General features: G+C 38.2%; 27 protein-coding genes, 15 long non-coding RNA genes and 3 other non-coding genes across 70 annotated transcripts; 26 read left to right on the plus strand and 19 right to left on the minus strand.

Moving 5' to 3' along the window:
• Positions 1 to 16,142: 16,142 nt before the first annotated feature.
• LOC101740211 (peptide transporter family 1) lies at positions 16,143 to 40,760 on the minus strand. The gene is made up of 14 exons (XM_012696102.4): positions 40,362 to 40,760; positions 40,199 to 40,280; positions 39,933 to 40,074; positions 39,283 to 39,369; positions 37,084 to 37,358; positions 34,349 to 34,431; positions 29,461 to 29,634; positions 28,423 to 28,548; positions 25,889 to 26,011; positions 24,234 to 24,544; positions 23,082 to 23,298; positions 22,730 to 22,816; positions 20,786 to 20,935; positions 16,143 to 16,359 (listed from the first exon to the last, which is right to left on the minus strand). The coding sequence occupies exons 1-14, from the start codon at positions 40,404 to 40,406 to the stop codon at positions 16,180 to 16,182; spliced, it is 2,082 nt and encodes a 693-aa protein (XP_012551556.1). The 5' UTR covers positions 40,407 to 40,760; the 3' UTR covers positions 16,143 to 16,179.
• Positions 39,825 to 53,549, plus strand: LOC101743566 (homeobox-like protein HDP1). Of its 2 annotated transcripts, XM_062671240.1 has the most exons (8): positions 39,825 to 39,946; positions 40,021 to 40,282; positions 45,176 to 45,422; positions 47,406 to 47,526; positions 48,237 to 50,364; positions 50,470 to 50,750; positions 53,085 to 53,289; positions 53,376 to 53,549. In XM_062671240.1, the coding sequence occupies exons 3-8, from the start codon at positions 45,194 to 45,196 to the stop codon at positions 53,460 to 53,462; spliced, it is 3,051 nt and encodes a 1,016-aa protein (XP_062527224.1). In that variant the 5' UTR covers positions 39,825 to 39,946; positions 40,021 to 40,282; positions 45,176 to 45,193; the 3' UTR covers positions 53,463 to 53,549. The 2 variants fall into 2 exon arrangements, with proteins under 2 accessions (XP_062527224.1, XP_021208081.1); XM_021352406.3 differs by lacking the exons at positions 39,825 to 39,946; positions 40,021 to 40,282 and adding an exon at positions 44,726 to 44,886.
• A 1,858-nt stretch (positions 53,550 to 55,407) lies between these two features.
• LOC101740075 (drebrin-like protein B) lies at positions 55,408 to 67,030 on the minus strand. 2 transcript variants are annotated; one of them, XM_038013810.2, is made up of 10 exons: positions 66,811 to 67,030; positions 66,339 to 66,510; positions 65,020 to 65,257; positions 64,634 to 64,731; positions 64,030 to 64,109; positions 62,399 to 62,557; positions 60,765 to 61,348; positions 59,891 to 59,989; positions 59,293 to 59,477; positions 55,408 to 59,120 (listed from the first exon to the last, which is right to left on the minus strand). In XM_038013810.2, the coding sequence occupies exons 1-9, from the start codon at positions 66,891 to 66,893 to the stop codon at positions 59,326 to 59,328; spliced, it is 1,665 nt and encodes a 554-aa protein (XP_037869738.1). In that variant the 5' UTR covers positions 66,894 to 67,030; the 3' UTR covers positions 55,408 to 59,120; positions 59,293 to 59,325. The 2 variants fall into 2 exon arrangements, with proteins under 2 accessions (XP_037869738.1, XP_004932992.1); XM_004932935.5 differs by having other exon boundaries at positions 55,408 to 59,477.
• A 294-nt stretch (positions 67,031 to 67,324) lies between these two features.
• LOC101743426 (ciliary microtubule inner protein 2B) lies at positions 67,325 to 87,513 on the plus strand. 3 transcript variants are annotated; one of them, XM_062671242.1, is made up of 6 exons: positions 67,325 to 67,610; positions 68,361 to 68,521; positions 81,187 to 81,288; positions 82,704 to 82,856; positions 83,447 to 83,643; positions 86,154 to 87,513. In XM_062671242.1, exons 2-6 carry the CDS (start codon positions 68,451 to 68,453, stop codon positions 86,387 to 86,389), a joined length of 759 nt encoding a protein of 252 aa, XP_062527226.1. In that variant the 5' UTR covers positions 67,325 to 67,610; positions 68,361 to 68,450; the 3' UTR covers positions 86,390 to 87,513. The 3 variants fall into 3 exon arrangements, with proteins under 3 accessions (XP_062527226.1, XP_004932934.1, XP_021208083.1); XM_004932877.4 differs by having other exon boundaries at positions 67,325 to 67,559; XM_021352408.3 differs by lacking the exon at positions 67,325 to 67,610 and adding an exon at positions 68,127 to 68,231.
• LOC110386383 (uncharacterized) lies at positions 69,862 to 76,205 on the plus strand. Of its 3 annotated transcripts, none has more exons than XM_038013812.2 (3): positions 69,862 to 70,393; positions 75,337 to 75,438; positions 75,918 to 76,205. In XM_038013812.2, the coding sequence occupies exons 1-3, from the start codon at positions 70,288 to 70,290 to the stop codon at positions 76,112 to 76,114; spliced, it is 405 nt and encodes a 134-aa protein (XP_037869740.1). In that variant the 5' UTR covers positions 69,862 to 70,287; the 3' UTR covers positions 76,115 to 76,205. The 3 variants fall into 3 exon arrangements, with proteins under 3 accessions (XP_037869740.1, XP_021208084.1, XP_037869741.1); XM_021352409.3 differs by lacking the exon at positions 69,862 to 70,393 and adding an exon at positions 74,435 to 75,187; XM_038013813.2 differs by lacking the exon at positions 69,862 to 70,393 and adding an exon at positions 74,435 to 74,740.
• LOC134199733 (uncharacterized) lies at positions 71,357 to 72,640 on the minus strand. The gene is made up of 2 exons (XR_009974348.1): positions 72,402 to 72,640; positions 71,357 to 72,287 (listed from the first exon to the last, which is right to left on the minus strand). It is a non-coding gene; the product is annotated as an uncharacterized LOC134199733 (long non-coding RNA).
• LOC101743285 (uncharacterized) lies at positions 79,553 to 80,404 on the plus strand. Its single transcript, XR_210064.4, has 2 exons — positions 79,553 to 79,702; positions 80,093 to 80,404. It is a non-coding gene; the product is annotated as an uncharacterized LOC101743285 (long non-coding RNA).
• Positions 87,502 to 91,401, minus strand: LOC101739937 (RAB6-interacting golgin). Its single transcript, XM_038013811.2, has 4 exons — positions 91,120 to 91,401; positions 90,154 to 90,607; positions 88,883 to 89,023; positions 87,502 to 88,768 (listed from the first exon to the last, which is right to left on the minus strand). The coding sequence occupies exons 1-4, from the start codon at positions 91,196 to 91,198 to the stop codon at positions 88,486 to 88,488; spliced, it is 957 nt and encodes a 318-aa protein (XP_037869739.1). The 5' UTR covers positions 91,199 to 91,401; the 3' UTR covers positions 87,502 to 88,485.
• Positions 91,402 to 92,583: 1,182 nt separating this feature from the next.
• On the plus strand, positions 92,584 to 93,976 carry LOC100101178 (small nuclear ribonucleoprotein protein F; the record flags this gene model as incomplete). Its single annotated transcript, NM_001099806.1, is given in 3 exon segments — positions 92,584 to 92,661; positions 92,744 to 92,929; positions 93,588 to 93,976. Coding segments are annotated over 2 exon segments (267 nt in total). The 3' UTR covers positions 93,680 to 93,976.
• Positions 93,977 to 95,878: 1,902 nt separating this feature from the next.
• Positions 95,879 to 107,096, minus strand: LOC101739800 (trimethylguanosine synthase). Its single transcript, XM_038013861.2, has 10 exons — positions 106,791 to 107,096; positions 105,854 to 105,989; positions 104,173 to 105,524; positions 103,088 to 103,298; positions 101,707 to 101,953; positions 100,726 to 100,870; positions 99,579 to 99,739; positions 98,115 to 98,290; positions 97,743 to 97,865; positions 95,879 to 96,277 (listed from the first exon to the last, which is right to left on the minus strand). Exons 1-10 carry the CDS (start codon positions 106,919 to 106,921, stop codon positions 96,182 to 96,184), a joined length of 2,778 nt encoding a protein of 925 aa, XP_037869789.1. The 5' UTR covers positions 106,922 to 107,096; the 3' UTR covers positions 95,879 to 96,181.
• A 403-nt stretch (positions 107,097 to 107,499) lies between these two features.
• LOC101742911 (large subunit GTPase 1 homolog) lies at positions 107,500 to 124,683 on the plus strand. Its single transcript, XM_004932874.5, has 10 exons — positions 107,500 to 107,747; positions 108,964 to 109,187; positions 109,976 to 110,197; positions 115,328 to 115,448; positions 115,979 to 116,509; positions 117,185 to 117,337; positions 117,833 to 117,974; positions 118,386 to 118,585; positions 119,140 to 119,228; positions 124,413 to 124,683. The coding sequence occupies exons 1-10, from the start codon at positions 107,652 to 107,654 to the stop codon at positions 124,534 to 124,536; spliced, it is 1,902 nt and encodes a 633-aa protein (XP_004932931.1). The 5' UTR covers positions 107,500 to 107,651; the 3' UTR covers positions 124,537 to 124,683.
• Positions 124,684 to 129,874: 5,191 nt separating this feature from the next.
• On the plus strand, positions 129,875 to 148,142 carry LOC119629077 (uncharacterized). Its single transcript, XM_038013679.1, has 3 exons — positions 129,875 to 131,531; positions 131,759 to 133,254; positions 148,008 to 148,142. Exons 1-3 carry the CDS (start codon positions 129,875 to 129,877, stop codon positions 148,140 to 148,142), a joined length of 3,288 nt encoding a protein of 1,095 aa, XP_037869607.1.
• Positions 138,575 to 138,656, minus strand: Mir316 (microRNA mir-316). Its single transcript, NR_107307.1, has one exon. It is a non-coding gene; the product is annotated as a microRNA mir-316 (primary transcript).
• A 267-nt stretch (positions 148,143 to 148,409) lies between the features above and the next one.
• LOC119629144 (uncharacterized) lies at positions 148,410 to 150,549 on the plus strand. The gene is made up of 2 exons (XR_005245228.2): positions 148,410 to 149,037; positions 149,243 to 150,549. It is a non-coding gene; the product is annotated as an uncharacterized LOC119629144 (long non-coding RNA).
• On the minus strand, positions 150,533 to 152,095 carry LOC119629143 (uncharacterized). 2 transcript variants are annotated; one of them, XR_005245227.2, is made up of 5 exons: positions 151,937 to 152,095; positions 151,680 to 151,856; positions 151,195 to 151,302; positions 150,977 to 151,111; positions 150,533 to 150,813 (listed from the first exon to the last, which is right to left on the minus strand). It is a non-coding gene; the product is annotated as an uncharacterized LOC119629143 (long non-coding RNA). The 2 variants fall into 2 exon arrangements; XR_005245226.2 differs by lacking the exon at positions 150,977 to 151,111.
• A 1,552-nt stretch (positions 152,096 to 153,647) lies between these two features.
• On the plus strand, positions 153,648 to 164,600 carry LOC110386379 (uncharacterized). The gene is made up of 3 exons (XR_009974349.1): positions 153,648 to 154,432; positions 156,558 to 162,151; positions 162,383 to 164,600. It is a non-coding gene; the product is annotated as an uncharacterized LOC110386379 (long non-coding RNA).
• LOC101742757 (THO complex subunit 1) lies at positions 163,508 to 183,917 on the minus strand. The gene is made up of 10 exons (XM_021352392.3): positions 179,767 to 183,917; positions 179,010 to 179,687; positions 178,242 to 178,501; positions 177,252 to 177,424; positions 176,203 to 176,332; positions 167,634 to 167,719; positions 166,889 to 167,049; positions 166,177 to 166,266; positions 164,963 to 165,043; positions 163,508 to 163,873 (listed from the first exon to the last, which is right to left on the minus strand). Exons 1-10 carry the CDS (start codon positions 179,809 to 179,811, stop codon positions 163,556 to 163,558), a joined length of 2,022 nt encoding a protein of 673 aa, XP_021208067.1. The 5' UTR covers positions 179,812 to 183,917; the 3' UTR covers positions 163,508 to 163,555.
• Positions 183,918 to 186,455: 2,538 nt separating this feature from the next.
• On the plus strand, positions 186,456 to 190,842 carry LOC101742421 (probable serine/threonine-protein kinase fhkB). Of its 2 annotated transcripts, none has more exons than XM_004932871.5 (3): positions 186,456 to 186,808; positions 188,426 to 188,684; positions 189,465 to 190,842. In XM_004932871.5, exons 1-3 carry the CDS (start codon positions 186,789 to 186,791, stop codon positions 189,609 to 189,611), a joined length of 426 nt encoding a protein of 141 aa, XP_004932928.1. In that variant the 5' UTR covers positions 186,456 to 186,788; the 3' UTR covers positions 189,612 to 190,842. The 2 variants fall into 2 exon arrangements, with proteins under 2 accessions (XP_004932928.1, XP_004932927.1); XM_004932870.5 differs by having other exon boundaries at positions 186,468 to 186,808; positions 188,405 to 188,684.
• LOC101742279 (tyrosine-protein phosphatase Lar) lies at positions 190,831 to 197,722 on the minus strand. The gene is made up of 6 exons (XM_004932869.5): positions 197,408 to 197,722; positions 195,088 to 195,173; positions 194,187 to 194,303; positions 193,100 to 193,243; positions 191,844 to 191,995; positions 190,831 to 191,245 (listed from the first exon to the last, which is right to left on the minus strand). Exons 2-6 carry the CDS (start codon positions 195,164 to 195,166, stop codon positions 191,105 to 191,107), a joined length of 633 nt encoding a protein of 210 aa, XP_004932926.1. The 5' UTR covers positions 195,167 to 195,173; positions 197,408 to 197,722; the 3' UTR covers positions 190,831 to 191,104.
• Positions 197,723 to 200,818: 3,096 nt separating this feature from the next.
• On the minus strand, positions 200,819 to 223,158 carry LOC101742129 (opsin-3). The gene is made up of 8 exons (XM_004932868.5): positions 222,946 to 223,158; positions 222,565 to 222,756; positions 217,708 to 217,923; positions 216,959 to 217,089; positions 214,986 to 215,125; positions 204,943 to 205,136; positions 203,051 to 203,152; positions 200,819 to 202,238 (listed from the first exon to the last, which is right to left on the minus strand). Exons 1-8 carry the CDS (start codon positions 223,005 to 223,007, stop codon positions 202,124 to 202,126), a joined length of 1,152 nt encoding a protein of 383 aa, XP_004932925.1. The 5' UTR covers positions 223,008 to 223,158; the 3' UTR covers positions 200,819 to 202,123.
• Positions 223,159 to 243,950: 20,792 nt separating this feature from the next.
• On the plus strand, positions 243,951 to 692,007 carry LOC101742035 (tyrosine-protein phosphatase Lar). 5 transcript variants are annotated; one of them, XR_009974350.1, is made up of 25 exons: positions 243,951 to 244,170; positions 265,091 to 265,131; positions 474,791 to 474,899; positions 579,620 to 579,751; positions 588,616 to 588,795; positions 627,542 to 627,736; positions 651,259 to 651,369; positions 661,076 to 661,201; positions 661,942 to 662,091; positions 663,665 to 663,798; positions 665,773 to 665,923; positions 669,015 to 669,038; positions 672,863 to 672,963; positions 673,912 to 673,974; positions 674,353 to 674,482; positions 675,058 to 675,208; positions 675,783 to 675,919; positions 677,036 to 677,338; positions 680,712 to 680,851; positions 680,932 to 681,134; positions 681,247 to 684,376; positions 684,743 to 684,853; positions 685,179 to 685,348; positions 686,490 to 686,625; positions 688,163 to 692,007. It is a non-coding gene; the product is annotated as a tyrosine-protein phosphatase Lar (long non-coding RNA). The 5 variants fall into 5 exon arrangements; XR_009974352.1 differs by lacking the exon at positions 677,036 to 677,338; XR_009974351.1 differs by lacking the exon at positions 669,015 to 669,038.
• LOC134199738 (uncharacterized) lies at positions 303,812 to 307,129 on the plus strand. The gene is made up of 2 exons (XR_009974356.1): positions 303,812 to 304,148; positions 306,857 to 307,129. It is a non-coding gene; the product is annotated as an uncharacterized LOC134199738 (long non-coding RNA).
• Positions 414,649 to 416,976, minus strand: LOC134199614 (uncharacterized). Its single transcript, XR_009974174.1, has 2 exons — positions 415,963 to 416,976; positions 414,649 to 414,975 (listed from the first exon to the last, which is right to left on the minus strand). It is a non-coding gene; the product is annotated as an uncharacterized LOC134199614 (long non-coding RNA).
• A 1,698-nt stretch (positions 692,008 to 693,705) lies between the features above and the next one.
• LOC134199739 (uncharacterized) lies at positions 693,706 to 695,768 on the plus strand. The gene is made up of 2 exons (XR_009974357.1): positions 693,706 to 693,891; positions 695,260 to 695,768. It is a non-coding gene; the product is annotated as an uncharacterized LOC134199739 (long non-coding RNA).
• Positions 695,769 to 697,928: 2,160 nt separating this feature from the next.
• On the minus strand, positions 697,929 to 708,822 carry LOC101741887 (exonuclease 1). The gene is made up of 11 exons (XM_004932867.5): positions 708,467 to 708,822; positions 707,721 to 707,840; positions 706,844 to 706,895; positions 706,318 to 706,527; positions 705,559 to 705,774; positions 703,913 to 704,072; positions 703,090 to 703,223; positions 700,969 to 701,177; positions 699,845 to 700,382; positions 699,099 to 699,283; positions 697,929 to 698,533 (listed from the first exon to the last, which is right to left on the minus strand). The coding sequence occupies exons 1-11, from the start codon at positions 708,625 to 708,627 to the stop codon at positions 698,515 to 698,517; spliced, it is 2,004 nt and encodes a 667-aa protein (XP_004932924.1). The 5' UTR covers positions 708,628 to 708,822; the 3' UTR covers positions 697,929 to 698,514.
• On the plus strand, positions 707,015 to 708,157 carry LOC105842532 (uncharacterized). The gene is made up of 2 exons (XR_001140136.4): positions 707,015 to 707,076; positions 707,384 to 708,157. It is a non-coding gene; the product is annotated as an uncharacterized LOC105842532 (long non-coding RNA).
• A 563-nt stretch (positions 708,823 to 709,385) lies between the features above and the next one.
• On the plus strand, positions 709,386 to 711,075 carry LOC101741648 (mitochondrial cardiolipin hydrolase). Of its 2 annotated transcripts, none has more exons than XM_004932866.2 (2): positions 709,386 to 709,886; positions 710,173 to 711,075. In XM_004932866.2, exons 1-2 carry the CDS (start codon positions 709,541 to 709,543, stop codon positions 710,520 to 710,522), a joined length of 696 nt encoding a protein of 231 aa, XP_004932923.1. In that variant the 5' UTR covers positions 709,386 to 709,540; the 3' UTR covers positions 710,523 to 711,075. The 2 variants fall into 2 exon arrangements, with proteins under 2 accessions (XP_004932923.1, XP_012551614.1); XM_012696160.4 differs by having other exon boundaries at positions 710,257 to 711,075.
• Positions 711,076 to 711,301: 226 nt separating this feature from the next.
• Positions 711,302 to 715,342, plus strand: LOC134199740 (uncharacterized). Its single transcript, XR_009974358.1, has 2 exons — positions 711,302 to 712,061; positions 713,585 to 715,342. It is a non-coding gene; the product is annotated as an uncharacterized LOC134199740 (long non-coding RNA).
• Positions 713,972 to 716,605, minus strand: LOC101741409 (mediator of RNA polymerase II transcription subunit 10). Its single transcript, XM_004932864.5, has 3 exons — positions 716,137 to 716,605; positions 715,362 to 715,445; positions 713,972 to 715,136 (listed from the first exon to the last, which is right to left on the minus strand). The coding sequence occupies exons 1-3, from the start codon at positions 716,256 to 716,258 to the stop codon at positions 714,947 to 714,949; spliced, it is 396 nt and encodes a 131-aa protein (XP_004932921.2). The 5' UTR covers positions 716,259 to 716,605; the 3' UTR covers positions 713,972 to 714,946.
• Positions 716,606 to 717,086: 481 nt separating this feature from the next.
• Positions 717,087 to 719,601, plus strand: LOC101741269 (mitochondrial thiamine pyrophosphate carrier). The gene is made up of 2 exons (XM_004932863.5): positions 717,087 to 717,168; positions 717,590 to 719,601. The coding sequence occupies exon 2, from the start codon at positions 717,880 to 717,882 to the stop codon at positions 718,849 to 718,851; it is 972 nt and encodes a 323-aa protein (XP_004932920.1). The 5' UTR covers positions 717,087 to 717,168; positions 717,590 to 717,879; the 3' UTR covers positions 718,852 to 719,601.
• Positions 719,602 to 720,430: 829 nt separating this feature from the next.
• On the minus strand, positions 720,431 to 725,708 carry LOC101739514 (uncharacterized). Its single transcript, XM_012696125.4, has 3 exons — positions 725,447 to 725,708; positions 721,715 to 721,902; positions 720,431 to 721,297 (listed from the first exon to the last, which is right to left on the minus strand). Exons 1-3 carry the CDS (start codon positions 725,532 to 725,534, stop codon positions 720,458 to 720,460), a joined length of 1,116 nt encoding a protein of 371 aa, XP_012551579.1. The 5' UTR covers positions 725,535 to 725,708; the 3' UTR covers positions 720,431 to 720,457.
• On the plus strand, positions 724,955 to 725,582 carry LOC101741182 (uncharacterized). Its single transcript, XR_210062.5, has 2 exons — positions 724,955 to 725,181; positions 725,456 to 725,582. It is a non-coding gene; the product is annotated as an uncharacterized LOC101741182 (long non-coding RNA).
• An 857-nt stretch (positions 725,709 to 726,565) lies between the features above and the next one.
• On the plus strand, positions 726,566 to 729,154 carry LOC134199741 (uncharacterized). The gene is made up of 2 exons (XR_009974359.1): positions 726,566 to 726,892; positions 729,026 to 729,154. It is a non-coding gene; the product is annotated as an uncharacterized LOC134199741 (long non-coding RNA).
• Positions 729,155 to 734,324: 5,170 nt separating this feature from the next.
• On the plus strand, positions 734,325 to 744,123 carry LOC101739371 (zinc finger protein 883). 5 transcript variants are annotated; one of them, XM_038013999.2, is made up of 4 exons: positions 734,677 to 735,021; positions 735,245 to 736,936; positions 737,387 to 737,443; positions 737,674 to 744,123. In XM_038013999.2, exons 2-4 carry the CDS (start codon positions 735,409 to 735,411, stop codon positions 737,901 to 737,903), a joined length of 1,815 nt encoding a protein of 604 aa, XP_037869927.1. In that variant the 5' UTR covers positions 734,677 to 735,021; positions 735,245 to 735,408; the 3' UTR covers positions 737,904 to 744,123. The 5 variants fall into 5 exon arrangements, with proteins under 5 accessions (XP_062527230.1, XP_021208090.1, XP_012551576.1 ...); XM_062671246.1 differs by lacking the exons at positions 734,677 to 735,021; positions 737,387 to 737,443 and adding an exon at positions 734,325 to 734,494; XM_021352415.3 differs by having other exon boundaries at positions 734,666 to 736,936.
• Positions 744,124 to 745,142: 1,019 nt separating this feature from the next.
• LOC101739236 (putative sodium-coupled neutral amino acid transporter 10) lies at positions 745,143 to 756,854 on the plus strand. Its single transcript, XM_038013998.2, has 10 exons — positions 745,143 to 745,387; positions 747,245 to 747,362; positions 747,903 to 748,059; positions 749,063 to 749,186; positions 750,140 to 750,261; positions 751,124 to 751,272; positions 752,202 to 752,338; positions 752,784 to 753,020; positions 753,713 to 753,872; positions 754,020 to 756,854. Exons 1-10 carry the CDS (start codon positions 745,304 to 745,306, stop codon positions 755,432 to 755,434), a joined length of 2,703 nt encoding a protein of 900 aa, XP_037869926.1. The 5' UTR covers positions 745,143 to 745,303; the 3' UTR covers positions 755,435 to 756,854.
• Positions 756,855 to 759,422: 2,568 nt separating this feature from the next.
• Positions 759,423 to 792,170, minus strand: LOC101741033 (protein ELYS). Of its 2 annotated transcripts, XM_004932862.5 has the most exons (39): positions 791,815 to 792,170; positions 791,349 to 791,478; positions 790,104 to 790,396; positions 789,632 to 790,029; positions 788,664 to 788,816; positions 788,338 to 788,470; positions 788,091 to 788,207; positions 787,318 to 787,485; positions 786,527 to 786,714; positions 785,603 to 785,728; positions 784,911 to 785,002; positions 784,160 to 784,263; positions 783,514 to 783,676; positions 782,834 to 782,956; positions 781,863 to 782,024; positions 780,712 to 780,823; positions 779,772 to 780,093; positions 779,201 to 779,345; positions 778,369 to 778,577; positions 777,882 to 777,964; positions 777,432 to 777,556; positions 775,999 to 776,209; positions 774,964 to 775,085; positions 774,266 to 774,425; positions 774,080 to 774,174; positions 773,229 to 773,567; positions 772,725 to 772,793; positions 770,932 to 771,060; positions 770,406 to 770,540; positions 769,463 to 769,540; positions 768,513 to 769,374; positions 767,905 to 768,205; positions 766,738 to 767,527; positions 765,490 to 765,662; positions 763,967 to 764,044; positions 762,828 to 762,908; positions 761,695 to 761,828; positions 760,731 to 760,858; positions 759,423 to 759,565 (listed from the first exon to the last, which is right to left on the minus strand). In XM_004932862.5, the coding sequence occupies exons 1-39, from the start codon at positions 791,909 to 791,911 to the stop codon at positions 759,544 to 759,546; spliced, it is 7,350 nt and encodes a 2,449-aa protein (XP_004932919.1). In that variant the 5' UTR covers positions 791,912 to 792,170; the 3' UTR covers positions 759,423 to 759,543. The 2 variants fall into 2 exon arrangements, with proteins under 2 accessions (XP_004932919.1, XP_012551580.1); XM_012696126.4 differs by lacking the exon at positions 763,967 to 764,044.
• Positions 792,171 to 793,644: 1,474 nt separating this feature from the next.
• On the minus strand, positions 793,645 to 807,188 carry LOC101740891 (sperm motility kinase). 4 transcript variants are annotated; one of them, XM_012696169.4, is made up of 9 exons: positions 805,887 to 807,188; positions 802,567 to 802,668; positions 802,100 to 802,361; positions 800,142 to 800,424; positions 798,927 to 799,034; positions 798,657 to 798,850; positions 797,978 to 798,162; positions 796,913 to 797,905; positions 793,645 to 794,514 (listed from the first exon to the last, which is right to left on the minus strand). In XM_012696169.4, exons 2-8 carry the CDS (start codon positions 802,633 to 802,635, stop codon positions 796,946 to 796,948), a joined length of 2,061 nt encoding a protein of 686 aa, XP_012551623.1. In that variant the 5' UTR covers positions 802,636 to 802,668; positions 805,887 to 807,188; the 3' UTR covers positions 793,645 to 794,514; positions 796,913 to 796,945. The 4 variants fall into 4 exon arrangements, with proteins under 4 accessions (XP_012551623.1, XP_012551624.1, XP_062527228.1 ...); XM_012696170.4 differs by having other exon boundaries at positions 797,087 to 797,905; positions 805,887 to 807,187; XM_062671244.1 differs by having other exon boundaries at positions 797,087 to 797,905; positions 805,852 to 807,187.
• Positions 807,189 to 813,132: 5,944 nt separating this feature from the next.
• Positions 813,133 to 936,591, plus strand: LOC101740662 (protein N-terminal asparagine amidohydrolase). Of its 4 annotated transcripts, XM_004932860.5 has the most exons (10): positions 813,133 to 813,332; positions 837,384 to 837,418; positions 882,899 to 882,950; positions 906,815 to 906,865; positions 926,625 to 926,818; positions 927,544 to 927,609; positions 928,225 to 928,407; positions 930,819 to 931,030; positions 932,133 to 932,294; positions 933,532 to 936,591. In XM_004932860.5, exons 5-10 carry the CDS (start codon positions 926,632 to 926,634, stop codon positions 933,655 to 933,657), a joined length of 936 nt encoding a protein of 311 aa, XP_004932917.2. In that variant the 5' UTR covers positions 813,133 to 813,332; positions 837,384 to 837,418; positions 882,899 to 882,950; positions 906,815 to 906,865; positions 926,625 to 926,631; the 3' UTR covers positions 933,658 to 936,591. The 4 variants fall into 4 exon arrangements, with proteins under 4 accessions (XP_004932917.2, XP_012551601.2, XP_012551602.2 ...); XM_012696147.4 differs by lacking the exons at positions 813,133 to 813,332; positions 837,384 to 837,418 and adding an exon at positions 866,349 to 866,561; XM_012696148.4 differs by lacking the exons at positions 813,133 to 813,332; positions 837,384 to 837,418 and adding an exon at positions 866,349 to 866,549.
• Positions 936,592 to 936,821: 230 nt separating this feature from the next.
• On the plus strand, positions 936,822 to 938,528 carry LOC134199737 (uncharacterized). Its single transcript, XR_009974355.1, has 2 exons — positions 936,822 to 937,956; positions 938,195 to 938,528. It is a non-coding gene; the product is annotated as an uncharacterized LOC134199737 (long non-coding RNA).
• A 2,266-nt stretch (positions 938,529 to 940,794) lies between these two features.
• On the plus strand, positions 940,795 to 945,350 carry LOC101740341 (membrane protein BRI3). 2 transcript variants are annotated; one of them, XM_004932858.4, is made up of 3 exons: positions 940,795 to 941,066; positions 942,033 to 942,196; positions 943,324 to 945,350. In XM_004932858.4, the coding sequence occupies exons 1-3, from the start codon at positions 941,009 to 941,011 to the stop codon at positions 943,462 to 943,464; spliced, it is 363 nt and encodes a 120-aa protein (XP_004932915.1). In that variant the 5' UTR covers positions 940,795 to 941,008; the 3' UTR covers positions 943,465 to 945,350. The 2 variants fall into 2 exon arrangements, with proteins under 2 accessions (XP_004932915.1, XP_004932914.1); XM_004932857.5 differs by lacking the exon at positions 942,033 to 942,196 and having other exon boundaries at positions 940,809 to 941,066.
• Positions 945,351 to 999,886: 54,536 nt separating this feature from the next.
• On the minus strand, positions 999,887 to 999,975 carry Mir3265 (microRNA mir-3265). Its single transcript, NR_107550.1, has one exon. It is a non-coding gene; the product is annotated as a microRNA mir-3265 (primary transcript).
• A 20,095-nt stretch (positions 999,976 to 1,020,070) lies between these two features.
• Positions 1,020,071 to 1,084,816, minus strand: LOC105842521 (GTP-binding protein Rhes). Its single transcript, XM_021352390.3, has 4 exons — positions 1,084,381 to 1,084,816; positions 1,043,095 to 1,043,288; positions 1,025,926 to 1,026,103; positions 1,020,071 to 1,025,282 (listed from the first exon to the last, which is right to left on the minus strand). The coding sequence occupies exons 1-4, from the start codon at positions 1,084,716 to 1,084,718 to the stop codon at positions 1,024,832 to 1,024,834; spliced, it is 1,161 nt and encodes a 386-aa protein (XP_021208065.1). The 5' UTR covers positions 1,084,719 to 1,084,816; the 3' UTR covers positions 1,020,071 to 1,024,831.
• Positions 1,050,177 to 1,050,250, plus strand: Mir3383 (microRNA mir-3383). The gene is given in 1 exon segment (NR_107659.1): positions 1,050,177 to 1,050,250. It is a non-coding gene; the product is annotated as a microRNA mir-3383 (primary transcript).
• Positions 1,084,817 to 1,100,681: 15,865 nt separating the features above from the next.
• LOC134199595 (uncharacterized) lies at positions 1,100,682 to 1,102,031 on the plus strand. Its single transcript, XR_009974153.1, has 2 exons — positions 1,100,682 to 1,100,718; positions 1,100,796 to 1,102,031. It is a non-coding gene; the product is annotated as an uncharacterized LOC134199595 (long non-coding RNA).
• A 13,945-nt stretch (positions 1,102,032 to 1,115,976) lies between these two features.
• LOC119629079 (uncharacterized) lies at positions 1,115,977 to 1,118,524 on the minus strand. Its single transcript, XM_038013681.1, has 3 exons — positions 1,118,397 to 1,118,524; positions 1,116,396 to 1,118,116; positions 1,115,977 to 1,116,353 (listed from the first exon to the last, which is right to left on the minus strand). The coding sequence occupies exons 1-3, from the start codon at positions 1,118,522 to 1,118,524 to the stop codon at positions 1,115,977 to 1,115,979; spliced, it is 2,226 nt and encodes a 741-aa protein (XP_037869609.1).
• Between the last annotated feature and the right edge of the window lie 14,455 nt (positions 1,118,525 to 1,132,979).

Below are 1,132,979 nucleotides of genomic sequence, written 5' to 3' on the forward strand. Positions count from 1 at the left end.
AAAGTGTGTGTGTCCGCTCCGACGCACGACTGGAGTTTACTGGATATAAAAAATTAAACGAAACAATACGAGAAATAGTTCTATATTACGACAACACGATACACTACAGATTATTAACAAATTAACGAGACACAAAACAAACGACTAACAAATATATGAAAATACAATAATGAGAGAAACGCGCGATCAGTACGAGGCTTTGTGGCGGACTGCCGGCGCAGCAGCCCGGCGTCACCTGCAATAACGCGGCCGCGCGTTGGCTCCTGATTGGCGCGCGCACGCATCACGCAATCAGGAGCCAATCAGGCGCATAACGCATTTCGTGTGACATGCTAGTACGATTTTGATTGGCGCGCGCACGCATCACGCAATCAGGAGCCAATCAGGCGCATAACGCATTTCGTGTGACATGCTAGTACGATTTTGATTGGCGCGCGCACGCATCACGCAATCAGGAGCCAATCAGGCGCATAACGCATTTCGTGTGACATGCTAGTACGATTTTGGTCCCCATAATTTTCATACCCCGGGCCTATATATGTAAATCGATTCTAAAGGAGTAAACTCCAAAAAATATAGTATCTTTACATTCATAAAAATAATAATTATATTTTCTGATTTTCCAACGGCATTTTATTTAAGGTATTAAGTTTAACGTGCATTTAAAATGAAAACAAAATGTAAAAGCATTCGAACATTATTAAAACTTACGTACACACTGACATAAAAAAAAAAGTGTGTGTGTCCGCTCCGACGCACGACTGGAGTTTACTGGATATAAAAAATTAAACGAAACAATACGAGAAATAGTTCTATATTACGACAACACGATACACTACAGATTATTAACAAATTAACGAGACACAAAACAAACGACTAACAAATATATGAAAATACAATAATGAGAGAAACGCGCGATCAGTACGAGGCTTTGTGGCGGACTGCCGGCGCAGCAGCCCGGCGTCACCTGCGATAACGCGGCCGCGCGTTGGCTCCTGATTGGCGCGCGCACGCATCACGCCATCAGGAGCCAATCAGGCGCATAACGCATTTCGTGTGACATGCTAGTACGATTTTGGTCCCCATAATTTTCATACCCCGGGCCTATATATGTAAATCGATTCTAAAGGAGTAAACTCCAAAAACTTAATATATAATATAAAAATAATTCTGGCTAAAGTAATCAAACTGCTGAGTTTTGAAACAACATAATTTCTTCTGGTAGTCGTTTCATAAAGGATAAGTCACAAGTATTCTCGTATCGAACGACAAGACCATACCAGGGTTAAAATCCATAACATCAAATTTATAACAGCCCCCTTTTTTGAAGACAGTTAACACAGTTACAGTTAGTACAGTTTCTTTAAGTTTTTTTTTTTTTTTATATTTAATAATTGAAATCTCTTTTAACCATAAAAATTAAGGCAAAGTGAGTATTTCAGTTTTGAACCGATCGAAGAAACGGGCTTTTTTGTTGCACCGTTAACTTGTACAATTCGTGAACAAAGGATGGACCGGACGTTCCCATTTCAATTTCCTGGTTCAGCTAGCTTTCACGTTGATCAAAGGAAACTTTGAAAGAACTTTGCTGAAAACTTTGTTTTGCGTGTTTTCCCTTTTATTTCGCTTTTTTTTTTGAAACTATTTCGCTGTTACTCGTTATCGTGATTGGGTTTCGAATCGAAAAGTGGGAAAAGTTACCAACGATTTCTACTAAGCGGTATTCCGGAGTAAAGTTAAGAAGTTAACAAAGTAAGAAAATTAATTCTGTGTGAAACGAAACATAAAACCCTAGATATATTTTTATAGAATGAAAAATAAATAATAGTTTAAAAAAACTAACAAAATACGCTTTTATAGAAAATCCAACTAAAAAATATAAAAATAAATTTTAATAAATTTGAATTAAAAATAGTGTAAGAAAAAAATGATTTTATTGTAAAAAAAAAAGCGTGGGGTGCATGGTATCATCATCATAATCGGTTGCTCTTGGCAGAGCTCGTGGTCATGTGGAATTCTTGCTCATTAAAGCCTTGACAGATGTTTTCCACGGTTTGCGAACCGAGGCCCGGCGCACACACTCGTTAAGTGGGGTTTCAGTAAGGTCTTTCAAAATAAATAGTTATAAATATTTTATGAACAGATATGAGTGGAAGGGTTATTTTGATAATATCCTGAAAAGCACCCCACGTTTTTTTACAATAAAATCATTTTTTCTTACACTATTTTTAATTCAAATTGATTAAAATTTATTTCCAATTTTTTAGTTGGATTTTCTTTAAAAGCGTATTTTGTTAGTTTCTTTAAACTATTATTTATTTTGCATTTTTTAGTTGAATTTCAATTGTTTCAATATTATTTTTTCAATTTTTTTTTAATATTGATTTGTCATCGTTCCATAATAAGTATACCAAATTTCGAGTTAATCCGACGTTTTGAAGGGGGTCAAAATCATGTTCAAAGATTCCGTTACAAACATACATACATACGTCTGTAGCTAATAAAAGCGTATTAAAAATAGACGGTGGTTCGGTAGGTACAATACTCAAATGCCGATGACTCACAATAACACCTTCGTCATTCTTGACTACGAAAACCGTGAAGTATAACAATGGTCCGATATAATGTAATGACAATTAAAACTCGGATGAAATCGTAAAAGTAGTTTTAATTAATGACTTAGATGGGAGCTCGCAGCCCACCTGGTGTTAAGTGGTTACTGGAGCCCATAGACATCTACAACGTAAATGCGCCACCCACCTTGAGATATAAGTTCTAAGGTCTCAAGTAATTACAACGGCTGCCCTACCCTACAAACCCAAACGCATTACTGCCTCACGGCAGAAATGGCAGGGTGGTGGTACCTACCCGCGCGGACTCGCAAGAGGTCCTACCACCAGTAAATGTTCGTCGTTGTAAACTTCGACGACAGTAAAACATTTAACGCTTATATTTGGCTGTTACAAGCAAACGTACCTTCCTATAAGAGCACAATAAATTATTAGTTATCCATTTTCTTTAATTCGGTCGTGGCGGAACAATATCACGTTCGCTTCGTAAACATGGTACACAAGAATTGGCTACGTGCCTTTGTATTCCGAATTATTTATTTTATTTAATTTGCTTGAAAACATCTTCACGTTTACACACACGAAGAAAGCAGGTACGTGGTGTGTGCGTAATCACGTAGACAGGTGTTCACAACTGTTTTTGTGCTATTATTATAGTATCGCATCCATTGCTGGTTTTTTTATCGCTTAGATAAGTGGACGAGCTCACAGCCCACCTGGTGTTAAGTGGTTACTGGAGCCCATAGACATCTATAACGTAAATGCGCCACCCACCTTGAGATAAGTTATAAGGTCTCAGTATAGCTACAACGGCTAATCCACCATTCAAACCGAAACGCATTACTGCTTTATGGCAGAAATAGGCGGGGTGGTGATACCTACCCGTGCGGACTCACAAGAGGTCCAACCACCAGTAATTACGCAAATTATAATTTTGCGGGTTTGATTTTTATTACACAATGTTAATCCTTCACCGTGGAAGTCAATCGTGATCATTAATTGTTGAGTACGTATTTCATTAGGAAAATTGGTACACGCCTGCGTCCAAAGAATTTTACTTTTAATTCTCCTATACTAACACAGCGAAATAGATGATAAATAATAATTAAATGATACGACAACAGGTGAATTACATACTTAACTAATGTTCACGACTGACTTCCCCAGTAAAGGAATAACGTCGTATATTAAAAATTCAAACCCACAAAATTATAATTTATGTAATTACTGGTGGTAGGACGTCTTGTGAATCTATACGAGTAGGTACTACTACCACCTTGTCTATTTCTGCCGTGAGCTGTAATGGGTTTCGGTCTGAAGGTTGGGACAGCCGACGCCGAAGTGCCACCACTGCAGTGGTTGCAACGAGGACACGGCGGAGCACACGCTCGCATACTGCCCCGCTTTCGCGGAGCAGCACTGCGTCGTCGTTGCAAAAATAGGACCGGACTTGTCGCTTCCGACCGTCGTGGCTACGATGCTCGGCAGCGACGAGTCCTGGCAGGCGATGCTCGACTTCTGCGAGTCCACCATCTCGCAGAAGGAGGCAGCGGAACGGGAGAGGGAGAGCTCTTTTTCCCTCTCGGCGCCGTGCCGCCGCCGTCGAGCCGAGGGTCGGAGGAGGGCGTTTGTCCAGCTCCGGCCCCTATTAGGAGGCAGTCTCCTCCCGGTGATGGTCACGGGGCGACCTAAGGGGGTTGAGGCTGCGCTGCACGCTACCGTCACTCTAGCGCGCTGGCACCAGGAGGACGGGACGGCGCGTCGGCGGCTGCGGACTGCGATGCGGTCCGCATTTTCGTCGTCGCTGTCGTCGCCGAACATACTGTTGAAGAGCAACCCGGTCGGCGGTGTATCGCGTTCCGACCCGGCAGGCTGGTTCTGGCCCATCGGGGTATCCCGGAACACCAGCGGCACCGCCCGGGCGGCCTGGTAGGGCCGCCGTACCGCGGAGACCGACGTCGTTGGTCGTCGACTATCGCCTCGATGACCCGTCGGTCGGGCGTCCTCGGGGTGGCGCCGCGTGTCTGGTTGTAGTGTTGACCGCGGGAACCCCCCTACTCTGACCGGGTTCTGACCCCGGACGGAGATCGGACGTCGGGTGTAAGAGTGCAGGGGAGTCGTTTAGTGGGTGGGCCCTAAAATCCTTGGGCCCGCGATCTGCTCTCAACACCTGCAGATCGTTGAGTCTCACATACCCCGCGCGCCCCCTAGGCGCGGGGACCTCGTAGGAGGTTCGGCCCCCGGCCCGAAAAAAAAAAAAAGCCATTGTACTGTAAAGACCTTAGAATTCATGTCCAAGATTAGTGACGGCATTTACGTTGTAGATGTCTATGTGTTCCGGTAAACACTTAACGATGGCTGTGTGCTCAGCCAACCATCTAAACAATTAAACATATGTAGGTATATATATAATAAACATCAAAAATGTTTATTCCACACATAAATTGACAGCGGCGGTGAGTGAATCCCGTAATCTACTCATTAAGATTAATGGTACAGTCCGAAAACATAATCAATCACCGGATTTGAGTGTACTCCATCAACGGAACCGAGACCGGGTAGTTGAACCCTTACTACGTGACATACATACTCGTTTGAACGGCACACTTCTAATTAGAGAAAAGGTTTAAGTCGCGAAGATTAGCTTTAAGGCAAACTTTAGCCACAGTATTATAATTGAGACTTTAACCTGATATACAAAAGTGAGTAGTGGTTTTGGTTGACCGGCTTCACACTGAACATCAGATGTACCATGTTGACGTAAGCACGCTTGAACCCCGCGGAGACCGGCGTCGTTGGTCGTCGGACTATCGCCTCGATGACCCGTCGGTCGGGCGTCATCGGGGTGGCGTCACTTGTCTAGTTGTAGTGTTGACCGCGGGAACCTCCCTACTCTGACCGGGTTCTGACCCCAGACGGAGATCGGACGTCGGGTGTAGGGGAGTCTTAAACATCCTTGGGCCCGTGGTCTACCACCAAAATCTACAGGCCGTCAAGTCCCTCATTCATACCCCCTCACAAACCTCGTATGAGCCTTACTCGAAAAAAGAAAAAAAAATGTAACTATAAAAGCACGCCACTCTTTTCTTATTTATCTAGACTAGAGGTCCCGCAGTAGTCGAAATTCGACTATAATTAATTGGAATTGTAAGTTTGTACACTATTATGACTGTATTTTATACTTCTGTAATAACAAATGTCGCCAAGGCTACACTATAAAAAAAAATTAATAAAGACAAACAATATTTAATCTATTCTCAATTTGACCACAAACGTCAAGAACAAAAGTTTGACAATAAATAGTATGCATGCGTGTGTGCGTCAAATACATGGTATGTAGTGTGTGTAATGTTTTCTTTATTGATTTAATGTATCTTTTATGCATTATTTTAAAAAATATTAGCATTGTGCACTTCTTCTCTATATTCTGTATAAGTGTAGAAAATTTCATACTCCTCCGTCCGCGCAATTTTCGTAAAAAGGGATACAAAGTTTTTGCTTCACGTATTAATATATAGATTTTAAGTCAAAATAATCAGTTCTCAGTGGTTGATAAATGTGCAAATTTTTATTTTAACTTTATCGTATATGTTAAAGTTGATTTAAATACGTTAAGAGATCACGTTACGTAGATACAATTTAATTGTAATTTTCAAGAACATTCATACATATTTATAATTCGTACTTCACTTAGATATAAGTTTAATAAAGTCACCTTTTGAAATTGCTTTCGCTTGAACGGAAACACGTAAGTAGATCCTAGAGAGCATCTGTATTTATAGATGCGGATCGCAATTTTCAGTATCGCCTTTTGTAAAGAAAGAAATCCGCTGATATTAACGTGTTAGCACTGTTCCGAGCAAGCACAACGTAATTGAATTATTATTAAATAATAAGTTATATGGCAAATAGTTTATATAGATTCCTTCATATTTCATTAATAGTACTACCTGGAGCCACTGCGGTCATCCACAGTGCGTTTCCAGAGATCTTTTTTGCCACGTACCATCCGGCTATGGAATGAGCTCCCCTCCACGGTGTTTCCCGAGCGCTATGACATGTCCTTCTTCAAACGAGGCTTATGGAGAGTATTAAGCGGTAGGCAGCGGCTTGGCTCTGCCCCTGGCATTGCTGAAGTCCATGGGCGACGGTAACCACTCACCATCAGGTGGGCCGTATGCCCGTCTGCCTACAAAGGCAATAAAAAAAAAAACTGTAGGCTTATATAAAAAAAATACACCTATATAATAATATACAATAAAACGAATATATACTTACAAATAAAGATAAAAAGTAATGGCTGAACCGAAAATGCATAAAATCCAACTTGTACAACGAAACCTTAAAAGCATTCCGTAAATACTAAAATGTTAAAAATACACTGAACGCCACAGCAGCTAGTTCCAGATTTTATCGTCCTAAATTTATTGTGAAAACATCGCTAAGAATCGGCTTAAACTCGATTCGAAGTTAAGCGTTGAGCTCGCTGCGAGAATGCAAATTTAAATGCATTATGCAAACTTAAATAGGGAAATCCGAACTGGCGATGTTTTGCAACAGCTGAACATTCATTCTCATGATTATAAAGAACTGGGAGATGCAAAATACGAAACAAATATCGTAAACTAGTAAACTTGTAAATATTCGAATGCCATTAAACTAATAGACGTTCAATTCAATAGATCTTGGCGCTGTAGTATCTAGGATACCAACAGCTCATCTCTTCATTAAGTGACGCACCAGTGATTAAGTAGCGGAGTTAAATTAGCACACCAGATTTATTGGCGGTATTGTACCGTAATGCTACTTATTTCTACCATTGATTGGTCATGGATTGGACATCTTATACTGGTGGTAGGACCTCTTGTGAGTCCGCACGGATAGATACCACCGCCCTGCCTATTTCGGCCGTGAAGCAGTAATGCGTTTCGGTTTGAAGGGCGGGGCAGCCGTTGTAACTATACTGAGATCTTAGAACTTATATCTCAAGGTGGGTGGCGCATTTACGTTGTAGATGTCCATGGGCTCCAGTAACCACTTAACACCAGGTGGGCTGTGAGCTCGACCACCCATCTAAGCAATAAATAAAAAAAACATGTCTAGCAATCATGCGCTCCTGCTTGAAGAGCTTGATAGCAATTCGACCTAAGGCGGATGGCTGATACACGTCTTGAGCGTCGGTGACCATTTATGAAGGGCCTCAAGCTTGACTGCTCAGCTAAACCAAACATCAACTAATTTTCATAACACACAAATTGATTTTAATAACAAGGAACATTTATGATTTATCAAGAAATCGGTTATACAAGCACGCATAATTTAAGACTGCTAGCTAGTCACAGGTTAAATAAACAAACAGAATTGAATGGTGATCATTAAACAGAAAACGATGTTTAGACATCACGAGACTCGAGTTTACTTTTAGAACTTCATAATACGCCAAAGTTTTGAAAGTCAATTCGCTCTCGGAACGGCAAAGTGCTCAAGTCTGAAATTGTCTTCATGTGTGGCTGAAATTGAAACGGCGAGAATACCCTACGGCAGTGTGTACTTTTCCTATTTTGGTCCGTATTACAAGAAAGCAAAAGACAATAAGGAGGTCGCAACCGTAACCATACTTTGTGCGTTTTAATGTACCTACATCCGGTCTTTGTGGTTTCCCCGTTGGTACAGCACTTGCGAAATGTGTTTTAAAAGCTATTTTAAAAGCAACACTTATGCAGTTTTGTGTTCAATTTAAATTCCTGTGTGCTGTTCATTTTAAAAATAAGCATCACATCGACCCTGTTCTTCTATAGGAGAATACTCAGAGATAAATATTGGCTTAGCTGTACCCCAGTCGTTGCTAATGTCATAAGCGACGGTGATAACTTACCATTAGCATACGGCCCACTATACTCATGTGTCTAGGTAATTCAAATAATATACATTATTCTTTATGTTCTCGTATCCAAGGACTGTTTTATTACCGACTGCTTAGCGTAATCCCCGCTAGGAATGCGAGGTCAGCGAATAGCCAAATTAGGCATTAATGGAATGCAAGTCTAAGTTAAGGATACTGCTATTACGAATAGATGATTTATTGGTAGATGAATTATGGAATTAGTTTTACTAGTTAGCAAGGGTCGTTTTTTTCATTGCTTAGATGGGTGTATAAGCTCACAGCCCACAGGTGTTAAGTGGTTACTGGAGCCCATAGACATCTACAACGTAAAGGCGCCACCCACCTTGAGATATAAGTTCTAAGTTCTCAGTATAGTTACAACGGCTGCCCCGCCCTTCAAACCGAGTTAGGCAAATTAGCTTAAGTTAAAACTACAGAATAATTATGAAATATAAGTTGCACAGGTAGCTCGAAGAGACAGATGATGAGACACTTAGATCGTATCGTTAAGATCCGCCGAGTGAATTATCTGATGAACATTTAAACCTTTACGTAATTCGATAATGTATTCGATGGGTGTATTTTGGCCGGAGCATTAAGTAAGACCAGGCAAAATAAGAAAATTAATTATTAATAATTAAAAATATTCAATATTATTTGAATCTATCGTGATTCAACTGGCGTAAAATCTGCACCTTTCAAACCGTAAGGCATTACTGCTTCACGGCAGAAATAGACAGGGCGGTAGTACATACTCGTGCGGACTCACAAGACGTCCTACCACCAGTAAAAGTGTAAGATGTTCCTTAGATAGTAACGTCATTCAACATGTACGAGTAATAAATATCCGTAACTTAAAATAGACATAGTAGAGACTTAGCTTTACGCCAAAACACAAGGTACATTGAAAAGTAATCCAAAGCCAAGCATAATTTAAGACAATAAGCAGATTTGTCGCGAAACGCGTTTTCTTCTAGACGACTGCTTTTACATTTGAAAATCCATTCTACTAGTGATAAATTAAACGCTCAGCGCAGAACAGATATTTGGTTAGTATTCACAAATATTTGTGTAATATTAATTATATTTAATATTTTATTGGAACGAAGTTCCTTATCGCGCGTTGTGAAAGGGGGCTAGACGGAAAAAATTCTTACGAAAAGTTGTCACGACACTTTTTAGATCCGTCATTCTGACCAATCAACGTGTAGGCGCTTATCGCGTGACATTGCTCGTATCCGATTGGTCCGCGTAATGAGTACAGTTTCTCGAGATAGCGTTTCAAAAATAGTAATTTAGTTCATAGTATTGTTTTTTTCTTCTTCATAATGCCGTAATTTATTATTATAACTTTTAAAAAAATTACAATTCCTTCACTAATTAATCGAAAGGAACTTCGTTCCATCCGGGTGTCCCTTGACACCTCTGAAGTTTTTTATTTTCTTCATGTGTAGCGGTGTACATTCCAATATTTTGCCCTAGACACGTCCTTACGGATCCATCAGATCCAATAACCTTTGCACTAGACGCCTTCAGCTCTAGGAGCAGGCTTAGGGACCTCGGTAACCGTACTCGTCGAACTCGACAAAGATTTCGCCGTGTAACCTAACCCAAGAATCAGCTCGCTGAGTTTCTCGCCGGATCTTCTCAGCGGGTCGCGATTCCGATCCGGTAGTAGATTCATTCGCGAAGTAGCTACTCTTGAGTTGTTAGGTCTCCTTCGGAGACGCTCGGGTAGCTGTTAGCAAATCCCACCCCTCCTGGCTGAGCCTTTGCTCGCCCACCTGTCCTCGTGAAACTGGAAAGGCCTCCGGGCCACCAGTAATCCTTCAATCATAAAAAAAATATATATATCCAATATTTAGATTTGAAGTCGTCGTGGCCAAAAGGATAAGACGTCCGGTGCATTCGTGTTAAGCGATGCACCGGTGTTTTCACTCTCGCAGGCGGGTACCAATTTTTCTAATGAAATATGTACGAGGGCGGGATGATAAGTAACTAGCCTCTACTATTTAAAAAGTTAAACTTTAAAAAACATATATGTCATTTTTAAATTCGTATCTCTGGCTACCTGTGTTCTAAATTTTAATTTGGTGGCGCGAAAATTTTATTGATTTTTCGTCATTTGAAAATATATTTCGTCAAGTGTTTTCAAAATGGATAAAATTGAACAAAGAGCGGTGATAAAGTTTCTTCATATGAAGGGCATGAAGGGGAAATATATCTATGACGAGTTAAATAATGCTTAGGGTGAATGTGCTCCTTCTTATGCCACAGTAAAAAACTGGGTGGCTGAGTTTAAACGTGGTCATACATGTGTCCAAGATGAAGCCCGCCCCGGACGTCCAAAAAGCGTCACGACTCCGGAAATAGTCGTGAAAGTACATGATATGGTTTTAACAGATCGACGATTGAAGTTATCTGAAACAGCTGATACTACAGGTATCTCAAAAGACCGGGTACATCATATCCTAAGTGAGGAATTAAATATGAAAAAGTCATCGGCCCGTTGGGTGCCGCGATTGCTTACGCACGATCAAAACAGGATTCGGGTGCAAAAGTCAAAAGAATGTCTAGACCGTTTCAGAGTAATAATGCCGATTTTTTACGTCGATTTGTAACAACTGATGAAACATAGGGTTCGTTATTATACGCCAGAATCAAAAATTCAATCAAAACAGTGGACGCAATCGCGATGCCCGGCTCTAAAAAAGCCATGGCTGTAAAGTCGGCCGGAAAAGTGATGGCTTCCGTCTTTTGGGATGCAGATGGGATCTTAATGATAGATTACCTTCCTAAAGGTCAAACGATTAATGGAGAATACTACGCTAATCTTCTAGATAATTTTCATCAGTGTATTCAGCAAAAATGACCAGATTTAGCGAAAAAAATCATCTTCCGCCAAGACAACGCTAGGGTTCCACACATGTGTTAAAGCTATGGAAAAAAACAACGAATTGAAGTATGATTTGCTGTCCCACCCACCTTATTCGCCTGATATAGCGCCATCAGACCTCCACTTATTCCCTAAGCTCAAAACTTTTTTGGGCGGACACAAATTTGCCACAAATGATGAAGTCATAGCCGCTGTAGAGGAGTATTTTGCAGGCCTCGAAAGAAATCATTTTATGGAAGGCATTACTGCTTTATAACGAAGATGGAATAAGTGCGTAGAGGTTCACGGAGACTATGTCGAAAAATAAAATTAATTTTATCACGAAAAGTTAAATGTTTTATTGTTAGGCTAGTTACTTATCATCCCGCCCTTGTACTTAACAAATGTCCACGATTGATTTCCACGGTGAAGGAATAACATCGTGTAATAAAAATCAAACCCGCAAAATTATAATTTGCGTAATTACTGGTGGTAGGACCTCTTGTTAGTCCGTACGGGTAGGTACCACCGCCCTGCTTATTTCTGCCATGAAGCAGTAATGCGTTTCGGTTTGAAGGGTGGGGCAGCCGTTGTAACTATGCTTGAGACCTTAGAACTTATATCTCAAGGTGGTTGGCGCATTTACGTTGTAGATGTCTATGGGCTCCAGCAACCACTTAACACCAGGTGGGCTGTGAGCTCGACCACCCATCTAAGCAATAAATAAAAAAAATCTTACAGATTCTTCTAAGCGATGAAACGGCAATCAGAAGAGGTGGTAAATCATGATGGTTTCAAAGTGCCTGTGACGGGCTGTACGTGTGCGTGGGTACTAAAACATTCTGATTTTATAAAAATTATTTAATAAAGTTGAATACATTCGACCATATCAAATGAAAGCGACGCTTAAAAAAACGGATAACATTTTCAGACAGATAGTACAATACGTCAAATTAATCTATGGTTATTCTAAAAAAAATCTCTCGATAAAACAGTTCTTTTGTAAATTAATATTGTACTAAAATAATAGCAGTGACTGAGAACAATCCATTACTCTTTTATGTTCAGCTTAAGCTGTGTAAATATGATGGATCATTTAGGTTTTTCAAATTTCCTAAGAAATTTAATTTAGAAGAGATTTGCTAGCCAAACACAGACCGCTAAAAAACATGTCTAATCTGTTTTCTTGGATAATTAATGAGTGTTTTGCAGTAGACGTTAGCTACTAAGATACGAGTAAGTACATTGTTTGCGGTGTTGCGATCTTTGACAGTTTTAAAATTTCTTTACTTTATCTATATAGGTATAAGAATACGTGAAGCAAAAACTTTGTATCCCTTTTTACGAAAATTGCGCGGACGGAGAAGTATGAAATTTTCCACACTTATAGAGAATATGGAGAAGAAGTGCACAACGCTAATATTTTATTAAAATAATGCATAAAAGATACATTAAATCAATAAAGAAAATATTACACACACTACATACCATGTATTTGACGCACACACGCATGCATACTATTTATTGTCCATTTTTTGTTCTTGACGTCTGTTGTCAAATTGAGATTAAATATTGTTTGTCTTTGTAATATTTTTTATACTGTAGTCTTGGCGAAATTTGTGATTATAGAAGTATAAAATACAATCATAATAGTGTACAAACTTACAATTCCAATTAATTATAGTCGAATTTCGACTACTGCGGGACCTCTAGTTACTATTATTTAGTGCAGACAAGGTCGTTGTCTCTTGGTTCTATTATTGAAGTGGAAACGCGTGTTTTGCAGCAGAAACAGGCCTGATAGTAGTACTTCTAGTATAGATTCCCAAAGAGTACTAATGTTTGTTGCTTATTAAAAAGACTACCAAAGTATGATCCAATAAATAAAACTTATTGAATATAAGCAGCGCGCCGTAATTAAATCAGCCAACGTGAAAAGGAATGCAGGATGTATACAAACGAATAGAGTATGTAGATGTTTATCAGGGCACGTAATTAGTTTGAGATTCCTAACATTCGGCTTACCTGTCCCGTATTAATTGACTAGTACAAGGAACTAAAGCGACTGCTAGAAACTCCTGAAAAACTTATTGCTTTCATTCTACTAGCTGTTCTTTAACTTCTAGATTTATTTTAGATTCGTAGTGAAAAGGCAAAGAACGGAATGGTCTTCTTTATTTCTAAGGATGGACAAGCTCACGGCCCACTTGGTGCTAAGTGTTCACTGAAGCACATATATTAGTATCAACAACTGGTCCAAAAATCAATCAGCCGAGATTGATATTTAAATAGATTCTCAAATTACTAAAAAATTTGGTATTTTCTGTCTTTGAACCGTAGGTTCTGTAGAATATTCTCTCAAAAAAATTTGAGTTGATTGGCCATTAATATTTCTAAATCGTGTCACCGACCGACCACTTGAACAATGTCCATCCTTACCCTCAGCGATATGGGGTGTCTTGGTTGTGCCCTGTCATTGATGATGATCATGAGCAACGATGACAGTCGTCAGGTAGACCGAATACTTGTCTACCTTTAATGCAATAAAAACATCACTAAAATCTTAAAACACTATTAAACCCTTATTAAATGTGTGTAAGTTTTTGAGTGTTTGTTACTCAATCACACAATAATTAATGGCTGAACATATCTTTATTTTTCACACCAAGATTTTTTTGCTTATCGTAAACGATACTTTTGATCACCCTAAATGACATGACCCATACAATTTCAGGTACTTGTATATTATATCTGCTATAATAGAAAAAACGTCAGTACATTTTTTCAGGTTTTCACGTATAAACGGAAATACAGATCGGCTTGTAGTTTGTAGAGTAGAAAGTGCCACAAGAAACTCATTATCCCGAGAAAAAAACATAGAGCAATGCATGGAAAGTATTAAACGGTAGGGAGCGGCTTGGTTCTGCCCCTGGTATTGCTGTTGTCCATGAGATACGGTAACAACTCACTATCAGGTAGCCCGTGTGATTATCCCTGGAGTGTTTAATTCGAAAATCATCATCAGTTTGATATTTGGAATTATTAATTGATTTTTCGTAATTTTCTATAGGTCCTGTTGCATAAACATATCCAAATTGTTGTTAAACTTAGAAACGCAATTTGATTTACCCACACCTCACGTCTGCGAACGAATAGTGAAGCCACAGGCGGAGTTCAATCTAGATTCAAGTTCAGTGGCCGCTATGTATTGGGATGCACAAAATTTACAAACTTTAATGAAATTTCTTCAGGCGATATAGCTGTATCTATCTATCTGGAAAGATTACTTTTAGATACTTTTGACTTGGAGTCGGTAAACTTAGTTTTTTAATGTTGTTGTATTTTCTGTTATACAACATTCTTTTTATACAACATTCCTTTTCTATTGTGGTATAAGTAATAAAGATACGTAAGTAGATTTACTAGTAGAGTTTTATGTTTTATGACTCGTAGCGTACCTTTTTTTTTTAATGCTCTTGTAGGCAGACGAGCATACGCCCCACCTGATGGTGAGTGGTTACCGTCACCGTTCAGCAATGCCAGGGGCAGAGCCAAGCCGCTGCCTACCGCCTACCTGATGATCAGTGTTACGGAAGCCAAAGGGTAGGTTTCCCTGATGCTTTTCGAATTTATTTTAAAATGTAATTTATTAAATATTACGCATTACATTAATAATATTATAACATACTATATTGAATTATATATATATTTTTTCTTTTTTTTATTGCTTTCGATAGGCAGACGAGCTTACGGCTCATCTGATGGGAAATGATAACCGTCGCCCATAGACATCCAAACTACATCAGTGACTTAGATGCGCTGCCTATCCTGGGCTGGATGGGCAGCCTTATGTATGTTACACCGACTATCCTGTCCTTCAGACCGGAACACAGTATTACTGTTTTGCGGCAGAAATAGACAGGACGGTGGTACCAACCCGGGCGGGCTTCTACACAGAACCCTACCACCAGTATAAAATATTGAAAGTTTTAGTCTATTTTAATAGATCTCCCAGGCTATTTTTAATAAAAGTTACCTCAACATGCCTGCCACATATTTTTCAGCATTTTCCCAGAAAATAACGGTTATCTGGAAGAAACCGTTTTTTGATTAAAATACCGCCTATAATACCGGACTTATATTTTCAATATTAATTATATTTGGAGTGCAAATAGAACGCATGACTGCTACGTGGCAGAGAAATATACAGGGCGGTGGTATACCTACCCGTGTGGACTCACAAGACGCGCTACCACTTACAATGATTAACGAGTTCCTTGTCAATTTTGAACTAGCAATATCACTCAGTGGTATGACTGGCTCGTTTATACGCCTGTACGAATATCCAGTTTTATTTATTTATTGCTTAGATGGGTGGACGAGCTCACAGCCCACCTGGTGTTAAGTGATTACTGGAGTCCGACAGACATCCACAACGCAAATGCGCCACCCACCTTGAGATATAAGTTCTAAGGTCTCAAGTATAGTTACAACGGCTGCCCCACCTTTCAAACCAAAACGCATTACTGCTTCACGGTAGATATAGGCTGGGCAAAGTATGCTAGTGATATAAGTACGTGTTTTACAATAATTATAAAATTAACAGGAAATCCCGGTTTGGGTAAAACCCTCCTCCAAAGATATGTATATATTTCAAGTATATAATTAAGCTTATCAATCTCTGGTACATATAACACAGGGTATTCTAAATTGAGGCTGAATTTTTTCCCGTTTCTTATATTTTTTTATTACACTCTTGCAAATATTTACAGGTTACCCATGCACGGGTGCAAAGGGACAATGAAATTCGAAATAAAAAAAAGAAACTAATTAATATTTTATTGCGATTATCAATGTTCTAAGCTATCTTCAACTTGTTTCACTTGCATATACAAAACTTCGCTGTTACTCCTGCACTTTCTAGGTTCGAATTCATCATCTTCGTAACCAAACTTGTATCCTTTGGATAGATAATGGAACACCGCTATAGACGTAAACATTAGTCCTGTGTATATTAAAAACTGAGTTTCCTGAAAGAAAATAAATTGAAAAGATAAAAAACAAAGTCTAATACTTATAATAGACCATTTAGTTTAGACCGCCTGTATTATGACGAAACCAAAAAGGACTACAAAGTAAATATCTCTTTTTTTAAATTATGTTTGAGAGATTACTGGTGGCCCGGAGGCCTTTCCAGTTTTATCAGGGCAGGTGGGCGAGCAAAGGCTTGGCCAGGAGGGGTGGGATTTGCTAACAGCTACCCAAACGCCTCCAAAGGAGTCCTAACAACTCAGGAGTAGATGCTTTGCGAATGAGTAAATATCGTCACCCATCTTGGCACATGCTTAGTGCGGAAATAGGCAGGCATTCTTCTATAAAACCCTTACAACCCACCACAGAACCTTTAAGCCCACCGCCATAGAGCAATGTTGTTCTAGACCAGAGGCTCCCAAACTTATTTTGTCTACTGCCCACCTTGAGAATATACTTTGGGGGTTGGTGCTTCCCGCTTCCGTAGGTTTAACCCGCGATTCCCTACAAGTGACCCCTGGGTGGTGCTAAACGGGAGCCGAAAACATAACCGGTGGTAGGACTTAGTCCGACTGGCTGGCGACCACCCTCCAACTAGAATCCGCCGCCAAATAGCCTAGCTGTGTTCCGGCGTGTGGGTTGGAGAGCCAGTTCTATCCCTTCCCTTTCCCCTTCCTTGTTGGGGGTGAGTCTTGGTTACGCCTGGAACTTGCGGAGCAGACGTGCGTGCGAACTCGCGGGGCGTGATTGTTTGACGGGGGTATAGGGAGACCCAGTGAAACGGTATCCGCTGCCGCCCGCCGGTCAGTAGGGGACCTGAACCCGGGTGTCTCTACTAAACTCCGCCCCGGGAAGCTGTCCCGCCAACCGGTGTAAAATTCTGCCGTGCGGTCGTCGTGCCGGAGTCGGAGACCGGAGTGGATCCCGGCGATCGCACGCAGAGTGGACTGGGGGCCCTTCCATGCCCTGCGTCAGTCTCTCACGCAACCCGTGGTCGAGCACGTACTATGTTCCGCGCTTCATTCAGGTGTTGCCTCGATCTCACCTCTAACATCCTACCTCTCCTAATCCTACTCTCCCGAAATATAACAACTTAATGAAGTCGAAAAAAAAGAAAAGGGTTTTACAGGCGGCTCCCCATTCCACATTTAATGTGGATTTCAGCAATGTCAGGGGCCTACATAGCAACCTTGACGCCGTACACCACCACCTTGAGACGGCGCAGCCTGCCCTGCTTTTTTTAACGGAGACGCAGATATCTGCTCCGGATGATACCTCATACCTTGAATACCCCGGCTACGTATTGGAGCACAACTTCCTGCGTAAAGCCGGGGTGTGCGTATTCGTCCGGGCTGATGTCTGTTGTCGCCGTCTTCGGGGCCTCGAACAACGGGACCTGTCCCTCTTGTGGCTGCGCGTAGATCACGGGGGCCGTAGCCGAATCTACGCGTGCCTGTACAGGTCCCACAGCAGTGATGCAGGTTCAGCTCTGTTTGAGCATGTGCAAGAGGGGACTAACCGCGTGCTTGAGCAGTACCCATCTGCGGAGGTGGTGGTTCTTGGAGACTTTAACGCTCACCACCAAGAGTGGTTGGGGTCCAGAACCACTGACCTCCCGGGTCGGACTGCCTACGATTTCGCCTTGGCCTACGGCTTCTCCCAGCTGGTGACACAGCCCACCCGTGTCCCAGATATCGAGGGGCACGAGCCTTCTTTGTTGGACCTTCTGCTGACCACAGATCCGGCCGGATACAGTGTGGTGGTCGACGCTCCGCTTGGATCGTCTGATCACTGCCTTATTCGTGCTGCCGTTCCACTCTCTCGTCCTGATCGTCGAACGACGACCGGGTATCGAAGAGTTTGGCGGTATATGTCAGCAGATTGGGATGGATTGCGTGAATTTTACGCATCCTACCCATGGGGGCGGTTCTGCTTTTCCTCTGCTGATCCTGACGTCTGTGCGGACCGTCTTAAAGACGTGGTGCTCCAGGGGATGGAATTGTTTATTCCCTCCTCTGAAGTGCCCGTTGGGGGTCGCAGCAGACCCTGGTATAACAATGCCAGCAGGGATGCTGCACACCTCAAGCGGTCCGCATACGTGGCATGGGATAATGCCAGGAGACGTCAGGACCCTAACATCTCAGAGGAAAGGCGGAAATATAACGCCGCTTCCAGGTCCTACAAGAAGGTTATTGCCAAGGCGAAGTCGGAGCACGTTGCTAGAATTGGCGAGCGACTGAAGAGCTATCCCTCTGGGAGCCGTGCTTTCTGGTCGCTCGCCAAAGCTGCAGAAGGAAACTTTTGCAGGTCTAGTCTCCCACCACTACGCAAGTCCGATGACAGTCTGGCCCATAGTGCGAAAGAGAAGGCTGACCTTCTGGTCAAACTCTTCGCCTCGAACTCGACTGTGGACGACGGGGGTGCCACACCACCGAACATCCTCCGGTGTGATAGTTCCCTGCCCGAGATCTGCTTTACACAGTGTGCAGTCAGGCGGGAACTCCGACTCCTGGACGTCCATAAGTCGAGCGGGCCAGACGGCATCCCTGCAGTGGTTCTGAAAACGTGCGCCCCTGAGCTGACGCCTGCGCCAACGCGTTTGTATCGCCTCTCTTATTGCACTAACAGGGTTCCGTCTTCATGGAAGACTGCCCACGTCCACCCTATCCCCAAGAAGGGTGACCGGTCGGACCCATCGAGCTATAGGCCTATCGCGATAACTTCCTTGCTTTCCAAGGTGATGGAGCGAATAATTAATATACAACTCCTGAAGTATCTGGAGGATCGCCAGCTGATCAGTGACCGACAGTACGGTTTCCGTCACGGTCGCTCAGCTGGCGATCTTCTTGTATACCTTACTCACAGGTGGGCTGAAGCCTTGGAAAGCAAGGGCGAGGCTCTTGCTGTGAGCCTTGATATCGCGAAGGCCTTCGACAGGGTCTGGCATAGGGCACTTCTATCGAAGTTACCATCTTACGGAATCCCCGAGGGTCTCTGCAAGTGGATCGCTAGCTTTTTGGATGGGCGGAGCATCACGGTCGTTGTAGACGGTGACTGTTCTGATACCATGACCATTAACGCTGGCGTTCCACAAGGTTCGGTGCTCTCCCCCACGCTTTTCATCCTGTATATCAATGACATGCTGTCTATTGATGGCATGCATTGCTATGCAGATGACAGCACGGGGGATGCGCGATATATCGGCCATCAGAGTCTCTCTCGGAGCGTGGTGCAAGAGAGACGATCAAAACTTGTGTCTGAAGTGGAGAACTCTCTGGGGCGAGTCTCCGAATGGGGTGAATTGAACTTGGTTCAATTCAACCCGATAAAGACACAAGTTTGCGCGTTCACTGCGAAGAAGGACCCCTTTGTCATGGCGCCGCAATTCCAAGGAGTATCCCTGCAACCTTCCGAGAGTATCGGGATACTTGGGGTCGACATTTCGAGCGATGTCCAGTTTCGGAGTCATTTGGAAGGCAAAGCCAAGTTGGCGTCCAAAATGCTGGGAGTCCTCAACAGAGCGAAGCGGTACTTCACGCCTGGACAAAGACTTTTGCTTTATAAAGCACAAGTCCGGCCTCGCATGGAGTACTGCTCCCATCTCTGGGCTGGGGCTCCCAAATACCAGCTTCTTCCATTTGACTCCATACAGAGGAGGGCCGTTCGGATTGTCGATAATCCCATTCTCTCGGATCGTTTGGAGCCTCTGGGTCTGCGGAGGGACTTCGGTTCCCTCTGTATTTTGTACCGTATGTTCCATGGGGAGTGCTCTGAGGAATTGTTCGAGATGATACCAGCATCTCGTTTTTACCATCGCACCGCCCGCCACCGGAGTAGAGTTCATCCATACTACCTGGAGCCACTGCGGTCATCCACAGTGCGTTTCCAGAGATCTTTTTTGCCACGTACCATCCGGCTATGGAATGAGCTCCCCTCCACGGTGTTTCCCGAGCGCTATGACATGTCCTTCTTCAAACGAGGCTTGTGGAGAGTATTAAGCGGTAGGCAGCGGCTTGGCTCTGCCCCTGGCATTGCTGAAGTCCATGGGCGACGGTAACCACTCACCATCAGGTGGGCCGTATGCCCGTCTGCCTACAAAGGCAATAAAAAAAAAAAAAAAAAAAAAAAAAAATATACTTTTTTAGCGCCCCCATTTTTTCACCTACTTACAAACCACTATAGTGAGAGCTCAGACGGTGTCTAAGAGTCCTCCTAGATGAAGTTACAACCCGCCTCCCAAGCCTCTACACAACGCCCCCCTTTTATTTCCTGGGTCTCTTACCGCCCTTCTTTAGACCTGCAACGACCACAAGGGGGTGTTATCGCCCACTTTGGGAAAAGCTGTTCTAGACCAACACCACATAGCCAGTTTATGAAACACTACTAGTTAAAGCACTTTATAATCTCTTAACAGCGATCGCCTACCTGATTGTAATCAGCAAAGAGTCTCGTGATGACGATAATGATAATATTCCCTATCGCCTCCGTAAGCAACCACACTGACGTCATAACGGCCTTCATGCTCTCCGGGGCCTCTTTGAAGGCGAACTCGCTGCCCGTTACAGCAAACAGTACCTGTATTTGAGTTACAACTTAATTTCATCCAATACATACATTAATTAAATTTGCGGTCTGCCCCTGGCATTACTGAAGTCCATGGGCGACAGTAACCACTCACCATTAGGTAGGCCGTAAGCTCGTCTGCCTACAAGGGCAATAAAAATAATAATAATAATATATGATCCCACAGAAATTCGACTATAATTATTAACTTAAATTATAATATTTGAACATTATTATGATTCTATTGTCAAACACTACTTGTTTAATCACATATTTCGCCAAGGCTACACCATAGGCAAATAATATTAAAGACCAACAGTATTAATCTATTCTCGATTCGACCACAGACTTTAAAAATAAACAAAAGAGTATTTATGAAGCATATATGCATGTGTGGGTCAAATACATGGTAGTTTGTGTAATATTTTCTTTATTGATTTAATGATTTTTTTTATATAATTAAAAAAAAATTAACATTCTGCACTCCTTCTCTATATTCTCTATAAGTGTAGGAAATTTCATACTCCTCCGTCCGCGCAATTTTTGTAAAAAGGGGTTCAAAGTTTTTGCTTGGCGTTTAAAGATGTAGGTACATACATACTAGTAATAAAAAATTAGGACGTCTACATCTGTAGCCGCCCGTAGCAATCACGTGTAGCTGCGTAGCTACGTGTGCTACACAACCTCTACGATAACTGACTATCCAACATTACTACATATTTGAGGTAAGTTTTATTATTCCTAAAACAATTCAAATCGCAATCGAATATGATCTCGCTTCGGGCATAGATAATCGGGTTGACTTTTTTTCTAAATTCTCCAATACTTACGGAATATATTGGCTTATTGCGCTGTTAATTTTATCTGTTTTTTTTTTTTTATTATTATTTTTCCGTAGCTCGATCGATCATTTTGAGTATTAAAATACAAACTTGACTCTCATACATCTGGTATTCCCGAATTCCAAAAGGTTATTTAAAAAAAAAAAAACTCTTCCCAAAGCAATACACGAAATCATTGTTACAGCGCTGAATTTGTAAGATAAGAAAAAAGAGTGAAAGCAAATCGCCACACGTGAACGCACAGTTAAAGACCCGACAGCCCATTAAAAACGATAGTGCACGAGTGTGAGCCAGACAAAAATATAGTACGTCTTAAGGTGCGAGTGAGATATAAATAGACCACCATCGTGATTCGCTCCAAACATGATTGAGAACTACAAAACCGTTGAGGGCTTGGAAAATATTTTTGGTAATAAATCAATTCGATTTATTTTAATGATGTAATGCCTAATTAATAACAGAAATGCCAATGCCGCATGATAAGAGGACTTGGTGCACCGACCCCACATCATGTGGGATAATAACTAGAGGAAAAAGAAGATGATCATATAATAACTGTTGATTTTTAGGCAAAATTTATTTGAACTGTAATTAGAAAATAGCTGTTTTATTTCGTTAATCTTACAATTCTAATTTCAGTCATCTCGATCACCTGTATTAAAATTATCAGCTAAAATACTCAAACCTTCGGAAATTCTACAATTCATATAAAAAAAAACGAATCATAAGTTCAATAATGACTGGATAATTATTGAAACATACATTTCAATACTGATCATTAGCGTTAGAGCCTCTACAAGAAACTCTATATACAAATCTTCGACTAATCACAATGTTATCATTTTCAAATTCACAACGGAAATAAGCTAAAGTTTTACATTTTATTGCCATCAAAGTTAGACGAGCTTAAAGCTCAGCTGTTTTTAATTGGGTACAGCCAAACCGCAATCCAATCAGAGCTTACCTCTGCAACTGCCATTATAAAGAACTGCGGTATCAACAGTGCCATAGTTATTGAATTCGGCTGTGTTATTGTGACCACTTGTAATTCCTGAAATAAACAAAACATATTCGTATTTCAAATTACATGTATTTTTAACAGCTGGTAGCAACGAATTGAACTTGTTAGTGAAGAATAATTAAGGCATTAAATCTGTAAATGTGTTCAAATATATATAAAGTGCAATAAATATACGTAGGTACGCTACCTAGCATTCATGATATTTTTGTTTTAAATCGAAAAAAATAAGTTTGAAACATTGCTTGTCTTTATCGATATCTCTCAATTTCGAATAAAGAACAAGAAGCATACTTACAAAACCAGTTTTAGTGTATCCAATGATCACAGTGTAAACTCCACCGCTACCAAAATCGATATTACTGCCGATCACTTGATTATCGACTATCACCGAGTAAGTCGATGTGAATACTTCGATTTGTTCCGATACTCCCGGACGTATGGACGCCTCAATGTCATTTTGCCTTTCGTTATATAATGTTAGGTTCGTGTCAATAAAATTAGGTGTAAGAAACCTGTAATTGTTAATGAAATTTGAGACACAGTTTCCTTGTGTCAATCACACATTTTACTGGTGCCAGGGCGTCTTGTGAACCCTGCGAGTGAGTACTACCACCCTGCTTAATTCTACTGTGATGCAGTAATGCGTTTCGGTTTGAAGGATGGGACAGCCGTTGTACTGTAAAAACTGAGTCTTAGAACTAATTTTCGAAGATGGGCGGCGGCATTGACGTGCTTGATGTCTATGGGCTCCAGTAACCACTTAACTCCAGGTGGGTTATCAGGTCGTCCACCCATCTAAACAATAAAAAAATAAAAAATCCGAATTAGTTGCCATTTTAAGAAAAACACGTACACCAAAGCAATACCCAGAGACATATCAAAGTAATTCCAATACCAAACTAAGTATTATGATCGAAGTCCTAATGGATTTGGGCGATTACTATCTCACTCTTCAACTTCAACCCCAGAAAGCATTAAGATAATGTCAAAAGAAAATGAAGAGATTAGATGATTTCACAAGAAATTAGTCCGTACGACTTGATGAGAAGAGACCGGAATAATTATTCAATTGACACTTTGAACTAATAAGTCTTAACACTATTTCTGCCAAAAATGGAAAAACTTATTAAAAATGTATCTTGAAATTTCTATATTTTTTTTTTAATTTATTTATTTATTTATGTACACACAGAAAACAAGACACAGTACAGAGTAATAGGAAAATTATGTACAAACTTCTATCTAAGTTTAATCAATTTTTCTCTATACATAATTCTCCTTCAACTCGTTCTAGATTTAAATATACGTACCTTATTTGAATTTAAATACAAATACGTCATAATATATGATTTCGTTGAAATAGTGATAGAAACATTATCAACAAAAAGAAAGCTACCAGATGAACTCTTCTGTCTACCTGTTCAAGTAACAAACAAAAACAACTTACCTCACAAATGGAAAACCAGATTTACTCTTCTCCAACTTATCTTCGTAGCTTAAGACTTCATCATTAGCCAAAAACAACGATACGGCAGCGCCATCTTTCAATTGGATCACTTCATCTCTCGGTTCTATGCAACTACCGCCCAATTTCAAATCGAACCGTCCGTTGAACCGTACGGTTCTCGTAACGCTGGCCAGAGCCGGGATCGTGTAGGTGATATTCTGTTCGTCGCTTTGTAATGATACAGAGCACGGGTTACTGTTGAATACCCGCAGCTGCGAATGGCCCGGTTGCGGAAGGACCGGGTACGTCGTCTGAAAATCACTTGCAGTACAATCTAACATTTCGAGTGAACCATTTGTTGTATTCGTTCGAGTTTACTTATGTACTGTGATTGTAAATCGCGTCATCGAAATCCAGTGGTTAACACCAAAAAGAGGGTAGACAGATTTATCTGCTCCTACAGCCTTAACTGTTTAGTCTAGCCGTTACTTTTGTACCGTGAGTGCAATTCGTGTCATTGAAATCCAGTGGTTAACACCAAAAAGAGGGTAGACAAATTTATCTGCTCGTATAGCCTTAACTGTTCAGTCTAGCCGTTACTTTTGTACCGTGAGTGTAATTGGTGGTATCGAAATCCAGTGGTTAACACCAAAAAGAGGGTAGACAGATTTATCTGCTCCTATATCCTTAACTGTTAAGTCTAGCCGTTATTTATGTACCGTAAGTGTAAATCGCGTCATCGAAATCAAGTGGTTAACACTAAAAAGAGGGTAGACAGATTTATCTGCTCCTATAGCCTTAACTGTTCAGTCTAGCCGTTACTTATGTACCGTAAGTGTAAATCGCGTCATCGAAATCAAGTGGTTAACACTAAAAAGAGGGAAGATAAATTTATCTGCTCCTATAGCCTTAACTGTTCAGTCTAGCCGTTACTTATGTACCGTAAGTGTAAATCGCGTCATCGAAATCAAGTGGTTAACACTAAAAAGAGGGAAGATAAATTTATCTGCTCCTATAGCCTTAACTGTTCAGTCTAGCCGTTACTTATGTACCGTAAGTGTAAATCGCGTCATCGAAATCAAGTGGTTAACACTAAAAAGAGGGAAGATAAATTTATCTGCTCCTATAGCCTTAACTGTTCAGTTTAGCCGTGATCAAGGCGCTTGCAACACCAACATCGATAACTCATTAAATGATTCATTCTAATATGAAAATCGTGGTTTAAACCCGTTAAATAATTCTTCGAATCTCCCTCCTTATCAAATTTTACGACATTAACTAAACTTAATTATTTTAGCAAACTCTAGTTGGACCATTCGTGAAAGATATTAATTATGACATTTGCCTTTAAAAGATCTGTAAATTTAAGGAAAATGTTTTTTTTTATATTTAATTTATTTATTTATTACACTTCATGTAAAATTTCCATCGGCGGATTTAATGCCTAAGGCATTCTTTACCAGTCAACCAAAGGTAGTGCAGAGTAAATAGTGATAGGTGTAATGAAATTTACATTAAATTACAAATACATACACACAAAATATATATATACGTACATAATATATACACAATCACATACATATACATATTTTATACATACATACATACAATAGTTTATACAGTATTAAAAGGAATATATTAATAAATTATTTTACCTTCAGATATATTTCAAGGAGAGCTGAAGCTATAAAAGCCACTCCGGCCAAGACTCCGCCGAGCGTTAACTTGTTCAGTGGATTTTTTAGTATATTGCGTTTCTCCAAATACGGATACACAAACTGCCAAATCAAAAAAATATTATTACACTTTTCATTTTGATTTCTGAAAATGATAAATCTTCGTATTGTAATAACTGTCACTGAGTTCACACTAAGAGGTGATATAAAATGATCATTTTCTGGTAGATTGAGAAATTCTTTCCGCGAAATCACACGAAGGATTCGACAAATATTCGGAATAGCAATCTTTGTCTAACTATACTTGAGACCTTAGAACTTATAACTCAAGGTGGGTGGCGCATCTTATACCTTTAAACGAGCAATTCTTGTATATGAGTCGACTATTACCAAAGCCGTCAATGTGACTTTTGGACAATTATTGGTAAATCAGAAAAACGAATTATTGACTTTGTATTCCATTGGCAGTCACAAAACTCTTCTGAACGACATCTTACATAAATAACAGGTTAAGTATTAACCTTTATTTAATGCAGGTTTTGAAACGTATTCTTTGAAGGAGACGATTATATTCAAATCAATCTGTATTGACATATCAATAACATTTTTTTGTCCAAATGCACAGATTGCCACCTTTGATAATAGACGACTCATATATAACTAGTCAGGTCATAAGTATTGTCACACAGTAAAAACTTTTTTTTTAGAATGCTGGCCACAATAAAGTTTATTGAATTCGAATTTCGAATTGTTCATGAAAATAAAAATGTATACTTTTAGAATTTTACTCATTTTTAAATATGGAGTGGACGCTTAAAGAAGACCGTGTTGCAGTTATTGCGTTGCATCGTTGCGGTTACGCGCCAATTCAAATTTTTAACATACTGAAAAATTTGAATATAACCAAAATATTCGTTTATCGTACCATCAAACGATACAATGAAGACTCTAGTGTAGATGACCGGTCAAGAAGTGGTCGCCCTCGGTCTGTTAGGACTCCGCGATGACAAAAGCTGTGAAGGCGCGAATTCAAAGAAATCCCAAACGTAAGCAGAAACTGTCGGCCCTTCAGATGGGGTTAAGCAGAACCACGGTGAAAAGGGTGTTAAATGAAGACTTAGGGCTTTAGGCATATCGAAGAAAAACAGGACATCGTTTGAATGCTCGTCTAATGGACTTGAGACTGAAGAGATGCCGCGCTTTGTTGAAGCGGTACGCGGGAAAAAATATCGGGAAATTCTTTTTTCGGATGAAAAATGTTTTACCGTAGAAGAGAGCTACAACAAACAAATTGATAAGGTGTACGCACACAGTAGTGAAGAAGCGAGCAACCGTATTCCGCGTGTCCAACGAGGTCATTATCCATCCTCTCATGGTATGGTTGGGAGTTTCTTATTGGGCCTTAACAGAGGTACATTTTTGTGAGAAAGGTGTAAAAACGAATGCAGTTGTGTATCAAAATACAGTCCTGACGAACCTTGTGGAACCTGTTTCTCATACCATGTTCAATAACAGGCACTGGGTATTCCAACAAGATTCGGCGCCAGCTCATAGAGCGAAGAGCACACAAGACTGGCTGGCGGCGCGTGAAATCGACTTCATCCGGCACGAAGACTGGCCCTCCTCCAGTCCAGATTTGAATCCGTTAGATTACAAGATATGGCAACACTTGGAGGAAAAGGCGTGCTCAAAGCCTCATCCCAATTTGGAGTCACTCAAGACATCCTTGATTAAGGCAGCCGCCGATATTGACATGGACCTCGTTCGTGCTGCGATAGACGACTGGCCGCGCAGATTGAAGGCCTGTATTCAAAATCACGGAGGTCATTTTGAATAAACTTTAGTGTCATAAGAATCTATGTTTTGTTAAGTTCATTTTGGTATATGAATGGTTACATAATGAATAAACTTGTTTCAATTATTTTACATTAAACATGTGACAGAATTTATGACCTGACTAAGTATAATCTGAATCTCGGAAACGGCTCCAACGATTTTCATAAAATTTAGTATACAGGGATTTCGGGGGCGATAAATCGATCTAGCTACAATTTATTTTCAGAAAATGTTGTTTTGTTCGTGTTTTCAATAATCAACTTTATCGATAACGAACTTTATGACTCTTCCCGACATCTATTGGCGAATAATAATACTATTTTTCTTAATTGAGAGCAACTAACTGCTTTAAAGACACAACAAGATGGCGTTATCAAAAAAAAAAGTCATCGTCTAGTTTACATTATAGATGTCTATGGGCTCCACTAACCACTTAACACCATGTGGGCTGTGAGCTCGTCCGCCTTTCTAAGCAATAACAAAAATTCTACTTTAATAAAAACATATCTGAAATGTATGCTACTACATGTATGTCGTTAATTGTGGAAGTCGTATGTAGTGGGCGTTAATTAATTTTAGCAGAATTCTAATTACACTTCACAAGTTGTCGTGTTGCAAATACAATTGATTCTAAGAATCGTTAATTAAAAACAAACGTTTGAACCAAAAGAACCTGCCTTCTGCGATACGGGTATTAATATCAATATCCAAACCGGAACGAGGACCTGCATTTGGTCCGGCTTGATTGTAACGAAACCGAACCTTCCGTCCATTTTCGTTGCTTGTAATGTCCATCGTGAGCCCTGAAATGCAATTTTAACTGTGAAATATATGTTAAAGCAATTAACATGTACTAATGGGCTGTTTGGACAGTTTGGCTCTGTGCTGTTGGGCCAAACTATCGTCCAATCTCTTTCCGCGTGTGTCACAAATACAATTAAGGATTTACCGGATAACGGACAACAACATACTACTATTACTACTACTGCTACTATTACTACTACTGCGATCACTAACCGCCATTTAGTGTAAGCCCACACTGGTAGGTACCATTATCCTGCCTATTTCTAGCGTGAATACCATTATCCTGCCTATTTCTAGCGTGAATACCATTATCCTGCCTATTTCTAGCGTGAATACCATTATCCTGCCTATTTCTAGCGTGAACCAGCCATCCATTCCGCCTTGTAAGATAAACTTCCGATTCGTGTCTCAAGGTGGACGACCGTATTCACATCGTGTGGTGACACTAAATATTTAAGAGTAGATGAACGCATAAGCATGCAATAAAATAAGTACGAGTACATGATCTTGACCTCCTTTGGTTTCTTTAAGCCACTGAGTTTCTCGCCGGATCTTCTCAGTGGTAGATTCAGCGAAGCAGTGCTCTTGCTAGGGTCAGTAGTGTCCGTAAATAGCTGGAATAGCCCCTTAGGCTACGAGCGAATGAATGAATGAGCGAATTTTTCACTACTTACTTGCCACGTACCATCCCGCTATGGAATGAGCTCCCCTCCACGGTGTTTCCCGAGCGCTATGACGTCCTTCTTTAAAAGAGGCTTGTGGAGAGTATTAACCAGTAGGCAGCGGCTTGGCTATGCCCCTGGTATCGCTGAAGTCCACGGGCGACGGTAACCACTCACCATCAGATGGGCCATATGCTCGTCTGCCTACAAAGAACAATGGAATACAATAGTAAATATTTTGATACTCACCAGTTGATCCAATAAAGACCAGAAAACTGGTAGTACCGTGAACAGCATTACTATTGATAGTGTCTTCTTGATGTCCCTGATGAAGCGCTTGTCGTAACGATTCTGCGTCGTGTCCAGCCAATGCGTATGCTTATTGCTTCTGTTACGTTTTAATACTGCGTTTTTGACACCTAGCTATAAATTAATAAGGTCTAATTTAAAAGTAATTAAAAAGGGTAATATTAATATAGGATTGGTAAGAACGGAACGTATGAAAAGAGTGTGGAACGGAGCGTTAAGATGTGAGTGAGAGAAAACGGAAAGAAAGAGAGAAGAGAATGACAGAGAATTGGAAGATGGCGAAGACGGTTGAAAAATGAGTAAGACGTAATAAAATTAGTGTTAATTATTAATTACTATTATAATAGAAGATTTTGGAATAGTGTAACTTTTATTTTATGCGCTGCGATCCCTATTCTACATTAATAAGAATTAGTTTAATTTTTCATACGATTAATTTAATGTGTTCTCTTAAGATTCTTAACAGAAATGGTGCAGATAATACTAGAAGTAAAAAAACATTTATTTCAACTTTATGTCACGTAACGTAGTTATTGAAAGACATTATTATGATAACCGGGAATGTTGAATTCTCTGTACAAAATTTAATCGTAGTTTGTAAGATTAAATTGCTTTATAATTTTATCAATCCAACATTTGGCTCTAATGGCTTTTAAGTCGATTGCAGTCATAACTCAGCGTTTTTATTAGAATTTCTCGAACACTACGGTCATGCCTACAAAAAAACAAATTCCATGCGTGGGAAAAGAAACATAGGCCTCATTATAAAATAAATATTGTCTCCTTAAGGTTATCAGTTATTGACGACTCTCTCGAGCGCAAGAACGTTTCTCTAAACGTAATTCTTTTCAATAAAGAATGCATATCCTATATGCTTGATTAAAAGTAAACTGATCGTATTTTTCATTATTCACAATTAACCTATCCATAACTTCCAACAGGGAATAAGTCATTCACGGACGTCTAGCTCCAAAATAGGATTCTGTGTAATTATGGGAATTAGAAACACACTTATATTCTTTTAAATATACACATAAATATAGACATTAAGCACCCAAACAATGAGCAAACAAAAATGTTCATAGCACGAATGTTCCCACAATGCGAAAATAGAATCTAATACTCTCGACGAAGCAGTTAGGTGCGTTACTACTGCACCAGCAAATCAGTCAAAGTAAACACTCACTGGTGGTAGGACCTCTTATGAGTCCGCACGGGTAGGTACCACCACCCCGCCTATTTCTACCGTGAAACAGCAATGCGTTTCGGTTTGAAGGGTGGGGTAGCCGTTGTAGCTATACTGAGACCTTAGAACTATATCTCAAGGTGTGTTTTTACGTTGTAGATGTCTATGGGCTCCAGTGACCATTTAACACCAGGTGGTCTGTGAATTCGTCCAACCATCTACGCAATAAAAAAAAAAGATTTTTGAAAAAATCTAAATAGATTCAATTGGATATCCTTTAAATACATACATACGTGATCGTGGCGCTGTTAACATCTCCGAAATATCGTGAACTCATTAAATATGAAAACCGTGGTAAAAACCCATTAAATAATAGTGTGTGTAGTGTAAATAACAGCGAGCGATTAAAGCAATTCGTATCATTAAATACTAGAGCAAGCCTTCAAGCGAGTGAATACAATTCTAGAATACGTATAAACAATAGCATTCCAAACGTGCAGTTACATTTAATCTGGAATTCCCCTCACTACGTGACACAAGCGAGACACAAATAATTCGGCGGTCGCGAAACCGGCTGTCACAGTTTTGTGTCAGTAACTCGCTTATATTAAACATACAGTATTAACATTCCTGATCCTGCGGACAGAATGGAAAGCAGTCGACGTCGCCCAAAACACGTCATCTCGGATCCTCCCGATCCACTAACGGTGCTTTTAGGTACTTCAAGCACCGGTCACCGTTCTCGTCGAACCCGTCGCTTGCGACGAAGGGCTCGACGAGTAAATTAACTCTCAGATACAGCCCACTGAGTTTCTCGCCGGATCTTCTCAGTGGGTCGCGTTTCCGATCCGGTGGTAGATTCTGCGAAGCACGGCTCTTGCTAGGGTTCGTGTTAGCAACGTCATCAGGTTTGAGCCCCGTGAGCTCACCTACAAACGTTAGGGTTACGCTGGAATAGCCTCTCAAGGCTACCAGCTTAGGTAGGTTAAAAAAAAAAAAAAAACAGTATTAACTTTAACTAGAGGTCCCGCAGTAGTCGAAATTCGACTATAATTAATTGGAATTGTAAGTTTGTACACTATTATGTTTGTATTTTCAACGCCAAGACTATACTATAGAAAAATATTAGTAAAGACAAACAATATTTAATCTATTTTCAATTTGACCACAGACGTCAAGAACAAAAGTTTGACAATAAATAAATAGTACCTATGCATGCGTGTGTGTGTCAAATACATGGTAGTGCGTGTAATGATTTCTTTACTGATTTAATGTAACTTTTATGCATTATTTTAAAAAAATATTAGCATTGTGCACTTCTTCTCTATATCCTCTATATGTGTGGAAAATTTCATACTTCTCCGTCCGCGCAATTTTCGTAAAAAGGGATACAAAGTTTTTGCTTCACGTATTAATATATAGATAGATGTATACAGGGTGTATTGCAGTCGTTACCGCAGTCGAAAAGAGAGTAATGTACCACCCTATGTAAATAAGATATTTAAGCAGAAAACAATATTCGTTTGCAAATTGATGTGCCATTTTAAACGAATCCAGAAATTCACTGATCAATTATCACAGAACAACTTTACTTATTAGTTGGTACGTTATTAGATTGTTTATGGCTTTCGAAGATGGTTGAGATAAACAATTCTATAACACACCTCGCTAATGTTAATTGCCAACAAGCTAGGAATAGACCATAGCTGTGAATCAAGTAATAAAAAAGAAAATGGTTTTCGAAAAAAAAAATACCGTGGTAGTTCATTCTACACCGTATATTACAAAAATATTATTTTTCATTACACAGCGCTCAGAATAAAAATTGGAGTATATATTTTTTTAAGGACCCAAGTCTCTGCAACAGTCCAGATACGACTTACTTTATTCGTACGAACATTTTATGCTCTTTTTCGGGGATCAATGTCGGATACTATCGTTACGTACTGCGCGTCTACTTAAGACCGCTTTAGGAGTCTCTTAGGAGGCGTCGACAACATCGTTATGAATTTTATTACGATTTTCTTAATACATAGACTAAATATTTTGACTGTATTGTTATTATAAAAATATTAATTTTAAGTTCTATTCGAGGTATAAAGAAAATAAAACTGGAGTTTTCGCAACAACCCACGGCCATTCGGTAACGTGCGAACTTATTGTGCTACACTTCATTCACGGTTGTTTGCATAAGAGTTAGTGTATTGCGCAAACGAACGCTCTGAGATCGTGGTCAATGTATGATAAAAAAATATGTTATTTTTTGTACGTTATTACAAAGTTAAGTCGTATACTGTGTGCATTACTAATAAAAATCTTACGTTACGGACGTTTTTTCCAGGTTGGGGTACCCTCCGCATCGTCCCATAAGGAGCTTCGTCCCAAAAATAATAATATGGATAAACGATTGTCTTGCATCAGAATACAAAGGCAAAGTGAATATTATACATATTTTTAAATCTATTACCATCCACTTACACACACTTACTGGCGGTAGGACATCTTATAACAGCGAAATACCTGCGTTAAATGTTTTATTGTCGTTTAAGTTTACAACAACGAACATTTACTGGTGATGGGACCTCTTGTAAGTCCGCACGGGTAGGTACCACCACCATGCCTATTTCTGCCGTGAAGCAGTAATGCGTTTCGGTTTGAAGCGTGGATTAGCCGTTGTAAGTATACTGAGACCTTAGAACTTATATCTCAAGGTGGGTGGCGCATTTACGTTGTAGATGTCTATGGGCTCCAGTAACCACTTAACACCAGGTGGGCTGTGAGCTCGTCTACCCATCTAAGCAATAAATAAATAAAAACAATCAATACGACCAGTAAAATGTTGATGTTAATTTTCGCTTTCGCGCATTTTCGTTAAGGACGGGTATCGACCGTGTACCCACTTATGCAAATGCTTCTAGTTATATTCGAATCAGGGATCGTTTAAATTAAAACAAGTTCGCAGTACACATCTGCTTTGACTATTCATTCGCAAATTGATACCGGTCTGTCATCAAAGTTTGCGTAACTAAGCAGTCACCGTATATTAACATACTTTCGTCTAATGCTAATATTAAACTTAACTATAACATTGCCGTGCATATGTTATGATGTTTATTCAATTCTATATCTAGCCAGTCAAAAACAAGCCAGTTTATTTTGGGGTGAAGCTATGATGAATTGGTTCGAAATGTTATCTATAGGTATATATTAATACGTGAAGCAAAAACTTTGTATCCCTTTTTACGAAAATTGCGCGAACGGAGAAGTATGAAATTTTCCACACTTATAGAGAATATAGAGAAGAAGTGCACAATGCTAATATTTTTTTTAAATAATGTATAAAAGATACATTAAATCAATAAAGAAAACATTACACACACTACATACCATGTATTTGACGCACACACGCATGCATATTACTATTTATTTTGTACTTGACGTCTGTTGTCAAATTGAGAATAGATTAAATATTGTTTGTCTTTGTTAATATTTTTTATAGTGTAGTCTTGGCGTAATTTGTGATTATAGATGTATAAAATACAATCATAATAGGGTACAAACTTACAATTCCAATTAATTATAGTCGAATTTCGACTACTGCGGGACCTCTAGTTTGTAAATTAAATCGTAACTAATACTCACAGATACACATTTGACGAAATCGATAACAACATTGCCTTCGGGTTTCTTTATGATGTATTTATTTTTTGCACTGACGAATATAACTGAAAAATAATAATAATAATGAGAATCCAGTTTAATATTTCCGATTTATTCGGTGACAAATCCTTAAATAAAATTAACGCAATCCTTAAATTACAGATAAATTGAAGCGGGAAAATTTATATTTCCAACGGTTCGGGAGTAGATAATGAATTTAATATTAAAATAATACATTATTATAGTGCATTTATTTCTTTTAGGAAGAAGAAACGCGAACAACTTACACACAAAAGTATCTGGGCTATTTATTATAAATACATTTTTTGTAGCGAATAAACTCGAACAAGTTTCTATCAATAATCACAATGCAATTACATTAATCCTGATCTCGGTATTAAAAAAAAATCTATACCTCTCTGGAAAACCAGCTTTCAATTAATATATTTACACTAATATGAATTTCCTGAACGTTGATAGACAAAGGTGGTTGAATCAGAATTCGAAAAGGGATTCGCGTCTACGTGTGAGTTTCACGAACATTATACGTTCCCAACGACTTTGTGTATTCAAAGCGGAATGCTTGACGTTCAAGATGAAAATCTAAATTGTAGAGTTATATTATTAAATGCGCTTTGAATATTTATGCTATGCCTCTGAAATTTGCTGAGACGGAACTATTGAATTACCGCCGTCTATACCGGTATTTCGCCCGGGCAAGGATATTACAAAAAAGGTTGGTTCATTCAAGATGTAGATTCTATTCGGGTTTTTTTTCCTACCTAATTTTTGATTAATGGGGCTTTTCCAACTTCGTACGGACCGGTGGATAAGCTCACGAGCTCAACCTGACCTGAGTAATACGTTTAGGTTTGAAGGGTGGGGTCGCCGTTGTAACTATACTGAGACCTCAGAACTCATATCTCAAGGTGAATTACGGCATTTACGTTGTAGATGTCTATGGGCTCCAGTATCCAGTTAACACCAGGTGGGCTGTAAGCTCGTCCACTCGTCTAAGCAATAAAAAAAAAATAAAGGTCTCAATATTATAAAAATCTCATTATTATCTATATTACAATACTAGCGGCCCGTTCCGGCTCCGCTCGAGTCTTTAACAAAAATTACAACGATATTTAATGTTGTTTTATTTTTTTTAATAAAAGAACACCTATTGCGGCATAATTATATATAATAATAATAAAATATTCTGTTGCGACACTTTTTGTAAATAATAATGTGTTCTACAAAGTCGTAGTACATTATTTTATTCTATAATGAATAGTTTTTGCAGAGCACGTGATGTAAAGAATATTTTAGGTAATTTTTTTACACCTTGGGTTACATTATTAGAGTTTTAGTAAGGATCCCTAATTTTTTTTTTTTTCAAAAAAGATTATAGCCTATGTCGCTCGGGAATAGTGTAGCTTCCAAACAGTGAAAGAATTTTTTAAATCCGTTCAGTAGTTTCGAAGCCTATTCAATACAAACAAATCTTTCCTCTTTATAATATTAGTATAGAAGTATAGATATGTATTACGTTTGGAAATGAAAATTGGTATCCGCCTACGACCTTTGATTTTTTAATAATCTTCATTTGGACATTCTGATTTGAAGTTAGTTTCGAGGTCTATGTTAGCTCGCTTCAGAACATATTTACATACGTTTACGTAGTCTATAAAATTAACGTATGCGAACCCAATATACATCCAAACAAGAACAACATTTGTTTTGTTCGTATTACTCATTAAACTACTTTATTTGCAACCGAGATATATTAAGACTTTATTTATACATTAAACAATGAATTATGCATCAAACACGTATTTGATCGTTGTTCAAATAAACGTAATTAGATTCGTTTCACCTCTAAAAGATAATTATTGTATTGATAACAACGATATTGTTACGGAAAACGTAAAGGGAACATAATTTTTCCATAATGACATTAGTTTATGAAGCGGTAGTAGCACTTTAAATAGTTTATTATCACTTATCGGTACCTGTTTCTACCGTAGCGGTTAGATAACGGTATATAACAAGTATTACAAAATAAACAACACAAAACAAAATAATAATAAAAAGCTTAATAACTGTAGATAAATTGGTTAGAAAAAGTCATGAAGTCAAATATGCAAAAGCAATAAGATAATAAAAACATGCATTTTCAATGCAAAAGTTCAAAATGGGTCATTTGACCCGTTATGGTATGTTTAGTGTCAGGAAATAAATACATGCAGACATGGGCCTGCACCGCTATCTTGCCGAAATCTGCCGCAAAGCAATCATGCGTTCCGATGTAAAGAACAGTCGAAGCAATACAATTGAGACTTCACTCATGTGGCTTACAGTGGATAATGGTGTTCACATTGCGAAGTCTATATGACTCCAGTGCGCCTTTAATACGAGGGAGGGGAGGGTTTAAATTTCAATAAATGTACATATTATTTCATTAGTAGTAGTTGTAGCATGATAATAAATCTTTGTTACCCTAATGCTAGAGACATCATCATCATGATCACATGGCTAATTGCGCCACCCACCTCGAGACGTGAAGTTAAAATCTGAATTGGGTTCTTCGCTGTAGCAATAAAGAGAGCAGTGGCATCTAATTTTGCTTACAAGTCGATTTGAAGCTCGGCAGCATCGACGCGAGTGTTACTCATGACACGACCATATTCTCATTCAACAACAGCGTTAATACGATATCTTTCACTTACCTATAGACATAAGCACAACTAGTCCGGGAGCACCAAAAGCCAACGAATAACAATCTTTCTCTCCGAAACAATGTACCTCGGATCTCATGATGGGCGACACGGTCTTCGCAATGAGACTCCCCACACAGAGATTAAAATACATTATACTGAAATACGCAGCGAGATGGCTCTCCTGTTCAGGTATTTTGAACTGATCTCCTCCAAAAGCGGTCACGCAGGGCTTTATGCCTCCCGTGCCTACTGTTATCATGAACAGACCGATCAGAGTGCATAATCTGCGAAAGGAGAAGTCTATAGACGAATCGTCACACCAAAATATTAGCGTAAACACGAATAGGAATATCGCTCACATACATCAAGTGTATCTGTGTTATTGCTTAGATCAGAAAGAGAAACTAAATCTTTTGAGTAATAATCGTAAAGTTATCATCGTGGTAACTAACCATTTTCCAAACGAAATAAAGATTGAAGTTGCCTTGGTAGCTGTATTTAGCCAAAGGTCACAACGGTCAGCGGATGTGGAACATCCAGTTTTTTGAGTTTAAATCATAAATGAAAAACACTGCTGAGTATCGTAGCAATTCTATTTGAGGATTTTAATATTTCATCCATTCAAATTTGTTGGATATGGTACGGCTTTTAAGAATATATTTTTTTATAATTAAAGCTCAAAATCATTTTGAATGTAAATCCATTCTTTTGTATTCTGGGTAAATAACATAATACGAAATTTGAACAAAAAGAAAAACCGACTTCAAGAGAATAAAACGACAAGATCATTAATATAGTTGAAACCAATTAAATTTGTCTTATTAAGGAACTACTCAGATCTTGATTAAATGGGGCCACATGAGAAGCACCAACTTTTAAATAGAAAGAGGAATCATCAAAAGTGGTTCATGTAGAAAAAACTTCTGAACTAACACACTAAAAACAGTCGTTTCTTCTTTTTTGAAGTCGGCTTAAATTAAGTTGCCCAAATAAAGAACAGAGAATTTCGGACCTACGAAGGCCTTTATCTCACTAAAAGTTAATTAAACCCTGTAAAATGTATGCCCCACTTCCCAATTTAAAGCCGGGCCGCTAACATTTTCCGCATTGGGTTGTGAAACTTACAAGTACATTCTGGGCCTCGTGAAAAAAAAAGGATACCGAAAAAAGGTCCAACATTTTGACCGATAAAACATGATTTACGTATTAATTCAGCTTAATTTCACACGGATGACGCCATCGGGGAATGCTCATCAGATGGTTTTCGTCAGATCCTTCGATCAACAATGTTGATGTCAGATCACAAATTCAGCTCACCCAAAATAAATTAGTGATATTTTTATAGTGCGATGCTATTGCAAGCGTCTACCCCTTGAAAAAAGTATCTGTAATTACGGATAACTACATTTTCATAAATCATGCCTAATTTAGTGCTCGAGCAAAATCTAGGTTGCTCACATACTTACTCGTAGTCTTTGGGTCATCATGGCCCATGCGACTGATAAAAATATTAAGACTATAAGCATTTATTTCGGTTTTCACAAGTCGCTAACATAATTTAAGCTACTCTAACGTTTTAATCTCTTCTTTTTTTCCGATATCTCAAATGCTTTACAGTTTTCTTTATCATCACGGATCACTAAAGTATTAATAGTCGATATTTCACAATCTATATAGGTACTATCTACTGATATTCTATAACAACTATATATCTAGACAATCACGTTTCTTTAATTAACAATATGGTTATCTTTTAGACAGCTAAAAAAGAGACGGGTGAACGAACTCACGGTCCAACTAGTGTTAATCGATTACTCAGTGTGCTTAGTGCGAGTTTTTTACGTTCTCGATAGCGTAAAACTTAACTCAAATTTGTATGCAGCTGGAACAGCGCCCCTAGCGGCAAACGTAGGCAAACGTTCCAACTCCATACAAATTTGAGTTAACTTTTACGCGATCGAGAACGTTAAAAAATTCGCAATGAGCGCACAGGTCGGTAAATGTCATCACCCACTCTGAGTCATGAGATTTAAGTCTCTATTGTGTGGTATAACGGCTGCCCTACCCTTCAAACCGTAACGTATTACTACTTCGCGTCAGAAACAACGTAATAAATGTATTAAATCCTAAAACCTATCGTATTTAATAAAGATGGTACCTATTATTACGTTTATATAAAACATAAAAATATACTAGCTGTGTCCTTACCTTCCAGGTAGAGCGAAATGCGGTATTGCAGTTATTGCAACCAAAATGTTACCTGCCGCATACACGAACATCATATACAAAATTGTCCTAGAAATCGCAAAACTTGTTTTAAAAACACAACAATAATTTATCCTACAATACAGTAACAAGAAATTTTATTTATTTGTATTCATCAGGGTTGCTCACAGAATTTACAGTAAAACAAAAATATGTTTTTTTTTAACGAAGTTCCTTATGGGACGATGCGGAGGGGTACCCTAACCGGGAAAAAACGTCCGTAACATAAGATTTTTATTATTTATGTATAGTCTACGTGATGACGGTTATTATTATTATTCATTTAAACAGCTGTTTCTTTGTATATTATTATTATAGATTTTTTATAAACCATTGTGAATAAAATAAAGTTGATAGCTTTGTAAAGTAGTTTATTTATTTATTTTATCAATAAAAAATCATAGTAAAAAATGTATACCCGAATAATTATTTTCTTTATACCTCGAATAGAACTTAAAATTAATATTTTTATAATAAGGAACTTTGTTCATATCCGGTGTCCCACGACACCACACATCTTTTTTAATATTAAAATACTTCACAGCTGTAAGTCTTATAAGAAGGAATCCCAGTAACCATAACAGTGAACTCACCTGAATTTTCCAAGGTAATTATCAGCTAATATGCCTCCAATAATCGGAAAAACATATACTAATGTACTAAAAACGTGATATGTTTCAGTCGCACCATCGTCTGTATATCCTAGCTTACTTCTTAAGTATAATGTTAAAAACGCTGTAATAAATAATAAACAGCTTGAAATTTACTTCAGAAAGACAAAATGCAAAAATCGGAGGTGGTAAAATATATTCTTATTTCATTTAATCCATAAAAAACTAAGCACCTAAAATCTAATTACCTCTCATTCCCGAATAAGAGAATCGTTCACAAAATTCGGCCAGAATGATAATAATAACAATTCCGGGAAAACGACCCGAACTCTGTAAGTAAATTCGTTAAAGTATTACTGTCACAAAATGCTGTATACAAATATTCACATTCTTTTAAACTTAACAAAAAACCTTATTCACTCCATTACTGGTGCCAAACGATTTTTCCTCAGTCATTTTTTCTAAATAACAACTCGATCCATTAAGGGCTACACGACACACGTCTTACATGTACCTTCACGATTTATTTATAATTTCAACGTTCTGATGTAAATTTGTTAAGCACATCCTATCATTAGAACAACACGCACGTGCATTTGGCAGTTCAAACAATTTATTGAGACAGTAATGCTTTAATAAACACAAACAATAATATTAAACTATTTTAAGTGCATGAATGTTTACAAAGAAATATCATTGAAATAATGTCATGCTTCTTTGTTGTTCAAGTAACGATTTAATATTCCGAGGACGATGTAAGTATTTGAATTAAAACGACAATGAACATCCTCCAAGATAATGTACATACTTAATTTTCCGCGAAATATTCGAGTGTTCTAGTCTGAAGGTATTAGAAGAAAGTATTAATACGTGACAAGCATCTCCTTCAAACTATATTTAGATACCTAAGAGCAATGCAAGCAAGACAAGTCACAAAAAACTAAGCAGTGACTCAATGCTACCTATTATCAACCGACTGTATTTATTTATAATACAATACAAACTTTAACAAAAAGGAAAACCGGCTTCAACAAAATAAAATGAGAATATCATTAATATAGTCGAAATCAATTAGAAATACAATTATTATGGATAACTCAATAACTACTAGTCAGGTCTTGATAATAAACCAAATGAAAAGTACCAGATTTCGATTTAAAAAAATCATCAAAATCGGTTCACCTAGGAAAAGGTACTCAGATAAGAGACAAAAACAAATAAGTCGAATTGATAAACCCTTCCTTTTTTGAACTCTGCTAAAAAAAGTAGAGGAAGGACCTAATAAATTATAATATTATGGTCTGCAGAATTAACTTCGCTAATTATTAACAATTTATTTGATAGCAGTTCTGATTTAGTATTATGTTCTTCAGAGTTATTTGGAAACATCTTCAACTTCCGATATCTTGCTAACTGAAAAGCGAGTAACGATTGTTCTTATTGAGTTTCTCAATTAAAATCATCTGCCCCCATGACTATCTAACATTATCACTACATACAAACAGAGTCGCTTTCTCTGTCCCTATATCTGTCTGTCCCTATGTATGCTTAATTTTTTTAAACTACGCAACGGATTTTAATGCAGTTTTTTTTAATAGATAGAGTGATCAAGAGAAAGGTTTATATGTATAATAACATCCATTAAATAGTGGAGAAATACTGTTAACAATAATAAGTTACAGTTCCCTAAGCGAAGCGAGGGCGGGTCGCTAGTAATATATATATAATACATAACTACAAAATAAAACAGTATTTTTTTTAAATTTGGCTCGAAACGTTTCAACTAAAAATATTGTAAGAATGTAGAGAGGCAGATAATGTCAAATCCATGTTGCGACATAACCTGAGAGTTTATACAGTACTGATCTCATTGTTAATAGAAGATGCCAATAGTCTAAAAGGAGTTAGTTACCTTTTGTTTCGCTTTCAACACAGTATTATCATTATATTCTTTATTATAATCTAAGACGGAAGCAGAATGAAAATCTTGTAAATAGCTTCCAACACATCACATGATTATGTATACAATTAAAAACTCGTGGTCAAATAAAACATGTCTCCCCGTGCCCCATTTGACGGCGAACCGAAGTCGTCGTGGCCTAGAGAATAAGACGTCCGGTGCATTCGTGTCTAACGTTGCACCGGTGTTCGAATCCCGCAGAACTGTAAGTTTCGTGTAGTCGGTGTGGTCGGTGGAGATCGATGGGGTTTAGTCGGTAGTCGGTTCTGTGGAGCAAGTGCCTCGCGCACCTTTTTCAAGGCGTAGTCTTCTGTGAGAAATTGGAGGAGGTGGAGGAGCTCGGTCCTTCTCTTCTCCCCTTTTTCCTCTCAGGAGGCGCCGGAGTCCGACATAACCCGGTCCGTTACATCCTCGACCGGGTATCCGATAATGGATTCACCAGCGTTAAAAAAAGGCGGGTACCAAATTTTCTGATGAAATACGTACTTAACAAATCTTCACGATTGACTTCCACTAGGAATTCCACGAAGGAATAACACCGTGTAATAAAAATGAAACCCGCAAAATTATAATTTACCTTAGCAAACTTTTTTTAAAAAGAACTAGAGAAGCCACTGCTTCCGAATTAATTTGTTTCATTTTACCACACTTACCGTCAGTAAGTCACAATTATTACACATTTCCCTTAAGAGAAATACTAAATTAACGATATAAAACTATGCAAATTTTTAGTCCTGGCGTTCCCGCCATAAAGTCTTAAAAACGATATATTCCTTCTCTAGCAACTTCGGTGAGTTCCTGCACCGGATCGGAGCCGAGCCGACGGCAGAGTGCCACCATTGTGGTTGCGACTTGGACACGGCAGAGCATCCGCTCGTCGCCTGCCTCGCATGGGAGGGGTGGCGCAGTGTCCTCGTCGCAAAAATAGGAACCGACTTGTCGTTGCCGAGTGTTGTGGCATCGATGCTCGGCGACGACGAGTCGTGGAAGGCGATGCTCGACTTCTGCGAGTGCACCATCTCGCAGAAGGAGGCGGCGGGGCGGGTGAGAGACGCACAATCCCGCCCCCGTCGAGCGGGGGCCAGGGAGGCGGATCTCGCCCAAGCCCTGGCCCTCTAAGTGTTTCGGGTCCCCTTCATATGTCGGTCTGGGGACCGGCGAAGGGGACCTAAGAAGACGACGTGCAAGCTGCTCTGTACGCGTTTTACGCAAGAGCATCCGGGTGATGGAAGAACGGCTACCCTCGACCCACGCTGGTTCTGACCCAGCGGGGTATTCCGTAGGATAACCCATTCTAACCGGCGCCATCTAGGCGGGCTCCGGATAGCCTGCCGACCGAAAGGGCTGGTGGTCGTGGCGCCGACGACCGCTGGTCCGACGTCCCGAGGGGGAGGGTGATGGGAGAGATGTGCTCTGCACTAAACGCTTCACTTTCCCCCCTTTGCCTTTTCATGAGTTCTGTCTCATGCGAGGTTCGGACGCGGTTTGTTGAGCGACAGGAGGTTTTAGTCAGTTCGACTCCGACATGCCCCGCCCTCCATCCCCAGGGGAGGGCGGAAGTCCGGCGATTTCCTCCTGACCAAAAAAAAAAAAAAAGCAGATCTTTACGTTTCAGGCAAACCCTATAAACTGTTCACCCTAAAATTTTGTTAGAATTTAAATAAATAAACTTCTTTGTTTGGACCTAACGTGTGCATGTCGATGCTTAAATAGGCAACACAACAATTATGCAAGTCGTGTTTAACGTGAATAATTAGTATACAATATTATACAATTAAAATATTATGAGCATAGTTTTAGATGTTTCAATTTTGGCGGGCTTCTTAATGTTACTAATAATATAATTATGTGCGTTGAGAACGTTCCCAGAATTACAGCTTCAGGACAGTACAGTACAATACATGGTATGGGCTATAATCCCATTGCTAGATAGTGAACAAAAAGCTTGTAATTTTTTATCTATATCTATATCTATACTAATAAAAAGATTTGTTTATTTGTTTGTTTCGAATAGGCTCCGAAACTACTGGACCGATTTGAAAAATTCTTTTTTCATTAGAAACCGACATTGTCCCTGATGAACATAGGCAACTTTTTTTAAAAAAAATTTTATTTTATTTTTTTGGTTTCATGTGTGTTTTAATGTTTCCGAAGCGAAGCGAGGGCGGGTCGCTAGTCTTTAATAAAACTGTACGATATATTCTACCCTTAACAACCAAGTTTTTAAACCCAAAGGTATGTTTGTCAAGCGATTTTTTTTTATTGCTTAAAAAATGGCTTGTTATACGCTTAATCTATAGTAGCATTATGTAAATTAAACAATTCGCTTAACTTTACATCTCGCGTTCCTGACAAAGAATCTTAATACTAGACTATACAACGAAATAAATACTCATTTTCGTATACCCACCCCAAAATGCCATTGTACCAGTAGCTACCTCTTCATGGCATCACTGCGACGCAATAAACCCCATTGTGGCCGCGCCTGACCATAACCCAAATCCTAGTAGACGACCTACACCATTCATTCACCATGGCGGTTACCATATTCATCAATATCCACTCTCGTGCAACCGCTAATGCTAACGCTAGCAGTAGCTAAAATAGAAATCACCGTCCTCGTCAAAGTAGCCCACGAGTTGTTAAGCCTAGAAAGTGTAAATTCATAATTCTGTAACTATTTTTATTTCACTCCATTCAATATATTTACACGTTATTTTCATTCTACTTTTCCTATGAAAGACATTCTTCCAATATATTTTTTCCAATTCCAAGATATTATGGGCTAGGTTCCCTTTGCCTGACTAATCAGACAATTCAACATCAAATTCAAATTTTCTTTAAAACGGTTACAGTAGTGATAATAATTCATGAAAAGTTGGTTGTTAACGTAAATAACTGTAGAACGTGTGTTAATTAATATAGTTTAGAGCAGTTTAAGTCGATTAATGATTCAAAAGAGTACCACGATTTATAGTTAGTGTTTATTATATTTGTGTTTGTTGTGTCGTGAAATGATAGATTTCAATGAAGCGTTATCTTAAAGTTGTCAAAAAAAAAAAAATTGTTTACATCAACCAAATATAAATATGTAGTATATCCCTAAAAACATATTGCATTCTCCGAAATGTTGTGTGTAATCCGATACGGACTTTGAGGGTGTCACTGAATTTATAATGTTCAAACTCTTCGGAATTCAGCAAGCAAGCAAACCGAATACTGATAATTTACAGTTACTACGGAACAGTTACATTTTCTTTTGTAGAGTTTAATAAAAGCAACAATGCCAAGTTCAAAGATACCATCGCCCGCGCGCTCCCAAGGTTCTCTGCTAACGCCGCGCCGCCACAGGACACGCAGTACCCGTAGCGTAGGCTCCCCAGCTCGTTCCAATACACCAAGCCGGCTGACTGCTATCATCATGCAAAACAAAGAGCCATCTTTCGTCTTATCACCACTTCCAACCCGAAGATCTGTATTAAATGATGACACTGAAGTGGAAGAACCACAACGTAAGTGAAATATTTAAATTAAGTATTAAAGCTATTTAAATCAAGAAAGTAAGCACAATGACTATTCATAAATTCAAACATTCTTTTGTTCTCTGGCCCTGCTACCAATACCGTCTTTACCATAAGGGCACACGGAGCCTGTGCCCAGGGCCCCCATTCTCAGGGGGGCCCAAAGGACCGACAATTTCTCTCACACATTTATTCTCAAAACATTTTTGTCGGGCACATTACACTTTTTTCACAAATCACTAATCTTATCAGATGGATAGCAGCATTCTAATATCATTAATGACATATTATATCATACTGTATTTGATTACCTATAACAAATGGTCACACTCACTAAATTTTTTTTATTATAATTCGCTTTTTTTTGCTTTCCAAAAGGGCCCCAAATTCTTGTGTGCCCAAGGGCCCTAATTTAAGGCGTCCCTGCCTGCTACTCTCAGATAAATTATCTGGTAAAGAGATAATTAACAAGCCCAGTTTGTACTCTTTTTCAAGCCTCTTGATCTCTTTTGGTGATATTCCTCTTGTGTTACAAAATGGTTAGAGATAGTTTTATTGTAACACAGCTATACAAGCTCGAAGGCAGCTCATACATTTGTGACTTGCTAAAAATTTAACACAGTCTAAGATGATTAGGTACTTTTGACTCCAAAATGGAAAAGATAAAAGGTATACAATATTTGTTTAATAAGCTAAACATAAATAGCATACAGTGAAAGCACTTTTCTTTTTGTTTTTTCTTGAGTTCACTTCTAAACTTATGTGGTTATATAAATAGTGTTATTTAATGCGCTTATAGCTAGAACCTTTTGCTCCAGCTGATTTGTGGTGTATTTACATTTGTTAGTGTATAAAAAGAGGAAAATCTCTAGCATTGCTTGTCTTAATTTTTAGAAATGATTTCAATAGATGCAGTATAACACAAATCACACTTTGTTTGGCTATACTTCAGCATATTACTTAAATTTAATTTTTTTATACTGTAGTCTACATGATATACTACACAGTTACTTATTTTACCTCTCAATTTAAAAACTTAAGCTCGTAGCTAAAGTGCTTCACAATAGCGTATATCAGTATGGAATAACAAATCTTATGATAGATGGTCTATTGAAATATGCCATATCAATAGAAAAAGTTAAAGAATAAGCTTAAAAATTTAAATTAAAACATCTTCATCTGTGCTGTGATGTCAACCAAGCCTTACATTAACAATACAAAAATTAACATAAAGAAAAACCAATACAAAAATAAAACTGCCTATAAAAATTCTCTAATGAAACCAGAGGATCTTAAAAGTGAGAGTAATGAGTCAGCTTAGTTATTTATCAGTAAATACTGGTATGTATACTGATCACCTTACTCTGCAATTACTTCCCCATCATCTGTTATTAGTATATCTACCTTATATTTCTACCTCCTTCATTGTACTAGTTTACCTTATCTCCCACAACAGGTGACATTTTTTACAGTGTGGTGAAAGTTATGAAGTATCTGATATATGCTTAACAACAAAATAATCAAGTTCTTCTCCACTATGTGTTGTAGTAACTATTTTACCAAGTACACCACGAACTATCCAACTCGAGAAATAAAATATAATAAATATTTAGTGGAAAAAACTTATGGAAAATAATAATAAATCAAAAGCCAAGGAGTCATTTTCACAAATGAATAAATAGTATTTTTGCATTTTTTAGGATTCATATCATACACATAGCTTAAACTAGTTTTAGAGTTTAATTCCATGTTTTATTGTCATCAAATTGATTTCTGTTTTTATAAATATTTTAGTTTTCATGATCACAAATGACTAAGAATGTAAAAGAAGTAAACCTTGAAAAGAGTTTTCATGAAAATTAAGTAGAATAAAATATCAAAATTGTACTTATAATTCATAACCATTGAGATTATGATGAATATGTCTTTTATTTAATCATTTGTTGCTAACTTTGGAAATTGAATTATTTATAGGTAAGAGCTGGTGGAGAAAATTGGATGAAAACTCCAGAGACATTCTCGAAGTATTGGAAGGAAATAAAGTTGGAGAAACATATGAAGCAGTTGAAGAAATACTTAATGTGGAAATACTGAGGTGAATATTTAATATAAGTGCTATTAAGTATCACAATTTAGACATTATGTTTATCTGATGACCTGAAAATATGTATTATGAACTGTTTTTTTTTAAATATAAATTGTGAGAGTTGAACCAACTACAAACAACTCTGCACTTCACTTCTAAGAAAGACCTCGGTCACAAGAAGAAGATGGATAGAGCTGAATCATGCAAAATACCACTATCACCTTATAACATAGTGGACTAGTGATGGTTGGCTATACTTACTATGGCCTATCACAGAGGGCGCCACCTGCATCTGCGGCCTGTATACCAGATTGAGTCAGAACAATTATAAGTGAGAGAAGACTTTAATATAATGATAAAATGCAAAGAGAGAATGAGTTGTCATTTTCGTTCTTTTACCAATCCAAAACTCAAATAACGAAAAAAACCGCACAAAGGGTGCTTATCCTAATCCCACTAGTGTAGAGAGAAGAGTTATGCCATACCCTAAATATTCTTCTAAGACCTGTCAACAAACATCTCAAACATGTCAGTGTGTTCTGTGTCATGCTTACATCACAATGTGAATCAGTCAGTAAGTTCAACAATGGCACCAGCACTTCGCTATAAGCTCTATTTTAATGTGACACAGACACTCAACACAAATCAAACTGTTGTAAGAGCCTTATGCTTTAATATAATCTTTCATTTATCCGTAAATCTTTCATTGTTTTTTTCAGCCAAGAGAAAAAGAACTACACCTCAGATTTACCAGACAGTAGTGACAGTGAATCAATTAATAGTATAGTTATGCCACAAAGAAAGCTATTCATACAAAAAGAAAATGTACCTAAAAAAAAATTTGGGCAACTCATTGACAATAGAGAATCATTAGCTAATGTTGATAAAACAACAGCTCATGAGAAATCAGTCACTGTAACTACGAAAAGCCTCTTTCAAAACAATAAACGAAAGCGTGTATTTCCAGCAGCTGCATTAAACTTATCACCAAATAAAACTGCAGTAGACAAAACAAAGCAGTGTATTGTAGATCCTCCACAAAACCAACCTCGAAACATATTCGGATATCGTCCAGCGGCTAAAAGAAAGAACATGTTTGCAGAGTTCATTGTTTCTGAGAGTGAAGACGAAATTTCCGAAATTCAACCAAAAGTCTTTGAATATCAAAAGCAATTCGAACATCGACGCTCTAGGGCTTCTAATTCGAGACCTATTAGAGAGACTTCACCTGCATCAAGTATAACAACTGATATGGAATTGGATGATTGGAAATATCTGCCATCTTCTACAATAGTTGAAAGTCATGACCAAAATCTCACAGAAAACCACGCCAATACTATAGTTTTAAAAGAACACGATCCAAAGAAACAAGTATCAACTCAACATGCTCAACAACCAAATGATGAGGATCACGAAATGGTATGCGAGAATAATGTTGACCAAAAAATGTTTCAAGATAAAGAAACAGATAACAGACAACAAGGTATAACGCCTTACAACAATGACAGAGGAAATAATACTAGTAACAAGGATCAAACTCAAAAAGAAGCAGTTGAAGTAGAACATAGTCACAACGAGTTTCAAGAAAATCAACAAAACATTACTAACAAACAGAAAAACGCAGAAAATATAAGTAATGTCGACAATTCTGGCGAACAGGCCGATATTTTTACTCCACAGAATGAAGAAATTGTCGAGCAGGAAAATGAAAATAATGACTTCAGAAAACCAGAGAATATTGGTAGTCAGAATAATATTGATATTGAAAAACACGCAGATAATGAAAAAAACAATCATGTTGAAGAAGTTGATCAAAATGCAGAAACTGAAGAAAAAATACATCATTCTAATAATACTGATATATCATCTGAACAAAATGCTGAAGTAATAGCTTCAAATGAGGAGGAACAAATGAACAGCCATGGAAATGAGACTGGTATAGAAGAATCGGATCAAAACGCAGAATCAGAAGCGTCGTGTGCTGAAGAAGAACAAGAAGAAACGGTTAATGAAGAATGTGAAAGTGAAGAAAATAATTCTGAACGAGCACTAGAAGATTCGACTGTCGAAAATAACGATGAAACGGAAATTCATGAGAGAAGTGGAGACCAAATTCGAGAATCAGATGAAGATTTAGAAATTGATGAAAATATGGAAAGAAGTGAATTAGGAAACGAATCCAACGCAAGTAATGACGATGAGCATTTGTATTTAAGTGATGATAATGATGATGAACCAGAAAACAGTGCTGGAGCTGATATAAATGTAAATGATAATAGCCCGAACACTGATAATCTTGACAATAACGAAATCACAGATCGAAGTGAAACTGTTGAAAAAGTAAATTTACCCGAAGCTATTTTACACGATAAGAAAAATGAGTCTGACTTATTTACCATGCAGGGTAACAATACTGACCTTAGAAAAACTAAAAGCATTATGCTCATGAGTATCAGGCCAAGTTTGTTACCGCCCGTAGAAAGTACAAGTATGACAGATGGGACAAGAAATTCTAGTGCTGAGGGGTCTGGATGGGATTCTCACAGAACTACAAGGAAGACACTACGGCAAACATTTGGTAAAGATTTCACACCTCGAAAATCTTTACGAGCGTTAGTAATGGAAAAGTCCGCTAAGAGACAGACTGCACTTGTTGATGCCAAAGAAATTTCTAAAATGCCACAAGCAAATTCTACAGAGATCCCGGAATTTAATGATGACTACCATGAAGCAGAGGAATCAATCGAACCAACAAATCATGAAATATCTAAAAATACTCGTCAAGCAACCTTAGAAATATATTTGCAGAAAATAAAGAAAAGCAACATGGAGAAAAACATGAGAATAGTAAGTTATGTGCTAACTTATTTTAAGTTGCATATTTTCACAACATAAATCAATAATTTAAACAAGTCTAGTATTACTTAATTAATTTACCTTATTCGTTACCAGGAACAAGAAGTTAGAAACTCCCTTAAAGCCATGAAACAATGCAAACAAAATGTAAATATTTTCAAAGTCCCTGCCAAGCCATTATTTGCAAGACATTCCACAAAACCAGTTCAAAACAAAAATAAAGTGAGAGAAATGAAATCATCTATGCCACTGGGTGATCTACCCCCCGAACTGCTGGAGGATATGAAATATAAACCACCAAAAAGATATCAACCAAAGAACGCTTCGTGGACTACTAAGAGATTGTACAAGTACTTGGAAGACAAATTAGAACCGAAGTAAGTTTTCGCCGTTTTCCAAAATTGTTAAAACTACGATAAGTTGACTATAAAACAACTCCGCTATAGCTAAATATTTTATAGTAACGATCAGAAATAAATCAGTCATAAGAGATATTTTACTGTAGAAATAGGTATAATAACCGGCAAACTTCTTGAGCATTTGTTGACGTAGTGGGGGTAAGTTTGCGCATGGTACACTCACGTGCAAAAACATTACTTACTCTGCGTCATAATGCTATTAAATTATTAAAATCAACATATGTATTTATTTATATATTTATTAGAACATCAACAAAACATATAGGTTAATAATTGTAATAATTTAATCTTGGGGTAAAATAGATATTCCTTCTATTAAGTCAAAACTAGAGCTGTTGCCAGGTCTTGGTTCAGTTGAAGCGAAGCTGGTATTTGTAATTTTTTTTTCGTTATCATAATCTTGACCATCATCATCATCACTGTTTTCATCACCCGAGTCGCTATCATCGTGATGAGTCGACATAGGGCTCATCGGCGTAGTTTACAACTCGGTCGATTCGGTCTTCTTTTTTGTCTATAATTAATTATTTTTTGAAGATATTCGATTCGTAGTAATCGAATGTTACTTTTTTCATTTACCAGCTTCCGATTATTTTCTGTTCTTTTTTTCCATCTGAAGCCTAGCTCTTTCATAATTCGTCGTAAGCTTCATTCCGAGCCATTAAAATTTATATCTTCTTTAAATTTTTCGAAGCCTTTCTACGGTACGGAGTTTCGCTGCTTGTTATGTAGTTATTATGATTACATCTTTTTATTACAGATTGAACGAAACTATCCATTCCGCTCACTTTCTTCTTCCCTGATCTTTTCTTACCCGGAGTCCGAAACACGGCGAGCAAGCCAGAGCCTTTAGCTTCGTTAATAATGCACCTAACAGTACTCACTGATGTTTTTGTTGCTTCCGAAGTCTGTTTTAATTTTTCCATATCATTCTTCCCCTGTTTTATGATGAAGTAATATACGTCGTACACAAATTTTCTACCCTTTCTTTTAAGTACTACACCAGTTTGTCACGGCATAGTGTGTGTTTTATAAAAAATCAACAAACACTCAACAAATAGCAATGGCAACAAAGTCCACAAGCAATTATAACAAATAACTTAACGATTAATAACGATAGACTTTCCACTGTACGCAAGCGTACTTTTGGGAGCAAGCGGAATGAGGGCGCGGTGCGGGACGCAAGGTTCGACTGATCTACCAATAACGCGCTCGATACGATTTCCCCTGCCGTCGCGCCTCACCCTCACCACCAAAGTGATCTAAAATTCGGTTCTGCGCAGTCAAGGTCATTTGCTCAAGAAGTTTGCCGATTACTATACCAGTGATTCCTGGACAAGACAATAAAAAAAATCGTGATGGAAATAATAGATCTTGTTAAATAACAGACGTAGTGGACCAAAGTCTGCAAGCTGCCTTTATTGTAAATTATACGATAACAGTTCATGATCTTGCTAAAACAAACTGAGAAGTTGTTAACTTAGCAATATAAATATAGAATATTTTCTGCTTCTGTTAAGGCTTATGCTAATATTTGGCATGGTCCGTGGGTAGGTACCACTGTCCTACCTATTTCTGTCGTGAGGCAGTAATACGTTTCGGTTTGAAGGGTAGGACAGCCATTATAATTTAAAAACTAAGACCTTAGAACATGTCTCGAGATGGGTGGCGGCATTTACGTTGTAGATGACAGGTTTATGGGATTGTGTGTATGTGGGATTGGTCAGCAACTGCGAACCGCGGGCCCAAAGATGTTTTTAGTCTTACTGCATTAAACGACTCCCCTGCACTCTTACATCCGACGTCCGATCTCCGTCCGGGGTCAGAGTAGGGAGGTTTCCGCGGTCAACACTACAACCAGACACGCGGCGCCACCCCTAAGACGCTCGACCGACGGGTCGTCGAGGCTATAGTTGACGATGACTATGGGCTCCATAAACCACTTAACACCTTGTGAGCCGTGAGCTCGTCCATCCATCTAAGCAATAACAAAAAGGACAATTGTTAATGCACTATTATTAACAGTCGATAAGCTGCTTCCTCAACGTTTTTTTTTTATTGCTTAGATAGGTGAGCGAGCTCACAGCCCACTTGGTATTACATATTTGGTTACTGGAACCCATAGACATCTACGACGTAAATGCGCCACCCACCTTGAGATATGAGTTCTAAGGTCTCAAGTATAGTTACAACGGCTGCCCCACCCAACGCATACCACTTCACGGCAGAAACAGGCAGGATGGTGGGTACCTACAGGGTGATGGTTACATTTTTTATATTTTTATTTTCTAGATACGACTACAAGGCCAGAGTTCGAGCCGAGAAGCTTGTTGAAACGATCTACCATTTCACTAAAGAGGTAAAAAAGCACGAGGTTGCGCCCAACGACGCAGTAGACGTGCTCAAACACGAGATGGCGCGCTTAGATATCGTCAAAACACACTTTGACTTCTATCAGTTCTTCCACGACTTTATGCCCCGAGAAATAAGGGTTAAAGTAAGTTGTTTTTTTCTTTTTTCAAATTTTCAATTAACTAGCTTCAAAACGTGTAGTCTAATAAAGCAATGTAACATAAATTACAGGTCGTACCCGACATAGTGAACAAGATCACGATACCAAGAAACGGAGTTTTTTCTGAGATTCTAAGTGGGCATGCGGTACATGCGTAATTTTAGTTGAACTATATTGTTGACCTCTTTTTATTTAAAATGAAGTGATTCTAATTGATAATTAAATACGTTAGAAAAAAATGTAGATTTTTCTTTGACAACTTGAAGTAGTGAACACACCATGAATTATTTTTAAATCTCATTAATTTCACATTAATTTCGTAACACATAAGCGGACTGGATGTGTACGTGCTCATATAAACAACCAGAACTGGAGCGGTTGATTTAGATATCGTAAGTTTTTAAACAATATGACGTTGTTTTAAAAAAAAAACATAACGCATGAATGGAAACAAAAAAATTGGAATATACCAAACCAATAAAAAAGGTAGCTTTAATAGGAATGAGATTTTCTATTGGGAAAGTAAAATTAAAATTTTAGAATGCTAACCTGAATGTTAATAACAGGATCCTGTAAAGCACCTATGAAGCTAATAGTAAATTATATGCGGGAATTTAAGTGAAAATCGAAATCTAAAGCAACGAAATGAGCCTGTTGTATAAATACTGTGGCTAGGGTAGTGTAGAGGGGGAGGGTGATGGGAGAGATGTGCTCCGCGCTAAACGCTTCACTTTCCCCCCTTTGCCTTTTCATGAGGTCTGTCTCATGCGAGGTTTGGATGCTGGTTGTTGAGCGACAGGAGGTTTTAGTCGGTTCGACTCCGACATGCCCCGCCGTCCATCCCCAGTCAAGGGTGGAAGTCCGGCGATTTCACCCTGACAAAAAAAACGGGTAGTGTATAATGAAAAAAAAAAGAAACAAACTAGCGGCGCTGATAAGAACTACGCCCGCGCGTTACAGCGAGTAAATCCGCTCCTTACACAGTAATGCTCCCTTGTAGGTTAACTTTTGTATTTATCCATTTTCTATATGAGGCCGTCAGCGCAAAAGTGTCTTAAGCTTACCATAGTTCGCTTGGAGATAATGAGATTTGAATTTACTTTTACACAGCTTTGTAGGCAAAAACAATAACGCGCAAAAATAATATTTACAAAACCATCGGTTATCTACGTGTGAAACTATAGGTAGGCCGGTTTTGCATCAAAATTTATTCATGTTTTAAATAAATTGCAGTATAATATAAGCACGAATATGAAAATTGCGTACTAGGCCACTTCTGCACTGACGGCCTCATTTATATAAAAGAAAAATACTATTCCTAGACTACTTTATTAATTTATGTATAGCTACTTTAGTGTAGTTTAGTTGCCCATGCGATGGACCGACCAAGTTAAGTCGGCAGTTGAGTGTTGAGAAGTTAAGTGTATCAGGCTCATCACAAACCGCGAGAAGTGGCGATTACTCATGAGGCCCATAGCTGCCCACAGTAATGATACCGAAAGACGATCACGACCGATCTGACAAGAGTGATACGACAAATAATACTTTTAGTCTGTGACGAATTTTACCTGAATCCAATCTGAAGTCGTCGTGGCCTAAAAGACAAGATGTCCGGTGCATTCGTATCTAGCGATGCAACGGTGTTCGAATCCCAGGCTGGTGTACCAATTTTTCTAATGAAATACGTACTCAAAAAATGTTCACGATTGACTTCCACGTTGAAGGAATAACATCGTGTAATAAAAATCAAACCCGCAAAATTATAATTTTCGTAATTACTGGTGGCAGGACCTCTTGTGAGTCCGCACGGGTTGGTACCACCACCCTGTCTATTTCCGCCGTGAAGCAGTAACGCGTTTCGGTTTGGAGAGTGGGGCAGCAGATGTAGCTATACTTGAGACCTTAGAACTTATATCTCAAAGTGGGTGGCGCATTTACGTCGTAGATATCTATGGGCTTAAGTAAGGTAGGCCGTGAGCTCGTCCACCCATCTAAGCAATCAATAAATAAAAACTAGAATGTATTTTTCCCATTATTTCTAAAAATAAGATGTAAGGCGCGTGAAAGAGCACTTAAGAGTGCTCTGGACCAATAAAACAACTATTACGGACTATAGGACTTGTTTATTTTCATAATCGGATACAATATGTAAACCCATAATACAATGGAGCACCATACAAAAGTTCTACTGCAATTGTAGAGGTACACATTCCTGGTCACACTAAACTTCTGTAACTTTATGAGCTATCGGCAACAGATTGTTTATACCTAGTTTCGAGTACAAAAGTATACAAATAACATCATTCTTGCTCGTTTATATTTGTTTGAACGTATATTCAAGTGATTATTCTTAAACATCTAAATTGGGGCAAATTCAGACATCGCCTTGAGTACATATTGTAAGTGCTAAAATATCTCCATAGTGGAGAATTGAGACTGTGTAATACTTACTAAAATTATAGCATACTTTAAGAAAGGTTCAATTTGTGACCATTTTTACATTACTTAAAATGAATAAAAATTCACAGTTTATTGTTTATTAGTGTAAATAGTAAAATTGATTAATGAATTGGCACTATTAAGACACTATTTTGTAGAGTTACAATCACCCACCAATATTCACATTCTTCTCTTATGTACTAATCTAATTTCTAATCGATCAATTTTTATTTAGGTGTACATACTGTTAGGTTTTTATGAATGAGGCATTTAGGGTCATACATAGCACACGATATTTTTAGCATCATCGATTGACTATTCTATAAGAAACAGACACAGTGTAAAATGCAAGGTGCCGAATGAATAGGATACGTCTATATCACTCGGTTGGTTTTTTTTGGGAATTTACAAAATTTTGTGAAATTCCTTGATAATCATCATGGATTTAAAGTTCATTCAAATATCACTATGAATTCTGATGATGTCAAATTTTCCGTCGGTGTCACAAAACTATTTCGTCAAATCCATTTGCCATTCGTATCTCATCTTTCTTTCGTCTTTATTTGATAGTACCTATTACAAGCCCCCTATACTGATAAGAACAGATAAACTTTTTATAAAGTGTTCGGACCATCAAAGTAATGAACTTTTGTTCGTTTGTTTAAGTATGTTTGTCATCTATGCATTCTAAAACCATTCATATGATTCTGATGAAACTTGATACAGGTATTGTTGGCACTGCAGAGAAAGTTTCTGTCATACAACGCGAGTAGTTTCCAGAAACCTATGTTTTTCGCACAGTTAGAGAATTCTGTCTTTAAGGGAGCACAAATGGGCTTCACTAATCCTTAATAAAAATTTACAAAAAGTCCACATTATTATTTTCGAACTTTTTTAAATAGAATCGACATCTCTAATGGCAAAATTATCGTATGCTCTAAATACGTCAAATTATTGTAAAAATACAATCATTTTGGTCGTGCCGTAAGTACGTTATTTGAAATATGAAACTTGATTTGTTCCCTTAATTTATTAAAAGGGCTTTTCTAGACATCGATTCTTGTTAGACTATCGTCCGAAATTTTGCCGTAGGCGCTAATTAGGTTAATAGAGATAATATCAGGTAGCAAATTACGTATTCTTATCGTTATTTGCAAACTTACAAAAACAGACTATTACCACAATACCGGAAACTACAGTTTTGTTAAATGTTATATTGACAATTTAGTTATTAATATTTTAAAATAGCGTTACAAGAAAAACTAGAAAACATCATTATAAGGCGTATCTGTCTGGCGTATTTCTGTAATATTACATTGAATATTTCCCAGCATTCTCTAATACTGTTACGACAATATCACCAAGTCCGAAATTATTATTCTTTAATAATTATTTAATATATGGCGCTACGTACATACACAAGTAAAATCGACATAAAAACAATCAGAACAAATGTATAAACGTAAACTAATATAATTAGCTACATATTGCTTCATATTTCATAATAATTCTAAGTACCTAAATCTAAAAAAGCGAATAATAAAGCCGATGATTACAAAAATAAAGCATAATAAATGTAGATTCGGAATTAAAATGGAAAATTAGTATTGTTTTAACTTAATACATGACACTTCATAATATATATTGAGAGAGACGTTAATATGCAGATAACGGTAGGAAATACTCCTGTAAATAATGCGATTTTCAAAAGTGTTCATAAATTCACTTAAATTTATTTACCATCGCTTAAATAAATTAATAAATGTATTTATGCATATTCAAATTCCGACCGACATATGAAACATAAAAAAACATGCATCATACTCTTTAGTATGCTAATTAGTCACTATTCATAATTCTTCCGATACATATTCCAAGCTTATAAATAAGTTCACATTATACTGAAGCATGGAAGCATTACTGTATCACCTAACTATAAACAATGAATAAAATATCGCTTAAACATTGGTAAGGTCCATTCCTATAAATCTTATCATATAGGACAGACATAAAATGACAATATTATATGTGAGCTTAGTTACAATTTCACTTAAAGAAAAATAACACATTATTAAATGTATTCATATAGAAATGATCAAACTCACAAAACTGATTGAAATATTTTTGCATAAATATTACATTTTCAATTTTAAGTTCAAGTGTGCAAAAAATATGTGCATTTACATAAATCAAAATCGACAATAATCTAATTTTCACATTGCACTACTAGTGAGATCTACTAGAGTTAAAACTAAAGAAATGCACAATAATTCAGTCCAATGCATTCCAATGTTACATATTTCGGCCATTTTTTATTTTAGTTTTTTCAATTTTGTTATATTTAGTTATGAAAATATTCATACATTTAATTCTTAATTACTTTTATGCTGGTCAAATTAAATCAAAATTTCGAATATTTTGTTGACAAAAATAAATCTAGAATTGAAAGTTCCAAAATGTTAATTAATTAAATAATTAACGCAATATTCTGTGGTAAGATAACTCAAATAAAAATTATTGACATAGCATTTGTCATTATTAATTTTTACCACTCAAATATTGTTATTTAATTAATTTTCAAGTGCCCATCCCTTATCTGAACTATTTAGTTAATTCCACACAAAAGAGGAGGGCAACTTACATCTCGTATCATAATTGTTTAATTATTTCCATAATGTGCTTTCCATTTCATACCAATTAAAGCAGTCTTTATTTAAGAATCATATAAGCCGTTTACAATGTTTTACAAATATCAGTTTTTTTTTTTAATATTGAAGGGAAAATCATCGCAATCATTGTGATAAGGCACATTCAATCTAATTTAGTAGTTAGAATGTACTGACGGAGATTAAAAATAATATCAACTAAACTGATAACTTTTAATCCTAGGGTTCCATCGGTCGTCCCATTGTGGAGCAATAAAAATTTAAAAATCGTTCGAAGCATTTTAATCAATCAAATCTTGTTCAACCGCAAGTTGACAAGGTCACAAATTTATCGATATTTTTCCCTTGAAATATAACCGACGTTATGATCGTAGAAACATTTGTCTCGTTATTGTATTCGGCATTGAACTTTAAACTGTTTTACTATGTTACGACATCGATAATAAACTGTATTGTTTATATAATGCCTAACAAATGCCTTTAAAACATTTCCGTACATATTGTAGAAAAATGTAAGCGAATAAAATACTGTCTGAATACTAGCATTGAGTCGTGTGTTGAATTTTAACAGGAACGATACCGCAAAGTAACCACAGTTGATCGTTGATTTTAACCTCACGAGACCGCGTGATGCACAGCGTGTTTGATCTCAGCCCACAGTTTCTCGGCGGATCTTCTCAGTGGATCACGTTTCCGATCCGGTGGTAGATTCTGTGAAGCATTGCTCTTGCTAGGGCCAGTGTTGGCAACACTCCCGGTTCGATGAATCCAGAATAATCCCTCGAGGTAACAAGAATAGGTAGGGAAAAAAAAACGTGACTAATCCGCTTTGTTTTTTCATATGTATGGGAGCGTTTAATACATTCTGTCTGAGGTGACTTACCACCGGTAGGCGGGGGGTTGGGGGGTGGGGGGTCTAGCGGGGGTGCGCCGGCAGCAGCTCCACGTAGTTGGCGGGGAACAGGCCGAACTCCCCCCGCGGCCCGAGCCCCTGCCACCAGCCCGCGTCTATCTGCTCGATGTGCGAGATGATGTCCCCCGGGTCGAACGTTATCTCAGACTCGTCCGCTGTTATGTGTATAAAAGTTTTTTTTTACTATTATTTATTTATTTTAATTCAGCTGCTAGGAGGTACTGTTAGAGAGCATCTCCATAAATGCCGCAAATATGACGTTTATATCTTAGGTAAAACTATGATAAAACAATTCAATTATAATATCGGCTTTCTTCGTTGTAATTTAATGTAAGTAAATGATAAAAAACAAGTCAGTTATAATTTCATTATATTATACTTTTTTGTTTACATATTTAGAGAGATAGATCTAATAAATTTCATAGAACGCAGACTGTGTTTTTTTTTTAGTTATTGCGTTTGTAGGCAGACGAGCGCACGGCTCATCTGATGGTGAGTGGTTACCATCGCCCATGGACTTCAACAATGCTAGGGGCAGGGCCAAACCGCTGCTTACAAGTAAACTCACCAGCTTGATAATCGTACAGCGCCCTAGCGGTCAGTCCAGGATCTTCATTGAGATCTTCGTATATTGTACCCTCTTCTTCTAAACCCTCAGGAGATGCATCTGCAGATAATTCAAGAATCTCTTTACCTAACAATCTGAATTACTAATCACTTGCATACCACAAAACAATAAGACAATTTAATACATAAAACGAATCTAAATCTTTAGGCATCACTGAATAAGGTCGAATTTCGATAATCTAGCGAACATTGACTATTAGAAAAGCTAACAATCTGAATTACTAACCACTTGCATACCACAAAACAAAGACAATTTAATACAAAAAACGAATCTAAATCTTTAAGCATCAGTGAATAAGGTCGAATTTCTAAACTGGTGGTAGAACTTCTTGTGAGTCCGCGCGGGTAGGTACCACCACTCTCCCTATTTCTGCCGTGAAGCAGTAATGCGTTTCGGTTTGAAGGGTGGGGCAACTGTTGTAACTATACTTGAGACTTTAGAACTTATATCTCAAGGTGGGTGGCGCATTTACGTTGTAGATGTCTATGGGCTCCAGTAACCACTTAATATCAGGTGGGCTGTGAGCTCGTCCACCCATCCAAGCAATAAAAAAAAAACATTTGGGAGTTTTATAAAATACTAGCGACCCGCCCTCGCTTCGCTTCGGAAACATTAAAACACACATGAAACCAAAAAAAAAATTAAAAAAAATTAAAAAAAAATTAAAAAAAGTAGCCTATGTTCATCAGGGACAATGTCGGCTTCTAATGGAAAAAGAATTTTTCAAATCGGTCCAGTAGTTTCGGAGCCTATTCGAAACAAACAAACAAACAAATCTTTCCTCTTTATAATATTAGTATAGACCAGTCCTTACCTTCGTTTAAGGTACCGTTGGCTTCTTTTTTGTAATTAACATTCTCTATGACTGTGTTCTGTCGGCTGAGCTCCTTGCCGGTGTCTTCGGCCGCACTACTCTTACTGTAGGGCGACCGTTTGATCGTGCTGAACTTATTGTCGCTGTCGTCATCGTCGTTTTCGTTCGAACTGGAGTACGCTGCGTCGAACATGTCGTTTTCCAGAATGTTCTGCTTTATCATCGGCTCGCTTTGCTTCGACGAGTCCGTTCCGATGTCCCGGTAGCTGTCGTCACGTTTGCATTCCGCGTACGTGACGTCACCGAACGAGGCCGGCTCGACGTCAGTGCTGGGACTCAAGTCCGACGGGTCGATGATCGGCTCGTACTGAATCTGGGAAGGACTCTCTAGGCTCATCTTGATCTTGTCGATGTTCTTCAGGGGACTCGTTTCGGGCTGCACCCCTACTTCCGGAATGTTCGTGTCCAATTTCGTAGGGGCTTTGACCGGCGAAACCGGTTGGGGTGATTGACCTCGCGTGAACGTGTTGATGCGTTGCGCGATCACTGAACTACGTACGGGCTTTTCTGGGATCGAATTCGATCTGAAATGTTTTTTTTTTTCAATTAATTTTGTATTATGCACCAAAGCTTTTGTCAAATCGTTTATAGTGTCCACCAATAGTTAATCACTTAGTTGTTGTCTAGATAGATAATGAGATTAATGATTGCATCTTCTCTGCATTTATCTCTATGACGAGATTAGTTTATAGTTTATTACAATTTAACAAAAACATCCAACACTTTTCGCTTGATTCATGATCATAAAAATTATTCGTCTATGATTGAAAAATTATATTATTTTCACTCGGTCACGTTTTAATTCTGGAAATTTCAATTTTAAACGGTGCAAGCGAAAATAACCTCTAATGTTGACATTGCCTTAATCTATACCTCTATATCTATACTAATATATAAATCTACAGTGGTTTTTACGGATGTTCCATTAAAACTACCGAACCATGAAGCCGATTTGACTTGAAACTTGGTATCCATGTAGAAAATACATGTACTTAATGGATAGGCTAATATTTATATGAGTGTTGGACTCCCTAATAATAATGACAATAAATAATAATGTTAATTTTAAATGCCCAGTGAAGCGGGCGAGTACCTACGGCTAGTATACGTATATTATCTAACGAGCAGCCCGCTCCGGCACCGCTCGGGTCTTTAACAAAAATTTCAACGATATTTGACGTTGTTTTATTTTTAAAAATAAAAGAACACTTATTGCGGCATAACTATAATAGTTAAAACATATGCTGTCGGGACACTTTTTGTAATTAATAATGTGTTCTACAAAGTCGTAGTACATTATTTTATTCTATTATCAATAGTTTTCGCAGGGCACGCGATGTAAAGAATATTTTAGGTAATTTTTTTACACCTTGGGTTACATTATTTGAGTTTTAGTAAGGATCTCTAATTTTTTTCAAAAAAGATTATAGCCTATGTCACTCGGGAATAGTGTAGCTTCCAAACAGTGAAAGAATTTTTCAAATCGGTTCAGTAGTTTCGGAGGCTATTCAATACAAAAAAACAAATCTTTCCTCTTTATAATATTAGTATAGATGTTACTGTATAGTAGTGACCTTGAGGTGTTGATCTGTCCTTGAGCCAAGTTCTGTTGGAAGAGTGCTCGTGCAGCAGCGGTGGAGGAGCCGATCAGCTGTCTCGCTTCCGCAGACCGTTGCCGCCGGAGCGCCTCGCTCGCACTCACCCCGGTAGGACTCACAGTTTCCACTGGACTTCTGCTTAACAACAAGCCAGAACGCGCATGAGTGACTAGGCCACTACCAGAGACTGCGTGATGTCTGTTTTCTCAGCTACCACTATTAACTTTTTTTAAGGGATTTTATGACCTGGTAACTAAGACCTTTAAGTTATGTCTTATTTTAATTTATATTCTTATTTTTATGAAAAATGATAATGTGGAGCGAAATGAAATAAGATGATATGGGATGAAATATAATATAATCTCAGTAAAATGGTGGTCATTTACTGAGATTTTTTCAGTGGATTTTTGGAGGATCCCGAGAAGTTACGTCCAGCGGCTTTGTTTCATTTTCCCACACTTGTGCACTTTCACAGATATTAAACAGTTAATAAGCCACCGTTATTACACATTTAAACTAAAAGAAACGTTATAGACAAAATAAAACAAATTACACAACTTCACTCCTCGCATTCCCGCCAAAAGGTCTCACTATTTACTATGCAGGTTCAACCATACGTAATATGAAGTCTGTTCACAAATGTTTCTTAGAACTAGTTAGTGACCGATAAACTCAGTTAAATAAGGCGGGTAAGAATTGCATTTATAATCTCTCGCTCTTCAGCAAGCCTAATAAAAAAAAAACTACGATTTAAATACCTTTCAAAAATAACCAATGGCCTCTTAATTTTTCAGCCCCTCACTTATAGTAGCAGTACGCTATCGTATTTAACTATCAAAGTTAATGACGTCGAACTGTCTGTGGTAATCTCTACAGTACTCGCCGATAAGCTTTACTATCTTTGAAAAAAGACAATCGGTTAATTTCGGTTTTGTAGAGCGTTATCTCTGTCGCACCAATCACTACTATCCGGTTTCTATTAGCACCGTAAACTAACGCTCTTGAACAACGACTGACAGACGTCATATAGGTAGTGTGCGACAGAGATGACGATCTATGAATACGAAGTCGAAGTGCAATATTTATCGACGGGTACTGTACATCAGATGTACAGAAACGTTTGTCCATTGACATTGATAAACAAAAAATACATTAAGGTCATATCATTCTTCTGCCCTTCTCCAGTCACCTGTCGTCGGCGCAACATGTTTTCTCCTTCCATAATCATCTATCATATACCATTTCTTCACTCACTCCCCACTTACACATATCGTCTTCCACGCAATCCATCAATTTCTTCTTAGGTCTACCTCTTCCTCTATATCCTTCCACATTCATAGTTAACACGCTCTTACCAACCTCATTTTCATTTCATCTCATCACATGTCCATACCATCCCAAACGCGCACTTCTCAGCTTATCTGTCACAGGTGCCACTTTCAGACTTCCTCTAACATATTCATTCCGTGTTCTATCCATTCTCGTTACTCCACACATCCATCGCAACATTCGCATCTGCTGAATGCAATCGCCTTTCATCCGCCATTTTAGTGGTCCAACAAGCTGATCCATACTTTAAGGTCTGCGTGCAATTTTTCGAAACTTACTTGTCGTGTTCGGCTTTCGCTCTTTTCTGTGCTTCTAACTCGTCTCTTCTTCTGACCATTTCCTCGGCTTTTCTTTTATCCTGTTAAATTAATAAATATAATATTCAAGGCCAAAATCATGTGATAATTGAAGGTAAGGAACCGCTTTCGAAAACAAAAAAAGGTATTCGTTCTAGTTTCCAGGTGAGCCCTTAAATACAACTGAGAGTACGAACCCAACGTGGGTGGCGAAATTCGCATTGTGTTGTCAATGAGCTCCAATAACCTCTAACACTAAGTGGGCCCTGAGCTCCTCCGCGAAATAAATAATTCTCTCTCTCTCTCTCTCTCTCTCCCACTCGATCAGCCTACTGACGTCCAAGGGAAGTCTTCCATCCAAAGAAATAATAAAAATGGAAAAGATAAAGCCATGTCTCGGATACATTATTTGATCTCCCTCACACCCCATTGTACAAACTGAATCTTTAAAAAGGTATTTTTTGGAACGCGTCGTAGTTCACTTGGACATTCAGCAAGGGTTCAATTCAGTATATTGTTACACATATCAATTAAGACTTTTCTTTTTTTATAAAATGACAAGAAAGTACTTAAATAGTGAACAAACCTCCTCTTTCCTTTTCTTTTCTGCTTCTATTCTTTTCTTCTCTTCAATTTCTTCTTTCTGCCAAAACTGGTCTCTCTCTTTTGAATTGATTTCTTTTACTAGAAAAAACAAAATTTGATTAAAATAAATGTAGTTTACCATATTTTTTTAAATCAATTGTAATCCAGTATCAGTACGAGCTGTAAACAATATAACCAACTTTGGTCAAGATTTTTGATTAAATCCTGTCTTATCACTAAACAGTAATTTATTACAGCATCAAGAAATCTTATGAAAGCTAAACAAAGCCATTGCCATAAACAGGTGGTATAAATTACTGTTGATAAACTTTATACGTGAAAATATGGAATTATCTTATTGATATTTCTGGTCTTTTATACCCTTACCCGGATTAACTTTCTGATATGCAGTCCCAACTGGTCCACTTGGCGGTAATTCCTCGGGTCTACTCGACTTGAAATTAAATGCTGAACCAGCTTTGGCCAGTTTGTCTAGGATTATCTTTTCGTCTAAGTCATCTTCGGTTCTTGCGTGCATGGTCAAGTGGAAACCGGTGAAGAAATTAGCCACATGTTTAATGTGGTTTGCACAGGTTCCTTTCCTAACAGTTGGTGCACCTTCACCCTTGAACATGAACATGCAAAACTATTAGATAACTAACAAGATTTACACAATTAAATGATTTTCATAGAGTTTTTGAAGTTGTCGTGGCCTAAAGTATAAGTCTTCCGGTGCATTCGTGTTAAGCGATGCACCGGTGTTCGAATCCCAGGCGGGTACCAATTTTTTTAATGAAACACATACTTAACAAATGTTCAAAATTGACTTCCACAGTGAAGGAATAACATCGTGTAATAGAAATAAAACCTGCAAAATTATAATTTGCTTAATTACTGGTGGTAGGCAGCCATTTTAACTATACTGAGACCTTAAAACTCATATCTCAAGGTGGGTGGCCGCATGTACGTTGTAGATGTCTACGAGATTCAGTAACCACTTAACACCAGATGGGCTGTGAGCTTGATCACCAATCTATGCAATAAAAATAAAATAAAAACAATTTATCAAGATCGACCATTCACCTTTTTAGGTATAAGGTAGGTTGGTATAAGATTAGGTAGATAAAAAAGGAAAAAATATGTTAATATAAAGTTATATTAACATGTTTTTTCCCTGTATATCACACTATTACATTATATTTACGTAATATATACATTTAATTTTATTTTTCAAATATCCTGCAGTTTGAATGCAAGCAACAACCCCACTCTTACTGAATTTATAAAAAAGAGGATTCTAGCAATTGTTTTAATTGTATCTCTTTGCTGGAAAATATTAAATTCCAGTATCCTTATTTTCATGCCTTTTTCCCAATTTTGGCCATTTTTAAAGCCTACTTTTCCTAAGTTTTCCTTCTGACTATCTCTAAATGTATTTTGTAAATAATTGAGGCCTTCCAAATTCAATGCATAACCTTAAAATATATTTTGGTGAAAGCTCAAATATCATTGAAGTCATAATAAAATTCTAGAACTATCTTTCTTCTAACTTCTAGGAATTCTATAACAGATTTTGAAACTGAACCTCGTTTATTCTAAATAATATTTAAGATAATATATATGTATACAGAATATTTTAAATAATATGAGAATAAACATATTGACAAAGTACTTTATCTAATGTCTTATCTATGGGAAAGTTATACCTGCCAGTTGATAAGCACATATTTAGATATGCTTCCATTTGGTACATCCACTTTTAAGAATGCATATTGTATTTTCCCACTATTCAAGTCATCAATCAACTCAGTCAAGCCTCCATCTCCTTTGCTGACGAACTTGAGATCATTTGTGAGCCCTTCATAACCATACAAGGCCCTGGAATTAAATATAAAAATGAGGTTTCTTATGTTAAAGTTTTGATTCTTGAAACCTCCATATACAATACAAAAAACCTAAACTATACAAGTTTATTAGACTGCAAATGATTATTTTAAAATAATTTACTCCAGTGACTAGTAGTACAGTTAGTTACACAGTCAGAAGACAATCTACACTGTGAGTTCATAAATGGTCATGGTAATTAATGTTCGAAATTCGCTCCTTAAATCGTATGAGCGTATGTTTTAACTTCCTCACCAATTAGGACGAGACCACATTCATTTTATGTACACTTACCAGTTCGTTTCGGTTTTTTCGTCTAATACATCTCTCCACGCACTGATTAAAGCTTCTTTATGTTTATCTAGGTTTATAGCCATTTTACATTATTTCCAAAAGCATCGAAATATATTTTACTTCAAAAATGCCTATTTCAACAATTATAAATTCCGTGCCTTTCGTATCTGGCCTGACTCACAAAACTGCTGAAATGTCATTGACATTTAAATTTTGACATAATTTGACAATACACTGACATTATTTTTATTGACCAGACGATTGACACTAAGGAATTGGTGGGTCAGCAGTTTAAAAAAAACACCGAACTAAATTAACTTGAATTGTAGACCTTCGACTAAATGCTATGTGTATGTGTAGATAGAATAAAGAGACGAGATAAGAGTTAGCGACCTATCTAATGTTAAGTGATTACTGAAATCCATAGACAACGTAACTGTCGCTTGAGGCGTACAGTCGATATTGATCAATATTGATATTCTACCCTTCAAACCTAAATGATGAGTGGGTACCATTTGCCATTTTACCATGCAGAGAGTAAATTACAGTGTCACAATACCTAAAAAGAAATCAGACTAATCTTATTGATGTATCCAACGGTATTCACGTTGTAGTGTCTATGAGCTCCAATATCTGTATAGCATCAGGTGGAATGTGAAGTCATTTTCCCACCATAACAATTAAAATTTATGGTGAATGAATATTGAAGTCAGAACTGTGGGTCTCATTAAGTGAAACTCCGGATCGATGTGCGTGAGCGAAATAATATAATATTACACGCCCATCGTCATTTTACGGGTGTAAGCTTTAAATTAATAACAATAAGGATTATCTGTACATTAGCAACACATCAAATAACCAAATAAAAAAAATTACCACTATTTTAATAGAAACGATGTTCTGTTATCTTATCAAATATCCAAAAATATAATTTTAGATTATGAAGATGATAAATATTCAAGCAAAAATATTTAAATACCATTTTTGGTTATATTTGTCAACCAATTTTCTTTGTTTATGTTTATTGAATATTGCCGATTTTAGTGATATTAATTAAAACAAATTTCATGCAAGTAATTAGGTTTTACTTCAAAATTTGAAGAATAAAACTAAATATTAAACCTTGATGCTCAGGGATATGTAAAGATCTTAAAATCGATCATCGAGCACACAGTATTAATTTGATATGGCTTAAGCGTGAAAAAAAAAAGTAAACTTTTTTAGTATAGCTTAGAGAATATAAATATTTCGCGTGATACTAAAATAAAAAAAATATATATTAATTATCTACATAATTATTTTGGTGTTCCTTAACCAATTTAAAATTTTACATACTATGTACAATCTGAAATTACCTACTGCTATATTTCATACATAATTTATTTCCAGTAAGCTTTTAAAATTGACCACAGATTAATAGGGTAGGTGTTCATAAAAGATTCCAATTAGAATGATTTATTTTTCCTACTGTTTTCATTAAAATGTTGCGCGCGCAATCTATCGTTCTAATTTTCTCTCATGTACAATAGTAAAAGAACTTTCATTCATAGCACTCAGTCAGTCTCGTAGTGAACCGACTGGCGCGACGCAGTGAAAAATGAGCCTCTACCATTAATGTTTCAAAACAAGTTTATACTAACATGTGGGTAGATGTGAGTGGGCGCGAAAAGCACAACTACATGACGCAGACAAATGGATGTTTTATACCGGGGTGAGTGGAAAAAAAACTTCATTAGAAAGTTATATATACTTTTGTTTGGAAAAGATTAATACGACACAAAATAATTAAATAAACATTTAACATTAACAAATATTAAGAATTTTATTATTGTTCCTTTAGTGCATAGTGTGAACACTAAAAATAAATAAATAATACGGTACCTAAATAGTTAAAAATAAATCTCTATCTAGACACCAGTATTTTTAAAACTTTTCAACGTCTCACTTAACTTTCTATTTTACGCATTGTAAGAGTATTGTATCGGTTAATTCTCGAATTGTTGAAAGTTGTTTTGTGTTTGATTGCGGGCAAAGCTTTTTTTTAGATTTGGATTCATAGAGTTTTAAATTTGAGTTTACATTATAATTATTACATATATTATTACTAGCGTAGTTTCGTGAGTGTGAAAGGTTTTTGCAGAAGAAATTTAGTAAATGTGCTATGTAGGTCGTGTAAAATACTTCCTGAGGACAAATACTTTTTATTTGTATAGATGGGTGGGTAGACGCGTTTCCAGCGCACTTGATGTTGACTTGTTACCAGAGCTTATAGAGTATAGGTATTATATTATTTTACAATATATTATTATCTGTCCAAGCCCAACACACATACAAAAAAAACAATTCCTTTAGGATAGCGGCCACCTTATTGTTTTTATATTATTTGAAATAGCCATAATAAATATTTTTTTTATTTTGATAGATCAATACACGTCGATTAGTACAATAGTCAAGTGTCGATGAATATAACAACATCTTTTTCGTTTATTTCCACGAAATGTGTGAAGTATGTCAGAAATATTATAATGATAGTAAAATAAAATAAAATAAAAATGAAATGGGTAGTAAAAATTCGAAATCAAAACCGTAAAAGTTGTTGATATGTGTATACTAAAACAAGCAAGAGAACAATCAAATTATCATGTTTTCCTTTTATTATTCTTTGTGTTTTCCTTCAGCTATCGCTGTTTGCAAAGTACATTGGATATTTTCACAATATATCGACTACAAAAAAGTTTATGTTATATATAAAACAAAAACAACGAAAGTTTATAATTAACTTAAAACAGGGTATGTAGCAATTATGATTGAAACAATACAATTTCAAAGAAACACCGTTGAGGCTTCACAGAATTTTCAATGCCGAATTTGTTGTTTTGAGAAAATGTTTACCATTAAACTTTGTAGTAAAACACAGGCCGTGTTTCAATGTAAACATCCTTGGACTACCTATTGAAATTTTACAAAGCCTTAGGTAGTGATTAAGCGCCGCCCTTCGCTGTACGTTGCTATGGTTACGTAAATGGATGCTAAATTAATATAAAATGTATTAAGTCGTGTAAACTTATGTTATTATTTTGATTAAATATTCTACATAGTATTACAATAAAATTAAAAATATATTCCAAAAAGCTTTTGTAACGTTTAACGACTTATTTGGTACCTAAGCAGTTTTTCAATCGCTAAGAACCGACAAAAACTCAGAGATTATTCTTTTGCGAATATTATATTATGTCCATCACACTGGTTTCAACACGGATGCCAAAAAATCATGGTCACGAATAAGAAAGTATTACGACGTTTAATATATGAATTACTCTGCATAAGCGTCGAAAATTGTAGTAATTAGGGCACAATGAAAAATCCTAAATAAAAGCTGATATAGTTGGTAATCCAAGACCTTGCTATAAAAATTTGGACCATAGGGAGAAGGAGAATATTGTGGCCGACAAACCTGCATCAATATTTTGGAAAAATATGTTTAAAGCATTTATTATCCAAATAGCATCAATGTCCGCCGACCTTCATTATCAGATGGCACTTGAAGAAGATCATGATAACATCATAAAATTGTACAATAATAGTAAGTAATTTACTATAAAATAACGAAAGGAGTATTGTTATATAAAGTATTTATAAAAAGAAGTCACCTGAAATTAATTTAACTTCGATAATTTTTAAGGAAATTAATCCTTGAATGGTCATCTACTCTAATCGTCTTAATTTTTGGGAATTATTGGGGTAAAACCTCTCTGTCTACGTGTTCAAATCCCGTGATTGTCAAATTATAGTTACTTTTACGTATTGTTGCATAAGGTAATCAAGTAGGTAGGTTATGACATGACCTACTATTGGTCTACTAGGCTTAACTATGTCATTCCCGAAGTTGAAACGGGAATAAACTACAAGCCTAAAGTACACAGTATTCCGTTACTAAGCTAAGTGTTGATATTAAATAACACTATCTGTATAAAGATCCGTTAGTTTACCCATACTAATTTTATAGATACCAAACTAACTTTGTTACGTTTTCACGCGCACTGACCAAATCAACACTGAAAAACCACTAAGCCGATTTTGATGATATATTGTATGGAAATAGATTCAAGCTTTGAAAAGAATATGGGCTATATTTCGTACTGCTGCCGGTAACCGTCTACGCGTAATAAAGTGTAGTTCACGCAAGCAGAAAGCTAATTATAAATGAGATAACGATTTTCATGAATTAATATCGGGTCTATTTTTTATGTTATTATTTCCAACGTTTCAAAAACCTGAGCGAGTTTTCGTGGTAGCGAACAACTAAGTGAAAGTACTTTTAATTACGTCTATTATTCGCGAAAACTATGGCGATCAAAGAAAATGAACTGTGGGTAAGACCGTTACAGTTCTCATGAATTACTTATTTGATGGACCCGAAATTTAACACGAAGAGAGCAGCCAGACGCTGCATGAAATTCCTAGGTATAGATTATTACTAACTTAATCTAAGTGAGATTTTTTCAGGGATTTTCTGAGATGGCAACTAAGAGCTTTAAGTCATGTCTTATTTTAATCTACTTAAATTTTTATTTGTATGAAAAACGATATTGTGGAGTGATATGAAATGTAGATGATTAATTTGAGACATTAATCAACTGGGATGAAATTAAATGAAATGAGATGAGATTATAAGGAATGAAATATAATCTCAGTAAAATGGTGGTCAGTTACTGAGATTTTTCCAGTGGACTTTTTGGAGGATCCCGACAATTTACGTCCAGCGGCTTTGTTTCATTTTCCCTCATTTTTGCACTTTAAGCAGTTAATAAACTACCGTTGGAACACATTTAAACCTGAAGAAACACTAAATAGACAAAATAAAACAAATCACACACACAACTTCACTCCTCGTGTTCCCGCGAAAAAGTCCAATATATGTGAGAGATTCTGCGGTGCACATATGTAGATAGGTAATACACCTGACACTGACGTATAGTAACAGTTGATAAAAAACAAATGTCGGTAGGAAATTCAAATGTAAATTTCTTTTGTACTGTTTGAGTAATGCCAGTTGTAATGTCTTTGTTTTGTGGAACACAATAAATACACAAGTTGTTACCTAACACTAATACCGAGCTATCTTAGCAATTTAACCTGGTATGATATCGTGACCAAGGCCGACCTTATGAATATTGTTGACATAATAAATTACGAAATTCAGGACGCACCGTCAGAGGGGGTGATTTTATATTTGGCGTGTAATGCGCCATGATTGTCAGAGTTCCGTTTTAGGGCTTTCACAAAAACACTGTTGTATTAAATGTATTTAGACTACATTAGTTTTTCACCGACACATGTTTAACGAAAAATATTATTATTTAATGTGTTCTTACAACGATTTTTTGTTTTAATGAGTTCCATATATTTCAACGCCGTTCCAAGTTAGTATTACTTGGCTATTAGTGCAGTGCTTTCCGGTCACTTGTCTTTGACATCTGTTAAGAGAGACAACAGGGAATTAAAACAAAATGGGTAGATCTAGACCATATAATATATAGAAAAAATCTGGACAGTTGAATTGTTTTACATTTACGTACATAGGTACATACTTGCCAATCGCCCGTCAATATCGGTTCGAGCTTGTCGCAGGACGCCGTTGCACAGAATCCTTATATATTTTTTTTAAAATACGTAGGTATTCTATTTTTAACTAATGAAAAATTAAAAAAATAGAAGTAGGTAGTCAATAAAATTTTATTTTATTCAACTTATTGAACTGACGTCACATAATATTCATGTCGCCTCGTTAATATACAAATCACTTTGTATTTTATCGCCGACGCGACGGTTGATGAGGATCGTAGATTTCATTACAGAAATCGCTCATGCTTATTCTAGCTTGAAATCAAAAACGGTTTTTATATTTCGTGGAAAAATTTAATTCTTTCATGTCAATAAGTTATTTGGCTTCGATATTGTTCATGCGATATGTTAATTTAATCTTAGTAGATAAAAATACCTAATACCTAAGTGCCTACTAACTCACGCCTTTTGTTCCTGCGTTATATGTATATTAGGTTTTTTTTCCTAAACAATAATGTACAAAACTGAAAACTTGGAACAATAGTGAATTCTTTTAGTAACTTCATTTCTTCTATTTATATTTATTCTGTTTCATGAGTTTAAACTATTTTTTGTATTGGTGTTTGTATTTCTTAGGCGGCCAATCATTGAAAATCACAAAATTTAATCTGAATAATAAATAATCACTGAAGCTGAAATCTGAAGTCGGGGCACGGGGCTCAACCGGAGAGTTGCTAACACTGACCCTAGCAAGAGCAGTGTTTCGCAGAATCTACCACCGGATCGGAAACGCGACCCACTGAGAAGATCCGGCGAGTAACTCAGTGGGCTGTGTCTATGGGGTAATTCGCTCGTCGAGCCCTTAGTCGCAAGCGACTGGTTCGACGAGGACGGTGACCGGTTTTTAAGGGAATACATACTTAATCGTGAAATAATAACATCGTGTTTTGAAAATTCAACTTTCTGTAATTCCGTGGAAACCACAACCCTGCTTGTGTTCACCGCTAAGCCGTCTGGCTTCCATTGGCATTTTTTTTATTGCTTAGATGGGTGGACGAGCTCACAGCCCACCTGATGTTACTGGTTACTGGAGCCCATAGACATCTACAACGTAAATGCACCACCCATCTTGAGATATAAGTTCTAAGGTCTCAGTATAGATACAACGGCTGCCCCACCCTTCAAACCGAAACACATTACTGCTTCACGACAGAAATAGGTAGAGTAGTGGTACCTACCCGTGCGGACTCATAAGAGGTCCTACCATCAGTAAAAGAGGTCCTACCATCAGGCATTATGGACTACGGCAATCACTTTGCCCCATCGATGAAATAAAAAAATGCTGAGCGTACCCTAGCGCAACATAAAAATCACCCATTTAAAAGAGGTCAAGGTCAGAAATGGTACTGTTTGTTTTTTAGTAGGTTCCTAACTCAAATCTGTCACGATAGTAAACGGTATCTTAATAATCATGTCCTGACACTATAACCTTTAGATATTTAAAATATCATTAACCTTGTTAGAATGTTTGATTTTTATTGTTTTTTTTTTTTGAAGTTACCGGAGTTGAACAAATTATCCTAAAAAGGTTTTTATCAATAAACCTAATGTGTTTTTTAATCCTATACCTCATCGCTTTCTAACAAATGAGACTCATAAGTAAGTAAAGACCCAAAAACAATCCTCCGCAATAGCTTACGGTGCCTGCTTTGTAAGTAAGTAGAACTAGGTCAATAGTGGTGAATCCATTTAGATTGTATTTCCGTGAGTTTAGTAATCTACGCAATTCGTCCAATCAGTTTTTTTTTATTTAATTTTATGGCTTAGATGGGTGGACGAGCTCACGGCACACCCAGTGTTAAGCGGCTATATAATAAGTTTGTTTATTTTTACAAACAAAAATTTCATAAATTTACAGTAAGCGTTTTTAGAAAATGAACGTTATGAAAATTATTTGACGATATTAAATTTGCAGTATTTAAATAGGTAAATAGGTAGGTACCCAAAATAAAAATAGAAATGAAACTATAAGGTTTTGGGGCCTTTGACTTAAACGGTTTTGTAATATGCAATAGGAACATCTGACAGCAGTAATCATGGTGGTAATGAATAGAACCTTATCTTTCGAAGCGGTTTAGGCCGCACGCAGAGGAATTCCGTGCCAGGCACATTTCCCTATCGCGAACGATTCTGAACTTCGTAGTACCCGACGTAACCGCCTGCTATATTTCAAAGGTTAAGTAGGTCGTAATTCCGTGATTACAGCTCGTTTTTGCATTGACTTTAGGCTATGATAAAAGTTTATGTCATAACCTTAAAAGTTTGAAACTAGACATGATAACCGAGTCGTTTACTATAACCGTAGGTATTTATAATTACATCACAATAAAGAATTCGTATAATTAAATTTTATTGTCATTAACTATTTTATAAACTCATTCTTTTATCACATCTAATTTTGATGGAAATTGTCTTAAAATCGTCTTAAATCACACACTAATTTTGATCGCAATAAATTAAAAAAGCAACTTAATATTACAACAACGTTTTCGGAATAATGATATTAATCAAGGCAGTTTTACTCGTGAATAAGGACTCAACGTCTACAATTACGACAATGTTTTGAAAACGTTAATCGCAACCGTGGTAAATTTGATTCGGAGTCGACTGTGGGAATAATTTGTATTGTTTTCACCTTCGTGTTACGCGGACGACATCACAATGGATTTGCAGGTCGTTGGTCTCATCTCTTTGCTATCTCTTGTGAATGGGTTTAACTATCAGCAGCGATGTTTATTGTATAACAAGCGTTGTAAGTAGCTAGCTATTGTAAATTAAAAGTTGCGTTAAAAAATCTTTAAGCGTTTAACACAAAACGGTCAATTACAAAATGCTAAAAAACATTTTTTTTTTTATTGTTTATGTGGGTGGAATAAATATTTTTATTATTTACATTTTCAGGCGTATCGTACTGTCCACGTTTGATGCATCCGTATCACACAAGATGTGATGCGAACACAATTTCTCAAAGGACTTGCGACAATCCACAAATTTACGAAATGGGTAGTGTATGGTAACGATATAAATCGGAAAAAACTTCAAATTAATAGTTGTAAACACTTCGTTTTCAAACATTAAGCGTTGTATTCAAAGCTATTAGCAAAATTACGTATGATCTATTGCATTTCCAGATTAGGGCACTAAGTACATTCACGGGTGCTTACATAATTCCTCTTGGTTTTCCGCTTTTTAGCATAGCATACCTGTCGTTTCAATGACATCCCCATACACACTGCCCACTGAGTTTCTCGTCAGATCTTCACAGTCTGTCGCGACTCCGGTGGTAGATTCTGCGAAGCACTGATCTGCTAGGGCTAGTATTAGTAAATTTTCTCAGGTTGAGCCCGTGAGCTCACCTACTCGTCCGCGTGTAGGTAGCCCCTTAGGTTACCAACGTGGGAAAAAAGTGACATGATATTAGTTATAATATATAGTTTATATTATTTACATAATCTTCGCTAACTAGTGGTTAATTTTTTTAGGTTATACATGTGGATGGTCTAGATGTGATTGCAATGGTGATTTGGTACTAGACGAAGAAACAGGACTTTGTGTTGACTTGGACGCTTGCCAACTTAAAAATGTCAAATCTAAAAAATCTAAATCAAGAAAGTCTTACGGGTTACGAAAGAATCTAAGAGTTGACAATGATGACGACAATCCTATCCGACAAATGTGAATAGTTTAGTTTTAGTTTTATGATATTTGGATAACAAAATAAGGAAAAAGATGTGTTTTTGGGAAATGTAATAAAAATAATTTATAAGAGTTATGGGGATTTTCTTTGTTTCGAAATAAAATCTGATTACTGAATCTGTAAATCTGCCATATGCGTGCGTCTGTCTCAAAGAGTACATAGTGACGTAGGTAATAATATAATAATATTAGTAGTAGGTAGTAATGATAAATTGGAAAACTCCGATAACAATAGCCACCGGCAGCTTTATCATACCTAGGATATCTCGGCAAATCATTGTCCAAATACAAATATACACATAACTGAAATTGCCTATTAACCCAACTAGAACCCAATTAGAGAATCTCGACTACGAATGCAATCGTTAGAGCTTCTTCGTGAAATGCAAACTCTGATTCTAATGATGTTTATATATTGTCGATATTAAGTATATCAAATAAATAGCGGCCCGCTTCGGCTCCGCTCGGGTCTTTAAACAAAAATTTCAACGATATTTGACGTTGTTTTTTTTTTATATAAGATCACTTATTGCGGCAGAACTACAATAGCTAGACCAGTGATTCTCAACCACTGTTCCGCGGCACTTTTGTGAGCCGCCAAATTTCAAGTGTGCCGCCAAATTTTGCGAATATATAAAAATGTTAATATTATTAAATTATATCATTTTAAAAGAAAAATATTTTAAACATCAATATATATATTTAAGTCCACAAAAAAAAAAATAGTATATTTTAGTTTATTTCGTATATTAAAATTTTTTGATAAACTATTTATGCAGTGTGTTGTAGTAAGTAAATAATTTTTATCTTTTTTTTGTGTGCCGCCAAATTTTGAAATCGTTAAATATGTGCCGCAACAAAAAAAAGGTTGAGAATCACTGAGCTAGACATATGCTGTCGCGACACTTTTTGTAAATAATAATATGTTCTACAAAGTCGTAGTACATTATTTTATGCTATCATCAATAGTTTTCGCAGGGCACGCGATGTAAACAATATGTTAGGTGTTTTTTTTACACCTTGAGTTACATTATTGGAGTTTTAGTAAGGATCCCTAATTTTTTCAAAAAAAATTATAGCCTATGTCACTTGGGAATAGTGTAGCTTCCAAACAGTGAAAGAATTTTTCAAATCGGTTCAGTAGTTTCGGAGCCTATTCAATACAAACAAACAAACAAATCTTTCCTCTTTATAATATTAGTATAGAAGTATAGATAAACGTTTTGCTAATAGCATAAAAAAATTCATTGTTTTGTTAATGTTAATATCATTTACCCATGTAGAGATTCACATTCGACACGTTGGTACTGACGATGTTACCTACTCTGCATTAAGTGTATTATCTATGACTCTGAATTACTTATCTAAATAAATCTAAACTTATCTAATAAAACAAAACCAGAGATAATCATCATGGCCTACTTTGTTGTTTACTTCAAGAAAGGGAAGTAAGCTAAATGGAACATCAAACATGGCTGCTTGCCTTTAGTAATTTATGTTCCTCTTATCGCCTTTTAAATTTCACCGAAATCATATAGAAGACAAACAAAATTCACCAACATAACTAACTAGCTGGGTGTGGTAACAGTGTTTGCCGAGTAAACGCCGATTTCAGCAAAAGGGAGACAGCAAAACGGCTAACGTAGCATCAAGCATGACGTCCTGGCCTAAAAGATAAGGCGTCCGGTGCATTCGTGTTGAGCGATGCACCGGTGTTCGAATCCCAAGCGGGTACCAATTTTTCTAATGAAATACGTACTCAACAAATGTTCACGATTGATTTCCGCGGTGAAGGAATAACATCGTGTAATCAAAATCAAACCCGCAAAATTATAATTTGCGTAATTACTGGTGGTCTCTTACCTCTTGTGAGTCCGCAGGTGTAGGTGCCACCGCCCTGCCAATTTCTGCCGTGAAGTAGTAATGCGTTTCGCTTTCAAGGGTGGAGCAGCCGTTGTAACTATACTTGAGACCTTAGAACTTATATCTCAAGGTGGGTGGCGCATTTACGTTGTAGATGTCTATGGGCTCCAGTAACCACTTATCACCGAGTGGGCTGTGAGCTCGTCCATCCACCTAAGTAATAAAAAATTAAAAAAAAGACTTCCCCGCGGAAAGTGGATGAGAATAGTTGTAGACCGAGTTCGTATTACATAAGAGACAATGGGCGAATGTGGGCTCGTTTTCTGTTTTTTACTATGGATGGGTAGATATACTTAATCACCGCCCAGCTTACGTTTTATGGTCAGCAGAAAAAACCCATAAACCTGAAAAAGCGAACTGTTTATTCTAACATATTGTTTATTAATTAATAGAATGAATATAAGGATGAACATAACTTTTTGAAGTGAAAACTTCTTTAGAATCGTTGTGATTTCAAACCGGATGCAACGGAAAAAACGACAGGTAAGAGACACAAATACAAAAATGTGTAGGATGAAGCCAGCAAAGAATGAGACAGAAATATACATACTATTTAACACAGCGCCATCTGTGAGATTTTTTAATACTAACGTGTGTATGAAAGCTCTTGTAGTGAATTTTAATTTAGGATTATACGTGAAATTAGAATATCAATTCACAGAGGGCGCTACCTTACAATTATTTACTAATGACAAAATTTTACATATACTTAAGATGTTTAGGATAATTGTATTTTAATTTTGGAAGGTTTCACTTCTACCACGTGTGAATTGCACACATGTATATTTTTTTTGTGAAGGATTACTGGTGGCCCAGATACCTTTCCAATTAAACCAGGATAGGTGGGCGAGCACGGACTCAGCTAGGAGGGGTGGAATTTGCTAACAACTGCCCCAGCGCCAGAGAAGACCTAACAACTCAAGAACAGCTGCTTCGCGAATGAATCTACTACCGGATCGGAATCGCGACCCGCTGAGAAGATCCGGCGAGAAACTCAGCTGGCTGACGTATGAGTTAGGTTGTACGTCGAACTCTTCCAGTTCGACCAGTACGGTTACCAGAGTCCCTAAACCTGATCCTAATGTTAGAAGTGAATTCGTCTAATGCAAAACTTATTGGATTTGCGCTGGCAGAAACCTCTCGATACGATGGGTTGTTACCTTAAATTGTTTTCAATATAAAATACTTTTTCTTTCTGAATATAGCATTCAGCATTTTAAAGTAAATAAGTAGGGATTTAATATTCTGGAACAATAAGTCAAATAAAAATAGACTTTTAGAAATAGAATTAGAAAATAAAAATGGTTTAACATTTCATCCAACTCTGCAATAACGTGATACGTACACTGTATATAAAATTGAAAATGATTACCCTCATACTGAAGGAAATGATTTATAGCAAACATAGGAAACGTAATGTTTAACAAACAAACAGAACATGTACAAAAGATTGAACGGCAACATTAAGTATTGATAAACTCTACATCGTCACATCAATAGCTCTCATTTTCAATTCATTTTAACAATATTGAATACCGGCAAGACGTTATGAACTTTTTAATGTTGATCATATTGATGATGCATGGCATTAGTGCCCTTTACTATGGAAATGTTGGTAAACGTGGTTGTCTAAGTTACAATGGAACATGTGAGTTAAATTTATAAATTTAACATTCAACGCCAGAAATAATTATGTCTATTTAGACCACGGCAAAGGGTAAAGTTAAATTAAAAGGGCTCTTTTTACTCTGGCTCCTATTTTTATTTACGTAACAAAAAATATATTATTTATTATAGCAAGCATCTAGACGTAAGCAATATTTCGATTCTAAATGCACATTCATAATTAGCACAAGTTCTTTGTCAGTTGACAATTTAGCGTGATTTACTGCACTTACGAGGCTGAAAACATCTAAATCATGACACTCAAAGTAATACTCGTAGTAAATTCACTTAAAAAATACTAGAACACAGCAATTCAATAAATTTTAAGTTATAATTTTTTTTAGGTAAACTTTAAAATTCGAATAAATTCCAGGTGTAGAACAATGTCCCGATAACATGCACCGCGTCAACAGCGAATGTCGCGCGACTCCATCACAAAGGACTTGTGATGAACCAGTCTCTATTTCTTTAGGAATAATTTGCGGCTGGTCGCGATGTGACTGCGATTTCCCCCTCGTCCTTCATCCAAGCTCTGGATTTTGCTTCCTACTTGAAGATTGTCCCTAATTTAATATTGAACAATTCCATCGCTATTCCGGATAAATGACAATGGAATTTACCTCGAGTATCAGAGGTTTTTGGATTATACCATTTTCCTTGTGTAAAATAAATGTATTTTTCTTTACTTGAGCATTTTATTACCTATTTTTCTCATTTATTTAAATATATAACTTCTTATTTGCGATTCTCAAATTATTTACAAGTATTACAAGTATTTCTACATTTCATTTGACCATTGATTTTTTACGAAGAAAGTCCGAGAAGGATGCAACAGATGGGGCCATACTGACTTAATTGATAGCGAAGAGCCATCTTAAATAAATCCTTGACGGTACGCACCGCCGGCAACATGTAGCTCAATAAACCACTTTACTGACACTGAGTCCTGAGAAAGTCACCCTGAGTCCAGATAAACAAGAGACGACACAGCAGTCTACGCAGCAACATACGTTAGCTCATAAGACCACTTTTTGCTGGTGGTAGGACCTCTTGTGAGTCCGCACGGGTAGATACCACTACTCTGCCTATTTCAGCCGTGAAGCAGTAATGCGGTTCGGTTTGAAGGATGGGGCGTTGTAACTATATTGAGACCTTAGAACTCTTATGTCAAGGTGGGTGGCGGCATTTACGTTATAAATGTCTAGGAGCTCCGGTAACCACTTAACACTAGGTGTACTGTGAGCTCGTCCAACCATCTATGCAATAAATAAATAAAGACCAGACACTACTACCAGGGTGATGGTAGACATACTTAATCATTTCACCATAACTGCCATCGTCAATATGCAGATAGCCGATAAACACAACTCTTTACCATTTTTAAGGACCCGATTTGGTCTGATAGAACCGACATCACAGTTTTGTTTTGTAGTTTTTAAATTCTAACTCATATATTCTTGATTACAGATACACTGGTCACTGCCCCATGTTGAAGTTTCGTTACGGAAAATGCTACGGTGATAATACGCGACAAATTCTACGTGAAATTCGAACCAAAGGACTTTTCAAGTGAGATTTTGTAATCTACGCATTTTGTATGAACTGCTCAATTTTAATATCTTAGAAAGGTGGACACGTCTAGTCATCCGAGGTGAAACTAAACAGACGAGCTTACGGCCCATCTGATGGTGAGTGGTTACCGTCGCATAGAGACTTCAGCAATGCCAGGCCAAAGCCAAGCCGCTGCCTACCGATTAATACTGTCTACAAGCCTCGGTTGCAGAAGGAAATGTCATAGCGCTCGGGAAACACCGTGGAGAGGAGCTCATTCGAAAGTCGGATGGTACGTGGCAAATAAGATCTCTGGAACTGTGGATAACCGCAATGGCATTAGAAATAACCAGAGTAACAGGAAAGTAATAAAAACTTCATTCAATTGAAAACAGGCGCGAAAAAATCTTAATAGCCATGATTAGTCCGTTAGTGACCGCTCTCGTGGAAACAAAGAGTTCGACGTGCAACCTAGCCTATAGACACAGCCCGCTATGTTTCTCGCCGGATCTTCTCAGTGGTTCGCGATCCGATGGTCGATTGTGCCAAGCACTTGCTAGGGCTAGTATTAGCAAATTCGTGAGCTCACCTACCCGTCCGCGCGTAGTTGGAATAGTCTCGTATGCTCTTAGGACCCGTGGTCTGTTCCCAAAATCTGCAGTGGTGGATATACACTAGGGGCATTCAGGGAAAGTGCCCAGGACGGCAAATTTTCCCGCTCTAAAAATTTTGAGTGACAAAATTTTTTTAACCTTATCAAGATTGCTCAATATAATTATGTAATGAATTCTCTTAATTCATAAATTTCTGTTTAATTGATAATTCAAGAAATTCGATTCATCCATTATTTGTGAGTTATAAAATTGGCACTTTTGGTAAAAATTAATAATCAAAATGATTTAATCAATTTATTTCCTTGGAGATTTAAAATAATAATAGACATAGATAACAATGATCGTAGAGACATTTTTTATGTCGGTGCCGAACTTTAGAATACGATGATACGCTTGTACGTCAAAGTTAGGATGTATTTAAAAGTTAGGGGTGTCTCGGAAACTAGCTGAGCTGGAAAAACCGGACATTGTGCAACCGTACCTAATAGTATATTTAATTTCCATCTTAACTAATAATAATAATAAGCCTTTCCTATTTCTGGTTTTACAATCTTAGGTGAATTATAATATTACAGTAAACAACAAATATGTATATACAAATATATATAACAATAAACTATGTTAGTAATATAAATATGTCTATTAAAATAATTATAAATTAACAAGAAATCCCGATTTGTGTAAAGGCCTCCTCCAAATATTTTTTTTGGCCAGTTTATGCCAGGTGATCTTCTCAGATCATCTTCCCAGCGGGCTAAGGAGGGGAGACGCCCTTCTCTCACCATCTTAAATAAACTACCTTAATTATTATTTTTCTAGTAAACCATTCCAATACCGCACCGGCGACCATTACGAGTTGAACCAATTACCGCGACACGACGCTCCGCAACGAGATACCTACGACGGAATAGGAAACCGTCAAACCTCACACGTGACTGGATACACTGGATACGTACCCGGAATGAATTTTACGTAAGAAATTTATGTGAACTATTTTCACTGACGCAGTTTCGCAGTTGTTAAATTTGATTGTTGTTTGAATTGTAGTGTAGGTATATTGTTAGTTTAATCTTGAATCACGACATATACACTATAAAACGTGTTATAATTTAGTGCATAGATGTACATAATTTAATTGCTAACTTAGTAGTACAGATGAGCTTCAGTGTACCGTCCACCTGATTAAGCGACTACTGGCGCTCATTTTTTGTTTTTCTTTTTTTCCCCTTCCTATGCTGATAGCCTTGAGAGGCTATTTCAGCTTCTACTTGACGTGTAAGTAAGCTCACAGGGCTCAAACCGGGTGTGTTGATAATACCCTTAATTAACCCATAAACACAGCCCACTGAGTTTCTCGCCGGATCTTCTGTGGGTCGCGTTTCCGATTCGGTGGTAGATTCTGCGAAGCACTGCTCTTGCTAGGGCCAGTGTTAGCAAAACCTCCTGGTTTGAGCCCCGAGAGCTCACCTACACGCTAGGGTAACGCTGATATAGCCTCTCAAGCCTATAAGCATAGAAAAAAAAACAATTCAATGTATGTACCTTATAACTTCCTTCACCAGTTACGGCAAGTCATATGGACGAACAGCGGACGATTGCATGGAAAACTTCGTGGACAACCAACGTGAATTACGTCGTAAAACTGATTTAAACAGAAGCTATATTAGATCGAGAAGTGCACCGAAAATGGAAACTGTACATTCTAGGGACGAAATACGGAGGGATCTCAGTAGATTCCGGGAGATTAATAAATATAAAGGTGAGATTGTGAGCAGCCGAAGCAAGAATATACATTTAAATTATAAATAATATAAATAACTGGGAACAAATCACACACGATCATCTAACTCCAATTTAGGATTCCCGGTGTTATGGATACTAGACTGACAAAGATACTTATATACGTTTCCCACCGTGCGTCGTGTTCCTCAGTGCTGAGGATCGTGACCTTTACGGAATACATACGTGAAGGCTTTCTTGGGAAAATTGCTAGAGGTGGGTTCCCGCGTCCTTCCACAGCAGAGTTTCAGAGGCGATTTAGTTCCTCTGGGCTACTGAAGCCCTAGTTCGAATTAGTTGACCGCCGCCCGTTGCTTGGAGTTATATTTTTACGGCCGGGTAGGTGGCATACCGACGCCAACCGTCCTCTTTTCTCATCCTGGCTTGGGACCGGCAATGGCAGAATTATATACGTTTAAATATATACATATAAAAATAATAAGCACCCAAACAAAGAGCAACCAAACCTGTTCATCACATAATATTTGCCCGATGTGGGATACGAACCCACGACCCTCGGCGCAACAATCAACGCCGCTAACTACTGCGCCGCCGAGTCAGTCAAAATGTACATATTTAATATTAGAAGTTTGTCACATTGTCATGATCTGACCAACGAGGTTTTAAATCAGCTTTTACATTATGACCTACAAATAGAATGGGTACGTTATTTATTTTCTAACTCAACACTCTCGTTAATTTGTACATAATTCTGATTGCATTACGTCGGTTGTTACTCCACTACCGTTGTGTGTGGTCATACTTAATTTTTTTTATTTTATTTTTTTATTGCCCTTGTAGGCAGACGAGCATACAGGCCACCTGATGGTGAGTGGTTACCGTCGCCCATGGACTTCAGCAATGCCAGGGGCAGAGCCAAGCCGCTGCCTACCGTTTAATACTCTCCACAAGCCTCGTTTGAAGAAGGACATGTCATAGCGCTCGGGAAACACCGTGGAGGGGATCTCATTCCATAGCCGGATGGTACGTGGCAAAAAAGACCTCTGGAAACGCACTATGGATGACCGCAGTGGCTCCAGGTAGTATGGATGAACTCTACTCCGGTGGCGGGCGGTGCGATGGTAAAACCGAGAAGCCGGTATCATCTCGAACAATTCCTCAGAGCACTCCCCATGGAACATACGGTACAAAATACAGAGGGAACCGAAGTCCCTCCGCAGACCCAGAGGTTCCAAACGATCCGTGAGAATGGGATTATCGACAATCCGAACGGCCCTCCTCTGTATGGAGTCAAATCTTTTTATAAGTTAATCGCTTCGCATCTCCCCGTTCGAGCGTAACTGGAATAGTCCTTTAGGCCACCAACTAAAAGGGATAGGGTAAATAGGAAAAAAATAATCGCATCTATGTAAATGACAAGGATAAGAAGACAAGCAAATTACAATTAAGTACTAAGTATTCAAAATCTTTTCTTTTCTTTTTATTGCTTAGATGGGTGGACAAACTCACGGCCCACCTGGTCACAAGTGGTTACCGGAACCCATAAACATCTACGACGGAGATGCCGCGACCTACCTTGAGATATAAGTTCTAAGGTCTCAGTTTAGTTACAACGGTTGCCCCACCCTTCAAACTGAAACGGATTGCTGCTTCATGGCAGAAACAGGCACCTACCCGTGCGGACTCACAAGTAATCCTACCACCAATAATTACGCAAATAATAATTTTGGGGGTTTGATTTTTATTACACGATGTTCACGAATACCAGCTTCTTCCATTTGACTCCATACAGAGGAGGGCCGTTCGGATTGTCGATAATCCCATTCTCTCGGATCGTTTGGAACCTCTGGGTTTGCGGAGGGACTTCGGTTCCCTCTGTATTTTATACCGTATGTTCCATGGGGAGTGCTCTGAGGAATTGTTCGAGATGATACCAGCATCTCGTTTTTACCATCGCACCGCCCGCCACCGGAGTAGAGTTCATCCATACTACCTGGAGCCACTGCGGTCATCCACAGTGCGTTTCCAGAGATCTTTTTTGCCACGTACCATCCGGCTATGGAATGAGCTCCCCTCCGCGGTGTTTCCCGAGCGCTATGACATGTCCTTCTTCAAACGAGGCTTGTGGAGAGTATTAAGCGGTAGGCAGCGGCTTGGCTCTGCCCCTGGCATTGCTGAAGTCCATGGGCGACGGTAACCACTCACCATCAGGTGGGCCGTATGCCCGTCTGCCTACAAAGGCAATAAAAAAAAAAAAAAAAAAAAAAAAAAAAAGAATAAGGAATACCTTCACCGTGGAAATCAATCGAGAACATTTGTCAAATATGTTTTCCATTAGAAAAATTGGTACCCGCCTGCGAGATTCAAACACCGTTGTATCACTCGATACCATTGCACCGTGCGTCTTATCCTTTAGGATAAAGTTGTCTAGAACTTCTAGTTCGAAATAAAATCGAACAAGATCTATAGAAATTCTACTGCTCAATTATCAAAGCTGTAAACTTTTTTTTAAATTACATTTGATTTCAGAAAACACAATATCGCCTGAGTTTCCACCAATAGCTGGCTACACGGGCCATATACCACGCATCAAGGGATCGGAAGCATCGTTGAGCCAAAGATACCATTGCGCTGCCAAACGGGGCCTTGAACTTATTAGACAGGAACGAGACACAAGAAAGGAACTCATAAACGCCGACACGAAAATTAGAACTATACTCAAAGATCATGATGATAAAAAATATTCATACTGGAACTGGGGATAGCATACGGGAAGAAGAATGTTCTTTACGAAACGTAGGTGAACGTTCTTCTGTGACCAAACTTTTAAAACATCCCGACTTCGAACCATTCCTCGTAATTAAAATCAATTATTTAATGTAGCCCGAAGTTTGAATTTAAAACACATGGAAAATTAAACCTTACAACAATCACGATACGGTCTATTACAAAATTTTAATGAGCAAAATATAGATTATCATTGCCACGGCATTTCGTTGTTCCTGCGATTGTATTAGTGTGGAATGCTTAACGACGACAAGATCTTCCACCAAGCGGGTGATAATTTTTTTTTCCTACCTAAGCTGATAGCCTTGAGAGGCTACTTCAGCGGAACCTTAACTAGTAGGTGAGCTAGGGCTCAAACCTGAGAACATTGCTAACACGAACCCTAGCAAGAGCCGTGCTTCGCAGAATCTACCACCGGATCGGAAAAGCGACCCACTGAGAAGATCAGGCGAGAAACTCAGTGGGCTGTGTCTGAGGGTTAATTTACTCGCGGAGCCCTTCGTCGCAAGCGACGGGTTACCTAAAAGCACCGTTAGTGGATCGGGAGGATCCGAAATGACGTGTTTGGGGCGACGTCGACTACTTTCCATTCTTTCCGCAGGATCGGGAATGTAGTTACCGGCAGCCACGATGAGAGGGTTCTCATATCGTGCCGCTTTATCGAAGTGGCGGGTGATATTGCTCAGTAGAACTTATATGCAAGATTATCTTGAAAATGTCGTCAACGAGATTCACGCATCTGTCAAATATCTTGTGTTCTACGTTGGCTACAGCCACAATAGGAATTTTTTAACAAAGTACTGTATTGATAGTTGAAATCTCATCAATATTGAAGAAAATGGTCACACACGTCACAAGCACAATAAAAAAACAAATGGATGAAGCGGGTTTGTGAATTTCACATTCAGTATTTTCAAGATCACGAAAATATTTGTAATATTGAGTACAAAGTGATGGCAAATGCAAAGGTACTTTAAGGGGATATAGGTTAAGAAAATTAAGAGTATGCGAGGCATTCAAAAAGTATTTTAAAGATACTTCCAATTTGTAAATGCCTTCAAGTTACGAATGTTCTAGAAATAAATATACATTGTTTTATAAACTTTCGTTTTACTAGGTAAGTACTTTAAGTATTTTTATAAAATCGTTTTAAAACCTTGGCAGTTCTAATGTGAACTAACACACCATTTAATATTAGAAAAGTACTGGACAATCATAATAATATACAAAAAAATAGGAAACATTATTTAATTAAGATTATTGTCATGTTCAACACGACTTATCTATAATGGATCTATAATATAATAATTACTACTTATCTTTAATGGATTTAAATTATCAACAAGGCACATACATAAGGCACATATAACAAACTTAAACTTAATTTTGTAAAAATAGAAAAATAGTTAGTTTACTTGCGTTTAATCATTTGTTAATCTCTAACATTTTAAATTATTAAATAGTTTCTAGCGTATACTTAATACATAATTTTATTCTATGCGATTAATTAAATTATATTTGAATTTTTTAACCAATTGTTATAATTTATGTTTCTAGTGTAGTAATCGATTAAAAATGTTAAGGAATCATGGCTTGATACAAAATAACTTTACTAGATTATGTAAGTCTATGGTTACATTAGATAGTACACTAGGTCCACTTTGCGTAGTTGGCAGTTGAACGAAAGTGACAATGATCAAAGATTAGATATACCTCAACCTCCTATGATTTCATAGCCAAATATCGAGTTTCATGCATGCAGTTCACAAATCTTAGGAAGACCTACTTTATAAAAAAGATTAACTTAAAAGAGAGAACCAAAAACGTCATACTATTGACACAAGTGTCCTTAACAATTAAATTTATGGTAATATGATAAGTGTAAAACAAGAACAATTACCAGAATACTACAATCGGGAGCCTCTATTGAAACTGACTGGCTCTAAATTCATTTTTATTTTCAATGAGTTTTAAATTAATTGACATCTCAGTAAATCTTTATTTTTGAATTTTTAATTTCTCTGTTACCCAAACTAATTATGTTTGGTAATGAATTATTGATTTCATAATTATGCTATGATTTATTGGTATTAATTTCGACCATCTTACCTGTCCTCTCATCAACACCATCGATTATAACTGGATTATCGTCATTGAGGGTTAATGCTTCATTAATTTCATTTTTCTTTTCATTAGCAAGTTCGAGCATGAGCGTTTCAAGTTTCTGAGCCTTCCTCATTTCGTTGTGTGTTATTAAGGCGCATAAATGTTCTGTGAGCAGCTCTTTTTTTTCCTTTTCTTTTTGCAGCAGAATCTTCGCATTAAGAAATTCTTTTTCAACTCGTAAGTATTGTTTCCTGAAATATATTTAAACAGAATTAATTGATTATTGCATGTAGGTCGTAAAAATATAATATTAAAGAAGATTTTTATTAATTGACCCTTCTGGAAATAAAAAAATCAATACTAACTCAGCATCAGCATAACTTAAGCAGGCTTGATCTATTTTCTTCCTCAATACTGACACATCCTGTGAAAATTGACTGTCCAATACTTGTAGTTCTTTCTTGATTTTCTCAAGTTTCATTACTTCTTCTTCTGTCTGTTTCGTCCTAAAATTTTAATTTGATACCTGTGTAAATTGTTTTGTCTTTCTTTTCAATACACCTACTGGAATAATTTTTTGTGTTACTCTTGTGAAAGATATACTCTGCAGTAGTTTGTAATTAAGCAGACTACTCTGTGCTAGTAAAACAATACACCTTGATTTACTTGTAGAATGTTCTTTAGGTCAAGATAAAAACTAGCTTTCTGCCTCCATATAGAGGTGGTAGGCAGGGCATGTCAGAGTGGAACTGACTAAAACCGTTTATTACTGAACAGCCCACATCTGAATAAGAATGCATACCTAAATCATAGAAAATGGCATAAGTATTATATACAGCAAAAAAAGTGTCTATGTAAGAAAATAATAACAATAAAATGATAAACATTAAAATATGTAAACATTAGTATCATTAATAAATAAATATTAAAATATATTAACTTATATGATTCATAGTTTAAATGATTAACATTGATGTGTACTTTTTTTTAAATGACATTATTCAACAAATATATTATTATATTACATTTTTAAAACACTAATATTTCATTGCAAAAAGCAAACATTTATAAAAACATTTATGTTTCATCATTTCAACATTTATGTAAACTTTATCAACTTCAACGTAATTTTTCCCTTATCACTGCATGTGTTTGTAACATAATTCTAAATTGAAATCACAACTTCACATTATAACACTGTTGGCAATGTACATGACACATACCATATTGTTTTAGTGATGAGCTGGAAAAACTTTTTGTTCACCATTTTTTTAAGACATTTCGAAAATAATGTTTTTTTTAAATTAAATAAATTTAGCAGTTTAAAATGTATATGCACTGTACACATCTGTTTAGCAATTATCTTGTTTTGTATCTCAACACTGATAATGGATCTCTCAGTTCTGATAACTGATAACTAGGTGACATTCAGACAGATTTCTGATTGCATTGAATTGACACAACCATAAGTATTATAGTGCTCAATTTTAAAAAAGAATTTCTCAGTAAATTTTTATTAGTTTTAAAAATGCAAGTGTGCCCAAAAATTAAGTTAAATTAAAATTAAAAAAGTATTTGTTAACCATAATTATTCATAAATAATACTAATTTAAATTAATTAATTCATCAATCGAACCTGTCAGCTAAAGCTTTTGCAATCATTTCCTTTCTTTTCTTATTCTGTTCTTCCATAATCTTCTGTTTGAGTTGCAATTCTCCTAACTTCACTTTGTGAGAGGCCAGTTCATGTTCTGTATATTGAAAATCAACACCTCTCACTATGTCCGGAGCAGTACTACTCCTTCTACTACTTGTCATATCACTCTTGTCTGCTTCGATAGTATCTACTTGTACTTCATCATTTCCCTCTACATTATTTTGCAAAATAACTTGATTTTGTTTGTCCTCCTCCATTTTAGCATTTTTGGAGGGTGACGTTGGTGTTTTTAAACTAAGCTTACATTTATCAAAATCTATGCTGTCTATTCCATCGTCTGAATCCTGTTTTTGATTAATGGCTGTCTTATATTCATATGGCTTGGTTTTCATTGATAATTTAACTCGTTTTATATTAGAATTTTTTATGTACTCTGTAATTAAAATGGTAGTTGTTATTAAATGTAGACTGTCTCATAGGCAGTAAAAATTGTTGCATTACACACACCATTAATAATAAGGTTGTGCAAGGCACTGATATAGGCCAATCCAATTGGTGGATTATATGTTACTGAAGTAGAAATTATAGATATCTAGTAGATACGACTATGCTTCACTGACATTTGTAATAAAGAAGCAAATTTGTGATCAATTTTACTTTTTTTTTACTTTAATTTTGCTTGCACAATTTGGCTTCAGTGACTTTTATCATTTATATTTTTTCTTGAAACTCTTAGAATCATTTGGCAATCATTATTATTTAGAATATAGCTAATTTTCTTGAAGAAGCTTTGATTTATACCCAAAAATCGTTCTTAGATCTACTTATATATGTTGAGATATTAATATTTCAAATTCTAATCGCATGCGCTACTATTTAAAACTCTGAATAAGCGTTCAGTTATTGATATGCTTAAAAAAAGTATATTTCAAGCTCCATACGTACTGTTTTTACTCTCATCGGCAGTTTCGCCAGATTTAATTCTTTCCAAGTCATCTTCACTAAAACCTGTAAATTGTGACATGTTTTATTTGTTTTTACATAGATATGTCAGGGTTATGTTTTTCATATAAGGTGCATTAATGTAAAAAATTGCAAAACTCATAGATAGATCGTAAACGTAAAAATCTATATTTTCATTGATTCAACACTGATTCACATCAAATTTTTACTATTCTGCAACACTACTTTGACATTGACTATTTGACGTTATTGGAACTTTTTTAATCACGTTAGATTGAATTCTGGTCTTTTAAGCCAAAAACCCATTGAAATAGTGTTTCGCCCATTTAATTATTCGAATCCATTTAACATTTATTTTAACAATATGTACATTTTGTCTTTAAAATGGTTTGGTGTTATAGCTCTACTCTCAGCATAAGCACTTCAACACACAATGTTGAAGTTCTCGTTTTCTATTCCCAAAATAGTTTTATAAAAAAACCGACTCTACTTTCAATTATTTGATGGTTTTTAGTTAGGCCAAAGATCGTTCATACCATCTTTAATTAAACAAACTTATCTAAATGTTTTTATTGCTAATATATAGTTTTATGGAAGCTTTTCACATATTTTTTCTTCTCTTCACATTTTATCAATAGCGAATTCCTCCAAATACGTTGAGAACTTTCAGCTTAGGTGTGTCGTTTTAGTCGCTACAAGCCCTTCTCTATTAGTTAAACATATTTGAAAGTGTAAAAGATTGTGGAAATATAACAAAATCACTGGACCTGACTTCTCAGGACTTTATGTTTATATAAATTAAAGAAAATAATTACCATTTTCTGTAGTTTTTTTTTCAACTGGGCTTCAATAATAATAAGATGAAATACATACTATTATTAATTTTTTACTACATTTTTTTAAAGGGATTTTATGACCTGGACTAACTAAAACTTTTAGGTCAAGTCTTATTTTAATTTTATGTTACGTAACTTTTTTATATGAAAATTATAGAAATGAAATGAAGTTGAATAATATGAAACATGGCATGAAGTGAAATGAAAACGAAATGAAATGAAATGAGATGAGATGATATGGGATGAAGTATAATCTCAGTAAAATGGTGATCATTTACTGAGACTTTTTCAGTGGACTTTTTGGAAGATCTCGAGAACTTACGTTCAGTGGCTTTGTTTCGTTTTCCCACATTTGTGCACTTTCACAGTTACAGTTAAGCAGTTAATAAGCCACCGTTATTACACATTTAAACCTGAAGAAAGACTAATTAGACAAAATAAAACAAACCACTCCTCGCGTTCCCGCCGAAAAGTCCTAGAAAGAACTAATTATAATAAATTTTAAACTACCTGTGTTTTATCTATGGTGGTGTATTATCTATGAGTAGCTGATGGCCGTGTTGCAAATTCAATGCTTTCATAAATAAAAAATAAAAAAATATCTATGAGTAGAAATTAGCGTCGAACTCGAAGCGAAGCCGATACATTTTGAGGTTATATTTTGTATTTCTTGTTAGCCGATATTAAAGTAAGTACTGATGTTTCTTAAATAAGCAATGAAAACAATAAAGGTGGTTTGAAAATGAATTAACATCCAATTTACTTTTTAGAACCTGCAAAAATGGCGGCTGCTATGCCAATAAATCCCAAACCATTTCTTAATAGTCTAACGGGTAAATCCGTGCTAGTTAAATTAAAATGGGGTCATGAATACAAAGGTTTGTTAGTATCAACAGATGGCTACATGAATTTGCAACTTGCTAATACTGAAGAACTTGTCGATGGAACTTGTACAGGTTAGTATTTAAGTGAACAACTTTAAGTAATCACGAAAACATATTAAAGCAAGAGATTAAGATCTACTGGTAGTGGACCTGGACCAAAATTGAATTAAAAATGAGACGTTCATTGTTTGTTTGGTCTATTATGAGTACACTATTCTGCACCCATTTCGACTTCAAAGCTTTCAAGCATTCTGCTTTGAAGAGTAGATTTAATATTCATATTGTAATAAACTTATAAATTCTAGAAGCCACTTAACACTAAATGTCATGGGGTTCATTTGCCCTTTTAAAGAAAAAAAAAGTACTTGCTACAAAGAATGCACAAAATCAATAAATTTCATAACAAGAGACAACTTGACACTTACAAGATTCCAAACCAAACTTTTTGGTTGTGAATAGTTTTGTGAATTTAATTAATTTAAATTAGTAAATAAAATTTAGAAATCAAATCTTAACATTTAAATATTTTTTTTTATATTTTTTTTTAAGAATCTTTTTTATTGTAATTCAGTCCATGCTACATCAAACTTAATGAAGTCATATCAGCAGAGTTCTGTAAAGCTTTAACGGCGTTTGTTTTGAATACTAGTTCAGTTAGTTCTGTTAGTCCATACATACAAAACACTAAATTAAGAACCCTATTAATTTAAGTATTGGGTTTTATTTCCAGGTAATTTAGGTGAAGTTTTAATAAGATGCAATAATGTCTTGTATGTAAGAGGAGCTGATGAAGAAGATGAAGAAGGAGAAATGAAAGAATAATTAGTAATTATTACATAAGTTAGAATAAGGAATTATCTTAAGAATAACAGGCAAAAGGGAAATTTTAAGCAAAAAAATAGAAATTTCATATTACTCTGTTAGCAGTAAAATTACCTTAGGTATATATCCCGAAATACTAATGATTGAGGAGAAAAATGTTAATTGGAACTATTGTTGTATACAATGTTTAAATGAAACAACTTTAATACTTTTTTTTTTTTAATAACTATGTCTGAAACAACCTCTTCAGCATGAATTCCATAACTTGTATAATTAATTATAAGTAAATTTTCACCATAACCTTGTTTTATTTTCTCAACACTAACTTTACAAGAAAAGGTTTGCGATTTATATTGTCCTTGCAAAAAATGAGCATGTGAAAACAGGGAAATATATTGAAATCTAATGATCTTCAATGTATTTTACCCCATTCCTTCTTGCTCTTTTTTGGCCTTTGGGTATTAGATTCCAAATTCGTTTAAAAACACAACCTCATTCGCAAAAACAATTTTCATTTAAAAAAACTTTGGTTCTCATTCTGGTTATGATTTGAAACTAAAAAGTAAATAATACAACCTTATTTTAATATAGTTAAAGCTCTAGAAGTGACTAAAAAGAGATGCATATTATTTTATAGTATCTAGTCTGTGAGAGAACGAGATAGAAAACTCCTACAGGTTACACTTCTACATTTTGCGAATTGCTGCACACTTTGTATTGCTCTGGATGAAGAAAAAAGCTGACTGCCTACTTGGTATTAAGTAGTTGCCATAGCCCACTACATAAATCATCACTCATCTTAAGCCTTGATGCATGAGGTACAGAATGCAGGATAGTGATATTATCTCATTTATGCTTATCCTGCATTCCACTTAGAATTACGAACTTATAAACATTGCCCATTCGAATTTGAACGCCTACAGGATAAGCTATTGATTGTGGAAGTCGGTGAACAAGCATTAGAACATATTTAGAGCAGACCTAAAGACAGGTCACAAACTAATGTCCTACATTAGTCTATCGTGCACGGATGACTGAAATTCTTATAGTCCATTTCGCGAGACAATAGTACTCTTAATGTCAGGGCAATACCAAAAAAAAAATTTTGGTTAACTGTAAAGTCGGTTTACGGACGATAGTTTTACACGTTAAAGTCAGTAGGAGAACTATTCGAACTGCTAGTTCTGACGTCACGCGACATAAATGTGTCACAAGCCAACACTTGGGTCGACTCTGGTCACCGTCCTCGTCGAACCCGTCGCTTGCGACGAAGGGCTCGACGAGCGAATTAACCCATAGACACAGCCCACTGAGTTTCTCGCCGGATCTTCTCAGTGGGTCGCGTTTCCGATCCGGTGGTAGATTCTGCGAAGCACTGCTCTTGCTAGGGTCAGTGTTAGCAACTCTCCGGTTGAGCCCCGTGAGCTCACCTACAAACCTTAGGGTGAAGCTGAAATAGCCTCTCATGGCTATCAGCATAGGTAGGGAAAAAAAAGGGCCGATCGTGCCTCTATCGCATGTTCCGTGCTCTCGCTTGCACGCTCAGGCGGAACGTGACATTTTTTCGTGCGTGTAGCCAATACTTATCGATTAATCACGTCAAAATGCTATCCCTCTGTCTTGTATAAGTATTTGTTAAAATGTGAGTGGGTAACATAATAAAACCACTGTAATGAATAAAATGGTTTTATCAGATTTTTCAAAAAATCCGCCTAAGACTCGGCACAAGATGATACGATTTCGCTGAAGACAGATACGATTTGAAATCTTCACGACTTTTGAGAGGATAAAAACAGCGTCGAAGACACCTTCTTCGACAGTAAAGCGAGAATGCATCAGCCCACTGAGTTTCTCGCCGACACTTCTCAGCGGATCGCTATCACAATGTCGTTATCGATTCATTAGCGAAACAGCTGCTCTTGATGTGTTAGGTTTGCTATGAAGAAGTTCAGGCAGTTGTTAATACATTCTAGATTTATGAGAAACACCCATTTATTAAAAGAAATCGAGCGCCACCTCTCGTTATTTTGTGGTACTATGAACCTTCCCTGAAATACCAACAACCACTGTTTACATCTTTCAACTGTTGTGTATAACTTTTATATAGTATCTTGTAATGTGAAAATACTACTTACTGAACATTCAATCAATTTACATTTCCGGAAAGGGATTAGGTAAATCCAAAATAATAATCACAAATCGAAGGTTTGAAATAAGTAAATTTATTGTACATAAAGGACATAAAAAAAAACATAATCATTTAAAATCTGTAGCAAACACGATCAAATTATGATTTCAATATTTATCAAAATATTCTTTATAAACGGATAAATTCACCTCAACTTAAAACTAACAAAAAAACGCCGTCCACGTGAACATTATTTTTAAAACTGACGTTTTGTGTCAGAACAATCGGTAATACACAGAGTAACATAACATTCTCACTTTGAGCATCGACTAATCTAAATATTGCTTACAATTTCGTAATGTAATTATTGAATTTCAATAGTAATACGCTGTTATCGCAACAAATCTTCTGTCGAGGTAATTCTGTTCCACTTCCAATGAGCCGCTCATGTTTCTTGCTAACGAGATTATCTGAGAACAAAATAAAAACCTTAAATGTTTTAGGTATATTCAGTAACGCGCGAACAGTTTATTTACGACTTAATCATTTTGATAACGACATTAATGCGTTTAAGTTTATTGTACGCAAATAATGATAATTTTAAACAATGACGAACTAACGTAGGAGAAAAAATATCCGAATTTGATTTTTAGTTTATTTTTTTACTGCTTAGATGGGTGGACGAGCTCACAGCCCACCTGGTGTTAAGTGGTTACTGGAGCCCATAGACATCTACAACGTAAATGCGCCACCCACCTTGAGATATAAGTTCTAAGGGCTCAGTATAGTTACAACGGCTGCCCCACCCTTCAAACCGAAACGCATTACTGCTTCACGACAGAAATAGGCAGAGTGGTGATACCTACTCGTGCGGACTCACAAGACGTCCTATCACCAGTAATTATGCAAATTATAATTTTGCGGGTTTGATTTTTATTACACGATGTCATTCCTTCACCGTGGAAGTTAATCGTGAACATTTGTTAAGTACGTATTTCATTAGAAAAATTGGTACCCGCCTGCGGGATTCGAACACCGGTGCTTCGCTCAACAGGAATGCACCGGACGTCTTATCCTTTAGGCCACGACTACTTCTAAACTGCTAAACTATTCGCGCAATTAGCTGCGATTCCGATCCGCTGGTAGATTCTGCGAAGCACTGCTCTTGCTAGGGCTAGTGTTAGCAAATTCTCTCAGGTTGAGCCCGTGAGCTCACCTACCCGTCCCGACGTAGCTGAAATAGCCTCGGGCTACCAGCAACTAGGTAGGGACAATGTAACTATAATGAGACCTTAGAACTTATATCTCAAGGTGGGTGGCGCATTTACGTTGTAAATGTCTATGGGCTCCAGTAATCACTCAACAACCAGGTTTGCTGTGAGCTCGTCCACCCATCTAAGCAATAAAAAAAGCTAATAGCCGTAGTGCGTAGTAAAGAGGGTCACATTTTAAAACAGCTGATGGTGACAGGAAAGGTAGATGGCAAACGTCCCAGAGGACGCAGTCCCACGGGATGGTCGGACCAAATACGATCTTCTCTGAACATCAACTTCCACGACGCCCTTCATGAAGCTAAGGATCTTAGCAGATGGAGGAAATCGCACGGGAGAAACTGATGCAGTGGGAGTCACGACCGTCAGTTATGAAGATAACGTCGCAAGGAGGAGTAGTGCGCTCATTGTATGTATATTTACGGATATATGTACATATGTATGTGTACATATATGTCACTGGTGTATTTCACTGGATTGGGACACCGCGCGTAGCTCGTTTTCAAATGATTTTTGTCCACCTGACAGGTTGTCTGGAAGAGATCGCTTTTAGCGATAAGACCGCCAATTGTACTTTTTGTATTTAATGTATCGCACTGTTTATTTGTTTTTTGGTGTAGAATAAAGAATACTTTCTCTCTCTCTCTCTCTCTCTCTCTCTCACCTGGTCGGGCCGGGAGTTCCGCGGCAAGTACAACACCACGCACGTAGAGACGCTGCGGGCGACGCGCATCAGCTCGGACGCGGGCTTCGGCTCCAGCATCATCTCCAGATCGTACTCGCGGCTCTGTCAAACACAACAAGCCATTTCTACATCGAATCAATCCTGCCTTGCAATGCCTTGAGAGATGAGTTCTAAAGTCTCACTTTTAACAGTACAACCGCTGCCCCACCCTTCAAACTGAAACGCCTTACTGCTTCAGCTACCCGTGTGGATTCACTAGAGGTCCTACCAACAGTAATTATTATCTAGTAGACACGCAGACTATTGTTTCGCTGCAATTCGGCACGACGTCTCAAAGAAACGACAACTCACGCTCGAGTAACTGGGTCCTCCCCACGGAGGGCTCAGGAACACCATGTCGGCCGCGAGTTGGGGCGCCAGCTCGAAGAAGTCGCCAACGATGAACTGTATCCGATCCGACACGCCGTACACCTGAGCGTTGTGCTTCGCCATCTCTATCTTCAACGGATCGATATCTATCGCTATGACTGGAAACGAAAATATAACCTTCGATTAGATGGGACTTTATATACTTGTTTCACTTTCACTTTCACGTACTGGTGGAGGTAGGACCTCTTGTGAGTCCGCGCCACCACCACCATCACCCTGCCTATATCTGCCGTGAAGCAGTAATGCGTTTCGGTTTGAAGGGTGGGGTAGCCGTTGTAACTGTACTTGAGACCTTAGAACTTATATTTCAAGGTGGGTGGCGCATTAACATTGTAGATGTCTATGGACTCTAGTAACCACTTAACACCAGGTCGCGAACTTTGAGCTCGTCCATCCATCTAAGCAATAAAAAAACATTTAGATATGAATTAGAAGATTAGTATAGACAGTCATCGTGGCGTTGTCACGCCACCTGTAACAGCAGTTTATAATATAAGACGCGCGGTGTTCGACTCCTATGAGCGGGTACCAAATTTTGACGAGCGACTTTAACGATTAAGTATCGACTTAACCCATAGATCCGGTGGTAGATTCTGCGAGGCACTGCTCTTTTGCTAGGGCCAGTGTTAGCATCACTTCCGGTTTGAGTCCCGTGAGCTCACCTAATAGCTCGGTGAATCTAGAATAACCCCGTCGAGGTTACTAGAATAAGTAAGAAAAAAAAACCCATGAAAATTATGAGTCCGCTATATTAGGTACCACCACCTTGCTTTTTTGTACCGCGAAGCAGTCATACTATCCATTTTGAAGAGTTGGGCAGCCGTTATAGCAAATGGATACTTCGAAAAAATCTCCAAGATGACTGCATTCACGTTATGATATCTATGATATTCCATAACCACCTAACACCTAGTGGACTGTAAGGTCGTTGACCCGTCAGTGCAATAAATAAAACGTTTTTTTTTATTGATTAGATGGGTGGACGAGCTTACAGCCCACCTATTGTTAAGTGGTTACTGGAGCCCATAGACATCTACAACGTAAATGTGCCACCCATCTTGGGGTATAAGTTTTAAGGTCTCAAGTATAGTTACAACGGCTGCCCCACCCTTCCAACCGAAACGCATTACTGCTTCACGGTAGAAATAGGCAGGGTAGTGATACCTACCCGCGCGGACTCACAAGAGGTCCTACCACCAGTAAAACGTGCATTATAGATAAAATTCTGTCATCATCAGCTTTCAGAAAAAATTTTTTTTTTTTGTGATATGAATAGTACTGTTGCCGAGGGAGAAGTTGTTTGAAGGGGTTCTCAGGTCGGTTCCAGTACCAAGTAACACGTAAGGTCGTTTCATCAGCTAATACAAGAGTCGATGACGTCAGTACCTTTCTTGCTAGTCTTGGCGAACTGTATAGTGTTTCCGCCGGCGCCGCAGAAGGCGTCCACCACGGTGTCGTACGGGCACTTGGCGGCGATGTGACGGGCCACGTTCTCAGGGGTCACGCTGAACCAGCTCTCCCGGTCCAACTTTATACCCTCGTCGAATCTGTGGAAGTAAATCGATCTCGATTTTGTATTTAAGCACTGTTATTAACTACCGACATTAAGGCGCGTTATGAGCTCGCACAGGTAGACGCCGTCGTCTTGCTTATTGTTGACTAGCTGACCAGGCAGACTTCGTAGTGCCTCAATCGATAAAGAAAAGACCTGAACTTTTGTATAAAATAAACTTAAAACAAACAAAAGGAATCCGTCCGACGGGGGACACTTCAAAGGAAAAACAAAATTGTTATTCTTATTTAATTCCGAGCATTTTCATATTTATCTACCTTTTAAACCTTCTCTGGACTTCCACAAGTAATTCAAGACCAAAATTAGCCAAATCGGTCCAGCCGTTCTCGAGTTTTAGACAGACTAACGATCAGCAATTCATTTTTATATATATAGATAGGGATAGATAGATAGATAAAGATATAAAGATAGAGAAACAATAGTAGTCGTCGCGGCCTAAAGGATAAGACGTCCGGTGCATTCGTGTCTAGCAATGCACCGGTGTTCGAATCCCTCCGGCAAGTACCAATTTTTCTATTGAAATACGTACTTAACAAATGTTCACGATTGGCTTCCACGGTGAAGGAATAACATCGTGTAATAGAAATGAAACCCGCAAAATTATAATTTGCGTAATTATTGGTGATAGGACCTCTTGTGAGTCCGCGCGCGTAGGTACCACCAACCTGCCTATTTCTACCGTGAAGCAGTAATGCGTTTCGGTTTGAAACTTATATTTCAAGGTGGGTGGCGCATTTACGTTGTAATTGTCTATGGGCTCCAGTAACTACTTAACACCGGGTGGACTATGAGTTCGTCCACTCATCTAAGTAATAAAAAAAAGTAGCGCTAAAGAGACTCCGAAGTCATGATTGTGATATGTGTCACTTGTGATGACCATGCGCTCCTGGTTACCAACTTAACACCAAGTGGGCTGTGAGCTCGACTACCGTGAATCTAATATGATGAAACAAAAGATACCTGTGAAACAGAGAGTGCCTTTTCTTCCAATACTTAAACATTTTAGGGTCGTCCTGTAATTCTTGGGGCATCTCGGATGCATCCTCCTCCACCCTCGAATACCTTTTCTGGCGTCGTTTACGTTTCGATGTTTCTTGTTGTGTTACTGTTGATAAAAGAGACATTCGAATTAATGGAAAAATTATAGAGGATTAGGGATATTTAATAATAATTTTTTCTTGTATGTTTCCCCAGCTTTGAGTAAATATAATAGTTTGAAAAACTAACAAAATACGCTTTTATAGAAAATCCAACTAAAAACTAGAAAATAAATTTTAATAAATTTGAATTAAAAATAGTGGAAGAAAAAATGATTTTATTGTAAGAAAGCATGGGGTGCATGGTATCAGTAGTTATAAATATGTTATGAACAGATATGAGTAGAAGGGTTATTTTGATAATATCCTGAAAATCTTCCTACGCTTTTTTACAATAAAATCATTTTTTCCTACACTATTTTTAATTCAAATTTATTAAAATTCATTTTCTAGTTTTTAGTTGGATTTTCTATAAAAGCGTATTTTGTTCGTTTTTTTAAACTATTATTTATTTTTCATTTTTTAGTTGATTTCAATTTTTTCAATTGTTTTTAAATATTGAGTTGTCATCGGTCCCTCATAAGTATACCAAATTTCGAGTTAATCCGACGTTTTGAAGGGGGTCAAAATCATGTTCAAAGATTCCGTTACAAACATACATACGCCTGAAGCTAATAAAAGCGTTTTAAAAACTGCTGCTCCCACCTCTGTACCATTAAATCATGTTAATATCTTCACGTTATTTTATAGTAACATTCCAACTGGTGATATGATGCAGTGAAGCGCGTATTCGCCTCAACGCTCTGAGGCTCACGGGCCCCGATGCCAACTTATTACCAGGTCATGGGCTAATTTACTCATAAACGTTCGAAGCAATTTATCAGTGTCAGTAGATAAACTATACCTGAACTATCGTCTACTTGTTCTTCTGAATCCTGTGGGATCTCAGTAGCATCACACGAATCTTGCACTTTCATAATCCGTTCGAAAACTCTGCTTTCCAAGTGGCTCCCAAGTTCCGAACCTTCAATATATCCTTTGTCTTTTTCGTCCTTACGTTCAATAACTTCTGAAGGATCGTGTTCGCTCTTTCTCTCTGTGTCCGATATCGTTTGAGTGCATTCTTCGACATGCTGCATTTGTTTTTCATACTAAAAAATAAATAAATCTTATTACTAGCTTCTGCGAGTGGCTTTAATCCGCGTTTGAAAAAATATATATCCCTCAGATATAGTACTTTTTATGTGAATGTTAGGTACTGTATGTAACTCTGTGCACTGACAATGTAGATATATTCTAAATATAATGGTGATCGATTGAATAGCTATGAGGTGAAAACATAATAAAAAAACTCACTTTTGCATTTATTATATTACCAAGAATAAGAATGGATTTATTATTTTTAGGCTTTTGGTATGTAAAAGATGGTATTAAAACAACTTTACTTTCGGAATTTGATGCATACTGTTAGTGAAATATCACTATAAAATATTTGAAACGTCAAAAATAATCACTACATAGTATAAAACAGTCGCTTTCTCTGTCCCTATGTATGCTTAAATCTTTAAAACTACGCAACGGGTTTTGATGCGGTTTTTTTTATTAGATAGAGTGATTGAAGAGGAAGGTTTATATGTATAACAACATCCATTAAATAGTGGAGAAATCAATAATAAATTACAGTTTCTGAAGCGAAGCGAGGGCGGGTCGCTAGTAATTAATAAAGTAAAAATAACCTTTCAAACTTTCCATGTTTTCAGAATTATTTTCTTTTTTTTAGATGGTTGGACGAGTTCACGGCTCGCATGGTTTTAAGGGGTTATCGGAGCCCATAGACATCTACAACGTAAATACCGCCACCCATCTCGAAACATGAAGTCTCGAGTTTTTACAGTAGGTACCACGGCTGCCCCACCCTTCAAACTGAAACGCATAGCTGCTTCACGGCAGAAATAAGCAGAATCGTGGTACCTACCCGTGCGACGTCTCAGAAGACGTCCTACCACCAGTAAAAAATCCAATTTTTTTTTATTTATTTTTTTATTGCCTTTGTAGGCATACGAGCATACGGCCCACCTGATGGTAAGTGGTCACCGTCGCTCATGGACATCAGCAATGCCAGGGGCAGAGCCAAGCCGCTGCCTAATTATACCAATTAACTTTAATATTTAATATTTAATTATACTAATTATCTTTAATATTTAATAATAATTATCTTACTATATCGTTATAAAGACGTTCAAAACTTATGTAAATTACAGGTTTGTGTTAACTTAATAGCTCACCTCATCCAAATTGAGTGCATTACCGTCATCGTCAAAGTATGTTTTCTTTCCAGTTCCATATTTCTTATTTCTGGGGGGACGTAAGCGGGCCAACCGTTTTCTATAAACCATGTGGCCTGTCAGTAGTTTTTCGGCATTTAAACAGAAACCCATTATCTCAAATGTAGATTTAATCGTCTCTGAAGCTGTCTCTTCGTCGTCGTATTCATGGCTAGCAAAAAAAAACATAATCTGTTTACTTACAATATGGTACATTCATTTTACTATCTATATTTACAAGCTTTTGCCCGCGACTTCGTTCACGTGGAATAGTTCACAAATAATGCTTTATTTTAGAACAAATTTGGTTAACATAAAAAACGTTATAATGTGCCAACCTTAACATATAGACATATGCCGTCGCGGACTTTTTTTTAGATCTTTTAAAGGGGAACAATTCTGTCATGCATTATTTTAGCGAAACTTTGACCGTTTCTGCAGCGCACGCAGCGGAAGCTCTCAAACGGAAAAAAAACCCGATTTTGAAATATTCTTTATTGGTGCTCCACTTGCATTGGTCTTAGCGTGATGTTATATAGCCTATAGCCTTCCTCAATAAATGGGCTATCTAACACGGAAAGAATTTTTTCAAATCGGACCGGTAGTTCCTGAGATTAGCAAACTATTCAGCTTTATAATATTAGTACAGACTACATGTATGTAATAATACATTTTGCTATTTACTGTACTGTATGTATTATGTAGTATTATTGTAGTAAGTATTAGAAATGTTTTAATTACTCACTCACAATCATTTCAAGTTTGCAAGATTTTATTTTTTGGTTTACGACTTTACTTGTCTGGAAGTACCACCATACTTCTGACACAAAAGGTCCTTACTGTCGAAATGTTTACATTAGAAATTAACCTTACATTTGCTTAAATCTATTATTAGGAAAAAAACAATTTCCAGTGAGTGTTTCAGGTATTTTGCTAATCTAACACTACTTTACTCAAGTTATAAAATAACAGATTCTAATATGGATTTATGGATATGGATTGATGTTGGAGTGAATTGAATAAAATTTGTAAATGTAAAAATGTACCTTCGTTTTAATTTTATTGGATTTTCTTCAGGCGGATCGTCATCACCATCGTCGTAGCTGTAAGATTTAAAACTAGTATTGCTGTCGGACTGCTGATAACTGTTTATATGAATTCCTTCTCCAGAATCGGACTGTGCAGGTACTGATTTTTTTTCATTTTCATCACCTGCCTCTATTACTTCCACCGTTGTTTCATTTTCCAATTTTATTTCTTCATCTTTGATTAGATTTTGTAGTAAAACACCTACAGAATCTAAATAACGGAAACTCTTTTTCTTATTGCGCTTCTTAATTTTTGGTTTATCATCTAATTTCATCTGTTCGACTTTTGTTTGCACTTCAATAACTGTTGGCATTTCTTGTGAATTACCTTCACTATTCTCACACTCTATGTCTAATGATTTCTCAACTTTTCCTTTATCCATGGATGTTAAGTTTATGGGAGGGTCATCATTGTTTTGTTCACCGTGTTTGTTAATATAATTAGCATAATGTGCAGCAAACTGCTCCCCGAAATGTTGTTTCCACAAAAACTGCCAATACTGCTCTGTGTCCATTTCAGTGATTGGCACATTATCCAAACTGTCATAAACAGTGGCAATTCTTGTTTGATCATTGGATTGATCTTCTGAAGATGATGACATACTGTAGTCATCGGTGGGGGTTGATTCTGAAGTCACATGACTGGAGCCTATATCATAACTCGATAAGGTAATTTTTGTTACATTAGTCATTGAATCTGTACCTGTCACTGTTCTCGGACTCAATATTCTATCATGCTCAGAACAGGACCGACGTCTGGCTATTGGTAGCCATTGGTCGTCTTTAACTGAAGGAGTCTTTTCTGTTACTTTTTCAATAGCACTGTTTTTTTTGTATGGATTTACTTTTGAATCATATGAAAATTTTCTCTCACGTATGTCATCAGCTCCAGGGGTGTTCTCTATATTTTCTTTGTATATATCCTCTGAGTGTTGTGTTGGTACACCATTCTCATCCATAGTCAAATCATTGTTTTCGTTTAAGAAAGCAGGATTTATGTAATTACTGTACTTCTTTATCCAAGATGCCCAGATAAGTCTTTCACCATGGATAGCCCAAAACTTTTCCCAAGTGTCTTCTGATAGATAATTTTCATTTTCAATTAGGGCTTCTGTATCATGGTCCAACTGTTCGAGTTTATCATGAGAAATGTAATCAGAATGATAATCTTGGTATGTGAGATCAGCACCACTGTCGCTAGGTTGTAAAGCATTTGAAATACCATGAATTTGAGTTGGATCATGCTCATCAGTTGAACAGTAGTTTTCAGTGTGAGAAGCGCTACAATAACAGCTGGCGCCTTCGTCTTTCTGTGGAATTTGAGATACAAATTAATAAAAATTCTAAATTGGATATTTTTAATGCTCTATTTGCCAAATGGCAAAAATAAATGACCCTTGTAATTTCGTTGTATAAGTTAGATGACAGTGTTCATTTATAAGAACTAAAAATCAATGAATTTAGAACAAAAATCCAAAAAGAAACCAAGGTAGGTAGAATATATATATCGTAAAACTGATGCTTATCTGTGCCCCTGGCATCTCTGATGTTCATGTGAACCAACCTCTAGAAGCTTACATTTACATTTCCATGTCAATATTTTACTTTTGTGTTGCAGCAAATAGTATAGATTTCTTACCTCACACTTTACTTTATAAGATGTATCTACAGAGAAATGTACATGGGAATGATCTTCTCCATCCTGGGAGTCTAGGATTTCTGTTTCACTCTCACTTGCATCTTCTTTTTCAATGTAGTATGTTTTAACAGAATCCCTAGTTATGGTGATGAAAATTATAATTTATTTTAATAGTTCTTATCTTATAATATAAATATTTTTGTATTTATTTTGTAAATTTTCACACACACCTCAGAAAATAAGTTTGGAAACTTATCCATCTTAGGGGTGAAACTGGCTTCCAGATCAACATTTAAGTAAGATCAACAATCATAACTATTTTGAAAGTGTCTTTTGAAGCATAGCTAAATGAAACACTGTATTGTTGTTTATTTTGTGTGGTATTTTTACTGTGTGTATTTAAAGCTTTTCTTGATGCCATCAGTCAGGATAACTCATAGAAACTCATTTTTATAAGCAAAATGATTTATTTGTTACCTATTTTTCATTTTGAAAAACGAATATGGGTAACAGGTGCCTTTTAAAAACATATGTTGTTGTTGTTGTATGATATCAGAAATATGTGTTATTTTTTCTGTTGTGATATTTCAGTATTAAATATAGTATTGTTCATAGTGCATGAGTGTTTATTACGTTTAATGTATAATATGTGTATCAAATAATGTATTTACGTAAATTTTAGTTGTTCATTTAAAGAATTCACGAAACAAAAAACAAGAGTAAGATGAACAAAATACTCTGTTCATTAATATAAAAATATATCGTAATATTTTACCTAATAATTATTAAACCACACAATTGTAAACTGCGTTTATGTTCTCAGACGTGTTAACTCCACGAGTGTTGATTAAAACTGATGATTGACCACTAGCATCCTTCCATACACCACTTTAAAGAAAAGAAACACAATAAAAAATAACTATTGTTGAAAGCTTACCTGATAAAAGCTCTACTACAGAGACAATACAGATAATTGTCTTCATCATATTCGTCGTCGCTGTTAATGCTAAAATGAAATTCTGCAAGTGGCTCCCAACGATGATAGTGATCATAATATTCCGACATCATAACAGAAATTAAATTCGGCTTACGATAAGTTCGTCAGTAATTGGCTAAACATAAGTAAGCACAATATTAAATAAGTTTTTATTGAATATTTTGGAAATTTTGAGTTCAACAAAAATCGAATATTTTGCTCATCCTTGTTGAGTTGTACGTTCCGTTTGACATAACTTTTATAAAATACTGTCAAAACAATATTGATTCCCTAAGACAACGGCTTATAGTCAGTCAGTAACGATTACTAACAGTAGCATTTTAATTCCTTTTACTATACATTATTTCAGTACCTTCATTTAGTATATTAGGGGCTTAAATTGTTTATTAAACAATCATTTCATGATAAAGGTACCTATGCAAAAGAGTTCTGGAATCCATAAAGTATTCACTTTGCAAAAAAAATGTTTTTTTATTGCTTTTAGCTTGTGTAAAAACCGACACTATCTCGGAAGTAAGCTTACACAAAGCAAACAAGCAGCTTACTCACACGCTTATAGTTTTCGGGGTATGTCGTTGCTTTGCACACCAATAAGTCCGAAATGGCATGACATTTCCTTGTTCACTCAGTTAAAAAAAAAAAAACTTGTTTGAAGCTGTCACAGAAAAGGTTGTTGTCATGTGTCTTTGCTGTTAATGTCAAAGAAATCCATTCCATGTGTTCTATTCGAACTGTTTATACTTTATTAGAAAAGTTAAAGGAAGTTGTATCTCTCCCTGTTTTGTAGTGTAAGTTAAGATAATGGGCAAGAAGAATAAAGAGTCTCTTGGGAGAGCCCTCATCAAAGATAGATTCTCTAAAAATCGCAACAAAAAACATGTCGAAGACAATACCATGGTTTGTTTTATATTTTTTTTATTTTAGCAGCTTCCTTTCATGGACTAACATGCCAAAAAAAATTGAAGTTAAGGTATCGGTGGAATGAATTCGTGAAATTTGATTTCAAATTATTTTTATTTCGAAATAGGTTATGATCTAAAGATACCACTTGCCCAATGTTTACATTACAATAGGGCTGTCGAAATATATTTAAATAAAAATAAAAATGTTCTCCAAGGAATTTGTATTTCTGTTTTTTTTTTATTGCTTAGATGTGTGGACGAGCTCACAGCCCACCTGGAGTTAAGTGGTTACTGGAGCCCATAGACATCTACAACGTAAATGCGCCACACACCTTGAGATATAGTTCTAAAGTCTCAGTGTAGTCACAATGGCTGCCACACCCTTCAAATCGAAACGCGTTACTGCTTCACAGCAGAAATAGGCGGGGCGGTGGTACCTACCCGTGCGGACTCACAAGAGGTCCTGCCACCAGTAATTACGCAAATTATAATTTTGTGGGTTTGGTTTTTATTCCTTTTTATTCCTTCACCGTGGAAGTCAATCGTGAACATTTGTTAAGTACGTATTTCATTAGAAATATTTGGTACCCGCCTGCAGGATTCCAACACCGGTGCATGGTTCGATACGAATGCACCGGTCGTCTTATCCTTTAGGCCACGACGACGACAAAAGCAGCTTCCCATGAAATTTGGTAGAGGAAATAGGGTGCGGTTTTTTTTTAAATAATTGTAGTACTTACTTACAAAGATGCACTCAAAATGTTGATACACACTACCGTACAACTAGTATGATCAAAGTAGTAATCAAAATCTTCTGAACACAGATAATTTTAAATCACAACCATCATATTATGCCAATGTTCCAAGTGTGTGACTAAATAGAGCCCAAAAAAGTTAAAACTAGCACAAATATTCAATAATACTAGACACTTGCATAAAGGAAAGCAGCACATGGAATAAGACACATGCTTCGAAAACTAAAGGAATTCCTTAACCCTTGAACATGTGAAATGATAGTCCTATTGTTTTTGTGTGAGAAAACTTAAAACATCTCAATAAATATTTTGATGACACAGTGTTGGTGATGTCCTTTTTCATATTAAAACATGAGTTATTCCAAACTTCTAAACAGTAGTGTATGTTAATAAATATTCATATCTATGTATTTAACAGTATGTCAGTGTCAAATAGATCTATTAAAATACTTACAGCTCCACACTACAGAGGTGAATGATGGATATGATTGGGGACGTTTGAATCTCCAGTCAGTGACTGCGGAGTCTTCACTCCAAGAATTTCTCTCCACAGCTGAACTGGCACAGAGAGAGTTCACTGCTGAGAAACTTAATCTAAAATATGTAAAATCTGTTCCTAGTGAAGTAGCCATTGTAACATCACAGCCTGATTTTGATGAGCCTCTCACTGTTCCACGAAGGTAAATCTTAGTTTCATTCATGGTTTATTATCCAAGATATGGCAGTGTATTCATTAAAATATTCTCACTTGGTCTATTTCTGGTAATCACCTTATTTTTAACACCAATATTTATCATGTACTCTATTATACGGGTTATTAATTTGTGCCGTCAGTCTCACAGCCTTTTCTCGACGTCTGTGGTTACGAGTTAATGGCCTATTGTACCTTCACAGATACACCCTAATACCGTATCCACACACTGATTTTTAAAACTATTTCGGGGTAGAACAGTTGTAATACAAATACAGTTGAGATTTCAATATTAAAGCGTTTTTTTTTTGTTCTACCTATGCTGATAGCCTTGAGATGCTATTTCAGCTTTTCCTTAACGTGTATGCGAGCTCACGAGGCTCAAACCGGGTGTGTTGCTAACACTGGCCCTAGCAAGAGTAGGCATTCGCCGAATCTACCACCGCATCGGAAACGCGATCCACTGAAAAGATCCGGTGAGAAAGTCAGTGGGCTGTGTCTATGGGTTAATTTACTCGTCGAGTCCTTCGTCGTAAGCGACGGGCTCGGCGAGGACGGTGACCGGTGCTTGAGGTACCTAAAAGCACCGTTAATAGATCGGAAGGATCCGTAATGACGTGATCAGGCCAAGTGGGCATTCAAGTACCTATGGGCTCTGGTCTGGGCTAAAATCTGGTAGGCTCATTTTAATTTCTTCTAGCTATTTTAGTCTTATTAAAATAAAATAAAACTTCAAAATTCGTCATTAACATTTAAAGGTAAACTTTTACTGTTCAGACCCCAGTGGAACCCTGGAGTAACAGCTGAAGAACAGCTCAACCGTGAGAGAGAAACATTCTTAGATTGGCGTCGGCATTTGAATGAACTTCAAGCTAAGCTTGGTGCAGCAGTGACACCTTATGAGAGGAACTTGGAACTTTGGAAGCAGTTATGGAGGACTTTAGAAAAATCTGATATTGTATTGATATTGTTAGATGCAAGGAATCCCTTATTATTTAGGTAAATTGCTAAACATTATTTCATCATCCATTCATGTTACACTTTATTTTTGTGGATACAAACACAGCCTTTTTTAATCTTGACATTACATTATATCTAGATGTTCAGTGACCCTTTTTTTATTTTGTAAGTGAATTAATTTGCGAATAATGTGAATGTAAAGCTCCGTTTTATATTATTTCATTGTATCTCATTCGGTATAATAGAAATTCGGTATTATGTAGAATATTGTGCCTCTATAGTTTGGTACTTAATGTCGTTTATTTTAGATTTGATACACTGGAATGACCGCTTTCAATTTACAGCTACTTAAAACTTATTTTCCAATTTCATTAACAAAGCATACCATTTTTAAGCTTGCACTTGTTTTAATTTTTTTTTTTTTTTTTTTTTTTTCTCTTATGTTTCAATGTCTCGTAGCGATCTGTTTTTCAGTTAACAATGAGCTATTCCTCTGGCTGAATTTATTCTTAATAGATTTATAAACAGAATCAGATGTCCAGTGACACCTTCATCTTTTATTGTTAGATTTAATTTCTGTTGTGTAAGGTAGGTATACTGTGCCTCCTTAATCTAGTAAACTGCACAGCTCCTGTGCCTCCTAGGTCCGACGCCAATTTATTGACGTGTGTCGATAACCTGGCTTGATATTTTTTGCTGTAAGCTACTATTTCCTCTTTCACTGTGGGAATATTTAGGTCCATTTGTATGATCTTGTTGCTTATGTAATGCGGTATTCTTAGCATTGTTCTGAAAGTTTTATTTTGAAACCTTTCCAGGATCTCGACGTTGCTATTGCTGGCAGTTCCCCAAAGCTGTATGCCATATGTCCATATTGGCTTTAAGATGGTTTTGTAAATTAAAATTTTACTTGTTGGCGAAAGCTGGGATTTCCCTCCAGTCAACCAGTACATATTTCTTAGCCTTATGTCTAATTGTTTTCGCTTAGACCAGATGTGCTTTTGCCATGTCAGTCTTCGATCCAGATGTATGCCAAGATATTTTGCATCTTCCGCTTGCGGTATGTTTTCGTTATATAAGCTTACAGGTGGACAGGTTTGTTTCCTGAGGCTGAATGTAACGTGGGATGATTTGCTTTGGTTTACTTTAACGCGCCACATATTAAACCATTTCTGAAGGTCATCTAGATGTGATTGTAAGTTTTCAGAAGCTGTTGTAGGGTCGTCATGAACAGACATTATAGCTGTATCATCTGCGTATGTTGCAATGATAGTGTTTCTGTTAGTGGGTAAATCTGCTGTATAGATGAGGTACAGGACACGGCCGAGTATGCTGCCTTGCGGCACACCAGAAGTAATCTCATGCATCTGTGATGATTCTCGGTTATGTTTAATCTCAAAGCATCGTCCACTAAGATATGACTTAATAATAGCGTAATAGCTGTGTGGTAACATTTTTTTCAATTTGAATAACAGTCCATCGTGCCACACCTTATCAAATGCCTGCCCGATATCGAGAAAGGCAGCTGAGCAGTACTGTTTATTTTCAAGTGTTCCACTTATGACATCCACAAGGCGATGAATCTGTTCAATTGTTCCGTGCTTTTCACGAAAGCCAAATTGATGTGTGGGAAGGACACTCGGCAGATGTTTCTTCATCCTGTTAAGAATGACCTTTTCCAAAATTTTACCAATGACTGGAAGGAGGCTTATTGGCCTATAAGAACCTGCATCGTGAGGTGGTTTTCCAGGCTTTGGCACCATCACCACTTGGGCTATTTTCCATTGACTAGGAAAGCACTCCAGTCTAATGCATGCATTAAAGATGATAGTCATGAGTGTTATGCCTTTTTTAGGAAGATGTTTAAGCATAGTTGCATCGATTTCATCATAACCTGGCGATTTGCCTTCTTTCAGGTTCTTAATTTCATTAGCTACTTCCGTCGGACTTGTGTACATTAGCGGTAGGCACATCTGCAGTGGAGAATTCAGAGAGTTCAAAACTTCCTCGTTGTGCGTTAAGTTTAATCCCGGGAAAGGCTTAAACACTAGTTTGAGGTGCTCTGCGAAAGTTGAGGCCTTCTCAGAATCAGATCTGGCCCAGCTTCCAGTAGGTGCTCTAATAGGTGGTACATGCATTTTCGGTCTTTTCATTTTCCTAGTAGCCTTCCATAGAGAATAGTTGGTGTCTGGACTAGGCTTTAAATTTCTTAAGAACGATTGTAGCTCGTCTTCTTTCATTGCCTTAGTTAGGTGTTTTAATTCCTCAGAAGCTTTATTAAAAGCTCTCTTATCAGCAGGATAGCCAGTGTTATGCCATATTCTGCGCAGATTCCGCCTCCTAGACACCATATCCTTGATATGTTTGGGGTAATGGTGCAAAACCACAGATGGGAATTTTCTTAGCGGCGTAGATCTGCCTAGTGCCTCGTGAATAAGTTGATTTAGATTTTCTACAGCATTCTCAACATCTCCAGTGGATTTCAAAGAGATGTTTAAATTCAGATTATTGCTGATGTACTCTTGGTAGGTTTCCCAATTGGTATTCTTGTTATATGGTTTAGGTGGATATTCATTTAACAAGATAGTAGAGTTTATATTAAGAATCACTGGAGTGTGATCGGAGGATAGATCAGTACAAGATTTGACGCTCAGCTGTGTTTGGGGCACATTCTTGGTGATAAAGAAGTCAAGTAAATCCGGCGTTTTCTTTCGATCAGTCGGCCAGTAGGTTGGCTCACCTTGAGACAAGCAATATAAAGAAAGTTCTATAGTCGTCTAGAATAGTTGCCTGCCTCGTGGTAGAGTCAACCTTGAGCCCCAGTAGGTGTGTTTAGCGTTCCAATCGCCGCCACAGACAAATCTACTCCCCAAACTTAAGAAGTAATCCTTGAAGTCATCAGCATTAATATTGTGTCTTGGAGGACAGTATATAGCAGATAGAGTTGTTTCAGTGTTCTTGTCTTGTATTCTGATAGATGTAGCCTGTATTTTTTCAGTACTGTATTCTTCCAGCGGGTGGTGTTTAATGTTTTTTTTTATTATAACTGCTGTTCCACCGTGGGAGTTGCCAGAGGGGTGATTTGTAGAATGAACAACATAATATTTATTCTAATGTGAGTTCTATGAGTAAATCTCGTTTCAGAAATAAGTGCTACATCTATTTTTTCTGTCCTTAGGAAGATTTCTAATTCTATGCATCTGTCTGTCAACCCATTGGCATTCCAAGTAACTACACGTAAATTATTGATCATTTGGGCACTAGGCGGGATATTAATTGAATCATCCGATTCATCATGCTGTCTATCATGTTAGTCATGATGGTTTGAAATTTATTAAACATGCTGTCTATGAGCTTATTTAGTTCGCTGCTGTCAATCAAGTGGGATTCAGTCTGTTGTTTATTATTATTGGAGTTCACTGCATCTGCATAAGTTTTAAATATGTTTTTGGTATATTCTGCTTTCCTGGGCTTTTCCTTATTTGGTTGTGAGGCTGGGGTATCTTTGATTACATTTCTGGGATTAATTTTTAAAATTTGTTGTTTATATTGTTTGTATTTGATACAGCCTTTGTAACTTGCAGGATGTTTCTCTTGGCAGTTAACGCATGTTGCTTCAGTATCTGGTGTCTTTTTACAGCTTACAGTGGGATGATCTCCTCCACACTTTACACATCTATGTGGTCTATAACATTGATTTTTGCTATGACCAAACCTCTGACATCTCTTACACTGTAGAATCTCTGTTGTTTTATAAGGGGCTTCAAAAGATACTTTCATATTGTTTAATCTGTTTACCTTGAATACCTCTTTGTTATTATATTTAGGTTCAAGGTCAATATAGAACAACGGCAAGTCTTGTTTAGTTGTTTTATGTCGTACATTAACAATATTTCTGACTTCATGGCCTAAATCTCTTAATTCAGATTTGATAACTTCCGTGTCCTCAGTTGAGTGAAGCCCACGGAGAACGACTCTGTAAGCCCTTTCGCTTTTGAGCTTATATGTATAATGACTGATGTTGTTTGTAATAAAATTGTCTCTGATCTTCTTATACATTTCTATATCTCTTGGTAAGATTTTTACTACATGTCCTGACCTCAAAGTGGTCATAGTATATGTCATTGGGTCATCATTGGTAATTTTGTTCAGTATGTCCTTGAGGGTTTTTATGTATGCCACACCCGTAACAAATATAGGTTCGGGCTTAGGTATTTTTGGTTTAGGATCGCTTCCGTCTTCATCGAGTATCTCTAATGTTTCAAATTGATTATGGGTAGGTATCGGGTATGTGGTTTTCTGTAACTTATTAATGTTTCCTTTTAAATCTGAGTGCGATTCAGTTCTCTTCCTTTTTATTAGAGGAACCTGGTCACTCTGCCATGTACTATGTTCAAGGTCTTTAGTTGTGGTTAGGAATAGCGTAGGTTCTTGTTCTTTATTTATGGCACTTAATGAGTTACTTCGTGTTCTTTCAAACATACTGCGGTGAAAAGTTTGTTGTACCATATTAGGTAATTTTGGTTTATTCATAGGGTTGATTCCATATCCATCAGATCGCAAAGTTGTGCCCCCCCCAGAATACGAGGGGCTGCCTGAGTTAGACTCAGGGAGGGATTCTCCGGTATTACCGGTACCCTCCTGGGGTAGTTTGTTTTTCAAATTTGCATTCATTTGGGTTCCTTTTTCTTCCTACTACTCTAGACGTTTTAGAGACTATTTAGATCCCCAGGCTTGCTATAGCCTCTTCCAACCAATTGCTTGGCAGGTTGTATGGTTATACCGCCATTGCTCGGTCGCCATTGCCTCGTTTGTTATCTAGCAGGGAGTACCACGGAAACCAATTGGTTTCCGCCGCCATCCGGCGCGCGCAGGTGAGGTTGACTGTAGGGTCGGTGGAGGTGTTGTTACCGTTCTCCCCTAACTCCCCTTACTTGTTTTAATGCAAATATTTCTTGGCTAGTGAATACTCATCACAACAACAGCAACACATCACATTACAGACATAATATTATATATATCTGACAAACTCTTAGGTTGCAAGTTACATTGTGATTAGTGATTAATATATATATCTGAAAACATGTTACAATGCGAGTAGATAAATAATCTATATATTAATACGTGAAGCAAAAATAATAATAATTATATAACAAAAATTATCATCAGGTGTGTGGATCTAGAAAAGTATGCAAAAGAACAAAAATGCAAAAGTATATTATTGCTGAACAAAGCTGATCTTACAAGTGAATATGAAAGAAAGTGTTGGGCTGAATATTTCAATAAGGAGGTAATATTTTTTTAAACTTTTTTATATGTTTAAGATTATGCGAAAAAGTTCTTGCAACCACCTAATTAAGTAGTTACAGTGGCGGATTAAAGGTCCAGAGCGCCCTAGGCAATCACTTTATCGGCGCCCCTGTACCGGCCATAAATGGCCATCATAATACTATAAATGTTAACTAGTTGTTTTTGCAATTACGATGACGTTGTATCATCAAACCCTAGACTTTAGTAGACCAGGACCCTTGTACTTACGCTAATGCGCGAATGAAATACAAACAAACCACAATATTGCATAATACGAGTAGGTATATCGATGCTTGTGCAATATAATCTATTATAGATTTAGATTATAGATCAGCATTTAGTTCTTAATCGTCGATATGTAATATTTTTTTTTTTTTAATTCTGAGTTCGCGCGCCCCTAGGCACGTGCCTAGTTTGCCTTACGGATAATCCGCCTCTGAGTAGTTAACAGAGTCCATAGATATCACAAGGTAAATGTAGCTACCCAACTAAAAAATTACTTGCTTTCAGAACATTCGAATAGTCTTTTTTTCGGCCGCCAAAACTACGAATGAGCGCAAAATATCTGAATCCGAGAATGAAACAGTAAAAAATGAAAATAATTCCGACACAGATACGGCCAGTTCTGAAGATGAAGGTATTGAAGAAATTGATTTACTCCAAACTACGGAGGATGATATTGAATTGTTCAAGAAACAACTCAGTGAAATAGATAAGGCAGTATCAAATACAGCTGTAAAGTTAAATAGGATACAAGAAACATTAGATAAAGTACTTGAGAATTTAAAGCTTGGTAAATCTATAGAACTAACGACAAATGAAAATGACTCTAAAATTGATTTAGAAACAGTTGAAAATGATTCATTTGGAACTGAAATGCGAAATACACATGAAATATACGACAGAACTAAATTGTTGGAATTATTGAAGAGCATTGAGGTTGATAAGTTAAAAGATCCTCCTAGATTGAATGTCGGTATGATTGGTTACCCAAATGTGGGGAAATCTAGTACAGTTAATATACTTATGCAAACTAAGAAGGTAAGGTGATAATGAATTTAGAAGTTAAAACATATTTATTTCTCTGTCAATCAGTTCCCTAAATTAGCAATTTGTCTCCATTTGAACTACGAGCAAGGTAGAAGAAGTAAACTATGGCTTAAAAAGTAAAAAATCAAAGTTCTCTAACTTTTTTTATAACATGACATATTTTTATGTCATGCTTTCTATAACATATATAACATAAAGTTAATAATAGAAATAAGTTGTTCATACTTTTCTAAAATAGATGTGAGTTGCATCACAGAAGCATCATTGATATTGTTAGGTATGAGCTGATTGGAACGCTTTACCCAGATTATTATTAAAACTCAATTCAATTATTACAACAATTATGGTAGATTTTCGTCACTTGGCTTCGAATACAATTCTCTTGATGTCGCTTATGTAACGCTGTAATAGTCATTTTTTCCTGAATATTCGCGATAGAACTAGAATATTCGGGAATGTTCTATACTCGTCTTTCGTATGACGAGAACATTCTCGGGGCCATTAGAACACTCGGAAGCAACTTGATAAAACTGTTTTATGTTCTAGAACTTTCGATTTTTTTTCCATAATATTCGAGATATACTTCAGGTGTTTCGGTATCCGTTTTGGCTGATTAACATTAGATAACGTTATCTGTACTGGCATAACAATATTTTCGAATTTCAGGTAAGCGTGAGCTCAATGCCTGGTCACACACGGCACATACAATCGTTGATTCTTGACAATGACATTGAACTGTTAGACTGTCCCGGATTGGTGTTGCCCGCGTACGCCGTTGCACCAGATTTACTACTAACGGCCGTGTTGCCGATTGACCAGGTAATAATTCATGATTTGTTTGAACACGGTAATACAAAGGTTTACTTAACAAGAATCATATGTTGACACTGAAGACTCCTTTTAAGAAAAATTAGTCTTCAGTCGACAGTCATAGTCCAAAATGTCGCCAGGCTTATTAACTGTTTAATATCTGTGAAAATGCGCAAATGTGGGAAAATGAAACAAAGCCGCTGGACGTAATTTCTCGAGATCCTCCAAAAGGTGCACTGAAAAAATCTCAGTAAACGACCAACATTTTACTAAAATTATATTTCATCCCATATCATATCATCTCATCTCAGTTCATTTAATTTCATTTCATTTCACTCCATATCGTCATTTTTCATAAAAATAAGAATATTAATTAAAATAAGACTGACCTAAAGGTCTTAGTTACCAGGTCATAAAATCCCCTAAAAAATGTGTTTTGGTGTGCAACAAAATGTATTCTCTCTTTTCTTTCTCTCTCTCTAAATGAATGAAAATGTAAAACAGATGCGTTCCCACGACGCGGCGATGGCGAGACTGTGCCAGCTGGTGAGCAAGTTCACGTTCGAACAGAAGTACGGGCTGCTGTTGCCGCGGACCGACGACGCGGACGAACTCGACTACAAACAGATACTGACCGCGCACGCTTGTGAGTTTACCTAACCGCTTCTAACCTTTTTTTTATTTTTCCTACCTAAGCTGAGAGCCTTGAGAGGCTATATTAGCGTAACCTTAACTAGTAGGTGAGCTTACGGGGTTCAAACCTGACGACGTTACTAACACGAACCCTAGCACAAGAGCCGTGCTTCGCAGAATCTACCACCGGATCGGAAACGCGACCCGCTGAGAAGATCCGGCGAGAAACTCAGTGGGCTGTGTCTGAGGGTTAATTTTAAAATTTAAAATTTCTTTATTTTAAAATTTATTTTCTGTTTTTTTGTTAAATTTTCTATAAAAGCGTATTTTGTTAGTTTTTTTTTTAAACTATTATTTATTGTTTGTATGTTTCGTACAGGTAGTTTTCGAAAACAAATGTCGCCTAAAACTAATTAATTTCCAGACAATCGCGGCTTTATGACGGCGGCGGGTCAGCCGGACCGGTCCAGGTCGGCGCGGCTGCTGCTCAAGGACGCCGCCAGCGGACGCCTCAGGTGGGAGCAGCTGCCGCCGGGATACCAGCCGGCTCCCCTCGAACAGCTCATAGAAGACAGGAGGAACGAGAAGAGGAAGCCCACGCCCATGGAAGCCAGGATGGTCGAGGTGCGGTGTACTTGTAGCACGTTTCACGCAGACTGAAGTCGTCGTGGATTAAAGGATAAAACGTCCGGTGCATTCTTGTCGAGCGATGCACCGATCTTCGAATCCCGCAGGCGGGTACTAATTTTTCTAATGAAATACGTACTTAACAAATGTTTACGATTGACTTCCACGGTGCAGGAATAACATCGTGTAATAAAAACCACACCCGCAAAATTTTAATTTGCCTAATTACTGGTGGTAGGACCTTTTGTGAGTCCGCACGCGTAGGTACTATTTCTGCCGTGAAGCAGTAATGCGTTTCGGTCTGAAGGGCGGGGCAGCCGTTGTAACTATACTGAGACCTTAGAACTTATATATCAAGATGGTTGGCGGCATTTTCGTTGTAGATGTCTATGGGTTACGGTAACCACTTAACATCAAATGAGCTGTGAGCTCGTCCACCCATCAGCGCAATAAAAAAAACCTTTTTGTAATTATTTTCAAAATCCTTGTCGGGATGATTGTTGAAATTTATTTTAAAATTAGACAATAATTATAAATAAATTAATAAACAGGGTTGGCGAAACAAGTCTGAAGAGATAGACAGCGCTTTCTTCGCTATGAAGAAAAGTACAGCGCACGTTAAAGGAAAACCTATTATCGGGTGAGTCTTGTACCAGTGCACGTGGTACTAACACAGTTTGATACTCGCTATATCAAATAAACTAATTTAAATTTAATGCAAAATTCGAAATTCTTTGCCATTTTTATATTCGAATTATTAACCGATGCCTCATTAAAAAACTATACGAAAAAATATTTACTATTATATGTAAAATTGAATCATATAAAATAAAAATATATGCTTTTTGTCAGTTTTTATGTGCTTCTTATCGATTCAATTAACAGCTGAACAAATTTAGCTGTGTATTTCAGTGAATGTATAATTCGACGCTTGAAAGGCAAAAGTGACTAAGCGACAATAACTGATTTGTACCTAAATGTTAGGCAATAACCATATACGATGCGCAAAAAATATATATTTCTAGGTCTATTAAAATCATTTCAATCCTACAGCTACTAGCTAGATTCTACTACAGCTGGATTCGTTAAAATAAATTTTGTTTTCAGGTATTTCAACTTTAAATTAGTCTACTGTAAAGTTCACGCATTGTCGCTTAGTCACGTTTGCCTTTCAAGCGTCAATATGAGATATGTTTGAAATAAAATTCAATGTTTAAATGATTAATTTGAATTTGACAAAAATGTTGTTTTAAACTTTCGCGTTTACCAGCATTAAACACATTATATATTTAACGGCTACGTAATCGGCTCTTACCACGATTTTCACATTTCATGAGTTCATAGGTACACAATCACAATCATAAAATCGTGTACAGTACCCGGCAATAAATGTCACACATCGATCTATGGAAAGAGACAATCGTCTAATTTCTGTTTCGTAGAGCGTTATCTCTGTCGCACGTATCACTTAGGGGTTAGGGCTGCACACTGCTGCACTTGAACAACGACTGACAGACGTGACGTGTAGTGTGCGACAGAGATGACGTTATACAAAACCTATATTAAATCAGTCAGTAATGATCAATCAGTAATTATGAAAAGATGTGTCAAAGCACATATGAAATAGCCCGTATGAATTTATTAATATACTAGCGGCCCGCCCCGGCTTCGCTTGGGTAGTAGCACACGCGATGTAAAGAATTTTAGGTAATTTTTTTTACACATTGGGTTACATCATTGGAGTTTCAGTAAGGATCCCTAATTGTTTTGAAAATATGATAAATATAGCCTATGTCACCCGGGGATAGCGTAGCTTTCCAACAGAGAAAGAATTTTTCGAATCGGTTCAGTAGTTTCGGAGCCTATTTAATACAAACAAACAAACAAATCTTTCCTCTTTATAATATTAGTATAGATAAATAAAATTGAATGATATAAAATAAAAATAAGTATGTATATGTATCTGTGATTGTGTATATAAGTATATATTTTTTTGTGTTTGTATTTCTAATTTAACATAAATTTCATTGCAACTACCACTATTTACTCTGCACTACCCTTGGTTGACTGGTAGAGAATGCCTTAGGCATTAAGTCTGTGTAAGTTTTACACGAAGTGTAATAAATAAATAAATAGCCAACATATGTTCGTACCGTGATATATGCGGCGATGAACAATATTACCATTAGTTTAACGACTCCCGGCAGCTATAAAGTTCGATACCGAACGACCTAACGAATGTGTTTCTAATTTTCAAACTACTTAACTACATTTGTTACAGCTATTAATGTTTATTCACGAAACTCGTCCAGGCAAAGGTTTCCGGTCCGTTTATTTTTTTTGTTTTATTATTGCTTAGATGGGCGAACGAGCTCACAGCCCACCTGGTGTTAAGTGGTTACTGAAGCTCATAGATATCTACAACGTAAATGCGACACCCACCTTGAGATACAAGTTCTAAGGTCTCAGTATAGTTACAACAGCTGCCCCGCCCTTCAAACCGAAACGCATTACTGCTTCACGGCTGAAATAGGCAGAGCGGTGGTACCTACGCGTGCGGACTCACAAGAGGTCCTACCATCAGTAATTACGCAAATTATAATTTAGCGGGTTTGATTTTTATTACGCGATGCTATTCCTTCACCGTGGAAGTCAATCGTGAACATTTGTTGAGTACGTATTTCATTAGAAAAATTGGTACCCGCCTGAGATTCGAACACCAGTGTATCGCTCAACACGAATGCGTGTTTCCGCTATTTGACAATAGATGGCGTTGTACTTCTCGAGCGTTCTAGACGTTACTAGATCCTTCGACATTCGTTCGACTATTCGGCGATAGATGGCGTTACACTTACCAGCGGTACTATGGCGGCAGTACATTCTCACGGGGATGCACAGCGGGATGTCGTTTATAACCTTCATTCGGGACTGTTCTCGAACGACTTTTGAAGAAGGACATGTCATATCGTTCATGACACACCGTGGAAGGAATTGCCGGTCGGATAATGCGTGGTTAAAATAGCCTTTGAAAACGCACTGCCGATGAGCGCAATGGTTCCCGGTTTTTTTTCTTCTTTTTTTATTGCCTTTGTAGGCAGACCGAAGCCGTATGCTCGTAAGACAGACTATGCGAGCATACGGCCCACCTGATTGAGCTGAACTGAATTCAGTTCACCACACTTGGAGACCCGCCCCAGAGAGTTCTCTACTTCAGACACAAGTTTTAATCGCCTCTCGTCTACAACGCTTCGAGAGAGACTCTGATGGCCGATATATCGCGCATCCCCCGTGCTATCTATCATCCGCATAGCAATGCATGCCATCAATAGATAGTGTGTGTCGATGAATTATGTCTAATTATCTTTAAATTAAACAAAGAAATGAAATCACGGCTAATCTCGATGCTAATGTAAGCTAATTTAGGCGACAACTGGCAGCATAAATACCTCCATCCATCTTGAGACATGAGTGGGAATCATATTGTTTTCACTGACATCCTACCCTCATAGTTGAATATATTAATCTTTTGCAGCTAGCTAAGTAGTAAAATGCTATATTTCATGCGGACGACCACGAAGCTATAGCGGGTATTTATTAATTTTTTGAATTTTTTTTACTTAACGACACTCAGTCGTTTTTACCACACCTTCGAGCATATCACATTATCAAATCAAATCAAAATCAAATCAACTGCAAATAGAAACCATTCGTGAACATCCGTATTCGCCAGAACTTGCTCCAACGGACTACCATTTTTTTTGTGATTTGGAAAATTTTGTACGTGACAATAAGTTTTCTTCCCAGGAGGCAGTACAAAATACTTTCGCACAGTTTGTAGAATCTAAATCACCAGAGTTCTATAGCAAAGGCATAAATGACCTTCCTATTAGATGACAGCACTGTATAGAGATAATAATGGTAGTTTTTTTTTTTAATTAATATGTTAATATAAAAGAAAAAACGAATTTCAATTTTTCAGTACAAGTCAGCAATTTCGTACTTTAACCCCTAATACTGACAAATTTAAAAACGCAAGATTAATTTGCTAAAGTTTTATGTATGATAACATTTCTCTATAATAAGTTTCAAATTTAGCCTATCTCTAATATTTAATGTTTCAATGAATGACGTCTTTTACACAGCGTTATAACATATTTTTTTTTTTGTTTTATTTTTTTGTTTTATTATCAGTCAGTTGTTATACGTTAGAAATAGAATAGAAGAATCGATACAGCGGCCTCATATTAATGTACATGTGTGACGTAAATTTTCCGACCTTCAAATGTGCATTACGAAAATAAAACGTTCTATAAACGTCCGAGATGAAAGATATCGTTATTATCAATTAGAAGGGAAGCCTAAATAAACTTAGTAACGAAACGACTGGATGTAAGCCAAGTGTTACCTAATTCATAAAGTTTCTCTCTTGACTTGCCCGCACGACACGGTTGCGTCAACGGTCGCTAAGATTGCCCTGATAACGAACACGGATGTGTTGGAACAGCTCTGCTCCTATATATAGTACATTACTTATGCACTGAAGAAAGTTTCAAGAAAATCAGAAACCTCTTTACATAAACCGCTGAGATCACATCGTTTTCTCGTAGTTAGGTAAAACAGAACAGTCGACCGTCTTTAGATATATAGCTGATTAAAAAATAAATAATATTTAAGAACAAATGACGCACGGTCATCTGGTCATCCTTACTGGTGGTAGGACCCCTTGTGAGTCCGCACGGGTAGGTACCACCGCCCCGCCTATTTCTGCAGTGAAGCAGTAATGCGTTTCGGTCTGAAGGGTGGGGCAGTCGTTGTAACTATACTGAGACCTTAGAACTTATATCTCAAGGTGTGTGGCGCATTTACGTTGTAGATGCCTATGGGCTCCAGTAACCACTTAACACCAGGTGGGCTGTGAGCTCGTCCACCCATCTAAGCAATACAAAAAAAACGTTAAGAAGTATTTCTTGATAATATTCATACGTATCAAAAACCGACGACAATTAAACTATTTCGAGGAGTGAAATGCTATTAGACTTAAGCGACATTTCGCTTAATACGCGATATTTATTGTGTAATTAATGATTCATTTTATTTGGTACTAGCGACCCGCCCTCGCTTCGCTTCGGAAACTGTAATTTATTATTGATTTCTCCACTATTTAATGGATGTTATTATACATATAAACCTTCCTCTTCAATCACTCTATCTATTTAAAACAACCGCATCAAAATCCGTTGCGTAGTTTCAAAGATTTAAGCATACATAGGGACAGACAGATATAGGGACAGAGAAAGCGACTGTTTTATACTATGTAGTGATTAGTATCAATAGTTCGATGTTTTTAATTAAACTTCAATTAAGTTTACTCCATTAAAATAGCTGAAGAAGTTTTTTTTTTGTTATGATATTTTTACCAAACTTTAAATGGCTCTCGTGTAAAGTTGCAAAAATGATGCTTAAACCAACCAGCTTTTCACCCATCGATTTCATTATAATACTATAATATTATGACCAAGCTATTAGAATAAATAAGTCAGTTCAGATTTTAAATAATAGTAACATGTTTTTTTTTATTGCCTAGATCGATGAACTTGCTCACAGCCCACCTGATTGTTAAGTGATTATTGTAGCCCATAGACATTTACAACGTAAATGCGCCGCCCACCTTGAGATATAAGTTCTAAGGTCTCCGTATAGTTACAACGGGGCTGCCCAAACCGGCTTCAAACCGAAACGCATTACTGCTTCACGGCTGAAATAGTTTGTGTTGAAGTTGTTCTAGACATAATGTTAACGATTAGATTTTTTTTTTTGTTTTTAGAGTTACCGGTGCTCAATCAGCAGAGAGACAGGTAACCAAACCGTGGAAGCAAGAGAAGAAACACGCCAACAAAAACAAACGAGAGAAGCTAAGAAGAGTATACGCCCATCTGGACGAACATTGAATAGCTAGTGTGATACATGTGTTTATCCTTGTTTCTCCTATGTATTTTTTTATTAGTGCAACTAAGAGGAATATATGAAATAAACGATTTAGGTTATGTACGTATTAAGATTATTTCCTAAATAAAATTTGGATATTTATTTATAAATCGTTTCTTTAAGCATAACAATTGCAATAGGAAAATGTAACCCATGTTTGAATAAATTATATTAAGGAATGCTTTATTATATTTCAATTTGAAAGCTAATGAATTAGGGATAATTTTATCCAATCTACGTAGCTATGGAATGAGGTAGGTGTTTCCGGAACGCTATGCATAATTATGTGTCTTACTTTAGACGAATTTTAGGAAGTCTAAAGTCGTATTTTTATTTTTTATTTTTTTATTGCCTTTGTAGGCAGACTGGCATACGGCCCACCTGATGGTGAGTGGTTACCGTCGCCCATGGACTTCAGCAATGCCAGGGGCAAAGCCAAGCCGCTGTCTACCGCTTAATACACTCCATAAGCCTCGTTTGAAGAAGGACATGTCATAGCGCTCGGGAAACACCGTGGAGGGGAGCTCATTCCATAGCCGGATGGGACGTGGTAAAAAAGATCTCTGGAAACGTACTGTCTTAATCAAGTATGTGGTAAAAAAAAGTTCTAGAACAGTCTGACTGCCCTACTATCGTACAGTAAGTAGGTACATTCGTTTGTATACTTATAACGTATAAGATTAATTTAAATAAACATAAATCAGCTTAAAGTCTTGTGGACTAGATTACGTAACTGTTTATAGTGAACAAAAATATTTATCAAACAATTTGGGAAGATACAAATTAATAAACACGTAGTTACAGAATTATTTGTGGAATTCTTATGGCGTAATGTTGGCCTGGATCCCTTGATTTACGACGCGCTCGCTAATTTAAGACAAGTGCTCGGTTTTACTTTACCGATAAATAGCTGTAAGTACACCGCGCTAATTACATAGCTATGAATGTATTATAAATCTATAACTTTACTTTAAAATAACAAATTCAAGAAGGTTCTTATTAAGTTAAGAGCCCTGTATATTTATAGACTAAAATAGAGAAATTGATTTATATTAGGTTCCCCGTAAAATAGTTGATTATTTTAAGTTATTTAAGCGACAATGCAGTGGGAGGTCCCCTAAATGGATGCAGTAGAATGGCCTCGAGCCAGGGAGTTTTTGTTTTTTTAACCTACCTAAGCTGATAGCCTTGAGAAGCTATATCAGCGTAACCTTAACTAGTAGGTGAGCTCACGGGGCTCAAACCTGACGACGTTGCTAACACGAACCCTAGCAAGAGCCGTGCTTCGCAGAATCTACCACCGGATCGGAAACGCGACCCACTGAGAAGATCCGGCGAGGAACTCAGTGGGATGTGTCTATGGGTTAATTTACTCGTCGAGCCCTTCGCCGGGTGACGGGTTCGACGAGAACGATGACCGGACAGGGAGAAATGGCGGGACATCGGAGAGGCACCACCCCTACTCCTTTTAACACTACATGACGATCACGATCGCTCTCTTAAGAGTGACACGTTTTTATTTATTTATTGCTTAGATGGGTGGACGGGCTTACAGTCCACTTGGCGTACTGGAGCCCATAGACATCTACAACGTAAATGCACAACCCACCTTGAGATATAAGCTTAGCTCTAAGGTCTCAGTTATAAGCTCTATGGTTTCAGTTAGTTACAACGGCTGCCCCCTCCCACCCTTCAAACCGAAATTTTACTTAAACTAAAACTATTAAAAATTACTGCTTCACGGCAGAAATAAGTTAGAAATATTGAGAAAAAGAAAGAAATTGGATGAGATTTTTCCCTACCTAATCTCTGGTAGCCTAAAGAGCTATTGCAGCTTTTTTTCGTACCTAAGCAGGTAACCTAGGGGGTTATACCAGCATAACCTAGCGAGTAGGTAAGCTCACGGGGCTCTAACCAAATGACCAACCCTATTCCAGCCACACACGGACCGGTATAAAATAAATACTGATTTATTCAGAAAAAAAAAATACTCAAAATTGAGAGCTAGTATAAGTCGAAAACATTATGAGGAGGAGAGATAGGAGAGTATTAAGCGGTAGGCAGCGGCTTGGCTCTGCCCCTGGCATTGCTGAAGTCCATGGGCGACGGTAACCGCTCACCATCAGGTGGGCTGTATGCTCGTCTGCCTACAAGGGCAATAAAAAAAAAACATCGTAAGACGTGTGCTAAAAAATTTGTTTCTCCTTATCAGTAGCGAATTTGCGATTGCCAGCCCGCAAGGTCTGGCTCTATGGTGACAACGTTGAATTTTTCCGACTTCCTGAAAGTCGAATCTCGAATAGCTTATGAACTAGTTTAATGAAATTCCGTAATATTAACACTATATGCTTTTTGTTAGAAACCATAAAATGATTTGTAAAACGCTTTTATTATCTTTCTACTGAGTAATCTTGGAACATCGTTTTCACTGACTTCAAAATAGTTCTTAATAAAATGTGTACCCTTAAGACAGATGACAATACTAGGTATAACTTTTTAAATTCCCTCTTATATCCTGACCGGCATTAACTTAATCAAGATTAACTGTTATTTGGGTTTGCTATTTAAGCGCATTTTTTTTTGTTTTAAACTATTACACATATTTATAATATGCTAAACAATAGTTATGTGAAAAGCGGTACATCAGCTCGGACCCAGAGTTCAATTATTATCATATCCGACAGAACTCCGTACCGCGGTCGTTTGGAGAGGTCGAATGATTATTTGCGTTTTTCGTACAATATGTATACCTACAAAACATATTTTAAAGGAACTATTTAAATAAACAAAGTGCAGAGCCAAGTTCACGTATAAAATAGTTCGCAAGTAATACCTAATAAATAGTATACAATATTAAACATAAAACGAGATTACCGGGAACATTCCAGTTTCATCCTTTCATAATAGTAAACATCCGTTACCGTGAACTAATTGCATTCCAAATTTAAAGACGCTTCTCTACAACAAACGCGCATTGAAATATTTACCACCGTTAAGCTGACTAATAATGCCATTCGTAATGTCTAGGTATAATATCGGCTAGGTATAACGTGACCACACGTCCCTCTTTGGGCGGGATTGTCCCGCTTTTAGGCTGTCCGTCCCGCTGTCCCCAACGAGAACAAAAATGTCCCGCTTTCATTTAGGTATCTGCAATACCGTCTTTACCATAAGGGCACACGGGGCCCGTGCCCAGGGCCCCCATTCTCAGGGGGCCCCGAAGGACCGACAATTTCTCTTACACATTTATTCTCAAAACATTTTTGTCGGGCATAGCCGTCTTCGCAGAAAAAAGTGTTTTTTTCTGCGAAGACGGCTCTTGCTAGTGTTCGTGTTAGCAACGTCGTCAAGTTTGAGCCCCGTGAGCTCACCTACTAGTTAAGGTTACGCTGATATAGCCTCTCAAGGCTCTCAGCTTAGGTAGGAAAAAAAAACCAGTAGAAATTGCTGCAAGAATATTCCTTTGCCTAATGGTTACGAATTGTAGTGGAGAGCGGTCATTTTCGCAGCTTAAGAGAATAAAAAATGAATTGCAAATAACAATGTTACAAGAACGGCTGAGTAATTTGTCAATTATGTGCATAGAAAGTAATATCCTTAAAAAAATTGACTTTAGAGATATAATAGAAGATTTTGCTCAACAGAAATCTCGAAAAAAACCGTTATCGTAATCGTAACCAAAAAACCAGCAGCATTCTAATATCATTAATGACATATTATATCATACTGTATTTGATTACCTATAATAAATGGTCATACTCAGTAAAAAAATGTTATTATAATTCGCTTTTTTACTTTCCAAAAGGGCCTCAAATTCTTGTGTGCCCAAGGGCCCCAGCCTAGTTTAAGACGTCCCTGGGTATCTGTTGTACATGTTTGTTAGAACGTTTAAATGTTTTATTAGAAACTTACCGAATACTTACTTATCCCGAATCCTTATTGTATTACAAAATACACACTAAAGTAACTCTAATTTTGCTGTAGAAAAGTAGTTTTTTGTTGCGAAATAATTTATAAATATTATTTGAAGGCAAGTTGGTGTAAGAATTATTAAGGTGCCAGTGAGGGTAAGATACCATAATAAATTATTTTAAGTCATTTTTTAGACCATTTTTTTTTGCACTTAAAATTTTTAAATTTAAATTTTTCATTAAATTTACCCCGACGTACCGTACGTACGACGTATTTGTATTTATTTATATAAGAGATTCCGTACGCGTCCCGCTTTGAGACGAAAAAAAATTACCACGTTAGCTAGGTATAATATCGACTCCCGGTCGTGGACGAGCTTGCAGCGCGCACTCTGCGTGCTGTGGGTCTCGTCTGCGGGGGAGTTGCTGGACTTCGACCGGGCGCGTCCGTAGGTGGCGGATCACGGGCCTCTGGGCAATAGTCACAGGGGCATCGCTCCTTCTCTCTCGTTGTGTTACGGCGGGAGAGATTGAGCGACGCGGACCAAAACCAGCATCGGGGGTTACACGCTCTCCTCCCCCTTCACTTGCTGAAGGGTGGTTCTCCTGGAGATGCGAGGGCCTCCACTTTTTCCCTCTTTTCCTTGTTGTTTTATTGTTTTGTTCACACTGTCCTTTGGTTATTTTTATTTATTTATTAATTTAATTTAAGTTTCAATCTGTCTCTTTCTCTTCTTTTGTTTCCGTTCATTGTTTTATTTTACACGCTTTTCTATTCTTCTTCTCCTGTGGTTTTATTTTGATTTTATTTGGTTTTATTTTTATCTTCTTTCCTTTTATACCCAATTCTAAGCTCTGACACCCGGCGAGAGAATGAATGGCTGGTGGGCGACCAGTCGCTAGGGTGTCCCAGGGAACCGAACCCTGGGTTAAAAAATATATAAAAAAAGAAATAAATGTAATGGCTAGTTTTAAAAAGATACTACCCCAGGAGGGTACCTCCCGCTCCGCGGGGGGAGAATCCCTCCGTGCGGCCGACTCGTCGGACGCACGCTGCCCCACGTACTCTGGGGGGGGCAAAAACTGCCTAGACGTCAGGTCCGGGAAGGATGGAGTTCAGAGGAAGATGTCCGAGAAGGACCTTGAAGTAAGCTCCTTAAGAGCCAATGTCGTGTCAGACGATGACATGGCCACAGTCGGTTCGGCCCAATCGTCGACCCGCTCGTCGCCGACACGACGACAGCGGAAAAGGGTCCTTAATATTAGCTCAGACGGGTTGAGCAGCAGCTCCGGTTCGGAGGCCCAGGGCCCGTCAGTTGCGAAGCCCAGAGCCGTGACGCCATCAAAGCGTGGAAGGGGACGCCCTCCGACCACGAGGCAGTGCGTTGGCATGGCTGCTGCCAGGAAGGCGTGCCTTAGGGCCCAAAGAGAGGAGAGGGAGTTCACAGAGAGCGCGCGCACCACGCGCCAGAAGAAGAGAGCGGCTGAGGGATCTGTCCCTAAGCCTGATGCCGAGCGTAGGCTCCATCAGAGTGCTGAGGTGGCTCTGACGGTGGCCGCCAAATCTAGTAGCCCGAAGGGCACGTATGTGCGTGCATTGAAGGAGTTGGCGGCCACCGTCAAGGAGGCCACGGAGGACCTTGTGGGCCGCACCGCAACTGAAGAGGCTGAAAGACTGCGTGCGATCAACGCCAAGCAGGAGCAGGAGATCCTACAGCTTCGCAAGGAGCTTGATGAAATTAGGAGGGAGCTGGCTACGGTCTCGCAGGTGCTAGGAAATGCACCAGCCGCAGCCCCGGCCCCAAACACCGAAGAAGAAGAGGAGGAGTTGCGCCTCCAGCGCATTATGCGAGCTGTCGGCACGATGCTCGACGCTCGCTTTGCGGGGCTAGAGGGACGGCTTCTACCGGAGCCGCGAATGCGACCACCGCTAGCGGCGGACAGGCGGAAGAGCCGCGAAAAATCACGGGACCCTCCTATGGTCGTAGACGCTACACTGAATTCGGCACCATTATTGAAACCAGTGCCATCTACAACATCGGCGAAAAAGAGGATACGAGGCCCCAGAAGAAAAGCCACTGCGCAAGTGGCTCCACCTGGAACGCCCACCCTCCTCCCGGCTCCAGCTTCCTTGATCGAGAGCTGGTCAACGGTCACCCGTAGGGGCACTCGGCCGAGGGAGGGAGCAGTGAGGACGGTTCCAGTGGTAGCACCCGCTGAAGCGGGAAAGAAAAACCCGTCCTCTGCAAAGAGGAAAGAGAAGATGCTGCGTCCTCCGCGCTCTCAAGCTGTTGTGCTCAAGCTGCAGCCGGAGGCTGTAGAAAGAGGACTCACATACCGCAGCGTACTCGCCGAAGCGAGAGCCAAGGTGGACCCCGGGGCACTCGGAATCCCCATCCAGCGCATCCGGTCTGCAGTGACTGGGGCCAAGGTGTTGGTAGTGGAAGGTGCTGATCAGAGCGCCAAGGCTGATCTCCTGGCCCAAAAGCTTCGTGAGGTTCTGTCCGCGGAGGGGGTCATCGTGACCCGGCCAGTGACGACTGCAGCCATCCGCATCAGCGGGCTGGATGACTCCTTGACGCCGGAGGAAGTAGCCGCTGAGCTCGCCCGGATTGGCGAATGCACTCTTGAAGCGGTGAAGATCGGAGAGATCAAGTCTGGCCCAAGTGGGATGGGTCAGGTGTTGGTTCGGTTGCCCGTCGCTGCCGCGACGAAGGTCCTCGCCGTACCGAAATTGAGGGTCGGTTGGAGCGTGCTCCGCGCTCATCTGCTAGAGGCTAAGAAGCTACAGTGCTTCCGATGCCATGAGCTAGGGCACGTGAGCGCTAGATGTCCGTCGTCGGTCGACCGCAGCCGTGATTGTTACCGGTGCGGCCAGACCGGCCACGTAGCGTCCGGCTGCTCTCTGGCGCCACACTGTGCTGTATGTGCCTCTGCCGGCAGACCGGCGGATCACGTCTCCGGGAGCAAGGCTTGTGCCAAGTCCCCGAGACCGAGACGTAGAAGAGGAGCTTCCGCTGCGCTTGAGAATGCGCGGAGGCAGCCCGGTACGGCTATGGAGACATCGAATGACGCCCTGTTATGACAGGTGTCCTTCGATTCCTGCAGGGGAATCTCAATCACTCTGCCAGAGCTCAGGACCTTTTGTTCCAGAGCATGGCAGAGGGGTTGACCCATCTTGCGGTGGTCGCCGAGCCGTATCGGGTTCCTTCGAGCCCCGATTGGGCAGCCGATTTGGAGGGCCGAGTGGCTATCATCCGACGTTGTTGTGTAGGTGCTCCGCCCAGGTTCGACGTTGTCGAGAGAGGTTGCGGCTTTGTTGCTGTCCTCTGGGCTGAGGTATTCATATTGGGAGTGTACTTCTCCCCAAACAGGACGCTCGCCGAGTTTGAGGTTTTTCTCAGCGAGCTCAGCCGCGTCGTTGGGAGGTCGCACTCCCAACGGATACTCGTTCTCGGGGACCTCAACGCCAAGTCATTGGCTTGGGGATCCTCGAGGACGTGCCCCAGAGGTAGGGCGGTGGAGGAGTGGCTGGTCGGAAGCGGTCTTCTCGTCCTCAATCGTGGCGCAGAACTCACGTGCGTGCGACGTTTGGGCGGGTCCGTGGTTGACGTTACATTTGCCACGCCCGACGTGGCGAATCGCGTACGCGGTTGGGCCGTGATGGTCGGCGAGGAGACGCTCTCCGACCACCGCTACATTCGTTTCGGTGTCGCAGTGCCTCCGGCGGAGTCTATCCAGGGCTCTTCCTTGCTCTGCGGTGGCGGCGCGGGGGGTCCTCGTTGGGCCCAGAAGCGCCTCAACGTCGAGAGGTTGTGTGAGGCGGCTGTAGTCCAGGCATGGCGTCTTGACTCGCTTGGTGAGCCAGCAGACGTGTGCGAGGGGGTGGAGCATCTGCGCGAGGCGATGTCGCGGGTGTGCGACGCCGCTATGCCTCGCATTAGAGCTCTCGCTCCTAAACGCAGAGTCCACTGGTGGACTGAGGAGATCGCTAGCCAGCGCCGGTTGTGCGACGTCAGTCGTCGCGCATACCAACGGTATCGACGTCGAAGAACGCACCGGGACGCCGATGAGGAGGACCGACTGTACGAGGTGTACAGGATGGCCATAAGGGCCCTGCGCGTGGCTATCGGGGAGGCGAAGGAGGCTGCTTGGAACGACCTACTAGCTTCGCTCGACTGTGATCCGTGGGGGCGGCCCTACAGGCTGGCGCGCAATGTGCTCCGCCCTTGGGCCCCCCCTGCAACCAGGACCCTGCCGCCGGAGACATTGCAGCGGGTAGTCGGGGGTCTGTTTCCGGATTTTACCGGGACGGCCTTCGTCCCCCCTGTGATGACGACGATGCGGGTTGCTGATGGCGGGGAGCCTGCGGACGTTTCGCAGGCGGAGTTTGAATCGGCTGTGCAGAGGATGCGGGCGAAGCGCACGGCTCCCGGTCCCGATGGGATCTCGTCCCGAGCGTGGGCGCTCGCCTTGACGGGCGATGGTTTGGGGCCTGCCCTCCGAAGGCTGTTCAGCCGGTGCCTCCGTGAGGGCAGGTTCCCAGAGCCATGGAGGACTGGTCGGCTCGTCCTTATTCCTAAGGAGGGTCGGCCACGTGACGAACCGAACGGGTACCGCCCAATCGTCGTGCTGGACGAGGCCGGTAAGCTCTTCGAGCGCGTCATCGCTAATCGCCTTGTCCAGCACCTGGAAAACGTTGGGCCTGATTTGGCTCCTAACCAATACGGTTTCCGGAGGGGTCGCTCGACCGTGGACGCGGTCTTGCGTGTCCGCCATCTCTCCGATTGTGCGTGCTCCGAGGGGGGCGTGTTGTTGGCTGTGTCGATTGACATCGCCAACGCCTTCAACACGATCCCCTGGAGCACAATCGTGGAATCACTTCGGTTTCACCGCATCCCCAATAGTCTCCGCACCCTGATAGAGGACTACCTCTCAGGGCGGAGCGTGATTTTCCCCGAGAGAAGAGGATGGGGACGAAAAACGGTGTCGTGCGGGGTCCCACAGGGGTCGGTATTGGGACCACTCCTGTGGGACATCGGTTTCGACTGGGTCCTCCGCGGTGCTGGCCTGCGTGGCGTCGACGTGGTGTGCTATGCCGACGACACGTTGGTGACGGCTCGCGGAGCTGACTACAGGACCGCAGCGATCCTTGCAACGGCGGCGGTCTCCACCGTCGTTAGCCGCATTCGGAGACTAGGTCTTGAGGTGGCCCTCCACAAGTCTGAGGCCGTATGCTTTCACCCGGTTCGGAGAGGACCCCCTCCGGGCGCGACGCTCATAGTCGGTGGAGTATCGATCGCTGTCCAGCCGAAGCTCAAATATTTGGGCATCGTGCTGGACAGTCGATGGCGCTTCGACCACCATTTTGGTGAGTTGATTCCGAGGCTACTGGGCATGGCAGGTGCGTTAGTCCGTCTTCTGCCCAACGTTGGTGGTTGCAGCGTCGGTGTCCGACGCCTGTACCTGGGGGTCGTGCGCAGTATGGCCTTGTATGGCGCTCCCGTGTGGTCGCCCACACTCTCCGCACGCAATGCGGCGCTGCTGCTCCGAGCTCAGCGGGCGCTCGCGGTGAGGGTCATCAGGGGGTACCGTACGATCTCCCGAGAGGTCGCCTGCGCCCTCGCTGGTTCCCTTCCTTGGGATCTCGAGGCCGAGGTATTGGCTACGGTATACCGGCGCAGGACACAGTCCCTGGGTCGGGGACGGACACCCGGCCTGTCGGCTGTCAGTCGGTGGAGGCGTGCTGCGCGTCATCTGGCGTACGCTAAATGGAGGGAGCGGTTGCTGGAGGAACTTCATCAAACCTCAGCCACCCGCCGGCGCACTCTCGAGGCCCTGGTGCCCGTGCTGGAGACATGGTCAGATCGGCGACACGGCGTGCTCTCCTTCCGACTTACGCAGGTCCTCTCGGGGCATGGCTGCTTCGGGAGGTACCTGTGGAGGGTTTGCAGGAGAGAGCCACATCCGGGTTGTCACCAGTGCGGGCATCCGGATGATGACGCTCAGCACGCACTCGAAGCGTGCCCGCGTTGGGAGCACCCGCGGCGAGATCTCATCGCGGTGCTGGGGAGGGACCTCTCCTTGCGGGCTGTCATTGCCCGCATGCTAGAGGACGAGAGTTCGTGGGGGGCCATGGCCAGATTTTGCGACCTGGTCATGGCGTTCCGCGAGGCTGAGGAGCGCGAAAGGGAGTGGAATCCCTCTTCGGCTCCTCAGCGAAGAAGGCGGGGTGGGCGACGCGGGCACGATGCTCCCGTTAATCTCCCGTAGGGACTGTTGGGTACTGGGTGCGGGGGCGCCCGGTGCTCTGCTGTCGGTTCCGTGATGAGGCGGCGCAAGGTGGCTCCTATGCGCCACTCACGGTGTCTCCTGAGACGACGTCCTGCGGGATCTTCCCGGGGATTGGATCCCATCCTATTGTCAGGATGGGTACCGGCGACGGCGAGCCTGCGGCGCGCATTGTGCGGTACCGTAGGTTTCGTGGAGTCGGAGTGGTGGAGCTCGATGGGGTTTAGTCGGTAGTCGGTTTTGCGGGGCGGGTCCTGCGTGGTAGACGCCGCGCAGCGCCTCGCGCGCCTTTCTCAAGGCGTAGTCTCCCGGTAGGAATTGGAAGAAGAGGAGGACTTTGGTCTTCCTCTTCTCCCTCTTCTTCTCTGGAGGCGCCGGAGTCCGACATAACCCGGTCTATTACCCCTCTCGACCGGGTATCCATAAATGGATTCCCCAGCGTTAAAAAAAAAAAAAAAAAAGGTATAATATCGACTAGGTATAATGGAAATAACGATAATATTGAAATATGATTAAATATCGCCATAAAGTTGTAAACTTAATACTGAAGATTTAGTTTTTGAAAAATTGTGTTTTTTTTAATTAGCGTTCTGTTCTTTATCTTCATAGCCTTTGACCAGATGTTGAGCGGTTACAGTTAGCCAGAGGCAGACAAATCGAAATCTGCGTTCCATCGAACATGCAAAAATACCGAGCGCAATGTTACTTGCTCGAAATTGCTCTACAAAACTTTAAAATAATATGTAATTATTTTTTATTTATTCACTCATTTTTTTTATTGCTTAGATGGATGGACGAGCTCACAGCCCACCTGGTGTTAAGTGGTTACTGGAGCCCATAGACATCTACAACGTAAATGCGCCACCCACCTTGAGATATAAGTTCTAAGATCTCAGTATAGTTACAACGGCTGCCCTACCCTTCAGACCGAAACGCATTACTGGTTCACGGCAGAAATAAGCAGGGCGGTGGTACCTACCCGTGCGGACTCCCAAGAGGTCCTACCACCAGTTAATTTTTTATTTACTCCCTCATTATCTGATGACGTTTCTTGAAAACCTTGTAGCATAAATTATTCGGTTTTTAATATGTTTTTTTTTGTCAACGGATGCTCACAAAATATGTACCTAACACTAGTTTCACGAAAATCAGCGTGATAGTTATGAGTGCCGAGTAGATCACGCAGACAGCCTTGATATAGTTTTCTATATCGGTAAAATCCGAAAATATAATAATATATAACTCTAAACAGATCATGTATCATAAATCATAATCTCCCGTTATTTATAACCAAAGAGCTGCGATACCGACAAATCATATAAGATAATTTCGACGAACGAAAACAAAAATACTTTGAGGCCTTTATGTGTGTTTTTAAAACATGTATTCGAAGATATTTGGTACGAAGTATTATAAAAATACCGACGATATTTGTACTACATAGTATGCGCTGTCTGGATTAAGATTGTTCAATAATTGATAATATTCATTTCAAAAGCTAAATGCCGAACATATCTTGAGCAGTGTTAATTTAATTAGTTAATTGTTGTTAAAGATAGAAAAAGATACGCTTACGGAGATCTACACTCAACATTTCGATCATTGTAACATTTATTTTATGCTGTCCTCAATGATGAACGATTTTAAAACTTAAAGTAACTAAACTAGATAAGAAATTAATGTGTCTCAAAGTACATATTCCATCTGAAGTAAGTATTTATTGTGTTTATGTAGCATAATTAGATTGCTGTCAGTGATAATTGCTTACATGGCTATCCTGAAAATACCATATTAAATATAGACCATACCATAAATACGAAGCTGAAAATTGAACTTCTTAACTTTGCATAAAGTGAAAGCTATTGCCATAAAGAAAAAGAAAAAAAAACTTCTTAACTTTGGTTAGGTTAGGTAACACGATAATCAAAGCTTCTTAAATTCTAAAACTGAACATCTTCAATGTCATTTCGGATCCTCCCGATCCACTATCCCATCTGCTTATCTAATCAAAAATATATTTCAATCTTGGGAGGAATCGCATGATTGTCTTGGAATTTTCTGTGACTTATCCAAAGCATTTGACTGTGTTGAACATGAAACATTGGTGAGGAAACTACATCACTATGGTATTAGGGATGGTGCATTGGAACTTATTACTTCCTATTTATCAGGAAGGATACAAACAGTAGATGTGAAAGGAAATAGATCTTCAGGCACCACGTTGAAAATGGGTGTACCTCAGGGTTCCATTTTGGGTCCTTTTTTATTTCTAATATATATAAACGATTTGCCTAGTTTTATTGAGTCCCGACACGAGGTCGTATTATTCGCAGATGATACATCTTTATTATTTAAAATTAAACGACAATTACAAGTCTATGACGAAGTGAATGATGCGATTTCGTGTGTGGTTCATTGGTTCCGTATCAATAACCTATTATTGAATAGTACGAAAACGAAATGTATTAAATTTACTTTAAAATGTATTAAATCATCTTTAAATGTGAGACAAGTAGATAGTAATGTAATTGTTTCTGAGGAATCATTGGAGCTTGTTGAGTCAACCGTATTTCTTGGTATAACAGTGGACTCCAAACTGCAGTGGGGACCTCATATTCATAAATTGGCGAGTAAGCTCAGCTCTGCAGCATACGCAGTAAAAAAAATTAGAATGTTAACAAATGCGGACACGGCTCGTTTAGTTTACTTTAGTTACTTCCACAGTGTCATGTCCTATGGCATTTTGCTATGGGGCAATGCGGCCGATGTAGAAATGATATTTATTCTGCAGAAAAGAGCTATACGTGCTATTTATAACATGCACTCAAGGGAATCCCTGAGGGAAAAATTTAAAGAAATTAAAGTTCTCACTATGCCATCCCAGTACATCTTTGAAAATTTGATGTATGTTCGTAAACATATTGAGGAGTTTCCTAAGATGTCGGACATACATAATAGAAATACTAGGAACAAACACAAGCTTGTTGTGCCGACGAGTAGGTTACATAAGATACGAAATTCATTCGGGTGTTTGTCTGTGCGCCTGTACAACAAAATCCCACAAGATGTTCAGAACCTACATATACATAGGTTTAAGAAAACTATTAAAGAACATCTGTGCAATAAAGCTTACTATAAAGTCAATGATTATCTAGAAGATTGCACAAAGTGGGAATGAGTTGCTCGCTCCGGGAATTTCAATATTGTAAAATTGTTATGTTATAATTACTTATTGTAATACGAATATTTAAAAAAAAATTATTTAAAATAAAAATAAAAATCTAATATTTAAAAAAAAAAAAAAAAAAAACATGCCCGCTGAGTTTCTTGCCAATTCTTCTCAGGACGGAGGCTAATTCTTGTGAATTGGCGGTAATTCTTTTGACGTTCAACAAGTATGTACTTTCATTTATGTTGAATAAAACTTTTTTGATTTGATTTGATTTGATTTGACTATCTTTTCTTCTTTTTAGGTACCTCAAGCATGGGTCACCGTTCCCGTTGAACTCGTTGCTTGCGACAAAGGGCTCGGCAAGCAAATTAACCCTCAGACACAGCCCTACTGAGTTTCTCGCCAGATTTTCTCAATGAGTCGTGTTTCCGATCCGGTGGTCGATTCTGCGAAGCACTGCTCTTGCTAGGGCTAGTATTAGCAAACTCCCTGGTTAGAGTCCCGTGAGCTCACCTACCGTTCGGCGAATCTAGCATAACCTCTCGAGGTCACCAGAATAGGACTTTAAAAACATTTTTTGTCTTCAAACCCCTTCTACAGAATGGTGCAGCTGGATATCGGTGCCAGTTCTCATAAAGGAGACCTTTTCACTTTGCCGTTGACGTACGAAAAAAATCAGCAGCAAAGCGGAAAAAGACAAATTTATGCAGAACTTTTATATTCTCTCTTCAACGCCATTGTTAATTCCTTAACAGATTGTATTCACGTTATGTCTTCACTTGTAGGGTATTCTGTAATAGAAATGTTTTAATTATTTTTTTATCTAAATCAGTAGGTAGTATTGTATATATTGTAGGTATATTGGGATTGGTTTTGGAATTATTGCTTTCTGTAACTAAAAATTTCAAACGAAACCAATTCCTATATTTAATGGTACAGAGCATAACCATTCGCCGATATAATGTAAACAGGTTTCACTTAAATTTCGAAACTAAAAGTAAAACGTTACTAAACTCTATATGATTCTTGGCATCGACAAACTCATGCCGTATTAATAGTGTTTTGTATATCATTTCACAGAAAATGTAAACGGAATACGTGTTTGTGTAATTATATATGTTTGAGAAGTGAGAACGTGAATGTTTTCGTCTATGGAGTGGTCGGTCTTAGCCCCTTAGGCGAATAGTTAGGTACGTACTATTTATACCGTTTGAACTTTAAAGCGTGTAGTTTCCTTGGAATAATCTCAAAAAGAGAATAAGGATGGTACAATTATTTAGGAATATATAATCGGTCAATACCTCCATGGTCTTAATACTTTTTAAATTAAACTATGCATTGCTGAAAAAAAAAAACGATTTACGGAAATTATCAAGACCTAAGAAAGAGCAAATTAAAAAAAAAAGAAAAAAGAATTCATTTGAAAATCGTTACAAAGATCGCCTAACACAATAACGTCTCTGAATAACCCATCATAGTTAATATATCTCGCGTGATGATCAGATTTATTTTGTGACTGTCGAAAGTAGCGCTTAAAGAATAATAAAACGGTTTTTCCATTGTTTATTCTCACAACAAAATTAAATGTTGGCGCTGAATAAATCCAAAGAATTCACGGCACAAAAGTTGGCAGCTCTCACGAGGATTTCAAGCGATGCAGACATAATGCATTTTTCACTGTTGAACATCCAATAGCAGTTTTATGAAACTATACAGAATTGAAATCCAAAAATTCATAGTAATACCTAGTATTACTGTGAGAAAGTACATATATTTATAAGAAATCGCCAATACATTATTAAAACACTAAGAAGATAATAGTAGTGACAGGTTCGGAAAATCTTCACATACACACCTAACAAAATATAGGAGATTCTTTGTAACTGGTGCAGTGAGCAGGTATCGAGCTATGGATCTTTCGAACTGGCTAACATCCAAAACCGCCTCGATTCCAGGTGGGCTTTATTTGACTGTTTTATTCGAACATTTTGAAATTTCATACGTATTTTTACCACGGCTTGATCAAGGATTGAAATAGTACAAGGCTGATCTCTAAATAATCAACCGATATGTATTAAAGCGTAGGTTTCAAACGTCCAGACGAATTTGTTCTGTTTGTCTGGTCGTTATGGACTACAGATTTCTCGCAAATCCATGTAAACCGTGCAACGAACGTAAATTAAATTGACTTGATAAACGGACGGAAATTTTTCGATGCTCTTCCATTATAATGATTCATCTTGCTCGAAGAAGTTACATTTAGCTTGTGAAAAAAATTCGAATGGTTTTGTAGCTGAATTAATTTTATTATATTTTTATAGCACATCATCGTTATGATATATAGAAATACATTAGACGTTGTCTGCATTTTCATTCGCAATGAATTTGGAATTAAACCTTTTCTTTTCTTTTATAAGTTTAACTATGTTACTTCTTAGAAATCTCACAACCTCATTGATAGGTAACCAGTAAAGCCGACCCGCTTCGCTGACCGATCTTTGATTTGCCAGTGGTATCATACCACACCACTACCACCGCTACCAAGCTTCACCCGCTAAACCAATCCGAAGATTTCCTGAAAATATCAACGAAATCGGTCAAGTCGTTTCGGAGCCTTATAGGCAACATCGATTTTATAAATATATTTTATTTTATAGACAATTAACAAATCAAAAACATTGTTTTCTTGAGTACTGTAAATATACAATGCAATGGCTCATGAACAGAGTTGCCTTTTCGCCATAATTTGGGCATGTCAATCGCCACATTAGCTCTGACCAGATTCTGACAAACATAAGCTGTCATATTAATCTTGGTGCTTTGACAAGTCAAAAAGGTTACATGTTGGTCTCGAGTAGCTTGACTTTAAGTCAATCAAAAGTCGCAAGGTAAATGCTGCTGCTGTCTAACGGTGTGTTCTGGCAAAACAATTGAACATTACAGTGGTGGTAAGACGTCTTGTGAGCCCGCAGAGGTAAGTACTATCACTTATTTCTGACACGCAGCAGTAATGCGTGGTAGTTTGAAGATTGTGCAACCGTTGTACTAAGCATAAGCGACGTAGGGCCAGTCAGTTGTAAAACATCATACAAATTGTATAAATTCACCTAATGGTATAGAGGTCAAAGAAGAAAACTTTAAATATTGTAGGTATAATATTCACCGCATAAGCACGTACGGATAGGTGGATACCATTAAATCTATGATTTATTTATTGCCCAGATGAGTAACACACGACCCGCCTGGTGTTCACTGGTAACCGGAGCCCATAGACATCTACAATGTAAATGCCGCCACCCACCTATGAGGCATGAGTTCTAAGGTCTCAGCTTAAATCGAAAAGCTCATGATGTCAATCTTAACAAGCGTAATGAGTTTCTGAACTGGTGTAAAACCATTTCAAACAATATGAATAATAAAAAAGAAACAAAATTCAAACGATACAGTGTGCGATTCATCTAATTCATTTGATCATCGATCGTCCGTTTGGCAACTCGCTGAAAGATCTTAACATTATAGTCCGCCCACGTACATACATTGCAACAAAGAGTAACAAATTATGACGTAAATGTATTAAATCCTGGATCGCGTTTGTTTACAAAACTAGTTTCTCAATACCGGGGCACATTGGGAAAGTTAAATTGTTCACTAAAAATAACGATTTCATGTATCGCACTGCTATCTAGTTTTGTTTTTTATATACCATCAATAATTTAGAGGCTACTCACTGGTGGTAGGAAGTCTTGTGAGCCTATTTTCGATTACCACCTCGCTTATTTCTGCCGTGAATCAGTAATGCGTTTTGTTTGAATGGTGGGGTAGCCGTTGTACTATAAAATTGATACTTAGAATTCATGTCATAAGGTGGGTGGCGGCATTTACGTTGTTAATGTTAATGGGCTTCAGTAAACACTTAACACCGGGTGGACCATGAGCTCGTACACCTATCTAAACCATATAAAAGCAGGGCTTAGGCAATAAGTCTGTTTTTGTCGATTTTCGGTGCCATGCTTTTGGCAGTGTGGTGGCCTCATTTCTTCGTTTAGATCTCGTAAAGGCGACTATGGGAAAGAAAATCAACATTCTCTGAATACTATGATAACTATAATACAGCGATCGCTTATTGCAACTTACGGTTTGTAGAGCGTATTGTGTGGGCTCACACGGGTCGGGTACCCTGTCTATTTCTGTCTCGAAGTGTTCCGATTTGAAGGGTGGGGCAGTAGTTATTCTTTTATAAATCCATTTCTACAGGCTAACTAATACTGTACTGTAACAATATACACAGATTGTATGATGTTTTACAACTTACTGGCCCCACGTCGCTTATACATAGAACAACGGTTGCACAGCCTTCAAACCAGAATGTATTACTGCTTTTCGACAGAAACAGGTGGTGGTATTTACCCCTACGGGCTCAGAAGACGTCTTACCACCACTGTAATGTTCAATCGTTCTGCCAGAACACGCCGCTAAGACAGCAGCAGCATTTACTATACTCGCAAACAAACTGCACGCAGTGTGCGAGTATGTGACTGCTAAATTCTGAAAAAAGTGCTACAGCTGAAAAGTCTGGAATTTGCGGCCTGTTGCATCGACAGATCCATATAATTAGTACAAAATTCCAATTGACTCTGAAATTCTGAATATTCATTCACAATTGAGTATGAAAATATTATCATAATTGCTCTCTTCCGTTTTGGCGAATTATAGACATTAAAATACTTTTACATAATATATAGGTACTCGCGTTTCTTATTTTTTATATAATATAATTTTCAAATGAATGACTGACGACGAACGGAAAATGTGTACTAATTATGTCTTTTTCTTACTTAATTTATGTATTATTAGATAAAGAGAAAACAGCTCTCAGCCTTTTATTGTTGGTCAAACGATTGTCTTTTTAAATGACAATGGCTGCTGAAGAGATAGAGATAGGATTATCAATAAAGCAATACTTGGAATCAGTCATTTTTTTCTTGAAAATGTTAATAGCAAAACAAAAGAAAAAAACGTAAAGTAATAAATGAATCTCAATTTTGAGCTTAAGTGATTATGGTCGAATTTCGATCAGTGGACGAATATTAGTCACACTCCCACACTAATTGTTTTTTGATAGTCAGTTTCCAGTAAACGTCATACTTCATTTACTAATACTCGTACAAGTCGATTTTACTAAGCAACTACATCTGTTGGAGGAACTATAAAACGGACAGACAGTAATAGTTTTACTATCTGCAATTAGCTAGCTATGATATCTGTAATTAATTGATACAAATCGTCTGGTTATTGGCTGCTTCCGTTACATTACACGTTTCGTGGCTTTTGGCATCTTTTTGCAACGGAAACTGTTATGACGTAAGCTTGTGCTATGCACAATTATATTATTAGAATGTATATTTTCGTCACCTTTCTGTATGTCCTCGCGTCAGCGTTATACTGTTTGATATGATCTCAAATCTCCTTTAAACGACTTGACACGGAGTAATATTCATCCCTACTGTCTAAAACCGTTGCGCTATTGTGATGACATATGATATGAATTATGTTAGGAGCCTTAAATACGAAGTGTATTATCTATGGTAGGAGCGGTTTGGCTGTCACGGATGTTGCCAATGTCCACGAGGGGCGGTAGCTATAACAATGCACGTAATTGTAAAGACTCCCGATATTTACTCTACCACGAGTTTATATTAGGTATTTTTTTTATTGCTTAGATGGGTTGACGAGCTCACAGCCCACCTGGTGTTAAGTAGTTACTGGAGCCCATAGACATTTACAACGTAAGTGCGCCATCCACCTTGAGATATCAGTTCTAAGGTCTCAGTATAGTTACAACGGCTGCCCCATCCTTCAAGCCAAACGCATTACTACTTCACGGCAGAAATAGGCAGGGTGGTGGTACCTACCGTTGACGTGGATTTGACTGTCCTAATAAAAACGGGATTAAGTATTTATTTTATAGAACCGATATATTTTATAGAAAAAGATTCTAGCACCCTTAACACGGGAAATAACCTTAACTTGAAAAGATGAAAAACTTGAAATGTGAAAATTTCTAACTTGTGAATTATTATTTAACAAAACATTATGTGCTTAGCACAGTCTAAAGGTTTTCACAAATCATAAATAATTTAAACATGTAGTAATAACAATTGCAATAATACTATTCTTTTGATTTCGTAATTTAAGGAGACTAGTTTTTTTTTAAAATATGTCGTGATTAATTTTATAAATTGCGTAACATGATTGGCGGTGGCACACCGAGTATTTGATTCATTTTTATAACCCGAACTCATGACAACGTGCTACTTTGTTAAATTTATAATTCTTGTACTGAATATTTATCGTTTTCCTGGCTAATTCTGATTGAAAGTTTTTCAGTGTTGTGTGACCATGAAAACTATAAAATATGTGAAACGTCGAATTACAAAAATGAATATTACAAACATGTGATTAAAACACAAAATTGTTTTTATCATGTTTTCGATTTTTTTTTTGTATCGCGGAAGAGACTTTGGCATTAGTCCGTGCCGACCTTTCCTCGACCCTATAAATTACGCGGCTAATAATAGCTCTTGTGGCGAAGATAACAAGAACGACTGAATATGAAAGTTCCTATATTCTTCTTCTTTTACTAATAAGAATCGTGAACATATAAGATTTGCTTCCATTTGCTTCAGTCAAGTAGCCCCGGTAATCAACAAATTAAAGAGCGGACGGTTAGCATGGTATGGACATGTGATGCGTAGAGAGAAGATGCATGGGACTAGGAGATGTATGGGAATGGTAGTGCAAGGTAGAGGGGGAAGAGGTCGACCAAATAAGACATGGATTGAGTGTGTGAATGACGATATGAGAGAGAGAGAAGTGAGTGTTGAGATGACGGCTGATAGAAGAGAATGGAAAAGAAAAATTAGCTGGGCCGACCCCACCTAGTGGGATAAGGTGGAGAAAAAAAAGAAAGAAGAAGAGAACAATACAAGTACATATTTCACGTAAATGGTAAATGGAAAAATGGTAAATGAAAATCGCCCAAAGAAACGATTGACTTATTTAATAACAGTTATTAACGTTCAGACATTACAAGACATCTATTTCACATCACAGCTATGATGGAAAAAACATAAAAGTGAAGTTACAATGTTATTTCGTAAATTTTACATGTTGTGGCTTCCACCTAACAGTTTTATGTTTCCGTTTGATAGGTAACTGAGGATTTTGGCACTGGTCATTGAAATATGTACCTTGTTTTTAAATTAGGACGTTGATCGGAGAATTGCGTCAGAGAGATTTTAGATTTTAATAGCCGCAACGAGGAGAGTTGTCCACTCATTCAAAACAAATGAAAAAATCAAAAATCAAATCGTCAAATCTTGTAACGCATGTTTTTGAGTGTAATAATTATATTAATAATAGTGATGTCGTTTTGAGGTCGATTATATACATAGTAAGTCGTATTTTGGTCCTTACGATACAGGCTATGCCTAGTGTGAGGATAATTGGATAATATTATGATTATATTGTTGGTGCCATCTGCGTAATCTCTCAATTTGTTAAATATGTAAATAGTACTAGTAGTATAGTAAATAGTAGTAGTAGTCATGATTTAAGAGTTTATGTAGTAAATAAATAAATTATTATAATTATTATAATTATAACAGCCTTAAACTGTTATTTCATTACAATGTGGGTCTCTTAGTCATCTAAGAATAAAAAATTCAAAATTAGCACGCAAAGTTTTGTATTTTGTGAATGAATTTGTGAAAATTTTATTAATTATTAAAAGATTTTTTAATAATTCTTCGTCATTTATGTATGGTCTATCTACCTATCTACTATTGTACATAAACTCTCGAAGATACAATCAGAGCCGCTCGAAAACTATAATGAAATTAATACAACACTAACAGCCGATTTCGTTTTATGAAATTGACGGTTTTATAGTAACTAGAGGTCCCGCAGTAGTCGAAATTCGACTATAATTAATTGGAATTGTATAATAGATTTGTACACTATAATGATTGTATTTTATACTTCTATAATCACAAATTTCGCCAAGGCTACAAACAATATTTAATCTATTCTCAATTTGACCACAGACGTCAAGAACAAAAGTTTGACAATGCATGCGTGTGTGCGTCAAATACATGGTATGTAGTGTGTGTAATGTTTTCTTTATTGATGTATCTTTTATGTATTATTTTAAAAAAATATAAGCTTTGTGCACTTTTTTTTTATATTTCTTATAAGTGTGGAAAATTTCATAGTCCTCCGTCCGCGCCATTTTCGTAAAAAGGGATACAAAGTTTTTGCTTCACGTATTAATATATAGATAGGTAGTAGGAGCCCTTGTTCCGAAGACTTCATGAAACGACTCCAGGCGGATTATCGAAATTTGGCAACGTGGAACAGGTTCTTTTTGTCTGGTGATTGTCTAACGTTTTTATTTTATTTATTAAGTGGACTATGGGCTCACTGGAGGCCATAGACGCCACACACCTTGAGATATAAGCTCTAAGGTCTCAGTATAGTTACAACGGTTACCCCACTCTTCAAACAGAAACGCATTGCTGCTTCACGACAGAAATAGGCGGGGTGGTGGTACCTATCCGTGCGGACTCACAATAGGTCCTACCACCAGTAATTACGCAAATTATAATTTTGCGGGTTTAATTTTTACTACACGATGTTATTCCTTCACCGTGGAAGTCAATCGTGAACATTTGGTAAGTAAGTATTTCATTAGAAAAATTAGTACCCGTCTGCGGGATTCGAACACCTTTGAATCACTTCATACGAATGCACCAGACGTCTTATCCTTTAGGCCACGACGACTTCAAATGAGAGAATACCATAACACTAGCACTAGCGAGAACAATGTTTCGTAGTAGCTACTACCGGGTCAAAATCGCGACCCACCGAAAAGAGCCGTTGTAGCTATACTGAGACCCTAGAACTTATATCTCAAGGTGGGTAGCGCCTTTACGTTGTAAATGTCTATGGGCTTCAGTCAACATTTAACAACAGGTGGGCTGTGAGGTCGTCCACCCATCTAAGCAATAAAAAAAATCTCGTGTATATTTACACATTCACTTCAAAAATTCATAAACTAAATCGAAATCAAAGATCTTAGTGACTATAACAACATATGGAGTCGTAAACAGTGAATTTAGAGCCCTCGGGAACTTAATATATTATAATGAACTTCCTCAAAGCGATGCGTAATTAGAAATATTAAAGTCCACAGTTGCTTGATGTTATGAATGAACGCATGTGCACACCTAAAATATCCATCTAATGAGAACGACACGGTTTTATCGATGCCAAAAGTGAAGTCCATTCACGAATACTCTGCTGCATCAGAGAATCAATTGAGTCGTCTATTATCAAAGGTGGCAATCTGTGCATTTGGACAAAAAAAAATTATTGATATGTCAATACAGATTGATTTGAATATAATCGTCTCCTTCAAAGAATACGGTTCAAAACCTGCATTAAATAAAGGTTAATAGTTAACCTGTTATTTATCTAAGATGTCGTTCCGAAGAGTTTTGTGACTGCCAATGGAATACAAAGTCAATAATTCGTTTTTCTGATTTACCAATCATTGTCCAAAAGTCAGATTGCCGGCTTTGATAATAGTCGACTCAATTACAACACGTTTTATGTATTAACCAGTAGATCTATGAGAAATATTAATGTTTATTATGAAGACAGAATTAAAAAAAAGTGTGCTGTAGAGAAATCCCGTCAACAACGAAAATCGTTAATATTAAAAAGTATCATATAGAAAAAATATATTAATTGATCCAAAATTAGATATAAATGAGGCGATTTCAATAAATCAATTCGTTTTTTTAAGTCTGGAGCTGAAATTCCTGCGATCTTCCTGGGTCAAAGGGACGAGTTTCGCCCGGGACAGCAACCGGTAGAGTTTGGGGGGTAACAGCACTAAGCATCGCAATCAAACGCGCCGCCAGCCGCCACCATAGGGGCGTCTAACTGACGGGGTAGTAGGCGATATCGATTCTACATCGGCCATCGCGGTCTGCAGCAAATCAGACAGATGATACTGGTGTTCCATCCCGTTCACTTCAGGTCACAGAGATGCGTGCCGGCCAGCGTATGTGGCGCTTTCAAGGAGGCGAAGCGATATCCTCAGATCGTCATGATCGCAACGGCATATTGAGTGCGGTACAGGTATGTCGTATAGTGTCACAGCCCGTCCCGACCCTTAGTAAAGGCAGAGCGCTAAGAAGTTTAGCGCCTGAAGCTTGGAAGTGATTAATTAAAGTCTGGGTATATTATGTTTATCTTGATTTCCTACATTCAAATCTATATATTAATATGTGAAGGAAAAACTTTGTATCCCTTTTTACGAAAATTGCGCGGACGGAGGAGTATGAAACTTCCCACACTTATAGAGAATATAGAGAAGGAGTGAAGGAGTGCAGCCGTGCGATTCTGTAAGCGTTGTTTAACAAACTCGCACGTGAATTTGGTGTGAGTTTTCAAATTGGCATTCTGTAAATTTCATTGTAGTGCCGAATCTACACTAGCGCCCCTCGCGGGTGAATTGAACTAGCAAGCGTGAGTTTTTTTTACTAAAATGTATGAGTTGACGTTTGAAACGGCATTCTGTAGTGTAAATCACGTCGAATTTCGGCAAGAACTTCGCATCGCAAAATCATTTTATTTGTCAAATCAAAAGTTAGTGTTTTAAGTGTTTGTTGTGAGTGAGAATATACGAAAACGTTATAAACCGCTTTTAATTATTAAAAAAATACTATTAATTAACAAAATTGCACTTTAAAATAACTTTATTCTTCATCGATATTTTATGGAGCGTATGTTTTTATTGAAAACATTGTTGAAAAGGCTGACGCTACGGATCAGCGTGAAATGCGTCGACAAGCCTACGAAATTCACAATTTATCACTTTTAACTTGAGATGACGACTATGTAAAAGTATAAAGAAAGTGTATAGATTGTCGAAGGATCATATGAACCAGTTAGGGTGTGAATTACACCCTTTGACGAAGACCACTAAAAGCCATTGAAAAGGACTTTCAACTCTTCTAAAGGTAGGTATTCCATGTGGTAAGATTGTGTCTTTATGTACAAAATAGGTACTTTAAAAAATATTATTAAAGTTTGCTCATTTGTTTATATCCAACTCTCCCATTATTGTAAAACAATACCACTAAACTAATCTACCAAAAATATCTTGAAAGAATACAAATTAGATTCTCTAATAACTATGTGTATTGTATAATGATTATTTCTTAGTTTCAGTTATTGTGCACCTTGTTTATTTGGGCAAATGAAGTTACCAAAAAAATCATAAAAGAAAATATAAGAACATATTTGTCCCAGATATCCCAGTGTATATCTGAGGTTGTGGAGGCTCTGAACAACCCAGCAACTATATATAAATATTTAAGATTCCCGCAGAATGCTCAAGAATGGCAAAAGTTGAAGGAAAACTGAAGAAAAAAGAAGAAGGTGGTTTAAACTAAATAAATATTTTTTTTCTTCATAAAAAAGTACCAATATTAATCTAATGCTAAATATTGCAGTTTTTGTAAAAAAATTAAAATCACTTTGGTTGTTGGGTGTATTGATGGGACGTTGGTGGCCTTAAAAAGACCTGCTACCAATAAAAAATGGTTTTACTGTCACAAAGGCTATCATGCCAGAAAATGTACAATTTGTAAAGCCATTAATATTTTTCGAAATTCTGATGATATGTAATCCATAAACGAAATGTGTATTATGAACTATGTATTCAGATTGTAATCATTTCAGTTCAATTGAATTGTGTATATTGCTTTAAAGTTATTGTGAAATTTAGTATTTATATTAAATAAACTTTATTCAGTTATAAAAAAAACAAAATAAAATCTACTAAAGATTAGTCAATGACAGCAAGTAATGACCATTATAATTATTTAACATCTTTTTGGTCTTTCTGTATATGCTCAACGTTCCAACCTTATGACACCTTTTGCTAATTTTTTTTTCATTTCACCATCTAAATGGTTAGATGAGCTCACAGCCCACCTGGTGTTAAGTGGTTACTGGAGCCCATAGACATCTACAACGTAAATGCGCCACCAACCTTGAGATATAAATTCGAAGGTCTCAGTATAGTTACAACGGCTGCGCCACCCTTCAAACCGAAACGCATTACTGCTTCAGAAATAGGCGATAATGCTATGCTAGCTAATACCTGCTAATAATGGCTAGCTAATGCTAATACGGAGAGAGATACTCCTGAAGCTTTGTAGCACCACCTTCATTCCACTGCCCGTAACTCAGTGAAAAGAACGATAGTTCTGTTAAAGAGTAGATTCAGGTGTTTGCTGATCCATAGGGTGCCAATTTATCACCCTGATAAGGTAGCAAAAATAGCTGCTGCGTGTTGTGTTTTGCACAACATTTGCGATTGTGCAGAGCTGCCAGTTCCCATAATCTCAGATTATGAGATTACATTTACATTATGATGGTCATGTTGAATTACTTTGTTAAATTCTACTAATTAGCTTACTTATAGTGTGAAGTAACTTCAAATATAAATTAATGATTTATAAAAATAGTTTTATTATAGTTTTATTCAATAGTTATATACAATAATTTTGAAATTTGTTTGCATCAGTAATATGTGGAAATACAGGTTTAAAATTCCTAGCTGCATATGCTAATTCCACCAACAGTTCATCCTTCTTGCAGACTGTCGACTATTTATTCCCCCATGGTTGTTTATGTTATATATCCTGGTACTGTGTAATTTGTTGTAATTTGAGTACACTCTGCTTTTCATTGAAAAGTGGTGAAATAGCAGGTCAGGTGTTGAGGTGCTGAAAAAAATAAATTTATTTAAAAACAAGGTTAGTTAAAATATAATGTTTAGAATACATACAAGAAAAGGTTTTTATTAACAAGTAACAGCATTATGCACAAATCAATGTCCCTAATATGGTTGTTCAATGAATAGGTACTTTGACCTGAATAAACACTTACCTAACAACCAAATCTCTTGACTAACATGAGACCTACTGTGGCTGGAGCTACTAGTAGTAGCATCACAATAAGTAGAAGTCACTTGCATTTAGTTAGGGGAGGATGACTGCAAAATAGGAGATTCTTGATGCAATGCTAAAAAGCCAATAAATATTAATTTTTAAAATGCAAGTTTTGTTTAGGTATTTATTTAAGATAATTAGGTATAACATACATACCTGTATGTTTGGGATTGTTCCAATACTGATACATTTTCCGAGTTGGCAATAAATTCTCCTTACAATATTCTGATGATGTGGATTAGTATTTTCAATCTGTTGTAGTTCCTTAAATATAATAAAATAGGTTATGCCTAAATTTTGTTCATTTATTTTAAACGGAGTATGCAGCCTTTAGCCTACATAATGTCAGTTTAGTCAATACTCTGGAACTGCCTGCCACCCCTGTACCAATATGCACACCCTTTACCATAAATACAGTCACCTCTGCATCAATAAAAACATTCCAACAACATCAATCCAACTTGCAATACCTAAATTGTTAATGATTTGATTTATTTAATTCAATATAATTTTTTTGTTATTGGTGAATTTGAGATACAAATAAATTACCGATATTCCCTGTTAAAATAGAATATCAATAAAAACGTAGTAGACAGATTTATCATACATAAATAGATGTTAACATGTCCTAAATATCTCACCGGGAATGGATCATATCTGACAAGAGAATTTAGTTCCTATATTTTTTTAATATCCTTGTTCTCTTATTGAACATGTTGAGATACGATTAAACCTTTTGTTTCGCTAGCTTTTAATCCAAAACGTCTATCAATGCCTCTATTTGCACCAATGTCGGATGAGAAGAACGCTCGTTAAATCTGTTGGTAATATAATGAAATTTTAGATTATAAAACAAATGGATGAACAATTGATAGCCTGAAAACTAACTTTTACTTACCTCATAATTTTTATTTAACGTTAAATTCACTCACAAAGTAACAAAAAATCTAGAAAAAGTAAAATAAAAACTTCCGACCGCTCGAGATTGTTTTGAAAACAATTAAAATTTTGTTTTTTAATTCTGGTATTCGCTAGTGCACGCAAAGGAACTTAGCGTGCAGCCAGAAATTACAATTAATATCATAAATATATGAGTTTTAATTTTCTTTTTAGTTATATTAGATGTGGCTTTAACACCAAAGCTTAAATTCATAGTATTTTCTTACAGAATGCTTATAAATACAACGAAAAACTGAAACCGGTAAGCTTCGATTTACATTTGCGTGTTAACGGCTATCCCTAGTAGTAGTATAAACAAACTTCGTTGTCACTTCACTTCGCTCGAGGCAGGGTAATTAAGATTAGTGTTTACAGAATGCCAATTCAAGGTCATTCTATTGCGAATGCGAAGTGATGGAGAATTTCGTAGTGAGATGCGAGTTCTTGTTTGACTTTTAGAGAATCGCAAGGCTGAATGTTAATATTTTCTTAAATTATGCCTAAAAATACATTATATCAATAAAAAAAATTTACAGACACTACCATGTATTTGATGCACACACGCATGCATACTTTTTTTTTTTTTTTTTTATGATTGAAGGATTACTGGTGGCCCGGAGGCCTTTCCAGTTTCACCAGGACAGGTGGGCGAGCAAAGGCTCAGCCAGGAGGGGTGGGATTTACTAACAGCTGCCCGAGCGCCTCCGAAGGAGACCTAACAACTCAAGAGTAGCTGCTTCGCGAATGAATCTACTACCGGATCGGAATCGCGACCCGCTGAGAAGATCCGGCGAGAAACTCAGCGAGCTGATTCATGGGTTAGGTTGCACGGCGAACTCTTTGTCGAGTTCGACGAGTACGGTTACCGAGGTCCCTAAGCCTGCTCCTAGAGCTGAAGGCGTCTAGTGCAAAGGTTATTGGATCTGATGGATCCGTAAGGACGTGTCTAGGGCGTCGACGGTGACTGGCTCCTGCATGATCAGGATTCGGGGAGTAGTCAGCGGCGGCTACGATAAGGCGATTATCATGACGCATAGCCTTATCGAAGTACCGTTCCGACGCTGACTTCATGTATTTCTGTATAGATTCGAGGCCCAGGTCGTCGTGTAGGTCAACGTTCCTCACGAACCACGGAGCTCCGACGGCTAACCTGCAAAAGCGGGATTGTAGAGATTGAAGGGTGTCTATGTGTGTGCGGGCCGCGTGAGCGAACACCACACTCGCGTAAGTCATGACGGGCCTTATGCAAGTTTTGTAAAGTGTCACCTTGTTCCGAAGGGACATTTTACTCCGCTTACAGATCATGGGGTAGAGTCTACCGAGAATAAACGCGGCACGGTCACGGACTGATTTTATATGCGGGCGGAATGTCATCGATGCATCCAGGGTAACGCCCAGGTACTTGACCTTCCTGGCCCAGGGTATGGATTGACTAAAGAGAGTAATCGGGGGTGTGAGATTCCTCCTCCTAATACGGGAGGAAATCCGTGTGGAGCATGCATACTATTTATTTCTTGTCAAACTTTTATTCTTGACGTCTGTGGTCAAATTGAGAATAGATTAAATATTGTTTGTCTTTATTAATATTTTTCTATAGGTAGTCTTGGCGAAATTTGTGATTATAGACGTATAATAGTCCTTGAAAATAGAATCATAATTAGACAAAATAAAATAAATCGCACAACTTCACTCGTCGCGTTCCCGCCAAAAAGTCCTTGAGTCCGTTTCGATTAAACTTATAATTTCGTTACACTCTTTGTTAATTTATCTGTTGTTATATAATTAATCATCGGAAGAATAAAATAATTACGGATTAATGTAATTAAATTGTCGAGTTAGCGACCAAAATAAGTCGTATTTCTAAGATATATTAACATATCAACAAACATCTTTGTCTTAATACTTTGCAGTGAAAGAAAACATGCCGCTATAATGGACATATTCCAAGAAGCTGGATGTTTTAAAATTAGGGCGTTCGCCTCCATGGCTCAAACGAGTCCGTTCAAGCCAACGCTTCGGTGTGCTTAGTGCGAGTTTTTTAACGTTCTCGTTAGCGCAAAAGTTAACTCAAATTTGAATAGGAGGTGGAAGGTTTGCCTGCGTTTGCCGTTAGGGGCGCTGTTTCAACTGCATACAAGTTTGAGTTAACTTTTGCGCTAACGAGAACGCTAATTACAGTTATTAAGAAATACATATTTTAATCATGTGTGTTATTGGTAGGCATAGTTATTTACAGAAAGAATAAATCTAGTTCTCATTTACAGAGTGTAGTTTTCATGTTTGCAAGAAGATCACATTTTAACAATCAAATAAATAAACAGGGTTTAAAGTACGTATTTGCGGCTTGACATAAGTCGTTCACTCATATGCTCGTTTATCTGCAGTGGTAATAAAATTAAACTAGGGAGCACTGCTGTGTCCCGGCAGAAATAGGCAGGATGGTAACATCTGTCTGGTAAGTAGTAAAATACATAAGTAGTTAAAAGTCCTACAGTTCCAAAATCTATTGAGTTCAAATGGACATATATATTAATATCAAATACTTTAGACAATGAAAGACTTAACTGTGTTTTCTTTTATTTATGTAAATACGAATATATTGACAATATGAAATTAAAACCAACTATTCCATATATGTAATTATACTATATAAATTAATGTAACAATTTTTTTTTTACCTTTATATAAATACGAAAACAACATTTAAAGCCCTTAATGTCTGTTTTTATTGATATTTTAAACAATATTATTTTATTATGTAAGATTGAATTAATCTCTTCATTGAATGACAGGTGAGCGAACGTGTCTAAGAAAAATATTTTTAGAGGTTTTTCAAATATATATCACTTTTTTTTTATGTTGTTGAAATATGCGTCATGGATGTCTCCTACAATTATACGAAATAAACTTCAGAAAAAAAAACTAGTCTAGATTACTTTTCTAATCTAACAAATACTTTCAGTTACAGACTGTGTGTATAAAGTTAAGCAATAAATAATTTGATGGTTTTTTTTTACTTTGAACGCATTTGATTCGCTTCGCATTTCGAATTCAAAGAATGATGGCCACATATAATAATTTATACGTATAGGCGGTCATTATGATTCATATCCGCATAACGATAACTTCGAATCAACCGCGAATATCGTAAAATCTCAATTTCAAAAGCTCTCCCGTGTTCCGTTCCCATTTTCATCAAGATAGTGGGACATTTTTGTGGAGTAGTTTATGTTTTCACTAGTATTTCACTCAGTTGGTGACATTTATTGACTATCAAATCGTCGGTGTCACGTCATATGTTTCAGTGAGGACAGTAGTCTGCGATGTCTGGACAAGTTTCAATAGAAATATATATATATGTTCGAGTAAATTCATACAGATTGAGTATTTTTTTTATTAGCATATAAACAAGATAATTTAAAGATTAGTTACAAATTGTGTTATATTTCGTTAAACTACTACTATGTGTATATTGCTAGTGTAAATAAATTCGAAGCTTTAACATCTACTCTTAATTTTGGATGTATCATATAATAGACATTTTTATTTATTTAAGGTAAATTTCTGCACCTTTTGAGTTCAAACGAGGCTTGTGGAAAGTATTAAGTGGTGGGCAGCGGCTTGGCTCTGCCCCTGGCATTGCTGAAGTCCATGGGCGACGGTAACCACTCACCATCAGGTGGGCCGTGCGCTCGTCTGTCTACAAGGGCAATAAAATAAAAACATAGACAATTCTAGTAGTCGTTAACAGATTTTGTCGTTTTTTATTGTATTTCAACCAAAAAAATATTATGTCGATTTTAAAATCCGTCTAAGCCTTCCTATGTAGCTGACACATAATATATGTGAATACAGTAATACTAGCCCTAAAAAAACATTGTCTTATTTTATTGCAATAGTTACATATGACTGCTACGAATAAATAATAAGTATTTAGTCGTAGTATGACTGCACACAATACGCCAAGTAAATACCGATCAACAATCATGATTGTGGGTCGACCGTAAAAGTACTAGTGAAATTCTCAGAGATAAGTTATGAAGCACATACATTTTCTTTTGTTTAAAAATAGATTTGCCCGGATTTTGTAGTCGTCGTGGCCTAACGGATAAGACGTCCGGTGCATTCGTGTTGAGCGATGCACCGGTGTTCGAATCCCGCTGGCGGGTACCAATTTTTCAAATGAAATACGTACTCAACAAATGTTCACGATTGACTTCCACGGTGAAGGAATAACATCGTGTAATAAAAATGAAACCCGCAAAATTATAATTTGCGTAATTACTGGTGGTAGGACCTCTTGTGAGTCCGCGCGGGTGGGTACCACCACCCTGCCTATTTCTGCCGTGAAGCAGTAATGCGTTTCGGTTTGAAGGGTGGGGCAGCCGTCGTTACTATACTTGAGACCTTAGAACTTGTATCTCAAGGTGGGTGGCGCATTTACGTTGTGGATGTCTATGGGATCCAGTAACCACTTAACATCAGGTGGGCTGTGAGCTCGTCCACCCATCTAAGCAATAAAAAAAAAAAAAAAAAACAATTAATTAGTAAAGTACTCATGGTCTATTGTTATTGTTTAGGTACCGTCGAGACTACGTTAGTGTACCCACGTATTGGCAGTATCATTAAGAATAGAAAAAGTATTTTGGTAAATAAAAGTCCTCCTGCCAAAACACCTACTCCTGAGAAATATGTTCTTCAAGAACAGGGTATAAAAAATGCAAATTACAAAAATTTAAAATCATTTAGAAGTCTTCTGACGATAATTTTTTTTTAGAAAACAATTTGTATGCATTTAACTGAAATTATATTTTGTGTGTGTGTGTTTTTTTTATTGCTTAGACTTTATTGCTTATTTTAAAGTACTACCTTAGATACTTAGGTTAGCAAGTTGAGTTTCACGTACACAAAATATATTATAATTTGCGTAATTACTGGTGGTAGGACCTCTTGTGAGTCCGCACGGGTAGGTAAACCCCCCCCCCCCACCCCGCCTATTTCTGCCGTGAAGCAGTAATGCGTTTCGGTTTGAAGGGTGGGGCAGCCGTTGTAACTATACTGAGACCTTAGAACTTATATCTCAAGGTGGGTGACGCATTTACGTTGTTTTTTTTAGTAGGTGAGCTCACGGGGCTAAAACCTGACGACGACGTTGCTAACACGAACCCTAGCAAGAGCCGTGCTTCGCAAAATCTAACACCGGATCGGAAACGCGACCCACTGAGAAAATCCGGCGAGAAACTCAGTGGGATGTGTCTGTGGGTTAATTCACTCGTCGAGCCCTTCGTCCAGTCGGGCTCCAGTAACCACTTAACGCCAGGTGGGCCGTGAGCTCGTCCACCCATCTTAGGAAAAAAACCCCCAATTGAATTGCAGTTAAGACTAGTCTGTTATGTTGACAGGAACGCATGATTGCTCCAGTAGAGAAGATGTAGGTAAGCTGTTATAGATCGCATACAATTTGTTTATAATGTACAAATAATATATTATTTTTGTTATTGTTCTTCTACTTGGTACTGGTACTTGGTATTATATCGTTATTACATAACAGTTCTGACATTACATCCGCTACAAGCGGCTCATGCTGTAGGTAGTATCATACCTTTATGATTATTAATTTGAGACACTGAATATTTTTATACAAGAACTGACCTTAGGCAAAAATGTTTGAAATAATTAGAAATAAAAGTATACCTCAGGTAAGTCGTATTAAAGTTGGTATAAAAATTAAAATATTATACCTATTCGAAGGGACCTGTGTAAATTTTATTGTTGAATTTTCGTTTCCAGTAGATGTAGCTAAAATAAAAAAATAAAATAACCATATATTTGTTGTTTGAAATAAATTAGGTAGTAGTTTCAAAAAAATACTACATTCGGGTTGAATTTTTTGTGGTAAGCTCAAACATAAAAAAAAAACAAAAAAAATTTCAACCGCCTCTTTATCTAGTCTCTTGTAGGAGATTGGCCCAGAATCCTTACAAGTTGTCGACACCAAACTTTAAAACATTAGGTTTTGGTGGCTAAAAATGGCAAGTTAGCTGGAGGATTGATAGAACCGATGAAAGATTAAAAGTAGCAATAATTCGAAAAGGGTGGATACTTCCGGATTCCTATCGTCTTTTATTTGAAAAAGGTCGTTCGTTCTAGAAACATTCATGCTAGAAAAGAACCCGAAACCCGAAAACCAAAGACAATAATAATTGGAAGTGAACTCTGTGGTATTGTGGTACTATACCAACATACAAATAATTATTACATTGGTTTAATTTAAACGCAGTTTGGATACAGTCTTAAAGTGTTGATGGTTAAGAATATTTTATGCTCCTGGTTAAGATATTTTTAAGTAAAAATAAGTCTGAGTTGTAAAGTATGTTAGAGAGTAACCGACATGAGCACCGTCCACGGTAATAATAATTGAGTTGTTTTGAGAGACCATTTCAACGTAACCTTAACTAGTAGGTGAGCTCACGGAAATCAAACCTGACTGTGTTGCTAACACGAACCCTAGCAAGAGCCGTGCTTCGCAGAATCTGCCACCGGATCGGAAACGCGACCCACTGAGATGATCCGGCGAGAAACTCAGTGGGCTGTGTCTGTGGGTTAATTTATTCTTTTTTTTTATTGCTTAGGTGGGTGGACGAGCTCACAGTCCACCTGGTGTTTAAGTGGTTGCTGGAGCCCACAGACATCTACAACGTAAATGCGCCACCCACCTTGAGACATAAGTTCTAAGGTCTCAGGTATAGTTACAACGCCTACCCCAGCCTTCAAACCGAAACGCATTACTGCTTCACGGCAGAAATAAGCAGGGTGGTGGTACCTACCCGCGCGGACTCTCAAGAGGTCCTACCACCAGTAACAAACTCGCCGAGCCCTTCGTCGCAAGCTTTGATCAACAATAGTAACTTACTATTGTTGATCAAAGTTCGCAAGCGACGGGTTCGACGAGAACGATGACCGGTGCGATTGCTATGCCCCAAATGCTTGGCTTAATATTGTGATAAAGTTTCACGGATGGAGAACAAATCGTAAACGGGAGCTATTACAATTCACATAATGATTTGAGTCGGTGAGTCGGTGACTGCCCGTTTGGGATGCTATTTATAAATAGATGTTTAATAAAACACCGAAGCACAGATTTATGCACAAATGTAGCATATTTCGGGCGTGTTTACAACCACACAGCTCGGCGTTCTACATTACAAAAATATACGTCTTCAAACACCAACTAAAAAAAATTGGCTGATGAAATTCAGTCTACACGCCGCTCCTCTGACGGATGTTTGTATATGGATTAAAAGAAATATGTACCTACATCGTGTTACATTAATTCTACGTGTGAACTGTATCGCTAAAATGCTCCAGATTCTCAAAATTTTATTCCGTTTCTAGAAGCTTTATAGTGCGCGTTGAAACGTGCTAGTTGTGTTTATTTTTCTTTTTATTTCGCCTCTGGAAACGCGAATTTCGTTTACGGTTTTTTATCTTTCATCATACGCACACATTTATGTCGATTAAGTGTTTGTACAACATAGTATCTATGTGTTATTAACGTTTAATCGTGATGTATGTGGGTTTTCATAGGTTTTTTTTTTTAATTTTAAATATCGGACATATTATGTTAGCATGTTTTAAAGATTCTAAAAGATATCTCATCAATAGTTACTTATTTAAATTAGACTGAAAATCGTCAATAAACACTGGATATGACTAATCTGACGGAACACTGAAGCTTTTATCGCCGCATCACGGAATGGTTCCGAATAATTTTAAAATGTCTTTGAAGTTTTGATATGCGTAGATTATCGCCATAGGTACGTACAAAAGCAGGTTTACTACCGCCTGTCTACAATTTAATGCGAGCATGATATATTTTTGTAATGTAGTCCATGTGTTAAAATCATCCACCGAAACGGCTGGCCGAACTTTAAGCGTTAGGAATTTGAAGTGACGTGGAAATAACCTAGTGTTCTAGGAATAATTACGTCTGAGACTCGTAAATTAGACCGTTAAGATGACATAATTATGATAAGCTACTTGTGGTCGAAATTCGAAAACAAGCATTTTTTTTAATTTATAATTATTATAGTTATATAATCAATAGTTAATTAAAACGTGTTTTTAGTTTAATGCACGCGTATGTCTAAACGGCTTTTTAAAATATACCGGATATGGGTGAATCACTAAAACAGACAAACCCGTGGCTCTTTTTGGAAAAAAAAGATGGAGCAATCGATCGAATCTGTTTTAACACAAGTGCAGATAAAAACTTTGATGCGGGGGGAATTGGTCAAACTATTTGCCGAACATTACCGAAACAAATTTTCATCTGTTTTCTTTTCACCAACAATGTATAATATTATATTATACCTACATTTTATTAGACCAATAAGTATTATAAATCAAAGACAAAAATTTGTTTACTTTTTAATTTTAGTAATTTCCAAGCTGTTTAGTTTGTTCACATGATCCTACAGCTACGGTATTACAGAGTCAATAATTTAATAATTTTTTTTTGTAGAAAGTGATGCTTCCAGTTTGCTTTCGGTTGGTCCGAATGACTCTTTAATCGTTGATTTGACGTTTGTGCAAGACTTCTGTTCGCGCTCGTTGTTTGGAATTATGTTAGGAGCCTTAAATATTAAGTGTATTGTCTATGGTAGGAGCGGTTTGGCTGTCACGGATGTTGCCAAAATCCATGAGGGGCGGTAGCTACTCAGAAGATCAAGTGGGCGTTGGATAGTCTTGCTTCGATGGCAATAGCAGTGCACATAATTTTAAAGACTCCCGATATTTACTCAACCACGAGTTTATATTAATTGTCATAGAAATCGTGTACGGGTAGGTTATATACTGGTTTTGTGTGTCTTTACGGTTTGATTATACCGTTTTGTCGATCTGCGCTGCTAAGAAGTAATGCGTTTCGCTTTGTAGGGTAGGGGATCCGTTATTTTAGCGCATTCGGCTTTTCCACCTATCTCTCAATGTTGGGATTGGTATGCGTGGTTCTCTTAGGTAGAGCCCCGTAGGTGAGCACCTACCAGTCCGAGCGTACTTGGAATGGCTCCTTAAGCTATCAACGATTAGGCACGAGGGAAAAAACGTGTTAGTATGGACTCGGTGAACCAAAAATGCCGGCTTGACGTGGATTTGACTGTACTAATAAAAACGGGATTAAGTATTTATTTTATAGAACTGTATGTAGTCCTAATATTTATTGGTAGTACTATTAAGTAAAATACTAATCGGGACGCAAAAATTTTAATTAATAAAGGCACCTTTTTAAATGCTCGTTTTCCCAATGAATGACCCAAGCAACAAAATAATCGTGAGCTATAAACATTTTTACACTCAGCGGAATCATGCGGTGGTAAAATTTTACGGCTCGGATATTCATCAAGACTGCTGTAACGAATAAAAATAACCTGTCACTAGTTTCAGCTCGACATTAATGAAATTTATGAGAAAATTATACATATTTCTCATCCGATAAATCAAGCAGCAGATTCATTTAAAAATCAAATCGAAAATAACCTTCGTGTATGGCCAATAAATCAGTACTCCGTTACGTAAATAAGATGAATTGTGGCTCTTCTATTTGTCAAGATATACAAAACGTTTTTGTAATTACGTGCAAACTATAGGCTTAAAGCAGCCACTGGTATCGGGAATAGAAAAGAAGTTGAAGTGATTATTAGTTAGAACACTGAATAACATGCATAAGTACTTACAAAGTTTTTAGAACAATTCACAAATTATCCTCTTGGCCGCAAAACGCTACCCCTGCGTATACGCACGTCACAGCGCCGCCCAACTCCACCCTGTTATATTTTTAATTTAAATTCTCGACTCGCGTATCGAATCATAAAAATATAAATATTTTAGGATCAACCGAGCGAACAGCACGGAGCGCGCCCCGCCTGCCCATTGACGCATTCGTTTCGAACTAATTTCGGTGCAGCGACTATTCCGCGATTCTGTAAACACAGGCGGCGGTGGTAAAACACGACCAGGGAACAGCGACCCCTCTGGATCTTATGAAAAATGAAGCCCTCGTCGCGGATTCCTCTTCACAACGGGAGGCGTGATGGGTCAGCGTAGATCGGAATCTCCACCAGCACCACAAAAATGAAAATGCAACGATAACTACTGCTGCGACCAATGTCTTAAGGTTCAAATTTGCTTGATATGTTTGCGGTAACATTATTGTTTGGAATAAGTTCTGTTTTGGGCACGCCGTGAGTCAGCCGGGATGAGGAAATGCGTGCAAGTTTTACTTTCAGAGATTGTTGGATAGCTTTTTACAAAATGATAATTTATAAGGTGTCAGTGGCACGAAAAGTAATCTATGAGTTTCTTTGATATAAAATAAATAATAATTAATATGAGTTAAATTTTCCAGGAAATGTTGATACGGCAGTCGACGAATTTAGGCCGAACCGACGCAGGAGACACGAAAACTTACCAAATTAAAATTCATAACAAAAGGTTTTGTTTTTAAACTGAACACGTGCAGAATGGCACACATCCTAAAACGGGACTCAACGTTGCAGCCACGTGCCAGATTATTACCGATTTAGATAATAGGTGTTTAGTTTGATTTGCTAAGCGAGAAAAGCTTTAAACAGGCGAGAACATTCTTCCGTAGGGTAAACAAACGTTTAGTAACTCTAAAAAAGCGTTGCCTCTTAATGCCATTTTGAATATCACTACATTGATGCATATTTTACCATCGCGTGACGATCCTATGAATAATACCGAATAAGATGTCCGCTCACGGTGTATCTTTTTTTTTTCTGATACATAGTGTTATGATTACAGAAGCCTGCAGATATCATAACGTGAAATCGTCACAGCGCATCTATAAAGGTCTCAAATTAGAACCTGGGACCTGGGACGAAATCAAAGCAAAAATAGGCAAATGGTGCCTATCAGTGCAGGCCTATAATACTTTCCCACTTTTTTTTTCCATTTATCAATCTTTTTTGAGTTTGTTTTTATTGACGCACGTAAAAATAAGCGCCCAATGAAGTGACGTCATCACATATCTTCGCACTTAGTCCACTAAAAGCAACGGTTGGGTGTCGGTTCTTACCACAGATTATACACAATGTAACAAGTTACATCTAAAATTATCGGCTTAAGCTTGGATATAAATAATTACCATATTTCTAAATTATTATAAATTGGATTTTGATGTATTTTAGGGTAAGAGACGAAACTTAAGTTATAGAATGAATAATCGATAATATCAAGAATTGCAGACAAAAAAAACGATGTACATATCACAACCTACACATAAGCCAAATTTTAAGAAAAATGTTATCCGAATGACGTCACACGAGAAAATGACACGCGAGCGAGAAATGAATTACTGTAGGTACAGTATCGTAACTATTCCGGGCATTTCAATGATAAAAAGGTGCTCCTTGATATCACGACTTCATCGTTACAACTTTGTAAATGATTTTGCGAACCCACTATTATTCCCATACGATATTTTCCTTGGTCGAAATAAAACAGCAGATTTACGAATTTAAAACTTTATTCTTCTATGTCTACGTTTCATTGTATGTCAAATAACTCGTCTGAGCGCCTCGCAGGCCTCGGTCATCTTCAGACCCTCCATAGTGTAGAGGAGGTTCTCGACCGACGCGTCTTCGTCGTCGTCGAACCAGAGCTGAAGCATGTTCTTGGCTCGCGTGACGTCCGTTGCGTTTTCCGTCTCGAAGTACTGGATCTCGTCCGGCTTGTAGCCGAGCTTCACGGCCAGCGTCTTCCAGTCCGAGAGCTGGGCCGATACCGCGTCCAGCTGGGCGGGCGTGATCATCGTGACGCGGGACCTGGACGACTTCTCGTAGTCGTCGTCGCCGACGTGAGTAGAGTCGGGCACCTGGAGAACACATACGTCGGTAAGAGTAAAGCCATCTATCGCCGAATAGTCGAACGAATATCAAAGGATCTAGTAGCACCTAGAACGATCGAGGAGTACGACGCCATCAATTTTTTTTTATTTTTTTTATTAAGAAGACAAACAGTGAACTTAAACTATATAAACTCTAACCTTACAACTAAACACCATTTAAATGTCTCCGCATTTAAATAACTACAAACGATTGGGGCGTCGCATCGCCTAGAACTAAATAATTAAAGTAAAACGTAAAACAAAAACAAAAATAAAACAGTTTGAGAAAAAAAAAACAGAAAAACGTAGTAAATAGAAAATAATTAATTAAATATTTGCATTCAACCATCGACTGACTAATGTTCTCCTAATACTCTTAGTAGAAGTGTTGAAAATGTCCAGTTCAGGGAAGTCAGCTAGAGCATTGAAACTGTTAGCAGCTCTTATAAAGAATGCATTACGTCTGTAATTGTTGTAAATCTATTGTCAGATAACGGAAACACAATACTAGAGATGTGTGGAATATTCTCGATAATTCTAGGGATGAGGTATCGACTATAAAAACGTCGCAGGGAAGGCAGGCAGTCAGTCTGTAATCGGAACTACTCAAGCGAAACAGCGGACGCATCACCTGAAGCGAAGCGGAAGAAGAGAATTGAGAATTTTAAAAGTGTAGTGAATTGTTCTAAGTGTTGAATAAAGTGTTAACTTGTAATTCGGTAGAATTTTATTTATCCCGAACCCCAGCGCGTAACAGTACATTACAAGCCTTCTTCGGAACATGATCCGTACCAATATGTCCGTACATAGGATGGACTCGTGATAATTAGGAGCTAGAAAAGGTTAGTCACGTGGCCATACAGACGGATATTATCATTGATACTTTAAGATATTCGTGATACTGCGAAGCACTGCTCTTGCTAGGGTCAGTGTTAGCAACACTCCCGGTTTGAGCCCCGTGAGCTCACCTATACGTCAAGGCGAAGCTGAAATAGCCTCTCAAAGCTATCGGTTTAGATAAGAAAAAAAAGCTTATAAATTAGCGGTTCGTCCAAATATCCGACGGTGTATACGTACCTGTTCAATATCATTCGCGTCGCCTTCTTTTATGAGATCAGCCTCCATTTGTTCTTCACTAATTTCCTCCTCGGTCACATCCTGTAAGAGACAAGCAAATGTGAGCCCTTTGCGATACAGCTTAGAACTGTTTTTGCGTTAGCATCTTTTAAAAATCCTTTCGGTGGTTGCACGAGCTCACGGACCACCTGGTGTTTACAAAGCGAATAAACAACGCAAATAAATGTAAATATCTATGTAAAATATAATTCTTCGGGATTTCAAAACAATTCCCTTCTCTACATATACATATTATATCGTCTACACAACGTATATACGTCGCGACACTACGAAGAGAACTGTCTATAGATTCCATATTATTATACAGGGTGTAGTAGAAACTTTTCTGACAACGAAAGCAGTCAGCCGAGCTCCTAATTGGTAACAATATGATACTAAAAAGGTACATTCGGAATTATATATTGTAGTCCCACTACTGCTACACTAGGGGACGATTGATTACGATTAATTAGACATACGTGTTTTTTTTAATACGCTTTTATTAGCTTCAGACGTATGTATGTTAGTATGTAACGGAATCTTTGAACATGGTTTTGACCCCCTTCAAAACGTCGGATTAACTCAAAATTTGGTATACTTATTAGGGACCGATTACAAATCAAAATAAAAAAAAATAAAAAATTTGAAATTCAACTAAAAAATTAAAAATAAATAATACTTTAAAAAAACTAACAAAATACGCTTTTATAGAAAATCCAACTAAAAAATAGAAAATAGTTTTTTTAAACTATTATTTATTTTAAAAACGTAAACCCTTTGGTTGGCAGTAAATATTTTTTTACTACTCAATACTATGAAGGATGAAAAGAAGGAGGAAAGGAGGAAACAAAAGGAAGGAGGAAGAGAGTCGGTCCCACAACAACTTGGCGTCGCTCGCTGGAGCAGGAGCTAAGCGTCTTGGGCATGACGTGGGAGAATCTTGAACAGACTGCCCAAGCCCGATGTAAATGGAAGGATTTCATTCGACGCTACACCCCAGCAAAGGGTAATAGGAAAGAAAGGAGGAGAGACTCAATACTATTGGGCAGTAAGTATTCCCACTTCGTTCGCCGAAGTCCCTTCATACGCACGCACGCACGCACGCACGCAGGGACGCACGCAGGGACGGACGCACGGACGGACGGACGGACAGTCGAAGAGTATTTGTTTTGTACCGGCTTGTTGGCCTTGTCGTCGGATTTCGGCGACTGCTCGGTGGTGGCGGCCGCAGCGTTGGCGGCCATCTCGTTCGTGATGCGATGGACCTACGAAGAAAAAGAAACTAGTTAAATTTTTAGCTCTAACCAGTTTTTGTTTAGAGGATTTTATTTTTATTGCATAGACGAATGGACGAGCTCACAGCCCACCTGTGTTATGTGGTGGTTACCGGAGCCTGTCATGTGACATCTACTAACGTAAATGCCGCCACCCACCTTGAGATATGAGTTCTAAGGTCTCAGTATAGTTACACCGTCTGTCCCACTCTTCAAGCCGAAACGCATTACTGCTTCACGCCAGAAATACTCAGGGTGGTGGTACCTACCCATGCGGACTCACAAGAGGTGCTTACCACCAGTAATAGTGATAGCGGATTATTCGGATATACCATACGCAAGCCCTGCCAATTCGAGCTACGAATACTACCCGCGTCCTTATAGGAGGCAGTAGCCACAAACATACACATCCTTATTTAACTTTTTAATTTGTAGTAGTACTGATTTCGTAGCACGTATTTCAAGGCCGTGCAGAGTCGAGTAGTAAATTTTCGTATATATGTTGACAGCATTACAAGCTCTGCCTACCGCCCCGTCAGACTTGTATGGTTTGACAAAGAAGTATGATTAAAAAGGCAAAGACAACTGCAAGGATTCGTATAGGAGTAGTTACCATAGCATCGAGGTAGTCCGGGAGACGTCCTATAGGGTTGTTGGTTTGCACGAAGAAGTGCGGCGAGCGTCGCGCCAGGAGCCGCAGCGCGCGCCACCCCCAACCCCCCTCCGCCGTGCGCCGCCGCCCCGACTCGTCACAAGCGCTCGATATGTACGACTCTGTAACAACGACGACATATTGAAGTGAAACTTCTAATGTGACTTCCCACAAGGTTGCGTTAAATGTTTAACGCTACTATACTAGAAAGAGACAGAGCGAGAGTAAAAGTGAACTCGAACGCATGCGCGTAGTATACCTGCTACAGGCTAGCGCGAGCGTTAGCAACGAGTAACATCCAATATTTTAATGAAGTATCTAAATATTAATAATAATATTACATGTTTAAAATGTTACATTATATTTTTATTGCCTTTGTAAGCTGACGAGCAAAAGGCTGATGATGAGTGGTTACTATCGCTAATGGACGTCAGCAATGCCAGGGGCACAGCCAAACCGCTGCCTATCGAACACGGGGTTATTAAAATAAAAAGCATCGATCAAGCAAAAATACATGTTTAGAAATTACAATGTTTCAACCCAGAGCGGTTTCGATAGTCGTCAAAATCATTTCTTGAACATCTCCATTTTATAACCAGTCGTGTCTGTTGCATATACACTTTGCAAATAATAATCTACATTACAAGATTTACAATTTTTTATTCAACATATAGTAATCAGATTAGGATAACGCTTATAAACTTACCCAACGAAGGCATGAAATCGCGTTCCTTCGTGCGACAGGCCGCTAAATTATCCGGACACAGATTCCAGAGTTTCGTCAACTCATTGCTGAAAGTATATTGCTCATGGAATAATTTTATTAAAAAAAAACTTAATATCGATTCCTTAAATAGCACACACACTAATCTGTGGATACAACGCAAACGCCAACGGTCGTACGTTGGTGGTACTATACCAGAAAATTGATTTTTTGTGCCCCAGCAGTTTTATTGAAGAAATTTTCGACTTAGTCGTATAAACGATTTACTGGTGGTAGGACCTTTTGTGAGTCCGCGCGGGTGGGTACCACCACCAAATCAAATCAAATCAAATCAAATCAAAAAATTTTTATTCAACATAAATGAAAGTACATACTTGTTGAACGTCAAAAGAACTACCGCCAATTCACAAGAACTAGCCTCCGTCCTGAGAAGAATTGGCAAGAAACTCAGCGGGCATGTTTTTTTTTTTTTTTTTAATAAGCAATTATTATTTATTAATTTTTTAATATTACATTTTTTTTTAAATATGAGTTTTTTACAATGAGTATTATAACGTAACAATTACTACAATATTGAAATGCCCGGAGCGAGCAACTCATTCCCACTTTGTGCAATCTTCTAGATAATCATTGACTTTATAGTAAGCTTTATTGCACAGATGTTCTTTAACAGTTTTCTTAAACCTATGTATATGTAGGTTCTGAACATCTTGTGGGATTTTGTTGTACAGGCGCACAGACAAACACCCGAATGAATTTCTTATCTTATGTAACCTACTCATCGGCACAACAAGCTTGTGTTTGTTCCTAGTATTTCTATTATGTATGTCCGACTTTTTAGGAAACTCCTCAATATGTTTACGAACATACATCAAATTTTCAAAAATGTACTGGGATGGCATAGTGAGAACTTTAATTTCTTTAAATTTCTCCCTCAGGGATTCCCTTGAGTGCATGTTATAAATAGCGCGTATAGCTCTTTTCTGCAGAATAAATATCGTTTCTACATCGGCCGCATTGCCCCATAGCAAAATGCCATAGGACATGACACTGTGGAAGTAACTAAAGTAAACTAAACGAGCCGTGTCCGCGTTTGTTAACATTCTAATTTTTTTTACTGCGTATGCTGCAGAGCTGAGCTTACTCGCCAATTTATGAATATGAGGTCCCCATTGCAGTTTGGAGTCCACTGTTATACCAAGAAATACGGTTGACTCAACAAGCTCCAATGATTCCTCAGAAACAATTACATCACTATCCACTTGTCTCACATTTAAAGATGGTTTAATACATTTTAAAGTAAATTTAATACATTTAGTTTTCTTACTATTCAATAATAGGTTATTGATACGGAACCAATGAACCACACACGAAATCGCATCATTCACTTCGTCATAGACTTGTAATTGTCGTTTAATTTTAAATAATAAAGATGTATCATCTGCGAATAATACGACCTCGTGTCGGGACTCAATAAAACTAGGTAAATCGTTTATATATATTAGAAATAAAAAAGGACCCAAAATGGAACCCTGAGGTACACCCATTTTCAACAAGGTACCTGAAGATCTATTACCTTTCACATCTACTGTTTGTATCCGTCCTGATAAATAGGAAGTAATAAGTTCCAATGCACCATCCCTAATACCATAGTGATGTAGTTTCCTCACCAATGTTTCATGTTCAACACAGTCAAATGCTTTGGATAAGTCACAGAAAATTCCAAGACAATCATGTGATTCCTCCCAAGATTTAAAAATATTTTTGACTAGATAAGCACCTGCATCAGTTGTAGAGCGACCCCTGGTAAACCCGAATTGTTTATTATGAAGCAGGTTATTTGAATTAAAATGTTCTAAAAGTTGTGTCAAAATTATTTTTTCAAAGATTTTACTCAACGTAGGGAGTACTGAAATAGGTCTATAGTTAGAGGGGTCATCAGTACTACCAGATTTAAAAAGAGGAATCACTTTACTATGTTTCATTAAGTCAGGAAATACACCACACCTAATACAATCATTAAAAATACTAGCAAGATGAGGAGCAATAATGTCTATTACAGACTTCAAAACCTTTACTGATATTCCCCACAAGTCAGCTGTATTTTTTACATTAAGGCTATTAAAACTTTTTATAATATTGTTTGAATTAATTTTCCTAAATTTAAAAATTTCATTACATTTGTTGACATGTTTATGCAATAATATTTCAGCTGCTGTGGGGGATGAATTTAGAGAAGTGGTAGTTGAAACTGGAATGTCAGAGAAAAACTTTTCAAAAGCATTAGCCACATCTTCATGACTAGTTAGCAATTTATCATCTATTTTTAATGAGAATTCTTGGTGGCTATTTCTGACTTTTCCACTTTCTCTACCAATGATGTTCCAAGTCATCTTTATCTTGTCAGGGGCATTTTTTATTAAATCACTTAAATGTAAAGATTTTGCCGCTAAACAAACTTTTCTAAATAGTTTTGAATAGTTCCTGACATATTGATGAAATGTTTCATCATTATTATAGGCTTTTTCAGAGTACAGATCATATAACTTTTTTCTACTTTTGTACACTCCGGTGGTGGCCCACTCGCTGAACACTGTTTTGTTTTTTAATGTTACAGTTTTAGGAATAAATACATCAGCAAAGACCAAATTAATTTTCTCAAACATATTCTGGTATGACAAATTTGGGTTATGGTTATAAATAATTTCTGAATGTTCTTGCTTAATATTATTTCTAAACTTCTCAATTCGTTTTTTATTAATAGGAACAATCACAAGAGTATTTTTATCTATAGAATTGATATTAGATTCAAAAGACACAAATTGTCCACTATGATCTGATGTTAACTGATTAATAATTTTGTTGTTAATCGGTGTTACATTTGTAAATATGTTATCTAAACATGTTGCCGATGTGGTCGTTGTCCTAGTAGGCTCTAAAAATAAGTTTGGGAGGTTATATGACTTTAACAGTGTTCTGAATCTAATAGTGGTATTTGTGTTTTCTAAAAGATTAATATTAAAATCACCACATACAAAAATTTGTTTATTAGAAACAGAAAGCTTCAGCAATACATTTTCCAAAATATTTTCAAAAGAATCATATAACGCATCAGGAGGTCTGTAGACGCAGACAACAATGAGGTGCTCAAGCTCAACACAGGAAATTTCAATAATTCTCTCAACAGAGAGGGCCACTACATCCTTTCGTTCCTTACATTTCAAACATTTACTAACGAAAATCAGTGAGCCACCGCGAATAGCGTTCTCTCTGCAGAAGGAACTTGACAACTGGTGATCATCAAAATTAAACAATAATTCATAATTTCTAAACCAGTGCTCAGTAACACAGAATACATTAATATTATGCATATTTAAAAACATTTCAATTTCTAGCTCTTTACCCATCATTCCTTGTAAATTTTGATGCACCAAATTGAATATGTTAATAATTGAAACGTTAACGTCTTTTGATGGGTATAATCTAGTTGTATTAATTGATTTGTAATTGCAAGAGTGTGACTCCTTTGTCTTATTAATTAATTTAAATTGGAAGCAGATTCCAAAGTCTTAAAACATGTCATATTTTTTTCCTGCTCAATAGAAGCAGGTATTTTTTTAGCTAAATTTATAGCTAGGAAATTGTGTATAAAATACTGTAGCGATGTTGCTACTTGTCTAAAATTTTTATTACTTAATTTAAATAAGTCATTTTTTGATGTCCTTAAATTTCTAAAATTTATTATATTATTTATGTCTATTAATTTAAATGCATATTTTTTGGATGTCAAGGTGCAGTTATTATTATCAAAAGCATTATAAATTGCATTATTAATATTAAATCTAATTTTGTTTTCTGTCGGTAAGTCTTGCAAGTAAGGAAAAGTGAACATAATATTTTTTTTAATATTTAACATATTAACTTGTTCAACATAATGCAAAATTTGTTTTTGGTTAACATTTTCTCTCCTCCCTAACATAATTATTATGACAGTGTTTAGACAATGTGTGGTATTTAAAATCTTATCAAATATTTGTGCTGGATTAGCACCTGGCATACAGTAATTAATCACATGTTGTCCAAAACAAAGGTCATGTAATGCCACACCCATCTGTTTCCCCAGCTCATCACTAAAAATTTTAATTTTAATTTTGTCTTCTCTAGAATCTTGTGAAGATGCAGTAGTAGGTATACAGATAGGTGCTGCCTTCATAATATCATTGCTTTGAGACTCTAGCACTGAAAGAGTAGACACATTATGTTTTTGAATTTCAACATGTGGTAGCTCCTGACAACCCGATGCAGAGCATTTACATTCAGCGTACTGCATTGTCAAAGAGTCAAAACGCTGTTGATTATAATTACAAGTATCAATTAAATTGTCCATTGCCAACACATGCTCACTAATGTCCCTCTGTGCTAGTTCATAGTTTAATGTAATGTTCTCTAAACTTGACTTTAAATTGTTTATTTGTGTAGATAAACATTCTATTTCTTCCAAGTGTTTGTGATGAATTTGTTGACTCTGTTCAGTCAATACAGCAACCTGGTGTGAAAGTGAAGTTCTTTGCTTGCAAATGAGCTTGATGTAATCCTGAGACTTGTAATTTCTCAATTTACGTTGAGTCTTATATATTAATTTATTAATTTTAACATATTTCCTTACTTTATTTTTACTTAAAACTAACTGGGAGCGCTCTGAGGTCTCTGCATCACTACCAGTCAGATCAATAGTAGTTATGTCAAAATTCAAGGCAGTATCTACAGCAACCAAAGAGGGTTCGCTCTTAACCAGTTCCGAATATAAGCTCTGAGGCTGCTGTTCCTTAAGTTTACATAGCTCTGACCGCAAGTCAGAAATACAATCATCAGCCTCAGCCAATTTATGTCTCAACTCAGCGGTGATTTTCAATGAATCACAAAATTCATCACTGCATTGAGAAAAGGTGTTAATCGTATCCTGCAACTTCTGGTTGGTCTCAAGAGCTTCACTGTGTTCAATGAAGAGGTGAGACAATTGTTTTTTAAGGTCAGTATTCTTAGAGATGACTGACAGCATCTCCTCTTCATTTTGTTCACTTTCTTGTAAAAGTATATCATATTTTTCGCGAGTATTTTTTAATTGTTCTAAAGCAATACGAAGCTGTTCATCAACCTGACGAGATTTGATGCTGCGAGTCATCATTTTAAAATAAATTACAATAAAATATGTAAAGAAAATTTACGAAGTTGCCGGTCAGATTACCCTCAAATTACAAAATATTACACACTCACCAAGCAATATTATAACGTTAACAATCAATTAAATAACGTTTTAAAGCACTATTTATAATATAGTTTACTTATTTATACACCTTTAACACTACTTTGATATGTTTTAATGATATTATGAAGTGTTAGTTTATTTTTAATTAATTTATTTACGGGAGCAGAGAAATCGAACCGAACACAACCGAACCGACCGCCCAAAAAAAAACCCTGCCTATTTTCTGCCGTGAAGCAGTAATGCGTTTCGGTTTGAAGGGTGGGGCAGCCGTCGTTACTATACTTGAGACCTTAGAACTTGTATCTCAAAGGTGGGTGGCGCATTTACGTTGTGGATGTCTATGGGCTCCAGTAGCCACTTAACATCAGGTGGGCTGTGAGCTCGTCCACCCATCTAAGCAATAAAAAAAAATAAAAAAAAAACGACGGATACGTCAGTCAAACAAACAAAGCCGTATATAGTACTATCTTCTTTATTAAGACATATTCTAAAAGCTTTTTTTTAATTTCGAATGCTTTATTAACATTCAGAAAATAGTGCGGATCTTGTGAGTTAATCGTATTGTCGACTTACAATACGAATTATTCACAAGACCATCATCGTTAAAAAGCCGAATTATATAAATATAATCTCTTACTTTCTTTGGCATTTGCGATTCGTAATTAAAACCACTTTTACATTTTTTTTATGTCATACTATTATCTGCGTGCTTAGTGCGAGTTTTTTAACGTTCTCGATAGCGTAAAAGTTAACTCAAAATTGTATGCAGTTGGAACAGCGCCCCTAGCGGTGTTTCAGTGTTAGATAAATCATATAATGAGAAAGTTTATAGGCTATATAACATCACGGTAAGACCAATACAAGTGGAGCACCAATAAAGAATGTTTCAATATAGGGGTTTAAATAGCTCCTTAACATTCTATAATTCAAAAATATTTTCACTTTCTTTGTAAATGAAGTGGGGGTAAAATTTAGTGTTATACCAAAGTAACTATTACACGCGGACGGGGTCGCGGGCAAAAGCGTAGTATATGTATATATTTTTTCCGTTTACGATTTGAAAATTCGGGTTTTCTATAATTAGTTTACGTCCGGATATCACGTCCACAAGCCCGTGGAGAATTCTTGTAAATTTCAAATATGGGTCAATCGAAAACAACATCTCTCGAAGCGGACGCGATATTAACGACGTGTTGATAGAACTTGCTGCACTTCGGACTGTAGCCGTATTGAGGAAACAACGCTTTTGTTGCAAATATTTCCGCGCAATCACGTACGCTTTTAAACGAATCTCGATCGAATGTTACTAAGAACACCACAAGATTCCTTCTTTCTGATAGATTAACATTTTTAATACGCTTTTATTAGCTTCAGACGTATGTAGGTATGTATGTTTGTAACGGAATTTTTGAACATGATTTTCAGAATATTATCAAAATAACCATTCTGCTCATACCTGTTCATAAAATATTTATAACTACTGATACCATGCAGCCCACGCTTTTTTTACGATAAAATATTTTTTTCTTACACTATTTTTAATTCAAATTCATTAAAAAAAAATTTCTATTTTTAGTTGGTTTTTCTATAAAAGCGTATTTTGTTAGATTTTTTTAAACTATTATTTATTTATTTTATTCTAGAGAATTCTGCGGGCACAGCTCGTCGAGATGCGATCTCAGAAGAGGTCAATATAAAAAGGTTACAATTAAAACTATTTAAGTTTTACGATCGCCATTTTAAAGATTAAAATTTGGAAAAAATATATCATAACAAAAAAACTTCTTCAGCAATTGGAATGGGGTAAATTTAATTGAAGTTCAATTACACAATTCACAGTAGGCAGCGGCTTGGCTCTGCCCCTGGCATTGCTGAAGTCCATGGGCGACGGTAACCACTCACCATCAGGTGGGCCGTATGCTCGTCTGCCTACAAGGGCAATAAAAAAAATAAAAAAAAAATAATTAAAAAACATCGAATTGTTGATAGTAGTAATACCAAATAAAACGCACCTTTAATTACAAAGATAAATGTCGCGTATTAAGCGAAATGTCGCTTAAACTAAATAGCTTTCACCCCTCGATATAATTACAGTAAAAACACTCGTTGTTAAACCGGAAAATTAGATTCAGTTATGTCTACGAATCACGATTACCCAAGAAAATCTATAATCTATACATCTACAGTGGTTTTTACGGATACTCCGTTATAACTACTGAACCATGCATCCGATTGAATTGAAACTTGGTATCCATGTAGAAAATACATGTACTTAATGGACAGGCTAATATTTATATGAGTGTTGAACTCCCTACACCAGTTTCGGGGGCGTTAATAATGAGAATCTTTGTGGGGGTGAGAAATAATAATGTTAATTTGAAATGCCCAGCGAAGCGGACGGGTACAACTAGTACTATATATACATACATACTTTATAGTACTGTTTGTGATTTAATATATTTTTTGTCTTTCAATAGAGGGACAATAATGTGCACACAGCTATTACTTTAGCCAATAAACATTTTAACTTGAATGTCGCTTTAGACCTCGAGACACCAGATCGAAGTCTCAAATTTACAATACGACTGTTCCACTTTACGAATCGAAGCATCACAAAGTTTTGGGGCAGAAATGGATAGCAAACCTAACCTTACGGGCTGACAAGCTCTCTCTCTCTCTGCCACCGCGAATTACGAACGAATTCATAAAATCCACGCCGTTATTGTTACATCATTGAAATACGCCCAAAACACGTCATTACGGATCTTCCCGATCCATTAACGGTGCTTTTAGGTACCACAAGCACTGGTCACCGTCCTCGCCGAACCCGTCGCTTGCGACGAAGGTCTCGACGAGCGAATTAACCCATAGACACAGCCCAGAGTTTCCCGCCGGATCTTCTCAGTGAGCCGCGTTTCCGATTCGGTGGTAGATTCTGCGAAGCACTGCTCTTGCTAGGGCCAGTATTAGCATCACTCCGGTTTGAGCCCCGTAAGCTCACTTACACGTTATAGAAGGTGAAATAGCCTCTCAAGGCTATCAGTATAGGTAGGGAAAAAAATATATTGAAATAGTTCGTGATGTTAAGTATTTACTTAAAGAAAATACTGGCACCGGCATGTTTAAAAATTTGAAAAGTAACATAATCTCATCACTGTATACAAGTGCGCGAGGCGTCTTACCAATCGGGCCATGTACGCTTATAGGTTTTCGTATTTGAAAATAATTCTGGTTCGTGAAATCAATAAAATGACTATAATAAATAAATGATATTATAATACTCACTTTCCCATATAGGATTTCTTCTGTCCTTCGTATTCCTTAACAATATCGCCGACCGGACGACGCCTTTTGCGTGATTTCTTAACATCTTCAGGGGTGTCCAATTGTGTCGGTGGCTTGGGTTTTTGAAATTCTACAAGTATTTATTTTTATTAATCTATTTCATTCTTCATAGAACCTTCTTTCTGTTACATAATAAAATAAAATCCTATCTTGTTTGTTTAAATGTATATTCTTAAAAATAAATTAAAAATAAATAAGAAATTAAAGCTTATTAGTAAACCTTTTACAGCGCGTTACATCAAGCACAGAGCATTCATTGATCATGTTCTGGCAATAACCCTTTCAGAACCGAGACAAGCCCCAAGAATAAACATTTCCAAAAAAAATGGAATCACCTTTTCGTATAATCTAAAAAAACAGTCCACAACCACGTGAATGGTGGAAATACATAAAGGACAAACACATAAACAGTGATTTTTAATTATATAGATCACTGGCTGTTACAGGCTTTACAGACTTTGCCTGTGTGGTGGAGGTAAAGGTGTCAGTGTAGTTTCGCACGAGAATGAGATGTTCTTTCGGGATAAAAATGGTAGCCTATAGTAGCCTAGCACTCTTGACCAAACACTATCACTTTTGAAAAAATCATGTCAATCCGTTACTTTAGTTTTATGTGAAGGACGGACAAATGAACACAGTATAAATGTGAATTATAATATTATTATATTATTTCCGGTTCGAAGGACCAATGTGTAGAGCGTGGACTGTATTTTGTGCTGGTCGCTTCAATAATTAATATGTATTCAGAGAGAAGGTTATTTTTATTTTATTTTAATTAGTTACAATACGTGCACATACGACCTGAATTGTTGATTGATTTACAATGACTGTGTTGTCAAAATTATTATTCTATTTCAGAATTCAAAAAATAGTAATAAAAACTTCATGTTTAGAATTGCTCTAAACATAGATACACATAATTTTTTCGAATTAGTATCGAGATTAGATTACTGACGACACAAGCACCACAAGTGTCTAATGTTTCTCACCTGGACACCCATCATTTTTCCAGTTGTTCCAATGTTCTTCTCGCTTTAGTATGCTTTTAACGCATTCCGCAAATTTCTTCCCATTCGGTGGAGTCTCACCGAGCAAACGATAAATCTGAGAGGTTGTATCTTTAATCCAATCAGACTGGTCAGATTTTAGTTCCTGCGCTTCTCTAGAAAATCAATAGTGGTTCATTTACATTCCCACATATATGACTCGAGAAGATGTCTATAATTTTTGAAGATTGAGGTAAGTCTTTAGTGTGTGTCTAATCAAACTGATGTCTATGAACGAAGGTGACTTCTTACTACCAGGTGGACCAAGTCCTGGATAAGTCTCAAATTCCAAAAGAAAATTACAGAATATTTCATTCAACAAGCTGCATCTGCATTTACTCTGAATTGTATTGTAATGAAAACATATTGATACTAATATTATCAGTCTAAATTTCGTAATCAGTGGAACTAAAACTAATGGAACAATTATGTAGCGTGATAGTTACACATTGGTAGTCAAAGAGAGAGCGGGAAATATTACCTTAAATAAGCATGTCTATATCTAGAGGCAGCGGTTTGGCTCTGCCCCTGGCATTGCCGAAGTTCATGGGCGACGGTAACCACTCACCATCAGGTGGGCCGTATGCTCGTCTGCCTACAAGGGCAATAAAATATATATATATATATTATAGGCTCTAGAGTAAAACAGATAAGTTGCTTACAAAATGGCAAAGATTTTTGTTTTCTACCTAAGCTGATAGCCTTGAAAGGCTATATCAGCATTAGTTTTTTGAAAACTAGTTACAATTGGAACCAACACACAGTAAATTAGTGTTCAATTTGGTATCCTTAGTTTTTGAAACCTGAATATATTGGATTTTTCATTCAACAAACGGAGATTCATTTCATTATTTGAGAAAAATAATTCATATTACTTCTTTTATAATTACAAAGACTCTAAATAATAATTTGCGATACGCTTACAGTACATACGTTTTGAACTTAACAGTTGACATCAGATACTGAAACAGTATTAGAAACTGTATGAGGACGCATCTTCTGAAGTTCGAATCTGATAATTGCAACTCTAACAATTTCTGATTGGTTAGAAATTTTGCAAAGTAATGCTGCTCTTTGCCTTGACCCTGCATTTCCACGTCAGTCAATGGCTTCAATCGATTCATTTTAGATTTCTGCAGCTCAACTGTCTCTAGCTTGTAGGATGAGAATGCGGACAATACACTACCAGAGTGCTGAAAACATCAAGAAATCATATTTTAATTTGATTGATGATAGCAAAATGACCCAAGTCTGTCTGTATATGTAGAAGGCTAGCGTTGACTGAGACATATATGAAAGATCATAACCAATGTCTCTAAAGTCTTTATGGTTTAAGCTTGAGTGACTTAAAAGAGAAAATCACATGGTGAGCAATAATTACAGAAGTGAATCAGCTGCTGGCTGGCTACTGCTCTTAGAGTAACATGAAAATTTGGGCATTGAGAATAATAGATCAAAACAGAAGTAGTGAGAAGTTCTAAATATTTTTGTTAAGTCTGTTTTCTGTAGCTTGGTTGTGTCAGATTTTTTACAGTTATGGGATTTTTGTCTTATCTGTTTCCAGCATGGGAGTAAAATCATAGATTAAAAATAATGAATAGTTACTGTTTTGTTTTACAATTTAGAACATTAGTGGAGGATTACAGTACAGTCCACAAATAAAAATGCAGATAAGAATTCAATAAATAAAAATAAACTTACTGCAACAAAGGTCTTCCACTGGAGTTTATTGTAACAAGTATTAGGATTTCTGAAGAATTCTTGCAAACTCCAGAATCTACAGTATAAATTGTAATCTATAGTCAGTTTATGTTTTTCATTATCAATAACCATTTCTTCTTCCAAAGCATCTTTCAGTGTACTTGAATTATCAACACCAAATTCCGTTATATTTTCTAAATTGAATTCAGAGACTATATTAAGACCGGAGCGTTCAGAGAATGGAAAGAATTTTGCCAAAAAAAGTAGAATACGTCCACAGAAAACTGTATTTTGAGATCGAGAAAGTCTTCTTAATAAATCATTACACATTCTCAATAAATTATTTTTGCATGCCACGAAAAATAGTTCTTCCTTCCATATACTGACACCTTTTTCAATGTATGAGAATAATTGTTCACATTTATTTAGTGTGAGGGCGTCAAAGATATCGCCAAGTAATACAACAGGCATTGTTGGCGTAACCATAAGTCGCCTGCATGATTCTATGCAGAACGATACAAAATTTTCAAGAGTGTTATGATCCTCAGTAAGTAATTCAAGTAGCTTATCCCTAAATGCTTGGTCCATAGCTGCTTTTCTGTCAGTTTCGTCAGTGTTTTTGGAAAAAGAATCGATGAGGTCAATGTTGTTCGTTGCAAAGGCTTTAGAAAGTACATCCTGAAATCAATGAGTGTTTTTCAAAAATTTTGTCGATTTCAATTTCAAATATTTTTGTAGGTTAATAACCGTATCTTACTTTGTATTTCGTGCGGAGTTCTTCGAATCCTGGTTTGCTCGACATATTGGTCGTATTCGATGTTGTTATTACACTTTTAATTAATTGGCAATCACTATTAAATATTTATGAGATTTTTTTTTTTTTTTTCTTCAATATGGCGATCAAACTTCATTCGGAAGCTTATTTTAGCCAGAGTCGAGTCAGCCAAAGGCGACATAGTAACTTCATCTTGAGGTGTCGAGTTGCCATGATATTCCAGTGTAGAGGGATAGGAGCAGGGACTTTAGAAATAGGCGGTATAGGAGGAACTAGGGCAATATATACATATAGTAAAATATAGTAATGTAAAGAAGAAAAGATATTATAATAAAATATTATGGAAGGTTAGAAAAGAAATAAGAGCTTTAGTATATTTGAAATCAACAAAGGAAAGTATAGTGTAGGAGTCACAAGGGAGAGGAGCACGAAATTTTATAAGGAATTCATAAAGTGGTTTGGATTTGTATTTGACACATTCAAATAATGTATGTTCGATGTTTCCATTGGTATTGCAATGTTCACAAGCATCTGAGTCAACGACACCAATTCTCGATAAATGACTGGGTAAACTACAATGGCCAAATCTTAATCTCGATATGGTAGATGTTACTTTTTTTGGGAAATGAAACTTAGAAAACCAAGGTTTTAAATTAATTTTGATATGAAGACGACGATATCGTCCACCTTTTGATAAACAAGACTTTTCCCACTGGGAGTTCCAATCTTTTAAAAGATACTCCCGAGGCTTTTCTAGTAGGTCTTGAGTATACACTTTGTCAATATATGTATTACCCTGCCTTGCGGCCATAGCAGCTAAATCATCTACCAATTCATTTCCTTGGATGCCCGAATGGCCAGGAATCCATGCTAATGTGACTCGTAAATTTGAATCATGACATTCTTTTAATTTAAGTTTAACCTCAAGAGAAAGCGGACAAGGAGGTTTCTTTTTAAATGGATTTGATAAAAGAGACTGAAGAAAGCTCAATGAATCAGAAAATATATATGAATTCTCTATTTTATTGCAAATTATATATTTGACACATTCAAGGACAGCCATGCCTTCTCCAACAAAGTTTGAAGAAAGATGTGGATATTTATAAAGACGAAAATGACCTGACGAGAGTCTTAAGAAAGCAGCTCCTACGCTTTTTTCATCCGAGGAAACGGATTTAGACGCGTCAGTATAGAAATCTTCCGATTTAGGTTCTAAGTTTTTAATAAAGGAGGCTAATTTTGAGTTTGCCGAGCTTGATCCTTTTTGGATATCATCTATTGATAACTTGATATCGGGTACAAACATTAAAGTCTCGTAATCATATGAAAAAGTTGAGTGGCATTGAAATTTATGAATTGAACAACGTAGTTCTAAAAATCTTCTATAGCTAGAAACTAAGTAAGGGATTTTCCTGTTACGCCAGAAAGCATTTCGTCCATTAATAACTTCACAAAGATTTTGTAGTTTTAAAATTAAAGGGTGTCCATGATATTGTTGAATTTTAAATATAAATCTATCAGAAAGGTATTGTCTACGCAAAGATAGCGGCGGTTCAGAGCATTCTATTTGTAAAGCATTTATTGGAGTACTATTCATGGCTCCAATAACGATCCTGAGACTTTTATGTTGTAATAAATCTAATTTATGTAGAGGTTCTTTGTTTTCAAGACAAAAAGTTATGGAGCCAAAGTCTAATATACTACGTACCAAAGCATTATACATTAACCTAAGTACACCAGGATGAGACCCCCACCAAACGCCACTTACAGCTCTCATAATATTTATGTTTTTCTCACATTTTCTTACAATGTCGTTGATATGAGCGTTACCGTTCATACTAGAATCAAAAATGCGACCAAGAAATTTCGCCTCTTTAACCACTGGTATTCGTTCTCCATCAACAGAAATATTTACGGTGGGAACTTTTCTTTTCCGCGTAAAAACAACTATGAGACTTTTAGATTTAGATAACGAAAGATTTTGGGCAGAGAGCCAGGATGATAACTTGTTTAATGAATCGTTAAGAGTTTCCGCTGCTATTTTAATATCACGGTTAGCAGAGTAAACTAAGACATCATCTGCATATTGTAAGATGGAACAGGAAGGATCAACATTTAAATGGAGATCGAAAGTATAAATGTCATATAATAGAGGACTTAGAACAGAACCCTGAGGGATACCTTTCCAAACTTTTCTTATTTTGTCCTCAAAACCAGGTATATGTAAAGAAATAGTCCTTCCAGTATATAAATTAAAAATGAAATCAATAAATTTTAATGGTAATTTTAAATCCGACATTTTTTCTTTTAATTTAATTAAGTTTACATTATCATACGCGCTTTGAATATCTAAAAAGGCTCCCACAACCGATTCAGATTTCGAAAAAGACAAAAAAATGTCTGTTGCAAAAATGGCATGGCTATCGGACACACCTTTACCTCTTCTGAACCCATATTGAGAGCAAGGCAAAAGATTGTTATGTTCTACGTACCACTCAAATCTTTGTTTAATTAAATGTTCTGCTAATTTTACCAAAACAGATGATAACGCTACAGGTCTATAAGATAAAGGATTATTTGAATCTTTGTTAGGCTTTAATATAGGTATTATAATTTGATGTTTCCAGGAAGAAGGTATTATACCAGTGTCTATTATAGAATTAATTAAATTCAGTAAATATGATAGGGTTATAGGTTTTGAATTAATTAAGAAAGAGTAAGGAATACCATCACATCCTGGAGTGGAGTCTGATAACCGGTTCAATACTAATTGAAGTTCCGGCAAAGAAAATGAACACGCTAAGTTATTATTAATATTAGAGTTATCTGATATATAAGAGTATGTATAAGGCAATTGGTCAAACTTAGGAACCATAGTGGGTGCGATATTGTCCAAAAAAGGATTAATCCATTCTTGCGATGTATAATTTCTAGATGGGGCTATAAAAGAAGATCTAAACATTCTTATATTTTTCCAGATTAGGGAGGATGGCGAATCAGGCGAAAGCTTGGAACAAAATCTTTTCCATCCCTCTTTTTTCTTTTTCCGAAGAAGCCTTTTAGTGGCCGCTTCAACATTTTTATAAAATAAATAACTATGCATGGTCAAACATTGCTTATTAAGTTTTTCTGCATCATTTCTTTTATTGACAGCTTCTGTACATTCTTTGTCCCACCATGGGGGAGAAGATATTTTCTTATGGGCAACATTCTTTTTGGGGATATGTTTATCTGCAGCTGCTAAGTATGCCGTAATAAGGTTATCATACGCCTTGTTTATGTTGTTATAATCATCAAGAGTAGATAAACTTGGAAGGGACATAATTTTCGATTCGACTTCTTGACTAAACAGTTCCCAATCATAGTTATTTAATCTGAACTTAAATAACGGCGGTAGTGGATTAAAAGTGCCTGTTTTACCAGAGGGCAAGGAAATTAATAAGGGATAATGATCACTGCCACAGGACAGCGTTAAACATTCCCAGTTTAACAGTGAAGACAAACTGGCTGAACTAAGTGTAATATCAACATAACTTGGGGCTTGACCCGGAACTGGGCGACGAGTGGGGGACCCATCATTCAGAACACAAAGATTATGATCATTTATTATCTCCATTAAGCCATTTCCCATGCCATCATCGTTGGGTGCTCCCCATAAGAAGTGGTGAGCGTTGAAATCCCCTAGAACTACTATTGGTTTGGGTAATGATTGAATGATTTTGTCTAGTATAGGCAGAACAGATAAATCCTTTTCTGAAATGTACACAGATAGATATGTTACCTCACCTACTCGGGCAGCCACTGCTTGTAAAATATCCGAGTTAAAAGCTGGGATTGGCAAAGAAGAAAATCTGTGATTATTACGAATTAAAAGGGCTGTGCCACCATACCCATCATGTCTATCATGTCTGAGAATATTAAAACCGGCCATACGGAAATTGGAACCTGGAACTAACCAAGTTTCTGATATGGCTAGTAAAAAAATATTATGTGAATTAATTAAAGATATAATTTCATGTTTTTTAGGAACTATACTTTTACAGTTCCACTGGAGGACTCTGTCCATATTTAAAAATATTGAAAATTGATAGTGAAATATTATTTATAAGTGAAAGAGCAACATGTTCTGGTAGTTCTGAATTAGCAATAATATTTATAAGTGTGGATAACAATTTATTTAGTGTGTCAGAAGATGGCAACTGTGTATCCTTTTCTTTGTTGGATTGCAAAGCGGAACCTAGTTTACCTTGAGACTCATCAAATGAAATGCTGCGGATCAATGATTTATATTCTGATTTGTCATAACCCTTATTTAAAATAGATGCCTGTTTAGGCTTCTTTATAACAGTTTTTTTGTAAGAGACAGAATTTGAACTATCTACATCATTTAAACTTTGGGCAGATAGTGGAATAGATGATGTTATTTGTGAATATGATTTCTTTACAATAGGAAACAATTTAGAGGCTTCTTGGTATGATATGAGGTTTTGAGACATATGTTTTTTAATATTTGTTTGTCTACTAAACTCAGGGCAAGATTTGTTTGTAGCCATATGTTCACCTCTACAGTTAACACAAGAAAAAGTCTCAGTATTACAAGCCAGTCCGCTGTGCTCTCCACCACATTTATTACATCTAGGTTTGCTCCTGCATTGAACACGAGTGTGTCCAAAGCGACAACAATTGAAACATTGTACCGTTGGATAAATATACTGTTCAACTGGAATACTTGAAAAAAAGGAATACACTCTAGAGGGAAGAGACTGTCCGTCAAAAGTCAAGACCACAGTTTGAGTAGGAATCCATGAAGTTCCATCTGAGTTGACAGACTTCCTGTTTAATCTACGGGATTTGATAATTTGTCCATAGCCTTCTGGGATTTGCAGATTATCTACAATGTCCTCATGAGTCCACTCCTGAGGGATACCCTTTATCAAACCCATTTTACATATATTATATGTAGGAATCACTACATTATACAATGGATTCATAGACATGTTGGATATGAAAATATTGGCATCACTATGTGTTTTAAAAGTTATTGCCAGGCGATTACGACCTACTCGTTTAATTCCATCCTGTAATATATTACCAAGATTGCTTTTCTTTAGAAAATTTCCAAATTTAAGTGGGTGCAGTGATGTAGTACTATTAGAATCTGAGATTAAAGTAACATGGACCATATATGGGCCAGGATCCTGTTCAGTGTATTTTTTTCTGTAAACAGAGTCGGCCATTGGGGTCTCAGATGGTGTCATAGAAGGACTCGCTGAAGTAGGCTCTGGTGAGGTCTGTACAATTTGGCGAGGAGGCACTATAAGCTTATTTACGTTATTTGCAAGATTTCCCGCCAAAGCCTGCTGCAGCGGGCGCAACGAAAGTTGTTTGTCCGAGATCTTTGGTTTAAAAGAATTAACAAGTTGTTTCTTTTTTTGGGATTTCTTCGATTTAACGTTGACAAATTCAGATACATTGGAAAGGTCGAACTCATCACAGAAAAATATTGGTTGGCTAAACCTTGAGTTAGTCGTATCAGTTGTCTCCTCAGTAATATTCGGATCCGGGGGATCCGTTCCCGCCTCCAACTCCATACTATCTACGCTAAAGTACTAAAATATACAATTATAAACTAAACATATATACAGTTATAAACTAAAATATGCTACAATATCTACAGAATATCAAATTAAATTAATTAAAAAGGATATGAATTTTTTTATTGGCCCTCTTCTCAAGTTCCGTCCCAAATTTTTTGAAGGTTCCCGCCTCTCTCCTTATGAGATTTTATTGCGATATTTGTTTACACTTTAGATCTAACTTTTTTTATTGTGGAAAAGCAAAGGGAGTGAGCCATATTAAATCTAACGACATTCCTTCATTGAGAATTTTGGTCTCTGTGGCTGGGCTTAATGAGCGAAGTTGTGTTTTTTCTTAATTATTTAATGTTTCTTTAAATGAAAACATGTAGTAGTGTTAGTTTAATAATTGTTTATCACCTGTGAAAGTGCACAAAAAATATGTGATAATGAAATAAAGCCGAAAGTGGCTTCTCGGGTTCTACCAATGTTTTTTTTTTGTTTTCCTACCTAAGCTAGCCTTAAGAGGCTATTTCAGCGTAACCTTAAATAGTAGGAGAGCTCACGGGGCTTAAACCTGACGACGTTGCGAACACGAACCTTAGCAAGAGTCGTGCTTCGCAGAATCTACCACCGGATCGGAAACGCGGCGAGAAACTTAGTCGGCTGTGTCTGTGGGTGGCGCTCCCATGTTAAACAGCTTGTTTAACAGACCGTTGTGCCAGACTTTGTCGAACGCCTTCGCTATATCGAAGAAGAGGGCTCCTTTCGCTATGGGTTTCCGCCTATTCGCCCTATTAAGATGTGCTCTGTAAGGCGGTGCACTTGTTGGTCGCACGAGTGTTTGGCGCGGAACTCAAACTGCTCGTCGATCAGTATTTTATTAGACGCGACGAAGTTCCAGAGGCGTTTCCAAACGAGACACCCGATAAATGATTTAGAAATGAAACAAGCAACTTATATTTATAATATTATTTAACTGTATTTAAATGAACCTCTATAGACCTCTATTTATACGCTTTCAGCATTTTACGAAGTACTAAAGTACTCTGTAGGCCAGTTTCAAATTTTTAACTGGCGGACATATTTCAGCACATCTTAACCATTGGTTGATCTTATGCTGATCAAGCGTTGGCCAATCACAACCTGAGTTCAATGTACTGAATTGCAGCTGATGGCGATTAGTTTTGACAGCTGTGTACATTGAAATTAATTGTGTACTGTTATAGACACAAAGGTAATCTATAAGTTGCGTATCGCGATTCGTGATGTGTGGCGTCCTGTGTATTTATCATTAAATTTTTATTACATATCTTTTACACTTTATTTAATAAGTGATGAACCAATAGTTAAGTTATATCTAGTTAAGTCGTATCTTTAGTATAAATTGTATATAGTTTTCTTTGACGACCTCAAACTAAACGAAACATGGATCGCAACAATATGAGGTGAGAATATTTTGCTTTATCTTATTTAAGCGTTCCATCTACGATACGTATACATAGAAAACATTGAATTTAAGCTTCGTAACAAAGAACATTATAAAGTAACGTGAGTTCAAGTCAATAATTTACTAGTTAGAACTATGTAACGCCATTGTTCAAATTACAACCACAACAGTCTTATTGTTTATACCAATTAATACGATCGTGAAATAGGTACTAGTGATATTATACCATAACAAACATATTTGGTACCATCAAATGTAAATAGCACTGCATAATTATTTACAACATTTTAGTTAAGTAATTTTTGTTTTAATGGCGCCACGCGTAATAATAGTGAACATAAGTATTAAGTTATGCTCGTACTTTATCATGTGTTTACTTAAATTTACATAATAATATACGTTACAGAATAATAAAACTTCATTTGATTTGATTACAAATCAGTTGTTGGAAAGTATAAACAATATGTCCTTTAGTTTACACAAACAATAACCTCGGTTGTTATTGATAACAACAAGGAAGTAGATAAAATGTATCGATAGCCTGAGCGAAATTCATAAATTTTGCAGTAGGTTTGTAAATAATGAGTGGCAAACTGCTTTGAATATATTTTCAAAGAGTATAAATTTCTATTAATAAGGGATCCGCTTGTAATAATAATAATTTATTTACTACATTAACTCTTAAATCATGACCTAGAATACTATTTACATATTTAACAAATTGAGAGATTACGCAGATGGCATCAACAATATAATATTAACCAATGATCCTCACACTAGGTATAGCCTGTATAGTGAGGACCAAAAACTTGTGTATCAATGTACTCGTTTTTCTTTGAGTTAATGTTTATTACTGTAGTATAATTATCAAATTTCATATCAAAGTAAAAATGTTTTTAATTGTTTCTAAGGACAGCAGGTATACCTGTACATTACTGATCCAATATGATTGAAAATAACAAAATCAAAATTTGTTTCAAATCTAAATTACACTAAAGACACAAGAAGTGTTTATATATAAACAATTTCCAAACATTCCAATGAAATGAAAACCAGATAATTTTCCACTAAATATATTTTGTGAACCCTTTTTGTTTTCCGGGGTCAATTGTCTTGTGTGCGTAAAAAAAGAAAAAAAACTTCAATTTACGTTGCAATACATCTTCCATTAGCTTATAGTCTTAATTCAATTAAATTTATTGTAATAGGTCTGGCTGGTCTTTTACTAATGGCTTCTTACTAATAGTGTTTAATCTTTACAATGTGCTAGAGATGGATGTCTATAATAACATGTATTGACATTATTTTTACAAGCAGCTGCCCATCACAAGTCAAAACACTTGCAACCAGTTGCCTACTAGGCATCAACCTTTTTTGAGTATAGTTCATAGATAGATAATAGGCAAACATAGATTAAAAAGTTCGTAAACTCTACAATGCTGTTGAAAGTCTGTAAGCTACTTTATGCTGTTTTTATAAGGTTCCAGTAACTGCCAAATTCTAGGTAAGCTGTAAGTTCTCAGCTCATCCATATCACTACTAAATGTGTACGTTCAAAATAATTAATAATTTTTCTTTTTTTTTTTTCATGCAGCACTGGAATTATTTTTCACAGATCAAGTTATGTAAACAGCGGAACCCGTTCGTTGCCACACATGGGCAAACGTCACAACAGCAGTCACAGCCATAGTCATAGCCATAGCGGTCCTGCACACAGCCACAGTAATCATAACAGCAACTACAATGGCAATGGACACAGGCTTAGCCCTCCAAGTCAGCTGCACATCAGTCATTTCCACAATAATAATAATAATAATAATCAAAATACTCAGCATGATGATCTCATCAATTACATTTATGATTCGTGGAATAAGGTGATCTTAGTTATATGTTTATTTCCATAGCCTATTAAGGTAGACGAAAATTAAACAAAATTGTAGTTACAGTCATTTCCATACAAAGTAGTTGCTTCATCTCAAACATCCTTTGTTATTTAAAAGGGTAGAGACTATACAATATTTAATGCTTAACAACAAAATGAATTAAAAATATGAAATTGATAACATATGAATAAAATATATTTAATTAGCTACATCTTAAAGTCAAGTTCACTAAATTGTTCAAATAATATGCTCGAAATTATGCATAGCCTGCAAGACAGTCAGTATAAAATGGCCCACGGAGCTTAACATTATAGTCATCTTAACAGCTACTGTTGTATATAAATTGTAAAAAAATAAACAAGAAGAATTAAGAGGGAGAATGGTGGTTGAAAACATTAAATTCTTCTATGTGCCCTTTTCAACTCAGCAGTGTATTCTGAGCGACGTACGTCACCGCTACCACAATGGATCGTGGTTGGAGTGAAGCACGAACTCACGTCCTTCACTAGGAAAATCCAATTCAATATAACTACATATTTCAACCTTTAATATATTTTTAAAGAATCATCTGAGTACTTAAAGAATCACATCAGTGATATATTGCCAAACATAAAATGTTTATTCAATCAAGGACAGTCATTATATCAAGTGCTTAAACAAACCAAAAAAAGTTATTATACAATAATTATAAGTCGAAATGCAACTCGAAGAAATTGTTTTGTTTTATCGTTTATTGTCATTTGTTTTATGTCATTTAATTTCGCATTTCAGGTGACCCGTGATCTAGAACGTGGCGATGATGAGGCGAAGTACTACCATGACGTGATGACACCTCGTCACCTTGCCAACTTCAGGCCATTCAATCTTGATGAGTGGTGGGCGCGTCAGACCCACAATCGCAACAAGCATCGGTCTTAGTTCAATATACCACTGAGGCGTTTTCATACTCAGTACTTTTGAGATTTTATTGATGTGGCAACACAAAATCCATTGTGGCGTGTCTATGTTAGCATGTTTTTTACATTGATTTTAGGTATTCTGATTTATCGTTTTTGCTGAATTTAACAATTTTACACAACCTATATTTTTCGTTAAATTGCTACAAATTTTTTGGTAGCTAAAAACTACAAAGTTTAATTAAAATTTTATTTAAAGATATTTTGTGCTTGTTCAGTCTTAAAAATTATCAATGACGAGACAATAAAGGTCTACAGTCGAAAATAACATTTGATGATCAACCATGATGTTGAGAAGATAAATTGTTAATGACATGCCATGGTGTTGCCATATCTAAAAGTGTCTTCTTAGTACTGAGTCTGGGTCTCAGTTCAGCTCAAGTTCTCATGTGATGAGTGATATTGTTGAAGATTTTGACAGTATTTAGTGTAAGAATAAAAGCATTAATTCGTATCTCATATACATTTTCCAATGAGACATGACTATATTATAGTTGTCTTATCGATAGTATGAACGTGTTTTAAGTGTTTCCCTTCATCATAATGAACACGTTTCATTTAAAAGTAGTTTTTGAGCCACACAAGTGCAGAAATTAATAACTGTTAAGTAGATGTAATACGACCTAATAACTATTAAATATATATATTGTTATCGGGTCATATAAAATTACTATATTTAGTAATAAAGATAATTAGATTACTTAATAATGTTTGTATATTTGAAACAGTAGAAATTTTAATGTACTTAATAACTAATATAACAAAAGCAACAATGTTTAGTTGATGATGGGAAACTATGGTTTTAAAATAAATACATTTTCAAAGATTTAGGAAGTACATTAGGTGATGTAAATAATTTAGCGTGAGTTTGAATTTTTATTTATAATTAATATAAATATGATTAGTGTCATCGACGGTAGTTTCAGCTAGATTGCGTTTTAATTTTGACTTGTTGGGAGTTTCTGGTCACTTAATATGTGATCGAACTCGTCTTGTAGAGTAGAACATAACGTTGCGAATTTTTTAATGGAATGTTATCGAAAAAAGTTAACTGTAAACAATCTTAAGCTGTACTAAATTACATTCCAATGTTTTTCTTTATCTGTACTTTGAGCATTTGAAACTTGTAAATACGTTTTAAATGACAACGCCGCCAGATTATGGATTTGAAATAAAAAACCTTTTTACGATAATATATTTATTTATTTCCTTGAGTACCTACATAATAAATTCATGTATAATTTCTAAAATTTTGTTTCGTTTCAGTTTTTTTACTTACTTCGTAATGATAATACGTTCGCTGTTCGTACATGAGATTATAAGTGATATCAAGTCAGTATCCCTCTATATATTTCAACAAATGAATGGAAAGAAAAGACTATAGATATATGCGCAATTACATCAATTTCCAAAATAAATAAATAAATCTTTATGAAAAAAATACGTTAACAAATTTTAAAATTTGGTAGTAAAGAAAACTGGTTCTGTGGCGGGTCCTTTACCGACAGTACCAGCTGCAATGACCTGAACTTGATATTCGGTTGCCGGAGTCAAGTTTGTCAGTTCGAAACTTGTTCTCGTCCCTGTTGTTATATCCTGGAAATGCCAGATGCTCTGAATATTCTATTCTTAATCAGAACAGACGCGTATGCGGTCCGGCCTGACACAGAGAGTCTCAAATATATTAAGTGTATCATCACTGGTGGTAGGACCTCTTGTGAGAACGCACGGGTAAGTACCACCACCCCGCGTATTTCTGTCGTGAATCAGTAATGCGTTTCGGTTTGAAGGGCGGGGCAGCCGTTGTAACTGTACTGAGACCTTAGAACTTATATCTCAAGGTGGGTGGCGCATTTACCTTGTAGATGTCTATGGGCTCCAGTAACCCCAACACCAGGTGGGCTGTGACCTTGTCCACCCATCTAAGCAATAAAAAAAACAATAGCGGATAATTGTTTGCAAAAATATAAGACTACAAAAAATTGACGAGAGAATAAAGAGTACGTTATCACACAAATCCGTATTACAGAGTTTTTTGTATAAATTCGATCCTCAGAAAATTTTTCAGCAAAAAGCACAGCATCTGTTATACATAATTAATAAATACTCTATGTAATACTCTAATAGTTTTCGTATTAATGCGATTATTCATCAAGATGTCTTTTCAGCTAGATGTACATATTTATGTACCTACCTGAGGTTCAATGTTTTGTTGCTTAGGTTTCAAAAGCAAGTGGTAATGAGTTGGATCGTCTGTCCCTGGGATGTAGGAATACGACCATTCCAACTGAGCGCTGGTGTCCGTGACGTCTGACATATGGACGCTGTGCGGTGTGCGTGGTAATGCTAAAACGAAGATGATAGTTTTATATAATCCTTTTTCTAGAATGACCGATGATCGATCTGGTTTGGAGAGATTGGCGATGGGCAGCTTTTCTTGCTTTACCAGAACTGCTGGCTGCCGTCGAGGGTGCAGTCCGTATGAGAAGGTTTGCTAACAACTCCCGGAGCACCCGAGAAGGTGGTATTACAGCTCAAAAGCAGTTGCTTCGCGAATGCATCTAGCACAGTATCATAATCGACTGAGGGCCGACCGCGACCCTCTGAAGAAATTCATCGAGGTTTTTTTTTTTATCCTTACTTATCCTTACTTACCTTATTCGCTGGTAGCCTAAAGGGGTATTCGAGCTACGCCCGGACTGGTAGGTGAGCTCACGGGCTCTATCTGAGAGAATTTGCTAACATTAGCCCTAGTAAGAGCAGTGCTTCGGAGGATCTATCACTGGAAGAAACTAAAAGGCCAAATGTCACCTTAAACTTTTCGGCGGAATGGTGACCTGTGCTGTTAGTAGAGTTAGTATTAGTAGCTTCTAACATAATCGAGAGTTGATCAGGTGGATTGATAAGGATGTGCCTAGGTCGTCTACGATCATAGACTTCAGCGTAAGTAAGATCTAGGTTGATAGTTAACGGCAGCTACAATGTTTTCGATAGGATTGATATCATAAGCGTTTCGGCTTCTTTTTTCCTACCTATGCTGATATCCTTGAGAGGCTATTTCAGCTTCACCCTAACGTGTAGGTGAGCTCGCGGGGCTCAAACCCGAAGTGTTGCTTGCTAACACTGGTCCTAGCAAGAGCAGTGCTTCGTAGAATCTACCACCGGATCGGAAACGCGACCCACTGAGATCCGGCGAGAAACTCAGTGGGCTCTGTTTCGACACTGTCTCGATAACATTACCGAATGACATTTACGATGAACCAACACTCTGTATCTAATAAAATAAAATTCGGTATATAAAACGGTCTATCCATATTTTAGTCTATCCGTATTTATTAGAGATAATATACATATTATATCAAAACCTATCGAAATCTACCGTCAAACAAGGTGAAAGTTCCTTGCCTAAATGGTTTAATTATTTATTAAACAGTTATATAAAATACTTACGTCTGATTTTAACAGCGGTCGTCACTGAAGAAACAAGCTCTCCCGTTTTAAAGACACATGTGTATTTACCTTCTTCTGTAACGTTTGTTAGTGTCAGAACATGCTTTGACACTGTATTGTCTTCGGGAGTCAGCCATTCTGATCCTGTAGACGGTGAAAAATTACAATACTCATTGAGAAACTTTCTGGTTTAAGTAATTATTATTAACTAACAAGGACCAACTAAACTGTGACCATTTAATAAATAAATTTATAAATTAGTAGCTGTCCCGGCAGACTTCGTAGTGCCTCAGTCGATAAATAAAAGACCTAAACTTTTGTATAAAATAAACTTAATATAAAACAAACAAAAGGAATCCGTCCGACGGGGGACACATCAAAGGAAAAAGAAACTTAACGGCAAGCAGCGGTTTGGCTCTGCCCATGGCATTGCTGAAGTTCACGGGCGAGGGTAACCACTCACCATCAGGTGGGCCGTATGCTTGTCTCCCTACAACGGCAATAAAAGGAAAAAAAACTTGACTACGGTGCTAGCTTTCAAATAAAATCAGCCAATTTGTAAATTTTTATTTTTATTAAAATTAAATCTATTTACATTAGTCAACGCTACAACAGCCAAACAAAGCTTAAGTTTATAAGCAACCATCGAGCTTATCATTAAAGTATTTAGCCTTTCAACCTCAGCGTTACATACTAACCTGACTACTCAAAGATCACAAATCATCACAAATCTTTGAAGCGTCCGTGGAGTTAATAGTAGGTATATTATTATTATCTTTCTATGTATCTTACCAGTGTATTCGTAAATAGATGCGACTGTGTTGGGCTTCAAACCGTCAATAACATCACATAATAATAATATAATCTGTAAAATTATTAACAATAAAAGACAGAAATGTCTTTGAACTAGTCATGCACTCAGCTTTAAATATCATTCAAACTTGAATTTCATGTCTTAAAGTCGATAGCGGCATAGACGTTCTGATATCTATGGGATTTGTTAATAAGGTATTAGGTGAATCATGAGATCGTTGCGCGTAAAGAGTTCAAAAAGCCTTTGCCTTTTCCAGATTTTTAAAAGAATCACCTTTCTTCCATCTAATCGTAGGGGTCGGGGAGCCGGTTGCGGAGCATTTTAATGTTACGGTGCCTCCCCGAGCGACATATGCAATTGGAGGAGGTGGAAAGAGATGAGCGTCAGATGCTGCAGGACAAAAACAAGTTTTAAACAATGAGAAAAACTTCGTGAATTAAGTTGTTAATTTTTTTTGTCTTCTAAGGAAAAATAAATGTGTCGGTATCAAGTAATGGTTACAGTTGCTAATGAAAATCGGCAATGTCAGGGACGCATCCATACTATTGTCCTGCCTATTTCTGCCGTGAAGCAGTAATGCGTTTCGGTTTGAAGGGTGGGGCAGCCGTTGTAACTATACTGAGACCTTAAAACTTATATCTCAAGGTGGGTGGCGCATTTACGTTGTAGATGTCTATGGGCTCCAGTAACTACTTAACACCAGGTGGGCTGTGAGCTCGTCCACCCATCTAAGCAATAAAAAAATATAAAAAATATCGCCAAAGACTTATCCAAGCACTTCTAAAGATATGGCAAATAATAAAGCGCTTGAGAAACATTGTGGAGAAGCGTTTATTACAGCCAGATAACAAGTGGCAAAAATGATGTCGTTTAAGGTATACTGGAAATATATGAATTTACTGTATTATCGAAACTCACTCGACGTACTAGGTATAACTGATCATATATTTAAATTAAACGAGCATAAGTCTACAAGTAAAATTGACTTTAACAAATTTAAAGTCGCTAAGCTAACCTCTGCTGTGGTAAGAAATGAAAAAAGTATATGTCGTTTTTGGGCAAATTAAGTTGTTCTATGTATTATGATGCTATAGGTACTGAATCAATAAAGCTTAACTACTAATAGCTTTAAGTAAAACCCCAGAATTATCGGTAGCTTTAGACTAACACTTACATGGCGCACTTTCGACTAGCCCTTGCAGTAGCAGAATGCAAACCACCAATGAGGAAATTAATCCAGCTGGTTTATCCATATTTGTTCTGAAATATAATTTGAAGGGATTTCCATTAGCGCAACTATATTGTTCTGTATTAATCTGTTCGTTATGTATCGTGTAACGTTCCTAAATAAATGCATATAACGAAATTCTTAGACAACGGACGTTTTGGCTAGACTGCATTAGAATCTCTCTCTCTCTCCCCTTCTCTCTCTCTTTCTCTCTCCCTCTCTCTCTCTGTCTTCCCTCTCTCTCTCTCTTTCATCTTTTATAGGATCAGAGAAATATTGCCGGATCCATCAGTCCACATGTGGGGACTGTTTCGTAACAATAAGTATTTAGCGGACTCATAACTTCTATGGTACATATCCTTATTTGATTTAAAAATTTAACACTGGCCATCAATGTTTGAATTGATATTAAATATTCGCGCTATTTTAATACCCGTGCCGACTTACAATACGCCTTATCACCAGTCGATTATTAAAGCAGTGGCAGATGCCGAAGTGAAAATTGTGTGTTCTGCGATTATTAACTTTATGAAAATAGAAATATTAGCGACGGCATAAAAATAAAATTTAGAAAGAAAAAAAAATTGAGTTTGTCTCCATTTATGTTTTACAAAAACAACAAAATCCGCAGAGCGAAGTGTTTTTAATCGACCTGATGACCCCACTAATTACAACATGCAACTGTAGGTACGTTATAACATTGTTTAAAATTCTCGTTAGATAAATAGGTTAGGTATTAGGTTATCAATGTTGTTATTCGTTTAGGTAATAACACGTTTTAATTACGTTTGATGATGAATTTCTTATATAAACCATAGCAATGTTTTTACATATCGATAGGTTGGTTTTCAATAATTTAGACGAAACTATAATAACTAGAGGTCCCGCATAGTCGAAATTCGACTATAATCAATTGGAATTGTAAGTTTGTATACTATTATGTTTGTATTTTATACTTCTATAATCACAAATTTCGCCAAGAATATAAAAAAATATTAACATAGACAAACAATATTTAATCTATTCTTAATTTGACAATAAATAGTATGCATGCGTGTGTGCGTCAAATACATGGTATGTAGTGTGTGTAATATTTTCTTTATCGATTTAATGTATCTTTTATGCATTATTTTAAAAAAATATTAGCATTGTGCACTTCTTCTCTATATTCTCTATAAGTGCGGAAAATTTCATACTCCTCCATCCGCGCAATTTTCGTGAAAAGGGATACAAAGTTTTTGCTTCACGTATTAATATGTAGATAATTCAGTAGACGATGTTACAGTTTTAATACATGTATCTGCAAATTTCTTACAAATTGATTTCCATGTAGAATTAAGCAAATATGACAGCACACTATCGTATTTACGTATCTGGCAGAGGTAGGAGAACTAAGTCGTTCGGGCATTACTTAATTTACAACGTGATTCGAGTAATTGCGAAAGAAAACTAAAAAGGAAGAGTCTTATTGAAGTCGTGCGAAGATGGGAATCTTTTAATTAACACTCAAGCCACTTAGCTACTGACAAACAAGAGTGTACAGACTGTTTGATCATACGAAATCACCGTCACTCATGAAATTTAGTTATGCCAGAGGCTTTGGTTGGAGAGGTTGAAGAATCTGAAATAGCCTCTCAAGGCTATCAGCATAGGTAGGAAAAAAAAGAAACGCTGTGTTCATGCACAGTTTCTTGAAGTCTTTTTTGCCCCGTATCATCCGGATTTTCAATGAACTCCACTCCTCAGTGTTTCCTGAGCGCTATGACATGTCTTTTTTTGCGGAGAATACTCTGCGGTCGGTAGCGACTTGGCTGTGCCATTTAGTGGGGCATTACTAGCTCCACCCTAATTCGAACTTTACGACTGAATTCGTGAAATACTGACCAATACGATGTAAAAATAAATAGGATTTGATTATTTTAAGTAACTTGACAAAATTCGACCTGGTATAGTTGTTTGCCTCTTTACAATAACTGTTACATACGTTTAAGTACTTAGTACTGTTTTAGTTGGATTCAACAATTGGACTGTTCTGTATTAGTCTAACATTTAAATTATAAACAATAGTTTTTTGTTTATCTACGTAAACAATAAAAAAAAAGTACCTAATCCGTTTTGACACAATAAAACGAGAATTCATAAAAAAAATAACCACCTCTAACCTCTAAATGTGTTTGCTATACTTTTTAATGATATTTAATGTATAATAATTTAATTATATTCTGTTATTTTTAAAAACGTTATAATTGTTGTAAGTAGCGCTCACCTCTTATCTTCTGAGATTCAAGCACAAATGAAGCGTGACAATATTATATACTTATATGTATATTTAACAGACTACTTAAGTACGTTCTAGAAAATAATCTTTACTAGAGGTCCCGTAGTAGTCGAAATTCGACTATAATTAATTGGAATTGTAAGTTTGTACACTATTATGATTGTATTTTATACTTCTAGAATCACAAATTTCGCCAAGACTACACTATAAATAATATTAACAAAGACGAACAATATTTAATCTCAATTTGACAACAGACGTCAAGAACAAAAGTTTGACAATAAATAGTATGCATGCGTGTGTGCGTCAAATACATGATATGTAGTGTGCGTAATGTTTTCTTTATTGATTTAATGTATCTTTTATGCATTATTTTAAAAAGATATTAGCATTGTACACTTCTTCTCTATATTCTCTACAAGTGTGGAAAAATTCATACTCCGTCCGCGCAATTTTCGTAAAAAGGGATACAAAGTTTTTGCTTCACGTATTAATATATAGATAATTTACTTTGAACAGACTTTTTGTATGCGTTACATTTATTTTGTGATGAAATTTAATAACGTTAATAAATATTCGAGTATGTACGCTTTTTGTTTACGTTTAACAACTTTTAATTATGTTTTAATGAAATAAACACTCGTTTGTTTTGGGACTGATAGGTATTGCGTATATCGGAAAATATGTCAAGGTTTATAAATAACAGCGTGCTAAGAGAAAACAAATACTTATGAAACGCTTATTAAAAAGCCCGTAAATAAGTTTGATTGTTATTGTTAGGTAATCATGAAAAAGACATGACGCTCAATTAATGATTCCTCAATTGATAACCTTTCTAATATATTTTAAAACTTGTATTACTGGTGGTAGGACCTCTTGTGAGTCCGCATGGGTAGGTACCACCACCCTACCTATTATCTCAAGGTGGGTGGCGCATTTACGTTGTAGATGTCTATGGGCTCCAGTAACCCCTTAACACCAGGTGGGCTGTGAGCTCGTCCAACCATCAAAGCAATAAAATAAAAAAGTGAGAACGTGTTATGAGCTTCTTCGGACACATGCGGTCTCCCAGACATGAATTAGCCTTAAACTTAAATTCATTTTGGATTTTGTTAAAAACAAGAAGGCATATAATGTGGTGGTTTGAAGCGGTATAAACCACACGTTTGTAATAAGCGACATTTCATAATACATTATGGAGCAGCACTCAACTCAACTGTGTTTGAGGAATTCATATCGCGTACTATGGTCGTATGTCAAACAAAGTGTCTTGATACAAAGCGCTCGTGTTTATGAACTGGGGGTTGTCACAAATGCGTACAGTCAGAAAATTAAATTCATTATACCATTTTTTTTGTACAATCCCTTTATATAAATACCTTATACGTGCTCATGAACTACCTTCACGCTTTCCAACCCTCAAAATTTATTCATTTATATGGCGTTTATTAAACTACCATCTCGTCCGTTTCTATCTCTAAGCGATTATAGATCAGATATTAAGCTGACCTTGTAATCTACAATCTAAAAAATATATTTTATTGTAGTCGATTTGGACAACCCTATATAGTGCAGACCGCGCTTGGAGGCTTATACACAAGTTACTGTCCCTAATGAGTTTAGAGTTCGCGTTTTTAACAACAAGATTACGAGATGATTTTTTTGTTCTCTGGCTATACTGATGACAAATGGCAACATGCAATTTTTTTTAAATTGTCTTTACCTTTTTCTAGCCTGATGGGAAATCGTCTAAACAGGAGTTCTTCCTTAAAATTTAAGGATCATGATTATTGTAAATATTACTTTATCAGTTTTCTTTACGTTTTGAAGTTGAGGTGACCAATGGGTGTGACGTCATTTTAACTGTATCGAGTGATGAGATTGTCGGGGCATTCGAATATTGCAGGCGGATAATAGTTTTTCTAATTAAATACCCACGTACCTATAAGACTTCCACGGCAAAGCATCATGTAATAAACATGATGCTTTGCCGTGTAATTTTTATTACATTTAACATCATGTAATAAAAATTAATCCCCAAAACAGCTTGAGCTCATGTCTCAAGGTGGGCGACAGCATTAATGTTATGTTGTCTACTAGTTCCGGTAAGCACTTAGCATCAGTTGGGTCTTCAGGTCTGTCCTTCAAGAGCCATATAAACATTTTATTAGAATCGAACTATACGTTTTTTTTAATGCGACATCGTTTCAGTACACGATACTAAATACTAAACAGAAATTTGAAATTAATTGTACTATTTGGTCGTGCGCGATGGTAACAAAAGATGACTGGATTATCTCATACAACTCAATATAACTATATTTATGGAATGTATGGTACAAAATATTGAGCGAAACCTCCAGATAGACACAGAGCTTTCAGACTTCGTAAAGATTATCCGAAAAGTTACTTAATACTCTAAACTATAAGTTTCTGCTTCGTAATATTTCTTCTAATGTGATGTAACAATAGAGTCACCTTTCTGTGGATAGTATATTAAACATTTAAAAACAGTCGTTTTTTTCTCTAAAAATGGTCACCATTAAAAGTCCCGTAAGATAAAATGAAGTCATGAAAATATCTGTCGTATATTTTGCTCTTCATTAGTGCCCGACCGCGTAGAGCCCTCCGTTTAAAAAAGCTTCAAAGAATAAGCTTGTTCATTGCCAGCCTCATTAGGTAGTTATTTTCAGTTCCCGGATAAAATGTCTTTTCGATTTGTTTCCATATTGTAATAGCACATTAATATGAAGTAATAATAAATTATGCAATCAATTCTAACAATGAACGTAAAACTAAAAAACTTAATAAACAATAATAATAATAATAATAATATTTTTTTTTTGCTTAGATGGGTGGACGAGCTCACACACTACCTGGTGTTAAGTGGTTACTGGAGCCCATAGACATTTACAACGTAAATGCGTCATCCACCTTGAGATATAAGTTCTAAGATCTCAGTATAGTTACAACGGCTGCCCTACCCTTCAAACCGAAACGCATTACTGCTTCACGGCAGAAATAGGCAGGGCGGTGGTACCTACCCGTGCGGACTCACAAGAGGTCCTACCACCAGTAAAGATAAAATAATAATAATTTAATAACTAAAATATATTATTATTAAAATGAGTCCCTTTAGGCAAGGTTCCGAAGATACTGGCAGCGTTCCCCCTTTGAATAGCTAAGACTAATTCTCTATCTATCTTTTTTTTTCTTTTTTTTCTTCGGTCTCCTGTGATGTCGACTAACCTTTTTGCTATTTCCTTAAAAAGCCTTATAGCGCTAGGACCCCACGGAAAAATAAAATAATTATCTAATGTGGGTTAATATAGTGAATAGATAGATTAATTTGGCTTTTTACGTACAGGTTGTTAAAGTTGGGAAAAGAAAACATTTAAATCTTTGCAAGAATATTTTTATTTGCTTTATAACTTTAAACAAAAGAGGCCATTGTCGTCGGGTTCTTCCATTTTATATTTTTTTGTTTTATTATGCTCCATTAAAAAAATACACTACATTTAGTTAGGTAAGTATATCGGAATCCATTTGACAAGGCATTGTCATTTTACAATACATTTATTTATTAGGTATTGAACTAATGTCAAGAATTACATTAGTCTTGATTTTACAGTCGTATGTACTTTAAAGTTTCACAGATCCATACAGAATTCAAATTTAATTTTTTTTCGTTCTAAACCAGCTATAGTTAATTATGGTACAATGTGTTTTGTTGGTACCTACGAAAATCTATGTATTCTAATAAATAGTAATAGTAAAGAAGCATTAACATAAACTGTGTTGAAAACAATCCTAATTCGTAAAGTAGAAAGAGGTAAACAACCTTACCGAAATAATTTAAAAATATATATAATAGTTAAAATCTGTTTGTAAATTACGCACGGCTAGCACAAATGTATGAAAACAGTTAATTAAACAAACGAAATTATAATTCACAACAGAACACTGCTTCAGCTGAACGTCCTTAACCTCACTTAAAATTGGCAATGAAACGACATCATTAAATTTTTCCTTTCAAGGATCCGGCTAGGTCTAATTATGTAGGTGTTTGTCGAGATATTTAAGCGCGTCCAACTTTGTATGAAGTTTACTTGGAGCCTCGAACAACGTAAACAATCCCTTTGCGAGCCCTCGGACAAACATCAAAGGACTCCTTCGGACGATGCTCCGCAAAGTTATTCTTTGCTTTCATCTTGAATCGCACCAGAGAAACACTCCATGCTATTGTGACGCATTAAATATATAATAATCTAGAATTCGCAACGAATCATATATTACGTGGTGAGTATAATTTCAATTTAGTTTAACAGATTTACCTTCAAGAATTAATCGAACTGAAATTATTTTGTTATTGAGTGTAAAATTTAAAGGGTGCGCATCACTCTTTTTATGTAACCTTGTATCGAAATCTTTAGATTGAACATCTTAGTCTAGAAAATCTAGAAAATAGTAAATTTTTAACATCAGTTCAATATTACATAATATTAAAAATACTTTTACGGTTTTCATTGTATTCCATTAGGTTTTGGCATTACATTCAAATGATGACGAATGAATAACAGCTTACCGACAAATCAAGCGTAGGTAACGGTAAAATCAAAACATTTGACCGTAAAAGTAGCTTTAATTAGATCTTAGACTCGTGAAAGTCGAAGAAAATCGTATAGTACGTAATAAAATACGGGCTTAAGCTTCGGCCGTGGCTTGCGATTGAGCAGTACCGACGCTGGTTGTTGTGGAGACAGCGTCGGGATCCGATTCGCGAACGCCCAACCATGGGAGACGTTTTGTGAGCTCGGCCCTGTCAGAAGAAAGCAATAGGTATATAGGTAGATACTAGTAATAGGACGTCTTGTGATTCCGCACGGATAGGTATCACCACCCTGACTATTTCTGCTGTGAAGCAGTAATGCGTTTCGGTTTGAAGCGTGGTGCAGCCGTTGTACTGTTAATACTTAGAATTCATGTCTCAAGGTTGGTGGCGGCATTTACGTTGTAGATGTCTATGGGCTCCGGTAACCATTTAACACCAGGTGTGCTGTGAGCTCGTCCGCCAATCGAAGTAATAAAAAAAGAAGGTATTACTAGCTCAAAAATTAGAACGATTAGAATTCGAGGGTATTTGTTTTCTTCCATTCATTAACAGATGATAATACCACATGGTAGTTAGTGGTTATCGTTGCTTAAGGATGTCAGCTATGCCTGGTTGATGAATCTCCTCAAAACTCGTTTCAGGACGGAAGTATGTAGTCCATTGAAAGTGAATTTTTTGTGGCTTCAGTTTTTCTACAAACTGCTGCTCCTACCCTCCAACAGTACCTACTTTATCTTCCTACTTAGCCTCCTTTCTAATTACTATTATGAAGTGTTCTGTAGGTTGGGTGTGTTGTGAATCCATATGGTTCATAGCGCCTGTACTATTTCTGCCGCAAACTAATAAGCTAACTTGATTGATAGGCTAGCCGTAATCCTAACTAGGACTTCGCCACTCAAGCCATTTACCGTGATCAGCTCGTCTTCTCATCTAATTAAGGTGTTTAATAGTATACTGAAGAAGCATTGCTTAATATAAAATACCAAAATAAATAGTTGACGCATAATGAATTTACAAACCTGTATCTTGGATGGTTAATGGCGTAAACCCATGGATCTATGCAAGACACCACCTTACAGCATACCGCTGGTACCATTGTGGCTATGGGCGTCAGTAAATTCCTGAAAATAATTCATATATTTAGATTTCATGCAATATAATGTAACAGTTAGATTTTTTAAATTTTTGATTAACACTCTCATATCTTATTAGCCGAATCGGATGTACATATACTCGTAGAATGTTAATGGTGGCGGGGCGTACTCTGAGCCCGCTCGTATAGGATCCAACGTTCAGTACATTTGTTTTTTTTTTCCTACCTATGCTGATAGCCTTGAGAGGCTATTTCAGCTTCGCCCTAACGTTTGTAGGTGATCTAGCGGGGCTTAAACCAGAGGGTTGCTAACGCTGACCCCAGCAAGATAGCAAGAGCAGTGCTTCGCAGAATCTACCACCGGATCGGAAACGCGACCCCCTGAGAAGATCCGGCGAGAAACTCAGTGGGCTGTGTCTGTGGGTTATATCGCTCGTCGAGCCCTTCGTCGCAGGCGACGGGTTCGACGAGGACGGTGACCGGTGCTTGTGGTGCCTAAAAGCACCGTTAATGGATCAGGAGGATCCGTAATGACGTGCTTTGGGCGACGTCGACGGTTTACCATTCGGTCTACTGGGTCGGGTATGTAGTTTCCAGCGGCTACGATGAGAGGGTTCTCATGTCGTGCCGCCTTCTCAAAATGGCGCGTACATTTGTGACGAAGCAATAATGCGTTTCAGTTGGAAGCGTGCGACAGGCGACAACCGTATTTTTTTATTGCTTAGATGACTTACTGCCCACCTTGAATAATGAGTCTTAATTCTATAGTACAACGGTTGAAACCGGAATGCATTACTGCATCGCGACACAAAAAGGCTGGATGTTTATACATTTCCTTGGGGTACAATCACGAGTAGCTACGTAAAATATACTTTTAGCGGGATTGATTTGTATTAGACGATGTTATTCCGTCATTGTGGAAGTCATTCGACAATATGTGTTAAGTACGTGTATTTCATTAGAAAAAGTAGTGCCTGATTTTTAGGGTTGCAACAAAGGCACAATCGTACGATACGAGAACACCGGGCGTCTTATCCTTAAGGACCTGTGCACACCACGATTTATAATCGCGCCGTCGACGCTCGTTTCTAAAACGCTTTTCGGCGATTTCGACGACGACGCTTTTAAAACATTTCAAACGCGTATTTGAATTTATATAGGCGTGCAAATGTCTACAGGCTGCTTCTGACTTGCGTGCTTATCGCGTTTGTGTCGCTACAAACGCGCGTCGACGGCGCGTTTAAAAAACGTGGTGTGCACAGGCCCTTAACTACGGAAACGCTATATCAAGTAATTGAGACTTCGATCTGACGCAGCTACTTAAAGGTGCACGAATTAATACACTCTACTCTCGACTTACCGCAATGGAAATTTCATTCATTCCAATGCAGATTTTAAAACAAACAGCTTGTTTAAAATGCAATTTCAGACATTCAGTGTAATGAAAATAAAAAAAATGTCTGCAATTCACACGCGGTAGAAGTGAAACCTTCCAAAATTAAAATACAATTATCCTAAACGTCTTAAGTATATGTAAAATTTTGTCATTAGTAAGTAATTGTAAGGTAGCGCCCTCTGTGAATTGATATTTTAATTTCACGTATAATCCTAAATTAAAATTCACTACAAGAGCTTTCATACACACGTTAGTATTAAAAAATCTCACAGATGGCGCTGTATTAAATAGTATGTATATTTCTGTCTCATTCTTTGCTGGCTTCATCCTACACATTTTCCGTTGCATTCGGTTTGAAATCACAACGATTCTAAAGAAATTTTCACTTCAATAAATATAAGACCATATATATATATACGGACCTGTCTCCAAATGCCCCGGTCATAGTGACGAATGCATAAGGTGTCCACGCACAAACAAATAGGAAGAATATGGTGAAGGCGACCTTAGCTATTCTGATCTCCACACTCCTGCTGGCGTCTTCTTTATTTGCCGCCAATGACTTCACATTCATCTTCTTGGCCTGCTCTTGTAGCATGCGTTCATGTAGACGAACCTAACGAAACAATTACACGCATTCATTATTATTCTTATTGTGTAAATGTAACAAAATCAAAATGTTTCAACTCGCTCGTACTGAAAATAAAATTACAGATTGGTTCTGTTGCGCAACAGTGACGCGTCGCGGTTTTTTCGATTATATCTTCTCGTGAAGTTAGAGTTACGCTACTCGTGATGTTTTGTCTAAAACTTCCGATTGTCGGTACCACTAAATTTTCAAACTGCTCATTTGCTTAAAGACAGCTGCATTGATCACACAATCGAAGCATTAGCTAAAATATGGGCTTTAAATTTAATAGTAAAAATAAATATATCATATCGTATTTTTTTTATTGCGCATATGGGTGGACGAGCTTACAGCCCACCTGGTGTTAAGTGGTTACCGGAACCCATAGACATCTACAACGTAAATACGCCACCCACCTTGAGATTTAAGTTCTAAGGTCTTAAGTATAGTTACAGTCGCTGCCCCAGCCTTCAAACCGAAACGCATTACTGCTTCACGGCAGAAATAGGCAGGGTGGTGGTAACTACATGCGCGGACTCGCAAGAGGTCCTACCACCAGTAATTGCGTTCGATTAAACCAATCACCGATTGCCTTGATTATTGAGGCCGTAACTCGCTCGTGTTTACAATTTAAAAACACCACTTTATATCGCAGAAAAACAAACAAACAACAACATCAGCTCAAATTCTCTTTGATGTATACGAAACAAATTAATTGCGTTCGAAAGGTTTTATTCAAAGAGGTGGAATGATATTAAACAACCGATTGTTTATGAAATTTGTTAAAATTTTACCCGAATGCTGATATTGTGGTCTTTATCGCAGAGGCTCGCTTTTAATTTTTATGAATTTTGAATTTAACGTCATAAATATTGAATTTGAGACGTAAGTTTTGTTATAAATTACAGAAGACGCACTGCGTAACTCAAATATGATTTTTTTGAACAGCCAAACATAAAACTGATTGTCTTCTAAGGATTTTGTCAGACGTGCATATGTGATTTTTCTATAAATTGGAGGGAATGCTTAAAAATAGCTCTATAAATATATTTTTAAAGTCAGAACTGTATTGTATAAAGGGTGTCCCGTCCTTCAAACCGGTATGCATGTCTGTAGCAACGCAGACAGGCAGAAATTTGGTACCTACATTTGTGGGCTTACAATACGCCTTATCACCAATATAAGTCAGTTGGCGACTGCAGTACGCTGCCATAATACTCACAAAACGCTAATGCCTATTCTCCGGTGAACCCTTTAGTAGCTTTTACGACACTCACGAGAAAAACATTTGGTGGTTAAATTCAAAGCTGAACGGTTGATAGAAATGTATTGTCCATTACAATAGTATCAATCAATTTTTTTTCTATACTACGTAAATTCATTGGGGCGTAGTTTGTGACTTATTACCAGATTCCAAGGCCTCATCACAGCCATCGACAAAATATCGGGATTTTGTGCATTCAAACGCAAATGAGTAGATTCTTACAACGCCCGCTTGGTAAAGTTCGGATTTTCCACGCTTAAATGGACCGGAGAGAATTATATTAAGAGAAAATTCTAGAAGGTTTTATTATTTCGAATGTTTTCTTTCTATTCAGAAACTTGTGCGAGTCTTGTGAATTTCTCGTATTGATGTTGAATTGTGAAAAAGCTGAGCTGTATAAATAAAATCTAGTACATATTCCCTTTGATTTTTGAGAAGCATAGACATAGTTAAGACTACTATTACCTTTTAATCTCATGTTTATAATTTTAGTTTTATAAGACGGACGGTGATCAGGAAAACTGTAAATTATTCGAAACAGTGGAAATACAAATCAATGTATATTTGTTTGTCCTTTATGCGTTCCTGAACCATTCATCCGATTGAGTTGAAACTTTGTACAGCTCCTATTGACATTTTGCGGAAGCTGTCTGTAATTGAAGTTCGATATGTGGCGCGTTCGTTTCTATTGTCGGGTATACAGCATATAAGTTTATATCAGGATTAATTAGTTTACTATCAAACTCTTTTTTTATAATTTTGTTGAATTTGTTTGATGCAATTTGAAGATCAATACAATTTGTTTTTGTGTCTATTGGTTCCAGCATTACGTGAATATTACTCCACTGATCTTGATGATTTAGTTGTGTTCGAAAATTTACGAAAATTGTATTTCAATATTAGAATGTATGTTAATTAAATTGTAAAGAAAAAAAGTCTACGACTCACGAAGACCGAAGAAAATACGGTCATTATACGGTAAATTTGTTCGCATGGTTTTGGAAGAATTATTCGGAAACAAAAGTAATTATTGTCCATTAATTATAGAAAATATATCTGATAAATAAATTATTTCAAAGCTATTTTTTCTAATGCACTCATACTTGGAGACATGACACAATTTTGCCGTGATTGTCTTATCATTTACATTTCCGATCATGTTATGAAATATTTAATTATCACCGGCATACAGACGTCAAATATTGCAGACAGATCGCCAGTAAAGCATTTAAATAAATATTAAAATGTTATTTCAACGCGAGTAATGAATAATTCGTAAAAACCATAGTGCTAATCTATAATTGATAATAGATGAAACATTCCGATAGAGGCACCCGTCACGTGCGGACGTGCTCATCGTCCACTCGATCGCCCGGTCTTTGTTCGCCCGGCTTTTGTTAGCCCGGCCATTGTTCGCGCGGCCTGTGTTTGTGGTACATCTGCCGACTAAGTGCTCTTTCTGGAAGTTTTTATTTGTTTTGTTTCCTTTTGTTGTTTCTGTGTTCGTGGTACATCTGCCGACAAAGTGGTTTCCTGCAAGTATTTATTTGTTTTGTTTCTTTTCGTAATTTCTGTTTTGTTGTGCTTTTTCTTTGTCCTGTAGTAATCGCGCCGCATTGCCACCTGTGTTCAATAGAACCGCTCAGGTCCGAGAAGTTGGGGCCTCGCCGCAAGGCGAGTGTTTTCAAGACCCGGGGCCGCCCCACCTGGGTACTCAGCGATCATGGACGCTGTATTCGCGGAATTCCTCCGACTTCGCCACCCACAGCTCGCCTCGGAGTTTTTGGCCTTCAAGGCCAATCACACTGCGAGCCCTCTCGAGGACTCCGCCGCGCTCGCTGCTCCTGCGTCGCCTGTACCTGCGTGCAGAGCTTCTGCATTGAGCACCGCAGCCTCTGTCGTGCCTGCCGCTCCCGTGTCGCCTATACTGGCGAGAAAAGCTGCTGCGTCGTCCGCCGTGACCATCGTTTCAGCTGAGCGATCATCCGCGGCCTCCGTCGCGCCCTCTAAAACACCTACACTTGCTCGTAGGTCGCCTGCACCCGCCTCCTCGTGCTCCGACTCTGACTCGGACATGGAGGTCGACCTCGCCCCCGCCTCATCGACGGATGGATTCACCCTGGTACAGAAGGGTAAGAAGCGTGCCGCGGAGTCTCGAGCTCCCGCGGCCGCTAAAATTAGCAAAGCCGTGAACGCGTCGCGCCCCCGCCCTCAGACTCCCGTTGCGCCCCCAGCCCGTGCCACTCCGTCGCCGCGTCCGGTGGCACAAAATAAAACCCAGACCCCTCCCCCGGTTATCCTTCAGGAGAAGGCAGCTTGGGATCGAGTTTGCCTGGCCCTTAAGGCCAAAAATATAAATTTCACGAATGCCCGTAACCTCGCGAACGGCATTCAAATTAAGGTTCAAACACCCGACGACCATAGGGCCCTCTCTTCTTACCTCCGTAAGGAGCGTATAAGTTTCCATACGTATACGCTCCAGGAGGAGCGCGAACACCGCGTTGTAATACGCGGAATCCCTAAAGAGTTAGATGTAGAGCTCGTAAAAGCCGACCTGTTAGAACAAGGCCTACCAGTGAATTCTGTGCACCGTATGCACACCGGTCGCGGTAGGGAGCCATATAATATGGTTCTAGTCGCTCTCCAGCCTACCCCCGAGGGTAAGAAAATCTTTAACACACAGACCGTCTGTAGGCTCTCTGGTATCGCTGTCGAAGCCCCCCATAAAAAAGGCACTCCTAGCCAGTGCCATAACTGTCAATTGTACGGGCACTCTTCCCGTAACTGTCACGCGCGCCCCCGATGTGTTAAGTGTTTGGGCGATCACGCCACGGCCCTCTGCGCTCGCGACCAAAAAACCGCGACGGAACCGCCTAGCTGCGTCCTGTGTCGAACACAGGGTCACCCCGCGAATTACCGTGGTTGCCCCCGAGCCCCTAAAATAAATCGCCGCGTCGCCCGCCAAAACCGCCTCCGAGCTTCCGGCCCAGACATCAAAGCCTCGGCACCCTCTGCGTCGCAGGCTAAGCCAGCGTTCGTTCCGGCGGCGGTGCCCAGTGTCTCGGCCTGGGCAAAACCGCTGCCGTACACGAACACGGCTACAACTCCCTCCTCCGCGATTCGTCCCGCCCCCGCGACTCGTCCCTCTCCCGCGACTTGCCCTCCGACCGCGTCCGACAATCTCGCTTTAGCGATCGACTTCTTTCAGTCGATCAACTTTGAGCGCGTTAACGCTTTGGGCGACGCCATTCGCGCTGCCTCCACTGCACAACACTTTATCGCCGTTGTGCAGGAATACGCCGACGTATACGCGTCATTAAATACGTACGTCCTCCCCTCACTCCGCCGGTAATCAATGGCGTATATAAGTAGAATAAAGCCCCTATCCGTAACGATAGGATTTTTTAACGCTTACGGTCTCGCAAATCAACGTGATCAGGTTTCTGACTTTCTGCGTGACCACCAAATTGATATCTTTTTAGTGCAGGAGACCCTACTTAAGCCCGCGCGCCGTGACCCTAAAATCGCGAACTATAACATGGTCAGGAACGACAGGCTCTCTGCCCGTGGTGGTGGTACCGTCATTTACTATAGAAGAGCCCTGCATTGCGTCCCGCTCGATCCTCCCGCGCTCGCTAATATCGAAGCATCAGTGTGCCGAATCTCACTGACGGGACACGCGCCGATCGTTATCGCGTCCGTTTATCTTCCACCGGATAAGATCGTTCTAAGCAGTGATATCGAGGCGCTGCTCGGTATGGGGAGCTCTGTCATTCTGGCGGGTGACCTAAATTGTAAACACATCAGGTGGAACTCACACACCACAACCCCGAATGGCAGGCGGCTTGACGCGTTAGTCGATGATCTCGCCTTCGATATCGTCGCTCCGCTAACCCCGACTCACTACCCGCTAAATATCGCGCATCGCCCGGATATACTCGACATAGCGTTATTAAAAAACGTAACTCTGCGCTTACACTCGATCGAAGTAGTTTCAGAGTTAGATTCAGACCACCGTCCCGTCGTTATGAAGCTCGGTCGCGCTCCCGATTCCGTTCCCGTCACGAGGACTGTGGTGGATTGGCACACGCTGGGCATCAGCCTGGCTGAATCTGATCCACCATCGCTTCCGTTTAGTCCGGACTCTATCCCGTCTCCTCAGGATACCGCTGAAGCCATAGACATCGTAACGTCACACATCACCTCGACATTAGATAGGTCATCGAAGCAAGTTGTAGCGGAGGACTTCCTTCACCGCTTCAAATTGCCCGACGATATTAGGGAACTCCTTAGAGCTAAGAACGCCTCGATCCGTGCGTACGATAGGTATCCTACCGCGGAAAATCGTATTCGAATGCGTGCCCTACAACGCGACGTAAAGTCTCGCATCACCGAAGTCCGAGATGCCAGATGGTCTGATTTCTTAGAAGGACTCGCGCCCTCTCAAAGGTCTTACTACCGCTTAGCTCGTACTCTCAAATCGGATACGGTAGTAACTATGCCCCCCCTCGTAGGCCCCTCAGGCCGACTCGCGGCGTTCGATGATGACGAAAAAGCAGAGCTGCTGGCCGATACATTGCAAACCCAGTGCACGCCCAGCACTCAATCCGTGGACCCTGTTCATGTAGAATTAGTAGACAGTGAGGTAGAACGCAGAGCCTCCTTGCCACCCTCTGATGCGTTACCACCCGTCACCCCGATGGAAGTTAAAGACTTGATCAAAGACCTACGTCCTCGCAAGGCTCCCGGTTCCGACGGTATATCCAACCGCGTTATTAAACTTCTACCCGTCCAACTCATCGTGATGTTGGCATCTATTTTCAATGCCGCTATGGCGAACTGTATCTTTCCCGCGGTGTGGAAAGAAGCGGACGTTATCGGCATACATAAACCCGGTAAACCAAAAAATCATCCGACGAGCTACCGCCCGATTAGCCTCCTCATGTCTCTAGGCAAACTGTATGAGCGTCTGCTCTACAAACGCCTCAGAGACTTCGTCTCATCCAAGGGCATTCTTATCGATGAACAATTCGGATTCCGTACAAATCACTCATGCGTTCAACAGGTGCACCGCCTCACGGAGCACATTCTTGTGGGGCTTAATCGACCAAAACCGTTATACACGGGAGCTCTCTTCTTCGACGTCGCAAAAGCGTTCGACAAAGTCTGGCACAATGGTTTGATTTTCAAACTATTCAACATGGGCGTGCCGGATAGTCTCGTGCTCATCATACGGGACTTCTTGTCGAACCGCTCTTTTCGATATCGAGTCGAGGGAACCCGCTCCTCCCCACGACCTCTCACAGCTGGAGTCCCGCAAGGCTCTGTCCTCTCACCCCTCCTATTTAGCTTATTCGTCAACGATATTCCCCGGTCGCCGCCGACCCATTTAGCTTTATTCGCCGACGACACGACTGTTTACTATTCTAGTAGAAATAAGTCCCTAATCGCGAAGAAGCTTCAGAGCGCAGCCCTAGCCCTAGGACAGTGGTTCCGAAAATGGCGCATAGACATCAACCCAGCGAAAAGTACTGCGGTGCTATTTCAGAGGGGAAGCTCCACACGGATTTCCTCCCGGATTAGGAGGAGGAATCTCACACCCCCGATTACTCTCTTTAGACAACCCATACCCTGGGCCAGGAAGGTCAAGTACCTGGGCGTTACCCTGGATGCATCGATGACATTCCGCCCGCATATAAAATCAGTCCGTGACCGTGCCGCGTTTATTCTCGGTAGACTCTACCCCATGATCTGTAAGCGGAGTAAAATGTCCCTTCGGAACAAGGTGACACTTTACAAAACTTGCATAAGGCCCGTCATGACTTACGCGAGTGTGGTGTTCGCTCACGCGGCCCGCACACACATAGACACCCTCCAATCCCTACAATCCCGCTTTTGCAGGTTAGCTGTCGGGGCTCCGTGGTTCGTGAGGAACGTTGACCTACACGACGACCTGGGCCTCGAATCAATTCGGAAATACATGAAGTCAGCGTCGGAACGATACTTCTATAAGGCTATGCGTCATGATAATCGCCTTATCGTTGTCGCCGCTGACTACTCCCCGAATCCTGATCATGCAGGAGCCAGTCACCGTCGACGCCCTAGACACGTCCTTACGGATCCATCAGATCCAATAACCTTTGCATTAGATGCCTTCAGCTCTAATACTAGGGGCAGGCTTAGGGACCCCGGTAACCGTACTCGTCGAACTCGACAAAGAGGTCGACGTGCAACCTAACCCATGCATCAGCCCGCTGAGTTTCTCGCCGGATCTTCTCAGCGGGTCGCGATTCCGATCCGGTAGTAGATTCATTCGCGAAACAATTGCTCTTGAGTTGTTAGGTCTCCTTCGGAGGCGCTCGGGCAGTTGTTAGCAAATCCCACCCCTCTTGGCTGAGCCTTTGCTCGCCCACCTGTCCTGGTGAAACTGGAAAGGCCTTCGGACCACCAGTAAACTTTCAATCATAAAAAGATGAAACAGCAGCCGTAAGTTAGTTTACCAACGCCACGAAGCCAAACTTTGCTTAATGAATTAACTAATCCGCTTTAAAAGGTGGAAAGACGTGCTGTTTTACAAGAAGATTATCTGAAGAATCTTTAGCGTTGGTTAATTTTATAGGGCTAAAAAGTTCTTAACATAATTCTATTAATGAAATACTAGGTAAGTTTGCGACAAGTAAACTTCCTACTTGCATTACGAATTTATCACGAAACAATTTGCTTGGAGCGTAGCTTTTAGAACGATTTTTTTCGTCACTTAAATTCCGTGATTTCTAGGTTGAAATTTTAATGATTAAGTCTCATTTTTGTGGTGATTTTCTGGTTATGAACCAAATTTTAATTTACAAAAAGTGTTAAAGCTAAAATGTTAGATACATTCTAAAACTATTTGTGAGTTTAGCTAAGTATATTTTATTGATTTCCTATCACAGGATCGAGTGTGACTATAATATTTAATCTTTATTCATAATCTATCGCTATCTCGTCCTTCAAACCGAATTATTGCTTCACGGTAGAAATAGGCAGGGCGGTGGTACCTACCCGTGCGGGCTATCATAAAAGAGGAAATAATTAATTTTAGATCTGTAACACTGATTCGCTACACTAAGTATAATCTATTCGTAAATGAGTCCGTTGCGCGTGTATTAATTTATAAAAACCAGACACATGTTAAAAAATGATTCCACAGTAAATTTGCATTTTTGGTATTGCAGGTCCGGTACGGAGGACAAAAAGTCATGTCAAAGAAAGAGGAATCCAAAAACACACTTATTTATAAATTGTATCAAAAAAAAACCGGAAGCTATTAATAATATAATGCGACAGTTAAAACCTCTGAGTGTACAGCGTGAGGTGGGAGCTCCTAACGAATTAAATAGGTCGGAACTGGCCCTTTCGCTTCTACGAGCATTGTCGAATGAAACCTTTACCTATAGTTGGCACACGGAAGGGAATTGGAACTTATTCAATAGCAAAACTAATGGAATGGGTAAAATTCCAACATTAACTTTATGTTTGCGGGAAATGTGAATTGTGTGAAGAAAACGTATATTCTGTGTATTTCGAATATCGAGTCTGCTTGATTTTGAATATATGTATGTCTTTTATTGCATAGATGGGTGAATTAGCTTACGCCCCACCTGGTCTTAAGTGGTTAATAGGAATAAAGGGTTCACCGGAGAATAACCAGAAGCGGTCTCGGATACCAAATTACTACGATTGTCCACTAGTATTAAATGGCACTGGCAATGGCAGTGGCACTGGCAATGGTAATGGCGTATTCTAAGCTCGCACGATTAGGTATCGACATTCTATTTCTACCACGAAGCAGTCTTGCGTTGCTGCTCGAAGACGAGTGTACTATTTATTTTTATTTTTATTGCCCTTGTAGGCAGACGAGCATACGGCCCACATGAGGGTGAGTGGTTACCGTCGCCCATGGACTTCAGCAATGCCAGGAGCAGAGCCAAGCCGCTGCCTACCGGCTACTGTTATAGATTATAACAGAGATTTCTCAAAATTGATGTCAGTATTCACGTTGTGACGTCCATGGGCTTTAATAACCACTTATTTTTCCCCTTACCTAATCGTTAGTAGCTTATGGGGCTATTGCAACTTCACGCCGACCGGTAACCACTTAATGTCAGATCTTTCATTAATCTGTGCACTAAAAAAATTAATGTTCCATGTTATACTTTTTAAGTTTCACCTATGCGCTTACTATGAAATATATTACGTATCACAGTTCAAAATATTGTATATCATAATTAACATTATATATAACTAGCCGTATTGGCCCGCTTCGCTGCGCATTTAAAATTAACATTATTATTTATTCTCATTATTATTAGGGAGTCCAACACTCATATAAATATTAGCCTATCCATTAAGTATTTATGTATTTTCTACATGGATACCAAGTTTCAAGTCAATCGGATGCATGGTTCAGTAAAAACCACTGTAGATTTATATATTAATATAGTATATAGTATAGATGATGAACGAAGTTGTATATAAATACGATGAACATTAATTTGAATTTAGATTTCTCGTGGGTAGACTGTTTTACTTACAGCGCCGAAGAGCTGTGAATAGAAATAACATATGAGCGTCATCGGGATACAGTAGCTCCACACGAAGATGCAGGCAACGAACACTTTCGTGTCCTGGTCATCAGTGAAGTAATCGAACGAGCATGTAGTCAAGAATCCCTCTGCAACGAATGTACATTAAAGTTACTTTTACCTAATTTGAATCATAGTTAATATTAGCGAACCGCCCTCGCTTCGCTTCGGAAGCAAATAAATTTTATTATTGATAGCCGAGTCCCGCAACGTTACCTGCGGTTATTGTCGTACCGCGGGTGACGCCGCGGGGCCAAGCTAGTCTAAAAAAGGAATTGTTGGACTCGCTTTTTTTTTATATATATTTTTTTTTTTTGCTTAGATGGGTGGATGAGCTCAGAGCCCACCCGGTTTTAAGTAGTTACTTGAGCTCATAGGCAATTTCAACGTTAATGCTGCCACCTGCCTTGAGATATGAGTTCTAAAGTCTCAGTATAATTAGAACGGCTGCCCCACCCTTCAAATCGAAACCCATTACTACTTTACTGCAGAAATAGGCAGGGTGGTGGTACGTACCCGTGCAGACTCACAAGAGGTCCTACCACCAGTGATTCGAAGTAAATAAAGAGACTTATGTACATAGTATATAATGATTATATAGTATATTAAGCGGTAGGCAGCGGCTTGGCTCTGCCCCTGGCATTGCTGAAGTCCATGGCCGATGGTAACCACTCACCATCAGGTGGGCCGTATGCACGTCTACGTACAAGGGCAATAAAAAACAAAAAACACCACTACAATTACCACAACTAAGGCCCCTAGGTGCCCGCTAGCCGCCAACTTTAAAAGATTACTTCAAACTCTAGAACTGTAAGAGCTTTTAAGTTTTTATGTATACCTTATATTTAAGTATATAAGAAAATTATAATTAGCATGCCACTGAGAAAATGATAAAGTTCAGTTAAGAGCATTATAAAGTCGCGTTGGACGGTATTCTCCCTTGGGGCTTAAGGCGGGCTGGACATTTAAGCCAATTCCTTGTAAGATAATCTAACCGTCAGATCTCATTAAATTTTAAACCTAAGACCTAATGATGTCTAAATTTATTTAAAGTTTCGTAAGACATAAATAGAATTTAAGATTTTTTGCTCAACGTCTTGCTTGATTTTCAGTATTAATGACAGCAACAACTATCACTAATGATTTTTTTTTTGTTTTTCACTGGCGAAAATCGCCCACGCTCCATCTCTATCTCATCTCTTTATTCATTGATTCTCTAGATGTGGGAGATGGCGATGAGTACAATCAAGTGCAAATATACCACCCAAAAATTACGTTAATTTTGGTATTTTCTTTTTGTCTTCAATAATATCCACGTGATACACACAAAAATGCTAATGTTAATGCTAATTCAAACAAATTTTGTCCTTTTTTCATTTTCATTTCCTGCTATCATGTTATTGAAACCTTGATCAGACGATTTGCACCCGCTGTCGCCGCCATAATTCCTGGTAACTGCATTATTAAGCCGATACAATTCATAAATAAATTGTTCGTATCCGTTGCGAGAGGGTTATTGTGTTATGAATTAAGGTCATAATTTGATTGGTTAAAGCATGTTCAGTATGTTTTACCGGTGGTGAGAAATGTTTTCAGTTACTTCGTATAATAATATATATAGGTTCGTTTAATGTATATATATATATATTTTTCTACAAAATTTACTTCTAACTGTTCTTCGTCATTAATCACGAAGAAGCATTCTTTTCTGTGCAATAAGGCGACTTAATGTATTAAAATACTTAATTTAAAACCAACGTTTAATCTGGAAATTTTTAATTTTTAATTTAATTTTAATATTTATAATCGTCCGTCGTGATCACGGAAATTGTAAAACATTCGACGCGTCGGAAATGATACAGTGAAACTACGCGGTATTGAACAGTAAAGACGGAAAATAAAAAACAAATTATATTACTTACCCGGAACATATCGTCCCCATATCCTGAAAGCTGGTAGAATGGTGAATGGTAATGCCCAGAACCACGTGAAGGCTATAAGAAGAGATGCTTGCACCTTATTGATTCTACCGTCCAATGGACAGGAGATAGTCCTGATAGCAAATTAAGCATATAAATTATTTGCATTTACGTAGTTTCTAAATAATGCGAAAAAAATGTTTTCATTCTGCAAGCTAAGAGAAAAATTAGTCATGGATTTTGTAAGGATTGTCCAATGAGGTTTAATATTCATTTGACAATGACTTTTTCGATTATAGCATTATTATAACACATCCAAAATGTATGTACAAAAAATGTTATTTTGATGCGCAAAAACTATGTAGGTATGTGAAATATGGCATTAATACCTACATAAAAAATACACAATAAAGAATGTTAGAATCTGAGAGTAATTTCATAACAAATAATTTCAAAATAGATACAAATAATTGTAAATATAGAAAAAAAAATTTAATATACACTCATCACTCCCAATCACACATCAGAACTGGACTAAATTGAAATGGGACTACACGGGAAGCGTCAGCTTTCTAATAAAAAAAGAATCATCAAAATCGATTCACCCAGTCAAAAGTTATGAGGTAACAAACAAAAAAAAAAAAAACAGTCGAATTGAAAATCGCCTCCTCTTTTGAAGTCGTTTAAAAAGTAGGTATTAAGGAAGTATGTTTATCACTAAGAGATCTAATAAACCTTTGAACGATACTAACTTGTATCTATCGAATGCGATAACCGCATTTGTGATGGCCCCTCCGATTCCAGACAGGGAACCTAAAACGGCGTATATGTCACAGCCCAACTGGTATCCCACGAGACGCTGGTAGAATGAATTGATGATCAGCAGAGGCATCTCCAGCATCATCATCAGATCGAATATAGCCAAGTTAATCACAAACATGTTGCTCGCGCTGCGTAGAGATTTTGAACTGAAAAAAATAATTTTTAAGAATTTCGCATTAGCGCAGATGGAAGCGATCCACGGTATGACAATTAATGAACCCACAGACATATAACGTTAATGCAACTATCTATCCTTAATATGGGGCTGAAACATCGATATTGGGCTGAAATCTCAAAATACATTGAAATAACGATATAACTCCAAAACGGGTTTCATTTTCGGCAAACGGATATGTATTCGCCATATTTTTTGTTTTTTATTGCTTAGATGGTTGGACGAGCTCACAGCCCACCCGGTGTTAAGTGGTTACTGGAGCCCATAGACATTCACAACGTAAATGCGCCATCCACCTTGAAATGTAAGTTCTAAGGTCTCAAGTATAGTTACAACGGCTGCCCCACCCTTCAAACCAAAACGCATTACTGCTTCACGGCAGAAATAGGCAGGGTGGTGATACCTACCCGTGCGGATTCACAAGAGGTCCTACCACCAGTAAAGTATCTTTTCGGATACCACGACGATAGTTATCTTCACGAGACTACTGATCTCGTTAAAACTCGAGAACGGCTGCACCGATTTGGCTAATTTTGGTCTTGAATTATTTGTGGAAGTCCAGAGAAGGTTTAAAAAGGTAGATAAATATGAAAATGCTCGGAATTAAATAAAAATAACAATTTTGTTTTCCCTTTGATGTGTCCTCCGTCGGACGGATTCCTTTTGTTTGTCGTGTATTTATCGATTGAGGCACTACGAAGTCTGCCGGGTCAGCTAGTAATGACAATAAAAAACGTGCGAGATTAAACTGTAAATGTAATTTTAATTATAATTATTGTTGGTTAAGTGTGTTTTCCGTCCACACGGAAGGTTTTCAGTATCCTATTTGTATCGCTAAGGAGCACCCCTGATTAGTTACACAATGTATTCAACAATAAATAATGCTGTAAAAATATTTCACAAATCAGATTTATCAGTTTAGCTCTCTCAAAAGCGATATCGAAGAAAACCTGAATGAGTTCGATGCTTTAACGAGCTTCACGTCACAAATTTAAACTAAATAATAAAAAATATGCAAATAAAGAATTAAATTGACAAGCATTTGGTTAGTAAAAAAGTTTTGTTCGCGAAATTTCTTCGAGCCTTCGGAGTTTTATTCACTCGAACATACAGTTCCAAACTGAAGCGTCACCGAAATTGTGAAGTTTTATATTGTAACTCGCAGAAATACGTTTCCGTTTTACATGTTAAGGGAATGACGAGGGAGGGACATGGGAATTCACTCCATACTTCGACTTATTTAATACTAGTATGCATGCGTGTGTGCGTCAAATACATGGTATATAGTGTGTGTAATGTTTTCTTTATTGATTTAATGTATCTTTTATGCATTATTTAAAAAAATATTAGCATTATGCACTTCTTCTCTATATTCTCTATAAGTGTGGAAAATTTCATACTCCTCCGTCCGCGCAATTTTCGTAAAAAGGGATACATACAAAGTTTTTGCTTCACGTATTAATATATAGATAACAGTTTCGTGAGTTTTTCAATTAATGTACTACTTAGTTCGACGATACTCGCTTTTATTATATACAGTCTGCGTCAGATTAGTTGTAGTTTGCAAATTAAGTTGGTAAAGAAATACCTACTAACTAACGAGTCTAAAAATGTGTGTGGTTTTAAGTGTGTGCAATGGTTTGGTATTTGAAATTAAAATTAATTCATTTCTATGCAATGAGGACTTTTTACCCCATTTTATCTTATAATATATACTAACTTTCTGATGAACGAGGGACTTCAATCACAGAAAATAGATGATAAGCAGATGACAATGCAAAGAAAAATGAATTTTAAACATGTTGGTTCTATTTAAATCAGGGTATTCTATTCTACTTATTCCAATTATTATTATCTTGTTCATATTTGTTTATGTATGTGTGTATATCTATATCCCAATCGATAGGTACACTGCGTGTAGTTTTGTTTCCTAATGATTCTTGTCCATCTGATGGTTGTCTGGACGAGATCGTATTTAGCCATAAGACCGCCAATTGTATTTTTTTGTATTCAATATTTTGTATTTTTTATTTATTTTGTGTACAATAAAACATACTCTCTCTCTGTCTCGCCCTCTCTTACCTTTATAGATATAATCAACGAAAATATATATTATTTTATTTAGCTCTGCGTTGCATTGAGATTTTATCATCATTAAGCTTTGCGTCATACCAGATTCTGTGAGCAAACACAAAGGCCCCACGGTCTCCTTTAAAATGAATTTATTTATATAAGCGTTACAACTTGAAAAGGCTCGCTCGCTCAGAACTAATACTAACCCGCTCGTGGCACAGATATCGCGAACAAAACGTCCGAGATAAATAAAATCCCAACAGAAATGTAGAAATGGTGAACATCGGAAAGTTTTTCCGAAGTGTCGGGCGACGCCGCGGGCCGCCGGGTGGTTTTAGAACTTTGCTCGCGCCTCTCTCGCATACCCGACAACGATCTTAAGCGACAAGAATTCTCATTGTGATTTCTTAAAATCGGTAAGTATTTTTAATAAGTGTTCGCAAAGTTCAACTGAAATGAATACTTCGCGTAATAATGAATTTTCGGACTACGGTAAGATCAGTGTGCTTAGTGTGACTTTTTTAACGTTCTCGATAGCGTAAAAGTTAGCTCATATTTGTATGGAATGGAATCGTTTGCCTACGTTTTCTGCCCTGACTATTTCTGCCGTGAAGCAATAATGCGTTTCGGTTTGAAGGGTGGAGCAGCCGTTGTAACTATAATGAGATCTTAAAACTTATATCTCAAGGTGGGTGGCACACTTACGTTGTAGGTGTCTATGGGCTCCAGTAACCACTTAACACCAGGTGGTCTTTGAGCTCGTCCACCCAATTAGCAACAAATAAAAAAATAAAAAAACCTTTGCCGCTAGGGGCGCTGTTCCAACTGCATACAAAATTGTAACGGAATCTTTGAACATGATTTTGACCACCTTCAAAACGTCGGATTAACTCGAAATTTTGTATACTTATTAAGGACCGATGACAATTCAATATATAAAAAAAAATTGAAAAAATTGAAATTCAACTAAAAAAATAAAAATAAAAAATAATTTAAAGACTAACAAAATACGCCTTTATAGAAATACCAACTAAAAAATTGAAAATAAATTTTAATAAATTTGAATTAAAAACAGTGTAAGAAAAAATGATTTTATTGTTAAAAAAGCATGGGGTGCTTTTCAGGATATTAGCAAAATAACCCTTCTACTAATATCTGTTCATAAAATATTTATAACTACTGATACCATGCACCCCACGCTTTTTTTACAATAAAATCATTTTTTCTTACACTGTTTATAATTAAAATTTATTTTCTATTTTTTAGTTGGTATTTCTATAAAAGCGTATTTTGTTAGTTTTTTTAAAACTATTATTTTTTTTGATCATTATTAATCAGGCTTGCAGTCTATTACATTTTATACGTACTGTAATTTATTATTTTAACGTTATACGAATATAACGATATTTATCTTGGTGCCCTATTCTCTATTTACCGAAGCGAAACAAAATGGGTTACGCCTCAAATAGCGAGTTTTAAGTTAATTGTGAACTTGTTTGTCACGTCGAGGGCTTCCGCCACCCGGGCCTGGCATCTCGGTACGTTTAGAAACTTAATTAAATCACCGACGACGACTGACGGCAGTCAAGAGCACTCGATCCGATCGTCAAATTGTTCCACGTTATTAACTCAGACGTGGTTTGAACGTTTCATTTAGGAAGCTAGTAATGGATGAAGAAGTGTATTCAGCAATGTTTCATTTTCTAACTACCTTAGCTTGGCAAATATTTTTGATGTGCTTCTGTTTGGGGTGGCTTTACTGTTTCTGCTTTGTTTCGTGCAATTATTGCGCTTTAATCGTTGACGTAATATAGAAAACTAGCGACCCGCCCTCGCTTCGCTTCGGAAACTGTAATTTATTATTGATTTCTCCACTACATAATGGATGTTATTATACATATAAACCTTCCTCTTCAATCACTATCTATTAAAAAAATCGCATCAAAATCCGTTGCGAAGTTTTAAAGATTTAATCATACATAGGGATACAGGGACAAAGACTTTGTTTTATACTATGTAGTGATATATACCTATAAAACGAAATTCTGGATGTTTCATTAAATAATGATTATTGTTTATAAAAAAAACCGACTGTGAAATAAATCGATTGACGATGGATAGTTCCACTGTCAAATATATCTTTCGAACAAAAATATTTTGCTATGAATTATGATGAAGATTTCGATGAATATAGTTAAAAAAAATATATATATATATATAGGTATAGTCGAACTTGGATAATAATAATGGATTATTTTTGTTATTTGATTTTCGAAAAACTATCAATTTTTTTAAGTAGGTAATGGTAAGAAACTATCTGAATGTTCTCGGATTCTTAACGCCTTTCTGGTTCTTTTTTTAAAATAATCACGTTTCAGGTTTGAAGATTAGGTCTGTATCATCTGTACCTATGCAATGGAAATTTTATTCTTATATTTCACACTGACAATCTCATCTATTGACTCCGGTAGCTGGCTAACAACAGACGGACTGCCAGTTTGTCGGTTCGTTTATATTTTGAAACTTCAAAAACACTCACGTGCCAAATATCCAGATAACAATTCCGTTTCCGACGAGTGATGTAACCATCAGCATTGCGTATATTAAAGCTAAGCAATAGTGCCAATATTTGCTGACGGATGGAAAGTTCCTCCAGTGCTCGTGAACCAGGTCTTGATGTTCTTCTGGAATGTTCCAGCCAAGCATATGTTCTACCATCTCTCTAGAAACCCTAAAAGTGGAAAAACGAACTATTTTGCTGCATTTTGAAGCTATTGTCGTACCTAGAGTCTCACAAGTTTGTTGTAGAGGTAAATATGGCTTTCCGAGTAGGTATAGTTTCTATATATGTATTTAATAAAATTAATTAAGAAATGGTCACTAGATAAAAAAGTAATATAGGACGTAAGTATATACTTACATTTTCAAAGGGTAGGCCATTGGTCCGATGTCGCTTATTTCTTGCGTGAAATTTAACGCCATTTTGTGTGTTTGATGGTTAACAAAATGGCGAACGAATGTAGGAGTTTATTCAAATTACTATTAACATAGGATAAAATTGTTATTTGTTGGAAATAAACTGTATTTATGACGAAGTGAGTAGTCCGACTACAAGTCGCTTCTCACTTGTGTCTGATGAGCCGTGGGGAAACACTTTTATATCATTTCATGCCGTGCGTGTCTGTTAATTCCTTAATTCAATAAATAGTAAAGCTTCTAATTCATTTGGTCAAGCGTGAATCAAATCGCGGCCTGGAGTTCTCAATCTGTTGCAATTTATTTGTTATAGTTACTAAGATTTATTATATCTTTATATATATATATATATTTCTCCTGTGTGTGTGTGTTTGTCACCGAACTCCTCCTAAGCGGCTGAATCAATTTGAATGTTTTTTTTATATGCGTTTGGGGGGCATCCTGGATGGTTTAGATTTACAAATCAGCCCGACAGATGGCACTGCAGTCAGTATCTAGGTTATTTATCTATACTAAAACAAAGCGGCTGGATCGACTTGAATGAATTTTTGCAGAGAACGTCTGTTGGGTCCGCTAGTTAATTTATATTAATTAAACTTGACACATCTGTCACTTATTTTAAAAATAATAATTCGGCTTAGTGTCGCTTATTTTATTCGCTGTAAAGCAAAAGCCATATGGAACGGGACAACATAGAGCTTAATGATGGTTATACGCAATTAGAAGGGATTTAGCCAACTTTACACTTAGTTTTATTTGGTTATGTTTTTTTTTAAAATTCGTAGCCTAACTAGAGAACTACGTAGCTTAAGACTCTCAACAACTTGCAATAAGTGACCCAAGATTCCAAGGAGAGGCTCTGACGTGCCTGGAATGCGTCTTTACTGAGTAACCTCTAGTTCAACGACTCGAAGAATGGCCGAGATGAAAATATGAGAACGGGAGCTATGATTTATGTTAGCGTGGTCAGTGGGTCAACGAATATCGGTCATTTAAGGCCTGTATTTCAAGAGCTGATAAAAATTGCGTTGACATTTTCCTTTCCTCAGCACCCAGCATTTTAAGTGATCAATCGCTGTTTCAGGGTTGCTCGTATTTTTATGAAATTGCAAACGTGGAACATTGTAAATTAATTTCTTGATTTTTCTTCGAACACTAAGAAAGAAGTTTTGATATTGTCTTTGTCTAAGCCTCATTAAATTTTTAACACAATTAATTTAGTTTTAGAAGAGTGTTATGAAGGTATATTTTAAGCAATTTTCTGTCAAGTATAGTGGGTTTGGTAGAGCCGGACGTTATGTCGCATGTTGAGGGAGGCCTATGTCCAGTAGTGGACATCTGTGGGCTGATAATGATGAAATCAAGTATTTTATATACGGACTTCAAGAATTTGTTTGATGTATGATAGGAAGCGATGAAATGCTTGTAAGCAATCACAGGGCGCTCTGTGAGCTGTTGTGTCATAGAGAGAATATATTGCGACCTACTGGCGCCAGGGTATTGTCTACGAAGGCCAACACTCTATGCTCAGACAGAAATTGTATTTTTCTATAAAATATACCGCTTTTTCTACAAGGTTAATACCATGGATTCACTTGTGGCTACTTAGTATAGAGGTTACTAAATTTTACTAAGGTTTAGTAAAGATTACTAAAGTTATTAAAACACATAATAAAAATTTATTTCTTAAAGCGAGGTCACAGCGTACATTGGATAGGTGCTTATTTAATATTACAATCTTATGATAAACTAGCTGTACCCGTTCGCTTCACTGGCCATTTAATATTAACATTATTATTTCTCACTCCCACAAAGATTCTCATCATTAACGCCTCCGCAACTGGTGTAGGGAGTCCAACACTCATAAACACTAAAAAAATTAATGTTCCATGTTATACTTTTTAAGTTTCGCTTACTATGAAATATATTACGTATCACAGTTCAAAATATTGTATATCATAATTAACATTATATATAACTAGCCGTATTGGCCCGCTTCGCTGCGCATTTAAAATTAACATTATTATTTATTCTCATTATTATTAGGGAGTCCAACACTCATAGCCTATCCATTTAGTAGATGTATTTTCTACATGGATACCAAGTTTCAAGTCAATCGGATGCATGGTTCAGTAGTTATAACGGAACATCCGTAAAAACCACTGTAGATTTATATATTAGTATAGATAAGATTTTGTAAATTAGAAGAAGAACAGAAGTGATATGATATATAAAGTTTCACATTAAGTTCGGTCAAATGTAATTCCAAGATCTTTCAAAGGAAAAGTAATTGAGAAAGAATTTGAAAAAATATACAAAGGACACGACCCGACCACACATAGATATCAATGTGGTGTTTTGCCAGCTGTAATATTATTATTTACTTATGTATACATACTTTTAAAACTTTGGTTTTGATGAATAATATATATATCCAAACTTGAAAACCTCTCAAACAAACAACATCCAACTTTGTTGAAACACCTGCCTGGGTTCGAATTAATCTGACTTTGATTCGATCTTCACTTTTCCAGTTATTACGTTCTGTTTGCGCAAGGTTGATTTGCGTTTTAAATTATCTAGTAGATTGGATGAATTTCGAAATTGAGTTTAATTAAGTTTGGATTTATATTATTTACTAAAAATTAAGCCGGAACGAATTATTGCTTAGCGGCAGAAAATAACCAGGTGTACCAGCTCGTGTGGGTTTGTAATACGCCTTCGCCAATAATAAATTTCTGAGAACGAATACTTAGCACGGTTTTCTGAAATACATAATAATGTAGGGAGTAAACCGAGGTGTGCTCATGAGTGTATTCATTCTTTAAAAAGTATAGCTAACAAATTTGGAAAGCGGACGGCTCCAATTACACTTATTATGCTGAAGAGAAGTGTGTCATTGTGATGAACCTTGAGGGAGCTAATGTCCAGCAGAAGGAAGGTGATGATAATGTAAAGAACGCTCTGTCTGAATATATCAAATATTATGTGAGTAAATATTTAATTTTAGGCATTCACGAGAGGTGGACTCACAATGAAATAAAATAGAAATCAATCATTCACAAACTAATCTTGTGGCTATTTACTAAGCCCAACTTTCGCAATTATTCTTAAGTTTTGTTTGCTACTGGTAGTATTGGGAACCCGAACCTTTAGGTCGATTTCTCACAGAGCCGTCATGCGTTTTAATTAGAAGATCGGGACAGTAGTAGTAGGTATGCCATACAATTGACTTCCGCCTCTGATTCTATGGGCGCAATAAATAAAAAAACAAAATTAAGATACGAAGCGAATGTGTCCAATTTATTGTAAAAATATTTTAGAGCCAAAAGAGTGCTACGGTGTCTATTTTTTTCTATCTGGCAATCGGTAGCTTATGATAGCATTTTTGTCAGGATCGAGTTTAATAACATTACAGCATCAATATAATGACCGACATGTCCGATGTTGCCAACCCATAGAGACCAATACCAATTACGTACACAGCTTGGCACACAATATATGAGGAACATGAATTTATGTATCTATTCTCGCATGCTGGGATATATTTACGAGCATCTTGTGTGATCCGGGGCTAATCTATTTAATCACAAGCATGGGCCATAAATAATGTGGAAAAATGCTGGGAAAATTATTAAAACTTATTTCATATATAAAAAAGAAGGGTCGAATTTATGGACTCAATGGTCAATGGATAGATGATTGTAGATGAATTTCAAACAATGGTCGAGCATACAACAGGCCTGATAGTTCTCAACGAACTTCTGTGTGCTTATTGCGAGCTTTTTAACGTTCTCGATAGCGTAAAAGTTAACTCAAATTTGTATGGAGTTTTAACGTTTGCCTAAGTTTGCCGCTAGGGGCGCTGTTCCAACTGCATACAAATTTGAGTTATCTTTTACGCTATCGAGAACGTTAAAAAACTCGCAATAAGTACACTGCTGTCGTTAAACCCTTCACAGATATAATGTGTGTGTGTGTCATATGTATCTCGTAATTTGAAATGCTTGTACCACGAGTTTTAAACCATATTTGCTAAGATTAGAAAAGATACGGAATTGTAACAAAATATGTTCATATCAAATTTTGAATTGATTTAATACTTATTAAATATTCAACGGAAAGATTTAAATCATAGTTAAAGTTAAGTATTTGTAATTAAACGTTAAAATAATGATATTTTCTATCTAGAAATAAATGATTGAATGAATCTTCATATGCAAAATACAGTAGCTGTCGAATCCCAGGGCTAGTGTCGATTTTTACTTCGTTTAAACATTCGTGTCGCCAATCGATTTTCTTGCTTCTTCTTCTGTTTTCTGTCTGGATATTTAGCATAATATGTATATATTGAAATGTATATACTGTATCTGGTTCCGATAGTATACATGGATTCATAGTTTAAGGCCAGATAAGCATGAGTGGTTTTTGCCCGATCATTTATTTATTTATCCTCTTTAAAAACTATTCAACGTACTAAAATTGGTGTGTGTGTGTCTGTAGAATTTGAACACCGGAATAGTTACGTCGCTCTATACGAGTGCACATGGATATATTAAGATATATTTGAACTCAATTAACTAAAAGTCATTTAGCAGCTTATAATTTTCAAATATTTAGTTGACTGTTACATTTGATGTGCAGAAGTTTGCGAGTATTCGTTTTCAGATAATACCTACGAAGAATAAAATGTAGGTACACAAAAGGATATTTTTTGTTTCTCAAACTCTTTTGTCTTGCAATCAGCTGAATACGAATGCTCCCCTTATTTCAAAGTTACCCAAACAACGGGTGCGCGTGTATATCATGAAGGCGCCGGTACGTCATTCTCTCGTGGAGCAACGATCCATTTACAAATTGCTCTGAGAACGTTCATTCAGCGACCACCAGAAATCGTGGAGCTGTATAAATTTGAATAAATGCTTCGACCGCCTCGGCTCTCCGCGATGGCTGCGTTTTTCTCAGAGCTGAAAGTCGAGCACAAATAATTCCAAACGAACAAAGGTGAACTATAAAGAAATGAGGGATTTTTTTTATATATCGACGCTTGAAAGGCAAACGTGACTAAGCGACAATGCGTGACCTTTACAGTAGACTAATTTAAAGTTGAAATACCTGAAAAAAATCTATTTTAACGAATCTAGCTGTAGGATTGAAATGATTTTAATAGACCTAGAAATATTTTTTTTTTTACAGATTGAATATTGTTTATTGCCTACCATTTATGTACAAAGCAGGTATTGTCGCTTAGTCACGTTTGCCTTTCAAGCGTCGTTATGTATAAGTACTTTATTCGGAATTTAAATTTTACTCGGATTTGTTATAATTATATTATCTTCTAGTAATAACTCGATAGGAAAACTTAATGTGTTTTTATAGTATAGTTGTGAACTAAATTTCGGTTAAACTTCAATTACTTACTTCATCATCACCAACCGATACTTGAGTCGTCTATTATAAGGTGGCAATCTGTGCATTTGGACAAAAAAATGTTAGTGATATGTCAATACAGATTGATTTGAATATAATCGTCTCCTTCAAAGAATACGGTTCAAAACCTGCATTAAATAAAGGTTAATAGTTAACCTGTTATTTATCTAAGATGTCGTTCCGAAGAGTTTTGTGACTGCCAATGGAATACAAAGTCAATAATTCGTTTTTCTGATTTACCAATAATTATCCAAAAGTCAGATTGCCGGCTTTGATAATAGTCGACTCACTTATCAACTACTGGACTTAAGCTTCTCTGTCTTTTAATTAAAGTCACAAAATCACACTGCATCTGGTTAATATCGAACATTAAATCGTCTGTACCGATAAGTAATATTTTAAGCATTATTAAAATAAAAAAAACAAAGCAAATAACACGTGATTCCGAAATAATAACGTTTATTGTGAAAGAAAACAGTATAGCTGGAATGTAAACGACCCAGCGAATCATCAGTACGATTATGTTTATTTTTATTTCCCTTAAAATAAGCATATCTTCAGGCCAAGTACCAAATGGTACTCTTAGGCCACTCGATGTGTTTGTTTGGAAAGCTGCTTGATTGTTGTTTCAATTTCGAAGATAATCCCTTTCGAATGAACGTTAAAAGTGAATGCTGGTTAAAAGATTTATTTGTAAGCACACCAGAACGCGCTATCATCGAACATTTAATATCTCAATTATTTCGCAAGAATGTAGTACCGCAAAAATTTTAAAGGCATTAGTTTGGAATTATTTATTATTTCAGACAGCAAAATAAATAAATTTGTTTATCGAGCTCTGTGATGAAACGGTTGAGGAGCGAGAAGAAACCATAATCTGTTTGAATGAATAATTCTGAAAAAAAAAACGATTTGCAGATATTCCACAAAATCAGACTTGCACGCATCAATCACATGCTTAGAAATAACTTCCGTTTTGTAAGTAATTACATCGTGTAATAAAAAGAATAGCTTAATCTTCGTAAGTAATAATGGTTTGTTCATACTGTGTTATTTTAGGTTAACCCTAATTAAACGTAAAAGTTAAACCCATATTGTGTTCGCACAAATAGCGCGTATGACAGTTTTGCCCATTTGAAATCATCGGCTTATGAGCAATTAAAAATATATGTAGGTAGTTTGAAATTATAATAAAACAACACGCTAAATTGCAAACCGAACTAACAATTAATATATTTTTTTATTCTGCTGATACTGGCCAGAATATTAAGGGGAAGTTATAAAAATATGGTATGGGTACGCGCCTTCCTTTCGTATAAGTACATATTTTCAAGTTAATCAGAAGTCATTGAAAAGTACGTACAAAGATACATTTCAACCAATATACTTTATGTATGCTACTATAAAAGCCAACGTACCAAGCCAATAAATGCTTAAAAAGGTGAAATTTCTCCAATTTAAACATTTCGTTATTGCCGATAGGATTTTACTTGATTGGTTTTTCGTACAAGAAGCAAGAACGCAGAAATGAGAAAAAATATGATTTTTAAATAAAATCTAATATTTTTATGGTAATTTAATAAATCAAAACTGAAATTGTCGGAAAACACAAACTGAAGAGAAGCTAAACTATTATGAATTTTATTTGACTAATGGCGTTAACAAGAAAACTGTTGGAAACGGCCGACAGCTCGGAATTCCGAAGTCTCAAACTTATAATGACATTTAGATATCCTTGTCATCGGGATGGAGGGAGAAAGAGAGGGTCTGGGGTGGATTGGTTTGTTGTTGCCGCAAAAAAGCTGTAGCACAGAAGTCGTGCATTAATGGGCTTTATTATTTTATCTCGCTACGACAGAAACCAGACATCTAGAAATAAAACCATATTTAGCATTGTTTTAGAAAAGCGGACATTCATACATATTTAGAATGGAATCATAGGATGCGACTAGTTAATGAAGTCAACGTTTGTTATGGGTTCTTTGATAAAAGACCAGTCACCGTTCTCGTCGAACCCGTCGCTTGCGACGAAGGGCTCGACGAGTGAATTAACTCATAGACACAGCCCACTGAGTTTCTAGCCGGATCTTCTCAGTGGGTCGAATTTCTGATCCGATGGTAGATTCTGTGAAGCACTGCTCTCGTTAGGGCCAGTCCTAGCAACACACCCGGCTTGAGACCCGTGAACTCACCTACACGTCAAGGAGTAACTGATATGGCCTCTTTAGACTATCAGCATAGGTAGGAAAAAAAAAAGATAAAAATCAGAAAGGTGTACCGTCATGTCTATTAGACCGTATGTATCATTTGTCCTTGTGAAGAAAAACAGTATGCACATATAAATGTGTCATTGAAAATTTTCATAGCAATTAAATCGAACTACAGGTTTCTGCGCATTTCTTTTGAAGTAGATAGCTGGGGAAGCGTGCGATTTCTCAAAAATAATGTGTGTATAAGTATTTTTATGACTTAACAAAACAGTATAAAATCGGACAAGGCGCAAGAACTGGCTAAAGCATGCTTCAATAATTCATACCATAAAATAATAAGCATTTAGTTTTATGTACTACAAAAAAATGCCGAACAAAGCAACGTTAAGTTTGTATTTTGTAATTATAGCTAACATTAGACCATCTTAGCGAAAACACCGAGATGTGCGTTTAAATAATACATCTGGCTTTCCGACAATTTGACATGTAATTTACTCAGCTTCGGCATCACGAATGATTCGAGGGTGTTATTGTCTGTCGATTTGATGTTATTAAGACTTCCTTCGTCGCTTTCCTCTCAGATTGAAAGCTCGTTAGGGGGGATATTTAATTTGAATGTTTCACCGATAAGAGGATTTCTTTTCTCGTTTATATTTCTTCTTCATCGTCTAAATCGTTTTGAATCCTGACAAATGTAAGGGCTGATAACTGAATTTATTTTCAATGTTTTGGTGCACAGCGCTTTTGTTTTCGTAACAAATTATCTGAAAATACCGGTGGTAGGGCATGTTTTAAGACGGCACCAGCGGGAATCACGGGCATTTTTGTTCCGATCAGTCACGATTTCTGGGTTGGATAGCCGTTATTTCTATGCAAATGAGTCAGAAACCTCACACCGAAGCGCAAAGTGGGGACAGCATTTTTGTTGTCTTTGAGCTGCTGTAGCCAACTAACAAATGTATATCTTGCATATCCATTTAGGGCAAGAAAAAAAACCATGTCAGCTTAAATTTGTGTTTAATCTAAAAATTATAAGTTTCAATAGCGTCATTAATTATGATTATTAATGAAGTGAAAAGTTCTTTAGTACCATTGTGATTTCAAATTCGATGACAGGCAAAAGTAAGACTAAAAGGAGATAGAGACAGATACGATAAAGTGTCAAACATTCTAGGGCTTACCCTGCGAAAGAATGAGACATAAGATACTACCGAAGGGTTGGGATCTTCCACGTGTGAACTATACAAATGTTTTAATTTTATATATTGTGTTATAGATTGTGAAGTTTATGGATATTATCTAGGTATTTCATGGTAATACTTACAGTAACGCTTAAACCTTTTGGGGTACAAAAACTTTCTTTAGTAAAAAGGGTATTGTTTGCCAATTATAAATCCGTCTAGGGGATTTTCTTCTAACTCTATCAATGCACGTTCTCTAGTATTATTAAAATGGTTTATATTTTCTGAATAAATAATTCGCTTGTAAAATATTGATATGACCATCAACAATAGGCCGTCTATTATTCAATCGAAACTTATTAAAGCAAAGTTATCTTTCGCCGATCCCTGTTGAGTTGACATGAGGGCGTTCCTTAAAAGCCACCCTTCCACTTAGTACGTTCCGTCACAACTTTATGATGTGACATGCCACTAAATGGTCTTGAAATGGGAGCTTGTATCGTTTCAGTTATGAATCTTAGAACGAAAACTAAACTAAACTAAATTATATAAGATAATGTTTTGAAGACTTATTTTAAAACAAACTATGCGTTAATTTATAGAAACACTAGATGATGACCGAGCTTTGCTCGGTTTTTTTTGATAACGCCATCTCGTTGTGTCTTTAAAGCGGTTAGTTGCCCTCAATTAAGAAAAATAGTATTATTATTCGCCAATAGATGTCAGGAAGAGTTGATTATTGAAAACACGAATAAAGCAACATTTTCTGAAAATAAATCGTAGCTAGATCGATTTATCGCCCTCTGTATACTAAATTTTATGAAAATCGTTGGAGCCGTTTCCGAGATTCAGATTATATACATATTTATTAATATACAAGAATTACTCGTTTAAAGGTATAAGATAACGGTCTAAAACCTGTGTTAGAGATATACCTACATCATTTTTACCGTATTCATTTGTCTAACCAAAGATAATTCTAAGTAGCTCTGATTTCTGGTTACCAAAAGACCGACGCGACGGTCGCACCATGGAGTTTTATGTCATTGGACTTGTATGGCGCCCACGACTGTTACTTGGTCTTAGATTGATCTGTGTCGGTCTCCTAAGGCGTATCAACTCATTTTAGACAAAATGACTTGATGCGGTTCACCAAAAATTCAGTCCTGCTATCTTTGTAACTAAAAAATCATATTAAACAAAAAAAAGGCAGATGAAACGAAGGTAAACAGAAGAGTAGATACTTCGGTAAACGCATCCATGCATTTCCATCATACTTTTAGCGTGAATCAATTCCGGAACGCGACGTTGTTCCGATGGGAAAATGACAAGTCGGATTGACTTGAAACAACACGACAATGTGATTTTCTGATTTTCCTTTAAATTTGAAGGTAAAAGAAAAAACTCATAAACGTGTATATTTTGAAATGAAATAAGATTAGCTATTTTTGTGTTTTGTGTCTACTTTGATAATTTTTCACAAAAAAAGATTAAGAGATTTTGTCTTTAGTTCACAAAATTATCGATTTTAATTATTTTTGTCTATCAGTACATACGTCACTTTTATTTATTAAATCAAATAATATAAAAGCAAATAACCTGTTTCACGTACAAATACAAAAAAATCTGTAAAAATTTTTAATCAAAGTTTGATTCGTGCTAGTCAGTCGATTGTGCATAAATAGGGTCGCTACACATTGTGTTCACATTTGGCGGGAAATGTGAAAGGCGAGGAATAATGTCACACCAACGCCATTTTGATTTCTATTCCGTTTTGCGAAGGCAAATAATATTGTACAATTTTTATAGAGTTATTCTATGTAAATAAACGTTATTTTTATTGAAATATCGTTACAAATATTCCCGTTAAGTGTGGAGTAATTATTCTCAAAATGTTTCGTTAAGCTGTTACACAAATACAGAAATCAAACGATTTGTTAGTAATAATAAAACTATTAAGTGACTGTTTTTTTTGGCTGGAGTAGTTGACTTTGATTTGATTGCCGCGTTTCTTTGGTTTTTGAGACACCGTGTATAATGATGAAAGAAATCCTGACATATATAAGCCATTCCTAACCTATTTGAATCTATTTGTACATTTTAAAAAGATGAATATTCATTTGTCGAAAACATTCAATTTGCTATTAAATTTTATCTGCTGTTATCTTACTAGCATTGAGGGAACTCTTGAGACATTAAGTTAAGGCCTTCAGGTGTATCCTATCGAATTGTGAAATAAGATAATCCTAATTTAATATGTGCAAAAACTTTGAAAGCCATCGTACCACCCTAAAATTACAATGGTAACAGCAACTAATTGTTTAAATCGTATTTGTCTTAAGTGGTTTATTTCGCTAATTGTATTGGATTAGAGTAAGCGCTCGTTAAGTGACGGCTAAATGTCCAGCATTTGTTTTCTGATTGTCAGAGCGACCGCTTTAATCCTGCGAGCAGCTAACTGTTTTTTTTTTCGTGTTCTAAACTATTTTGTTTTTCGGTTTTATTTGTAAAGTGAATTTGATTTTAAGTAATAGCATACGTTGCTTATCGACAATTAAAAAACTATAAAAAACACGCTTTATCGTTCCACCATTTTTATTGAGTCCATGTGATTTAAGACCCGTTGTAGAGCTACATTAACAAGCAGGTTCATTATCAAGTAAGTCCTTATTATCATCAGCCCACAGTTGTCCCTGCTGGACATAGACCTGTCCTAATTCTTACCATTGAACCTAGGTGCTCCTCAAGTAATTTGGTAGAATAACCATTGGTATTAGTATTACCATTAGTACAGGCAGCTGGCTTTTATGGTAGGCAACGACTTGGCGGTGCCCCTGGCATTGCTGACATCTATGAGCGACGGTAACCACGTCTACCTACAAAGGCAATAAAAAAGGATTCCAAGTTCGAAATAGCAGATGGAGTAAGGTAGTGACGAAATAGTGGCCAAGATTAGATCGTAGAGGTGCCGAAAGGTTTATGACGTGGTGGAGTTATGATATACTCAGGATCGCGGGCCGGACTTTGATGGGAATGGCGGGCGATCGAACATTATGGCATAAAAAATGGAAAGCCTGTGCCCAACAGTGGGTATCAAAGGGCAGAAGATCAATAAATAAATAGAAGTAAGTGAAGAAGTCAAGTTAATACAAATCCTGATAATGAATATCATTAACTGATCTTGGAAAAAAACACACTAAAATAGTTGTGATGTAACTAGAAAATGAAGACAGGTAATGTTGCTGATTTATGGCACGATAAAATAATTATAGTCGTGAAAAAAGTACTAATGTTTAACAATACTAAAATACACAAAATTCTGTTTTAGCATAGCACGCAATGTAACACAAACTAAAATCAGCTCGTGCTCACGGGACAGACGCAAATATTTCAATAAAAAAATTATATATAAATAGTAGTTAATTAAGTTATCCTCTTCAAAATTTTAAGTTTCTAAGAAACACATTTGTCAAAAATGGAGACAAAATTGAGTAATTTATTTTATGGATATAAATAATTATTATAGCACCTAATATTTGTTTATATTCAACTAACATACGGTGTAGCAATTGTGGTAAGTAATCAAACTGGGATGCGAGTTCTTGTTTTAATAAAAATATGTGACATTGTACTGAATTCGGCAAGAAATAGTTCATTTACACCATATTATTATGTATGCGCTAATTCTTACCAAACAAAGTTCATTAACGTGGGTATTCTCGTCATTCGTGACCCTGAGAATAAGGAGACGCGGTAAAAGTACCTGGCCCGTGTCAATGTCATTGGAATCTTACTTACCTGAGGGTGCTACGACAGTAATCATCTCTGGAGCGCCAACAAAAACTGTACCAATTTATATTACAATTTATAAACGCTGAGAAGGCTAGCATATAAACAATAATTTTTATTAACACGTATAGAAGAGAGATAATGAATTATCAAATTGACAGCGTTTATTGGGAAGCGTTTTGATTAAATTCCTTAACAACTACTAATAGTGTTCATGATGAATATAAGGTGAATATTTTTTTAAAATTGTAACTATACTGAGATCTTAGAACTTATATCTCAAGGTGGGTGGCGCATTTACGTTGTAGATGTCCAGAAAAAAAAGTACGTAATTACTGGTAGTAGGACGTCTTGTGAGGCCATACGGGTAAGTACCACCACCCTGCCTATTTCAGCCGTGAAGCAGTAATGCACTTCGCTTTGAAAGGTAGGACAGTCCTTGTAATTATACTGAGACCTTAGAACTCATATCTCAACGTGGGGCCGTATTTACGTAATAGATTTCTATGGACTCCGGTAACCACTTAACACCAGGTGGGCTGTGAGTTCGTCTACCCATCTATGGAATAAAAAATATAATAAAAGCCTGCAACATTTCTTGAATATTTTAGTAAAGATCTTTCCGGGGATGTCAAAAAACAACTGTATCGAGTTACGTTACATTTAATAGAATGGTTGTATACAAATACAGACGATATAAAAACATGCAATTAGATTTATATAGATGTTTATTATAAAGTATGACAATTGAAAATGATCAAGACAGGAATGAAGAGTCCGAATGAACTTAAGTAATATGAAGTCGAGGTTCAATAAAACTGTTTGATGTTTCTCGATTTGGTTTAACATTTTTTCGAAATATTTTTCTCCCGGACGACCTGTAAATAATGAGAGTTGTCGAGACGAGAATCGATCTGCGACGTCACGCCAGAGGCCGGATGCTGACGACGTATCTTAATAAGGATTCATTCAAGTTTTTCAGCAGCGGCCTTATCGGCTACGGCTAACGTAATTACTTATTTTTCTCTCTTGGATTTATTGGGTATTTTCATTTGCAGCTTACCGAAAAAAACGATGAACTTAGAAACTTGACGAGGTTACTGAATTCATATCATTGTAGAATATCATTATAGGTAGACCATACAATTTTATCGAATTGTGAAAATAACAGATTAATAAATAACAGATAATATCATGCAATCTATATATATAGAAGTTGATGTATATATCTATGTTCCCTAAAGACTCCGAAACGAATTGACTGAAGCGACATCGATGAAATTTTCAGACTGGCCTAGTGGGTCTCTCTCTTTGGTAGCGATCGGATTAAAGTCAAAATCAAAGTCAGTGGGAAAGCGGGCCAGTTTGCCAGCAAAAATAAAAGCAATATTTCTAGTACACACGCTATAAAAGTGAAAATTTGAGAAGCTTTCTATCTTATTCTCCCGCAGAATGAATCCTATAGAATACTATAGATATACATATTTGTTTTTTAGTATCGCTTTTACGTTTCATCAAGTTTCAAATTACAACGTCACACCGAAATGTTTCCTTTAAAAATAGAAATTTACATCATAATTGTGGTCCAAATGTAACATAGGTAACACAGTCGTCTCTATAATTATTATTTTTTAATTATTATAAAAAAAGCACATAATATTCCTAACCTAAAAGTACATGTTATTAAATAGAGTTATCAGCAACATGCTTCGTCAAAAAGTACAATACTTACTTTCAGCTGCAAGCGTAGTCATATTATCGTCACCTCTATTATCTCGTACTCTTATGGGCTTTTCAACGATATTTGGTATTTAGGGTTTGGGCGTAATTGTTCTTGTCTTTAATGTTTGTTCCCTGTACACATATAACGGCTATTCTGAAGCGGGACTACTGAATATAGAACGTTAACTAGTGCCATGTTCTTCTTTTCCTTCATCGCTACACTCTTGGCAGAGTGTTCGTGGCCTTCATGCTTTCAATAAAGAGTTTAACAACTCGACGCCACTCCTCCCTTACGGCTGTGCTGGCGTATAATTCGTTGCAGCCTTGTTCCTAATCAGTCCACCTTCGGGAGATTTGCTGTGCTGCCTGACACCCTTGTCCTGCACCACAAGGCGCTCGATAAAAACATTCCCACCTCGCGTCAGATGTCCTACAAATGTTTGGGATAGGAGACCGTACCGTGCAGGAGAGATGATTAACTATTTTTAATTCTTTAAGAATGAGCTCGTTGGTGCGAAATTCAGTCCACGTTATCCCTAGCATTTGTCTCCAGTAGAACATTTCAAGCGCATCCATTCTGTGTTTCTCACCATCTCGAAAGGTCCAAGTATCTGCGGCGTATAAAAATATTGGGAATATCAAAGTCCTGACTAATCTAGTAAATTTGGTTACATTACGATTCAGACATATTTTTGCAAGTGCTATTTTACAGTAAATGCACAGTATTGGTTTAATTAACACGTTAATTGCGGGACCATTTTTGAGGAACTTTTAGAAAGTGCGTATGAGGTATTTTCGAAGTAAGGTTGTCTTTCTTTACAGTGCATATGACACCAAATAAGCCTTTTTTACTGGTAGTAGGACCTCTTGTGAGTCTGCACGAGTAGGTACCACCACCCTGCTTATTTCTACCGTGAAGCAGTAATGCGTTTCGGTTTGAAGGGTAGGGCAGCCGTTGTAACTATACTTGAGACCTTAGAACTTATATCTCAAGGTGTGTGGTGCGTTTGCGCTGTCGATGTCTATGGGTTCCAGTAGCCACTTAACACAAGGTGGGCTGTGAGCTCGTCCAATCATCTAAGCAATAAAAAAGTGTGTTTTTTTAATATCTTCTCTAAACATAGAAATGTGAATATAGTCGCTTCTCACACCGAGCGAATTAACGCTGTTTTGACTGTGCGGCAGTCAAAAGTCGCGTATGGGGCTTTAACGTAATCAACGTGTTAAGCGTAGTAATGCAGTTCTGTCACTGAATCCAGATAAACTATAATTGAAATACTGATAATAATATTGACATTAAGTTTTCGGATAAAAAAAACTCTACCGGAATTTCTCTTTTTGTCGATGAAGTTCTTGAACTTTTTGAGTCTAATCTTAAAATCTAGTTCGGTTCTGTTAGGTAGCGATCGCTTAATGAATGATTAATACGGATTTTTTTTCGTAAAAAGCTCTAGGAAAACTCGGAAAAACATTTATAGAGATTAACATCTTTCATTTATTTGATTTAGGCAGTTCTTTGACGTTCTAATGTAATTCATGTATATTCGTACTTAGAATTAAGTAATCTGAGTGTAACACGACTTTTTGTTTGTTTTTGTTTACCTATAATACTTTTATACAGTTCAGAAAGAAGACGGTTCTTGGCACGCCTGGAAAAACAAGGATGTGGAAAGGCTTTTTGGTGAGCCAAATATTCTGGGGGAGATGAAGGCACGGAGGCTCGGATGGCTCGGGCATGTAGTGCGTATAGAGCAGGATCGGGCTGTGAAACGGGTGTACGCGGGTGTACCGGAGGGACGCCGCCCCGCATGGAGGCCCAAGTACCGCTGGTCTGACGCTGTGGAAGGAAATTTACGTGAGCTCCAAACGTCGGACTGGCAAGGTGTTGCGCAGCGCCGGGATGAATGGCAATGTTTATTGTCGGAGGCCAAGACCCACTTCGGGGTCATGGCGCCAGCTCAGTAGCAGTAGCAGTAATACTTTTAATGGGTCATTATACTACATTGCTGCATTTTACGGACACAAAAAGCTTTATTAGGTAATTTTCTGTGATATTAACTTTGACTGATGTGAACTTTTACTAAGTAATTTAATCTTTATCACATAATTCGTTTTAACTATTATATCATTGTAAATTCCATAGCTGATTAGTGGCAGGGATGTATTTATGTTTAGATGTAGTTTGTTTCTTAATAAATAAATAAATCTAAAAAGTCCACACTCTTATTTCATTTTTATCATCACTGTCATATTTTTAAAATGGCGTTGACTACGATTTGCTCGAAATAAATTCTCATCCCGTTCCCGTTTTCCCTCACTAGACCCGCTTACCCACTTCGCCAGTTGAACGTGAAGCTAAGAGCGGCCATCTTTGATCAGTGAATTGTGTTCTGCTATTTTAGAATCCGTCGAAGCCGCTGATATATTATTATTCGTTTGTTTTTGTCTTGTGGCCATTTAATTTGTGGCGGTAGGGCGTATTGTGCGCACGGGTACCTTCTACCAGCCATTCTAGTTCCAGGAGGATGGCATCTATTATGCGTTGTCTTTGGACTTTAGTCTTAAATACTAGATGGACTCTCAGATCGTTTGCTTTTCAATGGCAATTAAAAAGAATCGGCTGCTTATCATAGAATGTTGTAATCAGTCTGTTTTTACCTTAAATCATCAAATATAGTGATTAATCGTCAATAAAAAAAAATATTTCTAATTTTTCAATGAAACAATTGCACGGTTTCATGACCGCAATCATAGGTCCGGGAGAAGCATCGTCTCTGCGGGAATTCACGACAATATTACAATACTCTTAATTTCTATTAAATAAATAGTGCATCGTAAGCTAGTTAGAACAGTCTACAAGCCGATAAAGCATTTATGTAATTTTATTTCCAACATCTCGGTATAATAGCATCTTAATTAGATTTATTAACGATGTAGCGGGTTGCGCTAAAGAATATATGAAACAAACTAGTTTAGTTATAAAAGTAATTCCATCGTATATAGTTGTTGGAACAACACGTATTACTACATATCTGTACTATTAACAAACTCGAATTTTAGTGGTCGTTGTTATCTAAAGGATAAGGTGCCCGGTGGGCCTACATGTATTAAGCGATGAAACTATGCTTATGTTCAAATCCCTATTTTTAGTAAGGAAATAATTATTGACGCGTATTTAGGAACGAATTCAACGAATAAGAAGTACCGTACCTAGAGCATCGTTTATTAAAAATTAATCCCGAAAAATTTTATACTGGTGGTAGGACCTCTTGTGAGTCCGCGCGGGTGGGTACCACCACCCTGCCTATTTCTGCCGTGAAGCAGTAATGCGTTTCGGTTTGAAGGGTGGAGCAGCCGTTGTAACTATACTTGAGACTTGTATCTCAAGGTGGGTGGCGCATTTACGTTGTGGATGTCTATGAGCTCCAGTAACCACTTAACACCATTTCTAAGCAATAAAAAAAAAACTAATAACGTTTAATTGCCAGTGGCAAATTTTAGTAGGTATCATTACCACAGATTATCCGAAATACCGTACCTTTATACAAAAATAAATACCCTAATATAAATCTAAGCTTAGGATTTAGGAACTGGTTATTCGTCGATGTATCAGCATAACAATGATTTCTATTGCCATAATATGAAAAAAAACAAAAATGAAACAATGAAAACCAAAGAAAACTTCTTAATAACGTTGTCTGTTTATTGGTTTTAAATGTATAATAGCAACGTCATACGTTTCATTTATAATATTTTAATTATATAGCACACGAACGGGTGGAAAGGGTGCGTCCCTACTGTCCCAGGGGCATGTCGGCGCGACGAGCTTCGTAATTGCGTCTGAAAACCACTTCCTCGCAATATTGGTTGCACTCTATGAACTTACTACACGCTGTCCCATTTGTGTAAACAAAGTTTGTATGCGTTTCTTTAGAGTAAGAGGCGTGGGGTTCCTGTATACTGGGGGTTCTATTACGTTAGGGGTGTGAGTAATTTGTTTTTGCTGAGTAACTGCTTCATTTGATATTCGATTTCTCGTATTTCGAATATAAGATGTAAGTATAGCCACCTATTTCTTGGTAAGTATATAAAAAAGTATCAAAATTTCTATTTTCAAAGAAAATAATTGTTAATGTTATAAATATTATAAGATTTCAACGCTAAGTACGCTTAAACAAAGCCTTTGGTTCTTAGTATAAAGTATATTTTTCTCTGGTTCTCTTTAGGTGATTTCTGTATAACTGAATCCGGTAACAACAAGATTTATTTGAGTTTATCTGACTGACATGTTACGGTGTACGACCAATCATGTTCTACGCTAATACAAGAGCCGCGTTACTACATAATTATGAACATCTTATATTACAGGTCAATAATTTACATGATACATCTTCCCTTTGAGCCCATTGCTTTACAGAGTTTAATGTTGGTTGCAGACACGACTGCCCCGACACGGATTTCCCCCGGGGGCTATGTACTCAAATTCGATAGGAACGGAATCACCCTCTAAGATTTTTCTTTGGAAATTTAAAGCCCCCTCTTTCTATGATTAAAGTTTATTTCTAGGAGGGTCTAAGTTATGTTCTTATCTTAGGTGCGATAGTTCCGTTGTTGGTTACTAATATACTTTACTAATATGTAACTAAGTTTACTAATATGGTTACTAATATAGTTAAAATATTTGTGTGTGCGCATTTAGACATATAAAAATGATTAATGAGTAATTGAATATATTTTTCACATAGAGCAATAGGGCTGGTTGTGATTTAGAAATTAAATAATCGAAATAAGACTAGCTCTTAACATTTCGACTTTAACTAGCCTAATGTAATAAATCTTATGTAAAAGGTATCTGAAACACTGCCATGAGAACTAAGTAGTACATTAATGTAGAGCTGAACATCCAAAAAAGGAAGCTTCTTCGGACACATCATGCGGTTTCTCAGACATGAATTAGGAACGCTCATAATTTTAGGTCGCATAGAAGGCAGGCGCACCGTGGGCAGAACACCAGCCAGATGGTAAGATCTGGTTAAGAAAGCGGTTGGTGGCAGTCTATACCATGTGGTCCATGCCACCCAGGACCGAATACTATGGAGGAATGTCACATGTGGTCGCGATCCTCAGCAGTGAGGGAACTATGAAGAAGAGAAAAGCTATCTAAATCTTCTAAGCTACTGCATGACTTTTATGCATTTTACACAATTAACAGGCAGTTCTTCTATTTAAAAATGACCACGTAAATTTTACAAAACTCTAGTGAATGCAACTGTATTAGGGGTGACGTCATTTGGAGTTAAAGTATATGACGAAAAAACCATAGATTGTTCACGTAAACACCGCGTTAAGATACATGTGACGTCATCATAGTTAATGTTACTCCTTAGCAGTTTTTGTGGCTACGAACGACTGATTGAATTGACTTTTTTTAACGTAAAACTGTTTTAGATTTTTTCTCGATCGTTGGTTGGGTAAAGAAATTCGAGGCGGGAAGTAGAGTAATGCAAAAACACACCACAAAAACATTAATGCCGTCCACTTGGAGACATGAAGTCAGGGTTCAGTTGAATTAAATCACTTTTACCCTTGAAACCAGAAATTTTTGCTGCGCGGCTAAAACTTACACAACTGTAGTAACAATTAAAAGAGAAAGTTAAAAAATTACGTTATGACTACGGAGTGATGGAAATAATTTTCAGTTTCATACATGTATACATCATAGGTAGTCGAATTTACTATTAACATGGTAGATTCTTTGACCATCAATTTAGGTAGGTAAATGTTAAGTAGGAAGATCATTCAGTTTGAAAATACTGTTACAGTTGTAGCTAATAAAAACACGGACATAGACACATTCATTTTTATCCATATTAACTTTTAAATGGATCGCCCACTTTTACATTGCTTTCATTTAAATATCACAATGAGTGTTTATATTGTTATAAGTCTAGTGCAGATGCATTGCACTCAGGTATTGCGTAAATTAATGTACATGTATGTACAGGAGCTGCAAAATATGTAGAATTTGCTAAATTAATTTATATCGGAACGACCAATAGTTGCAGTTCAGTTCAGTTGTCCTATGTATCTGAATGTAGCGCACGATGAATTAAGTTTTTATAATATAATTACGAATGAAACTTCATTTTTCACTACAACTTCCTATAATGCTACGAGTGAGACCACGGTCTTGTGAAAAGCTCGTTTCGCGAAAGTGTCCTCACATTGCTTCACAGTTCACAGAGGCCGTTGACTACAATGTTGTCTGTCCTTGTTACCCTTGCAACTACACTCTTCCTTAAATCGAAATCAAAGCTCGTCGGGATTGGAGCGTTGTGAAGCTCGTACGCTTCACACATTAACATGAAGTGTGACGTAAGTAGAGTTGCGTTCTGAGAATAACGTTAGGCGAAATATTTCTCCGCAGCGAAAAGTTGAAGAGTACTAAATAAAACAATTTAATGTAGAACCTTAATTTTTTTTGTGTCCGTCGTTATATAAAGTTAAATACCAATAAAAAATTAAGATAAAACCTCATAATCGATGTTTTATGTGGGTGAATAAGTGAAAAATTGGGAACACAAAGTCTTTAAATTCAAACATCTAGAATAATAATTACAGAATAGCTTATGTACGAAACGTACCTGCATATGGCGGATGATCAGTTTGTGTTTATGTCAATAAGCAACTAAAATTTTGGATTTGCGCGGGTGTGGATAAAACATTTTAAAATAAATTATGTGTTTGTGAAGCCTGTGAATTGTGTGTTATTTTTGTGATAATGTTTTTCTTTGGAAGACTTTTGGGAACACTGAAATCATCGGTGTACTATTAAGGGTATGTATTTGTTTTATGTATACTTCGATATAAATTAATTTATAAAAAAAACAAATGCCGTTAAAGTCAATACATTCACATTATGATTTAATCACGCGTTTACAAAACAATAAATAGTGCATATGTTGGGAGGAGCGTACGATTTCTGTTGAAGATTCGAGTGTAATTGATTTGTCTCTTAGGTTATCGTAAAATGTTACTGTAACTACTGACTATTCAAAGTTTGACAAAACAATTTGTATTGTTTTTTAACTTACAGAACTTTAGCTATAAAGAATCAGTAAAGTTTATGAGTCCAGTACAGTAAGTTCAGTATTACAGTAGAATTCGTAATTAAAATTTTCATGTTTCGCTGTGTTCAGTAAAAGTCTCAGTCAACATTAAGAGTTTTTTCAATTAAGGAGAGCATCGTGTTATCGAATCACAAAATCTGAAATCTATAGATCTTCAAACAGTGAAAAAGATTAAGATTTGTTAATTTATTGATAAATAAGATGCAAAGAGGTGAACATTAAGATGACAGATTCCAAATTCAAATACTTAAAAGTTAATCTCTAAATCCCTGCAGTTTGTACTTGAATCGTTAAATTCATAGGTACTTTAAATTAAAAAAATATGAGTTGGCCTTTCTGTGAACATCATGTTTTTGTCATTGATATAATGAATTATAGTTTATATATATATATATATTTATACAATAATAATTAAAATTTTCAAGGTGCAAAGAAACTATTCCCAAAAATGAAGACAGGCCAAGCTGCCGATTTCTAACAAAATAGCATAAAAAGTAAACCAACAATTATTAAATTTGAGATGATAACTTACTTATAGACTAATGTCCCATGCACAATTAACTGAATATAATTACTTTTAAAAAAAAGATGATTTAATAGTGAGCCAAACAAAAAAATTCAAGTAATATTTTTATGAGGTTGAACCTTGCTAGAATCTTTGGCCAAAGTAGTAAAATTCTTGTATTATCGTTGGTTCTTGAGATGTGTGAATTTTTTGAAGTAAATGAGACATTTTTAAGTTAGTAAAAATTATGTTGAAACATTCTATTATGTGCGTAAATACAGGTCACCCTAATAAAAGTCAAGTTAAAAACATTCTTCCAGGTGTTTTTAAAATTACAGATTCATGATATATTTACTTGCATAATATTTTTAATCATGCCTAAGCTAAGTCTGTATAGTCTTAAAAGAAAATTTAAATGCCACTGTTAAATGGAACAATAAAAATCAGGAAACTATTTGCAATAATGCTTCAACGCAGTTTACAACCCATTAATCAACATATCATAATAAATGTTCCATCATATAACATCATTATTTATAGAACATCTTGTTAGTGTTTAAACATAAGCCATGCTGTGTTTATAAATGAGACGCATGTGTTTAACTTATATCAGAATATCTTCATAAAACCATTAATTTATGTACATCTGTTGATGAATTATAAAGACTGACCCTTATAAAAATTAGGTGACTCTATTAAGTTTTTGTTAAATGTGAGAACATTATTAATTGGCATTTCAAAAGAAGTGTGTTTTAAGAGGTTTTTGTTTGTGTAATGTAATAAATTATAGTTATTTTTTATTAGTCTTATTGAAATCTAATCTCTGCTTAAAAATCTAATGTATTCTTTTATATGTAAACCATGTTAAACTTGTGTTTCTATTCATAATCAACAATAAATTGAAGTGTGCTCTGACAAGTTTTTCAATACAAATTTTTTACTAACTTTAAGCAGCCGTGTATGTCTACAATTCCTATTTTTTGGTCAGTAGTCAACCTTTGCTTATAGACATTAGTAATTTCAGATGCATAACTGCCAGCTGCTTACTTAATATTAACATAAATCATAACAAGAAAGTATTTTTATGATTTGGAACATCATTTAAACTATCATCCAAAACAATACTGGTATTCTAAAGTTTACTTTTATCCATACAATTATTTGTAGTTCTTTGTACTGGGCTTAAGTCGATTTTTAAGGAATTTGGACATGTTATTTCTATAATAAACCTATTGGTAATTGTATTGCTATTGGTATTTTAAGTTAAAATTGTAGATTATTTACTTATCTTAGTTATTTTTTTTGGGATAATGATATTAACATACAAGTGTGACTCAACAGAAATTACATACAAATAATTCAATAGATACAATAAGGATTCACAAATAATGCTAAGGAGTAGCAATTGTAGGTGTGATTGATCAAGTTAGTGCGAAACATAATATCAGACTGGCTTGCTATATTTATTTTGTATGTACCAACCCTGCCATGTTTACACTTAAAATTTAAAAAAAATTCAAAGAAAACAAACTTTAATCTCGCTAGTTAATAACCTATTAATAGACATTCTATTTCTTACATTTAAAGAAGATACTAGCTATAGGAAATTTATATTGGCCCGGATTGAGTTTTTGTACTAATTTTAGAAAATTCCAATCAAAAGCTATTAGAATACATTTTATTTGATCTTTCTGTTCAAATCATCAACTACCGATTTATATCTTTCAAGTGGGTTATTTATTTCTTGTAATTTCCTTGATGTAACATAAACAGAATTCTGCTTATGAATGTTATTTTCAGAGAATTTTCATGAATTCGATTTTCAGACCTAATAATAACCCGCACTTGAGCTTTTTAGGATACTTTACCAGTTACGAGCTACGAAGTTCAGCCATGATGTTAATCGAAAGTATCAAATTATTTAGCAAATACACCAGATCCACTAATGACCGAGGCAGATAGGAGGAACCTTTGACACGTATATTATCTGTGAACAGTACAATTATGTGATGAACTCAGCTGAACTATCAAAAGTGTATCACACAAGGAAGAAATGCTTGCTGATAGGTTAATAAACAGCAACCGTCTTTAATAATTCATAACTACAGAATAACGTACTCAGTATAGTAGAGCAGTGAGTTTTATAGCGTTCAAACGGCGGGAATTCATAACGAACATAAAACATCACAAGATTAGTTGGGGTGGAAATGTAGTGTAGTAAGGATGTTACTGTTTTGAAGAAAAAAACAAAGGACCGTGAAACAGTCATCGTTATAGTCTGATATTAAAACGGAAAATGGATGAAGCGAGGTTTTAATACTGATATTATAGGTTTAGATCCGATTACTTTGTTTTAAAATTCACTTTTGTTTAAATGGGTTCGTGTGTAAATTTTTTTTGTTGTTATTAGGGCTCACTAATGACTTGCTGCTAAATATGAAAATAAGAGTTTTTTTTAGTCCTGATTCCTTCATATGTGTGCAATTGCAAAGATAATCGGACGTCCGTCAGAAAGTTGGTGAAATTATGTACTTTAAAGTCTTACTTAAATCTGTTTCTAACAATAGTCTCTTCGAAAATACAGTAGGACAAGCTGAAATTGAAAAAAAATATATAATGAATATCTCAACGAATGGCAAGAAATGTTCTCGTCAAATAATCTCTCCATTCGTAATATCCCGCAAGAAATAAACGAGCAATGATTACATCGATATAATTAAATTGCGCCGGGCATTATAGTATTGGATGCCTAAATAATTGTCCCCGTGTTCTCATCCGTTTGTAAAGTACTCAGTGCGCACCGATTCGGGTAACCTATTAGATGAAATCGTTATCTTATCTCACGGCGTGTAATCAAATCACCGGTCGTGTCATTGTCCTCTCCCCGTGGTATCGTTGCGTTTTAAGGCAGACTAAATCGTAAGATCACAAACGAACTTCTTAACCTTGAAGCGGTTTTGATAATTTGTCAAAAAATACCGGCGAGCTCAAGGATTATTAATCTTTGTAATCACAAGCTATTACGCTAGTATTTTCCGTTGCAAACTTTTGTACAATAGCTGGGCTTTTTTGTTCGAAACTTTCTGTTTTTGGACTCACTAACAATGTTACTAAATAAAATTAAATTAATTAGTTATGCTTTCATTTTTATTTGATTTGATTTTAGAAACCACTGGATCCACTGTCATCAAAAATCGGTTCATATCCACACTCATTCTCAGTTACACGGGAAACATAATTGTTTCGCGGCTTAAATCGGTAGTAAATTCAGATTTAATTATATTCGTCGGAATAATTTCCTTCCATTCTGTTCATAATCAATATAAAGTTCATGATTATAACAGCGTACAGACATTTTGATGTTGAATTTTTTTTAAAAACATGACATAAAATTGCTGGAGGATTTTAAAATGTTTAAATACAGTTCTAGTTTGATAATTATCAGTATTGTGTGATTGTATTATTCGTCAATACATGTATATCTAGGATGTAATGAATATTGTCTGAGACAATTCCTTACTTACTATTCTTTACGAACTATTCCTTACGTACAAGTTGGACATTATTTTGTGCGGCGAGCCATCATCCACTAAACTACCGGCATTAAAATCATTAATAATCCGATTATTTAGTTGGAGATAAATGTACCTACGACTTGCATAGAAATAGAAAATGTTATCAGTGCATTTTTACATCGCGTGACTGCTGAACTTTTTGTCTCCAAAATTAACAGTAACTAAATCAAAATCTGTTAAGAAATAAAAGAGCTGTAAGCGCTTTAATTTCATGCTGAACAGAGAATCGATTAATCGTACGTTAAATAATGATCTCAAATGTTCACGAACGGATTTTATAATTTAAATAAACACTTGCAAAGCTGGATGGGGATTTAGCTTCCCATATCAACTTTCACCTTTAAGTTAACTATACTTGAGACCTTAGAACTTATATCTCAAGGTGGGTGGCGCATTTACGTTTTAGATGTCTATGGGCTCCAGTAACCACTTAACACCAGGTGGGCTGTGAAATAAAAAGAAGGAATAAAAAGAAAAGTTTAATTACGTAAAATAATACATAAGGTTTTCCGTTAATTTTAGTCTAATAGTAGTCTGTAATCATTTTAATTTCAAGAATGATCGATCTCTTTCTCAAGTTTAATGATAGTATCTCTAAGTCATTCGGTTTTTAACAAAAAGTACCCAATTAAGATACCCAAGAAACTACATGACCAAATCTACAATCTAATTTTGTGTTATCTTTATTTATTTATTTTAAAAGTAATTATAAGTTTTAATGAATTTCGACTTTATGGTTTCTCTAAAAATAACCATTTACTGGTTGATTTTTCTTGCAGAGAAAAATAATGAAATCATTTATCATTTTTCGGCTGATACCGCGTGCCAAACCCGTCGGGGTCGAGACACGTCGATACCTAAATGCATAGAATACGTAAAGTTTATCTACAATTCTACATGAATAATATTTGTCTGTGTTTTTGAAATAACAAGCTGTATGTAATTCAAAACAAAACTTTATATCTATACCATCTTTCAATATTTACCTTTTGAAGTATGAACTTTCGCATGGTATCAAATTTTTAATGTAACTTTATGAATTAAGAAACAGAAAAAAAAGGAAGAGCTCTGAAGATATGTACTTGGAGCTAAGCCTTTTTGTATAAACTATGAAGAACCTACACCACAGAAAATAAACCTTATTTATTATGAATTATGTATTAAAATTATTCATCATATTATGGTACGCATGTAACTACCATATGTTTACACATTCACACAGTCAAAGTATCAGTGATGTGTGATCGGGATGAGTTAAAAAATATAAAACGTCTACTTAAAAAAATAACTCTATTTATCATTCCTTAATGGCTTAAAATGAATAGGGAGGATCCTTTTGATTTTTTTTTCTTCTTCTTTAGAATAAATCGTTTAAGGAATTAATTAAATCGAAGACTTGAGGGAAGATTGATTCGTTTTTAATCGAAACGTTTTTACTTTTTTTGTTCGAGTTCGGAAGCCATCGAGTTTATTGACATTTGTATTGCGATGTTATTCGTAATCTCGGATACATCAACTCGAGTTCGCTTCTGAAGCGCTTATATCGTTTTATTTTTTATTTTTTATTGCTTAGATGAGTGGACGAGCTCACAGCCCACCTGGTGTTAAGTGGTTACTGGAGCCCATAGACATCTACAACGTAAATGCGCCACCCACCTTGAGAATAAGTTCTAAGGTCTCAAGTATAGTTACAACGGCTGCCCCGCCCTTCAAACCGAAACGCATTACTGCTTCACGGCAGAAATAGGCAGGGTGGTGGTACCTATCCGCGCGGACTCACAAGAGGTCTTACCACCAGTAAGCTTATATCATTTGAAAATGTAAAATCATGAAGTAACCCTAACTTATAAATTGGAGAATCCGCTTACGGACGCCTGGTCGAAAGGGGTAACGGAGCGGGTTTGCTTAGTCCTGGCCCACTGAGTTTCTCGCCGGATCTTCTCCGTGGGTCGCGATTTCGATGCGGTGATAGATTCTGCGAAGCACTGCTCTTGCTAGGGCTAGTGTTAGCAAATTCTCTCAGGTTGAGCCCGTGAGCTCACCTACCTGTCTGGGCGTAGCTGAAATAGCTACCAGCGAATAGTTTGGTAGGAAAAAAAACCGGGTTACTTGGATCACGTCGGTCTCCGGGGCCAAAAAATGACTACACTAATGATATGCAATTTCAAAACATACAACATACAATTAGCTGAAATGTAAACAACACTTTGCTTCTTAGCGTTTTTTCTTAAGTTTAAATTGTATGTAGTACAATAATTACATAGCTTTTATTTCGCATCCGATTTAGGTGTGACGTCATTTGTGGTCGAAATTATCGACGAGCATAGATCATATAGCTATTAGCCACAAGTGATCATGTCGTGTTATCATTGATATTTAGATTAACATGAAAAACGAATAAAATTTTGCAAATATCTGATTCTAGTTAGTGATTTGAATTAAAAATCATTAATATTATTTTACAAAAACAATAATTGAATAATGGTTAATTTATTGACGCCTCATAAACTGCACTTCTAAATTGTTTTTCTTTCATGTCGCTGATGATGTGAGATATCCGTTTGTATGAAAATAATATTAGTAGTATTGATTGAAGATTAATTGGATTAATTTTTAATGGGTTTTAACGCATGTCGTCTATTCCGTGGAATGTTGCTTTGCATTGCATTACAAGAAAATCTTTAGTGTTATTATTAACGTTAGAAGGACCCACATGTATTAGCTTGGTTAATGTAAACAGTAGTAGGTATACATCCGCAATAATTGAACCTATTCAATGTCAATGCTGTATGCCATATTTAAAGAACTATCATGGCGTGATGTATAACATAATATGTAATTTATATTAGTGTACAAGTTTAGGATTTACAAGCAATTAATTATTTACAATTATCTCGCTGTAATTCCGTCCAACTGTGATTATATGTGAAATAATGGGCGTATTTTATATGTATATAAAGTATTATGAAGTTGCAGTTTAGTAGAAAGTAATTTTTGTATATATTTTTTTCTATCAATTAAAATATGCACCAATGGTATCGGTGCATCTCTGCGAGCTCAGTGGTGTTTTTTCAAAGCTCTTTTTGAAGAGGTCAGGTGCACGGGAGCTAACAAAATCCTCAAAGGCATTTTGTTTTAATTCATTTGAATTTACAATTCATTACCAGCCATACATAAATTACCTTTTAAATGCCCAGTATTGGAAAACGGCAATTGCTTAGTGAGGATGATAGCGGAAAATGATCGGCTCCGACGTTCCTAACAAGCCAATTAATCTTTTATGATTTACAATAGTTTGTCAAGCAGTTAAGTAGAAGGTGTCGGTGTGCATAAGTAGGATGCGCGAGTCTGCATATGTAGATGCTGTCGCGAAGCTGAACTTCCAGTTTGATTGTTGAAAGTCATTAATAAAATATAATTGAGATCTTCTATCTCAAAATGAGTGGTGGTAATGTTTTTTTAGTGTGGGTTCCGGTAACCAATTACACCGCTTCTAAAAGTCTATAAATATACTAACTATCTATGTAGTCCAGATTTAAAAAAAAATCTAAATCATTTTAAATGTAATTAGTGTGTTATAAATATGTGCCAGTACCAAAACCTTTTTTATTCGATCCTCGTATACGTTGATGATGTTAAATAGATCCGAGTAAAAAATAATTAAAAAAAAACCCAAAAATTAATAGTATTTTTTATTAAATAAAAAGGGTACGTCGTGCAAACGTTTTTATGTAGTCGTATTTAATATTTCGTAATGAAAATTCTTTTACTTTACCGAATCTCTCAAAACACTCGTATATTGATTGGTACGCTGTATATGTATATCTTCGAAACTGGGTCGTATCTTTGCGAGATGACTGGTGCTTTGTGACTAATGACGTCGTAATCGTCAAATCGTTTTTCTCTGAATTCATTGCTATGATTTTTCGAAGTTTATCTCAAAAGAGCAACATCATAAAAGCGCTCTAAAATGATGAACGAATCGTAAATCGTTCGAGATAGTTATTAAACAAATTTGCCTGTCCGGGTTCGATTCGGGTGTATTTTGCGAAAGATATAAATATTGTATAATGTATATAATTGTATAATCTCACACGGACGTGGTATGGAAATGGTAGTGCAAGGTAAAGGGGGAAGAGGTCGACCGAAGAAGACATGGATGGAGTGTGTGAATAATGATATGAGAGAGAGAGAGGAGTGAGTGTAGAGATGACGGCTGATAGAAGAGAATGGAAGAGAAAAATTCTCTGTGCCGACCCCACCTAGTGGGATAAGGTAGAGAAAAAGAAGAAGAATTGTATAATCTCATAATTCTTGACTTGACTCGTATATATTTCTCGTATCCATAACATAGAAGAAAAACAATACTCTGGGCTTTTATTTATTTAAAACTAGCTGACCCGGCAGACTTCGTAGTGCCTCAATCGATAAATTAATAAAAGACACATCAAGGGGACACATCAAAGGAAAAACAAAATTGTTTGTTTTTATATAATTCCGAGCTTTTTTATATTTTTTCACCTTTTAAACCTTCCTTGGACTTCCACGAATAATTCAAGACCAAAATTAGCCGAATCGGTCCAGCCGTTCTCGAGTTTTAGCGTGACTAACGAACAGCAATTCATTTTTATATATAGAGAAGATAAAGCAGTCCTCCCACCCTTCAGACCAATGCATGACAGCTTCGTAGTACAAACAGGCAGGATATGTCCTACCACCAGACTGGTAAGAAACAATACGAGCTCCAACCACTACGTACGTATAGTGAATGCTCATTATGCTTCCTTCATTTGCGTTTTCACTATTCGCGGATTAAAAAATACGACCCAATGTCTATGTTCGCGGCTAAAGATTTATTTATTCGTGGATCTAATTGGCACATCGATACATACACATTGATAAAAAGGATTCCAATAATAAAGGTGTCCAACCGAATATCCTTTGTAAATGCGCTTTTCCATTTTCACAGTTTCGGTATTCGCGGCATATTTACGGACGAACATACTGGGTGTTAGGAGACCGCTTCTGAAAACGAAAACAGACGATAGTACTAATGAAACCTTTGATGTTGGGACGGAATAAAAATTCATTGCTGGGTTTTTTTAGTAAAGTAATGTATTTTTTATGAAACTATAGTTTCATTTAGCTGTAGGTACTAACATGATGGAGCGTAAATAATACTAAACGTTTTAAAAATATGTTTTTTTTTAAATCAGGATCGATATTATTTCCGTCCCATCATCGCCGAAAAAAACCGTTTAATTCGATGTAAGGTTGGGAGATAGCTGGAGTACGCAAGCCTTCAATAAAAATCGTACTGCGATATAAAAACAATCGTACACTTACTATGTTTGTTTAGCTAAACCAATTAACATCAGGTTTGTTTTTATTGCCGTATAGGCAAATTCAAATTCAAATTCAAAATCATTTATTTCAACTTGGATGTCATCAAAAACACACTTGTTGAATGTCAAAATGTAAAAGAAAATGTTAACTCTACCACCGGTTCCAAAAAAAGCCACAGTCCTGAGAAGAACCGGCGAAACAAACTCAGCGGGCAGACGAGCATACGGCCCACCTGATGGTGAGTGGTTACCGTCGTTCATGGACGTCAGCAATGCCAGGGACAGAGCCAAAGCGCTGCCTACCGTTTAATACTCTCCACCCATAAGAAAGAAGTAAATAAGAAACATTTTATATTACGATTATTTTCTCATCTAGGGCACAATGATCCGGGCAATATATAAAAAATGTTAAAACATCAGATATTGTGTTCATTTGTAATTAGATAGCGTCCTAAATTGTTAATATATTCAATTACTACGAATATACTTTGTTGATGTTGATGTTTATTATTCCCAAAGACAATCAAACGGACGGCAGACAGTCTAAATTGCAAATGCTAATTTAAAGTTGTGTTGTACTTTTAATGAGTTCAAAACTGTGTTCTATTTCGATTCAATGATTGTTATTGTTACTATGCTGTTAGTTTCAATGATATTATTGTATACAATTCGAGGTCGTTCAATTGTTTGTTAATTGTTTGCTGTTTATCTTTTTTCAATAATTCAGAAGGTTAGGATAGCCGTTGTTCTCTTGTAGAAGAGAATTGAAAAGAAAATTGATTTTTATGGAATGCTATGTAGTTACAGACCCGAGGTTACAGATCTCCCATCTGTATCATAGTGTATCGTGAGCACGCTGTCTATGTCTGATTGTGCTCCGTTTTGAGGGGTAAAACCATCTTTTACAATCCAATTGAGATTTTATCAATCCAATCTCTACAATCACGCTTTAGCAGGTTAGCCATCGGAACTCCAACGTTCGTGAGAAACGTTGACCTACACCACGACGTAGGCCTCGAATCAACCCTGAAATACATAAAGTCAGCGTCGGAACGGTACTTCGATAAGGCTAAGTTTAAGTCTCCTCTGGAGGCGCTCGGGTAAATTAGCCCTTGCTCGCCCACCTATCCTGGTAAAACTGGAAAGGCCTCCGGGCCACCAGTAATCTATCAAATATAAAAAAAATTATCGTCACTTGCGTGACATTAACATTCTCGATGGGCCGTACGATCGCATACCCATCTACAGTACTAAAACAGAGGAAAGCAGATAATAATAGATGGAAGAGCTGTCTGTGTAAAAACAAAAGAAACGTAAATTATCTCATCGTAAAATACAATAAAATACATAACAATTACACAAAACTTTGACAGTTGAGTTGATTTGAGAACGTGTTTTGAAATGGATTTATATTAGCCCTTAAAAAAATCTAATGTGCGTGGGAAGTTTGTAAATGGTCCTTTTTATCATCGGATCGGATGGATAACTTTAATCTAACTGCTAATGTCGAAACAGTTACTCAGATAATTAATCCAACATGATAATTTATGTTCCGCTTGTGTTCCGAAGTATATGAATGCTTGAATAAAAAAAGAACATAAATTTTACATTTAAAAACAAATTTGATTAGTATTAAAGTTTAAGCTTTATAAATTCAGTCTTCGGAAACTTGTAGTACACCCGTGAAGCGGAGTTTAACTTGAAGTAGATTTCCGAGATAAGTTCGCAAACAAGATTTGTCGTCTGTAGAAAATGGACTGAACGAATTTTGAAATTAGAAAATACGTCCATTTAAGTAGGAAGTCACAATCCAGAACTTTCTATTAAGCGGAGACATAAGCTGTCTCATTTTATAGTACTGAGTACCCTAGCTGTCCAACTTGATACATTTCTTGCATTGTCTTAAAGATTTTATTGTTCTTCACGTGAAAAGAACAGCTTCACCGTAGGACAATGGAGTACTAACTCATGCCGACCGTATGGCCGTATTGGCGGCATACATCGCTGGTTGTATGCCGCCATAGCATTCCATCCTCACATTCCCATAAATAATGGGAATTAGTTGAGTTTAGGCAGGAGTGTAGGTGAGGATATCAATGATGTGAGGGAGTAATAGTGATCTAATTAATAAACGAACAGAAGTCCTCGTGGCTTAAATATGTCAAGCAAGACGTATTCGTAAGAAATTAGGCCATACAAATAATATATAATATTTGTATATATTTGATTCTGGCACCTCGAATTTTTCAGATGAATATCCTATGTTCTAATATACACATCCTATAGCTTACAACTATGAGCATAAGTTATTCTTATTTAACTGTAATAATTAGATTTTTATTCTCGTATTGACGAGAATAAAAGTCTCTCATTTCTACATATTTTCGCAAACATCTAAAATAAACTCTTCATTATTTTAATAGGTCCGACGTTTTTTTTTTCTTCTACACGAGGCTTGGTCTAGTTTGTGATACGGCTCCGGCGGGGTCAACAACCTGTGTGTGTTAGATGTGCTCCTGGTCTTTAATAATGTGTTTTTTTTGTACGAGCTTCCGAACGGCCAGCTGTTAGTGGTTACCGGAGTCCATAGATATTTTAACGCTGAACTGAGATGTGAGGTTGAAGCTTTGCCTTATACTGTCCAACAACTGTTCCATTCTTCTAACCGGACCGAATGGTTGCGTTGTAGAAACAGGTAGAGCGGTTGTACCTATATCCATTTCTTTTTCTCAGTCGTATGCACTCTTGATGGAGTGGTCGTGGTCATTATTTCGGGTGGTCGTGCGCTACACCAGACTCCCTCACCAGGCTCTTCATATGCACTCATTGACGGGACCGCTTAGAGCTTTAATGCCTGCAATACGGCCTGCTAACTTCGACTACAATCAAGTTGGCTGTAGGGTCATTAATCGTTGTAGGTAGGGGAAATAAGCGCTCGTAAGTGAACTCGTAATTAACAATTATGATTCTCGTATTACAACGCATAGCCATATCAAAAACTCACAAGAACATCAAAGTTTTAAAGGACATTTTTGCAACTTTGTTGGAGAGCCATTTAAAGTTAAATTTTTGAAAAAAATATGACAATAAAAGACTTCTCCAGCTATTTGAATGAAGTAAACTTAATTGAAGTTCAATTTAAAACATCGAACTGTTGATGCTAATGTCAAATAAAACGCACCAGTAATTATAAAGATAAATGGCACGTACTAAGCGAAATATCGCTTAAACCAAATAGCCCTTCTATATATACTTTAATGGTCACTAAAAGTGTATTGTTGTTAAATATACTTTTTGTACTGCTTCCTTTTGTAGGTACTTAGGGCGAGTTTCACCCATTCATGAGTTTTCTTTTAACAAACAGAAATAGAATTCATCAGGGGAAAGTTTCCAACATCAAATTAAGATTAAAACTACGTTTATGGTTTAATTCTTGCATTTTTTATTCTCATTTTATTATTCTCAATGTTTCGACTGCTTTACAGTTATCGTGGTCACGTCCGTAAAAGTAGCTTTAATTATGTCTCCCGAAAACTGAAGAAATGTCTATAGAAAAAATAGTTTAGACGTTCATTACTATAGCTTCTAATCCTAGATTTTTACTGGTGGTAGGACCTATTGTGAGTCCGCGCGGGTAGGTACCACCACCCTGCCTATTTCTGCCGTGAAGCAGTAATGCGTTTCGGTTTGAAGGGTGGGGCAGCCGTTATAACTATTCTTGAGACCATGGAATTTATATCTCAAGGTGGGTGGCGCATTTACGTTGTAGATGTCTATGGGCTATAGTAACCCCTTAACACCAGGTGGGCTGTGAGCTCGTCCACCAATCTAAGCAATAAAAAAAATATAGATACACAACTAAAATAACGACTGGATGCCTAGTGGGCTACCGTCGTTTGATTTTACCTAAATCAAGACGGACTCCAATAAAACGCAGCTTTATTAGTTTACGTTACTCGCAAAATTGGCGTAGTTATTCAAGTATTCACGGTTCTAATTAGGGTCCAAAGAATTTATTGAGGGTGTAACTCGGTCAATATTTGATCAGGTCGGTCATGGTTCTCGCCCATTTCCGGGCCCCGGTTCAAGATTTTTGTTTTGTTCGTTTTGTTAATGTGATTGGAATTTTAAAATATTTTCTTTGTTTGTGTGTATACTTACGTTCTGATTTTAAGAAAAGCAATTTTACTAACATCATGTTTTTTTTAGGCACATGTTTGTACGAAGTAAAGCTCCACCTGCTACTAAAGATGTCTGTAAAGTTATTAAAACTGTTTTTACGATTTTATCTCGATGGTAATTCTGTCGTTTGTGACCACGGAAATTGTAAAGTACACAAAACGTTGGAAATAACATAATAATGACAATAAAAAACGCGAAACCATAAAAATAGTTTGAATTATGTCTACGACACGTGAAAACCGGGAGAAGTACAATATTAACCGTCTCAATAAATTTATTATAAAAAAAAGAACACAATATTCCTAACCTAAAAGTACATGTTATTATTCGCAACATGCTTCTTCAAAAAGTACAATAAGTACTTACTTACTTTCAGCTGCAAGCGTCGTCATAAGTAACATATAGATACGTCTCAATTATGTCCAACACTTCAAACCGGTATGACAGAGCGTTAGTAAATTTAAAAGAAATATTAATTTAATATTCATTAAATCTAATTGAAATTAAATGTATATTTTATAACGATGGTAACAAAACTGTAGTACATCTTGGAGTTCGTCTTAAAAAAAGACGGCTTTGATTACAAACGAATAAACTAAAAGCTGAAGAAGACGCATAAAATAAATATCTCAAAGATATGCTTAGGAAAAACTGTCTAGGAGTTACTTTTTTGTAGCAAAAGTGTAAAAAATAACATGATAGGGCATCTGCCATTGTGCACGCGTCACGCAAACTACAATATATAATAGATTTCCTTAAAAAGAAACTGTGTTTGTCTTCATGGGCGGACGAGCTCACAGCTCATCTGTTGTTAAGTGGTTACCGCAGCCCATAGACATCTACAACGTAAATGCCGCCATCCACCTTGAGATATGAGTTCTAAGGTCTCAGTATAGTTACAACGGTTGCCCCACCCTTCAAACCGAAACGCATTACTGCTTCACGCCAGAAATAGGCAGGATGATGATACCTACCCGTGCGGACTCACAAGAGGTCCTACCACCAGCAAGTAGTACATCTTTATTTAACATAAAGCTAGTAAAGTTTTAAGAAACCACGCGCTTTGACCGAAGTACTTGATAAGATGGCTTTATTAGTTCTCTGAATCGTGTAATGGTTCTGTTGCATTCTTTAAAATTAAAATGCATTCCCAACTGACCACCTCACCCCATGAGGACAGAGTCGCGAGCGCAGCTTATCGTGTCATAAAGCTAATGGTCACCAAACACATGACGTGGCGACTAGTGATGTCGATAAGCAAATTGGTCACCGGTAATTTTAGATGTTCTTCTGTAATGACAGATATTTCTTCGGTATGGGTCTACATCGCCTAATAAATTTTAGACAGGCTTAAGTATGTACTTAGTGTAAAACGGAAATAATTAGCTCGGATGATTTTTTGGTGAACTTACTGGTGGTAGGACCTCTTGTGAGTCCGCGCGGGTCGGTACCACGACTCTGCTTATCTCTGCCGTGACGCATTAATGCGTTTCGGTTTGAAGGGTAGGGCAGCCGTTGTAACTATAGTTGAGACCTTAGAACTTATTCGTCATCTCGGATCCTCCCGATCCACTAACGGTGCTTTTAGGTACTTCAAGCACCGGTCACCGTTCTCGTCGAATCCGTCGCTTGCGACGAAGGGCTCGACGAGTAAATTAACTCTCAGACACAGCCCACTGAGTTTCTCGCCGGATCTTCTCAGTGGGTCGCGTTTCCGATCCGGTGGTAGATTCTGCGAAGCACGGCTCTTGCTAGGGTACGTGTTAGCAACGTCATCAGGTTTGAGCCCCGTGAGCTCACCTACTAAAGTTAGGGTTACGCTGACATAGCCCCTAGGGCTATCAGCTTAGGTAGGAAAAAAAAAAAAAGAACTTATATCTCAAGGTGGATGGCGCATTTACGTTGTAGATGTCTATGGGCTCCAGTAACCACTTAACACCAGGTGGGCTGTGAGTTCGTCCACCCATATAAGCAAAAAAAAAAAAAAACTGTTTTAAAATCAAATTATCAATCATAACAAATCAGCTTCTGATTAAAGTTGGTCCGCCCCGGTCGTTTATAAGCTATTCGACGAAAGAAAACATTCTCTCTAAAGGTACAGAGGTTGCCATGACGGAAAAATAATTTTGGGCTAATTTATTTTGGAGGCTTCAAATGTTGATTTAAATTCCAAAAATTGTCAGCAAATTTCGTAAATTTAGCTTCAAAAATATCGTTAAAGCTTCGCGTTTCTATTTACATTCTAAGTATTCAAAGTATTAACTGCTGAAGCCGTGGAGTTAACGCAACATTCTTCCTTCCTTTGCTTAAGAAAGCAGAGAATGTTTGGTGCTTCAGAAAGGAAGGATACCTTCTGTCGACTGCGTTTAATTGATTTGGTTGGATTAGGAACCATGATATTATTTCCAATCAGTTCTCTTTTAAGCTTTTTCGCAGACAAAAAAAATCTCGTTCAAGAAAACCATTTCTAAACATTAGAAGTTAATAAGTATTGGCTAAGTATAGGCTGCTATACTATATGGCACTATAGTATAGCGTAGTCTGAAAGCAGCTTTAGTCGTTGCAACCGTCCACTAAGTACCTACGCAGCACCCTGTTTTGTGTCCTCCTCACCCCACATTGACTTCGTACATTGCATTTTAACCTAATTACATCGAGAGCTTATTAAGTCGGCATCCGGTATCGAACATTGTCGGTGCCAACGCTATGGAAATTCTGTTTCGGCGCACAATGTTATGTTAGTTAGTTGTTACGTTGTTAGTTGCTTGCTTGTTTGTTATGTTGGAACAATGTCGACATAATTATGAAAACGCTACAAGCGTAACTAGGTAAATTAATTGAAATTTAAATGTAATAGGAGAGAAGAATAAATAGATTTTTTTTTTATTCCTGCCTATGCTGATAGCCTTGAGAGGCTATTTCAGCTTCGCCCTAACGTTTGTAGGTGAGCTCACGGGTCTCAACCGGAGAGTTGCTAACACTGACCCTAGCAAGAGCAGTGCTTCGCAGAATCTACCACCGGATCGGAAACGCGACCCACTGAGAAGATCCGGCGAGAAACTCAGTGGGCTGTGTCTGTGGGTTAATTCACTCGTCGAGCCCTTCGTCGCAAGCGATGGGTTCGACGAGGACGGTGACCGGTGCTTGTGATGCCTAAAAGCACCGTTAATGGATCAGGAGGATCCGTAATGACGTGCTTTGGGCGACGTCGACGGTTTACCATTCGGTCTACTGGGTCGGGTATGTAGTTTTCAGCGGCTACGATGAGGGGGTTGTCATGTCGTGCCGCCTTCTCAAAATGGCGCAATGAATAGATACATCAAGACCCCGAATACTGATAGCCCGATCGAGAATTGAACCCTGGTTCCACGGTAAAGTATCTAGTCCACGTTTTTATATAAGCAAAGTATTTTTTTAATTAATTAATTTTTTTATTAGACTTCATGTAAAATTTACATTGGCGGACTTAATGCCTAAGGCATTCTCTAACAGTTAACCAAAGGTAGTGCAGAATAAATAGTCGTAGGTGCAATGACACACATACACAAACCCATATACATACTTAAATACTCATACATACATACATACATATTATTATAATAGTTTATACAGTATTAAAATTTAGTTTTTTTTAGTTAGTTTTTGCAACACGATTAATTTCAATGCTAATTCCGGTATCCTGTTAATCCTTGTATGTAAATAATAGTGTTTTATGTTATCAGCATGGAGGGGACTCTGGGCTCTGTCGAGGCTAGTTATTAAATCCACGTTAGCAAGTTACATATCACGTATACTGGATTTATGTCAAGCTTGAGCACTTTAGATAATGCTAGGAGATTTAAAGCTAGCTTTCTTGCAGAAAGAAAGGTACCAAGTTTACAAAAATGAAGGGATTTCCTTTGTTTTATTGCATATATATGTGGACGAACTCACAGGCCACCTGGAGTTAAGTGGTTACCGGAGCCCATAGATATCTACAACGTAAATGCCGCCACACGCCTTGAGATGTGAGTCCTAAGGTCTCAGTATAGTTACAACGGTCGCCCCACCCTTCAAACCGAACCCTTGTGGACTCACAAGAGGTCCTACCACCAGTAAGTTTGGGGGAAAAAATCGAATAGAACAGCTACTTCGGAAATTATCCTAAAGCGTTAGAGTGTAATAAATAGATGACCTGAATAAGATGATGATGATAGAATAAATAGATGTAATAAACAGAAAACCTAAATATGGACAAGACCAAGCATTTTTAGAAGAAACGGACATGGATAATCTACTGCTTTTGCACTGCTTTTATAATAACTTCTTAATTAATTTCTAGGGATTATAATAGTGCTCTCCGAACGATGACATATTTGTTTGACATTTATTGAGTCTGGTAACCCAAATACTATCCGGCTTTGGAATGAGCTCCCCTCCACGGTGTTTCACGAGCGCTGTGGCATAACCTTCTTCAAAGAGGCTTGCGGAAAGTACTTAATGGTAGGTAGCGACTTGGCTGTGCCCTTGGCATTGCTGACGTCTGTGAGCGACGGTAACCATTTACCATCAGGTGGGCCGTATGCACGTCTGCCTATAAAGGCAATAAAAAAGAAATATATGTATACAACGGAAAATTATTACGAGACCGGTTAAACTAAAAGGAACTAGAGTTTCCCAGATTTTCTTCAAAAGTTCGATCAATTTAACCTGTTTTCGTAAAATTATTTATACAGTTTACAATTCTAATTATGTACTTTAAATTTATTTCGTCGACATTTCAACATGTTCTGCCGTCCATTGACTTAAAAAAATATTAATTGATTATTACGTTTATTATCACAGAGAAACAACTTACAGTATCTTGAGGTCTAACAGTTTCTCTATTGCAGCTTCATCATCACGATGAAAGGATCCCAGGTGATAAGATTCAACGAACCATCTTCGCTGCTAGAGTTAGGGTATTTTTATTCTAATAGACTCGCATACCGTACGCCAAACTAAGTTGATTTCTTTAGCGAATACGTGTATTTGGATTTTGTCGAAATGCATATTTGTGTGACCAATTTTTTTTCCTACCTATTCGCTGTTAGCCTAATGGGCTATTGCAGCTACGCCCGGACGGGTAGGTGAGCTCACGGGCTCAACCTGAGTGAATTTGCTAACACTAGCCCTAGCAAGAGCAGTGCTTCGCAGAATCTACCACCGAATCTGAATGACGACCCACTATCCGGCGAGAAACTCAGTGGGCAATATTTATTCTTGGCTATACATGTGATAGCCAAATAGCAGAGGAACTGGGGATACCTATCAGCGACGCACTCCACCGGGCTGCAGGGCGGGATCGATGGAGACAGTTGGTTGACGAAATCGAACGGAGTCACGATCCTCAGCAGTGAGGAACCGATCGAAGAGAGAGAGAGATACATTTGATCCTTAACTTCAACAGAAACGTGTCTCTTAGTCTGTCTCGTAATTAAACTTGTCAAAATTAGTCAAAATTATTGCTTCTCTGATTATTTAGTAAATCATTATAGAACCATTGAACCAGTTCAAATGTTCTGTTCCATAAATAACATGATAGGAAAGGTTGTGACCTCACCGAAATCAGTTCGTAATTTTCTATTTTTTATTGTTGTTTAATCATGTTCTGTAACCGACCAATTATTCTGTGCTAAGATTTAAGGTTGCATAAATACTCAAACACATGTGCGATATAAATGTATTAAATAAAATTCTTAAAATTATACTATGTTACGTGTGAATCTCCGACAATAACAGGGTAGGCTTAGTACAGGAGTCTAAGATTTTAATATTAATTTTATTCGTTTTCGTCTCTGAGTCCGATATTAGTATATAATTTCTGGTGATTATAAATAAATAAATAAAATAAATATTTACTAACAATCACGCCACGTTAACTGGTCCCGTGATAAGTTCTTAAAGAACTTGTGTTACAGGTACCAGATAACGGATATAAATGTAAGATTTTTATTATACACATTCATATATTTTATATACATCCATAACCCTGGAAAAGACATTTACAATACAAATATCTTCCCTTGGCGGGATTCGAACCCGCGACCCTCTTGTGTAGTGACCATGCCACTTACTACTACACCAGACGGCCGATTGATATGAACACGGCGTCTTATTGCGAGAGACAGTTTTTATAGTCGTTGTGGTTTGTAAAAAATGTCCAGCGTATCCTTATCGACCATTTTGTATAATTCTGCGGACGTGCTATAAATTTGTGTAATTACCGGTGTATTGTGAACCTATTAGTGGTAGTTGTCACTGCATATGTGTGCCGGGAATGCGTTCCGATGTTATAGGATAGGACAGCAGTTCCAATTGAATTTGAAGTCATCGTGGCCTAAATGATAAGACGTCCGGTGCATTGATTATTGAGCGATGCACCGGTGTTCGAATCCCAGACGAGTACTAATTTTTCTAATGAAATACGTATTCAACAAATGTTCACAATTGACTTCCGTGGTGAAAGAATAACATCATGTAATAAAAATCAAACCCGAAATATTATAATTTGCGTAATTACTGGTGATAGGACCTCTTGTGAGTCCGCGCGAGTAGGTACCATCACCCTACCTATTTCTGCCGTGAAGCAGTAATACGTTACGGTTTGAAGGGCGGGGGAGTCGTTGCAACTATACTGAGACCTTAGAACTTATATCTCAAGGTGGGTGGCGCATTTACGTTGTAGATGTCTATGGGCTTCAGTAACCACTTAATACCAGGTGGGCTGTGAGCTCGTCCACCCATTTAAGCAATAAAATAAAATAAAATTGTGATACTTGAATTAATGTGAAATATAAAAATCCACTAATATAACTAGTTCAAGGAGAAATTTGATTTATAACTAAATGTAAGCTATTTTTACGAAATAAAATCCTATGTCTAATCATAAGTCTTCAATAGTCTCACAAATTTATTGGACTGGACGGGTCATTGACTTCAATATCGATCACGAAATCTAAACTCACTGATTTGTACTGATTGGGATTTTTTTGGTTCCAGACATTATTTTGCGCCCTAAGATGGAGGCCGACATCACACCCGTAAGTACCTTATACCCTCAATTATTGCAAATAATAATAGCTTTTTATAATATTCAAAATAAAACGGTAAATAATAATAAGCTGCACACTCAACAGAGTTTTGTTACAAATGTAATTCAGCGCCATCTATTGACTGTTGCCTGACTTTATTGTGAGAAGCGTTCTACTCGTGAAGACTGTATCAGTTTTGTGTCTTAAAACACAGGTGGCGCTGTAACGATTGAGTTGGATAACAGATGGCGTTAACGTTCTCCTTTGGTCAGTCTCATTGTTCTCCAAAGGATTCTTCTTTTAAGGTTTTCTGTCGTAGTTTCGTTACTTTCCGGTAGGTGTCAGAAGGCTTAAAAAATCTTTATTCAGATTCTGAGCTACGCGCTTGAAACAGTTTTTTAGTTCGTTAATATTAATATCTCAAGAATTTAGGTGAGAACTAAGGAAAGTAGGTGAACTTTTTTCATCTTTTTGAAATGGTTTAAAAAAAGTTTTGTTTCTCTTAATGAATTTTAGTTTCGAAATCAAATAGTTAGCCATATTATTGAACATCATGTTCTAAATATTGTATTTCAGAACGAAAATGTATTTGCGAAAGGGTTCTTATGTTGGCGATTTAAAATTTCGATCACCGTAGCTAACCGTCGTGACGGAAGATAAATTTAATCCTGGTTTCGGTCGGTTCGCATTACATTTTTCGCACAATTTCCTTTCGAGTTCGAATACATTATAAAAAAGCGTCCTGTAAATTATATTTGAGATGGTTAAAGGCAATTTAAAATACTTTTGCCTCAGCCCACCATAATTTTTGGTTGAAATTCATAAATACATTATCATGTTGCCGTGAAGCAGTAATGCGTTTCGGTTTGAAGGGTGGGACAGCCGTTGTAACTATACTGAGATTTTAGAACTTATATCTCAAGGTGGGTGGCGCATTTACGGTGTAGATGTCCATGGGTTCCAGTAACCACTTAACACCAGGTGGGCTGTGAGCTCGTCCATCCATCTAAGCAATAAAAAAAAAGGGTTTTTACAAAAGGCTTGGGTATGAGTTAGGTGTCGAGAAATTACGTAATCGTTACCAATTTGTAAGTATGTTTTGGTTAAATTTGTAGGGACGATATTACTACTCTTACTTTTCTGTTACGACTTATTAAGAGTTACATTGAAGAGGGAGTGAGGTTGCATTTCCTCCGTACACACTCTGAGCCGGCCTTCTGATCGGTAAGGTTTTATATAAGAGTTTGCAATAGGCTGACTGTATTTCATAAATTACCCCGTAAATTATGTTAGATATAACACTACTATCTTGAAAACTAATGGTAGAGCATGGTGAGCACCCTCGCATTCGTTACATCACCCTCCCGACTATTTCAACGATGACGCAATGCAACTGGTAGTTTATAATTAGTTTAGAACTTTTACTAATAGCTTAGAATTAGTTTGGAGGTATATTTTTTCCCTATCCATTCGTTAGTTGCTTAAGGGTCTATTTACTAAGCTACACACGGGTGGGTAGGTGAGCTTACGAGCTTAACCTGAGAGAATTTGCTAAAACTAACCCCTGGTAAAAGAACAGTGCTTCGCAGTATCTAGCGCCGGATCGAAATCGCGACCCACTGAGAAGATCCGACGATAAGCTCAGTGTGCTCATGTGCTCCGATAACCCTTTTAAATAGTGTGGCTTTTATCTGTCCGACTAATCTAATAGAATTTACCTAAATAGGTACGAAAATACTGATCGCATCCCAATGATGTTTCACATCGGTTCATTAATAAACTATGACCTGTCGTTGACCGCAGCAGCCGCAGAAGCTTTTTCGAAATGCTCGCGCCTGAAATTTAAAGTGGTTAGAAATTTGAATGCTCAGTTCCGGACGGTGTTCGAATTTAACATTTAAACTGATCTTAATTGTTTGAGCTTCCTTAAACCCATGCTAATATAAGAAATTTTATAGTACTTTTGTATGTTTGTTTCGAACCTTGAAACGATGCAACGTATTGCCAGTTTTGTTTTATGGTCAGGTATTAGGTCAGGGAAGTGGCATTAGCTATCATTTATCCCGAAAAAAAACATCTTACACTCAGGCTGTTTCTTGACCACTCGGGCGAAGGTGCGGTGATTATGCAAGCAGCCGGTATGATTATCGTTCAGATCAAAATACCCTTGACTTTGGTTGTCTTTGCTAATTGTTGACTGAAATACACCGATTAAAAAGTCGATATACGCTTTAACGAATCTTAATAAATTTTTTTCGTTTAATTAATATTACATAACTTAAATCTCTGTTAGTTGTTATCCTTAACTTATCTTGCATAGCTGTTTGCGCGAATTTCTGAGAAAAATTATAGTATATATCTTAAGTCGAGCTACGAGATAACTTGCTGGAAATGGGCTGCGTCTTGCAACCACAAATTACTATGATTTAATATTGCTTAGTTATCTGCGGGTTGGTAATTTGTTAGCGCGCCTCTCGGCCCCACGTTGGGCGCCATTGTTGCTTCACAGCCTTTTGTTCATCGTCTTCCAGCCGCGATAAGATCTTGAGTTATTATGATTAGGATTCTTTGCGAAGTGACGCGAGCGCGCTAATTCCTCCTTTATCGTTTTAGTTTTACTTGACTGCGGGACAATTTGCCACTAATTGTCCTTCTTATTCTCAATTTAATACATTTTTTTTGGGAATTGTTTGTTTAATTTTAGCGCTACTTGAAAAGTTAATTAAGTTGACCTACTTTTCGATGATACGATAAACTAAAAGTTTGTGACAAAATCATTGTATTCATGTTCTACTATATAACTATAGAAAATACAGAGCGTCATAACCCGTCAAGCCTATCAACGCTCGAATTCGAAAGTGGTTCACTAGATTAATAAACGTCACCAACACTCGTAAACTCAATGAAGTTAATACATCAACCGTCACGTCAGCTCATATTATTCGGACTTTCATTTCATATAGTGGCCATTAAGTGAATCGATCCATACGTGGTTTTTCAATTAGTGAAAACATTCGATTGTCGTTCCGTTTATATTGTAATTGGTGGTTCGTTATCCATTCATCTTGACCGGTGTAATGGGTGGCCATCAGGGAAATGAATCGTCTACTGTCTGGTCTGTCGAGCACGGTACCAACCAGTGTTCTCCTCGCGAAATTGCTTTCCGTTTTAATGTCCGCGGTATTGTTGAGAGTCGAGCCATTATGACCGTTTAAAGGTTTATTAATAATTAAAAACAATTTGTATACGTAATCGAACGTAATTTTTTTGGTTTTTTTCGCAGGTTCCATTCCAGTCCATTCCAGAAGTCGGCTCCTCGCTCCTCTCCATTTTCCTAGAAGATCCTAGAATTAATGAATGAACTCCCGGCTCCGCCATCTCTTCATTAATGTCCTGTTGTTTTCCATAAACATTTTCGAACAGTAAAAAAGAAGTGCCCGGACGTGTGAAAGAGCTCCCAACCCATCTATAGTGTAAAGTGGTCTGGTAATAACTAGTTATTACTAAGTGAATGTCGCCACTCTATCTTGGGACGTTAGGTATAAGTATCTCGGTTGAAATAAACACGGCGGGGCACCTACCTACCCGTGTAGGCTCACAAGACGCTTGGAGACGTCGGATTTCGACATAACCCGGTCTGATAACCCCTGGACCTTGTATCCGTAAATGGATTCCCCAGGCTAACAAGACGCCCCACAATAAATAAATACGCAAAAAACTTTTTTATTTCCTACCTATCAAACCTAAAAAAACGTTTTAAATTCAAACAGAACTAAAGAGAAGAATCATCATTTTTTTTAATCAAAAGTAATAATATTGTTGTGTCGTATCAAGAAACGATGAATTGTGATTGTATGGAACTTGTGGAGCTTATCAAAATGTTTTGCAGTTTGTAAATATATGTACCTATAAATTCCGTCATATACATAAAGCTAATAGGATACATACAGGTCAAGCTAATAAAAACATGTTAAATTTAGTAGCAATTTTTGATGGATCGAGAAAAACTCCTATCTAATTAATTAACTGTCCCCGTTGTTTGTGCTAATCCAGAATCTTTAAATTTTAAAATAATGCCCTTCTTGAATGAAGTGTGTTCTTTAAATGAGAGATTTGTGTATTTTTTATTACTTAATTGGGTGGACGAGCTCACAGCCCACCTGGTGTTAAGTGGTTACTGGAGCCCTACGCGACATAAATGCGCCACCCACTTTGAGATATAACTTCTAAGGTCTCAAGTATAGTTACAACGGCTGCCCCACCCTTCGAACCGAAACGCATTACTGCTTCACGGCAGAAATAGGCAGGGCGGTGGTACCTACCCGCGCGGACTCACAAGAGATTCTACCACCCGTAAAATATGTGGAATAGTGAAGTTTTATAGAAAGCTGGTTCGGTAGCTTCAACGTTGGACAGTGCAACGGCATGCGGTGTGCGTGCTACACCCTATTCATTAGCCGCCGAGTGTTTCTGTTCATTTATCAATCCGCAAACCGGGTACGCCTCGACAGAGAACGAACGAATTTGATTCGCGTATTTCCTATTTCTAATCCTACATAAACCATCATTTAATTCCGTATCTAAAATTGATTAATAAACCCGCGAAATTACTGTTTTGATACGAACATCTGTGCCGGACCGGTCGGTCTCAGGGGGCGAAATGCCATTCTTGATAAAGCGTTGATCATTTACCAGACTTACATTACAAACTGTAAAGCCGCATCGTATTAATTAAACCCGCCGTTTAATTAGGTAACTTCGATAACTTTGACCATTCATTTAGTTCGATGTTCTTAACTTAAAGTGATTTGTTGTGTGATTTCGATGTCCGGCCATTTACGAACTTCACTACTGAAGGTTTGAAATAACCTTTGCACCGGTAATTATTAATTTAGCTTATTATTTATCTTATTTGTTATTATACCTTTAAACGAGCAATTCTTGTATATATATAATCTGAATCTCGGAAACGGCTCCAACAATTTTCATAAAATTTAGTATACAGGGGATTTCGGGGGCGATAAATCGATCTAGCTACGATTTATTTTCAGAAAATGTTGTTTTATTCGTGTTTTCAATAATCAACTCTTCCCGACATCTATTGGCGAATAATAATACTATTTTTCTTAATTGAGGGCAACTAACCAAGATGGCGTTATAAAAAAAAACTCGGTCATAATCTAGTAGTTCATTAATCCTTTAAGATTACTTAATTTTAAATAATCGTTTAGATTGTTTTTTGGAGCGGACATTAACAACCTTTTTGCTAAAGTCGTAAAGATTCGGCCGTTTCTAATTAAAACGACGATGAAATTAATTAATGAAGGTGCCGCGATAATGAAATAATCATCGTTCTGTCAACATCGATTTAAGCTTTTACTATTCTATTAAAATATTCGTATCTAATCTATGCTTTAATAGCGGCGAGACACGAATAAAAACAATACAGTATAGCACTGTTGTTAATTGTAATAATACAATTCGAACATTACTGGGGGTAGGACCTCTTGTGAGTCCGCGCGGGTGGGTACCACCACCCTGCCTATTTCTGCCGTGAAGCAGTAATGCGTTTCGGTTTGAAGGGTGGGGCAGCCGTTGTAACTATACTTGAGACCTTAGAACTTATATCTCAAGGTGGGTGGCGCATTTACGTTGTGGATGTCTATGGGCTCCAGTAACCACTTAACACCAGGTGGGCTGTGAGCTCGTCCACCCATCTAAGCAATAAAAAAAAATAACGCGTCCGATGATCGTATCATCTCCGTCCAATACATATATTGTGCAAGCGAAAAACGAATTTATAAGAAGCAATATTCTTTTGGCAATTGACTGGCAGATATGTCGCGTGCCGTACACGGTATGGAAAGTTGTAGTGGGCAGATTTGAAAGAATACCTTTAATACGAAATTACAGAATACACAGAGCAACGGTACTGCGGTCAGATTTGTTCCGGACTCAACGAGACTTGTTTGCGGTTACTGCGTATTGTATTGGTCGGATACGGTGAAGTTTTAAAAGGAGATGCATTTATGTGATCCGCTTGAGGCAGGAAAGGGACGAGAGATTCGAAAACAACTTGCGCCTTTGATCCTTGACGCGCACTGGAGTTATGCGGTTTTGAATATCGTTTCCAAATAGGGGTCCGTTCAAAGCATTCGGCGGTCTTGGGTTAACCGTCGATGTATCGTTTTATTTAGAAGTTATTCCAAGATTATTGAATTGTATTCGAATGGAATTTATTTAAAAATGACGATCGAGGTAGGGCTAGCTTCAAGAAAAAACTATGTACAAATACATATTGTTATAGCACATCGACGCTTAAAAGGCAAACGTGACTAAGCGACAATGCGTGAACTTTACAGTAGACTAATATAAAGTTGAAATACCCTAAAAAAAGTATTTTTTTAACGAGTATGATTGAATTGATTTTAATAGACCTAGAAATATATTTCTTTTGCGCATCGAATATGGTTATTGCGTATCATTTACGTACAAAGCACTTATTGTCGCTTAAGCCTTGTTAGGACTAGGCGAGTATTTTAGTTGAGTACCGAGTAATTTAGTGGCTAAACTACTCGCTACTCGCTCGAAAAAATAGAACAAAATGGATTGACTTGACTAAATTATTTACTAACCTACTCGACTAAATTTTTGGTGCTCAGACACATTTAGCTACTAAATTACTCGTTACTCGACTAAAATACTCGCCTAGTCCGAACAAGGCTTTAGTCACGTTACATTTAGCTACTAAATTACTCGGTACTCGCCTAGTCCGAACAAGGCTTTAGTCACGTTTGCCTTTCAAGCGTCGATATGTATGTTCAGTTGAAATGCACTGAGAAAAAATGTTAACTATGTGTTGCCAAATTCAAAAACACAATTGAGAGTCTATTATTTATTCGGGATCAGTATAAATGTACTTCTGTTTAAGCTCTGAGTTGTGGGGTACCACCGTGCGGTGGCCGCGCTGTGTCGTCGGCTCCGGATATATCCCCTGAATTGGCTCCATTCATTTTGAGCTCGCTCGCACGCCGGAACGCTACTTGCACCGCTAATGGCACTCCAGATTTAATTGCCGTTCGCTTAGTTTTATTACGAAATTCAAACACAAGAATAATACTGTTATTACTACTGCTTTTTTTAAATCCTAAAACATTTCATTCCCCCTAAAAAATTTACATACATAATGATAGTTTTCGTATAACATTGAGAAAGAACAATGTAATAGTATCCTAGACAATTAATTTTACGCAAAAAAAAAAAAAAAACGTTCAATGAAAAATAAATAAAACGAAATATCTGCTTTTTCTGTAATCAAATGTAATTTTATGAAAACAGAAAGTAAATTGAAGTACTCGTCCAATTATCCGGCTCTCCTGACCCTCCGTCCGCCGAATCGCGAGATATAAGCGGTCAACTCTCATTTGATATTCCGCGCTCACTCCCCGTAATGGAATAACGTTGTGCGACTCCGCGTATCTATCTACACGTTGATATATACGTATACGATCCAGTATATGTGTGTATTTTATTTCGTGTAAATCGCCGATGATTTTCCGTGACCCTTGTCAAGTGGAACCCATTAGCGGGACTTTATTAAAACAACGGAAAGTTTTCTGTTCGAATTTATGCATTAGTGATGTTTGGATGCAGGTAACCGATTTTAAGGATAAATTAAGCTACATATCTATTGTCCAGCATAGGTCGTTAATGCATTTAGTATTATAATAAATCACAATAATCGTCGGTGATTTCAAATAAAACGGGACAGCATTTGCTTGACTTAAGCATACACAACCAGTTTTTTATTACAAAATTGTTTATGAGTGGTTATTGTTTTTAAAATTGCTCGAGCTATCTTAATAAAATTTAATACAGTCCTAGTTTGAATTTTGACCAGAGGATTTTGCAGTTTATTGTAATCTGTTTGCTCTCTCACCCCTCCGTAAGTCGTAGAATATTTTCCTAGTGTTACATAATAGTCTCCCTAATTCCTATCCGAAGTGCTTTTGCAACTTTTACCTTAATGGTATTTGTAAATTTATTGCAAAGTGAACTGCAAGAGCATCTGCCTATCTACAAAAAATAATTTAGTTACATAATTGCAAAAATATTCATTTCAAAATCCACAAATGGATAGGAATCCCATAATGTGCCTGTAAAACTTTAATATGAAATTAATTAAAAACGCTTGTGATGCGTACTGGTTTGTACGTCATGTAGAAGTTTCATTATTGATGTTCGTCGCGACACATCCCCGGTACAGCAGTTAGTTAACCGCTACAGCCTGTTAAAGTTACATAATAACAACCGGTTAAATATTACTATTTAACGTGCTGTTATAGTTGCTACGAATAACACGAATAACTATGAAACTTAAGCGTTTTTTTTTTTCTAAAACTGGAGAAAAACTCAGTGGGCTGTGTCTGTGGGTTAATTTACTCGCTGAGTTCTTCGTCGCCAGCGACGGGTTAGCCGAGAACGATGACCAGTGCTTGGGGTATCTTAAAGCACCGTTAGTGGATCGGAAGGATCCGAAATGACGTGTTTTGGGCGACGTCGACTGTATACCATCTTGAGCGTAATATGCCTTACCACTGAAATCAGTAGCAGATCGATTTCAAGACGATAGTCTTAACCAAATACATTGTTTCGCTTTCCTTTTGTTTACTTATTGCCGAAAGCCTCGAAGGAGGCCTAGTAAGCCTAGCTTAACAAGAGAACTGCTTCGCTGAATCTACCATCGGGATCTACTGAGTTTTTTTTTTCTTTCTACCTATGCTGATGTTCTTGAGAGGCTATTTCAGCTTCACCCTAACGTGTAGGTGAGCTCAGGGGGCTCAAACCGGAGTGTTGCTAACACTGGCCCTAGCAAGAGCAGTGCTTAGCAGAATCTACCACCGGATCGGAAACGCGACCCACTGAGAAGATCCGGCGAGAAACTCAGTGGGCTGGATCTACTGAGAAGATCCGGCGAGAAATTTATAGGGTTGTGTCTGTGGGTTAAGTAGCACGTCTAAACCTTTCGCGTTTGACGGTTTCGACGAAAATGAGGATTGGTGCTTGGCTTGCCTAAAATGACCGATAATGAATCGGAAGGATCCGAAATGACCACGTAAAACAAACATGTCCTAACTATGATAAACAAAATTTTATAGTTCCTCGTATAAAATACTCGGAGCAGAATTTCGAATGAATCACGAAAAATAAAATTACAATAGAGTACCATTATAACGTAACGTAAATCATTTTAACAGCTCTAATAAGTTGGTGTTAGCCTAATAAAAAATGCTTGAAGAATTCGTTTCATAATACCTGTAGCCCGGATACATTTTTTTATTAAATAATTTATCGACCTTGTTTTATGTTTTGTTCCTACACATAGCGTTGTTTTGTTATGTCAATAAATGATAGTTTCGTGTAGCAAAATGTAAGTTGTAAAATAGCGCTTTGATTGCAGACTTTTTTGGAGTCATGTAGATGATGGTAAAGAAAATGTAAAACGTATTGAACAGCCCTAAACAAAAGTGTTATTTCTTTATAGTTTATAGGAGTGTGGTATAAACTTATGTACGAGACAAGAACGAGACTTCGACCTCATGCCTCAAAGCGGCGTCCATGTTGTGAGGTATATGGATTCCGGTCACGATCTTACATCAGATGGGCCTTGTAGTTCTGGAATAAAAAGTTCTGGTTGACCTTAAATACCTAATATATCTGGTAAAGGCGGCGACTTCGAGCGGAAATCGAAACTGGACCCTGTAGTAATGTAGTCATCACTAGATGGACGAGGCGATGTTACATTGTTAAATTATCTATATAATAATACGTGAAGCAAAAACTTTGTATCCCTTTTTACGAAAATTTCGCGGACGGAGGAGTATGAAATTTTCCACACTTATAGAGAATATAGAGAAGAAGTGGACAATGCTAATATATTTTTTAAATAATGCATAAACTATACTTTAAATCAATAAAGAAAACATTACACACACTACACATCATGTATTTGACGCACACACGCATCATCCTATTTATTGTCAAACTTTTGTTCTTGACGTCTGTGGTCAAATTGAGAATAGATTAAAATTAAATATTGTTTGTCATTATTAATATTTTTTTATAGAGTAGCCTTGGCGAAATTTGTGATTATAGAAGTATAAAATACAATCTTAATAGTGTACAAACTTACAATTCCAATTAATTATAGTCGAATTTCGAGCACTGCGGGACCTCTAGTCTATATAGTGTTCCTTTAACTCAGATGAATTGATGATGTGATAACGTCCTTATCTACGCAGACGTTAAGTTTATTTTGGCTTTGAGTAAGTAGTAGTACGTAGTAAGTACGTGCTTGACTTTTAGGTTCAATTTTTGTTAAATCGAGTGTAGTTTTATTAACGAAATTAGATTACGGCTTAATAAAATAAAGGTATAGAGTTATTAGGAGAAAAAATACATTATCAATAAGAGGTTTTCAAAAATTCTAGTATAAATTATTTGAAGTATGGTTGTTTAAATTAACAATTTTTGTTAATCACTTTTAATGTTTATTCTCGTGCTTATTATATTCATTTTATTTTTTCTGACGTTTCGAATATTCTTAGAACTTATATTTCAAGGTGGGCGGCGCATTTACGTTGTAGATGTCTATGGGCTCCAGTAACCACTGAACATCAGGTGGGGTGTGATCTCGTCCAACCATCAACACAATAAAAAAATTCTATAGTTTTTGCGGTCCCGGACAATTCAAACCCTAAAAATAGTTTGAATTACGTCTATGATTCGCAAAAACTAAAGAAAACTATAAAATACACTTTAATCACTTGCTATATTTAGATCGCAATGATCTTCGGCTTAAACTTTTTCAATTATCATCCACTTTGATTAGATTTTTGAAACATAAAATAAAACGTGTGTAATATAGAATTGTTAATATACTTTAATAAAAAGTTAGTAGTATTATTTTGAAACATTTTAGTTATTTTAGTTACAGCAGTGTAATATCCATTAAAATAGACAGGACCGCAAGAATTATGGCTTTAGTACGTCGAGTCTAGGCATTAATAATGACTAGCGTTTTATACGTTAAGAGCCAAGGGGATATAACAATTTGAAACTACCTTCGTTTTCAAGTTTTTTTTAAAGGTTGATCTGGTAACAAAATATCAATTATACACAAATGTATAAAAGCAAATAACTGTAGAGCTTGGAATGGGCTGACTTTTCGTTTATATCTTATAGCAAATTCTTCCAGGTAATTAATGTCTTAATAGAAAATATACATGGTAAGAAGCAGCTAGTATTGCTGATGTTTGTGAGTACATGAGCGACGGATATCACTAATATTTGAAAACTTAGAAATGTCGCACCCATAGTGAAAATGCGATCTATTGTTAACTGCTGCAGTGTGTTTAAAATGACTTCCATTGGTAACCTTGAAAAGTCGTTGGTTGTGCAGCGCGTTGTAAGCTTGCAAGATTGGGTATCACATGCCTAAGCCTTTTCACAGGTCCCGAAACAGCCGGTCCCGAAACATACTGGCTCCCAGGTCAACGACAGTGGGTTTGTGCGTAGAAGATCTCTTAGGCCACGCCATCTGCTCCCGCAAAATGGCATAGTCGCAGAAGTCGATCGTCGCTCTGACGCGGCAGCAAGTCATTACTACCATGAAAGGTAGACTGCTAATTTTTTTTTTATTGCCCTTGAAGGCAGACGAGCATACGACCTAGCTTTTTTATTTTTATTGCTTAGATGGGTGGACGACCTCACATCCCACCTGTTGTTAAGTGCTTACTGGAGTCCATAGACATCTACAACGTAAATGCCCCACCCACCTTGAGATATAAGTTCTAAGATCTCAAGTATAGTTACGACGGCTGCCCCACCCTTAAAACCGAAACGCATTACTGCTTCACGGCAGAAATAGGCAGGGCGGTGGTACCCATCCGCGCGGACTCACAAGAGGTCCTACCTCCAGTAAATGGTTAGCCACCTGATAGTGACTGGTTACCGTCGCCCATGTACTTCAACAATGCCAGGGGCAGAGCCAAGTCACTGCCTATCGTTAAGACTTACCGTGTGTTCCACAGTGTGTAACCTAACAACACGTCCAACGAACTAGCCATGTTAAAGATTTCATAACAGCACAGACATTGTTATTATACTGGGCACGCTATCTTCGTGATTCATAAAGCACAGTTCACTCAATTAGGCTAGCTTTATTCATTTAAGTAAAACAGCGCTTCGCCGTTACTGAATTTATGGAATACCCACTTTTTTTTGTGAAACAAGTAACTTAATAACTTTGTTTACGATTTAATGGTAGTGCAACATTTAGGGGTATAAGATCTGAAATTCATTTCTGCTTTTCAAACTAAACATTCTAAATTGCCATTTTTGTTCTTAAATGCACCGTGTACAAATTTTAAATAAATGATTGCGAATCTAGTTGATTCTTCACTAAAATACTAATGACACACGGCTCCTCATAAAATGGATTCTTGCATAAAGCAGATGTTTGCTGCTAATTTCGGGTACAGGCACTATAGTTTGTATGTGTTTATGTTTGTATAGTTTGTTCTGAATGTATGTTAATACACATCACACACGACAGGGTGATATTTTTAGGGTTAATATCTGTTCGAAAAAAATCGACTATCATATTTAAAAAAAGAATTTTTTTGAAACTATTTATTTGTTATATGTATATTTTGTAACTATACTGAGACCTTAGAACTTATACCTCAAGATGGGTGGCGCATTTACGTTGTAGATGACTCAGTATAGTTACAAATGTAGAGGGTTCCAGTAACCACTTAACACCAGGTGCGCTGTATGCTCGTCCACAAATCTAAGCAAAAAAAAAAAATTATAACTGTCTTACGTATCAAGTTACATTTACAACGTAGTGTCACCGCCAATAAAAAAAAGCACAGAGACAACTACTTCGCAATTAAACACTCCAAACGAATGTCTTAATACCCGTCCGCAACAATTTCTACGGTAGTTAAGTTTGAAAATGGTTTTTTTCTTTCGTTAATGGTTAGACTGTGCTCGACGCCCCGTTCCGAGCTTGTTTGGTATTAATTGCGCCTTTTGTCGCTTGCATCTGCCGTCTCGCTTGCAGGATACGTTTGCGGTTGCCCGGGAATCCTACTGGAACATTCTGGAATGTTTACTGTGCGAGGCCAATGAGCAGACGTAGACGGTTCGTGACCGAGCGGTTATTGCGTTTGGTGAAAGAAATACCGATTGGTTTTGAAAAATAGTTCGAGACATAAGAGATTACGGCATTCAACTATTGCGTCTAAATACATAAACACTACCACGATACGTAAAGTATTAAAATTGTTTGATAAAGATTTTTCGAGCTTAATGCTATTTTTCAGTAATACATAATACAATTTTAACGTTTTGATAACTATAAAAGTATTTTAGTTTCTAAAAGACAGTTTTCTATACTAATATTATAAAGAGGAAAGATTTGTTTGTTTCGAATAGGCTCCGAAACTACTGGACCGATTTGAAAAATTCTTTTTCCATTAGAAGCCGACATTGTCTCTGATGAACATAGGCTACTTTTTTTTATTATATATTTTGTTTGTTTCATGTGTGTTTTAATGTTTCCGAAGCGAAGCGAGGGCGGGTCGCTAGTGTTTAAATAAAACTCGTGTTGACGTCTGATTTCGTATCTGCAGACCGCCAAACTAGAACTACCAGAGTTCCCATTATACACAGTAGCAGCGAACAACATGCGAGGATTTTCCCTTTATTTTTATTCGTTTGTTTCAGTACTGAGTAATTTTATTTATGACCATCGCGGACCGTTAGTGCAACAGCCATTGTAAACTTTTAAATTAAATTTTACACACACAATTGTTTTTTAAAAACTGCGAATGACTTATTAGCTATTGAACGCATGTAATGTACAGTATTAATTCAAAAGGTCTTATTCAAGTAATCCCAACTGTCTGTAATCGACCAGAGATAATCAAGAAAAAAATTGAATCCAACTCTGACCATAGTTGCGAAGGTTTTTTTTATTGCTTAGATGTGTGGATGAGCTCACAGCCCACCTGGTGTTAAGTGGTTACTGGAGCCCATAGGCATCTACGACGTAAATGCGCCACCCACCTTGAGATATTAGCTCTAAGGTCTCAAGTATAGTTAGTTAAAACGGCTGCCCCGCCCTTCAAACCGAAACACATTACTGCTTTACGGCAGAAATAGGCAGGGTGGTAGTACCTACCCGTGCGCACTCACAAGAGGTCCTACCACCAGTAAAAAAAGTACTTAAGACTTAAAGTACTTATAGACTTATAATATTATTTATAAATCGAAAGAAACTGTTTTGGTAGTAAAATCGTAAAGATGTCTTATGGCAAAAGAATATTGTTCGTACAATCTTGTTTTTAATATTTACAGATCTGCTAAAGTACCTATGAACAATTAACTAATAAAGGTTCGACAATTAATTTTCTTAATAATTCACTGTAGAAAAAATATTATCTTTGGTTCTTCGTGTGCCTTACAAACTCTTATGAGGACATTCAATAAGCTTGCAATTCGTTCAACCTAATATAAAAAATTGGCCAAGTGCCATCGATTAAAATTACAAACTCGAAGAAATTCGAGAGGGTTTAATAATAAGTTTAGCATAAAATAATGTGGCAGGCCCCGTTCCATGGCTGAGGTGCGCAAATATTGTTTCTGTAGTATAACGTTTCAATGGGGAATTGTTTTTGAAATTCACTCCCTCGAGACCTTTATTTCTGTTCATGAATAAGTCGCTACAAACGTCGGCGTCGCCTAAATTACCTACGTGTGTTTAATTTACGGCCGAAACTGGGTCATTACTCCGGCTCGATTTTGTTGTGTTAAAATACGATCCAAGTTTCGAACTTTACTCGAACAATTTTATGATTTCAACTTGAAAACAAATCGTATGAAATGCGTTTGTTTATTTGTTTTCTCGTTGTAATTGTACGGTCGGCTGGAGGAGCCTTGTGCTTTTTATTCGTTTTGATTTGCCAAACCAATCTTTTCGGGTAAGCGATCGATTGAATGTCCCAATTGTTTAACAAATTATGTTTTGTTGTTCTTAAAAACCATCGGGTAAGCGATCGATTGAATGTTCTTATTGGTTAATTGTGTTTTGTTGTTCTTAAATACCTTAAAACTAATTCTTACTTCGTTTTCGATATATGTTTATAAATATAACGACAGAAAAGTGAAGATCAAGTGTGAGGAAGAAATAACCTGCGATAGAAGTAGGTAAATTGGTTTATGAAATATCGTTGTGGTAGGTAGCTGCTTACATTTATTAATCTCGCACATTCAAAACCTATCGAAACTTCAACCTTATGTACTAAGGTTAATGTTGGTTTCTAAACCGAAAATGCTACTTTTACTACTAAGTGTAGGTATAATGATGATATACTAAAAAAAAATGCAGTAAAATTTTACTGAAAGTATATTCTAAGCTACACACAGAAGCATACCATAACACGGGCGCCCCACCGGCACTTAAGTTCCCCCCGTTGCAGATTGGATGACGCCTTATGATTTACATCCTAAGCAAGCCAACGCCTTTATCTACCCCACTCACCGTGACTGTATGTATAACTTACCGTCTTTAGAGTGAAAAGAAATACAATGCAGACGACTGTCCATGTATTACACATTGTTAGGGATGATTGTGAAGCTTTTCCAGATTTCATTCAATCATGAGGATAAGAAACGACATAAACCTTAAACCTACCTAAAATATTGGTATAAACACGATTGCTTGCTTTTTTTTGGAAACATGTAAAATTATTTGGGCATTTATTTGGTTTGTTTCAAAAAATCTATTTTGTCGAATGTGAAAAACGTTTTTCTTATATACAAAGAAAGAGGATGAAGTTTTAGTATGCTTTCAAGATAAGCAGCGGCTTGGCTCTGCCCTTGGCATTGCTGATGTCCGTGAGCAACGCCAACAGTCGCCTTTAGGTGGGTCGTATGCTCGTCTGCCTACAAGGCCAATAAAAAAAAATAACTTCTTCTGTGTAGCCCGAACGAAATGTTTCAATGGCGATGTAGTATAAAGAAGCCGCTAGATAATGCAGGCCGCCACTTTACGCTTTATATAGGCTTAAATTAAAATGTAATCAACACGTAGAGCTTCAATGCTATTAACGGAAAGCCGTATGTGAAAGGAAAAGTTCCAATTAATTAACTCCGTGTAGGCAGTGTGGACATCAAGTATCGTACGGCACGCAACCGTCCCGGACACCTATGTCGATTTGATGATTCAACGTAACAATTCCGACTAATCTACCCAAAAAATTTACTGGTCACGAAGCACTTTTTATAGTGGCCCTAACGAACACATCGCAATGTGAGCTTTAATTAAATACGAATACACTTAAATAATTGATTAGAATTCAAAACTTTAGGGATAGCCAAACTTTGTTTATGGCTAAATTCATCTAAGAATGCTTATGAGTGCTTAATACCCTCTGCTGGAAAAGCAAAATACTTCTACATACAAAGAATTTTATCGTTAAACATCGAAGTGAGTACTTAGATATAAAACAAAATAAAAGCGACTTCAAAGTTGAAATTTACAACTAGGGCATCGGAATCTGTCCCCATAATCATTTTGATTGGTCTTCGTAGCGATTGGAGTCTGAAGGGTCACACTTGACTTGAAATTGGATCGGTATAATCTCAATCGTGATTCAGTTACCCCATTAATCTCGATAACGAACGTTTCAAGTACTACCGTTGCCTTATTAACTAATACTCTAATCTGTATAAAGAAAATAATAGAAGTAAGCTCTTGTGCGCACATTACGCAAAAACTAATGTTGCGATCAAATTCCAGTTTACCATTCAGATACTCGGATCATATCTAAACAAAAATTATGATATCCTCATTACATATAACATTATTTAATTTTTTAAAATTTAAGCCCGTTTACAGAAACACTAGATGTATGGCTTATGCGGACAAAGTGGCCGACGCCTAGTATTCAATACCATTTCACTTTGTTTTGTAAGCTAGACGACATTGTATATCAACTGAAGTTCTATAGATATTATCGTAAGCTTCCCTAAATAGAGCACAAAAGGGAGAAGTGATAAATTTCACTATTATCTGAATCAATTATATATGTATAGAATAGCAAATCGTGCCTACAATAAAGGGTCTATCATAGATGTGAATACATAGTAACCAATTAAAATGCTGCTGACAGTAATGCATTTAGGTAATTAATCTAGGATCTTGAAACTGGAGCTGCGACTGAAAATAACTCGGAAAAGTCGAGATCGATATTTCACAATCGCCTGGCTCCTCTCTGACGAACGAATATAGTATTTTCGTACTATTACGACTTATAGTATAGGTATATATAGGTGATTTCCAAATATTTTAATATATATTCGCAATATCGATTCGAACTATCAAGCTTTTACAATAGGAATTTCTCAGTCTTCATCGTACAAACAAACATACTCGAATATTTTATGAGTGAAACAAATGAATAGGAGAGCATACAGATATATCGCAAATTTTTGTGAAGGATAATGGAAGAGGGCTCATCTCTATCAATTAAGTTTTTATTTCATCATCAGCCTGTATCTATCCACTGCTGGATGTAGGCCTCTCCCATAGTCCGCCACAATGAACGATCCTCCGCCTTCCGCATCCAATCTCTCCCAGCATATCGCCGCAAGTCATCGGTCCAACGGGCAGGGGGACGCCCAACGCTGCGCTTACCGGTACGCGGTCTCCAGTCCAGAACACGTCTGCTCCATCGCCCATCGGTTCTGCGACACGTATGTCCAGCCCATTGCCATTTCAGCTTGCTAATCTTTAGGGCTATGTCGGTTACTTTGGTTCTTTGACGGATTTCCTCATTTCTAAGTCGATCCATCAAAGAAACTCCGAGCATACACCTTTCCATAGCACGCTGAGCGACTTTGAACTTACGGACTAGACCTACGGTCAATGTCCACGTTTCGGCGCCATATGTCATGACCGGCAGCACGCAAGCGTTGAAGACTTTTGTTTTTAGGCATTGCGGGATTCCTGAGTTCAAGATATGACGGAGTTTTCCATACGCAGCCCAACCCAACTGTATGCGCCTATCAGCTTCCTTCTCAAAGTTGGCCCTGCCTAGCTGAATAATTTGGCCTAGATAAGTGTATTCAGACACAACTTCGAGTACCGCGGATTCGACTATTACCGGTCCAGGAATGATATGGTCGTTGAACATGACCTTAGTTTTGTCCAGATTCATTCCTAGACCAACACGTCGTGACGCGGCATTCAGCTCACCCAGCATACAGCTGAGATCCTCCAGCGACTCTGCCATCATAACGATATCGTCTGCAAATCGGAGGTGTGAGAGATACTCGCCATTGACATTGATGCCGAGCTTACTCCAGTCCAGAGTCTTGAAGACATCCTCGAGAGCAGCAGTGAACAGTTTCGGCGATATAACGTCACCCTGTCGCACCCCTCTGTGAAGCTCAATCGGGTTTGTCTGCTGGTTTTGGATCTGGACTGTCATTTTGGCGGCTTTGTATAAACTCTTCAACACCTCAACGTACCGATAATCGACTAGGCATCGCTGTAAGGATTCCAGAACAGCCCAAGTTTCGACGGAGTCGAAGGCTTTTTCGTAGTCCACAAATGCGAGACACAGAGGACGATTGTATTCTTCAGTCTTCTGAATAACCTGTCTCAGCGTGTGGATGTGGTCTACCGTACTATAGCCTTTGCGAAACCCAGCCTGCTCCGGAGGTTGGAACTCGTCAAGTCTAGAGGCCAAGCGATTTGTAAGGACTCTCGAGAACAGCTTATAAATATGGCTAAGAAGTGAAATAGGCCTGTAGTTCTTGAGCAGAGCACGGTCTCCCTTCTTAAAGAAAAGAATGACAGTACCCTTGCTCCAGGCTTCCGGTGTAGTAGTTTTTTGAATGACAGTGTCGAACGTTGTGCATAATTGGTTGAGAACTGATGTACCACTTGCCTTCAACAATTCTGCACTGATTCCGTCATCCCCTGTAGCTCTGTTATTTGTAAGCTGTTCCAAAGCAGCCCTTATCTCCTCTATACTGACGTCGGGTATGTCTTCCGTATAGTGGCGGACTAAGGGGGCTCGGTGATCAATCTCTGGGTGGGCAAAGGGCTTGGGAGCCTGTGAGGCATAGAGACTACGATAGTAGCTCTCCACTTCAGTGAGGACTTCTGATCTTGATTCAACAATTCTTCCATCGGCAGTTTTGAGCTTCGTCAGATGGCTTCGGCCTAGTTGTTGTTGCCGTATAAACACTTTGGTGCCTTTGTTTTGTTGTATTGCCTCTTTAATCTTTATTGTGTTGAATTGGCGAAGGTCACGCCTAATCAGCTTTCTGATTTTAGTGTTTATAGTTTTTCCATCTGACGGAGTAGCATCTGCAGTTTCCCTTCGCTGTTTCATCAATAGCAGGGTCTCGTTGGAGAGTTTAGTCTCTTGGCCTTTTCTTCTATGCTGAAAGTATTTATTGCCCACTTCTCTTAGAATTTTCACCATTTCGTTGGTGCGCTTATCCACGTCGCAGTCAGTTTCCAACACGTCAAACCTGTTTTTGACTTCCAATTGGAAGTTATCTGGGGGCTCCAAGATTTGTTGCCTAGTTGGTCGCAAGCTAGACTTTACCATACGCGATCTCTCCAGCTTAATGTCGATATTTAGGGTGCCGCGTACCAGCCGGTGATCGCTGCCGGTCTTAACCCTATTGATCACGGTGACATCCCTAAATATGTGCCGCTTATTCGCTAAGATGAAGTCTATTTCATTTCTAGTCTTCCCGTCTGGGCTTTGCCAGGTCCATTTTCTGTGGAGTCCTTTCTTGAAGAACGAATTCATCAAGAAAAGCCCATCAAGTTTTTATTTAATTTTGTTTAATTGCATGGATGAGTGGACGAGCTCACAGGCTACTTGGTGTTAAGTGTCTATCTATAACGTAAATGCCGCCACCCACCTTGATATATCAGTTCTAAGGTCTCAGTATAGTTACAACGGCTGCCCCACCTTTCAAACCGAAACGCATCACTGCTTCACTGCTGAAATAGGTAGGTTGGTGGCACCTACCCTTGCGGACTCACAAGAGATCCTACCACTAGTAAGTGCGGCCAGCGTACCCTCTTAAACTAGTCTTATAATTAAATAATCTTAGCAGTATTAAACCTAGATACTAGAAAACTAGGTACTACTGAGGTCAACGAAGATGTGTAATTAAGTGTCATTGTTAATAGATATAAAATGAAGGGTAGCGTTTTTTGGTTTTATCAAATCGTTGAATTAACTGCACGACGAAACAAATTACTTCATGTCACGCAATATGTTTTACATTTAATGTGGACTTGTAACAGAAATTGAATTTATTCATAAAATTCTTTTATTAATTAAAACGGGAAACCTTAGTATAATTCTTACCATTAAAAAGATGGATACGAAAGTAATTCCTTTTAATTATCTTAAATTGAATAAATAAGGCGCTATTATGGAAAAAAAAAAATGTTACGAAATATTTTAAGTGAAGCGGTTACTCTAATTTTGTTCTTAAAATATTTCAGTTTTAATTAGAATTTTAAGTAGAGAGAGCTCTCTTCATTAAAAACGTCAAGGTAAATTGAAAGTGTTATTTAACGTTGGCTCATTTTAGTTAGTTAAACATAAATTAGCCTTTTTTTGGCAAAAGACAAAAACGAATAAACTTAATGCAAGACATTATTGCAACGGCAGACAAATAGAGTGCAAGTTTCATCCAATTTCCACGTCGTGTGAGAGTGCGCGTGTGTAGGTGTCATCATCAGCGAATTTTCTGCCGCGTAGCTGCCATTCACTCCTTCCTGTTTGAGGGGTGTGACAACCGTAATACAGTCTAGACTTACACATGTCTCGGGATGAGCTACCGTAGCAAGGAGAACCGTAAGCTCGTTCATCAGTCTAAGCAATATAATAAAAAACCGGGGAAGATTTTTAATTTGAGTAAAATAGCCGGATTTCAGTCACATTGTTGGCCCGTAAATATTGTCACACGCTCCAGTAGCATAGAGACAGCGGTTATTATTTCCCGTCGAGTATAAGGTGACTGGTTTTATCGTGTTGTCCTACCTATAGGTAACCACCAACCAGGTGAACCTCTAACTCTTATACGCAGCTTCAAATCTTTTGAATGAGAAACACGCTTGAAATCATTGACCGGTCTGCGGCTGTCGCATATCATTAAATGATTGAACAACTTTTATATTTATTCGAAATCCAGTATCACGAAGCACATGGCTTGGCGTAGTGCACATTCGACATTATATGTACTTCAATAATGCGAGTGGGGAGCAGTGACGCGCTCGGAAACGACTGCAATGTTTGCATTGAAGTGTCCATTATCGTGATGAGGCGCGTCACTATATAAAAATGTTCGCATCTGCGCTATCTACGCCACTGTGAATGTGTACGTTTATCATCTTAATCTTTTAGAATCACGTGGCACATTCCTTTTCACGTGCTACGAAGGTTTTTGTGATGGTGAGATAATAAATAGGAAGTGTAGTGGGTTTTTTGTTTTTTACTGTATGCACTTGGCTCACCTGCCTACCGAATCATGTAGACATTTCAACATAGACGCGATCCTGAAGATACTAGGTCGGAGTCTCAAGAGTAATAGCAAGTAGGCAGCGGCTTGGCTCTGCCCCTGGCATTGCTGAAGTCCATGGGCGACGGTAACCACTCACCATCAGGTGGGCCGTATGCTCGTCTGCCTACAAGGGCAATAAAATAAAAAAAAATTATAATATTTTCAATGTTATGATAAAAAAAATTTCAACGGAGATTTACAAAACTCCTGTTTGGTGGAGGTCTAGTTTTACGCTTGGCTCTGTCTGCTAATGTGTAATTTTAATTATTCGGATAAAATAAGAAACTCAAAACAAATTTTTAAAATTAAAATATGTAGTTCTAATTTTTACAATGACAAAGAAAACGAATGACAAATGCTTCATAAACAATGTATGTAAGCTTTTCAAGTAGTTAGTTTTGCGCCTCTTCGACCCGTCCGCTGTGGCTTTTGTCTTCATGACATGTTTTGTTCGGATAATTGACTTAAGCCCATGTGTTTTATGTGCCGAGGGGTTAACTTGCAAGACGTGGGAACGAACGGTGATTCTTCAAAATAAACGATCATTAGGTTGATATATTTGAATTATTTTTATTCTGTCAAGAAATTCAAAGTTGGAAATCAAAACACAAATGCTGTGTACGCGTAGCTAAAGGCAAAAAATCGTTTTAATAATAAATTAACATTTGTTCTGATTGCTTTAGATGGTTAGACGAACCATCTATGTAGTTTTAAGTGAATACTCCTAACTCTTGACATTGCTACTCACTCTGAGATTGTGGTGTTGTCTGGTTATGATGGCTTAGCAGAGAGTAAATAATACGTCCATTCAGTTTGAAGGTTCGGTTTATTGTGTAAAATATGTATTTAGTTACAAGACAGTAAGACAGTAGTGCTGAAGAAGCACTTTAAATAAGGCTGTATACATACTTGAATGTTTACACACTACAAGGTAAATCTAATTTACAATTTCTAGGCTAATAAATAATTTAAGTAACGCAATAAATATAATATTGTGATTTAAGCGAAGAATGATAGGGGATATGATTGATCGATTTGAGTTGGTATCACTATCTTAAAAATGGCCAGTACCTATGATGTTCTTGTGAAATGTGCGCTGTTAATTATCTAAAATTAAAAATGAATTGTATTAAGTACTACGTTAATTCCATTCCAAAAAAATAATATATAACGACGATTTTAAAAACTGTCCTATAAACCTGAATACATGATTGCCCGGATCCTTTAGGCGAGCTGTAAACTTTCAAACGAAAAAAAAAACATATCCATATTTTTGCATAATATTTTAATTAAGATATTTTTCTAAAGGATTCCTGCAGATCTTCGAAATGAGAACAACACCAATGAAGATTTAAGGCTACCTACTGTTTGCAACATATTGAGTAATGACAATATTTTTATGGCCTGTTATTAATTAACAAGGAACTCTTTCTGTGACGCCTTGATCAGCAACATCATTATGGGGCGCGCGTGATCACGACAACCACTCCTGCGGTCAATTGTACTTCAACGAACTTCAGATTGACTGATTGCGCAAAAACACTCGCGCGCCTATTCACGTTTCCCTGATATGTTTTTGGTAAGGACACGTCACAAACTATTCGAATACAAAAGAGTAGTCTCCTTTTGTATTTGTCTGCACGTGACTGATATTGAAGTTGTGGAAACAGGTTGAGTTATCAATTGTGGTCTAGCCCTTTGAATTTTAAGCATGAATGGACGAAAACATAGGCAGGATGGTGGTTCTCCTATTTTGTAATTATCTCTATTCGTTTTGTGGTTATTTAAAAGGCTTGCGGTTTTAAGGGTGGGGCGGCCGTTGTACTATAGAACTCGAATTTAGAACTCATATCTCAAGATGGGTGGAGGCATTTAAGTTGTTGTCTTAGGTGAGATCTTCCACTCGTCTATGCAATAAACAAAAATCTACACTTCTACACGTTACCTACATTGAACAGCTTGAAATGGAAATTCAATGGGCTTAAGTAGACCACGATTGTTGGAATTTATTTGTTCGTCATCTTCAGATTTGATACAAGTAATGATTTATTAATATTTGAACTAGCGGCCCGCCCTCGCTTCACTTCGGAAATTGGGATTTATTATTGATTTCTCCACTATTTATTGGATGTTATTATACATATAAACCTTCCTCTATCTATTAAAAACTATCTATTAAAACCGCATCAAAATCCGTTGCGTGGTTTTAAAGATTTAAGCGTACATAGGGACAGACAGATATAGGAACAGAGAAAGCGACTTTGTTTACCATGTAGTGAAACAGTACATAACATTTCGTTGCTTGAAGTTCAACAATTACTAAAAATAAAAATCCGGACAGCTACTTTTTGCTTTTAGCAATCAGCATCAACGAAAACGTCTCTTAATTGTCGGTTTACACGCGAGCTTTATACAGCTAATTGCGTTAGTTATATTCGTTGGTGGTGTCGGCTACACGGTAGCATGGCCCCATAAACCGATTTGTTGCAAGTAGGAAAGGAATTTTGCATTTTTATGACGCCCAATGTAAAATAAAGCTTGGACCTCCTCGGACATTTCGTATGGTATTGTTAAGCTCATTTCGCAGTCGGATTAAAATGTACATACCCGAAAATGTTGCTGAAAACGTGAATTGAAATTTTATGAAATCAAAATTAGATTCTTCGAAGGATATTATGGCAAAGGGTAATTATATTATCAGCATATTTGATAGAGGACCAAACAGAGTAACGATGTTAAGTTAACTGAGCCTAGACACTACAGTCTGTTTCACTAGCAAACATATGTGAAGAGGTCGAAGTTTCAATTGAATGGGGATAACAGCTTTGGCTTCGGTATCTATGCAGAAATAGGTGAAATGGTAACCGTGCGTGCATATAACATGCCCTACCATCAGTAATATACAAAAGAACTTTTTTTTTTCGAACAGAGTTCACCGAGGTAGGTTACTGTTACACCGATAAGAGCAACGCCATCGATCGTCGAATAGTAGAAACAAACACCAAAAGAAGTATTAAAGTCAAGAACGCTCGAGCCGTACAACGCCATCTATTGTCAAAAGGCGAAAACGCATGTTGAAAATACTCGACTTGTGAGGAATTTCTCGATAATTCTAGGGATGTTGTATCGACTATAAAAGCGTTGCAGGGATGTCACGCAGTCAGTAACCGGAACTACTCGAAGCGAAATACCGAACGGATCACCTGAAGTGAAGCGGAAGAAGTGAATTGAGAATTTTAAAGTGATCGTTAAGTGTTTTAATACAGTGTTAATTTGTTCTTCGGTAGAATTTTTATTTATCCCGTACCCCAGCGCGTAACATACAACGTAGCAATGTTTATGTCGTTAAAATATACTGAAAGTGCTTTGAGTCAGCACATCTGTATCACACACAACATTAGTTTGTAGTTTCAGTTATGAACGCTATGACATGTGGCCAGTGGCTATGACGTCATGACGTCACGAACGAATGTGTTAAGAGCTTTAGTCGTGCTTTAGGGAATGTGGCAAATAAATTATTAATAATTTAAAATTTTGTCTGTCAGCCCGCCGTTTTTATTTACTATACTAGCGGACCCGACAGACGTTGTCCTGCAAAAATTCATTCAAGTCGATCCAGCCGTTTAGTTGTAGTATAGATAAATAACCTAGATACCGACCGAAGCGCCATCTGCCGGGCTGATTTTCCGGGCATCCAGGTTGCCACCCAAACGCATACAAAAAAAAAACATTCAAATCGATCTACTGAATGATGAAACTGATGATATGATATAATATTGCAGAGTTGGACCTTATTTACTGGTGGTAGGAGCTCTTGTGAGTCCGCACGGGTAGGTACTACCACCGTACCTATTTCTACCGTGAAGCAGTATTGCGTTTCGGTTTGCAGGGTGGGGCAGCCGTTTTAACTATACTGAGTCCTTAGAACTTATATCACAAGGTGGGTGGCGCATTTACGCTGTAGATGTCTATGGGCTCCAGTAACCACTTAACAACCAGGTGGGTTGTGGGCTCGTCCACCCATATAAGCAATAAAAAAATTTTGATATTTACATAAACTCGCATCACAAAATACTCACACTCTTAAAAATAAACAACGGAAATAATATGATATCTATCTAGAATCTAAGCATTTCTATCCGAGAGCGAGGAAGGCGTTAAGTGACGTTATCATATATTTTTTTCGATAAAAGCGGAGAACATTTTTCCATTGAAATACGACGATGAATCACGATGACACTAAAATATTCAAATAATACGGAGCTCCTTGAACTGGATGATCCACCTGGGGTTATTCACCTCTAGCAACGAACTATGGAACCGTCTTTAAAAATTTATTACGGTATAACTTTTCTACATAGGTACATTTCATATACTGTATGACACAAAAATATTTTATTACCTTAAACGAGCTGGGTACTATATGTAATACTGTATATAAATCGTGTTTTATACTTATATCATGGAATGGTGGAATTGTCACCGAAGTAAATTTTTAATCAGAGTCCGACAATATTGTAATCATTAAACCTTAAGAATTGCAAAAAGATGAAATAAGTTCATCTGCTGATTCTATAGAGTCTATTTTTTTTGTCTATAGCGCAGACAATAAACAATACCATAGAGAAAAATTAAGTAAATTAATATAACTTAGATCGCTTACATTGAAAACATGGATTAAGCAATAAATACCAAGTCCACACTAACGAATTCAGCTCTCAAACGAACACAAAGCTAACTAACTGTTTGAGGGAGATGGTTTGAGAATAACACATGAGGCGTTTCATCAGAGACCCCTGAGATGTGTGTGGGTATACAGTATAACGTGTAGCGTTCCTTTTGTTAGTTAGGCCTAGTTGAAATGCATAGTAAATTATTGTTCTATTTTATTTTGCTACGTTGTGTGTGATGAACAAACAAGCTCCAAGAACCGTGTGTGGACGAACAATTACATGAATATCGTCGCCCGACCATAAAATTGCACGAATCTTATGCCAGTTGACGAGAAAAACCTGATATTCGTATGGAGTGATAAAACTATGCCGATATTCAAATCCTTTAACAGGTATAATCTCAAAAAGTTAATTCGTAATCAAAAGCTTTTTCAGTAATGTAACGATAGAACCAATAACTAAAGGCTCTCAGGATTTTTTTTATAGCCCTAGTAGGTAGACGAGCATACTATCCACCTTGTAGTGAATGGTTACCGTCGCCCATGAACTTCAGCAGCAATGCCAGGGGCAGAGTCAAGCTGCTGCCTACCGCTAAGTACTCTCCACAAGCTCGTTTGAAGCCTCCTCATAGCACTCAGGAAACACCGTGGAGGGGAGCTAATTCCAAATCCGGATGGTACGTGGCAAAAAAGATCTCTGGATACACACTGTGAATGAACGCAGTGGCTCCAGGTAGTGTGGATGAACTTTACTCCGGTGGAGGGCGGTGCGATGGTAAAAACGAGATGATGGGATCATCTCTAACAATTTCTCAGAGAAAGAGAATGTGCGTTGTGAGCTTACAAAGCTGCCGACTAAATACCATCATGGTAATTCGTCCGCGAATCGATGGCTTAATTAAGTAGCAATTTTTTTGCAGTAAATAATACAGCGCATACTTCATAAAAACTTTACTTTGCAACTTTAATTAATTGGAGAGTAATTAAAAATCGAACGATAAGAATTTCCCCTCAGTATGCTTCTACCACTTTGAAATAAACGATTCAATCAGTGAAACGATTTAAAAGCGTTTATAGTTTAAAACTGGTACGTCGCTTCGTGCCTGCAACGCGGCCCGGTAAGGGGGGAGGTGTCATGAATCTTGCTCCCGTAAACCAAAGGAAATTGCTTGCTAAAAGTTAGCGGATTTATTGCGTATTTGTACGTCCGGCCGAGTGTTGTTAGGGATCGGGCACATTCGCTCGGAATCGCAACGCATCCGACGATTACTTGCGGGAGTTGGCTCTATCGTTACGTTCGAGTCTTTAGGCGCCCTCCATTCTTTTTGTAGATAAGAGCTACGTGTTAACACACTTAATCTTTGACGCGCTTTGACGAACTTAATCTATCTACTTATTTCACAATTAAATCTATGGGAACAACAAATTAAACACGTGGTTCATGATTGAGACCAGAGTTCCCCAAACTTTTTTGTGTCGTAGACTCCTTGCCATGTTTTTCCGTGTTGGGTAGACCCCCTACTTATCTGATATTGATTTCCTGTAAATTTGTAACTGTAGTAAAGTTTATTGTTAAAAACTTAAAGTAAAAACACATGTTAATTTATACATTTATTAATTGAATTTAAATTAAAAGTACTCAAAATAAAATTTTGTACCTGCTATGTAAAATATACGTAACATAAAATAAACTATAAATAAAATAACATAAGCAATAAGTCAATATATTTAGTGAGAAGGATGAATCTGATTCTTTAATAATAAATTATCAACATTTGGCGTCAATTTTGTAAGGGTTAATCTTAAATCTCCTCGGCTAATGATGTCTTGATATTATAAGATAGTATGATGTAAGTAAATTGGTACTATCAGTGTATGTGTTGAGATCCACCATCGTGGAACCCCAAATTTTTTTTCGCTGACGTAGACCCCTTGCAGGTTGTCATAGACCCCTAGGGGTCGATATAGACCACTTTGGGAATCACTGATTTAGACAATTCAGCTATGTCTTTGATAAATTTTTATTTAGATTAATAAGTCAAAGCAGTATTTCAAGAGTTAATCAGATAGAAGAGCGAGTCCATCATCAAAAGAGTCCTAATTGAAAAGGCTTTAGTCTCAACAAATGCGTTTTAGAACAACCGGTCTAATTTGAATATGATTCGTGAACGCGCAAGTATGTCGAGCGAGCCATAAGTCAGTCCGGGACGGGTTTCATCCGGAGTACGACTGGCTGAGTGAATCCAGACCATATTTCAGAGTACAGGCCGCAATTTACATAATTAACTAACTTCCTTGCGACTTTGAATAAGAAGTGATAGAATGTACAAAAAATAAGTTAAATTTTCGCATGCCTAAACAGGCGAAATATATGAAACTATATCCTATATCCATAATATCTTGTAAACTATATTTCTGTGCGAATGAAGATTTTCTTCTTCTTCTTGCATCAAACTTAAAAACAGGCCACTACCCCGTTTTCCCGGCGATAGTAGAACAGTCGCTTGAAAAATATTGTTATTATGATCTAAAATTTGCCTTCTTATTTTTTATGTAAAGAAATTATAGGAATTAAATTCAATAAGTTCCCAAAGTCAATTGTGTATTTCATTGTCAATGTTTCAAATGTTAACCTAAAATAAAATAAAATGTCTCAAAGTCAAAACTGTACCAAACTGTTAGAAGTTCGATTAGTTCTATTCAAAGTTTTCTAGTTGAAATACAATGAAAATATAATACTGATGCCCATGGAAAATTTGATCGCGAGAAACAACAATGTTCTAAATTTATTTTTTTCATGTGAATCAAAAATACTTAGTTGGTTAAGTTAGAAATGCTTAAGATCTAAAGGTTTTCTAAAGGCTTTTGTGACGGATCTTGAGGGAATGTACATGCTAATGATTAATACGAGATTTTCTTCCATATGACCGTGTATTTAGTACATTTACAATATTAAAATTAAGTAAAGTATTATATTTTAAAGACCGTGTTGCCAGACTAAAATCTCAAAAGCTTCTTCTTCAAATCTGATAGTTTTTGTTTTTGAAGTCGGGTCCTACACATTATATTAAATACTGTAACCCCCTGATATATAATACATATTATTTATATATTATGTAATCCGGCTCCCCCAGCTGATAATGTGTTAACGGCCGAAAGGCAGTTCCACCTACGTTCGCCCGTGATGGACTTAATTAATTTTTGACGCGATGTGAAGGGGCCTCCCTCAAACTCTCTAATCTGTTTTACGATCGATTTGCGTTGGACCTGATCGAGTGTAACGTAAAAACAAATGTAATTAGGCACGTAATGAACTGAGCGCCCCTCACATAATTTTGCTCTCGTAATATTGAAGTTTAGTTTTAAATGTAACCCGTTTTCGCTACTTAATGATAGAAGTAATGAATGTATGATTCAGACAATTCAAGAAGCAAAATAAATTTGTTTTAGTATAGGAATTTCTATAACCTTGTCTTGGATTAGAAACGGGATAAAAAGTTAGGTAGCCTTTTTTGAAAGTTTAGTGATCTTTGCACTTCATACTGTGTTATTTCTGTGCTCCAGACTATGCTTTGTAATCAATGAAAACTTATAATATCTAATACTTTTAGACTTAATTTCTTAATAATAAAAAAAATGCTCAGGTGGCTGGACGAGCTCACGGTTCATCTGGTGTTAAATGGGTCACCGGAGCCAAAGACATCAACAACTTAAATGCCGCCACATTGAGACATAGTTCTAAGTCTCAACTTTTTATCATACAACGGCTGCTCCATTCTTCAAAACGCATTACTGCTTCACAGCAGAAAGAGGCGGGGTGGTACCTACCCGTGCAGACTCACATGACTCCCTACCACCAGTAGATATTGAATTGCTTATCATAATATATTAAGGTAAGAATAAAGTCTTTACCAAACAGACAAACAAAATACAGCTCAATTGCGGTCAGTCACCATAAAACTGATTCAACAATTCGACTATCATCCCTAATCACTCGAATTTACATATTATTTTTCGTTTCACTGTACATTACGTGGTATAAAGGCACGCGCAAACAAACACGCATATGCTCAGTAATTTGACAGCGTCACGTCAAGAACAAACGAACGAATAAGTCAAGCTCTAAGGTGACCCAACCTCAAATATCTATGCTTAGGTCACTCTAAAAGGTCCAAAGGCCGTTCTTTTTTTATTTATTGCTTAGATGAATGGAAGAGCTCACAGCCCACCTGGTGTTAATTGGTTACTGGAGCCCATAGACATCTACAACGTAAATGCCGCAACCCACCTTGAGATATGAGTTCTAAGATCTCAGTATAGTTACAACGGCTGCCCCACACTTCAAGCCGAAACGTATTACTGCTTCACTGGAAAAACAGGCGGGGTGATGGGTACCTACCCGTGCGCACTCACAAGAGATTCTACCACCAGTAAAAGCATCTCAGTTGAGTTTCATTATCAGTAAAAACAGCTTTATAAAACATTTAACGGTAAATTAGCTTAGATGCACAATTGAAATTCACATAATCCAGCTTATCTCGGCTGCAACCTAAACACAGTAAATGGCAGCATTCAACAGACAGACGGCAAAAACTTTATTAGGAATGGGCGGGCCGGATCCGAGCCGGGCCTCCGTTGCGGTCGACGCAGCCGCAAAACATCAAGTCGGTCGCATGTGCTGCCCGCTTTATACGCCGGAATGAAACAGTTTCGACATGTAAACTAATGCTATATTAAATCTATTTTCGACCATTCTCAACTCTTGTTAAAGTTAATTGTTTTTAGAATCTCAAAACAATGAAACGGTAGGTTTTCAAAGGTAGGCAGCGGCTTGGCTCTGTCCCTGGCATTGCTGCCGTCTATGAGCAGTAACCACTCATCAGGTGGGACGTATACTCGTCTGCCTATACGGCAATTTAAAAAAAAAGAATCATTTTCCATCATTAATCACATTTTACTATTGTGATGGTTGGACTGATGTTTAGATGGCGTAGAGCACGACCTCAAAGTTATCGGTGTCAGGAACTGGAAGGAAAAAGCCCTGAACAGAGCAGTCTGGAGGAACATACTGCACCAGGCTAAAGCCCACTCTGGCCTGTAAGGCCTAAGATAAATATAAATGGTTGGAGCCAACTTGGTGTTAAGTGACCTATTGAAATATGAGGTCGTAGTCTCAATTATAGTACAACGTATCCCATTCGACAAAAACAGAAAATATTGACTGCTTAGGGAAGTAAATTAGCAGGGAGGTGGTATTCGCAGATGAGGGCATACAATTTGCTTTAAAACGAGAAATCATACAAACCTGTTCTCACGCAATATTGTCCATCCGGACGTAGTTGAAATAGCCCCTTAGCCTATCGGCGAATAGGCAGCGATAAAAAACAATATTGTGGTACTCTTGATATTACTAATTCAAATGACTTGACTAATACTCTAATTAGCTGTTGTCGATAAATCAGGACAACACTAATAATAGTGTAAAAATTCTGGAACATCTCTGGCGATGAGAATCATAAAATGTGTGCGAGTTGAGTTCGGAACGCGCCTTTGGTTTTTTTTGCGACAAGACAATAGTAACACGCCCCGTCGTAATAAATCACGTTATGATTAATTAACAAAAGACAGCGGCCGGTTAATCTGGCGATCGCGATGTCCGGTGCAGGCGACCTTTCGTTGGGCCTCGTTTCTCAAAATCTCGGACATTTTACTATTATATTTAAGGATGTCGTGATATGATACTCGTTTCGATAAATGATCAAAGTTTTGGGAAATCCAACAAAGACATATTTAACTAAAACCATAGCGCTGTGAAACATTATTTTTTTTTAAGTTTTACTAGACAATTTCATTATTTTGCCATTGAATTGAAAGATTCGATTTTAGAAAAAAAAAATAGGTTGAATTTTTTTTTATTTGTTGGTTCTTCGTAGATAAAACAAGAGGCAGAATTGTTTTCGAAAATATGTACACCGAACCTCAGTGTGCGATTATATAACAACAAGCTGAAGCTATTTCATTATTTTTGCTAACCTAAAAAATAGATGGTCGGGCCAATTGGCAATTGGCAATTCTAAATGAAAAACTTAAAAGAACCTACTTATACACTATATAAATATACAATACAAACCTTGGCAGCGAACCTTTTTAATTTACAAATTCACAATATTTGCTTTCATCCAAAATCAGATTAATATTGAGAATTAATGTCGTTAGAGTCCGACGGTACGGGAATAATTCCGTCAGGGGACGCTGTTGACAAATACTCCTGTAGAGGTGTCCCGACCATCCGGATATTCCCAATTTCCGATGCCGGCATCACCTCACGGATTTATGCCGCAGTCGCGCCACGAGATGGATGATAGAACCGTTGGCTTTTGAATCTTGTGTGCATTGTGTTCTGTTGTGCAAGCAAATGAAGTTTTCGGTATTGTCGTTTCGTATCAGATTGACGGAAAATATTGGATTTCTAGATATCCGTCCGCTTCGATGTTATTGTTGAGCAGCTACGATTTATAGTGTATGCAAATAAAATACACTTTGAAACAATGGTAAAGCAGATACTTGAGTTAGAAAAGTTATGTTAATAGATTGTGTGCATCCCTGTATTGGCTTAATCTGAGAAATTATGATGGAATTAGGTACCCACTGAAATTTTTTATTTTTTTATTTTTATTGCTTAGATGTGTGGACGAGCTCACAGCCCACCTGGTGTTAAGTGGTTACTGGAGCCCATAGACATCTACAACGTAAATGCGCCATACACCTTGAGATATAGTTCTAAGGTCTCAGTATTAGTCACAACGGCTGCCTGACCCTTCAAACCGAAACGCATTACTGCTTCACGGCAGAAATAGGCGAGGCGGTGGTACCTACCCGTGCGGACTCACAAGAGGTCCTACCACCAGTAATTACGCCAATTATAATTTTGCGGGTTTTTGTTTTTTATTGCACGATGTTATTCCTTCACCGTGGAAGTCAATCGTGAACATTTGTTGATTACGTATTTCATTAGAAAAATTGGTACCCGCCAGCGAGATTCGAACACCAGTGCATCGCTCGATACGAATGCACCGGACGTCTAATCCACGACGACTTGCTTGTGTAGGATCCGATGGTGTCGGGGTGATCACGTTTTCTCATAAATTGCCTTTTCGTAGGGTTTATCAATATTCAACACGACATTTTTACGGACCGAAATCGATTTTTGATATTTAAATAATCATTGTATTTTAAGAAAAAAAAATATATATATTGTATTTGTCAAAAAAAGAGTAAAAAGATGGCTCGTTCTATATCGACCTGACCAATAAAGTTAATGCACATTTGTAATTAATTTTTTTACGCGTCGTCCGTGATTTACGAGAGTATAACTCATCTAAAAATCCCTCATTTTATTTTAGCAGCAGTTGTTTTGGGTTAATTCTGCGTGCTCCGCTTTGGTTAATACGATTTGAAAGATAGATAGCTTCGTCGACGAACCTGTGAACCGATGACATTAATTGTTACGTTCGTCGAAAACGCGTCCAAAGCTTGAAAAGCCAATACAGTACCGTACTGCTCCGAAAATTAATTTGACATTTGAAATCGAATTTAGGACCCCTTTAGTGTTAATAATCTGTTATTAAATAACAAAAAAACAAAATGTATAAAATTTACCACACCCAATGTTAGACAAGTTGACACTAATATTACTGTAAGTGGAGAGACACTGGAGCTTGTGGATTCGACAGTTTTTCTTGGTATAACAGTTGATTCCAAGCTGCAGTGGGGTCCTCACATATGCAAGTTAGCGAGTAGGCTTAGTTCTGCAGCGTTTGCGGTAAAAAAAATACGAATGTATATTAATGAAGATACGGCACGCTTGGTTTATTTTAGTTATTTTCATAGTGTTATGTCCTATGGCATTTTGCTATGGGGCAATGCTGCCGATGTCGAAACGATTTTCATCCTGCAGAAGAGGGCTATTCGTGCTATTTATAATATGCACCCGAGGGAATCCTTGAGGGACAAGTTTAAGGAAATCAAAATTCTAACTTTAGCGTCCCAATACATTTTTGAAAATTTATTGTACGTGCGTAAAAACATTGAAGAATTCCCCAGAGTCTGCGATTTGCACAATGTGAACACTAGGAACAAACATAGGCTTGCGTTGCCGGCGGCTCGAATTAAGAAAATAAGCAACTCTTTTAGGGGGCTGGGTGTACAGCTTTTCAACAAGATCCCACTAAACGTTCAACTACTACCTGTTCATAGATTTAAGAAAACTGTTAAGGAACGTTTGTGCAACAAGGCATATTATAAAGTTAAGGATTATTTACTAGATGGCACTACGTGGGAATGAGGCGCTCGCTCCTGGCCTTTTCATTTTTCATTTTTCATTATTATTATTATTATTTTTAATTGTATTTTTTTGACTTGTTTTTTCTTTTATTGTGAATATTTCTATTTATTTAAAAAAAAGAAAATATTTGAGAAAAAACAAAAAAAAAAGCCCGCTGAGTTTGTTTCGCCGGTTCTTCTCAGGACTGTGGCTTTTTTTGGAACCGGTGGTAGAGTTAACATTGTTATTTGTATTTTGACATTCAACAAGTGTGTCATACTGACATCTAAGTTGAAATAAATGATTTTGAATTTGAATTTGAACTCTGCCGTTACGGGTTTGTACCTCTGCGATGTTGTTTTTTTGTTTGAGAATTCGAAATAGTTATAGAACGTTAATTTATAATAATAATATGTTGATAAATCAAGTTGTTAGAATAATATTATTTCTTTCAAATCAATATATTTCTTTCAGTGATCGATTTTTTCAAACTTAAACTAACCTTCGGAATGTCACGCTGCTACAGAGTATTGACACTTTGGTATTAGACCGCTTATATTATCTATGAAATCTAAATCATAGACAAAACGTAAGATAAGATAAAGTTATGTGGTTCAATTCGATATTATAATTCTAGTTCATAGTGTATTTTCAACGTTTTTAATTATACTTTCGTTACGTTGTTATTTCACCGTATTCATTCAAAAATATCTTGCTGCGACTTGCGATTCGTAACGGTATGGTACGAGATTGTGACATGTATCATATAGAAACCTCACGTCTTTCGAATTTGACCCGGATATGAAAATTACTTTTAGTTACAAGTCGATTGTTGCGAGTGAAAACCTTGAATGAAACGATTATTCGTTAATTATCATAAGACAGTTAGATACTGGTGCGCTGGAGCTCTGCATAGAACTCCCACTACGATATTCCGATGTCATGTAGACCTACGACGTGTATGTCTTCCTTCGAATATAAAATTATTTTACGATATGTGTCATATGCAGAGGTGGCTACTTTCTATCGGAGGTATCTCATCAGCCAATTAAAGCAAAAAAGTAGGTGTATACAGGTCAGGTGGTATAACAATTATACATAAAAGTATATAACGATTCGTGTCATTTGCATTCACGAAGTCATATATCTGTTCATGATAACTAGATTGACAAAAAAGTCCTTTGCTTAAATGCAGGAGTACATTTAAATTTTCTAAAATTATTAAGTAACATAGATATCAAAGTGTTTTTCGCTGTTAAAGACAGTAACGGGGCATCAATTTAGAGAAGTCAACGGGCTGTCCCTCGGCTCGTTTTTCTGCTGAAAACGCAAATCTCCGCAGTCTTTAATTGGAAAGGCGAAACTGCTCTAAAATGTTTTTTTTGCTGAAACTCGGTTTCCTTGACAAACGAAAATAATATCCGATTAATTGATTTCCGCGCTTCAATTGTATTGTTAGCTTTAATTAAGGCCTCTTTTTTATTCAAATAAAATGATGGTTGCTTAAAAGAAAATGAATGAGGTTGAGAATTTGCTCAACTCCAGTCGACGTCTTTGTGCTATTAAAAAAAAAACAAAGAAACATTTCATAAATATCAAAATACTGCTGCTTTGGTTATTAGATAAATAATTATATACACTTAATCCACAATTTACTAGCACGGTCTCGCTCTTAGGGGACGTGTAGGCGTCGTTGTGTGACATTCATATACGTAATTGACATTAAGTGGATAACTCAAGAGGTATGTATGTACGTTACGAACGAATTATATGTCAATTTATACACATATCATGAATGCATTAACTATAAATAATCCTGTGCTAGTACAAGAATAGTAAGTAATGATGTAATAAACATCAGTTCCACTATTAATCTCTATTAATATTCGTTTCGATTTATCGATTTTGATGTTACATGCGAATTATGAAATATCGATTATTCGTTGGATATCAGAAATTAAGTATTTTGAGATAGAATGCGTTAAGTATAAATAATTCTGTGCTAGTACAAGAATAGTAAGTAATGTTGTAATAAACATCAGTTCCACTATTAATCTCTATTAATATTCGTTTCGATTAATTGATTTTGATATTACATGCGAATTATGAAAAATCGATTATTCGTTGAATATCAAAAATTCAGTATTTTGAGATAGAATGCATTAAGTATAAATAATTCTGTGCTATTACAAGAATAGTAAGTAATGTTGTAATAAACATCAGTTCCACTATTAATCTCCATTAATATTCGTTTCGGTTAATCGATTTTGATATTAAATGCGAATTATGAAAAATCGATTATTCGTTGAATATCAGAAATTAAGTATTTTGAGATAGAATGCGTTAAGTATAAATAATTCTGTGCTAGTACAAGAATAGTAAGTAATGTTGTAATAAACATCAGTTCCAATATTAATCTCTATTAATATTCGTTTCGATTAATCGATTTTGATACAACATGCGAATGATAAAAAATCGATTATTCATTGAATATCAGAAATTAAGTATTTTGAGATTGACTCAAAATACTGAAGGTTCGGTATGCCATTCTCATCGTTATAAATTATTAGTTTGAGACGAATCCCAAACCTGTGTTTTAGTACTCAAGTACTCCATTTGAGAAACGAAATCCTTTCAGAAGAAAGAGAAAGAGTGATTTATGTTTCTCAATGCCGTAAGCAGTTCCTGGGTTGCTTTTTTAAGTACCACTATATCTATTATACGCATAGTAATGCCAACAATCAAATGTTAAAAAATAAACAACTCTATCATTAAAATGATAGATATGATAGAAATACTATTTAATATCAGCAGCACACGTAATCAATTGAAAATTGTTTGCAGTGTCAATGTAACACTTTTACTATGATGAACATCGTTTAAACAAACAAAAACAAAAAAAAAACAATAAAATTATAAGAAGCAATCAGTCTAAGTAATATCAAGAAGTCAATACACCGACTTAATTTTATAAAAAGGACAAAAAAAAGAACGCTTGTATATCCCAGCAACTGATAAAAACTGCTTGTTAAAACCCAATATATTAATGTCAGTCGATTTGACAAGTGCCCGACTCGGTCACTCTGCGTCGACCAAATTAATTAGTGTAATGGTTATGTACTTATCCTTCGATTAATTGTTCGCTGCTATTAATAATTGACGACGTTGTGTCCTTTCAAAGAAGCAGATAATATGGTGATCAGAGTTTTTTATGATATTGAGTTTTAATATTATATAATATACTATGTACTATTAATAATGGTACATAGCGTACATTTTTGAACATAAATGTTGTTACATTACTTATAATCTATGAAATTTACATTTTTTTTAAGGGATTTTATGACCTGGTAACTGAGACCTTAAAGTCATGTCTTATTTTAATTTATATTCATATTTTTTATGAAATATGATATTATGGAGTGAAATGAAATGAAGATGATTAATTTGAAAAATTAATCAACTGGGTGAAATTAAATGAAATGAAATGGGATGAAATATAATCTCAGTAAAATGGTGGTCACTTACTAAGATTTTTTCAGTGGACTTTTTGGAGGATCCCGAGAAGTTACGTCCAGCGGCTTGGTTTCATTTTCCCACATTTGTGCATTTTCACAGATATTAAACAGTTAATAAACCTCGATTATTACACATTTAAACCCGAAGAAACACTAAATAGATAAAATAAAACAAATCACACAACTTCACTCCTCGCGTTCCCGCCAAAAAGTCATGAAATTTACATTGTCTAAGTATAGACTATATGCACTCTATAAATTACCATTATTAATATTTCCTTAATTATAATAGCTGAACCAATGTTTATAATCTGCGGTGGCAGAACCGTTTTCTCGAACTTTTCGACATATAAAGTACAATAAACTAAAAAAGCATATAAATGGCTGATTATTTCTGTAAATGATTCCATTCCAAAAAATCTTTAAAAAACAATTTCTAATGACGGATTTGAGTTCATCTTCTAGTATTTAATAAAATAGTAATGGAGTATTTTATAATAGAATTTTCGTTTCAATTTAATTTATTACAGCTGCTTCAATTTCATAAGTCATGTGGCGGAATCTAGGTGCAGACTACAGTCACACACACAGTAGCGTTCACTACACACAGCATTATAGTCTGTGGTAGACACAGAAAGCGCGCCAAAACATAAACATCAAATTTTACTCTGAATATTTTAACTATAGGTAAATCTTGTGAATAATATTGTTATTTCACCTCAAATACAACTTTAAAAAATGTTGCCCTTTAGCTATGTATCGATAATTTTATTGCAGCAAGTGAATTATGACTTTATCGCGATTCTAACAAGAAAAATATTAGTGAAATTAAAAACACGTAGGTATATTGATTTAAATGTTATTTAAATATCAAAATGTGTCTCTGTCATCTGAACTAGTCTTTTTTTAAATTTAGTCTGGGACTAATTCTATTTTAATTACTTTTAAAAGTACTTTTATAATATGTTAGGAAATACAAAGAAAATAATAAAATCGAATCGTCTTAATTCCACTGTGATTTTTAATCGATTTGGTACTTCTTTAACGGTACCACCACCGGAACAAGGGTTCGACGAGTAAATTAACCCACAGACATAGCCCACTGAGTTTCTCGCCGGATCTTCTCAATGAGTCGCTTTTCCAATCCGGTGGTAGATTCTGCGAAGCACGGCTCTTGCTAGGGTTCGTGTTAGCAACGTCGTCAGGTTTGAGCCCCGTGAGCTCGCCTACTGGTTAAGGTTACGCTGAAATAGCCTCTCAAAGCTATCAGCTTAGGTAGGATAAAAAAAGGTACCACCAACTGTGTTGCCATTTTTTCCTACAAAATAATATATCCGTTACGATTAAAGACGTCAAACTTCTTAATACATTTGAAATTTCGAACTCATGTCTCAAGCGAACGGCAACATTCACAATGTATGTAGCTCCGGTAACCGCCGCTTCGGCCATTTAGACCTTTATTTAAAAAATAAAAAAATATGAAATTTATTTCCTATCTTTTTATATTGCTCTTGGAAGTAGGCGAGCACGGATCTACATGTTAATAATAGGTACCAAATATAGGTATAGGCTATCAAATTACCAGTAAATTTTAAAGCCTGTAATAAAGTTCTATTTAGAAATTGGTGAACACATTTCAGGTCACGTACGTAATTCTCAAACCTCAAGCTTGGAATGTTTAAAAGCATAAATTGTGATGAATGACCTTTTAGCACATAAAGTGTAATTAATCAAATGTTGTGACATACGGGGACGCGAGATTTTTAAACAATCAACATTTTCACGAATAAAATTAGGGGTTTTGCTTACGGAATTTGACTGTAAAAGTGACAGAATTGGTTTTACCGTTAGAGACCATCGAAGCGTGATAACGTATGAAATACTCTATGTTCATAATTAATATAAGAAGCGCTTATTTCAAAATGTCTCTAATCATTGTTTTTGTTAACCATGTAACTTAAGTTAGATATTAGTTAATTTTATTACTAATTCTTTATAGTAAATGAATTAGTTATTGGGTAATCTAGGTATTGGGGCGTAAACTTGCTCTGCCCTTAATAGGACTAATAATAACTACGACTGGAGTCTAAAACTTCTACTTACTACTTGTACTAGTAGATATCTTTGATGCTGCAATTTTTCGTTTATTTTTGTGACTTTTTTCCTACCTATGCTGATAGCCTTGAGAGGCTATTTCAGCTTCGCCCTAACATGTAGGTTAGCTCACGGGGCTCAAACCTGACGACGTTGCTAACATGAACCCTAGCAAGAGCCGTGCTTCACAGAATCTACCACCAGATCGGAAACGCGACCCGTGTGTCTGTGGGTGTTTGTGACATTTAAATACAATCTCATGCTTGTGTGCAGAACTGTGACGTCATTGTTCTGTGGAATAGGAGTCGACATGAGTGTTATTGATATTTCACAGTTTCACCGTAGAATGAACTTCACGCAACTTTTAGTTTCTAAATCTAAGCAATAATAAAAAAAAATGCTTAATTGAGTACGTGACACTGAAGCCACGTTTGATGTTGATCAGTCATTAAACTTAGAGCGTTATTTGAATATTTTTGAGCGAATCAACGGCCCTCCCAACAACTCGCATCTGAATGCGGAAACTCATAGCGTGCGGAGATACTCATATTAAATGCATAAACGATGCGAACCGACTCCCTAAGCAGTTGATTTAAAATTATAATTCAAGCCGAGTCGGGCTTCGGTGTTATTTCAGGAAATGCCTACTAGTATTTTAAAATATATTAATGGGACCTTAATATCGTGCGGCAACGAAAGAAATGGTGCATTATTGGATATAAAAATTTATTAGACTACCGTTTACGGAATCATATTTGCGTTCTGCCCCCGTAACTAAAATGATTACGTTAAATACATAATAAAATTATGTAAAATTGTAGTATAAACGTTTTTATTATTACAATAGCCCCATCACAATATAAGCTGTACTTCTGATGCTTGTATATCGTTTGATGGTTATTGTAAATGATTATACTGATCCATATCGGTTATACTTTAAGATATCGTTTTTAGTAGGATTTTTTTATTTTTTATAGTTTAGATCGGTGGACGATCTCACAGCCCACCTGGTGTTAAGTGGTTACTGCAGCCCTTAGACACCTACAACGTAAATACGCCACCCACCTTGAGATAACGGTAGGCAGCGGCTTGGCTCTGCCCCTGGCATTGCTGAAGTCCATGGGCGACGGTAACCACTCACCATCAGGTGGGCCGTATGCTCGTCTGCCTACAAGGGCAATAAAAAAAAAAGATAAGTTCTAAGGTCTCAGTATAGTTACAAAGGCTGCCCACCCTTCAAACCGAAACGCATTACTGCTTCACGGCAGAAATAGGCAGGGCGGTGGTACCTACTCGTGCGGACTCACAAAAGGTCCTACCACCAGTGAAAAAGGATACATACATATATCACTTTTTGGCTATAGTAGACCGGCTTATCGCATTGATGTGTTCCTACGATACAGATAGCAATGCAATGCAGTGTTTTCTAATATTTATAACGTTCTATTAAAGGAATTCCAGACAGTCCGGTCATCGCAATGAGAGTAGTATTCTGTACAATATCACCAGAAAATGTATATCTCGGCAGCTGGATAGAGGCACGCTGTCACTGATAACAATAGTGGTTGAAACTGCTACTGCTTTAGCGACATTTATTACTTTAAAACTATGAAACTATAACAATAGTGACAATAAATAACTTTCAAAATATAAGCCATCATATGTCCTGTACATCTGTGATCATATAAAGTTAGTTAGGTAATAAAAAAATTTTTAAAGTAAAAATATCTTGATTTCTACAAAACAAAGTGCGAAAGATTCGGATATCATTGAAACTCAAGGAAAGTTAACTTTGATTGCATTTCATAGACAGACCCTCGAACCCAATACTGTATGATGAATCTAGTATGACCCCTCGATATCCCTAGAATAGGTAGGAAAAGAAAAAGGGCCCACCTATTGTGAAGTAGGCACCAGAACCCATAAACATTATATTTGATATCGTAATGATATAACCCAGAGTTGGTATTAAGTTAGGCTCTAGTAAGTATACTGCATTATTAATGCTGATAAATTTATTGCACATTAATCTTAATTAATATTAGTATTAAAGTCTTTAAGTATTTTAATACAACTAACAGGTTCTCCATAGTTCAGCGCTGCCTGGAAATTAAAACGGAAAAGCTCCGCTTCTACATATAAATACAAATTATTTTCACTAAAGAAAAGAGAATAGATCTTGAAACTGATCAGAGTCAAACTTTCGGGCTCCGTCGACAAATTAGACGGCTTTCGTCTAATTTATAAAGGTTCTCTTGGCCCGGTTCTCGGAACAAATTCTAGGCGTGTTAGCAGAACGGTATTGTTTGTAAAACATTGACTGTCTTAAAAGTTTTGGTAATACGGTTGAATTAAAATAACAATTTGATCTTATTGAAATCATAAGAAAAGTCTTGACTTGTTGAAAACTGGATCTTGGCGTGGAAATAAAAAAAAAAAACTATAGGCATAATAAGGATTAATAATAAATACGTACGAAATTTTTTTTTGCTCAAAGATCAAATTCCATACCTAGTTTAAACATATTCACTTATATTTACTATTTATAATTTATTCTGTTAATTTATAAATGATGAAAGGCGATTGCATTCAGCAGAGATATGAATGTTGCGATGGATGTGTGGAGTAACGAGAATGGATAGAATAAGGCATGAATATGTTAGAGGAAGTCTGAATGTGGCACCTGTGACAGAGAAGCTGAGAAGTGCGCGTTTGGGATGGTATGGTCAAGTGATGAGATGAAATGAAAATGAGTTTGGTAAGAGAGTGCTAACTATGAACGTGGAAGGATATAGAGGGAGAGGTAGACCTAAGAAGAAATGGATGGATTGCGTTAAAGATGATATGTCTAAGAGGGGAGTGAGCGAAGATCATTATTTTTGTGGTTTTTTTTTTTTTTTTTTTATTGCTTAGATGGGTGGACGAGCTCACAGCCCACCTGGTGTTAAGTGGTTACTGGAGCCCATAGACATCTACAACGTAAATGCGCCACCCACCTTGAGATACAAGTTCTAAGGTCTCAGTATAGTGACAACGGCTACCCCACCCTTCGAACCGAAACGCATTACTGCTTCACGGCGGAAATAAGCGGGGTGGTGGTACCTACCCGTGCGGACTCCCAAGAGGTCCTACCACCAGTGATTACGCAAATTATAATTTTGCGGGTTTGATTTTTATTACACGATGTTATTCCTTCACCGTGGAAGTCAATCGTGAACATTTGTTGAGTACGTATTTCATTAGAAAAATTGGTACCCGCCTGCGGGATTCGAACACCGGTGCATCGCTACACACGAATGCACCGGACGTCTTATCCTTTAGGCCACGACGACTTTTACACAGTCGACCGGTTACCGTCCTCGCCGAACCCGTTGTTTCCGACAAAGGGTTCGACGAGTAAATTAATTTAACCCATAGACACAGCCCGCTGAATTTTTCGCCGGATCTTCTCAGTGGGTCGCGTTTCCGATCCGGTGGTAGATTCTGCGAAGCACTGCTCTTGCTAGGGCCAGTGTTAGCAACACTCCCTGTTTGAGCTCCGTGAGCTCACCTACACGTCTAGGAGAAGCTGAAATAGCCTCTCAAGGCTATCAGCATAGGTAGGAAAAAGAAAAAAAAAGCAGTCAACAGAGTCAAGGCACGAGCTCAGATGTTGTAATGACACTGGTGCGTAATTTCAAGGAGGAAAAGTGTAAACAAAATAAAGATTTTAAATCGGTGTATCTACTAGAGAGCTATAAAAATACTTACAGCAAAGTTCTGTTCCGAAACGTACAGAAGAAAATCTAATTATTTCGAAGAAATTGAGTGACGTGATGTTATTCAAACTTCTCAACGTACCCGCGATCAGTAGTAAAATAGAATGAGATAATGAAAATAAAATTAATTTAGCCCCGAGAGTCTGTCTATTCAGACTTCACCGGTGATGCAGGCAAGTTCATTGTGCTCAGACAGATATTTTTCTAAGATCAATCAATCAAGCAAGCAAGATGCAAGAGCAGTGCTTCGCTGGATGTATCACCAACATTGAAATCGCGACATACTGAGCAGAAAAACTCAGAGTCGTATCTGTTAGTATGGGTATTGTGGACACTTGTACCGTTTTTTTTTAAATTACTGGTCGCACCGGGCTATATTATTATTACTTTAAATAACATGGCCGCGGTAAATCAGATATACATCATTCATATCAACTTGCGATGTATCAGAAATAACATTTACTAACATGAAAGCGAGTCAGACTTCACACAAGCGTAAGTGAAAGGGCTTTTATCCCGACCGTGGCCGGCGGCTATTTGTCCCGTCCGAGATAAGCTTTGATACTGCGGCTATTGTCAATGGATTTCACGAGAAATATTCATTTCACTAAAACGTACCGCCGAATTTAGAATGTTGTATTCCATGTGCGTACCTACTTACAAGGTTAGGGTCAGATATAGAGAGAGAGTGAACAGGAGTCATTTATTTTATATCTAGAAAATAAGTAATGCAGTTGTTGATCGAAATGTTTATATCCAAGATTGTTTTGTAAAGGTCAAACATTGGCTTTCTATTCTTTTTTTAGGCATTATTTGAATACCACCGAAAGACGTCTCATTTTCATTTCTTATTAAATGTCAAAAGTTATTCGCACTTTAGATAGTTTGTTCATTTCTTTTCATAATATATGTTGGAATATCAGTCATAAATGTTTATAAAATGTTTCTTTGATTAGGTTCTTGCATCAAAAACATTATTTTATTTTTGTAAAAAAATAATACAATGTTAAGCCAGATGCTCTAAAATGTCATGTGTTTTATATATAGTTTAATGAGAAAAAAACGCATTAGTAGCAAGTGGAAGTAAAAATTAAATTTTTTTTTTCCCTTACTGATCCTGGTTAGGATATTAGGCCAAAGTAGTAAAATTATTATTTCATATCGAGTCCCCATGACCACGGACCCTCATTATCGTTCCTTGATACGTGTGCAAATGTTCAACCTTTTGAACTTGCTAAAATTACGATTAAATTAAATCAAATTTTAAGTTATGTTTACGTTTTCATTATTTAGAGCATAACCAATGAAATTGTGTTAAAAAATAAGCCATTTTTTTGGAACGTAACTTAATTTCTTGAGTTCCTTCTGAAATATTTATTGTGTTTAATCTAATGTCATTTGACACGACCGCAAAATATAATAATATTAATGACCGTCATTCTCCTGACTTCACACAGCCGTAAAGTATTTAAAATCATAAATATAATGGAGTGTTTTCATAACTGCGTATTTTACGAGCGGTGAAAAGTAAACAGCATTGTATAGAGTCAACAAGGAGATATATTTATCTGATTTATTGTTAGTATTGCGGACCAACTGTGGGTCGTACGATTTACGATGGCGAACACCGTTCACAGAAGGTTCGTTTTGATTTAAATATTTTTTTAAACGTGGCGTAATTGAATCTTTGATGTATCTTTGATGTTGTCGTTTCATTGTTGTAGATGGCTACAGCTGGCTTTACTGAAATATATAGTCATCATAAAGAGAAAAAAGGGGTTAAACTCAATAATAGTATTGTAAATCAAGTTATTACAGATAATATGAATGCTTCAAGGGAGATATAGTTGTTACGTTAGAGCACAACCACCAGTATTTTATTAAATATCTCATAATCTGTGTACTGTGGTGAACTGTGTTTTAACAAAAACACGAACAGAATCTAATAGTACAAAAACTGAATTTGATCTTTCTGACACATTTTCGACAAAACCCAACTTGTAATTGAAACATAAATCCTTCTGTATTTTATGTGCTGTGTCCCATTTTACGATACAGGTGCTAAACACGCTTTTTGCTCTCTCGGTTGAAATTGATAACGCACGACCGGCCACGAGGCGGGAAATTGAGGAGAAGCCATTATATTTTTTCTTTTTTTTTTTCCTTTAATGCTCTATTGGGAAAGCTTTGGATCTTTTAAACAGATTGCAACTTAAAAGTGAATAATGCCCAGTAATTTTCCGTGACTTTCGTATGATTTTGTTTTGTGAAATAATAATATGTACATATGTACGAATATATGTAGTTTACTTTATTGCGGTGTGGTTTTTTGTACTAATAATGGTTTGTAAACAAAGGTCGTGCAACGTCCATGTTTTTTGGCACCGACCTCTGGATCGTCTTCCATCCACTTTACCCGTCACTATGAGTCTCTCCAGGTTGTCAGAGGGTTTTCTTGCTATATGACCAAAATACTGGAGCATTCTATATAAACCTCAGCCACCCGCCGGCGCACTCTCGAGGCCCTGGTGCTCGTGCTGGAGACATGGTCAGATTGGCGACACGGCGTGCTCTTCTTCCGCCTTACGCAGGTCCTCTCGGGGCATGGCTGCTTCGGGAGGTACCTGTGGAGGGTTTGCAGGAGAGAGCCACATCCGGGTTGTCACCAGTGCGGGCATCCGGATGATGACGCTCAGCACGCACTCGAAGCGTGCCCGCGTTGGGAGCACCCGCGGCGAGATCTCATCGCGGTGCTGGGGAGGGACCTCTCCTTGCAGGCTGTCATTGCCCGCATGCTAGAGGACGAGAGTTCGTGGGAGGCCATGGCCAGATTTTGCGACCTGGTCATGGCATTCCGCGAGGCTGAGGAGCGCGAAAGGGAGTGGAATCCCTCTTCGGCTCTTCAGCGAAGAAGGCGGGGTGGGCGACGCGGGCACGATGTTCCCGTTAATCTCCCGTAGGGACTGTTGGGTACTAGGTGCGGGGGCGCCCGGTGCTCTGCTGTCGGTTCCGTGGTGAGGCGGCGCAAGGTGGTTCCTATGTGCCACTCACGGTATCTCCCGAGACGACGTCCTGCGGGATCTTCCCGGGGATTGGATCCCGTCCTATTGTCAGGACGGGTACCGGCGACGGCGAGCCTGCGGCGCGCATTGTGCGGTACCGTAGGTTTCGTGGAGTCGGAGTGGTGGAGCTCGATGGGGTTTAGTCGGTAGTCGGTTTTGCGAGGTGGGTCCTGCGTGGTAGACGCCGCGCAGCGCCTCGCGCGCCTTTCTCAAGGCGTAGTCTCCTGGTAGGAATTGGACGAAGAGGAGGACTTTGGTCTTCCTCTTCTACCTCTTCTTCTCTGGAGGCGCCGGAGTCCGACATAACCCGGTCTATTATCCCTCTCGACCGGGTATGCGTAAATGGATTCCCCAGCGATAAAAAAAAAAAGAGGCATATGATGGATAGGCTCTGGTCGACTTTTAGTTCGTTGAGGATGGAAACGTTCGTCCAGAAAGCCGTCCAAGGGATGCGCAACATGCGCCGCCAGCGCCACATCTCAAACGTGTCTATGCGTCGTCTGTCAGACTCTTTGAAGGTCCAGGTCTCAGCGCCATAGGAAAAGATTAGGAAAACGAGCACCTCAATAATTTGCACTTTCGTCTTCTTGAGTATGTTCCGATCTCTCCATATTTTGTTTAGCTGGCTCATAGCGGACGTAGCTCCGATACGTCGCAATAAAAATAGATAACCATTGAAAAATATTTAACTGTTTATGGGATTTTATAAAAACATAATATCCGAGCCCTACACTCCTGTGCCCGTTTAGAACTATTAAAATTATTCGTGTATAGTGGGAAATTATAATACAAAACACTGATCACTAAAAAAATTAATTGTAAAATTAGTCAAACGCAGTTTTTATTAGCAAAAAGCAAACACAGAAACAGAGTGTAAAGGCCGTATCGCATTGAATAAATAATTTGATTTGATTAAGGCCGAAGCAGTGAATGTCCTTCCGAAACATCAAAGATGTCAAGGAAATTCGGCCACGCCATTTATCTGAAGACGCGTCGGAAAGAGGGTGGGCTGCCAATTATGCTACCTAAAATTCTTTGATTTATTTTTTCATATTATATTAAATGTGTAGGAATTTAATTTGTTTAAATGTTTGTTGCCGCTGCCGGACTTCGCTGTAATTATAGATAAATACATTGTAAGCGATAACTTTCTAACCGGCGCCATCTAGGCGGGCTCCGGATAGCCTGCCGACAGAGAGGGCTGGTGGTCGTGGCGCCGACGACCGCTGGTCCGGCGTCCCGAGGGGGAGGGTGATGGGAGAGATGTGCTCCGCACTAAACGCTTCGCTTTCCCCCCTTTGCCTTTTCATGGGTTCTGTCTCATGCGAGGTTCGGACGCGGGTTGTTGAGCGACAGGAGGTTTTAGTCAGTTCGATTCCGACATGCCCCGCCCTTCATCCCCAGGGGAGGGTGGAAGTCCGGCGATTTCCACCTGAAAAAAAGAAAAAAAAAGCGATAACTTTTCGGAATTAGTCTAGAAACTCTTAAATGACAAACTCTGACAGGCCATTAATCAAAAGATACAAATGTATACGATGACTCTGGGCTTGTGGAGCCTACTTCCTAATCTTCCTTCATTTCTCTACTAGTTTTCTTGTCTAACCTTTCCTGTATTTAGTATTGTTGGTGAGACACTAGTTCTTCGAGGTTGTATCGGGGTTCTACTGCGAAAAATTCTTGTTGAAGTAAATAGTTAGGACATTTTAAATAAAATAAAAATATTTATTTCTATAATTTTTACGAAGCCAACAGGTTTAAAACATAATTACTTACATTGTCAAACAGATTTAAAAGAAAAGAACTAATATTAAATTACAGACACTAAGGGAGTATGCAACCAAGATTTTACTAAACTACACATATATTATAAACTATAGTTTTCACTCATAAATATATTATATAATTTAATTTACATATGAGTCAGGTATTGGCTGCAGTTGAATGTTGCTCTGAGGTTCAGTTGTGCAATCCTTAGTGACCATGCTATCTTTCCCTTTTGCCCTCTCCGACTTTTACATTGGGGTATCTAATACTTGGTTTTCTAGGTGCTCTAATAGTGGCCTTAGACCCATTGACGTCCTTCTTTCTTATGAAAAATTACCAATACCCACAATTTCTTGGTAATGTCCAGTCGAACGGAAAGTTTGACTTGATAATAATGAATAGTAACAGTTCGCAAAAATTATGTTGTGCTCTATTTTGTTAAAATTCTAATGATTTTTTATTCATAACTAGCTGACCCGGCAGACTTTGCAGAGCCTCAATCAATAAATAAAAGACCTAAACTTTGGTATAAAATAAACTTAAAACAAACAAAAGGAATCCGTCCGACGGGGGATACATCAGAGGAGAAGCAAAGTTGTTATTTTTATTTAATTCCGAGCATTTTCATATTTGCCTTTTAAACCCTCTCTGGACTTCCACAAATAATTAAGACCAAAATTAGCCAAATCGGTCCAGCCGTTCTCGAGTTTTAGCGAGACTAACGAACAGCAATTCATTTTTATACTCGTATATATATAGATAATCCTTTGAAGTATTTATATGACTCTGCTTCGACTGGAAAGTAGAAATATATGCCTATAGTAATATTAGCCCCTCGTATCCATAAACAACCGACAAATTCCCAAAAATAGCGAGTCATAACTTTTAAAAACTTCAAGTTAATAAGTTTAAATTGGACCGTTCAATTTGCAATAAATTTCGTGTGCTATAGATGTAAGATGGCTATTTCGCCATGGTGGCGAACAATGTCCCATGCTTACATTTAATTTACTTTCAGAGTTTGCTCAGGGCTTGAATGGTGCTAAATTTTTTAAAGAAGCGCGATAATGTTAATACATAATTTATTTTTAATATCCATTTTAATGAGACAATAACACATTTTTTGTGCAAAAAATTAATGGGATTTTATATTGCGCTGGAAAATGTTTGCCGAGGTGCCAAGTACATTTTATGTTCGAGCTTCGTTTTTATTTTCAGACTCTCTGTAATTTAATATCTATCCATTTCTGAATCATACAATTTAAAAAAAACTTTAAACATGGAAATTAATGTATATGCTACAATTAGATATTAAATTTCTTTTAAATAGTACGAATGCTTGCGTTTTAGCGCGCTTTAGCGGTAGGCAGCGGCTTGGCTCTGTCCCTGGCATTGCTGAAGTCCATGAGCGACGGTAACCACTCACCATCAGGTGGGCCGTATGCTCGTCTGCCTACAAGGACAATAAAAAAAAAAGAATGCATGACGCTATCTTTTGGTTTAAGTGTTTTGTATGCGGTGTTTCTAAAAAGAGCAGCGTGTGATTGTGTGAACAAGTTTCTTCCCAGATCGCCTTTTTAACTATTCGACAATTCTCCGCTTACAGAGACTATCACAATAGGCAATGTGGTTGGCGATTAGGTATACAGTTTGCTTTTGAATTAAAGAATTAATATTTTTTTTATTTCACACCGCTGTTATATACGCAGTAATTTTTATAATGTCACAGTTTTTAACATAGCGGTCTTAAATAGCCGTGTAACCTTTTGTAAGATTTATGACTGGGCGTCGTTACACTCAGAAAATATCACAGACGCCTTAAGTATATTCGTTTTTTTTTCTTCTGTTTTTGCTTCACTTAGAGTAAATAACAATTTCTATGAATACTTGCTTACTTTACATCTTATTTGCTAGTATTTCTATAAAGAAGTAATGTGTATGTTACATTTGGATATTTAAAATATTACCTTTTTTATTTGGCGGTTAGTGCTATCGTAATATACTACGGAGTTTGACAATAATTACCGACCAGGCTCTGTGTGAAGGATGCTTCGTGTTGTGAGTCTGGTTGTACTTCGTTCTTGTCTCTTATGTAAGGTAATGTAAGGCTTTAACTGGTGATAGGACCTCATATGAGTCCGCACGGGTAGGTACCACCACCCCGCCTATTTCTGCCGTGAAGCAGTAATGCGTTTCGGCTTGAAGGGTGGAGCAGCCGCTGTAACTATACCGCGACCTTAGAACTTATATCTCAAGGCGGGTGGCGCATTTACGTTGTAGATGTCTATGGGCTCCAGGGCTGTGAGCTCGTCCACCCATCTAAGCAATAAAAAAAAAGTGTAATTTTCCGGCACTGATAACACTCGAGAAAAAGAATTCTCTTTAGTTTGGGTTTAAATTGATACTCTGAATTTTTTTATTAGAATACATTGCGACCTTGGCTTAATTTCAATTTCGAATTGAGAAAATCTTACAACTGTTCGATTTGAATATAGACATAATGTGGATAGAAGAATACAATATGAGACAATTATATTTTAGCAGCACATACACTAAGAATTTTAAATAAAATACACTTCAATAGAGAATCACTACTACAATAGATGAATCATAATTTATTTGGTTTCCATAGTTCACGTTACGTGGAAAGCTAACATTGTTTCCGAAGAACAATGGGCTGGTGTTCTGTAATAGACTTGAATTGGATGTTTGTGCTCCTTAGAACTTTGTTAAGTGAAATTTAATATCGCCATTTTGTTTGGATGTCGATCGAATTTCAGTCCAAGCCGTTTCTGTGTATCAAATCGAAATCTTAAAAATAGTTTTAGGAATACTTAATACGACGTTCTTTATTGTTTAGTGATCTAGTTCGTTTTTGAAACCGTCTTATAAATTAGTCGACTATTATCAAAGCCGGCAATCTGACTTTTGGACAATTATTGGTAAATCAGAAAAACGAATTATTGACTTAGTATTCCATTGGCAGTCACAAAACTCTTCGGAACGACATCTTACCCCTTGGCCACAGCCGAGAGCGGTGCGAATTGCGGTGCGTCGTGAGGCGCGGCAAGCGGGAGCGGCGAAAACAAATTATGGTAGACAACCTATGAAGTATGCCACAGCTACTGGCGGTGCGTTTTGCGGTGCGTTGCGAGGCGCGGTGAGAGGCGCGTGACATCTGGCGGCGACGAGCTGCACGATCTGCGAGTGAAACAAATGTACTAGACAATATGGAGGCGGCCACAGTTCAGAGCGGCGCGCGCGGCGGTGTCGGTGGACGCATTGAGGCATCGCGCGACCGAAACAAATCATTTTGTTTTTACCGCGCGTTGAGCTAATAAAATATAATGGATGTGGAACAATTCATTAGTGAAATACTGAGTAGACCAGAAATATGGATGTCAAAACATCCAGATCTAAAATATAGGCATGTTATAAAAAAATGTGGGACGAAAGAAAACAACAATTTTCTGGTACTAATGGTTTCCTAGATACTCTTGGATAGGATTATTGAAATAAAATTTGAAATTTGAATTCATTTCGTATTCTAGATGCTTGAACCGTTGCTCGATTATTCCGTCTTGATCTGCGTACGCTATTGTGAATATTGGAGTCTCCAAACTGGGAAACAAACTGTTGAAAATCTGCATCTCTGTCTCCATCACTTTCTTTTAAGGCACGAAACCTTTATAATCAATGTCGCGTGCTTTTCGTAAAAATACGAAAGTTATTAGTTAGAATACCAAATGCGTACTGAATTGTGACACTTGCCCGGGATAATGTTTTGTCGAAAATTATTTGTTCCGCATTTAAACCACCCGGTGGATATGGGCGCATCAAATAATTTTTAAGAGGATAGGCTTTATCAGCAATTAACACGTATGGTAAATTGAGATTTGAACCTGGTAATCTCTGTGAAGGTTGAATCTATTAATAATCTATTTATCGGGATAGTTCTTATATTCCTAATATACCTAATATAATACCTAATAAATAGGGTGAAATTCGCCAAGTTCTCTCTTTTTCTAACTAGGGGCGCTCCTATTCTTGATTGAATAATATCTTCAGCTAAGAACGCACTTATTTCAAGGTAATATCGTGCCACTTTTGAAAGGGAAATTTGATAGGGCTTTCTAAATACGTGCACCTCTGACGCCGCCGCCGTCGCAACTAGTCTAGCTGTGGCATACCCCCGCAAAACACGCCGCCCGCCGCGCCTCGCAACGCACCGCAAAACGCACCGCCAGTAGCTGTGGCCAGGCCCTTAGATAAATAACAGGTTAACTATTAACCTTCATTTAATGCAGGTTTTGAACCGTATTCTTTGAAGGAGAAGATTATATTCAAATCAATCTGTATTGACATATCAATAACATTTTTTTGTCCAAATGCACAGATTGCCACCTTTGATAATAGACGACTCAAATGTATGTTTTGTTAGAAATGTATTCTCAACCTTTTTTTGCGTAACGAATTGGTTATAATACCTCTAATACCTCTAATACCTCTAATTGGTTATAATACGTCTATTGGTTTCGCCAAAAACACATTTGATCGTATTTAGGGGTAGGTATTTGTTTTTTTTCATTTTCAGAAATCGAACACGCTGTGTCTGGTACATAAAGAGAAGACACGAAGGGGTACTTTATTGGAAATACCAAAAAAAAAAACCAAACAAGTGATAGTGAGCGTATTATCCAGCAAAGCACATATTTCATAGCAACTTACACATACATGAGTGGCACTAGCATAGCAATTTACGTTTTTATTTATTTACTAGCTGACCCGGCAGACTTCGTAGTGCCTCAATCGATAAATAAAAGACCTATATTTTGTATAAAATAAACTTAAAACAAACAAAAGGAATCCGTCCGACGGGGGACACATCAAAGGAAAAACAAAATTGTTATTTTTATTTAATTCCGAGCATTTTCATATTTATCTACCTTTTAAACCTTCTCTGGACTTCCACAAATAATTCAAGACCAAAATTAGCCAAATCGGTCCAGCCGTTCTCGAGTTTTAGCGAGACTAACGAACAGCAATTCATTTTTATATATATAAATTATTATTTAGATACGTTCAGAAAATATACGGCGGAGATTGTTGCGAAAAAGTTTCATAATTTGATTTTGAAAAAGACTTATTAAATGTGTTATTATTAGTTTTTGTTTGTTTATCAAAATGCGGCATTAAGAATTGAAATTGTTTGTTGATGGAATGTCTGGGCATATCTAGGTTAGGTCACGTTTCACATTACATGTACTCCGCAGTTTTAAGTTTTTTTTTCTGAACAAGAATCGTTAAAATAACATTTATTCGGATCCAGGTAATCTACAAGACCTATCTATTTAATTTGTAACTCTATGACACGGTACACATAATAGCAGCCCCCGTTACGGTTACAGTAAATGGTGAAATTTCAAAACAGGATTGGATGATTCCTAGTTTGAATTCGTTTCACTTACAATGGGTACACCAACAATAGGTTTGATAATAAAAAAATTATCACACACTCATGGCCATGATTACTATCTTAAAAACATTCAAATTATATTGTAAAGAGTAAAAAAAAATCAGTTTCAACCATAATTTAATTAACAACCAAAATGTACATAGACAATGAACGATAATTTTGCTTAAAAATAGCTTAATCGTTTTGATGTGAAACATCTATTGGCGCGCCTTGATAGTAAAATCGAATCGTGATGCCAAACGACACGACTTTTTTTCTACCTATTGCGTAGTAGCCTAAGATGCTATTTCAGCAGCACGCGGCTAGGTGAGCTTAAGAGCTCAACCTGAGAGAATTTGCTAACACTAACAGGAGCAATGCTTCGCAGAATTTATCACCGGATCGGAATCTCGACCTACTAAGAAGATCCGGTGAGAAACTTAGTGGATTGTATCCATGGGCTAGTTCGGACGATGACCATTGCTTGAAAGGCATAAAAGCGCCGAGATTGGATCCGGGTGATCCGACAAGGCATTTTTTGGGTGACGGCAGCTTTGCGTTGCCCCATTGCTTGGGTCGGAAATGGAATCAGCGGCAGTCACGATAAGAAGGTTGGCATGATTAATACCGCCAGCGCCGGATCTCATAAAACTTTTTCGTGTGTGCATGCGCATACTAGACGCTTCGTTGATTCTCTGTGTGAGGCATGTACATATGTATGTCCAGTGTATGCCTTTTTATTTATTTACTAGACGCGTTCACCGTTTGTGTGTGTATATCATCACGCTTTGTATTTCTTTTTAATATTATTTTCTAATTTGTTTTACTCCACATTTCTTGAATGGCTATCATCAATTATAAATTCTACCATCAACTTTGATGTTTCACATCTGCGGGGCCTGCTATCTTTATTTTCAAAGGAAAATTGTAATGTCGCCGAAATTGTAGAGTTTCATTTGAAATAAATTGTCGAGAACCTTTCTAAACAGTATTATTAATCTTGAAACTTTTGAAACAACCAAACGTTTCATCGCCGAGTCGCTTCGTAACATTGTTGTTATTGCTTTGTTAAGGGCGTGCCGCACTTGTGCATGATCCATTGCCCAGCGACGTTACCTACTATGTCATCGTCCATCGATGACAAAAGACTCACACACACACTCACTAATAGTATAGATTATTTTGCTAGGTGTTCTTCAATAATATGGTTTTATTGGTTTTTTGTCACTCATGCTGATGACAACCTTACTTACGAGGCGTATAGAAAGCGCGTCATACGGACTTTTTAGACCACATTCTAATCTCAGAGCCAAAAGTTGGATATTAGAACAGAATAAAGATTATTGATTGATGAATAAAGATTAAAGATTATTGATGGATTTTAGAAAAAGAAAACGGGAAGATTTAGCCGTTGTAACTATACTGAGACCTTAGAACTTATATCTCAAGGTGGGTGGCGGCATTTACGTTGTAGATGTCTATGGGCTCCAGTAACCACTTAACACCAGGTGGGCTGTGAGCTCGTCCACACATATAAGCAATAAAACTAAAAAATTGCTTTAAGATAATTTAAAGGTACCGCGGATTTTTTAATTATATTGCTTCGATCATAAAAGTTCACGATCTACCTTCACTCGAAACCCATAGATGTCACAGTGTGAATACCGTCACTCACGTTGACAAATGAATCGCAATCGCATGGTTGAATAATTAATTGCATTAGAAAACGGCTATTTCACAGCTCAAGGAACGTATAATTGCTAGAAGATAGAGAAGTAGAAATAGGCATGACGGTAGTACTTATGGTGCCCAAGTGAGCTCCACAATACATAATGTTAATAACGCAAATTTAATCGAACAACAAGAATTGCTTGAGATGAAACTTTTAAAACGGAATATCTACCGAAATTGCTTAAAGAAAACGAGAAAGCACAATAACGATTCAACTAAACAACCCGCCTCCTCGAAAGCCAATGGCAACTCGCACTCCCGTGAAAACGAATGTGTACCGTCCTTAAAGTTTAGCTTTGCTCATTGCGAATGTTAGACGTTTGTTTCTTTGCCCTTTGCGAGACGGCACGATGTAAATTGTTCCCGGAAAGTTTCTGAAGGTTGTTTATTAAATTACCGCGCCGTCCGAGTACGATTTCAGTGTCACGCTCAATGTTCGTGGTCCAAGCGACGCAGCGTAAACGTAAAATTATGACGTCTATTTCTACCGTGAAGCAGTAATGCGTTTCGGTTTGAAGGCTGGGGCAGCCGTTGTGACAATACTGAGACCTTATTAGAACTATATCTCAAGGTGTGTGGCGCATTTACGTTATAAATGTATATGGGCTCCAGTAACCACTTAACACCAGGTGGGCTGTGAGCTCGTCCACACATCTAAGCAATAAGAAAAAAAAACGTTAACATTTTTTTAACTAAGTGAAGGGTGAAGCGCTATGACATAGTATCCTTCTTCAAACGAGGCTTGTGGAGAGTACTTATCGGTAGGCAGCGGCTTGGCTCTGCCCCTAACATTGCTGAAGTCCATGGGCGACGGTAACCAATCACTATCAGGTGGGCCGTATGCTCATCTGCTTACACGAGCAATACAAAATTAAAAAGGTGTTGACGGAATTGGCAGCCTTAGTTGCAATGTTACTTTAGTTGAGTCTGTGAAAAATATATAAAAGGGCTCTTTTTGGTTGTGAGAAGATAAATATGTTAGAGTTAAGGAAATTACCTTGAGAGTAAAGATGAAAATCGTCTCTCTCAGCCACTATTTAACATTGGTTTGGTATAAATGTTGGTTTGTATGTTTGTATGTAACGGAACCCTAGAAAGCTATTTTCACATTCGATTTACTTCAAATTCATTCATTTTCATTCTCTTCATTCATTTTATAATTTCGCACTAATATTCTGATCAATATGAACATGATAAAAAAAAATTAGTAATCGTTAGTTCTATTTGCGTTTTATTTTTCAGATTTTATTTAACCTTTATATGTTATTGTTGATTTCTAACAAAATTAACACCTAATTGTAAATGCCAGATTAGATTTAATTAAAAAAAAAAAACATGGAACGCTACCGCACTTAACATGGAGACACAAAAAACGAATTTATTCTGTGACTTGCGTATTTTTCTCAACTTACAACTGAAGCTGTTTGAAGAAGCTATTTTTCGGATATGCGATTACTTAACGATATCATTTTATTCTTTTAAGCTTTGCTAGCTAGATAATTTACGTCTACTAAATTTGTTTTTATTGCTTAGATGGGTGGACGAGCTCATAGCCCACCTGGTGTTAAGTGGTTACTGGAGCCCATAGATATCTACAACGTAAATGCGCCACCCACCTTGAGATATAAGTTCTAAGGTCTCAGTATAGTTACAACGGCTGCCCCATCCTTCAAGCCGAAACGCATTACTGTTTCACGGCAGAAATAGGCAAGGCGGCGGTACCTACCCGTGCGGACTCACAAGAAGTCCTACCACCAGTAATAATGTTTTGAATGAATTGTTTCATTTATATTCCATGAATTTCCAAAGCACACAACTCTTGAAGAAAGCAATGTTAGGGGCACAGTCAAGTAGCTGCCTACCGTTCACTACTCTCCTCAGACCCTATTGAAGAAGGAAGTATCAGAATGAACGGTATACAGATTGAAAACAGCATTCTATCCGCACATCATATCAGTCCGCGATTCCGATTTAGTCGTAGGTACACTCGGAAATCTGCTACCATTCAGCTGTTCACATCCTTCAGAAGTGTTCGGAAAGCTGTTAGCAAACCCTACCTTTCCAGGCTAAGGAGTCCTCGTGAAGGCATCCGGGTCTTAGGCAATTAAAAAAATAATTAAAACAGGTACGTTCTTATGTAGTTACAATTTGTTGTATTGAAGACGTAATTCATTAATAAAGTTCTGAGTTATAAATGGACTTAGGATCACCACCGTCTTGCCTATTACTGCCGCAAAGCAATCGCGCGTTCGGGTTTGAAGAGTGAGACTTGTACAACACTACTGTAACTTTGACGTCATATTTCGTCGGGGCTTATAAGTTGTGATGTCTAAGAGGCCCGTTAACTATTCAAAACCAGATGGAGTGTGTGCTCGTCTAACCATAAAAATAAGTTTAATTTGGTGGCTTATGTTATAGAATTTGGATACGGCATTGTTCAACATAACGCGCTCTTTGTCTAGAATTATATTTAAACGAGCAAGCTTATTTCTGCATAGATCTTAAGTTGGAAACGAGAAAGATCTGAGCTTCTTGCCAATTCTTCTCAGTGTAGAAACTATTTAATGGTATTAGTATTCCAAGTCGATGGTAAAGTTGTGACTATTTTTAAAATGCCTCTGAAGGAAAATGGATATTGTCTGAATTTTGTTACGATGATACAGGATACAAACTTGGCTGCCTTTTGGATGAGTATAATCAAAAATAAACTAACTAACTATAAACATCTCTACATGTAGATAGCCGTCTTTTCAGGAATATATTAATCGAAAGACGTGGGTACGGACCCACAAGTGGCAGCGGCTTGGCTATGCCCCTGGCATTGCTGACATCCATGAGCGACGGTGACCACTTACCATCAGGTGGGCCGTATGCTCGGCTGCCTACAAAGGCAATTAAAAAAAAAAGTGGACTTTAAGTTGCGCAGAAAATTAATTGTTTAACCAATGTTGTCATTCTGTTGTGTTTTTTACCGAGTTTTTGTGGCTCGGATGTCTGCAACAGAGAAAAGTTTTCACCAAACGCAATAACGCTTAGACGCCGGTCCGCTTTTGTTCTTAAAAGGTCAGATTTTTGTTATAATGTCGGCCCTTTGTTCCTATTTGTTTTCTGTAACGCTACTTTTTACTGACCTGAGATTATCAGCTTATTGGTTGGTTAACTAATGTTCTTTTGGAAATTTTAAAGGAAGGAAGATAGCAATGTTCAAGTCCACAGGATTTTTGTGATGCGTTTGTTTTCTTGTTACTAAATCATAATGAATTTTATTTTGTATCTGTTCGTTTTATAAATGATGCGATTATTGAAATTCGTCTTGTTTATCTTGCCTAATTAATTAGTTTAATTAGTTAATCACATACTTAACTAATTAATTTATTAGTTAAGTATCACATACTTAATCACATACTTAACTAATTAATTTATTAGTTAAGTATGTGAATAATTGAAAAGTTATTTTTTTAGTAAATTTAAATAATGTCAGATTAAAGAAAAAACCTTCACCGAAATTCAATTATGTCAAAGACATACTTATGCCTGTTTAAAATGATTTTTTTTTGAAAGTAGAAGTGATAAATAAAAATACTGGTATGTATATTATTGTTAAAACATACGATATTATTGTTTTCCCGCTTTCAGATAACGTGAAAACAAAAAACAAATGTAAAAAAAAATATATACATATAGTAAGAGCTGCTCATGTGTCACTTAAGTTACTAATGCATAAAAAATAAGCAGGTAACAATCACAGAAGGGTTTTTTAAAATTCCTGACGTCATCCGCGAAAGGGTTTCACACGTCACCGAGCCCCCGGGAACATGTAAAGGTAGGTGTCCGCATGTAATCACGGGACACGACATCTGGTACGCCATCGATCATCTCTGTGCGCAATTTTCCGGGCGCTCGCCCAAATCCGGCCGGTGTTGGATCATCCTCGTCCACTAATGCGTCATTGTAGGGCTGTCATTTCAAATATTTTTCTTCTTTAGTTTATCTTCTTTCTTTTGAATAAAAAAAAAAATCAGTCATAATATCTGAGACGAAACATTAGGGACTTTGAAACGTAAGGGATTCATTCAAAAACACTTTTTATTGACTGAATATTTTCTAGGTTAGTTTAGTGATAATTTCACGGATGCTTCGCTATGTTAATCTCCACTACGGGAACATAATCCGGGACACCGGATAGGAACGAAGTTCCTTATTATAAAAATATTAATTTTAATTTCTATTCGAGGTATAAAAAAAATTATTATTCGGGTATACATTTTATATTATGATTTTTTTACTGATAAATATAAAAAAAACTAATTTACAAAGTTATCAACTTCACTTTATTCACAATGATTTATAAAAACTATATAATAAAAAAATATGTTGTTTTTTGTACGTTATTACAAAGTTAAGTCGTACACTGTGTGTTACTAGTAAAAATCTTACGTTACGGACGTTTTTTCCCGGTTAGGGGACCCCTCCGCATCGTCCCATAAGGAACTTGTTCCAAATATTATATTACGGACGATGTGATTGTGTATTAATATTATATATCTGCAAATTTTAAGCAAGCCACTTCAGATATCTTCCGATACTTTTACCTGAAGACCCTGGGGATGACTCTTCGAAATTTTCAATTTTTATCTCTCACTCCGAACGGACAGCGGCCGAAACGGCCACGGTCGGATTATAAATCCTAATTTCACCTCACCATTATCACTCACCGGGAGTGCCGGAGCTGTAAATCTAAAACACCTGTTATTTTCACGAATGTGCGTGCCTAGTACATACATGTAATGCGTTTGAATAGAAACTAGTGGAACCGCAGTAGTCGAAATTCGACTATAATTAATTTAAATTATAAATTTGAACATTATTATTTCGCCATGATTACATATAGACAAATAATATTAAAGACAAACAAAACATATTAATCTATTTTCAATTTGACCACAGACTTTAAACAATAAAAGTTTGACAATAAACAAAATATACATGTATATATGCGTGTGTGTCAAATACATGGTAGTGTGTGTAATGTTTTCTTTATTGATTTAATGTATCTTTTATGCAATATTTAAAAAAAAAATTGCATTGTGCACTTCTTCTCTATATTCTCTATAAGTGTGGAAAATTTCATACTCCTCCGTCCGCACAATTTTTGTAAAAAGGGATACAAAGTTTTTGCTTCACGTATTAATATATAGATTCTAGATAGGTACGACAATTACATAAATAAATAAAACCTTAATTGGACTTCATACCTACACAGGAGTAAACGCGTAAGGCGAAGATGTTGATTTTATTATTTCTTTTAAATATAAGACGTTCACTATCAAAAGTAAACCTTCCATCCAAAGCGGTAATGCAACGTGAAACAGAAATAACGCTTGTATCTACTCTGGTGGTAAATACGCCCTTTTTGTTTCCTATATGCTGATAGCCTTAAGAGATTATTTCAGATTCTCCTTGACGTGTAGGTGAGCTCACGGGGCTCAAACCGGGAGGGTTGCTAACACTGGCCCTAGCAAGAGCAGTGCTTCGCGGAATCTACCACCGGATCGGAAACGCGACCTACTGAGAGGATCCGATGAGAAACTCAGTGGGCTGTGTCTATGGGTCAATTCACTCGTCGTTCGACGAGGACGGTGACCGGTGCTTGTTGTACCTAAAAGCACCGTTAATGGATCGGGAGAATCCGTAACGACGTGCTTAGGGCGACGTTGACAATGCGCCCTATGTATTTTAAAAGACACCAGGAATTTGTTATTATCACAAGGAGACCAAGCTTATGTCTTTCTGATATTTGACATTTACAATAACGATGTCACTTTTCAAAGCCCATTTAAAGAAGGCTATGTATGTCGGCGACATTGGAGCAAGGATATTAAAATAGGAGGCTACGCAAGCGCATTACGCCTTACTACCCAGTCCCCTGTGTATCCCTGACTACTGGGCCGATCGTCGGTTCGATACCCAAATTGGGAAAGCATTCCTGTACCGAACAGGTTTTGTTAGTTCTTTGTCTTAATGCTTGAAATGTATATATGTATGTATTTAAATGTAAACGTTTGTATCAGTCTCTAGTTTCCTATAAATCCTAGTTACAAGCTAGATGACCGTGTGTGACCCGCCCCTGGTTATTATTATTACTATTGCAATCAATATTGAAGGCTATTTATGATTCTATTCTATTCTATCAGCCCATCAACTTCCACTGCGGGGCATAGGCATCCCCAAAGCCTCGTAACAAAGATCGATCCTGCGCTGCTGCATTCAGCGGATCCCGAAGGCTACGTAAAATCTCATCACAAATACCACAGTGTCTCAAGACGAGAGTCGTTGACCAGTGTGTGTTGCCAGTGATTACATCTGGAATGGCACATTATGATTATAAAGTTATTATTTTTAAGATCTTGAATGTCACAGTAGATTATTAAAAACATAATGTACTTAATACATTATGTTTTTAATAATACGGACACAAGCCCTAGTTTTACGCTAGTTCTATAGATAAATACGAATACAATGAAACCTAAGCGGCCCATCGTAAATTCTTTACGTTTGAGCAAATCACGCATACGTCAGTAAATCGCGTCCATAATTAATTAAAAATCATTTTTAACAATAAAATTTCCCAAATACGTTCAATTAATAGTGTACGCATAATAACCCAATCGATAAGCAGCTCTCGACGACAATATCAATTACAATTATGCATTTATTGACCAATTAGAGCACGTTGGATGCATACAATGCGGCCAATGGCGCGGCTTAGACCGCATTAGCATAATGCGCCGAGCACCATTGCACGATGTTTATCGCATGATCTGTCGACTTTCTATGTAAATATTGGCCGAAATATATGTGTTTTGTTTCAATGATATTTGCATTTGTTAAGGTAAGTCGGTATTTGGTAATGCCATCTTTAAACATGATGTGCCTTTTCACTGGTAGTTGTGGGTGCATCTTGTGAACTGGCACAGGTAGGTACCACCCTGCCTATTCATGCCGTGATGCAGTAATGCGTTTGGGTTTGAAGAGTTGGCGTTGCACTGGAAAACTGATACTGATAGATGGGACTCATGTCTCAAGGTGGGTGACGGTATTAACGTCGTTGATAGGTTGGTAGTCGTCGATGAATGGGGTGCATTCGAGGAGACCTACACTCAGCATTGAGAGGACACAGGTTGAAGAAGAAAGGAAGGAAGGATCCTCCGAAGTCCTCGAGGAACCTGGGTCATTAACCCTTAAGTATATATAATAAGAAAGACAAGATTAAATTGATTTTAAAATTACGATGACTTTAATCTTGTAGACGTGTTTGCCAATCTAATCGTTTCGTATATTTAGATATCAAAATAAAAATAAAATAAATGTCATTAGGTAGGTAAGGTTCAAACATTTTCAAATAATTTTCAATGAAAACATACACGTGCAAATATAAATATACTAAATAATAACCTTGAAATAAAAATTGCCATTGGTTAGATGAGAGGGGGGTCAGAGGTACCCTAATAATTTGGCCCACACCTACCCAGAAGGGTTGACGTTTAAACTTTACCCGTGATGTTTACTACGTCCCTCCAGAAGCCACTTACGGAGAGACACATAAAATTTACGACATAAAGACGCTGGATGTGGCATAAACACACTTGTGGTTTATGACGATAGATAAATCAACATTTATTACGCTCGAAGCTGCTAACGTCCATTAGTGCTTGGTCGAGTAACTAGTGGTTATGGTTATTAAGACATCTTGAGAATTCGGCAGTGGTACAGTAAATAAACGATATACATTTGAAAATTTCCAGGAAATTAGGCTCTGCTTCTTTGAAATCAGAAAGTTAGCAGTCATATTTTTGTGTCTTGATTAGTTATTATTCCCAACAATTATTTCTGAAATATACTGTTAGTCCAGTTTCCTGTATAATAACAAATTATAATCTTTTTTTTTTCTATTCTACACAGGAATTACATAATGCTTTGAAGATTTAATTCTATAAAAAATGAATTACCTTAAAGGAAAATGCCGCATCTAGCAATTACTACATCGGCCATATAGACCCTAAGCAGATAATTCAAGCTAGTTGCGTTTGAGTCACCACCTGGGAACTCCTAATTGCCGCAACACACCCTGTCGGGACCTAAGGCTCTTACTACACGCGGACCTTTATACTGACATAAAATTAAGAAGAGCGATCTCTGTGGATTTCCTTGCTAAGCACTTCGTTTAACGCACTACATTATATTCAAAGAGATGTGGGTAATTTGAAATTATCTTAAATACTATTGCCACTAAGAATTACTTGTGTTTTTAGTTGATCAGGACCTAATAACCAAGATGATTCTATAGGAGTCATTACTTTTCGTTGTGATTGTAGGTTTTCTCACGCTCATAGATATACCAATGGTGCCAAAAGTTATGAAAAGTCTGTTAATAGCCTTCAACAATTACTATAACTTAACACCGCGCTTGAAGACATCCCCGAAACCATTTATAAAGGAATAAATGTGTTATTTGACACTTACAAAAGAGCCATCAAACGGCAAATTCAATTGAAATTGTATAGAAGGCTTTGACTGCAAATGTTCAGGTTTAATTTAAACAAAAGCCGTAAACTCAGCGACTTAACGAGCATAGAGCAACGCAAGGGCTTTCGGAGACTTGTCCCGTCTTTATGTATCTAATCTATTCATGTTAATTAGTTTGTGAATAATGCCGAAGGCATTTGAGCACGGCCTTGTTGTTCCGCGAATTCAGTGATACCGAATACGATTATTGGAATGAATATGACGTACGTGTTCGTGTAAGAGACTTTCGGATTATCCTGTTTAGATCTTAAGAAAAATGTCATAAAAGACTTCAAACTTAATATTTAATTAATCAAATGCGAAAATGGCTTCTGATTTGAATTACCTATAAACTGTTGGAGAGCCCTCAAATAAGGAAACTGGTTGTGGCTAGTGTGGTTCAGTTGTTCGCCACATCTGAAGTTTTCTTTGATGATCCGATTGTGGTTAATAAAGGCCACGCGTGGGTAGCGTTTGGTCGTGTTTAGTGTGTGAATGTTATCTGAAAAATATTACAGAGAACTTTGTCATGTTCATGTGGCGGTGAGTTTAAATCTTAAACAATGAGGAATGGAAAAATGCAGAAATGATTTACAACACCAGTTTTGATAACAACTGAAACTAATCAAAAAGGTTTTTTAATCCTCTATATATGTAAAGTAATTCAAACTACGTCAGGCTATAATATAATTAAATCATTAATTACTTTTGAAATAACAATATCAAACTTTGATATACCATCAATTGTTGCTAATAAGGATATACTTTCGATAAACGAAAAAAAGGCGTTCATGTCCAATAACTTCATCACTCATACATTACTGGTATTGTAACTATATCGCATATTATTCTGAAAGGTATAATCCTGAAAAAGCCACAATATTTTGCGTATATTTTAACACTGGCTTAAGTAAAACCAACGGTGAAGTCGTAACACTGTAGGTAAAGTATTCCAAAATGAATAGCGCCAAAACAACGTGATCTTAAGCTATTCGTGAACCTGCTTAATCCCACAAATATCCAGCAGAGCATTTTCTAAGTCACACTGTCCGTGTCCTGCAGGAAACAAGACGTGACCAACACGGAATTAACTGGGACTACTCCATGCAGCCCAGTCATTGCCTCAACCTTAGGCAACACTGAACTTTATTTCCATCAAGATATGGTCGATGGTACTGATATGAAATTTCTTGTATGTGGCTCTGTAACCGACTTATCTATTCTGTAAACCGACACAATGTTAATAAACTCTATTGTAAAAGGAATAAGGATTTAAAGACAGAAGTACAAATGAGTGTAAACGAAGCTCTGTCGAGAGGCACGAAAGCGTACCGCGTCTTCGGCCTGTACGGACACCAATTTGTCTCTTAGATTTATGTTTTCCATTATTGCTGTCACGAATACGAAGCTGCCTTATGTTTATATAACTGCGTTTAAGGAAAAAAAATGGCGTGTCGAAATAGGGATCGAGGCAACAGAAAATAATTCGTATCATAATTTTGGAATTGCGTAAGACAAAACCATTGGCTTATTAACCAAACACTCACTTATCAATCTGAAAACCAGTCTCTTTGAGTAATCTATTTTTATGATATCTATTTTTATATTTAGGATGATCTTATCACTGCCGCGCTTTTGTAGTGCATCCACAATGTTTGCGACATCTCACACCGATTATTTCTTTGCAATAATGCCGAAGAGAAGTGCATCGTTATTGCGACGAGTCCGTGACAGTGGCAACAGTCTTTTGAAAATCATATCGAGCAAGATCGAGGGACTGCTGATTAATAGCCTTTGCAGCAGGCACTTGGGAGGAGAAAAAAAAGTAATGATATAAAATGTATATAATGATAGTTATGTGTTAAAATTTTTAAGTTACTAACATAGATTTTAAGTAATTCTTACTAAAAAAATGTTATGGTTTAAAAAAAAAAGAAAACTGAAATAAAGTATAAATAAATAAATAAATTAACATTGTTGCTTTTAGGTACCTCAAGCAGCGGGCATCGTTCCCGTCGAACCCGTCGCTTGCGACGAAGGGCTCGACGAGTAAATTAATCCTCAGACACAGCCCACTGAGTTTCTCGCCGGATCTTCTCAGTGGGTCGCGTTTCCGATTCGGTGGTAGATTCTGCGAAGCACGGCTCTTGCTAGGGTTCGTGTTAGCAACGTCACCAGGTTTGAGCCCCGTGAGCTCACCTACTAGTTAAAGCGACGCTGATATAGCCTCTCAAGCTTAGGTAGGAAAAAATATATTAATAGCTTAACTTTTCACGGGATAGTTTCATTCATAATACATCAAAATAGTGTACTAATTTTTGCATAAAATGGAAGGCACGAATTAACCGAAATGCAGTTACCACAAAGCGACGCTGTAAACTAAATTCGGTCACGCTGCAGAGAGAGACGCGAAAGTTTGTCAAGAAGCAAATTAATGGTCTCCGAAGAAACGGGATGTTCTGCATTTTGACTGCGCCGGACGTAGTTGCGACCGCGCGCCGCAATTTGACGTCGCCACGACGCCGGTGTCGAATTTAATTCCATTCTCTCAAGTGCGGCAGTTTCGAAGTTGAAGATTGTTTGCGCAATTTCGAAACTAAAAATTTATTAGGGGATTAATTTTCTAAGAGTATTTATTATTGAGTTAAAAAAAATCGGTTGTCTGTAAAGTCGGTTTACTGACGATAGTTGAATGTGACAACCTCATAAGAAAATACTGATGGAATGGTTTCATTTTTCAATTATCGCAATTATCGTTGCTATAAATAATTGACCCCACATTCACTTTTCACTGAACTTCATACTTGACGAAAACATGTAAATGTATTATTGTATAGCAGCTGTCCACGCGGATGCATCGCTCACTCAAGTAGGAGAGAGACAGATGTCGAACGCTGCCGAACGCGGAGGCCGATTGTGCCTCTTTGTCGCTCGTTGCGCGCTCTCGCTTGCACTTCAAGCTTTAAATGGAACGCCTCATTGAGTCATGTTTTTTCGTGCGTGCAGCCGGCTCCATCGAATTATAAGACGTTGTCACGTCAAAATGTACAAACAAATTATTAACTGTTCCGCAATTTTCTTTGATGATGAGCGAATTGGAAGTTCGTTTATTTTCTTATAGAAATTAATCGAAAATTATTAGCTGAAGTTTTGGGCATGCACACTTAGACGATGACTGAACATATTGGATGACATTTATCCATTCCATTATAAAATGTGACTACATCTTAACGTGAGTGGCAGCATACACGCTGTGTTCACCACTCAACTAAGGTAGGCAGTGAGCGCGTCTACCCACACCCCTAAATCATTTTTTATTATGTACGAAAGCGTTTCTTCATTCGAGCCATCGTGTGATGAAAGAGCTGAATTGTATTTCTTAATTTCGTCGTCTATTTGCTTGGCACTTACGCGAATTGTTGTATTAAGTTAAGGAATACGTTTTCCTTCTCATCCCGGAGTAGGTGACGGAGCTAATGTTTTTCCTGTTTTCACACACACGGAATGCTTGTTTTACCTGTTACGAGAAATTGTCGCTTGTACTCTGCAAACACTGAGAAGAGGTTATTGGATGTTTCGTTAAAGGGAAAATTTTCGTGGATTGTTCTATAATGGATCTGAACGCAAATCATTTAAATTTTCGCGAATTGTTATACAGTTAGAAGATTGATTGATTATAAATATATCATAAGGTTCTTTTCCTAACGAAATTTTAAAAGCGAGACCCTATGTAGCGGTTTAATTGCGTCCATAATACGGCAACTGATCATCAGTTGCTCTCAGAGGTCAATATTATAAACGAAATAGCAAAATAAAATTAAGACTTTTAAAAACTATAATAATCTTAGACACATTAAATGACAGAGATGACGTTAGGAATATTTGTGTCCTAATTCTGATTCCAATAAAATGTTGAGATAGACAATGAATTATTTTCAACTTTGCAACTAATAACAGAGCGAGTATTTATGGGTAGGTGCGCGCCACCATAATTGCTACTTATCGTGATATGTAGCCGTCCTGTCTTAAAGTTTCATAACTCTCACACCTACACGTAGTTACGAGAAGACTTATACATGGACAAGTCATACCACGACTAATAGCTTGTAAAGTAAACAATGTTTTACAATGGATGTGCTAAAACAATTTTCTAACCCTTGTTTGTTCCTTAAACTTCCCTTGAAAAGCTATTTTAAAATGTGATGTACATTTTTTTTATTATCATTCTTTGTTCTAGAAAAACAATTATATTTTTACATAACAAAACTGGACGTCCAAAAAGGAACTTTCATTGTTGAGTTTTCATCGGGAAACCACAAATCTAGCTGCACAGAAATGGAATAGGAAAGAAAGTGTAAATGACCAATAATTAGAATTCTGCGTATCACGTAAAGTAATACCATAAGTAGGTTTTTCATTAGTACCCTAAATGAAAATAGCAATCATTGAATTAAAGTTCCCTCTAAAGAAGACAACTACGTAAGTAAGGCAGTAAAAAACAGCTGTATCTCTTACATTTTTACTTTGCGTTTCGTTTCCCTCGTCACTCGAGATCAGCAACATCTAGTTAAGATGCTCGTAACTTTTCATTTGCAATGTGAACACACTTTACTGTAAAAGACAGATTTTCTTAGTAATTCCCGACAGTTTTTACTTCTCCAGACTCCGACGATCGTACCTAGGAATTTCTCTTAAAAATTAAATTGATAAAATAAAATTTGCGGTCTTCTGAAAATGTTGCGTACCTTTGAAGTTTATTAAATAGTGAAATAATTAAATAGATATAAACGAGGCCCGGTTCGTTAACAGTAAAGGAATATCAAATGTTCCTCTCATTTACATTAATACTTTGAAGTATCAAGATTCGTAATGTCCCTTTCCCGAACAACGAAAACAGAAATGGGTCTGTATTAAATTATCATTTCACTTAATACCGCTGCAGTGAGCGGTAAACAATATTAAACGGCGGTTAGATACTACAAAATCCTTATTATGACCTCTGTAATATATTGCCGCATTTACTTTTACTAAGTTCCCGTCGTTATATGGGGGAGATGTCGTCATACCTTCCGGTTTACCGAAAAATGAATAGAAAGTTTTCAAAAATTATTTTGTAAAATGTCAACAAATGTCAGAGGAAATTCTAGTTTCAATTCTGGCACCTCGTGCTTCTTGTATACCTTACTAGTGATTGTTATTGCTAACGCTAAAGGAGATAGTTCTACTGAAGCCTATGAATAAATTCAAGAAAATTTTGCAATTATTTTAGTTCTGTATAACAAAATTAGGATTGTCAGTTTTCCGAGTACTGAGACCCGTTTGGAAAGATCTTTCCTTATTCCTTATGAAGTGGATAAGTACACCTTTAACGCGTCAAGCTATCGCACTATACCGCAGTGCATCGCCAGAGAAGATACTTAATGAACACAGTATTTTCTCGTATTTCACACTGACTAACTTATGAGAAATAGCCATGATTGAAATAATTTTCAATTTAACTAGCCAAGCTCAAATCCCGGGTCTAAAACGTTGTCACCCCAACGTATTGTCTTCCAATAAAACAGGTCGTTCTATGGAGATCGCAGGATAGGATCTGCGACGCCCCTACCTTATTGGCTAAATAATACTTTGTTCGGTGTAATTGTTTCCCTTTTCGCCCCTTTGTTCAGGTTGTTTGGAGTTTATTAAAAGAATTTACTCGGGACGATGGGCTTTTGTTTTCCCTTTTCTTGTTTAGTATGTTTCAAGGATGTTATAGCGTGTTAAAATTATCAACATTTGCTAGGTAATCATTGATGTACTTTTTTAATTTATTGGAATAATATCATATGTTTTGGTCTACAAATAAAAGAAAAAACTTCAATTCTCAGAATGCTAGGTAAATATTTGTCTTGGCCATACAAGAAGTTTATCTACCTAGTTGCTTACAAAGACAAAGTTAAACATGTTATTTCTAAATTGGAATAACAGAATCTCCTATTTATTCTCAACAATTACAGACGAGACGTTACTTGAACTGTTTTACAATTAAAGTAATGGCCAGTCGCTAAAGTTTAGTTCTCAAAGGCTCAATTTCAAACTCTGCTTGAATTTAAACACGTTGTGTAACGAGTTCATGTATGTTGGTCACACGATTCTCATAATGCTCATCTGGCTACACTTTAGTTGCCAGCACACGTGTTTTGACCAACGATACGGTTTACACTAAATGCAACGTCTATCGGCCACCTGTGCTCGATCCCGGACATGATCTCAATGTATTGGACGGGCTGTACTTCGGTACATGGCTGTTAGGAAAGAAATCCACATCTTCAGACGTGAGATCGAAGCGCAATCCTAAACCCCTTCAATGCGAATTGTATAAATTGCTATAAAATGCAAGATATGATTAGTTCGGATTTTACTATATTTGTGAATTGTTTAATGAATTAAGCACTACATGGTGAAGAAAAAACGGTCTGCAGAGGATCGTAAATTTGTAAGATCGCCTAATCTTCACACGGTACGGCTGTTATGGTAATATTGATAACTGTTTCTTTTTACCTTTTCCTAAATGACTGACTGGAGAATGATTTGACACTTTCGCAAAATTTCATCTCCCCCCATCTACGGAATTAAAAAATTACACATACTTCATGTCGACATTGGAACGGATGCAGCACGTAGATACCACGATCTGAATGGACACATAGGATCTCCAGTTAGAAAAAAGCTTACTTTAATAAATAGGTAACTGAGTCGATTATAAACGGCTTTTTCAATTGGAAACAAACATTTTGATGGAACTAGCTACTAGTACACGACTACAAAGCAATCTTCACGAAACGCTAGGAAATAGAATTGAATGCTTAAAACGCTTGTGAAGTGGAAGTTTACCCTTACGTCGGAACTAGCATTAAGGCGAGACTGGCGACTTTTCTGGTAATGGAGTATGTTCGGGTAATTGCATTACCAACTTCTTCAACATGTCTTATTTCGTTGTGATTGAATTATCTCGAAACGAACGGGCATTACTGATTCTTGGAATCGAAAAGTTTTTTTTTCTCGTGAAACTACATAAATACACACTTTGACAGTTATTATTGAATACACTAGTGCGATTGTATTAACGCCAAAATCCTCCAGTACGTACCATTACGAAAAAAAAGGATGCGTGTACTTATGTACGCGCGTTAGAAGTTATACTTTATTTTTATTAAATTTATCTCTTTTTTTATTTATTTAAATTTTAATCAATTTGAAAAAAAATCGATTAAACAACATCCTCAAACACGCATAATGGACATCCCTTTTCTTGACATCGTATAAATTCGGTAATTCTCGGTACGGTTCGGAAAGTTCACCTGCGGCTATATTCAGACTCGCCAAGTTACGTCGGTCGTATTGTAATGAGCGATTTTGTGGGCAACTTCATTCTGTTAACTTTGTGTCACGGTGTGCGCGCATCGTATAATTTCACTCTCATCAATTTTTCATAACGCGCCTAAAAAAAAGTATAACTTCAAAACGGTAAAAGAATAAAGAACATCGTGTATTTAAAATGTTTATAAATTTGGTGAAAGTGTAAATCTGTTGTGAGCCGAAGGGGCAGGTTGCTGGAAAAGAGTCACGGGTCCAATTATACAAAAACAATAGATATTTCATTGTCACAAGGTGGGTAATTGTGATGGTAGCTCAAGATCATTTAAGGTCACTTTAATTTTAACCAGCGAGTTTTTTAACGTTCTCGATAGCGTAAAAGTTAACTCAAATTTGTATGCAGTTCAAACAGCGCCCCTAGCGGAAAACGTTCCAACTCCATACTAATTTGAGTTAGCTTTTACGCTATCGGGAACGTTAAAAAACTCGGACTAAGCACACTGACTAAAAGACTAAAACGCCCTGTAAGAAAATCTTAATCAATGCGAACTATGTATTTATAATTAGCACTTGATTGATTTGAACGCGTGATGGTATTCCATATTGGTTTGTTGACAATTCGTTTGTTTCCAGTGCACGAGTGTTCTTACCAGAATTAAAGTCACCCACTTTTTAGCCGACTTCAAAAAAGGAGGAGGTTCTCAATTCGACAGTACTTTTTTTTAAGACATTTGTTTGAATTTTTAATTGTTCTATGTAACAAGTGTTCTTAATTATAAACCGGAACGCATAATTACTTCGCTGCAAAAAGTCAGGATAGTGGTTGGTATCTAATCGTCGGTTTGGAAAAAGCTGTGTTGAACAGCATTCAAAATTTTTTTGAATATATTGATGCGTACAAAGAGATTAACGACATTACACAAAATAATTATTACTTAAAAAAATATTCATTTTAAGTTCTATTCGAGGTATAAAGAAATTAAAACTGGCAACTGGTGGTTTCGCAACAACCCACGTTCATTCGGTAACGTGCGAACTTATTGTGGTACACTTCATTCACGGTTGTTCGCATATGAGTTAGTGTATTGCGCAAAAGAACGCTCTGAGATCGTGGTCAATGAATGATAAAAAAATGTTATTTTTTGTACGTTTTTACAAAGTTAAGTCGTACACTGTGTGCATTACTAATAAAAATCTTACGTTACGGACGTTTTTTCCCGGTTAGGGTACCCCTCCGCATCGTCCCATGAGGAACTTCGTTCCAAAAATATATATATCACCTTTTTTCTGTGCATTGATATTTTAGATCACCCGCGCAGTCAATAATACGAATTGAAATTTTCCGATAGACGATAAACCGAACCTGGCTTTTACTATAACACGTTATTTGTAATCACTCAAAATGATAGGCTACACGCATTAATCAATACGGCTACTTCGTTTTTGAATATTTACATCGCAAATACGAGATGGCTTTCATATTTCAATGTACTTGTATAATTTAAGAATGTTTATGCTTTGAAGGAGTTATGCGTGTTAGTATGATGGCTGAAGCAGCTATTATATAATGCAAATAGCTGGCCCGGCAAACGTTGTTGTGCCATATAAATTATATGTAGGAAAGATAAATAACCTAGAGACCGACTGCAGCGCCATCTGCCGGACTGATTTGTAAATCTCAACCATTCTCGAATCCACCTGAAAGTACACAGAAAATTTCATTAAAGTCGGTCCAGCCGTTTTGGAGCTCAGTGACAAACACACGCACAGCAGAAATATATATCTATACTAATATATAAATCTACAGTGGTTTTTCCGTTATAACTACTGAACCATGCATCCGATTGACTTGAAACTTGGTATCCATGTAGAAAATACATGTACTTAATTCATTAACATAAGGCTAACATTTAAATGAGTGTTGGAATCCCTAATAATATTGACAATAAATAATAATGCTAATTTTAAATGCCCATCGAAGTCGGCGAGTACGGCTAGTTTAGATATAAAGATTGAGTCTTTAACCTCATGTCCGGAAATGACGTTATGCTAGCCAGATCATTAGCTTCGTCTAAGCAACTATAACAGTAAAACTCTATCACTAGCCTGTTGTTTATTACAATGAATTGTTCTATACAGACAGAATAATCAAGACGCGCTGTCGGACCGCTAGTCTTCTGTCTTTAAACTAGTTTAAATTTATTCATTCTTTAGAAGCAGGCGTGATTCACAGCAAAATTCTCAAGGAGTAAAAATGTAAAGTCTTCATAAAATACTTAGGTTTTAATCGTATTGGAATTTCCATCTCGACAGAGAAAAGTACGAGTATTTCTGATAAAAACATCGGGAGCCAAACTTTGTCTTGGAGCAAAATAAAAGCATTACAAATGCTAAATATTGTAAAGGCAATTGCAGTTAATTTTTAAGTTAAAGTTAATTAATAATAATAATAATAATCAGCGGAAATCTTACTGGTGGTAGGACCTCTTGTGAGTCCGCACGGGTAGGTACCACCACCCTGCCTATTTCTGCCGTGAAGCAGTAATGCGTTTCGGTTTGAAGGGTGGGGCAGCCGTTGTGACTATACTGAGACCTTAGAACTATATCTCAAGGTGTGTGGCGCATTTACGTTGTAGATGTCTATGGGCTCCAGTAACCACTTAACACCAGGTGGGCTGTGAGTTCGTCCACACATCTAAGCATTAAAAAAAAAAAAACTTTTTTTATATAGTGTTTTTTAAAAATTGTATTTTTAATATCTTTTTAAAAAAAATATTATTTAATTAATAAGATTTTAAACAAATATAAAAAATAATAAAAAAATTAAAAGTTAATTTTTAAGTTACTTAGTTACTTTCATGCTTTTTTGTAGTATAATAATCTTATCATCAGAATTGTTTTTCTGAAAAATTTCCACCGATTTTACTACCGATAAAAAGCATTCACGCGGCTTTGGCAGTTTAGTTTACTTAAAATATAAAAGGAATTAATGCATATGCTACAAATTCAAGCCATAAACAGTAATAAAAAATTAAGAGACAAAATTTTACACAACGATGATCAAACAGCTTTTTAGTCTAGTTAGTTTAAGAATTATATATGTATCTAGCTGGCATTTTACAACCGCACATTTTCCATACAACTAAACCCATGTAATCCAGGCGAACGCAGGAGCAGCGTATCCGGAGCTTACTTAAAAAAAATAGACAACACCGCTTATGACTTAGCGGAGCTATAGTTTAATGAGTTTTTGTGTATAATTTAACGTGGGCAGAATTCACACTGAACAAGTATTTTAATGGCGAGACCAAGATACGGCGGAGCTTAAGATATCGATCGATGGCTACGTAAATAGTGGTGGAGTCATGTCTGTTGATCTAATTTCGTTGGAAACTAGATATTTAATGCTTGGAGCATGAATATAATTTAGTTTCTTGTTATTTTTTTGTCATTAACAACATTGAAAGGCTGATTTCTGATTTGAAATATATTTTGATGTCTTAGTAAATATTTGCTATACAATGAATAAATCGTACATATTTAAGTTAATTAAATCTAATGCGTTTTCACGTGCAAAGCTTCAATGGTCCATCTACAGCAGTAAAAATCAAAACTGTTATATTTTTAGATAGATATAAGACAATTTGTTGGTGCTTATTAACAATGAGAATTTTCAAATTATAAGAAGAATAGGCACCTTTTCTTTAAAAAAATTTTAAAATTCCAACTCTAGAAGTAAAGCATAGTTTTTTCTTTTTTATTGCTTAGATGGGTGGACTAGGTCTTAACCCACCTGGTGTTAAGTGCCGCCACCCGCCTCGAGATATAAGTTCTAAGGTCTTAAGTATAGTTACAACGGCTGCCCCACACACCCTTCAAACTGAACCACGTAATTGTGAAAAATGAAATGCAGTTTTGTGGCGAAACTAATGGGTCTGGTGTTTTAGTGCGCTAATTTAAAGTTAATGTATTTGAATGTTATAAGAAGCAGACGAAACTATGCTGTCTTATATTCTGAAAGATAATACTTTTTTTTTGTTCCATTTTACGGGCTTAACGTTCTAAATGAATGAGGCTTTCGCTCCTGGCCTTTTCATTTTTCATTATTCTTATTATTATTATTTTAATTGTATTTTTTGACTTGTTTTTCCTTTATTGTAAATATTTTTATTTATAAAAAAAAAGTAAGGAAATATTTTGAGAAAAAACAAAAAAAAAAAGCCCGCTGAGTTTGTTTCGGCGGTTTTTCTCAGGACTGTGACTTTTTTTGGAACCGATGGTAGAGTTAATATTGTTATTTTTATTTTGACATTCAACAAGTGTGTCATATTGACATCTAAGTTGAAATAAATGATTTTGAATTTGAATTTGAATTTTGAATCAACATTCAGACTAATTATGTATGACTCTTACGAAATAAAAGTCTGTTTTTCAAACCGCTCGGGGGAATTCAGCTGACAAGAGCCAACAAAGAAGTTTACAATAACAATTGAAACTGAAATAAACTATGCAAATGTAAGGAAGAATAACTATTATTCTTCCCGGGAACGCCAAGTGAAACTTTCGAGATGTTTCAAAGAATTAACTGAATAAAAAACTCGTAACACATAAGCGCCAAGTTTTTAATGTACGTACGGATACCATTATACCAGAACTTTTATGTTCATTCGCTTGGCGAGGGATGTTAACGAAAACCATATAGATTTTTTGTTAGTGTCAATTGATAACTTGAAAATTATGTCTTTAAGTTTTTTTTTATTTTTTTATTGGTTAGATGGGTGAACGAGCTCACGGTTCACTTGATGTTAAGTGGTTACCGGAGCCCATAAACATCTACAATGTAAATTCCGCCACCTACCTTGAGATATGAGTTCTAAGGTCTCAGTATAGTTACAACGGCCCCACCCTTCAAACCGAAACGTGTTACTTTTTAAATGCTCTAGTAAGAGTTAAAGGATTGGTAATTATCTCATTGTCGTGCTTTGCCTAAGAAGAAGGCAGGTATACGTCAAATAGTAGACGTCTTTCGACTGAGGCCGTCAGCGCAAAAGTGGCCTAAGCTTACCAGTTACCACACTTAGTATGGAGATAATGAGGTTCGAATTCACCTTTACAATACTTCGTAGGCAAAAATTACTCGCAAAAACGATGTTTACAAAGTCATCTGTTATCTATGGATTGAAACTATAGGTATATGTAACGATAGGCCGATTTTGCATCAAAATTTATTTTGTTTGCTGACGGCCTCAACTAATGATATTCATATACCACCTTACTTCATATATGTACAATTCGTGGCTGCAACTAACTTTATTTCAATTTCAATCAGAAGTCGATCAGTATACTGTATTATTATGTTGCCTGTCTATTTATAGATATTTGGTGGAAACAAGACATGTAATGAACGGAAAATAGATATCCCAAAACGTTTTCCGTTTACGGAAACTAAAAATCTACACGAAGGTGGAACTCAAACACATTACAGGTGTACAAAGGTAATCACGTACTCGGAGAGCTAGTTCAGAACCAACGAGTGTGGAACCGAGTTACCCTAATGTGCTCCGCCCGAAAATTAGCCAAGAATTAACGCCGAGTGGAAAACCTTACAGCGAATGCAGTGAAAGACCGCGCTGAGTTGTCGTCGCGAATGTATTTCGTTGACTTTACGTAGCAAAAACCGTCATAGATTAACTGACGGACCCTTGTGTGTTTCAACGTAAGTATGAAAGTTGTTTTTTTTTTCTTTTTTTTTGAGTTACGTAAGAATATTTTTTTGACAAAATGACCGTGCCGTTAAAAGATACGGTGTCTATATATGTTCATCTAAAAGTGTCTTATGTAGTTAGCTACGGTATTTATGTTTAATTTAAAATAGAATTTTGTTGCGGCCGTGGAACTAGTTCTAAATAATCTAAATGTATTGCTGCATGAGCGTATCATTACGGCGATCGGTCTAGGCGACTGTCTTCATCAAAATACATACTTGCACAAAGTTTACATTATAACTACATATTTCTATATCATGATATTATGTAAGTTTAATATAATAAAAAAAACTTTAGTGAACTCTAAGCCCCGAAATAATCAGTATATAAAAATAAAGCTAAAAACATTGGCAACATCCCCAAAAAAACAAAAAAATGTTAAGTCTTTAATGCATGCTTCTGACATCTTACACAAAGAGCTCTCGGACCTTTGATATACAAGAAGATATGGAACCGACGATTTCCCTTCGGCGTACTGATATTACGAAATAATAGCTGATATTCGGCTTAAGGTTCCTTTGATGAGTGCCTAAAGTAGTTTAATGTAGATATTTTAATTTCATTATTTCGAAAAGATAACGACCATTATTTTTGACATAATCTGTGATTTTACTGTTTACTTTATCTTACTGTTTTGTGGATTGGGTATACTATATTTACCCGACATTTCGATTTTAGTATAACATTTGACTAGCAATAGATTGGTTCTTTAGTCAAAAAAATCTTAATGTGGCCTTGAAATGTGTTTTAATCTATTTATTATAATTAATGTTCCTGTGTTGAACTTCTGTGTTTTGCTTGAACTGAATTATCATTTATACTAATATATAAATCTACATTGGTTTTTGCGGATGTTCCGTTATAACTACTGAACCATTCATCCGATTGACATGAAACTTAGTATCCATGTAGAAAATACATGTACTTAATGGATACGCAAATATTTATATGAGTGTTGGACTCTCTAATAATAATGTAAATTTTTAAATGTCCAGCGAAGCGGGCGTGCACGGCTAGTCAGTTATATTGATATTGCCTGAAAGTTTTGACGTAGTGCGAGGGCACGATGATGATCGTCGAATTTGTATCGCTGTTAGCGGATGTTAGTAGGATTTAGCAGCTTCATTTTATTCTTTGTCGATTTAGCAAGTGAACATAAATTTCATGTCAAAGCTTAGCCACTACAGCGGACCAGGTTAAAAGTTTGGTGTGGTTAAAAATCGCAATCAATTTCGCTGTCGATTCACTTAAGTTGCCCAGCTTCCCAGGGCAGCTGTGTAGCGGGATTTTTGTGAGATACACAACCTTAGTTTTAATTAAAAGTTAGTGCCGGACCCGCGTGAATCATAGTTTCCAAGTAGACATTGTCCGGACTCGTAACGTCTCCCCGAAGAGGCATTCGACTTTACACTGTTTTTGCTCCGGCATCGTTATCTAAGATTATATCGTGCAAACACTTCTTTAAAACGTTTGCAATTTAATTGTTTAAAACAGTGATTCTCAACCACTGTTCCGCGGCACTTTTGTGTGCCGCCAAATTTCAAAAGTGTGCCGCCAAATTTTGCGAATATATACTAACGTTAATATTATTAAATTATATCATTTTAAAAGAAAAATATTTTAAACATGAATATATATTTAAATCCACAAAAAAAAATGTATAGTATATTTTAGTTTATTTCGTATATTAAATTTTTTTGATAAACTATTTACTTATGCAGTGTGTTGTAGTAAGTAAATTTTTTTTTTTTTTATGCCGCCAAATTTTTAAATCCTTAAATATGTGCCGCAACAAAAAAAAAGGTTGAGAATCACTGGTTTAAAACTTAAATTCTTTCAGTTAACTCTTGCGAACCGTCAAGCTTTTAAAAAGGAATTTTCGTCTACGACTTCACATTGTTAAGTGACTACTAAATATTAGTATCCATTTGAAGTGAAGTAGATGTATTTCAAACATCGTAGTCCTCTTCAACGGGCTCTAACAGAAAGGCAGGCTTAATACAGCTGGTCACGAGCGTTTCCTAAACGATTTATTGCATCATCAGTAGAAGGGGTTCGTTCACAGCGACATAGCGTCTTCTAAGGTTCGCAGGTCCGTTGGATGACACATGGACAGGTTGATCCACCTTGTGAGAGGAGAATGTTTATACTTACTGGTGGTAGGACCTCTTGTGAGTCCGCGCGGGTAGGTACCACCACCCTACCTATTTCTGCCGTTAAGCAGTAATGTGTTTCGGTTTGAGGGGTGGGGCAGCCGTTGTAACTATATTTGAGACCTTAGAACTTATATCTCAAGGTGGGTGGCGCATTTACGTCGTAGATGTCTATGGGCTCCATTAACCACGTTTTTTTCTTAATGCAGTTGTAAAAGTTTAAATATTAATAAAAGTTAAAATGAACTTCACAGTTCCTACATTTTATGTAACGGTGATAACTATTTCGTCCGATATCAGGAACCAATTACTTATCTAACTCGTCTTCTACTAACAAAAAAGTTCATTTACTTAAAACACTCACTTTGTGGATTCAGACGCAATTATCATCGATAAGCTATCCAAATGTTTATATAATGCAAACGTTCTTAGGAACCCTAAAATACATTCGAGCGATGGATCAGACATTTGTTACCAAATGAAGATTCAATTGATTAATGAATTACTTCATTTGCGTTCAGACTTCATCTTCAATATCGCTTAGTTCTAGAGAATCGTCCTCTAAAAACCTAAGAAATAAACTTCGCTTTTAATCTAGAACTATTGAAGTGAAAATAAATAGCAAAATCAATTTATTTTGAGATAGACAAATGATTTGTGTAACAATTGTCGATAAAGTACTATATAGCAAAAATCCAAGTAGTAACCAAACACTCATAAGATTTTTTTTTTTTTTTCTTCCTAAGCTGGTAGCCTTGAGAGGCTATTTCAGCGTAACCGTGGCTAGTAGGTGAGCTCACGGGGCTCAAACCTGACAACGATGCTAACACGAACCCTAGCAAGAGCCGTGCTTCGCAGAATCTACCACCGGATAGGAAACGCAACCCACTGAGAAGATCCGGCGAGAAACTCAGTGGGCTGTGTCTGAGAGTACTCATAAGATAAATGACTACGAATACTAGAGACACGCTGTCGATACTCCATATGGATACCTCAGACTATTATATTTTTTTTATTGTTTAGATGGGTGAACGAGCTCACAGCCGACCTGGTGTTAAGTGGTTACTGGAGCCCATAGACATCTACAACGTAAATGCGCCACCCACCTTGAGATATAGGTTCTAAGGTCTCAAGTTACAACGGCTGCTCCGCCCTTCAAACCGAAACGCATTACTGCTTCACGGCAGAAATAGACAGGATGGTGGTACCTACCCGCGCTGACTCACAAGAGGTTCTACCACCAGTCAAAATAATCGCGTGTCCATAATTTCGCTCGGGATATCTGAAAACTTTAACTTGTAACTTGTTTGTAGTAAAGTGATCATAAATCCAAACTACACATGTAGTATCTAATAGGTACACATCCAATACACTACGATGTTGATTTACATTTGAGAATGTAAATTGGAAATATAAGGTATGGTAAATAAAAAATAATAATAAGCGTTACAAATTCAGCAAGCGTATACTTTCAAGAGTTTTATTCTTTATTCCTTAGATGTGTGGACGAGCTCACAGCCCACCTAGTGTTAAGTGGTTACTGGAGCTCATAGACATTTACAACGTAAATGCGCCACACACCTCGAGATATAAGTTCTAAGGTCTCAGTATAGTTGAAGATGATGGAAATAGCTGTCTCATATTCGCACTCTATCTATCTCTCTCCCACTCTAATAGCCGGACAGCCCCTTTTAAATAAAACATCCCCAGACCGGCAACGTATTCAAGAATAGCAAAACGACCTAGACGTTGATTTTCCAAATTTATAAGCGACGGAGAATGTTCAGCTTCGAACCTAACACAAGAAACGATCTTTCGTGGTATGCGAAGTAATCTTCATTGGAATGTAACATTTGTATCATGAAACGCGAATCCGAATAATTGCATTGGAGTACTTTGCGAAAACGTCGCAAGCGTGTTCTAAAGCAAGAAAGACTTCTCTTAACGCAATTATGTTTACTAGAGGTCCCGCAGTAGTCGAAATTCGACTATAATTGGAATTGTAAGTTTGTACACTATTATGATTGTATTTTATACTTCTATAATCACAAATTTCGCCAAGGCTACACTATAAAAAAATATTAATGAAACAAACAATATTTAAGTATTCTCAATTTGACCACAGACGTCAAGAACAAAAGTTTGACAATTAATAGTATGCATGCGTGTGTGCGTCAAATACATGGTATGTAGTGTGTGTAATGTTTTCTTTATTGATTTAATGTATAATTTATGCATTATTTAAAAAAAAAATTAGCATTGTGCACTTCTTCTCTATATTTTCTATAAGTGTGGGAAATTTCATACTCCTCCGTCCGCGCAATTTTCGTAAAAAGGGATACAAAGTTTTTGCTTCACGTATTAATTTATGTTTATGCTCGTATAAAAAAAAACGAATAGTTACAAGCAATTGTTACAACAGTAGTCATAGAAAGTAATGTTTTTATGCTTTGCCGAGAAATTATATTATTAGAGAACGAAGCCTCAATGTTTAAATGTAACTCGTCTTATTGAGAATCTAAAGAGAAAGAAACCAATTCAGATATGGGTTACAATGACTTTTAAAATTTTAGTGAAGTTGCAAAATTTGGCAGTTCATAAATAAATTAAAGTTTGAAATTGCGGTTTTTGACGTCACCACTGTTCAAGATTGGCCGTGCAAGAAGATTCGAGATCTAATTTAACTCGATACTAGGCCCTAAAAATTTACTGATACGTCTGATACGTAATAGGAAAATTGGAATTCAATTGCAAAGGATTAATAATATTTATCTCATTCCAATTATTATTACATTTAGCATTTGCGTAATCTATCGACAGCAATTGCATGCTCATTAAAATACCCTCAAAATGATTGGTTACAAATATTATCTGTTACATAAAACATCCTGAATTGTATCTGTTTCTTTGTTATTAAAAGAATTTCAGGACATGCTTTTATTCTTCATTGTATTGTTTTTTTGAGAAGTTGCAGCAAGCGTTCTTGTTATTATTTAATACAAGAGAATAAAGTTAGTTTTCTTTTCAATAACAATTGTAATAACATTTCATTTTAAAACAATCATTTATAGTTAACATTTAATATAAAATCCTCCTCCACGAGTCGTGCTCTGACATGTCTAATGGTCGTGACCGTCTCGATTCATGACTTTCGTTCTCACGATGCTACACCATCTCGTACTGGCTCTTTATTATTTCGAAAAAAAAAAACCACAATATTTCAACTTACAACGAATGCTTTCTTAAATTCAATTTCAAACAGACATCTGAATATGAAATCGGCTGAAACAGTCTGCTCAACGTCTGCACGTAGGTAACCGAGATTGAAATGGCCGATGCTTCGTTTACATGTTACTGTTTTTATTTGATATTCCGTGACAGGTAATTTAGTAGTCGTCGTGGCCTAAAGGATAAGACATCCGGTGCATTCGTGTAGAGCGATGCACTGGTTGTTCACGATTGACTTCCACGGTGAAGGAATAACATCGTGTAATAAAAATCAAACCCGCAAAATTATAATTTGCGTAATTACTGGTGGTAGGACTTCTTGTGAGTCCGCGCGGGTGGAGACCACCACCCTGCCTATTACTGCCGTGAAGCAGTAATACGTTTCGGTTTGAAGGGTGGGGCAGCAGTTGTAACTATACTGAGACCTTAGAATTTATATCTCAAGGTGGGTGGCCTATTTAGTTGTAGATGTCTATGTGCTCCAGTAACCTCCAGTAACCAGGTGGGCTGTGAGCTCGTCCACCCATCTAAGCAAAATCTTTAAACAGAAGCCATTTCGAGAAAGCGGCACAACATGGAAATCCTCTTGTCTTAGCCCCCGGTAACTACATACCCGATCCTGCGGACTGAATGGTCGCTTTTCTGATCCGGTGGTAGATTCTGCAAAGCACTGCTCTAGGGCTAGGGCTGGTGTTAGCAACGTCACCAGGTTATAGCCCTGTGAGCTCACCTACTCGCTCGTAACCACCCCCCTCGAGGTTACTAGAATAGGTAGGAGAAATAAAAATCCAACGCTAACATAATGTTCATTAATTAATACTGCGGTTTGTACCCATATACAGAGTTGATGATGTGAAATTCGCGAACTATTTTTTTTTTTTTTTTCTTGCTTAGATGGGTAGATAAGCTCACAGCCCACCTGGTGTTAAGTAGTTACTGGAGCCCATAGACATCCACAACGTAAATGCGCCACCCACCTTGAGATACAAGTTCTAAGGTCTCAAGTATAGTTACAACGGCAACCCCACCCTTCAAACCGAAACGCATTACTGCTTCACGGCAGAAATAGGCAGGGTGGTGGTACCCACCCGCGCGGACTCACAAGAGGTCCTACCACCAGTAAAAATTTTTTTAAATTTAATTATTAATTTAATTTATCAATAATCGTTCTAGCTTACTCGTGAGTGGACGTATAGGCGTGTAAACGCTTCACGAGATTTAAACTGGCTCCTCGTCTAGTTTGCAGAGTCGAATGTCACCCGTGACATCCTCCATTATTGCGTTCTACGCAAACATCGGCCCGTGGCTTACCCCCCTGTTTAAGTATGAGGCTTTGTCCCGGGGCCAATGCAATGAACAATTGGCGTGTTCCGGACCGGAGGCGTTTCTTGAATAGTTTAAAGAGACGATAAATTTTAATGTTGACAATTTAATTGTAATTCGGCCGTGCTATGTACTACAGTATCGGTTCCCCTGAGGTTATTATACGTTAGCTTTCCCAAACTCGTATACTGGTTAATGAATTCTTATTACAATTTTGTTGTTAATGTTTTGTGAAATTATTCAATGACGTTTGAAGCTGCGTAGTGTTAGCGAATTATTTATTAAGAAATACAGATTATTATTATACATCACTACATAGTGTAAAACAGTCGCTTTCTCTGCCCCTATATCTGTCCCTATGTATGCTTAAATCTTTAAAACTACGCACCGGATTTTGATGCGATTTTTTTTAATAGATAGAGTGATTGAAGAGGAAGGTTTATATGTTTAATAACATCCATTAAATACTGGAGAAATCAATAATAAATTACAGTTTCAGAAGCGTCCAGAGCGAAGCGAGGGCGGGTCACTAGTTAAGTTATAATTTAAGAATTGAATAGACATGCGCGGCGTGCGTTTGACGTGGTCCGAATAAGAATTACATTTTTTTTAACTCTCACAGAGACACGACAGACAGAGGGCCCTGGAGCCATACGGCTTTAATGTTATTTTGCATAAACACATAGCTTTAGGATCTCAGGGTAAATAATATGGTTTTTTTAGAAGCCGAGTGCAGAAGTGAATAGTTCATAATAATGCTGAAAGCGCAATGTTGGAGTTAGTACATTTGTAATCATCCTAATTAGTTTTGTATGTTCGTTTGTTAATTTTTGTGACTTTGAAATAAATAGGCATACACATTAAGAGCTCACATGGACGAGCATAACCAAACTGCATATTTTGACGCGAATCATACGTTCAGGTTTGAATTGCGGTTATATAATATTATGAGACATCGCATGTCTCAATGGTGATCGGCCCGCAGGTTCTGAGGTATACCACGGTCGGTAACCACTTAACACCAAACGGACCGTGAGCACGTCTGCCTTTCTAGCGTATAATAAGAATAAAAAGTGAAATTTCTTCAGAGCTTACTTTCTAAAAAGCACTCAATCCATCTGTTTGTACGATGAGTCTATCACAGTCTTTACTTATCATAACATCGACACGAAAAAAAAAACTTGATAAAACCCCCGTATAGGAACTGTGGCGGGGAGCGTCTTATTTGAATATTCCCGGAGCCCCGGAAATGGATCGGGTAAGCCGTGAAACTTTTAACTGAAATAATATTGTCGTTTGTACGTACGCCACTCTATCTTCAAGATTGCCCTCACTTATTGAATGACAATGTATGTATATTATGAACAATTTGATTACTTTTTTTTTTACTGTGTGAAATATCTAATATATAAAATTCTCGTGTCACAATGTTCGTTCCCATACTCCTCCGAAACCGCTTGACCGATTCTCATGAAGTTTTTTATGCATATTCAGTAAGCCTGAGAATCGGCTACTATCTATTTTTCAAACCCCTAAGTGATTAGGGTTGTCCACCCCTAACATTTTTTTTTTTATTTGGACTTTTTTTTTTGTTAATGAGGTATTATGTGGTTGAATGAGGTTTTGTTATTTTTATTATATATTCCCTCAACGTTCACAACGCTACATGCCTCTTTCACTCATTTACCACATCCTTACACACTTACAATAAGTTAGTTTTTGTTTCTACACTAGAAATTCCCTAGAAATCTTATATATGGCAAAACAATGTTTGCCGGGACAGCTAGTATGTTTATATATTTTTAAAAACAAAATAGCGCCAGTCGCGCCATCCTATTAAATCAACGTGGTGGCCCGGCGGGGTACCAAAAAGGCCCCACCGGCAGCTCCTCAAACGAGTAGAGCGCCGGTGGCCATGGTGGCTCAGGGTGCACCCCAACAGGGTCGAGCGCCTGTAGCCGCCAAGAAAAACAAGAAGAAAAAGAAGTTGCCGCGCGCGCCTCGGTCGGCGGCAGTGGTTCTTACCCTACTGCCAGCCGCTGAAGCCAAGGGCATGACATACAGAGATGTCATTGCCCGGGCGCGTGCGGCAGTTGACCTGGGCGAGATCGGGGCGGAGGAGGAGGGCCTCCGCTGCAGGCAGACGGCCAACGGGGCCAAGCTGCTAGAATGTCCCGGTGCCGATAGTTCCGGCATCGCGGAGCGTCTGGCGGCGAAGCTCCGTATGGTCCTGCCTGAGGAGGAGGTACGGGTGCACAGGCCGGTAAAAATGGCCGAATTAAGAGTAACCGGCCTGGACGACTGCACCACCAGGGATGAGGTGACGGCGGCCGTCGCTGCCCAGGGCAAATGCGCACTGGAAAATGTCACAGTAGGCGAGCCGCGCCGCGGTTATACCGGGGCCAGCTCGGTGTGGGTGCGTTGCCCGGTGGAAGCGGCCGCCTCCCTGGCTGCTCCTCCTCCCGGGAGACCTTCGGGAAATCCGGGCATGCTGCGCGTGGGCTGGATAGCGGCCCACGTACACTTGCTTGAACCACGCGTCTGGCGATGCCTCCGGTGCTTTAGCACCGGACACGGCCTCGCCAGGTGCACCAGCTCGGTTGACCGCAGTGGTCTGTGTTTCCGCTGCGGCCAGCCGGGACATAAAGCGGCGTCCTGCACGGCTGCCCCGCATTGCGCTCTGTGTGCTGCGGCCGGGCGCAGGGCAAGCCACCGAACGGGAGGCAAGGCGTGCTTTTCGTCCGGTAATAATACCGAACGCAACCGGCGCCGCAAGTCAAAGCGTCGGCAAAACAGAAGGTTGGCCAGAGGAGCACTGGCCAACGCTGTAATCCCCGCTGCGGCGCCGGTGCCGGAGGGTGGGGGCAGTGGTGAAGGGGAGGGGGCGATGGATGTAGTCCAACAGTAATGAACCGCACCTATCGCTTCCTCCAAGGAAATCTGAATCACTCCGCCAGAGCTCAGGACATGCTGTCTCAGAGCATGGCGGAGTGGTCCATAGATGTGGCTGTGGTCGCCGAGCCGTACTTCGTTCCCCCGGCAAATGATTGCTGGTTTGGGGACGATGGCGGCCTGGCGGCCATAGTCATAAGAAGAGACGCGGCGATCCCCCCCCTGGCGATGGTGACCAGGGGCCAAGGTTTCGTCGCGGTGCAGTTGGAAGGGACCGTCGTGATCGGGGCGTACTTCTCTCCAAACAGGCCTACTGTCGAGTTCGGGCATTTCCTGGGCGGGATCGGGGCGATTGCTCGCCGCCTCGCTCCCCGTCCAGTGATTCTCGCGGGGGACCTCAATGCGAAGTCTGTTGCATGGGGTTCCCCCCGCTCGGACGCTCGTGGTAGGCTGCTGGAGAGGTGGGCGAACGTGGCCGGCCTCTGTTTGTTGAATAGAGGTTCGGTTGCGACGTGCGTGCGGTGGCAGGGCGAGTCTATTGTGGACGTTACGTTTGCGAGCCCGGCCATCGCGCGCCGTATCCGCGACTGGAGGGTCTTGGAGGGGGCGGAGACACTGTCAGATCACCGATATATTCGGTTTGATCTCTCCGCCCGCTCCGCAGTCGCGGACGTCCACAGGGACCACCCCCATGGTGCGTCCCGGTCATTCCCCAAGTGGGCACTGAAGCGCCTGAATAAGGAGCTCCTGATGGAAGCCTCTATGGTGGCGGCGTGGGCGCCCATGCGTCCACACCCGGTCGAGGTCGAGGGCGAGGCAGGGTGGTTCCGGGACACGATGTGTCGCATTTGTGATGCGTCGATGCCCCGGATTGGCCCTCGACTTCCTAATCGCCAAGCGTACTGGTGGTCGCCCGAAATTGCGCAACTCCGCGTGGAGTGCGTTCGGGCGAGGCGCGAGTGCGCCAGGCATCGCCGCCGCCGCCTGCCGCGACGCAATGATCCGGTTGCATTCGCGGCGGAAGAGGTCCGGCTGCACGGCGCATTTCGCGTCGCGCAGAGGGCATTGCAGCTGGCCATCAGAAGAGCCAAGAACCAACACATGGAGGGTCTCTTGGAGACGCTGGATGAGGATCCGTGGGGGCGGCCCTATCATATGGTGCGCAATAAAATGCGCCCATGGGCCCCCCCGATTACGGAGCGTCTCCAGCCTCAGCAGCTGCGGGACATCGTCTCGGCGCTGTTCCCGCAGGAGCGGGATGGATTTATCGCTCCCGCTATGGACGCGCCGCCGGAATACGACGGTGAAGTCCCTGCTGAGGTGCCCCATATAACGGGGGCGGAGCTCCGTGTGGCCGTACGCAAAATGTGCGCGAAGGACACTGCACCCGGCCCGGACGGCGTCCATGGTCGGGTTTGGGGCTTGGCTCTTGGTGCCCTGGGGGACCGACTCTTGAGGCTTTACAACTCCTGCCTCGAGTCGGGACGGTTTCCTTCATCGTGGAGGACGGGCAGACTCGTGCTGTTGAGAAAGGAGGGGCGCCCGGCGGATACCGCCGCCGGGTACCGTCCCATCGTGTTGCTGGATGAGGTGGGCAAGCTGCTGGAACGTATTCTGGCAGCCCGCATCATCCAGCATCTGGCCGGGGTGGGACCCGATCTGTCGGCGGAACAGTATGGCTTCCGAGAGGGCCGCTCAACCGTAGACGCGATCCTTCGCGTGCGGGCCCTCTCGGAGGAGGCCGTCTCCAGGGGCGGGGTGGCCCTGGCGGTATCACTCGATATCGCCAATGCGTTCAACACCCTGCCCTGGTCCGTGATAGGGGGGGCGCTGGAAAGACACGGAGTGCCCCCCTACCTTCGCCGGCTGGTGGGTTCCTACTTAGAGGACAGATCGGTCACGTGTACCGGACATGATGGGATCGTGCACCGATTCCCGGTCGTGCGCGGTGTTCCACAGGGGTCGGTGCTCGGCCCTCTTCTGTGGAATATCGGGTATGACTGGGTGCTAAGAGGTGCCCTCCTCCCGGGCCTGAGTGTAATCTGCTACGCAGACGACACGTTGGTCGTGGCCCGGGGGGGGAGTTTTGCTGTGTCTGCCCGTCTTGCTACCGTTGGGGTGGCGCATGTCGTCGGCAAAATCAGGAGATTGGGCCTCGACGTGGCACTCAGTAAATCCGAGGCCATGTGGTTCCACAGGCCCCGGAGAGTGCCACCTATCGATGCTCAAATCGTGGTTGGAGGCGTCCGTATTGGGGTCGGGGTGCAGTTGAAGTACCTCGGCCTCATTCTAGACAGTCGTTGGACCTTCCGTGCTCACTTTCAGAATCTGGTCCCTCGTTTGTTGGGGGTGGCCGGCGCGTTAAGCCGGCTTCTGCCCAACGTCGGGGGGCCTGACCAGGTGACGCGCCGTCTCTATACAGGGGTGGTGCGGTCAATGGCCCTATACGGGGCGCCCGTGTGGGGCCAGTCCCTGGCCGTGGGGGTAGCAAAGTTGCTGCAACGGCCGCAACGCACCATCGCGGTCAGGGTCATCCGCGGCTATCGCACCATCTTCGAGGCGGCGTGTGTACTGGCTGGGACGCCGCCTTGGGTTCTGGAAGCGGAGGCGCTCGCCGCTGACTATCAGTGGCGGGCTGACTTTCGTGCCCGGGGCGTGGCGCGCCCCAGCCCCAGTGTGGTCAGAGCGCGGAGGGCCCAATCTCGGCGGTCCGTGCTGGAATCATGGTCCAGGCGGCTGGCCGATCCTTCGGCTGGTCGTAGGACCGTCGAGGCGATTCGCCCAGTCCTTGTGGACTGGGCGAATCGTGACAGAGGACGCCTCACTTTCCGGCTCACGCAGGTGCTCACTGGGCATGGTTGCTTCGGTGAGTTCCTGCACCGGATCAGAGCCGAGCCGACGGCAGAGTGCCACCATTGTGGTTGCGACTTGGACACGGCAGAGCACACGCTCGTTGCCTGCCCCGCATGGGAGGGGTGGCGCCGTGTCCTCGTCGCAAAAATAGGAAACGACTTGTCGTTGCCGAGTGTTGTGGCATCGATGCTCGGCGACGACGAGTCGTGGAAGGCGATGCTCGACTTCTGCGAGTGCACCATCTCGCAGAAGGAGGCGGCGGGGCGCGTGAGAGACGCGCAAGCCCGCCGCCGTCGAGCGGGGGCCAGGGAGGCGGATATCGCCCAAGCCCTGGCCCTCTAAGTGTTTCGGGTCCCCTTTACACGTCGGTCTGGGGACCGGCAAAGGGGGCCTAAGAAGACGACGTGCAAGCTGCTCTGCACGCGTTTTACGCAAGAGCATCCGGGTGATGGAAGGCCGGCTATCCTCGACCCACGCTGGTTTTGATCCAGCGGGGTATTCCGTAGGATAACCCATTCTAACCGGCGCCATCTAGGCGGGCTCCGGATAGCCTGCCGACCGAGAGGGCTGGTGGTCGTGGCGACGTGGTCGACGACCACCGGTCCGGCGTCCCGAGGGGGAGGGTGATGGGAGAGATGTGCTCCGCACTAAACGCTTCACTTTCCCCCCTTTGCCTTTTCATGGGTTCTGTCTCATGCGAGGTTCGGACGCGGGTTGTTGAGCGACAGGAGGTTTTAGTCAGTTCGACTCCGACATGCCCCGCCCTTCATCCCCAGGGGAGGGCGGAAGTCCGGCGATTTCCTCCTGACCAAAAAAAAAAAAAAAATCCTATTAAATCAAACTACTTTTTTATTTTTTATTGCTTAGATGGGTGGACGAGCTCACAGCCCACCTGGTGTTAAGTGGTTACTGGAGCCCATAGACATCTACAACGTAAATGGGCCACCCACCTTGAGATAGGATCCAAGGTCTCAGTATAGTTACAACGACTGTCCCACCCTTCAAACCGAAACGCATTACTGCCTCACGGCCGAAATAGGCAGGGTGGTGGTACCTACCCATGCGGACTCACAAGAAATCCTACCACCAGTAAAAACATGTTTTTTTAGTAACCTGAGTCATGAATCATTTTTCCAAAATCCCGTGCTTTCAGTCTTGTCTCACATCTCTTTTCAGATGTCATAAAAACACACGAAATTCGAACACACAGGCGAAGCCTTGGTTTGTAACGTGTCCATAAAGAGCAGAACATAAAAAATATATAGCTCATGATACTAACGCACTGTACCGAACTTTTCCTAAGAAAGTTCGGGGAAAAGCTCGCTAAGAGCTTTATACGTGCAATATTTCATAGTTTAAAAGACGAAGGAAACGGATTCGTTTTTTGTTGTTTTTATAACACTTTTTGGTATGCCTTTTTTTTTGTACATATTATTATTTTCTGATTTCGTAAGGAAATTCCATGAGATACTAAAAGTGCTTCGTGGCTTTATTTAATAATGTACCTTTTTCATCGGTATGAAAGGGCACTACTTAAATTCTAAGACAAAGGCCATGTTAAATAATTTTCAAATAAGCATTTTTGGAATAAATTTAAAAATCATAAATGCTAACACAGAGATTGCTATGGTACGTGCTTACTTGACCACTACTTTTACGATTGAAAGATTACTGGTGTCCCGAAGGCCTTTCCAGTTTCACCAGGACAGGTGGGTGACCAAAGGCTCAGCCAAGAGAGGTGGGATTTGCTAACAACTGCCCGAGCGCCTCCGAAGGAGACCTAACAACTCAAGAGCTTCGCGAATGAATCTACTACCGGATCGGAATCGCGACCCGCTGAGAAGATCCGGCGAGAAACTCAGCGGGCTGATGCATCGGTTAGGTTGCACGTCGACCTCTCTGTTGAGTTCGACGTGTATGGTTACCGGGACCACTTCTCTCACTTCTTTTGTGCTTTCAAAAAAAAACGAAACTAATTAAATGAAATTATAATGAAAAATATGCATTTATCTTAAATAGGTTTAAAATTCTCATAAGTAAATATAATATTAATTTAAGTTGTACTGAAGTTGTACTTTGAATCCAACTACCCACCGACGAACATGACTCAAATAAGAAAGCATCGTTATTTCCCAACAAGAATGTTGCATACTTAAAACATAATGGTACCGTGCCTGCGGATTCACAGTACGTCCTGTCGCCAGTAAAATAATAATATCACACTATTGAATAAAATTATTAATAAATATTACGGTGCGTATTTTTTTTTATGAGCATATAGAAATAAGAATATATTTTTAAAGAGTTTTATGACCTGGTAACTAAGACCTTTAAATCGTCTTATTTTAATTGATATTCTTAATTTTATGATTTTTTCATAGGACTTTTTGGAGGATCCCGAGAAGTTACGTCCAGCAGCTTTGTTTCATTTTCCCACATTTGTGCACTTTCACAGATAGTAAACAGCTAATAAACCACCGTTATAACACATTTAAACCTGAAGAAACACTAAATAGACAAAATAAATCCAATCACACAACTTCACTCCTCGCGTTCCCGCCAAAAAGTCATAAATAAGAATAGAAAAAAACGGTGCGCGTGCAACTTGGTGTACGGGAATGAAGTGAAACTTCTTTTTCGATGTGTAGTATTGTGGTTTTCTTTATTTTTCATCCTTAAATCAGGTAGCTCTTGTAATAGGGAATGCTGTGTATAAGAGATGCGACATCTTCAACATTTATGTTATATATATTTTAAATTATAGATAGAAATATTAATACTTCATTAAAAACTTCATTAAAATATTGGACACTACTCGTTGCTAATGCCGAGTTTACATTACGAAATTAGTGTCATGCATGTTGAGCTCAGTTTCACGAAAGTAGTTTCGATATATGCGAAAGTAATTTCGTCAAAAAATTAGTGTCGCGAAATCCACAGTATCGCAGTAACCATGGCGCCATCACCATCAAAGCTAAATTCTATGCTATATGCTATATTCAATGTAGCTAAAGAAATGTTTATATACCTATAAACTTAAAAAAAAGACTATCAAGAAAAAAAGGTTGGTAGATTCGAGGATGGTCAACAAGAAGGCATTTAGGTGCAATGAAGTTAGTCTCTGAATTAGCAGATGAAGATCCTGAGAGTTATAAAAACTATTATCGAATGAGTGAATATAATTTTGCTTTTTTACTGTAGGTGTTTCGGGTCCCAGAGACACCGTTTTCGCTGATATTCATTAATAAGATCTATATTTTTATCTGTACTCCATCGTTGGTTTGCCATTTTCAACGTTTGAAGCGCGTCCGAACTAACAATACACACGTCCGCACAGCGCAGGCCCTTTCGCGACATTAGTTTCACGTCGCGTTTACACTATGCAATTAGTTGCATGACATTAATTTCACCAAAAAATCGCGCAGGGCACGAAACTAATTTCCATGCATGAAACTAATGCATGCATTACGAAAGTATTAAATTACACGTGAAACTGTTAGTAAAACTAATGTCACGAAATTAATTTCACGCCACTAATTTCGTAATGTAAATTCGGCTTAACGCTCGCGCTGGCCTGTAACAGGAATGTATACTACGCGCATGCGTTCGAGTGCCACGCATTCACTCTCGCTCTGTCTTTTTCTAGTATGGTAGCGTTAAACGTTTAACGCAACCTTGTTGGAAGTCGCATTAAGTAGAAGTTTCACTTCAATTAACATTGTGGTAGATCAACGACAACTCAATACTAGATAATGTTGTGGCTAGAAGATAAAAATCGAATACGTGCTACGGATACGCTATATTCGTTGGATAATTCTAGTTCTAAAATTGTTCGAGTTTTGACGTTCTATGTCCATGTTTCATGAATGTGCGGGTGTGGCCCGAGGGCATAGCCTTTGTTTTCGAAAAAGGACATTTTGAAAAATCGAAAACATTCAATGCAAGTTTAATTTGCTGTGGATTTTAAAATATTTTTTTCTCTTATTGAAACTGTATTTTTTTGGTTACACAATTTTAAGTGTATAGTTTTTGAAGGCAACAGTCCGTTAAGATCTTAAAAAGTAAGCGTAGCACAATACAACAATAAAATACTACTTCGCGGCAGAAATAGGCAGGAAAATTGTAGCTACCTGTGTGGGCTTACAATACGCCTTACTATCGGTAGCAATATATATCTAGGTAGATATGGAGATATACTTATTGATTGAACCAATTTCTATGAATGTGGAACTTCTGTCCAAATTAGCGTTGGTGAATAAAATTTCATTTAGACAGTTCATCATCTTTATTATACGTACTTGTTAAATACTTTAAGATATAAAACAATACAGAGATTTCCCTACAAATTGCGAAACTTGTGTTGCTCTGCCAGTCATCTTGGAATGCGTTTATTGCTTTCAAGGTGTTGTGTGAAATTACTTCGAAACTATTTTACGCGCACTTTGTGCAACTTTTCACGTCACTCTTTCTCTCTCTCTCTCTCTCGCTCTGTTTTTATTTAATTGAAAAGAAATTGCGTTAAAATGAGCTTTTACAGCATTTTTTATGACGTAATGTGTGTAATGGATCTCTGCCTAGAAGATTATTAAGTCCTATGTCCAGCACGGCCGCCATGCTGATACCCAATTATGTGAGACCTGTTTTCGTGGGAATAGTATATTAAGGTATAGAGATGATATAACTTTAAACAAACCCAACCGTGCCCACTACGGAACTAGGATGCTTGCAGAATGACCGTAGCAGGCCCAAATGAAAATCGACTGAATGTCGAAAAGCAGACATTATATGTCACTATGACATTATATAAAATTGCTATTACGGTCCAATCTCGTACCTATTATTTTTGATGCTCCAAATGTCGACCTCGGTGATCGGAGATTACGAAAACTTTGGAAATAATAAAATGAACGCAGTAAAGATGAGATTAAACCGTGAAAATTGGCTTAATTTTGTAAACATTCGTAAGAAAATGTGGGAAGTAATTATGTGGATTAGAAGATATAAATGATACGTATATGTATGTCCTCTTCAGAATGGAAGCATGATTTGTTTACAGCAGATATGGGTCGTACGATAGGATCTTCCATTGTCCTATCTATTGCACAGGTATTAACATAATTTAACAGCTATTCATATCTTCTCTGAATAAGCCAAAGTTCACGTAGACTGGACACCATTCTCGTCGAACCCGTCACTTGCAACGAAGGGCTCGACGAGTAGATTAACCCACAGACACAGCCCACTGAGTTTCTCGCCGGATCTTCTCAGCGGGTCGCGTTTCTGATACGCTGGTAGATTCTGCGAAGCACGGCTCTTGCTAGGGTTCGTGTTAGCAACGTCGTCACGTTTGAGCCCCGTGAGCTCACCTACTAGATCAGGTTACGCTGAAATAGCCTCTCAAGGCTATCAGCATAGGTAGGAAAAAAAATCACGTAATTAAGAGTCAACATTCTGTCTACAAGTGTCAGAATAAAAAAAAAACTGTCTAAAAAAACCCAAAGATATTTCAATCGTGTATCTTTTCGATTCGATTTTAACAGAACGAACTATACACGAATAATCAAGATTACAATTTAATGAAACAACCAAAAAATGAGCAAAATAATACTTTAAATAAAATTTTAAATATGCAAACACACGTTTTGGTTTGGTTCAACAAATTTACTGTAATGTATTTTTAAAGAAACAGGGGGCCCCCTTCCGCCATGCGTCATTCCTATATCGGGTAGGAAGCGACGGTTAGCAATTTCACGATTCATTGTTAGGCGCGGACGTTGTATGGTAATTTTCTTCCTTTCCATTGACGGCGGAGCCCATAAATTAAGCACAAGACTCGACTTCCCTGCTGAAAAATTATTACTGACTTCTGCAAACTTTGTGTTCAGCTTAACTAGATCGGACGATCAAATGTTGCAGACATCGCGCTAGTATTTATCGTGTTGATTAATATTTGCGTAGTTAAATTATTAATTTTGTGTTCGAAATTGGTTTTAGCTAAATGTGTATATAGGTACATTTTTTATAGCGGGCTGCGCTCTGTTAATTTGAAAAAGTGTGACGTCCACAGTAATGACGTCACTATTATTGACAAAATGAAACAAAAAAGAACCCAAAGTGACAAATTTAATTTACAAATTAAAACTCGGTGTACGAAGTAACATTCCTAAATACCAAAAAACTAAAGTCCGAATTTATTGTAAAAGCACACCTATGAAAAGCAAATTTTACGACTACCTTACATTTCCACTTAATGTTTTTTTTATATATTTTTTATTTCTTAGATGGTTGGACGAGCTCACGGCCCACCTGACGTTAAGTGGTTACCGGAGCCCATAGAAAACTACAACGTAAATGCCGCCACCTACTTTAAGATAATAGTTCTACAGTTTTTACAGTACAACAACGGTTGCCTTGTATATGTTGGAAATACATGGAAAGTTAAATATTATAACCGTTCCTAAAATTTCATTGGATCGTTTAATCTTATTGCATTATTACAGCATAAACACATTACGTAAGTACAAGCCTTATATAATACACACCTAATTCAGTACGGAAGTACTAAGCTAGATATCTGTAACCACGTGTTGGGGCGCGAACAAAGCACTTCGGGGCTTATTCCCGTTACGAAGGATCCAGAGGCCTTTGTGCCTTGATTTCTGTTAACCGAATTCTGAGACAAGATGTAGTAGATTAGACTTTAATTACGTTTGAACAATACAAAATAGATTTCGTAATGAGAATTCCATATAATATGCAGAACTGATTCGTAAACTTACCTATGTAGTGCTGAAGTTCGTGAGCTATGATTCTCATATATACGTGTACACATCCAAAATTGAATTTCTTGTTCGTGATCTATGATTTGAAACACCAGCTTCACACATGATAATGGCAGAAGGGCCTCACACTGCATTATACACTGCGGCTACTTCATATACCTTTACATATACTATATCGACGCTTTATGACAATGGATTACTTGGACGTGGTTTTGAATATTTCGTTCCTACATTGGCCTAGTGCATAGATATCAGGAACGAATATAAAGGTATCAATCAGAAACTCTTATGTTTTCGTTCATTTTTAGGCAAAGCGTAACACCATCTACCCAATAAGTAAACTACCACTAACCTCCTAACCTTCAAAAATTTGATCGAAGTCTCAGTTGCATTGGCTTAACGACTGTTCTGTCATTGGAAGTGAAAAATAGAAGGAACAGTTGTATCGACCAGTATGGAATTGGACCACACCGCAAAATTTGTACTCAAAATTTTAAAATAAACATAATGAGCGATCAAGATTATGAATCGTATTGAAATACGCATGAAGAGTTGTACGGATCCTCCTAATCCATTAACGGTGCTTTTAGGTACCACAAGCACCGGTCACCGTCCTCGCCGAACCCGTCGCTTGCGACGAAGGGCTCGACGAGCGAATTAATCTATAGACACAGCCCACTGAGTTTCTCGCCGGATCTTCTCAGTGGGTCGCGTTTCCGATTCGGTGGTAGATTCTGCGAAGCACTGCTCTTGCTAGGGTCAGTGTTAGCAACTCTCCGGTTTGAGCCCCGTGAGCTCAACTACAAACGTTAGGGTGAAGCTGAAATAGCCTCTCAAGGCTATCAGCATAGGTAGGAATAATAAAAAAAAACGTGCTCACATTAAGTCATCATTAGTTCAAGATGCTCATAAAATCTGTGACTCACTCCAACATAAATGATTGCTCTCACTCTGCGAAACATCGTGCCACATGGCGTCGCATCGCGAGAGCATCGTTATCGCAGGATCCGACTGATGCATGACCACGACCACTCTGTCAAGAGTGTACGGATAGGATGAAGAAGTTCAAGATAAATACAAAACAAGCATCGATCTACCGAATATGACATAGAGCGCTATGACATGTCCTTCTTCAAACGAGGCTTGTGGAGAGTATTAAGCGGTAGGCAGCGGCTTGGCTCTGCCCCTGGCATTGCTGAAGTCCATGCGCGACGGTAACCACTCACCATCAGGTGGGCCGTATGCTCGTCTACGTACAAGGGCAATAAAAAATAAAAAAAAGAATAACAATAAACATTATTCCTTATTCAAGTGAACAGACAAAGAAATGCATTCCAATGAAAACATCGATGCGAGAGATCGTTAACAATAGTAGTTTTCCGATATGCAAATGACCATCTGTAATAGTAGGTTGTGTCGTTACAAAAATGCTAGTAGCTTTAAGCTCACAGTTAAATGGCGCTTGCATTTAAACTTGGCTCTGCAATGTGCACTGCAAAGTTTCGTCGTCGACCGTAATGCAATGTTAGAGTTTAACCCCGTGGGTCAAGTTTTTTTTCGTACTAGTAAGCATTAGCTGACGGCGCGGAAAGTGGGACGATGTTTTTTAAGCAAACAACGGAACTTGCTGCTTTTCGGCGTGTCAATATAGTCGTTTTGTTTCGAGAAAATTCGGCTGTAAAGTTTTCACAAAATTTATGGAACTTTGTTTAATATCAACAACAGTTTTATTAAAAATCGTTTCTTTAAATAAATTTTTAGAGCCGTATTACCTAATGATGGAAATTTTAAATTATTTTTTGTTCTATCAATCTATACTTACTAAAATCTAGCCGATACATTAAACTAAAAATCTAATACCGAATCCTCAAAATTAATTTGAATTCAAAATCTCTTGAAATAAAATTTTGAATTGTGGTTCGTAGTACATGTTTTTTTAAATTTTTATTTAAAAAAGGACTTAGCCTATTCATAGTAAAACTTCTTCCAATTTTAATATGAATCACTTAATTCGTGCTTAAAATCAGATTGCTAATAAACGATCTAAATTTAGTTGTAGCTTCGATTTGGTGCAAAAATGTGCTCGAAATATTTCTGTACAGCTTTATTCCAATTAAGTCTGACATTGATTCCGTCTGCAGGCGGCGCGGCTCAGCTCGAAATAGCCTCGGCTGAAGCGATCGATGCTGCACCGCGCTGCTGTGCTGTAACTGTAACGTCAATATTGAGATTCACCTATGGAAATTGGTTATTAACACGTTTATGTTTGACTATATGTTTTGTAACTATACTTGAGACCTTAGAACTTGTATCAAGGTGGGTGGCGCATTTACGCTGTGGATATCTATGGGCTCCAGTAACCACTTAACACCAGGTGGGTAGTGAGCTCGTCCACCCATCAAAGCAAAAAAAATGCTCTAGTAACATATGTAGACAATCAGTATTTACAAGCTCAATGTTTTCAAAATTTGATGTCTTACGGAGCATCTTTGCGAAAGCAATATTAGATAAATTTATTAATTGGCAAAGTCCCGCAGATTTATTGTACTATTCATCGTGGTTTTTTTTTGTTTGTTTTAATGGGGGGACGAGCTCACGGTCTACCTCGAAACATCAGTTCTTAGGTCTCCGTTTTTATAGTATAACGACTGCCCCGCCCTTCAAACCGAAACGCATTACTGCTTTACGGCTGAAATAGGCAGGGTGGTGACACCTACCCGTGCGGGCTCACAAGATGTCCTACCACCAGTAATTACGCAAATTATATTTTTGCGGGTTTCATTTTTATTAGGTGCACAATGTTATTTTTTCACCGTGGAAGTCAATCGTGAACAGTTGTCGAGTATTTAATTAGAAAAATTGGTACCTGCCTGCGGGATTCGAACATCGATGCATCGCTTGATACGATTGCACCGGACGTCTTATCCACGGCCACGATGAATTAAATGTACTGGAATCTCACGTAATTAAAAAGGACATTACACTGTTGTGGCGACCATCTTTGAATTGTTTCGGAAGAATGATTTTCCGGTATAATATAAATTAATTTCTTGATTTTTCTTTGAGGACCACGAAAGATGTGTTGATATTGTTTTTGTTAAGCCTCATCGATTTTTCAACCTGTTAAGATGTTGTAATAATTGTTAACTGTCAGCTCCACGCATAACTGATATTGCTTTCGTGTCATATACTCGTTTAAAATGAGTTTATCACACGTATTTTTTTAATTATATTTTTAATGTTTATAGGTTTAATAAATTGTCCCATCCATCGATTATTCGACAGCATAGCAAACAAGTCAATAAGCGGTTTTAATTGAATATTTCGGTCGCGTCGCCAACGATGCGATTTTGACCGCAACACCACTTTGTTGTCGGAAAATTAACGGTTATTGTTTATAAATATACACATTTGTTCGCGGCTAAATTGAAATCGCTTCATACGTTGTTTATGGACGAACGCTGTTTTAGGTTAGTTATAATATAGACATGTTGATCTCGATAATTCAGTTCATTTCTAAATGTTAATAGCTCTGAATTTGTCGGTAGTTTAATGTGTTTTTGTATTGTCGTATTCCGTTGATTGTATTTGATTTTGTTAACATTTTAAACGATAAGCAGCTTGCCTTTTTACACGAATGCCCAACAAGATGTCTTTAATGTTCTCGTACGTACGCGAGTTTCTTTATTTCATCATATTTTTTATTACTGAACAGATTTGGGTATAGGGGGTATAGTTAGTACCCTTATCATCATCCCACATCCATCATCATAGTTTTTGCTTGTTTTTTTTTTGTTTATATTTTAAATTGGAATTATGAAACAAAAATACATGAAAATAAAATGAATTTCTAATAACCAATACTGAAGATATAAGCGTTTTAATTCCGGTTATACAGAAGGCGTACGATACAAGACATAATGTCATTGCTTTTTTTTTTGAAGTCAGGAGGATATCGCCGTACTTCCGGCCTTCGCTGGGGATAGCGAGCGGGGCATGTCGGAGTTGAACCGACTAAAAACCTATCGCTCAACAACCCACATCCGATCCTCGCATGAGACAGAACTCATGAAAAGGCAAAGGAGGGAAAGTGGAGCGCTTAGTGCGGAGCACATCTCTCCCATCAGCCTCCCTCCCCTTCGGGACGCCGGACCGGCGGTCGTCGGCGCCACGGCCACCAGCCCTCTCGGTCGGCAGGCTATCCGAAGCCCGCCTAGATGACGCTGGTTATAATGGTCTATCCCACGGAATACCCTGCTGGGTCAGAACCAGCGTGGGTCGAGGATAGCCGGCCTTCCATCACCTAGATGCTCTTGGGTTAAACGCGTGCACGGCAGCCTGCACGTCGTCTTCGTAGACCCCCCCCCTCCCTTAGAACAAAAGTACCTACTCCATTAAAGAATTAAAAAATCGTGCATAACTAATTCGTACAAGTCTCATTAATTAATTGAATATCATAAATCAATTCAAATTACATTGTAGCTATTTGTATTTAATTAATGTTTTTAATAAAACTCGATCTAAGAAGCACACGGTCGTATCTGTTTTTTTTTTTTTTTTTACGTTGCTGAAATTCGTACTTAGTCGTTTTATTACCTGTTAAATTAGGTTAGGTTAGATTATTTATGATATTGTTAGAGTCTATTGAATGAATCGAATAATTTGTATATGGGTCGTATTTACATTTACTTAATAGAATGTTTCATTAAATCTACTATACAATAATCAAAATATTTTAATGCTTTAAAATAATATAGGTATTAAGACTAAATATTGATTTGAATCGGAGTAAAACAATCGATTGGAAATTTGTTTCAAATCCCCTACTACCTGCATGTAGTACAATTAAAATCCATTCGTGTATTAATAGTTCGGGAAACTGGTTTTATCCGGTTTTAACCGGCTCGAGGCGATGAGGCCGGCTGCAGTTCGCGCGACTGCGGATTGGATTGACGTGTAATTTTGTGATCCGGCTGCACTATCCGATACCCTGTCTGGGAAGACTAAAAAACCGGTTAAACAACGTACAGGACGTGGACCGGATAGAAATGTCCACGTTTGTTTTAAAAGAAGAAACAGAGGACTTGGTTACGTAGACGATGTGTGGAGATATTTATTTACAAAGCAAGATATTGTGGGTATTTTTTTAAAATTAATACGTGAATTTACGAAAATTGCGCGGACGGAGGATTATGAAATTTCCCACACTTATAGAGAATGTAGAGAAGGAGTGCAGAATGCTAATATTTTTTAAATATTATGCATTAATATTACATTAAATCAATAAAAAAACATCATACACACTACCATGTATTTGACACACACATATTATAAACTCTTTGTTTATTGTCAAACTTTTATTGTCTGTTATTGCAGTCTGTGGTCAAATTGAGAATAAGTTCATATTGTCTATAGTGTAGTTTTGGCGAAATCTGTGATTATAGAAGTATAATAGTCTATGACAATAGAACCATAATAATGTTCAAACTTATAATTTCAATTAATTATAGTCGAATTTCGACTACTGTGGGACCACTAGTTTTCTTAAAATTATAATACCTAGTGTTTTTACCTTTTTAATAACTTTAAATAGGTTTTCCACATTGAAAATTGTCAACTATTTATATAATTTATGATAAATTGTAATCATACGTACCTATTAAATTGAACTAACAAACTTTTGATATCCGTAAATCGAGCATGCATGTAAATGGAACGAGACCGCGGGATGCATCGTAAAACACAATGTTTTAAATCCACTCCCTCGCACTTTAGCTTTAAGCACTAAGAGCAATCCTCCATTTTGGTCGGCACTGAACCTTGTAATATGCGCTAAAGTTGCATCCCCTACTCTGATGATTGTTAAGCGCCGATTTTGTCTGAGATTTCACCAGGATTGTGGAATTTAAATTTGTTTATTTTGTTTTGGGTTATTTTTACTGATGGTAGGACCTCTTGTGAGTCCGCGCGGGTAGGTACCACCACCCTGCCTATTTCTGCCGTGAAACAGTAATGCGTTTTGGTTTGAAGGGTGGGGCAGCCGTTGTAACTATACTGAGACCTTAGAACTTATATCTCAACGTTGTAGATGTCTATGGGCTCCAGTAACCACTTAACCCAGGTGGGCCATTTTTGGTATCTTTTTGGAGTAAAAAAAAGCATCGATTTTAAACTGATCACATTTTTGATACAACGCTGCTACTATGTACTGAATTTCATGATAGAGACAGTATTCTGATTACGCGTACTACATTCTATAAATAATATACAATAGTAAGGGCTTAGCATTACGCGGATTACACAGGCAATGCGACGCGCCGACAACTTAAGGACCAGCTCATCGTCTTAACGTCACAGCCAAGATACCAGTGACACTGATACACCGGTTTTTAGCTAGATTACAAGGTGTAAAAAGGGACCAATCAAAAATGACATTTAAACCAAGACACAGAGGCTCATAACGGCTCAGTATATTGTTTGACTTTTGCGAGTCGTAGACATAATTAGAACTATATTTAAGGTTTAATCTTCCGTTTTTTATTGTTGTTAAATTATTATCTGAGGTTTCGCGTATTTCACAATTTTTGTGGTCACGTACGACTGACTATACAGTATTCGTAACGTCAGAAATAATACAATGACAATCAAAAAAACGGGATGTAAAACCGTAAAAGCAGTTTTAATTAAGCTCAGAGCTTGTGCAACACCGACGTGATGATGACACTGCATTGAATACTGTCTAAAACAGTGAATCATCAAAGTGATAAATGAAGTATTTACGTTGTTTAACCGTTTTAGTACTGAATTAATTTTTACATATTTTGCAGAAGTTGCTAAAGGAATTTGGAAAAAAGTACCTTATTTAGAAGTTTAATTTAAAAAAAAACAATGCTTAATTTACAACAAAATATTATATTAAAAATTTTATACACGCGCGCTCTAAGATACGTTCTATAGATTGTTTGCGCTCAAAGGATTAATGAAATAACACTTCCACTGATTCTGGAAAAGACTGCTGGCAATTCATCTACAGATAAGGTAATTGTAAACGCAATAAACCGATGTCACTATCCTCTTTCAGTATAAACATGTCCAAGTTATATATTATATGAACTAGCGGCCCGCTCCGGCTCCGCTCGTGTTCTACAAAGTCGTAGTACATTATTTAATTCTATCATCAATAGTTTTCACAGGGCACGCGATGTAAAGAATATTTTAGGTAATTTTTTACACCTTGGGTTACATTATTGGAGTTTTAGTAAAGATCCCTAATTTTTTTCAAAAAAGATTATAGCCTACGTCACTTAGTAATAGTGTAGTTTCCAAACAGTGAAAGTTTTTTTCAAATCGGTGCAGTAGTTTCGGAGCCTATTCAATACAAACAAACAAACAAATATTTCCTCTTTATAATATTAGTATATAAATATAGTATATAATGTTTATATTAAAATAATTGTACAAAATACTATTGAAAACCAACTGTGTACCAAGAACTGCAAACAAGTTCCAATATCAAAAATGTTATTTCTCTATTGAAAAGTCTGTTAGTCAACATAACAGACTATATTTTCTCTTAGTATCGCACGAACGTTGTGTTATTTCAGCGCATTCACTCTATGTGACGGTGTTCAATTCGAGTTCACAAAGACGCAAACAGCTAAAAAGCCACAGAAATGTCTTATGTCAAATGCTGAGCGTCTAGAATATACAAAGGACTTAGAATTTTATGTTAAGCCAGACATTTTTCGCAAATTTTTTTTATTTTTTAAGCTATTGCATAGCTTTTATCGCGGTCCTTGAGCGCGGCGACCGAATCATGAAATTCCGTAACGAAAAAAACCTGACACCCCTCACTGCGCCTACCTGTAGCTCGCGTTCAACACATTCACACGTTGCGCTTGTGTAGTGTTTGTGAATAAGCGCGTGGCGTGACGTCACACTGCATACACATCATGAAAAGTCTGCCCGTCTCTCTCTCTCGCGATCTAGCTTATGAGTGTGAAGGGGACAGTTAAGGTTTTGCTTTTATTAATGTTTAATATAGCGTGGTCTTGTTTTATTATTGTTTTAATATTAAATTATCATTGTCTTTATAATTGCATAAGTTGATAAAAAATGCTATGCAATAGCTTTCCCGTGGCGGTTCCCGAGTGACACACGTTTTTTTTATTGCTTTATGGGTGGACGAGCTCACAGCCTACCTGGTGTTAAGTGGTTACTGGAGCCCATGGACATCTACAACGTAAATGCGCCACCCACTTTGAGATATAAGTTCTAAAGTCTCAGTATAGTTACAACGGCTGCCCCGCCCTTCAAACCGAAACGCATTATTGCTTCACGGCAGGAATAGGCAGGGCGGTGGTACCTACCCGAGAGAACTCACAAGAGGTCCTACCACCAGTCCAAAGTGCGAGGTGATTATGTGTGCATGTGTGAAACCCGTTCTTTTATGAGCGTTAAAACTTTGATAGCTTCATATCTGTTTGCAAAGTAAGTAAACTCGAATAGTCGTTATCTGAAATGTACCTACTCTCGAAATTGACGCCCTGGCTACAGTTTAAGTGTTGTACTGGGAATACATTATGATCATTGCCATCAAGTGGATTTGTTGGATTGTCTCATATGTTTTATTGTAAGACGAGCTCGAACAAATAGTAAAACAAGTGATTCAACGCGATGTTTTTCTTTTAAACATAGGTGTGTACACATGGACGCATATGTATACTTCATATTTGCATATAATTTTGTTAGAAAAGCTGGAAACGGTTTGAGGTATGCGTCTAGTAAGGTCCTGTGGCTTCGCATTGTAACATGTACATACATATGATGCCACTGAGCTATGAGAATAATATTAATATAATAAAAATGAATTACAATAAGCCGTGTTGCAAATTTAACAAAAAAAAAAGTTTTGTCGAATGGCGACGCTATGGCACTTTATATTTAGCTCAAAACAAATGATTCCATCATATATGTTTATTTATTGAGTAGATGGACGAATGAGCTCACGGCTTACCTAGTGTAAAGTGGTTACCGCAACCAATAGACTTTATTACAATGAGGCTACACTTTTAGAGCTTGAATGAGCTTGAAGTCCCAATTCCGTTTTAAAACGGCTGTGTCACGGGTTTCGCGGCAGAAATAGGCAATTTCAATATGCTCTACTACTAGTAAAAGTAGATTGGAGATTGCAGTCCGCTGACGAAGACTGCTTTCCAATCTCCGGTGACTTTCTACATCCGAAAAGCAAGTCCTAGTGCAAATCAGAAACCCAATTTAGGATTCGTCAATATCGCATCTTCATTAAACTCAATAATGTATTATTTGTACGGACGATAAGAGGCTCTGTATCGCCATCGAAAAGCGTCTTGTAAAAATATAAGGTTGATGCGTGAATGTTTCCGGTTTTTTTCACTTTGCACCTTTTTTTTTTTTTTTTTTTCGGGCCGGGGGCCGAACCTCCTACGAGGTCCCCGCGCCTAGGGGGCGCGCGGGGTATGTGAGACTCAACGATCTGCAGGTGTTGAGAGCAGATCGCGGGCCCAAGGATTTTAGGGCCCACCCACTAAACGACTCCCCTGCACTCTTACACCCGACGTCCGATCTCCGTCCGGGGTCAGAACCCGTTCAGAGTAGGGGGGTTCCCGCGGTCAACACTACAACCAGACACGCGGCGCCACCCCGAGGACGCCCGACCGACGGGTCGTCGAGGCGATAGTCGACGACCAACGACGTCGGTCTCCGCGGTACGGCGGCCCTACCAGGCCGCCCGGGCGGTGCCGCTGGTGTTCCGGGATACCCCGCTGGGCCAGAACCAGCCTGCCGGGTCGGAACGCGATACACCGCCGACCGGGTTGCTCTTCAACAGTATGTTCGGCGACGACAGCGACGACGAAAATGCGGACCGCATCGCAGTCCGCAGCCGCCGACGCGCCGTCCCGTCCTCCTGGTGCCAGCGCGCTAGAGTGACGGTAGCGTGCGGCGCAGCCTCAACCCCCTTAGGTCGCCCCGTGACCATCACCGGGAGGAGACTGCCTCCTCATAGGGGCTGGAGCTGGACAAACGCCCTCCTCCGAACCCCGGCTCGACGGCGGCGGCACGGCGCCGAGAGGGAAGAAGAGCTCTCCCTCTCCCGTTCCGCCGCCTCCTTCCGCGAGATGGTGGACTCGCAGAAGTCGAGCATCGCCTGCCAGGACTCGTCGCTGCCGAGCATCGTAGCCACGACGGTCGGAAGCGACAAGTCCGGTCCTATTTTTGCAACGAGGACGCGGCGCTGCTCCGCGAAAGCGGTGCAGTACCCGAGCGTGTGCTCCACCGTGTCCTCGTTGCAGCCACTGCAGTGGTGGCACTTCGGCGTCGGCTCCCTCCGGGCGACGAGGTGCAGGTAGCGACCGAAACAGCCGTGTCCCGTGAGCACCTGCGTCGCTCGGAAGGTGAGACGTCCTCGGTCGCGATTCACCCAGTCCGAGAGGACCGGGCGGATCGCCTCGACGGTCCGTCGCCCGTAGGCGGGGTCCGCCAGGCGGCGAGACCACGCCTCGAGCACGGCACGCCGAGATTGAAGCTTCCGCGCTCGAACTTCCGCCGCGCCGGGACGCGGCTCCCCCCTGGAGCGGAGATCGCATCGCCACGCGTAATCCGCAGCGAGCGCCTCCGCTTCCAGGTCCCAGGGAGGCGTCCCAGCTAGCACGCACGCCGCCTCAAACGAGACGGTGCGGTATCCACGAACCGCCCTGACCGCAATCGCGCGCTGCGGACGTCGCAACGCCGCAACGTTGTCGCGGGTCAGGGCGTGGCACCACACGGGAGCCCCGTACAGTGGCATCGACCGCACCACCCCCGTGTAGAGGCGGCGCACCACCACGTCAGGCCCCCCGACGTTCGGCAACAGCCGACTCAGCGAGCCGGCAGCCGCCATCAGTCGGGGACCTAATCTTTCAAAGTGAGCGCGGAAGCTCCAACGACCGTCCAGTACGAGACCGAGGTACCGCAACCCGGTTGCCTCGATCTCGACGCGAACGCCTCCGATCACGAGGTGGGCCCCCTGAGGCGGCGCTCTCCGGGCCCCGTGAAACAACAGGGCCTGGGATTTATCGAGCGCCACCTCCAGACCCAGCCTTCGGATCCTGCCGATGACGAAGGCCACCCCCGCGCAGGAAAGACGGGCAGACTCTCGCAAGTCCCTCCCCCGGGCCACGACCAAAGTGTCGTCCGCGTAACAAACTACGCTCAGACCCGGAAGAGGAGCACTAAGGGCGCTACGCAGGACCCAGTCGTAGCCGATGTTCCACAAGAGAGGGCCAAGGACCGACCCCTGTGGAACACCGCGCTGGACGGGGAAGCGGAGCACCGCCCCACCGTGCCCGGTGCACACGACCGACCTGTCCTCGAGGTAGGACCCGATCAGCCGACGGAGATACGCAGGGACGCCGTGATACTCCAGCGCCCCTGCGATCACCGACCAGGGCAAGGTGTTGAACGCGTTGGCGATGTCAAGGGACACCGCCAGTGCAACCCCGCCCTGGCCGACAGCCTCATCAGAGAGGGCACGCACGCGCATCACCGCGTCGATGGTCGAGCGGCCCTCCCTGAATCCGAACTGCTCCGCTGACAGATCGGGACCCACCCCCGTCAGATGCTGGACGATGCGGGCGGCCACCACCCGCTCGAGCAATTTTCCAGCCTCGTCCAGCAGCACGATGGGACGATATCCCGCAGGTGAGTCCGCGGGGCGTCCCTCCTTCCTTAGCAGAACAAGTCTGCCCGTCTTCCACTGCTTCGGAAACCGTCCCGACTCGAGGCAGGCTTCATAGAGCCGCACGAGTCGGTCCCCAAGGGCACCGAAGGCCAAATCCCAGACCCGGCCGTGAACACCGTCAGGGCCGGGGGCCGCGTCCTTCCTCCGCATTCTCGACACGGCCGCACGAATCTCCTCCTCCGAGATGCTCGGAGGGACCACCTCAGCAGGGGCATCACCGCTCACGCTACTGCGTGGTGGCGCGCCCATGGAAGGGGGCTCGAAGCTCCTCTCCATCCGCGGGAACAGCCCGTAGACAATCTCCCGCAGCTGCTGAGGCTGGAGACGTTCCGTCACCGGGAGCGCCCACGGCCGCAATTTCTTGCGGACCGTTTGGTACGGGCGCCCCCAAGGATCTTGGTCAAGCGTCTCCAGGAGCGTCTTCATGCTCTGAGACTTGGCCTCGCCGATGGCCCGCCGCAGTGCCTCCTGCTTCTGACGGCAGTCGGCATGCAGGCGGGTCGCCACCTCCGCGAAGTCCGCATCGCGAAGGCGGCGACGGCGGTGGCGGGCGCTTCGGCGGCGCGCCCGCACGCACTCCTCTCGGAGGAGCGCGATCTCGGGCGTCCACCAATACGCACCGCCACGCGGAGCGCGACCGCTGACCCGGGGCATCGCAGCATCGCAGACGCGACGCATCGTACCCCGGAACCATTCGGCCTCCAACTCCACGTCCACTAGACGCGCGGGCAGCGGCGCCCACGCGGCCACTGTGGCCGCCTCCACCGCAAGCACCTTGTTCAGGCGCTTCAGTGCCCATCGCGGGAATGATCGGGGAGCACTACGCGGGAGCTCCTCCTCACCGCGGGCGTCTTCGTCCGGCGCGTTCAACAAGGTGGAAACGGAGAGCTCAAATCGGACGAACCGATGGTCCGAGAGCGTCTCCGCCCCCTCGAGAACACGCCAGCCACGGACACGGCGTGCGGCAGACGGAGACGCGAACGACACGTCCACGTGTGATTCCCCGTTCCACCGCACGCAGGTCGCGACCGAACCTCTGTTCAGAAGACAGAGGCCGGTCGCGAAAGCCCACTCCGACAGGAACTCGCCGCGCGAGTCCGTGCGGGGAGAACCCCACGCCGTACATTTAGCGTTGAGGTCCCCCGCCAGTATCACCGGGCGAGACTCGAAGCGATGAACCAACGCCTCGAGCCCGCCCAGGAACCGCTCGAACTCAGCGAGACTCCTGTTCGGAGAGAAGTACACCCCGATCACGACGGTTTCGTTGACCCTAACGACGACGTACCCGGATCCCCTGGCCACCATTCCAAGGGGGGGTAACGCCGCAGACTGTCTCATCACGATCGCCACGGAGCCATCAACATCTCCAGCCCAGGAATCCTCCCGGTCGGGAGGTACGAAGTATGGCTCCGCAACGATCGCGATGTCGATGAACCACTCCGCCATGGTGTGGACGAGGAGATCCTGCGCCCTGGCGGAGTGGTTCACGTTCGCTTGAAGGAAGCGATGGACGTGATCCATTATTGAGGTGTCACGTCCATCGCTCCCTCGTCTTCCGTCCCGCCTTGCGGCCTGACAGCCGCGGCGGGAACTGACCGGCCGGCTGTATCACAGGCAGCCGGCCCTTCCTCTATATTTTTCTTCTTTTTTCCGCCACGCCTCCTCTTTGTGGAGGAGGGTGCGGAAAGACAGGACGGGCCCCCGGCCCGATGATCGGCCCGCCGCTTCGCCGCGTCGCATAGCACGCAGTGCGGTGCGGCGGCTGTGCAGGAGCCCGCCTTGTGACCGGGCTGGCCGCAGCGGAAACAAAGACCGCTGCGGTCCACAGCCGACGGGCACCTGGCGAGGCCGTGCCCGGTGCCGAAACACCGGAGGCATCGCCAGGGGCGGGCCTTCTGTAGCTGCACGTGGGCTATCACCCAGCCTACGCGTAGCCTCCCTGGTGAGTCGGCGGGCCGACCTCGTGGAGGCGTAGCCAGGAGTGTGGCTGCCTGCATAGGGCAACGCGCCCACACAGTGAAGGCTCCAGAGTAAGAGCTTCGCAACTCTCCTACCTTCACCTGCGTAAGGGCGCAATTGCCCTGCGATGCAATGGCGGCGGCCACTTCCTCCTTAGTGGCGCATTCATCCAGGCCCGTCACTTTGATTTCCGCCATCTTGACGGGCCTGTCTATACGCACCAGTTCTGGGTCCGGCAGGATTTCGCGGAGCCGGGCTGCTACCCTGTCCGCGACCGCGCTGGTGTTGGCACCAGGACACTCCAGCAACCGGGCCCCATTGGCGGTGTGCCGGACTCGGAGGCCACCCTCCACGCCCATGGCATCCACGTCGACGCTAACGCGCGCCCGGGCCATCACCTCCCCATAGGTGAGGCCCTTTTCCTTGGCAGCCGGCAGCAGCTCCAATACGACAGCCGCCGACCGCGGGGCGCGCGGTTTTCTTGCCTTGCGCCCTCCCTTTCTCTTTCCCTCAGTCACTGCTCGACCCATTACCTGGGGAGCGTTGACCGTCGGGACGGGACGGGGGCTAGGAACGTCTAGCGCCCTCCTTCGACCGCGTTTCACTACCGTCGTCCAGGCTGCTTCCATGTTGGACGGGGCTGGAGGTAGTGGACGGGGCTGTGGGCGTTGCGCCGGCTGGGCGGCATTCACACACCCCTTTGTGTTCTTGCGGCTTCTGCCAGGCCCCGCCTTCGCAGGCTGGAGCGGGGCAGAAGCATCAGCCTGAGGCCTCACGGGCTGGACCGCCATTCGCCGTCCAACGGGCTTGTTTGACGCGGCCACTTTGGTGGACGCGCGTGCCGAAGGTGCCGCACCCACCCTGGTACCTGCAGCTCTTGTGCGTGACAGTGCAGCTAAGGCGTCGCACGGTGACGGCGCAGGCGCCTGGCGCTCGTGCGCCAGCGGAGGCCTTGCGCGTTCAACCTTGGAGGCGCGGGCCTCGAGGATTGCTATTCGTCTCTTTAGTTCCTCTATTTCCTTGTCCTTCTCATTTTCCGCTCTTTCATTTGATGGAGACGGGGGCGACGGAGAGGCTAATCTACCCTGCTGTCCCAATAAACCGTCAAGGGATGCACGCATTTCGGCCATCTCTTCCCGCACCCGCACGCCCTCCGCTCGAAGCTCTGAGTTTTCTGCCAACAGTTGCTCCAGCTGCGACCGCAGACAGGTTACTTCCTCCGTACTAGTGCGTCGTAGAAACTCGTCCAATAGCTTCTCCACGGCGGCAGCCACGCACTTCAGGGCCCGCACGTACGTGCCCTTCAGGGAGCCTGATTTGGCCGCCACCATGGAAACAATTTCCAGCGAAATTTCAACCGCCTTCCGCGGGTCCATTGTGTCCACTTCTGTGAGGGAGCGGGTTAGTCGCTCGACCTCGCCTTCTCTCACCAGACCAGCTTCTTTACGGCGGAAGGCTCCGGTCCGCACCGAGGTGGTGACAGCCGATTCTCCGTAGGTCACCGTAAGATCTTGTCGACCGCGTTCTTTGGCAGATGATCCTGTAGCATCCGCCGGCCCATCCTCGACTGCCAAAAATTTGGCAGGCGCGAGCTCAATCTCCGAGGAGTCGGAGAGAGCGGGAGTCACTGGTCGTTTGACCGTCTTCCGCTTCCTCCGAGTCCTCGGATCAGCCTTGTTCCGGCTCACAAATCGTCCGGTACTATCCCGGGCAAACAGTGGCGACTCTCGACCGCTCGAAGCGCAGCCCCTTGCAGAGCTTCGCGCCGAGCGCAGTGAGAGCGCACTGTCGCAGCGTTCGGGGTGCACGAATAGGACTCTCTCCCTTTCGCGGCTCGTGCTACCGCCCTCTTCTTCGTGGCAGTTGTTGCCCCCCCCAGAATACGAGGGGCAGCGTGCCTCCGATTGCTCAGAGGCACGGAGGGATTCTCCTCCCGCCAAGCGGGAGGTACCCTCCTGGGGTACTATCTCTTGACAACTGTCCATTTCATATTTTTCCTTTATTATTTAACCAGGGGTGAGGTCCCCTGGGATCGGGTGATGCCCTTGGGACTGGACTCCCTCCAGCCATTCATCCCCTCACCGGGCATCAGAGCTTGGGATTGGGGTATTTTTTATAGAGGTTTGCGTCCTCGCGGCCCCGTGCCTTGCGGCAGCGGCCACCGTCCCCCACATAGTGGGGATTACGGGTTGCCGGCAGTCTACCGAGTGCACAGGGCAACTCAGTAGACAACCGCCCGACGCTCGATACGAGCAACCACGGAGCCACGCCGGTGAACCGGTACCCCTCATATCTGAGGGGCGCTCCCCCTCATATCTGAGGGGCGCTCCCCTGTAGCCGAAGCCGGGGACATGGCAACCAGCGGCCGGCAGTCGCAGAAATGCAACTCCGGCTCACTCCTCGACAACGGGGCACAGGGTGCCACCGCTCACGGCACGCCGGCGAACCAGTGCCATCGGAAAATGCGCTCTCCAGAAGGAGCACTCTTCACTTGGTGAAGAGTGTGGAGGGCGCAGGCCTTCCGCTCCTCCTAGTGCTGATTTGGTCCGCGTCATCCGATCTCTTTCGTTGCAAAGCCTAACTAAACTATCCTAATCCTAAACCTAAACCTAAACCTTAACCTAATCCTAAACCTAGGACCTTAACCTACATCTAAACCTAATCCTAAGCCTAGGACCTAAACCTAAGAATCCTTGCAACGAAAAAGATCGGACGATACCTCTGGGAATGTCGCCCAGAGGATCCCGTTATCCGCCACCTACGGACGCGCCCGGTAGGAGTCCAGCATCTCCTCCGCAGACGGGACCCACAGCACGCAGATTGGGTGCTGTGGGTCCCGTCTGCGACCGGGACCCACAGCACTTACTTCACTTTGCACCTACGACAACACGTTCAAGATAATACTCGAACTCCATGTGTTAAAAACGAGCCTTATCTCTTCTTCCCTAAGTCGCAATCCTCATGTCTGAGGGTCGTGACCATCTCCTCTCATTATCCTTCTATGGATGATGTTTCGCCATGTTCCTCTGCTCTCGGCGGTATGTATGGCATCGTAGACGGTGATATCCAGAGTGATGTGGATTTGGTCGGACCAGCTCACTGGATTGTGGCCACTAGGTCTTTTGCCTGCGATCTTGCCAGTTACTATTAATTTTTCAAGATTTCCATCGCTCTTTCTGGCAATGTGACCGAAGAACTCAGATATCCTCTTGAGGCGTATGGCAGAGAGCCTAGTTTGGATATTGAGCTGTCTTAATATGGATGCGTCAGCCTGGTGTGCTGTCCACGGGATTTGTAGCATCTTCCTCCAGCACTACATCTCTAAGGCATCAATGTATCAAATCAGCTGATTTCAAAGTCCACGTCTCAGCACCACAGAGAAAGATTGAGAACACGAGAGTTCGGACAAGTCTCATTTTGAACCTTATCTAAGCTTTTGTTAAATCGTGGAAATCGAATGTGACTTTAAAATAAGATCATGTTTTAGAATGTAATATTTCAAGTCGTCTGGCGACTCCGAGCTCTAATAGTTTTTCTATGTAAATCAAAATTACAGTTTAATGTTGTTTGCGAACTGGAAACCTATTGGGCGTCATTCTTTCTGAAAGTCTTTGTGCCACAATAATTAGATGTACTGATGGCCAAGTCCACAATAATGAAGGAAGATACGTATGTATAATGACATTTTTACTATAAAAAAAATTATATTATGGGTTTTGTTTTTAACGTATTTCTAAATAGTAAAAAAATACTATTGATATGGTGCATGGATATATATTGATATGATTGCACTGGTGGTAGGACCTCTTCTAAGTCCGCACGGGTATGTACTACCACCCTGCCTATTTCTGCCGTGAAGCAGTAATGCGTTTCGGCTTGAAGGGTGGGGTAGCCGTTGTAACTACTGAGACCTTAGAACTTATATCTCAAGGTGGGTGACGCATTTACGTTGTAGATGCCTATGGACTCCAGTAACCACTTAACACCAGGTGGGCTGTGAGCTCGTCCACCCATCCAAGCAATAATGAAAAAAATAATTGTGTTCCATTAGATTATACAACTTTAGTTTCGAAGTCAATAGAGTAAAACATGTTTTTTCAATAAATCAATATATCCATGCAAAAGTATTTCGGTTTTTATTGAATATATAATAGATATAGTCTTGCAATAAAATGAAAACAGTATAATTAAGTCTATTTCCCGGCAACAGTAAAACAGTTACCACGAACTATACGGATTTACTGCGGTGAAATGCAATACAAGTACAACAAAACATAATTGCTATGACGACACACCGCTTTACTGATGAATTAAAATTAAATCTTCAGTTTATTCCGATGTTTTTTTATACGAAGTTTGTTTTCAAGCTACATTCCGTTGTGTTGTTGAGATTAATCGTTCAATAACAATAGGCGATCGGAGAGCACGATCAGAAAGCTAATTGTGAGCTTTCAATTAACTTAAAACCATTCGATCTCAATTTTTGCCAAGTGTTTTTTATTTTATAATTTAAACTAATATACATACATATACGTCGGATTTGCGGTATCCGGTCACTCCTTAGTTCTAGAGAGTTAGTTCTCCACTTCAGACACATTTATCAAAACTATTATTTGATCGTGTCTCATCCACCATTACGCTCCTAGAGAGACTTTGATGGCTTATCTCCCCCGCGCTTTCATCCGCATTTTGATAGCACATCACTGATCCTCCTCCTCTCCATCGCTCCCTCATTACTGAGGATCGTGAGCCGTTTCAGCTTGTCGACTGCCAGCCTCCATCGGCTCCGGTCAGTTGCCTGGTGTAGTGCGTTCCAAGTTATCTACACCTCTACGGCAACATGGACAAAGTAGCGCCTTATGCGTTGCAGACAGTTGGTAGACAGGCGTTGAGCGTTCTCCATTTTAAGCATCACCGATATATAGGGTTAAAAGTATAGAGGAGAGCAGCAAACCTTGTGGAACGCCAGCCTTAACCGTCACGGTATCCGAGCAGCAACCTTCAAACACAAGTGTGATGCTCCGCCCATCAAAAAGCAATCCACTTGGAGAGTCTTTTTTGCAACGTACCATCCGGCTATGGAATGAGCTCCCCTCCACAGAATTTCCCGAGCGTTATGAAATGTCCTTCTTCAAACGAGGCTTGTGGATAGTATTAAGCGGTAGGCAGCGGCTTGGCTCTGCCCCTGGCATTTCTGAAGTCCATGGGCGACGGTAACCACTCATCATCAGGTGGGCCGTATGCTCGTCTGCCTGCAAGGGCAATAAAAAAAAGAGTCCCTCGGGAATTTTGTAAAGCTGGTAACTTCGACAGAATGCGCTGTACCAGACCCTGTCGAAGGCCTTCGCGATATCGAAAGCTCACACCGAGAGCCTCGCTCTCATTCTTCAAGACTTGGGCTCACCGGTATACAAGAACATCGCCAGCTGAGCAACGGCGCTGAAAGCTGTAGTGTCGGTTATTAAGTAACTGACGATCCTGAAGATACTATTCCCTATTCTCCGGTGCATCTCTTAGTGGCCTTATATGATACCAATAGAAACAGATGGGGTGGTGTTATTCTAGGCTAACACCACCATCAGTTTTTTATTATTTTTTATCATTTATGTGTACTACTATACTACTAACTATACTATACTACATACGTACTATACTATACTACTACCATCATTAAACTCAGAGACCGCTGCCGCCAGTTCTCCGATGAATTAGTCGCTTTTTACTATACCCGCGGGAACAGACGGGATGGTTCTATTCGAAGACGCCACACAGCCTTAAACTTAACGATTTCGTAGTGTAAATATTTAAAGACGCTACATCATTTAGAACTTGTTTGATGTGTTTGACAATTTATAAATAATTTCGTTTCGTTCCGTTGTTCGTGGTCATTTATTTAATTGACAACGTGTATATTTGTATATGAAATAACAAAAATATATAATAGTTTTACTTTCGTAGCTCGTAATAGAACATTTCAGTGGAGTTTTCAATTTACATATGACGGATACGGAATTACTATTCTCAAATTTACAAAGTACCGAGTTAATGGAATTGTACAAATATTTATTTTTGGTATATTATATCGTATACTATAATTATTATCATATACTATATTGGTGAAACGAATAGTTTGTCTAAATAGCAATTTAGTATCTTTTTCGGTCATCGCGAGTTGTAGACATAATTAAAACTAGTTTTACTACTTAATGTCGCGCTATTTATTATCATTCTATGTATTTAGTTCCAAAGTTTCGAGGACATTACAGTTCTAGTGATCACGGATTAAATCGTAAAATTAGTTTTAGTTAATCAATTTTTTTTTTCTCGAATAATAAATTATTCTATTTTTTTTAAATTTAAGATCGCTTTTTAACAACAATGTTCATTAACGACCACAGTAACCTTATAATTAAATTAATCTATGGTAATCTATAATTTTCAGGAATTTTAAAGTAAATTTTACATTATTATTTAAACAGTCAAACAAAAACATAGGCAAGGCAGCAGTATGTCTCTCTGCATTAAACATTGGGCATTCAATTAGTAAATGCTTAATAGATATATTGTTATCACATCGACTACATTTCTTTATTAAACTATTCTTTGTTGTAAATTAATTAGTGCTTTAGTTGTGATAATTACCGATGAACCGGCAACGATGTTTTCCCACGTTGAAACGAAAATAATATACCGCCTTAACATAAGAGGAAAACGTAGACTACAAACCACCACAACATTCCCAATCCAAGATGCCTTTTAACAAAGCTATCGCATATCCTTGTCAAATTTCCTAAGGCCCCCAATTACTATGGTCTCCATACGATTAGCGGGCCTCTTGAAATTCGATAGTTCGTTTGCCTCCGATTTCAACCCGGCCGGTTGAAATTTCCATACTGGTAAATATTTTCGCACGAACTTTGTCCGCTACATACGGTCTCGTGCAAGTCGTAATTTACGAAATATAATACTGTACCGCACAGCTCAAACTGTACAGGAGTGCGCAGTTCCGGTTTACCGCTCAACATTAAAAACTTTCTTTATTTTTTATAACAAAATTAGTAATGAATTTATCTTTTTTTATTTTTATTGCTTATATGTGTGGACGTCGTTGCCGAGTGTTGTGGCATCGATGCTCGGTGACGACGAGTCGTGGAAGGCGATGCTCGACTTCTGCGAGTGCACCATCTCGCAGAAGGAGGCGGCGGGGCGCGTGAGAGACGCACAGGCCCGCCGCCGTCGAGCGGGGGCCAGGGAGGCGGATTTCGCCCAAGCCCTGGCCCTCTAAGTGTTTCGGGTCTCCCTCACATGTCGGTTTGGGGACCGGCGAAGGGGGCCTAAGAAGACGACGTACAAGCTGCTCTGCACGCGTTTTATGCAAGAGTATCCGGGTGATGGAAGGCCGGCCATCCTCGACCCACGCTGGTTCTGACCCAGCGGGGTATTCCGTAGGATAGACCATTGTAACCGGTGCCATCTGGGCGGGCTTCGGATAGCCTGCCGACCGAGAGGACTGGTGGTCGTGGCGCCGACGACCGCCAGGTGATGGGAGAGATGTGCTCCGCACTAAACGCTTCACCTTCCCCCCTTTGCCTTTTCATGAGTTCTGTCTCATGCGAGGTTTGGATGCTGGTTGTTGAGCGACAGGAGGTTTTAGTCGGTTCAACTCCGACATGCCCCGCCCTCCATCCCCAGTGGACGGCGGAAGTCCGGCGATTTCCTCCTGACAAAAAAAAAAATATATGTGTGGACGAGCTCACCGCCCACCTTGAGATTTAAATTATAAAGTCTCTAAATAGTTACAACGGCTGCCCTGCCCTTCAAACCGAAACGCATTACTACTTCACGGCAGAAATAGGCAGGGTGGTGGTAGCTACCCGTGCGGACTCACAAAAGCGGTCCTACCACCAGTACGATACGAGTGCGATTAAGTAAATACTTTCTAGCTTTATTGTAAGCAGAGAACGCGGGTGCTATTTTCTCCCAGAAACGGTTTTAGTGGCATAATTAATATTGGCCAAGGAATATTAATGTAATTTCAAGAGAACGATGAACTTGTTGTCCGTGTGTATCTCGGGTCAGAGGTAGCAAGTTACACGACACCTTACGTGGTATTTGCGGGCTGAACTTTCTAGTCTCCGTTCTTGCTGAACACTTCTCCGAAACAATATGTTTATTTGTAAGTATATGTTTATTTGAAACTTATATCAGAGTTCAAATAAGAATCGATCGAAATAAAATGTTAAGTATAAGTAGTTCATAAGTTTTGGTATTAATCTTGAGCTAAATTGAAACGTTAGTATAATTTTTATGTACATACATACAAAGAAATGTTGAAGATATATTTTAGAAGTAACATTTTTTTTATTGCTTAGATTGGTGGACGAACTCACAGCCAACCTGTTGTTAAGTGGTTACTGGAGCCCACAGACATCTACAACGTAAATGCGCCACCCACCTTGGTTAAGTTAAGTTCTAAGATCTCAGTAAACCGAACTTTAAACCGAAACGCATTACTGCTTCACGGCAGAAATAGGCAGGGTGATAGTACCTACCGACGCGTACTCATAAGAGATCCTACCACCAGTAATTACGCAAATTATAATTTTGCGGGTTTGATTTTTATCACACGATATTATTTCTTTACCGTGGAAGTCAATCGTGAACATTTGTTGAGGACGTATTTCATTAGAAAAATTGGTGCCCGCCTAGGATTCGAACATCGATGCATCGCTCAACACGAATGCACCGGACGTCTTATCCTTTAGGCCACGACGACTTACATACGCTATAATGGGTCCGAGCTGGGGTTTCTTATATTCTTACGGGAACCAAGGACATCCCACAACACGTCCCCGCAAGGATTCCATCAGCACGTACATGACTGTCGGAATTCATACATCAAAAAAAAAACCAGTGACATTGAATTGGTCCTTACGAAGGCGGATGTCTATAATTGAGTTAGTATCCGCTCTCTTTGCTCCTCTTACATTAGAGCCACGAAATACGCGGAATCGCAAAAGCCGTTAAGTCGTTGCGACCTGTTGACATTTGTTAACATTTATTTATTAAGTCGCTTTTCAGTTCCTATTCAATTTACGTTTCGGCTGCTTCGTTTTTCAAATGCTCACAGTACTAACAACTACTAAAGAATTAACAACGAATTAAGTTAATTGTTATTCTCCTATATTCGCAGCGTAAAACTCATTCAATGTGTAGAAGGCTTAGAATAAAATAATATACTGTTTGTTGTATATAGACTGTAAATTCAACGGACAGAACTTATTTGGGCGCATAAAGAAACCTCCGGACAACGTCCTCGCCGAACCCGTTGCTTGCGACGAAGAGCTCGACGAGTAAATTAACCCATAGACACAGCCCACTGAGTTTCTCGCCGGATTTTCTCAGTGGGTCGCGTTTCCGATCCGGTGGTAGATTCTGCGAAGCACTGCTCATGCTAGGGCCAGTGCTAGCAACACTCCTGGTTTGAGCCCCGTGAGCTCACCTAACTAACTAAGGTTACGCTGAAATAGCCTCTCAAGGCTATCAGCTTAGGTAGGAAAAAAAAACCTTAAATGTGATTCTGAAAATCATTTGTGATTAATTTCTAACTAATCTCGTGGCCCATTTATTATGAGCCCGCAGCTGGAACGGGATCAATGCGATGAATAGACGAGAAACGAATTGCGGGAATAAGCACCGGAAAGTTTGTGAAAGACAAACCTCTTAGGTGTGTTATATCCATACCAAGTAGCTATTACCCAGATACAAGGAATCGAAAAATGAATAAGTGACAAATTATAATTAATTTTACCAACTTATTTGTATATCGTTTATTGTATGTCTTTGTAAGTCCGTTGAATTAGGATCGTATTCACTGTTTTCCTAAATTGTAGATATAATTAAAATAGTTTCGCGTTTTTTTATATAGCGTTTATTCTAAGGATGTTAAAAAGACAATTAGGTCAATGTCACGTGGTAAGTCTCCGGGACATGACGGGCTCAGCATTGAGCACCTGCGTTATGCGGGCGTGCACATCTCTAGGGTTCTCTCAATGCTGTATAACATTTGTGTGGGTCATAGTTATTTGCCAAGGGAAATGATACGAACAGTAGTTGTACCAATAGCTAAAAATAAGACTGGAGACCTTGCAGATAGCAGTAACTATAGGCCTATCTCACTAGCTACTGTTATATCCAAAGTGTTGGACAGCATGCTTAACTTTAAACTAAATAAATATGTAAATCTTCATGATAACCAATTCGGATTCCGTTCAGGTTTGTCGACAGAGAGTGCAATCTTAAGTCTTAAGCATGCTGTCAAATACTACACGCGGCGAGGAACACCTGTTTATGCCTGCTTTCTTGATCTGTCCAAGGCGTTTGATTTGGTTTCCTATGACTTCTTGTGGAAAAAGTTGGAAAATATTAAACTACCCACGGAAATAAATAACATTCTAAAGTTTTGGTATGGGAACCAGATCAACAATGTGCGATGGGCTGGGGCTTTGTCTCTTCCGTATAGGTTGGAGTGCGGGGTGAGACAAGGCGGGTTGAGTTCGCCTACGCTCTTCAACCTGTATATGAACGAGCTGATCGGCGAGCTCAGTAGGACCAGGATTGGTTGTTTCATAGACGGGGTGTGCGTAAACAACATCAGCTACGCAGACGATATGGTGCTGCTGAGCGCGTCTATCTGTGGCCTAAGGCAACTTGTTTCTTTGTGTGAGGGATACGCCAAATCACACGGTTTGGTGTACAACTGTAAAAAGTCGGAGATCATGGTCTTTGAGACCAGGGGTGGGACGCATGATAAAATACCTCCCGTAGTACTCAACGGAACGCCATTGACAAGAGTTTATAAATTTAAATATCTCGGCCATGTGTTGACCCCTGATCTCAAAGATGATGAAGATATTGAACGAGAGCGGAGAGCGTTGTCGGTTAGAGCAAACATGATAGCTCGCAGGTTTGCACGGTGTTCACTTAAAGTCAAGGTCACCCTCTTTAGGGCCTACTGTACTAACTTTTACACGTGCAGCTTGTGGGCTGGATATACTCAAAGATCGTACAATGCTCTCCGTGTTCAATACAATAACGCGTTTAGGGTGCTGGTGGTGCTGCCCCGCTTTTGTAGCGCATCAGGGATGTTTGCTGACGCGCACATAGATTGTTTCTACGCTACCATGCGTAAGAGGTGTGCATCTCTGGTAAACAGAGTGAGGGCCAGCTCCAACAGTATCCTGAGCATGATCGCAAGCAGGCTGGACTGTATATACATGGGTCGCTGTGGTGCCATCTCCCATGGGATGTTACCACAGTAATTCATTGTGATGTAAATATAACTACTATTAACAATTTATATGAGTCATGGATACTTGAAATAAAAACATTATTATTATTATTATTATTATTTACAGTTTGCGATGCTTAGAAATTGCGTATTGATTAGTAAGAATTCATTTAGATTAAATAAAATAAAGCATTTGTAAAAATCTTCAAATGTTCTATCAACGCATCGATAAAATTAAGTGTTATTTAATTATTACGAACGTGCGTTATTATATTAGATGCATTCACAAAGCAGAGCAGAAGATAATAGAGCCTTTTGCAGCTTCGTGATCGGCGATTGTATCACATGATCCCATTAAGTGAGAAATTGAATTAAAAAATTACTAATCGCTCTTGACAAAAAATAGAAATAATAAAATTTTCTTATTTAATTACGCGCTTGGAATAAATGAACAAATGCAAGAAAATGAAATATAAAATTTCAACTTTTAAATGTTTAGTCGAGTAATAATAGATCGAACAATACAAGCAAACAACTTGAAGTCAAAAATATTCGTTTTAAAAATAAACATTTGCACGATACAATAAACATATAATATATTCTTGTTAATAGAATTTAATATTCTTAAAAAAAAATGTGGTCAGCGAATTTCCTAAGAGATCTTATCGTGAATAATTCGTAAGATGCTCACTCCTTATTCGAGACATAAGACCGTGTTTAATTGGCACCAAACTAACTTACACAAGTCCGAAGTAATAAACTCTATCCATTATGGATGACCCATCTTGCAATAATGAATCTATTCATACTTAGAATTATTTAGGCGCTATTCATTGGACGAACTGTGATAATTTAGTTTTGTAGTTAAATAGTTTGTTATTTGGCTCCGATTTTCCCGATGTTTGGAAACTATCGGACTTCGATGAATGAGTTTTAGTAGATTATTGGTTCAGAGATGGCTACGTTTTACTACAGCAATCGCTATATAGGAAATATCCCGGCCTGTGAACACATGGAACTCGAACACATCAAACTATCAATCAAACAAATATAGATAAGAATTTAAATAACGATTGTCAATACAATTTACAGTAGAACACAAATTAGAATAATTACATAATATTGAAAAAATCGAAAACGCTTAATACATTTATTTTCATAATTCAATAAATGAATAAAATTATTGTCAATTTTTTTATTTGTGTCCACGTTCGAGACAAATAATAAGTCGATTTGTTGAATTGATGTTATATATTTGTAGTCCGACGATATTAATTAGATAAAATATTTGACATTTTTTATAAAAGGCGCCAAAGTCGTGATTGAGTGAAAAATGCACAGATAATATAAAAAATGAGGATATGCGTTTCGTTTCACACTGCGAAGATCTTATAAAATATTATTAGTATATCTGAACTATTTATACATTACATAGATAAATTCTTAAATTTAGAGAATTATCTTGATGAATACCTATATCAAGTTGATGAGGTTTAAAGTTTAACACTCAATAACAAAATGTATTTTATTGGTCTACAACGAAACAACATCACTAAATACATAAAGAGGAAGACAACCACAGATATTCACTAGAATTCCGCAACTGGCGCCATGTAATCTTCAATGTGAGTGTTATTCGGAATACAAAACAAATCTGAGAAATCATCGTGGCCTAAACGATAACATGCCTAGTGTACTCGTACTAGCGATCTGACTATGTCGGTGTTCAAATTTATTCGAATTAATTACGTTATTATTACGTGTTCAAGAAAGACTTTCGCGATTATGGAATATCATAGTTTAATAGGGATCAAACCTACAAAAAATGCATGATTACTAGTGGTAATGGTCTTGTGAGATCGCACGTGTAGGCATCTTCATCTTGTTGCGTAATGTAAAAAAGCGTTTTGATTTAGGGATGGGATGGGTGGCTTCATTTGACACACGATTGGCCCTGAGTCTGTTCACCCGTCTTAAAGATTTAAAAAAAAAACCTCTCCAACCTTATCAACAGTTTATTCGACTGCCACTGACCAAGCGTCACCAGTTATCAAATAACCAAACTTTCGCATAATAATTATGAATGCTATAGATAAAGTCGTTCAATCTCGCTGGCTCTGAGCGTTCCATTACTGTTCATCAATTATTTAAGACTCCAGCTATAGTCCCTGCAGACTACCAGCAGACAATACCATATTAATATTACATCATCCATTATTATCCAGTAGTGCTAATATTCATTTTAGTGTGGGCAATTGGACGAGATAAGAGTTGTTTTGAGTTTATATTTAGAATTTATAAGGATGCTTGAAGAAATTATTGGAAGCGCCTTCGATATTATTGGTTATTTTAATATTAGAAGTTGAAATAGTACTGTTACTAACTGATATTGAATTTCGTTTTTTCAAATATTAAAATTAATATAAATATAATTAGATATACATAAGGTCACCGTTATTCAGTCTACAACTACCCCGACGCATTTGCTTCTCGTTCAAGGATGTGTGACACATGAGTTAGTTAAATTAAGTATTGTGTTTCACATCTCTCAACACAAGAAGGCCATTAGCTCTTCTGCTCAGTGACTTGATCTAAAGTCGTTTGAGGCTCGTGTGCAGAAAATGTATGCGGAAAGTAAAGATACGATGTTGCTTGAGCCAAAGATGTACCGGGTCGGTTTTCCAATGCAAATAGCATTCGTCACGGTGTGTTCTTTGAGTGCCACAAACAATAGTACGTTCACGCTTCTAATGCTTCAATAGTCGACATTTGATATTAAATTTATTCATACGTGTTTAGTTTACGTGAATAATACTGTTTTACTGAAAACCATTGTTTTCTTGCGGCTTATCTTCGATGGATTCTTGGAAATATTTTGTTACCTTTCGCAATTTTAGTGGTTTTTTTTATTCGTTCCTTTTTGTTTCTTAAGTAACTATTTCACTTTCCGTAATTGAGTCGACACGTACCACACCTCATATAACTAGTCAGGTCATAAGTATTGTCACACAGTAAAAACTTTTCTTTTAGAATGCTGGCCACAAAAAAGTTTATTGAATTCGAATTTCGAATTGTTCATGAAAATAAAAATGTATACTTTTAGAATTTTACTCATTTTTAAATATGGAGTGGACGCTTAAAGAAGACCGTGTTGCAGTTATTGCGTTGCATCGTTGCGGTTACGCGCCAATTCAAATTTTTTACATACTGAAAAATTTGAATATAACCAAAAGATTCGTTTATCGTACCATCAAACGATACAATGAAGACTCTAGTGTAGATGACAGGTCAAGAAGTGGTCGCCCTCGGTCTGTTAGGACTCCAGCAGTGATAAAAGCTGTGAAGGCGCGAATTCAAAGAAATCCCAAACGTAAGCAGAAACTGTTGGCCCTTCAGATGGGGTTAAGCAGAACCACGGTGAAAAGGGTGTTAAATGAAGACTTAGGGCTTCGGGCTTATCGAAGAAAAACAGGACATCGTTTGAATGCTCGTCTAATGGACCTGAGTCTGAAGAGATACCGCGCTTTGTTGAAGCGGTACGCGGGAAAAAAATATCGGGAAATTCTTTTTTCGGATGAAAAAATTTTTACCGTAGAAGAGAGCTACAACAAACAAAATGATAAGGTGTACGCACACAGTAGTGAAGAAGCGAGCAACCGTATTCCGCGTGTCCAACGAGGTCATTTTCCATCCTCGCTCATGGTATGGTTGGGAGTTTCTTATTGGGGCTTAACAGAGGTACATTTTTGTGAGAAAGGTGTAAAAACGAATGCAGTTGTGTATCAAAATACAGTCCTGACGAACCTTGTGGAACCTGTTTCTCATAACATGTTCAATAACAGGCACTGGGTATTCCAACAAGATTCGGCGCCAGCTCATAGAGCGAAGAGCACACAAGACTGGCTGGCGGCGCGTGAAATCGACTTCATCCGGCACGAAGACTGGCCCTCCTCCAGTCCAGATTTGAATCCGTTAGATTACAAGATATGGCAACACTTGGAGGAAAAGGCGTGCTCAAAGCCTCATCCCAATTTGGAGTCACTCAAGACATCCTTGATTAAGGCAGCCGCCGATATTGACATGGACCTCATTCGTGCTGCGATAGACGACTGGCCGCGCAGATTAAAGGCCTGTATTCAAAATCACGGAGGTCATTTTGAATAAACTTTAGTGTCATAATAATCTATGTTTTGTTAAGTTCATTTTGGTATATGAATGGTTACATAATGAATAAACTTGTTTCAATTATTTTACATTAAACATGTGACAGAATTTATGACCTGACTAGGTATGTTATATCATATTTCATAAGTAATAGCTGCGTTTGGGGTCCATTGTAATATACAAGCATACATAATGAGAACAGTAAATGTAGTATCGCTGCCGTCATTAGTCATTTTGGTCACAATCGCATGCTTTTTAGTTCGATTAATTAATTATTTAAACTGACCGGTGGTGGGACCTCTTGTGAGTCCGCACGGGTAGGTACCACTACTCTGCTTATTTCTGGAATAAAGCAGTAATGCGTTTCGGCTTAAAGAGCGGGGCAGCCGTTGTAACTATACTGAGACTATACTGAGCTTTTATCTCAAGGTGCGTGGCGCATTTACGTCATAGATGTCTATGGGCTCCAGCAACCACTAAACCACCAGGTGGGCTGTGAGCTCGTCCACCCATCTAAGCAATAAAAAAATAATAATCGTGCGTGCGTACAAAGTACACATGTCAGAAGTGAAAATTTTTTGGCGAACTAATTTATAAGTCTTGCTTATATTTATACAAATCTAAAACTTTCGATTTCCGAGACTTAGACGATGGGAAAAAGGAACATACGCTCCCCCCAAAAGTCTGTCAAATGTCAATCTCAAACCTCAGTGTTGACAGTCACATTATGTTTAGATTTCTAAATTGTAAATGACTAATATTTTGCCAATTGTATTGACTAATTTAATTTCATGCTATTTGATTAATGCATATATCTAAATTATTTTCATTTCATTTCAATTTTTATTAACATTTTTCACAAAAAAATTATAAAATATTAGGCTGTATGGTATGATACATTTGCCTTTCCAGTTGGAAAAATACAACAACTACTGCTACTGACATTTGACAAGTCTCAATTTCAATAGTAGTTTGATGTCACTTCCGTTGCATACCTGCATGACGTTCTGTAAAAATTTACCCTCATGCGCCTAAAGAAGTTTCACTTCAAAAAGCAAAAAAAACAGTCAGTCAAAAAAGCTTAACACAATACGCTTAAAAACTTTCCGAGGTCTTCGTCGTGTCGTAAAGAATAATACTCGCGACGCGACTTTAATATCATAGAAGCGTAATAGGAGGCACTACGAGCCATTAAGCCGAGTGCTCGCGAACTCATGCGGAGTGCCACTCAGCTGTACTGATTAAAACATATCAGCTATCATCGCCATGTTTGCACGTCATTGGATTTCATACGATATAGGAACGAATTTTTTTTTTGTTAATCGAAATAGGAACGTTGATCTTGTTTTAATTCAGAAGATTTAATTGTGTATTCATCACTGAAAAGTTTTAGAGTAAAGAAATATTATTTGCGGTAGGCAGCAGCTTGGCTCTGCCCCTGGCATTGCTGAAGTCCATGGGCCACGGTTACCACTCACCATCGGGTGGGACGTATGCTCGTCAGCCTACAAGGGCAATAAAAAAAAATTCAATATCCGTATTTAGAGTAAAGAAATTTTAAACGTTTTATTCATTAAATTGTCTCGTAAAAAGTCACTCACAATTTTTTAAGTATTCGGAACGTAATTAAAACTACTTTCACGGCTTAATCCCGCGTTTTTTATTTTCTTTATATCATTTCTTTTATTGTTTATGGCTTAATTTTTTTGTACAAATCTAATTTAACGCGGCAAGAAATCTATTTCATTTCATATTTAGTTTCAAATTGGAACAAGAGGCTTAGGAATCCGTAGTCAAAATTCTCTCAGGTTTGGGTATAATGGATAAAATAATAATGTTCATTTAATAAAGGGCGCGTATTCAATTGGTGACTAAGTGTTATAACAGCAAATCTAGGAAGCCAGAAGTTTCCTCGTGAATTGAATCTTCAATTAACCGTCGACTGTTGAATGAAAACTGTCTCTTCCACTAGTGCTGTGCTGTGTAATAATAAAATTGATGATTTTGATCCATCTAAAAATAGATATAAGTTTAATATGTAGATTCGTCAATTTTTAGGTAAAACGCCAAAATCACCTTCAACTTCGTATGTGTTTTGTGTCTTTTTGTCGTGTTTGAAGTGAAATGAAAAAACATTGGATGATGAAACAAATATACATCAAATACAATTTAAATAAAACTTATGATGGAGTGCATTATTGTATAATATACATTTATAACTCAATACATCCTTTCCAAATGTATATTTATAAAAAGATGAACGGATAAAAAAAATATTATAATAATTTAAAACCCCAAATCATACGTGATCATGGTTGTTATTATTTTCCCAATGAAAACTTATATAAATGTATTATTTAAAGGTATTTTGTTTAAACATAGCGAAATTAGTTGCATCAGTAATCCCCGCCCGACTACAGAGTTTCATTAGACTCGGTCTTGTGATTTGGTTAGTGTTGATAACTAATTTGCATATTAAGCTCTCGCCTATAACTCGCCGACCAACACCGGGATATTAAAACATAACTTAGCTCTAAGCGTTTCCGAACAAGGAACGCGCGTTAAATTTTTATAATTTACGAAAGATATTTGTAGTTGGGGTAAATAACACCTATTGAACGGGCTTGAAATATAAGTTCTAAGGTCTCAGTATAGTTGTTACAACGGCTACCCCACCTTTCAAACCGAAACGCATTACTGCTTCACGGCAGAAATAGGCAGGGCGGTGGTCCTTACCCGCGCGGACTCACAAGAGGTCCTACCACCAGTAATTACGCAAATTATAATTTTGCGAGTTTGATTTTTATTACACGACTAGCGATCCGCCCTCGCTTCGCTTCGGAAACATTAAAACACACATGAAACCAAAAAAATAAAATAAAATTAAAATGAAAAAAAAGTAGCCTATGTTCATCAGGGACAATGTCGGCTTCTAATGGAAAAAGAATTTTTCAAATCGGTCCAGTAGTTTCGGAGCCTATTCGAAACAAACAAACAAACAAATCTTTCCTCTTTATAATATTAGTATAGATGTTATTCTTTCACCGTGGAAGTCAATCGTGGACGTTTGTTAAGTACGTATTTCATGAGAAATATTTGTACCCGCCTGCGGGATTCGAACACCGTTGCATAGCTAGGTACGTATGCACCGGGCGTCTTATCCTTTAGGCCACGACGACTTCAACGTGCTACCATCCTAAAATACTACCATGCTACTTCATGAAACCAGAAAATAAAATCGCTGGTCAGAAATACACTTTCAAGGCAAAAAAATGTAAATTGGGACCAAAAACTGACTTCGGCTCTTTGATTCCTCTTCCTCGGTCTGGCTCATTAACGCTTGTCACAAGAGACGAAAATTAATAGTAAACTAATAATAGTAACTAACTATTAATAGTAACATTAAAAATCATGAGGGTGCGAATTGATTTGAACGCATAAGTCGTTCAATAATTCAACTTTTAGTTCTTAACTAGCGCCCGGTATTGCTGAGACGCTGACCTCAGGGAACACTGATCTCTATAGCGCTCATTACGGCTTCCAAACTTTGAATTGGTTCTGTTTTGACTCAAAGTTTTGGTGAGTCAGAGCTTTTCTAGATTATTTTCTCAATTATCCGATGAATATTAAGGACCTAATGTTTTCTCGAGGAATTACTGTGACAACGGGTATGTTGTTCTTTTTTTATTTGAAAATTTTTAGCTAATTAAGCCACTTCCATAGTTTTTTATTGCCTTTGCTAGTAGACGAGTATGTGGCCTGATGGTGAGTGGTTATCGTCAAGGACGCCAGCAATGCCAGGGGGAGAGCCAAGCCGCTGCCTAAAGTTGTAGAAGAACATGTTATAGCACTCGAGAAATAACTTTCATAGGCAACCGTTATTGTTTTCATCTCGTTCTTGTTCATATATTTTATAATACGAGCACTATAGACGAAACTCCTGAGTTCTTGAAACTTCTCGAACGCTATTGACCTTAGGATATTCTAATGTCCTGTTTGTTTGTTCTATGTTTATAGCTATATCGTTCTTCAAACTGTTTCGTGGCAGAAATAGGTTGGATGATACCCACGCAATGGGCCTCATAATCTAAATACCGATAATTTCTTGCCGGCCGAATAATTCATTGGTATTTGAAGGATTAATATGTATTATAGACATTATTGAATTGGTATTAATTATATTCGCGTAAAACAGAGAAATTTCTGTAGCTCTTATAAAAATAACAAATCATTACCACTTCAGACCGGCAACCTCAATTTCGTGTTACAATCAAAGAGTTTGGCGGTTTCGTTAACTTGAAATATTTGTACCGGGAACGCTGATTCATAGCTTTGTGGCTCGTCCATACTAAAATTGAAAGGAGCTCGTCATAAAAGTGATTAATCCTCCCCGTTTGTACGTCGCCTTACACTATATAACGAGTTGGATAGTCCATACAGTTTTTCGATCGTTGTAACAACCTAGATTAGCATTAATCGGTTTCTGTAAAAGCGAAAAGATCAAAAAGATTTCCTTATGTTGTATGTGGGTAGGTCGTAAACGTGTCTAGCAAATATCCAACTTAAATTTGTTGTGTGCTTAACAATTTGAATGGCTCTCTGGACAGGTAATCCTGTAAGACTTCATATCTCGAGCAGGCATTTATATTATGTCTACAGCCTTTGGTCGCAACTTTAAACCGTTTCACTACATAGTATAAAACAAAGTCGCTTTCTCTGTCCCTGTATCCCTATGTATGCTTAAATCTTTTAAACTACGCAACGGATTTTGATGCGGTTTTTTTTATAGATAGCACTCCATCTATTAAAAAAAACCACATCAAATCACTATTGAAGAGGAAGGTTTATCTATACTAATATTATAAAGAGGAAAGATTTGTTTGTTTGTTTGTTTCGAATAGGCTCCGAAACTACTGGACCGATTTGAAAAATTCTTTTTCCATTAGAAGCCGATATTGTCCCTGATGAACATAGGCTACTTTTTTTAATTTTTTTTTTATTTTTTTTTTTTGGTTTCATGTGTGTTTTAATGTTTCCGAAGCGAAGCGAGGACGGGTCGCTATATTTGTATAATAACATCCATTAAATAGTGGAGAAAGCGAAGCGAGGGCGGGTCGCTAGTCAACCATAAAAGCTAGTCCATAAAGAAAAAAATACTATTTATTCAAATAGTGTACATAAATAACCAATGCAGGATCATGCACACCCAACTGAATTCACAAAAGCACGTATAGCTTGTAAATATAGTACGTTATGGCAGTTTATCGCTTAACAAGACCGACTAAGCCCAGAGGAATGCATTAAAAGTGGAATGTAAAATGTCCAGTCAATATCAAACCATATCGGCTTCGAATATCTTAATGTTGTGTGCAGTCAGACCTTGTTTGCTCCGTCTGGACGTACGCTTATTACAGCCGGACTAACCGACAAAGTTGAAATAGTCCGACCGTGTGTATAAATTGTAGCGTGTTGCACGTTTTTCCAATACGGTCACGTTATATGTTTCGTGACGGCCATAATGCATTATTGAAGGCAGTCATCAACTTCGGCCAGGTGGATGTTTGCTTCGATTTGCTGATCAATTATTGCCAATAGATCCGCCCTTGTGGTTTACCCTTAAATTATCAAAACGGTAACGATAACTTATACAACATTTTTATTAGTTTTATATGAATTATCCCGTTAACTAAATACTTTACCATCTAAACTCATACGTTTTTAACTTAACACTTTAAAAGAATATATAATTACCTTGCTCGTTTTAAGTTTACAAATTAACATTCCAAAGATACAAGTCCGATTTAAATCTGAGACCTTCCTCAAAAATTATCTCATTAATTAGCGATACAACAAGCGGTCCGCTGGCAAGCGTACAACATCTAATTACGGCGCAAAAGATGCAGATAATGGCGCACAATAAAACGCAAACTTGAACTGGCAACGACCCCTACCGAAGCTAATTAAGATTTCGGGCTTCCCGACCACATATTAGAGATGATAATCAGAGACGGTTAGCAGAAGTCTTCCTATTGTGCTCATGACAACGGACAATGATAAATGGATATTTGTACCTCTTGATTAAAATGTTCGATCCGTTGCGTTGCATGGAGGGTTCTGAAATCTTTTCTATTTCTATCTTTCTTTTTTTTCCCTACCTATGCTGATAACCTTAAGATGCTATTTCAGCTTCTCCTTGGCGTGTAGGTGAGCTCACGGGGCTCTAACCGGAATTGTTGCCAATACTGGCCCTAGCAAGAGCAGTGCTTCGCAGAATCTACCATCGGAAACGCGACCCACTGAGAAAATCCGGCGAGAAACTCAGTGGGCTGTGTCTATGGGTTAATTCACTTGCCGGGCCCTTCGTCGCAAGCGCGGGTTCGGCGAGCACGGTGACCGGTGCTTATGGTACCTAAAAGCACCGTTAATGGATCGGGAGGATCCGTAATGACGTATTTCTATCATTATATGCGTATGTCAATAGGCGCTATAGCCTTAATTTCGCAGCCTACCTCCAAACTTATGTTCATGAAGTCAATTGCGTAATGAGTGCAGATTCATAGCAAATAAACTGCGCTTTTAGCTCAACTACTTGCATTGAGTTGATACATTCAAGTATTTGTGACTCAACTCTGTTAGAATTTTCATGTCACATTTGCTAAATGAGCCTTGTATTCTTCATCATCAAAAGGAACTGCTCAAGTAAAGCGGAGCATCTTTAAAGTTTCCGTCGTCAGTCAAAAGAGCGATCGGCATTTGTTAGGATAAAGCCACACCTGTACTGAATTAATTACGCCACTGAGTCCGGCTAATTATAAATGAGGGCGATATATTATATGCTTAACGAATTCTGTAATTTGGAGTCCTAGAGCGTTTGAACGTCATAGTCACTCGATCGAGTTCTCGAGTCAAGTGGAGAATAATATTAATCCCAATTATCTATACTAATATTATAAAGCAGAAGAGTTTGTTTGTTTGAACACGCTAATCGCAGGAACTAGTGGTCCGATTTGAAAAATTCTTTCAGTTTTAGATAGCCCATTTATTGAGGAAGGCTATAAGGCTATAAAACATCACGATAAGACCAATACAAGTGGAGCACCAATAAAGAATGTTTCAAAATAGTGATTTAAATAGCTCCTTAACATTCTATAATTCAAAAATATTTTCACTTTCTATGTAAATGAAGTGGGAGTAAAATTTTACGTTATGCCAAAGTAACTATTCCACGCGGACGGAGTCGCGGATCAAAGCTAGTAATTCTATATTCTTATTAGCTTACACTAAAACGCTAATTTTAAAGGTTATTAATAATTCGTGCCTCACTAATATTGAAATTCAAACATAGACGAATCAGATATGTTGCGCATACAGTTGAAGTGACTTGGATATTTCACGGTATCTATATGTAATGAATGATTGAATGTCAATCTGTCATATGACAATTGATAGTTGTTTAAATAATTTTTCGGTTAATGGACGTTGTGAAATGTGTGTTATAGAATTATTGAAGAAAGGGCATTAAATGTTGTTTCTTGTTGTTTAGAAGAAACGCAATTTCGTCTTTTCTTATTTAAATACCGTAAATACCATTATATATATATTAATACGTGAAGCAAAAACTTTGTATCCCTTTTTACGAAAATTGCCCGGACGGAGGAGTATGAAATTCCCCACACTTATAGAGAATATAGAGAAGAAGTGCACAATGCTAATATTTTTTTAAAATAATGCATAAAAGATACATGAAATCAATAAAGAAAAGATTACACACACTACATACCATGTATTTGACGCACACACGCATGCATACTATTTATTGTCAAACTTTTGTTCTTGACGTCTGTTGTCAAATTGAGAATAGATTAAATATTGTTTGTCTTTATTCATATCTTTTTATAGTGTAGCCTTGGCGAAATTTGTGATTATAGAAGTATAAAATACAATTATAATAGTGTACAAACTTACAATTCCAATTAATTATAGTCGAATTTCGACTACTGCGGGACCTCTAGTATCAGTAAACAAGGCGCGGAGCTCCCGTATCGTGACGTCAAATAACATGCGGCCTTCTCGAGACGTCGAAATTAATAATCTAATACCTTAAATTTAATACATTTTATTAATTTAACCGAATACCTTTCACAAAACCACTCGGTCACGCCGAATGAAATGTAGATTGTAATCAATCTGTACAAACATTAATTTGTAAATTAAATGTGGGTATTGTTGAACACAATTTTAAGGGCTTTATTTGGGCTGGTTTATTAATTAATTTGAGCGTAGGAGAAGGTGAAATGATTCTGTTAACTAGGAGTGTGTAATGTACACTTGTACTACTCAAAAAGAAAACTTCAATATGATTTTCATTAAATAAGATAGAGAAAGCTCCCGTTTTATCGGATGATAAGGGAATTCCGAATCGGACAGAACTCGGGCAATCTAAACCTTTTTAAAATATTTTTTATTGCCCTTGTAGGCAGACGATCTTACGGCCCACCTGATGGTGAGTGGTTACCGTCGCCCGTGGACGTCAGCAATGCCTATCGTAATCTATAAGTTAGGTTACTAGGTGACTGCTACTATGGAAGTGGAAAGTGAGATTAGCTGGAGAAGAATTTCATCGTACATCGAGACATATGATTAATGTCATTTCAATCGTCTGATCTGCTAAACTTATTTTAGAGAAGATTTGTTGACCAGAACTATTGTCTCGGAAACGTAATAAATAGTATTCAGAATAGTTTCTATGGATGACAATTTATTGAAAATGAATGATTAGCATTCTATAAACAGATAGATACGTGCCTTTACATCGATTTTCTCAGAAATTCATACCTTTGATAATCCTGAAAATGGTGTTTTCGCAGAAATAATTAGCTGTACTTTTACCGCTAACTGATCGCACGCTTCATTTTCAAAGGAAATCGTTATTTAGGGATTAGGATTTATAGGAAATATTTTTGCTTTTGATTAGGATTTTGCCTCAGCTCTCAACTTGGGCGTCGGAATTCCTGGAGCCTCGACTTAACATTCGCAATCTACGATATACAAAAAAAAAAGATGTGGTGTCGTGGGACACCAGGTAGGAACGAAGCTCCTTCGGCTAATGTAGAATCGACACAATTTGCAAAAAAAGAAATGGTGCTCAATTTTATGTAGGTTTTCTTGGTTTCTCTCTTAAATTTTGCTGATTAGTTTTTATTTAAGTACGGGAAAGTATTTAGGAAATTCAGTATTTTAGGAAATAATAAATTACGTAAAATAAAAAAAATAGTAATTCAAATTATCAATTAAAATAACAAAATATATCTCTTTATTTTTGGTTGACAACATAAAATTACATAGAAATAGAAATAATTACTAAATAGAGAGAGAAGGGATTAGAGAACGAAAAGAAAGAAGGAGAAAGAGAAAGGTATTATACACTAGTCGCTTGTGTATGCGACTGTCGCGCCTGCGCACGTCTCATTTAACGGTTTTATTCCACGCACTTTTTTCCACGGATTTTTTCTTACGATTTTACTATCACATTTTTTTCAGTTCGGTCGCGCAGCAAAATCCCTATCCCCTCCAAGCCTGCCGTAAGGAACTTCGTTCCAAATACTCGTTACTTCGAAAACGCTTACTGACCCCAATCCTACCTAGTTGCTTCCATTTATTGCGCTAATTTAATATAGATCGTAATAATAATGAGCGGCCATAAAACGAAACGCAGCTTTTAATATTCATCCGGATTTCGCGGAGAAAAAAATTCTCGGTTCGCCGGTCGCCTTATTTGTCTCTCGGCTTCCTTGTATCTGTTTTTGTAAAGCCGCTTTTGGAAAATCCACGACCGGAAAAGAGCGGAGAGAACCTCTGACGTAACCGATCCCCTCCGCATAAATCATTAATACAAACAATATTATTTTAAATCGAGTCATTCAATTTGGAAAAATACAGGGTTCGTTTATTTTTCTTTGTACTTTTGATCGCACACTGCTCGTCTCGATGCTACTACGGGATATGATTGTTCAGCTAACTACATAGACTAGAGGTCCGACTACAATTATTTTCGACTACAATTAATTGGAATTGTAAGTTTGTACACTATTATGATTGTATTTTCAACGCCAAGACTACACTATAAAAAAAATATTAATAAAGACAAACAATATTTAATCTATTTTCAATTTGAGCACAGACGTCAAGAATTGGTCTAAAGGTCCATAGATACCAGGCCATAAACTCAAAAAAAAAAAAAACAGACGTCATAAACAAAAGTTTGACAATAAATAAATAGTATGCATGCGTGTGTGTGTCAAATACATGGTAGTGTGTGTAATGTTTTCTTTATTAGTTTAATGTATCTTTTATGCATTATTTTAAAAAAATATTAGCATTGTGCACTTCTTCTCTATATTCTTTATAAGTGTGGAAAATTTCATACTACTCCGTGCGCACAATTTTCGTAAAAAGGGATACAAAGTTTTTGCTTCACGTATTAATATAGAAGATTGCGTAATGAAATACGTGTTTCAAGTTTGATTATGAATTCAGGACTACGGTTCACTGTGATGTGATTGACGTGAACCAGGTCATCAGTGTCAGCGGCGGCCCTATTCCATATATTTATTGGTATTTTTTTTTCGTCCAATCCTTTGTGCGACGAAGTGTACTTAACTTGTCACTGAAGGATATTTCATTTCGGACAGTTTAAGCGCTGTCGGATCCGCCGTACCACCGTGCTAACTTTATTGTAACCGTTTCAAGTTTTTCATCTTAATTCGTATAAAATTAAATTAAAATTAAGATTGCTTTGCAATTTTTTTTATCTATCTAGATATATAAAAATGAATTGCTGTTCGTTAGTCTCGCTAAAACTCGAGAACGGCGGGACCGATTTGGCTAATTTTAGTCTTGAACTATTTGTGGAAGTCCAGAGAAGGTTTAAAAGGTATATAAATATGAAAATGCTCGAAATCTAACAAAAATATAGTAATAATTTTGGTTTTCCTTTTGTTTGTTTTAAGTTTATTTTGTATAAAATTGACTTTTGTATAAAAGTCTCTTATTTATCGATTGAGGCACTACGAAGTTTTCCGGGTCAGCTAGTATTCCAATAAATATTTGATATTTTATACATACGATTATAATTGAATTTATAGTAGGCAAAGAGAGAGTACGTATTAAAAACAGTTTTCATTAATTTTTATATATATTGATTTGATGAATTGCAATACACAGATTGTTTAAATATAAAAATACCACAATACGACGAAAGGTGCATATTTAAAAGTATTCTGCTTATTTAGAGCTAACAAAATTTAACATATTAAAAATAAATTATTTATTAATAAAATTATTTTGATATCACTGCCCTCTGAATCAGGGCTTGGGTACAAACCTAATATGCAATAAAATAGAAGTATGTATCTCTAGTAGACATTTTAGAAATTGACATTAGATAGGCGACAGATAGATACAAATGCACTTTGGTATTTCATTGTGCGTAAAGCCCTATTATTCTATTTGAATGAAAAATATGATACTTTTTGTTAACACTCGATTTTACTACCCATATTAAATTTTCGTATCGAAATCTTCAAACGAAATTGGTTTTCAAGGAGTGCTGCACTGCAACTGCAATATATCAATCACTTAGTTTTAATTAGCTCCTGATTGATTGATTGATTCACAGTACATTATAATACGAAAATTAAAAAGCTTTAACGTTCCATAAAAATTGGGTAAAAAGCTTACAAAAACCTGTGAGAACCCAACAAATGGTACAAACAAATCAACACAATAAAACGGGCACTTTTGTACTAAAATAGATAAAAGTCAAATAGAATGGGCATCTCACAAAATCGGCCTCTTTGACGCGAAGGCAACAAAGCAGTTAATTGAAAGAGCACCGGGCTCGTAGCGCCGCCGCGTCAGTTCTACGACGTTCGTCGCGTAGGCTGCCCGTGCGTAGCGGGTGCTACGGCGCGTAGCGAGCTACGAGTGTACTGAAGTGATGTGTAACACAAAATAAATGTAAAGTGCCCACCTTGTGTTTGGAATCGGAATGCGCATTACTAATTCATATGGTTTTTTTACACTAGATTAGTAGATTTGTTTAATAGTTCCATTACCTATTTTTCTATACTTTTTGTTAATATTTAAACTAGGTAAACCCCCTATTAACGTTTTTATCGTAAGTAATTATTATTTTTCCGTAATTAACCACAATTAACTCACACATTCCAGTTTCACATCGTTATGGCAGACGGTGATCGTGCGTGAGAATAGCTCAATGTAATATTCATTTGTTTCCGTTAAATGCATGTCGAACGTCGAATAAGTTCACTGTCGGATTAATATATTCTATCACGTTTTGTTTCGACCTAATTATGTGTCGAATTTATTATTAGATGAGAACTGCGTCGAAAAACTGTAAAACACTTTATTAGGTATAATGTTTGAATTAATGTAAGGTTTTTTTCGAGTTAATATCATAGTTTTAAACATGCATAATATGTTCAATGTAGAGACGTTTTAAGATTATGATTTGAATAATTTACAAGTATCATGGTTATCTTAGGTATACTTCTATAACACTCAGGGCTAAGGTTGACGTGTCATTGTCTCATATTTGATGTTGCCCACGGGTGGCAGTGATTGGCTTAAGTCCAAATCATATAAAATAAAATGGAAGGTAAAATACCAAATAACGCCGTCGATATCAACTTTAACATATCTCTCAAAGATTAAGTAATAATTCGATAATTATAATAATGAGGTGCTGATCATCTTTCGACAATTACTTTTGAAGCAGGTCGTTTTAAGAACAGTCTAATGTCGTTACGCGTTTTAATTGAGATGATATCGTACAGATCATTAAGTCGGATAATTATGCTCTTAATATTATCTATCGCCACTTTCAAACGACTATTAAGCTATTTAATGAAACAAAATAATTATACGTTCCACATTCAAGAAAAGATTTATTTTTTATTTTCTAAATTGTATTGATTACTAGCTGACCCGGCAGACTTCGTAGTGCCTCAATCGATAAATAAAATACCTAAACTTTTGTATAAAAAAAAAAAAAATTGTTATTTTTTATTTAATTCCGAGCATTTTTATATTTATCTAACCTTTTAAACCTTCTCTGGACTTCCACTAATTATCTTAGACCAAAATTAGCCAAATCGGTTCAGCCGTTCTCGAGTTTTAGCGAGACTAACGAACAGCAATTCATTTTTATATAATATAGAGATTGGTAAAGATTAAAACTGCCTTTGATAGGAAAACAAACTCAGAACCTATGTTACATTATTACACTTATCACTTGATCGTCAAGGCGATCGAACAAAATTGTTAATATTATTTCAACACCTTTAAAATTAACCATATTCTATGCATTTAAAAGAGAAAAAAATTACAAATGTTAGTCCAAGATTAAATACATCATCTCGGTAGGCAGCGGCTTGGCTCTGCCCCTGGCATTGCTGAAGTCTATGGGCGACGGTAGCTACTCAGCATCAGGTGGGCCGTATGCTCGTCTGCCTACAAGGGCAATAAAAAAATGCTTTTTGTCTAGGCGGACATTTAAGATGTAGAAATAAGATTTAAAAAAAAAACATGGCTGTGTGGACATTATTCAATTTGCATGTACAAACAAGATGATCAAACCAAAAAAAAATCACATCATGGTAACCATAAAAAGTAGATCAAACTTTGTGGAGATTAGTGTTTCTAAACGTACAAACAAACAATTTTTTTTACGAGACAGATCGAATTGATTGAGCGGTAAGTGAAAAATCATCTAAATTTTTTTGGATTTCTTGATCGTGGAAGAGGAGAAAAATCGAATTGCGTTGTTCTAAAATCAGTTATTGGTTCTAAAACTGTCACGTTAGAGATTCATACGAGAATGTTGGATGTTTGTGATGTGAATAAGTTATGCAAGCCTCACTAAGCTCTAAGCACTAAGTCTCGTAGCTTGATATGTCAAAATTATGATAATCAAAAATCAATAAAACAAAAACTGTTTTTTCATAGTATTCTGAGCGGTGCTGGGTGTTTGTTTAATGCTAGTATCTGTCGCGAGGTTGACATATATTGTGTCATCTTGAAGGCTGCGAGAATACAGTTGAGGCTTCCGTCTCGTCAGTGAACACGTCTAGAGCTCTGCACTTCTGCATCAAAAAGCTTAAATCTAAATTAAATTATAAAAATGTATTTTTTTTAATAAGCTTTTATTAGCTTCGTACGTATGTATATGTTAGTATGTAACGGAATCTTTGAACATGATTTTGAACCCCTTCAAAACGTCGGATTAACTCGAAATTTGGTATACTTATTAAGGACCGATGACATTTCAATAATAATAATATATTTATTTAAAAAAATTGAGTTAACTAAAAAATTTAACTAAAAAATAAATAATAGTTTTAAAAAAACTTAAAAAATACGCTTTTATAGAAAATCCAACTAAAAAATACAAAATAAATTTTAATAAATTTGAATTAAAAATAGTGTAAGAAAAAATGATTTTATTGTAAAAAAAAGCATTGGGTTCTTTTCAGGATATTATCAAAATAACCCTTCTATTCATATCTATCTGTTCATAAAATATTTGTAACTACTGATATTAAGTTTTTTTAAACTATTATTTATTTTGCTTATAGTCGACGAGCTCATAGACCGCCTGGTAGTATTAAGTGGTTACCGAAGCCAATAATAGACGTTAACAAAGTACATTTCGCCACGAGTCATGAGTTTTAAGTCTCAGTTTTATAGTAAGACGGCTACTCCACCCTTCAAACAGACCCAGATTACTGCTTCACGGCAGAAATATGCAAAGAGATGGTACCTACTGATGCGGACTCACAAGAGGCTCTACCACCACTATATTAGGTATTTTGATCAGAAACTATAAGTATACATTAAATAACAACGGTAGATTCATCAGAGCCGCCTAATTACTCAACGTAGACAGAGACAAACATTGTATTGTTAAAACGATACGAACGATCGATACAACGAAACACGCGATATTTTGTACTGCTTCTTGTAATACGAAAGAAATTTTATTCGTTTACGTAAGAATTTTGCTTAGAACGTAATTAATTTTCGGAATAATGGGCATATTCCGAAAATTTAGATTTTTCAGTAGTAAAAAAAAATCTACACGGATTTGTTGATACGAACATAATAATTTTTTAAGCTATGGCATAGCGTTTATCCCGGGCCTTGAGTGTGGCGACCGAATCATGAAATTCAGTAACGAAAAAAACCTGACACCCCTCACTCCGCCTACCATGTAGCTCGCGTTCAACACATTCACACGATGCGCTTGTGTAGTGTTTGTGAATAAGCGTGTGGCGTGACGTCACACTGCATGCGCATCATGAAAAGCCCATCTCTCTCTCGCGCGGTCTAGCTTATGAGTGTGAAGGGGACAGTTAATGTTTTGCTTTTATTAATGTTTAATATAGCGTGGTCTTGTTTTATTATTGTTTTCATATTAAATTATCATTGTCTAATTATAATTGCATAAGTTGATAAAAAATGCTATGCATTAGCTTTACCGCGGCAGTTCCCGAGTGCCACACGTTTTTTTTTTACAAAGTCCGAGTGAATGGTGGTTTTATTGAAGCTATGATTGTCTTACGGCTTCCGATATATGTAGTTTTAAGCCAGATGCCCTGTGGATTCACAAGTTCATCTGAGACAATAATATTCTCGGAACCGCTGCGTTTATTAAAATTCGTGCAATATGTGAGATAATTTTTTCGAATATGCCATCCACAGCGCTGAAAAGACTACCATTTTTTGGGGTTTCTGTAGTGTAACGACATATATTTCCTGTAACGTGACTCGATAAGAGTTCTTAGGTACAGGCATCAATTTGGTAAGCTCATGGCATTATTTATGTCTTTACAAGTACTATGTGGTAATAAAATTAACTCTTCCACATCATTAAAAAAAATTACAGCTTAAAAAAACATTCACTTCTAAAAAAGTTAATAAAATACTTAATCAATTTATAAAAAAGTTCAATTGCACTATTATGCAGTGACAGTCACAGTTACCTTTTTTAAAAAGACCTCATTGACCCACCCCGTAACATTACCCATAACACAGGGAATCCTAATTTGGGGCCGGATGATTTTTTTCGAGTTATTTATTTATTTATTATTATTATAGTTGAGTTGAGATACAGTTGCGTCGATGATCCCGCATTCGACAGTACAAACTCCCAGCTATACCAGAGTAAAAACGTCATTTATTTATTTATTATTATTATTGTAGTTGAGTTGAGATACAGTTGCGTCGATGATCCCGCATTCGACAGTACAAACGCCCAGCTATACCAGAGTAAAAACGTCATTTATTTATGTATTATTATTATTATAGTTGAGTTGAGATACAGTTGCGTCGATGATCCCGCGTTCGACAGTACAAACGCCTAGCTATGCCAGAGTAAAAACGTCATTTATTTATTTATTATTATTATTATAGTTGAGTTGAGATACAGTTGCGTCGATGATCCCGCGTTCGACAGTACAAACGCCCAGCTATGCCAGAATAAAAACGTCATTTCCAAAGAATACACTCATATAAAATGTACAACAATATAAGAAAACACTTCTCATGGAAATTGAAGAATTTTTTTTACGACTTTATACACGTTTTTATGTCAAACAGGGAAAATGCGAATTACGAAATTGGCTTCGTACAGAAATTAGATACGTCTTTGTTTAAGAATTTTTGTTAAAGGACTTTTTTAAGGGAAGGTGTCTCTTGAAACGTGAATCGCCTTATCACCACAATTTTGTGTCTGAGTTGACAGTTTCGATTGTCCGCTTGGCATATTCATGGAACAGCTACACGACTCTTATTATATTATTATGTAAGTTTTATTATTGATGTACACAAAACTGGTAGTTTAATATATATGTATATAATTTTTTTCATACCCATTCTAGTAACCTCGAGGGGTTATTCTAGATTCACCGAACTAGTGGGTGAGCTCACGGGGCTTAAACCGGGAGTGTTGCTAACACTGGCCCTAGCAAGAGCAGTGCTTCGCAGAATCTACCACCGGATCGGAAACGCGGAGGGCGAGAAACTCAGTGGGCTGTGTCTATGGGTTAATTTACTCGTCGAGTCCTTCGTCGCAAGAGACGGGTTCAGCGAGGGCGGTAACCGGTGCTTGAGGTACCTTAAAGAATCTTTTCATATAGATCATCATGCTTGTCGTCTGAATATTGTTATTGTATTTACCGTTCTCAGTGTGAACTGGTTTTATCCACGACATAAAAAATTGTACAACACAATACAGAATAAAGTAACACCTATAATTAGTTTACAAGACTAACACAGTATTCGTGTTTTTAATTGCAAGAATAAAGTCTCGTGTCTCTGCAGCATTGAGCTGACAAGTAGATAAAATAGTGAAAATAAAAACAAGGTTGGCGGGCCTCCATGAGATGTGCTGAATTTTTCGAGTGACAAACTAACCAATATCCACTTACGTTCTACATCAGAAATCGGGAGGGACTAATAGTGCACTTGAAACAGAAATAAACAGAGTTTCAGTCAATCCTTGATCGTGGTCTGTCGGGCATTACAATTTCGAACGCAGGCGATTTCACACTAACACTAGTGTAGTTAGTGTATCGTTTTGCTTCAAACTAAACACACACTTATTAGGGATAATTGATTTACGCTTCTGTACTTATAATGTGTATGTTTTTGTACGAACGTGAGTGGGACAAGAACGCAATACCGCTATTGCGATACTGATAAACGAAAGATCGGCTAACAATGATATTGTCGTCAAAGTAAAAAGATGTGCGGTGTCGTGGGACACCGGATAGAAACGAAGTTCCTTATTATATAAATATTAATTTTAAGTTCTATTCGAGATATAAAGAAAATTATTATTCGGGTATACATTTTTTTAATATGTTTTTTATATTGATAAAAAAAACTACTTTACAAAGCTATCAACTTTATTTTATTCACAATGATTTAGAAAAAATATACAATGATAATATACAAAGAAACAGCTATTTATATGAATAATAATAATAACCGTCATCACGTAGACTATACGTTAGACACTGTATAGCCATTATACTAAGACTTTACATAAATAATAAAAATCTTACGTTACGGACGTTTTTTTTTCCGGTTAGGGTACCCCTCCGCATCGTCCCATAAGGAACTTCGTTCCAAAAATAGACGAATCTATCAAAAGATACTACACACTACTACGTACAGATACGCTGAAACGCCATTATTATTGTAAAAGGTAAAAAACAACTAAATTCACAATTGCATGTCGTGTGATGTAACCAATGTTTTTATTTGATGTGAAATTAAAACAATATGCTAATAACTGTAGGCGGTTTCCTTCAATTTCATTCAATCGTTGTAAGAAAATGGTAGTAATTTTCCGTTGTTTTGGTCGCGTGTCAAAGGTACGAGAGACCTTCGAAAAAACCTTAATCAGACGCCTCGTCGACTATGCTTTGGCCGACCAGTTTACAGGGATGTGAATTTACCAAATAGTCAATATCGAGCTCCAAAAATATAGATAGATTTCCTACAATTTCAGCAACAGAGAGGCTATTTCAGCTTCACCCTAACGTGTAGGTGAGCTCATGGGGCTCAAAAACCGGGGTGTTGCTAACACTGGCCCTAGCAAGAGCAGTGCTTCGCAGAATCTACCACCGGATCGGAAACGCAACCCGCTGAGAAGAACCGGCGAAAATTCAGTGGGCTGTGTCTGTGGGGTTACAACAATGAGTCGCAGGTCGAAACTAATATTAGGTCATTGTACTTGCATTGGTATGTAAATGATTGACCAATTTATAAAAAGATTAGATAGACTGGTCCACACTATACAATAAACTAAAGTTTTTACATACATTTTTTTGCTCTGTTTGGCTGTCCATTGTCTATGATACATGCACAAGTGCTTGCTGAAGGTCATTGATGGAAGCAAGCAAGAGGTACAAACCTCCGTCCCTAAAAAGGTATCATTATTTCAAACGCTCATAGTTCTTTACCGCTTATATTTAGACTTTGAGCACACGTCTCAAGTTAGTGGCTGCATTCAACGCTGTAATGCCATTGGTCACGGATAATCAATAGATACACCAGGTTAAAAGTTTTTTTTGTTTTTTATATAACGTTGCCAAACAATTATGTACCTAATTAGAAATACAATAAGTTTTCGTTTACAACTGCACTCGACCCCGGAGCCGTTAGATCTAAGAATTATTGTAAAAATCGTAGTTACAGCACAGTTTGAGTTGCGTGTCGCGTACCGTTACAACGCCCCCGTGACCTCATCCCCATAACTGAAGCCGTAATTTTTACGATAAAATTACAGGAATCTCACCATAGTCTGTGCGTACACTCGATAAATATTTCCGTTTGATCGTTGATAGCGTGACTCGCATGTTCTGCAATGAATTCGAGTATTGTTTTGAAATTTTCAATTCCTTGATTTTAATTCGTATTGCTTTACAGATTGAATTTACGTTAATGTTCTATGATTAACAAAGCATTTATAAAAAAAAACCATATGCTTTGTGAACGTAAATAGTTTTTATGGCGGCTAACTAAACAGTGATTACGGCTTTCAATATAAGTCTGTGCGTTAAGAAACACAATCGACGGGGTTATTAAAATATATGGACTATTGTCGAGTTTCTAATGATTGGCTTATACGAATGACTGACTCCGTGGTGAAGTAATTAGGGCCCCTGACTGTTGAACCGAGGGTTGTGGATTCGATTCCCACTTCAGGCGTTGGACATGTTTGTTTGCTCTTTGTCTGGATCTTTGTTATTTATATATATGGATGTATGAGTAAATTTAAATAAATATAAGCATGTATGTATATCTCTGGTTTCCATAACTCAGGGTATTCTGATTTGGGGGTGGATGACAATCTGTATTTTGTTCCCGATTATTTATTTATTTATGACTTTGAGTGTTGGGCTGAAGTAATGTATCATCGTATACATATAACACATTTTATTTGTTACACAAATTGAAAGCACCAATGAAATATTAAGGGCTCCAAGAAGTCGTGGGTACGAGAAAACAAATAAAATTTGTGATTGGATTTTAGGGTAATCTTCGTGTATGGATCAGTAAAGTCTTGTTTTTGTGGTGGTAATAGGAAATCTATTGAAACTTCTGTTTCACTTGGCTTAAGTTGTCGAACGTGCAATCTATTCTAATCGAAAATTAATTAGAACTTAAGTTACTGTTTCACGTCGCTTGGCTCGTCTAACATGCAATCTATCGTGACATCGTGTCAGATGCTCAGTACTGCAGCCATAATCCAGGGATATTTGCCTCCGAACCCGGGATTGTCCTAACCAAACAAAGAGGACAGTCGATACACCGCAGATCCCTAAAATTTTATCTAAAAATTGAATAACGCCTCAGAACTTTTGCTTGTCTTTCATGCCTTAATCACAAACTCAAATCAAATAGCGGAATGAATTTTAAATAGACTTTTAAAATTGAAATCGTTTGATAAATAACATTAGTACGAGCGATTTGAAGCCGATATGGAAATTGAATGCTTATTTTCATTGTCATTATATATTAGATAGGCAGACAACGGCGAATCATCTGATGGTGAGTGGTTACCGTCACTCGTGGACTTTAGTAATGCCAGAGACCCAGCCAAATCGCTGTCCACGACTGAGTACTCTCTCTCTTTCTCTCTCTCTCTCTCTTTCTCTTTCTATTTCTCTTTCTCTTTCTCTTTCTCTTTCTCTTTCTCTCTCTCTCTCTTTCTCTCTCTCTCTTTCTCTCTCATTCTAAGTTAGACACAGATAATATTGATGTACTCTTCTCCGGTGGCGGACGGTGAAATGGCAAAAGTGACATGAAAGATTTTCGATTTTTTTTTGCGATATTTCTAAAAGTTGTTCCTGTAATTTATAATAGATTTATCGATTGGTGCTGCCTGTGTTTGATGCCACATGATAAATGGTTTATAAATTTCTACATAAAACGCAAAATGTTTTATAGTAAGAGCGATGAAATGAAATATCCCGAATAATTAATTAATGTTATAGGATGGAACAGCGCACGAGTAACGACAGAATAATTGTACACGTTGCGTTTAAGTGTTTTGTAATTAATTTTACGTAGTAGGAAACTTTTAGGAAAAACAAAGGAAAATCATCTTTAAGGTATTCTTACTTCCAAGAGCACAAGTCTACAATTTTTTTTTTTTGGAGTTTACTCCTTTAGAATCGATTTACATATATAGGCCCGGGGTATGAAAATTATGGGGACCAAAATCGTACTAGCATGTCACACGAAATGCGTTATGCGCCTGATTGCGCATGTCACACGAAATGCGTTATCGCAGGTGACGCCGGGCTGCTGCGCCGGCAGTCCGCCGCTAGATGAGTGGACGAGCTCACAGCCCACCTGGTGTTAAGTGGTTACTGGAGCCCATAGACATCTACAACGTAAATGCGCCACCCATCTTGAGATATAAGTTCTAAAGGTCTCAATTATAGTTACAACGGCTGCCCCGCCCTTCAAACCGAAACGCATTACTGCTTCACGGCAGAAATAGGCAGGGTGGTGGTACCTACCCGTGCGGACTCACAAGAGGTCCTACCACCAGTAGTACAAATAATATAATACAATATGATTGCAATTATAATTCATGAACGCGAGTGCAATCACTGTGGACATGGCAGAATATTTAAAAGTTATAAAATAAAATGTCAGTATCACCAACAAGTCAATCAGGAACGAAACGAATTATTCCGATTCAATTTTCCCATTTTTTTTTCGCAATGATAATTTACTTCATTCAGCGTCCACCCTTCGATAAATCACCGGACCCCCGAGCCGATCCAGAAACAATGACATTATCATTTCTCATTTAAAAAATGGATTCCAAGTGGGACTCGGAGAGAAATTACTCAATTCGCCAAGATCTTTTTCAGTTCATTAATCCCCCAGATTGCGTCGTAACCGTCCAAAATTCAGGACCTTCGATAAATAAGGACCGGACTCGGTCCGAAAACTTTGCGTGGACTTAAAGCGATCTTGTGGCCTTTTCGCGCATTTTAGTGGTCCCTGTCTTTGTAAGTTGCCGTGATCTTAAGACGGGACGTACTTTGTTTGTGCAGTTTGTTTGGTGCCGGTTTATTTTTTCAAAGATTTGTTGGGTGTATATTTGTAAAGTATTTGTTGTCGGAAGGCTCTTTTTGTAGAGTACTGGTTTTTCTGTTTATTTCCTTGGTCGTTTTACTGGTGGTAGGACCTCTTGTGAGCCCGCGCGGGTAGGTACCACCAACCTGCCTATTTCTACCGTGAAGCAGCAATGCGTTTCGGTTTGAAGAGTGACACAGACATTCTACTGTAATTACTGAGACTTAGAACTAATGAGGTCTATGGGCTCTGATGACCGCTTTACTCCAAGTGGGCCGCTTGATCACCCCTTTTTGCAATAAGAAAAAGTATTTTAACCGATTTACCTATACAAGTACAACCCTGACCGAGGCTGTCCCGAATTTATGATTACGTTAATTTTTAGGCCAAGTTTAATTTCACGTTCGATCGCTCGCCCTATGATCCTTCGGGGATACTTGCGAGAAATATGTCATTGTGTAATTTAAATTACTTGTTCATAAATCTGTTTTCCCTTCAATGGACACAACTGAAGGGAAACTGATTCGAATTAAGCTATAATAAGATAACTTGTGGAGGTTTTACGTATTTTCTTTTTTTTATTGCTAGATGGGTAGACGTGCTCATGGTCGACCTGGTGTTAAGTGGTCATCGGAGCTCATAGCCGACAACAATGTAAATGCTGCCGTCCACTTTAAGACATGGGTTCTAAGACTTAGTTTTACAGTACAACAACGGCTGCCCTACCCTTCAAACCGAAACACATTACTGCTTCATGGGAAAAAGAGGAAGCGTTGTGGTACATACCCTTGCGGCTAGTCGTAGTTATATAATAAGAATAATTAAACCAATAAATTTTCTTCTGCTCTTTTGTAGATATAATGATCATTTCTGCTCCAAAGCAAATGCGACAAAAAAATTTTTGGAGTTGTTTTTTGTGAGTGACTTTTATTAATTTCTGTTTTGTTATTAACTGTCGCCTCAAAGCTGTATTTGACGGCCGGGAGCCAGTTTTAATTGACGGAGCCATACATATGTATTATACTGTAATTAATAAAATAATTGGGTAATAAACACATCTAAAAGAAAATGTATTTATTTATGTCAATGAGCAGCCACGATTAGCAGACCAAGATATAAGACACGTAAATTAACGAATTCATTGAGATAAATCATTATAACTCTGTTAAATTAAACATTAATTAAACACAATAAATAATATCACGTCTAAGTTTTATATATTTTTTAAGTGTAATTTTTTTATTTAAATTATTATACAACAGTCTTAGAATTGGAATTGTTGTTTTCCCAGTAACGGTATCTAAAAAAATCGATCATCTAGGTCTTTGGGATAGATGAAATGTCCACATACATAATTAATTTTGTATGGAACCGGAATTTTGAAACCGCGAACCTTTCCGCATGTCTCTGGGTTTTGTTTTTAAATTTGAAGCCATCAGCCGTTTGGGACGTGGATAAATTGAAAACAGAACATAGAGATGCTCTGAAACTGTACAGTTTCTGTTGAGTTATTCCGGATATCCTGGAAGTTGGAATCTAGTAAAAATATTGACCTGACTTTTGACGAAGTACTTTTCTAGAATGTCAACGGTGATCAACGTGCAAAGAAGAAAAAAGAAATTGGATTTCTTAGAAAAACTCTATGGATTCATTTCGCGTACCTCATCTCCGCATTAGTGAATGGAAATAGCATTCTAAAGGTGAGACTGTATAGCATTAGGTAGCCTTCTCAAACGCCCCATTTTCAACAACTGACTGAGTTTTAGAATTAGCTTCTTTAGAGTTTCTTCAGTAAACTTTCAAATAAAATCTTCAAAGAAGAATTATTTGACAGATTATTTTTAGTTTAGTCAACATATTTATCTGCATTTTCGATGCCCCCATTCAAAGAAGCCACGTCATTTCGGATCCTCCCGACCCACTAACGGTGCTTTTAGGTATCCCAAGCACCGGTCATCGTTCTCGTCAAACCTGTCGCTCGCGACAAAAGGTTCGGCGAGTAAATTAACCCACAGACACAGCCCATTGAGTTTCTCGCCGGATCTTCTCAGTGGGTTGCGTTTCCGATCCGGTGGTAGGTTCTACGAAGTACGGCTCTTGCTAGGCTTCGTGTTAGCAACATCGTCAGGTTTGAGCCGAGTGAGCTCACCTAGTTAAGGCTACGCTGATATAGTCTCTCTAGACCATCAGCTTAGGTAACAATAAAAACAAAGAGGACCTTCAAAATCCAAATAATTTTGACTTTGCCACTTGTTTAATGCCACTTAATGACATATATTGTGTGGTGGGTGGGCTGTGAGCTCGTCCAACCATCAAAGCAATAAAAATAAAAAAAAAACCAACTTGACAAGTTTCAACTGAATTAGACATGTGAATCACGGAAACACGTATAAACGTAAAAACAAATGAACTTTGAAGTTAATACCAACCGTATATACTTCGAGTGTAAAATGAAATGAAATGAAAATATCAAGAGGATTTCGTTGGTACATTCAAAAGAATTGCTTACATTTTCAATTTTATTCGTAATGAAACCAGTGTGTCTGCAATAATTTAATATTTAGGATTAAACACGTAACTAAACTTGGATATTGTTATTTATCGCGCTAGAAGAGAACCGACTTGTGAATTAAATTAGAAAAAAATATATACGGAAACATTCTTAAATGTATGGTTTTCAAAATATTGACACATGCTTGCTGCATTAAACCGGTGACATTGTCACTATAATACGTCTTTCGTTGACTGTAGCACTATAAAATGTTCTAGTTCATCTAATTCTACTTATTTTCAAAGAGGACGAGGCGAAAAGGAAAATATACGCCTTGAATAAAAGCGGTCAGTCAATGAACCAACATGTGTCTGTCGTGATTTGTTGAAGGTGGGATTCGAAATGATTTTTTTAACTATTCAGATGCGTCTCTTTAAAAAGCAGGGTCGAATTTAGGGTAGAAATTAGCTTCGAATAGGGTTGCTGTATGTGCGATATAAATATATACTGCGGTAGAGTATACATACAATACTTATACTATGCACACTGAAACTGTACAACAATATATTAGCTAAACAGTATATAGCTGAATTAACGAAACAGGAAACCGACTTCAAGAACATAAAATGGGAATATCATCAATGCAGTAGAAGTGAATTAAAATACAAATAAAAACTACTAGTCAGATCTTGATAGAATTTAAATGGAACGTGGGACATGAGAAGCTCTAGCTTTCAGATAAGAAAAAAATAATCACCAAAGTCTAGAAAACCGTTCTGAGGAAACAAACATAAGTCTTTAAAAAAAAGCTGTAGAATTGGGAACCTCCTTCTTGTTTTGAAGTCACTTGAAACTGTTCATTTCATGAAAATGTGCATGCAGTATTCACAAAAGGGCATATTAGTCATTAAGACCACTGAAAGCGTTTGCTGCACTTAATCTTCAGGCGAAGGCGTTATACAAACAGCGCGTTAACTGAGGTTGTTTACACAATTATGAGGTTAGCCTTTCTAGATTCCACAACGGGCCACCCGAGGCATTTTACTGAGTTAATTCCGCTCAAACAATTTACATTTCCTGTACGTATACAACACATTCTTGTCACATCGGTTCGTTTACCGTGCTCGAATAAACATTAAATGAATGTTTATTTAGGTTTATTAAGACGTATTGTGGTGTATTAGATGTTATTGTTTATTTTTTGCTGCATACCTAAGGGGTGGTAGCCATTAGCATTTACTTTTACAGACTCGTAGTTGAGCTCACGGGCTCAATTTAAAAGAGTTTGTTATACTGGCCCTAACAAGAGTAGTACTTCGCTGAATCTACCACCGGATCGGAATCGGATATATTATAATTATTACAATAATGTTACGAGCCCAAAACACGTCATTACGGATCCTCCCGATTCATTAACGGTGCTTTTAGGCACCACAAGCACCGGTCACCGTTCTCGTCAAACCCGTCGCTTGCGACGAAGGGCTCGACGAGCGAATTAACCCACAGACACGGCCCACTGAGTTTCTCGCCGGATCTTCTCAGTGGGTCGCGTTTTCGATCCGGTGGTAGATTCTGCGAAGTACTGCTCTTGCTAGGGCCAGTGTTAGCAACACTCCGGCTTGAGCCCCGTGAGTTCACCTACACGTTAGGGTGAAGCTGAAATAGTATCTCAAGATCAAGCACAGGTAGAAAATAATTTGTTACGAATAAGTTTTTGTTAGTCTCCTCTCTACGTGACAGACGCATTAGAGGGGCAGGTTATGAGGGCTACTGCTGTTCCGGGGGAAATGCAACGTGTTTCATTGTTTTGTACAAAACCATAGGGGAAACCTAGTTAAGAAATTATAGATAGTAGTCTTATAGAGTATAGTAGTAGAGCATAGAGTATAGTAGTAGAGTAGAGTATAGAGATATAGTAGTAATTATAGATATTATCTAAGAGTCATGATCATCAGTCGAAAGATATTCACTTCTGGACACAGGTCTTCCCCAAGCTTTACCACAATCGCAATAAAATCATAAAACTTTTATTAGCATTTTTACGTAATATACGACAAGAACGTGCGAAAAAGGTCGTGGTCAGGTTTCACGGACATGTCAGAGCTAAAATTAAACAAAGGCTGCTTGCTGTTCCACAATCCACTGTAGTTTTGTAATCGACGTCTCTAGAAATATTATATTACGAAACTTTAAATTTATGATATTACTATTGTAATACTTGAACTTTGGTTGACTTATTTAGTAGCGTCGAAATGGAGGTTCGAAACTACTCTGTTTGAGATGTTGGGTAATGGCTCACTAACAATCCAGCCATGCCAAAAAACTTCTTCAAGGTTTGCCACGAAGCGTCTTACACTGACCACGGTCTGTCGATCTACTTTGTGTGAGGCCTACCCACACTGCGACAAGGATACAAAAGTACAAACATGTTGATAAATTATAATAATAAGGTGACCCTTTGAAAACAGCTCGGTTATTTTAAAGCTCTATGAGACTTAATAACCCCGTCATACATTTCAATTTTATTACCAGGAGACTGTAACCTAAATGTGTGTGGAAATTAAATATATATTACACCTATCTATATATATAAAAATGAAACCCGTTTTCCGTTGTCACGACATAACATGAAAACGGCTTGACCGATTTGGCTAATTTTGGTTTTGAATTATTTGTGGAAGTCCAGAGAAGGTTTAAAAGGTAAATAAATATGAAAATAATCGGAATTAAATAAAAATAACAATTTTGTTTTTCCTTTGATGTGTCCCCCGTCGGATGAATTCCTTTAGTTTGTCTTTTATTTATCGATTGAGGCACTACGAAGTCTGCCGGGTCAGCTAGTATATTATAATTTATTTACTAACAAATTCGCTAACAAAGTTAATTTTAATTTTAACGATATATTTTGGTTGTGCTATAATTTAAAAAAAAACCATGAATAAACTCTACTACTATTAACACTGTTAATGCATTACTGGCTATCGCCCGGGAGCGCTCGCGAACAATTACCGTTACGTGAATATGACACGGAGTAAAACTTAAAACATGGACATGATATCTCTTAATGGACTCCGAAGTAGTGCAAGCAAGAATAAAAGACTTAAAATAGAAGCATTAAATATTAGACGCAAAACGATACGTCCGGAGAGTATAAATCTAGAGCATATCGCGGCCACGCGGGACCGCACACCGATACAAAAATATATTTCACGGAATTCACACTAAATCGAACGAGAAGCGAGAGCGAGCAAATTGAAAACAGTCGACTTTGGCTCGTTATGGAGCCGACTCCGCCATTTATCTTCATTCGGCCTTTCAATAGAATTGCCGGCGACGTTTTCCGCAACTCAAACGGTGGAACTACTTATTATTTCGAACAGTTCAAGCTTAACGATTTGGGGCCCGGGCGCACCTGTCCTGCATCCATCGATGCAGCGAACGCGAACAAAGGCAGACCTGTACCATTGTGGCAAACATATTCTATTGTGAGCCTCGTATCTGATATATATCGATAATTGAGTTTTTATATCTATACTTCTGTACTGAATATTATAAAGAGGAAAGATTTGTTTGTTTGTATTGAATCGGCTCCGAAACTACTGAACCGATTTGAATTTCCGATTCTTTCACTGTTTACCGATTTGAATTACCGATTCTTTCACTGTTTGGAAGCTACAGTATTCCTGAGTGACATAGGTTATAATCTTTTTTGAAAAAAGTTAGGGATCCGTACTAATACTCCAATAATGTAACCCAAGATGTCAAAATATTACCTAAAATACTCTTTACATCGCGTGCCCTGCGAAAACTTTTGATGGTAGAATAAAATAATGTACTATGACTTTGTACAACACATTATTATTTACAAAAAGTGTCACGACAGCATTTGTCTAACTATTATTATGCCGCAATAGTGTTCTCTTATGTAAAAAAATAAAACAACGTCAAATTTCATTGAAATGTTTGTTAAAGACCCGAGCGGAGCCGGAGCGGGCCGCTAGTGATATATATTATTATAATAGCTTGGGAAAAAAGTTTCTTCGCATTTTTTAAGAAAATTCACAACATTTTTTAATATAGTTTATTTACATTTAACTAAAGTATGTAGGTACCATTTTGTTCGATAACTTTTTACCATCTTGTAGGTAGGGACATGATCCCATTGCTATAAAAATTTTGGGGGTTCTGATCAAAATACCGCGTCAATTGGTTTTAACAGTCTTCTTGTGATGGTAACCTGACACTGCCTAAAGAATTCTGAAGAGACTGAAACAGGTGTAAATCTGAAGATGCAAGGTCAGGACTATACGGCAGATGCATTAACACCTCCCAGCTAAGCTCTCTTAATTTTTGCTGAGTGGCTAATGATGTGTGAGGCCTAGAGTTATCATGATGAAAAACCACACCCCTTCTGTTGATTAATTCCGGCCGCTTTCTCTCAACTTCTTGCCGAGCGGTAGGCAGCGGCTTGGCTCTGCCCCTGGCATTGCTGAAGTCCATGGGCGACGGTAACCACTCACCATCAGGTGGGCCGTATGCTCGTTTGCCTACAAAGGCAATAAAAAAAAAGATCTCATCAGTTGTTCGCAGTAGAGTTCAGAATCGACGGTCCTGCCTGATGGTAACAGCTCATAATGAATGCCCTTCCAATAACCACCACACACACAGCATCACCTTGTTTCCCGGGTTTCGCCACAGGCATTTTCGCGATTTCTTCAAGACACAAGAAATAAAAGTATAAAACTCACCGAACATTGATTTACGAAAAATACTGTTCTATCACATCGGAAGTAAAAGTAATGTCACTTTCCTCAAATTTTCTCGGCGCGTGCGTATTTATTCATCTTTTCTAACAAGTAACCTAGCAAGTATTTACGAATAATATAATATTAATGAAAACTTTTTATTCTGCCATATAACCAAACAGGTTATGCATAAAATTACAGCTTCCAATACAAGAAAAAAAAACTGAATAGAAACTTGATTAGTACAAAAAATTCAAATAAAACATACCTATTGCACTGAGTTCGGATGAGTGATGATGAGTGAAATCGAAGAGTTAACTGGAAAATTTAGTGTCTGAAAAAACTGAACCCATATATGAACTACATTAGAAGGTGATTTTAACAAAAATAAAACTCAAGCTTTTACGGGTTTTACTTAGCTAATAGATGTAAAAAAAAAATCTAATTTTGATACTCATATTTTTTTTATTCATTTAGTCATTTAGTTTAGGATCCCTTATGGTTCTAATTTCATTCTTAATAAATTAAGACGGGGACTTCACTTTTCTTGGCGCATGCGTATCCTACTTATTATTTCTAACACATCGTTTAGTAACTATTTATTTGTAGGTTTTTCTATTTTATCAATACAAAATCTTAAAAATTTTATTTAGGGGGAATTCAAAGTAGCATTGTCTAGGTAATATATGTTGTTAACGCCTTTGCCGTATCTGCGTCTGTCGCCTGTCGTCTATTAACCTATATTAAGCTAACTACTTTGTAATTTTAAAATAATGTCTGTCTTAAAATTTTACGAGAAAAAAATTCCCGCTTCTTTACCTACTTCATTTAATTTAACCAAATTTTTTGGTTCTTTACATAATTCATTTAATTTATCAAAAATACAAAACTAAACATCTCTAAACAAATTAATGTACAAATATAAAATAAAGTCTCGTAACAAAAACAACGGGATTTCAGTGTATCATCAGATACATAATATGTACTATTAAGTGCCTAAGAACTTAACGATAATAATAAGATTTTGAAAAAATCAGTTTTCAGTCGTGTCGGTAACATTTCCGCTGCTGGTTTCGAAAATGAAAACACAAAGCAACCATTCTTCCAATAAATAATAATAATAATTTTAAATAATACCTTTTAAAAGCAAATTAAATCAAGTTTTGTGGACTCAATTTTTCTGCTTATACTGTGTGATAATAGTGACAAACGATAAATGTGAAAATGAATTAATCAGGTAAAATGACTGAGATTTTAAGTTAATAATATATTCTAGAATATTCTACGATGGTAATAATTTAAACTTACAATTCTTGTCTAAGGGGTTGTCTTGCGAATGGCTGCATTAACGTTGTTGATGCCTATGGGCTCCGGTAACAACTGGGTTGGACGCGGGCTGTAAGCTGTCCTGTAAAAAAAATGGTGCGCGTGCTACTTGGTACACGTGAAAGAAGTGAAACTTCTTTTGCGGTGTGTAATATTGTGGTATTCTTCATTTTTCATCCTTAAATCAAAGTTCTCTTGCAATAGGGAATGTTGTGTATAGGAGACACGACCTAGCTTGCTTTGTCCTTTCCCTCTCTCCACGGTGTAGTGGTTCGGGAGACGTCTATTTTCTCTCGCTCTTCTTAAATTGTATCTTTTCGCTCTAGCCGTAACGAATCTGACGCGATTTAAATTTTACTCTCACCGCGCCTAAAGAAGTTTTACTTCAAAAATGTATTCAATTATAGTAACGCCGACTATCAGTTGACATTTCCCTAAGGATTGGTTGGCTATTAATATATTGCAATGCACAATGCCTGAACATGACGCAGAAGTTGTGAGTACTGTCCTGTAATACTATAGTTAATTAAAGTGAGACTTTTGTTTTCGTTTTAAAGGAGTTAACTAGCTGTAATGGAACAAATAACAAAATACATTACATATATTGTCCGGTTTGTTCTCAAGTTCTCGTAAACAATTTTGGTGTAGACCTAATGTAAAATATGCAAACTGATAAAATTGAAAAGTCTTAAGAAAAGAGAAGGTGGCCACAAAAACATGTACATATAATGATTGTGTGATTAATACTATTTATCTCTGATATAGAGATATCAGCTACTTCGGTCATATTGCCCGCCGACAGTCAGATAACTTGGACAAAGTGATTGTGACGGGCAAAGTAGAAGGAAAGAGACCCCGCGGCCGATTACCTAGCCGTTGGTGTGATCAAGTAACCGCTCTAACAGGGTTGCCAGTCGCAACCGCCATTCGAGCAGCTGAGGACCGGACGAGATGGAAACAGCTCACGAGACAGGCAACGGTCAAGTTTCAGGGACACGACCTTCAGCAATGAAGAAAGTGACGAAGAAGAAAGAAGAAAGATACAGATGATTTTTACTGTAACATAGAAATCATAGAAAGAAGAGAGCAGCGAAAGTAAACTAAATATAAAACAAGAAAAATCTTTGGATTTTGTACTAACTATTAAGTTCATCTTTTTTTATACTGTTGATACTGATCTGGATATTAAGGCGAAGCTTTAATGTTATTGTTTTGTTGACGGTCCTTGATGCGTTTTAAAATTTTCTATTTAATCGGAGATGATAAATTCGGTGAAAATGACGTTCAAAAATTCTGTTACGTGCAAACAAACACGCATACATACCAAGCTGATTAAGTCATGTTAATAAATACAGAAATCTATGCCATAAAAATAAAGAGAATAATCCGAACACCCAACCAGAGAGGTTATTGACACAAAAATTCATAATCATATTAAAGAATCTAAACATTATAACTAAAATCTAATGTCGACCGCATTTCGTCCAGACGTAGCCTCGTGGGAAATCTAAGGCTTTATTACACATATAATACAATTAATTTAGTTAAACTTCACACCGGTTCGCTGGGAAGTTACGTTTTCTATGTAAGTATGCTGTGAATCAACGGTGTTTTTGAAGTCTTTTAACGCTGTGTAACTACAAGAGATTTTAGCTGTTTCGTTGCGTATAATTTAAGTTTACCGGTGAATAACATGTAATGGAAGAGTAATCTATACTAATATTATAAAGCTGAAGTGTTTGTTTGTTTGAACGCGCTAATCTCAGGAACTACCGGTCAGATTTGAAAAATTATTTCAGTGTTAGATAGCCCATTTATTGAGGAAAGCTATATATAGGCTATATAACATCACAGTAAAACCAATACAAGTTGAGCACCAATAAAGAATGTTTCAAAATAGGGGGTTTAAATAGCTTCTGAACATTTTATAATTCAAAATTATCTTCACTTTCTACGTAAATGAAGTGGGACGTAAAATTTTGCGTTATGCCAAAGTAACTATTCCACGCGGACGGAGTCGCGGACAAAAGTTAGTGTTGAATATTTTGCATAGGGAAGTCGAAATACACTGGTGGTAGGACCTCTTGGGAGTCCGCACGGGTAGGTACCACCACCCCGCCTATTTCCGCCGTGAAGCAGTAATGCGTTTCGGTTCGAAGGGTGGGGTAGCCGTTGTAACTATACTGAGATCTTAGAACTTATATCTCGAGGTGGGTGGCGCATTTACGTTGTAGATGTCTATGGGCTCCAGTAACCACTTAACACCAGGTAGGCTGTGAGCTCGTCCATCCATCTAAGCAATAAAAAAATAAAAAAATCTACTGCCTGTGAGATTGAGTCTAAATTCAAATAATACAAACCGAAAGCTTTTACTCTCTAATATCAGTGTATTATAAGTATTCGCCGAATTGTTGAAATTTGACCCTAATTACTGGTACTTGAAAATTTTGATTAATTTTATGTAATTTTCTTTTTGTTTTCGTAATAGAGTTTATTATCGTAATGTTTAAATCTAGAAAGCTTCTAAGGCTAATTCTCGTTAATTTCTATTTTAATATAGAAATGATTAAAAATCTGAGCGGAAAAATATACTTACTTGTCTATTTATTTATAGATTTTCGCTTTGCTGCATAATTACAGAATCAAGAATCAACAACAGTAACAAGATCGCAGAGAAACACACAAAAAAAAAATAAAAAAATGTTTTCTCAAGTAATTTTTAAAAACTCATAAATAAAAAGTCCAAGTTGATTTAAATCATAAAATAACAAGTATCAAAATCAATTACTCCGGCCGAATGTTATTCAATAAATAAAATCCTCGAGCAACACATTCTGTGACGCCTATCATTCATGACTTGCGCTCTGGAGCGTACGGCTTTGTCCCCCATTGTTGGTCACGGATGATCGCGCGTGACTACCCTACAAATTCTCGGTGTTTATTCCTCGTTTGTCGGGGCCTAACGTGCCTCGGTCGAGGAGGCTTTGATTGACGGAGGCATTTAGTCCAGCTTTTCTTGAGATTTGAACCGGCATACAGTTTGGGCCTTAGAAGGGAACTAACTGTTGTTCAATTAATTGATTTAGGGTTTTTTAAATGTCATTAAGTAAGTGCTCTATGACGTTACAAGGTTTGGACAACCTTGCAATTGATATTTCGTCCTTAAGTCAAAAAGCTAATATTATTGACAATGTGTGGCTCATGTGGACTCCAAAGGAATTTCAACTCCAGATGGGACGTGTTTTGGTCGATTAATGTAGTTTTTTTCTTCGGAATGACTATTTTAATATCGCCATCTTTTTTTTTTTTTATTGCCCTTGTAGGCGGACGAGCATACGGCCCATCTGAAGGTGAGTGGTTACCGTCGCCCATGGACTTCTGCAATGCCAGGAGCAGAGCCAGACCGCTGCCTACCTTATTTGTGAACCTATTTAAGTTCCGTTGATTTTTCTGTAGACGAATCAGGAATACGTTTTCGTTGACGGATCCCAAAAGAAGCGGTTTTTAAAATATGATTTACAAAAAAAATTGCTCGCTGGATCCTACGATCAGATTATATTGTTTGCGGGTTTCATTGTTATTACTCATTAGTTATTATTTACGTATTACGCATCGCTCGATACGCTAATACCGGGCATCTTAAGATCTACTGAAGGCCACGAGACTTCAAATTATTCTAAACTAGCTGACCCGGCAGACTTCGTAGTGCCTCAATCGATAAATAAAAGACCTAAACAATTGTATAAAATAAACTTAAAAAAAACAAAAGGAATCCGTCCGACGCGGGACATTTTCATATTTTTTCACTTTTAAACCTTCCCTGGACTTCCACGAATAATTCAAGACCAAAATCAGCCAAATCTGTCCAGCCGTTCTCGAGTTTTAGCGAGACTAACGAACAGCAATTCATTTATATATATATATATATATATATAGATAGATAGATTACCGTCCCGACTACAAGACTTGAAATTTTAAAGAAAGAAAATGCTATTTGTTATGCTATGCTATTGAATGCTATTGATTGTTCATATTATACAATAAGTCATTCTTTGTAGATCCGGTCGAGCTTAGTCCGAGCTTTATCGCGTTGTTTCAACCTCTGAATAGAACTCTGTCAATGCACGTCGGATATTACGAAACTGAATTTTGATGTCAGGATTGAGCTGACACAAGATTCGAATGGGACCGTATTGAATTAACAATTTTCCAAATTGTTGGGGAAGTAATGTTCGAGGACATGTAGCGGTCATCATATTTCACTCAGAGGCTTCGTATTTCGAAGAGAAATTGCTTTTTTTAATTCATAAAAGTGCTTATGAAATTCCTCAACATTTTTTTTGTTTTTTTATTGCTTTGATGGGTGGACGAGCTCACAGCCCACCTGGTGCTAAGAGGTTGCTGGAGCCCATAGACATCTACAACGTAAATGCGCCACCCACCTTGAGATATAAGTTCTAAGGTCTCAAGTATAGTTACTCAAGTATAGTATAGGAAGTTTATGTCAATTGACAGAAAGCAATGAAAAAAAAAATTAACGTTATATTTATTATTATTACTAGCGGCCCGCTCCGGCTCCGCTCGGGTCTTTAACAAAAATTTCAACGATATTTGATGTTGTTTTATTTTTTTTAATAAAAGAACACTTATTGCGGCATAACTATAATAGTCAGACATATGCGGTCTACAAAGTCGTAGTCCATTATTTTATTCTACCGTCAATAGTTTTCGCAGGACACGCGATGTAAAGAATATTTTAGGTCATTTTTTACACCTTAGGTTACATTATAGGAGTTTTAGTAAGGATGCTTAATTTTTTCAAAAAAGATTATAGCCTATGTCACTCGGGAATAGTGTAGCTTCCAAACAGTGAAAGAATTTTTTAAATCGGTTCAGTAGTTTCGGAGTCTATTCAATACAAACAAACAAACAAATCTTTCCTCTTTATTATATTATATTAGTATAGATTACTATTCAACAATGATTTTTTTAGTTTGAACTTATAAATCACACACATGACATAAGCTTTGCCATCAAAATGTTATAAGTCTGTCCGTTTAGGGGCCTCCGAAAACTAGAGCTTTCTACAAATTTCACTAACCGACACGGAGTTAGAAGCCCGTTTAAGGACTATGAATGTACTAAATTATAGAGTGAATGCGTTAAAACGTAGCCTCTAGGCTTTCATTCCTACAGTGTGATTCTCAAAGAGGTAAATATGACGGACGAGTATAAAGTAGTTACCGAGTCCGCATTCAAAGTTTCTTTGACGGACAGAATACTTAATGAGAAAATACTCAAAAGAGGGGTTGCCGGATTAATCAGAATTTCGGTTTATGATACACGCTTTTGTGTGCTCCGAGGATATTTAACTTAATTTCGCGTTTGGATTTGGATTCAAATTTCGTCGAGTGTCCTAATAATTTAGTCTTAATTATAAAGGATTTAAAAATAATGTTGAATTAAGTTGAAATTATTGGCATATGTGTTGCTGTGTGTATAAACATAGCGGTGGAACATAATTTGAACGCACACTAGTAGGTACCACTTTTTTTTTTTTTGTTTTTTTTTAGTAGGTACCACTGCTTTGTTCATTTCTGCCGCGATTAAAGCGGCATTAAAGAGAGGGATAGCTTATATATTCAAAACTAGCTGACCCGGCAGACTTCGTAGTGCCTCAATCGATAAATAAAAGACCTAAACTTTTAAATAAAATAAACTTAAAACAAACAAAAGGAATCCGTCCGACGGGGGACACATCAAAGGAAAAACAAAAAATTGTTATTTTTATTTAATTCCGAGCATTTTCATATTTATCCACCAATTAAACCTTCTTTGGATTTCCATAAGTAATTCAAGACCAAAATCAGACAAATCGGTCCAGCCGTTCTCGAGTTTTAGCGAGACTAACGAACAGCAATTCATTTTTATATAGGTATATATTCAGTCCGATAGACTTTAAAGGCATATCTCTGCAATATCTCTGCAATGGGCTTTCTCATCTACAATCGCATACATGTGACGCATTCGCATAACAAAAGTTGCCATGGTAACCGTGGCTACAGGACTGGCAGCTTATGGACCAGAGTTGTTCATTATTTCAGAAAAAATAAAACTAAATTTAACACTGATAATACCACGGGCCACGTCCAATATATATCACCGAATATTTGTCGTTTGAAAATTTATACCCTAAAAATCTTTAATAAGGTTTAATTTAGAAAACTCAATTTATCAATAATATCATAGATCATTGCGCGAGCCGTTTTAGATTGTTTTATTATATCTTACGTGTGTTACGAGACGCAGTGAAAGTTTCTTCGAATCCAATGGCAGACTGAAGTGAATATTGCAAAACTTTCCGAGCAACACTTGCTATTGCGAGAACTTGCTCACGTGGAATCTTCGAGCCGAACTTTTTAATGGAGTTTCTTTCACTGGTGGTACAGCATATTGTAAGCCCACTCTGGTATCTACCACTGTATATTCCTGTCCTAAATCTATTGTACGTTCTGATTTTTTTAGTAAGGGACAGCAATTACGTAACAGTATTGAAGCTTCAATCTCATGTGTCTAAGTGGGTGGCTTCGTTATTCCAGTCTATGTCTTCCGGTAGCCACTTAATTTTAGATGTGCCCTGAACTCTATGCCAAAAATACTTGTTGCCACAATTTTTCAAATTTACTAACTGAAAACTATTCCAAATTTTTAGAACTTTATATTAAAATGAAAATAAAAGCGGCGATATTAAACGACCCGCACAAATCAAAACAAATGCTTTTAAAAATACGTACTACGTATTTATAAATATACAATTTTCGGTTTGTAACGTTCCCAGAATGAAGGCATAGCTACAGAACACGCCCGGACCGTTTATAAAAAAAAAAACAAACAGCGATCATTTCCCGTTATCTGCACTGCTGAGAGGCGTAAAGCGCAAATTCGCACTGTAAATTACGTTGAGTGTACACAGAGGGCGTGCTCGTACACAATTATTTTTGCATACGCCCAGCGTTACCAGGAATCGGCTGTGTAAAAGTCCTTCGAGAATTTTTACAGCTGAATCTGTGGAAAGGAAAACTTTTTACGTTTCATTTATCGTTTGTTTAATGGTAAGTGTTAGTCGCATTATTTAACTATTATTTAGTTTTATTGTAATGTAAGTAAAATTAGATAAAACATACATTCCTATTAAATTGTTTCTTCAAATCGTTTCACTCTTGACACAGTGGTCATTATCGTTACGTAGCCTTAGGGTAAGATCTGATACGTCTCCTGACCGCCCCATATCGCCTTGCCCACGGAAATTGTGCACTTATTTAAGGGGCTCTCGTTATAGTCCTGATGCGGCGAACGCATTGGAAATCTCTCGCGTGCAGGCCACCCTTCCTTGCTGTAACTTAAATGGCTATTTCACTAATAAATTTCATGCGAAACTCGATTTAGAAACTGCTGTAGGTTGTAACCTTGGACGGGCTCTTGTACCACAATTCTATTTCTTCCTTGGACTGCTTAGCCTTAGGATAGATAATACAATGGAATTGTTCATTTTACTGATTTAGTGTTTATATAAGCTAGTCTTATTAGAAAATGATAGACTACATGCGGATTGAAGTTTAGACCTCGCTTCAAGGTGGGGTTCTACGGTCTCTGAGGTTTGCTTTACCGCTTTGTTTTTTTTTTACCCAAGACCAAGGACCGATTCACTCTATTAGCGCCTAGCAACCCTTCTCAAACAATCAGCCGAGCACGCACATAAATTGGTTGGCCAGGCATTGTGTGCAGAGGCTAATTGATTTTGGCTTCGGTATGTCCCGCCTTGTCCGCGAAGTAAACGATAATACCTATTGGGCTTCTGTTGAATATTTAACGCGGAATTAGGCCGCGACCAAATATTAGGGCGCTTGGATTTCATCGGAATACAAAGGCGTTTGCATCGTCTGGTGTCAAATAGAAACGAAAATAATTCAAATTGGTAAGCGACTTCAAACATTTTACAGCACAGTTTGGTGTTTATCCATTTCAGAATTCCGTTTGTAGTCTATTGAAATCAAGAAATACAATTATATATAAGAAATGAAGAATGTATCCAAAGACATTTTGTAAATATTTCTGCAGAATGGCTGAACTATGTCCAAAAAAGTGGCTTCGTATACATATGTACCCAAAGCTAGGGAAAGGAGAAACCCCATTTTGGGCCTAAGCGTTACACGAATGGGATATGTATCAAAAAATTCGTCTATTTTGCTTGATTAACCTATTAAAATCTGAGCTTCATTGACAATGGCCAAGTGTAGAAAATAAGTTGAATTCAATTTTTTGTTTTAAACAATCTTTGTAAACATCTGCAACACTTATTTCAATATACGTAACTAGCTCCACAAACGTGCGGATTAGAATTAGAACATCCATAAAATAGGATCGATTTAGTGGAAATCAAGTGTAAAAAATAATTAATACTCTTTTGCTTTAGGATAAATGACTGTTTTTATAGGTATTTTAATCAATGTAAATAGACTTAACTAGAGTATAGCCATCGAATCGTGACACAACTACTTACAATGGCGGCAATTCAAAATATCTACAACTGACAACATTAAATATAGCATGAAAGGGTAGTTTTGCATTTTTATATTAATGTGACTATGCCATAGAAAAACACAAATGTATCAAATCGTGTTATGTTATCTTTAATGTTGCCAACTGAAGATATTTTGGATTTTGCCGTAAAGCAGTAATGCGTTTCAGTTTGAAGGGCGGGGCAGCCGTTGTAACTATACTGAGACCTTAGAACTTATATCTCAAGGTGGGTGGCGCATTTACGTCGTAGATGTCTATAAGCTCCAGTAACCACTTAACATCAGGTGGGCTGTGAGCTCGTCGATGGGTATCTAAGCAATAAAAAATAAAAATAAAAAAGGCATGAAATAAAATGAAATGAAATGTGATGAGATAATATGGGAGCACGTAATGATTTATATTTTATATAAAAAAGTTATCATATAAATATAGTTTTTCATATAAAAAAGTTTTCATTAAAATTAAAATAAGACTGACCTAAAGGTCTTAGTTACCAGGACATAAAATCCCTTAAAAAAATCATTTCGTGCGCAGCGCGTGTCGCATTACGTTGTTTTTAATTTTTGGCTTTCATTCGTTTTCGTAAACAACCTAACGCGCGATTTCTCGTAACAGGTTCCATTTTTATTTTAAAGCAACCTGTTGCTGCAACAGGTTTCGTAAAAAATTACTCATCTTTAGTAGGAAACAGCCTCAAAAATATCGTTTTTATTAAAATATCTCGAACAATAAACTTAACCTAAAATGTAAACATTGTCTGATTTTACCAAGTTGGCCATTGCTGGGAGACCTGAAAATTGGGCTCATGAAACCTTCTTAGGTATTGTAACTTATGCCCAAATTCTAGCACTGTAACGCCAGGCCCAAGTTTGTATGGATTTCGGGTTTGTCCTTTGAAGTTTAGTCTACATTAGGATAGTTGCGGATGGAAAGTTACTATCTTTCTCTACCTCTCTCTTTCAAACCTCAGAAAGCTGCAGTATACTATGATATTATACAAAACTTCATACACTTGTAAGTTTGACTTATAAAACGACCGCTACTGATTTCTTAGCTTCAAGTAGCGACATTAAAACGAAAGTAACAGAAACCTCAGACTCCATTTATTCATTTTAGTAATGGACTTTGTGAAGCTTGGCTATATATTTTTAGTTTAAAGCTCTCCCTGTTTTTAAATGGAGTTTGTTACGAAAAATATTGTTAATTTAAAATATTAAGTTTTGAGGTTTAATTATTGAAATGTTTCAATTAAAAACCACTTTTATAATATAGGACACAATTATTGGCGGTCTCGGGATCTGGTACAATGTACTGTAATAAATCTATAATAAGCATAACTACATATTATTATTACCACTGTAATGCGGAATGATTGCCATAATTCACTGAACTGTAATTACCAAGATTTTATACAAGTCTCGATGATTTTAAGATACAGTGTTAATTGATTATCACTAGAAAGTTTGCGCGATTTAAAATCATAGATCTTAGCGTTTTAAACGATAAGTTACCCATGAAAATTGACGTGGTCTTACAAGTAATTCAGAGGTAAGCCTAGAAAACAAATCATCAATCTCCGCTTCATTACCTAATTCCGTTTACGAGGAGAGCCGATGAGAAAACCCGCCGTTTGTTCGTAATTAGTGGCCGGTAACAAGCTGTAACACGTAAGTACGTTGAGGCGTCGTACAGGCTAACTACAAGTCGTCTGTGGGTTCTATTATCATTAAGGATTATCTTAACAATTGAATTTTTTCTTTCACTAGTCTTCGTTGCTTTGAATGATCGACATTCCATAAAGTCACGTAACCTCCCAAGTCTGATTGGAGTTAGCAAGATAAACCCAGCCATAAACCAATATAGTGCTACTGATTAGCTTATAGCATTAATTAAAAGCAGTGTTTTTCTTTACTTCTGTCAACAGTTTAACAAATAAGTATTATTTTCTGAAATACGTAATAATTAATGATTATTGGGAACCAATCACGCACGGTCATCCGGCCCAAATTTAGGATTTCCTGTGTTATGGGTACCCGAGACTGATAAATATAATTATATGTGTTTAAATATATATATATATATATATATATGGGATGGTATGGCGAAATCTAGTAGATATTTAGTTTAACAACAAAATCTTTTATTCTTTCAAAAAAATACTACATACACATTCGTAACATCGTTATGTCAAACTTCTATCTGTCAGTTATATTTTCTTCTTTTAAGAATAAAACTCGTGTGCCAGTGTGAATTAACCAAAAAGTTCCGATCTTCCCACTTATATATATATATATATATATATATATAATAAATACCCAGGCAAAACACACAACTGTGCATCACACAATGTTTGCCCGATGTGGGATTCGAACCCACGACCCTCGGCGCACCAGTCAAGGGCGCTAACTAGTGCATCTTTGAGTCACAAAAGAAAATTAAAGCTAACCGCATCTCGTGCAGCATTCGTGAACTAACCGTGTAATTTGCATGTATGCAAAATGTGGTTGCAAGTTTTCTATTACCTGATTAATGCGACCGAGGTGCCGCATCAACTCTTCATTAATCTGTCTGCGTGTAAAAATCTTTGTTTGAGAGACGGTTTCGCGAACAAAAGCGATTCGCATTTCTGGCGATTGAAACAAGCGTACCACTCTAGGGATGCCATACATGTAATCATAAAATACTAAATTAGTTGCACTTTTTTAATGAGGCCCTAAATACGAGCTTCAATTGAAAATAAGACTTTGACCAAAAAACGTAATGTGATTCAAGCCGGGTTTTTTATTTTCCTGCAAAACGATCGCCAATGTAAACGAAAAGGGGTGAATTCGAGTGGCAACCATCAAACTCACGGGTGTTTCGCGTAAACAAATTGCAGACGAGGGTAGCATGAGCGAACACAGCCGCAATCAGCCGAGAAGCGAAACGAGGCCGTGCTTGAAAAGTAACAAATTAGATCCGTCTCAAGAACGGCGCTTTCAATTGGACCTAGAAAAAAGAGCCCAGTCGCTAACGAAAGCATTCGTACCTCGAAACTTGGCCAGAACAATTTCATAAATTATCACGTGGAAACAAGAGTCTTATTTGCTCAAATATTTGTCAAGATATTGGCAAGTCTTGGGCGATACGACGATCCGGCCAATGCCAACTATTCCAAATCCAATATACCCCCACTCAACAATATATCGTAAGTGTAAACAAGAAAACATCGGGGAAATTAAGAATAACGATTTCTTCTTATATTATATGAATAATATAATATGATTGAGCTACGAATCATTGTAAAAAAAACTTAGAAATATTTACGGAGAATCTAATGATGTCTATCTTGGCTTTTGAGAATTTTCGTAGCTCGATACGCAGATATTCCAAAGAGCATTATTACATGTTGGTATGAATTTATTATCTCGAGTGTTTTGCGACTCGTGAATTGATTCAACTAGTACGACTAATCCGAGCCATAAAGCCAACTTGGTAACCATCAGAGTAATGACGTGTCTGCTTTCGACGAGAACTCGAAAGGGGTTTTTGTTTAGAAATGCGATTGAGGTGAATAACGAAACAGGAGTCGCGATTTGTGGATTTGTTGAAATCTCGTATTGTCATTACAGTAATGTGATAGTTTTTTTTTTATTTATTGCCTTGATGTGTGGACGAGCTCACAGCCCACATGGTGTTAAGTGGTTACTGGAACCCATAGACATCTACAACGTAAATGCGCCACACACCTTGAGATTGAAGTTCTAAGGTCTCAGTATAGTTACAACGGCTGCCCCATCCTTTAAACCGAAACGCATTACTGCTTCACGGCAGAAATAGGCGGGGCGGTGGTACCTACCCGTGCGGACTCACAAGAGGTCCTACCACCAGTAATTACGCAAATTATAATTTTGCGGGTTTGATTTTTATTACACGATGTTATTCCTTCACCGTGGAAGTCAATCGTGAACAATTGTTAAGTACGTATTTCATTAGAAAAATTGGTACCCGCCTGCGGGATTCGAACACCGTTGCATCGCTACGAATGCACCGGACGTCTTATCCTTTAGGCCACAACGACTTAGTAGTAGTAGTAGTTTGAAAATGAAAGGATACATACATTTTATGTTTACACTTTATAAGCGCTATAAGAAATCTTTGTAAGTGTGACACGTGAGAACCGAAGATAAAATTTGAACACACATCGCGTGTACATCTCTACCTCGGTACGGAGGCAAGCAGAGCATAGCTTAGTGCAGGAAAAGCTCTCGCTGTAAAGCCAATCCCAAATGATGTTTCCGAGAATATCACGGATTTTGCTCCACAAATATCTTGCGATGGCGCGCCCCGTGGAGGGAATGAAAGCAGATGCTTAGTTGCAGTATATTGTGGAAACGGTTACGACATTATATATTTGAGTAAAAGTAACAACGCTTGTGGAGAAGAAAGAAAATTTTCCATCGCCTGTTTCGTAGAATAGATAATACAGAATATACGGCTATTTTTATTAAGCACATTTGTGTCGTACTTACGCTGTTCCATTAATCAATGACAATATGTTTGTCGTTCAGGTCCCATGTTGAATAAAAGTTACCTTAGCTTCAATAACAATAGATCAGAAAAACTTTTGGATACCCCCGTTTCTCATTATTTATAGTATTGAAGGAATGCCATCTGATCGGAATCGAGAACGGACATTGTTCTTTTGTAAAAGTACGCGGTTTGTCAACGGACTACAATATTGTTTCATTACTTACGCTGTCTGAGTTGGAATACGACAAAAGGGGAAGCGGCATTCTTTTGATGGTGCAAGTAAAGGACTTGAGGAGACTATGTAAATTCATGTAAATTTTATTTATACGCCTTTTTAACTGGGAAGAAATAAATAGATTTTTTTATTTATTTTTATTGCACTGACGTGAAAACGGCCACCTGATAGTGAAGCCAATAGATGCCCCAATTCGAATGCTGTTAAACCTTGAACGTACAGTATACCATAGTTGATTGGCGCCAGATATAGATGAGACAGCTGTACCTTAAGTGCGGTGTTACGGCATTTACTAATAATTAATATAGGACTTAGGGAATTCAGTACAAAGTCGATGATGATGAGTACTAAAGCCAAATAGAGATAATATACTTGTCCTTTCTGATTAATATCGAATATTAATCAATTAGTTCCTCTGATTTTATTAACATATAAGTGAATTTTTATTTGCTTTCAAAGGTGCGAGCGTGTGGCCCGTAACTAATTAGTTGTTAGCTTGGGACGCTTTTCAAACTTCATCCGTAGAAGGACAAAGTCGTAACGCTCAAAAAACTTGGAGGGTATTCAGAAAAGTTAAGAGTCGGACAGAGTGCGGCACAAATGATCTCTGAGAACAGGTTGTAGATTAACGCAGTGGTTTCAGGTACATAGTATAGAAGAAATCTGCTCGATGGTTAGTGCAATAGTTAAAAAGAATCACCATATAGCGGAAAATATCATTACGGTATTTACTACCTTACTAGGGAAGTATTCCACCTCTAATGATTCACTTAACAGATAGCTCGGGCATCTGAATTAATCATGTACATTTTTTTAACAAACATGAATTATAATTCCTCGCATTCTTCATTCTTCAGTTCTACGCGTTTTGACTTAGTAAGTCCGTTGTATAACTGATTTTGATAGAAATTTGATTGAAGATTTTGATAGAATGGTAATTATAGTTAAGTAATTATAAAAAAATATGACATGCTCGCATGTAAAGTGAACACTTCCAAACCAACATAAAACCGTTCTTGACTTGTATCAAGCATTAATATAGGGAAAAATACCGATCAGTGGGTCACAGAGTAAATTGAACAAGGGGTCCAGTACCGGGTATGTGTTTACGTTATTGTTTTGCGGGGTACTCGTAATGTGTGATGTATAGATTGAATCTTTGCGTTTATCTCGCAAAGGGTCAACAGTAAACTCTGAAGTTGTTTGTCGAAGTTAACGGATTTTTTCTATTTCGTTTCTTTCAATAATGTAAAAAATTTAAGAGCAAAGAAAATTCCGAATTTCGAAGTAACTTTCAAGACACATTCACTTAGGAATAGCAACTAGGTGCAGCAACTTTACGTTGGCGAATCAAACTTTGAAGTGTGCTGTCGAGCCACTTTCATTTATTTATTAGTTAAATCTCATCGAAGTGACAAAGAACATTCTAGTACATTTTCGTACGTGCTCTGTTTAGCCCAGTTACATATCTGCTGAATAAGATTGGTTGCTAGATTTCAAAACTGGTATGAAATAATCTTCAATTCTGCGCACGTAATTTTCGGTCTTATGTGCATAGAGATAAAGATTTGTCTCGTAAAGTGACTTAGTGTGAGCACGCCATTCGACCCTACTTTTCGTAGACGTCCATTGACATCAGTGAGTCCTTTATTGGCCAACGTACCGTGAAAATATGAATACGTTGGATTTGGGCTACACGTATTAAGATGTCCGCTAGTTATCCTTAAAACTAATGAGGGTTCTTCTTGTGGTGTCTGGGCCTTTGAGGGTTCAGAATGTGGAACATAGTTTCGTACATGCTCCAAACGTACTTTTGCGAATTAGAATCTTATATATATTTTTATTAGTCTTTCTGAAATTACAAATAAATTATTTAAAATAGTTAATTTATTTGAGATATGATTTAATGCATTAGGGTCGATATTGAAAGCAAATGATCGGGCACTTACTGCGGTGTGTTTTAAAAAAGGGCTTATTATAAGTACAAACGGTTAAGTACCACCGTACTACTTATTTCTGCCGCGAAGCTCACATGCGTTCCAGTTTGAAAGGTAGGACACTCTTAGAATTGAGACTGCAACCTAAAGTTTCAAGATAGGTGTCGACATTATGTTGTGATATTCATACGCTCCTGTAATCATTAAATTGACTATTCGTGAACATAAAACAAAGATAAGTGAATTTGATTAAGTTATTCTACTTAATGTATGATATAATCGCGGGAACCCCCCTACTCTGATCGGGTTCGAACCCCGGACGGAGGTCGGACGTCGGGTGTAAGAGTGCTGGGCAGTCGTTTAGTGCGGTAGGGCCCTAAAACTCCTTGGGCCCTCGGTCTGCTTCCAACATCAGCAGATCGTCAAGTCCCACATAGCCCGCGCGCCCCCTAAGGCGCGAGGACCTCGTAGGAAGTTCGGTCCCCGGCGCAAAAAAAAAAAAGATATAAATCATTACTAAAATAATAAGCTTTATTTCTCAACTGAACTAATAGTTCGCCATTTTTGTTATGTGTATTTCCTACCTGTAATAAAAGTTTTCCCGAAGTGCCAACAACAACTTTACAAACTTCAAACTCAATACGAATCGAATACATGGCGCACACATACAAACCAACCATCAAAACATGAATGTTTTAAGAATAAAAAAACTTACGACATAGAGAATGATTAATGCAAAAGAAAGTAAGTAATACGGAAGTACCCAATCAAGGTAGTTCTCGAAGAAAAATGAAACATCTTCGATAATCCAGTGTTGACCTGGCTTTTAAGCATTTGTTTGCAATCAATTACAGATAATCGCGAAGCACCAATTTCTCAGAAAAACAAACTTTATTATTTACGGGAAAGGTATTGTTTACTTTGGCAAATCGGCTTACGCCCAACAAAGGAACAGAATGGACTATGCGAAGCGTATTCACGCACACAAACGGCCGATATTATTCACTCGGTCGGCTGAAGCATAGAAAAAAATGGCCCAATAACTAAGTAACTCTAGGGCGAACCGAAACAAAAACACAATGGATGAACAAATTTGCGCTCAGTGACTTATTTATCTCTACGGACGGGGCCGTAATTAACGAAATACCTACGAAACAAACGACCGCAGATTTCTTAACGATTTTCCGAGTACTGTTAACGTTTTTATGTAGACAAATTGAACTTGGAAGTGATGGTATAATCTTGACGGATAGTAGGTCCACTGAAAATTATGTATTAAGAGACGAAGCGAGAGATGAGAGACAAAAAGAGGTTAGAGAAGTTAATTTTTTTTAAATATATTTTAATCCCTTACACAGTTGAATGATCTCACAAGCCAAATGCTGTAAAATGCTTACCGGCACCCATAAATATCACAACGTCGCCCACCATGAACAACATGTGATGTAGAATCTCAATAAAATTGTATAATGGCTGTTCGACACCCTTCAAAAAGGCACATTTGAGTATATCGCGGCAGAAACATGCCAAATATTGCCTATTTCTGCCGCGAACTTATATAGTTTGCCGTCTACTCGTGTAGATTCATAATACTCCGTACCACCAGTAAATGCCGGTTGGCGATTGCAGTATGAACAGTATGTACGCTGCTGAAATCCTTAATAGCATTTACGACATCCTTGGCAAGGGACTTGGCGTGTGCGACTCTTCTTCTCATTCTTGTCTTTACTCCAGTATGTGGAGTTCGCACAGCTTGTCCTGTTTATCCATGTTTTTTTCCTACCTAAGGTTTTAGCCTTGAGAGGCTATATCAACGTCGCCTTAACTAGTAGGTGAGTTCACGGGGCTCAAACCTGATGACTCTGTTTTTCCATTTAGGTCTATCATAAGTCATCGCTTCACTCATCTATCTTTCATACAGTCCATCCAACTGGTGGTAGGATCTCTTGTGAGTCCGTACGGGTAGGTACCACCACCCCGCCTATTTCTGCCGTGAAGCAGTAATGCGTTTCGGTTTAAAGGGTGGGGCACCCCTTGTAACTATACTGAGACCTTAGAACTTATGCCTCAAGGTGGGTGGCGCATTTACGTTGTAGATGTCTATGGGCTCTAGTAACCACTTAACACCAGGTGGGCTGTGAGCTCGTCCAGCCATCTAAGCAAAAAAAATTAACGACTATTGTTAACAAAATGTTATTAGTATGCGTATTACGGGCTCATATATAAATAATTCGTTAGTATAAGTGTTATTTCATACCTTATTTTTCACCATATTTATCTTCTTATTAGTATCGTGAACGCTAATGGTGGGGTGTGTTTTGTTAGCCCGGAACAGCCGGCATCAACGTCCGTTTCTGCTCTAGGTTTGCAATTATGCCAATGCAACTAAGATTTATACTTTTGATTGTGTCATAGCCCCTTAGCATCAGATCGCACCGACGTGTACACAATCTAGATCTAAGCGTATTACCGTTTTTAAAGGTTATTTTTTTCCACCAAAAATAAAAGCGTTTGAGCACTTGAACTTTCACTCATAGCTTTTTCCCTATTGCTCTATTATTCATTAGGTACATGACAGGCAAGAAATACTCCGTAATTATTCATCGAGGACGCAGCTAAATCGTCAGCCGGCCCGCCTTTTAATGGAGAAGGAGAAAATAAAAAAGTTTTAAACATAACAAGTGGGGCGTGTCGCACCCTATAAGTTATTCATGAGCATCTGAAAAACTTCCCGGGAGTTTGGCCCAAGATTTTGATTACAACCGTCGGTGCATGTACCGGAAACAAGAAGTTTTTTTTTTTTTTTTATAATGTCATAAAATTGTACTCTTCGCTGTGTATACACCCTATTTATTATCCGGTAAGTTAATAGAATTTACAATGAGCGAGGTGAATCCGGAGCTTTCTTATAATAATTTTACTCGCGGTTTTTTTTAATCTTTCAAGGCGTTTGCGGCTATCAAATCGTCATGACTTCAGAAACAAATTTCTCGGGGAGAATTTTATTTTTCGTTCGCCCTTTTGATGTTATGTAAACCTGGAGTGAGGGAAGGCTTAAAAGAGAATTTATAAAATCGTTGTTGCGAAGTTGTTCGTCTGAAAAGGAACTTGCCTAAGTGGATACTTCAGCCGGTAAAGGCTCCATTGACTCGTGTCCAAATGTCTATCCAGTCTTGTAGACTGTTAAGCGGACGGCTGAGCTAAAAACTCCGAAACTTGTATATCGTTAACACTCGGTTTCAAGTTTTAGAAACTAATTAATCAATCAGCTCCGAAGCGAGAATATTTTTAAATTAAAAACTTCGTAGACCGAGTCCCCGTTATAAGCAAAACTGCTAAAGATAATCTTGATTATCTAATTCATAAATAAAAACTAAAAAAATAAAAATGCGTTTATTCTAGGCAGCATAAGCCCATAAAATTTCACATACAATTATATAATATTTAAATCAAAATTAAATTAAATTGAATTTAAATTATTCAAATTAAAATTGTCAACTGCTAATATAAAGTTAAATAAATTTCTTTATACAATATATTTAATATTATATCTCAGAAGTCATTAAATTTAACGGCGAATTCGGAGATTACGAAAATCACAATGTAATTGTCGTATATTATTTGAATATGCAATTTCGAAAAGGGCACATGTCGCATATTTTGTCAAATACGTTTTTTCATATACATGTAGTTTTTTGAGGCTTCCCTACACCCATTTTATAATAATCCCAGTAATTTTCAATTGCTAATTAACACTAAAATATATGTCAAAAGTTAATATTTTAAATTTTACACTGCTTTAGAAAATAATCAGTTTTTTTTTCATTTCCTGAACATTTTACAATTTCAGAGATGTGCCCTTTTCGAAATTGCATATTCAGTTTTAATCTTTATTACACGTTTCAAGAAAATATCATCGCTTCTCACCTTACCGCGCACGAGTGCATGACGCTAAAAACTTGTCACATTAAGAAGACGGCATCAGCAAAGTTAAATGAACGCTCATCTACGTGTGAGAATGCTTTACTGCACTCTCGCCGAATTATATTTTAGATTACTTCTGTAATTACATATATACAATTCTACTTATTACACCAGAGTTGGGTAAATGTACTTTTGATTTATCCATTTAATTTTGTTGAAAGCGGCAAATTACTGAAGTAATTCAACAAGAGCTAAGGCATTATTCAGAAATTAAAAGTCAAGAAAAAGTTTTGTCAGAGATCTTTAAAAAAAGACATCTACATATTAAGTTTTACGCAATTTTTAAGATTCGCTGTAAATATTACTAAATAATAAAACAAGACGTGTATGAAGTTAGAACGCAACCTAAACAAAAATTGTGTTTATTTGACGGACGAGTTTCAACCCCAACTGGTAATACTCGTAGTAGTAGTTCCAATGAAGCCAAAGTCGTTTTGATCTAGGTACAAACTGTATCAGGAAACTGTAGCAAACAGTCGTCTATGTTACGTAGACAAGTGACAGCAAACTTTCCGTGCGACGCTTTTTCCCTTTGTCGAACCAAAAGTTCAAAAGAACGTACATTTTTGCCTATTGCCAAAGGTTTTAACGATAGGCAATACCTATATACTCTATTCCACTTACGAAGTCCCATTTGACAGTTGTTATTATTATGTTATTGTGTGTGTGAATTAATATGTATGCATATTGATTTAAATTGATTATGTATTTATAAATGATGATTTACGACCATGAACAAAAAATGATTATTATTTCAAATTATGTGAAAAGTGAAGAGTTACGTTGTAAGAAATGTCAAAAGGGGCTTCGTAATTGGAATAGAGCATAGTGATGTAGATGCGTCGCTTTGGATACTTGTAAAAAGGTATCCGTGTCCCCGAATAGAGACTCTTTTAAATAAATAACATTAACATCAAAATTATTTGATGTTTTATCAATTATTTTTAGAGTGACAATTTGAAGCGAACTGGTACAATTTTATGCTGCGACCTTTTTTTTATTGCTTAGATGGGTGGAGGAGCTTACAGCCCACCTGATGTTAAGTGGTTACAGGATACCATAGACATCTACGACGTAAATGCGTCACCCACCTTGAGATATCAGTTCTAAGTTCTCAGTATAGTTACAACGGCTGCCCCACCCTTCAAACCGAAACGCACTACTGCTTCACGGCAGAAATAGGCAGGGCGGTGGCACCTACCCGCGCGGTCTCACAAAAGGACCTACCACCACCTTACCACCGGTAAAAACTTTACTCAACACCTTAGTCAAGTTATCCTTATTATACGTAAAAGCAGGATATGTTATTGAACAAAGATAAAATAATTGATAAATGAGACCCTGGTTTCTCTCCTTCCCTTTAATTCGTCCACAGTGAAAGTATCTTCAACAATTTTTCCACTTGAATCCTGAACCCTTGAATCTTACCTTATGTAGTAGTGATAACTCACACGAGTAGGATTTACCGTCGTGTTCGTGTCGGCAATAACCACAGTAAGCCGTTGCATTTGAGAGTTTTATTGAATACTAGCGGCCCGCCCCGGCTCCGCTCGGGTCTTTAACAAAAATTTCAACGATATTTGACGTTGTTCTATTTTTTTTAAATAAACGAACACTTATTGCGGAATAACTATAATAGTTAGACATATGCTGTCGCGACACTTTTTGTAAATAATAATGTTTTCTACAAAGTCGTAGTACATTATTTTATTTTATCATCAATACTTTTTGCAGGGCACGCGATGTAAAGAATATTATAGGTAATTTTTTTTACACCTTGGGTTACATTATTGGAGTTGTAGTAAAGATCCCAAATTTTTTCAAAAAATATTATAGCCTGTGTCACTCGGGAATAGTGTAGCTTCCAAACAGTGAAATAATTTTTCAAATCGGTTCAGTACTTTCGGAGCCTATTCAATACAAACTAACAAATCTTTCCTCTTTATAATATTAGTATAAATAACTGAGCTATTACGTTAGTCAGCAATAAATAAAATAACGTAAATAAATTTCCATTATACTGATCAAACAAATTTAAAATTCGATGCGTTTCGCGTCACTCTGGCGAATCTTTGCTGATCGTAAATTGCGAAGCGCGTTCTGTCGCCCGATACGCCACAACGCGTCAACGCGTGACATACAGCGATATTATTCAACGGTAAGCGTGTTAACAATTGACAACGCGGCAACACGTAGCCCCTGACTAATTGATGACTGCTTTTTGATCGCAAAACAACACGAAATTGGTTAATGCGATCTGTTCAAATCTATATACAGTCAAAATCTGTTATAACGACATCGAAGGGACTGCTCATATTCAGTCGTAACAACCGGTGATGCTTAATGTGTATCGTGCAAGTACAAACAAATCGATAGGGAATTATTGGAAAAATATATTTATTCAACTATGCACATTTTTCTTTGCGACATGTTGAAAATTTCACGAATAACTCCACAAGGTTTTGGTGCGTCTTGTGTATAGATAGAAGTAACAAACTAACTGAAGAGATATGAAGAAGCGGGCTTTGACTCTACTGCATGCACGTGTTTTGTTTCTAAGAATTAGAAAAGACCCCACACTAAACTAAATCTTTTTCTTTCCTGATTTTAATAGCCATCGAAGGCAAATGTGCAACCTATTCAAATTGTTTACAATACAGCTTAGCCGGTCGTTCTAACAGATCTAATTCTCCGAAATATTAGGTAAATGTGGTCGTTTCATGAGGTATGTCGTTATTAGCAATGTCGTATAAAGCAATGTTTTAATAAGGCGGTCATATAGCATTCAGCCGGGACCTTTGTTCTTGGTTATTATAACCGGCATGTTGTTCTAAACGATGTCGCAGTAAACGGTTTTGACTGTATATAAAAATGAATTGCTGTTCGTTAGTCTCGCTAAAACTCGAGAACGGCTGGACCGATTTGGCAAATTTTGGTCTCGAATTATTTGTAGAAGTCCAGAGAAGGTTTAAAAGTTAAATAAATATGAAAATGCTCGAAATTAAATAAAAATAACAATCGGACAGATTCCTTTTATTCGAGGCACTACGAAGTTTTTTTTTTTTTTTTTTTTTTTATGATTGAAAGTTTACTGGTGGCCCGACGGCCTTTCCAGTTTCACCAGGACAGGTGGGCGAGCAAAGGCTCAGCCAAGAGGGGTGGGATTTGCTAACAACTGCCCGAGCGCCTCCGAAGGAGACCTAACAACTCAAGAGCAATTGTTTCGCGAATGAATCTACTACCGGATCGGAATCGCGACCCGCTGAGAAGATCCGGCGAGAAACTCAGCGGGCTGATGCATGGGTTAGGTTGCACGTCGACCTCTTTGTCGAGTTCGACGAGTACGGTTACCGGGGTCCCTAAGCCTGCCCCTAGTATTAGAGCTGAAGGCATCTAATGCAAAGGTTATTGGATCTGATGGATCCGTAAGGACGTGTCTAGGGCGTCGACGGTGACTGGCTCCTGCATGATCAGGATTCGGGGAGTAGTCAGCGGCGGCAACGATAAGGCGATTATCATGACGCATAGCCTTATCGAAGTATCGTTCCGACGCTGACTTCATGTATTTCCGAATTGATTCGAGGCCTAGGTCGTCGTGTAGGTCAACGTTCCTCACGAACCACGGAGCCCCGACAGCTAACCTGCAAAAGCGGGATTGTAGGGATTGGAGGGTGTCTATGTGTGTGCGGGCCGCGTGAGCGAACACCACACTCGCGTAAGAGTCTGCCGGGTCAGCTAGTATAAGATATATTCCATGATGTCTTGCAGCGGTTTGTAGCTGTTGCTAGCAGTTACTTAAGTTAATATTATTACTTTACCTTACTAATATTTTGGTTGTACTGTTAGTTTGTAAGAAGATTGAAATAAATAACTAAATAACGCTTTGACATTTTCCTTTTCGGATTAGGCCATTTAATGCGTTGTTTTCGCGTGAATGAAAAATATTACTGTACAAATGAAAAAATACGTAGATTTAAAAATTTAAGAGGCTAACGAACCTAGTTTATATATAGAGATGTAGTCCATTCTCGAATGAAAGCCTGAGCCTTCGTTTACTACACAAAAAAAAAATAGGGTCGGGCTTTTCTAAGCGGACATTGTACAGCTGAAAATTTTAATTGTTATATTTGCCATACTCTAAACCAATAGAATATTACACTTCTCATGCTACATAATAAGATCATCTTTCTTTTTTTTTTTCTACCTAAGCTGGTAGCCTTGAGAGGCTATTCCAGCGTAACCCTAACTAGTAGGTGAGCTCACGGGGCTCAAACCTGATGACGTTGCTAACACGAACCCTAGCAACAGCCGTGCTTCGCAGAATCTACCACCGGACTGGAAACGCGACCCACTGAGAAGATCCGGCGAGAAACTCAGTGGGCTGTGTCTGAGAGTTAATTTACTCGTCGAGCCCTTCGTCGCAAGCGACGGGTTCGACGAGAACGGTGACCGGTGCTTGAAGTACCTAGAAGCACCGTTAGTGGATCGGGAGGATCCGAGATGACGTGTTTTGGGCGACGTCGACTGCTTTCCATTCTGTCCGCAGGATCGGGGATGTAAGATCATCAATAGTATCAAATTAACATAGTTTTATCCCATTTATTTTATATATACTTGTGTAACAAAGATCTTGTGATACACGTGTAAAATAACGTGTATAATTAATCTATTTAGAACTTGTTTTACGAGATCACCTCGGTAATTACGTTATAACTCACGGCAGGACTTAGATCTACATAATATCTCGCACGGAAGTACACTGCACTGCATGAATAATAACCTCATGAATATTACAATTGTATTCTTTGTAATACACCTCAGATCCAACAAAAGCGTTTTGAGTAATACAAAAGGGTTAACGCCGGATATGCTAAATAGCTGATCTTGTACAGATGTGGTAAAATATAAAAAAAATAAAGATCCGGTATTTTTTGTTTTATTCTACGAAACGAAATTTGAATTAACAAAAAAAAAAGAACGCCGTGTGTTCTTTGTTAAAAATAAATTGTTTTTCGATTTAAACCGCAGAATGAAAAATTAATTACATTCGAAAACCGTCAAGACCGGAACGCCCGAGGAAAGTTTAAAAATAAACGGTCGGTTTTGGATTACAAAAATAGCTCGGCTCGTCTTTCTACTAACTACATATTTCACGAGGATTGTACCCGTTTTTTTTTAGTATCTCACTCATCATTTTATCTGTAGCTATTGTAAAGGAGTAATTGAAGGTAGTAATAATTTTCGCCCTTTCGAGACCTATTGGCGGTCTTATCGCTAAGAGCGATCTCTTCCACTCAACCATCAGGTGGACAAGAATCATTTGGAAACGAACTACGCGCGGTGTACCAATACATATACATATATATACAAATATGTACACATACATACAATTAATACACAATGTAATATAATAATAATTATTAAAAAATGTTGCTTCTTTGCACATAAATAAGAATAAGAAGTTTACATATAAAAGATACTTAAAACACCTTTGAAACATATACAATTGAAGTAGATACCAATTTCAGAAATCTACCTTATCACATATTAAACTGGTTGACTAATATTAAAAAAATGCTCCTTAACAAGAAGATCTAAACGTGGACTGCGCTGCAATTTTTGACGCAACTTTGAAGTTTAGCGGTTAAACAGTTAATTAGCAATTTAAGATGCTCAATCGCTATTACACACGATAGGAACTAGTTTTGGGATTAGGTAGTTAGTTAGAAAATATAATTTAGTTTAATATGGACAAGGAATCGTCGTGGCTAAGATGCCTGGTGCATTCGTATTAAGCGATGGAACGAAGTTCGAATCCCGCAGGCGAGTACTAATTTTTCTAATGAAATACGTACTTAACAAGTGCTCACGATTGACTTCCACGGTGAAGGAATAACATCGTGTCATAAAAATCGCAAACTCGCAAAATTATAATTTGCGTAATTACTGGTGGTAGGACCTCTTGCGAGTCCACGCGGGTAGGTACCACCACCCCGCCAATTTCTGCCGTGAAGCATTAATCCGTTTCGGTTTGAAGGGTTGGGCCACCCTTGGAACTATACTGAGATCTTAGAACTCATATCTCAAGGTGTGTGGCGGCATTTATGTTGTAGATATCTATGGGCCCCGATAACCACCTGATGGCTAGCTGAGTGAGCTCGTCCACCCATCTATGTAATAAATAAATAATAAAATATATATCTCTGAATACTAGGCCGAGTTCTTTGTCCATTTACTATGTTTTTTATTATTAATGTCGTTTCCATATGCGACAAAAACTAAATATAACGAAATGACAGTTTGTTTGTGATTTCGAACCTAATGTACTCAAACTATGTAACCTTCTCAACACAACAAAAACAAGCACTCTTTTACCCTAGAGAATAATTAGAGCTAATAAACGAACTTCTGGACGCGACCCTGTTAATGCTTGATTACCATCGAAAGATACACGATGCGATATATTTATATACCTTGTCATATATTATGAATAAGACAATTCTACAAAAAAAAAATTCGTTCTTTGTCCTAACGTTTATACTAGGTTTTTCCGGTTAATTATTCACAAAAACGTAAATAAAATACCTTTTTTTGTATAAAGTTTGCTTTTGTGATAGTTTGAGTAATATTACTCATTTTGAAATTTTTTTATAATTTTTTTATTAATTTTTAACTTTCAAAAAAAACCGCGCTATGAGAGTGGGGTGTTTACGTTTACACAGTGCCACTAGATGGCACTCGAGTCATAAACAACGATCAGGTGTTTTGTACAAGCCCAGAAAAACTTAAAATGTCACGATAAGATGCTGATGCATTTTGTTTCATATGTGGTCAATTTATTAAAGTTCAAAAGCAAACTGTTTCATGCCATGTATTTTTTTTCGTCTAATTACGATCTAAAATATCGAAATTTTATGTTTTGCAATCAAAGTATCAAAAAATTTGGTGTTGACCCGTGATATAATTTTCGTTGAAAGAAGTAAGGTTCTTGTAAACAGTTGTTTTGTTGCAGTTAGTTAAAGATGTTGTAATTATTGTAAATACTTAGCATTCGTTCGTAATATTTAAAACAAAACTTCCACTAAGATTAAAAATTGATAGTAGCAGCGGCATTTACATTTTAATAGTTAGATATTAAATGGGATTTATTTCAACTATATATTGAATTTCAACTGTATGTTGACATTCAATCACTGATTAAAGTAATTTATTTTTTTTACCGTTTGATATTCAAAAGCGATAGATATCAAATAGTTCAAATATCTCAGTGGACCCGTAACTTAAATGACCCGACTTAATAAAAGCAAGGACTCTAGTCAAAGGTACGAAGGCGTGGTGGGGCTTAATTTATTAGATTCAGTTCTTCGGCCGTAGAATATTAAATAGCATCATTAGTCAACGACTGATTATTAAAGCATTAGACGTTATCTGATAACTAAAAACTGAGACGCCTACGAAATTTGTTTACGTAAATTACAAATTGCGGGGTTGCCATTATAATTTAAAACATCGTAAAAGTTTTGAATTAGGTCCTAATAAGTTTAAAAGGAGCTCATGGTTTGCAAAACAGATGTGATGACTAAATGGCATCTAAAATACCGAAAAAAAAACAGCTTAATGGGTAACAAACAGCAGAAACTTGGAAAGTCTGAAAATTTCGCTAGAGAGCGAAAGTCAAACCTCAGAGCAAATATTTTTTTGTTTATGGCGCATGCTAAGACAATTCTTAAAACTAGTAGTCCCGCATTATTATGATTCTATTGTCAAAGACTATTATTATACTTCATTATTCACAGATTTTGCCAAGACTACACTTTAGACAAATGTTAATAAAGATAAACAATACCTATTTAATCTATTCTCAATTTGACCACAGACTTTAAACAATAACAAAAGTTTGACAGTTGACAATAGTAATAAGAAAAGTTTTACACTAAACAAATACCTAGTATGCATGCGTGTGTGTGTTTCAAAAAAATGGTAGTGTGTGTAATGTTTTTTTTATTGATTTAATTTATTATTAATGCATAATTTCAAAAAATATTAGCATTCTGCACTCCTTCTCTATATTCTTTATAAGTGTGGGTAATTTCATACTGCTCCGTCCGCGCAATTTTCGAAAAAAGGGATACAAAGTTTTTGCTTCACGTATTAATATATAGATGAGTTAGGTCTGTTTGTCGAACCTAGAGAAGTAATTCACTTAGCAGTGTAAGTTTACTAAGTCTGTTCCATACTGTACATACCAGAAGTACGACTTTTTATTGGTTGCGTGTCGGAAATAATTCCATAAACGTAGATATAAAAAAATGTAAGACGTCATTTAAACTTGCTTTTTAAATTAAAAGCTTTAGTGACATATCTCTACATCTAAACGAGTAGAAATTAAAAAAGTAATATTTTTTACCGCAATTCCGTTGTAAATACAATCTAATAAACTTATAACCACAACGTCTTTCACAATAGTTATTTTATTAACCTCCTTTAGGAGCCTGAACCGCTGAATCATAACATAATTACTGATTTTATCGTAGATTAGCTACAGCCTAAGTTAACGAAAATAATTCAGTTCTTCACAAGAATTTGCTTTCGGTAATTATGTTATTCCTAAGCAAAAATCTTTTATCGATTATTATTATTACACTAATTATTCGCGTACTAGATTTTTATTTTATTTATTTATTAACACTACTAACGTTAACTTACTACTTACTAACTTTAAAGTTAACATTCAATGTATTTTATTAAAATTGTTATTTGGTCCTTTGATATGCAATTTCTAATTTAAAATCATTTTATAAGCAAAGCATACGTCTTATTTCTCGAATGTTATTTCCTAAAAACATTTTTTTGTGAATGCCATCTACCCACGAATATGCTTTAAAGCTGTAACTAACCAATACAATGTACAAATAAATGAATTTGTTTTTTTTTTTAATTCGAATCCATTAAATTAGGCCCTAGTTCGAAATTTGAATAAGCGTGTTTGCATCTGTAAAAGAAAAAAAAACAAAATCAAAATATTCTTTGAAAACCGCGAAAACATGTGGCTTTTTCTAATATTTTATATGAATAGAAACGGCATGGATGTCGCTAAGGGATCATAGTAGGGAAGTTTATTTGGATATATGAGGCACTTGAACTTCTTTATTATAGGAAAAGGGGAGTGCGGGTTGTATATATGTATCTAATTTGCAATATATTCTAGAGGTCGGGTCGTGCTTGTTATTAGATTGAGTACCAAGCTCCTTGCGTTCCATGAAAATATCTTGGAAACGTTCGATTACGATGTTTCTACGAATATTAATGTATTAAATCAGCTAAATCTAACTCGCAACTCCGACCGAGGTAATATTTGATTGACCAATCAATATTGTGTTCTTTAAGACTTAAAACCCGTCTTATTGGTTTTATACAAATGCGTCAATTGTCATCGCAAAATATACTATAAAAGGAATGTCTTTCAGTCTAATTTTCTTCTTCTTCTTTGTCGGTATCACTCTTTATAGAGTGGTCGTGGTAATCATTTTAGGCGTTGGTGATAAGCTTCACAACACGCTGCCACTTTTAACTGGTCAGTCCACATCATATGCGATGTTCCTCGTAGCCCGGTAGCCACAACCTTTCCTAGGACCACAAGTCGCTCAATAGCCACCTTCCCTCGGCGGCATACGTGACCAAAAAACGTGAGGATAAGAGACTGTACCAAAGATGATAAACGCTGCTTAATACTGAGTTCTCGAAGTAAAGATTCGTTGATACGGAATTCAGTCCACGATACTCCAGACATTCTCCTCCAGCACCACAAATCTAGGGCGTCTATCTTCTTCTTCTCCACTTCTCACCCGCAGAGACCACATTTATGGGGTGTCCAAAAATATGGGGATTGAAGATAAGATAAGTATCTGTCAAGTGAACCAAACTCTGGGAAACGCTGACGGCGATAGGTATTCCAAAACACCTCATAAACCTTCTGCGAAGACTGTATGAGAATGGTGAACGCAGATTTTGTTCAATCCAATCACTTCCACCCCAGCGCCGGAATCCGTCGGGGATGTATTGTTTCTCCACTATTGTGCAATGTGTACACAGAGCTCATAATGAGGGCTATACTTGAAGACTTGACAGATGGCATCTAGATCCGTGGCCTGAAGAACTCCAACCTGCGATATGCAGACGATATACTTTGTTCGCCACCAGTATCCAGCACATGGAAGAACTTCTCAGTCAAACACAAATTTGTAAAGTAATTCAAAGATTTTTTTCTAATATTTGAACTTATAAACGAAGCAGATATAGAAAATAAATAAACTGGTAAACTGAAAATTTAAATATTCAACGACAAAAAGCTCTATCTATGGATAAAACACATTGGGAATCACCATCATCAATAATGATTAACTTTCATAACCTTCGGATTGGATCTATCTGTGCTAAAAAGAAATGTAAATTATTCGTCATTAGAACAAAGATTATATCCTCAAATCATTCTGTACATATCCATTATACTATAAGTAAAAACAGGAACATAGTAGCTCATGTTATTAAAAAAAAAACTATCTTGACTCAATATAAGATACATGCGAATACTAACGTTTGCCCTCACGTCACCGCCATAAGATACACAGAAGGGTCGATTGAATTGTTCTTCCCCACGACTCGTGGCTCGAGGGGACAACATGGCAATTGCCTCCTTGGGCTAGTCCAAATACAGCTGAAATTTAAATGGTAAATATCAAACGTAGAACGGACAATGCTGTCGTGTTTGAAATTTGATTAGTCTTTTATTAGTTGATTCTGAATTGTTGTTTGAATTAATTTCCAGAGGAGATTACAGGTTTTGTTTAATATTAAGTCTAGCCATTTACCGTAAATGACTAAAAATGTATGATATACCTACGCTACTACTTAAGCCAAATATGAAATTAATATTTGTAAAATATTCACTCTATACATACGATGAAACTTAATAATACATCGGCAATGGAATTTGATTGCTGTACTGAATAACCCCAAATGAAAACACGAGAATGAATCGTTAAAATTTTTGGCTCTTGACGAAGAGAGGACTCATCTATTTAGTTTTCATTATCATGTAAATTAAAACCAAACGTGGAATGAAACCCTTTCATAACACTTTGAGGGAATATTTTCAACGGGAGTACTCAATTAAAACTAAAGTAATCCCAAGTTTTAATTACATTGCCATTTGATACAAAACTATTTCGCGGAATGCTCTTTCGGATAATAAGCCTTTGTTTCACTACTTAAACTTTTTTTTTTTATTGCTTAGATGAGTGGACGAGCTCACAGCCCACCTGGTGTTAAGTGGTTACTGGAGCCCATAGACATCTACAACGTAAATGCGCCACCCACCTTGAGATATAAGTTCTAAGGTCTCAATTAGAGTTACAACGGCTGCCCCACCCTTCAAACCGAAACGCATTACTGCTTCACGGCAGAAATAGGCAGGGTGGTGGTACCTACCCGTACAAGAGGTCCTACCACCAGTAAACTTAAATAAAATGTGTCTTATGTTAACGTGTCTACGAAATGGAAGACAGAAAACTGTATGTAACTTTATTATATTATATATCCAATTAATATATCGTTTTTTTTTTCTTTACTCAAATCTGATTTAAGAAGTACAAACACTTTAAAAACCATCACTGAATTGCGAAATATCGTATATCTGTTTCCTTTCATAATTTGAATTTATCTTTGAACGAGGACTCCACTCTGTCATCTCTGCCATCCCTGCCATCTCTGCAGGGTCGTAAAGTCGCATACCATATGTTCTAGAGCAGTGCATTAGCCGATTAGGTCGATACGTGACACGATCTAGGTTGTTTAAACAAGGATGTGGTCAAACAAACACTGAACACAAACATTGTTTACGTGTAGGGTATTGATTGAGAAACGCTCATTAATACTAGAAGCATCGTTATTTGATTAATTTATTTCGTCAAAACAGTTCGATATTTGTAAATGAAAGGCTTTTTACTGGTGGTAGGACCTCTTGTGAGTCCGCGCGGATAGGTACCACCACCCTGCCTATTTCTGCCGTGAAGCAATAATGCGTTTCGGTTTGAAGGGTGGGGCAGCCGTTGTAACTTACTTGAGACCTTAGAACTTATATCTCGAGGTGGGTGGCGCATTTACGTTGTGGATGTCTAGGGGCTCCAGTAGCCACTTAACACCAGGTCGGCTGTGAGCTCGTCCACCCATATAAGCAATAATAAAAAATTAAAGGCTTCACCTGTAATGAATTCCAGATATTCGAATGGTGTATCGATTCCAAACTTGCTTCGGAGCTACAGCCAATTTATTAAGGTCACTAAACAACAAATCATTAATACGAATCTCAACTTCACTTAACGTAATCGTTTATCACAGTCAAAATATGCCCAACAATATCCAACACAAGTTCCGGAGTTTTAGATACGTTATGTTAGACGTTTTCATTACCGGTCTCTGTGCTGAACTTTCCATGAACTCAGTTCTAAAAGCCTCCTCGATCGTGAACAAACCCATTATTACTGAACCCAAAAGTGGATTAATAAAATCCTTTCTGGGGAATAACCCTCGTTAGGTGTTTCTTTATTTCGTTCCGTTGATTCTGGCTTTCCAATCGTGGATTTTTATCACAAGATACCGAAACTTATTCATTCGCATTTTTAATAAAATCTATAATCATAATAAATAACGTTAGCAAACACATCCAATAATTAGTTTTAGTTATATCATCCCATGCATCCAGATAATTTATGTGCTTCGAATGGATCGAAGTTTGATTACTTTTCATTTTAATTGATTTTAGTTTAAATAGTGTTGAGGGTACCTTTAATTGGAAATTAATAAGTCGTTACAGTCAGGATTTCAAAAGCAGCTGCCCAAACAAGCTTATTTCAGTCTATTTGATCCTCGGGTCTTGTAAAAATGTATACCACCGAAAGCTCATCCTTAATTCCTGGACAATATGACCATCGTCGTCGCTCCCACCTTAATTAATTCCACTTCAACTTTCCGTGACAAACCCCACTTGCTAAGCCAGAAACGCAATTCCTTTTTAAACTCCATAACTTACGTTTTAATTTAATTATGAAGAAGTTTATAATTTTCGCCTCTCGGGCTTGCAACTCGACCTAAATTGATAAAGTTTCGGATATTTATAACGAAGATTTGTTTTACATCTGCGGAAAGGGTGTTGACATAATTTTAATTTTACATTAACTAGCAGTTGCTTAGAAAATTTTAATTTAGAAGACATTTATTAAGTAAGTAAAATTTTTATTTAATTCACAACCAACAACGTGAGATTCAGGAAATAATCTTCAAAATACAAATAATTTATTAGAAACCCGACATCCAACCCAAACATCCCGATCCTGCGGACAGAATGGAAAGCAGTCGACGTCGCCCAAAACACGTCATTTCGGATCCTCCCGATCCACTAACGGTGCTTTTGGGAACCTCAAGCACCGGTCATCGTTCTCGTCGAACCTGTCGCTTGCGACGAAGGGCTCGACGAGTAAATTAACCTTCAGACACAGCCCACTAAGTTTCTCGCCGGATCTTCTCAGTGGGTCGCGTTTCCGATCCGATGGTAGATTCTGCGAAGCACGGCTCTTGCTAGGGTTCGTGTTAGTAACGTCGTCAGGTTTGAGCCCCGTGAGCTCACCTACTAGTTAAGGTTACGCTGAAATAACCTTAGGTAGAAAAAAAATATAGATACAAATAGAAAATCCAAAACGATAAAGATCTTCAAAGAACAACAAGCTATAGTGTTTATTTGATCTAATACAAATCAATAAGCGATTGGTCGTTCACCAGTTAACCCAATCCGGTTTTAGTAGCTCGCTGCAGCCAAACTTGTGCTGCGTCTGCCGTCTAAGTTTGGATAACCCACAGATTTATTGATGCAACCTGCGAGGAGTTTTAAATCTGTTTCGCTACCATTTATTTCGGCAAGTCCTCCATGGGTTTGTCGTTACATTTGAATTGCAGAAACCGAAGTTCGGTAATATGTTTGTCTTTTTTTTTGAACGGTCGCGTCCCTGTATTAACATTTTTGGGGCGCTGCTTATCTATTGTAAACAACCGGCACGACTTTGTTACGGCCTTTCTTATGTCGTGTTTTTTGTTGTTGTTGATAATAGTGCTGTGAACAACTTGTTGACCAAAATCTCTTTAGAAGAATTTAAAGCTGTTGGAGATGAAAATCGAAATAGTTTTACTTTTTTTTATTTTTTATTTTTATTGCTTAGATGGGTGGACGAGCTTACACCCCACCTGGTGCTAGTGGTTACTGGAGCCCATAGATATCTGCAACGTAAATGCGCCACCCACCTTGAGATTTAAATTCTAAGATCTCAGTATAGTTACAACGGCTGCCCTACCCTTCAAACCGAAACGCATTACTGCTTCACCGTAGAAATAGGCGGGCTTGTGGTACCTACCCGTGTGGACGCACAAGAGGTCCTACCACCAGTAAAAAATACTTACGGAAAATTGGCTGAATATTCACTACAGTGTCACATAGTGCCTGTAAACACATTTACACACCTACGCAATAAATAATAATTCGTTCCTACAGCTTTTCATTTAAATAAATACCATAAGGTTAACTCATACTATCATTGCAACGTTGGCAGCTTTACTAGCCGAGCGCGGCCGAGCTGAATAAAGTTCGTGAAATAACTTTTAACACTATTTCGTATGCGACTTGTTCAGTTAAAATTCAAAACTAAGTTTAGTCAAACGTGTATATACTATTTAACTTAAGACTATAAATTAACATACATATTTGTATTGTTTTACGGTGATTCTGATTTCAACGACTTGTAACAATGTAATGTTGTTAAAATCAGTGATGCCTTGTGGAAAAGTCTCAATAATTTAATGTACCTACTCCAAACATCAAGTTTGTGTCAGCTTCGTCCGACCACCGTAATATACTATTAACATCTCTTTTAATATCTAAGCATCGTCACTTCAAAACCCAAATCGTCTTAAATCTCCGTCTTCAAGAAGGCGGCTCTAAATTCGACTGTATTTTTAGTGTGTTAACTGAGAAATTGGTATTTAATTGTTTGAAGGTGGTCTCACGTGATTCCACACTTTTTGAATTATTCTCAATAATATATGTTTAATTTACTTTGACAAAATTGATGATATTCTCATTTTATTTAGTCAAGGTGGTTTTGATTTACGTTAAAATTTTATACTATTAACATTCTATTTCACGAAAGCCGAATAGATTACAAAACGTATTGCCTTCCACTATTGCGGTCGCCAGTTTTATTTTCAACAATTAATCTAGAAGTGTTAGCAGGGGAGCTTAAATTCTGGCACACTTCCATGTCAGTAAAATCGAACCGAATGTGTTTTTGGTGGTAAGGAGTAAGGTTATTGCTGGTAAAGCGTACCTGGAAGATTGGGTTGTAATCGTTCTAGTCTTAAACAAATAATTTGATTTAAGTTTTTATATAATGATCAACTAGCGGCCCGCTCCGGCTCCGCTCGGGTCTTTAACAAAAAAATTGACGATATTTGACGTTATTTTATTTTTTAAAATAAAAGAACTCTTATTGCGGCATAACTATAATAGTTAGAGATATGCTGTCGCGACACTTTTTGTAAATAGTAATGTGTTCTACAAAGTCGTACTACATTATTTTATTCAATCATCAATAGTTTTCGCAAGGCACGCGATGTAATGAATATTTTAGGTATTTTTTTACACCTTGGGTTATATTATTGGTGTCTTAGTAAGGATCCCTATTTTTTTTCAAAAAAGATTGTAGCCAATGTTACTCGGGAATAGTGTAGCTTCCAAACAGTGAAAGAATTTTTCAAATCGGTTCAGTAGATTCGGAGCCTATTTAATACAAACAAACAAATAAATCTTTCCTCTTTATAATATTAAGTATAGATATAGTAACTAATTCCGGAAACGAAACTCTGAAACATAAACGCTATGCTTCTTAGATTTGAAGCCATCGTAGATGCGATTTAAAGAGTGTCATAGTTTTAATCTCTTGCTAAATAAATATTGCTCTAAAGTAGCAATACTCATTCAGATTACTAATTACTCATAGACATCGCAATGTGAATTTCACCTTCCATCGCGAGGAGTGAGGCGTAAATATTTAAAGCACGCTCTTCTACTGGGAATTACGCAAATTACATTTTAGTCTTGATTTTTAATACATGATCTTATTATAGTTGTTGCAAAGTACGAGCGCGCGTGGCCTTTATTTGTAGTTGTGATCGTAAATACACATTTTCGTAAGTGTGTGTATCCGACGTAGTGGTCAGTAGCTACATTAGCTGTATACAGCCTACATTGACGCGTATACAGATAGGTCACTCACACAACTAAAGGGGGCGCGCAGTCGTACTTTGCAACAACTATACTTCGTCGTGGAAGTCGTTTGTGAACACGTCTGAGATAGGTACTTATTTCTTTAGAAAAATATGTATCTCTTTGTAGGATTTGAACAACGGCATACATGTAGGTACACCAAGCGTCTTACCCTTTAAGCCCCGATGACTTCGAAGCTTATTGTTAATTTGGACTTAGCCCTAATGTTGATAGACGATTATTCCAAACAATGTTTATGTCGGAAATCTCGGCTTCTTCATGTTGAAAGGATAAAATTTGTAACACATATGGACAGACATCTGTGCCGTCTTCAAAGTTGACCCTTTTTGTGTCGTCATAAACATCACTTTCAAGTTCGTAACGAGCATAATCCGCAGAGGACGGGCTCCAAATAAACCGTGCAACGTACGTAATAGCCTAATTAGTGAAAAGGTCGTAAGTAAGTAAGAACAGCACGCCTTATGCTGAAAAATTTCAATCACGAAACTCGATTTGAATTTAACTGTTTTTGCCAATTAATTCGCCAAACAAAGGAATGAGGTCCGCCGTAATTCAATTATAGTTTTGTTTTCTGATACGTTCTCCCCATCAGTTTCTGTTTAGTAAGGGTTGCCCTGTATGGTAATTGATTTTCCCCTCGGGCCATATCGAAGCTCAGTTTTGATCGTTTCAATATTATTTTTTTCCACTTGACATCAATATCGTTTGGTGATATTTGTATAAAATATTCTAGATAACCTCACCTTGTTCTTCTTTAAAAGAGTTTCATATTTCCTTATTTGTCTAGATGAGTACAGCCATCTTAATCTTTTTAACGTGTCTGGCGGCAGAAACGATTTTGCTTGAATCCCTCCAATTATTCTCAAAACTTGCATAGTATTTATCTTTCAAAAGACTGTATTTGTTTTATTTATATTTCTTTCAGTCGTCTAGTCTTTGACTAGCTAAAGATCAGTAATGATGGATTCAAGATAAGAATTTAATAAAACCATTAGGTATTTGAGCACCTCGAGCTAAATATAGCGCCGTTACAACTTTGTAACATAAAATGGGCGCAAGTAAAAACTTAGCCAGTTGCCCTCGATTCCATACTACAGCCCTATTCCTCAGCTCGTTACGGCTGAACTTGGTTCATTTACACAGCACTGTTATCGGAACCGTAATGCAAACACTAATACTAAATTAACGAACACACAGACAGAGCACGTATGTTAGTAAATCAACTGGCACCCGCCCGCTGAGGCACGTAGCTGCAATCTGCACAATTTTATGATTTATACTGCAGTAGAATTAGACTGTCCTTGGTTCTTATTTAATATACGGGATGATTTTTGTATGCGCGTTTAAATATGTCATCACGATGTAATCAAACGCTTTTTAACTGGTTTGAGCTTAATAAACTAAGGCCAAAATATGATCTCACATCAAATAACTTTCGGCTATTAATTAGCGGTAATTGATTGACGAAAGCTTTTCTATAAACAGTAGTAGTTTTCATTTTCATTACAAGTGAAATTTCACTCTTACTGAGATCAGCAGAAAATTCACGATAGTTTGTCTATGAGGTTCGGTGCCCTTCCTAAGGCTTGGGAGCCTGTGGTATATCCTTCGTGAGATCATCGTAAATAAAAAATGCCATCGCGTTTCATTCAAATCACGAATGGAGCAATAAATCGAATCGAAATATCCACCCTGAAGTGACCGGCTTGGTTTACTGGCCACAATCACTTTTATGTGTCGCGATCCATTGGCCGGATCCACCCGAAATCCAAACGAGTAATTCCCAGTCAAAACTCGCGCTAGTTCCCGCCCATTAATTGTCAAAGTTCTGGAACGGATCCCCGGGCGACCGGAGCGATATCAAGCGTGTGTTGAATAAACTTTGCGGGAATTATCGCGTATGCCGTGAAGAAGCCCATTTGTATTAGGAATAAATCTTGCAGTAACGTCGGCCTCCTGTGCCATGTCAGATACATCGATGCCAAGTTTGTGTTACTTAGGAGTCTATGTGATTGTTAAGTTGTTGCATAAAATTCTTTATTAAACACAATATTGGATCTACTTTAAGTCAACGATCCACTAAACTTCTCACAATAGATGAGGTCGTTTTTCTCTTTTTATACGAGGGAGATGGAAAAATGGAAAGGAAGATCTAAAATAATCTAACAATCATACTAGGTTGAGTAGTTGGACTGGGAGTTTGCTCAATCGCGTGACTCGACATGACAATAGACTCGAGTTTATTTCACTAGTCGAGTGACCAACTTCAGGGCCTATCTGATGATAAGCTCCAGACGATAGTACCTTCTGAAGGAGACTCATATTGCCCCTGACCACCAGTAATATACCTCCTAAAATATGCATAAGAAACCAGTAAATATTATATTTAAAAAATATTTGTACGGCAAGAATATTGTATTAAATATTAATATCGCTAAAATTATCGTAAATTTTCTATTTGCCCATAATAATATTATCACACAATTCAAAACATAAACAAAACGTTATTATTATTCGAAAAAACAATAAAGAAATTTGATTGACCTATATCTGTATCTTAGTTTAACTTAGTTAATTACATCGCTTTCGGGGTCATTTAGTATAATGTTATTCGCCATTTTGGGAATGGCAAGTGAGATCTGTTTGAAACTTAGTCCCAACTTAGTCGTCCTAAGTCGCTTAAAGGGAAACTTTGATGTTTGCAACTCAACATTACTGTTAAATTTAGCATTCGTCTAAATAAGGATGATGAAGCTACCAGAAAACCAAGGCTCATTTAATTTTTAAGGCACCACTTTGCCACCTACAGTTTGGCTAGGAAATGATCTCCCCTTGACGATGTTTCCAGTGTTATGACGTTTGAAGGGAGTCGTCAGCCGCAGGCAGCGGCTTTTCTATATTGTGTAGTGTATATACTATTATTAGAGTTCATAATTGAGTAACAATTTTCCATTAGATTGGTCGTTATCCTTCTCTGTTTTTTTCTGAAAAATAAAAGTTACTGGTAATTACGATGAAAAAATTCTGGAGTTTGGAAAAAACTTCTCCCATCATAACAAAGGCGTTTTAAAATTGACTTTACAACATACGAAAATAATATTGACTAAGATAGCAACCTTTTTTGTGACTGACTCTATGGAGCAGTAGTTGCGCCATTGACCAAGGGTCGGGTTCGATTCCCATGTCGGGTGATGAAACAGTAGATTCTGAATTTTGATATGAACATGTTTTTAGTTATCTTGGTGATATTTCTAGACATGCTTGCCATGTAAAAGCTCTTAATAAACTACCTACAATATTCGGAATGGAAATGAGCAAAAAAAAAACTTGAACACGTGACAAACAGTACGTGGAAAATGAACATCCTAAATTATCATTTAATGCCTAAGTTATTTGGCGCATTATAAGAATCATAACTTGTTTATTCAAACATTTGATAAGTGGCTCAACAACGTCAAGCTAAATAATGTTGCATATCCTGACAATAAGATTCAATCTTGCTTAACTTTACCTCTTATAGGCAGAAAAGACGATTAAGACAGGACGCGGCATTTGGTAATTAGTTTAATCCCACGGTGATAAAATATTTTACGAATATCTAATCGAAAGAGAGTGACTGTGAAGACGTTTGCGTATGAATGGTGGGTCCTCATTGTAATGACAAAGATCTCATCTACGTCGGTCTTAATTAATCATTGTGTTCTGATTAACATTCGTCGTTGAAGCGATGCGGCGAATTTACATCCAGATGGAATAGTTTAATTATTTAGATCGAGTTTCCGGAGTTTTGCGGCGTTGATGTCGAATAAACATCCGTTAATAAGCACTTGCACAGAAACGTTTCGGGGAAGCCCCGTAGTTTTGATTTGCATTATAATTAGACTACATTTTGGAATACCATTAATATGTGAGATACACGTATTCCTTTCCCACATTTTACAGGTTAAGCTATACGTTTTGCATACGGTATAACGTAACCGAAAGGGGAAGAATTAGATAATGTACCTTCACTCTCACATAAGCGGGAAACAGCAAGTTGCAAGATTTTTTTTATTTTTTTTTATTGCTTAGATAGATAGTGAGTGGTGTTACTGGAGCCTATAGACATCTACAACGTAAATGCGCCACCCACCTTAAGACATAATTTCTAAGGTCCCAGTATAGTTACAAAGGCTGCCCCACCCTTCAAACCTGGTACCTAGCCGTGTGAACTCACAAGAGGTCCTACCACCAGTAAGACATGTAAGACATGTTTTTTTTTAAATTATTTAATAATATGTGACGTCACAGTCTAAGACGAACGGGAAGCTAACTCAGTTTCACAAAATTGAGGAATTCTCATGTCCCATTGAATGAAAATGCGTAGATTAAAATTGTACGTCGACGATTCTAAGTTTTATAACTTCACAACCACCCTTGTATTTTCAATACTATTTGTCGTTGGAAGTTAAAGTACAAAAGCTATGCAACTATTAACCACTACTGACTCTTTAAATTAAATCCATGGCGCTGCTAAGTTTCAGTGAACCAAGTTGGAGCAAAAAACCATTGATACACATAAGTCAATATTCTTTCGACCCATGAAATATGTTGGTTCTTTCGAAACTATAAGGGAACTATATTAAAAGCTGAAAGGACAAAACTTTTCCCCGTCTTCAGAACCCTTCGTACGAAGTTATTCGCACAGGAATCTCACTTTCCCCTAATATAATAGACATTATGAAGTTGACGGAGTTGTTTCTCAATGACCCCTCTGCTCCACATGTCCTGCAACGAAGGGTTAAGGATACATTCCTAACCTTACAGCAAAAACGTTTCTTTGAATGCAATGTATTTGCTTTGAAACTCTTTACTTTTGGCGTGACAACGTCTTATAATTCGATGGAGCCGGCTGCACGCACGAAAAAACTCATGCGGCGTTACCTCGCTCTGAGGCGTTCCATTTAAGGCTTGAAGTGCAAGCGAGAGCGCGCAACGAGCGACAAAGAGGCACAATCAGCCTCCGCGTTCGGCAGCGTTCGACATCTGTCTCTCTTCTACTTGAGTGAGCGATGCATCCACGTGAACAGCTGCTATACAATAATGCATTTACATGTAAGTATGAAGTTCAGTGAAAAGTGAATGTGGTGTCAATTTTTTATAGCAACCATAATTGAGAAATGAAACCATTCCATCAGTATTTTCTTCTGACGTTGTCACGTTCAACTATCGTCCAAATTGGGATGAGGCTTTGAGCACGCCTTTTCCTCCAAGTGTTGCCATATCTTGTAATCTAATGGATTCAAATCTGGACTGGAGGAAGGCCAGTCTTCGTGCCGGATGAAGTCGATTTCACGCGCCGCCATCCAGTCTTGTGTGCTCTTCGCTCTATGAGCTGGCGCCGAATCTTGTTGGAATACCCAGTGCCTGTTATTGAACATGGTATGAGAAACAGGTTCCACAAGGTTCGTCAGGACTGTATTTTGATACACAACTGCATTCGTTTTTACACCTTTCTCACAAAAATGTACCTCTGTTAAACCCCAATAAGAAACTCCCAACCATACCATGAGCGAGGATGGAAAATGACCTCGTTGGACACGCGGAATACGGTTGCTCGCTTCTTCACTACTGTGTGCGTACACCTTATCATTTTGTTTGTTGTAGCTGAATGAAAAAATTCGAAAAGATGAAAAAAAATTTACCGTAGAAGACTACGGTAAAAAAAATTTCATCCGAAAAAAAAAATACCCGATATTTTTTTCCCGCGTACCGCTTCAACAAAGCGCGGCATCTCTTCAGTCTCAGGTCCATTAGACGAGCATTCAAAAATATCCTGTTTTTCTTCGATATGCCAGAAGCCCTAAGTCTTCATTTAACACCCTTTTCACCGTGGTTCTGCTTAACCCCATCTGAAGGGCCAACAGTTTCTGCTTACGTTTGGGATTTCTTTGTATTCGCGCCTTCACAGCTTTTATCACTGCTGGAGTCCTAACAGACTGAGGGCGACCACTTCTTGACCTGTCATCTACACTAGAGTCTTCATTGTATCGTTTGATGGTACGATAAACGAATCTTTTGGTTATATTCCAATTTTTCAGTATGTTAAAAATTTTAATTGGCGCGTAACCGCAACGTTGCAACGCAATAACTGCAACACGGTCTTCTTTAAGCGTCCACTCCATATTTAAAAATGAGTAAAATTCTAAAAGTATACATTTTTATTTTCATGAACTATTCGAAATTCGAATTCAATAAACTTTTTTGTGGCCAGCATTCTAAAAGAAAAGTTTTTACTGTGTGACAATACTTATGACCTGACTAGTTACTTAATTCGATTCTAAAACATACAAAGATATCTTGATTACTTACCCTATTATCGAAATCAGCATTTGAATCGATCCTAAAATGAGGCCGTCAACACAAAAGTGGCGTAAGCTTACCATAGTTATTATGGAGCAATCAGGTTTAAGTTTTCATGAATTTGAATTTGAGTTGGCAAAAAAACAATACGCGCAAAAATAATGTTTACAAAGTCATCTGTTATCTACGGGTGAAACTATGGATAGGCCGGTTTTGCATCAAAATTTATTATATCTATATATATAAAAATGAATTGCTGTTCGTTAGTCTCGTTAAAACTCGAGAACGGCTGGACCGATTTGGCTAATTTTGGTCTTGAATTATTTGTGGAAGTCCAGAGAAGGTTTTTTTTTATTGCTTAGATGGGTGGACGAGCTCACAGCACACCTGGTGTTAAGTGGTTATTGGAGCCCATAGACATCCACAACGTAAATGCGCCACCCACCTTGAGGTATACGTTCTAAGGTCTCAAGTATAGTTACAACGGCTGCCCCACCCTTCAAACCGAAACGCATTACTGCTTCAAGGCAGAAACAGGCAGGGTGGTGGTACCCACCCGCGCGGACTCACAAGAGGTCCTACCACCAGTAAAAAAAGGTTTAAAAGGTAGGTATATAATTATGAAAATGCTCGGAATTAAATAAAAATGACAATTTTGTTTTTCGTTTGATGTGTCCCCCGTCGAACGGCGTCCTTTTGTTTGTTTTAAGTTTATTTTATACAAAAGTTTAGGTCTTTTATTTCTCGATTGAAACACTACGAAGTCTGCTGGGTCAACTAGCTTTAAATAAATTGCAATATTTTGCACTGACGCCTTCAAATCTACGAATAACATTCGCGTACGCTTAAGGAAACTTAGCGCAGTATGAGACCAAACAAATTTGTATTATACAATAAAACGGACGATTCATTGCATCGCATTCGCTATGTGTTCCCCGAACGGATATTGAATTTTCACAACGTTCGCATTATGTATTACGTTTTTATTTATGTGTTGCACTTAAATCGGCCTTGTTTGCTGACAGGAAATTAATAGAGCTGCTATATTTATTTCGTGTTTATTAAATGTGTGAGTAATGTTCGGTTATGATAACAGTTGGTTATATATTGGGCACGTTTTTTTTATGGCTTAGATGGCTGGACGAACTCACAGCCCACCTGGTTTTAAGTGGTTACTGGATCACATAGACATCTACAACGTAAATACGCCACCCACCTTGAGATATAAGTTCTAAGGTCTCAGTAGGTATAGTTACAACGGCTGCCGTGCGCACTCACTAGAGGTCCTACCACAAGTAAAAAGAGTGTTACTTGAAGCATTCAACATCATCCAAGTTTCTACATTAATACCGGGTGTAACAGGTGTGGCGGTAGCCATCACAGAACAAAATATATTTGACAGATGCCTGAATCTCGCTTACGACATTTTCAAGATAAGCTTGAATATATACTGTTTGCTTTTACTTTGCATGTATTACATACATAGTCAACCGAGCAATATCACTCGCTCGGTGGAAGATCTTCCATCGCTCGCTTATACCTACAGAGGGCTCTAGAAACTGAAATATGTTCGAGATTCGTCAATGTATTTTTATCATGGGAATGTAACGACTGAATTCACGTGACGTCATTATTTACTTTCGAACAATAACACCCCGGATTCCGAATACCAAATTACTTTCGAATGACTGCTTCGGTGGTACAGTAATTAACGCCCCTTACTATTGCGCCGAGGGTCGTGGGTTCGATTCTCATCTCGGGCAAACATTCGTATGATGAACAGGCTTGTTTGCTCTTTGTCTGGGTGTTTATTATCTACTTAAATATGTATTTATTTCAACAAAAAGTACCTAAGTTCGTCTCTGGTTATTAAATTAAGGCCGGATGACCGTGCGTCATTTAATTTTGTTCCAGGTTGTTATTGTTATTATTATTTTTAATAAACCAGACATATTTCAGACACAGACGTTCACTTTTAATTACCTGTTTAAGCAAACAGTATATTCTGAATTTTGATATGAACATGTTGTTAGTTATGTTACATGTATATATTAAACCGTATATAAGTATGTTTGTAAGTCTCTGATACCTATAACACAGGGAAACTCAAATCGGATCACATCGGGCGGATGACAGTGCGTGATTAGATACCAATAAAAAAATATCCCTTAGAGTACAAGGCTTAATAGTCAAAGTAACTAAATCAACGAATCGATCAATGCAAAGAGCGTAATGTTTCGAAGATAACTCAGGAGTACAATGACCTTCAGTGAAATCTGGATTGTAGAATAACAGAGGCGGGACAGACTATGCAAACAGACTATAAACTGATATCGACCGGGCACGTTTCGAGAATAAACCGCTTTAAACGTTCCAGCTTACGACCCATAACTGTTTCTTTGTTTTCATTAGATATGCCCCTTTGGATTGAGAGATATTGCACACAGTGCGGATACTTCACGTTTTCTTTTTGTTGAAAATTATTTGAAAATCATAATAAGTAGCGTTAAAATGATATTAATTTTTAGGAAAACAATATTGAAGTTAGTTATAAAATAACTATCTATATATTAATACGTGTAGCAAAAACTTTGCACCCCTTTTTACGAAAATTGCGCGGACGGAGGACTATAAAACTTCCCACACTTGTAGAGAATATAGAGAATAAGTATGTACAGAATGCTAATTTTTTTTAATTATTTATAAAAAAATACATCAAATCAATATAAAAACATTACACACCCTACCATGTTTTTGACACACACACACGAAAATATACTCTTTTGTTTATTGACAACATTTTGTTATTACTTAAAGTCTTAAATTGGGTAATATTGTCTTTAGTGTAGTCTTGGCAAAATCTGTAATTATAGAAATATAGAAATATAATAGTGTTTGACTATACAATCATAATAATGTTCAAACTTATAATTTCAATTAATTATAGTCGAACTTCGACTATCGAGGGACCACTAGTAATAAATAGTATTTGAAAGATGAATGGAAGTGTTAGTGTGTAATGAAACAAATTCGTTCGCTCTCTTCGCATGTCCGGAATCGACGTCAGTGTCTACGAAAACTGTATTAGGAATATTGGAAGTAATTAAAATTAAAAACGCGAGATTAAGCCTTGACTAAATGCATTACTAAATGACGCCACCACCTTGAAACATTAACTCTAAGCCTCAGTTTTACAGTACAACGATTGCCCCACCCTTTAAACCGAAATGCATTACTGCTTCATGCCAGTGTAGACGGGTTCGGGGGTCCAATACCTGTGCGGGATAACAAGACGCTCCTACCGATAAATGTAATAAGTAAATAGGTTATTTCTTTAAATTATGTAATGGTAGGTCCTTACCGTATATCTAATAGCTGCAGTAGCATGCATCTCAATGTTTTAATTCGAACATATGATTGGCTAAACCTTCCTTATTAAAAATTATTATACAATTCCATTTTCTCAAATGATTAGACGTATATAATTGTGGCTACAAGGAATTCCATCGCCCTATACACAAATTCCACATCTCGGAATTAAGTCAAGTAGGCATTAAACATTATTATTTACTTTATGATCAAGTCCCTCGATGTTTATATGTTCTGCTGAAATATTAATAACCATATTCTTACAGTAAAACACATCGCTATTGTAAATAATGTGTGGTAAGTGTGTGGTATTTCAAATGAAAATCTTAACAGTAGTCAAAGGGTTTTCAGTATTTAAGTTTGACGTAACATATTTGGGCGAACGTTCTGCTACGCGAGGCTTCATTTCAGCTTGAATCGAAATTGACTGACAAACCATAGGTCTCGATAGGTGAAAATTGAGCAACATTGTGATTCTTCTTTATCTGTTTCTTGATTATTTATTAACAAAGAGCACGTGTAAATGTGCTTATTTTTCAGTTTAAATTACAAAAAAATTTAAAAAACAATTTGTTTGAAAAATTCCTTAAAAAAATCCGCGGAAATAAACCAACGTTTATTGTCAGTGTCACTGTACGCAACAAGTTGCACCGGTATTCCGTCAGAATTGCAAAATGATTGTACCGTTTAGGCATGACTTGCGCAGATATAGTTTCCGAAAGGACCAACTGATTGTCAATTGATTGTTTATATTTCAAAATTTATGTTCGAGTTTTCTCCCAAAATCTATTGAATGAGACTCAAATACTACAGTGAGAGCACATTAACCATTAACCAACTGCAGTAGTACAGTAAGCTTATAAATTATAGAAATTTATTATTATTGTACAGCACAATGGATACAGGATGCAGGAAAAGTGCTCCAACTTTAAACTGTTTTAAAAGAATGGTGAAGGAACACTACTTATCTGCTTAGTGCTGTTTGTTGCATCATTATCATTTATCATTTCCATCCTGTTGATTTATTATGTGTGTATAAGTATATTAGTATGTATTGTATGTAAATATGTATATTGGTATATTATATGTAAACGGTATATATCTGTTTATTATATGTATATATTTTGTATAATAATGTATTGTCTATGGTACACCGGAACATACCTGCTATATTTTTATATTTTACAGAATTTCTGTAAATTAAACGGTTGTCTGGAAGAGATCGCTTTTAGCGATAAGACCGCCTATTGTACATATGTGCTTTTTGACTGTTTTTTTGAATGTAAATTGTGTTGGTGTGCAATAAAGTGTATTCTCTATCTCTCTCTCACTCTCTCAAACCACATGCGATCTTCATACCCACTTTCTCGTAACAAACATGTTTTTCGCGAACAACACAAGATGAGAGCAGCACGTACAATTCTTGCAACGTACGCTTTACAGTTCGGTAAACGATTTGCTTAGTCAACATTGCGTTTGAAAACTACGCGTGTTCGCAGTTGTGTGCCTACGAACCGCAGCCTAAATGGATGTGTACGTAAATCAATCGCGTATTCGGCGGCGTGATCAAGCCGCGTCATCGAATCACGCTAGTCTGTGCGCCCGTGTAAAAGTACCTCGTGTTTTGTGCTTACATTCCGAAAACAGTTCGCAGTCGATCGATCGTTTGATGACTACGGTAACTGGCTCCGTCTGCTGACGTTCTAAATCGAAATAGCGTTACAGCAATTCCAATGGGAGAAGCCCTTGGAATCTATCGGTATGCTTTTTTTTTATTGCTTAGATGGGTGGACGAGCTCACAGCCCATCTGGTGTTAGATGGTTACCGGAGCCCATAGACATCTACAATGTAAATCCGCCACCCGTCTTGAGATATAAGTTCTAAGGTCTCAGTATAGTTACAACAGCTGCTCCACCCTTCAAACCGAAACGCATTACTGCTTCACGGCAGAAATAGGCAGGGTGGTGGTACCTATCCGTGCGGACTCACAAGAGATCCTACCATCAGTAAAATGTAAGTAATTAAATAAGTAAAAGTAAGTAAATGCCAAAGTTTGTCTGACTAAACGAACCAAGTAATTTCTGTAAATTGAACCTTATTCCTGGTTCCTCGCAATATTTATGTAATTTCGCGTCACTACAACATAATGTTAGTGACGGGATTCCGTTGAGCAAAACAAACGAGCTATGCCGTCAACTGTGCCGCTAATCCGTCTCGTCACCGGCGGCATTATCGCGGCTCGACAAATACGCGAAAATATCGTTAATTTGTACGATGACGTCACCGGGATCAGCGCATGTATTGGCGGGCTTAGGTCGACATCGCATATTTGAATTTTCGAAAATTTGATGCTCAGTAAAATTATTATCGGCGGCGGAAAGCTAATAAGTATAAAAGCGGTATAATGCCGTCAAGATTACCGATTTCATTGCATTTAAGTTGCTTCAAAGTTAAATAATGATTTCTTTATTTATTTATTTTTTAATGATTATAACAGCGTTAAGTTTATTTTTGAATTATATAATTGGTTAAACGGAAGATAAAATAATAATCATATATTCTAAGTTTATTATTAAATTGTATAATTAGTTAAAATGGAAGTTTAAATTATAATTATACATTCATAGATTCCGACATTTGTATTTTTTCTCTATCCTATTTCTGCAATGAATTACTAACGAATTTCGAACACAAGATTCGAATGGGACCGTATTGAATTAACAATATTCCAAATTGTTCGGGAAGTGATGATCGAGGACATGTAGCGGTCATCATATTTCTCTTAGAGGCTTCAGATTTCGAAGAGAAATTGCTTTTTTAATTCATAAGAGTGCTTATGAAATTCCTCAACGTTTAATTCAATTGGCAAAAAGTAACGAAAAAAGAATAAATAAATGAATATTTTAATAATTATTATTATTTTTTACTGGTGGACTGGTGTTTTACTGGATCTTTTTGAGTCCACAGGGGTAGATACCACCACCCCGCCTATTTCTTGCGTTTAATGCGTTTCGGTTTGAAAGATAGGGCAGCCGTTGTAACTATACTGAGACCTTAGAACTTATAACTCAAGATGGGTGGCGCATTTACGCTGTAGATGTCTAGGAGCTCCAGTAACCACTTCACACCAGGAGGGTTGTCAACTCGTACATTCATCTAAGCAATAAAAAAAAGACCAGCACCCATTATTACTTATTAAATTCTGTAGGTACACATAAAATAGGATGCTGTTCCCTAATTACGTCATACCCTGAAATGACAGTAACAGAGTAAGTCATGCGATTAGCACTATTAAATGATTTGACTGCGATTTAAGCGGTGTTTAATGACAGTTTATAACGATAGATACACTCGTAGTAATGGCTATAAACGATGGCTTGTGTAGTTTGTCGTTTATGACGTCACTAAATAGACAATTTACATAGGTAATTAGGCTATATTACGCTGTATTTAACATATTTTCATAGTGATTCGTGTTGTGGTGTCGTAGATTAGAAAATCATCACATGTCCGATTTGTCCTTCTTCAAATGAAGCTTGTGGAGAGTATTAAGCAGTAGGCAGCGGCTTGGCTCTGCCCCTGGCATTGCTGAAGTCCATGGGCGACGGTAACCACTCACCACCAGGTGGGCCGTATGATCGTCTGCCTACAAAGGCAATAAAAAAAAAACATCTCTTCCCGGTGTCATAAAGTGCTTCTCTGGAAAATAGACAACGTTCCTTGAGTATTATATCAGGATATTGATATGAGAAGGCCGACTACCGAATACCTTGATTATTAGACCATATAGATCCAAAAATCCTGCGTTCAGAATTTTGATACCCAATGGCGGACATTTAAAAAAAAGTAATTTGAATTAAATTAAATCATACTTAACTAGTATTCACGATCATCTGTCTGATATCAATCCACGAATGATTCTAAATCGAGTGTTTTATATTTATACTAACTGACCCGGCAGACTTCGTAGTGCCTCAATAGATAAATAAAAGACCTAAACTTTTGTATAAAATAAACTTAAAACAAACAAAAGGAATCCGTCCGACGGAAAAACGTAAAAACAAACAATTTTGTTTTTATATAATTCCGAGCATTTTCATATTTATTCACCTTTTAAACCTTCTCTGGACTTCCACGGATAATTCAAGAACAAAATTAGCCAAATCGGCGTCCAGCCGTTCTCGAGTTTTAGTGAGACTAACGAACAGCAATTCATTTTTATATACAGTCAAACCTGGATAAGTGAGAACTGGATAAGTGAGAAAACTCTATAAGTGAGAGTAATAGCCAGGACCCGTCATTTTTAGCTCCTAAAACCTCTATTAGCGAGAAACAGAAACCTCTGTAAGAGAGAGTCGTTTTTGCCTCATAGACCTCCGTGAGTGAGACTGCTACTTATCTATACCTCTATAAGCGACAGTCGAGCTTTATTTATTTATATTATTTAAGAGGAACAAATGACAAAACAAATTACAAATTTAACATCTGCTATTTTATGACCCATTCTTAACTTTCGTGGAACTTCTTAACATTGTTTTTGTATTGTTTTCTCGTCAATATTGAACCTATTCTATTTCGTGGAACTAAATAACGTTGTTATTTATTCGATTTCTTTTCGAATGGACACGTGTCCCTGTGTACCGTCCTGTTTGTCGGACTTACTCAGTTTATCGTTAATCAATTGCGAAGGAAAGTTCTGTTCTGCATCATGTTAAAACGGAAAATCAAAGTACTGCCATTAAGTGATAAACTTAAAATAGTGAATGCGTTTGAATCCGGGAAATCGCGAAATTAAATTCACAGGGTGCATTAGCGAGAAACTCGGGTTAGTGAGAAACCTCTATAAGCGAGAATGAGATTGTGCTCCCTTGAACTCTCGCTTATCCAGGTTTGACTGTATTTATATGAAGCTGTTAATGCTATCGCACTCAACGACCGTTTGCAATAAACATTAACACCCGTCACAATACCAGCTAAAAGTTGGAAATAGAATCCGCCGGATGTCGCAGCCGGAGTTTGCGACTAAGAATCGTTAGTGAGTTAATTAAGATTGAAATTTGATTAACCGTTTCCGAGTTTTGGCGTGATAAATGATTATGGTACTGCCTCAAGATCTTTCTAAGCTTGTGCCTATGTGTGTTTCATTATTTTAATGTTGGTTTAGTTTGATATACATAAAAATACTTAGTTCCAAAATCTTGAATCGGTGAATGCAAAGGGCATTTTTGAAGCATTCTTGATAAATTTGCAATTCAGGTATGATTGTAAGCAATTTATAAGAAAACATGTATAGATTATCTTACACGGTACCTTCCTTATTCTGTTTTTTTTACGACAAAATCTATTCCATGTAGTGAAATTTGCATTGAGAAAAATTTAACAACATTTTCCGTAAGTTTCCTTCAAGCTGAATTCCAAAATGGCCGCCACACTTTCGCGCCATAAAATTATTCGAAATTTACTTTGAGTGGCTGTCGTTTAAGCAGCAAAACTTTAGGATAGTTAAATTTGACAGGAGTTAAACATTAGCTGAAGACCGACGCTGAGTAAGCTTTAAATTCTTAAACGTCAAGACAGGCTATGGCTTTTAGCGAAAATGCGTATTATTTAAGAGTTTCGCTACGTTCAAACTCAGACTTCTATTAACTATTTCAATGACTTTTTTAAGGACCTTGTCTTTACTATTGAAAAGCAAGCATTATACATCATTAAAAACCTGATAAATTCGAAATATTAAATATTTTATTGTTAAGTTTGGGCGTACAAAATCTCTTATTAGGATCTCGTTTATGGATATGTATGTATATATTCCGGTATTCCGAGCAAGATATTTTAGAGTAGGAAGTTAGTATTGACACAGCTCGTATCCCTGTTACTCATGTTTAAAAACTTTGAAACATATCTCATTAGTGTTGTGAACAAAAATTTCGCATCGATATCAATGATTTGTTTCGATTTACCTCATAGATTATGTAGCATTATGAGCCTTATTTTGATACACCTATTGACTTCATTTAAAATATATCACATGTTTTTTTTGTTCAATTTTAAACGTTCTAAAATGTTTTTCAAATAACAAAGTTAATGATCAAGAATTTAGCAAATAAAGAATAAGCCAAAAGCAGTAAATATTACGTCCGCAAACCGATTCGAGTCGGTTCATGCAAATGGCTTTATTCGGAGCATCAACGGTCACACCTGGTCCGGCCTTATTGAAGTTATAAGTTGTGCAAACTGCTACACGGCACCTCTCGACCTTACTATTCTAAATTTAGTTCGCTATATCTGTCTCCGTCGGCGATATTACATTCAACTGTATTCTTCCATACCGAATTCTTTAGATATATTTGAAAGGAATCTAATTTTGAAACTGGAATTTGTGTGTTCCAAAACTTATTTAGTGGAAACAAAACGAAGCGAATCCCAATGTTTTGCGAAATCATATCATTTTATTTTAATAATGCAATAAGATGTTGCAAATAAACTCATAGATAGTACTGACAATTCACCTTCCGTTATCGAAAATTCCTCTTTGGTACGCTTTTAAGCTATTTTCACTCAATAATTTTCCAATTTGAAATTAAAATCTAGTTCAACCGATTCCGCTCATTTATCTCTTGCCTTTGCATCTTTTCTGTCTTCACTCCCACCCCACTCCTAAACGCACACCGCTTCGTGCTCATCAGTCTTTTTAGGATTATTTTACAAGCACAGACATGTAGAAAAAAACATGTATGTCATTAAATATCTGAAATATATCAGAAATGCGCATTCCTTTTCCGTTCTTTTGTTTGGTCTCACAACGGAGATCAGTCATGGTCACGTACGAACTTCATTTTATTTCACAGATGCGAAACCAGGGGAGCGAAGCATATGATTTCAGCACCAAACAATAAAAAATGTGTTTGATTGAAGAAATATATAGTGTCGAATGTGAAAGGCGAACGTTAGAGTGCAGTGTGTCCCAAAAAAAGTGCAGTTGAGAGTAACAAAACAGGAGCATATAACAATGGAATATGGTTGAAATTCGTCCACAGCGACTCGAAGACTGTGCTTCCTAAAATGCTGTCGCATAATTTACTCCTCGCTTGAAATTCTCTATCGAACCAACGAAACGATCCTACTTAATTGTTGTACATATATTTTAGATATAGGTTTCAAAAATTTTCATCGTTGTCTACGTGTTTACTCGTAGGATAAATTTAAAAAAAAAATTTTTTAATCATCGAAGCGGTTGTCGTATTTTTGTGATAAATAAATTATTAATGTAATCATAATTAAGTGGCAAAACTCGGTTGTGATGTGCATAGTGTGTAAGCTGTATCGTAAGTAATGTTAAGTTCGATTTGGTGGAGGGAAGGTCCCGCGCAGGTCGCGCGGTGATGCTTGCTGACAAGGGTACGTGTTTTCACGTGGTGTTTGGCGCAGGCGCGGCCCGGCGCCGGTAAGATGCGAGAGCGACGTCAGGCGCAATATCGCACGGTCTCTCTACTGTTTGCCTGCCTTCTCTTCCTCAATTGTCAAGTCGACGCCGCCGGTAAGTTATATTTCAGTTTTATTCACTCTAACTTAGCAATCTTTCGCAAACCTGTACGCTGCTACCCTAAGAGGCTATTCAAGCTAGGCGCGGGTAGGTGAGCTCACAGACTCAACCTGATAGAATTTGCTCACACTAGCCCTGATAAGAGCAGTGCTTCGCAGAATCTATCATCAGATCGGAATCTAGCAATCAAAACCGTAACGTCGAAAGTACCGTTTTCTAAAATCAACTTTACCTTAATAAATGTAAAGTTCTTTTTGAAAAAACGAATTCTGATATCCAAATATATTGACTTGATCACTCAAATACTCGGTTATCAACGGTACAATGTATCTTCACAAACATCTTATGAGTCTCGCATGTTAGTTAAGCTAAAATATGTTTTAAGTTCTGAAAGTAATAAAAATGTAAAAACGAACTGACGAAGTAACTACATCGAAAATAATAGCGATACGCATTAAGGTCATTGTAATTACCTACAGTTGGACGCGATTCCATGGAAAACAGCATTGTCGCCTTTATATTCATGTAAACAAATTTATTCTGTGGGATAACGAGTCTACTGTCATCGAATTTCTTTACGATTTCAATTAATAAAAAATCGTAATTAATGTCAAATTAATACGTGAAGCAAAAACTTTGTATCCCTTTTTACGAAAATTGCGCGGACGGAGGACTATGAAATTTTCCACACTTATAGAGAATATAGAGAAGAAGTGCACAATGCTAATATTTTTTTAAAATAATGCATAAAAGATACATTAAATCAATAAAGAAAACATTACACACACTACATACCATGTATTTGACGCACACTCGCATGCATATTATTTATTGTCAAACTTTTGTTCTTGACGTCTGTGGTCAAATTGAGAATAGATTAAATATTGTTTGTCTTTATTAATATTTTTTTATAGTGTAGCCTTGGCGCAATTTGTGATTATAGTAGTATAAAATACAATTATAATAGTGTACAAACTTACAATTCCAATTAATTATTATAGTCGAATTTCGACTACTGCGGGACCTCTAGTTAATATCAAAAATGCAAACTTCGACGGCGTGCGATCTCTTTATATTTTATTTTCTACAATAATTAATCAATAATATTATATGTATATGTCGCGTTAAGCTCTTTCCGATTATCACCTGTGTCCTCGTGGCCAATCATTTGTAGGTTAGACTCTAAATAAGAATACAATTAAATAATAGTACACTAGAAACTCGGTGATCTCAGAGATGCGTGCGACCGCAATGGTGCCTCCAAAGGGAATGCCTCCTCTCTAAAATGACTGTCTAGTAATCCCACCGTCATAAACTAAGTCTTCAAATGTCACACGCAATACCGTCTTTATCATAAGGGCACACGGGGCCCGTGCCCAGGGCCCCCATTCTCAGAGGGTCCCGAAAGATCGACAATTTCTCTCACACGTTTCTTCTCAAAACATTTTTGTCGGGCACATTACACTTTTTTCACAAATCAGTAATCAAGATTTTGCTCAACAGAAATCCCGAAACTAACCGTTATCGAAATCGTAACCAAAAAACCAGCAGCATTCTAATATCATTAATGACATATTATATCATACTGTATTTGATTACCTATAATAAATGATCTCATGCTCAGTAAAAAAATGTTATTATAATTCGCTTTTTTTACTTTCCAAAAGGGCCTGAAATTCTTGTGTGCCCAAGGGCCCCATCCTAGTTTAAGACGTCCCGGGTCACACGTCATCCACAGATTCACTGACACTTGCCATACGTCATTGTCTATTGAACAATTCAATAACAAGTCTACCCATAAACAATTACGATCGCAACGCCATCTCCGATTCCACCCAGGTAATTAACCTAACGTTTCCAATCTAATATATTACAGCTATTTCCACTGATGCTGCGACATATATATATATTTTTTATTTACAATTATCATTTAATTTTCGTGATCACCTTGTAATGAAAACGAACAAACTACACATTAGCATAAACAGAGAATTTTCTCGTAGTATTCGTAATTATATGGATTCATGGTAATTGATTAAACAAGTTAATTCCAAATGTATATTACTAGCTAATTCGGGCAGCAAGATCGCAGATTGTGAACAAGCGTGCAATAGATATACCCCATCGACTATTATAAGATGGAATGTAGGCGAAGGAAAGTTAGATATGAGAAAATAAAGTTTGATATTGCTATTACGGGGAAGTCACTCATAGCGATGTCTTTTAATTTGATAGCGAAATAATAGGCAGCTTATACTCATTAGAATCGTCTTAACATGGCAACCGATAGGACAATGAAGACTTAAAATAGTGAACTAGCTCACTGTTTGGGGTTATATGGCACAGGGAGTCCATTAAAGTTACCTTGAGAAATGAGTTCTAAGTCTTATTTGCACACAGAATATCCTTTCAAAATGAAACACGTGAATGTTTCGTCGCAGTAATATATTGCTATTACGGGGAACTTACTCATAGCGATGCCTTTTACTTTGATAGCGAAATAATAGGGAGATTATACTCATTACAATCGTCTAACATGGCAACCGATAGGACAATGAAGGCTTAAAGTAGACAAGAATCACAGGAATAATGCTTTATGTATCCTTTTTTCTATATTTTAGTGCACAGACGAGTGAACTAGCTCACTGTCTAGGGTTATATGGCACTCCGAGTCCATTGAAATCATCTTGCGAAATGAGTTCTAATTTTTATTTGCACAAAGAATATCCTTTCAAAATGAAACTCGTGAATGTTTCGTCGCAGAAATAGATAGGGCGGTGGTACCTATTTGTGTGATTTTAATTCGTACAGACAGCAGTAATTAAGCAAATTATATTTTTTTCGGTTTTAATATTTATAACACGATGATATTTCTTAATTGTTAAAGTCATTGATGGTCAATGAAATACGTACACAACGTATTTCATTAGAACAAATCCAATGATACAAGCTTATTGAACTTGAACATATCAACTTAGTCGCAACACTCGATACGGATACATTAAGCGTCGTTCCTTTGAGCTCCGTCTACTTCAAATCTTTAAATTGACCACTATTTAACACATTTTATAAGCCCCATATGCGACTGTTATCTGATGCGGCAGTCATACCCGTGTTCTTTCGCTCGAAATGAGAGGCGACTATGTCCAGATTTCTATGGGCATGAGTTATAAGCACTGGCTGAAAGACTTACAAAAATGGTCCCGCAATCAACATGTTAAATCAGTTACAGCCGTGTATATTTTGCGTACGATAACGGTGATAACATATCCTCATGATGACGATACAAAAATTACGAGAGAATAAAACGTCGTTAAAAATTAAGGAAAAAAAACAAACACACACACACACAACCACTTAAACTCGATCCTCGAACTTTTTCATTTTCGTACATCGCCCCTTCATATTCGGTCATCATTAACATACAAGGATCGTAGGGTTCAAATTAACATAAAAGTGAGAAGCGAGGAGCCCCTACAACCCTTCGCGAGTTATGTGGCCGTTGCTTTATGAAAATGAGACGTAAAAACGTTTTTACGACACCGAATAAAACAGCTTTTCATGTTAAATGTTGTTATGAGTGTGCACCATGACTTGACTGAGTTCATATAATTGCCGGGTTTGATTTAGATGTTTTTTTGTTGAGCGAATTATGTATGATATTGAATGTTTATGTTCGAGAATTCGTGTATACTGCGGAGTGAGGTCCTGTAATATTATTATGTTAATTTGACATTGACTCTGCGCTCCCTTTAGTATATGAGGCCGTCAGTACAAAAGTGGCCTAAGCTTAACATAGTTAGTATGGAGGCGATTAGGTTTGAATTTTCATGAATTTGAATTTGAGTAGGCAAAAAAACAATACACGCAAAAATAATGCTTACAAAGCTGTCTGTTATCTATTGGTGAAACTATGGATAGGCCGGTTTTGCATCAAAATTTATTATATTTTAAATAAATTCCAATATACGTCATATAAGCTTGAATATAAAAAATTCTGAGTTAGGCCACTTTTGCGCTGATGGCCTCATTCATATATGACAAGGTTTTGTAAGGCTTAAAATAATATATCACAGCTTATGTACAAAAAGTTTTCTAGTTGGAATTCGCGGTGTTCGTAATTCTGTACATTATCACTAAGGGCTTTTAGTCTTAGAACGTTTTTGTTCCCATAGACGATATTTTAATTCGGCTAATAAAATACTGACACGTTTCAGTAATCACTTTGATTAAATGTTTATTTTCCGTTCTTTAAAGTTTCCTATAAGTCAATTGCACTCTTGGCAGAGTGGTCATAGTCTTCAGTTCGGGTGGTGGTGCGCTTTACAAGACGTCGCCATTCCTCCCGTAACATGATTCTTCTTGTGTACTCGTTGACGGGACCATTTAGAGCTGCCTTTATTTGGTCGGTTCATCCTAAAGGTCAACGGTCACCTGCCGCGCGGTTTCGTACCCTCAATCATGCCTTCACTACAAGGCGCTTGACTGAGTCGTTACCCACCCCATCGCGACACATATTTGGACACCTGGAACGATGGAGGATAGACGCAGCTTGATTGCTGGCTTTAAAGTTCACGTAAATACAACGGTATTTGTAATTGCACAGAATACAAAAAAGCCACTATCGACATCAAGATGGAAACAACCGAAACATTTATATACTTATTGTTGTTCTTAAACTGTTATGGCGGACGTTAGAAACACTTGGCGGCGGCGATTTGCATAAGCCAGCGGCGACTGGAGCGATAAAACCGGCTCGACTTATGGCGCAATTAATGAACCCGAATGATACAACGCGCCTCGGATTACGGTTTTTCTTGAACCCTTCCGTGTTGTTTTAATGAATTAAACAAACAGGATGTGCCGGTTAATTTTTGATGCCTCCACGCTTCGTGCCACCAGTACAGTCGTGCACGAAATTTGACACACGTGGAAAATAAACTTTCACTTAGTTTCACTGCTTTGGTGATTTGATTTTGGGAAGCATAGAGGGATTTTGTTTTTCGCGATCACAGCTCAAAAAGCGTCGCGCAAATCAAATTCTCATTCAAAAGTTCCAGCTATTTGGATATTAATACAAAGAAATAGGAATCGTAAATTTATCGAACTATGAACTTTGTCTCTGACGTGAAGAGTTCGTTTTGCTTTGTAACACATCGGTATAAGTAAAAAAGATTTCGTATTAGACGTCTTTACGACACCCCGAAAATATATTACGAACGTGACTATCCGTCGTTCACGATTACATCGCGAATCGATTCGAAGAATTCCGGTCGAGCGCGAACTCGACTGTTTGCATTCCCAATTTTAATTCGTATCTATCTAACGCTTGAACTTGATACATCACACAAACTATCTTTTTTTTCCTACCCAAAGGCTTCGTCAAACAGAACGCGTAATTAGCGCGCGTCAGACCGCTAAACTGACGGCGCGCTATGACGCCGAGATGTGTTGTACTGCTATGGTAACATACCGTCAAACAGAGAACCAGCGCTCTAAGTACGCAACGCTCTGTCGCGGCGTTAGGATGCTTTGACGTCAAGCGTTTTAATGTTTTACAAATTTTATTGAAGTGAAACTTCCTTATCGGCGTTGGAAAAAAATTTACCGTCACATTTTTCGGTTACGCGTCACATTTTTCCGTTACGCGCCATCTGTTTTGTATTCATGTCTATGATAATAAAATCCTTTTGTTTAAACTTTATCTAATTTAACTTTTTTGTATTCATGTCTATGATAATAAAATCCTTTTGTTTAAACTTTATCTAATTTAACTTTATTTAACCAATTTCTAGAAAGTTGCATGTAGATCATTTTTCGAAAAATAAGGCCATAAATAAGTTTCACTTCTTACGTGTGTACACTAGTACACGCACACATTTTTGAAGTGAAACTTCCTTATCGGCGTTGGAAAAAAATTTACCGTCACATTTTTCGGTTACGCGTCACTTTTTTCCGTTACGCGCCATCTGTTTTGTATTCATGTCTATGATAATAAAATCCTTTTGTTTAAACTTTATCTAATTTAACTTTTTTGTATTCATGTCTATGATAATAAAATCCTTTTGTTTAAACTTTATCTAATTTAACTTTATTTAACCAATTTCTAGAAAGTTGCATGTAGATCATTTTTCGAAAAATAAGGCCATAAACAAGTTTCACTTCTTACGTGTGTACACTAGTACACGCACACATTTTTTTTTTTTTAGCGGCCGAGTGATTGTGTATTAAAATACTGGATAATGCCCGAAAAATTTATAGAAATAGTTAGAAAATACCCATGCTTATACAATGCCACATCTGAATCACTCGACAACTTAATACTTTTAAATTTTCATACTGCTATCGAAACGCACTATGATTTGGCGAATGCGTTGCGTCAAGGAGCGTTGGACTAATCTAGTCAATTATTGTGACATGAAAAGAGCGCGACGTTAAAACGCAGCGCTAAGTACGCGTTCTGTTTGACGAAGCCTTAAGCTGATAGCCTTGAGAGGCTGTATCAGCGTCGCCTTAGTAGGTGAGCTCTCGGGGCTCAAACCTGATGACGTTGCTAACACGAACCCTAGCAAGAGCCGTGTTTCGCAGAATCTACCACCGGATCGGAAACGCGACCCACTGAGAAGATCCGCCGAGAAACTCAGTGGGATGTGTCTGAGGGTGTCAACTAGCGACGACGAACTTCTAGCTAGTACAATTGAAGATATATATTTTTAACTTGAACCTGTTCAGGGACGAATTTTTTAAAGCACTTATATACAAAAAACACAAATGTAATTTTTATTCTTTATTGCGATTTGTTCTTTTTACTTTGAAAATTATTGAATAAGTGAAAAGAAAAAACCCAATATGTCCCCATAATTATGTGCCAGTATCACTGAAATGGTTAAATAAAATGTGATTAATTTCTAAAAACGTAAACTAGTAATTTGCGTTATGATATGGAATTTGAATAATGTATTTTTTTTATTGCTTAGATGGGTGGATGAGGTCATAGCCAGGAGTTAAGTGGTTACCGGAGTCCAAAGACATCTACAACGTAAATGCCGCCATCCACCTTGAGAGATATGAGTTCTAAGGTCTCGTTATAGTCACAATGGCTACCCAACCCTTCAAGCCCTTCAATCGAAGCGCATTACTGCTTCACGGCAGAAACAAGCAAACAAACGGCGGTGGTACCTACCAGCAGTAAATTGTCCAACGGTTATTAGATTAGTATAATGAAGTTAATGAAATAAAGCCCAATTGCACGTGGAGATAAAAGATGATGATGATGCACATAGAACTGAAAGAAGTCGTCGTGGCCTAAAGAATAAGGCGGTAAGTTCGTATCGAGCGGTACGACTATGTCGGAGTTCAAATCCCGCAGACACGTTCCAATTTTTCTAATGAAATACGTACTTTGAATACCTTTCACGATGAAGGATTAACATTGTGAATAGTGTAATAAAAAAAATTTTAATGATAACTATTGAGACATAGACCTCAACGGATAATAAATAATAATAATAATAAACTAATTAGAAACAAACTTAAGAGCATTAACGAGTGCCTTCGCAGATCCATTGAAGGCTTTTTTGGCTTCAGCATTTTGAAAAAATCTTATTTTCAGTACATACGTACTGAATACGTCACTCATTAAACATCCGAGGTTCATCCATTTAGACGGCTGGTTACAAATCACGGTTTCGGAGAGCCACAAACGACGCCGCCACGTGTCCCCCAGTACCCGAGGACATAATCTAAATGCTAATATATCTACGTCAACGATACGGTTTGACGTGTCCGCTTCCCCCTCTCTCTTTCTCTCTCTTTCTTTCTCTTACTCTCGATAGCGCAAATGTAAGAGAATTGCGTTCCTTAGACATGCGTTTTGTATTGCTTCGTACTTTACTGCAATCAGAATGACTTGATTAACGTTGACCGTCATTATTTTAACCGACCTAAATAAATAAGGATGTTTCTCAATTGTGGTTTTTTTGACTTCTTTAAATTTTAGACATCCACGTTTTGTGTTTGACAAGCGGCCAGTGACACAAGTCATTATTACTATTAATTTGTAATGCGCTGGATCTACAATAATTTATCTCCCTCTCACTCTCTTTGTCTCACTTCTCTTTCTCTCTAATCATTTTTTAAGAAATGCATTAAAAAAACTAGATTTAAAAAAGGAACGAATAAAAGTTGAGGCCAATAGCCAAAGCCAATCGCTGTCATAAGATGCATTGATAATGTCTGCTCTTCGAACGATTTAAAGCCGCGGATGGGTCTTTGCCTGTCCGAATCTAATTCTTTAGACGGATCTGCGGCTCGCTCTCTCGCTCCAGCTCTTGATGCCAATCGCCTTGAGCTCTGGTTTAGTGCGTTCTAACCACTTTAGCTTATCATTGACGGGTCTAGCCAAACGCATGGATTAAACTTAAAGAACGACTAGATGACTAGGCTAGGCGGTGTACCTAGCCTAGAATGTATCCATAAACACACTCCAGTGTGCTCAGTGCGAGTTCTTTAACGTTCTCGATAGCGTAAAAGTTAACCCAATTTTGTATGCAGTTGGAACAGCGCCCCTAGCGGCAAACGTAGGCAAACGATCCCATTCCATACAAATATGAGTTAACTTTTACGCTATCGAGAACGTTAGAAAACTCGCAATAAGCACACAGAAACAAAACGACCGAAAATAATAACAGAAACATTCTGTAAGCGGTGTATTCGTTATGTAATCACAAAATCTACTTCATTATGACGCTGAGAAACGCTCCCGGCCATACATTTTGCTTCTTATGAATATGAATGAGAGATAACTACGAGTCCTCGATAACAGTTATTGTTATTTTGTATATAAACGTATCGATACGTTTTATCGCGTTCGGAATTCGTAAGGAAATTTACGAGACAATCGATTGCGTAATACGAATTCTTAGTTATGAATTTACGTGTTTTCGTAATAACTTTGAACGTTAATGTTGTTTTTATCGATTTATAACGACTTTCGAGTTACGGTACGACTCTTTTGTGATGTATCGATTTTTGTATAAAGTTTTAATACTAGTGTAGTGTAGCTTTAATTTTTAAGGTTTTTTTGTTTTTAATTGAACTGGAAACTTTTTAGTGTGATTGTAGAACTCGATGAAACAAAAATGGCACATGAAGTGTGACACTAAATAAAGACCAACAGCATACACATCTATGTATGTATAAGAATTAACCTAAACTGATCACATGTTTATTTTTTATTTTTTATTGCTTAGATGGTTGGACGAGCTCACAACCCACCTGGTGATAAGTGGTTACTGGACATCTACAACGTAAATGCGCCATCCACCTTGAGATATAAGTTCTAAGATCTCAGTATAATTACAACGGCTACCCCACCCTTCAAACCGAAACGAATTACTGCTTCACGGCAGAAATAGTAATTTCCTAAACAGTACAAGCATTATTTATATATGTGCAGCCTCTTCAATAAATATATATAATATAAAAAAACTTCTTCAGCTATTTCAATGGAGTACACTTAATTGAAGTTCAATTAAAAACATAGAACTGTTGATGGTAATATCAAATAAAAGGCACCTTTAATTACAAAGATAAATGTCGATTAAACCAAATACCCTTGCACCCCTCGATATATTTGAAAATAAATTACTCTAAAACGTATGAAAATTACAAATCACAATCCATTCGCATGATCGCCACGCGAAACTAATAAAGAAATGCGGGCGACTGAAAAGCACACAAAGGCCTTCGTCTCTCCAAAAAATCCAGCCTCCGTACCGTTTGATATTAATCCCGAGCCAATGATCGCTTCTGATAAGAGATTTTCTTTCGATCGTGCAGTAATGGGAAGTTTCTGCGCCGTCGGACTCGGCCATTTAAGTTTAATAACGTTTTGTATAGTACCGCTCGCGTCCGAGCTTGTGCTGCCTTCGTTAGCTTTCCGATTACGCTCGTGCATAACGTAAGATTTAAAAAGGGAACTATTTTTATTATTATTATTATTATTTGTAACCAACGATTGCGGAAAAGAAGTTTTCGATGCACGTGTTATGTGTTCCTTTTTTGAATGCATCATCGATACGATTCGTAGAGGTTATTCGGACGCGACTTGTGCTGCCTTCGTTAGCTTTTAAATTACGCTCCTGCATAACGTAAGATTTAAAAAGAGAACTATTTTTATTGTTATTATTTGTAGCCAATGATTGCGGAAAAGAAGTTTTCTATGCACGTGTTATGTGTTCTTTTTTTGACTGTAATATCGTAGTAAATGCAGTAGAGTTTCGAAGTTTCTGGAACGTTCGAAACATAACGTTATCGGATGGTCGAAGCGGGCATTTTTTTACAAACACCATAAAATTTTACCATCGTCCCCGTTCTCGGCCTCAGTAATGCGTCTAATGTCTCTAGTTGAGCTCCCGAACGACCCTCGAACTCTATTGTCTCACAGTTTATCCGAAGAATTTCACTTCCGTACCATTAATTTTCCATTTTCCGCCTAAATCGACTATTGGGAGGCTCAAGCGACGAATTTTGAGCAACGAAATTCTCGATAACTTAACGTTATGCCAGTCGAGTAATCGATTACAATGTTTTTTTATTATTAGACATTCCATTTTTAAGTGAGGAAGATGGCGCGCCCAAACTCGGTCTTTTAAACTATAACGAAAAAGTGATTATCGCTTCAATCTGTTAAAATCGAAATATACGTACAAATATTACGCATATGATATAAAGATATTTAATTATATATTATAATAGCCGTTTTATCACACGTAAATAAGTAATAATTTTATGTTTTCCTAAATTAATTTACGGCCTACGATTACAGGACCTTTCAGCCTATATCGGTATTAAAATTGAATGCTGCCGGAACAAAAAACGCATATTTACACAGATTACAAATTAACGTTTCAAAAATTGAATGCTGAATAGCTTGTTCTTTGCACAGACGGCGAAGGTAAACAAGTCGGAGATAAGCTGTGCATTCAAAGCGGAATTGTGAAAGCGCCACGCGAGAGCGTCCAACAAAGAATCTTATTAACCAGCCAGTAAACAGTGCACAGGGTTACAGAACACATTATGGTATCAGTTAAATGTTTTGTTACTGCTCACATAAGCAGTTATTTTTTACCAATGTAGCTTTTGCAAATGGACTAGTTGACAGATGCCCGAATCTCGCTAATAAAAAATCCTATTTAAGAATATTGATTTTTGTCCGTACATAGGAATCCTTATTTACTAACTCTACACGTTTAAGTCATATTCGAAATTTAAACTTCGAAACGCGTCACTCAAAACCTCATTATTCATTCAAAGAGTCTTTTTAAAAAAAGAAAAAAGAAAAGCGGACGTTAAAAACCCGGTTAAAAAGATCGAATTCGCGTCCCCCCTCGAAAGATAGGATCTGGAGTGTCTCGTATGTAAACGCAGCTCCCTTTGAACGTAGTTTTTTCGCTCCTTCACGTCGGCCCAAGCAGAATGTTAACTAGTGTGAACCCGTGACCAGCGAGCGATGAAAAGAGATGTACACATGATACCGGCGTAGTGTGGACGCGGCTTTTGCTTGCCAAAGTTAATGGAAGGGGGCGGTTGAAAGCTTGTCTTATCTTCGCGGCTTGAAAGCGCTCGACGTTGTTGTAAGTACGTTAGGTGTTTTAGTGTAAATTCTTCTTTGTGTCGGCGAGAAAAAAAAAAAAAACTGACAACTCTCAGGCGATACAAACTACACGATCGTTTCTTGGTAGTCTGAAATTTCATTTTGGAATAGGCTTTCATTTTAAAATTCTGTCACGAAACAAACAAAAACATCGACATACCATAGACGTGCTCTTGAGAATTCCATATTCAAAATTGTTTGTTCTGTTATATTAGCTGAAAACAATGTCAACACGAGTACGAGCTGCGAGACAGTGAGTGCGTTGGAATATTAACAATTCCATTACCGATATGACGATGTGTTTTATAACATAATAAAACGTGAAAATTATTCCGTCATTTATACCGTACTCACTTTTTACGTACAACCCTTCTCGATAAAAACGAATTTCACATTTAATTCGTTTTAAATTAACCATTTTATATGCATTCCGTTTAAATATGATTAATATTGTTCGAATAATATTTCCCGGTAATAGCCACGTACATACCCAGCCGAACAATGGCGTTCTTTATTTGAATTTACTTTTGGTTTGAAGGACGCGTGAAGAATTATCGACGTAATGCTCGTTTAAATATGGAACAGTATTCGAGTATTCTCTAACTATACATAATAATTGCAAGCGGCAATGCTTTAGTACTGGTGGCGGAGCGTTTTATGAGCAACGCTATGTATGAATGTCTTGTACAAATCTGTTGTAATCCGCATTAAACTGTCTAAAGTCATAAGTCAACAGTTAGTCTACAGTCTACAGTTTAGACAAAACAAGATTTTGAATTTATTCTTTTTATTGCCTTAGTTTTTTTTTTTTTATATCGACATTGACAGCTTCATTTTTGTTAGTGCATATGACAACCCTGTACGGATTGGCGCGTTTTTAACGGTTTGTAATTTTTGAGTGTAATTATTTGTTTCTTTTATAAAGTAATTTTATGTATTATCCTAATCGTCGTTGCGCTTGTAACTTACTTTGGTCGTCTTTATTTCTCATTTGTGGTTGCATGTCGAGATTTGTCGTGGAATATAACAATTTAAATTTAGCTAAAGTGGACATGATGACTGTAACAATTTTCAATAGGTCCTAAATTTGCGTAAGAAAAACCAATTTTGCAGTTATTGAGTACGGTTGTTAATTTAAAGTGTAAAATAAACAAATAAATATGGAAGGTGTACTGAATTACTAACCCGAACTAAGTACGTGACCGTTGCCGGGTTTTATGAAGTCGCAGATACACGGCGACCGTTATTACCGGCCTGGCCGATAGCTCATTTATGTCGGTCAATTTTGGGGGCGAATCGAATCTACTTCCTGCCCGCCGACTATATTTTATGTCAGGGACTTTTACGCGTGGATTAAAGGCAAGTTTTGGTTATGTCGCTTTGATACCGCCATTGTTTGCCCTTTGACGACAAATTTGGGTCGGTAATTGCGTGAAGGTAAGATGAGGGTTTGTTCAGAAGTTGACGGGAATTGCTGGGGCTTCTTAAGCATTCTTTTGTTTCGCATTAGCCTATGTCGACAGAGCCATTTTTTTTGGATGGTAGCGTCTTGTTTATGGTTTATGCTAAAAGGCCGAGCATTTTCTATTGTAAGGACTGTCACTAATATGTATTCCGGTCACCGTCCTCGCCGAACCCGTCGCTTGCGACGAAGGGCTCGACGAGAAAATTAACCCATAGACCCACTGAGTTTCTCGCCGGATCTTCTCAGTGGGTCGCGTTTCCGACCCGGTGGTAGATTCTGCGAAGCACTACTCTTGCTATGGCCAGTATTAGCAACACTCCTGTTTGAACCCCGTGAGCTCACCTACATGTCAAGGAAAAGCTGAAATAGCCTCTCAAGGCTATCAGAATAGGTGGGGGGAAAAAACGTGCATTAAAATCTCAGTATTATAATGCCGAATACTCGCAATTGCCAGCCTTTAAATGTTATATTACGTGAAATGTTAATATCAAGTACGACGATTTTGAAATTAAAATGTGAATTGGCATCTACAATGACACGTAGATTTAAGACTAACCTCACGTTTGAACCAGATCGTATGAATAATGCTTTTGATATATAGGCAAAATTTTAGCACTGATCCGATTCGCGTCACCACCATCGACTATCAGCCTATTTAATTTTATGACAGCACGGTATTTCTATATCGTGTATATGTGAAAGTTGTTTCCGAATATGCATTAGGTACCTAACGTTGGATAAAAAAATTGGATTGTATTCCGTCTTAATTTCAATGTCCCATCACTAGATTTAGTGAACAGCTAACTTGTTTTCTTACCTAATCATTGGTAGCGTAAAGGGCTATTCCAACTTCGCGCGGACCGGTAGGTGAACTCACGAGCTCAACCTAAGAGAATTGCTATCACTGGCCTTAGCAACAGAATGGCGGACCCTAAAGCCTTTACTTTTTCTGTTAACGGCCACATAATTTCTAATTTGTTCATAAGATCTATTGTTTGTTTCAGTCTTAATTTCCTTATCGTCTGAATTAAAAGGCAGAAAAAAAAACAGTTAAATTATCACGTTTCCCTCCCGTCGCTACAATTATCACGACGACGTTATGTCGTAAGAGCCGATAAATGATCTGCACAAAATATCGTATTTCAGATATGAAAAAGAAAGCTCTTCGGAACCTCCCACTTAGTCACGGAAACCTTCCGACACGCGATCCCCAATTAAAAAGCAGTCTGTCATTGGTCATTTTACTTCTATTTACAACAGCCCGACTGAATTTTAAATGATGAGTGTGTAACTTATGAGTCAGTGCTCGCCCATCTGTCCAGGTGAAAATGGGAAGCCACCCGGGCTATTAGTAATTCTTTACTCCCAAAAAAACCTAATGACCTAACCTAAGTAAAGAAAATGCTACGAAGCAATCTTCCTCCCAACCCACAAAATCCCACCTCTCCAGGCTGGGCCTTTGCTCGCCAGCCTGTCCTGGTGAAACTGGAAAGGCCTACGGGTCAACAGTAATCCTTACTTCATCAAAAAAATTATTACAAAAGACGATTACGAAAAAAAACCATATTAGTTGAATTCGCACTCTCGCGGATTACACATTGTTTTATTTTAAACCGTTCTTTTGAAAGAATTAGCGTAGCTGTCAAATATTTTTTACTGATACTGATATAATCGATCCGTGACGTAGACCAAATGTACGTTCCGTCAAGTTTTGAGCTTTTAGACCTAACTGGTTACTCTAGACGTTGCCAGTTTGAATAGTTGGAAAACTGGGCTGCCCTGCTTTCGTTGGTGTAATAAAAACTTTTACAGTATTTCCAGTGAAAGCATTGCATGTAAGGTTGAATTTTGAAATAAATGTGTTTGCGTCACTATAGTTTATTTCGATAAAATGAGATTGGCCATTATATTATGACGACCTATGACACTTTACTAAGCGCTCTGTCCTTTTTATATAATATGTTTTCGTTTGGAAATTTAATAAAACGTGGACTGGTCAAAAGAACGCTTACGAATCGAAAAAGTAAAAACCATGAGTACTTTTGAAAAAAAAATAGAGCAAGGAAAACGTCCGTGCGAACAGTTGTTAATAGTAACAGTTGAATTCCACGAAATATAATTTCAGTGCGCTTAGTGCGAGTTTTTTAACTTCTTGATCGCGTTAAAGTTAAATCAAATTTGTATGGAGTTGGAACAGCCATCAGTTCCGATCGCAACACGGTTGAGCCCGGACGCGTTTTCCCGAGAAATTGTCGCTGCTGTCGCGATCGTGTGTTTGGATTGCACGACATTGTCGTCAACGTTGTTTTGCATTCCGGACGCTCTGTCGCTGGCATCGCGACCTTGAATCGGTAAAGCGTATTTCGTGTTCGTAGTTTTGCACTCGAAACGACAACTCATTTATCATCCACTCATTTCATTATTAAATTTATTTATCTATTCGGCGTGCAAAACAGTCTTTTTAAAGACTGAACCCCCACTGCGATCACCGCTTGTTGTGGCACTCACAACCCAGTGGGGCCCCACCCTCCCAACTTCCACCCCAATCCCCAGCCGACTGCCGTTTTCACGGCAAAGGCACTCCCCCCCCTTGTTGCTGGTAAAGCGCAGGGGGTGAACTCCTACTCAGGGGACTCGCCTTTCGGCGAGTGTGCCTTAAGTCCCGGGGACGCCCCCCCCGGGCAAAAAATACCGGAAAAAATGGAAGAAGAGCTACTAGGGTTTCTCGGGTTACTTGCCGAGAAGTACCCGGTGCTATCAAACCTCACGGCCGAATTCGCGGCTTACAGGGCCGCCCGCGCAAGTTCCCCCCCGCCCGCGTCCCTCGCCGCGTCGTTCAAAGCCGCGCAAACATGCCCCGCCCCCAAATCCATTTCGAGCGCACGTATTCACGTAGCGACTCATGAAGCGCCTAGCGCCAACGAGGCGCCTAACGCACCCGCGACGTTTACACCGATCTCGTCCGTCGCGTCGTCAATCGTCAACTCCGGTTCAGACTCCGATACCGGATCGGAGATGGACTTCGAGTCCGCGACGAGCCCGCAGCCTGGAACCTCCGATGGGTTCAAAACAGTCACGCGTGCCAAAAAACGCGCCCGTGCCGTGGAACCGTCCACGGCGCCAAAACAGCCCAAGGCCGCGAACGCGTCGCGTCCTAAAGTCGTGGTCTCACCCGACTCCCCTCGCCGCGCAACTCCGTCGCCGAAACCCGCGCCCGTCAACAAAATCGTCGCGCCCCCGCCCGTAATCCTACGCGAAAAATCCGCGTGGAACCGGGTATCCCAGGCCCTTACGGCCAACAAAATCAACTACTCCCAAGCGCGTAATCTCGCGCACGGGATTCAAATTAAGGTCGCAACGCCGGGCGACCACAGGGCCCTCACTTCTTACCTCCGAAAGGAGAGCATAGGATACCACACCTATGCACTCCAGGAGGACCGCGAGCTCCGCGTAGTAATACGCGGAGTACCGAAGGAGCTCGACGTCGAGCTGGTCAAGGAGGACCTCATCGGGCAGGCGTACCCGATCATAAGTGTGCACCGTATGCACAGCGGGCGCGATAAATTCGCATATAATATGGTTCTCGTCGCGTTAGAACCAACCGCCGAAGGCAAACGGATTGCCTCAAGCCTCCGCACCGTTTGCGGCTTATCCGGGGTCACCGTCGAGGCCCCATATAAAAAAGGCACTCCCGGGCAGTGCCACCGCTGTCAGTTATACGGCCACTCCGCGCGCAACTGCCACGCGCGCCCGCGGTGCGTAAAGTGCCTCGGCGACCACGCGACAGCCGACTGTTCGCGGGTCAAAGAGACAGCGACTGAACCACCGAGCTGTGTGCTCTGCCAGAAGCAGGGCCACACAGCCAACTACCGCGGATGCCCCAAGGCCCCGCGGAAGCGTCTGGCCAACGCGCCTCCAAAAACCGTCGGCCCAAAGACTTCGGCGCCCCGCGCGCCGAAACCTGCCTTCGTGCCGGCACCGGTGCCCACCGTCTCCGCGTGGGCAAAACCGCTGCCGCTCATGTTGGCAGGAAAGCCACCGGCACCCCAGCCCCTGCTCGCGCCGCGCCCCGCCCCCGCGCCCGGTCCCGCGCCTCGCCCCGGCCCCGCGCGGCCTGCCGTTAACGAATTCTCAATCGTGCGCGATTATATCGCCGCGATAAATATCGACCGCATGCGTGCGTTCGCCGACGCCATGCGCAGAGCGGTCACGGCCGAAGACCGCCTAAACGCGACGTTCGAGTACATCGACGTCATCGAGTCCGTCCAGCGCACGCTGGTTTGATTACCGGTAATCAATGGCGTGCAACGGTAGGGAAAAACCGCGTTCCATAAAGTTAGCATTTTATAATGCTAACGGACTCGCGCGTCAGCGCGATCAAGTATATGAGTTTCTCCGCGATAATCTCATCGACATCCTTCTGGTGCAGGAGACCTTCCTAAAGCCCTCGCGTCGCGACCCCAAAGTCGCGAATTACGTCATGGTTAGGAATGACAGACTCTCCGCCCGCAAGGGCGGGACTGTCATTTACTATAGGAGGGCCCTGCACTGCGTCCCTCTCGATACTCCCTCGCTCTTACATATCGAGGCGTCAGTGTGCCGCATCGCGCTGACGGGACACCAGCCGATCGTCATCGCATCCGTTTATCTCCCCCCTGACAAACCCCTCCTGAGCAGTGACCTCGAGACACTGTTCGGTATGGGGGACGCGGTCATCCTGGCAGGCGATTTAAATTGCCACCACACTAGGTGGAACTGCCATCGCACGAATGTGAACGGTAGGCGTCTCGACGCGTTCATAGACGACCTCACATTCGAAGTATTCAACCCCCCGACCCCCACGTGCTATCCGTACAACGCCGCGCGTCGTCCGAGCACAATAGATCTGGCACTGCTGAGGAACGTAACTCTGCGCTTACGCTCCATCGAGGCAATGTCAGAACTCGACTCAGACCACCGACCTGTCGTCATGCAGCTCGGTCGCCCACTCAACCGCGAACCAGATACGAGGACCATGGTGGATTGGAAGAAGCTGGGCACGTGCTTAGCTGACACCGCTCCACCAATCCTCCCTTGCGGCCCGGATTCAACTCCATCCCCCGAGGATACCGTCGAATCCATAAACATCTTCACTGATCACGTCTCGACGGCGATCATAAGATCCTCGAAACAAGTTGATGTGGAGGACTGCTTCCACCGCATCAGACTTTCCCCCGAACTTAGGGACCTCGTTAGAATTAGAAACGCGGCAATCCGGGCCTACGATCGATATCCCACGGATTCAAACCGGACTCGGATGCGTCGCTTACAGCGGGAGGTCAAATCCCGCTTAAGCGACGCCCGAAACGAAAACTGGGATAGTTATTTAGAAGAACTCGCGCCCACTCACCAAGCATACTGGCAACTAGCTAGGACCCTCAAGTCCGAAACTATAGCCACTATGCCGCCTCTCGTACGCCCCTCAGGCCAACCACCGGCTTACGATGACGATGACAAGGCAGAGTTGCTGGCCGATGCACTGCAAGAGCAGTGCACCACCAGCACTCAACACGCGGACCCCGAACACACCGAGTTCGTCGACAGGGAGGTCGAGCGCAGAGCTTCCCTGCCGCCCTCGGACGCGTTACCCCCCATTACCACTTCCGAGGTCAAGGAGGCGATCGATAGCCTACAACCACGGAAAGCTCCCGGCTCCGACGGCATCCGCAACCGCGCGCTTAAATTGTTACCAGCCCAACTGATAACGATGTTGGCCACCATATTAAATGCTGCTATGACGAACTGCATCTTTCCCGCGGCGTGGAAAGAAGCGGACGTTATCGGCATACACAAGCCGGGCAAACCGAAGAACGAAACCGCGAGTTACCGCCCCATCAGTCTCCTCCCGGCGATAGGCAAACTATACGAACGGCTCCTTCGTAAACGCCTCTGGGACTTCGTATCCGCGAACAAAATTCTGATAGACGAGCAGTTTGGATTCCGCGCCAGACACTCGTGCGTCCATCAAGTGCACCGCCTCACGGAGCACATCTTACTAGGGCTGAACAGGCGGAAACCCATTCCGACAGGAGCCCTCTTCTTCGATATAGCGAAGGCGTTCGACAAAGTCTGGCACAACGGTTTGATATACAAACTGTATAACATGGGAGTGCCAGACAGGCTCGTGCTCATCATACGAGACTACTTGTCGAACCGTTCGTTCCGATATCGAGTCGAGGGAACGCGTTCCCGGCCCCGTCACGTCACAGCCGGAGTCCCGCAAGGCTCCGCTCTCTCCCCGTTACTATTTAGTTTGTATATCAACGATATACCCCGGTCTCCGGAGACCCATCTGGCGCTCTTCGCCGATGACACCGCCATCTACTACTCGTGTAGGAAGAAGGCGTTGCTTCATCGACGACTTCAGACCGCGGCTACCACCATGGGACAGTGGTTCCGGAAGTGGCGCATCGACATTAACCCCACGAAAAGCACAGCGGTGCTCTTCAAAAGGGGTCGCCCTCCGAACACCACGCTGAGCATCCCCCTCCCGACTAGGCGCGTCAATACCCCCGCCCCCGCCGTTCGCCCAATCACGATGTTCGACCAGCCCATACCGTGGGCCCCGAAGGTCAAATATTTAGGCGTCACCCTCGACAGTAGGATGACATTCCGCCCCCACATCAAGACGGTACGCGATCGTGCCGCCTTCATTCTAGGACGTCTCTACCCGATGATATGTAGGCGAAGTAAAATGTCCCTTAGAAATAAGGTGACACTCTACAAAACTTGCATACGCCCCGTCATGACCTATGCAAGTGTAGTGTTCGCTCACGCGGCCCGCACTCACTTAAAGTCATTCCAAATTATTCAATCCCGTTTTTGCAGGATAGCCGTCGGAGCCCCGTGGTTCGTCAGGAACGTCGACCTCCATGACGACCTGGACTTAGAGTCCATCAGTAAGTATCTGCAGTCGGCGTCCATGCGCCACTTCGATAAAGCGGCACGACACGAGAACCCTCTCATCGTGGCCGCCGGTAACTACATTCCCGATCCTGCGGACAGAATGGAAAGCAGTCGACGTCGCCCAAAACACGTCATCTCGGACCCGCCCGATCCACTAACGGTGCTTTTAGGTAATTCAAGCACCGGTCACCGTTCTCGTCGAACCCGTCGCTTGCGACGAAGGGCTCGACGAGTAAATTAACTCTCAGACACAGCCCACTGAGTTTCTCGCCGGATCTTCTCAGTGGGTCGCGTTTCCGATCCGGTGGTAGATTCTGCGAAGCACGACTCTTGCTAGGGTTCGTGTTAGCAACATCGTCAGGTTTGAGCCCCGTGAGCTCACCTACTAAAGTTAGGGCTACGCTGATATAGCCGCTAGGGCTATCAGCTTAGGTAGGAAAAAAAAAAAAAAAAAAAAAATTGGAACAGCAGCAAAAACTCGCACTAAGTACACAGGTTCCTAAAAAAACATCGTCATTGTTTTTTGCTCCTACGAAGACTTCAGCCACAATAGACTTTTCCTAAAACAAAACAACACTCTTTCATACCGTGTTTAATATTCACAAAAAATAAAAATGGTAGATAATAAAGAATTGAGTTTTTATATTTCACGCGTTAGATTTTATCACGTGTTTTTATATTATAGTAAAATATATACGGCCTTATTATTTTTATGTGGGACGAGGGAGATTAGGATGGTATCGCGAAGTGAGTTAACGGAATAAGGAGGTTAGATCGAAAAATTGTTTCTACGTATTTGAGTTATTTTTCACGTGAAACGTGGAGCAAAGAATCCTCAGAATCTCTTGATCCGTAGGCAAAGCTTAAGACATACCTAAAGTTCAAGTGGCTGTCGGAGCTCATAATCAGTACATATTCAATGCCACGATGAGAACGAGGACTCGATTGCCTTAGAACAATTTCTCGTTAAATTATACGGTACGGTACGGTAGACAGCGGCTTAGCTCTGCCCCTGGCATTTCTGAAGTCTATGGGCGACGGTAACCACTCACCATCAGGTGGGCAGTATGCTCGTCTGCATACAAGGGCAATAAAAAAAAATTGGGATTGAATTTTTTACTTATAAAATTCTGGAAAAAAACTATCCTCTACAATTTAATAAAACTTATTAAGATAAAAATTAATTTTCAATCTGTTTCTTTAGTGATTTAGTGACTTGCTGACTAACGAAATCGGCTGCGACCGTTGTCGAATAGCAGAATTGTTCAATTTACACATATTGTCATCATCATTATCATTTGTCATCAATTATTCATTTATTTATATATTTGCATTCGATTATTAAATTTTAAATTATATCAAATATCAGTTCTCAAGGAGCGGAGTTGTGTATTTCGTCAGTGATTTTTGTTCGTCTACCCCTTGATATATTATGATCGCGTTAAGCGATAAACAGCATTGCTAGTTAGATAAAAAAGCACAATTTACTCTAAAATCATAAATAAAATTACAACACTTATGTCATAAGCCAAAAAAAAAAAACAAAAATTTTTTTTTTTATTAAATAGTATCGATATGGTTAATCTCACTATCACTTCGCACTTCTTCACTTAGAGGCGATGACGCCATTACGCAATCCTACTACATTACTTATTTTGGTAGTAATTGGTTACGAAAACACAAAAAATCTTTTTATTTTTTATTGCTTAGATGGGTGGACGAGCTCACAGCCCACCTGGTGATAAGTGGTTACTGGAGCCCATGGACATCTACAACGTAAATGCGCCACCCATCTTGAGATATAAGTTCTAAGATCTCAGTATAGTTAAAACGGCTGCCCCACCCTTCAAACCGAAACGCATTACTGCTTCACGGCAGAAATGGGCAGGACGGTGGTATCTACCCACGCGGACTCACAAGAGGTACTACCACCAGTAAAAATCGAATAAATTGTTATAATTTGATCCTTTTGAAGATCTGAATTTCAGTGCAAATAAGAGAACTAAAAACGGATGAACTAAAAGAGAAACCAAGAGAAGAAATCGAAAAATCCTCCCTAAGACACGTTGCAATGGATATAGATCGTAACGGAGATATAACCCAAGGAGGGTTGACGCCAGACAAGCGGCCGGTCGTAAAACTCATGGCAAATCCCGCATGTCAAATGCATAGGGACAAGAAGAAGATTTTGGTAGTAATTATTCACACCGACAGATTGCAAAGATTTCTTAAAAAGTCGTTTCGGAATGTTTTTTGGAACGAAGTTCCTTATGGGACGATGCGTAGGGGTACCCTAACTGGGAAAAAACGTCCGTAACGTAAGATTTTTATCAGTAATGCACACAGTGTACGACATAACTTTGTAATAACGTACAAAAAACATATTTTTTTATCATGCATTGACCACGATCTCGAGCGTTCGTTTGCGCAATACACTAACTCTTTTGCAAACAACCGTGAATGAAGTGTACCACAATAAGTTCGCACGTTACCGAATGACCGTGGCTTGTTGCGAAACCTCCAGTTTTATTTTCTTTATACCTCGAATAGAACTTAAAATCAATATTTTTATAATAAGGAACTTCGTTGCTATCCGGTGTCCCAAGACACCACACATCTTTTTTAACACAGTTTTCGATTTGTTGATACCATAACGTGTTAATAAATATATTATAATAAACTCTCGGCTGAATTCCTGATACTGTTTGCCCTAATTGCCCAAAATTAACAATGCACTATTAAAAAAAACTTAGGTCTAAACAAATTACTAAGGAAATTTTAAACATATTTGCACAGAAACAAGATTCGTAATCCCGGGTATTTTTACCCGTGTCACCCAAATGACAATAGAACATTGAACACATGTGCACGGGAGCTTATAAATATTTAATAACGAATTTATTTCGCCGTACCCTCGTTTCAGGATCAGAGCGTATCGTAATTTACGAAAAAAAAAGAACAAAAGATAAATGTTTTTTTTTCTGAATACAAAACTTATTGTTGCAATCTGCTATCGAACGAGGCTGTTTCACAGAAAGTGTTAATCACGAACATAGAAATTTCAATGATGTCTATCGTGCAACTCGCATTGATCCGAAATATTCTTACGTATTTAAAAATTAAATATAAAAGCGCGACAATTAGTACTATGGTCAAATGCATACCCAGTACACGACTCACACAGAGAAGCAATGCAGTGTGCTATGCACACGCACACATAGGAATCAAGAGTATGTCGGAGAAGCCACAATTATTAACACCATCATCAGACATCGCAGGGGTGAACAGGGTGGCACGGACGGAGGCACCGCTCTTCAAGAAGGCTGGTTGGTAAGTGTGATGGCGTCTACGCGCCTTCGTTGGGTAGGCTCTGTTGTAGCGCGAAGTTACCGCAATCGTGCTGCCATCTCTCGAAAATCGTGCTACGTTCCGTTTAGCCAACCAAACTAATGGCCGTCTACGACAAGTATATAAGTCGTAGGCTTTGACTACCAATAAGCTGAAATAGCCTCTCAAGGCTATCAGCATAGGTAGGAAAAAAAAAACAAAAAATGCCAAAGTGCACTGAATGAATCTTTTATTTAAAAACTACCTACGCTAACTACACAGTGTGCACTTAGCTATATTGAGTAGAAAACAGATTATAGCAAAATGTAGATCCAGCCCGATGTCTCTATTGTCATTATTTATGTTTAGATGATCTACAGACAAGCACACTGTGTGTTATAGCTAGCACACATGGAGTTTAATGGACGATCCGTTAGATCGTAAAATGCACAACAGGTGAAAATGTTCCTCCGTCGTCTTTTATTTACCGTTGGATTTAGAATGTACCCTGGTTTTTGAAACTAACGCAGACAAATGAGGTTCTCTTGATATTCCCTCGGGCTTCGGTTAAGACTCACCGAGAGCTTGCTTATCCCCGTAGACAAACTAACAGTAATTTCTGAGAGGCAGTAGATTAGATGTGCCCCTAGTGACGTGTCCAATTACAACGCCAGCTGATAGACGATAAGACAACGTTCATACATAAATCTTGCATCAAAACATAACCAGCCTGTTTGTTCGATGTGTTTGATAACAAGTTATTGTTTATGATCTCACCCGATTGACCTTTACACATGCAGTCGTGACCAAGGGGCCCGCTGCGGAAAGTTCAAGAACGAAATAGAAAAGAAATACAAACAATAGAATGTTTAGCGTGCCTCTATTTTGTGTTAGCATTTTTATAGGTTTTATGCAGTTTTGTTTTACATATTACGTACCTCAAAGAGCTAATATAGTTCTGATAATTAAGTTTTAATGAGTAACAAGTCTCAAATTCTGCGCATTTCAAGTATTTATTGCGACACTTTCCATATTTTTTTTACATAAGTACAGATGTCACCGTTCAGTACCATTACCTCATGCCTCACCTGGATGAAAATTGGTATCTGTTTTTAGTGCAAGCTGCATAATTAGGTTTACGTGTTGGCATTTCGATCATAGGACCAGCGATTCTCAACATTTCTTGCATAACGACCCACAAAAACACTCTTTACAATTTCGCGACATCCTTACACGTCTGTCTACATGCAAAATCTTGCTTAATTTAAAGGTATATCTATTAAATTAAACATAATTATTCTATTCAACCTAGTTGTAGTAAACGTCTAGTAAATAATGGCTTATTCACACCATATGTGGGGTACATGAGGCGCAAGTATCTCCGGTATCTCCTTGTATAAAAATATGTGTATTTATAAATTTGGCTACACTTCACCCGTGTCTTGCGAGTCACAAATGTGTCGCGACACGCAGATTGAGAACCACTGTATTAGACAATATTTTTTAGATCTTTTAGATAGTAACTATACGTGAGACCTTAGAACTTATATCTCAAGGTGGGTGGCGCATTTACGTTGTGGATGTCTATGGGCTGCAGTAACCACTTCACATCAGGTGGGCTATGAGCTCGTCCACCCATCTAAGCAATAAAAAAAAAAACATATTCAAGAAGATCATATTCATACAAATGAAATGTTCACCGTATTTTCATTGACAGTCTCGTCAAAGTTAATTAATTGCTTGTGCAGAGTCGTAGAGTGATTACCCTAATTAATTAACGATTCCTGGGCGCTATTGATCCGGCGGCAACAAATTACTAATCAAGAAGTAATAATTAAATAATTTGTTTATATAAACTGTTGTATTAATGAGCATATGTTCGTTTGTTTGACGCGAGAAAGTTTTCTTTGGAGGTCTTTACGATATTGAGGTTGATAGCATTTCGTTTCTACTTTCAATTGTAGATAAAGAGATTATTATGATTCTTTGGTGCAATAGTTAGCTAGCTCCCTTAATTGCTGGAACGCGTGGGTCTTAATATCCACATCAAGTGGTTTCAAGTTCCAAGTTTTTACTGGTGGTAGGACCTGTTGTGAGTCCGCGCGGGTGGGTACCACCACCCTGCCTATTTCTGCCGTGAAGCAGTAATGCGTTTCGGTTTGAAGGGTGGGGCAGCCGTTGTAACTTACTTGAGACCTTAGAACTTATATCTCAAGGCGGGTGGCGCATTTACGTTGTGGATGTCTATGGGCTCCAGTAACCACTTAACACCAGGTGGGCTGTGAACTCGTCCACCCATCTAAGCAATAAAAAAAAAAGTAAACGCCTATGTGATGAACAGGTTTGTTTGCTCTTTATCTAGGATTTTAATGTGTATATATTTAAACTTATATAAGTATGATGACATGTCCTTCTTCAAACGAGGCTCGTGGAGAGTATTAAGCGGTAGGCAGCGGCTTGGCTCTGCCCTGGCATTGCTGAAGTCTATGGGCGATGGTAACCACTCACCATCAGGTGGGCTGTATGCTCGTCTGCCTACAAGGGCAATAAAAAAAAGTATGCATAATATGTTTCAGATAGTATACATAGAGTCATAGTTAGGGACTTTATGACCCTGTGTGACTTGTTCCCGGCCGTTATTGTTGTTATAATATATTGGCGTTGACGTGCATATAACAGATATCCCGTCGTGCGATTCTACCTAACAAAAATATACTTTCAAATTATGATACAAGAGTACATCAAGGCGGAAGTACTTAGAGCTACGTAATATAACGTTACTGGCGATAAAAAATTTCCTCGGCTTGCTGATAATGGGCCTTTACTCAAAGTGACGTTGTGATTTATTATAACTTCGTTTATAACGTCTAATTTTAATAACTGGCTTTGTACCGGTATTCCGTTTGCTTTTGAATGCAGAAGAATCTCGATTTTGCGTTTGTTGGCTTTGTTGTTTGACATTTTGACATTCGTGATGTCATATAAATGTCAAATGGAAACATTTGAATCACTGAAGTAGGAAACCTAATAGGTCTATGATTTGAATCAATATGATTTGTTAATGTTGCCATTTCAAATGTATTTGTTGATTTCTTTGTAATTTTGATGATGCTGTCCAATTTTTTATCAACTCATTATTAATGTGCACGGTTATAAAATAGACAATTCAATTTGTTTAATCCCAAAGTATTATACAACCTCTCGATAATTTCGCGGCAACCACACCGCTTCGGCTGAACTAATGAGAAACCGAACAATATTACAAATATGTACCGATAATAAGTTTCTGAGAGCTATTATAATTAAATACAGGTAGTAGGTTATTAATGGCCGATTTATAGTTAATGGGATCGTCGGTCTATAGTTATGAAAACAGTTTCGATTATAATGAGATTATTATTTGTCGTTTAATAACTATAGTTAAGTACGGTTATTTTCCGCTATTACTCTTGGTAATTGTATGAAAAACATTATTTGAAGTTTTCTTGATAGTACTCGCACGCCACTAATTGGTCGTACATGGTCGTTTGATTGACTCGGTGGCATAGTAGTTAGCGGCACTGACTGTTTGTTATGCCGAGGGTCGTGGGTTCGATTTTCACATCGGGAAAACATTCGTGCGATTAACAGGTTTATTTGCTCTTTGTCTTTGTGTTTATTATCTCTATATGCATATACTTAGGCGTATATAAGTATGTACACCAGTCTCTGTGGTACCCATAACACAGGGAATCCTAATTTGGGGCCGGATGACCGTGCGTGATTTGTTCCCAGTTATTTATTTATTATTGTAATTCCCTTCCTGAAATACCAACATCAACTGTACCAAGTTTGGTCACAATCGGATGAGTGTTTTAGGAACGTATACATTTTTCCAGGATAAACGTCGGAGCGTCATGGTATGTGACTGCTCTTGCTGGGACAGATGTGGGCAAACTCTGTCAGACTAAGCCTCATTAGCTAGCTCATCAGTCAAGGTGAAGTCAGAATAGCCCCTCGAAGCTACTAGCGGATAGTTAGGCAAATAAAATAAAAGGGATACCGTTATTTTTATTTCTAAGATTCGTGAACGAGCTCACCGTCCATCTGGTGCTAACTAACTGGTCATCCGAGCCCATAAGCCTCAACTACGTTAATCTTGAGACTCAGTTCTAACTCTCAGGTTTTTATACTACAACGGCTGCCCCACCCTTCAATCCGAAACGCATTACTGCTCACGGCAGAAATAGGCAAAATGGTGGCACCTATCCGTGCGGCCTCACAAGCCGCGCTAGCACCATTACGTTTTTTTTGGCGCGATAGACTAAATAAATTAAAATATAACTCAGAAAATGTTAAGATGAAAATTGAATAACTAATATAATATATTATTTTGAGAGAAGTGGTTTCTGGAACCAATAGACATCACGAGACATTAGGCCGGAATCTCAGTTGCATTGAAATAATACAGTTGCGGAATTGGAATGTGTGATACTTTCGTTGTTCAAGTGGGAAGGTAGAACGAGCCCACGCATGCAACATATTCTTTCACCAGATCGGTAAAGATAGCATTAAACCGTATATATTTTACTAGCTTTAGCCCGCGACTCCGTCCGCGTGGAATAGTTACTTTGGTATAACGCTCAATATTACCTCCACTTCATTTACGTAAAAAGTGAAAATATTTTTGAATTATAGAATGTTAAGGAGTTATTTAAACCCCTATTTTGAAACATTCTTTATTGGTGCTCCACTTGTATTGATCTTAGAATGATGTTACGTATAGCCTATAGCCTTCCTCAACAAATGGGCTATCTAACACTGAAAGAATTTTTCAAATCGGACCAGTAGTTCCTGAGGTTAGCGCTTTCAAACAAACAAACTCTTCAGCTTTATAATATTACTTTTTATATATAATCCTCCTCCGTGCGTCGTATTCCTCAGTTCTAGGACTATGTTCCTCCATTCACTTCTGTCCTCCGCGCAGTGGATAGCGACATTGATGCTGGATTCCAAAATCGTCTTAATCTGATCGGACCAGCGCATGGGACTACGTCCCCTAGGCCTCTTTCCTTCCACTTTGCCGGTGATGAGAAATCTTTAGAGATTGTGACCCTTTTCCCTCGCAACGTGACCGAAAACTAAAAAATATATATAATATATTTATTTATACATAATAGTATATGATAATTTTAACTATATCTGATATTCTCCTAATTTGCAATATACGAACCACATTGGAAGTTGGCCAGCGATAAACACAGCGGAATAAACTTTATACACCACTTTATGAATCCAGATTACACACTATTGTTTTGTAGCAGCCTTTTGTTGCGGCAAATTGAGTTTTAACATACTTTTAAACCGGTAATTAAACGAGCAACCATATCAGGGGCGCTTTTTAAATTTCGTTCAGCTCTTGTTATTACAATCATACTGCCTCATTTCTACGGCAAAAATAATTGGCTTATCTATCGTTCATGAAAAAGTTACAAAAAAGTGGTTTTTAAAAAAAAAAAATTTGTCTGGATTGTTCCATTAAACAGATAAATTGATATAATAGTTTTTTTTTCGTTTCAACGGGCAATTTACCAATCCCAAATGTGAGACGAGCAAAAGAAAACATTATACTAAATCACACCTACCAGTCGGTTCTGTAGTTTGACACGTACTCGCGTACGCTTTTTCTATAACACGAAAATATCTACATCCAATTTTGAGCAGTAAGCAAGAACTTTAATGTATTTCTTATCTTCAAATAAAACGTGATACACCGAGGGAATATTGGAACTCTGAAATTATTTTTTGTGAACGGCTGGCAACATTAAGTTTGACAGCTTCAAAAGCACGACGTGTGGTGACACTGACAGCAACAGTTTTTTTTTTTTTTTTGCAGAGTCTGTGTTGAGCAAATCGCTACAAAATCGTGTGAGTGACGTCACTGGGTTGACGTCTGTCCAGAATGGAACAGTTTTTAAATATTAAAAAGTTAAATTTAATTAAAAAACTAAACTTATTAAAAGCATGAATACTAAAGAGTCATCTTATTTTGAATACTATTTTAAATGTACCCAGTTTTTTGTATACCGTGCAGTTAATTGTATGTAGTAAGCATTCTGGTTGTTTTCAATGATTTATTTTAAAATATTGAGGCAACAGTTGATTTGCTTGAGTTACTCAAAATGGCTGCCAATAATAGTAGTGTTGTGTATGACAAACACATTAACTGTTTGCAAGGGAAATATTGCGGTCCTAACTTATTTTCCAATACATTCATTATAGAGATTAAAATATCACAGTGAAAAAATTTAAATTCAGATTAATCTGTATATTTTTCCGCTGGATGAACGTTTTTTGTGAGCGAGATAATAATAAATTTCCCTAATTTGCATTCCATTTTGTGGTAATTTTTTTCTCTACGGCGTAAAGGTACGACGGTTGATTCGAATCTCCTTTTTGACGTAAATTAATACGTGAAATGTCAATTAAGAATTTCCAAAAAAAAAGAAAAATTTGCTGTAATTTTTATATTTTAATTACATCTTAAAAGCTATTATAGTTATTGCATCAGTAAATATGCCAGTGTTTAAAATTTTCTGTTGAGATAAGGTTTTAATCATAAACGCAGTCGTTTTTGAAGTAAATCGATTTGTTTTTTTTTTGTTTGAATTCTTCAAAATTAGCTAGCATTTCTCCACTGTCTCTATATATCTCTATTTTTCGCCCCGATAAGTTCGGTTTTCAGATGAACTTTTTTTTTCTTAGATGGGCGGACGAGCTCACAGCCCACCTGGTGTTAAGTGGTTACTGGAGCCCATAGACATCTACGACGTAAATGCGTCACCCACTTTGAGATATAAGTTCTAAGGTCTCGAGTATAGTAACAACGGGTGCCCCACTCTTCAAACCGAAACACATTGCTGCTTCACGGCAGAAATAGGCAGGGTGGTGGTACCTACCCGCGCGGACTCACCAGAGGTCCTACCACCAGTAATTCTCGCTCATCATAGCACCATTTCGTACGATCGTACAAAATTATTTAAACGACCACTCCATTGGTACTTCCGGTTGTAATTCCTTAATCTTAAGGCTTAATTTATCATGCTTCATTAAAATAAAAACGTAATATATCTTAAACATAATCTATATTTTGTGCTAAGAACATAAGCAATGAATATTGTTTTCACTCTCGTTCAGTTCGTCCTGGTTAAGCTAACACTGGATCAACTCCATTTTACCTATTAATTTACCGAGAATGTATATCGAATTCCACATAACAATCTTGCGCATTTAGATAATGACGTTCCCAAGACACGGCTATGTGTCTATAAGGTAGTACATATATAAACAAGCACAAACAATCTGAACAAGTGCTCAAATGTTAACTACACTCAGCCAACAACACGTCGTTAACGCTTCTAGGAATGGAGTAGTTGTTAATAAACTAGACTTGCCGAGTGCCAGGTTATGTCATCGACCACCTTATCCTTACGTATATACCTTATGTATTGTAGAAAGAGATAGGTTGATAACTTACCTTCCTGAATTTCACGCCAATTTTTTTTCCTACCTAAGCTGATAGCCTTGAAAGGCTATATCAGCGGAAGTTTGTGAGCTCACGGGGCTCAAACCTGACGACGTTGCTAACACGAACCCTAGCAAGAGCTGTGCTTTGCAGAATCTACCACCGGATCGGAAACGCGACCCACTGAGAAGATCCGGCGAGAAACTCAGTGGGCTGTGTCTGATGGTTTTCACACCAAAAGATTCACCGGCCTCTCTCTGATATGGACGTTTGGTAGATTAAAAATAGTGACAGATGGATTTTCGCGCTTATATTCTATGTGATTAAGTAATATTCGATACAATACATGTTGATTTTATTCTTATCCAATTTATGGAATCCATTATTTACAGATCGATAGTACCCAAAGTGTTATCCATGTTTTATAATAAAGATTTTCGTTGTTAAACAAACTTGTAATGAACATTAGTCGATAATAAATAAAGGAAAATGTACTGCAAAAAAAAATCCTTCTTAACTCCCAATTACTCATGCTTACGGGTTAGATATATTTTGTCGTGAAAACATTGCTCGTATTCTTTGATAACCATAACCATTATATATATGGGGAAACAAGCGTTCAACTTTCGTAATACAATCAAATTTCATGATAGCATGTCCAAATAAAGTTTCGAAATTTAAATGAAGCATCAAAATCTACGTTGCCGTCTCACGTTTTCCAAAGAATTTGAATATTCACGTTCAATAATTCAATATGTTTACGCGTACAGGGAATTGTCACGCGAAAAGCGCCAGATGTATTGATTTATTGCGTAACAAAAAAAAAAAATATACGATCAAATTGAAAATTGGAATTTTTTCATTCCCATAAATTGGAGCATGTACAAAAACTGTAAGTTTATTAAACAGTTCTTACCAAACCTTTAGAAATGAAATGGCTTAACTAAAAACTCAATTATTTTCATTCCCATAAATTAGAGCATGTAGAAAAGTTGCTTGTTTGTCAAAAAAGTCTTACTGCACCTTTAAACATGAAATGGCTTAACTAAAAACTTAAAAATATCTATTCTATCAGATTATAAAATTAAAAAGTCTCTTTTAGTCTAGAAAAGGACAAACGCACTCTTTCCGTCTCTTTTAAATCAAGCGGCATACCTTAAAGTAATAAAAATGAAAAACAAAAAAATTACAATTCTTTAATTACATTTTTGACGTTTACCAAAAAAACAAGAATTTTGGATTATGTTACTTTAATTCTAAAGGTGTGGCGCTTACTAAAACCGTTCTCGAAGACTAAAACCACAATTACTTTAGTACACAAGAGATTGCCACGATTTTGTCATACAACAACAGTACAAGGCAATGCAATAAACACCAAAATAAATCCGGAAATTCTGCTACACAATTCATCTACTATATTTACACCAAGACCATCATCCGGGACACAGTAATGCATCATCAACCTCGAAACCCGAATAAAAAAGCACAAACACTAAATTCACTCGATAAAATTGTAGCGCATTAAGCCGGCCAGTCATCAACATCACGGATTCCCGCGTCAATCAACCGGGATCGCGAATCAAACGGAAAAATAATCGAGAAACGTTCCGTCAGCCGGTCAGGGGTCGCGCTCATCAATCATTACCCTCGTACGGACGCAGCCCGGCGAGATTGTGCCCCTCCTTGACGTATCAATTTATAAGACAAAGAATGAACTGTCTATCCCACCTCGGATTAGCGTTAAACATTCATGAGTGGGACGTTTTTATACAGATCTCCGGGTCAATTAAAGTGTTTTTTTTTATCTTCGTTTCGTATATTTGCTTTGTCGCTGGAAATTGCAGAAGGTAGCTAGTAAGGTACGGAAAATATTCGTTAAATGAAATTTTTGTCTCATCCACTTTATTTTACGAGATTACAAATTTAACTAATTTTACTAGTTACAGTGTGTTTTATTCTTTTAATCAGAAGTGGAGCTTTCAATCATTTTTTTTTATTACCTATGTATGATATATATTTTGACAATTCATATACATTAATAGATTTTTATGTTTCATTCGATTCATTAATCGTAGATAACCAGGCACAAAAGAGTAAAATTCTTTTTAATGTTCATCATGAGACGTACAATCAAATAGCAGAAAATCTATCCTGGACGGAAAGTAATTCGGCATTTTTATAATAATAATTCATAACTTACACTCTGCATCGGTTCGGGAATAATATCTCGAAATATGTGTGTAGATGTTAAATAGATGCCTTAACCTCTACGTAACAGGCCCAAGATCCCGCGTTAGGCCAAAGAAACGCTGGTTGGATGTGGTAAAGGCGGATACGGAGGAGAATAAGTAGAATCCTCAAATAAAAAAAATCAAATCCTCTCCCGGAAGGATGCCGAAGACCGGGCAAAGTGGAGGAGTTTAAGTAGGAAAGCGGACCCTGGTATTAGACCGGGAAAACGCTAGGAAGAACAAGAAGAAGAAGACGTGTAGATGTTAAATGGGTATGCCGAACCATTATTGGATCACTAGATCATTGAAGTTCTTTTTTTTTTTTATTGCTTAGATGTGTGGACGAGCTCACAGCCCACCTGGTGTTAAGTGGTTACTGAACCCCACAGACATCTACAACGTAAATGCGCCACCCACCTTGAGATATCAGTTCTAAGGTTTCAGTATAGTTACAACGGCTGACCCGTCCTTCAAACCGAAACGCATTACTGCTTCACGGCAGAAATAGGCAGGGTGGTGGTACCTATCCGCGCGGACTCACGAGAGGTCCTACCACCAGTAGGAGTATTTCTAAACAACTTTTAAACATATTACGTTTCGCTACTGTGAGCGCGTCCAGGGTACCGGATATACCGGATCCTACATCAAACGCCCTCGGCAGTGTATCAATCATTGCGACAGATCATCCAATGCCACCATCCGGATGCCAACCACAAATAATAATAGATTTAAACCCCGCGTAGTAAGACATTGACAGATCAATTTGTTTCATGTTGGATGTTAGTAATTGTTTATCTTTTGCATTTAAAAAGATGCAGTCTGAAAAGAATGTTCTAGAATTTATTTTGCCGTTTGATAATCCCGTAAAAAATATCCTGTAATAAAAATAAAAGTAAATTTAAAGATGCGTGTGGTCTTTTTTCTGCCTAACCTGATTGTTTTGAGAGGCTATGTCACCTAATAAGTAGGTGAGCTCACGGGGCTCAAACCTGACGACGTTGCTAATACTAAGCCTAGCAAGAGCAGTGCCTCGCAGAATCTACTATGGGATCGGAACGCGACCCACTGAGGAGATCCAGCGAGAAACTCAGTGGGCTGTGTCTGTGGGTTAATTTACTCGCCGAGCCCTTCGTTGCAAGCGACGGGTTGGACGAGGACGATGACCGGTGTGTGGCTTCGTAGCCGCGGTTTACACCACATTCAAAACTATCAATCCAATCTAAATCAAGTGGATAAGAGATTGTATTATATTCAATTTCACAAAATTTGTTCAAGTCTATTAACGCCACAGATTCCACGTCGCTATAGATACGTACGTACGACCCAAGATAAACGTCATAGCCTTTACTCAGATCCATTAACCCCGCATTAATTGATTCATTGGTGCATACCAAACGAGCCTAAGGATGTGTTTACATTAGAAATGGAGGTGTGTGTGCTTAGGCTTAATTATTCCTATTCCATCAAGTTAATAGTCAAGAATTTTAAATTAAGTAAGATGTTCAAATGCGGTGTAGATTATTTGGCTTTAGGCGAACCGCAATTATCTGTGTAGGTATTGGTCTGTCTGTGTAGGTATTTAAAAAAAATGAGGTTAGGTTCAAATAGGAGTTTTTGGGAAAAAATAACTTTATAGATACAAAACCTTAAAAATATGTAGGCTTCATTAAGGAGAACGGTTAGTGATGAATCATGCATGGTGATTTTTGATACTGAATTTGAGGTAGTCAATGAAAATGTTTGTAATATTTCTCGGTTGCCAAATTCATCGACGTCATCATAATATTATCAACTACAATTCAACTGCTGCTCAATATAGTTGTCATGCGATCGTAACCTAAGTCGAACTTTTATTGATTTTGGTTTACGAAAAAGGCTTTATTGAAACTTAATCCGGTATTTACGCAAAACATATTCGTGATCAAGTTTGAACCGTTTCAAATTTTTAGTGATATGATTCTTTGATGTTTTTTTTATATTTTTAATGCTGAGATAGGTGGACGAGTTCACGCCCCACCTGGTGTTAAATGATTACCGGAGCCCATAAACATCAACCAATTTAATGCCGTCGCCCATCTGGAGCCGTGAGTTCTAAGTCTCTAGTTTTTATAGTACAACAGCTGGCCCATCTTTCAAACCAAAACGCATTACTGCTTCACGGCAGAAATAGGTAGGATGGTGGTGCCTACCCGTGCGAGCTACCACCAGTGAAACTTTATAAACTAAATATATAGTATTATAAATTAAACGTATCATTATGATACACACTAAATGAAATATCAAACAAAACAAAAACGAATTACGGTAAGAGTTCAACGCAAAATCAGAGTTACAGAACTGAGATCTCACCGAGATCAATCCTCAGCTAATGAGCTTCTAAACTCACGAGTATGATCACGTCTTTACTAGGGGAACTCTGAAAGTTTATTGACGCCACGTTCTCCTCGATAGCGTACTGTTAGAGAACGTTAAAACGATCTCTACATTACGTTTTGAATGTATTATATTAGTCGTAATGTAATTTATCGTGGTACGTTAGGTTCCTTGATATATTTTATGTTATAATACAGTCCAAAACCATTTAGAAAGAAGCAGCAGTCGTAATCTAAAATGGAAGATAACTGAGGACTTTTGCTTTCAATGTTTAATAATAAAAATAAAGGAATCATTATTACAGAAATGTATAAATCTTACGAATGAAACTTTAGAAAAACTTACACCAAAAAATACATTTAGCCACTTAATTAAGTTACAACTAGTCCAATATTACAAAAAAAAAAACACATTTTTTTTCCAAATAATTATTCGACTGCATTCGAAGATAAGTAACTATAGGGTGTATGTACTTGATGATCTGTAGCTACAATAATCATGGACATAAATCATGTTTTAGTTACTAACGAACCCTGATCTGGTGTTGAATGATGCGGTAATAAAAAGGAGATGATGGAAACCTTTCAAGCGATTCCTGAAAGATACGAAACAGCAAATACCGAAAGAGGTACCTTAACTCAAAGTGTTCCAAACGATCCAAATGATATTATTTTAGACTAAAACACAAAGAGACATCTTCGCGTAAAGCGAAACCTTTCAAAGACTAGCACAAAGCTAAATACTTATCTACGGAGTTTCGCAACAGATATTACTTCGTTCTAGATTTCCTTATTCGCGAATTAATCAAGAAAACAATTATCTTTGCTTGTTATTCCCTTATTGTCTTTAGACGTTTCGTTCTGTTTTTCTTTTCCCGGGTTTTTAATAGCGTCGTTCTGAAGAATGTTAAAATAACATTGAACTCGCGAAGGTAGCTTGCGCCAAGATTTTATTATAAATGTCTTGTTTGTAATAAAATACGAAATTAATGTGGGTTTGAATGTATTTGTTCTCTGACTAGTAAGTAATATAGGCTGTCGATGTCCGTGCCCTTCACTGAGTTTAGTGGATATCTTCTTGTCAATAATACATTTCTCAAAGATCATCTGGGTCTACGGAGAGATTTCGGTTACGATTATTTTAATTGTTTAATATGTATGATCCGGCTATCTCGCTATTACATAATCCCCCACTGGAGCGAGTAGCATGAGCTATTCATTAGGTGGGCCGTATGATCATCTTCTTACAAAGATACAAAACCATGTAATTGGGGCTACCCGCCTTGAATAGTGAGGCTAAAGTTACAGTTATATGGTACAATACATTTTTTCTTTTTCGGGCCGGGGCCCAAACCTCCTACTGGGTCCCGTGGTATGTGGGTATGTGGGGCTTGACGATCTGTTGATGTTGGGAACAGACCGCGAGTCTAAGGAATTTTAGGACCCTACCGCACTAAATGACTCCCCAGCACTCCCACATTCGACGTCGGATCTCTGTCCGGGATCAGAACCCAGTCAGAGTAGGGGGGTTCCCGCGGTATACACTACAACCAGACTCGCGGCGCCACCATATGGTACAATGGCTGTCTTAATCCTTGAAATAGAAATTTTGATTATTTCAGCAATTTCGATTATTTCAGTGACGTTTGATCATGACTGATGATCCAGTAATCAAGTTCAGGATTACCAAAACCTATAGGTATTGCAGCATAAATGCCTCCGCTAACTTTGACCTCCGCGAACACAACTACGTGGGACGTGAGCCCGAATTACGTATTCCGCAAGAAACTCGGCTGTCTTTAATCAATTGCTTGAACTAGTGTTGAAACTTCAACCTCGATCCTTGACACCTCAAGTTTTAGATATCACTTTTTTTTTTCATTTTTTTCGTTTCATTGGGAATACAACAAAAAGTAAGAAAAATGCATTCAATAAAGCTCGTCAATAAATCGATAAACCGAAATAAGGAAGTTTGATAAACAGTTTGATAAGTGCTTAAAATTTTGATAACTTTATAACCGCCAGGAAAGAATAATTCGTAAACTTCAAATTCAGCACCGGTGGAAACGTATAGGGCAACAGTGCCAACCTAAGATGACTTCTTACTACCTCAACTCAGGCCGTACGAATATAAGAATAATATAAATATTATATTCCAGATTCTAATAATGAAAAATTATTCTTTATCTTTTCTTACAAATTTCTCCAAAAATATTTCTCATATAATGTACAATCATGCGTGGCCCCAAAACATTGAAATCCTGCCTCAATGCTCGGCCATTAATGAAAAAAGTCTATACATACATGTTTTGCTCGATCTATACAACTCTCCTTAATCATTCTTATTGCAAAGTAAATCTTTTGAATGTTCAGTTTGTTTCCAATTTACTTAAGATCCCCGGGTATTTGGAAACGCTAATGTTACAAGAAAAACTCCAATAAAATAAGTGATTCAAGATGGGATATTCAAATTTTCAAACACCACTTTAATTTATGCTAAGTTTTAAGGTTTTTTAATATGACATCATAGCTCTCCTCATTCCATATGTTTCGCTGCACAAAAATTGCAATCTTATTGCTTATTTTATTGCAAATTTAGCAATCACTTCACTTTATTAAGTATAATTATTATCATCATTGAGAATGATTGAGGATTGTCCGTAATCAAGGAACAATTTAAGGATAGGCTTCTTTTCAAGTGAGACACTTGGATTGGTTCTTTTCTTAATTTATTGTCTTTAGATAGATAAGGAGATAACTCATTTGACGGTGAGAGCTAAAGTCATTCATGGACGTCAGCAATGCAAGAAGCAGCCAAGCCGCTCCCTAATATTGATTCAAAGAAAAAGCTCAAAATTTTAAGACGTACGAAATAGTGTACTACATTTAGTGTAGATTAATCTGTTAGATTTAACCAACGAAAACATTAGACAAGAATTAATGTAAGCCATCGGCTTCAAAATCCAAAATCGATTATGTCCAACCATTTTGTATTCAATTAGGCCATCTATCCAACTGTTATGAAAATATTGATAAGGGAAATTCGTATAATTCATGAATATTGTATGGGTTGCCAACTAAGTTGAGATGTTGCTGGTAAAGATATTAATTTGGTCAAGATTTGCCACGGCTTGTCTTTTTTTTATTGCTTAGTTGGGTAGACGAGCTCACAGCGCACCTGGTGTTAAGTGGTTACTGGAGCCCATAGACAGCTACAACGTAAATGCGCCACCCACCTTAGATATAAGTTCTTAAGTCTCAGTATGGTTACAACGGCTGCCCCACCCTTCAAACCGAAACGCATTACTGCTTCACGGTAGAAATAGGCAGGATGGTCGTACCTACCCGTGCGGACTCACAAGAGGTCCTACCACCAGTCTACGACTATGCAAACTTGCATACCCGGAAAATCGCGCTGGGCGTGGACCGACGTTAGTTGGGCAGTGCAACCTTCTGTCATCCTTTGGTTTTTTGTTATGATGAGCGAAGAACACGGTGACTTTCACAGATCCCTTTGCTGTTGCAAATTTAGTTGCAAAAAATACTAATGTGCTGTTCTCACTTAACATTTGATAAATTTTAAGGTCACAGCTTAACTTTATTTTTGTATGAGAAGCAAACAAATTTTTCGTTTGATAAGTATTTTTATTATTATTTTCTCTTACTTTACAAGCCATCATAAATAAAACATTTTTAGTATCAAATAATAATAAAAATCTAAATTTATGTTTTTGTAACGATTTTGATTTACCGGCGCATCTTCCGTTACATATTAATGAGAACGCTATTTTTATTTTTGGACCGTCGTTAAAACACCCTGATTTCAATCTATACGTATAAAAATAAATTGCTGTTCGTTAGTCTCGCTAAAACTCGAGAACGGCTGGACCGATTTGGCTAATTTTGATCTTGAATTATTTGTGGAAATCCAGAGAAGATTTAAGAGGTAGATAAATATGAAAATGCTCGGAATTAAATAAAAATAACAATTTTGTTTTTCCTTTGGATGCGTCCCCCGTCGGACGGATTCCTTTTGTTTGTTTTAAGTTTATTTTATACAAAAGTTTAGGTGTTTTATTTATCGATTGAGGCACTACGAAGTCTGCCGGGTCAGCTAGTATAATAATAAAAACTAAAACAAAATCAAAGTGATGCGGACCCAGCTTCCATTCAAACATACTATTGAAATAATTTAGTTAACAAACAGTTAGTACACAATTGGCAGGTTTTGATTACAATAGGCGACTTGGTACGTTTCCAAAACGGGCATTCCCGAAAGTATAATTGTTTGTTTTCACTACACGTCGGTATTATTTCGGCATTGTTACCTTTGTTCGAATGCGGAACAAGCAATAGTTGTATAATAATCTGTAACAATCGCTGATTAGTGTTACGTGACTCGAATACGAGGTTCGCCCTTTGTACAATTGTACCCTTTCGATTATGTATCGTTGTTATCTAGTTTATTTTTGTTATTAAAGCAACGTATTTAACTTTAGTATCGCTTCACGGAATACACGAAATGTAGTTATGTAACGTAATTCATTTTTACGATGTGTAGATAACGTTTATTTCATAAATGTACGTTGAAAACTGTAACATAGTTTCGGTATTGTTACGGGCGGGTGGGTGGCTATTGTTAAATCAGTGATGTGTTGTTTAATGTAACGTTTATTTGCGCTCTCAATCGTTCAGTGTGAAATTACATGGGTTTTTTTTATTGCCTATATGTGTGGACGAGCTCACAGCCCACCTGGTGTTAAGTGGTTACTGGAACCCATAGACATCTACAACGTAAATGCGCCACACACCTTGAGATATAAGTTCTAAGGTCTCAGTATAGTTACAACGGCTGCCCCACCCGTCAAGCCGAAACGCATTACTGCTTCACGGTAGAAATAGGCGGGGCGGTGGTAGCTACCCGTGCGGACTGACAAGAGGTCCTACCACCAGTAATTATGCAAATTATAATTTTGCGGGTTTGATTTTTATTACACGATGTTATTCCTTCACCGTGGAAGTCAATCGTATTATCGTATGTATTGTAATTATAAAAATTCGCCATAATAACCGCTTCTGCGTTGCCCCCTTCCACCTTGGGGGAGCCTAAGTCCAGCAATGGACGTCTATAGGCTTATAATGGCGATGTTACTCCGGTGGTAAGTTCAGCGAAGCATTGCTCTTTTGCTAGGGCTAGTGTTAGCACACTCTCTTAGTTTGAGCCCGTGAGCCCACCTATCCGAGTATAGCTGGATTAGCCCGTTAGGCTACGATTAGGTAAGAAAAAGAAAATGATGTGAAGTATTAATAAAGTTATGTGATCTCAATTACATCCAATGCATCCAATACATGCACAATCTTACGAACAGTGGCGCTGGAGCTTATCTTTTTAATCTTGTGAAACTAGTTTGAGATTTGGTATATCATGTAGACATATTATTCAATTCAGATCTGATTTTTATCGAAGGCCAGGCGGTCAGAGAGTAGTAAGTACAAAAAAAACTTTTAAATAAACCTATTTGCTTCGATCGGACACACGAAGGCCCATTGATATTTGGTTTATAAAACTACTACTGCACTGAACCTTAATCTTCCACATTTAATTACTTCACGACTGCTATGTTCCAACATTTATACGGAAGTGTCATTCTTTTTTCTATTTTACCACTTAACCTCAACGAAATTAACATACGCTGTAGTGTTTGAGCGGTGTAGAGTTGATTCCTCGAATCCTGATGTCGTTTACGAGCGGTTTTAAAGGGGAATTACTGGTCAATGGACGCTAACTAGCACGGTCCGCACTCAGTCTAGAAACATCTAGAATTATATTTTAGGTTTTTTTTTTTATTTGTAATCATTCCAATATTGCATGACGAAGTCCGCCGAGCGTGTTTAAACTACAAGCGTTTAAAAAGTATTAAGTACATTTTCTTTAGACGAAGCTAATTTAATATGCAATAATGAACGTTGTTGATGTAAAATACATAATATAATTATATATGAAAAGCCATGAAATAAATACGTGTAATTTTTTTTGTCGTGAGGTAATTAACAGTTTTTTTTGTTTTTGTTGTTCGAATCCGATCCCGTGGTTACAGCGTTGGATTCAGTCGGGAAATCGCGAACGTAAAAGTTTTTGTTTTGGATTCGACTAGTGCAAGGCTTAAATCGGATTATGAACCGAATTTTATTTCGGCGACGGTTCGATTTGTTTTACTGCACGTTTAAAAATCGAAGCTGAACTAAACTGACGTGTGGCTGGTTTTGGCGAGAGTATGTATTGTGAATCATTTTTTTATATCATTAATATTTTTCACTTTCTTCGCACGTTGTTATGGCGCTGTCTTTCTAAGTGTAGCTCATCTTAGTGCGAGTTTTTTAACGTTCTCGATAGCGTAAAAGTTAACTCAAATTTGTATGGATTTGGAACGTTTGCTACGTTTGCCGCTAGGGGCGCTGCTCTAACTCCATACAAATTCGAGTTAACTTTACGCTATCGATAACGTTAAAAAACCGCATTGAGCACACTGATTGCCGCCGCCTGCAAATTAATCCTAAAAGACGGCGTTCGTAAGACCGGACTAATAGACTAGCTATTTTTCGTGGGTGGCTTTATTTACGGGAGTATCACACCAGTTACTGCTACCGATGACAAGCATTATCTGGTGGTTAGGTCATTTTTCAGCTCATACCACCATCCTTTCTACTCCTGTTGCGAAGCGTTCATTCATTCCTATTTTAAGGGCCGTTATGTAGGTATAATGCAAATATAGCTTGGACTTACCTAAACTAGAACAGTTTTCACTTTAAGATGACTATTATCCACTGAATAGCAATACTAGCAAAGACAATTAAATATTTAGTACAGCAATCACTTTTTCACTGATGGTAGGACAACTTGTGAATCCGCGCGGGTAGGTACCACCACCCTGCCTATTTCTGCCGTGAAGCAGTAATGCGTTTCGGTTTGAAAGGCGGGGCAGCCGTTGTAACTATACTTGAGACCTTAGAAATAATATTATTATTATTATGTTTTTTTTTTTTACGGTGAAGGAATAACATCGTACAGTAAAAATCAAACCCGCAAAATTATAATTTGCGTAATTACTGATGGTAGGACCTCTTGTGAGTCCGCACGGGTAGGTACCACCGCCCCGCCTATTTCTGCCGTGAAGCAGTAATGCGTTTTGGTTTGAAGGTTGGGGCAGCCGTTGTGACTATACTGAGACCTTAGAACTATATCTCAAGGTGGGTGGCGCATTTACGTTGCAGATGTCTATGGGCTCCAGTAACCACTTAACACCAGGTGGGCTGTGAGATCGTCCACCTATCTGAGCAATAAAAATAAAAACTTCGATTAACAATCTAAATAGTCAGTATACACTGATTAGGCAGCGCTTTAATATTTTAAAGTACAAAAAAAAGGTTTGTTAGTTCGAAAAAAAAACCCATTGAAACCGCAAATTAAAATCCTTGAAAGTCCACGAAAAACCACCGACATTCGGATTTTAATGAAAGTCACATTTATTTTTTACACACTAGCCAGTGGTTTTTTCTTCTCGTACACATTAGGGTGGCGGCAAATGGAATGGCTGTGGGAATTCTACTGTAGCACCGACTATCCGATGACCTCACCGCCGCCGTGAATTTTGTACGAAGTACGAATCCGAGCGACTTTTCACTCCTCAATCGATAGTCAATCTAGAAAACGCTGAAGTCAATTGAGTGAATCCAATTGAGTTACAATCTGATTTTAATCTCCTATAAATTAAAAATGATGGAAGTTTCTCAATTTGGTTAGATTTCTTTGAAAGCTCTTCAAGCTAATTTTGTAGCTCAAACAATATCTTTTTTTATTAGGGATTTTCTGACCTGGTAACTAAGGCCTTTAGGTTATCTCTTATTTTAATTTATATTCATAATTTTATGAAAAATGATAATATGGAGTGAAATGCAACGAAATGAGATAAGATGATATGGGACGAAATATGGAAAAAGATTTTTTCAGTGGATTTTTTGGAGGATCCCGAGAAGTTACGTCCAGCGGCTTTGTTTTATTTTCGCACATTTGTGCACTCTCACAGATATTGAGCAGATAATAAACCACCGTTATTATACATTTAAACCTGAAGAAACATTAAATAAACAAAATAAAACAAATCATACAACTTCACTCCTCGCTTTCCTTCAAAAAGTTTTCAAACAATTTATAGATAATAAATACATAGAGTATACTATATACATAGAGTATACATACATGTTTTCGCCTTTCATTTCTTTGGTATTTTGTATTTTGTATAATCTGTCTCTCTACTACGGTACTAATTGCATTGTGAACCAACGAACCATCCGTTACTGTATTCGGCCCATACCAGTTACTATGGCTTCTGGACAAAGAAATAAAAGCAAGTTTTCAGAAACACTAACAATTTATCGCATGAAATTTATTTCGAACAGATTAATCGTTTATATAAGATGTAACTCGACCCTCGCGCAATTCGATTTAATTTCAACCCGCCAATTGGCTTTTACACGTTTTGCCAGTGAACCTAAATAATAAAAAAGCCATTCCTTAAATCAAATGACTCGCTAGAATTTGGATTGTGCGTGTATTTGGTAGATTTATCGAATCATTTGTGTTCTGTTATCAAAACATTTCAGAGAAAAATCTTGATTCATTCAAAGTATATTGTTACGTAAAAGAAGAATTGGCTTTCTCAATCCTTGGTAGGTTTTGTACATTCTTATAATATATGAGTCGACTATTATCAAAGCCGGCAATCTGACTTTTGGATAACTATTGGTAAATCAGAAAAACGAATTATTAACTTTGTATTCCATTGGCAGTCACAAAACTCTTCGGAACGACATCTTAGATAAATAACAGGTTAACTATTAACCTTTATTTAATGCAGGTTTTGAACCGTATTCTTTGAAGGAGACGATTATATTCAAATCAATCTGTATTGACATATCAATAACATTTTTTTGTCCAAATGCACAGATTGCCACCTTTGATAATAGACGACTCATATGTAACCTCTAAACGATTAATCCTTAAAGAGGTTAATATGTTATTTATATCATTCTTCTATAGATGACATAAATAGAATTTCGATTATTGAAACATTAGAACATTAGACATAAAAAGAGCATTTTTGCAATATTAAAATATAAAAAGATATAAAAATAATGGTGAAGCACTAGCTTTAAATGTTGTTTCTCTTTATAAGAGCAACTCAATTGCTATAGTTTTACAAAGCTAAACTGTATTTTGATTTAAATAAATAAATACATTATATATATTATCGGTAGGGCGTTTATATACGGCCATCTGGCCGTCTGGTGTAGTGGTAAGTGACATGGTCACTTCACAAGGAGGTCGCGGGTTCGAATCCCGCCAAGGGAAGATATTTGTATATGTATGTGTATAATTTAAATCTTACATTTATTTCCGTTATCTGGTACCTGTAACACAAGTTCTTTACGAACTTGTTAGTAAAATATTTATTATAAAAAATATTATTTAGTTATATGAGTCCGGGGGTAGGGGTAGGCACCACTACCCCTCTTAATTCTGCCGCAAATGCGTTCCGGTTTTAAGGGTGGGGCAATCGTTGTACTATAGAACTGAGACTTAGAAAGCATATCTCGAAGTGGTTAGTGGCATTCACATTGTTGATGTCTATGGACTCTAGTAATCATTTAACACCAGGTAGGCCGTGAACTGGTTCATCTGTCTGTTTTTTTTATTGCATAGATGTGTGGACAAGCTCATAGCCCACCCGGTGTTCAGTGGTTACCGGAGCCCATAGACATCTATAACATAGATGCCGCCACCCACCTTGAGACATGAGTTCTATGGTCTCAGTATAGTTACGACGGCTGCCCCACCCTTCAAATCGAAACGCATTACTGCTTCACGGCAGAAATAGGCAGGGTGGCGGTACCTACCCGTGCGGACTCACGAGAAGTCCTACCACCGTAAGCTCCTACCACCATGTCTAAGCAATAAATAAATAAAAATTCAAAATAGTAAGTCGCAAAAGTGTTTTGTTTTTAACAACACATGTAACATGAACAATGCTCTATCGGCGTAGACTTTACCTGAACAGACCAGCTCACGACGCGGTACAAATAGCCCCCGGCCATAGACGACGAAATGAGGGCCGCACTCTCCCTAAACCACGAAGGTCGAGGAATTTTAACTTAGTTTATTTAGGCCGGCTAAGTACATTTATGAACATGTTTCTAAATTAAATACGCTTTTTAATTAACACACTTCTATATTATACATCTATAAGCCGAAGACCGGGCTCAGTGGTGCGGTGCCGATGATTAAATAAATAAATATAATAAATAAATATTTACTAACAATTACGCCACGGTAACTGATCCCGTGATAAGTTCGTAAAGAACTTGTGTTACAGGTACCAGATAACGGAAATAAATGTAAGATTTAAATTATACACATGCATATATTTAATATATATCCATAACCCTGGAAAAGACATTTATATTTATCATACAAATATCTTCCCTTGGCGGGATTCGAACCCGCGACCCCCTTGTGTAGTGACCATGTCACTTACCACTACATCAGACAGCCGTTAAATGATGATGATGAAATTATCCAATTATTCATCCATCAGGTATATAGCTCGAATACTCTCAGGAATAGTAGTCGTTCGATACATCAAGGAATTTTCTTAGGTCTCCACATTAAGTCAGAACTTGTGGAAAGGCAAGTTAAATTGGAATGACGACTATAACATGCTTCAACTACAAACCGATAATACAAAAATTTATTAAATAATAATGCTCCAAATAAATAAACAATGTAAAAGGGTATACATATACCACAAGTTGTCGACGCAATTCGCTTACGTGTGATAATAGAATTTTCGCGAATGTTTGTGATTAAGTGCAGTCACGGAAAAAACTGGGTAAACATGAGCGAAAAGCGTTAAAAAGGGTGTTTCTCACGGCCGACATTCGTCTGAGTGAATTATGACTTAGTAGTCTGCTTGAGGCTTTATTGTACATAGTAATGTGTCCTTCAGAGATGCTGTTTATTTTTTTATATGTGTATACATATCACGCAGAGCAGTCAAGGGCTAACTAGAATGTAACTTCTTAATGTTGCCTAGGGACGTAGCCACTGATAGGGGCATATAAAGCTATTATCTTCAAGTATTGTTTGAAGAAAAACAACAGAGCGCTCAGGGAATTTAGTCGAGAGGGTGTATTTGTTGATAGGTTTGGCTCGGGGTAAAGAAAATTGAATACCTTTCAGTGATTTCGGTTTTTGGGGCAGTCTTTATTCTCCATTCCAACTTTATCCTAGCTTTCTTTAAAAAATCTGTTTCGTCTATAGAATTCAGATTGTGCCTCTTCACATTTTATATTGTTAAATGCATTGTCAGCATAATTAGTAAATTATAATTGAATTTACCAGTGCTGTTTCAATTGAGTTACGCCTCAGGGCCAAAGTATTTCCTACTACCATTATAATTATATCAACTTTACCTCACAACTTCCGCCTTCAATTTTTTCCACGAAAATTCTTAAAAAACCCAAACTAAGCGAATTTTTTAATGAATTTGCTTATAACTTTTCAGCATTTAAAGGTGTTATTTAAATATTTATCCGTTTCAATACTGTAGAAAAGTGGGCTTAAGTTATTGATATATCGTCCTCGTGGAATTGGGATGCCTTGTGATTCTTTATTTCTGTATGAAAGGGAATTTACCTGGATAATGTTGTGATAAGCAAATTGTTTATACGTATAATGATGTGCTTACGAATGCTCAGCTACGGCGATGTCTGCCGGTGTTTGTGGTATGAGCCAAGTTCCGTTGCGATGCGATAATATGTCGTTTGGAAACCGATGGGCTTATTTCGTGGGTACATTCCAAGCCGCCAAACGTCGGGACATAAGTATTAACACCTTGGTTTGGTTGTTCAGTAATGTAGATAATGACTTGGTATACTTATTGAAGATTTGGAGGTAACGACAACAGAAATTTTTGGTACCGACGTTCCAAATTTTATTGGTCGGAACTTTTATATACCCAAACCTATCTTGAAAATATCGTTAACGAGACTCAGACATGGGCCTAATAAATCTTGTATTCTATTTTTCGAACACAAAAGCTTAACACAACGTACATACACTCAGATTTAATACTCACTTAATATATATATATTTTTTTTTAATACTCAATAGTCACTTTCCATTTTCTGATGTTCATTTCCATTTCTCCTACCGCGTAGACGTTACTAAACTTTTTTTTCTAAATAAATAGGTCATAATTACCCAATAAAACGTACAAAACCTAGCATTGGTCAATGCGGAAATCCAATCAATTTGCGTTAGAAGGGAGATATGCCCAAGGGATCGGCATTCCCTTTTAGATCCATTACGTACTTACAGAATGTACTATCAAGTTTTATATCCATTTGACTTCCCTTTTTGTTTCTGAAAGATCATCCATTACGGACATAAAAGGCTTTGCCGAGAGGTCCTCGGCATCCCAGAGGCTGTTTTGAGTTCTGTTCCGTGGCTCGCTTTGATGTGACCACAGCTACGGTTGTAGCTTGTAGTGTCATGATTAATATTAATGAAAGGCTTTTTGTTTGGACGATGACATATTATCAAACAAGTCTCGATTTATTTAAAACTTGATGATGACCGAGCTTTGCTCTGTTTTTTTTTTTATAACGCCATCTTGTTGTGTCTTTAAAGCGGTTAGTTGCCCTCAATTAAGAAAAATAGTATTATTATTCGCCAATAGATGTCGGGAAGAGTTGATTATTGAAAATACGAATAAAACAACATTTCCTGAAAATAAATCATAGCTAGATCGATTTATCGCCCCCGAAATCCCCTGTATACTAAATTTTCAGATTATATATATACAAGAATTGCTCGTTTAACGGTATAAGAAAGATTATCGTGATTACGTTTAGCGTTCAACTAGACTCAGCGACTAGACAGAAGCGTCCAACTACTCATTGTAAAAATGAAGATTTAAAAAAAAATCTAATTTAAAAAAAAAGAATCTAATGTTTAAAAAAAAAGACATGCACGTTGAGTTTCTTGCCAGTTCTTCTCAGGACGGAGGCTAGTTTTTGTGAATTGGCGGTAGTTCTTTTTGACGTTCAACAAGTATACTTTCATTTATGTTGAATAATTTTTTTTTGATTCGTTTTCATTAAACTAATCATTCCGCACGGACATAGCATTAAATGACTTGCAACTCACACTTTAAATACCCTCAAAACTAAGACTGCAATTAGAAAATTATAAGGTTATTAATTACTGGTAGTAGGTAGGTAGGTACTTACCTCTTGTGAGTCCGCACCGCTAGGTACCACCACCCTGTCTATTTCTGCCGTGAAGCATTAATGCGTTTCGGTTTGAAGGGTGGAGCAGCCGTTGTAACTATACTCAGACCTTAGAACTTATATCTCAAGGTGGGTGGCGGCATTTTCGTTGTAGATGTCTATGGGCTCTGATAACCACCCACCTAAACAAAAAAAAGTTATTGAGTCTTTTTGAGTAGACTCAGTTAGTTGACGTTTTCCCGTTCAGCCTTTTAAAAAGGTAAATGGCGTAAACTGAAGCGTAATATAATCTTTATTGCGTTTAATGCATGCGTTTGACTGTCAATTATCCTAATGAACAGCGGTGGTGCCGTGCGGTTTACTTTGTTGCGTCCAAACATGTTTGGCGATAAACAATTCGGTAACAATACGCGCATACTGTGAGGTAAATAACATTTGGACTTGCTTTGAAAATAAATAATATAATCGTACTGTTTTATTTGAAAATTATTAGCCGAAAATAATTCGGGTTGTTTTTTTTTTATAGCTTAGATGGGTGGACGAGCTCACAGCCATAGACAATTACAACGTAAATGCGCCACCCACCTTGAGATAATATAACTCTTTATTTAACACCACATTTATTTAACACGGTTGTCCGGAAGAGATCGCTTTTAGCGATAAGACCACCTATTGTAGAAATGTATCGTGATTGTTTTTTGAATGTAAATTGTGTTTTGGTGTGCAATAAAGTGTATTCTCTCTCTCTCTCTCACATGTAGGTACAGAGTAAGCATATAAAATAAATAATAGTCGGTGACATAAATTGGCGGCCTTATCACTGAAAGCGATCTCTTCCAGGCAACCTTGCCTTTTAAATACAAAATAAATAGCATAAGATATAAGTTCTAAGGTCTCAAGTATAGTAACTTTTGCATGGTAGTATTCGATGTTGCGTTTGAAATAGAATATAGTTTGTATGCTATTATTATCGAACTGCCGAAGGACGATGACGGGCTCCAAGAGTATGTATGCTTGAATATACATAGTTTTGGATTTTCTGATATGCACTCCAGCCAAAAACTTTCACGGATTACAACAAATGAGGTATTGTTCAGCTTTATCTCAGGTTGTGAGAGAGACACAGGGTGTATTTATATATGAAGTCTGCAAAATATTAATATATAACATAACTAAAAAGTGCTAATAAAATAAATTATTAAGGACATATAAAAATGCACTGAATATTAGAAAAAATATTGCTGACTAGAGCCAAAAAGAAGAACTGACAGAAAAGACAAGGCTTGTCTCTTCTTCAAAACTATGTATATCACATATTTTTTTATTAAACTATACATTATTAAATCAATACGTATAACAAATATGTGATGTGTCTATTACGATACCGCATACTTCAGAGAGAGATATCGAATTAAAGGTGCATCTTGGAAAATTTAGCTTTACCTAGAATTCGTAAAAAAAATCTTTACCATATTTAATCTAATATATAAAATTCTCGTGTCACAATGTTCGTTCCCATACTCCTCCGAAACTGCTTGACCGATTCTCATGAAATTTTTTATGCATATTCAGTAAGCCCGAGAATCCACTACTATCTATTTTTCTAACCTTTAAACGATAAGGGGTGTTCACACCAAAAAAAAAACTATTATTATTATTATTATATTTTTTTTTAATGTTTGTTGTTCTGTTATTTTTAAACAACATTCCCTCATCGTTCACAGCGCTCCAGGCCTTTTTCACTCATATTCCACATCCATATACACTTCCAATAAGTTAGTAACTTTTTTTCTACACTAGAAATTCTTTAGAAATCTTATATATGGCAAGACAACGTTTGCCGGGTCAGCTAGTGTACGTATAAACATAGCTAATAGCATTAACCGAATTAATAAATACGAAACGAAATCACAAACAAACAAAACTCAAAATGTTAATAATTATTATGACAGTCGCTTTATCAAAGACAAGGAAACGTTCGCGCTTAAATTAAGTCCCGTTTTATATATTACTTTCACCCAATTAAACATTACCTGAATAATTTTATTTGTATAATAAACGTTAATTTTGTTGTTAGTACTCTGCGTAATTTTAATACATCGACGTCATGAAAACGTTCGGGGGCAATTCTAACGCACGAATTCTCTCGAACTAATATCGTATTCCGGATGAATTTAACGCTTTACGAGCGATTGTAATATTTTATGTTAAATCGTAAAACGACTACCGAAATACGCTCTGACTTGTGTTTGTGACGTTCCCGTATTTGTAAGTTGAATCCGTTCAAAAGTTTTTATGTATGTAACCGCTTTTGTAATTTACATTTTTTACGTCGCGACTTAATCATTTCGTGACGTACTTAAACATCGGTTATCTGTAAAGTCGGTTTACTGACGATAGTTGAACGTGACAACGTCATAAGAAACTACCGATGGAATGCTTTCATTTTTCAAAAGAAAATTTTAATTTTATTTGTCTGATAGATATTTTGTATGGACAATTGACACCACATTCCCTTTTCACTGAACTTCATGCTTGACGAAAACATGTAAATGTATTATTGTACAGCAGCTGTCCACGCGGATGCATCGCTCACTAAGTAGAAGAGAGACAGATGTCGAACGCTGCCGAACGCGGAGGCTGATTGTGCCTCTTTGTCGCTCGTTGCGCGTTCTCGCTTGCACTTCAAGCCTTAAATGGAACGCCTCAATGAGTCATGTTTTTTCGTGCGTGCAGCCGGCTCCATCGAATCATAAGACGTTTTCACGTCAAAAATTAAATAAATAACTACGATCAAATCACCCATGTTCGTCCGGCCCCATACGAGAATTCACTGTGTTATTATGGGTACCTGATACTAACATAATTATATACTTACTAACAGACCCGGCCACACGTTGCTGTGGCTAAGGTTTTTGTTTCTAAATAGCACGTGGTCGGTTATGCTAATACCGAAAATGAACAAAGTAAGAACAATTGGATTTCACTGTATTGCGTTTACTACGAAATAAATTTCACTTATACTTTAGCCTCAGCAACACCTCAGCCTAAGTTGGAACAAAAACACATATGTAAAAAAATGTAATAATTAAAATCGGTTTAGTAGTTTAGATGTCCATCGCGGACAGACAATGTGACACATAATTTACATATATTAAGATATACGTTTTAAATGTATGACATGGAGAGAGTGAAAGAGAGAATAAATTTCATTGGACATCAAAATACAATTAACATTAAAGAAACTGTCAACAAGCAGATATATTTGTGCAATATGCTGTCTTATCGCTATTAGTGGTCTCTTTCAGACAACCAATTTATTTACAGAAATTCTGAAAAGTTAAAAATACAGCAGGTATGTTGCGGTGTACTGTTGATAATACATTATTAAAGAAAACATACAAAAAATACAATAACGGCTGCCCCACCCCTCAAACCGAAACGCATTACTGCTTCACGGCAGAAATAGACAGGGTGGTGGTACCTACCCGCGCGGACTCACAATAGGTCCTACCACCAGTCATAACTGTTTTTGTTTCTATTCTATCATTATAGTTGCGCAAACATGTATCTTCTGATTGATTTTAGCTTAACTGGGTCAGTAACAGAGTCGCGGAACGACAAACAGGCGTAAAAACGTACGTACAGCCACAGAGACAAGGCTAACCTCTCAGTCAAAGGTAAAGAAAGAGACAAGGCTAACCTCTCAGTCAAAGGTAAAGAAAGAAAGCGACGAATCTAATAAACTGAGTCCCTATCTATTTCGTTTGTTTGGTGCACGTCCAGCTAGTCTAGAACTTCGATGGCGCTGTCTACGCACCCTCGTTGACCTGCACCAGTATGATTTGCGGGGGGCGGCCGGTGTCACGTTATATTGGCTAGTACAGGTCCAATTCTCCGAAATGGAAGGGTACACCCCAGGGACGGCGCTCTCACAATAGTCCTTTCCGAATGAGACCCATTAATTCGCATCTTTGTTTTATAAAGCCCGATGTGACACGAATTGACGTTACGTGAGCTCATTTAGCAATATTCACCTCGGAAATATTTCACGGGGTGTCTTCGAAGTTAATTTTACCTTTTGTTTTCATTGTTTTAGAAGTACAGAGTGTTTATAAAGCGATTAAATAAAATATAGGAAGCGGATTTATTGGATTGTTTGTTTTAATTTTACACTTATTTTTATCTGAGGTTTTCTATAGAATCGATTTGTATATCGCTGTTAAAAAACAATGACGGCTTGTAGCTTATGTGTTTCTTTTTTTATTGCTTAGATGGGCGGACGAGCTCACAGCCCACCTGGTGCTAAGTGGATACTGGAGCCCATATACATCTACAACGTAAATGCGCCAGCCACCTTGAGATATAAGTTCTAAGGTCTCAGTATAATTACAACGGCTCCCCCCCTTCAAACCGAAACGCATTACTGCTTCACGGCAGAAATAGGCAGGGTGGTGGTACCTATCCGAGCGAACTCACAAGAGATCCTGCCACCAGTAATGGTTATATTGTGGTGTATATTATAACTAGAGGTCCCGCAGTAGTCGAAATTCGACTATAATTAATTGGAATTGTAAGTTTGTTCACTATTATGATTGTATTTTATACTTCTATAATCACAAATTTCGCCAAGGCTACACTAAAAATATATTAATACAGACAAACAATATTTAATCTATTTTCAATTTGACCACAGACGTCAAGAACAAAAATTTGACAATAAATAGTATGCATGCGTGTGTGCGTCAAATACATGGTATGCAGTGTGTGTAATGTTTTCTTTATTGATTTAATGTATCTTTTATGCATTAATTTAAAAAAATATATTAGCATTGTGCACTTCTTCTCTATATCCTCTGTAAGTGTGGAAAATTTCATACTCCTCCGTCCGCGCAATTTTCGTAAAAAGGGATACAAAGTTTTTGCTTCACGTATTAATGTATAGATGTGTGGTATATATTAATTGTGGTGGCTTGCACTACACGCAATGGAAAGAGAACAAAACAGCGGAAGCGCTTGACCTCGCCGTAACGTCGTCGTGTATGGGCGCCCAACTTCGCATTCATTTACGGATTCGCGAAATACGAACCGACTGAAATGCCAGGTATTTATGCAAACTGAATTAATGTCTCTGCTTTGTCAATAAATTACATGACTCTCTTTTCCGTGTAATAAAAATGAAACCCGTAGACATTATAATTTGCGTAATTGCTGGTGGTAGGGCGTTTTGTGAGATACCACCAACCTACTTGTTTCAGTAGTGAAGCAGTAATGCCCTTCGATTCGAAGGATGTGGCAGCAGTTGTACTGTAAAATTGAGAACTTAGAAATCATATGTCAAGGTCGATGGCGACATCCACTTTGTTGTAGTCTATAGGCTCTAGTGACTGCTTAACGTGAGTAGGGCCCTGAAATGGGCAACTCAGATGAGTGAATGAGATCACGGCTTAAGTAATAAAAAAAAGTTTAATTTATTACATTACATATCTTTGTTTGTCATTTCAATTTACCGGTAATTCGTTTGTAAACCACAGATTGTATCTGATGCGGAATACTTTTTAGCAATAACATAAATTTACGCAAACACAATTAAGAAGGTACACCGTGAAATGTTTACAAACAAAACATCCATAAATTTTTCGATTGTACATTAAACAATATAGTCCGAGAGCTGGTACCAGTTTTTGGGTAGGTATTTGAGGCAAGCTGAAAACTTGTCACATACCTCTCCTATTATATTCCAACACGGAATTGCAGACCTGGCTGGTGGGTAGCGGGGCTAAATCAACCCCTACAATTTTAAAATAAATAGATCTATAGCAGTACAGGCCCATACCCATCCATTATTTGTTTGATCACCTGGCAGGTAGAAAGCCCTACCGAAATGATCTGTCTTTTTGGGAATCTTATTTTTTAGCTATAAATAACACTCCATTAAAATTTCAAGCTGCCTCAAAAACATTTTTTATAATTTTTTGCAAAAATTTTTTGCATGCATCTGGTAATGTTACAACCCCGATTAAATTGTCTGGCTTGTTTTTTTTCGTATTTATTAAGTATTACACTGCAACATATATAAATTGCGTATTGCCTCAAATATATTTTTGGGGAATAAAAATAATATTTTTAAAAATGTAGGGGTTGATTTAGCCCCGCTACTCACCAGCCAGGTCTGCAATTCCGTGTTGGAATATAATAGGAGAGGTATGTGACAAGTTTTCAGCTTGCCTCAAATACCTTTTTTTTTTTTCTTTTTTTTTGTCAGGAGGTAATCGCCGGACTTCCGCCCTCCACTGGGGATAGAGGGCGGAGCATGTCAGAGTCGAACTGACTAAAACCTCCTGTCGCTCAACAACCAACGTCCAAACCTCGCATGAGACAGAACTCATGAAGAGGCAAAGGGGGGAAAGTGAAGCGTTTAGTGCGGAGCACATCTCTCCCATCACCCTCCCCCTCGGGACGCCGGACCGGCGGTCGTCGGCGCCACGACCACCAGCCCTCTCGGTCAGCTGCCTCAAATACCTTTTTTTTTTTTTTTTTTTTTTGGTCAGGAGGAAATCGCCGGACTTCCGCCCTTTTCTGGGGATACTGGGCGGGGTATGTCAGAGTCGAACTGACTAAAACCTCCTGTCGCTCAACAACCAACGTCCAAACCTCGCATGAGACAGAACTCATGACAAGGCAAAGGGGGGAAAGTGAAGCGCTTAGTGCGGAGCACATCTCTCCCATCACCCTCCCCCTCGGGACGCCGGACTGGCGGTCGTCGGCGCCACGACCACCAGCCCTCTCGGTCGGCAGACTGTCCGAAGCCCGCCTAGATGGCGCCGGTTAGAGTGGGTTACCCTACGGAATACCCCGCTGGGCCAGAACCAGCGTGGGTCGAGGATAGCCGGCCTTCCATCACCCGGATGCTCTTGCGTAAAACGCGTGCAGAGCAGCTTGCACGTCGTCTTCTTAGGCCCCCCTCGCCGGTCCCCAGACCGACATGTGAGGGGGACCCGAAACACTTAGAGGGCCAGGGCTTGGGCGAGATCCGCCTCCCTGGCCCCCGCTCGACGGCGGCGGGATTGTGCGTCTCTCACGCGCCCCGCCGCCTCCTTCTGCGAGATGGTGCACTCGCAGAAGTCGAGCATCGCCTTCCACGACTCGTCGTCGCCGAGCATCGATGCCACAACACTCGGCAACGACAAGTCGGTTCCTATTTTTGCGACGAGGACACGGCGCCACCCCTCCCATGCGGGGCAGGCGACGAGCGTATGCTCTGCCGTGTCCAAGTCGCAACCACAATGGTGGCACTCTGCCGTCGGCTCGGCTGTGATCCGGTGCAGGAACTCACCGAAACAACCATGCCCAGTGAGCACCTGCGTAAGCCGGAAAGTGAGGCGTCCTCTGTCACGATTCACCCAATCCACAAGGACCGGGCGAATCGCCTCGACGGTCCTACGACCAGCCGAAGGATCAGCCAGCCGTCTGGACCATGACTCCAGCACGGACCGCCGAGATTGGGCCCTCCGTGCTCTGACCACACTGGGGCTGGGACGCGCCACGCCCCGGGCACGAAGTTCAGCCCGCCACCTATAGTCAGCGGCGAGCGCCTCCGCTTCCAGAACCCAAGGCGGCGTCCCAGCCAGTACACACGCCGCCTCAAAGGAGATGGTGCGATAACCACGGATGACCCTGACCGCGATGGTGCGTTGCGGCCGTTGCAGCAGCTTCGCCACCCCCACGGCCAGGGACTGGCCCCACACGGGCGCCCCGTATAGGGCCATTGATCGCACCACCCCCGTATAGAGACGGCGCGTCACCTGGTCAGGCCCCCCGACGTTGGGCAGAAGCCGGCTTAGCGCGCCGGCCACCCGCAACAAACGAGGGACCAGGTTCTGAAAGTGAGCACGGAAGGTCCAACGACTGTCCAGAATGAGGCCGAGGTACTTCAACTGCACCCCGACCCCGATTCGGACGCCTCCAACCACGATATGGGCATCGACAGGTGGCACTCTCCGGGGCCTGTGGAACCACATGGCCTCGGATTTACTGAGCGCCACGTCGAGGCCCAATCTCCTAATTTTGCCGACGACATGTGCCACCCCAGCCGTAGCAAGACGGGCAGACTCAGCAAAACTCCCCCCCCGGGCCACGACCAACGTGTCGTCCGCGTAACATATAACGCTCAGGCCCGGGAGGAGGGCACCTCTCAGCACCCAGTCATACCCGATATTCCACAAAAGGGGGCCGAGCACCGACCCCTGTGGAACACCGCGCACGACCGGGAACCGGTGCAGGATCCCACCATGTCCGGTACACGTGACCGATCTGTCCTCTAAGTAGGAACCCACCAGCCGGCGAAGGTAGGGGGGCACTCTATGTCGTTCCAGCGCCCCCCCTATCACGGACCAGGGCAGGGTGTTAAACGCATTGGCGATATCGAGCGACACCGCCAAAGCCACCCCACCCCTGGAGACGGCCTCCTCCGAGAGGGCCCGCACGCGAAGGATCGCGTCTACCGTTGAGCGGCCCTCTCGGAAGCCATACTGCTCCGCCGACAGATCGGGTCCCACCCCGACCAGATGCTGGATGATGCGGGCTGCCAGAATGCGTTCCAGCAGCTTGCCCACCTCATCCAGCAACACGATGGGACGGTACCCGGCGGCAGTATCCGCCGGGCGCCCCTCCTTTCTCAACAGCACGAGTCTGCCCGTCCTCCACGATGAAGGAAACCGTCCCGACTCGAGGCAGGAGTTGTAAAGTCTCAAGAGTCGGTCCCCTAGGGCACCAAGAGCCAAGGCCCAAACCCGGCCATGGACGCCATCCGGGCCGGGTGCAGTGTCCTTCGCGCACATTTTGCGAACGGCCACACGGAGCTCCGCCCCCGTTATATGGGGCACCTCAGCAGGGACTTCGCCGTCGTAGTCCGGCGGCGCGTCCATAGCGGGAGCGACAAATCCCTCCCGCTCCTGCGGGAAAAGCACCGAGACGATGTCCCGCAGCTGCTGAGGCTGGAGACGCTCCGTGATCGGGGGGGCCCATGGGCGCATTTTATTGCGCACCATATGATAGGGCCGCCCCCACGGATCCTCATCCAGCGTCTCCAAGAGACCCTCCATGTGTTGGTTCTTGGCTCTTCTGATGGCCAGCTGCAATGCCCTCTGCGCGACGCGGAATGCGCCGTGCAGCCGGGCCTCTGCTGCCGCGAACGCAATCGGATCGTTGCGCCGTGGCAGGCGGCGGCGGCGATGCCTGGCGCACTCGCGCCTCGCCCGAACGCACTCCACGCGGAGTTGCGCAATTTCGGGCGACCACCAGTACGCCTGGCGATTAGGAAGTCGAGGGCCGATCCGGGGCATCGACGCATCACAGATGCGACGCATCGTGTCCCGGAACCACCCTGCCTCTCCCTCGACCTCGACCGGGTGTGGACGCATGGGCGCCCACGCCGCCACCGTAGAGGCTTCCATCAGGAGCTCCTTATTCAGGCGCTTCAGTGCCCACTTGGGGAATGACCGGGACGCACCACGGGGGTGGTCCCCGTGGACGTCCGCGACTGTGGAGCGGGCGGAGAGATCAAACCGAATATATCGGTGATCTGACAGTGTCTCCGCCCCCTCCAAAACTCTCCAGTCGCGGATACGGCGTGCGATGGCCGGGCTTGCGAACGTAACGTCCACAATAGACTCGCCCTGCCACCGCACGCACGTCGCAACCGAACCTCTATTCAACAAACAGAGGCCGGCCGCGTTCGCCCACCTCTCCAGTAGCCTACCACGAGCGTCCGAGCGGGGGGAGCCCCATGCGACAGACTTCGCATTGAGATCCCCCGCGAGAATCACTGGACGGGGAGCGAGGCGGCGAGCAATCGCCCCGATCCCGCCCAGGAAATGCCCGAACTCGACAGTAGGCCTGTTCGGAGAGAAGTACGCCCCGATCACGACAGTCCCTTCCAACTGCACCGCGACGAACCCTTGGCCCCTGGTCACCATCGCCAGGGGGGGGATCGCCGCGTCTCTTCTTATGGCTATGGCCGCCAGGCCGCCATCGTCCCCGAACCAGCAATCATTTGCCGGGGGAACGAAATATGGCTCGGCGACCACAGCCACATCTATAGACCACTCCGCCATACTCTGAGACAGCATGTCCTGAGCTCTGGCGGAGTGGTTCAGGTTTCCTTGGAGGAAGCGATAGGTGCGGTCCATTACTGTTGGACCACATCCATCGCTCCCTCCCCTTCACCGCTGCCCCCACCCTCCGGCACCGGTGCCGCAGCGGGGATTACAGCGTTGGCCAGTGCTCCTCTGGCCAACTTTCTCCTCTGCCGGCGCTTTGACTTCCGGTGCCGGTTGCGTTCGGTGTTATCACCGGACGGGAGGCACGCCTTTCCTCCCGCCCGGTGGTTAGCCCCGCGCCCGGCCGCAGCGCACAGAGTGCAGTGCGGGGCGGCCGCGCAGGACGCCGCTTTATGGCCCGGCTGGCCGCAGCGGAAACACAGACCGCTGCGGTCAACCGAGCTAGTGCACCTGGCGAGACCGTGTCCGGTGCTAAAGCATCGGAGGCATCGCCAGGCGCGTGGTTCAAGCAGGCGCACGTGGGCCGCTATCCAGCCCACGCGCAGCCTGCCTGGATTCCCCGACGGTCCCCCGGGCGGAGGAGCAGCCAGGGAGGCAGCCGTCTCCAACGGGCAACGCACCCACACTGAGCTGGCCCCGTTATAACCACGGCGCAGCTCACCCACGGTTACATTCTCCGGTGCACAGTTGCCCTGGGTAGCGACGGCCGCTCTCACCTCATCCCTGGTGGTGCAGTCGTCCAGGCCGGTCACTCTTAATTCCGCCATTTTTACCGGCCTGTGCACCCGCACCTCCTCCTCAGGCAAGACCATACGGAGCTTCGCCGCCAGACGCTCCGCGATGCCGGGACTATCGGCACCGGGACACTCTAACAGCTTGGCCCCATTGGCCGTCTGCCTGCTGCGGAGGCCCTCCTCCGCCCCAATCTCGTCCAGGTTGACTGCTTCACGCGCCCGGGCCATCACATCATTATATGTGATGCCCTTGGCCTCAGCGGCAGGCAGTAAAGTTAGAACCACTGCCGCTGATCGCGGCACCCGCGACGACTTCTTCCCTTTTTTTTTTGTTTTTTTGTTTTTCTTGGCGGCTACAGGTGCTCGACCCTGTTGGGGTGCAGCCTGAACCGCCATGGCCACTGGCGCTCTACCCATTTGGGGAGCTGCCAGTGAGGCCTTTTTGGCACCCCGCCGGGCCACCACGTTCCACCCCTCGTCCATGTCTGACGGGGGCGGAGGCAGCGGACGGGACTGGGGTGCTTGTGATGGAGGCTTCGCGTTAGCGCCGCCCCCTCGCTTAGTTCGATCCCGTCCCGGGCCCGACCTGGTGGCCGGAGCCCGTACGGGAGCGGAACGGGTGGCCAAAGCACCCGTCACCGCCGGCTGCCTAACGTCGGCCGAAACAGTCACTCTCGCCTCGAGAGCCGCTAGCCTCCCGCCCAGCTTTTCTACTACAGCCTGGACGGTGCGGTTGATGACCTCGTCCAGGCTGAAGGTCTTCGGTTCTGGCGGAGCCAGCATCCGTGGCCCCGCGAGTGCTTGCTGCCGCGCGGCGGCGGTCGTCTCTCTGGAGCGCGGTGACGGGAGACGCGGACGCTCCTGTGCCGCACGCGGTGGTGGCAGCACAGGCCACTGATCACCAGTCAGCGCCGGGAGACGGGAGCTCCGAGGGGCTCCAGCGACCCAGGACGTCGCTGCTCCATCATCGGGCCGTTGCCGAGCTTGGAGCTGTGCTCGAAGTCTCAAATTCTCCGCCATCAGCTGTACCACCTGGTCATTGGCAGAAGCAACTGATGGCAGAACTTTCGAGACCTGCGAGACCACTTCTCGCAGTTTACGACCAGCGGCTTTGGTCTTGGTGCCATTGGCCGCGTATGATTTCACGGTCTTCATGGCCCTGTCTATGACCATGGCAGGATCCTGAAGGCCGCTCTCTTCCTCCTCTGTCGTCTGCCCATCCAACGAGGCGACAGACATTGACACTGATGATGGCGCCGGTGACGGCGCGCCCCTTTTCCGGGCGGGTCTCCCTCTAGGGGGCGGCATCTCCTCCGCAGCAGAGGCTGCATCGGAGATTACCAACACCTTTTCCGGCGGGGCATCTGCGCCAGAGGATGACGCTGGCTCCCCTACCCCCTCACGAGAGGAAGCTCGCCAAGACTTCCTCTTCCGCCTAATCTTCTTGGCGGTTGTCCCTTTCGGACCAGCCGCCTCGCCTTCGCTGACGAGCGCAGAGCGCGTCGAGCCAGCGCTGTCACACCTCGGTTCGACGGGTTTTCCGCTGCCCGTCGCACAGCCCCCTTCATCGTGGCATGCTTTGCCCCCCCCAGAATACGCGGGGCAGCATGCTCCCACCGAGGTGGAAGCACGGAGGGATTCTCCACCTAGGGTGGTACCCTCCTGGGGTAATTTTATTTTTAAGTTTGCCATCATTTTTTTGGTCCTTTGTTATTTAACCAGGGGTCGGTCCCCTGGGACGGCCCTTACGACTGGACTCCCTCCAGCCACTCATCTCATCACCGGGCACGTCACAAGCTTAAGATTAGGGCATTTTTTATAGAGGTACACATCCTCGCGGCCCCTGCTAGGCAGCGGCCCCCGTCCCCTACTCGGTAGGGATTACGGTATGCTTCTACGAAGCCACGCCGGTAAACCGGTACCCCCCTCTGGAGGGCCTTCCCCTGTAGCCGCCAAGAGGCAGCCGGGGACATGGCAACCAGCGACCGGAAGGGAGTGCCCTCCGGTTCACTTCTCATCCACGTGGGGTCTACCATTGCTGACAGACCCACACGTCTGACCACGACGTGGCCACGCCGGCGTACCGGTACCCTCCTCTGGAGGGCCTTCCCCTTTAGCAGTCAAAGAGCTGCCGGGGACATGGCCTAGCCTCCAAAAGGTCTCCAGAAGGGAGCCTTCTCCCGCTTCACGCACCCTTTGTCCAGCAAAGGTGGGAAAAGGGAACACCGTGTGCAGTCTTCTTAGTTCGCGGCACCCCTCTGCAGACAATGCTGCTCCACGGTATCGGGGTGCACACTTAAGCCCCACCGCCGCGACAAGGCGAGACCACGTTGTGTGGGGGCCTCAAATACCTACCCAAAAATTGGTGCCAGCTCTCCTACTAATACAAATGGCGTAACATTCAAGCGAACCGCTTAATATAGAGGACACGAGGACTCGTGAAAAACAAACGAAATCACCTTATTGAAATAAATCACATTCGCCGCCGCCCCGTGGAATATCATCCGCTCGTGTACTTTTTTATTAAACTGTACAAGAGAGAGAGGATCAAGCCGATGTTCGGGATTTACGACTGTTTGTGGGGCCACGAATCTGTTCATAGCATTCCGGGGGGCCCGCTTGGCGACTATAAAATTTTCTCTTGTATTGGCCTTCACAATAAAATTTTCCTTTATATTATGTAGGTATTTCGTGAAACTAGTCTCGGCTTTCGACTTTTACTGTGACGGATAAAGGTTTACATTAAATTGTATTGTGTGAGAAAACAGCTGATTACTATTTATTCAGTTATTAACTTATATATATTTTTATTATTGCATTGTTGGTGGACGAGCTCACGGCCCACCTGATGTTAAGTGGTTATCGGAGCCCATAGAAATCTACAATGCAAATGCCGCTACTCACTTTCAGATATGAGTTCTAAGGTCTCAGTATAGTTACAAAAGCTGCTCCATCTTTCAAGCGAAAACGCATTACTGCTTTACTGCAGAAATAGGAAAGGTGGTGGTATCCACCCGTGCGGACTCACAAGACGTCCTACCACCAGTAAGACGACGTCCTACGACCAGGAATCTCAATTATTATCACCTACCCGTACGGACGTACCAGTTAAGCAATAAAAAAAAATACAAACAAATTTCCTCGTACATTTTTTTACATACACAATGTCCAAACTGACACATATGCCTCACACGACAAAAGCTATTACGGATTTTATTCTTACCGCTGGAAAGATCTCGGGTTTCAATCAAAAAGAACGTAAAAACTTGAGTGTAAGCGAGTTTTGTATTAAGTCAGTATGGAAAATACGGGATGTGAAGAAGAAGAAAAAAAATGGTAGTTTTATTGTTTGAATATATTTTTTTCCCGGAAGAAGAAAAGTGTGCCGACTGGAAAAAAATGTGACGAAATGTATATTACAGATTTATTTTTAGTACGAATGAACGAAGATTAAGAGTACTGTACCGCGTAATGTATTAGAACATGAATGAGCACCGTAATTGGAAATATCTGTTTACGATACTAAATAAGTAATAGTTTAAAAAAACTTACAAAATATTAAAGTTTAAAAAATATTAAAGTTTATTTTCTATTTTTTAGTTGATTTTTATATAAAGCGTGTTTTTTAGTTTTTTTTCAACTATTATTTATTTTTAATTTTTTAGTTGAATTTCAATTTTTTCAATATTTTTTTTTAAATATTGGATTGTCATCGGTCCTCGATAAATCTACAAAGTTTTAATGAAATCTGGCCGTTTAAAGTGGGTCAAAATCGCGTCTAAAGGAGTCAGTTACAAACATACAAATATATATACAACAATACATATATATACAAACATATAAATATGCATATAAGTGAAGCTAATATAAGGCGTGTAAAAAAGAATACACACAGAATAGGCCTAAGGTATTGGTCTCATTTCCATTACAATTTTTGTTTATTTACGGGACAGCGCCTACGGCTCTCTTTGATCAGGAGATCAGATACAAAAATGTCGCTGCTTTTGAGTTATCATGGCAAAAATAGATCAAACTATAGCTTATCAGCGTAGCCTAAAAAACAACGCGCGCCAGATAATCATATCGATTTAGCCAGGGTCTAAATTCTGCAGGTAGGTACCAATAATTTTGAATGGGTACAAGCTTAAAGATCAAGAAGTAATTGAGTAATAAGATGAAAACAGTTTGTGTAGTTAATAATAGGGCGTATCGGATATGTCCTTCTTCAAACGAGGCTTGCCACTTAACGGTGGGCAGCGGCTTGGCTCTGCCCTGGCGTTGCTGAAGTCCACGGGCGACGGTAACCACTCACCATCAGTTGGGCCATATGCTCGTCTGTTTACAAGGGCAATAAAAAAAAGTTATTCTGCTTACTTCTGCCACGAAGCAGCTATGCGTCTCAGTTTGAACGGTAAAAACAAATTTTACCTTTTTTTACCTACCCACCAAAACGTAATATTGTTATACAATCAGACATTATTTGATTTTCTATTAACGTTAATATTAATAGATTACGGTATAGGTAATGTTGATTTCCATCAAACACTAAGTTATGAATCTGTACAACTAAACTACCAGACTGTTATTTTAAATGCAGTAAGATCAAAAATATCCATGATACTAAGTACCATAATGTCATAAAAGCACAACCAAAACCTACCGACATAAGCCTTTCGCTACCAATAACAGTTCAGAAGATTATCGTAAGCTTCCTAAATAATGCAGCAAACTTTATTATAACCGTCAGATTCTGTAGTCATTTAAAAGGCTGTGCTCGTCTCATTTCGGCTTCGGTAATGGCCCCCAAAAAATGGGTCCACAAAATTAAACTAAGCCTAATCCCGTCCTTTCACTCGTCGCGAGTCCTTTATACTGCCTCCGCATCGATAGAAGCCGACAATTTTAACATTTACGACCTGCCCATTATATTTTTATAGTCATTACATAAAACTTAAGGAATAAATTAAATCTGCGTTTGCTTTCATGATAACATTTTGAACGTTTATACTTGTTTTGCGTAAACCGCTTGTTTGTGTAAAAGTGTTTTTGTTTTATTTTTTTGTGGAATGTTATAAATTTCTGCATGGGACGATCTTTAAATGAAGTGAGTTTGTTTAATTATTTAAAATATTATATAATACGATAGGTACTTGCAGTCATAAAAAAATTGAGGTTTCTTAATAAATTAATGAAATATATTATAAACTGAAGCGTAAATAGTCTTACCGATTGCAAATATTCAAGTTGAAAATTACAGAAACTACTATATTTTTGTTACCAGTTTAGTTTGTTAAGTTTTTGGGCTTTTCTATTGCACTTGTAGGATTTACCTACTGGAATTCTATAATTATGCTCATCCACAGTGTATATATAGATAAATACTTTACCCACAGATAATATCACCACTAGGCAATCTGCAATGAATTTCCAAAACGCATGTTTTTCAAATGAGGTTTTTTCCGACCTATTTGCTACTAGTTTAAGGAGCTATTCTAGATGAGTGTAGACGGGTAGGTGAGCTCACGGGCTCAATTTGCTAACAGCTGCGACAGCAAGAGCAGTGCTTTGCAGAATCTACCACCGGATGGGAATACCATATGCTTTTATCTACCGTTCAAGTGACAAAAACACAAACAGGCACAAAAATAAGTTTTTTTTTATTCATTGCTTAACTGGGGAGAAGACCATCTGATGTTAAGCGGCTTCCGGAGCCCATAGACGTCTACAACGTAAATGCCACCACCACCCTTGAGATATTTAAACACGATATCAATTTATAGTAGATAGATCTTTTATGGCAACCTTATTGCATCTTTAAACTGCTATTTCTCATATCAGAAAACTATCAATTGATTAGGATTTTAAGGAGAAAATTTATTAAAATTTTAAATGAATAAATTATAATTTTGTACGCCACTGATTGATTGTTCCATTTTACGAAATAACACATTATAAATATTAAATTATCAGATTCTTCGTTTAAAATAATTGGAATATTTCCAATCGAAATATGAAATGCTCATATAAAATAACTAAAACCTTTTCAATACTAGTACATTTAGTACTTTGTACAGCATAGTTCGAGGCCATAAAATGCCAATTTCATGAAAATGAAGGCATTTCGAGAATTGGAAATAGTCGATATGGCTCATTACTGAGTAATGGTCCATTTGGTTTGTAAAAGCCAAATGGACCGAATGTTATAAAAACTAAAGGCCCCGGATTCTGTTCTGAATCGAATGACACAGATACATAAATATTATAAGGGTCTTTCAATTTGCTCTTAGAAAAAGGTCCGATTGTTGAAAGTTTTCCTTTCTTGTGTTATCCTAGATAAATAAACAAAAAAGTTATACACCAGAATGGATATTTTCACGTAATTGAATTCGTGTTTTTTTTTTACTTTCATTTTATTCCTCGATTTATTAGAGTAATTAAATCGGAAAAAAAAGTATTATGTCCACACGATTGTTATAAAAAATAACGAGTTCTTTTTTTAACGAACAGCTCCGCTGCCTCTCTTTTAATAAAAGTAATTCCCACAACGGCTGCCTTTAACGTTTATTATATTGTAACTCCGACAACACACGGAGCGAAAAGGAAAAATCTTTAAAGAACTTTCGACATTTCTGTATTCTATTAATAACATTTGATGTATCAAAGAAACATTTTTCCTTTCAATGGCATCGCGTACTCGCATTTCAGCTTTGGCTCTCGGAGGGAGCCGTAACGAATGCGCCGTCCGGGTCTTCGCTATTTTTCACGGCACTCTGGAATTCATAACTCGTTTTGACGTGCGGTTCGGTAACGCCGATTCATTCCCGGCGGAGCACTACTTATGATGCTGTCATGACTCCTTTATGCGGTGCTCTAACTCACGTCAGCCAAGCAACGTTCCGTGTCAACGTTTATGTTTACCCCTTTGAGGGCTTTACCCCAAATCCATGTCCGTATAGGATCTGTAAATAAAAGAAATGTAGTCACTATAAAATACAATTAACAATAATTTTTTTTAATAACTTGATTAATAGATTCCATAATTTTAATTTTAATATTTTCACCTCATAGTAAGAGTTACAAGGGTAGTGACACCACCTTTTTAATTAGATACAAATTTCACTTTGCTTTAAAAAAAAATCGTAGTTACCACATATTAATCCTTATCATCACACATTTTGTATGTAATGCCACTCCTATTTAATTTTTAGGATAGATTTTGGTCATGTTGGTACTTGTATCAGTCATTTAAAGACTGGACACTATGGACTATTGAATAGTGCACAGGGGATACCAGCCTTTCATCCTTTGGGTACTTAAAGCTGTATTATAATAATCTGTTATTTGTTCGGATTTTTTTTATTGCCCTTGTAGACAGACGAGCATACAGCCCACCTGATGGTGAGTGGCTACCGTCGCCCATGGACTTTAGCAATGCCAGGGGCAGAGCCAAACCGCTGTCTACCAGTATGTATAGTGTGTATTGGTAGCACCGTAATTTGCCGCAAATCATGGATTCCGGTTTGAAAGTTAGGTAGGATAAGTTTTAATCCGATAGAGACTTCAACTTCTTGTTTTAAGATGGACAGCACTTAATCTGTGATGTTGGACTAGTGACTTAACAAAAGACTGCAAACACAATCTCTGGAAAAAGAAATGTAATAAAAATTTCCGAGCCTCTAATTAAGAGTTGAAATATTCCCGACTGGACCTGAATTATTGTGCCACCGCAGAAACCGTTTGTTATTAAGTTAATTAAAACACGTTTTTAATTTTGTTACTTCGCTTTTCTTGTCGTTGTTGACTTTTATAGTGTCATTGTACGTGTCGAATTAAATTCGTTCGTGAGATTCACTTTTGCAAATCTAGTTTTTCGCCCCAAAGAAGAAATAATCATTTATTTTATTTTTTACTGGTGGTAGGACCTCTTGTGAGTCCGCGCGGATAGGTACCACCGCCCTGCTTATTTCTGCCGTGAAGCAGTAATGCGTTTCGGTTTGAAGGGTGAGGTAGCCGTTGTAACTATACTGAGACTTTAGAACTTGTATCTCAAGGTGGGTGGCGCGTCTACGTTGTAGATGTCTATGGGCTCCAGTAACCACTTAACATCAGGTGGGCTGTGAGCTCGTCCACCCATCTAAGCAATAAAAAAAAAAAAAAAAAAAAAAAAAAATTAATCACACAATGTTATTGATGATTTCTTGTTCTCAATCGTGTCACTCTTGACAGAGTGGTCGTGATCGTCATGTAGTGTTGGACGGGGTGGACTTGATGCGTCTCATGATGTCTCGCCATCTCTCCCTGCTCGAAGCCATTCTACTGCACTCATATAGGGGACATTTTTTATTATTTTTTATTGCTTACGTGGGTGGACGAGCTCACAGCCCACCTGGTGTCAAGTGGTTACTGGAGCCCATAGACATCTACGACGTAAATGTGCCACCCACCTTGAGATATAAGTTCTAAGGTCTCAAGTATAGTTACAACGGCTGCCCCACCCTTCAAACCGAAACGCATTACTGCTTCACGACAGAAATAGGCAGGGTGGTGGTACCTACCCGTGCGCACTCACAAGAGGTCCTACCACCAGTACAACTGTAGTCTTCATTTGGTCGGTCTACCGCATTGGTGACCTTCCCGCGCGGTCTTGTATTATTGTATTGTAATATTTACGCTAACAGATTGAATACATTTCAGTATATGTTCCAATACAGTTCAGCTTGCAGCGTTTATAAGTTCTGGTAGCTATTCCATATCCGCTAGAATGTGTCTTGGCCTATGACTTGCGATGTTCAGTAATAAAATCTTTTAGAATGTAAAAGGTTCAAAATTATCGGCATCTTGTACTTGACTAATCACAAACCCAGCATAGAGTATTATTCCTTCTTGTCTATAGAAATTTTTTCACCTTCGAAAAAAATCACGATTTTATGTTGGCTTTATGGTCAGTTAATGTTCTCTGCTGAACATGATATCCACAAAAGATCTCGGACTAAAACATTTTTAAAAATGTTTTTTTAAGTATATACAACCTAAATCTTGAGTTACTCCAATAAGCCTTTTTTTCCATCGTCTATAAAACATAATGACAATTTCGCTACCCGAGCATCCCTGATAGGCCGATAAATAATAACCCGAAACGCCCAAATAAATAAGCCGTCAAGTCTCACGCCCCTGAAGAAACGGCACCTCGCTCAATAAACGCCAAATAAAGCTTCATCATCTCCCCAATATTCCACATCCGCCATCGAATACGCCACTTGACACACTGCCAAGAATAAATCAAATTCGCCCCCCACAGAAATAGAGAGCCGTTTTGAAATGTGGCTTCATTATTTTTGAGTTTATCAGCATCAGAGATAAGTCTGGATATCACCATCAGTTTATATGAGAAAAGTAATTGGGGCGTTCCTTGAAAATATTTGATTTAAATGGTGGCCTATTCACAAACTTTTCGTGGCCTTGCTAGATTCTAACATAGAATAGATAAGGTTGGGTTGGGTTGAATTCGGTTTCACAGGTGGTGCCGCCATTTACCTTGTCATGTCTATGGCTCCTGGAACCTTCGTATCTGCCCATCTATAGTTAGAAAATTAATCCTACATCCGACGATAGCATCAATCCGTATGTGCGCAGAACTAGCATTTGCATCTTTTTTTTTTCTTAATATTTCAGAACGATTTTACTAGATGATCTCACAGACATATAACCGAATCATGTCGTACAATTTTGTTACATACAATAAATACTGTTTATCTTTTATCGAACAGAGCATATAATCAGAATGATTCACTGAACCGTAAATAATTGGTAACTCTTCAAAAACTAAACTTATAACATATAAAACAAACGACCCCTTAACGGCTTCATCCGAATAAAGGGAATCCTCATTATTTTGTGAGAGCCGCATTGTTACTGTAACGAAAACTATAATATTTGCGGCTACGGTAAAGAGACTCTGCTGGGAGAGAGCATTTGCATACTGTTCGCAGTTGTTTTTGCTGATTCAACGGTACGCAGAACTCGACAGTATTGTTAAACTGTTCGTGTAGCTGTGTACATTGAGCTGACAGCTATTTCCTAGTTGTATACTTGTTTCCTTAAAGTTCTTCAACTGGAATTGCAGTTTGATAGGTCATTTCAACTATTACCGTAAATAGTTTTCACAGGATTCGTTTGGATATAGTGTGTTCTTTTGTTGCTTTTTACACCGGAGTCCGTGAAAATTCCTGATTTGATATCGTGGAGAACTTTTTACCTTTCGATTCCAGTATAATTTTCGTAATTGTGCTTTCATCTTCAGCAGCCTTTACAGCAGTAATAAGATGAATGCGAGTGTTGCGTTTCCCCACACGACCTGCACCAACACAGACTTGATACACTAGACCTGCTTTCTCCTGCTGCTTTTATAGTTTCGGAATACCATGCTCCCCCAGGAATGTAGATCTTCAAGATTATCTACATCTCAAACCTATTCTTAGTTAAATGAAAGCAGCATGGAAACGCTTCGTTATGACATCGATGCGACACGATAAACCCCTTATCGTGACCGCCCCTATGCACAGACTATCGACGCCTTAGACACGTTGTGATGGACCCACCTGATCCACTCTCAATACTTTTAGATGCTACTAGTTCTAACACCAGCAGTGAGGCATAATTCATCGTACTTGTCAAACTCATCAACGAATTCGACGGAAACTTGGAGCATTGCATCAGTCAGCTGAATTTCTCCGATTGTGATGTGGAGGCAAATTCATTAGCTTTCTGTGTGATCACAGTTGTTAGATAACTCCTCTCTTCGTCACTCTCGCTCTTTAGCTCGACCATCCATTCGAAAGAACCTGGTAAGGGCTCTGAGCTAACGGCAATGGCAGTTTTTAATTCATGTTTATTTATGTTTGCAACACATAGGTACGTTACAATTATATGGTGTATTAACATCATGAAGGATTAAGTCGTCTCAGCTACACCTCAATTATTCAGTGCGGCACGTCCCTTGGATCCGTCCTATAATCCTCACTCCCTTACCCTCGAATGCATTCTGGATTCCAGCTCAGTATTTTTTACTCTTCAACATCAACGAGAGATGAAAACTTCGTTGGAGGGCTTCCACGAAACTTTTCATCGACTAATCCCGCTGTGGCCGCGCTAAATTCTCGATTTACTTTGTTGCTGAGCCCGGGCTTATGCGCGAGCATATTTTTCAACGGTATCCAGTGGTTTCGAAGTGGATTTGTCTTTGTTATCGTTAGTTAGCAACTTGAATAACGATTATCCAATTTTGTTCCAATTTTCACCGATTTGCAATATCGATTTGCTGACGGTTGAATCTTCTATCGAAAATATCAGAGCGACGAATTTCGCCGGTCCTAGTCCAAAATTACTTTGAAACTTTTATTGATAAACTGCAGAAGCTGGGCCCAAGACGAAGTTCGAAATTACCAACAACTAACAATCTATCGTTCTGTAAGTCCCTTTATTTTTATTAGATACCAAATTGTATTTATTGTAATTATTAAAGTGTACCGCCATATAATTTATTTTTAATAAATAATATAATATCTAAAGGAGTAATGGATTGTTATGTACTCACTAAAAACGCATTTGCGGAAAAGTATATTTTTATAAAAAAATTGAATTCCTATGTCATAAATGAACACCTTTATTTTGAGGTTTAATTCACTCAATCGATTTAATGTACGTAGTTTTATTGAATGCGAAAAAGCGTTATGTTTTCAAATATAATTTATTTTATTTATTTAAGAAACAACTGTAAAAAACTTCAACAAGAAATAAAAAAAATTGAATTTGTCACATAACACTCAAATAAATATAAAAAAGTATTCAAAGCCGCGTCTCATTCAGTATCCGTATGGTATTTTTTTTTTATTGCTTATGTGAGTGGACGAGCTCACAGCCCACTGGTGTTAAGTGGTTACTAGAGCCCATCGACATCTACAACGTAAATGCGCCACCCATCTTGAAATATATGTTCTAATGTCTCGGTATAGTTCAACGGCTGCTCCACCCTTTAAATCGGAACGCATTACTGCTTCACGGCAGAAATAGGCAGGGCCGTGGTACCTACCAGTGCGGACTCACAAGAGGTCCTACCACCAGTAACATATCTATGAGTCGTTTAAGTTAGTTAGTGTAATAATATTTGGGATGGATGGCAGGGATTTAATACATCGCATGAATAATGAACATAGTACTTACCATATTAGCTAAGGGTAATTTATAATTCGTTAATGCAAATTTAATTAACATACTAAAATAATTCTGTTAGAGCTATCTAAGCAAGAAATTAAAACGAAATAAGGTTTCATAACATAAAATCGTACCTATCAAGACCTATACCTATCAACCTATACCTATACCTAGACCTATACCTATCAACCTATACCTATACCTACCTATACCTAGACCTACCTAGACCTAGACCTATACCTATCAAGACTATTAAAGAAGCAGTTTTAAAAAATATAATACAATTGCACGTAGTAACTGACATGCACACTTTTTAAAGTTTTGCGCTTATTCATAATTGACCCATATTAATATTGCGCGAATCATCAAAGTCTTAAAAATCTTAAGATACCAAATTTTAACAAGATTCAACCATAAACGATTTTATATCTGCTTTTTTTTCCCTACCTACGCTGTTAGCCTTGAGAAGCTATTTCAGCTTCTCCTTGATGTGTAGGTGAGCTCACAGAGCTCTAACCGGGAGTGTTGCTAACACTGGCCCTAGCAAGAGCAGTGCTTCGCAGAATCTACCACCGGATCGGAAACGCGACCCACTGAGAAGATCCGAAAAACTCAGTGGGCTGTGTCTATGGGTTAATTCACTCGTCGAGCCCTTCGTCGCAAGCGACGGGATCGACGAGGACGGTGGCCGGTGCTTGCGGTACCTAAAAGAACCGTTAATGGATCGTAATGAAGTGTATCATATCTTATTCCTTCCCCCCTGTCCAGTTCCCCTAATAACTTCACAGGTGTCGCCTAACGATAAAGTGTGTCGTTTTTCATAGATGACCGGTAATAAGACATAAATGAATTTGGTATCCGAAAGGTATCACTATGTCTATGTTCACTATACAACCTCGCGCGTTTCACATCACTTGATACTTTCCTTACGCTTACCCTACGTACGCATCGAATTGATTTATAGCTTTCTGAATAAATACCGCTCATTTTTCTTACACGATCGTTAAACAATGGCATCGAATATTCAAACAAAATGTACCCTACATTTTATCGTTAATTTGATCGATATCGCGGCCATTACTGATCACCGCGACCGGGCGCTACCATTAAAATTATTTGCAGATTCGTTAATTGATATGACGGGAGATACCTAATAATAACTGACGGCCTATATAGCGAATGTGTATGGTCTAGTTAATGAGCGAATCGTTTGACCTAGACACGTCGGATCCCTCAGATCCAATAACTCTTGCATTAGACGCCTTCAGCTCTAACAGTAGGAGCAGGCTTAGGCACTCTGGTATCCATACTCATCAAACTCGACAAAGAGTTCGACGTGCAACTTAACTCATACATCTGCCCGCTGAGTTTCGTGCCGGATCTTCTCAGCTTGTCAGATCATTTCAGCTCAGCAAATCCCTTCTTTCTCACCTCTCTGTCCTGGTGAAACTGAAAAGACCTCCGGGTCACCAGTAATCTATATATGTATATAAAAATGAATTGCTGTTCGTTAGTCGTTATTTGTGGAAGTCCAGAGAAGGTTTATAAGGATAAATATATAAGATAGATAAATATGAAAATGCTCGGAATTAAATAAAAATACCAGTTTTGTTTTTCCTTCGATGCATCCCCCGTCGGGCGGATTCCTTTTGTTTGTTTTAAGTTTATTTTATACAAAAGTTTAGGGTCTTTTATTTATCGATTGAGGTACTACAAAGTCTGCCGAGTCGGCTAGTCCTTCATAAAAAAAAGGAAACAGTTTATTGATTTGTGAGTTTTGTATCGCATGTACGATTTGGTCGGATTTCCACAATTTCAAATGATGGGTATTAAAAGATTTTGCTTATTATAAAATTGATTCATTATAACATTGAAGTTCCTTACAATTTAGTTTCGAAACGACTTGAAAAAGGTTTGGTTTATTTAAATCGCTGAAACAGTTTGAATTCATCTTAAAAGCTCAGCACGCTTGAACTGAGCGCAGATGTACATCTGAAGAAATCCAATTTGTGCATCGTTCTAGGTATTCACTATTTAAACGACATCCGAAACGAAAAACGTATCCGAAGATAGATCCGATCATTTTGCGGGACCGGCGAAATGTATATATATAAAAGAAAGTCGTGTTAGTTACACTATTTATAACTCAAGAACGGCTGAACCGATTTGGCTGAAAATTGCTGAAGAGGTAGCTTAAAACCAGGAGAAGGACATAGGATACTTTTTATCACATTCCCATGGGACGTGACATAAAATGTGGTATGACAAAACGCAACTGATATGGAATAACAAAACGCAACTGACAGCTAAACGTAATATATTTTATGGGTAATTATAATACAATTTTGAAGTTAACCGGTTGATGTGTGTGAAACAAACCATGTGGCGGAACAAAGTTCGTCGGGTCCGCTAGTATTTCATACGCTTACAAATTAATTTCTTTGCTGATTAATGAAACATACACTAATCGAGGAATGGCGACGTCTGGTGAAGCGCACCACCAACCGAAGTGATGACCAAGACCACTCTGCCAAGAGTGCATACGACTGAGAAGAAGAATCGTGCTATGAGTATTGCGACTAAATGTTTGCGAAGCGCACACAGTTACTACTTGTGCCTTTGGAGTAGGACGTCCCTCTGGTTCGTTCGAATTATTTATTCCATTACGTATAACTGTCACTGAAGCAGTTTAAACGCGATTCTGTCTTGTTTATCTGTCTAGTGTATCCTGCAACTATATAGATTCACTGTAGGATTTATTGGCATTAAATATTGCCATAAAAATAACAAGCATGTTTGTTATTTTTCTCTCTCTTTCTCTCTCTTACTCTCTTTCCCTCTCTTTATCTCTCTCACTCTCTCTCTCTCTCTCACACACACACACACTCTCTTTCTCACACTCACTCTCATTACAATTTGAATGCTGCCAACCCATCAAGACACGATGCCCTTATTTGTATAATGTAACGGAAAGTACACTTTGGCGACGGAAATAGACGGAGTGGTATCCGTACGAGCTTTCAACATACAATGAGCATCACTACAGTAACTAGGCAAAGTATATTTTGGTGGGTTTGATCTTATAAACTCGTCGCATTAGCATATGCCTCCCAGGCATAGTCGAATTACGTATTCGATTTGCGTACACCGGACGTCATATCTTTTAGGCCACGACAATTTTAAGTCCTTGAAGCTAGCAATTTCTTTATATCACCACCCCGTCTTTTTCTGCCGCGAAGTAGTGATTCGTTTCAGTTTGAAGGGGTAGGACAACTGTTATACTGTAAAAACGGAGACTGTAGAACTCATCTCTCAAGAAAGGTTGACAGGTAGGTAGGCAGTTGCGTTGTTGATGTCAGTGAGCTCCGATAACCACTTAACACCAGGAGGCTCGTTCACCCATATAAGCAATAAAATAATGATCTTTTAATTACGAACATTACGCTAAGTTATTATATCTCGAAAGGCGTTTTAAATTGAACTAACGCAAGTCGAAGAGAAGTCGAAAGTCAGAAGTAATATAATGACAATTAAAAACGAGACATTAAACCTTAGTACGTTGGAATAAAGTAGTTTTAATTATGTCAAATCGAATATTTTGATGTTACGTTGTTAACTCAAACCTATGGCCCCCATACTGAGTATTCGGGTAACATTCAAACAAAAGAAAACTCTCGGAATAAGTGTAATATCTTTGCGCAAATGTTCGCTGTTCTTTGAAATATGTTTAAAAGTAATTTAGAGTCCCGTTGCTTTTCACTCTCGGGGTGTTTGGTTGCGAGTTTTGACGAATTAATACGTAACATTAAAAAATAGGATTGGCAGTCTTTGGAAAAAAATCTTCAGCTAAAATGATTTACTATTTTAATTTAGTTAATACTGTTAAAAAATTACCAATTTTTTCCTTTTTTCAACGAAACTCTTTGTGAAAATGATGTTTTAAGGTTTGCTTTAGAATTATTGGAAAAATCACGCTATTTTTCCCTGAAACTATAAGTCTGACACGTTTGCTCACTCAATTACCATCTTCTTCATCAATCATCTGCTTTGTTGTTATATGTTTGAAAAGATTTAATGTTTCCAAAATCATAAACAATTTTTTTTATTTCTTATTGCTTAGATGGGAGGACGAGCTAACAGCCCACCTGGTGTTAAGTAGTTACTGGAGCTCATAGACATCCACAACGTAAATGTGCCACTCACCTTGAGATGTAAGTTCTAAGGTCTCAAGTATAGTTACAACAGCTGCTCCACCCTTCAAACCGAAACGCATTACTGCTTCACGGCAGAAATAGGCAGGGTAGTGGTACCTACCCATGCGGACTCACAAGAGCTCCTACGTACCAGTAATTACGCAAATTATAATTTTGCGGGTTTTATTTTTATTACACGATGTTATTCCTTCACCGTGGAAATCAATCGTGAACGTTTGTTGAGTACGTATTTCATTAGAAAAATTGGTGCCCGCCTGAGATTCGAACACTGGTGCATCGCTCAACACGAATACACCGGACGTCTTATCCGTTAGGCCACGACGACTTAGATATTGGCCTCCTGATACAACTATTTAGCCATTGTCGAAGTTAAAATATTTATTTGTCCTAACAAGTCACGATAATTAATAGTTCCTAAAAGTACTTCGGTGCAAATGACAACGAATGATTTGAAGCGAACGATAATCTTAGAAATGCATCCGTCAAAATAACGTTTGAGGTCTAACGTGAAAATTGTTCTGCTTTGAAAAGACTGTGGGGACTTACGCACATCACATTCTGGGCAGAATGCTATTTTCCCTGTAGCCCTGTTATATATATTTTTTTATCGTAATACGCTTGGATGAAACCAAAAGAAATCCTTTGTGCTTAAAACTGAGATGGGTCTGGCCTTCCGCCCGAAGACAGTAAAAATAAAATGAGTAGTGCGATTAAGTGTTTTATTGTATGATAAGTTTTATATACGTGACGTGGGACAAATTCACGAGTAGGTACTTGTTATAGTTGCAGTCTGTTTGAAATTTATTGCAATTTATACCTCATAGGTAAATTTTATTTATTTATTTCTTAGATGGATCGACGAGCTCTCACTCAGCCCACCTGGTGCTAAGTGGTTACCAGAGCTCATAGACATCTACAACGTAAATACCACCACCCACCTTGAGCCATGAGGTCTAAGGTCTCAGTAGAGTTACAAGGGCTGCCCCACCCTTCAAACCGAAAGTAAATTGGTAACATTAGTAGTAAGTAAGTTAAGCTAACCCAAGTTAAGATAAGTATACTTTCTCTTTAATGCTTAGATGAGTGATTGGGCTCACGGAGTTCATGGGCATCAACAATGTAAATGCAACCACCTACCCTTTAAACTGAAACGCATTACTGCTTCACGGCAGAAATAGGAAGGGTACTAGGAACCTACCCGCGCGAGCTCAAAAGGCGCTCTACCACCAGTACACCTTATTACATTTACTTAAAAATTACTTAAAAGCCTTAATACTACTTCAAACGAGTATTCAAATTAGATTGGAAAATATACTTTGATTTACATTTACCAGCGACAGTAATTACTTAGCGTCTGTAGGACCAATACCCGTCGGCCTTCGATGTAATAAACCTATTGTCCTTAAAGCGGCTTCTTCTAACGATCACAGAAGTTTCCAGAAGCAATTTCATTTTCAAGTTCTGGGACTTCAAAAAAGGAGGAGGTTCTCAATTTGACTGTATGCTTTTTTATATGTTTGTTACCTCATAACTTTTGACTGGGTGAATCGATTTTGATGATTCTTTTTTTTTTATTAGAAAGCGGACGCTTCCCGTGTAGTCTCATTTCAATTTAGTCCAGTTCTGATAATGGTATCCATGAGAAAACCATATAAGTCTTAAATTTGCATTAAGTACGGGCGTGACAAATAGATGAATAACTCAATATCACTCCAACCGATTTCGATGATTATAAATTATTGTTTTAGTGTATATTAATTTCTTTTGGAATATCTTTTTTTGTTTTCTATTTGAAATTGGTTTTTGTTAAAGCATGTCTTAGATTCCTATGACTTTTTTCCTAGCCTAGGGATAATTCATTATGGTATTCTCGTACAATGTCCGATCGTGTCTCTCTTTGATCATCTCTCCGCTTGTTTCATATTCAGCAAAACTAAACTAGGATTTTTCTCGTTAACAATGAACTTGAAAGCCGTCGGACGTAACAGGGCTGTTCCTTCAAACTCGTAACTGCTTCGCTCCCGTAATACACAGGATAATGGTAAAGTACCAGGCAATAAACATTGCACATCGATATTTAGAAAGAGACAATCGTCTAATTTTGTTTTTGTTTTAGAGCGTTAACTGTGTGCGACGAAACACCCAACGGGCCGGTATTTATGGAGACTAAATGTCAATTAGGTAATGTGCGACAGATATAACGCACTACGAAGCAAAAATTAACCGTCTCTTTCCCACGATCGATGTGCAATATTTATCGCCGGGTACTGTACACGTCCGGTTGGGTTTACATTGGACTTTACCTCCAGTAAAGAACTCCAAAATCTTGAGCATTAGCTAAGATCACTGACCAAAATAAAAGAACAAGATGGCTTAACTGTCCATTAATGGTTGTACTAGGAGAACTATCTGTTCGTGTCTTTGACTGGGAGCAATGGTCATTACAGCGCTTTTGGGCAATAAACACAAGCCATACCGCAGGTTTCCGAACTAAAGTATTCTACATCTGAGACGACAAATACTATAAAATTCTAATGAAGGCGTATATATCGACACCGCAACATCGGATTCTTCACGTGAAACCTATTTTCGTATGCTCCAGATGTACAAAGATGTACACACTGAGTTCGAGATACTTCCGAACTCCCGCGAGTCAATGAGATTCAAGACACATCCGAGTCGACAAACGCGAATACGTTCTCTAAAACTCGGGAGTATAAAGTGCGAATTTGCATGATCCGGTTTCGTTACTAAATAGTTAGAGATACAGTTCAAGTATTCCGTGAACTCCGCCGAGGTTTCACGGCTCAGGTTTCGTCCATCACGTAAGAGGAAATGTCGCTTTGACACGTCAATTCCGGGGGATCGCGTTAGTCGTGGAATACAAAATGGTTGAATGAAAAAATAATAGGATGACAAATTGCTTACCACGAATTCTTCAACACGTCCTTCGGTAGATTTCGTGCGCTCGTCTCAAGGTATGTGACGGGGTTCACGTTAAGATACACGTCTATAGACTCGACCATGAGTTTGTTCACGCATCTCTGAATAACCACCTAAACAACCATATTTTGTATAATAGCCTAACTATTATAAAAAAATCATACGCATTTAGAAGGAAAAAAGCCCCGGGTAAGGAGAAATTTGGAAAACTTTGGAGAGACCGTAATATTACCCACCGGACTAAAATACATCTGGTCCGCACCTTCGTCTTCTCTATTGCTCTATACGGTGCAGAGACGTAGAGAGACGGAGAATCCACGCTTTTGAGATGTGGTGCCGGCGACGTATGCTACGAATACCACGGACGGCCCGCCGCACCAACATCTCTATCCTCAAGCAGTTAAAAATAGAAAAGACTCAACGTCTATCCACAAATTGCCTACAAAGAACATTGCGGTATTTTGGTCATGTTGCACGCAGGGATACCGGCAATTTGGAACGCCTTGTGGTGACCGGTAAAATCGAGGGAAGAAGTCCTAGGGGTAGAGGTCCCAAACGATGGTTGGACCAAATAGCGGAGGAACTGAAAATACCTGTTAGCGACGCACTCCACAAAGCTACAGAACGGGATCGATGGAGACAGCTAGTTGACGGAATCGGACGGAGTCACGATCCTCAGCAATGAGGGACCGATTGAAGAGAGGGAAGGGCGTGGTGAACCACATAAAAGTTTTCATATTCGGAACGAAAATTCATAGTTAAAATTCGTTGAATAATAAATGTGGTAATATTTACTTCACCTAAATAACATGAGCTCGAAATTATTCCATATTGAACAAAAAAATACTCAACATATTATTATACTACTCAAACCCATTATTATTGTTTTCGCCATCAAATTATATTGTCGTTCATTGATTTTTTTATCGCAGAAAATTAAATGAGATATGCGATTTTTTTTATTGATTAGACGGATGGTTACGGCCAACTGGTGTTAAATGGTTAACGGGGCCCATAAGATATCTACAACGTAAATGCCGCCACCCACCTTAACATATGAGTTTTAACGTCTCAGTATAGTACAACGGTTGCCCCACCCTTCAAACCGAAACGCATTACTGTTTCACGGCAGAAATACGCAGGTTGGTGGTACCTACCCGTGCGGACTCACAAGACGTCATACCACCAGCTATCCACATATCTCACAAAAAATGTATTTCAATCATCATCAATATCATGGATGGAATGCCTGATTTTATTTATTCGTAATTCCATTACCGAATTAGGTTTTGTACTATGCCTTTGCTTCAAAATTCATTTTTAATGATAAGATACAATTACAGGGTCTCGTTTTTATATTTCGCGACGGAACCCTAAAATGTCAAACTAGGGATGTATGACGTCACTCACAGGTGTGCTCGCTATTAGAGTAATTGCTTGGTTTCAGAACGCCCTCCCTGGAGGGATCCTTCTCGTTAACGCAGCCTGTGGCCTTACCTCCGGAGGCCTCTCAGGAAATTTTGTATTCCTGGTCATGCGTACATAATCTCAAATAGGGACTCAAATTTCAATGAACACAAATCATTTTATATGATTCTACGTACGTGATTATTTTGCCGGCTTAATATCATCAGGCAGAATAATTCCAGATTCTAATTGAATTCTTCTTCTTCTTCTCCATCGCTCCCTCATTACTGAGGATCGTGACTCCGTTTTAGCTGGTCGACTGTCTGCCTCCATCGGTTCCGGTCAGTTGCCTGGTGTAGTGCAGCGGTAAGTGGTCCGTTGCATTGGTTTGCTCAGAGATCTGGTCGGACCAACGTTTGGGGCTCCGGCCTCTAGGACGTTTTCCTTCTATTTCCAGTGACCATCAGAGAAAGAGAGATAAAGATATAGCATATGACGTATCTAAATAAATAGAAAGGGACATAAAACATATAGAAACAAAAAAAAATGTACGACTATGAGTTTAAAGTACTGAATCTCATTCTTTTTTTAAATATTTTTTTATGCAGCTTAGCTATCTTAGAGTCAGCTTAGTAGAGCTGTTCAATTTAAATATCACATCAGCTTCTGATTAAGTCAGGAATCAAGGGAATAACGCTGTTTCGTGTTTACGTGACTATTAATACCAGTCAAGCTTTAACGAAAGCCACTTTTAGGAACATTGTTAAAAAAATGCGAAAAAAAATTTTATCTAAATATATTTTTGTACATAAAATTCCCGTAAGACGCGGTTAGAGTGTGAGCGATGCGCGTGAGAAAAAAATCTGCTCCACGAATAGCCGTAATTTATTATTTATTAAACGTTCACTTCGCGGGCGCCTACACGGAATAACGCTCTGACAATCTGATATCTCCCAATCGGATTACGGACGGAGGAAAGAAAACGCAGATTAAGTAAATGGGGTACAACTCGGCGTCTCGTTTCCCATTTAAATTCATTCTAAACTCGACTTCGGGTAATTGAAATGAAATACCCGTGCTATCTGAGCGCGTTTGGTGTGCGCGCGCCCTTACCCGTTGACTAAAGAAGTTTGAAAGGTTTCTTTTCGCTCTTCTATTCAAACATGAGTACGCATTGAGATTCATAATGATGTATGGTTTGTTTGTTTTTTTTTTTAAATGAAACTTAAGCAGCGGGACATTTTTACGGAATTGGAATAAAAAAGAAATCAGATTACCAAAAAAAAATGAGAATGTAATCAATAATTTACTGGTGGTAGGACCTCTTGTGAGTCCGCGCGGGTGGGTACCACCACCCTGCCTATTTCTGCCGTGAAGCAGTAATGCGTTTCGGTTTGAAGCGTGGGGCAGCCGTTGTAACTATACTTGAGACTTTAGAAGTTATATCTCGAGGTGGGTGGCGCATTTACGTTGTAGATGTCTATGGGCTCCAGTAACCACTTAACACCAGGTGGGCTGTGAGCTCGTCCATCTATCTAAGCCATTAAAAAAAAATGCGATTGAAGTCAATTAACTTATTATTTATTAAGGATAACTAAAAACAACTGGTTGAATTTCGATAAAATTTTTATTATACAATAGAACCAGCTTTCAAATAAAAAAAGAGTCATCAAAACGGTTCACTTAGATAGAAAGTTCTAAGATAACGCACATAAAAAATAGAGTCGAATTGAGAACCTCATTTTTTATTTATTTATTGCTTAGGTGGCTGGTGGAGATCACGGCCCACCTGTTGTGTAGTGATTACCGAATCCCATAGACATTTACAACGTAAATTCCGCTACCTACCTTGAGATATCTAAGGTGTGTCAGTGTTTACAGTATAACGGCTGCCCCACTCCTTCAGACGGAAACGCATTACTGCTTCACGGCAGAAATAGGCAGCAGGTGATACCTTCCTTTTCTGAAATCATTTAAAAATGATTGTTATTCGTAACAGCTCGTAGTTTTTGCTCTCGTGTTGGAGCACACTCGGTTTTCTAATAATCAACGGAGCTTTAATACACATTATATCATAACATTAATACCACCACCCGCCTATTGCTAACTTTTACTTTTAATTAATATTCCTTAAATTATTGAAATCACACACACGTTTGCTAAAAATCACGTTCATAAATTAATGTAATTGATACTCATGAATAAAGCCCTTATCATAAACTCGTATATCAACCTCAATATATCATCCAGATAAGCTTACTCCGTTTTAAGATATGTTCTACTGAGATTTTGATTTTATAATAGAAGTTTGTACTTCGAAATTGATATAATTTTTTTATATGAATCGAATAAATTAAAGTATTTCAAAATAATAATTCTTGATTGAGTTATATAATTCCAAATACTACAATGGTTATCTAATATGGAGATTTGTTTTCGACTTCAAAACAAAACTCTTATTTTGGCTACGAAATTTTAATGGTACGCTTCTAATAATCTGGTTTGAATAAAGATAATCATGAACATGGGTAACATAATCACGATGGTTTGGGACCTTTGGCTCTACGGAGGGACTTCGGTTTGGGATTTCGAAACTGGGTAGTACTCTGAAGAATTGTTCGAGATGATTCCTTCATCTGCTTTTTACGATCGTGCTGCCCACCATCGTAGCAGAGTTCAACCGTACTATCTGGAACCGCTGCGTTCAACAGTGTAGATTCAAAGAACTCTTTTGCTACCCGCCACCCATCTTGACATTTTTTTTCTTACCTATGCTGATAGCCTTCAGAGGCTATGTCAGCGTTACCGGATGAGTAGGTGAGCTCACGGGGCTCAAACCTGGCGAAGTTGCTAACACTAACCCTAATAAGAGCAGTGCTTCGCAGAATCTACCACCGGATTGAAAATTCTCGGTGTTTTAAGAGCGCTATGACATGGCTTACTTTAAACTAGGCTTAACTGACGCCCATAAGCGCCAGATTGCCAGTAAAAAAGATAAAACGACTCCCCTGCAATCTGATTCAAACCTTCGAGTTCCACTCGACAGGACCACAGACCCTGAAAAAATGGCACCGACCGAGAAGCGACTTTTGGTCAATATTGTGACCAGATGCACGGTCATCTCCGGAATGCCAGATCGAAGAAATAGCATTAAGTTGAAATTTCTCTTATTTATAGGTGTTTGTGATAAAATCAATCACTTCACTGCTCCCTTCATTAACTAGATCGCACCTACATATGTATGTACACACGTTTTTATAAATATTACCGTTCGTTAAGTTCCAGGAAAATTATCGTGTAAACCGTAATTATAAGCCGGAGCGGCGGTAATTCAAGTTTTTGACTTCAATTACAGTTTCCTTGAGTGAAGTTGGTAATTAGTATTGTACAATAGTTTGTACGTTGTGCTTTATTAGAGTACTCATAATGAGTTTTTGTTTCAACTAATTTCAACTTTCATTAAAAATGTATTCCTTAAGTTTCACTAGTAGGTACTTGTGTATGTCGCTATTTCAATTATTGAAATATGACGTCGAATAAAATATATTTAAAGAATGAACTAAAATAAAGGCGATTAAAGATATTTCTCTGATATTACACTGGTGGTAGAACCTCTTGTGAGTCCGCGCGGGTGGGTAACACCACCCTGCCTATTTCTACCGAGAAGCAGTAATGCGTTTCGGTTTGAAGGGTGGGGCAGCCGTTGTAACTATACTTGAGACCTTAGAACTTATATCTCAAAGTGGATGGCGCATTTACGTTATGGATGTCTATGGGCTCCAGTAACCACTTGACCCCAGGTGGGCTGTGAGCTGATCCATCCATCTAAGCAAAAAAAAAAAACTTATATTCAAACAACTTTTCGATTCAAGAACGGCTATCTAAAAAAATACTCACCGAAACAATTGTAATGTAAATTCGTCTAGCCTAAAGCGAGCTCAAAATTTAAAGTTATCTTCGCACTTTCACTTCAACATTACGAGAAAAAATATAGGCCGAAAACCCTGCTACGCTAAGGGCCTTTTCTCGCTGTGATGATTTATTTTTCAATGGGCGACTGCGAAGTATTCTCGCTCGGTTTTCCAACTGCTATCGGTTAGTTTGTGTACACGTTATTTATCGAAGTTTTTTCTTTATTCTCAGTTATAAAAGACCCTCGGCCAAGTTTCTGAGAACTTTTAATGTGTATAAAAGCGCTCGTGCTCTTTTTGTTCGGTACTTTTTGGAATATGGTTTCAGGAGGGATCGCTCCGGCGATGAATGAAAGAAATACTCTGTAAAAGATGTAACGTTGTTGTCCTTTAAAATGTCATCACGATTTTAGTCGTTTTTAACAAATTCTTAAGAATGATTTTACGATGAATCATCATTTAATTTCTTTTTGGTTCTTAACACATCATCGTACGACATACAACAGTTTATATAAAACAATATGAGTTGTGTACTTTCAAAAATCTGTATATTAATACGTGAAGCAAAAAATTTGTATCCCTTTTTACGAAAATTGCGCGGACGGAGGAGTATGAAATTTTCCACACCTATAGAGAATATAGAGAAGAAGTGCACAATGATAATTTTTTTTTTAAATAATGCATAAAAGATACATTAAATCAATAAAGAAAACATTACACACACTGCATACCATGTATTTGACGCACACACGCATGCATACTATTTATTGTCAAAGTTTTGTTCTTGACGTCTGTTGTCAAATTGAGAATAGATTAAATATTGTTTGTCTTTGTTAATATTTATTATAGTGTAGTCTTGGCGAAATTTGTGATTATAGAAGTATAAAATACAATCATAATAGTGTACAAACTTACAATTCCAATTAATTATAGTCGAATTTCGACTACTGCAGGACCTCTAGTTTACTTAAAATCATTCTCACGATTCAAGAGGTTAACCATAAATATTTTTGTAGTATGTTTAGTGTAAAGAATCTTTCGTTTTCTTATAATGGCTTCAAGAGTTGACGGTTCTAAGACTTAGGCCACTAAAAGTCCGTTTATTTAAAATCAACAGGACCTACAACCTGTTCCATTAAATATTATACAAATAAGCCCGAAAGTTTGGCTCCGGCGCTTTGCTTTACCCTATTTCGCTGAGAACGATTCTTGAGACCTGTTTTGTTTGAAACAGATCGGAAACTCGTCCCGTGATGTTCTTGATTTCGGTAATAGCCGTCAACAATGAAGCGGAAATGGAATAGCAAATTTTCGATCAAGCTTTCATACATAATGCTCGTAGAAGGTCGTTCATTTTACCTCCGATTGACATAATGAGATGTGCGACACACGGACTAAATGGTTAGGTTGCAAAATTATAACTGTCTAACAACTCGTTGACGTGATTACGACATATTAATTTAGATAATTAAATTTGAATTATAATATCGCACCTTTAGAATTATAGAGACCCACTTCGAAATTTTTGGATTTCGACTTTAATTCAGAAATGGACCTATAGCGACCCGTTTCAGCGACTCTTAATAAGCAAATGACCAAAAACGGCTTGTAAAGAGACAAACTTATCGATCGGTCTCTTTCACTTCGCCCCCTTTCTATACACCTTTTTGGTTTGAAAACTTTATTTGAAGATTTCCAAAAAAACACATTTTTTGGGTTGGGTCTCTATAATTCGAAAGGCGCGATATGTACAATATTTTAAGTTCGGACGCTTCGTCTTTCAAATGAATGAAATTGATTTTACTAATCCATAATTATCAGCTATTTCGCACATTTTTAGTTAGAAACTTAGCACCGTTTTGCAAAAGGAAGTTTTGGAAATTACCTATTCAGAAGATAATTAATCACCGCTCTGACAAATGAATGTTGAGTCTCTATATCGGGCAAGAATTAATAAGACACGTGTTCAGTTAAGTGACTAAAGTATATTGGGATTACAACCTAACGTGCTATCGACAGCCCGACAATCCCGAGACTGGCGTAGCATCACTGCAATGTAATTATCGCTAACACATATTAATAGTTGTTATGGGGACATTTATTGTCGTTCCTACATGAATGCAGTAACAAATGACAGAGCGAGGCTTCGTAAAAAATTAGAATCATCATCACTCAACAGATATCTACTGCTGGAGCTAGGCCTCTCCCTAAATCAGAATAGGGTCGTATAAACGTGTTATGAAAATGTTCAAAGCGCATATTAAGCTGCAGCTACCGTTTTTGGCAAACGTCATCAGTTCAACAATCAAATAATGACTAGAGGTCCCGCAGTAGTCGAAATTCGACTATAATTAATTGGAATTGTAAGTTTGTACACTATGATGATTGTATTTTATACTTCTATAATCACAAATTTCGCCAAGACCACACTATAAAAAATATTAACAAAGACAAACAATATTTAATCTATTCTCAATTTGATAACAGACGTCAAGAACAAAAGTTTGACAATAAATAGTATGCATGCGTGTGTGCGTCAAATACATGGTATGTAGTGTGTGTAATGTTTTCTTTATTGATTTAATGGTTCTTTCACGCATTATTTAAAAGAAAAATTAGCATTGTGCACTTCTTCTCTATATTCTCTATAAGTGTGGAAAGTTTCATACTCCTCCGGCAGCGCAATTTTCGTAAAAAGGGATACAAAGTTTTTGCTTCACGTATTAATATATAGATACTTCTTTAGGCGCGTTATGAAAAATTGATGAGAGTAAAATTTTGCGATGCGCGCGCACCGTGACACAAAATTAACAGAATGAAGTTTCCCACTAAATCACTCATTACAACACGACCCACGTAACTTGGCGAGTCTGAATTTAGCCGCAGGTGAACTTTCCGAACCGTACCGACAATTACCGAATTTATACGATATCAAGAAAAGGGATGTCCAATATGAGTGTTTGTGGATGTTGTTTGGTCGATTTTTTTCAAAATGATTAAAATTTAGATAAAAAAAAGAAATAAATTTAATAAAAATCAAGTATAACTTCTTACGCGCGTACATAAGTCCACGCACCCTTTTTTTTTAAGTCGGGACTCTGTTATATTTCTTGTAGTCGGCGAGCGCCTGCGAGGTATGTCCCTTAAATTGACTGTGTAACCTTCTCGTGATGAAATCTATTGTCTCAAATCGTTTATTCTTTCAATTTGCGTATTGAAAGGCTTTGTTTACGGAAACGAGAAGCTTCACGAGTCTCGGGTAACTTTTTTTTTTTTTTAAATATAAAAACGTTTCGGACGTTTTCGGAAATAAAACTGTTATTCTTTTTTCTTTTTAAAGTAAACCATTTGGTTTCGTCTCATTGCCTTCATTTCATTTGATTCTGATTCTAGTTAGTATTTTCTTTTTAAACATTTATTGGAAATTGAAGTATTCAATGTAGTATGACAAATTTAAAAGAAAATGAAACAATCCCTTTTGCCTATGTCAAAGTTCTTTTTGTATATATGTATTCGTATTAAGTTAGGTAGTTTTTTTTTTATTGCTTGGATGGGTGGACGAGCTTACAGCCCACCTGGTGTTAAGTGGTTACTGGAGCCCATAGACATCTACAACGTAAATGCGCCACCCACCTTGAGATATTAGTTCTAAGATCTCAGTATAGTTACAACGGCTGCCCTACCCTTCAAACCGAAACGCATTACTACTTCACAGCAGAAATAGGCGGGGCGGTGGTACCTGCCCGCGCGGACTCACAAGAGGTCCTAGCACCAGTAAAATCTGTTGTCTGTTGATCGCATTAACACAACAAACGCGATCGGGAACAGTAAGTCACACGAATACAGCTACAGGTCAATTCGGCGTTCTAAATTTTTATTTTTTTGCTCCCATTTGTATGACCACGCCGTTATCGTCAGATTCGATGTTTATATTTGCACAACAATCCAGCGCTTGGCGTCGGCTGGGAGTGCTTTGTTGTGGTAATTTCATTAGACGAGGTCGCCGCCCGTTGAATATTAATAAGAGAAGACTTTGGCCCGCGCACTTTTGTTTTTGACCGCCCGGTAGGTACTCCGGTAAACCGTTTACTGTCGAATATTGGGTATTCATTATAATGAGGCCTAATATTGTATATTATTTAAAACGGTTTACAGTACTATAATATTAATATTAGAGATTTTTTCTCTTGACCTAAATGGCCTTTATTTTTGTAAATGCTCCCGACAATGCCGAAATTTCCATTCCCGTTTTTTAAAAGACAACGGACTTAAATAGCAGCTTTGGCTTGTTTTAATTGCCTTCTAAGCAGACGAGCATACGGCAACCCACTGAGTTTCTCGTCGAATCTTCTCGGTTGGTCGTGTTTCCGATCTGGTGGTAGATTCTGCGAAGCACGGCTCTTACTAGGGCTTGTGTTAGCAAAATCGTCAGGTTTGAGCTCCGTGAGCTCACCTACTAGCCCGGTGACGCTGACATGGTCTCTCTAGACCATCAGCTTAGGGAGGAAAACAAAAAAAGAGCATACGGCCCACCTAAGGGTGAGTGGTTACCGTCACCCATGGACTTCAGCAATGCCAGGGGCAGAGCCAAGCCGCTGCCTACCGCCCGGGTTGTTGACTTTATTTTAATCAAAACGAAAATATTTAATGACATTAAACACATTACCGTGTACTTGTACATATTACGTATTCGTACTTATACTTAAAAACAATTAATTTAAATGAATCTATAAAGAGTTTAAATTTAAGCGCGGAGATTTCGAGTGATTTCTCTGTCTCTTTCCGGCAAAGTGATGTTTTACAGAATTAGCATTGCGCAGTGAACATTAATCTCACTGCCCAATATTGTGTTCTCTGTTTAGCATGAAATAAAAAATATTATTACATATGTATGCACTTATAACTTCCTTACGTCTAGATTTGATTATGCTTTTGTTGTGTTTATGTTTACTTTTTTTTATGAGATTGCGAAAACATTTTGAAAAGGGTGTCCGTGTAGTACGAATGTGTAGAGTGAAAACACAAAACTCTTACTTAGGAAAAGGAAAACAAAAATTACCTCAGGTTACTGAAATCTGAAATTGCCAATGTAATCAATGAAACAGTTCCGTAGAATCGTCCGTTGAGCTAATTCCTCCTCATGGAGCGTAAATGATGGAAGCCCCTTTCTCAGGAAAATGATGAAATATGATTTATGGTTCCCACACGTTTTTCCCGGTTATAATTAGATTCTCCGGCGTCACGTAGCGAAAGTAAACACCTAAGGCATCAGGTGGCTTACGGAGGATGTAATGTACTGCGGTGAACGTCGGCACATTCATAACATAATGTAATTATGTAAATGTTGGCGCGGGAAAGTGATACTTTCGCGTCTTGCGCGCTGTAAAATAGCTGTCGTGCGAGTTTGCCCGGTTTAAAAGCGCATTATCCGGTTTTTGTCGCTTTGTTACCCGGTACAGTTTTTCGTATAAGCAGTTTGAATGTATAGAGATACGCATTTTATTTTCAGTCAATGTTATTATATATTCTGGTGTGTGAAACTGACACAGTCACTCAAAGTATTTAAGATATTTAATTTTTCTGATAATCGAATGATTCAATCTCTCCTTTTTTTTAACAACCATTATATTCCTTTTAAGTATTTGTTTATTCGTCAATAATTAATCTATCCAAATAAATGCTTGATGAATACGTGATGTTCGAAATACAGACATGTCCAAAAATATTAATGTTCTTTTAGGTTATAAATTCTTACAAATCGCACCAAATACAGAATACCTATATCCTCGTTTATTATTAATATAATTTGAGGAACAAAACAAAATGGATATTTTTATTCGCAAGATAAAATATCGTCCACATTGTTTAGACCTGTAGCGATATAGAATGTAATACATTTCAAAGTTCCAAATAGAATAGATGAAATTGTAATCGATGGTGTAACTCCAGCTACTGGTTAAACAAGATAATGGTTATATAAGCTACATCGACTGTGTGTAACGCTTCGAGAACTGTATCCTTTCATTCAAATAAGAACTAAGTACCAATATCATTAAGGCTCAAATTTGGCGTTTTATGTTTGAGATGTATTCAATCGTATAAACTGACATTATCATTTTACGTTATCACGTTTAATGTGTTTTATTTTACTGAGCAAAGTTCTGAAGGCGCTTACAGAACGCTTTACGACTTTTGTCTTTAAAACAAAAACTACATTATAACCATAGGCCGACGACACAAAATCGTTAATTTCCGTAAAACACCTTGCTGTTGTTCAAACACCTTGTTCTTTCACTGCTACGTCATATAATCCGGCTATTTAGCAATTACATAGTACCATTTCTGCCATAGTTAGCCTAGTAGTTTTTAGTATTTATTTATTAAGATTAAATTAAGCCCGCTTTCTGAACGAACTTTGATTATAATTTTCACTTTTAAAGTTGACAGGATCACCCTTTAGGCCAATCTGAAAATTACACCGAAATACCGTCCAGCCATTTCGGAATCTATAGGGAACATACATACACACATAGACTTCTCTATATATTTTATATGATCCCCCTTATTTGAAGTCGGATAGAACTCATCAAGCTCAAAACCAATAATTACGTACGTGTCTGTCTCAAATTTCCTAAAAATAACCTCACTTTGTACAATTAAATATTCAAATCCTTGAAATTCTTGAAAAGCTTCTGGTTTAATTTAATATTTGTTTAGAAGAACCTTAAATAGATAACAATTTTCAAAGCATCACCGCAGTCTAGGAAGGTATTCTCGAGTTATATTGTTTATGGTAAGAAGGAAATCTTGTTGGGGCTTTATGCCGCTCTCGTGGAGTATTCATGGACTGTGAGTGCGTCACTGAGGTTTATGGACAATGCTACATACGGCCCTCAATGTTGGTTAGCATTTTTCGTTGTCATAACATTTCGCTGCAGTTAAAATGTACGTCACGTCTTAACGCATTTAGACCTGTAGTAGTGTGTGTTTTGATGGTATGGATCAATTCTCAATTTTAAGCCGTATTATTTTATATTTATAGAAACTCTGATGAAGCACGGTTGGCGAAAATCGAGAGGATTAATGAACATCGTTTTTAAAAGCGTGTTCCACGTTCCCAATTATTGCCATAACAAAATATTTCGAACTCGTATTTTTATTTATTCACGTATTCATAATGTGTCGAAATGAAATATCTTATTTGCAGAAAAAATAATCCCATTTAAATCTAATCTAATAATACTTTATACTATTACATTTTCTTATATTCATATCACATTCGTGACTCGATAAAGCAGTTGAGCAAAATCACAATTTTTTTACCGAATTCGAGCCTCAAATATTCCAACAATTCTGAATTACATATCTATATAATATTAATACGTGAAGCAAAAACTTTGTATCCCTTTTTACGAAAATTGCGCGCACGGAGGAGTATGAAATTTCCAACACTTATAGAGAATATAGAGAAGAAGTGCACAATGATAATATTTTTTTAAAATAATGCATAAAAGATACATTAAATCAATAAAGAAAACATTACACACACTGCCATGTATTTGACACACACACATATGTAAAAATAATCTTTGTTTATTGTCAAACTTTTGTTACCTAATGCTTAAAGTCTGTGGTCAAATTGAAAATAGGTTAATATTGTTTATCTTTAATATTATTTGTCTATATTCTTTGCGAAATCTGTGATTATAGAAGTATTGTCAATATAACCATAATAATGTTCTAACTTATAATTTCAATTAATTATAGTCGAATTTCGACTACTGCGGGACCACTAGTTTATATTAAAATTAGCTAATACGAAAACAAAACTAAGATTGAACTAATGCTTTTATTTTCTTGACGACCTTCGCCATCGTGTGTCGCAGAACACCATATGCGTACACAGTACGTTTTTGTTATGACCACATAAGTCCTTATAGTTGAAGATGCCTGTAGAATACTAGAGATCCACATTTTTCGTTTCGAAACCTTTTTATGAGGACTCGTAAAATATCGGGTTCGCTTTGATTTATTTACGTTTATTACGTAAAAATACGCGATTCACACTAAAAAAAATAAAGAACTGGGTATTTTTCTTTTAGAAAAGTAATCGAAGTCTCACTCGCATTTTTACCTGTTTTAAAATGAGACCAATTTACTTATATCCTTATTACTTATATGTTATACTAGCGACCCGACCCCGCTTCGCTTCGGGAACATTGAATTTATTATTGTTTATGAAAATAATATGGCGGTTTTTTTTTATTTTTTTTTATTGCTTAGATGTGTGGACGAGCTCACAGCCCACCTGGTGTTAAGTGGTTACTGGAGCCCATAGACATCTACAACGTAGACGCACCACCCACCTTGAGATACAAGTTCTAAAGTCTCAGTATAATTACAACGGCTACCCCACCCTTCAAACCGAAACGCATTACTGCTTCACGGTAGAAATAGGCAGGGCGGTGGTACCTATCCGCGCGGACTCACAAGTGGTCCTGCCACCAGTAATTACGCAAATTATAATTTTGCGGGTTTGATTTTTATTACACGATGTTATTCCTTCACCGTGGAAGTCGATCGTGTACATTTGTTGAGTACGTATTTCATTAGAAAAATTGGTACCCGCCTGCGGGATTCGAACACCGTTGCATCGCTTCAACACGAATGCACCGGACGTCTTATCCTTTAGGCCACGACGACTACAAAATATTTCATACATACTTGACACTTATCCGTTATAGTTTGGATAATTCACACTATATCTTTATAAATTATAGCCTATATGCTATTCTGATGTGTCAGTTATATAATTGTAAAGTTTCAACAAAATCCATCCAGTACTTTTTGCGTGAAAGAGTAACAACACAGATAACCCCCAATGTTATCCCCCAGGGTTATCTGTGAGTAGCAAACATACATCCATACATTCTTACAAACTTTCGCGGTTATCATATTAGTAGGATAATATAATATATATGTAAGCAAAATCTTTAATGCAAGTTTACTTCGTCAGTTCAGTTTTAATATATTATTATTTAATTTTTAAACATAAAATTGTAATTTTCTATCGTAAGAGTAATTTTAAGTCTGTAAGTAATTATTAAGTATTTATAAGAGCATTGACAATCTATTGAAGAAATCACAATGTGTTATCACTACCAAAACAATTTTTTTTTTATTGCTTAGATGGGCGAACGAGCTCACAGCCCACCTGGTGTTAAGTGGTTACTGGAGCCCATAGACATCTACAACGTAAATGTGTAACCCACCTTGAGATTTAAGTTCTAAGATCTCAGTATAGTTACAACGGCTGCCGTACCCTTCAGACCGAAACGCATTACTGCTTCACGGCAGAAATAGGCGGGGCGTTGTTACCTACCCGCGCGGACTCACAAGAGGTCCTACCACCAGTATTATAAACTAATCAAGAAAGGAATGTGCGTTTCATCAGAAAAAGTACCTAGCGTATAGCAAAACCATAATCAACTTACTATGTAACAAAACATGTTAGTTTTAGGGCAAATTCGTTTTTTTTCCATTGTTGTACTTTAGTAAAAAGTAAATAACCCGTGTAACGATAGCTGTAGTAGAATATAAGTAATTTGTGAAAGCCTGATTCGCGCTAATAACTTTTACAAGACTGCATATCGAAACATGCAAGGAATAAAATTGGAAATCATATTTAGAATATTTTGAGTTGCAATGTTATTCCTTGCACCTGTCGATTTATATCGTCTTTTCGCATTAAAAGTGTACAATTTCGAAAAATATTCGAAATTGAATTAATATGCGGAATCATTTGGTATCACGAGTATTTTTCTCATAAATACTGTCAAAAGAGCGTAGTTTAGTTTATTTTTTTTATTAGTTTACCTGTGTTTTGACTACCATTAACAAAATCAATACATAATTTTATCTTACTTTAAAAGACAGATCGCTTTTTCGCATTAAAAGTGTACAATTTCCAAAAATATTCGAAATTGAGTTAATATGCGTAAACATTTGGCATCACCAGTATTTTTCTAATAAATGCTGTCAAAAGAGCGTAGTTTAGTTTTTTTTTTTAGTTCACCTGTGTTTTGACTACTATTAACAAAATTCATACATAGTTTTATCTTACTTTAAAAGACAGTTAATGTAACTGGTAAAAAATAAAAAATAAATGTTGCAAAGATGATTAATATTAAAAATATCACATGTAAAACACTCTCTTGTAAAATTAGTAAATTTTGAGATTATACAGTTTTAATGCGAGAAGACGATATGTCCAAATGACATACATGATCCAAACAACAATATCGCAGTGTCGATCTACCGAGAGAACATCCAGTCGTTGAAAGAACATCCCTTCGTTCTACGCTACACTTAAATATAATTATTTCAACAGCAAAATTCCAAAACCGTAAAACTTTCAGCATCAGTGCCGTCGGCGCATTAACGCTGTCTGTGTAACAACAATATTCCCTAGGATCATGCGGGAACTGCATTAACTCGGCGTTGCAAGCTCCTTTTATGCCTCATAAAACTACCTCTCCCGTGTGGAGTGCACCGAATTCTCCCATAAACCTAATGAAGTGAATTTCCACCTTGCGGTTTTCCAGACGGAGCTGCCTTTACATTGTTTTAGCAAAAATCTCGACAGTACCGAAACGGCTTAAGTAGTGAAAAACAATTTTGAACTCTGATCTTATAAAGTTACAGTTTTTAAGGTTTAGTCTCGGTCTGATTTTCGCAATTTGCCAATCCGATTTTTTCGAATGCTTAAACAGTTTACGAGGTTTTTATAGTTTTTGAAAACCAAAAAAAAACTGCGATGTATTCTAGAGTACACTAGATCAAACCGTGGAACTGTCTCTTAACTACACATTGGATCATTGGATCATAATCCAAGATCAGGCACGATAAAATACCATATTTCATACTCTCATATAAGATCGAAGATAGAGCTATAAATCTTCGAATGGTATGGAACTAATAGACTCTTCCTTTGGGACCATTAAACGCCAACGATCTCTATTCACGTCCCGTATGCCATTTCGTATGTATTGAAAATTGTTTATTACGTCAACTGCGCAGAGTAAAAATTCTATATATTTTTGGGCGTATTTCTTGAACGAAATGAAGGGAAATTAATTCTTGAAGGGAAAAATGAAATCGACTAGACTTATCGTTATTGGTGGAGATAGGAAAAGAGCTTCAGATCTAATTGCTGTTAAACGGGTAGCGAAAATTACGTAGATTTGCAAAAAAAGTTGAATGTCGCCAGCCTGAAGACGACGTTACGAAGTTTCAGTTGTGTTTAATGACGGCTCTTCTGCCATTAAGTTGGCTATCCTTGTCATTAAGCTTTGAACGCGAGTTTGTTGGGCAACTGGGTGACAGAAAGCCTCTCTCTCTCTGACCCACGCTCATTCTTGGTGACGGTTCTAATGGTCGCAATTCCGACGACCACCTGTATGTCATTGCGTAGGGTAGAGAGAGTAGTGGGAAGCCAAAAAGTGCCACTTTCTTATGACGATATGGAAATGACAGATCAATGTGGCTTTTATTAATGTACAGATACACAGATTTTTACTGGTGGTAGGACTTCTTGTGAGTCCGTGCGGGTAGGTACCACATCCGTGCGGGTAGGTACCACCACCCTGCGTATTTCTGCCGTAAAGCAGTAATGCGTTTCGGTTTGAAGGGTAGGGCAGCCGTTGTAACTATACTTGAGACCTTAGAACTTATATCTCAAGGTGGGTGGTGCATTTATCTCGCATTTAAAAAAAAAGACGAGTGAACGGACGCATGGCTAAACTTGTGATAAATGGTTTCTGGAGCCCACAAAAATAACAATGTCATTTCCGTCCCATTAAAGTCTTAATTGTTTAATATATCGGCTGCACCGACCTTCGAACCCAAACATGTGTATGCTTCGCAGCAGTAAATAAGTATGATGGAAGAACCTACCCGGCCTATAATGTACCAGTCATTATGCAAAATCATTGTTTTGTTGGTTCGGTTTTTATTGCACGATCACTCCTTCATCTTCTTGGGAATCGTTCGTGAAAATGTGTTAAGTACGATTCTACTGCCTGCGAGATGACAACACGGCTATAGTCGTATCGCTGGATATGAGTCCTTAGGCAGCTGGCAGTAACTGGATGCATAGAACCGAAGATCGGGTTCAGTGGCGAGCTTTGTGGGAGGCCTATGTCCAGCAGTGGACTGCCGCAGGCTGATGATGAGGCGTCTTATGCTTCAGACCATCATGATATGCTTTTGAACAAACAATTCCTAAATACAAGGCTTTGGTTTTCGTATTCGTTTTATTGACGATAAGAAAAAAGTTTTTAGGTCTAAGAACAGCGAAAATATTTCTAGTTCACTTCCAGATTTTAATTAGGTACCAATAATTTGATAAGCACTTGCACTGTTAATATGCAGTCACGATTTTTGATGCACTTGCGTTGCAAAACGCAAATGGTTAAAAACTTTAACTGAATTTATTTATTTATTTATTAAGTTGCACCAACAAAGTGATCATCAATACAAAACATTGACAAATTGACAAAAGTTCATGGCTGATGTCACCTCAATTATAGGTGCAATCGACAGTGCATTAACATCAAAAATAAAAAAAATATACAGCTAAGATTTGAATACATTTCATTCATTGCTTATGATTAATTTAATTGTAATGACTGTAGTATACGAAAATATTAATGTAATTATCAAAGACCGTGCATTTTTAATATTACAAACGTTGCCAACAGAGACAAAGTTCCCAGGAAAATTCATTCATTTGCTCCATATAACAAACAGGGAACATATTGCACAGGCGGGGGCGGAAGCGATTTATATTAATGTATGCTATTAACAACCCAGTGTTCGAAATTCCCGAGGGCCATGAAAAAGCGATTGATCCGCGTATTGAACTGTATCGCAAATAACGTGCACAGGAAAAAAAAATTGAAAAAAAAAAAACAAGAGATCAATAATTACTGCGTGTGATTGTAATGTTTATAAATAGCGTTCTCTGAGGCCAATTAAAATTTGATTCGATTTTTTGCCTTGCCCAAGGATAATAATACAGTTAAGCAATCAAAAGTTTTTCCGTAAAACAATTCTCGAAAACTTGTTCGAACTATTAATTAACATGGTACAATTCTAATTGAAATTTTCAATATCCACTTCAACGATCGCCAGCTTTATATCGATGTAAGCTTTTTGAATTTAATAAGTTTTTATTTATTTAATATGCAAGCACAGGAGCAGGCTCATAGTACCGCACAAAAAGAACGTATGACTTTTGGTATTGAACTATTTGTTTGTAATTTTAATAAATCTATAATTTCATAATGTTTGAGTTCATGAGTCTTTAATTTTATGGAAGGTGATGGCTAGTCCCACAATAAATAAATGTGAATTGCTGCCAATTAATATACTGATTATCTTAAGTTTGTTTGTGATTTTTCTCAGTGGTGAGATTGCATTCTGAAGCTATAGTTGTGTTATGACATATTCAAAAGAGCCTGAAGGTATATTTGAATCTAAAACTATTTGATTTCATCGAATAGCAATGATATCCCTAAAATTAGACTATAATTCTTAATCGTTTCACTCTTGGCAAAGTGAACGTAATCGTTATGTAGTCTTGGAGGGGGGCAGATCTGATGCGTCTTACGATGTATCTCTTCCCTTCTTACCATCTCTCCCTGCTCAAGGCCGTTTTGCTGCATTTCTTTAAAAGGTCTCTCACCTTAGTCCTGATTTCTCGCGACTTCTCGCGCGATCTTGTGACGCCCACCCTTCCGAGGACGAAGAGGCGGTCTACGTTACAAGCGGTCTCGTCGTGAAACGTGTCCGAAGAAAGCTACCATACGAGATTGTACTGTAGAAAATAGCCGCTTCTTGCTAAACCACTGGTTTTTGTAGTATAGAGATGTTGACTACACAGTCTTACTGGTATAGAATAGCAGTCAAACACTGATAAGTCAATTTACCAAATTACGAATACAGATGTCGGATTTTAGTAATTTGTCCAACCCATAGACACAGATCACCGAGTTTGTCGACGGATCTTCTCAGTGAGTCATGATTCCGATCCGATGGTAGATTCCGTAAAGGACTGCTCTTGCTAGGGCTAGTGTTAGCATATTCTCTCAAGTTGAGCCCGTGAGCTCACCTACCCGTTCACGCAAAGCTATAATAGCCCCTAAGGATACCAACGGATAGGTAGGAGAAGTAATGTACCAGCCATTTTTTTGGAATACTTTGCAGATTTCCTGGTCACGGACGACCGTAATGACCGTAACAATATTTTTAATCCGGTAAGCAGCGGCTTGGCTCGGTAGGCAGTGGCTTGGCTTTGTCCCTGGCATTGCTGAAGTCCATGGGTGACGGTAACCACTCAACATAAAGTGGGCCATATGCTTGTCTGCCTACAAGGGTAACAATTTTTTTTATTTTAAAAGTAGTCAAAATTTTAAGATATCGTTCGCGACAGTGTAAAAGATGTCTGAAGCAGAAACTGTCGCTTAAAATGCAGTTATCGGTTCAAAGCAATTTTAAATGGAAGTTACTATGATCGTAGCTTCACATTTCGACCATTAGTCAACCGGTGTGAATTGCCATGCGCATGCAAGTTTTTCCTTCTTTTTTCATGCAGTCCGGCACTTGTTTTTGTTTTGGGCTTTATACGAGATTTTACTTTTCCTGTATGAGAAACGTAATTACATTTTGATTTGCCTTATTTTTAATGCAACTTGTCGGATTTGGCACTGCACGTTTTCTGTTAATGAATAAAATGAAAGCGAATTTATCATTGGTCCGTTTAAAATTTTTGAAATGTGAACTTAGGATTTCGAAATGGCATTGCATTTCTGATCTTTATTACCTCCTCAGGTTCTTCTTAATTTCTGCCACTATACCGTCACCTTATGACAAACGTGTCAAAATGAGGTTCTAAAAAATACTAGCTTCTTAATTAATACGCTTTTTTTTGGTTAGTTATTATGGAATTTATTGTTAATAAGGTAAAGTTCTGTGAGCAATTTCTCCATGATTGTCTATGCGAACTAAAATGTCGCGAGTCCTTAGCTACGCTGTCAAGGTATAATGTTAATTCAAAATTATAAAATATATAGGCTAAACTATTTCTAACTATGCGCGTCCTAACATTTATTGTGAATGTGTAAAATAATTCTGCGTATTTTAGTATTCTAGTATACTAATACTTGTTTATAATACGTGTTTTGCACTAAACGTCCTTTTCATTAAAAGGCTTCAAAGATAACAATTAAGTGTCACGTGATTTCACTTCTCGACGATTTTGAAGTTTTTCCTTCATTTATTTCTCTCACTCCGGTCTCCTTTGAGGTGGGATCTCTTTGTTTTGCGTCTATTGTTAGTTCGTTGTTTATTTTTTGCTTTTTTTGTACGCTTGGCGCCATTCATTAGCAGCATTCATCGTTCTGAGGGAATTATAAGTGTCATAAGCGTAATTTCTGTGGGAATTATAAGTTAAAAGTCTCGGGTATAAATTGCTGCTATAATATTTTATTTGTCCTTTGGAATGACTATTCTATTTAAAAACACGATGTTTGTGTTTTAAATCTTTAAAGGTCTTATTGTATCGTATTGCAAATTCAGTAGAGTTCTAAGTTACTTGTAATGATTCAAGAAAATCTTACTTGAAAAGAACCTAATGCCCAGCTGTGGACGGTTACAGAGTGAGAAAGATGAGAGGCGTTGAAAGGTTTAAAATTGTAGGAATTAGAAATTTAGCGCGCGTTAAGTATACAAAAAATTAACATATAATAAAATATTCAGTCCAACAGTCAGTGATGGATTCACGCCTAGGTCCGGGCCTAGAGCCGCACGATTTGAAGGGCGGCAAAAATTTGAAATGCCGAAATTTCAGAGAAGAATAAAAATAAAGACAGTGAGTCTCCTTTGAAAATGAGTCCAGATAATTTTTTATAAAGAAAATTTGGATCAACATTAATAAAATTTATTCTAACACTAAGGGCGGTGCGATAAACAGGGCCTAGGGCGAAATCAATCCTAAATCCATCAGTGCTAACAGTTATACATTAAGTTTCATCTTAATTCAATGTAATACACATAAAAGACGAACTAACCAAAAACGTTGTTAAAATAAGGTTAAGATTCTTTGTTTTGATCGATTATTCTAACAACGCTAAGTTCGAAAACGTGAATTGCAGTATTCAGTAAAAATTAAAGTCAACAAAAATATTACAAATCGCACCTAAGAACTCAAAGAGAAAAACCCTGAAGCAACAAACAACAACGGAAATAATAAAACATAAAGGCGCACTTCCATTATCCGTTTTTATCGCGTCTTCATACACACAATAGGAACTTCATATGAATAATGTTCGAACTATATACGTCAGACAGAACCGAGACATAAATCTTTCAATAATCGATGTTGCTCCGATGTTTATTTATCGCAACGATACTGGTGTATCGAGATATCGAGATATATTTTTTTTCTCTTGAAGGTAATAACAATGGATGATTTATCGTATTCCACCGAGAGTGAGACGAACGGTCTGACCTTTTTTTTACCAGTAACTAGAGCTGAGTTCCCATTTCTGTATTTGTGATTTGGCTTTTAACACACCATTCATTCGATACAATAACGTTCAATGCGATATCTAGTTGTTAAGTTAGTTACGGATATTATTTCTTGGAACGTTGCTCGGTGTTTTGTTTTTATACTAACACGCTAACATGAAGTATGCCATTTCTATTACTACAATCTTCTGAAGTCTACTTATGTTTTAATTCATCTATATCTTCATACAAATTAAAAGTTTAGTAATGTTTACCTTTAAAACCGACTCGTATATCTAGGCATTACTCGTCATCATCAGCATCAGCCCACAGTTCTTTACTGTTGGACATAGGCCTCTTCCAATTTACGCCACTGGTTATTAAGGTCTTAGCCTTCTCTTCAACCATCTTCTACCCAATAGTGTAAAATTTTACATCTTAACTTATTATGCATTGGAATATTATTGTAATAGAAGATAAACGAATATGCCCTAAATTAACTGTGAATTAAGCCAGCAAATTGTAAGGCACCATCTTAAATGTATTTATGAATCTATGTACATATGGTTCGTAAATGGTGAAATAGATAAATTAATTAAAGTTAAAAAGTACACATCACAGCCACTTTAATAAATATTAAACAATTATTATAACTATTAATCTTGATTTTGATAAAGATTATATAGCATGTAATTGTCGGAATTTAAATATAGTCTTTAAAAAAAATGTATCCCGAAAATACGACAACTGTTCGCGCGCGTCAAAAATCCTTCTTATATCTAACAGACGAAGAATCCGAAGATACCGAACCGCCATCAGAAGTGCCAGAATTACCAGAAGAACCACAAGTACAGGAAACGCCAGAGATCCCGCAAGCTCCGGATAGCTCAGGAATACCAGAAACGCCATCCATACCAGAAGAACCTCGGATACCGGAACCGCAAATACCAGATGAGGAAGAAACTGAAGAGCCATATATAACCGTAACACAGCATATACCGGGCAGTACTTATCCGATAGCCCCTCATCTACCAGGTGTACCGTACTTTGCGGTACCATATATTCCTGGGCCGCAACCAGAAGTTACACACACGGGATTTCCGCAAATACCACCACATTATCCACCTAGCTATCAAACTCCGCCCGGGTATCCGCAACCGCATCCCGGATACCCGCAACCGCCACCGGGATATCCGCAACCTCCACCGAGCTATCCGCAGCCACCGCAAGGCTATCCACAGACTCCGCCAGGCTACCCTCAATTACCACCTGGTTTTCCGATTCCGCCCGGATATCAGTTGCCACCTGGATTTGCATTACCGCCGGGGTACCCGCATTTACTACCCGGCTATCCGCAACTACCGCCAGGATATTCGCATTTTCCGGACGTGGTCACAGACTACAAACCACCTATCTTTGCACCACCAATCAACGACTCCGGAAATATCTATATCAGATATTTAACACGTAAGTTCATCAGCAGATGAGTATTTTAATCGTGTTGTAAGATATAAATTGTATTATATAGTTGTGTTTATAGTTCATAAAAGGTTTTTGCATAATTTGAATCCATGATAGTGAGTTTGGCTCTTAAACAAATTGGTTAATAAGTAAAAATAATGATAATTAAATGCTCTACCCAATAAAATAAATTTCGTGCAGTTTAAAACGCAATACACTTCTATTCTGCGAGCAAAACCGGTTATGGCCGGATACGTCCAGATTATTGTCATAAATTGCCCGTACGGATATATCCGTCCGACGGCGTATGCACATTTCGATTAACTCTATTGGCCAACGTAATGAAATGTGCTCCGAACAATAAAATTTAATCCGTTCACTGAATCAAATCGACTTTACGATGTTATAATTCTGATAAAAACATATCTGAATAGGGTTTTATTGTCAATCCGTCGGTCGTAAAAAGAACGTTCTGTTATTGTTAGAATTGTTACCGAATGCAATAAATAGATCGGAAAATATATTTTTTATTCGCCAAACGAAAAAACTGTTGAGGTTAAATCATTGGAGACCGTTCGTTTCTGAAGTTTCATCATCGAATTTTTCAAACAAAATACTGTAAATAAAGAACTTTTCCTCTGCACTGTTGTTGTCAGAACAAAATAGTCGAGTTGGGAATATAGTGAGTCTCGTTGCGCATTAATGAAAACTCAACAGCGATTACTCACAATATTTTAGTTTATCGTGTTATTAGGTTCTTTATGCTAATTAAAATAAAGTATTTAATGCCAAATCAATTTTTTTATGACGCTTTTAGACTCATTCTAAATGAATCGGACGCGGCTATTGCGAATGACGGGACTAAAAAAATTGTAGGTTTGTTATATATATTTGAATACGGGCGTCGGCACGTCCTCAAACCCGTTTCAATCCCGCGCACATATATAAAACGTGACCATTCACCTCGATACGTGGAGAAATAAACATATATCTGTCATACATTATTCGTCCTCAAAATGGAATGGAATTCAAAAATATTTAAAATGGACAATTGAGGTAGTTAGCTAGATCGCTATATCTATCGCCAGTAATTGGATATCAAATGCGCGGTCATTAAGTATCCGACTCGAATATAACGCTGGAGAGAATTTAGATGGCATTTTTATTTGCGGCCAGGGCACACTGGCCATAACTCGTGCGATCCCACGTGCGCCGTACTGGGAACCTCCCGTGTCGTTCGATATGAATTGTTTCACGCTCCCGAAGCTTATATCGGGTTCCTACCTTTTTTTAGAATATATCTAATCCGGCTCCCGACCTGCGGTGTCCCCTCCATGAATATTTAATGCCGTGACATTTTTGAACGCGATCCCCCAGAGTTTAACCTGTGCAAGAACTTAATAAATAACATTTCACGTTCTAGTTCCAGATTCAAACGGTTGTAGGTACGTCTTGCGGCCGGTGTGCTCAGAGAGATGGTTCCCTCTGGATATTTTCGCTTCGGTCCGTTTGACTTCTGCGCTAGGAAGTTGAGAATTCACATTTCGTACACATAATTGTTTCGTGGATGAGCGCGCATTTTTCCACAAGATAATGCCATTAATCTCGCTCGACGTAATGAAAATGTACCGCGGCGACGTCAGCTTTCTGTCCGTGTAATCCGGTGGAAAATAATTTAACGAAATTCCCTCCGTGTGTGTGTGTGTCACCCGAAACTGAAAAGTTACAAGTAACTTTACGGACAACTTTCCCGGGAAAGAAATTAAATTCGCGTTTGTTTCAACTCTTAGGTAAGGTTTTTTTTACGCTCCGTTGATTTTTGTACGGCTCAAACCCGGTACATTAGTCGAGGCAAGTCATACATAATATAGCATCCATAGGAACGAATTGAAATAACTATTTCATATAGCACATAGTGATACACCGGAAGTAGGTCGTTTTGAAGGAGCTAAATTTATTCATAGCTGAAAATCGAATCGGAATATACCGAACAGAGCAACAGATAGTCTAGTACCCGTAAAACGCGGAACGACGGTCTCCATATATACATAATTCATATTAGCAACTTTAGCCGACTGTTTCGTATTAGTTACACAGTAACGGATACAAATTTGCATTTAAGATGAGGGTGATAAGTTTTTTATTAGATTACTTGTCTATTACGCGGTGCGGATACGTCCATTGGGACCGAGCGAGTTACACTGCTGTTCGTCAGTTTGGTTTATTAGCAACACGTTTCACATTGCCTATCCAGTTCTAAATTTGAATAAATTATTTTTGAAGTAAAAATGTTTATATTTTGTTTGTCGTTTTACGGTACTTATAATAAATTCGTCGCACTATTAATGTTGCAGATCCGCCTGAGATCACGATCCGGCCGAGGAACCTTCAAGTTCGAGCTAACAGCATCGCAGCGTTCTATTGCGCGGCACGAGGAGACCCGATACCTAACATACAGTGGCGCAAAAACGGAAAGAAAGTTTCCAGTGAGTACTTTAATTCTTTTAATTTTGTTTGACGAATAGAAGTCGTCGTGTCCTAAGGGATAAGACGCCCGGTGCATTCGTGTTGAGAGATGCACCGGTGTTCGAATCGCAGGCGGGTACCAATTTTTCTAATGAATTACGTATTCAACAAAAGTTCACGATTGACTATACTAGATAATTAATGAGAAAGTACCAGTAGTAGCTCGAGGTGGCGCGAGTCGCACACCAGTAGCTCGTAATTGACATCCGGATATAATTTCATGGTTTTAACGGTAGGCAGCGGCTTGGGTCTGCATCTGGCATTGCAGACGTCCGTGGGCGACGGTATCTACTCACCATCAGTTGAGCCGTAACCTTGTTTACCTACAAGGGCAATTAAAAAAATATGTTCATAAGGCATATTGGGGCCCTAAATTTCTATAACGGCGACCGCGTACGGGATGACGTAGTGTGGACTGACGACCTGTTGAAGGCCGCGGGAATCCGCTGGCAACGCAGGATCGGTCATTGCGGCGAGGCTTGGGGTCTGTGGGCTGAAATATAGAGAAGTCTTATTGGGAGTTGCAAGGGTAGATTTCAGACGCCAAGCAATCTGGTTTGTAGGTCCGGTTCATGGTACAATACGACTGTGTCTTCTGCATGAATTTTCAATGTGAATAATACCACGTTGTCATGTCTATTCTGTCTGATAGCAACAAGAAGGCCGTAAAGTCGTCCGTTCGTCTTAAACAGTTAAAAATGCTACGACCTTTTTGGTTAAAAAAACATATACTTGTCACTATTACAGATATGAATAAGCTTTTTTTTTCGTAAAAATAGTCTTGATTATGGAAAAATCCTTAAAAAGATCCATAAGCGGCAATGATCTGTCTGTAGTCCAGTACGGTTGACCTGTGAAAATGTACTTCATACACATGACGATGTTTTCTAATTTCTTTTATAATTTATTAATTTTGGACAGGCTTAACGGTTCAGAATGACGAAATTGGAACAGAATAGACAAACCTATCTTAATGACTACAAATTTACGAATATTAATATATCGACCAGAATTCAATGGGGTACTTACTACCCAACAATCTAGCAAATTGCAGTAATATATGTTTTCTAAGCGACCTAATATTGAACTCAAAGTTTAGTTGACATCAATGAAATCATAGATTCAATTATAAATAACTAAACTAAGATCGCAATTTGTATGTGTTGACCGTAGAAAAATTGTGTCATCATCATCATTCTCCTCCCCTTTTCCCAGTCACCTGGGGTCGGCACAATATGTTTCTCCTTCCATACTCTTCTATCATATACTATTTCTTCGCTCACTCCCCTCTTACACATATCGTCTTTCACGCAATACTTCCATTTTTTCTTAGGTCTACCTCTTCCTCCATATCCTTCCACATTCATAGTTAACACTCTCTTACCGACCTCGTAGAAAAATTGAGTAGCAACCCTAAATAGTTTCACGGAGGCATGAAAAATGACACATGTAATGACGTATATCAAATGAACCGAATCCAACGCTCGTAAAAGACTGATGATGGCCATAGCACCTATTCCTCATTTAATATTCCGCCTTATCAAGCCGGCAACGTATTTTTCCCTATCGGCGCCCATCATCCGTCAAACACGGTCGATTCGAAAAAAACAGACGGATTTCCAACCGAATAAACATGTAGATGAAAGATTTTATGTGGATACGAAGCGATGACGCGGTTTTTTTCTTCTTTCTTTTACACTTACGTTTTATGTGCCCGTGGTTTAATACATGTGTAGCTCTTTTTTGAGCTCGCGTTTGGGAAGTTCGAGCAATACTAGCAAAGATTGAACGATATGGATTTATTCTTACAAGAAAACGTTGTGTTTTTTTTTGTTCCTTATTTTGGTGGACGAGCTCACAGCCCACCTGATGTTAAATGGTTACTGGAGCCCGTAGACATCTACAACGTAAATGCGCCCCCACCTTGAGATATAAGTTCTAAGGTCTCAGTATATTTACAACGGCTGCCCCACCCTTCAAATCGAAACGCATTACTGCTTCACGGCAGAAATAGACGGGGTGGTGGTACCTACCCGCGCGGACTCACAAGAGGTCCTACCACCAGTAATTACGCAAATCATAATTTTGCGGGTTTGATTTTTATTACACGATGTTGTTCCTTCACCGTGGAAGTCAATCGTGAATATTTGTTAAGTACGTATTTCCTTAGAAAAATTGGTATTCCTACGGGATTAGAACACCGTTGCATCGTTAGATACGAATGCACCGGACGCCTTATCCTTTAGGCCACGACGACTTCAAATGTGAAAATGCTCGAAAAGACAAACTGAGTGGTGTTCAGCGCGTCATTGAACAAGACCTAATTTAGAATAACAATGCACTAAAATATATCTAAATATATGTACATAGGGAAAATCGGTGTTACATTTAAAAATAAAATAAAACTGATTTCCGTGTATTCCTCGCACGAGTTTAGCTACTCATACAAATTACGTTCCTCTGTAATAATGTTCGCATATACTGCGGGGAACCTCAATTCTGCTAGCTACACCAAGGGTGATCCGCTTATTTACTGTAAAATTTTGTTCAACTTAAATACATTACAAAATGTTTTTCGGAAAAAAATATACTGTATCGTGATTTGGAGATTTGCTATTCGACTATCATATTTATTATATTTTGAAAATACAAAGCCTTGAATGAGCTCATATATACTTTTAAACGTGGCTTCAAGGGTTGACAATATAATAAAATACACATTTTGCGTTAGCATATTGCGATGGCCAATAGTCATTCGTGGTACGGGGTAACGGGTACTATTACTATTTATTATCTTGCCTATTTTTGTCGCATTCGTTCCGGTTTTAAGGATGGGACATCTGCTACATAATACAACCGCTATTTTATTACATACTACCTGGAGCCACTGCGGTCATCCACATTGCGTTTCCATAGGTATATTTTGCCACGTACCATCCGGCCATGGAATGAGCTCCCCTCCACGGTGTTTCCCGAGCGCTATGACATGTCCTTTTTCAAACGAGGCTTGTGGAGAGTATTAAGCGGTAGGCAGCGGCTTAGCTCTGCCCCTGGCATTGCTGAAGTCCATGGGCGACGGTAACCACTCACCACCAGGTGGGCCGTGCGCTCGTCTGCCTACAAAGGTAATAAAAAAAAATTGTTGACCTCATCTCAAGCTTCGATAACCACTTTACATCAGGTGGAACCGTCAGCTCACTCACCTATATATGCAGTAAAAAACATATAAAAAAACATAAGGTTTGACTCGCTATTCAGATGGACAAAATCTCCATTTACTGTATTATAAAATGAAAATAAAATTCACAATATAAAGCGTGTGTTGGCAACAATTTTATTTATTACTACTTTGAATTATAGTTATTGTCTCTTCGACTGTTTGACACTTCTGTAGGCGGGCCGCGTTACTCTTTGGCAGTTGACGCGATAAGTTTTATTGTGTTCCCCGAATTCCTTAAGATATTGACAGGGGAAACTTCCTAAAAATAAAATTGTGGCTTGTCCGATTGAGGACCATTTACAGGAGAACCAATAAAACTGTCATTTCGATTGATCGAACCGGTTTTTCGTGAAGGATTTTGCGACTTTTACTAATCAAATAAAAGTGAGGCTGGCGCGACCAATTTTTTTTTTTTTTTCAAATTGCTATATAGTTATTACGAAAATACCTTTGTCAAAGTAAATATATTTTTTCTAATATTTAACGTAAATTCATTTACTTCTTGCCCTAGGCACTTCGAAGAAGTTTTTGTTGTAATACCATCAACAAACGAAGTTCAATAGATGCTTTTCATACCTACCGCGACAGTCCAGCGGAACATGGCCCGAACCTCAAAGGCCCTCTTTGATATCCGCAACGAATTCATCCTCACTTTAGTTCGGTATTAATCTCGTAGTTTTAGATTATAAAAGACGAATTCCGCCCGCACTTCCTGCAGACGATAAGCCATTTCGAGCGTAGGTGACATTTCCGAGAAACTGAACAATAAAAGTGGCTCGACACTGAGTCAGTGCGTCGCACGCTAGATTGACAATCACGTGACGCGTTGCTGCGTCGGTGTCCGTGATGGATGGATCCTCGCTCTCAGCTCGAGAATCACACTTCGGAAAATAAACGCGAAAACATTACTAAAATAATGCGCCCCAAATGTTTACTGTTCTTTCAGGGGGATAACAGATTTTTTGCTGTTAGGCGTGTTTGTGATGATTGTGTGATTTTGTATTACGAACGGTAACAAACAAGAATGGGATTGCATTTTTCTTTACAGTACGTTTTTAGGTATATTAAAGTCGTCGTTGCCTAAAGGATAAGACGTCCGGTGCATTCGTATCTAGCAATGCACTAGGGCTCGAATCCCGCAGGCGGGTACCAATTTTTCTAATGAAATACGTACTTAACAAATGTTCACGATTGACTTCCACAGTGAAGGAATAACATCGTGTAACAAAAATCAAACCCGCAAAATTATAATTTGCGTAACTACTCTCCTCTTGTGAATCCGCACCCTATATCTGCCACGAAGCAGTAATGCGTTTCGGTTTGTAGGGTGGGGCAGCCGTTGTAACTATACCGAGACCTTAGAACTTATATCCAAGGTGGGGGGCGCATTTACGTTGTAGATGTCTATGGGCTCCAGTAACCATTTAACACCAGGTGGGCTGTGAGCTCGTCCACCCATCTAAGCAATAAATAAAATAAAAAAATATTCGTCATATGCTATAGGCTTCGCTCGTCAGCGTTTCCCACTTCTACAACATTGCCTTCAAAACAACATTAGCTTAGCGTTAGATTATTATTATTATTAGATTTATTAGATTATATTATATTAGATTATTAGCATTAGATTAGCGTTTTTTTTTTTTCATTTAAAATTGTGCATTACTATACTAACTGCCAGTAAAATATATTGAAACTAAACCATAGCTACTTTATCTAGAACTCGCTAAACGCAAGTTTATTGTAGTGCACCCATAACCAACTGCTCTGTTTCCAGACTGAACTGCGAAAATTTCATTTAGTCGAAAAAGTTTTCTTATTCTTTTAAATCCTCACGTCCGCAAGACAACGATTATTCCTGCCTGTTGTGGAATACATTTTCTTGGCACTCCACCGCTCCTGGCGATTTAGCTCTGTCGTTCCACTAGCGACCTACGTTTTAACAACTACCCGCAACTTGAAAACGTATCCCGGACACGGCATTATGGTCTCTATCACGATAAAAACAAGAACGAATGGTCAGCCGATCGTAAACTTGTGTAAAGCGCTCTCGTTTCACTAGTGCAATCTTGTGCGGGAAATATGCAAAGTGCGACTCGTTGTGGAACGGGTCATTAATATCAATGCCTTTTAAGTTTTTTTTTTTTTTCTTTAGAGCCAGCGAGATAGTCTCTTTTTAAAACTTAAAGGACTTTGACAAGTGTTCGAACTCTTACTTTTGAATATTTACACTATTTCAGAGGTATTTAAAAAAAAATTGCTTAACGCACTATTGGTACTCATGTGTCCTTATCTGGTAACGAGGCTATCTAAATTTTGGAATACTATAGGTATTATTTTGTCTATATAATTAGGTAGCTAGGTGCTTACGTACGAGTCGGAGGCATCGAAATACCGACACCAATTTGCAGCTCAAATCAAGACAGCCAAATCTTTACAGTGAACCCAACCTGTAGGCAAATACCCTTAACGTAGTGCTGCAAATGAAATCACAGCTCACCTAGTGCTTAATGATTAACTAAGCTTATAAACATCACAACGTAAATGTCCTTATCCAGTTGAGATACAAGGCTTCAGATTCAACAGCGTTTTGTAAGTAGAATGAATGGTACCCTAGCTTTGCGATTTCACAATACATCCGCACTGCTTTCACTAATTACGTTTTTGAATTATTTGTCTCTAAACGATCCGGGATAGCTTCTAACAGATAGACAATTGGTTGCGAGTGTTAGCAAGTCCTCCCAGGTTGAACCCTGTGAACTCACTTACAAGGCTATAGTTGAAGTAGCCCCATAGGCAACCAAAGATTAGGTAGGAAAAATAAAATACTGTCTTATTTCTGAGGTAAAACCTTTAGCTCCAAGTGGATTATGATCTCATTCACGCCCGTCATGCGAACATCAGCCACGCGTAAATAAATTAAAACAAAATATTACCGTAACAAAAAAAAAGTCTACCACGACTTGTTCATAGTTATGATGTCGATAATCATTAGCTTTGATTACCTTTGCTTCTACGGAAAGGTTTCCACAATCCCTTTTGTACTTATAGCAGACCACAACGTTTTACTGTTCCTTATACAGTTAAATACCAATAACTTATTTATAAACGCGTAAAGTTTTTGTTAGAATCTTGTTGTAGTCATTTCAGTAGTCAAGTCAGTAGTAATTTCTTCCGAACATTTATTGGTATCATTCACGCGAAAGCAATGTTGTTTGACGTTCATTCTAATCTTTGGTAATGTTACGCCGGTAAGAGTAACGTCATCTATCGCCTAGTAGTCGAACGAATATCGAAGGATCTAGTAGCACCTAGAACGCTCGAGAAGTACAACGGCATCTATTGTCAGATAGCGGAAACATAATACTTCACTTGTGTGGAATATTCTCGACGATTCTAGGGATTTCGTCTAAACTATAAAAGTGTTGTAGAGATGACACGTAGTCAGTTAGTAATCGGAACTACTCGAAGCGAAACAGCGGATGCAAATTTTTGTGAAGTTGTTGTAAGTACTTAATACAGTTTTAAGTTGTACTTTGGTGGAACATATATTTATCCTGAACCCCAGCGCGTAACAGTAATGTTTGTCGCAAAATAAAAAAAATGTTATCAATTATTGAAATACTATACGAATATTTTTTTACAAAAACAAAATTGTTAATCGAATTCATAAATAGTGATACATCACAAATGCAAAAAATCAAAAGTCAAAATAAACATTCAGTTTGTTCAGTTTAACTTTACTTGGAACGGGTTTGTTTAACGAGTGCTGTTCGTTTTCACATAGCATAAATATTTATATGTTGTATTTATCTTCGATTTCATATTCAGCTATCCAATGTTAAATGTAGACCTCATCTTTGTCCTACCTCTTCATATGATTGTGAGTCAAGCACATCATTATATATTTTTCGGAAGACTCCAAACTTTTGTCAACGACGGATGGATATAAATTAATAAAGCATCATTTTTTAACTACCCTCGAACTAGTATAATTATTTAGGCATTCGTCGGACTCACGTTTCGTCTAGTGTTCTCTGATTACTATAGCTCAAAGACATCATCTTGAGCAGGGGTTCCCAAACTTATTTGTCTACTGCCCACTTTGAGAATAAATTATTTTTAGTGCCCCCCTTTTTTTTAACTTACTTAAAAACCATTATAGCGAGAGCTCATTCGGTTTCTAAGAGTCCTCCTAGATGAAATCACAAATCGCCTCCCAAGCCTCTAGACAACGCCCCTAATTTTTTTCTGGGTGTCTTGCCGTCCCCCCTTAGGCCTTCCGGGCCCACAAGGGGGCGTTATCGCCCACTTTGGGAAAGATTGTACTTGAGGCAGCATATGGAGGTGCACTTTTAATACGGTTTTATCCTTCAGATGGAAATCTATTCCCGTCAAAAGCAATAAAATTTGGGGGACCAAAACAGAAGGACGATAAGAATCTCTGCTGCTACATTCTTTCTGGACTAACCAAGCAACCCTAAAAATCGCTTCTCCTTCGAAATTAGACGAATAAATAGGATGTATTTGTACTTGTGACACACGTGCAAAATACAAAACACATTATCCACATTACCTCGTGTTTACAACATGACTCGAAATTGTACTCCTCTTAGCGTTGAATTGTTCAAATCCACACCTCGTCGCATTCGCACGTGATCACACTAAGAAATCGTTGGTGTACTTATGAAAATAGATAAAAGCTTTGTCTTTGCGAAAACGAGGTATTATTCTTTTACTGCCCGTTAATGAGTTGGATATCGTTTCAATGAATCTGTAATCTGTTAATTGTTTAATGCTGATTTGATACCTTTTTTTGTTGTTGTCATGGGCATATGAGCTCATGATTAGCCGATATTATATGTTTATCGATACCCTAAGATATTATAATTTGGGTGCTGCAACTCGCCGTGAATAGTGAGGTCGATTTGAGGAAATCGGTTGCCAACTTTTCGTACTGAGGAACGTTGGATGTTAGAGGCTAATCACAAACCTCACATATAAGAATACGACTTGAGCAATCAAGCGCACAAGAATCCGAGATGCAAGTTTGTTACCGTCACGAGTATTACAGCTTGCATCACATTCAGTGTTAAGTAATCACTGTAGTTGTATAGATATCGGTATGTCACCACAAGGCCAAAGACAATCCATTGGATATTGGTAGGTAATACCAAGGACACAGACATTGATATCAATAAACTCAACGATTTTGGTTTCTATTTGTTTGTGTTAACGATTGCTATTTTTGGGTTCGTGGTACTACTTAAATTTCTTTTTAAAAATCTATATATATAAAAATGAATTGCTATTCGTTAGTCTCGCTAAAACTCGAGAACGGCTGGACCGATTTGGCTAATTTAGGTCTTGAATTAGCCCATAGAAGGTTTAAAAGGTAGATAAATATGAGAATGCTCGAAATTAAATAAAAATAACAATTTAGTTTTTCCTTTGATGTATCCCCCGTCGGACGGATTCCTTTTGTTTGTTTTAAGTTTATTTTATACAAAACTTTAGATCTTTTATTTATCGATTGAGGCACTACGAAGTCTGCCGGGTGAGCTAGTAAAAAATAAAATTAAAAATTAAATGTTTTTTCTCCCGTAGACATGCAAACCCGCTACCAAGTATCGGGCATGGACGGAGCGGCCGGCCCCGGTGCCAACGGAGCTGTCCTTCGCATCGAACCAGTGCGGGCGCAACGCGACGACGCGACCTACGAGTGCGTTGCCGAGAACGGCGTTGGCGACGCTGTCACTGCCGTAGCTACGTTGACGGTGTTCGAAGGTAAGGTTTCATAGTTATATATCTTATAGAAGCTGACGGCAGCGTCCGTAGGCAGCGACTTTGCTCTGTCCCTGGCATTGCTGAAGTCAATGGCCGACGGTAACCACTCACCGTCAGGTAGGCCGTATGCTCGTTTGTCTATAAGGGCAATAAAAAATAAAAACACGTGTGACGATGATAGCATTTTTTATCAACTTAAGCAATTGTAATTAGACAATAATAATTTAATATTAAAACAATAATAAAATAAGACCACGCTATATTAAAACAATAATAAAATAAGACCACGCTATATTAAAACAATAATAAAATAAGACCACGCTATATTTATAAACATTAACCAAAGGAAAAAATTAACTGTCCCCTTCACACTCATAAGCTAGACCGCGCGAGAGAGAGATGGGCAGACTTTTCATGATGCGCATGCAGTGTGACATCACGGCGCGCGCTTATTCACAAACACTACACTAGCGCAACGTGTGAATGTGTTTAACGCGAGCTACATGGTAGGCGGAGTGGGGGGTGTTAGGTTTTATTTTCGTTACGGAATTTCTTGATTCGGTCGCCGCGTTCAAAGCGATAAAAGCTATGCAATAGCTTAAAATTATTGATAGAAGAGGTCTTCGTCCACCTTGAGTATTAAGGTGGCAATCCCAATTGGATCTCTATTAAACTAATACAAGAAATTGCTTCTTAGCAAAAAAGAAGCGGTAGGCAGCGGCTTGGCTCTGCCCCTGGCATTGCTGAAGTCCATGGGCGACGGTAACCACTCACCATCAGGTGGGCCGTATGGTCGTCTGCCAACAAAGGCAATAAAAAAAAAAGAAGGCAAATATAGCCAACCTATAGTGCGTATATGTTTTACATTCTTTGTACTGATTGTGTGGACTGTTGTAATGTATAATATAAATCAGTGAAAAATTATACATGATAGGAAACGTATATTTTTATAAGGATTATTTCGGTGTCTCATTTTGTTCATTGTGACACTAAATGTAAAATGATGTAGCAATTAATAAGTATAATAAAATTGCAAAAAGCGTAGATTTTGTTAAAATATAATTTCGCTAACTCTTACTCTATTTTTTGTAAGACGAAGTGTTTTTTAAGATACGACGTCGAAGTGAAATGGGAGCTGCTACTTAACCAATCTATATATTAATACGTGAAGCAAAAACTTTGTATCCCTTTTTACGAACGGAGGAGTATGAAATTTTCTACACTTATAGAGAATATAGAGAAGAAGTGCACAATGCTAATATTTTTTTAAAATAATGCATAAAAGATACATTAAATCAAAAAAGAAAACATTACACACACTACATACCATGTATTTGACGCAACACGCATGGATACTATTTATTGTCAAACTTTTGTTATTGACGTCTGTTGTCAAATTGAGATTAAATATTGTTTGTCTTTGTTAATATTTTTTATAGTGTAGTCTTGGCGAAATTTGTAATTATAGAAGTATAAAATACAATCATAATAGTGTAGAAACTTGCAATTCCAATTAATTATAGTCGAATTTCGACTACTGCGGGACCTCTAGTAATAGTAAAAGTGACATTCATAATGTACTCAACGATACTGCTTCGACTTACAAGTTCGTCTGATCTATGATCCGATACACGAATTTCAACTCTCGCAATTTACGGCAAATCACTTCATACAGTCAACAATTAGGAGACATTCGAACATATCTTTAGTTTAATTACCGCTTAATCGCGATATATAAACGCAATTATCGTTTACGGGCGTCATCTGCTCTGATTATGATTCGATCCGTTGGAGGGTTCATGACATTTATTGTTTTGACTTTATTTCCAAAGGTAGGTAGGTATGTAGAGGGGGAAGAGGTCGACCGAAGAAGACATGGATGAAGTGTGGGAATGACTATATGAGAGAGAGAGAGGAGTGAGTGTTGAGATGACGGCTGATAGAACAGAATGGAAGAGAAAAATTAGCTGTGCCGACCCCACCTAGTGGGGATAAGGTGGATAAAAGGAAGAAGAGACTTTATTTCCAAAGGTGACTACATTCAGCTAATAAATTCTATGGGCTTCCGTAACTACTGAACACTAAATGAGCTGTGAATACATCTGCCGTCTATTTCACACAAAATTTTTAACAAAAAAACCCTTGCATATGTATGTGTTTCTCGCGTAACATATTGCTGGATTTCAGTCCAGGGCTGTCCCCGTGGAGTAGGCTCGGAATTGCGCGGGGCCCCTTGAGTCCGGGGTCGTGTCACCGTTCAAACAAAACGTCCTCAAAACACACAAAGTTAACTAATTACCTATCATGGAGCTTAAGCGTGTAGGAAATTAACGACCGCTCATTCAGATTTTAACTAATTGTTTCGAATGTGTTCGGTTTTTGTGTTGCGACTGAAGTATGTTCTCGAAATAGTGTCGTAATACGTCGTTTTTTATTTGCAATATTAATTTAAGATATAAGCACGACACCCACTTTTAATAATGTTGTCATTTTACGTCAGTATGTGGTCTTATATAAAGTTAATAGAGTGGAAAGAACGAAATACGTGTGGATTTGAATAAACCATAACATTTTGTTTGTAAGTATTACCTATAATCTATGTTAGTAACTTAAAACCTAACACATAACTTTTATTTATTTATTAGGCACACAATAAAATTAGACTATTTATTACAAAAAAAAAATCCAAGTGCCTGCTGCAAAGGCTATTAATTAGCCGTCCCTCGATCTTTTTGTCTTAATTAAAAGAGAAGTCAAACAAAGCAATTGTTAAGAGTTTGTTCAATTCTTTGATCAGTTGATCCGGGAGTACGATCATGCCCTTCTCAAGGAACTGCCTCTTTTTTATAATACGACCTTCAATCTTTATACTATGTAACTCACTTCCTAACTTAATTCTTCTTCAATTTTGACTTTATATGACGAGCCTACACAGAGAGGTGCCTCTAATCTGTCTGTCTGTTGCGTTAGTGCTTACGTCGTCTCTATGAAACTGACAGCTAAGTGATTTCTCTCGTGGGTAACGTCATTCTTGTTGGACTGCAATGGACTCCGATTGACACTAGGCGGACGCGAGCTGGTCTCCCTGTCTTATCTATAGCAACACTCAGAAAGTGAACTATTAGCCTCACAAAATAATAGATTACGAAAAACAACCGACAAATAAACGAATATAAACATCGGGACATGATAAAATGAAACAGAACAAAAAAACAAAAAAAAAACATTGTATCTTTCATAGGCTTTATTGAAAATCGACAAACAAACGAAAAAATATTGGAACAAAAACACCGAGTATCGAATATACGTGGAAAATTAATGATTGGAAAAACGTATGTGTCGATGAATAATGAGACCAAGTTTCAACGGTACACAAAGCGTATATTGACGCGAACGAATAGGGTCATGTGAATGATGGTTAACATATAATTTTTGTACGTAAAATTTTAGTCGTTTGAGTTTGAATAAATTGGTTAATAAGATATTCGAAGAAGCAAAGAAATTATTGTATGAAATTTTACTTAATGTTAAACCTTACTTATTTACTATTCTCACGCGTATTTTACTTCATTTTATTCGTCCATGACGAAAAATTTGGATACGTAGGAAATAATAAACGCGATATTGGTATTAATCAAGTAATGTATGCATCCTATGGATCTAAATCCAAGCGTTAGTAGTAGACAAATATTACATTTTCCTATTCGGATCCTCCCGAGCCACTATCGTTATTTTTAGGTATCTCAAGAACTGGTCGCCGCGAGCAAATTAACCCTCAGACACAGCCCATTGAGTTTCTCGCCGGATCGTCTCAAGAAGTCGTGTTTCCGATCCGGTGGTACATTTTGCAAAGTACTTCTCTTCTTACTACTGCTAGCAATCGTCAAGTTAGAGCCCCTCGCCTTACCTACCCGCTCGCTTAAGCTGGCTTAACCCCTCGAGGTTGCCAACATAGGTAGGATAAGCGACAAAAAAACAAAAACAACAAATATTAATTGCAATCAATGCGGGCTTTATATAGGCTTTGTTCCATTAAAATTGCATGTAACAAAAAACCTAACACAATTTAAAGATTTATGTTAGATGTCACAGGTCATAGTATAACAAATAGTACTATTATTATGAAAGGTTTTGGCGTCTGTCTGTTACGTTCTCTGGCCCAAACCAATGAACCGATTTACACGAAATTCGGTATGGAAATAGTTTGAGCCCCGAGAATAAATATAAGCCACCTTTTATCCTACTGCTGAGCACGGGTCCGCCTACGTCATAACACATAAATAAGCGGGAAATAGAAATTAAATCTAAATTACTGTTTAAGAATAAATTTATCTTCATTAATTTGTAAACAAACTTCATTTATCATGTTACGTAATAGATTATTATTGCAAAGTTAGGCAGTAGCTTAGATCTACCCCTGATTTATGTTGCTGGGGTCTATTGGCGACGGTAACCACCCACTATCCGGTGGTCCGTGTGCTCGTCTGCCTACACGAGCAAAAAAAAAAATCAAAAACAATACGAGTTTAAAATAGTTAAAATTACATCGCCGAATGGAATTATTTGCTACAGCGAATATCAATTCGCCACTCACCTCAAGTTGTTTCCAATCAAATCAAGCTCCAGGTAGTATTGCAATGCCTCAAGTTTAGATTGGGTGCGATCACGTCAACTCTGCGTAAGCCGGATTATCGCGTAAGTTATAATGACGATCGGCGGCGCCATACTAATGGAACCGCCCTTAACTTGCTTAAGAACCAAGTTTATACGCATCCCTCCTAACTATTAATTGATAAAAGTTTCTTCTGTGATTTTTGTACGGTTTATTTTTTTATATAATATAATATAAACATATATTTTGTAACTTTTTTTTATTTCAAATAGACAAATACAAAGTGGTTGAACAACATTTTCATTTTCATTTTCTCTCACAAGATCGGGTTCAGTGGCGAGCTTTGGGGGAGGCCTATGTCCAGCAGTGGACTGCCGCAGGCTGATGATGATGAAGTTTCTTTTTACAGCTTTTTTTTATTAATGTTAATTTTAATATTATGTGGTTAAGGTCTCATTTCGATCGTTGAGCCAGCACCAAACTTATTTTATTAATAAACTAGCGACCCGCTCTCGCTTCGCTTCGGAAACATTAAAACACACATGAAACCAAGAAAAATAAAATAAAAAATAATTTTAAAAAAGTAGCCTATGTTCATCAGGGACAATGTCGGCTTCTGATGGAAAAAGAATTTTTCAAATCGGTCCAGTAGTTTCGGAGCCTATTCGAAACAAACAAACAAACAAATCTTTCCTCTTTATAATATTATAAGTATAAGTATAGATTAGTATAGATATAGATGTACAAAAAAAATACTGTATTTCAATAGACGCCAACAACGCGTACCCAAATTAAGATCGTAGTATCAGCTGCTACGAAGGTGCTACAGCTACGCCAAAACCAACACGCCAAGCGAGCCTTTCGAGTTTAAAACAAAATAAAATGTATCTTCTTGAGTTTTGAAGTTGGGAAATTATTTTCATTATAAAACCTCACAATACATCACATATATAATAGCATAATGTGGAGCATCTGGGTCTGCGGAGGGACTTCGGTTCCCTCTGTATTTTGTACCGTATGTTCCATGGGGAGTGCTCTGAGGAATTGTTCGAGATGATACCGGCATCTCGTTTTTACCATCGCACCGCCCGCCACCGGAGTAGAGTTCATCCATACTACCTGGAGCCACTGCGGTCATCCACAGTGCGTTTCCAGAGATCTTTTTTGCCACGTACCATCCGGCTATGGAATGAACTCCCCTCCACGGTGTTTCCCGAGCGCTATGACATGTCCTTCTTCAAACAAGGCTTGTGGAGAGTATTAAGCGGTAGGCAGCGGCTTGGCTCTGCCCCTGGCATTGCTGAAGTCCATGGGCAACGGTAACCACTCACCATCTGGTGGGCCGTATGCTCGTCTGCCTCCAAGGGCAATAAAAAAAAGAAGATATAACAGACACTAAGTTCTGAATAGCTGATAAAAATAATTAAGTTGAACCTCTCTGTTTACAATTGAACAATAATTTCTCGATTATATATGAGCAGTGTATTGTTTATTATAGTTTATATTTTGGTCTCTATAATATATACCTATGTATGTGTTTAGTACGCAATCACGCAAAAATGGCGGAACGAATTGAATGAAATTTAAAAGTTAGATAATTTGTAACCTCGATTAATATATTGGATGACGCTTTTTATCATAGTAAATGACACCTATAATAAATACAGTTGCGCGTGTAACTATTAATGGATTTAATATATTGTCTTGTTTACAACACAACTGTGCTCACAAGATAAGTGAACTTGTTCACAAGTCGATTCACAAGATCGATTTTTAAAAATAATAGATTTTTTATATAGTAATTATTAAGGACTAGAGAGTCACAAATTCAGATTTATACTCCAAGTAAAATAAAACCTGTGTGTGTGCATTACTAATAAAAATCTTACGTTACGGACGTTTTTTCCCGGTTAGGGTACCCCTCCGCATCGTCCCATAAGGAATTTCGTTCCAAAAATCGAGTGAAACCGCTTTGCGTGCCTAGTTATAATACTAACAAATCGAAAAGGTTTACAGAAATATATTCAAATATTGAAGAACTATTCGCAGTGGTTCTATAGAATTATCCTGTACCAATATGATAACGGAGCACACGTGCGACCCAAAAACGAAGCCCCCACGTAAATTAGTGACAAAATTTAGTTGGAAACTCGCATTAAAGTGAAACTATACGAACGTTAACTCGAAACTAAGACAGTGTATTAGGATTATCGGATGCAAACAGATGGTTTGGTTGAATCGCGATTATAATTATGGTCGATCGGATTTGAAAGTTTTCGTTATTAGTTATATTCGTAATGTCTTATTAATATGTGCGTGTAATGTTCCAATGGTAGGGTTTATTTTGAGTCAGCGCGGTGTACCCTACCCCTGTGTATATTACCCTGTGCTCATACCCAGCTAAGCGATAGATTCACCGATCTTTTTTGCGTTTATAGTATTTTTTGAAAATGCTGTAAAACAAAATGAAAATTAATTAAGCCATTCAGAAATCGTTTTATAAATAACAGTCTAGAGAAAATTATATCTTTACTATATTTATCTCGATATTAAGTTACAACGGGCTATACCGTATTGCTATTTAAATAATGTAATTAACTTTATAAATTGAATCTGAAAATTATCACTCAATTACAATACCAAAATAAAGAACCATTTCTATTAAAATTTAGTAGATTACATTTAAATTATGAACTTTAACGTCATCACGATTGTAGCCTCAGTTTTTTTTTACATAAACATCCAAAGGTAACTAACTACAGCGACCGGTCTGGTAAAGCCTCTTCCCTGACATCTCGAGATAATCGCGCCCACGAGCGAACGCCTTCATATTTTCGGTTGTAATTCACGCAACATGTTGCATATTACGGTCACGTGCACAATAGACCGCCATAGAAATCCTCGCGACAGCCCTCCCACCTGCCGGCCGCTTTAATCTGAATATAAATTATCCATAATTAAAGAGAGCTCGGACACGGGGAGAATAAATGCGACCACTTGAAACAAAGCCTGTGGTGTTTGGTGCAAGTTATTAACGAATCGCTTAGGGGCGTACGTAAGTCGATTTTTCAACTGAAAAATAGATTGATGGTAATCGATTTTCTTCACAATAAAGGAATAATTGCTTTGTAGGAAAAAATCGAACTTACAAGTACTAAGTTTACGTGGCTATTGATGTGTACGCACGGATAGGAATCAACATTCTTCTTATATTTGCCACAAAGTCATACTTATCGATTCGAACGGTTCAACGGAAGCGGCGGCATTCACATTGTGATGTCCAGGAACTCCGGTAATCACTTAGTACCATTCAGACCGTGAACTCGATCATCAGTCCATACCAATGTACTGTTACGCCGGTAAGAGTAACGCCATCTATTATCAAATAGCGCAATGTAAAATGTTCTGTAAGTGTTCTAAAAGGTAAATAGAATTTTCATTTGTACTTTGGTAGATGTTTTATTTATCCCGAACCCCAGCGCGTAACAGTACCAATAAAATCAAGTGCAAGTTTATTGCAACAGCTTAATACTGTGCTATCTAATATTTGTTGTAAGTCATGAAATCATCGAGGACAATTCCAGCTGAGTTAACTAAATTTAAAAACGCATCACTTCTTCAACCTGTGTTCACCCAATACTAAGTGTAGGTCTCTTCATATGCACTCCATTCTTTTCGGTTTCTTGCCTTCCGCGTCCCGCTCCTCCCATTATTATGAGTAGGTTCTCGGTCCATCTTATTGGTTGTCTGATTGTTGTTTTCAATTTAAAAACGTATAGAAAATAGACATTTTTTTAGAAATTGTAGGTGGTAGGACCTCTACTGGTGGTAGGACCTCTTGTGAGTCCGCGCTGGTAGGTACCACCACCCTGCCTATTTCTGCCGTGAAGCAGTAATGCGTTTCGGTTTGAAGGGCGGGGCAGCCGTTGTAACTATTCTTGAGACCTTAGAACTTATGTCTTAAGGTGGGTGGCGCATTTACGTTGTATATGTCTATGGGCTCCAGTAACCACTTAACACCAGGCTGTGAGCTCGTCCACCCAACTAAGCAATAAATAAAAATATAAAAATCGCGTCACTTGGACCGCTCTCATTCCGCTGAGCCCTTGTAATGCGAGCTCAAACGGCGCCATATTTTTTCGAGGAGCTTTTGCGGGAGCCCCACTAAATTCGACGCTACACGTCGCATCCGAACTGCTTTTGGATAGTGAGACTGCTATGTTATACATATAAAGAGCTCGGCCGAATTCTCTATAACTTTAAAATACTACTATTGGTGTATTAACGTATCAGCGTAGGAGAATTATTAAAGTAAATACTTTTAATAGCACTATAGATTCAAAATCATGCTGTTCGCTTAGTATAAAATCGTAACCGTCGTTGTCGGTGGATATAGAATAAAAAATGTCTAAATTGAGTAACTAACTCCTACTAACTACAAGTATCAAATACTAAGAACCCATCCATCCTCGTGTCATGGTTGTTCTTATATCTGTTTTTTTTTCCTAAGTATTCTGATAGCCTTGAGAGGCTAATTCAGCGTTGCCTAGCGTGTAGGAGAAGCTCTCGGGGCTCAAACCGGGAGCGTTGCTAACACTGGCCCTAACAAGAGCAGTGCTTCGCAGAATCTACGGAGACGACCCCTGTAAGGCAGCAAACCCGCGTTCACTTTTCAGAAATTGATTTTTTTAATTTTTTTTTATTGCTTAAATGGGTGGACAAGCTCACAGCCCATCTGGTGTTAAGTGGTTACTGGAGCCCATAGACATCTACAACGTAAATGCGCCACCCACCTTGAGATATAAGTTCTAAGATCTCAGTATAGTTACAACGGCTGTCCTACCCTTCAGACCAAAACGCATTACTGCTTCACAGCAGAAATAGGCAGGGCGGTGGTACCTACCCGCGCGGACTCACAAGAGGTCCTGCCACCAGTAACAAAAGTTAGAGAAAGAATAGCTATAGTTTTTTGAGTTTCACATTGAAAATATTTCATTTAACGAGTTTTCGAGTTACTTAACTGCACGCTCCCAATCATTTATATTAAAATTCGATTATTTTTAAGTTTTAATCAGAATTAAAATATCAATGGATATGGAACCAAATAGTACCTCTAGTCAAAGTTACCTAAAATTAGCAACCAGCCAAAGTCAACCGTAAACACAACGCCTCAAAGTCGAATTTCAAATGACCGCTTTTTAATTAGTACGTTGATTGGTAAACACGAACAATAACTCGCTGGACTAGAAAACAAACTAAATTGAAACCTGAATTTGATTGATTTCACTCGTGGGTATCGCTGTTACAATTAATATTCACGCAATAACTCATACGAACGCGCCGCTTGGAGAGAAATTTGTTTTATTTTAGCTTATTATACGAATCACTGATTATTTAACTTCGAATACAGAGAAAAAATACATAAGTACTTGATATATCGTATGTTCGCATTAAAAGTGTAGAATTTCTAAAAATATTCTAAATTGAGTTAATATGCGGAATCATTTGGTATCAACAGTATTTTTCTCATAAATGCTGTCAAAAGTGTAGCTGTAACAACTATATTGAATAATTACTGTCCCGCCCTTCATACCGAAGCACGTAAAGCTTATGGCGGTAGTTGTCATACTACACAAGATAGTTAACAGATTCTTGAATCTCTTGAACGACATTTTCAAGATGCGTTCGTATATGCTAGTTCTGAACTATAGCATTTAGACCGCCGTCGTCGGTCGACAAAGCAGTTTCACTCGCACGGTGGAAGATATTCCCTTTGTCGATTCCCACAAGTTCCTTTGCTCACAAAGGTACCACCAATACTCCGCACTGCTACATAAATTCGTCTCACAATCAACGAAGCAATAAAATTTCTAATATCCAAAATAGTATTTATTGAATACAATATTTCAGATGTATGCTGCTTTCGCGTATGCAGATTCGATTTGCAGTATAGCAACACGGGCATACGAAATTCAGCACAATGGGTGCTGCGCCACATTTTATGCCAAGTTTATTTTGTTGAAGCCAACGCGGATAGTGATTGAAATATTGTCGATTCTGGTTGCGGCAACGGTATTATGGTAGAGCGTGCATGTTTACGGAACAGTAAAAATGTTGACTGTTCGTTTCGCATAAGTAATGTTATTTTAATATTTTGTTTACTCAACTTTATGGCGTAAAGTTTATGCACAAACGGTACGGTACAATGGCGGACTTCATACCTATAACATTTTGAGCGCGTCTATCTCGCATTTCTCGCTATATCGAACCCCAAACTTCTGCGGCGTATAAAAAAATACAGGGAACACCAAAGATTTGATAAATCTGATCTTTGTATTGTGGCTTTAGTTTTATCGTGATTTCACTAAAAAATCCATTAATAAAGAAGAATCCATGTTTCGTTTTATCAAAAACAAATAATATGTAAATAAATTTTTGTTTTGATTTTGTTCTTTTTTTGTTTTTTGTTGTTGTTTGTTATTCTTTTGTTAATGCACCTACCATGCATTATCTCTGCACCACCCTATGGTCGACTGGAAGAGAATGCCCATGGCATTAAGTCCGCCTGTGTACAACTTTTGTTTTGTGCATAAAGTATAAATAATATAAAATATAACACAAAAAAAGAGTAAGCTAAATGATTCTTCTTAGTTGTTGCACTCTTGGGAGAGTCGTGGTCACCAGTTCGGGTGGTGGTGCGCTTTCCAAGACGTCTCCATTCCACTAATTCTTCAAGCTATTTTATTTATTTATTAACTAAGCACACAATACACATCACAAGCTAAAAAGATACATAAAAAGACAAGTAAAAAGAAACAAAATCTGGCTTGCAACATGTGTGCACCACTAAGCATGACAAAATGCTAAATTTGTACACAATGGTCCTTACAACTATACGACAAAACAACACGATAACGAAAATTAATCTAACTCATAATGTAAGGAAATAATTTTATTTACAATATACATTAAACAATTCACTACTTAACCTATTATTAACGTGGATGATGCCCGTGAACATTTTTATAAACAACACTAGCCTACAAATAACAATATCCAACTCAGTTGACGACTTTAAATGATAGATAGATATAAAAGCATTCCTGATTGAACGGGTCGCGATTTCTGTGGCTTTCGATTATTACTTATCAGATGGTCGTAACTTATTTGAAGTCGTCGTGGCCTAAAGGATAAGACGTCCAGTGCATTCGTATCTAGCGATGCAACGGTGTTCGAATCCCGCAGGCGAGTACCAATTTTTGTAATGAAATACGTACTTAACAAATGTTCACGATTGATTCCACGGTGAAGGAATAACATCGTGTAATAAAAATCAAACCCGCAAAAATTATAATTTGCTTAACTATTAGTGGTAGGACCTCTTGTTAGTCCGCACGAGTAGGTACCACTACCCTCTCTATTTCTGCCATGAAGCAGTAATGCGTTTCGGTTTGAAGGGTGGGGCAGCCATTGTAACTATACTGAGACCTTAGAACTTATATCTCAAGGTGGGTAGCGCATTTACGTTCTAGATGTCTATGGGCTCCAGTAACCACTTAACACCAGATGGGCTGTGGGCTAGTCCACCAACCTAAACAATAAAAAAAAAACCCGCGAGCGTCTTAGAAATTTAAAAATACGAAACACGCAAACCGCACTGATTAATTTTCCATTTTCTATAGGGCTCATTAACAGCTGCTTAGATTAAACCAAATTAGAAGAAGACTTTAGCTGGCAGTAACGAGCCGCGCCCCGGGGCCATACCATCGACACGGCTCTGTTTGTGAAATAACGTGTACACATTTTGTTAAGTCGCAATCTGTATTTTCACTTTAAGAGATTTCTCCTTTTGCTTATGAGCCGGTGTGTGGCGTAAAATGTAAGAGGATGCATTTAATATAAGAACTCTCTTTTAATAGTATCTTCTTCATACATAGTCATTTTTCTTGCCCTTATCCCACCCACATTATGTGAGGTGCAGCATGTGTCCACATCACGTTGCATGAAGGTTTAGTATAAGTTATAAGACCGGCCGCATGCCTGATGTCATCATTTCTTGGGTTATATCTACACTGGCATATCTTGCAACGTGTCATAGGGAGGGACTCTTTTTGTTTCTTATATTATTTATTATAAGTTAAATAATATAAGAAACCTATAGTATCTCACTCTAATATATCTCGTATAATAATAATAATACCCACCATCCAAGACTGTTCTATAGAAAATAGACGCTGCTGGATGCCTCGAAGTATACGGATATTTGTACGAAGCTCGGTCGATGTACGAAAATCTGCTATAAAAATGAATCGCTTTCGTTCACAATTTGCACCACGTTCCGCTCGATATTGCGAATCACAGCAATCTTCTTCGCTTTGAAATTGTTTGTGATTACAGCAGTTTGTGTTGAGACGGGCGAGGTGTAATTTTACTTCCTATCAACACACAGGGCTGACAGCGCGCGTACATTAAATTTAATAAAGAAAAAACATACACATACTTGTATTGCTTCTTGTTTTTGCCTTTACGCTACAAAAATGTGAGTTATTTAGTACTAAAGAAAAAAAAATACGTAAAATGTAAGCCAATATACGACGAGATTTATGAAAATGTAAAATAATAACGATAAATCAGAAAAATGTCGATTTTTTTGTTATTGTTACAATATTTACGATTGCAGAAACAAATTTAGATGACATCTGCCTAAATGTAAAAAGTAGACGTTAATAAAAAGGTTTATTTCTTAAAAGTAGACACAAAAAAGTAAAATTTATCTCTAAATAATATTAGGTGTAACTCAGAGTGCATCACCAAAACATTTTTATTGATATCCACAATATCCTACACAAACATGTTAAGTCACTACTAAAATTCTCCTTATTCTAGATTAATTATCACCGTATTCTCTTAACAACGTTGAGTTCTGCTTCAATTCAACTTTTTGTAATAGTTTTGTTGTTAGTCCAAGCCTGTTTTTTCTTTTCATACTTTCTTAAACGCTGACAAACGTGATTCTAGTTTGTCTCTATCAGTTACAATACCGTGGTAAGGAAGTTGAATATTATTTAACAATCACTGACTGTTTGAATAGACTGTTTGAAAACGCTTGATACGATATTATACGGGATTCAACGGTATTCGAAATATATATCCGATTATAAATGCCCTACCACTGTTTGTAAGCCGGAACGAGTAGATACTGCCATCTTGGCTTTTTCTGCTACCAAGCAGTCCTGCATTTCATATCAAAAGGAGGGGCAACCGTTAAACAATTCAATGGAAACTTCAATCTCATGTTTCAGGGTGAGTAACGGCATTTGCGTTGTCATATGTCTATAAACTTCAGTAAGAATTTAACACCAAGTGGACCTTAAGCCTGTTGAGTCAACTGCATTCATAAATAAAATAAGATTCTTTTGTGTAAGTACTAAAGTTGGGAATCGAGTAACTTGGTGAAACACGAAGGTCCCTTTTCTTTGTATTCAGTCATTGGATGTAGCCAGAATGAGACAACACGGTCAAATTAAGAAACGCGAAGCAGTCATGTGTTTTGTATAATCGTTCTTCCAATTCAATTGAGACTACGAGAAACAGACAATAATTAATAATTAAAAATGTAAAATTAACTAACTACCTAACGATACCATAACTCGAACACTGCGCACACGTTAGTTCAACTATTCCTGATTGCACCTCAAATTAGACAAAAAACCTGATACAGCCAACGCAAAATATACCCAATCGACAATTAACTAAGCAAAGCACAATAGCCGCTGCATATAAGTCATTTTTTTAAGTTTCAATTATCAATATCTCTCAGTCTGCTAAAAGTACCCAACATTTTTCTACATAATTTTAGTATATTTGCGGAATTCAATAGTAGGTATTACGTAGAAACACCAACCCTACAGTCATCTCTGTTCAGTCGGTTATTTCGATTGCTTGCTATTGTATACGATAGCAATTTGATATCATTTTCATTATATATAATTTTGCACTTCTTGTACTGAAACGCGCAACTGTATTTGATTCGTTCAAAGATAAAATACTAATAAAATAATTAACATTTATATCTATATATATAAAAATGAATTGCTGTTCGTTAGTCTCGCTAAAACTCGAAAACGGCTGGACCGATTTGGCTAATTTTGGTCTTGAATTATTTGTGAAAGTTCAGATAAGGTTTAAAAGTTAGTTAAATATGAAAATGTTCGGAATTAAATAAAAATAAAAATCTTGTTTTTCCTTTGATGTGTCCTCCGTCGGACGGATTCCTTTTGTTTGTTTTAAGTTTATTTTATACAAAAGTTTAGGTCTTTTATTTATCGATTGAGGCACTACGAAGTCTGCTGGGTCAGCTAGTTTTTAATAAAAATTCAGACAGTTATTTGTAACGTAACTAATATTAAATATCTCCCGTAAGTGTCTTCGCAAGTTCCTGTTCATATCTGAACAGTAGGAACTATTTAGTTTTTACCTTCCTCTTTCTGTTCTCGTTCTGAATATCCTAGATCTTATTTCAATTACTATTAGTAGGGCATGTTGTGAGTTTACATGTTTTACTACCACGATGATTCCTATTTCTGATGCAAAGTAGTCTCCAATAGAAGCGATCCAATTTAAGGGTGGGACCGCCATTATGTTGTTAAATATGATTGAAGCTCCAATCTCATTTCTCAATTTCATTTAACCTACACGTTTTAAAGTCGTCGTGGCCTAAAGGATAAGACGTCCGGTGCATTCGTGTTGAGCGATACACTCCCATGCAAACCCAGGCGGGGACAAATTTTTCTAATGAAATACGTACTCAACAAATGTTCACGATTGACTTTCACGATGAAGGAGTAACATCGTGTAATAAAAATCAAACCCGACAAATTATAACTTGCGTCATTACTGGTGGTAAGAACTCTTGTAAGTCCGCGCGGGTAGATACCACCACCCTTCCCTTTTTCTACCGTGAATCAGTAATGTGTTTCAGTTTGAAGGGTGGGGCAGCCGTTTTAACTATGCTTGAGACCTTAGAACTTATATCTCAAGGTGGGTGGCGCATTTTCGTTGTAGATGTCTATGGACTCCAGTAACCACTTAACACCAGGTGAGCACGTCCACAGTTCTAAGCAATAAAAAAAATTTACAATGATTCGCCAGTATTTTACTCTAAATGAACTTCAATGATCAAAAAATGTGTCAGGCTCTGACTTTGTAGCCATATATATCCGCAACTAGGACACTCGTTCAAAGTCCGTTTTTAATTCTTTTTACATCGTACCCAAAGGGACGATCGGTTCTATTGCAACGTATCTGCAATCCCTCGGGTACAATCCGTCAATCAATGTCAGTTCATTTCGCGTAAGTGCTCGTAATGAATAGATCCATAATACGGACGTGTCTCTTGATTGCCAAACCAATGTCTATGAATTAATAGAATATACATATCACTATTTCCTTGGTTTATCTAAAAAAGTTAATTTAGTTAGCTTGCTAAATTAAATTACTATGAAAGGAAAAGATTTAATCAACTTACAAATCATGCTTGCACGCAAAAGCAAGGCTTATATTCGAATTCTAATTATACCTAACAGTCCCTCATACTGATGTTTTAATTCAATTTAAATAAAAAGATGTGTGGTGTCGTGGAACACCGGATAAGAACAAAGTTCCTTATTATAAAAATATTAATTTTAAGTTCTATTAGAGGTATAAAGAAAATAAAACTGGAGGTGTAGCAACAACCTACGCTCATTCGGTAACGTGCGAACTTATTGTATTAAGTATACTTCATTCTTGGTTGTTTGCATAAGTGTTAGTGTATTGCGCAAATGAACGCTCTGAGTTCGTGGTCAATCAATGATAAAAAAATATGTTATTTTTTGTACGTTATTACAAAGTTAAGTCGTACACTGTCTGCATTACTAATAATAAACTTACGTTACGGACGTTTTTTCACGGTTAGGGTATCCCTCCGCATCGGCATACTTCGTTCCAAAAAAAATTGAGTATCAAAATAAAACACGATATCAGAATGAAGCAATGCAAAACATTGTTATTCAAAATTACTAATCGAAAAATAAAATAGGAACACAATTTTCAGTCCTGTTCGCGAATTTTCAAATATCCCAAACTCCTGCTTAGAACTTTGTGAAATCTTCTTAATTATATCTCGCGACTGGCAGAGTAACTTTAAATACATTACGAAGTTATTTTCCTCGATATTACGGATTTTTCTTTTTTATTCGGAGAATTCATATACCTCTGATTCTCATTGTCGTTTTCACAATGTAAACCATTAAAATATCTTGGGTAGTCGCTTTTGGTCTAATAGATAATGCACCTAAGTACTATACTAAATACTAAGTACTAATGCACTAAGTACTAGTACTGGAGTAGTATTATACTTAGTGCTTACTATACTGTGTTCCAGATCAGATTATCGGTCGGAAACAGCTTCTTGCAAATTTTGTCTCGTTTGTGGATCCGTCATCTATATCTAAGCAGAAAGGTAGTTTGGGACTGTTGCAGATTATATATCGAGTCGAATTTTAATAGAGTCAAGTAAAATATTGAAAAAAATTCAATTGCACATACTCAAATCAAGTTCGTGCAAATTGCGATTATCGAGATTTATATAACTAATTAGTTTTATTCTGTTCACTAGCAGAGCTAGGGCCTAACTAATTAGTTTTATTTTGTTTACTAGCAGAACTAGGGCTTAACTAATTAGTTTTATTCTGGTCACTAGCAGAGTTAGGGCTTAACTATAATAATTAGTTTTATTCTGTTCACTATCAGATCTAGGACTTAACTAATTAGTTTTATTTTGTTCACTAGCAGAACTAGGGCTTAACTAATTAGTTTTATTCTGTTCACTAGCAGAGTTAGGGCTTAACTATAATAATTAGTTTTATTCTGTTCACTATCAGAGCTAGGACTTAACTAATTAGTTTTATTTTGTTCATTAGCAGAGGTAGGGCTTGCGCATGATCTCCATCTTTTTTATTATCGCTTTGATGGCTAAACAAGCTCAAGGCTGACCGTATAAGTTGCTGATGTTAGTAAATAGTTACCGGAATCCATAGATACCATTAAAACAAATGCCGCCCACCAAACATGAGTTGTAAGTCTCAGTAATATAAAATAGTAAAATGGCTGCTCCATCATTTAAATCAGTACTCATTATTGCTTCGTGGTAGAAATAATTAGGGTGGTGGTAACGACTCCTGCCGAAGTTTCAATTGTTTTGTACTGTATAAATCCTACAACAAGTAATTACGTCATTATTTTTTTTGGTTAGATTTTTATTGTCCGATATTATTCAATTAACATGGAAGTCGTTCATAAATATCGCATAAGAACGTATTTCCTAATGAAAAAGTGTGTCAGCGTGCACAAGTTGGTCACCGGTATAATTACTTGATATTGACCAGTACACCGTGCGTTTTTAAATTCATAGAGAAATTTGAGAAGACAGTGAATAATTCACGAGACTCGATGATCCCGCTGCCCTCATTACCGTTTTCTAAGAGATACACTCCATTCACTCGATACGAGTGCGGAAACGCGTCACTGAATAAATTCAATAACGTAAGAAGAGTATTCATTAAAAATTCGAGAACGTTCTACTTGTTAAATATCTTTTTGGTGGCTGCCTTCTACTAACTCGGGCCATAAACAGTATCTACAACATACTAGCGAAGTCACTCTAGTTTACCAATCACTTTTGTTTAACGTTTGTTAATTATTTTTTTTATTTTTTTATAAGTAAATTATTTGTATCGGACTATAGTTCTATCGAATCTGAATATTCATCATCATCATTATCCTGCCCTTCTCCTAGTCACCTGGGGTCGGTTCAACATGTTTTCTCCTTCCATACTCTTCTATCATATACCATTTCTTCGCTCACTCCCCTCTTACCCATATCGTCTTTCACGCAATCCATCCATTTCTTCTTAGGTCTACCTCTTCCTCTATATCCTTCCACGTTCATAGTTAATATTCTTTTACCAATCTCATTTTTATTTTTTCTCATCCATGTTTCACATGTCCATACCATCCTAAACGCGCACTTCTCAGCTTCTCTGTCACAGGTGCCATTTTCAGACTTCCTCTAACATATTAATTCCGTATTCTATCCATTCTCGTTACTCCACACATCCATCGCAACATTCGCATCTCTGCTCCATGCAATGGCCTTGAATATTCTGTCCAGTTATTAAGTGCTGCCGGTGAGGGTAAAGGATTAGATGATTTTGTTTTCTCTGATTTTAAACATAGAAACGCAATCGATTTGAATATCAAATTTATTTAACGTCTCGAATATCCACATCGAGGAGTTATTTTATCTTCAAATAACCCCCTTTCAATCTCTTTCATGTTTCGAAAAGTGAATTCTATATGCTCACGCGTTGATGGAGGTTATTACAAAATTATTAATTAGAACGATTGATTGGTTTGCGGCTGCGGTAGGCTGTACCGACCTTACCCGAAATTCGACTCGTTTTATAGCAACGTTTTCATAATTTTGTTTTTTGTATATTGAATTTCGATTAATCCTAAAATAAATTAGTTAAATACAGTCTTGTTCAGTTCCATTTTTTTATTGTTTAAAACTTTATTACGAAGGAGCTAGTTAGCACTATCTCGTCTCGCAGACGTGGCTGTCGTCGACTGAAATAAAACTTTTACTTAGCTGATAATAAATGACGCGAAGTCGTTTGAGATTTTAATAAAAAGTAGACAGATTTCGACACTTTACAAATGTTTAAAGTTTTCCTCTGTTTCTCATTCAAAGGTCAGAGAATCATAATGGTTATATCTATCGATCAGAATACACAAATAACAGTATACTAAATGAAAATATTATTAAAGATGACTATAACTTAAACAATTACTATAATTTAAAATAGGTATTTCCAAAACAGATGATAATCGAAAGATCCAGAATCATGTTTTGTCTTGCAGATTTTCTTAGGATTATCCATAACCCGCTACCTTAAAACGATGCAGAGTCTAACTTGATACTTCTATTCACATTTAAATCATTCACGATTATTTTTATTTCATCCATTTCATATCTCAGTAGTGTATACTCAACGTAATATGCCGCTGTATCTGGAAATATCTTGATAGCTATTCTAAAGTTTGGGTTTACATTGGCTTGTCAAAATACGTCTGATTACAAATTTTACTAGCAGGCAAACATTTAAATGCCGAAGAAATTTTCTGCATTATCGTTTCTCGGCACAGCTCTCTAGAATAATGAACGAGAATAATTAATATTCCTTCTCGAAGCGGTGCCTGACATAACAAGAGCGGACCTGTAAGCTATAGCTCGAAATTCTAAAACTAGCATAAATACATAAGTAATGTTACACCCGAGAAATATCACTCAAGTGTCTATATTATAATAATATTTATTTAACTCAATTTGTTTATTTTTCTTATAAACTTTATTGTAATCTATATCTATACTAATTTATAAATCTGCAGTGGTTTTTACGGATGTTCCGTTATAACTACTGAACCATGCACCCGATTGACTTGAAACTTAGTATCCATGTAGAAAATACACGCACTTAATGGATAGGCTAATATTTATATGAGTGTTGGACTCCCTACACCAGTTGCGGGGGCGTTAATTATGAGAATCTTTGTGAGGGCGAGAAATAATAATTTTAATTTTAAATGCCCAGCGAAGCGGACGGGTACAGCTAGTATTTAATAATAATAATTATTTGAATCACGTAATTACTTTTGTATTTGTAATTTATCATTTTTGTCTTTATAAAATACATGTAAGTGGAATGGAATTTACTTTATTTACTGTATGAAATTTTGTTGGTACCTTTTAAATCCTCCTCCTCCTTCAATTGTTTTAAATGAAAACATGTAAATCCGATCGTTATTTTTGTGCGTTTAAGCAATAACACTATCAATTAATTACAGGACGTATTAAATATTAATTTAGTATTTTTAAACTTGCGATTTTTCAATAACAGAATAAGTGAGTTAAAGCACCTGTTTTTTTACGGTGGCACCGATAATGGACATAGATATTATCAGGAGTTTAACCATGTCGCTGTCTATATTGAAACACGCTCCTGTAAAGCGGTATGAAGATATTCATGAAACCAGGGAATTCGTTCTAAAGTTCAAAAGATTTCGTAAAACAAGTACGGGGTACTGTGAAACAGTACTGGTAGAAACTGATACTGATTATACGGAAGCTTTATGTAATTTGTATTTCACTATTATTTTTATAGAAAAATCTGGTTTGGCATGTCCAGTTTGGCCCATTATTTTCGTGGATCAATAAACAACGGTCGATTATCATTCTGAAAGAAAAAAAGACGCATGTTATATTAAAAATAAAACCAGACTAATATTCCTCTAAAGATTATATCGATCATTCAAAGCGGCTTGTACGTTTATTTATCCAGAATTGAAATGGAATATTTCGCTCGAAGTCAAAGCAATTCTAGACTCGACTTCCTTTTTTGAAATAAGTAAAATAAAAGAACCTTTTCACACAACACTTGCGAGCTTGATTGTACCTATTCTACTGTGTTGCCGAAGTGTCCCCGGAGTAATGAAAAGAAGTGTCCCCTTTATAACGGAAAAGCTTGTATTACTTTCGTGCTTTCTTTAAAAAAAAATAACAGAAAAAAAATTAAATACATTAGGGAAATCTAGCGAGTTTCAAAAATGGCTAAATTGTACAGGCTCTAAGAGTTTACTTCGGGATACCGGTATTTTTCCTTTCATTACTTTAAATTAGCGCTTACGGTAATGCGCTGGAAGGTATGGATACCAGTGAGATTTAATTGTGTGTGTTTTTTTTTGTATAATCCACGAGTGTTTCCTTTTTTTCCTACCTAAGCTGATAGCCTTGAGAGGCTATTTCAGCGTAACCTTAACTAGTAGGTGAGCTCACGGGGCTCAAACCTGACGACGTCGCTAACACGAACCCTAGCAAGAGCCGTGCTTTGCAGAATCTACCGTCGGATCGGAAACGCGACCCACTGAGAAAATCCGGTGAGAAACTCAGTGGGCTGTGTCTGTGGGTTAAGTTACTCGTCGAGCCCTTCGTCGCAAGCGCCGGGTTCGACGAGAACGATGACCGGTGCTTGAGGTACCTAAAAGCACCGTTAGTGGATCGGGAGGATCCGAAATGACGTGTTTTGAGCGACATCGACTGCGTTCCATTCTGTCCGCAAGATCGGGAATGTAGTTACCGGCGGCCACGATGAGAGGGTTCTCGTGTCGTGCTGCTTTATCGAAGTGGTGAGTGTTTCAATGGAAACGTATGCAATATATTGTTTTTGGAGCGCCGTAAATGGCCACCGGCTTATAGATGTAGGCAACGCGAACACGGCCACTCGTAGTACCAAGAGCCATAAGTTCACAAGTAAATAATAACTTCGAAAGAAAACAAATGTTATAAAAATCAAATCTCATAAAAGTTCGAGAAGTGGTTGGTGGTGGTAAATCTCACTACTAGGCAACACCCTGCTTATATTTGTCTCGAAGATGACTGCTTTCTTATTGCTAAGACAATTCTTCAGTTAGTACGAATTTAATTTGGTCTGTGGTATTCGCGTTATGATACCTACAGGCCCGATTACCACATATTATCAGGTGGGGATGAGCTTGTCATTCCGTGTACAATAATACAAGAAGTAAATCCAATCCAGAATTAAGTTATACAATGCTTGTTTAATTGATCTAAACTATAATTATTTCTGAATCTCAGATTGAGAATACATAAGTTTCTTCAAAAAGTTTGATAGATGTCAAATCTCTCGAAAAATATTCCGTGGTTTGAACAAAGGCTCGTATTATGTGACACACTCCCCTGAACCATGACCAATAATGTAGTTGGGATCTCGTATAAATATTCTCGCTCTCCGTATTTTTCCCGTGGCACGTGAAAATGGATTGTATCGCAAAGCCTGTTTGTTGACACATATACGCTTTCAACAAGACGCCGACTTATTTGTATTACCAATGGTTTGATAGAATGAATTCTTCGAAAAATCTTAAATGCATTAAGGAAAATGCGAACGGAAATCGTTGGCCTCTTTCTTTTTATATCTTAAAGATGAATAACGTTAAATTGTATATATTTTCGGAAATTTACCGGAGAAAACATTTACCTTCATTATTGTTGAGTTAAATTATAATGGAAGCGGCTTAATTTCTTATACTCATTAAAAGTAATCGAATTTCGCTATATTATTAGGTCTTCACAAGCCAAATATATATTTATAGACATTTCTATTGCGTTATTGTGTGATATTAGAGGTATTATGTATTTTACAAACATTTATAAATACGATCGAAGGAGATGAACCACGATGTGAGCTAGATTGAGTTACACCGTGAGTATTAATAATAAAGATCATTCGTGTTCACGAAAGAACAAAAACAGTAAAGTATTTGAAGTCATCGTGGCCTAAAGGATAAGACGTCCGGTGCATTTGTATGTAGCGATGCACCGGTGTTCGAATCCCGCAGGCGGGTACCAATTTTTCTAATGAAATACGTACTCAACAAATGTTCACGATTGACATCCACGGTGAAGGAATAACATCGTGTAATAAAAACCAAACCTGCAAAATTGTAATTTGCGTAATCACTGGTGGTAGGACCTCTTGTGAGTCCGCACGGGTAGGTACCACCACCCCGCCTGTTTCCGCCGTGAAGCAGTAATGCGTTTCGGTTCGAAGGGTGGGGTAGCCGTTGTAACTATACTGAGACCTTAGAACTTATATCTCGAGGTGGGTGGCGCATTTACGTTGTAGATGTCTATGGGCTCCAGTAACCACTTAACACCAGGTGGGCTGTGAGCTCGTCCATCCATCTAAGCAATAAAAAAAAAGTCGAATTTTATGTCACGACAATAAAAAACGCTTGATTTAACCGAAAAGTATTTTTAATTATCGCGCAAGCCCAAAAATATGCACTATTTTTTTTTATTCCAATAGTCATCTGCGTGCTTTGTATGAGCTGCACGCTTTAATCAAAAGAAAAGGTAATGTTGCAAGAAAAAAGTCAACTTCGCTTATATTGACAAACAAAAAGAGTATAACTTTTATTTGTGCCAAAAAATGTGTTCTTTAAAACCTACACAACCCTCCATGATTATAACTAGATTCATTGAATTGTCGATGTACGTCAATAATATACGATAAAATCAGATTAATTACCCCTATTCAGTTACACCAGTAAAGTCTTGTCAAATAACATAATTATGACATTAACAAAAGGAATTCCGAAGATTCCTATACCAAACAGTATTACATCGATATACTATATTATTAACAAAATATAAGGTAATTCCCATATCCCACCGACGTGACAATAACACTCCCGCACACAAAGGACTGTCATTATCCAATTTCACCCGAATAGACTCATACAAAGGCAATGAGACAGTCATTGGGGCACAAAGAATTGAGTTATACTCATCTAAGACGACATACCCTCTGTACATAATATTTCCTTTGCGATGTCACACGAACCAAACGGGAAATTTATTTTGTAAATGTCTTGTCTAATATACGATTTGTAAAGGAAATGGAAAGGTTTTGAAAAAAACAAATTAGGTTGAATGTGTCTTTAATTTTCTTATCATGAACCTTTTAATACTCGTAATGCTGACGTTTTGAATGAACACAATCGTATTTGTACAAGTTATTTTGTATCCAACAAGCTGACCCGGCAGACTTCGTAGTGCCTCAATCGATAAATAAAAGACCTAAACTTTTGTATAAAATAAACTTAAAACAAACAAAAGGAATCAGTCCGACGGAGGACACATCAAAGGAAAAACAAAATTGTTATTTTCATTTCGTTCCGAACATTTTCATATTTATCTACCTTTTAAACCTTCTCTGGACTTCCACAAATAATTCAAGACCAAAATTAGCCAAATCGGTCCAGCCGTTCTCGAGTTTTAGCGAGACTAACGAACAGCAATTCATTTTTATATATATAGATAGTATATATATCTTTATTGATAAAGTTAGTCAACTGTTTCTTGAACCGGATAAATCTTACGGCTAAAATATTTTTACCATCACATCGCCCGCCACCGGAGTAGAGTTCATCCATACTACCTGGAGCCACTACGGTCATCCACAGTCCGTTTACAGATGTTTTTTTGCCACGTACCATCCGGCTATGGAATGAGCTCCCCTCCACGGTGTTTCCATGACATGTCCTTCTTCAAACGAGGCTTGTGGCGAGTATTAAGCAGTAGGCAGTGGCTTGGCTCTACCCCTGGCATTGCTGAAGTGAAGGTGGACGGTATGCTCGTCTGCCTACAAAGCCAATAAAAAAAATTACTTACAGCATCCTTGGTGTCGAATGAGCACCGAATAACATTTTTTTTCCTTCCTGAGCTGATGGTCTAGAGAGACCATATCAGCGTCATCGGGCTATTCAAAGAACATGCCCGTCAACTACAAATTCCGGCACATTAAGACATGAAATCAACATTTCGGGAATGTTAAAATGGGAATGTCCTAAAAAACGAGTAACAGGATTCAAAACACCGTATAGTTGCGTACTTACTCACAGCTTTCATCCACTAGTCCACGGAAGCATACTGAAGTTTAATCAAAATTTCTTTACCCACTTTCTGCACGACCACCGTCATCATGCACGATCTTTTTAGTAAAATCATGTTTACCTGTTATATGAAAATGTAAAGACATACAAAATACATTGGAGAATCTCATCTAATCTCGTCAAGGCTTCTCGTTCGCCAGTAAAAAAACAGAGATCAGAAAATTCAGAAGTGAAACTCTTGAGAAAAATAATTTCTTTCTTATTGACTTTTTTTTTAGTTAGTTTTTCTTTTGGGGTCCATGAGTACTACATTTAATGCATATTTAATTAAATTAATAATACTTAGGTTTTTAATATGTACTTTACAGTACTTTGATTCGTAATTCAGTCCACTGTTTATTTTATAACAAAGATATTTATTATCTAATCCACATATTTCTAACACATAAACAAAGCTTGGTAAATATTTATTTGCAAAAATATATATGATAATTCAATACTAAACACATGAATTTAAATTTAACACTTTTCCAATCCACATTAATCTTGTTTTCGTTCAAAGCTACGTAGCTTCTGTACCACTGCGTGCTGTGTACCTAAAGCCCGAGCTTCGAAAGCGTCTTCGTATGTTAATATAAAGTTAATTATGCATTTTACGTGCGTGAAATAAGCTCGGGTTTCGTTCCCATGAACCCGAGGACTACCTTATGGGTTTAGTCATGAATTTATAAATTTAAAATGTGTTTGTGGTTTAAATAAAACGCTAAATTAGGAATCAATATTTTGTTTATTTTTATCTCTATTTGTATGATTTAATGTAATTAAATTCAGGTTCTAATAATGATTGTTATTGGTGACATATGACATTTTAGTCTTGACTGGAACGCGTGGTTGCTTTGTGATGGAAAGGTGGTACCAATGTGGCAAGAAGATGGTACCCACCCGTGCAAGTTTGCAACACTTGCGTCCTTAGTTTATTTTAGTTGAGAATTATTACGCTCAATGTGCACCCAAAAATGAATAATGAATATTTTTTAATATTTTTGTTTGTAGACTCCTTCTTTAAATCGAAATAATGATCAGAAAAAAGCGATTACAGCTTCTCTCAAAGTGTACATTTTCTCATAGCTTACTAAATTTAATGCTTAAAAATTCGTCCACTCTCAGTGAATCAACTCAAGAGATTTCGAGTAATTCCTCAAAACTAACGTCAGCAATGAGAATAAAATCTGAGACTTGTAAAATAAATCCGTTTTATGTACGCTTCGTTCATCTCTGAGTACCTAAATCCGTCATCTTAATCCTAAGTTGACAAGAACCCGAAAATTGCTCTCCACGTAGACCGGTTATTGTCGGGATTTGAACTGGCTACCATTGTGCGCGGTGACCTCCAAGGGTTCTATTGTGCTTCGTTCACATTCAATAATCTTATTCATAGTTCACTTGACTCACACGTAGACCTTTCACGCAAAAGTTTGGTTATAGAAATTTAACGAAATGTAACGTTTTAATTTCTATGGACAGATTATGTTTAATGGGAAACCGAACTCCAACACAAATACAATAGGGCATCTTAAAATGGAAGTTCCAAATTAATGTTGCATTGGAGCAACAGGTATCGTTCCAAGCAGAGCGAACCTACGTTCTAAGGTCTCAGTTTTTAACGGCCCTACCCTTCAAATCGAAACGCATAACTGCTTCACGGCAGAAATAGGCAGGGTGGTTTTACCTAACTGTGCGGACTCACAAGACATCCTATCACCAGTAAAAGTCCAGTGCATAGTGACAGTTACTAGTGTAGTTAGTGCAAGTGGAAATGTCGAATCAAACGCAGCACGAGGTGAACAGAGTCGGCAAATGGCAGGATTTTCCCAGTGTATTACGAATGTAGTGACATTTTCACAAGTCTAATGGCCAGGTCGTGTGTCACATTTGTATGTGGAGACGACTTGCGAGAACATCTGTTGTGTTGAAAGCTAACAAGTTGTACTAAGAAAATTTTATTTATTTTCTTCTATGAATTCGCGAATTTTTTCTCTCAGGTGGGTACAAATTTTTTAATGAAATACGTACTCAACAAATGTTCACGATTGACTTCCACGGTGAAGGAATAACATCGTGTAATAAAAATCAAACCCGCAAAATTATAATTTGCGTAATTACAGGTAGGATCTCTTGTGAGTCCGCGCAGATAGGTACCACCACCCTGCCTATTTCTGCCGTGAAGCAGTAATGCGTTTCGGTTTGAAGGGTGGGGCAGCCGTTGTAACTATACGGAGACCCTTAGCACTTATATATCAAGGTGGGTGGTGCATTTACGTTGTAGATGTCTATGGGCTCCAGTAACCACTTAACACTAGGTGGGCTGTGAGCTCGTCCACCTATAAGCAATAAAAAAAAGAAATGGAAGATAACCTGAAATGTTCTTTCATATTTATAGTTATCTGTAAATTCACTTTGCTTTCACGTGGTGCTTATTTGATACAATAACTTTTCAAAATTACAATATTTTCACAGTTTTCGTGAAAAAATGACGAATCTTGAAAAATGTTTTTAAATATGTCTCGGTTCTAGAAACCGAATGGAAGGATCACGTAGATTTTATTGTATTAAAATAATTGTTATTTAACTATGAAGTTGCGTGTTAAAAATCCTGGCCATTTGAAACGTAATTAATGGCAACGTATGAGACTGGCAATAAATTCTAAATTCAAACGAATTCTATTTTAAAAATATGTAATTCTATTTTGAAATTCAGTCGTTTGTTTATTGATTACTGTTTTATTCTCACTACAGTTGTATCTTTTTGATCAATATGGACACAACAAAAATACGAGTAATTATGGAATACGACTTCGGTCGTGACAGCAACACCGCAAAAACGGCTCGCAACATTTATAACGTGTAAGTGAACACTACAAACAAACGCACGACTCATTATTGGTTTTAACGCTTTCAGCATGGATATTTTAATCTAAAAAAGGAATCACGTTGTCGCTCGAAAACTAAAGTCGGTTTTTAATTAAAGGCGATAGTGGAAACTGACGGTACTTAATATACCATTGAGTCAGGGTAAGCTTTCAAGGTTAGCATCAAAATAATATTAGTCCGTTTTGGGTCAAATTAAAATTTTGGCAAGTTAAAAATATTCGATAAGTGGATGGCGCAAGAACTGAACGATCGCCAGCGCGACGAACGCGTTATGGTATACCAACATAGAAACGAAGGGATTTTGACCGCGTGGTCACTTGCCATGAAAAATGAACCATTTTTGGTAATCATAAATGGTCTACATGCTGTTTAGATCCGGGCTCAGCACCTAGGCAATGAACAAAACGAAAAGGCACTTCTAAAAATGTCACTGTCAAACTGGTCACTGTTTGGCCTAGTGCTGGTATAATTTATAATAGCTTCTTACCAAATGGCACCAGTATTACTGCGGATGTGTATGTGTACTGTGAGGAACTGGACACAATGATCGAGAAGCTGGCGAATCTCCGGTCAGCCTTGGTTAATAACTCGTCCCCGCTGCTCCTACACGACAACGATCCCCCTCATGTGGCACAACTGACAATCTCTAAACTACAAGAGCTAGAGTTGAAAGTTTTGCGTCATCCACCTTGCTCACCAGACTTTGCAACGACAGACTTCTACTTTTCCAAAGTTTGAACCTCTTCTTGGCAAGGAATATATTCAATACCCGTGAGGCAGTACAAAATGTCTTTGAAGAATTTGTTGGTTCCCGTACACATGACCTCTTGAAGAAAGGCATTGAAAAAAGACCACTAACAACATGGGTGCTTATTTCGATTGTTAGGAGTGCAAAATATTTATAAAAGATGACTGTAACTTTCTGTATACTAAACAGGCATTTCATAGGTAAAGACCTAATACATTAGATGTGTGAAGAGTTTACTTTTCAAGTGCATCACAGGAAAATCGACATCAATTATTTTAGAAATCGAATATATATTATATATTATATTATAAAACCGATGAGCTAAATATTTTTCGCAAAGATACTCTCTATTGATACTGAAGGTTTCTTTTTCACCCATCGTATCAGTATTCGAAGTGTTAATCGAAATAGCTGACATATAAAAAATTTAGGTGACAAAAAATGTGTAAGTAGATATTTATTTGTCATCAAAAGTCTCATCAGCTTTCTTAGCATCAACATTTTTCAGCTCTTCCGCTTCTTGCCGTTTTGTAAGTATTCTCTCTCTCATTCTACAATCTTCAAGATCTAATAAAATATTAGCTAAGTCGATATCGAGTACCGAACACGTATTATCGAGTTTCAAATGTAACAGTACTCCGATCTCATAGATGCGACAAGAGCTTTGATCCGCGTCTGAAGGACGTGACGTGAGATTATACGTATACCAGGAAGCTATGTTTAATAAGACCCGATACACGGATTAAGCTGTGAAGATTAAGAATACAAAAAAAGTTTGAAAGTAAAACCTTAAGGTGCAGCTCTAAAATAAAATGAACAAAACATAGTATTGTGCATATTTTGGATATATGTACACACGTGACACAATTAAATAACCTGAATGGAACAAAATATCATATTTGGAGAATAAAACGAATAGTAAATATAAAGAATAAAAACAAAATAAAAAATCGTAAAGTATTTCTTAAAACGTGTATACAAATTTGAATCCAACAATTACCAAACCCAAAAAGAAAATGCCGCGTCAAACTGTTGTAATATTACAAACCGATGAGCTTCGTAATTTACGTGTAAATTTTTATTATCTAGAACAGAATCTATCAAAAATAATGTGTACCATCAAACCAGATATGAGATTTATAACAATATGTTTAATCAGTGGGGACAAAATTAATTTCGGATTTCAATTATAAAGCCAACGTTAGTTACTTTAGGAGCTGTAGTTTTTTTTAAGTAGGCGGTAGCCTAATGGGTTATTCCAATTACGCACGGACGAATCGATGAGCTCACGGGGCTCAACCTAAGAGAACTTGCAAATACTAGCCTTAATAAAAGCAGTGCTTTACTGAATCTACCACCGGATTGAAATGGCGACCCACTGAAAAGATGCGGCGAAAAATTCATTAGGTTGTTTATGGGCTAGGTGGCACGTCTAACACTTCGACGAATTCGACGAGAACAAATGATGAAAATCATAAATATGAAACTTTAATCATTAATTTTAATCTTGCAATTAAATTCCATAACATTTTAATTATACGAAGCCCCATCAAAACTGGAATTTGTGAAAAAACACACTCACACGCACACTTATAAACGAGATTTAATTAACGGGTTTTCCAGTTAATTAAGCTCTATGAAAATACAAATAAATTCTTCTTATATTTGAAAACGAAAATTAAAGCACCCTTAATTTCGCTTGGAAATAATACGTTACGCGGCTCCCTCGAATTCGGCCGAAGCACACACACAATTAAAACATCTATAATAATGCCTCTACAAAAGCCTTTCGTATGACGATGCTTTGTACATTTTAATTAAATATGTACGTACCTCCGCCTTTATCAGTTTCAGCAATCAAATATCCCGAGATTAAAAGCAATTTGGAAAACACGAATTAATATAAATAATAAGTGCGTTGAAAATACGTTCGGGTAATACTCAATACTGAAATCGTATCTAAACAGATGACAACCTCTCAATAAAAGACCTGTATTCAATGCTCCTCTTTAATTATACAATAAAATATTATATTTCTTACGATTTAAAAAAACATACTCGAAGAGCGAATCCTCTTTTGTGTATTTACGCGTGTGTTTTATTTTATTTTGAGTTTTTTAAATATTTATTGCAAGAATATCACCAAAAAGTTTTGTTTGCTCTCAACTTGATTACAATATGTACCTACTATAATAAAATAATAATAATAAACTTTGAATTGAGAATCCCAAAGCCATTTTGGATGTGGTACTTAATTCGGTATGCAAATGAAAAATGAAAATAATACTTAATATCAGAGCTAAATAGACAGATAGAACAATCGACGTATCTTTGTAGTGCCTTATGAGTAGCGTATTTCTTTTTATTCGTAAAAAAATGCTATTATGTTCTGCGGTTATTTGAATTGCATCTCCAATTCATTTTCGGATGCGACTCAACCACAATTCCTTGAGACATCCGACCCTCATTATTCTTTAAAATTTTGTTCTAGTATCAGTTGAAGCAGCCGAAATTTATCATACCTAATGACCGACATCTTATTTTTTTCCGTTTTTTTTTAAATCTTTAAAACTACGCACCGGATTTTGATGCGGTTTTTTTTAATAGATAGAGTGATTGAAGAGGAAGGTTTATATGTATAATAACATCCATTAAATAGTGGAGAAATTCATAATAAATTACAGTTTCCGAAGCGAATCGAGGGCGGGTCGCTAGTAAATTATAAGTTACTGTTTTAATTCATAAAACTATTATTGTCAAATTATAATCACCATTTACATAAAATAATATTACAGAATCAACTTTACACATCGTAACAAAATCTGTCGAGCATGATAAAATTAATTTAATCACGTGTTTCTGTAACATCTATACAAAACTATCGAAATTTTGCAAGCACTCTTTTGACGTGTTCCGTTTTCTCAGTGTGACCAGCACTCAACGTATACGAAACGAGGTTAGCCGGATTGCCGTCCTTTGATACAGATGCCCATCCGAATGGAATCGCATCCGTACAAAACTTTCTCGTTTTCCCTTTTTCGGATAATTTCGTTTTGTTTCCTCGTACGTAAGAGGGCTAACTGGCTTATACCATATACGCGTTTGTACTATACTGACGTATGTACATATCTATGTTATGCATGCTAATCATGAAATTTAATGGTGTCGACGTCGCCCGAAGCACATTATTACGGATCCTCCCGATCTATTAACGGTGCTTTTAGGTACCTCAAGCAACGGTCACCGTCCTCGCCGAACCCGACGCTTGCGACGAAGGGCTCGACGAGTAAATTAACCCATAGACACAGCCCACTGAGTTTCTAGCCGGATCTTCTCAGTGGGTTGCGTTTCAGATTCGGTGATAGATTCTGCGAAGCACTGCTATTGCTAGGGCCAGTGTTAGCAACACTCCCGGTTTGAGCCCCGTGAGCTCACCTACACATTAAGGAGAAGTTGAAATAGCCTCTCAAGGCTATCAGCAGCATAGGTAGGAAAAAAATGAATTTAAAAAAAAGACCGAAGCACTATACAAGTAACTAACGATTCTCAAACCTCTTTTGAAAATGGAAATGATATAGTGCCGGCTATAAATCGAGGATATTTTATTCCAGATTCTGTTGAAACGAGGCATAAATGTGATTTACAAGCACGGCGGACAAGCCAAAGTTTCGAAGTCGTATGTGAAGTTCCATAGAATCATCCTACCGATACGGGTTAAGTGAGAACGTAAACGCTGCCTTCTCGAATTTCTCGGAACTTTCTCTTACATTCACTAAACTCCTATAATCTGACAAATATATCAACGAATTACTGTCGATTTAGTACCAAATAGAATTGGCATAAGAAATAGTTGTAAAGTAGATTATGAGAGTAACAAGAATCACAAGTCACGTTCAGAACTCGCTTCATCCCGCGACAAATCGGATTACCTCAGATTGTTTATCGCGTGTATCACAAGGGTTGGTACACATTGAAAGCGAAAGAGTTTTAATGTTTTACATTAGTGATGACCAGGAAATTTAAGTGCATTATGTAAATTAATTTTTGCACCGATTTCATAGTTTGAAAAACCCTCTGGTCAGCCTGATTTTAATTAGTTACCGTAGCCCATAAACGTTAATACCACCGTCTACTTCAAGACATGAGGTCCAAGTATCAATCTATACTAATGTATAAATCTACAGTGGATTTCACGGATGTTCCGTTGTAACTACTGAACCATGCATCCGATTGACTTGAAACTTGGTATCCATGTAGATAATACATGTACTTAATGGATAGGCTAGTATTTATATGAGTGTTGGACTCTCTACACCAGTTGCGGGGGAGTTAATGATGAGAATCTTTGTGGGGGTGAGAAATAATAATGTTAATTTTAAATGCCCAGCGAAGCGGACGGGTACAGCTAGTTGTATTATAAAAATAAACAATCAGGGACAAAATATAGGGAAACGTCATCTGCCCCCAAAGTACGATTCTATGGAAGAGACTTATATACAATTATAAACTTTTAAACAGATATTAGACACCCAGATAAAGAGCAAAGAAAGCCATTCATTACAATGTTTGCCTGTTCGATAAATAGTGTCCTACCGATTCGGTCCTTGTAATATAACTCTTTCAAATCAGAACGCATGACTGCTTCCAGATCGTCCAAATTTAATATACATCTTTGGATCGTCTTTTGTTTTCATGCCAACTTCATCACATGTATTTAGTATTAGTAGTGGTCCCTCTATAGTCGAAATTCGACTATAATTAATTGAAATTATACATAACTTTGAACATTATTAAGGTTATATTGTCAAAGACTATCATACTTCTATAGTCACAAATTTCGCCAAGGCTACACTATAGTCAAATATTAATAAAGATAAACAATATTAATCTATTCTCATTTTGACTATAGACTTTAATGCAATGACAAAAGTTTGACAGTAAATAAAATAATATATGTGTGTGTGTCAAATACATTTTTTTTTATTGTTAGATGTGTGGGCGAGCTCACAGCCCACCTGGTGTTAAGTGGTTATTGGAGCCCATAGACATCTACAACGTAAATGCGCCAAACACCTTGAAATATAAGTTCTAAGGTCTCAGTATAGTTACAACGGCTGCCCCACCCTTCAAACGGAAAATTACTACTTCACGGCAGCATACACGCACGGCATACATGATAGTTTGTGTAATGTTTTTTTTATCGAATTAATGTATTATGAATGCATCATTTTTTTTAAATATTAGCATTCTGCACTCCTTCTCTATATTCACTATAAATGTGAAAAATTTCATACTGCTCCGTCCGCGCAATTTGCGTAAAATGGGGTACAAAGTTTTTGCTTCACGTATTAATAATATGTAGATGTGTGGCACTAGCTTATGAAGTATTTACGTATGAAGTGTTGTTATTCTCTCTTCGCTCACCCAAACATAACATCGAACTCTCTACCATTCACTAATTACATGCATTGTTCGAATGCGTTGATTACATCGCTGTAACGTTGCTAATGTGTCTGTTTGTATTAATTATAAATTTAGATTGCATTGTCATTCATTAAAAACTATTGGTAGGTACTCATAAAAGAATTAGCAATTGTAATACAGCACTGGCGTTATAACCTTTTCCAGAAGGTTCTCGACGAATGTACTCAACATATCTCGCAGGGCACTGAAATAATATTGGAAATAATATCTCCTAACCTTATTATGAGATTACAGTTGTTCTTGTATTAATAGAAGAGACAAATACAGTAAATATAATTACGGGGAGACATAGTAAAAATAAACCTTAAGAATAAAGCTAAAAAAAATAGGTTGTCTGTAAAGTCGGTTTACTGACTGACGATAGTTGAACGTGACAACGTCATAAGAAAATACTGATGGAATGGTTTCATTTTTCAATTATCGCAATTATCGTTGCTATAAACAATTGACACCACCATTCACTTTTCACTGAACTTCATACTTGACGAAAACATGTAAATGTATTATTGTATAGCAGCTGTCCACGCAGATGCATCGCTCACTCAAGTAGGAGAGAGACAGATGTCGAATGCTGCCGAACGCGGAGGCCGATTGTACCTCTTTGTCGCTCGTTGTGTGCTCTCGCTTGCACTTCAAGCCTTAAACGGAACGCCTCAGAGCGAGGTAACGCGGCATGAGTCATGTTCTTTCGTGCGTGCAGCTGGCTCCATCGAATTATAAGACGTTGTCACGTCAAAAACTAGTTTGTGTCGTCGTCTTGTATAGCTCACAAAGTAAGCCTTTGAATTAAAAGGTTAAAGATAAATTTTCTTTTTACAGCAACTGAGGGTTTCATTTCATGTAACCACTAAAGCAAAGATATTCACGTTATGGTTCGAACGAGCTTGGGAATCGCATTAGGTCAACTATAAAATCGTCTGTGCGTCCCATTTTCGAAATTCGTCTGAAAATAATTATTCGATAGAATTAAGAATACTGATAGTATTCGATCATTACTGATACTATAGATAAATTTATAATAAAGTAATTTAACACGGGCTGCGCTGGCGTTAGTATATAAAAAAGTCTATCACTCGGGTTTTCTTCTCTTTATGAAAGATACTTTGTCTTTTTGTGCAACTCTGACAACGTATATGGAAAACTTCGTGGTGATCGGGTAGGTAGTTGGAACATGTAGGGCAATAAACAAATTCACTTCCGTATTCATAATATTAGTATTAATTATTGGTAAAATTGTAATATATGTATCGTAAGTACACTATGGGCTCATCCAATCCTTTCCGTTCTGGTCTTTTGTTTGTTCTTCTTGTCCCTTCCTAAATTTTATATCAACTCCCGCTCATTACTAGTCATTCTCTAATTTAATATCATAATCTATTTATACATTTTGAAGTCGTCGTGGCCTAAAGGATAAGGCTCCCGATGCATTCGTATGTAGCAGATGCATCGGTGTTCGAATCCCGCCGACAGACACAAATTTTTCCAATGAAATACGTACTTGACAAATGTTCACGATTGACTTCCACGGTGAAGGAATAACGTCGTGTAATAAAAATCAAACCCGAAAAATTTTAATTTGCGTAATTAGTGGTGGCAGGAGCTCTTGTGAGTCCGCACGGGTAGGTACCACCACCGTGAAGCAGTAATGCGTTTCGGTTTGAGGGTGGGGCAGCCGTTGTAACTATACTGTGACCTTAGAACTTATATCTCAAGGTGGGTGGCGGCATTTACGTTGTAGATGTCTATAGGCTCCGTTAACCACTTACCACCAGGTAGGTCGTAAGCTCGTCCACCCATCTATGCAATCAATAAATAGAAAAATACTTTATATTATTATACTTATTACAAATTATATTCTGGACTGACGTGTTGTATTAATGTCTAGTAACCTGTATAAAAAGAATTAAATTATTAAAAATACTTTTACGATTTAATCTCGCATTTCTTATTTTTATTTGACTATTTGTGACGTTTGGACTACTTTATAGTTTTCGTGGTCACGGATGACTGTTAGTCGTTCAATTATAGCTTGTTTCGTGGTTCTAAAGTTGGAGATAATTGCTCCTGAAACATATTCAGGGATGCTAATCTCTTGACCGGAAATCTGAGATCTTAATCGTATCAACACGAGTAATGCAAGCCGAAATATATGAGCCCAATTTAATCAAAATATAGGGCGCTAGGAATAAGGGATTTCAGTTTCAGACCATGTCTACATCGGTCGTAACTTCCGGTCCAACATCGGCCGGTAATTATTATTAATGCCGGGCCAAACCGAAAACCACCCGGGATTCGCTCTACATGAACTCAGCTTGTACCGGTTCAAATGTATAATAGCATTACGGACTTTCGAGTTAACGTGTTGTTTGTAATTGTACAGTAGTTTTGAGAATGTACAATGAATTTTGTTTAATCGAATTTCGGTTCACTGGTGCCAAGGAAAATGAATTGAATTTTTTTTTTTACTTTTTTTAACGTATCGCGAATAAAATTTACCGAATAAGTTAATCAGCACATTCTCGATGAAGGGAATCGGAACGAACTTAAACTAAATTCACTTAAAAAAATAAAAATTTCAAAATAAAAAAAGAAGAAGAAAAGAAGAAGTAGCTTACAATGGGATATTCTATTGTATTAGAGGTTTTCTATCGATAGGAATCGACAGTCCTAGGATTTTTTCTTGGGTTTTGTGAGTAGCGGATACAAACATAGAACAATCCATGCTGCCCTTCTAATTTTTTGACTGACTCCGGGATACAGGAGTGCAAGGAACGACTTTATTGATCTTCTTATCCTCCTCCTCAAGCCGCTTGCTTATTGCGAAGTATTGTGATGAATCCAACTCAATATTTTTTCGATGAATTATCGCCATTTTAGACGGTCAGCACTGCAGTGAAGGACCACAATAATTTTCGCATCAAGTTGTTCTAGTTGTCCATCTCTTAGGCCTCCGTCCTTTGGTATATTTATTTCTATACCTTTCCCGCTATAGTTACTTTTTCTAAATTGTTAGCGTATTTTATTGCAATGTAACTAAAAACACTGAAGCATTCTCTAGTCATTAAGGTCAAACCAATCTATTCATATTTCATTTCACTAAGTCATTTAAATTCATGTCGAATAGATACACTCTAGCAAAATGCCTTTGTATGATAGACATCAGATGCATTCATTCATAATAATTTTAATAATGCGCGGGGCCTAAAAACTAATAAATCAAAACATTCTTAAGGCATAAAAAGTTTACTCTATGTACGTACGTAAAATGTTTTGTAATTCTCCGGTTTCCAAATAAAAGGCCCGAATCTAATTCAAACGAAATAAATTTCAGCTTTGTAATTGGTGTAACTTAATCAAAGTTCACTTCGGCCGCGAAATGAGCAAAATTTCATTTCGCGAATTAACAACTCACTATTTGAAAATTTTCACTTTGGTTGTTAAGACTACCGCTCTCGGGTATTGCCGTTTAAAATTCAACTGAATTAGGTTGAAGGATTTCGGAATTGCTTCCCCCAAGTGCGGTGTAATTGATTGCAACCTTGTAGGTGTCTTGAAATCTTCTCGATATTAAAATTTTGCGATCGGATAATCAAATACGTGTCTGTGGAACATATTGTGAAATAAAAATATAGTTTATTTTAGTTCTCATTCGTTAATGAGATGAATTTATGAATCCACTAGTTAGTTATCTTCAAATGTACTGGTTTCCGGGAATGTTGCATAAAAGCTGAATTTTACTGTGGATCGTTTTTTATATTTAGTTAATTATTCATCTCTTATCTTTTTTTTTAGACTAACCTCTTTCTTAGACTAACCATACGGCTAACCTGACGGTGTTCTATCTTGTGTTTAGGCATGCATGCATTTTATATGCTATCTATTTGTATCGTATAGATTGCTTTTCTAGATTCCACCTGAACTGCTGTTTGTAATAGCGCTTTAAGCGTGGTCTTAAGGGCGTGGCGCTGGAGTGGTTCTAAAGGTGTGTCATTATAACCATGCAAGCCAGTCGATTTTCCTTTCACGTTTTCCAGGAATCTGGGTTTTAACCCTCATACTTTCCCATAAATACCGAATATTTTGTTAATTATATGGTGAATATGCGATGTCCAGGTCAGTGACCTATATAGTGTCTACGTTTAAATATTTTTTTAACTGGTCGAAAAGCCATTTCGGTTTTATAGTTTGCCAATTTTTTAAGGTCTCTCTTTTAGATATATAATACTCGGAGAACTCGGCTGTTGCGCTGTTAATTCATAATTCGCGTTTTACGACACCACGTAACCAAAACTTGTTTTATTTGAATCAATAATGTATGTGTATGTATTGCATATAAAACTTTATGTTCGTTTGTAAAAAAACACCACTCATTCTTGATTTTTTTTCATTCGCAGTTGATAAAGTCCCGCCCGGTTTCCCGAGCATTTCGCCGCCCTCCACCATGATGGTCGTCGAGATTGGCCACACGGCTACCCTGCCCTGCCAAGCTACCGGGAACCCAACGCCCAAAATAAGATGGCTTCGGAACTCCTTGCCACTGGACGTCGCTTCGAATCCAAGATACGCTCTGCTCAACGATAAGATGCATGGTAAGCGTAGATTTATATACGAGTATGTTTGACGCATATTAACGATTTTTAAGTACAAGGCACTTTCTTATGCTCAAATTTCAGCCGACTGATTAATATTACTAGTGGTCCCCCAGTAGTCGAAATTCGACTATAATTAAGTGAAATTATAAGCTTATACACTATTGTGATTCTATTTTCAAAGACTATTACGCTTTGACTGTTTCTTAGCTCATAGCCCACCTGGTGTTAAATGGCTACTGGAGCCCATAGACATCTACAACGTAAATGCGCCACCCACCTTGAGATATAAGTTCTAAGGTCTCACGTATAGTTACAACGGCTGCCTCACCCTTCAAACCGAAACGCATTACTGCTTCACGGCAGAAATAGGCGGGGTGGTGGTACCTACCCGTGCGGACTCACAAGACATCCTACCACCACATACAGTATTACACATTTAAAAACATATATTTAATAGTAAATGGTGTATACAAAATACATAACAACATTGATCGTTTACAAAGAACTAACCAGAGACACTTCCTATTTCATCGAAAAGTTTTGTAACAGCAAAAGCTCCATAATTTCACTTCGAACGTACTCCGAAACATTTGCATCTTCAATACTTTGTATCTTATGCATTATTTAAGTGCTAGACGGCGCCTCTTCGATGCATCGAGAAATACAGTCACCGGGAAACGTCCGAATCGAACGAGAATAAAATCGACGATCAGATTAAAATTTACAGTAAATTGAAAAATGAAAAACTGTAAATAGACATGATTTAACAAAAACCAACTTCAAATAGAAAACAAAAAAATAATATTCCAAAACAAATTAATATACACTAAAAACAATAATCATCGAAATCGGTTGGCGTGATATTGAGTTATTCATCTATTTGTAGCGCACGTACTTAATGCAAGTTTAAGACTTATAGGGTTTTCTCATGGATACCATTATCAGAACTGGACTAAATGGGGCCACACGGGAAGCGTCAGCTTTCTAATAAAAAAACGAATTATCAAAATCGATTCAAAGTCCAAGATTCCAGTCAAAAGTTATGAGGGAACAAACAAAAAAAGCATATAGTCGAATGGAGAACCACCTCCTTTTTTGAAGTCGGCTAAAAATGAGATGGAAGCACTTTGTGAATAATATGAAATTTCTCCCTCCGGGTCTATATCTAGAATGCTTTGAAGAAATTTGTTATACAAAACAAAATCATTTATAAGTTTAATTATGTGATTAAAATCTATCTATATATATAAAAATGAATTGCTGTTCGTTAGTCTCGCTAACAGAAGATTGCACAAAGTGGGAATGAGTTGCTCGCTCCAGGCATTTCAATATTGTAGTAATTGTTACGTTATAATACTCAGTGTAAAAAATTCATATTTAAAAAAAAAAATATTAAAAATAAATAAATAATAATTTTATATGTAAAAAAAAAGACATGCCCGCTGAGTTTCTTGCCAATTGTTCTCAGGACGGAGGCTAGTTCTTGTGAATTGGCGGTAGTTCTTTTGACGTTCAACAAGTATGTACTTTCATTTATGTTGAATAAAAAAATTTTTGATTTTGATTTTTTTAAAAACACGAGAACGGCTGGACCGATTTAGCTAATTTTGGTCTTGAATTATTTGTGGAAGTCCAGAGATTTAAAAGTTAGATATATATGAAAATGCTTGGAATTAAAAAAAAATGTTTTTCCTATGATGTGTCCCCCGTCGGACGGATTTCTTTTGTTTGTTTTAAGTTTATTTTATACAAAAGCTTAGGTATTATATTTATCGATTGAGGCACTACGATGTCTGCCGGGTCAGCTAGTAATAGATAAATTCAATCTAGATTTCTCAAGTTATGGTGGCAGTGTTAACGTCTATTGACTCCGATAAACACACAAAGCTAGAAAGGTCGTGATTTCGTCTCACATCTAAACTAATATTACTCTGTATTGTGTGGTTGCCGGAGGACATAGACATGTCAGCTTCGTGCTACCATCAGTTGACAATAATAAATATTGACACAGCGACGTAAGCGACGCGACGGCTCGGTTTATGTAACATATCGAGTGTTCTGTATTAACTGTATACTAGTGGTCCCGCAGTAGTCGAAATTCGACTATATTAATTGGAATTGTAAGTTTGTACACTATTAAGATTGTATTTTATACTTCTATAATCACAAATTTTGCCAAGACTACACTATAGAAAATATTAACAAAGACAAACAATATTTAATCTCAATTTGACAACAGACGTCAAGAACAAAAGTTTGACAATAAATAGTATACATGCGTGTGTGCATCAAATACATGGTACGTAGTATGTGTAATGTTTTCTTTATTGATTTAATGTATCTTTTATGCATTATTTAAAAAAAAAATTAGCATTGTGCACTTCTTCTCTATATTCTCTATAAGTGTGGAAAATTTCATACTCCTCCGTCCGCGCAAATTTCGTAAAAAGGGATACAAAGTTTTTGCTTCACGTATTAATATATAGATTTCTACGAATCTTATGTACGTCATTTACCAGTAAAATAAACCAACGCCAGAAAATACGTTGAATTAACTTTATCTGAAATAAGATCATATTCGCATCCATCAAACTCACGCGACGAGACAAATCGTAATGACGTCTTTAAATTGCTTTATTACAAAGACTAGGTGTGTCCTATGAATTCGCCCGTTCAATTTGAGTTTTTATCTGGATTCCGTTAACGGTATTGAAATTAATTAATTGCAAGGTGTTAATCTATATTTTAATACGTAAAGGAAAAACTTTGTACCCCTTTTAAAGAATTGCGCGGACGGAGGAGTCTGAAATTTCCCACACTTATAGAGTATATAGAGAAGGAGTGCTAATGTTTATATTTTTTTAAATTATACATAAAAAATAGGTTAACTCAATAAATAAAAACATTACACACACTACCATGTATTTGACACACACACGTATGCATACTATTTGTTTATTGTCAAACTTTTCTTATTGCTTATAGTCCGTGGTCAAATTGAGAATAAATTAAATATTGTTTGTCTGTATTCATATTTGTAGTGTAGTCTTGGCACAAACACCATACAAATACAGTACAAGTACAAACTTGTAATTTCAATTAATTACAATCGAATTTCGACTACCAGGGGACCACTAGTAAAATAATACAGTGTAACTGTTGAGAGATATTTCTAGATTATACGACGATTGAACGGACAAACGAACAAAAAGACAGGCAGAGAAAATTCATTACGTAAACATCATATCGTACTTTTCCCCTTTTTTTATATACACTCGGTTTTAGGTGCGTCCGATCGGTCCAATATTCTAGTTATTTTTAATTTCAGGGTAAACTATAGAACATTTAAACAAATCTTAAAATAGGGACGAACGTTTCAAACGCAAACATTTATTGAACTTTTTTTTTTACATACATTTAAAAGCACGTTTATTAAAAACTAGCGGCCCGCTCCGGCTCCGCTCGGGTCTTTAACAAAAATTTCAACGATGTTTGACGTTGTTTTATTTTTTAAATAAAAGAACACTTATTGTGTCATAACTATAATAGCTAGTCATATGCTGTCGCGACACTTTTTGTAAATAATAATGTGTTCTACAAAGTCGTAGTACATTATTTTATTCTATCATCTTACGCAGGGCACGCGATGTAAAAAAAAATTTAGGTAATTTTTTACACCTTGGGTTACATTATCAGAGTTTTAGTAAGGATCCCTATGTCACTCGGGAATAGTGTAGCTTCCAAATAGTGAAAGAATTTTTCAAATCGTTTCAGTAGTTTCGGAGCCTATTCAATATAAACAAACAAACAAATCTTTCCTCTTTATAATATTAGTATAAATAAAAAATTATAATACTATTTTCTGATTTTAAGAGAGCTTTCTCAATAAACAAACATTTTTGTTGCACATCGTGTGTGTAAACATACAAAAATAAATAATCAGAATCAGTTTCGTTATAGTAACTTATAGACATCGCCTCCATCAGTAACGCTACTAAGAATCATTTTCACATCATGAACACCGAGTGACTTTGGAGCCTGGTTCGACATCGCAGAGTTCTGGAACTCTGCCGAAAATATCTCATTATAACAAAGTACACTGCTCATTATTTAACCTGTAACTAAATTTAATTAAAGGAAAGATGGTCATTATTAAAATACCCCGTGGGGAATTTAATTTGGGGAATCTTCGTGAAAGTTCACCGTGTGCCGAACTTTCCCGTCCTCTTGATAAGCTCTCGGCCGGCGAAATGCTAATTAATGCTAAATTTTATTTTAATTCCGACAAAAACGTGTTGTTACATTAAAATGGTCATTGAATTCGTTTGTAATTATAATATTGTACAAATTTAAAAAAATTAAGGGAAGGAAGTTAAAATTTTTACAGGGCACAACCCACTAAATTTTCGGTTAAGTGACAGTAGTGTAGACGTCACCAGAACGATGTTCACGAATGCTCACGATTGTCAGTTACATTAAAATGGCGGCAAATGAGCTCTCAGTTCACCTTCTGCTAAATTATGAAAGAGCCTATATACATCATAAAAAGAATGCCTAGGCGTCAAAATTTAAGCTACTAAATATCAGTAATTAACAAAATGTTCTAATGGCTTTTTTGATCATGACACATGTATATTTATTTTCTCATGTATTTTGTTCGATTTCGTGAATCGTTGATATAATTAAAACTGGTTGAATGATTTGATAATCGCGTTTTTTAATGTCATTTTAATATTATTTTCGACGCATCGTATACTTTACAATTTTCGTTGTCATGAAAGACAGATGCGTAGCTTAGATGCTATTCGTTGACCATTTAAATATTCTGCCAACTAACGTCTAAACATTTATAGCAGTTTTAACTGTATCCATTCTTATCGTTTGTTTTTTTTATAAAGAATTTGGCTCCAACGCCTTTGGCATTTATTTTGCCAATGTCAAAGTATTTACAAAAATGACCGGTACTTAGAGGGAGAGGAAAAAAAATACGAAATCTAAATACAAATAAATTTGGTCGGTTTTTCCATACGCGAATCTGTGGTTTTAAGAACAGCACAAACAAATATATGTTAGACTAAGTACTTTAGAGATAAATATTATTAGCAGATAAAAATTTACATAGAATATTTACATGAACAATTAATATTGATAGGCCGGGGAATATCATTTGGAAGGATATCATAAAGAGGGGATACGGTATTGGGGCAGTCGAAGATAATGTGATCCAGGGTACCCTCATCTAATCCACACTCACAAAGAGAATGGTCGCGGACTCTAATTTTGGCAAGAAAAACAGGGGAGCAAACATGGCCATTCTTATCGTTATTAAAAGCGTTGCGAACAGGTTACACGGAATGCAGTTTCAGTATTCCTGGTCAATGCACTTAGTTCCGTTGGAAATCCTGCTGCCTTTCCTAATGCATAGATGGATGGATACAGCAGAATTGTCAATGAGTAAGAATCGCATAGAATGCGGTCATACCGCTATGAACATATATGGGAAAAACTATACTCACTATTTCACTGGTGGTAGGACCTCTTGTGAGTCCGCACGGGTAGTAGGTACCACTGCCTATTTTTGCCGTGAAGCAGTAATGCGTTTCGGTTTAAAGGGTAGGGCAGCCGTTGTAACTATACTGAGACCTTAGAACTTATATCTCAAGGTGGGTGACGTATTAACGTTGTAGGTGTCTATGGGCTCCAATAACCACTTAACACTAGGTGGGCTGTGAGCTCGTCCACCCATCTGGGCAATAAAAAAAATATCTATTATTTTGTCAAAGCAGTACCGGCCGGAAGTTTTTTTTTATTACCTTTGTAGGCAGATGAACATACAGCCCACCTGATGGTGAGTGGTTACCATCGCTCATGGACGTCAGCAATGCCAAGCCGCTGTCAAACACTAACTACAGTACGTTTGCTTGACGTACATGGGAGATCTTACGCTTACCAGTGTGCTTAGTGCGAGTTTTTGAACGTTCTCGATAGCGTAAAAGTTAGCTCATATTTGTATGGAATGGAATCGTTTGCCTACGTTTGCCGCTAGGGGCGCTGTTCCAACTGCATACCAAATTGAGTTAACTTTTACGCTATCGAGAACGTTAAAAAAACTCGCACTAAGCACACTGTTCGCTTTCGGGCGGTTTCGATCGACACTTGAAATGATAATAAATAACTAAGCAAATAAAACATCCGCGGTAATGAATGCTAAAGAATTTTTTCACGTCACAATCCACTCGGCAAGAGGTGAGAAAGTTATTTTGAATACCGCCAAAGTCCCGCGGCCAACTTCGTTCTTATAATCTCATTAATTTTAATTTCATTGCGGGGATTATTTCAGGATGGTCGCCCTCCGATACTTCGTTGCCGCGAGACAGAGCTCTGAATATTAATTGTCAAGTATTATGGAGATTCAATTTTTTTTTGGAAGCCAAGCTCAAAGTCCTTGTGAGCGAAGATTCTTGGAGACTTACCAATTTTTCTAATGAAATACGTACTCAACAAATGCAACGAATGTTCACGATTGACTTCCACGGTGAAGGAATAACATCGTGTAATAAAAACCAAACCCGCAAAATTATAATCACTGGTGCTAGGATCTCTTGGGAGTCCGCACGGGTAGGTACCACCACCCCGCCTATTTCCACCGTGAAGCAGTAATGCGTTTCGGTTCGAAGGGTGGGGTAGCCTTTATGGAAGTCGTCGTGGCCTAAAGGATAAGACGTCCGGTGCATTCGTATATAGCGATGCACCGGTGTTCGAATCCCGCAGGTGGGTACCAATTTTTCTAATGAAATACGTACTCAACAAATGTTCACGGTTGACTTCCACGGTGAAGGAATAACATCGTGTAATAAAAACCAAACCCGCAAAATTATAATTTGCGTAATCACAGGTGGTAGGACCTCTTGTGAGTCCGCACGGGTAGGTACCACCACCCCGCCTATTTCCGCCGTGAAGCAATAATGCGTTTCGGTTCGAAGGGTGGGGTAGCCGTTGTAACTATACTGAGACCTTAGAACTTATATCTCGACGTGGGTGGCGCATTTACGTTGTAGATGTCTATGGGCTCCAGTAACCACTTAACACCAGGTGGGCTGTGAGCTCGTCCATCCATGTAAGCAATAAAAAAAAAAAAAAAAAAAAACAGAACTTATGTCTCGAGGTGGGTGCCGCATTTACGTTGTAGATGTCTATGGGCTCCAGTAACCACTTAACACCAGGTGGGCTGTGAGCTCGTCCATCCTTCAAAGCAATAAAAACAAAAAAAAGACTATAAATCGGTCCAAAAATCATTTTGGGATAGTCGAGGGTCGAAATCTAGGATTCTCTAGGAGATCTGAATATTAATTGTCAAGTATTATGGAGATTCAATTTTTTTTGGGAGCCAAGCTCAAAGTCCTTGTGAGCGAAGATTCTTGGAGACTATAAATCGGTCCGAAAATCATTTTGGGATAGTCGAGGGTCGAAATCTAGGATTCTCTAGGAGATCTGAATATTAATTGTCAAGTAATATGGAGATTCAATTTTTTTTGGAAGCCAAGCTCAAAGTCCTTGTGAGCAAAGATTCTTGGAGACTATAAATCGATCCGAAAATCATTTTGGGATAGTCGAGGGTCGAAATCTAGGATTCTCTAGGAGATCTGAATATTATTAATTGTCAAGTATTATAGAGATTCAATTTTTTTTTGGAAGCCAGGCCCAAAATCCTTGTTAGCGAAGATTCTTGGAGACTATAAAACGGTCCGAAAATCATTTTGGGATAGTCGAGGGTCGCAATCTTGGATTATCTCGTGTACTGCGAGGAAATTACATTAAAACACGAGAGGAGAACACGTACATCGAAACCCGAAAATATCTTTCACATTGATTCCGGTCGGCAGTATAACTCGGATTCCGTATTCCAGTCGCACTAAGTGTCACTAAGAACAATAAAAACAAGACGGCTAAATAAATTATATTGAAATTGCTGAACCCTAAAATAGATGGCGAGATTTTTTCAATAAAAAATCAATTAATGAGCGGCATTGGAAGACTTTTTAATGCGTTACTGTGTCCGGTTTTGATTCGAAGCGGCGGGTCGAAATGACAGACGTAATGAGATGTGTAATGGTGAAGTCAACTATACTTGGTGTAATGTAATTATACTTGAAAGACCTTAGAACTTATATCTCAAAGTGGGTGGCGCATTTACGTTGTAGATGTCTATGGGCTCCAGTAACCACTTAATACCAGGTGGGCTGTGAGCTCGTCCATCCATCTAAGCAATAAAAAAAAGTCATCAGTCATCGAGAGTTGAAAGTAAAAACACGACGAATTTGCATACATTACATACGCCACAAAATAGTATGTATCTAGCTATCTCTAAGACAATAGGCCCGATACAACAACGAAGCCAAGAATTCTTAGATCATAAATTCGTCTTCTTTTTAAAGTCGACAACTGTAATTATAATAAGATAAATGAACGGCATTTTAACATGCAGTAAACAACAAGGAAAAACCTCCACGGGAATAAATAAAATCGGCCAGTGACAAAGATATAAAGCTGATGGAAATGGCATGAAAATTTAATCGTCAACCACCAGCACGATCATATTATTAAGATTGAAAACTTAGAATGGATACAGCTAGAAGAAAATATAGGGTGCTCGGTCGGAATTACGATTTTTATGTTTTTTTCTTTTTTTATTGCTTTTGGATGTGTGGGCGGGCTCGCGACCCACCTGGTGTGAAGTGGTGACCGGAGCCATTTACAACATAAATGCCGCCACCCACCTTGAGATATGAGTTCTAAGGTCTCAGTTTTTACAGTACGACGGCTGACCCACTCTTCAAACCGAATCGCATTACTGCTTCACGGCAGAAATAGGCAGGGCGGTGGTACCTACCCGTGCGAAATCACAATAAGCCCTAGCACCAGTAATTACGCAAATTATGATTATACGGGTTTGATTTTTATTACACGATGGAGTGATTAGAAGACGATTATTCCTTCACCGTGGAAATCAATCGTGAGCATTTGTCAAGTACGTATTTCATTAGAAAAATTGGTACCCGTCTGGCGGATTCGAACGCCGTTACATCGCTAGATACGAATGCACCGGCTATCATTTAGGCCACGACGACTTCAAAACTTTACGTGATTTGATTTTTTGTTTCAAATTTTAAGTTTTGGCTTCTGGATAATGTCAAAGAGCACGTGACGTTTGCGTTTAAAAGGTTTGCTTCTTCATCAACACATCGACCTCATATCTCTCGGGAGGGTTTTTTTCACCTACGAGTATGTGTTTTACGCATAAATAGAAAAAAATCCTGCAAGTGCTCCTTAGGATGAAGCGAACGAATGTCGAAAATTGTATTATGAACTAGTAAATTTCACGCTCTCTCGGCAGATCAACTCACCACTCATTTGATTTATTGGTTTTTACTATATGTGCGTAAGTGTTTTAGGCATATAAAAGTCTTCACGGCGAAGCGTGGAATTTACTAATTCATTATACAGTTTCCGACATTTGTCCGTTTCATGTTAGGAACCACCAGCTAGCTACTTGGGCATGATTCCAATATAGTATTCCATTCATAAACAACTTTTCGCTTATTTTCTGAATCTCAATTACGTTAACATAATACGAATTGCGATCGTATCAGACCACATTCTTCATAACTAGCCAAGGCCCGAGAAAAACGCTTTTTTTCTTTTCTTTCGTAAATGCGAAAATTATCATAATATTCGAAATATGGAAATGCGCTGTCGTACTATGAAAATTGAGATATTAAACACTGAGATACGACTGCGGTGCTCTAGTGCTTACATTGTCAGTTTAATGTAAGCCATAATACTTTAGTCTTTAAACGTTTTTTACAATGTTCGTATAATTCAGACGATGACTTTTGAGTCGTTGACTTATGTTATCTTTTAGTTACATATAACTCTTAACTGTTTTTCATTTTCATAACAGTTTCGCTAGTACAGAGGTACGTAGACTTATTAAAAAGCCGCAAAAATAATTAAAAAATAAAAACCTTTCAGAAAAAGTCTAGAGATTCTAATACTTTATACTTTTAGTGACTCGTGGATTGCTTTAAATTGATATTAAACGAACAAACAAAATAAGAGATCTCTTAGTAAAAAAATGACACGTATTTATCGGTCTGGTGAATTCGAAAGTTTCCACTGAGGCTTTACAACAAACACTCCGGAGCATTGCGGATTGGTTTGAATTTAGAAAAAGAACTATAATCAATTCAATTTTCCATTCTTAATACATTTACTTACGCGCGTTTGAAATGGCGTGTGCCACTTAACCTCGTTTCTTCTTCGTTCTAATTCACAATATAAATACGTCTCGAACGAAACATTCGTGTAAAGACAAGCAAAGATTGTAAATGAAACCTTGTAACTCAGCTCAAACAAAATTACACTGGCGACAAAGTCCACGTCACTCAGAAGGAGCGCCGCGCTAAGTTCTTGATTTGGCTGCGGGCGAAAAAGTTTTCTCGGCATACGGAATCATTCCTTGACACCCCTTCCGTCATTATCTCTGCGCTCCCTGCCTCCCTTAAAGAGCGTAGATACAAGCCGTGATTGCGACCTACCGAGCCAGATTACGATTCATTTACATACAAATGCGGGACCTTCTAACTTCGAATGGGACGCTATGCTCCGCTGTTGTTCTAGCAAAAAGCGTGCCTTAATTCATACAACAATAACAGCGGTGGGTGTCGGGGGTTGATTAAGGTCGCCCTGTCCTTTTACTGAGGTGAACACGCTCGCCCACGCCCCGTGTCACTTCCAGTAACGATCATTTTTCTATGTCCCTGTATAATGCGTTTCGTAAGGAGTTAGCTATACATTAACGTAATTACCGGTTGTTCTTTACGTGCTTTGTGCTTGTTATGAATAATTATTGTAGCGTTGTTATAAATACACAATATACGTTACCTATACGAGCTCGTAACGTGAGCGACTCATACGAGTTGAAGCGGTTTGAAATTGTTTGACATAATTTCGATGTTATTATCACAAAGCAGTAATTTCGGTTTAAGGGCGGGACAATCATTGTATTAAAGACTTAGAACTGGTATCTCAAGGTATCTCACAGCCCACCTGGTGTTAAGTGGTTACCGGAGTCCATAGACTAGGTATAACGTAAATGCCGCCACCCACCTTGAGATATGAGTTCTAAGCTCTCAGTATAGTTACGACGGCTGCCCCACCCTTCAAACCGAAACGCGTTACTGCTTCACGGCTGAAATAGGCAGGGTGGTGGTACCTACCCGTGCGGACTCAAAAAAGGTCCTAACACCAGTAATTGCGCAGATTATAATTTTGCGGATTTGATTTTTATTACACGATGCTATTTCTCCACAGTGGAAGTCAATCGTGAACATTTGTTTAGTACATATTCCATTAGAAAAATTGGTACCCGCCAGCGGATTTCGAATACCGTTACATACGAATGCACCGGACGTCTTATCCTTTAGGCCACGACGAATTCAAACTACTTACCTATTCCGATAGAGGCACCCGTCACGCGCGGACGTGCTCATCGACCACTCGATCGCCCGGCCTTTGTTCTCCCGGCTTTTGTTAGCCCGGCCATTGTTCGCGCGGCCTGTGTTCGTGGTACATCTGCCGACTAAGTGCTCTTCCTGGAAGTTTTTATTTGTTTTGTTTCCTTTTGTTATTTCTGTGTTCGTGGTACATCTGCCGACAAACTGTCTTCCTGGAAGTGTTTAATTGTTTTGTTTATTTTTGTTATTTCCGTTTTGTTGTGATTTTTCTTTGTCCTGTAGTAATCGTGCCGCATCGCCACCTGTGTTCAATAGAACCGCTCAGGTCCGAGAAGTTGGGGCCTCGCCGCAAGGCGAGTGTTTTCTAAGACCCAGGGTAGCCCCACCTGGGCACGTAGACATCATGGACGCTGTATTTGCGGAATTTCTCCGGCTTCGCTACCCAAAGCTCACTTCCGAGTTTCAGGCCTTCAAGGCCGATCACACTGCGAGCCCTCTCGTGGACTCCACCGAGCTCGCTGCTCCTGCGTCGCCTGTATCTGCGTGCAAAGCTTCTGCATCGAGCACCGCAGCCTCCGTCGTGCCTGCCGTTCCCGCGTCGCCTATACTGGCGAGTAAAACTGCTGCGTCGTCCGCCGTGGTCACCGTTCCAGCAGCGCGATCATCCGCGGCCTCCGTCGCGCCGTCCAAAACACCTACTCGTAGGTCACCTGCGCCCGCCTCCTCGTCCTCCGACTCTGACTCGGAGATGGAGGTCGACCTCGCTCCCGCCTCATTGACGGATGGATTCACCCTGGTGCAAAAGGGTAAGAAGCGTGCCGCGGAGTCTCGAGCTCCCGCGGCCGCTAAAATTAGCAAAGCCGCGAACGCGTCGCGCCCCCGCCCTCAGACTCCCGTTGCGCCTCCAGCCCGTGCCACTCCGTCGCCGCGTCCGGTGGCACAAAATAAAGCCCAGACCCCTCCCCCGGTAATCCTTCAAGAGAAGGCAGCTTGGGAACGAGTTTCCCTGGCCCTTAAGGCCAAAAATATCAATTTTACGAATGCCCGTAACCTCGCGAACGGCATTCAAATTAAGGTTCGAACATCCGACGACCATAGGGCCCTCTCTTCTTACCTCCGTAAGGAGCGTATAAGTTTCCACACATATACGCTCCAGGAGGAGCGCGAACTCCGTGCCGTTATACGTGGCATCCCTAAAGAGTTGGATGCCGAGCTCGTCAAGGCCGACCTTCTCGAACAAGGCCTACCGGTTAACTCCGTACACCGCATGCACACAGGCCGCGGAAGGGAGCCATATAATATGGTTCTCGTCGCCCTCCAGCCTACCCCCGAGGGTAAGCAAATATTCAACATCCGAACGGTCTGTAGCCTTTCCGGAATCGCAGTCGAAACCCCACACAAGAAAGGCACACCTAGCCAGTGCCATAACTGCCAATTATACGGGCATTCTTCCCGTAACTGTCACGCGCGCCCCCGATGCGTCAAGTGCTTAGGCGATCACGCCACGGCCCTATGCACTCGCGATCAAAAAACCGCGACAGAACCGCCTAGCTGCGTCCTGTGTCGAACACAGGGTCACCCCGCAAATTACCGCGGATGCCCCCGAGCCCCGAAAATAAATCGCCGCGTCGCCCGCCAAAACCGCCTCCGAGCTTCCGGCCCAGACATCAAAGCCTCGGCACCCTCTGTGTCGCAGGCTAAGCCAGCGTTCGTTCCGGCGCCGGTGCCCAGTGTCTCGGCCTGGGCGAAACCGCTGCCGTACATGAACACGGCTACAACTCCCTCCTCCGCGATTCGTCCCGCCCCCGCGACTCGTCCCTCTCCCGCGACTTGCCCTCCGACCGCGTCCGACAATCTCGCTTTAGCGATCGACTTCTTTCAGTCGATCAACTTTGAGCGCGTTAACGCTTTGGGCGACGCCATTCGCGCTGCCTCCACTGCACAACACTTTATCGCCGTTGTGCAAGAATACGCCGACGTATACGCGTCGTTAAATACGTACGTCCTCCCCTCACTCCGCCGGTAATCAATGGCGTATATAAGTAGAGTAAAGCCCCTATCCGTAACGATAGGATTTTTTAACGCTTACGGTCTCGCAAATCAGCGTGATCAGGTTTCTGACTTTTTGCGTGACCATCAAATTGATATCTTTTTAGTGCAGGAGACCCTACTTAAGCCCGCGCGCCGTGACCCTAAAATCGCGAACTATAACATGGTCAGGAACGACAGGCTCTCTGCTCGTGGTGGTGGTACCGTCATTTACTATAGAAGAGCCCTGCATTGCGTCCCACTCGATCCTCCCGCGCTCGCTAATATCGAAGCATCAGTGTGCCGAATCTCACTGACGGGACACGCGCCGATCGTTATCGCGTCCGTTTATCTTCCACCGGATAAGATCGTTCTAAGCAGTGATATCGAGGCGCTGCTCGGCATGGGGAGCTCTGTCATTCTGGCGGGCGACCTAAATTGTAAACACATTAGGTGGAACTCACACACCACAACCCCGAATGGCAGGCGGCTTGACGCGTTAGTCGATAATCTCGCCTTCGATATCGTCGCTCCGCTAATCCCGACTCACTACCCGCTAAATATCGCGCATCGCCCGGATATACTCGACATAGCGTTATTAAAAAACGTAACTCTGCGCTTACACTCGATCGAAGTAGTTTCAGAGTTAGATTCAGACCACCGTCCCGTCGTTATGAAGCTCGGTCGCGCTCCCGATTCCGTTCCCGTCACGAGGACTGTGGTGGATTGGCACACGCTGGGCATCAGCCTGGCTGAATCTGATCCACCATCGCTACCGTTTAGCCCGGAATCTACCCCGTCTCCCCAGGATACCGCTGAAGCCATAGACATCTTAACGTCACACATCACCTCGACATTAGATAGGTCATCGAAACAAGTTGTAGCGGAGGACTTCCTTCACCGCTTCAAATTGTCCGACGATATTAGGGAACTCCTTAGAGCTAAGAACGCCTCGATACGCGCCTACGACAGGTATCCTACCGCGGAAAATCGTATTCGAATGCGTGCCCTACAACGCGACGTAAAGTCTCGCATCGCCGAAGTCCGAGATGCCAGATGGTCTGATTTCTTAGAAGGACTCGCGCCCTCCCAAAGGTCTTACTACCGCTTAGCTCGTACTCTCAAATCGGATACGGTAGTAACTATGCCCCCCCTCATAGGCCCCTCAGGCCGACTCACGGCGTTCGATGATGACGAAAAAGCAGAGCTGCTGGCCGATACATTGCAAACCCAGTGCACGCCCAGCACTCAATCCGTGGACCCTGTGCATGTAGAATTAGTAGACAGTGAGGTAGAACGCAGAGCCTCCTTGCCACCCTCTGATGTGTTACCACCCGTCACCCCGATGGAAGTTAAAGACTTGATCAAAGACCTACGTCCTCGCAAGGCTCCCGGTTCCGACGGTATATCCAACCGCGTTATTAAACTTCTACCCGTCCAACTCATCGTGATGTTGGCATCTATTTTCAATGCCGCTATGGCGAACTGTATCTTTCCCGCGGTGTGGAAAGAAGCGGACGTTATCGGCATACATAAACCCGGTAAACCAAAAAATCATCCGACGAGCTACCGCCCGATTAGCCTCCTCATGTCTCTAGGCAAACTGTATGAGCGTCTGCTCTACAAACGCCTCAGAGACTTCGTCTCATCCAAGGGCATTCTCATCGATGAACAATTCGGATTCCGTACAAATCACTCATGCGTTCAACAGGTGCACCGCCTCACGGAGCACATTCTTGTGGGGCTTAATCGACCAAAACCGTTATACACGGGAGCTCTCTTCTTCGACGTCGCAAAAGCGTTCGACAAAGTCTGGCACAACGGTTTGATTTTCAAACTATTCAACATGGGTGTGCCGGATAGTCTCGTGCTCATCATACGGGACTTCTTGTCGAACCGCTCTTTTCGATATCGAGTCGAGGGAACCCGCTCCTCCCCACGACCTCTCACAGCTGGAGTCCCGCAAGGCTCTGTCCTCTCACCCCTCCTATTTAGCTTATTCGTTAACGATATTCCCCGGTCGCCGCCGACCCATTTAGCTTTATTCGCCGACGACACGACTGTTTACTATTCCAGTAGAAACAAGTCCCTAATCGCGAAGAAGCTTCAGAGCGCAGCCCTAGCCCTAGGACAGTGGTTCCGAAAATGGCGCATAGACATCAACCCAGCGAAAAGTACTGCGGTGCTCTTTCAGAGGGGAAGCTCCACACGGATTTCCTCCCGTATTAGGAGGAGGAATCTCACACCCCCGATTACTCTCTTTAGTCAATCCATACCCTGGGCCAGGAAGGTCAAGTACCTGGGCGTTACCCTGGATGCATCGATGACATTCCGCCCGCATATAAAATCAGTCCGTGACCGTGCCGCGTTTATTCTCGGTAGACTCTACCCCATGATTTGTAAGCGGAGTAAAATGTCCCTTCGGAACAAGGTGACACTTTACAAAACTTGCATAAGGCCCGTCATGACTTACGCGAGTGTGGTGTTCGCTCACGCGGCCCGCACGCACATAGACACCCTTCAATCTCTACAATCCCGCTTTTGCAGGTTAGCCGTCGGAGCTCCGTGGTTCGTGAGGAACGTTGACCTACACGACGATCTGGGCCTCGAATCTATACAGAAATACATGAAGTCAGCGTCGGAACGGTACTTCGATAAGGCTATGCGTCATGATAATCGCCTTATCGTAGCCGCCGCTGACTACTCCCCGAATCCTGATCATGCAGGAGCCAGTCACCGTCGACGCCCTAGACACGTCCTTACGGATCCATCAGATCCAATAACCTTCGCACTAGACGCCTTCAGCTCTAGGAGCAGGCTTAGGGACCTCGGTAACCGTACTCGTCGAACTCGACAAAGAGTTCGCCGTGCAACCTAACCCATGAATCAGCTCGCTGAGTTTCTCGCCGGATCTTCTCAGCGGGTCGCGATTCCGATCCGGTAGTAGATTCATTCGCGAAGCAGCTGCTCTTGAGCTGTTAGGTCTCCTTCGGAGGCGCTCGGGTAGCTGTTAGCAAATCCCACCCCTCCTGGCTGAGCCTTTGCTCGCCCACCTGTCCTGGTGAAACTGGAAAGGCCTCCGGGCCACCAGTAATCCTTCAATCATAAAAAAAAAAAAAAAAAAAAAAAAAAAAAAAAAAAAAAAAAAAAAAAAAAAAAAAAAAAAAAAAACTACTTACCTACTTACAGGCATTGTATCTAACAGATGCGCCGCGATTCAGTTGGTCTTCAAATATCTAGTAACAATTTTTATTCGGTTTTAAATTTATTAAAATTAAATGGTCACAACCAGAAATCATTTTAAATAGAAATTTTGAAATCGGTGATGTCCGGTGTTCTCGTCCGTATCAAACGATGCGACCATGTCGATACTCAAACAACGCATGCAGATATTAAATTTTTAATAAAAAAAAATACGTAGCTGACTCGGAAATGACATTCACAGTCAATGAATAAATATTTATCAAAAAAAAAAAGGAAAAAAATATAAATTTCGATATCTATACCTTAGTCTATTTAATCAGTCTAGAGAACTCCTCTTTTTTATTTTCATTGCCGTGATGTGTGGACGTGCTCACGGCCCACTTTGTGTTAAGTGGTAACCGTAGCCCATGAACATCAACAAAGTAAATGCCGTCAGCCATCTTGAGATTGGAGCTCTAAGTCGTAAGTTTTGATTTTCATCCTAAATATTTTCAAACCTTCTTTCTTATAACTAAGCGATATGGTTATAATAAAACATTGAAAACACAGCGATATATCGTTCCCAAGTTAATAGCCTGCCATAATAAAATTTCCCTTGATCCTCACATAAGATAACGCATACAAGATAAATTAATGTTTATAAGACATTCATTAGTCGGTAAAAGATGTTCTCATATAAGTGTCGCAAGAAAATATGATCACCTTATATTACTTAATCAACCTCTGTGGGGCGTGAAGTAAACCATTCCTGTCTACTGTCCTAAGAGCTAGATTAAACGGGCCTCCGTGATAAAGCTTCGATGGCCAATATAACTTGGTCCTAGGAAGGAAGGAAGAGTTACACATCGGGATGAGCAAGGCAGGTCAAGTTAACCCAGCGCTGATATAATACCGGCACGACCCAGCTATTCCGTTGGACATTTATGAATAGCGCTTATTTTTCTTTTAATTACGACATACACCCCCCACCCCCTGCCCCTCTGGTGTTTGTTGTCGTTTGTCGACACTCTCGACGAGTGTTGGCCTTCTACTATCATAATGACTTACCCAGAATCTAGTTTTGGAATGAAAATCAAAGGGATTACTTTAAAAATCTATTCAAATACTATGAGGTGGAAAAAAAACTTATGTCAAATTTGAATGATCCAGGATCTGAGTTCGAATTGGGGTCATACTCGATATGTCTGTGAGAAACTTAGTGTTTAGAATCTAGGGGTACTGTACTTGTATGTTTCCGAAGCTTATGTGATAGGAGAAAATCTTACTTAAGGGTTGTTAAGTGTCTGTTTTTTTTTCAACCTTAAAATCAAATGGAAATCAATTCATTAGCTAGAACGAAGACAGTTGTGACTGTTATTGGATCTTCATATTAGGTGCCTTTGGCCAAAAAATCTATAAGAATCGTCTTTCCGGCAATAAATCATATGAGACCCTGACAATAAAAAAATGCGGATATGTGACCCTAGCAAGCTCGAGTTACTGCTATGAACCTCCCATTCTAGTATTCTCATACGATATTATGTATAATTTTCGGTAACTTCATCTATTGATTCCTATAATTTGGAGTACAATTGGAATATTTTTTGTTTTTATTTATTTTAAACATAAATAATTCGAGCAATCACACTGTGCACCATATTGTGACGTCACAATCTCTTTTTTAAGGGTGTTAAATAAATTAACCACACACCTCTAACTTTATTTTATATAGCCAAATACTTTATTGCACACGAAAATCAAATCCTTAAACACGTGCCGAAGGAACATCAAAAACAAAACTATATACGGTACGTCTTAGTAGTACTTGTTCTGAATACGAAATATCGATACTAAACAAAAATATATCTAAAAAGAAGAGCCTACATCCGTTTTCCGACACAACAAACTCACAGCACGAACTGGAAATAATCGTTCAGTAACTTAGGGCGAGATCATAAAAAACGACATACGTGGAATATAAAAATTCTCTAGAGGTAGACGGGGCAGGTGTTAAGAGGCGCCCACTTTGTATTTCGGGCGGGACCAACCCTCTTGTACACAGAAGGCCCAGATAAGGCCGACATATTTAAAGTGTAGACGAGTATTACTTCAAATATGCTCTGAAAAGGGTACTTACTGTTCGCGGTCTATGGAATATCAAAAGCTTAAAACTACGTTATTTAAATTCCGCATTAAAGATCAGGTAACGTACTCTGCATGCGGAAGTCTGAGAGATGCGTTGAATTTTACAAATATGCAGCGTGATCACGCTTTTGTGGTGAACTAAATAGAGTTGCAACTTGCTTGCATCCCTGGGTGTAACTTAAAGCATGATGGACATTTAAAGTCAAATTTAATTGTTATATTGCTTTACATGGGTAGGCGAACTAATGTCCTCCTGATTTTAGTGCGTCCCTCGATCATCAATACCGTGTTCACCCCAAAATATGAGGTAAGGTTCCAATTGGAATCTACCAACGAAAGCTGCACACGATTTTCACACGAAACTAAACTTAACAAACAACTGGCAAATGTCATATAGGTGACGTGTACAATATTTGAAAATTAGAGAGAGAGAGAGAGAGAGAGAGAGAGTATTCTTTATTGTACACCAAAAAACAAATAAACAGTGCGACACATTAAATACAAAAAAAAAGTACAATTGGTGGTCTTATCGCTAAGAGCGATCTCTTCCAGACAACCATCAATCAGGTGGACAAGAATAATTTGGAAAGGAATTACGAAACGAAAATTAAGAGAAGAAACATAAAAAAAATCCCAGAAAAAAAACGAATATCACAATTACAGCAAACCATATCTGGTACGAGAGTCGGAAAATGAAACAAAACTCAAAATCTTTACAAGTGACCAACATAGATGGGAGTTGTGGACGCTGAATAGTCCATAAACAGAGCTCAAGTCACAAACGACTGACTTAAATCAACAATAAAACGTTCGTAGTATAAAATGTAATCCAATAACATCATAAAACCGGGATTTGATTACGCTCGTCGATTTGCACATATGACGTGTGATTGTGAAATAAATAGACACGTTTTTAATGGTAGGCGATTGAAGTGCTTGCTTCAAACCCGCAAAAAATATAATTTGGGTAATTACTGGTGGTAGGACCTTTTGTGAGTACTCACGGGTAGGTACCACCACCCCGCCTATTTCTGCCGTGAAGCAGTAATGCGTTTCGGTTTGAAGGGTGGGGTAGCCGTTGTAACTATATTGAGACTTTAGAACTTATAACTCAAGATGGGTGGCACATTTACGTTGTAGATGTCTATGGGGTCCAGTAACCACTTAACATCAGGTGGGCTGCGAGCTCGTCCACCCATCTAAGCTGTAAAAAAAAAAAAATCCAGATCGTACAAGCCATTCTAAGTCATTCTAAGACCCTTTCAAATTTCGTATAATAACATATCCCTACGAAAAACCCTTAGTGTAAATAGCAAGTAATAGTCTTCTCTACTTGAACCTGCGATAGTAAAATAGAAATCACGATCATCTTAAATAATTCCTCAGTGCACTCACCATTGGTCTCACGGTAATATATACAAAGATAGCCGAAGTTGCAATAAACCGAAACTGATTTTTATTTACGTAAAGGCAGTCAATGGTTTTTGTCCCTTAGATCCAATTAAAAAAGACTAGCATTAAAAGGGAAATCGAAAAAAAAAAGATACTTTTAAAATTTTAAATTACGCGCCGTCTATTATCTTGTACCACGTGCAATGATACTAAGCGAAAAGCCCAAGGATCAAGACGGGCTATCTCTTTTATTTCATTGCGTTCAATACACGGACACGCTTAAACGGATTTCGGATCTTATCTAGCAATCGAATCGATGACCAACAAATATTTATATCCATCTACTTTTTACTGTCGTCTTTTTTTTTTCGGGTAATAATTTTATAGGTTGTGTGACAAATGTTCCAAAATGGCTGTTAGTTTTATTGAAACCGGTTTCATTTCGGTATCTTGGTGCATTATTTTTACACCTCCCATGAATGTTTTATTTAGCGGTCGAAATACCATGACCACTGATTTCAATTCATTCTATTTCAAAAGTAATTCAATCTTGAATTTTCATTTCAATAAATTTTAAAGACATCCCGGAAAAAAATGGGCCGCAAATTTTCAAAGAACTGGTCACCTTTCATGGTTGGCATGAATTAAAAAAAAGATTTTTGTATGATTCTTAAAAAAGTTTTGTGCCTATTACGCGTAAGGTCCGACAGTAACTGGAATAGGCAAAAGGCTAAGCCTAAGCAAGCTGTCAACGATTAGATAAGCAAAAAATATGCGTCTTGTATTGCGAAACCAGTATATTATAATAACCAATCTGTACGCTCCTCCCCTGTGACGTTCTGACCTCTGTCATACCCTTGGTCAATGGTCAGCTGTAACGAAAACCCCTGGCCCGGTCACGTACAACCGCCATTTTTATTTGATTACGCCAACAACTCCAAGAAATCGCAATTTTGACGATCCAAATGGATCAGACGCAGTTTTGTTTTTGTCCCACAACATATTGCGTGGTGCCATTCTTGTAAGAAACACTATTTGATCGACTTTTACCGTTACTGTCATATTCGTCTTCTAGTACGATTAAGAATTATTAAATTCATCAGATCGCACCGTTATGTAACTATACTGAGATCTTAGAACTTATATCTCGAGGTGGGTGGCGCATTTACGTTGTAGATGTCCATGGGCTCCAGTAACCACTTAACACCAGGTGGGCTGTGAGCTCGTCCACCCACCTAGGCAATAAAAAAAAAAATACATTAAATCTCGTAGTTAAGATCTTAAATATGAAAGTTAGCGTATTTTAATTTGAAAGAACTGCTTCAGAAATAAAAAGTGCAAAAATTCGACCTATACACATAAACGACACGTAAATCGTCTTTTTCGAAAAAAAATTCTAATGGAGGATCCATAACTTAAAAATCTTCACGACTCAGTTGCATTAAACATAAAATCTACAAATTTTATTTACGTTTATTTAGAACTAGAAATTTGACAGAGTTATACCTAGTCAGGTTATAAATTCTGTTACATGTTTAATGTAAAATAATTGAAACAAGTTTATTCATTACGTAACCATTCATATACCAAAATGAACTTTTCAAATACTCTTTTCAAAACAAATTTTTCAGTATGTTAAAAATTTGAATTGGCGCGTAACCGCAACGATGCAACGCAATAACTGCAACACGGTCTTCTTTAAGCGTCCACTCCATATTTAAAAATGAATAAAATTCTAAAAGTATACATTTTTATTTTCATGAACAATTCCAAATTCGAATTCAATAAACTTTTTTGTGGCCAGCATTCTAAAAGAAAAGTTTTTACTGTGTGACAATACTTATGACCTGACTAGTTATTTTACTCGATTTTATAAATAAGCTGGAGGTTAAGGAGGGAGGAGGAAAAGTCTAGAAAAATCCAAGTGCCATACCATCCGCCAATCTATTCTTGTATGTGTTTTCGAAACATTCAAAGAGCATCTACGAAACTAAGTCATCAAGTCTTTTTTGTTCTTCTACAAACATTTTCTCTTTCACGTTAACATATATTTGTTTATACTTGACGGCATGAAGTTTTACGGCATCAGAAACATCTATTAAATCACTACAAAGCTAGTTTTTGCGCGGGCGATTTAGTAGTTGCTCAGGGAAATAAATAGGGGAGACAATCTAAACGAAACTGCAGACGAGGTAGTGTGTTCTTCAGTTTTGCGAGTTGTATTTTTTTTTTGTACGACTAGCTGACCCGGCCGACTTCGTAGTGCCTCAATCGATAAATAAAATACCTAAACTTTTGTATAAAATAAACTTAAAACAAACAAAAGGAATCCGTCCGACGGGGGACACATCAAAGGAAAACAAAATTGTTTTTATATAATTCCGAGCTTTTTTATATTTATCTACTTTTTAAACCTTCTCTGGACTTCCACAAATAATTCAAGACCAAAATTAGCCAAATCGGTCTAGCCGTTCTCGAGTTTTAGCGAGACTAACGAACAGCAATTCATTTTTAAATATATAGATTTAATCTCGTAATTTCCTAGTCAGAACAATATTCACTTATTATGGTCGTAGACGACTATGGACGACTAATCGTCGACATTTGAATAAAAGGAAAATTATTAAAAAGTAAAGGAAAATAAAAAAATGCAAAATTAAATTGTAAAATTAGGTATAATGGTTTTCAGTTATGCAGGAAATCTATATATTAATACGTGAAGCAAAAACTTTATATCCCTTTTTACGAAAATTGCGCGAACGGAGGAGTATGAAATTTTTCACACTTATAGAGAATATAGAGAAGAAGTGCACAATGCTAATATTTTTTTAAATAATGCATAAAAGATACTTTAAATCAATAAAGAAAACATTACACACACTACATACCATGTATTTGACGCACACACGCATGCATACTATTTATTGTCTAACTTTTGTTCTCGACGTCTGTTGTCAAATTGAGAATAGATTAAATATGGTTTGTCTTTATTAATATTTTTTATAGTGTGGTCTTGGTGAAATTTGTGAATATAAAAGTATAAAATACAATCATAATAGTGTACAAACTTACAATTCCAATTAATTATAGTCGAATTTCGACTACTGCGGGACCTCTAGTTTGTTTATATTTCCTAATACATATATAGTATATACGATGAATTTATATCCATTACTAAAAATGCTATTGCATTACATAATCTTCTATCGAATTTATCGAATTGAAAATTGCAGTAAACACTTCCTTTCTTTCTAGGCACACTGCAAATAGTGAAGAGTGAAGAGGATGACAATGGCAAATTTGAATGTATCGCGGAAAACTCGATTGGAACTGAATTCTCTAAGCCCACGGTTCTATACGTGAAAGGTATGTATAAATTAATTTGATTAAGTGCCATTCCTTATAGTGAAGTCCGGCGATTTCTTCTTGATCCAAAAAAAAACACATAGATGCGCGGACATAATTCCGCGTCTACCATGAGACATGAGATCGCAGCAGTGAACCTTAATGAACCTTACCTATCGAGGGGTGAAAAGCTATTTGGTTTAAGCGACATATCACTTAATACGCAACATTTATCTTTGTAATTAAAAGTGCGTTTTAGTTGGTATTAGCATCAACAGTGTGCTGCTTTTAATTGAACTTCAATTAAGTTTATTCCATTCAAATAGCTGAAGTAGTTTTTTGTAATAATATTTTTTCCAAATTTTAAACTTCAAATGGCTCTCTCTCCTTTGTTTAACGCTGGGGAATCCATTTACGGATTCCCGGTCGAGGGGGGTAAATGTCTCCTGTAAAATTGCAAAAATGTCGCTTAAACCAAATAGCCTTTCACCCAGCTGGAACAGTGCCCCTAGCGACAAACGATCTAACTCCATACAAATTTGACTTAACTTTTACGCTATCGAGAACGTTTAAAAACACGCAAAAAACACAGTTAAAAAATAAGTCTGCGATACTGATACGCACTACAACATCGCCGCTCGGAATTATATTTCGGTACAGACCGCACAAAAGTTATAACCACATCAAAAGGTTTCGCTCGTGTGGCTTCAACGAAATATACGATTTCAAAGCCAGGGTGGGTCCCGCGCGGTCAAATTACATAATGATCAGCCATTCGCGCGCCGCACGCGACCGTGATTAGTTCGGTAGGGGACGTTAGATATAAACTTTGGCCAGTCAAAGTGAGAGGCAAAATGTGGTGGCAGTAATACGCCTTTTACATTCGTTGGGTGTAGTTTGATTGTTAAGAATGCATAATGCTGTTTGGCCGATTTATAGTGCTAGTTACACGTGGATTTTATTTATTTAAATTCCGCTAGCGGCGGCGGTGGTAATCAGGATTTGCATAATTTTGGATTGTTTGGTTCGGCAAAGAACCTCCCCGTGAATACCAATACCTAAGTAGACACATGAACTCGAAGTTTTAATATATTGTAATAACAGACTTCGAAAGTCTTAATAATACTTATTTAATAATAATTTCATTGATCCTATTTTAAAATAAAAATCAACACCAAATCCCCTATACCTAATTGAATATGCAATTTCGAAAAGGGCACATCTCTGAAAATGTAAAATGTTCAGGAAATGAAAAAAAACTGATTATTTTCTAAAGTAGTGTAAAATTTAAAATATTAACTTTTGAGATATATTTTAGTGTTAATTAACAATTGAAAATTACTGGAATTATTATAAAATGGGTGTAGGTAAGTCTCAAAACTACATGTACATGAAAAAAACGTATTTGACAAAATATGCGACATGTGCCCTTTTCGAAGTTGCATATTCAATTAAACAGTAGTTTTCTAACGACACAAATACGTAGGATGCAAACAGACGTTCGTCGGAGGCAGTTAGCTGGAACTAGGTTGAGACCTACATACAACAGACACAGTAATATTCACTATATAAATTGCCAGCGCGATAACGTCGCGACGCCTCGCATCAGTAACATACATGAGCATTTAGATAAAAGCAGATATTTACTGTGTACATTTTAACATCGTTCAAGTTAAGATAGTTTTAGAAATGGTACCTAAATGGTCTAAAATGGTACCACTCTATCTTTTTACGTAATCGAAAAGATCTAGGTAGTCTTACCTTTACGCGTCTAAGGCATTTGCCAGAGAATATGTAGCATCGTTCTTTGACAATTTCATAACCCACAGACACAGCCCACTGAGTTTCTCGCCGGCCTTTCAGTGGATCGCGTGTCCGATTCGGTGGTAGATTCTGCGAAGCACGACTCTTGCTAGGATTCGAGCTAGTAACGTCGTCAGGTTTGAGCCCCGTGAGCTCACCTATTAGCTCGGCGAATCTAGAATAACCCCTCGAGGTTACTAGATAGAATAGGTAGATAAAAATAAATAAATAAAGAATTTCATCCGGATATTGGAATCGTCAATCGACATTTACTAGTGGTAGATGAACTCGCATAGTACCTAATTCTAATTCTGCATGAAGTAGTATCGCACCTTTAGTATTGGAGTGGCTTAACTAAGAATTGTATGAAAATGGGTTTTATACATTAAACGACTAATAAACATGCTTTCGATCAGGTTATAAAATTAAACAGTTTTTTTTATTCTAGAAAAAGACAAAGTACTCTTTCCGACTCTTTTAAATGAAGTACATAACCTTAAAGTAGTAAAATCGAAACATTGAAAAAATTCAATTCTTGAATTAGGTTTTTTTTAAGATTAGAATTTAGGCAAGAATTTTAGATTAATTGACTTCAATTATAAAGTGCTGTATGTTTGTGTTTTGAAATAAACATCAAATTTAAAACACAAAGAAAACCGCTGAATTTATTTCACAGGTTCTAATCAACACTATGATATTTCTCTGAACTGGTGCTTTGGTGTTTTTGACTTATTAATAACTATTAATATTAATATTTTATTACATTTCCAAAAACATGATTTAGAAGTAGATAGTTATTATATAATAAAATCATTAATCATCTGGCTTCGTATCGACAAAACAGCAATCAGATTAGTAAATAAACTGGGTGCGGTTGCAGAATTCGATCAAGTAAATCTATTCCGTCGTTAACAGGGATACGAAACTGCAATCAATCTCTCTAATATCTCGGATATTAAGAGATCCAGAAACTATTTGATAGCCGACACTCTAGTTCCGAGTTGATAAACTGGATCGAATGACAAATTATATTGGTTTGTAATTTAGACAGCGTCTTAACGATTTTGATCTGTTTCGCGTGGGTAACATTCATTATAGTTATGTTTTGGTAGTGGAAAAGGATTTACAGTTGAAATATATTATGCTAATAGTTTAAAAAAAACTAAAAAAAATACGCTTTTATAGAAAATCCAACTAAAAAATAGAAATAAATTTTAATAAATTTAAATTAAAAATAGTGTAAGAAAAAGTTATTTTATAGTGTAAAAGCGTATTTTTTTTGTTTTTTAAAACTATTATTTATTTTTCATTTTTTAGTTGAATTTCAATGTTTTCAATTTTTTTTAAATATTGAATTGTCATCGGTCCTTAATAAGTACCTATGCCAAATTTCGAGTTAATCCGACGTTTTGAAGGGGGTCAAAATCATGTTCAGTGAAACGTGGTCACTCACAATGGAGCAATCAAAAGATATATGCTCGGAGTTTCGCTGCAAGAATGAGTCGGTAATGAGGAGATTCACATCAAATTCGCATTTGAAAGCCTTTGGACAAGATGGACCAACGGCATGTTGAAGATCGTGGAAATCCACTGGATGCTGGCAGCGCAGAACTGGTCATGATATCGAACCTTGAGCAAGGCTATGTCTAAGCAGTATACGTCTTTAGGCTGAAAATAATATCATAATATAATATAATAACATAATAATAATCACTGCAGTAAAAGAAACATATAATCTCGATGTACTTAATAAAATCAGTTTGACAATCAGTTCATTTAACTAACTAGCAAATAAAAAAAATGTGAGCAGTCACGGGACGCCTGGCAGATGTGAAACATGGACATTATTTTGTGAAAGTAATATGCAGAAAAGAACAGATTGTGATAGGAACTAAATATGTCATAATGATAAAATAAAATATTACGAAAAAATAATTTGTTTTCAAGTAAAACACAGGTTATGTGTACTGTAGTAAACAACACTGTATACACTACGGAGTATACACTATAGGTATCCGAGCTCAGTGTAGCGAGAGAGATGGCTTAACGCCGGATCGAGTGGGAGAGAATCGCACAGTCGATTGCGCATGGCGACGCGTCGCCACACCGTACACACTACTGCATATAGACTGTATACATATACCATCATATAGCGTGGCGACGCGACGGCATTCGTTGCCACGCCAGAAATCGGTTTTACGTGCGGCTATAGATGTTTGACATCAATAATCCAAACATAACTCATCTGCATACCTACCGAAAAATTTCACACTTAATATGTCGCACAATTTGTTGTTTGATTCATGCGTATTACGTACACTTTCTAAATGTGAGGTATTTTTTATTTTTATTTCGTCATCGCCCTTGGACCTACGTCATTGTCACATCGTACAGTCGCCGCTGTCAATATACCCACAGGTTTTATCTTTATTGAAAAAGAAAAATAAAAAAATAAAGTACCTACTAGTCAAAAAAATAATATTATTTAAACATACGACAATTTACTTTACCGGTACGTAAATTTGAGCGTAGAACAAAACTATTTCCAAGGCCGATAGCACTAATTCATAATATATAAAGAAAGTTAAACAAACTATCTAAAATAGAAAAATAATCTTTGTAACGTGCCAGTTTTAATAACATCTAGCTTTTAATTAAAAGCTTTGGATATCCCTCGCGTGTTCAGACAGAAAGAAACAAGGTGCGCCGCTCCGAAAGTTGCTCTTTTCAGTCTGAGAAGTCGCCGTGGCCTAAAGGATAAGACGCGCGTGTGCTTAGTGCGAGTTTTTTAACGTTCTCGATAGCGTAAAAGTTAACTCAAATTTGTATGGAGTTGGATCGTTCGCCTACGTTTGCCGCTAGAGGCGCTGTTTCGCTAAACTTTTACTTTTAGTTTTACGCTATCGAGAACGCTAAAAAACTCTCACTAAACACACTGACTGGTACATTCAAATCGAGCAATGCGACTGTGCCGGTTTTAGAATCTCGCAGGCGTCCTATTCCATCATCTTGAAAATAATTGGCGAACACGTATACCGGACGTTTGAAACTTTAGGCTACTATAACTTACTACATACTATAACTTACTTTTAAGTCGTCGTGGCCTAAAGGATAAGACGTCCGGTGCATTCGTATGTAGCGATGCACCGGTGTTCGAATCCCGCAGGCGGGAACCAATTTTTCTAATGAAATACGTACTCAACAAATGTTCACGATTGACTTCCACGGTGAAGGAATAACATCGTGTAATAAAAACCAAAACCGCAAAATTATAATTTGCGTAATCACTGGTGGTAGGACCTCTTGTGAGTCCGCACGGGTAGGTACCACCACCCCGCTTATTTCCGCCGTGAAGCAGTAATGCGTTTCGGTTCGAAGGGTGGGGTAGCCTTTGTAACTATACTGAGACCTTAGAACTTATATCTCGAGGTGGGTGGCGCATTTACGTTGTAGATGTCTATGGGCTTCAGTAACCACTTAACACCAGGTGGGCTGTGAGCTCGTCCATCCATCTAAGCAATAAAAAAAAATAAAAAAAAATTACATTCAAATGAATCATTTAAATGAATATAAACTGTTGTTTTCCTAAATAAAATAATGTGAGTTGAAAATCGACGAACCTTCCCTTTCTGTCCGTACACAGCCCACGTCCATTCGAGCGGAGAACTCCTTGTTTTTGCGACCACCAATCCCACGTCACTCAATGTTTTTTATTTTATTTTAGTTTCGTTTGCTTTTCCGTATGGTTCGTTCCGTTTATTATTGTTTCCCGCTGCTTACTCATAAATCTCCGTCTACCTGAAGCTTTTGAAGGGCGATACTAAGCTTCTATACCAAGTTGAGGTTTGAAAACACTTTCGATGTTCTCGACTTATTAAGCGAGAGCAACTCGTGACAAGCGCTAAAAGTTGGCCAAGTTATTGCTTACTGCTGATTGCGGCGGTCACAAATAACGGCCGGATTTGTGGCTAAATTGACAATATGTTGTGTTACATATCGACGCTTGAAAGGCAAACGTGACTAAGCGACAATAACTGCTTTGTACATAAATGATAGGCAATAACCATATTCGATGCGCAAAAAAATATTTTTCTAGGTCTATTAAAATCATTTTAATCCTACAGCTAGATTTGTTAAAATAAAAAAAAAAATCAGGTATTTCAACTTTAAATTAGTCTACTGTAAAGTTCACGCATTGTCGCTTAGTCACGTTTGCCTTTCAAGCGTCGATATGTATAGTTCACATAGGTATTTTCTGTTATTTAATGCCTCCTGTCACTTTATTGAAGTGAAACTTCTTTAGGCGCGTTGAGAGTAAAATTTAATTCGCGACAGATTATAATTATTTACGGCTACGGAGAGAAAAGATACAATTTACGAAGAGCGAGAGTGAGAAAATAGAGAAAGCGTCTCGCAAATCACCAAGTAATTAATTAATTAATTGCACTAAAAAAAATATGAAGAAAACCACAATAGTACATACACCGCAAAAGAAGTTTCACTTCTATCACGTGGACCATTGGTCGTTGGTGGAAGTTGACCGCGCACTAATTTTTATTGGCTTCATAGATAGACGAGCATAATTGGGCCCACCATATACACCAATATCGACTTTCTTGTCCTTAAAAAGAAAATTGTCTGATAAACAAAGTCGATAAACAAAGAAAACGGTCATTACCTGTTTTTCTTTATCTATTTGCCTATCTCTATAAAAATATGGTATAATGAAAATAATTAATATAATTTTTTAATGCACGAAATATTATAATGTATAGATACTGGCATGGCCTATTGTGAGTCTAAATACCTATGTACCGGTATCCAGCCAATATCTACCACGAAGCAATCGCGCGGTCTATTTTGAACGGGAGAACAGTCGTTATTGAATACCGTTAAAACTTCAACTTCAAGCTGCTATTTTTAGTTTATGTTAAAAGTAATTAGACTTCTAGACTCATCTATCAAGAACTTCTATAATTATCTTTCATATCTTTTTTAACAGGCAAATGTTCCACATTCAAATATCTCAAGCTAGGTTTTGGATACGAGACGAGAACCAAAATCTAAAATAGGAAATTTATTTCACTAAAAAATTTACCTAGACTTTGTGGTACAGTAATCAAGGATGCGAACTATAATTTGCGTAATTACTGGTGGTAGCCTTACAACTTACGTCTCGAGGTGGGTGGCGGAATTCACGTTGTAGATGTCTATGGGCTCCGGTTACCATTTAACACCAGGCGGGAAGTGAGCTCCTCCGAGCATCTAAGCTATAAAAAAATAAAAATAAAAACTATTAAGTCGACGATAAAAACAACAATGATATTCCTCCAAAAAATGATCTTCATTGTATATTGCAGTGGCTCCTTAAGTTTCCCATCATCAATTTTTCTGGCACAAAATTACAAACTTCCATTAACGAACATCTAATTAATAATACCATTATTAATTATGTAATTGAAATAGGTGGGCTGCTCGAACAAAAACACTTAAACGCCTTTATTTTGACGGAAAGAAAGCAAAAAGCATAATTCTACGTCCGCCAACTAATTTTAATTAATCGTAAAAATAAATTAGCTTAGGCTTTCCACGTTGGAAACGTTTTGAGTGAAAGAATAATAATTTCCGTGGCTGCCCCGACGTGGCTGTGGATCTTTGTGGTCTGTGGTAAAAGAAATAGCGGATATACAGACATCGATAGTTAATATAAATAATTACTGGTGGTAGGGTAGGTACTAACGCCATGCCTATTTCAGGCGCAATGCGTTTCGATTTGAAGGGTGGGGCAGCCGTACTGTAAAACTGAGACTTACTCGTGTCTCAAGGCGAGGGGTGGCATTTACGTTTTTGATGTTTATGGGCTCCGGTAAATAATTAACATCAGGTGGGCCGAGAGCTCGCCATCACATTTAAGCAATAAAATAAAAAATCTTTCAAAAACTGTATTATATCAGTAAGTTATCAGTAACTCCAAGCTACATACTGAACCATGTATCTTGCCATATTTGGAATCAACCTTTTTTTGAATCACTATCGCCTTTTTATAATTATGTATTCAATCTTTATTGTAGACATAGATACAAAAGCACAATTTAAATGGCAAATACAAAAGGCAATATAAGTCAAAAATGAGTTTTCTTCCAAAAAGTTAGCTTACTACGACAAGATTTTAAATCTAGATTTAAAGTCTAGAGATAGAGAAAGAAAACAAACATACACGAATTCGTGTAAAAGAGATTTTGGCAAAAAATTATCCGATCTTATTTTTTTCTCAATATTGAAGTTGTATATTAGTGAAAGAATTGATTCGTAAAATTGGTAGGGCACCCTTTAAAAATGTCATCAACAAAAGTTTTTCGAACGTCCGTCCAATATTACGTTAAGAAAATTCACGTATTACTGGGCACATAACGGCATCTAATTTTATACCTTATACCATACTTAGAGCAATGTCAGTGAAGGATGACCAACGCACATCGCCCCAAAGCCTCTGATCCCGACAGCTGTCTCTGGCCTCACCTTAATTAAACCAAGTCACTGTCGCAGGAATACACCAAAACTAAAGATATTTTGTGTACATTGTGTTCCGCCAAAGGTTTTCTTATGTACTTTTGAGGGAAATTATAGGATAAAGCTTGCTATGAAAGAGTCGTGCGTTAGGGAAGTTTGAGGCAGACTTTGACAAACTAGGCTCAACACTCACCTAGTTCTTTAAATCTGAGTTTAAAGTTTTTTTTTAATCAAAATAAGAGTTGAAAGGTAGAAAAGATTGATTGAATTTTGAAATTCTTTTAACACAATAAGAAAAGTAAGTATAAGATAATAAAAGTAAGAAATCTCAATTATATTGGTAGTATTCGTATGAGCTCTTGCAATAAGCTCTACTATTAATAAATTTCAAATTACCTAATGAAACTCAAATTAAAATATTTCCTAACTACATTTTATGTGTATGTTATTAAAGAGTAGATTTTGGATCATTTTACTCTCTGAAAACATGAATATCTGTATCTGTCCAAAAAACTACACCTATGCTACCTGTATGTGTGCGTAAATTATTTGAAAGATTTAATAATCAACAAAACAAAACAATAGGCCAAAAAACAATCGAAATATGTAGTTTCTAACCTAGTCATTAAGTGACCCAAAGTAAATCCTACCTCTATGGACGGAGCATCGTTTTCATTAATGGAACCCTTTGTTAGCCGTCAAATGTAAACAATGCAAAACAAAAGTAATTAAAGCAATGAATTCGTTGAATATGAAACCTGGGCCTTACCTTAATGTACGCGCAGGCTAGGGTTACAAGGTGGAAACGTTTCTTCCATTTTGGAAGTTTTAAATTGATGTTGATGTAAATTTAAGTTGATGCTACCATCAATTATCGTGTCCTAATTATTACTTAAATAAAATTAATCACAAAACATACATATATTGTATTCTTAAGACCTGACAAACTTCGATCCGTGAACATGTCAAATCAAAAATAATCGCAAAAAGAGGCTGAGTGTTGGCTGGTTTTGTTTTTCATATTTACTTATGAAAATCACATTTACATTTACATACTTAATATTAAGTTATAACAACTGTACCACCTTACAAACTAAAGTGCAACAGCTGTCTGTCCAATGAAATCCAATGACGCAATTGCATTGAAGCAGAATCATACAAAAACTTATAGTGTGCACACTAATCATGTTTTTATTTTTTGGATCGATAAGTAATCGCCGACGTATATCCGGATTGGTGTGGTATGCTTCCTATCAAAAACCATGGGCGATAGTAACGAAATATTCCAATTATTACTGACCCGTTAACACATTTGCTACCGCCTGTTGCCTATAAAAAACAAAGGCTAGTTGAAAACCCGTCTGCATCAACAGTTAATTGTGATTTTGTTAATGAAATGTATATTTGTCAACAGTACGAAGAGTCGCACCCCAGTTTTCGATACCACCCCCTCCCCGCTCAGAAGTGATGCTCGGTGGAAACCTGACTTTGAAATGCGTTGCTTTCGGAGCACCGATGCCTACTGTTAAATGGAGGAAAGGTAAGTGTTGGAACTTCCTTTTCCTTATTCCTTCCTCAATCCCCTATCCACGCCATCTGTTGACACTACAAGAAAACATACGCATATAAAAAATGGCGCGAAGAGTGTAAAAAAAAAACTATAACATGGTGCCGGTGCAAAAACAATAAAATTGTGATTTGTTGATCAATCAGCACATATAACTCTCGCCAGTGAGAAAATAGAATAATGCACCAACGAGCTACAGAGTGAGTCCTAAAACTTATCCTTTTCCCAGTCCCAAACATATCTAAATTCAAAACGGTAAGCAGCACCATTTATATGTTGAATCGTAATCTGTCGTATCAAAATAGATGATCCTGAGTACATATTATATGCAATGAGCGTTTTTCACTCGATTGATTTGAAACATAGTACGTAATGGTATTGATCTGCACTTTTTGTCTGCAGATTTTTTTGCATCATTAAACTCCAGTAGCACATCAGTATTTCCGATAGAAGAGTGAATGTCATACGTCACAACTAGTGGCAAAGTTAAACTATGAAAGTCACAACTAGTGGCAAAGTTAAACTATGAAATTAATTAACAAACAGTTTAAAAAAAGTATCTCAAAGCAGTAATAACACAGAAACATATTTTTATCAATATATGCAGTTTAATATTTACGACAAGTAAATTTTTCATCTTACTTATAAAAATATACTTTTTAATTATCAACCTATCGATTTTATAAATTGACTTTGCGTGTTCCCCCGCACAGGATTAACGAAATGGTTGACCCCGGAGGATAATCCTCCTCTAGGGCTGAACAACCTTGAATTAAGAGACATCAGAGAATCTGCCAACTACACTTGCGAAGCAGCCAGCGTGCTTGGAGTCATTGAAGCCACAGCCGAAGTCAAAGTTCAATGTAAGTTTTGCAACCATTATTCAATTAATTCGATCAATTTTATTATTACAAATACTGAATTTCACCGAATAGTGATTCGTCATAATAGTATACTAAATGGAAATACATACAATTCTTTCGTTTTCTCAATATGCATAACTTATTGTCTTTGAAGCGTAACTTTATAAAATATAGGAACCCGTCCCTCCCAAATTAAATCTCGTTATTAATTGGGGACCGTTACATTGCTCATCTCTTTTTTCGTACCTACGAGGTCTCGACAAATGTACCTCAATTTACCGGGTAATTGATTATTTCATGAAATCATTAACCCCATACCGAGTTGTAAGTGTTCGCTAATTAATCCGAACTGTTTGAGTAGCTCCCGACGCGAAGCGAGCAGACGACTGACTGAATCAAATTACACTCATAATTTCTTGGGATAACTGTTGCAAATTTATGGTAATAACTTCGCCGCGATGGAAAGGGGGGGATTTACGAAAATCAATTTGATAAATTGCGGCAAGTCGAGAGACATCCATTATGAATTAGTGTTATAATTCATAATTGAAAGGGTTGGAAAGTTGCGCCCGGCCTCCTGAGACAAACGAATGTCTGTTTGATTAATGATTCATTATGATGGTTGCGTAGTTCGAGAATCGTCTTCTTGATTTCTTGGGAAGGTTAAAATATCGATGTCCATTCCGTAATCTCCCATTTGTAATTCTGTGCTTCTGATTAAATACATTGGTAGTCGTGGCAATTTGGCTTCACCTTGAACTGCCCAAGATTTGGTCGGCCTCAATGAATAAATGACCCGGCAAGTTTAATGGCGGTCGCGTCGAAAATCTTCTTCGAATTTATTTATTCCTTGATTGAGGTTAAGTGGCTTTTCGTCGAGGAAGAAATGCTTCGTGATTTTTATCGTGACTTTAACTTAAAAAGAGTTAGGTAACGAAAGAGATATTTATGAACCTTTTTTTTCATTTTAAGCAATTTAAAAATGTCATCACTTTAAGAACAAAATGTCTGTATTTAACTTGACAGTGTTAAAACTGTTTTTTTATTTATTCATAGAACTTTCAATAATCGTGACTCTCACTGAGACCTGTCCATTATTATATTCGGTACCATAGTTTAAAAAAAATAAGAAAAGTTGTAATACTAAATGTCGTTTACGGAAAGAAAAGGATAATACGGTTGTATATTAAAAATAACATTTTTCACTAACCAACCAAAGGGAAATACAATTATCGAAAGAAAATTAATGTACATGGATAGTGAATAGTCCGTTAATTCTTTTGTCATCTATTTTATATACATATGAGAACGTTCAATTCGTTCCTTGTCGTTTCGTTCGTGTCCGTCTTTTAGGAAGTCAAAAAAAATACTGCTTAGCGGCAAGCTAGTCACGTACGCCCTCGTTCCATTTCTCTCTTAATTTTTTTATTCTTGTCAAGTGTCTGTCTTAGTCTACTCTGTGTCTAGTCGTTGTAGATCTTATGTCCCGTCAAAGAGGTTGCACGCCACGACAGATAGTTTAAAGAACCTGAACACTGTATGTATTTGGATTGTAATCACTTTGTATTTTCAGCATTACCTGGAGCCCCCACTGAAGTTAGACCTTCCGAAGTTACAGCGACCGCAGTTCGCCTGTCATGGACATATAACGGCCCAGAAGAACCCCAGTACTATGTCATACAGTACAAACCTAAAAACGCTCATCAGGTAAGAAGACTAAATAAATTAATGCTTCGATGATTCTATAATAGGAACGGACTTCATCAACGTGAAATTAATTTTGGGATAGCTTTATTTATGTATTCAAACAAGGCGTCTTATTTCACCGGAAACATTACTTTCCGATTTGCTATTTCGAATTAATACAAGCGTTACTCGTTAAAATAGATTACAAATGGTCCGTATACAAAGTATAGTTTGCATTTATTTGGGTTATATCTATTCTACATTACGCTATTTAGCTTTGTCTCTCGCCTCCCAAAAAAATATTCGTATATTGTTTGACGTGTGAGAAGATCTTACTTTTGGAGATCGTTCTAGATCTTCTAGATAATTTCACTACTGTCAAAAATCAATCAGCTGTTGTGTTGGTTGATTTTATTATACCTGTTACGTGACAATCATTTTAGATAAATTATAATAAAAATGGCAATCAAACTATATTAAACAAAGACTTTCAACTTGTGGAGTTCACTGGGTGCGTTATTTATTACGCCAGAGCTTCATGTTAGAAATGAATAAATTCAAAAACCTAATTACTCAATTATCCCCAAAAAGTTAATACGAAAAAAAAATATAATTTTATTGTGGATTTAAAATATAAGATTCGATTAAAACATAAATGATTCCTTCTAAAACATTCAGAATTAATCTAAGCAATCCAAGTCCCGGGAGTCCTAGCGATTTGCGAAACGAGACAGAGACGGGCTTCAAATAATCCAACTCATTTATTTTATTTCATTTTGTAAAATAAACTTACGGAGTTACTTCTTAAAGAAGCTTCTTCTGTCTAATTAGTGTAGTCAATAGTGCTGTGGGGGTTATCATAGAATCCTATTTCTTTTGTGTTATTTAGTTTAATAACTGTATTTTTTAAATGTGCAAACATTGAAGAGTTATTTTTATATTAAGATGCTATTCAGCTAGGCGTATATCTGGTTCGCTCGGATATATTAAAAGTATTTGTATTATTTCATAACATTTTTGCAAAGGTATTTTTGCAAAGGCCTTATTTGAAAAAAACCAAAGTTTTCTTACATTAAATGAGTTGACGAGTACACTGTCCACTCACCATTAAATGGTAATCTGAACTTATAGAAAATATAATGTTACTGCCGCAGTCCATCTTGAGGTCTATGGCTTCAATTAGAATCTTTGAGTACAGAACGCGGTGTATGCTTCGCGACAGAAATCATAGTGTGCGTAATTACTGGTGGTAGGACCAAACGTGAGTCTTCACGGGTAGGTACCACCACTCTGCCTATTTCTGCCGTGAAGCAGTAATTGCGTTTCGGTTTGAAGGGCAGGGCAGCCGTTGTACTGTTAAAAGTGAAACCTTACAACTCATGTCTCAAGACGGGTGGCGACTTTACGTTATAGATGTCTATGGGCTCCGGTAACCACTTAACATCAGGTGGGCCGTGAGCTCGTACACACACCTAAGCAATAAAAAAAAGAAAAAAAAAGCAATAAGTAGGATAGTTAGGTAGAACACGTACGTATTGGGTTTACGTCCAAATTTGCCAGAAAGAAGCTTAATTAAAGAGAAGATTTCGCTGAAGTTAAGGCAATGTGAAATTAACAACAAACGCTTATATCCTCCGAACAATAGCCGTAAACACCCATCACTACTGGAGGATCCTATGATATTTCTATTATTTTTTTTATTGCTTAAATGGGTGGACGAGCTCACAGCCCACCTGGTGTTAAGTGGTTACTGGAGCCCATAGACATCTACAACGTAAATGCGCCACCCACCTTGAGATATAAGTACTAAGATCTCAGTATAGTTACAACGCCTGCCCTACCCTTCAGACCGAAATGGATTACTGCTTCACGGCAGAAATAGGCAGGGCGGTGGTACCTACCCGCGCGGACTCACAAGAGGTCCTACCACCAGTAAAGTACCGAATCTTTTGTGCTGGTTATTTTGAATTGTACATTTTTGTATTTTCATTGTAGGCCTTCAGCGAGATATCTGGAGTGATCACCCAATACTACTCCGTTACGAATCTATCGCCTTACACTGAATACGAGATGTACGTCATTGCGGTCAACAACATCGGCAGGGGACCTCCGTCTTCACCGGCGGTCATCAGTACCGGAGAAACAGGTATGACGAATAATTCAATATCGATTGTTCTGCTGTGAACTTAAGGACGCTTTTCGATTGCTATCAACCACAACCATGGTACCTTCGACTGATATAATATCGTGGGTACACTTTATGCAAAAGGCCTCGCAAATGGAACACGCATCAAGGTTTAAATTTTTTTTAAATATTCATGATCGTATTGGGCTCATAGTAAGCAATCTTTTTATTGACTTTGTTATTAGCAACGATCATAATTTGTCAAACTCAAATGCTATTTCAATGACCGAATGCATTGTACTGTCAATAAAATACCAACATTGACCTTTTACTGTGAAGGTTCTAGAAGGCGAAATAAAACAAAATTAACTTCATTATTAAAACAGGTAAAATAATTTAAATGAATTTTTAGTACCAATTACAATTAATCAACTGGTTTATAATACACGTTATTCTTGGTTGTTATAATTAAAAAGTTACGTACAAATTTCTTTCGGTCAAAATAGATTCAGTCTCACTTCATTTTATACAGTAGCAGTAGCGTAGTTCTGTTTGTGGGAATAGCCAGAAACAGAACGTCTTTTTATCTTAAAACATCTTCCGAAGCCCTTGTTCCCAAATAAATATATTCATATTGGTATAGCGTCCAGGAAATACCGTCACGGATTCAATTTAATTTAATTAAAACCCTGAATAATTGCCTTTCGTTTATTCGAACGCAAATGACAATAATGAAGCTGATTCATTGGGTAATATTGAGCAAAGTTTTGGGATCGCTTTGAATTGTTGATTAAATTTCAAAGTTCAGTCTACAAAGGTGAAATTTGAAAACGATAGAGCTACGTTAATTCTTTTAAGGGATCGAAGAACTGTCATAGTTTTAAAATTATTTTTAACCTTGTAAAGAACAGATAGAGCATGAAGATTGTCCACACGAAATATCTTTAAGCGCTATCTAATTATAAAATAAAGAAACCATTTTTATTGCTAAGATCTGTATGAAGAACTAAATCATCGTACCAGCTGTAAAAAACATTGTAAGAAGAGATAAAACTTAATAACAATGTGATACCTGAGAAATACATACTTAATTAAAAAACCAAACCAAATTTTCTGTGAATTATTACAAATTAAAGTTATAAGATTTATTTTTTTATTATTTAAAAGGGTTAATGTTTAAATTAATTAATTATAATTGGTACGATGAAAACTACGAAAAACAATATCACCTAAGGCACAGATCTGTTCGCTTAGTGCGAGTTTTTAACGTTCTCGAACGTGTAAAAGTTAAATCAAATTTGTATGGATTTTGAACGTTTGCCTACGTTTGCCGCTAGGGGCGCTGTTCCGTCTACATACAAATTTGAGTTACTTTTACGCTATCGACAACGTTAAAACAACTCACACACTAAGCGCACCGATATACAATGTACATACATATGTACGTATTCGCTGCTTAACGTTCAGGCTAATGGAGTGGAAAACTTGTTCCGAACTCAAATTAAACTGCTTTTTAAGTTAAAATACGTTTCGGAATTGAATATGATAGATCATAATAACAATATTTTCGTCAAAAAAATTATTTGAGGAATTAGAATCGAAGCCGAAGTAAAATTTGATTAATTCAAAATTATGTTCACAAACCTTTGGTCAAACTTAAATTTGTAAAGTAAGTTGACTTACCTTTTCTAGTAAAATTGTATTCCATTAGGAAAACGCAATAAAATTGCTTTTATTAAAAAAAGGTTTTGTTATAAGTTATATACAGAAGAACAGTCTATTTGAAATGCCAATAAAACCTTACGCCGCCATACGAACACGTCAACCACCGATTTTACATCAACTCAATTCCGGAACAGTAAAATCCACATGAAGTATCAACAATAAAAACATATCCGCTCCGCATACATACACGAACATCGCTTTATTTTCGTTTCATTTCTCTTTACCGCTTCCGATTATCTATTAATTTTTGGATGGGTTCGTTTCTGAGTTTTTGAGGTTCGTTTTTTTTTTTACGATTTTTCATGACTGCTCTTTGTCGCGATTGTCGACGTTCGCGGACGATACCTGTAAGTTTCGTTGTGTGTCTCTTGTTTTACTGTTTTTTATTTTGTTTGCACAGTTTTTTTTTCTTTTGTTCCTTTGTAGAACTCGGTTCGGGTGTAGACGGTTTTCTTCTTAACGATGCTAATTGTTGGAATGTCTTCAATTGAATCTAAAAAGGTTGTAGATAGATTTTCCGATGCGGAAATTAGGTACTAACCAAACTTAAATGAAAAAGATATTCCATTAAATCGCATCAATAAAGACTTTTTGATAACTTAAAATTTCGTGAACCAGCCAATTCAACGCGAAAAGAGTTCGTGACACAAATAGACACATTACTTGTATAAATACATTTTAACTATTTTTTCGTTGTTTATATGTATTTCCTACATGGAAAATATATATTATCGGACTCTTCTCAATTTTTATTTACTGATAACCTGTCGTCTCAATAGCTGCTCAACAAAAACAACTGACAAAGAGTAAGGAAAAAGGACTGAAATGATTTGACTTCGCCAATTTTGATATAGATTGCTATGTGAAATCTATATCTAATGATAATACAAATGATTAACATTCAGATGATCACACTCTTGAAGACACGCGGGGCGTATATAAATCTTAGCCCGTATATACCGGTGTACGAAATAAACACACTAAAATGTCATGAAGCGAGAACGTGCTTACACTTCTTTTAAATTCGAATTATGCTAGTACTTATTACCAATTCTGCTTCGTTATCAGTCCGTTCGTTCGTAAAGTAATAGGCATAAAGTCCAAAATAAAAACACGTACCGAAATAATAATAAAAACAGTTGCAATTCGATTTCGTGTAGGTACTAGGGCAAATTATAAACCGTCTATATTACGTATACTGAGGTAGCTAATAGATTTAGTGAGTGTTTTGTTTTATTTCATCATGCACCATTTCGTTCTAGCCGTGTTATAGGATAATAATAAATGTGGATACTTTTAATGAGTCTAATGAGTACTTTATGATCGTTTAAAATATTTAATTAAAAATAATAATTAAATGTACGTTTTTTTTTTTTACTATTTACAGTGGATTCTGTATATGGAGGCGCCAGTGAGTATACTTAAGTATAATTATAGATTTTTATTACCATTATTACACTTTAGAAGGTAAAACCATTTATTATAAACATTACTTTTCATTACTGCACATGTCTGGGTGATCCTACCAGGTGGCTTATGAAATCGGTCTCCCATCTGTGACAACTAAAAAGCTATCACAATTATTCAAATTTTAAACTAAAGTACAAAGTTTCTAGTTTAACTTGACGTTTTTCCATGAGTGTACATATAATTGCACACAATATAAGTGAAGGGCAATAGTATGGTTGTTTGCCATAAACACGTCATTACGGATCTTCCCGATCCATTAACGGTGCTTTTAGGTACCTCAAGCACCGGTCACCGTCCTCGCCGAACCCGTCGCTTGCGACGAAGGGCTCGACGGGTAAATTGGCCCATAGATACAGCCCACTGAGTTTCTCGCCGGATCTTCTCAGTGGGTCGCGTTTCCGATCCGGTGGTAGATTTTGCGAAGCACTGCTCTTGCTAGAGCCAGTGTTAGCAACACTCTCGGTTTGAGCCCCGTGAGCTCACCTACACGTCAAGGAGAAGCTGAAATAGCCTCTCAAGGTTTTCAGCATAGGTAGGGGGGAAAAATATGGTTGTTTTGTTTTAAATATATTTACAGGGAAATTCAATAGTAATAAATGCAACAATCAATATGGCACAAATCGCATTATGTTTATTGTAATATACGACTATTTGACTCTACGTGAGGAAGAACATTATTAAATATTATTATAATATACAGTGAAGGAAGATTGTTTGTTCATTCTCTGTGCACCGTTAATCCAGTTGACTTGAAACATCATAATGTAAAATGTGTATAATATGCCGTGTGTAGAATTTTAACAGATGAAAAGGTCATTGACTTATCATAAAAGTAACTTTCAAATTGGAACAATCGTACGGTCGTTTTTCTTCTCGAAATTTCGACGAGTATGATACGCAAGAGAAAGGAAACATTGAGATACACACACAACAGAATAATTGGTTCGCTGCGGTATCCCGGCACGCATACATTCCGCTCTTGCGTAATGTCAAAGCTATCGCATCTAATTTCCCGCAAAATGTAATATTATTAAATTTAGCTTCTAAGCCGTGTCTCGGATTACCGACGTGTCACAAGAAGCTTGCTGAAAAATTACATGTTGATGAAAATGAGAATTTGCTAACGTGACAGGTTTATGTTGAAAGGAAGCAGTATAAATACGATTACGTTATTACTTTTAGACTTAAGATGTACTAAGTAGTCTTGAGATCGTAAAATAGAAAGAATTTAGGTGAATATCTGATAGGTTGTGGTTGTTTATGAAATATTTCATCAGCGCTAATTATCTAATTTATAAGTGATGAAAACGTGTTTTATGGGAATAATAGTTAATGTCCTGATTCACAAGGTATCTCGTAGAGAATCAGTCATTCAGTTCCTCTGAGGATCCGTCAGTGAATTCCTATGAGAAATTTAATAAACTGATAAACATACTTTTACGTTCATAGCATCTTCTCGTCACCTACCTCTTTTCGTGGCCCCCTCTCACTTCACGTCCGACTCAAGCGATGGGGCAACGCAAACCCACCGTCGCCCTAAACATGTCTTGTTATTTTTTTCTTCTTTTTCCCTTCCTAAGCTAGTACCTAGAGGGGCTCGGATCCTCCTGATCCTCTCACGTTGCTTTTAGGCACCCCAAGCACCAGTCACCGTTCTCATCGACTCGTCGTATAGATTAGGTCGAATAGGTAGATTCAGCGAAGTTCCGTTCTTAATTACTAAGGCTAGTTAGTGTTAGTAATCTCTCTGAGGTTGAGCCCCGTGAACTCACCTACCAGTCCACGCGCAGTTATAGTAACTACTTCTGTTACCAATTAGTAGGGAGAGGGACAAAATGCCTACAATAAGAACTAGATTTTTGCAAGATTTTTATTAATTAAATTAGATTTGTACATTAATACCACGTTCAATCTTCATGACGATTATAATATAAATTTAAATTCGTGTGTACCCAAAAAAAGTTTGAACTACTTCAATTTTTTTCTAAACCGTCGATCAGAAACTAAAAGTCTCACTGATACATTATTAATTTTCTCGAACAAAAAAGAAACTTCAATATCGTTAGGTTGCCAATAAAGAAAGGGGAAGTTCGAAAGGCCGGCGACCCGTGATTTTTCACGAGATTATAATATTTTAATATCGCATCGCACCCTAAAACTTATTGTTTCGCCTTTCCCTTGTTTCCGAGGGATTTTTCATTGAGCAACGCCCTTTATAGCTGTAGATCTTGTTAGCATTAGCCATTGTACAACCGACTGCAAACTTGTCCCGTTTGTATATATATAATATTATTTTTATATTTTTTTCTATCGCAACGTAATTGAGATGAGCCGACTTGCTTCTTAATTTGACACTGCGGTTTCATAACATTACTTCGGTAATGGTTCCTTAAATGAATTCCGTGAGGGGAAAACCTTAAGCTGAGTTTTCACGAGTTTCGTTATTATATACAGTTTTATTCAGTCTCGGGTTTATTACGACAACGACGATTTGAATAAAGTCGGTCCTTTTAAATTTCTGCTCTGCTTGTAAAGAATTTTAGAATTTGTAAACCTTGGTAGGAGAGTGTTATGGGTACAATTGGAGTTTGTGATAGGACTGAGCTTATTGAAGAAACCGGATAAGATTGTGCCTGGATCAAATAGTGGATGTTTGTCGGTTTTGAATTTTTATCTGTGTTAGTTTCTTATCATATTTTGTTCGTTGGTTACACTCTGTTTACTGCGAATGTTTTAATTTTGAGGACCATACCTATTTGAGTAGCCGATATAAAAATGTAAAAAAAAAACTACCCACGAATCTGTTAAAAAAAACAAATTTGTTCTTCTGCTGCGTTGATATTTGTTAAAAATTTCGCTTTAAAAAGCTTTTATGATTCGACTTTTAAAAAACTGGCACTTGTGTTATCTTGGTGCGAAAGCGAATATTTAGGCGGACGAAACTGCGGAATATACTTTGTATTTTTATACAACTATTAACGTTAGTCTTCCTCGTGATTTAATATCTTTCATAGGTTTTGCTCCCTTAATCTTTATTGGTTTAGCGTCGAGCTACGTCTGTCTTATTACATTTTCTATGTTAAGGGGAAAATATATGATTGAAATACAATATCATATCGTTTCTTTTAGATACTATGCGTAATTTGTGATATCCAAATAAATAAAAAACTCGTAAATAATTATAAGCGAAATTATTTTTTTATGTTATAGGAAACAATTAATAGTGCTTAAGAAAAGATAAACATTTGCTTTAATAAATAAAATACATCTAACCAATACGTTGTCATAAAAAAGCGTGTGAAAAATTCTCGCTTGATGCGAGAAAGAGAAATGATTCTATATCAATAATCGCTAACAAAAAGCGCTTACATCTCGCAACTTTGGTAGCCGATTTCAATTATCTCTTTTAAACTCTGTAGTCTTATATTTCATTGTATTTGTTTTTGCTCACTAACCCTTTTTCGTTTTATTGCCACGATCTAAGCCAACTATAATTTTATAGTCAACGTCAATAGCAAAACTGAAACTAGATTATAACATATTTCTTTTAGGCTCGGGTTTATTTCGTTAATTTTATTATTCACCGTCGAAATTGAACAGCAAACTGTTTTGAATCGAGTGCACGTTTATCGAAAACCTCACCTGATTCAACCTTTTCTTCTTCTTCAACCCGTGTCCCCCCAATGCTGATTGTAGGTCTCTATATATTTTTGTTGACAATTAAACCTTATTCGTTTCTAAATAAAGCACACATTTCGTTCAAAGAGCCCGGTTCAGCGCCGAAGAATGTTCAAGTCCGTCCACTCAGCTCCAGCACGATGGTGATACAATGGGAAGAACCGGAGACGCCTAACGGTCAAGTCACCGTAAGTTTCTCTACAAAAATGTTTCCAATTGAAAGTATATATGAATGAATGAATGATGAATGAATGATGATGAATGAATATATGAATGAAATATGAATAAATATTTGGTATTAGTTAACTTCAAAATTGGAAGATCTTGAAACATCTACGTAGATATAAAATACACAAATATTACTGGTGGTGGGGCGTATTGTGAGCCTACACAGGTAGGTGCCACCATCCTGCTTAGTTCTACCGTGAAGCAGTAATGTGTTTCAATGTGGAGATTTCATTCGCCGCCGACGCACGACGGGTGTCGGTGTTTACGTTGTTGATGTCGATGGGCTCCATTAACTACTCACACCAGGCGGGCCGTAAGCTCATCTGCCCATCGAAGCAAGAAATAAAAATACTTTAACGCGAAAATTTATCAGAAGTCATTAAAAAATAATATTACTTTTGACACTTTTGTGAAGTTATCATAAAAGCCTATTCAGAGGCCAGTTACAGAATTAGGTATTTATGTGATTAAAAGTACTTTTACTCTTTAATCTCGGACGTATTATTTGAGCTCAGTTTTTTTTTTGTGAGTTTCATCTAGAATACTATCCGTGGGTGTCATTAATGCGACTAAGGGATTTCTGGAGAATAGACAGTAACGTTCTCTAAGTGTCATACCAGTCGCATTGCAAACAGCATTAACTGGTGATAGGGCTTAAACTTGCACGAGTGGGTTCCATAAACCTGTCTATTTCTACCTGGCTACATCTTCAGGCTTGCTGAGTGAGACATGACTGAAGGTGGGTGGTAGAATTCGTGTTGATGTCTATGGCCCCCAGTAACCGCTTGACATTAGACTGGCCGTCCTTGGTCCAGGCCTCATACACAGCACAGACAAAAAATATTTAAATTGCAACTTAGAATATTTTTTTTCCTTAAATTAAAACAAATTGTGAAATTATTTAACAGGGCTACAAGATATTTTACACTACGGATCCATCGCAACCTTTACAGTCTTGGCACTCTCATATGGTAAGTACCTTACTGATCTCTTTTTGCAAAAGTAATGCTAAGATAAGTAAATAAATTATTAACCCATATAAAGAGACAGACAGAAGAATAAAACGTAGTAGATGAAAATATAAATTCCATTAATCGAATAAAACCTAACCTATTTAGACATTTACCAAAATATTCGTTAACAGTCAATAACAACAAAAATAGTCAGTGCTCGATTAGATTTGCGTTCGAATTCAGTATTTCTGTTATAGATATTTGATATTCTGAATGAAGAATTCAAAAGGTATACTTACCGAACGAATTATTTTTGTTCAAAATATACAGTAGCATATACAAAACCCCTCAAAGAGTAATAGAACTAGATTCTATTCAGTACCGTATTGAATGCAGATGGACAACAGTCACTTGACAACGATAAGCGAGCTAACCCCACACACGGTGTACACGATAAGAGTGCAAGCGTATACATCCGTTGGACCCGGTCCGATATCTGCTCCAGTTCAAGTGAAAACCCAACAAGGTAAGCGAAAACACACTGAAAGAATCTTCATTGCAGTAAAAGTTAAAGGTACTGAATACAAATTCTCGGGAGATGTGATGATAATCATAACACTTCTCCTTTGAGCCACAACTTTCCTATTAATCCCTGTTCAAAGATGAAGTCGAAGAACCAATTGCACAACAACCGCTCTGCACGTCAAGCACAAAAAACTACCGAATTGGTAATATAAACAAATCGAGTCCTCGATACGAAAACTGATCATTACATTAAAAGGTAGTACTTGATAGCCAGCCCTTGAGATTTACGTTACCGTATAACAAAACAATCTTCGTGCTGCTAAAATTAATTCTTTTTACGGACGGCAAGCGCGCTGGTTAAATCCTATACATTTTTTCTCAATAGCGATACGAACACTTTTTCGATAATCATTCGTGTTCGCCCCTCTGCTCTGCTCCTTCGAATCGGAACGCTAGTTTCAGTCTTAAAAAGTATTTATGCCAAATCAGTAACTAATCTGCACGGTTGTGAACATATTTTTGACTGGATCCTTCATTTAAAAACAATAATTTAAAAAGTTTTTTTTTCGCATCAAGGAGTACCGTCGCAGCCATCGAACCTCGTTGCCACGGAAGCTGGTGAAACATCTGTGACTCTGTCGTGGAAACGACCAGCTCACGCCGGCGACAACATCGTCTCTTACGAACTCTATTGGAACGATACGTACGCTAAGGAGCATCATAAAAAGTAAATATCCACACAATATCTTTGAGACCTTTCCTTATTATAGACGCAATTTCAAATATTCAAAATATCAATCACATTTACACATGTTACATATAAAATTTATGTTACAATGCTACTGAGAGTATTTTGGATAAAACTAAACGATAAATAAATACTACCTACTACTTACAAGTCTCCATTTTTTTTATAGATTTTAGTTTGTAAAGCACTTTAGTGATGATATGCCCATAAAAATGTATCATAATTTACAAAATAGTTTGACTTATCACGATTATTCTTTGATTTGCCTATCTGAAATTTGGAAACCAATTGCAAATTACTATTGAAAATACGTAAATAATACCTAAACATAAATACATATGTACGCCCGGTTTTAGTGAGCTTATATTCTATGAAGCCGCAATACATATGACGGCAACTGTATATATATGCCTTCGGCATACGTGTTTGTAAGCGGGCTTTGTATTATTTAGACATCGGCAATGCTAAAAGCACAGCCTGCTAACTTAGGCTTAGTATTTTTCCCAGATTTTTGTATGTAAAGAAATTACCGTAATTATCATTTCCGAACCAGACGCATCCCGATAACGGAGACATACACCCTGAACGGTCTGTATCCGAATACGTTGTACTACATCTGGCTAGCGGCGAGGTCTCAGCGAGGGGAAGGCGCCACCACACCCGCCATAGCCGTCAGAACCAAACAGTATGGTACGTGGGAACAAAGTACGGTAATGAAGGAGTGTACGTGTCTTGTGTGAGTTGTGTAGACAGCGCTATCGAGAACGATCCATGGAACATAAATAACCAATCGCGAATTGGGATTGAAATTAATAATGAACTCACCGTACAATCAAAAATTCACTCGAATAACAATTACGAAATTAAACAATAATCAGAAAGTACTCGCCGAACGAATTGGCTTCTTGAACCCTTTTACCGTAACGAAATATTCAGGGAACAATTTGTAAGGAATGCTTTTAAGTAATCTAACTTTACGTTTCGCATCGAAGTTCAAATTTTCGTATATTTCTTATCATTTAGTCGGACAGATTTGTGTATTTATAAAGAGGGGATCATTCTCGGGTAAGCGCTTTGAAAAGATGTGAGAGTGATTGAATTATGTTGTGAGTATTCCAGGTAACTCCAATGTAATATTTCACATAAGAGCACCTGCCCGGCACGCTGCCAGTAATTCAAGCACCAGCACCAGTTTTATATCACAATAAGTGTTTCGTATTCGTTAACTTATCGAACGGGCAAAGTATTCGCAAACGTCATCCCTTGACATTTCCGTCAATACGACTTGCGCGTACAGTGCCTCAGTAGGAGCTTCATGTTGTATGTAGGTCAGTTTAAAAAGGGTCACCCTTAAAAGTTTTTTTTTAACTTAACATATAGTGCTAACGACACGAAGTGCTAACTACGGTCGTATCCTTTGATCTAGGGTTCGATTACTTCCAGATAGATATAGAAAGTAATCTTCGTGTTATTAGCAAAGAAAATAATAGTATTCTTCGGCAGGAAAAAGCGTGACGGATGAGAAATAAAGGATGTATGGGCGAGCGGATTCTACACGACACTTTTACTCATAGAAATATCAATGTGCATGCTCGATTGTTTACCTTGACGACTCGCTCGTTTTCTGATTATGTTTGAGCACCATTTATTTTTTCGATCGCATTCAGTGATTGCATCGGAGCCAGAATAGGAGTTCGCGTAACCGACGTGACGACCGTCGCGAGTTTGAGTTTCAGGTGACGGGTCGCGGATAGTATTCTCCCGAGGGGGGGCGCGTTTCATGTAGTCATTGATGAGCTTGTTTAGTTCCCGGGGCGCCGCCGATGAACGTGACCGCGGTGCCGATCTCGCCGACTGCCGTGCGCGTGTCATGGCAGCCGCCACCCGCCGAGCGCGCCAATGGGAGAATCGCGTACTACAAGCTACTATGCGTCGAGTCCGGCAGGGGAGATTCGGAGGCTTCCATCTTGAAACTCAAACAGAACCAAACGTCTGTCGTTTTGGATGAATTGAGACGTTGGACGGAATATCGCATCTGGGTGCTGGCGGGTACCAGCGTGGGCGATGGACCCGCCTCCTACCCGGTCACTGTACGCACGCATGAAGACGGTACGTGTCTACTAACTCATTCGTTGATCTAACATCTCATTCGTTAACCATCACGTTCAATTTCATGTTTGTCTCCGTTATAAATAAATTCAATTTCTAACGAATCAGGCCCACGCAGTCCATCCTAAACAATAATTACAAGTATAGTAGACTACATATAAAATTTTATACAAGAAACACCACTATGTTTCTTCATATTTATAATAAAACAAGCTACGTGTTCCTGAATTTAAAATAAGAAATCATAAAATTGAACGTCAAAAAGCCAAAATCATGATAAATTGATCAATCATTTAATTATATTTTACATTAACAAAGTTCTTTGGCTACGCTATATCAGAGGAGTTATAACAAGTTCATAACTTTAAATTTACTCCGAATTAGCTATGAATTATTAAAATAAATTTCCTCTTTATAACTTTATTAGTTCAATCCTCTGATGTTTCGACTGTTTAAATTGTCTTAATTTACATTGATCTTAATGGATTTAAATAATACAAATTTTATCATACTTGTACTAACATAAGTTAAATTGACTGATATCTTAGTAATTTCATTCGCTGCCTTTTGTTTGAGTTTGAAAAGTAATAAAATTTCGTGAATGATATTACTAACTATAATAAATGTACGACTTAAGCAGATCGACACAGAATATTCACATGATAAAGTTTCACGTTCAATTTGCGTTCTGTTTTGGTCAATTTTTAATAATAACAAGGCAACTGTGGGAGGCCGGTGGTGGTGGTGGTGAAAATATTTAATTTCATTTTTCATGTCATGCTAGCGATGTGCGGACACGGAAAACCAAAAGATACTAATGTCATTTTTTTTCTTCTGTTCCTTTTATGAGCATATAGCGGGATTCTAATGGAGGTCAATTCTCGTAACAAAAGTTTTACTATGCTTGCCGATTAATGTTACTCTGTAATCATTACACTGGTTATCATTATTGTTTTCACTGTTGTAATGTTGCTGCTGTACGCTGCAGCAGAATGTTTCCACTCACTGTCACATGTAATGATTTTGTGTAATAACGCGTATCATTGAATCGTCACATTCTCAAATTAAGATGGCACTCACTGAAATGCAAAACGTTTATATATTTGCACTTGACATAGTGTCGACGGCACTGTTTATATTCACTTTTGGCGCACAGTTGTTCAGTATTTAGCGATGAACACAGTTTTGCATGCTTTCTTTAACGACACAGCACCGTTTTGTTCGGTTGATTTCACTGAGCACCGGATAGGTTCAAGGGCTGCCGTACGCAATCGTTATTATTATTAAATTGCGTTAGGCAAAACACTGCACTTTTAGGATGCACTCAGCACATAGCGACGACACGAGGTGAGAGAACGAGTGCGAGACACATGACGCTGCGACCGGCGGATCGCTCGACACGATCACAGCCGCTTTCCGACGCAAATAACCGCAGCAGCAAAAGCGCCGGTATTTGCTCGTAAAGCTATTGACCGTCGAGCGACCGTCGGTCGTGAGGTTCGACACGCACCACGGCCCGAGCGCCGCATTTGAATACCAATACCGTCCACACCACACGCGCGCATGCTACTAAACTACTCACCGACTACTTCTCTACTCACTATACTATCTGACTACTATTCTTATAGCGGGAATGACAGGCCGAAGCACAGTCCCGAGGATCCACTAAATTAAAAAAATAACAAGTATTTCAATTGGCCTTTCGGATCTGAAGGATTAGATCCTTGACCATCTTCGCCTGCTCAATTGCACAGCTCAGTTACATAGACTACGCGCTATTTCTATCTCTATCTCTGTCTCTCTATCTATTTGACTTGCTCTTGTGCTACGATTTCTTGCAAGTAGCAACTTCATTCTCGCATCTCTTCCTTCTTCTGTATTTTCTGTCAGACTATCGTCGTGCATGCACACTAGATATTGTTACAATACAAAAAAACTATATTGCCTAAAGTTCGCATTGCCGTATAAATGAACGGGCGGGCCTCAGAGAACGCAAAGAGACAAACGATCGTCAAACACTTTTAAGTATATTTTTTAAATAAAACAACTGTACATTTTAGAAGAGCACAATCAGCGGACACTGACACTGTCACAAATATCACAGAGGATACACGAGGTACGAGTAAGGCACACACACAGAAGCAACGAAGGGCGCACATTGACAAGTTTCACACAAATGAAGCACACATACATAGACTGGCGCCATCGTCGCGTTAATCAATACATGTGCGTGTGAGTGACTTCTCTACACCGAGGGACAAGAAATGGTTACATCGAGCTGTTTTGTCTTTTTCTACACATGCTTAATGCCAAAAATTATATAACGTGTATCGAAATACACACGTGTATCGAAAAACACACTTTATTCTGGCGTAGGAAAACTCATTTCCGTTTTGCACAGCAAATCTAAAGAAAAAGGCAATGCACGCAAACTGAACGAGGCCGCCGTCCAAAGCGGCTTAAACCGAACGCGTCTTCAAAAGACCAGAAAATATTACGTGGAAGTAAAATAAGAGTGCCCCCCTATTTGCCGACAAGCGTTCTACTCGTAATCTCTCACTTAGTAGTTCCGTTCGCCCTGCAATGTTCGCACAATTTGTCTTAAATGTATTTGAATGCGTTTTTCTCTTTTTTTCTCTCGTCACTGACTTTGTATGGGCCGCTGGTAACCCGTACAGCTATAAGGAGTGAGTATAAATTATTATAGTGCTTGTATTGTGTATTTGTGCTTGTGCCTATGCTTCTATATAGATGTCTTCCTAGTAACTCAATCTGTATACGAGCAGACTGCAAGCGGTGACCTTTTCGCGGCATGTCTTTGTAGACACTGTAATTGACTTGGTGTGTACTTTTCTGATCCTAACTCGACCAAAGTCCCGAGTCTGATCCAAAGCATGGCCCCTTGCAGTGTGTAATACAAATTATTAGTTAGCAATGCGGCTTATGGATTATTTTAGACACTAACTAAATGTGACTCTTTAGCTTGACGATTTTAGTTAAACTAAATGATGTGGATTGGAAGGTAATGGATTTTTATTTGGTTATGGTGTTGTGAAAGGGCGTAAATGAAAATGTCTCAGTGTGTGTTGGTATTCAAATGCCCGATCGAGATGCTGAAGGCGTGTTTAGACACTCGCCACGACCGAAATACTCTATCAGCATCGAAGACGGCGACTACCGACCGCACGGTTAAATTATTACGTTTGCATCGCTTCCCGAAAACCTATTGACGCGGACGCTTCTAATTTAGTTCCCTGAAAGTTGCTTTAGATAGTTCTCGAGCACGTTTCCCGTAGATGCTGATAGGGCATTTTAGGTCCACGACAAAGGAGTCCGGTCCAATCTTCTTAACATAATACTTGTATTAATACAGTGCCTGGTGAACCACAAGACGTCAAGGTGACAGCCATCAACTCAACCTCTATCCATGTTACGTGGAAGCCGCCACATGATAAAGATAAAAACGGAATCATCAGGGGCTATCATGTTCACGTCCAAGAAGTTAGAGAAGAAGTAAGAACGAATGAACGAATTAATTATAAAATATACAAAATGATCAGAAGAGTTTTTTGTAATAAAAAATGCATTTACAGGGGAAAGGTCTTCTCAACGACCCCATGCGTTTCAATGTAATGGATGACACGACATTGGAACTGAACGTTTCTGGCCTCCAACCGGACACACGGTACAATGTTCAGGTTGCCGCGCTGACAAGGAAAGGAGACGGCGACCGGAGTCCACCAGTATCTGTCAAAACCCCTGGCGGAGTGCCAAACAGACCCACCGTTAGTCTAAAGTAAGTAACTAACAAACATTATTTATGATTTTACGCAACTTTATTCTTCACATATTCGCATATAATTGTTAAACTTGAAAAAAGCTAAAAACTATTTCTTTCATATTTGTAGAATCCTGGAACGCGAACCAATAGTTTCTATCGAATTAGATTGGGCGAGACCTACACAGACATACGGAGACTTACTTGGATATCGATTACGATTCGGAATTAAAGATCAGCCGTTAGAGGAAATCAATTTCCCTGGTACCAAAGTGACGTCACATAGAATAAGTGATTTAGAACGAGGAGTTCAGTATGAGTTTAGAATAGCAGGAACAAATCAAATAGGCGTCGGACAAGAAACTATAAAGTACATGTTGACTCCAGAAGGTGCTCCTAAGGGACCTCCAACTAATGTTACATATCATTTCCAAACTCCCGATATCATAAGTATAACCTGGGAACCCCCTGTAAGAGCGGACAGAAGTGGCCAAATTAAGAAATATGACGTCCAATTTTATAAAAGAGGAGATCAGTCGTCATTATTAGAAAAAACCACTAACCAAACGAAGGCCGTATTCACGGGTCTGGAAGAGGACGCACATTACGTATTTAAGGTTCGTGCGTATACTGATCAGGGGCCTGGACCCTACAGCAAAGATATGACTGCTCATACCGAAAGAGATATCGGAAGAGCACCCATGTCCGTCAAAGCTGTCGCCACCTCAGAGTCAAGCGTCGAAGTATGGTGGGAAACATTCCGTTCCAGAAAGAAGATAATAGGCTATGTCTTATTTTATACTATGACGCCGGTTGAAGATTTGGACGAATGGCAACAAAAGAGTATACATGTAACACATTCGGCTGATTTGGAAAATCTGGAAACGTTTGCGGAGTATGCTATAGCAGTGGCTGCTAAAACAGCGGACGGATTGGGAAGGCTGTCGGAAAAGGTTACTGTTAAAGTTAAACCAGAAGAAGTGCCTTTACACCTAAGAGCTCAGGACGTGTCTACACATTCTATGACTCTGTCCTGGTCATCCCCGCTACGATTAAACCCTGTTAGTTATAAAATCTCGTACAATGCCATCAAAGAGTTCGTAGACTCGCTCGGTATGACACAGACTCAAGAGATACCTAGAAAAGAAATTATTGTTAAGCATAATAGAACATCATTTTCTATCAACGACTTGTCGCCTTTTACGACTTACAATGTAAACGTAAGCGCCATACCGAATGACGATTCGTATCGGCCGCCTAAAAAGATTACAGTGACGACGCAAATGGCCGCACCTAAGCCGATGGTCAAACCAGACTTCTATGGTGTTGTCGAAAACGAAATACTCGTAATTCTACCTCAAGCTTCCGAGGAATACGGACCTATCTCCCATTATTATTTAGTCGTAGTACCTGATGATAAGTTGCACAATCACAAGAATCCGGATCAGTTCCTAACAGACGACCTAATCAAGAATAACATGAGAACGGACGATGAAAACGCTCCCTACATTGCAGCCAAATTTTTACAGAGAAACATTTTGTATACCTTTCACCTCGGCAACGACGAACTGTACGAAGGATTTTTGAATAGAAAATTGAACCTGAACAAAAGGTATCGAGTGTTTGTAAGAGCAGTAGTAGACACACCTCAGAAACACTTGTATACATCAAGTCCATTTTCGGAATATCTGTCTTTGGATATGCGAGAAGCTCCTCCGGGTGAGGAACCTAGCAGACCAGATCCCAAGGATATTAATGGCGATCCTGAAATTCGAATAGAAGAGAACAGGAAAGAGGCGGGCATGGTTTGGGTTGTCGGGCCGATAATAGCCGCCCTAATGCTTTCGCTTTGCTTAGTGGTGTTGTTCTTTGTAAAGCGGCGGCGTCAACCGTGCAAAACTCCCGATCAGGCGGCGGTCACCAGACCTTTGATGTCCGCCGATGTTGGTTTTGGTGCTCCATCTGACCCCGTGGAAATGAGACGATTAAACTTCCAGACACCCGCGATGATCTCTCATCCGCCTATTCCGATTTCTGAACTAGGCGAACACATTGATAGACTGAAAGCCAACGACAATATGAAATTCTCTCAAGAATATGAGAGTATCGAGCCAGGACAACAGTTTACTTGGGACCATTCTAACATGGAAGTTAACAAACCGAAGAATCGGTATGCTAATGTGATCGCGTACGACCACAGTCGAGTCATCCTTCAGCCCATCGATGGAATTCTAGGCAGTGATTACATTAATGCCAATTATTGCGACGGCTACCGCAAACATAACGCATACGTAGCTACTCAAGGGCCGCTGCAGGAAACTTTTGCGGATTTCTGGAGAATGTGTTGGGAGCTACGCACGTCCACGATTGTTATGATGACAAAATTGGAAGAGAGAACTAGAATAAAATGCGACCAATATTGGCCGAGCCGCGGCACTGAATCGTACGGCATGATGAGCGTTACCATTGCCGAAGTTCAAGAACTTTCGACTTATTCCATACGTACTTTCCAAGTATCTAGGAACGGATGCGCCGAACGTAGAGAAATCAAACAGCTACAGTTTACGGCTTGGCCGGATCACGGCGTTCCCGATCATCCTGCGCCCTTCCTCCAGTTTTTGAGACGCGTTCGTGCCTTGAATCCGCCCGAAGCCGGTCCGCTGGTCGTCCACTGTTCCGCCGGGGTGGGTCGTACGGGGTGCTTCATAGTCATTGACTCGATGCTTGAGAGAGCCCGACATGAGCGCACTGTCGATATATACGGGCACGTGACCTGTCTCCGCGCTCAACGTAACTACATGGTGCAAACCGAGGACCAATACATCTTCATTCACGACGCCTTACTGGAGGCGGTTATCTGCGGCGACACGGAAGTGCCGGCGCGCAATCTGCACGCTCACATCCAGAAGCTGATGCGAATCGACTCTATCGAGAACATAACGGGCATGGAATTAGAATTCAAGAAGCTGGCGAACATGAAGGCGGACTCCAGTAGGTTTGTCTCGGCCAGTTTGCCTTGCAACAAGCACAAGAACAGGCTAGTCCACATCTTGCCGTACGAGTCTAGTCGGGTCTGCCTGACGCCGCGCGATGGCTCCGATTACATCAACGCGTCGTTCGTTGACGGATACAGATACAGGGCGGCGTATATCGCCACGCAGGGCCCCCTACCGGACACCACCGACGACTTCTGGCGAATGCTTTGGGAGCACAACTCAACCATCATCGTGATGCTGACCAAACTGAAGGAAATGGGCCGGGTGAGCACGTTTCTCCAACTATCTTTATGGTTTATATGTAAATACTGATGGCAGGACCCCTTGTAAGTCCGGGCGGATAGGTATCACCATCCTGCCTATTTCTGCCGTGAAGTAGTAATGCGTTTCGGTTTGAAGGGTGCGGCAGCCGTTATGGGCTCCAGTAATCACTTAACACCTCTTAGCACACATCTAAGCAATAAAAAAAAATGTTGTAAAGTAATTTTTTTATAAAATCTCACATTATTAAGTCTGAGTAATTTAACTTTGTTCTGAGTTTTACTCAATTATCTGTCTCAGCGCATTAACACATAACCACATAATTACGATACTTGTCATCATATACTTGATACTTTTTTTTGTTTTTAGGAAAAATGTCACCAATATTGGCCGTCTGACCGCTCGGTGCGTTACCAGTGCTTCGTAGTGGATCCGATTGCCGAATACAACATGCCTCAATACATTTTGAGGGAATTTAAGGTAAAAAATAAACAATCTATAACAGTTTACAAAACAATCAACCATAAAAGTATGTTTTCAATAAAAAAGATGTGTGGTGTCGTGGGACACCGGATACGAACGAAGTATCTTATTAAAAAAAATATGAATTTTAAGTTCTATTCGAGGTATAAATAAAATAAAACTGGAGGTTTCGCAACAACCCACGGTCATTCGGTAACGTGCGAACTTATTGTGGACCACTTCATTCACGGATGTTCTAAAAATCTTACGTTACGGACATTTTTTCCCGGTTAAGGTACCCCTCCGCATCGTCCTTTCCAAAAATTATAAAACTTACCCCCAGGTCACGGATGCCCGGGACGGCGCCTCCAGGACGGTCAGACAGTTCCAGTTCACGGACTGGCCCGAACAAGGAGTGCCGAAAAGCGGAGAAGGCTTCATCGATTTCCTCGGACAAGTTCACAAGACCAAGGAACAATTCGGACAGGACGGACCTATAACTGTGCACTGCAGGTGATTTATGATAGTCTTAGAAGGATTAAAATATTTTCATAATATGTAGATATGTGTTATACACATAAAAAAAAATCAATAAATCAGGTTCGATAAACAGCGGAGAAATTGGAAAGCCCTTTAAAAAAATTAAAAGGCACTAGACGCAACAGACTCACTGACATGGATGTAGTATATTTTGTATAAAATTCACGTATACATGGAGCATCGTGATTCCACAAGCATGTATAGGAGAGGCATGGGACAAGGAGTGCATCTTCTTAACACGACCTACGTATACACTGACATTTGTATTCATAACCAAGCTTCGGTATAATATCGCGAAATACTATATTATATGTACACCCCCATTTGTGGTCACACCTCCCCCGCTCCTTATCCCCGTGCTATGCCGTCCTAGACCCGTGAGGCTTGAAGTTGATGATTTGAGGGACGGCAAAATTTCTGAAAAGCCATTATTTCAGAGACGAAAGAAAATAAAGACAGTCAGTCTCCTTCGAAAATGAGTTCAGAGTAATTTTTATAAAAAAAAATATTGGATCAAAATCTTCAGCCTAAATCCATCACTGAGCGATTCCTAATTTGGGGGACGGATGACCGTGCACCTGATTCGTTTCCAGTTATTTATTTACTTACGGAAATTATAAATGCCATTTTATAAATAAACCTAGTCTGTTTGCAGTGGCGTAAAGATCTAAACTCGCGCCCGGGACACAACACCCCCCATTTATTCTCTATTTACTCTATTACACTGGCACTAAATTTAAAATATATTTTCCAGAAATTAATTACATATAAAAGAAATAAAAATTATTCAGCATTTTTTTGTTTTGCGTACCATTTGGCGCCTCTTTGTTAGTAGCAATCGGGGCATGATGATCCCTTTTTTTTCTCTACCTGAGCTGATAGCCTTGAGAGGCTATATCAGCGTAACCTTAACTAGTAGGTGAGCTCACGGGGCTCAAACCTGACGACGTTGCTAACACGAACCCTAGCAAGAGCCGTGCTTCGCAGAATCTACCACCGGATCGGAAACGCGATCCACTGAGAAGATCCAGCGAGAAACTTAGTGGGCTATGCTCCCCTTTGTCCCCCCCCTCGCTACGCCGCTATATGTTTTATTTACGTATTGTTCGTGCAGTGCGGGCGTCGGTCGCACGGGCGTGTTCATAACTCTGTCAACGGTGTTGGAGCGTATGCAGTATGAAGGCGTGGTGGATGTATTCCAGACGGTACGCACGCTCCGCACGCAGCGACCCGCCATCGTGCAGACTGAGGTCAGTAACACCGAATAATAAACCTTTTTTATAATATTTTTTTTATGACCTGGTAACTAAGACCTTTAGGTCATGTCTTATTTTAATTTATATTCTTATTTTTATGAAAAATGATAATGTGGAGTGAAATAAAATGAGATGTTAAGGGATGAAATATAATCTCAGTAAAATGGTGGTCATTTACTGGGATTTTTTCAGTGCACTTTTTGGAGGAGCCCGAGAAGTTACGTCCAGCAGCTTTGTTTCATTTTCCCACGTTTGTGCACTTTCACAGATATTAAACAGTTAATAAACCACAGTTAAACCTGAAGAAACACTAAATAGACAAAATAAAACAAATCACACAACTTCACTCCTCGCGTTCCCGCCGAAAAGTCACCTTTTTATAAGCCCCTAGGCTCAATACGAACGTGACAAAAGCACTTTGAGACACGCCGCAAACTCGGGCGCCTTCGAATTACAAATAACATACCTGCTTTTTAGTAACTGTATTAGACCGCAATGAGACATACCAGTTTGAAGGGAGGGGCGGCCTAGTTTTGTTTCATTGGAATAGAGACAACACTTATCTAAACGTCGGTTACGCGTGTGGCCCATAGAACCCGGTAACCGTTTAATTTTAAATGCTATTTAAGCTCATAAAAACATTCCCATGCTTACTGCTCATAAGTATACATTTGTTTTGATAATGAAATAAAAAGCATACCCTGTTTAATGTTACGACAGCGAATTCAATGCTTACTAATATACCTAGATAATTAAACTAGAATTATATTTAATTTAAATTACTATTACGGTGTAATCTAAAGTTTATTATTAGTGTTCGAAACCTTATAAATATTATAATAACAATAATAATTTTGAGATCAAACCTTAATATTAGATTTGATTATGTCTACGACTCGTGAAAATCGAAGAAAATACTGATACAGTCGTCGTGGCTTAACGGATAAGACGTCCGGTGCATTTCGTGTTGAAGCGATGCACCAGTGTTAAAATCCCGCAGGCGGATACCAATTTTTCTAATGAAATACGTACTCGACAAATGTTCACGACTGACTTCCACGGTGAAGGAATAACATCGTGTAGTAAAAATCAAACCCGCAAAATTATAATTTGCGTAATTACTGGTGGTAGGACCTCTTGTGAGTCCGCGCGGGTGGGTACCACCACCCTGCCTATTTCTGCCGTGAAGCAGTAATGCGTTTCGGTTTGAAGGGTGAGGCAGCCGTTGTAACTATACTTGAGACCTTAGAACTTGTATCTCAAGGTGGGTGGCGCTTTACGTTGTGGACGTCTATGGGCTCCAGTAACCACTTAACACCAGGTGGGCTGTGAGCTCGTCCACCCATCTAAGCAATAAAAAAAATAAAATAAAAACATATATTAAAATGAATATGAATTTTTAAAGCACACAAGAAACTATTGAACATAACGTAACGTTACATAAGCAAGCTGTTTAAAATAACATAACGTAACGTTACATAAGCATGCTATTTAAAATAACATAACGTAACGAAAGCGTGCTATTTCGCAGGACCAGTACGAGTTCTGCTACCGCGCAGCCCTGGAGTATCTCGGCTCGTTCGATCACTACACCAACTGACGGTGCGATAGGCTCGCTTAAATTGTCGCGCGCTTTCATTATTATTATTATTATGTATGTACTTAATATTGTATATCTCATAATATGGAACTTAGAAGCGCTTTAATGTTCCTGTTAAAACCGACTAACATTTAAAAAAAATAGTATTTTTTAATGATAAACTATGATTTATATTCACAAAACTGCAATCCGGATAATCCAGATAAATAAATACCGATTTTTCTGTGCGCAACGAAAATTCGCTTCTACGTCCCATATTAATATATAGAGGTGAGAAAACAATTTATAGACATGAGTTCAACGTAGTTTGTGTAATCAAACGTAGTCTTAAACTGGCCACTACCCAATGTAATCTTACATTACCAAACTATACCGGCAACGTTCCTCAAATCCATAGTTTCTATTTGGTAGCTAATTATTATATAAAACATTAACATTCGACGTTGTGAAAAAAAAAATAGTCTAAAAAATAATAACTAAAATTATATGTACTCAAAATGTCAAATGATACATTAAAAACTTCTTACAAACAATACGCGGGAAACACGTTCAGTTACGCGCCAATATTTGTGACGCAAAAAACCGTGGTAATGTCAGTGCGTCGATTTGACTGATTATTCAATACGAAATGAGGCTAATTCGTGTATGAGTGTGTGCCTAAGGGATGCTACTTACGATTTATGATTATTAACTATTGTGACCACTATTCAAATCATGATTGTGAGTCGAAAGGGTAATAAACGTAATTAAATTATCCTAATTATCGGAATTATGATAGAAATAAAGCAGGCGTTCACCCTAAACGATAACTTATCGAAACGACGGTCGTAACTCTAACCTCAAAATACAAACAAACAGTATAGAGCTGTTCATACTTTTTAAAGGCTCTGGCAATAGTTGCCAAATTAAAAAAACGGCTACAGCTCCCGTTAAATTCCATAAAAACGATTTGAACAAGCATTATTAATAATAATACAACGTGTATTTTAATCAACATAGTCCAATAGTGCGAATAACGTTAAATTATATTTCAACAATGTTACGAAAAGTCGTAATCACAAACACGAAAAAGTTAAAACAGACGTGCTAAAAAAAACATTCAACAATGTAATACAGTGATTCTCAACCACTGTTCCGCGGCACTTTTGTGTGCCGCCAAATTTCAAAAGTGTGCCGCCAAATTTTGCGACTATATAATAATGTTAATATTATTAAATTATATCATTTTAAAAGAAAAATATTTTAAACATGAATATATGTATATTTAAATCCACAAAAAAAAAATTATAGTATATTTTAGTTTATTTCGTATATTAAAATTTTTTGATAAACTATTTAAGCAGTGTTGTAGTAAATAAATAAATTTTATCTTTTTTTTTGTGTGCCGCCAAATTTTGAAATCGTCAAATATGTGCCGCAACAAAAAAAAGGTTGAGAATCACTGATGTAATAGAACTATGTAATGCGCTTAAAAATCTTGATAACTTCATGCGATAAATAAAAATAAAAATAAATACGAAATATTATATCGTGGCAATTAATTATACAGAAGTAATATTGTAAAATGTAAAAAGTTATTGCAGCTATAATTAGATGTTTATTTTTCATATCGTGTGTTAATAACGTTTAAGTAGTTGTAAATTGTGGTAACATGTTTCATTATTGCAATATTATATAACAAGATGATATGTATATTAAAAAAAAAAAAAAAACGAATCGGCTGTGTCGAGTGAATATTAAATCCTCTGCGTATTCCGTTATAAAATAACGTATTATATTTTATACGAACATTATTTTGCCAATCACAGTTCTCTTGCCCTGATTTAATTGTAATTTATAAAAAAAACTCACCAGCTTGCTAACTTTAAATAGCATTTACGTTAAATTCTGACCTCAACGTATATTTAGTTGTAAAAGACAATGTAAACGTAAAAATGCTATTCAATTCTTATTATTATTATTATTATTATAATTTCCAATGCGCTAATTGCTTGCTTTAGACTTATGATAATAATTCGATCACATATCTATTTCGTAGTTAGATAATCATTTTCGGTCGTAATGGAATCGACTGAGAAAAAAATCATTTTAAATGTAACACATTGAACCCTTTTTAATAAATTGAATAATAAGAACGACTATGTACTAATTAATATATTTATAATGTGACTGCCACAAACTATAATACACTATATTAAGCTATCTTTAAGTGTAGTATGTTTAATCTTTTTAATAATGTAATCTCCCTTGCATAGTGAAACTTTAAGGTTTTTTTTTAGGTTTTTCACTCGTTTTTATACAATAAACCTAATATTGTATCTAAGTAAAATGTTTTTGAGCTTGTAAGTAATTTAGGAAAAAAAAAAGTGTGGACGCGCGCTCCGAACGCTACGCGAATAATTTAAAAGATCGAGTCATAATTCGGTCGGTCTGTTTGAATATCTACGAATCATTCTAATTGTGTATAAGTCTTGTTACGTGATTACGTGGCATTGAATGAAATGAACGATCGCAGTCAACAGTATAAAAAAGTCTGTGGAAACATTAACGAAGACAGACAGACGGACGTAATCAGAAAATTATAATATTTATGGCAGCGCAGCTTTATAAGTTCATAATCATTCCTTATATTTTAAATAATTATTATGCCGTATCACTTATCGCAGCTATAGTAATGGTTAATTTAATTTATTAATGAGTTTTCAGCTCTGTATTCTATTTTTAGATATTACTTTTCTATATGACGTAACGATTCATACGCACACATACGATCTCTTGTACAGAATAACTAACTACACCATAGACTAAGTTTTTTTTTTAATTGCGGACTATTACGTTGACTGTTTTAATATAATATTTCCTAAAACAAATATCGTCTTGAAAAACTATAAAATCTTTTAAACCGTTATAATTGGTGGTAACAACACAACCAATAGAATTAATGTTTTATATTTTTACCAACGTTAGTTTAATAATGAAATTCTACAATTGTTTTCTTATAATCTTATAATATAATTATCAACTACTTTTTAATAGTTTTTAAATGTGCTGCTATTATTTATAATTTCAATTTAATTATATCAATTTTACTTTTCAAATCACGAAGACTGATTTTATCTATTGACGTTTTTGAATGTGTTCGTAATTGTTTTGACACGTTGTTATGTAATAATCACCAAGTATTTTAATTTTGTTGTAAAATCTCGATAACTAAATATGTATCTACTGGATTTCATTGTTTATTGTTGCAATACAAAGTTCAGTTAAATTCATTACAACAGACTCTAGTTAGTAATTCCTTCACTGCGATTTCTTGATCACAACTTTCAAATAAAATGTCTAATTCAATTAACCTAACCGCTATCATTATTGATTTTATAAACAAAAACTAATTATTTAATCCGCTATCTCGTACCAGTGTATTTTATTTTTGTAAACAAGACAATCCAATCCACTAGTTAATTCAGCTCCTAGCTAGGCATGATACCTGACATAATCTGTCATTTTTATAATTTGGCGGGAACTTTCATTCGTGAGTCTAGAGCTGAAAATTTCTTACGGAATGTATATGACAGAGTGAAATCCCTAGCTTTAAAAAATAATGTAGAGCAATTAATTAATACGGCGTAGGCAATGGAAGGCAGGCGATTTGTGAGTGTACTAGTAGTATGTAGTGTATAATTATTTTGTAAATTAACAGCGCTGCGTCTCATGACACAGCGGATTCGCAAAATTATACATATGTATATGAAGAAATAAATTTATGTGAGACCATACGAGGTGTTTTTATTTATGGCAATTCTATATACCTACCAAATCTGTCTGTCTAATGAATCGTACCTTGGAACTGTACATATAACTTTAGTACTACGCTTCAAGCCGAATCATATTATGATTGCTGCGTGGCATATACAGGTAAGCCCGGGGTACCAAACCATTTTTTTTTCTATTCTATCAGCCCATGGACGTCCACTGCTGGACATAGGCCTCGCCTCGCCACAAAGACCGGTCCTGCGCTGCCTGCATCCAGCGGATCCAAATACCAAACCATAAGTACTCGCAAAATGTTGCACTTACCAGTAATACTTACCACAGCAATAGTTTATTTTAACCATAACGGCAAATGAAAGACCTTCAAATAAATGGAACATATATATATACAAATAAAATATATTTTGAAAATGTTGTTGACACAAGTCGGATTCTTTTCCTGTTATCTATGGTATCACTAAACTTATAAATTTCACTATAATGGTTTAATCCAGAGTATTCGTCATCAAAATAGTCGTTCGTGAATTTTTTTTATTTTTTATTGCTTAGATGGGTGGACGAGCTCACCGCCCACCTGGTGTTAAGTGGTTACTGGAGCCCATAGACATCTACAACGTAAATGCGCCACCCATCTTGAGATATAAGTTCTAACGTCTCAGTATAGTTACAGTCAGTATGAGGTACCTGTATAACCATTTAGATACATAAAAAATTTAGATCTGTCACACGATCGATCGAGTTTTCGTCTTTAAGCTGCGGATGACATTGAAGATACAAATTTGTGGACCGTTAAAAACATGCGGCAATTTTTTCAGTAACTGTTGGTTTATTGGAGCTTCTTATCTAGACAGCAAACAGTCGGTAAAAATCACAAAGATGAGTTAAGCTCGCCTTTGTACATGGTATTTAGAATTCTTTAAATCTGTTTTTATTGTATTTTCTTTTGTGTACAATAAGTATAAATAAAAATAAATAAAATAAAAAGATTTAACCACTAAATGAAACGTCGCCATGCCACTTTTCACTATGAGAGAGAGAGAGAGAGAGAATTTGTTTTATTTCTTAGATGTGTGGACGAGCTCTTAGCCGCCCACCTGGTGTTAAGTGGTTACTGGAGCCCATAGACATTTACAACGTAAATGCGCCACCCACCTTGAGATGTAAGTTCTAAGGTCTCAGCACAGTTACAACGGCTGCCCCACCCTTCAAGCCGCAACGCATTACTGCTTCACGGCAGAAATAAGCAGGGTGATGGTCCTACCCGTGCGGACTAACAAGGGGTCCTACCACCAGAATCAAGCTTAGAATGTGTTGTCAGTGTTAGTAAACGGCTTGCCAATGGCCCCACTGAGGTCCGTGAATAACGATAACAGCAGGTATATATATATATATATATAGAACATGAACAGCAAGAAAAAAGTTATAATATTCAACACCGATCAGACTCAGACACTGATCTTCATTAAAAACTATAATTTTACACGACTTAGGCTCTAACAATAAATTTGCTATCTAACTCAAAATCAAAGCTTCTCCCTTTCTTTTCTGACACGAATACCAAGAGCCGTCTTTTTTTAAACATGCACTCTATTTACTAATCAGAGAAATGGTTTCTTCACATCTATTAGCAGCCAAAATTGAATTACCAAGAAGTTCTAATAAGAAATGAAAAAGTACTAAACACATAAAATACAAGTTAAATTTATGACAGAATTTAGAACATTATTGTAATTTTAAATTTCTGTAAATACTACCGTAATTGTCGAGGAGTTTTACTAAGCTTATTAACTTATATTTAAAGAATGAAGCAAGTAGATACATCTACAATGGGTTTGATTAAGCTAATAAATCAAATTGATTAAAAGTAACACCAAAAAGTATATTAAAAGGTTAGTAGGAATTAACTATTTATAGTATACAGTATGAATTACATTATACCTACAAAGATAAGCCGAGGAATACTCATTTGATTTCATTAGCGTTAAATTAAGAAGAGGACAGATGTTAATGACCACGTCCTAACCTCTATTTCTTATTCAGGGAATGTACTATAGTTTCGTGGGTAATATCATTATCCAAATATTCTGGCCGCAAAATGGAACAATGAATACGTATTGCTAGAAGTTAATTATAATATCCTAGAGTATTTGAGATTAATTGCTGTAAGGGACGTCTTATTGGCTTCATAGATGACTGAAAATAGCATTACACGCTTTCTTTCTATTTCGTAGAAGGCGAACATCTCATATCCCACCCGATTATCAAGTCCATAAATAAATTCTGCCACCTACTTTGCCAGTAAATTCTATAAATTTGTATGACAACTATCAAACTCTTCAAACACTTCGCGGCAACAATAGATGGCTAGGATGTATCCGTGTGAGCTTTTTTCCTTACGCTGGTAGTTTAAGAGGCTATCCCACAGTTCTATATCCACTAAGTAATAGTAGCCTAGTTAAAAATACATACTGTTTACTTATATTTTTGCAATACAACTTATTTAGTTCAATCGAGGCTCGAGTTTTTATTTTAATAAAAATATCCACATCAATAAAATAGTGTTAAGTTTGGACATTTCTACGATAAAAGTGTCAAAGATTTTTTCACCTAAAATGCAACGAAAACTTTTGATGGAAATTTTGCGGTAGGCAGCGGCTTGGCTCTGCCCCTGGCATTGCTGAAGTCCATGGGCGACGGTAACCACTCACCATCAGGTGGGCCGTATGCTCGTCTGCCTACAAGGGTAATAAAAAAAAAAAAAACAATCAAAATCAAAAGGTATATTATTATAGGTATATAAATAAATATATATACCTTATATAAAAATAGCATTAGAAATACACTCTCCATGAATCTCAGAGTTACAACGTAATTGGTAAGAAATATTCCAAGTCTTAGAGGCTTCACCGACGAGTACATTAAAATCTAATAAAACCGTACGTGAAAAGTACAGGGTATCGGGTACAAAATTAATTTAGCTGGCCCCTCCTTATGTCGTATGCAAATGAAATTGAACCTCATTTCTTTGAGAAGCACGGGCAGGTCCGTACTCGAATGTAATTATTAAATAGGCCGGGTGAACTATATAAAAATTATCCGACCCGGAATTTCACTCGTTGCTTTTGATGCCTATCTAAAAAATCTATCTAAAAAAAATAGTCTATAGCGACACTAATAATACCAGTTGATTCTATTGAATTGCGCTTAATCATGAATAGTAAGTATTTATTATTGATTAATTTTTTCGATTATTCAAGGTCTTAAATTACAACACACACACGCCAAAAAAAACATTAAATGTTAAGGATATTTAAAGTGATTCTGAATACACCCCTGTGCTGTGGGGTTACGGATATTTGACTTTGTTTGAATTTCCGTTGGAGCAGAATATGGAAATTTAGCTGGCACGAGAAAGAAATGTGATACGGTGATCGATTTTAGCGTTAAAAAATGTGAGCATCAATATTTTTTTTCTAATTTAATAACTTTACTTTTTCCTTACCTAATATTAATATGCGCCGATCTTCTTCAAATTTGTTAAAAACTTTCGTATATTTTATGTACAATATTAATCTATTACATATTCATGTGTAGAATATCAAATTCATAACGAATAATCGCCCTCAGATTTACAACACAACAGCTTTCTTCTAAGTCCGATAGTAAATAACAAATAACATAACACAACAAATTATATAACATTATATAGCACACACTATAGAACAAAAAATATTAAAAAACGCCATGGTCATTTTTTAAAAGGGAATTCCCCGCATTTTAATTTTTACTACAGTAATTTAATCCTTTCCGGGCGCCCCAATTTAAATTGGTTTCGAATGAATGTTGCCATTGTTTAGTCCCACGGGTTAATTTGAATAAGTATTCTCCACTTAGCGTGTAATTAAATTTTGCGTCGCCATCACGACTTTCAATGGAACATGATATTGATTTCCGTATCCTGTTTGAAGACTTATACGCTTTCAATTATAATTTATGTTTATTCGAGACTTTTTATTTATTTATTAGGTAGTTAGGCGAATGGCTCACGGCCAATCTCGTATTAAGTGATTTCGTCACCCTCTTGAGACATGAGGTATGAGCTCCATGGCATAATGGCCGAACCGAAAAACCTGATCTTATATGCTCATAATATCTACGACCGGTATTTTTATGGCGGCATCCGTACAACACGTTAAAACAGCCAGAGGCAGTGTTTTTGACGTCACCATTGAAAGCGTTACACGCGTCGCCAGCAGTTCCTTCATGTTCGCATTTCTCAACGACGGTAAACGTGCCGCGGCTTTGAAAGACGACCGTCGCATACAGTAACTCTTGTAGCGAGTACAAAAATGCCTTCCATTAGTTCCATTAACATTTTCATTACACGCCTGCAGCTCTACCGCATGAAGCCTGCGTTGGGACCTTGGTAACCGTACTTCTAACTGCAAACTAAGCCATACATTTTCAATGCACAAACCATTATTTACTCTGCACCACCTTTGGTTGACAGTTAGAGAGGGACTTTTTGGCCGGAACGCGGGCAGTGAAGTTGTGTTAAAGTTTGTCTATTTAGTGTTTTTTCAGGTTTAAATGTGTAATAACGGTGGCTTATTCACTATTTAATATCTGTGAAAGTGCACAATTGTGGGAAAATGAAATAAGGTCGCTGGACGTAACTTCTTGGGATCCTCCAAAAAGTCCACTGAAATAATTTCAGTAAATGACCACCATTTTACTGAGATTATATTTCATCCCATATCATCTCATCTCTTTTCATCCCAGTTGATTAATGTCTCAAATTAATCATCTTCATTTCATTTCATTTCACTCCATATTATCATTTTTCATAAAAATAAGAATATAAATTAAAATAAGATATGACTTAAAGGTCTTAGTTTACAGGTCATAAAATCCGATTAAAAAAAAAGAGTTAGAGAAGGCCTTTTGGTCGGAGGAGGGCGTTTGTCCAGCTCCGGCCCCTATGAGAAGGCAGTCTCCTCCCGGTGATGGTCACGGGGCGACCTAAGGGGGTTGAGACTGCGCCGCACGCTACCGTCACTCTAGCGCGCTGGCACCAGAAGGACGGGACGACGCGTCGGCGGCTGCGGACTGCGATGCGGTCCGCATTTTCGTCGTCGCTGTCGTCGCCGAACATACTGTGGAAGAGCAACCCGGTCGGCGGTGTATCGCGTTCCGACCCGGCAGGCTGGTTCTGGCCCAGCGGGGTATCCCGGAACAGCAGCGGCATCGCCCGGGCGGCCTGGTAGGGCCGCCCTACCGCGGAGACCGACGTCGTTGGTCGTCGACTATCGCCTCGACGACCCGTCGGTCGGGCGTCCTCGGGGTGGCGCCGCGTGTCTGGTTGTAGTGTTGCCCGCGGAAACCCCCCCTACTCTGACCGGGTTTTGACCCCGGACGGAGATTGGACGCCGGGTGTAAGAGTGCAGGGGAGTCGTTTAGTGGGTGGGCCCTAAATTCTTTGGGCGCGCGATCTGCTCTCAACACCTGCAGATCGTTGAGTCTCACATAACCCGCGCGCTCCCTAGGCGCGGGGACCTCGTAGGAGGTTCGGCCCTCGACACGAAAAAAAAAAAAAAGGCTTTAAGCATTCAGTCCGCTAATTTAAATATAACATGAAAGGTAATAAATAAATATATCAGCCCGCTGAGTTTCTCGTTAAATCCAACTACATAGTTATATAGTTTTAGTTATAGTTGCAATTTTGATCCAGCAGTAGATTTATTCGCGAAGCATCTGCCCTTAAATAGCTAAATCGCTTTGGAAGACGCTTGGACTGCTGTTAGCAAATCCCACCCCTCCTGTATCCTGATGAAACCGGAATGGCCTCCAGGCAAAATAACCAAAAAAGCGATTACTTACTGCAAAAAACGTCCAATGAAGATGTATAAAAAAATAAAAAACAATAATAATTCTTTATTTTATTATCACAATCAACAAAGTCCATTACGAAACATAATAAGACAAACATAATACAATTATAATTATCTACTACAATTTATTGTTTTGTTATAATCAAGATATTTTTGGAGTTTCTTAATTCACAGACACAATTCCAAACAAGTGATTTTTTTTTTACTATTGATAAACGAAAAAAATATTATTGAGGAAGGTTCAATCAGAGATTCATTAAAAGAACTTCTCAGGGTCACATCTTAAAACCTAAATAATCATTAGTGATTTAGAGTAGAGTATAGTAAATTATTATTAAATTGTACGTCGATATTAACACAAACAAATGCAAAATATTACTTAGCAAATTAATAAACAATTTTTTTTTCATACTGCATTGAGTTTATTTATAATTATAGCTCCTTTCTTAAATTTGCTGCTTCGTCAAACACCGTAAAACAAATAATCTCGAAATCCTTAATTTAAAATCATTATTTACACTTATAAACTTAATTCAACTATTACAATAAGGCACTATCATAAATGCTTAAAGTTTACATTTCACACGTCCTTTGACTAGTCTTCTAAACAAATCTTTAAAGTCATCTCTTCAAAGCGACTCTGAAAATGAATAGACACAAGATTTAATAGAACATTGATTTTAAAGTTTTTTTGTTTGGAAAAAGAAAATCGATAACAAAACAAAGGGTTTTTCCAATCGTCTTAGTATATACGAGCCTACTTCTTCAGCTGTGACCATTCTCACCAACAGTTCCAATAGTATCACTAAGCGACTGAGGCTGAAGACTCCATTCCTACAGAATGTCCGTGAAAAACTTCTGTTTCTTTTCCTCACTAAAACTAACTTTTATTTGTTGATTAATAACAGTAATCTACACCTACACTGGTGGTAGAACCTCTTGTGAGTCCGCACGGGTAGGTATCACCACCCTGCCTATTTCTGATGTGAAGCAGTAATGCGCTTCGGTTTGAAGGGCGGGGCAGCCGTTGTAACCATACCCGTAAGCCGTTGAGACCTTACAACTTATATCTCAAGCTGGGTGGCGCATTTATTTTGTAGATGTCTATGGGCTCCAGTAACCACTTAACACCAAGTGGGTTGTGAGCTCGTCCACCCATCTAAGCAATTAATAATAAAAAACCTAATCGAATACTCGATACTCACTTTTTCTGAAATCCAAATTTACTCAGTAGCGTAGGCTGGTTGTTCGGCACGGATGTCGCTTTCTTTAATCCGGGTACTCTGCATCCGGGCCTCTTGGTACCGGTCGGCCGGTTCGTTCTGGTTACATCCAGGACTACGCCGCTGTCTTGAGATGAAACTACTGATGCCGACTCACCGAACGATTCCTGCACAGTCAAATGACAGTTTAATGAACGTAATGATAATGATTAGGTAAGGTTTTTATTTCGTTATGTGGGTAGATGAAAACTTATGATCTGAGTTCATTGTCGACTTTTTGGCGGGAACGCGAGGAGTGAAGTTGTGCGATTTGTTTTGTTTTATCTATTTCGTGATATAGTGAGTTAATTTCGCCACTGCGGTCATCGACAGTGCGTTTCCAGAGGTCTTTTTTGCCACGTACCATCCGGCTATGGAATGAGATCCCCTCCACGGTATTTCCCGAGCGCTATGATATGTCCTTCTTTAAAAGAGGCTTGTGGAGAGTATTAAGCGGTAGGCAGCGGCTTGGCTCTGCCCCTGGCATTGCTGAAGTTCATGGGCGACGGTAACCACTCACCATCAGGTGGGCCGTATGCTCGTCTGCCTACAAGGGCAATAAAAATAAAAAAAAACTGTGGAAATCCATGCCCTCATTTCGAAAAAGAACTATAACAACACTTACAGGCAAGTCGGATTTGACAGAATCAAACTAATATAAACTAGTGCAGTAACAAACATTAGCGTACCTGACTATCAACTGGAGTGACCAACGTCTCGTATGGATAAGTGTTCTCTATGACGGAGTCTTCCGTGTTTACCTCCAACGTTGGCGGCGAATCGGCCAACGTTTCAAGTTTAAGCGAGACTGGATCCAATATTGGACTCGGAATCCGGTCACTTATTAACTGGTTATCCGATCGCACCGTCACCTTGTTCGCTTCGGGCGAACGTATTTTAAAAGGATTTCGCGTAGATCCGGTTCTGTCATCACCATTGTCCTCAACCTTCGCGTTGGCCGTGAAGAATCTGCTCTCAACGACGTTTTCGTCCAACACAGTCCTCGGAAATCTACTAAACTTCCTCAATACGTTATTGTTTCTTAAGCATTTCTTGTACGACCTCTCCCTGTTTTCTAGTATCGGTGATTTATCTTTATTCTCAATGTCCGACGGCGCGTCATGTTCATTGGCGACGCTTGTGATGATTTCAATATCGTCGTCCGTCTTTTGTCTCTTGGTTGTTGGCTCTACGCAGTACATGGAACTCAATGCTTGAATTGACAAGCTGAAACAAAAAGTCAAACTAAGATATATTTATGTAACTATACTGAGACCATAGAGTTTAAGGTTTTTTTTTGGTGAAAGTATAAATAAAATAAATAAATAAAAGAACTCTTGTCTCAAGGTGGGTGGGCGGTATTTACGTTGTAGATGTCTATGGGCTACGGTAACCACTTAACGCCAGGTGGACTGTGAGCTCGTCCACCCATCTATGCAATAAAAAATATACGTAGAAAAAAAAAACTTTCCCAAAAATAAAATGGTAGTCTGGCGATTTCTATGATAATAATAATCTGTAAATGTTTTTTTAGTGGTTTTTAGATCGCATACAATGCACAAATAAAAATCAGCTGTCGCGTGAATTCAACGACCTCAGACGAACTTTAGAGTTAGAGCGACCGTGTTATAAAATGTGTTATAGGTAAACAGTGTTATAGGAGGGTTACCTGTATAAAGGTTAAGTTAAAAAATAAGATAAAAATATGTCTACTTTGACAATTGTTTTTCTCGCAATTAACTGTAGACTTATATTCTGATTATCGAACAGATCATTAATCAGTAATACTACAGGCTGCTGAAATAACTATTACCTTTCATCCTGTGTCTCCGGCACGTGCTTACTAACAAGATTGACTATTTTTCTCCTGGCTGTAGTCTGTATAGCGAACAAGGGCTCAGCCTTCGCTGGTTTCTGCCAAGGTCTCGTACTATTCAAATACGAAACGAACGTCGGCGACCATATACTGGGATGCGCGGACACTTCCCTCTCTATCCAACAGTTGTTCTGAGGGTATTGTACCTTGAATTAAATTTTAATATTTATTTGTGGTCCCCCAGTAGCCATCGACTATAATTAATTGAAATTATAAGTTTGTACACTATTATGATTTTATTGTCAGAGTTTTATAATCACAGATTTCGCCAAGACTACACTTTAGACAAATATTAATAAAGACGAACAATATTTAATCTATTCTTAATTTGACCACAGACTATAAGCAATAAGAAAAGTTTGACAATAAACAAATAGTATGCATACGTGTGTGTGTCAAATACATGGTAATGTGTGTAATTTTTTTTTTATAATCAATAATGTATATATGAGTCGTCTATTATCAAAGGTGGCAATCTGTGCATTTGGACAAAAAAAAATTATTGATATGTCAATTCAGATTGATTTGAATATAATCGTCTCCTTCAAAGAATACGGTTCAAAACCTGCATTAAATAAAGGTTAATAGTTAACCTGTTATTTATCTAAGATGTCGTTCCGAAGAGTTTTGTGACTGCCAATGGAATACAAAGTCAATAATTCGTTTTTCTGATTTACCAATCATTGTCCAAAAGTCAGATTGCCGGCTTTGATAATAGTCGACTCATATATTCTCTATAAGTGTGAGAAATTTCATACTCCTCCGTCCGCGTAATTTTCGTAAAAAGGGGTACAAAGTTTTTGCTTCAAGTATTAATATCGCATATGCGGTGCTATGAAGTCACTTATGCAATTTTTGTTAACACTGAACCGAGTATGAGAAAATACATTTTTTAATAGTTATTAGTGAGACGAGAGAGATATTTGCTTTTACTGATTGAGTTTAAAGTTATAGTTTAGATATTATCGTGTTATTTCTATAGCCTAAGAGAACTATTTAATAATTATATCGACGCTTGAAAGGCGAACGTGACTAAGCGACAATGCGTGAACTTTACACTAGACTAATTTAAAGATGAAATACTTGAAAAAAAGTTATATTTTAACGAATCTAGCTGTAGGATTGAAATGATTTTAATAGACCTAGAAATATTATTTTTTTTGCGCATCGAAAATGGTTATTGCCTATCATTTATGTACAAAGCAGTTATTGTCGCTTAGTCACGTTTGCCTTTCAAGCGTCCATATAATAAGATGTTGAATTTTTTAACGTTTCTCCTGGAAAATTACATAATTTGCATAAAGTGACGTTATCGCACCGTATGTGCGATATATAGATGTAATACTAGTAGTAGGATGCATAGCACAAACGTAGGAAAACGGAACCTGGCATTAGACCGGGATAACGCCAGGAAGACGAAGAATGAGATGTAATGCTTTAGCGGGCTCGATCTTGCCTTTGATACGTATCCTCGTTGAGCTATAGTTCCAATCCAGTGTCTTCCGAAGTCTATCCTTCAGTAAACGGTCGTGAATATCGGAACAATCGTCTTTAAAACACTTTAAAAGTTCCCTTCGAATTAAAGAAGTACAGCAAAACTACCCGCAAATGACGAATAGTTGGTACAAACTCAAGACATTTTCACACAACACAATCACTGATGTGTCGAAGCGATTTGTTTGCCATGTGTCAAAGATTGGTCCACAATGTTTTAGCTGTACAGACTGCTGCTGCCATCTATTGAAAAACAGCAAGAACTTAGTTCTGGACATATTAATTAATATTCTCGAGATCAGAAACAGACACACTCCAATTTAGTTTACAGCAAGAATCATTTTAAGCTGACTCGTGTGTAGTTTTTATTTCTATTGTTTCTTGTTCTTATATTCTTTAATTTTTAAACCTGTATATGCTTTCGGGTTGTCGTGATGGACAACCTGCTAACACAGCATCGAGTTTGACAATAGCATGAACATTGTCATAGAGATTTCATGAAAAAATCGCGGACTCGACTACAAGGGCCGGCTGACTACAGATTAAAATAAAAATTACACTTACAGCTTTCCTAAAGTCTGGATGCCAATCGTCCATCTTCTTCAACGTAAACGGATCTAAATTACCCAACGCTAATTGAAACGCTGTATCCGCTTCTAACAGATCTCCTGCGTTCACGCAGAGCGCTTTCTCTGTATCTGAAACATACAACATTTTATTATTAGCTGAGTCCCGCGACGTTACCCGCGGTTATTGTCGTACCGCGAGTGACGTCGCGGGGCGAAGCTTGTCTAAAAAAAGCCTAAGTTACTCTTTATATCATCAGCTACCTATCAGTGAAAGTCTCGTCAAAATCGGTCCAGCCGTTCCAGAGATTAGCCGGAACAAATAGACAGACAGACAGAGACACAAAAATTGTAAAAAATGTTATTTTGGTGTATGCATCGTATATATTATATTCATACGCATGCAGTAAAAAGCGGTTATTTCAATATTACAAACAGACACTCCAATTTTATTTATATGTATAGATTACTAATTATCCTTTATTTTTTATTATTGTCTTATCCTTTAAGAGCACGACGACTTTGAAATGCTGAAGACTAATCAAAATCAGACCAAGCATACCATCTTATTCGTGCGAAATGAAAACGAACAAAACTATTCTACTACTATTTGTGTATGTCATGACAAATAATATTATCCATATGTGTTTCTGCTCCAGCAGCGGTTATTATTGAGGATTTTTTTTTATTGCCCTTGTAGGCAGACGAGCATACGGCCCACCTGATGGTGAGTGGTTACCGTCGCCCATGGACTTCAGCAATGCCAGGGGCAGTCAAGCCGCTGCATACCTTTAGAGAACTATACAAAAACATAACTGTACCTTCATCGTCCGGTTCAGTCAGCCTCAGCATTTTCCTTTCAATAGGATCATACACGTACTGATGTTTGAATGTGGCTTCCGCTTTTAGGAAGTTCTCTCTGTATTCGTCGGTAACGATCAACGACATCCGATTGAAAAAATTTGGCAGTTTTCTTAAAGCCTGTATAAAAGAAAAAGAGCTTAATGTAGTGTAAGCAACTTTATGATTTGGGTCATGAGAGTGTGTCCCGTGAGCCCGCGCTCTGCCTATTTCTGCCGTGAGACAGTAATGCATTTCGGCTTGCAGGGTGAGGTAGTCGTTTTGTTACAAAACTCATGTCTCAAAGCAGGCAGCGGCATTCACTTTGTTAATTTCCATGAGCTCCGGTTACAACTGAACACCAATTGAACCTTGAGTTTTTCCACCGCTGTTTTTTTAATCAATAAAAAAAACCAGTGTATTTAGGTACTTATGACGTTTTTTTTTTTATAACAACGAGAGGCAAACGAGCAAGACGGGTCACCTGATGGTAAGTGATTCACCGCCGCCCACGGTCACCAGCGCTTACGCCAGTGCGTTGCCTACCCTTCAGGTAAGAATATGCTCTTTTCTTGACTTATTACTTGACATTATTACTGTTTTCAAGGTTTCTCGCATTTATTGTTTCCGACGTTTCGTATGCTCTAGTTTCTGGGGTCACGGCCGGCCAGCGTGTTAATCGTCTAGTGCTAAGTGCTAGTCTATTGTGCTAACTACCGTCAAATTTTAACAAGTTCCTTAAAGAATTAAATATTATCATTATTAAGGGCATAATTCGAAAAATCGCTTTCATTACACAATGAAACAACTGAGTATTATTTATATCATCAAGTAGAACAGACGGAATGACATAATAAGATCTTTTTTACATTATAATGATGTTTGACAAACCACAAATTAGATAGATATTGTTATATTTTCCAACAAATGTTGCAAGTTCAAGGTTTCAAAATCGGTGCTATTATAATAAGTTAAGTTTAAGTGCGTAATCATAAATGGTATGTATGAAAACCCAACTGAGTATCTCTAACTTGATGGTAATCTAAGTTAATCTAAATAGATATTTCAAGCATTAAAGGAAGATTACCAATATTATTAAATACATTATTTTCTATTAATATAAATAAATGAAAATTTTCAGTTTATACGGTGATTATTGTGTGATGAAAGTCTGGAAACATCACTACACACAATGAGACATGAAAAGTCAAAGTTGTAGTCGAACAATAACTACACATTATTGCACCATAAATTGCCTGAACAACTGTAACAGCCCATACTGGCTTTCACATAGCCTTATCAATAGTGTACTTATAAAGCACTTCAACATCATCATCATTATTTCCTATTACCCTCTGCCTCAAACCCTTCCATTTACATCAGTCTTGGGCAGTCTGTTCTAGATCCACCCACGTCATGCCCAAGACCCCTATCTCCTGCTCCACCGAGCGACGCCGAGTTGTTCTAGGGCGGCCTCTCTGCCCTTTGCCAGACACTTTCCAGGTCAGTGCTCTCTTTGATAGGTGAGTATCGGGCTTTCTCAGTATGTGACCAATCAAATGCCACTTCCGCGTAAGGATCTCCTTCTGCACTGGTGTCTGCTTGGTAATTGGTATAAAACACTTACATTAGCAAAATTTGGATCCTGTGTTGCAACAACGAATTGTCTAGATTTAGCCAATCCTATGCCTGGTAATGAGGCTAGGTAATCACACCCAGACATTATGCACATCCTCCTGAACTTGTCAAAAGTGTAGTGTTGTATCGGACATTTCATTACGTGAGGCAACTTCGATGTTTCAACCAAAGTTCCTGTACCATGGAGATCCATTTTGAAGAGGACCTAAAAACAATTTTGTGAATTCCCATTACATATTGACATTTGTTTTTAACCTACACTATCTTTAACAAAAAAAATTATAAGAGCTAATTTGTTGAATATTAAATTGCATTTTTTGTAAATCAGTTTTATGTCCAATAAAAAATTGTTTGAAAGCATCTATTTTAAATTCCACATTCACAAGTATTATAACCGTATCTCTGATTTTACACGTCATTACGGGTCCTCCCGATCCATTAACGGTACTTTTAGGTACCTCAAGGACCAGTCACCGTCCTCGCTGAATCCGTCGCTTGCAACGAAGGGCTCGGCGAGTAAATGAACCCATCGATACAGTCCACTGAGTTTCTCGCCGGATCTTCTCAGTGAGCGTTTCCGATCCGATGGTAGATTCTGCGAAGCACGGCTCTTGCTAGGGCCAGTGTTAGCTACACCTCCTGGTTTGAGCCCCGAGAGCTCACCTACACGCTAAGGTAACGCTGATATAGCTACTAGCAGCAAAGGAAGAAAAATAATAATAATATTAATAATTTATATACGTATTACCTTAGTACATCCAAACAGTATGAGATCAGAATCTTCAGTTATCACTAATTGTGCTATGTTCTTTATGTTGAGGTAGGCTAACTGAGCGTCTGCTTCGTATGGAGCGACAATACAATCTACATTCATTTTCCTGCACTCCTTAATAAGATCCAGTGCCATGGCGTGAGTGATATCGACACTACGACGCAGGTATGAACGGGCTTCTTCTATCTGAGGATAGCAGATGTAATGTTTGAATTTTATAATACGACTTTTAATACGAAATAATTGAAAAATATTCTCATGTCATACTTTTAACACTTAAAACTTTATACATTAAATTCTAAGATAAGGAACTATGGGTTAGTTCTTAACCCCATTCATAAATAGTTTTGTTTAGGTAGGGCATTTTTTAAGCCACGTGTGTGTTAATTAACTACACAATGAAAGCCTGAAACACATTCTTCACTCACTACTTACCCTGTATCTAAATAAATAATTTTATTCTAAAAATAATTATTCCGTTAATTTATAAGCATTTACTTACCTTTCCTAAACTTAAAAGCTCTGCTGCTCTTTTCTTTGAAATGTTTCGAGATCTGCAAAATAACACATTACATTGCAGTGAACATTTGAATAGAACTAGATAGATAAAAAAGTATCCAATGAAATATTTGTGGTAAAAGACTCCTTAGAGAACATTATTATAAGAGTGTGCCATCATTTTGTTCAGCAATTGTCATAATGCTGTCATATGGTTTGATTGCTTTGAGTGTGAAGGTTTGTATACTGAATTGTATATAGATAGAATAAAATAATTAGATTATATTAGAATAATTTAAGTAGCAACTAGTGTTGGCGCCGTTGCGATGGATGTTGGGTGCAAGGATTATATCAATAAGAGTGGACTGTATTTAAAGCTGGTTTATTAATCGGATCAAAGTTAAATCAGTTTTACGTTTTTTTAAAGTTAATCTGAACTTAAATTCAATCATGAAATTTTGTATTTTTTCTTTATGTTTAATTTGGGTACTGCCTAAGACATTTTTTTTTGTGTCCCCAGTAGTTCTACTATGATGTGTTTCAGGATTATCCTTTCTTTCTGGGACATCCTGTATATAAACCAAGTGCCAGCTATTATTAGATCATCCATGAGCTTCACTGCATATAAAAATTCAGATTGGTTCCCGGAGATGCCAAAATTAGCCAGCAATTTGGACATAACATACATAATAACAGTACATGCTAACCTATTTTCCTCGGTTACTTGGTACATGAGAAAAGGAAGAAACACTTCAAATATGTTGGATAAGATTGGTTTATTCTAATATTTATTTCGGATATACATATTTTAATGTGGTCATCACACACAAGTAGAAACTACATGGACAGGTAGACAATAAAAACTGGAAAATATAACTTACTCTCGCCTTTTTGATTCTGTCATTGCTTTAGCTGGGAGATGTCGTCCATCAAATACTAAGATTGGTTTTATGTTCTTAGACAGAAGCATTGTCACATATTTCAAACAGTACTTTATATGCCTGCAAAATAAATGTTGTATACTTGTTATAAAATAAATACATGATGTAATGGGACAATTTAGAGACCTTAAAATACATAAATAATACATAAACAGAAAATAATATTTACTTATTAAGCTAAGCAAATACAAGTAGCTTTCTTGACTTTAAGCATTTGACTCATAGATTCAGCATATTAGATAATTTTAATTATGAAACAGTGCAATTTTTTTTTATCATGAATATTCCTATATTTGTTGTCAGGAATTTTTTTATTACATCCTGTAGATTTGATTGGACCTCATTTTTTGACTTGATATAATAAATGTCACATTCAATTTTATTTCTTTTATTTATTGCTTAGGTGGGTGGACGAGCTCCCAGCCCACCTGATGTTAAGTGGTTACCGGAGCTCATAGACATCTACAACGTATATGCCACCAACTACTTTGAGATATAAGTTCTAAGGTCTCCGTTTTTACAATTAAGGGCTGCCCCACCCTTAAAACCGAAACACATTACCTCTTCATGTCAGAAATAGGCAGGGTGGTGGTACCTACCCGTGCGGAATCATAAGACATCCTGCCATCAGTAATTACGTAAATTATAATTTTACTTCTTACCGCTTTTACTGTATTCAAACTTACATGTCAGTCTCCTCTCCTCGCACCAGCTTGTCAGCACATGCAAAAGCTCCTTTATGAAGCCAGCAATAAGAATCAATAGCAACTGTACAACCGCTGAATTCACTAACATCAGTCCGGCGGGAAGCCTTTTCAATAAATGGTATCAAACCAGTGATACCCATATTAACAAATATTAACACGCGTTCGCTAGTTAGTTTGTCTACGGAACTAGCCGGGGAACCCTCTAATTACTCGCGTCTTGTTAAACTGTTGTTGTCGAATCATTTTGATGTTTGGTTTTTATTCTAAGTTGTAAGCACTTTACTGATTACTCTTCCTTCAAAAGTTCAAACAGCGGGAATGCGGGTTTTTATCATTTGACACTTGACATTGACAATTGACAGCAATGACAGCGCATCCCTATGATCTCCGAAATTTTTGGATTTTTTTACAATAGAAAATAATCGATGATAGATTTAAGAGACCTTTAGAAGTTTTCGAAAGCCTTAATGTTAATTAATTCTTCTTCTTCTTCTTCTTCTTCTTCTTCTTCTTAGTCGAAAACTCCATTGCTGAAGGTCGTGTCCCTGAAAGCCCTTCGTGGCTCTTTGTACCATCAGCTTCCATTTGCTTCGGTTTTCGGCTTCTCTCAGGGCGTTCGCGTTCAAATTAATTAAAGAATACATTTTCCAATAACACACAGTTTTTTAATTAATTCTATTATTATTCACTGGGACATTATTATGATTGTTTTTAAAATTTTAAAATTTAATTCAATTTAAATATACAATCATTACTTTGCTGAACTTCCAGCTCCGATTTTGTAACGTTATTTTTACGTGCTTTTTTAAATAAAATTATAATGATGTTATAATTTTGTCAAGAAAAAAAAGTATCAGCTAGATATTATTTTTACTAAGTAATATTATAAACACAGTATTTTTAACTGTGTTTTTGAAGGTAGATGAATAAAAATACACGGTATCGTAACTTAAACATGGTTTGACCTCTTTGTTTTATTTAAAAGCATAAAATTACAAGACCGGTCGTAGTAGATGCCCAAAAAGTTCTATTAAATGTGTGGAGTGAACTAAAATGAAACTGTATCCACGAATTTTTTCTTCAGCCGCAGCCTTCGCTTTAACTTGTGTAGTATTCGCAGCAGCCTATTTCTATAAAAGTCGAAACACAGAATTAAATGAAGTCATGGTGTTTTGTAAATTACATTTAAATGCCTACAATTGTTTCGATAAATTAATGAGTTTCATAGAAGCAGCGAAGCATAACATTAAAGTTTGTATGCCTGGGATACACAATGTAGCAATACAAGGACGCTTAGTTGAAATGCTGAAAAAGAAAAATATCAAGATTTCAATTGTAATAGATCAGTCCGGGTGCAACGAACCAAATGATGTCTTCATAAAGGAACTTTTAGATGCTGGTGAGTAGCGAATTTTTATCATAGTACTTATTTCACGATATAAACATGACTATACATAGTCAAGCAGAAAAGCTTGAACACTATACTACTTGCGAGCTTCCAGGCTTATATAGGGTGGTAATAAGATTTGCAAGTTTAACGAGAAATACTGAAATGATAAAAATAGAATCAGACAGATCAGACATAAAATCTATTTTCTCCCGCCAACAAGATGTCGGTGTCCGTCACCTGTACCTTCAATCCATAGCATGTTAAGAATTTCGTCTCTCTTCCTCTTTGATTTCAGGTGCAGTAATCAAGTACATTAATACAGAACCGTATACAATGCAACATAAATTCTGTTTGATCGACGACAAAGTTTTAATGACAGGTACACTAAACTGGGGAAACGATCGATCGTCAGATCACTGGAACTACGTCTACATTACAAGCAAGCCAAAGCTAGTTGAACCAGTCAGCAAAGAGTTCAAATATATGTGGCTCAGTTCAAAAGATTTGAACTATTCCCAGTTTGATAGCAAACCTATCAACGAAGATGAGTGTTGTAACACAGAAGTCGTTAATCTTACAGAAAACTATAAATCAGTCCCGTTTGGAAATAAAGAGACGCTGACTTCTGAAATATGCATAGTGTAATTTTAGTACTGGCTACATTTGGACCTAATTCAAAAATAACATTTTGTACGCATGCGAAGCAAGTAACTGTGAGGGCTGACTAATTTTATAAAAATCGCTTGGATTTAAACTATGATTTTAACAATAACATATTTTACAAGTGTTCTGTCGTCAGAAACATGCCTTTGAATTTTGAATTCAATTTTAAAATGGAAAGACTAGGTATAGTAGTTTGCGATTGTAGACTGATTTTATTTTATTTGTTTTTTAATTAATAATACACGGGCGAAGCTGGCCTTTGCCATCTTTCCATGTCCTCTTACTATATTTCTACTTAAATCTTAAATTTTCAATTATAGAAACTACTTTTTAGAAGAAAAGTGTTTCTACATTCTTTAATTTTCGTCATTTTATTTTTCTACATTATGTGTCACTGCATTTTCTATTTTGCCTTTTTATCTTCATAAAACTTATTTAGGTCAGCTTTGAAATTTTAATTTGTTTTAATATTTTTAATGTAGTTATTTATTCATGTTTTTGTATCATAAAATTAAATATTCGAAATTTGAACTTAGGTGTGCTTTCATTTCGCTATTCTGTCAAAAAGGCAAACTAATTCTGCGCCGTATTTAACACACAGTTGGACTTCTTTAGCAGAAACCTCTTTAACTTGAAGAATTAATAATATTATGAACTAAAAAGTACGTATACTTATTATAATATGATCTGTATCTAAATTTGAATACACTTATTACACCGGTCACTCACATGCGCACGAATACGCAAACCCGCAAGTGTAGGACGACATTTGCGAATGATTATGCAAAGTTTTCGCTGTATTCGTGGTTTTTCAAGCTGTGTCGGTTTTTTAACAGACATCAAAGCGCGCGAACCTCGAACCTTCGCGTAGTCTCCTACACATTCGCTTGCCCAGTTGCGCCGACGATTGCGAAGGTAACGGACGTATACTATACGCCATTTTCATAGTTCGTGACGTCTACTGTGTAGCGTATCTTCATGAAAAGAAATCCCATAAAAACAGCATGACTGTTAATGATGTGTGGGAAAGAATTAAAAACTCTTTTTCTCTTCAATGTTCTATTGACGAATTAAAAAGGAGGAGAAATTCGTGAGACATTCGTAAACAAGTGTAGGAGGAAGCGCAAACGGGTTCGCAAAAAGAGTATGCGAACCCATTTGCACAGCCGCTAGGTTTGCGAATGAATGTTTGACGGCCCTTCATCACGCCTTGCGCGCATGTCAGTGGCCGGCATTAGATTCGAACCGTTGTCGAAGGGATAAGACACCCGTTGCATTCGTGTTGAACGATTCACCGGTATTCGAATCCCGCATGTGGGTACCAATTTTTAAAAATGAAACACCTACTTAACAAATGTTCACGATTGACTTCCACGGTGAAGGAATAACATCGTGTAATCAAAATCATACCCGCAAAATTATAATTTGCGTAATTACTGGTTGTTGGCTTCATAAAGGAGCTTTTGCCAAGCTGGTGCGAGGAGAGGAGACTGATATGTAAGCTCGAACACAGTAAAAGCGGTAAGAAGTAAAATTATAATTTGCGTAATGACTGGAGGTAGGACGTCTTGAGTCCGCACGGGTAGGTACCACCGCCCTGCCTATTTCTGCCGTAAAGCAGTAATGCGTTTCGGTTTGAAGGGTGGGGTAGCTCTTGTACTGTTAAAACTGAGACCTTACAAGTAATGTCTCGAGGTGGGTGGCGACATTTAAGTTGTAGATGTCTATGGGCTCCGGTAACCACTTAACACCAGGTGGGTTGTTAGCTCGTCCACCCAATATGCAATAAAAAAAACTACTTAAATGGCAAGGGTCGAGAACTTATAATGTTTCAAGCTCAGCTTATTTTCCTTCTAAGTGACCACTGCGACAAGCGACTGTAAATTGCAGTAGGTATGTAAACCACTAATATCCCAATACTCTCACCTTCATGGATTTTTGTTTGTTTCTTACCTAGTTAATTACCTCGAAGGGTTATGGTAGATTCGCTCAACGAATAGGTGAGCTTACGGAGCTCTAACCTGGGAAGTTGTTAACACTGGCCCTAGCAAGAGCAGTACTTCGCAGAATCTACCACCGGATCGGGAACGCGACCTACAGCGAAGATCCGTCGAGAAACTCAGTAGGCTGTGTCTGAGGGTTAATTTGTTCGTCGAACCCTTCGTCGCAAGCGACGGGTTCGATCAGAGCCGTGACCGGTGCTTGAGGTACCTAAAAGCAGCCATAGTGAATCGGGAGGATCCGAAATGAAGTGTTGAGGATGACGGCAACTGTTTACCATTCGGTCAATCAAGCGACCAGATTTTCCAGCTGTTACATTTGAACGTTGAAAGTACATATCGACGCTTGAAAGGCAAACGTGACTAAGCGACAATGCGTGAACTTTACAGTAGACTAAAATTTAAAGTTGAAATACCTGAAAAAAAATCTATTTTAACGAATCTAGCTGTAGGATTGAAATGATTTTAATATACCTAGAAATATATATTTTTTTGCGCATCGAATATGGTTATTGCCTATCATTTATGTACAAAGCAGTTATTGTCGCTTAGTCACGTTTGCCTTTCAAGCGTCGATATGTATAACATTAAATAATGAAAATCAAACCCGCATTTTTTTTAATTCGTATGGTGTAGTAATGGTAGGTAGCTACTGACTGGCCTGTTTCTGCCAAGAAGCAATTATTTATTCGGTTTGAGAGGTGGGTCAGCCGTTTATAATGAAAACATAAACGACATTTCTCATTAAATTAATAATATAAAATTAAATAAATAATAAAATGACTTCCAGCTAAATATAAACCACAATGCATGTTTGGCTAATCGTTGTATACTCATATATTCTATAGTTAGCTTCTTCTTCTTCTTCCTAGTCGTACAAAGTTGAAAGAGTGGTTGTGGTCAAGCATCAGTCGAATCCTGCGATACCGATGCTCTCGCGATGTCACATCCTTTTATTTTAGACATAGAATAGGAATAGCCCACATATGACATCACCCACCAGTTGACTAAATATTTCATTTTTATTTTTTATTACCCTTTTAGGAAAACGTGCATACGGCCCACCTGATGATTATCGTCGCTCATGGACGTCGGCAATGTCAGGGGCAGAGCCAAGCTGCTGCCTACCGTTTAATACTCCACAAGCCTTGTTTGAAGGACATGTCATAGCGCTCAGGAAACACCGTAGAGGGGAGCTCGTTCCGAAGCCGGGTGGTAAATAGCAATAAAAACTTCTGGAAGCACACAGTGGATGAACGCAGCAGTTCTGGATAATATGGATGGACTCTTTCCGGTGGCGGGCGGTACGGTGGTAAAAACGAGATAATGGAATCATCTCAAATAATTCCTCAGAGCATTACATAACATAGATAAAGAAGCATGGTTCTGTATTTTGACAGCAATTCTTCTTCAATTTCAGTAAAACAATAGTTATTTTCATGTACTTTTTATTAACAAATTTGACAATAATTACAGTAATGCAGTATTTTATTACATATGCTACTTCAGTTTAATTGCTTGGCCTGAGATAATTAAAGATATTTTTGCTACATACCTCATTTCTCATCAACAAACCAATGGTAGAAAGTTTCGAGAACTACAATTATTTCTTACATAAAAGGGCAGGATTTGTTGCAGAAAACCAGTGCATGTGGTATTTACTGTTTAATGCTCAATCCATGACATAAGCTTAAACATAAGCTGTTATGTTTAAGCTTATAAATTATCTTACCAAAATAAATTGACAGTTGCTCTAAAAATACCAATTTCATATTCTATTAGCCAGAACTCTTCAATTAATAAATAAAATAAGAGCTAGCAAAATCATCTTAGCTGGCTGTTTTGACTGTACACTTATGTACATATATTTGTATCGTGAATCATGCCATACTGGTGGTAGGACCTCTTGTGAGTCCGCGTGGGTAGGTACCACCACCCTGCCTATCTCTGCCATGAAGCAGTAATGCGTTTCGGTTTGAAGGGTGAGGCAGCCGTTGTAACTGTACTTGAGACCTTAGAACTTATCTCTTATCTCAAGCTGGGTGGCGCATTTACGTCGTGGATGTCTATGGGCTCTAGTAACCACTTAACACCAGGTGGGCTATGAGCTCATCCACCCATCTAAGCAATAAAAAAATATTATTATGCTTTAACATACAAACATCTTATTTGAGATTTATTGGTGGAGACCAATTTTAGTATAATATCGGTGGAGTCATTTCAATGCAACTACACCCAGTTGGTAGCATGGAGCATAGTTACTTCGATCTTCAGACAGCCATTTATGTACATTTAGGCACATTTTGACCATTTATGACATTACAATAATATTATTATTTTAGTTTAGACTCATATATTAAGATATTATTATATCTCAATTAAAGTCACCATTGTGATAAAAGTAAATTATTCTCCACCCCTAAGTGCCTTATACTTTGTAATCTCATTAGGGAAGGTCTTCGATAGCTCAGAAAGTAAATGAGTTTTGAATCGCTTGTATGAATCAATTTTTCCTTTCACCTCTTCATTTTTAGCCAATGCTTTATCTATGCAGTCCTTTGTGTAGAGCTGTGGGTTACGGCCTTGATCAATGTAACTGAAATAGAAAATTTTACTGTGTCATATAAAAACTGCAATAAATCCTTTTATATCATTTCATTTTGACAAACACACTTCAAACATAAACTTCATTGTTGATCCTAAAAGACTAACTCGACAATAGACCAACTTACCAACCTTTTTTACAAATTGACCTTCTTGGACTACCTGTTCTTACTCCCTGCATTATTAGCAAACATAAAAGTTCTTCACTTTTACTTACTCAAAGACTTCTGTTGGTACGTGGATATCATGAACTTGTGACTTCAATTTGTCAATTTCCTGCAATCCGGTCACTAAGGACTGACTAAAGAACAAAAAAATGGAAAAGATAATTATTTATATGGTTAAAAACTTCTAGGCACCTATTGTATAATGGTACCATTTGACCTATTAAATTCAACTCTCAAAAATAATAACATGCATACATACTGGTGGCAGTGCATATCTTTTATAAGATTTAGACACTGCCATCTTGCTTACGACGGAAAGGAGATTGTTTTCCAGATTTTAGATCTATACTCAATATACGAGACATAGGCACCTTTTTTTTCCTACCCTTGCTGATAGTCTTGAGAGGCTATTTCAGCTTCTCTTTGATGTGTAGGTGACCTCACGGGGCTCAAGTCGGGAGTGTTGCTAACACTGGCTCTAGCAAGAGCAGTGCCTCGCAGAATCTACCACCGGATCGGAAATGCGACCCACTGAGAAGATCCGGCGAGAAACTGGGGGGGCTGTGTTTCCTTAGGTTACTTTACTCGTCGAGCCCTTCGTCGCAAGCGACGGGTTCGGCGAGGACGGTGATCTGTGCTTGAGGTGCCTAAAAGCAACGTTAATGGATCGGAAGGAGCCGTAATGACGTGTTTAGGGCGACGTCGACTGTTTACCATTCGATCCCCCGGATCGTGTACGTAATTACTGGCGGCCACGACAACAGGATTTTCATGTCGTACCGCCTTCTCAATAATTTTGATTATTTATGTTAGTTTGCAACTTACATTTTTTGATTCAGTACACTTTGCCCCTGAGGTTGAAAATCACTGACGATTATACGAATTTGTCTCACATTTTCAATGAACATTTCAAGTTGAGTTTCAAGATTTTCTAAAGGAGACGACATGCTGTTCTTTATTGAGATTTGTACGAGTTATAAAATAGCGGTACGCCGTTCTAAAATTCTTTATTTATCAGTTTATTGAACCTCACCGTACTACTAAATCATAAATAAATAATAGACTTCAGTTTTAGTAACAAATACTAAAGGTATGATATTTACGAAATTCAATGATTTACAAAAGGGATGGCGATTTTAGAACGATCATTGATTAATCGATTTTTTCAAAAAAAAAAAAATATTTTTAGATCGTTTTCCATATTTCAAATTTTTTCTGCTTCCCATAAAATCATCATCATCAAATCAAAAATTAAAAATACATCTTCGTAAGTAATCTTTTCACTATGATAAGTACTTCAATCAATTTGGTTATTGGTATCACATACTCTAGTATCTCATACAGAATAGCGTGGTTTTTTTTTTAGTACTACCTACTACTAAAGTATACGTAAGTAATGTACGGATTTTTTTTTTATTACTACCTATGCTAGTAATCTCGAAAGGTTATCCTAGTTTCATGGAACATACCTAATGTAAGACAAATCTTCTTCATGTTTAAAAGCAAATATTTATAAATAAAAGTTTTGTTTTCTCATGAAAATGACCTTTGGCTTCTGTTTGGTTAATATTTGGCATTTACGTCTGAATTTATTGACTCATATTTGTTTTATACTACTTCGATCAAAAAATCATCTGAGTATCTTTTTTCGAAACAATTCTTCGATGTTCCATTTAGATCGATTCAAATACCGATCTTTTTTGGAAAAAATCGATTTCCCCAACGTTTACCCATGCCTAAGTTTAATGGAAAAGTTTCTCTTTGATTAAAATTGTGTCGAATTAAAAAGCCAAAGGGAACGAATCACATAAAACCAAGTATATCCCTTGCCATGTGTTTTGAAATCAAGCAATAAAGGTAGTTTTCCAATTACAGAGCATAATGCGACTCAGTGACGCACAATGCCGAATTATGCTGAAGCTTAATTGGCACGTGAATTAGTTTTCAAATGCATCAGCAGAGTGCGCTAAGTTAGCACAGTTTTAATTAACATTGATTATTTCTAAGAAACTACGACGAAACCAAAGCCTTACAATTTTTTTCAACATTAAATAATATTACTAACGATAATATAAACAAAATTTCGATCAATGCCAACTTAAAGAAAAAACACTTGTAAATTTTCTGTTACCGAGTCGGTATCGATTGCGAGTATCACGCGAGAGCAGTACTTTTGAGAGTGCTCGATTGTGCGAAGCGTTGCTGTAGTTGGAACATTCAATGTTGAGCATTATGCCGCATAATGCGCTCTTGTGCTGTAATTGGAAAACTATCAAAGTCACCTCATAAACAAGAAAAATTGAATGTAAAGAGATTGAATAAAATCGAATGAAGGAAGTGAAATCCAATCGTTCCATCATCCATTGGACTGTAAATCAAACAAAAAACTTTCTCCTTGTTTGACACTGTTGACAGTGTGGAACTTTTGACTTATGTCACAACAAAAATCGTCTTGTTTCACTTAGTTTATTTACTAGGAAAATGTAATGTAAATACAATAAATATACTTATTAAAATAAATGTTTTATATGAGCATAAGCAAAAGTAGTTTTCACAAAAAATACTATTATGGTGCAACTAGAAAATGATTCGGAAGTGAAGATAACCTTATTTCAATCTGCTTTTGCCGGTGGAGCAGCAGGTGCGGTTACTCGAGCTTTAGCCCAGCCTCTAGATGTTCTGAAGATAAGATTTCAACTTCAAGTAGAACCTATCACAGATAAACAAGGTTCAAAATACAGTTCAATTTTACAAGCTCTAGGCTCTATAATCAGGGAGGAGGGTGTTGCTACGTTATGGAGTGGTCACATACCCGCGCAACTACTATCTATATCTTACGGGATCCTTCAATTTGCGACTTTCGAAAAACTAACTGATATGTGTCAGAGTGCCGATCGCCAATTTTACACGAATCATAAGCACTGGATCAACTTTTGCAATGGTTCAATCGCAGCAACCGTTGCCACAGTAGCTTCATTTCCGTTCGATACAGTCCGAACGAGATTAATTGCAGAACAGAAGACAAATAAAGTCTACAATGGGTTTCTCAATGCATTATCTGTAATGATAAAGACAGAGGGACCTGTGGTTCTTTTTAAAGGTTTAATTCCAACATTGGGGCAAATAGCACCTCATGCAGGTATCCAATTTGCTGTTTACAAACTCTTTACTGAACACATTTTGATACATGTAGAGAAATTCCAGAGAGATAGTCATCAGAATGCACCAAAATCGTCAATTTGGGCCAATTTGATAGCAGGATCATTTGCAGGCTTCACTGCTAAAACTGTGATTTATCCATTTGATGTGATGAAGAAACGTTTGCAAATACAGGGATTCCAGCAGCACAGAAAGAGTTTTGGGAAGCAAATGTATTGTAATGGCTTATTACATTGTATCAAATTAATAATTGCGGAAGAAGGATACTTGGCACTTTACAAGGGATACAGTCCCAGTGTATTAAAAGCTGTCTTTGTTTCCGCTCTACACTTCTCAATTTATGATGAAATAAAATATTTTCTGTTAAAAATAAATTATTGATAATAGATCTGGTCTGATAGTACAAACAATATAGTATAGTATTGATTTATAGGTTTAGTCTTGCCAGTATTATGTTTATTAGTGTTTATAACATTTTATAAGAAATCAAATGAAAATATTGTTTAAAATAAAATATATAATAATGTTAATTACTCATTAAATAAGTATTTTGATTTTTATTCTGAAGTCTAAGGCTTATTATAACATTCATTATAGGGTATATAGGCTTTCAAGCATTAAATTTTTGTTGTTTTTTATAAAATAAATCTATGTTATAACTCCCCTGAACATAAACTTCAACATTTCACTTTACTTACAAAAACGAATTCAAGGTTGCATTTGATATTGTAGAGTATAAAATATATGTCTGTAAATAAATTATTATCTACTGAAATTTGATATCTGTGATCTTAGTCTAATACTATTAGCCTATAAGATAAAGTGTGTGCTACATTTTATAGCATAAGTATATTTTAACGCAAAGGTATTCATTGTCATTATTGTAGAATGCTTTTTATTTCATAATAATCTTTAAGGATTATGTTTGGGTCTTTATATAAAATTAATAAAAATAAATTGCCAACTTAAAAAAATGTCCCGAAAAATGTTTATCACTTTTAAAATGGTAGCAATAGTGAAATTTATAGATTCCTAACATTGTACTTGCCCTTAGTTCAGAATAAAAACAAATTATTTTGTTTTATGTTTTAGTTTTCAGAAGGAGTTGCAAATACACAGATGGGAACATAATTTTATTTTATTTAAAAATACTTGTATTGGCTGGATGATCATTATAAAAGATAAAACCAATTTAACAATGCATCACCTGGTAGTAAAAATATAACAAATGAATATAGTCCATAAAATTACTCATAATAATACAAAAGTAAAAAATTGCTAAATGCCTAATGTAGGATATTATTGAATAATTTGTGGATAAAAACTTGTGTCACTGTTATGGAAATGCTGTTTCTTATAACATAGATTATCATATTCAAGAACTAAGCTATATACTAATTTGAGTTTCGCCCAGTAAGATGTATACCAATAAAAAAAGGTTTTACGGCACAGTTAGCGTTAAGGTTGTTTAAAGAAAAGTAGAACAGTGCCAATTCTCGTCCAGTGAATCTAATTCAATGCCAATTTAATACTCGATTGTCTTTAATGCGACGAATGAAACCGTTCGAATTAATTTTTCATTATTTCCTTCTTCCTTTTTGTTTATGGAAAGCTTAGTTAATTTTACCCTGAAATCAGTAAACAAATATCTTTATGCTTTCTTTAACAACTTTCAAATGTTTAGTAGACTTATTAAAGCTGCATTATCCAGGCATCGCCGCATCCAGTTAAAGACTATGTGGTATGATTTGGAGATTTTTGGGAGCCCATGAATATCACAACGTGAATTCGGCAACTCACATCGAGACAAAAGTTTATATTATATATATACGTACAACTGTATTTATTACTTCCATGGTTTATTATTCGTCAGTATAGAATAGTAAACCATGGATTAAGATATAGATTATTATAGAAATCTATAAATATCACGACGAGGTTATGATTAAAAATTTGACCATAAGTTTAACACAATTTTATTGTTTGGTTATCCGTAAGATATTACATAACCCATATTCCTCATTAAAGTATCTTTAATAGCTGGTTGCAGTTCCTTCTTCATGTATGTTGTCAGCAGCGTTCTTATTCCTTTCGTGAAAATGTCCTCCATTTCCCTAGAGATATCTTCCACTTCATCCAAATCATCATCAGGCCTGAACAGTTTACTTCTTTCGTAATCAGCCCTGCTGGTGCGCGGTTCGTAAAAAATATCCCGATTGTTTTCTGAAGATCGACTGTCCATTCCATGCGAAAACGCATCGTCGAATCGTGGGTCGAAAATGAACTCGTCCGATCTCCTTTTCCGCTTCAAGGGCAGTTCGTCTTTATTACGTACGGAGTTTCTGTTTATATATTTTTCGCAACCATACGCGTAGACACTTATGAAGCCTGGTTCTACAAATTCAGAATCGGTTTTCACGTTGAATTTTCCCGGTTGTTGATTTAACGGTCTCGTATGGAATCCTATTCCGGCCTTTCTGAGTCGCAGAATCATATTGCAGCCTTTCCCGCGCCTTTGATACCCGTCAACCGGATACGGGTCGTACGATCTGGCTTCTGCGTAGTGTCTCCGATTTCTTTGAGTTGACGGTATATTTCTGTCTAATTCGCTGGCGTCATACAAATCCACGTTTCCACTAATAGTCAAATCGTGGAATAGTAGCATTGTGTCTAGAGAGACGTTCCTAGGGTCGAAATAGCACTTTTCCACGCGCACCCAATTACTGTTTTGCGGGAGACGTACCCTCATTCTGGTAACGTACATGTCTATTGGAGCCGATCGCATTTGCTGATACAGACTATATCCATTCAAGTCGATGCTTTGACTCTGAAACGAATTGTAAGTACATGGCTTAATATATTTTCAAGAAATTCGAATTTGTCGTGGCTGGTAAATAATATTCATAGAATTCGTGAGCAATCAAAAATGCCTTTTACGTAAGTGAAAACATATTTTGTATCTGTCCATTTTTTCTCCAACAAATAATTGAGAGTAATTGAGACCATAAAGCTACGAAAGCTCCGATTCAATCGATGCATAACTGCTGCTAAAAGCAATTAATTGTTAGAATGAATATCGGCACTCATCGATTTTTACAGCAATTTTAACACCGAGTCGCTCGCTCTAAAATTAAAAAAAAAAACTTATAATATAGGTACGTATTATTTAAACTGACTGACGCGTACAGATAATTAAGTATAGGCACTCTTAAGTTTTTAATACATTTCGAAAAATAGCTCTTACCATTGGAAGATCCAAGCTCTTTGGTTGAGTTCTTTTTCTCCTTTTCAACTGATCCAACGCAGATTCTAATCGAGCAGAGCATCTTTCTCCTGCAATAGGCGCTGTTGTCAATGGAGGAAGACCCCCTGAACCTATTCCGATACCTGGTCGGTCAAACCGCTTCTCGAAGTTAGGAAGAAAACGTGACTCTGTAAAATTAAAGAAACAAGTAGCTTTATTTTCAATTAAGAAATAAAGTGTATATTATGTGTAAGCAGTTAAAGATAAATTCCTTGGCAAAGTTAATAGCCAACATTTAGATTTGGATATTATTGTGAACAAAAAGGTAGTTATTAACTCCATGGAACAAAATAAAATTCTAATGGAGATCGCGTGTACAAGCGAATTAAATTCGTTCTGAATCATCATTTTGAAGTCGTCGTGGCTTAAAGGATAAGACGTCCGATGCAATCGTATCTAGCGATGCAACGGTGTTCGAATCCCGCAGGCGGGTACCAATTTTTCTAATGAAATACGTACTTAACAAATGTTCACGATTGACTTCCACGGTGAAGGAATAACATCGTGTAATAAAAAACAAACCCGCAAAATTATAATTTGCGTAATTACTGGTGGTTGGACCTCTTCTGAATCCGCACGGGTAGGTACCACCACCCTGCCTATTTCTGTCGTGAAGCAGTGATGCGTTTCGGTTTGAAGGGCGGTGCAGTCGTTGTAACTATACAGAGACCTTAGAAGTTATATCTCAAGGTGATATATCTCAGTCAAGAAGAAGTGTTAGTGTAGTTTCCCGTGGGAACAACATGTTTCTCGGGAAACAAGATCTTTTTCGGGATAAAGGGTACCCTATGTCACTCCTAGTCCCTAATGATATCTGGTGAATTTTATCTGAACGTCACCAAATATAGTTGTAAATTTAAATTGCGCTGTCAATGTCTAAGGAAACTGACATTGAAAAGCAAGGAGGGAAGAGGAATTTCGCCGCTTAACCAGCTGTGACTAAATTAATGCAACCTGCGGGGACCCATAGTGTTCGTTCAAATATTCGTTCTTTAATATACATAATAAACAAAAAAACATATCTGTCCCTGCCTTCGTTTCGACATGAATTAGGGAATCAACAAACACACTTTCACATTTATATTATAAGTATGTATGGAAGTATGGATTTTAGTACTTACAATAGGTATAATAGCAGTTAAATTAAGGTCAAGAAAACGTTTCTTGGCTTCATAAATAATCAATCTAAGTAAAATATTAACTATGAATTGAATTTTGATGTTCTCTTGATGAATTCGGGATTTTTTTTTATTGCTTAGATGGGTGAACGAGCTGACAGCCCAACTGGTGTTAAGTGGTTACTGGAGCCCATAGACATCTACAACGTAAATGCGCCACCCACCTTGAGATATAAATTCTAAGGCCTCAGTATAGTTACAACGACTGCCCCACCCTTCAAACCGAAACGTATTACTGCTTCACGGCAGAAATCGGCAGGGTGGTGGTATCTACCCGCGCAGACTCACAAGAGGTCCTACCACCAGTAAAGTACCTGCCACCAGTAGTATGACTAAAATATATTTATTTAGAGCTAATCCTCATGCCCATCGTTTAGGTAAATAGTAGTCGAACTATTAACTTGTAGAATAATTCATGACTTAAATACTAGTTTTATGAATATAATAAACTGCTGTTTGCTGCACAAATATGGCGGATTTATAAGCGAAGCGAAGATAATGTGAGATTGTAGTAATAGAAGAAAGTATAACTAAAGTGTGTTTGAATTTTACGGCGAATGCCAAAAAATAGGAACTAAGATTACTGTGTAGGTAGGTACTATAACAAGGTGGCTGCATTTACAAGTTCCACGAGCACACTCATTTAAAGTTAATCTAGATAAAAATGAAATTAAACAACAACCGTTACAATAGGTACAGATTTTCACTGGATATCTCTACCGTTTTCACTTTTATTGTTCAATGCTAATGCCCGTGAAATTCGTGACTCGTCAGTAACATGCCGTTAGATACATTCGTGTTTTTTTAAGGTTAATTAGGTATGTCTCACTCAAATGTATTTGGTCACAAAAGTGACGGCCCTTAATCAATAATATTTAAAAGTAATCTTTTCAAGTTTGTAACTGTATTTCTGTCACTGCCTCACTGTATTATATTTGAGTTTCAAATATAATAAACATATTAGTTACCTTGGTATTTTCATACTAAAGAATCACTAATAATATCCATTAAAATACTAGGGACTGTCCAATTGTTGCTAGTCTGCACGTTTCTGTACAATTCATCTAACAGCCCACAGATTTGATGTCCACTGCTGGACAACCATTCCCTCCATTTTTTTTCGTGAAGAAATTATTTGTTTTTACTGGTTGAAGGTACCTAAATAGTGGGATACGGGATTTCTTTTACGGTGTTTATAAATTCCAATACCTCTTATCTTCGATCAACAATAGTAACTATTGTTGATCGAAGCCTCTTATTATCCGGCGGGCATGGAGCTTATCTGCCTTTAATATGTTGTTATATTAAAATATTATAATAACTATAATATTAAAAAAAGTAAGTTTTTTGGATTTAGAACTGACTTCTAGTCTTACGACCAGCACCCTGTCTGTTAATTAAACCCAGAAAAAAAAATTGGAGCATTTGATAACGGTGATCTTTGCAGTAATGATTAATTCCTACTAGCGATATTTCCAATAGGAACAATATCATAAAAATACATATTATGTTACATAGTACTTAGGTATTAAACAATTCAACAAAATTTTATGTAAGCGCACAATTTACCGAGTTTAGCATTGGAGTTATTACATTATTCAATACTAGCGACCCGCCCTCGCTTCGCTTCGGAAACACTAAAACACACATGAAACCAAAAAAATAAAATTAAAAAAAATTAAAAAAATGTAGCCTATGTTTATCAGGGACAATGTCGGCTTCTAATGGAAAAAGAATTTTTCAAATCGGTCCCGTAGTTTCGGAGCCTATTCGAAACAAACAAACAAACAAATCTTTCCTCTTTATAATATTAGTATAGAAGAATTGTAACACAGGTTCGGAGTTGTAATTCCAAACTAACTGATGGGTGTGTGATATACAATGCCTACACAAAATTATTTGAAAGCTTCTGAATGTTTTTGTTAGTTACTCGTAAAACAATGTGCTTCACAGAAGTGTGTCCTCCTTTCTAACTTGACAATATCAATTAGAAAAAAATTTACAAATAAAAAATTAAATATAATGTACATCTTGAAAGACGCTCCGCGAAAGTTGTTTCGTGCAATTTTATTATTAAATCGAGTATTTTATGAGATGTGGGATGTTTTTGGTTACACGTGCCATAGAGCTAAGGGATAAATATTAACTAAATTATTGTTATTTTTATTATGATTCGTGAACATCCTGTTGAACATGTTGCTGACATGCAAATGCCGGATATTATCAGTGGTAATGCTCAATATCTAGCCAGATCCTCTTACTTTTAGAAATCGGACTTGTTCTTCACTCAAACGTGGATATTTTAGTACACAAAATTATATCATTACAATAAGTATATATGCAAATATTACGTTAAGTTTATTAATAATTAATTTATCACTCGAAGACAAAGTCGTTAGCGATTTTATTAACTGAGTTCAAGAACACGTTGATTATAATACTTTGCATTTATTGATGTATTTTGCTTTGATACTAATTAATCAGAACTATTTACCTTTCTCAGCTTCTGCAGTGGGTAATTCGTTGTCACTGGCCGACGCCGTTTTGGCAAACAACACGAACATCCACCAAAATTTCATCATTATCGTCAAAATTATGCATTAAAATGAACAATATAAATTTTGAGTAATTGTTTTTTTTTAATGGTACACGACAAAGTAATATTGACCCAGAGAACCAACAATCGCTGCGAAACTTGATTAAAGAATAAAGTATGAAATGTAAGACAATGTGAATTGTGGAGTGCAGCCTTTGGAAAATAATCCCCGCCCACGGCTCTTTCTTCTTTGTACAAATTTGCGACAGGTACTTACTTATTCTACGATGTTGTGTACCTAAATTCGATTTTTAATGTTTGACCAGGAAACGGGAAACTGTTTACAGAGCGAAAATAATTGAAAATACTTTTGATGAGTTTTGAGTAGGTATTTTTTGAAAATCAACTTCCGTAACTTAACGTGAACTCAACAGCAGAATATTGTACGATACTATCAGGAAATTTAAGAGATATTATTGTAATTTAAATGTACTTAACCTATTGAACGCATGAAATTGAGGGAATACATGTTTGGGATGAGAATTCTATTTTTCAGAGGACGAAAAACCTGCTTAATATTATTGTTGTAGTAACTATGGCAATGAATCTATACTAATATTATAAAGAGGAAAGATTTGTTTGTTTGTTTGTTTCGAATAGGCTCCGAAACTACTGGACCGATTTGAAAAATTCTTTTTCCATTAGAAGCCGACATTGTCCCTGATGAACATAGGCTACTTTTTTTATTTATTTTTTATTTTTTTATTTTTTGGTTTCATGTGTGTTTTAATGTTTCCGAAGCGAAGCGAGGGCGGGTCGCTAGTATAATATAAATGGCATCTTGAAATATAACATTGTCTTGGCTGTAATAAATATTTTAAATGAATTTTCAAATCTTTTAACAAAAGTAAAATCTGAACATTTCTTAAATTAACTGCCTTTGTCAATTTTACTCTTGTTACTTAGGTAGGTATTTACCTACCTACTAATTAATGTTTTGTTTTTTTGAAGATATTATAATGTTTAATTTCTATAAAATATCTAATACTAAAATCACAGACTATCACAACACTATTTACGAGTACATATGCTTGGAAGTATTTTTAATCTTATTCCTAACCTAAATTTTTGAAATTCATTGTCACCTAGCTAGAACATTACTATCTACGGTGACATCAAAGCAATTCGATTCACTACATAACTAGACCGTGACGTTATTAAAAGAAATTAGGTTGTATACTGCGTTTAATCCCCTTCACAATGTCCCAGAGTTGGATGACCTCATGTTTACATCTACTGGTGCATGTTTTAATGGTTAACTTATCTGGGATCAGTGACCTACTTCTACGTTATCGCTTAGCATGATGTAATGTTGTTTGTTTGGGATTGTTTTACGAGAATAAGGTAGTGCCTTTTTAATTTTAAAAAATATTTTTTCAATGTTTTGCAAATATTATTTAGGTCCATACAGAAATCTTGTTTGATGAAAGGTTTTTTATTTCGTATTTAACATAATGATGTGCTCACGGATCCTTCCGATCCACTAACACTATTATTAGACAGGCGTGCTCTAACACTAGGAGTAGGTATAGGGTCCTTGATCACCGTGCTCGTCGAACTCGACAAAGAGTTCGACGTGCAACCTAACCCCATACATCAGCCTGCTGAGTTTGTCGCCGGATATTCTCAGCGGGTCGTGATTCTGATTCGATAGGTCTCCTTCGGAGGGGCTCGGGCAGTTGTTAGCAAATCCTACCCCTCGCCTACCTGACCTGGTGAAATTAGAAAGGATTATGGGCCACCAGTAATCTTTCCTTCCTAAAGAAATAGGAATCATAATCATATCCTTCCTTTTTTGTTTTAAACGGGTAGAATAATTCAAAATAACAATGCTGGCGCCACCTACCTCGAGACATTAGATCCAAGTCCAAAATATATTGTTTAAGACTGAAACGTTTCCTCAGAATTCTAGACCTAATTAGAGAGGATAAGGTACCTTACTGTGTCTAAAATTGTAACCAATGAAGAGTATTCATATTAAAGATAGTACATATTTAGTATAATGAAAAATGTTTTGTGATTGTTGTAGTAAAAATAATTCATTTTTAGGATGTCAACATCACTTAGAAACCACGAAAAAATCTTCTATTCAGTACAGGTTGTAACATATTTATGTAATAATGATAGCAATCTACGTCCTTTGTTATAAACAAAATGTTGCATTCTTGAGAAATTTCCGTATTTTGAGTAACATACGAAAATTCGGTTCACAAAAGTTAATAGAATTTTAAACTACAGCTGAAATGTTTTTCGGGACCAACATTTTCAAACATAGAACAATATACTGGTGGTAGGGCAGCTTGTAAGCCCGAATGGGTACTACCACCATAGAACCGAGTGGTTCTAGTGATGTTCGAGAAGTGGGTCATTTACAATGGCATTGTCTGTGGACTCCGGTAACCACTGCACTCCAAGTGAGCCGTAAGCTCGTTCATCCGTCCAAGAAAAAAAAACTTGTATGTAGGTATAGCAGTTGTAGCTAAAATTTAATGGTGACGAAGTTCCATAATTTATGGCGTCAAAACCAGGCGGTAAATGTGGGTCAATTAATTAGCATTGATCATCGCAGGTCCGTTGATAACGACAATATCAAGGGGTGGAACGAATCCGTTATACCTATATCTACTTAAAAGGGTAGTTTTTTTTAAAAGAAACATATCTCTTATCTCATTAGCAACAGGAAAATTCAGAAATCTTACAAGTATAGGTCATCATATTCGTGTCACAAAGATTTCGTATTCAAAATACAGTCTAGGCAATACCGTCTTTAACATAAGGGCACACGGGGCCCGTGCCCAGGGCCCCCATTCTCAGGGGGCCCCGAAAGACCGACAATTTCTCTCACACGTTTATTCTCAAAACATTTTTGTCGGACACATTACACTTTTTTCACAAATCAGTAATCAGAAGGTATTTACAAGGCATATAGGTACTATGCCTATAATAGAAGATTTTGCTCAACAGAAATCCCGAAAGAAACCTTTATCGAAATCGTAACCAAAAAACCAGCAGCATTCTAATATCATTAATGACATATTATATCATACTGTATTTGATTACCTATAATAAATGGTTATACTCAGTAAAAAAATGTTATTATAATTCGCTTTTTTTACTTTCCAAAAGGGCCTCAAATTCTTGTGTGCCCAAGGGCCCCATCCTAGTTTAAGACGTCCCTGAGTATAGGAAGAAGATTTTACTGGAGGCAGGACCTCTTGTGAGTCCGCGCGGGTAGGTCCTGGCTGGTCCACCACCCTGGCTATTTCTGCCGTGAAGCAGTAATGCGTTTCGGTTTGAACGGTGGGGCAGCTGTTGTAACTATACTTGAGACCTTAGAGCGTATATCTCAAGGTGGGTGGCGCATTTTCGTTGTAGATGTCTATATGCTCCAGTAACCACTTAACACCAGGTGGGCCGTGGGCTCGTCCACACGTCTAAGCAATAAAAAATAAATTAATAAAAGATGTAACCTTGCAGCAATTATCCATTCATCTCTGTGAAAAAAGGCAGAACTATATTAATTAAATCGATGAAACATTTAAGTAAATTTAAGGTAGCCTGTAATAGCCAACTGCGCTTTCAAAAATAAATGATTATTAAAACAAATCTCGTGGGTTCGTTTCATTCTTAGATTAGTTTTATGTCTTAATTATACCATTTTCTGGCCCGAATTTAATTACATGCAGCCGTAATACGGACAATGTCATTGTGTGCTTAGATTGTGCAAGCGTGTCGTCCGTTGCTTGTTGTTGCGAGCTGAACGCCATTGTAGAGACACAATGGGGAAAGCTGAGCGGTCTAAACGCCATGTTGGGCTACGAAGTGACGAACAAAAGGAAAATTATTTATTTCTGCAAGTGTAATGTTCGCTCGCACGCGGCCCGCATGCACATAAACTCTCTCCAGGTCATCCAATCCCGTTTCTGCTGGATAGCCGTCGAAGTGCCATGATACGTGAGTAATGTCGCCCTTCAAGACGATTTAAATTTAAACCGATACGTAAGTATCTTAAGGTAGCGTTAGAATGCTACTTTTACAAAGCGGCGAGACACGATAATCCTCTTGTCGTCTATCGATCCATTTTAGGTGCTTTTAGGCCCCTGAAGCGCCAGTCACCATTCCCGTCAAACTCGTCGATTACGACAATGGACCTAACCCCAAACATAGCCTACTGAGTTACTTACCGGTTCTTCTCATTGGGTCGCTATTCTGATCCGGCGGTAGTCTACACTGCTCTTGCTAGGACTGGAGTTAGCAAATTCTCTCAGCTTGAGCCAGTGAGCTCACGTACCCGTCCGGGCGTAGCTGGAATAGCTCCTTAGGCTACCAGCGTAGTACAGCGGTAGGTAAAAGTCATTTTTACATTTTCGTTATTTCCAAAGTTGATAGGAGACCATATTTTTTTAAACGTTGAATATAGCATGCAATCTTTCTGTAAAACTATAGGTGAGGAACCTACAGTTCCGTCGTACACTTCTGGCGGAGTGGTTGTGGTTATGTATTATCTTATTATTAGTTGCAGCTTTTGCGAGACTTCTTCATCTCTCTCTATTTGTGGGTGGTGCGTGTACCTACATTCAATAAGAGAACACTCTGTAGATGAGAACTATAAGTTATTTACCTAATTAAATCTGTTTCCGTAACTTCGTAATGAAAAAGCTTTTGTTATCTCCATCAATCGCGGGCGATTAACCGTTTCACCTGGTCGTAATTGGTTAACAGCGTTCATGGGTGCTGATAATTCAAGGGGCACAAAAAGACCGCCATGGAACATTATGTATGTAAGTCGCTTCCTTGAAATACTAACGTATACCTACATTACCAACGGCGCATCCAGAGGGGGGGGGGGTCATGGGGATCATGACCCCCCTGAGCTGGGGACCAAGACTTAGGTGGACCACTAATTGAACATAATGATTTTCTACTTGTATCTATTGTTATCAAAATTAAATTATAAGTTCTTGACTTGACCACGACTATGTGACCCCCTCCTGGCGCCAAAGCTGGATCCGCCCTTGTACATTTCAAGTGTTCAGTCCAATTGGGGGAACAATCTTTTGACATACCTACCACACATTCAGCTTAAATAAGAGATCTAAAAGTTTTTATGTACCTACTATCATAAACTATGTATGAAAGTTCGTGTGCCAATCGCTATTTTAATGGCGCATCAATTTATGTCCATTTTCTACGCTAAGGACCGTGCATAGTCTTGTAATAGTTTTAAAAGAATTGCCGTCCGCGTATTATTATACAGATTTTTAATTTATCACGATTTTATTACGAAAACGTCCTTTGCGCATTCAGTAGCTTTTATAGTGAAAGGGTAATTTAAGCTGTACCCACCTATTCATTTGGTTTTTGGGAGCTTCAAGAAACCACAAATGTGAATTTTGGTCAGTCTCTATGACGGCGGTTTTTCACTCTTGAAACTGAATCATTATTTTTTTTTATGATTGAAGGATTACTGGTGGCCTGGAAGCCTTTTCAGTTTCACCAGGACAGGTGGGCGAGCAAAGGCTCAGCCAGGAGGGGTGGGATTTGCTAACAGCTACCCGAGCGCCTCTGAAAGAGACCTAACAACCCAAAAGCAACTGCTTCGCGAATGAATCTACTACCGGATCGGAAGCGCGACCCGCTGAGAAGATCCGGCGAGAAACTTAGCGGGCTGATGCATGGGTTGGGTTGCACGTCGACCTCTTTGTCGAGTTCGACGAGTATGGTTACCGGGGTCCCTAAGCCTGCTCCTCCTCCTCCCGGGCCTGAGTGTAATCTGTTACGCAGACGACACGTTGGTCGTGGCCCGGGGGGGGGAGTTTTGCTGAGTCTGCCCGTCTTGCTACGGCTGGGGTGGCGCATGTCGTCGGCAAAATCAGGAGATTGGGCCTCGACGTGGCGCTCAGTAAATCCGAGGCCATGTGGTTCCACAGGCCCCGGAGAGTGCCACCTGTCGATGCCCATATCGTGGTTGGAGGCGTCCGTATCGGGGTCGGGGTGCAGTTGAAGTACCTCGGCCTCATTCTGGACAGTCGTTGGACCTTCCGTGCTCACTTTCAGAATCTGGTCCCTCGTTTGTTGGGGGTGGCCGGCGCGTTAAGCCGGCTCCTTCCCAATGTCGGGGGGCCTGACCAGGTGACGCGCCGTCTCTATACAGGGGTGGTGCGATCAATGGCCCTATACGGGGCGCCCGTGTGGGGCCAGTCCCTGGCCGTGGGGGTAGCGAAGCTGCTGCAACGGCCGCAACGCACCATCGCGGTCAGGGTCATCCGTGGTTATCGCACCATCTCTTTCGAGGCGGCGTGTGTACTGGCTGGGACGCCGCCTTGGGTCCTGGAGGCGGAGGCGCTCGCTGCTGACTATCAGTGGCGGGCTGACCTTCGTATCCGGGGCGTGGCACGTCCCAGCCCCAGTGTGGTCAGAGCGCGGAGGGCCCAATCTCGGCGGTCCGTGCTGGAGGCATGGTCCAGACGGCTGGCCGATCCTTCGGCTGGTCGTAGGACCGCCGAGGCGATTCGCCCGGTTCTTGTGAATTGGGTGAATCGTGACAGAGGACGCCTCACTTTCCGGCTCACGCAGGTGCTCACTGGGCATGGTTGCTTCGGTGAGTTCCTGCACCGGATCGGAGCCGAGCCGACGGCAGAGTGCCACCATTGTGGTTGCGGCTTGGAGACGGCGGAGCACACGCTCGTCGCCTGCCCCGCATGGGAGGGGTGGCGCCGTGTCCTCGTCGCAAAAATAGGAAACGACTTGTCGTTGCCGAGTGTTGTGGCATCGATGCTCGGCGACGACGAGTCGTGGAAGGCGATGCTCGACTTCTGCGAGTGCACCATCTCGCAGAAGGAGGCGGCGGGGCGCGTGAGAGACACGCAAGCCCGCCGCCGTCGAGCGGGGGCCAGGGAGGCGGATCTCGCCCAAGCCCTGGCCCTCTAAGTGTTTCGGGTCCCCTTCATATGTCGGTCTGGGGACAGGCGAAGGGGGCCTAAGAAGACGACGTGCAAGCTGCTCTGCACGCGTTTTACGCAGAGCATCCGGGTGATGGAAGGCCGGCTATCCTCGACCCACGCTGGTTCTGACCCAGCGGGGTATTCCGTAGGATAGACCATTCTAACCGGCGCCATCTAGGCGGGCTCCGGATAGCCTGCCGACCGAGAGGGCTGGTGGTCGTGGCGCCGACGACCGCCGGTCCGGCGTCCCGAGGGGGAGGGCGATGGGAGAGATGTGCTCCGCACTAAACGCTTCACTTTCCCCCCTTTGCCTTTTCATGGGTTCTGTCTCATGCGAGGTTCGGACGCGGGTTGTTGAGCGACAGGAGGTGTTAGAGCTGAAGGCGTCTAATGCAAAGGTTAATGGATCTGATGGATCCGTAAGGACGTGTCTAGGCTACTGAAACGTTTGGTTCGTTAGCAACAACCGAAATACAGTACAGTCGATCTACTAAAATAAAATGGGAAATGTTACTTCGAACTCAATTAGTCGGTGACATTTCCGCAGCTTACAAAATTAGTAAAATTGCGAACCCAGCTACTTTTATTCTACTGTTGTTAGGACATAGGTATTGTTAGTAGGTATGCAGGACAGTGATTAAACGAAATCTAATTTTACATTATGTTTCAAGTTGGCAGAATCCAGTAGCTAATGTTGTTTTTACTGGAGAAACAATTCGAAGAAACAAAATAACTAGCACATTTAGGTATATTTGACAGTAGGAATATGCCTGTGCGTTTTTTTCCCTTACCTATTGGCTCAACCTGGGAAATTTTGCTAACACTATGGTTAGCAAGGACAGTGCTTCGTTGAATCTACCATCGGATTGGAAACGCGACCCAGTGAGAAGATCCGGTGGGAAACCCAGTGGGTAATCATGTGCGTAGTGAGGAGAGGAGTGTTGAACACCCGATAAAACTACTTGCCCGTGCAAAAAAATGGACAGTGCAATTAAACTTATTTTTAAGGGGATTAGGTAATTACATATTTTGTTGAATTATTTCCAACTTTTCACGAACTTTGATTGCATTATCGAAATCAAATACGTTATTTGACTGATCATTTGCCTTCCAATAGTATTCCCTAGCTATACCAATGAGTACCTACTTATAGGTAAGTATATGAAAAATTGGCGTAATTGGTAGGTATTGTCAGAAAAGGAGTAAATGAGCGATGAGTTTGCTTTCAAAGAAAACCAATGTATTTGGAGGCCAATTAAAAAAATTGGACTCAAACAGAAATCGGCGTAGCTCCGTTGAACTCTTTAGTGTAATAGTCGCAAGTTAGGTGAGAAAGATTTCAACGCAACGTTACGTTTCAACGCTTCTCAATTAAAAAATCAGATGGATCGCACTGTCTCAGAAGAGATGGTGCTTTGCTTAAGTTTGCCGGCTTACATCTTACAGTCGATTGCAGATACCTAAATTACTTTTCAAATTTCACCCGAGACAATTATTTTTTGTTCTAGTTCAATCAACGAGCTCACGACATGCCTGATGGTAAGGTTTAATGTATTAAAGTAAAGACTTTAGTAGCTGCAGAAGTCGGATAAAATCGTCGGTGCAATATTTTTCTGCATGTTTTAAACTCATAATTCAATTCAAATAACTACAGAACACAGAATACTCATTTATTGATATCTGAATGCATGCATTATCTGAAGCATTATCTGAAGGTCTGAGTTCATCCTTTGTGCCTTATTCGATCGAGCACGAAGTAGGTATGACGCGTACTGCGCAATCTCAGCGTACGCGTTTATAAATAAACTGACGTGCCATTGGCCGTTCAATTCAAAGAAATATATTTCTGGTCAATACCTCCCGGGTGGGTCCCTCTCCCGTTTTCATGCTTCGCGCTCAGTAATTATTTACAGTCAATGTTCAATAAAAAATTGCACTCTTTGGTTTTTCTAAACTATCACAAGATGGCGCTGCTTTCTGCTTTTAAAATGGAAAATCAAAGGTAAATGCATGATTTTTTAAGTATATTAATAAGTTTACTTTATTTAATTGCTTATAAGACTAAATTTTAAAAGAAAAAAGTGTAGATAATGGGTTTAAGCGTTTAAATCAGTTTTTGAAAAACTACTTCACTATGTTATCAACAGATGGCGCAAGTAATGATGCATGTAGAATTGTTGACAGCTGTATTTTACTGCGCTACTTGTCTCTCTCGCTCTCTTTCGCGCAGTTCACTGCGAAGTCATTCAACAAAATAAATTTTATTCTCAGTTCATTTTAATCCAACGGTTATTATTGTGCTGATAATCGTAAACATAAATTACTTAACACCAGTTATTGTGGGATAAAAATGTTGCAGAGTGTATGTGTACGTGTGAATGCAAAATGGTTGTGTTTTTGTAATGCTCAATGTTAAAACAAGGTAATAGAAGATGTTCTCATTATTATAAGACAAAAGATCGTCCTTCACACATTAGTAGAGCATTGTTGTGCAAACAGGCCTGTTATCTGCACACCGAACGGCTATAGGTGATTATTGTAAACTATAATAATATTATCTGCATGTACGTACGTGCGTCGCTGCAGTCTAAGCAGTGTCGCTACTAACTCTTCAACTGGTGGCGGGTTCCTATCGCTTGCTGTAAAATTAGTAAGCTTACTAATGGACTAGTCATGGCTAACGTAAAAGGTAGAGTAAAAGCACAAAAAAGTGCAAGTACTAGAAAAAAAAGTAAAAACGAGTCATTGGCAGGTAAAAATGACACAACGGTGAGGAGACGCTACATTAACAAAGAAAAATATAACAATAACTTAGGCAAAGATATATCTGATAAAGAACCATCTTCAGATGATTATACTGACACAGAGATAAAGAGAATAGAGGAGAAAATAAAGTCTGGGAAAGACAATATTGTCATGAGAAGACCGAGTGATGTAAAGCTACTTACTACACAAGAAAGAGTTCAGTGCTTACTTCAACATGGTCATCTGTTTAAGGGAAAATTTCCTGTGAGACCGCCAGGAAAATATGTCCCCAGTAAAAAGAGATTGGCTGCTATGGCTGCTAAAATAAGACCCCCTGAGAAGGACAGATTGATATCTAGAAGTGGCCGAATAAAAAAGAAAAACAAACCTGATTTGCAACTCTTAGACAACATATTGAAGAGCGAGTTATTAATTGATGACAGTGCAGAAAGACAAACGAGGTCACAAACTGAAAAAAATCCCACCAAACCCTCTAACAATAACAATGAAAAAATCAGTAACCAAAATTCCACATCAACCTCTGAAAACAAATCTGATGACAATTCATCAACAACCAAACAAATGACACCCGACAGTGGTGTAGTTTTGACATTGGAGCTGTTTCAATGTGACTACTGCAAGAAATCATTCAGCAGTAAATCATCAATACGGAGACATATTTATATACATCTAGATTGGCACCCATACTCTTGTCCCCATTGTTCAAAACAGTTTCGTCATCATGTAAACAGGAGGATTCACATAAAGAAAAAACATAATAACCTATCTAAAGAACCTGATAAATTTGTGTGCCATATTTGTGATAAGGTTTTCACATTGAAAGAAAACCTCAGCTTGCATTTGGCAAGTCACGTTAGTAATGAAAATTCTTACAAATGCATTTATTGTGACAAAAAATTTTCATATCAATTACAGTTAAATCAACATGAGAAGCAACATTTGGTAACTGGTCGATATCAGTGCACAGTGTGCAACTTGAGTTATGGGTGTCGTAACCGATTAGCAATGCATGTCAAAAGCCACTTGAAAATAAAAGATTATGTCTGCCAATATTGTGGTAAAGACTTTCTGAGGATGAATTCTATGAGGAGACATGTACAGATTTGTCACAGTGGTCATAGAATCCAGTGTCCTATTTGCAAAAAGAACTTAAAGGGACATTTGACAGAGCATATGAGGACCCATGAGAAACGGCGACCACATGAGTGTCCTGAGTGTGGTCAATGTTTCACACAATCCACTCAACTAAATGTTCATCGCAGATCTCATTCAGGAGCACGGCCTTATGAGTGTAGAATCTGTGACAGAAAGTTTTCACATTCAAATGCCCTTATGCTTCATATTCGTAGACATACTGGAGAAAAACCATTTCCTTGTGCTGTGTGTCCATTATCTTTCTCTCAACTGCCTCACATGAAGGCACACATGCGCAAAATTCATGGTAAAGAAAATCCTTACAAGTGTCCCAAATGTGATCAGTTTTTCAAGTTGAAGGTACAGCTTGAGAATCATGCAAAGCTATGTAAGGCTAAAAATTTGTCACAAGAAGAAAGAATCCCAGCTTCATCTCGTACAGAGGAGATTGAAGTTGAGTCTGTAATGAGCCTGTCCCGAATGAGGTTCCTGCTCGCTCTGCTCTTCTCTATGATCTTATCCAAAGAAAGACTCAAGTTTTTAGGTGCGTAACATTTGATTTCATAATGTTGTAACACTTTCATATAAAATGGCACTGTTTTTATTTTGAAATAAATGCTTAGTGTGTGTGTTTGCCAGTAATGGGGTGTTAATTTCTGAGACACGTCCACATCATTGTCACTATTCCATATTTAATTATTCAGGATAATAATAAAATGTATTGTTCGAATCATCGATGACTGTTCTAATAGTATTTCCCCTACATTAGACATCAACGGGTGTTCACTGCCTACATAATGTGAGGTCATTGATTTAATCGGTGTTACAAGGTCAACAAATAACATAGAATGCGCTGCGTCATTGAAAATGCAAGTGCGACCGTTCCGGCTATTACAGGGTGTTGTTTTTGTTACTGGGTTGTGAAACGTGTGCCGAGTGCTTGTGTCAGTTACGGGCACGTCCATGGCTTACATCATCATTGGTTTTATTCTAGAGAATATATGTCATTGTATCGAGAGGCGAAACGTCGGCCGTGAATGGGTAATATTGAGTGAGTTCATTTGTCGTTGTTAACGGTGGTGGAACGGTGAACAGGGAATGTTTATGTGGGAAATGTGGTTATTCTAAGTTGTTTACGAGTCCTTTTGCCTTACTTTTGGGTGACGGTGTCCTTTCTTAAAAGTTCCAATAGCTTGATTATTCTTTAACTTTGTAAATATAGATTTCGACTTATAGAATGACGACGCCGCTTATAGTATTAATATATTTTTATCGGTACAGGTTTCAACAAGCGTCTGATTGACGATCTTCTAGTGGATTCCCTTGAAGCAATGGGGCACGCTTCATGTGTTGATGAAAATCAATCTCCATTAAGTCGTCTAAAAACTAATATTGAGCTGCTCTTAAAACACACTGTACCAAAAGAACAGATAGAAAAATTCCAGAGGGAAAATAAAACCCTGGAAGAGCTCTTAGAAATTCTTACTGATGATAAAAAGAAGAAAGATTAATTTATTTATTGATGAAATCAAACAGGTAATGTTATCACAACTTATTCCTTAATTATGACACGAATACAAATGCATAAGTCGTAATATTACCAACATATTAATTTTATTGTTATAAAAATAATACAGTGCAATAATCCAAAGTAAAGTTGAGAATAATGAAAAAATTGTAGTGTTGTAGTTTTGATATTCGTTTTTGTGCTTGTTTAAAATAAAAATAAAAACTTAGAACAAACCAAAGCATAGGATTAACCGTGAAAAATTACATTTCGTTCCTAGTTTTGATGCCAAAGCTATTTTATTGGTTGTTGATTTTTAATAATATAAAAATATCTATACAAGCACAAAAACGAATTTAGGCATTTAAGAGTAGAAAATAGTAGTTCAAAATTTATGAATAGAAAAGATGTACGTAAAGAAAATAATGGATTAAGTGCAAAGCGAATACATTCCCAATTATCATTATTGTACTGCGAATGAAATGCTTTGTGAATACTATATTCCAATACCTCTAAATTGATTATAACTACATAATAAATATATCTATAAATGTTATCCGTAACATTTCAATTTTAAATCTGTATATTTCTTGTAGTAGAGAAATTCGTAATGGTAAAATAAAATATTTAAATAGCAACTGGAAAACGTACAAAGACAGTAGAAAAAAAAATTCTAATATTTTCATAATTCTATTAAACTTATAACTTAGTATTTAGTGAAAAATCTATCATATTTATAGACTACAATACAATACTGTTCAAGTGGTAGTGAGAACCGATAAATACATATTTTGTATTCAATAGCATGTTTAAAGAATAGATAATATTTATCAGTGTGGCTTAGTACCTATGGTAATAATTTAGAATATGTAAGTCTAATATGGTGTTCGAATGAAAATCTCGTTAACTAAGTACATTTAAAAACATACTTGATGATCTTATGACCATAAATGTTTTAATTGGTCTGTTTGTGACCCTGATTAATCACAGATCTTTAGTTTGATTCCTTGTTAGAGTGAGTATCTTTGTTACAACAGCACCCAGACATTTGTGATTTAATATCTGGGTGTACTAGTTTTTATCACTAATGTGCTTCTGGCGCCTATATAATATAGCATTAATATAAAATTATATCTTTGAACTTCAATGTGAAGCGGCCATTTATTTAGGTATAAGCTAGCAGTGGCTGACAGTAAATCTAAAATACGTGAGAGCTCTCATTCATTTCAACATATTATTGACTATATTCTTTTTATATGTGAAGATGTTAAGTGGTTTTCTGAGCCCATGAAAACGTGTCCTTCGTCATGTGCTAAAGCAATTGTGCGTTCCGGGTTGAAGAATGGACCTAGCGTTATATAATAATGACCTTGAACTACCTCAGGTCTCAAGGTGGGAAGAGGAATTCACATTGTAATAATTCGATAACCATTTAAAACTAGGCGAGCCGTCAGCTTGCTCACCCATCTATATCTATTACTGGTGGTAAGACATCTTGTGATTCCGCACGGGTAGGTACCACGAGCCTACGTATTTCTGTCGCGAAGCAGTAATGCGTTTCGGTTTGAAAGATGGGGCCGTTGTACTGTAAGTAAACTGAGACCTTAGAACTCATATCTCAAGGTAGGTGGCGGCCTTTACGTTGTAGATGTATATGGGCTCCGATGACAACTGAAAATCAGGTGGGCCGTGAGCGCGCCAACCATCCTAAGCAATAAAAAAACCTAGATACTTTCATTCTTCCATCTTCCGTTAAAATATTATTTCTGCATTAAAACCAAATCAGAACTACTGGCGTACATGATTATCGAAATAAACATTAATACTCACATTGCAAATCGTGTAGATAAAACTCATACCTGCAATAATAAAGGTATTAGTGCACGATTCTTTTGGAAATTTTACGAATATTTACAGTACATACAAATACAGTATTACAATATTTTACGGTAATTTTCAGCAAAACAATGTGATTTAAAATAGGAAATGCCTAGGCAAAGTTAAAATTACGGCTTTCAACTCTTTAACAACGGATAATATTAGATAATCTTATAGACACATTTGTGTGCTAAGGTATACTGACTTTTGGTAATTTCAAAGCTTATTTCTTGGTATCAAAGGACATAGCCTATTGCTCAAGTGAATATGTAATCATTTAAGTTGTAAAGGCACGTTTAGAGTACCAGTAAGAATGCTTAGATTTAAGCTTGAAATGCGGCGTTGCATTAAATTTTGTCATTATTTAGAACGTACCGCAATGTAATATTTTGGATCTGTAGTTCAAAAGTGGCATTTACACTACAGTCGTATCAATACGGCTTTGTGTGCTTAGTGCAAGTTTTTAGCGTTCTCGATAACGTAAAAGTTAACTCAAGTTTGTATCGAGTTGTAACGTTTGCCTGCGTTTGCCGCTAGGGGCGCTGTTCCAACTGCAAACAAATTTGCGTTAACTTTGACGCTATCGAGAACGTTAAAAAACTCGGGTTAAGCACACTGGTAACCATTCAATACCAAACGATCCATGAGCTCTTCTTTGACACGTGAATACAGTGATTAAAAACCACGTTAAACGATATCGCAATAGTTTATGTAAGATTGTAAGTCCCCACAGGCAGCTACCGTCATCCGGCTTATTTCGTGTCGCCGGGGTAGTCAAGCGTTGTGATTTGAAGCTACACACTTCTGTCTCAAGTGGGCCGACGACATTCACATTATACTGAACATCTGATGCAATGCTAAAATGAATGATCTCTTAATTTTCAAGGCATTGCGTTATTCAGAGATTAAAATACACAGGAATCACATGCGCTGTCCTTAACGTTTACAAATCGAGCATAATATGAATACGCCTTTAGTAATTTGTGAAATAGATTATAGGCCGGGAGCTAGTAAAGGTAATTTTGAGCAAAACAAAATTAAACAATGAAGACGTTTTCTTAAAACAAAACAAAAAAAAAAGAATGATAATCTAGGCTAATGATTGTACAAATGCACAAAGAGCTTTACGGATTTTATATTTCCTTTAAGACATTCACGAGATTTTCATTCAAAATACTTTAAACTATTTTTAATCATAAAAAGTCGTGTAAGAAGCTTTCGTTTCTAACTCCGACCAGCTCAAGTTGATTCACAGGAATCCGAAGTCTTTGGGTATTCCTTACTTATAAGTATGCATAATTATGATGGTATGGTGGTCACCAGTCGGTTTAAAGACTTTTTGACCAAAGAAAATTTCATTTGATACGCTAACGACAGTACAATGTTTTGAGAAGTTAACTGGATTAGGCGACGAGCGACATATTACGAATCAACAAATAAATATATTAAAACAAGAAGAACATAACAAGATAACAACATAATAATACTCGTAATATGTTTTCTGCTATAATTTAAATATGGCAATCGATTTTTTTCAAACGTCATTGTTGCCAGCGTCGAGTATACAGTTTCAAAAAGTTCGCCCTCAGTGTGCTTAGTCGGTTTAGAGTTTTTTAACTTCTCAATCGCGTAAAAATTAACTCAAAATTATATGGAGTTGGACAGCCTCCCTTCGTTTGCTGCTAGGGAAGCTGGTCAAACGCCATACAAATTTGAGTTAACTTTTACGCTATCGAGAACGTTAAAAACCTCGCACTAAGCACCCTGTTGACTTGTTTCGTTCAGAAACTTTAAACGGAATAGAAAATGTATAATTATGTATAAAAATTTAATTACATATTTGCAATATATTGTATTGTACGATTTGAATTTTCCCTTTATAGAAATATTAAGAACTAGATTGAAATACGTCTAATAATCATCTACGGGGAATGTATTCATTCATTTAGAAATTAAATAATATTTTTATTAATTTAGGATATAATTTTCGATTTCTTAAAATGTAAGAAAAGTGTTTTGTGGTGTAAATTTTCATACTACGTGATTCTTTAAGTGTTTAACCCACTTTGGTTAAAGCTTCCTCCAAATAAAATTATATTTGCTTGCCATTATTAAATCTTGAAGTGATCTTCCCAAAGATAATATTGAATAGTTTTAATTGCATTTTATGTTTTGTTATTAAAATAATTATTGTTTTAATTTATTTTATATAAATCATTCCGGTGGTTAGTTGTATGTGCCATTTCATTGTTTGATGGTTGATTAATTATAATTAATTTTAAATTAAATTAAGTGTGTTTGTTTCTAAAATAATTATTTTACTTTCTGATACATTTTTTTTATTAAATAATAAACACAATATTCCTGTATTAATCTAATTAATCTAATATTTTTAATAGTACGTTCTCACATTGCTCATGGGTAAAAGGTGTTTAAAATGTTATCCATAAATTCATGAGTAATATTTAGATGTTTGGTATATACTCTGTAAGTACTAATGATGTCACTACAGTGTATGATGCACAAAGTTTTCTTTTTGGCATTGATTAACATGTTTTTGAATTATAGATCTATCTACTAATGTTAAAATCACAATATTATTATGTTGATTTCTCAGAAGTATTAGTACATAGACGCATCGTCTGATGTTTGTATGTTGGTACTATGGTGTCCTTAACTAAGCTCAAAAAAATGTTGGTACATGAAGAAATTTCTTATTAATTATGTATAATAGATACTGAAGAAAACGTACGTACGTACGTAAGATTACCTTTTAGAAAGAAACTGTTATGTATTTTCTCAGGGAAATTTTAAGGTAGTGCTCTGTATGAATAAGATGCTGTTGTCTTCAAATATCAAAATATCTTTGCTCGATTTGACTCTAGAATAATTCTAACTAGTGTTCTTTATTTCCTTGCTACTATGTTAGTCTGTGAAGCACAACATATTGTAGTTATGTTGTGAGTTTATTATTACCGATCCCATTGGACTGTTGAATTAGACATTGAATTACTTGGGAGAGTATTGGGTGACTATTAAAAAAATAGTGTAAAGAGAGATGGTAGCACACACTCCAACAATTCAGAAGGAATAAAATATGTGGCACTTTCCCGGTTTCTGGTTACTGGTTACTGGTGGTAGGACCTCTTGTGAGTCCGCGCGGGTAGGTACCACCACCCTGCCTATTTCTGCCGTGAAGCAGTAATGCGTTTCGGTTTGAAGGGTGGGGCAGCCGTTGTAACTATACTTGAGACCTTAGAGCTTATGTCTCAAGGTGGGTGGCGCATTAACGTTGTAGATGTCTATGGGCTCCAGTAACCACTTAATACCAGGTGGGCTGTGAGCTCGTCTAAGCAATAAATAAATTTTTTTATTGCTTTTATCACACTCTGCCTCATAATTTCTCAGTTGATTTGTAGGTAACGTTTGTACGTAAAATCATGAGCCGGTGTATACAGCGTCGTCTTAATGTAACAGTTAAACCGGGCGTAGTCAGAGTGTAATTTCAATAATCTGTGCTACCATTTTTGCTTGATAGAGCAAAAAAACATACAAACTGTTACATTTATAATATTGTAGTACCGTTAAAAATATTTATACGTTTTCCGAATCAACCTACCATCGTGATTTTCCTGAAACACGACACTGTTATTTAGTTAAGTGGTCGGTGACCCGCGGCTCTGGCTTCTCGCCTACAGCAGACAGCTCCTCCGCGAAATGTTTAGTTCAGGCACGGATATTATTTATTGTCTTGCCTTGAGACGAGTAAAAATTTTTGAAACAAAACTAAAAAAATGGCTATGAATCAATTTAAATTGTGTTTTAACTATATATGGCTTTTTTGGTCTACAAGTTTGCCGACCACCACTGATCTAGTTAGTAGGCAATTAATTTGAAACAACAGTTCGATGGGTAAGGCTTAAAAAAAAAACGTAAAATAATGAATCTTGTATGTAATAGAAAAAAATTAGATACTTTTATTTATTCTTTGGGTGACAAAAAATACCAGTGCCATTATCTTTTTATTTTTTATTTGATGGACGAAAATTGTTCACAATATTAACTTGTTAATTCATGTTTGCAAAAATATCGAATGCTTCTGTGTCCGCAAAATTCGAAATAAATTAAACCAAAGAGAGAAGATATTTTAGGGCGCGTATTATTACATATATTATTCCAAACATTTGTGCAACTTACGACCAGTGTTCAATAACAATAAAAAAAAAATTACACATTTATCACATTTAACAAATGATTATTAAATGCTTGTGAAATACATTTTGTTGAACACTGATCCGAAGTACCAAAGAGTAAAAAATAAAATAAATGCATAGTTTTAACAAATAGCTAAGTGGTTTTATTTTTAGATAAGGTATACGTGGAGATATCATGTTTTTTATTGATCTAATTATTGCATTGGGTCAACAAGCTCACAGCCTATTTGATGTTAATGCTTACCGGAACCCATATAAACTCGCACAAATAAAACAGACACGACCCATTAAATTTTTCGTTAGATCTTGGAGAGTCGCGATCCCGATTCAGTGGTGTAGATTAAGCGAAGCACTGCTTTTGTAAGAGCAGATGTCAGAAAATTTTCATGCTGAGCCTCGTCAGCTTGCCGACCAGTTTAGTAAGGTCAGAAGAAGCCATCGAAGCTAATGATAGGTAGGCAAAAAAGTGCATTTGGTTTATTTTGTCAATTTAGTACATATTTCTGCTTTCTTAGGCGTTTGTTCAAAATCACATCTATTTCTGCCGTGAAGCAGTAATGCGTTTCGGTTTGAAGGGTGGGGCAGCCGTTGTAACTATACTGAGACCTTAGAACTTACATCTCAAGGTGTGTGGCGCGTTTACATTGTAGATGTCTATGGGTTCCAGTAACCACTTAACACCAGATGGGCTGTGAGCTCGTCCACACATCTAGGCAATAAAAAAAAAACATGATCTGGCTTCCTCAGCTCTTCCAAAATACGTCACATGCTTGCGCAAATTTTGGCGGGAATGCAGCAGTGTAGTGATGCATTTTTTTATTTAGCCTTCACCTTTCAATATTACCCGTAACTTATTATTTAACGTTTAAATGAGCAAGTGTGGAGAAATGAAACAGGAACGAAACAAAGTCGTAGAGAAGTTACAGGGTGTGGAGATGTGAACAAAAATCGGCTTATATCATATATCTCTCGGGTTTTTATGAAAAGTCCTTTGAGGTCGCAGTAAATTTTCACCATTTGACTAAGACGCTAACATTTTATTTTATTCGATTCAATGTATATTTAAATGTGATTGAAATGGTTTCATTAAGTATGTAGGATGTGATACTTTTGTCTTTCCTGGTTTAGAAAAGCAAAACTTCCACTACTCTTTGACGTGTCGTTCGTTGTCATTGACGTTTGTCTTGTCATTTGTCATAACAAACAAAACAAATCTCAATGAGATGTGAGAGAGAGGTGCGCTTAGGTTTTTGTTTTTAAATAACATTATTAATTTAAAATATTAGAAACAAACAATAATATTATATGAAACATGGGAGTCGCTGGACAATCTATAACGCTGGCAAATAGCATTATAGGCGTTGGCATATTAGCCATGCCGTATTGCTTTCAACAAGTAAGTATCAAAATAGTGTATGATAAAATCGTTTTTTTGTTGATAATAAAATAATTTAAGTCTCAAATAAATTATAACCATAATATAATATTCATAAATAGAATAATTATGTTAAACCAATGGTAAGTCCGTACTTAAATAATGTAACTTGAATAAAATTTTCGTTCATTGTAAAAATATAATTTTGATTTACCTTGCTTGTGTTATCTAAAGATTAACAGAGCGAATGTCGATTACTTCGCCCACTTTACTTCTCACACTTTTTTACTTCGTATCAGAATCCACAATTGCGATCAATAGGATTTTATGGTCGAACCAAACATATTTACACAGGTGCTGTGAGGTGCCACACTGATTGTTATAAAATTCATGCAACAACGTTTGAATAAATTAAATAAAAACTACGACGTTTAAAAATATTGCAATAAATGATGATTATTATCAAGAAGATTAAATGTTATTAATATAGCAATATGCTTATCCTTCTTATCTTCTGAAAAAATATATAAGTACTGAAGTAAAATAAAATGTAATGAACAAGCTGAATTTAAAGCTTGGAAAAGAAAATTAACCTTCACTCAATACTCAATAAAATTAACCTTCACTCTAATGACACAAGATAAAAATTTATTATCATACAGTATTTGGGTGAAAAACTTCTGGTTTTCTGTTAAGGCTAGTTATATAGAAGTTTCTTTTCTTCTCTGCTGTCATATATCATATTGGCATAGGTAGAGTGTCTCACTCTTTGTATCTCTCATGAGATCGGTGAGAAACCTGATCATTTTGCTTGTATGTAATTTTGTTAGTCTCTTCTGGAAACTTGTAGCAAAAGTATCTCATATACTCTTTTAATTAACACTAAAATGTTATAGATAATAATTAATCTATTTATCATGTAACAAAAAAAAAAAACTATTAATTCTTTTCTAATTTTACGTTTTTCTTCACACATGTGAACATGCATGGAATCTTGTTTACTTGATTGGAGTTTAAAAAGTGAAAGTGGCACAAAGAAGCTTTCACATTCAAATGCTAATTTAAGATTCAATTCAATAGCTCTTAGCAGTCATGTATAATAAATAATACTTAGTTTCTGTTAAATCCAAAGAATATAATATTAACAAAAACATTAATCAGAAACGTATAATAAATTAAAGAATTTAAGGTAGCTAAAAGTATATTTGGATATTAATTGTACCGAAAAACCCAGCTCTCGTGATGCTTAGGACTACCTGATGGTATCTGGCAGGCCCAGGGTGAAGGAGAGATCTCCAAAAGGTAGGAGAAATAGGCTCCATGTGGAATGTATCCCCTTGCCTAGTCTGCCTAGGTTTAGAGATGTTTCTTCCGAGACTCGGACACAGGGTATTGAGTAACATAGGATTTATATTTTTTATTTGAATCAACTCTTAACATACACAGCCTCATTGTTAAAGCGTAGGCAGATGTTGGGCGATTTCGAGAAGAATATTTAATTAGCATTTTCTAAATTTGAAATCAATAACAACTTTGTGGTAGTTTCTCATAAATCTTCATTAGTCAAGAAATAGAAAAAGAAAAGGATTACTGTAATATAAATAAGTTTAACATTTCTAGAAATACATCACTAACCTCATTGAAACATCAACAACACATACCTAGTAATTGTAAAAATATATTTATTATTATACATAAAAAAATATTTTGATTGCATACTCTATTCTTGTAGTAATCTTGCAGTTAGATTTTACTGTTCTATCAGGATATTCGTATTTAAGACACACGCAAGAAATATAAATAGATGAATTCTGAACTCTCATTATTCTCAAAAACAATTTATATTTCATTAAAACATGTGCTATAATTTTTTTTCAGTGTGGTATATTGCTGGCAACATTAATCTTGCTAACCATGGGCTTAGTTTCGAGACTTTGCTGCTATTTCCTTTTGAAATCTGCTTTGTTGGCCCGAAGGAGAAACTTTGAATTTTTAGGTAAGTTTACATTCTTTATTGATATTTAAAAGCAAAAAGATTCACATATTGATGCCTAAAAATAACAATATTGACCAAGTTTGGTTTGTTTCCCGCACATACAAACGCATCTTCATCAGTGCACCGTCTAATAAACATATCGACGCTTGAAAGGCAAACGTGACTAAGCGACAATAAATGCTTTGTACATAAATGATAGGCAATAACCATATTGCGCAAATATGCGCAAAAAAAAAAATATTCTAGGTCTATTAAAATTATTTCAATCCTACAGCTAGATTTGTTAAAATATAATTTTTTTCAGGTATTTCAACTTTAGTCAACTGTAAAGTTCACGCATTGTCGCTTAGTCACGTTTGCCTTTCAAGCGTCGATATTTTTAATGACTGTAACATTCCTGTAGAGTTTGAATGAATTCGTTCGAAATTTATAAAATTGCCAGTAACAAAAAGTTTTGAACAAGCTGATTTTTACAAATTAATTGAAATGTTTTAATAATAACAAATATGGTTATGAGCTTTTTGTTCTTTAAATTAACAGCGTTTCACGTATTCGGACCGGCTGGGAAGATGGCCGTTGAAATCGGTATTATCGGATTTCTGATGGGAACGTGCATAGCTTACTTCGTGGTAGTCGGAGATTTAGGGCCGCAGATAATTTCAAAAATGTTGAACGTTAACCAAAGCGATATATTGAGGTAAAGTAAATAGTATATAATTAGGGTTCTGTAACGCTATAACGTTAAATTCCAACTTATTTATCAGCATTTGTACACAGGAAAACCACCAGCCTTTATGTACTGTATGAGTTATGTCATTATAATTATAAAAATAATATGTATATGTATTTAGCTTAAAAAACAACCGAAAAACATGTTGAATAAATTTTTCATCTTTTTTTATCATGTTCAGGTAATTATAGTGAAGTTATAAAATTAACGTATTGTCGTCATCAATCCCCACACAATTACAACGCGTGTGCAAATTTTCTTATTAATCGGACGTCTTGAAGTCGACTGAAGTTTATAGATTCTGTTATATAAAAACATAAATGCATTCATACAAAGCTAGTAAAAGGGCGTTTAAAGCACATTTTTTTTATATATATTTTTTATTGCTTAGATTTTTAGACGAGCTCACAGCCCATAGTGTTAAGTGGTTACCGGAGCCCATAGACTTCTACAACGTAAATGCGCCAGCCACCACATTTAATAAGTACGTATTTCATTAGAAAAATTGATACCCGCCTGCGGGATTCGAACACCAGTGCATCGCTAGATACGAACGCACCGGACGTCGTATCCTTTAAGCCACGACGACTTCAAAACTATTGTTTTATTCTCAAAAATAAGATAAAGAAGTTATTTCAAATTATATTCAAGGATTATAACACGGATAGTGTTAAAAAAAAAGTACACAAATTCTCCATTATTATGAGATGATTTCGTTTCTTAATATTTTTTGTTGCCTGCCTATTTGCCAGTAGCCCCGGACTAATTATATGGCCTTACTATTACTAATGGTTTTTCGTGGCTCACCCTGAAATAACTCGCAAAAATCTGCCCTAGCAAGAGCAGTGCTTCGTTGATTCTATCACAGGAACTCGATTCGCGATCCACAGGAGATCCGGCGAGAAAATTAATGAGTCGTATCTGTCAATTACGTTTTCTTAAAGTTTGCTTTACCTAAATAATGTTTTAGGACATCGATAATGGTTGTGGTGTCGCTAGTGTGCGTGCTGCCACTCGGCTTGCTCCGTAACGTCGACAGTCTCAGTAACGTGAGCGCAGCCACCATATGCTTCTATCTCTGTCTCGTCGTGAAGGTAATACTGTCCTAATCTCTTATATTTATATAAATACTAGCCGCACTCGCCCGCTTCACTAGGCATTTAAAATTAACATTATTATTTATTGTCATTTTTATTAGGGAGTCCAACACTCATATAAATATTAGCCTATCCATTAAGAATTGTACATGTATTTTCTATATGGATACCAAGTTTCAAGTCAATCGGATGCATGGTTCAGTAGTTATAATGGAACATCCGTAAAAACCACTGTAGTTTTATATATTGGTATAGATTATTGTTACGCGCTGGGGCTCGGGATAAATATAATTTCACCGAAGTACAAATTAAAACTCTAACACTTAGAACACTTAGAGAACACTTTACAATTTTCAATTTTCAATTTAATTCTTCTGCTTCGCTTCAGGTGATCCGTTCGCAATTTCGCTTCGTTTCTCAGTTTCCGTCGCCGTTTCCTAACTGCCTTCATGTCATCCCCACATCATGCCAACATTCCCGATAGGAAGAGTCGTTTCGATATGTGTTTCCGCCATGTGATAATAGATGGCGTTACACTTTTCGAGCGTTCTCGGTATTACTAGTTCTTTTGATATTCGTTTCTGCTATTTGATGACAGATGGCGTAACATATTTTTTATTTTTTTATTTTATTACCATAGATGAGCAAGGAGCTCACGATTCCCTGTAGTCATTACAATGCTAATACGTACCTTGCACTTTGAATTACAAGGTCTAAATCTAAATTGCTTCACGATAAATATGCAATATGGCGGGTAAATTATATATAAACCAACTGAAAAAACTGGTATCGACCCGCGGGATTTCAAAATCGGTACAGTGCAATCGACTAGAATACACCCAAAGTCTTACTTCTATCTATCTTATAGGCCGCGACGACTTCATAGTTTGTTGGTTGATGTCGCCAAGGTAATTGGCATGGACGCACATTCTCGGACACGTTTCTTGCAGGTGATAACGGAAGCGACGTCACAGTTGTTCGAAGAGGAATTACAGAATCGTATGGAGCTGTGGAAGCCGTCCGGGGTGCTTCAGTGCGTCCCGATATTCTCGATGGCGCTGTTTTGTCAAACGTGAGTCATATAAGATATCTTCTCAGGTCCTTAGGAGGTCTGAGTGTTCACTGCATTGGTATAAGCTTTCCCAACCTCAAAGTCGTTTGCAGAACCAGAGCTAGGCTATAGCGAAGCGCAGTTGAGACCCTTAAGCTAGTCCAGCTATAGGTTTGCTAAGTTAGTCAATTTATTATTAGAAGGTTCCAGAATGCAAAAGCTACCCGAGAGATCTGTGAGCTAGTTTAAACTAAGTTTATTTCTAACGGATTATTTCTTAATGACAAAATACAACGTGGATTCGTAGAGTTCTATGAAAACAGAGCGATATTGGTGAATACTAATACAATAACCTCGAAAAAAATAATAGTTCGAGCTCTCTTGCATTGTACGCAATGTAATACAATGTCAGAAGTTGTCCAGCTGCTACCGAAGGTACACTGAATATGAATTAAAATAAGAACGAAATAAAGTAATAAGTATTTAAACTGAGTTAAGTTTATAACTAATGTTTTTCGATCCTAAATCATGAACGAATTCGATATTGGCTTAAAAAAATATCGATTCACCTACCCTCAGTTACGTAAATTACGATGTTATTTATTGATTTGCCTTGAGTTAGTAAACGTTTTGACATGTTCTTCTTCGGGCAAGGTAAAACAGTCAGCGGTGAACACGCGCTCAGCTGTGCCCCTAACATTGCCACTGTCAATAGCTTCTGTAACCACCAACTATAATGTAAACCTTCAAATAGCAGTCTCCGATCATTGTCAAGACAAAATGAGCCTTATCAACAAGGGACAAGAAGTTATAATCGTCTATTATGTGTGTTTTTAAAAACCAGACGTGTTGTACAAAATAAATGATATATTCGCTTTTCCAGCCAGCTATTCGAAATATTCGAGTCGCTGCCGACCCTGTCCTTAGAGAAGATGAATTTGGTTACAAAGAATGCGATAAACATTTGTACAGGAGTCTATTTCACTCTAGGTCTGTTCGGATACATTGCGTTCTGCTCACAGGATATATCCGGTAAGTCTTCATCTGAACCGTCAATGTATGTCGTGTCGTAGGCAATCTGACAATTTGAATGACGTCACGATCTCATTTCTACAGTTCAACGGAGGTCCCGCCCTTCAATCCGAAACGCATTACTGCTTCACGGCAGAAATAGGCAGGGTGGTGGTACCTACCCGTGCGAACTCATAAGACGTCCTACCCACTAGTAATGAAGTGAATTTAAAAATGTGACCTCGTAATTTTCATTACACGTTTTTTATTTTATTTTCTCGCTTAGGTGGGTGGACGAGCTCACGGCACGGCACATCTGATGTTAAGTGGTTACCGGAGCCCATAGACATCTACAACGTAAATGCCGCCACCCACTTTAAGATATGAGTTCTAAGGTTTCAGTTTTAATAGTTATAATAATGTCACGGAAATCGTTGATCTATTTAGACAAACTAGTGGCCCCCATAGTCGAAATTCGACTATAAATATGTTAATAAAGACAAACAATATTTAATCTATTCTTAATTTGACCACAGTCTATAAGCAATAACAAAAGCTTGAAAATGAACAAATAGTATGCATGCGTGCTGCGTCAAATACATGGCTGTGTGTAATGTTTTTTTTTATTCATTTAATGAATTTTATAAGCATAATTAAAAAAAAATATATTACCATCTGCATTCCTCTATATTCTGTATAAGTGTAAGAAATTTCATACTCCTCCGTTCGGGCAATTTACGTAAAAAGGGGTGCAAAGTTTTTGCTTCCCGTATTAATATATAGATTACCGGGCGTCTTACCGGACAGACAACGGACGCTTCGAACAGGTCACGTACTTTAAAGTAAAGTACGTCTTATTGTACACCCCTTTATAATGAGGGGGGTTGGGGGGTGGGAGTACAACGCTGCGTCCCGGAGGCTGGCGGGGCTCACGGATGCTCTCGTTGCAGGTAACATCTTGATGAGCCTAAGTCCGACGATGGCGAGTGACGTCATCAAGCTCGGGTTCGTGATGTCGCTCGCGTTCAGTTTCCCGCTGATCATATTCCCGTGTCGGGCGAGCCTCTATTCGTTCCTGTACAAAAAGGTAAGTTTTTTTATTGCTTATTTGGGTGGACGAGCTCACAGCCCACCTGATGCTAAGTGGTTACTGTAGGTCATAGACGTATACAACGTAAATGCGCCACCCACCTTGAGATATAAGTTCTAAGGTCTCAGTATAGTTACAACGGCTGTCCCGCCCTTCAAACCAAAACGCATTTACTGCTTCACGGCAGAAATAAGCGGAGTATAAATTATTGGTTTGCAAAAACCATTTAGTAAAGGGGTTTTATTTAATTACATTTAAAATATAATTCGTACTTTAACTCACTCGAAGTTTTCCCTTTCAGTTATATCTTGTGTGATCCATGTGTGATCTGTCATTATTTTTACCTCAAATTACGTCAGTCTGGTAAAATTTGCGCGGCAATTTCAAAAAGGTGATTTAGTCGTATCCAAATCGCACATCGAAGAAGAAATATTGTTTCCAGGTCCACTCGTCCCACCACGACCACATGATCAACCATTCGATCCCGCAGACCACGTTCCGATGCATAACGGTGGGCATTATAGGCGTGGCTCTGGTCGTGGGTCTGCTGGTCCCCAACATCGAGCTGGTGTTGGGGCTGGCGGGCTCCACCATCGGCGTGCTGGTCTGCGTGGTATTCCCGGCCGCTTGCTTCGTCAACGTCACCTTCAAGAATACGAACGAGAGGATCCTGGCCAAGGTGAATATTAGAATCCATTGTTGTGAATCTCCTAGAAACTGATGCTCAGTTTAAATATTTGTTGCATGTGAAAACACGTCAAATTTTTTAAATCGACCGACTAAACGATGAGAAACTAATAAGATCGATAAAATACTTTAGCAAAATACTTACATATGGTGGATGGACGAGCTCACGGCCCACTTGGTGTTAAGTGGTTACCGGGGCCCATAGAAATCTACAACGTAAATACCGCCGCCCCCTTGAGATATGAGTATAGTTAAAAGGGCTGCCCCACCCTTCAAACCGAATCACAATACTGCTTCACGGCAAAATTAAACGGGGTGGTGATACCTACCCGTGCGGGCTCACAAGAGGACCTACCACCAGTAATTACGCAAATTATGATTTTGTGGACTTGTTTTTTTTTACACAATGTTATTCCTTCGCCGTGGAAGTCAATCGTGAACATTTGTCAAGTACGTATTTCATTAGAAAAACGAACATGCGTACGAATGCACCGGACATCTTATCCTTTAGGCCACGATGACTAGTTTTGTCTACAATGTTAATCATAGTAATATGTAGTTTTGCACTAAAATTTCGAAAGTTTCCCAATATATTATTACTTGCATGTTGGATTTCAACTGTTGCTAATAAAGATATAAAAGTTTTAAGAATGATATATTTCAAACAATTTTGAAATCTTTTAGGGCATTATCGTCCTTGGATTAATTATAATGGTACTCGGGACATACGCTAACTTGCAAGCCGCTGAAGGCAAACACGAGAGATACGACGAGAAATACATCACACAAGAAAAGATTGATAAAATGGTTGAGGACTTCTTCCAGAAGAGAGAGAAATTGGAGAGTGAGTTGACAAAAACAAGTGCATAATTTTGGATTTAAATAATAACCACAAAATATTTTGTCTATTACAAGTATAAAGATTCAAACGTATGAAATTCATTCTGGTTATGATACTAGTTTTTTGTTATTAAATAAATTTATATTACAGAAATAATCCCAGCCGCCGAGGGTGAGATTCTTCCAGATGACGCACAAAAAATAATCGAAAGTAACATAATAAGGGAATCGGAGGTTCAACCCCCTAATCCTGTACCTCCAGACTCATCCAAAGAAAAAATCCCAGATATAGCTTTAATTGAAAACAAAAAAGTCCAAGAAGCTGTGTCCGATGTGATCAAAGTGAACGGCGATAAAGAACCGGAACTACATCCCAAAGACGTAAAATCCAAACTAAACGAAGTCAAAGCCGTGATCGACGGTAATGTTATGAAAGAAGAAATAGTTAAGAAAATAGAAGAACCTAAACAGATGAACGAAAACGAAGATAGATTGCGCATACTGAAACAACAGAAACTTATCGAAACAATCAAGAAGCACGGCGAAGAACAAAAAGAACTAGTTCAGGAGCAAAAGGAAATTATAGATGAGTTACTGAAGAACAAGAAGGAAGAGAAAGAAAACAGCAATGATGGTATAAAGTTGTCGGAAGTGAAAGGGATAGCGGATGTACCTCCAGGACGTCCGGCTGGTATCCCCGAGACGCACGCCGCTCTACAGAACGCTGAGGAGTCGCCAAACGAAGCTAAACAACAAATAGACCAAAGAGCAGCTGAAGCCATTAAAGTTATCGAGGAAGTTATTAAACCAGAGCAACCAAAGAACATACGAAATGTAGCCGACAATGTTAACTCTGAACATATACAACAAAATGCACAAAACGCTAATCCTTCTAACAATCCCAACGCAGATATCGGAAAGTTAAAAGAAATCTCCCGGATTCCGGAACCGATTGTCAATGAATTGAACAACTTCAACAGACCGTTGCCCGTTAACGTTCGATCCGCAGTTAAACAAGAATCACCACCGCAAGTCGGTCAAGGCGACGTCAACAAAGAAACACAGAAACAAAACTTAGATGATACCGAAATAAAAAAACTCCAAGAAGCTAGTGTTCAAAAAAATATACGAACACTAAACTCGGATTCACCAGATGTGCCTCAGTCGTACAAACAAGGAATGGATAATAAAAACGTAATGCAAAACGTACCATTGGCTCTAGCGATGAACGACAAACAGTTAAAGAATGAAATCAACAATGGCGTACCAAAGAAAAATGTAGAGAAACTCAGTAATGATATCGTTGACCAACAAAACCCGAATCTCGTTCCGATGCGACAGAAGAGGCAAACTATAGACTGTTCGAATAAAGCCACTTTGCGAGTGGAGGACAGAAGGATATGTGAAAATTTAATTGGATATCCAAATAGCAACGACGTAATTTTACCCGAAGTCGATTTGAACGACGCCTTCGTTAAACGTATACCTATCGACGAAAACGTTTTACGCGTCGGTAGGTCCTTGAAAATATACGACGAGAGAACGAAGGAGATGAAAGAGAGATAGTTAAAGTTGTGTTCGTTATTTCGAGATTAAGTTTTGGATGGAGTTATTCTGATTTCAATGTCAATGTCAACTGATTTAAGACAATACAGGAAACTGGTTGCATAGCGATACATACAACTAATTTAAAATCTAATATATAAAATTCTCGTGTCACAATGTTCGTTCCCATACTTCTCCGAAACCGCTTGACCGATTCTCATGAAATTTTTTATGCATATTCAGTAAGCCTGAGAATCGGCTACTATCTATTTTTCATAACCCTAAGTCATTAGGGTTGTCCACCCTTAACATATTTTTTTTTATTTGGACATTTTTTTTGTTATAATGAGGTATTATGTGGTTGAATGAGGTTTTGTTATTTTTATTATATATTCCCTCATCGTTCACAGCACTACATACCTCTTTCACTCATTTACCACATCCTTACACACTTACAATAAGTTAGTTTTTTTTTCTACACTAGAAATTCCCTAGAAATCTTATATATGGCAAAACAATGTTTGCCGGGTCAGCTAGTAAATTATAAAATCTTGCCAACAGAAATATGACAATTAATTTTTAATTAACTTCATCCAAACGTTTCGATGCATTTATTTATTGCTAAATTATGTTACGATTTGTGTTTCGTTTTTAGTTCTAGCCTGTTGTACCATTAGATAGATACCATTTTGCTAAGCCGCATTCTGTGTGATACCAACATTTTCATTATTACTTTTGTCTGTATATTAAATTGTAATGTATATACAATACTAAAAGTAAAGTCCACTTCTATACACTAAAAGGTCCTTTTAATAAATTTATTGAAACTAACATTAATTTAAATGAGTTTCTTTGAATTTGAATTTTATTGAAGATTCTTATTGAAAGTCAAAATAGACAATGCTTAGGCTGGTTTTTAGTATTTTAATAATAAAGTTTGGTTCAAAGTCTTCTAACCAGCCAATTCTGTCTGTCAGAATTTTATTTATCAGATGATGTTATAGATAGAAATTATGTCAATCGTTATAAATTGAAAAATAACAAAATATTCACTTCAGTTTAACTGATAATTTAGACGATGAGCCTTTCGAAAATTTGGATAGTATTTTTAGGTTTCTAAACATCTGTTATATCCGAAAAGTCAAAATTAATTATATAAATCTTATCAAACATACAAATAATACTCTTTTTCTGTATTCTTGAAATGATAATAATCTTGATGGATTATTTTATATTATATATTCCTAAATTAATCTCTGATCTCTATTATGTTCCATGCGTTTAATACTTTTTAAAATTAATTAAAAAAATGTTTTATTTAATATGTAATAAGAACGGTGTTGCAGTATTGATAGAGATATGGTAGTGTGTAGCGAAAATCTCGTGATTAACGACTGAACTGATTAAATAAATGATAATAAAGAAATATTTTAACTTAAAACTTCATTGTTTTTTTAAAATTACTATACATAATTTTTCATGCATGCGCATAATGAATGATTTGACTGATTTGGTATCGTGAACAAAGACTCAATTGTGTTTCTCTTTAAACACACCAGAAATGACATTTCTTTCGACAAACCTATAATAAGTTTTGTTATTATATACATGTATTAGAAAAAAAAAAATATATTTTATTGCTTAGATGGATGGACGAGCTCACAGCCCACCCGATGTTAAGTGGTTACTGGAGCCCATAGAGATCTACAACGTAAATGCGCCACCCATCTTGAGATATAAGTTCTAAGGTCTCAGTATAGTTACAACGGCTGCCCCATCCTTCGGACCGAAACGCATTACTGCTTCACGGCGGAAATAGGCGGGGTGATGGTACCTACCCGTGCGGACTCCCAAGAGGTCCTACCACCAGTGAGCACATATATATGGAACACATATATTTTATATGCAGTTTCTGTTAATGTCTTAAGAATTCAAAGTGGTTTTTGTAAATATCAGAATTGCGTTCGTTTTTTCGAAGCAAGTTTTTGAAAGCTATTAAGAATTCACATTGGAAAGTGTATATCCTGTAGCTACTAAACTCTAGGTTTACTTTTACAGCTACTCTGGTTAAGTAATATGGCATTTTCCTCACTGAAACTGAAGACAAAAAAAACAAGTTTTATTCTTATCATATTTATTTATTGTAAATGCAAAAAAACAAAACCGAAAAGCCTAGATGTATTTACTAAATAATAAAAAAATACTTATTAGATTATCGCGTTTAATTCTTATTTTAATCTAATTTTGTTGTCTTTTTGATCTGAAAAGGAAAGAGACAGTAATTAGTTTTATAGTCTGCAATAACGTTTAAAGATCGATTCACTTGGAAATAAAAATTAAATTAGTCCATAATAAAAATAACTATAGTTTTAAAATTAAAGAAAACTCGCTTCAATAGTAGCAAGCCGAGCTGAAGGCGATTTTTTTTTAAACTTTGGTGTTCCAGACCTGTTCTTCCAAAGAAATACATTCTTCCATACCTAGGGACACGGTATCGGAAAGAAAGTATCGAGACTGTACTCATGAGTAATATCGAAAAAATAATATCGTACTCATAAAAGTATCGATTTAAGGCAGCGGTCGGGGAACCGGAGTAAATTACCCCAAATGGGGTAAAATGAAATTTTGTAGGTTAAAAATGAAACTTTTGTGAGTAAAAAGTATATATTGAAGTGAAACTTCTTAAGAATCGTTAAATTTTTAGTTATTGTTTTCTTTTCAAAATTATCATATGAAAGATGCTAAAAAACAGTGATTTCGTTTTTTTTGTTCTTCGCCATGGGGTAATATCAACTTACACAAAAATATTTTGGGGTAATAATTAAAAAAGTTCCCCGACCGCTGCTTTAAGGTATCGAGTATTTTTCTAAGACCTAATGCGCGTAGAACATAGGTAGGTCAATATCAGTCAATAAACAACGTCCGTTTAAAACTTCATTAGGACAGGACATGAAAAAACAAATGGTATTGGTACACAAATTACAACTGTAACATCAAAATTAAATAAATTTTAATAAATTTGAATTAAAAAGTGTAGTGTAAGAAAAAAAAAATTTTATTGCAAAAAAAGCGTGGGGTGCTATTCAGGATATTATCAAAATAACCCTTCTACTCATATCTGTGTATAAAATATTTATAACTACTGATACCGTGCACCCCACGCTTTTTTTACAATAAAATCGTTTTTTATTACACTATTTTTAATTCAAAATTATTAAAATTTATTTTCTATTTTTTAGTTGGATTTCAATTTTTTCAATATTTTTTAAATATTGAATTGTCATCGGTCTTTAATTAGTATATCAAATTTCGAGTAAATCCGAAGTTTTGAAGGGGGTCAAAATCATGTTCAAAGATTCCATTACATACTAACTACAGTAGGCACGCGAGTTCATGTCCATTCTGAGGGATGCGGTAGTGCTGTGACCTAGTCTCTTCTCTATATATAAAAATGAATTGCTGTTCGTTAGTCTCGCTAAAACTCGAGAACGGCTGGACCGATTTGGCTAATTTTGGTTTTGAATTATTAAAAGGTAGATGGATGGACGAGCTCACAGCCCACCCGATGTTAAGTGGTTACTGGAGCCCATAGAGATCTACAACGTAAATGCGCCACCCATCTTGAGATATAAGTTCTAAGGTCTCAGTATAGTTACAACGGCTGCCCCATCCTTCGGACCGAAACGCATTACTGCTTCACGGCGGAAATAGGCGGGGTGATGGTACCTACCCGTGCGGACTCCCAAGAGGTCCTACCACCAGTGAGCACATATATATGGAACACATATATTTTATATGCAGTTTCTGTTAATGTCTTAAGAATTCAAAGTGGTTTTTGTAAATATCAGAATTGCGTTCGTTTTTTCGAAGCAAGTTTTTGAAAGCTATTAAGAATTCACATTGGAAAGTGTATATCCTGTAGCTACTAAACTCTAGGTTTACTTTTACAGCTACTCTGGTTAAGTAATATGGCATTTTCCTCACTGAAACTGAAGACAAAAAAAACAAGTTTTATTCTTATCATATTTATTTATTGTAAATGCAAAAAAACAAAACCGAAAAGCCTAGATGTATTTACTAAATAATAAAAAAATACTTATTAGATTATCGCGTTTAATTCTTATATAAATCTAATTTTGTTGTCTTTTTGATCTGAAAAGGAAAGAGATTACAGTAATTAGTTTTATAGTCTGCAATAAAGTTTAAAGGTCGATTCACTTGGAAATAAATACTAGTCCAAAATAAAAATAGCTATGGTTTTAAAACTAAACAAAACTCGCTTCAATAGTAGCTAGCAAACTGAAGGCGAAAATTATATTTTTTCTTAAACTTTGATGTTCCCAGACCAGAGATGTGACATCAAAATTAAATAAATTTTAATAAATTTGAATTAAAAATAGTGTAAGAAAAAAATATTTTATTGTAAAAAAATAAGCGTGAGGTACTTTTCAGGATATTATCAAAATAACCCTTCTACTCATATCTGTTCATAAAATATTTATAACTAGTGATACCATGCACCCCATTTTTTTTACAATAAAATCATTTTTTCTTATACTATTTTTAATTCAAATTCATTAAAATTTATTATCTATTTTTTAGTTGAATTTTCTATAAAAGCGTATTTTGTTAATTTTTTTAAACTATTATTTATTTCCATTCTTCAGTTCAATTTAAATTTTTTCAATATTTTTTTTATATTTAATTGTCATCGGTCCATAATAAGTATACCAAATTTCGAGTTAATTCGACGTTTTGAAGGGGGTCAAAATCATGTTCAAAGATTCCGTTACATACTAATTACAGCAGGCGCGCGAGTTCATGTCCATCCTGAGGAATGCGGTAGTGCTGTGACCTAGTTAATGATGGTAATGTCGATAACAACTACCGATTTAGTTAACAGATGTAAATTTGGTTTAATGTAACTAGGTCATTTTGCAAATTATAAAATAAATGTGACAAGTAATTACTTATTTATTTCTAATAGAGAAAAATATTTTTTTTATTCCAATTCAATTACTATCAGATGAAAAAACCAATGACAGATCAGAGTTCGAATCAGTGTAGGTTTTTCTCTACCTGAACTTGTTGGAAGCGGATTAGTAATGGTTAAATAATACAATTTCGTAAATTTTCGATATCGATAAGGGCACGTCACAACCGTCAAGGACAACACTCGACGTCAGACAAATGCAGGGAAGTGGGTGAAGGCGGGGCGAGCTGTCCCCCGCGCGTCGCCTCTGGCCCCGATGGATATGAACTCGCGCGCACACAGTACGTCTGAAGCTAATGAAAGCGTAGTAAAAACGGACCGTACCTTTTGCTAGTTTCAGTTTTAGTGGCGCTGGTGTTGGAGTGCGTGGAGGCTCGTCGCGGCCGCCGGCTCGCTGATACTGCCTCGCCTTCTGAAGGAGCTGGAGACGCTTCAGGACTTTCGTCTCCTTTCTGTGAAACGTGACAGTATTTTAATTGATAATACAAAAAAAACATTCGAAATAGCTTAGGAATTGTGATAAACTTTGTGACGGTTTCAAAATTATGTTAAGTTGTCGCGGAGATTTTTTAGATTATAAACATTTACCCATATATTTATAGAGAAAGAGAGAAACATTTTAATACAATATTAAGTCAAGAAAAATTGGGGCGAGCCATCGAATTCCAGTGGTAACACACAAAAACGGGCTAGAAAGAGGGAAGAAATACTTGTATGCACTTAACATCCTACCCGCAGTCTTCAGTCTAGGCGCATGTATTGAGGTTCAAAAAAATAAGAATTCGAGAAGAACCCGTTCAATAAAAACAACAACAGAGTTTACATTGTGACCGTTCAACAGAAAAAAATTGTTTTCTAGATTAGTATGCGAATTTTACATTAGATTCAGTACTTAGAATTTATCATTATTGTTATTCAAATTAACAGGAAAAAATAAGGTAATCCCAGTTTAAAAAAAAAATCTTAAGGGAAAATTGACATACTTGAATTAGATTTAATTAAACAAAACTATCGAATTGGGCAATTATTGTTTACAATTGCGTCATCGATCTTATTTTTCCTACTTTTGATAGCCTTGAGAGGCTATTTTAGCTTTACCCTAACGTGTAGGTCTTGTAGGAGCTCTCGGGGCTCAAATCGAAGGTTTTGCGAACACTGGCCCTAGCAAATTGTTTTGTTCTAAATTCAAATGTTCTTGTCGAGACCTGAAACAGTGTTGTGAAAAAAAATATTCAAATTTCGTATTTTGTATACTGAAGGTTACGTTTATCCTCACAGGGAAGTTTACCTTAACGTCGGTGGATGCCCGTCTGCCCTTGGGAGTGAGGAGAGCTTCGCAGGCCCGGGCAAACGAAGCCCGACGTCCCCGGGCCGGACTGCCGCTGACTGACGCCACCGGGGATCCCAACTCTGAGTTATTATCTACAATTAAGTGATTAGTACTTAATTACGACGGAAATACTTGGATAACATAATTACAAACGAGAGTTTTTGGCGCAAATGCGAAAGGCGAAGTTTAATTGTGAATTGTTTTTTTTTTTATGTATCTTCGGGTGGATCTTCGGATTCAATGTTCAAATAATTGTTAATAATTTAGCATCTATAAAAATGACACAAATGTAGGTAAATGAAACAAAGCCTCTGAACGTAGCTTCGATGTTTCTTCCAAAATATCCATCGAAAAAGGCTGAATAAATAAACACCATTTTACCGAGACTTCAATTCGTCTCATCTTATCTCGTTACATTTAATTTTGGTCTGAAAGACTCAGATTAATCAACTTTATCTCATTTCGCTTCATATAACAGAATATTGAAAATTTTTACGTACGTAGAAACTATATTTCAGTTAGGCTATAAGGTCTTGTAGCCGATGGCCGTATATAAATTATAAAAATAAGGAAACACAACAATCAATTGATGTGGGGATCAGTGTTGATCAATTATTTGAATCGACTAATAAAGTTCTCGAATATAAGCGGTTCGCGTTTTAATGAAAAATGGTTATCTGTAAAGTTGGTTTACGAACGATAGTTTCACTGAATTATTATTTTGTAAAATAAATTCATAGAAGGAGCTAATTGAAAATTACAATGTTTAACAATGTAATTTTTTATTTTATTTTATTGCTTAAATGGGTGGCCGAGCTCAACGTAAATGCGCCACCCACCTTGAGATATAAGTTCTAAGATCTCAGTATAGTTACAACGGCTGCCCCACCCTTCAGACCGAAACGCATTACTGCTTCACGGCAGAAATAGGCAGGGCGGTGGTAAATTATTAACGCTTCGGCCGATCGTGCCTCTCGATTGCTTGTTCCGCGCTCTCGCTTGCACGCTCAGGCGGAACGTGACACTTTTTCATGCGTGCAGCCGGTGTTCATCGATTTCACGTCATTATCACGTCAAAAAAAAAAGCTTACCAATGTCAACGGATATCCGTCTGCCTATTTTGGCCGGTTTTGGCATCAACTTCGACTCGGATGCGGCTCGTGTCATGTTTTCTGGAAGTTTTAGATTACACTATTATTATTATTATTATCTTTACTGCAAATTGGTGCATAAACCGCGGACTGATGCCAAAATAAATTTTCGAATAACATTACAAAAAGAAACCAAAGTTTCAGTGTAGAATTTATCATTCTGTTCTTAAAATACGTAACGTTTTCGTGCGATATAGGTGTCAATGCTTAACCCTTTTAGTGCTGGGTTTTTTTTTTGCATATTTATTGCTAAAGGATTTTTGAAAAAAAAGTACCTAATTAACTTTAACTTAAAAATAATACAAAAATGAATGCTAAATTCACGGAAAACTTATTTATAAATGTTTTTATAACGTACAAAAAGAAACAATGAAAAGTTTCATTGTAGAACTCTATTTATAATTCTGTTCTTAAAATACGTAACGTTCTCATGCGATAGAGGTGTGAATGCTTAACCCTTTTAGTGCTGAGCTTATTTTCACATATATAGCTAAAGGATTTTTGAAAAAAAGTGCCTTATTAACACTAACTTAAAAATAATTCAAAAATCAATGCTAAATCCACGGCAAAATAATTTAAAATTGTTATTTATAAATGTTATTAATTTATTAAAAACGTTAAAAGTGCTCGATAGTCGGTAACCTATAATTAAATTGTGCAATAGTCGGTGGTCCGACGCTCCGCATTTTATACTCATTAATAGAGAATCGATCTATCGACGGTTAATGTTATAAGATTTAAAATAGCAATTGAAACGCACTCTTCTAGTAAGCGACGCGTGATGACCGTGATTACTTTGAATACAACTAACGTCTCGGCTATTAAGATATCTTAGAACTAGTTCTTAGAAACACATCAGATACAATGCAATGCAAACAATACAGCAAATCATAAAATTACGATACATTAACACGACCGAGCTATTTAATATTAGCTAGAAATTCTCAGACATATCTGTTTGTTTGTAAACAACTATATTATTAACGGTTTTATCGATTTCTCATGCATGTGTAAATAAATCGTTAACTATGTGCAAAGGAGAATAAAATTGCGACTAAATAAAGCGTGTATTTACTTACTTCTGCGAAATTTAGCTGCCTCCGACGCTACAGAGGTAGGAGATATATCGGATTGCAACTCTGCATCGTCCGGGATCCCTAAATATAATTGAGCGCAGACAGTTAGCTAATAAATAAGGAAGTCAAGCTTCGGGATTAGAGATGAAACATCGATACGTTTCGAATCGATTCTGAATAGTTTAGTTTACTGCACTGTCAAAACATTATGTTACGTAAAGAGACTTTTTGGCGGGAACGCGAGGAATCAAGTTGTGTGATTTGTTTTGTGTTGTCTATTTAGCGTTTCTTCGAGTTTAAATGTGTATTAATGGTGGTTCATTAACTATTTAGTATCTGTGAAAGTGCACAAATGTGGGAAAGTAACACCCGGTGTCATGTGTAATAATAATAATTTATTTATTTTTTCTTTAAAAGTATAGTACAAATACAAATAGAAATTAACTTTTTAATCTATTTTGTAAGCGTTTGAAAGAGCTGAGGTCTGTACTAGGTTCAAAGACCTGTATTACTGGTCTCCAGGCTTCAGTATGTACAGATACATACAGTAACTAGAAATGGAATTTATATAAATTTTATTTATACTACCATCTAATTTGTTCATTGATTAGATCTCTGAATTTTGGTAGAGTTATTATGATAAAAGCATTTTTTTCGTTTTATTTTGTTTCCTTAAGCTAAGCTTTAGGATTGATTCAAAATATTTAGGTTTTGAAGTTTTAGATTTCATTAATTTAATTAAATGTAATATATAGGGCAATTAAACAGTTATTGGGACTAAAATATACGTGTATATAAAATATTAATACGTTAATATCCTGTTTTTTTTTGTAGTAAGTTGTAGCAGGTGTAGTTCTTTTCAAAAATATTGAATTTCTATTGTATTTTTTTGTAGTTCTCTGCGGTGTGCTATACTCTATGGACATCTTTGGCATTAGCAATTTCGGTGTCACGTACAAAGAAATAATTGTGTTTGTGGGTAATGTATTATATAAAAACCAAATTCGAATTCAAAGTATCGATGTTTCGTCACGCATGTCTAATAGATATATAAGACTACATTAATACGTTGTTCACAGAAGGCTCTGCTTGGCATGCTGTTACACGTTCGAAGCAACAGACAGAAATGGAATCGAAAACAATATTTTCATACAACATCAAACTTAAAAACTGATATTTTTTTATATTATTGAAATAACGATTTTTTTTTGTTATTTACTTAATTAAAAAAAATTAAAAATTAAAGCATTTCTCATGTGCAAAGAGGTGCAAGACATGCAACAATCGTAGCGGAATTATTTATAATGTTTTTTTTTCAGTCTAATTAATTTCGACTACAACCATATCTAAACATACAGGGTGTAGCATTATCTAGAGTCAAATAGTACAAATCTGACTGAATCCTAAATGGCATTAAGTTCAAGAAAACTTTAAGGTTATATACGGTATGGAACCCTGAGGTTCTTTGAGCATTTGTCCGGTGCTCACGTTCCCCCGTGAGTCCGTTAGCACGGCGTCGCACTGACCTTCGTAGTCGGTTTTGTTTAGGAGCGAGATCCGGTCCATGGGTTGCACGTCGAAGGCGGAGGGCGGCTCGTCGTCGCTGGAGGAGGCGGCGGCGCTGCTTCTGCGCTTGGTTCTGGGGGCGGGCCGCTTCTCCAGTAGCGTCGACAGGGCTGTTTGCTGGCCCCGGGTCATCCTGGAACCGCATTATACGTTTTAATCGGATCCTTAATATATTGTTAGGCGCTGGGGTTCGGAATAAATAAATGTTCCACCAAAGTACAACTTAATACTGTATTTTTATCACTTACAACACACACAGAACATTTTAAAATTCTCAATTCCCTTCTTCGGCTTCGCTTCAGGTGATCCGTTCGCTGTTTCGCTTCGAGTAGTTCCGATTACTAACTGACTGCGTGCCATCTCTGTAACGCTTTTATAGTCGATATGACATCCTTAGAATTATCGACAACATTCCTCACAAGTAGAGTATTTTCGATGTACGTTTCCGCTATCCGCTGACAATAGATGGCGTTGTACTTCTCGAGCGTTCTAGATGTTACTAGATGTTAAATCCTTTGATATTCGTTTCGGCTATTCGGCGATAGATGGCGTTACTCTTAGCGGCGTAACAATATTTAAGCACTATGCACTTCTTCCGTCCATATGACCAAAACTCCATTGTGCAAGACATTTCCCATCAGAAATGGCGTGGGATAGGACACACTCAACGGGACAGCGGAATCAACGCAGCATCAATCGCGTTTGAATGGCAACCGCTTGGCAAGAGAAGACCTGGTCGCCCTGTACACACTTTGCGACGCACCGTAGAGACTGCCAACGTGACCTGGAGTGATGTCAAGGAGCGAGCGCAAGACAAAGTCAAGTGGAGACAACTTATGAGGGCTCTATGTACCAGCGGGGTACCCTAGGACTACAACAACAACATATACTTCTTTGTGTCCCGTATGTGTGTTCCGGCTTCTATTATTATTAACATTATTATATATGTATTTTATATTATTAATAAATAAATATAAAATAAAATAAATTATACATGAACGAAACTTTCACGATTGACTTCCACGGTGAAGGAATAGAATCGTGTAATAAAAATCATACCCGCAAAATTAAGTAATGAGTTTCGGTTTGAAAGGTGGGGCAGCCGTTGCAACCACAATGAGACCTTAGAACTTATGTCTCAAGGTGGGTGGCGCATTTACGCTGCAGATGTCTATGGGCTCCAGTAAAAAAGAAAAAAAAAAACGAACCTTCTAGACTTGGATAGTTCATCGATGATGGCGCTGCCCTCCTTGCTCTCCTCGACGGCGGCTTCGGGTATGACAGACAGCTCCGGTTTCGTGGCGACTACGGACTTCCTAGTTCTTCTACCCTGCCCAGCCTTGTCCAGGTCCTCGCTGGCCTTGCTCTTGTTGGACACAAAGGAGCTTTCCGAGGCGACGCTTTCGTTGTCATCGATATTTTTGCTTCTTGATCGTGTGGCACGTCTCTTCGGCGTCAGTTCCTCTAAAGATCTTTCTTCTAATTTCTCCCCCATTTCTTTGGAAATTCGTCGAGTGACTATGCGTCTGACTTCCGCGCTCGTCGGGGTCTTGGCTCTTCTACTGGACGGCGTGACGTCAGCAGTCTCGGGCGTGGTCAGTTCCTCCGCGAGGGAAGCATTTGAATTGATTCGTTTTCTGGTTGCGGGGGTTTTGGGTTCGTCCATAGACTGATTGGAGGCGGTGGAGGTGGCGCGTTTTCTTGTGCGTCTCCCTTTAACTGTTTCTTCAGTTGCCGTGTCCGTTTTTTCTAGTTCTTTATCTTCGGATACTACGATGTCGGGGGCATTATCTTTTAGTTCGGAATCGACTTGTTTGTTAGTTCCGCTATCTTTCGTTTCGGTTTTAGCATTTTCATCCTTGTTGTCATCGGTTTTAGGGAGAATTTCGTTTAGCGCCACATTTTCTGATTCAATTTCTTTCGATCCCATAAGATCCTCGGCTGAAGCTACTTTCTCCACTACAACGTGCACTTGTATAGGCGCTTGAGGTTCTGAAACTAAAACACACATTTGATTAGCCCGACAACAATGTCTTTAATATAAATAAATAATAGTTTAAAAAAACTAAAAAAAATACGCTTCATACGAAAATCCAACTAAAAAATAAAAAATAAATTTTAATAATTTTGAATTAAAAATAGTGTAATAAAAATGATTTTATTGTAAAAAAGCGTAGGGGTAAGAAAGCGGTTCTTAATAAGTATACCAAATTTTTAAGTTAATTCGACGTTTTGAAGGGGGTCAAAATCATGTTCAAAGATTCCGTTACAAACATACATACGTCTGAAGCTAATAAAAGCGTATTAAAAATAATTTATTTTTATGGTGAATTAATTTTCCTTCATCAATACTAATTTAAAGTTTTATCGATTACCTTTATTGGCTCCTTCGTCGACTGTGTCTTTGTCCTCAGTTACTTTTTCATCGGAATAATTCAATTGAATGTCTGAACGATCGGATTCTACTCCGGAAGCGTCGTCCGTGAGGAGGGAGAGCTGGGCCGGCGGACCCGCGTTGTTGCTCGAAGTCTCTTCAACAGTTCCGGCTTGTACTTGAACATTTTCGGTTTCTTGTTTCTGCTGTTCATCAACTTTTCGATTAGAATCTTCAGAATCCGTGTCTTGGATTGAGATGACGTCTGCTTCGTCCTCGCTACTTGTCGAACTAGACGAGCTCTGGAAAATGAAATGGCGGATTGTTAATCAGAAAACGGTGGTACTTGACCGCCATTTCCAACCTCTGCTACCCTATCGCGCCTAAGGAGTGTTATCATCAGATACAGGGTCTTCTCTTATGTTGAATTCAATATCCGAGCCATTAATTTGGAGATAACCTAGAAGAAAAGTACAGTGGAGGACTTAAGGCCTGAGGCATTCTCTACCAGTCAACCAAGGGTGGAGTAGAGTTCTGTGGTAAGTGCATTTCTTTTTGAGAAATAACAATTATATTATATACCTACATATACAAATAAATTTTACTTACACTTTCGGAGCTGTCGTCTTCTCCTTCGGCCTCCTCCGCCTCAATAATCTCTTCATCACTTTCGCTATCATCACCGGACATGTCTCCTTCGATCTCATGTATCTCTCTCTCAATCTCGACAATTTTTTCTTTCTCTGTCTGTATGGCATCGTTTCTCACCTCATCGGCTTTATCGACATCGCTATCGTTGGTGATCAGACTGGAAGCTTCCCTCTTGTCATCGACGCTGCTACGGAAGCTGTGCAAAACGGATCTCTCGAAGTCGCTCTCGATCATTTTCGAGAAAGCCGAGAACGTATTCGGTTGATCTTTCGATTCGTTCGCGCTTGACGCTTCGACGCTGCTCTCGAAGCTCTGTAGCACAGACCTGCCTACTTCAGTATTGTTGAGTGTTGTGAAAGCCGGCAAGGATTTCAAGTTATCGATACTTCTATCGATATTTTCGACTGTCTGTTTGATTTCTATGAGCTCTGACGTCTCCATAGTGCTGCTCTCGTAGCTGCACAGCACAGATTTCGCGCAGACTTCGTGTATCGTAGTGAAGGCAGGCAAGGTCTTCATGCCTATATCGGTTTTGTCCGTGTCTTCTTTGTGTAGCTCGGAGACGCTATCGTTCGAGCTGTGCAGTATCGATTTGTTTACAATAGGAGACAGTGTGACGTCCATTAGGTTTGATACTTTTTTATTGGATTTCATCGGAGTGCATTCGATGGCGCTCGCTGGTTCTTGGTCTTCGGTCTGTTCAGTTTGTTGAGTTTTAAACGTGTTCGCCTCTAATACCATTCTCGACAGCGGCTTCTTTCGAGACAGCAAACTCGTTCTCGGTGACATCTTTTCTGGTGTCTTAGAATGAACGACGCTCCTAGAATTAATGAGGATAACGAGTAATTGGTAATGACGGGATAAGCAATTAAATTTGGTGTATTAATTTTAGGGTCACTTTTAATTACCTAAGGGGTCTGTTGGGAGTGACTTCCGCTGGGTTTTGTTCGGGCAGCGATTCAACTTCGGGCGTACGAGACCGGCTCCTGGGTACAAAATGTTTTATGAAATGACTAGTTATTTATATTTTGGCAGAGGCTATCGCCTTCGAGATGTGATGCTGGAGGTAGATGCTGCGAATCCTGTGGACAGCATATCGGACTAACGTATCTATATATTAATACGTGAAGCAAAAACTTTGTACCGCTCTTTACGAAAATTGCGCGGACCGCGGAGTATGAAATTTTTTGCACTTATAGACAAGGAGTGCAGAATGTTAATATTTTAAAAATTATGGATTAATGATACATTAAATCAAAACCATATATATATATATACATATACACTCTGTATTTATTATCAAACTTTTGTTATTGCTTAAAGTCTATGGTCAAATAGAGAATAGGTTAATCTTTAATATTATTTGTCTGTAGTGTGGTCTTGGCGAAATCTGTGATTATAGAAGTATAAATGGTCTTTGACAATAGAGCCAAAATTATAATTTCAATTAATTATAGTCGACTTTCGACTACTGTAGGACCATTAGTCCATATTAAGGTAGCTCAATATCCAAACCAGGCTCCCTACCATCTGCCTTAAGAAGATGTTTGGGTTCTTCGACCACATTGCCAGAAAAAGCGGTGACGATCTTGAAAAGTTGATGATAACTGACAAGATTGCAGGCAAAAGATCTCATGGCCGCAATCTAATGCGTTGGTCCGACCAAATCCAGACCATTCTGGATATCACCGCCTACGATGCCATACACACCGTGGAGAACAGAGGAAGATAGCGAAATATCATCCAGGGAAGGATAATGAGAGGAGATAGTCACAACCCTCAGACATGAAAGATGCGACTCAAGGATCGCCGGGCAGAGCAATGCCGAAGTGGTTCTGCAGACGCGCCTACCTGAGACTGCGTGTCCTTGGCGAGAACGTAGACGACTCGGTGTTAGACGATTTGATCGGCGACTCTCTGATCGGTTCCAGTTTTGGCGAATCTCTGATTGTCCTCTCGATTTTATCGGGAGTTTTCGATCTGCTCCTGAAATTGTCAAAAATTACTTATTTATCTATGTTTGTTGCGAAGCGGCGTTCGATATGTGTATCGTTCGACTACCGTGGTAGGTTACTGGTGGTAGGACCTCTTGTGAGTCCGCGCGGGTGGGTACCACCACCTTGCCTATTTCTGCCGTGAAGCAGTAATGCGTTTCGGTTTGAAGAGTGGGGCAGCCGTTGTAACTATACTTGAGACCTTAGAACTTATATCTCAAGGTGGGTGGCGCATTTACGTTGATGTCTATGGGCTCCAGTAACCACTAAACACCAGGTGGGCTGTGAGTTCGTCCACCCATCTAAGCAATAAAAAAAAGCCATTTGACAGCAAACAGGTCGGGACCTTTTTTGCCTATCAATAAAAGGAAAAATTTGTTTACCTATTTCTAGGTACACTGAGGGTAGTTCGCTCCGGATGCGGATCGCTTTCGATTTCTTGCTTAGGCTGTTCCGGTATGGGGGCCAGTGGAGATGTTCGCGGGCTGAGCTCCGGAGTCCTGGATCTGCTTCTATTGTAAAAAAAAATCCACCATTGATTTAGTTCTCGCGTAGTGCATTAGCAAAAATTTTAGTTGTCGTTATGACTGTCGTCTTGTGGGCCCGCACGGGTAAGTGCCACCACACAACCATGAAGCAGTAATGCGTTCCAGTTTAAGGGTGATTCAGGTGTTGTAATAAAAAGCCTGAGGCTTAGAATTCCTGTCTCGGGATTGGTGGTTGCTTTTACATTGTTGGTGTCTATGGGCTCCGATGACCATTTAACATTAGGTGAGCCGTGGGCTCGTTCACCGGTTCTATGGGTTTAAGCTGTTTACAATAAGGTTGTCTGTGAGCCACTCGAAGCCAATAATAATTGAGGTAAAGCGGGCCACGTGGAAGCTCATCATTGATCCCCTGTACCAAGGCCTCGTAAGTCGTCGTGGCCTAAAGGATAAGACGTCCGGTGCATTCGTATCTAAGATGCGTTGCACCGATGTTCGTATCCCGCAGGCGGGTACCAATTTTTCTAATGAAATACGTACTCAACAAATGTTCACGATTGACTTCCATGGTGAAGGAATAACATCGTGCAATAAAAATCAAACCCGCAAAATTATAATTTGCGTAATTACTGGTGGTAGGACCTCTTGTGAGTCCGCACGGGTAGGTACCACCACCCTGCCTATTTCTGCCGTGAAGCAGTAATGCGTTTCGGTTTGAAGGGTGGGGCAGCCGTTGTAACTATACTTGAGACCTTAGAACTTGTATCTCAAGGTGGGTGGCGCATTTACGTTGTGGATGTCTATGGGCTCCAGTAACCACTTAACACCAGGTGGGCTGTGAGCTCGTCCACCCATCTAAGCAATAAAAAAAAAAAAAAAAAAAAAAAAAAAGGCGGGGTCGACCCGGGGTCACGCAGACTGCTATCGGTCAGCTGTGGACTGAAGTTTTTTTGTTTTGTTTCTTAGACATGTGGACGAGCTGACAGCCTGCTTGATGTGAAGTGGTTACCGGAGTCCATAGACATCTACAACGTAAATATTTTTTTATTGCCCTTGTAGGCAGACGAGCATACGGCCCACCTGATGGTGAGTGGTTACCGTCGCTCATGGACTTCAGCAATGCCAGGGGCAGAGCCAAGCCGCTGCCTACCGCTTAATACTCTCCACAAGCCTCGTTTGGAGAAGTACATCTCATAGCGCTCGGGAAACACCGTGGAGGGGAGCTCATTCCATAGCCGGATGGTACGTGGCAAAAAAGATCTCTGGAAACGCACTGTGGATGACCGCAGTGGCTCCAGGTAGTATGGATGAACTCTACTCCGGTGGCGGGCGGTGCGATGGTAAAAACGAGATGCCGGTATCATCTCGAACAATTCCTCAGAGCACTCCCCATAGAACATACGGTACAAAATACAGAGGGAACCGAAGTCCCTCCGCAGACCCAGAGGTTCCAAACGATGCCGATGCCGCCACACACCTTGAGATGTAGTTCTAAGGTCTCAATTTTTATTGTACAACGGCTGCCCCGTCCTTCAACCCGAAACGCATTACTGCTTCACGGCAGAAATAGGCAGGGTGGTGGTATCTACCCGCGCGGACTCACAAGAAGCCCTACCACCAGTTCTTTCGTAAGTACTGTCGTATTCACTAGCAGCCACCATGTGTACACTAGAGAGTAACAAAGACCCTACCTGGTCACTCTACTCCTCAACGGGGTCGCGATGGGCGAATCATAGCGCTCTGGAGTTCCTGGTATGCTCCTAAAATTGAATTTATATAATAATAAATAATGAAAAAAGATTACAAATTATCATACTTTAATTAATGTTTGATAGGAAGCGACTCGGGTTAATGTCGACAAACGATGGTGACTACTTATCATCCGATAGGCCGTACAGTAATTTTTTTTATTGCTTCAATGGGTGGACGTGCTCACAACCCACCTGATGTTAAGTGGTCACTGGAGCCCATTGACATCTACGACGTAAACGCACCACCCATTTGAGATATCAGTTCTAAGTTCTAAGGTCTCAATATAGTTACGACGGCTGCCCTATCCTTCAAACCGAAACGCATTGCTGCTTCACGGCAGAAATAGGCGCGGTAGTTGTATCTACCCGTGCGGACTCACAAGAGGTCCTAACCACCAGTAAAATCACCATGAAAACAAAAACATAAATCTCAAAATCACTTACGCATTAGACTTAGGAGTGCTTCCGTCACTAACGGATCGGATGCCCCGCCTCCCTCTGGGCGTGGCAGGTATCGATACACCCGTCTCTTTCGCACGCACGTCCCGCTCCCACTCCGCGTGTTCGTCAGCGCGGGCTCTACGCCGAAGCGCCTCCATTTCCTTGGCACGTACATCATCGATGTTTCCTTGCTCGTTTGCTTCCGTGGAGGCTCGACGCGACTGTCGCCTCTCTCCAGTGTATCGAGGGTTGATAAGCGTTATCGGTATGTCGGCGATGCTTTCTATGGACGTGTTGGGATCGTCTGATAGACTGCTGTTGACTGATATCGAAAGGGATCGTCTGGAAACACAACATCGTAAATGTTAAAAATCATCATTAAAGATTTTCGAACTTCGAAGTTAATGAATTCATCGCGGCTTAAAGGATAAGATCCCGGGTGTACTGCATAAAGATATCAATTTTTTTAATGAAATACGCATTTAACTTTATCGACCGCTACCCTACTAATTCATTTTATTAGTATCTGTACACTAATTTCTCCATGTCCTTATGAATTATATAATAAAAAATTGTTCGTGGCCTTACTGAGTGGCACAAACGACTTCGAATATTTTTTCTTCCTAACTGTTCGCTGGTAGCCTAGAGGGCTATTCTAGTTACACCCGGACGAGTGCGTGAGTTCAGGGGTCAACAATTTACGATTCATTTTCTGATAAAAAAAATTAATAAAATTACATAATACCAAAACGTTTTACTGATAACCCTACATCATCAGCTGACGATATTCGTAATTAACTGTTTTTGCCCCATTGTTTCACACATATAAGACGATATTTCATCAAAAAACTCACCTAGCCTTTACATTGTCTTTATATGATTTCACAGATTTGACAGCATCTTTCTTAGTTGATATATTTATACTGGATGCAGGTTGATATGTTTCAATCTAAAAAAAACAACAAAAATTGTTAATTTGAAAACGCCCTAAATATAATTTAAATTAAGGCGAATGCATAAAATGTGTCAACCCTACTGACCGTAGGCCGAGAGGCGCTGGTGACGTAACTGTCGTTCGATACATCCATCTCTATTTCTCTTATCACAGACGATCGTTCTTTCTCATTCGTTGTCGGTATATCTTCTGAAATCGGCGGTGAAACCCAGGCCGATTCTGACGGCATTGCGAAACGAAGGTATCTAGAAAAAATACGATTAATTTTAATATACATTACATGGACGCTAATAAACCTTGTACAAACGTGAGCTGATTAAATTCTCGGAACGTGAAAGTTTTCAAGGATTTTAGTATACCTAGATGACATTCATATTTTTACATTTTCGTTTTTTTTTATTGCTTCGATGGGAGGACGAGCTCACAGCCCACCTGGTGTTAAGTGGTGGACATCTACAACATAAATGCGCTACCCACCTTGAGATATAAGTTCTAAGGTCTCAAGTATAGTTACAACGGCTACCCCACCCTTCAAACCTAAACGCATTACTGCTTCACGACAGAAATAGGCAGGGAGGTGTTACCTACCCGCGCGGACTCACAAGACGTCCTACCACCAGTAAAATAAATAAATAAAACAAAACAGTACATTACTTTGCAAATAAAGAGTCACAATATTCATATCACTCAAATAAACACCTTAAAACATATAGATTTACGATCGAGTTTCGTTTAACAAATCAACAACTTTGACAGTTGTTGTCATGGTCACGTGCCACGTACTTGTTGGCGGAGTCGCTGCAGTGCGTGTGGTTGCTGGCGGTCTCCAGAGCTTCGTCTTCGCTCTCGCCCAAGTACCGGGAGTCGACCGGCGACGGCGCGTCGGTCACGTCGTTTCTGCGCATCTAAAAATTAACAACCATTAATCATTTCACGACATAAAAACAGGGCTTGAGAATGAATGAATCCGAATGAATATAATTAGAAGCGTGAACACTGAAAATAATAGGCTAAAGCGTTTTACATAAAAATAAAAAAATGTAATTATTAAAAACGAATAAATTTCTTTTTTATTCTCAACATTTATTGCTCCTGCACTGTGTGTATTTTATTTTTACGACGTCAATGGCACAAATATCAATTACTAGCTGAACCGGCAGACTTCGTAGTGCCTCAATCGATAAATAAAATACCTAAACTTTTGTATAAAATAAACACAAAACAAATAAAAGGAATCGGTCCGACAGGGGACACATCAAAGTGAAAACAAAATTTATTTAATTCCAAGCATTTTCATACTTATCTACCTTTTAAACCTTCTCTGGACTTCCACAAATAATTCAAGACCAAAATTAGCCAAATCGGTCCAGCCGTTCTCGAGTTTTAGCGAGACTAACGAACAGCAATTCATTTTTATATTTATAGATAGATTTTACTGAACGTATTTTCATTTATGTACAGATGTATTATAGTATTACGAGGATAATAAAAAAAAAACAAACTGAAATGGTTTTTAATGTTCTATCTTTTGTACCCCCCCCCCCTCTGCACCCTTGCTCAGATTATAAGTTAGAGATCTTTTAGATCTATAAGACAACAGGTATACTATTCTCAAGTATATTTACATAAATAAATAATCGGGGTAAAATTTATAGAGTATGTCCATACAGGTGAATGAACTTTTTGGTAAGACGAATGTTTACCCGATCTATAGATCGAACTCACGGCCCTGGGCCCAAGATTAGAAGCTCGATCACAACTGTTCCACCGAGTCTGGTAAAATCTGAATTTATTTCAGTTTGGTGTCGTGTTCGTTACCTTTAGTATGCTGTGTGGAGTTCCGGCGTCCAGTCTGCTGTAGGGCTTGTAATCAGGACTGGGCATCTCCGGTATATCCAGCAAGCTCGCCATCTCGCTGCTGAGTTTCTCAACTTTCTTGTTGGATTTCGGTGTCTTTGGCGAATAAGTAGGGTCGAATTTCGGTCGTTTTGGTGGTGTGCCTTGAGTCTCTGCTTCATCTGAGTACACGCTGAAATATAGTATAGATTGAGGTACTCAGTTTTTTAATTTTTTTTATAGCTTAGTTGGGTTGACGAGTCCGGTCATCGACCTCGACTAGTAAATTAACCCACAGACACAGCCCACTGAGTTTCTCGTCGGATCGTCTCATTGGTTCCGATCCGTTGGTAGATTCTCCGAAGCACGGCTCTTGCTAGGGTTCGTGTTAGTAACGTCGTCAGGTTTGAGCCCCGTGAGCTCACCTAACCTTCTGACATAGCCTCTCAAGGCTATCAGCTTAGGTAGAAAAAAAAAGCTGACGAGCTTACGGCCCAATTTAAATGCCGCCACCCACCTTGAGACATGACTTGTAAGGTCTCAGTATTTACAGTACGACTACACTCGAGACAAATACTCGTAATATTAAAGATAGACAATACTAACCTATTCTCAATTTGACTACAGACTTTAAGCAATAACAAAAGTTTGACAATAAACCAAGAGTTTATGTGTGTGTGTCAAATACATGATAGTGTATTTGTAATGTTTTCTTTATTGATTTAATGTATCTTTTATGCATTATTTTAAAAAAATATTAGCATTGTGCACTTCTTCTCTATATTTATACTAATATTATAAAGAGGAAAGATTTCTTTGTTTGTTTGTATTGAATAGGCACCGAAACTACTGAACCGATTTGAAACATTCTGTTACTGTTTGGAAGCTACACTATTCCCGAGTGACATAGGCTACATATAATCTTTTTTGAAAAAAATTAGGGATCCTTACTAAAACTCCAATAATGTATAACCCAAGGTGTAAAAAATTATCTAAAATATTATTTACATCGCATGCCCTGCGAAAACAATTGATGATAGAATAAAATAATGTACTACGACTTTGTAGAACACATTATTATTTACAAAAAGTGTCGCGACAGCATATGTCTTACTATTATAGTTATGCCTCAATAAGAGTTCCTTTATTTTAAAAAATAAAACACCATCAAATATCGTTGAAATTTTTGTTAAAGGCCCGAGCGGAGCCAGAGCGGGCCGCTAGTTCTCTATAAGTGTGGAAAATTTCATACTCCTCCGTCCGCGCAATTTTCGTAAAAAGGGATACAAAGTTTTAGCTTCACGTATTAATATATAGATGATTGAATAGTTACCTCCGTGTCTTTAATTAATATATAGATGATTGAATAGTTACCTCCGTGTCTTTAATTAATATATAGATGATTGAATAGTTACCTCCGTGTCTTTATTAGTTTGGGTGTGCAGATGAAGGGCGTGTCTTCGACGTTCAGGGCCCGTTTAATGCCGCGCCGCATCCTCGGCTTGCTCACCCACGTCTCGCTCGCATTCTCTATCGAGCTCTATAACGACAATACTTGGTTTGGAAGCTAATGAGAATCAAAAGATCTACTACTTACACCGAGCGGGAGATAATTTGCTTAGATGGGTGAACGAGCTCACAGCCCACCTGATGTTAAGTGGTTAGTGGAGCCCATAGACATCTTCAACGTAAATGCCGCCACCCACCTTGATGTAGGAGTTTTAAGGTCTCAGTATAGTTACAACGGCTGCCCCACCCTTCAAACCGAAACGCATTACTGCTTCACGGCAGAAATAGGCAGGGCGGTGGTACCCACCCGCGCGGACTAACAAGAGGTTCTACTACTAGTAATTACGCGTACTAACCTGTATGAAGGATGACTTGTAAGTGCATGTGTTTTTCTGCGACGCGGCCTGAACGAACACCGACATCGGACGCGGGACGAAAACTGAAATATAAATTAAATTTTATTCGTCATTAATATTTTTTTATTCATAAAAAGCTAAGGTATGAAATATGTGCATATGCATATTTGGGGTTTATTTTACTATCTTACTATAACCAGTGTTTAAATAAAAATCGCGAACGAACTCCACCTCCATGGGAGCCGGTAGTTCTCCAACATTTCTTAGAGTCAACTTAAATAAATCACAAACTTCGTTTAAACTACACCGATGTGATGATATTACAAACACATACAGACATAATCTATTTGAAATGGGCTGAGCTATTTTTTTCGCATTATAAATCATGCAATTATTGACGATTCAAATCTGACGTAGTTTTGTCACACAAATGAATTCGAACGTGTAACTCAGCGTTTTATCTCCTGCTCCCTCCACACCTACCCACCTTTAGTAGTATCGAAGTTGTGTTGTTGCAAGTCGCGCGCCACGGTGCGGGCGACCCGCGGCAGGGACGAGCACAGCACGGAGACGATGACGTCACGAGGGGCGTCCCCCTCGCCGGCGTCCTGCAGAGACTCTACGGACGTCGACATGTCCCTGGGACGGGGCTTGGATTGCTTCAGCTTATTGTTGTACTGTTCCGCCTCTAGGTACCTAACGAGTTTACATGTAACTATTAAATATCGTATTTCATTAGTACAAAAAACTTGAAATTTATTTAAGTAATTGTTGATGATTTTTCTTTTTTAAATCCTTTTTTATTGCGTGTTTATTAGTATATTTATACTCTTAAACTAAAGTTTATCTATGCGTCTTATACAAATGAACCTATAAATTTGATAAGTTGACTAGATACTGTTGAATAAAAAACGAAGAATATATTTATCGCAATAAGCTTAGACTTATATTTAGTTATTGATTCCAAATTATCTATAATTTTTTATTATCTATATATATAAAAATGAATTGGTGTTCGTTAGTCTCGCTAAAACCCGGGACCGGTTGGACCGATTTGGCTAATTTTGGTCTTGAATGATTTGTGGAAGTACAGAGAAGGTTTAAAAGGTAAATAAATATGAAAATGCTCGGAATTAAATAAAAATAACAATTTTGTTTTCCCTTTGATGTGTCCCCCCGTCGGACAGATTCCTTTTGTTTGTTTTAAGTTTATTTTAACAAAAGTTTAGGTCTTTTATTTATCGATTGAGGCACAACGAAATCTGCCGGTCAGCTAGTAATAAATAAATTGAAATCGTATTATTATCAAGTTCACTAACCTAGCGTGCTGTAAATAGTACATGATCAATATATCGGAGGTCTGAGATTCATTACAATTCTCTAGATATTTGATGAACACTTCCTCTTCGAACTCTTGTAGCGCAGCTTGCAGCAGCTTCGCTAGATTCCCAGTGTGATGGCATCCTGAAAATCATATATATTTTTAAACTGCCCGCAGAAAACCTAATTAAGTAATTTTATCAGCATAAATTATAAGATATAAAACTCAAAAAGTATTTATTACCGAATTTCTTTTTTTAGCTTACTATTTAATTAGTTGCCAAGTAGCTATAACCAGATAGCTCCAGTAACCACTTAACACCAGGTGGGCTGTGAGCACGTCCACAAATTTAAGCAATAGAAAAAAAATACACTGATATAAATAATGTTCATTTAACTTATAATTAGGGAGTAAAACTCTTTGTCGTCGAGAATTTAGAAGATTATGCTATTACTATTGAATTTTGGGGATTGAATATTGAATTTCACGAACATTAAAACCAAAGACGAAACAAATCTTAACCCTAGAAGGTGTGGTACTGTTCTCGGTGAAGTCGCCTAAGAACTGACCTCTAAAGAAGAAGTCCAAGACTCGTTTCTTGTGTTCGGCGGTGGTGGCGCTCTGCACGCACATCCTCACCACGTCCAGCGCCTCGAACACCAGCCCCCGCGCCAGGTACAGGCTGCAGCACGACTGCCAGTCCTCGAGTTTGTCCTGATCGTGAATTTTAAAGTCGCCATTCTTCATCTGTATCGGAGCAGGCTTCCTGACGTGCAGATACTGTAGGGCCGCTTGAGTCTTGTTCTGCGCCAGCAGCGAGGATAACACCACGTGGTGTTGCCACTCCGACAGCGTGTTGCCAGTGAGACATTGGAGTTGATCTAGTGCAAACTGTGGATTTCAAATTTGTTTTTTTTTAAACCATCTTTAATAAGAGTAGCACCAGAGATTAGGGTTTTTTTAATTGCCGTACAGGCAGACGAGGAGCATACTGCCCGCCTGATGGTAAGTAGTTATCGTCGCCCGTGAACATCAGCAATGCCAGGGGCAGAGCCAAGCCACTGTCTACCGTTATAATTAACAATGCTCTATGAGTATAATAATATAATGTTATTGCCAACCCTAATAGTAGTAGGTCGTATTGTAGGCTTAAATCAAATCAAATGAAATCAAAAAATTTTTATTCAACATAAATGAAAGTACATACTTTTTGAACGTCAAAAGAACTACCGCCAATTCACAAAAACTAGCCTCCGTCCTGAGAAGAACTGGCAAGAAATTCAGCGGACATGTATTTTTTCTTTTCTTTTATATTAGATTATTTTTTTAAATATTCATACACGGATAGGTACCACCATCTTGCCTGTTTCTGCTATAAATCTTAGTGATGACGCAGTGACGTGTGGCCACCAGTTACCATTTAATACAAGCCACGAAGATCTTCCGCTCAGTAAATAATATTGAAGAGATATTACTCAATTTACTAATACGAATATATATTTGACTTACATCAAAATCTCTGTGGTCCAGGTGCCAAAAAGCTTGTGTGGCTTTGATGGCGGTGTTGCTCAAACCGAACATCGTTGGGAACTGCATCAAGCGTCGGATTACACCCTCGTACCTATAAATTGGACTCATATTAATAATAGTGAATAGTGAAAAACGAATAAGATTAGGATTTTGATGTATGTCTTAATTGAACAACTAGTGTCTTAACGAAGTCTTTAGTGTATTAAGATTAAAAAGTTATTAAATTTCTTTCTTTCAGCTAAGTAGGATTTTTTTTAAATCTTGCATAATGTATTGTTGACAAAAGGTTTTGCGAAATGGAAAATATTATCTTGCCCCAGGTTATAATCTCATAGATTGGTCACATTAATTAAAGTTATTACTTGTAATTAGCATTCGCTAAACTCTAGCTCACGTAGACTGACCCTTATGATGCGTGTCGTAAACGAATGTATTGTCAGTTTTTTGTTATTAATTATTATTATTATTTTATTGCTCCTGTAGAGAGACGAGCATATGGCCCACCTGATGGTGAGTGGTTACCGTCGCCCATGGACCTCAGCAATGCCAGAGGCAGAGCCAAGCCGCTGCCTACCATTAAGTAATCTCCACAAGCCTCGTTTAAAGACGGACGTGTCATAGCGCTCGGGAAACACAGTGGAGGGGAGTCAATTCCCAAGCCAGTTGGTACGTGGTTAAGAATTAAAAACCGTCACGTCCTTACGGATCCATCAGATCCAATAACCTTTGCGTTAGACGCCTTCAGCTCTAACACCAGAAGCAGGGACCCCGGTAACCGTACTCGTCGAGCTCGGCAAAGAGTTCGACGTGCAACCTAACCCATGCATCAGCCCGCTGAGTTCTTCGCCGGACTTCTCAGCGGGTCGCGGTTCTGATCCGGTAGTAGATTCATTCGTGAGGCTGTTGCTCTTGAGTTGTTAGGTCTCCTTCGGAGGCGCTCGGGCAGCTGTTAGCAAATCCCTCCCCTCCTGGCTGAGCCTTTGCTCGCCCACCTGTCCTGGTGAAAAGGCCACCAGTAACCCTTCAATTTTTTTTTTTTTTTTGTAACAGCCATACATACACCTATTAGGTTCAGTCGGCTTCCTTTCAATCATAAAAATTAAAAACCGTGTTCGGTAGGGCACACTGACCGCACGTCGTCGTACACCATGCAGTAGTCGAGCAGCAGGTAGAGCACCAGGGAGTGCTTGTGCTCGTCGGCGATGTCGGGCAGCAGGTAGAGCCGCAGCAGCGCGTACAGCGACGGGGGCGGGTACACGCCGCCACTCTCGCTGCCGCCCTTCATCCACATCCTGTTCAGGGGAAAACCTTTAGATGGGTGGACGAGCTCACGGCCCACCTGGTCTTAAGTGCTTACTGGAGCCCATGGACATCTACAACGTAAATTCGCCACCCACCCTGAGATATCAGTTCTAAGGTCTCAGTATAGTTACAACGGCTGCCCCGCCCTTCAAACCGAAACGCGTTGCTGCTTCACGGCAGAAATAGGCAGGGTGGTGGTACCTACCCGCGCGGTCTCACAAGACGTCCTACCACCAGATGATTGTCACTTCTCGAGACACATTCGAATAGAGAATACTGAACAACTTCTTAGAGAATATCTGCTTACTGAAACAACAAGGTGGGAGGCGCATTTACGTTGTAGATTTCTATAGGCTCCAGTAACTTCTTAACACCAGGTGAGCTGTGAGTTCGTCTACACAGCTAAGCAATAAAAAAAAAACAACAACAGAAATAAATGAGCTCATGAGCCCAACGATTTGACAGCGTATAACATCAGGTGACTTTGTCGCTTATAGACACCATTGCCTCGCTTATATCTGCCGCAAAGCAACATTGCGTTCTGAAAGTCTATATTCAATTATAATTTGCCTAATTACTGGCGGTAGGACGTCATGTGAGTCCGCACGGGTAGGTATCACCACCCTGCCTATTTCAGCCGTGAAGCAGTAATGCGTTTCGGTTTGAAATGGGGCTCTGGTAACCACTCAAAATCAGGTGGGCCGTGAGCTCAATATTTATCCGAGGTCTTAATGGCATATCCTCACAATGATAGTCTCCAGCAACCACTTTAAACCAACATGAACAATGATGAACTCACTGATGTATCCTATCCCCAGCAAACTCTTGTTCGATGAGTTGATCTATGTACAGCAGCGAGCAGGACGCCTGCGCGCCGAGCTCGTGCGACGCGTTGTCTTGTAAGCGATTTAGCTTGAGGCGTCTGAAACGTAAAAAAACCTTATATTAAGCTCTGGTGAAAATTGGTCTGAAAGCTTTTGTACGACCACCGTGTTTCACCGAGCGGGTGATATTGCTCGGTAGACCGACGGCCCGTATGTTATTCTTCGGAACTTGTATAATGCAAGCTTATCTTGAGAATGTCGTAAGCGCATTTGTCGAATATTTTGTGTTTTATGACGGCTACCGCCACATCATACCGCATAGAAAATTAGTCAGTGTTAAAATGATTGAAACGACGCGGTCTATAGGACGAGACTATGTCGATGTCCAAATCTGAAACTAACGATGGATCCTACAGCAGGTAAAAATAAAAATATAATAAAAAAATATAAAATAAAATCAATATAATTTTCTAAACCCGTACCGCAAGTTTATCGCGTGAGGCGACCTGCGTGCCTGTTCGAAGGATACGCCAACTACAGTTGAAATATCGCCATTATGTCGCCTGACGTAAGGTAGCGCGGGTCCTGCGTCTATCAACTGCAGTTAAAATATCAACCTTATATCGCCTGACGTAAGGTAGCGCGGGTCCGGTACCTCTTGGCGTAGATGGCGTGCAGCTGCTCGGCCGGGTACGGCAGCGCCTCGTACGCGTCCAGCCTCTCCGGCAGCAAGCCGACGCGTAGGAACCATTGCACAACTTGGAAGTACAGCGACACCGTCCCGATGCCTTTGTACTTCTCCTCGATTTCACTCAGGGCTGTGGGTAAATGGCTACCATTAATTGTGACGAGGGGGGTTGGGAGGGGGCTGTGACGTCACGAGCTCGTTTGCGAACGCACGGACACTGAAGTTCGTTAACTTTACGCGCTGCGTGCGACTCCGAATGATTCTCAAGCATCAATAATAATATCATGACATGTGACATCGTAAAAGGGTAAATAAATCCAAGGTCGAGAATTGGAACAAAAATAACTCTAGAAGCGCACTTCGGATCAGCGCAGTGGCTCTAGGTGCAGAAATGAGCTCTACTGGTGTACAATAACAAAAAGAACAAATATTAAAACAGTTTTGTATGGTATTTATTTTCTTCAGACTTTGGCTGTTTTTTTTTTTAAATCTTAGGTTGGGCTATCGGATGACCCCGTGGCGTTTAGTAGTGATGAGATCGTAGTCAAATCAAAGGTCGTTCAACCAAGAAAGCCGGGTTTGACGAGCGAGTTATAAGTTACAAATATCTTACCATCGGGAACGATGAGATTACAGCATTTTGTGAGGATAGCATCGAGCAGGCTTGTCAACTGCATTAACTGTTGAACACAGTGTTCGAGGTTTCTGACAGAGTTCCTGAATGCAATATGAAACAATAATAAATTAGCTTTAACTGAGAAAAAAAATTGAATTAAATTATATGCATTTACATTATCTGTGATCTTTGAATATGACACCTGTCATACTGTTACATAATTTTGCAATTGTCGAATACGAGTATTATTTTATTTATTATAAGGGATGTTAACTGAATTATTATATCATTAAATGGTATGGTATTTAATCACTGTTTTGTCAAAAATGATATTTTATTCTATTGTTATATGCTAAATAAATTCGTAAAATTCTTCCTATTCGTTCTTGGCATCAAACCGAAATCTATGATGTCCGATGTGGATAATTTTTGTATATATAACTGCTTGCCACAGTCTCGATATCTTAATCAATCACCTAATTTAGTTCTGAAGTTTAAGCGCTTAATTTTATCGGCGAGGATTGACAAATCAGTTACAAAGACACAAAAGGAAATAAAATAAATGTCGCATTATCTGTCTAGCATCACATTAAAACGCTTTCCGGGATTTGTTTTTATATCCGAATCGATTTGAAAAAGACTAATTAGCATTTACTGAAAAAAATCGTTTTTTTTATAATTATAGTCAGAAAGATTGTTGGTGTAATTTTCGCCATCTAATTCTATCAGATTTCATTTAAGAACTTACCTGTCTGGAAGTGAAAATGATGTGAACAGCGGTGAAGTTATTTCTTTTGCGTTCTCTTTCAGTTCTAGGGCTCTTGACCAGCACCAATCGATCTAGAACGAATCAATATTTTGACATTATACACTGTCATTTTCGACATTGGAGATTTCATACTTTCTACGTTGAACACTATATCTAAATTTTCTGTTAATAATTTAGTGTAGTTATCAATGAGTTGCAGAGAAGATGATATAAGATCCAGGTAGACGTTTCTATTGTTTCTGTATCATTCAGTTTAGTAGTCTGTTCATTATTTATTTCCATCTTATTGGAGGTAGTTGTCAATTATTCCTTCTTAAATTTGCAGGATTTGATCTGACTGTTCGTTTGCGTCGTAAAATCGTAATGCGTTCCGAAAGATAACACAGGTATGCATTTCAATCCATTTGGATTTTAATTTTGGACTTCTTTTATTTTTATTGGAGATGGGTGGACGAGGTGTTACCAAAGCTCATAGACATCTACAACGTAAATGCGCCACCCACATAGAGATATAAGTTCTAAGGTCTCAGTATAGTTACAACGGCTGCCCCACCCTTCAAACCGCAACGCATTACTGCTTCACGGCAGAAATAGGCGGGGTGTTGGTACCTACCGGCGCGGACTCACAAGAGGTCCTACCACCAGTACCACTGTTCCTCAGTTGTCCTCACCATGAAGGAGAGCGTGCAGCCAACGCCGGCGTGGCTGCCAGTGGCCCAGTCGTGGGCGCACCGCTTCAGGAACCGGCACAGGCGAGCTTCTAACGCCACCGACAGCAGGAACTTACGTTGCTCGTCCTATAGAGAAATAGTAGGGTAGTTGAAAAACATTTGTATCAAGCCTAATTCATTATAATCACATCAACAAAAGCCCGCTATTGTTCATAGCTCTAAAATATTACTTTATAAGAAGATAATTGATTTTTTTAAATAAAAAAGTTCTTAGTTGTATGACGTCACCATTCGCGACGCGTTACGTCGCGCTTCGTGTTGCAGTTTCACTATTGAAATGAACCGGCATAAAATTTAGGGCTTGCTCTTATCTTTATAATAATATAAAATTTCTAATTCTAAAATTGTATTTCGACCTAATCAAGTGTAGATATATTTAGATATAAGAGTATTTATAAGGAAATATACGATGTAATGCAACTCAATTGTTTCATATTTCAGTTTGGTAGTATTTTAAATCGTAGACAAATTGATACATACGTGTTTTTAAAAGGATTTTTAATAGCATAAGTAATACGTAATTGCCTAACTGTGAAAAATCATATTCATTGCGTTCAGGGAATTTTGTGTTGTCTCTCAATATGAGTTCGATTACCGCCCTACCGATGCCGTTGGAATAATTGGAGTAAATATTGTCACGAACTACAACGCCTGACGTCAACGGGTCCTAACGCCGCAAAAGAGCGTTGTTACTGCCATAGTAGTACAACACATCTCGGAGTCATAGCGCGCCGTCAGTATAGCGTTCTGACGCGCGCTAAGTACGCGTTCTGTTTGACGAAGCCTTTACGTCTGGGGCTCAGGTAACGGCGCTCGCGTCATTCGAGACCTAGAGCCGGGTGTTAGGTGAGCAAGGGGCGTCACCGGCGTGGGCGCGGGCGCGGGGGGCGGCGCGAACAGTGGCGCCAGGCCGGCGGCGCGCGCGGCGGCGGCGCGGGGCGCGGGGTGCAGCAGCGCGGCCGGGCCCGCCGCCTCCAGCGCGCTCAGCAGCTGCCGCTGGATGCCCACCGTGCCCAGCACGCTCGACTCCGACGTGTTCAGCGACACGCAATCTGACCAACGCACAATGTTCGACAACTTAAAATCTCTTTGGACAAATTAATTCACAAGAAACTGTTGTCTGTAACCTAAATTATATATATATATATTTATTGCTTAGATGGGTGGACGAGCTCACGGCCCACCTGATGTTAAGTGGCTACCGGAGTTCATAGACATATATAACGTAAATGCCGCCACCCACCTTGAGATATAGCTTCTAAGGTCTCAGTATATTTCACATTACTGAATAATTTTGTTAGGTATGTCTTTTTAACTATAAAGTAATTTTACTATAAATTTTGAAAATTTCATCATTTCTTTGAACATCAAAATTTGTTTCAAGTAAAATTTCAATACAATTTTTTACATCATTTGAAATTCAAGAAAATAGCACACATAATATGTAATTTGATTGAAAATTTATTATAATTGGTAATGTATTAGTAATAAAACACATATTCTGTTACATTTATGCTATGTTAGTATAAGTTAATCGTTTTTTTTTTATGATTGAGAGTTTACTGGTGGCTCCGAGGCCTTTCCAGTTTCACAAGGACAAGTGGGCGAGCAAGGGCTCAGCCAGAAGCGACATAGTTTCTAATATGAACACTCACTATACTGTAAAGAATTCGGATAAAAGTGCTCCTCCAGTCTCGTGGCATGGCAGTACACGGCCACGGAGTGCGGGTCCAGCCTCACGTCCAGCATTGTGCTACCGCCGGCGCTCAGCTCCGGGCACCAGATCACACTCATAAAAGCATTACTTTCTAAACTGTACGTTTCTAGAAAAAAAATTATCATTAAAGTTTTTTTTTTATGTTCAATCAGCATGAAAAAAACATAATTTAAAGCCCCCGGTACGAATAACTTTTGGGTAGTGAGATAAAGTTATTAAATTAACTGATCATCCATTTATCATATTTCACTATGTTAAATTCAGTTAGATTTTCAGAGCATCCTAATATATATATTTTTGATATTTTTTTATTTGGAAGAAAAACAGCGAATTTAAGCTATATAAAATCTAACCTTACAACTAAACACCATATAAATGTCTCCACATTTAAATAACTAATTAAATACTAATTAAAACTATTGTGACGTTGCATCGCCTAGTATTAAATAATTAAAGCATACATTAATAATTATACATACGTACTGAATGAAAAAGCAAGACTTGTATAATGTATATAACAATACAATAAAATATTATTTCTGTAGGGTATTTTTGAGTGATATATGGATGAAATATAAAACAGTGCAAGTTTCTAACTACACAAATTGCAACACAAGATTATTGGCCTATTATTTTCGTGAACAGACAGTTAAGCTCACGATTTAATTAACACAATACACCATATTTTATTGGGACAGAGTTGATTTTTACCTGGCATTTGATCCTTGTACCATTGGTCGAGATCAAACAAAAGCATTCCGTATTGCAAAGATGAATTTGGGTTCTCACCCCAACACTCCCAAACTAGTTGGCATATGTTTAGCATACCTGAAATAAATAAAATGTTCAGAATGTCTTATGTCTGATCAATAAAACTATATAAGTTAAAATTCATTTTCTGTTACTATTACAATGTACAAAGTGAGCAACTGCTTCAAATATGTAAGATGAAACATACTGTCCTCCCCTTCGGCACCCAACATTGAATTCACAGAGTATGTATGGCAGGACACACATTTGCCTCCCAAAAGCAAACTGTTCTCTTCTCCACACAATTTCAGTTCGAATCTTATAGCAGCACTGGAGAAATCCTGGAAACAACGAATGAAATTTAATGTGATCAATTAAAGAAATATAATGTATTTGTACCAATCATCAGCTGGGCTGTGAAGTCCAAATTAGTCTGATTTTCTTAGTTTAAAAAAATAGTGAATTAGTGGTGAATCATCAGCTGAAATTTTACTATTATCTTAATAATAGATCCTTTATTCCTTCAAAGCTTACCTGGTAAAGACATTTAGTGTCTGAAAGCATTCGCTTTCCTTGGTAAGTCAATGAATACATTACGGCCAGAGGGAATTCTTCGTCTTCAAATTTATCTATGACTGAATATATTACCCATAAATAGCAAAAAGCTCTAGGGTCATCACATGGCTCCTGAAATAATATAATTACCATATTACCTCAAGTGTATTTCCTAAATTTTTATCATCCAAAAAGCACATTAATGTTAAATGTCAAGTAGCATATAACTAATAATCATGTTATTCGTACTAATGAACCTTCGCATATGCCATGGTAAATACTGCATAGAATCCAAAAAATTAAAATTGGTGATTACTCAAGAGTTGATGCCCCTCGCAAAGTTCACAAAATGCTTATTATTACAAAGAACTGGAATTAAGGCTTACTACTGTTAGTTTTCCAACCAAAGTTTGTATCTTTTTTTTTATTTATTGCTTAGATGAGTGGACGAGCTCACAGCTACCTGGCGTTAAGTGGTTACTGGAGCCCAAAGACATCCACAATGTAAATGCCGCCACCCACCTTGAGATATGAGTTCTACGGTCTCAGTATAGTCATAACGGCTGCCCCATCCTTCAAACCGAAACGCATTACTGCTTCACGGCAGAAATAGGCAGACCTGCCCACGCAGACTCGCAAGAGGTCCTACCATCAGTATAAACCACCATATGTACAAGGGCACTACTTATTATAGTTACACTGTGAAGTAGTTACCTTTTCCAGTATATAGTGTGGGTTACGTACTGGGGGGTGGAGTGGGGTACCATTATACAATACAAATGACACTTCAATCTCACATACTTCAAGATTGATGGCGGCAGATAGGTTGTAATGTCCATGAGCTTAATTAACCATATAACACTAACAAGGTGGGCAGTAAAAAAAAAACTTCAGTGCTTTGAAAAAATTCAATGACGATTTGGCTATTTTGATACAAAATGTCCTACCTGGAATCCGAAATGTGTAACAGGCAAACAATCAATATTTAATTTTACTTGTGAAGTAAATTCCAAATCCAAAGTCATCATATTCCATATTTGAAATGCACCAAAATTATATCCAACAGCTAAACTGGCCAATTGAGGTAAATACTGTAAAACTGTGACTCTAATGTGATCTTTTTTTGCTTTCATTTGTACAGTTCCATCAGGATTACGAAACATAAATTGACCATCTATTAGAGAATTTTCATTAAGTAAAATAGATAGGTGATCATCATTTTCTAAAGCAAGCTCTCTTTGTTCATCTATATCGTGGATTTCTTTGTAGGGAAGGAAAGATAGATTTACTGGTCTGAGTTCATCATGGATTAAGTGTTCATAGCCTTCTGAGGTGTCTTTTAAAGCTGTAACGAAATTATTTCAATTAGAATGGCATGGGATGCACAGAAGTTTCACTTTATTCACGAAAATAATTTACCCTGTCGTAAGCTATCTCTGTTGAGATCAATAGCAACTATAGCTCCATTCTTAGTGCCTGCCATGATAATTCCATCAAAGCATGAAAGAACTCCATCAGGTAAAGCATCACACACACTCAATTGCGTTATAACAACTTCCGTTTGTATGCATCTCAGTATTTGAGACCCATTTATGTGGAAGAAACATATTAGCCCCATGTCGTCACATTGTAGGCTGATGACTAGTTGTTTAGAGTTTTCCGACAATGGTCTAGGCAATTCGACCACACATTTTACACTTATTTGAGAGTTCCTGCAATGAAAATGGGATAAATTATCTTATTCCTATATTATATATTTATTAAATAGGTACCATATTTTCTTTAACATTCAATGATAACAGTAAAAGCTCTTTCACGGGGTATCCGGTCTGTGAATATGCTGCATATTGCGTATTGCCTGCATATTGCTGCGTATTGCGTATTGCCTACATATTGAAAATCCTTTTTATCAATGTGAATGTAGTGATGTACAAATCGATCCACGAACAAAGAAATCTTTAGTTGCAAATAGGAATTTGGTGCATTTTTTTTATCTGCGATTAATGAAAACGGAAATGTAAGAAACGCAAATAAGGCGCTTTTACATAGTAATATGAAAGACACCTAAATTTATAATTTTACACATAAATCATGTATTTACATCATAAATGCTAGCTGCATACTTTCAACTATACAGAGATATAGTTGATTGTATCAAAATTTTCTTTGGAATAATATATCTATATACATATGCTAGCGTTAGTGCATTACCTATAAGAACACTTTTTTCCTACTTAATCTTTGGTAGCCCAAAGGGCCCAACTACACCAGATTTGTTAGGTGGGGCTCAAGCCGGAAGGACTTGCTAACACTAGCCCTAGCAAAAGCAGTGCTTTCTTTTCACTGTACTAGTTATTACAGTAAAAGGTGAGTATAAAATACAATACTCTGTATCCATATAGATAATGCATGCATTACCAAATGTTTTTTTTAGTTGTCAGAATCTCAGTAAACTTGAATATATTCATTAAAATAAGTTTTCTTTAAATAACATAGAGACTCCAAAAACTTTTTAGAACTGAAATCATTTTACAAACGAAATGTTTAAATTGTTTAGATCATTTCTAACTGTTTGGACTGATGACTCAGATTAGTCCATGTAAGGTAAAGTGAGTATGTAGGTAACATTAGAACAATCAAATGTTACAAAACTACTTTACTAACTTGGATTTGTGCCCAAATGTTCTTGCAGCAACTTTAAGGCCAGTTCTAAGATCAACAACACAAAATTTTGGTCCCAACGCAAGCCAGCCATGTTTGGTATCTTTTAAAATCCCACCTAATGGTGTATTATCTGAAATTATAATCATGGTTTAAAAATAACTTAATACAAACATATTTAATCTGAAGGAAAATAACCTCACGAGCTTACGTTATAGGTTTATCATCAAACCAGATCAATGGTACTGCATCTCTACCAGTTAGTATTCATAACTGTATACATATCACCAAAATTCATGATACAAAAATTAGAAGCGGGTGAACTACACTACGCACGCACGTTCCAAATCGTTTAGATTAAAGTCAAGTTAATAGAAAAAGTAGAGAGAGCACATGATTTGCGCCTACACAACTGTTTGTTTGATATTATATACTATTTTTAAAAATGTTGTCATTGAAGTAAACATACCTTCAAATTCTTCTTTAGGCTGTAGGAAGCTGAACACAGCTGGAGATAAGTTTGTTGTTTTAATAATAGAAAAAACGCTATCTTGTAGTTTTTGCATTTTTAAATAATTTACAAATATTCTTTTTGTTAATTTATCCGAACTTCAAATGAGGTTAGGATACATGCTATTCTGGATAAATAAAATAATTTAGCAGGTTTATTATGCTTGATTTGTGCACAGCACGGGTTTTGAAGGTTGAAGTAAATGATGAAAGTTAGGTATTACTGATAAACGCTCATTTTTTTGGTAATATTCCACGGCGGTATGCCGTTTTTTAGAATAGAAAACAAAACGGAACCTTCAATTTGACAATTTTGACGTTGCGTAGTGGTAGTTTTATTTTTCGAACTAGAAAGGCAAAGTTATTATACTATACTGCCTAATTTTATTTTATTTTTTTATGAAAAATGGTAATATGAAATGAAATGAAGTTGATTAATTTGGAACAATTATCAATTGGCATGAAATTAAATGAAATTAAATGAGATGATATGGGATGAAATATAATCTCAGTAAAATGGTGGTTATTTACTGAAACTCGTACAGTGGACTCTTTGGAGGATCCCGAGAAACTACGTCCAGTGGCTTTCGAAAAATCGATTTGTTATTGTGGATAAAATCTGCCTTTAGACTAATCTGTTAAATGGTGTGGTCATGTCTTTACGATCAAATGTTATCTTTACGATCGTTAAAATTACATCATCTAGCCGATCATGTACACCAGGTTTGAATAATTGGAACTAAGTGGTTTTTCGAGATATTATTTGACTACTAGGCACTTTGACTAAACATGGCATATTGTTTTTTTTTAACAGAACTCTGCTTATCAATTTTAATGAGAATTAATAATACTGAGCTCGATTTGAGTCCGAAAATCGAGTTTACCAATATTATTGGTTTGATTTATCGAATTAGATCGGCAGAGGAAATTAAACTATTGGCATTCCCGCTAAGGATCTTTATTTCGTAGCAATAGTCAGGAAACATACAAACGCTGCAACTCAATCATATGGTGGGGTGGATAGACAATAGACGTTTTGATTAAGACTGAACTCAAACAAGGTATTTATAAATTATTACACTAAACTAAAAGTTTAACGCCATGCAATGTTCTTTTTAATTGACATAGTTTATGGCTTTTGTCACAAAAAAGTCTATGGCTTCTGTTCTAAATTTTGGTATACTAATTCAAGTATAGGTACATTTTACTAAACAGATAAGGCGTGACAATTCATTACACTGTAATGTTTAGGTTCATTATCCACAGGTCAGCGTCCTCGCCGTACCCATCGATTGCGACAAAGAACGCGCGTACTACCCCATAGACACAGAACCCACTGAGTTTCCCGCCGGATCTTCTCAGTGGGTCGCGATTCCGATCGGGTACTAGATTCAGTGAAGCACTGCTCTTGCTAGGACTAGTATTAGCAATTATCCCAGGTTGAGTCCGTGAGCTCACCTACCGGTCCGCGTGAAGTTGGAATAGGCTACCAACGAATAGGTAGAAAAGAAAAGGTTGTTCTAGCCTTTGAATCGGAAAACATAATCACTGCGCGTCAGAAATAAGCAATTACCAGTTATCCAGCAGCTATTCAACCCTGCGGGCTTAAAATAAACTCCGTAACTAATAAATGCCAGTTCTAGATCGCAACTCAGAGAACGGCACTGCCCATTTTTCGTTGAATCTCCTCATATATCCACGTAAAGTGGACGCCATTTTAATCGATGCTCGTAATAATTAGATTTTTGTTACAAGTTTCAGGACATTCGTGTGGGTTATTCAGACAAGGTTTTCGAGGGCACAATGTTTTTAATGAAATAATACATTTACAATAGTCTATATCGAGGGGTCAAAGTCTGTTTGGTTTAAGCAACATTTTTGCAACTTTACAGGAGAGTCATTTAAAGTTTCTTTGGAAAAGCTATTTGAATGGGGTAAACTTAATTGAAGATCAATTAAAAACATCGAACTGTTGTTACTAATACCAAATAAAACGGACCTTTTATTACAAAGATAAATATCGCGTACTTAGCGAAATGTCACTTAAACCAAATAGCTTTTCACTCCTCGATATATTTAACGTATAGTACACTTTTTATCCAGAGATTTATCCACTTTAATTAATCACTAAAAACGTGTATCGGCATTTACGTCCTTATACATTCAAGGAAATAGTCTGGGACATAACTTTTGAGCTTCAATTAGGTACTTATAACATACGTATACATACATACGTATAAATATCATTTAAATCTACAATTTAATTAGCATTCCATTGTACAAATACGTTTATTCTGATAAAGTAAAAATAAGAGGTCGGCCACTGAGTACACAAGAAATTGTTTTATATAATTTGTGTTATTATATAATTTACACATTTTTATTATCCCTGATATATTGTGAAACAGATAATTATATATTTCCTCATAGTCACTTTAATAATTGTTTAAAATTTTTGACTATAGTGTAACAACAATGAACGTCATCAAAATTAAAACATTTTTTTTTTTAAATAATCTCAGAATTTTTACTTAAACTAATTACAGGTATGGAGAACCCGCCATAACCATTAATGCTATTTTGAGATTTGCGTAGAAGGAGAGCGTAGAATATATTTCTTCCACGAAGACTACCCAGTCTTTCTCTATTAATAAAATGTCTGTGAAAATAATAACCAACTTGTAAAATTCCTCACCCAACCAGTAAACATATTATTGTACGTATACTTAATTTATGACTAATCATACGAAAGTTTCATTTAATTTATTTAATACATTTCTTAAAAAAAAAGATGTTTCTTTTATTATTTTATTTATTTGCGAGGGCTCTCGGTAATGCCAAAGCGAAGAATGTCACTCACATTGATATCTAAAAAGATTACTATTATACTTTATCGGCAGACGAAAACTAGTGCAGAAGTCACGCACAACATCTAAAATTAAAACGTAGAACTAATCTGTCTTCATTCTAACGTAATCTATTCTTAACTCAAAGTTAATCAACGTTTAATATACAGGGTGTAGTGAATCGATCCCGAATGTAACACTAATGTTTTAAATTTATCTTAACCGGGTATTCAAACAATGATTCATAATAGGAGTATCTTACATCCTGGGCAATATTAATACTCTTAGTAGGTATCGGTTTTGTAATTTTAAATCCCAGCTAATCCCAGCAAAGAACGATCTTGACTGTAGCGCGCGCTTCACATTACATACAACACTACATTTCCTTTCTTATATACCAAATCACAACTATGGAGCGTAGAGGTATTTTAGGGCATGAAATCGGAAAATTAGCAAAGGACTATCCACTCCATAATATTATTTTTCTATTAACAGAATATATAAATATAATAGAGATATAAAAGATTAAGCTGTATGGTGTCATACCATAGCCTTTCCTTTTGGAAAATTTAACTGACTAGGTACTTAAAAGTGTAAAAGGATTAAATTGAGATGACGCTGCTGAAGCCAAACATCTTTTTAAGGAAAGTTCCAGATGAAAATTCCGAATGTAGTTCAAACTGTAAATTTTCAAGCGAATATTGAAATTTGGTGATAGAGTGGTCCGGTACATACTACTGTTTGACTTTGAGCGGGCTTTTTTTTACTAAAAATGTCACTCTTCTCCATTCGCACTCTATATAGTTTTTTTTTTTTTTTTTTTTTTATTGCCTTTGTAGGCAGACGAGCATACGGCCCACCTGATGGTAAGTGGTCACCGTCGCTCATGGACGTCAGCAATGCCAGGGGCAGAGCCAAGCCGCTGCCTACCATAAAGAACTCTCCGCAAGCCTCGTTTGAAGAAGGACATGTCATAGCGCTCGGAAAACACCGTGGAGGGGAGTTCATTCCAAAGCCGGATGGTACGTGGCAAAAAAGATCTTTGGAAACGCACTGTCGATGAACGCAGCGGTTCCAGATAATATGGATGAACTCTGCTCCGATGGCGGGAGGTGCGATGATAAAAAGGAGATGAGGGAATCATCTCAAATAATTCCTCAGAGCATTCCCCATGGACCATGCGGTATAAAACACAGAGAGAACCGAAGTCCCTCCGTAGACCCAGAGGTTCCAAGCGATCCGCGAGAGCAGGACTATCGACCATCCGAACAGCCCGTTTCTGTATGGAGTCAAATGGAAGTAGCTGGTATTTGGGAGCCCCGGCCCAGAGGTGAGAGCAGTACTCCACGCGAGGTCGGACCTGCGCTTTATAAAGCGCAAGTCTCTGACCAGGCGTGAAATACCGCTTCGCTCTGTTGAGAACTCCCAACATTTTAGAGGCCAATTTGGCTTTACCTTCCAAATGACTCCGAAACTGGACATCGCTCGAAATATCGACCCCCAGAATCCCGATACTCGCGGAAAGCTGCAGGGATACTCCTTGAAATTCCGGCGCCATGACAAAAGGGTCCTTCTTCGCAGTGAACGCGCAAACCTGTGTCTTCAATGGGTTGAACTGAACTGAATTCAGTTCACCCCACTTGGAGACCCGCCCCAGAGAGTTCTCCACTTCAGACACAAGTTTTAATCGCCTCTCGTGTACAACGCTTCGAGAGAGACTCTGATGGCCGATATATCGCGCATCCCCCGTGCTGTCATCCGCATAGCAATGCATGCCATCAATGGATAGCATGTCATTGATATGCAGTATGAAAAGCGTGGGGGAGAGCACCGAACCTTGTGGAACACCAGCGTTGATGGTCATGGTATCGGAGCAGCAGCCGTCGACGACAACTGCGATGCTCCGTCCATCCAAAAAGCTAGCGATCCACTTGCAGAGTCCCTCAGGGATCCCGTATGCTGGAAGCTTCTCTCATCATTATAATTTTTCGGAATAAGTCTTCGAGACCGACCCTTACACCCCGCTTCTACAATTCATACAGGTTACATAATCACAGCCAATAAAGGCACACCGTACTTTTGTACTTTGAAGCAAATACACGACAATTAACGTTTATCATGTTGGTCGTATTGATAAATAATTCGAATTAATTCGAATAAAAGAAAAAAAGCAAAGGGTTCCAACGTAATAAAGAATTTAAGGGTTCTTACAAATAAGTACACTCATAAGTAGGTAGGTTGTGTTCATGATTTCTTTCTCCCTGTTTTGTTTTGTTTGACTGCCGTCACTGAAACGCTTATCGCATTTTTATTGGCATCATCTTGATGGGGATTTATTTTCATTTTTCCTTGTACTATATTCACCATTGATGAATAGGGACTAACCTTGTTTTCCTCGTTTTTCCCATTAACCGTCGAGGTTTCAGGTTTTCCATCAGAATTTTCAGTTTTGAACGAAACATTGTCGTAAGGAGTGCTTTTCATTGATACATACGACGGCCTGTGCTGTGGCACCGTTGAATTTGGAGGAATTAAGCCATTCTGTTGCTTCTCAAAGCTGCTGTTATGAGTAGAAGATAATACTGGACTTTCATTTTGTGTAGCAACATTATTGCCTACGATTGTGGGACTATCGAAGGAGCTGCTGTGTGTCGCTTGGATGCTGTTAGATCTAGACGAGTGCGCCAAAGAATGCAGAGTCGATGAGCTTCCTTTTAAATTTTCCAATTCCTTTGAATAGACTTCTTCGCTCCTTTGAAACCTTTGAGCGTGGCTTGTGATTGGCGACTTATTTTGTTGTATAGAGGTGGCACTTAGCGATCTACTCGGAGGATTATTTATACCGTATTCGAGAGATGTAGAATGTTTTTGATTGTTTTTGTATGCGTTTCTTTTTGCTTTAACTTCCATGGATCCGTAAGCGCTGTCTTTTGTTGAGCTTTGCGATGCGTCATTTTGGCCGTATCGCCTCACGACATCGGTCGGGGCCACGGGCTCAATATGTTGAACGTCGTACGATAGAGGTTTTTTTTCGGGAGCTGAAGGTTTCGCTCCTTCGATGACTTCGCCGGTTCTTGGGTTGATATGCTTTTCGGTGTCGTACCGAAGAGTTACTCTGTGGGAATCGTCTATCGGGTAGTTCCTTGGTCTGTGGTCAAGTTCTATATCGCTGTCTTCGTACACGCTAGGCTCATATGCATCTTCCTGTTGAAGAAACAGAGCTTAAAATTAAATAACACGAATATTTTTGTAGTTAAGCAGTAAAATAGAACCCACCTCTTCATCGGCTTCTTCTATGACACTATTTTGTATCCAGTCTCGTATTCTTTGTTTTTTGGCTTGTCTGTCTACAGTTGTCTCGAGGCCATTGTGCCTAAAATGTTGGAGCAGTATGTTTTTCTCATTCGGGTCGCTGTGAAAACTGTACATGGATGGACAGAGTTCGTCTATGTCTTCACCGGCTGAAATATGTAAAAAATATTATACAGTTATAATTTTTTTTTACTTTCATTTTGATGTTGCTGAAGAACGAATAAAATGGTATTTGAAAATGTAAATGTTAATAATAATAATAAAATGGAATTTATAGAACAAAAAGCGGATGAAACAAAAGAAATATGAAAAGAAGAAAGAAAAAAGCTATTCCTATGGAGTACTGGAGTACTGAAGAGATCCGAAAGAGGGCTTATGCTAGACAGACGGCCGGTCTTAAATTTCATGCCCAATCCTTATGCAGCATGACATGGCTATAAGCCGCGCCGACCACATAATGTGGGATAAGGGCAAATAGAAAAAGAAGAAGAAAATGGATATAATAACATGTCTTTTCTTCAAACGGAATTTGAGGAAAGTACTCAACTAACTTTTGTTAACTACCACCAGAGACGGTAACCATTCACCACCAGACGGCCAAGCCTCTCTTGCTCTCGAATACAAAGATAAAAAAGCTACTAACCGACTCTGTCTGTGTATCCTTTCGCAAGCCACCGATCATCTAAATATCGATTCAGTTCTAGTAGATTATTAACCCTCTTCTCTTCTCTGGGTTCAACGAACTTTTTAAACATCCTCTGCGCTCTAGAGGAAACCATTTTCCATAGCTTCGGTTGTTTCTTTAATGGATTCGAACTGTTGTACCAATTGTAATAGCTAAAACGTAGAATTTTTATAACTGTTTATCGGTGCCAAAACGATGCTGAGAATTAAAAGCGAAACTGAGGCATACCTCGTGTAGCGGGGGTCGTCGAAAGCAGCTTTCTGCCAAGGCAGGCAGCCGGTGAGGCAAATAAATAAAACAATACCGAATTGCCAAACATCGTGGGTAATTAATGCTCTGAAAGAAAGAAAAGAAATAAACAGGCACGTGAAAAACGTATAATGCGTCTGAAACCTTGCAAGCTTTATTGCTTTATTACGAAACAATGTGTGCTTTATGAATTACCTCACTAACTATTTGAAGCCGTTTCTGAGTATTTGAAATGTTTATTTATTTATATTAAAATAGATCGATGTTCTATAATATTCCCAAGGCAAATGCTGTATAGACGCCTGAGTATTAGTGTGGACGGACTGTTTCACAAATTTTCTTCATTTTTGTAAAGCAATTAAGAAATTCCAACATAGATGGATGTGTAAATGGTTTTTTGGACGTTCTGCGGCTGGTGATGATGAATCGAAATTCGGTTTCATAACGAATCGTGTAGTGAGTGTAACAGAGATCTTTTTTGCCCAGAGATCTTTTTTGCCACGTACCATCCGGCTTTGGAATGAGCTCCCCTCCACGATATTTCCCGAGCGCTATCACATGTCCTTCTTCAAACGAGGCTTGTGGAGAGTATTAAACGATAGGCAGCGGCTTGGCTCTGACCCTGGCATTGCTGACGTCCATTAGCGACGGTAACCACTTAACACCAGGTGGGCTGTGTGTCCATTCATCTAAGCAATAAAAAAAAAATACATTAAGATCGTGCTCCTTACTTCAACCCTCCATAGAGTAATGGTGTCGTTCAGTTTACAGTTTTTTTTATTGCCCTTGTAGGCAAACGAGCATATTGTCGTTGCAAATTTAAAATCTCCTATGTGAAATTTCAGGCCAAAATTATGTTTTCATATATTATGAAAGTTATTTTGAATACCTATACTCAGGAAAAACTCCCATGTGCATATCTCAATATTTCACTTTATTACGCATCAATCTTAATAAATCCTAAATGTCGGTTTGCATTTTATTGTAGATCAAACTATCCTATGTGCCAAAAAAAATAATTACTTAATTTTTTTTTCGGGTGAAGTTTTATTAGATTTTCTCGAAAACAACATTTATATACATAGGAGATTTCAAATTTACAACGACCATGGACTTCAGCAATGCCAGGGGCAGAGCCAAGCCGCTGCCTACCGTGAAAGTTGTGCAAAAAAATATCTAACTACCCTCACTCACTTGTAGCTGCTGTCCATTGATAGTTTTAACACTTCTGGCGGGGAATACGGCAACCATTCATTGCGTCTTCTAACCACGGCATTAACCTTCCTCGTTTCTCCGAAATCGCATAGCTTAATTCTAGAAAAATCTGATTTGAATATTAATATGTTATCTAGTTTAACGTCTCTATGAACTAGTTCTCTTTGGTGAATATGGTCTAATGCTGCAGCCAATTGTTTTGCCACCCTCTTTGAATGGATTTCACCTATACCCGTATCTAACATGTTAGATGTAAGATCACCTGAAATACAAAACGTGATGTTATTATAACAGTTCCATAAATAAGTTAATATAAAATCTTAAAAAAAAGGACACTGACAAAAACATAATAAAATGTCATCGATTTAGATAAAATCACTAACATTATTATGAATAACTCAAATTCAATTGATCATTGGTAAAATTCGGTTCGCCTAGAAAAAATTTCTAAGAGAATACAATCTAATTGAGGTTCCTCCTCCTGTTATGAAATCGGTTAAAACTATTATTAAATTTAATTCAAATGTATATTTATCAGAGATGAGATGTTATTCTCTGTTTACATCCATCTTTCAATAGCGTCCGGTATTGGAAATATGAGTCTCGTTGATGCTCATTCAAATCGAATGTATCTGGCAAATATCCAATCAGAAGCAGCGAGGTGAATATAGACTCGGATGTAAAGCACCTAATTTTTATATTTATTGTTTCGATAAAATGCATCATCTATTGTCTTCGAAACAGTTTTTAGTGAATTGTTTAAAACGTGTCTCGTTTTAGTTATCTATGATACTTATTAAGAAAAAAAAAAGATAAGATCGGTTACTTTCTTAGCTTTGCTATCGATCATACTCATTGTAAAGGCATGCATGGCTTGTGTTACTTAAAAGTGTACAAAACCAAAATAATAAAAATGTTTTTCTTTTTTATTGCTTAGATTCGGTGGACGAGCTCACAGCCCACCTGGTGTTAAGTGGCTATTAAAGCCCATAGACATCTATAACGTAAATGCGCCACCCACTTTGAGATACAAGTTCTAAGGTCTCAGTATAGTCACAACGGCTGCCCTACCGTTCAAGCCGAAACGCATTACTGCTTCACGGCAGAAATAGGCAGGGGGGTGGTACCTACCGAGGCGGACTCACAAGAGGTCCTACCACCAGTAATATGGGTTACCGGTGCTATGGGTAATAAGTAGGAATTAGCTGTGAGTACTAATATTTTTGAGCGTTTTCTAAGTTATTATCAACATCCTAAATATTAACTCTGTACTGTAATTATGATTCAAGTTCTTATTGCAGAGATGGGCGAGCTTACGACTCTTCTGTTTATGAATTTGATTCGTCTCCAAAAGTCATGTGATGTCACTCATCCTGAGACATGACGTAGGATCAATTGTTTTATTATGGATTATATAGGCGAATTCACAGTTCACCTGATTTTAGGTCAATACCGAATCTCGAACATGTAATTGCTGCTACCAACCCCGAGTAATGACTTTTAAATTTCATCTTTATAGTACAACGGCTGCCTCACCCTTGAAACAGAAAACCAGGGCGGGCTCATAAAATGCTCTACTATTGGTAATTACATACAACATAGTCCTAACAGAAGTCCTCCGTAAAAGTCACGACCCTCAGCACTGAAGAACACGACGCACGGAGGGAGGGACTAGTAATTAATATTGTTAAAAGGTATTGTGCCCCGGGCGCAGGTTGCGATGGCTACGCCACTGTATACCTACATTCAAGAGCTGTACCACGCCTTAAACAGAGACCAGCTCAGTGAATCTAGTATGACCTCTCGAGGTCACTAGAATAGGTAGGAAAAAATAATAATTAATCAGAGGCTAGGCTAAGAAATATTCTCTAAAATGTAAATTACAATGTCGCCAGAAACAAAATAAACAAAATATAAAATAACAGTGTTTTTCTTACCTAGTGGCGCATATTCTTGGCAAAACACATAAAAACCAGCTGTTTCGAAAGCCACATCAAATGTCGTCACAATATTCCGGTGCGCACCTAAGTGGAGGCTGTAATGGAACTCTCTGTAAAAGTCCCGTATAGAGACATAGGGTTTAGGCAACGCTTTCAGCACAATTTCAGTGTCTGATGCTTTGTGTTCAACAAGAAGAATCTTTCCAAACCATCCCTCACCAACGATTTGTAATATATCGAATTCTTCAACCAAACTCACCTAGAAACAAAAAGTTTATGATAATGCTGTGATTTAAACCGATTTTATGGTCTTAAGTGACATTTATAATTTTTATACTATAATTTGCAATGTTTGGTCAGAGAAAACCGAGTTTTTATTCTTTAAAAAAATTAATTCCAAATCGCGCCATAACTGCCTTAATTCGTATCTTTATCAAAAACGATTATTTAAGAATGAATCTTACTTTTTCCAGTTCAAATTCTCTAATTTTGTGAATGGAGCCGGTCAAGGCTCGTCTCGTCCCATTGTTCATCTTTAGCGTACACTTCGAATCATTCTACAGGTTCTGAAATCAAAACATTTGTTTTGAATCGTTTCGCCCCACTGACCAGAATTTGAGGTGTATTTTGAATAGTAAATCGACACAGTGATGTCGAATCGAACGCATCGTCCCCATTACTCGCGAAAGCGTTGACTGTATGATCTTGGATCGGTGCCAGGATTTGATGTCTACTCCAGATCCAGACGGCATGCGTGATGTCATCAGATGACGTAGGCTACGGTCTCTGAGATTTGTTACAATGCGTTTCCCTTGTGGTGAAGTGAAATAAAACGAGTCAACGACTTTCAGACGTGTTCCCACCTTTTGTGCCGATTATATTTAGCACCGGCTTCCGTTAATTTGTTGATTGGCAATGTCTTGATGAATAACTACTTAAAACGACTGCTTAAAACATTGTTAAGAATTAATTCGAGCGCCATAATACAATAAAGCATTGTTGAATTACTTAGAGCAAATTTTATGACGAGCGTGTTTAAATTTGTGGTTATATTATTTGGTATTACCGCCACGACGCGATTATAATCCATTTTAATATGTTACATTTATGGCTAAAGTGATATTATGCGATGAATCATATTATCGTGCTGTCTAATTATTATATAAGAGCATTTGCGATCTCGGAACAAAGTCTATGAATGACAATTTATCGATTCGCTATTGATTCGATATTTTTGGTGACGAGTGCTGCCAAGACGTTTTTCAGAATCTGAAAGCTGAATGATTTACTGTGCAATGTTCTGTGTGCTTAGTGTCAGTTTCTTAACGTTCTCGATAGTGTAAAAGTTAGCTCATATTTGTATAGAATGGGATCGTTTGCCTATGTTTGCCGCTAGGGGCGCTGTTCCAACTGCATACAAAATTGGGTTAACTTTTACGCTATCGAGAACATTAAAAAACTCACACTAAGCACACTGATCGTTACTGGAACGTTATATTCATTTATTTACAGCTATAAGCAGTAACCAGAGCTTAAAGACATCACAAGGTGCAATGTCGCCACTTATCTTAAGGCTCGTGGTTAAAGTATCAGTGGTATTGCCATCGTTAAAATTTAAATGTATGACGATGATGATGATGAATTATAAATACGGTACAAAAACCAATAAATTAACCAGTAAATTACAATTTTGCGTCGTTACATTTCTTTTGACTGAATTCACGACTACCGCACCACCCGCTCGTCTAACTCTATAACTCGGGGTGAATCGTTACGATTGTTCACAATACCTACCACAGAAAGGTGACAAGACTTTTATTTCTACTTTTACTCTTCCACGTTTTTTAATGACCGTTATTCTCTCATACTTAAGTACATCTGTAACCGATAATTTAATATTTAACTATATGATCATTTGAACTGATGACCACGGCCACCCTGCCAAGAGTGCAGACGACTAAGAATAATAACTTTCAAAACAACGTTCCAGTATGGTCAAAGCGATCTTATAACCAAAACATATTGTCTGGGAACATTTCTGTGGTTCGAAAGCGTAAAAAAGATACTGCGTTGGGTAGTTTTTAAAAGTTAGGGGTTTGAGATCCAAAAAATAATATTAAAAGGGAATACTAGATTCGAATTTAACCATGGGCCGTTAATTCTAGCTACATCATTGTGGGCTCTTTGACACGTTTTGTTTTTATTTATTTTTTTATTGCCTAGGTTAGCACGCTCTCAGTCTATATGGTTTTAAGCGGTAACTGGAACCGTAGGCATTACAATGTGATTACTGCTAGCTGATGCTAAGTATATAGTCTAAATAATCTTTATTACATGAATAGGGAGGATGGTGGTAACATCTTCTTCAATGAACTGACATACTTATTTTAAGTTTTTATATTACATAACACTATACGGTCTTCCGAAACGGTAGAATTTTTTGTTGCTTCTACAGTAACACTGAATATCAACAATTATGAAATTTGTCACTAAATTAATTTAATTTAAATAGTGTAACGATAGTAATTTAATTAATCTGAATGCAATGTACTCGAAATCAGCTGACGCTTAGGTGGCTAGAGAACCGACGAAATTGTGAAGCTGTCTTACTTACAAGATTTTAGTTTTTGATTTTATTCAGGTTTCATTCAAGTTTATAATATGATAGCTTTTTATTAATAAGGAAACTAATTTTGATTAAGTGATATTGTGATTGAACAGATGGCAATTTAGTCATTATCTGTCAATGTCTTGGGAAGAGCCTGGGGATTTTAGATAGATGGGCTTTGAGAGCACTTGTTGTTATCTTTATTGTTAATAGAGAAAACCTTAGTCATAATTTTTAATGGTGTTTGTAGGCAGAAGACCTTGCGACCCATCCGATGGTGAGTGGTTACTGTCGATCATGACGTCAGCAATACCAGGAGCAGAGCCAAGCCGCTGCCTATATCATCTGCTAAGTTTCTACATTCATCGGACCCGAATATAATATATCCTACGCTATCAGGCCTTCGAACAGCACGTGTCATTGCTGTCAACCAATTAATGAAACCTTGTAACGCAGTATTTAAAACCCCTGACTGCTGACGCTGTTGTGGGTTCGATGCTTACGGACAAACATTCTGATGACAGCTTTGTTTGCTCTTTTTCTGGATGTTTAATGTCTACATATGTATATTTTAAACTGTTTATAAGTATATATATCAGTTTTTTCACAATATAGATAATCCTAGATTAGGGCAAGATAGGGCAACTGTGTGTATTTATCTCCGTTTTTTAATGATTTTATCTAAGTGTTCCATCTAAGTATTCTAAGTTAACAGTACTTTGTACGACAACACTAAAAACTAAACATAGTGTTGTCGGTCCCGTCCGGAACCTGCGACTTCACGCGCGAGAGGCACTCCTGCTGCCGTGGTGACAACGAGGGTGTCAAAGGTCATCAAAAATTATGAATTAAATCATTAAAAAAACTTATTCTGGGCGTGATTTTATTGTTAACTCAATAATTTATTATAAAAGCAAAGTTGTGTCTTCATTCATAACACACTTTTCTCCTTAACAGTTCTGTAAATGTTGATCTTGAACTGTTTTACGCTGCAGAAGAATTTATACTGTTTTCAATTTATAAATTTCTCATGTAACTAATCGTGAGCTTCAGACGCTTCATACACTAAAATTTATTTAAATATCAAATAAATTAAACAAGCTTAACTAAAAGAATTTAATTTTTAAGGAAAATCGTTTACCTAGTGTAATTATGGAATATTGCAAAACGAATTACCAGGTACGAAGGGCAATCCACAAACAAATAAGTAAATCACAGTGCACTACTTATTGGGATTTTACCCGAACACAAATCACATAAGATGAAATCCACACATTCATTCCAGATTTTGTGCACAATTCAAAATTCACGGCGGGTTCGGGTTTCCATTCGACGCTGTAAGGCACTCGGTCGAGGTTTTGAGTGAGTATTTTGGATGGGACGAGCTGGATGGCCAGCATCGATCTCTCGACTGGTGGCGCGCACGCAACGACACCCGGCCAGCTATTTTTGTGCTAGTTAGTGCACACAAAAATCAATGTGTGACGGAAATGTTACGATCAACGACCTGGCTAGTGCGCGAACGCTTAATGCACTGTGATGTGAGGAATTTACAAATAATCATCTAAATATTAATTAATACGTGAAGCAAAAACTTTGTATCCCTTTCTACGAAAATTGCGCGGACGGAGCAGTATGAAATTTCCCACACTTATAGAGAATATAGAGTAGAAGTGCAGAATGCTCATATTTTTCTAAAATTATGCATAAAAAATACAATAGATAATAAAAAAACATTAAACACACTACCATGTATTTGTCACACACACGCATGCATACTGTTTGTACATTGTCAAACTTTTCTTATTGCTTGATTATATTAAATATGTGAAGTGAATATATTAAATATGTTTTGTCTTTTGCCTAAAGTGTAGTCTTGGCGAAATCTGTGATTATATAATTTGACTATAGAATCATAATAATGTTCAAAATTATAATATCAATTAATTATAGTCGAATTTCGACTACTGCGGGACCACTAGTAACTATGTAATACAAATTGTTTTCTATATCGAAAACTTTATCAAATGTGAATGCATTAGATTTTTCTGCGCGTTTGCGCATGCTAAAACCTCATTAGTCGTATCGTATCGTACACGGTTGAATTGAGATTGGCTAGCAGCTAGCATGGTATTGTAACCATCGATATATTTGTAACAATTAAAACAGTTCACAAATGAAATATCGCATAAGATATATCTGATACCGTGGACTGAAGAAGAACATTAAGAAACAATTTACAATGGATCTCGTTTGGATGATAGGCTATCTGATTGCAATCTCATGGTTCCATTTGTGCGATAATCACCCTGACGTGTCAACGCACTTCGGTAACCTCAGCAGTTGTGACATCTATTCTTTTTTGTTAAAAAAAAAAACACATTTTTGAAAAATCCCTTAGTTCCCAATGTAAAATAGACCGAAAAAGTAGTGTTTTTTGTTATTAAGAGCATTATTTAATCGCTCTTTCAAATGGGAGACTTGGATATTCTATATAGTGCCGATTTCAAATGTTTAATTTTTAAGATCTACTAAGTTAGGGATAATATGGAGGAATACAGAAAACGAAATCTTGCTGGTATATTTTAGGAAAGGCGATGCAAGTATGTGCGTCTTAAGTACCACTCCGGGGGGCCAGTGAAAAGAATCAGACACGCTTAAGATGATAATCGAAGAAACTCAACGGATGTCGTTGATTTGAGCAGTTTATTCGAGTTTCAATTTAAGAAATAGTTTAATATATTGGGCATAATACGTCGATGTTTCATAGTAAGTACAGAATATTTTTTTGAAAATGAACACAGTGTCAAACATTTTGGATATGTTTTTTAATCCACCACCCTTATACGCAAAGAAGATATACGTGATTTCTGAATCAATAAAAAAATAGGCAAGAAATGAAATAAAAACGCGACTAAATTATAGATATTAATTAAAGAGTGAATAAGACATGATAAAAAAATTAAGGTACAGCCGGTATTTTTTTGTTTCGTTCAATAGTTTATTTTATTTGAAATGCTTTACCTATTTGGTTATAAATAAAAGAAAATAGGTCTATGTTCTATATGACGGAGGAGAAACGCTGAAGGAATGTTTTTAAAAAGTGTGACGTCAGCATCGTTGACGTCACGGTCTTTAAGTTCTCGACGATGACTCATGTTTGGGCTTCCAAAACAAAACTTCACGAGAACTGCGTATATTGCACGAGAAGCATAGCAACGTTACAGAGAGATCCGTACTGTGCTACGGCTCGGACACGAATGACTAAACGCTAGACAGCACGGCCGTATTTATAGGACTTCGTACACGTCAGCGTGTTTACAAGTATTAAACACGTGAGCGTGTTTACAAGATTTTAAAGTATTGAAATTACAATAAAAGGGACTGTTTAACATCAATTTCTTATCACAGAGTAATTAGTTGATGATCAGTAGGTAAATAGTCATATTTGCGCCGACACGGCCATACTGACAGGCGGTGCGCGCTCTGCACCGGCCTCGTTGATTCTCGTAGGTTTTTCTTTGATTCTCATTGACCTGTAGGAATAAAAAGTTTCTCTGAGTAGCGCATCTGTTATACTTGCGTTACTTGTAACTATGTAGGTTTGAGACTTATTAATGCGATTTGATTGTAGGGTTCTCGGAGGGTATCGTAGGGTTCTCGGAGGGTATCGTAAGGCTCTCGGAGGGTATCGTAAGGTTCTCGGAGGGTATCGTAGGGTTCTCGGAGGGTATCGTAGGGTTCTCGGAGGGTATAGTAGGGTTCTCGGAGGGTATAGTAGGGTTCTCGTAGAGTTCTCGGCGGTTCTCGTAGAGTTCTCGGCGGTTCTCGTAGAGTTCTCGGCGGTTCTCGTAGAGTTCTCGGCGGTTCTCGTAGATTTATTTAAGGTGTTCGGATAAGGATGTTGTCTAGTGTGATGTTGTGGCGTACACTGTGGTACTTATGTAGTGGGCGTACACTGTGGTACTTATGTAGTGGGCGTACACTGTGGTACTTATGTAGTGGGCGTACACTGTGGTACTTATGTAGTGGGCGTACACTGTGGTACTTATGTAGTGGGCGTACACTGTGGTACTTATGTAGTGGGCGTACACTGTGGTACTTATGTAGTGGGCGTACACTGTGGTACTTATGTAGTGGGCGTACACTGTGGTACTTATGTAGTGGAATTTTAGTAATCAAAAATAAAAACTTATCTTTGAGTGTTGATTTTGTTGCTCGACCATGCTGATTTGTGAAGTAGATGTATAGGCTCATCGGCTGTTGCTGGGGGGTAGTCTTCTTCCGCCGATATGGTTAAATGGTCTCCAGGTTGTTGCTGAGCGGAGGCGGCATGTGATCCCACTTCTGATGACGGAGGAGAAACGCTGAAGGAATGTTTTTAAAAAGTGTGACGTCAGCATCGTTGACGTCACGGTCTTTAAGTTCTCGACGATGACTCATGTTTGGGCTTCCAAAACAAAACTTCACGAGAACTGCGTATATTGCACGAGAAGCATAGCAACGTTACAGAGAGATCCGTACTGTGCTACGGCTCGGACACGAATGACTAAACGCTTTTTTTTTTTTTTTTTTTTCCTACCTAAGCTGATAGCCCTAGCGGCTATTTCAGCGTAGCCTTAACTTTAGTAGGTGAGCTCACGGGGCTCAAACCTGACGATGTTGCTAACACGAACCCTAGCAAGAGTCGTGCTTCGCAGAATCTACCACCGGATCGGAAACGCGACCCACTGAGAAGATCCGGCGAGAAACTCAGTGGGCTGTGTCTGAGAGTTAATTTACTCGTCGAGCCCTTCGTCGCAAGCGACGGGTTCGACGAGAACGGTGACCGGTGCTTGAAGTACCTAAAAGCACCGTTAGTGGATCAGGAGGATCCGAGATGACGTGTTTAGGGCGACGTCGACTGCTTTCCATTCTGTCCGCAGGATCGGGAATGTAGTTACCGGCGGCCACGATGAGAGGGTTCTCGTGTCGTGCCGCTTTATCGAAGTGGCGCATGGACGCCGACTGAAGATACTTACTGATGGACTCTAAGTCCAGGTCGTCATGGAGGTCGACGTTCCTGACGAACCACGGGGCTCCGACGGCTATCCTGCAAAAACGGGATTGAATAATTTGAAAGGATTTTAAGTGTATGCGGGCCGCGTGAGCGAACACTACACTTGCATAGGTCATGACGGGGCGTATGCAAGTTTTCTAAACGCTAGACAGCACGGCCGTATTTATAGGACTTCGTACACGTCAGCGTGTTTACAAGTATTAAACACGTGAGCGTGTTTACAAGATTTTAAAGTATTGAAATTACAATAAAAGGGACTGTTTAACATCAATTTCTTATCACAGAGTAATTAGTTGATGATCAGTAGGTAAATAGTCATATTTGCGCCGACATATATATATCTATATATATCATTATTTTATTGTTATTTCGCGGATACCTACTTGAAATAAAATGTACCTATAGCATTTGCCATTGAGACGAATCTAATCATACCTCGCAAGTTCTTTTTTATTGTATAAGAAGATAGAAAGATACCAAGGCCGAAACGACCTTCCGGCCTTGGTATAGTCATAACTAATACCGCCACCGACCTTGAGATTTGAGGTCGGAGTCTCAATCGTGATGTCACAGCTTTCAAACTGGAACGCATAACTTCACCGCCACCATTTAAAAAAAACATATACCTACTTAGATACTTTATAATTTTAGAACGAAGACAATTTAAATGCACCTGATTTGTGTTCAAATCCGTCAAGAGATTTAGGCCACAGAGTATGCCAAAGTACATATGCATGCTTGAAAACATTACTCTTCGCTAACAGTCGGGTGCAAAATGACTTGAGACAGTTTGTTCGGTTCGGTATTTCATAATTTAGGATTGACTATATCAGCAACTAGCGACCCGCCCTCGCTTCGCTTCGGAAACATTAAAACACACATGAAACCAAAAAAATTAAATAAAAAAAATAAAAAAAAAGTAGCCTATGTTCATCAGAGACAATGTCGGCTTCTAATGGAAAAATAATTTTTCAAATCGGTCCAGTAGTTTCGGAGCCTATTCGAAACAAACAAACAAACAAATCTTTCCTCTTTACAATATTAAGTATAGATTGAAATATACATAAAATAAAAGATAGTTTCTGTTCCTTAGAAAAAAGGTACTTACTTACATATCTACTATAGTAGAATTATTTTGTCCGTGCAGTTTGGGTTATAAAACATAGCCCGGCTAGGGCGGTGAGCATGTTGCGCGGGCGCATCGCCATTATCGATAAAAATAAATGAGTCATCGAAGGCAGGTACACGGCGGCGGGGTGGTATACGAAGGGTGGTGCGATGTTAAGAGTAATTTGTACTTACCTGCAAATGATAGTACATTATATCGAAGATAAATGTGTTTTTGTGCATTCGTTCTCTGAATTTCTTTAGTGACACAATGGCTCCTCCTTTGTTTTGTATCAAAACAGAAGAATTTATTCAAAATAACATTTGTACGTGTTGTTATCAACAATGTGTTAAAATTTTTCACTGAAATAAGAATAGGTACCGAAAAGTTAGAAAGTCTTAATTTCTGTCATTCTCGTTAACTAGCTGCGGCGATATGTGGTGTAAGTGTTCGATTAGTGATTTTTTCTTTCATTTTTATCACAAACCCACAAAGTGACAAAATTAAATGCACTATCGATAACGCTTATCGACAACAATAATGCGCATCACTATGCCCGTCCATAAGGCTCGTGAGTGGAAGAGAGAGCGAAATACTCGCTTCACCGCTCCGATTTTTTATTACCCAAACTGCACGGACAAAATAATTCTACTATAGTGCAACAATTTTTTAAATGGTTTCGGTATTATGTACTAGACTTTAGATAAGTTTAAATACCAGTATATAGTGTAATAAGTAATAAATAACACAAAAACCTTTTATTAACCTTTTATTACACTAACACTGCAATTGTACAAAAACAGTAATTATTTGAATTATTAATTACAGGAGCTGGTAGAACTCAAAAAGTTGACCTTGAGAGATAACGGTGATTACTTTTTTGGTAGACACCTGTTTTCTTGCTAGTTGCCTAATTTTATAAACGAAACTTCTACTAATGTCATTACAATTTGCGAAAAGGAAAATGGAACAAAAGTGCAGAGCATCTCGAGTTCATTTTTGGCGGGAATATATTTTTATTTATTTATGTTCTGGTAACGAGACCTTTAAGCCAAGTATTATAAATGTTTTCATAAATTAACCTCTTGTACTATATTTTGAAAAACGATATGAAATGAAATGAGATGAAGTTTATTATTTTGAGACTTTAATCAATTGGGATAAAATTAGTTGTAACCAGGACGAAATGAAGTATTTAATTTTTATTATATTTACTTAATAGTTATTTACTGAGACTTTTTCAAGGGTTTTTTGGAAGAAGCCAAGATTTTTTGTTTTTATTTCTCTACCTATTCGTTGGTAGCCTATGAGGCTATTCTGAGAGAGAGTGAGAAACTCAGTGGGTTGTGTAAACTCGAGAAGAACCGTCCGTCCGCTTTGTTACATTTCCACACATTTGTGCCCTTTCACACAATGACATGCTAAATGTTGGACGGTTAAATTTAAGGGGATTGGGTTCTGCAGGTGAGGGACTATTTTAAAACACTGCTTAATGGTTAATATATTATTATATTACAAACATTTTGTACACATTACATCATTACTACATTTTATTTTTATAAAACCCTAAGATGTTGCACTGTCCTTGTCTAGATGAGAGGTTCTAGTTATCACTAAAGAGAAGACAATCATCTGTTTTAAACATTTTAATAAACATTCCAATATTTGAAAACTGTTACTTCACATGTGCCAAGTGTTGCCTGCCATTACTTACATGTCCAAACTCCAACACTAAATATTTAATAAGCCACCATTATTACCCATTAAAACCCTAATACTAAAATGACAAAATAAAACAACTCACACAACTTCGCTCTTCGCGTTCCTGCCAAAAACACCGATGGGAATATAATAATAGTTAAGTAAATAGTTTACTTTTTAAAATAAACAATTCACATAACTTGTCTTCATTTTCGTTACATTTCTATTAATATTATTACTTTATTGTTTTAAGGCTTAAACGTGTATTAATGGTGATTTATTGGTTTATTCGAATCTGTGGAAGTTCACAATTGTGAGAACATCCAACAAAATCGTTGGGAGTGATTTTGGGAGCTCTTCCCTAATTTTTGAATTCTTAGTGAAGTTCCACCATTTTACAGAAAAGTTTTTTACTTTATTTTATCCAATATAAATAGTGTTTTCTTATTTCACCTAATTTTATTTTATTTCACTTCCAAAATCAGTTCAATATTACATAACATTTAATAGACATTCAGCCTTAATTATAAAAGCTTTGGATGTATAGGTATTGCACTCTTTGCCTGCCCAACGGACGAATCAAAATAAAAAAAAAATCAATGTGACAAATAGCAGCAGTTTTGTTTTTAGCATTTTGTGTTTATAGTTTTGGTTCATTTCATGTAGTCTTTTTTGGGAAAAAATGAATAAGTTTTGACTTATTTTACTAGGTGTGCATCAGAGCCTCAACATATTCTGGGAAAATGACATATGGGTATGTTTTTAAAAATCATTCGTAATAACATTTTTAGGTTATATTCTTGTATCTATGTATAAAACTAATATTCACTGTTGATAATTATAATGAATATGTTCATATTTGTTTTCGTATCGTTTTAGATTGATCAGTAATAAATTCCCCGTATAATATTAAGCTACAGTTCTATCTAAATACGTTTGTTATGAACATCAGCTGGCATTGGTGTTTTGGTTACCATGGTAACGCAAATCTTTGCGGGTTATAATAATATTGTATTGCTGTTTTTTTAATTGCCTTTGCACATAGGCGAAACTACTTCCTGATACCAAGTGGTTAGGGTCGCGCATAATTATCACTTATGGCAGGAATACGGTCAATCGCTCTCCTACGGCAGATTTTAAGAACTGTGTACCTAAAATATAATTATTTATTGGATTTGATGTGATCAATCAGTTGGATGATATATAATAATATATTGAATTAATGTGCGAATTGTTTCATTCCCATACTACCCAAAACATTGACTAGGTGTAAGTTGTAATAGTGTGATTAGTGATTAGATTAGTGATTTATATATTTAGAATTGTTATATTATTGAAAGCCCATGTAATTTCATGTGATTTTAATCAAATGTAATATTGCTATTTTTGATGAGTAATCAATTATTTATTTGAGTATAAATACTTAAAAAGTAGGAAATTGAATTTTAAAATCACATTCATATCTTATTGTTGCTGACTTGTGCAGGTGACTAATACTGTGAACAGTCTACAGCTTGTTGTTTTAATTTAGTTATTATTATATCCTTGGTCATTTGTAAAACATGCTAGGAATGGAATGACACAATGGGATTGATAATATCCTATCATAACAGATCAGTGTTCAGTATATTAAGAATACGTAAACTGGGTCATACCGGTTAATATATTTTTTTTTTATATAATATTGAGGGGTGAAAGGCCTTATTTGGTTTAAGTGACATTTCCCTTAATACACAACATTTTCCTTGCAATTAAAGGTCCATTTTATTTGGTGTTAGTATCAACAATTCAATGTTTTTAATTGGACTTTGATTAAGTTTACCCTATTGAAATAACTCAAGAAGTTTTTTGTTATGATTTTTTATTCCAAATTTTAAATAGCTTTCCTCTAGAGTTGCAAAAATGTCTATTAAACCAAATATGTAGCTTTTCACCCCATGATACTTAATAAATATAATGTCTGAATGAAATATTGTCAAAGGAAAGGTTTAATGATAATTGTAGCTTATCAGTGTGTGCTCCTATCACATTATCTGCACTAATGCCTATATCATGTCTTATTTATTTAATATTGTAAAATAATTGAGCTTATGGTTATGTATTTTATGTAGAAATATATGTGTATTCTGTGTAGATTTGTGTATGTACATACAATGTATTTACGGGTTGCAACATTATTAACCTTGGGATGACTCGAAAGCTAAAGTTTGCTAATGTACCAAGATTCATGAAATGTATTAAGTGAACAAAAAGAAGTACGCAACTGTGAGTAATTATTTGATATTAATTTAGTTATTTATATATATTAATTTATTCAGACATATGTTGATTGCAACCCACATTTAGCTTAATTATTACAACTCTTGTTACTTTCTGCTTATTTCTGAAAGACTCAATCATTTGTTCTGGTTTGCTGGTGGCTGGGATAAACGCTGGACATTAAAATGGGGACCTCTCCAATGAATTTGATTTTGTGTTTAATTTTTCAGAGCATAGCATATGGTAAGGCAACAATTTTAAAATGTCACTAGTTTCATAACTGCTTCACTAATGTTAATGTAGAAAAACCCTTGGGAATAGATTTTGTTTTTCTGGATGGAAGGCACTGGTGAAAAGGTTTATGTCCTTTTCTGTTTCACTTACAATGCTTATACTCCTTTTATGATTAATGAGTTGTTTAGGATCAATAATTTGAGCAGTTAAAACTTTTTTGTGCATTAAAGGATCGCGGACACACTCACTACTCATGTATGTAGGATAGTTCCCAGATATTTGATCTTTCTGGCCCTGGGTATTTTTTTGATGAAGCCACTGATCGACGGTGAGGTTCGGTTTCTACGCTCGACATGGAAGGACATTCGTTATCAGCATGGCTGTACTTTCTGCGTAACTTACTTAGATGCGCTATTAGTTCGAATGTTACGGCTTGTTCCTAGTAGGGAAAAAAAGGACTCAGTTATCGACAAAGAGGACTAGGGATGCTTAAGAGGCATAGGGGCGTAGGAGCGAGTTTCTTAGACCCGATACCGAAACGGATGATTCGTAAAGTAGTCAAAGTTGTAGAATTTTTACATCTAACCAAACAAAAAAGAAAATCGACTGAGAGAAAAAAATGATAGGTATAACTATTTAGGAAAGGCAGATAATGGTAGTTTTCTAATTACAGCACAAGAGCGCATTATGCGGCATAATGCTCAACGTTGAATGTTCCAACTACAGCAACGCTTCGCACAATCGAGCACACTCAAAAGTACTGCTCTCGCGTGATACTCGCAATCGATAATGACTCAGTGACAGAAAATTGACAAGTATTTTTTCTTTAAGTTGGCATTGATCGAAATTTTGTTTATATTATCGTTAGTAATATTATTTAATGTTGAAAAAAATTGTAAGACTTTCGTTTCGTCGTAGTTTCTTAGAAATAATCAATGTTAATTAAAACTGTGCTAACTTAGCGCACTCTGCTGATGCATTTGAAAACGAATTCACGTTCCAATTAAGCTTCAGCATAATTCGGCATTGTGCGTCACTAAGTCGCATTATGCTCTGTAATTGGAAAACTACCAAAATCTCGCTTAAGAAGATAGGTGCACAGAACTTGCGAAGTATGTTAATTCTGTCAGCAGTAACATTAGGTGGTGATCACGGCCGATGTCAAGCGGACTTAAGAACTCACCCATAGATATCCAAAGGTGAATGCCCTCACTATCTTGAGACAAGCATTCATAGTCATAATTCTATTGTATAAATCCGTCCCCACTCTTCAAATCGAAATGTTTGACTGTCACGAATGCGTGTATTAAAGCATGCACTTTTGAATGTCTCATCTTTATTGAATGTGAAGTAGAAAATTCGCGTTTTAATATGATTATCTTACTCATATTAGAACGCAAATTTCTGCTTCACATATCTTACCGTTGGAATAATTATAATTTATCAAATAGCCATTTCTTCATAATTAATTTCATGGTCAAAACTAAGGTATAATTGGTGCAAAAAAAACGTTATCTAATATTAATTTTTTTATTACTTAGATGGATAGACGAGCTCACAACCCACCTGGTGTTAAATGATTACTAGAGCCCAATAACGTAAATGCCGCCACCCACCTTGGGATATGAGTTCTAAGTTCTCAGTATAATTACAACGGCTGCCCCACCCTTCAAACCGAAACGCATTACTGCTTCACGGCAGAAATAGACAGGGCGGTGGTACTTACCCATGCGGACTCACGCGAGGTCCTACCACCAGTAATTACGCAAATTATAATTTTGCGGGTTTGATTTTTATTACACGATGTTATTCCTTCACCGCGGAAGTCAATCGTGAACATTTCTTATGTACGTATTTCATTAGTAAAAATTGTACCCGCCTGTGGGATTCGAACATCGGTGCATCGCTAGATACGAATGCACCGGGACGACTTATCCTCTAGGCCACGACGACTCGAAAGAAATATCTGTGGAAGCGCGTCCACTGTAGTAATAAAACGTATTCATTGCAACCAATTTGCGAGCAAGCAATAAACTCTAAACTATAAACGCTCATAAAAAGGCATCCTATCGCTGTTTTATCCTTAAATCGCGTATTTATAACCTTCGTATTAGCAAATGTTGTTTGACCGGAAAAGCGTTCCGTTTTTATAGGACGAGCGACTTCCTTTTTATTAAGTCTAGGGTCTAGACCAGTCCAGACCATCAGTTGGCAACTGAAAATAGGTAGAAGCCGATTAAAATAATAAAAAAATGCAGTGCCTCTTTTTTGTTTGTTAAGCTAAGTTCACTAAGTCTCGTAATACTATTTCTTGATATTTGTAATAAAAGTGCATAATTTATTATTTTCACGCGCCTGAGACCTTAGAAACTTTAATTAGAAACCTAAATTTAGATTTCATAGTATATATGAAGACTAACCAGATAATCGATACACAAAAACTTTGAAAAATTAATTCTTTATTATATCTACAATCTATGCTATTTATTACATTGTTCTTAGTGGAAAATTTCAATGGCGTCATATTCACACATCAATACAATACGTGTTTAGTGTAACTCAAATACTTATATTTCGTTACCTGGCAGCAGTTTCTCCTTGAAATAAATAAACAATGATTGCCACGGTTGCGTCACATATTAGAAAATTTAATTATAATTTCATATTAACGGTCGTAAATACCGCCTTCCATCTGTAGAGTACTTATTAGCGTTTCTGTTATTAACATAAATCATTTCAGATTCATTTGCACACACAAATAATTATGTTTGAACAATAGGTAAGTGGTTTAGAGGTTATGATACGGTTAACGGTATGCAAAGACATTAGTTTATAAGAAACGTGCTTTTAATACGTCAATTTCTAGACTTATAAATTTGATAACAGAGCATTGAAAAAAATAGAGGCTCAAAAAAGTTAATAAATGGTTTGTGATTCTTTGTATTAGAAAACCATTAAACAGGTTATTAGTTATCACGATGCGTTGCCAGAGATATTTTTTGCCACGTATCTTCCGGTTCTAAAATCAATCTCTCTGCCTTGTCTCCCGGGCGCTATGACATGTGCTGCTTCAAATGAGTTGCGCAGAGTCCTCAAAGATAGGCAGCGATTTCGCTGTGTCTCTCGCGAGGCTGGCGTCCATGATCGAACAATCCTAAAGAATTGTGTGATAAAACCACACCTGAAAAATTTATAAATTAGCAAATTTGCTGAATTCAAAATTTATATCCACATCATCATCCTTGCATCACTGGAGTTTTGTGTCAGTCTACCAGGCCCCTTGTCTTGATCGACATGACAAGTTACTGAAGCTCATACTTATTGTTGTGCATACTTTGTTCAACATATTGCGCCCTTTGGTATTAAGAATTTCTTTGTTGTTATAATACTCAGTCTCCAGAGCACGGTCATGCTTTACACGAGCTCACGTCTCGCCTTGTGTTAAATACTCACCGCTGCCCATAGATACCAACAACGTAAATTCCCACAACGAGGTAATAGTTCTAAGTGAGCGTTTTACAACGGCTGCTCCATCCTTCAAGCCGAATTGAGACTACCTACTACGTAGTCGGCATTTCTTGAAGGAAAAAAAACAATCGAAGCAAACCTTATTAAATAAACATTCGTTAATAGTAATAATATTGATATCAATAATAAGAATATTTTTGCGGTATTTTGGTCATGTTGCACGCAGGGATACCAGCAATTTGAAAAGCCATGTGGTGACCGGTAAAATCGAGGAAAAAAGGTCTAGGGGTAGACGTCCCAAACGATGGGCGGACCAAATAGCGGAGTAACTAAAAATACCTTTTTTTCCCTAGTAGGTGAGCTCACGGGGCTCAAATCGGAGTGATGCTAACACTGACCCTAACAAGAGCAGTCCTTCGCAAAATCGCAAACGCGACCCACTGAGAAGATCCAGCGAGAAACTCAGTGGGCTGTGTCTATGGGTTAATTTTCTCGCTGAGCCCTTCGTCGCAAGCGACGGGTTCGACGAGGACGATGACCGGGAAATACCTGTCAGCGACGCACTCCACCAAGCTACAGAACGGGATCGATGAAGACAACTAGTTGACGGAATCGGACGGAGTCACGATCCTCAGCAATAAGGGACCGATTGAAGAGAGAGAGAATACTAATATACATAATATAATGCTTTAAATTACATTCGGATCGTTACGAGTCGTACGAATTGACAATTCACCGTGTCCTGTACAAGGTTTGGTATGTCGCGTCGTGTGCGCCCGTTAGCCAGATGCACGCCTGCGTCTTTGCCCGATACTAGACGATTTAATTAACGTATTGTGAGCTAGACGCTATTAACTGCAGCCTCTACTCTGGCTTAAGGCGACGTTGTAGTTTTCAATTCTGAAATCAATTATATATATTATTAAAATTGCACGGATAGTACATAAAGTGTTATCGGTGAAATAATGATTAATTCAATAGAATAAACATATTGATTATAGTAGAGATCTGGAATACACAAATCTTGGTCATCTGTCGTAAGATACGATTGATTTAAAAAACTTTCAAAATCTTTTTATTTAAATTTGCAAGAAAATTACAAATCTATTCAGAAAAACGATTGAGTAAAAAAACTTTTCAATTCGGTGGAAGAGGGTAGTTACTAAAAAAAACGACCTAACTAAATCACCATTCGAAATGTGAGCGAGTCACAGAGACATCAAGATATTTCATGGTTTTGCATTGATTGTTTTTTGACTACAGATTTCAATGATATTTAAAAGAGGAGTAGCGTTTTATTTATTTAACATTAAAAATACGTTTAATGTATGCAATAACTAAGCTCACACTACATTTTTTAAGATACAATACGCTAGAATTCTTAGATTGAATGTAATTGTAATTAAATGTTTGATGAATGTTTTGCCGACATCTAAGGTTATATAACATTGAAAATCACGTCTCACACCCACCGCCTTAACTAAGACTCTCGATAAGGGATTATGCACCATTATTATGCAGGTTCTAAGGTTTCGGGAACTCAAGTTCTCGTCAATTAAGGTATCTGTGCATCCCATCGTTTAGGTATGCATTGAGGCCGGTCTGCGCTAAACCTAAACGGCACAATGCCTCGATATAATGAGACAGGCAAGGTAAGCTTAATGGGCCATTCACATTATGAACTCTGAATTATGTGATACTCTAAGGGTTTAATAACTAAAATTATAGTTCATGTCCTGTCGACCTCTTTATGTTTCGTGTAATTAACTTTACATCGGAGGCAGGTTTATTTTTATAAGTTTATAAGTTATAAAGTTAATAATGTGTGTTTTTTTTTTGGTTTCGCGTGTCGTAGAGATAAAAAAAAAATAATGGCACTCGGGGACTGCCGCGGTAAATCTATTGCATAGCATTTTTTATCAACTTATGCAATTATAATTAGACAATAATAATTTAATATTAAAACAATAATAAGACAACGCTATATTTATAAACATTTACAAAAGCAAAACATTAACTGTCTCCTTCACACTCATAAGCTAGACCGCGCGAGAGAGAGATGAGCAGATTTTTCATGATGCGCATTCAGTGCGACGTCACGCCGCGCGCTTATTCACAAATACTACACAAGCGCAACATGTGAATGTTTTGAACGCGAGCTACATGGTAGGCGGAGTGGGGGGTGTTAGCTTTTATTTTTGTTACGGAATTTCTTGATTCGGTCGACGCGCTCAAAGCCCGCGATAAAAGCTATGCAATAGCTTAATAATACAGTTTAATGTAGCCCATAGACATAACCCACTGAGTTTCTCTCCAGATCTTGTGTGTTTAGCGATTTCGATCCGGTGGTAGATTCAGAATATGACTTGCTAGGACTAGTGTTAGCAAATTCTTTCAAGTTGCGGCCGTAAGCCCACCTACTCGTTGGATATGCCCCTTAAGCTACCCACGTTCAGTTAGGAAAAAAATATATGAATATTACTTCTTAAACGTTCAGACACTCATTATTCCCAGCAATTGCGACTCTATACTTGTCTTCTAAAGTGATTGGCGGCAACTATGCTGTCTTCGCCAAGTGATGATTAGATATTTTTTTATTGCTTAGTTCGCCAAGTGATGGTTAGACATTTTTTTATCGCTTCGACGCGAGAATGAGCTCGCAGCACATCTGCTGTCGTTACCTGAGCCCATAGACACGTAAATATCATCACTCACGTCCCAACTTTCAAACTTAAACGCATTACTGCTTCGCAGGAGACACATGCGGCTGACAGTATTTATCCGTGCGGGCTCACAAGACGCGCCCTAACACCGTATATTACGCAGATTATATTTTTTTCGTGTTTGATTTTCATTCAAATATCAAATAGCGGCTTTACGGATCCATCAGATCCAATAACTCTTGTATTAGACGCCTTCAGCTCTAACACTAGGAGCAGACTTAGGGACACCGGTAACCGTACTCGTCGAATTCAGCAAAGAGTTTCAGCAGGAGTATATGATTTACTAGCGACCCGCCCTCGCTTCGCTTCGGAAACATTAAATTTTATTATTGATAGCTGAGTCCCGAGATGATACCCGCGATTATTGTCGTACCGCGTGAGACGACGCGGAGCGAAGCTAGTCTAAAAAAATAGCCTAAGTTACTCATATCATCAGCTACCTATCAGTGAAAGTCTCTTCAAAATCGGTCCAGCCGTTCCAGAGATTAGTCGGAACAAGCAGACAGACAAACATAAAAATATTTTGGTATATGTACCGTGGTATATGTACTTACGCATTTAGTAAAAAGGGGTTATTGGAACGAAGTTCCTTACGGCAGGCTTGGAGAGGATAGGGATTTTGCTGCGCGACCGAACTGAAAAAAATGTGATAGTAAAACCGTAAGAAAAAATCCGTGGAAAAAAGTGCGTGGAATAAAACCGTTAAATGAGACGTGCGCAGGCGCGACAGTCGCATACACAAGCGAGTAGTGTATAATACCTTTCTCTTTCTCCCTCTTTCTTTTCGTTCTCTCATCCATTCTCTTTCTATTATTATTTCAATTTTTTTATTTCTATGTAATTTTATGTTAAACAAAAATAAAGAGACATATTTTGTTATTTTAGTTGATAATTTGAATTACGATGTTTTTTTATTTTAAGTAATTTATTATTTCCTAAAATACTTAATTTCCTAAATACTTTCTTGTACTTAAATAAAAACTAATCAGCAAAATTTAAGAGAAAAATCAAGAAAACCTACATAAAATTGAGCACGATTTTTTTTGCAATTTGTGTCGATTCTACATTAGCCGAAGGAACTTCGTTCCTACCGGGTGTCCCACGACACCACATAATATTTTTTTATTATTACAAACATATACTCAAATATTATTTATTTTATAGATAAAGATGGCGAAAACTTTTTTCTTTTCCTGGTGTACATTTATCCAGAATTAAAACTATTTAATTTATAGTAAAAGTCATCATCATCATCATCATTTCAGCCTATCGCCGTCCACTGCTGAACATAGGCCTCTCCAATAGATTTCCAGTAAAAGTAATTGTCCATATTAAAATCCTTTTAAATCAAATCAATTCATCTCGCAGCTAGCCAGCGCCGTTGCAATATAAATAATCCATTTACGGAGTACCGATGAAAGGTTAGACAAAGGTTATTAAGTGGTTCTTAATGGCTTTAAAGGGAATGGTTACTGCCAATTTTGGAACTATACAAGGGATTATAATTTTCTTCCCATTGCTTAGAAAGCTTCGTAATCTGTTAACGTAGTAAAGGCCATCGATTCTTGATTATAATGTTTAGATCGCTCGGGATAATCTAATTTGCATGGCATTTGTGTAAAGGTGTATTATTGCGTAAGGATTTGTGCCTTTTGTATTGCTTTAGAAACCTAATAGCATTCGGGTTTATTTGCAAATTCAATTTACGTTTTATTGCATATGATTGTAGGTTTTTTCCTACCTATGCTGATAGCCTTGACAGGCTATTTTAGCTTCGCCCTAAGATGTGTGCATTACTAATAAAAATCTTACGTTACGGACGTTTTTTCCCAGTTAGGGTACCCCTCCGCATTGTCCCATAAGGAACTTCGTTCCAAAAAAATACACTAGCTCTAGCAAGAACAGTGCTTCGCAGAATCTACCACCGGATCGGAAACGCGACCCACTGAGAAGATCCGGCGAGAAACTCATTGGGCTGTGTATATAGGTTTTGTAGGTATTTAATATAAAAACCCTTTTGATAATTGAATGTTTTTTTGATAGGTCAAAAATTAAAGATATTTATTTATTTGTGGTGTACGTGTGGATGTGATAGCGTAGCGTATATTAAGATTTCGGTGAAGATTTTTGTACAGTTTTTGTTGAATATTTTGACGATGATGTCATAATCTTATTTATAAATAAAATGATTTCTCAACATAGGCAAAAGAGTCTGCGTAATAACGCTTTCTCTTCAGTGGGATAAATATCTTTTGCATACATATTAAACTTCGTCATGTTTCGTCGAATGTTTGCCCGATGTGGGAATCGAACCCGCGATTCTCGGCGCAACAGTCATGAAGCTAACTACTGCATCACCGAGTCATTCAAAATATAAAGATTTTTTTTATTGTTTAGATGGGTGGACGATCTCACAGCCCACCTGGTGTTAAGTGATTACTGGAGCCCATAGAAATCTACAACGTAAATGCGCCACCCACTTTGAGATATAAGTTCTAAGATCTCAGTATAGTTACAACGACTGTCCTACCCTTCAAATAGAAACGCATTACTGCTTCACGGCAGAAATAGGCAGGGCAGTGGTACCTACCCACGCGGACTCACAAGAGGTCCTACCACCAGTATATAAGTAATTTTATAAATACTAATTAATTATCATGTAATATAAAAGTCCTTACTTGGACATTGTATTTAGGTTTTATTACGGATTTTAATTATACGACGTATACAGGCAAGGCGTATGCGCGCAGCTTACCACAGACCAGTCTGTCTGATCTCAGCGGCTACCGATAGAAACTACAACATGTATGTCGTCTTGACACGAAATTCATTTCTTAATTAAATTAGAATATTATAACTTAGTTACTGCTTTGCTTCAAAATGTCGGGATGTTAGTAAGTAGAACCCGCCGCCGCGTTGGGGTGCTCAATAAACGATTTGGCATAATAAAAAACTTTTATTTCAACTTGGAGTTTATTTTACATGGTTATTAAATATAAAATTAAACTCTTAAAGAGAATGCCAAAAAAGGGCTACAGTATAGAGAAGAAATGGCAAATTAAAATGGCGGCATGCGTTCACGTTATTGTCCAATATCGGAACCCAATTGATCATATTTAAATGTTATAGTTAGATTTGAGGTCAGACGATATCATAAAAATCTTTTAACAATCAGAAGGTGCGTGTGTTCTTGACCGTCTAGACTTATTTCGATTTACCCATCTTAAAGGCGAACCGTGGAATTTATATTCGCAAATTATTTAACTAACAAACGCATTCCTATCATAATCTATGAACAACAGTCCTACGTAAATCGACGAAAGGTTGTGGTAGACAGTTGAATTATAATCTGTATTCGACTCCCGCTAATGAGTTATGAAGGAGAAATTAGTTATAATTTTAAATGGATGTAAGTATTTACGTTACTGTGACTAGTCAATATAATTTTATATGTGTTTTTTATTTTTTTGTACGTGTGTGTGTGTGTGTGAATGAATATGCGACCCCATTTGCTAGTGATCAGAGCCTAGCCATCTCAAGGTGAATGTGACCACATTTTGAGACACGAAGATTAGTTAGATAGATTCTGCGAAACACTGCTCTTGCTAGGGCCAGTGTTAGCAACACCTCCGGTTTGAGCCCCGAGAGCTCATCTACACGCTAGGGTAACGCTGATTTAGCCTCTCAAGGCTATCAGTATAAGTAGGAAAAAAAGGATCGTATATACCGTGTTATATGTATGAGAGTTATCTGTACTTCATATCTATTTTGCTTGATGCATTCCTTTTCTTAACAATGAATATTCGTCTAATTCGTCAAACATGTTGTTGCTACAGGGATTGTCATTACAAACGACAAGGTTGAAAAATAGACACTGAATGAATAATATTTACATTCGCTTAATATGTTCGACATGTGTCTACGGAGCGAACAAAAGTCGATAATGAGTGGAACATGCGAAGCAAGCAAGGAACATTATTGGTTCTCACGGGCAGTACAAGGCACCAGCCAAACGTGGGTTTGGTCGACACGCCTATGCCAAGCCTATCATGTTTAACTGTCATCCGACTTTCAAATAAATAATCCATTGTAGGAAACGACGGTACAAGCCGACGGATACTCTCAACTGTAAATCATAGATTTCGAATTGCCGGTATAGTGTTTTTATTAGTACACCGATCGGCATTGTCGTCCTGTCTATACCTGTCTGCTATCGAAGTTGCGCTGCGGTTTGAAAGTGAGAATGGGTTATAATTTCCATACAGCTCAGGCTTGAACTTCAAAGTAAACATGGCATACTTTTTACTGGTGGAATTTTTTTCTGGTGTTAGGACCTCTTGTGAGTCCGCGCGGGTAGGTACCACCACCCTGCCTATTTATGCCGTGAAGCAGTATTGCGTTTCGGTTTGAAGGGTGGGGCAGCCGTTGTAACTATACTTGAGACCTTAGAACTTATATCTCAAGGTGGGTCGTAGATGTCTATGGGCTTCAGTAACCATTTAACACCAGGTGGGCTGTGAGCTCGTCCACCCATCTAAGCAATAAAAAAAAAACTCGAATCTGTGCATTTTTACAACAATATAAAAAAAAAGTGTACATCTTCAACAATCGTGTATGTAATTTTGTGTTCCTAAAACGCCTTTATTGCATTCGCAGTATCGCGAAGACGCCATTCCTGTTAGATTTTATTCTTCGGACTTTAGGTACAAGAACTACTTTTTATATTTCGTTTGAAATTTTAACTTTATTGACTTGGTAGATCGTCTCCTCCTTGCGTCGATCCCGCTGTTTCTATCTCTCTTGTACGATTGTTCTCCTGCTCTCCATCTGCTGCGATCCTTGGCCTCGCGGAGGGGATCGTAGAACTTGATGTCCAGACAAAATCGAATTTGGTCCGACCATCTAGTGGGACTGCGTCTTCTGGGACGTTTGCCGTCTATATTGCCTGTCAACATTAGCTGCTCAAGATTGTTACCCTCCTTTCGAGCAATATGCCCAAAGAACTCCAATACTCTACAAATGCATCGTTGAACGTACTTCATTCAAAATAATATATTTTTTAAATTCCGTCGTCGTCCTTTATTCATAGTTTATTGTTTAAAAATTTGAGCGATCGATCGTTATTGTAAGTTTTGTTGAAGCCTTCAGCGTGAATCGTGCTCGGATGCCGCGCGTTCCTTACCTTTTTAACCGACTTCAAAAAAGGAGGAGGTTCTCAATTCGACTGTATGTTCTTTTTTATGTTTGTTGCCTCGTAACTTGTGACTGGTTGAATCGATTTTGATGATTCTTTTTTTATTAGAAAGCTGACGCTTCCCGTGTGATCCTATTCCAATTTAGTCCAGTTCTGATAATGGTATCCATGAGGAAACCATATAAGTCTTCAATTTGCATTAAGTATAGACGAATAACTTAATAACTCAATATGACGCCAACCGATTTCGATTATTATTGTTTTTAGTGTATATTAATTTGTTTTGGAATATCTTTTTTTTTTCTATTTGAAGTCGGTTTTTATTTTTGTTTCAATTTTTAGGCGACCGTCATTACGTTACGTTGAGTCCGCGGGTGTGTTCCTTAATTCATCAAATTACAAATTACAAGCCGGCCATCATCTTAATATCCCCCGCCTCTCAAGCAGCCTTTCAATAAACCAGTACCGCATTGATGATAGTACGTAATTATGGTACGGCTAGTGAGCATCGACTTGCTCCAAGCGTATTTGAACGTATACTCATGTTGATGTACCGTCTGCTTTGTGGCAGTGTTCGAATTCCACTATTTAATCTTTGTTTGTACAAACGGATTTTTATTTTTATTGCTTCGATGGGTGGACGAGGTCACAGCCCACCTGATGTTAAGTGGTTAATGGAGCCCATGGACATCTACAACGTAAATGCGCCACCCACCTTGAGATATAAGTTCTAAAGTCTCAAGTATAGTTACAACGGCTGCCCCGCCCTTCAAACCGAAACGCAATACTGCTTCACGGCCGAAATAGGTAGGGTGGTGGTACCTACCCGCGCGGACTCACAAGTGGTCCTACCATCAGTATTTAAATTAAGCTATATGGTAATGTGCAATTTGATTGTCCGTATGAAAACAGTTTTGAGTTTCCGTTTTCAAAATACAATGTAATTAATGTAGGGTAGTTTTAAATGTTCGTTTGGAATGGGTTTTTTTTACGAAGTTTCGTTGATGGAATTCGACAGAAATACATATTACACCTTCATTACAATGGACTCTCATTTAAATACAAAGTTTTAAATGTAAATGTTAATTATGTAAATCGATTCTATATCCTTCCTTTGACAGTGAAATAAAAACAACAAGCGCGGTGGAAGAAAATAATGTGGAATATGTAAATTATTACTAGGGAGCAGGTAGTCAAAAGTAATTCGTAACGTTGATAATAAAATTAAATTGTGTAATCGGATAGCTATCCGTATTTGTTTGATTATCGTAAACGTTAACTACAAGACTATAGTACAATCAAGTGGAATCGATACCAATCGGACAATGAAATTTACGATAATTTTGATTCCGGTTTTATTTGAAAAAAAAAAAAAAAAGTTTCCTATGAATATATGGAGCTACAAAATTTTTATATCTTATACCGTATGCATTGTAGTAATATGAGAAACTCCTATGAACAAATCACCAACTTATATTACTTACCTACCACGTTTTTACATACGCCAAAGCTTATTAAAAGTATATAATGAATCATTTTACCTTATTTTTTTTAAATGACAGTATAAACATTAAATTTAATCATAAAAGTATGTTTTAATACATACATTTAAAGCATAATTTATTAGACAGCAAATGAACTGTTACAAAGATGCAAAGAATTTCCAGCATCGATGTCAAGAGCTCTGACCAGAAAATTGTATAAGTGACATTACGCCATTTTTATTGGCATAAAATCGGCCACTTATCGCCTTGAGCCCTACAAATCGTTCCCAGCTTTCACCGATAAATGTCCTATGAAATTACCATCGTGAGTCCCGCTCCGATCATAAAACAGGCGGAGATGAGACGCGTTTATGATACAGTAATAATGTACTAGGGTAATATGTTTAGATATTGCGCCGATGATAAAAGGCGAGGCCCGTTTTTAAATTGACTCCTAACGGTATTTATGAGAAGCAGGTGTGACTGTGAAATGTGGGGAATTCGCATTCGAAACAATTTCGAAGCAATGATAAAATTAGATTTGCAATTTGATTACGTTTTTCGTTTTGTCTAGACTTCATAAAAAACATACTGTTTCAATGTTTGTGTGCTACAAACATTACTACTGGACTAAATGAGAGCTATCATTGACTCATACGTAAAATTGTAATGTTACAGCCCGAGGTACGAAAACGGTATAGGTATGCGTGACCGCGCCTCTGGGTTTACCTAAATTAATACTCCATTCGTTGTGTTGTCCACATTGTCTGGTTCTCAGGTGGCGTGACAGTCTGTCGTTACATCGGCAACACTTTCTAGTCGTGTCCTACAGTGACATAAGCGGAATTTGTAACAACAAACATTTGGATCTCCGCATCGGAACAGGTCCGTCTTTAACGAGCCATTGAATAGCGTCTCGCTAATTCTTATTTACCGCCAAATGAATTGCGTTGAGCTTGGGATATCTCTATGGGATTCGTTCGGTACTTTATTTGAAATGCGGAGTCAATAATTTCCCATTATCGTTCGCCAACACTAGAACCGTATATCCCGCCACTGGATATCTTATTACTGAATATCTTTTCCAGCAATACCAATGCTATTTATTAGATTGAGTCGTGAGAGCGAGGAGCACGGTAGCCTTTCGTATAAAATAAATAAACAGAAATATTATTCGTGCCCTACGGCACTTCAATAAACTGCCCATCTTTGGTGCGCTTCTGATTTTGTTTACTGTTTCGATATGATCTATCAATAGGTTACTATGTAACAACTTGGATTAGATTATAAATAAATATTTTGTTTTTACGCTATATTTCAATATCGTTTTCAAGGTAAGTGTAAACATAGAAATTATCATTCATTAATTTAATTATTGGGTCGTCTAGAGCAGATTACGTTCCGTTGTAACTATCTGAGATTTAATGAATATAAAATCTCGCTGATATTAAAAAAAAAATTAATTTCAACAAACTTTTATAATTGCGGACACAGCGTAAAATAATAGAACGTATTTCGTTATGAAGTAATCTATGATAGTTAGTTAAAAATAGCGTGTTTTTAAAGTTTTTTTTTATTGCCCTTGTAGGCAGACGAGCATACGGCCCACCTGATGGTGAGTGGTTACCGTCGTCCATGGACTTCAGCAATGCCAGGGGCAGAGCCAAGCCGCTGCCTACTGTATTTGAATTCAGTTGTCTATTTTTGAATTCAGTTTCAAACATAGCTTATTTATTACTTTTATCACACCGTGTTTAATTGCGAAGCCCTTAGTCTGTTAGTATGTACTGCTAATAAAATACTTAGGCAACGAAGTGTGTGCATTTATATATACTTTACAGCTTTATTAGACAATACTTATTTATGCTTCGATTGCACTGTCATAAATTTAGTTTTTTAATGTTTTTTTATTTTAAATTTAAGAAAATTATATATAATTAATTAAAGCGTTACATAGCAATTATATTAAGATTTAAGTATTTTATTATTTTTGGTTCATTCATTAAAGGAAAATATGAATATATGGCTTTACAAGAATATAACAGATGTATAAGATGTATAATAAATATATCCACAGTATTGTCTTCGGGCTTCGTCAGTTTTGTATTATAGGTATAATTAAAGCCGTTTTTACGGTTTAATGTTCTTATATGATTTCCGTTCGTGACCACGAAAACTGTAAAGTATCGAAACGTCGGAAATGACAATAAAAACAGTAAAAGTTATTTTAATTATAACTATGTATATCAGTGTTTATAAATACATTACAGACACGAAGTAAAATGTAATACAAGCAATTGATAGCTGTGCTCATTATTATCAGTATAATTAATGTAATATATAAAAAACGGTGGCTTTGTTTATTTATTCATGTCTTCTGATTGCACATGTTTAATTTATTCAGTAGAATATTTCGCACATTGACAATTTTTGTCGTAACTACTTAAACGAAAAATATGCTATTGAAAGTGATGCCATCTCTTAAGCCTTGTTCGGACTAAGCCAGTATTTTAGTCGGGTACCGAGTAATTTAGTCTTCGATCAATAATAGTACTAGATTAAGGATCAGGAACAAAAATAAGACGCTCCAGTGGCCACGTTTGCAGACACGAAAACATCATCATTTCTTAGAAAAAAGTTTAATAATGTTAACGACTTCAGTTTATTATAAACCTTAATGCTTAAACATAAAGTTTAATTACCATTGCAAAATATATATATTTAGGTCCTTTTGTCAGAAAAAGAATATTATGGAATAAATTTAAAATGTCACTTGAACATAAAAAGTCATCAGTACAAAAATATTTATTCTAAAATGATACTTAAAACCTAAGTTATAAGGTTAAAAATATTTGTTTAAAATTTCGTGCTTATTGTATTGTGGAACTAGATGTAGTTCTTGGTATTACATTTCAATGCTCAGAACACAGTAAGTATTGAAAGACATAGAGTTGCAGAATATACATATTTGTTTTAGGTTTGTTTTGTATGGTCGCAACTATTTTTGACCGATTCAAAAAAGTAGTAGATAATATTTTACATTGCCGCTATTACAACAAATAGATAAAAAATAAAATTGAATAAAGTAAAAAAAATATGAAAGGAAACACGAAACATGTTTTCCACGTATTCTTTATACAGAAGTAATTAAAACAATAATGTAGGTTTAATTACCTTTAAACAGATTCAGTTTGTTATAAAGCTGTCTTTTAGAAGTCATTTTTATATGAGCGGTTTCTTTTTTACAAATATAATGTAATCTTATATCAATGAATTTTTCTATAATCAGTTTAATTTAGGCTTATTTTATGGCTGTGTTCGTTTCCCCCGGAAAACAAATCCTTTTCAGCATATACGCTTAAAATATTTACACATACATATAAAGTTTTTTTAATACTTTTTTGCACTGATTTGCCACCACCATTGAACAATTCTAGAATTTTTATAAGGGTTCTATATTTCTTCTCCTTTTTCTTTCGCGACAATATATATCCATTGTGCACAGCGAAAAGAGGCTACTAGGAAATCTACAAACAAAAATAACATTATAAAATAACAAAACTACTCTATGCATTCCCTGTCCAAGAATAGGTGATGTTTGTTACAATAGTTGGTGCCTTGTTGCAAACATTGGCCAAACAATTACAATATTCGTAAATTGTGTTTTATTTACAATATAATTGTGTTTATTATTTTATGAAAAACACTTAATAATATAAATTTACCAAAAAAAGATATTCCTTCCAAAACCTTGGTGTTACGGTGGTTTTTTACTCAGTTTTTGAACGCGCATTGCAGCGTTTTGACGTCTTAGTGTTGGCTATGATTGGACCATACTAATTTGAAATAAGACCACAAATTTATTTGTGGTCTTATTTTTCGGGCCGTTTTTGAAGCGCTAATCGCGAATCTAGTAGTATTATTGATCGAAGAATTTAGTGCCTAAACTACTCACTACTCGCCCGTAAAAATAGAACAAAATGGATTGACTTGACTAAATTATTTACTAACCTTCTCGACTAAATTTTTGGTGCGCAGACACATTTAGCTACTAAATTACTCGGTACTCGACTAAAATACTCGCCTAGTCCGAACAAGGCTTTAGCGTGTGAAATAGACTATGTTTTTGCAAAAACACAATATGTTGTCATAATTCTAATACACAGTTTAAATTTTTACGAGTATTTTTCTTATGCCTTCTGGAGCAGAACTACTCTTTTTTTTTTTTTTTTTTTTTATTGCCTTTGTAGGCAGACGGGCATACGGCCCACCTGATGGTGAGTGGTTACCGTCGCCCATGGACTTCAGCAATGCCAGGGGCAGAGCCGAGCCGCTGCCTACCGCTTAATACTCTCCACAAGCCTCGTTTGAAGAAGGACATGTCATAGCGCTCGGGAAACACCGTGGAGGGGAGCTCATTCCATAGCCGGATGGTACGTGGCAAAAAAGATCTCTGGAAACGCACTGTGGATGACCGCAGTGGCTCCAGGTAGTATGGATGAACTCTACTCCGGTGGCGGGCGGTGCGATGGTAAAAACGAGATGCTGGTATCATCTCGAACAATTCCTCAGAGCACTCCCCATGGAACATACGGTACAAAATACAGAGGGAACTGAAGTCCCTCCGCAGACCCAGAGGCTCCAAACGATCCGAGAGAATGGGATTATCGACAATCCGAACGGCCCTCCTCTGTATGGAGTCAAATGGAAGAAGCTGGTATTTGGGAGCCCCAGCCCAGAGATGGGAGCAGTACTCCATGCGAGGCCGGACTTGTGCTTTATAAAGCAAAAGTCTTTGTCCAGGCGTGAAGTACCGCTTCGCTCTGTTGAGGACTCCCAGCATTTTGGACGCCAACTTGGCTTTGCCTTCCAAATGACTCCGAAACTGGACATCGCTCGAAATGTCGACCCCAAGTATCCCGATACTCTCGGAAGGTTGCAGGGATACTCCTTGGAATTGCGGCGCCATGACAAAGGGGTCCTTCTTCGCAGTGAACGCGCAAACTTGTGTCTTTATCGGGTTGAATTGAACCAAGTTCAATTCACCCCATTCGGAGACTCGCCCCAGAGAGTTCTCCACTTCAGACACAAGTTTTGATCGTCTCTCTTGCACCACGCTCCGAGAGAGACTCTGATGGCCGATATATCGCGCATCCCCCGTGCTGTCATCTGCATAGCAATGCATGCCATCAATAGACAGCATGTCATTGATATACAGGATGAAAAGCGTAGGGGAGAGCACCGAACCTTGTGGAACGCCAGCGTTAATGGTCATGGTATCAGAACAGTCACCGTCTACAACGACCGTGATGCTCCGCCCATCCAAAAAGCTAGCGATCCACTTGCAGAGACCCTCGGGGATTCCGTAAGATGGTAACTTCGATAGAAGTGCCCTATGCCAGACCCTGTCGAAGGCCTTCGCGATATCAAGGCTCACAGCAAGAGCCTCGCCCTTGCTTTCCAAGGCTTCAGCCCACCTGTGAGTAAGGTATACAAGAAGATCGCCAGCTGAGCGACCGTGACGGAAACCGTACTGTCGGTCACTGATCAGCTGGCGATCCTCCAGATACTTCAGGAGTTGTATATTAATTATTCGCTCCATCACCTTGGAAAGCAAGGAAGTTATCGCGATAGGCCTATAGCTCGATGGGTCCGACCGGTCACCCTTCTTGGGGATAGGGTGGACGTGGGCAGTCTTCCATGAAGACGGAACCCTGTTAGTGCAATAAGAGAGGCGATACAAACGCGTTAGCGCAGGCGTCAGCTCAGGGGCGCACGTTTTCAGAACCACTGTAGGGATGCCGTCTGGCCCGCTCGACTTATGGACGTCCAGGAGTCGGAGTTCCCGCCTGACTGCACACTGTGTAAAGCAGATCTCGGGCAGGGAACTATCACACCGGAGGATGTTCGGTGGTGTGGCACCCCCGTCGTCTACAGTCGAGTTCGAGGCGAAGAGTTTGACCAGAAGGTCAGCCTTCTCTTTCGCACTATGGGCCAGACTGTCATCGGACTTGCGTAGTGGTGGGAGACTAGACCTGCAAAAGTTTCCTTCTGCAGCTTTGGCGAGCGACCAAAAAGCACGGCTCCCAGAGGGATAGCTCTTCAGTCGCTCGCCAATTCTAGCAACGTGCTCCGACTTCGCCTTGGCAATAACCTTCTTGTAGGACCTGGAAGCGGCGTTATATTTCCGCCTTTCCTCTGAGATGTTAGGGTCCTGACGTCTCCTGGCATTATCCCATGCCACGTATGCGGACCGCTTGAGGTGTGCAGCATCCCTGCTGGCATTGTTATACCAGGGTCTGCTGCGACCCCCAACGGGCACTTCAGAGGAGGGAATAAACAATTCCATCCCCTGGAGCACCACGTCTTTAAGACGGTCCGCACAGACGTCAGGATCAGCAGAGGAAAAGCAGAACCGCCCCCATGGGTAGGATGCGTAAAATTCACGCAATCCATCCCAATCTGCTGACATATACCGCCAAACTCTTCGATACCCGGTCGTCGTTCGACGATCAGGACGAGAGAGTGGAACGGCAGCACGAATAAGGCAGTGATCAGACGATCCAAGCGGAGCGTCGACCACCACACTGTATCCGGCCGGATCTGTGGTCAGCAGAAGGTCCAACAAAGAAGGCTCGTGCCCCTCGATATCTGGGACACGGGTGGGCTGTGTCACCAGCTGGGAGAAGCCGTAGGCCAAGGCGAAATCGTAGGCAGTCCGACCCGGGAGGTCAGTGGTTCTGGACCCCAACCACTCTTGGTGGTGAGCGTTAAAGTCTCCAAGAACCACCACCTCCGCAGATGGGTACTGCTCAAGCACGCGGTTAGTCCCCTCTTGCACATGTTCAAACAGAGCTGAACCTGCATCACTGCTGTGGGACCTGTACAGGCACGCGTAGATTCGGCTACGGCCCCCGTGATCTACGCGCAGCCACAAGAGGGACAGGTCCCGTTGTTCGAGGCCCCGAAGACGGCGACAACAGACATCAGCCCGGACGAATACGCACACCCCGGCTTTACGCAGGAAGTTGTGCTCCAATACGTAGCCGGGGTATTCAAGGTATGAGGTATCATCCGGAGCAGATATCTGCGTCTCCGTTAAAAAAAGCAGGGCAGGCTGCGCCGTCTCAAGGTGGTGGTGTACGGCGTCAAGGTTGCTATGTAGGCCCCTGACATTGTTGAAATCCACATTAAATGTGGAATGGGGAGCCGCCTGTAAAACCCTTTTCTTTTTTTTCGACTTCATTAAGTTGTTATATTTCGGGAGAGTAGGATTAGGAGAGGTAGGATGTTAGAGGTGAGATCGAGGCAACACCTGAATGAAGCGCGGAACATAGTACGTGCTCGACCACGGGTTGCGTGAGAGACTGACGCAGGGCATGGAAGGGCCCCCAGTCCACTCTGCGTGCGATCGCCGGGATCCACTCCGGTCTCCGACTCCGGCACGACGACCGCACGGCAGAATTTTACACCGGTTGGCGGGACAGCTTCCCGGGGCGGAGTTTAGTAGAGACACCCGGGTTCAGGTCCCCTACTGACCGGCGGGCGGCAGCGGATACCGTTTCACTGGGTCTCCCTATACCCCCGTCAAACAATCACGCCCCGCGAGTTCGCACGCACGTCTGCTCCGCAAGTTCCAGGCGTAACCAAGACTCACCCCCAACAAGGAAGGGGAAAGGGAAGGGATAGAACTGGCTCTCCAACCCACACGCCGGAACACAGCTAGGCTATTTGGCGGCGGACTCTAGTTGGAGGGTGGTCGCCAGCCAGTCGGACTAAGTCCTACCACCGGTTATGTTTTCGGCTCCCGTTTAGCACCACCCAGGGGTCACTTGTAGGGAATCGCGGGTTAAACCTACGGAAGCGGGAAGCACCAACCCCCAAAACAACTCATTACTCTTTAATAAAATTTTAAACGCTTTTATTGAATAGTTTCACTCTTGTTATCAATGTGCAAAATGTAAGGTTGTTTCTGGCACTTCCAGGATAGTTTTAACCCGAATATCAAGAGCGTATCATGTAGTTTATAAAATGTTAGTAAAACTGGTAGCAAGGCGTATTGTGAGCCCAAATTTGTATGCCGTCCAACCTGTTAACCACCTGTTAACGCTTTAAAGCAATAATCCATTTCGGTTAGAAAGACATTCCCGATCCTGCGGACTGAATGGAAAGCAGTCGACGTCGCCCCAAACACGTCATTTCGGACCCTCCCGATCCACTAACGGTGCTTTTAGGTACCTCAAGCACCGGTCATCGTTCTCGTCGAACCCGTCGCTTGCGAAGGGCTCGACGAGTAAATTAACCCTCAGACACAGCCCACTGAGTTTCTCGCCGGATCTTCTCAGTGGGTCGCGTTTCCGATCCGGTGGTAGATTCTGCGAAGCACGGCTCTTGCTAGGGTTCGTGTTAGCAACGTCATCAGGTTTGAGCCCCGTGAGCTCACCTACTAGTTAAGGCGACGCTGATATAGCCTCTCAAGGCTATCAGCTTAGGTAGGAAAAAAAAAGCTGGAAAGATTTTATCAAAATTTATTTTATCAAAATAACTTCTATTGGCAATAATAAATTTTAAACTCTTTTTGTATCTTAAGAAGCTTTGTAAATAAGCTCTCTTAAGAAGCTTCGTAAAAGCAAAAAGTCGCAGTTTTATGTGAGAGACTTTCTATAATTTTAGTTTTAAGCTTTAATTTTATGATGGTAAAGCAGTGGTACTAAATCGATATCGTAATATCGATTAATTTTATTTGTCATCGATATTTATTGGCTCATAAGTTTCGTTATAGCGTTGTAAAATTTGTCTACTAACCTAACCTGTAACTGTGGTAATAGTTTTAATGGCTTGTTCGACTATATTTGCATAGTTATTAGTTTGGAAATTGCTTCTTGGTATAACTACGACGGGCGCCATAATCGATTCGGCCTGTGTTATTTGTTTTTTTTTCTACTTGGCACATAAATACGAAGAAAAAAAAAACGAAATCCTGTACCTGGTATAATTTTATGATTTAACTAGCTGACCCGGCAAACGTTGTTTTGCCATATATAAGATTTCTAGGGAATTTCTAGTGTAGAAAAAAAAACTAACTTATTGTAAGTGTGTAAGGATGTGGTAGATGAGTGAAAGAGGCATGTAGCGCTGTGAACGATGAAGGACTATAAAAATAACAATACCTCATTCAACCACATAATGTCTCATTATAACAAAAAAAAAATTGTCCAAAAAATTAAAAATAAATCTTAGGGGTGGACAACCCTTATCACTTAAGGGTATGAAAAATAGATAGTAGCCGATTCTCAGGCTTACTGAATATGCATAAAAAATTTCATGAGAATCGGTCAAGCGGTTTCGGAGGAGTATGGGAACGAACATTGTGACACGAGAATTTTATATATTAGATTTAATCCAATTGAATGTTTATGTTGTTTTTTTCATGTTTGTTGCAGATTTTAAAGATCCAAGTCCACGTGATGCAGTATAGGTATGTAGATGTAGATTACTCATATTTTTTATTTTTTGTAGATTTCGTTACCATCACGCACTTGTTTGGTCATGCAGGATCGAGTAATGCGAAAGTGAGGCAGACTATGTCTAAAAAAATAAAAAAAAAATTTCAACCGCGAATGTCCTTTAAAGATTTGATCTTTAGAAATCATACCGCCTTTAATACAATTCTCACAATCGTAACAGTATGTACGGCCGAGACATTCCTTCCTATGCGGTTGCGCAGATCGTGATGCACGCCCGCATAATGCGATCCGCTAGTATTGACGACCTATTTTTTGCTGTTCGCCGGGACTCAATTTCGAAGCGAACATGTCCATGTTTGCTTTCATTGTTCGCCCGTTAAGCTATTGCTATTAGTAAGATATATTTTGTTTGACAAAGAAAACTGTGGATCACGCATTTAAGAAAAAAACGGTTAATACAAGTATTTAAGTTTCATGCACGACAACTTTAAAATCATAGATGACATTTATTATGAAGTTCTGAAATTTTTTTATGGCTTAGTAGGGTGGCCAAGTTCACGTATCACCTTGTGTTAAGTGGTCACCGGAGCTCATAGACATTGGAAACCAGAATATCGCCACCCACCTTGAGACATAACCTATCAGGGCCCCATACCCCAAACCGAAAGAACAGCTTCAAACCAACAAGATGACGTTTCATTCGACACCAGTAATTTAGATAGGATCTAAAGTTTTAGGGTAGAAAATTACTTAGGCGACAGGCATTTCATTATCTCGAGATCATCGTGGCATAACTCAATTTACGTCATCTGCTATTATTAAAGCCGTTAGACTTTTGTCATTAAGATCTTTGGACCTTTACTGTGTCGAGTTAGACTTTTGTCATTAAGATGCTTCGACCTATACTGTGTCGAAATCACGACTTACTAATTTCATGAATTATTCAGTACTTTTAATTCTATCTTTGGCAACGTAATTATCACCAGGGGTCAGGGATGTACACTAAAGGAATAATAATAACAGCAAAAACATATCCTTCGCATATTCCGAGTATTAATATCGTGTTTTTGTTTATTTCTGTTTTTCCCGTTTCTGGTGTACGCGGCTGGTCTCCGCCCTTCGGACACACCCTCTCTATCGAAACGGCTATCTGCATTTACGATTAAACTGATACGTTTTGCTTATTTTGCAATGTACTTCGAAGATTTAGAAACATCATAATGTTATATACGTGAAGCAAGAACTTTTACGAAAATTGCGCGGACGGAGTAGTATGAAATTTCCCACACTTACCTATATAAAGAATATAGAGAAGGAGTGTAGAATGCTATTTTGTAATTATGCATAAAAAATATAATACATTAATCAATAAAAAAACGTTACACACACTACCATATATTTGACACACACACACACACACACACACTCACACATACACGCGCGCATATATACATACTATTTTGTTTATTGTCAAACTTTTGTTAACGTTTAAAGTATGTGGTCTAATTGAGAATAGGTTAATATTGTCTAAACGGTGACCGATGCTTGTGGTGCCTAAAAGCACCGTTAATGGATCAGGAGGATCCGTAATGACGTGCTTTGGGCGACGTCGACGGTTTACCATTCGGTCTACAGGATCGGGTATGTAGTTTCCAGCGGCCACGACAAGAGGGTTCTCATGTCGTGCCGCCTTCTCAAAGTGGCGCAGCGATGCCGACTGTAGATACTTAGCGAAATATGTGATTATAAATAAAAGGGGCGACCACTAGTAATGTATAATAACGAGTGATAATTATATTTCGGACCTATTATTGCAAAAGTCTGATCTTTTTTAGGGACTTTGCATTATAGTTAGTACATAAAGTTAATTGGTGAGGTTCCTACAAGGCTAATATGGCTGTAATTGTTAAAGGTAAACTGTATAAGTGAGCAAGCGATTTATTTTCATAAACCCGTACGCAATGTTTAATGGTTTAAGAAATTAGCGAAGCCATTGTATGATGTATAAATTATAACTAAATAGTTATATATTATTTCCTTCAAAGACCAATGTCTTCTAATAATGTCCACTAACTGTCTCAACGAAAAAAATATTTCTAGAAATTCATATCTTTAATCCGTTATTGAATTTGGAGAAAAAAACACAATGTTTTTCCGACTTTTTACAAGATGTTCGGTTCACGCGTGTGAAGCGGTTCGACAATGAGAGTCATCTATATCGATGATGAGAGTGTTCAAACCTCGTAGGTAGCTAAGATTGACATACTTTTCGAACACGTGTTCACGAAGGACATCGAAGATGAAGGAAATAACATCGTCTATTAAGGATCGGACCCGCGTAAAATATAATTCGCGTAATTATTGGTTGTAGGACGTATTATTAGCTCAAAAATGTAGATACCATCATTACAGAAAGAGCGTGGGACAACTTTTAGATTACATTATTGTAAACTCGACCTTATGTGTGTGTGCGACGGCACATATTATAATAGTGTGAGCTTTTTCACGGATCTATGCAATTAAAAAACCTGAAAATTGCAATACCACACAGAAATATTCTAATTACAGATAGTAAAGTACGATTTTGGTTCCATTAAATAAAATAAAAAGTTTCAAGACTTTAACGTGAAGTCCTTAACGTGACTGACTTATCAGAGGGATTCGAACTAGATTATTTACGCAGTGGCTGGGAAACTTAGTTATCAAAATCTTCTCCCAAGCTCTTGAATGGATAATTATTTATACGGGAATCTTAAATATTTCAACCACATTGATTGAGTTTCGGTCGAAGGCCCTGAATATCTAAAGGGATTTGTAAACTTTCTAAGTGTAACACATGAAATGTTTCTTACAACAGATGGTACAACATGAAAGATATAGCGTTTTTAATTTTTTTAAGCTTTCTGTAGTCAACCAGACTGGGAAGTAAAAAAATTGTGATTTTCCATAGATAATGGATTTCAGAAGACACATTTAAAATTGACTTTACGGTTAAGTAATCTTTAAGGAAATTATAATGCTTCTTTTATCATTCCTCTATTTCGAATCACACACTCGAATCACTGTGAAACAAATAAACCATAATAATTATTTTAATTATGTACGAAAACTGAAGAAGACTCCTACTGCGTATCCAGAGACACGGTTCTTAGGAACGAAAAATAGAAACAAAAACTAGTACTTTTTTTAATTAAAACTAATTACTTGATGTTAAACATATCCAATTCAGTGGTTTTTGTATGTGTTATGTTATTACTTTAAAAATTAGTTTTCTTTAAATAATAAATAAATAAAAAATATTGTTTAGAAGTCGACATACCAAAAGGATTACGACAACCCCCCCCCCCCCCCGCCTTTTCTCAAGCTGTTTTTACAAATACATATTAGACTCGACATAATGTTTTCAGAAGTGAAGAAACCTCGACCAAAGCATTTGAGTATTTTTAGTAAGCTACTAGCTGTAACCGTCCGCTTCGCTGGGCATTTCAAATTAACATTATTATTTCTCACACCCACAAAGATTCTCATCATTAACGCCCCCGCAACTGGTATAGGGAGTCCAACACTCGTATAAATATTAGCCTATCCAGTAAGTACATGTATTTTCTACACGGATACCAAGTTTAAAGTCAATCGGATGCATGGTTCAGTAGTTATAACGAAATATCCGTAAAAACCACTGTAGATTTATATATTAGTATAGATATAGGAGTATAGATAAGGCTTTCAATAAAAATAGAAATCTGTCAGTTTAAATAATCACAAAAGTGTGAATTGTAATATGATTAAAAAGAATTTCATTGAAAAATAATCCGTATGTAGGTATCATTAGGATAAAATATTACGGCACGTTTTTTTGTTGTCGCTTACTAATTAGACCCGGTAATGACCGGGCGGTCAGACCGGCTAATCGGTTTAACTAATGTTCATTAATGAACGTTCCGAGTCTTTGGATTACAGTGCCAGTGTCCGTTGGCCAACTATATTTTGTCAACGTGCCCGCATCGAAAACGAGATTTAACCAATTTGTTAACTGGACAATGGAAGTTTCTGGTAATTAACAAGAGGAAGAACTCTGTTTCTGTCTGACTTATTTACGTATATAGTGGGAACAGTTTTGTTGAAATTGTTTTCTTATTACATGCGATAGATTTACGGGATCACGGCTCGTCTTGTGTTAAATGATTACTGGAGCCCATGGACATCTCAAAGTGAAAACGACCAACGTTCAGATACGTGGTCGTAATCTCAAATGAAGCGAAAGAAGAAGTCGTCATGGCCTAAAGGAAAAGACGTTCGGTTCTTTCGTATCTAGCAATGCAACGGTGTTCGAATCCCGCAGGCGGGTAACAATTTTTCTAATGAAATACGTACTTGACAAATCGTCACGATTGACTTCTACGGTGAAGGAATAACATTGTGTAATAAAAATGAAAGCCCGGAAAATCATAATTTGCGTAATTACTGGTGATAGGACCTCTTGTGAGTCCGCACGGGTAGGTACCACCACCCTGCATATTTCTGCCTTAGAACTTATATCTCAAGGTGGGTGGCGCATTTATGTTGTAGATGTCGATGGGCTCCAATAACCACTTAACAACCAGGTGGGCTGTGAGCTCGTCCACCCATCTTAGCAATAAAAAAAAAGTTATAACGGATGATTCAAATGTCTAAACGGATCTTCTGTTTGTATGGAGTCTGTTGACTTCAGTAATTGTGGATTCAATAAATTTCGCATTAGTTAAAATGTTCATGTCCACGTACAATGAACATATCGAAGGGTGAAAGGCCATTTGATTTTACAGGACCAAACTTTACAGCAGAGCCTATCTAGCTAGGATATCTATCTAGGATCTATAGCTTAAAATTTAGAAAAAATATCATAACATATTTTTTTTAATGGATAAACTTAATTCATCATCAAATTAAAAACATCGAACTGTTGATGCTATTACCAAATAAAACGCAACTTTAATTACAAAGATAAATGTCGCTTAAATCAAATAGCCTCAATCAATTTGTCCTCTCGATATAAATTCCTATACTATTTTTACAAGTCTGTATAAACGGTTTGTAATATTCAAATTTTCTTTCTTCGTCTTAGAACCCGAGGCGTTTCTTTTGGATACCTTGCCTGGGTTCCTACAGATAAATGTGCATCATTTGTTTCAGCTGATTGGGAAATCCCAAGGATGTGGGTCCGATGATTGTTTTCTGCGAACCCTTCCAACGGTATAATGAAAGCTAGCGATGGTTACTCCAGATAGCCAATCTCTGTGCTGATTTATCGAAAGCTCTTAATATTCTGCCACACATCAATAACATTACGCAGAACCGAAGAATGTTTGTAGTTGCTCGCTTGGTTTTTTACATGGAAAATGTCAGCGCGCAATTGCTTAGTGTTCAATTTCAAGAGTATAACGATATTTTATAAAGTTTTTGCAATGTTTCTCTCATAGCGGGCCCATTTGTTTCCCGACTAGAGTGTCTAAGATTTATTTAAAAGCAACATAATATCGTCCCTACGAAGCGACTAACGCCGTAAATACGATACACTCATATTAATGGACGCCGGGCGCCTTGTTCATATATTACACGGCCGAACATATTGTGTGTAATAATTGGACATGCGTCAAGGGTGTCACGGTAATATGGTCATAAGTTAGTTGGTGGCCCGCGGCGTGTGTCATTATGCCAATCTCGACAATTGAGCCTCGGCGAGCTGTCTCGACGCCTCTGTCATGATCTATGAGGTGAGATTATGAGTTGCTGAATTGGCTTCTGCTAACATATTAGCCTATATAAGATGCAAATATCTTTGGATAAATGGATATCGTTGTACCAATTATGTACAGAATCAAACAAACAAAAAATCTTACGTTACGGATGTTTTTTCCCGGTTAGGGTACCCCTCCGCATCGTCCCATAAGGAACTTCGTTCCAAAAACTTTTATTTATATTGGTAAATATTGATACTAATAACAGAGGTTCATCGTGCGGTTCACACCCGCCGCTGTCTGCCTTTGATTAAGCACGGGCTAACGAAATTAATAACCACTGAGCACAAAGTCTAGCGCCTCCTCCGCTCTTGACAAATGACCCGACTGTAATTTCACACGGGCACGTAATAATACAACGCTGTTTACTACAATGGTGTCATTTGTTTGTTTCTGTTTATCATTATTTTTAAGTTTAAACCGTGTAATATGTAGCCTATAAAACGGTATTGAATACATGGCGTCTAAACTAGAGATGCAGTGATGCGACTGAAATAGCACTTAACCGCATTTATTCGCACGGCCCCTCCGCAATTATGCTGAGTCGGGCTTATATTTCCCTTAACCGGTGATATAGTGTTATCATAGAGCGGGTCGGTATTTATCACGGTGCGGTTGTGTGGACGCGGCCAGGACGCGCAGGGAAACGAGATCGTCGCTGTACGCGGCGCGGGCGCACCGATAAATCTGCCGCACTTAACTCGCAACCGGTAAATAACTATGGGATTTCCGCGTGCGGGAACGCGACGCGCCCGGCATAAATCTATGCTCGTATTGTGATATTGTGTTGCCATTAAACTCTACGACGTCGGATGTCCCTTCGAACATATGGCTTGTGCTGTTAAAAACCCTTTCACATCTTCTCCTATGCGACACGCTTTGCTGACTTCAACGATAATGTCTCAATTTTCTTGCTTCGATATTATTGGTTTATTCTCTAATTAGATTATGGTTTTCTAAAGAAAAATCGCAATTTTTTTAGTTTCAGATTTAACATAAAATGAACTTAGATTTATAATTGAATAACCAAACAATCAGTGGTTGCAGAAATATATATTTTAATTTGTCAGATGATTTTCAACGTCCACTATACGTGATTTGTTTTGGATATAATTATCAGTAATCTAGTCTGTGCTATTTAGGATATCTTTAAAACTGCTTCTGTTGAAAGAATCTTGAAATTCTAAATAGTCACCATATATCCACCGGATATTCAGTAAGACTAAGGCAAAGGAAATTTTAAATACATTGTTGAAATCGAACAGGATCTGTCGAGTCCCTGTTCTTCTAATAGGGTTAGATCTCGACCGCATTCAACGACCGATGGCTACACGTGTTCAAAGCGAAATTACCATTATTATCGATCATCTCGCGCCGACGTCTCGTAACGACCCTGAATAGTTGCGCGAACTTGGTATATCTTATCTCCGAAGCTGCGAAGGTGGAGAAGACTAGCTCGTGTTCCGTTACGGTCGTCTCCGCGATTAGTGTGTTCCTCTTGTTTTGTTTCTTTAGAATTGTTTATCAATAAACTGGTACGGTGGCATTAGCTTAGATTTAACTTTGTTGTGTTTCTAAATGTTACTAGATCCTTTGAAATTCGTTTCGGCTATTCGGCGATAGATGACGTTACTCTTACCGGCGTAATAATAATAATTTCAATAATTTCATTGAAAAATAACCCGTATGTAGGTATCATTAGGATATCAGAATAGTACGGGGTACCACTACCGATTCGGTGGTAGATTCTGCGAAGCATTGCTCCTGCTAGGGCTTTTTTTTTTTTTTTTGGTCAGGAGGAAATCGCCGGACTTCCGCCCTCCACTGGGGACGGCGGGCGGAGCATGTCGGAGTCGAACCGACTAAAACCTCCTGTCGCTCAACAACCAACGTCCAAACCTCACATGAGACAGAACTCATGAAAAGGCAAAGGGGGGAAATTAAAGTGTTTAGTGCGGAGCACATCTCTCCCATCACCCTGCCCCTCGGGACGCCGGACTGGCGGTTATCGGCGCCACGACCACAAGCCCTCTCGGTCGGCAGGCTATCCGGAGCCCGCCTAGATGGCGCCGGTTAGAGTGAGCTATCCTACGGAATACCCCGCTAGGGCTAGTGTTTTTTTTTTATTGTTTATATGGATGGACGAGCTCCGGCCCACTTGGTGTTAAGCGGTTACCGGAGTCCATAGAAATCTACAACGTAACGCATTACTGCCTCACGGCAGAAATAGGCAGGGTGGTGGTACCGACTCGTGCGGACTCACAAGACGTTCTACTACCGGTAATAGTGAAGTAGTGTAGCGTTAGCGAATTCTCTCAGGTTGAGCCCGTGAGCTCACCTACCCGTCTGGGCGTACCTTGAATAGCCTCTTAGGCTACCAGTGAATAGATCTATTAAAGGATATAAAAATTAATTGCTGTTCGTTAGTCTCGCTAAAACTCGAGAACGGCTGGACCGATTTGGCTAATTTTGGTCTTGAATTATTTGTGGAAGTCCAGAGAATGTTTAATAGGTAGATAAATATGAAAATACTCGGAATAAAATAAAAATAACAATTTTGTTTTTCTTTCGATGTGTTTCCCGTCCTTTTGTTTGTTAAGTTTATTTTATACAAAAGTTTAGGTCTTTTATTTATCGATTAAGGCACTACGAAGTCTGCCGGGTCAGCTAGTGGAAAATAAATAAAAGTACCACTAAACTGTATATATCTGTTACCATGCAAACGTGCGTTTCGATTTTTGTTATTTTTTTAATAAACACATTTGAATGTTGCCTAAGAATCAATTCTTAAATGACGAATAAACAAAGTATTAACTTTAAACTCTACTAGGCTGCACTAAAAGTATCGGGAATGGAATATTTCCACTGTTCCTGTCATATTAAAATCTTTTTAATTGCAAACTCCTTGGTTTTAAAAATCGAATACCATTTATTTATTTAAAAAAAGATTCTCGGTCTTGTTACGAGGTTTTGTCAAACTTGTTTAGTCGTTGAGAAAATGGAATTGACTCGAGAAAATTCAAGAGCGATGATTTATTATGACTTTCGAAGTGGTTTAACACAAAAACAGTGTGTTGACCGGATGATTTCTGCATTTGGTGATGAAGCCCCATCTAAAACCACAATTTATCGCTGGTTTGCTGAGTTTCAACGTGGACGTGTCAAGCTCAGTGATGATCCCCGTCAAGGTCGTCCAAAAACTGCAGTCACCCAAGAAAACGTTGATGCTGTGCGTAAGCTGATTGAGGAAGATCGACATGTGACATACCGCGAAATTCAGGCAACTTTAGACATTGGCATAAGTCAAATACAAATAATCTTGCATGAACAATTAGGTGTAAAAAAGTAAAACTTTAGACATTGACATGAGTCAAATACAAATAATCTTGCATGAACAATTAGGTGTAAAAAAGTTATTTTCCCGATGTATACCGCATTCGCTCTGTGAAGAGCAAAAAGCGGCTCGCGTTACTTGGTGCGTCAGAACTCTCAAAAGATTCCACGCAGGATCCTCAAATGCTGTATACAACATTGTATCAGGTGACGAATCCTGGATATACGCGTACGAACCCGAAACAAAAAACCAGTCACGAGTTTGGGTGTTCGAAAATGAGTTAAAGCCAACAAAAATTGTTCGTTCACGGAGTGTTGCAAAAAAAATGGTGGCCACGTTTGTTTCCAAAACCGGCCATGTTACGACTATTCCTCTTGAGGGACAAAGAACGGTTAATGCAGAATGGTATGCTAGCATTTGTTTGCCACAGGTCGTTTCTGAACTCCGTAAAGAGAACTGCAACCGCCGCATCATCCTCCATCACGACAATGCGAGTTCTCACACCGCGCACAGAACAAAAGAGTTTTTAGAGCAAGAAAACATAGAATTATTAGACCATCCGCCGTACAGCTCCGACCTAAGCCCTAATGATTTCTATACTTTCCCTAAAATAAAGAATAAATTGTGTGGACAGAGATTTTCATCACCTGAAGAAGCTGTGGACGCCTACAAAACGGCCATTTTGGAGACCCCAACTTCCGAATGGAATGGTTGCTTCAATGATTGGTTCCATCGTATGGAAAAATGTGTCAAATTTCGCGGAGAATACTTCGAAAAGCAATAAATACATTTTTAAATAGTAATGTTGTGTCACTTCGTTAATTCCCGAAATTTTCAGTGCCGCCCTCGTATGAGTTTATTACCCTATCCACCTTTCAAGTTCATTACACGAGCTCCATTCGATAGTATGCAGCCTATTTTTGTTCAATCATTCGGATTACATACTCCAAAAATTATCAAAAGGATTCCACAATTAGTAGGAGATTAAAACCGTTTAGTAAAATGCGCTTTTGAAACTTAACTAAATATAGTGCTAAGAAAATGTAGACCCGTAACCGTGTATATTCAATAATAACAGCCACAACGAGTTCTCAGACTTCTCAGAGGTAGGTACCGAGTTAATTGAATTGTAATTGCGTTGTTAGCTGAATTCTAACCGTGCCATTCTTTGATGATTGCCCGTTGCTTCAACACGTCGCGACGTTGCGCCGGCGGCGGCAGTTCAATCCACAGTAATAATGTGCTTTCTCTTTCACGCGACGACTTTAAAATGTTTTGAATCGTTTTAAACTTTCTCATTTATCTATAATAGGTATTATATTATGAGCACGATTAATTGATCGGAAATTACGGAAACTCGTTAAAACCATTTTTCTCTAGCTATCCTGGTGACCTTGAGGAGTTTTTTTTATTTCATTTTAAGCTATTGCATAGCTTTTATCGCGGTCCTTGAGCGCGGCGACCGAATCCTGAAATTCCGTAACGAAAAAAACCTAACACCCCTCACTCCGCCTACCATGTAGCTCGCGTTCAACACATTCACACGTTGCGTTTATGTAGTGTTTGTGAATAAGCGCGCGGCGTGACGTCGTACTGCATGCGCATCATGAAAAGTCTACCCATCTCTCTCTCGCGCGGTCTAGCTTATGAGTGTGAAGGGGACAGTTAATGTTTTGCTTTTATTAATGTTTAATATAGCATGGTCTTGTTTTATTATTTTCTTTATATTAAATTATCATTGTCTAATTATAAAGTTGATAAAAAATGCTATGCAATATCTTTACCGCGGCAGTTCCCGAGTGCCACACGCTTTTTTTTTTATTGCGAGATGGTTGAACGAGCTCACAGCCCACCTTGTGTTAAGTGGTTACTAGAGCCCATAGACATCTACAACGTAATTGCGCCACCCACCTTGAGATATAACTTCTAAGGTCTCAAGTATAGTTACAACGGCTGCCCCGCCCTTCAAACCGAAACGCATTACTGCTTCACGGCAGAAATAGGCAGGGCGATGGTACCTACCCGTGCGGACTCACAAGAGGTCCTACCACCAGGTGACCTTGTAGATGTCTGTGGGCTCCAGTAACCACTTAACACCAGGTGGGCTGTGAGCTCTTCCATCCACCTAAGCAATAAAAAAAATTACAATAGGTTTGAATGCAATTTCTAAAGTAACAAAAAAAAGTTCAGCTATTTTTGAAAACATTTAAAAAGTTTTGTTTATCATTGAAATATCTTTATTGAGTTTATAAGGTTCAATACTGCGTTTTAATGCCGCGTTGAAATCGATATGCAATGTTTTATTAACACGCCGCACATGCACATGACACATGTATGTTCATATCTCGTTTGGCGCGTATTATTCTAAAGCGCTCCTCTAGCCGAGCCTAGATACTAATTTTATTTAGTGCCCGTGAAATTGGATGCCCTGAGCGTTTTGTTCGCGTCTTTCATAATATTAAATGCATTTTCACGTTGATAGTTATATTGTTAGTGGGATTGGAATTGAGAAAGGATAGGCTTAAATCTTCGACATCTCTGTAGCCTGATAAGTAATGCGTTGATTCTCACAGGCGGCAAGTAATAAAAAGAAATTATCATGACCGATAGATACACTTATGAGCGGAAAATAGGCGCTCACAGACGCGAATCTTGATCCAAGAAACAAATGTTTCAGAAATGTTTCTAGGGCAATTACAGCTAGGTGCTTTTTTATTTTTTATTGCTTAGATTGGTGAACGAGCACACAGCCCACCTGATATTAATTGGTTACTGGAGCTCACAGACATCTAACCACGTAAATGAGCCACCCACCTCGAGATATAAGTTCTAAGATCTCAGTATAGTTACATTGTATTTATTAGTTACATTATACTGCATTTGGTTATATTGTCTAATTAAAGAACGGTAATCAAGGTTATGGTGTAGAAATATAAAACTTGAAATTTGATTTCACGTCTATCTTCTTGTAAAATTGTAGCTCCGTATTGAATTTACATTGCTTGTGGTCTTCAAAACGATAACTAACTTCAAGATATCGCTGCAATAAAACGCCCCGAAGAGTCTATTCCGTTCTGTAACGACATTTTGCTTTTATACTTATCTTTTAACATGTAAACATAATACTTATTATATAGTAGGGATATGATAACAAACTTAGAAAGTATCTTGCAAACAATTACGATAAAAACTTGATCGTTTTGGGATTTGATTAAAATAAAACTATTTATAAACGTGTAAGCAATAATATAAGTATAAAAGCTGTGCTGCAAGCAATAGGAATGTGATTTAATTTTTACGAGATACCAGTTAGGTTATACGTTAAAAACCAAAATTATAATTTGCGTAATTACTGTTGGCAGGACCTCTGGTGAGTCCGCACGGGTAGGTACCACCACCCCGCCTATTTCTGCCGTGAAGCAGCAATGCGTTTTGGTTTGAAGGGTGGGATAGCCGTTGTAACTATATTGAGACCTTAGAACTAATATCTCAAGGTGGGTGGCGCATTTACGTTGTAGATGGCTCCAGTGACCACTTAATACCAAGTGGGCTGTGAGCTCGTCCACCCGTCAAAGCAATTAAAAAAAAACCAGAGACTGATTTACATACTAATAGATATTTAGTATCCAGGTGAAGAGTAAACAAACCTGTTTATAACACAAACATTTGCCCGATGTGGTAAGCGGACCCTTGGACCAGTTGTCAGAAGGCGCTAACTAATGCTCCACCGTGTTAGTGTTATATGTGAGTCGTCTATTATCAAAGGTGGCAATCTGTGCATTTGGACAAAAAAAAAATTGATATGTCAATACAGATTGATTTGAATATAATCGTCTCCTTCAAAGAATACGGTTCAAAACCTGCACTAAATAAAGGTTAATAGTTAACCTGTTATTTATCTAAGATGTCGTTCCGAAGAGTTTTGTGACTGCCAATGGAATACAAAGTCAATAATTCGTTTTTCTGATTTACCAATCATTGTCCAAAAGTCAGATTGCCGGCTTTGATAATAGTCGACTCGTGTATAACCAACCACTCGGAGTTTTGCGAATATTTGTACGTCGCAAAACAAACAACAATGTGATACTTTTAAATCCGCAGCTACTGAACAATAGTTGTTGACTCTCAGATAAGATCAAATCAAATCAAATAAAAAAAAAAAATATTCAACATAAATGAAAGTACATACTTGTTGAACGTCAAAAAGAACTACCGCCAATTCACAAAAAATAGCCCCCGTCCTAAGAAGAACTGGCAAGAGACTCAGCGGGCATGTCTTTATTCTTTTTTCTTTTTTTTTAATATTAGATATTTTTTTTAAATATTCATTTTTAGAATGAGTATTATAACGACTATATCAAGACCTATCAGACTAATTAATGATCTATGGTACGTAAATAAATTGAAATAATCAATTATGAATGAGAAATCCGCACTACACCGTTACACGAATCTAAACAGCCGATCGAGCCAAACACACCATATATCCATCGGATCTGCTCGTAAATCGTTCAGTCTGCGATCCAGTCGGGACGGGATCCACTCACCAGCGCCACACCTCACCGGCTCTGCTTATAACTTGTAAACAAAACGTTTAAGGGCAGGCAACAACTTTCGCACGGATTAAGGAGGGGAAATATCTTTAGTTTGTCTTCCATCTCGTCTGATAGGAATAATGATGTAATGATGTTTTATCTATCTATCTTCTTAGAATATATAAAAATGAATTGCTGTTCATTAGTCTCGCTAAAACTCGAGAACGGCTGGACCAATTTGGCTAATTTTGGTCTTGAATTATTTGTGGAAGTCCACTGAAGGTTTAAAATGTAGATAAATATGAAAACTCTCGAAAAGGAAAACAAAATTGTTATTTAAATAAAAATAACAATTTTGTTTTCCTTTGATGTGTCCCCTGTCGGACGGATTCCTTTTGTTTGTTTTAAGTTTATTTTATATAAAAGTTTAGGTCTTTTATTTATCGACTGAGGCGCTAAGAAGTCTGTCGGGTCAGCTAGTTTATAAATGTTTATCCATATTGATCTTACACGCGTTTAGTTTTACAGTCCTAATTTTTAAGTGTATTGAGAGGTGAAAAGTTATTTGGGTTAAGCGACATTTTTGCAACTAAACAAGAGAGCCACTTAAACTTTAAATTTTGGAAGCAATAACATAACAAAAAAAAAAACTTTTTGAGCTGTTTGAATGGGATAAACTTAATTGGAGTTCCAATAAAAACATCGCATTGTTGATACTGTTATATATGATATACATACACACATAACGATGAACTTTTACTTAGTTTTGTTTTTCATCTCATAATACTTGTTCGTGATCAAAATCAAGAAGTGGGTTTTTGGTTTCATCTTTTAGCACGAAGAGAGGACGGTCGATGGGGCAGAAAGATCCTGGAGTGGCGACCACGTACTGGCAAGCGCAGTGTGGGACGGCCACCTACTAGATGGACCGACGACCTAGTAAAAAGCGCTGGGTCTCGTTGGATGCAGGTGGCAATGGACCGGTCGCACTGGAAATCTATTGGAGAGGCCTATGTTCAGCAGTGGACGGCGATAGGCTGAAATGATGATGATGATGATGATGATCAAAATCTTAACTAGGATATTTACGGCGCAAATGCGTGTTGTGACCCTAACATAAAGTATACGGATTTCTTGCATTAAAACAAATCAGAACAAGTCAGTTATCCGACTGAAGTTGCAAAGTGCACTCTATAAATACAGCACTAAGACGTCGTTATAACGCTTAGCTATAAACGCATCGATTTATCGTCGATGTGCGAATGAAATCGCGGCTACTGTGTTTTATGTGGACACGTGAAGAAATGTTTGTGCCTATATATATGGCTTTGAAGTGTGAATATTGATGAATGTACGTTGGCTTGCTCGCCACTTTAGTCTTAATTTGCCTGAGAGAATCATTGGCTCGTCACAAGCGAAAGTTGAAATTAATTTATAATAATTTAGCCAGTTTATAATTTTATATGTTCTTCTTACATTGAAGTGAGTGATTTTGATGTGAAAACTTCGCAATTTAGTTTTAGTTTCCCTAGGTAATTACCTAGTTCTAATTATCTCTAATTAGAGATATGTAAACTTACTGGGAAATGTTACTCGAAATGAAAATAGCATTTAATTCGTTAATGGTTTTTATTATTATTGCTTAGATGGTTGGACGAGCTCACAGCCCACCTGATGTTAAGTGGTTACTGGAGCCTATAGGCATCTACAACGTAAATGCGCCACCCACCTTGAGATATAAGTTCTACGGTCTCAGTATAGTTACAACGGCTACTCCACCCTTCGAACCGAAACGCATTACTGCTTCACGGCGGAAATAGGCGGGGTGGTGGTACCTACCCGTGCGGACTCCCAAGAGGTCCTACCAACAGTGATTACGCAAATTATAATTCTGCGGGTTTGATTTTTATTACACGATGTTATTCCTTCACCGTGGAAGTCAATAGTGAACATTCGTCAAGTACGTATTTCATTAGAAAAATTGGTACCCGCCTGCGGGATTCGAACACCGTTACATCGCTAGATACAAATGCAACGGACGTCTTATCCTTTAGGCCACGACGACTTCAAAACTATGTGCCAACTATTTAAAACGAGGCGTTTAAAAAAAGCTCAAGATTCAAACCTTACGTGCGAGTAGCAAGAATCAGATTGATGCTAACACCTTATTTATGTTGCTGATAACGAGTCATTTATAAATCTTTTGTTATCACCGTTCGAGTATGTCCTGTTTGTAACGAGTTTCACTATCTCCGTCGTTTAATACAAATTATTTGACAGCGTTTATTGAAGTACAATATGTGACAAGATTATTACCTTTTGTATCAGAATGAGTTCAATCAGAATGAGTTGAATTAATTCAATTAAAACTGCTTTTATGGCTTAGTCTGGTTTTTTTTATTATAATTATATTAGTTCTTATATTAGTTTTGTAATGGTGGTAGGACCTCTTGTGAGTCCGCGCTGATGGGTACCACCGCCTTGCTTATTTATGCCATGAAGCAGTAATGCGTTTCGGCTTGAAGGTTGGGGCAGCCGTTGTAACTATACCTGAGATGTCTATGGGCTCCAGTAACCACTTAACACCAGGTGGGTTGTGAGCTCGTCCACCCATCTAAGCAATAAAAAAAAAGAGTTCCTCTTATCTAATATTTAACGCCTGGGATTCTCTTATCGGGAAGATGAAAACCCAAGTCAAACAAACTCCCAAATTCGAAGATACTATTGGTTCGTTTTATTTGCAATGAGAAGTAACAGTCTAGAAAAAGCTTTTTATAGCAAAATAGATTGTAGTTAGCACAATATTCGTAAATAATACCTTAGTCGATCGTGACCAAGATAAGTAATGACGATTAAGAATGTAAGATTAAATCGTAAAGGTAATTTTAATTGTGTCCAAGTCGCCCGAATACTGAAGAGTATCCTGAATTACTAGTACTAGAGAGGTCCCGCAGTAGTCAAAATTCGACTATAATTAATTGGAATTAAGTAAGTTTGTACACTATTATGATTGTATTTTATACTTCTGTAATCACAAGTTTCGCCAAGACTACACTATAAAAAATATTAACAAAGACAAACAATATTTCATCTATTCTCAATTTGACAACAGACGTCAAGAACAAAAGTTTGACAATAAATAGTATGCATGCGTGTGTGCGTCAAATACATGGTATGTAGTGTGTGTAATGTTTTCTTTATTGATTTAATGTATCTTTTATACATTATTTTAAAAAAATATTAGGATTGTGCACTTCTTCTCTATATTCTCTATAAGTGTGGAAAATTTCATACTACTCCGTCCTCGCAATTTTCGTAAAAAGGGATACAAAGTTTTTGCTTCACGTATTAATATATAGATACCGAATACTGAAGAGTATACGAATACTTTTCTTTACTTTACTTACTTTTACTTTACTTTACTTATCTTAAAATCGAATTTTGAGAGAGGATACGAATAAAATTAGTTTGTTGCCCGCGAAGACATCATTTTTTTTTTCTCAAAACATTGAAGTCTTAAATTAGATGGATCATCTTGCGAGTGTCCATGTAAGGTACTAAGAGTTATACATAGTTCTTTATTATAAATTTTGAAATTACGATGATACGATGCTCGCAATTATGCATTACCCTAGTGGATATTTGTTATTGCGGAAACGTCCAACCCAGAATTGCGTATATCGTTGAACGTCATTAAATTAATATGATTATGATTCTTGCAGCTTAATGCTCGAACCGGTACGTACAATTCTAATTCCTCATTAGCTCGCTTACCTAACGTCTTCTCGTAAAATTGGCTCCGTATCGCTTGCGGTCGCGAACGCGCCGGATAAAACCGTGCCTATCGTGAGAACTTTGGTTTCGCCGTTGCACGGGTTCATGTTTTTAGTACGTTATGACATTTTCGGATTGCGGATTCTGTACCGCATTACAATTAGGTCGCCGTTTTAACTCGTATTTACGTCTAGCCTTTAGTATTTGATTGCGAAAAATGTAGGTACTTAAGTATACTTATTCTGGTAAATTAAAATCTCTTTCGCAAGAAAAAACAATAATGATCATTTCAATTTTCGTATTATGAGCGACTTCCTCATGTTTGAAATTTGTTAGTTAATTTTCGTAATGATTTATGTATCTTCTCTAATATTGCTAGATAAATTATATTTATCATTACAAACTGATGAAATTATTTTGATATTTTATCTCTTATAGAATTTTGAAATGAGATTAGAATAAAAATACAAATTATAATATAAAATAAACTAAATTAACATTTCTTTTGAAAAATAATGTTCAAAGTAAATACGATAAGAATATCTTAATATTTATTACGAAATTGCTCACGTCCTAGTCAAACGTTGGTATAGGACCACACTGATATATGTTCACTTGTAGTCCTATTAGTCATGAAGTTTCTATTTCCTGTCGCTTTCATATACTAGCTGACTTGTAAATCGCACAACAAGCAAAATTGTTGAAGCGTGTATTTTTGAAAATAATTTTATAAACTATCTTCAGCGGCGGTCGGGGAACTTTTTTAATAATTATTACCCCAAAATATTTCTGTGTAAGTTGATATTACCCCATGGCGAAGAACAAAAAAAACGAAATCGCTTCTTTTTAGTATCTATAGGCCCCATGATAATTTTGAAAAGAAAACAATAACTAAAAATTTAACGATTCTAAAGAAGTTTCACTTCATTATATACTTTTTACTCACAAAAGTTTTAATTTTACCCCCCAAAATTTCATTTTACCCCATTTGGGGTAACTTACCCCAGTTCCCCGACCGCTGATCTACAGGGTGCTCTCGAAGCTAATAACAGCTATGTACCGTGAACCAAAAAAAAGACGTTTACGAGTTTGATAACTTCTTTATAAACATTTTGTGAATGATAATATCTATAATCACTCTATAGAGCTATAACGATTATTAACAGTACGATAAAATTAAAATAGCCTCATTAACATTCGATAGGCTTGATTGTGCCAATGCCATTTTAACAAATATCGGTTAAACCTTCGACATGTGTTTTGTTATGAATCAGACCGTTAGAATTAAAGTTTTCGTTCTGTGGTTAATGGTAGTAATAACATTATTATAACGGATCTTGTCATTATCACTGAAGTATGAAATCTATATAGGTCTATGGTAATTATACTTACTCATTATACCTACTGTTTTTTGAAGTGAAACTTCTTTGCGCGCGTGAAATTTTCACGGATAAAATATAATTTATATAGTTAAAGTTATAATAATTTATAATTTTTTTTTTAGTTAATTCGTTAAAGGTTTGGAAATTTTATTATTTACAAATAGCATGTGGCATTTTAATTTGCCACTCGTCATTTGATAATTTAATACACTATTTTTCATCAAATAAAAATAATTTCGTTAATTCTCATTTCTAAATTTAAATTAAAAAAAATTATATTTAATTAATAATTTCAAATATTGACCAAAAAAAATACGTGGCATTTGAAAGTTCGTCATTTGAGATTTTCGTAAACTATTTTTCATAAAGTATAAAATAGTAATATTTCATAAATTCTCTTTACGAAATTTTAATTTAAGAAATATAACTCCTATGATAATTAATTGACAATAATTTTGTATAAATTTAAATTAAGGTTAGTTATTTTTACTATTTACAAAAAGTCACGACGAATTTTAATTTAATATTCATCATCTGAGATTTTACTCTAATTATCTATATATTTATTAATGTTTGTGACTATGCATTTTATTAATTTACAACTTAGGCAAACACTAGGAAAACTTCAATTGTCATTAAAGTTTTCGCACACTACGCCCATCTATATATTAATACGTGAAGCAAAAACTTTGTATTCCTTTTTATGAAAATTGCGCGGACGCGCACTTATAGAGAATATAGAGAAGATGTGCACATAGCTAATATTTTTTTAAAATAATGCATAAAAGATACATTAAATCAATAAAGAAAACATTACACACACTACCATGTATTTGACACACACGCATGCATACTATTTATTTATTGTGATTTGGCATTGAAAATACAATCATAATAGTGTACAAACTTACAATTTCAATTAATTATAGTCGAATTTCAACTACTGCGGGACCTCTAGTAATTCACAAATGTTCACGATTGACTTGCACGGTGAAGGAATAACGTCGTGTAATAAAAATGAAACCCGCAAAATTATAATTTGCGTAATTACTGGTGGTAGGACCTCTTGTGAGTCTGCGCGGGTGGGTACCACCACCCTGCCTATTTCTGCCGTGAAGCAGTAATGCGTTTCGGTTTGAAGGGTGAGGCAGCCGTTGTAACTATACATGAGACCTTAGAACTTGTATCTCAAGGTGGGTGGCGCATTTACGTTGTGGATGTCTATGGGCTCCAGTAACCACTTAACACCAGGTGGGCTGTGAGTTCGTCCATCCATCTAAGCAACAAAAAAAAAAAATTATAAATATAAAAAATTGTTTGTCAAAGAGGTTTCACTTCAGACATGTCTACTTTGTACGCGCGCACTTTTATTATTGTTGCTTAGATGGGTGGACGAGCTCACAGCTCACCTGGTTTGAGATATGTGTTCTAATTATAAAAATGATGAATAAAATTCAATTTCAATTGACTCAGTGTAAGTTATTTCGCTGATTGAAATTGATCGGAACAGCGATTTACATCGATGTAGGAGATTTAAATGTCCATATCTAATATGTATTTTTTTTTAAATAAAACTTATTGAGAAATGATTATAAAATTATATAACGAAATCAATTCATTCATCGTGAAGTGAAATCTTATGGTTGTTAGAAATTCCGCATCGCTCCACACACAATACAGGCTCCGTTGTTAACTTTCTCATAAGCAAGATTCGTACTGATAAAAAGGTATTGGTGTCAGAGCTTCTAAGATTGTAGCTGAAAGTGCATGTACTGTGCACCTATCTAGTGAACACGGGCCATGGGCTAAGCAAACACAGCGATGACACGGCACGTAGTATAAGCGAACGGCGATAAGGAATTTGCTTCTTTCATATGAACGAGTCGACGGTGAATTAACATTCCCGATCCTGCGGACAGAATGGAAAGCAGTCGACGTCGCCCAAAACACGTCATCTCGGATCCTCCCGATCCACTAACGGTGCTTTTAGGTACTTCAAGCACCGGTCACCGTTCTCGTCGAACCCGTCGCTTGCGACGAAGGGCTCGACGAGTAAATTAACTCTCAGATACAGCCCACTGAGTTTCTCGCCGGATCTTCTCAGTGGGTCGCGTTTCCGATCCGGTGGTAGATTCTGCGAAGCACGACTCTTGCTAGGGTTCGTGTTAGCAACATCGTCAGGTTTGAGCCCCGTGAGCTCACCTACTAAAGTTAGGGTTACGCTGAAATAGCCGCTAGGGCTATCAGCTTAGGTAGGAAAAAAAAAGGAAAAAAAAAAAAAAATAGGTGAATTAATTAACCGAGTTCAAAAAAGGAGGAGGTTCTCAATTCGACTGTATGTTTTTTTTTATTATGTTTGTCACCTTATAACTTTTGTCTGGGTGAATCGATTTTGAGATTCTTTTTTTATTAAAAAGCCGACGCTTCCCGTGTGGTCCCATTTTCCAATTTAGTCCATTTCTGATAATGGTATCCATGAGAAAACCATATAAGTCTTAAATTTGCATTAAGTACGTGCGCGACAAATAGATGAATATGTAACTCAATAGCTCAATATCACGTCAACCGATTTCGATTATTATTATTTTTAGTGTATATTAATTTGTTTTAGAATATATATTTTTTTCTATTTGAAGTCGGTTTTTGTTAAAGCATGTCTGTTTACAATTATTTTTAATTTTTAATATAGGAACTAGTTCAATTTTTGTTTTTAAATCTCATGTATATCTTTTTATTGTATGTTTGTATATTCTTTGCTAATGTATTATTAATAGTAAACATCTTTTCCAGAATTTCTCTTAATGAAACAAACGGCTGTCTGGAAAAAATCGCTTTTAGCGATAAGACCGCCTATTGTACAAATGTATCTGCTTGTTGACTGTTTTCTAATGTTAATTGTGTTTTGGTGTGCAATAAAGTATGTTCTCTCTGTCTCTCTGATTTGAAAGGCAAATAATATGTAAACATTGCCAATTCCAAGAAGTATGGAAATGAAAAGTAAAATATTCAAATATTCGTTGAGTTCGAATGAAAAATGAATAAAATAAGGGTGATAAACTTACTTGTAATAATAGTAATTTAATATTTTTATTTAAAATATACATATTTATAGTTTTCGGCACACATATCGTATAAAGGCGGTTAACTATCCTTGACTGTTTTGCGTCCGAATGTTGCATTTTAGAACTGAGCACAAAAACGCTAAAATGGTTAATAAAAATTAGAAACGATAAACGTGAAGCTATTTTAATATTAAATGAAATTCGTTAACAAGGAATGCAAAATTTGAACTACCCGCTTTCTCTTGTGCGTTTGAACCGCAAACTGTACCTTTCACCGTCAGGAGATATTGTCCAAGCAGCCTCGATCCTGCTCATTACCATATACTGGTCCCGTGGCAGTATCGCAATTAAATATATTAACGTCTATTATTGAATGAATTATAAACAGACTTAGCGTGACGCTCTAGGGTGCGGTCATGTGATTTATAAACATTAACTTGTACGTCCAAGCTTTTTCATTTGTATTACATACATTGATAATGCTGTGAATGGTCGTTTAAGTGACACCAAATGAAATAGTGGTTTATGTGAAGTAAAAAGATGTGTGGTGTCGTGGGACACCGGATAGGAACGAACGAAGTTCCTTATTATAAAAATATAAATTTTAAGTTCTATTCGAGCTATAAAGAAAATAATTATTCGGGTATACATTTTTTATCATGATTTTTTTATTGATAAAAATTAAAATTATTCGCAAGGGTCAACCACTCCGCAGTGCAATTTAGCAGCCTCGCCCTGGGGGAACCGCCTGCATGATCACGGTGTCCCCTAAGCCAGGTAAGTATGATTTAGCAAGAGAAATACGAGAACGTCTATCAACTGGGTTATTTACCCTTCCGTATCGTCCCTTAAGGAACTTCGTACCGAAAAACAAAATAAATATTCGAATGTGTCATAATTGTAAGCGAGTATTTTATATTCTTAGAATTTCAAACAAATAAATACATGAAAACAATATTTATATGTTAGTACGGATTATTATGAGTCCGAGGTGGCCAAGGGTTTTTAATCATGATGCAATAATGCAATATTGATTTCTCGTTAAAATTTAACATTACATTCGTGCATGTAAGAAGATTGAAATTCATGTCTATTCGTATTCTCATCGAATGGAATTACACGAAATTATTGCGGCTTTGAATTACGCCAGAATACGAATACTCGTTTGTTAGTTAAAGTGTAGATGCTGTGGAAGCTAAAATGTTATGGTTTTGGTCTTTGTTTAGAATTTAATTTAAATAGAATTTTTTTACAGCACGTAGATGTTTGAACGATATTTTTTTTTCGCCTGACTTCCGCCCTCCGCTGGCGATGGTGGGCGGATTATGTCAACAATCCGAGTCCGAACCTCGCATGAGACAAAACTCATGAAAAGGGGGAAAGTGAAGCGTTTAGTGCGGAGCACATCTCTCCCATCACCCTCCCCCTCGGGACGCCGGACTGGCGGTCGTAGGCGCCACGACGACTAGCCCTCTCAGTCGACAGGCTGTCTGAAGCCCGCCTAGATGGCGCCGGTTAGAATGGTTTCGTCGCTGGATCAGAACCAGCGTGGGTCGAGGATAGGCCTTCCATCACCCGGATGCTCTTGCGTAAAACGCCTTTCACGTCGTCTTCTTAGGCCTCACCGGTCCCCAGACCGACATATGAAGGTTACCCGAAACACTTCGAGGGCCAGGACTTGGGCGAGAACGCCCTCCCTGGCCCCCCTAATTTAGATCTAATCATTGTTTTGCCAGAGCACATTTTTGCTAACACCTTCTCATCACTCCCTATACCAACGTCGTAGACGAGCTCAGAGCCCGTCTGATATTAAGTGGTTACCGGAGCCCATAGACATCTACAACGTAAATGCCGCCACCCATCTTGAGACATGAGTTCTTAGTATCGATTTTTACAGTACAACGGCTGCATCGATTTTTACAGTACAAGCTGGGTGACGGTACCTACCCGCGTATACTCACAACACCGGTAAATTGACAGTAGTAAATTGATACTGTTATGACGGCGCAGTTTATTAGCACTAGAGGTATGTATTATGACCCGAATGACATAAATTTCACGTGACAATAAGGTCAGTGGGATCCTATTCCTTTTTCTAAGCCTTATATATTACTTAGTTAATAAATTGTTTTCAATATCTTCTGAAGTTGACTGTCAATACAACCATCATGTTTTTAAATGTCTTCCGTCGCCTATTGCTCATGCAATAGATTGTTAATAATATAATCATTAAATTTGTTTACGTTATAAAATATGCATTAAAAGTACTATTGTGAAACTAACCAGGCACATAATGTCAACCGACCATTGTTTGGTATTTAAATCATACGATCAATTGATTATTTACATTCAACCTTTCACGATTACACGTACTAGTAGGCATCTACTGTGTTTTTAGAATCTGTTCAGCCCAATCGTGTCGTTATTTTAATAATAAATTTTGTACAGTTACAAAAAGTAATGTGTGCTTGGAAGTTTTGAACGATATTTACATGAACGATTGTATTGGAACTTTTTATAATAGTCTCAGTTAATTGAAGGATGATGGGAGGACACTATTAACGTGACATCGGGGACACATGACATGTAACTATACTTGAGACCTTAGAACTTATATCTCAAGGTGGGTGGCGCATTTACGTTGTAGATGTCTATGGGCTCCAGTAACCACTTAACACCGCGTGGGCTGTGAGCTCGTCCACCCATCTAAGCAATAAAAAAAAAATGAACTGTCGCAATAGCGGTCAACCCTGACTGTTAATCTACGGGGTCCTGGTCTTTGATTATTAGCCATTTGGAGTTCGATTGTACCAGATTCTTGTTTTAAGTATGTGTGTCTATGCGTACAAAAACTACCAAAAAAAGGAAATCGGTCAACGAGCACTACTGCAACCGTACCGACACTTCTCTCGCAATAACCTTACGCACAACACCTGTGTACCTGTATATTGTCACGGTCGTTATTTCAAATATAATTTGGAAGGAAAAATAAAATATTCATTTCGTTTGTACACCACTGCTTGCCTCCTCTTCCTCGCCAACAATGTGTATTTAATTTCAATTTAAAATGTATTTTCACTTCATTATCGATTTCTTAAGTTGATCCTTTGAAATACGGACAGATTGATGGTATCAAATTCGAAGAGTTAGTTGACGTTGGACCACGGAACCCGCAGAAAGGGTTTTTAAAAATAAATGAACGGACGATATATTACAAACTTACCTTAACAAATTGGCACATTCATATAAAATATCAGCATACACGAAGCCATACATCCCCCGGCGATACTTTGATATATAGCCCGAGATAAGTGCGATATAGAGTTATGGCTTAATTAAGTCCGTCTCACGTGGAATCGCAATTATACAAGTCGATTCCTTGACGGCGCAACTGGAACAAATTGCACGGGTTTGTATTCTTATTGTCCCGCAATCATGTGTCTAAAATATAAGAAGGTAGGTACATAAGGTTCATAAGGCAGGAAGGTATGCAAGGTGTAATATCGCAGTGGGTAGGTACTAGCTATTTTTAATACGCTTTTATTAGCTTCAGACGTATGTATGTTAGTATGTAACGGAATCTTTGAACATGATTTTGACCCCCTTCAAAATGTCGGATTAACTCGAAATTTGGCATACTTATTAAGGACCGATGACAATTTAATATTAAAAAAAAATTGAAAAAATTCAAATTCAACTAAAATATGAAAAATAAATAATAGTTTAAAAAAACAAAAAAAAAACGCTTTTATAGAAATGGCCTTTTTTACAATAAAATCATTTTTTCTTACACTAATTTTAATTCAAATTTATTAAAATTTATTTTCTATTTTTTAGTTGGATTTTCTATAAAAGCGTGTTTTTTTAGTTTTTTTAAACTATTATTTTACATAAAGCGGTCCAAAGTGAAAGGTATGTCTTTGTAGATACATACCTATATATCCTCTAGGCAAAGCAGATGTTTCACGTCGTACGGTATATGCTTTCGAGTAACCGATATTCACAATATGCAGGCTGTATTAGAATTAGATAGGGGGAAGAAATAGATTGGGGGAAGCGAAAACAGATTGGTTGGGAGGCAGAGCTGGTTGTTCTAAAGAAAAAATGTTTTTGCTGTGTTTCTGTTTCTATGTAATACGTATGTAAGATCAGTCGTCGCGTTTCTATGTGTATATATTATTCGGTCTATTTCTGCGGTTAGGTAATTGTGCCTTCCAGTTTCTAAGAATGGGATAGTCGGTACGATACAACTAAAACTGACCATTTATCACAAATTGACATCGTCCTTGACACTGTCTTGAGTGTCTTGAATCTATGAAGTCGTCGTGGCCTAAAGGATAAGACGCCCGGTGAATTTGTACCAAGCGATGCGACTGTCTCGGTTTTCGAATCCCGCTGGTAGGTACCAATTTTTCCAATTAAATACGTACTTAAAAAATATTCAAGAACGATTTCCACGGTGAAGGAATAACTTTATATAATTATATTAATAACTTTCTGTAATTACATAGAATCAAACCCAAATAAATTATAATTTCCGTAATGACTACTTATTTACTTTCTACTTTGATTGCAGTTGTGAGGAATTGAAATTATTTTTTTCCGTCCCTATCCGCTGGTAGCCTTAGGGGCTATTCTAGCTAAAAATATAATAGAACCCATTTAAATTATTTTTTGCTCAATCTGCAAATTGTCTATTGCATTATTTGCATTGTTATTGATTAAACTTGATGAATAACAGTTAAAGATTTTTATTTTTTAATAAAATAAAAACATGCCGTCTAGAACATATTGACTCGCAAAGAATAATATACTGAGGCATGTTCAAATAATGCCTTTAGTCCCGGAAGAAGCAGTCGCAAAGGCTAGACGAACTTACTGCGCTATAATAATTGGAAATTAGAAACATTCCTTCCTGCTCACACCCCATACGGCTCTGACACGCGAAAGCGAGACGAATAACGGACCGAACTAAAATTTTAACCCTCACGATGCAACCGGATCAAACGGAATCGATTACGTAATTTTAATTGCTGATTTTAATCTTAACCGTGATCGTAAATACCGAGTTTTAATATAAACTATTGCGTTTTAGAATTTACAATGAGCCGGTGCATCGTAAAAGCTTAGTGTAACTATACATTCTGAATGTGCATATAGTATAATGATTAGTTGAAGAAAATATAATGACTAACGTGTTTAATTACTGCACATCCGGGTGAATGATTCATAGCTTAGCGTTAATTAATATTTTAATATACGTAAATTATGTCTGAGGGCGATTTATATTGTTTTGATATACTTAGTCTGGCCATAAATACTGTTACAATTAAAAATAAACAAAATATTACATTTGAATTTGGAATCTGTAATGTTTATATGATTGCTCATTGAGTTTTCTCATTTTGGCGCCAATACATTGTACAATATTTTGCGATATTAAAATGGAGTGGGGTGATAAAGAGAACCGAATCGCTGTGATTGCATTACACAAAGTAGGTATGGAGCCAAATGCAATTTTTAAAACTCTCCATACGCTTGGTATTAGTAAAATGTTTGTGTACCGGGCTATTAATAGGTGCAATGAAACCTCCTCTGTTTGTGACAGAAAAAGATCTGAGAGGTCATAGAAAAATTTTGTTTACGGATGAGAAAATTTTTACAATTGAGCAACATTTTAACAAACAAAATGCCCGTATTTATGCTCAAAGCTCTAAGGAAGATTCCCAATTAGTCGACAGAGTGCAACGTGGGCACTATCCGCCTTCAGTGATGGTTCGGTGGGGTATTAGCTATGAAGGAGTGACTGAGCCATACTTTTGTGAAAAAGGTATCAAAACATCGGCACAAGTGTATCAAGATACCATTCTTGAGAAGGTAGTGAAGCCCCTTGACAACACCATGTTCAATAATCAAAAATGGTCCTTCCAGCAAGACTCGGCGCCAGGTCATAAAGCTCGGTCTACGAAGTTTTGGTTGGAAACGAACGTTTCGGACTTCATCAGAGCTGAAGACTGGCCGTCGTCTAGTCCCGATCTTAATCCGCTGGATTATGATTTATGGTCAGTTTTAGAGAGTACGGCTTGCTCTAAACGCCATGATAATTTGGAGTCCCTAAAACAATCCGTACGATTGGCAGTGAAAATTTTTCCCGTGGAAAGAGTGCGTGCTTCTATTGACAACTGGCCTCAACGTTTAAAGGACTGTATTGCAGCCAATGGAGACCACTTCGAATAAGCTTTTTATACTTTAAATTGTTTTATATTTTATATGTATTAAACTAACACACTGTAAAAGTAATAACTGTTATTTGCAATAGAATTAACGATGTGGACAAGAAATTTGAAAAGCAAATATAAAATCCGCGCGTCATAATGACAATAAAATGTTGCACAAATTAAATTCAAGCATTTGCACATCGATCCGAAACTTTAATTGGATTCTCTTCAAACTGAAACGATTGCAATTAGTCTGTCATTGGAACGTTTAGCTCTTTATTTTTTATCTGAACGTTTATCGGTGAGTACATGTTTCATGCACACGATCGCTCAGACAGATGTATCCCGATGTTAATGAGTTAACTTTCGCCGACGACCGAACAAATTAAAATCTAAACGGTAATGCTGCACATCTTCACAAGTACGTAATTTGCAAAGAAAAAGATTTATTGAAATTTTTAAAAAAATACACTACTGGGGATAGAACGTTTTGTGAGTCCGCACTGAGTGGTAGGTACCACCACGCTGCCTATTTCAGCCGTGAAGCAGTAATGCATTTCGGTTTGTAGGGCGGGACAGCCGTTGTACTGTTAAAAGTTAGATCTTACAACTCATGTCTCAAGGTGGGTAGCGGCATTTACGTGGTAGATCTATGGGCTCCGGTAACCACTTAAATCCAGCTGGGCTGTGAGCTCGTTCACCCATCTAAGCAATAAATAAATAAATGTCTGTTTTGGAAAACCTCCGAATTTCGTAGGAACTAATAATATATTAAAAAAAAATTTGTTTCTAACTAAAAGTTTGAGGCGTGTTCGGTTACTTCTATTAAAGCGTATACATCACGGTAGTACGGTACACCTGTATGGCCACGCCTCCGAGAGTGTCCCGACGGTCTGTCTTCCGCGCGACGCCGTCCGTCAGATCCACCACTGCGCGTTCGGTCGTCAAGCGTTCCATACGCTCCTCGATATAAAGTTCTCGTGTTTCACATACAAACTCGACACAGTGCTGTGCGATAAAACTTTTTGTGTTTTGAATTACGAACAGGGAATTAATCGAGGTATAATATTGTGTATGTATTTTTTTTTTTAAATATTAAAATGTTTTTTTTTATTTTCGACCTTGAAACGATAAGGTTTGTTGGAACAAAAATATGTTTTTTTTTTAAGTCCGAGCCGTTTATTAAAAGCGGTCGATAGTGATAAAATGTGTGACGAAGGCCGAGATAAGCTATTTTTAAAAGTCGTTGATACATATCCCGTTGTTTGAAGTTATCGTTGAGAAATTATTAAAAAAAAAAAGCTCTATCACAACTTGTTGCTCTTGTGGGTGGAGTCTAAAGAAATGTTTACGCACGCGTACCACGACTTATCTTTATAATTTACTGTGATGAGTTTTATTTAAGCATTTTTCAGTATGTATATCATATGTATGTATGATAATCGAATTCAACTTTTGCCATCTAAAAGTATGCACAGCAAAATGGTGCTTATTAAAAATGGTTATAGGTATGTTTACTAATTATATAATTACATAGTAGAAGAAATTTAGATACAGTGAAATTGAATTTCTTGTCAAGTTTTAAGATTTAAATATCTTTAAGGAATTCGTTGTTACATATTATCCTGTTACTGGCTTCCTAATTTAACAAGTAATGTAATTTCTCGACTGTTTGAAGCAAATTAAATGTTCCAACTTTATAGTACACATCAACGTACAATAAAGATCTTTGTTGAATTGAGAAAAAAAAAACAAGCTTCAATATTTAAATATCATTTACATCGTGAACTGTTAAAAAAAATGTCATACAAATATTTCGAAGGCACGTCATTAAATATCACTGAGCATCTATTTTGATAGTTCGCAATATGTAAATCAGAATAATACATACATACATACATATTTATTTAGTGAATATTACTATAGCACTTAGCACTGTTTATGAGAGATCGCTTCAAGAGACATCAAAAGACCCATCCTGGCTGAGCCCTTGCTCACCCACCTGTTCTGATAAAACTAGAAAGGCCTCCGGACCACCAGTAATCTCTCAAACATAAAAAAAAACATCAAGAGACAGACACATGGCCAACCAGTCCATGGACACTACAACGCTAATCCCCCCGTCCACTTTGAGACACAATGACGAGTTAGACGTCTCAAATGATCAGTTTTATCCTCCTCCTTGCGTCGTTGCTAAGGGTCGTGACCACCCTTTTATATCACCTTCGCACGCACGATCTTTCTCCATCTATTCTTGTGTCTATATTCTTGTCTCTGGCGGTGTGGAGAGCGTTGTGAAACGTGGAATCGAGAGCGGTGCGGATCTGGTCGGACCAACGTATTGTGCTGCGCATCCGAGGTCTTTTCCCATCTACTTTACCGGTCACGATGAGCCTCTCGAGATTGCTACCATCCTTCTGTACAGTTCCGATCAGTTTTATATATATAAATAAAGGTTCATATGTCAGACGAGAACGCATAGGATCCATTTAATAAAGTAAGTAGTACTAGCTAGTGAAATAAAGTAGTAGGTATGTTAGTATTTATAGGATGGTTTTTTTATGGCCCTTGTGGGCAGACGAGTATACGGTCTACATGATGGTGAGTGGTTACCGTCGCCCTCGGACTTCAGCCAAGGCACTGCCTACCGTGCAACTGTTTCTCTAACTCTTCAATCTGAAATGACTGCTTCGCGGTAGAAGTAAGAAGTATCGCCAGTAAAAGACGCCTTACTACCGCTAACACCACCACGATTTAAAAAGAAGGGTTTATGATTTAACCTTTTTGTTTATCTCAAAGTAAGTCAATAGTTTCTTCTTTCTTTGTTCATATCGCCTTAGCTTTATGGGATGTTTATGAATTATTTCCACATAGCATAGTGTACCCGACATTTGAGTCTATATTCGATATTTGAAACCGTAATCGTTATTTTTTCGCGATCAAATAGGTTCATTAGTACCTAACAATTCATGTATGTATATGTATGTATAATAGGGAATAGTAAATTACATAAGTCATAGATATTAAATAATCAGACATAGATCAAACCAAACTGTTCGTCACACGATTGTTTGCTTGAAGTGGGAACTGAACTCAGGACTGTTGTCTGTTTGTAGAGATAACAAAACAAAACAACAATATAATGTGAATAGTATTTATTTCAGTATTCTTTGTTTACCGAAATTATACGCATAGACACGATTTCTATTCTGAGAGAGATTTCCCGGATCCTCGTGTGATATAGGAAATCTTAGATAGATTTCGGATCATTGAGTACGGAGCGTTTGTTTGTGTTAAGTTACTACTAGCAAACAGAAGGCTTATTATGAACGAGAAAAAAAACCATTGGATATTCGGAAGTTGTTTGCTATGAAACAAACAAAGATTTTAGTTACATCAATCGATGTACATTTGGCAAAATATTAATATTCATTGACAGTTTAAACGAATTTTATTTATTTATTTTATTTAATATATTTTGTACACACAGCTGTTAGAAAAAACACGACAATAAGGATACAGAGTACAAGGGCACTTCTTATTTCATGTTGAAATCTCTTCAAGTAGGCCCGCAAAAGGAAAGAAGAATTAGGGACACAAACCTAGTGCATACAGTAAACATTATATATAATAATATATACATATTACAAGATACCTCTGGGTTTGCGGAGGGACTTCGGTTCCCTCTGTATTTTATACCGTATGTTCCATGGGGAGTGCTCTGAGGAATTGTTCGAGATGATACCAGCATCTCGTTTTTACCATCGCACCGCCCGCCACCGGAGTAGAGTTCATCCATACTACCTGGAGCCACTGCGGTCATCCACAGTGCGTTTCCAGAGATCTTTTTTGCCACGTACCATCCGGCTATGGAATGAGCTTCCCTCCACGGTGTTTCCCGAGCGCTATGACATGTCCTTCTTCAAACGAGGCTTGTGGAGAGTATTAAGCGGTAGGCAGCGGCTTGGCTCTGCCCCTGGCATTGCTGAAGTCCATGGGCGACGGTAACCACTCACCATCAGGTAGGCCGTATGCCCGTCTGCCTACAAAGGCAATAAAAAAAAAAGATACAAAACAATACATATATACATACAAAAACACACACACACACGCATATATATATACATACACACATATACTTACTTTATATTATAATACATCGATGTTACGTATTCGTTTATAACTGTTAATTTTGGCCAAAAGAAGAAAAAAAAAAAAAAACTTAATTTATAAACAAGTTAGGATTTGTATTTAGAATATTATTTAAATTCGGAAAATCCTTGCGTGTTTACGAGTTGCTTGAATTCAAATTCAACATAATTCTTGGAACCGTTAAAAATTACACAATAAATAATAACAGTTGACGTTATGGACAAGTCGTTTCAATAATATAATAGACATAAAAGAAATCGATTTAAATTCTATAGCTTTTTAATGGATATGAATGATGTTTGTTATAAAGTTTTGAATTTTTAAACAAATATTTATTAAGCATCCAACAAAAGAGGTTCAGCTTTTTTTTTGATACTTTTTAAATATCGCTTATAATGTTGAATTTTTCTGAAATTGGACAAGTTATGGTGATGTAATCAATAAATTAATCAAAAATAATACAAAGAAATATGTATATTTTTATCTAGACGACACATTGCGTAATGTAATATATAAAAAGAAAATATTGACGCCAAACGTCATTAAAATGAAGTATCAAAATATTATTTCAAAAAAAAAACAACGATTTGAACAGTAGCGCCAACCTGACATAAATAGAACTTGATTAATCTATAATGAATTATGTAAATAAGCAAAGGCAAACCAGCTTTATAACTTTTTATCATCGGTTCAGCCGATTCTCTTTTTTTCTTAGGTTAATTGCTAGGTAGTTATTTTTATATTAATAGTTATAATAAAGTTATAATAAATTGTTATAAAAAATAAAGTTATAATTTATAGCTATTTTACCACTTTTACAAAGAAAAAGTCGATATGAGACAAAAGATAAGACGAATCTCAATTTTAACATATAAAAACATACAAACCAAACGCCATACCATAGTTGACGATCACAATAAAGTTATTAAACTATCGTCGAAGAATCAAAACTATTGATGGGATGTCTACAATCTATCTTTGAGAGTGTGTGCGTGAATGAGAAACACATATATAGCTTTTTGTCTACTGAACTTGGAGAGAGTAAACTTCGTGCAACTATGAACTTTAAGTAAAAAAGCTAAAAAGCAAGTGCAGTAGAACTGTCTCAAAAATTTTAATCAAAAGACCGGATTTCTATATTGAATTGTTTTGAATTGAATTGTTTTTGATACTTATGTACGTATATCTATAATATGTAATTGACAAATTTGTATGTTTATAATGATATTATTGATTTTATTTTTATTTTACATCATAATAATTTATCGAATAATAAATATTCTGCACAAGAAAAAAGTACAAAAGAACGACATACATAGCAGATCCGTATAAACGAGTTTAAAGATTTTTATCTATACTAATATACTAATAATATATTATCTATACTATTTACTATTATTAATATTATAAAGAGGAAAGATTTGTTTGTTTGTTTGTATTGAATAGGCTTTGAAACTACTGAATCGATTTAAAGAATTCTTTCACTGTTTGGAAGCTACACTATTCCCGAATGACATAGGCTATTATATTTTTTTTTAAAAAAAAATAGGAATCCTTACTAGAACTGCAATAAGGTAACCTAAGGTGTAAAAAAAAAAATTACCTAAAATATTCCTTAGATCGCGTGCCCTGCGACAGCACATTATGTTTAACTATTATAGTTAAGCCGTATAAGTCAAATATCGTTGAAATTTTTGTTAAAGACCCAAGCGGAGCCGGAGCGGGCCGCTAGTTAAAAAATAAATTCGTTCGAATATCGAAATGTAATGATATCCCATGTTTTTGTGCATGCGAATTAGATTAATCTTCGTCAACTGTATGGTAACTTATAATTAAGAACTATCAAAATTTGATTACATCTACTGCACAACGGTTTTTTTTTTCGATTATTGTCATTTTACTGCGGAATCCTAAAGTTTTTATTAACATGATGAAAATTCTAAAATTTCACTCATTGTACCAACGTCATAGAGATTTGTTGTTGTGAACAATCGTTTGGAGTTCCAGAATATGCGCATAAATTGTTATAACTTGAACCGTGTAAATGTTTAGTTGAAGCAGAAAATATTAGTTTTTATTTTGTTTTATGATTTTGTTTCTTGTCCTTGTGACTCCGTTCCTTATTTTCTAATGTAAATGCAGCATTAGCTGATAAATTCACAGCTCACCTAATGTAATACGATTATCGGGACTCATGAGAAGCATAGCGTGGAACCACGAGGTCCGAAGTCACCTTCAAAATCGCATTAACACAGCCACTAGAGTTGACTAAGTATTCTAGACTTTTACTGGTGGTAGGACCTCTTGTGAGTCCGCACGGGTAGGTACCATCCCCCTGCCTATTTCTGCTATGAAGCAGTAATGCGTTTCGGTTTGAAGGGTGGGGCAGCCGTTGTAACTTTACTTGAGACCTTAGAACTTATATCTCAAGGTGGGTGGCGCATTTATGTTGTGGATGTCTATGGGCTCCAGTAATCACTTAACACCAGGTGGTATTTGAGCTCGTCCAGTCATCTAGCTATAAAAAAAAAACTTGACAACATTTTCGGTGCAATTTACACACGCAACAACATCATGCATGAACTCTAAATATCTTCACTAAGTCTCCAATACCTTGATCCGACGAACCCCTGTATTGGCATTACGTTGATTTCCATCAGGCACGTGTGGTTCGCATGTCTTTAACCCATCGGTTAATAGTTCTAACGTGACTGGGCTCAGATCGCGGTCTTTAATCTTCGATACCTACTGACTCTTGCGGTTCAGTTGTTGATTTCGCGTTAAGATCGCGGTCTTTAATCTTCGATACCTACTCTTGCGGTTCAGTTGTTGATTTCGCGTTATTTTCCTTTGCCCGTTGCTATTTGCCTTGGGGTTTGATTTTAAATTTACAGTTTTTTGTTACGGTGTAGGCAGGTGAATCACCTTGAGGTTAACTTTGTGTTAATTGGTACACCCGTCTTGAGATTAAATGTCAAAGTCTCTTTTTTTATAACAGCTATTGCGCCCTTCAGTCCGTAAGACATTATTGTTTCGCAGCTAACAAAGGCGGCAACCTGATGGTACCGACCCGTACGTACTCACAGTATACCTGCCCCATTTTTACCATCAGTCGAAATAATTGGGATTAAAGAATCCGGTTAAAGCTTGGGCTTGGGTAATCTGGAAAAGTTTGGTATTAAGTGATGATGGTAATAAGTTGAATTTTCGTTCTATTTCGGTGGATTGGCAATTTCTTTTATGCATTCTCTTAAACAAAAAATATACAAATCTGAAATTGCGAGAACGCCTACCTTGTGGATATTATCTTTAATAGAAGAAAATCAAATTATTGTTACTGAAAAATTCTGAAATCTCCGATGGTCGTAACTAAATTACAATGTAATTATTTGCACCCTACACCCTATCGATAAAAATAATAGATGTTCTAGTACAGGTCGTGTTTGTCTCTGGCATAAGTTGCGGTAATTTTTATAGAAGACTTGACAACGATTAATAAAACTGTTGTTACCTTGTAACACAGAAAGCAATAGATGAATGAGGGTAGTTAGTAAAAATGCTACAAACTTTAGCAGAACATTGTTATTTTCGGTTTTACCTGGTTATAAGTAATTATAAGTAGCGGATATTAGTAATAACAATTAAATAAAAATCCAGCTTTTTACTACAAAGTTTTGTTACAATTATCAACAGTAATTTAGTTTTCAATAAATGTACCGTATATTGGGGGGAATAGGGATTAGGGATAGAATAGGGACAAATCTGGGTGTCACAATGCTCTTGTGGAGATTTAAATTTGTTGAATTGAAAAAGAATTTTATTTATTGTTTATGAATATTAAATACTTTAAATTAGTCACCAGAATTTTGTAACTGATTAATGATATTGAAAAGTTAATTACCTAAAGTGAAATACCTACCTAAAAACTAAACAGTGCCAGCCCATCGAAAAACTATTGTCCCCATAAATGACCCGATTCACCCCAAAAGGCAAGGTGGATCCAATCTACTGTATAATTAATATTTTCTCCAGAGCCACCATGCCTAAAAACATTAATTACATAACTTTGTTATTAAGCAGTAAAATTTCATTTTCTTCAATAATTTTTTTATATCCGAAACTTAATATAATTTATTCATAAGACGCCATCAAGAATTAATATAGCATGCGGTGACTTATTGACATGAGCTATTCAATCCAGTATGAAGACTGATTGATCAATTAAAGTTTCAATTCGATCGCTTTGACGGGAAGTCTTCAATTATAATTATGTTTCATTCGCACTCTTGACATTTGTCGTTTTATACTTTATTATGAGGAGCATCCGGCTATTTGAGCATCTGCCGCGCTTTTGAGCCATGACTTTTGATGTCATCTTAAGTTTAAGATGCCCGTAGTAGCAGATAAGGAAAATTGTGGGAAAAGGTAACCTTATTTCGAAAGATTCGGAGCGTAATGTGGTTTATGGAGTTTTTCAGCGGCTTAGTGCACTTGTACCGAACGATTGATCTAATCCAGTGTTCAAATATCCTATGCAGCTATTTCTTTGAACTTGTACACTTGTCTATAAAAACCGATTCGTAGGTACTATTATTTCTTCTGTTGCTTTTATATCTTCTATATCTAATCTATATATCTATCTCCATATAGACTACAACCAATTCAGATAAATAGTTGAATCATAGATATCCTTTATCATTCTAAATATCCAGAATTATAGGTTTTATTGTATAATTATTTGGGAATCTAATAAATTTATAATAACGTTTCGCTCATAAATAACTCAAATGGATATTATGCCCATTCTACGGTATCTTCCGATCCGGCATCAATCTCTCGGCCGAGATTTGAATTATGTAAATCGTATCAACGGGATGGTCACTATAATTAATAACGCTTTTATTAGCTTCAGACGTATGTATGTTTGTAACGGAATCTTTGAACATGATTTTGACCCCCTTTAAAACTCGGATTAACTCGAAATTTGGTATACTTATTAAGGACCGAAGACAATTCAATATTTAAAAAAAATATTGAAAAAATTTAAATTTAATTAAAAAATGAAAAATAAATAAAAGTTTAAATAAACTAACAAAATACGGTTTTATAGAAAATCCAACTTAAAGATAGAAAATGAATTTTAATAAATATGAATTAACAAATAGTGTAAGAAAAAATGATTTTATTGTAAAAAAGCGCAGGGTGCTTTTCAGGATATTATCAAAATAACGCTTCTACTCATATCTGTTCATAAAATATTTATAACTACTGATACCATGCGTATTTTGTTAGTTTTTTTTTAAACTATTATTTATTTTACGTGTGTTCGATCTATCGGTGCATTTACCGAATTTGATTTATCATTTGTCGGTTCGCGTATGACGTCTCGTGGCGGCTCTTTGTGCGGCGCACCGTCGGCTGACAGGAGATGGATGCCTCGACTTAGTCTGTGCCTTATTGCTGTCGTTTGTTCTTGAATTTATTGGACACGATATAACGGTTCCGATGACGTCGTACTTACAGCAACGTTGGCGACCGTGTCGATGCAGTTAATGGTCTCCTCGTTAGAAATGTGATTTTGTGTAATAGTTCTCATATACATACCCGATAGCTGTGTACCGGTTTCAATTGTTTTGAGCAATCTTAAAGTTTCTTAAAATCGGTTTTGATTTGTTTTTAAGTGGTCTTAAATGAAAACGAGCTTTTTTATGTCTTTGGAGGTAAAGGAGAGCATACGTCTCATCTCACTACATACCGCTAAGCATCTGTTAGAATGAGGCCATGTAATACCGTTCAGGTAGCACTGGGGAGAGTTCATTCTAGAGCCATTTATCATTTATTATTGAAGTCCTCGTGGCCTAAAGGATAAGACGTCCGGTGCATTCGTATCTAGCGATGTAACGATGTTCGAATCCCGTAGGCGGGTACTAATTTTTCTAATGAAACAAGTACTTGGCAAGTACTTGACAAGTTCACGATTGACTTCCATGGTGAAGGAATAACATCGTGTAATAAAAATCAAACCCGCAAAATTATAATTTGCGTAATTACTGGCGGTAGGACCTCTTGTAGGTCCGCACGGGTAGGTACCACCACCCTGCCTATTTGCGCCGTGAAGCAGTAATGCGTTTCGCTTTGAAGGGTGAGGCAGCCGTTGTAACTATACTGTACCTTAGAACTTATATCTTAAGGTGGGTGGCGCATTTACGTTATAGATGTCTATGGGCGCCGGTAACCACTTAACACCAGGTGGGCTGTGAGCTCGTCCAGCCATCTAAACTATAAAAAAAATTAGTTGAAAATCCACTATGAATAAGCTCAGCGGCTCCGTGTAATAGCAATGGACTTTGCTTCGGTATCGGGTGGTGCGAGGTAAAAAGAGACGGCGATATCATCTCAAATAGTGGTCAGCAATATAATATTATTTTTTGAATCTGCTCTCCGATTAATTTGTCTCGTTACATAATTATTTCCCACCTTTTTTTTTATTGGTCATTTGTAAGAGATCGCTCTTGGCGATAGGACCGCTAATTGCATTTTTTATTTCTGAATGGTTTGCTTTTGTTTTTGTATTGTTGTACAATAAAGTTTAATATAACTATTCAGAGTGATCTCCATGGAACATACGGTAGAATATCCCAGATACTCCTAAATAGTTACCATCGCTCTTATACCTCGAAACAAAGATGTGTGGTGTCGTGGGACACCGGATAGGAACGAAGTTCCTTGTTATAAAAATATTAATATTCGAGGTATAAAGAAAATAATTATTCGGGTATACATTTTTTATTATGATTTTTTTATTGATAAAAAAAACTATTTTACAAAGTTATAAAATATATAATAATAATATACAAAGGAACAGCTATTTATATGAATAATAATAATTAAGGCTAATTATATTCTATCATAGAAATAATAATAACCGTCGTCACGTACACTATCCACTAGACACTGTATAGCCATCATACTAAGACTATACATAAATAATAAAAATCTTACGTTACGGACATTTTTTCCCGGTTAGGGTACCCACCCCTCCGCATCGTCCCATAAGGAACTTCGTTCCAAAAAATCAGATGCAGTTGAGGTTCAGCTCTAATTCGCCTCGCACCCTGTGTAACGTATAAGCTTTATTCGAAAATCTACACATAAATTGAATACAATTGTATGCAAACAATTTGGCACCGTTTCCCCGTTCATTCGTGGAACGATTTCGTACATCAATGCAGGTGGTCGTGTGTTACTTTTCACTTTTATAGCTTCGATATCTCGAAAACATCATAAAATTTTGTTTCCTCTTCGTGACTCTTTAAGTCGAATAAACCACGACGTTCACACATCTAGATTAAAAATACAAGATAAATTACAAAAGAGAGAGAGAGAGAGAGAAAAAAAAAATGGAAATTTGCATCTGAATTATATCGCAACGTTTCGCTCTTCACTTCGACGAAAACGATAAAGCAATGAATATGTTACTAACTAGCGGTGGCGGTGTTATTTATGATGGCGGCCGATACGATCGGCACGGACTTGTCGCGTCGACTTCAATGCGAAGGTAGTCCACACGTCTCACAACTTTGACTCTTCGTTGAACGGGATAAAGGGGTCCGCGGTTATTGGAAGTCGGAACGCCGGTCGGCGCGCGGCGTGCTCGACAATCCGCTACGGTCGTCCATCATTCGAAAACGCGAGCGCGTAACTAGCCTTCATTCAAACCGAATAAGAATATCGCGAAGGTTCTAACACCCTTTTCGTTCCCGGCACGACGTTCGTACTGTTATATCCCTAGCCTGTACAGATTAATGCTTACCAAACACCTTACTCATCATAAGCCCTCTCACAGTGATTTCACGAGAACATACCAGTCTCAATTCGGGTCAGATATTCATTGAAGTGAGACGTTTACCAATTTTCCTCACTATCTCCAAATTCTTTTATTATAATTAGTTATTCATTATAAATATTGTGTAGTGTCGAATCATTTTTTTTTTAAAAAGAGTTCGGCCTTCTCACTTCTAACAGTACGAAGTGTATTCTCTTATTGATAGATCACGAATTTGTATAACGCATACATAATATACGAAATCAAATAAAAATTGGACGCCTACGATGGGTAGGATATGTGGTTCGAATTGAGAAGATCAGAATGCCAAAACAACTGCTCTATGGCAAACCAGAGGGCCGCAGAGGTCGTGACAGACCCAAACTCCGATGGCTGGATGGCGTACAGCACGACGAGAAAGTCCTGAACAGAGCAGTCTGGAGAGACATACTGGACCAGGCTAAGGCCCACCCTGGGCTATAAGGCCTAAGATGATAATGATTCATAATGCACATTTACGTTTCTCGTAAAAGGTGTTCGACCTTACTTATATTGTTAATGTTAAATTCATATTCTTGAATATTATCGTGTCACATTTTAATGTGAATGCACATTGTTATACGTCTTTCACGAGCGTCATCGAGGGAAACAGCTTGAGAGCTCGGTCGAAGCGGCCATCTGATAGTTACGAGTCTGCATAATTGAATAACTAATGTACTTGAGCTCTGGGCCTGTAGTGAGTAGTGACTCTAAACCGGCATTGAAGCCCTAACGATTGTCAGATGTTATCACTAGTGACGTTTCAATACAACGTGGATCAATCGATTCCGAAGTTTGACATATGAAAGCACGGAAGCACAGATAAAGCGTTTCCTTTCCGGAGAGGTTTTATCGCTCGAATATATCACCTACCGTAAATAGACCTTCTTTTATGGACCTTACGGCAATTATTTAAAAAAAAAAAAAAAAACGAAACGAAGAAGAATTTTAAAGTCATTTTAAATATTTAACATCTACAACGGGACTGTGAAGACATTGTTCCTAAAGGCGTGTACGTACGTACGGATATAATAGTCGCACGAGTCTCATAGCGCACCTTGTGTTCGAAAATTTAGCATTTCGCGGAACGACGAGATCTTCGTGAGTGGCTATAGCTTTAGATATTATCTTTTTATTTTCTTTTGCTTAAAACCTTCTAATGAAACAAAATAATGTCAATGACATAATATAATAGAGTTATATTGTCGTCACCGCGTGATGCTGTCGGTCACGGTGAGTCGTACCGATTAAACATGCTCGGTCAATTCCATCGAAAGCTCATCTGTTTCCTTGTCTCGTTCATGATACGCTATCAAATTAAGCGCTAAATGACATCACGAGTGGCCGCCATGAATTCACAATTGAATGCGTTCGTTAATAACCCTTTTTTTTATATTATTATTACGTTTATCTGAATGTTGCAACGACGTCGTGCGGTGGAATTCCTTTAGAGCGCGCCGGCGACGCCTCTCATGACTCTTATGAGATAGGAAAGTGGGCTATTGTCTGTTGTTTTCGTTTTTAGTTTATCATTCTTCAATGTTCTCTGATCGAAAATTGGAATAACACTGATCGTCCGCGTACAGCTTCGCCCGCGCGATCTACATTTAATACGCGTTGACGTTTGGGAGTGTTTGGTAGTGATATTAAAGGTATCCTTAATTCTTTCTTAAGGTTCAGACTTTTTTTATACGGATTTCAGTCGAAATAGGCTTAGTTGGTATGGATGCGAAAACGTAACACACGCAGGGCTATTACTATGGATTATTATTCATACCTCGACTGAACTATTTTGAGATTGCCCTATGAAATGGCGTTCGAAATTTTGAGAGGTTCAAATATGTGCAATAAAAAAAATTAAAAAAAAAAACATCCGCTGTCTGTATCCCAGAACGTGATGCAATGTTTACGATCGGTGCATTTTATCTGTGTGTTTTACGTCCGCGCGTACGCCACCGACGTATGATTAATAGCTTCAAGAACCGAGATAGCGAAGGTGACTGACTACAGCGCTGGTCGGATCGACAATATTGTCTCATTTATTGCTAATGATCTATTCAATATCTAACCGTTATGAGCGCTGTTCGTACATTTCTCTAGGGTGTTACGCAACATGACTTTCTATTTTAAACTTATTAAATATTCGCAATTAACATAAACCAATCATCGTTGCGCGTTTTGACATCAACGCGCTATGGTAATGAGCAAAAACGTAACTTTGAATTAAAATCGAAACATTAATTCTTTCCGTGCCAAAGTTAAATTACGTAAGTTAATGTTCTGAGTGAACCGTATCGTGTGATATTAAAGAATACTAGAGGTCTCGCAGTAGTCGAAATTCGACTATAATTAATTGGAATTATAAGTTTGAACATTATTATTGTCAAAGACTATTATACTTCTATAATCACAGATTTCACTAAGACTACACTATAGACAAATAATATTAAAGATAAACAGTATTAAGCTATTTTCAATTTGACCACAGTTTTTGACAAACTAAAGTTTGACAAGAAACAAAGAGTTTATATTATACATATGTGTGTGTGTCAAATACATGGCAGTGTATAAACAAAGAGTATATATTATACATACATGGCAGTGTGTGTAATGTTTTCTTTATTGATTTAATGTATTTTTATGCATTATTTTAAAAAAAATATTAGCATTGTGCACTTCTTCTCTATATTCTCTATAAGTGTGGAAAACTTCATACTCCTCCGTCCGCGCAATTTTCGTAAAAAGGGATACAAAGTTTTTGCTTCACGTTTTAATATATAGATAAATGTTCGTGTTGTATTGATAGAAGATTAGTTTTTTTTTTTACATTTTCTAGATCACGTGTACCTATGTATTTTTTTTGTCTAGTTCGTAATTACTCAATGAACCGTGTTGATTTGAAGTGTGTTCTTGTATCTACAATGCTGTACGTATTAGTTCGGACTTTCACTAAATTGTTTTGTGTGTTGACCTGTATTAATGTTGCCATAGTGGAACATAACGTTTTCCTTAATAGTATACAGTCGCTAGTTTTAGTAAACCAACTGTCAGATTTGAACAGTAATCGATTGCATCCTATATGTTTTACTGGTTATCTTTTACTGGTGGTAGGACCTCATGTGAGTCCGCACGGGTAGGTACCACCGCCCCGCCTATTTCTGCCGTGAAGCAGTAACGCGTTTCGGCTTGAAGGGTGGGGCAGCCGTTGTAACTATACTGAGACCTTACAACTTATATCTCAAGGTGGGTGACGCATTTACGTTGTAAATGTCTATGGGCTCCAGTAACCACTTAACACCAGGTGGGCTGTGAGCTTGTCCGAGCATCTAAGCAATAAAAAAAAGTTACGGTTGTTTAAATACAAACAAAGAGCTTAATAATTCGACGCTTGAAAGGCAAACGTGACTAAGCGACAATAACTGCTTTGTACATAAACGATAGGCAATAACCATATTCGATGCGCAAAAAAAATATATTTCTAGGTCTATTAAAATCATTTCAATCCTACAGCTACTAGCTAGATTCTACCACAGCTAGATGCGTTAAAATAATATTTTTTTTCAGGTATTACAACTTCAAATTAGTCTACTGTAAAGTTCACGCGTTGTCGCTTAGTCACGTTTGCCTTTCAAGCGTCGATATGCTCTCTCAAATTTATCTACACAAATATGTACATACATATAGCGCCTTTTCGCATTAAAAGATTAAAAGTGTACAATTTCCAAAAATATTTGAAATTGAGTTAATATGCGTAAACATTTGGTATCGACAGTATTTTTCTCATAAATACTGTCAAAAGAGCGTAGTTTCGTTTTAGTTTTAGTGTTTTTAGTTTACCTGTGTTTTGACTACTATTAACAAAATTAATATATAATTTTATCTTACTTTAAAAGACAGATAATGTAAAAAAATATATATATAATGTTGCAAAGATGATTAACATCAAAAATATTACATGTTAAACCTTTAAGACACTCTCCTGTAAAATTAGTAAGTTTTGAGATTATACAGTATTAATGCGAGAAGACTTCTGTGGGTTTGTCAGATATTCTGTGCCGAGTTGCTGTAATTAAACAGTAGGTAGTGGCTTGTCTTAAGTTATCGGCATCCACGACTGATATGAAACTGTTTCCTCTTTTACTAACATTGTCATTTAAAAAAAAAAAATTGTTTAAGTTCATTCGTTATCTCTCTTTTAAAATTCCAATGCCTAGCATTACGTCATAGCGTGGAACTGCTGCGCCAATCCATATCGCCAATGATTTGTCCTGTTGTGTACCATAAGGCTATTCAATGAACTCATCTCCGCGGTGTTATCTAAGCGCCACGACTGTCTTCAGATTAGTTTTCAAATGCCAAGGGCATCTTTCCCCTCGCATTGTTGATGTCAATTAAAGATGATGTCTGAAGGCAATAGTAAAAATTAACTTTTCTATGTTTTAGTTTGCTCATTCGTGTTCTATACGATTGCGATCTTCTGATTGAATAGATTTTGTACGGTAATGTTGTTGTTGGAATTTGAAGAAAAGTTGTTTTTAAATAAACGGCCATGTTATTAAGTGATCAGAATGTAACTGTTAATCAATGAAACCTTGGTAACATTTGTTTATGTACATATTCACGTCGATACGAACAAAGTTCACTCATCATCATTATCCTGCCCTTCTCCCAGTTACCTGGGGTCGGCGCAACATGTTTTCTCCTTCCATACTCTTCTATCATATACCATTTCTTCGCTCACTCCCCTCTTACCAATATCGTCTTTCACGCAATCCATCCATTTCTTCTTAGGTCTATCTCTTCCTCTATATCCTTCCACATTCATTGTTAACATTTTCTTATTAACCTCATTTTCATTACGTCTCATCACATGTCTATACCATCCCAAACGCGCACTTCTCAGCTTTTCTGTCACAGGTGCCAATTTCAGACTTCCTCTAACATATTCATTCTAAACAACAACAACCAAAGTTCACTATGAGATCGAATTTGGATTGCTTTGCGGTTTTTTCGTCACCAATAACACCGGCTTATCTCGTTTCTCGGAATTGAAGAACGACTCGAGTTGTTTTTTTGCAATACACTCATGCTTTAGTTTATTTTGAGGGCTTAATTTACGAGTTTCCACATCAGTGGTCTGATAAGACAAGTGCCTAACGTTACTTATTTTTTGCTCTAACAATATGAATTCTTGAATTGAAATATGTCGTTTTTTTAAGTCAATGTTACATCTAATAGATTTTGTTTATCAATTTTATTAATATGTCAATATTACATCTAATTGATTTAGCTTATTAGATCAAAATAAGATCTAACTAAGATCGCCTCTTTGGTCACCCTATGCACGTGTTTTTATAACATAACATAAAACATACGTATTTGTTTTCTTTCAGATTCGAACACGCGTCGTTTGACTCGTCATTCTGCGTAAAACATAGGATAAATGTAAGTTCTTTCATTGATTTTGCTATGTTAACCGACTTTAGGAAAAGGATGTTCTCAATTCAATTTTTTATTTATTGGTATCTAACTTCAAACCTACTTCTACATTTTGTAGTTGAACCGATTTTGAATGATTCTTTTTTATTTGATAGCTGATGCTGATGCATGTGGACGTATTTAAGCCATATCAAGTTCCAATCAGTATTGTTTGAGTTATCCTTAATAACGAATTTTTAATCGACTACATTAATGAGATTCTCTTTTTATGCTGTTAAAGTCGGTTTTATTTATTTTATTTAAAAAAAAACTTTCTTTAAAAATGTTTCCTTTTTTTTTGCCTAAGCTTATAGATAGCCCTGAGAGGCTATGTCAGCGTAACCTAACAAGTAGGTGAGCTCACGGGACTTAAACCTGATGACGTTGCTAACAGTAACCCTAGCAAGAGCCATGCTTCGCAAAATCTACCACCAGATCGGCTTGTTTCCTAAAACTGTTCAAACAAACGTCTATGCGTGAATAAGATAGTTGTTTGATGCTAAATTAAATACGAACTATACGTATTAAAACGTTAATACAAATTTCTGTGCACCTTTATGATAACACACACAAGGGCTTATTTATAAAATAATGATTATCTGTATGCTAAAACATGTGATGATATAATCGCAAACAACTTTATGCTCTTATCGTACTGTGCTTATTACAGCCGAGCATCTAATAAATTTATGTAAAAGTAAATTGTCTGATGTCTTTAAGTTTGAAACATGGATTCACTGTGATGTATCGTAACTTTTTGAAACGAGTTACATCGATAGTTTGTTTTGCTGCCATTTATTGTTTTAGAATTTTCGAATAGATACTGAGGCTATTTCAGCTTATCTTTGATGTGTAGGTGAGCTCACGGGGCTCAAACCGGAAAAGTGTTCCTAACACTGGCCCTAGCAAGAGTAGTGCTTCGCAGAATCTACCACCGGATCGGAAACGCGACCCACTGAGAAGATCCGGCGAGAGACTCAGTGAGCTAACCAATTTTCGGTCGTCATTTGAATATTGTGCTAACTCTGTCTTTTTCAACCCGTATTCACCCAATGTTGAGTTCAGGTCCCTTCAAATGTACTCAATTCCTTTCGAGTTTTTGCCTTTACCTTTTGCCCTTTCTGCTAACTGACGTCAATATATTTCTTTTAAATCAAAGGAATTAATACGGTCTCAGTCAGTTTGTTATACTTGGGTTTTTATCTTTACGATAAGAAAATCCCAGCTGTTAAGTAAGCGCCAAACATCTTGTCTATTAAGAAAAAACGATAGTTTGTTGTTAACATTAATACTGTTTGTAAAGACGACTGATCTTTTGACAAGGTTATAAAAAAAAAAAAGACATTAAAATACTTCGAAGAAAACCTAACGTGTAATAAGTAGACGATTACCACACGTTGTTTAACTACGATTTAAAATTATGTCTTTGTTTAAGATGAATTTAGTATTGTCGTACCCGATTGATTGTGACGCGTACTGAACCCGATTAATTTTGTTCTCGTAACGTTTATCTTGATTAGTTTCGTCACGGTCGCTCAATGCTATGTCACGATAAGCGAGAGCGAGATGGAGAATTGTTGGAGTTTACTCCTTTAGAATCGATTTACATATATAGGCCCGGGGTATGAAAATTATGGGGACCAAAATCGTACTAGCATGTCACACGAAATGCGTTATGCGCCTGATTGCGCATGTCACACGAAATGCGTTATCGCAGGTGACGCCGGGCTGCTGCGCCGGCAGTCCGCCACAAAGCCTCGTACTGATCGCGCGTTTCTCTCATTATTGTATTTTCATATATTTGTTAGTCGTTTGTTTTGTGTCTCGTTAATTTGTTAATAATCTGTAGTGTATCGTGTTGTCGTAATATAGAACTATTTCTCGTATTGTTTCGTTTAATTTTTTATATCCAGTAAACTCCAGTCGTGCGTCGGAGCGGACACACACACTTTTTTTTTCTGTTACATTCATAAGACGTGATCACCTGATTTAAACTAGAGACTGTATTTATTGTACGTTGTTAAATGTGAAGTAATTTACTACGAATTAAAAACGTTTTGCTGAAGTCTTCTGTTTCAATTATGAGTTGTTTGGACTTGGTGGTATTAGCTCGATTAGAGTTATCATGTAAGATCCTCAGACTCATAGCTGTTTATTCGTTGGCAGCCTAAGGGGCTATTCCAACAACGCGTGAGCTCTCAGGCTGGGAGATCAACCTGGGAGCACTTGCTAACATTAACCCTAGCAAGAGCAGTGCTTCGCTGAATCTCTACCACTGGATCGGTATTGCCACCCACTGAGAGGATCCGGCCAGAAACTTAGTCTGTTATGTCCATGAGCGGTTTAAGATCGACGACCGTTGATTGGAGTGCCTAAAAGCACCGAGAGTGGCTTAGGAGTTTCTGATTGGACGTATTTAGGATGACGGTGGCTTCGCGTTGCCTCGTCAACTGGGTCGGGTGTGTAAGAAAACGACTCTTATTGAAGAGTATAAAATCAATAGATCATGTTGCTTATTTACGCTGTATATAAACTTTACTCACTAGAATGTTGACATTATGATTACATATACAAATCTACAATTCATTGGCAGTTTTTTTACCCGTATATGTAATTAAAGGAATTTGGTAGTAAAGGCTTTTGTTCCCACGCGTGTAAGTTGCAGATCCTACGGCAACTGTGGGCGCTACCGGTCTCCGCTTATCTAGTATAGCGATCCAGAGTAGCTGACTTGAGAGACCTCCCTGTGTGGCGCAATACGGGAACCTTAACTGTTTACTAATCAAAGCTTTCGAGGACGTTTGTGACGAAGGAATCTGGTAAAAATTCACAGGCAACTATTATATCCGTATTCAACCCCACATTAAGAATAAAATTATACATAACTAGCTGACACGGCAGACTTCGTAATGCCTCAATCGCCAAATAAAAGACCTAAACTTTTGTATAAAATAAACTTAATACAAACAAAAGGAATCCGTCGGACGGGAGACACATCAAAGGGAAAAGAAAATTGTTATTTTTATTTAATTCCGAGCATTTTCATATTTATCTACCTTTTAAACCTTCTCTGGACTTCCACGAATAATTCAAGACCAAAATTAGCCAAATCGGTTCAGCCGTTCTCGAGTTATAGCGAGACTAACGAACAGCAATTCATTTTTATATATATAGATATAGATAATAATAATTGATAAGACAAATAATTAACAATACACAAACAGTCTTAACGGTAATCTCAAAACATCTAGTACATGTATCTATAATAATATGTATTAAGTAAAAACATTGATTCTCAAACTTTTTGTTTAACGATAAAAAATTCGACGGCAAAAAAGGCGAGCTTATAAATATTTTTACTTACTATATACTACACTGCATAAAACAGTTTGCGAGAAAAAAATTATACATCTTTTTTAATTGTAATATTTATAATTTCAACATGGTTCGTGTCCATAAAAGTTGGTAGCAACTTTTGACTATATTAATTTCTAAAATTTAGTCAGACACTAGGAATTTGTCGTCACTGATGTAAATATGCAAGTTCCGAACAACATTGGGAAAGTTGCCGTCGGTCTACCGAGCAAACTCAACGACAGATCTTTGCCTACTTAGTATGAAATTGTCATAGCCCACATGTCCTTATAGCGCACATAGTTACATCCTCGCTATTACTACGGACTATCACAAAATTAATTAAAAATAATATTTAGAACGAATTATTTACCTACTAGGTGTACGTGACGAAATATTTAAAATCAATACAATAAAGAACTGTAGTTAGATTGTCTATACTAATGTTATAAAGAGGAAAGATTTATTTGTTTGTTTGTATTGAATAGGCTCCGAAACTACTGAACCGATTTGAAAAATTCTTTCACTGTTTGAAAGCTACACTATTCCCGAGTGCATAGACTATCTTTTTTTTTGAAAAAAATTAGGGATCCTTACTAAAACTCTAATAATGTAACCCAAGGAGTAAAAAATTACCAAAAATATTCTGTACATCGCGTGCCCTGCGAAAACTATTGATGATAGAATAAAATAATGTACTACTACGACTTTGTAGAACATATTATTATTTACAATAACAGTCGCGACAGCATATGTCTAACTATTATAGCTATGCCGCAATAAGTGTTCTTTTATTTAAAAAAATAAAACAACGTCAAATATCATTGAAATTTTTGTTAAAGCCCCGAGCGGAGTCGGAGCGGGCCGCTATATATTATAAGCTTACAAAATGTACCGTATAAAAATGTTAAATTAATTAGTATGTGTCTACATAAATATAAACTCGTTCTGTTTATTCTAATTCTACTTTTCACCTATTTATTAACGCTTATTATATGTTATTGTCAATAGTCCATTAATTGTATACTTTGCCTACGATTATAAATAAAATAAGATATAAAATATTTAATTCGACGATAAATCAGTTTTTAGATTCAGAAATCGGAGATTTATAAGCCAATTTCTTGATCGTACATTTATAAAGTTCATTCTGTTTAGAAACTAGTTTTTGTTTGTGGGTTTGTTCTCAACTTACCAATTTGCCGGATTTTTTGTTCACTGTTCCAATTGTACGAATTAACAAGTTTTATTTTCTCAGTCCCCGATACAAGTGGCACGATAACCAGGATAATCGTTCATGTCTGTTTAAGTCTCAAAGTTTGCTGGGAAATTAATGGTGTTGTCTTTATGGGATTACACGCAATGGTTTCTCAGCCATTTTGAATATTGTCAGCAATAAAAATAGCTTAAGATTTAATCAAAATTACTTAATTTAGTTAAATTAAACTAAGATACTCACCGATTCAATACACAACGAAAATATCCAGAAGACGAAAATAATATTTTGGACGCTGATACTCATTTCGATTGGGTATTAAAACTGAGATTATCATGATGGACAGATTCGTCTAAAAAGAACAAATAGGTTTCGATTCGTATTAATAGAATACATATGTAAATTATAAATAAGCGATCCACGTGCTTATATTCACACATATATCCATATCACACACATATCCACATTATAATATTGGTGCATCAAAAGTCTAGACACTAGACGTGTATGTCTGACCAGATTATGCGCATCCTATGCAAGCTTTCACCTTACAACCTTGCAGACCTTAAATTGATTGAAAATTGAATTCTAATATGTGATGCTCATTGCGTTAAACCGCGATGGAGTGTCGTGAGCAGCGGAACGGTGTGGGTAGGGTTGTGACGGCGGGGAACATCAAAGTTTTAAACAAGGAAAGGTATTTTTGTCTTATACGAAGTGATTATTAGGTGAGAGATTATTAAATGAGCCGGTCACCGTCCTCGCCGAACCCGTCGCTTGCGACGAAGGACTCGACGAGTAAATTAACCCATAGACACAGCCTACTGAGTTTCACGCCGGATCTTCTCAGTGGATCGCGTTTCCGATCCGGTGGTAGATTCTGTGAAGAACTGCTCTTGCTAGGGCCTGTGTTAGCAACACTCCTGGTTTGAGCCCCGTGAGCTCATCTACACGTCAAGGCGAAGCTAAAATAGCATTTTTTATTAATATCTATTACATACTTCCGTACGTTCTATTATTAGAAATAATTCTAATTTTGACTTATTTATTTTTAAACGTCCTCACGACCCACATAGTAGCCTGGTACCAGTACATGAGAAACTGGTGTTATTAGTACATGAATATCCCCACTTTCTTTAGTCTTGGTATACAACATGGCTATACAACAGTTTGGAGACTTATTTTCATCTCTCCAATAATATAGAAAATCTTCTCTATTGAAGTTTCAAAGTCAAACTTTTAACTTCAACAGGTTTCTTAGCTAAAGGTAATTATAAAAAAAACCGAAGCTTAAATTTTATTACACATCATTTTTATTACTAGTAAAGGAAGACTTCATTCCACGTTTAATGACATAATCAATATCGGCCCATCATGATAATTTTACGTGAAGTTTTGTTCTTTTCATTATCGTCTAAAATGGTAATGACGTTCATATCAAATAATAATTTAAAGTTTTATAGCCTAATAGAATTTAAATGATTAAAAAAATATATATACAAGAAAGGTCACAAACTCGTTTTTTACGATGCTCTAACGTAGAAATGATATTTACCGTAAGTTTGCTACGTAAAAGGCGATTAACGGATCAGAGAAATCGATCGGAACGCATCTTGACAAAGCGACATAATCAATTGTTCATTCGGTAGTACGGATTCGGTGTGTGTGGGTTTGCCGGAGTCTAGACCTTTCCTAGATTGAAAACATTTTTATTACTGTAAATGTAACAAACATAGCGGTAGGCAGCGGCTTGGCTCTGCCCCTGGCATTGCTGAAGTCCATGGGCGACGGTAACCACTCACGATCAGGTGGGCCGTATGCTCGTCTGCCTACAAGGGCAATAAAAAAAAAAACAACCTATCTATTTTCTATCTATATATATAAAAATGAATTGCTGTTCGTTAGTCTCGCTAAAACTCAAGAACGGCTGGACCGATTTGGCTAATTTTGGTCTTGAATTATTTGTGGAAGTCCAAAGAAGGTTTAAAAGGTAGATAAATACGAAAATGCTCGGAATTAAATAAAGATAACAATTTTGTTTTTCCTTTGATGTGTCCCCCGTCGGACGGATTCCTTTTGTTTGTTTTAAGTTTATTTTATACAAAAGTTTAGGTCTTTTATTTATTGATTGAGGCACTACGAAGTCTGCCGGGTCAGCTAATCTATAAATATAGAAATGAATTGCTGTTCGTTAGTCTCGCTAAAACTCGAGAACGGCTGGACCGATTTGTTTAGTTTTGGTCTTGAATTATTTGTGGAAGTCCAGAGAAGGTTTAAAGGGTAGATAAATATGAAAATGCTTGGCATTAAATAAAAATAACAAATTTTTTTTCCTTTGATTTCTCTCCCGTCGGACGGATTCCTTTTGTTTATTTTAAGTTTATTTTATACAAAAGTTTAGGTCTTTTATTTATCGATTGAGGCACTAGGAAGTCTGCCGGGTCAGCTAGTAAATAATTAAAACTAGCCAGGAAAATTTTATTTTTATTACCCTTGTAGGCAGACGAGTATACGGCCCACCTGATAGTGAGTGGTTACCGTCGCTTATGGATTTCAGCAATGCCAGGGGCAGAGCCAAGCCGCTGCCTACAATTAACAAATTTATTAATTATATAATAAATAATAAATAAATTTATTATATTATTAAATTTATAGCAATCCGTATTATAATCAGTATATAATGTCCAAAAAAAGGGGTGAATCGGTTTGTTTGTTCATTCGTGTCCTGTGATCGCACATTCTTAATTCGGGAACGTGGAAAATAATAACAATAAAAAGTTTTAATTTTGTTTACGATCTCACGTAGACCAAAAAAAAATGCTAATGACGTATAATTCAAACTCATGACTCGTTGGCGTTGCGGGCTAAGATTACTTACTGCAAGTTACTTGTAACGGTAATCCTTTATACGAATAACAAAATATTGTAGTGGCATGCATCAATCTCATAACGAATAGTATGTCAAACATCGGAGCCAAACAAAAAAAAGTTTTATCGTAATTTAATGAGAAATGTTTTTCTAATCTGTGGTAATAAATCTATGTTTACACGGCAACACTGTTTCCGAATAAGATATTCGTTTTTACGGACACGCGCCTGATCACCGCGGACGCTGTTTATGTAAATGATCGATCACTCGATTTTTGTGTTCGAATATGGACCCAAAGTACTCTAAGTCGTAGTAAACTTAATAGTTCTTAGTCTGTATAGTCATTAAGGTCAGTATACATGATGACCTGGAGCTTGACTCAGTAAGTATTTACAGTCGGCATCATTCCGCCACTTTTAGAAGGCGGCACGACATGAAAACCCTCTTGTCGTGGTCGTCGGTAATTCCATACCTGATCCTGTGGACCGAATGGTAAACAGTCGACGTCCCCTAAACATGTCATTAAGTATCCTCCCGATCCATTAACGGTGATTTTAGCTACCTCAAGCACAGATCACCATCTTCGCCGAACCTGTCGCTTGCGATGAAGGGCTCGATGAATAAATTAACCTATAGACACAGCCCACTGAGTTTCTCGCTGAATCTTCTCAGTGGGTCGCATTTCCGATCCGGTGGTAGATCCTGCGAAGCACTGCTCTTGCTAGAGTCAGTGTTAGCAGCACTCCCGGTTAGAGCCCCGTGAGCTCCACTACACGTCAAGGAAAAGCTGAAATGGCCTCTCAAGGCTATCAGCATAGGTAAGGAAAAAAAGCTACCGGTCCGTGAGTAGAGGGAATAGCCCCTTAGGCTACCAACAATTAGGTATGGGAAGAAAACTGTAAAATCTGTAAAATATGTTTCAATTCTTTTACAATAAAAAGTTTCAACATAATAAATCATTTTGAATTCAAGCCATCAGGAAGAAGGTGCGATATCATATTATTATTGATGTATAGAACAATTAGACACTTGGCACGATGTTCGCATATTTCTGAACGTGACGTCATAGTCTGCGTGCTCATTAGTAATTTTTTTGTTGACTGAAAACTTTTATAGCGGATTTAGAAGTAAATCATATTATACATAATATATAAGACTGCGTCGTATGCGCGTCTGATTATAATGGCAATAAAAACTTAAGGCCTCGTCAGTCCGTCTAGATCAGTGTTTCCTAAAATTTTCGGGCCATGCCCGACTGTAACATTTCTAAAATTTTTATGGCCCCATACATAATTTTGAACATAAAAAAATCGATTTGTTCACTTTTGAAACATAAATTATAGGTTCTAGGAAGAAATCGTTTGCATCGCTATGAAATTGTTATCAATACACAGAAAGTCATATTTCAAAACATATCATAAAAAACTGAAATATAATAATTTAGTGCGATTGCCCTCCTTAATTATCAAATTGACCCATTGTGGGGCGTGGACCCCACGTTAGGGAAACACCGGTCTAGATCAATAAAAGTAATATTATAATCACAATAAATACATATTTTAGACACTTAAAGACAACTAAACATAATTAATTTAGTATCGTTGTGCACGGAAAAGCAGTAGCGGAAAATTATCATAAAATAAAATACTTACTTATCGCTAGTGATACCAAGTATCGATGTTACACGATCCAGCTGCAAGGATAATATTTTTCATGAATAGGAAGCGTCACGTTCCGTAATGATATGCGAAAATGCTGTCTATACTATAATAATATTATAAAGAGGAAAGATTTGTTTGTTTGTTTGTTTCGAATAGGCTCCGAAACTACTGGACCGATTTGAAAAATTCTTTTTCCATTAGAAGCCGACATTGTCCCTGATGAACATAGGCTACTTTTTTATATATTTTTTTATTTTTTTTTTGGTTTCATGTGTGTTTTAATGTTTCCGAAGCGAAGCGAGGGCGGGTCGCTAGTTAATAATAATTAAATTTTGCCGTGACTAATGCTCTAACAGGATCGATTTGCATTTCACTTGACTCGTTACACGCGAGATAAATAAATTTTACTGGTAGCATGAAACATAGGTGTTCTTCGTTCAAAAACATCTTGTGTTGGCGACGTAATATTTTTTGTAGATTCTTATCATGTTTGAAATTTAATTTGTTGACTGCTAACGTATGGATTAAAAAGTCTTAAAAATTAAGTTATATTAGAACAAAGAGAAATCGATACAGAACTTGCGGAAGAGTTGCATAGCAAATGTATTGATAATTTAAATCAATTATTTATTCCCATGTATATACCTTACCCTAAATTATTCGATTGGGCAACCACTCTTCCCCATATGTCCGAGCAACTGATAAGATGTAACAAAAAAAAACCTGCTTAATATGTAGAAGTTTATAACGTTGACTTTAAACAAAAGATACAGTAGAGTTTTCTTTAATTACTTAGAATGAAACTAGCTTCACTCAAAAATATTATTTTAATTTTCATTATTATATTTGCAACGTTTCGACATTAAAAATATCAACGAACTAGCTGTACCCGTCCGCTTTGCTGGGCATCTAAAATTAATCTTATTATTTCTCACCCTCACAAAATTCGGTAGGCAGCGGCTTGGCTCTGCCCCTGGCATTGCTGAAGTCCATGAGCGACGGTAACCACTCACCATCAGGTGGGCCGTATGCTCGTCTGCCTACAGAGGCAATAAAAAATAAAAAATAAAATATTCCCATCATTAACGCCCCCGCAACTGGTGTAGGGAGTCCAATGCTCATATAAATATTAGCCTATCCATTAAGTACATGTATTTTCTACATGGATACCAAGTTTCAAGTCAATCGGATGCATGGTTCAGTAGTTATAACGGAACATCCGGAAAAACCACTGTAGATTTATATATTAGTATATATATAACCTGACATTCGTTAGTGACCACGACAACTGTGTAATGTGTGAACAATATCCAAATTTAATTAATCAAATTGTACTTTAAAAAAAAACAACAACAATTTTATAGTCACGATAATTTATTAATGACAATTTTTTTGTTTATCACACTTTTAAGAAACATATTCAAAGTGTGCAGAATGAATAACAATTAACTATATCTATGCTAATATTATAAAGAGGAAAGATTTGTTTGTTTGTTTGTATTGAATAGGCACCGAAACTACTGAACCGATTTGAAAAATTCTTTCACTGCTTGGAAGCTACACTAATCCCGAGTGACATAGGCTATAATATTTTTTGAAAAAAATTAGGGATCCTTACTAGAACTCTAACAATGTAACCCAAGGTGTAAAAAATTCCTAAAATCGTCATCGCGTGCCCTGTGAAAACTATTGACGATAGAATAAAATAATGTACTACGACTTTGTAGAACACATTATTATTTACAAAAAGTGTCGCGACATCATATGTCTAACTAATAAAGTTATGCCGCAATAAGTGTTCTTTTATTTTTTTAAATAAAACAACTTCGTTGAAACTTTTGTTAAAGTCCCGAGCGGAGCCGGAGCTAGCCGCTAGTTAAAGATAAACAGATATGCGGTCAGCGGTGAACACTGTCAAAATAGTGTTTTATCACACCACAGTAGTACGATTGCAGTCAACGATCTTGCGCAATATAATAAATAGGTTACTGTTTTTTTATAACAAATATAGAAAAAAAAAACCGCAATAGAATAAATGAAATTGAAAATCATCACCGTTATTCACAAAACTTCATAGAACAAATAGTTCGTTTTAAAACACTAAAGTTTCTGATAAAACATAGCTATGCATTTTTTTATGAAATTCTAACCGGATTGCTTTGTAAATTTGAGTTTGCCAGATAGATAGTTGTATAGATTTATCTATATATAACATCTTTTTTTTGTTTATAGTTTTCTTAGGTTTATTTGTTCTGAAAGAAAGCAAAACTAAAGTTTTGTTGTGATTATCGCTCGTAGTAGAGACATTATTTTGAAGCTACCTACATTCGCGTAACCTATCGTGTGTTTATATACTGTTAGCAAATCTCACCAATACTGGCTCAGGCCGTCTTCTCGTCTACCTCTTCTGATGAAGAATTAGAAATTTCTGAGCCATCGACAACAAAAAATAAATATTTGTGAAGTCATAGGATGGCCGGGTTGTGACTTATATATATATTTTATAATAAAACGACGAGCTCTGCTTGTGACTTGTATTATTGGCGGAAGTAGTCTGACTGTATTGCCATAGATTAGGTACATTCTTTACCTGACATCTCCCCTTTTAAGTTAAAGACTAAACTTATTTTTAAGGTAAGTACAATACTTTTCTTATATGACTAATTTCCTTAGTAGCTAAGACATTATGAAATATGACTGACTATTTACAAACAATACTTAAATTAATATCTTATGAACTTATGACTAATAATTACAAAAGCGTTGAGGAGGTCTAATAATACGTCCGGAACGTGTTGTTTTCGGTAATTGACTAATATCTTTTCCTTTTTTAGGTATTACTGTTTCTTTGGAGACTGGAACTACAGGTTTTAGTATGTGCTCCCGATTTCTCCTGAATGTTCCTTCTGGGGACTGAATAGTATAACTACGAGGTTCGTTTTCTGCTTGTTTTATACGACCTGGAACCCATGAACTATTGGGCTTGTGTTTGAAATATATTTTATCACCAACTTGTAAATCTGACAATTGTTTTGTGTGTTTATTATAATAAAACGTTGAATATTCTTTCTGCTTTTCAATATTTTTAGATAATGTTTTAATATCGACTAGTGAAGGTGATAATTGAGTGTCTGTGACTGGTATTTTAGTGCGTAAACATCTAGACATACATAATTGTGCTGGAGAAAAACCACTTTGTTTTGGTGTATTCCTGTACATAAGCAATGCAATGTAAGGATCTGTATTGTCTGCTTTACATTTATTCAATATATGCTTAACTGTGCCAATTGTTCTTTCAACCATACCATTTGACCGACTGAAATATGGACTTGACTTTATATGCTTAATATTCCAATCAATTGTAAATAAATGAAACTCTTTGGAATTAAAAGGTGGACCATTATCACTAATCATAGTTTCAGGTATGCCATGTCTAGAGAAAATTGACTTTAATTGAGTTATGACTGATATAGCGTTTGAGCTACTATTTAATATGGCTATTTCTGCATATTTTGAGAAATAATCAACTACAATTAAGTACTTTTTACTATCAAAATCAAATAAATCTATTCCTACTTTATTCCAAGGCAAAAGTTTATAGTCATGATGAATAATAGGTTGCTTGGAATTATTTCTTCTATAAGTAAGACATGTATGACATTGGTTAATATATTTTTCAATATCATTGCTCATTTGTGGCCAAAAGACTGAAGATTTTGCCAGACGTATAGAACTGTTTATACCTAAGTGTCCTTCATGTACTAATTTTATAACATAATCTCTCATATTTTCAGGAATTACTATCTTATCACTCATTAATATTATATTATTTTTGACTACATGCAATTTGTCTTTTAAAGAAAAATAAGGTTTAATTGACTGATTAACTGACTTTTTATGTTCAGGCCATCCATTTTGACAATAAAATACAATTTTAGACAATGTTGGATCATTCGTTATTGACTCTTGAAGTTCCTGAAGTTTTTCTTGACTTATTGACAAATCAGATACAATTAGATTAATATGTAAATCAATATCACTATCTAAATCTAATAATGTATTATCAGGAAGAGGTGCTCTGGACAGAGTATCAGCAATATATAGATATTTGCCTGATTTATATACAACATTAAGATCATATGGCTGTAAACGCAACATTATTCTCTGTAGCCTAGGTGGAATATCCTGTAATGATTTCTTAAACATACTTATCAGTGGCTTATGGTCAGTTTCAACTTTAATTTGTCTCCCATATACATACTGGTGGAACTTTATACAACCAAATAAAATAGATAAGAGTTCTTTTTCTATTTGTGCATAATTTTGTTGACTTTTAGTTAATGAAGCTGAGGCATATGCTATTGGCTGATTATCATGTAATATGACTGCTCCCATGGCGTTTTTAGATGCATCGACTGATAATGTAATTTCTTTATTGTGATCATAATATGCCAACACTGGACTATCTGTTATAAGCAGCTTAATTTTATTAAATTCAGCTTCATGTTTTTCAGACCAAATCCAATCACTATTTTTTGACAAAAGTGATCTAAGAAGACTGTTTTCTTTAGACAAATGAGGTATGAAAGGACTAAGATAATTGACCATACCCATAAATCTTTGTAACTCATTGACACAAGTCGGAATTGGCATTTTACAAATTGCTTTGACTTTTGAAGGATCAACTTTGACTCCTTCTTGACTGAAGATATGTCCTAAATATTTAACTTCTTTACAACATATTGAAGATTTTTCTTTGTTAAATTTAATATTTAATTCACGAGCTCTATTTAATACTTTTTGAAGTGCCTCATTATGTTCTTCCATAGTTTTTCCAAAAATTAGAAAATCGTCCATTATTACCTTGACATTATTTATATCACTAAACCGTTTAACCATTTCTCGATGAAAAATTTCTGGAGCAGCATTAATACCAAATGGAAGTCGTGTAAATCTATATCTTCCAAAAGGAGTAATGAATGTACAGAGCTTTGATGTGGTCTCTGTGAGACGCATCATCCAGTAACCTTTATTAGCATCTAAGGTTGAAAAATATTTTGCACCTGAGAGATCTGACTTTATTTCATCTATAGTAGGAAATTGGTAATGAGACCTTAAAATTGCCTGATTAAGTTTACGAGGGTCTATACATAACCTTAATGAACCATCTTTTTTGGTAGTAATGACTAAAGAACTTATCCATTCAGTTGGCTCTTCTACCCGACAAATAACACCATCCTTTTCTAACTCATCAAGTTCTTTCTTCAATCTATTCTTTATTTGAAATGGAATGCGTCTGCATGCATCCACAGAAGGCTTGCAATCAGGCTTAAGTTTTAATTCACACTCAAAATCTTTTAGACACCCTAGTCCTACAAAAAGTTCACTATAATTATCTAATATTTGACTTGGGACAAAATTTACTTTATACAGCCTCTTAATAAGATTCATCTCTTTACAACTGTCTCGACCTAGGACATTTTGTGTATACAGATCAACAATGTGAAAAGTAATATTATAACTTTGTGCATTGTGATATACTTTTAAAGTGCATTGACCTACTGTGGGTATTATTTCACCACTGTATGATGATAATTTATGTATACTCTTTGATATACTGTCTAAGGGACATCCTAGCTGATGAAAAGTTTTTAAATTCAATATGTTAGTATCAGCACCTGTGTCTAGTAGAAAAGTAATATTATGACTATTTATTGATAAATTTATCTGCCATGACTCTTTGTTTACATTATTGACATGAATTGTTCCGATATGTAGCCTATTATTTGTATCTATATTGGGACTATGGCCTTCAGTTTCTACAAAATGGACATTTTTATTCTTACATGCTACTGCAAAATGATTATATTTGCCACAATTTTTACATTTAACCCCTAAGGCTGGACATTTATACCTATGTACTTGTAAGCACCTACCACATTTTCTGTTTACTTGGTTATTTGACTGTTGTCTGGAACTAGACGTATGTCTGCTCTGGCTTGACTGTAGATCTCTTGCATGTGAAGTACTAGTTGACTGCCTTTGTCTTCTATAACTGGAATTAGACTGGACCTGCCCGATGAATGAAGTTTCTTCCAATAATTTAGCTTGTTGCCTGGTCGTCTCCAACTGCTTGGCTAATTGAACAGCTTGGTCAAGTGTCTCCGGCTTTTGTATCAGAATTCTTTCTTTTATGTATTGGTTTTTTGCATGTAGATTCCAGCTAAATATATCTCTAATTAGGTCATCTTCCAATGAATCAAAGTTACATTGTCTGCCAATATTTTTTAAATCTGTTACATAGTTGTCTATCGATTCTTCGAGATTTTGTCTTCGATTGAATAGTTTATGACGTTCCATTGTCACATTTATTTGAGGAATGAAGTGATTACTAAATTTCGACGCTAATTCTTCAAAGGATATTGTATCTATATCGACATTAAATGAATAAAATATCACTAACGCGTCTTGTCCAATGTGATGTAACAAGATGGCGACTTTGCGTTGATCACATTCATCTTCCAGATTATTAGCTCGCATGTATATTTTAAGTTGAGTATACCAGTTTTTCCAAGTTAAGGGCATGTTTGAGCTTCTCATATCTAAGTGTTGGAGTCCATATGAGACTGATGTAGCATTATATTGTGACTTACTTGCGCGTCCCTGTCCGCCATGTTGTGTGTCTTCGACTTTATCCATTTTAAACATTATTTCTCGGATATTTTCGTATTTTTATATAATATTTTCCAAATTCCTTGCTTCTGACACCATGTGAAGTCATAGGATGGCCGGGTTGTGACTTATATATATATTTTATAATAAAACGACGAGCTCTGCTTGTGACTTGTATTATTGGCGGAAGTAGTCTGACTGTATTGCCATAGATTAGGTACATTCTTTACCTGACAATATTATTATAAATTATTGTCGATATACTAAAATAATTCGTATTTCAAAACCTTATATACCTACATAATATGACAAAGAAAAACGTTGTCAATACCAAACTCCACTACTTTCGATGAGTTTCCATAATTAGCGCAATCACCTCAATGCTCCGACCACGACGGGTCGGACTCTTGAACGCATCTAAGAAACAAGTTTAAGGACTGGTCCATTATGTACTCCATGATTGTATGGAATTATTAATATCGTGAACGATAATGATAATCGATTGAGTTGTGATTTTTTTAATGATTGAAATCTTTGAACGTTGATAATTGATATGTTTAGTTTGTAATAAACATAATGCGTGTGATTATGTGAAATGCGCTTCAATTACTTTTAGGATAATTAGTAGGTACACGAAATAAGCGGTCCACTCGAATGCCCACACTTAAACATAGGCAGGAGGATGAAATGAGGACGATCCTTGAGACAAAAACTAGTGAGAAATGTAGTTTTTAAATTTTCTACTCAACTACGGTAACTATCATTCAGAAATTAATCAGGACAAATAATACAAACTAGTGGTCCCGCAGAAGTCGAAATTCGACTTTAATCAATTGAAATTTTATGTTTAAACATTACGCCAAAACTACACTATATATAAATGATAATCATAAAGACAAACAATATTCATCTATTCTCAATTTGACCACAGACTTTAAACACTAACAAAAGTTTGACAATTAACAATAAACAAAGAGCATATTTATATATATCTATGTGTTGTGTCAAATACATGGTAGTGTATGTAATGTTTTCTTTATTGATTTAAAGTGTCTTTTATGCATTATTTTAAAAAAAAAATTAGCATTGTGCACTTCTTTTCTGTATATTCTGTATAAATGCGGAAAATTTCATACTCCTCCGTCCACGCAATTTTCGTAAAAAGGGATCCAAAGTTTTTGCTTCACGTATTTGGTAATATTACAAATAAGTTTTTCTAGAATCGTGATAAAACTAGTGATGTTATTTTGTTTTTTGAAATAATAATTAAAGAATTACAAAAATAAAGTATTCTCATTAATTTCATGACTAGTTTTAGGTCGAGAACAAATGTCTTGAAGATTCATCAGATTAATGACAAACACAATATGGTGTGTATACGTCCTCGCGATAGGCATTTATCTCAAAACGAGTTTCCTTTCTAAAACGATTGTTCACAATATAATAATCTGTACAATCCATTCCGGTGATCGTCAAGGCTTCATATATCCGTTAAAATGGTCTATAGAAAATAGGCTTACTGGTGGTAGAACCTCTTGTGAGTCCGCACGGGTAGGTACCACCACCCTGCCTATTTCTGCCGTGAAGCAGTAATGCGTTTCGGTTTGAAGGGTGGGGCAGCCGTTGTAACCACACAGAGACCTTAAAACTTATATCTCAAGATGGGTGGCGCATTTATGTTGTTTAGGCAGCGGCTTAGCTCTGCCCCTGGCATTGCTGATGTTCATGAGCGACGGTGACCACTTACCATCAGGTGGGCCGTATGCTCGTCTGCCTACAAAGGCAATAAAAAAAAGATGTCTATGGGCTGAAGTAACCACTTAACACCAGGTGGGCTGTGAGTTCGTCCACCCATCTAAGCAATAAAAAAGAGGCTTATCGACTGAAGGAAGATCGCTATGTTCTCGGACTGTTCCGGTAATTTTTTATTATAACAGGATTCACGACACCAAAAAAAACAGGTGTAGCACCATCAGAAGCCGATTAAAATTTTATCATTTATTATCTAAATCTACTAAATTAGAGATGCCGCATCGAAATGGTGAATAGTTTTTTTTTTGGAAAGGGAAAAAACACAAATATCTGTGATAGTACAGTCATACTTTCCGGTTTTAAGGCTGGGACTTACGTTATAGGTATTACTAAGACTGCGACCTGCATGATGAGCTACGATAACCACTTAGCACAAGCTTAGCCGTGAGGTTATTCACCCGTAAACGTTATCTATACTAATATTATAAAGCTGAAGAGTTTGTTTGTTTGCTTGATTGGTTCGATTTAAAAAAAAACTTTCACTCTTAGATAGTCCATTTATTGAGGAAGGCTATAAGCTATATAAAATCACGCTAAGACCCATACAAGCGGAGCACTAATAAAGAAGCTTCCGCTGCGTCCGTTGCGGAATCGGGTAATGCTTCGCTAAAATAATGTAAGACATAATTGTTCTCCTTTAAAAGTTCTAAAAAAAGTCTCTGACAACATATACTGACATATATTTTAAGGCTGGCTCACTACCTATAACTTTCTTATGCTAACCAAATTTGTTCTAAAATAAAGCATTATTTGTGAAGGTGTTTTTATGAAGATGATAATAATTCCTATCCAAATAAATTCGTTATTCATTACAAGTATTTCATTTTAAAGAAATTTGCCCCTCACAGCATCATTTGATTTTATAAGTATCTTAGATCGCAGTTTTAAAAGAACATCGCAGCAAAATAATGATCAAGCGCGTGATATTGATGTACAAGGCTCCGGCCGGTGCGGGCAGCACAGAATGAGAAGAATAACAAGAAACACCCAAATAACTTCAAGAAAGGCTATGAAAATTGTAGATTTTTCTGGATTCCTCCAGGATCCTATCCTCAGATCCTGATCCTGATGATTACAGGACCATTCCGGAACTCTACCTTTCGAACAAAAAAAAGAATTATCAGAATCGGTTCAAGCACTCTCGAAAAATCGGTGAACATAAAGAAATGGTGGTCGAATCGATAACCTCCTCTTTTGAAGTCGGTTAAAACGCGTGAATTTGGTACCTTAAATTAAATTGGTACCTTAACATGAGGTGGTGAGATAAGGTGAAAATATTTGTGAATAATAGATTCAAAAATATTTTCACCTTCTACGTAAATTAATTCGCAAGTAAAATTTTGCGTTATCCCAAAGTAACTATTTATTCCACGCGGACGAAGTCGCGGGCAAAATCTAGTAATTAATTTTAAAAAAAACAATGTAACTACGCCTACTATGTAAATATTTTTGAGCTGAACCAATCGAATGCTATTAATGCATAAATGCCAACATTGAATTTTATGTATGATATTACTAGATGCTACCCGCGGTTTGAAGGGACGGTGTCAATGAGTTATGTATCACTGTTAATACCACACAATTCGTAAGCATTCTATAAGCACGATGAAGATCTATGTCATGTAAAGAGAAACCAAAGCTGTACGGACCTAACATACAACAATCTGGACACAAATCAGAGGATACTTATATTGTTTGCCAAATGAGATTATCTCATAAACAGTGATAAAAGATGTTTGATTCCTATAATATTGACTAATATTATAGGAATTCTAAAGGTAAATATAGTTTCCCGTAGAAATGGGATAAAAGGAAGCCTATGTCACTCCCTGACCTAATACCATCATTCTGAATTATGTCAACGTACAACTTAAAGAAAAACAAACAAACACATTTGCTTATTTATAATATTAGGAGATATATTTTATTATAATATTAATATGAATATTATTGTGAGTGAAGTTACTGTCGAACAATTTTCACTGCATCAAAATCATTTCACATTAGTCCTACGATAGTTTTTCTGATTATGTTTAGCCAAAACCTTGATAAATATATTTGTTCACGTTAGATGAACACGATCCTGTATTTTGATAAGGTTATTATTAGTAAAGTTCGCTTGAAACGATTGCATTGAGTCTTCATGCTTCTCATTAAGTTTACAGTTACTATTATTGTTTAAGATTTATCTTCGTGGATTCAGCCCCGCAATTTTTTTATAACGTAAAGATTTTTTATTCTTTTATTGCTTAGTTGGGTTGATGAGCTCACAGCCCACCTGGTGTTACCGGAGCCCACGGACATCTACAACGTAAAGCTCTCAGTATAGTTACAACGGCTGCTCCACCCTTCAAACCGAAACACATTACTGCGTCACGGCAGAGATAGGTAGGGCGGTGGTACCTACCCGTGCGGACTCACAAAAGGTCCTACCAACGTTTTGCTTGTATCATACACTACCAGATGATTTTCAGATCCATTGTCACAGTTATTGTTCGTGCATTTTATGACTGACATACCCGTTGTTGTCATTTACCACATTGATTGGATTTGGATCCAGTATTGTACAAAATTCCATCTGACTCCGTTTAGGCGTTATTGTGTGAATAACAAAAATTAAAATATACAAACTTTCACGTTTACAATGTTAGTATGGACAACCTTTTCATATTTTTTCGTGTAAATTAAGAATTATTTTTTTAATTAACTTACTTTTATTTATTTAATAAATTTTTTAATAAATAAATATTATTATTTATATTATTCCTTACTTCATAGGATCATTTCTATAGTAAGCTCTTACTGAGAACTTCACACTACGTGAATGATCGACAATTTATTATATTTTTAATATAATAAATTTTTTATTTTTTTAATTCGAAAGTTACAAAAAAGTTCAACTATGTTTTTCTCATTTGTTATGGTACCAGAAACGGACTAAAAACTAAAAGACTAAAAAAGTACATCCAAACCTCTTATAAGAAATATCTTTATCGAACAAGCGTCACTAGACTAATTTGACGCTCGACATTAGATAGGTCATCGAAACAAGTTGTAGCGGAGGACTTCCTTCACCGCTTCAAATTGTCCGACGATATTAGGGAACTCCTTAGAGCTAAGAACGCCTCGATACGCGCTTACGACAGGTATCCTACCGCGGAAAATCGTATTCGAATGCGTGCCCTACAACGCGACGTAAAGTCTCGCATCGCCGAAGTCCGAGATGCCAGATGGTCTGATTTCTTAGAAGGACTCGCGCCCTCCCAAAGTTCTTACTACCGCTTAGCTCGTACTCTCAAATCGGATACGGTAGTAACTATGCCCCCCCTCGTAGGCCCCTCAGGCCGACTCGCGGCGTTCGATGATGACGAAAAAGCAGAGCTGCTGGCCGATACATTGCAAACCCAGTGCACGCCCAGCACTCAATCCGTGGACCCTGTTCATGTAGAATTAGTAGACAGTGAGGTAGAACGCAGAGCCTCCTTGCCACCATCGGATGCGTTACCACCCGTCACCCCGATAGAAGTTAAAGACTTGATCAAAGACCTACGTCCTCGCAAGGCTCCCGGTTCCGACGGTATATCTAACCGCGTTATTAAACTTCTACCCGTCCAACTCATCGTGATGTTGGCATCTATTTTCAATGCCGCTATGGCGAACTGTATCTTTCCCGCGGTGTGGAAAGAAGCGGACGTTATCGGCATACATAAACCCGGTAAACCAAAAAATCATCCGACGAGCTACCGCCCGATTAGCCTCCTCATGTCTCTAGGCAAACTATATGAGCGTCTGCTCTACAAACGCCTCAGAGACTTCGTCTCATCCAAGGGCATTCTCATCGATGAACAATTCGGATTCCGTACAAATCACTCATGCGTTCAACAGGTGCACCGCCTCACGGAGCACATTCTTGTGGGGCTTAATCGACCAAAACCGTTATACACGGGAGCTCTCTTCTTCGACGTTGCAAAAGCGTTCGACAAAGTCTGGCACAATGGTTTGATTTTCAAACTATTCAACATGGGCGTGCCGGATAGTCTCGTGCTCATCATACGGGACTTCTTGTCGAACCGCTCTTTTCGATATCGAGGGAACCCACTCCTCCCCACGACCTCTCACAGCTGGAGTCCCGCAAGGCTCTGTCCTCTCACCCCTCCTATTTAGCTTATTCGTCAACGATATTCCCCGGTCGCCGCCGACCCATTTAGCTTTATTCGCCGACGACACGACTGTTTACTATTCTAGTAGAAATAAGTCCCTAATCGCGAAGAAGCTTCAGAGCGCAGCCCTAGCCCTAGGACAGTGGTTCCGAAAATGGCGCATAGACATCAACCCAGCGAAAAGTACTGCGGTGCTATTTCAGAGGGGAAGCTCCACACGGATTTCCTCCCGGATGAGGAGGAGGAATCTCACACCCCCGATTACTCTCTTTAGACAACCCATACCCTGGGCCAGGAAGGTCAAGTACCTGGGCGTTACCCTGGATGCATCGATGACATTCCGCCCGCATATAAAATCAGTCCGTGACCGTGCCGCGTTTATTCTCGGTAGACTCTACCCCATGATCTGTAAGCGGAGTAAAATGTCCCTTCGGAACAAGGTGACACTTTACAAAACTTGCATAAGGCCCGTCATGACTTACGCGAGTGTGGTGTTCGCTCACGCGGCCCGCACACACATAGACACCCTCCAATCCCTACAATCCCGCTTTTGCAGGTTAGCTGTCGGGGCTCCGTGGTTCGTGAGGAACGTTGACCTACACGACGACCTGGGCCTCGAATCAATTCGGAAATACATTAAGTCAGCGTCGGAACGATACTTCGATAAGGCTATGCGTCATGATAATCGCCTTATCGTTGCCGCCATTGACTACTCCCCGAACCCTGATCATGCAGGAGCCAGTCACCGTCGACGCCCTAGACACGTCCTTACGGATCCATCAGATCCAATAACCTTTGCATTAGATGCCTTCAGCTCTAATACTAGGGGCAGGCTTAGGGACCCCGGTAACCGTACTCGTCGAACTCGACAAAGAGGTCGACGTGCAACCTAACCCATGCATCAGCCCGCTGAGTTTCTCGCCGGATCTTCTGAGCGGGTCGCGATTCCGATCCGGTAGTAGATTCATTCGCGAAACAATTGCTCTTGAGTTGTTAGGTCTCCTTCGGAGGCGCTCGGGCAGTTGTTAGCAAATCCCACCCCTCTTGGCTGAGCCTTTGCTCGCCCACCTGTCCTGGTGAAACTGGAAAGGCCTTCGGGCCACCAGTAAACTTTCAATCATAAAAAAAATAAAAAAAAAAAAAAAAAACTAATTTGACGATCAATACAAACTAGAGGACCCGCAGTAGTCGAAATTCGACTATAATTAATTGGAATCGTAAGTTTGTACACTATGATGATTGTATTTTAAACTTCTATAATCACAAATTCGCCAAGACTACACTATAAAAAATATTAACAAAGACATCTATTCTCAATTTGACAACAGACGTCAAGAACAAAAGTTTGACAATAAATAGTATGCATGTGTGTGTGCATCAAATACATGGTAAGTAGTGTGTGTAATGTTTTCTTTATCGATTTAATGTATCTTTTATGCATTATTTGAAAAAAAAATTTGCATTGTACACTTCTTCTCTATATTCTCTATAAGTGTGGAAAATTTCATACTCCTCCGTTCGCGCGTTTTTCGTAAAAAAGGATACAAAAAATTTTTGCTTCACGTATTAATATATAGATACGATTTTGTTAATGGGCGAATAAGAATAATCCGAAACCATTGAAATCTTATATCGATTGTGAATCGATTGTCGTAAATCCGACTCTGGACCCATTGTTGCTGTAAAGACTTATATGGAAGCGACCAAAATAAATCACGAACAAAACCATATCGGCGCGATCTTATACTATCTCGGCGGGATCGACCGCTGGGGAGATACATCGCGATACAAAGGTATTACGCCATTGAATTAGCATTACCGCTCTCCCCGATAATGTTCCTAGTGTGGATACGTCCCGTGCGTCAAATTTCGTAAGGCATGACTTTCCTTCAACGTGCGGAATTCATACGAAATCTCCCGCTGCTGATAAGATTGTACGTCTCCACTAACGTTGGAATGTCAAAGAATCTTCGGCACGCGAGAATGGCATTTCCTCAGTTCCCTATCAAAGTTATTGCATCTCTTTGCTATAAACATACATGCCTGTAAAACTGTGTGTTAATATTTTTTCTTTATTTCTGTTTCAGGAGGCTCATAGAACTGAATGAACTTGACATCAACATCTCCACGCATTAAATGTGAGTTACATTAATTTCTGAAAGTAATTTTCCATTGTTTTCAATGAAGACCATGTTTACGTTCGCGGAAGGCTACTAATAAACATAATATTATCATGAAGCGTATTGAATACGCCATTACAAAATCATTATCTTGAAAGTATAATTAACCAAATTGTATTTCTATTGTCGATAACATATCTCACATCCGAAATGAATGAAACGTTGACCTGAATCGATGCAGTCTCGTAAACAAATAATATGGCTTTATTTGAAATGACGAAATCTCCTCCAAGCATCGAAGATGGTTCGAATGTATCCGATGATAAATCCATTGATGGTACTGACAAATGGAACTATTATTCAATTAGGATGAGTTCGGGTGCCCCGTGCGATTGTCACTTGACCGGCCGAACCCCGAGAATCAAATAATACGTTAACCTCAATAATGGTATCGTCGATCTATTGCCGGAGCTTTATCGGATGGATGCAAGAGATATTGAATAATAATTGGTGCACACGAGGTGGGTCCGCGCGGCTTCACGATAGAGATCCTATCAGGAGAGCGTGCCGCATCCATCAGGCTTCGATAGGTTGTATCTGAGCCGGTATCGCGCACCAACGATAACTATTGTCTTAAAGAACGATTTTATCTGCGAAATTTGTGATTCGGCTTTGATCGACCGTTTGTCTTTTACCGCAAATGAGCCAGATAATAGCGGACGCGGTCATGAAAGGAGCGAATTTCTCCTAAATGTTTGTCTAGTCATCGCTTTGTCGTGAGAAACTAATATTATCTTTACAAATTATCGTATACTCGCCGCCACTTTTATGAAATAATTGCTAAAAATAAATTGCTATCGTTTTTGTAATGTATTTATTAATGTTTGTGACTATACATTTTATTAATTTACAACTTAGGCAAACACTAGGAAAACTGCAATTGTCATTAAAGTTTTCGCACACTACGCCCATCTATATATTAATATGTTAAGCAAAAACTTTGTATCCCTTTTTACGAAAATTGCGCGGACGGAGGAGTAGGAAATTTTCCACACTTATAGAGAATATAGAGAAGAAGTGCACATAGCTAAATTTTTTTTTAAATGATGCGTAAAAGATACGTAAAATCAGTAAAGAAAACAGTACACACACTACATACCATGTATTTGACGCACACACGCATGCATACTATTTATTGTCAAACTTTTGTTTTTGACGTCTGTGGCCAAATTGAGAATAGATTAAATATTGTTTGTCTTCATTAATATTTTTTTTATAGTGTAGCCTTGGCGAAATTTGTGATTATAGAAGTATAAAATACAATCATAATAGTGTACAAACTTACAATTCCAATTAATTACAGTCGAATTTCGACTATTGCGGGACCTCTAGTATTATGAGTTTAGTCAATTGACAAATGTAATTAGTACAACATTTATAAAAGGCCGTGTTTAAATTGGACGATTAATTTCGAGCTTAATGTTGGCTGCATTGAAACCGGCTGCTTCTGATTGCGTCCACTTAATAGCATTAGCATCATTGTCTCTGGCCATTAATAAGCCGTCGGACAGCTCTATTGGCCGATTCTCCATAACAGGCCGGACGGGACTTGGCTCCGGTGTCACGAATTAGTATCCTAATGGCCCCAGGGGAAGATATGCCCCCCGGATATAGAGACTCAGTTACGCGTACCGACCTCATCGAACAATGGTTTTAATTCAGCATCAGAATTTAAATTTATTGTCCATTTAAATCTCTCATGTACTTTCCTGTAATATTTGTATATGAATGTTGTTTATGTTATTACTCTAGTTGTGTTTTGAATAAACGATAATATCTCGCTATTTAGTATTGGGATCGATTTGTAGATAGGAATGATACTTAACCCATAGGTTAAATTCTATCCATGAATATGCTTTAGTCTCAATAAGTACATCTAGAGCAAATTGTTAAGTTATTGTGTATATTTGTTCATCTATCTAGCTAGCTGCTATTTGCTAAATAAATATATGGATTGGATGGAAAATATATGGATTCATGTATGTATGTTTTTGTCATCCATCTCTTTCTCAAGCATTCGTACAATTGTTATAAAATTTGGTACACTGGTTTTACTGGTTTAAAATTTGGTACACTGGTTTTTGGTTTTACTGGTGGTAGGACCTCTTGTGAGTCCGCACGGGTAGGTACCACCACCCTGCCTATTTCTGCCGTGAAGCAGTAATTAATGCGTTTCAGTTTGAAGGGTGGGGCAGCCGTTGTAACTATAATTGAGACCTTAGAACTTATATCTCAAGGTGGGTGGCGCATTTACGTTGTAGATGTGTATGGGCTCCAGTAACCACTTAACACCAGGTGGGCTGTGAGCTCGTCCAATCATCTAAGCAATAAATAAAATTAAAAAAAACACTTGTTATTGGAACTCTAAGATAGGTTTATTTCGTATCATCGAAACACGAGAGGTGATCCTCCAAAAATTTCAAGGTATCGATGTTTTTCATACAAGCTATAATAGCAGCGTTCACAGAATTTCATTAGAAGAGGCGGTATGAACTCAAGGCCCGCCTAGTGCAATGTAGTTATAGGAGCCCATAGACATCACGGCGTAAATGTCGTCGCTCACCTTGAGACATGAGCTCGAAGTCTTAGTTATATAATTTGCAGAGTATGCTATGAATATTTGCAATGTAATTGAGATTTTGACTTGACATTGGACGGATGACATATTTGTTATCGTACACCTATACGGTGATATCAATCGTTTTTTTTTATCTCTGAAACGGATTAGATCTGATTGGAATTAATAAATCGGTGCGTCAATTTCGTCTGGCAGCTCTGTAAATCCGTTGTGATGTTAGAAGCGTTGCAACCGGCCGTCCGAGCGTCAATTAAGATCAATTAACTCCGGCAGACTCACGGGCTCCTTTCGTCGGATGTTCACGAAGCAACGTTTTAGTTTTCAAAATGACTTAAATGACTTAAATTTTAAGCTATTAGTATCATTACCGTGGCGTCGTAAAGTTTACCGTGAAAATGGCACACCGAAGCGGTACGTCTAGTTTTTTTGTTGTTCGGTAAAAGCTGTTTGCGAAATAGGAAAGACTGATTTTGAAACAAAATAGAAGTTCGACAAGAAGCAAGCAAAAAATTGCGGTATTAAAAGAAATTTATCATGAGTACTAATATAGTTGGTTTTGAAAAAGGAATGTATGTATGTATCGTATCTTCTGAGAAGAGGTTACTTCGATAAGGCTATGCGTCGTGATAATCGCCTTATCGTTGCCGCCGCTGACTACTCCCCGAATCCTGATCACGCAGGAGCAAGTCACCGTCGTCGCCCTAGATACGTCCTTACGGATCCATCAGATCCAATAACTCTTGCATTAGATACCTTCAGCTCTAACACTAAGAGCAGGCTGAGGAACCCCGGTAACCGTACTCGTCCAACTCGACAAAGAGATCGACGTACAACCTAACCCATGTATCAGCCCGCTGAGTTTCTCGCCGGATCTTCTCAGCGGGTCGCGATTCCGATCCGGTAGTAGATTCATTCGCGAAGCAATTGCTCTTGAGTTGTTAGGTCTCCTTCGGAGGCGCTCGGGCAGTTGTTAGCAAATCCCACCCCTCCTGGCTGAGCCTTTGCTCGCCCACCTGTCCTGGTGAAGCTGGAAAAGCCTCCGGGCTACCAGTAATCTTTCCATCATAAAAAAAAGAAGTGAAGTAGCTCTCGATAGCGTTATGATACAGCTGTCTTTTGACAACTATTCTTTCTCATTCTCATATACGTTATTAGGGATGTCTAACATCTTATATCATCATACCAAACACGACCGGAACAAAGACACGCCTTTCTTAAAACGAAGGCTGAAAATAGTTAACAAGTTGACGGTAGGCGGTAGTTACGTATGTTGGTTAGCGTCCATGAGCAACTCAAACCACCTTCCGTCAAATAAGCTCTAGGCCCTTCTGACTTCATCGCAAAATGTACTGATTCCACCTACATAAAAATATAGTTAGGAACTGGGGCTCAGATTAATTAAAAGTCACCGAAATAAAGATTAAAACTCAATTTAATTATAAGGTAGGCTTCACTGTCACAATTCACTTTTTGACTTTCTTGAGGTGATCCATTCGTCGCTTCATTTCGAAGAAGCTGTCTGTTTTTTCTACCTATTTGCTGGTAGCCTAAGGGGTTTTTACAGCTACGCTTGGACGGGTAGATGAGCTCACGGACTTAAGCTGAGAGAATTTGCTGATGCTAGTCCTAACAAAAGCATTACTTGGCAGAATCTACCAACGAATCGGAATTGCGACCCACTGAGAAGATCTGGCGAGAAACTCAGTGGGTCTACCTGTAGTCTATATTCACACTTTTATAGTCACTCGAACACTGAGAAAATGTACTAGAACACTCGAGAAATGTTTCCAGAATATTCGTGAGATGTTTCATATGTTTCGAGGTCTACCTGTAGTCTATATTCACACTTTTGTAGTCACTCGAACACTGAGGAAGTGTACTAGAATACTCGAGAAATGATTCCAGAATATTCGTGAGATGTTTCATATGTTTCGAGGTCTACCTGTAGTCTATATTCACACTTTTATAGTCACTCGAACACTGAGGAAATGTACTAGAATACTCGAGAAATGATTCCAGAATATTCGTGAAATGTTTAATATGTTTCGATGTCCGTTTTTGCAATCTGACTACACATACCGTTACTCATACCGGCTTAACAATATGTTATAATACTATTTGTAATTAATCATGATTACTTGTAATGCTTGCAATAAATATAAACTATATTTATTGCAAGCATTACAAGAAATTCATGATAAAAATCGTTATTAGGTATCTTTGACCTTTGCATTTTTCGCTTTTTTTTTTTTTTTTTTTTGGTCAGGAGGAAATCGCCGGACTTCCGCCCTCCCCTGGGGATGGAAGGCGGGGCATGTCGGAGTCGAACTGACTAAAACCTCCTGTCGCTCAACAACCCGCGTCCGAACCTCGCATGGGACAGAACCCATGCAAAGGCAAAGGGGGGAAAGTGAAGCGTTTAGTGCGGAGCACATCTCTCCCATCACCCTCCCCCTCGGGACGCCGGACCGGCGGTCGTCGGCGCCACGACCACCAGCCCTCTCGGTCGGCAGGCTATCCGGAGCCCGCCTAGATGGCGCCGGTTAGAATGGTCTATCCTACGGAATACCCCGCTGGGTCAGAACCAGCGTGGGTCGAGGATAGCCGGCCTTCCATCACCCGGATGCTCTTGCGTAAAACGCGTGCAGAGCAGCTTGCACGTCGTCTTCTTAGGCCCCCTTCGCCTGTCCCCAGACCGACATATGAAGGGGACCCGAAACACTTAGAGGGCCAGGGCTTGGGCGAGATCCGCCTCCCTGGCCCCCGCTCGACGGCGGCGGGCTTGCGTGTCTCTCACGCGCCCCGCCGCCTCCTTCTGCGAGATGGTGCACTCGCAGAAGTCGAGCATCGCCTTCCACGACTCGTCGTCGCCGAGCATCGATGCCACAACACTCGGCAACGACAAGTCGTTTCCTATTTTTGCGACGAGGACACGGCGCCACCCCTCCCATGCGGGGCAGGCGACGAGCGTGTGCTCCGCCGTGTCCAAGCCGCAACCACAATGGTGGCACTCTGCCGTCGGCTCGGCTCCGATCCGGTGCAGGAACTCACCGAAGCAACCATGCCCAGTGAGCACCTGCGTGAGCCGGAAAGTGAGGCGTCCTCTGTCACGATTCACCCAATTCACAAGAACCGGGCGAATCGCCTCGACGATCCTACGACCAGCCGAAGGATCGGCCAGCCGTCTGGACCATGCCTCCAGCACGGACCGCCGAGATTGGGCCCTCCGCGCTCTGACCACACTGGGGGCATTTTTCGCTTACGGCTATCGTAAAGAATCCACTTTTCATCACATATCACAATTCGATCCAATATCCCTTCGTTTCTCTATCGATTTATCAAAGCACACAAGTTTCAACTCGCGTATCTTTCTGCATATCAGTCAAATCATGAGGCACCCATTTTTCATATTTTTTTACTATATTGATTTGCGCAAATGTGTCAATATTTTTGGTAACGTAACAAACCATGCCGCTAATTCCTGGGTAGTTTGGTTTGGATCGTCTTCCACCATCTCTATCAATTCATTGTTATTCACATGTGTATGCGCGGTCTTCCACGTGGTTCGTTCTTCAAATCAAAATTTCCATTACGAAGCGTTTAAACCAAAATCGCACGGTGCGTTCATTAGCAGTCCCCTCTCCAAACGCAACATTGATATTTCGAGTTCTTTCTGCAGAGTTAGCTCCGCGTCGGAACTCGTATTAAAAATCACTCGAATTTTCCAAGGATCCATCTTTCTTGTCTAAGCTGAATAAAAAAAAGTAAAATGTGGTGTCATGGGACACCAGGTAGGAACGAAGTTCCTTCGGCTAATCTAGAATCGACACAATTTGCAAAAAAAATCGTGCTCAATTTTATGTTGGTTTTCTTGATTTTTCTCTTAAATTTTGCTGATTAGTTTTTATTTAAGTACAGGAAAGTATTTACGAAATTCAGTATTTTAGGAAATAATAAATTACGTAAAATAAAAAATCGTAATTCAAATTATCAATTAAAATAATAAAATATGTCTGACATTTTGTTTGACAACATAAAATTACATAGAAATAGAAATAATTACAAAATAGAGAGAGAAGGGATGAGAGAACGAAAAGAAAGAGGGAGAAAGAGAAAAGTATTATACACTACTCGCTTGTGTATACGACTGTCGCGCCTGCGCACGTCTCATTTAACGGTTTTATTCCACGCACTTTTTTCCACGGATTTTTTCTTACGGTTTTACTATCACATTTTTTTCAGTTCGGTCGCGCAGCAAAATCCCTATCCCCTCCAAGCCTGCCGTAAGGAACTTCGTTCCAAAAAAAACAACTGAAAGTCTATAATCGAATGGTGCACATTTAAAAAAAACATTTTTTTACTATTTGAAAAAAGTTTCACTCAGAAATCTCAAACCATGAAGGTCCTATATCAATAAAATTCGAAGTATCTTTTACAATAGAATGGCAATTTCTTACTTTAACCCCTATTATATACATATTATATATAAGACAGCGCTGTCTTTGGCTCATCCATTACTTTAATCATATAATTATTTTGTTTATGCACTTCTTATCTGTTACTCATCGTTGTTTCCTGGAATGATTCGTTTAAAGCGATTACATATCTTGTTTTGCCGCGTTGAGATAAATCGAACATGTTTTTTTTACAAAGACGCGCTGATAAATAAACGAAAGGAAATGTATTAATATTAAATTGCGCGACGGTTATATCGTAAAGTACTAAAATATTGTAGTTTCAAGTAAAGACCGTTTTTCTGGCAAATTCCAGTCTGAATTAGATTTCTGTTCACGCTGAGATCGCAAATTTGAAAAGTTTTTTAATTTGTATGACTATTCTATTTGATTTTTGTTTATGCTTAGATGAGTGGACGAGCAGACGGCTTACCTTGTTAAGTGGTCACCGGAGGTCATGAACAAATACCGCCACTCACCTTAAGACACGAGATCTGAGTCTCAGGGCATGATGCAATAAAAATAAAATTCGCAAAAAAAAAACTTCATTATTGGTATTGTTAGTCCGGATAGGTACCACCATCCTGTCTATTTTTGCCGCGTCACAGCCATGCGTTAAAGGGAAGGTGGGAAGGCGTTATAATACTATACTAATGGCACCGCGCGGTAGTCCAAATTCGACTATAATTAATTGAAATAATAAGTTTGAACATTATTGTGAGAACTATGCTGAGTCCCACGGGCTGAGGTACAATGCCAAGAAGAGTGAACTGCTAGTGTTCAAAGCGCAGAACAAAACTTACGAGAACGTACCTCCAATCTGGCTAGCGGGCGCAACGCTTACACAAGTCAAGCGCTTCAAGTACCTCGGTCACTGGGTAACAGAGGATGGTACGGATGATTGTGATATAGATAGGGAGCGTAGGGCGTTGATAGTAAGATGCAATATGCTGGCCCGCAGATTTACTGGTTGCGATAGCTATGTAAAACTTACAATTTTTAAAGCTTATTGCCAGAATTTTTACGCCAGTAGTCTGTGGACCACATACATGCGGAGAGCTTACAATGCCCTACGTGTCCAATATAATAATGCGTTTAGGATGATGTTGTCACTGCCGCGCTTTTGTAGTGCATCCACAATGTTTGCGACATCTCACACCGATGACTTCTTTGCAATAATGCGGAAGAGAAGTGCATCGTTATTGCGTCGAGCTCGTGACAGTGGCAACAGTCTTTTGAGAATCATATCGAGCAAGATCGAGGGACTGCTGATCAATAGCCTTTGCAGTAGGCACTTAGAAGGAGAAAAAAAAATATATATAATGGTATAAAATGTATATAATGATAGTTATGTGTTAGATTTTTTAAGTTACTAACATAGATTATAAGTAATTATTACTAACAAAATGTTATGGTTTTAAAAAAAAAACTGAAATAAAGTATTAATAATAATAATAATAATAATAATTATATTGGTTCTATTGTCAAAGGTCTATATTATACTTCAATAATCACAGATTTCGCCAAGACATATAGACATATTATAGTAAAGACAAACAATATCAAAGATAAACAATAGCAAAAGTTTGACAATAAACAAGGATCTACGAGTATATTATGAGTTGTGTCAAATACATGCTAGTGTGTGTAATGTTTTTTTATTGATTTAATGTATTTTTGATGCATAATTAGAAAAGATATTAACATTCTGGACTCCTTCTCTATATCCTCTATAAGTGTGGGAAATTTCATATTTCTCCGCCCGCGAAATTTTTGTAAGAATGGTTACAAAGTTTTTGCTTTACGTATTAATATATAGATACATAACTGAGAATTTGACTGTATTTTTAAAAGTGAGTGACTCTATTCGGTTTGTGTTATCTATGGGCATCGCTAACCACCCAAAACCAGGTGAACGATGAGCTCTTTTTATCATGAATGAAATAAATAAATTATGACCTAGCATGCGTTCCGCAAGTTCAGAGTTTCGAAATCTAATAATTCGATTGTAAAGTTTTATCATTAATTACAGATAATAAATATATTATATACAATAACTGAAATCAATTCAATTGGTTCAGTTTTACATTCAATCATTTTATACAATTTAGATAAATAATTTATCTGTCTATTAAAAAATTCGCACGAAAACTTTTTAAGTAGGTATTGTTTATAACATGTACGAATTAAATACGATGCGATAAGTTATAATTGCCTATTGCAAGATAGAGAGGATATCGGGGCGCTATTGCCAACATAATAAACATTATCATAACAATAACAAGCCAGTAACTCGCGGCATTCGATTTGCTCATGACGGCAGCCAGATAACCCCGTCTCGGAGCCAGTCGGTTTTCGTGTGCAACCCGGTACACCGCACATGTTCGCCTCAACGCGCCATATAAAATAATTTAAATAACCAAACGAATTTGTTCGGTCCACTGTCGCGGTGTTGAATTGTGCGCGCTTTTATTGTATATGTCCCCTCTCACGCGGTCATCTCTATCTAGTTCATAAAGGTAATGAAATTTATAAGAATTTTCATTCATTTACGTTATGAATGTATTAAAGTATTCGATTATGTTGTTATTGGTATTTCGAAATACGTGATTAATGATATTCGGAATGTGTTTCCGAGCCGTATAATTAAGCTATTGTTGTAAGCGCCCGTTCAATAGCGAGCTTACCGATGTTAAATTAGTGAAGAGCACATTAATATGAATGGGTGTTTTTTTTTTAAGTTCGAGCGGAGGCATCGCGTTCTTGATTTCACAGCAGGTGGGATGATCGATCATCAATCACATCTCGTTTGTCCAAGGACGTGGTAGCGGTAACGATTTCTATAGAATTTCCGGTGATTTCATAGTGACGGTCGAAGTATACGCATTAAAACGAAATACCTTTCACTGTTAACGTTTATGCAAGTTCTCGAGCTATTGTTTGTTTAATTGTCAGTTTACACTTTAGTGTGATTGATATAAACGTCGTTAACGTTCTTTAGCTGAAAGTGAATTTTCGTAACGCCACTCAATTGTTTCCCGTTTAAGCCAATTCGCGGAATATCTGAGTTTGTTATTTTAACCCGCGACAAAATTGTATTTTATTTCTATATAAAAATAGGCACATTAAGCATTTATATTAATTTAAAATCCCGCTATAGACACGCTTATTAATTGGCAAATGTTTCATTCCCAAACAATTGCTTTTAAATTAATCAGTTATGTTTTTGTATAATTTGCCTAACGGCTCCTTTTCCTTTTTCTTCGGCGCTTTATAGTAAATAATTTGTAATATATCCGATAAAAAAACCGCGCTTAACAATCAAATCCGTAATGTATCTTTTGGGCCAAAGTTAACAAATAACATGCCTTGTATGTTTCTACTGCCAATGACTCAAGTTTCGAGGCAGCAGCTATCCCAAAATTATAGTCATACATCTCTACTTACTTGCTTGTTATTTGCTTAGTTTTACTTAGTTTCTGATTTGTTTATGGGGTTCGTTGTAATGTTTAATATTTAGCAGATAAAGATGTTGACTGTAAAAGTTCTTAATTATATTAACTTTATATAATCAATTTACATCTCCATCTTCTATGCAATTGTTTTTTGTGATTGATAAATAAAGTAATGGAGACTTCGCACAATCTGATATCTATGGACATATTACCGGCCTTAATACCGAATATGTTCGTAAGCTAGTACAATAAATATAGGAAATATATTTTAATTCGGATGACTGCGTAGGGAAACTCGTATTGGTTGAGTCAAAATCCTTATCGAATTGTAAATGTTGTATTAAAAAGGTTTTTTTTTATGAATGAGGTATTACTGGCGGCCCCTTCCAGTTTCACCAGGTGGGCGAGCAAAGGCTCAGCCAGTACAAGTGAGATTTCCTAATAGAAAACGTTTTCTCTGAAGTCAGTAAGCTCTGTAAAATCATCGTACACACGTCTTCAACAAAATATTTGTATAGTACGAAATTTAAAATTAAATATATTTTTTTGCCAGACGAAAATAACCTAAATCTCGACAAGATAAGTATTTTTTTTTGAGTGATAATAACATAATTAGTTTGTCTCACTGTTCTGGTCAGATCTTTTTATCGTATCTCGAGTAATAAAATTTCGTTATCATATTTTCGATACACAGATAAACTTTTTTTTAGCATAATTTTGTATATTTCGCGTCTTCTTAAATTTTATTTCTTAATTCATAAGAATATATTCGTTAATGTATATTTACGTTGTAGGTTATTTAACACTACCATAACGGTCAAATGACCCATTTTTAACTTTTGCATTGAAAATACGCGTATCATCATATTGCTTTTGCACATTTGAGTTCATGAATTTTTCATACCAAATAATCTACAATTATTATACTATTTTTTTGTTTATTTTGAGTAATATTTGTCGCATACCATTATCTACTAGCTATGGTAGAAATAGGTACCAGTAAGTGTTGGCATGATTAGTGTTAAATATTAGTTGCTTTGTTAAAAACCACGTGCACTGCTCAATAATTATGACCCCATTTTTTTTTCTCAACCTGTTCACTGTCCACTACTGAAGATAGAAGTCTCCAATTAATGTCCAATGCGGTAGGTCCGTTGCCACCTGAATCCAACCTAACCCAACGATTTTCATTAGTAGTAGCACGAAGATAAACTTTAAAAATTTCTAAATTCGAAATGAATGATTAGCGGCCATATACTTCATGGAATTACTGGTGGTAGGACCTGTTGTGAGTCCGGACGGGTAGGTACCACCACCCGCCTATTTCTGCCGTGGACCAGTAATGCGTTTCGGTTTGAAGGGTGGGGCAGCTGTTGTAACTATACTTGAGACTTTAGAACTTATATCTCAAGGTGGGTTGACGAATTTACGTTGTAGATGTCTATGGGCTGAAACCACTTTAAAAAAAAAAGCTGCTCCGCGAATGAGGTCTCTTAACATGAGTTTTTCCATCGACTACAATTATAAAAACAATATTAAGTAGCGCAAATCTAAACGTTCGCCTTTTCTGTCCGAGACACGAGCAACCTAGTGTAGTTCGCACCACTGACAGCGTAATGAATTTCGTGACAAGTTTAAAGACTTTATGTAATTAAGTAAATAAATCGGCTCCTTCTTTTAGTCCCATACTACCCTCAGACACAGCCCACTGAGTTTCTCGCCTGATCTTCTCAGTGGGTCGCGTTTCCGATCCGGTGGTAGATTCTGGAAAGCACGGCTCTTGCTAGGGTTCGTGTTGGCATCGTCATCAGGTTTGAGCCCCGTGAGCTCACCTACTAGTTAAGGAGATGCTGATATAGCCTCTCAAGGCTATCAGCTTAAGTAGGAAAAAAAAATATAAGTCCCATACTATAATTCCCTGTATTGTATGAACCAGATACGTAAATAAATACTTATTTTCATAAATAAATATTAAACGTTCAGACGCAGAGTGAACAAAATATGTTTTTTACCCGATGTAGAAATTGAACCTACCACTAGAGTCGTCAGGCGATCAAGCGCGCTTACCACTGCTGCTACTAAAAGACATTTGTTAGTAAGGAATAAGTGATAGATTATCTACGTAATATATACATTTCTCATATTTGTTACGTTGATCATAAAAAATTGTTTGAAGAAGACATTTTTTCTCTATACGCATTGTTTTTTTTTTTTTTTTTTTTTTTATGATTGAAAGTTTACTGGTGGCCCGAAGGCCTTTCCAGTTTCACCAGGACAGGTGGGCGAGCAAAGGCTCAGCCAAGAGGGGTGGGATTTGCTAACAACTGCCCGAGCGCCTCCGAAGGAGACCTAACAACTCAAGAGCAATTGTTTCGCGAATGAATCTACTACCGGATCGGAATCGCGACCCGCTGAGAAGATCCGGCGAGAAACTCAGCGGGCTGATGCATGGGTTAGGTTGCACGTCGACCTCTTTGTCGAGTTCGACGAGTACGGTTACCGGGGTCCCTAAGCCTGCCCCTAGTATTAGAGCTGAAGGCATCTAATGCAAAGGTTATTGGATCTGATGGATCCGTAAGGACGTGTCTAGGGCGTCGACGGTGACTGGCTCCTGCATGATCAGGATTCGGGGAGTAGTCAGCGGCGGCAACGATAAGGCGATTATCATGACGCATAGCCTTATCGAAGTATCGTTCCGACGCTGACTTCATGTATTTCCGAATTGATTCGAGGCCCAGGTCGTCGTGTAGGTCAACGTTCCTCACGAACCACGGAGCCCCGACAGCTAACCTGCAAAAGCGGGATTGTAGGGATTGGAGGGTGTCTATGTGTGTGCGGGCCGCGTGAGCGAACACCACACTCGCGTAAGTCATGACGGGCCTTATGCAAGTTTTGTAAAGTGTCACCTTGTTCCGAAGGGACATTTTACTCCGCTTACAGATCATGGGGTAGAGTCTACCGAGAATAAACGCGGCACGGTCACGGACTGATTTTATATGCGGGCGGAATGTCATCGATGCATCCAGGGTAACGCCCAGGTACTTGACCTTCCTGGCCCAGGGTATGGGTTGTCTAAAGAGAGTAATCGGGGGTGTGAGATTCCTCCTCCTAATCCGGGAGGAAATCCGTGTGGAGCTTCCCCTCTGAAATAGCACCGCAGTACTTTTCGCTGGGTTGATGTCTATGCGCCATTTTCGGAACCACTGTCCTAGGGCTAGGGCTGCGCTCTGAAGCTTCTTCGCGATTAGGGACTTATTTCTACTAGAATAGTAAACAGTCGTGTCGTCGGCGAATAAAGCTAAATGGGTCGGCGGCGACCGGGGAATATCGTTGACGAATAAGCTAAATAGGAGGGGTGAGAGGACAGAGCCTTGCGGGACTCCAGCTGTGAGAGGTCGTGGGGAGGAGCGGGTTCCCTCGACTCGATATCGAAAAGAGCGGTTCGACAAGAAGTCCCGTATGATGAGCACGAGACTATCCGGCACGCCCATGTTGAATAGTTTGAAAATCAAACCATTGTGCCAGACTTTGTCGAACGCTTTTGCGACGTCGAAGAAGAGAGCTCCCGTGTATAACGGTTTTGGTCGATTAAGCCCCACAAGAATGTGCTCCGTGAGGCGGTGCACCTGTTGAACGCATGAGTGATTTGTACGGAATCCGAATTGTTCATCGATAAGAATGCCCTTGGATGAGACGAAGTCTCTGAGGCGTTTGTAGAGCAGACGCTCATACAGTTTGCCTAGAGACATGAGGAGGCTAATCGGGCGGTAGCTCGTCGGATGATTTTTTGGTTTACCGGGTTTATGTATGCCGATAACGTCCGCTTCTTTCCACACCGCGGGAAAGATACAGTTCGCCATAGCGGCATTGAAAATAGATGCCAACATCACGATGAGTTGGACGGGTAGAAGTTTAATAACGCGGTTGGATATACCGTCGGAACCGGGAGCCTTGCGAGGACGTAGGTCTTTGATCAAGTCTTTAACTTCCATCGGGGTGACGGGTGGTAACGCATCAGAGGGTGGCAAGGAGGCTCTGCGTTCTACCTCACTGTCTACTAATTCTACATGAACAGGGTCCACGGATTGAGTGCTGGGCGTGCACTGGGTTTGCAATGTATCGGCCAGCAGCTCTGCTTTTTCGTCATCATCGAACGCCGCGAGTCGGCCTGAGGGGCCTACGAGGGGGGGCATAGTTACTACCGTATCCGATTTGAGAGTACGAGCTAAGCGGTAGTAAGACCTTTGGGAGGGCGCGAGTCCTTCTAAGAAATCAGACCATCTGGCATCTCGGACTTCGGCGATGCGAGACTTTACGTCGCGTTGTAGGGCACGCATTCGAATACGATTTTCCGCGGTAGGATACCTGTCGTAGGCGCGTATCGAGGCGTTCTTAGCTCTAAGGAGTTCCCTAATATCGTCGGACAATTTGAAGCGGTGAAGGAAGTCCTCCGCTACAACTTGTTTCGATGACCTATCTAATGTCGAGGTGATGTGTGACGTTAAGATGTCTATGGCTTCAGCGGTATCCTGAGGAGACGGGATAGAGTCCGGGTTAAACGGGAGCGATGGTGGATCAGATTCAGCCAGGCTGATGCCCAGCGTGTGCCAATCCACCACAGTCCTCGTGATGGGAACGGAATCGGGAGCGCGACCGAGCTTCATAACGACGGGACGGTGGTCTGAATCTAACTCTGAAACTACTTCGATCGAGTGTAAGCGCAGAGTTACGTTTTTTAATAACGCTATGTCGAGTATATCCGGGCGATGCGCGATATTTAGCGGGTAGTGAGTCGGGGTTAGCGGAGCGACGATATCGAAGGCGAGATCATCGACTAACGCGTCAAGCCGCCTGCCATTCGGGGTTGTGGTGTGTGAGTTCCACCTGATGTGTTTACAATTTAGGTCGCCCGCCAGAATGACAGAGCTCCCCATACCGAGCAGCGCCTCGATATCACTGCTTAGAACGATCTTATCCGGTGGAAGATAAACGGACGCGATAACGATCGGCGCGTGTCCCGTCAGTGAGATTCGGCACACTGATGCTTCGATATTAGCGAGCGCGGGAGGATCGAGCGGGACGCAATGCAGGGCTCTTCTATAGTAAATGACGGTACCACCACCACGGGCAGAGAGCCTGTCGTTCCTGACCATGTTATAGTTCGCGATTTTAGGGTCACGGCGCGCGGGCTTAAGTAGGGTCTCCTGCACTAAAAAGATATCAATTTGGTGGTCACGCAAAAAGTCAGAAACCTGATCACGTTGATTTGCGAGACCGTAAGCGTTAAAAAATCCTATCGTTACGGATAGGGGCTTTATTCTACTTATATACGCCATTGATTACCGGCGGAGTGAGGGGAGGACGTACGTATTTAATGACGCGTATACGTCGGCGTATTCCTGCACAACGGCGATAAAGTGTTGTGCAGTGGAGGCAGCGCGAATGGCGTCGCCCAAAGCGTTAACGCGCTCAAAGTTGATCGACTGAAAGAAGTCGATCGCTAAAGCGAGATTGTCGGACGCGGTCGGAGGGCAAGTCGCGGGAGAGGGACGAGTCGCGGGGGCGGGACGAATCGCGGAGGAGGGAGTTGTAGCCGTGTTCGTGTACGGCAGCGGTTTTGCCCAGGCCGAGACACTGGGCACCGCCGCCGGAACGAACGCTGGCTATATACGCATTGTACGCGCTGTTCCAATTGAATACAAAATTGAGTTAACTCTTACGCTATCGAGATCGTTAAAAAGCTCGCACAATGCACACAGAGTATCCGTGTCTACCTTTACACCGACAATTCGGTCAGTACTACGAATGTAACTAGTCTACAGCACGTTACAAAGAAAACTAATCTTCTATCTTCTATATATACATATAAAAATGAATTGCTGTTCGTTAGTCTCGCTAAAACTCGAGAACGGTTGGACCGATTTGGCTAATTTTGTCCGACGGATTCCTTTTGCTTGTTTCAAGTTTATTTTATACAAAAGTTTACGTTTTTTATTTATCGATTGAGGCACTACGAAGTCTGCCGGGTCAGCTAGTCGTATACTAAAATCGTAATAGTAAATAACGGCATACTACATAAATAAAATAACATTTGTATCCTTTTAAGTCGTATACAATATATATAGACACTTGAAAGGCAAAAGTAACTAAGCGACAATAACTGCTTTGTACATAAATGATAGGCAATAACCATATTCAATGCGCAAAAAATATATATTTCTAGGTCTATTAAAATCATTTCAATCCTACAGCTATTAGCTAGATTCTACTACAGCTAGATTCGTTAAAATAAATTTTGTTTACAGGTATTTCAACTTTAAATTAGTCTACTGTAAAGTTCACGCATTGTCGTTTAGTCATGTTTGCCTTTCAAGCGTCGAATTATGTATATCAAATATGTTGTTGTAATATCGTATGAAATCAGCGTTTACATCGTACGTTCCATGTAAATGAAGACGAACTCGCGTTGCGCGGGTGCCAGGGTCTGTCCCGGATGACCCCGCGCCTTTCTGAATACATTACCGAGGCATACATACATAAATACAAATGCAACACTCGTTCGTTTTTGCCTAGCGTTTTACCTATAGCTGCCGCGTTGAATAACTATAAATACTAGTGAACCCGTAGTAGTCGAAATTCGACTATAATTAATTGAAATTAATTGTTTGAACATTATTAGGGTTCTACTATCAAAGACTATTTATTATACTTCTATAGTCACAGATTTTGCCAAGACTACCTATAGACAAATATTAATAAAGACAAACAATATTTAATCTATTCTCAATTTGACCACAGACTATAAATCTGTATATATAGTATGCATGCGTGTGTGTGTGTGTGTGTGTCAAATACATGGTAGTGTGTGTAATGTTTTTTTTTATTGGTTTAATGTATTTTTTATGCATAATTTAAAAAAATATTTACATTCTGCACTCCTTCTCTATATTCTCTATAAGTGTGGGAAATTTCATACTCCTGCGTCTGCACAATTTTCGTAAAAAGGGGGGGCATAGTTTTTGCTTCACGTATTAATATATTGATATTCAGAGCTACGTTAGGTATTTTTTTGCTCTATTGAGATGAAGTTTTTTTCTCACTGGTAGCGATAGGGATTATACCAGCTGCGCCCAGATGGGTAGATCAACTCAGGGGCTTAACCTGATATAATTTGTTGCCCTAGCAAGAGCAGGGCTTCGCTGAATCTACCACCGGATCGAAATCGCGACTCACTGAGAAAATCCGGCAAGAAATTCAGTGGACTGTGTCTATGGGGAGCTGAGTGTAAGTCAACTCATTGGCTCAACGTGAGATAATTTGTTGCTCTAGCAAGAGCAGTGCTTCGCTGAATCTACCAACGGATCGGAATCGCGACTCCTAGAAAAAATCCGGCGAGAAACTCAGTGGGCTGTGTCTATGGCGAGCTGAATCTGCTTAAATATTAGTTCGTGTTATAATTGAAGCTGTCAGAGAAGTGTTATTTTGTTTAGGAACCTCTTGTGCATCGGAAACTTGTGAGTCAAGGACAGACAGAACCCGAATATCAAACATATTTTTAAATGGCAATCGATTCGCAAGTACTCTACCCATTTAACCAATGAAGCTATCGAAAAAGCAGTTTTCATCAAATGCGTCAAAAAAGATTTTTGTGTGTTCAATGAAGTGTTCGATGCATAAATTAGTGATACAACATACATGCGAGTATATACTAATAAATAAATAAAAAATAAATATTTACTAACAATCACGCCACGTTAACTGGTCCCGTGATAAGTTCGTAAAGAACTTGTGTTACAGGTACCAGATAACGGAAATAAATGTAAGATTTTTATTATACACATACATATTATATTTAATATACATCCATAACCCTGGAAAAGACATTTATATTTATCATACAAATATCTTCCCTTGGCGGGATTCGAACCCGCGACCCCCCTGTGTAGTGACCATGTCACTTACCACTACACCAGACGGCCGTTAATACTAGTTTTACGAATACAAAAACTTATTGTATTATTCGTGGAAAATTTTATTCTAAAGAAATAGAGAGATGCACATAATTACTATTCACAGACTAAGCACCTAGAATTATCGCTGTTTCAACGATTTAAGTATATTTCAACAATTCAAATATTTCATCTAGGATTTTAGGATAAGTATACCACATAGTAATATGATTTTATATAAACCATAACGCGTAATTACTGGTGGTAGAACCTCTTGTGAGTCCGCACGGGTAGGTATCACCACCTCGCCTATTTCTGCCGTGAAGCAGTAATGCGTTTTGGTTTGAAAGGTGGAGCAGCCGTTGTAACTATACTGAGACCTTAGAACTTATATCTCAAGGTGGGTGGCGCATTTGCGTTGTAAATGTCTATGGGCTCCAGTAACCACTTAACACCAGGTGAGCTGTGAGCTCGTCCACCTATCTAAGCTATAAAAAAAACTGAAAGTAGGTACTCTTGCGCTTTTATTACTTACGTGTTATTATTTCCGACGTATTCAATGCGTCATAGTTTTTGTGGCTATAAAAGACTAGAATCTATACTATAGACTGAGGTGTTTTGTTCATTGAAATTTGAATATTGTGCTAAATACTTTTTTAAATTTTACTTTTAAGTTTCTTTGTACATAAAACGAACTTACAATATCTTAAGGTATAGTAGTTTCTTAGCCTTCGGGTTTCATCTTCATGTTAATCGCACAATACCAACTAGTTCAATTGTTGATTTGAGGGTAGTCACTAACAAAACTACTTTTACGGTTTAATCTCGCATTTTTTATTTGTTATCTTATGTCCAAGGTTTCAAATTAAGTTTTAGTTAGAATTTAGTTTTCATGTAGTAAATATACAATGAGGTTAAAATGTGTGTACGAAAAAATGCATCTCGACTTGATATTACTTGCGAATTATATTACTAATGTCACCAAATCGTCCAGCCCTAACGAATAGGTTACTCAATGCTATCCGTTTTTTTTTTTCTAGCTTAGACGGGTAGATGAGCCCACCTGGTGTTAAGTGGTTACTGGAGCCCATAGACATTTACAACGTAATTGCGCCACCCAACTTGAGATATAAGTTCTGAGGTCGTGCTAGTTACTTAGTATTAGCTTATTAAGTAAGTGAATTGCGCTGCCATTTCAGAATGTAATTCACACGTCTCAGCAATGCCTAATTGTTCTGTTGTTTGTGTCTCGTAGATCCTAATCGCTTACAAACATTCCAGCGGCATCATGGTGGTGGTGCTGAACGGCGTACTCGCTGACGATTGCCCGACGTCGGTGCGGGCTTTGCTAGAGGCGCATCCGGGGTACAGAGAAGGCGCCGCGCAACTGTTGACCGAAACGGCGCGCGTTGTGGGACCCGCGGGCGTTCTTTACGTCGGACAGAGAGAAATGGCCGCCGTTGTGCCGCATGACAGTGAGTAATCTATTTATTGAAATACAGTTGTGAGAATTAATAAGGAGTCCATCATCAGAGACTGAGGTTAGATGAATTTACAGGAGTTGGTTTTCGGAGTTGTTAATCAGATGCGATACTTTTTGACCTAATTGTCTTTTTCGATACTCCTTAGACTTTTCTAAGAGGGCGAGAACGAGTCCCCAACATGACGACGAGACAACTGCACACTAATATACAATAAGTAGTTTATACCTTGTATGCGGTACCTGATCACGCAGGAGCCAGTCACAGTCGATGCCCTAGACACGTCCTTACGGATCCATCAGATCCAATAACCTTTGCATTAGACGCCTTCAGGTCTAACACTCCTAGGGCTTAGGGGCCCCGGTAATGAAGTTGTCGAACTCGACAAAGAGATCAACTTAACCCATGCATCCATGCATCAGCCCGCTGTGTTTCTCGCCGGATCTTCTCAGCGGGTCGTGATTCCGATCAGGTGGTAGATTCATTCGCGAAGGAGTTGCTCTTGAGTTGTTAGGTCTCCTTCGGAGACGCTCGAGCAGCTGTTACCAAATCCCACCCCTCCTGGCTGAGCCTTTGCTCGCCCACCAGTCCTGGTGAAACTGGAAAAGCCTCTAGGCCACCAGTAATCCTTCAATCATAAAAAAACCTTCTATGCCGTGTATAGGTAAGTTTCGTATAAAATTGGCCTTTTAAAAAATGTATGTTCTTCTTCATTACAGAAAACGTGAATATAATCGGTTCAGATGACGCGACATCGTGTATTATAGTAGTCGTCAGGCATTCAGGTAATTGATTGTTTATTCATAATCGAGTGGGTGATTGATTGGTTTACTTAGCAATACAGAAGATTTAGTAGAAAAAGATGGAGGGAGTTTTTTCTACCGTGAGGAAGTTGGTCCGCATTGGGCGTGTGTATATTAATTAATGCATTAAAATTTCATATACGCTTTTTTGTCAATGCTCGTTTTTATATGCTAAACGGTTGGCCCACCCTTCATATCGAAGCGAACGACTGATTTGAGGCAGAAACAGCCTGGATGTAGAATCTAACCGTGTGGTCTAACTTGTGTTTTTATAAATTATATTTAATTACGAATTAGATATATTGATATTATATTATATTATGTGTTATTTCTTTTCAATAAAAAAAAATAGTTTATGTTTAAGTTCATTATCGATAAAATTGATTATTGAAAACACGAATAAAACAACATTTTCTGAAAATAAATCGTAGCTATATCGATTTATCGCCCCCGAAACCCCCTGTAAGTACCCATACTAAATTTTATGAAAATTGTTGGAGCCGTTTCCGATATTCAGATTATATATATTTATATACAAGAATTTCTCGTTTAAAGATATAAGATAATGGAGTAACGTGTTATTCCTTACGGTCTCAGGGTCAGGGGCCATAGCGCTAGCGCACTTGGACGGTTCGGGTACGGCTGAAGCGGCAGCGGCCATGGTGTCCAGAGTCCAGCAGCTCGCAGTCGGATATCCTGAGGGTAGACTGGAGTTGCAAGTGATCGGCGGCTTCACGGATCCACATAGATACTCCGACGAGCTTTTCGCTAATATTATGTGTGAGTGTTTTAATTCCATTGTAATTTATTATATAGGACCCGACAGACGTTAGACCTTCATACTTATATCTCAAGTTGGGTGGCGCATTTACGTTGTAAATGTCTATGGGCTCCAATAACCACTTAACACCAGGCGGGCTGTGAGCTCGCCAACCCATCTAAGGATGAAAAAAAAAAAAAAATACATCAACACCATGGGTGCTTATTTTGATTGATAGTGACAAAAATTAAAATAAAATATATGACTATCTTTCTATATACTAAACGGCAATTCCTTAGCGAACTTAAAACGTATAAGTCATTTTAATAAGCTTTTTGGTGACTTTCATATTTAGAGATAAAAAACGGGCGACGTTTAAGCTCAGTACAATCGGTAATTACGTTAAGTTTTAGCCTTGAAATTTCACTTGACGTCGTAGTAATGAGTGTCTATTGACGAAAATAACTAAAAATAGCGGTTCCGTCACTGGATCTGATAGCGGTTTTCGTGGCTCACCTATCGTGATAATATAAAGGAAATTTCACATACATATAACGCAATAATATTTATCGGTGTGGAATTGTTTTTGAGGCTTCCGCATTTTTCGGGTTGAATGATAGGAATCATTAAAAACGGTATTCCCGTTTTCGATTTTATTGGTTACGGTCATCGAGAAACCACTGTGATGCTTGTAGGTAAATTCCATTGAAATTTAACAAGGAATTCCGAATTCTATCATTCTCCTGTTATTATAGCATATTTAATTGCTTTTAAAACTTGCGATAGGGATGTGACGTAAATTTCCCAGCATTTTTCGGGTTGAATGATAGGAATCATTAAAAACGGTATTCACATATTCGTTTTTATTGGTTACGGTCATCGCGAAATTACTGTGATGTTTGTAGGTAAACTATATTCCAATTTCACAAGGGATTTCGATTTCTATCATTCTCCTGTTATTGTAGCATATTTAAAACTTGCGATATGGATGTGTCATAATTTTCCGGCGAAATCGGTAGATTAAAATTATTTCTCGGTAACCATCAGATAATATTTGTTTGTTTTTTTTTAAAGAAAATAATCATCATAAACAATTACGTTGTAGCTATAAATAAAATAAAAACCAACGAACAAACGAAATGACAATAATAATTTTATTATTATAGCTTATTATAATGTAACACGTGCGAATGCTCTACATTGCCGTTTGGAGTAAAATAGTACATATATTGAGATTTATATACACCCATGCGAACCGAACTCGGAAATAAATTATGACAATTGACGCTTAGAGGTCAGTCTGGTTCTGTCACGGTGCCAGAGGATTATTAGCGTCTAGTTGCGTGGGCGCGGCCGCAGTCCGATGCATTGTTACGGCTGAATTATTGCGGGGCATTACGACGCGGTGTGATGAGGTGACTCACCCGGTTCGCCGGCGTAATTAAAGTTTAGGTTCATTAATTAAATTTCAGCCCACTGAGTTTCTCGCCGGATCTTCTCAGTGGGTCGCGATTTCGATACGGTGGTGGATTCAGCGAAGCATCGCTCTTGCTTGGGCTAGTGTTGGCAGATTCTCTCAAGTTGAATCCGCAAGCTCACCTACCCGTTGGGGTGTAGCTAGAATAAGCCCTTAGGCTAAGTAAAATGAAATCGAGGAGTTTATTTATTTAAAACGATCCTCTATGGTGAAATAATAATTTAGCAATGAATATTAAATAATCTCAACACCACCCTTAGTTGGTTGTTAGTTAGTTAGCCTTTACGTACGTCAATGTACTTTATGTACATGAAGATAAATAATAGAAAGAAAATACATGGTATATGTAAAACTATTTACTGAGAGCAATCTCGGGTCGCTCGTAGATAATAATAATAAAACTAATAATCAAAGACAATGGAATTTAGAATTGGCTTACTATGAAAGCGATTTCTGCTTCATTTTTAAACAAAAAAAAGCTATATTTCTTACAAGTTTATAACCACTAATCTATAAATTTCGACAGAAAAAAGGACATGCTACCTATCTGATTTTTACTAGTGGTAGGGCGTATTTTGAGCATAAGGGATAAGCATCGGCGTGACCCAGTCGTATTTCTATCGTGAAGCACTCATGCGGTCCGGGTTGCATAGTGGGAGAACCGTTATACTATAAAGTTAAGATTAGACCTTTTAGACTTTTGATGTCTACAGGCTACTGTAACCAACTAACATCTGGTGGACCGCCGTCTTTGCTATAAAAATATACTTTTGAAGGGTAGGACATTTGTAATTTCGAAAATTAAGAGTTGTAGTCTAAAAGCAACTGGTTGCATTCACGTAGTATAGTAGTGTCTATGGACTGTGCTTGTCCTGGTCTGCTGTATGCGTCTCTGGTACATGATTTCAACGATTTTTAATTAGTTCTCTCTTTCTCTCTCGTTAAAAATTTCAGTATCATTCCATCGTCTAACGGTAGAGATAGACCTGACGTTGGCGTGTTGCTGCGAGCTGAACACGCTGCCCGGGGGACTGGCGCCTCTCGTGACCGGGGTCGGCGTCGACATCCGCGCCGGGGATCTCTTCCCGGCAACGTTTCCGGATAAAGGTCCCGAACTTCCGTTGCGAGGGGCGAGAACTATAACGAGCGGTCCGCATTCGGCACAGGTGGGAATCAAAATCATACAAATTCTAATCTAAGCAGGACTCAATAGTGTGCTCAGTTGGTTTTTTTTTTAAATTCACTCAAATTTGTATGGATTTGTGATAGCTTCCCTTCGTTTGCCGCTAGGGGCGCTGTTCCAACTCCATACAAATTTGAGTTAAATTTTACGCGATCGAGAAGTTAAAAAACTTGCACTAAGCATGAAGGACCTTTTAAATCGCCACGGTTTTAACGGTAGTTTCATCACTCAAAAGAATAGACTAGAAAATTTATTCGTTTCCAAACATATCACAAATAATTTACATGATTTGATATGAAAATAAAAGATGACTTGATTGAATTGGCGTTACTACGTTCGCAAATAAGCCAAATTGAAAGAAATATTCCTAATTAATGATCAGTGAATACTGTGATATAAACGAATAACATTTCTCTTTAACTAACCATAAAATTTGAGGAACAAAAAATGCGTGTGAGTGTAACAACGCAGGGCAATCATAGGCTCCCCCCTGACTAGGTACGACGATACCATGGAAAAAATTCTTGTCGTTATAATTTCTACGACGGATGTTTGTCAAAGTTCATTTTATCTACATATAAATAGGTAAAGAAAATACAGTTTTCTGCTTTGTTTTGTAAGCCTTTTTCTATAAGTAACTATCAATTGACGAGATTTAGTGTTAATTTTCTCGTAATTTCAATAACCAACAAATAATACAAGTAAGAATATTACAAAAATATGAATAATAAATTCGTACACAATGTTACTAATATTTCTTGTTAATATAGTCGCATCGTCTACTAATAATTTAGTAGAAAACTATTAAATAAAATTGCCGATTGAGTAAATTAACTCTAAATTTCATTTTATTAAAATAAAAAAAACAGAGGGCCATCTATTAGGTTCTTAAAATAGTTACTATATAACTACAATAGCCGATAGATGGCATTCTAGACTTATATTTGTGAGCTGTACATTGAGGCTTCAGTATCGTAGATATACATTTTAGTTTCAGTCTTTAAATAAAAAAAAACCTAAATTTCCGAATACGGAATCATAATCGGAAATTTTCTAGATTGAAGTTAACCTGTTTTGAATATCAGGTGTTAGACATATACGATAACGCTGTGGGTATGCTACGCGTCGGCCCGTTCAACTACGACCCCCTGCGAGGAGTCGACCTCTGGCTCGAACAGTCTGATGAGTTCATTCTGCAGCACCTAAGCACGACGCCGGCCGTCGAGCCGCCGCATTTCGTTCATAATGTACGTATTTATAGCTTTTAAACTTGTTTAAGTCTTACGTCATTGAATCGTCGTGGCCCAAAGCATAAGACGTCCGGTGCATTCGTGTTGAGCGATGCACCGGTGTTCGAATCCTGCAGGCGGGTACCAATTTTTCTAATGAAGTACGTACTCAACAAACGTTCACGATTGACTTCTACGATGAAGAAATAACATCGTGTAATAAAAATCAAACACACAAAATTATAATTTGTGTAATTACTGGTGGTAGGACCTTTTGTAATGCGTTTCGGTTTGAAGGGTGGGGCAGCCGTTGTAACTATACTTGAGACCTTAGAACTTATATCTCAGGTGGGTGGCGCATTTACGTTGTAGATATCTATGGGCTCCAGATGGGCTGTGAGCTCATCCACCCATGTAAGCAATAAAAAAAACTATATTTCATGTGGAAGCCTCTTTAGCTTCGTTTCGATTTATAAGTCGATGAAACGAAGAAGCGACTCTAGGGCCTCAGGCCTGTAAGTAAATTTCGCTTTGCAACACGGATTAATACGAATAAACAGTAGGATATTGTTACCTGGTTACTGCAGTGACGGAGCGTCTTGTGAGATACTTAGGTAGGCAGGTACCCATTATCCCATTTTATCTCGAAGCAATAATATATTCTGACTTAAAGAATGTATAGCCTCTTTGGTCTTATGCCACAAATTGTTGGTAGTGTTACTGATAAAAAAGAAAAGAAATCTCTTATTCGTTTCGTTGTGCAAATAAGTAATAGACGTTGTTTAGGGTAATCTTAAGCATAAGACGTTATATGATTGTTTTTAAATGTGGAAACACACTAATAAGTATGGCAACACAGTTAGTGGCAGTTACAATAAAATACTGGTCGTACGTGCACGTGTTGTACATTAAAAAATAAAAATCCTTCGCTCTAAATCTAGTTATTATGTAAGCTAGAACCAAGATACAGTCCACACTCTGACAGACAATATAGAAAGAGAGAAGAGAGAGATAGATGACATAACGAGAAGGCTTTTTTTTTTTCTTTGATTCTTTGACGAGCTCACGGCCCACCTAGTGCTATGTGGTTACCGGAGCCCATAGACATCTACAACATAAATGCCGCTACCCACCTTGAGACATGAGTTCTAAGATCTCACTTTTAACCTTATAACGTCACCTTGAAATACTAGATCTCTGTATTTGTTACATCAGAAGAGATTCTAATAAGAAGCGGCGCTTGTATTAATTTCAGATCCGGATGACGCTGAAGTTCATCCAGCAGCATCCGTTTCCGGCGGTGACCGTGTTCCCGGATAACCGGCCGCACTTCTACCGCCGCGACGAGCACTCCGGTTGTTGGATATCCGTTCGTTACTAACTACCCTGCTTCTTGAATAATCCTACTAAACCTCTCAAGGGATAGTCCTCGGTATTTTTCTTAGTTATTTATGAATAATAAATTATTGTTTATAAGATAAAAAAATGTGGTGCAAAAACTGGATCCAATATAAGAATATTTGCTGTGGGACAAGACAGGATCTTATAAGGCCGTCCACTAATTGCGATGGAGGCATTAACATGATTTATTATAGTGGTACGGTCGGCAAAAAAAAACGTTTTTTTGTAAAACAATCAATAATATTTGGTCTTTCCATACCCATACTAAAGTCATTGCTTTATGTGACTCAATCTGCTTAATATATACTAGGTTATATTTCATATTATTTGTCAATTCCTATGATGAAAATTTCACTAAACATTACACTATTATTGTTGTTGAAATAAACTGTATGCACATGTAACAAAAAAATGTTTTAAAATTCTTATAAAAATCCATACAAATGTTGAGATTTTAATTCATCCATTCACATTCCGCCTTCAGGTATCCTTACAAGCAAACTTCCATTCTAAAAATCAAGAATTCATGTTAAAATGGATTAGGGATTACCTTATCAAGTAGGTATAGCTTGATTTCACGATACAAGAAGCGGCAATCTAAAGCAAAGTTTGCAAATACCACTGCGCGTTATAACAGGACATCGACCTCGAGCGATTGTCAATTTTAATACTTTAGTAAAAAAAATTACATTTTGTTTAATGCTTAAAATCAAAAATTGATGATTCTACTTGAAATTGTGCTCTCTCATATGTTATTAAATAACAGTTGAACACCAAGGCGTTCGTTGGAAAATTAATTGTATTTTTAATCAATTTACCTATCCCTTGAGTGATTAGAAGTTGTTCGGTAATAATATTTTCGTTTACTACACGAATATACTTAGTGCGAGTTCTTTTACTTCTCGATCGCGTAAAAGTTAACTCTAATTTGTATGGAGTTGGAACAGTTTCTCTTCGTTTGCCGCTAGGGGCGCTGGTCCAACTCCATACAAATTTGAGTTAGCTTTTACGCTATCGAGAAGTAAAAAAATTCGGACTAAGCATATAAGGATTATACGGCGTGGCGTCGGATACGTGGATTTTGTTTTTTCGATAAATGTGCTGTGAAATTTTTAATCGATAAAATGACATATTTGTTTGTTAGGCCCCTTGACTATTTTTAAGGAAGTAAAATCGTCTCCGGCCTATGTTATAGGGACGTCAACAATAATAATTTTACATTATGAGATGCGACAATAGGTGCTTGTTACAATTGTTTAACAATATTACTTGAAGCTCACTCACATTGATACTGGACTATCTTTTAATTTTCTATTTGACGGTGTTAAATTAATTAAATAGTTACTGTTTATAAACTAATTATGTATTACTAATAATTGAATTGTCGATACATATTTATTTTATAGGGAAGGTTAGGTTTACGATGTTGTTTTGTTCGACGCTATTCGTTCTAATGAAAATTATTGGGACAGAAAAATGTGACTACGATGACAATCTAGACAATGTTAATTATTGATTCAGTAATTACTTAATGAATGCATAAACTATATAATTTGAATATAGTCATTCTTTCATTCAATTCTTCAAAAATAATTTGTATTTATATATATAGAGTTATTAATTGTCATGACACTTCGAGCATCGTATTTTGTGTCAGATTTACATTGGTCCAGTGAGTAGTGACAGCAACATCAAATTTGTTTATTGGTGACACAACAGAATAATGGTGGTTCTAATAAAAACTTTATGTTCATATTAGCTTCTCTTTTTAATACCTAAGAGTTTTGTGTGCGCCAGTGTTGTGTACAATTAGACTCTGTCGGCAATTTTACTTGTCAAAAACTACGTCTAATTTCGTTTCGTTGTTTTCGGTGGGGATACCACAGTATAAAATCTAACACTGACAAAGCGATTGTATCCAACATGACTCAGTCAGCCACTGGATCATTGTAGATCAGCCACTGGTGGATTTGTCAGAGGACCAACATGCATTGAAAATAAAAAAATAAAAAAAAATTTGTCCTTAAAAAATTATATTATTATTATTATGTAACATTGTTAATTTTAGACTAATGACTTTAATGTTATTTATGAACAAAAGTGAGGCTCGAAATTTATTGATAGTATTCTTTTCACGCTCACATCATTTCCAGATAAAATTATTTCCTTAACTAATTAATTATATATCGTCAGTTTTGATTTTGTATATAAATAAAACTTGATGAAAATTTATAATAATTATAAAATCTTGATTTATTTTAAAATGTATATTTTGAAATATGTTAATAAAGGCATCATGAATTTCTGTCAATTTAGAATTTTCAAAAATAAATACTGTAATCCCCCTATAACGCGGTACCCTTATAACGCGTTTTCATATTACGCGATCAATCCCACGTATAACACGGGGATATTTCTGTGCTGTGAAATTTATAATGATTTGTAAAGTTCATATTAGCTTCGCGTGCCTTTGCACGTGTGTCGATTTGTGCTATTACAAAATTACATTATTCTATTCAATTTGTGTATTAACGAGTGTAGGTTTAATTTTATTTTTATAAATTTTATTTAAAATAAAAAATCCATTAAAAGTTAAAACATGATGAATCATTTATACGTAACGCGTTATACGAGGTCATAAAAACGCGTTATACTGGAATACCCCTATAACGAGTTTTCTTATAACTCGGAACCAATCTACCGCTTTATGGGGGTGATTACTGATCACCAATGTAAATTGACCTATACTATTAAGTTTCTCTTCTATGTAATCGCAAAACATAAATTATATTAAGTGATCGATACATGAACCTAGTTGTAAATATTATAGTGAACACATAGTTGCAGTTAGATGGATTTATTATGTAGTTATTGTTATTTCGAAAAGAAATTGAATATAATTAAAGTTCAATAATTGTGTTTATTTTTGTCACCCTCTTTTTACAAAGTAATTAATAGGTATTTGACATTTTATTTTAATATAGTTAAAAATCTTTTTATGAACCAGGGAATACTTATAGGTATATTATATTTGATTTGATATTTATATTTTTATATAAAGAATATATTAGTGCTTAGTTGTGTCTGCATCATTGTGGCTGAAAAACAAATATCTTTTTAATTGAAAATACACACTTATATAATGGTTTTAATGGAAATTACCAAAAGCTTCTGTTCTGTTGGTTGCTTTTTTTTATCTAAATCACATAATACAGTCCAAACCTAGTTGAGGCCGCATTAGCTCGCCTCCGATGTTGCCAAACCTTTAAAGGAGTTTTAGGAGTTATTTTAGTAGTGGTCAATAATGGTTCAGGGCGTCGTCGGAAGTGAGATAATTAAATAACACAACTGGTTAATCGGAGCGTTTATTCGCGACTCAACTTAAAAAGTAAAAAGCAACGGGGCTTGCGGGCGCAGCCGCATGTTATGACTACGAACAATTTTGTTTACATAACAAACTGTATCCGTACAGAGTATATACTCTAAACTAGTATGCAGCAGCTCGCAAGCAACGGGTTCGACGAGAACGATGACCGGTGCTTGGGGTATCTAAAAGCACCGTTAGTGGATCGGGAGGATCCGAGATAACGTGTTTTGGGCGACGTCGACTGTTTGCCATTTGGTTCGCAGGATCGGCTATGAAGTTTCCGGCGGCCACAATGAGAGGGTTCTTGTGTCGTGCCGCTTTATCGAAATGGCGCATTTTGGTTACCTTAAAACTTTGACGCTATGAAATCGCGAATGAGTTGAAATGCTTGATCTATTTGGATCTTTACTGATTACTGGTGGTAGGACCTCTTGTGAGGCCGCACGGGTAGGTACCACCGCCCCGCCACGCTTTCTGCCGTGAAGCAGTAATGCGTTTCGGTTTGAAGGGTGGGGCAGCCGTTGTAACTATACTGAGACCTTAGAACTTATATCTCAAGGTGTGTGGCGCATTAACATTGTAGATGTCTATGGGTTCCAGTAACCACTTAAAACCAAGTGGGCTGTGAGCTCGTCCACACATCTAGGCAATAAAAATAAAAGATCTTGTGAATCAAAGCGTAAAAATCCAGATGAGTTCTACGATCTCTCCACGCTAGATGCATACTACCATTATTGCTATAAATGTAGCATTGATTAAAGGAAGTGTATTCTTAGTTTATACAGTGTATTATCTATAATTTGGTTTTCGTACGACCGAACTACAGACTAACCCCCGTATCTTTAGTCGTTCACACGAGCTTAACTCGACTCGACTCAACCTCCAACGCGCGTTTTGGTATGTCTTGCTTAAGTGCCTAAAGTGCCTTATTCACGATCCATCTTGCTGTACGTCCCGCCAAGGCCATGCACGATGCACGATGCATTTAGCGCTTTATTCACGATCCATCACGGCTGTACGTCAGCTCAAGGGCGCAATTAATAATAATTATCGACGTACGTCAAGCCTATTCATGATCCTTTTGCATCGTGCATCGTGCATGGCCTTGGCGGGACGTACAGCAAGATGGATCATGAATAAGGCACTTAAGTCGTAAAAATAAACTCCACTCAAACGTCCTTGGAAAATTTTCCTAACCGGAGTGAAGTAAGCGAACTGTCAAGTCAGACCGAGACTTAATGAGGAGAATTACTTGACGTTGGCTAATGCACAAACCGTACCAGAACCGAAAAATAAAGAAGAAGAAGAATGAGGAGAATTCCAAATTTTGATTAATCATTTTTTGTTCAACAAGATTGAATATTTTATCTATAATAACTAATGGTTTATTATAGATAATCGATCTCAGAGAATAGAATTTACATTCGATTATTTTCTGTTTCGGGTAAATTAATTTACAAAAAATTTAAAACGTCATTAAGAAAGAATACCGCAAATGTGGAACTACACCGATTTTAGTGACACGTTCTACAATATAATATCTAACAAATAATGTATATACCTACATATTTTTTGTACTTTTTGCATTTTATTTTTTATTTATTTCATAAGTAGGTACCTACTTACATAATCTTACCTAAAAGATAAATTACAGGTCTACAACAGGAGACTAATTTTATGTGCGGCATTCCCTTTGTGATGCCCCGGAACCTTACTTAAGCTGCAAGGTCGTTTGCACATTTATGAAAAAAAACCCAGATATTTATCGTTCAATCGAAAAATCATTGATAAGGTTTGAAACATATTTAAACGTAATATTTGGTTTGGAAATCTTTTTCTTGGATAACACGGGTCAACACCAAATTTGACTTAGATTGCAAAGCATAAAATTTCAACATTTTAGATCGTAATTAGACGAAAAAAAATACATGGCATGAAACAGTTTGCTTTTGAACTTTAATAAATTGACCACATATGAAACAAAATGCATCAGCATCGTATTTACACTTTCGTGACATTTAAAATTTTTCTGGGTTTCTACAAAACACCTGATCGTTGTTTATGACTCGAGTGCCATCTAGTGGCACTGTGTAAACGTAAACACCCCACTTTCATAGCGCGGTTTTTTTGAAAGTATTAAAATTAATTAAAATTTATAAAAAAATGAAAAATGAGTATTATTACTATAACTATCACAAAAGCAAACTTCATACCAAAAAAATATATTTTATTTTCGTTTTTGTGAATAATTAACCGGAGAAACCTAGTATAAACGTTAGGACAAAGAACGATTTTATTTTTGTATAGTTGTGTAATTCAATTACCAATAGTATTTATTAGTATTTAGTATTTATAATAATATAGTATTTATTAGGTAGCGTCATAGACCTATATAGTAGGGACACGACATATTGTTCTATACGTACAATTGCTTATATAAATAGCACCCATTTTGAAGGCACATACATAAACATATATCTATCTCGTTCTTACTCAGCACTTTAACTCGCAGGAAAACAATATAACAGTATTTCAGTGCGTACATAAAATGAAACATGAATATACGTAAATGTCTCCGTCTCCGTCTAATGAGGCCGAAAATCCGCCATGTTTAGCGCTCCAAATGTCATTGTCACGTCAGTTCGGCCGTCTGTTTTGGGTTGTACATTATTTATTGACTTTGATATCGATTTAATATGATTGCTTATTTCTTAATTTAATTTAATTTCTTATTTTATCATGCTTAAAACATAAAATAATAATAATTAAAACATATTTTATAGGATCTCAAGAAAGTCGATGCCCCAAAACTATTATCTATATATATTTAAATTCATTATGGAGCCCTCATCCGAAAAATCGGACACCATTTTTCGGTCGGAATCTATTGATCGTGACACTAATCATAAATACCTCTTTAAAATATGTCATCAAAACATATTTAGACATTCTGTTTAGATATTTCAGGAAAAAGGCTACCGACAAAATCTCTTCGGAACTATTTAAATAAAATAGTTTTATTCCGCAGTGAGTAAAACACTATTGTCAACTCGTTAAATATTTAATAACTAAGTGATTTTAGAGAGGAAGTCACAAGGAATGACGTTTGTAATTTTATTAACGAATAAATGTTCTGTAGGTGTTTTTTTTTATCAGGTGGTCCCTTGATAAGTTTAAAATTAATAAAATTAATAAAAGAAAAACACGTACTCAAAATACGATAACATTCAGCAGAAATGGGCAGATGGCACTGTACTACGCCATATCTTTATGTTTTGCGGCAAACGACAACTTTATAAAATCAGTGTAGCAAATTTTAAAAATCGTCATATCGTTTACTTGGCAAATTTGAAGCACGAACTCGTCTTAGATTTCACATAATATCTAAATCCTATCATTTTTGCACATAATAATATACTTACTTCCTATTAAAGTATAAATTCTACAAATAATTTTTTTTTTTTTTTTTTGCCCTTGTAGGCAGACGAGCATACGGCCCACCTGATGGTGAGTGGTTACCGTCGCCCATGGACTTCAGCAATGCCAGGGGCAGAGCCAAGCCGCTGCCTACCAACAATAACCAATAAAATACCAAACTCAACAATATTTAAAATAAAACGAGCCAAGAACGTTTATCGATAAAACCTACTAACATTAAAATCTTCTGGGCAGCACTAAAACCGCCATGTTTTGTGACCAGATGACGTCACAGTGGCACGAATTTTTTGTTGACGTTTCATTTCCATAAGTTTCCTACTTCAGTGGGTAGCGTACTTAGTACCTACCTACTGTGTCATGTGTTTTGACTGACACTTGACACTTAGGTTTTGTGACTGTCAGTTTTGTACTGCTACCACTTTAATCATAAACTGTGTTTGAAAAACTTTTCGCACTAGGCATTTTAACAAATTTCTTTAGATAACGTATCGCCATCATTTATTTTGACTACTAATTATTCAGTATAATGGAGAAACCAACTGTGACCGAGCAACCCCCGCCGTATTCTGCGGCAGTCCCTCCAGGTATTTTTGTTATAGATTTAATTTTCAAGCAGTAATGAATCATATTCAACAATGAATGAATAGTGAAGATAAGATTTGCCCTGAGAAATGAGTACTTTTTTCATCAAGTGGGTTTTTTGCCACTTCCATTTGATTCTACTGACTTCCATTTAAAATGTTACCCTTAAAAGTCATATGTTTCTTTTGTGCTCGTTCATTGAACTTTATCTTTAATGAAATTATTGTTTTAGCAATTTTTCATTAAAATATTCAGAATAACAAGGCTTGAACCTTGAGTTATTAGAACTTTCGAGATTGATAATGGAAGCAGCACATTTTAATAATGAAATTCTTTAATGTTGTTCATTTTCATCTGATTCATAATTAAAAAGTGGCCATAACATAATATAATGCACACACTCAAATAGTTGTCAAATTGTGATATTAGAAAATTCAATGTACTAATAATTAAATTTATGAGATAGGCTTTAAATATTTGCTATGATTATAAATAATGACCCTTGTAATGAGCTAGAACTAAAACCAATAATGTCTTGAGAGCTGAAAAACAAATTCATTAACATAGTAAATAAGAAGTATTCAGTGTCCATTATGTTAATTTTCTATCACAAATATACCAATTTAAATGGACAGCCCGCAAGAAACCTTGATGTTATTTAATGACTTAAAATATAAACTAGCTTTGCTTGAAATAAGAGAACATGAGTGTACTACCCTTTAGGCAATGATGACTTAAATGTGATGTGATATCAGAATGAGATCACCAATATTAAGATCCAAGTCTTAATCCTATTATAATAATTTAATAGCTACTTTATAGATATTTTGTTATTATTGTCACTGATTTGACATTTTGCAAAATATATCCTTTTCTTTGAAACATTGATACACCTTATTTTGTAGATTATCCCTCTTTACATCCACTCTTTACATTTTCGCTTCAAAACTTCCACTTGGTGTTTTTAGATTTTCCACCAGTCACTAATCTTGTTGAACTTATATTCTGTCAGTCAAATTCAAAGAGTTTGATGTGCTTCTCTATCTTCTACCTATTTGCTGGTGGCCTACGGGACTATTCCAGCTACGCACAGATGAAACTCATGGGCTCAACATCTGAGAATTCCGATCCGGTAATAGATTCTGCAGAGTACTGTTTTTACTAGAGCTATTGTTAGCAAGTCATCGTGGCCTAAAGGATAAGACGTCGTGCATTCGTATGAAACGATGCACCGGTGTTCGAATCCCGCAGGCGGGTAACAATTTTTCTAATGAAATACGTACTCAACAAATGTTCACGATGACTTCCACGGTGAAGGAATAACATCGTGTAATAAAAATCAAACCCGCAAAATTATAATTTGCGTAATCACTGGTGGTAGGACCTCTTGGGAGTCTGCACGGGTAGGTACCACCACCCCGCCTATTTCTGCCGTGAAGCAGTAATGCGTTTCGGTTCGAAGGGTGGGGTAGCCGTCGTAACTATACTGAGACCTTAGAACTTATATCTCGAGGTGGGTGGCGCATTTACGTTGTAGATGTCTATGGGCTCCAGTAACCACTTAACATCAGGTGGGCTGTGAGCTCGTCTATCCATCTAAGCATTAAAAAAGAAAAGTTTTTCAGATCGAGCCCGTGAGCTCACTTACCTCGCTAGAGTAGCTGGAATGGCCCTATAGCTACCATAAAAGAAGTGCCATGTAGGCTAACACTATACTATATTAGCAATTCTCAGGCTGACCCCAATGAGCTCGCCCACCAATTAGTTTGAAGCCAGAATAGGCCCTAGAAAATACTGATGGTTAGGCAACATGATATTACAGTAATATAATGTAACATATCACATTCTTTTGCTTTTATTAAATTCAGAAAAAAACTTCTATTAATGTTACTAATTTCGAAGAACCTTAGACAACAATTTTTTGGAATGACATTTATCCCACCCCATAAATAGATTATATTACCAGAAATAGGCGGATTGTATTGATAAGATTGCTATTATGGTGAACTCGCAATAAAATTGGTAGGCAGCGGCTTCACTCTGCACCTGGCATTGCTGAAGTCCATGGGTGACAGTAACCACTCACCAGCAGGTGGGCCTACAAGGGCAATAAAAAAAAACGAATTGTGTTTTTCTATTTTATTATTCTAAAATCAAGAATTTCTAAACTGGCCTTCTGTTCCTTGTGTTTTGATAAATTAGTGTATGTCATCAAGCTATCTATAGTTGTATTGTTTAATGATTTTCTTTAATTTCTAGGGCTTCAACCGCATACATACCCACAGGCATCTAATCCGCCAGGTGCACCTTTTCCCCCACCACCTCCGGGCTATAGTCCATATGGTGCTCCTCCTCCACAAACAGGCTTTGTACCAAGCTACGGAGCCACAAACATTATAATACCACCAGCTATAATCACAGTCGGAGCTTGCCCCGCATGTCGAGTTGGCATTTTAGAAGACGATTTCACGTGCCTCGGTATTTTATGTGCCATCCTTTTCTTTCCGTTAGGAATACTGTGCTGCCTTGCCTTAAAAAACAGAAGATGTTCAAACTGTGGAGCGATGTTTGGTTGAGTTGTCATTATAAATCTTTATTTAAACTGTTTAATACAATGTACTAAAAGAAAAACAAAAAGTAAGCAGTTTAAATTTAAATAAAAAACAATGTAATTGTAAACAATGTAAAACATGTATTGATGAAAATTGATATACCGTGATTTATAAATATTTCAGAGTCATTTTAACTTGGTTTTTATGGATATTTTGAATTTGAAGATATCATTAGGATTACATGTCATACTTTTCCCAATAAAGTACAATATCTCCACATCCATCAATTGATCCTGACTTCCTAATGGACTTTGACGTAACATGTAATAAGAAAATTCAATTAATGCTACTGAACATTCCATGAAATTGACGACATTATTTTTTCAACTGTTACAAAAAACTAAGACAGATGACAAGTTCGTTTTTCAAGGCTCATTTATGCAACTGGAATTTTTGTGCATCTATTTAAAAATATTTCTCGCGCTTACCTTGTAAATGAATGAGAAAATATTTGAATAAAAAATAATAATTAAATTCATTTTCACTGTAATTAGGTGAGGAATTTTTCTTGATTATTTTTCATAGTTATTTAGTTATATAGTATTTTTAAGTTTATACTATATGTGTGTTAATATTGTATGCTCTATTAAATTTGTTAATTATGATAAATAAACTCTAAAATGATAAATAAACACCGTTAATGTCTTTACAGAATTTAAATTATTCTAAGTTGAACTGCGTTTGGTATATGTACAACCATTTATTTCTTAAAGAAATAAAATTCATGGATGTGCCCAAAAATACTATTTAGATTGTGAATTTACAGGAAACTAAGCGCCATGTGCTAATTTTTTGGAATGGCTCCTGATATACACGTGATCTAAGTTAAAATAGCATGGATTTGAAGAAGTTTTTGTGTAAATCGCAATCTGGCAAAAAACGAGAATAATTCATACAAGTAATAGAGACACTACTTTGAAATGATATAATTTTTAAATGGAGATTTTTTTATTTGAACTTAACCATTACATAAATGTTGAATTACCTAATTATTTTCAACAAATTATGATTTGAGATATTGCTATGTTGAATATAAAATGTTTTTAATTTTTATGATTACATATGTTGATTGTAAAAAATATATGTTAATTACGCAGTTACAATTGAACGTGTATTTTTTATCAGAGGCCATATTCTGTTTATCGCTATCCGCATTCTATTTTAAGGTTAATGTTGAAAGTAATTAAAGTGGATATTTTTTGTAGCGACATATGATTAATATTAATGGAGCACTTAATTGTTTTTCAAGTGCTATCATTAAAATACTAGGTACATATTATTTGGTACCCATTTTCATTTTTGTATGGCAATGACACACTATTACATTTTTGACACAATATTCATTTCTTTGAAAAAAATATAAATTTGACTACCTATTACCGAAGGTATTAGGTGTGTCATGCTCTACTTTTTAAAATTAGATGAATAAATGATCACCTAATAAATTGTACAAGATTTTCGTTTCACATAGATGAAACAAATCTGTTTCTTTCTAAATTAAATGACTGAGAGTGACATATGAAAATGCCTTAAATTAACATGATCGTGTAGTGAAGAAAGCTAATGCTAATACACTAAGATTAAACGAGTTGTGTAATCAGTCCTATTATTAAATTTATATATTATGTATAATAAATATATTATTATAAATTTTTAATAAAGTTTAAGATAAAATGTAATTGTTTAATTTTGCATAGGAAGCTCAGGGGCTTACATCCAAAATGCTACTTCATGTCTGATTAAAATGTTATGTAAAGCAAAGCGAAGGAGGGACCGGGTTGAGTATATAAAAACCAGTCATGATTCGAATTGGAGATAATTTTACCTTCACAACCACTTCGACCTGTAGTGCGTTTCATGGGTACCCTGAAGATCTTATACTACTCCGAGTTCTACCATCACATCACTTTTACCGATCTTTAGATCCTGGAACTGCTGTATTCCTCAATTCCTATTTCCGCCGTGAACCAGTAATGCGTTTCGGTTCGAAGGGTGGGGTAGCCGTTGTAACTATACTTGAGATCTTAGAACTTATATCTCGAGGTGGGTGGCGCATTTACGTTGTAGATGTCTATGGGCTCCAGTAACCACTTAACACCAGGTGGGCTGTGAGCTCGTCCATCAATCTAAGCAATAAAAAAAAAAACTTACAATTAAAAATAAACAAAATATTACATTTAAATTTGGAATCTGTCATTTTTATATGATTGCTCATTGAGTTTTCTCATTTTGGCGCCAATACATTGTACAATATGTTCCGATATTAAAATGGAGTGGGGTGATAAAGAGAACCGAATCGCTGTGATTGCGTTACACAAAGTAGGTATGGAGCCAAATGCAATTTTTAAAACTCTCCATACGCTTGGTATTAGTAAAATGTTTGTGTACCGGGCTATTAATAGGTGCATTGAGACCTCCTCTGTTTGTGACAGAAAAGGATCTGGCTGTCCACGTAGTGTTCGTACGAAAAAGGTGGTCAAAGCAGTAAGGGAAAGAATTCGAAGAAATCCTGTCCGAAAGCAAAAGGTTTTATCTCCGGAGTTGAAGATAGCACCTAGGACCATGTCGCGTATTTTAAAAGATGACTTAGGACTTGCAGCCTATAAGAGACGTACTGGTCATTTCTTAACTGATAATTTAAAAGAGAATAGGGTGGTAAAATCGAAACAACTACTGAAGCGGTACGCAAAGGGAGGTCATAGAAATTTTTTGTTTACGGATGAGAAAACTTTTACAATTGAGCAACATTTTAACAAACAAAATGACCGTATTTATGATCAAAGCTCTAAGGAAGCTTCCCAATTAGTCGACAGAGTGCAACGTGGGCACTATCCGACTTCAGTGATGGTTTGGTGAGGTATTAGCTATGAAGGAGTGACTGAGCCATACTTTTGTGAAAAAGGTATCAAAACATCGACACAAGTGTATCAAGATACCATTCTTGAGAAGGTAGTGAAGCCCCTTAACAACACCATGTTCAATAATCAAGAATGGTCCTTCCAACAAGACTCGGCGCCAGGTCATAAAGCTCGGTCTACGCAGTCTTGGTTGGAAACGAACGTTTCGGACTTCATCAGAGCTGAAGACTGGCCGTCGTCTAGTCCCGATCTTAATCCGCTGGATTATGATTTATGGTCAGTTCTAGAGAGTACATCTTGCTTTAAACGCCATGATAATTTGGAGTCCCTAAAACAATCCGTACGATTGGCAGTGAAAATTTTTCCCATGGAAAGAGTGCGTGCTTCTATTGATAACTGGCCTCAACGTTTAAAGGCTTACAGCCAATGGAGACCACTTCGGATAAGCTTTTTATACTTTAAATTGTTTTATATTTATGTATTAAACTAACACACGTACAACGTAATAAAAGTTATTTGCAATATAATTTTTTTCTTTTTTAATTGTAACAGTATTTATGGCCAGACTAAGTACACTTGGTCTTCAGAATGGTCTCTCCTTAAGTCTTCTCCGAGCGCTAGGTTTTCCGTTTTTGTTGTGTTAGCGCGTATGGGGACAAGTGATACTCAAGACGGCCAGTGACACACTAACATTTATTACAAACATAACATTTCCTCCCTTAACAATTCAAGACGTATAGGTACTAGAAACAATTCTATATAACTAAACAATTACTTCCTTTAACAAATTTAGTAAAACTTTCTATAATAAACCTTAGGACGGTTACGTTTAGGAAACCTGGGCTCCCTAATATTTTGAGGCTCCAAGCTCGCCTCCTCAGCCTCGAAGAACAGATCTCCCTCTTCAGACTGTGCGGGTCGACGCACTCCTCGCGTGACAGTTACGTGGCTCGGTTCCGGTGACTCCCGAATACTCCCGATTCGGCTGATTGTCACATACACTAGAGAGCGCTGTACGGCGGCTCTCCTCATTCCCCTCCTGACTCGCACTCTCTCCGTCGTGTGTGTGAAGTTCGATGCCGCTACTATCTTCACAAGGCGATGACATCGACTTCGGCGCCGGACTAGCAGCGGTTGGAGCAATCGAACTGCTCAAGTCAACGTCCCAGGGTTGAGTGGCACCATGGTTAGTTTTGTACGAAAAGAGCTGCTCACAGTGCCTCTTGAACTGCATTGAAGATTTAAAGCCTTTTACAATATATACGTTTTTACCGATTCTCTTTACTATCACACCTTTACACCACATATTTTTATTATTACTAAGATATTTTTTGTACATAATTAGGTACTTGACCTTGCTCGAAATTTCTAACTTCCCCTCCTTTCGTTTTACTTTGCGTACACTGTTTAGATGCAACATAATCAGTTAATGAAGCAGATGAAGGTGACGGCGGCGAACGCGGGTTCATTAAATCTAAACGCGATCTTAATTTGCGACCAAACACTAACTGTGCCGGAGACATTCCTGTTGTTGAGTGAATTGAGTTTCTATAATCGAAAACGTATTTGTATAGTCGCAGTTTGTTTTCCCTAGCATTTGTACTACTCAACAAACAAGTTTTAATTCCCTTTTTTGCAATTTTCACATAAGCTTCGGCTTGTCCGTTACTTGCCGGATGGTATGCTGGCGAAGTTATGTGAGATATACCGTTTAGTGTACAAAAACTAAGAAACTCCTGAGAACAAAAATTAGTGCCGTTATCTGTTACTACCGTATGAGGCAATCCGTATCTGGACATGTACTCATACATCCTTTCAATGACAGCACTAGTAGTTGTGGAACCCATCTCGTACACCTCAAGCCGTTTGGAGTACGCGTCTACTAGGACGAGGTACATCCGACCATTCAGCGGACCTAGAAAGTCTAGGTGTACACGGTAAAAGGGTTGCGGGGGGTATTCCCACGGACACACCGGAGTGCGTGGCGGAGTCGGTCGTAGCTTACACACCTCACATGAGCTAATCATATTTTCTAGGGCGTCGTCTAAGCCTGGAAACCAACATCGAGATCGAGCTTCAGCCTTAGTTTTAACTATGCCCATGTGTGAGGTATGCAACTCTGCTAAAACACGGTGACGCAAACCCCCTGGTATCACCACTTTATGACCCCTCAAAACGCAACCATTTTCAACGGACAGTTGCAATCTACATAAATAGTAAGGCTTAATTTCTGTGTTAATAATTTTTTTAGGCCATCCGTTTTGAATATAGTGACTTCACGTAATATGCTATCATTGCCCGTTGCATTATGTAATTCAGTCACCGATATCGGGAGTGCGCCTTGCACTACGAGGCAAACATAAGAGGCGCTGTCGAACGCATCGGCATCGACCGCTACCGCTCCGCGCCTCGTCCCCCCGCCTCGACCACCGCACGCGCCCGCGCCGCGCCGCCCGGTAGACTCGCACGAGACAGATAGTCCGCACTATTATCTGCACTCTTCACGTACTCGATTACATAATTAATTATAAACACTAAGAAAAATTGCATATCTTTGAAGTCTGTTTGCCGAGACTTCTGGGATGCCTCTATCGTTGTGGGCCAAATATCGAGAGCAGCGGTTTGTGGTCCGTCCTTAGTATAAATGGATTTGACCTGCGGTACAAATATTGATGAAATCGACGAACACCAAATATAATCGCGGTTGCTTCTTTTTGGATTTGTGAGTATCTTTTCTCGGCGCCGTTGATTGCGAAAGAGATAGGTTTTCCTGGCCATCGGAACTCACCTGTGATAAAATTGCACCTAATCCATTGGGTGACACGTCTACAGTGAGAATTATATTTGCATTAGGATTAAAATGGGCCAATTATCGCATGCTAACATTTTTTTATTTCATTAAACGCCTTATCATGTAACTTAGACCAACGCCACTTTGTTTCTTTTTTTAAAAGTTCGTATAATGGCCCGAGAATACAGGATGCATTCGGTACAAAATTCCTATAATAATTTACTAAGCCTAAGAAAGATCGTAGTTGACTAACATTCGTAGGCGCCGGTGCCTTTAATATTGCTTCTATTTTATCGGGTGATTTCCTTAGCCCCTTTTTATTAATGGTAGACCCTAAATAATTAATCTCATCTTGAAAGAACTGACATTTAGACTTTTGTAGAACAAATCCTGCGTCTTGCAACCGTTGCAGGACCTGATGCAGTTTTTCAAGATGTTCAGAGTCATTGCGACCCGTTATAAGTACATCGTCCAATAAACACAGCGTGCCGTCCAGGCCCGCTAGCACTGTATCCATGGCTCGCTGGAAAATTGATGGCCCACTAGCTAACCCGAACACCAAACGGGTATACGCGAATATCCCTTTATGCGTATTGATACAAGTTACCTTTTGGGATTCTTCATCCAGACAAAACTGTCCGTAGGCCATTGACAAATCTAATTTAGTAAATTTCTGGCCTCCGTATAGTTTAGAAAACAACTCGTTTATGGTAGGCAACGGATACTGTTCCACAACTAACTGCTTGTTTATAGTTACAGAGTAATCCGCGCAGATACGGACCGAACCGTCACGTTTCAGTACTACCGGAACTATTGGTGACGCGTAGTCAGAATGCTCGACTGGTCGGAGTACTCCCAGTCCCACTAAACGGTTTATCTCTTTTTCTACTTTTTCACGCAGAGCAAATGCGACCGGCCGTGATTTAAAAAATATAGGATGAGCACTTTCTTTTAATCTCAAATTAACTTTATATTTGTTGAATTGACCTAGCTTGTCCGAGAACACGGCGGGATATTGTTCCTGTATTAATTACAACGTGACTCGGTCACATTTATAATATACGGGCGCTAGCTGCAGTTCAAATTGCGCGATGAAGTCGCGACCCAGTAAAGGCGGTCCACCATCGCGCACCACGTATACGTCGAGCTGGCGCGTGCGACCCCGCCACTCCAGTAACAACTGAGCGCGACCGGCGCAACCTAACACGTTACCCGAGTAACTTAATAATTTCTTATTTATGCTTAATAAGGGGATGTTTTTAAAATGTTCGTTATATGTATCGTGGGACATAACGCTAACAGCTGACCCACTATCAATCTCAAAGTTAATTTTAATACCATTGACACACACGGCTTCGATTAATGGTTCACCTCGAAAAGATCGAATGTTATAAACTTTACCGTCGTCATCGTCACCTCTATCGTTCTCCTCCGTTACAACATAACTGACTCTTTTGCACATTCTACGTAAATGCCCTTTTTCGTTGCACTTCCTACAAGTGTAACTCGCAAAACGACACTCCGCGGCTTTGTGATTCGAATAACCACACACGGAACACTTCACTTTTGCACTTTGAGGTACACTAGTCGGAGAACGTTTGCCTATTTTGTACAGCTCTGTAACGACAGCCTCGCTTGCAGCTTGCAGCAGCAGCCGAGTGGGCGCTGCGCAAGCTCTCGGTCAGCTCTACAGCCCTGGCGAAGGTCAACCCGGCCAGCTCCTGCACGTACATTTTTTCTTTCTCCACGCCCGGCAGTATACCCATAATGAATCGATCTCTTAATGCTTCTTCTACATTGCTGAAGTTACATTGGGAAGTGAGACCTCGGAGCCTCGCAGCCCACTGTGATGGTGACTCCTGGGGTAGTTGTGTGGCGGCATAAAAATGATGACTCTCGCCAAAGCCCACTGATTTTGGAGTGAAATGGTTGTCCAAGGCACTAACTATGTCTTCGTATGGTACTTCTTGAACTTCTTTAGGCAACACGAGATCAGCTGCCAGTTTGTAGGTAGATTCGCTGAGTGTGCTAAGCAATATGGCCCGTCTTTTGACTCCTGCTGGATCTTTCACCACGTTAATGTCGTTCGCGATGAACCACTGTGTGAGTCTGCATCTCCAAGTCTTCCAAGTTTGCGAGTTATGATCGAAATTAATTAAATTTCCGAAAGACATGTTTTATTTTATTTTAGTGTGGGTACCTCGTCGCCAATGTTGTGTTAGCGCGTATGGGGACAAGTGATACTCAAGACGGCCAGTGACACACTAACATTTATTACAAACATAACAGTTTTAAACTAGATTTGATAATATTTCTTAGCGGCAGGCAGCGACTTACCTATACTATAACCCCTACTGTTTCCCATAATCGATGAGCCATAGTAACCGCTTACCTACTTGTAGCATTATCACGTGTAAATGTGAAGTTATTAGTAGCTCAAATAGAGATTAACCAATTTTTTTTTAAATATTTGAAAAGTTTAGTAAGTAATATTTACTAAAAAAATATGGAAAGAAACAATGTTACAAATAAAAGCAAAGCAATTGTTATTCAAATAAGTCTTTACTGGTATTTTCAATTCTTCATGACCTCAATTCCTCCTAACGAATTGTATTAAAGTGTAACTTTATTTGTAAAATCATTTTTAGCACTACCTACTTCTATGGTTAATGTTGCGTGTCATTTGTTTTTAGGTATGTGCTACTAACTGACCCGATGCATGTCCTTTCCATATAGGTACATACTTTTTTCCTTTGCCGAAATCATTACAAAGATTCAATAAACTAGAAAAATTACTCCAGCCATTCTAAGGTGATATGAATGAACAGAAATTTAATTTTAAGTAGCTATACTTATGTCGAAGTATATATGTAAAATCTTCAACCATAGTTTATTGAAAGTCTGCAAGGAACAGATAACAGCAAGTCTGCTGGATACATTACGCGAGCGAACAGCCCTGAAAATTGCTCCCTTGGGCTTTGTTACGTTACTGTGAAGGATTTTAGGTTAACGATCTATGTTCCATGTTTATTTATTGCTTAAGTCTAGCGTGACAAGTAGATAGATACATACACAAGTACACAATCTCCAGCACCCAACATACTAATGTATTTTAGTTTAATTACACGTCGGTACGTTATACTACACAGTAAATAGGGGTTTAGGTTAACAGTGTATAGGACTGTGATAAACTTGAAATAAATGAGTTATCATTGTTGCGTTTTTATCTGTTTATTTGAAATATAAAACTGGAGCTGTTTTTCTAACAAAGTAGGTAACATTTAATAAAACTACATGTAGGTATTGCCATACACGTCATTAGGGATCCTCCCGTATCCATTAACGGTGCTTTTAGGTAGCACAAGCTCCGGTCACCGTCCTCGTCGAACCCGTCGCTTGCGAGGAAGGGCTCGACGAGTGAATTAAGCAATAGACACAGCCCACTGAGTTTATCGCCGGATCTTCTCAGTGGGCCGCGTTTCCGATCCGGCGGTAGATTCTGCGAAGCACTGCTCTTTCTAGGGCCAGTGCTAGCAACACTCGACGGCGAAACCGGCGAAGCTGAAATCGCTTCTCAAGGCTATCAACATAGGTAGGAATAAAAAAAAAAGTATTGTCAAGGATGAACAATGCAAGTTTTTTAATGGGGAATTTTTAATTGCTCCTCTATTTAAAATTCATGCAAACTAAATCTCCCAACTAATAATCCACTGCATATCAGATAAATGACTGCATAACAAGTTAACTACTTGATTACCTAAACTATTTTATTAAAACACGTATAAAATTAACCAAAATCAGATGACCTTTTTTATCTAATTTACAACGAAAATCTAGCTGAAACCACTAATATACAGATTTTAAGACAAAATTACTCACCGTATAACAAAAATACTGATTTGCACACTAAATTAACCACCTTACAACGGAATTTCCAAAATCATTTTCTAAAACTGTATAAAAGATAATGTATTGTTTTTTTTTTATTGCTTAGATGGGTGGACGAGCTCACAGCCCACCTGGTGTTGTGTGGTTACTGGAACCCATAGACAGCTACAACGTAAATGCGCCACCCACCTTGATATATAAGTTCTAAGGTCTCAGTATAGTTACAACGGCTGCCCAAACCTTCAAACCGAAACGCATTACTGCTTCACGGCTGAAATAGGCAGGGTGGTGGTACCTACCCGTGCAGACTTACAAGAGGTCTTACCAAAGATCTAGAGGTCCTACCACCAGTACAAGAGGTCCTACCGACAGTTCGAGTGGTCCTACCACCAGCATGGAACTAATGTTATCAGAAAAAAAAAAATTTGCATTAATGTTATGCCTTTCAAATTAATAAGAGCCACCGCTTGGGTTCGTATAGTGACGACAATTCGTAAAGTGAACTTTTCAAATTCAAATATCAAGACGAAACTGTCGCTAAGTACAACAGAACACGTTCGATTTTTACGACAGCCCTTGAATCTGATAGGATAGTTATTGGAGGAGAGTTTTGTGGGTCTCCGGAGTCAGCTGATGTGGTTTACGACAGGTGGGGAGTGTATATTTAACGGTACGCCTTCGGTTTCATTTAGCCGATTTTATGGTTTCAGTAAGTAGCAAACTTCGTTTATTTTGTCTTGTTTAGATAAAAAAGAAAAAAAAAATAATATCGATAAAAAATCTTGTCTAATTCCGAGTCAGTAAGCAATTAACACATAATTGAAGCTATTTTTACGGTTTACTTTGACGTTTGTAATTTTGTAACACTTGTAAATCTATATATTAATACGTGAATCAAAAACTTTGTACCCCTTTTTACGAAAATTGCGCGGAAGGAGGAGTATGAAATTTCCCACACTTATAGAGAATATAGAAAAGGAGTGCAAAAAGTAAATATTTTTTTAAATTATGTCTAAAAAATACATTAAATCAATAAGAAAAACATTACACAAACTACCATCGTTACCATGTATTTGACGCACACACGCATGCATACTGTTTATTTATTGCCAAACGTTTGTTCTTGACGTCTGTGGTCAAATTGAGAATGGATTAAATATTGTTTGTCTTTATTAATATTTTTCTATAGTGTAGTCTTGGCGAAATTTGTGATTATAGAAGTATAATAGTCTTTGAAAATAGAATCATAATAGTGTCTTCCTATTCGTACACTCTTGACAGAGTGGTCGTGGTCATGCATCAGTCGGATCCTGCGATACCGATGCTCTCGCGATGCGACGCCATGTGGCACGATGTTTCGCAGAGTGAGAGCAATCATTTATGTTGGAGTGAGTCACAGATTTTATGAGGTCGGTCCATCGTGTTGGAGATCGTCCGCGAGATCTTTTGTCCTCGACTTTCCCTTGCACCACCAACCGCTCAATGGAATCCTCATTACGAGTGATGTGCCCGAAGAACTTGAGGATTCGTAATTGGACTGTTGACGATAGTCTCTCCTTGATGTTGAGCTCTTTCAGGATCGAAATGTTGGTACGGTGCGGGGTCCACGGAATTCTGAGGAGACGTCTCCAACACCACCATAATAGTGTACAAACTTATAATTTCAATTAATTATAGTCGAATTTCGACTACCGGGCGACCACTAGTTCATTTAAATATTTCAACGTTACGAATATTAAAATTTGACAGCTGTCATGGTCACACTACAGATCGGAAAAACCAAAGAAAATATAAAAATTTATTGGATTATTCTTGATAATTTTCACTTTCGGCACGACGACGCTACCTATCACCGGATCCTTATGAGCCCTTTATACCCGACTGCCGAATAATGTTTTTCCAGCTTATCTACCCATAGATACCTATTTCTGATGCACATATCTACAAATGTCTAATGTTTTCCGGTTTGATAGCCGAAATTAGCATTAAACAATATAATTTAAAATTCAATTCCATGTTTTTAAGTTAGTAACGGCATTCACAAATCACTTGAGCAAAATGCATTGTTAGTATACTTATTAAAAAAAAACTGTATCTTCTCTTATGCTATATAAAATAAAAAGCCCATTGTAATTCTTCAGAGTCCCGCTGCGTTGAAACCGCAGCTTCATTAGACTCGACGAATCATTACAGTTTTAGTAGAATCTTAAGTTTATCGCCAATAAAGAATTATGTTGCGTTCTTCACAAGAATAATGTGTCACAATAATCCAATTATATATATTAATTTACCATTATTAAAATCGTAGCGTATCGTAATTTTGAAATTTTCCCAAATATTGTTAATCCGGGGACAATTTAAAAAACAAATTTTCCAAGGAATTTAATAATTACCTAGTCTTCACAACTAATAATGATCACGAAATATATGAACAAATTTCGTATATTCCTCATTGATTCAAACAGCAAACTCTTTTGAAAAATGTGTTAATATTCGTATATTTACAGTATAATAATAATAATAATAACTGGGAACAAATCACGCACCAAATAGGTCACCTGGTCCTAATTTAGGATTCCCTGTGTTATGTGTACTGATAAACACACGTATATATGTCTAGATATATACATAATATGTAGATAATATATACCCAGGCATAGAGTAGACAAATCTGCTGACTGATTAGAGCCCCATGAGCTCACCTATTCGCCCGGATATGCGGATATAGCCTTCTAACCTAGTTTAGGTATAATGGAAAAACAAAGTTTGCTCGGCGTCGGAATCGAACCCACGACCCTCGCCGTAAAAGTCAGAAGCGCTATATATTCACCACCGAGTCCGTCTGTCCATAGTAACAAATGTAATATGTATTAGTATAAACGCTATGCTCCACCTACTGTCAATTGGCGATCGAAGTCCATAGACTAGGAAATGTCAAAGGTCTAAGTCTAATCTTTTTGTACAAGAGCTGGCCCCACCCGTCTAGCCCGAACGCATGACTTCTTTACGGTATAAATGGACTATACCTACCTACCAGTATAAAAAATCGGTTGTCTGTAAAGTCGGTTTACTGACGATAATTGAACGTGACAACGTCATAAGAAAATACTGATGGAATGGTTTCATTTTTCAATTATTATTGCAATTATCGTTGCTATAAACAATTGACACCACATTCACTTTTCACTGAACTTCATACTTGACGCGGAGGCCGATTGTGCCTCTTTGTCGCTCGTTTCGCGCTCTCGCTTGCACTTTAAGCCTTAAATGGAACGCCTCAGAGCGAGGTAACGCCGCATGAGTCACGTTTTTTCGTGCGTGCAGCCGGCTCCATCGAATTATAAAGACGTTGTCACGTCAAATAGTTATTAAGTACATAATGCTCTATCTACGAATTTCATTTTTCCGTTTCTATCTTGGATATAGTTAGTAGCGCGGATTGAGGGAACACTTTGTAAACACAAACTAAAGTTAAAACATTTATCTCTTCTAGCCGCTTCGGTCCCAATGGCCGCAGCATTATTTAATTGGCAACTTTATTAATCGGGATTCTTCTTCCTGTTGTCGTTATTTGTTTTTCTTGGTATTTTCCGGAAGATTGCTTTGATTAATGCAGGAGGAGAGATGAGATAAAATCTGCTTCGTAATTAAATAAATTCTTTGTATCAGAATTTTTTATTTTCACTTGAGTGTGTACGGAAGTTCGCAAGCAACTCAGTTGTAGTGTTATAATATTTGACTTACCGTTTTAGCCTTAAAGATCTTTTTCACCGTTGATGCTAACAATGATTTTGGCATTGCTGACGTACATGAGCGACGGTGACCACTCACCATCAGGTGGGTCGTATGATCGCCTACACGGGCAATATAGTTTTTTTTTTTTAAATCATTTTAATATTTGCCTTGGGTACTTTCACATAGACACCTTAGAATATGAATGATAGAGAATCTAAGTACAACTATAATAATATAATTATGTTTGTTTATCAGTGATTGGGTAGAAGGAAGTTGTAATCCCATACATTTTCCATACATACATGGAAAAATCAGCCATCACGGGTGAATTACTGGTGGTAGGACTTCTTGTGAGTCCGCATGGGTAGGTACCACCACCCTGCCTATTTCTGCCGTGAAGCAGTAATGCGTTTTGGTTTGAAGGTGGGGGGGGGGGGTAGCCGTTGTACCTATGCTGAGACCTTAGAACTCATATCTCAAGGCATTTACGTTGTAGATGTCTAAGGGTTCCGGTAAACAAACACTTAATACCAGGTGGACTGTGAGCACGTCCATCCATACAGGCAATAAAAAAAAAGATAGGACTCGTCTAGTTAGTTCTCTTTCCACTGTTTCAATCCACTCTTCAATTCGTAAGTATGTAAACAGAGAAGGAAGTTGGTTTTCAATTTTCATATCATTGTAGTCGAAATACTTAACGTTCATTGAAAAACTCGTAGGAGTTTCTTAGTTTTTTCTTTGAATATGTTAACGATATTGGATTACAGGTTTACCCAGCTTGCAGCAAATTGGACTGACTAGTTGACTTACGGTCGGACGGCGCGAGAACTTAGTCTTGTGAATAACCCATTAGTTGACTTTTTACTAAATTATACACCGTATTAATTTAAATCTATAAACATTCTGTTTTGTATTTCGATTTAAGAATTTTTTATAGCAAACGATCAGATTTCATTGATCTTTCATGCGTGTTTTCTTGTCAAAAGCTCTCAAAAAAACATCGAAATTGAGCATGTTTGCAACTCGTGAAAATGTATAAGATACTAATAATGAGACAAATACAGGGTGTTCCAAAAGCAGTGGATAATCCTGAACACCACATAGTAGAGCTATTGGGGATACAAAATAAAAAATAAAAATAAAAATTCTCAGGTAGTACCCAAATTACGTATTTTAAAAAAGAGTTGATATAAGCTTTTTGGCGTTATAATATTCTACATGGACTATACTAAAGAATATGCAGGAAATTGTATGAGTAGCTAGTGTATTTTTTTTTATAAAAGTTAATCTGAACTTAAATTTTAATCATGAAATTTTGTATTTTTTCTTTATTTTGAATTTAGGTACTACCTAAGAAATATTTTTATTGAAGTGAAACTTCTTTATCTCTATCTTCTTATCTATCTATTCTTTAAAAATTTACCGTCACATTTTTCGGTTACGCGTCACATTTTTCCGTTACGCGCCATCTGTTTTGTATTCATGTCTATGATAATAAAATCCTTTTGTTTAAACTTTATCTAATTTAACTTTTTTGTATTCATGTCTATGATAATAAAATCCTTTTGTTTAAACTTTATCTAATTTAACTTTATTTAACCAATTTCTAGAAAGTTGCATGTAGATCATTTTTCGAAAAATAAGGCCATAAAGAAGTTTCACTTCTTACGTGTGTACACTAGTACACGCACACATTTTTATTAATTTTTTATTTTGAATCCCCAATAGCTCTACTAAGAGTTGTTTCAGGATTATCCATTCTTTCTGGGACACCTTGTATATTGAACACCAAAAGTAAATCGCAATCCACTCCGATTTGAGCAACCGACGCGCGTGGACGTGCTCATTGTTCGTTCGATTGCCCGACCTCGGTTCGTGGCACATCTGGCGTCCAAGTGTTTTGTCGGAAGTGACTACCGGTGATAATAGATCATTGTTCGTGGCACATCTGTGGCCCAAGTGTTTCTCGGAATTTGTACCTGCGCCTAATTACAAGGCATTGCCGCCCGGAAACTGTGCAGTGGTTCTATTCACTCTAATTCTATTCTATTTATTCTATTCACTAAAATTTCTAAAATTCCTAGAATCGCTTCGGCCAATTTAGTGTTACCGACGCAGGGGCCTCGCCGCAAGGCGAGCGCGTGTTTAAGTCCCGGGGCAGCCCCCCCTGGGCAGTCCGAAGAAATGGAGTTTTCTCCAACCAACACACTGCTCGCGGAATTCTTAAGCGAGAAATACCCGGCCCTCGAATCAGAATTTTTAGCTTACAAAGCTAAACGCGCCGTGAACTGTTCTGCCGTGCCCGCCGCGCCCGCCGTTTCCGCCACGCCTGCCGTTCCCGCGTCCCCTGCAAGCGCGCGCAAAACTCCCGCGCCGTACACCGCAGCCTCCGTCGCGCCCAGCACACCCGTGTCCCCCATACTGTCGCGAAAAACTCCCGCGTCTACCGCGGCAGCTTCCGTTCTACCTCAGCGATCGTCTGCGGCCTCCGTCGCGTCCGCCGCTCCCACGCCTTCCTCCTCGTCCTCCGACTCTGACTCGGATATGGAGGTTGACCTCGTTCCCGCCTCATTAACAGATGGATTCACTCTCGTGCAAAAGGGTAAGAAGCGCGCCGCGGAGTCCCGAGCTTCCGCGGCCGCTAAAATAAGCAAAGCCGCGAACGCGTCGCGCCCCCGCCCTCCGACCCCTGTCGCTCCCTGTCCCCGTGCCACGCCGTCGCCGCGCCTGGTGGCACAAACGAGAAATCAGGCCCCTCCTCCGTTGATTCTTCAAGAGAAGGCTGCTTGGGACCGTATCTCCCTGGCCCTTAAGGCCAAAAACATAAATTTTGTCAGTGCCCGTAACCTCGCGAACGGGATACAGATAAAAGTAGCAACACCCGACGACCATAGAGCCCTCTCAAGCTACCTCCGAAAGGAGCGTATAAGTTATCATACGTATACGCTCCAGGAGGAGCGTGAGCTCCGTGCAGTCATACGTGGCATCCCCAAGGAGTTAGATGCCGAGCTCGTAAAGGCCGACCTACTCGAACAAGGCCTACCCGTAAACTCCGTGCACCGCATGCACACAGGACGCGGGAGGGAGCCATATAATATGGTTCTCGTCGCCCTCCAGTCTACCCCCGAGGGTAAGAAAATCTTTAACGTCCGAACTGTCTGTAGGCTTTCCGGAATCACCGTGGAAACCCCTCATAAAAAAGGCACTCCGAGCCAGTGCCACAATTGTCAGTTGTACGGGCATTCTTCCCGTAATTGTCACGCGCGCCCTCGATGCGTCAAGTGTTTGGACGATCACGCCACGACTCTTTGCACTCGCGATCAAAAAACCGCGACAGAACCACCTAGCTGCGTCCTGTGCCGAACACAGGGTCACCCCGCGAATTACCGTGGATGCCCCCGAGCCCCTAAAATAAATCGCCGCGTCGCGCGTCAAAACCGCCTCCGAGCTTCCGGCCCTGACATCAAAGCCACGGCACCCTCTGTGCCGAAGGCTAAGCCTGCCTTCGTGCCGGCGCCGGTGCCCAGCGGCTCGGCCTGGGCTAAACCGTTGCCGTACACGAACACGGCTGTAGCTCCCTCCCCCGCGATTCGTCCCGTCCCCGCGATACGTCCCTCCCCCGTGATTCGTTCCTCCCCCGCGACCAGCACTCCGACCGCGTCCGACAATCTCGCTCTAGCGATCGACTTTTTTCAGTCGATCAACTTTGAGCGTGTTAATGCTTTGGGTGACGCCATTCGCGCCGCCTCCACTGCACAACACTTCATCGCCGTTGTGCAAGAATACGCTGACGTATACGCGTCGTTAAATACGTACGTCCTCCCCTCGCTCCGCCGGTAATCAATGGCGTACATAAGTAGAATAAAGCCCCTATCCGTAACGATAGGATTTTTTAACGCTTACGGTCTCGCAAATCAACGTGATCAGGTTTGTGATTTTTTGCGTGACCATCAAATTGACATCTTTTTGGTGCAGGAGACCCTGCTTAAGCCCGCGCGCCGCGACCCTAAAATCGCGAACTATAACATGGTTAGGAACGACAGGCTCACTGCTCGTGGTGGTGGTACCGTCATTTACTATAGACGAGCCCTGCACTGCGTCCCACTCGACCCCCCCGCGCTTTCTAACATCGAAGCATCAGTATGCCGAATCTCACTGACTGGACACGCGCCGATCGTTATCGCGTCCGTTTATCTTCCACCGGATAAGATCGTTCTAAGCAGTGATATCGAGGCGCTGCTCGGCATGGGAAGCTCTGTCATTCTGGCGGGCGACCTAAATTGTAAACACGTCAGGTGGAACTCACACACCACAACACCGAATGGCAGGCGGCTTGACGCGTTAGTCGATGATCTCGCCTTCGATATCGTCGCTCCGCTAACCCCGACTCACTACCCGCTAAATATCGCGCATCGCCCGGATATACTCGACATAGCGTTATTAAAAAACGTAACTCTGCGCTTACACTCGATCGAAGTAGTTTCAGAGTTAGATTCAGACCATCGTCCCGTCGTTATGAAGCTCGGTCGCGCTCCCGATTCCGTTCCCGTCACGAGGACTGTGGTGGATTGGCACACGCTGGGCATCAGCTTGGCTGAATCTGATCCACCATTGCTCCCGTTGAGCCCGGACTCTACCCCGTCTCCTCAGGATACCGCTGAAGCCATAGACATCTTAACGTCACACATCACCTCGACATTAGATAGGTCATCGAAGCAAGTTGTAGCGGAGGACTTCCTTCACCGCTTCAAATTGCCCGACGATATTAGGGAACTCCTTAGAGCTAAGAACGCCTCGATCCGCGCCTACGATAGGTATCCTACCGTGGATAATCGTATTCGAATGCGTGCCCTACAACGCGACGTAAAGTCTCGCATCGCCGAAGTCCGAGATGCCAGATGGTCTGATTTCTTAGAAAGACTCGCGCCCTCCCAAAGGTCTTACTACCGCTTAGCTCGTACTCTCAAATCGGATACGGTAGTAACTATGCCCCCCCTCATAGGCCCCTCAGGCCGACTCGCAGCGTTCGATGATGATGAAAAAGCAGAGCTGCTGGCCGATACATTGCAAACCCAGTGCACGCCCAGCACTCAATCCGTGGACCCTGTTCATGTAGAATTAGTAGACAGTGAGGTAGAACGCAGAGCCTCCTTGCCACCCTCGGATGCGTTACCACCCGTCACCCCGATGGAAGTTAAAGACTTGATCAAAGACCTACGTCCTCGCAAGGCTCCCGGTTCCGACGGTATATCTAACCGCGTTATTAAACTTCTACCCGTCCAACTCATCGTGATGTTGGCATCTATTTTCAATGCCGCTATGGCGAACTGTATCTTTCCCGCGGTGTGGAAAGAAGCGGACGTTATCGGCATACATAAACCCGGTAAACCAAAAAATCATCCGACGAGCTACCGCCCGATTAGCCTCCTCATGTCTCTAGGCAAACTGTATGAGCGTCTGCTTTACAAACGCCTCAGAGACTTCGTCTCATCCAAGGGCATTCTCATCGATGAACAATTCGGATTCCGTACAAATCACTCATGCGTTCAACAGGTGCACCGCCTCACGGAGCACATTCTTGTGGGGATTAATCGACCAAAACCGTTATACACGGGAGCTCTCTTCTTCGACGTCGCAAAAGCGTTCGACAAAGTCTGGCACAATGGTTTGATTTTCAAACTATTCAACATGGGCGTGCCGGATAGTCTCGTGCTCATCATACGGGACTTCTTGTCGAACCGCTCTTTTCGATATCGAGTCGAGGGAACCCGCTCCTCCCCACGACCTCTCACAGCTGGAGTCCCGCAAGGCTCTGTCCTCTCACCCCTCCTATTTAGCTTATTCGTCAACGATATTCCCCGGTCGCCGCCGACCCATTTAGCTTTATTCGCCGACGACACGACTGTTTACTATTCTAGTAGAAATAAGTCCCTAATCGCGAAGAAGCTTCAGAGCGCAGCCCTAGCCCTAGGACAGTGGTTCCGAAAATGGCGCATAGACATCAACCCAGCGAAAAGTACTGCGGTGCTATTTCAGAGGGGAAGCTCCACACGGATTTCCTCCCGGATTAGGAGGAGGAATCTCACACCCCCGATTACTCTCTTTAGACAACCCATACCCTGGGCTAGGAAGGTCAAGTACCTGGGCGTTACCCTGGATGCATCGATGACATTCCGCCCGCATATAAAATCAGTCCGTGACCGTGCCGCGTTTATTCTCGGTAGACTCTACCCCATGATCTGTAAGCGGAGTAAAATGTCCCTTCGGAACAAGGTGACACTTTACAAAACTTGCATAAGGCCCGTCATGACTTACGCGAGTGTGGTGTTCGCTCACGCGGCCCGCACACACATAGACACCCTCCAATCCCTACAATCCCGCTTTTGCAGGTTAGCTGTCGGGGCTCCGTGGTTCGTGAGGAACGTTGACCTACACGACGACCTGGGCCTCGAATCAATTCGGAAATACATGAAGTCAGCGTCGGAACGATACTTCGATAAGGCTATGCGTCATGATAATCGCCTTATCGTTGCCGCCGCTGACTACTCCCCGAATCCTGATCATGCAGGAGCCAGTCACCGTCGACGCCCTAGACACGTCCTTACGGATCCATCAGATCCAATAACCTTTGCATTAGATGCCTTCAGCTCTAATACTAGGAGCAGGCTTAGGAACCCCGGTAACCGTACTCGTCGAACTCGACAAAGAGGTCGACGTGCAACCTAACCCATGCATCAGCCCGCTGAGTTTCTCGCCGGATCTTCTCAGCGGGTCGCGATTCCGATCCGGTAGTAGATTCATTCGCGAAACAATTGCTCTTGAGTTGTTGGGTCTCCTTCGGAGGCGCTCGGGCAATTGTTAGCAAATCCCACCCCTCTTGGCTGAGCCTTTGCTCGCCCACCTGTCCTGGTGAAACTGGAAAGGCCTTCGGGCCACCAGTAAACTTTCAATCATAAAAAAAAAAAAAAAAAAAAAAAAACTTCGTAGTGCCGCCGCTGACTACTCCCCGAATCCTGATCACGCAGGAGCCAGTCACCGTCGACGCCCTAGACATGTCCTTACGGATCCATCAGATCCAATAACCTTTGCATTAGACGCCTTCAGCTCTAACACTAGGGGCAGGCTTAGGGACCTCGGTAACCGTACTCGTCGAACTCGACAAAGAGTTCGCCGTGCAACCTAACCCATGAATCAGCTCGCTGAGTTTCTCGCCGGATCTTCTCAGCGGGTCGCGATTCCGATCCGGTAGTAGATTCATTCGCGAAGCAGCTACTCTTGAGCTGTTAGGTCTCCTTCGGAGGCGCTCGGGTAGCTGTTAGCAAATCCCACCTCTCCTGGCTGAGCCTTTGCTCGCCCACGTGTCCTGGTGAAACTGGAAAGGCCTCCGGGCCACCAGTAATCTTTCAATAATAAAAAAAAAAAAAAAAAAAAAAAAAAAAAATCGCAATAATGAACTGAACCAAAAACGATGCACCGGCTCTTGTTTGAAGTGAACATAATCTGTACGCTCTCTATACATTATACATAGGCATAAAAGACGAAGCCTTTGTTACGTACCTGCAGTATATTGTAGCCAGTGAATAGTAAACGTTGTCGTTAGAGATTTAAGCAACAGATAGCTGACGGAGACGAAGCGAGTCGCTTCTCAACAGTTTGTGACCTAGATCTATAGAAACAAGAAGGAACTTGACAAGTATTTATTATGCTGCTATGTTCTATAGTCGATGAACCGTGGAAATGTGTGACCTGTTATCAATGTGCATTTAAATATAAACATCTTGATTGGCTTTAAAAGAGCCTTAAAAATATTTATTAGTTTTTTCGTAAGCTGTAAGTAGTCAGCATTTAATGGGATATTCTATATAATAATTCTTGTCAATGTGATGCAGAAGAGTTCGCTTTTAGCGATAAAACTGTCCATTGTACTTTTTATTGGTTGGTTTGCATTTTTTTCTCAGAAAGAAAAAAGAAAAACGACTAAACTTGACGTTAGAACAATGTCTAGAATTTCAAGAATTGTAATGTAAGTTCCGAAATTTTCGTCATAATATATTAATTAGGCATTTTTGGCTTATATGGGCTGGCGAGCTAGTGTAGTGATTACTGGAGCCTATCCTCTGAAGTAATGAGTTCAATCATCCAACCTTTAGATTTACAATTTTTTTTTTTTTTAAATGCCGACCCCTTTTTTTTTGTTATTGAACGATTACTGGTGGCCCGAAAGCCTTTCCAGTTTCACCAGGACAAGCGGGCGAGCAAAGGCTCAGCCAGGAGCGGTGGGATTTGCTAACAACTGCCCGAGCGCCTCCAAAGGAGACCTAACAACTCAAGAGCAACTGCTTCGCGAATGAATCTACTTACTACCGGATCGGAATCGCGACCCGCTGAGAAGATCCGGCGAGACACTCAGCGGGCTGATGCATGGGTTAGGTTGCACGTCGATCTCTTTGTCGAGTTCGACGAGTACGGTTACCGGGGTCCCTAAGCCTGCCCCTAGTGTTAGAGCTGAAGGCGTCTAATGACCTTCCTGGCCCAGGGTATAGTTTGGCCGAAGAGGGTGGTCGGGGGTGTGATATTTCTCCTCCTAATGCGAGAGAAAATAAGCGGTGAGTTTCCCCTTTGAAATAACACTGCTGTGCTTTTCGCTGGGTTAATGCCGACCTGTGCGGGCTTGCTCGTTCTCCAATAATTTGTATTATTTGTCCAGAATCGAGAAACTCGTCCGATGCTCAGAGGAATGTGACAAATACACAATAACTACACATTCGTTTTTAGCCGATGAACGAAACACGGCCCTTTAAAAACCACAATTACATCGGGGGTCTTACAATTGACTCGTAGATTAGAAAGTTTTTTCAAATGTGTAATAATATCGATAGTAAAAATCCGGCATATACCTGAATCGCGCTATTGATCACGTTTTGAAGATAGACTTGTGATATAAATTCCGAACAAACAACTTTAGGGTACATTCCCGATCCTGCAGAAAGTATGGAACGCAGTCGACGTCACCCAAAACACGTCATCTCGAATCCTCCCGATCCACTAACGGTGCTTCTAGGTACTTCAAGCACCGGTCACTGTTCTCGTCGAACCCATCGCTTGCGACGAAGGGCTCGACGAGTAAATTAACTCTCAGACACAGCCCACTGAGTTTCTCGCCGGATCTTCTCAGTGGGTCGCGTTTCCGATCCGGTAGTAGATTCTGCGAAGCACGACTCTTGCTAAGGTTCGTGTTAGCATCGTCGTCAGGTTTGAGCCCCGTGAGCTCACCTACTAGTTAAGGTTCCGCTGGAATAGCCTCTCTAGGCTAGCAGCTTAGGTAGGAAAAAAAAAAAACAAAAAAAAAAAAACCACAGACAACAAGACACTTGGTGAGATATTTTTCGTTTGTCGCTCACTATAAACTAATCATATCGATGTGAATTTGAATTTGAACGCGTATCCATCAATCACCATAACGCCACTTCCAGTTAAGCTTTCTCAACGCTTAAAGTGCATGAAAGCCGATATCGTCAACGGGTCGGTGCAGTCACTATGGCGGATCGCACCATTATTATAATTCGATAAGAATTAGAAAAAATAACAATAAAAAAATAAAGTAAATTTTAAATCGTTATTGATACACAATACGGTGTAATCTAGAAGAACTTGTTTGCAAATTTGTTTGTTTACCTTTGTCGTTTTCATTGTTCAGCTGTTTTGAAATTGCCGTAGCTTAGAGATTAAGACGTCCGAGGTATACCTAGCAATTTGACCAAGCCTGGGTTCAAAAATCTGACTGGCAGGTACGGATTATTTTTTAGTGAATACATAACCACGGTACAACAACTACAAGTACTAATCGAGAAATGTTCAACCTGAATATTTAGAACGATACAAGTGACAGAGATAACGCTCTACAAAGCCGAAATTAGGCGATTGTCTTCTTCCAAAGGTCTTCGACGTCGCAAAAGCGTTCGACAAAGACTGGCACAATGGTTTGATTTTCAAACTTTTCAACATGGGCGTACCGGACAGTCTCGTACGGGACTTCTTGTCTAACCGCTCTATTCGATATCGAGTAGAGGGAACCCACTCCTCCCCCCGACCACTCACGGCTGGAGTCGTGCAACCTAACCAATGCATCAGCCCGCTGAGTTTATCGCCGGATCTTCTCAGTGGGTCGCGATTCCGATCCGGTAGTAGATTCATTCGCGAAACAATTGCTCTTGAGTTGTTAGGTCTCCTTCGGAGGCGCTCGGGCAATTGTTAGTAAATCCCACCCCTCCTGGCTGAGCCTTTGCTCGCCCACCTGTCCTGGTGAAACTGGAAAGGCCTCCGAACCACCAGTAATCTTTCAATCATAAAAAAAAGGTTGATGTATACAATATTTATTGTCGGGTACAGTAACTATACTACTAATGTAGTTATGTAGGAATAAGTTTTATTACATAGTTTTTTTTAGTGCAACGATAACTAACTTAATTTATTCTATAGTGTCTAATCTATGAAGTTGAAAGCACGTAAACACAATAGTTTAATAGACTAGACAGTAGAGCAGCCTTTCAGAGCAATGTCTTTTTATCATATCAACAGTGGATTTCATTGGAGATCATAAAATAGGTCGGTTCCATTGTCGTTCTCTGTTACGTCGGTTGCACAGTATAAACATTTAGCAGTTAGTTCACTTAGTCACGACTTCTAATGAAAATGCAATCGATAAATAAAAAATAAAAATAAAAGCAGTGGCGTTCTTATTTTCCGGTAACAAATAGATTCGTGTATGTGTAAAACACTTATTGTATGTTTCATATCTGACCCAGGCGATGGGACAACGCCGCCGTCGCTCGAAATATGTCTTCTTGGATCCCTCGGATCTACTCTCAGTACTTTTAGGCTTTTCAAATACCGGTCACCTATTCGTCCACGCGAAGCTGGATTAACCTCTTATGCTACCAGCAAACAAGCGGGAGAAAAAAGTATGTTGATGTAAATATCTGTATTACTGCAGATATATATATATTTTATTGCTTAGATGGGTGGACCAGCTCACAGCCCATCTGGTGTTAAGTGGTTACTGGAGCCCATATACAACGTAAATGCGCCACCCACCTTGAGATATAGGTTCTAAGGTCTCAGTATAGTTACAACGGCTGCCCCATCCCCCAAGCCTCCAACCGAAACGCATTACGGCATCACGGCAGAAATAGGCAGGGGAAATACCACCAGTCAAAAAACAGCCAAGACACTTATACTTATACTACTACTACTACTTAAGTTTATTGGCTGTTTCTGTAGTAAAACAGTCATAGATCGCTTATCTAAATATATTTAAATAAAACCGTGCAATTATAATGTTTAAGAATTTGAGAACCGGCAACTGTGTAGAGAGATAGTAAAGGGCCTTTCCTTGTGGCTCGTCGCAGCCTTATTGTCGACATTTACAGCGTGTCACAGACATTTCACAAAGGTTTTTTTCAATTGTAGACTGAAACTGGGAAACTGGTTAACGGAATGTATCCAGTTTCAACGTATTGGAATATTTTATACATTTTCTGTTATTATGAATGCCTTGAATTTTCGATTTTTCTTAGTCGATTTGGTTACAATTAATTACCATTATAAATACATTTCTTTACTCGTTTATTATTTTTTCACAATGCGTCCATTTTGACTGCTTTTGGGTAATATAAGTAATATAAGGTATACAAAATTTTAGTTTTTCTAGTGTTAACTATGTTTCTTTTCGTATTGTTTTTGTAAAGGTGGAGCAGTCGTTGTAACTATACTGAGGCCTTAGAACTCATATATCAAGATGGGTGGTGCATTTACGTTGTAGATGTCTATCCAGTAACCACTTAACACCAGGTGGGCTGTGAGCTCGTCCACCCATCTAAGCCATAAAAAAAAACATAAATTTAGAAACTTTTTGAATTCTATTTTTCCTATTACAATAATTCGAAATTTAGTCGTCACTTAACAAAGCTGACATCATAACAATGAATAATGATTACAATACGTTTTGATGTGACTTGTAAAATATAGGCACGCTTCGTTAATCCAACGCAAATGGGATGTGGCGGTCCGTTTGGGGCTTTGTTGCCCGAAACCGGGTAACGGGTCGTTTGTTAAATATATTTTTCACTGACTAACCCGGCAGACTTCTTAGTGCCTTAATCGATAAATAAAAGACCTAAACTTTTGTATAAAATAAACTTAAAACAAACAAAAGGAATCCGTCCGACGGGGGACATATAAAAGGAAAAACAAAATTGTTATTTTTATTTATTTAATTCCGAGCATTTTCATATTTATCTACCTGTTAAACCTTCTCTGGACTTCCAAAAATAATTCAAGACTAAAATTAGCCAAATCGGTCCAGCCGTTCCCGAGTTTTAGCGAGACTAACGAACAGCAATTCATTTTTATACATATAGGTATAGGAGACTAGAGAGAGGGGGGGGGGGGGAGAGAGAGAGAGAGAGTATTCTTTATTGTACACCATAAAAGAAACAATGCGAAACAATGAATACAAAAAAAAAGTACAATTGGCGATCTTATCGCTAAGAGCGATCTCTTTCAGACAACCATCAGGTGGAAAAGAATCGTTTGGAAACTAATTACACGCGGTGTACCAATCAATTGAAATATATATGTGTATATGTGTGTATACACATACACACACAGTTACGTGTACTAGTTTTAGTCACCGCCCTGAGTTAGATTGAGGGTAATATTCGCCCAATTTATGTTAGTAAAAGTATTCACGTGTCAAACGTGAGGAATAAAAGATAATCCGTAGGTTCTCTTTTTGTAAAATAACTACATTAAATTCTGTTCAAAAAACCCGTGGGACTGGTAGTAAGCCTGCATAGGTTAGATAGTGCTACGCGCTGGGGTTCCGGATAAATATAAGTCCACCAAAGTATAATTTAAAGCTCCATTTAACACTTAGAGAACTTACAGAGCACTTAACAATTCGTAATTAGCTTCTTCCGCTTCGCTTCAGGTGATCCGTTTGCTGTTTCGCTTCGAGTAGCTACGATTACTAACTGCCTTCGTGCCATCTCTACAACGCTTTTACAGTCTATACGACATCGTTAGATTTATTGAGAACATTCTGGGCAAGTCGAATAGCTTCGATGTGTGTTTCCGCTATCTGACAATTGATGGCGTTGTACTTCTCGAGCGTTCTCGACGTTACTAGTTCCTTTGATATTCGTTTCTGCTATTCGGCGATAGATGGCGTTACTCTTACCAGCGTAACAATAGCCTCGTCATGCCCTCGCCCTACCGCGAAGCTATCTTGCGTTTTGTTATTGAGGGTAGGAAAAACACATCTCCTCTGGACGTATGATATCCATGAGCAAAGGCGGCCATTCACTATCATGTGGTCCGTAAGAACGTCAGCCTTCGAAGGCAATCAAAAAGAGCAACATATATTTTAGAACTATAGAATGTAAGTTGAAATTTTATGCTTTAGCAAAATCATTTAGGAATTATTAATAATTTAGAAAATAGTAGAACATCCAGGGCGTTTATCTAATGAGAAAGATTTAGATCCAGCTTGAAGTTCAGAGTACTGGATTCCTTACCTTTGAAAACAGAAACATGATAGCTTCGCGGCAGGACGAGGGATAATGGAGTCGTCCAACCCCGTTTACCCCAGTTAACCGGAGGCTTACTGCCAGCACCACATTATTTTTTGTTTAAGGTTCTATTCCTAAGAATCTAAAAAAATTACTCATTTCAAAAAAACAAACTATTGAAATCCTATCTTCGAATGACATAAGAACGCAATTTTTTTTTAACAAACATCGATATGTCGATATGTTTTTTTATAATAGTATTAATTAATACCTAATTATTTTTTTAAGTTCAATTCATTCTTAATGATTCTATTTTTATTTGGGTTCTCATGTGGTCCTGAATTTTAACAATAAGTCAACAGTAGTTTTTTGGGTTATCATTAACAATTAATATTTAATTAACTTTCACTACATTGCAGATATCCATTTGATCTATTGATCCACTTGTTTTTTTTTTATTTCCATATATTTGATTTTGCTGAAGCCTGTTTCAATTTTTATTAAAATCGTGTATTATAATATTGTTCTAGAGTAGGACACAAAAAAAAATCATACTTTGAAATTATCAACTAGATTGTTAACGAATAGCCAACTGCAAATATCGATCTTAATTAATTTTCCGTTAGTGTCAGTTTCTATACGAGTAGTCACTAAGTAAGAAGAGCGCCTGAGATCGCGAACTATTCCATTAATAGTTAGGGAAGATAAGAAACAAAAGTGTTATTTTACTGGCCTGTGTTGTTTTAGTCTCTACGCAGAAGCATAGAAATACTATCAGACTCTTCTGATAAAAATGAATCGGAAGAATTTCATATAAAATTTTGTTCGTTTGGAAGCTATCCGAATAGCTATTCCATTCCATTTTAAAGGTAATTCCGTTCCATTTTTAATTTGAAAAATATTAATGGACTGGTCACGCGATCACGTGACAAGAAATGCTCTGGGTTTGGTTCCCTCTCTTGTGACGTCACAGCAGTTGTTTGTAACCCAAACTGTATTTACTGAAAGGCGTATTAAAAACAGAAAGCAAGACAGGAAAGTAATATGGAAATAGAGTAGATGAATCCTCTTTACCTCTACCTACCTCTTTACCGGTGGTAGGACCTCTTGTGAGTCCGCACTGGTAGGTACCACCACCCCGCCTATTTCTGCCGTGAAGCAGTAATGCATTTCGGTTTGAAGGGTGGGGCAGCCGTTGGAACTATATTGAGACCTTAGAACTTATATCTCAAGGTGGGTGGCGCATTTGCGTTGTAGATGTCCATGGGCTCCAGTAACCACTTAACACCAGGTGGGCTGTGAGCTCGTCCACTCATATAAGCAATACCTACCACCTGGTCCTACCACCAGTAAAATCATCGCTCATCGCTTATGACATTAAGCTTATTGTGCAACGTCTGCCCCACCCTGAAAACCCAAACACACGGCTGCTTCATACCAGAAATAGGCAGGATGGTGATCACGAAGCGTGTACTTAAAATTATTAGTAAGTTTCCAAAATTTTTTCGTCAATAAATCATCGCGTTTGACGGAATTAAAGATATAAGTTAATTGGAACTAGAAGCTTGTGACTTACCCGACGTTTGATCATGCAAACACATAACTTAATCCCAAGTTACGACTTTAATGTTAGCACATTAATTATTAGCGTTAAAGCCGAAACAATTTTCCAATGTAAGTAATTATTTTTTATAAAATTACTTATGTAGAAGATATAGCAAATTTCCTTTATAGTTTTATGTGTTCTGTATATTTAACGAAAAGCTACTTTGAGTTAAATGAAAAAAGTAAAGAAATTACACCATTTTCCTTTCGGTCAAGATTTTGTTTTTATACAATTCTATCTTTAAGGACTTTTTTCTTCATTCGAATTTAAATGAAACTGCTTTTAGCTCGTTCCTAAAAATTGATCGCCATTTTGCTCGTTCAGAGTGTTTTTCAAAAATGAAATTCGAACCTTATTTCGTCGAACTCGACGCACACGAGTGAATGACTTTTAATAATAATAAAAAAAAAAAACGTTAGTTGAATAAATTCAGTTCTCAAATTGACTTCATCGCAGCAAAGCATTACTCATTGAACATGGTTCAACTGTGAACGCTTAAGGGCGTTTTATTTCGTGATTTGAAAATAGAAATCCGAATCTTTTGTATTTTTATTGAAATAATACGTGAGAACGTAGATCTTTCTAGAATCGCTGCGGTTGTTTGCTTTTAGCTTCTTTTTTTTTCCGCAGGAGAAAATCGCCGCCGTGCGGGTGGGGTATGTGGGAGTTGAACCTGACTAAAAACTCCTGCCGCTCACAGCCGGCGCCCTACCCCGGACCGGGTGGGAACCCAGTCGGAGCTATTGAGATGGCGGGACAGGGTTTACGCAGAGCATATTACATCCATCCCGCCGTCCCCCAGACGCCGGACCGGCGGCCGCCAGCGACACGACCGCCGGTTCCCTCGGTCGACGGGCCAAGAGCCCGCATTGATGGCGCCGCGCTACACCTTCCCCCGGAGCGGTCGGGGGAACGCGGCTTACCACGCTGCCCCACGCCTAGGCTCCTTCCCGCACAAAACGGCTGGAGCCCGAATCTCTTAGGGGGCCGGTTACGGACGAGACCCCGGTCCCGACCCCCTGCTCGGCGGCGGCGGATTTCTGCGTAGTGAGGAGAGCTTTGCCTCACTCGCCCCGCCGCCTCCTTCTGCGAGATGGTGCACTCGCAGAAGTCGAGCATAGCCTTCCAGGACTCGTCACCGCCAAGCATCGACGCCACGACGCCAGGCAGCGACAAGTCCGGTCCTATCTTTTTTAGCTTGGTTGATTTTTCTTTGTTTTTATTGTTTAACAAAAATACGCCCGAAAGAGTTAGCCTACTTTATGTTATTAGTTGCCGGATTACAACATCGTGACGTGAATCCATCTACAAGATATGAGGCTCAATTTTTTTCAATTAATTCAATTTTGTGGCAGTGGGCAGGAAACATTGCTCGCGGAACGGATGGCCGTTGGGGCCAGAAGGTTCTTGAGTGGCGACCGCGTACTGGAAGACGTAGCGTGGGTAGACCTCCCACAAGGTGGGCCGCGACCTATTGAGGTTTTCGGGGATCCGCTGGATGCAGGCAGCGCAGGACCGGTCTTTGTGGCGAGGCTTGGGGGAGGCCTATGTCCAGCAGTGGACGTCCATGGGCTGATAGAATAGAATAGAATAGAAAAAATTCAATTCTCTCACTAAATTAATTTGCAAAAACGATTCTTTCACTCTTCAGATTGGATAGCCAATACCACTTATATACACAAACGGTGCACGTATGCTTAAATAGTGTGCTCATGTAAAGTTCCCTAAGAATGCTAAGATCCCTCAAGTAAATATTGGACGAGCACTTTTGTACCGTTGACACATACCCCTAATTGAACATTAGTAATTGAAAAAAGTACATTTACAATTTCCGATGCACCATTTAAGATATCCCATCACGTTTAGCTGGACAAAATGAACCGGCGACTTGTAGAAAACTGCGGAAATCCACTAGACGTAGGAAGCGCTTCAAGCGTTTTAATTCAAAACACGAACCTCACACATAACCTGTAAAATACACGTTATGCTCTAGATTCGTTTGCTTGTGGCGAACGAGGGACCTCACATCCGCAATAAAGAGGGCCCATGAATAGATGATGTGTGTCCGACATTCTCATTACACTACAACGCGCACGGTCCAATGAACGCCTTTTATTTTCTAAATTCATCTCGTAATTCGCAATGAAAAATGAAGACGCGACCGCGTGCGAAAAAAGGTGAATGTGGTCGCGTCATTCGTTTGAATTGAATTCACCGGTGTTTTTCCTTTTTGTGACGTGACGTAGTAAGTCTGGGGCCAGTATATTGAATGCGTAGATTTATTAACCGACTAGCTGATCCGGCAGACTACCTAAACTTCTGTATAAAATAAACTTAAAACAAACAAAACGAATCCGTCCGACGGGGGACACATCAAAGGAAAAACAAAATTGTTATTTTTATTTATTTCAGAGTATTTTCATATTTATCTACCTTTTAAACTTTCTCTGGACTTCCACAAATAATTCAAGACCACAATTACCCAAATCGGTCCAGCTGTTCTCGAGTTTTAGCGAGACTAACGAACAGCAATTCCTTTTTATAGATATATAGATTATAATCGGCCCGAAAATAAGGGGAATTAATTAGAGACCTGAAATACGTTAGCAATAATTAAAATATCATTTAATAGAAATAATATTTGTGTTATAGATCGATAATCACGTCATGCCGCGTCTAAATCGTGGTATCAAAACGGCTATTAATCGTCATTTGTCTGTATTGTCCAATAACTACCGAAGGAACTTTCAGCTAAGATAATTGGTAACTTCTGAACATCACATGTGTCGTGGGCGTAAACAACTACTGATGTAGATAACTAACACAAAAACTTTGCTTAAGAAAAAGTATTTTTCTTAACTCGCGTTATTTCAAAACGCATTGTATTGGTACATTAATAAAAAATGTGTGCGTGTACTAGTGTACACACGTAAGAAGTGAAACTTGTTTATGGCCTTATTTTTCGAAAAATGATCTACATGCAACTTTCTAGAAATTGGTTAAATAAAGTTAAATTAGATAAAGTTTAAACAAAAGGATTTTATTATCATAGACATGAATACAAAATAAGGAAGTTTCACTTCAAAAGTTAAATTAGATAAAGTTTAAACAAAAGGATTTTATTATCATAGACATGAATACAAAACAGATGGCGCGTAACGGAAAAATGTGACGCGTAACCGAAAAATGTGACGGTAAATTTTTTTCCAACGCCGATAAGGAAGTTTCACTTCAAAAACAATAGCAAAATGTTTTGTCTATACTAATATTATAAAGAGGAAAGATTTGTTTGTCTGTTTGTATTGAAACTACAGAACCGATTTGAAATATTCTTTCACTGTATGGAAGCTACACTATTCCCGAGTGACATAGGCTATAATCTTTTTTGAAAAAAATTAGGGATCCTTACGAAAACTCCAATAATGTAACCCAACGTGTAAAAAAATTACCTAAAATATTCTTTGCATCGCGTGCCCTGCGAAAACTATTGATGATAGAATAAAATAATGTCATTGTACTACGACTTTGTAGAGCATATTATTATTTAAAAAAAGTGTCGCGACAGCATATGTCTAGATATTATAGTTATGCCGCAAGAAGTGTTCTTTTATTTAAAAAAATAAAACAATGTCAAATATCGTTGAAGTTTTTGTTAAAGTCCTAAGCGGAGCCAGAGCGGGCCGCTAGTATATTAATAAAAACAATAGCAAAATATTTTATTACGAGCGAAACTATCTAAAGTACGAACTCATAAAAAAAAATAGATCTGTATTAATCTTTGAAAAACTTAACAGGTTACCCTTACATTGCTTTTCTTCAATATCTCCTCAACGCAATTCTGCGCTGCAATTTGAAATATCGCCGCTCTTTCAATTTCGAAATTCATTAAAGCCATTGTCTAGAATACAACAATAAATTGCAATCCCTCGGATGCGTTAACAAAGAGAAAGTTCTTAAACTCAAATACATTATATAAAATTGTTTTAGTTCTTTAAAAAAAAAACTGACCGGTACCTACATAATGTTTTATAACTATAATAATTAGTGTATACGATACGCTTTATCTTAAAAGAGGTTAATATGTTATAAAGATGACATAAATGAAATTTGAATATATTAAAATATTAGAAGTAGGAACATTAGAAACATAAAAGCATTTTGGAATATTGAAATATAAAAAACATAAAAAGTGGTGAAGCAATAGCTTTAAATGTTGTTTCTCTTTACAGAGCAACACAGTTTGTGCTATAGTTTTACTAGGCTAAGCTGTATTTTGATGTAAATAAAATAACATATAATTATAGAAAATAGTAGTATTTATAGTATATATATAGAATATAGTAATTGTTATTTAACATAGCACATTTTTTTCTACTTTACACAAACTACCTATCATATTGAAAAGGTGACTAGATAATGTAAAAAGATTTGATTTGTTACAACCAGTTCATTAATTTTACGAGCTGAAGTTTGGTAATAAATTAATGAACCGATTAAAATCAAAGAGACGTTTATTGACAATTCTAAGAATCAAAATCCATTTAGTGTTAGTTCGTGCTAAGGAAAATGTGCGTGAAAAATACGCTTTGAGAAATTCTAAAGTTACATTTAAGGTGAGTGAAGCTGTCAGTTGTTTTTATTATCATCATCGAAGTCAACGTTCTGAAAAATAAGGAATAGTATTTTTAGTTTATATTCTGCCCAGTCACTATCTATACTAATATATAAAGCTACAGTGGTTTTTACGGATGTTCCGTTATAACTACTGAACTGTGCATCCTATTGACTTGAAACTTGGTATTCATGTAGAAAATACATGTACTTAATGGATAGGCTAATATTTATATGAGTGTTGGACTCCCTACACCAGTTGCAGGGGCGTTAATGATGAGAATCTTTGTGGGGGTGAGAAATAATAATGTTAACTTTAAATGCCCAGTGAAGCGGACGAATACAGCTAGTCTAATAAAGACCTCTGGACTGAATGTGACCAAATGCGCAAGACATTGCCCATTGGAAATGGCGTTGGATAGGACACACTCTACAGGGTAGCGGAGTCAACGCAGCATCAATCGCGTTTGAGTGGCAACCGCATGACAAGAGAAGACCTGGTCGCCCTGTAAAACCTTGATGACGTATCGTGGAAGCCGAGAGAGGACTGCCGGCATGACCTGGAGTGATGTCAAGAGACAAGTGCAAGACAAGGTCAAGTGGAGACAACTTGTGAGGGCCCTTTGTACCAGCGGGTACCCTAGGACTACAGCAATAACAACAACATGATTGATTAATGATTAAAAATGTATCAAAACATTTTTATTTATCAATATCGTGTTCATGGCGATCTGATGAGTATGAGAGCAGATTTTATTATAGAATTAAAAGTTTTGCCTTCTTCAAATTTCAAGATGGGCATACAGACTAGTGTTAATGGGCCCTCATAAGATCATCTTCAAGTTCAAGTTCTTTGCTGGTCAACAGCAGACAAAATAACATTTTGATTAAACACCATACTTTTGCTCAAAGCAAATATTGAAGTTTATCGGCCATCACTCTAGAAACGAGAACCCGGTGGAAAAACTAATAAGCCAAGGCCAGATAGAAGGGTGAAGAGATCTAGACAGACTCCTAACTGGCTACACTGAACTTATAAAAAAGGCTGCGGAATCCACAAAGATCCATTGGGCTCGCAATGCCATTACTCGACACAACTAGTAGGGTCTTGTTACAGCTTTGATGTTCAGAATTGACAGCGACAACTCAGACATTACTACATCCACTATCACTCTGACTAGAGTGATAAGTTTTTTTTTTATTGCTTAGATGGGTGGACGAGCTCACAGCCCACCTGGTGTTAAGTGGTTACTAGAGCTCATGGACATCTACAACGCAAATGCGCCACCCACCTTGAGATATAAGTTCTAAAGATCTCAGTATAGTTACAACGGCTGCCCCACCCTTCAAACCGAAACGCATTACTGCTTCACGGCAGAAATAGGCAGGGCGGTGGTACCTACCCGCGCGGACTCACAAAAGGTCCTACCACCAGCTAAAAATAAAATCTCAAAGGAACTTCTGTGATTCGTTCTGAGATCAAGCCTTTGTGTTGTGACGTCCGTATGTGTAGATATCACTGCCCTGCTTATTTCTGCCGTGAAGCTATCATGCCTTCCGGTTTGAAGGGTAGAGCAGCCGTTGTACTATAGTCCTTGGAACTTATGTCTGGAGATGGGTGACGGCATTTATGTTGATCTCTATGTATTCCAATAACTTAAAACAAGATATTCCGTGAGATCAGGTGAACGACGGTAAAGGGTCTAAGCAATAGAACAACACAAATACCTAAATAAATAAATATTTAATCAAAATGATTAGCTTCCCACAATCCAGTAATTTGGAGTATTGAATTTCACCTGTTTTCGGTTTGATAAAAGGTTTACTTGTATGTAATTTTCCGGAGTAATTGAATTTACAAAGGTAATTTAATATGACGTATTTAACTGTAGTTTTCTTTGTAATGCTTGTTGTATGTACCAATCAGTCGTGTATAATAATACATACTAAGGTTTTTGTTGTTCGTTGCTTAGTTGGTAGGACGAACTTACGGCCCACCTGATGTTAAGTGGTTACCGGAGCCCATAGACATCTACGACGTAAATTCACCACCCACCTTGAGATATAAGTTTTAAGGCCTCAGTATAGTTACAACGGCTGCCCCACCCTTCAAACCTAAACACATTACTGCTTCACGCTAAAATAGGCAGGGTGGTGGTACCTACCCGTGCGGACTCACAAGACGTCCTACCACCAGTAATACATTAACAGTATGGTATAGTACTATAGTAATATAGAACAAACTATAGTAATACATTTAAATATTTCTAATAAGACTCATTAATATAAAGCCCTACTAAATCTACCCCAGTTAGAGAATTCGGCAGGATAATAGACTAAGATGACTCCTATGATTAACGCATTAAGTATTATTATTATTATTAATAGCTCGAAGATGATTGTACCTATACTTGTTTTTTTTTCTAATTATGACATAAGTCAAAGAAATACATAAACTTCTGAATAATTTGCGTTATCACAAAACAATGTGTTGTTGTTTGTTAATAAAACACAATATGAATCCATTGTTTGTTGATTCGGGAAGGGCTGACTTTTTACGAGGGAAGCAGACACATACATCCTTTTTTAAATAACACAATTTCGGGCACCTGTTTAGGATTGTGTGGGAAAAGGGTGGTTATTTGCTTTGTTCAGCCAACGTGTTTGTTTGTACGTAATTAGGTTTGGAAGGAGACCTGTTTACATGTGTTAATCATGTCTCGTAATTAGAATTTATAATATTTGTTTTAGTTAACGCCGCCGCGCCGGTCTGGTTTATGCGGGAGTACTTAAAATGGCACCTTTTAAAAAGCTACAAGTAATAAATCATTTTGTAGAAAGTACGATTTTCGCAAAACGTGAACATTATTAAAACTGCTCGATTAATGTTGCGTTTTTAGTATTATTACATTATTTACCACGTTTCGAATACTTTAAAGTTCTCGTGGTCACAGATGACGCTTTTTAAACCATAGAGGTTGTTTTTATAAAAATAAATCATCTTCTTAAGTGAACATTAAGTCGTCGTGGCCTAAAGGATAAGATGCCCGGTGCATTCGTATCTAGCGATGCAACGATGTTCGAATCCCGTAGGCGGGTACCAATTTTTCTAATAAAATACGTACTTCACCAATGTTCACGATTTACTTCCATGGTGAAGGAATAACATCGTGTAATAAAAATCAAACCCGCAAAATTATAATTTGCGTAATTACGGGTGGTAGGACCTCTTATGAGTCCGCACGGGTAGGTACCACCACCCTGCCTATTTCTGCCGTGAAGCAGTAACGCGTTTCGGTTTTAGGGTTGGGGCAGCCGTTGTCACTATACTGAGACCTTTAGAACTCATATCTTAGGGTGGGTAGCGGCATTTACGTTGTAGATGTCTACGGACTCCGGTAATCACTTAATACCAGGTGGGCCGTGAGCTCGTCCACCCATCTAAGCAATAAAAAAAACAACTTACGTTGTGATTTCAGTTGGCCCCGTAACATACGCTTACTGCTATCCACAGAGTTTCTCGGCGGGTCTTCTCAGTGGGTCGCGATTCCGATCTGGTAGCAGATTCAGCGAGAATTTAATTCTTTACAATATTGATAATATAAATAGCGTAAAATCCATAGAAAACGAGATATTTGCAAAAATGACAAAAAAAAATTGCTAGGGCCAATGTTAGCAATTATTTCAGGTTGAACCTGTGAACTCACCTACCGGTCCACGTAAAGTGAGAATAGCCCCTTTAGAAACCATCGATTAGGTAGAGAAAAAGGGTTACTGCCAACTAAAGCTTAAAAAAACAAATCAAATTTATCAATTGTGCATTAATAAAACTAACAAAATGTCGTTGAGTTCACAACGCGTCAGCGAAGGCGCTCAACCATATATTCCCAGTGGGCGCCGCGAGAGCTTATTCACATCAATTCCACGTTCCAGCGAAATTACAGTACTTTAATGACTTTGACTTGATATATAATTACAATAATATACTCGAGAAAAGCATCCATCGCTAAAAAGGACGATGTCAGTGTAAGAAAGTTTATGAAATCTAAATTTCGACGCTATTTTCTATACGTCTTTTGTTTTCGGTGATTCCCGGCTGTACATTAAGACAGTTTTCGCATAGATTCACGAATTTCAATAATGCCCACAACTAGGTTTTTCGTGTTCTTCACATGTGACGCGGGTCGGACCGGGAAGCCTCTGTTTGTACGCGACCAGAAAACACAATTAAATGTCTATGACATAGACAAAACCACTCTACTGTTAATTTAATAATGTCTCTACCTATAAACAAGAGGTCACGTCTGCATTGGAAACACGAATTGTTAATATTTTTCCTTTATTGCCCTTGTAGGCAGACGAGCATACAGCCTACCTGATGATGAGTGAATACCGTCGCCCATGGACATCAGCAACGCCAAGGTTAAGTTAAGTTTAGTAAATTAGTTCGTTGTTATTGTCGTTTAGAAACCACGACAATGTCTGCGGCATCGTGTCTTCAAAGTCCCTTTGAAGGAAACAGGCAAAAAGGCGACCTCACCCGTGCTAGCTCACGACATCAAAAGCATTAATTTCCAGATCCAAATACTTAGTTATTAGAAAACGTTGAAGCAATTAAATTTCAACGAAACATACGGTGCACTTAATATCCAAAACTCAGAAGATCGAGAATTATCTCGATGAGTTGTTGTTGAAACAATGTCAACCTTATTGGGTCCTTTATAGAGGTATTAATAGGTTTCGGGTTTGTGATTCAGCATTAATACCACAACCTCGCCTGTTCTTGCCGTGGTGACGTTATGTTCTGGGTCCAAGAGCCGGACAGCCATTGTAAATTAAAATTTAAACTAGTCGAATATCCGCAACGCGAATTCGTCTACTCATTACAATTAAAATATTTCATTTCCCGATCATTTAAATGATTGAAATTAATTACTATACAAATATATATATATATATATATATATATATATATGTCTATAAAACAATCAGTGGTTGTGTCACAAATGCGCCCGTTCGCATTACTCTTGTTTCATGAAAGGATCCACAAATTCTATTATGTGTTAAAAGCTTCCAAATTGAATTGCCTAACGCGCTGTATTCTGTTGATTGAAAGCACTTGATAGAGAAGCTCAATGGATATATACGTACGAACGGCTATATCGATGAATGAATATGTTGTGTTTACTCTATTGTGAACGTAATGTATGTACATTGATATTTGTATTCATAGAAACTGTATTCCAAATAGGGTGATTTGAATTTGAGTATTTACGAAAAGTTATTACGATAAATGTCTTACCATAAGTTCACTTATATGAAATGGTAGAGAGCGGTGTCCATAGACATTGAAGTTCCAACTGACCCTCTTAAAAAGCTCTCTTCTGTGTAAGGGCAAATATTGCTTAATCGTCGCTTAAGCGACGTGCTTCATCTTCATCTAATCTTCGATAAACGAGCTCCTCTGAGCTTTTAATTACTGCACCAATACCTAATTATGCTAACGTCTTTTTCTTAATAACAATATCCATTGTCGGCTTTATACAAATTCATAGTCTGTTTTGCCTGAAAAGCCGTCAATGGAGTTTGTGTTAAGTATGGTGATCGTATTGAATTTATCTTTAATGTGCTACAGTAGAAGTCAGGTAGGTTCTTATCTTGGATTTCGTGATCGATCGATTAGAAACGCGAGTGTCTAACTAACTCGATAACGGATGATTTATCCTAATTTCCAATTGGTCTCAATATTTGCAATGTTGAATAATTCGATAGATTACGCGGGCTCTTCGAAATCATTGAGGTATATATAGCTATATATAGAAATTATTTTAGGTAGAGGTATATATAGAAATGATTTTTATATTTATTTTAAAAAAAACTACGCCAAATTTTAGGGTAAAGATCTTTTACCGAGCAGGTGAAATTGCCGACGGTCCAAATGTTGTTGTTCGGAACTTGTATTAAGTATATGCTAACTAAAAGGCTTAATACACTTGGCTAAATGTAGTCGACTGAATTCGGAAGCAAATTTAGAAGCAAGTTAGTAGCTTCTGTTTAAACGCGACGAAGTTGGACGTATCATGTGTGTGTGTGTGTGTGTTTTTTTTCCCTACCTATGCTGATAGTCTTGAGAGCCTATTTCAGCTTCACCCTAACGTGTAGGTGAGCTCACGGGACTCAAACCGGAGTGTGAAAACATGTAAATGTATTATTGTATAGCATCTGTCCACGCGGATGCATCGCTCACTCAAGTAGGAGAGAGACAGATGTCGAACGCTGCCGAACACGGGGGCCGATTGTGCCTCTTTGTCGCTCGTTGCGCGCTCTCGCTTGCACTTCAAGCCTTAAACGGAACGCCTCATGAGTCATGTTTTTTCGTGCGTGCAGCCGGCTCCATCGAATTATAAGACGTTGTCGTTAGCAAAAATGAACATTATTAGTGATTTAGAACCTGAAAATCAGCCTGAGCGAGATTCAGGCATCTGTCAAATGTCATGCGTTTTACGATAACTACCCGCTACAAAATTCTTAACGGTTTAAGAGAAATGGTGTTAAATAGTAATTTTAAATTGTGAACGACTTTAAACCAATCAATGAATTTCAAACAAGATGAATGTTATAAATATTGTTATTTAAAACTTACCACACATTTCACATCTAATCAATTCCCGATATAAAAATTACAATTAATATGTCTGAAGTGTCTGCGTTTCCAGAAATCTTTTTTGCCACGTATCATCCGGCTTTGGAATGAGCTCTCCACCACGATGTTTCCTGAGCGCTATGACATGTCCTTCTTCAACAAGACTTGTGGAGAGTATTTAGCGGTAGGCAACGACTTGGCTCTGTCCCTGGCATTGCTGAAGTCCATGGGCGACGGTAACCACTCACCATCAGGTGGGCCGTCTGCATACAAGCGCAATAAAAAAATAAAAAGTGACCCCATAGGCTTACACATTTTTTTTTATTGCTTAGACGGGTGGACGAGCTCACAGCCCACCTGGTGTTAAGTAGTTACTGGAGCCCATAGACATCTACAACGTAAATACCGCCACCCACCTTGAGATATAAGTTCTAAGGTCTCAAGTATAGTTACAACGGCCGCCCCACCCTTCAAACCGAAACGCATTACTGCTTCACGGCAGAAATAGGCGGGGTGGTGGTACCTACTCGCGCGGACTCACAAGAGGTCCTACCACCAGTAAATTAATTAATACTACACTACAATGACATATCGTGATAATGGAGTGTTTCTTTATATATACACTGAAATACCGTCTGTATTTTACTATTTCATAAAAACAAATAACATGTCATTGTGTGCGTGCACGATAATTGAATGGGCAGTTTAGTTTTTTTTTCAAACATTATCCTCCATTATTCAGTGGCTCTACGCGTGCGGTGTTAAGGAGCTTACATACATACACGAGCTTTTTAGTTTTAACTGTATCAAGGGGTCGAAGGCTATTTGGTTTAAGGGACATTTCGCTTAATACGCGAGATTGATGTTTGTAATTAAAGGTCCGTTTTATTTGGTAGTATTATCAACAATTCGATGTTTTTAATTCCACTTCAATTTTTATTTTTATTTTTTATTGCTTAGATGGGTAGACGAGCTCACGGCCCACCTGATGTTAGGTGGTTACCGGAGCCCATAGACGTAGTTGAGATGAGTTTCAAGACCTCAGTATAGTTACAAAGGCTGCCCCACCCTTCAAACCGAAACTCTTTACTGCTTTACGGCAGAAATAGGTAGGGTGGTGGTACCTACCCGTGCGGACTCACAAGAGATCCTACCATCAGTAAAAACGTGAGATGAGACGAGTTTGTTCAATCTGCGCTATATTATACATTTTTTTTGGAACGAAGTTCCTTATGGGACGATGCGGAGGGGTACCCTAACCGGGAAAAAAGCGTCCGTAACGTAAGATTTTTATTAGTAATCCACACAGTGTTCTTAACTTTGTAATAACGTACAAAAAATGACATATTTTTATTATAATTTTTTTATAAATCATTATGAATAAAATAAAGTTAGTTGATAACTTTGTAAAGTAGTTTTTTTTTATCAATGAAAAAATCATAATAATAAATCTATGCCCGAATAATTATTTTCTTTATACCTTCTAATAGAACTGAAAATTAATATTTTTATAATAAGGAACTTCGTTCCTATCCGGTATCCCACGACACCACATACCTTTTTTTTTACAGAATATTAATTTCTGAAAGCACTTTAACGAACGCGGTTCGTCGTGTGAAAGACACCGCATGCTCCACAAATTATATCAATCCAATACATCAGTATATTTACCTATTATTACCTGTTTGAGACTAAGTAACTTTCTTTAACGCGCTTTTGTTAGTTTGGTACATGTGTGTATAAAGGAATCTCCTAAAGTCATTTTCATTTTATTTTTTTCCTACCTATGCTGATAGCCTTGAGAGGCTATTTCAGCGTAACCTTAACTAGTGGGTGAGCTCACGGGGCTCAAACCTGACGACGTTGCTAACACGAACCTTACCAAGAGCCGTGCTTCGCAGAATCTACCACCGGATCGGAAACGCGCCCCACTGAGAAGATCCGGCGAGAAAGTCAGTGGGCTGTGTCTGTGAGTTAATTTACTTGTCGAGCCCTTCGTCGCAAGCGACGGGTTCGACGAGAACGATGACTGGACATTTTCATTGACTTGAGACGTCCTTGAAAATTTACATACGCATCAAGTATAGATGGATAATAAAGTAATTTTATAACTTCGCTCCGATTACGTGACGAGTATCAAGAGTATAAAAAAGAAGATGAAATGTAATTGTTAGATCGGTTTGCTGTTTAAACGTGTTTTTTTTTTAAACTACGTATCGAGGGTTGAAAATCTGTTTGGTTTAAGCGACATTAATCTTTGTAACTAAAGGTGCGTTTTATTTGGTATTAGCATCAACAGTTCGATGTTTTTAATTGAACTTCAATTAGCGTGTTTTTTTCTAAATAGCTGAAGAAGTTTCTTTTGTTAGGAATTTTTTTCGCTTATCGCTATCGCGAACGTTAAAAAACTCGCACTAAGCACACTGGTGTACTTGATTTTTTTTTTTTTTTTTATGTTTGAAAGATGTGGCCCGGAGGCCTTTCCAGCTTCACCAGGACACGTGGGCGAGCAAAGGCTCAGCCAGGAGGGGTGGGATTTGCTAACAACTGCCCGAGCGCCTCCGAAGGAGACCTAACAACTCAAGAGCAATTGCTTCGCGAATGAATCTACTACCGGATCGGAATCGCGACCCACTGAGAAGATCCGGCGAGAAACTCAGCGGGCTGATGCATGGGTTAGGTTGCACGTCGACCTCTTTGTCGAGTTCGACGAGTACGGTTACCGGGGTTCCTTAGCCTGCTCCTAGTGTTAGAGCTGAAGGTATCTAATGCAAGAGTTATTGGATCTGATGGATCCGTAAGGACGTGTCTAGGGCGACGACGGTGACTTGCTCCTGCGTGATCAGGATTCGGGGAGTAATCAGCGGCGGCAACGATAAGGCGATTATCATGACGCATAGCCTTATCGAAGTAACGTTCCGACACTGACTTCATATGTTTACGGATCGATTCGAGGCCCAGGTCGTCGTGTAGGTCGACGTTCCTCACGAACCACGGAGCCCCGACGGCTAACCTGCAAAAGCGGGATTGTAGGGATTGGAGGGTGTCTATGTGTGTGCGGGCCGCGTGAGCGAACACCACACTTGCGTAAGTCATGACGGGCCTTATGCAAGTTTTGTAAAGTGTCACCTTGTTCCGAAGGGACATTTTACTCCGCTTACAGATCATGGGATAGAGTCTACCGAGAACAAATGCGGCACGGTCACGGACTGTTTTTATATGCGGGCGGAATGTCATGGATGCATCCAGGGTGACTCCCAGGTACTTGACCTTCCTGGTCCAGGGTATAGGTTGGCCAAAGAGGGTGATCGGGGGTGTGATATTTCTCCTCCTAATGCGGGAGGAAATAAGCGGAGAGTTTCCCCTTTGAAATAACACTGCTGTGCTTTTCGCTGGGTTGATGTCTATGCGCCATTTTCGGAACCACTGTCCGAGGGCTAACGCTGCACTCTGGAGCTTACTCGCGATTAGGGACTTGTTTCTACTTGAGTAGTAAACGGTTGTGTCGTCAGCGAATAAGGCTAGCTGGGTCGGCGGCGACCGGGGAATATCATTGACAAATAAACTAAATAGGAGCGGAGAAAGAACAGAGCCTTGCGGGACTCCAGCCGAGAGTGGTCGCGGGGAGGAACGGGTTCCCTCTACTCGATATCGAAAAGAGCGGTTAGACAAGAAGTCCCGTATGATGAGCACGAGACTGTCCGGTACGCCCATGTTAAAAAGTTTGAAAATCAAACCATTGTGCCAGACTTTGTCGAACGCTTTTGCCACGTCGAAGAAGAGGGCTCCCGTGTAGATCGGTTTTGGTCGGTTAAGTCCCACGAGAATGTGCTCCGTGAGGCGGTGCACCTGTTGTACGCATGAGTGATTTGCACGGAATCCGAATTGTTCATCGATGAGAATGCCCTTTGATGAGACGAAGTCTCTGAGGCGTTTGTAGAGCAGACGCTCATACAGTTTGCCCAGAGACATGAGGAGGCTAATCGGGCGGTAACTCGTCGGATTATTTTTTGGTTTACCGGGTTTGTGTATGCCGATAACGTTCGCTTCTTTCCACACCGCGGGAAAGATACAGTTAGCCATAGCGGCATTGAAGATAGATGCTAACATCACGATGAGTTGGATGGGTAGAAGTTTAATAACGCGGTTAGATATACCGTCGGAACCGGGAGCTTTGCGAGGACGTAGGTCTTTGATCAAATCTTTAACTTCCATCGGGGTGACGGGTGGTAACGCATCCAAGGGTGGCAAGGAGGCTCTGCGTTCTACCTTACTGTCTACTAATTCTACATGAACAGGGTCCACGGATTGAGTGCTGGGCGTGCACTGGGTTTGCAATGTATCGGCCAGCAGCTCTGCTTTTTCATCATCATCGAACGCCGCGAGTCGGCCTGAGGGGCCTACGAGGGGGGGCATAGCTACTACCGTATCCGATTTGAGAGTACGAGCTAAGCGGTAGTAAGATCTTTGAGAGGGCGCGAGTCCTTCTAAGAAATCAGACCATCTGGAATCTCGGACTTCGGTGATGCGAGACTTTACGTCGCGTTGTAGGGCACGCATTCGAGTACGATTTTCCACGGTAGGATACCTATCGTAGGCGCGGATCGAGGCGTTCTTAGCTCTAAGGAGTTCCCTAATATCGTCGGGCAATTTGAAGCGGTGAAGGAAGTCCTCCGCCAGAACTTGCTTCGATGACCTATCTAATGTCGAGGTGATGTGTGACGTTACGATGTCTATGGCTTCAGCGGTATCCTGAGGAGACGGGGTAGAGTCCGGGCTAAACGGGAGCGATGGTGGATCAGATTCAGCCAGGCTAATGCCCAGCGTGTGCCAATCCACCACAGTCCGCGCGACCGAGATTCATAACGACGGGACGGTGGTCTGAATCTAACTCTGAAGCTACTTCGATCGAGTGTAAGCGCAGAGTTACGTTTTTTAATAACGCTATATCGAGTATATCCGGGCGATGCGCAATATTTAGCGGGTAGTGAGTCGGGGTTAGCGGAGCCACGATATCGAAGGCGAGATCATCGACTAACGCGTCGAGCCGCCTGCCATTCGGGGTTGTGGTATGAGAGTTCCACCTGATGTGTTTACAATTTAGGTCGCCCGCTAGGATGACAGAGCTGCCCATGCCGAGCAGCGCCTCGATATCACTGCTTAGAACGATCTTATTTGGTGGAAGATAAACGGACGCGATAACGATCGGCGCGTGTCCCGTCAGTGAGATTCGGCACACTGATGCTTCGATATTAGCGAGCGCGGGAGGATCGAGCGGGACGCAATGCAGGGCTCTTCTATAGTAAATGACGGTACCACCACCACGAGCAGAGAGCCTGTCGTTCCTGACCATATTATAGTTCGCGATTTTAGGGTCACGGCGCGCGGGCTTAAGTAGGGTCTCCTGCACTAAGAAAATGTCAATTTGATGGTCACGCAAAAAATCACAAACCTGATCACGTTGATTTGCGAGACCGTAAGCGTTAAAAAATCCTATCGTTACGGATAAGGGCTTTATTCTACTAATGTACGCCATTGATTACCGGCGGAGTGAGGGGAGGACGTACGTATTTAACGACGCGTATACGTCAGCGTATTCCTGCACAACGGCGATGAAGTGTTGTGCAGTGGAGGCGGCGCGAATGGCGTCACCCAAGGCGTTAACACGCTCAAAGTTGATCGACTGAAAAAAGTCGATCGCTAGAGCGAGATTATCGGACGCGGTCGGACTGTTGGTCGCGGGGGAGGAACGAATCGCGGGGGAGGGACGTATCGCGGGGGCGGGACTAATCGCGGAGGGAGGAGCTGCAGCCGTGTTCGTGTACGGCAACGGTTTAGCCCAGGCCGAGCCACTGGGCACCGGCACCGGCACGAAGGCAGGCTTAGCCTTCGGCACAGAGGGTGCCGTGGCTTTGATGTCAGGGCCGGAAGCTTGGAGGCGGTTTTGGCGGGCGACGCGGCGATTTATTTTTGGAGCTCGGGGGCATCCACGGTAGTTCGCGGGGTGACCCTGTGTTCGGCACAGGACGCAGCTAGGTGGTTCGGTGGCGGTTTTCTGGTCGCGAGTACAAAGGGCCGTGGCGTGATCGCCCAAACACTTAACACATCGGGGGCGCGCGTGACAGTTACGAGAAGAGTGCCCGTACAGTTGGCAGTTATGGCACTGACTAGGAGTGCCTTTTTTATGGGGGACTTCGACGGCGATACCGGAGAGTTTACAGACGGTCCGTATGTTAAAAATATGCTTACCCTCGGGGGTAGGCTGGAGGGCGACTAGAACCATATTGTATGGCTCCCTACCGCGGCCGGTGTGCATGCGGTGCACGGAATTTACTGGTAGGCCTTGTTCTATCAGATCAGCCTTGACGAGATCGGCATCTAGCTCCTTCGGGATTCCACGTATGACAACGCGGAGTTCGCGCTCCTCCTGGAGCGTATAAGTGTGGAAGCTTATACGCTCCTTTCGGAGGTAACTTGAGAGGGCCCTATGTTCGTCGGGTGTCGTTACTTTTATTTGAATCCCGTTGGCGAGATTACGGGCGCTGACAAAATTAATATTTTTGGCCTTAAGGGCCAGTGAGACTCGGTCCCAAGCTGCCTTCTCTTGAAAGATTACCGGGGGAGGGGTCTGAGTTTTAGATTGTGCCACTGGACGCGGCGACGGTGTGGCACGGACAGCGGGAGCGACGGGGGTTGGAGGGCGGGGACGCGACGCGTTCGCGGCTTTGCTTACTTTATCGGCCGCGGTAGCTCGGGCCTCCGCAGCGCGCTTTTTACCTTTTTGGACTACTGTGAATCCATCAGTCGCGGCGGCGGGGGAAGGGTCGACTTCCATGTCCGACTCTGAATCGGATGAGGAGGGCGCGGGCGACCTGCGGGTGGGTGTTTTAGCGGGAGCAGTGGACGACGCAGGCACGACGGAGGCTGTGGACGAACGCACGGATGCAACGTAGGTCGCCGACGAACGCACGGTTGGGGCGGAAGCTGCAACGGTCGACGCAGAAGTTTTGGGCGCGAGTATCGGCGACACGGGATCGGCGGGCACGACGGAGGCCGCGATGGACGACGCAGGAGCGACGGGGGCGACGGAGACCGCCGGCGAGTTCGCTGCGTGATGGGCCTTGAATTCTAAAAATTCTGCCGGTAGCGTTGGGTACCTAAGGCGAAGAAATTCCGCAAACAGGTCGACCGTGGACTCCATTATAATAGACGAGTGCCCAGGGGGGGCTGCCCCGGGACTTTAAAAACACACTCGCCTTACGGCGAGGCCCCAAAAATTGTAATAATCGCAATTAATTACGGCACACAGCCGTCCGCTTGCAAACGGGCCACTAAGCTACCGAACGAATTCCTGGAATTTAGGGGTCCGCCCGCTCACAGATGGCGATGCGACGCAATTAGCACAGGTAGTCACTTCCGAGAAAAACACTTGGACGCCAGATGTGCCCCGAACCGAGGTCGGGCAATCGAACGGTCGATGAGCACGTCAGCACGCGACGAGTGCCTGAATCGGAATGGTGTACTTGTATCGAACGATGCAACTATTATGTCGGTGCTCAAATCCCAGATAGGTACCATTTTTTTCCAGTGGAAATACCTACTTAAAGCGTATCTTCCACAATAAAATAGCACTGTTTTTGTAGTACCCGCAAATTTTATAAATTTGTGAAATTACTAAATATTACAATACTGCTACGCCGGTAAGAGCAACGCCATCTATCACCAAATAGTCGAACGAATATAGAAAGATTTAGTAGCATCTAGAACGCTCGAGAAGTACAACACCATCTATGGTCAGATAGCAGAAACATACAATACTCGACTTTTGAGGAATATTCTCGACGATTCTAGGGATTTCGTCTCGACTATAAAGCGTCGCAGAGATGGCACGCAGTTAGTCAGTAATCGGAACTACTCGAAGCGAAACAGCGAACCGATCACCTGAAACGAAGCGAAAGAAGCGAATTGAGAATTTTAAAGTGTTTGTGAAGTGTACTAAGTGCTAATACGGTGTTAACTTGTAATTCGGTACAATTTTATTTATCCCAAACCCCAGCACGTAACGGTACTAATTGTGTAATAATAATTATTATTAGATTTTCGCATAAATAGGTAAGAAGCACTCTTACATTGTGATTAATGAAACAACCATTAAACAATGTAAACTTCCACCACATAGTCTATAGGTTAACCGCATAAGATGAGTTGGGTTGTGAGAGCTTATAATAATTTACTGATGGTAGAACGTCTTGTGAGTCCGCACGGGTAGGAACGACCAGCCTGCCTATTTCTACCGTGAAGCAGTAATGCGTATCGGTTTGAAGGGTGGGGCAGCCGTTGTAATGTAACAACTGAGACCTAAGAACTCATATCTCAAGGTAGGTGGCGGCATTTAAGTTGTAGATGTCTATGGACTCCGGTAGTGAGCCGTGAGTTCGTCCATCCAAGTAAGGAATTTAAAAAAAGGCTCTTGTGATTTACAGTCGATCAAGCTAAGCCAAGTAATATTCTCTGACCTTAGAGATCTTGTTCTAATCTATAAATATATATTAATGTATTAAAGAGATATAAAAGATTTTTATATTCGTGCGACGTCGTGTGAATGTCACCGTGTGTACAACGTTCACCAATATGGCGGCTGTATGAATTATTTATAAATTAAATACGTTTTTCTTTTGAAGATCCAAATGTGACGCAGTTTTTGACTATTCGCTGGTCAAGTATTGATCGAATCAAATTATGAAGTCGTATTTAAGTTACGGCTTCGGCGGAATTATCTTTTTAAATTTTTTATATGTAGGTACGTACATACTTATAGATTTTTATTTTGGAATATACAAATTCCGTAACTTGATGGTAAGTGGTTGCCGTCGATCATTGACGTCAACAATACTAGGGGCACAGCCAAGCTGCTACGTACCCATAGATAGATAGTAAAAAATTATCTCGTCTTATAATTTTTAAAATAACCATTAACGTAAAATATACATATATACATATTTAATTAATCTCAAATTACGATAATATTAACTTTGACCTTTTTTTTTTGTTTCTGTAAGCTAAATTTTAGAAACGTTTAATAAATCAACCGAATCACAACGATTGAATGAGCCTTGAAGATATTCGGGACGTGTAAGTAATGTTGCCACATTTAAAAATGATTTTCGCAGCGTCTTTGATGTGGCAGCCTCGTTCCCTACAAAGCTGAGGGCTCATTAACTTGTCTCGAAATTATTCCCTTACTTGGTTCCATAACATAAATATCATCTTTTTTTTATACGTGTCATCTTTGCCTATTTATTAGATTCTGTATTGATTTTTCTTATACAATTTTTTTGTAATGGATACTGAATTGATTGTCACACATATTCGACACGCTTTTATTAGCTTGTTATTATTATGTATGTTATTCTGAAGTCGTCGTGGCCTAAAGGATAAGACGTCCGGTGCATTCGTGTTGAACGATGCACCGGTATTCGAATCCCAGGCGGGTACCGATTTTTCTAATGAAATACGTACTCAACAAATGTTCACGATTGACTTCCACCGTGAAGTAATAACATCGTGTAATAAAAATCAAATCTGCAAAATTATAATTTGCGTAATTGCTGGTGGAAAGAGGTCCACAAGAGTGGGAGTCCGCGCGGGTAGGTACCACCACCCTGCCTATTTCTGCCCTGTAGCAGTAATGCGTTTCGGTTTGAAGGGTGGGGCAGCCGTCGTAACTATACTTTAGACCTTACAACTTATATGTCAAGGTGGGTGGCGCATTTACGTTTTAGATGTCTATGGGCTCCAGTAACCACTTAACACAAGGTGGGCTGTGAGCTCGTCCACCAATCTAAGCAATAAAAAAAACAATTATGTAACGATATCTTTGAACGTCCTTTTCACAGACTTCAAGACGTCCGTTTAACTTGTAAATGTGCACAGACATCAAGGATCGATGTAAATAATAATTTTATAACTTCACTATAATGTACTAATCAATATCAAATTGATAAAATTAGCCGCGTGTTCGGTTTGCTATTAAACTTTTTTGTTTTTTAAACTACGTAAACTATTTTTAAACTTCAAATAAAGCAATAAAGAGGTTTTAATGTGAAAATGTGCTTGTTGGTTTTTCTGATATTACCAAATAGTTATTTACCTCACCTTATTTTTCGGCTTCGCAACAGACTTCTATTTGCCAATGTCGAATTACGTATCAAAATAATTTGGAGGTCTATCCTTTTTTTTTATAAAGTATACTGATTTTCTCCCCTTTAACCTAATTAGTAGGCTTTTTCGGCCAAAGAACTTAATCATTCAAGTGGTCCCGCAAATAGAAGTGGCGAAGTACTCCTAAACCTTTGTGCGTCTATTGCGAAGGAGGTTGAAAGCGGTGTACGAAAATAAAGAACAGTAATCAAAAGTGAACTGGCAATCTCGAACTGATTCGCGAGAGAGCGCGTCACTCTGTCGAGCTATGAAACCAGCGATTATAACGTGAATATAATCTAAATCTATACTAATATATAAATCTACAGTGGTTTTTACGGATGTTCCGTTATAGCTACTGCCATGCTTGACTTGAACCATGCTTGACTTGAAACTTGGTATCTATGTAGAAAATACATGTACTTAAATAAAATACACTGTTTGGAAATTTATTTTTTAAAAATGACATCGTCCAAATGTAAACCGTTACGGCATTCATTTAATCGAGCAGTAAAATTGCCTATGACGGCTCGGCAGGTGTTCTCCGTGATGGCTGCGCTTTCGTGAGGGATATTTTCTTTTGATTGTGCCAGGGAAGTCGGTTTGTTGGCGTAAGCTTTGACATAACCCCACAGGAAAAAGTCCATAGGTATCAAATCGGGACTGCGTGGAGGCCAACTTATGTCACCTCTCTTAGAAATGAATTCGCCAGCAAAAATTTTACCTCTGACCAATATCCTGAGGCTTTAATTCTTGCACCAACTGAATTTTGTACGGGTGCAGTTTTAATCTTTATGCAAAATGCGGCATAACGACGATTTGTGCACGTTTAAGGCCACAGCACGCTTCCGAATTGAAAGGTTCGGATCGTCCCGAATAGACTGGGTGGCACTGTCTACGTTTTCGACCGTACTCGAAGATCTCGGACGCCTGGATTTTGGTTTTTCCAGTGTTGAGCCGGCCTCTTTAAACTTCTCGACCCATCTAGCAATGAGTGGTTGGCGATCATTCAAGTGACGGATATGTCGAATGCTGCATAATTTTCACGCGCTACAGTCGCCGGACTACCGTTTTTATAAAACTCGCGTATGCACAACGCACGGTCCGCTCCCGAGAAACGCTTCATAGTGACAAAATTCCCAAGAGCCAGGCTACCGATTGACTCCCCCCCCACGCCCCTCAGAATAGTTGCGTTCACGCAATAACCGAAACAAATGTGAACTTTCTTTTGAGACACCCTGTATTATTATTGTTAATTGAAAACCGGTGCGTCATACTGGTATGACATCACGAAATGTTAAGTGAGAAACTTATTTATTAAAATTTCTAGCGCGGTGTCTGTCGCTCACTGATGCATACTAGAAACCTTACATAATGAGTTCAATAACAACGGTACAAAGCCTCAACTCAATCGAACGAACGACATGTGAGCACAGAACGCGAAAAAGTGAAAAAAAAAAAGAAAAAAAATCTTGTGAATCGCTCCGTTAATGGCTCCGCCGGTACCTATTCAGGATGTCTTTCATTGAGCGCGTGAATATCGCGTGTCAAAGCGGCGACCTACCAAGAACTAGTTCCGTAGATCCGGGAGCGGGTCATGAACCTTTGTTTGTAAGAAGAAGAAAAAAAAATTGCAGTCGTGTACTATTATTTTCGATGCTCAAAATAGTTCATGAACGAAAGGATTTATTGATTCTGTGATGAATTCTTATAATGATACTCCATGAAAGCGAGTTTAGAGTTTCAGAATCCTATGGCTTTAAATTAGAACGTACTAATATGGGAGCCATCAGTGCAACCATGGCCACTGACGAGAGTACCGGAATAAGAAGAAGCATGCGAGCCCCGGTTTCCTGGGGCTGATACTTACTTTTCATATGATCCATCTATTCCTATCTCACACATTCCTTACCACTAATTCCTATTTTAAATAATTAAACATTTATTATTAACTAGCTTTTACCCACGACTACGTCCGCGTGGAATAGTTACTTTGGCATAAAAAACGTTATAGTGAGCCAACCTTAAAATATAGACATAAATGTTGTCGCGGACTTTTTTAGAACTTTTAAAAGGAAACATTTCTGTCATACATCGTTTTAGTGAAACTTTAACCGTTTCTGGAGCGCACGCAGCGGAAGCACTAAAAAGGGAAAAATACCCCGATTTTGAAACATTCTTTATTAGTGCTCCGCTCGTATTTGTGTTAGAGTGATGTTATATAGCCTATAGCCTTCCTCAATAAATGGACTATCTAACACTGAAATTATTTTTCAAATCGGACCAGTAGTTCCTGAGATTAGCGCGTTCAACCAAACAAGCAAACAAACTCTTCAGCTTTATAATATTACTAGCGACCCGCCCTCGCTTCGCTTCGGAAACTGTAATTTATTATTGATTTCTCCACTATTTAATTGGTGTTATTATACATATAAACCTTCCTCTTCAATCACTCTATCTATTACAAAAAAAACCGCATCAAAATCCGTTGCGTAGTTTTAAAGATTTAAGCATACATAGGGATATAGGGAAAGAGAAAGCGACTTTGTTTTATACTATGTAGTGATAGTGAATACAGATTAACATAAGTGGGCCGGCCATATATGTTATCGCACTGACAATCGGTGTGGCACAAAAATACTGGACTTATAACGTGGGCAGACAGCCAACGAGGTGGACCGATGACCTGATCAAAGTGGTTGGATGCGAAAGGCAAAAGACCGAAGAGAATGGGGTGCATTCGAGGAAACCTACACTCACCCAATGGTGGAGACGGGTTAAACAAGAGATGGTATAGCATACAGCATGCATCGCATGGCTGTGCCATCCTGCCTATTCCTACAACAGCGAGCATTAGTGTCATTGTGTATGGGCTCCGAAACCTCTTAACAATTAGGTGTGCTGTGAATTCACTACTCTTAGGCATCTATCTATATTAAATAGTAAAACTCTTAGCTTACTTTTTGGCGGAGAACTAATTCGTGTGAATTGTTTTGCTTTATGAATTTAGTGTTTCTCCAGGTTTAAATTTTTTATATTCTTGGTTTACTAACTGTTTAACATTTAAGAGAGTGCGTAAAGGTGAGAAATGAAACTAAGCCGCTGGACGTGTTCTTCAAAAAAATCCACTGAAAAGTCTTAGTAAACAACCACCGTTTTAATGACACTTTATTTCATCCCGCCTCATCTCGTTTCATTTAATTTCATCCAAACTGATTTAGGTCTCAAATTAATCAACTTCATTTCATTTTTCATATCACAGAATATTTGTATGTATATTAAATGAAGTTTTTATAAAGACTATACTGGTAATAATGGCGTCGATCGGCGCTCAGTGGTTTTTTTTATAATTTAGTATTTTCATATTTTTCGTATACCATATTATGTATGAAAAGGGAGACCGAAAAGACGATGGGCTGACAACATAATCGAAATAATAGGGAAGGACTGACAAACTATCGGCAAGGACAGAGATCAGTGGACAGGACTGGAGGAGGCCTTGGAGGGAGTCCATGGAGGGGTCCACACATCCAATAACAAAAATTAACTCTTACTAACATTTAAACAATAATCAAAACATTAATAATTAACTAAACATTTATAAACAAATACCACATTTGAAATGGAAATTAAGGATAAGGAAATACAGGCTTTATTAATATTTATTTATTTTATTTATAAAAAATGTATTCCGTCAACTACACGGTTATTGTACGGTAACAAAGACGATTATTGACATCATCAGTATTTTATCAATCTCAAACAGAGCCATCGAGGCCTGTACGAAACTTTCATCATTCAACGTAAAATGATAGCTAAAAGTTGGCAGGTAGTGGAACACCTTCACAGTAAACTTGGGCAATATTTTATACAAAGCGTTTATACGAAGCATCAACAAAACATTCGGCTTTGTTCGCTTTATTTTATAGTATCCCACTTTTGTTATGTGATCCGGTCTGATATGATGCAATCTTTAAACTTTTAATTAGAGATTTGCATTTATTTACAAGTATAATTTCTACATATCTTACTGGTGGTAGGATCTCTTGTGAGCCCGCGCGGGTAGGTACAACCACTCTGCCTATTTCTGCCGTGAAGCAGTAATGCGTTTCGATTTGAAGGGTGGGGCAGCCGTTGTAACTATACTTGAGACCTTAGAACTGATATCTCAAGGTGGGTGGCGTATTTACGTCATAAAAGTCTATGGGCTCCAGTAACCACTTAACACCAGGTGGGCTTTGAGCTCGTCCATCCATATAAGCAATAAAAAAATATAAAAAAACATAGTCTCAATAAAAAAGGAGGTAGTTTTAAAATAGTTTTTTGATTTGAAAAAAATATGCACACGTTAGGGACTTGTTACAAATGTTAGAAGTTCGCAAACGGCGAATATATCGTGGAGAATGTAGCACAACAAATTTGAAGACACACTATACTGCCGACGAAATCAAATTTTAAAATACTACAAAAGCGTACAGACAAACGTACCATTTATAATATACGATGAATAGACTGGCACGGTTCCAAGTAATGCCTGCGATCTGGCGTTAATACCAGATTATCTGTGACAGGCCCTTATGAAACTTGGGAATTTTATTTATGACTTTACGTTTTCTTGCCTTTGAATTGTTGATACTGAAGACGTTTTTTTTTTTCGTATAGTTCAAAGTCTACACAATTTGTTACATAGAAATGTTTGGCTTCCGCTATTGTTTAATGATATTTATTATATTATTATCATCATTATTATTAAGTGCTTATCTACATTAAAAGGCTCGTGTGACTGCTTATGAAGTAAAGTTTTTTTTCTTAACCCATTATTATGTGTATATTTGTACGATATTGTCTTTATTTAAACGTATGTTTATTGCATCTATGTTTCACTTAGCCTTAGTAGCCGTTAATGTCCCGTCGTACCAAAATATATAAAGTTTAAAAATAAGTTTCATATGTACGACTAACACTGTTTTAAAACTGAAATTGTGATTACAAAAAACTATTGATATCGTATCTACTACCGTGTCTATCGAGTAGACAATTAAGAAAGAAATATCCTAACACGATGCTACGCAGTACCTAATGTTGTAAAAGGAGTATAAAATCAGATATATACTTCCAAATAATAAAAAACGTCCGTAACGTAAGATTTTTATTAGTAATGCACACAGTGTACGACTTAACTTTCTAATAATGTACAAAAAATAACATATTTTTTTATCATTCATTGACTACGATCTCAGATCGTTCGTTTGCGCAATACACTAACTCTTATGCAAACAACCGTGAATGAAGTTGTACCACAATAAGTTCGCACGTTACCGAATGACCGTGGGTTGTTGCGAAACCTCCAGTTTTATTTTCTTTATACCTCGAATAGAACTTAAAATTAATATTTTTTATAATAAGCAACATCGTTCCTATCCGGAGTCCCACGACACCACACATCTCCCCACAGCTGCCCGAGTGCCTCCGAAGGAGACTGAACAGCTTAAGAGCAGCTGCTTCGCGAATTCACCTACTACTGGATTGGAATCGCACCCCACGGAGAAGATCCAGCGAGAACCTCAATGGGCTGATGTATGGATTAGGTTGCATGTCGAACTCTTTGCCGTGTTCGACGACTACCGTTACCGTGGTCTGTCCCCAGTCTTAGGGCTGATGCTACAGGGTTCTTGAAGCATGTTTTTTTTTTGGGTGGACGAGCTCACAGTCCACCTGATGTTAAGTGGTTACTGGAGCCCATAGACATCTACAACGTAAATGCGCCACTCACCTTGACATATAAGTTCTAAGATCTCAAGTATAGTTACAGCGGCTGCCCCACCCTTCAAGCCGAAACGCATTACTGCTTCACGTCAGAAATAGGCGGCAGGGTCTTGTGAGTCCGAGGTCCCACCACCAGTAATAAATCAATATTATATTGAGCAATGTACAGAAACCGATAGTGACGTTGATTAAATTTTTGTGTAAAAAATTTAAAATATACTTTTTTCCTTTTATGACGCAAGTTGTGATATAAGCTATATAGCCGATTATGTAAGTTTTACACGTAGCAAATATGTGAAACTTATATGTGTTTTGAAGTTGGCACAACTATTTGCGACAGCTACCCGCTGGGAATACAAATTACGAGGAGATTAAATTTTTATTTAAAAAAAATCATCTCTTTTATATTTACGGTGTCAAAACTGTTGTATTATGGATTCAGAGGTTATTCGAGGTTAAAATTCACTTGAATATAAACTTTTAGTAATTTTTACATTTACTAACAATATCGTACATTGCTAGACGTCCTCATAGCTCATCTTGAGTTAAATAGTTACCGGAGCCCATGGACATCAACAATGTAACTGCCGCCACCCACCTTAAGACACGAGCTCTCAGTCTTAGCTCTACAGTAAAACAAATCAAATCGAAACGCATTACTGCTTGAAGCGAAAATAGGCAGAGCGGTGGCATCTACTTACACAAAACGCCCTACCTCTAGCAAATCGTTTGGCAAACAGTTTTATTTTTATAGCACTATGTTATTCCTTCATCGTTGAAGTTATTCGTGAATATGAAGTACGTATTTCATTAGAAAAATTGGTACCTTTCCGCGGGATTCGAACACCGATTACATGCGGTGTACCAATCAATTGAAATATACACATGTATACACATACACACACATAAAAACATATAAATACACAATTCCTTATTTACATACATTTATAAATATACATTATTATAATTAATTACAATTATTATTATAACAAAACAATTATTCTAATTAATAGACAATTCACAACTTGAAAGTCGCTACAGAGCGACCTATTGTTCACTTATTAGTACAGCCCTGTTACAACCTACAAAAAGCGTAGTTATATTAAAATTTACAACAAACCAAATATTATTTAAAAATCGATTTTTTTAATTCGATCGAAAGTACTCGATCGTAGTTCACGATCCGATTAATGGAATCCGGAACCAATCGCATCGGTTACGATAGGCATCGACGGTCGACCGCAAATGTAAAACAGATTAATAGCGAGTCGTCCACTGCGCGTTTCAATTGATCACCGACTGACATGAGTACTGTATTCTCGACTGACATTGAGCAATTTGATAAATTCTGTTCTGTTTATTCATTTCACATTCTAATAAAGAGCTAGATTATTTCGTAAATTTCATTTCTATGTTATTATTATAAGCTAACAACGCGGCTGCTGTCACGAGATATAAAAAAATATATTTGAGAAAGTATCCTCACATTTATGATGTTAATATTGTTACGTAGCGCGTAACAATATTAATTTGGTTTCGAGACAAATAATACTTCCACCGAAGTACAAATTAAAACTTTATTGAACACTTAGAACACTTATAGAACACTTTACTTTTTCTACTTCGCTTCAAGTGATCCGTTTGCTGTTTCGCTTCGAGTAGATCCGATTATTAACTGCTTTCGTTTCATGTCTGCAACGATACGACATCTCTATAATTTTCGAGAACATCCTGGACAAGTCCAGTCATTTCCATATGTGTTTCCGCTATTTGATAATAGATGGCGTTACACTTCTAGAGCGTTCTCGATATTACTAGTTCTTTTGATATTCGTTTCTGCTATTCGACGACAGATCACGTTACTCTTACCAGCGTAACAATATGGATAATTTATATTTTGGGCTTGTTTTTTGTAATGTATGCTTAATACAAATTTGTTTTTTCAAGTACTACTACACGAGAGTCAGAGCTACACAAGGGAATAATCAAACAAAATGAATATAATGATTTTTAAATAAATGAATGAACTAGATCTCGGCTCATATGTTGTTAAATGGTTACCGTAGCCCACCTAATGACAAAGTGTATGTTTTAGAGTGATTTTAGTTAATTTTCCAACCCAGACGGGTGGACCCTTCAACCCAGACCGCATGATTACTTCAAGGCCGAATAGTGATACGATTGGGAAATGCATCCTATCATCTTTTTCCACCACTGTTTTAAGAGAATCAAAGGTATAGCAACTTCCTATAACTGCTTAATATAAAATAAGTCTGAGAGAATTCATTTAATTAAATAAAAATGTACATTATATACATATTGTAGACACATATTTGTTCTATATATGTACGTATGTATGTATTTTCTTCATTAATGTGCGTAATGGTTTGGCCTATCTTGATAGACCACTCTAAATATTGTTAAAAATGGTACACCGAAACATATCTGCTGAATCTTTTTCACAATTTCTTTAGGCAAAACGGTTGTCTGAGAGATCGCTTTTAGCGATAAAACCGCCTATTGTACAATTATATCTGTCTGTTGGCTGTTAATGTTAATTGTGTTTTCTTGTGTATTTTCTCTCTCCCTCTCTCTCCATCTCTCTCTCTCTCTCTCTCTTTCGCTCTCTATAATTCCAAGGAATTGTTGTCGAGGAAAACTGAATTCTAAAAATCGTGTGCCTTTGGAATGCAACAAAAGCATGGGAAAAGTATATTCACGTAGAGCGCGCGCACAGGAAATACTTTCATCGACTCGCTCTGAAGCTGCGTGCCTTCAATACTGTATCGACAATTAATATTGAGAAAGTTCGATGTACGTACTTATATTTCATTTGTCTATCTAAAAAGTCTGTCTCCAATTTATTGTTCAAATGTAGCTTCATAGCATCGGAACGTTATCTGATATACTGAATTACTAAATAAAATGATCTTTCATGTAGGTAATCTTTACGGATAGTGTCATGTCAATAACGTTTCCTTGTTGTATGTGGAATACTCCAGAATTCCTAAGGCCCAAAGGTAACTTAATTTGACTTTAGTATTTATAGATTTTTATTACACGATGTTATTCCTTCACCGTGGACGTCAATCGTGAACATTTGTTAAGTACGTATTTCATTAGGAAAATTGGTACCTGCCGGCGGGATTCGAACACCGTTGCATCGCTAGATACGAATGCACCGGACGTCTTATCCTTTAGGCCACGTCGACTTCAAATTCAATACATGTGAGGTGGTTTGTGTTTGAAGATCATTACACCTTCGTTAGTTTTCTGGACAGTTTTGTTAACACTTTTTGAACGCGAAGCGTAAAATGACTCCGGAAAATACACTGATCTTATATTACCGATTATGCTGAGTTTTATTGTGTTATTCCTTAAGATATTAATATTCGTTGTTTTTCTAATTAACTTGAGACTGTATTTAATTGTTATTGGAAATTCAAGGAGGATTTCTATTTATTATCTACGAAGTCTAGCAATGAATAATAAATATGTCATGGATAACGACTTTTAGTTGTGGTGGATAACGACTTTTAGTAATATTAAGACGGTGGTTTTGATTATTATTTTAAATGATGAAATGTTGTTTTGATAAATATCACAAAATGAAGGGTAGACTCCGTAATGCCACAGTATAAAATGGCGGTACGTGGACAGAATCGTGGCATTCCGTGTCAGACAGTCATTCCGTCCGTCTCAGTCAGTGAGTCTCTGGCAGTCAGTCAGTCAGCCAGTCGGTCTATCGGTATGTGCAACGAAACTGTCGGTTTATCCTGTCATTGTGAAAGTTGTGTGTGTTGAGTTTCAATCATTATTATTCAAAAGGTTTTATTGACTTTTTATAAACTGAGTTCAACCAAATACGAGTGATGACGGATCCTACCGCTCAGCCATCCCTGACGTGTGCCAACAAATAAATAAGCAATAAAACAGTCGTTGGTTGAGATCAAATCAAAATACGATTACTTTGTCAAGATATTTTAAATGAAACCGCAAATTTTCTTGTTAACTAAAACTTCTACAATTATACAGCGTTTCATCACTATGCCATTAAAGTTAGGGAAGATTTTGTAGGACAAAGTGTATACTAAACACACCTCGGTCGAAGTTTCACGTTGTACCGAAAACAAGTTGATACTGACACGGCAAGTGTTGTTTAATTAGTGCAGCCTTTCCCAAAGTGAGCGTTAACGCCCCCTTGTGAGCGCTGCAGGCCTAAAGGGGGGCGGTCAGAGACCCAGAAAAAAAAGGGGGCGTTTTGTAAAGGCTTGGGAGGCCATTTGTAATTTCATCTAGGATGACTCTTAGACACCGACTAAGCTCTCGCTATAGTGGTTTTTAAGTAGGTGAAAAATGGGGGCACTAAAAATAATGTATTCTCGAAGTGGGCAGTAGACAAAATAAGTTTGGGCTCCCCTGAATTAGTGAAAATTTGTTAAGGAATCGGTGAGTAACGAGACGCCTTGTCTCCTTTGCAATAATAACATTTTCACGCTTATAACTAAACTAGCTGTACTCGCGCGCTTCACTGGGCATTTAAAATTAACATTATTATTCTTCACCCCCACAAAGATTCTCATCATTAACGCACCCGAAGCTGGTGTAGGGAGTCCAACACTCATATAAATATTAGCCTATCCATTAGGTACATGTATTTTCTACATGGATACCAAGTTTCAAGTCAATCGGATGCATGGTTCAGTAGTTATAACGGAACATCCGTAAAAATCACTGTAGATTTATATATTGGTATAGATAACGTTAGAGTGTACATTATAATAGAAAAGCCAGGAAGTGGGCGTGGCTGGGTGACGTCATGCCGTAGCAACTTCAGACTGGTCGAAGTCAAGAGGGGATAATCTTCCTATTGCCTTGTTTAATTTCTTTTCCTGATCTCGATGCTGGGGATAGATGCAAGTTGTATGTTCGCATGCTAACTTGGCTACCCTATTTACTACCCTACTTAACTTAGCTACATTTTGTCATTTTTATTTAAAATCATTAATTGCTCAGATTTGTAGTTTTTTGTTTGTTTCGTTTTAATTAGATATTTTTTTTATATTTTGAGTAGGGATTCATTTATATAGTTATATAATGTCATTTAGAAAGATTGTTAACGGGCGTAAGCTATTAGGTACCGCATCTATATATTTTTTATATTATAATTTATTGCGTAGTTGTCTGAACGGCCCACCTGGTGTTTAGTGGTTGCTAAGCAACTGAATACCGCCACTCATCTTGAGGTATGAGATCGCAGTCATAATGTATACGGACATCTCATCCTTCAAACTAGAACGAAATAGGCAGGATGTGGTGCTGCGTACTCGTAGGAGCTTATAATCCTTTCTAACACGAATAAATGCAGATAGCATTCGCATACGCATCCCATTCCCCGATTTTTGCTACGAGCTAGCACACGTGGACTCGTGGTAAGTGATTACCATCGCCCAGCTCTACATATGAATATTTCAAGAAACATCCGGATTGATTCAAATGCAACTCAAACTACGACCTCATGTCTTAAGGCGAGCGAAAATATTTCCATTACAGTATCTGTGTATTATCAATAGCACGTGGACAGAAGCTTGCATCGCCCGCCACCGGAGTAGAGTTCATCCATACTACCTGGAGCCACTGCGTTCATCGACAGTGCGTTACCAGAGATCTTTTTTGACACATACCATCCGGCTTTGGAATGAGCTCCCCTCCACGGTGTTTCCCGAGCGCTTTGACATGTCCTTCTTCACATGATGCTTATGGAGGGTACTTAACGTTAGGCAGCGGCTTGGCTCTGACCTGGGCATTGCTTAAGTCCATGGGCGACGGTAACCACTCACCGTCAGGTGGGCCGTACGTTCATATACTTGCACGGGCAATAAAAAAAGAGTATGTAACGAAATTCATATCAATCAATATCATATCAATATCTCAAGGTGGGTGGCGCATTTACGTCGTAGATGTCTATGGGCTCCAGTAACCACTTAACAACAGGTGGGCTGTGAGCACGTCCACCCATATAAGCAATAAAAAAAAAAATATATTCAGACTTATATCCATTTCGTTCTACTAAAAACAAAACAACACGAATAACAATAAAACAAAACAACATTAAATGCACAACTAAACGATAACAACAAAGTGAGTTTTTATCAAAATGTTTGAACAACAACCGGCCTCATTCACAACGCTACGAGCCAGAGAATCTGGTCGCGTAGCTAACTGTACACAAAAGCGACGCTACGAGTATGCGCATCGGAACACATACAAACAGGAAACCACCCTAGAATAATAGCTTAGGTTTACACCGTGCCGATTTGATTGTAGCCTCTAAAACACAAAGTTAATCAATTTTGAAAGTAAAATTCTAAGTATCTGAATAGCAAAGGCTTATAATAAACCGAGCGACTATGTGAATGACAAATCCGAGGGAATTTGAAATTGTAATTCGCCCGGCTAAGATACTGAAACGGCCTCTTTCAAACACTGCTCAGTAATAATGACACCAATCAGTATAATCTTAAGTACCCGCTAGTAATTTCGGTTAATGTTTTGTAAATTGCCTTGAAAATTACATTTATTTTCAAACGGGGAATTTCTATGTGCGTTCTTTGCTATCGAAGCTGCAAACGTATCGATGACAAAGATATAATTATTTGAAAGTTTGTTTAGTTAGAGTTAACAGATTACAATTTTATTTTGGTATTACATTGGAATAAATAATTTATTTATTTTATTTATTGATTTATTTGGGAAACAAACAGTACAATACAAACATATAATATTTTAAAAATAGCTAAAACAATAACCAAATATGTTTCCACAATCAAAATCACATATAAGTAGAAACTGAACAGAGAAGAGAAATATAGAAATTTAAGTTACAAAAAAACAAAAGCAACACAATAATTACATATATATAGGCTCGAGGGGTAGACATTATTTTGTTGAACACCAAGTAAAACGAAGTCACTTTTTGATTCCTGATTTAATCAACAATATGATAACTTAATTCACTTTCACTTATCCAATCTTAACCAGTACGTACAACAGTCACTTAATCACACAATGTAACAAGGATATAGTAAGTGCACCGGGCAAACGCAGTCGAACGAATGTCCATTGCTTTTTTTTATGATTGAAGGATTACTGGTGGCCCGGAGGCCTTTCCAGTTTCACCAAGACAGGAGTGTGGGTGTCCATTGCGAGGCACGTACCGCCTTTTTATACTGGCCGGCCCAGCTGGCTTATTTATAAGTCACTTCTGTTGCACCTGTTGTTTACGAGTGGAACGACACGGCCGACGCACCTGGCTTGTGTGAGTCACTCCTATTGCACGTGCTATATAACAGAAATATCGTTAACGCCGTCATATACATATAAAAATACAGATTATTAGATAAACGACGACATTTTCAAGCTGAACTTATAAATATATAAAAGTTCCGAACAATAGCATTCGGACCGTCGGTCTACCGAGCAATATGACCCGCTCAGTGGAAGATTTTCCCTTTGTCTTATATCTACACCAGTTATATTCGAATTATATATCTCTAGCTCGCTTTTCAAGATCGTCTGTTCACCATCTTTGAGGAGACCACGAACATTCCTTGACTTGTCCGCTAATAAAAAACGAACCTCTAAATTAGAACATATCGATTACGCAACGGTTTGATGAATGACAGATCGTTGAAAACAGTTCGGGATCCATTTAATTTATCGCCACAGCCGATTCTGATGCATGCCTTCAGTTTGACAAGTGTGTCAAACTGTATTAATATTTCATTTAAGTCGTGCGAATATAATCGTGCCGTATGTAGATTGTGAAAATTGTGTTATCACGTTTTATTCGTAGTCAAAGTCACTGCTTACATTATGAAGCATGTCGGGAACGCGAGAGGCTAAAACGGGTAGGGGTCAACGCCGGCGGCCATCTTAAGTCGATCTAAATCTAAGTTATGTTGGAGTTGAGAGCCAACTGAGTTCTCACCGGATCTTCTCGGTAGGTCGCGATTCCGATCCAGTGGTAGATTCTGCGAAGCGCTACTCTTGCTAGGGCTAGTGTTAGTAATACTCTCAGGTTGAGCCCGTGAGCTCATCTACCCATCCGGGCATAGCTAGAATAACCAGCCAATAGGTACGGAAAAATAAAAGTTGGAAACATAACATTAAACGTTGGGTTTAGCAATAGAGTGGCACTAGAACAAAGTTGTCAATGGACCTCTTCATTCCATCTCCTCTACAACAAATTAGGAGGAATCTTTATTAAATTAATTACAACAAAAAGATAGTTTCAAAGCTAAAGTTCAAGCACCTTCAATTAAATGTCAATGTAATTCAACAAAGGAATTCTCTTTCTATGAATGATTATCACTGTTTCGTTATTAGATTAGTTTTTCTTTTGTTCAGTGCTTGTGTCGGTGTAATTAAAAAAGCGAAAAAAAAACCTAGTCGCAGTTTCAATCGCTAAATTAAGAATTCGAAAATTAGAAAAAGATAATTCTGATGAAAAAGGAGATGCCCTATGAAAAATTACTAAAAATTTTCTGTTTTTTTTTTTACTGTCGATGAAACGGTGAAAGAATGTAATTGTAAATTATATTACATTCGTTAATGGCTGAAACGTCGTGACGTCATTTGGTATGTTTGTTTTCTTTAAAAACTTTTTCTTCTTTCTTTCCTATTACCCTCTGCTAGGGTCTAGGGCTGGAATCAAATTCTTCCATTGCATCGATCTTGGGTAGTCTATTCTATCTCCCCCCACGTCATGTTCAAGACTCCCAGTTCGTGCGCTACTAAGCAACGCCAAGTGGTTTTTTTTATTGCCCTTGTAGGCAGACGAGCAGAGCATACGGCCCACCTGATGGTGAGTGGTTACCGTCGCCCATGGACTTCAGAAATGCCAGGGGCAGAGCCAAGCCGCTGCCTACCGCAAAACCGGTTTTGGGACGCATCCCTTCTTTCTGCCAGAAGCTTTCCAGGTCAGTGCTCTCTTGGATAGATGGGTATCGGGCTTTCTTAATGTGTGACCAATCCAATGCCACTTGCGCGTAAGGATCTGCCTCTCTACTGGTGTCTGCTTGGTAATCCTCCATAACTCGTTGTTACTGATCGTGTCAGGATAAAAGGTTTTAAAAATTTTACGTAGGCATTTATCTAAAACTAGTTTTACAAAATTATATTCGAATGTATTTTGAAAAATATATAATAAAAACAGTCAATCATAATGAAATTGAATTCGCACTAACATTGTCGTTTCCAATAAGAGCTACCATTATCAACCCTGGAGCGCCCGAGACCTGAAATAATGAAAATTCATATTCGATAATTTCAATCTCCGACAGTTTTATTCATAAATCGTGCATACAGTATGTAGTACATTTTTAAAGAGTTTTAAACGTTGAGTGCTTTCAATTTTTATTGCTACGTTTAAAAGCCTCGTGTTGAGACTGCCTTTGTTTTTATTTTATTTTTTTATTGCTTAGATGGGTGGACGAGCTCACAGCCTACCTGGTGTTAAGTGGTTACTGGAGCCCATAGACATCTACAACGGCTGCCCCACCCTTCAAACCGAAACGCATTACTGCTTCACGGCAGAAATATGCAGGGTGGTGGTACCTACCCGCGCGGACTCACATGACGTCCTACCACCAGTACATTTGAGACTTCAATTTCATGACTTAAAATGGGTGACGTGTCACATTTCTATGGGCTCAAGTGACCGCTTAATATCAGGTGTGCCCTGAGCTCGTCTGCCAATCTGAGGCATCAAAAATCAAATATTAGGAATATACATGTGTACAATACAGTTACATCCGATGGTCTCTGTTAAAAGAATTCAATAGCACAACAAAGAAAATCAACAAAAGAGAGGATGGAGCTTATTTAATTAATTGACATTTCAGATTACGATCGATTATATTCTCAGCGGACTGAAGCCTTTGTTATACTGTATTCTCGTCCCCTTAAAATACTAAGTATCCTTTTTTCTAACTCACCTTATACTATTAGGTACTCTTATTCTCAACTCACCACAAATACTAGGTATTTTAATTACTAGCTCCTCTCAGAATACTAGGTATTATATCGAGAGGTGAAAGGCTATTCGTTATAAGCGACACTTCGCTTAATACATGACATTGATCTTCGTAATTTAAGGTCCGTTCTATTCGGTATTAGCATCAACAGTTCGAATTTTTTAATTGAACTTCAATTAAGTTTACTCCATTCAAGTTAAGGAGTATTTTTGAAATGATATTTTTTCTAAATTTTAAATGGCTCTCCTGTGAAGATCCAATAATGTCGCTTAAAATAAAAAAAGATATGTGGTGTCGTGGGACATCGGATAGGAACGAAGTTCCTTATTATAAAAATATTAATTTTAAGTTCTATTCGAGGTATAAAGAAAATAAAACTGGAGGTTTCGCAACAAACCACGGTCATTCGGTAACGTGCGAACTTATTGTGGTACACTTCATTCACGGTTGTTTGCATAAGAGTTAGTGTATTGCGCAAACTAACGCTCTGAGATCGTGGTCAATGAATGATAAAAAATATGTTATTTTTTGTACGTTATTACAAAGTTAAGTCGTACACTGTGTGCATTACTAATAAAAATCTTACGTTACGGACGTTTTTTCCCGGTTAGGGTACCCCTCCTAATCGTCCCATAAGGAACTTCGTTCCAATAAGCTTTCGCCCCTCGATATAAATGTTGATTCTTCTTTTGCCTTTCATGATATGTGTAGAGGTTAGTGAACGTCGCTTGGTTTCTATGGCTTCAAATGGATGAAGCTCACAGCCCCCCTCTCATCTTTAGATGGCTACCAAAACCCATAGACATATAAATAGACAACACAGTGTGAATGCCGCCACACATCTTGAAACGCAAAGCGAAAGTCTCAATAGTATTGTACAACAGCTGTCCCACTCTTCAAACCGGAAGGAATGAAATTTCGCGCCGTAAATCAGCAGAATGGTGGTACTTACCTAAGCGGCCTTCCAATACCAAATACACAAAACATGCAAATATGAAGTCGTCGTGGCCTAAAGGATCAGACTTCTGATGCATTCGTATCTAGCAATGCACCGATGTTCGAATCCCGTAAGTGGGTACCAATATTTGTAATGAAATACGTACTTAACAAACGTTCACGATTGACTTCCATGGTGAAGGAATAACATTTTCACTGGTGGTAGGACCTCTTGTGAGTCCGCGCGGGTAGGTACCACCGCCCTACTTGTTTCTGCCGTGAAGCAGTAATGCGTTTCGGTTTGAAGGGTGGGGCAGCCGTTCTAACTATACTTGAGACCTTAGAACTTATATCTCAAGGTGGGTGGCGCATTTTACGTTGTAGATGTCTATGGCCTCCAGTAACCATTTAACACCAGGTGGGCTGTGAGCTCGTCCACCCATCTAAGCAACATAAAAAAAAAAAAACATGAAGCAGTAATGTTTCAGTTCAGTTGCGTTACAGCTTGAAGGGTGGGGCAGCCGTTGTAACTATACTGAGACATTAGAACTCATACCTCAAGGTGGATGGTGGCATTTACGTTGTAGATGTCTATGGGCTCCAGTAACCACTGTGAGCACGTCAAACCACCTAAGCAATAAATAAAAACACAAAAAAAAATTAAATTATTTTCACAAGATGCTGTTTCTTCATTGAAGTCATTCACGAACACGTATTTAGGTTAAGCATTCGTTTCCTCAGGAAATTGTTACCTGCTTGCGGGATTTAAACGCCGGCATAGTCCTATCGCTTGATAACGAGTACAGCGTATGTCTTTTCTTCAGGATAACAATGAGTATATCCTACTGTAACTACTTGTTGGAGACTCTATTGTCGGAGAGTTATCTTTGTTAATGACATTTGATATTCAGTGACTGAGTTTTCTAGTTCTTATTCTGTATATATTTCGGAATCCATTATAATACGTGCAACAATCAAATCTTAGCGATCTAAAAACTTCTATAAGTTGAAATTACTCGCGCGTCATCTGATGTAAGTTAATAGTATTTTATAATGCCTTTTTTATGTTTGAGGGATCACTAGTGGCACGGAGGCCTTTCCAGTTTCACCAGGATATGTGGGCGAGCAAGGGCCCAGTCAGGAGGGGTGGGATTTGTTAACAGCTACCCCAGCGCCTTCAAAGGATACCTAACAACTCAAGAATAGGTAAATGCTTCGCGAATGAATCTACTATAATAAAAAGGTACGAATTTTGGGTTTTTAAAAATAATTTATTGGACAGCTGGCCTTATTACACCGATAGTAATATCAAGAGAGTTCGGACAGAGCTTCCGCACGCTACGACGGCTGGCGAGATAAGAGAGTTCCTACAGTCCTACACTGCTCCTTAAATAGGCGGTTGCAGTGTTGCTACTTTGTATTTTCATTTCCTTCCGACACTACTATAATGCCTCGAATCGATCGCATCAATGAGCTAGCGTATAGTACTAAAAGCAACATACGAACGAAACCACAAATATTTGTCGCTTAATCTCTAACTAAATAAGTCTCCTTATTCGCGCTTCCTTCATTCCCGTTTTCACTATTTATTTATTTATTTATAACTTCATATACTAGAACGTATAAAGGCGGACTTAATGCCATAGGCATTCTCTAACAGTCTACCTTAAGGGAGTGTAGAGATGAACCTTGGTAGGTGTACAGATTTAATAAACGTATCCCAATTCCTATGCTCGCGGCTAAAGATTTCTTTATTAGCTGATTTAATCGGTACATCGGCAATACATATTGATAAAAAGGATTCGATTGTGTAGATATCAAACTGAATATCCTTTGGAAACGCGCTTTTCCATATTCACGGTTCTCTGTGTTCACGGCATATACCCCGCTTTTACTGTATGAATCTATTAGATATAGAGTGTATGTTTTTTTTAACGTAATTAAATTACCATACATCACTACGAAATGGAGTCGTATAGAATCGTCATGATAATCGCCTTATCGTCGCCTTATCGTTGCCGCCGCTGATTACTCCCCGAATCCTGATCACGCAGGAGCAAGTCACCGTCGTCGCCCTAGACACGTCCTTACGGATCCATCAGATCCAATAACTCTTGCATTAGATACCCTCAGCTCTAACACTAGGAGCAGGCTGAGGAACCCCGGTAACCGTACTCATCGAACTCGACAAAGAGGTCGACGTGCAACCTAACCCATGCATCAGCCCGCTGAGTTTCTCGCCGGATTTTCTCAGTGGGTCGCGATTCCGATCCGGTAGTAGATTCATTCGCGAAGCAATTGCTCTTGAGTTGTTAGGTCTCCTTCGGAGGCGCTCGGGCAGTTGTTAGCAAATCCCACCCCTCCTGGCTGAGCCTTTGCTCGCCCACCTGTCCTGGTGAAGCTGGAAAAGCCTCCGGGCCACCAGTAATCTTTCAATCATAAAAAAAAGTCCTATAGAAATAATATATAAGCTCTTCATTTAATAAAAATATATGAACATCAGCATGAAACGCGAAAACAAGATTATCATTAGCACCAGAAGAATGTGTTTTTAAATTTTTTTATTTGTCCCTTAAAATGAAGAGCCTCACTCGCTTACCTAATTGCTTTTTTTTCTCTTTTGTCTACCCAATAATTACGTTCGTCTCGGCTTAATTAAATACAACACCATTAATTAGTTCGTTTCAAAAACTAATAAAGTACCTACGTGCCGTGAAAACAAATCGTAGACTATTTACAAAATAAATGAATTCATTGTTGTTTTTTAGTTCGGTTTAAGAAACTGGTCGTGCAAATAGCATTCGTAAAAGAGGAGTCGAGGTTATATCTGTCTCATCTTTGAGACAAATATATATTCTACATTTCTGGAATAAAATACTGATAAATTACTGGTAGCATTACAATACATTACAGTGCGTTTCCAGAGATCTTTTTTGCCACGTACCATCCCATCCGGCTATGGAATGAGCTCCCCTCCACGGTGTTTCCCGAGCGCTATGACATGTCCTTCTTCAAACGAGGCTTGTGGAGAGTATTAAGCGGTAGGCAGCGGCTTGGCTCTGCTCTTGACATTGCTGAAGTCCATGGGCGACTGTAACCACTCACCATCAGGTGGGCCGTATGCTCATCTGCCTACAAAGGCAATAAAAAAAATAAAAATAAAAAATAGCAGGACCTCTTATGAGTCCACACGGGTAAGTACCACCGCCCTGCCTATTTTTGTCGTGAAGCAGTAATGCGTTTCGGTTTGAAGGGTGGGGCAGCCGTTGTAACTATACTTGAGTCCTTAGAACTTATATCTCAAGGTGAGTGGCGCATTTACGTTGTAGATGTCTATGAGCTCCAGTAACCACTTACCACCAGGTGGGCTGAGCTCGTCCACACATCTAAGCAAAAAAAAAAAAAAATAGAAAAAGTTTGTTTTTTGTTTGTGTTATATGCGCTGCTATACAATTCATCCGATTGCTGTCAAATTGTCAACGTATTGCTAGCATTTATGCGAAGGTTATAAGTATGTACTATGCGAGCGATGTACGACAGATAGCGTGCAAATAGTTGCCAACAAATATGTCAGCAAATATTTCACGCATTTAGTGATAGAGACAGTAGAACATAGATGAGTGAAACTCACCTAGTTAGATCTAAAATAACTTGTTTGAATTAATATTTTGAATATAAATTGAAGTTAATTAGAATAAAATTTCCTTCCTTTATTATTTAGCACCGATCTACAACCCATTTGTCGTTTAAGGAAGAACTGGTTTAAGGTTGTTTCATGTGTGTTAAGCCACACTACATCTTCCCGTGGTTGTCGTAAAATATCTGTAGCCGTATCCATCATAAAACACAAGAGATTCAACGGAAGCCTGAATCTCGCTAACGACATTTTCAAGCTGAACTTATATATATACAAGCTCCGAACAATAACATTCTTACCATCAGTCTACCGAGTAATGTCATCCGCTCGGTGGAAAATCTTCCCTTTGTCGTTACTCTTAAATACCATTGGGATTCATTAGTGAATGGACAGCAGCGCTCTGTGACAGCCAATCGACTTCAACCGGGGGTATGATATAGAATAGGTACCTGAAGATAAGTGGTTACCGTCACCCATCGACGCTAGCTATGCTATCAGCACAACCAGGCCGCGGCCAATCCTAAGTACCTTCTTTAATCCTCGTGTGACTCTGGATTTTCCACTGTGGGCTTATCCCACACTCCACGCACACACATTTATGTACTGATCACAAAATAATACTATTTACTGGTGGTAGGACCTCTTGTGAGTCCGCACGGGTAGGTACCACCACCCCGCCTATTTCTGCCGTGAAGCAGTAATGCGTTTCGGTTTGAAGGGTGGGGCAGCCGTTGTAACTATACTGAGACCTTAGAACTCATATCTCAGGGTGGGTGGCGCATTTACGTTGTAGATGTCTAAGGGCTCCAGTAAGCACTTAACACCAGGTGGGCTGTGAGCTGGACAACCCATCTAAGCAATAAAATATAGATATATATATATATATATATATATATACATTAATACATACCTATTAACATATTATTACTACATTATATAAGGTAGTATTAAATTATAAAAAACAACACGATTAAGTATTTGCTTCAAAACTTCTTAAGTGTTTGTTAATGAATAAGTTATAATAAAATTTTTCGAGTGCCAATTACGTGGAACATCCAATTACTCGTTAAAAAATTCAATAGAAGTTTTCGAATGAAATGAAAAGCGGCTAATAAGTTTATCAAAGCGACGCGTTTTTTTTTTTCTAAAACAAGCGATACGTGTGTTTCGTTTCGTTGCCAAAAAAAAACACGCGTTGCACGCGGGGACTGCCGCGGTAAATCTATTGCATAGCAATTATTATCAACTTATGCAATTTTAATTAGACAATAATAATTTAATATTAAAACAATAATAATATAACGACGCTATATTTAGAAACATTAACAAAAGCAAAACATTAACTTGTCCCCTTCACACTCATAAGCTAGAGCGCGCGAGTGAGAGATGGGCAGACTTTTCATGATGCGCATGCAGCGCGACGTCACGCCGCGCGCTTATTCACAAACACTACACAAGCGCTACGTGTGAATGTGTTGAACGTGAGCTACATGGTAGGCGGAGTGGGGGTGTTAGGTTTAATTTTCGTTACGAAATTTCTTGATTCGGTCGCCGCGCTCAAAGCCTGCGTGCGATAAAAGCTATGCAACAGCTTAAAAGGAATTTGTTGTCCTAATTTTCGAAACACTAAATGCGTCGATTTAATTACTTATTCTGGTTTAATCTCAGTTATAGTTTGCGAACGGTGACGGCTCCAAAACTCCGGATAAACATTTGAATTTGTGACCGGGCGTGCGGTTTGGTGCGGCCATTAATTTCGCGGGCTCCGAACGCCCCGCAATCCTGTTATTCGCTCGCAACTGAAGCACGGGACAGCTCAAAGGTGTCGTTAGGATTTCCGAATTTCTATTCACTCCGATTCATTCATTCATCTCTTTGGAATTTTGAAACAATATATTTCTAATTCCTTGTTACTATTACTAAAAACAGCTACTAGTATAATTAAATAATAGTCAAAATCCAATGTATATTTAAGGTATTTCTGTGACGTAAATGAAAAATCAAGAATTACTGGTGGTAGGACCTCTTGTGAGTCCACGCGGGTAGGTACCACCACCCTGCATATTTCTGCCGTGAAGCAGTAACACGTTTCGGTTTGAAGGGTGGGGCAGCCGTTGTAATTGTACTTGAGACCTTGGAACTTATGTCTCAAGATTGGTGGCGCGTGTACGTTGTCTATGGGCTTCGGTAACCACTTAACGCCAGGTAAGCTCGTCCACCCATCTAAGCCATAAAAAAGAAATACTTCATAAATTTTAAGTAGCTATTTTTACTAATAGCATCTTCTGTTTTAAATATTGCCATTCACTTCATGTATGCGTGCACGATATGACAGTTAGTCTGGTGTTATGTTGTCGCCTGAATCAATTATTCAACACAAGGCCTTGTAACTTATTCCCTATTGCCTGATAACACCAAAACGTCTGTAAATAATAAACGGAGACAGTTTTATTTTCATCATAAAAAGAACGTTGGCACTGGGAAAAACCTATTTTACCGCGTTCTCCACTATTGGTTAAACATCACACTTCATATCCTCAATTTATCCCGAGAACCGACGCGGCCATGGCACTAAAACTATCAATTTTCTACGTATCAATACGGGATCCAAGTAAATCTTTTCCATTACAGGTTTTATCGTCTTCAACTTGTACTTGTAGAAGCTCTTTTATTTTGCTTTTGAAAGCTCGTCTTAAATATCCTATGTGTTTTATATAAAGATAAGATATTAAAAGAGACAGAGAAGATGAAATACAGATAATGAAGAAGATCATTCGCTATGTAACGTTTCTGACAAATATCTTTTATTTTCTTAATTTCGATTTTAGGGACTGGGACCACAAGAAATATAATGCAACACTGGACCCGTGTGCATGTTGAGCACTCTGGATCCAAACCAGCCTTTAGGTTAAGGCAGTTTTGATGTAAATTTTGAGTTATGTTTTATTATTATTATTACTATTTGATTTTTTGTTTTAATTATTGTTATTATTAATGATTTTGTTTTAGGCCGAGATTGTAGTTATTATTTTTATTTAATTCTAGTATAAAATGAAATGTTAATGAGTGTAATATGGATGCAAAATCTGATGTAAATGAAATAAAAAAAAAAAGATAACAAGCAATATGTGAATAAAAACGAAAAAAGAAACCTATAGAAAAAAATATGTAGAATAATAGTTTTGTGGTTATTGATACAGGTGTTATCGCAAATACATGTCTTGAAAATGTTTTCGTTCTGTTGTTACGTACACTTTTCCGTCTTTAATAAAGTAATTTATCTTGTTTTATTTAGCCGAAAAGAAACTCACATGTTTTACACACAAATTTAAAGCAATATCCCATACTGTATATAAGTAAATAAAATGAATAATATCCCACAAATCCCGCAGACCGTCCGACCAATTTTAACAAAATTTTATTGTTCACAATACCCGGCCAGTTTTGAACGAAAACTTTTAGTTATTCTGCAAAATACAAAACAAACAGACAACGTTTTGTGCTCAGCCACATTTTCAATTAAAAACGGATACTAGAGCGTTTTCCCTTTACGAAGATCAAAATATAAGCTTACTGGGACATTGTTTTTTTTTTAATTAATAGGCATTTGTTAGCTCCGTCCTGCGAGTAACAGCTGTTGGTAAAATAAACCTGCACGGGTTCGATCCACCACCTTCCTTCTAAGAAGTTTATCAATTTCAAAATTTAGATTTGAAGACTAACTCTTTTTTTTATTTTTTTATTGCTTAGATGGGTGGACGAGCTCAAACCCCACCTCGTGTTAAGTGGTTTTAGCTTCACGCTATTGCAAATCTCATATGAGTACTGTTTAGAGATTAAGAGTAAAGGATTTTGAAACAAAGATCATTAAACAAGTTTTGAACAAAATGTACTCACTACATTTTTCCAGTTGTCATATGTCTTTTTTTATGTGTTTTTTTATTTTTATTGCTTAGATAGGGTGGACGAGCTCACAGCCCACCTGGTGTTAAGTGGTTACTGGAGCCCATCGACATCTACGACGTAAATGCGCCACCCACCTTGAGATATAAGTTCTAAGGTCTCAAGTATAGGTACAGCGGCTGCTCCGCCCTTCAAACCGCAACGCGTTACTGCTTCACGGCAGAAATAGGCAGGGTGGCGGTACCTAACCGCGCGTACTCACAAGAGGTTATATGTATAAAGAATCTATAGCAAAATTCTGTACGCACCACGAACCTACGCATTGTTTATTTTTAACTGACACAAGTCTATTCAATCACTGTCTGTGTACGTACTGAATACAAATTCGTGCGAATCTCACAACAACATATGTATGTTCTATTGATTCAATTTAGACACGCGCAAGGAATAATATTGGTTCCGCCGTTTCGAATGTCATTCTGCTGTTTAAAATAAATCTTATACCTTTAAACGAGCAATTCTTGTATATAATATATGCCTCCAATGAACACTAGTCTAACTCAAAATTTTTAAATTTTCGTTTTTCACGAAAATCGCTTAACTACGTTAAAAGTATTACAATTAATCATTATTAATGGGGTTCGAAGCAAGAGTAAATCAGCTAGCTACACAAAAAAACCATAAATATATCTGCAATAATACAGATTTTATCAACTTTTTTCGTTTAAATGCTCCTCCTATAAATCTACGAATTTGGAGTTAGCGTAGTGTTCATTGGAGGCAGGAAACATATATATATAATCTGAATCTGGCAAATGGCTCCAACGATTTTCATAAAATTTAGTATACAGCGGATTTCGGGGCCGATAAATCGATCTAGCTACGATTTATTTTCAGGAAATATTGTTTTATTCGTGTTTTAAATAATCAACTTTATCGATAATCAACTTTTTGACTCTTCCCGACATCTATTGGCGAATAATAATACTATTATTCTTAATTGAGAGCAACTAGCTGCTTTAAAGACACAATAATATTAAAGCTACTTCAGTAGATGGCGCTATTAAGCAACCCGAAGCCAATAAGTGTTTGGTTTAAGGTTAGACCAAGAAAATGAATTGTTTATTTGTCTTTTTAAATCACGTGTTGGAATATTTCATCATTTTATCAATATGTAATTCGTATTTAAATATTATATAATTTCTAAAAAACACAATTTATAAAAAAAAGAAACGAGCAAAGCTCTGTCATCATCCAGTAGAATATTAATCTGATCGAAGACTTCAAATCTTCTAAAACAATTAGAATACATCTTTGGAGACCTTGTCGTTTAGTTAGGAAGGACGGTATCAACTTTCACATCCATGGGTTCGGATCCTCGTTCACACGCATCACAAAAAAAACTTAGCTTTAGTTATCCTTAAGAAGAACTTCAAACAGTCCTTCAGCAGTGAGCAGCTTGCGACATCTCGCATGTAACTATCGTTCACTATGACCATATTAATACATATTTTTGTATGTTATTCCATGTTATGTTATTCTAACTAATATTCATATGTTATACCGAAGTCATGAATTATTTATTCGTTGATCCTAAATCTAGTAATCTAAGTGCGTAAGTGGATCCATAGAGGATGTTGATACAATATACATCGGTATAGCGCGTTTTTTTAATATTTATTTTTTGCATAGATGGGTGGACGAGCTCACAGCCCACCTGGTGTTAAGTGGTTATCGAAGCCCATAGACATGTACAACGTAAATGCCGCCACCCACCTTGAGATGTGAGTTCTAAGGTTTCAATATAGTTACAACGGCTTCCACCCTTCAAACCGAAACGCATTACTGCTTCACGGCAGAAATAGGCAGGGTGGTGGAACCTACCCGTGCGGTCTCACAAAAGGTCCAACCACCAGTAAAAAATTGAGTAATTACTCAATTTATACTAATGGTCTAAGGAGGATTTTGGTACGATGTAATATAGCGGTGTCGTGCGTGCTATGAACCCGCACAAATAGTTAGCGCTGTCCTGCCTACTTCTGCCGCAAGGCAGTCCGATTCTAAGGATGGGACACAATTTATATAATACGGTGGACGACCCCATTCATGATGTCCATGTGCTCCACCAACCGTCGAAGGCCAGACAAGCCTGCTCCCGTCAAAACCATTCAAATTAACCATTTTAAATGACTTACGAATGGAAATAAAATACTTTATTAATATACCAACACTTTATTATATAGAGGAGAAGACAAGGTACATACATTAGTAAAATACAAAACACAAAACAATAGATTAGATAAACAGTTATAATATTTTGATAGTAATAGAACTCCAATAGGGATGTTTATGACATTTGAGTGTGTTTATATCTTTTTGGTTTTGCTAAATTCTCATCGACCTCCACAATAAATTGAAATAATAATTATAGCCCTAAAGACATCGTAAAGGGTAAACGAAAAAGATATATATTCCCGCTGGGCTAGCGTAGTTGTAATATATAGCTAGCTGTCTTTCTCGCGCGTGCGTCTTTTACTAGAAGTTACGTTATGAATTGTTTACACCACAACCTGATATAAAAAGTTCCTAACTCAGCCAGTTCTGAACCCGATCCTGTGGACCGAATGGAAAGCAATCGACGTTGTCCAAAACACATCATTTCAGATCCTCCCGATCCACTAACGGTGCTTTTAGGTACCACAAGCACCGGTCATCGTTCTCGTCGAACCCGTCGCTTGCGACGAAAGGCTCGACGAGTAAATGAACCCACAGACACAGCCCAATGAGTTACTCGTCAGATCTTCTCAGTGGGAAGCGTTTCCGATCCAGTGGTAGATTCTGCGAAGCACAGCTCTTGCTAGGGTTCGTGTTAGCAACGTCGTCAGGTTTGAGCCGCGTGAGCGCACCTACATGTTAGGGCGAAGCTGAGATAGCCTCTCAAGGCTATCAGCATAGATAGAAAAATGGGTTCGACGAGACCGATGACCGGGCAAATAGCATTTCACCCCACAAATGTATATGCATACCTACTTTTCATGAATCGGTAATCATGCAAACATAAAATTTACTTATTTTCAATGTTTCTATTACCCCTGTATGCAGACGAACATATGTAACGATATGCCTATTTAATGATGCGTAGTTACTGCTGCTCGTGGACATCAGCAATACTAAAGACACAATCAAGCTGTTGCTTTAGATCATGTTTTATTAGTCGACATTTCTCTTTCTTTCGGGAAGTAATTTTTGAACGTAATAGGTACCTAATTATTTAAAAAAAACGATGGATATCCGTAAAATTTGAACCCAATCTATTCTCGCCTATTGGATCAGGACGACTTCAAATTCATAACATAATATCGGTATTGGTGCTTGAGATGTTGTAAAATGCATGTTTTTTTTAATATGTTTTATACAAATATGAAATATAACTAAAACATTTAATTACAATTCCCTTCTATTTCTATGGGACGATAACATCCAAAGGTTGGCCAGCAAGAGGTGGATGAGAAGTTCAGAAAACTGGGCTCAGAGTTGTGGATTAGGAGAGGCCTGTCCAGTAGTGGACGGCTGTGAGGTGATGATGATGATGACATAACAAACAAACGAAAAAATGCGATAGATACAAAGACAAATCCCAAACTTAAGATGTCAGTAATTGGGTCGTTTTCAAATTTGGGTCCAAAAGCGAGCTATTTGATTTAATTCTCATAACCTTAATGTTACCGTAATTATAAGTACAGTTGTCATGACAACAGGCACGTGGTCCTATTATTATAATATATTCGTAAGCACTGTTAAATCAGGAGTTATACATTAAAAACTACCCCAAATATCATTCGTATCACTGGTTCGGAATTCAAATTCTAACTTGTTTGCTATTTTTCCAGTAACGCGTGTTGAAATTCGGCAATTTTATTAACATGAGTATAATATAATACAATAATAAAAGAAAACTAATTGAATATTAGAACATTATTAAAAACAAAAAAAGTACGGTTTCTATGCTTTTAAAAAAAGTTCCTATTTAAAGTGTCATCCGTGTTGTATCAAATGCGTAAAATGAAAAATATTAATGAATATTATATAATATTATTAATAAATGAGTGATTGACTTGATTGTGATGAAGCATCTTTTATCCTGAACATTCTTAGTTACAAAAAAATGGAAAATTAGAGAAAGTTTAAATCCATAAAATCGTTACTTTTTTGGCCGCACAATTGAAAACGACCCAATTACGTTCGATTCTTGATCACTACGCCAATATTATTAGAAATAATTAAAAAAATGGAACATCCCTATTGGAGGCTTTTAATGTTTTATTTATAACTATGCAAGCGGACTTATACGTTTAAGTGTATATATATGTATTAATATGTTAATTGTAATATATTATAGAAAAAAAAAACAAATTGGACTGGCACTTGAACGCTAAAAAGTATTGCAATGACTTTTAAAACAGAATTGGAAGTTGGATTCCTTAAAAAAATTATTCTAGTTCATTTAAAATTGCATATACACATGAAAGCTCAAAGTTAACGCAATAGCCAGTACATAAGTTATATATAATTTTCGACGGAACATATAATAGAAAAATAAAATTTAATTGTTATTCTATGGAATGTAACTCCCAATTTTAATGTCAAGTATGTATATGTATAGAACAGTAGAGATTTTTTTTACTAAGCAGTCTCGTCTCATATCAACTTGTGGTCAAGACTTCATACATTGAAATGTTTAAAACACTTTATGAATCACTCTAAAAAGTTTTATGTAACAATAACTTTGTTCTAACGTTTACGGATATGTATTTAAGGTTCAAAAGTATTTAGAATGATAACAATAAAAATATCTTTAACACTATATAAACAGGGTAAATATTATCTTGTTTTTTTTTCCTCGATAAATTATCTAAGGATGTAATAAAATTCATTTATAGAATCAACGTGATATAATATTAAATGCGAATGCGTATTTAAATCAATTCAAACTTGAAACTTTTATAATAACGCTAATTTTATTACTTAAAGAGCCTATTAGAGACCAATGAATTGCGAATAATATCTATGTCAGTGATTCTCAACCACTGTTCCGCGGCACTTTTGTGTGCCGCCAAATTTAAAAAGTGTGCCGCCAAATTTAGCGAATTTATAATAATGTTAATATTATTAAATTATATCATTTTAAAAGAAAAATATTTTAAACATGAATATATATTTAAATCCACAAAAAAAATATTATAGTACATTTTAGTTTATTTCGTATATTAAAATTTTTTGATAAACTATTTATGCAGTGTGTTGTAGTAAGTAAATAATTTTTATCTTCTTTTTTTGTGTGCCGCCAAATTTTGAAATCGTTAAATATGTGCCGCAACAAAAAAAAAGGTTGAGAATCACTGATCTATGTAATTAACAACAAACAAACGAGAACAATATTGTGATACTTTGGTCCCATCGCAACAATGATATCATTTCAATTTTCTGCTAAGTACTTACTCTCCCAGTAATTGATACTCGAGCAACGAACCATCGGACAACCAAATAAAACTTGCAAGAAACAGGTTTGTATATTTCGTAACATGACATGCGCTATGACATGTCCTTCTTCAAACGAGGCTTGTGGAGAGTATTATGCGGTAGGCAGCGGCTTGGCTCTGCCCCTGGCATTGCTGAAGTCCAAGGGCGACGGTAACCACTCAGGTGGGCCGTATGCTCGTCTGCCTACGAGGGCAATAAAAAACAAAACAAAAAAAAAACTCTTTGCCTGTCATGTAGGTTCTGTTATTAAGTTTCTGTTACTAACTAAGGCGTCTAGATTACCTAAATTTGCCTACTTTTGTTTTTAATGTATGTTTAAGTTTTTTAGGTCTCTTAGAAACAGATTAATTATCATTGTCTTGGGATTGGTCTTTTCCGGAGTCTACCAGGTATTCCGGCATTTTATTAAGAATACCGAAGAGAGAAAACAATATAATTAGTTCAGTGCGATACGTAGGGCACCGGTGACCTACATGGCGGTCAAAGGTTCAAACTTTGATAAACGTTTTACATAGAACGCGGTACAAGGTCGACCACAATAAGTATTTGAATATTTTCTCATTTCATTATTTACTAGCGTTTTGCCCGCGACTCCGTCCGCGTGGAATAGTTACTTTGGCATAACGCAAAATTTTACTCCCACTTCATTTACGTAGAAAATGAAAATATTTTTGAATTATAGAATTTTAAGGAGCCGTATAACACTCCTATTTTGAAACATTCTTTATTGGTGCTCGACTTGTATTGGTCTTACCGTGATGTTATATAGCCTTCCTCAATAAATGGGCTATCTAATACTAAAAGATTTTTTCAAATCGGACCAGTACTTCCTGATATTAGCGCGTTCAAACAAACAAACTCTTCAGCTTTATAATATTAGTATAGATTGGTTCAGTCTGAAACCTCATTCATCAAGCCGGAGTACGTAACAACATTGTTCTAAAATAATCGAAAAACGAAGCTACGTAAATTCCTCAATATTGTTTTAGTATATTTTACGTAAAATAAACCCAAGAGTTTCAACGGAAAACTTAGAATCGGTGAAACCAATTTTTTGTTTGCTCGAATAATAATAGCGGAAAGAAAATTCTCTGCTATGAAAATTTCCTACTGGCAGTCTTCAAAAACAGTCAAACACTCGGTTTGTGTTTGTATTGCTGCAATGCCTCTTACACTCCTTAAAATTCGGCACCCAATTCGAGCTCATTAACTCATTTTGCGGAGCTCTCAACGAAACAACAGCCTTCACAAATTGAGTTTCAATATTTAATTAAACGCTTATTTAATTAATTACGGGGCGATTATGTAAATTGTACCATTCTTATTAATTTATTTACACGATTAATTCTAAACGGGGTACTTTGTTACTCTCTAAACGGACTAATATTTGGCATAGCACCGACTTATGAATCCATTCAAAAAGCCACGAATGTCACTGTATAACGCATGATCGCTTCTCATTTTGTCCGGTCGGTCGCACCAGTCTGTTGAGAGTGAGCTTGGGACTGCCGCTAGAGCTGTCTCCGTCGCCTTTGGCACAAGTCTTCGTTCTCATTATCATCAGATCTGTCCGAATACTAGGCCGCCTCACGTTTGGAGCAACGACCCCGCAAGCATCAGACAATCTTCTTTTTATCGATAATGTACATTTTTTGCTTCGATTACTCTGACTGCTGGTAGGAGGGAGAGTGCACGGGCTCCCGAAGGCCGTGCTGACGCGTTTGTGATGGTTTGGGGCCATTTCTAGAGGTAAGTTTGCGACAACAAATAGTTCGTAGAAGAGATCGTCGACGTGAGAATTTTTCTTGGCCGATGTTTCGACGAAGACACAGGCTGAATCTTGTGTTGTGCAATAGGCATGAGCTTCTTCAGCTTGCACCGTCCTGGTTCGAATAGAATGAAATATTTTATGCAAGAAAGTGACATGCTCAATAACATAATATTAATGCACTGAAAATTTTCAAAAGTATATTTCTAATCTATTTCTGTATATATTATTACAGTTAACATAATTAAGCTACAATCAACTTCATTATTTATCCGGATGTCTATAAGGTTTTAACTTCACACTAATGCAAATCTCATATGAGTACTGTTTAGAGATTAAGGGTAAAGGATTTTGACACAAAGATTGTTAAACAAGTTTTGAGAAAAATTTACTCACTACATTTCTCCAGTTAACATATGACTGTTTTATGTGCTTTTTTTTATTGCTTAGATGGGTGGATGATCCCTCAGCAACACCCGATGTTAAGTGGTTACTGAAGCCCACAGACATCTACAACGTAAATGCCGCCACCCACCTTGACATATGAGTTCTAAGGTCTCAGTATAGTTACAACGGCTGCCCCACCTTTCAAACCGAAATGAATTACTGTTTCACGACAGAAATAGGTAGGGGTCCTACCCGTGTGGTCTCGCAAGAGGTCCTACCACCCGTAAAGATGTTCTGATGATGCTTCTATTATATATCTCTTATATCTATACCCTTAAAGAACAACAACAAACATTTGCTACACAACTTACTTAAGTTCCTTATCACACTTGTTCCCGGCAATAGCCATTGGGACCCTGGGCACTTGTCGACGCCCGCGGTTGCTGCTGCTAGCGCTCGCCTTCGTCTCCAAGATCTGTTCCCGAAGTCGAATGACCTCCTCGAAGGACTCGCGGCTGTCCATAGCGAATACTAACACGAAGAGATCACCTATCGTACAAGAAAAGGTAATGTTAACAAAATCTTCTATCTTCTATATATATAAAAATGAATGGCTGTTCGTTAGTCTCGCTAAAACTCAAGAACGGCTGGACTGATTTGGCTAATTTTGGTCTTGAATTATTTGTGGAAGTCTAGAGAAGATTTAAAAGGTAGATCAATATGAAAATGCTCGGAATTAAATAAAAATAACAATTTTGTTTTCCCTTTGATGTGTCCCCCGTCGGACGGATTTTTTTTGTTTTAAGTTTATTTTAAACAAAAGTTTAGGTATTTTATTTATCGATTGAGGCACTACGAAATCTGCCGGGTCAGCTAGTGTTCAATAAAAAATGCGTTTCGATTTGAAGGGTCGCGCAGCCGTAGTTAAAAGTGAGACCTTAGAACTCATGTCTCAAGGTGGGTTGCGGCATTTACCTTGTAGATGTCTATGGGCTCCGATAACCACTTAACACCAGGTGGGCCGTAAGCTCGTCCGCCCAACTAAACAATAAACAAAAATTAAAAAATATCACAGACCGCTTATTGGGTAGTCGTCTCATTTGAATATATGTGTTCGTCGAGTGGTAGTGTAATTTCCACAATCACTGACACCTCAAGATATAGATTCAATTTATGTTCTCTTTTGTTTGATTGTTGACGTTGTACTCGTAAATGTGTCAAAATTAGTCTGTTATGACTCGTATGAAGTCGTCGTGGCCCAAAGGATAAGACGTCCGGTGCATTCGTGTTGAGCGATGCACCGGTGTTCGAATTTCAGGCGGGTACCAATTTTTCTAATGAAATACGTACTCAACAACTGTTCACGATCGACTTTCAAGGCGAAGGAATAACATCGTGTAATAAAAACCAAACCCGCAAAATTATAATTTGCGTAATTACTGGTGGTAGGACCTCTTGTGAGTCCGCACGGGTAGGTACCACCACCCTGTCTATTTCTGCCGTGAAGCAGTAATGCATTTTGGTTTGAAGGGTGGGGCAGCCGTTGTAACTATACTGAGAACTTAGAACTTATATCTCAAGGTGGGTGGCGCATTTACGTTGTAGATGTCTATGGGGTCCAGTAACCACTTAACACCAGGTGGGCTGTGAGCTCGTCCAACCATCTAAGCAATAAAACAAAAAAAACAATATTTTATTATAAATGATATAAATGCTAATACTTGGCAGTAGTTAAAAGGTACTAACAACATAACGGTTTCATCCTATATATATCTTATAAATGCATAATGTAATATTATTAATATAATTACAATAAGTGTGATACCCTTTCAATTTTATTAAGAAACATAAAACCCTTCCACATCAACACGAACTTCCTATTAACTTTCTCCATTAAAAAGGTAGTCTATTCGCTGGGATCTTTCATAGACGCTAATAGTATAAAATTATAGTTCTTACTAACAGTTTATGCCTTTAAATGTAATGTAAATGTTTTAGCATAATTAAGTTGATACTACCCGACGTTAGCAAAGTCGTACTTAAATTTAAGTAACAAAATCAAGAAGAAAAAACTAATTATATAATTAAAAAATATTAAACTAAATAGGGTTTTGTCCGATCAGTGTTGTTTTTTTGTGAGTTCAAAAAAATTATGATAAAGGAAAAGATGATTATATACTTTACAAAATCATTAACAAAAGCTTTAACAAAAAAGAAAACCTTCAACTTTAAAATAAGAATATCACTAATTTATTCGAACTTAATGAAATATGCATTATTAGAATAAGTAAATACATAAATAGAACTATATATAAGCACCGACCTTCAAATAAAAGAATAATTAAAATCGGATAATCTTGAAAATTTTGAGGAAGCACACAAAGAAATACCATTTAAATTGACCTCCTCCTTATTTGAAGTCGGCTAAAATACAAAACTGGCAGGAAGCTTGATTATGAATTGCTATTCATTTGCGCTCAGCGTGACGTATTTAATATGACGTCACAGCTTCATTTATGCTCGATAAAATTACTTCCAAAAGCAAAATGTTAAGTATTTGAATTGTAAAGTAAGTAATATAGCGTGATGGGTATTACATAACATATGAATCTAAATTTTTTTTAAATATTGTCATGTGATTGATGAACTAATATGAATATTAGAAAACTCCCTTCCCATCCCTTTGTTCGATTTTACCTAATTTTTTAAAGACCAAAATGTTTACAAATCATAATATTCAATATTAATAAACAATTTAAGAGAACGTAGAACCCACAACGTCGTTAAAAATTCTATTCAACGTCTCTCGGGGCGTGTATTTTGAAAAATGTGACTCAATTTGAAATTCAAGACAATCGAAGCGACAATTTCCGTGGTCTGATGCATCCTTAACAAAGTCTCGCTTGCACGCGTTGTATATAACAAGGACATAATGGAAATGGGACATTGGATTTTAAAATGAAAATTGACGTACATTATATGTAGGTATCGTGTTTATTGGATGTTTCACTGCAAATTTTCTAAAACATTAATATTTGTTTTTAAGAAATAACGTTGGAGTTATGTTAGTGACCGGCGATTTTTGTTATTTATCAAGCGTTGAAATATAAAAGAACTCGTCTACATAAATGGGAGACATCCTACAAAGGCTCGAATAATTTCAAAATTAATAGAAGTCATATTACAAAATTAACTTCATATTATAATTTCTGAATTCAAATTAAGCCCCTAATATCTGGACACTAATTACAATTACGTACATAAATTCCTATCTAAGTTCCATAGCTAGGACACAATACCTTGGTATAATACTGCCAAATACAAGCTCGGGTAGAGGCACTCGTGGTCTGTCTAGTGCCCTAGAACTATGAGTGCCATCCAAATTCGGGAGCATGACGCAATATGCGATGGTAATTAACGTGTTCCAGTTTACAGTGTGCGGTGGTTTGGGGCAAAACCGCTACATCCAACGCCGGTTAATTTGATACGAATAGTTCGGGCAAGAGACCTCCTTAAATGCTGTCAAAATACCGCAGGAAAGCGTTTTCTAAGTGACCCACAAAGATTCTCTTGTGTTAGAAAATAGAATTTTAATTTCAAAAATGAATCTAAATAAAGTCAGCTTGAAAGGTATTTACGTGTTTTCTCGGCGTTGCCAAACATCTTTGTAAAAGCAAGACGTGAAGAGTGTCGAATGTAGATAGACTTGGATGCGCCCAAAGCACAACTCGGAGTGAAGCATTTGATATGTAAATTGTAGTCACTCTAAGCTCACTTGAATATATTAGGAAATTTTTAGAATTAAGGTACTTGAGAGCTTAGTAGAGTAGATACTGTGTTGAAAGTTTCTTGTTTTATTCCCCTACATATTCGTAGGTAGCTTAAAGACCTATTCAAACTACGAGCAGATGATTGGGTGAGCTCATGGAGCTCAACCTGAGAGAATTAGAGAACTTGCCAACACCAGCCCTAACAAGAGCATTGCTTTGCTAAATGTACCACCGAATTGGAATTGATTGTGACCCATTTAGAAAATCCGTCGAGTATCTCAATGGATTAGGTAAAACTATCGGATTATGACATTCTTGGTATAGATAATATAAAATTAAAGCTTAGAGCATTTTTGGAAATTTAGAACATAGAACGTTTTATAGTTTTCGTGATTTGTACACCGGATTAGATCATTTGGGTGTATGGTTAAAGTCTAGAATAGCTCACCCCACCCTATCCCGCGATTGTTGTAAAAGTTTACCAAGGGATTCGCCGGAGAGTGGATTTTTTTTTTTGGGTCAGGAGGAAATCGCCGGACTTCCGCCCTCCACTGGGGATGGAAGGGCAGGGCATGTCAGAGTCGAACTGACTAAAACCTCCTGTCGCTCAACAACCAACGTCCAAACCTCGCATGAGACAGAACTCATGAAGAGGCAGAGGGGGAAAGTGAAGCGTTTAGTGCGGAGCATATCTCTCCCATCACCCTCCCCCTCGGAGAATGGGTAGCAGCATTCTCTGATTATGATGTCAACGCAATAGGATCGTCAACCGGCATTTGCATGATTATATACCATAATTGTTATTTCTATCACGAAGCAGTCATACGTTCCAATTTGAAGGTTAGTACAGTTTTAGTAAAATACAAATGAGACTAATTAGAGACTTAGATCCTCATCTCACAGTGAATATCCTCATTTATTTTGTGATTTCAGATTACTGTTTTTTGATACACTGACTCCTTCGTATTGGAGAAAACGAAAATGCATCCTTGTGTATGGTATAATATGCCTTTATGTACATTTTACAAATGTAATAAAAAATTAAGATTCAAAAGCTTTCCGATTGAAGAAAAAAAACGTACTTACCATTGGAATAAAAAAAAACTCCTGCCGCTCACGACCGGCGCCCTACCTCGGACCGGGCCGGAGCCCAGTCGGGGCTATTGAAACGGCGGGACAGGGTTGACGCAGAGCACATTACATCCATCCCACCGTCCCACGGACGCCGGACCGGTGGCCGCCAGCGACACGACCACCGGTTCCCTCGTTCAGCGGGCCGAGAGCCCGCTTTGATGGCGCCGCGTTACACCTTCCCCCAGAGCGGTCGGGGGAACGCGGTCTACTATCACCCGGCTTCCTATTGCGGGTGAGCGTGCAGAGCACGCCACCCCACGTCTGGGTCTCTCCCCGCACAAAACGGGTGGGACCCCTAGCTCTTAGGGGGCCAGGTCACGGATACGACCCCGGTCCCGACCCCCTGCTCGGCGGCGGCGGGTTTCTGCGTAGTGAGGAGAGCTTTACCTCACTAGCCCCTCCTTATGCGAGATACCATTGGAATAACCAAACTTAAGGACTCTTGAAAACGGACAGAATAATTTCTCGAAACTTTGGAACAAAACTACAGATTAACTGTAGCGACACTAATTGCTTCGACGTTTTATCGAACTGCTGTTTAAAATTCAGTTCGGATACGCAACTCGAAAACGTTTAGTTTTACACCGAAAATGGGATTAGGCTTTCGGAGAATTCTCTGTTTCAAGACGAACTTTAGAAAGTGCTTCGTTATAGAACGATGTTGAACCAAATTGGAAGTGCGATTTAAAATTGCTTAGTTGATGTTGAACGGTTAGGTATTTAATGTTAATAGAAAAAAAAGACGTGTGGCACTCGGAGACTGCCGCGGTAAGGCTATTGCATAGCATTTTTTATTAACTTATGCAATTATAAATCGACAATAATAATTTAATATTAAAACAACAATAAAATATAATTTTCTATTTTACAATTCCGTTTGTCGCCGATAGATGGCGCTTGACGCAAAAGCTGAATCGCGCTATCGTTGTGTTACCTACGAAATTATATCACATATTTTGATAGTACATAATGCGGTGTTTAGACTTTAAACACTACACAAGCGCAACGAGTGAATGTGTTGAACGTGAGCTACATAGTAGGAATTGTGAGGGGTGGAAGGTTTTTTTCGTTACGGAATTTCACGATTCCGCTCTCAAGCCGCGCTCGAGGCCCGTGATAAAATCTATGCAATAGCTTAAAATATAACTTCAAGGAATTCTCTGATTGAAGTTATGTTTTCAAAACCAACGAACTGGAGTAATTTCAGCACTGCAAATACCAACACGCGGCATTTACTAATACGTTAGTCGGTTGTACGTTAAGATGAAAATGTTTGATCACAGTTATTTCTTCCGAGAATTATGAAATGATTGGGTTTGTGCGAATTTGTTATCAGAGAACACAAAAATATTTCACAAAGCCTGAATCGCCCTAACGACAATATCAAGATAAATTGACATCAGGAGCGTCGACTGAGAAATTTCACCCGTTCGACTAAAGAACTTACTTCCCTTTGTCTATACCGTATACAATCTCGCCCTTACCCAGGAGGGGTGGGATATGCTAACAGCTGCCCGAGCGCCTCCGAAGGAGACCTATCAACTCAAGAGCAATTGCTTTGCGAATGAATCTACTACCGGATCGGAATCGCGACCCGCTGAGAAGATCCGGCGAGAAACTCAGCGAGCTGATGCTTGGGCTAGGTTGCATGTCGAATTCTTTGTCTAGTTCGACGAGTACGGTTACCGGGGTCCCTAAGCGTGCTCCTAGTGTTAGAGCTGAAGGCGTCTAATGCAAAGGTTATTGGATCTGATGGATCCGTAAGGACGTGTCTAGGGCGTCGACGGTGACTGGCTCCTGCGTGATTAGGATTCGGGGAGAACTCAACGGCGACAATGATAAGACGATTATCATGAAGCATAGTCTTATCGAAGGTTATTATTGTAGGCAGTGGCTTGGCTCTGCTCCTGGCTCCTGGCTTGCTGACGTCCATGAGTGACGGTAAACGGTATTCGAAGTCTCAATTTTATTGGTAAGCCCGTTGTCTCATGCTACAACCCTTAAGTGTGATCATTCACAACAGAAATGGGGTTGTCCGTACACGTGCGAAGTCCCAATGCGGCCATTGACAATAATATCATTTTCGTTACCATTCTAAACCTAAACTATTAAATTTATGGTTTTGTGACATATAACATATTATAATACTCTTTTGTATCATCTAAAGCAATCAATATACATTTAGACTTACATTATAGTTTAACAATAATTTTATTGCAGAATCTCACTTGATCTGCGGTTCGAATTAATAAAAACCTTTTTATCTTCGTTCTACCAGCTAAAATAAGACTATTAAAATGCGGAAAACGGCTTCCGATTTATCTGAAATGAAAGTAAAGCCATTACGACTTGAAGCTTTAAAGCGCGGATTACATTTATGTCGGTATTTAAACTTTCATGAATCAAATAAGGATTAACTTGCGATTTTCACTGTTCGTGTATGCAGTTCACTGACATTTTTATTGATGAACAATCAGTCGGCTATTCATGAAGTTCATGAGCTTTCATTATCACTCAAAAACCGGGGTCCGAGTCAGAATGAGGTGGATGAGACAGAACCAACACGAGGATTTTTTTCTTTTTTAATTAAGCTGATGGTCTTAAAAGGCCATTTTAGCGTAACGTAACTAAGTGAGCTCACAGGGATCAAACCTGACGATGTTGCTAACACTGGCCCTAGCAAAAGCAGTGCTTCGCAGAATCTACCATCGGATCGGAAACGGAACCCACTGGGGGCGAGGTGACGCATTTCGTACAGAGTGCATGTCTTCCCACCATTATTCCACCATCAGGCTTTTTGTTATCTGAAATCGCGACACCGCCGCAGACCTCTGGTATAACCTGTCAGAACCAACATGCTTCGGCATTTTTATTAATCTCGCAAGGCAGTTTACGTAACGACTGCTTGGGTCTTCCTCACGGGTCCCCAAACCGGTGTACTGAGTGAAACCGAAACACTTAGGGGGGCAGGATTCAGAGTTGACGAGGACGACGTCTTTTATGCCCTCTCACCTGCTTCTTCACAATTCTAGGGCTAGGTATGAGCTATTTATAAATAACTAGCTGACCCGGCAGACTTTGTGGTGCCTCAACCGATAAATAAAAGACCTAAGCTTTTGTATAAAATAAACTTTAAAAAAAACAAAAGGAATCCGTCCCGACGGGGGACACATTAAAGGAAAAATAAAATTGTTTGTTTTCATATAATTCCGAGCGTGTTCATATTTATTCACCTTTCAAACCTTCTCTGGACTTCCACGAATAATTCAAGACGAAAATTAGCCAGATCGGTCCAGCCGTTCTCGAGTTTTAGCGAAACTAACGAACAGCAATTCAGATAGATTATATTTATTTCCAACAATCCGGAAGATATCCAGTTTTTAATATAGATTAAAAGATGAAATTTGCTGAAAAATCTTCTATCAAATCTTACCTATGTATTTAAATACTATACAATAATATACAAAATAAATCATAACAAATAAAAGAACGGTTCTCCGTAAATAACTTTAAAACTTTAACATAAATCTTAAACAGTGTTAAATGCTGTCTCGTAACTTGTTTTTGAATTCCTCTTATCACAAAAGCAGTAGGTAAGGAAGGGTGAAGTTGAATCGTTTTTATGCAACTTCCATAATTAGCGTATTCCGAGTTTGCTTTGAGAAAATTTCCAATTGTTCATTTTCCGAAAAAGGTTATTTTAGTTTCACATTTTATAGCTTTCATTAAAGTTTTTCTATTCCATAATTGGATATTGGTAGTTTACTATCAGTATTCTTACTTAAGCCTTCGGTTGATTGAAAGAAGTGATGTTTCAATTCTCTCTCTACAACTGAATCAACAACAAATATGAATAAATGTGTAAATCTTCTGTCGTTCCGTATGTAACTTCTGCTCGAACAACTCAAATTCATAATCTTGTGATCATTGAAATAAACTCCTCTCCTTCAAAATGAAGATTGAAATATTCATCATATAATCCTCAAAGTTTATTATTTATATGTAATTTAAAACCAAATTATAATTGATTCAGTCGTTGTGGAGATTGTTTATTTGTTTACTTACATTTCATAATATAAAGGATGATATAATTTTGTATTAAGAAAATTACATAATAAAAATAAAAATTACGTCAAAACTACAAAACCCAACCCCACGTCCGTGTAAAACATCTAAGCCACTGGAGAGGCGGACATCTGAAACGAAATTACTAATCAGTTGACCAAAAGGGCCACGGCAACCACCCAAAGAATAATATCGTGTAATAAAAATCAAACCTGCAAAATTATAATTTCCGTAATTATTAGTTTCGACCCTCTAGTGAGACCGCACGGGTAGGTTCCACCATCCTGCGTATTTCTGCCGTGAAGCAGTAATGCGTTTCGGTTTGAAGGGTGGGCCGTTGTAACTATACTGCCGTTGTAACTATACTGAAACCTTAGATCTCACATCTCAAGATAGGTGACGGCATTTACGTTGTAGATGTCTATGGATTCCGGTAACCACTTAACACCAGGCGGGCCGTCAGCTCGTCCACCAATCTATGCAATAAAAAATAAAAATAAAAAAAATGAATTTTGTTGATAACTGTACCGCAAAAATGTTGAAATCGAAATAGTGCGGATGCAATCACCTCTCAATATGGTCGCATAAATACCGCTGGCGTAACAAAGGATAGGTGAGGAACGCAAATATAGGAACCGGCGACGCCTATAGCAGTGCTATTTGCATTCAAGGGTCGTTTATCAAGGTTTAATCGATTTTAGCAAATTGCTTTATTTCGTACAGCTAGAATTTATCACAGCCAACTATCGCTAGGCTTAATTAGTCTAGGATGGCTTGAATAACTTGAGGAATATAATATGATTATCGTTATTTAATCGACACATGTAAGCGAGATTTTTAAGCTATTGCATAGATTTTATCGCGGGCCTTGAGCGCGGCGACCGAATCATGAAATTCCGTAACGAAAAAAACCTTACACCCCTCAGTCCGCCTACCATGTAACTCGCGTTCAACACATTCACACGTTGCGCTTGTGTAGTGTATGTGAATAAGCGCGTGGCGTGACGTCACACTGCATGCGCATCATGAAAAGTCTGCCCATCTCTCTCTCGCGCGGTCTAGCTAATGAGTGTGAAGGGGACAGTTAAGGTTTTGCTTTTATTAATGTTTAATATAAGCGTGGTCTTGTTTTATTATTGTTTTAATATTAAATTATCATTGTCTAATTATAATTGCATAAGTTCATAAAAAATGCTATGCAATAGCTTTACCGCGGCAGTTCCCAAGTGCCACACGTTTTTTTTTTATTGCTTAGATGGGTGGACGAACTCACAGCCCACCTGGTGTTAAGTGGTTACTGGAGCCCATAGACATCTACAATACAAAGTAAATGCCCCACCCTTCAAACCGAAACGCACTACTGCTTCACGGCCGAAAATAGGCAGGGTGGTGGTACCTATCCGTGCGGACTCACAAGAGGTCCTACCACCAGTAATTACGCAAATTTTAATTTTACGGGTTTGATTTTTATTACACAATGTTATTCCTTCAACGTGGAAGTCAATCGTGTACATTTGTTGACTACGTATTTCATTACAAGAATTGATACCGCCTGAGATTCGAACACCGGTGCATCGCTCAACACGAATAGACCGGACGTCTTAACCTTTGGACCACGACGACTTCAAAGATTCACATATTAATCACTACATAGTATATAACAAAGTCGCCTTCTCTATCCCTATAATATCCCTATGTATGCTTAAATCTTTAAAATTGCGCAACGGATTTTGATGCGGTTTTTTTTTATAGATAGAGTGATTGAAGAGGAAGGTTTATATGTATAATAACATACATTAAATAGTGGAGAAATCAATAATAAATTACAGTTTCCGAAGCGAAGCAAGAGGGGGGTCGCTAGTATTTCTCATTAGTATCTAAATTGCTTTAAACGGACTAACTATAATTTCTGAAAACTAAATTGTCAGACAGCGTAAAATTTGCCCAGAGTGTTATAACGTTTCGGAGTTGATTTTCCCCGCCAAGGTAAATTGTAAATTAACTGCACACGTTTAGACGGGACGTGTGTTGGATTGTTTACTCAACCGTGTGTGTGTATCTTAGTTGGATTAAATCATTTCTGTTATGAATAGGTAAGTCTGTATTTTACCATTGAAATAAATGGAAAGGAAATATTATATGATGGAAAGGAAATGAAAGGAAATAGAAATAATGAAAGAGTTTTTGATATTAAATGTGTTTCAAACAATAAGGTAAAAATTAAGAATACTGAAGAAATTGTTTGGTTGTTTTTCTTGCAAAAGGAGAGTTAATTATTCACGATGTTTATAATTCAAAAATCTTAGACACACTTCGCCGCGCTTTAAAAGATATTGGTACACGCAAAGGTGCATTTTTATTGCAAAAATGAGTGGATGAGCTCACGATCCATCTGGTAACAGGATAGTAAGCATAAATGCCGTCACGCACCTTGAGAAATGATTTCTAAGTCTCCGTTTCAAACCTTCAAACCATGCCTACCGCTTACCCTTCAAACCTAAACGCACTACTGCTAAACGGCAGAAATAAGCAAAGATGGTGATAACTATGAGACCGGGCTCACAAGACATCCAACGAACAGTAATTACCTACACAAATTAAAATTGCGGGTTTGATTTTGATCACACAATGTTATTTCTTCACCGTGGAAGTAATTCGTGAACATTTGCTGAGTTCGTGTTCGTGTGTGATCGTGTAAGTCAAAAAAAATTTAAAGTTTTACAGTAAACAAAGTAACATTATAAATACTACAATCAAAAGCAGACTGGTTAAGTCTATGTGTGGCTTACAGAACAAAAAATGACTTGCTTTTTAGCTTGACCATAATTTTTATTCCTACAAATTTTACAATTTTAAATTAAATGTATCTACAATAACTAGTGAAGGCATCGTACGCCGCTTAATTTGTTTTTTATACCTACCTATGCTGATAGCCTTGAGAGCCTATTTCAGCTTCACCCTAACGTGTGTAGGTGAGCTCACGGGGCTCAAACCGGAGTGTTGCTAACACTGACCCTAGCAAGAGTAGTGCTTCGCAGAATCTACCACCGGATCGGAAACGCGACCCACTGAGAAGATCCGGCGAGAAACTCAGTGGGCTGTGTCTATGGGTTAATTCGCTCGTCGAGCCCTTCGTCGCAAACGACAGGTTCGACGAGGACGGTGACCGGTGCTTGTGGTGCCTAAAAGCACCGTTAATGGATCGGGAGGATCCGTAATGACGTGCTTTGGGCGACGTCGACTGTTTACCATTCGGTCTACAGGATCGGGTATGTAATTTCCAGCGGCCACGACAAGAGGGTTCACATGTCGTGCCGCCTTCTCGAAATGGCGCAATGATGCCGACTGTAGATACTTACTGACAGAGCTTAATTTGTATTCCACATAGCAACTGTACGAACGAATATTTGGCTAGTGTTCGGTAATACAGACTTGTATCTTCTAGTCCATCCAATATTTGAATATTTAATGTACTAATATTTTGTAACTATATTGAGACCTTAGAACTCATATCTCAAGGTGGGTGACGGCATTAACGTTGTAGATGTCTATGGGTTCCACATATTAACACCAGGTTTTTTTTTTATTGCTTAGATGGATAGACGAGCTCACAGCCCACCTGATGTTAAGTGGTTACTGAAGCCCATAGACATCTACAACGTAAATGCGCCACCCACCTTGAGATATAAGTTCTAAGGTCTCAAGTATAGTTACAACGTCTGCCCCACCCTTCAAACCGAAACGCATCACTGCTTCACGGCAGAAATGGGCAGGGTGGTGGTACCCACCCGCGCGGACTCACAAGAGTTCCTGCCACCAGGTGGGCTGTAAGTTCGTCCTCCCATATATGCAATAAAAAAAAATGTGTGCGTGTACTAGTGTACACACGTAAGAAGTGAAACTTGTTTATGGCCTTATTTTTCGAAAAATGATCTACATGCAACTTTCTAGAAATTGGTTAAATAAAGTTAAATTAGATAAAGTTTAAACAAAAGGATTTTATTATCATAGACATGAATACAAATAATACAATTATTTCACTTTACCTTTTTGCTACTAAGATTATTACAGCATTTTAATAATACATCTCTTTGATATCATAATACCCTGGTACTTTTCTTCCTATAAATTAATAATAATAGCACGGTCCACGTGGTGTTAAATGGGGTTCCTGAGGTTCGTGAAGTTTGACCCACCTTGAGACATGAGGTCGATTTCTCAAATCCGAAACCATGCTTCAGAACATACCGCCGTTAATTATTAATAAATCTCTTTGCTATCATAATACCCTGGTACTTTTCTTCCTATTATTTTACGTAATAACAGTAATAAATAGCACGGTCCACGTGATATTATTAAGTGGGCTCCCTGAGATTATTGGAATTACAAAATGATTTCCGTAATCCACCTGGAGACATGAGGTCAATTTCTCAAATCGGAATCCATACTTCAGAACATACAGCCGTTAATTAATAAAGAAGGCTGTACGTCAGAGTAAAGTTATAATAATACATCTCTTTGATATCATAATACCCTGGTACTTTTCTTCCTATTATTTTACGTAATAACAATAATAGCACGGTCCACGTGATATTAAGTGGGTTACCTGGGATTATTGCAATTACAAAATGTATTCCGTGACCCACCTTGAGACATGAGGTCGGTTTCTCAAATGCGCATCCATACTTCAGAACATACAGCCGTTAATTAAAAGATGGCGCGTAACGGAAAAATGTGACGCGTAACCGAAAAATGTGACGGTAAATTTTTTTCCAACGCCGATAAGGAAGTTTCACTTCAAAAAACAAAAAAAAAGTATGTAAAATATCTGCGTCATTCATATACATAAGAATATAATTATGTATTTGGAAAAAACTAATCACTATCTTCTTGTCGGTTCTTGTTAGTCGTAAAATCTTATTTAGAATCTATTGTCACGATGATTTGAACGCACACTTAAATAAAAGATTTTAATGTTTTTTTTTTTAATTAATCCATATTTCTTTTTTATTTATATCTCGATTAAAACAAAACTGTGATATTTACGTTGCAATAAAATGACACGCTTGTTTCATTGTATGTTTCGTTTTGCAAAACCTCTATTGTTTGTTATCGCAAACGTGTGGACGACAGCTTTATTATACCTTACAAAACAAACACAATAATAAATTGAATTTTGAACTTTTGTAATATTAAATTTTCTCACTGCTTTTATATGGCTATAAATGTAATTTTTTTTTGTTGGTAAAACGTTTTTTCATATTTAAGCTACAAATATTTGTGGAAACGACAGGTGTATCAACTATTGTATCTATGAGGTTACTATGCTAGAGACCACGAAACTATGTATATGTCTATCATTAAGTCAACACTGTCTTCTTGAGTAACGCAATATAACAATATCAATTGACTCGCTGGGTCAATGATTTCAAACGAACCTCAGCCGGGTGTGGTTGGCTGGCTACAGGTTATTGAACTCTGAACTTTTGTTCGCTTTCGTTACTGGTACACAATCCAATAGCCTTTACGCTAAGCTTAGCTATATGCTCATATGTATTGTATTGTAACTCGTATTTGAAGTCGTCGTAGCCTAAGGGATAAGACGTCCGGTGCATTCGTGTTGAGCGATGCACCGGTGTTCGAATCCCAGGTGGGTACCAATTTTTCTAATGAATTACGTACTCAACAAATGTTCACGATTGACTCCCACGATGAAGGAACAACATCGGGTAGTAAAAATGAAACACGCAAAATTATAATTTGCGTAATTACTGGTGGTAGGACATCTTGTGAGTCCGCGTGGGTAGGTACCACCGCCCTGTCTATTTCTGCCGTGAAGCAGTAATGCGTTTCAGTTTGAAGGGTGGAGCAGCCGTTGTAACTATACTGAGATCTTAAAACTTATATCTCAAGATGGGTGGCGCATTTACGTTGTAGATGTCTATGGGCTCCAGTTACCACTTAGCACCAGGTGGGCTGTGAGCTCGTCGACCCATCTAAGCAATAAGCAATAAAAAAAGACGTGTGGTGTCGTGGGACACCGGGTAGGAACGAAGTTCCTTATTATAAAAAAATAATAATTTTAAGTTCTATTCGAGGTATAAAGAAAATGAGAGAACGAAAAGAAAGAGGGAGAAAGAGAAAGGTATTATACACTACTCGCTTGTGTATGCGACTGTCGCGCCTGCGCACGTCTCATTTAACGGTTTTATTCCACGCACTTTTTTCCACGGATTTTTTCTTACGGTTTTACTATCACATTTTTTTCAGTTCGGTCGCGCAGCAAAATCCCTATCCCCTCCAAGCCTGCCGTAAGGAACTTCGTTCCAAAAAATGTATATATTAGTTTTCGTTTGGAATTTAGGAGCAGTCTCCTTACACGCTGAATATTTTACTTTATCATATGAATATGTTCATGTATGCACAAATTGCGTTCGTCGTTCAACATTCATAACCACAAACGTAATTGGGTCATTATACACATTACACGGGCCGCTGATTTAATTTAAAATGTACATTTGATTATTTGTTAAACTTGATAAAATTGTATCAGCATAGATACGCCATCGAGCTCATGGCCTCCTCGTGTGAAATGTCACTGGAGCAGTTTGATATGAGAATGTCCTTTCCACCACCCACCTTAAGTCACGAGGTCAATGTTTCAATGGTATTTACAGCTACCCCACCCTTCAAACCGAATCTTAACACCTTAAATGTTGGTAGGCTATCACAGTATAATGCTCAGAGATTACTTCTTTTTACAACACCCACGGGAAGAAATGTGGCGCTATTGAAAGCCGACATCGAGCAGTCAACAAGCATCTAATACTGTGGTACAAATGAAGATCCAATGTATCTCAAATTTCAGGGACTTAATTGGGTACACGCGCGAGTCGTGACCCATCTGACGTCACGCCCGCTAAAGTATCATTATACCAACCTTGAGATATGAGTGTGGACGTAGTTTTCGAAGCGTGCTAGTTTTTATTAACGAAGAGTATATGGTTCGGGGTGTTTACGAGAACGTAAATGGACAATCAAGTATACGGCTCCCGGACTCAAAAACGTACATACGTAGATGACCTTATTGTATTTTCTTCGGATTCTGCACGTCTTTATTTAAGACTAGCTGACCCGGCAGACTTCGTAGTGCCTCAACCGATAAATAAAAGACACATCAAGGGGACACATCAAAGGAAAAACAAAATTGGTTGTTTTTCTATAATTCCGAGCTTTTTTTATATTTTTTCACCTTTTAAACCTTCAGAGACAAGAATGGATGGAGAAAGATCGTGCGTGCGATATACAAAAGGGCGTGATACAAAAGGGTGATCACGACCCTCAGCAATGAGTAATACGACGCAAGGAGGAGGAAACCTTCTCTGGACTTCCACGAATAATTCAAGACCAAAATTAGCCAAATCGGTCCAGCCGTTCTCGAGTTTTAGCGAGACTAACAAACAGCAATTCATTTTATATATAAGTATATAGATAACTTTAAATTAATTACTTTAACATTTATAAAGTTAGTTAAATCTGCTTTTACGATTCGATCTCGCGTTTTTTGTTGTCATTACATTTATGAAGTTTCGAATATATCACACCACGAAAACAGTATTCGAAATGTGAATATGACTTAAGCTTCAAGTCATCGATTATGTTGTGACGGTTGTCCTGCTCTTGAAGCTGGAAGGCGAGAAGGCTTCGTGGCAGATTTACGCAGGAAGGTTTTTTTATGATTGAGGGATTACTAGTGGCCCGAAGGCCTTTACAGTTTCACCAAGACAATCGAGTCGGGCGATCGAACGGTCGATGAGCACGTCCGCACGCGACGGGTGCTTCTGTCGGAATGGCGCAGGAAGATAGTAAGTGCCTACTTAAACCTTAAACCCTACCGTCAGTACTCGTAATGGTTTTGAGAATGTAAAATTGTGGTTGCAATTTTTTCCTAAATATTTATACGCAGCATTTATGGGTTTCTTTTTTTTTTTATTGCCCTTGTAGGCAGACGAGCATACGGCCCACCTGATGGTGAGTAGTTAACGTCACCCATGGACTTCAGCAATGCCAGGGGCAGAGCCAAGCCGCTGCCTACCGTTTCGTATTCCAGAGACTGCTATTTCATTAAAATGATTTGGGCATATTGTTTTATTGCTCTAAATTGGCGAACGAACTCATTTTTCATATGATATTAAGCGGTTGCTACAGCAATTAACCATCGCAACATGATTGAACCAAGAACCAATGGTCGAAATCTTAATTGATTGGTAAAACAGCTGGGGCGAGTCTCCGAGCCGACAAGTATGACTACTTCGCAGCAGAAGTAGGTGGTACAATCTATCAGTGCTTATAGAAAAAAAATTTTTTTTGGGGGTTTGGGTACACTAATATTATTTTTCCATTGTAGAAGTCTCTTATTAATTGATTAGGTACGCATTTTCTTAGAACAATTGCTTTCTGTGTACAGGCTACCTCATCATAGTCGCATCGATCGCGAATAGACCAGGACTCTTATATCTTAGGCCACGAATCTCTTAACTTGGTTATACCTAATGATTTGTAAATTCTGACCTGTTAGAAATGAAAGCCTCCTCATCGCAGGGAAGGGGTGGTTCCCAGAGGTGTCGAGCAGATCCAATTGATAGACCTCTCCGCGGATTCGGTATAGCTTGCGGTGGAAGTCTTCTATGGTGGGCGTGTAGCTGTCTTCGAATTTCGTGCCTAGGAACCGGGCTACTAATGAGGTCTTGCCCACACGTGCTGACCTACGAACAACGATAAAGCTTCAATTAGATACACATATATTAATCCTTTCGTACAGTTGTTGAAATAAACCGGCAAAAAAGTTTGTTTCATAAATATTGCTACCTTGCTTGGGATCGCTACCAAAAATACACGACGCAACACGAAAAAAACAACAAGTGAAAACCACCTTCAAATCGGAACCTTGTGACTAAAACAAAAATTACATTAGAACAATGGTTATTCTTCAAACCGCAATTCGCCAAGACCAAACGTGTACACTGCCTTTAAAGTAATGGATCTGATGTGTGTGGATTTCGATTTGATTATTTGTTAAAGCGTTGTAAGTACACTCGAAGATTTCATACCGACAATTATTTCCGTGATTGATCATGTCTATGTATATATATTACTTATATATCTAAGCTTACATAAATAAATTACAGCCTCTGGTTCCCAAGTAAAGGAAATCCTCGTTCGGGCCTAGACAACCGTGTTTGATTTATTTTTTCTAGATTGATAGCTATTGCCGCTCGAACCTCGATAGAAAGCAAGCGTCCAGTAAGTCCCTAAATGGATCTTTAACTTTCCAGTAGCTCCCACCCAGCCAATCAGCTGTCAAGTTTTTATTCCACCTATTAAAGATTTTCAATCACTCTCTTATTATTTATGTCAACTTGTATATCGTGGGGTGAAAATATATTGGGCCTAAGCGACCTTTTTACAACTTTACAAGGGTTTCATTTCAAGTGTAAAATTTGAAAAAAATATCTTAATTAACAAAAAATCCGTTCGTCAGCTATTTGAATGAAGTAAACTAAATTGAAGTTCAATTAAAAACATCGAACTGTTGATGCTAACACCATATAAAACGCACCTATAATTACAAAAGTAAATGTCGCGTAGTCATCGTGGACGGATAAGGCCTCCGATGCATTCGTATCTAGCGATGCAATGGTGTTCGAATCACGCAGGCGGGTACCCATTCTTCTAATGAAATACGTACTGGTCAAATGTTCACTTTCTGTCAAATGTGACTTTCACGGTGAAGGAATAACATCTATATCTATACTTAATTATTAATATTATAAAGAGGAAAGATTTGTTTGTTTGTTTGTTTCGAATAGGCTCCGAAACTACTGGACCGATTTGAAAAATTATTTTTCCATTAGAAGCCGACATTGTCCCTGATGAACATAGGCTACTTTTTTTTAAAAAAAATTAAATTTTTTTTTTTTAGTTTCATGTGTGTTTTAATGTTTCCGAAGCGAAGCGAGGGCGGGTCGCTAGTCGTGTAATAAAAATCAAACCTGCAAAATTATAATTTGAGTAATTACAAGTGGCAGGACCTCTTGCGAGTCCGCACGGTTAGGTACCCTGCCTATTTCTGCTGTGAAGCAATAATGCGTTTTGGTTTGAAGAGTGGGGCAGCCGTTGTAACTATACTGAGACCTTAGAACTTATATCTCAAAGTGGGTGGCGCATTTTACATTGTAGATGTCAATGGGCTCCGGTAACCACTTAACATCAGGTGAGCTGTGAGCTCATCCATCCATCTAAGAAATAAGAAATAAAAAAATAAAATAAAAGTATTAAGTGAAATCTCGCTTAAATAAAAATATAGCCTTTCACTTTTGGTATTATTATTATTTAGAGTCATTAGCGTTACGTCACGTGTGGCTAAATCTGCAAACTATAAAATTACCATCCCTGAACAACAACGAAGTCAATGCCTATCAAAATATTGTTTTCTTCAGCTTTACTTAAAAACCACGCATGGCTATTCAAGTGTTACAATGAATCCGAGTAATAAGCTGAGGCATTAAGAAGCTAATATCCGATTTAATCCCTCTTCGGGTTTGATCACGCTTTTCCTCGCATTCATTCGTATTGCTTGGGCTTATTCGTATATTTTCTTTTCAATATTTAGGTAATAACTATTTTATTTGATCCTCTTCGGTCGAATGTGTTGGTAATATTAACTAATAAAAGGTTCGTGCGTAATGAGCGCGGGCCGTCGCCGTTTCCGATGTCAATACCAGGCCTTGATCAACTAAGGATCTCGGCCTGACCGCCTCCGTAAATTAATAAAGGATTCGTCCTTAAAGATTCCTCAAACATCATACGTACATGTATGATAAAACTTTTACGATGATAATTACGAAATTACTTCAGATGTTTCATAACTTAATATTACGAGTGAATTGTAATCGCTGGAATTAACCGTCTCTTGGTATGTTTGTGCTATGTATTAATTCAATGAAACGCCAAATATTTTAAGAACACGCTCTTGTTTATATTACAACTTTGAATTCTTTCATTGTTACCTTAGGTCGTTTAGAATACTATTCCAGAGCAAGTGCCGGAAATATCGATATAATCTATCGGAATGATAATCCAAAAGGGTTTTTTGTGGAGACCACTTTAAAAGTTCTACAGCTCATTTTAGTCATGTTTTTATTGGCCATGGCTACAGTGCCACGCGGGTTAGATTCTCAGTTGGACTCAGTATCATTAAAAAAAATCTGATCCAAAAATGAGACAAAACCTTGCTAAAACTGAGTGATACTCTATAAGCTATTACAGTTTTATGGAATCACTTTAAACTACGGAAACATTACGAAAAGAAAAAATAACTATTTTTTTAAGGGATTTTATGACCTGGTAACTGAGACCTTTAAGTCATGTCTTATTTTAATTTATATTCATATTTTTATGAAAAATGATATTATGAAGTGAAATGATATGAAGATGATTAATTTGAGACATTAATCAACTGGGATGAAATTAAATGAAATGAAATGAGATGAAATATAATCTCAGTAAAATGGTGGTCATTTACTAAGATTTTTTGAGTGGACTTTTTGGAGGATCCCGACAAGTTACGTCCAGCGGCTTTGTTTCATTTTCCCACATTTGTGCACTTTCACAGATATTAAACAGTTAATAAACCACCGTTATTACACATTTAAACCCGAAGAAACACTAAATAGACAAAATAAAACAAATCACACAACTTCACTCCTCGCGTTCCCGCCAAAAAGTAAAAAAAAAGAACTATCTGGCAAAATATGCTATAGATAAATAATCACGCCCTACTGCAACATAAATAACAGTACAAACGTATAAATGTGAATATATGTGTATTATAAGAGTACAAGAAGCTATTTCATATTTTTTCTTAAATTTGAATTGTAATATCGAAAATCTCTCGTGGTTTTTATGAAAACGTAATACTAAAATATTCTTATCTTTTTTTCACAAACCTGTCTATTGTCAGAAAAGCTGAGCGGAAAAACGTAGGCTTTTCACAAGAGAAGAACATCTTGAGATTCATTAAGACTTGTGGATTAATATCTATTATTCCGGACGGCCACCGCTCAGGTTTCGGCCACCACGTGTGATTTTTAGACTTCTTACTCGTGGCAAACGTGGTGGCTCGAGTATTGCCGCAGTGGCTGTCGCGGAACGGATGCTGGGATTGGTTCGAGGAAAATAACGAAGGCTTCAAGTATGGCGTTCACACGGTCCTCGTGGCTTGACCGGCGCAGGGCGTAGGAGCGAGTCTTTTCTTGTTCGGTTGGCGCTCTCCTCTTCTTTCGGAGAGGTCTTGACTCGTCGGCTCGCTGTCTCGAACTGAATTTGCAGCGAGGTAGGCCCCTTATTTATGGTCGCCCACACGCACTCGGCCAGCGCTATTATGAGTCCGAGCACGGTGGGCGTCTATTGTTCTCTCGGCCGCCTCGCTCGCCTATTGTTTGCCTAGTCGCTCTATTAGTTGCCCGTATTGTGACTCGCTCCTGCGTTCCCACGCCAAATTAAAGACCACGAGGACCAATCTTTATTTACAAACACATATTTACAAATTTACTTATATCTATTTTTAACTATCTCTATTCACATTTATTATTTCACAACATATCCGTTTATTTGGATATTCTTTATGTCTATTTATTTTCGCTGTTCTTGGCGAACATATCTCTATTTAACTATTTACGGACATTTTTCTATTATAACTAGTCCAACCTATTACTATATTTCTATTTATTTTAAACTATTTATATCCGTCGCGAACAATATCTATATTTATTCATGTCCGTCGCGAACATCCTCCCGCCGTGCAGCGTCGTTCACGTCGCTGCATCCTCCTTGGTGAGCGGCGGACATCGTGGGCAGCACGATAATCTTCTTCGCCGGGCGTCGCAGGATACCGCCGGCGGTGCGCACGTCGACCACTCGAGTGATGCCGTCGGCCCCCGGGTAAACCTCCTGGATGATCCCACGTGGCCAGGTGTTCCGTGGGAGCGTTCCGTCTGCTATTATCACGACGTCGCCTATCTTTAGGGCGGGCCCGCGGCTGTGGGGCTCCCGCCGGTTCTGCAGGTCGGGCAGGTACTCCCGGAGCCAGCGACTCCAGAACACATCTGCCAGACGTTGAGCTGCGCGCCAGTGTGCGCGCCCTATGAGGTCGGCGTCGTCGAACTTGCCCGGCACGGGGACTCGCGCCGGGCCTCCTAGCAGGAAGTGGTTCGGTGTCAGAGGGTCGGGATCGTCGGCGCTCACCGATACATGGGTGAGAGGTCGGATGTTCACTGTGAACTCTGCCTCTGCTAGCAGAGTATGAAATATTTCGGGCGTCGGGTGCCTCGGCTGTTCCGTGGCCGAGAGCGCGGCCTTTACCGCCCGCACCATTCTCTCCCAGGCGCCGCCCATGAAAGGCGCGCCCGGTGGGATGAAGCGCCATTGTATAAGCCTTAAGCCTGCTTCATGCTCGGTCGCCTTGTCTAAAGCTTGGCGCAGCTCCTTGTCGGCACCCCGTAAATTGGTGCCGTTGTCGCTCCATATTTCCGTCGGAGCTCCCCGGCGCGCGATCATGCGCCGGAGTGCCATCACTGCTGAGTCCGTGCTGAGGCTCGCTGCCGGTTCTAAATGCACCGCACGCGTAGTGAGACATGTGAAGATGGCCACGTAGTGCTTCTGGGTGCTTCTGCCGGTGGTCACTTGATAGGGCCCGAAGTAATCGAGGCCCACGTATGTAAACGGTCGCCGATGGTGTGCCAGTCTGCTCGGTGGGTGATCGCCTGTGGCTGGACGCGGTGGAGTGTCCTTGCGGATACGACACGGAAGACAGTTGTGGATTACGCTCCGTGTCACTGGGCGTAGGCGTAAGACCCAGTACGACTGTCGGCACTCGGCGATCGTGGCTTCGGTTCCGGCGTGGTGCATCTTTCTATGGATGAAGTCTATCATCAGTCTCGTTTCGCGTCGGGATCCGTCTAGCACGAGAGGCGAGGTGATGACGTCAGCTCCCTCTATGTTGCCGATGCGTCCGTTTATTCTCAATATCCCGTCCGCGTAAGTTACGGACAAGTTTCGCAGTCGGCTTGCTGGGGATATTTGTTTCCCTCGCTGGAGCGTCAAAATCTCTTCCTCGAAGGCCGCCCGCTGGCTCTGTTGCCAAATGAGCGTCTCGGCGCGTCGAAGCGTGTCGGCGTCTAAAGTCTTCCATTGAATGACTGCTTGCTCTGGCGTCCGCGGTGTGTTCAGCGGGGTCTTCGAAGTCGTCTTCTTTCTATTCTTCTCCCACGTCGGGTCCGAACGCGGGTTCCGTCTGGTCCTCTTGTAATGAGTGCGCTCGCGACTCCTGCGGCATAGGCTGACGAATTGTAGTATTCGCCCCGTTGCACGCAGGTACTTCTCCCACTTGGAGAAGCGTCTTGGGTCCGGGATCGCTTCGCCGAGGCTCTCTCTGCTCACGGCGAGCATTGCGCACTTCTCTTCACCCGTCTCTTCTGCCCTTCTTGCAGTCCGTTGTACGGGCCAATCATCCGGATGCCGTCTTAGGTATTCCGGGCCTATGAACCAGCGGTGGTTTCTTTCAAAGCCGACGGGTAGCTCTCTAGTGGCGTCGTCGGCGACATTCTCTCTTGTGGGGACCCAGCGCCATTCTTCCACAGTGCTGTTTTCTTCTATGGTGGCGCTGTCGGTCCAGAACACTCTCGTGTCTGGCTTTCTATTGTGTTCTTCCGTGACGGCCGCGGCCATGCGGCTGCTCATCACGGCGGCTTGTGGCTCGAGACGCAGTATCGAAGTTAGCTTCACGGTTGCGACTCGGTCTTTGGCTAGGGAGGTCCTCATCTCCCCGTCGGGCGTCTCCACGCGCCAGTACAACGCGGCGTCGTGGGCGTACTTGGTGGTGTCCACGTACGTGTGGAGCTTGAGGTAGGCGGCGTCCGGGTACTGCAGTCGGTTCTTCACGCAGATGGCGGTTGCAGGTGAGCTTGTCGCGCCGAAGACGATGGACCTCATCCGGTATTCTGTAGGTTCTTGTGAAGGGTCCTCCCTCCACAAGTACCGGAGCGCGTCGCGGTCCTCGCTTCGGACGCCTCTCTGTATAAACATCTCCGTGATGTCCGCGGAGACGGCGACGGCGTGCTGCCTGAAGTGCATCATCACTTCGGGCAGCGACTGCAGCAGGTCCGGGTCGGTGAGCAGGAAGTCTTTTGGGCTTCTTCCCTCTATTTTTCGCATCGGCGTCGTGCACGACGCGAATCCTCTCCTGCTTCTTGGGATGCGTCACGTCGAAGTGTGGCAAGTACCGGGTTCGCTTCTTCGTACCCGTCGATGGAGTTACTTCGGCGTATCCTTTCGCTACCAGCGCGTTTGTTCGTTGCTTGTAGCGCTCTTTCAAATTTGGATCCTTCTCCAGTTTCTTTTCTACGGACGTCAGGCGATTCATTGCGGCTTCAAAATTGTTGGGCCTCCTCAGGCTCTCCTCACGCCACAGCAGTGGGGTCTCGTAGCGGCCGTCGGGTCGCTGTTGGGTGGAGTCCCGCAGGATCTTCAGCGCGCGCTTGTCCGGATCGTTCTTCGGCGTCTTGGCGGCGACGGTGAGTCCCTCGATCGCGACGTAGTGCCTGAGGGCTTCGTCCATGTTCGCGTCGGCCGTCGTCGCGTGTGCCACGAAGTTGACGCGCTGTCTCTTGCCTCCCGGGTGTGCTCCGTGCACGACCCACCCGAGCGGAGTACGAGACGCCACTGGTTGATCGCGTCGTCCCGTCCGCATCTCCTCCGTCACCAGCAGGTGCCAGTTGTCTTGGCCGATCAGTATCTTCGGCGAGGCGTAGCTCGTTTTGAAGTGATGCCGGAGGTCGGTGAGGTGATGGCACGACGCGAGGACTTCGATGTTCAGTCGCTGTGGTGTTAATTTTAAGCCGTTGACTGTCCGTAGGTTCAGGTCTTGCGGTTCCCCCGTGCGTCCGCATAGCTTCAGCGGGACGCGTCGTGAGCGTGTTGCGTCTATCTTGTTGTCTCCGATGGCAGTGATGAAGAGGGGTTCGATCGGTCCTTTGGCGCCCACTCGTCTCGCGAAGTCTTCGTCGATCAGCGAGATCGTTGACCCGTCGTCCAGCAGGGCCCATGTATCTGCTTCTCCCGCCGGTCCGATAACAGTAATTGGCGCCATCTTTAGGTAGGCTGTCGCACTTCTTGCGGCCCACGTCGAGGTGACCGCCTCTTCTTTTTCCTTCGGCTTCTGCCATGCTGGCTTCTTATGCAACAGCTCGTGGTGCGTGCGTTCACAGCTGTCGACGCCGCACTTCTTCTTTTTGCATACGTGTCCCCGGGACCGGAACCGTAGGCACCGGAAACACAAATTTTCGCGCTTCGCCGTATCCCAGCGCTCGCTGACGGCTGCTCTCTTGAATTCGGGACAATCTTGTGGGATGTGCCCCGGCTTCTGACATGCTGCGCATTTCCTCTCTTCCTTCGCTTGCGTGGTGTGCGTCCTCTGAGGCGTGTTCAACATCTTCCGCCGACGGCTGGTATTCTCCACTCTCGTCTCTGGCTCCGGCTGTGCGTATGGGCTGCACAGGTCCGCCTCGCGTTGCAGGAAGCGCGACAGCTTGACGAGGTCCGGTTCTCCCGCCGGTTGAGTCGCTGAGAATTCGAACCAGCGGTGGCGTAGAGTGGACGGCAGCTTCTCCGATGTGATGTTAGTGAGCTCCGGGTTGTACATATAATGTACGCGGTCGAGGGCCCTCAGAGCGGCGACGACGTTGTTCACCTTATTCGCGAATACGCAGATGTCCCTCGGTGTGTCCGTGCAGCGTGGCAGCGCGCGCAGTCGTTCCAGCTCCGTTGCGGCGATTGCTTCTGGACGTCCGAAGCGCGATTCTAGAGTCCGCATGATCTCGGCGGGCTCGGTGTAATGCAGCAACAAGTTTTCGACCGCTTCTCTTGCTCTTCCTCTCAACGTACGCCGAAGTCTCGCAGTGTTCTCTGCGGCGCTGAAGCTGTCCGCTGATTCGGCGTAGGCGACCTTGAAGGAGAGCCATTCCTGGTGCGATCCACTGTAGACTGGAAGCTCCCCGTAGTACCGGTGCGATGGTCCGGGCCTGGCCTGGCGGGCGGCCGTCGCGATGGCAGCTGCTAGTTCGGCGATGTCGCTCTTCGGTGCGACAGGTGCGGCAATCGGTGCCGCGGCAGGGGCCGGTAGCTTCAGCTGTTCTATTGGTGCGGGAAGTTCCAGTTGCGGTTGCTCGATGGTGGCTGGTGATCCGTGTGTTGGCTGCATTACTCTTTCTTCGACTCCCTGTAGCGCGATCGATCGTTGCTGACTGAGCCATGTGTCGATGCGCTGTGATTGCTCGTTCTCGTCCTCCGTGAGTGTTGTGCGCGCATCTTCCTCCTCTTCAACGAGCGCTTCGGCTTCTAATGTTGAGATGCGGGCGGCGGCGAGGCGCGCCATAAGCAACAGCCGTTGTGACTGTTGACTCGACTTTCTTGAAGATCCTCGTACTGGTGGCGCCATCCCGTCGCGGAGTGTGGAGCCTTCTTCTGTCGTCGAGATTTTGGCAGCGGCGTCCGTGATGTGGGACCCGTGTACTATTTGATTGGCCGTGAGCGCTGACTCCTTTCTGTTCTGGCTCGCGGATACGACGCTCTCCGTTGCTGCGTCGCCTGAAGTTGTTGCCGGTGTCGCGGTGCTGGGAGGTCTGACCACTCGACGACAGACCCCGCTGTTCGGTCCCGTTGGCGACGCCGGCGAGTATTGCGTAGGCAATATTTGGCGGGAGGGGGGCATCGCTTGTGAGCCCCGCGGCACTCCCGGACACTTTTCCACTTGGGAGGAGGGTGCCGCCATCGGTGGCGGTCCCTGCGTCACTCCCGAACGCGGCGCGGTTGACTGGGAGGAGGTTGCCGCCATCGGTGGCGGTCCCTGCGTCACTCCCGAACGCGGCGCGGCCGACACAGCTCGTTGCTGTGCGTCTTGCAAAGTTGAGCCCGAGACAGCTTCGTTGCCGGGCCGGTCAAGGCGTGACGACCTCATCTTCTCGGACCGTGTGAGCACCATTTCTTCAATCTTCAATCTTCAATTTTCTTCGATCTTCCTCAAATGAATCCGGCTCTCGAAGGACCAATATTCCGGACGGCCACCGCTCAGGTTTCGGCCACCACGTGTGATTTTTAGACTTCTTACTCGTGGCAAACGTGGTGGCTCGAGTATTGCCGCAGTGGCTGTCGCGGAACGAGTGCTGGGATTGGTTCGAGGAAAATAACGAAGGCTTCAAGTATGGCGTTCACACGGTCCTCGTGGCTTGACCGGCGCAGGGCGTAGGAGCGAGTCTTTTCTTGTTCGGTTGGCGCTCTCCTCTTCTTTCGGAGAGGTCTTGACTCGTCGGCTCGCTGTCTCGAACTGAATTTGCAGCGTCGTGGGGTCGTCGCGTCCCCTTGCGGGGGCGCGGAGCGGGCCTCGGGGAAACCCCTCTACCCGGACTTGTAGCTCCCCGCCTATTAAGGCAGGGGTGATGCACTGCGGGATGGACTGTACACAGGCTCGAGGTGAGTGGTGGGACGATTTCTATCTTCATTTCTTCATCTTCTTTCTTCCTTCTTCTTTCTTCTTTCTTCCTTCTTCTTTCTTCTTCTTCTTTCTTCCCTTCTTCCGGGGGCGGCTGCTGCTCTCCTCCATAATTTTTTTTTTTTTTGGATTTTTGATTGATTTTTTTTTTTTTTTTTTTTTTATTTTTTTATTTTTTTTTTTTTTTTTCTTTTTTTTTTTTATTTTTCTTTTTTTACAATTTTATCTTATCCTAGCTTAACCTAAAGTACACCTAACTTAATCTAACTTACATCTAAGCGACGACAGCGCGCCGTTCCTGCACTCCGTGGAGTGCCGGGACAGCGCGCGCCGTCACACCTAAACCTAATCCTAATCTAACTTAACCTATTATGGGGGAGAGAGCAAATCCGCACTCCGCGCTGCAGTCCTCTCCCCCTCTCCCCATCGTTATACAATATTGATGGGGGGGAGGACTGCAGCGGGTAAGAACACCCCATCCCAAAAGGGGGTGGGGGGTGGGGTCAAAGCCCCTCATGGAAATGAGGCTGCACCTACGGGGTGCAGCCGCGGTCCCCATACGGGGGACCCGCCAAACGGGCAAGAGGCGTGGGGCTAGAGGCTGATGAAACTCAGCTCCGAGAGGGGCGCTCATAGGTCCTCCCCGGCCTCACAGCCGGCGAGGAGCTTTATCTCCGAACGATCGTCGGGGGTACCAATAGCTCCCGCGGCAACGCCGTACCATCCGGTGGTCTGGCGTGCAGCGGGGCTATGTTGTGGAGATGCTCATGGGGCCCGTTTTCGGCTCGCTCGTACATATTACGGGCGAGCCTAGTCACAAACTCCACGAGCGACTCCACCCCTAGGTCCCGGGCAATAACGTCATTTCTGACGTACTGCCCGGCCCCGACGATAATGCGGAGGGAAAGACTCTGCTGGGCCTGCAACCTAGATCGCTGGGACGGCGACAACAGGTGATACCAGGCCACAGCAGCGTATGTGAGGCGGGAACGGACGTATGTCTTGTAAATGGCGAGTCTGGTCCTGGTCGGAAGCCCGGACGCAAACACCGGCCGCAACAAGAACATGGCCGCGCGAGCCTGACCGATGACTCGGTTGACGTGCGCGACCATGCTCAAAGAGCGGTCGATGTCGCATCCGAGATACCGGACCGTGGTCCTGAACTCGACATTCACACCTCGGAGGCTGAGTTTCTTTGGGACGACTCTGATACGGACCGGACCGTAGAGTAAGGCCGCGGTCTTTCCCACATTGACCGCGACTCTCCAACGGTCCAGCCACTGGGGCAGTATGTCCAAAAGCCTCTGCATCCTCATGATGGCTGCAGAGGGGAACGGGGAGGACGAGAAGTAGGCCGAGTCGTCAGCGAACAAGGCCAACTTCACGTCCTCCTCCCACGCCCGAAGGTGACCCTCCAGGGTGGGGATGTCATTAGTGTAGAGGGCGTATAGGATAGGTGATAGGACACTACCCTGGGGAACCCCGGCCGTAATGGGACGCACGGAAGACCGTGCGCCCTCGACCGCGACAAAGAAGGTTCTGCCCTCCAGATACGACCCGAGCAGTCGCACGTGAGCGTGCCGTAGGCCCGCGTCCCGCAGCTTGTGGACCAGCCCCTCGTGCCACACACGGTCGAAGGCCTTCTCGATATCGAGGAGGACCGCGACCGTGTATTGGCCCGAGTTTCGCCGGTCCGCCAAGTGATGCAGGACACGGGTCAGTTGCAGAGTCGTCGAGTGGCCGCTTCTAAAGCCGAATTGCTCCGGCCTGAGGAGAATATACGGCGATATCCTCCTCAGGAGCAGCCGCTCGAACAACTTGCCCACGTGCGAGAGCAAGGTAATCGGTCGGTAACTGGAGGGCTTTCTCCTGTCCTTGCCGGGTTTGGGCAAGACGATAATCTTGCCCAGTTTCCAAGTTCCAGGGAAGTGTCCTACCCGGAGAATGGAATTAAACAATCGTGTCATTGCTGACACGATTGAGGGAGGGAGGTTTTGCAGGGCGAGGGGAGGAATACCGTCCTCGCCGGGGGCTTTGCGCCTCTTCATCAACTTGATGAGGAGGCGCACTTCGCTGGGAGTGACTAAGTCGTCATCTCCCAGCTCGACTCCCGGCGATTCCGGTTTGAGGAATTGGATTACACCCTCTGACACCTCGCGATGGAATGCAGCCATCGAGGGTGCAGAGACATTCGGAGTGAACTGCCGCTCCAGCGAGTTGGCCAGGACTTCGGCACGAGCCAACGGTGTAAAACACCGTCTTCCCCCCTCGTCCTCCAAGGGGCAAGTGGGGGAAGGCTTGTTGGTGAGCCGGCGACAGATGCGGTGAAGGGGGGCCATCGTACGGTCGTCGGACGCGTCCAACAGTCCCCCCTCCCAGGAATCACCCCGGTAAGTCCGCATCTTAGTCGCCAGCTCCCCCTCAAGTCGGTTGAGCTCGCGCTTAATCCTGGGACACCTAGATGTCGCCCAGAGCCTCCTCAGTGCCCTCTTCCGACGAATTAACGTCTTGAGGTGCACCGGGAGTTCCGCTCTGGGCCCCCCGCTGGGTACCAGAGTCGTCACTTGGTCCAGGGCTCCCCTGATGGTGTCGACGAGACGGGAAGCCGCCGTGTCGACCTCATCAGGGGTAGACGGGTCTTGAAACAAGGATTGGTCGGCCAGCAGTCCCGTAAAGGACTGCCAGTCGACCCTAGGCCTGAGAGGGGATGTCGCGACCCGAGTGAGCCCCAAACCCACCGTGACCAAGATCGGTAGGTGAGGGGTACTCAGGTCGTACAGTGCCTCTATCGCTAGAGGGCACTGTAGCCCCTTGTGAACACACACGTCCAATACGTCCGGTTGGTACCGGGCCAACGTTGGAACGTGTGTGGGTTCGTTGGGGCCGACCACGCAGTAGTCCCCCCTTTCGGCATCCTCGTACAATCGCCTTCCGGGCGGCGTGATGATTCGGGAGCCCCAAGCGACATGTTTCGCATTGAGGTCCCCGACCACCAAGGCCGGATGGCGATCATGGTTCAAGGCCCGTCTAATATCGTCCTCGACAAAATCAGGACCCGGGGGTCGATACGCGGCATAAATCCGCAATTCGGCCCCCGGTACGTGGACCCTCACCCCGACCGTTCTGGTAGAGGCGAAGGTCAGTAGCTCAAGCTCCTCGTGCACCACGTCCCTCCTGACGAGCGCCGCAGTGCCCCTGAACGGGCGCCCGTTGGAGGTCAGTTCGTCCCGTCGGTACACGAAGTAGTTGGGCATCCTAAAATCTTGTCGAGGTTTGAGCTTGGTCTCGCCCAGGAGGATAACCTGCGGGTCATACTCCTGGGCGAGTCGGATTAATTCCGACCTCCGGGATCCTATCCCGTCGGGGTTCCAGTAGATGATGCGCAGCTCCTGGCTAGCCATTGAGCTGCGCAATCATCCGGTAGAACCCCGCGAGCAAGGCCCCGAAGGGACTGGCTCCCGAGGCGATCTCTCGGATCACTCCGGAGATCACCTCGGACAGTTTCTCCCACAGGGAGAGGAGCCAGGCAGCGAAGCCGGCAGGCTGCGTGTCCTGTCGGCCGCTGCGCCGCTCTCTCTGCGGGCGGGGTGGTAATGGGGGCTGTATGCCTGAAGTGGCCGGTTGGGCCTGGGGCAGTGAAGATGGTCCAGGTTGTTGATCATCGATTATGTGGTCGGTAGTGGGGTTGATGTCAACCTCCATGTCTATGGCAGGTATTGCGGGAACCGATGAGGGAGCAGCGTTCTCTAAGGCCTCCCTTCGCGCTTTCTTCATCAATTTCCTTTTGCTCTTTTTTTTCCTGTTTTTAAGGGTTTTTTTATTTGGAGCTTGTGGGGTTGGGGCACCGGCACGGGCCGGAGCGCGGTCTTGTTTTGGGGTCGGTCTTGTTATAGCGAAGCTACGTGGGGTCGGAGTAGGTTTACCCCGCCGCGGAGTGTTGGCTTCAGCCATCAGCGTTGCCGCCGATGGTTCGGCCTCCACTGTGACGGCAGGGGGGATGAATGAGGACGTGGGAGGAGGTTGGGGCTGGGAAGATTTCCCTTTCCCCTTCCCCTTCCCCTTCGAGGTGGGTGCTACAGCGGAAGGAGCTGCATTCCCGGATCGACGCACCGGTGGCACCGGTGGCACCGGAGGAGGGACGGTTACTCCCATCATCCTGGCCTTCTTGCGGTAGACCGGGCACCGCCTATCAACGGCGGCGTGGTCCTTCCCGCAATTGGCGCAGGAGAATGGGCCGTCCCTCGGCCTCGGGCAGTCCGCTACAGTGTGCTCCGCAGCACATCTCACGCAGCGGACCGCACGGTGACAATTGTGGGAGGCGTGCCCGTATGCCTGGCAGCGGTGACACTGCGCAGGCCCTCGGGTTGGTCGCCATCCCTCAACCGTCACCCCCGGCAAGTACATCAGTTCGTTGACTGAGTACAAGCGGGCGAGTTCATCCTTTGAGAGGTGATCCAGGGCAACGTGGAACACGTTGCCCGGTCGCCCTCTCTTGGACCGAATGCACCTAGCGTATCGAGCCGGGAACCCCAGCTCCTTCAACGCGTTGGTAACGTCTGCCGTGTCGGTGTCGGCAGGGAGGCCCCGGACAGCTACCTTAGAGGGCATCTCCTCCGCCAGGGCATAGCAGTACCATTTAATGGTACTATCCCTGGCAGAGGCCTCCGACAGGTAGGCCTGGACCGCCCTGTATTCCTCAGCCGACGACGGCAGGAACCTAAAACCAGTGCCGAAGGGTCGCGCCGAGGGGGCGCGGCCTAGGCGCTCCCTAATGGCAGCCATGTGGCGGGGCCAATTAGAAAGGGCCTCCACCATTATTGGCGGGTGTCGGCGCAGTTCCTCCTGGGCGCGACCCTTCGGTCTCGGGGGAGGAACATTTCGATGGACCTGTGTTGGGGGCTTGGGAGTAGTTGGCTTGGAGGCGGCGATAGCCGCATAAGATGTGGACGGAATTGGGTCAGGAAGTTTTCGGACTGAGGGAGGGGGGGGTCGGGTAGCCTCGAGGTCCACATACCTAGTTGAATCTAGGTTGCCCGCCGTGCAACTTGAGGCGGGGGCACCTCGAGTACTATCCGCCATGATAGGAGAGAGTGCTGGAGAGGGAGAACGCGGAGGGGTTCTCAACCTAGGAGCATCTACCGTCCTAGGGAGTGCCCTAGGTTTGGGGATGGGTTTCTTGGGTGAGGGAAGGGATTCCTTTGAGGGGGACGTTGAGCGAGAGGAGGAGGGGGAGGACGAAGCAGATGTGGATGCAGAAGAGGAAGGAGTGATGGAGGTAGCTTCGCTATCGTCACCCTCAGATCTAGAAGAGGGACCTATCCTCGGTCTCTTGTCTTTCTCCTCAGAAGAGCCCCGGTCGGACTCGGACCTGGCCTTCTTTCGCGGCCGAGGGGTCCCCGAGTTATCGGTCGGTAAGGGAAAGCAACTTTCCCCCGAACCGATTCTCGGCGGTCCCTGGGACGCTCCAGAAGGCCCGGGCTTATTGTCCGGGCCTGGGCGAGTTTGGGTTTGGGCAAATAGGCTAGTTCCTATTGTGCGTCCCTTATGGGAGGGGCCTGGGGTGCTGATTATGGGGGGGCTCCCCCCTGACATGATTTAGACGACAGTCTACTGAAGCAGGTGACAGGCACCAGCGAACGCTGCTGGTAGTGGGGGTCGATGAACCCTATTAACCGGAGAGAGCAAGGACAATCCCGCTCACCATACCGATAAACTAACTAGAAATTAAAATAAAAGTGAAATTGAAATAATAATTAAGTGAATGTAATTAATGCAAATTAACTATTATTAAATGTGGTTATTAAATTATGACCAATAGTCACAATTTAACACCTCCATAAGCCTAAATATATAGTTTACGTTATAAGGATGAAATAATAAAGAAAATAAGGAACCAAATAAAATTGCTATAATAGAAATGTAAGGTTAGTATTAATAACAAAATAAAGTAAAGTTAAAATTAAAAATTAAAAATAAGAGTTAAAAAGTTAGTACTAAGTGCCCACTTATGATGGACCGAGCGTCCACCTGAGTCCGCCGCCAGATGGTCGCAGTTCAAAACTGGCGACTTGATAGCAATACAATATTGCTAAGTTCTGGTGCGGTAGTAGGCACGTAATGAAAATTAAAAATGTTATAGAAATTAATTTTAGAAAAATAAATATTAGAGTACTACCTGGAACTATAATTTATTCTATTGCAAATGGTATAAGGTTTAGAAAAATTTTGGAGGATGGTAGTTGTAACTAAATGTGTATTCTATTTGGTTTGTAAAGTTTTAAACGAAGACGTGAAAATAAAAAATAAAATATAAATCGAATACGGTAAACTAATACAACCAACTAGGTCAATACTCAAAATGATAGAAAATCAATTTATTTCTATGGTAAGCGGGACGACACCCCTCGGGGTCTATGGGTCGATCTAATTTAATTCTAAATTAATATACTAAATTTAAAAATGTTTCAGGAAAGGAATTGAAAAGATTTGATATGTTATAATTGAGGGTAGATGAAAAAATAATAAATGTAAAATTAAAATTAAATTGGTATTATAATTAATGAACTAAGCTACTGAACTACAATATCTACAAGACTACACTAACTGTAATGACTAATTAATCTAATATATAAATAAGGAAATAATAAAATAAGCAAAAACTAATAAGAAAACACACCGCGACTCGCTAGCGAGCCTGTCGCTCTGACGACTCAGTTAACTAATTCGTCAACTCGGGTTTGGTTTGCAACCCCTCCTAACCCCAAAGGGTAGGGGAGGACTGGGAACAGACACAGATGGCCAGTCTCGATGGCGCTAACGTAACTCTGTTTTATTCTTAGAATAAATTGAGTACGCAGCTATCCAGGCTGATTGACATCTACCCGCAATTAACAAATGTTAAAGAATGAAAGTGTCAATCAACTTACCTGTTCCCGAAGATAGTCGATGTTCCTGACGAATTTGCAGCGAGGTAGGCCCCTTATTTATGGTCGCCCACACGCACTCGGCCAGCGCTATTATGAGTCCGAGCACGGTGGGCGTCTATTGTTCTCTCGGCCGCCTCGCTCGCCTATTGTTTGCCTAGTCGCTCTATTAGTTGCCCGTATTGTGACTCGCTCCTGCGTTCCCACGCCAAATTAAAGACCACGAGGACCAATCTTTATTTACAAACACATATTTACAAATTTACTTATATCTATTTTTAACTATCTCTATTCACATTTATTATTTCACAACATATCCGTTTATTTGGATATTCTTTATGTCTATTTATTTTCGCTGTTCTTGGCGAACATATCTCTATTTAACTATTTACGGACATTTTTCTATTATAACTAGTCCAACCTATTACTATATTTCTATTTATTTTAAACTATTTATATCCGTCGCGAACAATATCTATATTTATTCATGTCCGTCGCGAACATCTATGGCGCGGACATTCTTAATATGAAATTGAAGTGAAGGCTTCTCAAATGATTATGAGTTTTAGATTTTGACAAACAAGTCGGTGAGGTGTGGTCAATTATAATGTCGTAAACTCTTATAGAAACTACATGTCCACGGAACAAAAGCTTTTTTTTTTTTTTATGATTGAAAGATTACTGGTGGCCCGGAGGCCTTTCCAGTTTCACCAGGACAGGTGGGCGAGCAAAGGCTCAGCCAGGAGGGGTGGGATTTGCTAACAGCTGCCCGAGCGCCTCCGAAGGAGACCTAACAACTCAAGAGTAGCTGCTTCGCGAATGAATCTACTACCGGATCGGAATCGCGACCCGCTGAGAAGATCCGGCGAGAAACTCAGCGAGCTGATTCATGGGTTAGGTTGCACGGCGAACTCTTTGTCGAGTTCGACGAGTACGGTTACCGAGGTCCCTAAGCCTGCTCCTAGAGCTGAAGGCGTCTAGTGCAAAGGTTATTGGATCTGATGGATCCGTAAGGACGTGTCTAGGGCGTCGACGGTGACTGGCTCCTGCATGATCAGGATTCGGGGAGTAGTCAGCGGCGGCTACGATAAGGCGATTATCATGACGCATAGCCTTATCGAAGTACCGTTCCGACGCTGACTTCATGTATTTCTGTATAGATTCGAGGCCCAGGTCGTCGTGTAGGTCAACGTTCCTCACGAACCACGGAGCTCCGACGGCTAACCTGCAAAAGCGGGATTGTAGAGATTGAAGGGTGTCTATGTGTGTGCGGGCCGCGTGAGCGAACACCACACTCGCGTAAGTCATGACGGGCCTTATGCAAGTTTTGTAAAGTGTCACCTTGTTCCGAAGGGACATTTTACTCCGCTTACAGATCATGGGGTAGAGTCTACCGAGAATAAACGCGGCACGGTCACGGACTGATTTTATATGCGGGCGGAATGTCATCGATGCATCCAGGGTAACGCCCAGGTACTTGACCTTCCTGACCCAGGGTATGGATTGACTAAAGAGAGTAATCGGGGGTGTGAGATTCCTCCTCCTAATACGGGAGGAAATCCGTGTGGAGCTTCCCCTCTGAAATAGCACCGCAGTACTTTTCGCTGGGTTGATGTCTATGCGCCATTTTCGGAACCACTGTCCTAGGGCTAGGGCTGCGCTCTGAAGCTTCTTCGCGATTAGGGACTTGTTTCTACTGGAATAGTAAACAGTCGTGTCGTCGGCGAATAAAGCTAAATGGGTCGGCGGCGACCGGGGAATATCGTTAACGAATAAGCTAAATAGGAGGGGTGAAAGGACAGAGCCTTGCGGGACTCCAGCTGTGAGAGGTCGTGGGGAGGAGCGGGTTCCCTCGACTCGATATCGAAAAGAGCGGTTCGACAAGAAGTCCCGTATGATGAGCACGAGACTATCCGGCACACCCATGTTGAATAGTTTGAAAATCAAACCGTTGTGCCAGACTTTGTCGAACGCTTTTGCGACGTCGAAGAAGAGAGCTCCCGTGTATAACGGTTTTGGTCGATTAAGCCCCACAAGAATGTGCTCCGTGAGGCGGTGCACCTGTTGAACGCATGAGTGATTTGTACGGAATCCGAATTGTTCATCGATGAGAATGCCCTTGGATGAGACGAAGTCTCTGAGGCGTTTGTAGAGCAGACGCTCATACAGTTTGCCTAGAGACATGAGGAGGCTAATCGGGCGGTAGCTCGTCGGATGATTTTTTGGTTTACCGGGTTTATGTATGCCGATAACGTCCGCTTCTTTCCACACCGCGGGAAAGATACAGTTCGCCATAGCGGCATTGAAAATAGATGCCAACATCACGATGAGTTGGACGGGTAGAAGTTTAATAACGCGGTTGGATATACCGTCGGAACCGGGGGAACAAAAGCTATAACTACGACAGCTTCGTGGCAGATATAACTTTAAATATACTGAGACCTTAGAACTTATACCTCAAGGTGGGTGTCGCATTTACGTTGTAGATGTCTATGGGCTCCAGTAACCACTTAACACCAAGCGGGCTGTGAGCTCGTCCACCTATTTAAGCAATAAAAAAAACTAGTCAAAATTGTGGAACCAGCTACATGTACCTACCAAAGTGATGACCACTTTAAGACGTAAAGAGAAAAAGATATTCTTCTATTCCATTGGACATTAACAACTATTACTCATAGTCAAGACATTTTCACGTATGCAAAGCAAATAGACATAACTTGAAACGGCACAATCGATATTATTGATGATCATAGCGATTTTATGGAGCATACATATTTTTGATCATAACTTTTGCGGAATCACTCACCGACACTAAGCTAGGATTTCCTCATTAGGAATGGATGCTAGAAATACACTGATAACAAGAAATATGTACAAGAAGATACCTAACACAATATAATATCACTACATAGTATAAAACAAAGTCGCTTTCTCTGTCCTTATAACCCTATGTATGCTTAAATCTTTAAAACTACGCAACGGATTTTCATGCGGTTTTTTTTAATAGATAGAGTGATTGAAGGGGACGGTTTATATGTATAACATCCATTCAATAGTGGAGAAATCAATAATAAATTACAGTTTCCGAAGCGAAGCGAGGGCGGGTCGCTAGTCTTTAATAAATAAAGATAACGACAAATACTCCGACCACAAATCGAATCGCGTCGCACAGAGCATTCCGGCTCAAACTTTGCGAGCAAACGTTATCCGATGTCATCCAAACCCAAGATTACCCTGAATTTTTAAAACAGGATAAAAATAGGCAAGGGTTGAATTATAAATTAAAGATAAACCAGATTCGGATAATTGCGATGCACCAGTAACTTCAGATAACGTAGATTTTACACTTATACGTTTATGTATGATTAGCGGCCCACTCCGGCTCCGCTCGGGTTTTCAACGATATTTGACGTTGTTTTATTATTTTAAATAAAACTTATTGCAGCACAACTATAATAGTTAGACATATGCTGTCGCGACGCTTTTTGTAAATAATAATGTGTTCTACAAAGTCGTAGTACATTATTTTATTCTATCATCAATAGTTTTCGCAGGGCACGCGATGTAATGAATATTTTAGGTAATTTTTTTACACTTTGGGTTACATAATTGGTGTTTTAGTAAGGATTCCTAATTTTTTTCAAAAAAGATTATAGCCTATGTCACTCGGAAATAGTGTAGCTTCAAAACAGTGAAATAATTTTTCAAATCGGTTCAGTAGTTTCGGAGCCTATTCAATACAAACAAACAAACGAATCTTTCCTCTTTATAATATTAGTATTCATAAGAAAATGCACGGCTTATTAAACATCATTAGCGTGTTTCTTTGAAGTTTTGTAAACTCTCAAGAAAACAATATTCTTCAAGCATACTTTCAAATTCAATATAAGTTAGCTTGTGTGTATGTGTGCATAGAAAATATTATTCTGATTTTATTATGGCTATAAACAAAAGAACGCACGAATGTGTCATCCTAGGACCGTGAGTACAGCAACTTTGTCACGTAAACGTAAATTTGGTCGCTTTGTATTCGTCACGTGTCGACAGAACGTTGCTAAGCAAGAAGGACTCAACCCACGCAACTATTAAAATAATTCATTTTCCGCAAATCTAGACACGTCGTTCATACATTTTACGAACACAAATTAAATTTTGGGTTGGACGTTCATTATCAGATATATAAAAATACTACGTTTAATTTGTTCGTATATTTTATTATTTATATATTTCACTTGACTGAATCGGTGGTGCAGTAGTTAGCGCTTCTGAGTGTTGCGCCGAGGGTCGTGGGTTCGATTTCCACATCGGGCCAATTTTCGTGTGATGAACGAATTTATTTTGCGCTTTGTCTGGGTTTTTATTATTTATATATTTCAATGGATATATGTATGTATATCAGTCTCTGGTCTCCATAACACAGATAATCTTAATTTGGATAACTGTGCGTGACTTCTTCCCGGTTTTTATTATTGTTCGTACCTGACCAGTGGTTTAACAATTTAATGCACTATTTATTTACTGACCAGTCTTTTTTTTGCTCTTTTACGCAGCCGAGCATATAGCCCACCTGATGGAGAGTGGTTACCATCGTCCGTGGACTTCAGCAATGCCAGGACAAGCCACTGCCTACTGCTAAGTACTCTCCGCAAGCCTTGTTTACAGAAGAACATGTCATAGGGCTCACGACACACCTTGGAGGGGAGTTAATTCCAAAGCCGGATGCTACATGGCAGAGAAGATCTGTGGAAACGCGTCAGTGCCAAGCCGCTCCCTACCAAGAGCCAGGCCGCTGCCTACCCAAAACCAAGCCCCTGCCTACCATATTAAACTACCCGTATTGTTAGTCCAACAAGATATGTTAGGTAAGTTGAGTAAGTTGACCAACCAATGTTGCCATGACATATGCTTTAATCTGCTACGTTGTAGGGATACGCCATTGTTGGCTGGTTACGAATAAAACATCCTGTTATACGTGTCGTAGATTGTTATATTCTCGCAAGCAACCTCAGATGTGGTTCGCGTAAACAAATGTTTCGTCGACTTGTTTGTGTACTTAAGTTTCTGTGTGTCAAAATATCTTGCAAGATATGTTGCATATAAAAAATTTACATTCCGACTTGGCGTTGTGAGAAAAAGTCCACTTTGAGAAGATGGTACGACATGAAAACCCTCTTGTCGTGGCCGCCGGTAATTACATATCCAATCCGGTGGACCGAATGATAAACAGTCGACGTCGCCCTACACACGTCATTACGGTTCCTCCCGATCAATTAACTGTGCTTTTTGGTACACCAAGCACCGGTCACCGTCCTCGCCGAAGGCGTCGCTTGCGCCGAAGGGCTCGACGAGTAAATTAACCCATAGACACCGCCCATTAAGTTTCTCGCCGGATCTTCTCAGTGGGTCGCGTTTCCGATCCGGTGGTAGATTCTGCGAAGCACTGCTCTTGCTAGGGCCAGTGCTAGCAACACTCCAGTTTGAGCCCCGTGAGCTCACCTACACACGTTAGGGTGAAGCTGATACAGCCTCTCAAGGCTATCAGCATAGGTAGGAAAAAAACACACATGATACGTCCAACTTCGTCGCGTTTAAACTGGCAATTTAAACTCCCAGTTTGAACCCCGTGAGCTCACCTACTAGTTTCGTGAATCTAGAGGTTACTAGAATAGGCTAGAGAAAAAAAAGAGAGAATATAAACTTTCTGTTCATTTGTTAAAAGTCGATTTCGTGAATTAAAATCGATTTTAGGTACATAACTGCTGATATTTTTGACTCGATTTAGTTAACTTCGTAGTCAATTTGGGAACTAGATCCGAATAAAAACCAGACTCCCGTATACCTTACCCACTCGTACCCAATTTAACAACGATTACATCTCCAAGTTCCACTTACCTTGCTTCTCCCCAATTAGCAGTATAAAATTATATAATAATATTTTCATGTGCTATGTTTGTGAAGCCAAAAAGAACTTGAATCATACATGTTTTCTTCGTTAGTTTATTTTATTGGCGGCGTTATCCCCGGATGCTTAGCAATTGCTGCGTCCCGTGGACTCAACACAAATTTGAACCCCTTGAAACTCAAGGAAATTTTAATCTGCAAACCGTACTATGCACTAGACAGAAAAAAATAATGATAAAGAAACTAGCTTTGGATTATAGTTCGAATAATTAAACGTCTTAATAATTCTATATTCAATCATCAACTAGATAGTTGATCAACTAGATAGTTGATGATATAACTATGTATAAAAATAGTACAGAAAGAAAATACCAAGGAGTACTGAGAGCAAACGGGTGATGGTGACCAAATATATGCGATACGCATTTCATTCAAATTCGGAATTTTGTCTATTAAAAAAATATATTAAAGTCAATATTTTATGTTTTCTTTCGTTAATTTCTACGTTTATATATACCACTACTTTGTTGTGTTGTATAGCTACAAAATAAGATCATTTATAAATTATCGATTTTCATATGTTTCCAGTTAGATCCTGCAAAAAGAAGAATAAAAGAAAATTTTATGTTTATTAGCTTCGCTCAGATTATAAAATATGAAGATATTGGTAACGTTAAATCTACATCAATCTAGTCGAATCTCCCCTACAATGAGTAGCACAATATTAAATCAATTCAAAGTTTGAGCAGTTACTAATAGCTAGGTATTAGACTAGACATTTCGGCCATTTAGTATTTAGCCAAAGTAGTGGCGAAATGTTTACTGTCCGGAAATTTTTCATCACAACAATGTCTTATAAAGTACTGTCGCTTATTTATTTAGGTCGGTCTAAAATCTCGGAAGCTCCTCCCGGGCTGTTTACATTGAATAAGTAACATCCCTTTGTGCGTGATATTTAGATGTGTGGGCAGGAAGCGCTTTGAACTATTCTGCGGGAACTTGACATTTTGTTCTTCGTCCATTTTGTCATGGGTCTAAATTGAAAATTCCGAATATTCGATACTATACATGCTCTGTAGTGCAACATGTTCGCTAGCTACTAGATAATCAAATATGTATAATACGATATATTTATGGGTATATATACAAAGTGAATTCAACGAATCCACCAGACTTTTGGATTGGATCGAAATAGGGACAAAATTGGGCTTTGAGTGATCGACAGTCGAAACATAGGCGAGATACAAGATTGTTTTCTTTTGTACGAAAAATGATCATGTTATAATTAATGAAAAAAACTGAGACTTACTAAATTTAATTAAAGAAAAGATAGATTACAGTAGATACAATAAATAAAATTAGTTGGCCAAAATTGCCGATTTGCAAACTACTCTAAGGAGATTGAAGCAGCGCGGATTGAATCGCATCTTCAAGTATTTATTTTACAACGTTACTGTCAATCAAGGCATTTATCGACTACATACTGAGGGCTGGTGAAATTTAAAAAAAAACATATTAATCGTGAGCAAATAACAGTTTTGATAATGGCAAAAGCGGATCAATTAAATATAAATTAATCTTAAGCAACCAATGAAATGTAATCAAATCTTAGCTGTATATTTTTTTTATGTTAATGCACTGTCGATTGCACCTATAATTGACGTGACATCTGCCATGAACTTTTGTCAATTGTTCAATGTTTTGTATTGATGATCACTTTGTTGGTGCAACTTAATAAATAAATAAATTCATATAGGTTTATTAATAGTCGATTTATATTATTTCATCGTTAAATTAAATCAAAAAGCATTTAATTTTATTATAGAAACCAGTCCATATGTGTGCATAGAGTTATTGAATGAAGTCTCAAAGACTAAAGAGTCGATCCAAATATTTCACTTAGAGCTGGAAACAGCACGTTATTTTATGACAAGAAAAACTCTCTTCATTTTTTTTTAAATATAATTGACCGCTTTCATACCAGCCGTAGTAATCTCGTTATTCGCCAGGCGCACGGGTAAAATAATTAGAACGCCATTGATTTATTTTTATTGAAAAATAATCCGTTTATTTGAAAAAAAGGTTTTGTTATTGAGTTGTTTTTAAGTAGAACAAAACATTTTACGCTGCAATGTATAAAGTTTGAACTACATGTTTTGATTTAAAATTTTAAAGGATTTTTTAACTACATACGTGGACGTGACTATGTACGTGGTCACTTGATTTTAAACTGTTATATTTGTGAAAGTGAAGCCTTAAGACTCGATATCGCCTAATGAACATGATACTAACTATACTTGTAACTATACTTGAGACCTTAGAACTTAGATCTCAGTGTGGCGCATTTACATAGTAGATGTGTATGGGTTCCACTAACCACTTAACACCAGGTGGGCTGTGAGCTCGTACACCCATCTAAGGAATAAAAAAAATTACTATGATCAGTAATTGCATTTAATAATATATGCTTTAAGCATACAATTCATCTACAAATAAATTCAATCGGCCGTTCTTAGAGTGCACAAAATTCTGTTTACCAAATAGACCAATTAATGAAATTCCCGTTCTGTAACGTTGTGGCGAAGCTTTAATCCGGTTTTCGCAATAGCCGGATCACAGTCGATTTTGAACATTGTCCCAATCAATTTTAAGCCTAAAACTATGGTTAGGCTTAAAATTGATTTGAACATAAGATTAGTTTTTTGCACAAACTATTTCCTTAAAACACAGGCGAATTTAAACCATTACCGATTTTTTTTTTACCTGATGCCTCTGGTTTAACTATGTCTCAACTCTGTTTATCGCCTCTATCTAAAAGATTATAATATTGAAATATTCGTTGATTTGTTTACATATTGTGGTATAACACGCCTTTTACCTGAACTTGGCAATCCGAAAACTTAATTTTATTTATTTTAATTTTTTATAAAAATACCTTTTTTTTTTTTTTTAACGCTGGGGAATCCATTTACGGATACCCGGTCGAGGGGGGTAACGGACCGGGTTATGTCGGACTCCGGCGCCTCCTGAGAGGAAGAAGGGGAGAAGAGAAGGGCCGAGGTCCTTCACCTCCCCCAATTTCTCACAGGAGACTACGCCTTGAAAAAGGCGCGCGAAGCACTTGCCCCGCAGAACGACTACCGACTAAACCCCATCGAGCTCCACCACACCGACTACACGAAACTTACGGTACCGCGATGCGCGCCGAAAGTCTCGCCTTAGGCGGTACCCGTACTGATGTTAAGACGGGATTTCATCCCCGGGAAAATCCCGTAGAACCTCGTCTCGGGAGACACACCGTGAGCGGCGCGCAGGAGCCACCTTGCACCGCTTCACCACCGGACCAACAGTCGAGTGCCGGGCGCCCCCGCACCCGGCACTCGATAGTCCCTACGAGGGCTGAGCGGCGGCCTCTCGCACGCGCCGTCCACCCCGCCTTCTGCGCTGAGGAGCCGAAGAGGGATCCCGTTCCCTTTCGCGCTCCTCAGCCTCACGAAGCGCCATGACCAAGTCACAGAACCCAGCCATGGCCTCCCACGAACTCCGGTCCTCTACCATGCGGGCGACGATAGCCCTCAAAGAGAGGTCCTGCCCCAACACCGCGACGAGGTTTCGCCGCGGGTGCTCCCACCGTGGGCACGCTTCTAGCGCGTGCTGGACGTCATCGTTCGGGTGCCCGCACTGGTGGCAGCCCGGATGTGGCTCCCTTATAAAAATACCTGGCGCTTAGTAAGATTATTTATTACTACATAAGCCGTACTGTTAGGTTTGTATGTATTAAATTAGACTACAGATTCCATACATGAATGTTTTGTAAATCATGTTACATCTTTTTCGATGATGTAGTATCTATATATTAATACGTGAAGCAAAAACTTTGTATCCCTTTTGACGAAAATTGCGCGGACGGAGGAGTATGGAATTTCCCACACATATAGAGAATATAGAAGAGAAGTGCAAAATGCTAATATTATTTTAAAATAATGCATAAAAGATACATTAAATCAATAAAGAAAACATTACACACACTACATACCATGTATTTGACGCACACACGCACACGTACTATTTATTGTCAAACTTTTGTTCTTGACGTCTGTGGTCAAATTGAGAATAGATTAAATATTGTTTGTCTTTATTAATATTTTTTTATAGTGTAGCCTTGGCGAAATTTGTGATTATAGACGTATAAAATACAATCATAACAGTGTACAAACTTATTATACAATTCCAATTAATTATAGTCGAATTTTGACTACTGCGGGACCTATAGTTTCGTATTAATTATCCTTCGCACTTGGTCCAAATTCGACCAAAATCGTTGACATCTCAGAACTAAATTACATAATTATAAATACTTTTAAGGTTTTTCCTCGTGTTTTTTATTGTCATTTTATTATTTGCGACGTTTCGAAAACATTACAGTTCTTGTTCTTGTTCTGTGGCCAATAGACGACTGTGAACGTCGAAAATAATATAAACCAAATTAAATAGCAATAGTAGTGAAACTTTTTCGTCTGTGTGTTGCATGTCGCGTGACGGTCGGCCGCAGAGACCGTGTAGTGTATAGACTATTACTCATTTGTACCAGTGCTCCACGCTATTTTGTTTTTGTTTTTGTCAGTGTTTAATGTAAATCTTATACCTTTAAGCGAGCAATTCTCGTATATATATACATAATCTGAATCTCGGAAACGGCTCCAACGATTTTTATAAAATTTAGTATACAGGGGATTTCGGCGGCGATAAATCGATCTAGCTACGTTTTATTTTCAGAAAATGTTATTTTATTCGTGTTTTTAATAATCAACTTTATGACTCTTTCCGACATCTTTTGGCGAATAATAATACAATTTTTCATAATTGAGAGCAACTAACTGTTTTTAAAACACAATAACACTAAAGCTATTTCAGCAGACGGCGTTGTTAAGCCACCCGAAGCCAATGAGTGTTTGGTTTAAGGTTAGACCAAGAAAATGGTTTGTTATTTATATTATTTGTGTCTTTTTAACACAGTTTTTAACTCACTAAAGATGCCTAAGCGATCTTGGAAAAAACATACATTCGGTCATCGTCTACTGTTGTTTGTCAGAGTTAAATGTCTATAATGTGAAAAAAAGTTTTACCGTGGTTTCATAAAACCACACAATCCTTTTTAATTATGTCTACGACTAACGAAATCTGAACAATAAATATTAAAGACCAAGGGAATCTTTGCGACCGTTCGCCTGGTTTTTTTATAGTTTTTTTTTTTTATAAATTGATCGGAACGACAAAGTCTGTGATTTTGGCGTGGTGATTAATATCTTTGCACGTGTGCAAATCATTTTGCGTGTTTCCCCGTGCCATTTTCTTCTTCGCCTCTTTCTTCATTACTGAAAGTCGTGTCCCTGAAACTTGACCGTGGCCTGTCTCGTGAGCTGTTTCCACTTCGACCGGCCCTCAGCTTTCGGCTTCCTCATGGCGGTTGCAACTGATACTCCTCCGACTGCGACTCCGCATGGAATATCGTTAGGCAGTTAATAAGAAATCGTTGAGACTTAAAAGATTAGACGTTGGACTGTGTCCGTTTTCTAGTTCTATACGACTTCCCTAAAAAAGGGCTCGCAACTTATAAACCTAAATTCCTTAAAATTTACAATTCTACGTAGTCGATGGTCGGGAGCATGATGCGTATAAGCCCACATTAGGTATATCACAATATAAGATAATACATATGGTTCACGATAATCACTTTTATCTAGATCGTGAGCTCGTTGACAATAAAAAAAAATCATTTTGACCTCAATGTTCAAGGTTCCGCGGCTATTTGACAAAACCCGTTATATGTGTAAATATTCGTTCCGATTCACAGAAAAACGCCTCGCTACCACGAAATTATTGGTTTAGGAGATTGCCGCGTGATTCAGATGTTACATTACATCCAAATATGGGAATTACGTCAATGTAAATACCGAATACTTTTGACGTCATCCTATACAAATACTAAACAAAAAAAACCTAATTTCGTTTTATGTCAAGACAGTAACAGTGAAGCTCTGCACAATTGATTGTTGTCTGGCTACCGTCAACCGGAGACATTCGGAACCAATTAATCCGATTAGCAAACGTAAAATCCCGTAACGTTGATTTCGTTCTGGCTCTTTTCAAGCCAACATTAATAGATACATAGATTATTTATTTTGTGTTACATAAATATATGCACTATAAAAGTCCGTGCCCATAAGTAGTCCGTTTATTATCCCAATGACATTTGACGCGTCGCGATCCCGCCAAAAATATTAAGCTCACGGCCCTGCCACATAATCCTTTAGCCATACATTTTATTCAATGCCCCCACTATAATTTTTTGATCTGCAAATTTTTTAAGGATTTCACTAGATGTGTTAAAAAAAAACATTGTGTAAATGACCTTGTTAATTGTGATGTTTCTTTGTGATATTCAATAATTTTACATTCTTGTAATGAGTCTTTCGAGATAACATAGAAGTTTGCTCTGAAATTCTCTGGGAGGACACTGTCAATAAGCATAGTGGTTTGAGGAAATAGGGCTGAAATCAAGCCCGGTAGCGATAATCCCATGGCTAAAAAGACACGAAGGGATAATCCCAAATATTCATCAGGATTCAAGGAGCATTTGGTTAAAAATACAGATCTCTTCGTCAGATCTGATTAGATGTTCGGATATGCGGCTGTAGTTTCGGGCTTCTACAACCACGTCCCTATCCGTCTATATTTCTAATTTTAATTGTCAAGAGCTATCTTAATTTCCTAATGAAATTACTGTTAGTAGGGCGTTTTATGAGCGAACACGGGTAGGTACCACATCGCTGCTTATTTTTGCCGTGAGGTACTAGTGTGTAGCAGTTTGAGGAGTAGGGCAGCTGTTGTACTGTAAAACTGACACTTAGCACTCATGACTCAATGTGGCTCATTTACGTTGTTAATGTCTATGAGCCGTGAGCTAGTCCAGTTTTCCAATCACTAAAAAATATATCAAAACCCAAGATTGGATTTTTAATCTATGTAAGCATTTTCAGTACTGAACAATTCAAAGGAACAATTTAGCCCCCTCACTCCTATTTCAAATTACCATTAATCTAATGCGCAAGAAGTTACACGTAATATTCGCTGACGACACAAATTACTGAAATTCCTGTCCCTCGAACTACATACCTGATGTTGCTACATGAAAATTCAAGTTCAAACGTACACCAGCCGCTTATCGTGCACAAAAACAAATTATAGACATAAACCGCTCCCTATCAACCGGCGACATCTTGAACAGGTTAATCCGGCTTTTAGCTGCGGAAACCGGGTAATGGCGTCGCTTCGTTTCACATCGTTATCTTATTGATGTAACGACTAGATTTTTGTTTGATTAGAAGTTTTGCATATTTAAACAGCTTTCGTATGAGACAAGTCATATTCTCAATAACATCGTGTAATAAAAAATCAAACCCGCAAAATTATAATTTGCGAAATTACTGGTGGTAGGACGTCTTATGAGTCCGCACGGGTAGGTACCACCACCCTGCCTATTTCTGCCGTAAAGCAGTAATGCGTTAGAAGGATGGGGCAGCCGTTAATAACTATACTGAGACCTTAGAACTCATATCTCAAGGCGGGTGGCAGCATTTACGTTGTAGATGTCTATGGGCTCCCGTAATCACTTAACACCAGTATGTCCACCCATCTATGCAATAAATAAAATCTTGTAAACTTCAACAACACAAGCGTCCAACGAACTACCAGAGAAGCCCTTATCAGACATTTGTAGCGTTGAATTTAGAAAGTGCAAAACTGGAATACATAAGAACCATAATACATAAAACATAATAAATAAAAACCATGAAAATAATAAAAATAAAAAACCATTTTTATATCTTATCGCAATTACTGTAATATTAACTGTGTTATTGTACACACAGAATAAAGAAAATTATTAAAATTACCTAATTATTTTTATAGCAGCAGTTAATTTTTTTATTACACCTTTGCCTTGCCACCAGCAGTGCGGAGATCGAAATCGTATTCTGCACATTCAGATTTATGAACAGACAAACTAGTGTCATGAACATCCTTTGAACATAATTTAAGACTAGAGCAGACGGTTCCATAATGAATGGTCGCCGATACGATGAGACACAGAATACCCATGGGCATAGTCGAGACGCTATCTAACCTTAATAAAGAAGTAATACAGTACCTACAAAGCGACATAACTTCTAAATAAACGAAAGAATTTCCATTCGTGACATACGACAGTGAAGAACTCAATGTCTAATATGAACTGTGAAGATTTGGCGGGTTTTTTTTTAAATCGATACATATTTTGTTTTTAATACTACGAGTAAACTATTTATTCTTAATGCAAAACAAATTTAATTAATAATTAGTTAGTTTGAATCTTAAAATCAAGAATGGCTTCGAAATTTTGCTAACGCCAATTTTCCCGGCGTTTTCAGCAATGGCAGCTTAGAGCCGGATAATCTGGCTGCAAACGCGTACCCGGTAATGGCATGATAAACATTACGTCGAGGCATTAATTAAATATGGTAATTAATACTTGACAACACTATGAAATTTTCATGAATCCGCATCGAACATTGGTGTGGAAATTTGTCTTTTTATCTAGATCGGTACGTAATAAATATTTTTGTTTAATTTACTAGTTTATTGTATGAATTTATATTTTAATAAAACGCTTTTAATAAAACTAGAGGTCCCGCAGTAGTCGAAATTCGACTATAATTAATTGCGATTGTAGGTTTGTACACTATTATGATTGTATTTTCAAAGACTATTACATCTATAATCACAAATTTCGCCAAGACTATACTATAGAAAAATATTAATAAACACAAACAATATTTAATCTATTCTCAATTTGAGAACAGATGTCAAGAACAAAAGTTTGACAATAAATAGTATGCATGCGTGTGTGCATCAAATACATGGTATGTAGTATGTGTAATGTTTTCTTTATTGATTTAATGTATCTTTTATGCATTATTTGAAAAAAATATTAGCATTGTGCACTTCTTCTCTATATTCTCTATAAGTGTGGAAAATTTCATACTACTCCGCCCGCGCAATTTTCGTAAAAAGGGATACGAAGTTTTTGCTTCACGTATTAATATATAGACTTAGAACACAGCTTAATCACTCAGAGATCATTTGCCGTGTAATTGAATTAATTTCGCCTGATCATCGTTTAAGTACAAATGAGATGGCATTTCAGACCTTATTTTTGTTGCTTCCATTTTTTTTATTACTTAGACCATATTATATTAAACAAATATACGATTTTATTGTCAGAGCCAGTTAAAACTATGCTCCTTTTACAGTTTAATCTTTTGTGTTAATCGCATTAAATTTGTAATTCAGAAAGGATAAAACACATTGTATTTTCCCGGTTTAAAATGTATTTTTTTTCTACTCACTGATCTATAAACCACTAGTCGATTTGAAGATCCATCGGTACATAAGATCAGGAATCAGCTAACATTACCCATTACTGTAGCAGATATATCCGGTGTTACCCGGGTCATGTTATAATGAAAGGTATCGTGTGTGTTGATCTTGGATACAAACTATTTATGTGTAAAATGATAGCCATACCGATGATGAGGATGATTCTATACTACAATCCGAAATGGATGAATGCTTCGCGGCAAAAATAGGTGGGACGGTGGTACCTACCCGTGTGTGTGGGCTTACTATATCAGTAGTATCAGTAATTACATTACACAAATTAGAAATTTTGCGGCAATTATTTTTATTACACAATACACTAATTATGAAATTACATTAGAAAAAATGGTAGCCGTCTGCGGCATTCGACCATTGAGTCTAGACGCTCAGTTTGAGTAGACCGAGCGTCTTATCTTTTAAGCCAATACGACTTCGATATTGGGATGAGAACTTTCGGCGCAGCTTCCTGAATTCTTTTTGAATAGATAGGTAATCCATATATTATTCTGCACGTACATAATATGTTTTTTTTTTATTGCTTAGATGAGTGGACGAGCTCACAGCCCACCTGTTGTTAAGTGGTTACTGGAGCCCATAGACATCTACAACGTAAATGCGCCACCGACCTTGAGATATAAGTTGTAAGGTCTCAGTATAGTTACAACGGCTGCCCCACCCTTCAAACCGAAACGCATTACTGCTTCACGGCAGAAATAGGCAGGGCGGTGGTACCTACCCGTGCGGACTCACAAGAGGTCCTACCACCAGTAAACAAGAGGTCCTACCACCAGTAAACAAGAGGTCCTACCACCAGTTATCTACCAATTAAATATATATCTACCTAACTATATCTATTTCATATGTCTACATAGTGTATGCTCGGGTTAATGGATTAAACAGAACTATTACAGCCCTACTGGTAGTGAATAACCAATTAACATTATCTTTCACAAGAGAATTATTGAATGTTTCAGCACATACATTTTTTCATTAAAGCCACAAGAAAATTCCTCTTCTGTATAACTAATATTTAACTTCGTTAATCATTTCAGAAGATTAAGGAAAATTATGAGTAGGTCAAAACAATGAATTGTGAATTCAACGTACATTTTAACACTCACACATATCCAGCGGCGGCGTAAGGCGTGGGTGACGTGTACCACTGCCCCCGATCTCGCGGAACGAGGGGCCTCACCTCAAAACCCACAGATATATAGATAGTCTCACCAAAAAATAAAAAAATATTCTATTCGTAAGGCCACTTTTGGCTTTTATACAGGCCTTTAATCTGTTTGGCCACGAATCTATAAATTTACGCACTGTTTCCAAGGGAATTTTCTCCACTGCTTGCTCCAAAAATATTTTAAGAGACTCAATGTCGCTGTGTCGTTTAAAGCAGGCCATGTCCTCTAAAACTGACTATAATTTGAAGTCTAAAGGGTTGAGATCTAGGCTAGATGAGAGCCAGTGTTCAACTCTTATAAATTCCGGAACGTTGGTTTCAAACCAGGCTTGGGTAGTTCGTGCCTTGTGACCAGGTGCAGAGTTCTGCTGGAAAGTCCATGGTATATTTTTAAAAAGTGTATTGCTGAGAGGTTTCACGTTACAACGTGACCCAAGACTGTATCTTGATGCACTTTGGCTGAAGTTTTTACTCCTTTTTTACAAAAATGTACTTTTGTGACTCCTTGATAAGACACGTCCCGCCAAACCATCACTAACGTAGGATGATGACCACTCTTTAAATCACTTTATAATTTAATTATCTTCATAATTCTAATCGCTATATATATAAGGCTATAAGAATTTCACAGGGAACAATAAATAGAGCAGGGATGGGGCCTCCCGAAATATAAATCGCCCACATCAAATTAAGATCCTGCTCCGCCACTGCACACATCATAAAAACGTAATGTGTTTCCGTACATAAAGTTCCTTGCGTGGGCATTCTGTAGTGCACAGAGTAACATGCCTTTATCGCTTTGATAATTCACATGTAGCAAAGGTCGGAGGGCGAATGACGTTGAAAGCGTCGTGAGCACTGAAGGATGTTTACGGAAGATACTTACCTAGTTTATTTAATGAGATTAAAAGGTACAGGCTAGTTTATAGGATACCCTTTTAAACATAGACCCACACAAACACAAAATGAGATGAGCGTCATGTTACGTTTTAGTACAATCTGTGCTTTTCGCAACTGAGGAATATTTTAAAATTGTTAAAAAATTTAAACATATAGGTAATCTAACACTCTGCATAAATGGACAATCAAAACAGGAAATTATAGTTATGTTTCGTAATATAGTCAAACACGTGTTAAAGTTCTAATTCTACAACATTGAAATTCAATTATCTCACGATGTATTTTCTATGAAACAAGAAATTGCCATGTCAATCGATTGCGAAAAATATTTCTTAAGCACAAAATAATTACTGTCTCACGAAAAGGTATGTACTGAAATTTATATTAAACTAGCGACCCGCCCTCGCTTCGCTTCGGAAATTGTAATTTATTATTGATTTCTCCACTATTTAATGGATGTTATTATACATATAACCCTTCCTCTTCAATCACTCTATCATTAAAAAAACCGCATCAAAATCCGTTGCGTAGTTTTAAAGATTTAAGCTTACATAGGGATAAGGACCAGAGAAAGAGACTTTATTTTATACTATGTAGTGATAAATACAGAACATCAAACAGAAGCCACCGAGATACCTAGTGTTAAGCTAAACTAAGAGGCACCAAACTTGCTAGTGGTACAATCAAAGGATTGCCCTATTTAAGTTACGACCTAGCTGTTATGAGACGTGTTTCTTAATTACCAATATCGATATTAAACAACATATTCGCAACACGAGTTTGACACATAAACCCTTCCGAAACGAACAGCTGCGCTAATAGTGATGGGTAATCTATCAATTTTGCAGCTCAACGATCAAAGGTGTGGTGATAACATCAAACTCGATTATACATATATGTACCTCGAATAATTTCTGTGACACGGACACCCCTACGATTTGTCAACGTCGCACTCGCGTCGCGAGTTTTGCCGTCGTGGAACGCGATTCGAGAATATTCTTCCCGCGATTCGTTCGCGCGTCAATCTATAACATTAATACGTGAAGCAAAAACTTTGTATCCCTTTTTTACGAAAATTGCGCGGACGGAGGAGTATGAAATTTTCCACACTTATAGAGAATATATGGAAGAAGTGCACAATGCTAATATTTTTTTCATAATGCATAAAATATAAATAATGCATAAAAGATACATTAAATCAATAAAGAAAACATTACACACACTACCATGTCTTTCACACACACGTATAATCTTTGTTTATTGTCAAACTTTTGTTATTGCTTAAAGTCTGTAGTCAAATTGGAATAGGTTAGTATTGCTTATCTTTAATATTACGAGTATTTGTCTATAGTGCAGTCTTGGCGAAATATGTAACAATAGGACCATAATAATATTGAAACTTATAATTTCAATTAATTATAGTCGAATTTCGACTACTGCGGGCCCACTAGTATTGACTAATTGGCCGAACTCGAACTTAGATGATGACGGCTGTAGTTTTTGTTTCTAACGAATGAGATTGATTTCGTTCCTTGATTTATTAGCGAATCGAGTTACAATTCACTCTAAATGTCAATTCGATTAGTGAGAAAATGATCGATTTATTCAGGCTAATTTTTCAATTATGAAAACTCCTTTTACGATTAGTTCTCGATTTAAATTTAATTTGTGTTTTTATTGTATAAATTGCTGAATGAGGTTCACGGCTTCCCGAGTGTTTTCACGATAACCATTACCTTGCAATTGCGAATCAGTTGCATCATCTGGTAATGGGGCATTAAATCAAAGACAGCGTGTTCCTTATCGTGTTATCGTAGTAAGAGTAATAGGCACGTGATATATTCGGCTACAGAAATGGTAATCATTGAACGTCAACGCTTCGGCCAGATGGCAAGGAATTCGCAATTTGGTTCCACGGCGCATTGTCATCGCCCACGTTTGATTTATTGCTAGGGTTCGAAATTGTGATGTGACGATTATTAAAATATTTTCTATAGTTTTATGCACGTGGTCATAAACATTATAAATATTATATTTTGTGTGAGAGAGAGACAGAGAGAGATGTTTAATATACTTTTTTAAATAATATTTCTTAATAATTTATTTTTAAGTACCCTAGAAGTTTCAATTTTTAACAATTTACTAAACATTTTCTTATTTTTTAAATGTCTGGACCAGCTCACGGCCCAACTGGTGTTAAGTGATTTCCAGAGCCCACAGACATCAACAAAGTAAATGCCACCTTGAGACATGAGTTCTAAGTCTGAGTTAAATAGCACAACGGCTGCCACACCCCTCAACCCTTCAAACGTTGATGTATGTAAAGCCTGTCTTTGCTTGTGTTCGAGAATCTATGCATTAGTGCTACTTTTATCCGATTAAGTCCGAACTTACTCGATGCCTCGGAACAGTGTGGTTAGTGCGAGTTTTTTAACGTCCTCGATAGCGTAAAAGTTAACAAAAATTTGTATGCAGTTGGAACAGCGCCCCTGGCGGCAAACGTAGGCAAACTTTCCAACTCCATACAAATTGAGTTAACTTTTACGCTATCGTGAACGTTAAAAAACTCGCACTAAACACACAGATTACTTATAATAGTACTTAGTGAGATTCAATAGTATCATAGTAAGATTAATTATTAATCAGCGCTCTACAGCCGATACACGATCAATTTGAACAAAGCGTATCGCGTTTTTACCAATTCAAAGTATCATCTTATGGAACGAAAAACATTTATTTATCAAACAATCTGTCTCGGCAACTGTGAATCTTGTTTTTTTTTATTTTTTATTTCTTAGATGGTTGGACGAGCTCACAGCCCACCTGGTGGAGCCCATAGACATCCACAACGTAAATGCGCCACCCACCTTGAGATATAAGTTCTAAGGTCTCACGTATAGTTACAACGGCTGCCCCACCCTTCAAACCGAAACGAATTACTGCCTCACGGTAGAAATAGGCAGGGTGGTGGTGCCCACCCGCGCGGACTCACAAGAGGTCCTACCACCAGTAAAAAATTTGATCCTAACAAATTAATTATACATTCTTTTCGAGAGATGAACAAGTGATATCAGATCTTTTTGGGGGAAACTTCTAGAATGATGTCGTATAAATTGTTTTAACTAAGAACAGATAAGACTAAGCAGTTTTAATTGCGGCGATAGAAATACCCTCCTTGACAGTACAGCAAGTCTTAGTGTAGGTTTAAGACAAATTGAAATACAGTAACTTACCGGTGTAAATTTATTATTAATGATTTTAAAACAAATTAACAACGTCCGCAAAAAAATATATTTAAATGTTCACCTGTCAAATTATTCTTAATTATTGTTACGCGTTGGGGTTCGGGATAAATAAAAATTCTACCGGAGTACAATTTAAAACTGTATTCAACACTTAGAACACTTAAAACACTCAACAAATACTTTAAAACTCTGAATCCGCTTCCTCCGCTTCGCTTCAGGTGATCCGTTCGCTCTTTCGCATCCAGTAGTTCCGATTGCTAACTAACTGCGTGCCATCTCTGCAACGCTTTTATAGCCGATACCACTTCCCTAGAATTATCGAGAATATTCCACACATTTCTAGTATAGTGTTTCCGCTATCTGACAATAGATGGCGTTGTACTTCTTGAGCGTTCAATGTGCTACTAGATCCTTCGAAATTCGTTCGACTATTCGGCGATAGATGGCGTTACTCTTACCGGCGTAACATTATGTATCACACAAAAAAAGACGAATATTAGCTCGAAGTCTTGCCTTTTGTTTCACTTTGGGTTTTATTCATTTCATTTCTATAATAAGAAACCGATGATATAATCGTTCGGGTTAATGAAAAGTGTAAATCTATTCAAAAATAATAGGTGTGAGGCGAAGCCATTAGCATAGTCTGAATTATACTAAGACTCGCGAAGACCGATGAAAAAAGCACTCGAAAAATCGTGTGATTTTCACGTTAAACGAAAAAATAACAACAGCTTCATTATGGTAATAAAGTCAGACAAACGAGCCAATCTGTTGTGCCACAATCGCGTTTTACACCTCTGGCCGCATTTTGTTTTACGATTTTCCAATAATCGTAAAAACTTCTGAACGATTCCAAATTACGTAACTTAAGTTTCAAGTAATGGGACATTATGAATATTTCAAGGTAATTTTCGTTCTTATGATGCGGTTAAATTTTCATAGATATATGGGCCGTCGTCGCGTGATTCGTAAACACATAATACACGTTAAAAAATGATCTGCGTTTTAAAAAGCAAATTAGTTTAAGTTGAAGAATTAAGTTTAACTAGAGGTCCCGCAGTAGTCGAAATTCGACTATAATTAATTGAAATTATAAGTTTGAACATTATTATACTTCTATACTCACAGATTTCGCCAAGACTTAATACACACTATAGACAAATGATGTTAAAGACAAACAATATTAATCTATTGTCAATTTGACCACAGACCTTCAACAATGACAAAAGTTTGACAATAAACACTGAGTATATGTGTGTGTATATGTGTTGACTCAAATATATAGTAGAGTGTGTAATGTTTTCTTTATTTAGTTAAGGTATCTTTTATGCATTATTTTAAAAAAATATTAGCATTGTGCACTTCTTCTCTATATTCTCTTTAAGTGTTGAAAATTTCATACTCCTCCGTCCGCGCAATTTTCGTAAAAAGGGATACCATCTGTAAAAAGCAAATTAATACGTGACTCACCGAAATAGCCCTACATAGTGTTTCGCAGAGCAAAGTCCTTTTTTTTCATTGCTTAGAGGGATGGACGAGTTCACAGCCCACCTGGTGTTAAGTGGTTACTGGAGCCCATAGACATCTACACCGTAAATGCGTCACCCACCTTGAGATATAAGTTCTAAGGTCTCAAGTATAGTTACAACGGCTGCCCCACCCTTCAAACCGAAACGCATTACTGCTTCACGGCAAAAATAGGCAGAGTGGTGGTACCTACCCGTGCGGACTCACAAGAGGTCCTACCACCCGTAGAAGTGTTGTGTAGTAGTTTATGGCGCTCTTTTTTAAATCTTTCCTCATGCTATTATGGCACCACCTTAATTGGTTCCTTTTCAGCAACACTTTTTAATAAACTGACATGGTGCTCCTTACTTCTACTCTCCATAGTTTCATATTAAAATATATATAAAAAAACAATTCTTTATGGACACTGTACTGAAACGCAAAAATTACTATATAACTTTTTCTTTTTATCTAATTTTAGCCTTGGCTGTATGTGCTACGTCCCATTTGCCTATTGACAAGGACCAAACAACCAAAGAGATGCCTCAGTCTAAAATTAACCAATAAAGAAGGTTTCTTCTACTTTTTTATTGCCTTGAAGTCAGTTATATATAGATTTCAAAAAACCTTGAGGTTTATCAATATAATATGATATTGTGATTTTTTTTATAAAAGGAACTACCATTTTATTTTCTATTAAATCATAAAAGTGGTTTACCCTAAGGCCCTTCAAGCGAAACAAAGAGAATGAAATGTTTTGTTCTAAACAAGCTTTCTTCTTTAGAAGAGTTTTTTTTTAATACTTTCAAAATATATTTAAATTTACAGATGTGTATTTGCTTTTAATCAACGCAGAAATAAAACATAACAGACTAGATCAAATGACATTGAGGTTAAACGAACGAAACACTTGTAAATGAATTTAACTTAGAGCAAGCAACTCATTAAAAATAACCGCGAATGTAAATTTTATTAGACAGATTAGAGATGAAAGCCGACCCGTTGTGGAGTTTATTTATTCATAGGTATGAATGAATGTTGGCATTAATTAAAACAATGCTCATTTCGTTCGAAATACGTTCCAAAATTTAATTTAGGACTTTCGTCTATACTAATATTATAAAGCTGAAGAGTTTGTTTGTTTGAAGGCGCTAATCTCAGGAATTACTGATCCGATTTGAAAAATTATTTCAGTGTTAGATAACCCATTTATTGAAAAAGAGGATATATAATATCACGTTAAGACTAATACAAGCGGAGCACCAATAAATAATGTTTCAAAATCGGGTTTTTGTTCCCTTTTGAGAGCTTCCGCTGCGTGCACTGAAGAAACGGTTAAAGTTTCTGTAAAATAATCTATGACAGAATAGTTCCCCTTTAAAAGATCTAAAAAAAAAGTCCGCGACAGCATGTCTATATGTTAAGGTTGATTCACTATAACGTTTTTTATGCTAATTTGTTCTAAAATAAAGCATTATTTGTGAACTATTATTCGAAGTCGCGGGCAAAAGCTAGTTTCTAGATAAAATAAACAGTAGTAAATTTCAAATTGTTCTAGATTAAGTTTCCACCGCGTACCACCTCAAAAGTGAGTGTCTATATTCAAGTTCTACTGCACGGGCTAAAGTAACTAATTAATACAAGATTATAAGCTTATCTATATATTAATACGTGGCAAAAACTTTGTACCCCTTTTTACGAAAATTATGCGGACGGAGGAGTATAAAATTTCCCACACTTATAGAGAATACAGAGAAGGAGTGCAGAATGTTAATATTTTTTTAAATTATGCTTAAAAAATACATTCAATCAATAAAAAAACATTACACACACCATGTATTTGACACACACACGCATGTATACTATTTGTTTATGAGTCTGTGGTCAAATTGAGAATAGATGAAATAATTTTTGTCTTTATTAATATTTGCCTAAAGTGTAGTCTTGGCGTAATCTGTAATTATAGAAGTACCTATAACAGTCTTTAACAATAGAATCATAATAGTATACAAACTTACAATTACTATTCATTATAGTTGAATTTCGACTGTGTACCGGGGGACCATTAGTCTACTCAAATACGTCATAAAATATTGTAACAATCAAAGGTTCACTCACCCCAACATGACAAGTCTGAAGCAGTTCTTTGGTGGAGGCGCGCTTTCCTCGCAGGCTTGGGGCAGAGGTACACTCGGCCCCGGAGACCGCTCAGGTTCCGACTCCTCCACTCCAGCCCCACGTCGGCACAACCACGACGCCCCACACTTATCACGAGCATCTTCAGACGGCGCGGCAAACTGGCATTTCCTCGGCGACCGTTGCCGTCCAGTCGACAACGACGATTTCAACGGCGACGGCGGAGCCCTGACCGGACTCGGGGAAGCTCTGACGGGCGACGTAGACTTCACAGGCGAAGACTGCAGCGCCAAACTGCCACGCTCAGCTCCGTTCGACATTTCCTTTATCTCAATACGAAACTGTTCATCATTTATCTAAGCTGTTCGTTTTCTCTTTTTTGTCATATCTCAGGGCCCGGTGTGAATGATTAATGGTGTAGGCGAAATAAAGATTTTGCTCCGGAATAAATGTATGTCTATTTTATTGGGATTAATTGAAATCAAATAGTAATCTGTGTCATATAAAGATATATATATCATTTAATAGCTCACTATCAGGGATATAATAATATTTTTTAAGAGATTTTGTTACCTGGTAACTAAGACCTTTAAGTCATGTCTTATTTTACTTAATATTCTTATTTTCATGAAAAATGATAATATGGAGTGAAGTGAAATGAAATGAAGATGATTAATTTGAGACATTAACCAACTGGGATGAAATTAAATAAAATGAGATGATATGGGATGAAACATAATCTCAGTAAAATGGAGATTTTTTAAATGGATTTTTTGGAGGATCCCGAGAAGTAACATCCAGCGGCTTTGTTTCATTTTCCCACATTTGTGCACTTTCACAGATATTAAACAGTTAATAAGCCACCGTTATTACACATTTAAACCTGAAGAAACACTAAATAGACAAAATAAAACAAATCACACAACTACACTCCTCATGTTCCCGCCAAAAAGTCCATAATATTAATTAATACAGATGCAGACATTTTTTTTTTCCACAGGTGAAAATCGCCGGATCCCCACCCGCGCGGCAGGGGGAGTTGGATGTGGGAGTTGAACCTCACTAAAAACTCCTGGCGCTCACAACCGGAGCCCTACCCCGGACCGAGCCGGAGCCCAGTCGGGGCTATTGAGACGGCGGGACAGGTTTGACGCAGAGCACATTACATCCATCCCGCCGTCCCACAGACGCAGATGCAGACATAGATAAAAGTGTAATTAATTTCAATGTAGAAAGATTATTTAGTTCACAGAAATAAATAAGTACAGGCGCTAACAGAATTGTTTATGCATTCCACCAGCTAATCCTGGTAAGGATTCGATCTGTGTACGTATGCCGCAATCAACTATGTACCTGCGACTAGGTACCTATCATTGCTTCAAAAAAAACGGCGATATTGTAAGCCCGCGGCTAGGACCTCCGACCGGACTATTTCTGGAATATTTTGATCCAGTTTCTAAATTGGGACAGCTGGCATATAAAACAATTGAAACCTAAACGCGAACAATACAAAACGGAAGCGAACTTATTGTTGCCTGGTAGGTTAGCCGTGAGCTGTGCTCGCCAGCTATAGCCAACATTTGTACTAAAAATGTTAGGATCATTTCAAAATAGGCCACACAAAATATACGATGCAAAACTTAGAGAGAATTTATCTCTCTGCGGGGACCTAAAGAATCCGAACGATCCCTGAGAAAAAACTAATCGTTTCAAATTACTTCAGTCTGTATTCTGTAAACGTCACATTGACCAGTTTTTTAAATAACTAGCCGTACTCGCCCGCTTTGCTGAGCATTTAAAATTAACATTATTACTTATTGTCATTATTATTAGGGAGTCCAACACTCATATAACTATTATCCATTTGTATCCCTAGTAGCCTATCCATTAAGTAAACGCATTTTCTACATGGATACCTAGTTTCAAGACAATCGAATGCATGGTTCAGTAGTTATAACGGAACATCCGTAAAAACCACTCTAGATTTATATACTAGTATAGATTTAAATCAAACGTATAGGTCATTAAAACCACAAATTCACAGATGTCATATTATTGAAATGAACAAATATTAAATTCACTTCGGATTTGCGGGTCGTAGACATAATTAAGAATACTTTTATGATTTTATTTCCATTGTTATTATTATATTTATTACGTCAGACGTTACGAATACTTCACACGTCTCGTGGTCCCGGACGACTCCTTATCATCGAGGGGTGCAAAGCTATTTTGTTTAAGCGACATTTTTACGAAGTTTCAAGAGAGCCATTCAAAGTTTAAAATTTTGAAAAAAAAAACACGACAAAAAAGTTTTTCAACTACTTGAATGGAGTAATACGTACTTAACAAATGTTTACGATTGACTTCCACGGTGAAGGAATAACATCGTGTAATAACAATCAAACCCGCAAAATTATAATTTGCGTAATTACTGGTGGTAGGACCTCTTGGGAGTCCGCACGGGTAAGTACCACCGCCCCGCTTATTTCTGCCGTATAGCAGTACCTAATGCGTTTCGGTTTGAAGGGTGGGGCAGCCGTTGTGACTATACTGAGACCTTAGAACTTATATCTCAAGGTGGGTGGCGCATTTACGTTGTAGATGTCCATGGGCTCCAGTAACCACTTAACACCAGGTGAGCTCGTCCACCCAGCCAAGCAATAAAAAAAAGTAAACCTAACTGAAATTCAACTAGAAACATCGAACTGTTGATGCTAATACCAAATAAAATGCACCTTTAATTACAAAAATAAACAATACGTATTAAGCGAAATACTACTTAAACCAAATAACCTTTCACTTCTCGAATTATTATTATTTAGAGTCATTAGCGTTACGTCACGTGTGGTTAAATATTGCAAACTATGAAATTAACATCCCTGAACAACCACGAAGTCAATGCCTATCAAAATATTTTCTTCTTCAGCTTTACTTCAAAAACCACGCATGGCTATTCCAGTGTTACAGGGAATCCGAATGAAAAGCTGAGGCATTAAGAAGCTAATGTCCGTTTTAATCCCTTTTCGGACTTAAAACGGACGGCGCGGCAGAAATAGGCAGGGCGGTGGTACCCACCCGCGCGGACTCATAAGAGGTCCTACCACCAGTAATTACGCAAATTATTATTTTACGGGTTTCATTTTTATTACACGATGTTATTTCTTCACCGTAGAAGTCAATCGTGAACATTTGTTGAGTACGTATTTTATTAGAAAAATTGGTACCCGCCTGAGATTATTAAACCTTAAATATAGTTTTCATTTACCAAACCCCTTGAATTTTACCGAATCAAAGTACATACGTAATCTCTTCACAACACGCCAAACACTACGTACACGTATCTAATATTCAGCTCGCGTTGTATTTTTGTGTTAAAAATACTTCAAGATCTCCGCGATAGAGATAGCTGAATAGAAAAAATGTATCGATAAGAACATAAGTTAGGGAGGTCCCCTGACGTTATTTTCTGTCTAGCACTGTAAAGAGTAGATAAGAGGTGATATAAAAAAAACGACAAGTCTTCATAGAAAAATCGAAGATACTTACTTTCGTGAACGCCCAACTTGATGGGCTAAAGGAAAATCGCATATTGTGTCGAAGTTAGTAAGGATTTGTTTACGAGAACTAACAAATAAATGATGCTAACATGTATTCATCATGTTCATTCACACATATTTAATTTATAAAATTGTTGAAATGATTCTGAAATGTTTTTTCATATAGGAAACTATTTTTCTGTAGAGCTGTCTGTGTATCTCGACCTAAATAAATGATTATGTTGCTATTACGATTATCGTCAAGAGCCGACAGTTGGGCGATCCATCTCAAATGATAAGTCGCAAATTGTAAACTTCATCATTCATGTTATAGAATGGCAATTCTTGAAAATCATCAACTATGTGACGGATGATTTGGTTTTGGGAAGAATTTTTATTAATTTCATTAGTATTAAAATCTTGTGGTATATGTATTGCATATTCCATAAAAGGTTCTTATGAATATTAGCCCAGCGAATAGCTACATCTTTCAATAAACACTTTCGAAATGCCATACAATGCATGTGTTGAAATTTCTGATAGTTAATTCTTGAAAATCCCATTAAGGCATTACTTTACAATATAAACGGGAGATCAAACAATTAGAATGTAGTAATCATGTCCACGAAGTGATAATTTTTTTAGTATCATCTCATAATTCGAATACATGGTAATATCAGAATATATATGTTACTTCAGTGGTGTTAGGAAATGCTGTGAGCCCGCATGCTACCACCATCCTAATCACCACCATCCTATCTCCTTGATTAATTCGTTTCAGTTTGAAGGATGGGGCAGCCGTCGTACTGATTTTATAGAAAACTGATATTTAAAACCCATGCCTTAAGGTGGGTGGTAGCATTTACCTTGTTGATGTCTATGGGCTCCAAAAACCAATTAACGTCAGGAGGGGCATGAGTTCGTTCAACCGTTCAAACAATAAAAAAATGTGTTTAAGTTGGATAAAACTTTACAGGGTGGAAAATTTTGAAATAATATCCTTTTGAAGGAACCTATCCACTGTTCTTATGACCATAACTTATTCTGGAACAATGTAGTAACTGTTCTCGTGTGAATAGACCACGAGGCGTTCGCAGATTTATGAAGGTCCAAAAACCAAGAATAGAACTCATTTTAAAGGACCGATTCCCCACTTGAACGTATTTATGGGGCTTCTAAGTGGATGCAAAACGAATTTGACACACTGCTGCGTTGTTGAATTTGCCGATAAAATATATCTATTCTGGAATACCATTATATCTCAACTTAATGTCGATTTCATTAGTATATGTTAGTACCTATTATCGAACCTATTATAGGCTAAACTCACATTCTTTGTACATATATAGTTATATACAAGTGATTATTCGTTTATTTATTTCTAAATGTATGCATTGTTCATTAAAAAAAATCTTAACGATTTTAATTTTTATATTTCAACTATAAACAAAGATATAATTAAAGCTACTTTTACGATTTAATTTGTTATTTCAGGAATATTTAGTACTAATTAATACCAGTCTATGTTGAACGTTACTTTTACTGGTGGCAGGACCTCTTGTGAGGCCGCTCGGGTAGGTACCACCACCGCGCCTATTTCTGCCGTGAAGCAGTAATGCGTTTCGGTTTGAAGGGTGGGCCGTTGTAACTATACTGAGACCTTAGAACTCTTATCTCAAGGTGTGTGGTGGCATTTACCTTGTAGATGTCTACGGGCTCCGGTAACCACTTAACACCAGGCGGGCCGTGAGCACGTACAAACATCTAAGCAATAACAAAAAAAACATCGCCTTGTACGTTTAAAAGTCTGTGTTTGATCCAAAAGTGTCAATCAGTTCAAAGTGATTTCAAAGTAAATCAGCTCAAAAGCTAAATTTACTTTCAGCTGATTGATTGCCTTTGCTATATCTTGTGTGCTACATATAAGTTTATTTTTAGCCTTACAGCGTCTTCATACAGTCTCAAATACCATATAACCGGGTAAGCGGCACAAATTGCTTACAAAACATGTTAGGTTTGATATGAATTTATACAGAAAAAAAAGTGCGTGCGTACAAAGTACACATGTCAGAAGTGAAACTTTTTTGGCGAACTAATTTATAAGTCTTGCTTATATTTATATAAATCTAAAACTTTAGATTTCCGAGATTTAGAGGAAGGGAAAAAGGAAGAAATGTTCCCGCCAAAAGTCTGTCAAATGTCAATCTCAAACCTCAGTGTTGACAGTCACATTATGTTTAGATTTCTAAATTGTAAATGATTAATATTCTGCCAATTGAATTGACTAATTTAATTTCATGCTATTTGATTATTGTTCCAAATTCTTTTCATTTCATTTCAATTCCCATTCACATTTTTCACAAAAAAATTATAAAATATTAGGCTGTATGGTATGATACATTTGCCTTTCCAGTTGGAAAAATACAACAACTACTACTACTGACATTTGACAAGTACTTAATTTCAATAGTAGTTTGATGTCACTTCCGTTGCATACCTGCGTGACGTTCTGTAAACACTTTACCCTCATGCGCCTAAAGAAGTTTCACTTCAAAAAACATGTGATTGACCAATCTTGTGTACAATATTTAATAGGTTGCTCTTCAAATATCAAACGAGACGTTACGTCAGGCAGCAAGAAGGACGTCGCTTGGGAAATCTAACAGTTTTGTGAACAGGTGTTGTACTTCCCAAATAATTTCATTTTCCAACTAAAGCATGTTTCGGTTGGACGTTTATTATAAGTTCAGCGTTCTTGTGGAATTACAAATAGTTACGTCATTTCAAAGATGGCTATTATTACTATAGTTCGTTTTCGATTAAAACTTATAATATTTTATTAATGGTTTACAGTTTATTCTAAGAATAAATAAGTTTTGTTGTACAAGATTCTCGCTAAATAGGAAAGTTTTCGGGAAATTTACAACTTTCAGTTTATGATTTCCAACATTTCGGATAATTTACAGAGTTTCGTGGGCGGGTGATTAAAGTGTTTTTTTTTAGTTTACGTTTTTAAATTTAAAATACATAATAAACGATCATTAAGTGACATCTCACATAATGTTGGTTCAAGGCAAAAAGAATAAGAACAAAAAGAGTATAGTGACATTCTTTTTTTTTTCTTCCTACCTATTCTAGTAACCTTGAGGGGTTATTCTAGATTCACCGAACTAGTAGGTGAGCTCACGGGGCTCTAACCTAAGGATGTTGCTAATACTAGCCCTAGCAAGAGCAGTGCTTCGGCAGAATCTACCGCCGGATCGGAAACGCGACCCGCTGAGAAGATCCGGCGAGAAACTCAGTGGACTCTGTCTGTGGGTTCTAAGGTAAAGTAGTGTAATGAATATAGCGAATTCCACGAAGCAACACATCAGGCACGTAATTAACACACTGACTGCCATATAGGTCACCGGTGCCCTACGTGGCGCACTGAAGTAATGTTGTTCCACCCATGCGCGATCGTCCTGTCTATTTCGCTTTCCTGCTTATTCTGACGACCTTATTTTGATTTTTTTTGATTTTGATTATATTGATAATCCTCGCGAATAAGTATTAATAGCAATATTCCCAGTTCATTCGAAGTAATCTGTGCAGACTTCATGTGTGTACATGATTTGTTCATGATTTACCTTGCCTGTTTCTGCTGCGAAGCCGTAATGCCGTTTGCGTTAACACCAGGTCGACCGCGCCCTCGATCGTCGTGCAAAAAATAAATAACAAGAACAGCCGTCTATTAGTAATCTATTTCATATCTAAAGGCAAGAAACGTTGTATGCTGCAAATCAGACTTTGATCCTATTTAATAGGCAATAGTATACACGTTATGGTATCTATCTATCTATATATTAATACGTGAAGCGAAAACTTTGTATCCCTTTTTACGAAAATTGCGCGGACGGAGGAGTATGAAATTTTCCACAATTATAGAGAATATAGAGAAAAAGTGCACAATGCTAATATTTTTTTAAAATACTGCATAAAAGATACATTAAATCAATAAAAAAAACATTACACACACTACATACCGTATTTGACGCACACACGCATGCATATTATTTATTGTCAAACTTTATTTCTTGGCGTCTGTTGTCAAATTCAGAATAGGTATATTAAATATTGTTTGTCTTTGTTAATATTTTTATAGTGTAGTCTTGGCGAAATTTGTAATTATAGAAGTATAAAATACAAACATAATAGTGTACAAACTTACAATTCCAATTAATTATAGTCGAATTTCGACTACTGCGGGACCTCTAGTTAAAATTAATCTTTAAAAATTTAATAGGTCATGAGCTAGTTCGACTGCTTGAAGCTTTGTTGACGCGTTAAAAGACAATTATTATCAGTAGCATACAAAATTTCATCACTGTAAATTTCCCATATAATATTCTGAGCTTTACGACTGGCCCTTAAGCATTTATAGCTTGTTCAGCCCACTGAGTTTCTCGCCGGATCTTCTCTGTGGGTCGCGTTTACGATCCGGTGGTACATTCTGCGAAGCACTGCACTTGCTAGGGCCAGTGCTAGCAACACTCCGGTTTGAGCCCTGTGAGCTCACCTACATGTTAGGACGAATGACATAGCCTCTCAAGGCTATCAGCATAGGTAAGAAAAAAAATCTTGTTCATTCAACACCATTACTCGTTGAGATTAAATAAGGCGATATCGTATATGAGCGATTCTACAAATTGTACCGTCGATCATCATTTTTCTAAAAACCCACGGACGGGGTAAATCGTAAAACGGAATGGCTTTCATCTAAGCCTATCACGAGATCGGCTACAAACATAACTATTATCGTTTACCGAAATTGTAATCAGAAGGGGTCGTCGTCTACACTAGTCGTAGTCTAAAAAACTTGCAAATGGTTAATTTCAATTCGGTTTTTTTTTAAATACTGTGTTTTTTCTTTTATTGCTTAGATGTGTGGACGAGCTCACAGCCCACCTGGTGTTAAGTGGTTACTGGAGCCCATAGACATCCACAACGTAAATGTGCCACCCACCTTGAGAATACGTTCTAAGGTCTCAAATACTTGATATACAGTTACAACTGAGTCACAACTCAGTTACAACAGTTGAACTATACTGTTACAACGGCTGCCCCACCCTTCAAACCGAAACGCATTATTGCTTCACGGCAGAAATAGGCAGAGTGGGGGTGGTACCCACCCGCGCGGACTCACAAGAGGTCCTACCACCAGTAATTTTAAATATTTTAAATATTATTATTTTTAATTTTAATTTTAAGTATTTTAATTAAATGAAATTAAAAAAAAATATTTAAATATTAATTTATTATAGTTATAAGGTGAGTAGCTGAATGAATGCCTAAAGTATTCCCAGTAAACAATGTAGGTAACATTAAAATGTAATGCCAACATATATAATTTACAAAATTTAAAAATTCAGGCCATTTGCAATTTTGATCTAAATATTAGAAGTACTTTCTGGTTGTTCAAATTTAAACTAAAGCCCAATTGTCTAGGCGATCAATCAAGCAGGCGAAATCTGGATAAATCTTCTCAATTTGACTTTCTATTTTGTACGGTTAGTTTACATTATTCAAACTTTCAATTTGATGAAAATTGATTTTATTATAGTAGTTGACGTTTTATAAGATCAAAGAAGATTGAAAGCCTTTCGATAACGTGGATTTTAAATTAACTTTTTAAACATATACAGACCTATATTTCAATGAAGATAAATGAATGTCTTGTAGTTTAGTGGCTATAACATATATAGACTGTGCGCACGAGATGCGTCCGTGATCACTTTGAAAATTGAACTTTGAGCCAACGGACCTTTCTCAATGCAAATTATCAAAGCCTAAAATAACGTACATTTTCGAAAGTGTTACATTATAACGTTTGAACATGCTACCTCTGCTATGCGGCTGAGTATTATTTATTTTCCAGCCTAAAGCTAATAATCGCTACATAGTATAAAACAAAGTCGCTTTCTCTGTCCCTATATCCCTATGTATGCTTAAATATTTAAAACTACGCAACGGATTTTGATGCGGTTTTTTTTAATAGATAGAATGATTGAAGAGGAAGGTTTATATGTATAATAACATCCATTAAATAGTGGAGAAATCAATAATAAATTACAGTTTCGGAATCGAAGCAAGGGCGGGTCGCTAGTAAGCTAATAAACGAAAACGCTTACTATCTACAAATCATTTAGTAATATACCTATTCGATTTTACCCGGGAAGGAACTTTACTTTGAGATCCATTTACTTACCTTTAGATTTCAAATAAATTAGATTGAATTGAATAGACAGACGGCTATTCTTGTTATTTGTTTATTGCATGATGATCGGGCGCGCGGTCGACCTGGTGTTAACGCATTACGGCTTTACAGCAAAAACAAGCAAGGTAAATTTAGAACATCCATGAACACAGTTGGAATCTGCACAGATATTTTTTTTATTGCTTAGATTGCTCGTCCAGCCCACTTGATGTTAAGTGGTTACTAGAGCCCATAGACATCTACAACGTAAATGCGCCGCCCACCATGAGATATAGGTTCTAAGATTTCATTTCAGATGAACTGGGAATATTGCTATTAATACGTCTTATTCGCGAAGATTATAAATATCATAAAAAAGGTCGTGAGATACATCGAGCTACGACTGCAATTGTCAATATCTCTGCTCCAGTTATTAAATTAAAAGATAATGACGCTCAAATAAATCCTTAGACATGATTTACAAAGACGTCCCACGTTTCTGTATAAAAAGTTAAACCATAACAAGCGAGGTCGAAATGGACCTTACAAGGAAAATCTCTTAGGGGCTCTGGCTGGCGCGGATTAGTTTATCTTCACCTATTGAACCAGTTTTTGTTAACACACAAACGAATTAACAGGCTAGGTGGATTAAGGATTCTTTATTTACTTTTGTACAAAGGGATTTTGCTTCATTTATCTTAGTATCCCGTAGTTGACTGGGAAGTTGAAAGGCAAAATACCGAAGGATAAGTCCCCAATGCGCTGGTCAGATTAAATCCGTGCCGCACTGAACACCATCTTATGTGAAGCGGTCCACGCCGCCAAGGACAAATCGACGTGGCGTGATATAGTCCGCCAGAAGATTCTGAAATCCCACAGAGGTCACGACCCTCAGTATTGAGGATTTACGACCCAAGGAAGAGATCTTAGTATCGAGTTGCCAATCAGCAACCTGTTGGTAGCAAGGCCACTACCTCTGAGGGCTCTCTTCATACCTAAGCCCAAAAAGTACGCGTCATAACGCATCATAGCAGAGATACAGAGTTTATTCCAACAGGAAGGTACTTTGCAAAAACGATACCATAACAGTTAAGTTACTAGTTATTATGCACGTCCAGAGAATGTTGACCATTATTAAAATTCCAAATAAATTCTGAACTATCCAAGACATTAATAGACAAAGAGCCCCTTAAATAGCCCGAATATAAAAAAAAACAACGTACGGGTTCGTATAGTAAGTAGTACAGTGCCATAGTGCCATAGTAGAAAGAACTTCGAACCCAAGACAAAATATAACACGATTTTCGTGAAATAATCTGTACTACTACAGTCACAAAACGTAGAGTTGACCGATGAATATAACTATAAAATGCACATCCTTAATATTTTTAATGCTTAGACAGGTAGATGATCTTAAAGCCCTGTCGTTAAGTAATTACTGGACATCACAACGCGAATGCCGCCACCCACCTTGAGACATGAGATATAAGCCTCAGTTGTATAGTATAACGGCTGTCCCAAGATTCAGACCGGGACGCATTACTGCCTCGTGGGAGAAATAGTCAGGGTGGTGGTACCTACCCGATCGGACACACAAAACGCCCTACCACCAGCTTTAGATACATTTAATCACAATATAAAATTATTATGCCGTAAACTGTATAGTAACCCTGTATTATTCTAGTTCGCTGGCTCGCAAAAAGAAAAGGCACAAGAAATATGTGACAGAAAAAGATTGCCAACTACTATAGAAACCGCATTAATTTGTTATCTCTACTCGATATATTGTTGCTAAATTATATAAAAGAATCGAGATCTTTCTGCTTCACACCAGCAATAATCGAAATCAATTTGCTGTTCGTTTATCGCACGTTGAGAAAAATCGATTCTTCAAATTTCTTGCAATTTTTTTTTATTACTTAATTTGGTGGACGAGCTCACAGCCCACCTGGTGTTAAGTGGTTAGTGAAGCCCATAGACATCTACAACGTAAATGCGCCACCCACCTTGAGATATAAGTTCTAAGGTCTCAAGTATAGTTAAAACGGCTGCCCCGCCCTTCAAACAGAAACGCATTACTACTTCACGGCAGAAATAGGCAGGGCGGTGGTACCTACCCGTGCGGACTCACAAGAGTTCCTCCCACCATCAGTAAATTAAATTTATAAGTCAATTCAATCGAGATATTTTGGGAAATAGTCATGATGAATAAATTGTCAATTATAGTTTAATAACTCTGAACAATCAATCACAACGCTTGACGTCACATGTGGCTAATCGAGAATAATTAGCGACCCACGATTAGCTCGTCAATCGCCTTGCCTCCATATGATGCGGCACGAAATTAAGTTGTTTTCAACCGATTCATAGTTTTCGGGGCAATTTGAAAAACAAAAGTCGGTACACTACTGCTGTAATCTGATATTAAAATGACGTTAGAACTTCAAAGGTTACAACAGAATATAAGGGACCTTTTAGCCTGTCTTAAGATATAAGGTCAAAACCTCAATTTTGTTTAAACCCGACCCTTCGAACAATACCCAACTAGTTCAGTATACATGTAGATTATTTTTGAACTACACGATGTTTTTTTTGCCTCAAATGTGCATAATCTATATGTACCTGATTGTTAACGAGTATTAAAATTTTGAGATGCTGAGATCGGTTGTACTTGCTCGGTCTCTTGACGCGCTTCAAAGCGAACAGTTTAGAAAAAACTTCAAACTACTAAATTATACTAAGTTTTAAATTATACTAAGTTTTTACTTAACGTGAAAATAAATCACATGATAATTTTCACTACGAATACAAAACGTGAAATCAGAAAGAAAGCTTATAAATTTCTACCCAAATTATCATGTTTGGGATAACATATTGAGATGATCAGATAGAGATAAGCAATAACGGGAAACTCTTTTTTTATATAAAAAAAATGTGTGCGTGTACTAGTGTACACACGTAAGAAGTGAAACTTCTTTATGGCCTTATTTTTCGAAAAATGATCTACATGCAACTTTCTAGAAATTGGTTAAATAAAGTTAAATTAGATAAAGTTTAAACAAAAGGATTTTATTATCATAGACATGAATACAAAAAAGTTAAATTAGATAAAGTTTAAACAAAAGGATTTTATTATCATAGACATGAATACAAAAAAGATGGCGCGTAACGGAAAAATGTGACGCGTAACCGAAAAATGTGACGGTAAATTTTTTTCCAACGCCGATAAAGAAGTTTCACTTCAAAAATGTGTGCGTGTACTAGTGTACACACGTAAGAAGTGAAACTTCTTTATGGCCTTATTTTTCGAAAAATGATCTACATGCAACTTTCTAGAAATTGGTTAAATAAAGTTAAATTAGATAAAGTTTAAACAAAAGGATTTTATTATCATAGACATGAATACAAAAAAGTTAAATTAGATAAAGTTTAAACAAAAGGATTTTATTATCATAGACATGAATACAAAAAAGATGGCGCGTAACGGAAAAATGTGACGCGTAACCGAAAAATGTGACGGTAAATTTTTTTCCAACGCCGATAAGGAAGTTTCACTTCAAAAAAATATTTAGTAGCGGCAACAACCTAGATATGATAATTAAGCAAACGTAATAATATTTTTTTAAAACTAAACTTGTCTCGCGATTTCAAGCGGTAATCAGCAAATCTTCTTGTATCGATTCCTTGGTTTGCGTCCCTTGGTATATCGATATTTTAACTAAATATTATATTAATTATTGAAGTGAAACTTCCTTATAGGCGTTGGAAAAAAATTTACCGTCACATTTTTCGGTTACGCGTCACATTTTTCCGTTACGCGCCATCTTTTTTGTATTCATGTCTATGATAATAAAATCCTTTTGTTTAAACTTTATCTAATTTAACTTTTTTGTATTCATGTCTATGATAATAAAATCCTTTTGTTTAAACTTTATCTAATTTAACTTTATTTAACCAATTTCTAGAAAGTTGCATGTAGATCATTTTTCGAAAAATAAGGCCATAAAGAAGTTTCACTTCTTACGTGTGTACACTAGTACACGCACACATTTTTTATCTACAGATTTATTAACTTTGTCTATGTATGTAGCTTAAAAACAATGATGAAAAAAAACACTATTAAATATCAAACCGAACTAATCCTTTTTTATCCTGTTCATAGTGATCACGATTTTAGAGCGGTTATATGATATTATTCTATTGTGTGTCCCGGATGTGTGTGCAAATATTCAAAATTAATCTAACGTCTTGAAATAGATGAAAATGAAGTTCAAAGATTTCGTTACATACAAACAAAAATCCATAATAAAGGTGTGTTAAAAAGCTACGCCTAGATTATAACATCAAAGAATCAATTATATGGTATATTATTATTGTTTTTTTTTTAAAGATTGGAAAATTACGGTTGCCTTTTCAGTTTCACCAGAACAGGTGGGGGAGCAAAGGCTCAGCCAGGAGGGGTGGGATTTGCTAGCAGCTGCCCGAGCACCTCCGAAGGGGACCTAACAACTCAAGAGCTGCTTCGCGAATGAATCTACCACCGGATAGGAATCGCGACCCACTGAGAAGATCCGGCGAGAAACTCAGCGGGCTGATACATGGGTTAAGTTGATCTCTTTGTCGAGTTCGACAACTTCATTACCGGGGCCCCTAAGCCCTAGGAGTGTTAGACCTGAAGGCATCTAATGCCAAGGTTATTGGATCCGATGGATCGGTAAGGACGTGTCTAGGGCATTGACGGTGACTGGCTCCTGCGTGATCAGGATTCGGGGAGTAGTCAGCGGCGACAACGATAAGGCGATCATGACGTATAGCCTTATTGAAGGTTATTATTGTAGGCAGCGACTTGGCTCTGCTCCTGGCTACTGGCTTGCTGACGTCCATAAGTGACGGTAACAGCTTATCAGGTGGGCCGTATGCTCATATGCCTCCAAAGGCAACAAAAAAAATACGATTCGATAAGCTAAAATTACACAATTTGTCTACTTGTAGACTAAGAGCTCGCGCCTAACAAGCTTACTTGTATTACTAAAATTTACTTAAAGTGAAGAGTCTCGCACTCTCGGATCATCTCGATCACATGTAAGGTTTCCTGTTCATTATTCGACGCCCAGACGTTACAGACGTAATATACCTTATACCGTACTATAAATACTGATAGTATTATTAGGTGCTGTTAAATTAGAAAATATAAAATGAAATGTCTTAGCAAGAAACTTATGGTTTAAGGTTGGTCTCGTACCAATATAATTTCTGTTTGAGTGGAAATCAAATCTATCTATATACAAGTATATAAAAATGAATTGCTGTTCGTTAGGGTCGCTAAAACTCGAGAACGGCTGGACCGATTTGGCTGATTTTGGTCTTGAATTATTTGTGGAAGCCCAGAGAAGGTTTAAAAGGTAGATAAATATGAAAATGCTCGGAATTAAATAAAAATAACAATTTTGTTTTCTCTTTGATGTGTCCCCCGTCGGACGGATTCCTTTTGTTTCTTTGAAATTTATTTTATACAAAAATTTAGGTCTTTTATTTATCGATTGAGGCACTACGAAGTCTGCCGGGTCAGCTAGTTAATAATAAGAAAGTACGTGAATAAATAGTTTTTTTTTATTATTCCGTTTACATTTATTGTTTTATTCTTTGTGATAAGTATTTGATTGTCACCTTTAAAAAACGATAATGTTACTGATATTTTGACCTCTTTTGTAGTTTTTTTTCCTACCTATTAGCTAGTAACCTAAGGGGCTATTACAGCTACGCCCGGACGTGTAGATGAGCTCAAGGGATCAACGTGAGATAATTTGCTAACACCAGCCCTTTTTTTCCCTAGCAGAAGCAGCACTTCGCTGAATCTACCACTCAAACGGAATCGCGACTCACTGAGAAGATCCAGCGAGAAACTCGGTGGGCTAAATTTCAAGAAATCGACAAGGGGAAAATTTACACCGAACCGGAGAATTCGCTAGGTAGACTGACTGTCCAAATGCTCACACTGAAAATGTCCTTGACGCGATTCAGATATCTGCCAAATATCTTCTGTTCTACGCTACTGCTATACATTCTTTTTTTTTTTTATTTCTAGATGGGTGGACGAGCTCACAGCCCACCTGGTGTTAAGTGGTTACTGGAGCCCATAGACATCTACGACTTAAATGCGCCACCCACCTTGAGATATAAGTTCTAAGGTCTCAAGTATAGTTACAACGGCTGCCCCACCCTTCGAACCGAAACGCATTACTGCTTCACGGCGGAAATAGGCGGGGTGGTAGTACCTACCCGTGCGGACTCCCAAGAGGTCCTACCACCAGAAAATATATTTTTGAAAATTGCTATACATTTAAAAATACATTTGAACAATGTCAATAACCTATTATTATCCAAATTTACGTCACAAATTTTCGTGTACCTACAAGCGAAAACAAATTAGTTTCACGTTATCTACAATATAGAATTAAGCCGATAAGTTTATTATCGAATTCTTCGTACCGAATTATGAATTGACACGGCTCTTAACTATACACGAATCGGGTGCAAGCTACGTAGGTATGTTTTTTTTTCTAAAAACAACGGATATTGTAAATCGTTTTCAATTTAAATTTTCTTTGTTACTAATCACGCAGGTGGGCTCCGATTTGAATTGTGTCAATCAGCTAGTGGCACCTTTTTTTTTCGGCCGGGGACCAAACCTACGAGGACCCCGCGCCTAGGGGGCGCACGTGGTATGTGGGACTCAACGATCTGCAGACAGCGAGCCCAAGGAATTTTAGGGCCCACACACTAAACGACTCCCCTGCACTCTTCGCCCAAGCGCTCGATCCCCTCCGAGGTCAGAACCCGGATGAGGTAGGGGGGTTACCGCGGTCAGCTAGCGGCACCTGAAAAGATTCTCCAAAGATCCGGTAGTAGATTCGTTCGCGAAGCAGCTGCTCTTGAGTTGTTAGGTCTCCTTTGGAGGCGCTCGGGTAGCTGTTAGCAAATCCCACCCCTCCTGGCTGAACCCTTGCTCGCCCACCTGCCCTGGTAAAACTGGATAAGGCGGGCCATCAGTAATCACTCAAACATAAAAAAAAGGTTCTACAGAAATACCGTGTTTTGAGCTTCAACTTCAAAATAGGTGATATAGAGAACCATTCAAAGCATTCTGCTCGCTTCGTATTATTTACTTAAAAAATACAAACATAAACTGTGGTACCTATTACATGCCATATCTACATCATTAAATTTCCGTGTAGAGCGAGAGCTCACAACAGTTTTCTAGTAAAAAGCGCAAATAAAAATTACATTGCTGCATTATTGCACGCGTCAAGTCATTGCTCCTATCGCCGCACGGCATTGAATCACGAAACCCACACCCTATCGCGAACATTACTGGCAACTAATTGAAAAAAAAAACAATAAGAATTGTTTTTTCAAAAAGTGAAAAGCGTTGCCAAAGAAACCAGAATTCTTCTTTCCTTTTGCGGGCCTACTGGAAGAGATTTCAACATGAAATAAGTAATGCCTTTGTACTCTGTATCCTTATTGTCGTGTCTCTTCTAACAGCTGTGTGTACAAAATATATTAAATAAAATAAATAAATAAAAAAACTTCGTGTATTTTTGAAAAATCTGAAATAAATTATTAATCTACTTTTCGATTCAGAAAACTTTTGTTCGATAAAATGGTCGAAAACGCCACTAATAGTTCAAGTCGCCGTGTCATTTATGATAATCAAAATCGTAATATATTATAAAGATAATAAAATAATACTTACTCTGCACTACCTTTGGTTGACTGATAGAGCCTTAGGTATTAAGTTCGCCAATGTAAATATTACATGAAGTGTAAGAAATAAATAAATAAATAACTGACAATTCCATATTGTTTGACTTCGCAACTAATGAACTGAAAATCCCTTTGCCTTTAATTCCCTGATGTCCTTAAATCCGGTCATACATTGTTATTCGGATTATTTATAAAACGAGGTAAATTTAAATTCCGTTTTTTTTTGTAAAATTGATTTTCTCTCTTCAACAGCCGGTAAATACGTCATTGACTTGTATGGCGTATACTCAAAGACATGTTATGCGTACATTACGTTTTCCCGGGTAAGCAAAATATGTTATCTGTGGTAGCATTTGATTGTCACTAACAAAAGTATCAGGAAATTATTGCAATTATGTATTTCATTATATAACAAAAAATATGGAGCAGCCGATTCAAGCATCAGTTTAAAAATAAGAATGCAAACAGCATGTCCTAATGACATTGATTTTATGTGTTAAAGTCGAAGTATCAAAATATGGTCCATGATGTCCCGTTTGACGAAGAAACGGACGAAGAAAATTCAAAGGAATCCCTTCCAATCCAAATAATAAATTATCCAATCTTTAACGTTAATACAGCAGTGAGTTACAATATTGTATGGACAACAAAATTCCTTTTTTTTAGATGCGTGGACGAGCTCACAGCCCACCTGGTGTTAAGTGGTCACTGGAACCCATAGATATAAGTTCTAAGGTCTCAGTATAGTTACAACGGCCATCCCACCCTTCAAACCGAAACGCATTACTGCTTCACGGCAGAAATATTCTAAAAATAAATTAAATAAATAAATAAACTTTCCAATCACGCTTGGACATGGAGTATCGCTTAAGTTGTATAATACGACTATTTTAGAAACGACTCACGCGTCACCGGCTTTACTTTGATGGCACCAAGCCAGAAACCTTCCGTGAAGTGCCAACAACAACTGTACAAATTTTCAACTAAATCCAACAAGCGACGCGCATACGTTGCGGTTGTAGAGCATATTGTAAGCCCGCATCAGTATATAAATAAATAAATATTTACTAACAATTACGCCACGTTAACTGGTCCCGTGATAAGTTCGTAAAGAACTTGTGTTACAGGTACCAGATAACGAAAATAAATGTAAGATTTTTATTATACACATACATATATTTAATATACATCCATAACCCTGGAAAAGACATTTATATTTATCATACAAATATCTTTCCTTGGCGGGATTCGAACCCGCGACCCCCTTGTGTAGTGACCATGTCACTTACCACTACACCAGACAGCCGTTAAACAACATACACAACATACATACATATACAACTATCCTATCTGTTTCTTAAAATAGCCACAATGGTATTCACTGGTGGTAGGACGTCTTGTAAGTCCGCAAGGATAGGCACCACCAATTCTGCCATTAACAGTAATGCATTTCAGTTTGAAGGGTGGAACAACTCCTTGCATCGTGTTCCTCAATGCTGACGGTCGTGATCTTTACCGAGCACTTTTGTTTGGACTGTGTTCCTGTATTCCTTAATATTAGAACTCATTTATAAAGGTTTTCTTGGGTCAATTACTAGTGATTAGTTCCCGCGTCCTTCTACAACAGAATTTCAGAAGCGATTTGCTTGCTCTGGACTACTGATGTCCCCGGGACAGCTATTGTAAAACTGAGTTGATGTCTATAGGCTTCGGTAACCTAAGTGATACCGGGTAGGCCTTCCTCTCCTCCACCCATGTAAGCAATAAAAAGACAAAAATAAAGTATTCCATTTTGTGTCTTAAATAGGCCTTTCTTGAGTTCACCGACATTTACTCCGTAATTTCTACAAACACCGATAACCGTTACAATCTATCTATCTATATAAATAAAAATTAATTGCTGTTCGTTAGTCTCGCTAAAACTCGAGAACGGCTGGACCGATTTGGCTAATTTTGATCTTGAATTATTTGTGGAAGTCCAGACAAGGTTAAAAGGTTAAAGATAAATATGAAAATGCTCGGAATGAAATAAAAAAACAATTTTGTTTTTCCTATGATGTGTCCCCCATTGGACGGATAAAGCTTAGGTATTTTATTTATCGATTGAGGCACTACGAAGTCTGCCGGGTCAGCTAGTAATTTATAAAAATTCGAATAAAACAAAACCCATAAGTCCCACTTACTATTCGTGGGAGTAAATTACGCTTCAAACTTAAGTGAACGTTTCATACCTAGTAGCATCGTGATGAGTAGCGCGCGAACCATTTCAACAACTGGGTCGTGAGCTTCGTACATACAGCGATGTTCGTCGCAGAGAACGCAGGGATCCGTTTCAATGGTTATTCCGCAAAAACAATACATTTTAATGCCGTTTGCTTGGAAATGCCGTATAATCAAAACACCGCATCGAGGATAGATCAGACTACTTTCAAAATTCGTTTCTAAAGTCGAACTCAATCGACTAGAATTCGAATAAGTATATGACATAAAGACTTCCTCTAAAGGAGCACAAAGTATGATACTTTTTCTTTTATTGCTTAGATAGACGAACCCATAGACATCTACAACGTAAATGCTGACTCCCATCTTGAGATACGAGTTCTAAGGTCTCAGTATAGTCACAACGGCTGCCCCACCCTTCAAACCGAAACGCATTACTGCTTCACTGCAGAAATAGGCAGGGGGATAGCACCTACCCGTGCGGACTCACAAGAGGTGCTGCAACCAGATTCTGACTACCACTACTAGCATCGTGATACGTTGTGATGTCCTATAAATGCGAGAGCAAGCAACATAAGGCCGTGATGAGCTGTAACTCCCATGATTATTCTTTTTTCCTACCTATTCGCTGGTAGCCTAAGAGTCTATTTCAGCTACGCCCGGACGGCTAGGTGAGCTCACGGGCTCAACCTGAGAGAATTTGCTAACACCAGCCCTAGCAAGGGCAGCGCTTCGATGAATCTACCACCGGATCGGAATCGCGACCCACTGAGAAAATCCGGCGAGAAACTCAATGCATTCACTCATGATAAAGTATTGACACGTGACTAAAGATTCAACTAAAAAATGAAAAATAAATAATAGTTTAAAAAAACTAAAAAAAAAATGCTTTTAGAGAAAATCCAACTAAAAAATAGAATATAAATTTTAATATTAAATTTAATTTCATTTTTAAAGCTATTATTTATTTTTCATTTATTAGTTGTATTTTAATTTTTACAATTCAAAAAAAGGGCTAATCGTGATTATCCTAGTAAGGATAACGGAACAAACTGTTTGAAATATTGAATTGTAATCGGTCCCTATTAAGTGTGCCAAATTTCGAATTAATCCGACGCTTTGAAGGGGGTCAAGATCACGTTCAAAGATTCCGTTACATACCAACATACGTATGAAGCTAATAAAAGCGCATTAAAAACACGAAGAATCCACGAAAGCATACGCACAAATCTAAATTTAGAAATGTGACATTACCGTGACGTTTGACATAACGTAACGGTAGTGTGTCCAGTTTATCTCGTTCACTTATTCATAAGGCGAGCGTACGCCGATGTCGAAGTCACCCACTCGAATAAATCCAATTCGGATGCGATAGGTCGCGATGTACAAGCTACTTAATGTTTCCGAAACAATGATTTCCTTGGAACTTTTCGTAAGGTGAGTTGTGTTTGATGCGCGACGATATAGATACGACGCGAAGTAGAAAATCAGTTTTGTTTCAGCGTTAAACTTCGGTTTCTTTTATTGCTTAGATGGGTGGACGAGCTCACAGCCCACCTGATGTTAAGTGGTTACTGGAGCCCGGAGATATTATAAGTTCTAAGGTCTCAGTATAGTTACAGAGGGTGCCCCGCCCTTCAAACCGAAACGCATTTACTGCTTCACGGCAGAAATAGGCGGAGTGGTGGTACCTACCCGTGCGGACTCACAAGAGGTCCTACCACCAGTAATTACGCAAATTATAATTTTGCGGGTTTGATTTTTATTGCACGCACACTTCATCCGCGATACGACAATAACCGCGGGTAGCATCGCGGGGCTCACCTATCAATAATAAAATTTTATGTTTCCGAAGCGAAGCGAAGGCGGGTCGCTATCTTAACTAAAATAACACAAAATTATATAAAAAACAAAAGAAAACCGACTTCTATAAAACCAAATGAGATTATCATCAATGTAATCGAAGTCAATATTATATGCACAAAGGGTGTTTCAGAATGTTTTTCGTTTTTGTATTGACTACTCGTTACTGCCATATTATACGGATTTTTTGGGCTACAGAAATACAAAACCAGTATGGCTACAACCGCAACACCTTTTTCTAGCAAGATGGAGCCACTTTTCATATTACAAATTACTCATTAGCTGCTCTTCAAGGTTTATTCCCTGGAAGAGTAATAAGTCGCCGAAGAGACATCAACTGGCCACCAAGGAGTCTTGATTTAACGACTGCTGATTTGTTCCTATGGGACCACCTAAAAAGTAAAGTTTACAATCCATTGCCACCCAACCTGAATGTTTTGAATCAAAGAATCACGGAAGAAATCAACTCTTATTCCAAGAGCGATGCTCCAGCGAGAGATTGAAAATTTTAGCTCCAGGTTAAATAAGTGTGAACAAGTGAACGGTGGTCCGCATTTGCAAACGGTTGTTTTTCATAAATAAACTTCAAGAACAGCTCTTTAATTTAACATTAAATAAAACGAGTTTTAATAAATATTGTTGTTTTTTATTTAACATTTAAAAACGAAAAACATTCTGAGACACCCGTTATAACATAATAACCGGTTATATCGTGAGAAAATTGAAATGAAACCACACGAGAAGCAGCAGTTTTTAAATCAGTAATAAGTAAAAAAGAACCATTCAATTCGCTTCATCTAGATCTAGAAAAAAGTTCCGTGAACGAAGCTTTCCTTTTTTTAATTATTACCAGAACGTAAAACATAAATAAAAAATATAAAAATTGAAATTCAACTAAAAAATAAATAATAGTTTAAAAAATTAAAAAAAAACGCTTTTATAGAAAATCCAACTAAAAAATAGAAAATAAATTTTAATAGATTTTAATTAAAAATAGTGTAAGCAGTTTTTTTTTTAATATTAATTAATAAGTATGCCAAATTTCGAGTTTCCAAAGTTTCAAAGATTCCGGTATATACATACTAACATACATACGTCTGACTCTAATAAAAGCGTATTAAAAAATCCAACTGATACCTCAATCGTATTCTTTCAAAACACGTATTACATGAATTCTTTAGAAGGATTTTTCTATAATAGCATAAAAGGTAGCAGTTTCTTTCAAGGACAGACGAGAAAATTTACAGACCTTTTTATCTAGCTCTCTTTTTATATAAGTGTAAAACTGGACCGTATTCAGATTTCATACGGCATTTATTTTTGAACTAATTTAAGTTTTAAAATCGATATTATAGATAGTAGTTATATATATATCCCCCAGTGCCACACGTATTTTTATTTTATTTTTATTTAATCATGTTTATTTAGCGCGCAATGTATCCTAATTAAAATGAATTGACGCATCAGGCCAATGATCTCGTTAAAACACAGTTCTCACAAACTAAGATCTAATTAAAACATAATGTATTCGTCTAATTCCTGTATTGGTCACACGAAGCGATTCCATAGATCAAATATGAACAATATATATATATTTTATTGCTTAGATAGGTGGACGAGCTCACAGCCCACCTGGTGTTAAGTGGTTACTGGAGCCCATAGACATCTACAACGTAAATGCGGCACCCACCTTGAGATATAAGTTCTAAGGTCTCAAGTATAGTTACAACGGCTACCCCACCCTTCAAACCGAAACGCATTACTGCTTCACGGCAGAAATAGGCAGGGTGGTGGTACCTACCCGCGCGGACTCACAAGAGGTCCTACCACCAGTAATTACGCAAATTATAATTTCGCGGGTTTCATTTTTATTACACGCTGTTATTCCTTCACCGTGGAAGTCAATCGTGAACAATTGTTAAGTACGTATTTCATTAGAAAAATTGGTACCCGCCTGAGATTCGAACACCGGTGCATCACTCAACACGAACGCACCGGACGTCTTATCCGTCAGACCACGACGACTTCAGTATCATATCGGTCATTATCTTCTTTTAAGCTCTATTGGTCTTCTTTACTTACTACCTAACTTTCTTTTTTTGGTACTTTTATTCAACGAGATTCACACGGGATTGTATTTTTTTATTACATTGATTCTTATTGATTAAAAATGAAAATAAATGTATTTTTTTACTAGTGTATCTTGACGTATCCAAATTCAGTCCTGGAGACCGCTCCCAAATATCTTTGCTTACTTTGTGATTTCAGTTTATTTATAGGCTTTTTGTAAGGCTTCTCAGGTTTTCTGTTACGATATCATTTCGCTGTTTCGATACTAACTTTTACTGACAAAACATCTGTCCTTTGACAAAGATATCCTTATTTTTTATTTACCAAAATCACTTTTTTATGTGTATTTGCGAATGAATTTCTCTCTATTTCTTTTTTTCCCGACGTATGTAGCATCATATCATAGTGTGTAATATTTTATTCTGTTTTCCAGGTAAGATTTACAGAAAAGAAATAATGTCTAAAAATAAAAGTAACCCTAATAATGGGCATAAAATGTTCCTTTTTTAAAACACACTAGAACATTTTTAATGTAGTTTTTAACACTTTTTCTAGTTAATGAAGTGCGCAATCTAATTTTTTTTTTTTATGATTGAAGGATTACTGTTGGCCCGGAGGCCTTTCCAGTTTTACCAGGACAGGTGGGCGAGCAAAGGCTCAGCCAGGAGGGGTGGGATTTGCTAACAGCTACCCGAGCGCCTCCGAAGAAGACCTAACAGCTCAAGAGCAGCTGCTTCGCGAATGAATCTACTACCGGATCGGAATCGACGCAATCTAATCTACGATGATACTAGCTATATCGGTACTTCTCAAAGTTTAAGCTATAGGCCTAATTTATAATTATAAAAAAACTCAAGTTTTTTTAGTCATAAACAGTAGATCCTTCTATTGGCAACAATATCATAAAATATATTAAAAAGATGATTCAAATCGCATAAAAAAACCTGTCTACTCACTAACCATGAAAAACCATCAGACTCCTCAAATCTCTGCCTTAAAATTTCCTAATTGACGACAAAAACCATATTCGGATACCCACAAAAGTTACGAAGCTATAAATAAAACAGACAAACGCGGATAACAACTTTGTTTCATATAGATATTGTATATCTGTAGTACGATATGTGGGTCTTTCATTTTTAATTAACTCCCACTGGGAGACGAGTGTGCTGCTTAAAATAAGCACTGGTAACAGTTAAAGATTGGTAACACACTGCTAACGTATCTATTTGACATCCGGGATCTTCTTAACGCGAAGATAAAATAAATAGTAATTTAAAAAAAACTAACAAAATACGCTTTTATAGAAAATCCAACTAAAAAATTGAAAATAAATTTTAATAAATTTGAATTAAAAATAGTGTAAGAAAAAATTATTATATTGTAAAAAAAGCGTATTTTGTTATTTTTTAAGCTATTATTTATTTTTCATTTTTTAGTTGAATTTCAATTTTTTCAATAATTTTTTGTATTTTTTTTTAATATTGAATTGTCATCGGTCCCTAATAAGTATACAAAATTTCGAATTAATCCGACGTTTTGAAGGGGGTCAAAATCATGTTCAAAGATTCCGTTACAAATATACATACGTCTGAAGCTAATAAAAGCGTATTAAAAAAGAAACCTTTAGTTCGTTCTGTGTGGAATGAAACGTAAAAGATTATAGTTTCTTTTTTTTATAGCATCATTGACGGTTTTCGGCACAATTTTGAAATGTCAAAGGCGCAAAATACCTAAACGTTGGCATCACAAAAAAAAAAAAAACTCTTTTTTTAATTTAATAAACAGGCAAAAGGTTCGTAATACGTTCATCATTGAAGACTGATGAAGGTGAGTTTGAATGTGCCTGAAATATAATCGGATTACAAAGAGAGCCCTATAATATGAAACGTGACTTGTTTTTCTTTTTTTTTTTCGACAAAAAGGTCGTTGAGGTTTCATTAAATTTTCGCCACACGTACATATTTATGTAAAATTCTAAAGTTTGCAATATATATATATTTGGCGTGCTGTTTTAGCATTCAATATGTAAATTATTCGCTCTAAGAACGGTCGTATAAAAGCTATATTATGAATTTTTCACTAAGCATTTTTGACAAATATCATTAGTAGTTTTTTTTGTTTGTTTTAATAGCGCATTTCAAAAGTTCCGTTATGAAAAAAATCTTATTTAATGATTTCTATTTTATGAATAAACTGAGCAGAAAACCTTTGTTGCTTACAATAAAAGTTTTTTTTTTTAATAAATAACTTCTCATTAACACCGTGCCTATACAACACAATAATAACACAATATAAAAACCACAATTTTCAATTTTCGTAGCTACGCTACCCCGTAGCGCTACGACGTAGCACGCGTCCGACTACGCGAGTCGTCGCACAGACACTGCCTACGAGCTATGGGATACCAGCTGTGTTCAGAATTATCCGATAATTTCGCCTCTGAATAATGTATCCAAGCGAGAATTCTCACAGCTGGCCCGGTTAAGTGTTCATTAAAGAAAATAAACTTTATTGAAGTCTTTAGAGTCACATTTTGTTTGATGAATGAGAGATGCTTAAACGATGCGTCCATTTCAGTAAAGGGTTAATGTTTTGTAAATGATTAAGACGGAACAATTTCAAATTCTCTCAAATTTCATGTTGTATTCCGTTTACGGAAGCAAGTAATGACGAGGCTTAATTCCTAATTGAAAATAAATGGAATGTGGAATGTTTTTCAAAACGATATTGACTTATAAGGATTTTTATAGGCTCGCGCTGGCAAGTCGAGCCTCATGGCATGCTGGGAACTTCGCGAACTAATCATGCGTTCCAGTCGAAGTCTTGTATAGCCATTATTCCAACGCAATTGAGACTACATCAATACTCATATTAGAGGCGTCATTCATGACGTCATTGTTTACGGATGTATTGGAATCGCTTCGTGTGACCAATAAAGGAATTAAACCACTGCATTATGTTTTAATTAGATCTTATTTTGTGAGAAGTGTGTTTTTACGAGATCATTGACCTCTTGCGGCAATTGATTTTAATTAGGATACATTGCGTGTTAAATAAACATGATTAAATAAAAAAAAGGTTTCTTGATGCTACTGCTCACAGTCTTTGTATTCGAGGTCAGTTCTAAAACGCCTTGCATGGGCTTCGATTAGTGCTTAACATGCAACCTTGAGCATTCGTGAACACGCTTCCCGTTACGACAACAGAATACGCGAAAACAATGTACCCCTTCTCCTTTGACTCAAGATTGGATGCAAGAATAAGAGCCAATCATAACGACACTGCATCAAAATGAGCTTTTCGAGCTAAACATAAAAGTGATAAGTTCAATCATCAAAGCTTGGCATGCATGTTAAAGCAACAGATATCTGTTGCACGCACTGTTTGTCTCCTAAACCTTATTCTCGAAATTTCTTCGGTATTCTCGAGACTTAGACATAATTAAAGCTACTTTTACGGTATAAGCTCGCGTTTTTATTGTAACTAGTGGTCGCACGGTAGTCGAAATTCGACTATGATTAATTGAAATTATAAGTTTGTACACTATTATGATTCTATTTTCAAAGACTATTTATACTTCTATAATCACAAATTTCGCCAAGACTACACTATAGAAAAATACATGGTTGTATGTGTAACGTTTTCTTTATTGATTTAATGTATCTTTTATGCATTATTTAAAAAAAAAATTATCATTGTGCACTGCTTCTCTATATTCTCTATAAGTGTGGAATTTCATACTCCTCCGTCCGCCCAATTTTCGTAAAAAGGCATACAAAGTTTTCCTTCACGTATTAATATATAGATTATATTACTTCATTGTTTTACACTGAGTGATTCGGTGGTGTAGTAGTTAGCGGCCTTGAGTTTGTGTCGAGGGTCGTAAGTTCGATTTCCACATGGGGCATACAATCGTGTGATGAGCAGATTTGTTTGCTCTTTGTTTGTGTGTTTATTATTAGCATATGTTTATATTTAAACTTATATAAGTATATATGTTAGTCTCCGGTACTCTTATCATAAGGAATCCTGTTTTGAGGACGGATGACCGTGCGTGATTTGTTCTTATTTATTACAATTTCCGTGGTCTCAATGGCGAACGCGGCTTAACGGTGACCACAAAAACTGTAAATTATTCGAAGCGTCGGTAACAGTGTAATGACAATAATAAAAGCGAGATTAAACAGAGAAATTACTTTTGTAAATGCATTGGAATAAATAAACATGACACTGAAAGAAAAAAATTAAAATGTCGTAACTTGCATTTTGGGCTAAATCACTTTTGTACCATATTATATTATACTAGCTGAGTCCTGCGATGTTACCCGCGGTTTTTACCGTACCGCGGGTGACGCCGCGTGGCGAAGCTAGTCTAAAAAAAGTAGCCTAAGTTACTCCTTATATCATCAGTTACCTATCAGTGAAAGTCCCGTCAAAATCGGTCCAGCCGTTCCAGAGATTAACCGGAACAAACAGACACAGACAGACAAACAGACAAACAAACAAAAATTTAAAAATATGTTATATTGGTACTTGAACATCGCAGTCGATAAGTGATATTGACATTCATTTTCTATAAAAATAAATCTAATGTGCCAGTGCGAACTAAAAAACACCGACCTTTGTGTCCATCTTATCCTACTAGGTGGGGTCCACATAGCTAATTTTTCTATTCCATTCTCTTCTATCAGCCGTCATCTCAACACTCACTCCTCTCTCTTTCATATCGTCATTCACACACTCCATCCATGTCTTCTTCGGTCGACCTCTTCTTTTTTTTTTTTTTTTTTTTTTTTCCTACCTATGCTGATAGCCTTGAGAGGCTATTTCAGCTTCACCCTAACGTTTGTAGGTGAGCTCGCGGGGCTCAACCGGAGAGTTGCTAACACTGACCCTAGCAAGAGCAGTGCTTCGCAGAATCTACCACCGGATCGGAAACGCGACCCACTGAGAAGATCCGGCGAGAAACTCAGTGGGCTGTGTCTATGGGTTAGTTCGCTCGTCGAGCCCTTCGTCGCAAGCGACGGGTTCGACGAGGACGGTGACCGGTGCTTGTGGTGCCTAAGAGCACCGTTAATGGATCAGGAGGATCCGTAATGACGTGCTTTGGGCGACGTCGACGGTTTACCATTCGGTCTACTGGGTCGGGTATGTAATTTCCAGCGGCTACGATGAGAGGGTTCTCATGTCGTGCCGCCTTCTCAAAATGGCGCAGCGATGCCGACTGTAGATACTTACTGACAGAGTCAAGCTCCAGGTCATCGTGGAGATCCACGTTCCTCAGGAACCATGGCGCTCCGACGGCTATCCTGCAGAATCGGGATTGAATAACCTGAAGGGGCTTCAAGTGGGTGCGGGCTGCGTGAGCGAACACTACGCTTGCATACGTCATAACGGGGCGTATGCAAGTTTTGTAGAGAGTTACCTTATTACGGAGGGACAGTTTGCTTCGCTTGCAAAGCATAGGGTAGAGACGTCCTAATATGAAGGCGGCACGATCGCGTACCGTTTTAATATGGGGACGGAATGTCATCCCTCTGTCGAGGGTGTCGCCTAGGTATTTGACCTGCGAGGCCCACGGTATGGGCTGGCCAAAGAGAGTGACGGGGCTAACGGCGGAGGTGTTTGCGCGCCTATTAGGGAGTGGGATGCTCGAAGTGGTATTCGGAGGGCGACCCCTTTTGAAGAGCACCGCTGTGCTTTTCGTGGGGTTGATGTCGATGCGCCACTTCCGGAACCACTGTCCCATGGTGGCTACTGCGATCTGGAGTCGCCGATGAAGCAGCGACATCTTCCTACACGAGTAGTAGATAGCCGTGTCATCGGCGAAGAGCGCTAGATGGGTCTCCGGAGACCGGGGTATATCATTGATATACAAACTAAATAATAACGGGGAGAGCGCGGAGCCTTGCGGGACTCCGGCAGTCAGTTGACGGGGACGAGAACGAGTTCCCTCTACTCGATATCGAAACGAACGGTTCGACAAGAAGTCTCGTATGATGAGCACGAGTCTGTCTGGCACTCCCATGTTGTACAGTTTGTAAATTAAACCGTTGTGCCAGACTTTGTCGAACGCCTTCGCGATGTCGAAGAAGAGGGCGCCGGTCGGGATTTGTTTACGCCTATTTAGTCCTATCAGGATGTGCTCCGTGAGGCGGTGCACTTGTTGTACGCACGAGTGTTTAGAGCGGAATCCGAACTGTTCGTCTATGAGAATTTTGTTCGCGGTAACAAAATCCCAGAGGCGTTTCCTAAGGAGCCGTTCGTAAATTTTTCCTATCGTTGGGAGGAGACTAATCGGACGGTTCGACCTCTTCCCCCTCTACCTTGCACTACCATTTCCACACATCTCCTAGTCACATGCATTTCCTCTCTACGCATCACACGTCCATACCATGCTAACCTTTGGGTCTGCGGAGGGACTTCGGTTCCCTCTGTATTTTGTACCGAATGTTCCATGGGGAGTGCTCTGAGGAATTGTTCGAGATGATACCGGCATCTCGTTTTTACCATCGCACCGCCCGCCACCGGAGTAGAGTTCATCCATACTACCTGGAGCCAATGCGGTCATCGACAGTGTGTTTCCAGAGGTCTTTTTTGCCACGCACCATCCGGCTATAGAATGAGCTCCCCTCCACGGTGTTTCCCGAGCGCTATGACATGTCCTTCTTTAAAAGAGGCTTGTGGAGAGTATTAAGCGATAGGCAGCGGCTTGGCTCTGCCCCTGGCATTGCTGAAGTCCATGGGCGACAGTAACCACTCACCATCAGGTGGGCCGTATGCTCGTCTGCCTACAAGAGCAATAAAAAAAAAAAAAAAAACCGTCCGCTCTTTAATGAAAAAATACTGTTGGGTACGCAGCACGTCACCCGTGTCGATAAGGCGAGTGACGCCAACCCAGGTTGGACGGGTTTATGAATCTTATAAGATTTCTTGAAATCCTATAAGACGCCGGATGCCCGTCTCGTGGCGATTATTCGTGTCGATCTGAAGCAGTCGATGTAGGGTCCTGAGGTGTACGATATCGTACAAGCTCACTCGAAATTAAAACTCAAAACTTTACTAATTAACGTAAACCGAGCCGACCGATCTGTCAATACAACCGAATTCAATAACCGACGATCTTTTCAATGGTCTTCAAGTCTTCAATAAATATCTTCGAGGCGCTGATGTCTTTACTCGTGCGTTTTTTTTGTAATCTTCATTCGGAGGGTCGGCGGCCGGCGGTTGGCAGGTAGTCGGTCGAGGGTCAGTCGGTAGGTCGGCAGGTACCTGACAACGTCGCAGGGTCGCTTAACTACCTCGGAATGTTACCCTACAGAGATCTCGTGTAAAATACGTCTCTCGTCGAGATCATTTTCACTATGATCGGCTCGGTTTATTCGTTATATCTATTTATTTAATAAATGTATATACTAATGCCTTATACTTAACTATTCTATGTTGTAATCCCTATCGATACATATAACTTATTCTATGCTTAATCTATATGACGCGCCCGTATAAACAAAATACCCGGTCCTGAACACAGATAAATGCTGTTTGTTACATCGTTTCGGGACGCGGGCCGGGCGCGTGTTCATTTAAGTTAATATGCTAATCTTAAAACTATCGGGAATAATAAAGCAAAAGTGTATACTATTTATTACAAAGCAACTTACGTTCTATTCTTAGTAAAATATATGTGCACATTATCTATATCCTTATCTATCTATATGCACTCTATATAATTTATCTATTTGTTATAACTCTATGTCTATGTACGTATCTATATAAATCTATTATAAATTCTATTCAACTTATTCTATAATTATGAGGCGACGCCGCTGTCGCCAACATCCTCCCCCTCGTGCGTAGCACCGACTCCTTGTAGTGGCGACTCTATGGGCGGGGCTCGTCGCTCGTTGCAGGCACCAGCAGGATCATCTTGGAGGCAGGTCTCTTAAGCAGACCGCCGCTCGTTCTGACGTCGACGGTTCGTACACGGTTGTCGGGGCCTGGGTAGGTGTGGACAACTTGCCCGTGCGGCCATGTGTTGCGTGGCAGCGTGGAGTCCACTATGAGGACGGTATCCCCACACTGCAAGTCCTCGCCAGCTGCTCTCCCGTCGATCTTCCTGGGCAGCAGCGTAGGCAGGTATTCCTTGACCCACCTACTCCAGAAGTGGTCTGCCATACGCTGCGCCACTCTCCATGTCCTTTTACCGGTCAGGTCTTCGTCTCTGTAGTCGCCGATGCTCGGAGCTCCGCAGGACCTCCCTATGAGAAAGTGGTTCGGCGTGAGTGCTTCTGACTCTCAACTCTCTTCCCTGGCGACGAGCGGTCGCGAGTTGACGACGTGCTCCGCCTCCAACAGAAGAGTGTGCAGAACTTCTTCCCTCGGGTGTCTTTCCTTCAGTGTGACCGCCAGCGCGGTCTTCACGGACCGCACCAAACGTTCCCATGCGCCTCCCATGTTCGGCGCTCCTGGCGGGATGAACTTCCATTTTATGTTCATCTGAGCGGCCCGTGACACGACGTCTGCTTCCCTTGCATTCTCGATTACCTGCTTGAGCTCCTTGTTAGCGCCGACGAAGTTAGTCCCATTGTCGCTGTAAATGACTTTGGGCATTCCTCGTCGGGCGGCCATCCTGCGCAGCGCTAACAGCATTGAGTCTGCCGTCAGTGACGCTTCTAGCTCCATGTGGACTGCTCTCGTGGTGAGGCATGTGAACAGCACACCCCACCTCTTCTCGTGACGTCGTCCTACAGTCACCGTCATGGGCCCGAAGTAATCGACGGCAGCACAGGTGAACGGCGGCTCTCCATGTCGTAGCCGCTCTATCGGCAGGTCTCCGGTGGGCGGTAGTCGTGGTGTACTCCGATAGACCTTGCACCACTGGCATCGGACGGCCGTCGCTCGAATGATCGATCTTAGACCTAGGATCCAGTAGCGCTGCCGCACCTCGTTCATCACCGTTGCGTGGTTACCATGCTGGAACGCCTCGTGATAGTGTTTGATCAATAATCTCGCTATCACGTGCTTCCCGTCCAGCACGATCGGTCGCTTGCAGCCTGCATCTATGTATTGCGCTGCGTCGATACGTCCGCGCAGGCGCAACAAGCCATCTTCCATCACGACGTCGAGCCGTCGCAACTTGGGGTGACGTTCGGGATCTTTTTCACCGAAGCTCTCTCCTTGGCTGCTTCTCAGTAGGATCTTCTCCGCCTTCTTCAAGTGGGGCGGATCAAGCGGCAGCCATGCTTCTGTAGGTGCTTCCGGGGTCCTTAACTTCCATGTGGATCGGGGTTGCTTCGTTCGTGTCGTCCTCCACGTGGGATCTTGCTGCTTTGATTGTCTGGACACGCAGGCGCTCTCCTTCCGGGGTCGACACAGCTCGATAAATTGGAGGACCCTGGCTGTTGCTCTCAATAACTTGACCCAGCTCGAGAATCTGTGCGGATCGGGCGTGGGTCGAGCGTCAGCGGTCCTCGCCGTGGCGACCAGGTAGGCCTCTTTCTCTTCTCCAGACGGTTCTTGCTTGAAGGTTCGCGGCTTGGGCCAGCGCGATTCATCCCACGACAGGAACTCGGGTCCATTAAACCACCGATGCGTGTGGTCGAAATCCGCCGGCGCCTCTCTAGTTGCGTCGTCTGCTGGGTTTTGCGAGCCAGGCACCCATCGCCATTCTTGGGGCTTCGTTGACTCTTCTATCTCGGCGAGTCGGTGCGCGACGAAAGGTTTGAATGTGCGTAGGTCGGTCTTTATCCATGTCAGGACTGTACTGGAGTCAGTCCAGTACGTCCTTACACCGACTGCGATGTCCAATTCGTCCGCTATCGCCTGCGCCATCCTTGTCCCCAGCAGCGCAGCTTGCAGCTCCAGCCTTGGGATGGAGACTGGTCTCAGTGGGGTCACCCTGGCTTTCCCTGCTAGAAGCGTGACGCGGTAGGTGCTCTCGTCTGTCTTCTGACGCCAATAGACTGCACACGCGTAGGCCTTCTCGCTGGCGTCGGTGAACGTGTGCAGCTCCCCCTCAGTGCTGCAGCAAGAGAAGCACCTTGCTATTCGGAGGCCTTGTAGCATGCGAAGGTTTCCACGCCACCTCGTCCTTTTCCAGGATGACGTCGTCCCAGTCGATCCCGCTCCGCCAAATGCTCTTCTCGTTTGGTCGGGGTTCGTGCTTCTATATCCTTTGGGTCTCGTGGATGTGTCTGGAATCCCATCTCGTCCGACTCGTAGAACCACCGCAGGCCCGGGGTCTTTTCTTCCTTCGACCCCAGCTTTATGTCTCCTGGGGTCACACCGCCTGCGAGGCTCACCAGAATGCAGCGCTTTTTATTGCCCGCGCGGCTTCTGGATATCGATGTCTGTAATCTTTGGCATTCTTATTTCTAATGAACAGCGCCGCGCTCGATGAACAGGCCGCTCCGAATATGACCGACGTCATTCTATACTCTTTTGGAGCGGCCTCGCGTCGATCTTCTCTATAGAGGAATCTTGGGCTGTCGCGGTCCACGTCCCTGATCCTTATCTGCAGGAACCTCTCCTTGATGTCCGCGACAACCACGACGAGCCTTTTCCGGAACCGCAACAACGCTTCGAACAGGGATTGTAGGTCCGAGCTTCGAAGCGGCCGTCATCGCGTCTCCAACCTCTGTCGTCCTCCTTCTCCAAGATGTCAAACGCCTTCGCCTCCATATCCATGCTCGGACACTTGGGTGCGACTCTATCGTGAAGTGCTCCTTCACTTGTCTGTCCAAGGCCTCTTCGCGCATCGATACATGGTCGCAGGTGAGGAAGTTGACCTCTTTTGCATTGCTGTTGTCGAGGCCGTGTAGCACCCATCCCAATTGGGTGAATGAGGCTACCGGCTGGTTCCTCCTGCCCCTGCGCGTCCTTCTGGCGGCGATGAGTCCCCAGTTGTCCTGCCCGATCAATAGCTTGGGGGATCGTTCATCGTAACATAACTGGTCCGCCAGGCTCTTCAGGTGCGCGTAGCCTTCGATGGTCTCCCTCTTTAGTCGCTGGGGTGCAAGGCTCATGTCATCCATGGTGCGCGCTCCGACGATTGTCCTCTTCTGCCGCTGGTGAAGCCCTCGAACTCGAATGTTAAGCTTCATCGAGTCCTTCTTTGTCAGGGTCTTCCCGCCCACGGTCTCGAGGCGGAGCGTCTCCTTGGGTCCCTTCAGGCCGATCTGCTTCGCCACGCTCGAGTCCAGGAGAGTTACAGTGGAGCCTTCGTCCAGCAGGGCCAGCACCGTCGTCGATCCCGATGGCCCGTACACTTCAACGGGCACCATCTTCAAGTACGCCCTGCTGATCTGTGTGCAGTTGATGGGAAGTCGCACGTTGTTCGCGATTTCCCTGTTCTCTGCTGGCTCTGTCTCCGGCTTCTCGTTGTGTAGCGAGTGGTGGTGCCAGCGCTTGCACGTGCGACATGGCGGTCGTTGACACGATTGCTTCCGGTGCTTACCGTCGAGGCACTTGTAACATAGGCGCGACTCCTTTGCCATTCTCCATCGTTCCTGCACTGAAGCGCCCTTGTAACTCGGACAATCATACAGCGGGTGTCCATCCTTGCATTGCGGGCACGCCGGCTTGTATATTATTACTCTGTCCGAAGTTGCGCGCTCGGTGCAGTCGGTTGTGGCGTGCGTCGCCTGTCGCCTCGATGGTTGTCTTTTCGTTGCTACTTCAGCCACAGCGTGTGGCCCGCACCGGTCCGCCATCTTGTTCAGGAAGCCGCACATCGTGTTGAGGTCCGGGTCTCCTTCAGTTTTATCGATAATGTGGTCATACCACCGGAACCTTAGGATGGTCGGCATCTTGTCGACGATGCTCTTCAGCAGTTCGGGCGACATCAAATATTGGGGTTTCCGCAGTCCCCTGATCGCTGCGACGGTATTGTTAACATTGCTCGCCAGTGAGCAAATGTCGTAGGCGGAGTCGCTTATAGTCGGAAGTCTTCGTATGCGGTCTAGCTCCGCTAAGACTAAAGCGTCCGCCCTTCCATAGCACCGCCGCAGTGATTCCATTACTTCCTCCGGTGTGCTCTCGGAGTACAGCTGGCTGCGAACTCCTTCCCTGGCTTGTCCTTTCAGCGCTCTTCTCAGCCGCGCCATGTTTTGAGCGCTTGAGAAGAGTGGAGCGGTATCCTCGTAGACAGCCTTGAAGGCCACCCACTCCCTGCAGTCGCCTTCGAACGTCGGCAACTGGTGCATGTAGTCGGGTTGTGGTGGCAGCTCCTTGGTCGTTGCGCTCCTCACCGCTTCCACTATCGCCTTAGCCAGGTCCCTGTTGCTGCAATCTTCCATGTTGGCCTTGCTGACGGGGTGGTTCTCAATGTGCTCGCCTGCGGGCTCTTTGTCCATACTGCCCGCCGACGTCTGGACCCAGGCCCTGACCTGGTCCTCCCGGTCCTTTGGCTCTTCTATAATGGAATCATCGTCGTCTTCGCTTTCGGCCTGAATCAATTGCAGGCGGAGTCTGGCGGCTATGGTGGCTGCTTGTGCTTCTATCAATTCTTTTTCCGCCAGCTCCGCTCTCGCTGCCAGTTCCTTACGTCGTAGCGATTTCTTCGACGCGGGTCTATTTTTACCACGTGTCCGCGTCGTTGCCTCTTCAAGTTTTTTGTTCTGGGTCGTACCGGTCGCGGAGCTCTCGTATGTTTCGTACGACGTCGCTTCTGTTGCCTCCGGACTGGATTCTTGAACCGCAGGTTCGAGTGGCTGTTCCCTCGATGATCCCTTGTTGCTCCTGGTGATCGGCATCGTTGAATAATCGCTGTATCCGGCTCGAAGGACCAGCTGTTGGGTACGCAGCACGTCACCCGTGTCGATAAGGCGAGTGACGCCAACCCAGGTTGGACGGGTTTATGAATCTTATAAGATTTCTTGAAATCCTATAAGACGCCGGATGCCCGTCTCGTGGCGATTATTCGTGTCGATCTGAAGCAGTCGATGTAGGGTCCTGAGGTGTACGATATCGTACAAGCTCACTCGAAATTAAAACTCAAAACTTTACTAATTAACGTAAACCGAGCCGACCGATCTGTCAATACAACCGAATTCAATAACCGACGATCTATTCAATGGTCTTCAAGTCTTCAATAAATATCTTCGAGGCGCTGATGTCTTTACTCGTGCGTTTTTTTTGTAATCTTCATTCGGAGGGTCGGCGGCCGGCGGTTGGCAGGTAGTCGGTCGAGGGTCAGTCGGTAGGTCGGCAGGTACCTGACAACGTCGCAGGGTCGCTTAACTACCTCGGAATGTTACCCTACAGAGATCTCGTGTAAAATACGTCTCTCGTCGAGATCATTTTCACTATGATCGGCTCGGTTTATTCGTTATATCTATTTATTTAATAAATGTATATACTAATGCCTTATACTTAACTATTCTATGTTGTAATCCCTATCGATACATATAACTTATTCTATGCTTAATCTATATGACGCGCCCGTATAAACAAAATACCCGGTCCTGAACACAGATAAATGCTGTTTGTTACATCGTTTCGGGACGCGGGCCGGGCGCGTGTTCATTTAAGTTAATATGCTAATCTTAAAACTATCGGGAATAATAAAGCAAAAGTGTATACTATTTATTACAAAGCAACTTACGTTCTATTCTTAGTAAAATATATGTGCACATTATCTATATCCTTATCTATCTATATGCACTCTATATAATTTATCTATTTGTTATAACTCTATGTCTATGTACGTATCTATATAAATCTATTATAAATTCTATTCAACTTATTCTATAATTATGAGGCGACGCCGCTGTCGCCAACAAATACCGATCTTCCCACATAAATATTACATATATATTTCTACATATATGTATATATATTGGATTTTCGAAGCGTTCTCATTCCGTTTCACCGGCGGTGCACTCGAGCGATGTAAACTATAAGACCACATACAAACGAACGAATCGTATAGCCGGTTTATATTCGCGGACAGCGACCGTGTTTTATAATAATAACTACTATCATCTACAAACCTAGAGTTTATTTTGGTGGTTTTTTCTTTCTTCTTTTTCTTTGTCCCTTATCGTGCTAGTCGGGAATCGAAGTATGATTTTTCCTTAAAATTATAGTGTTTTATAGTTTTCAAATTTACTCAAAAATGTCTTTTTTATTCAAGAGATTGCAAGTGTCGTGATTTTCAAGAATAACTCGCCCAGTATACTCTTATCATGCGACTGTTCCGGTATTCGAATCAGGCAGCCTTGTACCAATTTTCCTAATAAAAAACACAGTCAATAGGTAGGTAACAACTGCTATAATCAAAGAGTACCATAGTGCTTAAGCAAATAACATCAAAGCTGTATGGCTCCTGCGCCCTTTGTCTCGTTTTTCTCTGTGAGAGTTTTTAAAAATGTAGTGCCTTTAATATATAGATCTAAACTGTATTTTCAATAAATAATTTCCCTAACACATACTGTGATAAGACACATAACATTTATAAATTTGCGTGAATGCAATCAGAAGAGCATATTGTAAATTCTCATGGTAGATTATACCACTATGCTTATTTCAAAAACCATCATGCATTCCACGTTGAAGGGTGAAACAGCCGTTATATAAGTGTAAGTTCGTTCTCCCAATGAACCACAAAAAAAAAACATTTTTTATTGTCCTTACCGTTTAATACTCTCCAGAAGCCTCGTTTGAAGAATATATAAATAAATAAATATTTACTAACAATCACGCCACGTTAACTGGTCCCCTGCCAAGTTCGTAAAGAACTTGTGTCACAGGTACCAGATAACGAAAATAAATGTAAGATTTTTATTATACACATACTTATATTTAATATACATCCATAACCCTGAAAAGACATTTATATTTATCATACTAATATCCTCCCTTGGCGGGATTCGAACCCGCGACCCCCTTGTGTAGTGACCATGTCACTTACCACTATACCAGACGGCCGTAAATTTTAAAGAAGGACATGTCATAGTGATTATATTAATAGCTTTGTACTGTTACACATTGTTTGCAACAGAAGACGTCTCGTGACTAGGCTGATCTCCGAACCGACGACCTGTTGAAGTTTCCAGAAATTTTCTAAATGAATGGAGCGCAGGACTGGCCATTATAACGAAACTTCGGAGACAGTTGTGTCCGGCAGTGACTCGTAAACGTAATGGCGTTTTAGAAATCGGAAAGAGTAGTAGGAAAGCGTCAATAAAATTCAAATTCAAATTCAAAATCATTTATTTCAACTTAGATGTCAGTATAACACACTTGTTGAATGTCAAAATATAAATAACAATGATAACTCTACCACCGGTTCCAAAAAAAGCCACAGTCCTGAGAAGAACCGGCGAAACAAACTCAGCGGGCTTTTTTTTTGTTTTTTCTCAAATTTTTTTTTAAATAAGTAAAGATATTGACAATAAACGAAAAAGTAAGTCAATTAAAAAAATATATAATAATAATGAAAAATGAAAAGGCCAGGAGCCAACGCCTCATTCCCGTATAGATTCCGAAACCCACCCCTCTTTCTCCTGCTCGATTAATTTAATAATAATTATAAGTATCGTAACCCTAGATAAGCGGCGGTCATTCAATATTTCATATTAATTTATATCTTCAATGCTACCCGACCTTTTAAACCGTTAGTTATCAAATCTCAGCTCCTGATTCGGCGCCAAGAAGCTTTTACGACTAGGATTACCAAAAATTTCTAGGACGGACTATTAAAACGATTTATTTGAATAGATAACAAATCACGCACGGTCATTCGGCCCCAATTTAGCATTCCCTGTGTTATGGCTAGACTGAAAAAGGTACTTATGTGCGTTTTTTAAATAAATACTTACTGGTGGTAGGACCTCTTGTAAGTCCGCACGGGTAGGTACCACCACTCTGCCTATTTCTGCCGTGAATCAGTAATGCGTTTCGGTTTGAAGGGTGGGGCAGCCGTTGTAACTATACTGAGATCATAGAACTTATATCTCAAGGTGGGTGGCGCATTTACATTCTAGATGTCTATGGGCTCCAGTAACCACTCAACACCAGGTGGGCTGTGAACTTACCACCCCTCTAAGCAATAAAAAAATATATATATGCGTTTTTTAAATAAATACATATATAGATAATAAACACCCAGACAAAGAGCAAACAAATCGACAAACACGAATGTTTGCCCGATGTAATATAAGGTTCATGTATTTTATTTTTCTTGTTAAATGTTAAGATTAATGCAACCTACGTGTGACCTATACAAACGTCTTCTTTTGTTCCCTCTGTGGACACTAGAACAAAGAAAACTAGAAATGAAACTATTCTCTAAACTAACTCTTATAAAGGTTATGTAGATACGCGCACTCTTTTAATTTTCTTTTTTCGGCGTAAAATAATATTTACCAAAAGTATTATTAGAGACTTTCCAAAATTATGAAAACTGTCATCTTATTTCAAACATCCCGCGGAAACACCTAATAAGTCATATAAAATGTTATACATAAGGCATTATTATTATTATTTTCAAAAATACTTTTAACAAAAACGGGTAACATTCTATTATATTATATGGATGCGAAGCTCACGTTGAAAACGTTTAATATGTCTACACGAAGATACGAACTATCAATCAATGAAATGTTCAATAGTAAAAGCAACTTGAATTAAAAAATCCGTATGCCAGGTCCCAAAAAAAAATTTCTCACACAGTAATGCGCAATAGTGTATTGCCGAAATGTCAGAAACTGAATCGATAATTAGTACAACTCAGTGAAGAATAAACGAAGACTTTTGTTTAATCCTTTTTGTTCGTTTGAATAAATAAAAAAAAAGCTATGTCAAAGTTTAAAGAACGTCAAATGCCATTAATATTGACGTTTAGAAAGAAATATTCTCTATGGCTTAAATTTTAAAGTGCAATGACGTCGGGTAAATGCCTCACGGTGTCCACATACATCAAAATTAATAATAATACGATTATCCAAACAAAAATCACAGAGTCAACAACACTAGGATCCGATGAAGTAACAACGCCGGCCACCCGCCGCCTTAATGGACTTAACTGAGCCATTTACATGAACACTTTTTACCCGAAATGGGTCAGTGCGACTTCAGCCACTTCTCCACCGAAATGTAGTCGCTAATCGTATTCGGGGGCTAGCAGAGACACTTTCAAAAATGAATTCTAATGCGTTAACTTAAACGTTAAGCTATCGTTGACTTCCTCATTGTCATATGTAAACTATAAAGTATGTGATTTGGTTTTTGTTGTCGACGAGAATAAATTTTCGAAAAAAACAATCGTTACAAAATGAAATTTAAAAACAATTGATTCGATTTTAATTTTTATTTCGGTCTGTATTAGTGCCTACACTCGCTGTGCCATTTATACTGAATATTAAAAATGTTAAAGTGTCTCTAATTACGTTTGTTTGTGTGTTTATTTGTACTTCATTCACGTAGAAACGAAGCAACGGATTGAATATGATTTTTTTAGTGATACTTATAGTATGTTTATAGGTTAAGAGTGTGACAGAGACTACCTTTTCGACCTCGTTCCCACGGGACACTACATAACACTTTTCCTTAAACATGCTACAATAGTATGTTATGATTTAAAACTACTCGCTCGCATTTCCTTACTATTTCATTGTTACTTCTTAACGTATTGCATACAATAAACAAATCAAGAATAAACATCACTGCACATCGGAAATAATTGCATACAAAATAAAACAAAATTCGTATTTCTTAAACTTAATTAAGCTTTCGAAAGGATATTATTGATTAGTAACGTGTCAATGATAATTTTACTTGGCAGCTTACAGATTTCAAGTAAAATCTAGTTAGACGAGCTTCATCAATAACATGATAATACATATTTGAACGAACCTAATATGCACTCACTCACGCCTTTTCCTAGCATGTTTTTTTATTAAATATGAATGCTATTTCATATTTTGCTATTTCATATTTATTGTTAATATATTAGTGAGGCTATAATCTAAAGCGAACTATTAACTCAGCGTTATTTTTCATATAACCAGGAATCACTAGTTGCTCCAACCTTCTTCGTCTTGGGAAGACTCTTATATGCGTTTAGCGTATAATGCTTAGATGCGTTTTGGTTATTTGTTTTATGTTTTTTTTTTTGTAATCATAATTATTTACTTCAATAAATGTTAATGATTAATAAGTCAAACGGGAGAAAATTCAATTGGATAATACCAAGCTGGTAGAATTGGGCGGCCAACCTTTAAGGGAAACAGCTTGAAGGCTGAAGTCAAATGTATGCACGGATCGTATCTAATCTAGCTAATTGAATACAATTCGTTGGAATTGAAGAGTTTTCTTTCCGAGATTTTTTTCGAAAAGAATATTTACACACATTCTCGTACATTTGGATAAATTGGATAAGAGGCTTTCATGAACTTACGGTAAACAAGCTTTAATTAATTAGACACGCACAAGATGTACAAAAAAAAAACATTCAACTTACCAAAAACATTCACAAAATTAAATTATTTCGTTAAATTCGCGATAACAAACGACTAATATAAAAGTACATATATCATATGGATGGATCTGGATTGTCCAATAATGCAACACTGGACACGTGTGCATGTTGAGCACTCTGGATTCAAACCAGCCTTTAGGTTAAAGTAGTTTTGACGTTAATTTTGATTTTTATTTTCTTTTTTCTTTTGTTTGATTATTATTATTATTGCTTTTGTTTTATTCCGAGATTTTAGTTATTGTTTTTATTTAATTCTCGTATAGTATATGAAACGTAATGGATGTACCTAATATGGATTAAAAATATGAAGTAAATAAAAAAATTAAAAAAATTGTCTTTTACTACAAAATCCACAGCCACTGCCAGCTAGATTGCAACCGTCTCCGAGTAGTTACAATGATTTCAGCTTATTCATTAAAATAAACTGGAATAGAGACGACGAAAAAGAATTTAAATGAAAGTGACAATGACAGAACTATAAAATCTAACACATGAATGTCCAACCAAAAGCTAAATGAAACTTTCAAGTAAAAATATAAAAAAATATTTTCAGACGACTGACCGTTAAATAATGACCGATCTATTATCACGGACAGGTCTATTGTGGCCCATAAGCCTGATACTATGATAATAAATCGGTCTCCGCAAGTTGAGGAGCAGTTTTGGTTGGTATCACAATTCCTCAAGACGCAAGCCTCGGGAAGGCAGAAAAGGATGAATTAATAAGTTTTTTTGCACCTGAACCGTTTGAGAGTGATAAGTTTCGACCAACACCTTAAGAAACTTTCATTTTCCAGCCGCGTTAAGGGTCTGATGCAATAAACCAGTCATTCTTGACACGGCGCATATCGTGAGGTTTTTAATTCTGGAGCCCTGACTACTGGAAGTTTTGTGTCATAGACACCAATACTAACGACAGCTATTTTTTTGTATAGTTTTTTTATTTAACACTAATCATACCAATACGTACTGGTACCAATTTTTATCATAACGGATAAATAACGGTATACGACAAGTATTACTAAAAAAAAAACAAAAAAAGGAAAATAACTATAATTTAATTGGCATAGGGGAAGTCCGGGCATAGTGGATAGGCCAGGCAAAGTGAATACGCTTTATTTCTCGTCAAGAATATGTCGGAACATATTTGTGTTCACTTTGCCCTATCGTCTTATCCACTTTACCCGACCTATGGGGCAAAGTGGATACCGGCATGTGTTGCAATATTATTGACAATTAAAATTAAAGAACTGCTATTAAGCAATTTTTGTTGATTATATTAAAAACTTTAATAAATGTTGATTCTTAATTAAATTTTCTTTTATTTATATGCCTATTGGTTTTCTTCCTATAGCCCATCAAACGTTAAGGTGTCCACTTTGGCCGGACTTCCCCTAAAAATGTCATGTAGTGAAATGTGCAAAAGCAATAAGATGATACATGTATTTTCAATGCAAAAGTTCAAAATGGGTCATTTGACCCGTTATGGCATGTTTAGTGTTAATTTATATGTAATTCTTTAAAAAAATTAATAACATTTTAATACGGAATGCGAAAACGAGGCCCTAGATCAGTGGACGGCAGCCCGGGGCTCTTTGACTCTGAACTGATTCAGTATTTAATTGTTATGTAACTATTCCTGTAATAATGTATCTTAATACCTGTAATTATGTATGTAAAGCATATGTTTAAAAGATGGCTCTTTTTAATTAATGAAAAGGTTTTCGATCACTACCCTACATGAAAATTGTTTAGCACTGTTATTAGATTCGATATTAAAGTATTGAAAAATTAATATGTTGCTCTTTAATGTCCATCGAAGCTGGTCGATCCACCTGACCCTAAATCGATACCATGACTGGGTAACATCGACATCGTCATAAAATAGCCAAGACACAAAATACTCATATCAAATATCTCTTAAACAAAAAAACGTAATGCAAATTTATATCCCGATAAATATTTCTGCTTACGAGATAACAAATTAAAAATGCTATTCTTCTTCTAAACGTAACACATAATTTATGGCATCATTAGTAGCGCCACAAGTGTCTTATAAAAACGCCTATAAAACTTTTCCGCAGACGTAGAATACGCCATATTAATTCAAAACGGTATTTATTACAATACAAACGATTCCCATGCTCCGTTTTATAACAGACGTGACCAGTTTCAAGAGTTAGGCCACGAAAAACGTCTTGGGCGACGCAAAATTGTACTTAATACATAGCATAGTCGTAAGTTCAAAGTCGCTCGGCGTGCTATGGAAAGAGGTATGTTCGGAGTTTCTTTGATGGATCGAATCAGAAATGATGAGATCCGTCAAAGAACCAAAGTAACCGACATAGCCCTAAAGATTAGCACGCTGAAGTGGCAATGGGCCGGACATACGTGTCGCAGAACCGATGGCCGATGGAGCAGACGTGTTCTGGACTGGAGACCGCGTACCGGTAAGCGCAGCGTTGAGCGTCCCTCTGCCCGTTGGACCGCTGACTTGCGGCGATATGCTGGGAGAGATTGGATGCGGAAGGCGGAGGATCGTTCATTGTGGCAGACTATGGAAGAGGCCTACATCCAGCAGTGGAGAGATACAGGCTGATGATGATGATGACATAGCATAGTTTGTTAATTTTCGCTAGCAATCATGCGAATGGCTTAGTAAGTTAAATACCTAACAAAATAACTTACGATCAAATATTTATATGTATTTACATGTATAAGGTGGATTAGAAAAAATCGCTTTCAATCACTTTCAGTAAATCAAACCCGCAAAATTATAATTTTAATTACTGGTGGCAAAGTAATCAAAACAGCAAATTAGAAGATTTTAGTTGAATTAAAAACTGAAGTCTTATTCCCTCATCTCTTCATCGGCTACGCTCGTCAAAATATTAATTACTAGCTTCCTCGGTCTCTCTCACACAACGCGATCATGCTACTTTTGAAACCTGAAAACTTTTTTTTATTGCTTAGATGGGCTTTAAACTTTAAAATTTTCGGTTTTCACTCATTCATTTCCTTTCGCTTACAATAATAGAATGAACCCCTATAATCTTGTCCACAATTATGTAAAATACCGTTGCCCGTACCACTACTCATCAAAAAAATTATTCAAATTAGAGAATCAGTTTTATTATTGTTAAAAAAATTACAAATAATACATAATATACATATAAAGTACAATAGTCTTTTTTCATGGCTTCACCTCGGCACTGATAGTGCGCTCATACAAAAGCAGTACAAATTCAGAGCGCGTACATCTTACGAATCGCATTGTATGATGAAGACCTTCATTAAGCGATCTCTCTCTTCACATAAAATCCATAAACACTACATTCCTGTTGCTTACGAAACCACTTGCTAAAGTCAAGGTTACGGTTAAATCTTCTACGTTAATAATAATTTTGTTATTACGTCAAACGTTTCTTAGCTCGGCAATAGTTCCTTTTTTTTTAATATATCTACAACATTATTTTAACCAACATAAAAATATAAAACTTTTCACATTCGTTAATCAGAAAGTGTAAAATTTAAATTTACTAACACCCTTAATTGATTAGACCGCTGTTATTGATACGTGATAAAATTTATGTAATCATGTTCAAGTTACGTCAATAGCGATCTTTGAAATTTGTGGTCTCTAGATTAAATCAGATCTAATGCGTAATTACATTTGTATGGTAATTAAATTAATGATGGCATGTTACTAACATTTTAATAAAAATTACTAACTATAATACTAAAATCTTCGTATATCCATTTTTGTGTGCTAACTTACTTCATGTCACTTCATCGTATTTAAGCCAGTGAGTTTCTCGCCGGATCGTCTCAGTGGGCCGCGATTCAGATTCGGAGGTGCTCTTGCTAGGGTTAATGTTAGCAAACTATCTCAGGTTGAGCCCATGAGCTCTCGCCTACGAGAGAAACTGGAATAGTCCCTTAGGGTACCAGCGAATACATTAATTTAATTGTATGCTCGTGTTTAGTAAACTATGCTAACAGAATGTAAATCACAAACAGAAGCGTAGTCACAAACAAAAGCAGGGGCTAAGACCGAGCAGTGGGTAAAGAATTGAATCCATTTTATTCAGAAAATTTAAGTTTGATGTTTTCTAACGGATCTTTCACAGGAAGTGCTCTGAGGAATTTTTCGAAATTATCCCTCCGTCTCCTTTTTCCCATCTCCCGATATTGCAGCAGATTTCATCTCTACAATCTGGAACCTGGATGAGACAACATGGTCAATGTGTTTCCAGATAACTTTTTTGTCACGTATATTACCACCCGGCTCTGGAATGAACTCCTTCTGCGGTGTTCCCTGAGCGCTATGACATGTCTCTTCAAATGGGACCTAGGGCGGTAGGCGGTGACTTGGTTATGACTAAAAAAAATCAAGAGAAGCCTAACCATCTTGGTGGTAGGGCACATTGTGAACTTGCATGGTAGGGATTGTAAGGACATAGTTTGAGTAGAGCACGCGGTTGTACATCGCTTGTTATGCCAGTCGTACATAGCCCGCCCAACACGGCAGACACTTGACAATATACGAAGTAAAATCAGAACTGATTTGTTTTAGTTATAAAGGGTAGCTAACATCTTTACACACCTTACATACTTATAAGCCGTAGAAGGATCAGGGAGCCGCATATTTCTCCGACGAAACGGGACATACATACGCTCCAGTTTGTAGAGCGCACTGGTCGTCATACAACTGAAACTTTGATCTTGTCTCAAGTGGGTAGCGGCAGGTCTTTCGCGCCATGTGCTCCGATCGCCATCCGTAGACGTCACAGACCATCGGGGTGAAATAAGATATACCCACACAATAAGTTAATAACTTTGATGAGTAAAACAACAGAGCTCGCATTTCGATATTACATCTCTCATTTTGCAATCGAAATTACTGGTGGTAGGACCTCTTGTGAATCCGCACGGGTAGGTATCACCACCCTGCTTATTTCTGCCGTGAAGCAGTAATGCGTTTCGGTTTGAAGGGTGGGGCAGCCGTTGTAACTATACTGAGACCTTAGAACTTATATCTCAAGGTGGGTGGCGCATTATATAACCACTTACGTCAGGCGTAACCACTTAACACCAGGTGGGCTCGTCCACCCATCTAAGCAATAAAAAAATAAAAAATAAAAAATTATTCAATCACGTTCTCATTAAAATTACTACATTAAGGAAAATTTATCAAATCATAACATATATCTAACAACGTAAGCTTCACGAAGAGAATTCGCAAGCAACGTCTTCTGAAGTTGTTCATTACAAGGCAAGCATTATGAATCTACAAATGAGTCGACTATTATCAAAGCCGGCAATCTGACTTTTGGACAATGATTGGTAAATCAGAAAAACGAATTATTGACTTTGTATTCCATTGGCAGTCACAAAACTCTTCGGAACGATATCTTAGATAAATAACAGGTTAACTATTAACCTTTATTTAATGCAGGTTTTGAACCGTATTCTTTGAAGGAGACGATTATATTCAAATCAATCTGTATTGACGTATCAATAAATTTTTTTTGTCCAAATGCACAGATTGCCACCTTTGATAATAGACGACTCAAATGACCTTGTAACACACAATTGATTCAATTAAAATTCACAACAAAACTGCCGTATTACGAGCTCTATATTAGTAATTAGGTACACTACCTTGTCTACAGAACGTTATGCAATCAATATTTGAAGCCATAAAAAGTATAAACAGTACAATTTGGATTACTGTAGAAGTGCGGTGTATCGCGCTTTTTTAAAAGTTCCATGCCAATTTCTTCGGACTGTTTCACATAAATCGTGGTGTGTCCAATGTTATTGTATTGAATCTTTAATATGATCTATGAATATCTATATATAGAATACTGTATCTTTCAATGTTTTGTACTAGCAAATTTTGTATGTTATTTATATCTTTGTTCACCAAATCAGATGAATTAGGTCTTGAAATAATTAGCAGAAAGGTTGAATGCACCGACCTTTGGTAGGTTCATCCAGTTGCATGTTCTTCATGTTGCCTAATGAGGCTGCCAGGGACGGATTTGAGATACTTTGATTCACTTTAATATAAAAAAATATATTTACTAACATAGTTCTTAAATTATTTGTAATACTAACACACTGGTGGTAGGACCTCTTGTGCCTATTTCTGCCGTGAAGCAGTAATGCGTTTCGGTTTGAAGGGTGGGGCAGCCGTTATAACTATACTTGAGACCTTAGAACTTATCTCTAGGTGGGTGGCGCATTTACGTCGTAGATGTCTATGGGCTCCAGTAACCACTTAACACCAGGTGGGTGGTGAGCTCGTGCACCCATCTAAAAAAAAAACACAGGCTATGGTAGCCTTGATGATATCTCGAAATAAAAGATTTTTATTTTATTTCATTATTTTTTTTTT

The sequence above is a fragment of the Bombyx mori genome, chromosome 11 (genome assembly GCF_030269925.1).
Source record: "Bombyx mori chromosome 11, ASM3026992v2".
In the NCBI taxonomy this organism is placed as follows: domain Eukaryota; kingdom Metazoa; phylum Arthropoda; class Insecta; order Lepidoptera; family Bombycidae; genus Bombyx; species Bombyx mori.

Coding starts and splice junctions, on each gene's coding strand:
- LOC101743566 (XM_062671240.1), top strand. CDS start 45,194: ATGCCAAGTTCAAAGATACCATCGCCCGCGCGCTCCCAAGGTTCTCTG. Junction 45,423..47,405: donor TGAAGTGGAAGAACCACAAC/GTAAGTGAAATA, acceptor AATTATTTATAG/GTAAGAGCTGGTGGAGAAAA. Junction 53,290..53,375: donor CCCGAGAAATAAGGGTTAAA/GTAAGTTGTTTT, acceptor CATAAATTACAG/GTCGTACCCGACATAGTGAA.
- LOC101741648 (XM_004932866.2), top strand. CDS start 709,541: ATGAAACTGTATCCACGAATTTTTTCTTCAGCCGCAGCCTTCGCTTTA. Junction 709,887..710,172: donor AAAGGAACTTTTAGATGCTG/GTGAGTAGCGAA, acceptor CTTTGATTTCAG/GTGCAGTAATCAAGTACATT.
- LOC101739937 (XM_038013811.2), bottom strand. CDS start 91,198: ATGTCACAATTTACAGGTTTTAGTGAAGATGACTTGGAAAGAATTAAA. Junction 90,608..91,119: donor TGCCGATGAGAGTAAAAACA/GTACGTATGGAG, acceptor TTTTAATTACAG/AGTACATAAAAAATTCTAAT. Junction 88,769..88,882: donor TTAAGTTATGCTGATGCTGA/GTTAGTATTGAT, acceptor AATATATTTCAG/GAAACAATACTTACGAGTTG.
- LOC101741409 (XM_004932864.5), bottom strand. CDS start 716,258: ATGTCGTCTCCTTTAGAAAATCTTGAAACTCAACTTGAAATGTTCATT. Junction 715,446..716,136: donor AGTGTACTGAATCAAAAAAT/GTAAGTTGCAAA, acceptor TTTGTTCTTTAG/TCAGTCCTTAGTGACCGGAT. Junction 715,137..715,361: donor GTACCAACAGAAGTCTTTGA/GTAAGTAAAAGT, acceptor TTTCTATTTCAG/TTACATTGATCAAGGCCGTA.
- LOC110386383 (XM_038013812.2), top strand. CDS start 70,288: ATGTTTAAAGCATTTATTATCCAAATAGCATCAATGTCCGCCGACCTT. Junction 70,394..75,336: donor CATAAAATTGTACAATAATA/GTAAGTAATTTA, acceptor TTACATTTTCAG/GCGTATCGTACTGTCCACGT. Junction 75,439..75,917: donor TCCACAAATTTACGAAATGG/GTAGTGTATGGT, acceptor TAATTTTTTTAG/GTTATACATGTGGATGGTCT.
- LOC101742911 (XM_004932874.5), top strand. CDS start 107,652: ATGGGCAAGAAGAATAAAGAGTCTCTTGGGAGAGCCCTCATCAAAGAT. Junction 109,188..109,975: donor CCTCTCACTGTTCCACGAAG/GTAAATCTTAGT, acceptor TTTACTGTTCAG/ACCCCAGTGGAACCCTGGAG. Junction 118,586..119,139: donor TGGAAGCCAGGATGGTCGAG/GTGCGGTGTACT, acceptor ATTAATAAACAG/GGTTGGCGAAACAAGTCTGA.
- LOC105842521 (XM_021352390.3), bottom strand. CDS start 1,084,718: ATGTCGAACGGAGCTGAGCGTGGCAGTTTGGCGCTGCAGTCTTCGCCT. Junction 1,043,289..1,084,380: donor TTCAGACTTGTCATGTTGGG/GTGAGTGAACCT, acceptor CGTTGTTCGTAG/GTCAGCACGTGTGGGCAAGA. Junction 1,025,283..1,025,925: donor AAGTGTGATAAGGAACTTAA/GTAAGTTGTGTA, acceptor TATTCGAACCAG/GACGGTGCAAGCTGAAGAAG.
- LOC101743426 (XM_062671242.1), top strand. CDS start 68,451: ATGTGGGTAGATGTGAGTGGGCGCGAAAAGCACAACTACATGACGCAG. Junction 68,522..81,186: donor AATGGATGTTTTATACCGGG/GTGAGTGGAAAA, acceptor TCTTGATTACAG/ATACACTGGTCACTGCCCCA. Junction 83,644..86,153: donor GGAGATTAATAAATATAAAG/GTGAGATTGTGA, acceptor ATTTGATTTCAG/AAAACACAATATCGCCTGAG.
- LOC101739514 (XM_012696125.4), bottom strand. CDS start 725,534: ATGATGAAATTTTGGTGGATGTTCGTGTTGTTTGCCAAAACGGCGTCG. Junction 721,903..725,446: donor CACTGCAGAAGCTGAGAAAG/GTAAATAGTTCT, acceptor TTAATTTTACAG/AGTCACGTTTTCTTCCTAAC. Junction 721,298..721,714: donor AGAGCTTGGATCTTCCAATG/GTAAGAGCTATT, acceptor AATTCGTTTCAG/AGTCAAAGCATCGACTTGAA.
- LOC101742757 (XM_021352392.3), bottom strand. CDS start 179,811: ATGTCGAGCAAACCAGGATTCGAAGAACTCCGCACGAAATACAAA. Junction 179,688..179,766: donor AACTCCGCACGAAATACAAA/GTAAGATACGGT, acceptor CATTGATTTCAG/GATGTACTTTCTAAAGCCTT. Junction 167,050..167,633: donor CGATTTCATGCCTTCGTTGG/GTAAGTTTATAA, acceptor TCGTTGTTACAG/AGTCGTACATATCGAGCGCT.
- LOC101740341 (XM_004932857.5), top strand. CDS start 941,009: ATGGAGAAACCAACTGTGACCGAGCAACCCCCGCCGTATTCTGCGGCA. Junction 941,067..943,323: donor TTCTGCGGCAGTCCCTCCAG/GTATTTTTGTTA, acceptor TTTAATTTCTAG/GGCTTCAACCGCATACATAC.
- LOC101740075 (XM_038013810.2), bottom strand. CDS start 66,893: ATGGCTATAAACCTAGATAAACATAAAGAAGCTTTAATCAGTGCGTGG. Junction 61,349..62,398: donor GGACAGATCAACACCTCAAG/GTCACTACTATA, acceptor AAAACATTTCAG/ATCGAATTCGATCCCAGAAA. Junction 59,478..59,890: donor GCTGTACGATTATCAAGCTG/GTGAGTTTACTT, acceptor TACACATAACAG/CGGACGAGTCTGAGATAACG.
- LOC101740891 (XM_012696169.4), bottom strand. CDS start 802,635: ATGAACAATGGGACGAGACGAGCCTTGACCGGCTCCATTCACAAAATT. Junction 800,425..802,099: donor CCAAGAATATGCGCCACTAG/GTAAGAAAAACA, acceptor TTTGTATTTCAG/GTGATCTTACATCTAACATG. Junction 798,851..798,926: donor GACGACCCCCGCTACACGAG/GTATGCCTCAGT, acceptor TCTACGTTTTAG/CTATTACAATTGGTACAACA.
- LOC101741269 (XM_004932863.5), top strand. CDS start 717,880: ATGGTGCAACTAGAAAATGATTCGGAAGTGAAGATAACCTTATTTCAA.
- LOC101739371 (XM_021352415.3), top strand. CDS start 735,166: ATGGCTAACGTAAAAGGTAGAGTAAAAGCACAAAAAAGTGCAAGTACT. Junction 736,937..737,386: donor AGAAAGACTCAAGTTTTTAG/GTGCGTAACATT, acceptor GTTTTATTCTAG/AGAATATATGTCATTGTATC. Junction 737,444..737,673: donor CCGTGAATGGGTAATATTGA/GTGAGTTCATTT, acceptor TTATCGGTACAG/GTTTCAACAAGCGTCTGATT.
- LOC119629077 (XM_038013679.1), top strand. CDS start 129,875: ATGGCTGCTGCCAGGAAGGCGTGCCTTAGGGCCCAAAGAGAGGAGAGG. Junction 131,532..131,758: donor GAATGCGCGGAGGCAGCCCG/GTACGGCTATGG, acceptor GTTGTTGTGTAG/GTGCTCCGCCCAGGTTCGAC. Junction 133,255..148,007: donor CCGTGGACGCGGTCTTGCGT/GTCCGCCATCTC, acceptor CGCGGTCTGCAG/CAAATCAGACAGATGATACT.
- LOC119629079 (XM_038013681.1), bottom strand. CDS start 1,118,524: ATGACGTCGGTCATATTCGGAGCGGCCTGTTCATCGAGCGCGGCGCTG. Junction 1,118,117..1,118,396: donor ATAAAAAGCGCTGCATTCTG/GTGAGCCTCGCA, acceptor CTCTTGCTGCAG/CACTGAGGGGGAGCTGCACA. Junction 1,116,354..1,116,395: donor GCTCGTCGCCAGGGAAGAGA/GTTGAGAGTCAG, acceptor ACTTTCTCATAG/GGAGGTCCTGCGGAGCTCCG.
- LOC101742129 (XM_004932868.5), bottom strand. CDS start 223,007: ATGGCGTTAAATTTCACGCAAGAAATAAGCGACATCGGACCAATGGCC. Junction 222,757..222,945: donor ATGGCCTACCCTTTGAAAAT/GTAAGTATATAC, acceptor TTCCACTTTTAG/GGTTTCTAGAGAGATGGTAG. Junction 203,153..204,942: donor ACCGGGGCATTTGGAGACAG/GTCCGTATATAT, acceptor AATTATTTTCAG/GAATTTACTGACGCCCATAG.
- LOC101739236 (XM_038013998.2), top strand. CDS start 745,304: ATGGGAGTCGCTGGACAATCTATAACGCTGGCAAATAGCATTATAGGC. Junction 745,388..747,244: donor TGCCGTATTGCTTTCAACAA/GTAAGTATCAAA, acceptor ATTTTTTTTCAG/TGTGGTATATTGCTGGCAAC. Junction 747,363..747,902: donor GAGAAACTTTGAATTTTTAG/GTAAGTTTACAT, acceptor TTAAATTAACAG/CGTTTCACGTATTCGGACCG.
- LOC101742421 (XM_004932870.5), top strand. CDS start 186,789: ATGGATCGCAACAATATGAG. Junction 186,809..188,404: donor ATGGATCGCAACAATATGAG/GTGAGAATATTT, acceptor TTTTTCATGCAG/CACTGGAATTATTTTTCACA. Junction 188,685..189,464: donor TTTATGATTCGTGGAATAAG/GTGATCTTAGTT, acceptor TTCGCATTTCAG/GTGACCCGTGATCTAGAACG.
- LOC101740211 (XM_012696102.4), bottom strand. CDS start 40,406: ATGACTGAGGAAAAATCGTTTGGCACCAGTAATGGAGTGAATAAG. Junction 40,281..40,361: donor CCAGTAATGGAGTGAATAAG/GTTTTTTGTTAA, acceptor ATTTACTTACAG/AGTTCGGGTCGTTTTCCCGG. Junction 16,360..20,785: donor TCTTTGCTGATTACAATCAG/GTAGGCGATCGC, acceptor ATTTTCTTTCAG/GAAACTCAGTTTTTAATATA.
- LOC101741033 (XM_004932862.5), bottom strand. CDS start 791,911: ATGCAAAAACTACAAGATAGCGTTTTTTCTATTATTAAAACAACAAAC. Junction 777,557..777,881: donor ACAAGTCATCCTTCATACAG/GTTAGTACGCGT, acceptor TTGTCGTTATAG/AGCTCGATAGAGAATGCGAG. Junction 759,566..760,730: donor AAAACTGAAACTAGCAAAAG/GTACGGTCCGTT, acceptor TTTCCTTTTCAG/ATCAAAAAGACAACAAAATT.
- LOC101742279 (XM_004932869.5), bottom strand. CDS start 195,166: ATGGATAAACCAGCTGGATTAATTTCCTCATTGGTGGTTTGCATTCTG. Junction 193,244..194,186: donor TACGATTAGATGGAAGAAAG/GTGATTCTTTTA, acceptor CACCGTCTACAG/GATCAGAATGGCTGACTCCC. Junction 191,246..191,843: donor AACAAAACATTGAACCTCAG/GTAGGTACATAA, acceptor TGGCATTTCCAG/GATATAACAACAGGGACGAG.
- LOC101739800 (XM_038013861.2), bottom strand. CDS start 106,921: ATGATGTCGGAATATTATGATCACTATCATCGTTGGGAGCCACTTGCA. Junction 105,990..106,790: donor TGTAGTAGAGCTTTTATCAG/GTAAGCTTTCAA, acceptor CACCATAACTAG/GGATTCTGTTAAAACATACT. Junction 100,871..101,706: donor ACAAGTAGACGATAGTTCAG/GTATAGTTTATC, acceptor TTTTATCAACAG/TAACACAACAAGAAACATCG.
- LOC101741887 (XM_004932867.5), bottom strand. CDS start 708,627: ATGGGTATCACTGGTTTGATACCATTTATTGAAAAGGCTTCCCGCCGG. Junction 707,841..708,466: donor CGAGGAGAGGAGACTGACAT/GTAAGTTTGAAT, acceptor TTTATTTTGCAG/GCATATAAAGTACTGTTTGA. Junction 699,284..699,844: donor TCACTCCAGTTGATAGTCAG/GTACGCTAATGT, acceptor TTGACTGTGCAG/GAATCGTTCGGTGAGTCGGC.
- LOC101740662 (XM_004932860.5), top strand. CDS start 926,632: ATGGTGGTGGTGCTGAACGGCGTACTCGCTGACGATTGCCCGACGTCG. Junction 931,031..932,132: donor GCGGTCCGCATTCGGCACAG/GTGGGAATCAAA, acceptor TTTGAATATCAG/GTGTTAGACATATACGATAA. Junction 932,295..933,531: donor CGCCGCATTTCGTTCATAAT/GTACGTATTTAT, acceptor TATTAATTTCAG/ATCCGGATGACGCTGAAGTT.